The 969,595-nt window shown below is 47.1% G+C and overlaps 1 protein-coding gene across 1 annotated transcript; it reads left to right on the top strand.

Moving 5' to 3' along the window:
• The first annotated feature begins 154,907 nt into the window (after positions 1 to 154,907).
• On the top strand, positions 154,908 to 636,747 carry ATP8B3 (ATPase phospholipid transporting 8B3). Its single transcript, XM_069217044.1, has 28 exons — positions 154,908 to 154,984; positions 232,726 to 232,791; positions 247,233 to 247,324; positions 252,333 to 252,446; positions 253,513 to 253,611; positions 282,671 to 282,732; positions 326,928 to 327,000; positions 327,446 to 327,516; positions 352,622 to 352,704; positions 372,974 to 373,132; positions 381,747 to 381,835; positions 382,804 to 382,997; positions 385,771 to 385,979; positions 394,577 to 394,608; positions 399,114 to 399,270; positions 410,138 to 410,326; positions 502,405 to 502,517; positions 505,118 to 505,282; positions 511,314 to 511,425; positions 515,139 to 515,214; positions 516,182 to 516,323; positions 549,143 to 549,422; positions 552,357 to 552,580; positions 577,240 to 577,323; positions 584,937 to 585,176; positions 589,942 to 590,080; positions 620,354 to 620,487; positions 634,283 to 636,747. Exons 2-28 carry the CDS (start codon positions 232,746 to 232,748, stop codon positions 634,493 to 634,495), a joined length of 3,591 nt encoding a protein of 1,196 aa, XP_069073145.1. The 5' UTR covers positions 154,908 to 154,984; positions 232,726 to 232,745; the 3' UTR covers positions 634,496 to 636,747.
• The last annotated feature ends 332,848 nt before the right edge of the window (positions 636,748 to 969,595 follow it).

The following is a 969,595-nucleotide window of genomic DNA, read 5'->3' as shown; positions in this document are numbered from 1 at the left end:
TATATGAAACCTGTATTTGTGAATTGCAGTGCTAGAAAATCCCCTAAAAACGGAGGCAAAGTAATTCGGGTGGGAGAGGAGTAGGTGTGTGTGTGTGTTCAAAAGGTACTGAAAAGGCAGCAACACGTCTTACCGCACAGTGGAACGCTCTTTTCAAAGGCTGACTGGTCACCTTTCTGTTGCTTATTGCAGTATTAGGGTGTCAAATTCACACTAATGAGGTAGAACCAATGCCCAGACAATTTTTACAAGTGTAAAAATGACAAAATAATAAGTAATACTATAGGATAATGTGCCGTTCTAGGCTGTATAATTTGCCTTTTCTTGCTGCATAATTTTCTTAAACCTGTCACATAATTTGTCCCTCCCCTTCTGCCTAATTCTAGTCGTTCTGCCTACAGTGTACTATGAATAGGAACAAGACAAAGGAAAAGCATCAGCCTGGTCTGGGAGGATGAAGCATGGGCACAACCAAGTGTGCAAGAGACAAGGAGCGAAGCACGCGCGAGGGCACGTAGGGCTGAAAGTGAGATACTCACGACAAGTGCCAGCAGGTGCCTTGTGCACCATGTGAAGTGCCTTAAACTAGATCCGTTTAATCATTGATACCGTGTGGCGGAAATCCAACTGGGACTTAATAGCAACTCACTGAGGTAAACTAAGTATATGACTTGGCAGCTGCACTTTGCACAATCTGAAGATGATGTACATGCCAAGGGGCCCGATTCCGGCAGGAGACTTCTGATTTTTGAAGCCAAAAATTGCTCTATTTTAGCTGTCTCCCGCCTAAAATTGCCTCTTATTTAATAGAAATCAATGGAGAAAAATACATTCCCCTGTTTTTCGAAATCTCCTACATACTTGTTGTAAAGGTTGGCATGAATGTATATAATATTTAGGTAAGGCAAGCAATAATGCATTCCTGTAATTGGAACAGGATGAGATAGCCACCAATCTTCTCCCTTCAGCTATCAGTAAGATGACTTTTCCTTAAGCTCATAAAAAATGAGTAACGTGTCATCAAGTTCTGAGAGTGAGCCAAGAGACAGTGACTAGTAAATGGAGATCCAAGTCTGAGGACGATTCCTAAGAATCAACACACCCATTTTGTCTGCATTCAACTGCAAACGTTTATTGGATATCAAACATGTGACTGAATCAATACATTCCTGAAATTACAGGGGAAGTCAGTGTAACTACCACTGTCTTGTGTCATTAATTGAATGTCAACGCTACAGATAAAAACGTAAAGCCCAAATAAGAAATCATAGCAACTAAAAGGGTTAAATGAACATTGAATACTTCCACAAAATACAGAATAATTAACAAATGTCCAGTGTTTTACTTTTGAAAAGAAAGGTACTTTAATTACACACAACTAAATATGAAACATTACATTACAAATCTACACAATGGAAATTAAGCTCTATGAGAGACCACCCAAGGTAGTGATCTATTTACGAAGGTCTCTTAATGTTACACAATGTATGTTCTACCCCTATTGTATTCGTCAGGGTGTTCACAAACTGAAGCTATTCCTATTGTAGTTGTCCCAGAGGTCTAAGTGTAAAACCCTTTCCTCTTGCATTTGGCAGAGGATTTATGCGCAGAGCTGTCCAAGGCCGATGCAGGGAGGCGCACACAACAAACTTCTATACTGACAAGGTCAATTATTTAGAATATTTCAGGGGAATAATAAATTGGAAGCTCTCCTTTAACGGCCTCACAGATGAACCAGGGTGCAAATCAAGTACCCTAAAGAAATATCACATCTAACTTTGTAAATGTCTACAAAGGACCATATGACAATATACCACAAGAAGGCTCTAATCATAAAACCAGCCACTGTCAAATAGGTTAAGACTACAGGTTTTGGCAAGTCATTCACAATGTAAAATGAGAGCCTACTGCCTTTGTCAATACATTTAAAAGTCAGTAAAATAAGCCTACTGACTTTAACATGAATATAAGTATGAGCATGTGATCTTTGCTTAGAGAAACCCACCAAACAGTTTAGGCAGACCTAAAGTATACATTGACATGAACATTAACTCTTTTTCTGGAGACAACAAACTTTTAATATGGCTGGACCTAGAAAGTAATATATGCACAAAACCCCTTCCAATTGCATTGGTCATAAAGTTCACAATGTGCAGACACATTCTATAGTTTTCTGATAAACAGTACCACAAAGACCTATTGGATCAATATTTGTATAACCAATAACTACATTAGGCCTACTGCGTTTGTCACACATTTTCATAATAAACAGATCAGACCTTTGGCATCTGAAACAACATTTCCCAATGAAGCAATCAGGCCTATAAGCTTGATCATGGGCTTGTAACCATTACCCACTCATGTCTAACATATTGAGTACAATCTGTGTGGTACAAGTACTCTTTTTCAGCATAAGCGCATGTTAGACTTTTTTGCTTATGCAGGGTCATTCCCAATCTTTTTGCCTCCTGCCTCCTATCTTTTCTGACCTGTTGATGGTGGCTTTTGAACTCTGAGCACTTTACCACTGCTAACCAGTGCTAAAGTGCAAATCCCCTCTGTGTAAATTGTATGTGATTGGTTTATCCATGATTGGCATATTTGATTTGCTAGTAAATCCCTAGTAAAGTGCACTAGAGGTGCCAGGGCCTTTAAATCAAATGCTACTAGTGGGCCTGCAGCACTGGTTGTGCCACCCACATAAGTAGCTCTATAATCATGTCTCAGACCTGCCACTGCAGTGTCTGTGTGTGCAGTTTTAACTGTAAATTTGACTTGGCAAGTGTACCCACTTGCCAGGCCTAAACCATCCCTTTTCTTACATATCAGACACCCCTAAGGTAGGCCCTAGGTAGCCCCAAGGGCAGGGTGCAGTGTATAGTTAAGGTAGGACATATAATAATGTGTTTTCTATGTCCTGACAGTGAAATATTGCTAAATTCGTTTTTCACTGTTGCAAGGCCTGTCCCTCTCATAGGTTAACATGGGGGCTACCTTTAAATCTGATTAAAGTGTAGATTCCCTTTGGGAGCGGATGGACATGTGGAGTTTGAGGTCTCTGAGCTCACAATCTAAAAATAAATCTTTTAGTAAAGTTGATTTTAAGATTGTGTGTTTGAAAATGGCACTTTTAGAAAGTGAGCATTTTCTTGCTGACACCATATCTGTGACTCTGCCTGTTTGTGGATTTCCTGTCTGGGTCAGTTTGACAGTTGGGCTGGTTGCACCTCACACTAGACAGTGACACAAAAGGAGCTGGGGTGTAGTCTGCATTGCCTGATGAGCCATCTGTGCTAGGAGGGAGGGGAGGAGTGGTCACTTACACCTGAAAGGGCTGTGCCTGTACTCACACAATGCCGTCTCCGACCCCCTGGTGAGTGTCTGGGGCCTGGCATGGGCAAGGCAGGATTTCACATTCAAAAGAGACTTTACTTTGAAGTAGGCCTACTTCAAAGGAGAAATTGGGTATAAGAAGGGCACCCAAAACCACAGACTTTAGATCACTTTCGGACATCAAGGGGAACCTCTGCCTGGAGATGAGCTGAAGAGCTGAGGAGAAGTGCTGCCCTGCCTGTGACTGTGCTTTGTTGAGCTATCCTGCAGTTGCTGCTTCTGCCAGAGTAAGAGGGCAAAGACTGGACTTTGTGTGCCTTCCATCTTGTGAAGAAATCTCCAAGGGCTTGATTTAGAGCTTGCCTCTTGTTGTTTGAAGTCTCAGGGACAGCAAAGACTTCTCACTGCCAGCACCTGGAGTCTCTGGAGAGACTCCTGCTCTGACAAGTGGTGCCCTGTCCAGTCCCTGGGCCCTTGAAAGGAAAGCCGGTGGAAATCCTAGGAAATTGACTTCGGACCGACGCCGCTGCTGAATCCGGTGATGCCGCCTGCAACGGACTCCGTGATCTTCGCTGGAACGCGACGACCTTCGCAGGCCCGATGCCACTGCAGGCCTGCTGAAGTCCACGACTCAGTGGAAGTCGCCGCACCACGTCGTGACCGACGCCGCTCGAAGTGCGTGGAGTCAACGTTTCACACAGACGCCGCGATCCTCGACTTCGCACATCGACTTGTTTTCAGTCTTCACCAAGGTACTGTACTTGGGGGTCTCCGCGACTCCGTGTCCGGCGCCGCTGGTGTTTCGGTTGTTGGGAACGACTCCGACGCGACGCCGTGTTAACACCTCATCGAAGCATTTTGTGTTTCTAAGCACTATTTTTGAGTTTAATCTTTAAAAATTCATAACTTGACTTGTGTATGTCAGATTTTTGTCGTTGTGGTCTTGTTTTGTTTAGATAAATATTTCCTATTTTTCTAAACTGGTGTTGTGTCATTTTGTAGTGTTTTCATTAAGTTATTGTGTGTGTTGGTACAAATACTTTACACCTAGCACTCTGAAGTTAAGCCTACTGTACTAGGGGTTAGCTGAGGGTGATTCTCTTTTACCCTGACTAGAGTGAGGGTCCTTGCTTGAACAGGGAGTAACCTGACTGTCAACCAAAGACCCCATTTCTAACAGTGCACAACTTCTGAACAATGAAATCCAATGGGGAAGATTAAAGTGGGTGGAACCAAATCCCCTTTCTCAGTAGTGCTTTTTGAAGCTCTTTTCCTTTGATTATATATGGTGGAACAACAGATGCTTTGTCAAAACAGACCATAAAGCAGGTTGGCTATTCCACTGACAATATTGAAGTGGTCGGCCTGGGTGTGGTGGGAAAACTCTGACTGGCTGAAGAAGAAACCAGGGACAACAACTCGATTTTGGTTTGACAGCAGCCTTTTCAAATTGGGTCCTTACTCCCTGCAGATGTTGATGCTTTTTAGAAGACTTAACAACATAAAGGCAGTTTTACCGCCGCTAATTCTGGTGTTATTCTTCAAGACAGATCTTAGCAAACCCATTCCTCTTTTTTCAGTGTTGTGTGTGGCCAGCACATCCCTCTAGTTCTAAGACCCGCAGTAAGAACTTGGGGGCATATTTGGAAGTCCTGTGCACCGCTGGAGCGTCACTTTTTTGATGCTCGAGCAGTGAAGACTACAGAACCATATCTATGAGGCCACACAAAGCCACTTTGAATGGCTTTTCAGTGCCTCATTGTAGGAAGCTGGCCTGGTTTGTGGTGAGTACCTATGGTATTATCACCTTATACCAGGTCCAGGTATCCCCGATTAATGAGGTGTAATTAGTGTCTGGGAAGCCAGGCTCTCTAGAGGTAGCTGTGGATGGGCAGCCAAGACTTATCTAGGAGACATGCAGAGCGTATGCAATACCACTGTAGTCACACAACACTTACACACATGAAAGAACCACAAAGTGTTACAAAAGTAAAGGTACTTTATTAAGGTAACACAAACACTAAAACACTAGATAGGCAATACTCCAATAGGAGGTAAGTAGCACACTATTATATGTACAGTAGCAGAGATTGGCATGAAAAGAAATAGAAAACAGTGAAAAGCAATAGGCAATACTGAAGGCCCGGGAGGGAGCAAACCATATACTAAGCAAGTGGGATGCGAAAGTCAGGTCCCCATCCAAGGAAGTGAAATCGGTAGAGGGGAGATGGAGGAACTAGGAAACCCCAAGGGTAAGTACCAGAGTGCCCCCCCCAGCGACCATGAGGAAAGAGGTAAGTAACTGTTTCTTCCCCAACCCAGCATAAGGATTTCAGAGAAGGATTTTGCAAGATCCCGACAAGACTGCAAGAAACCAAAGGTGAATCCTGGGAGAAGGAGACCTGTTAGACAAGAGGATCAAGTCCAGTTCACGTTGGAGTGTCTGGTAGTGGCAGGAGCCACTACCCACCCATCTGTGGATGCAGAATCTGGCCGACGGTGAAACAAAGACGGTCAGCAGTGCATCACAGGAGCAGCTGAAGAGTTCCTGAGTGATGCAGTCAATGTCCCATGCCAGAAGAAGAATTGCAGTCGGCCTGTGGTGTGGAAAAAACACCAACAAGCCTTGGCAAAGGAAAATGTTGTGAATGAAGAAAGGTAGAGCTGCCAGGGACCAGCAATGTCCAGGGGGACTCAACCCATGGAGGGGAGTCCCAAGTGACCATCAGCAACAAGGTGAGTCAGGAGTAGAGGGGGCAGCCCCTACAGGCGACCCACAGGGAGCAAGTACAGGAGTAGCGGTGAGGCCCATGCAGCACACCTACAAAGGAGTCACATGTCGCAGGAGAAGCACGCAGAGGGCTGTGCATCCCAGGGAAGAGTGCTGGGGCCTGGGGCTACACAGAACCTGAAGATCCCTTGGAGGAGATGCCAACAAGCCTTGATAGCTGCAAGAGACGAGGTTCCCGGGGATAAGTACTATCCTGCATAGAGAGGTAGGGACCTACCATCTCCAAAGTTGGACAGCTGGCAGAGGGGACAAAGCGGACCACTCCAGACAACCACCCGGGATGCAGGATCCAGCCACCTCAGGATGAGAGAAGATCAACGCTGCCGGTCGTCGTTGCAGTTGGTGCCTGCGGATGCAGGAGAGTGATTCCTTCACTCCGAGGGAGATTCCTTCTTGCTTCTTGTGAAGGATGAAGGTTCGCCGCCCTCAGAGGATGCACAACTGGGGAAATGTTGCAGTTGCTGGAAGGAGCCAAAGAAACAATGTTGCAGAGCAGAGTCATCACCGTAGCTGCAGAGTATAGGTTCCCATGAAGTCCAGTTGTGGTACCAATGCCCAGAAATAAACGCTGCAGACGAGTCCTGTTGAAGTCTTGCATGTCGAATCTGAGGACCCACCCAAGAGGGAGACCCTAAATAGCCCAGAAAGGGGCATTGGTCACCTAGCAGAGTGCCCACCTATCAGGAGGGGACTGTGACATCACCTGCCTGACCTGGCCACTCAGATGCTCCTAGAGGTCCCTGCCCACCTTGGATTCAAGATGGCAGAATTAAGTGTCCACCTGGAGGAGCTCTGGGCACCACCCCTGGGGTGGTGATGGACAGGAGAGTGGTTACTCCCATTTCCATTGTCCAGTTTCGCACCAGAGCAGGGGCAGGAGGTCCCTGAACTGGTGCAGACTGGTGTATGCAAGGAGAGAACCAAATGTGCTCTTCAAAGCATACCAGTGGCTTGGGGAGGCTACCCCTCCCAAGCCATGTAACATCTATTTCCATAGGGAGAGGGTGTTGCCTCCCTCTGCCAAAGATAATGTTTTGTTCTGCCTTCCTGGGCTTGAGCTGGTCAAGCAGCAGGAGGACAGAAATCTGTCTATAGGATGGAAGCAGCACGGGCTGCCTGGAAAAACCCTGAAAACTGGTAGGAGCCCCAAAGTGCATGGACTGGTAACATTATTGGGCTATGAGTACAACATGTTTGATACCAAACATGCCCAGGTTCAGAATTTCCATGAGGTAGCTGGACATAGGTAGTGACTTATGTCCAGTACACATGTAAATTGGCATCCCCATACTCACAAAGTCCAGGAAAATGGAGCTGGAGTTTGTGGGGCCACCTCTGCTCACACACAGGTACATGCACCCTGCCCTCTGGGCTAGGAGGCCCTACCATAGGGGTGACTTACAGTGACCCAGTGCAGTGACCTGAAGTGAAAGGTTGCATGCACCTTTTCACGCAGGCTGCAATGGCAGGCATGCAGACACATTTTACATGGGCTCCCAAGGGTGGTACAATATATGCTGCAGCCCATAAGGAACCCCTGGTGCCCCAATGCCCTGGGTACCTGGGTACCATATATTAGAGGCTTATATGGGGGCTCTAGTATGCCAAATGTTGGGTGTGTGTAGTCCAAACAACCAAATTGAAAGGGAGAGAGCACAGTCACTGGGGTCCTGGTTAACAGGATCCCAGTGAACACACTCAAACATACTGACATCAGGCAAAAAAGTAGGGGTAACCACGCCAAAAAGAGGGTACTTTCCTACACTCATAGATATGCAAGTCGCTGCATTGCCTTACTCTGCACCAGGGTTTTCCCACACAACTTCCATGGGTTTTGGCACATTCTAAGATTTACAATGACTTGTAAACCTGGGATTGCGCCAAAATCTTACGTCTCCCCAGGGGAGGCGTAATGAGGAGAAATATTTTTATTTCTCCTTGTTTTTCCTCTTTCTATGTGTGCTGCATTCTACAGCACACATAGAAAGAGAAAAACGCCTCCATGGATCGTTTCTGTGCAGTAAGGGGCCCCTTCCTGTACAAAAACAATCCTGCATGCAACAGAGGCCTGCATTGGCGCTGGGCTGCCTGAACAATGTCACCACAGGGGAAAGGACATGAATGCACCATAGTTCATAAATACAGTGCATTCCTGCTCTTTCCCTGTGGTGCAGGGCACCACTGCCCTGCACCACCATTCCAGAAATATGCCCCTTAGTGCCAGGGCCTCAGGAAGAAGGCTCCTCCAGCAGACAATTTGCCCAAATCAGAGCTGGTTCTAAGCTAGATGCTTGTTTTACTAAGAGAGTCTGCACACCCCTGGTCCAGTTACATCTTAAGGCCTCATTGAGAGGTGGGTGGTAAGGGGACTCCCCAAGATTTGGCAAATGTCACTTCCGCCCACCGTCCTGTTCCTGAACCTCATTTTGAGGTTGGGGAAATCTTTTGTTTACCAATGGGGAGCAACCATTGATGCTACCATTGGAGAAACACTGTATGGACCACAGCCATCAAACATTGTGTTGCCTGGCTGTGTAGGACGGTCCCAAGTCGCACTGCATATTTTCTGTCTGGCAGCCAATACAACCCAGGTGATCAATGTTTCAGCCACATGGCACACAAGTCTCCCCACATGCTGGAATAAAATATCTTCACATCAGGGACATTAGTTTTGATTTTCTCTGAGGACAGACCCCATGTTCGGGTTTGGACTAGTGTCCTAAAAATCATAAACAGAGGTTTGCCATGACACTGTGAATCAAAGCGGCTTCAGCCATGAAGAAGGGAGGTGTTTTGAGGTTAAAAAAGGCCATCAGCACGGTGTACGTTTGCACATGTTTTCGGCTCACTTACGAAACTATAAATAAACCCCGTACTCTGTTGTCATACTATCTTTCTTTTCAGCTGGTTGGGAAATCCCCAGTGAGAAATATCTTCTTAATAAATAAGTTATCACTTTAAAATTGGTCAGGCACTACCCATATCCCTCACTGCCCATATCCCTTGGTCCTGCCTCGCCAACTCCCTGTTTTTTTCTCCTGTAGACATGATGGAGTGTGTAGAAAGCCACTCGGCCTCTACTATAATTTGTTGCAGCACTCAACCCATGGGCTGGGCTCGGCCCAAGAATATAAATGGGTTTAAGGCCACTTGTGAATTTCGTCACACTATATGAGCGTGTATGGGTGTCACATTCACCTATGCTCTCCGCAACCAGGTCACATTGGTGACTGAGGACAGGCTAGGCACATTGCATGACCCATCCCGCTGTTTGCCTCCGGCAACCCGAGGTGGGCAAGAGCCGCATATCAAGAATGGCACTGTGCCTGCACTGTCGGCAAGATTGGGAGGACATCGAAGCCTGCGGTGCCCAACCTGTGGCTCAGGATTACACCCCATGGCTGTTCCAGCCTGCTTCCCCTGTGGTGCTGTCACACCAGGCCAGAAGAGGCTGCTACAACACTCGCTGCCGTGTACCCACTGATGAGCGTGACACGCCTGCTCCCGACCTCCTGAGGGCCCATGAGATCACAGGAGTGCTGTGGAGTCACTGCGCACCTGCAACAGCTTGAGTGGGGTCCTGCCACGTTAGGTAAGGACATTGGGCCTGCGCGTCTCTCACCTCGCGCTGCAGCAGTCCCTCTGCCGGATGTGTGTTCCGTTCACAAACCAGGCCTCAAACTCGGCCTGTCAAGCATGCCTAGGCCTCATTCTGCCACCACGTTCCCCCATCACAGTTCCAGAGCAACATAGGCCTGGGGTCCACTGAAGAAAGAAAAAAAAAGACTGGTGCTCTTTGCCATAGCGTGAGATACAATACGCTGGGGGTAGTTCTTTGTTCAACAGAAGGAAAGAAAAGAAAAATTTACAAAGACAGTCACTACAATACTCCTGGAAAAAAATAAAAAAGGGGGAAAGAAGATATCAAAAGGACAGACACCAAGTGGAGGGTGTATGCCCTTACTGTCACCCCTCAATCTCCATACCGGCTGAGCACTGTAGGAGGTCTCGCCCCCAAAGCACTCCAAGCGTTTGCGGTAAGACTGACAGAGTGATTTCAGCCATCAACACGTGCCACAATGAGCTCAGCGCAGCAACAGGATGCAGTCTCTCAAGCTAACGCCTCTGGATCCCATGCATCGGTCACACCTCTACCCTTCGTCAGTCGATTGGTGGACCCTGCCACGGTGGCACCACAATGGCCCACTAGTTGGGAAAACTGCGCTGTTTTTTCACGGAATCAGGGAGACAGACAGCACCGTAATGAGATCCCTGATGATGCACTTTGGGGGAAATGAACTGTACGAACTCCTTGAGACCCTTCCGAATAAAGGCAATGATGATGATTCTAACGCTGCCATGGTTGCCCTCAACAGGTATTTTGACCTGCACCAAGCCCAGCAGACAGCCACCAAATCCGTTGACATGTTCTATGCAAGGCTGCAAAGGTTGGCAAGCACATGTACAGGCCTGAACCAGCATGAGGAGATCAGAGCTCACATAATTTAAGGTTGTTGCTCCAACCTACTGAGAAAGATCCTCAGGCAGCCTGGTATCTCGTTAGATGACATTCTAATCCTTACCAGGTGGCACAAACTGTCAAACAGTCATGCAGAAGACATGCCTGCAGCTCTGGGCCAGTCTGTGGCAGCGACTGGATCGTCGAAGGTGACTGCAGCGAAAGAAGAACACGTGGATGCCATTCAGGCACCATGTGTTTCCCAACGTCCGACTGCAGCCCCACGACCAGGAAATGGCAGCTATGGAAACCAGTTTTGAACACAGGATGGCAGGTGTATACCCAGCTAAAGGGAAGACATGGTCTCAATGTAGAAAAATCAATCACTATGTGAATGTCTGCTGGGGTATGAAGCACCGCACCAGCTCTGGACCGCAGAGGAAGACGACCACTGCCACATGCTAGCTGTCACTGGATGATGAACTGGTGAACGCTGTCCCAGGCACCAATCTGATAGGATCCCAGTATAACAAATAAGAAGAAGAGGACATCTTTGTCATCTTGTCTGAAGGACGTCTGGGGTCTAAAAAGGGACCACCCACATGTGCAGCGTCCCGGTGTCAGCTCTCATCGTCGCGGACACCTCTGTCAATGTCATGGACTCAGAACAGTTTGACAAGCTGATACCCTCCCCGAGGCTGTCCCCGAGTAGAGCCAGAATCTACACCTACAGCGGCATGGAATCAATTGCCCTCTGAGGAGTAATAGAGGTGACGATCGCATGTGAGGGCAGATCAACTAAGGCAAGATTTCACAGGATGGAGAGTGGCAAAGGAACACTCCTTGGGTGTCACACCGCAGAAGATTTGGAGCTAGTTTTCTTCGCAGGATAAATCCATGACTCACTCACCCATGCACTGGTACAAGAGTTCCCACAGCTATTCACAAGACCAGGGAAGCTAAAGGGGAGACAGGTCCAACTCCACATTGACCGGTCAGTCACGTCAACTGCCTCACGGCATCAGCGGGTGCCCTTCCACCTGCTCCTGGTGGTGGAGAACAAGCTGGGATCGTTGGAAGAGCTAGACGTAATTGAGAAGGTCACCGCCCCCACCCAATGGGTCTCTCCTCTCGTCATCGCTCCGAAGCCGAAGCAACCAGGTGCCATTCACCTGTGTGTGGACATGCGGGTCCCGAATCAGGCCATCAAGCGTGAACGACACATAACCGCTATGATTGATGGCATTGTAGCCAACCTGAAAGGAGCTAGATGGTTTCAAAGTTAGATCTTAACTCTGGCTACCATCAACTGAAGCTGGCACCAGAAAGCTGAAACATCATCACATTCTCCATGCACGTTGGCCTCCGACACTACAAAAGACTAAGCTTTCGCATCTCTTCGGCTGCCAAAGTATTTCAGAATGTCATATGCAAAACACTGCCAGCCTAGTGGGCATCATCAACCTCAGTGATGACATTCTCATTTTCTCAGAAAGCCAGGAAAACCATCACATCAGGCTGAGAACAACGCTTCAAAGACTGTCAGCGGACAGGCCGACTCTCCACCCAAACAAATGCTCCTTCTACCAGAACTCAGTGGACTTTTTTGGATACATATTCTCTCACAAAATGTCTACAAGGTGACCCCAAGAAGGCGGAGGCGATCTGCAAGGCTTCAAAATCCAACTGAAGTGAGGAGCTTCCTCGGAATGGCCACTTACTGTGGGTGGTTCATCCCAAATCTGGCAACAATGGCTGAGCCTCTCAGGCACTTCATGAGGATTGGTGCGCTGTGGGAGTGGAGCTCAGAAGCCAAGAGGGCTTTCAGGTTCATCAAGTAAGTGCTGCTGGACAAGGGCACCATGACCTACTTTCACCCGCAAGGAAAGACTGACTTGGTGGCAGATGCCAGTCCTGTTGGCTTGAAGTGGTGCTACTCCAGGAGCGGCTTAACAGTGAATGGATGCCAGGAGTGTATGCAAGCCGTTCACTTTCAGCAACAGAGATTCGCTACGCACAGATAGAAAGGGAGGGCTAGCTATTAGGTGGGCTTGTCAGCACTTTCATATATACCAGTGCAGGTGCACCCCTACAAATGGTACAACGCCGGGTGTCAATAACCTGGCTCATTACATGTCGAGGCACCCTCAGCAAGTGCGGTCTACAAGGGCGGAAGAGGAGGAACAACACACCAAGGGGGTCATTACGACCTCAGTGGTCTTGCAAAAAGACCGCTGAGGCCGCGGGAGACAGAATACCGCCATTGCCGGCGGTATTCCTGGCTCCCTATTATGACATTTCCGCTAGGCCAGCGGAAATGTCACATCAACATTGCTGCCGGCTCGTAATAGAGCCGGCGGCAATGCTGATGTGCAGCGAGTGCAGTAGCACCCGTCCCGCATTTCACTGCCCGAAATTCGGGCAGTGAAATGCACGACGTGGCTATGCCTGGGGGCCCCTGCACTGCCCATGCCAAGTGCATGGGCAGTGCAGGGGCCCCCAGGGGCACCCCAAGTCCCCTTACCGCCAGCCTTTCAATGGCAGTGTGTACCGCCACGGACAGGCTGGCGGTCGGGGACTCATAATCCTAAGGGCAGCGATTATGACCGCCAGGCGGAATCCTGGCGGTATATTGGAGGGGCCGGCGGTATGGCCGTGGCAATTCCGCGACGGTCATAATTGCTGGCGGAACACCGCCAGCCTGTTGGCGGTATTACCGCCAACTTACCGCCGGCCGCCAGGGTCGTAATGACCCCCCAAGTGTTTTGCGCAAATGCTTGTACAAATGGCTTGTCCCACAGCACTCACTGTAGCAGAGATTGAAGAGGTTACCTGGAACGACCCTGGTCTCCAAAAAGCAAAAAAGGCGCTAGGCGCAAGACTGTGGCAACGCTTTCTTGATGGAGCCAAGACACGACGGAGAAACGAGCAAAGAGGTAGATGCTATGGCGGGTAAGGAGTGAACTGTTGGAGATCCAAGGTGTTCTACTGTTGCGTGTGCAAAATAGTCATACCCTGCAGTCTCTGCACCTGGGTTGTGGCTCTAGCCCAAGAAGGGCACCAAGGGGCGGTGAAAACCAAGGCTCGTCTGTGCAGTAAGGTGTGGTTCCCAGGAATGGATGCCCTAGTGAATGAGCAAGTAAGAAGATGCCATCCAGGAGCAATAACAGCAGCAGACCAGCCGCCTGCTCCGGTGCTGATGGAGGAACCCAGCCTTAAGCTGTGGATAAAACTGAGTATGGATTTTGGGAGATTTTGGCTGCCTGACTGCCGTGCTCATTGTCTCATGCACCCGGTTTCGGATGGTGGAGCTGGTAGCGTTTACATGTCATGCCTGTGCTGGAGAAAACATTTGCCCTGCTCGGTCTCCCTGATGAAGTCAGAACTGATTATGAACCGCTGTTTCACGGCCAGGAACTTAAGGAGTATATGGTCTCCCTAGCGATCTGGCACCAAAGGATCATCCCTCAGTGGCCCCAGGCCAATAAGGACATTGAAAGATTAATGCGGGCCCTGAATAGAGGCCTGAGGATTCGGGTTGACCAAGGGGAGGACCTTGAGTGGAGTCTGCACAAGTTTCTACAGGTGTACCGCCAAATGCCACACAACACCACGGGCTGTGCCTCAGCGGCCCTGATGTTTGGACAGCCTCTGAGGGACTGCATTTCTGTGGATGTCAGCTGGCTCCCAGCCGAGCTGTGTGTGGAAGAGGCTCAGGTGAAGCGGCAGATCACCAATGAGAAGGCAATCTGGAGGAGACATTCGCTGAGTCCTGATCTTTGTGTGGGAGATCGGGTGTTGAAGAAAGATCGACACCCCGGGTGGAAGTTTAGGACTCCCTATGAGCCCAAGATGTGGTACGTAGCCAAAGTTGATGGCACCATGGTCATTGTTCAGAGAGCAGGGCTAACTGTGGTATGCACTGTGCTGTGGTTCAAAATGGTGGTCCTTGTTGACAACATTCAAGGAGAGTGCCTGACCGAGTGGGAGAACCCAAGAGGGAAGCCCCTCGGCGGGTGTGACAGAGGCAGAGGGAAACTCTACACATCATTAATGAGCCAGGTGATTCAGGCGTGACAGGGTCCTGTCATCCAACGGTGCATCCACTGTGCTATGACCTCCGGGCCCTGGGGCCACACACAATGCTTCCAGCGACAATCAGGTCGATCCAGCACCCCAGACAGAAGTATGGCCTGTGTCCAAACTCAGCTCCTAGTCAGCGGTTGAGAGACTTTGGCCCTCATTTTAACCTTGGTGGTAAGTCCCGCTTACCACCATGCCGACTGCCGCCAACATACCGCCACGGTTTACTGCTACCCATATTATGACCCACACATAGCAATCCGTCACTATACAGACACACACATAAATCCTCCAGCCAAAAGGTCAGTGATAAACTGACGGTATCCAAACCCACACCGTTACGCCAACAGAACTATGCCCACAGCATTATGACCCACGAATCACCGTGGCGGACATTAAACTGCAGTAAACCATTGGTGGTACATACTGCCACGCTCAAAATACACACAACCTAACAAAACAACACTACATTGGTCAATTCAAACTACACACACCTGACACTCATACACACACCACACCCACACCACTATAAAACACCCACCCACATTAACCACAACCCTTTACAACACTAAACAATTGACAACTGAGAGAGACACACACCAAGGGCACACACAACCAGAGCCACAGAACACCATCACCCATATACCATCCACGCTCCTTACAGCACACACCTCAACACATCACCCCACACACCCTCACACACACCACTCACACTCCACCCATGGCACCACAAAGACCCCAGGCTCTCAGAGGAGGAGCTAAGGGTCATGGTGGAGGAAATCATCCGGGTAGAGCCACAGCTATTCGGATCACAGGTGCAGCAGACATCCATTGCTAGGAAGATGGAGCTATGGCGGAGAATCGTGGACAGGGTCAACGCCGTGGGATAGCACCTTAGAACAAGGGATGACATCAGGAAGAAGTGGAATGACCTATGGGGGAAGGTGCTTTCCGTTGTAGCAAGACACCAGATAGCTGTACAGAGGACTGGCAGTGGATCCCCACCTCCTACCCCACAACTAACAACATGGGAGGAGCATGTCTTGGTAATACTGCAGCCTGAGGGCCTGGCAGGAGTAGCAGGAGGACTGGACTCTGGTAAGTCAAATCTCTATTACTCTCACCCCCCTACCAGCATGCCATCACATACCCCCACCCTTACCCTCACGCCATCACTCCACCTCACATACACCCCACCATCATAACCCACCCATCCCAATACCAAGCCCTGCATGCACCACCAATGCATGGACATCACTCACAGCCCTGCATGGACACCTATCACTAAAGCATGCACGTTAGAGAGAATCACCTTGCCAACAAAATCACTACTCACACAAGGCAAAGCTGACAGGGCAATCACAACCATACAGGGCAACACACCCATGTACAAGATGTCACACGCAGAAACAATAACACTGCATTTACATCCCCACAGGTTCCCCCACCCTACGTCACCGGAAAAGAGGTACCAGCAACATCCAGTCCCCCCACAGAAGAGGCCCACAGTGATGACAGCACCTATGGTCGCCTGGATCTGGATGACCAACCTGGCCCATCAGGGATCTTCGGACAGTCTATTACCCAGGCCCAGTCCCACACCACCACAGAGCCTCCCCCTCAGGAAACACCACCACAGCACCCACCCAGCGGGCCCATACCTCTGTCCCCAGGACACGTCAATCAGCAGTGTGTCCACCACTACAGGGACCACGGGCAATAAGGACAGGCAACCCCACAAACACAGGACGAACAGGGACCTGGGGTCAGTGGCAGTGGGTACACGGTTGAGGGGACTGAGGCACAGGACAACAGGGAAGCCGGGAGGACTGCTGTGTGCCAGGATGAAGCACAATGGGCACAACGCCCCCTCCAGAGCCAGTGGAGAAGCCATCCACTCACCCCCTCCTTGCCAGGATGGAGCACACTGGGCACAATGCCCCCTCCAGAATCAGTGGAGAAGCCATCCACTCATCCCCTCCTTGCCAGGATTAAGCACACTGGGCACAAGGCCCCCTCCAGAACCAGTGGAGAAGCCAACCACTAGAGAGACTGTGGCTTTGCACTCCCCAGGACCAAGCAGTCGGCAAACTACCAACTAGAGAGACTGTGACTTTGCACTCCCCAGGACCAAGCAGTGGGCAAACCACCCACTTGAGAGACTGTGGCCTTGCACTCTCCAGGACATCACACAGGGCATGTAGACCCCTCCACGACAAGTGGTATTGTACCATCTTCCGGCTGAGGTACCCCCCGTTCCCTGTCCCCCTGAGGTGCCTGTGTATTTTTGACCTGAAGCCCCTGTAGAGTTCTCTCCGTGTTGTTGCAGGAGTCAAGTGGGGCCTTGGCCTATGTGATGTGGCCTTGTGGCCCACGGACATTGAGGACTGGGCAGTGTCCCTCCTTTTGTATATATGTATATACTGTTTTGATTTTGAAGCACACTTTTCTAGTATTTTATCTCATAACACTCACTTAAATCAATTCCTTTGGTCCTTGCATTATTCCTGAGGGGTACATGGTGTATATGTAATGTTACTGCATCTGTTTGTGTGTATGGTGTTGGGGGTGGGGGTGTTGCGTGTTGCATGTGTGTGTCACTCTCTTTTTCCTCCCCCCTCCCTTGTGTGCTAGGCGGCAGTACTCACTGTGGTGGTCTTCGCCGGTGTTGCTGTTTGTAGTGCATGAGGAGGTATACAAGCATGGGGAAGATGTGCAACTTGGGCTCCATGGCGTTGTGGTTCTTCCTTGAGTCTCCAGAGGTGAGTCCTTTGCCTTCTGTGTACTGTTTCTGCCGTGCTTTTTATGTTGTTGGTACCGACCCAGAAAAGGTGGTGTTTAGGCCTGTTGTAATAGTGTGGGTTGTACATTGTCTTCCGCCTGGCTGTTGGCAGTTACCGCTGCAGTGCTTGTTGCTACCGCCGTGGCAGTCGGTGTGTTAAAGTGGCTGTCTGTGTGGGCGTTTTCCGCCGTGGTCATAATTCAATTTTTTTTACCGCTGGCCTGTTGGTAGTATTACCGTCGCTTTATCACCGACCGCCAGGGTTGTAATCAGGGCCTATATGAGCATGTGTGGTTGTCACGTTCATTTATGCGTTCTGCAACCAGGCCCTTCACACAGCCGTGGGATAACCAGTGGCGCACACCACAGAGTGAAGAGATTGTGCTGCTGATTTTCATTTTCATTGGCTGTTCTAACACGTCATTCCCCACTTTTGTGCATGATGCAGTGGTGGAGTAAAACCCATAGTCTGCAGGTCCTGCTGGAGGAGCCACCACCTGGTGAATTCATCAATGTCTGCAGGAGTCTTCAAGGGCAAGAGTTCAGGACATGCTGAAGGTAGGAGCAGGGCAGCCAGGGGTCATCGCATCTGTCACATCTGGATTTGGGACCAGATGTTGACCTCATGCCAGTTCACAGGGGTGAAAGCAGAAGAACTAAGAGACCAGTTAATTATAAAAGGGAGAAATCACAAAGTACAGAAGAAGTGATGTTTAGTTTGCAGGAGACGTTAATCATGTCCCCACCATAGAATTAGTTGTCAAGTGAATGAAGTATGTGGCAGAGTGTCCTGTGATATGGTTGGATGAATATGACGCAGGGTATGAATAAATTTCTGATGTGAAAGATGGTGAGCAGGCGTAGGAAGGGGTACAGGAGAGTTTAATATCCCAGTGTGAACTTTGGGGTTTATTTGAATGTATGTGTTAATTTGGTCTCCATTCACTTTAATACTTAAGGCAGATTTAAAGGGAATTCACGTGCAATACAGGTTGTGGGCAGGGTGCCTGGAACACAAAGTGGTGACGCCCTTCAAAACACTGTTTTTTTTTATAGTAAGATAATATTCTCAGGAAGGTAATTTGATGTCACGATCTATATGTTGTGATGGAATGAGGTGTAGTCATATAGGCTGCGAGCAGCAGCGTGGACTCAAAATGAATTCGAAACAAGCTATCAGGTACTGTTGGCTGAAGACTCATCAAGGAGAAGGTTTTATGTCAAAATATCCACTACAGAAACATTGGACTTCCAAAATATTGTGGTCAAAATAAGGAGGATCAAAATATCGAGAAGGTAAGCAAGTTCATACAGGTAATCAAAGATTTACTTATCTTAATGTACCTTTAAGATATATATACCCTCAAGGTATATACGTGTGGAGGTAAATAAAATAAACCTATATTTACCTATATGTACTTACCTTGTCAATGTTTTGGCCCAACATTTTGTCCCCAGTCCTGCTGTGACATCGTAGAGGAGATCATTGACAAGTTACGAAAGGTCAAGGGATTCCATCGTTGAAAGCTCAAGAAAACAGAATTTGAAGTGACTGTACATAAGGTGCAAAGGTTATGAGGCTTTTCCTAATGTGTATCCAAGCGCATAGGGTACAGCTGCAATGTCCAAGTGTACCTGTGCACATGGATTGAGGGAGAGAATTCAGCCACATTTGTGGGCAATGCCAAACGTGAACCAAAACAGGCAGCTTTTTGTGTTTGTGTGTCAACCTCATATAACTAAAGCAATATATTTGTGTTAATTGCCACTCTTTATAAAAATGTTAAAATATTAGCTACAACTGCCAAATCTGAGAGGTGTACTAGACTCAATCAGACTTCCATCAATCAACAGGCAGCTAACAAAAAAAGCAAAACCAAAAAAAAAGCCCCAGCATACCTCGCCTACCCGCCAAGAACAGATGGCAAAATGCAGACAGGGCTTATCATTGGCTGAGAGCAGATGAACAGGCAGACAGCTAAACAAAGTGCTGGCTGGGGCCTGAGGCATGGAGCCATAGCTAGTGGTACCAGCAGACATGAAGCCAGATGTATACTGATCTCATAACTCCTGCACTTGTCTCACTCCAGTACCTTCTTACATAGACCAGAAACCACCCTTTAAAGCAACCAACGATGCACAACCTTCTTTTGTGGAATATAACTTTGCCTCTTTTAACTATTTAAAAAACATGCATGATTGCCCATAAACATTATTAACCATTAATATGTTGAGGCATCAGTTTCTGTCACATAACCCTCATTAATCACTGATATCATAAATAAATTTTCTTTGTCACACCATCACAAGCTATTGCTACTATCATAAATCAAAATCGTTCAGGTCATAAATCAAGAGTAATAGTGAGTGATCGGGCTTTGAGTCCTGGCTTCTACTTGTCATGTCTCTGTGACACTTTCTTCTGTAGGCAATCCCACATTTTGCCTTGGAGGGGGCTCACTCCATAGTGTTCGTTTCACCATGTTTTTCTGGGGGGGGGCTCTTGTTTTTGGATTAGGCTACCTTAAGTGTCTCTGTGCCCTGCCATACGTCCTGGTGGGTCTGGGCTGCGAGTGCTGTGTTCCACTTACTCCTATTTGCTGGCCCCTTTTCATCCTGCTGTAAGGCATCCCCAGGTGAGTGGCCTTTCATTAGCACACCGCCTTACTAGGGTGCTTACCGTCAACATTGGTAAAACCTCCTTCAATAACCACCACGCTGCCTGCGAGGCTCACGTCTCCAGTCCTTGGTCACGCTCTGTCCCGGATCGCCGTGCTGTCCATTGGAGGGGATAGCACGCTTTTAATGACCCTCCACTGGATGCCCCCAACCCCTGCGGGTGTCCCCCCACTTCCTCATTGGAGGGTTCAAATGATTCCAGCACCCCCTTGTGCTTCACGCCTCCCCCACCTAGGTACCTGACGGGGCATTTACAGACGGGGTGTGCGACCAGCCCCCAAAAAAACGGTTTAACTAGTCCTTCCGGGTCCAAGGCAGCCGTTATGGTGCCGGCCCTCCATGACCCCTTTGGGACGGCCTTTGCTAATACACCCGGTAATATGGCTACAGTCGATCAATCACAAGCCAGCCGCCATGATGGTTGCGAGCCGCCGCCTATTGCCTGCCACCTGCACAACTAAAAATCCCTCGGGCACAACCTGAACCAAAGCGGAGTGGGCCACGCATGAGCAGTGATTGAGGACAGTAGTGTGGCGATTCAATGAAACAACGAGGTAGGGATTGTGGCCAGAAGGATGCATTGGCAGTGATGCCGACTGTCTTCGCCATCAACACACTGCTGCACTGTCAAGCAACACGTAGCATGCAGACGAGACCCTGCTTATGTGTGTGCTGATCAACAGGTGGAACTGTATTAGGGCTGGTATCACCTGACATTGTTCATGATGTCCAGTAGATGTAATTTGGGCTGGGGTCCACCTATAAAGGTTTTTAAAGGTACATGGACAAGCTATATGAAAGGTGTTTCCTATATTCTGGAAGGTTTTCTAATTATTGTAGGAAGAGATGAAGACATGTATAGACGTGCGTCAGGTCCTTATCACACTGAACCACGTACCAAATTTACCATTTATTTCATGCCACGCAGCACAGCAACCAAAAAAGGGAGAGAGCAGGACAGTGCCATATCTACTAAGATATGACGCTGCTACTTTCATCCCCTGTGCAGGCGCACTTTCCTGCTGCCTAGTGACACACCACAGTTTAAACATGTCTGTGTGAGTCTAGCATTTTTTTGTACTACAAGACTATACCACATGCTGTGCACAGACATTGTTTAATGCTTTTCTACGTTGTGGGTCTACTGTACAGCACAGCACACACACACAAAGTTAGATAGAAGAGGCATCCATTTCTGAGACAAAGCCCTGTCTCAGAACATTAGCTGATAGGGCATTGTATCAAAAACAGTAGGTGGTTGCATGGGAAACTCCATGAATCACCCTTCGGGTGCCCGCATATGCTGAGTAGTGCAAGCAGCATTACTTTTATGCTCTTTTCGAACATTACAACCTGTTTTATGCTGAAAGTAAATAACAAATCAGTGCTTTGCATTGATCTGTGTAACCGTTGGTAACTTTGCACTTGTGCAAAGTGATGCTAAATCTCACTTACAGTATTAAAGGAAGATTAATAGTGCAACCTAATTGTAGCCCACATCATTTCAGGATTGAGTGAAGCCAGCTGAAAAGTGTCATGCTGTTGGCTAAACCACCAGGTGCTATCAGTTGGTATTCATTTTCTGGAAAAAGGCATATAGGCCCTCATTATGACATTGGTGGTAAGTACCGCTTACCGCCATGCTGACTGCCGCCAACATACCGCTGCGGCAGCGGATTACCGCTACCCATATTATGACACACACATAGCAATCCGTCACTATACAGCCACACACACAAGTCTGCCAGCCCGAAAGTCGGTGATAAACTGGCAGCATCCAAACCCACACCGTTACGCGAACACAACTACACCCATCACATTAGGACCCACAAATCACCACAGTGGACATTCGAGCGCTTCAAATACACACACACAAACAAAACACCACCACATTGGACAATTCAAACTACACACACCTGACACCCATTCACATACCACACCCACCCACACCAATATAAAACACCCACCCACATTACCCACAACCCTTTACCAATACAAGCAGGTGCCACAAGAGGGATAGCAAGACCACAGTCAAGACCACAGCCACACACCACCACCACCTATACACCATCCACACACCTTACATCACACACCCCAACACATCACCGCACACACCCTCACCCACACCACTCACACTACACCCATGGCACCACAAAGACACCCCAGGTTCTCAGAGGAGGAGCTGAGGGTCATGGTGGAGGAAATCATCCGGGTAGTGCCACAGCTATTCGGCTCACAGGTGCAGCAGACATCCATTGCTAGGAAGATGGAGCTATGGCAGAGAATCGTAGACTGGGTCAACGCCGTGGGACAGCACCCCAGAACAAGGGATGACATCAGAAAGAGGTGGAACGACCTATGGGGGAAGGTGCATTCCGTGGCAGCAAGACACCAAATAGCTGTACAGAGGACTGGCAATGGACCCCCACCTCCTCCCCAACAACTAACAATATGGGAGGAGCAAGTCTTAGCAATAATGCATCCGGAGGGCCTGGCAGGAGTAGGAGGAGGACTGGACTCTAGTAAGTCAACTCTCTATTACTATCACCCCCCTACTTGCATGCCATCACACACCCCCACCCTCACACTCACTCCCATCACTCCACCACCTCCCACACACCCCACCATCACAACCCACTCATCCCAGTGCCAGTCAGTACGATTTTTATATTACATATATTCCAGGATCTCAAAACATTCTGGCTGATGCTCTGTCTCGCCGATATCCAGAGTGTTCTCCTTCCTCATCCCAGTATCTTCTAGAACCCAGTAAGATCATTGGAGTGGCTCAGTCTTTCCTGGAAGAAGTACAACAAGAATACGCCAACCTATCGGACCATGACATAGAAGAACTAAGACCATTATTGTACAAGAAACAAGGATATTTTTATTACCAAGACCTGATATTCCTCCCTACAAACCAGGTGCAAAAGAAAGCATTACAAATGTGCCATGATTCCCCTGTAGCTGGTCATAGAGGCATCAAAGCCACACAAGAACTACTTTCACGATTTTTCTGGTGGCCTACCTGGAAACTGGATGTGGAAAAATACGTTCAGGCCTGTCCCATATGTGCCCAAGTCAAAATACCTCACACCAGACCGGCAGGATTACTACAGCCTTTGCCTGTTCCATCGGCCCCATGGCATACTATCTCTACTGATTTTATGTGTTCACTCCCACCATCAGCAGGAAACCGGGTTATCATGGTCACAGTGGATTCTTTCACAAAGATGGCTCATTTCACTGGCCTAAAAAAGCTGCCTACTTCTCAAGAACTAAGTCAAATATTCATAGATCATGTCTTCCGTCTCCATGGACTTCCACATACCATAATATCTGATAGAGGACCTCAGTATATCTCCCGATTTTGGAAGCATTTTTGTAAAACACTGAATATAAATAGAGCCCTGTCTTCAGGGTTCCATCCTCAGACCAACGGTCAGACTGAGCGTTTGAACCAAGGACTAGAGCAATATCTTCGATGCTTTTGCAATTCTACCCAAAGTAACTGGAGCACTTACCTCTCTTTAGCTGAATTTTCCTACAATAACTCAGTCCATAGTGCCTCCAAGGTCACTCACTTTTTCTGTTCCTATGGTTTTCATCCTACCTCTTTCCCTACTTCTCCACAATCCAACTCTCCTCTACCTGCTATTACCTATTTCTCCAAACGCCTTCTCCAACTCCATAAACTAATTCGATCTAATTTGTTACATACCAAGAGATATATGAAGAAGGCTGCAGACAAGAGACGTACAACCAATCCAAATTATCATCTGCAAGATAAAGTCTGGCTCTCCTCCAAATTCTTGCCCTCACGTCTCTCTCAAAACAAGTTCACACCTCGTTACTATGGGCCTTTCCGTATTCTCCAGTTGGTCAATCCTGTCACTGTCCGTCTTCACTTACCCCATACATGGAAGATCCATCCGGTTTTTCATGTTTCTCAGCTTAAACCTTATGTGCCTGATCCTTACTCACGTCAGTTTCCTTGTCCACCTCCTGTCCTTGTGGATGATGTTCCTGAATATGAAGTGCAGGAAATTTGTGACTCTCGTCTTTTTCATAAACGACTTCAGTATCTGATTCATTGGAAGGGTTATCCTCTCAGTGAATGTTCATGGGAAGATGCCTCTTCCGTTCACGCTCCTCTCCTGATTCAACGCTTTCACTGTTTATTCCCTCTTAAGCCTGGGCCTTCGGGAGGGGGACCTACTGTCGCGCCGCGCGGTGCGGCGCGAGCCGAGAGCTCGACTTCTGCCGGGCGTTCGGCTCGGGCCACGCACCGCGTTATTAAGACGCGGCGCGCCCCCAGCCTCTCCTGCGCGTTTCGAGGCCCCAGATTTGCTTGGGGCCTCGTTCTTCCTTCTGCCTTTCACTGTCCCAGGGGTCTCTGAACCCTCTTACCTGTTTTTCTTCGTTTCTTTGTCCTTTCTTCTTTTTTGCAGTCTGTTGTGTGCCTTTCTTTATGTTTCTTCATCCTTCCCAGATTCCTGTGCTTTCCCAGCATTCCTTGTTCCCTATTCTCTATGGTTCCTCTACTATTCTGTTCTATGTATTGTTTCCCTATCTAAGATGGTGTCCTTTTACTTCCTGTGGGTCACTTCCTGTTTTTTGGTATATAAGGGCTGTGTTTTTCCTCTTTCTTTGCGCTGCAACACTTTCTGCTCAGTTAGTGTCTTCGCTCCTGATTTCCTTGCCTTTTGGTTTTGGATTCAGCATTCTGTGTTTTCTGATTTTTGCTCCTTTTGGATTCCTGTTTGTTTGTTCTTGTTTTTCTCCAGGAGTCTTCCCGTTTGGAGGTTTTTTCCCCTTTTTAAGGGTTTTTTTCCCTCTGGCGCTACTTTCTGAAGGGCACGGTCTGTTCTTGGTGTCTCCATTGCCTACAGCACCGTGGCTACCAGAAAGAGTCGCCCCTTTTTGGGCCAAAGCCGAACATTGAAGATTCACGCCACCAGATCTGCAAATTCCAGGCGCAAGCAGCACGTGAGTCGTGACACCCTGCCTTCACCGCAGCGGAGTTGGAGAGACTGGTGGATGGGGTCCTACCCCAGTACCAAATGCTGTATGGGCCTCCAGACCAACAGGTGAGTACAATGTCAGCACGATGCATGGGGCATGAATGCATGGAGTGGTGTGTGTGAAGGCCTCGTGTGGTGGGGGGTTGGTGGAAGGGCCCTGTATGTGCGTAAGGGGATGTGAAGGGCTATGGTGGGCCATGAGTGTAACAGGCAAGACGGTCTGACATATACCTTTTCCTATGTGTATTTCTCTGCAGGTCAGCGCCCATCAGAAAAAAGCATGCCTTCGCCAAGGACGTCTGGACCCTGGGGATCTACGGCAGGCGGAGCACCCACTGTCCCAAACGGTGGGAGGACCTGAGACACTGGGCACTGAAGACGGCGGAGGGATGGCCTCCCAACAAGGAAGGGCTGCCCGTCGAACCCTGGCCCCCGATGGCCCGCATACTGCCGGTGGCCTATCCAGAGATGGATGGGCGCTTGGGGGCATCACAGCAGCCACAAGGGGGTGAGTACAGTGCCCCAATATACAACTTGCACGTGGTGGGTTTTATCCGGGTGGGGGATGTGGGCCTGTGGGTGCCCCTAGGCCAGGCTGGACATTGCAGGGTAGGTCCCATGTTGGGCAGGGTCTGATGTAAACTTCCTCCCACCAAGCTAGTAGGCATCCAATACTGGGCAGGGGTCTGTTGGCGTCAGGTATGATGCAATTGGCAAAAGGTGTCCCTGTCCATGGGCTGGTGACTAGCATTGTGACTGGTAGTGGATTGCTTAGTGCGTAGGGTTGTTCCCTGTGTGTGAGTGTGTTGTGTACGCCAATAGTGGTGTTGGTGCCGCCATTGACCAAGTGTATCTTTTCTCTCTCCCCCCCTTTTTGTTTTGTCACCATGTCCGTATGTGCATTACCATCATTTGGCGGAGGAGCAGAGGCACCGGTGACGGAGGGAGCTGCATCCCACAGGGTCCAGGAGGCCGAATCCACCAACGGTGAGGGCACCAGTGGGACAGAGGCGAGGGGAGCACCACGGCAGAGACTGGAGGGGACAGCTCGAACAGTGATACCTCCTCCAATGGAAGCTCCCTAGTGGTGGCGGACACTTCTGTGCCCACCCGAACTACAGGTACAGCCGCAACCCCTGTACCAGCACCGCACTCCCAGCAGCCCATCAGCGTGTTTCCCGTGCCCTCTTACCCAGGAGGGTGGGCATCTCCTTCGCCCCAGGCACCTCAGGCCCTGCCCGAGTTAGCCCTGCTGCCCTGAGTGAGGAGTCTGTTGACCTCCTGCGATCCATCTCTGTTGGGCAGTCAACAATTGTGAATGCCATCCAGGGGTGGCAGCCCAAATGCAACAGACAAATGCATTTCTGGAGGGCATTCACACTGGCATGGCGGCCCAACAGAGATCAATCCAGGCTCTGGCCTCCTCTCTGATGGCAACCATTGTCCCTGTTTCTAGCCTCCCCCCCCAACTTCCTCTACCCAATCCCATTCCCCTCAACCCCAACCTATCCCAAGCACACAGGCAGACAAGCATGAACCCAGGACAACACGCAAGAGTGGACATGGCAAAGACAAGCACCACACTTCATCCCACAGGCACTCACACAAACACCATCCAGATGCAGACATGCCAACATCCACTGCCTCCACTGTGGCTCCACCTCCTCGTCCTCCACCTCCCTCCCAGTTGTGTCTACAATCACACCTGCATGCACTACATCCTCATCCACTACCCTCATCACCAGCACACGTATCAGCACACGCCCCTCACTGGCAGTCACCACCCCCACATCCATGCACACGTCCCCTGTGTCCTCTCCCACTGTGTCTGTGCCCCCTCCTTCCAAAGTACACAAACACAAGCACTCAGACACCCAAAAGCCAGCCACCTTACAACAGCATCCAGCCCATGCACCTGCACCCAAACACAGCAGACTGACACCTCCTACAACCACTTCCTCTTCCTCTACTCCAATACCTTCTCCCTCTTACTGCCCCAATGTCCCTAAGAAGCTTTTCCTCTCCACCACTGACCTCTTCCCTACCACTCTCCTCCCCCCCAACCTTCACGTCGGGCCAGGGTGGTCAGAATCCAGGCGAGCACCTCAGCCGCCCATTCCACGGCCACAGTAGTGTCGACAGCTACTCCAGGTGGGAGAGGATACTGGGCACCAGGCAGCCACTCTGAAAGGGTGTCTGCACTGGGTGCTGTAAGAAAGTACAAGGAGGCACCTCCAGCTGCGTCAAGGAAGGGCAAGCAGGCACCACCAGCTGCTACAGGGAAGGGCAAGGAGCAATCCCCGGCTGCTGACAGGAAGGGCAAGGGGCCTGCACCAGCAGGCAGGAAAGACAGGAGGCCTGGTGCTAGGACTCATTCGGAGCCCCCACCACCAACCATGGGGGTTCAGCCATCCGAGGCTGAAGGGGATGGGCTAGAGCCTCCCCCCACCACTGCCAGCACCGCCTCCAGCACGCCACCTGCACCGCCACCAGCACCACCACCTGCACCGCCACCAGCACCACTGCCAGCAGCAGCAGCCCCAGTGGGCAGCCGTCCGAGGCTGCAGGGGATGGGCTGGAGCCTCCCCCACCACTGCCAGCACCGCCACCAGCACCTTCACCTGCATCTCCACCAGTATCACTGCCAGCAGCAGCAGCCGCAGTGGGCAGCTGTTCGAGGAGGCAGGGGATGGGCTGGAGCTTCCCCCCACCACTGCCAGCATTGCCACCAGCACCACTGCCCGCAGCAAGAGCCCCAGTGGGCAGCCGTGCGAGGCTGCAGGAGAAGGGCTGGAGCCTCCCCCCACCACTGCCAGCACCAGCACCTTCACCTGCATCTCCACCAGTACCACTGCCAGCAGCAGCAGCCCCAGTCGGCAGCCATTCGATGCTGCAGAGGATGGGCTGGAGCCTCCCCCCACCACTGCCAGCACTGCCACCAGCACCAATGCCAGCAGCAGCAGCCCCAGTGGGCAGCCGTCCGAGGCTGCAGGGGATGGGCTAGAGCCCAACCCCCTGCTAGCACCGCCACCAGCACCACTGCCACCACTGAGCAGCCGTGAGCGCCGGCGGACAGTGTGTAGTCCTGCATCAGTGGGCTGTTGTGCGGCCTGGTCCCTGCAAATCCTGTGGGTCTGACACCCAGGTGAGAGACAGTGACCTTGCACTCCCCAAGATCTGCATCACAGGGCACAATGCCCCCAACAGAACCAGTGGAGAAGCCATCCACTCACCCCATCCTTCCCACGATGAAGCACACTGGGCACAATGCCCCCTCCAGAACCAGTGGGCAAACCACCCACTAGAGAGACTGTGGCCTTGCACTCCCCAGGACCAAGCAGTGGGCAAACCACCCACTTGAGAGACTGTGGCCTTGCTCTCCCCAGGACTAAGCAGTGGGCAAATCACCCACTTGAGAGACTGTGGCCTTGCTCTCCCTAGGACCAAGCAGTGGGCAAACCACCTACTTGAGAGACTGTGGCCTTGTACTCCCCAGGTCCAAGCAATAAGCAAACCACCCACTAGAGAGACTGTGGCCTTGCACTACCCAGGACCATGCAGTGGGCAAACCACCCACTTGAGAGACTGTGGCCTTACACTCCCCAGGACAGTACACAGGGCATGTTGCCCCCTCCAGGACCAGTGGTGTTGTAGCATCTTCTGGCTGAGGTGCCCCCCATTCCCCATCCCCCTGAGATGCCTGTCTATTTTTGACCTGATGCCCCTGCAGTGTTCTCTCCGTGTTGTTGCAGGAGTGAGGTGGGCCCTTGGTCTATGTGTTGTGTCCTGTGGCCCACGGACATTGAGGACTGGGCAGTGTCCCTACATTTGTAAATACGTATATACGTTTGGATTTTGATGCACTTCATAGTATTTTATCGTATTTCACTCACTTTCTTCAACCCATTTTGTCCTTGCATTATTCCTGAGGGGTACGGTGTAAATATGTTATGGTGCTGCATCTGGTTGTGTGTATGGTGTTGGGGGTGGGTGTGTGTGCATCACTATCTTTTTCCTCCCCACTCCCTTGTGTGCTAGGCGGAAGTACTCACCTTGGCCGTCTTCACTGCCGTTGGTGTTCATAATGAAGCAGAAGGTAGACGAGCATGGGAAAAACTTGCAGCTCGGGCTCCATGGCTTCCTGGTTGTTCCCTGAGTCTCCAGAAGTGAGTCCTTTGACTTCTGAGCTCTGTTTCCGCCAGGCTTTTGATGTCATTGGTACGGCCCCGGAAAAGATGCGGATAGGCCGGTCATGATAGAGTGGGCAGTACATTGTCTTACGCCCCGGCTGTTGGCGGTTACCGCCGTGGTGCTTGTTGATTCCGCCCTGGCGGTCGGTGTGTTGAAGTGGCTGTCTGTCTGAGCGGTTTCCGCTGAGGTCATGATTCCATTTTTGTTACCGCCGGCCTGTTGGCGGTATTACCGCCACTTTATCACCGACTGCCAGGGTTGTAATGAGGGCCATAGTGTGAAGTTTCAGATTTTCTCTGAAAAACTAAATGTTGCCCGAGTGAAGTTTTTAAAGAAAGAAGTGTTCTTTGTCAATGATGGCAAGTGAACTTTGAAGTCTTGAAGCAGGATGTAAGTAGTATGTCTCATAAATTTGAATGCAGGCAAGGCCAAATCAACCTTTCATCCTATCATGGCCGATATATTTAGTACATCAACCTGAGCACGTTACTTAAGCAGCTCAGACAATACACAACTAAAATTTCAAATGAAGACTCCCTCGAGAGCAGGTGCTAGCAGTTATTTTCTTGAAGCTGTTTTGATATAGTAATAATAGTGATAATAATGATAACAATCATAATAATAATAATAACCACCTATATTGTTATAAAGGTAAATGGTTCATTACATTTACCATCACATAAAATACAATAAACTTATTGCATTACTCAAAAACATGCATCACATAATTTTCAACACTGCCCTTAACTGTTATCAATTCCAATAGGATGTTTCCAGACTTACAGGAACATGCTAACGACATGGCTCATTGTCAAACCACCTTCCTTTAGACCTAGTCATATAAATATGGATGTAAGATAAAATAATGTTATAAAAGTAACTTCAATTACTGCAACACTAAAAAGTCTGTATTTATACCATACAACTTTCAATCTCAATATCTTATATTCCTTACACATATATTCCCTTACTATGTAATCATGTAGCTATATATTTAGTACATTTAGGGGGTCATTCTGACCCCGGCGGTCTAAGACCGCCGGGGCCAGGGTCGGCGGGAGCACCGCAGACAGGCCGGCGGTGCCCCGCAGGGCATTCTGACCGCAGCGCTTCGCCCGCGGTCAGAAGAGGCAAACCGGCGGTCTCCCGCCGGTTTACCGCTGCCCTTTGAATCCCCCATGGTGGCGCAGCTTGCTGCGCCGCCATGGGGGATTCTGACACCCCCTACCGCCATCCTGTTCCTGGCGGTTCGCCCGCCAGGAACAGGATGGCGGTAGGGGGTGCCGCGGGGCCCCTGGGGCACGGCAGGGGCCCCCGTAAGAGGGCCCCGCAAAGTATTTCAGTGTCTGCTAACACTGAAATACGCGACGGGTGCAAACTGCACCCGTCGCACCCCTGCAACTCCGCCGGCTCAATTCTGAGCCGGCGTCCTCGTTGCAGGGGCATTTCCTCTGGGCCGGCGGGCGCTCTTTTGGAGAGCGCCCGCCGGCCCAGAGGAAATGTCTAAATGGCCGCCGCGGTCTTTTGACCGCGGTGCGGTCATTCAGCGGCTGTAGCTTCGCCAACATTAGAATCAGGCCCTTAGTCCTACTATACAAGAGAAAAAAAGGTAAAAAATATACTAATAATTCACTCACATGAAAGCTTTAGTCTCTTTCACCATCACCCTACACCTCTATCAATCTATCTTCTATCTCTACTCTCTGACTCATCCCAAATCCATTCTACTACCCTCCGCAACCCCTCCTGGCTCACTCCAAACCCCAGTTTATGACTATGATCTCTCAAACAACCCTACTAAATTCTCCATCATGGATCTCTCCTTTGATTCATCCCAAACCTCATTTTACTACTATGATCTCCCTAATCCATTTCTAGACTCTTCCCTCCTTCATTTCTCCTTTACTGATCCCAAATCTCACCCTACTTCCATCAGTTCCCAATTAGAACTTCTGGATAGTTCTCTCCTCTATCCTTCCATTATTCTATTAAATCCAACTAACAGACTCACATGACCTCCACTCAAATTAACTCATACCTCTGTATACTAACAGTAATACTGTACCCACATTTCCCAATACTAATCCACCACTAATCCTTTTGGATTCTGGAGTAGCGTGCTACTCGCCAGAAAGCGCTACAATGCCTTGTCAGGGGTAGTAAGTGCTATATAGTGCTATATAGAAACAATTGCAATTACAATATAACCAGCATGTCAATACAAACTGGAACAAGTAATCCAATATTTTCAAGCTGAAAGAACACATATCCGCACTTATTGCTTATGTTTTTCAAATAGTTTTATTATTTTTCAAATCTAAACCTAACCTTATGTTTAAGAGCAAATTGCTGGGTCTGGTAGAAATCACAGCTATTCAGATAATCCAAAATGAGTTTTGCTTAATCCAATTTAAATAATTCCCATTACCATATTCTAAATTCTCCCGAAAGGAGGATTCATAAAATAATTATTTACGTTTGGATTATTAACAACCGTACTGTCACCATACCATTCTGGATGGCGCTGGTGTCCCTAGTCCTGTGTGTCTGGTAAAGCATGTTGTTCTTTTCATTTTTATGTGTTGTTTGGCTCTACTCCACAAGCTCCTCCTTCGGTGGTAGAGGAAGGTTTTTGTTCTGTGATGGTGGGAGTTTGGGGCAGAAACATAACGCAAGCCCCTACCATTCAAGGGGGCCCCCAGCTTTCAGGCGGTCAGCCAACACTGAAGGGGGCCCCCCATTCAGTACAAGGCCAATGAATATCTGTGAGATATGGGAAACTCAGGGCTCGCTCAATGGGCAAGTTACTTACCTTTGCTAACACCTTATCTGGTAGAGTCTATACCTAGCTGCAGATTCTTTACCTTTGAATTCTCCCCAAACATCAGGCTTCGTCTGGAAGATTTTCGTGAGCAGTACCCCTGTACTCTGGTATGTAGCGTTGATTGGCTCCACGTCAGTCATCGACGTTATCCGCGCTAGATGACATTGCGGGTTCTAAATAGGTGCCACCCAGGCGCGAATAAGTCAGTTTCTTTTCACAAGTTTCCACATCAGAAGCACAGGGCAAAGAAGAATGCTGACTACTGGTGTGTCGCCACTAAAGCCCTGAAAGGGGAGTCCCTGCCCCTAGAAATCAGTTAGCTGAGTGGAGAGGATGGGTGGGTTGATAATTAATCTGCAGCTAGTTACAGTCTGTACCAGATAAGGAGTTAAGGAAGGTAAGTAACTTGTCCATCTGATAAAAAATTCTAGCTGCAGCTTCAATATCATTCCCAGAAGTGGGTCTGCAAATGAAGTTCAAACTAGAAGGTCCTGCAGAAACAAACGGGCAAAGTGTCTGTCCCTACGGACCTGACCATCCAGGCAGTAGTGTTTGGTAAATGTGTGCAGATATGCCCACGCTGCTGCCTTGCAGATGTCTAGGGCTGGAACTTCACATGCTATCACAGTGGTTGCAGCTTTAGCTCAAGTAGAAAGAGTGGGCAAACCCTGGGGGGGGAAGGGGGTTGCTTTTTGGATGGTGCATAGCAGATCTTAATGTAGAGTATGACCCATCTGGAGATAGTCCATGTAGGAAAGTGTCCCTTTTGGCATGGTTACTTTGCCTGCTATGGATGCTAACTTTACTACCTTGATGCTAACTTGACTGTGAGTGTGTGCTGGGATCCTGCTGGGCCCCAGCACCAGTGTTCTTTCCCTAAACTGTACCATTGTTTCCACACTTGATATACCCCGGTACACAGCTAAGTCTCTGTGGCCAGGGAGGGTCCCTAAGGACTCCAGCATGTATTGGGCCACCATTTGGGACCCCTCACCAAACACATGCACACTGTCATTGCAGATTGTATGTGCTGGTGAGACACAAATCATAAAGTTGACATGGCATCCCTCCCAAGGTGCCCTGCCCACAAACCACTGTCTGTGGCATAGGTAAGTCACCCCTCTAGCAGGCCTTACAGCCCTAAGGCAGGGTGCGCTATACCACAGGTGAGGGAATAGCTGCATGAGCAATATGCCCTTACAGTGTCTAAGTCCATTCTTAGACATTGTAAGTGCAGTGTGGCCATATTAAGTGCATGGGCTGGGAGTCTGTCATTAAGAACTCCACAGTTCCATGATGGCTTGACTGAAGCCTGAGAGGTTTGATATCAAACGTCTCAGCACAATAAACTCACACTGAGGCCAGTGTTGGATTTATTGTAAAATGCACACAGAGGGAATCTTAGAAATGCCCCTTGAAGTTTACCCAACCTTTTAGTGTAAGGCTGACCAGTCTGTGCCAGCCTATCACTAACAGACAGGTTTCTGCCCCCATGGGGTGAAAGCCTTTGTGCTCCCTGGGGTCAGTAACAAAGCCTGCTCTTGGTGGAGGTGCTTCACACCTCCCCCTGCAGAAACTGCACCACTTGGCGATGAGCCTCAAAGGCTCAGGCCTCCTGTTACAGTGCACCACGGCAACCCAGCTAGTGGAAATGCCTGTCCCCGGGATCAAGCCCCACTTTTGGCAGCAGGTCCGGCGGGAAAATTAGGTAAAACAAGGAGGAGTGACCACTGCAGCTAGGACCAGCCCTAAGGTGTCCACAGCTAAAGCGACCCCCTCCTTGAAAAATCCTCCATCTTGGTTTGCAGGAAAGGGACCAATAGAGATAGGAATGTGCCCCCTCCTCAAAGGGAGTGGGCCAGGGAGGGTGTAATCACCCTTAGGGTTAGTAACTATTGGCTACTGCCCTCTGACCCTTGTAACACCCCTAAATCTAGTATTTAGGGACACCCCTGAACCTCAGTCACCAGATTCCTGGTGACCTCAAGAAAGAAGAAAGACTGCAAAGCCGACCCCAGCATTGAAGACTCCAGACCACAACTGACTTGGCCCCAGCTGTACCAGGCTTTCAGCAGCTCTAAGACTCCTGCTACAAAAAGGTGGTGCGTCCTACAGGTCCAGTGAGCTCCACAACCACCAGAGGATTGCCTTCCCAGCAGAAGACCAAGAACTCCTGAGGACAGTGGCCCTGTCCAGAAGAAACCCTCCAAAAGGACTCCAGAACCACCCCAGATCTGCGAGCCCTGCCACTCTGCACCCGACACCCACGGCCCGAGTCCAGGTGGCCCACCGGTCCAGAGAAGGTCCCCAGGTGATTCCAACTTTGAGTCCAGCCTGAGTTGACCCCTCCTGGCCAACACGACGACTCCTGCAGCCTGAATCCAGAGGACCCCCCTGAGTGTGACCGGATCCAACGAAGATTCCTGACGTCCAAAGGTACCCTTGCACCAGCCGCCCCCTGGCCTTGGGGAATCCAGCTGATGGTCCGGCAACATCCAGCTGCTGCCTCTCCTACTTGTCCAGCCTTTGGTTTTCCTGAACCGACCCCCTGAACCCAGCCTGCAGCATCTTTTGGGACCCCCACTGTCCCTCCATTGAAAAGCATTGGGTGCCCAGCACTGTGTTTGCACCCTGCACCCGGCCGCCCCTGTGCCACTGAGGGTGTGTTTGTGCTTGACCTGTGGCCTCCACTAGTGCTTACTTAAACCCCAAGGCCTGTGTCCTGAAACAGGGTACTTACCTTCAATCTGTTTTCTACCCCACTACTCATAGGATTCCGTTGAAAACCAGATGCCAACTTTGACCTCTGCACCAAGCCAGCCCATGTTGCTGGTGGAGCATTTTTAGGGTCAACTTGAACTTTGACCTGTGGATATCCTAACCCCGAAGACTAGGATTGAAAGTTGAGTACTTACCTGATAAATGTGTTAACACTTTTCCTCCCCTAGGACTGCAATGATTCCTATGAAAAATTGCACTGTCAACTTTTACAATTGAAAAGTGTTACTTGCTTGTAAACTGCTTTATCTTCAAACCCCAAAAAGTACATTTGATACATACATTTGATACTTACTTACAACTGTACTTACCTGCAACAAAGACCTTTTGGTTCTAGTAATAAAGTAACAAAATATATGTTTGCTAAATAAAAACATTGGCCTGGAGTTAGTCATTGAGTGTGTGCCTCATTTCATGACTGTATGTGTACAACAAATGCTTTGCACTACCCTTTGATAAGCCTAACTGCTCAACCGCACTACCACAAGAGAGGATTAGTATTATCTAATTGAACCTCTGTTAAGCCTTTGGGGAGCCCCTGGACTCTGTGCACACAATACCTCATTTTGGTATAGTAAATACAGAGCAAGCTTTCTACAGTCCACTTCTGCACTGCCCAACCTTTCTTCGTATCCACATACCCTACAAAGAGTTGGTCATCTACCTGGGACTCTACTGTAAGATCTAGAACGCCAACACTCTTTTTGGGTCCAGGTGGTGGAGTCTCTCCTCTTCCTTAGAAGCATGTGGTGGTGTGTAAAAAGTAGGCAAGGTGATGGATTGGCTTACGCAAAAGGACGTAAGGACTTTTGGCAGAAAAAAGGCCCTAGTGCAAAGTACTGCTTTGTCAGGATAGACAGAAAGGTAGGGCAGCGTGGATGGCAATGCTTGCAGCTCACTCACCCAGCGGGCAGATGTAATGGCCACAAGGAAGGCTGTTTTTAAAATGAGAAGCCTGGGAGGACAATTGTGGGGAGGCTCGAAAGGAGCGCACCTCAGAAAGGTGAGAAGCAAATTCAGATCCCGTAGGGGCATAGAGAATGGGGATGGGGGAAAAAGATGTGTAAGTCTTTTGAGGAACCTATAAGGAAGGTTGATCAGGCAGCCTAAAAAAAGCAGAAATAGCAGAAAAATATCCCTTAAGAGTGCCCAGAGCAGAGCCCTGCTTGGCAAGGGAAAGGATGAACAACAGGACGTCGGAAAGAGGGGCAGAAAGGAGGTCAACAGACTTGTCTGTGCACGTGCCACAAACTTCTTCCAATGAAAGGTGTACACGGTTTTGGTGGAGGGACGCCTAGCTGCCAAGATTATGTTACAGACTTCAGGAGGAAGGTCAAAGACTGTCAACTGTCACTGCTCCATCTCTACATAAGAAGGTGGAGAGTGGGCAGGTTCAGGTGCAGACCCCTCCCTTGCTGCTGTGACAGAAGATCCACTTGAAGAGGCAGTGTGATCGGAGGATTGATGGACATGCTCAGCAGCTCGGGATACCAGACTCTCCATGCCCAGTCTGGAGCCACAAGGATTACTTGGTCTCCGTCATTCTTGGTCTTCTTGAGATTTCTGGGCAGAAGTGGTATGGGCGGAAAGGTGTACACGAGGTCTGAACTTCATTTGAGGCAAAAAGATTGCCACCTTGGAAACTCCAACACGCAAAACTGCTGACATTGCGCATTCTGGGCAGAGGCAAACCTAACTAAGGCCCTCCCACTGCTGAAAGAAACTTTGCATTACCTACGGACGGAGACGCAATTTGTGATCTGCTATGCATTTTTGGCGGAATTTGTCCGTTCTGGCATTCACAGAACCTGCCAGATGTTGAACCACTAGGGATATGCCCTGCTGTTCCAGCCACATTCATAGGTGCAGAGCTTCTTGACAAAAGTTCCACGACCCCACCCTGCCCTGCATGCTGAGTACCACATGCTGGTGGGGTAGTCCGTGAACACCTGTGCCATCTTTCTCTTCAGAGAGGGAAGAAAGGCTTTCAATGCCAGCTGGTTCATACGGATCTCTAACATATTGATGTGGAGACCCGCTTCCGCTGGAGATCAGATGCCAACCCCATCCCAGGAGTGACGCATCTGTCACTATTGTCAGATTTGGTCGGGGAAGGGAGAGGGATCTGCCGCTAACCCAATCGTAGTTCGTTAACCACCACTGCAGATCTTTCATGAGATCTAAACCTTGTTGGAGAGATTCCACTGATGCTGGGCCCCCTGGAACTTCAGATACCACGGCAGAGCTGGCACTTGCCATCCGGCATGTGTTATCAGCCAGATGCAGGAAGCCATGAGGCCCAGCAGCCTCAGAGTTATTCTCACCGAAATCCAGGATATAGGTTGAAACAACAGTTTTATGGTCTGAATATCCTGGACTCGCCGCTCGAGAGGCCCGAAACTACACTGTGTCCAGAACAGCTAAAATGAAAGGTAGCGTCTGAGAGGGAGGTAGGTGTGACTTCGGCACATTTTGTTTATAACCAATTTTTATTTCAACTTTTATAGTGAGTACATTTTTTCATATTGCAAGTGTTGAAAGACAGGTGTTGAGAGCCACAAACTATATTATGAATCTTGTAGAGGGCAACCTATTTACATCATCAGATAATCCCACCATTTCCCCCACATTTTGTTATGTTTCTGAGTACAGCCACGTGATTCATAGATTGTTTTTTCTTATGCACACCAGCCAACATCAGTGCGCCACACTGATATCGATGGGGGAGTAGGCTGTTTCCACAATCAAGCTATGTCCCTTTTGGCCTCCAGGCATGCCATCCCACAAAAGTCCAGACTTCTTGTGATCATCCCAGTTTCTCTAGGAGTCCAAGTAGTGCTATTTTGGGGGTTAGCGTGGTCGGGGACTTAGGCACCTTTATAGTGAACCCCAGCCAATGAAGGAGGTCCATCGTAGTCTGGAGGTGGGAGATGACAGCCTGGGATAAGCATGCCTTTAACAGCCAGTTGTCTAGATAGGGGAAGTCTGAAACCACTTATCTCCGCAGATGAGCTGCAACCACCTACATCACCTTGGTGAACACAAAAAGGGGCACTGATAAGGCCAAAGGGCAGCACAGAGAACTGAAAGTGCTTGTGGCCTACCATGAACTACAAGAAATGTCTGTGGGCAGACAGGACGGGCATGTAAAAATAAGCATTCTCCAAGTTCAACACTACCATCCAGTCTCCTGAGTCCAGGGCAGAGAGAACCTGCGGCAATGTAAGCATCTTGAACATCTCTTTCTTGAGAAAGAGATTGAGGGCCCCAAGCTCTAGGAAAGGGGGATGACCCTTGTCCTTCTTGGGGACCAGAGTTGCAGGGATGGCACCCACAGCCTACTTCTGGCATAGGATCGCTCTATATGGCGCCTACTGGCCAAGAGAAGTGCAACTTCCTCGTGGAGAAAAGACAAATGATCCTCCGTCATCCAATCTAGGATGGTGGCATGATGGAGGTGTAGTCTTGAGGGGGGGGTGGGAGTAACCCCTTTGGAATATCTGCAAGACTCACCTGTCTGACGTAAAGGATTGCCATTGGAGCAGGTGATGGTAAATCCTGCCGCCAACTGGCCCATGGTGGAGGAGAGTCAGATTAGGAACCAGTCAGATCAGACTGCTGATCACCTGACCCTTGAGGCTGGTGGGTCCCATGCCCTCAGCCAGGCATAGGCTTGGCAGCATTTGTGGCATGGTATCTGACTGAGAATGGGCATGGTTGGAGACCCTTTCTCTAGCCAGGAAAGGGGTGTAACACAGACTGACGGGGATGAGGGACTGCTGTGAGGCCTATGGACCTAGCAGTAGCCCGAGAATCCTTGAAGCGCTTGAGCCTAGAGTCTGACTTGTCTCCAAAGAGACAGGTGCCATCAAAGGGCATGTCCATCAAAGAAGCCTGGACATCCCCTGAAAAGCCAGACGTGATGCCTCAGGGCCACTGTCAAAGAAGCTGCTCTACCTAGTGAGGTGGTCATGTCAAGTCTGCAACAAATTGTGACCTTTGCTGCGTCCCTCCCATTGGCAAGAGCATGAGACAGTACAGCCCAGGCATCCTCCAGGACCTGTGGCAGCACTTGCACAACCATATCCCACAGTATGGGGGAATAATGGCCAAAAGACATGCAGTGTTCACAGACCGCAAGGCTGGCGGAAGAAAATATCTTCTTTCCAAGTGAGTCCAACCTTTTGGATTCCCTGTATGGGGGAGTGGAAGAAAACGCGCTCTGGGAGGTAGATGCTTGGACCACCAAGCTCTCAGGGGTGGGGTGTTGCACAGGGCTTAATTTGTAAAGAAAAAGTGCTGGTGCCCAAAGCTCTCCTCTGAAACATGCGGCTGCTGCAATTAAATGTGCGAGCAGGCAATACTGAACCAGCAAAATCCTAAAGTCCTCCCAGGCCTCTTTAATACATTTACAGCCACTCTATGCCCCTTCAGCTCACTCTTGCAGGTTCCTGCTTTCTCCTTTTGTGACCCTTTTTTGTTTTTGTCTTCCCCCATCTTTCCCATATGTGTCTTTTGCTTGCAGTAAATGTTTGAGGCAAAAGAATAAGTGCAGGTGACCTGCACTGGAAACCAATGGCTCAAATTAAGCACTGGTGTTGCGTCAAAACACTTGGGTCCCCGGGTGTGGGGCAATGGCGACGGCAATCGTCCTGCTCACTGGAGTCCCTGTGCTGGATTTGGACAGTGTACCCAGCAGGATGTCAGTGAGGGCCTCAGGGATTCTGTGTGATGCACTAGGAGTGAAACTCGAAAAATACTTAAGAAAAATTCAAAATAGCCGGTCAAAAATTTAATGAGGGGTAGCTCTCTCTCAGATCAGCGCTTTGCTGGTGAGGAAAAAAATCTAACTGACGTCAGCTCATCGGGGTGGCACTTATATAGGACCCGTGATGTTTTATCTGGTGTGGATGATGGAGAAAAAGGACGTGAAGCCAATTGATGCCACCTGCTGGCGTGCAGAGGTACTACTCACAAAAATCTTCCATATCCAGTCTGATCACTGGAGAGAGTTCAAAGGTAAGGAATTTCCAGCTAGAAGTCTCTATAAGATATATTTTGCAGAGGGAGGCATCATTTTGCATTATACCACAGGTTGGCGGGTGGGTGGAAGTTTTGTCACAGGGGGGCGCCCATTTAGCCAGATTCTCAAGATTTATCTTTTTATGTGTATTCTTTTGCTCAGTGCTATAGTCCAGTACGTGAGCTTGTCCTTCACTATTTGTAGCTTTCTAAATAGCTTATGTGTTTATTTACAGCTCAGTAAAGTGTCAATCCCATAAACAAATGTATAAAACATAACTATAGTGTACTCAATATAATAGTTCACTTAGAAGGTAATTAAAAGTGCATTGGTAATTCCTGTACAGTAATTTTACACTCAAAATTACAAATACCCCAGACCCAGGTAATTTTGTATCAAGAATTATGGTGGCATCCTAAGTTCACGCCATGTGGAATAGGGAGCAACATGGAAATCATGTATTTCCGCACTTATTCCTGAATGTCTTCCCAAATTCTTTGGATTCTTTTGATTGTTTTCTGTGGATTTATTTCTCCAGGGCTGATCTATTGAATTCAGCTCCATAAACACTTATTAGGGTGGAAAATCTTGTTTCCATCCAAATAGATATTAAGGGGCCACTGAAAATGAGAGCCCAAGTGTTAGTCCCCATTCCAATTTCACTGTAGAGTATAAGTCTATTTGTTTACACCATGGCACTCCAGAGGCTAATGGACATAATTATTTCTTAGTCCACAGACAAATACACAAGACAAAGGCTCTCATAATGACACTGACGGTAACTCCCGCTTACTGCCATGCCGACTGCCGCCAATATACTGCCACGGCGGCGGATAACCTCTACCCATATTATGACACATACATAGCAATCCATCACTATACAGACACACACACAAGTCCGCCAGCACAAAGGTCAGTGATAAACTGGCAATACCAAAATCCACACTGTTACGCCAACAGAACTACGCCCACAGCATTATGACCCACGAATCACCGCGGCAGACATTCAACAGCGGTAAACCATTGGCGGTACATACCACTGCGCTCAAAATACACACACACATACAAAACAACACCACATCGCACAATTTGAATAACACACACCTGACACACATAAACACACCACTATAAAACACACACCCGCACTACCCACAACCCCATACAACTCAAAAATATTGCCAACTGAGAGAGACAGACCAACATACCCCACAGAATCAGAGCCACAAAACTCCATCACCCATACACCATCCACGTACCTTACAGCACACACCCCAACACCTCACCCCACATACCCTCACACACACCACTCACAATACACCCATGGCACCACAAAGACACCCAAGGTTCTCAGAGGAGGACCTAAGGGTCATGGTGGAGGAAATCATCAGGGTAGAGCCACAGCTATTCGGATCACAGGTGCAGCAGACAGCCATTGCCAGGAAGATGGAGCTATGGCGGAGGATCGTGGACAGGGTCAATGCCATGGGACAGCAAACCCAGAACAAGGGATGACATCAGGAAGAGGTGGAACGACCTACGGGGAAGGTGCGTTCTGTTGCACAAGACACCAGTTAGCAGTACAAAGGACTGGCGGTGGACCCCCACCTCCTCCCCCACAACTAAAAAGATGGGAGGAGCAAGTCTTGGCAATACTGCATCCTGAGCGCCTGGCAAGAGTAGCAGCAGGACTGGACTCTGGTAAGTCAAATCTTTACTACTTTCACCCCCCCCTACCTGCATGCCATCACATACCCCCACCCTCACTCCCATCACTCCACCACCTCCCAAACACCCCATCACAACCTACCCCTCCCCCAACCAAACCCTGCATGCAACACCAATGCATGGACCCCATCACAGACCTGCATGGACACCCATCACCGAAGTATGCACACTTGAGACAATCACCTAGCCCACCAAATCACCACTCACACAAGCCTAAGCTGCCAGGGCAATAACAGCCATAGAGGGCAACACACCTATGCACAAGATGGCACACACAGAAACAATAACACTGCATTTACATCCCCACAGGTCCCCCATCCAACGTCACCGGAGAGGAGGTGCCAGCAACACCCAGTCCCCCCACAGAAGAGGCCGACAATGATGACAGCAGCTCTGGACGCCTGGTACTGGATGACCAACCTGGCCCATCAGGGTCCTCTGGACAGTCAGTTACCCAGGCACAGTCCCAGACCACCACAAAGCCTCCCCCCTGAGGAAACACCACCACAGCACCAACCCAGTGGGCCCATACCACTGTCCCCAGGACACGTCATTCAGCAGTGTGTCCACCACTACAGGGAACCCAGGCCACACCACAAACACAGGACGATCAGGGACTGGGGTCAGTGGCAGTGGGCACACGGTCCAGGGGACAGAGGTACAGGACAACAGGGAAGCTGGGAGGACTGCTGTGCAACAGGGGGAGGACAGGCCCTTCAGGAGGCACTCACCAACATCCTGGGAGCATACCACCATTCCCAGGAGACGATGGACCAGATACTGGCCAAGATGCAGGAGACCCAGCGGCTGCAGGAGGGACAGTACCTGGGGATCAGGGAGGACCTGAGGGACACCCACACCACCCTGGCCACCATTGCAGGGGTGCTGGCAGACATGACCAACACCATGAGGGTGGCAGTGGCACACCAACGGGCCCCTGACACTGGTCACACCGATGAACAGCCTTCCACATCCGCTGGCGCTAGTGGACAGGAGGCCTCGCCACAGGAACAACAGGCCACCAGTACCCCTCCCCTGCAGAAGGAGAACCACTACGCAAATGGTCCCTGCAATCCAGGCAGAAGCCAGAGAATATTGCCAAGACCCCGCCAGTAAATAAGACTCTCCTGAATGTCACCCTTGTGTCCCACTATGTCACCCTGTCCACCTGGAACTGCCATTGCTCCACTTCCTATGCCCCCTTGGACAATGCAGCTGTGATACAAATATACTGGAACTTTATCCAGGACTCTCCTCTACCACAACCCCAGCCCATTGCAATACCCCCTCGACTTATTAGTACATAAATAAACACCCTTGTAAAAAATACAAGTATGGAGTCTGTCAATTGATTGAACTATGTATTTGTTTAACAAGCTATAAACATTGCAATTCAACTGTACAGTAATGTATACATAGGTATGACCTGTAGTTGCCTGCAGTCAACACACCAGGAGCCAGAGTGGGGCACAGATATCTGAAAATAGACATGCCAAAGGGTACAGTAAGTGGCCATGGTAGTGGGAAAATCAGCCTGCCAGTGACAATATCCAACACAAAACTGAAGTTACAGGGGGTCATTATGTACTTGGCAGTTCAGACCACCATGCCAGCGGTGGCGGAAAAGACCGCCACCGGCATGGCGGACTGAACCGCCATATTACGAACACAGGGAGGGCCGCCAGTGGCGGCCTTCCGCCACTGCCAGCCTACCGCCGACAGGCAGTGTGACGATGGTAGATTACATTATCCGACAGGGCAGCGCTGCAAGCAGTGCTGCCCTCTGGATAATGTACCCTGTTTCCCCCAGCCCCTAAGCGAGTCTCCCGTGCCCGCTCACACAGGAGGGTGGGCATCTCGTTTGCCCCAGGCACCTCAGGCCCTGCCCCAGGTAGCCCTGCTGCCCTGAGTGAGGAGGCTATTGACCTCCTGCGATCCATCTCCGTTGGGCAGCCATTGTCCCTGTCTCTAGCCACCCCCCTCCAACTTCCTCTACCCAGTCCCATTCCCCTCAACCCCAACCTATCCGAAGAACACATTCAGACTAGCATGCACCCAAGACAACACACAGGAGTGGCTCAGGCAAACACAAGCACCACACATCATCCCACAGCCACTCACACAAACACTATCCAGAATCAGACACACCAACATCCACTGCCTCCACTGTGTCCCCCTCCTCCTCGTCATCCACCACCCTCCCAGTAGCGTCTCCACTCACACCTGCATGCAGTACATCCTCATCCACTACCTCCATCACCATCACGCCTATCACTACACACCCCTCACTAGCAGTCACCACCCCCCACATCCATGCACACATCCCGTGTCCTCTCCCACTGTGTCTGTGCCCTCTCCTCCCAAAGTACACAAACACTCAGACACCCAACAGCCATCCATCTCACAACAGCATCCAGCCCATGCACCTGCACCCAAACACAGCAGACTGACACCTCCTACAACCACTCCATCTTCCTCTTCCAGCCCCAATGGCCCTAAGAAGCTTTTACTCTCTGTCGTTGACCTCTTCCCTACCCCTCCCCCGTCCTTCATGTCAGGCCAGGGTGGTCAGAACCCAGGCTAGCACCTCAGCCACCCAGTCCACGGCCACAGTAGTGTTGGCAGTTCCTGCAGGTGGGAGAGGCTCCAGGAAACCAGCCATAACCACTGACAGCTGCCAAAGGGAAGGACAAGGAGGCACCACCAGCTGGAAAAGGCAAGGGCAAGGAGGCAGCACCAGCTGTGAAGGGCAAGGGCAAGGAGGCACCACCAGGTGGGACGGGCAAGGAGGCACCACCGGCTGTGAAGGGCAAGGGCAAGGATGCACCACCGACAGCCAAGGTGAAGGGCAAGAAGGCACCACTAGCTGTGAAGGACAAGGGCAAGGATGCACCAGTGGCTGCCAAGGTGAAAGACAAAGAGGCACCACAAGCTGGGAAGGGCAAGGGGCCTGCCCCTGCAGGCAGGAATGTCAGGGGGTCTGGTGCAGGGACTGATTCTGAGCCCCCATCACCAACCATGGCGGTTCAGCCCCCCGAGGCTGCAGGGGAAGCGCTGGAGCCTTCCCCCACCACCGGCCTTCCCGACACCAACACCGCCACCAGCATCACTGCCTGCAGCAGTGCCAGCAGCAGCAGCCCAAGTAGGCAGCCATCCGAGGCTGCAGGGGATGGGCAGGAGCCTCCCGCCACCGCTGCCAGCACCGACACCAGCCTCAGTGGGCAGCCATCCGAGGCTGCAGGGGACGGGCAGGAGCCTCCCCCCACCGCTGCCAGCACCGACACCAGCCCTAATGGGCAGCCATCCGAGGCTGCAGGGGACGGACAGGAGCCTCCCACCACCGCTGCCAGCACTGACACATGCCCCACTGGGCAGCCATCTGAGGCTGCAGGGGGCAGGCAGGAGCCTCCCCCCACCGCTGCCAGCACCGACACCAGCCCCAGTGGGCAGCCATCCGAGGCTGCAGAGGATGGGCAGGAGCCTCCCCCCACCACTGCCAGCACCACCAGCAGCCCTGCCATTGACGCCACTGAGCAGCCGTCACCGCTGGCGGGCAGTGTGTAGTCCTGCCTCCATGGACTGTAGTGCGTCCTGGCCCCTGCAAGTCCTCTGGGTGTGACACCCAGGTGAGAGACTGTGATCTTGCATTCCCCATGTGCTACATCACAGGGCACAAAGCCCCCTCCAGAACCAGTGGAAGAAGCCATCCACTCACCCCTTCCTTGCCAGGATGAAGCACACTGGGCACAAAGCCCCCATCAGAACCAGTGGACGAAGCCATCCACTCACCCCCTCCTTGCCACGATGAAGCACACTGGGCACAAAGCCCCCTCCAGAACCAGTGGAGAAGCCATCCACTAGAGAGACTGTGGCTTGCACTCCACAGGACCAAGATGTGGGCAGACCACCCACTAGAGAGACTGTGGCTTTGTACTCCCCAGGACCAGGCAGTAGGCAGACCACCCACTAGAGAGACTGTGGCTTTGCACTCCCCAGACCCAGGCAGTGGGCAGACCACCCACTAGAGAGACGGTGGCTTGCACTCCCCAGGACCAAGATGTGGGCAGACCACCCACTAGAGAGACTGTGGCTTTGCACTCCCCAGGACCAGGCAGTGGGCAGACAACCCACTAGAGAGACTGTGGCTTTGCACTCCCCCGGACAGTGTGATGGGCATCTTGCCCCCTCAAGGACCAGTGGTGGTGTTAGATCTTCCAGCTGAGGTGCCCCCCGTTTCCCGTCCCACTGAGGTGCCTGTGTATTTTCGACCTGATGCCCCTGCAGTGTTCTCTCCGTGTTGTTGCAGGAGTCAAGTGGGGCCTTGGCCTATGTGATGTGGCCCTGTGGCCCATGGACATTGTGGACTGGGCTGTGTCCCTCCATTTGTATATATGTATATACTGTTTTGATTTTGAAGCACAATTTTCTAGCATTTTATCTTATTACACTCACTTCAATCAATTCCCTTTGTCCTTGCATTATTCCTGAGGGGTACGGGATGTATATGTAATGTTACTGCATCTGTTTGTGTGTACGGTGTTAGGGGTGGGAGTGTTGCCAGTTGCATGTCACTCTCTTTTTCCTCCCCCCTCCCTTGTGTGCTAGGCGGCAGTACTCACCGTGGTCGTCTTTGCCGGCGTTGGTATTCAAGGTGAAGAAGGAGGTAGATGAGCATGGGGAACACCTGCAACTCGGGCTCCATGGCGGCATGGTTCTTCCTTGAGTCTCCATGGGTGAGTCGTTTCCTCTCTGTCCACTGTTTCCGCTGTCCTTTTGATGTTGTTGGTACCGCCCCAGAAAAGGTGGCAGATAGGCCTGTTGTAATATAGTGGGCGGTACATTGTCTTCCGCCTGGCTGATGGCGGTTACCGCCGCAGTGCTTGTTGCTACCGACATGGCGGTCGGTGTGTTAAAGTGGCTGTCTGTGTGAGTGGTGTCCGCCGTGGTCATAATTCCATTTTTGTTACCGCTGGCCTGTTGGTAATATTACCGCTGCTTTATCACCGACCGCCAGGGTTGTAATAAGGGCCAAAATGTCCCAAACACAACTACATTACTAACCTGTACTCAAGCACTCTATGGAGGCATCCTTGCCCTATTGGTGATGTCTGAGGCTGTAAATTATGCAGAAGTTGCATTTGAAGTAATTTTTTATGCAATCGTCAGTACAATGTGTATATGTTTGATATCAAATCACACTACAACCATGACCTCCTGAAAGGAATTGAAGTTTATTGGGCCTGAGATACATGTATCATAATATTACTAGTACCGCTACAAATTTGATATTGGTGTATCAGTAATATTTATCATTAATTATAATTAAAAGGTTCAGGTAGGTCTCCTCTAATCAGCTTACTGAACAGCAAAATCCGGTCAAGTTTTCGACATGAGCGACAAATATAAAGGAAATTTCCCCTAAAACGTAATATATATGTCACTGTTATAGCCATACGTTGTGGATGCCCTGAAAATCATCCTAGATTCTACTATGTTTATTTTTAGAGAATGGTATCATACAGAATGCTTGTTCAGAAGACACTGGAAAGTCTCTATGGCCCTCATTCCGAGCCTGGCGGGCGGCGGAGGCCGCCCGCCAGGCTTCCCCCCTCCGAAATACCGCTCCGCGGTCGTAAGACCGCGGAGGGTATTCCGAGTTTTCCCCTGGGCTGGCGGGCGGTCTTCACAAGACCGCCCGCCAGCCCAGGGGAAAACTCCCTTCCCACGATGACGCCGGCTCGTAATAGAGCCGGCGGAGTGGGAAGGTGCGACGGGTGCAGTTGCACCCGTCGCGTATTTCAGTGTCTGCTTTGCAGACACTGAAATACTTTTAGGGGCCCTCTTATGGGGGCCCCTGCCGTGCCCATGCCATAGGCATGGGCACGGCAGGGGCCCCCAGGGGCCCCGCGACTCCCCCTCCCGCCATCCGGTTCCCGGCGGGAGAACCGCCAGGAACTGGATGGCGGGAGGGGGAGTCGGAATCCCCATGCCGGCGCAGCATGCTGCGCCGGCTTGGAGGATTCCTTTGGGGCAGCGGGAAACCGGCGGGAGACCGCCGGTTTCCCTTCTCTGACCGCGGCTGAGCCGCCGCGGTCAGGATGCCCCGCGGGGCACCGCCGGCCTGTCGGCGGTGCCACCGCGTCCCACGGCCCTGGCGGACTTGTTCCGCCAGGGTCGTAATGACCCCCTATATCTTTTACAGTTAAAGCCACTTTGTTCAGTGCCAGAAGTGGCCATACTATCTCATCAGAGATTAACAAATTGCAGAGGGTCTTACCAGGTCTTATTCTTTGCCACCACAGTTTTTGGATTGTTCACATTTCATGTTATTAGGAACACTCTTCAAGGAAACAGTAAAGACGTGAGTCACAGAAATTCCGTGGAAACAATATTGTTTCATTGAAGTGACACACTGTTACCTCATCTGAAAACAGGGTAAAATCACAGAAACATCTGACTTCTAGATATGGTGAGAGAAGCAGTAGGGAAGCGCTGAGACACAATAGTGAATCAAGTAATCACCAGATTTGAAATATATGTGGCAGAGAGTTAATAACACAACGGACACTACTAAATACCTTTGTAAAATGAGATCAAGACGTGCTATGAGCATCGTAATACAAACAACATCGAATAATACCCATATTTAATGACATAAGAGCTGATTCATTCACTTCGTTTGGAAGTAGGAACCCTATTCGTTCTAAATAGAAGTTTGGTTTTTTGGGATTGACAATATTTCCCATAAAAAAAGTTAAATAAATCTATTTAGTAGGTTTACACCAGTTCTCCTCTACACACGCCCTTCAGTGAATTGTCCACACAACAAATGATCAGCCAGTGTGAGTTTGACAGAAATGTGAACCTATAGTTAGAATTATGTTTCGTTTTTATCCAACAGGAAAATACGTTTAATGTTTATTCCTTTCTCGAAGGCAATGACCTAGTTGCCTGCCACTTGTAAACATTATCCCTATAGCTTCTTCCATACTAAGGCCCTCTTTATAAACTCGGCGGTTCAGCGCTGGTGGTCTACAAAAGACCGCCAGCGCGTTGAAGACCACGCCGGCCACATTAGGAACATTCAGCTGGGCCGGCGGGCGGAAACAATGTTTCCACCAGCCGGCCCAGCTGAATACAGGGCCTGTACATTGACGCCGGCTCCATGTGGCGGGTGCAGCAGCACCTGTCGTGCATATCACTGCCTGTAAAACGGGCAGTGACAAGCGCGACGGGGCTGTGCACGGTGAGCCCTGCACTGCCCATGCCAAGTGCATGGGCAGTGCAGGGGCCCCCAGGGGGGCCCGAGGCACCCATTCTGCCAGCCTTTCCCTGGCCGGGTAAACCGCCAGGGAAAGGCTGGTGGAATCAGGTACATTATCCAGTGGGCAGCGCTGCTTGCAGCGCTGTCCTGTCGAATATGTAACTCGTCCATCGCCAGGCTGCCTGGCGGTGGCACAGTTACGACAGAGACAGTTTTGCCACATTTATTATATGGTGGTCTGGGCCGCCATGCCGGTAGCAGTAATTACCACCACCGCCGGCATGGCGGCCCAGGCCGCCATTTTCATAATGAGGGCCAAAATTCTAACTGTGGCCATTAATAGCCACATGCCCTGATTCCGTGAATCAGAATAATGGCCTTAAATAAAACATTTGTGTAAGCCTAACTTAGGTATGCAACAGCCTTGGTCCCATTGAGATGCTGAAAAAGGCAATAATGCTGAATTAAACTTAGTCTGGCGTTTACATTCTCTTAATTAAAGATGGGACAGGGGAAACCATTTTGTTCATCACACCTTTCACTAATAATAATGAACAGATTAAGCTGGTAATTACTCCGACTGCATCTCAATCCATTGTTATTTTGCACGCCATGTCACCTCAGTTTGGACCCAGCTTTATGTAAATCAGTCCTGAACCTCCTCCAATCGGAATAGTCCAGCCCGAACTGCCAGGCCGGGTCCTCCCTGAACAGAAACACAAGCAACCCAGGACCGAAGCAAAGTCAAGACTCGTTTGCGTATAGCTGGGTCCGATATGTGGTGGCATAGTGTGCAAAATAACTATAGACTGGGATGCAGTCCTCAGTAATTAGCAGTAGTGAGATTAATTTAGGCATTCCATTCATCACCTTTTGCATACTTTAGTATATCACAATCTGCTGAGCCACAAAGTCTGATGAATAACTGTTGGGTGCATTCTCAAATAATTGCTTTCCATGTTCTGTGCGATTGTTTACTACATGTCAGGGGCGGCTCCTCCGTTAAGGTGGAGGAGCATCACCCCCCCCCAGTAGCAGCAGCTGCCAAAGTTCTACACTAAAACAATTATAAACTGCGTTTATTTTCATTTTAGTGTAGAAGGGGCGGGCCACCTGCTGTGACGAGCACAGAGGGGGAGTGCTCAGTGCGCATGTATGTCTGGCTGGTCATCTCAAGCCAGCCAAACATACATGCGCACTAAGCTCTGTCCAACCCGGCAACGGAGTGTCGGTTTGGAGAGAGCAGTCTGCCTGGGAGCGCCTTGGCTGGGCGCTATGAGAAATCTGAATGCTGGTGTCATGCAGCCAGCCGCATAAAAGCAGCATTCAGATTGGCCAGAGGGCAGGCTGGGAGCCTGGGCCGGCAGCGAAGGCAGGAGGAGATGTACGGTGGTGGTGACGGCAGCAGCGGCGGATTCAGGTACTTTTTTTCATTATAAATTTTTCTTCACTACCCCCCCATTGTATCCCCCGCCACCCCCGCCCCCGTTGCCCCGCTCGTGCTATATGTGGATATCTGGAATAAACCTACTGCAATTGAATCCAAAGAAATGATTAATATCAACATTACATGCTACATTTTTTGTGTATTGGCTATTCCAGGTAAATGCACTGTTAAAATATTGCATATTGGCAATTTTGTAAAATACTAAATTTAATTGTTGATAATATTTACTTTTTATTAGTTTCAATTTCCATGTTAAATTTAATTTTTTGTGTAATTAAATAAATGGAATGACTGCCACAGTAACACCTGTTCATTCTTCACTGATTTCCAACTGCATCAATTCATGCTTATTGCTAGTGTACCGATAATGATGCCCAATAAAATGAAACACAAATATTTAACACTATGAAAACATCTGTACCCAAATTAATATTCACAATATCCTCAGTAACTGTGTAATTTATATTAGAAATGTTGGGAACTCCATTGGGAAGACAATGGAGTAGCTTCGGACTTATAGTGGCTGTAAAAGCTTGGAGTTCCAACGTAATGTTTGTCTTCTTGCTTCTATCTTTTTAATTTAGAACATTTTACCCTTAGTGGGAGGAATGTTCTAATAGCCTTATAGCCCTTCTGTCTCAGGCTATACTGGTTGTTAAAGACACTGTCCCTCGCTATGGGCCAGGATCAAAGCCTTTAACAACTGGCACAGCACTCAAGAGCAGGCTATAACATTATATTGTGCGCCAAAATAATTTCAATTTTTTTAAGTAAAGTTTTTACACCTTATAGCTTCACATTAAGTTATGGGCAATAAAACATAATCTAACAAAATAAAGTATTGGATATTAACAGAGGAGTTTTAATATTCACATTTTTGTTGATAAGGGTGCAACAATATCTAATGTAAGCTCTCACTATGCACCTCCTCTGCTCATAGTAATTTTCCCTTGGTGTTCTGGTATCCATCTCTAGACATATAGGCCCTCATTATGACATTGGTGGTAAGTCCCACTTACCGCCATTCTGACTGCCACAAACATACCGCTGACACGGCGGATTACCGCTACCCATATCATGGCACACACATAGCAATCCGTCACTATACAGCCACACACACAAGTCCGCCAGCCCAAAGGTCAGTGATAAAGTGGCGGTAGCAAAACCCACACCGTTACGCCAACAGAACTACGCCCACAGCAATATGACCCATGAATCACCGTGGCGGACATTCAACTGCAGTAAACCATTGGCGGTACATACAGCCGTGCTCAAGATACACACACACATACAAAACAACACTACATTGGACAATTCAAACTACACACACCTTACACACATACACACACCACACCCACACACCAATATAAAACACACCCACACTACCCACTACCCCTTACGACTAAAAAAAATTGACAACAGAGAGAGAGAGAGAGAGAGAGAGAGAGAGAGAGACCAAGAGCACCCAGATAACCAGAGCCACAGAACAACATCACCCATTCACCATGCACGTACCTTTCAGCACACACCTCAACACATCACCCCACACACCCTCACACACACAACACACACTACACTCATGGCACCACAAAGACACCCCAGGTTCTCAGAGGAGGAACTAAGGGTCATGGGGGAGGAAATCATCCGGGTAGAGGCACAGCTATTCAGATCACAGGTGCAGCAGACATCCATTGCTAGGAAGATGGAGCTATGGCGGAGAATCGTAGACAGGATCAAAGCCATGGGACAGCAGCCAAGAACAAAGGATGACATCAGGAAGAGGTGTAATGACCTACGGGGGAAGGTGCGTACAGTATCAGAGGACTGGCGGTGGACCTCCACCTCCTTCCGCACAACTAACAACATGGGATGAGCAAGTCTTGGCAATAATGCATCCTGAGGGCCTGGCAGGAGTAGCAGTAGGACTGGACTCTGGTAGGTCAACTCTTTACAACTTACACCCCCCCCTACCTGTATGCCATCACATACCCCCACCCCTACCCTCACCCCCATCACTCCACTACCTCACATACACCCCACCATCACAACCCACCCATCCCAATACCAAGCCCTGCATGTAACACCATTGCACGGACCCCCATCAGAGATCTGCATGGACACACATCACTAAAGCATGCACATTTTAGAGAATCACCTAGCCCACAAAATCACTACTTACACAAGGCAAAGCTGACAGGGCAATCACAACCATAGAAGGCAACACACCCATGCACACAATGTCACACGCAGAAACAATAACACTGCATTTACATCCCCACAGGTCCCCCACCCAACGTCACCGGAGAGGAGGTGCCAGAAAAATCCAGTCCCCCCACAGAAGAGGCCCACAGTGATGACAGCAGCTCTGGACACCTGGATCTGGATGACCAACCTGGCCCATCAGGGATCTCCGGAAAGTCGGTTACCCAGGCAGAGTCCCATACCACCACAGCACAGCACCCACCAATACCCATACCTCTGTCCCCGGGACACGTCAATCAGCAGTGTGTCCACCACTACAGCGACCCCAAGCCCCCTCACAAACACAGGACGATCAGGGACCTGGCGTCAGTGGCAGTGGGCACACGGTTCAGGGGACAGAGGCACAGGACAACAGGGAAGCAGGGAGGACTGCTGTGTGACAGGGGGAGGACAGGCCCAGGGAACAGACTCTCCAGGAGGCACTTGCAGGAATCCTGGGAGCATACCACCATTCCCAGGAGACGATGAGCCAGATACAGGTCAAGTTGCAGGAGACCAAGCAGCTGCAGGAGGGACAGTACCTGGGAATCAGGGAGGACCTGAAGGACACCCACACCACCCTGGTCACCATTGCAGGGGTGCTGGCAGAAATGGCCAACACCATGAGAGAGGCAGTGGCACCCTACCGGGCCCCTGACACTAGCCACACCGATGAACAACCCAACACCTCTGCTGCCGCTAGTGGACAGGAGGCCTCGCCACAGGAACAACAGGCCACCAGCACCCCTCCCCCCTGCAGAAGGAGAACCACCATGCAAATGGTCCCTGTGATCCAGGCAGAACCCAGAGAACATTGCCAAGACCCCCCCAAGGAAATAGGACTCCCCTGATTGTCACTCTTGTGTCCCACTCTGTCACCCTGTCCACCTTGAACTGCCATTGCTCCACTTCTTATGCCCCTTTGGACAATGCACATATGATACAAATAGACTGGACTCTATCCTGGACTTCCCTCCACCATCAACCCAGCCCATTGCACTACCCCCTCTACTACTTAGCACTTAAATAAACACCATTTAAAAGAATACAAGTATGGGGTCTGTCAAATGATTGAATTATGGATTTGTTTAACAAGCTTTAAAACTGCAATACAACTGTACATGAATGTGTACATAGGAATGACCTGTAGTAGGCTGCAGTCAACACACCAGGTTCCAGAGTGGGGCACAGATATCTGAAAATAGAGATGCCAAAGGGTACAGTAAGCGGCCATAGAATTGGGAGAATCTGCCTGCCATGTACAGTGTCAAACACAAAACTGTCAATGTAAAGTTAAGTTACAGAGTCTTACCTGTGTGTCACTGGAAGTACTGTCTTATTATTGCTGTTCTGTTCTCCTCATCCTCATCCTCTGCCTCCTCATCTTCACTGTCCACAGGGTCCACTGCTGCCACCCGCCCATCTCCAGTCTTATCCTCCTGCAGAAAAGGCACCTTGGGGGTCATTACAACCCTGGCGGATGGCGGAGAACCAGCGGTAAGACCGCCAACAGGCTGGCGGTCTTACCTTGGTGTATTATGACCATGGCGGTTACCGCCATGGTCTTCCACCGGTTCTCCTTCCCGGCGGCCGTCAGTATACCGCCAGTGGTATTTGGACCCGGCTTACCGCCGTGGATTTCCAGCGGTTTCAACCGCCATGAAATCCATGGCGGTAAGCACCATCAGTGCCAGGGAAGGAATTCCCTGGCACTGATAGGGGTCTCCCCCACCCCTCACCCCCACCCGACTCCCTCCCCTACACCCCCCACCACCCGTGCCACCCCCCAAAGGTGGCAGGGCCCCCCTCCCCACCCTGACCCCCAACATAACATTACTCACACACACCCGACACGCATGCAGGCACCACCAACACACACACACACACACCCCGACATACATGCCTACATCCACACACACCATCAGACACGCACACCCACATTCAAACATACACGCACACATCCATACAGACATACCCACAGCCATACACGCACTCATTCCCATACACACAATACCCCCGCAACCATACAGGCACTCACACACCCCCTCTACATACACACACGCACCCCCCCATGCACGCACACAACACACAACGCCCCCCCACCCCCCTCCCCTACCGGACGATCGACTTACCTGGTCCGTCGATCCTCCGGGAGGGGACGGGAGCCATAGGGGCAGCTCCGCCGCCACCACACCGCCAACAGAACACCGCCACTGCGAATCACAGGACGTGATTCGCTGGGCTGTGTTCTGTTGGCGTGGTGGTGGAGGTGGAGCAACCTCCACTTCCCCGCCGCCCGCAAGTATGGCTGTTGGCGGCTCTCCGTCGGAATAACGATGGAGAGCAGCCAACAGTCATAATACGCCGAGCGGCAAACCGCCTGCACAAGCGGTCTTCTGCATGGCGGTCCCTCGGCGGTCTTGCAAAAAGACCGCCGAGGTCGTAATGACCCCCCTGGTGTCTCAAGGCAAGGTTATGCAACATGCTGCATGCTACGATTATCTGACAGACCTTCTTAGGTGAGTAGTAGTGGGATCCACTAGTTAGATGGAGGCAACGAAACCTGACCTTCAGGAGGACAAAGGTCCAATCGATAATCCTTCTTGTCTGCCCATGTGCCTCACTGTAACGTTCTTCTTCCCTTGTCTTGGCATTCCTCTCTGGGGTCAGTAGCCATGAGAGGTTGGGGTAACCAGAGTTACCTGCAAATATCGAGGGATACCTGTTAGACACACATTAACCCTTATGGCCAACACCATACCCATACACCAACATCCACCGGGTGGGAACCAGGGCTCACCTATTAGCCACACCCGGTGCATCTGGAGTTGAGCCATCACATTTGGGATGCTGCTATTCCTCAGGATAAAGGCATCATGCACAGAGCCAGGATACTTTGCATTGACATGGGAGATGCACTGTCCGCCAGGCACACTATCTGCACATTCGAGTGAAAGCTCTTTTGATTTCTGAACACCTATTCAATTTTCCAGGGGGGGGAGGGACACATGCAATATGTGTTCCATCGATTGCCCCAATGATTTTGGGTATATGTCCCATTGCATAGAAGTCAGCTTTCACTGTGGCCAAATCCTCCACCTGGGGGAAAACGATGTAGCTGTGCATGTGTTTAATCAGGGCAGACAACACTCTGGTCAGCACTATTGAGAACATTGGCTGTGATATTCCTCCTGCCAATCCCACTGTCACTTGGAAGGAGCCAGTTGCCAAGAAATGGAGCACAGATAGGACTTGCACAAGAGGGGGGATCCCGGTGGCCTGACGGATAGCAGATATCAGGTCAGGCTCCAAATGGGCACACAGCTCTGTGATTGTGGCCCTGTCCAGTCTGTAGGTGAGGATAATGTGCCTGTCCTCCATTGTTGCCAAGTCCACCAGGGGTCTCTACACGGGGGATATCTCCATCTCCTATTCATCCGCAGCGGTTGTAATCTAGGGGGCAAAACGGGGAGCAGCTGATCAGTATTCCACATTTCCAAACACTACACTGCATTGCATGTTGTGACTGTAACAGTATATTGTTGGATAGGCCCAAATGGTGCCTATGTGTACTGTGACACAGTTAGGTGTTTTAGGAGGCTGGCCTGGCTTATAGTGGGTACCTGATGGTACTTACACCTTGTGCCAGGTCAAATTATCCCTTATTAGTAGATTAGTAGTGTTCTAGCAGCTTAGGCTGATAGAGGTAGCTATAGCAGAGCAGCTTAGGCTGAACTAGGAGACATGCAAAGCTCCTACTATACCACTTATATCATATAGCACTATGGGGGTTATTCTAACTTTGGAGGAGTGTTAATCCGTCCCAAAAGTGACGGTAAAGTGACGGATATACCACCAGCCGTATTACGAGTTCCATAGGATATAATGGACTCGTAATACGGCTGGTGGTAAATCCGTCACTTTTCCGTCACTTTTGGGACGGATTAACACCTCCTCCAAAGTTAGAATAACCCCCTATATATCATGAGAAACACAATACTCAGAGTTACTAAGAATAAAGGTACTTTATTTTAGTGACAATGTGCCAAAAATATCTCAGTGGATATACTCCCTTAGGAGTTAAGTAAAATACACAAAATATACACGAAAAACAAAATCAGGTAAGTAAACAGTTAAAAAAGTAGTGCAAACACTTTAGAATACAATAGGATGCAATAGGATACAATAGGCCTAGGGGCAACACAAACCATATACTCCAAAAGTGGAATGTGAACCACAAACGAATGGACCCCAGGCCTAGTGTAGTGTGTAGAGGGTCGCTGGGAGTGTAATAAAACACTAAGGTATCCAAGATACCCCACCCCAAGACCATGAAAAGTGGGAGTAAAGTTACCCTACTACCCCAGAAACATACTAAAGTCGTGATAGGGGATTCTGCAAAGGCGACAACTGACTGCAAAGCACTGAAGATGGATTCCTGGACCTGAGGACCTGTAAAGGCAGGGGACCAAGTCCAAGAGTCACACAAGTGTCCGGGGGGGCAGGAGCCCACTAAACCCCGGATGAAGGTGCAAAAGGGCTGCCTCCTGGTGGAAGAAGCTGAAGATTCTGCAACAACGGAAGTTGCCAGGAACTTCTCCTTTGCACAGAAGATGTCCCACGGCGTGCTGGAGGATGCAGAGTTGATTCCATGCAGAAAGACCGCAAACAAGCCTTGCTAGCTGCAAGAGTTGCAGTTGAAGAAAATGGGTGCTGCCTGGGCCCAGGAAGGACCAGGAGGTCGCCCCTTGGAGAAGTAGACAGAAAGGGCGCTCAGCAGCACAGAGAGCCCACGCAGAAGCAGGCAGCACCCGCAGAAGCACTTGAACAGGCGTTCAAGAAATCTGAGCACGGCGGTCATCTCAACACTACGAAGTCGGTGGTCAACTCAGCGAGTTGGGCAATGCAGGACAGAGTGCTGGGGACCTGGGCTATGCTGTGCACGAAGAATTCCTTGCAAAAGTTCACAGAAGCCCTAGCAGCTGCAGTTCACGCAGTACACAGGATTACTGTCTGGCGTGGGGAGGCAAGGACTTACCTCCACCAAATTTGGACAGAAGGACCACTGGACTGTCGGGGCACTTGGATCCAGCTCCTGTGTTCCAGGGACCACGCTCGTCGAGATGAGAGGGGATCCAGAGGATCGGTGAAGCAGATTAGCCACACCCGGTGCATCTGGAGTTGAGCCATCACATTTGGGATGCTGCTATTCCTCAGGATAAAGGCATCATGCACAGAGCCAGGATACTTTGCATTGACATGGGAGATGCACTGTCCGCCAGGCACACTATCTGCACATTCGAGTGAAAGCTCTTTTGATTTCTGAACACCTATTCAATTTTCCAGGGGGGGAGGGACACATGCAATATGTGTTCCATCGATTGCCCCAATGATTTTGGGTATATGTCCCATTGCATAGAAGTCACCTTTCACTGTGGCCAAATCCTCCACCTGGGGGAAAATGATGTAGCTGTGCATGTGTTTAATCAGGGCAGACAACACTCTGGTCAGCTCTATTGAGAACATTGGCTGTGATATTCCTCCTGCCAATCCCACTGTCACTTGGAAGGAGCCAGTTGCCAAGAAATGGAGCACAGATAGGACTTGCACAAGAGGGGGGATCCCGGTGGCCTGACGGATAACAGATATCAGGTCAGGCTCCAAATGGGCACCCAGCTCTGTGATTGTGGCCCTGTCCAATCTATAGGTGAGGATAATGTGCCTGTCCTCCATTGTTGCCAAGTCCACCAGGGGTCTCTACACGGGGGATATCTCCATCTCCTATTCATCCGCAGCGGTTGTAATCTAGGGGGCAAAACGGGGAGCAGCTGATCAGTATTCCACATTTCCAAACACTACACTGCATTGCATGTTGTGACTGTAACAGTATATTGTTGGATAGGCCCAAATGGTGCCTATGTGTACAGTGACACAGTTAGGTGTTTTAGGAGGCTGGCCTGGCTTATAGTGGGTACCTGATGGTACTTACACCTTGTGCCAGGTCAAATTATCCCTTATTAGTAGATTAGTAGTGTTCTAGCAGCTTAGGCTGATAGAGGTAGCTATAGCAGAGCAGCTTAGGCTGAACTAGGAGACATGCAAAGCTCCTACTAAACCACTTATATCATATAGCACTATGGGGGTTATTCTAACTTTGGAGGAGTGTTAATCCGTCCCAAAGGTGACGGTAAAGTGACGGATATACCACCAGCCGTATTACGAGTTCCATAGGATATAATGGACTCGTAATACGGCTGGTGGTAAATCCGTCACTTTTCCGTCACTTTTGGGACGGATTAACACCTCCTCCAAAGTTAGAATAACCCCCTATATCATAAGAAACACAATACTCAGAGTTACTAAGAATAAAGGTACTTTATTTTAGTGACAATGGGCCAAAAATATCTCAGTGGATATACTCCCTTAGCAGTTAAGTAAAATACACAAAATATACACAAAAAACAAAATCAGGTAAGTAAACAGTTAGAAAAGTAGTGCAAACACTTTAGAATACAATAGGATGCAATAGGATGCAATAGGCCTAGGGGCAACACAAACCATATACTCCAAAAGTGGAATGTGAACCACAAACGAATGGACCCCAGGCCTAGTGTAGTGTGTAGAGGGTCGCTGGGAGTGTAATAAAACACTAAGGGTATCCAAGATACCCCACCCCAAGACCATGAAAAGTAGGAGTAAAGTTACCCTACTACCCCAGAAACATACTAAAGTCGTGATAGGGGATTCTGCAAAGGCGACAACTGACTGCAAAGCACTGAAGATGGATTCCTGGACCTGAGGACCTGTAAAGGCAGGGGACCAAGTCCAAGAGTCACACAAGTGTCCGGGGGGGCAAGAGCCCACTAAACCCCGGATGAAGGTGAAAAAGGGCTGCCTCCTGGTGGAAGAAGCTGAAGATTCTGCAACAACGGAAGTTGCCAGGAACTTCTCCTTTGCACAGAAGATGTCCCACGGCGTGCTGGAGGATGCAGAGTTGATTCCATGCAGAAAGACCGCAAACAAGCCTTGCTAGCTGCAAGAGTCGCAGTTGAAGAAAATGGGTGCTGCCTGGGCCCAGGAAGGACCAGGAGGTCGCCCCTAGGAGAAGTAGACAGAAGGGGCGCTCAGCAGCACAGGGAGCCCACGCAGAAGCAGGCAGCACCCGCAGAAGCACTTGAACAGGCGTTCAAGAAATCTGAGCACGACGGTCATCTCAACACTACAAAGTCGGTGGTCAACTCAGCGAGTTGGGCAATGCAGGACAGAGTGCTGGGGACCTGGGCTATGCTGTGCACGAAGAATTCCTTGCAAAAGTGCACAGAAGCCCTAGCAGCTGCAGTTCACGCAGTACACAGTATTACTGTCTGGCGTGGGGAGGCAAGGACTTACCTCCACCAAATTTGGACAGAAGGACCACTGGACTGTCGGGGTCACTTGGATCCAGCTTCTGTGTTCCAGGGACCACGCTCGTCGAGATGAGAGGGGATCCAGAGGATCGGTGAAGCAGAAGTTTGGTGCCTGTGTTAGCAGGGGGAAGATTCAGTCGACCCACGGGAGATTTCTTCATGGCTTTTAGTGTAGGGTGAAGGCAGACAGACCTCAGAGTATGCACCACCAGGAAAACAGTCGAGAAAACCGGCAGGATTAGGCGCTACAATGTTGCTGGTAGTCGTCTTGCTACTTTATTGCGGATTTGCAGGTGTCCTGGAGCAGTCAGCAGTCGATCCTTGGCAGAAGTTGAAGAGAGAGATGTAGAGGAACTCTGGTGAGCTCTTGCATTCGTTATCTGAAGAGAAACCCACAAGAGAGACCCTAAATAGCCCTCAGAGGAGGATTGGCCACCTAACCAGGTAAGCACCTATCAGGAGGGGTCTCTGACGTCACCTGCTGGCACTGGCCACTCAGAGTCCTCCATTGTGCCCTCACACCTCTGCATTCAAGATGGCAGAGGTCTGGGACACACTGGAGGAACTCTTGGCACCCCCGGGGTGGTGACGGACAGGGGAGTGGTCACTCCCCTTTCCTTTGTCCAGTTTCACGCCAGAGCAGGAGCTGGGGGATCCCTGAACCGGTGTAGACTGGCTTATGCAAGGAGGGGACCGTCTGTGCCCTTCAAAGCATTTCCAGAGGCTGGGGGAGACTATTCTTCCTCAGCCTGTAACACCTATTTCCAAAGGGAGAGGGTGTAACACCCTCTCTCAGAGTCAATCCTTTGTTCTGCCTTCCTGGGACCAGGCTGTCCAGACCTCAGGGGGGCAGAAACCTGTCTGAGGGTTGGCAGCAGCGGTACCTGCCGAGAAAACCCCAGAGAGCTAGTTTGGCAGTACCTGAGGTCCATGCTGGAGCCCTGGGGATGCATGGGATTGGCACCCTAATACCAGATTTGGCATGGGGGGACAATTCCATGATCTTAGACATGTTACAGGGCCATATTCGGAGTTACCATTGTGAAGCTACATTTAGGTATTGACCTATATGTAGTGCACAAGTGTAATGGTGTCCCCGCACTCATAACGTCTGGGGAAATTGCCCTGAACAATGTGGGGGCACCTTGGCTAGAGACAGGGTGCCCTCACACTTAGTAAGTTTGCACGTAACCTTCACTAAGTGAGGGTTAGACACATAGGTGACTTATAAGTTTCTTAAGTGCAGTGTAAAATGGCTGTGAAATAACATGGACGTTATTTCGCTCAGGCTGCAGTGGCAGTCCTGTGTAAGAATTGTCTGAGCTCCCTATGGGTGGCAAAAGAAATGCTGCAACCCATAGGGATCTCCTGGAACCCCAATACCCTGGGTACCTAGGTAACATTTACTAGGGAATTATAAGGGTGTTCCAGTGTGCCAATCAGAATTGGTAAAAATGGTCACTAGCCTGCAGTGACAATTTTAAAAGCGGAGAGAGCATAAGCACTGAGATTCTCGTTAGCAGAGTCTCAGTGACACAGTTAGGCACCACATAGGGAACACATTTAGGCCACAAACTATGAGCACTGGGGTCCCGTCTAGCAGGGTCCCAGTGACACAGGCAAAAACAAACTGACACACAAGTAAAAATGGGGGTAACATGCCAGGCAAGATGGTACTTTCCTACAGGTGCCATGGCCTGTCCCCCCAAAATGGCGTCCACCTGTCCTGTGTGGATGGACAGGTGGAAATGAGGTAATGCTGCTGACGTTGTGCGCTGTTGCGGGAGGCGGTCGAGTACCACTGTGCAACTCATTGGTTGTCATTGGGCCCTATGGGTTACAGTGGCCAATGGCGATGCATGCCGGCGGTGACAGTACGCACCGCTGTGGACGTGACCGCCATTTTCTATCTGTTCACTCACTTGCTACCTGACCTTCAACAGGAGAGGACCTACACTGCAAGTGCTGCTGTGACCTGTGTCTGGAACCGACCATGGCTCATGTCACTGGGGAAAGGGCCCCTGCCTTCACCGCTGCAGAGTTGGAGAGACTGGTGGATGGGTCCTACCCCAGTACCGAATGCTGTATGGGGCCCACACCAACAGGTGAGTACACTGTGAGCACGATGCATGGGGCATGAATGCATGGAGTGCTGATGGTGAGGGCCTCGTGAGAGGGGGGTTGGTGGAAGGGTCCTGGGCAGCGTGATGCATATTTGGTGGGTCATGCCTGTGCGTAACGGGATGTGAGGGCTATTATGGGCCATGAGTGCAACAGGCCGGATGGTCTGACTGATACCTTTTGGGTTAACTGGAGCTGGCCTCCCCCACCACTGCCAGCTCCAACACCAGCACCGCCACTGCCACTGCCACCACTGAGCAGCCGTCACCGCCGGCAGGAAGTGCATAGTCCTGCCTCCATGGGCTATGGTGCGTCCTGGACCCTGCAAATCCTGTAGGTGTTACACCCAGGTGAGAGACCTTGCACTCCGCAAGTGCTGCATCACAGGGGACAAGGCCCCCTCCAGAACCAGTGGAAGAAGCCATCCACTCACCCCATCCTTGCCAGGATGAAGCACACTGGGCACAATGCCCCCTCCAGAACCAGTGGAAGAAGCCATCCACTCACCCATTCCTTGCCAGGATGAAGCACACTGGGCACAAGGCCCCCTCCAGGACCAGTAGAAGAAGCCATCCACTCACCCCATCCTTGCCAGGATGAAGCACACTGGGCAGAAGCCCCACTCTAGAACCAGTGGAGAAGCCATCCACTCGAGAGACTGTGGCCTTGCACTGCCCAGGACCAAGCAGTGGGCAAACCACCCACTAGAGAGAATGCGGCCTTGCTCTCCTCAGGACCAAGTAGTGGGCAAACCACCCTCTAGAGAGACTGTGGCCTTGCACTGCCCAGGACCAAGCAGTGGGCATGTAGCCCCCTCTAGGACCAGTGGGGTTGTACCATCTTCCGGCTGAGGTGCCCCCCCTTCCCCGTCTCCCTGAGGTGCCTGTGTATTTTCGACCTGATGCCCCTGCAGTGTTCTCTCCGTGTTGTTGCAGGAGTAAGGTGGGGCCTTGGCCAATGTTTAGTGGCCCTGTGGCCCACAGACATTGAGGACTGGGCAGTGTCCCTCCATTTGTAAATATGTGTATACTTTTTGATTTTGAAGCATGTATTTATACTATTTTGTTTTATTACATTAACTTTAATCAATTCCTTTTGTCCTTGCATTATTCCTGAGGGGTACGGGGTGGAGATGTAATGTAGTGCATCTGGTTGTGTGTATGGGGGTGGGGGTGTTGCATGTGTGTGTCACTCTCTTTCCATCCCCCCCTTGTGTGCTAGGCGGCAGTACTCACCGTGATCATCTTCGCCGGCGTTGATGTTCGTAATGCAGGAAGAGGTATACAAGCATGGGAAAGAGGTGCAACTTGGGCTCCATAGCGTCGTGGTTGTTCCCTGAGTCTCCAGAGGTGAGTACTTTGACTTCTGTGTTCTGTTTCCGCCGTGCTTTTGATGTCGTTGGTACCGCCCCGGAAAAGGTGGCAGATAGGCCTGTCTTAATAGAGTGGGCAGGAAATTGTCTTCCGCCTAGCAGTTACCACCCTGGTGCTTGTTGCTACTGCCGTGGCGGTCGGTGTGTTAAAGTGGCTGTCTGTGTGAGCGGTTTCCGCCGTGGTCATAATTCAATTTTTTTACCGCTGGCCTGTTAGCGGTATTACCGCCACTTTATCACGACTGTCATGATTGTAATGAGGGCCATAATTATTTTACTGAAACAACAAAATTCTACCTAATAACTAAACAAACATTATGGAGTTCTTTATTGACCTTTGTCTGAAATTTCTGTGTGTTGCTCCCAGCTGTCAGAGACACAAAGGTACCAAAATAAAGCACCTTCTCAGGCTGAAAGAATAGGGAAGTTAGAAGGAGGTCCCCTTTGTTGAACAGGATGAATTGACAGAGTTAAGTTGTAATCGAAGGGTTATAAAAACGAGTCTGGACATGAACATAAAAAGATATGAACAGAAAGATTTTGCATACTTTATACTTTTTAAAAAGGCCAGAATGTTTTTGCAACTGCAAGAAAGCTTATGTATTTGCACTTCTTCACTTTGTGTACTAAAACTGCAACTCCAACTCCCACTACATGTTGTTAAACAGCAAAGTTAATCAAAAAAACTTGCAAGGGTGATTATTGACTAGCTTTAGCATGCTGTAAGGACAAACATGAAGTGCTTCCTAATCAAAAAAGCCATAAACCAGCAACTAAAATGTCATGATGGCAATAAATACAACAAAGTACGCACACTGACTCCGCATTACAAGCTACACATCATATTGCTACTGTAATCTAACAAAAGCACTACGTGAGCTCCATCAACTATGGAAACACAAATGGAGCAGTATAATAATCCATCAGTTCCATGAGATGCCTTCCTTGACACTGATAGACAGCCCATCCAAGCAATGGAAATCCATGAAAAACCAATGAAGGGCAATGGCTGAAGTGGACTTACATAAAGCCCACCCTCTCTGTCCTACTTCTTACAATTATTTTTTATAAGTATCTGTAGCATAAAGTATCTCAAACAACTGAAGCTGAGTGTAGTGAGAACTAAAATGTCATCATGGTTATAATAAGGGCTCCCGGTTTTAGTGTATTTATTGTTTTGACATTTTCTGTCTATATTTATCCATATTTAATTTTTGTTAATTTTATCTGTATTTATCCATATTTATTTTGGGTTTTGTGAAAACAATTAAGCAGGAACAAGTATATTTCTACATTTATTTTATCGAAAAAAATGTGCACGTATGCCTGAAAGCCTGCCAGGTGTCAGTGATATAAATACACTCAAATGATACAAAATACACTTAAAAGAGAACATTCAGATTTTAGTATCAAGGTTGTGCATATCTACTGCTGCTTAAGACTCTTTACTAAAATTCCTTTATTTTTTTAAACCCCTTATCCAGCGTTTCCGAACCTGTGGTCCGCGGACCCTTAGAGGTCTGTGACACATTCCCAGGGGGTCCGCAGGCAGGAAGGCCCTTCTCCAGCTGGGGCTTCGTGACAGAAAAGCACATTTTATAAATATGTTTTACTTCATTTGTGCAGCAGTTTTAAAACTACAAAATTCCATCCAGCAACTTTCAGGAAAAAACAAAAGCATCAAGGTAACTATGGTGATTAATGTACCTGTTGGAGAGAGATTGGAGTTTTGTCTGGTGGCAGGATTGACTCATCTAAGGTAGTGCAGATGGTTAATATGCCTGCTGCAAAGAGCGCGTATCATGCAAAGAACAGTATTTTAAGTACACAGCACAGTGGGTTACTGTGCAGTTCATAAAATACAATCATAATTTACCACAGTGAGCTATGAACTGCCTTCAAGAGCTGCATGTAAACTGCATGGCACAAATTAGAAAGTAGTTTTTCCCAGTTTTTAATTGCTAAAAAAAGGCTAGCTTGCATAAAAATATATTCTTATTATTAAAGTCAGTGCTAAACACTGTGTTATGTTCTGAATCCTGAGTTTGTGTTTCTCCCAAGCACTCTTACAAAATGCCTACCAGTGTAGATGACATATGAATCCTACACCTTGTAGTCCACTGTAAAGTGCTCTGATGCCCTACACTGGTATGAGAGGTGATTTAAAACAAATGAATTACAGTGACAAAGAGGCTCTGGAGAGGTTAGAAGCCCTTATGGTTTTACTTCCATTCCCCTCACACATGTATCTATAAAAGCTTTCTCAGATCTTATATACCTAAAAAATAAAAATAGAAATTGCTTGGGAAATGTAGAATCTGACCTGAGGATTCAGCTTTCCCAAATAAAACCAAACACTGACAAGTTAGTCGCTGAGAAGAAGCGCCAACATTCCCAGTAAAATTTTTCGATTTTTGCATATTTTTTCAATATAAATAATTATGGCCCTCATTTTGAGAATGGCGGTAAAAACTGCCTACTGCTGCGACGACGGCTGCCAAAAGGCTGTCGCCACGGCTAACATCCGTCTGCCATATTATGACCACAGCTGGATTTCCACCACAAGAAGGGCGGAAATCAGGCTGTGACCATACTGGCGGATGGCGGTAAGGTGGCGCTGCTACCACTAGCAGTGCCACGCCAGTAGACTGCCGCCAGCCATATTATGTCAAATAATATGGCCTAGTGGTGTTCTGCTGGTGGGCGCTGCTGGCAGTAGCAGCGCCACATTCCATGCCCTGCCAGAAGACCCCCTGGATTCATGTAAGTCTAGTTTCAGACAGGGGTGGGGGGTGTTGTGTGTGTTTGTGTGCGGGGGGGTCCATGTATGTGTGAGTGTGTGCGTGAATGCGAGTGTGTGTATAGTGTTTCCGTGCGTGTATGTGTGTGTGTGAGTGCATGTATGAATGTGTGTGAGGGTGTGTATGTATGGAAATGTGAATGCATATCTGCATGTATGTTTTGATGTGTGTGCGGATGTGTGCGCCAATGAATGTATGCATATGTGTATGTATGTGTGGATGAGTGGGTGTCTGCATGTGTGGTGTAGGGGGGTGGTGGGGTGTCTGGGGAGTGTTGGGGGGGGCAGAGGGCCTCTTATCAGTGACAAGGAAGGAATTCCCTGTCACTGATAGGGCCTAGCGCCATGGTTTTCATGGCGTTATGAACGCCACGAAAACCATGGCACTAGGCAAGGACATATTACCACCAGCGGCACAATGGCGGCCACCGGGCTAGAGATTCTCATCTCCAGCCCGGCGCCTGGTATGCCATGGCAGTCGGACAACCTGCCAATGTCATAATGTGGCGGTAAGTACCGCCAGCCTGTTGGCGGTACTACCGCCACATTAGCTCCGACCACCGGGGTCATAATGACCCCCTATATCTTTAGTAATTTGAGTATTTGTTTGGTGTGTACTAGTTTGTGTATTTTTTGAAAATTACTGTGTTAATGTTTGAAATTTAAAACATGCAAATTACTTGGGGGTCCCTGCTTCCAGTAGTGATTCAGTGGGGGTCCTCAGGCGTCAAAAGGTTGGGAACCACTGGCCTTACCTGTCAATCCGCACAGCTAATGGCCTGGAGGTCCTGACTGACGACATTTAGAAACAATAAAAAGAAACCCAATTTCCGTTTTATCCACATTTAATAATAAATACAAACAAGAAAATAAATGGTTTTCAGACTGTATTTATCTGTAAAAATCAGTAAAAACGGAAAACGGTAGCCTTAGTTATAAAATACATGCTTTGAGGTCCCTCTTGCCATTCTAAGGAAGTACCTTTCTCTTAAACCGAAGTCGGTTTCTGCAGCTGATAGAGCATCAGTACGACAACTACATGCTTGTCTCCCTCTAGAGATGCTGAGATTTAATCTGTTCATATTCTCTCACTGGTGAATTCAGCATGAGACCCATCCATTCTTTTCCCACTTACTTCATAACAAAGAAGAGGTTCACGTGCATTAACCATCAAGTTGGGTAAACAAAGATAAAGAATTAAGGGCCATATGTACGAACACTTTTTCCCATAGACACAGAATGGGTAAACACCTTTGCTACATCTGGCCCCAAGTAACAAGTCATGTTTTATCAAATTCTTGTATGAGTAGTATATTGTTATACGCTGTGTAAACAGTCTATAACAAAACCAACAGAACCAACAATATATATTCAAGAGTCGCATGGATACAGAGTGGGCTAAATCAATTGTACCCAACTGTAATGGACATTGTAGAAAATTTGGATTGATGACATGCAATGGTATAAGCTAATACACAATTTAGAGGGATGGGCATGTTGGCAGGCTACATATTCTGTACGACTCTTAGGGCCTGACATTGGTACAATAACAGCAAGAATAAGGGCATGGCGGCCCAGTATATAAAGCAGAAATGTAGTCTGAGGTTGGAGCAATTTCACTGTAGACATGATCTTGTCCCGTTGTTTCAACAAGTCACAAACCTATGGAGTGACGACCAGCAATTGCTGTGCCTTCTAGAGTTAGAGTGAAAAGTGGAGGCAAGTCTTATAAATACCTTCTTTTCCTGGAACTCTCTGCCTAGTGATCTTTAGCATATGCCCAATATGATGATCTTCAAGAAAGCCTTCAAGACGTTTGTGTTTTAGGTGAATGGATGTCCCACTCAAGGATTCCCTTGGGTAAGTGGCTCATTACAAATGTCACAAGTCTTCATTCATTCCTATCCGACCGAACTACCTAGCCTTGGTGAGAAATAAGCAGGAAGAACTACGCTTGTGGGCATGGGGTACTGCATTTCACTCTCCTCTTGCATGTCTGGTCCTGTCTCACCTTTCTGCCATCCTCAAACTCTCACCCTGGACTCTTGCCCTGGAATCCATTGACCAAAGCGACACTTAGGGCTCTAGCAATGGAATCTGGCAGCCTACCTGCACCATTGATGGTGACATAACCACGATTATGTGCGGCCAAACACAGATGCCTGAAAGGCGGCCTCCTCAAGCACAAAGCAGTTGCCTTTTTAGAGACAAATACCACCTTCTGCTACATATCCTAAAGATATGGATATTTTTTGTGATCTTTATATACAGGGAGTGCAGAATTATTAGGCAAGTTGTATTTTTGAGGATTAATTTTATTATTGAACAACAACCATGTTCTCAATGAACCCAAAAAACTCATTAATATCAAAGCTGAATTTTTTTGGAAGTAGTTTTTAGTTTGTTTTTAGTTTTAGCTATGTTAGGGGGATATCTGTGTGTGCAGGTGACTATTACTGTGCATAATTATTAGGCAACTTAACAAAAAAAAATATATACCCATTTCAATTATTTATTATTACCAGTGAAACCAATATAACATCTCAACATTCACAAATATACATTTCTGACATTCAAAAACAAAACAAAAACAAATCAGTGACCAATATAGCCACCTTTCTTTGCAAGGACACTCAAAAGCCTGCCATCCATGGATTCTGTCAGTGTTTTGATCTGTTCACCATCAACATTGCGTGCATCAGCAACCACAGCCTCCCAGACACTGTTCAGAGAGGTGTACTGTTTTCCCTCCTTGTAAATCTCACATTTGATGATGGACCACAGGTTCTCAATGGGGTTCAGATCAGGTGAACAAGGAGGCCATGTCATTAGATTTCCTTCTTTTATACCCTTTCTTGCCAGCCACGCTGTGGAGTACTTGGACGCGTGTGATGGAGCATTGTCCTGCATGAAAATCATGTTTTTCTTGAAGGATGCAGACTTCTTCCTGTACCACTGCTTGAAGAAGGTGTCTTCCAGGAACTGGCAGTAGGACTGGGAGTTGAGCTTGACTCCATCCTCAACCCGAAAAGGCCCCACAAGCTCATCTTTGATGATACCAGCCCAAACCAGTACTCCACCTCCACCTTGCTGGCGTCTGAGTCGGACTGGAGCTCTCTGCCCTTTACCAATCCAGCCACGGGCCCATCCATCTGGCCCATCAAGACTCACTCTCATTTCATCAGTCCATAAAACCTTAGAAAAATCAGTCTTGAGATATTTCTTGGCCCAGTCTTGACGCTTCAGCTTGTGTGTCTTGTTCAGTGGTGGTCGTCTTTCAGCCTTTCTTACCTTGGCCATGTCTCTGAGTATTGCACACCTTGTGCTTTTGGGCACTCCAGTGATGTTGCAGCTCTGAAATATGGCCAAACTGGTGGCAAGTGGCATCGTGGCAGCTGCACGCTTGACTTTTCTCAGTTCATGGGCAGTTATTTTGCGCCTTGGTTTTTCCACACGCTTCTTGCGACCCTGTTGACTATTTTGAATGAAACGCTTGATTGTTCGATGATCACGCTTCAGAAGCTTTGCAATTTTAAGAGTGCTGCATCCCTCTGCAAGATATCTCACTATTTTTGACTTTTCTGAGCCTGTCAAGTCCTTCTTTTGACCCATTTTGCCAAAGGAAAGGAAGTTGCCTAATAATTATGCACACCTGATATAGGGTGTTGATGTCATTAGACCACACCCCTTCTCATTACAGAGATGCACATCACCTAATATGCTTAATTGGTAGTAGGCTTTCGAGCCTATACAGCTTGGAGTAAGACAACATGCATAAAGAGGATGATGTGGTCAAAATACTCATTTGCCTAATAATTCTGCACTCCCTGTAATGTGCTGCATGTAAAATAATTGTACTTTTTCATGCCTAATGGCTTTAACAATATTTACGAACAAAAACCTATGCATCACAATTTCGAGATGGGTAGGGGCAAGACGTGTATGCAGACCATGTTTTAGATACTGTGGAAATTTGATCTCTGAATATTTCTTTCTGCAAAGCCCCTCACCTCCAGGGTAGACTTCATACTCACCGGTAATGGGTATAGGACCAATCCCTGACCCTTTCAACAGAGTAAAACTGGGTATTCGTCCACCATGTGCCAAGCTTTGTTCTCCATCATTCTTTTGTCACTATTTTTACACTATGTCATCTGCTGCAACATAACAAACAAGGCAGAACCAAAGTAAAACCAAAATAAAATGATGGACCGAGTGTTAAAACTTTTCACTCACCCCCAGTCACAGATCTGGGTTTATTCCATCGTTGTTAAGCCCCAGCCATATGCAAATCAGTCTTCACCCTGTTCCCCATGGGAACAATCCAGGCCCTCCCTGAACTGGAAACAAGCATCCTGGGACCAGTTTTGGGATATGCCAAGTGGCAAGGGTTTGCCCACACGTGGGTCCTTTGCTGGCTGCGCCACTGAATTCAAGGTAACCTGGCTGATGAAGGGTGATACCCTGAAACTGGACCCAGGATGCTCATTTACGGTCCGGGGGGACCTGGCTTGGCAGTTTGGGCTGGACTGTCCCCATGGAGAACAGGGTCAAGACTGATTTGCATATGGCTGGGTCCAAACTGGGTTGACGTTGCGAGCAAAATAATGATGGATTAAACCCAGATCTGTAGCTGGGGGTGAGTGTTTGAAAAGTTTCAACACTCCGTCCATCATTTCATTTTGGTTTTGCTATGTGCGCCCTACGTGGCAAGGGTACGCCCAGACGTGGGTCCCTTTTTCACTGCAATACTGGATTCAAGCTAGCCTGACTGATAAGGGGTGATACCCCAAAACCGGTCACAGGATGCTTGTTTACGGTCCAAAGAGGACCTGGCTTGGCCAGTTCGGGCTGGACTGTTCCCATGGAAAACAGGGTCAAGGCTAATTTGCATATGGCTGAGTCCAAACTTGGGTGGCGTGGTGGGCAAAATAACGATGGAATAAACGCAGATGTAAGACTGGGGTGAGTGTTTGAAAAGTTTCAACACTCCGTCTATCATTTTATTTTGGTTTTGCTATGTACTGCAACATAAACATACATCTCCGATAAATTAAACAATAATGTATCAAAGGCAGGCAAGGGCAATCAGGCTTCCACTATGGGAACAAGGTTAGAGGGATAGTCCAGGTGGTGTGATGTGGTGCGAATGCCTCGCCTGCTCTTCTGGGAGCGCTGGTTGCTAGGTGGGGCTGACACTAAAAGACATTTGGAGCCATACATTGGAAGTAGAAACTTTTTTTTGTTGCTGGGTTTACACTGCCATAGGCTTTTATGACTTATGGGTTTAAGGAAAAACCTTTTTCTGTGTTTCAGATATACCGCTTTATTTCCAATATAAATTTGTGTCAATGTTTTCCAGATTTTACCACCTCTCAAAGAGGTCACTGATCCCTCAAACATTGCGTCTACTTTATCACTTTTCTGTCCAACTCAGATGCTTCATACAAAAAAGACAAATATATGCAGAAACAGAATGTGTACACGGACGTGGTAAATTAAGCAAAGGTTTGATACTCCTCTTCCCAGAAGCGCGGACACTGTGCCTCTTGCCCACAGTTAACAAAAAAGGCATGTTTGCTCTGCCTCTTAAGAGAAGAAAACAAGTTACTTACCTGTAACTACAGTTATCCAGTATTGGTATCTTTCATAAATTCACATGCTTGAATCATCCCCGTCGTCGAAGTGGGAGTCCCACGGTACATAAAATAGCAATAAATAATAAATAATTTTTTTTTGCCATAGGCTATAATGGAGTCAGAGCTTGCTCATATAGCCTATCCATGTCCTTTTGTGAAAGGACCCAAACCTGCCTGCTGTCCAATCAGGCACCAGCACACTCTAGAACCTTCTCCAGAGAAGCTCCCTTCCTCAGATTTTCCAGCACGAGAGTGAAAAATTAAAACCTGAGAGGAATGCGAGCATCAAAGGGGAGGCGGGTGGGTCGCATGTGAATTTATGAAAGATACCAATACTGGATAACTGTAGTTACAGGTAAGTAACTTGTTTTCTTATCCAGTATTGGATCTTTCATAAATTCACATGCTTGAATCCGAATAGACAGCAGTATGGTTGATAAACATTGTATCCAGCGTGGGCGGAGGGGGCGAGCATGAAGACCCTCTATCTCAATTATAGTTAATAATAATCATAATAATAATAAAATTTATAGAAAACTCATACATTTCTGAGCGTGAGTTACGAAGGAATACAGATACTCTAAGTACGTGCATATATATATATATATATATATATATATATATATATATATATATATATATATATAATATATATATATATATATATATAAATATATATATATAAATATAGATAAAATTCATCTATCTGCATACACATTCATAAGTACATACATACATACACTTTAGATATTTCACCAGGAAACACAATAGAAACATGGTTATCTGCATCTTAAACCATATGACTATAACTAAGGAAAGGTCTCACCTTAATGAAAGAGATGGCGTAGCACAGCTTGTCCTACTAGAGAGTCTGTTCTTTGTGATGACTCCAAACAATAGTGCTGCGTAAAGAAGTGCGTGGTTTTCCATGTCGCAGCCTGGCAAATTTTTTCAAGGGCAATACCTTGAAACAAAGCAGCCGATGTGGAGACTGCTCTTGTAGAGTGGGCTCTCGGGCGCTTAGTCAAGGGTTTTCCTGCCTTGGTGTGACAAAATTGAATTGTGGAAGAAATCCATCGGGCTATAGTGGCCTTGGTTACTCCTGTTCCCTGACGTCCCAGAGAATAAGATACTAGGAGTTGGTCTGATTTCCTGATGTTCTTGGTACTTTGCAGGTAAAATTTTAGGCATCGTTTAATGTCCAAAGAATGGAGAGTTCTCTCTGCTATCGTAGTAGGGTTTGGAAAAAAGGTTTGTAGAATAACTGGTTCATTGAGGTGGAACGAAGATGGAACTTTGGGAATATATCTGGGATTGGTTCGGAGCATAACGAAATCCTCAGAAAAAACTAAAAAGGGTTCTTTAGTAGTGAACGCTTGTATATCACTGACTCTTCTGGTAGAGGTGAGAGCGAGCAAGGTTGACACTTTCCAGGTGATGTACTTGAGCTCAGCTCTATGGATGGGTTCAAAAGGGGCTTTCACGAGCTGGGAGAGAACAATATTAAGGTGCCACTCTGGCGGAGGTAAGCGAACTGGAGGAAAGGTGCGGAACAGCCCTTTCATAAACTGTTTGATGACTCTGGTTGAACCAATAGACGGCATGTTAGCCGATCGTCTGTAAGAGGCTATAGCTGCTAGGTGAATCTTGACTGATGCATAGGAAAGACCAGCTTTGGAAAGGGAGAGCAGGTAAGGAAGAATTTGCTCAGGATTGATTTGAAATGGGTGAAAATTGTTCTGAGAACACCAAACACAGAACCTCTTCCATTTTAATTTGTATGTCTTATTCGTGCTCTCCGCTCGCGCTTTAGATAATATGAGCCTACATTCTTGGTCGATGTTCATATCTTGGAACTCTCTGAACTCAGGAGCCAAGCATGCAAGTGCAGTGAAGTTGGGTCGGGATGTAAGATGAGACCCTGATTCTTCGATAGAAGATTGTGGTTGCAAGGGAGACGGACTGGATTGGCTATTGACCGGAGGAGGAGCTCCGTGTACCAGTACTGCCTCGGCCACTTGGGGGCTATGAGAATGATCTTGCAGCCTTCGGTCTTCATTTTCCTGAGGAGTCTGGGAATCAGTGGAATGGGGGGAAAAGCGTATGCAAAGATCCCGGACCATCTTATCAAAAGAGCATTTCCCCACGACCCCGGGAGTGGGTATCGACTGGCGTAAAACTGGTATTTGGCGTTCAGGTTGGTGGCGAATAGGTCTAGGATCGTCCGACCCCATCGTTGAAAAATGCTTTCGAGTATGGTCTGGTTGAGTTCCCACTCGTGACAGTTGTCGTCTGTCCTGCTGAGAGAGTCCGCTAGAGCATTGTTGACCCCCGCCAGGTGCTCTGCCCTGAGGCGGACGTTGTTCCGTGTGAGCCAGTTCCAGAGAGACTGAGCTTCCCTTGAGAGGGAGAGGGATCTTGTTCCTCCCTGCTTGTTGATGTAGAACATGCTTGTTGTGTTGTCTGTTCTGACTAACACTGATGATCCTGCGATGCGTGGCAGAAAAGCTTTGAGCGTAAGATGAATCGCCTTCAGTTCTAACAGATTTATGTGCATCTCTTTTTGGAGCTTGGACCATCTGCCTTGAATGCGCATGTCCTGTAAGTGGCCTCCCCATCCTTCCAGGGAGGCGTTCGTGGTGATAACGAAATCTGCTATTGGTGCCAGAAAGGTTAAACCGTGGGAGAGGTAGTTGATGTGGGACCACCATTCTAACGTCTGCCAAATCCTTGGTGTGATGGTTATTAATTCGTCGAAGGATCCTTGTGACTGGGTCCATTGGAGTTGTAGTTCTTCTTGTAGAGGTCTCATCTTGAGTCTTGCCAGCGGTACTAGGACTATGGCTGAGGAAATCATGCCCAGAAGCGAATTGAATAGTCGTACTGAAATGAACTTTCTTGCGGAGATTGTGACAGCCAATTGGGTCAGCTTCTGCTGCCTTGCTAGGGTAAGATATGCCTTGTTTTGGATAGTGGGCACCGGCTACCGTAAAACGGAGATATTTGCGATGTTTTTGGTGTATTGGAACGTGGAAGTAGGCGTCCTGGAGATCTAAGGTTGTCATAAAATCTCCAGGATTCAAGAGGTGCAAGATATCTGACAATGTGATCCTCCTGAAGGATTGTTTCCGAAGGAACTTGTTGAGCTTCCTGAGGTATAATATAGGACGCCACTCTCCAGACTTCTTCCTTATGAGGAAAAAACGGGAGTAGAATCCGAGACCTCGTTGCTGCAGAGGAACTGCCTCTATAGCCCCTTGGCCAGAAGGCTGAAGACTTCCGCTTGAAGCAGACGAAGGTGGAGAGAGCTGCCTGATGTTGGTGGGTGAAGCGGTGGCTTTTCTGTGAACTCCAGGGTATGACCTCTTGTCACTATATCTAGCACCCACTTGTCCGATGTTATCTTCTTCCACTCTTGGATGAAGTTGGAAATGTTTGCTCCTATTTGTTGATGTTGCAGGCTTTGAGGGAGCATAGCCGGTGCCTGTGGAAGATCATTGCTTTCTGGGTTGATCTCTGGATTGTGAACCCTGTCTTCGTTTCCCTCCCTGTCTGGTATAGGAGGCAGTCGATGATTGCCTGTACTGCTGATGGTATGAAGGCCTGTACTGGGATTGCTGGTACTGTCTATGAAAGGAACCTCGAAATGAGGTGAAACCTCTCCCTCTAGCCCCTCGAAAGGGCTGCTTCCTGTACTGCAGGGTACCCAGGGACTTGGCCGTGTCTGTGTCCGTCTTAATGGTTTGAAGTGCGTCATCCACATGTTTGCCAAACAAAGATTGCCCATCGTAAGGCATGTCTAGAATTCGGGACTGCACTTCTGGTCTGAAGGATGTGGCCTTGAGCCAACCTTGTCGTCGTAAGACAGCGGCGCCCGCTAGTTGGCGAAACCAGTAGAGGCTATGTCCAGAGCGCAGTCAATAATCTCTTCCGACGCACGCTCACCTTCCTGTAGGATCTTTCGTGCCTCTTCTTGCTTATTTTCTGGGATGAGGTCCAGGAAAGGTTGCATGTCGGACCACATCTGACGATCATATCGGCCTAAAATTGCTAATGAATTCGCTGCCCTGACAGTGATTGCAGACATTGAGGAGAATCTCTTGCCTATATTATCCAGTCTGCGACCTTCCTTGTCTGGAGGAGTGGAGATAGGCGTTGATGGATTTTTGGAGCGTCTTTGAGCAGCCTGTCAGATGACCGAATCAGGCTTTGGATGGCCAGTAAGGCATGCCGGAGAATCTTGGGTCGCCTTATATTTTTTATCCCGTTTTTGTGGAACTGGAGGAACAGTAGCCGGATTCCGCATAATCTTTGTGCCCTCGCTCCAAATGTAATCAATAATCGGAATGGACCGTACCGACTTCCGTGATTGTTCTTTGAAATCATGCAGGAAACATTCCGATTGGGAGACAGATGTTGGTAGGTGGAAACGTACTGCGTCTCTGTCCATAAGATTGTGGAAACCACCTATGTCCTCGGGCGGAGAATCAGAGGGGCGAGGAGGTGGTGGAGAAGGAGTGGGGGCCAAATAATCATCCCATTCCTCTGTAGAATGTTGTGGAGTAGAAATTTCTCCTTCTTCTTGTTCTTCTTCCCCTGAAGTGGAACCTTCATCTCTGGGGGGTGCAGCTAACACCGAGTGTGATGTTGATCTTGGAGTAGCTGGAGGAGGAGGAGCATTACCTGGCGTCACTGTCGAGACCGGCGCTGGTGGTTGACCTTCCGCTGGAAACCTTCTCCTATAATCCTGAAGCATGGATTGTAAATCCTGGATTAAGGAGGAAGGCATTTCTACGGTGTCTCTGTGTTGAGGCTCCCGTGTTTCATAGTATTGGTCCTGATGAGAGTAGTATGGTTGATACTGTTCATACTCATTCTCTTCATCGTCATCTTGATATTTGATATGGAGCTGCGAAGGGCTATGTGCATCTCCAAAACGACTTTCGTCCGATTCCTCCCAGTCAAGAAGATGACTGGGTAGTAAAGCCGACACCTTGTTTGGAGATGTGTCGGTTGGATAAACGTCCTGTGCAGGTAGACTTCTGATGCTGACCATGGCTCGGAGAGCTGGAGACCTGGAAGAGGTAGGAATGGCCTCAACGTGTCCACTAGGCATCACTGCTGTCGATGGCGTGAAAGTTGATGCAGCCGTGGATGGTGCCGATTTTTCCGTCGACGGTGGTCGACGATGATTTCGCGACGATGGTCTCGTCGACGATGGTCTCGCCGACGATGGTCTCGCCGACGGGAGTGTCATCGACGGTAGTGTCGTCGACGGTAGTTTCTTTGACCCCGTCGATGGCGATAGCGCCGATGAGAATGACGTGGCTGAGGTTATAGTCGACGGGGCAGTCGTCGACGGTGCCGATGGAGTCTGGAGAGAAGGGATCGGACCCCTTACCGTCGATGTTAAGGTCGTCGACGCTGACGACGGTCTCGTCGACGATGAAGTGGAGACGGTAGATGTAGGTACCGTCGTCGACGGTGTTGTCGTCGTTGTTCTAATTTTCAGAGTCATTTTTCCAGAAGTGGAAGGCTCTGAAGAAGGAGATAGATGGTAAGACTCCTTCTTTTGAAGAGGAGAGGAAGGCTCAGAGGAGACTGATGGGGGTCATTCTGACCCTGGCGGTAATTACCGCCATGGCGGAGGTCGGCGGTAGCACCGCCAACAGGCTGGCGGTGCACCGCTGGGCATTCTGACCGCGGCGGTTCAGCCGCGGCCAGAAACGGAAAGTCGGCGGTGTCCCGCCGACTTTCCGCTGCCCTTGAGAGTCCTCCATGGCGGCGGAGCGCGCTCCGCCGCCATGGGGATTCTGACACCCCCTACCACCATCCAGTTCCTGGCGGTTCTCCCGCCGGGAACAGGATGGTGGTAGGGGGTGCCGCGGGGCCCCTGGGGGCCCCTGCAGTGCCATGCCAATGGCATGGGCACTGCAGGGGCCCCCGTAAGAGGGCCCCAAAAAGAATTTCAGTGTCTGCCTAGCAGACACTGAAATTCGCGATGGGTGCAACTGCACCCGTCGCACCTTCCCACACCGCCGGCTCAATTCTGAGCCGGCGTCCTCGTGGGAAGGGTGTTTCCCGCTAGGCTGGCGGGCGGACTTTCGGCGGTCGCCCGCCAGCCCAGTGGGAAAGCCAGAATGACCGCTGCAGTCTTTTGACCGCGGAGCGGTCTTTCGGCGGGAACCGCGTGGCGGGCGGCGACCGGCGTCCGCCGCGGTCAGAATGACCCCCTGAAGTCTGTAAGCCCTTCCCATGATGAGATTTCTGCCTCTTTCTGGATTTCTCTATGTGGCCTAGGTCCTCAGATCTGGACCTTTTATGTGGCCTCTCTGACCCACTCTCCTCACCTGAAGTACAGGATTTGGCCTGTAACCATGTCAGGAGTCTGCCCTCCCGGTCTCTGAGGGTCTTTGTGGAGAAGGTGCGACATATTTTGCAGTCCTTAACCTGATGTTATGGGTAGAGACAGTACAAACATTCTTTATGTGGGTCATCCACATGGAGCCTTTTCTTCCCACAGGTCTTGCAAGGGCGGAAAGGCCTTTTCTAGAAGAATCTGACATATTTGAAGCCTTCTTGAGAGAAAATCTCTGAAGTAGAAGAAAAACTGAGCAGAGCTCAGGGAGATTCCCTTCACACGATGTGCGGTAGAAAATCTGAGGAAGGGAGCTTCTCTGGAGAAGGTTCTAGAGGGTGCTGGTGCCTGATTGGACAGCAGGCAGGTTTGGGTCCTTTCACAAAAGGACATGGATAGGCTATATGAGCAAGCTCTGACTCCATTATAGCCTATGGCAAAAAAAATGTATTTATTATTTATTGCTATTTTATGTACCGTGGGACTCCCACTTCGACAACGGGGATGATTCAAGCATGTGAATTTATGAAAGATCCAATACTGGATAACCTAACTACACACCGCGAGGACCGTGCCCCCACTGGTGTCTCCAATCATTCGAGGTAGCCCCCAGATACCACACTGAAACTGGACTTGCTCCAGTAACACTCTTAAATGATGGTGGAACCAGCAGGCCTCTGACGGGCCCAAACTAGTTATAACACACTGCATAGCCCACACTGAGGAGTGTAGCACCTGCCCATGTCAGTCCACCCTCAGCATCCCCAGTGAGGCATGAGCATCATCTTTCAGCTGCACTATCATAGAATGCTAGTAAAGGGCGGTACCAGCACTTCTCAGTATACTTCATGTTAGTAATAGGCAGTACCGGCATCTGTCAGTCCATCCTCAGCATCGAATGTGAGGCAGGAGCATCACCCTTCACCTCGGATGACATGCTAGTAGTGGGCAGTACTGGGACTTCTCAGTACATCTCCAGCATCGCCTTTCAGCTGGGGTGACATGCTAGTAGTGGGCAGTACCGGCACTTCTCAGTACATCTTCAGCATCCCTACGGAGGCAGCAGCACTGCATTTCGGCCAGTACCGGCACTTATCAAGTCATCTTCAGTACGCTCGTGAGGCAGCAGCACTGCCTTTTAGGCAGTACCGGCACTTCTCAGTACATCTTCAGTACGCTAGTGAGGCAGCAGCACTTCCTTGCAGCTGGTGTTACATGCTAGTAATGGGCAGTACCAGCACTTCTCAGTACATCTTCAGCTTCGCTAGTGAGGCAAGAACATCACCTTTCAGCTGTGGTGACATGCTAGTAATGGACATGTAGGAAAGTGCCCCTTTTGGCATGGTTACCACCCCCCCACACACTTTTTGCCTGATATTAATGCTGACTTGACTGAGAATGTGTTGGGATCCTGCTAACCAGGCCCCAGCACCAGCGTTTTTTCCCTAAAACTGTGCCATTGCTCCCACAATTGGCACACCCCTAGCATACAGATAAGACCCATGTAAAAGGTACCGGTGGTACCTAGGGCCCTTTGACCAGGGAGGGTCCCTAAAGCTGCAGCATGTATTGTGTCACCCTAAGGGACCCCTCATCAAATAAGTGCACACTGCCATTGCAGCTTGTGTGTGCTGATGGGGAGCAAAAGGTAAAATCGACATGGCATCCCTCTAAGGGTACCATGCCCACCAACCACTGCCTGTGGCATAGGTAAGTCACCCCTCTAGCAGGCCTTACAGCCCTAAGGCAAGGTGCACTATACCACAGGTGAGGGCATAGCTGCATGAGCAATAGGTCCTACAGTGTCTAAGTCCATTCTTAGACACTGTAAGTGCAGTGTGGCCATATTAAGTACATGGGCTAGGAGTTTGTCATTACGAACTCCACAGCTCCATGATGGCTTCATTGAAGGCTGGGAAATTTGGTATCAAACTTCTCAGCACAATAAAGCTTCCCGGAACCGACTCCCTGGGCCCAGCCTGCAGCATCTTTGTGACTGCCTGGGGACCCCTTATTGAAAAGCACTGGGAGCCCAATGCTGTGTTTGCACCCTGCACCCGGCCTCCCCTGTGCCGCTGAGAGTGTTTGTTTGGTGCGGACCTGTGGCACCCCCTGTGCTCACCTAAACCCCCCAGTCGCTGGTACTTACCTGCCAGCAGATCTGTTCCCGAGTGGCCCCAGTATCCATAGGAGCACATTCTAAATCTAACTTTCAACTTTGACCTCAGCACCCTGCAGGCCCAGTGTTGCTGGTGGTGTAAGTTTGGGGTCATCCTGAACCCTAACCAGTGAACCTCCTAACCCCCGGAGCCTGGAACTATAAGTCGAGGCATTATCTGAAAACTGCACTAACACTTCCCCCCCAGGACTGTTCTGAAAATTCAACTTTTAAAAGTGAGAAGTGTTACTTGCCTCTAAACTGTTTTATTTGTGAAATCTAAACAAACGGGGTTATTATGGACCTCGGCGGTGGGTGGAAATGTGGTGGTAGTACTGCCAACAGGCTGGCGCTACATACCGCCACATTATGAGAATGGCGGGTTGGCTGCAGCCAACCCGCCACTTCTCCACTCATACCGCCATGGCGGTATCAGCCGCCGGGCCGGAGATGTCAATCTCCAGCCCGATGGCCAGCATAGTACCGCCGGAGACATTATGAGCCTGCCTACCACCATGGTTTTCGTGCTGTTAGCCATGCCACGAAAACCAAACCATGGCAGTAGGCCCTACCGGTGACAGGGAATTCCTTCTCTGTAAACGGTAGGCGGCTCCCCCACCCCTCTAGCACTCACCAGATGTCCCCACCCCCATCCATCCAAATTCCCCCCACTCCCTCCAATCCTCAAACTCCCCCACCCCCTCCGATCCTCACACTCTCCCCCCAACCCCCATACACACACAAACACCCACAGACACGCACCACGCATGCACCCAATCACTCACACTGGCATACACGCATTCATACTTTTAGACATGCTCGCACACATTCCTACACACAGTCACATTGACATGCAGACACGCAGTCACTTCACCATTCTTACGCGCATTCACTCACACGCAAACAACACAACACACACAGGCACATTCACACACACATTCATGCACACAACCAGACATACACAAAACACCTCATCCCCCCCTCCCCTGTCGGAAGCCTGACTTACCTTTGTTGAGGAGGTCTTCCGGCATGAAACGGGAAGGGGCACTGCTACCGCCAGCAGTGCCTCGCCAGCAGAACACCGCCAGGCCATATCAAAGGTCATGATACGGCTGGTGGCGTTCTACTGGCGTAGCGTGCTGGTGGTAGCAGCGCCAGCTTACCTCTGTCCACCAGTATGATCACTGCCGGATTTCCACCCTTCTTGTGGCGGACGTCTTGCAGTGATCATGATAAGGCGGACAGATGGTAGCTGCGGTTACGGTAAGTTGGTGGCCGTCACCGCCACAGTAGGTGGTTTTTGCCACCATTGTTCTAATGAGGGCCGAAGTGTCTGATACATATGCTCGATACTTACTTGCAAATGTACCTACCTGCAACAAGATCTTTTTGGTTGTAGAAATAAAGTAGGTAAATATATTTTTCCAATATAAAGACATTACATTACTATGGGAACACCCTAGCACCTCTCCGTAAGACCTCAACCAAACACCACAGCAAGAAGGCCAGCTGGTTCTCCCCCACACTCCAGGACTCTAGGTGCACCTGCAGACAGCTAGAGAAAAGATGACGGAACAGCAAGTCCCCAGAAGACTTTGAGGCTTTAAAAGCGGCCACCAAATCCCAACACCACCTCATCAGAGTAACCAGGAAACCCACCTTGCAGGACTGCATCAGCACCACAGTTCACAACACCAAAGAGCTTTTCGCCATGGTCAAAGAGTTTGCCAACCCCCAATCAGAAATAGCAAGCATCCCTCCATTTCAAGACCTCGGTGACAGGCTAGCCAACTTCTTCCACCAGAAAATCAAAGACAGATACAACAGCCTCGGTTCCCAAGACCCTCTGAGCCCTCCAACAACACCCCAGATCCGTCCCATCGAACCACCACAGACCCTACACAGCGAGACCACCCTCACCACAGACGAGACCCTTACCATCATGAGCAGCATCCATTCTAGGCCCCTACGGCCCCTGTCCTTACCACATTTTCAACAAGGCCAACACATCCATCGCACCCGAGCTCCGACACACCCTTAACTGTTCCATAGAGACAGACAGCTTCCCAGAGACCTGCATGCACACTAAGATCTACCCGCTCTTCAAGAAACCCACAGCCGACCGCTTGGACCTCAAGAATTACCCCACCCATCTCTCTACTCCTCTTCCCAGCCACGGTTCCCAAAAAGGCCATCAACGCTCAGCTCTGTAAGCACATCGAGGACAACAACATCCTGGACACCTCTCAATGAGGTTTCAGGAGCAATCACAGCATGGAGACCGCCCTCCTTGCTGCCACAGATGACATCCGCTCGCTCCTCGACCACAGCCATACAGCAGCCCTCATCCTACTGGACCTATCGCTCACCTAAGAGACGATCTCACAACTCACCCTCTGTTCCATGCAGCCTGCATCCGCGGAAAAGCCCTACAATGGATACGCTCCTTCCTGTCTGGCTGAACAAAGAGAGTCAGACTCTCACCTTACCTGTCAGAACCTACGGAGATCAGCCACGGAGTTCCACAGGGCTCCTCCCTCAGCCCCACACTCTTCACCTCCACATGGCCCCTCTTGCATCCATCCTCAGGGACCACAGACTAAACATCATGTCTTACGTTGACAATACCCAGCTGATCAACTCACTGACCGAAAACTCCACTACTGCCAAGAACAAGTTCCACAACAGGATGAAATCCGTCACCTCCTGGATGAAGGACAGCTGCCTCAAGCTCAACTCTGACAAGACTGAGATCCTCATACTGGGAGCATCCACATCAGCCTGGGATGAAACCTAATCGCTATCGACCCATGGCACCCCCACCCCAACAAACCACGCACTCAACCTCAGTGGAATTCTGGAATTATTGCTCACCATGACCCACCAAGTCATCTCAGTCGCATCCTTCTGCTTTCACACACTATGACTTCTCCTGAAGATTTACAAATGGATCCCAAAGGACTGCCGCAAAACTGTAACTCATGCCCTGGCTACCAGCAGACTCGACTATGAAAACGTCCTCTGCGCCAGCACCACCCAGAAAAACCTCAAGTAGTTACAGCACATCCAAAATGCATCAGCCAGACTCATCCCTGCCACAAACATATCTTCAATCACCTAAGAGACCGCCACTGGCTCCCTATCGAGATGAGAATTAACTTCATGCTCCTTATCCATGCCTACAAGGCCCTCCACAATCTAGGACCCAACTACCTCAACTACTGCATCACCTTCTACTCCCCAACAGACCTCTCTGTAGGAAAAACCCTCTTTTTCGCGTGGTTACCCCCACTTCTTGCCTGCTGTCAGTGTGTTTTTACTGGATACAATGGTGTCCTGCTAACCAGGAGCCCAGTGACTGTGCTCTCTCCTTCTACAATTGGTTGCTTGGGACTTTGCTCACCCTAAATTGGCATACTGGTGCCCCTATATAGGTACCTAGTATATGTATTTAGGTACTCAGGGCATTGGGGCACCAGGGGTTCCCAATGGGCTGCAGCATGTATTGTGCCACCCATGGGAGCTCATGCAAAATGTGTCTGCAGGCCTGCCATTTCAACCTGTGTGAAAAAGTGCAAGCACCCTTTCAATACAGGTCACTGCACGAGGTCACTGTAAGTCACCCCTATGGTAGGACCTCCTAGCCCAGAGGGCAGGGTACAAGTCCCTGTGTGTGAGGGTACCCCTGCATGAGCTGTGGTGCACCTACGAACTCCAGCTCCATTACACTGGACTTTGTAAATGCGAGGAAGCCATTTTGCCCGTGCACTGCCTATGTACAGCTACATAATGGTAACTCTGGACCTGGGCACGTTTGGTGTTAAACATGTCACATTCATACCCCAATAATATTGCCAGTATTGGTTGTATGATTCCATGCACTCTGAGGGCTCCTTAGAGGACCCCCAGCACTGCACCCACCAGTCGTCTGGGGTTTTCTGGGCAGCCCCGGCTGCTCCCACCCCTCAGACAGTTATCTGCCCTCCTGCTGCTTGACCTGCTCAAGCAGAGGAAGGTAGAGCAAAGATTTCCTTTGAGAGAGGGAGGCAACACTCTATCCCTTGGAAATAGGTGTTATATGGCTTGGCAGCGGTAGCCTCTCCAAGCCACTGGTATGCTTTGAAGAGCACATTTGGGGTCCTCCTTGCATAAACCAGTTTGCCGTTGGTCCCTGCTCTGGCATGAAACTGGGCAATGGAAAGGGGAGTGAACACTCCCCTGTCCATCACCACACCAGGGGTGGTGCCCAGAGCTCCTCCAGGTGGCTACGTGATTCTGCCATCTTGAATCTAAGGTGGGAAGAGGCCCCTGGGAGCATCTGAGTGGCCAGGTAGGCAGGTGAGGTCACAGCCCCCTGCTGATAGGTGGTCGCCCTGATAGGTGACCAAATCCCCATCCCGGGCTATTTAGGGTCTCCCTCTTGGGTGGGTCCTCGGATTCGACATGCAAGATTCCAGCAGGACTCCTCTGCATCGTTTACTTTATCTTCTGGCCACCGGGACTGCCACTGGACCCTCAAGGAAATGACAATCAGCAACTCCAATGACCACTCTGCTTTCCAACATTGTTTCTCCAGCTACTTCCAGCAACTGCAACATTTCCCTGGCTGTGCATCCTCTGAGGGTGAAGAGTCTTCAGCCTGCACAAGAAGCAAGAAGGAATCTACCTTGGAATGAAGGAGTCACTCCCCTGCATCCGCAGGCACCAACTGCTATGGCGATTGCCTGTGTGGATCTTCTCTCCTCCGGAGCTGCATCGATCCTGCATCACAGGCGGTGGTCTGGAGTGGTCCACTTGGTCTTCTCTACCAGCTGTCCAACTTGGGAGATGGTGAGCCCTTGCCTCTCCTTGCAGGACAGTGCCCTTGTACACAGCAACTCTTGCAGCTACCAAGGCTTGTTTGTTCCTCTTCCAAGGGATCTTCAGGCTCTTTGTAATCCCGGCCTCCAGTACTCTTCTCTGCAAAGCACAGTCTCTTGCTTGCTGCTCCAGCGACGTGGGACTCCTCTCCAGGTGTGCTGAGTGGGCCTCACCGCGACTCCTCTGCCCGCTGCCTGTGGGTCACCTGTAGGGGCTGCCTCCTCTTCCTGTAACTCTCTCAGGTGCTGAGGGTCACGTTAGACTCCCCTCCTTGGGTTGAGTCCTCTGGGCCTTGCTGGTCCTCTTCAGCCTTGAAAAACCTTCTTCACTGGCTCTTGCGTTTGCCATGGCTTGTTGGTGGTTTTCCAACATCACTGACTGACTGCAACACGACTGCTGACGTGGGATATCACTTGCATCACTTCTGGAACTCCTCTTCTGCTCCTGTGCTGCACTGCTGACTTTCTTCGTTCACTGTTGACCTGGTCCTGCATCCAAAGAAGGGTGGGTAGTGGCTTCTGCCAACACCAGACATTCCAACTCGAAATGGACTTGGTCCCCTTCCTTTGCAGGTCCTCTTCTGTCAGGATCCACCTTTGGTTTCTTCCAGTATTGTCTGGGTCTTGCACAGCCCTTGTCCAAAGTTCTCTTGTGGGGTTGGGGGACAAACCAGGTACTTACCTCTTCTCTCCTGGTCGTTGGGGGGGGGGGGGCACCTGGTAGTTGCGTTTTGGGGATCCTAGTTTCTCCAGCTCCCCTCTACTGATTCCACTTCCTTGGGTGGGGGACTGCCTTTCACATTCCACTTACTTAGTATATGGATATGTCTCCCCCTAGGGCCTTCACTATTTGCTATTGGTTTTACTATTTGCTTTTGCTTCCTATGCTAATCACTGACTTCTAATGTGTACATAATATGGTGTTTACGTACCTCCTGTTGGAGTATTGCCTATTCAGTATTTCAGTATTTGAGTTACTAAAATAAAGTACCTTTATTTTTGTAACACTGTGTGGTTCTTTCATGTGTGTAAGGGCTGTGTGACTGTAGTGGTATTGCATAAGCTTTGCACATCTTGGCTGCTCATCCACAGCTACCTCTAGAGAGCCCTGGCTTCCTAGACACTGCTTACACTTCACTAATAGGGAATACCTGGACCTGGTATAAGGTGATAACACCATAGGTGCTCCCCACACACCAGGCCAGCTTCCTACATTGGTGATGCAGCTGTGGGATAAGATACTTGCAATTGCCTTACCACTCTGTCACTGGTTATTTTCCAGAGGGCAGACCATTACTAGCTGCTAGATACACACTACACTTAGGCCCTCATTCTGACCCTGGCGGTCGGTGATAAAGCGGCGGCCAAGCCGCCAACAGGCCGGCGGTCTAAAATATGCAATTCTGACCCTGGCGGGAACCGCCAACACAGCCCGCCAACTTAACACTCCGACCGCCACAGCGGTACAAACAAACAGCGCGGCGGTTCCCGCCAACAGCCCGGCGGCAGACAATGTACCGCCCACCCTATTACGACCCACCAATCTGCCACCTTTTCCGGGGCGGGAGCACCGCCGATAAGAACACGGCGGAAACAGACTACGAACGGGAAAACGCTCACCTCTACGCACTCCACGCGAGATTCCGGCAGTATGGAGCCAGAGTTGCAGGTCATCCCCGCACTCCTATTCCTGCTCATATACCAGGAGCACGCCCGGCGGCGCGGAAGACATCGGTGAGTACTGCACCTACGACACAGGGGAGGGAAAAGATTACCGGCACACACCCACCCACCCACACCCACTACAACACACACATCAATGCATTCCCACAGATCACTGTCACAACCCACAAACCACCCCCCTCCGAAATAATGCAAAGACCAAAAGAAGAGATCATAAACGGGCAGATATATTGAAATATGTACACCAGTAATCCCAATAAATAAATAAACTATGTACAAAATATATACAGCTACTAAATGTAGTCCAACCACTGTCCGTGGATCACAGGGGTCCTGTGCAAAGGGGCAAGGCCCAGTCCCACGACAAGAACTCCACGGAGAGAACACTGCAGGGGCATCAGAAAGAAAATAGGACAGGCACCTCAGGGGGAAGGGAAGGGGGGGCACCTCAGCCACTTGAGTACACGACGCCAGATCCACGAGGGGACTCCATGACCACTGGGCCATCCTGGGGAGAGCAAAGCCACAGTCCAAACAGTCCATACAGTGGGTGGCCTGCCCACTGGGCCATCCTGGGGAGAGCAAAGCCACAGTCCAAACAGTCCATACAGTGGGTGGCCTGCCCACTGGGCCATCCTGGGGAGAGCAAAGCCACAGTCCATACAGTCCATACAGTGGGTGGCCTGCCCACTGGGCCATCCTGGGGAGAGCAAAGCCACAGTCCATACAGTCCATACAGTGGGTGGCCTGCCCACTGGGCCATCCTGGGGAGAGCAAAGCCACAGTCCATACAGTCCATACAGTGGGTGGCCTGCCCACTGGGCCATCCTGGGGAGAGCAAAGCCACAGTCCATACAGTCCATACAGTGGGTGGCCTGCCCACTGGGCCATCGTGGGGAGAGCAAAGCCACAGTCCATACAGTCCATAACAGACCCCACTGCCACTGGAGGAGGCAAGTTGGCCAGAGGACATCCTGCAGCCCTGCCCGAGATAGATCCTGCCCTGCCACGTCTGCCAAAGGGCCAGCGGTTCTTGCCCTGAAGGGCCCAGTTCAGCGGTTCTTGAGACGGCGGGGCCCAGTTCAGCGCTCCTTGCCTTGAAGGGCCCAGTTCAGCGCTCCTTGCCTTGTAGGGCCCAGTTCAGCGGTCCTTGCCCTGAAGGGCCCAGTTCAGCGGTTCTTGAGACGGCGGGGCCCAGTTCAGCGCTCCTTGCCTTGAAGGGCCCAGTTCAGCGGTTCTTGAGACGGCGGGGCCCAGCGGAGCGGTGCGTGAGACGGCGGGGCCCAGCGGAGCGGTGCTTGAGACGGCGGGGCCCAGTTCAGCGGTTCTTGAGACGGCGGGGCCCAGTTCAGCGCTCCTTGCCTTGAAGGGCCCAGTTCAGCGGTTCTTGAGACGGCGGGGCCCAGCGGAGCGGTGCGTGAGACGGCGGGGCCCAGCGGAGCGGTGCTTGAGACGGCGGGGCCCAGTTCAGCGGTTCTTGAGACGGCGGGGCCCAGTTCAGCGCTCCTTGCCTTGAAGGGCCCAGTTCAGCGGTTCTTGAGACGGCGGGGCCCAGCGGAGCAGTGCGTGAGACGGCGGGCCCAGCGGAGCGGTGCTTGAGACGGCGGGGCCCAGTTCAGCGGTTCTTGAGACGGCGGGGCCCAGTTCAGCGCTCCTTGCCTTGAAGGGCCCAGTTCAGCGTTTCTTGAGACGGCGGGGCCCAGCGGAGCGGTGCGTGAGACGGCGGGGCCCAGCGGAGCGGTGCTTGAGACGGCGGGGCCCAGTTCAGCGGTTCTTGAGACGGCGGGGCCCAGTTCAGCGCTCCTTGCCTTGAAGGGCCCAGTTCAGCGGTTCTTGAGACGGCGGGGCCCAGCGGAGCGGTGCGTGAGACGGCGGGGCCCAGCGGAGCGGTGCTTGAGACGGCGGGGCCCAGTTCAGCGGTTCTTGAGACGGCGGGGCCCAGTTCAGCGCTCCTTGCCTTGAAGGGCCCAGTTCAGCGGTTCTTGAGACGGCGGGCCCAGTTCAGCGGTTCTTGAGACGGCGGGGCCCAGCGGAGCGGTGCGTGAGACGGCGGGGCCCAGTTCAGCGGTTCTTGCCCTGAAGGGCCCAGTTCAGCGGTTCTTGAGACGGCGGGGCCCAGTTCAGCGGTTCTTGAGACGGCGGGGCCCAGCGGAGCGGTGCGTGAGACGGCGGGGCCCAGTTCAGCGGTTCTTGCCCTGAAGGGCCCAGTTCAGCGGTTCTTGAGACGGCGGGGCCCAGTTCAGCGGTTCTTGCCCTGAAGGGCCCAGTTCAGCGGTTCTTGCCCTGAAGGGCCCAGTTCAGCGGTTCTTGAGACGGCGGACGGTCTATGGCCAACTGCTAATTGCCTGGTGGTGCCCTCCTGGGCAGCGGGGATGGTGCTCCTTCACTGCCCACCTGGGCTGTGGGTGATGGGGCCCTCCTGGCCAGCTGGGCTGGGTCCTCCCTGGGCAGCGGCTATGGGGGTGGTGGGCTCTCCCGGGGCAGCTGTGCCGGTTCCTCCCGGGGCAGCGGCTATGGGGGTTGTGGGCTCCTCCTGGGCAGCAGGCCTGCTGCCTGACCTCTCCGACTTGCTGCCCTTGCCCTCCTTAGTCGTGGGCCTGTGGCCCTTTCCTCCCTTTGGAGCTGTGGCTGGTGACTGTCTCTGGGTGGTGTCCGGGGGGGATGTAGAAGGTGGGCTCCTGCGGCGACCCTTCCGCCTTCTGCTCCTCTTCCCAGGGGGTGGGCTGGCTGTCCCCTTGCTGCTGGGCGAAGATCCAGACATGCGGGCTGGCGGGCTCCAATACCCCAGCACCCTTGTCAAGGGGGCTGCAGGGCTGGTGGTGGCTGAGGTGCTCTTCTTACCCCGACGAGAAGGAGGGGGGGGCTCAGGGTCAGGAAAGAAGTTAGTAGTGGCGAGGAAGAGCTTCTTGGGACAATGGAGAGTGGTAGGTACAGTGGGAATGGGAGTGGAGGGAGAGGATGTGGTTGTAGGTGAGTCACGTTTGCTGTCTTTGGGTGCAGGTGCAGGAGGGATAGGCTGTCGTGAGGTGGATGGCTGTTGGGTGGGTGGGTGGCTGCGTTTGTGTGGTGTGGAAGAGGGGGTGACAGACACAGTGGGAGAGGACACAGGGGACGTGTAAATGGCAGTGGGGGTGGTGACTGCACGTGTGCGGACTGGAGTGGAGGGTGTGCTGGTGATGGAAACACTGGCTGATGGTGAGGTGAATGGAGGTGTGAGTGTAGACGTCACAGGGAGGGAGGAGGGAGACGAGGAGGTGGGGGTCACAGAGGTGGTAGTGACTGTTGGCATGTCTGCATCGGAATGTTGCGTGTGTGAATGTCTGCGTGATCTGTGGTGCTTATGTTTGGATGAGCTTCTCTTGGGTGTTGAGGTGTGTGCAGGCTGGTCTGATGGTGTGGGTGGGACAGGCAGAGGAACAGGAGACTGGGAGGAGGGAGTTAGTAGAGGCAGGCAGGAGACAGGGACAATGGCTGCCGTCAGTGCTGAGGCCAGAGCCTGGAACGATCGCTGATGGGCAGCCTGACCCGAATGAATGCCCTCCAGGTACGCATTGCTGCGATGAACCTCCCTCTCCACCCCCTGGATGGCATTCAAAAGGGTAGTCTGCCCAACAATGAGCGTTCGGAGGAGGTCAATGACCTCCTCACTGAGGGCAGCGGGGGTAACAGGGGCAGGGCCTGAGGTGCCTGGGGCGAAGGAGATGCCCGGCTTCCTGGCAGAGCGGGCACGGGGCGAACGCTGAGGGGCTGCTGGGAGGGCGGAGATGGTGCGCTGGGTGGCGGCTGTACCTGTAATGGCGGGGGGCACGGATGGTGCCACCCCCGCAAGGGAGCCCCCTTCCGAGGACGTGTCCGTGTCGCCCCGTCGTGGAGCTCCCCTCGCCCTCCGTCTCACTGGTCCAGTCTGACTCTGTGGCATGGCCCTCCTGGGCCATGTGAGATGCAGCTCCCTCCTGCCCCGATGCCACTTCTCCTCCGCCTGATGATGCTGATGCACACAAGCACAGAAAGACAAACAAAAAGGGGGGGGGGAGAGAGAAATAAAGGGATATTGAGTACATGGATCTCCGGTACAGTTAGCGGACATGACAGACACAGATGCCCCCTGCACTAAGTTGCGCACTTGGGGTCCGCTACGCATTCCGTGGAACATGCCCTACACGCCTAGAGTTGACAACTGCACCCATGGATGACACGGCCCAGGGATGGCTGTACTGACAAACTACTGAGGGTGGTGGCTGGGGACACAGGTGCTTACGGTGGGGCCCATCCTACAGATATCGCCCTGGCCTAGGGGGACCCCCAGCCCTCCTCCCCCACCCAGACACCTCCACTGCGCGACAACAGAGTAGATAATGCTTGTACTCACCCCCTTGTGTCTGCTGTGCTGCCCTCACGCGCCCATCCAATTCAGGGTAGGCCACCGCCAGGATCCGGAACATCAGGGGGCTCAGTTGAAAGTTCAAGTCGCAAGTGGATAAGTAGATAGAAAATGGCGGTGACGTCCGCGGCGGTGCGTACCGCGGCGGTGCGTACCGCGGCGGTGCGTCCCGCCACCGCCGGCGCCCTTCGCCATTGGCTCCTGAAACCCATAGGCTTCAATGTTAACCAATGCGGCTTTGCGCCGCGGTCTTCGCCCGCCGCCTGCCGCGGTGTGCCACGCCAGCGCATTGACCTCACATCCCATTGTCACACTTCACAGGTCAGGCAGCCGCCATTTCCAGGGCCCACATGGCTCAATTTCAACAGCGTCACACAGGCCTAGGCCTTGCATAGCCACTCAGACACGCCATTCACTGCATAGAGAATCGTTTACTGTGCTAGCTGTGAGTACGTACCTGTGGGTTGCTTGACTGTGTGCTCCATGTTGTCCTTCCTAGGCACCGTCCGCTGGGTTGGGCGAGGAGACGGATGAATCCTCCTGTGTACCGACCGCTGGTGGACCTGTCGACAATGGAAGAACGCCACATTATCCTGACCTACCGTCTTAACCGTGCCACTATCCATGAACTGTGTGCCCAGCTGGAGCCCGACCTGATGTCCCCCATCCGCCAACCCACAGGGATTCCCCCTCTGGTGCATGTCATGTCAGTACTCCATTTCTTGGCAAGTGGGTCATTTCAGACAACCGTGGGAATTGCTTCTGGGATGTCTCAGCCCATGTTTTCGAAGGTGTTATCCAGAGTGTTGTCTGCCCTGATGAAATCCGTGAGGAGCTACATCATTTTCCCTGAGGTGGGCGAATTGGCTACAGTGAAGGGTGATTTCTACGCCCTTGGACATATTCCCAACGTAATTGGTGCCATTGATGGGACCCATGTGGCTTTGGTTCCCCCAAGAGACAGGGAGCAGGTGTACAGGAACAGAAAAAATTACCATTCAATGAACATCCAGGTGGTGTGTTTGGCTGACCAGTACATCTCGCATGTAAATGCCAAATTCCCAGGGTCAGTGCATGACGCCTACATCCTCAGGAATAGCAGCATCCCTTACGTGATGGAACAGCTACAGAGACACCGTGTATGGCTAGTGGGGGACTCTGGGTACCCCAACCTGTCGTGGCTACTGACCCCAGTAAGGAATCCCCGGACCAGGGCAGAGGAACGGTACAATGAGGCCCATGGGCGTACTAGGAGGGTGATCGAACGCACCTTTGGCCTCCTAAAGGCCAGGTTTCGCTGCCTGCATATGACAGGTGGATCCCTAATGTACTCACCTAAGAAGGTGTGTCACATCATCGTGGCCTGCTGCATGCTTCACAACCTGGCTTTGCGCCGCCAGGTGCCTTTCCTGCAGGACGGTGGTGTTGTGGCAGCGGTGGAACCTGAGGAGAGTGACGAGGAGGAAGACGACGGGGCTGAAACAGACAACAGGGACAGAATCATTGAACAGTACTTCCAATAGGACACAGGTAACATTTCAAAGATAATTTAGTAAATGTTAACTACTCTCCAGCATCTCTGCTGCCTGTCTATTTGCCCCAGTGTATGATGACTGAGTTTTGGCTTTTCCCTCCCTATTTCAGATCTGGGGTCCCCACTACGAGTCCCGTGCTTCGTTTCCCCATGGACTACAGCTTTGTGGCAGCTGTTTGTTGACTTCACCATGTACAAGGACATATTTGCACTGTCATGTCAATTACAATCTATTGAAATCACAGCCAGACTCCTGATATTTTGGTGCAAAATAGGTGTTTATTTAAGTGCTCAAAATGGGATGGGTGGTTTCAAGTGGGTGGGGGCTATGGTGAAGGAATGTCCATGGCAGAGTCCAGAGTAACAGTCACACAGGTGCATTGTCCAGAGGCCTGTGGAGAGATGGAGCATGGGCAGTTCAAGGATGGACAGGGTGACAATGTGGGACAGTGGGATGACATCAGGTGGTATCCATTGCTGGCGGGGGTCTTGACATCCTACTCTGTCTTCTTGCGAGATCTCAGGGCCCTCTTGCGGGGTGGTTCTTCTCCTGCAGGAGGTGGGGGTCTGGTGGGCTGCTGCTGTGCGGAGGCCTCCTGTCCACTAGCAACGGCGGAGGTGGTTGGCTGTTCTTGGTCCAGGCTAGTGGCAGGGGCCCTTGGGTGTTGTTCAGTGTCCGCCCTGTTGTTGACGAGGTCCTGCAGCAGCCCTACCATGGTAACCAGGGTGGTGTTGATGGCTCTGATGTCCTCCCTGTACCCCCGATAGTGTTCCTCCTGCAGCACCTGGATCTCCTGGAACCGGGCCAGTACCGTCGCCATCGTCTCCTGGGAGCGGTTGTATGCTCCCATGATGGTGGTGAGGACCTCGTGGAGAGTGGGTTCCCTGGGCCTCTCCTCCCCCCCCTGTCGCACAGCTGCCCTCCGAGTTCCCCTGTTTCCCTGGGCCTCTGCCCCCTGGCCGGTGTGCCCACTACCACTGCCCCCAGGTCCCTGTTGTTGTTGGGGTGGTGGGTTATCCTGGGTGCCCTGTAGTGGTAGACACACCGCAGATTGACGCGCCCTGGAGACAGAGGCATGGGCCCGCTGGGTGGGAGCTGTGCTGGTGTTCCCAGAGGGGTTTGGGTCTGTAGTGGCCTGGGCCTGTGTGAGGGGAACCGACTGTCCAGAGGTCCCCGATGGTCCGGGCTGGTCATCGTGTCCAGGTCGACAGAGCTGCTGTCATCGCTGACGGCCTCTTGGGTGGGGGGTGTGGAGAATTCTGGCCCCTCCGCCGCGGTGTGTTGACGGTCGGGTCCTGCAGGGGTATAGAGGTATGGTTATAGTTTCAATGTGTGGCATATGGGTGTATCTGTGGGTTCTCGTGTCCCCAAGTGCTGGCATTCGTGTGTGGGGGCTTTGGTGAGGGTGGCTTGTGGGGGGGATGTGTATATGCATTGGGCATGCTTTGGTGATGGGTGTCCATGCTTAGTGGACGCATGCAGGCCTAGGTTTTGGGATGTGTGGGTTGTGATGGTGAGACATTGGCGGGGAATAGGTGTGCTGGGGGTGGGGGTGAGGATGGTGGTGGGGGTGAGGATGGTGGTGGGGGTGAGGGTGGGGGTGAGGATGGGGGTGGGGGTGAGGGTGGGGTTCGAGGATGGGGGTGAGGTTTGGGGTCTGATTTGGCATGCAGGTGGGGGGGAAGCAGTATTGAAGCTTCAACTTACCAGTATCCATTCCTCCGCCGACTCCTGCGAGGCCGTCAGGATGCAGGATGTTCAAGACTTCCTCCTCCCATGATGTGAATTGTGGGGGTTGAGGTGGGGGTCCTCCGCCAGTCTTCTGCACGGCGATGTTGTGCCTGGATACCATGGAACGCACCTTCCCCCGTAGGTCGTTCCATCGCTTCCTGATGTCTTCCCGATTTCTGGGGTGCTGTCCCACTGCGTTCACCCTGTCGACAATCCTCTGCCATAGCTCCGTCCTCCGGGCAATGCTGGTGTATTGTATCTGTGTGCCGAACAGCTGGGGCTCTACCCGAACGATTTCCTCCACCATGACCCTGAGTTCTTCGTCTGTGAAGCGGGGTTGTCTTTGGGGTGCCATGGGGTGGTGTGTATGATGTGTGGGGTGGAGTATGTGTATTTAAGTGAGTTGAGTGTGGTGGTGTGTGTTGTTTTGTGTGTGGATAGTGTGTGGGTGATGGTGTTGAGTGGCTGTGGCTGTTATTTTTTGGATGCTGGTGTCTCGCTCTTGCCTTCTTGACGAATTTTTTAGCGTAGGGGTTTGTGGGTGATGTGGGTGTGTGTTTTATATTGTATTGTGTGTGTGGGAGTGGTGTGTGTATGTGTATCAGGTGTGTGGGATTCAAATCGTCCAATGTGGCTGAGTTTTGTTCGTTTGTGTGTATTCTGACCGCGGCGGTGTGTCCCGCCAATGGAATACCGCGTTTGAATGACCGCCGCGTGGATTCGTGGGTCGTAATGGGATGGGCGTATTTCTGTTGGCGTGACGGTGGAGGTTTGGTCACCTCCACCTTTCCGCCGACCGCTGGTCTGGCGGTCTGTTGTGGCGGTCGGATTTTCGGAGGTTTGCCTTCTGCGGGTCAGAATGACCGTGGCGGGTTTCCGCGACCGCGGCGGGATTATGGAGGAGTTCTGACCGGCGGTAGGCGCCTTTTACCGCCGAGGTCAGAATGACCCCCTTAGTTGTTAGGATTTCTAGTCTCCTAAGTTTGGGTAAGTTAGGGGTCTAGCATAGCCCTTGCTCCAAGCTTTTCTGGGAGCCCTTAGTTGTTAGAGTAGTTAGGTACACCTACACCCTCCAGCAAGAAAATGAGTTCAGTAGAGCACAACTCTCAAAATGAGAGTGTCACCTTCCAAGTGCTTAGGGAGATGTGTGCCAGTAGAAAAAGGAAGACAGTGAGAAATCCAAATAAAAGTCTACTTCTTGGCTTACTTCTCCAAGCTGACCAGGACAATGCCGGCAGCCAGGAGGAGGAAGAATTAGAAACTGACCCTCCAGTCCTAGACAGGGTAGATTTAGACTACACTGGGGAGGGTAAGGAAGAACCGGGGGAACACCACAGCCCTGGTAGGAGCACTGCAGGTAGTGAGAGGGGGGTCATGACAGTAGGGCCACCTTAACTCCTAGAGGGCTGGTCCAGAGAGTCCCCAGGAGGAGGGATAGATACTCCTCTGACCATACCCATGTCTCTTCAGTATCTGAGGGGACCCACTGCTCCACCTCACGGGAAGGTTCCTTTGACAGGAAGCTTAGGCAACTGAGGTTCGAGAGGCCAAGCTGAGGCTGCTGCAGCAACAGCTGGCCCTAGATAAGGCGTTGGCAGTAGAAAGGGAAAGACAGGGTTTGGGGTTAGCACCCCAATGGGGGCAGAAATTTGAGCTTCAGGGCCACCAGAATCAGGGAGGACTCTTATGATTCTAGGAACCTGAGCAAGACAGGCCCACCTTACAAGGTGGGAGATGACATATACAAATGGTTCGAAGGGTCCCCCAAAGGCAGTGGGCAGCAATTGTGTGGCTCTCCTTCTCTGACAAAAGCAGAAACAAACCCCTCACTATCAGAGAGGAAGATGCAGACAATTATACAGCTTAAAAAGTGCACTGTTAGATGGTTTTGGTTTGACCACTGAACAATACAGGATCAAGTTCAGGGAAACCAAAAAGGAGTCCTCCGAAGATTGGGTAGATTTTGTGGACTGTTCTGTAAAAGCTCTGGAAGGCTGGTTGATGGGAGCAAAGTTAGTGACTACCAGGGCTTATACAATCTGCTTCTAAGAGAGCACATTTTGAATAACTGTATATCTAATCGGCTGCATCAGTACCAGGTGGACTCTGGTCTGACCTCTCCCCAAGAATTGTGCAAGAAGGCAGACAAGTGGGTCTGCACCTGGGTGAGTAGGAAAACTTACACAGGGGGTGACCACAAAAAGAATGAAGCAGGTAAGCATCAGGATAAGGGTAGGTACAAAGATAAAACTAAAGAGTCTTCATCAGGCCCATAAACCTCCTCTGGGGTGGGAATAAATACTCTTCCTCCAACTTTGAAAAGACTTAGTGCTACATGTGTAAAAACAAAGGCCATAGGGCAGGAGACAGCTCCTGTCCTAAGAAAGGCACCATGCCCCCTACCACTATTAACACCACTCCCACCCCTAGTGCCCCTAGCAATAGCAGTAGTGGTGGAACTAATACTAGTAGTTCTCAGTCCAAAAGTGCAGCTGGACTCACTTTCGGGACTGTAGTGGAATCTGAGCTAGTAAGAGATGCCACTGAGGCTGTGTTGGTTTCTGATGGGGGCATTGACTTTGCCACCCTAGCTGCCTGTCCCCTTAATATGGGTAAGTACAGGCAGCATCCCTTAATCAATGGTATTGAGGCTGAGTGCTACAGGGACATTGGTGCCATTGTCACTACAGTGACTAAAACACTGGTGTCCCCTGAGCAACACCTACTTGGTTACACGTACCAAGGGACTGATGCTCACAGTAACACTTTGTGCCACCCCATTGCATTAATTGATTTCAGGTGGATGGGGGTGGGGGTTTACTGGCCCTAACAAGGTTGTAGCATTGTCTGATCTACCTGTAGAGTGTCTGCTAGGTAATGAATTGGAGACTTCAGCTTGGGCTGAGGCGGAACTGGAGGCCCATGCAGCAATGCTGGGCAATCCTGGGCAATCCTGGGCATATCTTTGCCGTCACCAGAGTACAGGCAAAGAAACAAAAAGAAAAGGGTACCCGGCGGTCTGGAACAATGGCCCAGGAGACCCCCTAAGCAAAAGGGCAGAAAGGGTAAAAAGGTACCCCTTGCACCAGCCTCCAGTGAGGATTCAACTCCAGAGGAAGAAGAAGCCACTCCTCCTTGGGTGGAACCGACACAAAAGGAGCTCCAAGCTGATACAGCTGAGCTCTTGGGTGCAGGGGGGCCCACCAGGGACTAACTCAGTAAGGGACAACAAACCTGTCACACACTGAAGAGCTTAAGGTAGCAAGCTGCAGCACAAGAGGCAGGGGATATCAGTGGCACCTATAAGTTGTACTGGGATAACAGCCTCCTATACTCAGAAGCATGGGACCCTGATCCTAGTGCCACAAGGAGACTGGTTTCCCTCTGACATTTACGGAGTTCCTGTTAACTCTAGCACATGATATTCTCCTTGCAGGCCACTGGAGGCAGAGCAAAACTTGAGACAGGCTTGTCCCTCATTTTTTACAGGCCCCATATGTCAGAAGACACCAAGGAGTTTTGTTGCTCATGTGTCACCTGTCAAGCCAGTGGCAAGACAGGTGGCACTCCAAAGGCGCCTCTATTTCTACTACCAGTGGTTGGGGTGCCCTTTGAGAGGGTTGGGGTGGGGATTGTTGGCCCCCTGGACCCTCCATCAGCCTCTGGTAATAGATTCATCCTGGTGGTAGTGGGCCATGCCACCAGGTATCCAGAGGGCATTACTCTTAGGACCACTACAGCTCCTGCGGTGGCCAAAGCCCTCCTAGGGGATTTTCTCCAGGGTGGGTTTTCCAAAGGAGGTAGTATCAGAAAGGGGCACAAACTTCATGTCTGCTTAACTTAAAGCCATGTGGAAGGAGTGTGGTGTAACTTATAAACTGACCGAACCCTACATTCCACAAACAAATGGACTAGTAGAGAGGTTTAATAAGACTATCAATTACATTATAATGGGACTCTGAAAAACTCAAGACGAGATTGGATGTCGTATTACCTTGCCTCCTCTTTGCCTACAGGGAGGTTCCTCAGAAGGGAGTGAGCTACAGCCCCTCAAACTTCTGTTTGGGCACCCTGTTAGGGGTCCCCTTGCTGTTGTGAAAGAAGGCTGGGAGCAATCTCTGAAGCCTCCTAAACAAGACATTGTGGACGATGTACTAGGCCTCAGATCTAGGATGGCCCAGTAAATGAAGAAGGCTTCCAAAAACCTTCAAACTAGCCCAGAGTTACAGAAACAATGGCATGACCAGAAAGCTGTGCTGACTGTGTATCAGCCAGGAAAGAAAGTGTGGGTCCTGGAGCTTGTGGCTCCCAGGACACTCCAAGACAAATGGAGTGGAACAAACACTATTGTGAAGAAACATGGTGAGGTCACCTACTTGGTTGAACTAGGTACTCCAAGAAGCCCCTTCATGGTGCTTCATGAGAACCTCCTGAACCCCTACTATGACAGGTCTGACATGCCCTTGCTCATGGCAACTGATGAAAGATAGGAAGAGGAGTGTGACCCTCTCCCTGACCTCTGATTCCACAATACAGGTGATGGCCCAGTAGATGGGGTTGTGCTTGCAGACTGCCTCACTGAGTCACAAAAAGATGACTGCAGAAACCGCCTAGGACAGTTCTCTGAACTGTTCTCCCTGACATTGGTCAAACTTCATGGCGTGAACACAACTGACACAGGTGACAGCCTGCATGGTAAAAGTAAAATGTACAGACAGCCTGATCATGTCAGGGAGTGCATCAAGTGTGAGGTGCAAAAGATGTTCGACCTGCGAGTCATTGAGCCCTTTGACCGCTCTTGGGCTAGTCCTGCTGTCCTTGTCCCAAAAAAGCACTCCCAAAATGGTAAAAAGGAGATAGGGTTTTGTGTCGACTACAGGGGTCTCAAAGCTGTAATTAAAACAGATGCTCACCCTATCCCAAGGGCAGATGAGCTCATAGATACACTGGCCTCTGCCAAGCATCTAAACACGTTTGACCTGACTGCAGGCTATTGGCAATTCAAGTTGTCAGAAGATGCTAAACCAAAAACTGCATTCTCCACTCCTAGTGGGCACTATCACTTCACAGTGATGCCCTTTGGATTAAAGAATGCACCTGCCACATTCCAGAGGTTGGTGAACAATGTTCTCCAAGGCCTGGAAAGCTTCATTGTAGCTTATCTAGATGATATGGCTGTCTTTAGCTCCACCTGGGAGGACCACCTGGTCCACCTTGGGAATGTATTGGAGGCCCTGCAGAAAACAGGCCTCACTATCAAGGCCTCAAAGTACCAGATAGGGCAGGAAAAGTGGTTTATCTGGGCGACCTGGTAGGTGGAGGCCAGATTCAACCACTACAGGGCAAAATATAGACCATTCTGATTGGTCTGCCTCTACCACACAAACCCACGTCAGAGCCTTCCCAGGCCTGACAGGGCACTACAGGCGGTTCATTAGGAACTATGGCTCCTTTGTAGCCCCTCTAAGTGACCTCACCTCTAAAAAGATGCTCAATAACGTTTTGTGGACAGCTAGCTGGCAAAAAATGGTGATGACCTTAAACAGGCCATGTGCTCTGATACTATATTAAGAAGCCCTGACTACTCCAAGCAATTTATTGTGCAGACAGATGCTTCTGAGGTAGGGATAGGGGCATTACTAACTCAGTTGAATGAAGAGGGCCATGATAAACCTGTAGTTTTCATTAGCAGAAGGTTGACCCCCAGGAAAAAGCGTTGGATAGCCATAGAGAGGGAAGCCTTTGCTGTGGTCTGGGCTTTGAAGAAGCTGAGGCCATACTTATTTGTCACTCACTACCTTGTTCAAACAGACCACAAGCCCTTCCTATGGTTAAAACAGATGAAAGGTGAAAACCCCCAACTTTTGAGGTGGTCCATATCTCTACAGGGAATGGACTATACAGTGAAACATAGACCTGGGAGTAACCACTCTGATGCAGATGGACTCTCCAGATATTTCCACTTAGACAATGAAGACTCAACTGGACAAGGTTAGCCTTATTTTCCTTTGTTTGGGGGGGGGGTAATATATAGAAAAGTACCCTTTTTCTGGAATAATTACCCCCACTTATTGCTTGCTGTCAGTGTATTTTGACTGTGTTCACTGGGATCCTGCTAACCAGGACCCCAGTGTCTGTGCTCGCTCCCTTCTATATTTGGTTGCTTAGTGCTTTGCACACCCCACAATTGGCATACCGGTGCCCCCACATAAGCCCCTAGTATATGGTACTTAGCTACCCAGGTCATTCGGACACCAGGGGTTTCCCCATGGGCTGCAGCATGTATTGTGCCATCCATGGGAGCCCATGCAAAATGTGTCTGCAGGCCTGCCTTTGCAGCCTGCATGAATAGGTGCATGCACCCTTTCACTATAGGTCATTGTACCAGGTCACTGTAAGTCACCCCTAGGGTAGGTCCTCCTAGCCCAGAGGACAGGGTGCAGGTCCATGTGTTTGAGGGCACCCCTGCATGAGCAGAGGTGCCCCGACAAACTCCAGCTCCATTACGATGGACTTCATAAGTGCGGGGAAGCCATTTTACCCATGTACTGGACATGTGGGAGACCTATGTCAACCTACATAATGCCAACTCCGAACGTGGGCATGTTTGGTGTCAAACATATCTGTATCATACCCCAATCCTGTTGCCAGTATTGGTTGTATGATCCCATGTACTCTGGGGGCTCATTAGAGGACCCCCCAGCATTGCTCCTAACAATCTTCTGGGGTTTTCTGGGCAGCCCGCGCTGCTCCAATCCCCCAGACAAGTTTCTTTCCTCCTGCTGCTTGAGCAGCTCAAGCAGAGAAAGGCGGCAGAACAAAGGATCTCCACTTGGAGAGGGAAGCAGCACTCTCTCCCTTGAAAATGGGTGTTACATGGCTTAGGAGAGGTAGCTTCCCCAAGCCACTGGTATGCTTTGAAGGGCACTCATGGTGCCCTCCTTGTATAAACCGGTTTGCTTTGAAGGGTACATATGGTTCCCTCCTTGTATAAGCTGGTTTTCACTAGTCCAGGGACCCCAGGTCCCTGCTCTGGTGTGACCTTGGATAATGGAAAGGGGAGTGACCACTACCCTGTCCATCACCACACTAGAGGTGGAGCCCAGAGCTCCTCCTTGTGGCCACTTGATTCTGCCATCTTGAATCCATGGTGGGCAGAGGCTCCTGGGAGCATCTGAGTGGCCAGGTCAGACAGGTGACATTACAGCCCCCTCCTAATAGGTGATCACCCTCCTAGGTGACCAATCCCCCTTCCCAGGCTATTTAAGGTCTTTCTCTTGGGTGGGTCCTCAGATTCGACATGCAAGATTCCAGCAGGACTCCTCTGCATCGTTTACTTTATCTTCTGGCCACCGGGACTGCCACTGGACCCTCAAGGAAACGACAATCTGCAACTCTAGTGACGACTCTGCTTTGCAACATTTTTTCTCCAGCTCCTTCCAGCAACTGCAACATTTACCTGGCTGTGCATCCTCTGAAGGCGAAGAGTCTTCAGCCTGAACAAGAAGCAAGAAGGAATCTACCTTGGAGTGAAGCAGTCACTCCCCTGCATCCGCAGGCACCAACTGCAACAACGAACGACTTCGTGGATCTTCTCTCCTCCGGAGGTGCATGGATCCTGCATCACAGGTCATGGTCTGCAGTGGTCTCCTTGGTCCTCTCTACCAGTAGTTCAACTTGGGAGACGGTAAGCCCTTGCCTCTCCTTGCAGGACAGAACCCCTGTGCACTGCTGCTTTTGCCGCTACCAAGGCATGTTTGATCCTCCTCCAAGGGATCTTCAGGCTCCTTGTAGCCCCGGCTTCCAGCACTCTTCCCTGCAAAGCACACTCTCCTGCCTGTTGCTCCAGAGACATGGAACTCCTCCCCAGGTGTGCTGAGTGGGCCTTACCATGACTCCTCTGCCTGCTGCATGTGGGTCACCTGTGGTGCTACTTCCTCTTCTTGTGATTGTCCCAGCTGCTGAGGATCAACTCGGACTCCCCTCCTTGGGTCGAGTCCATTGGGCCTTGCTGGTCCTCTTCAACCTTCTTTACCGACTCTTGCATTTGCCAAGGCTTGTTGGTGGTTTTCCAACACCACTGACTGACTGCAACATGACCAACGGCGTGGGACATCACTTGCATAACTTCTGGAACTCCTCTTCTGCTCCTGTGCTGCACTGCTGACATTCTTCGTTCACTGTTCCGCATCTAACGAAGGGTGGGTAGTGGCTCCTGCCACCACCGCACACTCCAACTCGAACTGGACTTGTTCCCCTTCCTTTGCAGGTCCTCTTCTGTCAGGATCCACCTTTGGTTTCTTACAGTCTTGTCTGGGCCTTGCACAGTCCTTGTCCAAAATTCTCCTGTGGGTTTGGGGGAAAACCAGGAACTTACCTCCTCTCTCCTGGTGGCTGGGGGGTACCTGGTACTTACCTTTTGGGGTTCCTAGTTCCTCCAGCTACCCTCTACTGATTCCTCTTCCTTGGGTGGGGGACTGACTTTCACATTCCACTCACTTAGTATATGGTTTGGTCTCCCCCAGGGCCTTCACTATTTACTATTGTTTTTACTATTTGCTATTGCTTTCTATGCTAATCACCGACTATTAATGTGTAAATATTAGTGTGTTATATACCTTCTATTACAGTATTGCCTATTCAGTATTTTAGTGTCTGTGTTACTATAATAAAGTACCTTTATTTTTTTAGCATTGTGTGGTTCTTTCATGTGTGTAAGTGGTGTGTGACTGTAGTGATATTGCAAAAGCTTTGCATGTCTCCTAGATAAGTCTTGGCTGCTCATTCACAGTTACCTCTAGAGAGACCTGGATTCCTAGACACTGCCTATACTTCACTAATAGAGGATTCCTGGACCTGGTATATGGTGATAACACAAGAGGTGCTCACCACACACCAGGGCAGCTTCCTCCACTCTCCGCACCGCTCAACAATCACCAGCCATGATACCCCGCATATGGAAGCCCTCAGGTGGTGGGAAATCGTTTGCCTACCTTGTGGCAAGGAGCTGGAACAAAATGCCCCTTCACCTCGGGCAGTCACCATCGCTATGCCAATTCAGGAAGGACCTTAAAACCTGGCTCTTCGACTGAAGTTCAGAGGACTAACCCCCTTTGCGCCTTGAGACCCTAGAGGGTGAGTAGATGCGTTTTATAAACCCAGATTTGATGTGATTTGACATTGGCCTAGAGTTAGTCATTGAGTGTGTGCCTCATTGGTCGCCCACCCTACCACAAAAGAAAGCATTAGTATTATCTACTTTAGCCTCTGTTAAGCCTCTCTGAAACCCTGGACTCTGTGCACACTATGGGGGTCATTACGACCCTGGCGGTCGGCGGAGAAGCGGCAGTCTTACCGCCAACAGGCTGGCAGTAAACTTTTTGAAATTATGACCATGACGGTTACCGCCATGGTCATCCGCCACTTCTCTGTTCCGACCGCCAGGGCGGAGATGACCGCTGGGCTGGAGACCTGGGTCTCCAGCCCGGCGGTCATCACAATACCGCCGGCGGTATCATGACCCGGCTGACCGCCATGGATTTCATGGGGTTTGGAACCGCCATGAAATCCATGGCAGTAAGCACTATCAGTGCCAGGGAATTCTTTCCCTGGCATTGATAGGGGTCTCCCCCACCCCCCACCTTCACCCCGAGTCCTTTCCCTGCACCCCCACCACCCCTGCCACCCCCAAAGATGGCAGGACCCCCCTCCCCACCCCTACCTCCAACATTACATAACACATACACACCCGACACACATGCAGGCACCACCAACACACATACCCGCACACACATCAACATACATGCCAACAGCCACACACACAGTCATACGCACACATCCACATTCAGACATACACGCACACATCCATACAGACATACATACAGACATACACGCACTCATTTTCAAACACCCCGCATGCATACACGCACTCACACACCCCCTCTACATACACACATGCACACCCCCATGCACGCACACAACGCACCCCCACCCTCCTCCCCTAACGGACGATCAACTTACCTTGTCCGTTGATCCTCCGGGTGGGGACGGGATCCATGGGGGCTGCTCCGCCGCCACCACACCGTCAACAGAACACCGCCACGCCGAATCACAGGACGTGATTCGGTGGGTGGTGTTCTGTTGACGTGGTGGTGGAGGTGGAGCAACCTCCACTTCCCCGCCGCCCGCCAATATGGCTGCTGGCGGCTCTACGACCGAAAAAGGACGGAGGGCTGCCAGCAGTCATAATACGCCGAGCGGAAAACCGCCACCACTGGTGGTCTTCAGCACGGCGGTCCCGAGGTCAAAATGACCCCCTATATCTCATTTTCATATAATATATACAGAGCCAGCTTCCTACAGGACAGTGCCAGCACTTCTCAATACATCTTCAGCATCGCTAATGAGACAGCAGCACTGCCTTTCAGCCAGTACCGGCACTTCTCAGTATATCTTCAGCATCGCTAGTGAGGCAGCAGCACTGCTTTGCAGCTGGGTTGACATGCTAATAATGGACAGTACTGCCACTTCTCAGTATATCTTCAGCATCGCTGTGAGGCAGCAGCACTGCCTTTCAGCTGGAGTAACATGCTAGTAATGGGCAGTACCGGCACTTCTCAGTACATCTTCAGTATCGCTGTGAGGCAGCAGCACTGCCTTTCAGCTGGGGTGGCATGCCAGTAATGGGCAGTACCGGCATTTCTCGGTACATCTTCAGCATCGCTAGTGAGGCAAGAACCTCACCTTTCAGCCAGTACCGGCACTTCTCAGTACATCTTCAGCATCATAAGTGAGGCAGCAGCACTGCCTTTCAGCTGGGATGACGTGCTAGTAATGGGCAGTACCGGCACTTCTCAGTACATCTTCAGCATCGCTAGTGAGGCAGCAGCACTGCCTTTCAGCTGGGATGACGTGCTAGTAATGGGCAGTACCGGCACTTCTAGGTACATCTTCAGCATCGCTAGTGAGGCAAGAACCTCACCTTTCAGCTGGGGTGACATGCTAGTAATGGGCAGTAACAGTACCCCCGTGCGAAGCTGCTGGGCTTTACGTAGATTTCCTTCTGACTCCTGTTTGCAGAACTGTTTTACATGCGAAGGGACACACGTGTAGCATCTCCAGATAATCAGCAGACATGCGACGGGATGGCCGCTCTTCTTCTCCGTATGGCAGCCGTACTTAAAAACCAGTAGCCGCACTAGTCAGCACTGAGCAGATATTTACCCTGTATTTTATGGTTGATAAAGATGAGTAGTGTCAAATCTGAAAGTACTAATCCTATGGAGGTCGAAAATTCCAATAAGTGAACTAACCACACTATCACAAAACATCCCCTAAAGAATTTCCAAAAGATATAATTTCTGTACCGCTTCTCGTGCACAGACCTGACAGGCTGTACCCGGTGAAGGGATGTCCACCGAGGCTGTGGCCATACCGCATGCGGAATCACCACGGTACTGGGGCTCTCGAAACGGCCACTATCTCCTCCTACCGACCGAATGTGAGTTTCCTCAGCACTGATGCTGAGGGCCTCGTCGTCTAAATAATTTCTTCTGCTCCTTCTTTCAGCGCATGCAGCGGTCAAACATGCAGAAATCATGAATCTCTGGATGATACCTTCCACGTGACATCATGAACGCAGGTGAGGGGTGAGACAGCCGTTTTTAATGAAACTCGAACACATATGTTCAAACTATCTTAAAACATTATCTATGACAAATCAGAACACAGAAACAAATAACCACCCAGTACTGTCCTAGTTTACTTAAGATTATAAATGCCTGTGGGCGCGGCACAGCTCTGCGCAAAGTAATGCGAGCGCCGCGGAGCCCTTTGTGAATAACGCAGGGTACCAAACAGACCTGACTGAGCCTCTAACAGCGCCATTCATGTTCCTGTCTTCCACCGTGACCCGCAACTAACCCGACCTCACCACTGATTCCTCACCTTCCTGGGCTTTATGTCAAGCAGTTCCTACAATAACATTTGAAAAGGTTGAGTCAACAGGGTTCCTTCCCTGAAAGACAAAAGGGAAAGTTAGTGTTGGCAAACAGTTCCATCTCTGAAGGGCTATTGGGCCTAACCTTTAATGCGGTGCTGTAAATAATCTGCGAGCTTTAAACCTGGGATGGCCAAGGTGTAGCTATGTATCATTAAGTACACAAGAATGTCACCCTAACGCCGAAGGCCTGGTCTAGTTTTTCCCGTTTACAGCCAGTTAATTGCAGATTTATTACACAAACGAACATTGCTTTCATTTGTTAAGAACACCCTTTAGCATCATGAAAAAGCTTCATCGAAGTATCATTTGGACTAGGCCAAGACCTTTATTTGTGTGACAATGGAAATCCAGCAATTTCAGAATTTCAAGAGGAAGTGCTAACTCCGAAATAAATTTGAAGATTTTACATTAGGACCACATTCAAAAGTAGTCCACTATTCTCCAAACTTGTATATCTTCAAAATCAGACACTTAAAAGACAGTAACCCTCAAAATTGTAGCCACTCGTTGCTAAAGGAGGGTGTAACAGTCACCTAAATGTCAGGTAACTGGTTTTCATTTCGGGATGTGCAAAATGTGCTTAATTTGTTTTTGATAAAGTAGTGGCATGTCGGTAAAATTATGTGAAAATATGCATAATTACACGAGATGTAAATCAGTAATTTAATCGAGAACGTATATCACACTAAAAAAAATTGCAATAAAAAAAATCCACAGTCTACAACATCTACTTGAATTCTGTCGTTCCCATGCATTTGAAGTACATTTTGTACTGTAAAGGTTTGTTCATGGTAAAATTTATTACAAATGGCACGTATAAATGCAAAGTGGCATAATGGTGGAGTTGTGAAAAAAATTGTCCAACAAGTGTAACACGAATTTAGAAAATTATGCAAGTTACATCGAATTTCACAGAGGCCTACTTTCTTTACATACAGAGGACTGTCCCAGTCATGAAACCTTTCTGTGCCAAATTTTAGGGGCCATATTTGTGACCCAGTTCGCATCGCTCTTGCGCCACGCATTGTGGTGCAAGAGGGACGCAAACCTTAAGTCAGATTTTTTAAGTCACACAAAGCCACTTTGCGTGGCTCTGATTGGCTTCAGAAATCTGGAGTTAGGCAATGCAGTCAAATAGCTGCCTTACTATGCGTTAGGGAGGCGTTCTATGGGCGTTGCATACAATGCCCATGGATTTTAACACATCCCCAGATTTTCAAGAACTTGTAAACCTGGGGATGCATGCAAATCTTATTCCTTCCAAGAAGAGACGTAACAAGGAGAAATATCTCTATTTCTTCTTGCTTCTTCCTCTTTCTAAGTGTGCTGAAATCTGCAGCACACATAAACAAGGAATATGCCTCCCAGGATTGTGCAGGAAGGTGCCCTTTCCTGACCAAAACAATACTGCTTGCAACGCAGGAGCTCTTGCACCATGGTGCAAGGGTGCCTGCTTTGTTGCTAGGTAGCCCACTGTGCGCCATTGCAGGGGGAAAAGTCAGGAATGTGCCGTATGCCTCAAATACAGTATGCACAGGTACTTTTCCTACATGTCTAGAGATTGAATTGGCCTAACCTCTGTTGGATCAACTTTAAAGAAAGTGTGCAGTAATAATTCAATATAATTTTATAGTCATTAAGTAATGTCGTAAAATTACAGATATACATATGTGTTCAAGTCATCAGAGGATTCTTTGTCACATACATATTAGTATTGAATGAAGGATCATCAGAGGTCATGAGAACTTATTCTTAAGTATACTATCGATTAATTCATTGCATTAGTCCAAAAGCCTATCCTTCCCGTAGAAGGGGCAATGTCTTCATTTAAAGTTTGGGAGAGTAAGAGCACGGACATAAATCGGGTTTGCCTGCCTCATTTTGGGGGTATCCATCACCTTTGCCCAACAGCATGGCCTCGTGAGGGGTAGTAAGCGCTATATAAATATTATTACAATGTAATACAATAACCACCTCAGAGTCATCTTCAATGTACGGCAGAAGGAGCACTCTGTTTAATGCAGTCCTGCCGACCCCCATGTCGTGTTTAGGACCTGCAGGAAAAGCCTGGCTTCCTGACGAAGAAAAACACAAGTGACCCCAGAACACTGGAAGAACACACCTAGAGTTTAGGGGCATTTGTATTTTGCTTTTTGGAAACAACCCCCACTTCAGGGGTTTGGTTCTGAAACAAAAAGTTTGCTTACTGCAAAAAAAAAAAAAAACTTGGTGCCTACTCCGAAAAACTGTATGCCTTCAGTGCAACCACCACACCAGTACACAAGAAAACCATACAACGGGTGCTTTCCAAGATTTGTGGATTTTGTGTGTCAGTTTGGAACATCCCCTCTGAGTTCCAGTGTGAATCATGACTTCCACACAGCTCAGCACTGACCACACAACTCAAGACAACTTTCGGGAGACAGGTTTATCCCCTACGATGCTCCTAGTCTCATAGCTGCAATACCATCAATGTAAGATCCATGGTCATCTTTAGAAGCAACAATTCAAATACAGACGAGTTATCAGATGAACTCAAGATTGCTTGTTCAATGTGTCCATAGACTTTTGAATTTGTTCCCTCCTAAGTAAGCACTACCTAAAATATTATCATTGTTGACAGATGACTGATCCGCCTGGCAAGAAGAACAAGTGATCTTCTGAAAAACAGTCCTCTCTATTCCTCATAAGAGCTCATGAACACTAAACGTAAACAAAACCTGGGCAGTATAAAGCAACTCTCCACCTGTGCCTACTGCATCTGCTGAACCACCACAACCACATAGATAGATTGAAGCTGCAACCCTGGCCCCCTGCTTCTAAAATCACGTCCCGCACGTTTTAGCTGCGAAGGATTTTAATGCTTTTGCAGGCATAATAACAGCACTTGAAACTCAACCATCCCTGACATCTCTGATTACATCACACCGTTCTACATTTGCCAGACTTCATTCACAAATACAACCACATGCTAACTAGATTTTGACATAAAGCCCCCAAAAATCAACAAGGACCCTCACACTCGATTAGTGTGCTGTCCAGTTCATTATGGTATTCATCCGGTCTGGTAGCATGGCCAAAGCGCTCTGAGACGTCTCCAGAGCCATGAGAATGTAATATCTGGCTCACTTTGTTGCCCTACTGAACCAATACAATCACCGCGCAGCCAGGGATAAGTAGCATAAGGCCCCATTCACTGCCACACTGGGAGTTAAAAAAAACACACGCTTTAACCTACTCACCTCCATTACCTCCCGTCCCTCCCTCACCTTCCTTGTAACCAATGAGTCTCCCTGCCTCCCCATAGACACCTCCCTTCCCCTTAAAAAAACCCCTTCTGCCCCCACCACCTCCTGTTCTTTTTTGTCTAGCCCCGCTAGACTTACCTTCTTCTTCCTCCATGGCAGGGCCTGGGGGTCATCGGCTTCACTCTCCTCGAGGCGCGGAGCTCCTTGTGGAGGGATCCCGGCGGTTGCGTCTTCGAGAGGCAGGTGTTGCTGCCTTGGAGACGCGTCCTGGGAGTCAGCTGATGAGGTCCGTCGGCTCTTTGCGGCTGGGGTTGAACTTCCGGATCTTCGCCTCGCAGGGACGAGCTGATGTGCCGGTTGTGATTTTTCTGCGTTTTTGCGGTAGGACGGGCGTTCTGCCCGCATTTTAGTAGTTTGGGGGCTAATTGTTACTGCCTTTTCATTTGCTGCTATTCTCCTTTATTTAATGGGGACTGGGACCTCTGGCTTGCATTGCTTGTTTGAATTATGCTGAAGGTTCCTGCTAAGAGACAAAGGATTGTTTCATCTTCCTCTTCTTCAGGAGAGGATGTTGAGGTTCCCCTCACCACTCCTGGAGGTCACCAAGGGCCGGTGGGGGCTTCTACACCTCTCATGTCCAGAGAAGAAGTTCAGGACATGTTTGAGGTGGCTGTGTCTCGTGCTCTCCAAGCAGGGGTGGCCAGGCCTAGACGTTCTTCGGCTGCCCATCCACCTGGGGCTGCGGAAGGGTCCTCTTCTTGTGATGATGATGATGCGCCTTCTACTTCTTCTGGAGGGAAATATGTCTCCAGGGAAGAGATGTGGGAGGTGATGTCTCATGTTCGGGACAATTTAGGTTTTCCTGTTTTTCAACCTGCGGGGACGGATTCGCACTTATTCGCTCAGTATCAAACGCCTTTGAGGTTTGCCATGCCTTTTCAGGGCCCTGTGAAGGATATGGTCCTCCGGGAGTGGAAGGATGTGGACAAGTCTCAGGTTCCAAGGTTCCTTCAGAAACTATACTTGCTGGAAGGGGAAGATGTGTTGCCTCCCTCAGTTAAACTAGATTCCATTCTGGCAACTCTGATTGGCAAGACGGCGGTCAATCCGGAGGATTGTGTGCCTGCTGATGCCACTGACCGTGAGGTGGATTCTGGTCTTAAAAGGGCATTTGCGGCAGAGAATTTGGCCCTCAGAGCGGGTATTTTTTCTGCTTATTCAGCACAATCTTTGGTGCAGGATTTTGACAAGCTGGCGGTGGCTGTTCAGGAAGGTTCGGAAAGCTCTGAACTTCTGGCTGTTATGGAGAAGCAGGCCAGGTTGCTGGCAGACAAGTCTTCTGATGTGGTCCGTACTTCGGCTCTGGCATCGGGAGCTTTGATTGGGGCTCGTAGGTCCCTCTGGTTGAGGATGTGGAAGGCGGATCCTGGGGAGAAGTCTGCTCTCCTGAGACTGCCTTTTGAGGGGCGCAATTTATTTGGTGATCAGTTGCCTTCCATGCTTTCGAAGGCCTTTAAGGAGAGGAAACATGCCTTGCCTTACAAAGGTGGTTCTTCTTCTGGCAAGGGTTGGCGGAAGAATTTGCGATCCTCTCCCAAAATGGATTCCAAATCTTTTTCTTTCAGGAAACATCATTTTCAGCTCTGTTTTTCTCCTAAGAAGTCGGCTCCTTCGAGCCGGGGTGGATTCAAGAAGGGGTCCTGACAATCATTGTGGGCCTGACATAGGGCCGGTTGGGGGACGGCTGAGACACTTTCTTTCCGTTTGGCAGGAGAGTGTCAGCGATCGTTGGGTGCTCGACATTGTGGACAATGGCTACGCCATAGATTTCGAAGTAGTGCCTCCAGATTCCGGGATGCGTCCCACTCCTCTGCCTGTGGACGGGGCTCAGAGACAGGCGTTGTTGGAGGGGGTCCGGGACTTGCTTCTCAAGGGGGCCATCTCACAGGTTCCTGTGAGGGAGAGAGGTCTGGGCACTTATTCCGTCTTGTTTCTGGTTCCAAAGGGGGTTTTCGTCCTGTACTCAATCTAAAGGGGTTGAATTCCTGGATCAGGATTGTGCATTTCCGTATGCTTTCCGTTCAGGCGATATTTCCTCTGGTCAGTCCGGGGGATTTCCTGGCATCTCTGGATCTGCAGGATGCTTACCTGCATGTTCCAGTGGCTCGGTCTTCTCAGCGATTCCTACGCTTTGCGGTGGGCCTGGACCATTTTCAGTTTTGTGTTCTACCATTCGGCCTCAAGTCCTCTCCCCACATTTTCACCAAGGTGCTGGCCCCTCTGGTGGCTCTTCTACATTCCGAAGGGGTGTTTATTCATACTTATCTGGACGATATTCTAATCCAAGCACCCTCTCAGGGGATGTTGCGGAGGCATGTGGCCCGGGTTCTGTTGGTCCTGCAAAACCACGTTTTTTTGGTAAACTGGGAGAAGTTAGATTTGGTTCCTTCCCAGGATCTAGTTTTTCTCGGTGCTCGGTTTCTGACTCTTCAAGGCGTGGTGACTGTGTCGGAGAAGCGGTTAATGGGCCTCCAGTCTCTGGTGAGGTCGATCTTGTTGCAGCCTGCTCCCAGAGCCCTTCAGTGGTTGCATCTGCAGGGTCATTTAGCGTCGGTGATTTTTCTGGTGCCATGGGCACGGTTCCATCTTCTTTGCCTGGTAAACTGGTTCCTTGTTCATTGGTCTTCGGGTGCGGATTCCGGTGTCGGGGTTGGTGAGCAGGGAGTTGGGTTGGTGGCTGGTGCCAGCTCATCTTTGTGTAGGGGTGTCTTTATCTCCTCCTCTCCCGGTGGTGGTGACGACCGATGCCAGCTTCTCAGGTTGGGGAGCCTGGATGGGGTCGGCTTAGGTTCAGGGGATTTGGTCACCTCTGGAAGCCAGATGTTCATTGAATTGACAGGAGTTGAAGGCGGTGCTCCTGGCTCTGCTTCATTTTCAGGACTCACTGAAAGGTTTAGCGGTTCTTATTCAGACAGACAACTTGGTGACCAAGGCTTACGTGAACAGGCAAGTGGGGACCAGGTCGTGGGCACTGTTCCGCCTTGGAAGGAAGATTTTTGTTTGGCCACTTAAATGGGTTCTTTCCCTGCGGGCCACCTACATTCAGGGGGTGGTCAATGTTTGGGCGGATCTTCTGAGCAGGGTAATTCCTTCTTCTCAGCTTTTCTCTCTCCAGGGGTTTCTTCACCTGGTTCATCTGTGGGGTCTTCTGGTGGTGAATGTGCTTGCGTCTCCAGAGAATGCGAAACTCAGTCGCTTTTGCTCCCGGTTTCGTTGTCCTCAGGCTTGGGCGGTGGACGGGATGTAGTGTCCTTGGCCTCTGTTTTTTTTGTATGCTTTCCCACCCTTCCATTTTCTCCGTGCATTTCTGGTGAGGGTACGTCTTCTGAAGGCCAGGGTTCTCTTGATCGCGCCCCATTGGCCGAGGGCAAATTGGTTTCCGTTGCTTTGGTTGATGGCTTCGGATCACGTGTGGACTCTTCCACTCTGTCCATCGCCTCTGGAGTTTCCTTGCCTCTTGATGGGATCGTTGAGGCGGTTGCACTTGACGGCCTGGAAGTTGAACGACAGGGTTTGACAGGTTTGGAGGTTGGTGTTCCACTTTCCTGTCTTATGACCGGTAGTGGAAAGTTTTTCCTTCTTGGTGTTTCAGACATGGGTTGGATCCTACGTCTGCTTCTCTTTTTGATGTGATGCAGTTTTTACAGGATGGGTCCCAGTTGGGTTTGTCTGTGGCTTCTCTGAGGGTCCATGGCTTAATCTGTCTGATGAGGGTCATTTGATGCCTTGATTTTTCCAGGGTCTTCTTAACTTGTTTCCTCGTCCGGTGCGGTCCTTTCCTTCCTGGGATCTTTCGTTGGTTTTGGATGCTTTGACTGTTTCTCCCTTTGAACCTCTGGGTTCCTGTGACTTGCGTCATCTTTCTTTGAAAACTTTTTTTCTGGTGGCCATTACTTCGGCCCGCCGTTTAGGGGAATTAGGGGCCTTGGCCTGCTCTCTTCCTTTTTGTAAGGTTTTTCCGGATCGAGTGGTGCTTATCCCGGTTCCTTTATTTGTTCCCAAAGTGAATTCGTCTTTCCATGCGCGCCAGGAGGTTATCCTTCCCCCTTTTTGTCCAGAACCTTCCTCGGATGAGGAGGTTCGGTTGCATTCTTTAGATGTGCGTCGGGCCTTGCTGGAGTATCTACAGGTGGTTGCTCCTTTCCGGAAAGGTGATTCTCTATTTGTGAATTTCGGTCCGGCTCGGAAAGGGGAGAAGCCATCCACGGCTTACTTGAGTCGGTGGGTTTGCTCGCTGATATTGATGGCTTATTCTTTAAAGGAGGTGATTCCACCCCAAGGGATTCAGGGCCGTTCTACCAGGGGTATGGCTGCTACAGTGGCAGAGCTTCAGGGCGCTTCTGTGGTGGAAATTTGCAGGGCTGCTACTTGGGCCTCACCTTTGACCTTTGTTCGTCATTACAGACTGGCGGACTTGGGCAGTTTGGAGTCGGTATTGGGTCAATGTGTCTTGTCCTCTATGTAATAGGGGGGTGGTTTTTCGGTGGTCTTTGTTGGTTGTGATTAAACTTGTTGCAACTCAGTGTCCGTCTCCTGTTTTCTATTGCTATGTCTCATTGGTTACAAGGAAGGCGAGGGAGGGACGGGAGGGAATGCGTCCATTACTTACGTTAATGGCATTACTCCTAGTCCTACTCCCTCGCCTTCCTTTCCGTTCCCTCCCGCCCTCCCGGTACAGACCGCCTGAGTTGCTACTTGGGCTTGTTTTTGTACAGGAGGTGGTGGGGGTGGGTTTAAGGGGAAGGGAGGGGTCTATGGGGAGGCAAGGAGGCTCATTGGTTACAAGGAAGGTGAGGGAGTAGGACTAGGAGTAATGCCATTAACGTAAGTAATGGACGCATTACAAAGAGAAGCACTGGCACGTCAGAAGGAAGGCCAGAGGCGTTCAGAAAGTCCCACCTCCTAAAGGTGATCAGCTAGGAGTCTTTCTTCTGAAAGTATTGGGAAATCCTAAATATAGTCATGGTACTGATATCTATATGGGGAATTCTACACACAGTGTTTCACTATTCTCTTACCAAATACATTGTAAATTAGTTAGCATGGGGCAGGGCTGAAATTAAGAGCGAGTTACTTACCCCTGGTAACACATTATCTGGTAGAGAAAATATCTAGCAGCAGATTCCTTACTTTTGAATTTCCCAAGCGTCAGACTGGATATGAAACATTTTTGCACGAGCAATACTCCTGCGCGCCATCAGATGGCTTTGTTTGGTTCCGCATGGCACTGTCTGTGCCGTTGGCACTGCAAGTGATGATGTGGTCACAATAATAGGTGCCGTGCAGGAGAGCAGAAGTCAGTTACTGTCATGACTTTCCACACCAGGAGTGCAGAGCCATGAAGTGCACTGCTATTGGTGTGTCTAAACTAGGGACCTGGAAGGGATCGTCCCTAGAAAATCTATCTGCAGAGCGGGGAGGTATGGGTGAGTGTAAGGAATCTGCAGCTCGATGCTGTCTAGATAAAGCATTACCGAAGGTAACTAACTTGTTCATCTGATAGAGACGTCTAGCTGCAGATTCCTTACCTTTCAATAGATAACCAAGAAATACTTTCCCGTTGGTGGGTTTTGGACAAATTTGTCTAAGCTAAAAAGTCCTGCAGGACCAAACAGGTAAAACGCCCGTCCCTTTGGACCTGACTTTTCAGGCTGTAATGTTTGGCAAACATGTGCAGGGATGCTCACATTGCTGACTGGTAGGTATCCAGGAATGGGACTCCATGTGCCAATGCAGTGGCTGCAGCCTTTCTTCTGGTGGAATGGGCCCCTAAGCTTTCCGGATGCTGTTTCCTGGCCAGGGTGTAGCAAACTGTAATATGGAGAATGACTCAGCGTGAAATGGTTCACTTAAGTACTGCCCAACCTTTCTTTGCTCCAACATAGCCCACAAAGAGTTGGTTGTCCACCTGGAAATCTTGTGTGCGTTCAAGGTAGAATGACAATGCTCTTTTTGGGTCCAGAAGGTGGAGTCGCTCCTCTTTCTTAGAGGGATGTGGAAGAACGTAAAAGGTGGGCAGGGAAACAGACTGTCTCAAATGGAAAGGCGTCACCACTTTGAGAAGGAAAGCGGCCCTAGTGAGAAGCACCACTTTGTCTGGAAAACAGCCAAATAGGGAGGCTTTGATGACAAAGCCTGCAACTCACTTACTCTCCTGGTACATGTTATTGTCACTAGAAAGAATGTCTTGATGGTAAGGAGCTGGAAGGGACAATTGTGTAGCAGCTTGAAGGAAGCACACATGAGGTAGTTGAGAATCAAATTAAGATCTCACAGAGGCATCATAAAGGGCAAAGGGGGAAACATATGTACAAGCCTTTTGAGAAACCTATTTACAATAGGGGGCTTAAATAAAGAGGGTTGGTCAGGCAGTCGCAGGAAGGCGGACAGAGCAGAGAGATAACCATTAAGAGTACACAGAGCAGAGCCCTGCTGGGCAAGGGTAAGAATGAAGTGAAGAATATCAGAAAGAGATGCGGAAAGAGAGTCAATAGACTTTTCTGTACAACATAATACAAACGTTTGCCATCAGCAGGTGTATACGTCTTGGTGGAGGGAAGCATGGCTGCCAAAATAACATTACAGACTTCGGGAGGAAGGTCGAAGGCTGCCAACTGTCGCTGCTCAATCTTCACACAAGAAGGCGGAGAGTTGACAGGTTGGGGTAGAGGACCCTCTCCTACTGCTCCGACAGAAGATCCTTCCAAAGGGGCAGCCTGATTGGAGGATCAATGCTCATTTTCAGAAGCTCGGGACACCAGACTCTTGGTGCTCAATCCGGAACCACAAGAATGACTAGGGTGCAATCATTCCTGTTTTTCTTAAGACCTCTGGGCGGAAGTGGCATGGGTGGAAAGGCGTACAGGAGCCCTGAACTTCACTCGAGATACAAACCGCCTAGGAAACTCCAACTCACAAAACTGCTGACATTGCACATTCTCTTTGGAGGTGAACAAATCTAACCAAGGCACTACCCACTGCTGAAAGATTCCTTGCGCCACCTCCCAATGGAGATGGCACTCATGATCCACTAGGCATCGACAACTGAGTTCATCCGCCCTGACCTTTAGAGAGCCTGCTGGGTCTTGAACCACCAGAGTAATGCCCTGCTGTTCCATTCATGTTGAGAGGCACAGGGCCTCTTGACAAAGGGTCCACGATCGCACCCCACCCTGCGTGTTGCAGTACCACATAGTGGTGGTTTTGTCTGTGAACACCTGCACTATCTTTCCTGTTACAGAGGGAAGAAATGCTTTCAGTGCTAGCCGAATCGCACAGAGCTCCACCAAGTTGATGTGGAGTCCAGATTCCGCCGGAGACCAGAGTACTCTGATCTCCATCTCTCCCAGATGGCCTCCCCAACCCAGGAGTGACACATCTGTCACTACTGTCAGATCTGGTTGGGGAAGGGAGAGGACTCTGCCTTTAACCCAATCGTGATTCTCCAGCCACCACTGCAGATCTTTTGCAGTTCCCTCTGAGATTTGGAGCATGTCAGAGAGATTCCCCTGATGCTGTGCCCAGTGGAACTCCAGATCCCACTGCAAAGCCTGTATATGCCTTTTGGCATGATTCGCCAGCAGGACGCAGGAGACCATGAGGCCCAGAAGCCTCAGAGTCATTCTCAACAAAATCCAGGACAGAGGCTGAAACATCGGTATTACAGCCTGGATATCCTGAACTCGCTGCTCGGGAGAATAAACCCAAAACTGCACTGTGTTCAGAACAGCCATATGAAAGGGAGCGACTGAGAGGGAGTCAGGAGTGACTTTGGCATGTTGATAGTAAATCCTAGCAGGTGCAAGAGGTCCACCGTAGTCTGGAGGTGGACACCGACAGACAAGGGTGAGCCTGCCTTCAACAGCCAGTTATCAAAACAGAGGAAGACTACCGCCCCTATTCACTGCAGATCAGGTGTGACCACCACCATCAACCTGGTGAACTCCTGAGGGGCACTGGTAAGGCCAAAAGGGATCACAGTGAACTGCAAGTGCTCATGGCATTCCTTGAGCCGCAGATATCATCTGTAGACAATCAGGATGCAGATGTGAAAATACGCATCCTGCAAGTCCAATCACTGTCTAGGACAGACAGGACCTGAGCCAAAGTGAGCATGTTGCATTTCTCCTTCTTGAGGAAGAGATTTACAGTTCGAAGATCTACAATAGGTTGAAGACCCTTGTTCTTTTTGGGTTTCATAAACTGCCTACTTCTGATATTGGAACCTTCTCTGTGGCTCCCTTGTCCAAGAAAGCTGTAACTGCCTCTCAGAGTAAAGAAATATGCTCCTCAGTCAGCCGTTTTTGTGCTGGCGGTATATGGGGAAGGGAATATTGGAAAGGGAGGGAGTAGCACCTCTGAATGATCAGCAAGACCCATTTGTCTGATGTAATGGACTGCCAGTGGAGGAGATGATGTTGGATTCTCCCTCCAACTGGATATCCAGACTAGGAAGGATTAGAGGCTGCTGGGGGGTTGGTGGCAGATGACTTCTGGATACCCCACCTACAGGGTAAAAATGCACCACATTCACATCTTCGCACAGCTTGGGTAGCTTGCACAGGATGATGGCTGGCATGGGAATGAAGCGGTGGTATGCCCCTTCCGTAGCAACGAAAGGTGTGAAAGACAGACTGGGGGCAAAGGGTCACAGAGAGGCCCAAGGACTTGGCCGTAGCCTGCAAGTCCTTGAAGCGCTCCAGCGGCACATCTGCCTTCTCTCTGAAGTGACAAGTCTAGTCAAAGGGCATGTCCATGAGGTTGGCCTGGGCATCCCCCAAAAATCCAGGTGTTCTCAACAAGATGTGGCATCCAGGAGCCACTGTTGACAAAACCGCTCTGCCCAGCGAGTCAGTTGTGTCCAATCCACACCTAATTGTGAACTTTGCTCATTCAACTCTTTGCAGAGGACGGCCCAGGCTTCCTCCGCAACCTGTGGTAGCACTTGCACAACTGTATCTCACAGAGTGTGGAAAGAACGGCCCTAAAGGCATGTGGTGTTCACTGACCGCAATGCTAGGCTGGCAGAAGAAAACATCTTCTTTCTCAAGGTTTCCAGCCTTTTGGATTCCCTCTCCTGGCAGGGACTGCCATATGGGCAGTTGAGGCTTAGACTCCCAAGCTCTCAGGAGCATGGTGTTGGCTGAGGAAATTTGGGTCACTGGGTGCATGGTGCTGGCAGTGGGCAATTATCCTTTTCACAGGCACCCCTGTGCTGGGCTTGGACCAGGTTCCCAGCAGGACATCTGTCAGTGCTTCGTTGAATGGGAGCAGGGGTTCTGAAGGGGAGTTCCAGGTTGAATCACTTCCATCAAGAGGTTAGTCTTGACCGCCACAGAGGGAAGTTCGAGGTCGAGAACCTCTGCTGCCCTCTTCGCCACAACTGCATATTATGCTCCCTCCTCCGTATGATGCTCCATAGCCACAGAAGGGGGAGGAAGCAATCCAGTACCTGGAGATGTGTACCAGCCACTGGCATCTCCAAGTTCCTCATACCAGTCCACTGATGTTCCCAAATGGTAATCTAAATGATCCAGTGACCCCTACCATTCTTACCCTAAGCCTGGCTGCTCGGAAAAATGCTCAGGCAATGACCTAGAACCAATGGGTGCTGTTGGTGCCGGAATTGGCGTAGATCAACGCCATTCCGACTACGAGTCATCGGGTATTAAAATGGGGTTAATGTCGCTAGTTGGTGCTGGTGGTGTTGTGAGTATCGGCATCAGGACCGGCACCAGAGAAGGTCATGTTGGCATGACCATCTGTGGTCTGGATCCATGGGGGCATATCAGAGCTAAAGCCGAAGCTGTCAGCACAGAACCTGATAGAACCTGATGGGGCACCCTTTGAGCCCACTGGGCCCGAAGGCACACCATTGGGGCTGGCCCACTTAAAGATGTGGCGCATGGCTTCAGCAAACTCCCTTACTTGAGCAGGAGTCACTTTGGCTCCCGGAAACAGAGGGAGGCTCGAAGTCAGACCTGGCAATGGCTCCATAAATCCCTGCCTGGAAAGCTGATGTTCCGAAGTCATTGCATCGGCTGACGGACGAGGAGAATTCAAAGCATGCTTCAACTTCTTGATCTTGTTACGCCTCTTCCCAGAGTGTACCGATGACCTGGAGAGGGACGAAGAGGACTTGGGACTTCTGAAGTGGTCCTGCAACCTTCTTTTCGATCGAGACCATGACCCCTGAGGAGTCCCGCTAAATGGCGTCAACTGCTGGGCTGCAAGTAGCTTTAGGGACCGCTCCCTCAAAGTCTTTGTGGCCATGGCCTGGCAGTCGGAGTACAACTTCAGGTCCTGGTAACACTTAAGGCACGACAAACAGACCAAATGGTGGTCTGTGACTGGCATGGCATGGTGACAGGCGCCATATGGTTTAAAACCTGTCTTTTTAAAGGACATCCTAAAAGATCCTTGAAAAACTCTTTACAAAATGTTGAAAAAAACTGTCAAAAAGAGCCAGAGTGGTAGCTCTTCTCGGGATCAGAGCTAACTCTAACTTGCGCAGAAAGTTGAGAACTGATGTCCATGTGCCTGAGTGGCACTTATATAGGTGATCGTGACATCAGTTCTGGCACGCACAGAACCAAACAAAGACACCCAAAAGCACGCAGGGGTATTGCTCATGGAAAAATCTACAAGCTCCAGTCTGACACCTGGGAAATTCAAAGGTAAGGAATCTGCAACTAGATCAACCTTATATAAGTAAAAAGCTGTCGGCTGTCCCTCCCAGAATCTTTGTGGTGTTGACTATGTGTCCTGAAAACAACATTGCTAGTGTTTTCTCTAGTCTCTATTTCTAGTGGGTTTTCCAGCTGCAAGAAATGGTGCTGCCCTTCCCAAGGTAACAGTACGCTGCGCAAACTGAAATATTTTGGGCCTCATTATGAGTTTGGCGGAGGCCGCCCACCAAACTCTTCCCGCCATCAGGCTGCCTGTGCGGCCTGAACCCCGCAAATCCTATTAGGAGTTCACTGCATGGCTGGCGGTGAACAGGGCTTTAACATTGCAGCCGGCTCCCAATGGAGCCGGCTGCAATGTGGTTGTGCGGCGGGTGCAGCAGCACCCGCCGCGCATTCCACTGCCTGTAATTCGGGCAGTGGAATGCGCAATGGGGATGTGCAGGGGGGGGGGGCTGCACTGCCTATACCAAGTGCATGGGCAGTAAAGTGGCCCCCCCAGGAGCCCCAGAGTCTCCCATTCCCCCAGCCTTTTTATGGAGGTGTAAACCGCTATGGACAGGCTGGCAGATGGGGACTCGTAATCCCCAGGACAGTGCTGCCCTGGCGGATTACAACCGATGGGACCGCCAGGCTGTAGGCTGCAGGCAGCCTGGTGGTGTCTGCGGTTGGACTGTGGCGGCTGAAGTCCCCAAAGTGGCAGTCCGACCGTGACCTTGACCCTGGTGGTCACGTGACCACCAAAGTCATAATGAGGCCCTTTGTCTTTACCATCTTTGAGAACATGAACATCAACCTTGTGTGTGGCCAAAGTTTGTTTAGGTAGTTGTCAAGATGTTTCTCACTGCTGCTGCTATGGAACACCTCATTTGAAGTCCACCTCAGAGTTCATGTTAGCCTGTGCACGACAGTTGCCTTTTTCTTTCCGATACATCACCTCACCAGAGAGGAAGATAAGATAACCAGGGAACTAGGAGGCACTAGCATCTCTCCTCCACCCACCCACACATGCAGGATAATTTCCCTGGAATTCCAGTGTTTGACTTGGATCTGTTTTTTCCCATCCTCTTTCTTTAGTAAACAAACTGAGTCCACTGCTTAATGTGCCAAGTACGTTTTAGGGATGTGTCCAGATGAGGACCTGTTGAAGTCCAGTGGGACTGGAGAAATGTTGATCAAATGCACCTTCTTCTTCTTGAAAGATGAGGAGCTGTTAAAGTCCAGTAGGGTTGGTGCAGAGTCAGTCATAAAAACCCGTCTGCAAACATTTCCTTATTTTGCCATGCTGTACAGCAACAGGGAAGTTGTACAGCATGACTGAAACATTGACAATGGTACTATCATAGACCTATTGGTTTTGGCAATGCTTGTTTTATCTGAGTAACATTAAATTGTCTTTCATACGTTTTTGTACCAATATAATTGTTTTTTGGGATGTTTAATTTTGCTCTATAGATTTCACTTATATTCTTCATGTCTGGAACCGCAGTATCATGTGAAGGAGCAATACACCAAGGTTTTAAGAGGTGTGTGGTAAGGGCAGATATATTTCCATGTACTGTATGGAATACAATATCCTCTGCCATACATTATAAGGATGTTGCAAGTCACCTCGGAGTCCCCGGACCTAATAAAGAAAGTAGTCCTTTAGCCTTGTTCTTCTAGATGGTCATACAATTCGTGTCCTTACACTGAGCAGCAAGGGTACTTTATCTCATATATAATGCAGTCATAAAAGGAGATCAAATATAAATTATTTCCTTTTCCTCATAATACCTTTGAACAAGGAAAACTGCCCTCCCTGGTAGGCTTGATGTGCAACTCTGCCCTGCAGGATGGCTAATGGTGGCCACTGGACAGGAGGACCTGATGCAACATTACAGGCAATCAATGATAATAACCTTGTGTGCAGTGAGCTGGTGTGGGTTTCAGACAAGATGTGCTCACCCCTATATAAAGCTATCAGTGCATGCCACTTATGTAGCCACTCCTAAATAGAACCAGATCTAAGTTGTTCTGTTGTCTTATCTCTTACATAGGTACCTCAGCAATTTTAATAATTTTCAGGTAGGCCCTAAGAGTGTGTTTCACTAATGAAAGGATAGGGTCCTCCACACACTATAATTTATAGGGATCTCAGGCCCTGAAGAATGCCCCTGACCAGTTGTGGCTTAGCATGAAGGCAGAAACATGTTGGCCTTAATGATTAGAGGGACAGCGTGAGTCATTGTACACAAAAACTGTCCATCTCCTGTTTTTTTTATCCAGCAGACACCACTGTTAAGTGTGTGATATACACTGGTGATCTGGTAGGTCATTTTATTGAAATAACTGGATCCCTGTATTATACAGAACAATCATATCTAAAACTCTCTCTGGACACATCAGTTCACGAGGTTGAGTCCACCCAGGGGACACGTGTGTGAGGCCACCTATTCTGTAAGGGGAAACCCCAAATATAGGTTCCACACTTAAGGTTTTCACAAACCACCACATAAGCCCCATACTTTTTTGTGTTTATGATAATCAATGATAATGACCTTGTTGGCTGTTTGTTTAAAATGTAAAAAGTGAATGTTTAATCATGGGACATCCATTAATTGCTAAAATGTTTTCTCATTTTTTCATTTTGTCTCATAACAGTAAAGGACGTGGTAGCTGAGCTCATTTAAAAATGACAAAGAGAAAAACTTTAATTTTCAACTTAAGATGTGAGTGTATATTTGAGTAAATGTATGAGAGAACGCATGACTGAGTGCCTGGTTGAATGCGTGAGTGAATAAGTGACTGAGAGAATACATGAAAGAGTGAATGAGTGGGTGAGTGAGTTAGAGGGCACAGGCAAACCACTTTCAGACCCCAATGCTGCCTTGCAGTGTTTCACTCAATGGTAGCTCAATGGTTGCCAAAGCTAGAGGTGACTGAAAAACGGTTGGTCACCAGGTGGTAAATTCAAAAACATTGGCTCTTCAGCATTTATACAAGTTGAGTACTTTCAAGATTCCTTCTTTTGGTGTCTGGCACTGTAGGAGATTTTAAGGGTTTGGTTTACAATCAAAATCGACAGGCCGTAGTTAGTGCTTAATTTGTAATAAAATAAGTGCCAGAGCCCAAACTTTTTCACAATAGCCCGTGGTCTGTGCTATTGTTATTAGTGTGCAAAATACCAAGGCTGCATAGTCCTGATACCAGCTCATGACTCTTTAATCCACCACCAGACACTCCCTTCCCCCTACTACCCTTGGATGTTCCTGCTTTCTCCTTTTCCCATATCCCCCTTTTTCCATCATTCTCTTCCTGCTTCATTCCTGATGGTGTGTTTTTCTCCCTTTTGCTCAGAGTCGAAGCCTGATGAGGGAAAATAAGTGCTGGTCCACAAAAATAAATGCCAGTCGACCCCACCTGCAAACACCAGCTTGAATTAAGCACTGGCCATGCCATGTGAACTTTGCCATCAAATTAAGACAGGTTGTCATGGTTGCTTATGGGCACCTTGCTGCCCCTACCTGATAATCAAGTCAAGTTTGTCTAAACTTCAGTTTTGTACTTCCATATTCCAGAGAAATCTCTTCTTCATTTTCTTTAGACCTAATATCTTGCAGTTTGCCCTGGTCTTCTCTTTTTCAATTTCTTCTGCTTGACAGGTGAGCCTGTGCATCAAAGTCCACATTCCAATCTATGACCTTTTCTGAGAAACCGAGAGACCCGAGTCTACAGTGTGTTTTTTGGAAGGCCTCTCCTGGTTCACTCACTTGTTCACTCTGTAACTTACTTATTCTAAACTATACTCATGTGCCAAGCACTCATATTTGGATTTACTCAGTCACACATTCGCTAACTCACTCAAATTGCATATAAATGATTAACTGAATGAATAAAGAATGATTTTATGGCAAATAGGCACTTCGTTGGCATGCTGGTTAAAATGCAGCCAAGGTGTGGGGTTTTAAATAACCCACTTTTTCTCTTCAAAGACAAGTATATACACTAGTGGAAACACAGTGTTCAATTTCTTAATTAGTAGGACATATGGCCATGAACATTCATTTGTTGATGCACCAAGTAACAATCTCCCTTTCTCAATTGCTTCCAATTCTCAAATGGTCAGTTTTGATAAACTAGTAAGAGAACCAGGGCTGGCTTTTGTGCGCCAATCCTTTTTGGAGCCCCAACCCTCCTTGACCTGCTCCTCGCTCAATACCATGTGACAAAAGTGCCCCTCATCTCTCCCCCTCTCTCACACACATTTCTTTGTTTTAAAGTGCTGGTAAATTATGCTTTTACTAATCCACTCAGCTATCCACGTAAAATAAAGATATGTTCTTTGCAGCAGGCATATTCACCCTCTGGGCTACTTTATGGGAGGTCAAAACTGCCACTAGACAAAACTCTGATCTCTTTCTTTCTAGCAGGAACGTTAATTACAAGAGTTATCTTGACATTTGTATTACTGCCTGAAAGCTGGATGCACAAGGAAGTCCTCTTTCAGGTGGTTTTAAATTGTAAGTTATTGCTCAACAAAGCCCTTTAGAAGGTGCTTTTAAATTGTAAATTATTGCTCCGCACAGCCCCCTCTCCCCAATCACCCCCCCCGAAGGTCAGTGCCCCCTCCAGATTAGCTCCCAGTGCAGCTGCACCGGTCGCACTGCCATAAAACCGCCCCTGAAGAGAACCATTCTCACTTTTCAACATGTTCACTGATAGTTTGCGAGCCTTTTCTCACCTCACTGAGAAGTTAGATTTCTGACCCATAGACATGTTTAGGTTCTTCCTTGGTGAACTTTAATTATTTTTTGTATGTGATCCTAAACTTCGTTTAACAGTTGTCCCATTACTGAACATATCACGTTCTTTTGCTTCTGTCGTTGCCTTCCTGTTTTCTCCATGTGCATTTGGCTCGATTATACAAATTTTAATTTATGTTTTCCTTCTCTCTCGTTTGGTATTTTTACTGCTGACTTAACCTGCACTACATCAGCAATAGTAAGTTATTCTTTTCAGCAGTTTCAGTACAATACTTTAATTTACCCCAGGTGTGCTTCCCCTTCTCTTTTACAGACCATGTATTATTTAGGGCATTAATACTGTCAATTTTCTGTGTGGCCCATCACTCGGCATGCCCTCTTTACATTTTTCAAGTTGTAATATTGCAAATGTACATGCAGATAATTTGCTGTAATAAACTATCCTTCTTTCTTATTCATGTAACTTTTTATAAAGAAGTATTCACTGCTGAGAAGCATATCCTTCCAAACATTGTAGCATACATGATGTGCGCATGAAAAGAATTTACTTAGATAAGGGAGAAGACAGGTGGGAGATGTATGGAAGGAAAGGAGGCTCCAGGGGATATCGGAAGTGGGTCGACAGTAGGTTAACAGAGTTGTTATAGACAAAAATAGGGTTCCAAAGCATATTTAGGAGTCATGGCAATATATGATGATAGTAGACTTTAGATTCTCTTTGAAGGTTTTTAAGGCAGGGTTAGTATCAGTTCATTGTGTGATTTATTGCATAAATGTGCACCCATATATGTAAAAGAGTGACTTTCAAAGTTTGTGTTGTTAGTGAAGAGTGAGTTAGTTTGCACCACTCTGGTATGAGAGGGATCCTAGTTGCAAATTCTTGATTAAATCGGCGTCTGTCCAACATTAAAGAAAATGATGTGGACGTTCCAGAATGTTTTTGTTGTACTTACCACCAGAAGCTATTTTACTTTGGGTGATAAATACTTCTGGAAGTCTAGTTTTGAACATGTGCTTTTATTATTTATGCATTTTTGGGAAGTTAATGCAAATAATGATTCAGTAGTCTGTGTTAGGCATTGTGATCATATTGATTATATCTATTTTTTTAAATGCAAAAAGCTTGAGATTACCTTGGCGTCAAATGCAGCGCTAAAAAAAGTATAAATATAGGTTTAAGTGTTTTAGGGTGTTACTACACATCCTTTGGTAGAATATAAGTTAGATATGGATGGGTAAAACCAGAGTGCTAAAGATTTTGAAGATAATAGAAGCTCTGTTTTCAGTCCCTGTAACTTTCAGATTGCATTAAGATTGTTTCCATTTCTCATTATCATCTAGCATAGACCTTACAACTAGTTCTACCTTCATAAATATATGACTTCAATCATTTCTTTTGAGGGCTAATTTTGCCATTTTCTAGAAAGAAACGCAAATACTGTTATAGAAATAGAGAACTACGCTGTCAAGTTAGGAGGTATTGTGCTCTATTAGTAGCTGCAGTGAAGCAGTTACCACATTGAAGGGATTATGGTTAGTATTTCATAGGAGGTTTTCCCAAACAGTTAAGCATGTCTTAACTACACTGCACTTGCCCTGCTCTGTGAGCTAGAGTGAGCCATGTTTATCTATCGTCTACCCCTCGCTGAGCAGGCAACATTTCTGCACTCCCTATTTATGTCTGCTTTAAAGTGGTTTAGGGGACATTGATAATTCATATAAGGTTCTGTGGCCAATTTACTAGCCTTTTAACTTCAGAAACAAATAGAGTTTTAAAAGCATTACCTAATGATTATTTGGTTTGTTGATTTGTAGGTCGAGCCTAGGGCAACGAGCATGCGCTGTCTTCGAGACATGCTATGTTCCCTCTGTGGGCTTTTAACACATCCACCGCTTTTAATTGGTTGTTTTGTCTGCCTTTCAAAAACATTTTGGTTTAGTTGGTGCATACTTACCTTTGTCCCACCTTTTGGCTGTTTTGTACCCACCCTGGAGACTGCCCCTGCTGTATCCTTTTGCTACCGGCTATATGCGTTAGTTTTAGCACACTAATTTTTTATTTAGCTTCTGTCAACCATCTGAAGTGGACGCTCTGAATCCCATCTTGTCTAACTGGGGTTTTATGAGTGCATCTGTTTACTTTCGTGTTGACAGGCCTTTTACGAGTACGAGATGTATAAAGGAAGTGCACGTGAATCAGCACGAAGATGGAATTTATATGACTATTTGATACATTGTCTCCACTGGTGTATTCCTAAAAGGTGTGTGTGCAGACCTCCCCTCTTTCGAGGGCTGCAATACATGACTCATTTGTGCAATCCGAAGGAACTTTGGGCATCTCTTCCTTGGAGGAGCTCGACTGCTGAAGATTGATTTGTATAGACTTAAGTGTGTTTCTTCCCATCAGTAGTGTTTTTGTACTAGGTTATTTTATGTAATATTTTTTATAGAGCGCTAGTTTTTTCAGGCATGGGGAGAGCTGACACTGTGACTCGAACCCGGGTCCAAAGTCGACAGCTCTGGATGGTACGCAACATCCTCAACACAGTTATGTTAAATAGACAGCATTGTGAAAGTTTGTTTTACTCTCCGCTTCTCCTGACTCTTTTAAAGAGCGACTCTGTGCTTAATGTGAAAAATAAATGTTCCTCTGTACCTGTCAGCGCCTTAGTAGCATGTATCATTGTCTTTCCCTGAAAGGCCTCATAACGTTAATGAATGGGTCTCATTTTTGGATGAAGCAATATTTTTGTTTTTGTTACACTCCATGTTGTGTTTTAAAACAACTGGTGAGTGCACTTGAGTTTCCTTTTGGTTCAGCTTACTCTCTCTTTTCATATGGAAATCACAGTGTGTGTCAGCCACTTTTTTCCCCAGTTTTAAAAACCTTTATTAAGTACTTAAAGTAGGCGATACTAGGTTTTTAAAGAGTGGTACCTCTTTTCTTAGGAAGGGCAGTCCACTTCAACTTTGTTTCAAACATACTTTAACAATACAGTTGGCTTACATGTGAAAGAAGTAGTAAAGGGGTTTGGTTTTTGGGGCAGTGTGAGGAGTTCAGTGGGAAAGAGGGGTTAGGGTTTACAGTTCTTCCTCCTTCTCACTCTCCTTGTTGTCCTGGTCTGTGTAATCTCTCAGCAGGTTGTGTACCATTCTGCAGCATGTTTCCCTGCTCACCACCTCCCCGTTGGTCATCAGTCGGGTCCTGGCATACAGGAGGAAGTCCTTAATGCAGCAGAGGATTCTCCAGCATCCGTGGATAGCCTCCACTCAATGTGTCTTTGGGAACAGCCCATACAGCATAGAGAGGTGAGTGATGTTTGGGTACGGGATGTGGGCTTCCATTTCTTGTCTTAAGGCTGCCCACAGTCTCTGGGCAAAGGGGCAGGCCCAAAACAAATGGTATGCAGTTTCCTCTGCAGGGTATCCCCTTGGACATTCTCTGTGTGGGCGCAGGCCCCTGCTGTGCATGAGTGACCAAACTGGCAGTCCCCCTTTCACGGCCATCCATGCAATGTATTTGTGTCCGTTGGTCAGGGATGGGGAGGATACATTTTCCCACACCTGTGTTGTTGTAGCAGGTGGCAGGTCGCTCACTGGTTCTGTGGTGTCCCGGGACCTGATTAGTCTGTGGATTGTCCTGGGCTTCCCCAGGCTTGGTGTGACACAGTTCAGACCAAATTCCACCACAAACTTCTCAATCTCCTTGTAGTACCAGGGGAGGTCCCAGTTGAACATTGTTGCATTCTCCCACCCAAGTCTTTTCCATACCGGGAGCAGGAAGAAGCGGAAGACCCTGTAGGCTGAGTGGTCCTTCTTCTAGTTTAGCAGGGTTATTCGGGCGCAGCCACACACAAAAAAGGCCCTGAGGATTGTTGGGATGTCAGGGACTGCCTTCCCTCCCTTGCGATGCTCCTTGTGCATGACTGATCTTTTCACCCTGTCCTACTTTGAGTGCCAAATAACGTGGAAAGCCATGCTGTTCACAGCCTGCGCTACATTGGCCAGGGGTGGGGTATTTTATGTAATACGTTTTATAGAGCGCTAGTTTTTTCAGGCATGGGGAGAGCTGACGCCGTGACTAAAACCCAGGTCCAAAGTCAACAGTCTTGCTGGTACGCCACATCCTCAACACAGTTCTGTTAAATAGACAGTTTTGTGAACGTTTGTTTCACTCTCTGCTTCTCCTGACTCTTTTAAAGGGCGACTCTGTGCTTAATGTGAAAAATAAACGTTCCTTTGTACCTGTTAGCGCCTTAGTAGCATGTATCATTGTCCTTCCCTGAAACGCCTCATAACTTTAATGAACAGGGTACCATTTTTGGCTGAAGCAATATTTATGTTTTTGTTACACTCCATGTTGTGTTTTAAAACGACTGGTGAGTGCACTTGAGTTTCATTTTGGTTCGGCTTACTCTTTCTTTTCATTTGGAAATCACAGTGTGTGTCAGCCACGCCAAGGAGGCCCACTCAGCAGCACAGAGAGACTGACACCAGGCGGTCTCCTTTATTTTTCTGACTGCGACATATCAAGCTGATCGCCACTGTGGCCTGGCACCTAACCCCCAGCGCTAAGACAAACAGCTCTCCTCCAAACAATGACCCTATTATCACAGCCTGCCTCCTACTGTGTGCTCCTAAACCTGGCCTCAACCCCTCCCCCTTTTTTTCTCTTGTTCCAGAGTCCCCTCCTCGCACCTGCTAAAAATACCCCATGAACTTTTTAAAAGCAACTGGTAAGGGCTATTTATTGTAATTTTTGCTCGGCGTAATCTCTATTTTCATTTATGTTTGCCTTGTGTGCTGCATTGATATATGCTCATAAGGTCCCAAATGCGAAACCTACTGGCAATGCCAATGCGTATTCTGTTTCTTTCCACATTTGCTTATCAAGGAGATCATACCTATAGGTATCGATTAATAAGAGGTATCTTCCAGAAAACTACCAGATTCATTATATCCTTTCACCCACACTTTTAGAAAGTCTAGCTAGACTTCGCCTCCCTCTCCCGGGACACAATGGCATTGATATCAAAATATTCTGGCCCAAAACGTTTGACGCTACACTATTCTTCTTAATTCTAGATAAGTAATATGTACATAATTCCAGTCCCGATAGCCTGATAGCCACACTGCCCCCTGTTGATTAAAAACGTGATCTCACAGAGTGAACTGCTTCCACTGAATCATGGAAGTGTCAGCTTGACATCAAACAGACCCTGACCTGGCCTCGCTATATCCCGATAATCATCAGAGCTGCTCACTTTTATATTGTATCTTTTGCTTTCCAGTCAGAGTCAAGCACAATTTCTTTCACACGAGGGCGCTGTTACATTAACCAAATCAAGCTCAGCATGGATATGCGCAGTTGTTACGTGCTGCTTGCTGAGAAATATTCTACGTCAATGAAGATTTAGCAGCACAGATAGTAGTAAAGTTTCTGTTGAAAGTGAGGCTGAACACGGTGATCAACGTTTGTGGTGCATTAACTCACCAATTCATTATATTCACAGCTATATTTGATATCATAAATGTATTCGAGAAAATAATATGTTTTTACTTACATTTTTTAAATAACATTTCAAATGTAACTTTTGTATGTATGTGATTTGTCATTTTCGGGTGGCAAAATGACATTGTTAAGACTGAAAAATGTTACATACTTTAAGTTTCTGTTCAGAAAGAGAATTCCCTTGTTATTTGAAAGCGGGGCTTAAAAAAATACAGCACTCAGTACAGAATGCCATAAGTTTAGAAGTCCGTGAGTTTCAGAGTCTGAAGGACATGGATCAGAGAAATTCCCTACGACGGGAAGGGACAACCTGTCAGCAGCGATGCCAGATACTTAGGCCTTTCATGGCGTGTGCACTTGGACAGCTTGTGTGGGGTGGGGCTTACAATGTAATAATGTGGGCGGTGCCGGTGTTTTGTGCAGCATCTCACCAGGCCGCATCAGAGCTACCACTGACTGCCCGACCTCTCTCTTTAGCTCAGTGGTGCTTTCCAAGATGGTTCTGCCGTCGACTGGTAACGATTTCAAGAGAGCCACAAACATGAGCGCTATGCAATAAATTAGTGCAGTTGTGTCAGAAGAAAACAGGATGAGACATGCACCAAGGCCCGATGCTGTAACTACGGTGATCCTTAAAGCCAGTTCGGTAGTCGCCTGTGGGCTTAGCACCTATCTGCCTGCAGAACGTGCTATCGGCTTCATCGATCTCTTTGGGTGCACCTAGTGGAGGCTATTTCCTTTAACACCGACTGGCATTCACATCTTTTACTTGACAGTTGCTGGTAGCTTCAACTGCAAACTGATATGTTCACAACTTCAATCAAACACAAGAGTAAGGGGTTCACTTTATAATAGAGGAGCTACTGACAGGGGAAGCATCCCTTGGAGTTCCTAGAACTTATTAGATGAGTTAGTAGTGTTCAATACTGTGGAGGGCTATGTGTTGATAGTGGGGGGGGGGGGGGGGGGAGGGTTGTTTCCTTTACGGAATGGGTGGTCTCACACACTATATAGTGTCATGCTTCATCTTCTGACCACCTAGCCCCACCCAGGTAAGGACAGTGTCACATGGGCGGACTCAACCTCACTGTTAAAGGAACAGGAGGGAGTGCATACATTTTAACTGTTCTGGAAAATGTGGGATCCAGCTAAGCTAGGGTATAGATAAAAACACCTAGACAGTCACCTTGTGTGAGAGTACACTTTTTAATAATGGTGTCTGCTGGTGTGATTAAAAACAAAAAAATGAGACACCACTGTGAGAGTAAGGACTCACTGGTTCGCCTATCTAAAAATGACCAACATGTTTCTGCCCTCTACAAGGAGAGTGAAACATAAAAATAACACTATCATATTGTCACTAAAATCGTTAAGAATAGCTCCTACCCAGGCTATGTTAGAGCACAGCATGTTAAGCTCTAATTCTGCCCTTCAGGTCCCCCTGGGAAGAGATCATCCCTCATACCCGAGCAAGAGGCCTGTAGTCTACATAAGCAGCTGCAGCGAAGCACTCAGCAATCAGCATACAGTTGTTGTCATCTGGCTGGAATCTCCCTCTAATGTACATGGGTCAAAGTAGTGTTTTTATGATAAAACAGCTGATGTTCCTAGAAAGGATCCCCATGTAAGAGTGTGCATGTTTCTGTGAACATTAGAGACAAAGCATACCACTTTTGCCGGCAACCTATCTTGCTGCCGCCTTGAGAAAAGCACAGAGTGAAAGAAATGTCTTGTTTAAGAACGCAGAGTTGGCCTAGGCAAAGAACAGCTAGACAGAGAAAAGAAAACTATTGTTAAAATAATAAAAACTAAGCTGAATAAAATATGTCTAGATTAAAGTGCACAGCGGCAGGTCTAGTTTGCTAAAATAACGTGTATGAAGCTATAACTAAAATGGCTATACAACACCCTTCCCTTGCCGGTTCAAAGGTGGTTCAAGCCTAATTATGTATAAAAGCTTCTAAATTTTAGCCTAAGGCACATATATAAGAATGTCAATAATGACAAGCTAAAAGACACTTGAGCATGTATTAGAAGAACAAATTAAAATGTTAAGTGTGGCGCCAAAAAGCCAAATTTCAAAAGTCAGAGACATTTTGGAAGTTGCCAATTGCATCCGGGATAATTGAAGACAGGAAATTTTCCTCTTCGGCAGATGGTAAAGTAGGAAGTTCATCACCAAGGAAAACCAAGGAGCATTCGTAATCCAAAGCCTGAGCACCTGCCCAGACAGCAGCATTCCGTGGTGTGCCCAACAATGAGTTTAGGGCTGCATAATCTACAAAGGGCAGCTCATAAGCAGCTTTCCATAGCAAACGCATCCTCAACGCGCATGTCTGGTAATGAGCCCTCAGCGAGAACATTAACAGATCAGTGTCCAATGAAAGCAAGCACTGCGTAGAAAGACAAACTTTCAGTGCATGTTTGAACGAGCACCAGAGGCACAGAAACACGAGCTGCACACAATGCAAAACCTGTCTAAATGACAGAGACTAGTCACACTCCAATTGCTCCAGGAATGATGCTCGAAAGTACGGCATTATGCGTTCACGACAGTTGCGCTGGTGGAAGCGCTTTTAGTTGTTGTGACAGGACAGGACAGCCATTGCGCAAAAAAAGTAGCAATAGCAGAACACCACCTATTATAACCAAAGTTATCGGAAATCCCCCAAAATACTAGAGAATATTGAGTGGATGGCTGAAGATATTAAGCCGAATATAGAGGAGAAGGTGTGAACGAAACCAGAACCAACAGCCTTAAAGTAATTTGTGATTCCACTAGTACTGGATGCATTAAATATTTGTCCCACCGGCTCACTAAAGTGTCTCGGAATGTTGGTACTTAAAAGGGACTGTATCTCTGCTGATGAACTTGCAACCAAAAGCACATAGGTCTCGTGTGCAGATGTGACCGCCACATGTTCTTGAAACAATAAAGCCTTGAGTCTGCTCACCTTGTCAAAATTCACATTTGAAACAGCGATATGGGGCCAAATCTTAGGTACTGTCCTCCCTCTGTCGTGTAGGAGGAAAAAGTACGTTCCCACACCATGTAACAATCTTAGAGACTGAAACGACATAGACTATTCCGGCTCGCATCCCACAAAAGTTTTCACTATTGAGGAGGACATAGCTGCCATTCAAGAGCACCTGGAACGCAGGTCTAATCAAGGGGACTGGGACTCCCTTCAGATAACAAGCGAAGTTCTCTGCCAAAGCGTTGCATGCCCCGTGCAAGGACAGCTGTTCACAAACCATCGAATGACTGACAGAAGTCTTGCATTCACCACCTCTAAGAAAGACCTCTTTCATGCCACTGAGACATTTGTACGAGAAGGGTGTCTCCCACACCTCATAGATGTAACCTAGCCTTTCATATCTACCCACTGGAATGTGCTTTAAGCAGGATGTGAATTGAAGTGTTGAAATAGGCAGATTAATGACCCCGCGTATTAATCACTCAGCAGATGGTATTTCAGCCACAGTAAAAGGCAACTTTTCTAATTTTTAAATATTTAACATGACATAAGTTGCTTCCTTCTTAGCCATTAGTTTTTGTTGTCGCGTTAAATTAAATATGGAAAATATGTCCCTTAAGCTAAAGTGTTGCCAGGGAACGTAACCTGCCTTCAGTGTTTGTAGTGTCCAACCTAACTGCATAATGGTTCTTAGTTGAACCTATCCATACTGTAAAGAGGACATATCACTTTGTATTATGTCTATTGCAGAAGAAACAATGTTGTTAAAGGTGTATATCCGGTCAGACAGGGTATTAATCCCATTATCTACAACAGCTAATGCTTTCTGTACATTTTCCCGATCTATTTGCCTTAACTGGGGAGCAGCTCCTTGTTGAGAAAGTTTCCAAATTTCATTATAAACTGCATGTAAGAAGCACTTTCTGCATTGTTTTCTGGCACCTAACAGAAAATCCTGTAAGTTAGTAATCTTAGACAGGAGACTGAGGTGTTCTCTAACAGCATCTAGTGAGCAACTCTTCAACCATTGCTGGCATAGTTTCCCTACATTGTATGTTGTTTCTATACCCACATGTTCAGATGACACATAGCCAGGTTCTGGCCTACTTGTTCTAAAACCCCCTTGAAGTTTATAAAACGTTTATGACACCCGTCGTTATCTATTGGCCACAATAACCACCCACCAGGCCGTGAAAGTGCAGCATTAAACGAGCCATTCTGGACCCATTCATCAAGCTGATCTTCAGTTGCATTTATATACTTTTGCCCCTTGTAAAATTTTGCAGGGGCAGGAATACTGGCATCATTCACATCCTTAATCTTTGCTAAGCCTAAACACCTTGTCTGTTGTACAGTTTCTTTAAAAAATATAATTTGAACAGGTATCAGGCATACTCTAAATAAAGCTTCATTTTCCCTTATTTGCCAATTTTTTGTTCCCCACACACTTTTTAAGTCAATCGACTTCAGCCAATATTCATAGCCTTCTATAGGCAACAGGAAAACATAGGAATCCGAATAAATGAATTTCATATCTGTCAATAATATATGTACATTTTCCATCAATGACAATCTTAAATAATATGACTCAGCATATTTAATATTGTACCCAGAAAAATATGCAAATGTTTCAGATTATGTTTTAGAACTCCCTTGTGGTGGAGTTGGACAATAATCCCATTGTGTGTAATTAAAAATAGTTTTTGGGGTACTTGCTCTGTGAATGAAATGGTGTCCATAATAATTATAGCAAAACATGTCACCATAATTCTCCTTGGATAGATAAACACCCTCACTTTCAAATACAGTAAAATACTGCAATTCAGTCATCAGAGAATCAACTGTTTTCACATCCCAGCCATCAGAAACAACTCTGGATATTATTACATAGTTCATAGAAAGTTTAAACACATATGGTATTTGAATGACCTCCGTGGGGACATATACATAAAATGTGACTTTATCCCAAACAATCCCATCAGGAATTGGGATAGCGGAAATGTTCACAAAAGACAAGACTCTGCGGACCTTGTGAGAAGAAAAATTGGGTTTTAGGACCTCATCCACCAGTTCAACTGTTGATCTTTCAGGAAGGTAATGACCATGTATTAATAGAAAGAATGTAATGACAAAGCCAATCCAAAGGAGGAAAGCTAATATAGTCAAGGAAAGCCACAGATAGTTCCATGGGAAAATAAAGTAATTTGTTTTAAGCAAATTTATCAGCTTACGTGTTTTTGGCAGTTCAGGTGTAGAAGAGGCAAATGAGTCCAAAAAGGTGTAACTGATGTTGGCAAAGTATCCAGAACCAGTTTGTGCAAAAACTGGAGCCGTATTTGATGAGGCGAACTGGAAGGGGTCTCCTGCAGTGGTTCATTGTAAATTATGCCATCCGTCTGTGTAGAAGTTGAATCAAATTGATCAGCAATTTCTGTGTTGTTTGTTGTAATAGATACTAGTGGAACTAATGCAAGATCTTTTTCCACCCTCCCCAAGCTTGGAGAGGTTTCAGCGTTGTTGTTCAAAATGTGTAGAGGGACATCTTGACCAGTAGTGAGAGGGATTCAGGAACTACTGGAGCTCTTCTTGGTCTGCTCTGCAGGATCGGCCACATTGTGTAACATGACATTGTCAATAGATACAAAGCAGTTTTCTTTAGCACCAGGCAACAGTGGTAGAATGACAGTTCTGGTACCGTGCATTCCCATGACTGGGACCAGTGCACGATAAGAAGGACCAAACTCCTTTTTCACAGCAACTTTTTCATGTACTAGATCCCTAACCTTTGGAATCCAGCCAGTAGATGTTATTGGTACATCCTTAATTCCTAAGGAGGCAGCACTGGCAGAAGCGTTGTCGTCACAGAACTGTTGTAATTCCTGCAAGACAGTGACACATTCATTTATGTCAAAAGGTGCTTCCACCGCCTCCACGCCAGGACCATCAACATCCGGAACATACATTTGAGTTCCAAACAGGCATTCATATGAAGTACAACCCCCCAGGGACCTTCCAGGCAGAATATTAAGTGCTCTCTGGATTCCATACAGGTGATTAAGCCAACTACGACCAGAACCTAATACTCTGGCTGTTAAGGATTGTTTTAAATCTCAGTTTCGTTGTTCCACAACACTATTTACCTCGGGATGAAATGGAGATGAGTAATGGAGTTGGACCCCTAACGAAGCCATGGCATCCCTGAATGCCTTTGAGGTAAAAGTAGGGCCCTGGTCCAAGTGGAAAGAAGCAACTGCATATGTGCTGATAAAGACTTGCAAGTCTTTAATAACAGTCAGAGCGTCAGCCGAGTTTTGTGGTCACACCCATAGGAATCTGGAGCAAGAGTAGACAGTGACTAATATGTATTTGTATGCAATGTCCGGTGTTAGGGGACCACAATGGTCCAAGTACACACATTGTAAAGGTTTGAAATTAGACAGGGTGTCTGCGGTGGGTATTTAACGGTGGACCCCTTAATTTGTTGGCAGATGTCACAACAAAGGACATACTGCTTGGTCTGTTTGTATAGACCTGGCCACCAATAACGTGCTTGCACTAATGATATTGTAGCCGCCACACCAACATAGGCAGAAGCAACCCCCTCATGCACTGCTTTAATCAACTCTGGCCTTAGGTCTTTATTGGGAATTTCCAGACCCTTACGCCTGATATTTTTACTTCTGCGTCAAGGAAGCCTCCCATTCGGTAGGAATAATTAGCAGGAAATGCTTTTGGAAAGGGCGTGCCTTCACCCATGGCTTTCACGGCAGCCCATATGTCATTGTCCGGTTTCATTCTAGAACAAGTTACTGCAGCAACATAAGCTGTAGCTACTGCTGATTTGGCTGCTTCATCAGCCAGTGTATTCCCATCAATGTGTACTCCAACGCGTCGGTGTCCAAGTGTATGTACAACATAGACATTTGGTAGTGTTTCCTTTAGATCCGCTACCTTCCCCCACAGAAGTCTGTGTTTGATGGTGTTACCTTTAGAATCTCTGAACGCATTCTGGTGTCATTAATGCAGATATTTATTGAAGGTCTGGACACAATAGTACGAATCACAAACAATCATTGTTAGCTGTGCAAGATCCGTATGTTCCAGTGCCATCACCAGAGCCTTTAGCTCTGCCAGTTCTGCAGTGCAACCTCCTAGGATTTGCGTGAAAGTATGTTGTGGATAGAATTTATTACCCTCCATATAGCTGCTTGCGACTGCGCAAGCAGCAGAGTATTGATGCTTTGTGCTTATTGCAGGATGTGCCAAGCCATCGGTGTACATGACTCTTTGATATTGATCAATAGGCAATATATTTGCCACAACTGGGTATTCTAATTCATATTGCAAAAATTCTTGTGTTTGTAATTTTGGGTCCAAAAATGTAGTCGACATCAGTGGCTGTCAAAGATGTTGCCCATTGAATCCAACGTGGATGTAATGCTTTAGCGTTTGGAACGCTGGCTTTGGTAACAGCCTCAAGGGCTGGGATTGGAGATACGACAATAATACGTTTCCCCTGGGCCAGTGGTCTTTCTTTAGTGACAGCCATCTGAACAGCAGTGAGAATTTTCTCAGTGGGAGCAAAGCGTTGTTCTGCTGCTGAATACAAATGTGATTTGTATGCAATCAGGACCATCTCACCCTTATTGAAAGTGACATCGGTGAAACCAATGGCACCAGCAATTACTCTGAAGACCAGATGTTTTTTATTGTCCTTTGTGTGTAGGTATTGTGCTGCAAGCATGTCTGTTTGCAAAGCTCTGAGAATGCGTGTGTGTTCAACTGTCCAAAATTTACTGGAAAAGTCAGGACCTATTAAGTCATATAAGGGTTTTATGCATAATGAGTAATCTGGAATGTAAGTCCAGCCAAAATGTAATGGTATTTGGAGGTTGTAACTGTGCGCATTTTTCCAAGAATTGTGGTGCTAGGCTCTTTCCTTAACTTGATAGCTCGTATTCCAAAAACAGGACGCTAAGGAAGGCTATTTTTGTTTTCTTTAAGTTAAATTTATAGCCGAATTCAGCAAATCCCACAACAATGCGGGCCAATGCGGGCAACCCATCTTACATGTTGCACTAATTCATCATCCGTGAGATAGATAGCATCACATAGGAAAATGCTTCAGGGTCAATGTTGTGCAATATTGAAGTCACAAGAGCCGCAAACAGTCCTGGACTGTTCTTGTACCCCTGTGAAAAACAGCAGAATTTTTTCTGGGAGCCTAAGGTGCTGAAACTTGTAAGGTCTGTACTCTCAGGCGCTATATTTTGGCAGAAGAAACCATTGGAAATATCCAGTATTGTTTTGTATTTTTTGCACACTATGTTGTTCATAAGCGCCGTGCTATGAGCCTTTTGTATAGGATATGTGCGTGTATGACTGTTTAAATGTCTGTAGTCTAAGACTATTCTGTACGAATGGTCCTATTTAGCTACTGGGAATAAAGGATTATTCATTGGTGAGACACAAGGTTCGATTATGCCTTGGTACTCTAGTTGTTTGAGGATTTTGCTTTAGCATCATGTTTTATTGGATACTGGGGTTGAGGTTGATTTTGATTTTTAATTGGAATTACATGATGGGGGAATCTTTATCCCACCCTACGTGTTTGCGATATAACACAGGTGCCTGTGCCATTTCCAAATCAATGTCATAGGATTCTGCGAGCTCATTAGCAACAAGGTGCGAGAAAAAAGGTTTGTTAACATCTTCCCCATATGGGCAAGTACAGACAAATTCTGGTGGCCAATCCCTTTCGGCCAGTAGAATATCATAAATGTTAACGGCGTAGTCCCAAAAGATTTCTTCGATTGTGCGTTAAATGTCTCCTTTTAACTGTAACGTTACTTTGTACACCCTATCAGCCGTGGAGACACACATGTCCGCGGTTTCAACTTGTAAGAAGTCATCAGTTGCTTTCACCTCCAGATGCTCTTCAAGATTCCAGCAAACTACTGTGACCTCTGCTGTGCCGGGGAACATCGATGAAAGTAGGTCGTCCGGCTAGGTCGGATTCACCAACAAACCACAGTGGATTGCTTCAAGTAGATGCTCTCCCCGATGAGGCCCTACATTTAATTTTTGTGGGCTTTGTTCTCCCTAATATGGGATGTCCAAGTGTTTAAAGGATTAGGTACGTCTTTAAGGTCCTGACGAATCGCATAAGATCATTCATTGACTATAAATTAGCGAGAAACATGTTGACCTGTGATGTAGAGTAACACAGGGGACCCTGTGTTTACTTGTTTCGTTCTTACTACTCCCCAATGTGAGAGTTAGTAGCTGTAATTGGAAATTCTTCTTTTTATGGGGAGTGTAGACATTATTTTACTATATCCCTATTTATTGTTTTTAATCTTGTCAGAGGTACTAGCATTGAATTAAATATATGATCATATCCTACCTCTAGGCATTTTTAACCATTATTATACCAATCCTCGAATTCTTTTGACCGGTTGTGCATTTTCCTCCAAAAGATCTCCGGCAAAGAGCCCCCACGTGGGGCCCGTCAGGCATTGCAGCGCCAGCCTGACGAGGAGCACAGCCCTATGATGAAGCATGTCACCGTTAGGTGAGTGAGGGCTCGTGCTTTAAAAAAAAAAATCTTCCTTGGTATGCAGAACCTATTGGTCTAAAAGGAACTCTCTTTTTGGAATCGTGTGTGCAATTTTTGATTTGTACTGTACTGGGAGCTTCACACACGGGACCAGGCGTCTTGCCTCCGAATATCCCATTTTGGCCCCTTCTCTTGTTGTTTTTTGATGACCTCTGCTGTGCTGTCTAGTAGTGCCAGTGCCCATTTCTTGTTCTTCAATAGAGCCCTCTTCTTGAGTGGCATGACAAATCACAACTGCTGCCACTTTTTTCTTTTTAAATTGGGGTTTGTGTTGCATACGTTTCTCTTCTTTTTTAACAGAAACTTCTGAAGAGCGTTGTGATTCCTGTCTCTGTTTCATGTACTCAGTTCTTCACTCTGACCGCCCACCTCTCTCACTGCGTTTTTCCAGTGAATTCTGAAAGGAACAAGATTGGCGTGCATCAGTATATTGATATCTGTCAGGCATTTTTATATTATCTCTATTTCTGAGATTATATCTATTGTGTGGGGTCTCCGTATGCGGATATTCACCCCTTTCTTATTTGGGTGTTTGTTGCTTTTTATCGCAGCATTTTTTAAAACACTCAGGAGCTTGCTTGGTAGAATCTTTATTAGATTTACCCTGAAACTGTGGTTTTGTGGGTCTTGCCCCCAGACTATCTCGACCAATACTAGAGTAGGTCTCTGCGATAATCTTTGGCAACTCACGTTCTTGATCCTGTGGAGGAACATCCCGGAGCCGCATGCTCACTGTTAGTGCAACTGCTTCCCCTTTAAAGTTACTCAATTTAATGTAAGATACTGTGGAAACATTGCCCTTAAGTTGCATCCCCAAATCCAGGGCCGGGGCAGCCCCGTATTTCTGTTCTGTGGGCTGGATGAGCCTCAACAACAAATGTAACAGAACCCCCCTGGGCTGTTAGGCCATGTGCCAATAAATGTGCAGTGAGGGGCGGTCGCATATTGACTGCAATTGCTACCTGTTGCGGGTTCGCCATAATGAATGGTTAATTTTGTTCAGAGATAAGCACACCAAATGGGTATTATCCTTTTAGAGTTCAAGCTTGAACAATCTACAGCGTTAGTTAGGTACTCCCTACTTAGCTGAGGAGGAAGCCTTCAATACCATGGACGTCTCCGTATATAGTACTGAGGTGTCTTTGTATGCAGTCAGACAGAGATACTCAGGAGGACCCGAAAATTAGAGCCTGACCAAACGTTTGTGGTGCCATGTCGTATAGGCTCTCATTATTCTAATGAGACTACTGGATTTGGGCAGCAGAATAACTTGCACTGTGGAGGACTGAGTCTGAAGCCACTACAGGTGACACCTCTCGGCCCAATCCGGGTTTTGTTCCAGCTAACTAGCAGTGCCTCATCTCCACCCAAGAGCAGGGTGATTGGGAAACTGAGTGCATGACACAATTGACTCCTCAGGGAAATCGTGGTCACTCAGATCGCTTCGGTTTCTCTCAGTTACTTTAGTCTCACATATGCAAGGACAATCAGAGGCAGAATATAGTTCAATACGGTTTTATTGAAGTATCTGCATCTTAGATAATAAAGCATGGATTGCAATAAATAGGACGATAAAGCATAACAGGATTATAATTGTGACAAGGAGAGTGAAACAAAAAAATAACGCTATTGTTACTAAAATCGTTAGGAATACCTCCTACCTAGGCTTTGTTAGAGCACAGCAGGTTAAGCTCTAATTCTGCCCTTCAGGTTCCCCCGGGAAGACATAATCCCTCATACCTGAGCAAGAGGCCTGTAGTCTACATAAGCAGCTGCAGCGAAGCACTCAGCAATCAGCATACAGTCGTTGTCATCTGGCTGGAATCTCCCTCTAACGTACATGGGTCAAAGTAGTGTTTTTATAATAAAACAGCTGATGTTCCAAGAAAGGATCCCCACATAAGATTGTGTATGTTTCTGTGAACATTAGAGACAAAGCTTACCACTTTTGCCGGCAACCTATCTTACTGCAACCTTGAGAAGAGCACAGAGTGAAAGAAATGTCTTGTTTAAGAACGCAGTGCTGGCCTAGGCAAAGAACAGCTAGATAGAGAAAATAAAACAAGACCGCAAATGTGGCTATTGTTAAGATAATAAAAAACTAAGCTAAATAAAATATGTCTAGGTTAAAGTGCACAGTGGCAGGCCTAGTTTGCTAAAATAACGTGTACGAAGCTATAACTAAAATGGTTACACAACACTAGCAGAGGGTATTTTAAAGGAAGTATGTGGATTGCTTAGTAGGTGCATGTGTGCTCGTGCCTGTGTGGGTGTGGTTGCGCATTCGGACACATTGAGTATAAGGATCAATCCAAACAAATAATAAACGTATGGCATCAAGAAGCTGCACTGGTTAAACAAATAGTGGCAAAGCCAGTAAGTGTGGCATTGCTCAGGCTGGTGAAATTGCTAATTTGAAAAGGGATATTGCAATTTTATGACATAAAAAGAGAAAACATGCCTCCTTTATGTGGTGACCATAAGCTTGCAATAATGCATTTAAATTTAAAAAAGGATTAACCATGGCATATAACTTAACAATACTAGTGCTTCGTACTAGACAGGTGACTTAGAATTGGTTTAGAACCAGTTTTTAGGTTTGATACACATCACACAAAAGTATGATCCTTAATAATGCACGGAAAAGCTACTATCGGCACTTAATTATTGTAACCTGAAGACCTATTTTAAATACACACAATGACTGAAAAAATGGCTAGAAAGTGGAAAGAAAAAAGCATTGCCACAGTAAAGTTTTGGCCCACCACCATGGCATTGATGTACCTTTTTTAAAGCACTTGTGCCCATGGTGATCAGAAAAAGTGTTTTTACTCAGAGTGCAAAATGGCCAGTGACTTTCATGGGCTGACCCCTTTACCCACTATATGTTGTGAGGAGTGGAAGCAGAATGTGAATGATAGTTGAACAGACCCGTAGATGAAGAGAGTTGGGCAAAAGCCCCTCTACATATGTATACATTTTTTTTATTTATGCATGTATTTTGATTTCTTAAGGCTCATGAGATAGTTAAAGCTGTCTCTAACCAGGCCTAAAAATGAAAAGGGGTTAGCTGGGGTTCCTTTTCAGGCAGGAGTTGAAGTAGGACAGATTTGTGACTTTTTTAGCTGCTGCAATGAATAGAATCTGGCATGGCTGTGTTAATGGGGTTCAGTAGGTTATAAGGTAAGGATCCTGTGCTCTATATTGTCGTTGAACAAATATCTAAGATGAACAATGGATGAATTGGGAATTTTTTCCATGAAATGTCTAACCAGCAGAGAGATTTGCAGAATCTGTCCATTGTACTCTGTGAGTTATTTTCTTAGGCTGTCTCTTCTGTGTGCGCAACACACCCATATTAAATTGCTAACCTGGAAAATATTATTTTTTGTGGGTTGTGTGCTGAGATTCCTTCCATGCCAGAATACACCACGACTCAGTCAGTCTTGGTTATTTGAGGTCTCAAACATATTCCCATATGTTACATAGTATTGCTAGAACCAGGACCCTAGACGTTCCTAGAAGGTCGGGGAGTTTAAGTAGATGGTGGAAGATGGAATGTATTCATAATGTGGTTGCAGGAATACATGACCAGTAATACTGTTCAAAGTACGTGATGGCCTCTTCAGGGATACCCAAGCTCAGATAATAAGACTTCCAAGGTATTTCAAAGTATCTATCCTAAAACATCTACCTACTCATGCATACCATTAGAACTAAGTGCTACCCTTCATAAGCTCATCCTTATCTTTTTGTAGTACGTGCCCTCTGTGGGGAACAGGGAACCAAAAAAACATCTGAAATGGCAGAGGCAAGGTCAGACAGGGCTGAACCAAAACCCCACATCACTGGCCCAATATAGTATACTGATGGTCCAATATCACTCAGTGCTGGCCTAAACCATGGCCATGGCTCACAATCAGATAAGAATGGCTTGGTGAGGCAAGAGCACAGATTTCTGGCCAAAGACCACACAGCATAGGTCAAAATCACTTGAAGTGCAATGGGCTGCATATATATTTTAGAGGTCATAGCAGCAAATTGTCTATTATTTACTATTTATGTGTTCTGCCACATGTGCAGAGGGGTTCTGCATATATGGGAAATTAAAGACTACTAACAAGGTCAATGTTAGCACAAAATGGATACTCAAAAGATGGCAGAAGTGCCTTTGTATCATGTCCCATCCCTCATCTCGCCCATAGCCCAGCTCACTAGGCAGACCCCTAGCTCAATTTGATTAGCACCTGCACTTATTTTTCCCATTTAAAGCATTGGAGGTAGGTGTAGGTCAGTGGTTTTCAAACTTTTTAATGACAAGCCCCCCCCTAGCTTGAAAAATAAAATCACTGCCCCCCTCAAACGTTTTCACTATTATTCTAATAAGTTGCCAATATTTAAATATGTCTAGACTTATTTAAACACTGCAGTTAAGTTCTGTTACCTTTTTAAAAATGTAATAACATCTTCTCTGCTTAAAACAAAGCACTGCTATCTGCATAATCTTCTTTTGGCCAGCGCCTGGCGCCCCGCCCCATCCCCCGGGATCACTTGAGGCCCCCTCATTGGGCCCATCCCCCAGTTTGAAGACCCCCAGTTTGGGTAGAATATGTATAGGTAGAGGTAGAGGTACGTGTAGGTATAGGTAGAGGAAAATGTAGGTGTATGTAGAGGTAGGTACAGGTAGGTGTTGATGTAGGTAGAGATAGGTGTAGGTACAGGTAGAGGTAGTTGTAGGTAGAGGTATGTGGGGTGGAGGTAGAGGTAGATGTAGGTAGAGGTTGGTGGAGGTAGGTGTAGGTAGAGGTAGGTGTAGGAAGAGGTAGGTGGTAGGTGTAGTTAGAGGTATGTAGAGGTAGATGTAGGTAGAGGTAAAGGTAGGTGTAGGTAGAGGTTGGTATAGGTAGAGGTAGGTGCTGGTAGAGGTAGGTGTAGGTAGAGAAAGGCAGAAGTAGGTAGAGGTAGGTGTAGGTAGGTATAGGTGAGTTAGGTAGAAGTAGTTGTGGGTAGAGGTGGCTGCAAGTAGAGGTAAAGGTAGGTAGAGGTAGAGGTAGGTGTAGGTAGAGGAAGTTATAGACAGAGGTAGTTATAGGTAGAGGTGGGTGTAGGTAGAGAAAGGTATAGGCAGAGGTAGGTAGAAGCAGGTGTAGGTAGGTATAGGTAGAGTTAGGTAGAGGTAGGTAGAAGTAGTTGTGGGTCGAGGAAGGTAGAGGTGGCTGTAGATAGCGGTATGTGTAGGTAGAGGTAGGTAGAGGTGGCTGTAGCTAGGTGTAGGTGTAGGTAGAGGTAGGTGTTGATGTAGGTAGAGGTAGGTGTAGGTATAGATAGAGGTAGCTGTAGGTAGAGGTAGGTGTAGGTGGCAGTGGTGATAGAAGTAGAGGTAGGTGGATGTACAGGTAGGAGGAGGTAGGTGTAGGTAGAAGTAGAGGAAGAGGTAGGTGTAGGTAGAGGTATATAGAGGAAGTTGTAGGTAGAGGTAAAGGTAGGTGTAGGTAGAGGTAGGTGTAGATAGAGGTAGGTATATGTATGTGTAGGTAGAGGTGGGTGTAGGTAGAGGTAGGTGTTGGTAGATGTAGTTATAGACAGAGGTAGGTAGAGGTTGGTATAGGTAGAGGTAGGTGTAGGTAGAGGAAGGTAGAGGCAGAGGTAGGTGTAGGTAGAGGTAGGTATAGGTGGAGGTAGGTAAAGGTAGAGGTAAGTAGGAATAGGTGTAGGTAGAGGTAGATCGAGAGGTAGGTGCAAGTAGAGGTAGGTGTAGGTAGAGGTAGAGGAAGGTGTAGGTAGAGGTAGGTGTAGGTAGAGGTAGGTGGAGACAGGTGCAGGTATAGGTAGAGGTAGTTAGAGGTGGAAGTAGGTAGATGTAGGTACAGGCAGAGATAAGTGTAGGAAGAGGTAGGTGCAGTTGTGGATAGAGGTATGTGTAGGTAGAGGTAGAGGTAGGTGTCGCAGAGGTAGGTGTAGTTACAGGTAGGTGTAGGTACAGGTAGAGGTAGGTGTAGGTAGAGATAGTTAGAGGTAGGGGTAGGTAGAGGTAGGTGTAGGTTCAGGTAGAGGTAGGTGTAGGAAGAGGTAGGTATAGATAGAGTTAGGTGTAGGTAGATGTAGCTGACAATACAGGTTGGTGTAGGTAGAGGTAGTGTATGTAGAGGTGTAGGTAGAGGTAGATGTAGGTAGAGGTAAGTGGAGGTAGAGGTAGGTAGAAGTAGGAAGAGGTAGGTGGAGGTAGAGGTAGGTAGAGGTATAGTTAGGTAGAGTTAGGTGTAGGTAGATGAACAGGTAGGTAGAGGTATATGTAAGTAGAGGTAGGTGTAGGTAGAGCTATGGGTAGGTGTAGGTAGAGGTAGGTAGCGGTAGAAGTAGGTGTAGGTAAAGGTAGAGGTAGGTGTAGGTAGAGGTAGGTAGTGGTAGAGGTAGGTGTAGGTAGAGGTAGGTGTAGGTAGAGGTAAGTAGAGGTAGAGGTAGGAAGAGGTAGGTAGAAGTAGGTGGAGGTAGGTGGAGGTAAATGTAGAGGTAGGTAGAGAAAGAGGTAAGTAGCGGTAGGTGTAGATGTAGGTAGAGGTAGTGGTAGGTGTACGTAAAGGTAGAGAGGGTAAAGGTAGGTGTAAGTAGAGGTAGGTGCACGTAGAGGTAGAGAGAGGTAGAGGTAGAGAGATATCCAAGAACAAAGTGCCATTAGCACTCGAAGTGCAAAACAAGAAGCAATACTGTGTGTAATAACACAGGCTGCACAAAGAGTTCAAAGACAGAGTCAAAGCAGCCCACTCCGATACATTGTGTAATCATAGTAATTTTAGGCCTATTGCATTCAAACCCTACGGGAAAGGATGTGGCCTAACGGCCTGAGCTGCTGACTTTGAAACTGGGAAACTAGGTTTGAGTCTCAGTGTCGGCTCAACATCCTGTGATTGTGGGCAAATCACTTAGGCCTTCATTACAACATTGACAGCAAATGCCGCCTACCGCCACGTACCGTCGCCGTGGCTACCAACCGTCCACTAAAATATGGTCATTGCGGCGGACGGTGGTAACGTGGCGCTGCTGCCAGCAGTAGCGTCACACCAGGAGAACGCCGCTGACCGTATCATGACACATGATACGGCCTGGCGGTGTTCTGCTGGCAGCAGCGTCACATCCCGTCTCCTGCCGGAGGACCGCCTGAAAGCAGGTACGTCAGGTTCTCCAACGGGGAGGGGGATGGGGGGTGGGTGTGTGTGTGACTGTATTTGTATGTGTGCATGCAGGTGTGAGGCATGTGTAATGTGTGTGTGCATGAATGGGTGTGAGTGTGTGTACATGTTGTGTTGTGTGATTGCGTGTGTGCCTGGATGTATGTTAGTGAATGTTGCTGTGTGTGTGTATGAATGTATGCATGCGTGGGTGAACGTGGGTATGCGTGTGTATGTATGTGCGTGTAGGAGTGTGTATGTTGGGGGAGGATGAGAGGGGGATGGCAGGGAGGGCTCTAGGGAGAGGCGGGGGGACCCCTATCAGTGCCAGGGAAGGGATTCCCTGGCACTGATAGTGCCTACCGCCATGGTTTTTGTGGCAGTACAGAAGCCACGGAAACCATGGCGGTGGTCGGGGTCATAATGCCATGGGCGGCCTAGTGACGGCCGCTGGGCTGGAGATTGTAGTCTCCAGCCCGGCGGTCGTTACCGTTGTGGCGGTCGGTGTGTTACATTGGTGGTTTGGCTTTGGCTATACCGCCAATGTCATAATGTGGCGGTATGTACCACCAGCCTGTTGGCGGTACTACCGCCACTATTGCACCGACCGCTGGGGTCGTAATGACCCCCTTAATCTCCCCATGCCTACCAAAAATATATGTCTCCTTCTCTAATGTAACCAGAGCCAATGTAAAGTGCTCCAATACCTTCAAGTAGATGGGCGCAGACACCAAGGAAGCAGTGACAAGAAACAGCAACATACCCAAACAACATACCACCATGGAGCGCGAAGCAAAAGAAATAAAACAAGTGAACAAGTGCAGACACCAACAAAACAGTGACAAGAAACAACAACATGCCCAAACAACATACCACCACGAAGCGCAAAGCAAAAAGAAATAAAACAAGTCCACGGGCACAGATACCAAAGAAGCAGTGAAAAAAAACGGCAGCATGCCCACACAACATTCTGCCACAAAGCGTGAACCAAAAGAAATTTAAAAAGGAGTACCTTTATCCTGGTAGCCAGAGAGCAAGGACACTGGCCAGTGTCCAACTGGAAGTGACCAGAAGGAGTACTTGGTCCAGAGCCAATCCTACATCAAGAATGACAAAGAAGACAACAGGAAGTGAAGAAGGACGACGTGCAGATGGCATGCTGCCCAATCAAAAGCACGTAAATCAGTAGGTTCAGGTAAGTAAGGGGCTGGGTCTAAGCCCCTTTTAAGTTTTTTTTTATTAGCAATAGTTTTCGCAAGCAGCGCGCAAGCAACCGTGCAGGGGAAACCTAAAAAGGACTGGTGACAATACTAACTATTGGTACTGGACACAGAAAATGATTAAAAACTTTAAGACTTGTGATATCAAAATATCTAGTAATTTATTGAAATTTAAGAGAAGTAAACTAAACACGAACAATGATTTCGAAATTTTAGCTTGAGTCTTTGGATTTCCTTTTATGGTTGCCAATTAGGTCCCCGGGAATGTGATTCATTGTGTGCAGCATCATAATAGGAGGGCGAAGACTTCACAAAGGAATCTGCTAGTGAGGCTGACTTTACATTCAGCTAGTGAAAATGTTAACTTGCATTCGCTATGGCCACATTATGCTGTCTCGTGTTGACTTAGAGGGTTCTAGATGTAAATGCAATGGGATCGCATTCCAGAGTGCAGCTCTGTGAGGCCACCCATAGAGGACAAAAGATGCTGTAAATTCCCCTTATTACAGGATATTTGCACCCAAATGGCTCAATGAATCTCGACTTTATCAAAGTATAGCAGAGTGCTACAATATAGAATATATTGAGAGATACAGGCGTTTTTGAAGTGCGCCAGTCTCACTATCCGTAACCAGTGGAGTTCTTTTAAGGTGGCTAAGATGTAGCACTGGAATGGTACTGCTTTTATGGACCATCACACAATATTATTCAGAGCTCCGAGCACTTGATATTGCAGGCTGGTCAGCTTAAAGAAGCGCCATTTTGAGTGCAGGAGGCCAGGGCCCCGGGCACCAGCCAGAGCCACCGTCCTACCCAGGGAGGGTGCAGCCAGTCAGGGTAAAATTCTCAGGCTTCTTTTAGCTGACCACTCCAGAAAACCCCCATGAGAGACTGGAGAAGCCTGTCTGGAGACTTGCGGCCTGGTCCCCTGGGCAGGACTCCAGGCACTACCCAAAGGCACTTTCCCAAGCCAGAGAAGGATGGGGGGTATTTTCCTCCCCATCAATGCTGGGCATCTCAGAGGAGCACCAGTAAGGGGTTAGCTAAGCCCAAGTGGAAGTCTGAGGCCTTGTCCGTTAGGCCAGGGTTCCAGGTACCAGTCAGAGCCACTCTCATGCTCCTGCCGGTCGACCAGCTTCAGGAAACCTCGGAGAGAGCTGGGTGAAGTTTACACTGACTGCTGGCGGTAGACCTCCTAGCCCAGGGCTCAAGCACCAGCTACAGCCTTCTCCACTACCCAGAACAGGTTAGCACCAGGCAGAGTGGAGTCTTGTGCTCCTCTCCTCCTACTCACCAGCTCCAGTAGGTCCAGTGAGAGGTGGGTGGAGCCCATGCAAATGCCTAAAGCCCAGTACACTGGGCCAAGGCTCCAGTTACTAGTCAGAGCCACCTGCATTCTCAGGGAAGAGTTTCGTCAGCCCCCCAGGTTTGCAAAGTTTAAAGACATCCACCCGTTAAAAGTTGTAGGTTTAAAATATTGGCTAATAGATCACTTGTGGCACATCTTCCACAAGGCAGATTTGCCAAGGGACACAAATGGGTCTGTCAACTCGTACGTCCCGGCCATGAACCACTTTCTTTTTGTACACAAAATATTACCAGTCAAGAAGGTATATTTAATTGTGTACACCCATAGCAGGTAGACACGTGACTGTTAATTAGCCTAGAGATACTACTGCTAGGATGTTGCGAGTGGGACATCTGTGATTCATGCAACATTAAATAATTCCTCCCTGGCTCTGAAAGTAACAGAAGTGACTGCTGGCTCGTAGAGAACGCAGTTCTGCTAGGCAGCGCGATCTCTCTCATATCCAGCCCAGGGGCAATGGTAGGCTTGACCAGACAGCATTTTGTCCCTTTCCCACTGCCTTCTCTGTCACTGGTTCTTAATCCGTATGATGCTTTCCCACTGTTCCTCCCCTGTGCCTCAGAGTGTTGGTGGACTCTACAGCATCAGGCCTCCCCCTATGACTTTCTTGGAACTGCTGCGACTCTGATTTTTGACTGCTTCCACTGCTCCAAGTGCAGTGGCCAGAATCTACCAGACGGACGGATCGTTGGATTCACAACGAGAAAAAACATGACTGACTGGTGACTACACTTACACAGCGCTGGCAGAATTTGCAGATTTGTGTGCAAGTAATCACCCAGCCTAACGATATGGAGAAATTCAAACGTTAATCTATGGAATGCTGCTGAAATAAAAAAGTTCCTCCCTTGGCTCCTCAAGCTCTTGATCCAAAGGGTGCATTAACCTATATACCTGGCAGTAACAGATAGGTTAACTCAAGAATACTCCTCCAGCCTAACTGGTCAACTTCTCAAGTAACCAGATCATAATGCTGAAAGTACCTAGCTTCTCTTCCTTATACCTCTCTCCTTCACCAATCCCTGCTTCTTACTTTGCAACTGTCTAGACCAGACGTTTTAGACAAGACTTCAGATATTACTTTCTTCGTACAGGAGTTCACACGCTAAGTATTTATTATATATTTTAATTATTTTAATGAGCAAAAGTCAAGCGTTGGTTGACTGATACACAGATATCTTGTTACAGTTTGATGCTGTAGTCACACTAGCTCACTTTCAATCACAAGACCTTTACACAAAAAATGGATGTCAAACCACTGAAGTATCATTTACTGACAATACTTTTTAAAATAATTTCTGGGAAAAAACACTATGCAAATGTCTCTTCATTTCTGAGATAATATATTTTATTTTCGTTTTCTCCTGTCAGCCGGGGAGTCTGATCTTAAGTCACTCTGACCCTTCTGCCTGAGTCTTCTGCACGTCTACCACCCTCTCCACTGGGCCCCCATCTAGGAGTCGTTTTCTTTCTTAATTCTTCTTTCTTCATGACTTCTTGAGAACTGCCCATCACTAAGCGCACATCAGGCATGTATTGCTCTGGTAGCCTCAGACACAGCACAGGCCTCTTCTTCTGGCATCAAGCCTTCCATTAAGATATTATCTGCTTTCTGCATCCTCTCTCTAGTTGTTTTAGAAGAATAAATTCGGACTATTATTGGTCCTTGAGTTAGTCTCAATGCTGTCACAGTGTACTGTGAGGTCAACAGATTTCTAATGAGTCTTTTGTGAGATGTGCACATAATCGATGCTGAAACGTGTATGTTTCCATGTCATTATATTGATTTATCATCTATGTTTTGTATGTCAAATTATCAAGTACAGAAACATTGTGCTACCAAGATAATGCGGCCAAAAGTTTGAGTACCAAAATATCGAGAAGATAAGTAGTTCATACAACTAGGTAAATATTTATTACGGGTTTACAGGTTTATACTTACCTATTATATGTTTACTTTCCTACTCAAGTATAAGTGTACATTTGTCACGTAAATGTGTACATATACTAGTTTCAGCTTTATTTTTTTCACAAAACTCAAAATAAATATCGATAAAGGCAGATAAAATTAGAAAAAAAATAAACAGAGATAAATACCGACAGAAATGTAAAAAAACATACCATAAAAAGAGAGCCCTATTTATAATTCAGTGATTGGAAAGGCGACCCTTTGCCCTGCACTCACTGGTTCCGTGGCACTGCTATTTCACACTTGTAAGCAACTGCTCTAGGCTGTCCGTATATTTCCATTATCAAGTTCGACCACCTAAGATATGTCTTATTTTTTTAATCCTGTTTCAGATCTATTTATCCGAGCATTTGCCTTTAGTGGGAGTTTGCCGGTTGAAGATTCCAGCTCTGATTTTAGAGAAGGTGATAGTAAATGAGTGACACTGAAAGCAATGGACTGATGTATGGTGGTTCTCTCTGGGGAAGGTGTTTTTGACACCTAAGTCAATATTCAGCCACCAGTGAAGTTAGTTGCTCTTGGGCAGGACTTGAAATCTGTCTTTGCTCATGGGAACAGCATGGTGGAAACAATCTAAGTGACTGAACTCCACAATGATTTGTGGCTGTACAAACTATATTTCTGATGAATGATTGCAAATTACAGTATCTAGCAGGAAAGCAAACATTGCTCTGAGGTCTGATCTCCTGTTCTTAGAATTCCTTTTATAAGAGGTCGTGAAAGCTTCCATTATGTTATCAGGTAACCGGCTTCCTTGAATCCACTGAGCGGCAGGTGAGGCCCAGGTGGAAGGGTGGGGAGATGTGTGTGTACCATTGTGTGTGAGGGGATTAAAAATCCGGTTTTGTGCTATTCCCTTTAAATCATTAAGCACCCTGAATGCAGACATTTTAGGATCATGTGACTATGGGACCTGTTGGGTTACAACAGGAGCTATAGCTTGTACCTATACTGTGGTCTTCAAGAATACGACAAGTTCTTGTGAAAGTGGATTATGCGTATAGTCTGAGCCTTTCCTATCATCAGACACACCGGGACATGCACCTGGAAATCAGGAGAGGAGGGGGGCAATAGGGTGACCATATGTCATAGATTAAAAGTCTGGACAGTCACTGAAGCAATTCTGGACATTGGGGCACTGTTACTGACAAAAACTGTGGACAAAATGCCAATTATACGGACAGAAACAAACATACAACTAATACCACAAGACAAAGGAAATGAACAGATGAAAATGTTGTTAGATATTAGCTTTATATCAGAAGAAAAAGCATTTTAGACTGATTCAAACTGCTGTATTTTTTTGTAATTCAGTTCCATTCCTAGGGTGGTTTCTAAATTATCCCTTCACAAAAGTAAAATGTGGGGCTTGCAAAAAACGTGCGTAACAGTAGGTGATTGCACGCTAAATTGCATTTTGCTGCTCATTTGACCCCATTTGACCCTACATTTGGGGCCTACATGGGTTCTCTGCTGCTTTATCTCTGTACACTTCTGCAGCAACTTCAGAAATTAAATGCTTTTCTGAGTCTGGCTTCAGCAGGTTGGGTACATGTTTCATCTAAGAGCTTTTCACTGGTCTTCATGATTTCCAGGAAGTTCATAGGTCATCTCTAGAGACTTGCTACTATTACTAATCTCATTTTAAGATGACTTTGAATAAAGAGATGCTTCTTACCTCATCCCACCTGCCCACCCTTTCTGGTACCTCGTAGACTGGAGTACCTAAATGTGGGACTCTCTTCTGTCGGTCCCATCCACAGTCAGTGTACGAAGTCAAATTAGTGTGTCCTTCCTAGGCGTGGTCACCCATGGCTGCTGCAGCAAAAGAAGGCTACCTAATGCAAGACAGGGTGGGAAATGCCGCCCTTCAGTCAGGGAAAGTGTACAAATAAACTGTCCCATGAGTTAACTTATGGGCAAATTAAGTAGTATTGCAAAATGTATTGTAAGTGGGCAATGTATTTAGTGAGAAAATGAGTTACTTACCTATAACTGTAGGTATCCAGTATTGGTATCTTTCATAGACTGACATGCTCGAATCTATTCCCCTCGTCAGAGTGGGAGTCCGACGGTACAAAAATAAAGCAGAATGCAAGAACTATACTAGACTATAATTGTCAGTAGGCCCCTTAAAACATGCCTCCAGGTTGTTATTTATCATTGTGTACGCAAACCTCTACAACACATCAGGGCTGGACTGCCGGCATTACAATATACCTTTCCAAAGCCCCTGAGTCTCCTCCTTGCAGAGCAAGACGCCCTCTTTTGCAGTGCTAAGCTCTATGTAAAAAGCCTGCATATGTTGCTTCTGTATATGCCAATGATTCCTCATCAGTGTTGTAGTTCTGTATGTGCATCTATGCGCACCGTGCTGTGTACAAGATCAAGGGAATCCTGCCTCTGTTAATATCTGTGTGCGCTGTGTGTCAGTCAACAGACGGTGTAGATGGGAGCATGCACGCCAGTGTGGTTGTGGCTGTGTGTGCACACATGGCCCAGGGTTTAGATGCAAACACGCAGGTATTGTCTGGAGACAGGTGTGCGTGGCTTCCCTGCAGGTGATTTACACGGGCCCTCCTCCCCTCTGTGAGGCAGCGCTGCATATAAAATCCCACAGGTCTCAGGTGTGCTCGCCACACCTCGCCCTGTGTGGAGAGCGGCGCAGAAGCCCGGAGCCGGGAGCTGGTTCACTATCCTGACAACCCGAGGACCAGGAAGCAAGGTAAGAAATGAGACCACCCCACTCACGCACGTCATGCACGCATACACGCCCCCCAAGACAAAGAAACTCTAGCTTTCTGCCACCCCACTGGGTAATGGGGATGATGCACCCGAAGATGAGGCAACATTTCATTCATCTCTCCGTTGTGACACCCCTTGTATCTTGGATGCGCTCTTAAGGGGATTACGAATGGCTTAAAACTTTACATTTTATTAGTAATACGTTGGCTTTTGCTATTCTCCTGAAATGAAACAACACATAAAAAGCGTGGATTGTTTTGCGTTATAATTATTAACCACGTTACAATTGGGCTGAATCAGTTGTGACTCACTTGGTCGCAGCCGCCACGCGCACGACGGACGCCGGTGCTCGCCGTGCAGTGACGAAGGAGCACGTAGCGTAGGTAACCCCCGGGCAGACGTCTTACTGTATGGATGCCCAGATTGTTGGGTCATCTTCTCTGAAGCGTTGAAATGCTGTGATGTTCCCGGTAGAGTGTGAAAGGGACAGTGGCCAAAGGGTTTATTGGAAAACATCTTCTCTTTCTGACCCTGACTGACATCTCTGAAAGCCTACTGGCCTTTAAGCGGCCTGACTGTCAGGAAGTCTTTAGAGCTCGCCAAAAGCTAGTGATTCTCTGCAAAGAGGCCACGGGCCGCCAAGTGGCTGAGACTAGAGTAACACCTTTGGCAGAAACGGTATTAGTCATGACATTTACCAATAAATGCACCGATCCTAATGACTATGAACAGCTAGAAGAGCGACACAGTGCTTGCCTGTGAAAGCTGAAACTGGGAAAGAACAGTTGACAGTTCCCTTTATTACATGGGAACTCACAAATATTATCCCAGGGGCCTAAAATTGTGGTCTGTGGCGTAACCGAATCTGCTTTGATGCCTGAATGGTGGGAGAAGATTTTGAAGGCAGCAGAGAAAAGTGGGCATAGTAGGCAGGGCCACTGGAATTACGCAGCAAGAGAGGACCAAATTATGCAGCATGGTTGAGTAAATTATGCAGCAAGAAAAATCAAATTATGCGGCATAATGCTGCATTTTTTGTGATAATATTAATTATTTCATCATTTTTAGGTTGAGCATAGCAGAGCACGAGCGTTGCTCTTCTCGACATGTTGTGATCTATGCTGTGGTGTTAAACCACGCACATCTCACGCCCATCACTTTCATTAGTTCCTGGGCCTGCCATTCAAAAATCCCTTGATGTCGTTGGTAAATGGTTTTGTTTGGCTCGCCTTGAGGCTGTTTTGTTACCGCTTGGAGATTGACCATGTTACATGGATTACTGCACGATCATCCATGTATCTTAGTGAGGTGCACTATTTTTTGTTTTGTCTCGCTGCTTTGCTCATGGCAGTATGTTTCTTCATCTTCCTTGGTTTCGGGCATCTTGCTGTTTCTTTGCGATGTCCTTGGGGCCTTTTTTATTTTTATTTTTTTGCAGTTTTATGTAGCACCAACTCGACACAAAGGTATTGGAGCGCTTTGTTATTTTGTTTTTGCAGTTTTATATAGCGCAAACTCTATACAAAGGTATTACAGCCCTTTACATGAGCACTGGTTACACTACACAAGAACACATTATTTTTTGGTAGCAAGGGGAGATTAAGTAATTTACCCAGAATAACAGGATGTTGAGCCGGCACTAAGGCTCAAACAGTGTTCCCCAGCTTCAAAGTCAGCAGCTCTGGCCCTTACCCCACATTCCTGGCGTTCTTTTTCTGGTGCATGTTGGGGCAGTCTGGAAATAATTATTTTTTTATGTAGCACTTGGTAATACAGGTTCTGCCATTTCATAGCACTGCAAACCAGGTGCCATTCTCAACAAAATCACTATAATTCATTTGCATTGACCTTGTAGAGATGAGATGAAAAAGCTATGTCAGGATTGTAATCTGTGACATTCTCGTTCTGTCAAAACCTCTGCAGTGAGTGCATTAACCAACTGACTTGAGGAGAGCTATTTGGCAATAGAATGTGCTCTTGATAACCTCCGGAGGGTCACCAACCAAGCACATAGGTTAGTTCTAGGCAAGAAGATTGCAAAAGGTGTTGTCTCCAAAATGGTGGAAAAGGACTCCAAACCCAAGCACTTCATGGCCTCGAGCTTGATAGCAAAAACATCTAGCCTCTTGATGTAAATTGGACCTCTCCAAATAGAGTTCAGTTAGCGCAAATGTGATACAAAGGTATTACAGTGCTTTGCATGAGCACCAGTTACATTACACAAGAACACATTCATTTTTGATAGCAAGGGGAGATTAAGTGACTTGCCCGAATCACAGGATGTTGAGCCTTCGCTGAGACTTGAACCGTGTTCCCTTGCTCCAAATTCAGCAGCTCTGGCTCTTACACCACATCCTCACCCCTAGGGTTCTTTGTCTGGTGCGTGTTAGAGCAGTCTGGGAATAACTCTTTTTTTTTATATAGCGCTTGGTAATTCAGGTTCTGCCACTTCATAGAGCTGTAAAGCAGGTGCCATTCTTAACAAAATTGCTATAATTCATTTGCATTGACCTTGCAGAGATAAAGAGGTGAAAAAGCTATATCAGGATTGTAATCTGTGACATTCTCGTTCTATCAAGATCTCTGCAGTGGGTGCATTAACCAACTGACTCGAGTAGAGCTTAACACTAGGTGATAGCACATGCCTTTGATAACCTCCAGAGGGTCACCAACCAACCACAAAGGTTAGTCCTAGGGAAGAAGATGGCGAAACGTGTTGTCTCCAAAATGGTGGAACAGGACTCAAGACTCCAGACCCAAGCACTTCACGGCCTCAAGCTTGATAGCAAAAAACTTCTAGCCTTTTGATGTAAATTGGACCTCTTCAAATAGAGTTCAGTTAGCACAAACATGATACAAAGGTATTACAGCACTTTACAAGAGCACCAGTTACATTACACAAAAACACATTCATTTTTGATAGCAAGGGGAGATTAAGTGATTTTCCCAGAATCTCAGGATATTGAGCTGGCACCAAGACTCAAACCGTTTTCTCTAGCTCCAAAGTCAGTAGCATTGGACCTTACTCCATATCCTCTCCCCTAGGGTTTTCTGTCTGGTGTCTTTTGGGGCAGTTAGGAATAATTAATTTTTTTTTAGGTCGAGTGCACAAGCGCTTTGAACTGTTGTAAGTATTGTGGGCCTTTAACCACGCCCACCTCTCGCTCATCACTTTCTCTCGTTCGTGGGCTTTCCTTTACAAAAATCTTTGATGTCATTGGTAATTGCTTTACGTTTGTCCCGCTTTGCAGACTGACCCTGTTACTTGGATAATTGCACGATTGCCAGTATACTTCAGCATGGGTGAACTATTTTTTCTTTTGTCTCTCTCCTTCGTATTCCATGGCAGCCATGGCCCTCACAGCACCAACAGCACAAACTTCATCTGCAGTATTGGAGCGCTGGTCACATTGTTCACACTGTTACCTAATCAGAGTAATTTCTTTTGGCTCTTCCCTTCTAACTCTATAGCTTTTCCACAAACACTTATAATTGGTAAATGCTTTACTAAAAAACACAGAAATCAGCAATGCGTCTCTCCTGGCACAGCAGGAGAGCCGATACAACAATAGTCACTGCACGCTGGAAAAGTCGCTCCATAATGCTTTGCAAGCATTCTTTTTCAAAACATTTTTACCCATAACTCAGCCTGTGGTGGTCCTAGGACAATGGGGCCACAACCAAAACGTTCAGCATGACACACTCTTTCTGTTTATGTCCTCTCAGGGTCCCCACACTAAGTTAGTGGGCACCGCAAAATAATACCCCTCCCACATTTCAGTCCCTTTTTATGTTCTCTTATGGCTGGAACTTTTGTTTTACAGCTTACAGTAGTTTGTGTTCTAAGGGCCATAGTACTGCAGTACGCCTGCTAGGCCTGAAAATGTGTAAAGCACTATGCCCTTTAGGAGCTAAATATATGGATGCACTACATTACTTTGTCCCGTTCTATTTTCATGTGGTTATGCTCTCTCAGAGCTAATTATATGGTTACATGACCATGTTTCTTACAAATGATATTTTTTGTGGTGTTCTCTAGGGGCTGTTCTGTGCATTATAGTCAACATACTATAATATTTGATGCACTTGTTCATCCCATAATGCTTTGCAGGGCATTCTTTTACTAAACATTTGTGCTCATAACGCAGACTGTACCAAGTGGAACTTTTGTTTTACAGCTGGGGGTAGTTTGTGTTTTAAGGGCCTTGTTTGTGATATCATTGTAGATGCCCTGCTAGTCCTGAAAATGTGTAATGCACTATGGTCCCTAGGGGCTCTATATATATTGTTACAATGCAATGCTTTCAATCATTTTCTTTTCATGTGGATATGCCCTCGGGGGGCTAACTATATAGTAACATGACCATGTTTTTTACAAATGCTATTTTCATTACAGTGTTCTCTGTGGGCTGTTCTGAGCATTACAGTCTAATACTAAACATTTATTTCTGATAAAAGGTTTTTATTGGATTTATATGATAATTATATATGTTTTATTAATCTCTCCTTATTGCAATTATGATCATGATTCAGGCCAACTTAACATCCTCATTACACTATGACTGTTTGAAAACTCTTGATATGTTTGGGTGACCCTTCTAATTTATTTCTCTCTTTACTCCTCCATGGCTGTCTTGTTTTGGGAATTGTGTTAGCCAGCCAGAAACTCTGATGGTGGGGTGGTGAAAGTGGTATTCTAATGGAATTAGCATGGCAGATTTAAATTAGGATGCTAAATGGCAACATTTTCATTTTTTGCTGAACATAGAGGAAGAAGGTAAATGGAAGTGATTTAGGGCCATATGTACAAACACATTTTCCCATTGACACAGAATGGGAAAAACCCTTTGCTACATCTGGCCCTTAGTTACACGCAGAGCTACTGGAATTATGTGGCAGTAAAAGACCAATTTATGAGGCAGGCTTGACCAAATTATGTGGCAAGAAAAGTCCAGTTATGAATTTACAACACCAATAGCTCTAACTCAAGCAAATGCGAGACCCATTGCACTGTGAATGCTTGTTTTCTATAGCACTTGGTAATACAGGTTCAGCCATTTCATAGCGCTACAAACCAGGTGCCATCCTTACCAAAATCGCTATAACTTACTTGCAGTTAAGCTGCCTCTTCTGCTATTCCCTTTGAATACAGTCAATATTTCTAAACGTTAGGCTGGTATTGGCAATGTAGAGGAATAATTACTTTAAAAGTTTAACACACAGAATTATATAGATGTCCCCTTTTCTTTGCTCCTAACTCTTTTGACCCCCTCACTCCCTGGTTAAATGCCACAAAGGTGCCTCTTTGTGGCTTGTTTGGTGCGATAAAAGTTTAGGTGCACACAATAGAAAGGGTTGCATCTCTAGGGTATCACAGCCAGTCTGTAGGAATGAGGCAAAACACTCACAAAATAGTGGCCTTTTTGTGTCCTCTCCCCTGCATTGACAGGCCTAGTAGTGTTGCTGTGTCAGCTGGCATACATCCACTACACTTCAAACCAAGACACATAGGTAAAATACATTGGGGGTCATTACAACCCTGTCGGACGGTGTTAAAGCTGCGGTAATACCGCAAACAGGCCGGCGGAAAAAAAAAGGGAATTATGACCGTGGCGGAAACCGCCAACAAAGACAGCCACTTTAACACTCCGACCGCCACAGTGGTACAGACAAGCAGCGTGGCGGTCACCGCCAACAGACTGGCGGAAGACAAAGTACCACCCACAGTATTACAACCCGCCAATCCGCCACCTTTTCCATGGCGGATTCACCGTGAATAAAAACACATCGGAAACAGCTTCTGCAATGGGAAAACGCTCACCTTAACACACTCCACGAGGAAGGAGGACACCATGGAGCCCGAACTACAAATACTCCCTGCCCTTGTCTTCCTGCTCGTCTACGAACACCAGCAACGGCGGCGCCGAAGACAACGGTGAGTACTGCACCTACGACATAGGGGAGGCAAAAGTCAGGGGGACACACGCAAAACCCCCACCCCCACCCTCGCACATTACAACACACACACCAATGCATTTCCAAACATCACAGTAACAACCCACAACCCCCCCGGAAAAATGCAAAGACAAAAGGAAATCAGTTCAAACACTGTAATGTATCAAAATTCAGTTACCAAATATATACAGATAGATATACACAATCAAAATATTATACATTACGAGAAGTAGTGCAGGTATGCACATATCAATGTCCGTGCACCACTGGGCCCAAAATGCATGGGCGAGGCCCACACTAGATACCTGTCCACAAACGGAGAGAACACTGCAGGGGCATCAGATAGAAATACAACAGGCACCTCAGGGGGAAGGGAAGGGGGGCACCTCAGCCGGCTGACAGCACCACGCCAGATCCACAACGGGGCTCCATGCCCATTGATGTATCCTGGGGAGTGCAAAGCCACAGTCTCACAAGTCTTTTCAGTGGGTGGTTTGCCCACTGTACCATCCTGGGGAGTGCAAAGCCACAGTCTCACAAGTCTTTTCAGTGGGTGGTTTGCCCACTGTTACATCCTGGGGAGTGCAAAGCCACAGTCTGACAAGTCTTTTCAGTGGGTGGTTTGCCCACTGTACCATCCTGGGGAGTGCAAAGCCACAGTCTCACAAGTCTCTACAGTGGGTGGTTTGCCCACTGTACCATCCTGGGGAGTGCAAAGCCACAGTCTCACAAGTCTCTACAGTGGGTGGTTTGCCCACTGTTATATCCCGGGGAGTGCAAAGCCACAGCCTCTCAAGTGGATAACAGTCTCCACTGGTTCTGGAGGGGGACTGGTGCCCAGAGTGCTTCATCCTGTTAAGGACAGACGGAGTGGATGCATGTCTCCACTGGTTCTGGAGGGGGAATGGTGCCCAGACTGCATCAGGCTCCCCGTGACGGTTCCTGTCCCGTCACTGTCCCAGCTGCACATGGGATAACGATGCTTGATGTGGCGGTTTTTTCCCTGTCCAGCGGTGCTTTGGCATGTTGGTCTTTTCCCTGTTCAGCAGTGCTTTGCCATGGCGGTCTCTGACCTGTTCATTGGTGCTTTGCCCTGTTCAGCGGTGCTTTGCCCTGTTCAGCGGTCTTCACCATGGCGGTCTTTTCCCTGTTCAGCGGTGCTTTGCCAGGCCGGTCTCTGACCTGTTCATTGGTGCTTTGTCCTGTTCAGCGGTGCTTTGCCCTGTTCAGCGGTCTTCACCATGGCGGTCTTTTCCCTGTTCAGCGGTGCTTTGCCATGGCGGTCTCTGACCTGTTCATTGGTGCTTTGCCCTGTTCAGCGGTGCTTTGCCCTGTTCAGCGGTCTTCACCATGGCGGTCTTTTCCCTGTTCAACGGTGCTTTGCCATGGCGGTCTCTGACCTGTGCATTGGTGTGTGGCATGACGGTCCCTCATTGCCCAGCAGGGCTGTGGCTGCCGGGGCCCTCCTGGGCACTGACTCCGGCGGTGGTCTCCTGACCAGTGACGATACTGCTGCCCTCCTGGGCACTGACTCTGGCGGTGGTCTCAGGACCAGTGACGATACTGCTGCCCTCTTGGGCACTGACTCTGGCGGTGGTCTCAGGACCAGTGACGATACTGCTGCCCTCTTGGGCACTGACTCTGGCGGTGGTCTCAGGACCAGTGACGATACTGCTGCCCTCCTGGGCACTGACTCCGGCGGTGGTCTCCTGACCAGTGACGATACGGCTGCCCTCCTGGGCACTGACTCTGGCGGTGGTCTCCTGACCAGTGACGATACTGCTGCCCGCCTGGGCACTGACTCTGGCGGTGGTCTCAGGACCAGTGACAATACTGCTGCCCTCCTGGGCACTGACTCTGGCGGTGGTCTCCTGACCAGTGACGATACTGCTGCCCTCCTGGGCACTGACTCTGGCGGTGGTCTCAGGACCAGTGACGATACTGCTGCCCTCCTGGGCACTGACTCCGGCGGTGGTCTCCGGACCAGTGACGATACTGCTGCCCTCCTGGGCACTGACTCTGGCGGTGGTCTCCTGACCAGTGACGACAGTGCTGGCGGTGGCGTCCCGGCTGCCGGGGAGGATGGCGGCCTTCTCCGCCGTGCTGCTCTTCCCAGACTGTGCAGACTTCCTCTGGCCCTTCACCTCCTTTGGAGGAGTCACAGCTGACTCGGCACTCCCCCTGGGACCCTTGTGAGCAGGTTTTCCGCCAGGAGTCTTCACCCTGTCCCGTCGGCTACTTTCCAACTTGAGGTGCTTTACAGGGGGTGGACTGGCAGTGCTTTGGCTCCGTGTCACACTGGCTGCCCTGGTGGCCGGTGCACTCCACACACCTTTGACACGCACCACTGGTACTGGACTTTTTTTGGCTGAGGTGCTACTACGGGACCTATCAATTGGAGGGGTGGGGGTGGGGGCAAAGAGGTCAACGTTGCTGAGGAAGAGTTGCTGACGAAGACTGGGATGGGTAGCTGGAGGGGGTCTGGGAGTGGAGGAAGTGGAGGTGGTTGTAGGAGGTGTAACTTTAGGTGATTTGGGTGCAGGTGCAGGTACTGGAGGCTGTAGTGTGGTGTTTGGATGTTGGGTGTGTGAGTGGCCGCGTTTATGTACTTTGGGAGGGGGCGTCACAGACACACTGGGAGTGGACACAGGGGACGTGTAAATGGTAGTGGGGGTGGTGAGTGCAGGTGAGCGGGGTGTGGTTCTGGGTGTTCTGGTGCGAGTCCTAGTGCCTGTAGATGTAGTGCATGCAGGTGAGAGTGTAGACGACACTGGGAGGGAGGAGGGAGACGACAAGGAGGGGGACACAGTGGAGGCAGTGGATGTTGCTGTGTCTGTATGTGGGTGATGCTTGTGTGAGTGCCTGTGGGTTGTGTGGTGCTTATGTTTGCCTGAGCTACTTGTGTGTGTTGAGGTGTATGCATGCTTGTCCGATGGTGTGCTTGGGATAGGCTGGGGTACAGGGGATTGGGTCTGGGTGGAGGAAGTTGGAGGGGGGAGGCTAGACACAGGGACAATGGCTGCCATCAGTGCTGAGGCCAGAGATTGCAGGGTTCAATGAAGGGCAGCCTGACCAGAATGAATGCCCTCCAGGAATGCATTACCGTGTTGCAACTCCCGTTCTACACCCTGGATGGCATTCACAATGGTAGACTGCCCAACAGTGAGTGACCTGAGGAGGTCAATGGCCTCCTCACTGAGGGCAGCAGGGGTGACAGGGGCAGGGGCTGAGGTGCCTGGGGCGAAGGTGATGCCCACGCTCCTGGGTGAGCGGGCACGGGGCGAACGCTGAGGGGCTGCTGGGAGGGCGGTGCTGGTAGGGGAGGTGGTGGCTGTACCTGTAGAAGTGGGGGGCACAGATGGTGCCGCCACCACAAGGGAGCTCCCATCAGCGGATGAGTTTGCGTCGCTGTTTGGTGATCCTGTGCCCGACGTGAAGCTCCCCTCACCCTCCGTCCCACTGGTGTATTCAGAGTCTGTGGTGTGGCCCTCCATGGCCATGTGGGATGCAGCTCCCTCGAACTCCGGTGCAACTGAACCTCCACCTGATGATGCTGATGCACAAAAGAACAGGGAGAGCAGAAAAGGGGGAGGGGGTGACGGAAGAAAGACAGGTTGAGTGCATGGCTTACCGCTACCGTTGGCGGACAATACAGACACAGCAGCCCCCTGCACTACGCCGTGCTCTTGGCTTCTACAGATGCAATTTCTGGGATCTGGCCTACATGGCTATGGTGGACATCTGCACACATAGATGCCACAGGGGCATGTATACCTATACTTGGCACTCTACTGAGGTGGGGTGGAGTGACACATGGCCTGCATTACAGAGGGGCCTAGCCTACGTAACTCGCCCTGGCCTAGGGAAACCCACAGCCCTCCTCCCCCACCCAGACCCCTCCACTGCGCGCAAAGTCCCCAGAATGCGAGTGTACTCACCCCCTTGTGTCTGCTGTGATGCCCTCAAGCGCCCATCCAACTCCGGGTAGGCCACCGCCAGGATCTGGAACATCAGGGGGATCATGGTGCGAAGGGCACCCCTCCCACGTTGGGAGGCCATCCCCAGCTGAGCCTCCGCCGTCTTCTTGATCCAGCAGCGAATGTCCTCCCATCTTTTCCGGCAGTGGGTGCCCCGTCTCTGGTGGACACCCAGGGTCCGGACGTCCTTGGCGATGGCACGCCAAATGTCCTTCTTCTGGTGGGCACTGACCTACATGACATGCAAAAGGGAAGAAGAGAAGTCATTACCAATTGCACCGTCGATGTGAGTGGCCCCCACCCCTACCCTTGCCATGTGGCACATGCATTCACACTCCTTAATGTTCCCTGAACTCTGCCCCCTTCCAACTCATATCCAGCCCTCTCCACCGAGGCATAGCCCATACAAAGTGCTCCCTGTGTACTTACCTGTTGGTCTGGAGGACCGTAGAGTAGCGTGTACTGGGGAGGACCCCGTCCACGAGCTTTTCCAACTCCTGAGCAGTGAAGGCAGGGGCCCTTTCCCCAGACGCAGCAGCTATTGTCTCTTCCAGACCGAGGTCACAGCAGCACTTGCAGTGTAGGTCCTCTCCTGTCGAAGATCAGGTATTGAGTGATTGAACAGACAGAAAATGGCGGTCACGTCCACGGCGGTGACGTCCGCGGCGGTGCGTGTCATCACCGCCGGCGCACTTCATCATTGGCTCTTGGGACCCATAGGGTCCAATGTTAACCAATGCAGCATTGCGCTGCGGTCTTCGACCGCCTACCGCGACGGTGTACAACGCCAGCGCAGTTACCTCACATCCCATTGTCCCACTTTAGAGGTCAGGCAGCCGCCGTTTCAGGGGCCCACATGCCCTAATTACCAACTGCGTCACACATACCTAGGCCTACACTCAACACACATACAGGAACAGTTTTGTGTTTTGTGTAGTGTTCTGTGTATCTGTGGGTACATACCTGGGAATTTGTTGACTCTGAGGTCGCTGTTGTCCTTCCTAGGCACCATCAGCTGGGACATTTCTGAAGATGGCGGAATCCTCCGGTGTACCGACCGCTGGTGGACCTGTTGACAATGGAGGAGCGACATTTGATCATCACCTACAGGTTTGACCGTGCCACTGTCCATGAACTATATACCCAGTTAGAGCCAGACCTGATGTCACCAATCCGCCATCCCACTGGAATCCCCCCTGACGTGCAGGTGCTGTCAGTGCTCCATTTCCTTGCAAGTGGGTCTTTTCAGACAACAGTGGCCATGGCATCAGGGATGTCCCAGCCTATGTTTTCCAACGTGTTGTCCAGAGTGTTGTCTGCCCTGCTGAAACACGTAAGGAGCTACATCATTTTCCCTCAGGTGGAGGATTTGGCTACAGTCAAAGGTGACTTCTATGCCCTTGGACATATCCCCAACGTCATAGGTGCTATTGATGGGACCCATGTAGCTCTGGTCCCCCCCCACAGGAGTGAACAGGTGTACAAGAACCGGAAGAGTTATCATTAGATGAATGTACAGATGGTATGTTTGGCAGACCAGTACATCTCCCAGGAAAAATGCTATGTTCCCTGGCTTTGTGCATGACGCCTACATCGTGCGGAATAGCAGTATCCCGTATGTGATGGGTCAACTCCAGAGGCACTGTGTGTGGCTATTAGGGGATTCTGCTTACCCTAACCTGTCCTGGCTATTGACCCCAGTGAGGAATCCCAGGACCAGGGCAGAGGAACGCTACAATGAGGCCCATGGGCGGACTAGGAGGGTGATCGAACGGACCTTCGGCCTCCTGAAGGCCAGGTTCAGGTGCCTCCATATGACAGGTGGTTCCCTATTCTACTCACCAAGGAAGGTGTGCCAGATCATCATCGCCTGCTCGATGTTTCACAATCTTGCTTTGCGACGCCAGGTGCCTTTTCTGCAGGAGGATGGTCCAGATGGCGGTGTTGTGGCAGCTGTGGAGCCTCTGGACAGTGATGAGGAGGAAGCTGAGGAAGAAGACATAGACAACAGGGAGTCAGTCATACAGCAATATTTCCAGTGACACACAGGTGAGAACATTTTATTTTACTATCACATTCACTTTCACACTTCTACCTCTATCCTGTCTGTCATTTAGTAGCAGTATTTGGTAACTGAGTTGTACCTTTCCATTACGGTTTCACAGGTGTGGTTACCAACGTGTGTCATCTGCTTGCATCCTTCATGGACTTGTGATGTGTGACATAGGTATGTTGGCTTTACAATTGAGAACGCATTTTGACACTGTCATTGATAATACAAATTTACCAAATGACAGATTGACTCCAGATTGTTTTGTGCTTCAAGGGTGTTTATTTAAGTGCTCAAAAATGGAGGGGGGGTTGTAAAATGGTGATGGGGGACGGTGGAGGAATGTCCATGGCAGAGTCCAGTCTATTGGTCACACAGGTGCACAGCCCATATGGGCATAGGAAGTGGAGCTGGGGCAGTTTCAGTATGGACAGGGTAACAAAGTGGGACAGTGGGATGACAATCAGGGTGGTCTCATTTCCTGGCGGGGGTCTTGCCATCTTGCTCTGTCCTGTTCCTGGATCTCAGGGACCGCTTGCGGGGTGGTTCTCCATCTGCAGGGGGTGGGGTGCTGGTGTGGTGGTCCTGTGGCGGGGCGTCCTGTCCACTAGCTTTGGCAGAGGTGGTGGGCAGTTCATCGTCCATGCTAGTGTCAGGGGCCCCTTGGAGTGCCACGGTGTCCCTCATGGTCTTTTTTATGTCCTTCAGCACCCCTACGATGGTGCCCAGGGCGGAGCTGATGGTTCTGAGCTCCTCCCTGAAGCCCAAATACTGTTCGTCCTGCAGGCGCTGGGTCTCCTGAAACTTGGCCAGGACCGTCGCCATCGTCTCCTGGGAGTGGTGGTATGCTCCCATGATGGAGGTGAGGGCCTCGTGAAGGGTGGGTTCCCTTGGCCTGTCCGCCCCCTGTCGCACAGCAGCCCTCCCAGTTATCCGGTGTTCCTGTGCCTCCGTCCCCTGGACCGTGTGCCCACTACCACTGCCCCCAGGTCCCTGTTGTTGTTGAGGTAGTGGGTTATCCTGGGTTCCCTGTAGTGGTGGACACACCGCTGATTGACGTGTCCTGGGTATGGAGGTATGGGCCTGCTGGGTGGGTGCTGTGCTGGTGTTACCAGAGGGTGGAAGGTCAGTGTTGGGCTGTGCCTGTGCAAGAGGAACCGACTGTCCCGAGGCCCACGATGGTCCGGGCTGGTCATCAGGATCCAGTAGGGCAGAGCTGCTGTCGTCACTGTTGGCCTCTTCTGTGGGTGGAGTGGAGATGTCTGGACACTCCTGTGTGGTGACGTTGGGTAGTGGTCCTGCAGGGGTATAAGAGCATGATTATTGCATGTGTGTGTGTAATGGTGTGCAATGGGTGGGTGTGCGTGTACCCCAGTGCAAGCATTCCTGTGTGTGGGTTTGTGTGATGATGGTTAGGGGGTTGTTATGGGTATGTACAGTGAGCATGCTTCAGTGATGGGTGTCCATGCTTAGTTGTGTCATGCAGGGCTTTGTGTTGGGATGGGTGGTTTGTGTTATTAGTACATTAGTGAGGAGTTGTAGTGATAGGGGATGGGGTGAGGGTGGGGCGTGTGATTGCATGCAGGTAGGGTGGGGGATATAATAGTTAAGATTTGACTTACCAGTGTCCATTCCTCCACCGACTCCTCCGAGGCCCTCAGGATGCATGATGGTCAAGACCTGCTCCTCCCATGTTGTTAGCTGTGGGGGAGGAGGTAGGGGTCCGCAGCCAGTCCGCTGTACCGCGATGTTGTGCCTGGAGACCACAGAACGCACCTTCCCCCGTAGGTTGTTCCACCTCTTCCTGATGTCCTCCCCATTTCTTGGATGCTGTCCCACAGCATTGACCCTGTCCACGATTCTGCGCCATAGCTCCATCTTCCTGGCTATGGAGGTGTGCTGCACCTGTGAGCCAAATAGCTGTGGCTCTACCCGTAGGATTTCCTCCACCATGACCCTGAGCTCCTCCTCGGAAAACCTGGGGTGTCTTTGGCGTGACATGGGGTGGTGTAAGTGTAAATGTGTGTGGTGATGTGTATTGGTGTGTGGTGTTTTGTGCGTGGATTGTTGTGTGGGTGATGGTGTTGTGTGCCTCTGTATGGTGGGGTTCTCAATTGCTGTGCTCTCTGTCTCTCGGCTTCCTTAAAATTTCTGGTCGTAGGGGTTTGTGGGTGATGTGGGTATGTGTTTTATATTGAATTGGGTGTGTGGGAGTGGTGTTTGTATGTGTCTCAGGTGTGTGTATTTGGAATTGTCCAATGTGGTGGTGTTTTGGAGATGTGTGTGTATTTTGAGCGCAGCGGTGTGTACCGCCAATGGAATACCGCGGGCGAAAGACCGCCGCGTGGATTCGTGGGTCATAATAGCATGGGCGTGTTTCTGTTGGCGTGACGGTGGAGGAATTGTTTTCGCCAGTTTAACACTGACCTTTGGTGTGGCGGACTTGTGTGGGTGTCTGAATTTCGGCGGATTCCGAGATGTGGGTCATAATAGCTGTGACGGAAATCCGCGGCCGCGGCGGTGTATTGGTGGTCTTCTGCACGGCGGTAAGCGCCTTTTACTGCCAATGTAATGACCCCCATTGTCATTTACAACGCCAATACCTCTAACTCTCACAAATGCAAGACCTATTGCATTGCAAATGGTTGCTACACTTGGTAACACTCTCTGGGCATTGGTCCCACCTCATTAGTACCTGATAACGTCCACATTTAGCAATAATTAACAGAGGTGTGCAGTCCAGCTTTGCAAAGTGCTCACTTTTTTTTAGAAACTTTTAAACTGTTTAAGTTAGAACACATTTTGTTTTGTTAAATTCTGCAGATTGTGTGCCAGATGGTGGATTATGTGGTAAATGTGGCATATCTATAATCATGCAAAAATCACCGCAGCTGCATGATAGGATAATACCACTGGACCTGGGAATAGGGGAGGCAAAGCACATACACGGTGTGAGCAGTGAGTCGTGGAGTAATTGTGATGGTTTCACTCCATGCTGCGCTTTAAATTAAGTGCCAAGTGTCTAGAAGGTTCATAGATTTGACAGTACTATGTTATGCTGTATATGAGTTACTTTCACTGTACCATACTCTTGGGTAAGCCTTCTGTGCTTGCTATTGGTAGCTCTGGTGAGTCAAGAGTACAAAGAAAGTTATTTGCTTATTGGATTGGAATGAAACAAAATCATAGGCCTCACAATAACCTTCTGCTTTTAGTCTCATTTCTGTAAACATTTGGCATGCTTAGAAACGGCTCAGTTATGGTAGTAAACGATATAACAAATCATTAAGAAACACCCCTCAACAAGGTGTACAATTCACCAAGGTGAGCAGACACAAACACCTAACCTCCACCGCTAAACGTAGCACATTGAGAAAGTTCAAGCATTGGCATTAGGAGAAATGATGTTTAATCCTGGCTTTACCACTTTGCCAAAAATCATGGTTGTGAACTCTGTATTGAAAGTATGGTCAGGTTCCATACCATAGTGGCATTTCTTTGATGGGAGCAGTCCCTCAGTCTCACTGCCAGAACCACTCACAGCCCAGTTATTATGTGATGAGCAAGATGAAAACTATGGAACCAGAAGGTATTTTTTTATTAATCTTAGCCTCCCCTTGTGACAAATTGTGCACTCTGGTAACCACCTTCAGAATATATTTCTCATCTCCTTTTCATAACAGATAGTAAAAACGTAAATCAAAATAAACGCTTGTAGTAAGTATGTGATAAGAAAACGGGACTATAACCCAACAATCATTTGATTTTACCGATGGGGAAGAGAACACCAAGTCTCATACTTCACTTACTAAAAGATGGTGCAGTGAAAAAGTTATGAATCTTAAGTTAGGCAGGAGTCCTGTGCTATGGTGTTGGTACTCTTGCTTCATGAAATCTCTTACAGATAGTCAAATCATATCCTTACTATGCCTTTGTCTCCTTAATTGCCCTTATGTGATATGTGTGGGTGAACCACTGAAGTCTCGAGCCAAGCTCAAATCAGAGGCCTGGCTCAGCCTGAGTTTCTCCTGGATCCTCAAGCCCATAATGAGTTGATCCTTCAAGTGGCTTCTGTCTGCTACCTATTCTCTAACCTCATGCACCAAGAATAAAAGACATAGAATAATCTGATGTAAAAAGAGTTTCCCATCTAGTGGCTGAATTGCACAATGTGAACTAGAAGACCTTGGATCAATCCAGGCTTCTGACTTGACCAAACTGAGTGATCTTAGGCAATTGTTTTATTTCATTTTGCTTCTTTTTTCTTAAAGAACATATATGAAAGCACTTTGAAATACACAAGTTCAGGATGTGTGCTGCACAAAACCTCTGGTGTTCATTTAAATAAACAATAGTGTTCTATGTATAAAAACAACCTAGCCCACCCACAGGGTGTACATAAAAAACAACTTGCCTCTTGGTTGAATGTTGGTATTGTTGCCAGAGTGGGGGAGCAGCATGGCTGTTTCTAAGTTCATATTTTTACGTTTGTTGCAAGATGTCTTAAAAAATGGGGCCCTCATTACGATGTGGCAGTCCTAGGACAGCCAGACTCGCTGTGGCAGTCTGACCGCCGCCAAAGTGGTGGTCCCACTGCTCTGGCAGTGGTCAGATCGCCACATTATGACCATGGCGAAAGCGTCACGATCGGACCGCCGGCACCGCCAGTTTCCCTCCACAGGAGGGGCTGCCGAAGGTCCTAATCCATCAGGGTAGTGCTACATGCAGTGCTGCCCTGGGGATTATGAGTCCCCCGTCCGCCATCTTTTGCATGGCTGTCTCACCGATATGTAAAAGCTGGCGGAGACGGGTTGCAGGGGTGCCCCCATGGACAGCCCCGTCGTGCTTTTGCACCCCTCACATCGCAACATTGCCGCTGGCTTGATTACAAGCCGGCATCAATATTGCGGGCTGTTTCCTACTGGGCCAGTGGGTGGAAACTCTGTTTTCGCCCGTGCTGACCCAGTGGGAAACTCATAATAGGAATCGCAGAAAGGTCACTGTACTAGGGGTGACCTGATCGCGGGTGTTTGGCAGGCGGCCTTTTCCGCAGCCAAACCTGTAATGAGGGGCTGAATGTTTTCCTAAAAATAAGTGTTACAGGGCAAATTATGTGCTTTGTTTCCTCTACTTTAGTTATGAGGTAAATACATGCTTGCCTGTTTGTTAAAAATATTTCTGAAAGTTAGTGCAAAGTGAAGGAAACAGTAGCCCAGCGCTGCTGTTCATCGGAGAGTCGCATGTAATGCGAGAGTGTCACAAGCAGCTCTTGGGCCATACTTTGAGTATCCCTGCTTTTCTACCAGTAACTAGTTCCATACAATCACTTATCAACAAAAACACGACAATGACATGCTGGCATCTAACAGACTTCACCTCTCATAATAGTCAACTGAGAACTCTAGAAAGTAGGCAAATTGTATTCCTCTGGTGAAAGTGGCGACTTGCCTCGCCTTCCAATGGGTGGCAAGCTTAAAATCCAGAAAATACCTTATTCCAACACTGAGACGGTTTTAGTGCCGAGTGAGACAGAGTCTGTGAACATTTGACCACACAGAACATCTATATATTTATACATAAAAAATAAATTAATTTGTACATAGTGCTTCATGTAGATTCTAATTGTTTTAAGTCACAGGTGTCACTGTTGACCAATGTAATCTGCTCGGGTATTTCTATTAAGCTATTCAAAGGTGCGCAGTTCTGATTGTAGAAGGATGAAAGTTTCAGCTGCCCTTTCTGGAACTGGGAAACACGACCTGCACGTCCCATTCACCGAGATATTGTTTTTCATACTCTATATCATTCCAGAGCAAAGTTACACAATGTATATGTTTGCCTAAAGGAACAGACCTAGACAGCATGCCTTGCACCTCTAGGCAGATATTCTAATAGAAATTGCATTTTTATAGCGCTTACTTCCCCTAACGAGGCGTTGATCTATGTAGAAAATGTAAATGTAACCTGCTCCAATGTGCTCAACAGCAGCAGGACAGCCCTTCTATCTACACACAACATTGATGATTATAGTAATGTTGATAGGTAATGAAAATGTCACTTGGAAGGAAGAGTCAGGGATCCAGGAGGTGCTTTCACCGTTAGCAGAGCGAAGGTATTCATGTATTCAGGTATTGTGTGAGGCTTTACCCAGGCTGCTAACACAAAACATATGTGATTAAACAGAAGACCTAAATGCTCAGGGGGCTAATGTCCCTTCAATCTCCAGATGATATCTTGTAACAAGGTCGTCAGCATAGATAACTAGCACCAGACAACATTCTATGAATATGAAGACTTGTCCTCCATCCCAGACTGCTACTATAGCATTAGACATGTAAAGATAACTGATTATTCATCCTCACTCCACACCCAAGGATTTTCCATCACTACACCAACTCGACACCCCAAGAATTCACATCTCAACCACTTCTTCCAATGAAGCCAAATGTTTGACGTTGTTTTTTTTTTTATTTAATGAAGTTGCCTAAAAATGCGTTAGAGTGGGAGGGTTAATGTTGGGCAGCTAGTTGTACACACTATCCTACACTCAGGATTGCATAGCCAGCAGTCACATTAAAACGAAGACTTTTTTATGCACCCTGTTACTATGGTGGACTTTCTGAAGGTCACAGTCACTTTACCAGAGACCCACAAAGGAAGACAGGGCCTGGGCAGTTGCCAACTTTGCACATGCCTTAAAACAAAACATCCATGGGTATTTCAACACAGTGTACTCTATGGATGTTTAATTGGCGTGATTAGTTATCTTTTACTTCTAAATGTTTTCCCTGGTCAAGTATGCAGCAAGGGAGTTTCAGGATTGCAGCTCTCAGTGCACAACCTTTGTATAGTCATATAATATAGGCAAACACATAATGATTTCATTAAAATATAATTGCATGTTTAAATAATTCTATACATCACTTTTAATATTCCAATACATGATATATAGATATATTTTTACTTTAGTGTGAAGTTTGTTTCAATTAAAACTTCAGAAAAGAAAATTCTATTTTATTTAAAAAATGTATTTTGTTGTACGTTTAAAATACATCTATAAAATTAATTTCTGTTATATTTGTTTTTTTAGTTTAATTAACTTTTTCTGCTTTTCCCAATACTTTACAATAGGGGGATATCAGCCACATTAATTTTAAAATAAAAAAATAGTATTCAAATATTTTTTTAATTAAGTAGTAAAAATGATTTATTTTATACTTTTGAGCATTCAAATTAATTTATTTATATGTGTACATTGTTTAAATAATTGAATTTAACATTATTTCCAATGGGTTTTATTTTAAGCCCTATATCCACTGACTTCTATGAGAGGGTGTTTCAGTACCAGTGGTTGTCCATATGTGGTGCTGGACATATTTCAGCTCAGAGCTGGAGTACATATACTACTGTTTTGTGTCCTTTCTGACTGTAGTAGCTTTACAAGTGAAGTTTTTGAAAAGCAATGGGCTTACTGTTTTGTGGGTCGGGGCACATCCCTCCTTAAACGCCCCCCCCCCCCAAAACCTCCTTAGTCCTCTCTTAACCCCTCCCCTTTATTCATATGTTACCCCATTTTGTGGCACTTTCATCTGCCCCTCTTACATTTACTACAATAGCCTTTGCTTACATATGTGGAGACACCACATTTTGGGTGGACATTAGCACACTACCACTAACTTTGCTTGCCTAGTCCCATGCCTCCTCCAGGACACACCTCATCTAAAAGCACTAAAATGGCCAAGATTGTGGAGGCTAGAACACGTCTCTCTGCTCGCTGCTGTGCTGAAAGCCCATACATGGCTGTCCCAGGTGTTGGTGACCTGATGAACTAGTGTGAATGATGCTGCCAAGCTCCATAAAGAGTATCTAAGTGAAGAGGCAGCATTTGAGGCCACGGAGGCTTGTTTGGCAGTCTGCAATCAGCACTCTGTAGTGGCTCCAAAATGATGGCTGTGTTCTGGCCACAGTGATAACCTATGAGGCATGGAAGTGGGATATCCCCTGCAGGCAAAGTGGGTTTTAATGTCTTGGAAAGTGACTGGGGCAAGTGGAGGAGAAATGGAGGTGGAGACGGAGTCTCCAGGCCTGCAACCATGACTGGGAGGGGTCAAGGAGGATCCAGGTGTGAGAGAGAGAACTGGGGCAAACATGAAGGAGAGCAAGCGGTCGCCCAGTGAGAACTGTCAGGTGGCTGTGCTCCCACTACAACCTTGCATTGACTTGGCGGGGGTGGAAGAAAATGAGATTGAGAGGAAGCAGAGCCTGTTAATACAGAAATCCTGGCTTAAGCATGCTAGACATGACTACGTACTACAAAGATACACAGTTGCAGTACATGTGAGAGTGGTACAGAGAGGAGACTGAGAAGCAGTGTTTTCTGGACCGCACTTTCACAGGTAGATCCCTATGGGAGCTTTTGTGGATTAAGACAGGGCGGGATTTATAGTGAGTTACACTCTAATGTAGGGGTCTTCAAACTGGGGGGCGGGCCCCACTAGGGGGACCTCAAGTGATCCCAGGGGGGCACCAGGCTATGGCCAAAAAAAGCATTATGCAGATAAATGTGCTTTGTTTTAGGCAGAAAACAATTTATTGCATAATAAGTCTAGACATGTTTAAACATTGCCATCTTAATAGAATAATTGTGAGGGGAGGCCTGATGATTTTTATTTTTTCACTGGGGAGGCGCAGCATTAAAACGTTTGAAAACCACTGCTCTAATGGATGTGACATAGTGAGTATGGGAAGCTAGTGTTCGGGCTGACTAGGTATCTTTTCCCATTAAAACCCTTGTTCGGGAACTCAGACTTCAGGTGTGGGCTTGAAAGGATGGCCTTATTTATTGATAGAAGAGATGACTAAAGCTTATTTATTTGATAATGAGAAAGTCAACACTTTGACAAAATCATAAAAGACTTCACCACTGAATAAACTAGACAATGATATTTTCTGTAGTTATGGCACTTGGAACTCCATGGTTTGATTCAACCGAGGTTAGGAAGAGAACCCATGAGCTTTGAAAAACTTCTGCAGTTGTCTAAGCCTGATGCCCACTTGACGCAAGGCTGTACCAGATCGTCCGAGTGCCAGATATTTTGCCAAAGTGGGCCTTTCAGTCCTTGCTGGAAGATTGAGTTGGGGTGGAGCTCTCACCAAAAGGCTGGGAGTAAACTCTGAGACATATAAGTAGTGGCACTTGCAGTGTCAATAGGACTGGTGCTAACTTGAAAATCTATTATATGCAACACTATACTTTATCGAGACTACACACTTTTAATGGAACAGCCAGACAGATGCTGGGGGGGAATGCTGAGTCAAAGGGGATTGGCGCAGATACTGTGGCACTGTCCAAAGACATAGGGGTATCCGACTGCCATATGCAAAATCAGTGGAGTAAAATTCGTAGCACATCTAGTAACTTGCACCCAGGGTGAGAGTCAGGACTACACAGGGAACATTAAGAGTTATGTGTAGGATTACTATGCTGCTACTCTTGATGGCTAAACAAACACTGTAAGCACAATGGGAATTGACTAACCACCTGGTGAAATGGGGTTGATGCCAAAGGCTGTGGCATGTGCTGAGGATGAAAACAATCTCATGATAGGGCAGGGATGAACCAAGTAATCTCTGATACATGGGCAGCCCTAATGGAATTTATTACCAAAGACCTACACGTCCACGGCTTTTTAGAGCTCCACAGATCTTGCCATGAAGAGAGACTAACACAGAGAGGACATAGCTGGGAGAGAGACGAGTACATTGCAGTTGAATGGAAGCAACAACAAAGGAACTGTCCTTATAATCCTGACTTGGGCAACGCAACATCACTTGGGGGATGGTGTGGGATTAATCGGGTTAAGAGTTACCATTGAGGCCATCACTTACCTTTTGTTATTCTTTCACAAGATTTAATAAATACATTATTGAAACTTAAAAGCCATTCACTGGTGGAGAAAGTATTCTACTGGGTCTGTAATTACACTGATTCTGCATAAACCTAGGGAGTGCAAATAGTGTAGGAGACCACATATTTTGCATCCCTAACAGTGATCATTCATATTCTTGTTTAGCTTGTTGGTCCTACTCCATTTCCACTTGGCTGTGTTACCTCGGATGCCAGCCAGGACAACCTCTGAAATTGCACCTTAAAATGTTGTATCTGCCTGGGTATTGTTTTTGGGGTAGTGAGTATTTACATCTCTTAGGGACCCTTTGGGTCTTGAGGGTATCAGCCATTGAAGCGGTGGCATTGGGCAGGGCACAGTTGGTGAAAGTTCGGGCACACACCACAGGTTCTTGTGGAACGGAAACAACAGGTGACCACTGGTTAGGTAAGAGATCCACCCACAACTCAACATAGAGGTAACAGTGGGCAGAGGTGATGTACAACCTGGTTATGCACACTTCAGGTTTGGTGAGGGTTGGACACGGCTTATTCAGTTTCTCAGTAGTGCAGAGGGCATGTATTAATTACCTTGTCCACTGCCTGCCAATGACCCATCTTTGTTGAACTGTTATTGCAGCAGACGTGTCGAGGCATGCTGCACGTGCTTGTTTGCCTGTTCCACTCTTGTGGTCATATACATCTTAAGCATGGTCTCCTTTGCCCTTGTACCGGTCAAGTATCCTGCTGTGCACCATCACTGTCCCCTTCAGTCACTTTACCTCCTCGTCTATCTTGAATAATAGCAGGCACTCTTATGGGGGGGCTGTACCCAGGACTGTCAGAGCTTCGCAGCACTCCATGGGGACCAACCCTGGATTCTTATTAACAGGCCCGCTGTTGTACAGCAACATCCCAGATAACACAAAGCGCTGACGGCCTTCTTGACAAGGGTGTGCCCCTGCCCCCCCCCCATCATAAAACCAAGGAACACGACCTAACGAGTAGGAAATGAGGACCGGTATGCCTAAAAACAAATCCTTCATTGTTGCATCTCTGAATATTTGATTTTTTTTAAAAAAGAAGAAGCATGATTTTAAACTTATCTTTTCAGTCTATTTTACTGACACGGGGAGCACGTGCTAAAATATGCATCTGTCTCGTGGCAGCAGATTTAGACCTGCACCCGCAAACCCACATTTTTTCAAGTGTCCTTTAGGGTGACCACCTGACATGGAGGCAAATTCTGGACAAGACTATAAAAAAACTTCAGGACAAAGGGTCAAAATTCAGGGCAGAAATTCGGGACTGAGTGTCAAAATTCAGGACAAAAGGTGAAGTTTACGGGTATATCCAAGGATTTTCTACATAGCACTATTGATTCACTATGGTCTTCATGTGATTTCCTCTAGGTATGATGCTACATTCAGGTGACATGGTCAATAGTAAATTAATGCCTTTGAGCATGGTGTCAAGGGCATCATCCCTATCCAGATTTACCCAAACTTTCCTAGACGGAAAGCAACAGCAAATGTGATTGTTTCTGAGCATTTTAAAACCTATGGCAAACAGTTTGGAATGCACTGGGCTACAAGTGCCAGCTGTGCCCTGCCAGTAAAACACAATCCTGTATGAGCCCCGCACATACCTCTCGAAACGCCCACCACATGTTCGTACACTCTGCAGAGCATCTCACAGGATGAACGTTGACTTTTTACCTGTTCTACCATATATGTATATTCAGATGGGAAATGGGCAAGTCTCATTTAGAGGTGGGTTCCATAGTGCTCCTTAGCTACAGATTGGCCCCGGTTAGTACTGTTGATTTCCTTGATATTACCACAAATATTCACTACAGAAACCACAAATGGATGCATCCACCTACACCTTGCGAAACACTTATACAGCGTCTGTTCACAAGTTCAACCTGCCCCAACTCGCAAATGTGGTTTTGTTTTTTAGCTATCTGGTTCACTAATTGGGGTCACTTTTATTTTGGTGCCTGGCCCCATTGTCTGTTCCATTCTGACCCTGGCTCATAGATTGTCATTTACATAATGGTCGCCAGTGTAGCGCTGGAGTCACCCATTTATACGGTAGGCACTCTTTCAGCATTCTTGTGTGTATGTTTGTGTACATGCATGTACGGGGCTGAAATATTTAAATATTATCACAACAGACACCATAAAACGTTCCGACCCTTTATGGCACAATATAAGGGGGTTTCGTTCGTAACTTCAGTGGCTGCTGTTGCCGTGCTAGACAGGCAGCTGTGAAGGAGGCAGTTGTGTTATTTTGTGTTTTTTGGTCTTGCAAATAGATGGTACATTGCTTTTTGATAAACTTGTGAAGATTGGTAGGTGAGTGAGGGGCAGTGGTTTTAGATATGGTTCCTGTGCTTGAGGGCTTCTTCATAAGCAGTGGGGTGAACGGTCCCATTTTGAGTTGACCGATGAAAATGCTTTGCATAAGGGAGACATTGGCTGCGTTGAGAAGGCGAGTGAGTGCTTCTCTGGGGACAGACTGCATTTTGGTGGATGGAAAGTGCCCTTGTTGTTGCGTGCCTTTAGGGTATGGGCAGGGCTAGTTCTAGCACTGGTGGTGCCCAGTGAGACAATCTTTTTTGGCAGCCACCTCCCATGACCTTGTCGAATTCCCTCACTTTCACCCAGCAAAAGTGACCCTCATCTCTCTCACATACATTTCATTTGTTTTAAATCCCTGGTAAAAGACCCGCTTTACTAATCCACTCAGCTAGCCACACAAAATACAGATCTGTTCTTTGCAGCAGGCATATTAACCCTCTGAGCTTCCTAATGGTGAGTCAAAATTGCCACAAGACAAAACTACAGTCTCTCTCCCTAGCAGCAGCATTAGTCACACGAGTTATCTTGACCCATTTTTATTGTTGTCTGAAAGCTGGACATCGTAAATTGCTGCTCAACACAGCGCCCTCACTGAGGCTAGTGCTCCCCCTCCAGTTCGGCGCCCGGTGCGGCTGCACCAGTCGCACCCCCCTAAAGCCAGCAGGGGGATGTCAGTAAGTTCTGTGGTGAGTCTGTCTTTAAGGTGGACCATTTGGCAATATTGTATTGTAGTTGCGGCTTCATAGACAGACGGGGTTTGTGGGCTTCCCGTGGATACAGGGAAGAAAGGATTATGGTGACTATGTTGATACTTCCTTGCTGATCCCAATGTTCTCTCCATTGTCGGCGGTGACGGTCTCACTGGATTTGTGTGTTTTTTAGACACACCTTAAGTGCAGGTCAGTAATCCATGAGGCTGTGTTGACACTGTTTAGCTAGATCCCCACTGACGCTCCCGGCTGGGTCTCGGCCTGCTCGCCTTTGCTTATTGCAACCGCAGGGCAGCAGCAGGAGTCCATGAGCCCAGCTTTATGGAAATGTTAGTTTTGCTTAAAAAAGGCAGACAACACAGTGCGGTGTTTATCCGGCTGATGATGACACATCTCAGGCAAATCCTTTTTTAACTATTTCCTCCATGTAATCAATACCAACGCACGAGCTGCTTCATTCAAAATATGCGCGTTTGGCTGATCGAACAGCACACCACAATTGGTGTAGTCTAAAGAAATTGACAGAGTATGCTATTCATATTGAGGGGATAAAGGTTTTTTAATGTTGTGTTTCCGGATTATGTCTAGTGCCTTCAAGCATTAGAACGACCAGAAGTGCTTTGTTAAACTTTGCACCATTCTTTCATGGCTCTAGGATTCCTATAGCTTGGTTGCTTATAGTCGTTTGGTTCAGTGATATTACAAATATGTTAGTTAAAAGTCCAGCACGCTAATGGTCCATGTTGGCTCGTGTGAAAGAAAGATGTGTAGATCTAGATACTGATCTTTCTGCTGTGTTATGTGAGTGGAGAGATGTGCAGAAGGACCATGATGTTTTTCTTCTGGTTGTGGAGGGTGGAAGAAGAAATTTAGAAATCTTTGGAAACCCGAAGTTTCACTCATTGACAGTGAGTGTCATTGCTTGGAATTCATCCTCAAATATTACCAGCTTTCAAAGATTCTTTGGACTTTAATGGAGCCGCACTCATTGTCAGCTTCAAGGGGACCACAGACTGCAGAGCCCGTAATTCAATTTTAGTTATTGTTCTATACATTTCTCTGAGTGCCATAAAATAATTAAAACATTCCTTTCTTGGTTAAGAATGTGAACAGTTGTCATGAAGTCATAAATAAGGTTATTTTTTATTTTTGTATTTTATTTAATAGGTTTTTAGAAACATACAAAAACCACAATGTATATGGCATTACATAAACTCATCCTATGGTAGTATACATAGGCAGTTACCCTTCTTACATTTCCCTTTTAAGTGCATGGCCATTCCAACATCATTGTTGTTTTCATTCCCCTGTGCCCCTTTTCAGCCTCTCAATACAGCCCTTTCTCCCTTGATCCTGTCGCTGGCACTTAATGACCAGCTGTGCTACTACCAGTGAGCCCCAGCCTCCCCAACAATAGTGCTCTCATCTGCATTGGGGGGATAGCCGGGCACCCATCGCTGACCATAGGGCTTAACACATCGCGGTCGGCTGCGCTGTGTCTTGTGAGTCGTGTTCATCTTCCCCTTCGCCTCCCAGTCGGTGTAAATAGGCTTGGAAAGGCCCCCAGATATCCGGTGGGCGACTACACTGTGGGAGAAGTTCCCTGTAAGTATCCGATTGTAAATTACAATATGTCATATCTTTTATCCACTCCCCCGTTGTCGGTAAAGGGCCCCTGTGCCAGCACATAGCTACTCGTCTCTTTGGCGTAAGTGCCCCACTGCTATTAATCGCCTATATGTCGGGGGCAATTGCCTGTTGTCACCCAGCAGGGCCAGTAGAGGGTCCGGAGCTATCCATTCATCTGTGATTGACCTCAATTTGCCGAATACTGCCTGCCCAAATGTTTTAATTCCCGGGCAACCCCACAACATATGTAGGAACCCAGCTTCCTCCTCCGGGCATCTAGACCACTTTGCACTGTCACGAAGACCATACCTGCACAATAAATAAGGTTCTGATAACAAATGCAGGTAGGTCTCGACCTTGCGTGAACCCAATGTGGGCCAGAGAGTGTGTGTCCAAATGTCCGGCTTGAGGGACGCATAGTGGCTGCGTGTTGCTGTGCGCTGATTGGTTAAGTGTTCCTAACTACATGTGGCATCTACCTTTGTGGTGTTTTTGAGAATGCATGCACACCTCTGGCCATGTGTGTTTCATTTGAGTCAAACTCCTGGAACCATTGTGGTGTCACTGTGCCTATCTGTGAGATCTGATCTAAGTTTCCTGTCTGCATGTTTGTCTGCCGGCTACACACCATTCCACCTGTGACCTGTCAGTCAGTAACCTTAGGCATAGGTCTCAGAGCCTGCCTGACCATGTATCTTTGTGCCGGGGTTGATGGAGAGTTTACGACAGTTGAATCTAATAGTGGTGCTGCAACTTCTTTCTTATATGTGGATGTATCATTGTGTGCATTGACAACGACTATTCCAATATTAAAAGGAGTATCCCTAATTACCATCCTAAAAGGTATGGAAGACTTGAAAGGACTCTCACTCCTTAAAAAATAAAAAGGTTTTGCCAATTTTAATTCAGTCCTTGAGAATTTGATGGACCCTCCCTCCCACAGATTCAACGGCCCCATATACTTCATAGAATAATAATGCTAAAATCTTAAAAATAGGGTTGTGAAATTTTGCATAATTTACATTTGCGTAATTACTATTGCCATTTCTCTGAAATTTTGCGAAATCCAAACCTGACATTTAGTGCTTTATTTTAGTGTGAAATGAGACCTAGAGTACATTTGGGATGTGGGGATGCATTTTGCACAAAAAATGCAAAAAAGAGCAAACAAGAGCTAAGAACAACAGCTGCTCCTGTTTTATTCATACAAGTTGTTGCTGTGCTTCCATGAAAGGATTTTTACCCAAACAGATTAGAAATGATGCATGTGGCATATAATGGAGTACTTTTGCGAATTTGGCATAACATAAAATCCTAGAAATGACACAAGATTATGCAGACCTAATGAAAATGTTGCCCCAGCCTACTTAAAAGGTGCAATAAACTTTAATACTGTCTCACTCCTAGCAGCCGCCAAGGCTGTTAATGTTGATAGGCTGTTGCTACCTATCATCCGCAACGGGCTATAGACTTTAATTAATTTGCAAACACTAAAGTCTGGTAGACATTAATTAAGTCTCAATGCTTGCCAGTTTAAAAGACCCATATTCTTCAGTGGAATCTAAAGTGACAGCTATAATCAAGATTAAAAATCTGAATTATTTGCATATTTTGACTTCCTGGTAACTTGAGTGACTAACATCAAATATTTTAGTGAACCTGATTGTGAATCAATTTGGTCTGGGGGTGGGCACTCGTGGTGTCTTCCACCATGGCAACTGCTGTAAGGCAACATATCAGAATATTGAGAGAAAAGGAGGAAGGAATACCTGGGTTACAGATGTCTAAACCCTCACTATTTCCTGGTGACTTTCTTTAACAGGCCCAGTGCTGAAAAGGTTGACGCAAAACCCTGCATAATGGCACAATTACAAGCATCTCTTCTAATGTTCTGTTCACGAATTTTGAGGATACCAAGTGGTCTGCAAGTTAAGAGGCAAACCATCAGTAGGTATGGCATCTAGGCTGTTGACACATAGTCCAGCTAGTCACTGTGTATTTCCTTGCCTCTGGTACATTATGATATGTGTTAGTGACTGGTGGCTACAAACCTTGATGTGCTGAATGGTCTGGTTGGGGCATCTGAACAAACTCTAGACAGTGACTTGACCTGTTTGTCTGCCTTCTTAGTTCCAAAATCAGAGCAAGTGGAAGGCAGATTACTTCATGATCCTCTTCTTGGGGATACTATTAAGTATTTAATCTCATATAGCACAACACCTCTTCCTGAGCTTACTTGCAGCCGCTCAATGCTTTATATCGTCCGACCCTGTCAGTTACTGAGTACATGCACTTCTGGAGGGGTGAGTGATGTAGGGGAAGACGAATCAAAATATTTCCCTTCATTGAGATACTTTGGGAAACATATCTTTGCCTTCCAATCTCTACAAGTTGGTAGATGAAAGATGTGGCCTCAGCCTGTTCTCGGGTCTATGAGAGGCTCCACCATCTTTTGTTGGAGAATTTCTGTATGCAGTGCTCCCTTTGCAGTATGTAATCGGAGGATTCCTTGGTTGAACTTCAGTGCATTATATACTTACATTCTTTTGCTGAGTTTACTTTGAAGATACATCTTTCAAAGGCTACGTGAATGGTATGTATATCCTTTAGAAATACTGAAGCAAGGATTTCCACAAGAAGGTTTGCGTGGTCTGCCTTATGCAATATTGTTTTCAGTGACACTTCGATGTTAACACATATTTGCAAATCAGATATGTTTGAAATTGGTATGTGGCAGGGGCATACCATACAAACATCCTACCTATTGGCTTTGCCAGTGCTCATTTGCCTGCCAGTGAATGTGAGCAAGTACAGACAAAAGCATATGAAAAATTAATGCTGTAGAAAAAATGGTTGCTTTCGTTTCTGAAGTATTATTTTCTATTTACTTTTTGTGCGCAGTCAATCCCTTGTACTGTCGGGACACTTCTCGCCAGGTTTCACCTGTAAAATAGACGCTCGTGCCTTCAAAATGAGGTAGAAGGGCCAACAGTGAGACTAAAATACTCATGAGGGCTGACCCAAGATGCCATTGACAATGTTTGAAGCCAAAAGCGTAAAGCACCAGAGCAAAAGAAGCCAATGACTGAACTTGACAGATCCAGAGCCCCTTAAAGCACAGAATATAATATGTTTGCCAAGAAGATCCTAAGAGCCGAACAAGTCAAGCCTAAAAATTGAAATCTTGAACTAGTGGAAAAAAGTTGTTCGACACAATGCGAGCAGGGGAACATTTGAAAAGTTGTACCTAAACTCCCTGGAGGCGGGTGTTGCCGAATAAAGCCCTTTAAATATGCTAAGCAATGAATTTTGGACTTCCACTGGTAATTTTATTTATAGGGTGGGTCGGGATAGTCATTACTTAGTCATCGGTCCTCGGTATTTGGATTCTCATTAATTGTTGTTATTTCACTGAATAATCAGTAAGAGGTAAGGCGAGGTGGAAAACTCGGAAATAAATGTGTTTGACGATGGATATTTTTGGACGTTCTGGGATGGACTGTACAGCATAGTGCAAATGAGTGTCGTTCGCGCATTCCTGTCTTTACTTCTTCATTTGGGGCATAAAACATGGTAACACTTGAAGTTTGAAAAGTAAGCAATGCGAACTATACATTTTCAGAGTGGTGCGCAGAAAAATCGATAAATCTATACCTTGAATCATCTGGTATTTACCACAATGTCTAAAATAATTCACCTTTGTACGTGAGCCTTAAACCAAGGCCTTCACAAGACAGGCCAAAAACCTGCAAATTAATGTCTGGTTGCAAGACGTTGGACTACATTTGTGGCAACGATATTATCTTGTTTTACAAACAATTATTGTGGCAGAATGGCCATGCTCAACTTCCTTTCACCCTGCTTAACAACAGGCTGTCACCTTCCAGAAATCACGAAAACCTTGTGGTTACTGCAATGTGGGTTTGTACAGAGTTAATGGGGACCTATTGACACGTTGTTAACGGGAAACTGTGGTCTTTTGCAGACAACAGAGGGATTACGGCAAAGGGATGCGATGCGATATTGTTTGGAGTGATCAGATGCCCTTTGGCACGTTTAACGGTAAGGAGATGGGGTCTTGTGGCAAGGGAAGAGACGCCACTGCGGAGTCAGGAGAAGCTATCGGGCATGTTCGTATCCGGGAACAGAAATCATCATCTGCAAAGCGAGCCGAGAAAAATCAGCAAATTCTACTGCTTGTTGGAGCCAGCGGATGCTGCTGGACACGTTCTTAACTGGGAGGAGAAGTAGTTTGACGCAGAGCCAGCAGAAGCCATGGAACATGCTCCTGTTTAACCGAGAGGGCACTAGATGCCCTCTTAACTAGGAAGCGATGTAGTCTTGTGCTTAAGTTGTTAGCTGTGTCAAAGGGAAATCCATGTTTGAAAACCTGCTTTCCTGCCTGAGCAAATAGTGTTATCGTGTGAAAATTCCTCACTTCTGGTAAACCGGCACGCACTTGGGGAACGGTTAACCACAAATGAGATCATTACTGCTAAGTTTCTTCTCGGTGGATGCATGTCTGGCTCCTGGGATGTCCACTCCCTCGACTCCCGTTCGATGGGAGTCAACCTTGTCCCGTGCCTCGAAACCTGCTTAGCAACACCCGTGTTTGCGGAAACTGTAGTGGAAGCCTGCCCCTAGCTCTGCAGAATCAACTGAGCTCAAATCACGACTAATGGAAGGACGATACCGACCGCAGCATAACAGGATTTCCTGCTGTAAACAAACAACCCCACCATCTCCATGGCGACCGCCAGGTGTTACCTTGGGCTCCGCTATTCCTAAATTCATCTATGGATATGGATAGTCTCATATATAGATCGTTTGTGGGTATACTGTATAATTAACTGTCTGGGTCATAATTCAAAACACTTGTATTGTTTCACCCACGTTTCCCACGACTGTCGACCATTTATGTACACGGGTATCTTCACACAATGTGCACGCCTAGCTTCATAGCACCGTAAGCTGCATGCTTGCGGGCACAGAGGGGCCTTCATCCGAGAATACCCAGGGAGGAGAGGGCGATGGGTATCAGGTAGAACATTGAAGAGAGTGGCAGAGTTTACAGAAAAAGCATGGGGACGACAATCTGGGAAAACTCTCCAGTGCTCGTGCTTGTAAAAGTAAATCATTTGATGTTAGCATGTTAGGTATTTGGTTGGACTGCTAAGTCCCCTTTGAAACTCAAGCTAGGAAGGTTGCAGGTACTGCTATGGCATGCTTAGAATACTCAGAAGGATACTAGATCTCCTACCTTTCTCTTCTCAAAGGTTAATTGTACAGGCTCTTGTACTCACACGCCTTGACTACCGGAATTCCCTTTATTTAGGTTGTCCTCTGTACCTAGGCAAAAGACTACAGGTCATGCAAAATGCTTTTATTGAAGGTTCCAATGCATCATCCCGTCTTGAATTCATTGGCCTTGTTACACTGCCGGGCAATTGAACAAAAGACACAATTTAAGGCCCTTTGTATTGCTCATACGGCATACTACAGAAACAGGCCCTCAAGTGTCAGTTCTCATTGCAGCCCTATGTACCTGCCAGGGCCTTGAGGTCTGCAAACTCATTGTTGATGGTGACTCCAAAGGTCCGGAGGACAAGAAGTGGAGGTCTTTCCTTCTCCTATCTGACCCCTAAACTGTGGAACCCTTTACCGATTATGATACACAAATTGTAAAGTGAACTAATCTTTAGGAAGATGTTGAAGGCATGGTTATTTGCGTAATGGTGGCTTTGGCCTGTCTGGGGTCTAGCAGTGGAATCGCTGATGCATTAAAGTCTTGTTGGTTGTTTTGCGCTGGGAGGCCTATTGAGTAGCCAGCACCCTATAAATTGGCAAGAATCTAACAGCATAGCATAATTTAAAGGTAAAGTCAAAGTGCACTCGAGCTCTGTCCTAAGACTTTAGTATTTTGTGCCAGGGGTCTTAAGCAGCGACTAGCCAATGTTTTTTTAGGTCGAGCAAGCAAGCGCTTTGACCTGTTGTAAAAATTGTGGGCTTTTAAACATGCACACCTCACGCCAAGCAATTTCGCTGGTTCGTTGCTGGCCTTACAAAAATCACCTATTATCATTGGTAAATGCTTTATGTTTGTCCCGCCTTGGGGTGGTTTTGTTACCGCCTTGCAGACTGACCCTGTTACAAGGATAATTGCAGAATTGCCAACAGGTCTGACTGTGAGCGAGCTTCTCTTTCCTTTTGTGTCTCTCCTTCGCGCTCATGCTCATGGCGGCCATGGTGCTTTGAACTGTCTCGCTAATGTCAACTAAAGTTTTACCTTTCATTTTCAATTTATGTTGCAAGAAAAGTCCAGTTAGGAATTTACAACGCCAATAGCTCTAACTCGAACAACTGTGAGATCCATGGCATTGCAAATGCTTGTTATTAATTGTATCTGTCTTGTGTTTATAGCATTTTTGTGACTTGTACAAAATTTTGTATCGAACAAAGGATATGTAAGGACTTTGTGCTGTATTTTTATTGCCAACTGACATTTCGCCGCCTGCAGTGCAGCACCTAATAAAACAGTCCACTTGGAGGTGGAGAAACGCTCGTGGGCAGGGTAGGGAGTGGAGTTGGCCATCGGGGTGGCACCCATCAAAAAAAGAAAGCAAAAACAGCAATCACTGTGGGGTAAACACCAGCGTAAAGAGTGTATGTGTTTGCCCAGTGATGAAATGTCCCAAATTCCAAACAAAGTGTATATATTTTCTTTAGAAAATTGTTGGGTTAAAGTATATCTTTCCATACAGTGTTAAAATATGTTTTATTAATTTAATCATTTCTTGAGTGCTGTATAGCGCTGACATGTTGTCTTCCAGTGGTTTAGAGCAGCTTGGAAAGAGAGAAGATTAAAAGAAAGAAAGAAGCAAAGTTGTGAGGAATAGGGCAGAGGACAGTGTGGGAGGGTTTTGTGCACAGGTGGAGGGGTGTAAGTACATAAGTGGACAGAAGGAGAAATGGATGGTGGAGGGGTCAAAGAACAGAAGTGGGGGAAAAAGTAATTGGATTGCCCGAGCTGGTGGTACAGATGTGTTGACAAAGAAGTGGACAGAAAAAGGGGTGAAAGTGGGGATTAAACAGAGGGAGAAATGGGCAGTGGAGTGATTGAAGTACATTTGTGAGAAGAGAAATTAAAAGGATCAAAAGCACAAAAGTGGATACAGAAAGAAATGAGCAGAGGAAAGATGTAAGTACAGATATGGAGGGAGACAAAAGTGGACAGGGGAGAGGTGGCTGTGTAGATGGTAGCAATGGCATAGTGAAAAGATGATCAAGAGCGCTGCTGTATGCAAATAATCAAAAAATATATAGACTCCCATACAACCATTCCAACTTTTTTTTTTTTTACAAATTTTCATGTGCTGAGATCTTTTCCCTTACCCACACCAGCCCACAATATGTATCCTTTTCTTTGTTTTATGAAAAATTCATATACAATACACTTCTCTTCTGGATATTCAGACATTTTATTCAAGATTTTGCAATTATTTGATTTCATTATTTTGCTTCATGAACATCACTTACTTTGCAATGCATGATTACCCAACAAATATACACGGGGTTTCTTTACCAAGAGATTGTTCATACATTCAAGCTCTAAAGAAACATAAACGATTTACATATAATACTTAATAATCATAAATCAAATATTAAACTTTGACACAATCATTCTACCCTCAATATTGTAGGAAAACATTTTTCAAACTCTATTTAAACAGGTCAATAACTGTATTGTGACAGCAAAAACATTCATATTGTGACGTTTGAAGTGACACAGCTGTTGCGGTTACTTTGTGCTGCAAAACCTCCTTCCTCTTACTCATAAAGCTTTAAGTTTCCTCAACAAAGTTTTTCATCACTTACCACTTCGATCCACAAAGAGCCATAAAAAAAATCTGAGCCAATAAGGCAAACATTTATATACTGTCACTTTAGAATTCTAGCTCATAAATGTATAAATGAAACACCTAATGTCCATTTATTCCATCCGGATAAACTTTTGGTAATACTTCAATAAAGAAGCTCACTCTTTCGTGTAACATTTGTCAAATGTGACACCCTTTCATCAGAATCAAAATGTCTTTGAAAATGTGAAAACGTAATGTTGCAACACCGTGGGACACCTCAATAAAATGCCTGGCAAAGTATAACTTTAAATATTTCTGCTGTATTTTTGATTTATGTTTATTCAACCTAATCTCCATTCTCCTTTGTCTGCCCACAATAGCGCTCCCTACACAGCCATTTCAAATGGTAAACTATATTTTAAGGGTCACAGATTATTCAGTTTCTAAACAAAATACCTTTTCCATTTTGGGATGCTTAGAAGCTGGTTCTTTTATAACGCTTTACCAGAACAGCTTAACAACACGCACATATTTTGTTGTTGTTTAACAAGTGTGAATTGATTTGTTCCATTCAAACTGCTTTCGGAACCTAACAAGATATTCCTAAGGTTTTTACTTTCTCGCATAGAACATTACCGGTATCTAACCACACTAAGAAATGTATAAATATGCACTTGCAGGTTTACACTTATGTGCACCTATGTGCAAATGCAGAGGTAGGATTTTATGGAATTCACAAACATTCTAAGGTATAGACATGGAAAGCTGTTCAAGGTGCAAGATTCCCTTCTGTATTCCTGGAACAGGTGTGTGACGTTCTCAGCAGGATTCTACCCTTGATATTCAGAGTTCTCCATAGCACAAAACTCCAGATAGGGGGAATAGCAAACCCTGGGCTATATTTGCATGATCATTTTAAATAATGTTCAATTTCTAGAAATCATGAGTCAAATCTGTTTACTTTGCCTTCTATAAGCCATAATCAATTTTAAAAATATAATCTCAATTTGTTTTTGCTTTCAGTATTACTGCTTCATTTACTGAAATTTTCAAAATCCCTTTCTTCCATTTTATTTAGGCTCTATTCACAGTGACATAATTTGTGAAACCATACTAGCATATTTTTTTTGTTTAGATTAGATATGTTTCATCATTAGAAACTATTATATATGCATGTAAAAGTTGTGTCTAGAAGTATAACACAATGCTGCATAATTAGGATTTCAAATATTTGTGGAATTTTGATCCCGAAAACAGGAGGTAATATAAAAAACAATTGTTAGAGAGAGATAAGTGGTAGATTGAATTGTTACAAACAGTTTATCGGGATGGAATGGTTGAATGTTAAGATTATTTTATATATCTTATAAATGTTTATGAAGTCATTAACTTTAATTGTAAGGTCTCATTATTTTAATTTGTATGGCAAATGGCTTACTTTTTAAGGATGACAATGACAAGTGAAGGACTGGGTCGAGGAAAAGTGAAGCCTTAAGCGGAAGATAAAAGAGACATGTATAAATAGTTAAGATGTGAATGTTACTGTTGTCACAAGTCAGTTATTATCCTGTTTTAAATTATTCTTATGTATAAAAAGATATAATATTGAGGTTTGAATTACTGCTTTGAAGTTTAAGATTTGATTTAAGTATTATAATGGAAATGATACATGTTTCTTTACAGCTTAATTATATGCATAACTCCTAATGAAGTGACAAGAATAAGTAAAGGACAAGTTACCTTCGGTAACACCTTATCTGGTAGAGACAATATCTAGTTGCAGATTCCTTACCTCAGAATTTTCCCCAGGCGTCAGTCTGGATCCTGAGATTTTTCTCGAGCCGTTAGGTGGTGTCAATCGGCTTAGCGTGCATTGTCGGCATCGTCCACACCAGATATGACATTGAGGGTCCTATATTGGTGCCACCCTGACTTGCTGACGTCAGTTTCTTTTCATGACTTTCCACGCCATGACTCCCCCTGCCCCCACCACGCCGCACCACCCCACCCCTTTTCCCTCTCACAAGCCACCACTGGCTTCAGGGACTGCTCCCTCAAAGCCTTTGGATGCATGGCCCGACACTCGGAGCACAGATTCATCATGGACATCGCCCAGTGACAGGATCCGCAGGGCTTGACCCCAGTCTTCCCAGAAGAGATCCCTTGATGCACCAGGAGTTAGCAACTCGAAAGATCTTTGACAAAAAGTAAAAAAAGGCCAGTCAAAAAATGACTGAGGGGTAGCTCTTTTTGGATGAGCACTGCCTGGTGTGGAAAGAAAATAACTGATGTCAGAGCGCTGGGGTGGCACCTATATAGGACCCATAACGTCATATCTGGTGCGGATGATGCAGACGAGGAACATGGAGCCGATCAATGCCACCTAACTATGCGCAGGGGCACCACTCAAGAAAAATCTCTGGATCTCGACTGACACCTGGGGGGAAATTTTAAGGTAAGGAGTCTGCAACTAGATGTCTCTATCAGATATAAAAGATCAAGATGAACATGAGTGGACCCCAAAAATCTCTCAAGCAGGAATCCAAAACAGTCAGACAAAGAAAGACCTAGGGGCTGTCAGTCGTAGAACTCACCAACTGAAGCATATCTTAAAGTATCCATAGACTCATACATCTAACTTCTTTGCAGATTAGGGGGCTTTGTGGGCTTTAGGGGTCAAAAAGTGAGCAGAGGCCACTGACTCCTGTGCATAACCTGCAACCTAGTGCAGCTGCTTCTTCACTCATTAGAGCATCCTAGAGGGGAGTGGGAACTGTGGGTGAAATATTTCAAGGTGCTTGGCTTGTTCACCAACAAGAGCCCTTTAGAGGAGTAGTTGAATGGTCTTGAGCAGTTGAACTCCGGTAAGGCTTTTTTCTACAGTTTGAAAGAATGAAAATAGGTAATTTCTATACAGAGCTTCTATGCCTACTACTACAACCTAGATACAGGAGCTGTATTTTAGCCAGTTAAACCAGGACCTTAATCCCGCCCCACAAATGATGATGTGCTGAAGTCCAAATAATGTGACCTCTCACTAAGATTTACACCAATGTTCAAGTGTAGACATAAGTCTTTCTTGAATTCACACACATTCCCAGGAATAGGGGTGGAAAGCTGGGCAAGGTGCAGGCTTCCTTGTGTAGTACTGAGAAGGCCATGGCATTCTCAGCTGGATACTACCGCTGATGTAAGGAGTTCTCTATAGCACAGTACTTAAGACACTGGAATAGAATCCCCTGTGCAAATGCACATTTTTTTTCTTGATTGGGAAAACATTTTTCCCTATGCAGAAACCCCTTCCTCTACACATCACGGGGTGATTGTTCCCGTCCCACCCTCGAAGGGGAGCTATGTTTGCCTTTGGGTAGAGTAAATCTTTGGGCCTTTCCAGGGTGCCAAGGGCATGGATTGTTGTATATGAAGGCCAATCAACAGCTATGTTTGTCGGCTTTCACAAACTTCAAAGTCGACTCACACCTTGGTACGTCCACTTCAAAAGCTTTGATTGGGATATCAGGTTTAGAAGAACACCTCACCTGTGGCACAGATCTCCGCACATGTAAAGGTGCATCGGCTTGCCAGCAATTACTTTAAGAATTCATGGGGCACAGAAGAAAGATACATTTGTTCGCAAACAGGTTTACAACTGGATTTACTTTTGTAAATACACCTCAAGGATAACAGTCAGTTCTTACACCAAAACCATATCTGTTTGTCGTCGACCAAGGATATGCACAGGCTGCAAAGCATACGTTGCAGCTTACTAAAAAAATAAAATCTGAACTAAGTAACTAGGAAAGATATGCATGGAAAGTGCTGCAAAAGGGGCTTCTTTGAAGATGCGATAGGCATAATTTAATATTTTTTGCATTAATTTAACCTGTTTTGCAGAGGTTTTACTAGCCTGTGTACCATTCAGCAGCACATTGTCTTTGATTATTATATGCATGTGATTAGGACAGACACTAGGCCCTGTTTGCCACTGATACCATCCAGACAAAAATTATATTTCAAACCATTGGAAGTGCGACTCTCTGTTAGTGAATGACAACGTGTCTAAAAACAATGGAATGGTATGCAGCCCATCTATATTTGCACGTATGTTTGCTTTACAGGCTCATGCAGACAGACTGATTTTTGTAATTTTCAAAAATTAATTTTTTCATTCACGACCTACTCACCCAGAAGTTTACATGTGAGTAAATGTAATCTGTGGGAGGGGAGTGATCATTCCATGGAGGCAATGCCCAGTGAGAATACACTGGTGATCCATAAGCTTACACATTTGGCGGTATTCACAAACACCTCTCCAATACAGTGCTTAATTTGTGCTTGTTGTTTCTTGTGCGGAGCACCAACACTTATTTTTGGGGGCCGGCACTGATTTTTCTGCCTCAAGCATTTACTGTGAGCAAAAGACACACATGGGAAAGAGCAAGGGAGGGAAAAACGGAAAAACAGCACAAAAGGAGAACGCAGAAAGCTGCAAGAGTGAGCTGAAGGGGCAGGGAGTGGCTTTAAATGGATTAAAGAGGCCAGAGATGGCTTCAGGAAAACGCTGCCTCAGTATTCTGCCCTCGCACATTTAACTGCAACAGCCGCGTGTTTAGGAGGAGGGCTTTGGGCACCCGCGCATTTTTATTTACAAATCAAGCACTGCTCCAAAAGTGTTGACTGGCCTACAGGGTAATCAGGCAGATCTGACAGATCAGTGTGTGGGCCAGTTTTTAAGCAGTTTGTGGGCCTGTTGCATGGCCAGGTCGGCAGTTTTTATTGCTGATTTCTCTCATATTAAAACAAACGCTGCCTACAGTCGATACAAAAGCATACATTCTCCCATGTATTGAAAAATACCCATACAAAATACCTTTACAAGTTACAAACCGGCCTGATTTGTAAATGTGAGCCACTATTCTAGCTATTTGAGTCCCTATTATACAGAGGGCACACTTTTCCTGTTTGCGCCATGGCACACCTTAAAGCAGGTGTGTCAGGCACAAACAGGGAAAGTGGGTCCTATTAGGAAGAATTGCGGCTGCCTTTAGGGCAGCCATGAACTCACGCTGCCCAGGGGGCACCGTATTCAAGAGTAATATGGAGCATCTGTTTAAAAGCTGCTCCTTGTTTGTCTGTGCAGGTGGCAACCTGCCTGCACTTTCAAAAGGGATTAGAGATCCCCTAGCAGGTGGGTGCAGTGAGTGACTTTTCCTGCCTGCTGGGGGATGTCTGGGGGATCCATGGGACCCCCTTTCATCCCTTGAGAGGGCTGCCCTCAGGGGGTGCAGTGACAGTGTGCCACCTTTTTGTGGCTCACTTTAGTGCGCCTCCTTAGGCCATGTTTGGTTCTGTGCCCGTGCCCAAAATACGGCTTGGGCGCAGAGGCAAAGTGATTCCCTCATTTGTATGTGACCACACCCCCATGCAATTAAGGGAACGACCTCTTGAGGTAGCGATGGCGCTACATGTTCACCAGCACTATATGTATTACAGAAGGGGCTCGTCTGTAATACCAAAGAGCCACAGGGGCGTGCAAAGCAGGCACAAATGCCTGTTGCACTCCCTGGGCACTTGTATAATATGGCCCACAGTTCGGAGTGGAAGCCACTTTTATTTCGGTGCCTGGGTCCCAGTCCAACACTACTCTCTATACCATACCTGTCCTAGAAAAAGCGTAAGATGTAATCATGACAAGAGAAAAAACACGCATAAATTGATGTGGATGCAGTTAAGGGGTTTCGTCACAAAGAAAAACATTCTTCTGGTACAGAAAAAGGTTAGCATCTATTGTTGCATTCGCCCTTTTTCGTTCATAAAATATTTTTTGCTTGAGGAATGGAATTCTCAAATCTTTTCCACAGTTTTGATAGGAAAGATGTGACAGGTTTCCAAGCATTCCTTTGTGAATGCAGAAATACGGATTTGTTTGTGAATCAGCTAGTATCTAAGCTGGTTTTAATAATTCCATCCATCACTTTAGTGTTTTCTTAAATTAATGTCCTGATATTAGAGGGATGTGCCGAAACTTGGAGACCTGAGCTTCCAATGTCGTGGGGTCTCAAGCTGCACATTAACGATGGGTGTGAATAAGGCGGATATACATAAGGGATTTCTCCTGTTCCCTTCCAGGGGAGACAAGACACTGCAATTTCGACTAGACTTCACCTGGGCAGGGCCAAAATTGATGTGCCTACACTTGATCTCCTTCCTTAATGACACAAAATGATGGAATGAGATATTACCCTGAGAACGTCCTTCCTGTTCATTTACACCACGAGCATGAAGGCTGTTCTCGGACGTTGTTACAGAGTAGGTGTCTGGAGACAGAAGTGCACGTTTATGTTTATCTGGGCTTTATTTTTGATATGACATCCGAGCCATGGTACTGCTTCGCAAGCATTTCTGAATATTTTTGCAGTTCATAGAAACACTTACTTGTAATGTACGTGCAAGTGTCCCGCACAAAAAAAATGACTTTGGTAGAATGGCCCTTAGAGATATTTCTTTATGTCTGATAGGCAAACAAGTACATTCCGGCACGAGCTTCAGTCTGAAAAGGTAAGTAATCCATAGGTGCTAGAAGTAGGGGTGCAGGGGTGTAGGAAGCTGGCCTGGTGTGTGGTGAGTACCTATGGTACTTACATCTTATACCAGGTATCCCCTCTTAGTGAAGTGTAGGCAGTGTCTAGAAGCCAGGCTCTCTAGAGGTAGCTGTGGATGAGCAGCCAAGGCTTATCTAGGAGACATGCAATACCACTGTAGTCACACAGTACTCACACACATGAAAGAAATCACTCAGTGTTACAAAAATAAAGGTACTTTATTTTGGTGACACTAATACCAAAAATACCATAGAGACTATACTCCCTTAGAAGGTAAGTGGTACACAAATTATATACACTAGTACGCAGAAATAGGCATAAAACAGTTAGAAAATAGTGCAATTAGTGAAAATTACAATAGTTAGAAATGGGCCTATGGGGAACACAAACCATATACTAAGAAAGTGGAATGCGAAAGTTGGTCCCCCACCTAGGCAATTGTGTGTAGAGGGGAGCTGGGAGTACTAGAAAAGCTCAAAGGTGAGTACCACAACCCACCCTGGTGCCCAGGAAAACAGGAGTAAATCACAGTAAGTTTACCAGAACACACACACAAACGAGAGGAAGAATTATGCAAAACACAGAAGAGACTGCAAGTCACCAACAGTGGATTCATGGACAAGAAGACCTGTGGAAGAAGGGGACCAAGTCCAAGAAGCAAAGAAGAGTCCAGGAAGAGCAGGAGCCCCTGCTAACTCGGATGAAGGTGCAAAAGGAGAACCACTAGTGAAGAAGAAAAGTCAGTACTGCACCCAAGAAGATGAAGTCGGATTCCTGGAGGGTGCAAGTGATGCCCCACGCTGCATGGAGGGTTGCAGTTGGGTTTGCATCGTGGGAGTCCGCTAACAAGCCTTGGCACACACAAAGCTCGTGGTTAGCAGAAAATGGCGCTGCCGGGGACCAGGAAGGACCAGGTGGACTCTATCCAGGAGGGGAAGTCAGAGGGGGCCTTCAGCAACTCAGAGAGCCCACAGAAGTCCAGGCAGCACACACAGGAGTCCCTCAGGATGGGGAAAAGAAAGATGCAGAAGAGGCCCATGCAGCACTACGACAAAGGCTCCTACGCCTCAGGAAGCTGTGTGTCACAGGATAGAGTGCTGGGGGCCGGGAAAATGGGCATGGAGTTTGTGGGAGCACCTCTGCTAGTGCAGGGGTGCCCTCACACACGGTACTTTGCACCCTGCCCTCAGGGCTGGAGGGCCTGCTATATGGTTGATTTATGAGTGACCTGGTGCAGAGAATATGTCAGTGAAAGGGTGCTTGCACCTTTTCACGCAGGATGCAATGGCAGTCCTGCAAAAGCCTTTGCATGGGCTCCCTATGGGTGGCAAAATATATGCTGCAGCCCATAGGGATCCCCTGGAACCCCAATGGCCTGGGTGCCTAGGTACTATATACTAGGGACTTATAAGGGGGCACCACTATGACAATTTGTGGGTGAAATACATACTTTTGGGAGAGAGAGCATAATCACTGGGGTCCTGGTTAGCAGCATCCCAGTGAACACAGTCAAACATACTGGCATCAGGCAGATGCTGGGGGTAACCATGCCAAGAAAGAGGGTACTTTCCTACAGGGGGTGCTGCAGTGCCCCCCAAAATAACCATGCTAGAGTTGAGAAGGTGATGGAGCAATTAAGATGCCTTTACATTTATCGCCACGTTCCAAGATAAAGTTCAAATGTCAGGCTATGTATTCTCCAAAATGGAGTTTCCATGATCCCTATGACTTCAGTGATATAGCTTTCATGAACGCCCCCGCAATCTGAAAATTGTTCCAGCTCCACTGACAAAGCAACTGTTACATATAATATCTACATAATCCATGCATTAAGTTTTGTCATCTTGACCAGGGAAGTGCAAAGTTTATTTCTACCAGCAATGTTTTGAAAAAATCTATGGAAACTATATGCAGATTTATTCTCTGCAAGTGTAATGCACATATTATTTCCCAGGTGTAGAATAGTAACTTTTTTTGTATAGTATATCTTATGAAGAACTATGGTGTTAGTATGGAAGATGAATGCAACAGAAAGGTGTTGGTAAAGTTATGATTTTCATGAAAATTTGTTAAACTGAAAAACATAGGTACCCTAGTTGGGTTTCTTAGGATTTGCCAAGGTTGGCAAAAATAGTTGGAATGTTACACACCTTTACCATTTGGCTTATGTCAGAGATGAGCATGTTCTCCAAGAGACGCAGTTCATAGCCTATGCTTTTCAGAATTAGCCTGCTAATTTACACATGATTTTGCCTGTGTACACATGTTTAGGTAGAGCAGACTCTGCGGTGTGCAAAGGTTGCTCATCTACATTTGTGGGTGTTTTCCTTCGATAGGCTAAAATAACTTGGGGCAAACATGGCAATCGTGAGTCTTGGGGGCTGGATCCATTCCATTTTTTTCAAGATAACCAATGGTCATGTGAAATCAATGATTTCCATTTAAATTAATTGTAAATATAAGGTTGCATGACATTATCGCCCATGCATTTACAGCTCATGCCTTTACCACACTGCCATTACAGTGCAATGCCTTTACTACGCCTTGCCTTGACTATGCAAACCTTTACCATACATATACCTTTACCAAGCATGCCTTTACATGCAAGGTAGGTACATATAAGGTAAATTAAACCCCAGTATATAGCTATAGCTCATCTATATCTACATATGTATATATGTATGTACACATACATGTGTATGTACAGGGAGTGCAGAATTATTAGGCAAGTTGTATTTTTGAGGATTAATTTTATTATTGAACAACAACCATGTTCTCAATGAACCCAAAAAACTCATTAATATCAAAGCTGAATATTTTTGGAAGTAGTTTTTAGTTTGTTTTTAGTTTTAGCTATGTTAGGGGGATATCTGTGTGTGCAGGTGACTATTACTGTGCATAGTTATTAGGCAACTTAACAAAAAACAAATATATACCCATTTCAATTATTTATTATTACCAGTGAAACCAATATAACATCTCAACATTCACAAATATACATTTCTGACATTCAAAAACAAAACAAAAACAAATCAGTGACCAATATAGCCACCTTTCTTTGCAAGGACACTCAAAAGCCTGCCATCCATGGATTCTGTCAGTGTTTTGATCTGTTCATCATCAACATTGCGTGCAGCAGCAACCACAGCCTCCCAGACACTGTTCAGAGAGGTGTACTGTTTTCCCTCCTTGTAAATCTCACATTTGATGATGGACCACAGGTTCTCAATGGGGTTCAGATCAGGTGAACAAGGAGGCCATGTCATTAGATCTCCTACTTTTATACCCTTTCTTGCCAGCCACGCTGTGGAGTACTTGGACGCGTGTGATGGAGCATTGTCCTGCATGAAAATCATGTTTTTCTTGAAGGATGCAGACTTCTTCCTGTACCACTGCTTGAAGAAGGTGTCTTCCAGGAACTGGCAGTAGGACTGGGAGTTGAGCTTAACCCCATCCTCAACCCGAAAAGGCCCCACAAGCTCATCTTTGATGATACCAGCCCAAACCAGTACTCCACCTCCACCTTGCTGGCGTCTGAGTCGGACTGGAGCTCTCTGCCCTTTACCAATCCAGCCACGGGCCCATCCATCTGGCCCATCAAGACTCACTCTCATTTCATCAGTCCATAAAACCTTAGAAAAATCAGTCTTGAGATATTTCTTGGCCCAGTCTTGACGTTTCAGCTTGTGTGTCTTGTTCAGTGGTGGTCGTCTTTCAGCCTTTCTTACCTTGGCCATGTCTCTGAGTATTGCACACCTTGTGCTTTTGGGCACTCCAGTGATGTTGCAGCTCTGAAATATGGCCAAACTGGTGGCAAGTGGCATTGTGGCAGCTGCACGCTTGACTTTTCTCAGTTCATGGGCAGTTATTTTGCACCTTGGTTTTTCCACACGCTTCTTGCGACCCTGTTGACTATTTTGAATGAAACGCTTGATTGTTCGATGATCACGCTTCAGAAGCTTTGCAATTTTAAGAGTGCTGCATCCCTCTGCAAGATATCTCACTATTTTTGACTTTTCTGAGCCTGTCAAGTCCTTCTTTTGACCCATTTTGCCAAAGGAAAGGAAGTTGCCTAATAATTATGCACACCTGATATAGGGTGTTGATGTCATTAGACCACACCCCTTCTCATTACAGAGATGCACATCACCTAATATGCTTAATTGGTAGTAGGCTTTCGAGCCTATACAGCTTGGAGTAAGACAACATGCATAAAGAGGATGATGTGGTCAAAATACTCATTTGCCTAATAATTCTGCACTCCCTGTATATATGTATGTATATATACATGTGTGTGTGTATATATATCTATATATATATATATATCCTTTCAGATTTTGCCCTCGAAGCGAAAACGCACTCATAGACAGGTAATTATTTATTTACAGCTTAAATCCGACTTTTAACAAAGGGAGCATTCTGTCTCTTCCTGACGCGTTTCGGGCCATCACAGCCCTTGTTCACAGGATCAAAAGTGTGAAATCTGCACCTTCGTTGTTCTGAAACTTAAATCTCATGCAAATTACGATTATTGCTCTCCGGTGAGCCTCTCAATGAGTCATTGAATATGCATGCTGGGATTCCGAGTTAAGCAACGTTAGTCCTTTTCCTCTAGTGGGTGTGCCTAGGTCACACTTGATTTACACACAGTTAAAACCCTGCCATGGGTTTCCCAATTTTAACAGTCAGATGCAATAAATTTTTTCCATTGCTGTACCTGTTGTCCTGCAGTCCGGTTTTTCTCAACTTCCAAAAACCGAGCAGGCCCATAAATCACATCACTATGGCGGTGCAGTCTTCCTGGCTGGGCTGCCAGAATATATCCTTTCAGATTTTGCCCTCGAAGCGAAAACGCACTCACAGACAGGTAATTATTTATTTACAGCTTAAATCCGACTTTTAACAAAGGGAGCATTCTGTCTCTTCCTGGCGCGTTTCGGGCCATCACAGCCCTTGTTCACAGGATCAAAAGTGTGAAATCTGCACCTTCGTTGTTCTGAAACTTAAATCTCATGCAAATTACGATTATTGCTCTCCGGTGAGCCTTTCAATGAGTCATTGAATATGCATGCTGGGATTCCGAGTTCAGCAACGTTAGTCCTTTCCCTCTAGTGGGTGTGACTAGGTCACACTTGATTTACACACAGTTAAAACCCTGCCATGGGTTTCCCAATTTTAACAGTCAGATGCAATAAATTTTTTCCATTGCTGTACCTGTTGTCCTGCAGTCCGGTTTTTCTCAACTTCCAAAAACTGAGCAGGCCCATAAATCACATCACTATGGCGGTGCAGTCTTCCTGGCTGGGCTGCCAGAATATATCCTTTCAGATTTTGCCCTCGAAGTGAAAACGCACTCACAGACAGGTAACGTTGCTGAACTCAGAATCCCAGCATGCATATTCAATGACTCATTGAGAGGCTCACCGGAGAGCAATAATCGTAATTTGCACGAGATTTAAGTTTCAGAACAACGAAGGTGCAGATTTCCCACTTTTGATCCTGTGAACAAGGGCTGTGATGGCCCAAAACGCACCAGGAAGAGACAGAATGCTCCCTTTGTTAAAAGTCGGATTTAAGCTGTAAATAAATAATTACCTGTCTGTGAGTGCGATTTTGCTTCGAGGGCAAAATCTGAAAGGATATATATATATATATATATATCACATGCTTTTATTAGGGGAAGCTCCCCTAACTCCCCCCCCCCCCCCCAGTTATTTTAAATGAGTATACATATTTTATTTTTGGAACAGAACCCGCCCACACCCTCCATTTTTTGTAACCTTATCACTCAATTCTCTTACCCACACGTAAGCCATAAAAACATCCTCACCACCCTAATCCCTTACCCATCTCTAAACCCTAAAACCACCCTTACTACCCAATTCCCTTATTCACCTATAAACCCTAAAAACACCCTTACTACTAAATTCCCATACCAACCCCTATACTATAGAAACACCTTTACTAACCTATTCCCTTACCCACCCATGAACCTTAAAAACACTCTTACCGCTCTACTGCTTTACCCACCCCTAAGCCCTAAAACACCCTTACCACTCAATTCCTATACCCACTCCTAAACCCTAAAAACATCTTTACCACCCTACACCCTTACGCACCCCAAACCCTAAAAACAGTTACCACCCTATTCTCTTACCCACTCCTAAACCCTAAAATCATATATATATATATATATCCAAAACACCCCTTCGCCTTCACCTCAGCCACTTACTTAATGGTGGATCTCAGCAGGGCGGCGTACCCTCATATATTCCAACAAACGCTGTCAGGACCTCACAGAGACAGATGTCCCCCGAAGACAAACAACGAGCCGTGATCCCAAGCAAAAGCATGTAGTTTATTTAGAAGAAAACAATCCTAACGCGTTTCAGAGCATAAGCTCCTTGTTCACAGGTCATGTGCTTTACTTCGGGGGACATCTGTCTCTGTGAGGTCCTGACAACATTTGTTGGAATATATATATGTATATATATACACATACACACACCCTTACCTTATTTACACTTACCAGTTTGTGGTAAAGGTATGCATGGTAATGGATGTGCGATAAAGGCATTATGTTGTAATGCCTGCATGGTAAAGGCTGTTTCCCATATATAACTGTTTGATGTGGACCAGCAAATGTAGAATGGACTCTGTCCTCCTGGACTTACGATGGACATCCTGGCCTACAGTGAATACAATGCATTTATTTCTGCCTCTGCGGCTCATTTGTGAAATCTGGCCAATGGTGTTGATGATACCTTTATAAGCAGTTGATCCATTGCACTGTATACGGCTTCCGCCATGCAATCCTCTGGCTGGATATGCCACCTATGACACCACCTGCCACAAAAATCCCAAGAATCTAAGCCAGTGGCTTTTCTCTGCACCACTATCCAAGATTGACATATTGAATGATACGTTAAGAAGATACCTTTTATTAACAGTACTCTTTTCAAAAACCTGTGCTTCTCTCTAAGTCGAAAGTGGCTAATTACTTGGTGGGGTACAAAGTGAACACAAGCAACCCAATTAATCATGGTTTAGGTCTCAACGGAGGCCTATTTTGGAAAATACCAATACTTACAGAGGGTTTTGGTCAGCTCATGCCTGCTACCTGTTGGCTTTCATGTCAATCATGTTTGCTTGCTTCTTATTTGGTGGCTTTCCTTCCTCCTCTATGCTTTGCTCTCCCCAACTCCCAAGCATAGCTTCTTTACCGTCCTTTGGAATGGATGACTTGTGTCCTTCACCTACTCATATTCAAGGAATTACTTTTTTCTTTTTCTTTCAGCATGCTCTCTCCCTCATGTGCTGCCCCAGCTCTTAAATATCCCCCAGTGTACTCGATGGTGCTCTCTCCTTCACTACCCAGCACATCCCTTGCTTTCCTTATCCTGCTCACCTTATGTTGCTTTGTAATTGCATTCATCTTCCTCACCATCGTCTAAACTTCCCTGCTCTCTTTTAATTTCCACCCCCTCCCAGTTGCCACCAGCCCAGGTTCACCTCGCATCCCACTTGCTGCTTTTCCATTGCTCCAAACCACTTCCTTTGTGGTCTACCAACATTTTTTTATATTTTTTTTCATTATTTTCTTTTGTAGGGACCAGCATCTACAATTTGTTGTTAGGCTGCCCCTTTTTCAAAATAGTCTTTTGCACACTTTTAAATTATTTTTTTTATTTACATCTCTGATATCAGTATGCAACATCTGAGAACAGTAAATAAAAATAAATGGTCGCCACACCGTGTGTATACGCATGTGTGTTCATGTATGCATCCATATATATTATTAGACTGAGCTGCTGTAGCCTCATGTCGCATACACAGGCTTGATGATGCCTGCAATAGGTCTACATTACCAGCCAAAAGGCAAAACCTATTGGCCTTGTCAATTCTTGTTTGTTTTTCTAAATGAGATGCCCTGTGGGACTACGGGCAATAGGTGAGGCAAGGCGAGTCCTGTGCTAACTAATACACAAAACGCACTCTCACGTCCATGAGGAGGCCTAACAAGACCAAAACCGGTCTTAGATTTCTTGTGTTCCCTTCCAAGGGGGACCTGACCTGGCAGTTCAGCCTGGACTGCTCCTCTTGGAATAAGATTGGATCTGATTTTCATAAGAAAGGTCTCTGTAGATTTGCAAAGTGGCCACAAAAACGTTGGATTGGAATGTCGCAAAAATAATTAAAAGTAGCTGAGATTAATTTAAGCATACACCCATCACAATATTGTTTTTCCAAATGAAGCATAAAAGTGTCAAAATTAAAGTAGTGAATAAAGATGTAAGAAGCTATGGAGTAAAGGGGTATCTGGAAGGCAAAGTACGAGGACCAAAACTGACAAAAATAAGAGCCTGGTTTTCGGCAGAATGATTTTTTTGATTGTGGGAACACCAACAAGAAAGCGAAGGAGAATCTGATTTATACATGAAACAATGAAACACGTTGGTGCAAGTAAACTCCTTTTGAACAGTAGTATGGATCCTCATTTTGTCAGAGCTAAAATACAGGTGAAGAATGTGGCTAGAAATTCCTATAAAATCTTACAGAGAAACAATTCAAATGAAATGAAGCAACATTCTGGTTTTACTTACATGGCAGGGCACAACTACTTTCCTTTAAAGTCAATTTATAATCTCTTACTTTGGATTTAAATGGATGGTTCATCTGGGAAAAATATTTAATTCAGGACTGAACGAAAAAGGTTATCTGGTGCATTTCTGAGTGACGAAAATATATGTAATTCATCTGAGTAACTGTCCTCATGACAGTCATTGTAATGTGTATATTTTCGAAATTATTACATGTCAATTTTAATTTTGATGTTATTATTGAAATTAACAATTATATTTATATGTTGTGCTATGAACTGTTTTCTTTACCAGTAAGTTAATTTGGAGTAACATGCATGTGAGTGAATTGTTACAATGACTGGTGTATAAAAATAATATTTTACATTGTCTGTGTGCTTTAGCAACGTTGTGTTCTACGTGTGGCACAGAATATGATCAAAATGGAAGTCCTGAGAACTGTAACATTTTCATGAGAACTTGCTGAAAGACACCAACATTTTTGTAGACCTAAATATGTATTTAAATTATGTAATACAAGTGTTAATCCAATGGTTGCGCGATACGTGTCCCTACTATAAATGAGAGACATTTGTCAGGTTTGAAACTGTGTAAGAGATTCTGCTGTAAATATCATAGAGCATGGTATTCCTTTCACAAACAAAAAATCATCAGGATTTTTAAATTAGATTTAACTGTAATACTCAGCTCTCCAGTAATATTAAACCCACCCGTAACCATAATGATAATTTGAACCCTTGTCTTAATGATAACCATAGCCATTCTGCTACTTCCAATCCTTAATATAATCCTACCCCATTACTAAACAAAATGTTGATCATAATGTTAATCTGAGCCCTAATCCTAATCATTACCACAGTCCTTTTGCGAATCCCAATCCTAACTCTAATGCTAACCCTAGTGCTAACCACAATGTTGTTCCAAACCTACCCCTACCTCTTCCACCCATCCCTGAACCATAACCCCATTAGTAACCTTAGCAATATTCTTAACCTGCAAAACAGCGACAAATATCTAACCTCAAGGATAATACTAATCCGAGCCTTCACCCTAGCTCTAAATTTAAGGTTAACTCAAAACCTTATTTTAGCCTTAAACCTTATCCATGATTATTGGAATAATTTTGAGTTCTGTGATGGTGTTTGGGACTATAATGCTCTGCGAGTGTGTGCAGGGAACATATCACCAGATAGCCATTTGCAGTACTTCAGCTCAATGACATCCACGGCAGAGACTCCAAGACACTGAAAGAGACTTTGGGTTTCCAGACTGATTGGAGGGATACCCATCTAAGAATACAATGTATGCAAACATTAATAAAACAACACCAAACACAATATCAACAGTCCGCTTTACTCCAGACTATGAGGATCACAGCACTGTAAAGGATGCTTAGAATGCAAAAATGTCTCACAACCACACCAATGGTAAAAAAAGCACCACAAGAAAAGCACTTAACATAACCAAACATAACGTGGGGCATGACTCCATGAAAGGCACACCTGACATCACCCATTATGCAAACTGCCTTTAACCTGCTTAATGACTGAATAAGTAAAGCAGAAAGGCATAGAAATCACTGCGTAAGTAGATGCTGATTCACACTAATGTCAGCGGTGGTGGAAGTGACATCAAACATCCTTTAGCCTAAAAAGTATCACAGAAATTAACATAATGTGACCTCCTACCCGGAATCTTCCCCAGATGTGATGTTGTTTGACCTTACCAGAATGACAACACAATTGAAATTACTAAAGTTTTTGTATAACATGAAAACCTGTGTGCTTGTCTGGAGCAGATATAGGCCCTCATTATGAACATGGCGGTCCGTTCCACTACGCCGGCGGTGGTGGTAGAGACCGCCAACAGAGGAGCGGTCCGGACCCCCAAATAATGATCCAACCGAAACACACGCATCCCGCGAACCACCCACCGCCTGGAAAGGAGTCCCGCCGATGACGGCAAAGTCCGCCCACAGACCGTCGGAAAAGCCCAAGCTGCCCATCAAATTATGAACCACCATTCCGCCTCCAGTTCCATGGCGGGAACCACCGCCACAAAAAGCCAGACGGAAATGGACCAAATATAAGGAAACACTCACCGGAGTTCCACAGAACGTGCAGCGGCAGCCATGGACAGAGAGCTGCTGATTATGCCAGCCCTGCCCCTTGCCATATACCTACACGAACAAGACCGCCGGCAAAGACGACAACGGTAAGTACCGCAACCTATGACACAAGGGAGGAAAGGGCACAGTTACATATCCACCCACCCCACCCACACTGCAATGCCCCCCCAACCCTTCCCAGAAGCACAAGTCAGACATCCCACACCAAGAGGTACGTACCCGACCGAAGGCCACTGCAACTTGACAATAGTACATACAATAGCCCCACACCAATTAAAAATCAAAACAAAGACCAGGGTGTAACTGCGTGCAGCCCAAACACAGGCCAAACAGAAACTTTAATTATTAGCTCACTGAGCCAAACTGTGCTAACAGGGCCAATGGCCAGTCCATAAAATGTACATTGTCCTGGGCCACAAATGGCCACACCTGACTCCCACAAGTGCTGGGTACTCCACAGAACGGGGCAACATATGGGGATCCAGGCACCTCACGGAAGGGGGGTGTAGGGGATGGGGGGGATTTTTGATGGAGGTGGGACTTAGACCTTCTTGTGGAGGTTGGAGGGGGGGGGCTTCTCCTTTGAAGGGGTGGGGGCTGTTTGGCTTGGGTGAATCTGGATGGCCTAGGCTCAGACCGGGCCTTCTTCTTCACCGGGGAAGGTGCACAGGAATGAGAAGGCTGGACCGGGGTGGGCTGTGATGTGGAAGGAGCGGAAAGGGCAAGGAGGTGGGCACGTTTGGGGACAAGACGGGGTGGGCCAGTGGGTTGGAAGAGGTCAGCATGGGAGAGGAAACGTTTTTGGGGAGCAATTGGGGTGGGCATGGATGAGGGCGTGGGAGTGGAGGCAGTGGGAGTTGATGTATGGGGTGTAGGTGTGCGTGTAGTGGGTGCAGGTGACTGCTCAGTATGCTGTGGTGTGGAGGATGTCTGATGGGTGGGTGTCTTTGTGCGTTTGTGTGTTTTGGGAGGTGGACACAGTGGGAGGTGACAGACAGCTAGTGTGGATGTATGTTAGCTGGGTGTCTGCAAGTCTGGTGAGTGTGCTGCATGTGTCAACTACAGTAGAGGTGGTGAGTGCAGGTGTGGTGTATGGGGTGCATGTATGGCTGTCTGCAATTGTGGTGACTGCAGGAAGAGGAGCAGAAACAGTGAGTGAAGGTGCAGTGCATGAGGGTGTGGATGTGGAGGGGACAGATAGGGAGGCGGAAGAGGTGGGCACACTGAGGGAAGTGGACGTTGTTGTGTGTGCAGGTGTCTGTTGGCTGTGTGAATGCTTGTGGTGGGAGGTGTGGTGCTTGTTTTTTGAAGTGTGCTTCTTGTGTGTTGATGTGCCTGTAAGCGGGTCTGATTGTGTGCTTTGGACAGGTGAAGGGAGTGGGGTGCTGGAAGAGGTAGAGGTGGTTGGAGGGGGGACGGAATGGCCAGGGAAACTGACTGCCGTCCGAGAGGAGGCCAGAGCCTGAAAAGATCTCTGTAGGGCAGACACGGCACCATGAATACCATCCAGATAGGCATTGGTCTGCTGCACCTCTGATGCCAGACCCTGAATGGCATTGACAATGGTTGTCTGCCCTACAGAGATGGTTCTCAGGAGGTCAATAGCCTCCTCTGTGAGGGCAGCAGGGCTGACTGGGGCAGGGGAGGAGGTGCCTGGGGCGAAGGAGATGCCCACCTTTCTGGGTGGGCGGGCACGGGCAACTCGGTGGGTAGCAGAAGGGAGGGCGGTGATGGTATGGGTGGTGGCGGAAGATCTCACGGTAGTGGTGTGTGCACTAGGGTCCGCCACCGCCGGGGGACCCCCATCTGAGGAGGTCTCAGAGTCACTACCTCCTGTGGTAGTAGCCTCCCCCGTGGAAGTCCCCTTGCCCTTCCACTCACTGGTCCCCTGGGCGTCCGTTGCCTCTGCCTCAGAGGATCCGTGGGCCGCTGCTTCCTCTCTTGCCGATGCCTCAGCTCCCTCACCTGAAGAGAACAGGGATGGGGAGACAAAACAGGAGAGACACTTGTAAATAGCTGAATGCTGATACACAATGGCCAGACATACACTCACCCAGCCACACACCCAACAGGCAGCACCGTGCACTATGCCAATGGCCATGCCCCTGACTACTGACCAGAATACTGATCTACAACCATCCCCTGAAATACTTTTGGAGCTGAGGTAGGTGAAACCTGACAGGGAACATAAAGTAGATGGACACCAGTCAAATTCCCTGCTCTAAGCAGCATGAGCCCTATCGCACACACAGTCATCCTTCCAGACTGAAGTATGGTCAGTGAGTACTCACCCCCTTGTGACTGCTGTGCAGCCTTTAAGCGCCCATCCAGATCTGGGTACGCCACTGCCAGGATCCGTCGCATGAGGGGGGTCGGTGCCCAACGGGCACCCCTTCCATGTTGGGAGGACTTCCCCAGTTGGGCCTCAGTAATCTTTCGCGCCCAGCGCCGCAGGTCCTCCCACCTCTTCCGACAGTGGGTGCTCCGCCGGTTGTAGACCCCCAGGGTCCGTACCTCCATGGCGATGGGATGCCAATGTGCCCTCTTCTGGTGGGCGCTGACCTAGAAGGGTGACACAGAAATGGAACACAGAGGTCAGGCACTTGCACAATAGGAACAGCTGGCAGATTGTCCAACATAGGACTGCCAGTACTCCCAGACATGCAGGACAGTGGCACGCAGCATTCCATGCACCACAGCCCATCCAGGCTCAGAGGAGCACATATATGTGCAATCCACACCATCCATTACTCACACAGTGCCCCCCAAACCCAGACTCACCTGTACCTCTGGCCGTCCATAGAGTCTGCCGTACAGGGGCAGGACCCCTTCCACTAGCTTCTCCAGTTCTTCCTGGGTGAAGGCTGGGGCCCTTTCCCCTGCACCATGTGGAACATCCATAGCCAGAGGCAAGCCAGAGCAGTACACAGAGTGGAGTACCTGTACACACAAGATCAGGGAGTCAAGTGGTCAAACGATGACGAACGCGTGTACGTTCCGCAGCGGTATGCACTGTCGCCGCCGGCGGCGATCATGATACGCCAGGATTCCCCATTGGCATCCATGTTAGCCAATGAGGCTGCGAACAGCGGTCAACACCGCTGTACGCTGTGACGTCAACCGCTAGCGGTATTAGGTTACTTCCACAACGAAGTGGCTGAACTACAGTGGGCAGACATTTTGCCATCACCTACGCATCTTGAAATTCTTACTACTCACAATGCAGGGCCTACTAGCCACATGAAACACCTAGGCCTCTGTCCATTCCGTATAGTAGCACACATTAATTACTCTGTTCCCTACTAGTGATGTACATGTACATCTGTCAGGTAGCAGTTATTGTACAGACACTACTATGAACAATGCAGTGCATGTATTCTTCACATTTTGCCTATGTATGTGTGCACATCACTCCTTTTTGTAACCCCTCGTAGGTACCGACCCTTGTGGCGAGGAAGGGCACCATCGGTGTACAGACCACTTGTGGATATGGGGACCATGGTGGAGCGTCTGATCATTATCACTTACAGACTCACACGTGCAACTATTCAGGACCTATGTGCATTACTGGATCCTGCACTAACTCCCGGAAATCGTAATCAGCATGCCATTCCAACTGAGGTGCAGGTGCTCTCCGCACTCCATTTCCTGGCCACAGGCTCTTTTCAAGTGACAGTGGGAATGGGTGCTGGTTTCTCACAGCCAATGTTCAGCCAGGTACTGACAAGATTTCTGAATGCATTTGTACAACATCTGCAATCCTATGTGCGATTCCCCTAAAGTGCTGACCTCCCTGCCATTAAGTCTGACCTCTATGCCTTTGCAAACATTCCCCATGTCATAGGTGCCATCGATGGCACACACATACCCATCATCCCCCCAAGAGTGAGTGAACAGGTGTACAGAAACAGGAAGAACTTTCATTCCATGAACATCCAATTGGTGAGTACTGCAGACCAGTACATTTCCCATGTGAATGCCATGTTTCCGGGTTCAGTCCATGATTCATTTGTGTTGAGGAACAGTAGTGTGCCACAGAAGATGGAACAACTACAAGAGGCCAGAGGGTGGATCATAGGCAAGTTTGCCTGTCATTGACACATTACAGAAAACCAGCCTGTCTGATTAAGGGACATTACAATGACAACTCTGTATTGAACCATTTTCTAGGTGATTCTGGCTATCCAAACTTGCGTTAGCTCCTGACACTAGTGCGGAATCTCAGGACGGATGCAGAGAGGAAATACAATGAGGCCCATGGACGTACTAGGAGGGTGATAGAGTGTACTATAGGTCTCCTGAAGGCTAGATTCCGGTGTCTACATATCTCTGGGGGTTCCCTGGCCTATGGGCCTGATAAGGTGTGTAGAATAGTGGTGGCCTGCTGCATGCTGCACAACGTGGCAGAGACATTCTATCCCCCTTTTGGAGGTGGAGGGTGCTATAGGTCCTGATCAGCTACCTCACAGAGGTGAGGAGAGTGATGGTGATGGTGATGGTGAGGATGAGGAAGGGGAAGATGTCAATTCCAGGAGCCAACTGATACAACTCTACTTCCAATAACTGTGTGGGACTTAAGCCTGTCATTGGGGTTAGTGACTGATACTGTCAGTGTGCTCTGTCATGTAGGGGGGATTGGTCATGATAGGCAATACATGAACCACTTCTGCATGGTACTGACAGACAATATATGCATTCCCTCCTTGCGTAATTTAAAACACACAGCACCACCATCAAGCACAAATTGACAATAAAGTTGTTCTCTGACAGTTGCATCCATACTCCACTTTGTTAGACATTGAAGACAGGGGACAGTGTTACAGGTGTGAAATGTGTTTTATTGGTAGAATAGAGTGAATTGTGCTACATACAGTGATCAGAGTCGTAAGGGTTGGGTGTCCTCAAAACCTACTTGGTGGCAGCCCTGTTGGATGTCTTAGATGGGTCCATTTTGTAGAATAGTACTTCAATTTGCCCTCAGCTAAGTGTTGTTGGTGAATGGGTGGGATGGTTGCTTTGCATTAGTAGCAGTGTCAATTGTTGGAGGGGGGCTTGTTCTTAGCTAGGTTTTCAGTGCCATATCTTGGCCTAAGACTACGTTTGGGTGCCTGCTGTGGAGCTTCTTGGGGTGGCATGGTTGGCCCCTGTGATTCCTGGGAGGGTATTTCCTGTGCTGTTTCTGCTGCTTGGTCATCTGTTGCTGGTTGTCCAGAGCAGTAGTGGGGGCCTCTTGTCCGGTGTGGGTGTCAGACTGTTTGTTTACCAACTGCAGCAGTGCACCAGCAATGGTGGCCATTGTGGCATTGTGCTCTTTCCACTGCTCCATGGCCTGTTGGTGTTGTTCCAGCTGCATCCTCTGACTTTGCTCCAGGGTGGGCACAATCTGTGCCAACCTGTCTTGTGTATGTTGATAGGCCCCCAATACCTCTGCAATACCGTCCTGGGCTGCTGCATCCATCCGGTGCCCTACCCCCTGACCCACTGAGACACTTGAACTTGCCCTAGCCCCCTGTCCCCTGCGCAGGTCTTGAAGTGCCACTTGTACTGGGGCCCTCGTGGGAGTGGGAGACTGTGGCCTCTGTAGCCGTGTTCCACCAGTCTGTGCCCTAGGTCCACTGGTGTGGGTATGCCTCACCTGGCCTGCTGGTCTTGACTGGGTGTTAGGGGTGACAGTGGTTTCCTGGGTGGGGCTGCTGCATGGTGAGAATCCAGGACTGTGTGAGGGGCCTGCCTGCTCATCAGTGTCCAGGGATCCTTCCTCAAGGTCTTGTGATGTGCCTCTGTCTCCCTGAAGGACTGTGGCACTCCTTGTCCCCTCCATTAGGGTTGCATGGGTGGTGGTGCCTGTTGGGGGACATAGACATGTCTGTTACATATGCCTGAAGGTTTGAGGTGTACAGAACTGGGCTATTTTGTGCTGGTGTTACTTTCAGTGGCCTTCCAGGGTGCCTTTGTGAGGTGGACATTGCATTTAGTGGCAGTGGTGGGGTGGCATTGTGGTGGGGGGTATTATTCCATTGTGGGTACGTGCAGGGGTGGGTGGCTGTGCACAGCGGGAGTGATGTGGGCCTGTTAGTGGGTTGTAGGGGATGCCGGGTGGTGGATGTGGTAGGTAATGGCTGGGTGGGGTGTAGGTCAAGGTGGGTGTGGGTGGGGTGGGGTGGTGCATGCATTGCAGATGTGTTGTATATGGGGTAATTGTAGATGACTTACCCGAGTCCATTCCTCCAGTGAGTCTAGTGAGTCCCTCTGGGTGCAGGATGGTGAGTACCTTCTCCTCCCAGTCAGTGTAGTCGGGTGGTGTTGGTGGCGGTCCTCCACCAGTCTTCTGCACAGCAATGTGGTGCCTAGATGCCACGGCCCTGACCTTCCCCCACAGGTCGTTCCATCTCTTCCGGATATCGTCTCTGGTGCGTGGATGGTGTCCCACTGCATTCACCCTGTTCACAGTGGTCTGCCACAGCTCCAATTTCCGCGCGATGGGTGTGTGCTGCACCTCGGACCCGAATATTTGTGTTTCCACCTTCAGGATCTCATCCACCATGGTCCTTAGCTCCCTTTCGGTGAAGAGTGGATTTTTTGGGGGGGACATCGTGAGTGTGGTGGATGGCGTCGGAACTGAGGACGGGGTATGGGTGCTCCTGTGTGGGTCGATATGCGTGTCCTGTATGCTGGCGTTCGCTGTCTGGCTCTGGTGCTTTCCGTCTTCTGGTCCTGGTTTCGTTGCAAGGGATTGTGGGGTGTGTCTGGGGGTGTTTTATGGGGTTCTGGATGTGTGTCAGGTGTGTGGGTGATACCCCTATCCAATGTGTGCACTTGTTGCTGTTGTGTCCACTTGCCGCCCGTGGCGGTCGCAGCCGCCAATGGTTGTCCGGCCTCCACTGTCCGACGAGGCGATTTGTGCATCATTATTTGGAAGGCGGGATGTGGGCGCGCTTGGCGGTGACGGGGTGGGGTGGGCTGGGATTCCTACCGACAGGGTCCTGGCGGGGAGTGGCGGTCTGGGTTGGGTTTTTCAATCATTATATGGTGGGTTTCCATTTGCCGCCAACGGCGGGATTCTGTTCACCGCCGACACGGTGGTCGGCGGTCTTTCCCGCCATGTTCATAATGACCGCCATAGTTTCAGAGAGTGGCACTGGCGACCTACATTATTTATACCACAGAGTGTTATGATTTACTAGTTACCCTAATGTATCACACAATGACAACTGTATTGATAAATCATGATTTACCAAGCCAATGACACTTGATATTCCTCGAGAGTTGACCTCATGTTTTCACAATATGGTGTGGATGCCCCCATGTGTGAAAATGTACCTCTGTTGTGCCAGATGGAGCATTGTGACATGGGTCCCTCTTTAGACCACACATTTTACACAATATGTGCCAGAATTTTGCCATTAGTGCTGGCCATCTACCACAGGTGATAATTATGTCAAAATGTACCTCGAATATGTCCTTCATTATGGCAAGAATTACTTTCAGTGTGCCAGCAGGAGCCTTTTGTCATGGGTGTCCCACACAATAAATATATCAGTATTTTGTCACAACTGCCTGTCATGTTTAGAGTTGCTTCCAGTATGTCAATGCGATCATTTTACAATGGATGCCTTTATAAGTCAGAACTGCTTCAGTACACGAAGGCCACTGGAAGACTCACATTACATTAAGCCAGCACAATTACATTAGGCAAGCAAAATTCAAGTAATAGCAGGAATTTCATGTTATGCAATTACACCTTTATTTGCAGCAAAATTATAGCGCAGGAGTAAGGGAGCAATGCGAGTGGTTGCTGTACATGGCAATTGTATTTTTTGGGCTATTGGTTTAGATTGAAAGTAATTCATCAAAAAGTGACACAATGCATTTCACACTAAAATATAGTGCTAAAGTTACTTACCTTTGGTAAAGCATTATCTGGCCGGGACAATATATAGCTGCAGATTCCTTACCTTTGAATTTCACAGGCGTCAGACTGGATCTGGAAGATTTTTGCGTGAGCTGTACCACTGCGCGCTTTTGGGTGGCTCCGTTCGGTTGTGTGCAGCGGAGGTGCCGCTGGAAGTTACGTTGCGGTCACCAAAACTGGCACCATCCAGGCGCACAGATGTCAGTTACTTTTCACGACTTTCAACGCCAGGAGCACAGAGCTTTGAAGTGCACTGACATTTGTGAGCGCAAACTAGGTCCCTGATAGGGATCGTGCCTAACCCTAGAAATCTGTCCCCACAGCGGGGAGGAATGGGTGGGTCGGCAAGGAATCTTCAGCTAGATATTGTCTCTACCAAGTAATGTGTTACTGAGGGTGATTAACTTGTTCATCTGTTAGAGACATCTAGCTGCAAATTTCTTACCTTTGAACAGCTACCCAAGCAATACCATACATTTGTGGGCTGCCAACAAATTTGTCTAAACTAAAAGGTCCCGTAGGACCAAACGGGCAAAATGCCCATCTCTATGGATCTGATTGTCCAGGCAGTAGTGTTTGGCAAATGTGTGCAAGGTCACCCACATTGTTACCTGACAGATGTCCAGGACTGGGACTCCATGAGCCAACGATGTGGTCGCAGTCTTTTCTCTGGTGGAATGAGCCCTTAAGCCCTCCGTAGTCTGTTTCCTGGCCAAGGCGTAGCACATTTCAATACAGAGAATGACCCAGAGTGAAATGGTTTGCTTCTGTACTGCCCGACCTTTCCTTGCTCCAACATATCCCACGATGAGTTTGTCGTTCACCCGGGACTCTTTTGTTCGGCTAAGGTAGAACGACAACACTCTTTTTAGGTCTAGAGGGTGGAGTCACTCCTCTTCCTTAGAGGAATGTCGAGGAGCGTAAAAGGTGAGCAGGGTGACAGATTGTCCCAAATGGAATGGGGTCACCACCTTTGGAAGGAAAGAGGCCCTAATACAAAGCACCACTTTGTCTGGAAACACAGTCAACTAGGGAGGCTTGAATGACAAAGCCTGCAGGTCACTCACCCAGGCTGGCTTGTTGGTAAGCAGCCGGAGAGGACAACTGTGTAGCAGCTCGAAGGGAGTACACATGAGACAAGTGAGAACCAAATTAAAGTCCCACAGAGACAAGATAAAGGGCGAAGGAGGAAACATATGTACAAGCCACTTGAGAAACCTATCCACCATAGGGGACTTAAATAAAGAGGGTTGGTCAGGCAGCCACAGGAAGACAGACAGAACAGAAAAATAATCCTTAAGAGTACCCAGAGCACAACCCTAAAAATGAAGAGAAGAAAATCTGAAAGAGAGACAGAAATAAGAGTCGAAAGTCTTTTCTGTACAACTTTTGCCATCAGCAGGCATACACCGTCTTGGTGGAGGGATGCCTGGCTGCCAAAATACCATTTCAGACTTCAAGGGGAATTTCGAAGGCTGTCAACTGTTGGCGCTCAATCTCCATGCAAGAAGGCAGAGAGTTGACAGGTTCGGGTGGAAGACCCTCCTCTGCTGCTGTGACAGAAGATCTTCCCAAAGGGGCAGTCTGATCGGAGGATCGATGCTCACTTTCAGAAGCTCAGGATACTGGACTCTTCAAGACCAGTCCTGTGCCACAAGAATGACTTGGGCCTGGTCGTTGCTGAACTTCTTGAGAACTCTGGGCAGAAGTGGTAAGGACGGAAAGGCGTACAAGAGGCCTGAACTCCATTTGAGATGAAAATCGTCTCCGAGAGACAGCCGCATTGAGAAACTCCAATGTGCAAAACTGCTGACACTGAGCATTCTTCTGGGGGCGAAGAGATCTAATCAAGGCTCTCACCACTGCTGAAAGAGTCCTTTCACCACCTTTGAATAAAGATGCCACTCATGATCTGCTAGGCAGCGACGGCTTAGTTTGCCTACCCAGTGTTCAGAGAAACTGCCAGGGGTTGAACCACGAGGGAAATGCCCTGCTCTTCCAGCCATGTTCAGAGACGCAGGGCCTCTTGACAAAGAGTACACAACCACACCCAGCCCTGCTTGTTGCAGTACAACATTGCGTGGTGTTGTCTGTGAACACCTGCACTAACTTCCCTGTGGCAGAGGGAAGAAATGCTTTCAATGCTAGCCGGACCGCAAGGCGATCCAACAAGTTGATGTGGAGTCCGAAACCTGCTGGAGACCAGAGTCATCTGATTTCCACTTCTCCTGGAAGGCCACCCTACCCCAGGAGTGACACATCTGTCACTACTGTCAGATCTGGTTGCGGAAGGGAGAGGAGTCTGCCTTTGACCCAATCGCGGTTCATCTGCCACCACCGTGGGTCTTTTGTAGTTTCCTCTGAGATCTGGACCATGTTGGAGAGATTCCCCTCATAATACATCCACTGGAACTTCAGGTCCCATATGGCATCTGGCATGATTAACCAACAGGATGCAGGAGGCCATGAGGCCCAATAGCTTCAGAGTCATTCTCACCAAAATCCAGGACAGAGGTTGAAACATCGGTATCATAGCCTGAATATCCTGGACTTGCTGGACTCGCTGCTCAGGCGGCTAAGCCTGAAACTGCACTGTGTTCAGAACAGCTCAGATGAAAGAGAGCCTCTGAGAAGGAGTCAGGTGTGACTTCTGCACGTTTATAGTGAACCCCAGTGAATGTAGGAGGTCTGCCATTGTCTGGAGGTGGGAGACGACAGCCTGGGGGGAGCCTGCCTTCAACAGCCAGTCATCGAGATAAGGGAAGACTGACACCCCTAATCTCTGCAGATGAGTTGCAACCACCGCCATCACCTTGGTGAACACCTGAGAGGCACTGGCAAGGCCAAAGGGGAGCATGAGTAACTGAAAATGATTGTGGCCAGCCTTGAACTGCAAGTAATGCTTGTGGGCAGGTAAGATCAGGAAGTGGAAATACACATCCTGCAAGTCCAACGCTACCAACCAATCTCCTTGATCTTGGGAGATAAGACCTGAGCCAAAGTGAGCATCTTGAATTTTTCCTTTTCAAGGCAGAGACTGATGGTTCAGAGGTCTAGTATAGGGCTAAGACTCTTGTTCTTTTTGGAGATCAGGAAGTAGTGAGAACAACAACCAGCGCCTAATTCTGGTATCGGAACCCTAATATAGCTCCTCTGGCCAAAAGAGCCGCAACATAATCTCGGAGTAAAGATAGAAGATCCTCCGTCAGCCATTTTTGTGTTGCTGGAATAGGGGAAGGGGACGATTTGAAGGGAATGGAGTAACCTCTCTGAATGATCTGGATAATCCACCTATTCAATGTAACGGACTGCCAGTGAAGGAAATGATGACATATTCTCCCTCCAACAGGACAGCCATGATTCCTTATTAGGAGACTAGAAGGACTTAGAGGCCGCAGCTGCCCTGGGGGGGATGGGGGTGGACAACCTCTGGCTGCCTGACTCATGGGGTCGAAATGACCATGTCCATGTATAGCTTGAAGAGCATGCACAAGAAGGTGGCTAGCATATGGTTGGCGTAGTGGCACAGCCCTTCTGTAGCCACAAAAGGGGCAAAAGGCAGACTGGGGACAAGGGCCACTCAAACGTCCAAGGACTTTGCCGTAGCCCGCAAGTCCTTAAAGTGCTCCAGTGCCAAGCCTGCTTCTCTCTGAAGAGACGAGTCCCATCGAAGGGCAGGTCCAAGAGGTACCCCCAAAAAACAGATGTCCTCATTGAGACATAAGCTCTAAGGGCTACTATTGACGAACCAGCTCTGCCCAGCGAGTCGGTCATGTCCAATCCACACCTTATGGTGAACTTTGCTACATCTCTCCCATCTCTTACTACTTGGGAGAAGTTGGCTCGGGCCCCCTTTGGAATCTGTAGCAGCACTTGTGCAACAGTATCCCAAAGAATATGGGAATAATGGCCCAAAAGACATGTGGTATTCACCAACTGCAATGTGAGGCTGATGGAAGAAACATTTTCTTTCCCAAGGTGTCTAGCCTTTTGGATTCCCTGTCCAGGGGAGCAGCAGGGAACAGGCCATGGGAAGTCAAGGCCTGGACTATCAAGCTCTTAGGGGATGGTATGTTGGGTGAGGAAACTTGAGTCACCCGGGGTGGAACTTTGGCAGCGGGTAATTGTCCTGTTCACATAACAGGAGCCTCTGTGCTGGCTTCGACCAGGTTTCCAGCAGGACATTAGTCAGTGCTTTGTGAAAGGAGAGCAGGGGTTCTGATGAGGAAGCCCCTGGTTGAAGCACTTCCATTAAGAGGATAGTTTTGACTGACACAGAGGGAAGTTTGAGGTCAAGGATCTCCGCTGCCCTCTTCACCACCATAACATATGATACACCTTCCTCTGTAACCACGGTATAGGGAGAAAGCAAACCAGTGTCTGGATATGTATCCAGTCCACTGGCATTACCCAGTTCCTCAAACCAGTCCATAGATGTTCCCAACTGGCATACTAATGGATCCAGTGACCCCTCCCATTCTTCCCCTATGCCTGGCTACTTAGGAAAATGCTCAGGCAACAACCTAGGACCAATGATCCCCGTTGGTGCTGGAATCAGCTTCGAGCGATGCCATTCCGACTCCGAGTCGTTGGAAATTACAATGGGGTTGGAGCCGCTGGTGCATGCCGGCAGCAAGGGGAGCATCAACATTGAGACTGGAGCCAGAGAAGGCCACATTGGCACGACCAGCGCCGGTCCAGATCGGACCCGTGGGGCCTATCAGAGCCAAACCAAAAGCCATTCGTTTGGAATCTGATGGGGCACCTTTGGACCCCACGAGGCCCTAAGGTGCTCCGGAGAGGGCGGCCCGCTCAAATATTTTGCACGTGGCTCTGTAAAAATCACTCACCTGAGCAGGGGTCGCTCTGGCTCCCCAAAAAGGCTGGGAGGCGCAAAGTCGGACCTTGCAACGGCTCTGCGGAACCATGCCTGGAACATCAATGTTCCGAAGTCGTCGCATTGGCCGATGGACGAGGAGAAGTCAACTACTTGTGCTTCTTATGCCTCTTCCCTTACGGTCCACATGACCCAGAGTGGGACAAAGAGGAGTTAGGGCTCCGCAACCTTCTCTTTTATCGAGACAGAGATCTCCGAGGAGTCACAGTAAGTAGCTTCAACTGCTGGACCACAAGCAGCTTTCAGGACCGCACCCTCAAAGCCTTTGGCGCCATGGCCCGGCCCGGCAGTACAAACACGACTTAAGAGTCATGGTTGGGCTTGAGGCACCGCAAACAAATCAGATAGGACTCTGTGACCGACATGGCATGATGACACCCGCCACACAGTTTAAAACCTGCTTTCGTTAAGGACATACCTCAAAACATAAAAAATACTCAATAAAACTTTGAAAAAACCTCTCAAACGTAATAGAGGGGTAGCTCTTCTCCAGATCAGCACCAACTGGCGCAGAGAGAAAAGAACTGACAACTTCGTAACAGCATGGTGCCTATATAGGTGATCGGAACGTCACTCTCAGTGCCAACAATGCAAACGACACTTGGAACCAAACAAAGCCACCTAATGGCGCACAGGGGTACTGCTCACGCAAAAATCTTCTGGATCCAAGCTGACGCTGGGAAATTCAAAGGTAGGAGTCTGCAGCTAGCTAGCTTTATCAGATTAAAGGATTGGTACTGCCCAAAATTTCACATAATTTACCCTAAATTTCGCATAATTACCCAAAAGAAAATTACGTGAATTTCGTTCACTGATGCTCGACACTAAAAGAATCTTTAATGTCTGAGTGCTGCTTGTTCTCAGCTGGGGATATCAGCAGAGGCGAAACTGTAGAGAAAATCTCATTACTTTGCCTGTTTATCTGAATATGATGCTTACCTGCCAATATTCATGTCATGTATCACTACTACCTCGTAAACGTTTCATGTTAAACATTTTTGTTAGAAGGACTACAAAACCTCCACAAAGACAAACAGCACAAGCATTTGCAATGTATTAGATCTTGCATTTGCCTGAGTTAGAGCTACTGGCGTTGTAAATGCATAACTGGACTTTTCTTGCCACATAAACTGGTCAACCCTGCCCCATAATTTGGTACTCTCTGCCACATAATATCAGTGGCCCTGCATATAACTAAAACACTTTTATTTACCTTCTTCCTCTATCTTTAGCAAAAAAAATGAAAATATTGCCATTATTTATTATATTTTTTAATATTATAATTTTGGGGTCACCCCACTCTAGTGTGGGGACCCAAAGATGATCTAGACAGAAAGTGCACATCGTGCGGTGAGTTATGGGCAAAAATGTTTTGTCAATGGAATGCCCTACAAAGCTTTATGGGGCGAGTTTCCAAAGTGCAGTGAATATTGTAGTATCTTGACTGTAATGCTCAGAACAGCCACTAGAGGGCACCACTATAAAAATGGCATTTGTAAGAAACATGGCCATGTAACAATATAGTCAGTCCCTAAAGGGCATAACCACACGAACACCAAATGGCAGAACATTATGCAGTGTAACCATATATTTAGCCCCTAAAGGGGGTAGTGCATTACACATTTTTCAGGCCTAGCAGGCCTGTGAGATTAATATTACAAACAAGGCCCTTACAACACAAACTACTCCTAGCTGTAAAACAAAAGTTCCAGCCGTGAGAGAACTTAAAAAGACACTGCCTGGTGGAAGAGGTTATTACAACCTAGTGTGGGGACTCAGAGATGCCACAGACAGAGTGCGTTGAGCTAAAAAATTTGATGGTGGTCCCATCGTCCTAGGAAAACCACACGGTGAGTTATGGGCAAAACATTTTGTACAGAAATTTCCCGCAAAGCATTATGGGGCAAGTTTTCGAGTGCAGCAAATACTGTAGTATCCTGACTGTAATGCCCAGATTAGCTCCTAGAGGGCACTATAATGAAAATAGCATTTGTAAGAACTATGGTCCTGTAACCATATAGTCAGCCCCTGGAGGGCATAAAGATATGAAAACAGAATGGCAGAAAGTAATGCAGTGTAACCATATAATTAGCCCCTAGAGGGCGTAGTGCATTACACATTTTCAGGCCTAGCAGGCTATGACAATAATATTACAAATAAGGTCCTTAAAAAACAAACTACGCCCAACTGTAAAACACAAGTTCCAGCCATGAGAGAACTTAAAAAGACACTGCCTAGTGGAGGGGGTTATTATTTTGCCCCCCCCCCCCAATCTAGTGTGGGGGCCCAGAGATGCCCTAGACAGAGAGTGTCATGCTGAAAATTTTGATGGTGATCCCATTGTCCGAGGACCACCACACAGTGAGTTATGGGCAAAATGTTTTGTAAAAGGAACGCCCGCAAGGCATTATGTGGCACGTTTCCGAGTGCAGCAAATATTGTAGTATCTTGATTGTAATGCTCAGAACAGCCCCTAGAGGACACCATAATGAAAATAGCATCTGTGAGAAACATGGTCATGTAACCATATAGTCAGCTCCTAGAGGGCATAATGACATGAAAACAGAATGGCAGAAAGTAATGCAGTGTAACCATATATTTAGCCCCTAGAGGGTGTAGTGCCTCACACATTTTCAGGCCTAGCAGGACTACTGCAATACTATTACAAACAAGGCCCTTAAAACACAAACTACTCTCAGCTGTAAAACAAAAGTTCCAGCCATGAGAGAGCCTAAAAAGAGAATTAATGGTGGGATGTACTTAACCACAAACAAATATATATATATATATATATATATATATATATATATACACACACACACACACACCAAACAACTCACTCATCAGAATGAGACCTTAAGACACTGGAAATGCACAGACCTGGTGAACGAAGGGCAGCACCCAGTGCTTAATTTGACCCGGTGGTTGCCAGTGGGCAGACATTTTCTGCAAGCACAAGAGAGGGAAAACACACAAAGGGGAAGTAAGAAAGCAGGATTTCACAAAAGAGAGCTGAAGGGTCACCGAGTGTCTGGCAGTGGATTAAAGAGCCCAGGGGTGGATTCAAGAGTATGCAACCTTGCTATTCGGAGAGCTTACATTTAATAGCACTGGGGTGTAGTTATGTTGTATGGTATGGATTTATGTGGAGTGGAACTATGTGTAGGGATGTTGAATTATATTGTGTGTATTACATTTATGTGGTGTGGAATGAAATTATGTGGGTTTGAGTGGAATTGTGTGGCTTAGAATTGTTTGGCTTTGAATTGTGCGGTGTTGAGTGGAGCTATGTGTATTGAAATTATGTGGATAGGAATTATGTGGTATTGTGTGTAGTGGAATTATGTTGAGTGGGAGTGTGTGTCATGAAGTGTAATTATGTGGAGTGGTATGTGTTGTTGAGTGTGGTGAAGGGGCTTTATGTGGCATGGGTTTGAATTATATAGCATGATCTGGAATGTTGTGGTGTGTATTGGATGTATATGGTGTGTAGTGGAACTGTGTGTCGTGGAATTGTGTGGACTGGAATTATGTTGAGTGGTGTGGAATTGTGAGGTGTTGAATTGTGTGTCATTGCGTTTGACAAGGGCCAGTAAAGCAAGGCAAAATTAGTGAAATGTTAGCGGGGATAGTACTTCTGCAGTTACATATAAGAATCTGCTATTACTGAATGGCCAGTAAGGCACATACATTTTATAGCACATAAATCATATAAATCCCATGTAAAACAAGGCTATAGGTGCAAGTGTGTGTTTAATGTTAAAATCAATCTGGGCTTAGGAATAAAAAAAATGGAGCACAACATGTGTACAGACTGCCGCATAGCAACAAAGCACCATAAATATAATTGGGAACATACTGATGCAGGATCAACCATATTAAATGTGTGTAGCATTTTGCTAAATTCGCAACAAACGGTGCTGTAAAAGGCCATAGAACATGAACAGAAATGGGAAAATAAGGCTGGAAAAGTATTTACTTTTTATTTTAATAGAATAAAAAGTCTTACAAGCATTCTTGCCTAGCATTTCAACAAGTAGAGCTGCCTGAGAAGATTTATGGCCCCAATAAAGGATATAAGCAATGCCCTGTGTGTGATGCTGTGAGTGCTGGCAGAGAGGGGCCCTGGAGAGAGAGAGGAGATGCAATGCCAGGCTAAACAAGTTTCACATCATTGCTTCTAGGTTTAAATACATTCTACCACAAAGGGCATATTGTGGCTTTCCTGAGCAGTGAGCTAAACGACTGGGTGTTTCTTTTGTAAAATAAGCTTATTTTAGGAGCGAGAGGTAAGACAGCACTGGAATTAAGCCAAAACAAATGACAGCAACATTAGAGGAGATGGGAGGAACAGAATGCTGCAATAAAACACAGGCAGCTACCACCCTAAAACACCCACAGTGAAAGGGGAGCACCAAATAAATAACACAAGCATTTGCAATGCAATGGGTCGGGCGTTTGCTTGAGTTAGAGTTATTAGTGTTGTAAATTTCTAACTGGACTTTTCTAGCCACATAAATTGAAAATGAAAAGTAAAACAGTTGACATAAGCAAGTCAATTCAAAACACCACAGCTGCCATGACCGTGAGCGCAAAGGAGAGACACAAAAGGAAAAAGAAGTTCATACATATCACCAAATGTGCAATTATCCATGTAGCAGGGTCAGTCCCCAAGGCAGTAACAAAACCGCCCCAAGGTGGGACAACTGTAAAGTATTTATCAATGTCATCAAGATATTTTTGAAATGCAAGCCCTTGAATGAGTGAAAGTTATGGGCTTGAGATGGGTGTGGTTAAAAGCCCACATAGATACCAACACATCGGAAAAGCAGAGCTTGTGCGCTGCTTTGCTGGACCAAACATGTATGAATTTGATATGTAAATCAGTCCTCAGACTAGCACCTTTCATACAGGATAGATACTTCCTTCTTTAACACCCACAGGAGTATCCTAACCGTAGTCTGTGGTTTGCAGGATAGCTGTGGTTTCCTGTATTACATACCACAAACAGTCACCCAGTTTGTGGTCTACTACTGCAATGCATATTGAAAAATCTAATTTTACAACAGTAAACCAGGCTTAAATTATTTTTCTTTCTTGGCGACTTAGGCATCATTTTAGCATACATGGAAAAGAGATCTGGCGACATCATTAATATGTTTGTCACAGCTACATGGCATCTTGTTACAAGTGACCGTTACAGCTGTCACATTGTATATATCTGCACTGATTCATTGATCGCCAATACCGCATTAACTGATCTACGTACCCATGTCACCACCTATGATTCACGGTAAAGGCTTGCAACTACTGATAGTGTTTCTGGTAGTATTAAAATACATTTTTAAATGTGAAATGATGCATAGAAAAATAAGGTGCATACTATACCTTTTGGTCAAAACTGGGTTAGGACATAAGTGCCTCCATGCATCTTTTCTTCCTCCCATAGCCTGTACTGTGAAAAAGTCAGCTCTGCAACTGAAGAAAACACAAAACACATATCACATGATTTTAAAATTATTGTGAATTTACTATTCATGGCTGGACAATCTCAGCCATAATTTTTTAACCTGTGAAGTTCCCTGTCACTGGTAGCCTTTCCAGCAGGGTTTTCGTGGCGGAGCTACTACCACAGAAAACCTGGTGGAAAGCCAGCTTAGTGTTGGAGATGTTCATCTCCAGCCCGGAGGGTCCAACCGCCCTGGCGGTCTGAGCGGGGATGTCGCGGGTTGGCAAAGGCCAACCTGCCATACTCATAATGTGGCAGTCTTCACCGCCAGGCCGTCTGCGATGAAACTGCCACCGTGGCCCGGGCGGTCAGTAGACCGCCAGGGTTATAATGAAGGCCTATATGTTTATCTGTCATCTTCGTCAGTAAAACGTTCTCGTACTGTGTGAGGAGTCGGCATGCCTCTTCACGATTCGAAGGGTTCATCGCCCAGTGGCAAATCTGGAGGTAGTGCATTCTCTCAGTCTCTGGTAGGGAGTAGTTGTTCCTTAAGCTTTCAAAGGGCAGTAGACCTTCTTCATCAAACAAGTGTCCGATGGATTGACATGTGGGGAGGTCCAGGGTCGGAAGGATCCTTGGTTCAAGCCTGGCCTGAAATCCGGGTTCCCCTCTATGGGCGTCAAGGGAAAGGAGGATGTCAGTCTCCTAGCGCGTGCTGCTTAGTCCCATACCTTCATAGTTGCTCTAGTGGCGGGGGAAGAATACACACCCCATGGTCTATGGCAGCGAGTGAGAAAGGGGATCTTCCAGAGGGAGGTTCCGGCAACTGCACGGTCCATGAATAGCCACCGTCTATCCGACTACGGCCAGGACCACGTGACTAGGTACCGGAGGTGGGCCCCCATGTAGTATTGCTGAAGGTCTGGAATTCCCATACCCGCCCCCCACTAAGTGGGGGTTGGTAAGCTAGGTGTCAGACCATTCTAGGCTTCCCACCAGCCCTTATGAAGTGATTAACTTCACTCTGTAATGCCTGAAGGGAGCCGTGTGGGGGCTCTGCCGGGAGCACCTGCAAAAGAAACAAAACCCTGGGTAGGATTGACATTTTTATGGCAGCTAATCTGCCTAGACATGAGGTGGGATGGAGTCTCCATTGGGTCAGGTCTTTTTTGACACTCTGGAGAAGACGCTGATAGTTCCACTTTGAAGACTCTGCAACAGACCTAGCTATCTGTATGCCCAGGTATGGGATGGAGTGCGGCTGCCACTGAAACAGGTTCTGCTGAATCATCGAGTCCACTGTCTCCTTCGGGAGCGTGAGAGTAAGTGTCTGGGATTTTGAGAGGTTTATCCTGAAACCCGACACCTTCCAAAAGGCCTCCACCTCCTTCAGAAAAGCCGAGAGGGCCCTTAGTGGGTAATCCAGGGCAACCGCCACATCATCTGTGTAAAGTGAAATAATGTATTCTTCAACGCCAAAGATAGCCCCGGTGATCTCTGGGCTGTCCCTCACGCACTGCGTAAAGGGCTCCATGTAGAGAGCAAACAGCAGGGAGGAAAGCGGGCACCCCTGGCGGGTCCCGCGACCAACCAGGAACGAGGTGGAGGTCACACTGTTGACTCTGATGGAGGCCTTCGGGTGGCTGTATGCACTCGCTATCCAGGCTCGGAACCGGGGTCTCTAGTCGAAGTGCTCCAGGGCTCCAGGGTTGCCAGGATGTGTGACCAGTGGATGTGATGGGATGGAGTGTCAGCGTCTATGCTGAGCAGCATCAGCTCTCGCCCCGAGCATTGAGCTTTGTCTAAAATGTGCATGACCGGCAGTGCGGGACAGGCTTCATCCTGCACTGCCGGTGCGGGATGAAGCCCGTCTGGTCTGGGTCCACCAGGCCAGGCATCAGCGGGTTCAGGCGGAAAGCCAGGATGCCCATGAGAAGTTTGATGTCCATGTTAAGTAAGAAGATAGGTCTGTAAGACCCACATTGTGTGGGGTCCTTCCCAGCCTTTGGGATGACCACGATGGATGCATCTGGCATGGATGGTGGTAATGTGCCCGGATCTGTAATGGCGCTGAAATGGCGAGTCCGTATCGGGGCGAGACTATTGCAGAAGGTTTTGTAGAACAGGCCCGGGAAGCCGTCTGTTGCCGGGGATTTCGAGACTTCCAGCCTAGCTATTGCGGAAATGACCTCTTCTATCCTGATGGGGGCCTTGAGCGAGGCCGCCTCTGCTGTCAAAAGTTTAGTCATGCGGGCTTGGTTGAGATACTGACAGGAGGTGTCCAGGGTGGACGGTTGGGGGGGGTAGAGCTCCCGATAGAAGTCTTGGATGGCTGAGGCTATCTGTGTGTCGCTAAGCACCTTGGACCCATCCTGGGCCTTGATTGCCTCCACCACCATTGATTGCCTCTGGGCTCGAAGCCTATTAGCCAGGAGGCCTCCACACTTGTTCCCCCCACATAAAAGGAATGGCGCAGCCAAAATGCTGCATATTCTGCCCTGTCACTATCTAAATTTGCGAACTGCGCCCTGGCTGTGCTGAGCTGTCTCCAGAGTCTCAGGGCCTCTGTTCTTTTGTGTATCCTTCTTGAGTTCTGTCTCCTCCAGCTGTAGTTGGGCCCTCTTCTCCTGCCGGATCTTATTGTCTGCTGCTGATATTGCAATAAGTTTGACTCTAATGACTGTTTTCAGCGTTTCCCACAGTAGGGAGATAGTTGTGTCCACTGTGTCGTTAATTTCTAAGAAGCTGGCGATGGCTTTCTGTATCTCGGCCACCACTTCAGTCCACAGCAAAAGAGTAGTTCTAAGCCGCCAAGGCCGGTGGGCCCTGAGCAGGGGGTGAGGTTCAATGCCAGGGAGACTGCTGCATGGTCTGACAATGCACAATGCTCAATGTCTATCTCCTTCAGTATCTGTTGGGTGTCCTTGGTGCCCAGGAAAACGTCAATGCAGGCGTAGGTTTTGTGTGCATGTGAGTAAAAGGTGTTCTCTCTGGTTGTAGGGTGCCTACCTCTCCAAAGGTCCCTGAGACTTCCCTCCTCCAGGCGTCTCCGAGTCCCACTGGCGATGGAGCACCCGTCCCACCATATCTAGAAGCCAACCTGTCCCAATTGTTGTTAAGGACAATATTAAAGTCGTCCTGTATGAGCACATGTCTGACCTGCATTGTCATGGCCTCGGTCAGCACTCAGTGTAGGAACCCCTCCTGCTTCTCATTGGGCGCATAGATGGATGCCACAACGACCTGAAAGTCCCCTAGATATATCCTGAAAGCCAGCAGACAACACTCTTATGTCTGCAATTTTGTCTCCCACCCTCCCACGGAAGGAACGCGAGACAATGAGTGCCACTCCTGCCACCTTGATCTACCAAGAGGAAAAGTGTAGTATTGGGAAAGCACTCAATCGTAATCTGTGGTGGTGTGCGGGAAGTAAATGGGTCTCCTGTAAGAGGCACAGGTCAGCCCCTGTGTTTTCCAGGTAGGAAAGGAGTGCCCTGGGTTATTCAGCCCTTTAACATTAAGTTTAACTACTCTAAAGATTGTTTAGGTGGGACAGGTGCAGTGCCGCAGGCCAATGGGCACCCCCCATACCCTGCCTCTCTCACCCTTGGTGTGGCAAATGCTATTGGAGGCCTTGGTCCTTCCGATTAGATATGCATGCCTGTATGTGAGCGTTGTGCAACCTACCCCAGTAATGAACAAAATAAACCACAATAACATTTCTAACAACCCCGCTAGGGGGAGCCGGATCCTCCGGCGTAGTCCAAAATGATAGTCCGAGTTCTAGGAGTATGGCGCCCTAAGTGCCTGTCCTCCATTGGCTGCCTCCCCACCCTCCCCCTGTCCCTCTACCCAACTGTCATAGTCTTGGTGCCATCAAGGCCCTGCTCTCTCACTCCCTGTTAGGCTTCACTGCATCCCCTGTGAGAGATTCCAGGACTGCCCATTGCTCAGATGCCATTGTCTCCGGGTCCGGTTTAGTGCTCTTCGGTGGGACAGTCTGCCAGCGCGTGTGCCTCTGGCGCCTTCGGTCAGGTCTCTGTAAGTGCGGGTGCTCCTCCGGGGTCTCTTCCAGCTGAAACAAACTATAAGCCTCCTTCAGCAAGCGCAGCTGGTGCAGTTTGCCCTCACATTGGGAAATTAGGCGGAAGGGATGGCCCAGGAATTGGAGACCCACTTGTCCCCAAGGTAAGAGGTGAACGGTCTAAGGTCTCTCCTCTTTATTAGAGTGATTGCTGTCAGGTCCTGATAGAGGAGCAGTGAGTGGCTGTGTAACTTCAGCGGGTGTTGCTCTCTCACCAGTTGGAGTATGCGCTCCTTGAGGGGGAAATTTTAGAGACAGACCAAGATGTCCGCGGGGTGTACATGGGACAGCCTCGGTGGGCCCACCTTGTGGACTCTGTCCATTCGTATCTCCCTGCCTGAGTCCTCCCCTAATATCTGGTGGAAAAGGGATCCGACGTTTTGGGCAATGTCGTCCTTCTCGGCCCCCGATGGGGCTCCACGGATGTGGATATTGTTCCACCTCAAGCGGTTCTCCAGGTCCTCAGTATGTGCTTGTAGCACAATTTGTTGCTCTTGTAGCCGGATTACTTCCTGCTGAAGTTGCACTATCTCCTCGTTTTGGCTATTCTCATGCTCTTCCAGGGTGCTACTCTCTCACCAACCTCCTCTAGCTTGTGTCTCAACTCCTTCAGGTCCTGCGACAGGTCCCTCTTTACCACCTGTAGGTCCTCTCTCAGTGATTGAATAGTCTTTCAAGAAAACCCGCGTGATTGGACCCTCTCCCTCCTCGTTGCGCTCGTGTCGCTCCATAGCGGGGTTTACCATCTCGGCTTTACCTGTTGTGGGCTTGATCAGCATTTCTTTCACCGATCTGTCCTTGTTGGATCGTGCTGCGGCCATCACTCCCCTCTTCTTCCGGCCGTCTCCCTCAGGCCCCCACTCCCCGTTGTCTCCTTTCTGGGGCCGCACAATTCCCTAAAGGGTGTCGAACAGCAGTCCGGGCGGTGCGCTCCATACACGCTCTCACCCCCGATGAGCCACCTCGCATGATCGCTTGATGAGTCCCAGGCCGGTGTCCTGCTCACTCCAAGGCAGTGGCTTTCCTTATGTATGGGGTGCTCTGTGAGGCGGGCGATATTCAGGGTCTATGGAATGATCAGGGCTTATCCCTGCTGCCTCTTCCAAGGGGTCCGCAGCCGAGGAGGAAGGCCCTTCCAGCCGACATTGAGGCTCCCCCACAGTCCAGTACCTTGCGTCGTCCCCAGGTAGGGGGGCCTCGGGCTGCACTCCTCCATCTTCTGCTGCACTAGTCTCTCCTTCGCCGCAGTGCTCAAGGCCCCGGGAGGGCCGACGGGACCCGGATCTCCCATCGGGCCAGGCACCAGGCTCTCCGTTACCCGGCCTCACCCCCCTCCCGCGTCTTCTAAGGTGTCCGCAGCCGAGGAGCAGGCCTCTTCCAGTTAACTAACTCGTAGCGGGAAGGCGGAGGGGCACGAAAGCCCGCCTCAGCCGTCCGCCATCGTGAGGGCGTGTCGTCTGTCTAATTTTAGAATGAGCACAACAACAGTTGTCTTGTAATTCTATATACAATAAAAATGACTAATCCCTGCCGCTCAAGCTATTCTTATACTTTGGGTGTCTTGGAGTAGTCTGAATTATCACAATTGTAGAAGTGTCATTAGTAGTTGTGTTGGTAAGATTATTGGCAGTGCTGGTAGGGGCAATGGGTGATGCAAGCTGCAGTGGCCTCCTAAAAAGGGCCCAGGCAATTCTTTTTTTTTTTTTTTTTTTTTTACAAACTAAGCACTGACCGGGACAAATGCTCCATGGTACTTCACAATTAACCTTTTAAAAAATGTCTGCCACAACAACGAGCATTGCATGGAGACAAGACGTTTGGGGCGCAAGAACTGTTTACCCACCTCGATCCGAAGGATCAATTAAGTAAATAAAAAAGAGAGTAATTATCCTGAAACTTGGAGTGGGCACAGGTTTATTGGTGTTTAACAGATCCAACGTTTCACTGTAAAAAAACACCCGGTTTAACTTTTCAAGAGTAAATTCGGTCATTGACATATCATTTCTTGCATGCAGATTACAGTAGTGTTTTCAGTTGTTTTGCAAAGATACTTTTTTCCCAAATGTGAAGCTGGGTATTATTAGCATGTTTGTAAAATGTGTTCATCTTGATACTGGATCGGGCAGGTCCCCCGTACCACTCCAGCGCCTCGGATTGGGTCCAGGCTCAAATAAGGCAGAGGAGAGTCTAGTACGAGTCGCATCTTCCACGCTGCTTTGAGTTGAGGCATGTTGAGTGGTTGGACGACGTTGGTATGTGTATACCTTACACGTGTGAGCATGCTGTACCGGATCGGTACACATCTCTATGAAGGCTTCCGTGTTTAGTGTAAACTCAGCATGGCACTGTACTGGTACCACTACTGTAGCAATGGGACAGAGCTCAGATTTCACAGCTGAGCATCGGCATCGGGGACGCTCACCCTTCACAGGACACACTGCCCGTGGCCTACAATAGGTACATCGGGAGATTTTGCAACAGGCGGTTTTTCCTTTGACAGGCCTGGAGGGTTGGAGAAGTTTCAGTCTCGCCTGGAGTGTTGGAGACGTTTCAATCTTGAATGGGTCATTCTGCCCAAATTTTACAGACCCTTACTTTGCACCTCTGACCACTTGTTCATATTTCTGACATGAGGGAAGGACTTCACAAAAGTGTGTTCGAAAAAGGAATCGAAGGGTTCAGAGCTGTCGTAGTCACGATTTCGTACCTTCCTTCGACTGTGTCTTTCGGATTTTCCATCGACCACACCTTATACACACAGGTGTGTCACCAGTCCAGGTGTTTTTCTACTCAGCTGATATCAATGATTGTACGTTTAGCCTTTTAAAGGGATGACTAGGGCTGTGAAAATAAGTGTGTGTCTGTGTGTGCATTTATATGTATATACACATACACACAAAATCAGATTTAAACATTCTAAGCAGCAAACAACACCGCTTTCAATGAAATGTGGTTGGACAAATTATATTGCAAGGTAGAGCTCCGGTTTGTTTTTCTGTCTCGCCTCCTGATACAATGAGTAGCTGTCATGGACAGTGGCATAGCTTCGTGGGGCGGGGGATGTTACACCCTCAAGAAATTTATTTTGTGATAAATAGTTGGGTAGAGGTGCTTTCATTCGGATATGGTGCAGTTTCTTTCAAATTTCACTAGGAAATTGTACATACTCATAGACAAAAACGTGCGCAAACTTCAGAAATCTTGGTTATTTCACAAAATAATGTGCTTTCTCTCACTTAGTACCCCTACTAATCTACACCTCCTCCCCTTTCCACTGCCCCTTCAGCCCCTCTCGTGCACCCTGCTTGTCCTATAATGTATTTTAACATTATGTGCCAGCGTGATTGTTGGGAAATCTGAAGTCCCCTCCCCCAACACCCAAATCTTACTGATTAAGTTACACCCCGGATCATAGGGTGGCACAAAGGGGTCGGAGGTGGCCAGGGCAAATAGAGCGGGCACCTCTAGAGCCCCTTCGCCCCCCTCTAGAGACATCTCCAAGAAACAGACATCACCTGTGCTTTGCATACACTTGCCCTGCAGTGAAGAGATTAGGCTGCGGCAGCTGGCTCGAGGCTTCTTCTAAACAATGGCTTCTTCTATATTGCCGTTTCCAGGGGCCTGTGATGACGTCAGGATGAACGGAGGCGGGGCTTCGGGGAGTCCGGCGGATAAGCAGCCAGGTAACACTGCCATTATAAAGTCTTACATTTCTTCTTGTTTTCTCGTTTTGTGACTAGTGAATGGTGAGATGGGTGTTACGGGGTGCTTGCTACGGGAGAAGCTATTTACTTCACGGCCAAAATGGTTTGCCTTCTCACTCAGATTCTGATTTTTTGTTTTGAATTCTACCTAACAGTTTGTGGTGTTTTTCAGCCTTGTAATACTAATACGTTTTTAAATTCAAAGCAGAAAGTTATGTGGACTGTCCATAGCCCACATTCATAAACATTCATTGAAAACCTGTCAGTATGTTGCACATGGCTGCACACTGTAACACTGCCTACGATGTATTATTACATCGAAAGCTGCTTGGTCCGAGAAAAGCAAAGCATGGAAGGATTGTAATCACGTCCTACTGCTGGGGTCATTAAAGGCAGGCACCTGCACTAAAGTACCAGTCAGGCAAATGCACAATTTATAGCTATGCATTGCACTACACCGCAGTGCTTAGCATTTGTACTGATGTCCAGCCAATAGACTAAAGCACAACCAATGCCTAGTGATTTATTGAACTGAAACCCTGTGTTGTGCAGTATGTTATAAAGCACTTGTTGTGCACTCTGTACTGAATTACACAGCACTGCACAGCATGTATGCTCAGCGGTGTATATAGGCAGGTTCACTTGAATTAGGCGGCAGAGAAGACCAAATTATGCGGCAGTGGAGGACCACATTATTCGGCAAGGAAAAGCAAATGATGTGGCATGTCGCAGCACATTTTGTGTTAGTAGACATAATGCGGCACATTTTGTGTTAGTGTTACTTCATTATTTTGGCAATTGTACACATGGCCGGGAAAAGGGGCACCTAATTATATACATTTTGACACCAAAATAAAGACATGAGCAACAGAAAGGTGGCCTGTCAACCTTTGCGAATGTCCTTTCACCGAGCGGCAACATAGGTTGACGAGCTTATAGTAACTTTTAATCTGCCTGAACTAGAACCATTTTTGCTGAAACCTGCAAACTGTGCAGGAGATGCTGGATTATGTGACAAATGCAGCAAATCCACAATTATGCGGAAAACGCCACAGCTGCGAAGTCGCATAATTCTAGTGGCACTGCGTGTATGTCCTTAGAGCACACAGTAGACATACGTAAGTGAGAAATGTAAAAGAGCCTGATTACAAGCTGCCACTTGGAGTCGAATTCAAGTAAATCCATGCTCCCAACCGCTTCCTTTGAAGATCCACTTAAAATCTATTGATAAGGGCTGTGGTTTAGATTTTCACAATGAGAGAAAACGTGCTAGGAGAAAGAGATAAGCCACAAGCATTTCAGTAGTTTCTCCACTTTTGAGGTATCCAGTACATTGAAAGTGGGTGGTGAAAGGAGCAACGACAACAGAACAGTCTAACACCCAACCACCCCGCTTAAGAACTCATGGAGTTTAGAACCCATACCCTCTAGCTAGGTTCCTTTACTTCATCCTCTCTAAACCCCAAGTTCCATTTCTGTGACTGTCCAGCTTTTGATTACTGTCTCTTGCACAGGTTTTTCCAACTAGTAGCTCGTGAGCCACTGGTACCGCTCCAGCACCTGTAAGTAGCTCTCCTGTGTGCAGCCTATCCTACTAAATGAAAAACGTTTGCTTGATTGAATTAAGTTATGTACTAAAAATTGAGAGTGTATATTTGAGATGAAAATGTTTTTATTTTCAGAACTCATAAGCTGATATTTGGAGAACAGCGGCTGAATTTCTAAAATGTCTTTACTTCGAGATTTGACTGATAAATTATATGGCACAGGGAAGTTTTTTTTTAACCAGTTGCACTGCAGATAGGACTGTTATGTATCACCTATGCAGAGGTATTAGATATCGACAAAGCCTTTTTTACATTACTGCTTGCAACCGTGCCTGATGCACAGAGTTGATCGCTGGGAGTAATCTTGAAATGGGCACCACTAATGTAATCCTGTATGTGGTCACTACCACAACACTAATAAAATTAGTAGCTCATGGTGAGTTTCACTGAGCAGAATTAGTTCTTATTACAAAAAAGGTGGGTGATCCCTGCTCTTGCACATCTCTGCAAGAGGCTTTGTGAGGAAATGGGGTGCATTATATGGTAAGGTTGTACAACCTCACTGCGTAAAACACTCAACAACCCCTTTAGGTCCAGTAGGATTCACCTGTGAAACCCTCAGCTCAACCCTGGGTAGCTGTGGCACAGAGTAGCAAGGCTTACACAGAGGAACAAGTGTAAAACATTTAAACAGCACCAGAACAATTAAAGAAGAAATAGACACAACACTAAAAAAATCCAACACCAATTTATAAATATAGTCTGTATATTTGTAATATTTTGGACACTAGAATGAAACAGATCCACTGGGGCTTTCGGAGATATAGATTTTACAAGCAATTATAAATCAAAGCAATGTCATTCAACTGCGAACAAGCCTTTACAAAGTCAACAAATGGGGCATTTACAAACATTTTAAGACAACTTAGATAAGTGTCAATGCGGTAGGTTAGAAGTACTCCAACTCTGGTAGGGAGCTAGTCAGGGAGGCCAGCAAGGTCCTCAAGAACAGTTACTTTCCCAGAAGAAGCAGTCCTTCAACAGTTCCCAGTACTTTATCTGCTTGTAATGGATTCCTCTGGCGTGGTCCTGATGCAAGGGATGAAGGATACTGAAGATGTTCTAAGGATGCTGTGGATACAACCCAGTCAAAGGAGACCTTCCTGCAGGAATTCCTCTGTCCACAAAGATGGTGTGGTGGTCCTGTCTGCATGGTCAATGACCAACAAAGTCCTCTCTGGACTACCAGTTGCCCTTTGTTGCATTTGTCACGGTAACAGGCAAATCCGTCCTTAGTCAGTAATTTGCCTTCTAAGGGAAACAACAACTCTACGACAGCACTCCCGGGCTCAGCAAACTTGGGTGCAACACTCTGTGTCATGGTTGGGTCCTCAGTGCTGCATGGCGGCGGTGGTAGCAGCTTGCAGACTTTGGGATATCAACTTGCCCCAGCAGGCTTCTTCAGCTGTTGTGTCCCTGTGCTGCAAACAGGAGGCCAGTGAGCTGGCCCTTGGAGTTCTCTTTGCTTAACTGAGCTCTGGAGACAGTTTCTCATTGAGCAGGACACAGCAGGCACAGTCCCTTCCTTTGCTAGCCACCAGGTGCAGCAGATGCAGTCTTCAATGGTGCAGCCTCTCTTTGCTGGTCCCTCGGTGCAGCAGGGCAGTCATTCTTTGGTCCTTCTTACAAGTAAGTGGAGATCTTAGGTCTGGGTGCCAGGGGTGCCCCCTTTATGCTTGGAAAGTGCCCTCAGAGCAGGATGTAGATGGTAGCCAATGGGCTACCAGGTTCCCTCCCACCCGGTGACCGCTTCGCAAAATAGCAAGACCCCTCTCTTAGTGTTCAGACCTCTCTAGACCACCCAAGAGTGTGGCTATCTCAGGGCTACATGCCCCTGGGGAAACTGGTTTGGCAACTGGTTTCCCCTCTCTGCTCCCGTGCCAGACTGCCTTCCTTGCCTGTAATCCCTCATTGTTCCCCTGCCTGAGAGTCAACAGTGTTGTGGAACAGGCTCCATGTGTGCCCGGGAAGGCACAGGAGTTTTAAAGGCAACAAAGTGGCAGCTTTGCTAAAGCTGCACACTGCGACAAGTTACTTTAGTTTCAATTTGAGATACAAATTGGGTTTAATGTAAAGAGTATTCTGATACCTTGGAGTGCCCACTTTGGTCGCACTGTTCAGGAATTAGCACTGCTGAGGGTCAGGGTGTAATCCTGTACTCGCCAATTGGGCAACCAAGTCTTTCTACACTAAAACTGTCGTTTTGTGGGTTTAACTGCCAGAACATGTCAAGTACATGTCCTGCATGTAACACCCGGCCTTTAGGCCTCGGTAGATCTGCCAGAGGGGTGGCTAGCACACATGTACAGGGGAAGTGGTGGCTTTTCCATTGCTCTCAGTGGCAAAGTTCGGCTAGCAGTGCACAACTGCTCTACCAGTTTGAAATGGAGGGTTGGGGGACTTGTTTTACTTGAAGGAACTCCAAGGTGGCACAATCAGTGCTGCAGGCCCATATTACATGCCGGGGTACTGGGCTACCATTTACTAGTGACTTACAGGTAAGTTGTCCATTTCCAATTAGGTATAGCCAATTTGACATACAGTTTAGGATCAGAGTACTGGAGTCTGCTTAGCAGGCCTCAGTGCACTCTCAGAGTCGAAAAACCAGCAGGATCATTTGAAAAACTTTGGGGTGACCATACAAAAAGAGGCATATCCTTTCATGCTTATTACCCCAGTTAGCTATAATGCCAGAAGGGAACCTCGCATTTTGGAGTCTTTGAAAACCTAAAATAATGCTGACTGCCTCATTTCACAGTCTCAGCCATTTGGCTGTCCACCAGCTAAACTCTTAATGGAGACTTGACTAATTCTCAACAATAAACACCATTTATGCTTCTGAAAACTAAATAATAAATGAGTCAATTTAAAAATAACATTACCACTGCTGAAATCCACATTACTCGTCTCCTGCATTCCAGAGTTCTGCTCACATTACAACTGTAGAGTACCTGTTTATGAGATGTGAGTGTTGCTGACATCACCAAGCCATGCAAGAATAATACTCTGCACACACGATGTCAACCTCATAGTGGTGATTACTTGAGTTGTCCGCTCATAGGCTGAAACCGAGACAAGGTGCTACCATCTTCAAATGGATCACCAGAGATCATAAAGCCAAGGTAAAAGAGTGGAAATTCTTGACCGCTCTACACTGCGCCATCCAAAAATGTAATTAAATCCTGGTATCTTTATGAAATTTTGCACTATGATCGTTTCACGTGTATATAACAGGTTGTACCATTGCGAAGGATTTGTGCGTGTGAAGGCTACACTGAACAATAAACAATTGACCTCTAAATGTATGGACTGCCCTTGGTGGACCCTTTTACACTCTTTTGCTGAGCCGGAAGGGCTGACAAAGGAAATACGTGCGACCAGATTACTCAATGACAACAAGCTAGGTGGGTCAGCTATTTGTGCCATTGTATTCAAAGAAGAAAAGCTTTTTTTTTAATTATATTGAATAACGGTTCTTTGGCTAAATACGTAGAAACGAAAGTCTTCCACTGGGAGATGTGCTATTTATCCAAACTCTTTGAAGACAAACACGCCTTTCTTCTACAGACAATCTGATACAGAGCTCAGTATTTACTGTGCATGATATTTTACTGGTGTGGGAGCAGAAAATAATAGGAGGTGGTGGTCTGAATTCTAAGGCCCTTATTCCACCTTTCGCAGTTATCTTGATTCCATTTAAGCAGAAGTTCATGCCAAATTCATATTCCAAGATTTGCGGTAATTATTGCACCCACACTTTTTCATGCATTGTTTTTGCCAGTAAATACATGGAAGAATTTACTCATGTAAAAGAAATGCTCAGTTCTTGTTGGCCCACCTCATAAAAGCAAAAACCAAACTGCATTACCCTGTTATTCCCTATTCCAATGTACTAAACTCAGAATTATGTGGTAATACTGCACCTGGTAAATACTCCACTCCACAGTAATAGTATTCACCAGATATTGTATTACAAACAGCTCTTAATGATGTAGGTAGTCAGTAGGTAGATGTTACTCTTTTTAAACTTGATACAAAAAATTACATGAGCATCAGTCCTAAAATATTTGAACTTTAAATATAACTGTAACTGTATCCCATAAAGCAAAATACTAAAAGCATGTCTCTCAGACACAGTGTATAATTCTCCTGAATTGCCCATTGAGATGAGCAAAGATGAGAGCTTGTCAGACATTATATAACATTAGGTGGCTTGCTGACAATAGCCTCAAACTGGGGGCCATATGCACCAATATATCGGTTGCAAAAAAACTGGTTGGAATTTCTGACTACCAATTTTGCGACCAGAGTGAAAGTTTGCGGACCAACACCTGTAGCAGTTATGTCGGTTCACAAATTTCCGAACAGGATTGAGCTGCAATCTGCCCTACTTCGTTAATATTCATAATGTATATTGCAATTTATAACTCAATCAGATTGGACACAATCACAGGGATAGTGGCATGCAAGGGTCAGGAGTCCACCATGTCTGTGATTGGCTTTAAACATAGTTTTTAAAAAAACGCAGGGTATTAACTTTAAAGGAAAGATGACTGCATTCAAAAAAAGTTTTCCTTTTTTTTGGAAAAGTTTGTTTGAGAGTTGGCAGTGGTTCCCAACGAATAAAATCAGTCAAAGTGGACCCCTTTCCATTTTGCAAATGGATTACCACCCTAACTTGGGAGTCTAATAGCAATTCGATATGGAGTCTCAAACCACTTCCAGGAATCGGTACAAATGTACAGACTCCTAACGTGCCATTAGACCATGGCAAAAACGTTTTGCAGTTGCAAACAATGTTTAGGACTGTTGGCGAACATACAGAGGTTGAAGACCTAGAAGTTACAGATTGTCTTAAAAAACAGGGATTAATAAAGTTTGGGAAAGCTATGAAAGGTACCAAAGGAACTCTCTTAATGTAAAAAGCTGTAAACTGACCAGGGTTCATGGGGTTTACGTTCCATAAGTAGTTGCCTCACGAAGACATACCACCAAGCCTAAAACGGGACCTATAGACTTAAGTTGGCTTCGGGTGCCCAGTAGAATGGCCTGTGTACTAGTACAGAGTAGCATTCCTTGGTCGTGTATCAGTTACTGACTCACGGGACCGCGGCAAAGAATACTAATCGCAGCAGCAGCTCCACTTTCGATGTTGCAGGGAGTTTTAAATGACCCTTTGCACATCAGCGTAATCCCATCAGCCCTGAAAAACATTCCGCCTTTCTGTGCAGTTATTCCGTTGACTAGGCGCTTTCTTGGTAATCTGATCCTTCCACTCCTAATTACATGCATCACCTACCTCGATCTTGTTATCAACGTCAAGTCGCCGCGAACTCCAACCACTCACAGTGCATTTAGTAATAACCCACCCACTCTCTATTAAGCTGGAAGCACCGCCCCCTCACAATGTACGCAGCCGTCCGTGGCCTGTCCTACACCAACCGTGCCTTAGAGGCTCCGCTCACTGAGTAACATCATTTTACTTCCATAATCACACCTCTACCAGCTGCGAGGCCTTGGTGCTGTGCACGGGGTCATTTCTGCGCCAAGAGCTTTCCTTTAACACTCTCTTTGCAAAGATCCTCTTTTGTGTTTTATAGTACTCTAAGCGACAGGTGTTATTACTGCCCAAAGGCTCCCATTCTCTAAACCTCCGACCAGTCACAGGCTGGGTGTCAGGGCCAGGGAACCCTTTCAATACACGAGTCTCGGGTTGCGCTGGTGTGCACTCATCCACCTAGTGAACTTTTAACCTGTAAAATAGCGGGACACCAATGTGTTCCATATGAACCTCGTAGGTTTATATGGATGCAGTCTATAGAGTAATAATACTTTTCTTGTTTGTTCTGTACGCTTTATTTATGTGGTTATTTCTTGTCATTGTTTTAGATTCAAATCACCTGGCAAAAATATATTAAAATGCATTTTAGGGTGAGTTACTGCTGCAACCTTACAAAAGAGCATTAAGAGAAAAAGGATAATAGGCTGTATACAAGCCATCAATAAATAATGAACAAGTTACTTACATTTGATAATGAATTCTCTGGTAGAGACATATTCTGGTTGCAGATTCCTTACCTTAGAATTTCCCCCAGGTGTCAGACTGGAGCCGGAGATTTTTCTTCGAGCATTACCGTTGAGCGCCATCAGGTGGCATTGGTTGACTCAGAGCCCGCTGAAGGCGTCATGGTCACTGCGATGACGTCACAGTCGCACTGACACCACTTTTTTTTCATGACTTTCCACGTCAGAAGTACGGAGCCGTGAAGAACACTGATCCTGGTGCGCCAGATCTAGGGCCCTGTGCGTAGAAATCAGTTCACAGAGCGGGAAGGATAGGTGGGTTGGTAAGGAATCTGCAACTAGAATATGTCTCTATCGGATAATTTATTAGCGAAGGTAAGTAACTTGTTCATTTGATAGAGACTCCTAGTTGCAGATTCCTTACCTTAGAACAGATTCCCAAGGAATACCATCCCCATAGGAGGGTCTGCAAACTAAGATCATACTAAAAAGTCCTGCAGGACCGAACGGTAGCCGTCCCTGCGCACCTGACTGATCAGGCAATAGCGTTTAGTGAACATATGTGGGGGTACCCACGTTGCTGCCTGGCAGATGTCCAGGACTGGAACTCTGCATGCTAATGCAGTGATTGCAACTGTTGCTCTGGTAGAATGAGCACGCAAACCCTCATAGGGTTGCTTCTTAGCCAGTTTGGTGCAGAGAACAACCCATCTAGATATGGTCCTTTTCTGAACCACCCATCCTTTCTTTGCACTTACATAACCAACAAAGAGTTGATTGTCCACCCAGAAGTCTTTGGTATGATTAAGACAGAACACCAACACTCTTTTTGGATCCAGGCGCAGGAGTCTCTCCGCTTCACGAGAAGGATGTAGGGGTGCGTAAAAAGTAGGCAAGGTGATGGATTGGCCTACATGAAAGGACGTGACTACTTTAGGTAGGAAAGAGGCCCTGGAACGAAGCACCACTTTGTCAGGATGGACAGAGATGAAGGGTGGCTTAGAAGAAAGAGCTTGCAGCTTACTCACTCTACGTGCACAGGTGATGGCTACAAGGAAGGCTGTTTTTAAAGTGAGAAGCCGAAGAGGACAATTATGGGCTTAAAAGGAGCACACATGAGGAAAGTGAGCACCAGGTTCAAATCCCACTGGGGCATTATGAACAGGGTAGGCAGATATGTGGGTGTAAGGCCATTGAGGAATCTCCCACCAATGGGAGACTTAAACAAGGAGGGTTGATCAGGTAGCCTGACGAAAGCAGAGACAACAGAGATATAACCCTTAAGGGTGCACAAAGCAGAGCCCTGCTGGGCAAGAGAGAATAAACAGAAGACCCTCAGACAGAGGTGCAGTGAGGGATCAACAGACTTGTTGGTACACCATGCCACAAATGTATTCCAATGATAGGCGTATACCGTTTTGGTGGTGGGACGCCTGGCTGGCAAGATACCATTACAGAATTCGGGCAGAAAGTCGAAAGCTGTCAACTGCCACTGCTCAATCTCCACGTAACAAGGTGGAGACTGGACAGGTTCAGATGGAGAACCGTACCCTGCTGCTGCGACAGAAGAGCCTGCCGAAGAGGTAGTCTGAGTGGAGGGTCGATGGCCATGCTCAGAAGCTCAGGATACCATACTTTTCATGCCCAGTCCGGAGTCACAAGAATTACTTGAGCCTGGTCGTTCTTGATCTTCTTGAGAACTCTGGGCAGAAGTGGTATTGGCGGAAAGGCATATAGGAGGCCTGAGCTCCACTCGAGACAAAAACCGCCGCCAAACGAGTGCCGCCTTCGAAACTCCAAAGCGCAAAACAGCTGATTTTGCACATTCTCTGCGGAGACATACAGATCTAACTAAGGCTAGGCTTTCCCCACTGCTGAAAGAAGCCTCGCACCACCTCCGGATAGAGACGCCATTCGTAATCGACCATGTATTGACGGCTGTGTTTGTCTGCTCTGGCGTTCAGAAAGCCTACCAGATGTTGAACCACCAGGGATATGCCCTGATGTTCCAGCCACTTCCAGAGACGCATGTCCTCTTGACAGAGGGTTGATGATGCCACCCCACCCTGCTTGTTTCAGTACCACATGGCGGTGGTGTTTTCCATGAACACCTGCTGCACTTTCCCTTTGAGAGAGGGAAGGAATGCTTTCAATGCAAGCCTGATCGTCCTGAGCTCCAGAAGGTTAATGTGGAGTCCAGACTCCACCGGAGACCAAAGGCCTTTGATCTCTGCCTCCCCAATGTGGCTGCCCCATCCCAGGAGTTACACATCTGTCACTACTGTTAGATCTGGTTGGGGAAGGGAGAGGGATCTGCAACTGACTCAATCACGGTTCAAAAACCACTACTGCAAATCTTGCGCAGTTACCTCTGAGTTCTGGACCATGTTGGAGAGATTCCTCTGATACTGCACCCACTAGAACTGAAGGTCCCACTGCAGAGCCAGCATATGCCACCTGGCATGTGTCACCAGCAGGACGCAGGAGGCCATGAGGCCCAACAGCCTCAGAACCATTCTCACCAAAACCCTGGAGAGAGGCTGAAACATTGCTATCATAGCTTGAATATCCTGGACTCACCGCTCGGGAGGATAGGACCAAAACTACCCTTGTCCTTTTTGGGCACCAGAAAGTAGCGGAAATAACAACCTGGATGACCAGCTATGGGTCCGCTTTGTTTCTGAAGGGACGGGTGCCATCGAAGGGCATGTCCATAAGCGATTGCAGGACATCCCCCAAACAGCCAGACATTCTCAACCAAGTATGGCACCATAGAGCCACCGTCAATGCAACTGATCTGCCTAGTAAGTGGCTGCATCCCTCCCATCAGCAACAGCTTGGGAAAGAATGGCCCGGGCCTCCTCTGGGACCCGTGTCAGTGCCTGTTAACTATGGGAGTAGCAGCCCAAAAGGCAAGCAGTGTTCATGGACTGCAATGCCAGACTGGAGGAAGAGAACATTTTCTTCTCAAGTTGGTTCAGTCTTTTTGATTCCACGTCGAGGGGTGCGGAAGGGAATGCGCCAGAAAAGAAAGAAGCCTGGAAGACCAAACTCTCAAGCGTAGGATGTTGGGTCAGGAATTTTGAGTCATTAGGCGCAGGCCTATGGCGGTGGGTGATTGTCCTGTTGACAGCAGCCCCTGTGCTGGGTTTAGACCACATCTCCAGCAGGACATCAGTAAGGGCTTCATTGAAGGGCAAAAGGGGGTCAGACGTAGAAGCCCCAGGCTGAAGCACCTCAGTTAGGAGGTTAGTCCTGAAAGCCACGGAAAGCAAATTGAGGCTCAGGACCTCAGTCGTTATTCTCACCACCACTCAATATGAGGTTCTCTCCTCTGTAGCCACAGTAGGGGGAGAAAGCATGCCAGAGTAAGGGGAGGTGTCTAGCCCACTGGCTTCAGCCAACTCCTGAGCCCAGTCTACATCAGGGTCATTTAGCTGGTATTCCAAAGGGTCCAGCGACCCCTACATACTCTCACCGTACCCGTACCTATAGGCATAAGGGTCAGGATTCAACCTGGTGAATGAGATCCCCATCGGTGTTGGAATCAGCATTGGCTGACATCGTTCCGACTCCGGGTCGGAGTCGGGACTCAGTATGGGGTCAACAATGATCATGGGCCCGACGGAAGTCGGGAGCATCGACTTTTGTACCAGTGCAGGGAAAGGTCGCAATGGCACAACCGGCATTGGCTTGGATCTGGTAACGGATCCTGGGGTGCCCTTTGGAGCGGAGGCCAAAGTCGCTGGCATGGAACCCGAAGGGGCCCCTGCAATCTCTACTGGGCCAGAAGGCATCACAGGAGAGTCGGACTGCCGATAGATGAGGCGCATGGCCTCATAAAACTCCCTGAGTTGGGCAGGGGTGGCTACAGCACCCGGAAACTCAGGGATGCTTGGAGCCAACACACAAGAAGGCTCTGAGGACGGAGGCCTAGAACGATGACGCTCCTCCAGCGTCGCATCATTCGAACGATAGGGTGAAGTCGAAGAATGTTTGTTCGACTTCTTCTTGTGACCCGAATGTCCCAAGGACTTGGAGTGGGATGAGGACGAGTGATACTGGCTCCACGAGTGGTCTCTTGACCTTCCTCTTGAGCGAAACCGGGAATGATGAGGAGCCGAGTGCCGCAACACCATTAGCTTTAGGGACTGCTTCCTCAAAGCCTTCAGGTTCATTGCCTGGCAATCGGAGCACGACTTTGGTTCATGGTCGCGCTCCAGACACCACAAGAACATGAGGTATGGATCCGTCACTGGCATCATGCGGAGACAGGAATCACACAGCTTGAATCTGGTCTTCCGGGATGACACGTTGACGCACTGCGTGGTCAAAAAAGTTCCACAAAATGTTGAAGTGTCAGTCAAAAATCGACTGAGGGTAGCTCTTCTCCGGATTTGCGCGTAGGCTGGCACGAGAAGAAGAGAACTGACGTCAGCACGTCGAGGTGGCGCCTATATACTACTACAACATCATCACAGCGACCATGACGCCAACGATGGACGTTGAGTCAACCGATGACATCTGATGGGACACAAGAGTACTGTTCGAAGTAAAATTTATGGATCCAGCCAGATGCCTGAGGGAAATCTAAGGTAAGGAATCTGCAACTAGACGTCTCTATTAGTTATTTAAGCTCCTCATAAATCCCTCTATACGAACTGCCATGTCTGAGCAGGGTTTTCTATTTCAAGAGCCTAAGGACACATTACTCTTGTACTGCAACCTTTAATTCTCGGGTACCATGCAGAGGAGTGCATCATCTGTTGAAAGCTAGCATGGACATTTTAGACAGTGGCGAGCGTGTTTGGAGTTTTCTCCATGCATGTGACGGTCATCACACTCTAAACCGTGCAGGAAAAATGGCACCGTGACCTGTCGGCCCTGAAGTGGACAGGCAATGAGGACTACGGTTTCCTGATTCAGAGACTCTGCCTTTATCCCATTCTTAATCGAGGTGAGGGAACTGTGAGGCTTGGAAGGGGAAGTGAATAGCACTTTTTGCAGATTCATCCAATCTGCCAAACTTTAAATGAAGACCTGGAGTTCTTTGCCAAAACATATAGGCCCTCATTCCGACCCTGGCGGTTTCAAACCGCTAGGGTGGAGGGCAGAGGAAGCACCGCCAACAGGCTGGCGGTGCTTCCCGGGCCATTCTGACCGCGGCTTTAGAAAAGGGGAACCGGCGGTTTCCCGCCGGTTTTCCCCTGGCCCAGGGAATCCTCCATGGCGGCGCTGCTTGCAGCGCCGCCATGGGGATTCCGACCCCCTTCCCGCCAGCCTGTTCCTGGCGGTTTACACCGCCAGGAAGAGGCTGGCGGGAACGGATGTCGTGGGGCCCCTGGGGGCCCCTGCACTGCCCATGCCACTGGCATGGGCAGTGCAGGGGCCCCCTAACAGGGCCCCACAAAGATTTTCACTGTCTGCTTGGCAGACAGTGAAAATCGCGACGGGTGCCACTGCACCCGTCGCACCCCTGCAAATCCGCCGGCTCCATTCGGAGCCGGCTTCCTCTTTGCAGGGGCTTTCCCGCTGGGCCGGCGGGCGATCTTTTGGAGATCGCCCGCCGGCCCAGCGGGAAAGTTGAAATGACCCCCGCGGTCATTTGACCGCGGTGCGGTCTTTAGGCGGTTTCCGCCCGGCGGGCGGTGCCCACCGCCCGCCGGGGTCGGAATGACCCCCATAATCCTTACAAGATATTACAAAACGTATCTTTAGATTACATTGACTGATTGTGTTCATTGACATAGAATGGAGAACTGTAATCCTTCACCGTCCAGAAGTAAGACTGGAAATTGAAATTGTTGCAGCCTTACAGGCATACTTCTGGAAAGCTGTGTGACTTGCTGATTGTCATAAATCAGCACTTATGCAAGGTCATAGACTACAGGTGCACATTTAAGACTTTCTGTGAGAATTGTGCCCACAAAGAGAGAGAAGTATCTACATTTGCTGATGGACTTCTGTAATTCTGTCCATGATGTCCTTTCACCCAAAACGATAGACAAATCCATTAGAGCACGTGGCTAAGCTCCTTTAATAATTCTAGGTCAAGTGTCTCCAATGTTTGGCGTTCAGTGAGAGGTTGAGATCAAGTCCTCTGCCTACTGCTCAAATCACTGCGTGGCTATGCTCCAGACATACTCCTGACTGTCTGCCTACTATGAAGAATCTTTCTGCCCCCAAGCAAGATACAAATGCTTTTTGGGTAGAATGTAATATTTGGAAAACGAATTATCTCCCTGTCTATGTCTCTCTCTCTGCAGCTGGCAGCAAAGTATGCATATTAGAGAAATACACATGTATGACAGTGGGAGTATGGAGGAAGGGGACGACAGAGAGTAGATATCAGAGGTGACAGTGCATTAAGTATAGGCAATATTTGAGTGCGTCAGTTATTCCAAGCTGTTGGTACATTCTCGATATGCCTGAACATCAATATTTTGTTTTAAATGGACCATTATGTACATAGATTTTGCCAAGATAATCATCTTTCCTCTAGCCCAATAAAGTACGCTGCTAATCAGCCCTTCAAAATGTTCAAGTTAAAGGGAAAATTGAATGTGCTTCAGATATTGTGGTGTCATTTAAGATATTTAACATCACGTGGTTAGTGGATGTATTCTAAATTTGAAGGCCCTGTATTGATAATCTTCCTACTCCTTCCTTGCTACTGATGCATCTTCTCCAGCATTCTCTTCTTCTGATTAGATAACTCATGTCTCATTAGGTTCCACAGACCAAGTGCATGCTAACAAATCATCTTTCTCATTTGCCTACTATTCTCAGATTTCACCTGGGAGGTGAGAGCCGGTGACAGATTGTTCCATGACAGATTCAAGAAGAGAACATTCCTCTGTTTCAACAGGCCAAAGTATGCAGTAAGTGCACCTCTGTTACTTCACAGGAACCAATACTCACCTTAAAAAAATAAGACATACATTCGCTGGTGCATGAATAAAGTAGCCTATGCTACAGAAGACTAGTTGGATCTATTTATGTATCTAAATTTCACATTTTTAATTTAGCACAGCTCTACCTAAGAGAGGCGTTGTTGTAATTTACATACAGAACAACTGGTGGAGATCAGAATCTCCAATACAGCAGTGACCAGAATATCTTTACAATAACATTGGGAGACAGAGAACAAGAGAGGAGAACATCTGTGTGGACTGAGTGTTATGATGAAGGAAGGAGATATGAGCAAAGGCAGTTGGGGGAGTGAGGAAAGTAGAAAAGGAATGAGGCAGTGTTTTGGGCCAAATTAAATAAAGGAGAAGAACATTTGGGTTCAGGAGGGAAATAAGAGCAGGGTTAATAGATAAATATAGCATCTGAACTGTTACATTTTTATTTTTGTGTGGAATTGAAGAAGATCTTCAAGATGACAGAGGTCTTGAGGTTGGGAGTTCCCAAAAAATGGAGCTGTAAAAGAAAAAGACTGGGTGGCATCTGTGTAGGGGTTTGGTCTTCTTGGTTGCAAGTTTGAATATCTTTTTGCTTCTTATGATTTGATATCCCTACATTCTTAAGGCAACTGACAAGTAGACTGATGTTTGCATATGAATACATTTGAAAGTGCTGCAGACAAGTCTGAATTTAATTCTGCCTTTGACTGTAGTCCATGTCAGTCACGATAAGTAGGTATGATGTGGTCTTGCTTCAGAAATTAGTCTTGTAGCAGAGTTCATCAAAACATTCAGGGGAGCCATGGTGATCTTGTGGATGCCTGTCAAAATTGAGATGCCATAATCTAGCCGTGTGATAATGCTAGATCAGAGCAGGTGGTTTCATTTTCTCAACGAGTAGCGTAGTGTGTAGTTGATGTGTGATGACATGGAGACATAGGAGTCTGGCAAGATGCCCAGAGATTTAACTACAGAGGAGGGAGTTGGGAAGAAATCTGCTAAATGCGTTTTCTCCAGTTGTGGGTAAATAAGGATTCATTTTAGTTGTGAAAGAGGGCAAATTCTGTCTTGTGAGGGTTACGATTCAGATAGTTCTTAGACATCAAGTTGTAAAGTTTGGAAACATACGTTTTCAGACCCAAGAAGATTTCACCGAATCCTTTCTTCGCCTACATTCTCTGCTGAATCAAAACAGATTTCAAGCCATTTCCTATTGCAGTGGCAGATTGTTCCAATAGTATCACAGGCGGTAAACTTGGATGTTGCAATATGAGTTCATATGTAAAGTCACCTTTACTTTGACAGGTCTGATTCATGTGAGATTATAAATCACTTCATCTATATGTTGCGGTCACTGCAGAAACCCCCTTTTAGTGTGAAAATTAGCTCTAAGTAGAAATCACCCCCACCACCACCCCCAGAACGAGTCCTATTGTGTAGAGAATACGGCAGACGGACCAGCATCACTTCCAAAGCAGCCTTCTTTAGAATTCAAGGTGTTGATCACAGACCTTGGAAGAGCTACACCCTACCAGAATTAGGTTTTTGTGAAGTGTATGCTTTTCATATTTTCCTCCCTTTACATCCGGTTACCAGCTGATATATAAGCATATTTACCGCAGCTGATAGCCCATCCTCACAAAAACTAGGCCAGAGGAAGGCTCTTAAGCTTGGACTTTTACTTCCTTCATGAACTTAAGAAACTCAGGCAACCATTAAACCACAGTACACAATAAGTGGAATGTAGGGAATGAGGATATTGCGAAGACTTTGATGGTTGAGATCACTATGATCTACAGGGGTTTGAATTCATGCCTGCCTTTGTCTTGGCATGGTTTCCAGCTCGAATAACCAGAAAGGTACATGGTGTCTTCAGCCGCCGGCCAGTGATTCCAAAGAAACATCACACCTGCTAACATCCCGTTCCAATTATAATGCATCTCAGTCTCGGAAACCACTTATAAACAAACACGAAGTTTGCCTGTGTCTGACATTTTAGTCAAATGGCGAGAGCAAACACTGACAGTCCAAACAGTGCTGTTCAAGAGTCCCTGCATATTTGGTAGGTTTTCCTAACAATGCTGTTAAGTCTAAAAATAGCAATAAAACAAACACATAAAACGGAAAATGTGTCCGATTTGTATAGCCCTTCTGGAACGTGCTTCTTATATATCTTTTTCAGTCTTCACCTCAAAGATGGTGAACATGTGCCTTGAGGCTAAGTGTTTTTGAGGTTTCTAAGAACATTACTAATGGGAAATGAAATGCCTTCTTGCTTTGCAGGTGGGAAACCTTACAGCTCGCACACAAATGTAAAAAATAGTCCACCTGTCAGCTTTTTTAGCAAGAAGAGAGTACAAGTAAAACAAAAGGACAAATCCCCTTGTGGAGGAGAAGATATGGGCAGAGCCTGAAGTTCTTCCACCAGCACAAAGAACACCCCCCTCAGCAAGAGTACCCACAAAATTCCTGCATCTGTCTCTCTGAAGTGCACCTGACCACTCTCTCTGCACCTTCAAGGACTGCACAAAGCAGTTCCACTTGCGCCCCCTGCCCAGGGCTGCTCGAGGCCCTTCCTGTTTGACTCCCCCTCACCTTCAACTGAGATAGTCCAGCATGATTTCATTTCCCCTGGCACAGGTGCTCTGTATTTGCCCCCTCTCCCTGCTCCCAAAAGGTACCTTTGCTTACCCCATTCGTCACACCCTAGCCTTTGTTTATTATTTTTAGGGTCGAGCTTGTGAGACGCTGTAGTAGTTAAAAAAAGGCTCGGTGCCCCGCCCATGTCATGTCAGTGTCTTTCATTGGTTTGTGGGCTTGCCTTTTGAAATCTGCTTGCTTTCATTAGTGGAAGGCATGCATACGTCATGCCTTTTCTTGTGGTTAGCCCTCCTCGAGCGCAGCGACCAAGTACTGAAAACACGCGAGGCTCGCTGTTTTCCGTCTGGTTTGTGGACTAATTTTTTTTTTTCGTAGCACGATCTCGATCGTTTTTTTTCCATTTAATGAGCAAGAAAAGTCCGGTTGGGAGTTTACAACTGCTAATAGCTCTAACTCGGAGAAATGCGAGACCCGTTGCATTGCAATTGCTTGTTAATATTACGTAGCTTGCGCCATTCATGACAAACATGTTGCATGCTATACATAATTTAAGGGACTTTGGGCCACATGTACGAAGCATTTTCCACGTAGCAAACGGCGAATCGGGCCGTTTGCGACGTGGAAAATGCTTTTTGGAATATACAAACCCTTTTTTGCGATTTGGAAATCTATTTACTGAATCGCAAAAAGGGTGTGCGAGTCACAATTTGGAAGGGGTGTTCCCTTCCTAATTGCGAGTTGCAGTCCCATGTATGATTGTTTTGTGACGCGAATGCGGTCGCAAAACAATCGCAGTTAGCACGAGTTTCAAACTGGTGCTAACACATTCGCAAACAGGAATGTGAATGCCAGCGAAAATATTTTGAAAAGAAAACTTTTAATTTTTTGTTTTTGAAATGCATCTCGTTTTCCTTTAAGGAAAACGGGCTGCATTAAAAAAAAAAATGCTTTATTTATTTATTTAAAAGCAGTCACATACATGGTGGTCTGCTGTCTCCAACAGGCCACCAACCCAGTGAGGGCGGCCATTCCCAATGGGGTCGCAAATTGCAACCTACCTCATGAATATTCATGAGGTAGGTCATTTGCAACCCCATTGGGAATCGCAAACAGTGTCATTGACACTGCTATGCATCAGGTTTTGCCCCTTAGGGTCGACCTCTTTCAGCCATCAACTTATTTTGTCTTGGAATCTTCAGCCATTGGGTTACAACATTGTCCGCCACATCTTGGATCAGCTCTCAGGAGCCTTTTGGTGTCACCATTTTTCTAATGGCTATTTAGGTATTTCTGTTTGCCTCCACTGGAATGCACGGGGTATTATTTTACAGTCTTCAATTAGCCCGGTAGCACTCAGAGCAAGCGCTGATTAAGGCATCCAAGAAATTGATGTTATTGATTTTTTTCTTTATTTTTGTGGCATCCATTTTCAGATGTCTTTGTCAGTGCATGCCCCCAAGTGCTGTCACACTGTTCACTGAATGATTATAAATATGGTGCTATCCTGGAACAATATTCTACAGAATCCATTACCTTCTCTTTTCCAAGATGGCTTACATTTATGAGTAGTTTGTTGAAGGCGTGGCAGCACTGGCGATCACGTGCTGAGAAAAGCATCTACAAGTGGAAGCTGTAGCATTCATTTTTCGGATCTATTGGAATGAGCTTGATCTCTAGTACAAAAAAGCCCTGGCAAAGCCAGGAGCATGCAGTAGAAACGTCAAACCTACTGGCGTTACCAATCCTTGTTGTATTAGTATTATTATGTACGGCACTTGCACCATTCGTGGTGAACTTGTAATCTTAAAAGGCTTTGGGTCAGCCTCTATCAGCCATAGCTTCTTTTGCGGCTTGCGACATTATTGGCCACATTTTGGTATTTTAGATTTATTGTTTGGCTGTTTCAGTGTCTCTGATTACAAAAACACTCAAACACTGAGACCGAAACCTAGGAGAAAAGACGTTAGTTTTTGTGTAGTCAACAATGGAAATGCAAGCAGCAGTTTCAGATTGCCGTATTTATTTCAATAAATGCTCTTGTGTGATAAATGCATGGATTACAGAATTAGGGATGACGACTGAACTAGGTGGTAGATGCTAAAAATACACTTCCTTTGACATGCAACTGCACCACTACAAACTGCAAGTAATAGAATGTGCAATGTCCACACAGACGAGATTTCATAAAAAGATCTTATGATTTTCTTAAAATGTTATGATCAAAATTAGCACACTCGGGTTCGGCCAAACACCAATCAACCTACAAAACACATTTGATAACTCCAGATCACCAATATACTAAACTGGTTTGATAAAACCAGACCAAGAAGTTGGTGCATGCATTCCCGTATTGGCTTGTTTTCTTTTCTTTTTTTTACAGGGAAATGAGATTAAGACTTCGAAGTACAATTTTCTGACTTTCCTCCCGCTGAATCTTTTCGAGCAGTTCCACCGTGTTGCCAACCTCTACTTCCTGTTTGTTATTGTCCTACAGGTGAGTCCCTGAGATCCCCTGAGTGTGCTATGCATATAAACGTTTATCCTCAGCGGTGGGGTGGGGGTCGGAGCATAATACCCCCATGCTGATACACTATGCTTGGGTTAATGGATCTGCTGGACTCCCAGCCTTGCAGTTGCAAGTGCATCTAGTTTGGTCACAGTGGTCTTTTCCTACGTTTTTTTATTCTTTAAGGCTCCCACATCCTACAGCCTTGTACAGTTTCCCCCACACCTTTGAAAACAATGATTTTGGCCAGAAGAGTAATGGGTTATGCGACATGGGTTTGCCTGATGATCTTTCCCTCTCTATGTTCGTTATTCGTAGTTATGCTTAAGCAATGTGGCCCTTCTAATAAAGTGAAGTCCTCCAGAAAAGCATCGTTATTTGTTCCTCCAAGTGATAGATGCCATCAAGGCAGAATTATCGATACTGCCAGCATCAGCTCAAGTGTTACAGTGTTGACACAGAGCCAATCGGATGACAATCTGGAAACCTGGGTCACTTTTACAGCAGCCTCACTTCTACAATTGAGCCACGAGGAGACCATGCTTTCAATGACACTGTTATGCTTTTTGCGCTGTGTGTTGAGAAGCATGAATGCCAAGATCTGTGTGACGTAGTGCTAGGAAACATCTATGCTCATCTATAAACGTGTGACATCAAGGCATCGCCAGATTCCCAAGAGAGCACATGGAATCGCTGGCAGAAAAAGATTTGATTGCTCTGGTTCAGTAGTCTCTGTTTTCACAGAAAACCAAAACTCATATTTAGGCTACAGGATGATTTGTCTTCTCTAATGACTTGGCCACTTTCCTGAAATCAAAGAAGTAGGGTGAGTCCATCGCAGAACCATGGACTAGCTTAGGATCACCTTAGGTCACCAGGTCAAAGACATAACTAATTTATTAATACTAACATGTAGACAATGTGGTCATAATACTGAAATGAGTTACTGAAGAAAAATAGGGACTCACCAATGAAAACTATGAGAAACTGTTTTTCTCACTTGTTGTATTTGCTTTGATGTGTTGCTTCTGACTATTCCATCCACCCTTTTCAGACTGTTCCAGCAATCTCTACGTTGCCATGGTTCGCCATTATGCTGCCACTTTTGTGTCTTCTGGTTGTAAGGGGCGTACGGGACCTGTTTGATGACATCGTAAGTAATTACAGTTTTAGTTATAATGCTTGCATGAGGATTTCTCTGCTTTTAACTTTCTGATCATTCTTTATAACTGAGTGGCAAGATCTATGTGCAGATGCATGAAGTGGGAGTTGATGGGTCAATTTATTGAGGTGTAAACATTCGCGAGGGCAACTTCTAGGAAATCTGTCCTTTGAATCCACAGCATCCTTGGCCTGTACATTCTAGGGATATTAAGAGTCAAATGTTTAACACTTCTTGTTTTCCTTTTGAACTGAAAAATAAAAAGTGCAGCAATTAATAAATAATTGTCTTTAACATGGGAATAAACTGATCAATGTTACCTAATGAAGGAAGACAAATTGAGGATAATTTCCATGGTTTCTACTTCTGAAGAAAAAATCCAGAGGGCAAGTAAATAGTGTAGGGAGGTGCCCCTCTTTGACATGGTCACCCCCACTTTTTTACCTAGCATATGATGCAATTCTGACTAAAAGTGCACTGAACTTTTGCTAACCAGGTCCTTAGTGCCAGCTCTCTTTCCCTAACACTGTGCAATTGTTCCCCAATTGCCAATACCTTTGGCACCCATGTAAGTCCCTAGTAATTTGTACCCTTGGTATCTAGGGCATGTGTAAAAAAGAGGGTTTCCAAGGGCTGCAGCACATATTGTGCCACACTCAGGGACCCCTCACCTAGCACATGCAGACCGCCATTGCAGGCTGCATGTCTTGGTGCAGCTAAAAGTGAAAACACGCCATGGCACACAGCCTGTGTGCCACGTCTCCTAAACACTGCTTGCAATAAATTTAAGTCACCTCTACAGCAGGTCTCAAAGCCCTAAGGAAGGGTGTGTTATATTACATGTGAGGACATAGCTGCAAAAGCAGTTATGCCCCTGCTATGTCTTTGTCGATCCCTAGACATAGTGATTGAACAGGGAAGCCATTTTAAGTACATGTGCTGGACACTGGCCAGTATGAGTTCCCCAGCTACATGATGGCTTCACTGCTGGGCACTGGCCAATACAAGTTCCCCAGCTACATAATGGCTTCACTGAAAATAGGGATGTTTAGTATCAAACATCTTGTATTGAAAAACCCTCACTGATGCCAGTGATAGATTTATCAATACATGCGCTCAGAGGGCACCTTAGAGGTGCCCCCTGAAAACCTACCATCTACCCCGTGCTGGCTGACTAGTTTCAACTAGCCTGCCACCAACAGATAGGTTTTCGAACCCCAACGGCGAGAGCCTTTGCTCTCACAGCTCCCAAAAGGATGACCTGCAAATCTGTATTCCAATGCTGGGGGCTTTAAAGAAACCCACCACCCTTGGCACGCAGATCTGGCCTTTCTCAGAAGATAGATGCCTAGTCTTTGCCTCAAGGCCCTTTTGTCACCTAGAAAAGCAGGAAAATTAGTAGTCAGGAAAACATGTCCACTCTAATGTCAGTTACACCCCCAAGGTGGGCTGCCTGATGTGGACACAAATTTTAAAAGTCTGCCATCTTGGTGATGGCTGAACTTGGAACTCTGGGGCAGGGTTATGCCTACTTCCCACTGGAAGTGGTCATATAGTGGGGCGTAGTAACCACAGGGGTAAGTAGCCCATTGGCTACTACCCTACACTCCCCTAAATGCCCCTAAATTCAGTATTTAGGGGAGCCCTCTGGATGAATAGATCAGATCTTGCTGACTTGAAGAAGGACACACCAGAGATGCGGAAGGCAAGAATTGAAGACCAGTTCAGTTCGGCAGGCCCCGTGCCATCCTCCCTGCTGACTTCGCCAATTGCGAGAAAGATACCTCGTCCTCCAGCTGCTGAAACCTTCAAAAGCTGGGAGGACTTCCAGCCTTCACCCCAGCACAAGGAACTTCCATGGAGTAGTGGAGTTGCATCCTTGAATCCTGCAGGTATCCAAAAAACACTGACGAGGAATCTGGACTGCCAAAACCCGACACTGGACAGCATTACTGCACCTGTACCCATTAGCCCAAACGGAAGCGAGCCAACAGTGCCAGCGTTGTCTTCAGCCTCTCTAGAGACAAAGTCCATCATAGGTCTCGCAACTGCGACCTTCACACAGGTGCCTGCAGCCTCTTTGTACAGGCCCCCCTCTACCACGACCACCTCCGGTGATGGAAACCCGGCAGTCCACTGCACCTCTGCACCCGGCCATCTTACACTGAAGAGAAGAGTACCACTGATGTCCCTACATCCTCGAGCCTTGTGAGAGCTAAAACCACTTGTTGGTTTGGTTGAGCTGGACCCCCCAGGCCACCCCTGCAGCCTCTTACTGCAGGCTCCCTCTACTGAGACTGCCACTGGTGATGGAAACCTGGCAATCACTTGCACCCCTGCACCCGGCCGCCCTGGAGTGAGAACAAGAGGACTACTGGTGTCTCTACATCCTGAGTCTTGTGAGACCTGAAACCACTTGTTGGTTTGGTCAGGCTGGACCCCCAGTTCACGCATGCAGCCCCTTTCTGCAGGCTCCCCCTGCCGCAACTGCAGCTGGTGATGGAAACCCAGGGGTCCCTTGCACCTCTGCACTCGGCCGCCCAAGACAGAGCAGAAGAGGACCACTGGTGTCCCTATGTCCCCAAGCATTGCAAGAACTGAACCCCCTTGTTGGGTCACCCTGACTGGACTCCCATTCTCTGCCTGCAGTGCCTTTATGACCGGACCAATACCCATTGACTTCAACTGGGCACCCAACACCTAACTACACCTATGAACCCGGCTGCCCGAGTGCTGCTGAAGGTGACCTGTTGGTGAGGCCTAGGACCCTACCCCATGCTCACCTTAAATCTGGAAGGTTGGTCCTGTAAGTCACTGCTGAGTACCTGTTTGCCATATTTGTTCTTCCGCAATAGGATAACATTGCAGCTTCAGAAAATGGCACTCTCAACTTTTCAAAACAGTGATAATTTCTATAGCAAAATGTACTTACCTCATCATATTGACTCTGGTGCCTAACATATATAGAGATACCTGTTATTTTTATAAATTGGTATGGATCTTGTTATTGAGTTGTGTATCTCCTTTACTGACTGTGTACCTATAGGGAATGACTAATACTCCTCTCTGATAAGCCTAACACTGCTTGTCTACACTAACCACTAAAAGAGCACCTTGAGATTGATAGACCAAGCCACTGTCCACTCATAAGGGAACCCCTGAACCTTCAGCACAGAATAACTCATTTTGGCATACCATATAAAGAGCCAGCTTCCACTTTTTCTAAGATGATACGCTGTACATCTTTTCACATTGTCATTGAAAAAGCACATATTAGGTGGGACTTTCTGAAAATGACTCACCTCTTTGCATACATATTTTTACAGGACAGCATTTGCCATCCATGTGGTATTTAGATTGAAGAAGAGAACCCAGTAGCATTTTTATCTTAGCTCAAATTCTCCTTATATTATTTTATCTTCTTGCAGATCTCAGTATTAATGTATTTAATTATGTATATATATATATGTATAGTTACATGTCTAACATATCTAAAAGTGATGTAAGGTTATTCCTTAATATATAAGGTACTATAAAAAAAAACACTAAGAAACACAAAAATAATATGAAAAGTACAATGTTTTAGAAATATAAACCCTTATGAAATTACAGAGGTCAAAACTAATGAGAAAGGACCAATGCTAAATGGGAAAAGGTACAAATACAAAAACCCCTGCAGCAATCAGATCTGTCTCTCAATGTGCGTTTTCTCACCTCTTCTATTTTTTCTCTTATATCAGGCTTATTTGTGCCTTCTGGTGTCAGATACCTCTTGATGATACCGGTCACCATCGTCTTAATGCAGTTTCTTGATCATTTTTAATTTTGGTTTCCTTTTCATTTTTCCCCATATCAGTTTTCACTCCTTTTCTTCTTGATGTAGTTTCTTTGTGCCCTTCAGAAATTGCTGACTGTCCAATCCTGTCTTCATGCACTGACATGCCTTCATCTTACTTTCAGCATCCATTAGCTTACTGTTATAAATGGGGTTTCTAGTTAGTAGTCAGTTTACACCCTGTCCAAGTAGGCACCCTTACTCTAGTCATGGTAAGAGAGATACACGGCTCAGATACCCCATAATCTCCCCCTTGGTAGCTTGGCACAAGCAGTCAGGCTTATCTCAGAGGCAATGTGTAAAGTATTTGTACAAACACACATGGTACCACAGTGAAAACACCACAAAAGGGCTCCACACCACTTTAGAAAAATAGCCAATATTTATCTAAATCAAATAAGATGAAAACAACAAAAATCCAACATACACAAGCAAAGATATGTTTTTATAATGCAAAGAGAGTCTTAGGCGGTCATTCTGACCGCGGCAGGCGGCGGTCGCCGCCCGCCATGCGGTCACCGCCGAATGACCGCACCGCAGTCAAAAGACCGCGGCGGTCATTCTGGCTTTCCCGCTGGGCCGGCGCGCGACCGCCAAAAGGCCGCCCGCCGGCCCAGCGGGAAAGACCCTGCAACGAGGAAGCCGGCTCCGAATGGAGCCGGTGGAGTTGCAGGGGTGCGACGGGTGCAGTGGCACCCGTCGCGATTTTCAGTGTCTGCAAAGCAGACACTGAAAATCATTATGGGGCCCTGTTAGGGGGCCCCTGCACTGCCAATGCCAGTGGCATGGGCGGTGCAGGGGCCCCTGGGGGCCCCACGACACCCGTTCCCGCCATCCTTACCGCCAGGAACGGGATGGCGGGAAGGGGGTCGGAATCCCCATGGCGGCGCTGCAAGCAGCGCCGCCATGGAGGATTCCCTGGGCCAGGGGTAAACCGGCGGGAAACCGCTGGTTCCCCTTTTCTGACCGCGGCTTTACCGCCGCAGTCAGAATGGCCCAGGAAGCACCGCCAGCCTGTTGGCGGTGCTTCCGCGGTCCCCGGCCCTGGCGGTCATGGACCGCCAGGGTCGGAATGACCCCCTTAATCTGTAGATATCAATGGATGGCCTATGTTAGCACAAAGTACCTGGTATGCGTAAAAAATAAAGCTGCAAGGGCGACAGTGTGTCAGCAAAGCAAGTGATGCATCGATTCCTTACTCGCAAGGGAGGCTGTGCGTCGATTCCGGGTGCGAAGCCTCGGGTCTGTGCAGTGATGTTTGCAGATTTTGATGCCCAGGATCCGTGTGTGGAAATTTCCGATGCACTGTGCGAAGAGTCCGGCACTGTCGTTTCTCCAGTCGCGAGGCGCGCGCTGCGTTGAATTTTCAGCCACGCGAAGGGCAGGGGCGTCAATTTTTCGGATGTGCACACAGTGGTGTATGGATTTCCCCCGCAGCTTACCAGTTTCCACTTCTAAGGGCCCAGGAACTGGATTTGGCATCACTTAGCAAGTCAGGACTCTCGGCAGACGAGCCCAGACACTGGCAGATGCAGTCTTTAATGTCCCTGAGACTTCAGAACAGGGGACAAGCTCAGTCCAAGACCTTGGAGAAATTTCACAAGCAGGATTTCAGAAAGCAAAATCCAGTTCTTTCCCACTTCAGGCAGAGGCAGGCAGCACAGCATATCAACAGGCAGAGTGGCAGGTCCTCCTCAAGCATCAAGCCCCTCTCCTAGACAGAGGTTCCTCTTGATCCAGAAGTAATCTAAAGTATGGTGTTTTGGGACCACTACTTATCACCTTTCTGTCTTTGAAGTAGACAAACATCAAAGAAACGTCTCTGTTGTACACAAGATCCTGCTGTGTCCAGGCCTGGCCCAAGACACACTCCAAGGGGGTTGGAGTCTGCATTGTGTGAGGACAGGCACAACCCTTTCAGGTGTAAGTGTCTTCTCCACTGTAGCCCAGGAGACTCATCAGGAGATGCAGGACACTCCTCAGCTCCCTTTGTGTCACTGTCTAGAGGGAATTCACAAACAGTCAACTGTCTGACTCAGACGTTGATTCCAGTGGCAGGCAGGGGCACAGTATGGTTAAGCAAGATAATAAACACTTTCTAAAAGTGGCATTTTCAAACAGACAATCTAAAAACCAACTCAACCACAAGATTAACTTTTAAATTGTGAGTTCAGAAACCCCTAATTCCATTTCTCTATCTGCTCCCAATGGGAAGCTACGCTTAGAAGATATATAAAGGTAGCCCCATGTTAACCTATGGGAGAGATAGGCCTTTTAATAGTGGAAACTGAATTTGGCAGTATTTCACTATCAGAAACGTAAAACACACCAGAATATGTCCTACCTTTTAAATACACTGTACCCTGCCCATGGTCTACCATGGGGTGACTTATATGTAGTCAAGGGAAAGGTTTGGGTCTGGCAAGTGGGTACAGCTGCCAAGTCAAATTGGCAGTGCAAAACTGCACACACAGACACTGCAGTGGCAGGTCTGAGACATGTTTACAGGGCTACTCATGTGGGCTGCAGGCCCACTATTAGCATTTAATTTACAGGCCCTGGGCACCCATAGTGCACTTTACTAGGGACTTACCAGTATATCAAATGTGCCAGTTATGGAAAATCAATTACCAATATCTTTTAAACAGAGAGCACTTGCACTTTAGCACTGGTTAGCAGTGGTAAAAGTGCCCAGAGAATCAAAGCCAGCAAAAATGAATTACAGCAGCACTGGATCCAAAAACAGGGGATCATAAGCGAAAAAGTACAGGGAGACAACAGCAAGAGCTGCCAGGTCTAACACTTACCTATTTCGTATACTGGGGTCTGGTTTGGAGTAGGCCACAAATAGCTGTTGTGTCTTACGAAATGGTCTTGTTCTGTCAATGTAGTACACTGGTGCTCTTTTGACATTCAAAGTATGTAAAGCACGTTCCACTACAGACTCCGGAAATGGAAAGAAAACTGGCAACTTGATTGTCTGATTAGGTGGAAACTGGACACCATCTCAGGGAGGAATTTGGGGTTGGTTCTGAGGTCCACTCTTTTGGTATGATCTTGGAAGAAAGGCTCTTTCAATGTAGGAGCATGTGTCTCACTGACTCATGTAAGAAAAGTGATGTCTATGAGGGAAACTACTTTCCACAATAAAAATTGCAATGAGCAAGACTGAAGTGGCTTGAAAGGAGGGTCAATGAGCCTAGTAATAATGATGTTAAGTTTCCACACCCGAGCAGGAGGTACGCAGGGCACTCATTGAAGTCCTTGCATGAAACCTTTAACGACTGATACTCTGAAGAGTGAAGCGTGGTGCCTTCTCTGAAGATAGGCAGCCATAGAAGCCAGATGCAACCAAATTGAACTGTAGACGAGGCTTGACTTCTGTACTTTAAGGAGGTAACAGTGAATGCCCTGTACCGATGCTGTAAGCGTATTAATATGTTTAGGAAGGCAATAGTGTACAAAATGCTCACATTTGACTGCGTAACAGGCCCTGGAAGTAGGCCTGCATGCTTTGCTTCTCTAAGAATAGACATACACTGTTCTGGAAGGTTACGGTAACCAAACTCTAAGACCTAAGGAGCCACATTGCAAGGCTGACTTGCTGGGGATTGGGGTGCCACAGAGTACGGTGGAGTCTGTACTGTCAAAAGATGAGGATAATTTACTACAAGGAAACTTCTGCTAGGGATAACTCCATAATTTGCTATGAAATCCCTCTGTGCAGGAAAGAAAAAGGAAAGTTTCCTTCATAGAAGAGATAGTCTCACACACTTAGTAGTGTCATGCTTCATCATAGACCATCCCTACCCGCCCTTGCAGAATAATGTCACCAGGGCAGACTCAACCATCTGGTTCGGACCTACCAGAGGGAGTTCCTATATAAAGTTCGCTGGACAAAACCAGAATCCAGATACTTAAAAATACCTAATGGACTACCAGTAATTTACCTTTATGCTGGTGTCTACTGGTGTGGTTAAAAAACAAATAGAAAGTGATGGGCTTGAGTATAAAGGCTCTGCTCATGCATGAATAAACCAACATGTTTCTGCCCGTTTATCAAGCCTCAACAGGTCTAGGGCATTCATCAGGGCTGAGGACCCCTATCTAAACCATAAATTTGAAAGTGTGAAACCAATAGTATAGTTATAGTCCATGTCTGTGAATGGAAACAACAAATTTACACAGGGCCTACCTGCGATTGTATCAGTCTGAATAGACCTAATAGGAATAAAACACAGAGTGAGATCCCAAATCGAACCATTCCTTAAGTCATCAACATTTTAGGATCCATATGGTGAACATGCAAGGATAGAAAGTGTTCGTCAGACCACTGCAAACCTAGTTGAAATCAAAAACGTATTCAGAACCAGAAATGCATCCCAGTAATCACTGAGCATATTCCATCAAACACCCCTATGGAAATTTACTTAAAATGGGTGATGGAAATAAAGCCATTCTTTTCATGGTATAGTGGGATAAATAAAGACACACTGGACATTTGTTTACCCACAATCAATGTATCTCAGGCCTCATGTCTGGGAAAAGGGCAATGCCCCTTATAGTCACACACTGAATACAGCAGGAAAGCCAAAATGTAAAACCACTGTGAACAGTCAATACTGAGATTCTAGGTCGCTAATATTTTTTGTCACTTAGTGTAACTATCATTGGTAAAATTCATAATCACAAGGTCGTAGGTGCACCTAGCTAACAGAAATGTCTTTTGTAATCATCAGATTATGTAAGATGAAGGACTCCAGGGGATAATAATGTAATAGAGGAGAAACGAAATGAATAATACCTAGTTGTCTCCATAGTTTCTCCACTAGTAACAACCTGAAATATATTCAATCTTGATCATCTAACACCAGGCCGATCTTTGTATTTAAGGCAAACTAGACTGTTGACACCACTAGGGTCTCCTACAGTAAATGTCAGCTCCTCCTATATATGCAGATGCAATAGGCTCCCATTTGCCTCGACTCGGACAATCAACGATCGCTACGTGAAATTGTTCCAGAATACATGCACCCTTCCACCCATACATTGCGTTAACGGGTGGCCACAATAGCGACATAATTATGTTCCAGAACTGCGTGCAGGGAACAATATGGGCCACTGTGGGCCCCTGGAATTGCGTGCTTATCCCATCTGTACGGGTGTCCATATCAGGCTCCCCTCATGGGTATTGTTCACTGCGAACAATCTAGATGAATATTATTGCCCTTAATAAGCGTGCAGGCAAATAGTACTCGCATCCTTATGCTCAACCACCTGGAGTCTTTGTAAAGAAGGTGCCTCTCCCCAGTAAAGGTAACAACTGGCTCTCCCACAGATTTGCCACTTACTTCGTCAACGGGTGCATCTTGAGGTGCTACTTATGCGTGTTGCCTTCTCTCAGCTACTTCTACATTCATTACCGCAGTCGGGAATGAATAAATGCTGCTCTTCGCTGTAGAAGCAGTGTAGGCTGAACGTTGCTTGGGGTCGCTTACTCATGACGTAATGGGCGCACCACAGGAATTATGGGATATGTAGTTGGAACGGGACTAAGAGATTATCGGGGTCATTATGACCCTGGCGGTCATTGACCGCCAGGGCCGGGGACCGCGGATGCACCGCCAACAGGCTGGCGGTGCATCCAGGCCAATTCTGACCGCAGCGGTAAAGCCGCGGTCAGAAAAGGGTAACCGGCGGTTTCCCGCCGGTTTTCCCCTGGCCTGAGGAATCCTCCATGGCGGCGCTGCAGGCAGCGCCGCCATGGGGATTCCGACCCCCTTACCGCCAGCCTGGTTCTGGCGGCTTTGACCGCCAGAACCTGGTTGGTGGTAACGGGTGTCGTGGGGCCCCTGGGGGCCCCTGCAGTGCCCAAGCCAATGGCATGGGCACTGCAGGGGCCCCCTAACAGGGCCCCACCAAGATTTTCAGTGTCTGCACCGTCGTACCCTTTCCACTCCGCCGGCTCCATTCGGAGCCGGCATCCTCGTGGAAGGGGGTTTCCCGATGGGCTGGCGGGCGGCCTTCTGGCGGTCGCCCGCCAGCCCAGCGGGAAACTCAGAATTACCGCAGCGGTCTTTTGACCGCTCAGTGGTATTCTGACGGCGGTACTTTGGCGGGCGGCCTCCGCCGCCCGCCAAGGTCAGAATGAGGCCCTATGTGCCCTTCCTAGGAGGGCTACTGCCTATTGCTGTCTTGTGCATAATGAGGACTCCATGAATATCTGTACCAGCATCATGTCAAAAATAAGGAAAAAGTAATTAATAATCTAAAATAAGGGGAGAAATAGAGCTCAATGAGTCCATGCACTAACTCTGACCAAATCGGCCATCTCTACGCATTCTTATATATCAGTCCAATCTTTAAATGGAGCTTGGGTGGTCTGTGTCATCCTCCTAGGTTTAGAAAGTCTGGAATTCATCTCAATTTGTTGCCTAATGTTGTCATTGTGCATAATGAGGATTACTTGAATGTTTTACCAGCATCATGACAAAAAGGAGGAGAGAGTAAATTAATAATCAAAAAAGGGAAGATAAAGCCAAATTCAGTAATTTGTTAATATTCTTATAAATCAATCTTTTAAAGGTGCATGGATGGTCTGTGTCATCCCCCTAGGTTTGGAAAGTCTGTAATCCATCTTAATGTGTAGACATCTGTTATCCTTCTTGCAGTATTTGCCAGGTTTAAAGGTAGCATATTTTGTACCCTATGGGTTAAAAAATCTAGAGTGCTTCTTAATGTCACCCCCTGGTGCCCTGGGTCATCAAAGGGAAACACAGGAGGGGCTACCCCCAACCATAATAGTCACCATTTAGTTGTCTTAAGAATAAGGTGTGAATGATTGTGAAACATAATGATCAGTGCTTAATATGCGGGTTCATAAGGAGGGTCTAAATACTTAGTTTGCCTTTATCTTTCTAGTAAGGACCAAGTGATATCATCATTCAGACCATCCATGTCGGTGTGCAATCTCCACACCCATCTTTGTTCATGCCACAATAGGGTTCTAGGTATGTCCTGTCAGGTTTCTTTCAGTCTTTCAATTACAAACCATTCCTTTTTATCAACATTATGGTCCTTTGTTATGTAATGGTTTGTCAGTTTTGTGGAGTCACGATTGCACTGAATTGTGCTCCTGTGTTTCTGGATTTGTATCTTTAATTTGTGAGTCGTCATCCCAGTATATCTTCAAGGGCACTGTATCATGTAAATTACATTTTTCGTGTTACAATTTGAGAAGGATTTCAGTTCCCAGGGGGTCCTTAGTCTTTGCTCTTTTGATCAGATACTTTGGATAATTCTCCTCTGCTAACTTCCCTGAGAGTTTTTTTGCATGTTTGTTGTAGTCCTTCAAATTGGAGCAGTTAAGTTTCAAACATAGGAACTGACCTACCGGTAAGTTCTCTCTCAGGGCCCAAGGGTGGATGCTCTTGAATCTTAATAAGTTGTTCCTATCCATTGGTTTATAATATACCTTGATCTCTAGGATCCCATTCCTTGGGTGTATCAAGAGATCAAGAAAGGAATGCTCATGCTCCCCAATTGTAATGGTAAATCGTAGAAATGGGTTGTGAGTGTTCAACCAATTAGAGAAACTCATTGCCTCCTCTCTCATCCCTTTCCAAATTAATAAGATATCATCAGTGTATCTCTTCCAAAGCCTGATTTTCTCAAGGAAAGGGTTGGAGTCATGTAAGACAAAATTCATCTCAAAGGAGTGGACATGGAGGCATGCCAGACTCGGCGCAAGGGTGCTGCCCATTGATGTCCCATGGACTTGTAAGAAAAAGGCACCTTCAAACTTGAAATGATTCCGAGTAAGTGCTAGATGTGCTATATCGAAAGTGATAGATTCCCATTTGGTAATCTTTAAAAATCTCTTCTATTACCTTCAATGTTGCTTCTTAGGGAATGTTAGTATATAGAGATTCTACATCAAGGCTGATCAAGAGTTCGTTTTCACTGTCAACTGTTATATTCTCCAATGTATTCAGAATATCCTTAGTATCTTGCAGGTATGTGGGCATTTGCTTCACTAGCTGACAGAGAAAAATATCATAGAACTGAGACAGAGGCTCAAGGGCAGAATCAATCCCCGACACTATTGGTCTTCCAGGTAGAGGATTTTTCCCTTTACCGATCTTAGGGAGTATGTAAAAATATGGTATTCTTAAGTTTCTTTGCCTTAGGAAACTGCCCTCCTGTTTGGTGATCCACCCATTTTCAAGTCCTTTGGTAACTAGGAAGTTTATCTCTTCCTCGATTTCCAAAGTAGGGTCTTTAGACAGACGTTTGTAATTACTGGAATCCTTCAGTAGGCATAAACATTCTTCCCTGTACATGTCTTTGGGCATTATTACTGTCTTGGTCTGCTTGCTTGATGACAATGCTGGTATCCAAAGCCAAAGCGGATAAGGCGTCCATCTCAATTTTGCTTATATTGTGAAAAACCTTCGTTCGTTTAGTCGTGAGATTGTCTATTTCTTTATTCACAGCCTTCTCCAAAGCCAACACCCCTGTGGCATAGGGCCTGCTGATGGTCAAAATGTGGATTTTGGGCGTAAACCCGTGTTGATCTGTTCATTCTGTCTGTGATAGGATACTCCAAGAAGAAGGTCACACCATAATTGAAAAACATCAGTACTTGGGGCCGTATTTATACTCCGTTTGCGCCGAATTTGCGTCGTTTTTTTCGACGAAAATTCGACGCTAAACTAACGCCAACTAACGCCATATTTATACTATGGCGTTAGAGGCGAATAGCGCCAAAGTTCCCGGAATGTGCGTCATTTTTTAGCGTGAACCCCTTCCTTGCGTTAATGATATGCAAGGGAGGCGTTCCCGTCTAAAAAATGACTCCCAGGCCTTTACGTGGTATTTATACTCCCGGGCAAAAGAGACGCCCGGGAGTGGGCGTGGCTAAAAACGGCGCATTTGCGCCGCTTTTTAACGCCTGGGTCAGGCATGGCGTTAAGGGACAAGTGGGCTCAAAATGAGCCCAGAGTGCCCTCCCCTGCCCCCAGGGACCCCCCCTGCCACCCTTGCCCACCCCAGGAGGACACCCAAGGCTGGAGGGACCCACCCCAGGGACATTCAGGTAAGTTCAGGTAAGTTTTTTTAAATTTTTTTTTAATAATTTTTTTTGGCATAGGGGGGCCTGATTTGTGCCCCCCTACATGCCACTATGCCCAATGACCATGCCCAGGGGACAGAAGTCCCCTGGGCATGGCCATTGGGCAAGGGGGCATGACTCCTATCTTTACAATGATAGGAGTCATGTTGATGGGGGATGGGCGTCGTTAAAAAATGGCGCAAGTCGGGTTAAGACGATTTTTTCGACGTAACCTGACTTGCCCCATTTTAAGACGCCCATACGCCATTTTCCCCCTACGCCGGCGCTGTCTGGTCTACGTGGTTTTTTCCTACGCAAACCAGGCAGCGCCGGTCTGATTGCGCCGTCTAACGCCATTCCATAAATACGGCGCCCGCATGGTGCTTCAGAATGGCGTTAGACGGCGCAAAACTTTTTGACGCTAAACTGCGTTAGCGCAGTTTAGCGTCAAAAAGTATAAATATGGGCCTTGGTGTGGGGACAAAGCCTAATCCTTCATTTAGAGCTCTCTTTTCCATCTCGATCAAAGGTCTTGTGGTTAAATTTATCACAATGTCTTGTGTACCAGTTACATTTTGCTTGTGCTGGGAACAGGTTATTTTTCTATGTCTGAGTCGCGTGTCATCTCCTTGTTCTTCCATCTGACTCCCTTCTTTCTTCCTCTGTTCCCATCTCAGCCTTTCTCTAAAAAAGGGTTATTATGGAAAGACCAAGGGGGCTGGGTGTGGTGGGTAAGCAGGAGGACCATATTGAGGAAATGATCCATTATATGGAGGCCATCCCCAATTTTGCTCATGTTGTGGATGGAACAGGCTACCAGAGCCCGAAGGCTGATTCCAATGAGCTCTAGGTGGTGCTCTACCCCCTCTCCTTTGTTGAAAAACAAGGCAAGGATCACTCTCTGAGTATGATGGCAAGCTCCCTCCTGATGAAAAATCTGAGAAAGAATAGGATTTCAGAATTAAGTCATCTCTTGAATAACAACAGATTTTCTTGTGGGGAAATTTCTTTAAGTCCTTTTGGAATTTTGAGATTTTTCGTTGGGTAAGATGTTCTTTAAATTCTGCTATGACCCTGTTGATCTCTTCAAGTTCTTTTCTTATAAGCATATGTGGTAAGTCCTGACTGTAAATTGTTCTCACTGGTCTTGATTTCAGCTAGTAGAGATTCTGATAGTCATTTAGCTGTCTTGATTATGAGGGCTAGCCAATCACACATACACCTCCACTCGATCATTGATCAGTCCCTCCTGAATTCCTTTACATCCAGAAAGATACGTGGTTCGTTGGTAACAATTAGGCAATTAGGAGCTGCATTGCTACGTAAATATTCAGTCATCATTACTACATGGAGGACTGTTTTTACCTACCCCCCCCACACCTTTTTGTGTATACAGATTTACCTTCAGGAGGACATGTGGTGGGATGTACCTATCAACTCTCCCTTTGTAAAAGGTGTGTGGGTGTGGTAACCTGGTGGCAAAGTTTGGGTATTTTGCATGTTTGGCAGGTGACAAATCTATCTGAGGAAATCCCCACCACTGGAAGTATGGGAGTAGGACCTGGGGTGGGATTGCCCCTTGTGTACATGTTGACGGGTGCTGCTGCGCTAGTTGGCATGATCGTTGACCACCACAGGAATGTGTTGGAGAAGCAGAGGCACTCTGTGATGTATAAACCACCCCCAAATGCCCTGGGCTGCCGCTGGTAGCTGGGAGGAATATGTGCCCCCTTGATTCTGTAAGTCAAGCATGGCAGTCATGTTGTTTGTGCATACTAAGACCATCTTGTTCAGAATGAGAGGGCAGAAAGCTCAAGGGCATGCTAACAGCCAGCAGTTCCAGTTGACTGATGTGAAGGGAGTTGTGTAGAGGACCACGTTCCCTGAACGGTGAGTTGATTGAGATGCGTACCCCTGCTAGTAAGTGAGGTGTCCGCGGTGATGGTGACCTGCTGAAACGGGTCGAGGAAGAGTCACCCTTCCATTAGGTTGTTTGTGCTCCACCACTGCAGACAGCGATATGTGCAGCTCCCCACCAACACTAGAACCTCTAGATGATCCTCCACCTGACACCACTGTGCCACTAGGCACTCTTGAAACAGGTGCAAGTGCAACCTGGCATGTGGAACTATCGATATGCATGACACCATCATTCCTGCAAGCACATCACAATTTTGACAGTTATCAGGCGATCTGGCTAAAAAAGGCAGTAGGTTTTGTAACACTTGTACCCTCGTTGGGCTGGGGTAAGTCTTTACCACCTGTGTGTCCAATATGGCCAAGAGAAAGGGCTGTACTTGAAGGAACTGGAGGTGAGACTTGGTCAAGTTGATGGTAAAGCCTAGACTGTGCAAGGTCTGGGTGGTGGTCTGCATATGCGCTAGGCATTGTTTATGTGAGGTGCTCTTAATTAGCCAGTTGTACAGTTGAGGGAACACGTGTATGTAGCTCCTCTGGGGATGAGTTGCTTCCATAGCCAGACATTTTGAAAAAACCCTGGGAACTGTGGTAACCCTGAATGGAGCACTTTGAACTGGAAATGCTATCCTCTTACCACGAACCTCAGATATCTTCGATGTGCCGGGTGAAAGGGGATGTGGTAGAAGGCATCCTTCAGATCAAAGGCATTTATGAAGTTGTCTTGTTGCAGCAGATGAATAAATCTTGTATAGTCACCATATGGAAGTGCTCTGACAGAATGTGCCTGTTGAGAGGTCAGAGGGTGAAAATGGATCAGAGGGAGCTGTCTTTTTTGGGGATACGTAAGTACAGGGAGCACAAGCCCACTCTGCAGGTCTTGTGATGGAACTAGCTGTATGGTCCTTTTGGCACTGAGGGCCTGTATCTCCTCTTGCAGGAGGTGCAGATGGTCTGGAGACAGTGGTGGGGGTTGTTTGGTGGTGTATGAATGATATCAAGTCAGTAGCTCTCCTGTATAATGCTGAGAACCCAGAAGTCAGAGGTGATTTCTGCCACGCAGGACAGAAATCGCACCAAACAGGTGTTGTGTGGCTGGGGTGGAAGACTAGAAAGTCACTGTTTGGGAGGGGCAGCCTCTTTGGGGTGGTGCCCTTTCCTCTGCCTTAGTTATTGCCCCTGTTTCCACCCCTGTAGTATTCCGTGAGGGTTTCTGCTGCGCTGGCCTGCACTGGCCTAGAGAAAATGGAAGGTGTTCTGAGTCCGGGAGTCTTATTCCTGCCACAATAAAGAACCACAATAAAGAGCCACGAGGAGTGAGTCTGCAGGTCACCAATCGCTATGGCCATCTCGGTATGCTTTTTAATTTTATCTAACATCTGATCGACCTGAGGGTCCAACAGATGCTGCCCATCAAAAGGGACATTCAAGTGATTTTGTTGGACCTCTGGCCAAACGCTTGCAGCTCACCTGCCCCCAGGGAACTGTATCAGCATCATCCAACGTGTAGCGGATGGTGGTGTTGGAGATGATTTTGCCCTCCACCACCAACTCCTGTCCTATTTTGTGAAACCGCTCTGGGAGATGCTGAACAAGACACACTTTCTAATCCCAGTGGGCGTGGTCGTACTGTGAGAGTAGGCCTACAGAGTTGCTGATATGCCACAGAGTAGCAACATGTGTTGCTACTCTTTTACCCCCGACATCATTCTTTTTATTCCTTTGGTCCTGATGGGGTGCATCCCTGTGTGTTAGCTCTCTTCTGAGTTGTATGTACCACAAAGGAGTCAGGGAGTAGCTGACCTCGTAGGTATGTAGGTGGTCAGTAGGTGACGCCTTAAATTTTTTATCTGCCCTAGGGGTGACAATGCTAGTTTTAAATGGCTCCTTGAAGATTTCAGTGATCGGCTTTAGGACCCCTGTAAGCATAGGGAGGTACTGCAGTAAGCTTTGGGTGCAGGACATTGTCTCCATGCAGAAGTCAACCTCCTCATGTTCTACATGCCTCTCCACTTTAGGGGAGGTCCTGTGCAGGACATCATAGTACAAGGTAACATCACCTGGTGGAGGGCGAGGGCTTCGTAATGTACAGATCTAGGTCTCTGTCTGCTGAAGGCTCTGCATCATAATTATTACACGGATCTGGATGTTCTTGGTGATCCTGGGGGATCACAAAGGTGGTAAAGGTGCCCTTGGACCATCCCCATCCCCTGAGTGTAAGGTGTTGTGTGGTGAATGCTGTGAAGAACCCACAGAAAAAAGAGAAGCAGAGGTAGGAGGAGAATGGGGGGTTGGTGGAGGAGAGGGATGTGTAGGAGGCTCTGGAGAGGTGACCCTTTCATGTCTCTTGGTCGTTTTAGGTATGGGTACCACAGGAGGATTGAGGGCCTCCTCAAAGTCGATTTCCTCTTATGAGGAATAGGATCCTGCGACATCTGTGGAGGCTTCGCCAGGATCTGACCAGTACCCTGCGGGGTCTGTGTTGGACCTGGCCCTTTTTGCAGGGTTATCCCCAAACCTTTTGCCTTCTTCCTCCTATTTTTTCTGACTTGGTTTTGTTGGTTTTAGGACTCTGGGCGCTTTACCACTGCTAACCAGTTCTAAAGTGCATATACTCACTCTCTAAATTGTGTTAGTGATTGGTTACTCCATGATTGGCATATTTGATTTACTGGTAAGTCCCTAGTGTGCCCTGGGTCTATAAAACAAACAATACTAGTGGGCCTGCAGCACTGATTGTGCCACCTACGAGTAGCCCTGTAAACATGTCTCAGACCTGCCATTCCAGAGTCTGTGTGGGCAGATTTAAACGGCCATTTCGACCTGGCAAATGCACCCACTTGCCATGTCCAAAACTTCCCTTTATTATTTTAATACATGTACAAAACCCCTAAGGTAGGCCCAAGGCAGCCCCATGGGCAGGGTGCAGTGTATTCAAAAGGTAGGACATGTCCTGGTGTGGTTTACATGTCCTGATAGTGAAATACTGCTAAATTAGTTTATCACTATTGCAAGGATATTCTCTCCCACAGGGTAACATGGGGATTGGCTTGAAATATATTTGAGGTGTAATTTCCAATCAGGAGCAAATAGATATATGGCGTTTGGAGTCTCTGGACTCATAATTTAAAAATACAACTTTTGGTTAAGTTGGCTTTTGAATTGTAAGTTTGAAAATGCCACTTTTTAGAAAGTGGGTATTTTCTTGCTTACCCATTTTGTGTCTCTATCTGTCTGTGGAGTACACATCTGGGTCAGGATGACAGTTGGGCTGTTTGTGATTCATCCTAGACAGTCACACAAAGGGAGCTGAGGTGTGCCCTATATTTTCTGATGGGTCCTCCTGAGCTATAGTGGTGGAAGGAGATGACACTTGCACCTGAACAGGGTTGTGCCTGTTCTCACACAAAGCAGTCGCCAACCTCCTTGAGAGTGTGGGGCCAGGGCAGGGAAAGGCAGAGTCCTGTAAAAACTTCTCTTTGAAGATTGCTTACTTCAAAGACAGAAATGGGTATATGTACTGGACCTCTGACACCACGAAGTTAGAGCACTTCTGGACTGAGGACATTTCTGTCGGGAAGAAGAGCTGGATGCTGCAGAAGGGGCTGCCACTCTGGCCATTGCTTTGTTGTGTTGGCCTGCTGATTGCTGCTTCTGCTGAGGAGTGAAAGGACTGGACTTTGCTTTCTTCATCCTGCTTTCCAAGGTTCTCCAAGGGCTTGAACTGAGCTTCCATCCAGTTAAAAAGCCTCAGGGACATCAAAGACTTATTCTGACACTGCCTGGGCTCTTCTGCTGAGAGTCCTGACTTGCCAAATAGTGCCAACTCCAGTCCCTGGGTGCATGGAAGCTGGGGACCTGAAGGAGAAAATACACACACTGATGTGCTGCGGCTCAAACATCCACGCAGCTCCTGTCCCGTGGCTAGAGAATCAATGCAGCACCTGTTTCGCGGCTGCAGAGTCAACACAGCACCTGTTTCATTGTGGTTCCATCAACACAGTGTGTCTGGATATGCCACGACTTGTCCCCAGGGCATCAGTTTCTCATCTACCCCTCACCGCAGTAAGGAACTGAGGCTGTGTTCCCAGAAATCAATGCATAGTGTTTCCTGCAAGGAAAGAATTGACGCATCACTGCCCCTGCCAGTAAGGAACGCATCGCCTCTCCTGCGAGGAAGAAATTGAAGCATCACCTCCCCTGTGCATAAGGAACCTATGCATCGCTTTGCTTTTTGGCACGTCACCTCCTCTGTGGCTCGCATCGTCTTTGTTTTTGAAGCATCCCAGGTACTTTGTGCCATTGATTCCTATGGATTAAGACTCATTTAAAAGTGATATCTTTACTTGCGTATGTTAGATTTTTGTCTTTTTAGTCTTGTTTTACTCAGATAAATAGTAGCAATTATTCTAAACTTGTGTTAAGTAGTTTTGTGGTGTTTTCACTGTGTTATTGTGTATGTGTACAAATGCTTTACACATTGCCTCTGATATAAGTCTGACTGCTTGAGCCAAGCTATCATTGGTGATAGCAGTGAGGATAGGACTTGTGTTTGTACTTTACATACAGTGATTGGTGTACACTATTTCCATATTGCAGGCCATTACATACCAACATACTGTTTTTCTCTTTCTTTTTCTGCAACTCTTGAGTTTTGGCGATAATCATGTCTCAGTCTGGTGAGCCTTCAGCTGTAACTGCAGATTTGGTTTTTGAACAGGAGAGGTTGGAAACCTATACAGTGCCTCAGCTCAAAAGGTTCTGCAGGAAGTTCAAATGTTCTTTAAAGGCCTTACTAGGAAGGAGAAGCTGTAAAAGTCACTGAGGACCTGGTTGGCAGCCAGTTAGGCTGGTGAGTATACAGAGGATGATAATGATATTGTGGAGGAGGAGGAACAAAGTCTGCACCTGGGACGGCTGGAGGAACCGGCATCGCCTGTGGGGCAGGGGGCAAGCTGGAATGGTGGAAGAGCTCCCTCCAGAGCTAGCAGCAGCCAGTGTTTCCTTTCCAGGTCTGTATCCAGAGTAGCTGGAGAATAGGTGGAAGCCAGGACACTCAAGTTGAAAGCTGGTAAAGCTCAGGTTAAAGCAGAGAGAAAAAGCTTTGAAGGAAATAAGTCTGGCCCCTGAGGAGAAGAAATCTCTTTTAGCTCAGTCTGAGGGAGACGGGACCAGGAAAGCTGGGTTCAGGTCAGATGGTGGCAGTGAAAGTACCATGTCCAGTAATGATGAAAAGGTCCACATACCCAGAGACCTAGTTTCTAAGGAGGGGGTGACATACACCAGTGGGGCTAGGAGATTGCTCCGGAGGTGTGCAGGGTTACTGAGTTGGATTGGGGAACTGGTGCGGGGAGTCATATTCCTGGTGGTGGGAGGGATAATCTACTGACTCTAGAAGGGAGTGACAGGGAGAGGTTTACCCCCACGGAGGAAGCCCTGGTTAGGGAGTATGGAGTCACACCAGAGGAGGGTGGGTTGAGTTTCAGAGACAGTCAGACACTGTCTAACCAGATGTGGGATGATGTGGGGTAGTTTTTCAAGGCACTTGATGGGTGGGTGAAGGGTAGTATGGTGAACACACATGAGGGGCTGCACAACTTGATTGCTGGAGAGCATATGTTCAGTCATGGTTTTCCAGAGCTATGCCAACACCTGATGGAATGTGAGTTCTCTGACCCCAGGAAACTTGCACTGGAGGCAGAAATCTGGGTGAGTGCCAGAGTGTCTGCGATGTCATTGGGGAGTAATCCCAAGGAAGATGGCTCAGGTTTTTTCCTCATCAGAGTGAGGGGGAGGGTTGCAGTGACCCATACAGGCTCCAGTGTAGTGGGGGGTGGGGAAATTGGAGGAAGAGAGGCGTCGCACACCATTTCCAGGGGTAGGAGGATAGATGAGAGTGGGAGGAGGTCCAGGGTGCCCTATCTTCATCCCCAGTGCTTGGATTGCTCTTAGAGGGGGTACAGGCAGAGCGACATGGTCTGTACCAGGCGACCATCCACCGATGGGTGTCAAATTGTATCAGACGATCTTGGGGAGTGACTGTCACAAGCATCTCACCAGTTCTGGTGTCTGCCAGCACCACTTCGGAGAGGAGGCTGCAGAAGCCCAGATGGAGGGGTGAGAGGGGGAGACATTCCCCAGTGGGAGGACCAGTGGGTTAGGGGGGTGCCTGCTCTAAGGTCAGAGCTGCCCACGAATGACCCTGGTGATGCCACTTTTGGCCTGGGAAGGCTTGCTACTCTGTCAGATGGACAAGGGACGGGAGACCTGTGCCAGGCAGATTCACACAACACGAGGAATGTGTCTCCCTTTGTGGGGGTAGAGGGGTGTTTGTACTCCCCCGGAAGATCTGACTTGCCAGACACCTGCTCAGTCTAAGGGTACAGGCACTGGGTTGGGGGACCAGTTGCAGGTTAGCACCTCTGAAATGGTGGGAGAATTGTGCAGGACGCCTGCCACAGGCACCGACAGTTCTGGAGTCTGGGGGTACCACTCCCAAAAGGAGGGTACAGAGCTCTGGGAAGGAGGGCAGGTGTAGGGAAGACTTGTGCCTGACTCCTGCCCAGACTAAGAGTATAGACCCTGGGCTGGAGTACCAGCCGCAGGCTACCACCTCTGAACTGGTGGGGCGAAGAGTGGACAAGGGGTGCCAGTCACCTGGGGCTACTGCCACCCCACTCTGAAAAATCACAGAGGCTAGAGAGCCCTGGTAGGGCTTAGGCCTGGCTCTCATCACTGACAGCTATCAGTAGCCACTGTTGGTTGTTGTCCTTGTGGACAGAGTGGCCCTTGGGTTGGGGACAGGCGTCACACCCTGGTGGTGAAATGGGCTACACTACTACCTTGTCATGGTGGTACTGTCTGCCTACTGTGATACATCTGTGAGTAAAGTAAGGTTAGTTGCTGCACAAATGGGATCCACAGGTGAGGAGAAGGATCCCCCATGGGTTAACTTAGTGAGCCCTGAGATTTTGGGCAGAGGAATCAAACTGGGTTCAGAAAGACAAAGGGGGTTATTCTAACTTTGGAGGAGGTGTTAATCCGTCCCAAAAGTGACGGAAAAGTGACGGATTTACCACCAGCCGTATTACGAGTCCATTATATCCTATGGAACTCGTAATACGGCTGGTGGTATATCCGTCACTTTACCGTCACTTTTGGGATGGATTAACACTCCTCCAAAGTTAAAATAACCCCCAAAGAACTGGAATGCACCCCTGCTATTAAGGGCCAGGGTCCATGTTCTATCACCCTAATCAGGGAACTCCCTCAAGGTATTGATTGGTCTACCCTGGCTTTAGGCTGGAAGGGGTGTTTATTAGACCTGGCCCTTTTTGCCTTCTTCCTCCTGTTTTTAATGACCTGTTTTTGTTGGCTTTAGAACCCTGGGAACTTTACCACTGCTAAACAGTGCTAAAGTGCATATGCTCTCTGTCTAAATTGTATTGGTGACCGGTTTATCTATGATAGGCATATTTGATTCACTAGTAAGTTCTTAGTATACTGCACCAGGTGTGCCCAGGGCCTGTAAATCAAATGCTACTAGTGGGTCTGCGCACCAATTGTGCCAACCACATGAGTAGTCCTGTAAAGATGTCTCAGACCTGTCACTGCAGTGTCTGTGTGGGCAGTTTTAAACTGCAATTTCAACCTGGCAAGTGCATCCACTTACCAGGCCCAAACCTTCCTTTTTACTACATAAGGTAGGCCCAAAGCATCCTCGTGGGCAGGGAGCAGTGTACTTAAAATGTAGGACATCTACCAGTGTCGTTTACATGTCCTGATGAACAAGTTACTTACGCTCGGTAACGTTTTTTCTGGTGGATATAGTATTACCTGTGGATTCTGCACCTTTTGAATATCCCAGTGCAGAGCACTCGACGGAAAAGTTTCTATAGCTCTCCACGTCGATGAGGACGTCACAATGGAACGGCTACGCACACGACTCCGTCTGACATCATCAGAGCCTTAAGAAGTCCTTCTTGGTCCATTTCCCTTCTTGGTATATCCAGTAAGGCAATAGGGAGGCGGGTGGGTCAGTGAGGAATCCACAGGTAGATACTGTATCCACCAGAAAGAGCATTACCGAAGGTAAGTAACTTGCACTTCTGATGGATACGTCTACCTGTCAATTGCTCTCTTTTTGAATAGAGTCCCAAAGCAGTCCCGCACTTGGAGGGGGGTGTCTATCAGCCTATACCAAGAATGCAAAACAGATCGGGCAAAGTGACCGTCCCTCTTCACTTCTGAATCCAAGCAGTAATGTTTTGCAAAAGTGTGGAGGGAAGCCCAAGTCGCCGTCTTGCAAATATCAGCAACAGGAACACCCCTAGCCAAGGCCGATGTAGCAGACTTGGCTCTGGTCGAATGACCTCTTATACACTCAGGAGATTCTTTCTTTGCCAAAGCGTAACACATTTTGATGCACTGGGTGACCCACCTTGACAATGTCCTTTTGTGTACAGCTTTGCCCTTCATTTTGCCTACGTAGCCAATGAACAGCTGGTCGTCCGTTCTAAATTCACTCATCCTGTCCATGTAGAAGCTCAATGCTCTGTTTGGATCCAGACAATTCAGCCTTTCCTCCTCCTTGGAGGGATGAGGAGGAGGGTAAAAGGTCAGGAGGGTGATGGACTGCCCTAAATGAAAATTAGACACTAAATTTGGCAGGAAAGCTGCCCTGGTTCTCAGAACCACCTTGTTGGTATGTAAAGTGGCAAATGGGGGTTTAACACTCAGAACTTGCAACTCGCTAACACGTCTAGCTGATGTGATGACCACTAGAAAAACAGTCTTTATCAGAATGAGCCTTAACGGGCAACTATGTGACGGTTCAAGCATGAACCCATCATGTATGTTAAAATCACATTTAAGTCCCACTGAGGCACAATGAACAGGGTGGCAGAATACATATAAGTCAACCCTTTAAGAAACCATAAAACTGAAGGCGATTTAAACAATGAAGGCTGGTCAGGCAAACCAATAAATGCCAATAGTGCAGACAAATGGCTCTTCACTGTCGCAGCTGCGCAACCTTGTTGTGATAAAGAAAGAGCTAATTTCAAAGCATTGTCTAACTGCACCAACTTGTCGTTCTTCACACCATTTGAGAAACTTGGCCCATCTACCAGCTTGACAGTTTTGGTGGAGTGTTGCCTGGCCGAATAACATCACCACATCAACAAAAACAGAAGAGGAACTCAGGTTGCCCCATTCAATCTCCAGGCACATAGGTACAAGCTCTGAAGGTGGGGGTGTAGAACCAGCCCCATGGGACTGCGAGAGGAGGTCTGCCCTGTGAGGGAGATGGAGCAGAGGGCACAGTGAGAGCTGAAGGAGGTCTGTGTACCACACCCTTCTTGGCCAATCCGAGGCTATTAATATGATTGGGGCCCATCTCAGCGAATATTCCTTAAAACCTGAGGAATCAATGGTATGGGGAAAACAAGTAAAGCAACAGGCTGCTCCAGTCCAACTTAAACGTGTCCCCCAGCGCTCCTTGCCTTGAATATTGGAGGCAGCAGAACAATGGACATTGTGCATTCTCATGAGTGGCAAACAGGTCTATCTGAGGCATCCCCCATGACTGGAAGACATGAAGAACCACCTCCCGATAAAGTCACCAATCGTGGTCAGCTGAAAAGTGCCAGCTAAGACTGTCCACAGCTATGTTGAGAACTTCTGTCAAATGGTTTGCTACTATGCAAAGCTGATGGTCCCGAGCCCAGGACCAGAGCCGTAGAGCCTCTCTGCAGAGAAGATACAACCCTACTCCTCCTTGTTTGTTGATGTACCACATCGCAGTGGTACTGTCTGTCAAGACTTGTACCGAATGACTACAAATGGTAGGGAGGAAGGCCTTGAGAGTCAGACGTAACACCCATAATTCCAACAGATTGATGTGAAACATCTGTTCTTCTGGAGACCAATCTCCCCTGATCTCCAGATCCCCCAGATGTGATGATCCCCACCCTAGAGTGGAAGCATCCGTTATCACAGTGGTCACCGGAGTTGGAAATCAAAACGGTTTCCCTTGAGTCAGGTTGCCGTCCACACTCCACCATTGAAGATATGCTGCAGTGTCCCTGGAGATCCTCATTGTCTCCTTGAGATCTCTGTTGTGTTGAAACCACTGCTTGCGGAGGAACCACAGGAGAGCTCTCATGCACCGATGTATGTGAGTGACCAACACAATACAGGAAGCGAACAGACCGAGTAGGCAAAGGACCGTTAGGACTGGAACAACCACTCCATCAAGAAACATTGGAATCATAGCCTGAATGTCTTGAATCCTCTGAGGGGGAGGGTAGGCACGATTCATTGTTGTGTCCAATACTGCCCCTATAAACAGGAGGCGCTGAGAGGGCTCTGGGTGAGACATGGGCACGTTTAATGAAAAGCCCAGGTTGAACAACAACTGGGTTGTCAACTGCACATGGTGCAGCACCAACTCTGGAGACTTGGCTTTAAGCAGTCAATTGTCCAGGTAAAGGAATACCGGTATTCCCCCCACCCTTCTGAGATGCACTGCAACCACTACCATCACCTTTGTGAAGACCCTAGGTGCCGATAGTAAGTCCCAACAGAAGGACCGCAAACTGGTAGTGTTGTATCCCCACCATGAACCGGAGATACTTCCTGTGCGACTGCAGAATAGGGATGTGAAAATACACATCCTGCAAGTCAATAGAAACCATCCAGTCTTCCTTGTTCAGTACAAGAAGAACCTGAGCCAGGGTCAGCATTTTTTATTTTTCCTGCTTGAGGAATGAATTCCAAATAATTTGGTCCAGGATGGGATGTAAACAGACGTCCTTTTTGGGAAATATCTTGAATAACATCCCTGACCCCTTTCCTGCTTCTGAACTACAGCACCCTTTTAAAAATAAGGTTTGGACTTCCTGCTGGAGCAAAACTAGATGCTCTTGCAAAAAATAACTTTATTGTGGTGGAAAGGCGGGTGGAATCTTGGAAGGGTAGGGCATATCCATTTTCGACAATGCCCAACACCCAATTGTCTGATGTTATGGACATCCATTGTTGTAAAAAATGAATCAGACGCCCTCTCACAGGCAAAACATGCTTCAAGATGGTGGAACTAGGGCTACTTTCCTGAATTATTGGCCAGGGTGGCAGAAGGGTAGACAGAGGAAGGCTGATGGGCGGCACCTCTCTGCCATGCTCTGCTACGCCCTCTATAGGCCCTATACAGGGATTTGATTGACTGCTTCTGCTGCCTCCTTCGAAAAAGAGTAATTTTGTTCAAAGCCCTTGAATCTACGCAGCAGTCTGTAGCCTGAGGAGAGAGACTGAAGGTCCATCGATTTAGCAGTGGCTTTGCTCTCCTTATTCCTTTCCAGGGCCGAATCTGCCTTTGCCCTCCACAGCTTGCAACCGTCAAAAGGTAAATCCATCAGGGTATTCTGTTTATCAGTAGAAAAACCAGAACCCCTCAACCAGGCACGTTTCCTTGTGGTTACCGAGTAAGCTGCATCCAGGCTGACTGAATGATCTGCTTAGCCGCAATCTGGCTGTCATTTAACAGTACTGAAAAATGTCCCAGCCAATAATCCAGCAGTTTTGGAAGGACAGATCTAGCTGAGTCCATAAGGGCATGTACATAGCGACCCAGCAAACATGTGGCATTCACTAAATTTAGCGCCATGGCTGGACTCAAAAGTCCAAGCAGCGCTTGTCCCATGGCTGGAGAATCGAAGCAGCGCCTCTCTTGTGGCTGCAGAATTGATGCAGCACCTGTTGCACCATGGCTCCATCAACACAGCATGTCTGGATTTTCCATGCATCATCCTCGGGTGTCAATTTCTCAACGACCTCGCAGTGCAGTAAGAAACTGAGGCTGCGTGTCCAGAAATCAACGCATTGCCTTTCCTACAAAGAAGAATCAAAGCATCACCTCCGCCTGCCAGTAAGGAACCAATGCATCGCCTCCCCTGCGAGGAAAGAATTAACGCATCATCTCCCCAGCACAGTATGGAACCAACGCATCGGTTTGCTTTTCGGTGCTTCACCTGCCCTGTGGCCCACATCATCTTCGTTTTTTACGCATCCCAGGTACTTTGTGCTAAAAAGATACAACCATTGATTCTTATGGATTAAAACTAATTTAAACTTTTTAAAAGTGATATCTTTACTTGCGTATGTTGGATTTTGTTGTTTTGGTCTTGTTTTACTCAGATAAATATTGGCTATTTTCCCAAACTAGCACAACGTCCTTTTGTGATGTTTCCACTGTATTACTGTGTGTGTGTGTGTGTGTGTGTGTGTGTACACATACTTTTCACATTGCCTCTGAGAAAAAGCCTGATTGCTTGAGTCAAGCTACCAAGGGGGTGAGCAGGGGTTATCTTAGCTGAGTGGCTCCCTTACGCTGACTAGAGTGAGGGTCCCTACTTGGACAGGGTGCAAACCACTGCCAATTAGAGACCCCATTTCTAACAATGAAGATCTGTTGTTGCTTGGCATCTAGGTGTTCTTGAAATAGCTGAAGGACTGACAGCTCTGAATCCTCTCAAGAGGCCGGGGCTGCAGCTGTAGATGGCTAGGATGGAGCCGAAGTGGGGCAATAACCAGATGGCACTGAAATCAATCTTGGCTCCGAGTGTTTTGAGTCCAACTGCTTTGGAGCAGGGTGCCTCAGCTTCGAACATTTCAGATTGGTATCTCTCAGCTAAGATTGCCTTGGTGCAGCATGTCTCCGAGGACATCCAGTCCATCCATTTCGAGTCAAAGGGTGGCCAAACGTGCTTCTTTGGATCTGACTCAGAAGTGGCAGTCAATGCTCAAGACTTCGAGGAGGATCTGGGTGCCATATGGTTCGGGTGCAGACTGCAGCTCAGAATGACGGTGTTGACCATGGCAGAGAGGCAGCGGCACACCAGAGGCCTCAAGGGTTGCATGAGAGCTAGAAGGCAGTGCCTTCTTCTGGTGAGTAGAAGGAGTTAGAGTACTCACTGCGACCTTCAGTCGGCGCTCAGCCAATTGAGGTTCCTCCTCTTCCTCAGCATCCACCTCGGAGTCGACACTTTGCATTGAGAAAGCCACCTCAACCTTGGCATCTGGGGCATCCCACTCTTCTCTCTTGCCAAAGAGGTCCAGAGTGTCATCCTCTTCTCTTCTGTGTGCAATCGACGCCGAGGCAATGCCGCATGCTCTTTGATTCCAAAGGGCCTTCTTGTTCTTGAAGGGCAGGCTTGCCGAACAGGAGTCTTCACAGTCTTCAAGGAAACACAGACTACAGACTTTGTGGAGATCTGACCTTGGATACTTGGCATGGCAAGAGGGACAGCAGAACTGAGTCCTTTCCATCACAGGGACATTCTCCGCCACCGTGATGGTATTCCAGAAGGTCGCTGACCAGATCTGAACTTAATGGAACAATGGTGGAAACTGACAATAGCATGATTGTTTGTTTTCTGCGCCCAATGGGGGACAGATCCGAAGGCTCAGCGATAGCAGCATGGGGTGTCAAACTGGAGCTCACATGAACAGGTCTGAACCCAACGGCAGAGAATTTTTTTTTTAACAATGAAGCCGATGCCCATGCACATTACCACAGATAGGTGGAGTCACCTAGTCCTGTGACTCGAAAATAATTATTTTGAAGAATAACAAGCTGTGTACTTCCGAGCCCAACACTAGATGGCGGAAGTATGCAGAGCATGTGCTTCTGCTGCTACACATGCCACAAAATAATGTTTCTTCAATAATAATTAAAAAAAAGTCCCACCCACAGCAACATTTTGACTTTTATTTAAGATGTATTAAATTTTGTTAAAAAGCGTAGAATTATTTTCAATTATTTTTAGTTTGTTAACAAAAATTTACTTCATTTTATTTTTAAAATTGAGTAATACAAGTAATAATAATAAAATAATTATTCAATGTTCGTATATATTTTAAAATAAAAAGTCATTATATTTAGCATTGTTTCCTAAGGGGGGGGTATTTTAAATCCCTGCCTGCATTATTTTCTAAGGGACTGTATTTCAGTTCATGTGAATGGCTAAGTGCAGTGCTTGCAATTTTATAGTAAGTATTCTCCATCTTCCAGCCACTCCCACTTGTCCCTCCCACATTTACTACTAAAACATGATCTTACAAGCAGGAAGATCTCCTGTGTACCGACTTAAAATGACCAAGTGATTTCTCTTTTACTTTTTTTGTAGGCCCGACACAAAAGCGACTCCATGATCAATAGCCGCCCCTGCAACATCCTGGCAGAGAAGAGGTAAAGGTCATGTAGCCAACCCTGTCTCTGACAAGGCGGTTGTCTTTGCCCTTTATGCTTGAAGTGTATGACATGTTCTCCATTGTAAATGTAAGCCCATCAATGGGAGGGCGTCTGAGTCAGAGATTGATATTCTCAGCATTTCCCCCCTTTAAGGGTCTGATTTAGAGTTTGGTGAATGGGATACGCTGTCACAAACATGACAGATATCCCATCTGCCATATTACAAGTGTATTGTCTCTTATGACACTTGCAATATTGCAGATGAGATGTCAGTAACATTTGCGACCTCAGCCTGATGCAGTTGAGGGCTGCTGTCTACATAGGCTTATTTAATCAACCCTGTACTGAAAACAGGTTTCCCACTTCTCTGTTTAAGGTTTGCACAAGTCAGTATATGGACATTCTGTACAAGTGGTCATCAGGCAGCTAGCCATGAAAAAATAAAAGAGTGGTTGTTTGGGTTATTTACAAATGTCGAGTCATTCTCTCACTAAGCAAATCCGAAACATTTTAGTGATTTGGCATATAACCAACCTTCATACAGAGGCCAATGATGAAATGACAGTTGAAAGTTGATATTTAGAACAGCCAGAACTGAATTAATATTATGAGGGTTGCATAGGGGAATGGCCCCTCTCTCTGTATTTGAATTTGTGAAATCATGTTTTTTCTCATTTTTCTGTTTTTGAAATGCCATTCACTTTATTTTACATAAATGGCTCCCAATACAAGCAAGTGGTTTGTCAAGTATATGTTGATTGTGTCAATGCAAATTGTACAAACTTGGAAATTTCTACAATTACAAGTATAAGCAGTCATGTGCACAGTTATGTTCTTCTTTTAAAGTCCACTTCTCAATGACTTGGATAAACAGCACTGACGTATTCAAATCCATGATTTCAAATGAATTATCAGCTGAAATGAGCATGGATGCTGATGCCGGATATAACAACATCTCTTTTTAAGTTAGGTGAGCAGCCATGGGCAAAAGACACTTTTGAAGGCTGCTTGAGGCAGGTTATCAGAATGGGTAAGTACACACCTACCACTAGCAATAATGACCCCGAGCCAATGTTAGGTCCAGTCAAGGTCTCAAAAAATTAGCCCCTGGTTCAACCGCTAGTAGCTTGGCAATGAGAAGGCAGGCTTAACTTAGGAGACAGGTATGTCAAGCAATAAAATACACCAAATATGTTGGAGGATGGTTATTAGTAGAGGTAAGTACATACCTACCCTTAGCAATAATGCCCCCAAGCCAATGTTAGGTCCAGTCAAGGTCTAAAAACATTAGCCTCTGGCTCAACCCCTGGTAGCTTGGCAACGAGCAGGCAGGATAACTTAGGAGAGAGGTATGTAAAGCATTTAAATACAGCAATACAGTAAATAAGTAAGACACAACACACAATAAAAATCCCACACCAACTTATAAAAATCAAAATATTTTTATCTTTAAATTAAAATGACACAAAGACTACAAAAATCCAATATAGGGAATGAAGTTAGGAATTTTTAAAGATTAAACAAAACAGATGTGCATTCTAGTGCTTTAAAATCAATAGCACCAACCAGAGAAATCTGATTACGCTTGACTGGGACAAAGTCAAAGTTTGAGGCCAACCGCGATGTAGCCCTGCTCGGATACACAAAGCGGGAGGCCTCTGTCAAAATTTTACCATTGCACTTAGAAACTTTATTGGAGCTTTTCTCTCTCGAAGTCGTGTGGTCCTCCTCAGCAAGGAGGGGACATTTTTTTTTTTTGTCCTCATAAGTAAATCCCACCACACTGCATGAGGGTCGTCAACCAACATCAAACATGGTAACCCAGTTAACAAGGTTAGAACCCAAGTAGATGCAGCACTTCACCTCTCCCGGGCCCTCCCAATGCTCTTATCCAACCGCAAATCCATGAGCGAGGAGGAGAATGCAGAAGGGAAGAGGGGGGGAAAGGAGGCAGAAATAATCATTGGACTACTTAGTGTGGAAAGAAGGCAAAAATAATCATAGGACTACATATCAAGAGTAATTCCATTTTGCCGAGCATTTTCCCAAATGGCCCAACATTCATCATTATTACCCATTGGACCGCTGCGTTCTAAGCAAGAAAAATAACCTACTGAAAACAGCCAATCTAAAACATTCGAAGGTATAGGGCTGACCCACTTTAGGCATATTTGTCTCCTGGCCAATGGTATCCACAAAAACAATATACCCATATACGGCCTAGATAAATTCTGTTCCCATACAGACCCAGGGGAGACACCAAAAAATACTAGAGAGGGGGGGTCACTTCCATATCAGTACTTATAAATTGCTTAAGGAAACCATTAATCCCCGACCAAAAAACACCTAGATTTGGGCAGTTCCAAAACATATGTACATCGTTTGCATTAGGCACCCCACATCGCGGACACTTTTTTTTTTACTTCCCCACAGTGGACAGCCTCGGAGGAGACCAATAAACCCTATGCATCATAAACAGATGAATTTTTTTCAAAGCGGCTGATCTAGTTACCAACCATAGCATAGAGCTTGACATTTCCCAAATAGGCACTAAATCCAAATCTGGAAAGACCTCTCCCCATTTCTTCTCAAGAGGCAAAACCGCTGAATCTGATGCATCAAGCAATGCCTGATACCAAACAGAACCTTCTTTATGCACCAAGATTGAGGATAATTTCTCTTCCCAAGGATTATACACTCCCCCTTTCTCCTTAAGAGATGCAGCCCAACTTGCTAGTTGTAAATACTTGAATCTTGAAAGCTTGTGGTCTGTTAATTCCTCCAATCTTGATCAGGGCACCGGCTTTGCATCCTTCAAAGGTTGTCCTCACTTCGTCACCCCCTTAAACACCAAAGCCAGTTTATCTAGAAGAAACTCAGGAGTACCAGGGGAATCCCAGACCGGAGCCCTGGGACTGTAATAGTAAATGTGAAGAACTTGGCATACCAACCACCATACTCTAGCAGCGTCTTTAAAAAGCTTCAATCGTAGCTTTTTGAAGAATTTTGGGTGACTGAACTTGTATAAGAAAAAACTACCAGCCGCAGAAAACTCTTGAGTCACTGTGCCCCAAAATAACGTATATTCAGACCTATCCAGTAGCAAGATCCTAAAAGTTTTCAAGTGAAAAGCTAAGTAATATTTGTAAAAATCAGGAGCTGCAATCCCCCCTTCCCCTTGGGCCTATATAGTTTTTGCCAGGCAATCCTAACACCTTTTGAAGACCAAACGAACAAAGTTAAATCGGCTTGCATCTTCTGAAACCATCTCTTCTTGAATTCCAAGGGGATCGTGTTAAATAGGAATGTTAATTTAGGAAGAATAATCATCGTAAGGATATTTACTCTACCTATAAAAGACAGAGGGAGCCTGGCCCAGGTCTTAAGTAAGTTACGAGTCTCCTTGCAGAACTTATCAAAATTAACCCTAGCCAATTCATTGAGATTAGAAATAACTTGAATACCCAGGTATCTAATCTGTTGCTTAACCAGCGGACTATCAAAGGTAGTATTCCAACACATAATGTCAGTTTTCTCTGGGTTAACGGAATAGCCCGAAACTTCTCCATATTCCTTTAAACGTGATAAAATTCTAGAAAAAACCTGCGTCAAGTCCCCCGTGTATATCATAAGATCGTCAGCATATAAAGCAACCTTCTTCTCCCAGCCCATACATTGAAAAGGAGGGATCGCTCTATCCGCCCTAATTCTGGCTGCTAAAGGTTCGATATATAAATTGAAAAGAAGAGGAGATAATGGACGGCCTTGTCGCGTCCCTCTCTGAATGCTAAATCTGGAAGATAACTTATTGTTAATCAAGATACGAGCTGATGGATCTTTGTAAATTACCTGAATTGCCTTAATACATTTTGGGCCCATTTCAAAGGCCTCCATTACGCGTTGTAGGAAACACCAATTTACGCGATCAAAAGCTTTAGCTGCATCAAACGTGAGGACTGATAGGGGAACTTTTTCAGAGGTCGCCAGATCAACTGTACCCAGTAAATCATGAGTCAATTCATGCAAGTATCTACCTCTGACAAACCCTTTCTGGTCCTCATGAATCAAATCGCAAATCACACTCTGAAGCCTGTTAGACAAAATATGTGTGTAGAGCTTATAATCTGAATTCAGCAGGGAAATTGGCCTATATGAAGTACAGCGGGCCGGATCGTTCCCTGGTTTCAAAAGGAGGCTTATGACTGCCTCACTCCAAGACCTGGGCATATCCACCCCCTCCTGAAAAAGGAAATTAAACAATTCTGTCAAAATAGTAACCAACTCCTCGCAAAGATTGCCATATAGTTCGTTATGCAGACCATCTGGACCCAAAGTTTTCCCCTTCTTTAAATTCAAAATCGCTGCTCTCACCTCCCCAGGATCTATTTCTCTCAAAAGTTGGTTCTGATTTAATGCTGTTAACTGAGGGAGATGAAGCGCTTCCAGATACTCCTTTAAAGACATTTCCAACGTTACACCTGAGTACTGATCTTCTGTATACAAGTTCTGAAAAAAAACCACAAAGGCCTCCTCTATCTCAGGATTAGTTATGCATAAAGCTCCCATAATCTCTGACTTGACAAGTGAAATCACATTCTGAGAGCGGTCTGATCTGGCTTTCCATGCCAAGAGTTTTCCACAGCCTTCCCCATATTCATATATGCATTCCCATGCCCTTCTCGCTTTCCCCTTTAAGAATAGACCCAGCTCTGATCTAGCTAATTCTAACTGAGTGTTGAAGAACCCCTTCTATTTTTCCTCCACCCTTGAGGAAGCTTCCTGCAAGGAAGCCACCTTGAGATCAAGTTGTTTCAACTGGTCTCTCTCAGCTATATTTCTACAAATGGCCAACCCCGCAAGCCTACCTCTAATAAAGGCTTTGTATGCGTCCCATAATATCTGCAGTGTGGTGGATCCGTAATTCAATTCAAAGAATTCATTAGTGTCTTTCCTCAACCTGTCCACCAATAACTCATCCAGAAACAAGGAACGATTTACTGTCCGCCTGGGAATAGAAACTTGACTATTAAGGGAGACTTGCATTATCACTGCTAGGTGATCTGAAAGATGTGCCGGGGCCTGACAAACCGATATTACCATGTCTCTTAACTGATGTTGAATTAAAAAGAAATCTATCCTTGAATGATGACCATACTTCTTATTATTAAATGTGTACCTGAACCCCCCCCCCCCACCCTTCTGATGCCAAATACCAATTAAACCAAGATCCAACATTCCTTGTTTTATCCTTGACCGAGTTCTAGGTAAATTGACTGTGGGTCTTGGTGTGGACTTGTCTAAAGGATTCAATAAAATATTACAATCTCCACCAATTATAATCGGATGTTTAACAACCAGTAGATGAGCAAAAAGATCTTGAAAGGGTGAAGGATCATCAACGTTAGGATCATAATACCCAGCGATCGTAAACCAGGTACCATGTAAGGCGGCTTTCAAAATCAGCCATCTACCCCTAGGATCTTTCTTTATATTGGCAACCTTCACTTCTACTGACTTCTTAATCAAAATTGCCACCCCCTTGATCGCACATGATTGATTAGTGCACGCACAATAACCCACCCAATTCAGATATTTAAGATATGCCTTCCATTCGGTCTCTAACAAATGGGTTTCTTGTAAGATAATTACTTCCTCCTCTACCCTTTTTAAAAATTCTAAAATTCTCCTCCTCCTCCCCGGAACCCATTTACATTCTATGATAAAAACTTCAAAGTAGCTCCTGTCTGCTTAGCCATTGACAATTGTAAAAAAGTTATCACCAGAAGACCAAAAACTCAACAAAAAGTTAAGGCCCCTCATACGAACACATAGCATACTACTGAGGACATTTTCAAACATTGCATAACTTCCCCCCCCTGCTGAACGAATCCGAAATGACCAATCGCCCATTGAGAAGCTACCCGCCTTGAGAGACTCAGGGGCTCATTCCGGCCGGGGATGCGGGAGCACCGCCAACAGGCTGGCGGTGCCCCGCAGGGCATTCTGACAGCGGCGGTTTGGCCGCTGTCAGACCAGGAAAACCGGCGGTCTCCCGCCGGTTTTCCGCTGCCCTGGGAATCCCCAAGCTGCGCCGCCATGGGGGATTCCGACCCCCTCACCGCCATCCTGTTCCTGGCGGTTCCGACCGCCAGGAACAGGATGGCGGTGAGGGGTGTCGTGGGGCCCCTGGGGGCCCCTGCAGTGCCCATGCCAATGGCATGGGCACTGCAGGGGCCCCCGTAAGAGGGCCCCACTTTGAATTCCAGTGTCTGCTCAGCAGACACTAGAATTCGCGACGGGTGCAACTGCACCCGTCGCACCTTCCCACTCCGCCGGCTCCATTCGGAGGCGGCTTCCTCGTGGGAAGGGGTTTCCCGCTGGGCTGGCGGGCGGCCTGCTGGCGGTCGCCCGCCAGCCCAGCGGGAAAGCCAGAATGGCCTCCGCGGTCTTTCGACCGCGGAGCGGCCATATGGCGGTTCCCTCCAGGCGAGCGGCTCCCGCCGCCCGCCGGGGTCTGAATGACCCCCTAAGTGTCAAAATTAACCAGGATCTTCCTGGGGGTCTTCCTATCAGGCTTCCTCCTAAAGGGATCCCGATGAACCCTTTGTATATCTTCTTTCAACTTTGTCTAATCCATTGCGGGAAAACATTTCTCAAGCAGAGTTAGTACAAAGGTCTTGATATCATCTCCTTCCAGCAACTCAGGTATATTTAGTAGTCTAATGTTATTCCTCCGTAAATTGTTCCCCAAGGACTCTAGCTTTTTCTGGACCATCTTGCCATCACGTGTCAACTGAGAGATGTCCTGGAAATTGGACAGCACACAGGCTTCTTGCTCTGACACTGCCATTTCCAAATTCCTCTCAGTCAAAGCATTAAGTTTAGTCTCCAGAGCGGCGCAGGACTCTCTGATTTTCCCTTGGTTATACTCGGATACCTCAAATTTGCCTCTGATCTCCTCAGATAAGGAGATCAAAAGGTTCTGTACCACAGAATCATGAGCAGGTAGACCCGACTCTAGGGCCTTCATACCCAAGGGGCCCTGCGCCCCACCGCACACCACAGATTGAGTTTGCACTGACTCATTCTCACCAGCCTGCTTCCCATACCCAAGGGGGGAGGCTGAGGGGATCCGAGAACGAGGGGAGTCTTCTAAGGACTGTGGGGGCTGCATCTCTGCACAGCGTTTGGTATTCCTCAAAAAGAGTGCAAGGGGAGAAACCAACTTGTCTTTCTCAGAAAGTAAACCTTGGACGCACAAAGCCTTACTGATTTTGCTAGACTTATTGCTGTGCCTCTTTCTGGGCTTTAAATCAGACAAAGAGGGTACAGACAAACTCCATTTGTTACATTTTCCAATCACCTTCACTTGCACCCTCTTATTTCCGGACCCCCCCCTTTCTAGAAAACTGCAAACAGTTAGTTGCGCTTTTCTGAAGGGCCTCCTCACCCTTCCCAACACAAAAAAAAACGTTCTGGCTTTGCACCAGTGGGGGGCCCCTAGAAGATGCCTGTATTCTTAATTTAACTGGCGTCATATAAACAGAGCCTCACAAAGAAACAGAAGAATACTTGCTGCGATCCTTAGAAGTCTTAGGCCCTCATTACAACCCTGGCGGTCTCTGACCGCCAGGGCTATTTCGTCGGATTTCACTACCAACAGGCTGGCGGTGAAATCCAGGGTATTACGATCGTGGCAGGAGCGCCGCGTGAGCACCGCCGGGACCGGCGGTTTTCTGCCACTTTTGTCCCGGCGGGTGTAATCCTCCAGGGCAGCGCTGCTTGCAGCGCTTCCTCAGGGAATACGAGTCCCCCTCCCGCCAGCCTTTTCATGGCGGTTTGAACCGCCATGAAAAGGCTGGCAGAAAGGGGAGTCGCGGGGCCCCTGTACAGCTTTTCACTGTCTGGTGTGCAGACAGCGAAAAGCGCAATGGGTGCAACTGCACCCGTCGCACAGCCACAACACCGCCGGCTCCATTTGGAGCCAGCTCCTGTGTTGCGGCCGTGATTCCCGCTGGGCCGGCGGGTGGAAACCAGGTTTCTGCCCGCCGGCCCAGCGGGGATCTCCCAATGGCCGTGGCGGGAGTGCGGCTGCATTGGCAACCGCCTGGCGGTCCAACCTTAGCGGGTGGCAAGGTTATAATGACCCCCTGAGTGTCTTCCTCCAGTTCCCTCCTATGAATACCAAAAGCTGCTTCCAAACGTGGCCCCCGGAAGTAGCTATGAAATAGTAAACGTCTCCCTCGATTCAGAAAAGCCTCCGGCCAAAATCCTGTAAGTGGAGCGCCGATCCTTGTCGTCTCCGCGGAAAAATGCAGCCCCTCGTCTCACCATGACTCACACGAAGGGCGGGGGTGTGGCGCAAGGCTCATTGGGCTCGCGGCATCCAGGCGTGGTGTTTCGGCATCAACAAAGTCGAACGCCGGCCGGGAAAGAGCTCGCGACCGCGGTGTTACGCGGCCGCCATGTTCCCCCGTATTTGTCGAGGAGGGGACTTTTGTGATAGTTAGTTGCTTTCAGGGGGTCCACTCCTGAGTCCTTTTTGAAGGAAGGCAAAGTCCTTCGGGCTGTTCTTCTAGTGTGCAACAGGAGCAGTACTTCAGAGTACAGTCCTTTGGGTTGCAGACCAGGGTTCCAGCAGGGAAGTCCTTCTTGTGATTTCGGGCAGCAGATCTGTGTTGCAATGCAGCTCAGCCAGAATTATTCAGCCATCTTGGAGGACAAACCGTGGGGGCACCCCTGTCCAATGATCTGCAGAGTGCAACCCACAAGCATGACAGCTCCATTCAAAGTATGGCATTTCCTTATCACATAAAGCACTGCACTTTAAAATGGAAGATGGATGATTTTCTTCCAGAGGAGCAAGACCTGGTTAAACCAACCTACTGGTGTGATTCATTTCCATTAACACCCCCCTTCCAGACCATCTGCAAATTCCTTTATTTTATAATGCCACTGCTTATAGTTACATGGCACCCCACCCCTGGGGCACCTGGGGGAGACCTTAGGGGTGAAAGGTACAAATAAGGTAGATATCACTTTGGAAGTACTGTTAATTTCAAAGTCAAAGTTTCATGCATTTTACGTTTAAAGATGGTCTGCAAGGCAGGGCTGTCTTTAAAAATGACAGCAGGTAACACAGCGGTGCACTCTCCAGGGCAGGAAATTTACTGGGCCTCTAAACGCCCCTTCCCTATTTTATACTGGGGACTTATAGATAGTTTGAACCCCTCCTTGCCCTATTATCCATGGAGGACTTATAGGAGTCTGTCATTGCCAATTGTAACTGTACCACTTTACCATATACCTTTTATTCGGAGTACTAGCTCTGGGCCATATTAGCAGAGCCCAGGGCATAGTCAGGGTCAGTTACCACCAGTATCAGTCAAATTGCGGTGAACATGCAAAAAGGATGGCTTTCTCACAAAGGCCAATATAGTATATGCATATTATCGTCAAGCAAAAGTAATTATCTTCACAGTTTGGAATGCAGATGAGCATCTCTTAGATGCAGATTTACTGTGGCTGAGAGTTATCTGCAGTGCTGTGCCTGTGTCATTTATAACAAATTACAGGAAACATGTAACATATTTTAATGTACCACATTGCCTTGGAGCTCAGCACACATTTACCAAGGTCAGACTTTGAGTCGGACTTCAAGCGCCATGAATGTATGTATGTACAGATGAGGAGAGGCAGTCTGTTCGGGTCAACTAAATATGGTGTCCGCTTCAGAAATCAGAATATAAAGGGACCGCTAAACAAGATGTCAGAAACGGATAGATGTTGCAGGCAGAAACCATAGAACAGAAGTCAGAAGTGGTATTTTAACCATACGGTCACCAGCACTCCGTTTGCCAGAGCACTGTGGAGCACAAGAAGCAGGACCACCTTGGAGCTGCTGAAGAAGTGTGAGTGAGCAGTAGGAAAGGAAAGCATCAACTTGCATTATGCAAGATATGTTTCTCTGGTAATGGACTTATAAATTCACACACCACCAGTAAGCCTGTTGGATTCATGCGAAAGAAAGTACTGTCCTTCGATACTTAGGGCCTGATTCTAACTTTGGAGGACGGTGTTAAACCGTCCCAAAAGTGGCGGATATACCACCTACCGTATTACGAGTCCATTATATCCTATGGAACTCGTAATACGGTAGGTGGTATATCCGCCACTTTTGGGACGGTTTAACACCGTCCTCCAAAGTTAGAATCAGGCCCTTAGTCTTAGGTCATTTTTTCATCACGTCAAGGCTTCTTATCTGATCCTTGTCTGGAGTGAGTTTTACATTTATTCCCCTCTTCTAATGCAGACATTTTCCTTTGCCATGGGGTTTCTCAGGGCTCACTCACTAACTGGTGCTATTTAATATTTTTTACAAAGCCTGTGACTGTTATTATTTGCTTCAACAGATTTATAGTTTTAAACTGTATTGAAATAAATTAAATTGACTGTCTTCAGAAGCATAGAACTATGAGTGTTTTGATGTCATGTAATTTGGTTCACAGTCTTGAGTCTAGTCACACTCAGGAAATGAGACTGGTGTCAATGGTCACCTATCAGTCCACTGTAACAATGTTCAGCTGAATAATGTCATAGTTAGAATCAGGCCCTTAGTCTTAGGTCATTTTTTCATCACGTCAAGGCTTCTTATCTGATCCTTGTCTGGAGTGAGTTTTACATTTATTCCCCTCTTCTAATGCAGACATTTTCCTTTGCCATGGGGTTTCTCAGGGCTCACTCACTAACTGGTGCTATTTAATATTTTTTACAAAGCCTGTGACTGTTATTATTTGCTTCAACAGATTTATAGTTTTAAACTGTATTGAAATAAATTAAATTGACTGTCTTCAGAAGCATAGAACTATGAGTGTTTTGATGTCATGTAATTTGGTTCACAGTCTTGAGTCTAGTCACACTCAGGAAATGAGACTGGTGTCAATGGTCACCTATCAGTCCACTGTAACAATGTTCAGCTGAATAATGTCATAGTCTCTCAATATTCCCTGACCTGGGGGATTCTCTCAAAGGAAGACATCAAAGGGCTTCTTCCGAAATTTCATTTTCCAGCATATGATGTCTAAATTAATGGCACTGACTTTACCAGTTTCAATTACTCTAGCACCTTTCAAGGTTCTGCGTGAATCCATTCCAAGAAAAGAAGTATAGAGAACTCCATCTAGACATGAACCACAAACTTGGAATATAAATATAAGTACTGAGAGTGTTCTGCTTTAGTACATAGGACCCCCAAACACCAGTAGTGGCATGCTTCTTTATCAGGTCCTCTCCTCATTCAGAACATCCTATTTGCCCAAATGGGCTCACCAAATAGGGAGCTCTCATAAGAGATGACTAAGATGGAAATGTATTTGTCGTTACCACATAACTATATTCCAGGTACAACTGATAGGCTTAAAAACACTAAGGAATGCCAGGAGTTTTTATTTCTACATTTCTGAACTCTGAAGTCAGGCAACACATTTCAGCCATCAATCAATCCCTATGGCGACAGTGATGTTCATCACAACAAGGGATCCCTCACACTGTCCCTACTGTAAATGTTGTTTTGCTCATATAGGTGTTGAATGGTTAGTGTAAAGTACTTACATTTAGAGAGAGGAAGTGGAAAAATTAGAAAACTGGACATACTCGCAGTTCAGGATTGCCCCATTATACATAGGCCCTCATTCTGACCCTGGCGGTCGGCGGAGAGACGGCGGTCGGACCGCGAACAGACCGGCGGTATTAAAAATGGCATTCTGACCGCGGCGGTCCCCGCCGCGACCGACCGCTACTTCTCCACTCCGACCGCCGCGGCGGTCATGACCGCGGGGCTGGAGTTTGCGCACTCCGGCCCCGCGGTCGTCCCAAGACCGCCAAGGGTATTATGACCCTGCCTACCGCCGCGGTTTCTTGCGGGCGGGAACCGCCGTGCGAACCATGGCGGTAAGCACTATCGGGGCCAGGGAATTCCTTCCCTGGCACTGATAGGGGTCTCCCCCACCCCCCACTACCCACCCGAGTCCTCCCCCCACACCCTCCACCCCCCTGCCACCCCCCAGAGGTGGTACGAACCCCCTCCCCACCCCCACCCCGACATGTACATACATGTACCCCGACATGCACACACCCCCAACATGCACATATACACACCCCCTACACACACATACACAACGGGGACACATACCCGCACACATACATGCCGACATGCGCACCTGCCGAACAGCACACATTACCCATAGACACAGCAGCACCCCTCTACACACTCACACGCACACCCCCATGCACGCCCACATCACACAACACCCCCCCACCCCCTCCCCTCACGGACGATCAACTTACCTTGTGCGTTGGTCCTCCGGGAGGCGACGGGAGCCATAGGGACGTGACCGCCAACAGAAGACCGCCAACAGAAGACCGCCACACAGAAATGTGGGTCGTAATTCTGTGGGCGGTGTTCTGCTGGCGTGGCGGTGGAGGTTGACCAGTCTCCACTTTCCCGCCGACCGCCAGTGTGGCTGCTGGCGGTTTTCCGGCGGAACGCTCCCAGCGGTCAGAATGCGCACAGCGGCACACCGCCGCGGTCGGCGGTCTTCACCGCGGCGGTAACTCAGCGGTCTTGCGAAAAGACCGCCAAGGTCAGAATGAGGGCCATAGTATTTAAGTGGTACACAATAAAGGACCCTACTAATATAGTAGTTGCTATACTTCCTAAAACTAACATGCACAATATCACATCCATGTGAATCACTGCAAACTACACATGGTAAGAAACACGTATATTAAATAAAATAAATCTTTGTTCCTGTTTTACTATAAATGAAAGAGAAAAATATCCCATTGAGGGAGAAGAAAAGTACCTCCCTGTTGTCACACATTGTTTGAAAGAAGGAATGACACTAGTGGTGTGCAAAATTGACATAATTTGCTTTGACGTAATTACACAAAATTCAGTGAAATTATGGAAAATAACAATCCAACATTTCACACTATATTTTAGTGCACAATGTGAGAAAGCATTTAAACAAAAATTCTGAGAACAGGTCTAGTTGGTCAAGCTCCATTCCAATGCCACATTAGCGTCATTTGTTTTTACAATAATGTTGCGTTGGAAGGGCAAAAATGCTGCGCCATATTTACAAAGTGGCACAAGACTTGCATTGTGCCACTTTGTAACCCCTTGCGCCACATTATGCCTGCGGCAGGTATAATGTGTGCAAGGGAGGCATTCCGGCCTTGGGGGGCGTAAAAATGGAGCAAAGTAATCTGAGATTCCTTTACCCATTTTTATCAGCTTTTTTAACACCTGCTAAGTGCAGACGTTAAAAAGAGGCACCCATTGTGTTCAATGGACCGCTGGGTGCTTTGCAGGAGTAGCATCATCATTTTTTACGCTAATCCTGCGAAGTGCCGGACTAGTGTAAAACAATTATGACACTAGTCCACCTGACTACCACCATGGTGTCCATACTTTAAATATGGCACACACAAGGTGGCATTAAGGGGGTGCTAAGAGGCACCAGAAAAGTGGTGCTGCACTAGGTGCAGCACCACTTTTCATAAATCTGGGCCTAAATCTTTACTCTGAATCACACGTTAATTACATCTTTTCTGGAACTTCGCATAGTAAACACAATGTGTAGTTCCTAACATTACCAGACATACACTGCAAAATTTAAATTTCACCCAGGCCTAGGAGACACATTGTAGTCAGAATAGCAGTTTAATAAAGTTGAGTAAATTAATCAAATGAAATAAAAAAATGAATGTCCAAATTTAAAAAGAGTTGGGTGGTCATTATGATAATGGCGGTGACAGTTTAAGTGGGGTAACACCGTCAACAAGCTAGCAGTAATTAACACCAAATTATGACCATGTCGATGATAACTCCCATAGACAGCCAATGTACCACACCAACCGCCAGGGTGTAAACACCACTGACCACGACAGCAGCCATCAACAGCCAGGCGGAAGACAAGGTACCTGCCCAACACATTATGACATAGCAAACTGCCACGATTTCTGGGGCGGGACCAACACCATCAAAAGCCTGGTGGAAACAGAACACAGAAGACAAAAGACTCACCATCAGAGACACAGAGAAGATCAACGCCACCATGGAACTGGAACTTCAAGTCTTCCTGATGCTCATCAATCCCATGCTCCACCTGGAACACCAACGCCGACAAAGATGGCAACGGTGAGTACAGCCGCCTAGCACACAAGAGAGGGAGGGAGGAAAAGAAGAGTGACACACACACATGCACAACACACACCATCCACACACACCATCCACACAACCAGCTGCAGAGGAAAACCAATCTTACAGGACACACTTCATAATAATGCAAGGACAACATTTAGCCATAACTGATAGTGTAATTTGATGCCAACAGCCACCATATTGTCCATGTGACAAAAGATATTTGAGTCACTTTTCAGAAAGGGCCAATGGCCAGTACAAAGTACAAAAGGGCCACAGGGCACAGTCCGAGGCCCAACTTGTTCCCAGACAAAATCTGCACTACACTTTGCAGGGGCATCATGTTGGGACTGGACAGGTACCTCAGGGGGAAAAGGGGTTGGGGGCACCTCAGATGAAGTGGGGAACTTGGTCACTGGTTTTGGAGGGGGATCCATGCCGATTTCCCCTTGCTGGGGAGTGCAAGGTCACAGTCTCTGAGGTGGGGAACATGCCCACTGGTTCTGGAGGGGCTTCTTCTACAACAGTCCCTGGAGGGTGGCCTACATGCCTTCTGCTGGAGGTGAGGGCTGCTGTGTCCCAGCTAGAGGTGAGGGCTTCTGTGTCCCAGCTGGAGGTGAGGGCTGCTGTGTCCCAGCTGGAAGTCAGAGCTGATGTGTCCCAGCTGGAGGTGAGGGCTCCTTGCCCACTGCTGTTGGAGGGGAAACCCTGCCAGCCTCTGCTGGAGGTGAGGTCTCCTGGTCCACTGCTGTTGGAGGGGGCCTCTTGCCTAGTTGGTAGAGTGGGATCCTTCCCTTTCTTTGGTGGTGGAGTGGGATCCTTCCCTCTTTTGATTGGTGGAGTGGGATCCTTCCCTCTCTCGGGTGGTGGAGTGGGATCCTTCCCTCTCTTGGGTGGTGGAGTGGGATCCTTTCCTTTCTTGCCTCTACGACTAGGAGATGCCTCCACTGTCCCCGTGGACTGTTTGGCTGGGCTGGGTCATTGTGATCCTGCTCTTACGGGCAGGATGGGGGGGTGGACGGGGAAGGAAGAGGTCAAGTTGGGCAAGGAAAAGCTTCTTAGGGACGGTGGGGCGGGGTGAGGGAGGAGGAATGGGAGTGGAGGTTGCGGGAGTGGTTGTTGGAGGTGTATGTCTGTTAGACTTGGGTGCAGGTGCATGGGCAGTGTGCTTATGGGAGAGGGATGGCTGTTGGGAGTCTGAGTGTGTGCGTTTGTGTCTCTTGGGGGGGCAGACAGGGTGGGAGAGGACACAGAGGACACGTGGATGCTTGTTGTGGAGGTGTCCGCAAGTGAAGTGTGTGTGCTGCTTGGTGTGGTGATGGTGGTGGTGGGTGTTGACGCACTGCATGCAGATGTGATCGCGGATGGGACTGTGAGGGAGGAGGAGGAGGGGAAGACAGTGGAGGCAGTGGATGTTGTTGTGTGTGTAATTGTCTGTTGTTTGTTTGAGTGCTTGTGGCCTGAAGTGTGCAGCTTGTGTTTGTCTGTGCCACTCTTCTGTGATGTTTTGTGAGCATGCTTGTCTGTATGTGTGCATGGGATGGGTTGGGGTTGAGGAGTCTGGGACTGGGAAGTGGTAGTTGGAGGGGTGAGGGTAGGAACAGGGAAAACGGCTGCCATCAGAGACAGTGGGTGCTCCGCCTGCTGTAGACCCCAAGGGTCTGCACGTAATTGGCAATGGCACGCCACAATCCTTTCTTCTGATGGGCGCTGACCTGCAGAGGAAACACAGACAGGAGGACACCATTACACATACAATCTAGCCTGTCACACACATGGCCCACGAATCCTATTTCCGTCTCCATTGGCACACACTTCACCCAGCGGCCACCATGTACAGTACCACTACACATACCCCCCCCCCAAAATGACATGATGCTTGCACACACATCACCATGCCATTTCATGGTGGTGGACTACATTCAGATAATGCACAAGTGCGTCATTGCTACAATTTGCTCATACATTAACATTCCCATTGCCCCATCACATCAATGCTCAATGTACATTGAGGAGGTGGTTCCATTGTTCAAATTGTGACCGCCTACTCACTCTTGTGTCCCTCAGATACCTACCACTGCGGATGAATAGGAGGAGGAGACAAGCCCTTTGTGCAGACCTCTTGTGGACTTTGCTACAGTGGAGGAGAGGCATATAATACTCACCTATAGACTGGACAGGGCCACAATCCCCCCTCTCGTGCAGGTTTTATCAGTGCTCCATTTCCTGGAAACTGGTTCTTTCCAAGTGACAGTGGGCTTGGCAGCAGGAATGTCACAGCCAATGTTCTCAATCGTGCTGGCAAGGGTTTTGTCTGCCTTGCTCAAACACATGTGCAGCTACATCCCTTTCCCCCCAAGTGGAAGATTTGGCCACAGTCAAGGCTGGATTCTATACAATGGGACATATACCCAATATTATTGGGGGGGGGGGGGTTGACAGTACACATATTGCGTTTGTCCCCCCCGCTAGAATGGAGAGGTGTTCAGGAATCGGAAGAGTTTCCACTCACTCAATGTGCAAATGGTGTGCCTGGCGGACCAGTACATCTCCCACGTCACAGCCAAGTGTCCTGGGTCGGTGCATGATGCCTTCGTCCTGAGGAGTAGCAGCATCCCAAATGTGAAGGCACAACTACAGAGGCACAGGGTGTGGCTAATTGGTAAGCCTGACTCCCCACTCAATGTATGTCAGTGTATGCCTTCTGGTGTTAACCCCATACCATTGTGTAAGGCTAATGTTTGTCCCTCAATACTTGCAGGTGACTCTGGCTACCCAAACCTATTGTGGCTCCTGACCCCTGTGAGGAATGTCAGGACAGGGGCTGAGAATCATTATAATGATGCGGATGTGGACAACAGAACATCAGTTATACATCAATACTTCCAATGACACACAGGTGAGACAGTGGAACCGACCATTCCTCTGAATGTTGATGTTTTCTGTGTGGCTGTAGCAGGATGGCATTCACTTCCTTTGCATCTCAACTTAACTGTCACCCATGGCTTCTCATTCTGCAGATGTTGGTGATATAACAACTGTGTACTGATGTGATGACTACAGACAGCTAAAGGTCATTAATTGTATGCTATCACAGTGTTCAGATCATTGGCATAAAATGTGACTGTTTCCATAAATGCACATTTTCATCACATAAAACACTATCACTCAAGCTGTGTTCAAGGGTGTTTATTGTAGAGCAAATAATTGACAGAAAAGTGCAATGGAATAGGGTGATGGTAGAGGAAAGACCAGGGTAATGTTCTAGTTTGTTTGTAGCACAGGCCCAGTGTCCAAGGGGCCTTAGGAAGGGGTGCAAAGGCAGTTCAAAGTGGACAAGATAACAGGGTGGGACACAAGGGAGATATTCAGGAGGGTCTCATTTTCTGGCTGTGGTCTTGGTCTTGGCAAGTGTCTCTGGCTTCTGTCTGGGTCGTAGGGAACGTTTGTGGGATGGTTCACCTTCTGCAGGGAGAGGGGTGCAGGTGGTCTGTGGGTCCTGTGGCAGGGCCTCCTGCCCACAAGCTGCAGCGGAAGTGGTGGGCTGGTCAGTAGACTGGCTAGTGGTAGGGGCCTGTTGGTGTGCTGTTCATTCCCTCATGATGTTGGCCATGTTTGCCAGCACTCCCGCTATGGAGACCATGGTGGTTTTGAGGGCCTGCAAATTCTCCCTGATCTCCTGATGGTGTTTCTCCTGCAGCCACTTGTTCTCCTGCATGTTGGTGAGGATCTGGCCCATCTTGTCCTGGGATTGTTGGTAAGCCTCCAGGACGTTAGTGAGTGCCTCCTGGAGAGTCGGTACCCTGGGCCTGTCCTTCCCGTGGCACACAGCGGTTCTCCTAGTGTCCCTGTTTCCCTGTGCCTGTGTCCCCTGAATAGTGTGCCCACTGCCACTGACCCCAGATCCCTGATTGTCTTGGGGGTGAGGTGTGGACTGGGGTCCCTGTACAGGTGGGCACACTTCTGATTGACGTGTCCTGGGGACAGAGGTCTGGGGACGTTGGGTGGGTGCTGTGGTGTTGGATACTGATGGGGGAGACTCTGTGGTGGACTGTGAGTGGACTGGGGTGGCTGACTGACCAGTGGTCCCTGACAGGCCAGGTAGTTCATCCAGAAATGTAGGTGCAGTGTGTGGGATGGAGTGGAGTGATAGGAGTGAGGGTGAGGGGGTGTGATGGCATGCAGGTTTGGGGGCTAATGAGTAGTAAATATTGACTTACCAGTGTCCAATCCTCTGGCTACTCCAGTGAGACCCTCAGGATGCAGTATTGCCAAGACTTGCTCCTCCCATGCTGTCAGCTGTACGGGAGGAGGTGGGGATCCACTGCCAGTCCTCTGGATGGCAAGCTGTTGCCTTGCTGTTACGGAACGTACCTTCCCCCGTAGGTCGTTCCCCCTCTTCCTGATGTCGTCCCTTGTTCTTGGATGCTGTCCCACGGCATTCACCCTGTCCACGATTGTCTGCTATAGCTCCATCTCCCTGACGACCATGGCGGAAACCGCCAACATAGACAGCCACTTTAACACTCCGACTGCCACAGTGGTACAAACAAACACTGCGGCGGTCACCGCCAACAGACAGGCGGAAGACAATGTACCGCCCACACCATTATGAGAGGCCAATCCGCCCCCTTTTCCTGGGCAGAACCAACGTAAACAAAAACACAGCAGAAACTGGACTTGGAAGGGAAAACACTCACCTCTCCATACCCCACGAGGAACCAGGATGCCATGGAGCCGGAACTCCAAATACTCCCTGCAATGGTATTCCTGCTCCTCTATAAGGAGCACGAAAGACGGCGGCGACGACCATGGTGAGTACTGCACCTACAGCACAGGGGAGGGGGGAAGGAAAAGAGAGTGACACACACACGCAACACGCAAAACCCCCACCCTCACCCACAAAATACACACAAATACATGCTGCAACATTACATTTACACCCCTCCACCCCCCCTGGAAGAACGCAAGGACAAAAGGAAATGAGTTGAACGAGTGTAATAAATAAAAAAAACATTAGTCAAAACTTTAAATACAGGATATACAATTATGTACACCAACTACACAAGTCCGGATAGTGCACCATTCATAGTCCGTGGACCACTGGGCCCAAGAAGCATGGGCGAGGCCCACACTCGATACCAGACTTCAAACGGAGAGAACACTGGAGGGGCATCAGATCGAAATGAAACAGGCACCTCAGGGGGAAGGGAAGGGGGCCACCTCAGCCGGATGAGTGCACAACGCCAGCTCCACGAGGGGGCTCCATGCCCACTGCTGTATAGTCTCACAAGTCTTTACAATGGGTGGTTTGTCCACTGCTCTATCCTGGGGAGTGCAAAGCCACAGTCTCACAAGTCTTTACAGTGGGTGGTTTGCCCACTGCTGTATCCTGGGGAGTGGAAAGCCACAGTCTCATAAGGCTTTACAGTGGGTGGTTTGCCCACTGCTCTATCCTGGGGGGTGCCCAGCCACAGTCTCGCAAGTGGATGCCTTTCTCACTGGTTCTGAAGGGGGCTTGGTGCCCAGAGTGCTTCATCCTACCAAGGGCTGAGGTAGTGGATGCCTTCCTCCACTGGTTCTGGAGGGGGCTTTGTGCCTAGAGTGCTTCATCCTGCCAAGGACTGAGGTAGTGGATGTATCTCTCCACTGGTTCTGGAGGGGGCTTTGTGCCCAGAGTGCTTCATCCTGCCAAGGACTGAGGTAGTGGTTGCCTTTCTCCACTGGTTCTGGAGGGGGCTTTGTGCCCAGAGTGCTTCATCCTGCCAAGGATAGGGTGAGTGGATGTATCTCTCCACTGGTTCTGGAGGGGGCTTTGTGCCCAGAGTGCTTCGTCCTAGCAAGGACTGAGGTAGTGGATGCCTTTCTCCACTGGTTCTGGAGGGACCTTTGTGCCCAGAGTGCTTCATCCTGCCAAGGGCTGAGGTAGTGGATGCCTTCCTCCACTGGTTCTGGAGGGGGCTTTGTGCCCAGAGTGCTTCATCCTGCCAAGGACTGAGGTAGTGGATGTATCTCTCCACTGGTTCTGGAGGGGGCTTTGTGCCCCGAGTGTTTCATCCTGCCAAGGACTGAGGTAGTGGATGCCTTTCTCCACTGGTTCTGGAGCGGGCTTTGTGCCCAGAGTGCTTCATCCTGCCAAGGATAGGGTGAGTGGATGTGATACCCCACTGACGGTAGTGCAACATGCAAGCTGCCCAGACTCCTGGAACTGACCACCAGCCTCGTACAACTGACCACTGGGGATGGCAGCCATGTCTGCGTTGGTGCTACTGGCTCAGGATGTCGGTGCTGGCAGCGGTCTCAGTGGCATCGGTGCTGCTGGCGGGCTCTGTGGCATCGGTGCTGGCAGCGGGCTCTGTGGCATCGGTGCTGGCGGCGGTCTTTGTGGCGGTGGTGCTGGGCCGGTCTTGGTGGCGGCGGTGCTGGTGGCAGGCTCAGTGACTGCGGTGCTGGTGGCGGTGCAGGTGGTGGTGTAGGTGGCGGTGGCAGTCTTGTCCGCCGTGCAGGTTTGCATCGACGTGGACCTGCTCTTGATTTTCTGGCCCTTCCCCACCTTGGATGGTGGCGCAGCTGTCTTTCCACTATCCACTTTTGTTTTGCCTGAGCCCTTGGTGGCAGGTGTTTTCGCCTTCTCCCTCCGGGATGTGGACAACTTTTTTACTTTTGGAGGTGGTGGAATGTCCTTGTCCTCCCTCCGTGGAACACTGGCAGCCCTGTTGCTTGGTGCACTCCAAAAGCCAGCAGTTGCTGGCACCACTGTGCCTGGTGATGTGGTGGTTGAGGTGCTGGGGTGGGACCTGGAAAGGTGGGCCCTAGAGGACGGACGGGGGAGGTGTAGGGAAGAGGTCAATAGTAGACAGGAAAAGCTTTTTAGACACACTGGGATGGGTAGATGGAGTGGGTTTGGGAGTGGAGGAAGAGGTAGTGGTTGTAGGAGGTGTACGTTTGCTGACTTTGGGTGAAGGTGCATGGGCTGGAGGCTGTTGTGAGGTGGATGGCTGTTGAGTGGGTGTGTGGCTGCGTTTGTGTAGTTTGGGAGGAGGGCTCACAGACACACTGGTAGAGGACACAGGGGATGTGTGAATGGTAGTGGGGGTGGTGAGTGCACGTCAGCGGTGTGTGGTGATGGGCGTGCTGGTGATGGAGGTAGTGGCTGAAGATGTAGTGCATGCAGGCGTGAGTGGAGACGAGACAGGTAGAGGAGGGAGACGTGGAGGAGGGGGACACAGTGGAGGCAGTGGATGTTGGTATATGTGCATGGGTATGATGCTTGTGTGAGTGCCTGTGGGATGTGTGGTGCTTATGTGTGCCTGAGCCACTCTTGTGTGTTGAGGTGTGTGCATGCTGGTCTGATGGTGTGCTTGGGATAGACTGAGGTACAGGGGATTCGGTCTGGGTGGAGGAGGTTGGAGGGGGAGGCTAGACACAGGGACAATGGCTGCCATCAGTGCTGAGGCCAGAGCCTGAAATGCTCTCTGTTGGGCTGCCTGGCCAGAATGAATGCCCTCCAGGTATGCATTTGTTTGTTGCAAATGCCTCTCTGCACCCTGGATGGCATTCAGAATAGTAGACTACCCAACAGTGAGGGATCTCAGGAGGTCAATAGCCTCCTCACTGAGGGCAGCAGGGCTGACTGGGGCAGGGCCTGAGGTGCCTGGGGCAAAGGAGATGCCCACCCTCCTGGGTGAGCAGCCACGGACACACACTGAGGGGCTGCTGGGAGGGCGGTGCTGGTAGGGGGGGTGGCGGCTGTACCTGTTGATGCGGGGGGCACAGAGGGGCCCGCCACCGCAAGGGAGCTCCCATCAGAGGAAGAGTCGCTGTCGCTGATGTCACCTCTAGTCCCCGCAGTGGAGCTCCCCTCGCCCTCCATCTCACTGGTGGCTTCAGACTCTGTTGTCTCGTCCTCCAACTCCTCCGAAGTGAAGGCAGGGGCCCTTTCCCCAGACACATGAGCCATCGTCGCTTCCAGACTGAGGTCACAGCAGCACTTGCAGTGTAGGTCCTCTCCTGTCAAAGGGCCGATATCAAGTGAGTGAACAGACAGAAAATGGCGGTTACGTCCACGGCGGTGCGTACCGTCACCGCCGGCGTACATCATCATTTGCTCCTGGGACCCATAGGGTCCAATGTTAACCAATGCAGGATTGCGCCGTGGTCTTCGACCGCCTACCGTGACGGTGTACACCGCCAGCACAGTTACCTCACTTCCCATTGTCCCACTTTAGAGGTCAGGCAGCTGCCATTTCAGGGGGCCACATGGCATTAATTTTAAATGCGTCACACATACCTTGGCCTAGACTCAACACACATACAGGCCACTTTTTGAGTATGAATGGTGTTCTGTGTAAGCTGTGGGTACATACCTCTCAGTTGTTTGACTCTGTGCTCGCTGTTGTCCTTCATAGGCACCGTCCGCTGGGACATGTGAGGAGATGGCGGCATCCTCCGGTGTACCGACTGTTGTTGACAATGGAGGAAAGACAAGTTATAATCACATACAGGCTTGACCGTGCCACAATCCAGGAACTGTGTACCCAGCTGGAGCCAGACCTGATGTCAGCTATCCGCCATCCCACAGGAATCCCCCCTCAAGTGCAGGTGCTGTCAGTGCTCCATTTCCTTGCAAGTGGGTCATTTCAAACTACAGTGGCCATAGCATCAGGGATGTCCCAGCCTATGTTCTCCAACGTGTTGTCCAGAGTGTTGTCTGCCCTGCTGAAACACTAATGCAGAGCTACATTGTTTTCCCTCAGGTTGAGGATTTGCCTACAATGAAAGGTGATTTCTATGCCCTGGGACATATCCCCAACATCATAGGTGCCATTGATGGGACACATGTGGCTTTGGTCCCCCCCCCCTATCCCCCCACAGGAGTGAACAGGTGTAAAGAAACGGGAAGAGTTATCATTCGATGAATGTACATATGGTATGTTTGGCAGACCAGTACATCTCCCATGTGAATGCCATGTTCCCTGGCTCAGTGCATGACGCTTACATCCTACGGAATAGTAGCATCCCTTATGTGATGGCTTTATGACGACAGGTGCCTTTTCTGCAGGAGGATGGTCCAGAAGGAGGTCTTGTGGCAGCTGTGGAGCCTGTGGACAGTGAAGAAGAGGAGGCAGAAGAAGAGGATATCACAACAGAAACAACGTAATACAGCAATACTTCCAGTGAGACACAGGTAAGAAGATGTCACTGGCTCACACATCTCATACAATTGTTAAACCTATCATAAGTCTGTCACTTTCACCCAGTGTATGGACCCTGACTTGTCACTTTGCCTTTCCATTTCACAGATGTGGGTCCCACTGTGTGACCTCTGCTATATTACCTCATGGACTAGAGCTGTGTGACATAGGTATGTTGACAATACAATCGACATTGCTATTTTCCTTAGTTATTGCAAATACACATTTGTGAAAGCACAGACTGACTCCAGATTGTTTTGTGCTTTAAGGGTGTTTATTTTAGTGCAAATTAGTGGAGGGGGTTGTAAAATGGGCAGGAGTGATGGTGGAGGATTGTCCATGGCAGAGTCCAGTCTATTTGTTTCACAGGTGCATTGTCCAAAGTGGCATAGGAAGTGGAGTAAGGGCAGTTGATGGATGGACAGGGTGACGAAGTGGGACAGAAGGATGACATTCATGGTGGTCTCATTTCCTGGGGGGGTCTCGGCATTGTTCTCTGTCTTTGTCCTGGATCTCAGGGACCGTTTGCAGGGTGGTTCCCCATCTGCAGGGGGTGGGGTGCTGGTGTCATGGTTCTGTTGTGTTGCCTCCTGTCCACTAGCGCCGGCGGAGGTGGTGGGCTGTTCATCATCCAGGCTAGTGTCAGGGGCCCCTTGTTGTGCCACAGTGTCCCTCCTGATGTCCACAAGGTCCTTCAGCACCCCTACAATGGTGACCAGGGTAGTGTTGATGGACTTAAGTTCCTCCCTGATCCCCAAATACTGTTCCTCCTGCAGCCACTGGGTATCCTGAAACTTGGCCAGTACCGTTGCCATTGTCTCCTGGGACTGATGGTACGCTCCCATAATGTTGGAGAGGGCCTCATGGAGAGTGGGTTCCCTGGGCCTGTCCGCCGCCTGTCGCACAGCAGCCCTCCCAGTTCCCCTGTGTTCCTGGGCCTCCGTCCCCTGGACCATGTGCCCACTACCACTGCCCCCAGGTCCCTGTTGTTTTTGGGGTGGTGGGTTAGCCTGGGTTCCCTGTAGTGGTGGACACACTGGTGATTGACATGTCCTGGGGACGGAGGTATGAGCCCGCTGGGTGGGTGCTGTGCTGGTGTTTCCAGAGGGGGGAAGCTCTGTAGTGGCCTGTGACTGGGTGTGGGGAACCGACAGTCCCGAGGTCCCCGATGGGCTGGGCTGGTCATCTAGATCCAGTTGGACAGAGGTGCTGTCATCACTGTGGGCCTCTTCTGTTGGTGGTGTGGAAATGTGTGGCCCCTCCTGTCCGGTAACGTTGGGTAGGGGTCCTACAGCGTATAAAGGCATGATTATTCCATCTGTGTGTGCCAAGGTGTGCAATGGGTGAGTGACCGTGTACCCCAGTGCTAGCAGTCCTGTGTGTGGACCTTATGTGATGATGGTTTAGGGGGGTGTGTGGGTATGTGTAGTGGGAATGCTTTAGTGATGGGTGTCCATGCTTTGGTGTTGCATGCAGGGCCTGGTGTTGGGATGTGTGGTTTGTGATAGTGGGACATTTGTGAGGAGTAGGAGTGATCGGGTGAGGGCGAGGGTGGGGGTAGGTGATAGCATGCAGGTGGGTGGGGGATGAAGTAGTTAAAGGTTTGACTTACCAGAGTCCATTCCTCCAGCTACTCCTGCGAGGCCCTCAGGATGCAAAATCGCCAAGACCTGCTCCTCCCATGTTGTTAGTTGTGGGGGAGGAGGTGGGGGTCCGCCGCCAGTCTGCTGAACCGCCAGGTGGTGTCTGGAGACCACGGAACGCACCTTCCCCCGTAAGTCGTTCCACCTCTTCCTGATGTCCTCCCGATTTCTTGGGTGCTGTCCCACTGAGTTGACCCTGTCCACTATTCTTCGCCATAGCTCCATCTTCCTTGCAATGGAGGTGTGCTGCACCTGTGATCCGAATAGCTATGGTTCCACCCGGACGATTTCCTCCACCATGACCCTGAGCTCCTCCTCCAAGAACCTGGGGTGTCTTTGCCATGCCATGGGGTGGTGTAGGTGATGTGTGGGGTGGTGTGTGGGGTGATAAGTGTGCTGATATGTAGTGGGGTGTTGTGTGAGGTGCGTGGAAGTTATGTGGGTGATGGTGTTGTGTGCCTGTGGATGCTAATGTTGTTGATGGTGGTGTCCCTCTCTGGCTTTCGTTCGTGATTTGTTGTCGTAAGGGTTTGTGGGTGATGTGGGTGTGTTTATTATAGTGTATTGGGTGTGTGGGAGTGGTGTGTGTATGTGTATCAGGTGTGTGTATTTTGAAATGTCCAATGTGGCTGTGTTTTGTAAGAGTGTGTGTATTTTGAGCGCAGCGGTGTGTACCGCCAATGGAATACCGCGCTTGAAAGACCGCTGCGTGGATTCGTGTGTCGTGATAGTGTGGGCGTATTTCTGTTGGCGTGACGGTGGAGGTCTTGTTTTCGACATTTTATCACTGACCTTTGGTGCGACGGACTTGTGTGGGTGTCTGAATTTTGGTGGATTCCGAACTGTTGGTCATAATAGCTGTGGTGGAATTCCGCGGCCACGGCGGTGTGGTGGCGGTCTTCTGCACAGCGGTAAGCAGCTTTTACCGCCAATGTCATAATGAGGGCCATTGTGATTTAAAATAAACTCCACCATTGTCAATATCATTTCTGTATGTTGAAGCAGACGTACTGATCTACGACTTAGCATATATCTTAGTGCCTCAATGCCTTTTTCATGTTTAATACTCGCATACAGTGCCACCACATCTAAAGTGACTAACATCATATCCTTTTCCCACTGTATGTCTTATATGTGATGGAAGATTAGCCACCAGTGGTTGTAGAAAAATATCAACAAATTCTGAGACTTTCTCCATTGTTCCCCCAATCCCTGAAATAATTGGTCTCCCTGGGGGAAATGGTAGATTTTTATGTATTTTTAGTAAAGTGTAAAAGCATGGATATCTGGGACGATCTACCTTCAAATAGATATATTCCTCTTCATCTAATAAACCATGCTGATGCCACATTCCTAATAAACTATTGATTTTGCTTGTGAGGTTTTGTATCGGATTCAAAGAAAGAGTTTCATAGCAGTTTTCCTCATTTAAGTGACTGTAAATTTCTTCATTGTAATCTTTCTTGTTCATAATGACAATATTACCGCCTTTATCAGCTTGCCTAATTATTAAATCCTCATCCTCTTGTAATGCATTCAAAGCCTGCCACTCATTGCTAGTAAGGTTACTTCTCATTTTTTTATTCTTAGTTTTGAGCATTTGTTCTCCGAAGTCTCTAATCACTAATCAATAAAATACCTCAATATTACTCTCATTACCCAATCTGGGTGTCCAAGTGGACTTCTGTTTTAAGCCACTAGCTTCATGTGAATCAGGAGCAATGTTCAGGTCATTTAGTAATCTTTGAGTAATAGTAGGTATTTCCTCATAATCTGTAATGGACATTACAGTTACTGTGTCATGTATATCTTGTATTGTCAAATCGCTGTATTTTACCTGTTCTCTAGACCGATCCAGATTCTGTCCCAATTTCTTCTTACCTCAAAAAATCTCTTAAATTTCGTACGTCTTACATATTTGAACAAGTCTATTTGCTGTTTACAAAGATCTCCCTGATTCGTTTGACAGAAGCCCAATCCTTTACTAAGTAATGAAACCATGTGTGTGGTTAATTGCTTATCATTCATTTGCTGCCATATCACTGTCCTTGTGTCTTCCTGTCCCAGGATCTCGTTTTCATCCCTCTGCTCTTTGTTTTGTTTCCTCTCTCCGTGCCCCCTCCTAGTTAGAAGAATTCCCATTTCTGGAGCCTGTACTTGTACTAGCTTCCCTTTCAATGTTCTCACTGTCATGTATTAATTCATTACCCACTGAAGAGGAGTCAGAACTCAAGGAGGAGATTGAAGGAGTTTTGGTACTGATATCCTTAGTCAAATGGTCATATTTTCTGTCAAAAGTGAAAACCCTACCATTTAAATAATTCCATTCGTCCCTCTTGAGCTTCCTAGTTTTCCTTTCTTTAATTTCCTCTTGATATTGGGTTAAGATATCATCCAATATTTTGTAATTCTTACCTATTGCCTCCTCTAAACCAATCAATCAATCAAGGATTTATAGAGCGCACTAATCACCCGTTAGGGTCTCAAGGCGCTGGGGGGGAGAGCTACTGGTCATAGAGCCATGTCTTGAGGCATTTCCTGAATGTCAAGAGGTCTTGGGTCTGGCGAAGGTGGAGCGGTAGGGAGTTCCAGGTCTTGGCGGCTAGGGGAGAGAAGGATCTTCCTCCAGCGGTGGTGCGGCAGATGCGAGGGATGGAGGCGAAGGCGAGGCTGGTGGAGCGAAGATTGCGGGTGGGGGTGTGGAAGGTGAGTCTGTCGTTGAAGTAGGCTGGGCCTGAGTTGTGGAGGGCCTTGTGTGCGTGGATGAGGAGTTTGAAGGTGATCCTCTTTGACACTGGTAGCCAGTGAAGGTCTCTGAGGTGGGGGGAAATGTGGTCATGGCTTGGGATGTCCAGAATGAGGCGGGCGGATACGTTCTGGATTCTTTGCAGTTTTGTTAGGAGTTTGGTTGTTATTCCTGCATATAGGGTGTTTCTGTAGTCCAATCGGCTGCTGACCAGGGTGTGGGTGACAGTTTTCCTGGTTTCGACGGGAATCCAGTTGAAGATTTTGCGGAGCATGCAGAGAGTGTTGTAGCAAGAAGAGGAGATGGCATTGACCTGCTGAGTCATGCTGAGTGTGGAGTCCAAGATGAAGCCTAGGTTGCGTGCGTGGGTGGTGGGTGAGGGCGCTGTTCCTAGGGAGGTGGGCCACCAGGAGTTATAAGTTCAGGGGTTGGTGCCAAAGATGAGTATCTTTGATTTCTTGTTCTAATGTTTCTATCTCTACCTGTAGTTTAGAAACCTTTCTGTCAGAACTTCTACAGGCAGACAATTCCACCCTGCTGTACAAAACCTTTCCCTGTTTGTGGCAGCCCAGTGCAGACACTCAGGCCCGCTCCACCCTTACACCAGATTTTTTCTGATCCTGCAAGACTCTCGTGGGAGGTAGCACAGCTCCTGCATTTCCATGGGACTCCGACATTATGGGCCTTATTACAACCTTGACGGAGGGGTTTCTTCTATCACAAATGTGGCGGATATCCCATCTGCCGTATTATGATCCCATTATATTCAATGAGGATTGCAATATGACGGACAGGATATCCGTCACATTTGTGATGGGGGAAACTCATCTGTTGTAATATCAATCAATCAGGGAATTTGTAAAGCGCACTACTCACCCGTGAGGGTCTCAAGGCGCTGAGTGGGGGGACTGATACTGCTCGAACAGCCAAGAGATGTCTCCTGAAGGTAAGGAGGTCCTTGGTCTGACGCAGGTGGGTGGGAAGAGTGTTCTACATCTTGGCGGTGAGGAGCGAGAACGATCTGCTGCCGGTGTTAAGGCCCTTTATGTATATCACATTACACTAACAAGCTAACTGGCGACAACTTAAGTGCCCTTTACACTGTAATCGTGCACAAATGACAAAACAATATTTCAGACAGTAGCATTAAAGCAAGAGAGAACAGTGAATAAACATTATCTCCACTGGGAGTTAACTGGCAATATATTATATATAAGGCTCCCAGTTTTCCATTTTCACTGATTTTTACAGATAAAAACAGACAGAAAACAATGGGGGTTATTCTAACTTTGGAGGAGGTGTTAATCCGTCCCAAAAGTGACGGAAAAGTGACGGATTTACCACCAACCGTATTACGAGTCCATTATATCCTATGGAACTCGTAATACGGCTGGTGGTATATCCGTCACTTTACCGTCACTTTTGGGACGGATTAACACTCCTCCAAAGTTAGAATAACCCTCAATGTGTTTCATGTCTGTATTTATTTTCCAAAGGGGAAAAATACTGAAGATTGTGTTTCTTTTGAATGGCTCGCCATGCTTTCCTTCGTGAATTCCAGGCCAACAGCTGAGAAGATAGACAGCATGGGGAGTTAAAGAAATAGGAAGAGATCCTCTTCAATCTAAGCATATGTTGTTGTATAAATGAAGTATAATGGCAATATTTTCCTGTGAGTGTAATGTTTTGTTTTATTTCGCTGCTTAATTTTCTAAAATGCAACAGGCATCACATTATGAGTGCATGTTCATCAGTTAAATAAATGTGGTAATGTACCATTTTACAACTCCATTTATTCCCAAAACACAAACTAAATATGGATAAAAACCAATAGGATAACCAAAAACAAAAATATGGATAAATACAGATGGAAATGTTACAAAAATAAATACAACAAAAGCAGAAGCCCTAGTTATATACTGCTATATTGCCCATTGCCCAAAGAACATTCAAGTTCTGCATGTTAAGCGCTTCAAGGCCTCGTGAAGGGGCTGGAGAGTGTTATAGAAATTAAATGATACAGTAAAATACAGTTAGCTAGCTTTTGGTTTACTCTCTGGTTTCCCTGCTCAGTTCATTACAGTCAACACTACTCTCAAGTCCAGTCAGCTGCCTTTTGTGAGTGCCTTCAGCACGGTGGAAGCAAGCCCCTTTGAAATCCTTTATTGAGTTTCCCTGAAAATTACATGCATAGCCCAGGCATTGTAAGCCCCTTCACCCTGTTGCTGTAACTACCCTCTGCGAAAGAGGGCAGCAGAGTGAACCTAGACAAAGTAAGGGATATACATCAGTTTACTGACAAACCTGGCCTTCACACAGGTGTGTGCTGTGCCAGGAGGATTTAGAAATGACTAAGGAGGGAGGGCAGCTAGGTAAAAGGGGAGCATTATTCACACAACGAATGAACAAGGACTGAAAATGGGTGCCAAGTAATGCAATATTTTTCTACATTGTACTTCATACTGCCTTTTTTGTAGTCTGTAAGTACAGGAAACAACAGGTGCTTCTATTAACCAATATGGTGGTACTCAATTTTTATTTGAATTTAATTGAGTTTGAGTGTGGTTGTGTATGTGGATATCCAGACGTTTCTGTTGTAAACTGAATTTAGAGATGCCATTTTGAAAAGTTGTAGCTATTGTTTAGGGTAAAAAGGGCATGTGGTGGCACTGAGTACCAGGGAAAAGAGTGACATATTGCACAACAAATTAGACACTTTAAAATACTTCGTGCCAGCTAGAATAACAGCATACAGTGCAAATGTAAATTAAAAAGGGAAACAAAACAAATACTGATTGACTGTGTTCACTGCCTAACACCACAGGCCCAAAGCTTGCCAGTTCTGAATTAGAGATTGTGGCGTCCTTCCCAGCCTGCGAGCATGTAAAGGACCACACCACACAGGGAGCTCTGTAACAAATGTCTTTATTCCCCAGCATACGATCACAGACTACTTTCAGATCACATCATAATTGTTCACAAACACCCCCTAACACCTACCAGCAAGTTATGTATTTCCACTCTGGAGTCTGCCTAGAACCGCAAGGGACCTACCACCCATAGTCTCACAACACTACACCTCCCCTCTTGTTACATAAAAGGTATAAACAATAGTCATATTATAGTTCTTCAATAAGTTACCAAGGAGCCCACACTAGTTGGCCAGATTGAGTGGTATGAGGTAGTTGAACTGCACTCTGGTTAGGAACTGAAGGCACCAGTTCTGATGCTTGATCTGGACTGTTAGGCAACATCACCTTGTTCATGATTGCAGGAGCTGATAAACGCTGAGGAAGGTATTTAAAATGTGACGAGTCCCATGTAATGGTCTGTCTGGGACGATGCGCCATCACCATGTGTCCTTTGCACGTCACCACCCTAAGTGGACTGACAGCTAACGGACTGATTGTGTTCCGCTTTTATTTCTGTTTGACCAGGACCCAGTCACTTTTATATGGCACTTTCGAAAACTGTCTGTGACACAAACCTTATCAGCATTCAGAGATCGGTCCACTGTGGCAGTTTGGTTCCCATGGCTCTCTCAAAAATTAAGGTGGCATGACTCTCACCCTGGCCCTGTATCAAGGAGGGCTTGATACAGGGCCTGGTTTAACTTGATTCCCGCCTTCGATGCTTGTTCAATCACCCTTTTAAGGGGACCCATGAATCGTTTGACAACACCATTGGCCACAGCGCTGTGCTCTTTTGATGCTTGACATTTAGGCCCTCATTACGGCATTGGCGGTTACTACCGCCTACCGCCACGGCGACGGCCTCCAACATACCGCTGCCGTGGCTACCAGCAGACTACGTGTATCATGACCGATGACGGTATACCGCCAGAATGCTGGCGGAACACCGCCGACGGTCATGGCGGCGGACAGCTGTAAGGCGGCGCTGCTGACAGCAGCACCGCCACGCCAGCAAAACACCGCCGACCGTATCATGACCAATTATACGGCCTGGCGGTGTTTTGCTGGCGGACGCTGCTGCTGACAGCAGCGCCGCGGACCGTCACCAGCCGGAGGACCCCCTCCAAGCAGGTAAGTCGGGTTCTCCGACCGGAGAGGGGGGTGGGGGGGTGCTGTGTGTATGTGGGGGTGTGGGTTTGTATGTTTTGGAATGCATGCATGCGGGTGGGAGTCGCGTTGATTGCATGCATGAATGAGTGACTGTGAGTGTTGTGTGTTGTGAATGCATGTGTGTGACAAGGTATGTTTGTGTGTGTTGCGGTGTGTGGGTATGTATGTGTGCATGCGTGGGTGGTAGGTTTGAGTGTGTGCATATGTGTAAATGGGTGCACGTGTGGGTGTGTATATGTGCGGGGGCAGGAGAGGGAGGGAGAACTCTGAGGAGGGAGAGGGGGGCAGGGGAGACCCCTATCAGTGCCAGGGAAGGGATTCCCTGGCACTGATAGTGCCTACGACCATGGTTTTCGTGGCGGTAAGTTTGGCACGAGAACCATGGCGGTAGGCCGGGCCGTAATCCCGAGGGTGGAATTGTGACGGCCGCCGGGCTGGAGACCGAAGTCCCCAGCCCAGCGGCCGTCACCACCCTGGCGGTCGGTGTGTTAAAGTGGCGGTCTTTGATGGCGGTTACCGCCAGGGACAAAATCCCATTTTTTTTACAGCCGGCCTGTTGGCGTTATTAACGCTGCTTTAACAACGACCGCCAGGGTTGTAATGAGGACCTTAGTCTGATTAGAAACTCCTTTAATTTTTTGCTATTGAATGGTAAACCACTGTTAAGCTTGAGAATGGTGGGGATACCCCAGGCTGCAAAGATGTCATCGAGCCGCTCGATGACCATATCATGGGTTGTTGATGATAGCTCGTCTACTGAAGGAGAGCGTGAATACTCATCAATAACTACCATGAGATGATGTCCATTCCCTCTGGGCCCAAAGAGATCAACTGCAACTGTTTTCCCAGACCTGTGCAGGAAGGTCAGACATTGTCAATGGATGCTGTGTTGCTCTGGGGGAAAGACAGCTGCAGAGATAACACTCTTTTAGTTCCTTCTCAACTCACTAGTCTAAACACAGGAACCACACTCGGTCTTTTAGAGCTCTTTTGGTGGATACAATCCTTCACGGGCTAGTTCAATGATTTGCCATCTGAGGCTCTCATTTTTTGTGCCTCTCAAAACAACACTTCCTTGGTTATGGACAGTTCATCTTGTACATATTTGAATTTTTGAAATTCAACATTGTCAGCAAGAGTTGAAGTTTGTGATATATGTTGGAAGTTTCTCTTCCACGATTGAGTTGAAATGATGTCTTTGAGGATAAGCATGTTTTTATCGGCAATAGTGGCAGCAATAATCTGTTCAATGGATGGGGCTGCTGGCATGCTGGACCTCACAATGAAGTTAATGTACTTCTCACCTGTCCCAGATATCTCACTGCGACAGTGTAGTGGTAGTCATGGAAAGAAAGCAGCAGGGTTCTGATATATACCCGTCTTTTGTACAATTGCACAGTCGTACTCTGTCAGTCACAACCTCCACCTCTCAAAGCGAGGGGAGATTTTGGCTTTTGGGCTTCCATAAATAGTGAGCAGCACTTTGTGGCCAGCGTAAAATGTTTTTCATTCAGAAAAACATGAAAATGTTTTCAGGGCCACGCTACAACTAGACTTTCCTTCTCTGCCTGAGAAGGATAAGTTACTTACCTGTAAATCCTAGTTCTCTTCCAGGGGTATCCTCATCAAAGTCATAAACATTGAATATTCCCGCCCTCGTGCGGGGACCCCGGAGCATACATAAAATACACACATATAAAGAATGAAATATGCACGAAAAAAAATAATATATATATATATAGCATTTTTAGTAGACAAATTTTCATACTAAACTCATATATACGTGTGTAAAACAGCAATGCACACTATAATCATAAACAGGCTAAAATGCTTTATTTCTATGGAGTTTTTTTTTGTTTTTTTTAAAACAGTCCTTTTCAAAATTACAATAAGAGAAAAAACACTTTCCAAAGCCCCATAACTGGGCCTAGGGAAAGAAGCAGTAGCAACATCAGAGAAAAAAGAGAAAAAACTACACTGAAAACAATGGAGCATTCTTAGCCAATAGGCTGCATGCAGGTTAACACAGGAGAACCATAAAAATTCGGGCACCGTGCCTTTAAGACCCTGAGCACCTCCAGTATCCCACCATGCCTCAGGGGTGAAGGAGAGGTGACAGTTGGTTCACAGTTAGGTCAGTACTTTTTTACGGTGACAAGTTGTGCAGCAGATTCGAAAGATAGTGTGTCCTGCACTTCTAGGAGACTTGCGTCCGGGGAGGAGGGTGGGTTGTTTATGACTTTGATGAGGATACCCCTGGAAGAGAACTAGGATTTACAGGTAAGTAACTTATCCTTCTCTTCCAGGGGATCCTCATCAATAGTCATAAACATTGAATAGATTAGCAAGCCCATCCCTTAACTCTGCGGACTGTCTAATAGAAGTGCAGGAATAGATATGTATCATGCAAACAAATTTCTCAGAGATGCTTGCCCAACTTGGGCTTCTGCTCTGGCATCTGAGTCCAAACAGTAATGCCTAGTAAATGTATGTACAGACTTCCATGTAGCAGCCTTACAAATTTCAGAGATTGGAACATTATTAAGGAGGGCGGCCGTAGCCGCCTTTCCTCTTGTCAAATGCGCCTTAGGCCTAGCAAGTAGTTGTTTATTAGCCAATTGATATGCAGTAACAATACATGAAACTATCAATCTAGATATGGTTCGTTTGGAGGCTGCCTCGCCTGTTCTCAAATGACCATAATTCACAAATAAGTGGTTACATTGTCTAATTAGTTTGGTTTTGTCCAAGTAAAATTTCAGCACTCTTTTCAAATCTAGGGAGTGCAAAGCTTTCTCCGCCGGAGTATCCGGATTGGGGAAAGAAGTTGGTAGTGAAATAGTCTGATTGATGTGAAAATCTGACACCACCTTCGGTAAGAATGATGGATGAGTTCGTAGAACCACTCTATTCTCGTGGAAGACTGTGTATGGTTCTTTGGAGGACAAAGCTTGAATTTCACTAACCCTCCTCGCGGAAGTGATAGCTACCAGAAAAGCCATCTTCCACGTAAGGTGTTGCAAAGAGGCTTTGTGTATAGGTTCGAAAGGAGGGCCCATAAGTTTCGATAGTACTATGTTCAGCTCCCATGGAGGGGAGGGTTTCCGAATGGGTGGAAAAACTTTTTTCAAACCTTCTAAGAAATCCTTGACTACTGGTCTTGTAAAAAAGGTTTCCTGAGAAGGTGACTTACGATAGGCTGTAATGGCAGATAAATGTACCTTAATAGATGACACCAGCAGACCTGATTTTGCCAAATGGAGTAGGTAAGACAGTATGACCTCCTCCTGAGCCAGTATAGGATTCTGACCTTGCTGACGACACCATATGTAGAACCTCTTCCACTTGAATGCGTAAGAACGCCGTGTGGAAGGCCGTCTGGACTCCTTTAAGATGTTCATGCACTCCTGCGAGAGCACCAGGTGCCCATACTGCATGAATTCAGGAGCCATGCCGTCAAGCTCAGAGAGGGAAGGTTGGGGTGAAGTATCCTGCCTCCCAGCCTGCAAAGGAGATCCGGTCTGCACGGCAGCCTCCTGTGAGGCTGTTCCGATAGGTTGAGGAGAACTGTGTACCAGAACTGACGAGGCCATTGCGGAGCTATGAGAATCATTCTGGTGCTGGATCTGTAGAGTTTGTTGATCACCGCAGGTATGAGGGGGATTGGTGGAAAAGCGTAGAGAAATATCCTTGACCAGTCGATCAACAGGGCATTCCCTCGAGATCCCGGACGGTAGAACCTGGACGCGAAGTCTGGGCATTTCCTGTTTACCTCGTCTGCGAAGAGATCCATTTGAGTCCGACCCCATTGAGCGAAGATGTCTTCGATGACCTCGTCGTGAAGGACCCAATTGTGGGTGTCCTCGAGATTTCTGCTCAAGAAGTCCGCCTCCACATTTTGTTGCCCTGGTAGGTGAACTGCTGTAAGCGACATTCCTCTCGCTAAGAGCCAATGCCAGATGGCCTGAGACTCCCGAGATAGGGGCAGGGATCTCGTTCCTCCTTGTCTGTTCAGATAATACATTGTCGTCGTATTGTCCGTTTGCACGAGAAGAGATTTCCCCTGAATCGATGGAGCCAAAGACTTGAGAGCCAGATGGACTGCTCTGAGCTGCAGCAGGTTGACGTGGTACTCTCTTTCGTTGTCGGACCACAGGCCCTGAGCTTGAAGGGAACCCAGATGAGCTCCCCATCCCTGAAGCGACGCATCCGTTACCAGAGTGTCGGTTGGGATTAACTGGTGAAACGGAGCTCCTACTGACAGGTGAGGTCTGTGCATCCACCATTGCAACGATTGTCGTGCTCCTATCGGAAGTCGCATTCTGTCCTCCCAGCGGCCTGTGCTCTGGTTCCAGTTGTTTTCCAACGCCTCTTGAAGGGGCCTCATATGTAGCCTGGCATTTGGGACAATGAAAATGCACGAGGCCATGGAGCCCAGTAGAGATGTCGCCTGACGGGCCGTAGGTGCGTCGGACTTCAGAAGGTCTTGACACTTTCTCTTTATTGATAACAGTCGTTCCTCCGAAGGATACACTCTTTCGAGCTCTGTATCCAGTATAGCTCCCGGGTAGTGGAGATTTTGCGTTGGAATCAGGGTGGACTTTTGGTAGTTGACCTGTAGACCTAGAGACCTGGAAACACTGAGCACAATGTCCCGATGGCTTCTTGCCTGCTCCGGAGAGAAGGCTTTCAGTAGCCAGTCGTCTAGGTATGGGTAAATGAAGATTTTTTGCTTCCTTAGATGCGCCGCTACCGCTGCTATGCATTTTGAGAAAACGCGAGGGGCAGATTTCAGGCCGAATGGAAGCACCTTGAACTGATAGTGCTGGGAGGCTATCCGGAAGCGTAGGAATTTCCAATGTTTGGGAATGATCGGGATATGAAAGTACACGTCTTGCAGGTCTATGGAGCACATCCACTCTCCTCGATGTAGCTAAGGGAAAATCTGGTGGAGAGCCAGCATCCTGAACTTTTGCTTTTTTATGTACTTGTTCAGTAGTCGTAAGTCCCGAATCGGTCTGAAAACTCCTTCTCGACCTTTTATTGCTACCAGAAAATAGCGGGAGTTTACTCCCTTCCCTCTGTGCGTGACTGGGACTTTTTCTATTGCCTTTTTCAGTAAAAAGGCGTGAGCCTCTTTGTGTAATAGGCTCATGTGAGCCGGATTGCATTTGGTTGGTGGCAAGTGAGGAGGAGGTTGGCGGAAAAGAAGAGAGTACCCATTCTCCACAATGTTGAGCACCCATTTGTCTTTTGTTATTGCATGCCACTCGTGAATGAACTCTGTGATACTTCCCCCCACCGGAGTGGTGCACGGTGCTAAGGGAAGCAAGTCCTCATTGCTTTGCCGGAGCTTTGGGTGTGGACTGCTGTGGGCTGCTTGACCCTCGGTCTCTCGTGGTCTTACGAGATTGGAAAAGTGGGCGCCCTTGTCTCTGTTGTGGCCTCTGGGACCAATGAGGGGTTTGAACCCTCTGCTGAAAAGGGCGCCTGTCGTAAGGTCTATACCTTCGCCTGAAGTTCTTTTTTCTCTCTAGGCCCACTGCTCTCATGGTGTCCACTTCCGTCTTCATACGCGCCATCTCCTCATCTCTATGGGTTCCAAAAAGAGAGTTTCCGTTGAACGGAAGGTTTAGGATATGCTGCTGCGCTTCCTGCTTCAATCCTGTCAGTCTAAGCCAGGAAGACCTTCTTGCACAAACCCCATGCGCGTAACCATGTGCAGCTAAGTCTGCCCCATCTGCTGCTGCACTGATGACCTGATTGGAGACCAGACACCCCTCCTGAAGGATCTCCTGAAAATCCTGCCTGTCCTCCCTAGGCAATTTCTCTGCGAACCTGCTCAGTGAGTCCCAGAGTGAACGGTCATATCTGCCTAGGAGTGCGGAAGCGCTGGAGACCTTCATCATGGAAGCCGCCGTGCCACACATCTTCCTCCCCAGAGAGTCCAGGTGTCTACTCTCTTTATCCGGTGGAACCGTGGAGGATGATGCCACTGAGTGCGTCTTCCGGGCTGCGGCCAATATGACTGAGTCCGGCGGTGGATCAGTCCTGAGAAACAAAGGATCTTGCTTAGGTGCCTTATATTTCTTCAAGATCCTAGCAGGAGCTGATCTGAGGGTGGCTGGTGCTAAAAAGGTGTCCATGGTTGGTTGTAAAAGATCAGGCACTAGCGGTAGCAATTTCTTCGAAACCGCTCTATGTTGCAGGGTTTCAAAGATCACGGATGAGGAGGTCGAAGGTTCTGGGACCTCTATATTTAGTTTTTGTGCTCCCCTGAGAAGCACCTCATTAAAGGTTGTAATATCGTCCACTGGGGAAACTCTAGCTGGTGGAGAATCCGTTAAGGTCGGGGAATACTCTCTTACTGAGGACCCCGACGATGACCAAGAAGGAGACCTTCTGCGATGGCGTGACCGTGATCTAGATCGTCTCTGGGATCGTGACCTGCTCTCAAATGCTGTAGCAGCGCGTCGAGGCCTCGTGGCCTACTGGTGAGACGCAGAACGAGCCCGTCCTGCCCGCGCTGTTGGCAATGGTGTTCTCGGGAGAGAGGCCGAAGGTGAGAACATCCTTGAGTACTGCGAGTCTGGGGAGGCAGTCGTTCTATTAAGGCTCTCCAACCACCCTGGCGACATGTTGATGGGCGAGACATGCCCAGACGATGCAGCTCTCGACCGCCCAGATGAACCACTCCTTATGGAGACCACCGGAGATGTTGGAGTGGTCTTATTCGCCGGTGGAAGCCGACGCTCTTCTCCTTGCAAGACAGGCAAAACCTGTGTCAACGTCAACAGCTGCAACGACGTCGAAGGGAGGGACATGGGTTGCTCTGGTCTCAACATCGAGTGCCTCGACGGTGACCGGCGATCCCTTGACCGCGACCTGCTCGACGTCATGTGCCTCGCTGTCGAGAGATGTGCCGTCAACGGCGGATGTCTTCGCTCTCGCCGTTGAGGCGATTTCGGCGTAGTTTTCCTTGCCGTCGAGGGGTGCGAGGCCTTTGACGCCGAATGGACATGCCGGTGCTGGCTCGACGTCGATCGATGGGTAACCGTCGATGGAGATCTGCCCCTGTGGTGGCCATGTTCCTTCAACGTCGTATTCTTCGACGTCGGTCGGGTCGCCGTCGACCTATGGCGGTGTGACGGTGGCAGCGATGACGTAGACGGGGAACAAACAGGTACCTTCCTACCTGCTGATGTCGATATAGCCTGTCTCTCCTAAGAATGGCTTGTTGGATGCCTGGGAAGTGTAGAGGACGATGTCTTCTGCCTCTCATGAAGACCATGAAGTCTGATCTTCTCCCTGTCCTTCAGAGTCCTTTTGTCAGGGCAGTGACTCTGAGGCAAGCACACAATGCAGAGAGTGTGTGGATCTGACTGGGCCTTCTTCTTCCCACAGGAAGGGTACTTCACAAAAAGAGAAGGCATTTTTCAGTCAGGAAAAAGTTTCTTGACTCAGACAAAGGTGTTAAATGTCGAGTGAAAGCAGAAAAAACACTGTTTTGAAGTATTTTCCTGAGAAAAACTCAGAGCTCAATGCTCCAGGATCCTCTCAGAAGAAGCCGGAAAAAAGAACTGACCTAACTGTGAACCAACTGTCACCTCTCCTTCACCCCTGAGGCATGGTGGGATACTGGAGGTGCTCAGGGTCTTACAGGCACGGTGCCAGAATTTTTATGGTTCTCCTGTGTTAACCTGCATGCAGCCTATTGGCTAAGAATACTCCATTGTTTTCAATGTAGTTTTTTCTCTTTTTTCTCTGATGTTGCTACTGCTTCTTTCCCTAGGCCCAGTTATGGGATTTTGAAAAGGACTGTTTAAAAAAAAAAAAAAAAACTCCATAGAAATAAAGCATTTTAGCCTGTTTATGATTATAGTCTGCATTGCTGTTTTACAAACACGTATATATGAGTTTAGTATGAAAATTTGTCTACTAAAAATGCTATATATATTTTTTTTTTTCGTGCATATTTCATACTTTATATGTGTGTATTTTATGTATGCTCCGGGGTCCCCGCACGAGGGTGGGAATATTCAATGTTTATGACTATTGATGAGGATCCCCTGGAAGAGAATAGGCATGTTCTGTGTCAGGCAGGCTCTGTCTAGGATAGGCTACAGTGTGTCTCTGAGCATTCAATTGACAATTATGTTGAGCAAGGTTTGCCCCGCAGCCCTATTGGGCTTGCATCCACTGTGAACTCAGTATGTAACTTGGGGTCAAAATAGGCCATCTCTGTGGCATTCTGCATGTTTTATTCTTTTGAAGCTCTAATCACATTCAGTAGACCACTGGAACCCTTTCCAGTGGTCTCCTGAATGTGATCAAAGCTTCACATTTTGTTAGGTCAAGTCTCTTAATGGGGCAGTCACTGTAGCAAAGTCACAAATGTACCTTGAACAATAACTGGACATGCCCAAGAAAGATCGCAGCATGGTGACATCTTGTGGGGGGCAAGTAGCTAACAGTGCTTGCACTTTATCTGGGTCAGGAGTCATTCCCCATCAGGGAATATGGGCCCAAAGAATTTAAGTTTGGTTTTGTGAATCTCACATTTTGTCGTTTTCAGAGTGAGAACTGCATCACCAAGTAACTCGAAAACTTATGTAAGAGCCTTGTCATGCTCCTCTTGCGTTGCTCCAAATACCAGTATATCATTGCTGTAATTAAAAGCTCGTGTGACAGGTTGAATTATACGATGTATAACATCCTGAAATATTTCAGCAGCTGACGACACTCCAAAACTCAACCCTTTGTATCTGAACAAACCAGCATGAGTCAAAAAAGTATGATGTACCTGCAGTTTGTTTCCACCTCGAGTTGATGGTATCCTTTGTTCAGGTCAAGACATGAGAAGACTTTAACACCATTCAGTTGCATGATCATGTCCATTGTGCGTGGACCAGGATGTCAATCTCGACTTCTGTGTTGGCTTGGCGCCTCTCAATACAGATGCACACTGCATCTACACTGTACTTTTTGGCACCACCACTATGGGTGATACCCCTGGCATAGGGCCGGTGGGGTGCTCAATTATATCATGCTTTAACAGTGTTTATAGTTCTTTCTCAACAGCTTCTTGCAAGTGAAAAGAGACTTGACTGTGCCGCTGGACAACAGGGTAAATATCCTCATTAACTTCAAGCCACAATTTAATTGTCTTGAGCCTTCCTAGGCCATGAAACAACCATGAAAATTTACTTACAATTTCAGATGGAGTGTGACGGTTGTAATTAAGATATATCAGTCCCATGTCAGCGGCACTGGCAAAACTGAGTAGGCATGCACTAGATTGGGTTTCTTGAAGAATGTGAATTGGTGTTTGCACTGCTACTGCTTTCTGTTGCGTTGTCACACTCACTGACCCTTGACTCTCCAACGATTTAAAGGCAGCCCATGTGTATACCTTTGTGTTTGATGATTTAAAGTATGCCACAAGAGACAGTCTCTTAAATTTCTCGACCGACATGATGTTGATCGACGCACCACTGTCTATGATAAAGTTTATGGGCAACCATTGACTTTTATTGAAATCTTGGGGCAGTGTCCAAATGGATTCAGTTACTTCGTTTGATGATTTGTCTTTGTCTTTGTCTTTTTTTCTTCTTTCCAAGCGGCCAAAACGTCATGTGGCTGTTATTTCTTGGTCGACATCATCATGGCACATCCATCTTCTTCACTGGCGCTTGCTAATGACATTGAAGATCATATGCAGGATTAGCTTGACAACACTCGACTTTGTCAGCTTTCTACTTGTCATAACTGGGGCTGCATATAGGCAAGGTTAGAATGCTTCTGGAAACTTCTGGCATCCATTTTCTCTTCTAGCTGTGACATATGTGGTTTCTTTTTTGCTTTGCAAACCATTATGAAGTGTCTTTCTTTTCCGCAACCTCTACAGGTCTATCCCATGGCTAGACATCTACCTTCATGGGGAAATGAAAACCCACATAGGAAACACAACTTTTTCTTCTTTGAAGATGTTGACTGGCATGCACTTACCTTGTACTTGTGCTTGATTTAATTACAAATGCTGATTCATTTTTTGCTGTTCCAGCTTCCTTATCAGCAGCTTGTCCATCTGCTCTTTCATTGGCTTTTGCAGCCATTTATATTTTCTCTAGATTGCACTTCTCTCTCAACATGCATCTTCTGAAAGGGACTGAAAGACTGCCATCAATGACTCTTAAGCGTATGGGTTCTTCCTCACTGAATTCAGTAAATTTGCAGTGTTTGATAAGCATGTCAAGTCTTTCAACAAATGCATCCATTGTTTCACCAGCTTGCTGTCTCACTTGATTGAAAATGTGCCTTTCATAGTCGACATGCAATATTGGATTTAACTGGGAACCCAAAGCTTCTTTGATCTGACAGTACGATATTACATCAGTCTGTGAGATTTTCTTCAGCATTTCTTTTACACCATCACTGGCAATATTCTTTAAGTACTTAATGATTTTCTTGTCAACTACTTCTTCTATGGCATGTATGAAATCATCGAACATCTATATCCACACCGTCCATCATGTGCCAATATTTTGCTTTTTGGCGGTGTCGAATGGTGATGTTGATTTCAGAAACACAGCTGCATCGTACTTCCTGCTCTTTTCTACCACCGTTGAGAGTACATGCTGTTCAGATGGTTTCCACAGTTCACGTGGACCTGTACCTTCTGCAAGCACCGGCCATGTATTCTCACTTGGGTCATCATGCCTGAACTGAAATCATGTATCACAGTAGTCTTTCTTGATGGTGGGTAGCAGTTCTGTTTCCCGCAATTGATCATCATTGCGTTTTGGTTTTCTTGCACCGTATCTGGTTATCACTGCCTTCAGCCTTTCATATCAATGAAGGCTCTGTGTTATGGTGCACCACAGTATTTCTTTTTTCAGTCTTACCAACGGGTTTCGGTGGGCTTTTTGAATGCTCTCCTCCTCTCCCTTCCACTTCTTTGAAGGCCATATAGGTGCAGGAGTGGGGCTTCGAATCCACACATGCCAACTTCTAATTGCTTCTTTTTGATTTGGGCTCAAGTGGCACACATAAGCAGTTTGCTATGTTGTTGCATACTCTCAGGGAGAGCAGTCTGTATCCTTCGGGGCACATATCCCCTAGTCATCACTGGTTGTAGCATCCTCCCTAGCCTGGAAGCATGTAAAGGACCACGCCACAAAGTGAGCTCTGAAACAGATGTCTGTATTCTTCAGCATACCATCACACACTACTTTCGGATCGCCTCATAACCGTTAATAACCACACCCCCCTCCCAGCAAGTTATCTAATTCAGTTCTGGAGTCTGCCTAGAACTGCAAGGGTCTTGGCGCCCATAGTCTCATGACACTACAGAGATCTTCAAATAAACTACCCCTTTCACCTCATTACCTTCTAATCTACCTTGAGAGCCATAAGGTGAGGGCATCTGAACAATATTCACACTAGTCCCTTTGGTCTCTGCTTAGTTTATTTAGGATGTTTTGTGTAACACTAAAATGCCTCCTGAGGCCCCGTTGAAAGTGCTCCATGATACTGTAAGGTCAGAAAAGACCTTTTCACATCTTGGAGTGCTTAACAAATCCAACTACCAACAATAGGCAAAAGAAAAGGGGAAAGTCTCACAAAAGCAGCAAGGGCTCATGCATTCATTTAAGATTATTTTGCATATATATTGAAAAGTCAGTCAATCTGGTCTCTCAGGCAAAAATATCACCAATCATGCTTAAGATTTCGGATAGGCGGGTAAAGTGGCAGACTAACTGGTTGCAATGCCACTGTACAAAACAAACTATATCCATTTGTACATTTGTAGAAGAGCCTTTTCTTTAACAAACATCACTCTTTGGAGTAAGGCTGGAACACAAAAATTGCACGAGAGACAAAAGAGAAAATTGAGAAAAAAAATAATTCTTAAAACATGACTTAAAACAAGCCAGTCTGTAACAAAAAAAGTAATGTGAAGAAGAAAGAAAGAGGAAATGGTGAAAAATAATCAAATTCATGTTTTGAAAACAATTACCTGAGAACCGTAAATATTTTGCTGCGATGCACGAAGAGACCATGTTAGTAGAACACACTGTGCAACATATATATAAATATCAAGTAACAGTTACATTACAAAAATACACATTCTGACAAGGAAGGAATCAATGCTTTTCACAATTTGAAAAATGTTACCTTCATCAAATTCAGGATCAAAACATATAACACAACTTGCTCCTTTTACCTTAGATTCTCTTGATGAACGTCTGTAGCATGCAACAACAATATATGTTAGAGCTCTAATTAATCCACTGCATTTTTAATTCCTTGCTTTCCAAGCTTCTCCACGAAGTCATGGAGGGATATCCGAGTTGGAGACATCGTGTGTCTGAAGAACGATGACTTTGTGCCTGTAAGTATGCCATGGGTGCAGTTTCTTGTCCAAAGACTCTTACCACTTTACTGACCCATGACAAAAAGTTTTTAATACTTTACTGGACACATTTACACCACTCATTATTCAATTCACTGAGGTTTTATGCCAAAACGTCAGTTATACATGGAAGAAGTTCTATCTTCGTATCACTTGTATACCCAATGTCTTGACTAACTAACAGCTTTACTGGTGTAGAGAAGGCATTCACCTCTAGGAGCCTTCATTCATAATTCTCCTCTTCATGAGATGGGTAGTGGTATATTTTACACTGCACCTTGCAGATCCTTTGTGGCTAGACACACTGCAGAGTCAAACTGCTTCAGAAGGCCTTAGTTCTGGTGAATCAGACAGTACCTCTTGATTTGCATCTGAATTAAGTTTGAAATTAAAACTGTCCACATTTGTTGTGTTTCTTTTCAAGGCAGATCTGCTGCTGCTGCAAACGTCAGAACCCAACAGTCTATGCTACGTAGAGACTGCTGACATTGATGGGTAAGTAATTTAACAACAAGGAGGCCTAGATGCCCCAGCACAAAGACCTTCAATACAAAGAAACTATTTTGGGCCAAGCTTAGGTTTGCAGTGTTATGCCACCTTATAACACCTGATATAAGGAAAATCAAAGAACCTCATTGCCTAGCAGATGTTACTTACAGCTATGGTTTATAGCACACTGCACAATGTTATGGGACCACTAAACGATTTGGCTACTCCAAAGAGGTCTGTAAACTTATGCTCCTGCATAAGTGAAGATGTATATATTTATTTTACATCAGAAATATCAACAATTTCATGTACACATGCAATGGTGTGATGCTATTTGCATGTAACAAAACAAAGGGCCTCATCTGTTGTTACATGATTGTGTTATTAGGCAGTTGTTTAGCAAGACGTGCACTGGCTGGCAAGAAGAACATCAGGAGTAAACGGTGAACAATTTAAATGATGACTCAGCCTCTTCCTAAAGACACTAGAATTTTGTTAGGAGCTTGCTCTAGATCTAGATGCTTGATCTAGAAAACACTTAATCACTAATGATTTTTTCATTTCTCAATGTGTTTTCTACTAAACAACTGGCTTGTTACATTAACCGTTTAAGAAATTAGCAATAGGCCTGTCTTTAATGTGTCATCACAAATAAAGCCATGCATTAACAAATAATGTTTATGTGCATTACATGCACAGATGCTGTTTATCACAGTAATGACTGGTTTGCTGGTTTTGCCAATGCTGGGACAAGTATCAAAAAGTTCTGCTTTCAGTATAGGATGCATATAGGAGATGTACAAGAGCCCATCATGCAGTCCAATGGAAGCACTTCCTGGAAGATGGAATTTGTTACACCAAATAGCCAAAAGCATGAGTTAACATAGAATAATACTCCTCTGGGTGGATTCAAAGCCCACTCTATAAACAGTCTATAACAATTTGCCTTGACATTTGCACTCAAGCCAGACCTAAAAATGATGAGGTCTCATATGTATATTGTCTCTCACCAGTCCACATATGTATGTATATTATTGTAATAAGCAAAATTACTTATCCTTCTGCCTGGGTTTAAAGCATTCTTCTTAATGAACAAGTTACTTACCTTCGGTAATGTATTATCTGGTAGAGACAGGATCTAGCTGCAGATTCCTTACTTTAGAATCTTCCCCAGGTGCGAGACTGGATCCTTAAACATTTTTCCCTCAGCATGTCTGCGTGTCGGAAGAGGGCATCGTGTGACTCCATATTGACATCGTCTACCAGATGTGACATCAAAAGAGTCTATATAACCTCCTCTCTGACGCGCCCACCTGTTTCTTCCATTACTATTTTTCCGTACTCAAAACATGGAGCCACATATAGAAACAGCCTATCAAAACAGTGTGGTAGAATACAAGACACCCTAGTGTCAAATAGTCACTGAATTCTTTATTCAGCGCATGAATTTCCATAATGAAATCTTTAAGACAAAAGGGGACTCAGTTTGCAGAGTGGAGGCGGGATCGTTAAGGAATCTGTGGCTAGATCCTGTCTCTACCAGATAATGTGTTACCGAGGGTAAGTAGCTAGTTCATCTGATAGAGACATCTAGCCGCAGATTTCTTACTTTAGAATAAGATACCAAAATCATACCATCCCCAGAGGAGGGTATGTGAACTGAGACCATTAAAAGTCTCTAGGTAGAACAAAACTGGTCTAGAACGAGAGAATGTGTCATCACAAATAAAGCCATGCATTAACAAATAATGTTTATGTGCATTACATGCACAGATGCTGTTTATCACAGTAATGACTGGCTTGCTGGTTTTGCCAATGCTGGGACAAGTAGCAAAAAGTTCTGCTTTCGGTATATGGTGCATATAGGAGATGTACAAGAGCCGAACAGTCCGAAAAGTCACAATAATTTAGGTGAGCAATAACATACTCTACAACATAAAAACCTGTGGAAGGAACCAAAGGTAAATAAAGTTGTAAGACATTAGAAAACATGGGAATAAAATTATCCATGTTAGCATGACAAATCTGTGCCAGAAGCGAACCAACAAAATTAATATAAAACTATTCGCACCCTTAATGGGACCTGAACCCATGCATGCTCACCCCATAAGAACTGGTCAAAAGACCACAGTAATAAAAGTCACAAAGAGATTGAAGCATGGGGATAACGCTACCCATGACAGTAGGATAATTTTGCCAAATGACCCTATGAATATAAATTCATTTGCTCGTATATCCAGACCCAAACTGCGTGTTCGATACGTGTGAACTATAGATCAGCAGGCCATGCCATAGAGCAATACCTCTTTGCAATATTAAGTTCTATCTTAGCCAGACCTGCTCTGTAAAAAACACAGAGAAAAGTCCATCTCCTTTGGATAGAGCATCAAAAATGAGTTATTAAAAAGAAGTTGAATACAACAATAGCAACTATTGGCATGGGATCAGTAATTTTCCCTAGGAAACCTTATATAACTAGAGATAATGCAAATACCTTTAGGATTTATCATAATATATACACTGATATGAAAAGTAAGATAACTAAATGCCTACGTACAACAAGAGTAAGCTTATTACTTACAGATACAAAAAGAAAGCTTAGTAATCACTCAGACCATACCAACATAACAGTATGGAACCTACAGTAGGCATCATACTACTTAGGAAAGCAACAGCCATCCAAACCGTCAGAGTAATGTAAACTGCCTGAGACACCATCATCAAGCAATAGTAGTATAAAGTTGAACAAGACAGTAAGGCCCTCATTACAACTTCGGTGGCTCTTCACAGAAGACCGCCGAAGCTGCGGGCACCAGTATACCGGCAGACCTGCTCTCTATTTGGACTTTTCTGCTGGGCCAGCGGACGGTAACAGGGTTACCGTCCACTGTCCCAGTGGAAAAGTCACATCAACATTGCTGCTGGCTCGTAATAGAGCAGGCGGCAATGCTGATGTGCAGCGGGTACAATAGCACCTGTCACACATTTCACTGCAGTAAAATGCGCGATGGGGATATGCCTGGGGGCCCCTGCATTGCCCATGCATGGGCAGTGCAGGGGCTCCCAGGGGCACCCCAAGTTCCCCTTACCGCAAACCTTTCCATGGCTGTGTTTATCGCCGTGGCCAGGCTGGCGGCCGGGGACTCATAATCCCCAGGGCAGCAGTGCTTGCACCACTGCCCTGGGGATTATCACCGCAAAAGCCTGGCGGTATAGTGGCGGGGCCGGCGGTATAGGCTATTGCGCCACGGTCATAATAGCTGGTGGAACACCGCCAGCTTACCGCCGGCCGCCAGGGTCGTAATGAAAAAGAAACCTTGATAACCTAGTGGAAACCAAGGTTAGTAAGTGACCCTACTACATGAATAGAGATCCTACTACAGCTAATCTAGAAAAGGTCTCCCTTACTCAAACCGGAAAATGTAAAGGATCCAATAATAAAAAGAATCCAATAGGTTTTGTATGTTCCATCTAGGGACAACTCTCCGTAAAGTGTGAACCCAAATAACAAACAACCAGTTAGATGAATGATGACAATATTTGACATAATTCGGCGCCTTGAGACCCTCATAGGTGATTTGCTGCACTTTACAAGCACTGGATTCATTTATTTGTCACATAGAAAAGCAACAATTCTTTAATATAGTAATAAAAGTCTTCTTCAAAAAGTAAATGTTATGACGCAAACACCTATTCCCCTCATGTGCAAACATATATGAACATCTCCATAGAGAAGAAAAGGTACCCCATTAGAGGGAATTTTCCTTCAGAAAAGCAGGAAATCATAAGTAACAATGCAAAAGTGCTTTAACAACCCTTAAAGAATCAATATTTTTAAGCACTCTTCAGAATACAATGCATAGATTCGCAAACAGACTAAGGGGGTCATTCTGACCCTGGCGGTCCATGACCGCCAGGGCCGGGGACCACGGAAGCACCGCCAACAGGCTGGCGGTGCTTCCAGGGCCATTCTGACCGCGGCGGTAAAGCCGTGGTCAGAAAAGGGGAACTGGCGGTTTCCCGCCGGTTTTCCCCTGGCCCAGGGAATCCTCCATGGCGGCGCTGCTTGCAGCGCTGCCATGGGGATTCCTACCCCCTTCTCGCCAGCCTGTTTCTGGCGGTTTTCACCGCCAGAAACAGGATGGCTGGAACGTGTGTCGTGGGGCCCCTGGGGGCCCCTGCACTGCCCATGCCACTTGCATGGGCAGTGCAGGGGCCCCCTAACAGGGCCCCATAAAGATTTTCACTGTCTGCTTTGCAGACAGTGAAAATCACGACGGGTGCCACTGCACCCGTCGCACCCCTGCAACTCCGCCGGCTCCATTGGGAGCCGGCTTCCTTGTTGCAGGGTCTTTACCGCTGGGCCGGCGGGCACCCTTTTGGCAGTCGCACGCCGGCCCAGCGTGAAAGTCGAAATGACCCCCGCGGTCTTTCGACGGGGGAACTTTGGCGACCCCCTGAGTCTCCTTGGAGACCTATGGAAGCATGCTAAAATCCTAGGAAAATGAAACGATAATGTTCAAAGAACATGTATAAACCATCAAATGTCATCACAAATGTATATGTTGTAATGGCTACATAACAGAACCTTAAGAATAGAAACATAGAGGGTCATAAGGCTCACAAGACAATAACCTTCTGGGGTACAATGTACTAAATCTGGCAAAAGTCGACAACTTTTTCTATCAATTAAAAGTAATTCATGCATCACTCAAACATAATGCAAATACCAAGGGTAAAAGTAGAACCCATACAAACTAATAATGAAAGCTACAAGCAACCTTCTTTGAAAACACAAAAAAGAATTGTGTGACTAACACCCTCAATGGTGTATAATCCCAACAATGGAATATCATTCTGATGATGAACGGCACACAAATACTACGTAGAAGTACCTAATACCCATTATTAATAAGAGGTGTATTTAAATACACTCCCTTATCAGAAGGTAAATAATATACTAAAACTCCCCGGGAGCTGCCAATAGCAAAATGTCCCTATAAGGGATATTAAATCTTGTAATTTAGAAAAAAGAACACCTTACAGAGAAGAGAACCCTGTACCCTCAATGAGGGACTAATAGTTCATAAGCTGAGCAATCCCTGCCCAGCATATACCCATATATGTGTTCACCAAGCATGCAAAGTATACTTTACCTAGATTGAGGTACATACCAAGAAGGTATCAACTCTTGAGCCCACGTTCTTCTTCAGAGTAAAGAAGACTGTAAGACCTGTATATCAGGTATCAATTAAAAAACATAAAAGAAATAAACAGCTGAAGCATGAAGTGGAAAGCTAACACTTCTGCACCACCTATTGTAGAACAGGGAGTAAAGCAACAGTGCTACTGCGCAATGCTAGCAAAACACCACTAAGAAAGTAGCCTTTTAGCGGTAGGCATGAAAAACCCCTATAGGGTCCCAAGGCAATATATGCCCCCGGAAGGGCAAAAAAACAACAACCTGTCATTGACAGTATAAGAAAGAATAACTCATGCAGAAGGCAGGAACACCCCACTGGGTGCTATCATTAGGTGGAACAGACACAGGAAAGAAAAACCTCACGAACACTGCCCAAGCATGGCTCATCAGAAAAGGTAAAGACAAATGTCCCTCATACAAACTAGTATGGGAGGAACTGGCTAGGCAGAGTGAAGAGAGAAACTGAGCTAATTTGCTGTTCCACCCCGACTGTTAGGAAAACGCCTCAAAGCAGAGTCAGTATGTGCACCAAATCAATGGGCACCATCAAAAGGCCTGTCAATAAAGGGCTTGAACCAGGCACGGCGATATAGTGCCACTGAAGAGGCCATGGCCCGACCCAGAGAGTCAGTTCCATACCACAACGAATGATTAATTTAGCTGCCTGCTGGCCATCTCGGATCAAAGGGGCAAGATCATTCCTGGTATCATCCGGCAGTGATGGAAAGATGCATTCCAATGAGTCTCACAATGAATGGGAAAAATGTCCAAGAATGCAAGATGTATTAGGAGAACACAGTGCAGAACTAGTGGAGGAGAAGATACGCCTGTTACAAGTGTCAAGTATTCTGGACTCTCAGTCAGATAGAACATGAGGGAGAGACTGGATATCATGTGATGCGGAAACAGCCTACACCACCAAACTGCAAGAGTAGGATGCTATAGGAGGCAGGCTGGGTTAACAGGGACTGGTTGGTGCCTGTGAGATATAGATCAACGGGGTCCCCTGTATCAGGCTTAGCCCAAGCCCATAACAAAATGTCAAGTAGGGCTTCACTGTAATGAAGTACAGGCTAAACCCCTATTTAGACATGATGGAGTACACCAATTACAGGATCAGTAGACAATTCCACGGAGGGAAATGTCAGATCTAAAACTTCAGCAACTCTGCAGCGTCACCTAGAGAGGAACTCGCCATCGATAGCACGGCCGGAGGGGGGGGGTGAATGAGGCTCGAGGCTGGAGAAGAGTCAAATCCACTAGCTGCCCCTAGATCACTCAACCAGTAGTCCTCTGTAGCATCGTAAGGAAACCTCAACTCTTTCTCAGCACCTTCAAAACCATGTTCCTCTGAAGGACAAGCTTGAGGGAACCCCCCCCCCCAGCAATCAGAGGGAGAGTGACTGGCATGACCTGTGCCGTACCCGACGTCAACAGGTGCCAAAAGGGTGCATCTTGAGGTCGAAAGGGGCATGACTTTGATCAGCACCACCGGCGGTGTCGCCAGAGTCAGCTGATTGGATACAGGTGCTAAAGGTGGGAACCGTAAAGGGCTGTGTACCAGTGCTATAGGGGCTTCGACAGCTGAAGCAGAAGGCCTAACTGAAATCAAGGACAAACCTGCTGACAGTGACACAGTCAAGGCCTCCTGCACCTCCTTGGGGCGCAAAGGCGCTCCAGGGAAAGGTGATTTCCTAAAGATGGTGTGAAGTGAATCATAAAATTCATGCATCTGGGTCAGAATCGCCCTAGCCCCGGGAAACGGAGGGAAACGTGGGGTAGACTCAGGCCTCGACTCTACAACTGATGAATAGTGGGAGGCCTTATGCAGTGAAGTCAGTAACTGTTGCGACTTCGACCGCTTGAGTTGTGACTTACCGTGTGAACTCGATGGAGAATGACATCCATGAGTATGACTCCTTGAACGGGCCGCAAACTGACCTTAGGATAAAAAGAAGACCATAGTCAACAGGAAATCTGGAATAGCTCTGATAGCCACAACGCCAGAAGCTTCATACCATGCTCCCACAGCACCTTTGGCCAAAGTTGACGACAGGAGTCGCACTCTACGGAGTCATGGTGCTCACCTAGGCACCACATACAAATTAAGTGTGGGCACATGGCCAGCATTTGTCGTCCACAGGACTCACAGGGTTTAAAACTTGAAGACAAAGACAGAAAAAATCACACTGTTCCATCAAGGAAAACGTCAAAGTAGGCCAAAAAAGGACTGACACACCATTACTGGATCCGTGTTACAAGCGTGAAAAAGAAAGAACTTATGTCGGCGCATCGGAGAGGAGGCTATATGGACTCCATTGACATAACATCCGGTGGACGACGTTAATGCAGGGTCGCGCAGCGCCCTCTTCTGACACGCAGACGTGCCGGGGGAAAAAAGTTTACAAATCCAGTCTCGCACCTGGGGAAGATTCTAAAGTAAGAAATCTGTGGCAGGTGTTTCTATCAGAAATGCATGTTTTTTAGTAAACCATTGTAGGTATTGCAACACTGTAAAGAGTAATTTTAGATGTAAACTATGTATGTAGAGCATTAGAGCATTACATTAATATCTAAAATTATTTGAACAAAATAATCTGCTTTGGAAAACACTTCTTGATCAGCAGGGGCTCCGCAAATGTCAAGCGGGTGGTAGGGGTGATCGTGGGAGGGGGACAATGGGGAGAATAAAAAAAAAAGAACTTTACCTTTCCCGCTGCCTCCTTCCACTGCATCGGATGGTGTCCCAGCATTCACTGTGACCACAACACAGGCTCACCAGCAATCCTGGTGTTGCTCTCATGCTAAACCTAGCATGAAAGCAACATCAGGATTGATCTGACTGCCACTCAGACAGTGCACTGGGGCCTGTGTAGTTTCTCCAGCCTGGCTGTGTAACACAGTCAGGTTGGAGAAAACAAAGTGCACATGTGTGTTTGGCTGGCCAAAGACGGCTGGCCAAACACACATGCGCACTTAGTGCCTTCCACTCCCCCTTCTTGTGGTCCAGCCCTGCATCTGCCTGCACTGCCGGTTGAGACAGCAGATGAAAAATAAAACAAGAATAAGTTTCTAGCCGGGGTGGGCGACTCTCCTCCTCCACTGCGGAGGAGCCACACCTATTCTTTAAACTAATAGTCATTGAAGGAAATATCCAAAAAAGCACAGGTTGGTCGGAGCACAAAAGTATGTGATTTTAGCATTTAAGATGAGGGGCGACCTCTGCAAAGTAATATGTTTACACCACTGAGAGGTATGTGCAACTATTTGGGATTGCAGCCTCATCAAGTTACTGTGGGGCTAATCTCTGAACTCCATTCTCACATATCCCTGCTTCTTGACAGTTTATAACCTTAATCTGATTCAGACTCACTTTCTCATTCTTAGGCACCCCTCTACCGCAGCCCCACTTCCTCACTCTTGGATACTTCATTCTCATGTAGCCCCACTTTCTCACACTTGGGCACCCCAATCTTGTTCAGCCCTACTTTCTAACCCTTGGACACCCCATTTTGGTGCAGCGCTACTTTCTAACTTTTAGACATTCCATTTTAGTGCTAACCCACCTCCTCACCCTTGAGACCCCACTTTGGTGCAGTCTCACTGCTTAACTCTTGGACACACAATTCTGGTGCAGCCCCACGTGGTCACTCGTGGCAACTCCACTACTGTGTACACCTAGTTCTTCATTTGTGCTTGTTCTCTGAAGCAGCTCTGCATCACCATATTTTTGCTCTGATCTGTACACACTGTCCTTCCTCTCCCCTTTACAATTTTTATGCCGAACTCCAGGTAACTTCATAATGCATATTTCTGCCACAAAACTCAAAAATGCTGCATACATACAATTCCAATGGAGAACGCATTCAAGGAATATATATATATATATATATATATATGTTTTTTAAATGCACTCGTGATTAATGGTCGACGATTCTGATGCTCCCTTGTGGTTGAAGAAATATGTTTAGAAAGTTGCAGTTCTCACGTAGGACCTTAACAATGATGTACTACTCATCAACACTGACAGATGTTCCATTTGAGGTGCAATACCTGCTCTAACTTGTTTTGTAAAAGGTGTGGCAGGGAAATGACGGCAGCACGCTTAGTCGTATCGAACACACAGGAGCACCTTGGGATTTTACCCCGAGATAGGTATAGTTCTCACTGAAACAAGACGGTATTAGAACCTGAGGAAGGCTACAATAGAAAATACGTCATGGCTGGTTTATGAATGAGAACTTAGCTTAGGGTCTTGAAGCAGACTGGCGATGACCAAACAGTCGAAAGAGGATATCACAAAGCAGTGTATGTTATGTAAACCAACACTGAGATTATAGGTTCAGGTTCTGGGATCTCCAAGCCAGAGTGAGCTTGGTGAGGTCTAACAGAAGGTTGGTCAGGATGGACTGGAAAAATCAAAACACTGACAGAGCCCCTTGACGTGAGAGCATCCATGGAGCAGAGGCCTGCGGGAGCTCAGAGACTGCCCATGCTTCAGTTTGCCAAGTGTCCACAAGAAATGTGTTTCACTCCTAAGAGATGGAGTGTATCGAGATACCCCCTCTCACAACAGCAGACCGGTTGGATTTGGCGTGCTCCTTGGAGCAGAGGCCTGCCACAGTGAGTGGACATGATTTATCAGGCCAAAGTGAGGACCCCTGCAGTATTTTTGAGAGATTAATTGTTACCATTTTATTATGTGCAGGATAGGGTAGCAACAATTTTCGCTAATGCCGTTTAAAAATTAAGATGGAATGGTTTCTTACCTGTAACTCCAGTTCTCTCGTAGGGGTATTTCCAAGATAGTCATAAGCACTGAATAGTTCTGCGCGCCTGCGGGGACCCCGGAGCACTGATGTGAAGTATATTCTTAAGTGTAGATCGCAGCCCTTTGAAAAAGGTCTGTCAAAAATCACTTAAGAATAACACTGTGCAGCCTATGTGAACAGCTACACAGGCCAAATTGTTGAAAAGAAAAACAGCTGTAGTGTAAATTCACGTTCAAACACGTATTTATTCTAGAAATGTAATAAAAAATACATTCTCATACTTCATTTACACCTCTCATGAGAATAAAACAATGCAGGGCAGTGTAGCCCATAGGCTGCCATTATACAGAATGTAAATAGAGCTGTGCCTTTAAGAAAGTAAAGTCTTCCTGTATCCCATCATGCACAGCAAAAGGCAGTTGCCTCAGTTCTTTTTGAAGGCTTGTCACCTGACATGAAGGAACAAAACATTTGTTGGAGTACCAACATTGATAATATTATGGCAACTTTTCTATGTCAACTCCACCGGGGAGGAGGGAGGGTTGCTTATAACTATCATGGAAATACCCCTATGAGAGAACTGGAGTTACAGGTAAGAAACCATTCCTTCTCTCGTAGGGGATTTCCATGTATAGTCATAAGCACTGAATAGACTAGCAAGCCCATCCCCATAACCGCGGTGGAGTAGACCGAATAATACTGAAAAAACCATGAATCATGCAAATAAATTCTTAAGGGAAGCCTGTCCAACCTGCGCATCTGCCCTAGCGTCTGTATCAAGGCAGTAATGCTGTGTAAAGGTATGGACCGATTTCCAAGTGGCTGCCTTGCATATCTCTGTCAAAGGGATATTTCTCATTAAGGCCGCAGTAGCTGCCTTCCCTCTAGTAAAATGGGCTTTTGGACTGCCACCAAGAGATTTGTTCGCTAACTGATAACACAACAGTATACAGGAAACAATCCACCTGGATAATGATTGCTTAGACGTGCCCAACCCTGTTCTAACTGGGCCATAGTTAACAAAGAGCTGCTGTGATTTACGCAAGCATTTTGTCCTGTCCAAGTAAAATTTCAAAACCCTCTTTACATCCAGAGAATGCAGAGTTCTCTTGGCAGGGGTAGTTGGATTTTGAAAGAAAGTTGGTAATGAAATGGTTTGGTTCACATGAAAGTCAGAAACGACTTTTGGTAAAAATTTTGGATGCGTCCTCATCACTACTTTCGCTGAATGAAAGACCGTGTAGGGTTCTTGAGCGCAAAGGGCCTGGATTTCGCTGACCCTATGCGCTGATGCGATTGCAACCAGAAAGGCAGTTTTCCACGTGAGATGTTGAAGTAATGCTTTATGTATTGGCTCGAACGGAGGTAGCATCAGACGAGATAGGACAACATTCAGTTCCCATGGAGGAGATGGCCTCCTAATGGGAGGGAAGACCTTTTTTAGTCCTTGATAATTGGGATCCTAAAAAAGGAGGGTTGAGAGGGGCTCTTTCTAAAGGCCGTTAGAGCCGCCAAGTGCACTTTTATTGATGTCAATTGTAAACCCGATTTTGCCAAACTTAGCAAGTATGGCAGGATAGTTTCCTCTCCACAGGATACCGGGTCAACGTTGTTGTCCAAACACCACACACAGAATCTTTTCCACTTGCATGCATAAGCCGATCGGGTGGAAGGGCGCTTTGCTTCTCTTAGAGTTTCCATACAGTCCTGAGGTAGGTTCAAGTGTCCATATTGCACTAACTCAGGAGCCATGCTGCCAAACTCAACGATGAAAGGTTGGGATGAGATATTTGCCCTCTGAACTTCGTGAGAAGGTCCGGACGATGAGGCAGTCTGATGTGTGGCTTGAGTGACCGGTGAAGAAGGTCTGGAAACCACCATTGGCGTGTCCATTCTGGAGCAATTAGAATCATTTTGGATTGAGCATTGGATAGCTTCTGGAGGACTGCCGGTACCAGGGGAAGCGGTGGAAAGGCGTAAGGAAATGCTCCTGACCAGCTTATCCACAGGGCATTCCCCAGTGTCCCTGGATGGTAATATCTGGAGGCGAAGTTTTGGCATTTTTTGTTTTCTGGGGTTGCGAATTGGTCTATAGAGGGTGTAGGAAGTTGGCTCTGTATGTGCTATTTCAAAGTAAGGAATAGCATGCACAGAGTCCAAGGGTTCCCCTTAGAGGTAAAATAGTGGTAAAAAGAGATAATACTAATGCTCTATTTTGTGGTAGTGTGGTCGAGCAGTAGGCTTATCCAAGGAGTAGTGTTAAGCATTTGTTGTACATACACAAGACAATAAATGAGGTACACACACTCAGAGACAAATCCAGTCAATAGGTTTTGTTATAGAAAAATATCTTTTCTTAGTTTATTTTAAGAACCACAGGTTCAAATTTAACATGTAATATCTTGTTTGAAAGGTATTGCAGGTAAGTACATTAGGAACTTTGAATCATTTCAATTGCATGTATACTTTTCAAGTTATTCACAAATAGCTATTTTAAAAGTGGACACAGTGCAATTTTCACAGTTCCTGGGGGAGGTAAGTTTTTGTTAGTTTTACCAGGTAAGTACGACACTTACAGGGTTCAGTTCTTGGTCCAAGGTAGCCCACCGTTGGGGGTTCAGAGCAACCCCAAAGTTACCACACCAGCAGCTCAGGGCCGGTCAGGTGCAGAGATCAAAGTGGTGCGCAAAACGCATAGGCTTCAATGGAGAGAAGGGGGTGCCCCGGTTCCAGTCTGCCAGCAGGTAAGTACCCGCGTCTTCGGAGGGCAGACCAGGGTGGTTTTGTAGGGCACCGGGGGGGACACAAGCCCACACAGAAATTTCACCCTCAGCGGCGCGGGGGCGGCCGGGTGCAGTGTTAGAACAAGCGTCGGGTTCGCAATGGAAGTCAATGAGAGATCAAGGGATCTCTTCAGCGCTGCAGGCAGGCAAGGGGGGGCTTCCTCGGGGAAACCTCCACTTGGGCAAGGGAGAGGGACTCCTGGGGGTCACTTCTGCAGTGAAAGTCCGGTCCTTCAGGTCCTGGGGGCTGCGGGTGCAGGGTCTTTTCCAGGCGTCGGGACTTAGGTTTCAGAGAGTCGCGGTCAGGCGAAGCCTCGGGATTCCCTCTGCAGGTGGCGCTGTGGGGGCTCAGGGGGGACAGGTTTTGGTACTCACAGTCGTAGAGTAGTCCGGGGGTCCTCCCTGAGGTGTTGGTTCTCCACCAGCCGAGTCGGGGTCGCCGGGTGCAGTGTTGCAAGTCTCACGCTTCTTGCGGGGAGATTGCAGGGTTCTTTAAAGCTGCTCCTTGGAACAAAGTTGCAGTCTTTTTGGAGCAGGTCCGCTGTCCTCTGGAGTTTTCTTGTCTTTTTCGAAGCAGGGCAGTCCTCAGAGGATTCAGAGGTCGCTGGTCCCTTGGAAGGCGTCGCTGGAGCAGGATTCTTTGGAAGGCAGGAGACAGGCCGGTGAGTTTCTGGAGCCAAGGCAGTTGTTGTCTTCTGTTCTTCCTCTGCAGGGTTTTTCAGCTAGGCAGTCCTTCTTCTTTGTAGGTTCAGGAAATCTAAATTCTTAGGTTCAGGGAAGCCCTTAAATACTAAATTTAAGGGCGTGTTTAGGTCTGGGGGGTTAGTAGCCAATGGCTACTAGTCCTGAGGGTGAGTACACCCTCTTTGTGCCTCCTCCCAAGGGGAGGGGGTCAAATCCCTAATCCTATTGGGGGAATCCTCCATCTGCAAGATGGAGGATTTCTAAAAGTTAGTCACTTCAGCTCAGGACACCTTAGGGGCTGTCCTGACTGGCCAGTGACTCCTCCTTGTTGCTTTCTTTGTTCCCTCCAGCCTTGCCGCCAAAAGTGGGGGCCGTGGCCGGAGGGGGCGGGCAACTCCACTAAGCTGGAGTGCCCTGCTGGGCTGTGACAAAGGGGTGAGCCTTTGAGGCTCACCGCCAGGTGTTACAGCTCCTGCCTGGGGGAGGTGTTAGCATCTCCACCCAGTGCAGGCTTTGTTACTGGCCTCAGAGTGACAAAGGCACTCTCCCCATGGGGCCAGCAACATGTCTCTAGTGTGGCAGGCTGCTGGAACTAGTCAGCCTACACAGACAGTCGGTTAAGTTTCAGGGGGCACCTCTAAGGTGCCCTCTGGGGTGTATTTTGCAATAAAATGTACACTGGCATCAGTGTGCATTTATTGTGCTGAGAAGTTTGATACCAAACTTCTCAGTTTTCAGTGTAGCCATTATGGTGCTGTGGAGTTCGTGTAAAACAGACTCCCAGACCATATACTCTTATGGCTACCCTGCACTTACAATGTCTAAGGTTTTGCTTAGACACTGTAGGGGCACAGTGCTCATGCACTGGTACCCTCACCTATGGTATAGTGCACCCTGCCTTAGGGCTGTAAGGCCTGCTAGAGGGGTGTCTTACCTATACTGCATAGGCAGTGAGAGGCTGGCATGGCACCCTGAGGGGAGTGCCATGTCGACTTACTCATTTTGTTCTCACTAGCACACACAAGCTGGTAAGCAGTGTGTCTGTGCTGAGTGAGGGGTCTCTAGGGTGGCATAATACATGCTGCAGCCCTTAGAGACCTTCCCTGGCATCAGGGCCCTTGGTACCAGAGGTACCAGTTACAAGGGACTTATCTGGATGCCAGGGTGTGCCAATTGTGGAATCAATGGTACATTTTAGGTGAAAGAACACTGGTGCTGGGGCCTGGTTAGCAGGGTCCCAGCACACTTCTCAGTCAAGTCAGCATCAGTATCAGGCAAAAAGTGGGGGGTAACTGCAACAGGGAGCCATTTCTTTACACAAGCCCCCCCCAGCCCACAGGCCAGGAGACTCAGCCAAAGCTGGGAGAGTCTTCCTAGTCTGTCAGGCGAGGAAGAGTAGCGGAAATAGGCTGGTTTGTTGCAGGGCCTACTCTGCCTTACATCCTTCTGTTCAGGTCATTCCCTCTGGGGAACTGACCCACTTCCACAGTGATAGGACCTAGTCTGAACTGCCTCTTGTCTGTGCTTTTTATGTCTTCACCCATTCTCTCTATTTTGGGGTTAGAGGTATCCACCTCTGCTAATCTTATCTTAGCCAGGGTCACCCCTAGCTTACCCAAAGAGGTTACCCAGAGCTGGAGTAACCCCACCATGACCAAAAGGGTCAGGGGGCCTAACTTGCTAGTTGGCATGGGGTCAGACCACCATGCCAAGGATAGTGCAGCCATAAAGGCTAACACCCAGCAGAGGCCACTGACAGCTGTCAGTGTCCAGAACCACACCTTTAGCTCTTCACCTACAAGGGAAGGGGCTAAGTTACAGGCTTCTTTGGGTTCAGGGTGCCTGTCTGCTGTATTAGAGTGGGGGGTTACCACATCTTGTAGTAAACACCCTTCTTCCACTCTTTCTTCTGTTAGCTGAGGAGCCACCCACTCAGGCTTAACAGTTGCCTGACTAGCCAGGACTTCTTGTGGGTCAGGTTGGACTTTATCAGAGCCACTTTTGGAGTTCTCCCCTACTGGAGCAGAATCTCCTTGGCTTGCTGGAACCTTGGCTAAAGGTTGTCCACCTTTCCTACTCTGTTTCCTTTTCTTTTTCTTCTGGGGCCTACTTGCATTTACTGCAGAGGCAGGCACTCCAGAATCCTTGGGAGAGGACTGGCACTGGACCAGTTCCTCTCTTGGGCTCTGACTAACCTCTGGGTAGTCATTTCCAAGGAGACAATCAAGGGGGAGGTCTGTACTGACTACCACCTTTCTCCAGCTAAAAGTCCCACCCACTTCTATGGGCACAAAAGCCACTGGCCTACAAGTGACCCTGTCTGGGCTAACTCTTACTCTGGCAGTCTCACCTGGGATGTACTGGTTTGAGAACACCAGCCTGTCATGCACAATAGTGTGACTGGCACAAGTGTCTCTCAGGGCAGTGGCTGGGATTCCATTCACCAGTAGGTGGTGGAAGTGTCTACTTCCCTCTGGAATCTCCAACTCACCTGTTGGGCCCTTTTTCCAGTTGAAGGCTATGAAGACCTCCTCATCTGAGGAGTCATCCCCAATGGCTACACTGGTCACCCCTGGAATTTTGCTAGGGGGTTTGTTTTTGGGACAAGAAGTGTCCTTGGTGTGGTGCCCTGTCTGTTTACAGTTATGGCACCATGCCTTAGTGGCATCCCAGCTCTTACCCTGGTACCCACCTTTGTTTTGGGTTGTGTCTCTGGGCCCACCCACCTGGTCTGGTTTTTGGGGGCCTACAGGGGACTCTTTTTCTTTGTTTCTAGTGTCACCCACTTTCTCCTGGGGAGGCTTTGTAACCCCTTTCTTTTGGTCACCCCCAGTGGAAGTTTTGGTTACCCTAGTCTTGACCCAGTGGTCTGCCTTCTTTCCCAATTCTTGGGGAGAAATTGGGCCTAGGTCTACCAGATACTGATGCAACTTTTCATTGAAGCAGTTACTTAAAATGTGTTCTTTCATAAACAAATTATAAAGCCCAACATAATCATACACTTCATTTCCAGTTACCCAACCATCCAGTGTTTTCACTGAGTAGTCAACATAATCAACCCAGGTCTGGCTCGAGGATTTTTGAGCCCCCCTGAATCTAATTCTATACTCCTCAGTGGAGAATCCAAAGCCCTCAATCAGGGTACCCTTCATGAGGTCATAAGATTCTGCATCTTTTTTAGAGAGTGTGAGGAGTCTATCCCTACACTTTCCTGTGAACATTTCCCAAAGGAGAGCACCCCAGTGAGATTTGTTCACTTTTCTGGTTACACAAGCCCTCTCAAAAGCTGTGAACCATTTGGTGATGTCATCACCATCTTCATATTTTGTTACAATCCCTTTGGGGATTTTCAACATGTCAGGAGAACCTCTGACCCTATTTATGTTGCTGCCACCATTGATGGGTCCTAGGCCCATCTCTTGTCTTTCCCTTTCTATGGCTAGGATCTGTCTTTCCAAAGCCAATCTTTTGGCCATCCTGGCTAACTGGATGTCCTCTTCACTGGAGTTATCCTCAGTGATTTCAGAGAGGTTGGTCCCTCCTGTGAGGGAACCAGCATCTCTGACTATTATTTGTGGAGTCAGGGCTTGAGAGGCCCTGTTCTCCCTAAATAGGACTGGTAGGGGGGAATTTTCCTCCAAGTCACTATCTTCATCCTCTGTGTTGCCATCCTCAGAGGGGTTGGCCTTTTCAAACTCTGCCAACAGCTTCTGGAGCTGTAGTTTGGAAGGTCTGGGGCCCATTGTTATTTTCTTTATTTTACAGAGTGACCTTAGCTCCCTCATCTTAAGATGGAGGTAAGGTGTGGTGTCGAGTTCCACCACATTCACATCTGTACTAGACATTATTCTTCTAAAAGTTGGAATGCTTTTAAGAATCTAAAACTAGTTCTAGAATCTAATTCAAACTTTTACAAACTTTTAAACTCTAAAAGAAATGCTAACAGGTACTAACACAAGGCCCTAGCAGGACTTTTAAAGAATTTAGAAAACTTTTCAAATTGCAAAAATCAATTTCTAATGACAATTTTGGAATTTGTCGTGTGATCAGGTATTGGCTGAGTAGTCCAGCAAATGCAAAGTCTTGTACCCCACCGCTGATCCACCAATGTAGGAAGTTGGCTCTGTATGTGCTATTTCAAAGTAAGGAATAGCATGCACAGAGTCCAAGGGTTCCCCTTAGAGGTAAAATAGTGGTAAAAAGAGATAATACTAATGCTCTATTTTGTGGTAGTGTGGTCGAGCAGTAGGCTTATCCAAGGAGTAGTGTTAAGCATTTGTTGTACATACACAAGACAATAAATGAGGTACACACACTCAGAGACAAATCCAGCCAATAGGTTTTGTTATAGAAAAATATATTTTCTTATTTTATTTTAAGAACCACAGGTTCAAATTTAACATGTAATATCTTGTTTGAAAGGTATTGCAGGTAAGTACATTAGGAACTTTGAATCATTTCAATTGCATGTATACTTTTCAAGTTATTCACAAATAGCTATTTTAAAAGTGGACACAGTGCAATTTTCACAGTTCCTGGGGGAGGTAAGTTTTTGTTAGTTTTACCAGGTAAGTACGACACTTACAGGGTTTAGTTCTTGGTCCAAGGTAGCCCACAGTTGGGGGTTCAGAGCAACCCCAAAGTTACCACACCAGCAGCTCAGGGCCGGTCAGGTGCAGAGTTCAAAGTGGTGCCCAAAACGCATAGGCTTCAATGGAGAGAAGGGGGTGCCCCGGTTCCAGTCTGCCAGCAGGTAAGTACCCGCGTCTTCGGAGGGCAGACCAGGGGGGTTTTGTAGGGCACCGGGGGGGACACAAGCCCACACAGAAATTTCACCCTCAGCGGCGCGGGGGCGGCCGGGTGCAGTGTTAGAACAAGCGTCGGGTTCGCAATGGAAGTCAATGAGAGATCAAGGGATCTCTTCAGCGCTGCAGGCAGGCAAGGGGGGGCTTCCTCGGGGAAACCTCCACTTGGGCAAGGGAGAGGGACTCCTGGGGGTCACTTCTGCAGTGAAAGTCCGGTCCTTCAGGTCCTGAGGGCTGCGGGTGCAGGGTCTTTTCCAGGCGTCGGGACTTAGGTTTCAGAGAGTCGCGGTCAGGGGAAGCCTCGGGATTCCCTCTGCAGGCGGCGCTGTGGGGGCTCAGGGGGGACAGGTTTTGGTACTCACAGTCGTAGAGTAGTCCGGGGGTCCTCCCTGAGGTGTTGGTTCTCCACCAGCCGAGTCGGGGTCGCCGGGTGCAGTGTTGCAAGTCTCACGCTTCTTGCGGGGAGATTGCAGGGTTCTTTAAAGCTGCTCATTGGAACAAAGTTGCAGTCTTTTTGGAGCAGGTCCGCTGTCCTCGGGAGTTTTCTTGTCTTTTTCGAAGCAGGGCAGTCCTCAGAGGATTCAGAGGTCGCTGGTCCCTTGGAAGGCGTCGCTGGAGCAGGATTCTTTGGAAGGCAGGAGACAGGCCGGTGAGTTTCTGGAGCCAAGGCAGTTGTTGTCTTCTGTTCTTCCTCTGCAGGGTTTTTCAGCTAGGCAGTCCTTCTTCTTTGTAGGTTCAGGAAATCTAAATTCTTAGGTTCAGGGAAGCCCTTAAATACTAAATTTAAGGGCGTGTTTAGGTCTGGGGGGTTAGTAGCCAATGGCTACTAGCCCTGAGGGTGAGTACACCCTCTTTGTGCCTCCTCCCAAGGGGAGGGGGTCACATCCCTAATCCTATTGGGGGAATCCTCCATCTGCAAGATGGAGGATTTCTAAAAGTTAGAGTGACTTCAGCTCAGGACACCTTAGGGGCTGTCCTGACTGGCCAGTGACTCCTCCTTGTTGCTTTCTTTGTTCCCTCCAGCCTTGCCGCCAAAAGTGGGGGCCGTGGCCGGAGGGGGCGGGCAACTCCACTAAGCTGGAGTGCCCTGCTGGGCTGTGACAAAGGGGTGAGCCTTTGAGGCTCACCGCCAGGTGTTACAGCTCCTGCCTGGGGGAGGTGTTAGCATCTCCACCCAGTGCAGGCTTTGTTACTGGCCTTAGAGTGACAAAGGCACTCTCCCCATGGGGCCAGCAACATGTCTCTAGTGTGGCAGGCTGCTGGAACTAGTCAGCCTACACAGACAGTCGGTTAAGTTTCAGGGGGCACCTCTAAGGTGCCCTCTGGGGTGTATTTTGCAATAAAATGTACACTGGCATCAGTGTGCATTTATTGTGCTGAGAAGTTTGATACCAAACTTCTCAGTTTTCAGTGTAGCCATTATGGTGCTGTGGAGTTCGTGTAAAACAGACTCCCAGACCATATACTCTTATGGCTACCCTGCACTTACAATGTCTAAGGTTTTGCTTAGACACTGTAGGGGCACAGTGCTCATGCACTGGTACCCTCACCTATGGTATAGTGCACCCTGCCTTAGGGCTGTAAGGCCTGCTAGAGGGGTGTCTTACCTATACTGCATAGGCAGTGAGAGGCTGGCATGGCACCCTGAGGGGAGTGCCATGTCGACTTACTCATTTTGTTCTCACTAGCACACACAAGCTGGTAAGCAGTGTGTCTGTGCTGAGTGAGGGGTCTCTAGGGTGGCATAATACATGCTGCAGCCCTTAGAGACCTTCCCTGGCATCAGGGCCCTTGGTACCAGAGGTACCAGTTACAAGGGACTTATCTGGATGCCAGGGTGTGCCAATTGTGGAATCAATGGTACATTTTAGGTGAAAGAACACTGGTGCTGGGGCCTGGTTAGCAGGGTCCCAGCACACTTCTCAGTCAAGTCAGCATCAGTATCAGGCAAAAAGTGGGGGGTAACTGCAACAGAGAGCCATTTCTTTACAGAGGGGGTACCCCATAGTGTGAAAATGGAACGAACGTCGTCGTCGTGTAATACCCATTCGTGGTTCTCGTCCATTATGCGGCTGAGAGCATCTGCTTGAACATTCTGCCTGCCCGGCAGGTGAGTTGCCACTAGCGACAGGTTCCTGGCTAGAAGCCAATGCCAGATTGTCTGAGCCTCTCTGGATAATATTCTGGACCTGGTGCCTCCTTGTTTGTTTACGTAATACTTGGTGGCCACGTTGTCCGTCTGGAGGAGGAGAGTTTCCGTTTTCAGAGAAGGTAGGAAGGCTTTGAGCGCAAGATGGACTGCGCGAAGCTCCAGCAGGTTGATATGATAGAGACTCTCTCTCTGTGACCACTTGCCTTGGACTCGAAGATGATCCATGTGCGCTCCCCATCCGAGCAACGATGCGTCTGTTACGATGGTTTGAGCTGGAGGCTGTTGTTGGAAAGGAATCCCCACCAAGAGATTGTTGGGTGAGCACCACCACTTCAGGGACTGTAGGGCGTGGGGGGAAAGCAGGACTCTGCTCTCCCAATCGTCTATCAGTTGACACCATTGATCCTCCAGGCACTCCTGTAAGGGTCTCATATGGAGGCGAGCATTGGGAACGAGGTGGATACAAGACGCCATTGAGCCTAGTAGAGAAGCTATTACTCTTGCAGTGGTCTGTGGTGTTCTCTCTAGTTGTTTGCACTTTTGGAGAATCGATAATCGTAGTTCCTCCGAAGGAAACACCTTTCCTTGATTGGTATCTATAATGGCCCCTAAGTAATGCAGCCTCTGAACAGGCGTTGCTGTGGACTTGAGAAGATTGACTTGAAGACCGAGATTCTGGAGCAGCTGTTGAGCCCAGTTGAAATGTTGTTGTGCCTCTAGGTAGTTGGAGGCCTTTATGAGCCAATCGTCTAGATAGGGGTAGACAAATATTGAATGCTTCCTCAAATGGGCGGCTACCACCGCCATGCATTTGGAAAAAGTTCTCGGCGCTGATTTGAGGCCGAAAGGTAGGACCGCAAATTGGTAATGACTTTTGCCGACGGTGAACCTTAGGAATTTTCGATGTTTCTTGCTCACCGGAATGTGAAAATAAGCGTCGCGAAGGTCTATCGCGCAGAGCCAGTCGCCCTGACGAAGTTGAGGGTAAATTTGGTGCAAGCATAGCATCCTGAATTTCTCTTTGCGAATCCACTTGTTTGCTGTCCTTAGGTCTAGAATGGGACGAAACTCTTGTTTGTCCTTCTTTGGCACTAGAAAATACCTCAAATAAATCCCTTTCCCGCGTTGGTTGATCGGGACGGGCTCTATTGCTCTTTTTTGTAATAGAATATCTACTTCTAACTGAAGAGCTTCGAGGTGGTGGCTGGCTGGTTTGGGTGGAACAGATGGAGAAGGATCGATGAATCTGAGAGCGTAACCATTTCGCACAATATTCAATACCCAGGCGTCTGATGTGATGCGTAGCCACTCGTCGAGATGGTTTGAGATACTTCCCCCTACCGGAGTGGATAACGGAGGAGGGGAAAGCGAAGATTCAGGGCTTAGACGCAGGAGTCTGGCGAGTTGCCTGAGTTTGCGGCGTGTCGACTTTCGCTGTGTGGAGAAAGCCCGTTGATGCTGCTGTTGCTGCTGGGGACGTGAGGACATCCAGTGTGGTGTCTGATACCTGTGTGTGAATAGCCTTCGCTGATAGGGACGGAATACTTTTCGTTGTTCCTTTGGGCGTTCCATGCCTACCGCTTTTAAAGTGTCTAGCTCAGACTTCATTCTTGACATCTCGTCATTGGCATGAGAGCCGAACAAGGTGAAGCCTGAGAATGGTAGATTCTGAATTCTCTGCTGTGCCTCTGGTTTGAGAGATGTCAATCGCAACCATGCATGTCGTCTTAAAGCTACTCCATGAGCGTAGTTATGTGCTGACAGCACCGAGGAATCAGCAGCAGCGCTTTTCACCTGGTTGGAAACCATGGCACCCTCACTCACGACCTCCAAGAAATCTTCTCTTTTGTCCTTGGGTAGGTGCCCTGCAAACTGCAGCATAGAGTCCCAAAGAGCACGATCATATCTTCCTAATAAAGCAGTGGCACTGGCTGCTTTCATTGTGATGGCTGCGGTAGAGCATACTTTTCGGCCCACGGCATCGATCTTTCTGCTCTCCTTGTCCGGAGGTGAGGAGGAAGATGGTGATGTAGAGTGTAATTTCTTTGCCGCTACTATAACCACCGAGTCCGGCACCGGGTCCGACCTTAGGAATAGAGGGTCTTGCTCCGGCGGGCGATACTTTTTAATAAGCCTGGAAGAAGCAGATTTCGTTGTGGCCGGTGTCAGAAAAATATCCATTACGTGATCAAGAAGACCCGGGACCAGTGGAAGTAAAGGTCTTGAAGATGTCCTCTGGTGTAAAGTCTCGAAAATCACTGAGGTCGATGGGGCGGGTACCGCCAGCGGGATATTTAGTTTGGTCGCCCCGCGCACTAGGACCTCTTGGAAGGTATTCACGTCATCTATGGGGGACACTCTCGGGGACGGTGAGTCCGACAGGGTTGGAGAGTAGTCCCGTGTAGACGAAGAAGAATGTCTATGACGTGAAGATCTCTGAAGTGACTCATGTTGATGGTGCCGAGAGGAAGACGAACGTCTAGAGGAATTTCTGGAATGTCTTATGGATTCCGCTGGAGTCACCGGAACAGACTCTGAGGGGGGAGCCGGAAGAGGAGCCGTAGGTGTAACTGGCTTCTGCGGCAGCAGTGGCTGTTGAGGAGAGAGCTGAGGTGAAGCTGGAAGCAGGATAAGTGAGGCCGAGGATTCTGAAGTGGTGTAAACCCTTCTAGGCCTCTTTGACTGTCGCTTCGACGTCGACACACTCCTCGACATCGAAGTATGGTGACGTCGGGTGCCTCTTGACGTTGATTCCCCTCGCTGCTGAGATCCTCTCGACGACGACCTTCCTCGACGTCGACGTGATGATGGCGACCGTCTTCGACGGCGAACACTCTCCCTCGACGCCGATCGTCCGCATCGCGTCGACGGCGACCCGGACCAAGATCTTCTCGACGGCGAGCGTCCACTGCGCCTCGACGGCGAAACAGCTGCCGATGTCGAGCGATGCCTCTTTCTCGACGGTGAGCCAGTCTTCGACGGCGAGCATGTCGGCGCCGTTCCTGGCCTTGACGTCGATGCACTTGACGTCGTCGGAGACCTATGCCGTTTATGAGCAGGTCTGGCAGAAGTTGCAGAGGAAACAGGGTGAGCCCTGGTAGAAGACTGACCTTCTCCTCGCTCTGTGGCAGATTGACCACTTCTTCTCCTGTCCTCTCTTGCCTGAAGTCGAATTTTCTCTCTATCACGAAGGGTTCTTCTAGAGAAAGTTCTACAGATGTCACAGGAGTCAGGCTTGTGGCTGGATGGAAGGCAAATTATACAGACCTGGTGTGGGTCTGTTTTAGCCTTTTTTCTGCCACAAGAAGGACATTTATCAAAAAGTGAAGGCATTCTAAAATAGAAAAACCTTAAATTTCTGTCAAAATTTGACAGAAAAGGTTAGCAAATGTTCACTCAATATTAAAAACGTTGAGTGAAATTGAAATTCAAAAGGTTTTAATTGAATTTTTTGTCAAAAAAGCTTTGTGAGGTAAAGCTCAATGCTTCAGGGTCCTGTCAGAAGGAGCCGGAAAAAAGAACTGAGGCAACTGCCTTTTGCTGTGCATGATGGGATACAGGAAGACTTTACTTTCTTAAAGGCACAGCTCTATTTACATTCTGTATAATGGCAGCCTATGGGCTACACTGCCCTGCATTGTTTTATTCTCATGAGAGGTGTAAATGAAGTATGAGAATGTATTTTTTATTACATTTCTAGAATAAATACGTGTTTGAACGTGAATTTACACTACAGCTGTTTTTCTTTTCAACAATTTGGCCTGTGTAGCTGTTCACATAGGCTGCACAGTGTTATTCTTAAGTGATTTTTGACAGACCTTTTTCAAAGGGCTGCGATCTACACTTAAGAATATACTTCACATCAGTGCTCCGGGGTCCCCGCAGGCGCGCGGAACTATTCAGTGCTTATGACTATACATGGAAATCCCCTACGAGAGAATCTTTCATTACTACATGGGGAAGGCTGAGCCAGGCTTAGATTTCCAAGCAGCACCTATGTGCAATCGATTCTTTTTTTCTCCATGGAGAAAATGTTTCCCATGCTAGACCTCTTCTTCTACAAACCCCCTCCCCTCCCCCCTTCACAGGGTGGTCATTCCCTTCCCACCACAGAAGGGGATTTACTACAGACTTTTGCAGTATCAAAAGGCTCTGATCTTTTCCAGGATTTGATAGAGCACGGAGGAGTTTGTGAATGGCAACACCTCACGAAAATGTGAGAGTTCTTAGCGCTGCATAATTATACGCAGTCATGGCATACAATGTGTGCATTGTAAAAGGATTTACATGTACTCGGTACCCTATTGTGAATATCTGAAAGGTGTAAAATCCATCCATTGCCTGCTCTCCCCCACCGAGCATTAGGCCGCTGGTACATTAAAAGGCTTCCTGTGGACATGAGTAGGTTTTGTAGAGCACAGTTTACTTTGAAGGGCCTTTGAAAGATCAGGACTCTGAAGCCACTTATAAGGCATGCTCAGAGATTTAATTTTAATCCTAGCTTTGAGTCTTTGAAGGTTTCTTCGAAATTGAGAGTTTACTTTTTCAAAGTACTTGATGGTAGACTACATTGCTAGACTACTTGAATCAATGGACACAGACGGTAGCATTCTGCTTTGTTCCTATTTTACACTTAGAAGTCAACCTTGACAAGAAGTTATGCTAAGTAATGTGATATCTCCATATATTTATGTTTTTTTCCTAATTTACAGAGAAACCAATCTGAAGTTTAAGCAAGCCTTGATGGTAACACACACAGAACTGAGTACAGTACCAGCTCTGGTAGAGTTTAACGGTAAGCGAGTGTTCCATAAATGAGAATGTTGTCCATTCATATTCAATGAATGTCCCCAGATTTCTCTTGCTCTCACAAACTCACACACATACATATTTAATCACATGCACACACACTCCACTAGCATTTTGGGTAGCACACAGACCATCTTAGTAAATAGCAGAATCAGTGTCAACACTTTCCAGATTTTTTAGCTAATGAGTGTTAAGGGCTCTCCAACCGACTTAATAAACACACTCTTGTAAGGTCGTAATGCAGTTAGTTGTAAGTGAATCTCCCTTCAACCCTTGGTAGCAATGGCACAAGCAGCAGGCAATTTCCCAGAGAAATATGTCGTAAAGCAAGCCGATCAAACAACATTAAAGTAAGGAGTACAACACAATAAATATCCAAAACCAATTTAAAATGTACACAAATCAAGAAAAATGTAATAAGTCACAAACAAAAAATAAACATCGGAAAAGGAAACCAGGTATATAGATTTTTTAAGATTTTAATGTACCAGGAACCAAGAAATCACACAACATTAAGCGAAAGTAAATCTTCGCTGTAGGCTAGGAGCTATGTGTCATTTCAGAGTGAGGTAAGTGGGTCAAATATGCCAGGTGGACCACACCCGTCAATTACCCTGGGACTGAGATGTTTTTCTGCTTCTCAAAGTCCTTCAGCAGCTCAAGTAAGGATGCTGAAGTTGGCGAGGGACCCTTGAAGGTAGAATCAAATGTGTTGAATCCTTCAGTTTAGGAACCAAATGCTACAAACTAGACAAAGGAGGACTATGGAGCCACGAGGGTGCTTGGTTGCTGGGGTAACTTTACTGCCTTACCTCAGTCACAGTTTTTTTGACTTTTTAATTTCTTCTGCAGGGCAAGGCTGACTATTTTAGCCAGGCACAGCTCTGTGAGTCAAGAGTCAATATTAATTAACTGCAAGTATTTTTCTTCTAAGCAAAAAAACTCACAGTGGTTCGAACCTTGAAGTCTTTCCTGCTGAGGGTGCACTTTCATTGAGCAACCCCAACAACCTTTTCCGGTCATCCACATTTTGAAAACCATGAAGTAGTTCCATTTATTTTCTGCTACTTGGAAATATATTCCTAATTGTTTCTACAGCTCCCAGGTCTTCTGGTCAGGCTCCTATGCAGAGATATTTTAAAAATATGGACAAAATGAGCTCTCGCCTAGGGCCCATCTTTCAAGGGGGTCCCTTGATAAATGGTCAGGAGTCACCTCATTATCAAATCAAGCTGTAATAACTACTTAAAAAAACAATTACTTTTTTCTTTATTTCAGTTTTATTGATTTTTGAGCCAGCTGCACCCAGATCCCTAAAACCTGCAAAGTTGAGCGAGAGTTAATAATGGCATCCTGGCTTTCACGTTCTGATCGGGATTGACTACGCTTCTTCTAAGCACTCATGCTCAGCCAAACGCATGCCCATGCCTTTTATTCTGCCCTTAAAGCTATCAGAAGAGGAGGAGTGTTCACCACGTTACCTCTAGCTGTCAGTACCAGTTCACTACTGAGCAGCCAGTGCAAGGCACGTGCAGCATTGCAGGCAGTAAATATTTGTATGCTCAAAAAAGATGAGGTTGCATATTTGAAGTAGAAAGATGTATGGCCTAAAGCTATTTGCTGTTGTTCCTTGCACACCACTTGTGGACTGCTGTAAGGTGGGCCTGGAGTCTGGCCAGTCGAGTCCACTGGGGTGCTCTAAGTCCCAGGGGTTATATTGTAGAGGACAGTGCCCTATGGCTTCCTTTTTTCAGAGGCTTTTAAGCATCTGTCCGTGGCCTGAGCTATTCATACTGAGGGCCTCTAGAAATGAAGCTGGGTGTCTTCTAAGCCTGGGTGTAATTTCAATTAAGCAGGTATAATTTGCCTAATTTGGGGAATTTCACTTTATGCTTGTTACACAAAATTCACAGAATTCCACCATTAAGCTTAGTTACATAATTATGCAGAAATTTGTAGCAATATTATCAATGACTATAGTGTAAGGGGTTGTCATTCACAGTAATCGTTTTTAGCACAAAATGCACCCTCGAATCAAAAATGCATCTAAGGGCACGTTTTTTGCTAAAATATTGTTGTGTGCCTTATTTGCATTTTGTGTAATTACACATAATTTCTTGTCATTTTCCTGAAATACCATGGAATTACGCTAAAAGAAATTACACAAACTTCGCGCACCACTAGTGTTTTCTCACTTAAACTATTCTCTCCAAACTCATAATCCCGGCCCCTGATGTGCCTCTTTAAATACATTGTTGTCCAGAGAGTTTCATTTTTGATTTGTGTTTTTGGATCATTAGAGAAGTAATTTAACTCCGGCCAACATTGCTGATCTGGTTCAATTTTCTCTAGACAACATTTTTAAAAATGGTTGGTGTATTTTAGTGAGGATGTAATATTTCAGAAACCATGAGACCTATATGCTTCATTTTGGTGTAAAAACCTAGTTTTTGGCACAGCAACCCTTCCACCAACTATAATAGAGGAAGAAGAGACATATATAGAAATTGAACAAATAGTAATGTTTTTTTAACCCTTTTATGTATACACCAAACAATGTTTCTGATCTGAATATGAAAAAAATATATATATCACTCCTGTTATAGACACATTTTCATAGTTCACTTTGTTTATTTGTTTTGGTGGTACATTTGCAGAATGTTGAACATTTGAGAAGACAGGGACATCTTTTTGTAGCACAGGTTTTGCAAGTACATGTATGTGTAAGTTCTGTGGGTAGAGGCTCTAGACATTTCGTATGTTTTAGCGATCCATCAATGTCTTCCCAATTAAATTCACACAGATCTTTCCCTACATATGCATGATCCAAAACATTCACACATCTTCTGATCAAGTAGAATGCTCTTTTAATGTGTCCACACACAGGATATGATGTTGGTGGAAGGTCACTTAGTGGGACTGATCTTTTGAACTCACTGTTCCGAAAATCATCAAATGTGTGACAGTCAGAACTCATTTTGCACACATATACAAGGTATTTTTCTACGTCCTTAAAGTCACATTCTTCTTCTCTCTCAGCAAATCCTTTTAAAAACTTCAGAGGCTCAGCAGTTAAAGTTCCAAGCTTTGTCCCAATTTTGCTCATGGTGTCATCACCAGTAAGAATATGTGCCTGTATAAGAACACTGGGCATCTCTGGGTCAACTTTATCGTGCAGAACATGAAGCGGGATTGTGTCTTTTCTCACCTGTTTGATAAAGTATCCATAACTCTGACAATCCTGGACTTATGAACACTGCAACAAATCTAAGTACCACAGTAATAACACCTGTGTCATTTCACAGTACAATGACTCAATTAGAACCATTTTGAACAGCCCACTCAACATGTGGCACAACATGAAGGTCATCTTCCTCTAATTAGCTGTTAAGTTCTCATGGTGGCGGTCGGACCGCCGCCAAAGCGGAGGTCCGACAGCCACATTATGACCATGGCGAAAGCACCAAGGTCCAACTGCCGGCACCACCATTTTTGTGCCAGCTGACGGCCTTGCAGTGCCGACAGCCTTAATCCACCAGGGCAGCGCTGCAAGCAGCTGTTTCCGCCCGCTGGCCCAGTGGGAAACTCATAATAGGACCAGCGGGCGGCAGACAGAACTGGCGGTCTTCCGACCTAACGAGTTTGGTGTGCAGCTCTGAAGGAACCTGAGAACACCCAGTGGGGGACCTGGTGGCTGAGGGGAACCGCTACTGGCAAAGGTGTTGTGTCCCTGGTGGTGCAGGCACCCATGGAAGTGGCATTTGGGGCATGGGGCGCACAGCAGGGCCCAGGGCTTGTCAAGTTGCAACGGATGATGAGGGGGCCCGGTGCTGGCCTGGTGGCAGTAGAATAGCCATAAGAGGGAGCAACCGAAGGGCTGCTGGGCACTTGCATTATCGTTGTGTCCAGTGTGTCCCACTGGAACGGATCCACTGGGAGCCCCCCCCTTTCGGTGGTGACAGATTGGAGCGAGTCGCATACCGGAGGGGGGGGGGGGCAGCCACGCCGTAGGCAATGAGAGAATTGTGCTGTTGGCAGCAACGGATACTTGCCGCCATGGTACAATCGAGCAAGAAGACAGATGCTGGGATGGATCAGGTTGGGCTGCCAACGAGGCCTGGCGCACAGTCAATGGTGGACGACCTCCCTTCTGACTTGGGGAGCTCAACACTTGGTGACATCCAGCAAGCGATAACGGACACCAGTGAAGCCCCAGAAGCAAAGATCGACACCCTCGGGCTGAGTTTGGACTACTGAAAGACGACCATCGACGGTTGGCCAAGAGGATTACCACAGTGGAGAGAGAATCTGTGGAGGTCCTAACCACTATAACGGAGACATAATTGAGACTGTCGTCAATGGAGGACAAAGTCAGAGCACTTGAACCACAACTGGAAGAAGCAGAAAATCGTTCCAGAAGAAATAATATACAAATACTATGAATCCCTGAACATTCAGAGGGCCGGGACATGATTGCTTTCCTGGAGACCTGGATAAAGGAGGAACTTGTACCAACTGGCCTTTCCCAATTTTTTGCCCTGGAGCAAGCCCACAGAGTCCCTCTGCCCCGTCCAGACCTGGGGCCCCGCCAAGAGTGGTAACCACGAGGCTCCTACATTATAAGGATAGGGACACCATACTGGCCCAAGCTCGGAAGAAGGGGGAAATAATGATGGACAATAGCAAAATTATGGTGTTCCCTGACTACTCCAAAGAAGTCCAAAATCAGAGAAATACATTCCTGTCTGCAAAACGGAAGCTTCGACTAATGAGTGTTTCCTACACTATGATCTTTCTGACCTGACTCAGAGATGTGTCTCAGGACACCACTCTATTCTTTAATATGCCTCAGGAGGCTTGATCATGGATTGAAACACAGCCTGCACAGGCCTCACAGGAAGCACAAGACTCTAAGGCACCACGCAAGAACCGCTCAAAATGCAGGAGGTAGGGGCGCCCATGGGGACCGCCCTCGGCCAAGGAGACCAGGCAGGCCCGGCGTCAGGCTATTGAAGATATTGCAGCCTTCCGGGCAGGGGAGCCAGCCAGCCCTATCTCTCAGAGGGAGAACCGAGTAGAGCTGGGAGAGGACAAGGGATCTGCTTCAAGTAATGTCACAAACCAGTCAGATCACTTGGACCTATCAGAGTCTGATCTGGAACTCCCCATTGTCACTCCCCGAACAGCAGATGACCTCCTCTGAGGACAGATGGCAGGGGGACTTGGAGGTTGCAACTGCCGAAAACCGCTGGAGCAGCACGGCGGGAGTGATGGTGCCGACCTCTCCGCTCATGCTATACAAATGGACAGAAGAGTCCATGGAAGTGAGAGGCCCAGCTTTGAAGCCTAGGATACTATGGTCGAGGACATGCCACTCCCGCATGGCCAGCTAAGTAGCTCAATGGTTGGCACAGCGGGCTGCACAGGCACATGGTCCTCAACCACCACTCAACCATAGAGGTGAAAGATACCATACATATGGTGTCTGTTCCTTTGGTTTGGACCGGAAGGGTTTCCCAGCCAGTCCTGGGGAAGGGAAGTTGGGTTGTTTTGTTATTGTTTTAGGTTCTAGGGGATTGTGCAGTGTACATGGTATTGGGGCTTTCCTCCAAATGGTCACCTTTGCCTGGTCTCAGCCTTAACTCGCTCAGATAATGATGGCCCAGTTGAGAGTATACACTTGGTCTTACACGCACAATGCCCACCCCCACACGCTATAACATAATCTCCTGGAATGTGAGGGGGGTCCATTCCCTAACAAAACATTATAAGGTATTTTCCTATTTGTCCTGCAGAGGTGCCCATCTGTCTTTACTACAGGAAATGCACATCCTTCAGAGAGAGGGACTAGCATTACAGCAACTTTGGAGAGGTCAGCTGTACTATTTGTACTATTCCGCACATGCCAGGGGTATACCAATTTGGGTCAAGCCTGGGGTCCCATTCCAATACACTGCCCACAGGGTAGACAAAAGGGGCAATATGTGGCTCTCAGGGGTGACCTAGACGAGAAAGTTATAACACTCATTAACATTTATGCCCCAAATGTCAACCAGGCTAGCTTCTTTGTTGAGCTATCCCATCAACGCGCCCCATATTTGACAGGAGAGATCCTAATCGGTGGGGACTTCAACTGTGTGGTAGAACCAAACCTAGATAGGTCACATCCCCCGCTGGTTGATTCCCGATGCACAAGCTTGCTCAGACGTTCACTTGCAGGGGAGAATTGGGATTTGGTCGACTCCTGGCACACCTTACACCCACAGGATATGGACTACTCATACTATTCTCCCGTATATAATTCGCATGTGCGGTTAGATAAACTTCTGAGCACACCACCTCTACACCAGTAAATACATAACATAGAGTATCTTACCAGAACTATTTCGGACCATAACCCGGTTCTCCTACACCTGATCTGTGGGGAGAGAACCCGCCCCCCATACCTACTTGGAAGCTTAGACCGGAAACCTTAACGGTCCCTCTGTTCAGGGTGCAAACTGGCATATGTGTCTTACAATATTTCCAGGAAAACAGGGAGTCCACTGACTCCAGAGGTATGGAATGGGCTGCATTTAAGATGGTCCTGAAGGGCCACTGTATAGCAGAATCAACTGGGGTATGGAAAACCCTTCTTCGGGAGGTTCAGACTGCCGAAACTGCACTGATACATACCGAACTGGCGCATGCGAGGTGTCAGTCTGATAGGGAGTCCCTACTGAGGGCTAAAGAAAAAGTAGTAGAATTAGTTGAGCGACTCCCCTGTGGACATTACTACCAAAACTATATGATAACGGCCCAAGCGTCCAGGGATAAGGCGGGCGGTTCCTGGCCGGGTTGGCTTCATCCAATACTAGAGAAACTCCAATAGTGGAGATCAGAACAGACTCTGGCCTTTCAGTGCATACACAAGCTGACATCAATGGAGCCTTCTCTGACTACTATACTATGCTGTACAAGAGCAAGTTCCAGGTATCCCCAGATGACATTAAGGCCTTCCTTGCACCGCTTAAGTTTCTTAGAGTATCACAGGAAGAGGCAGAATTGTTGTAAGGGGAAATTACTCTACCCGAAGTGAGGGCAACCATTAAACATATGCTGCGAGGAAAAACCCTAGACACTGATGGCTTCCTGATTGAGTTTTATGAAGCTTTCACAGAGAAATTTGCACCTAAATTAGTAGAAATGTACAATGAGGCCAAACACCGTCCTTCCACCGTCAACCAGAGAGGCACTAATGGTACCCCTGCTAAATCCTGGGAAACAGCCCTATGACATAACGGCCTATCGCCCTCTATCAATCCTAAATGCAGGCTACAAGATTCTTAGTAGAGTACTTGCCACCAGACTCCGACACTGTGGCCCTCATTCTGACCCTGGCGGTTTGTGACCGCCAGGGCAGAGGAAGCACTGCCAACAGGCTGGCGGTGCTTCCGGGGCAATTCTGACCGCAGCGGTAAAGCCGCGGTCAGAAAAGGGGAACCGGCGGTTTCCCGCCGGTTTTCCCCTGCCCCAGGGAATCCTCCATGGCGGCGCTGCATGCAGTGCCGCCATGGGGATTCCGACCCCCTTCCCGCCAGCCTGTTCCTGGCGGTGTAGGCTGGCGGGAACGGGTGTTGTGGGGCCCCTGGGGGCCCCTGCAGTGCCCATGCCATTGGCATGGGCACTGCAGGGGCCCCCTAAAAGGGCCCCATTAAGATTTTCTGTGTCTTCAAAGCAGACACTGAAAATCGCGACGGGTGCCACTGCACCCGTCGCACCCCAGCAAATCCACCGGCTCCATTCGGAGCCGGCTTCATCTTTGCTGGGGCTTTCCCGCTGGGCCGGCGGGCGATCTGCTTGAGATCACCCGCCGGCCCAGCGGGAAAGTTGTGATCACCGCTGCGGTCATTTGACCGCGGTGCGTGTTTGGGCGGTTTCTGCCCGGCGGGCGGTGCCCGCCACCCGCTGGGGTCGGAATGACCCCCTGTATGCCTCGGCTGATACATAAAGATCATTTGGGCTTCATTCTGGGCCGCAATACAGTACTGAACATCCGTCGACTGCTGTTATTGCTGGAAAAAGCACCAACCGCAGCACCCCGGGCTGTGATATAATCAGTAGATATTGAAAAAGTTTCTGACAGCCGTGAATGGAATTTTCTGGCTGAGGTGATTACAAGATTCCACCTAGGTACTGAGTTCTTAAATAGGGTCAAACTTATTTATTCGGCCGCGAGCGCTAGAGTTAAGACTAGTGAGCATATTATTCCGTTCTATGAAATAGAACTTGGGGCCAGATGTAGGAAGCGTTTTTCATGGTGCAAACAGCGAATTCCGCTGTTTGCGCCATGCAAAACGCGCATTGCGAGGCTCATTCCCATTTTGCTAGTCGGTAACCTAGTTACCGACTCGCAAAATGGGAATACGACTCGCAAATAGGAATGGGTGTTCCCCTTCCTATTTGCGATTCGCATCGCGATGTAGAATTGCTTTGTGACTGCGAACGTGGTCGCAAAGCAATACGCAGTTAGCACCCATATCAAATGGGTGCTAACCCATTCGCAAAAGGGAAGGGGTTCCCATGGGACCCCTTCCCCTTTGTGAATGTCCCTAAAAACATTTTTTCAGGGCAGGCAGTGGTCCTATGGACCACTGCCTGCTCTGAAAAAATGAAACTAAAACGTTTCATTTTTTCGAGCGTATTGCAACTCGTTTTCCTTTAAGGAAAACGTGCTGCAATACAAAAAACAAAAAAATGCTTTATTAGAAAGCAGTCACAGACATGGTGGTCTGCTGTCATCAGCAGGCCACCATCCCTGTGAGTGCTGCGAATCGCAAGGGGGTTGCAAATTGTGACCCACCTCATTAATATTAATGAGGTGGGTCTTTGCGACCCCCCAGCGATTCGCAGATGGTGTCAGGGACACCATCCTGCATATGGGTTTGCGAATCACAAATTGCGAGTCGCAAACCCAAACATACTTACATCTGGCCCTTGGCACTCACCAGGGGTGCACTCTCTCTCACTAACTGTTCGCCCTGGGGCATCCCCCACCTGTAGAGTTGGGTTCTTTGCACTGGGAACCACGTTGCATTACATATCTGGTAATGAGAGTTTATCACACCCACTTCGATCTTGTAGAGGGCAGTGTCAGACGGGCGATCTGCTCCCTGAAGCGGACCATGGATTTTTGGAGCATGCTCCCGTTATCAGTGATGGGGAGAGTCGTGCTGTTGAAAATGGTTATGCTACCTCAATTACTCTATTATTTTACCACCTTACCTATCAAAATCCCTCGCACCACCTTTTGGGAAATTGACTCCCTTACTCTATCCTTTGTCTGGAGAACAGGTTGGAAGAGGGTGGCGCTTTCAACTTTGCAATGACCTGTCATGATCGATGGGCTGGCAGCACAAAATTTCGAAGCCTACTACATAGCGGCACAGCTGCAATATTTCACTCCATGGTTGCGGAGCCGCCAGAACCCGCCAAATGACAGGTGGATCAGAACACCGGCTGGGTCGCGGCTAATTCAGCCTCTTCTGGGGCTAAGAGACACAGAGCCCTGGATAACGAGGGAGCATGAGGTGGTGGCATATTGCTGGCGTAGATGCCTACAAAGAACTAGAACCAAACACCCTTATTCTTCTGAGTTCCCACTTGATTATTTAACAGCCCTCCTACACAGTAATAATTGGCAAGGGCTATATCAACACAGGGATGCAGGAGTAGGCAAAGTGGGGAACTTATTCAGAGTAGAGGCGTTGCTCCCCTATGACAACTTACAGACTGAGTTTAACCTAAGCCTTCAACATTTCCTGATACACGGGGAACTAGTGGCAACCATAAGGCAACACTGGAGGCCGGGCGGGGCAGAACCACCCACTCGCTCTAGCTGCGCGTACATAGCAATAGCAGCAGGCACTCTGAAGGCAGTCACGTGCCTGTACCGTAAGATAAATAATGGCTCAATACAGCCCTTAATACACCTAAGTCAGAAATAGGAAGCAGACATTGGCAAATCTCTTACAGATGAGGGTTGGGACATAGCACTGGAGCGCATACCCAAAGTCTCACACAATGCCAGGTTTAAATTAATAAACTTTTACATTTCACACAGAGCATATCTGACCCCTCACAGGCTGAGCAAGATACTCACGCGACTGAGATTAAATGTTCTAAGTGTGTCCAAGTGGGGGCGGAATTTCTACATATGTTCTGGAACTGCCCTCAACTCCTTCACTACTGGCAAGAGATTGTTGACTCCCTCACAATATTGGTAGAAAGAAGTACCTAGAGACCCCGCCTATTGCCTCTTAAGCTTAAGAGATTTCCCGGATATCTCTAAGACTAAAACACCCAGTAAATTTATGGATCTGGGGTTCATATTAGCCAAACTGGAAATAACTCGTAACTAGAAATCCCCTCGGGCCCCCAGGTGCTAGCTTGGCGCAAGGAACTCCTGAGATGGGCAGATTACAAAGGGGAAACATTGAACTTGGAGGCTTGGTGAATGGGATGCACCTCTGATGGGGCCTGGGTGTGGTTGAGGAGCTCAAATAACTGATCTCTCCCCCTATAAACTCCCTGACCAGATCCATGTAGGGGGAGGTAAGAGGGACGAGTATAAAAGTTTGCTCAGACCAGGATCTTTCAACCATTGGACATACTGACTACGCAGGGAGGGGAACTAGACCTACAGTGGAATATCGCTGAACTGAGTTGCAATGCACAAGGAAGGGAAGAGTTTGGTGGGGAGTGGGGGTGTGCATAAAAGGGATGGAGCTACCTAGGATGGGCTATTGACTTATAAACTCCCATTGATAACTGAAATTGGTATACTGTGTACTGAACGGCCTATGTGCTATCCCAGTATCTTCCTTCAATAAACCAGTAAAATGTGTGTTTTTTTAAAGTTGCAAGTTATAGGTGTCCAATATTTGATTCAGGCAAGATCAATCATTCCACTTGTAGACATTTGCTTGATTCTCACACATTCTTTGACGGATAGCTCAACTGTCAAAAACAATGTGCAGTTCTTGCAAGGTGCACACTGACTTTGATATCTGTAGAACAGTCTGGACGACCTCTATGAAGTTTTGCAAGGGTGAAATTTTGACCATTGAGACTATAGTCCACAGCAACAGCAGTTTTCAATGAGGACACCTTCTCAAATTGAAATTCTTCAGATGAAAGTTTTTTTTCAAGCTCTTCCACAAATTTGTGCTTCACTGGTTTGGTTGCAGCATCTCCATCAAATAATTTGTTTTTTGGAAGAAATCATGCTACATAATGTCCTAGATAAATTCACCCCTTTGTTTTGCTACATCCATCTCTCTGTGTTTGCGAAAGTTGTTTTTTGTAGCCTGTTTTGTAGTGACTGCTTGGACGAAACTCTTACTATGGTCATTAAAGCATGAACGTTTAGCTTTAGTAATAACATCAAACAGTTTTTTCTCATTCAATACAATTCTCTCCTGCTTCAGTTCTGCATATAGTTGTGATCAATGTTCCAGGACATCTAATAGACATGTCTTTATACCGTCATCAACATATTGCTTTGTCAGAAAGTTGTGTAGTCGCACAGGCTCAGTCATTTCAAAGGGGTTTCCTTGAGGCTGCATGAAATGAAGAAGGCAGTCAACATGTTTATTAAAAGGCCTCCTTCTCTTTCCCACAAGTTTGAGGGGAGGATCAGTTTCACAATAGTTCATTAATTCTAAATTTGGTATCTCTGAAACCATTGCAAATAGAAAGGCCTCCATGGTAAAAAAAAAAAAGCTGTAATTGAGCAACATATTCAATTTCACATGTTTGGCCAACAATTCCCTTGCAGCTTTTCTGTGATCTCTGGATCATCTATTCTAGTTTCATATCTGAAGCAACAGCATTGAACCTTCCCTAACTGTCTTTTACCACAAAATGTCTTTGGATGAATTGTCTGCAGAGATATGTTTTTTCCAAACCTAGCTTCTTCACTCTTTCCAAGTACTAGGACCCATATTTCAGACAGTTTATGCAATCAAATTTGTGAAACAGATTAATCAGTGACTCCACAGTCTTCACGTGAGTTACCAATCAGCTTTCCGATCAGCATGGACCAAGTTTTTTTTACTAGAGTTAACATGTGAAAAACATTTCCCGGGTACTTGCAAAGTTCTGATTTTTCTTCATATTCTTTGGCAAACTCTATGAGCTTGGATTTCAGGTTTTCTGATTTTGAACTGCGTGTATTGAACACTGCCTGGCTTTGCATTATGTAGTGCTCCCTGTGACTTCTAAGATAAGATATGCAAAACGTAATTTGTCATTCTTGTTCCAGAAAGCCTTCCAACGTAATGTTTCTACAGCCTCAGATATGATGAACACACCTTGCAATGAACAAACAAGATGAATTCCGCTCAGTACAGACTGGACAGTTCTGCTTACAAAGATTTTAGCCTCAATGAGTTCAGTGGATGTGGCATTGTGTATGCCACATCCACTGAGATAACTTCCTGCACAGTGCAACACAACTTTTGTCATGTGGAAAATGTCCATCATTGGATAAAGATTATCAATTTACACTAGATTGCTCACAAAAATGTCCGCTACAATACGGAAAACACCATTATCGCAGCAAATTGGAAGGATAGGCTGGTCTTCAAGCTGAGTATGCACATTTTGGAAATTTTGTAGAGCTGTGTATACTGTTGCATAGTTTGTGACTGGAGATGGTTTTACTGGTAAAAACCCACCCTTCTTCAGTGAGACAGTATTTTGGGAGATCGGAGTATAAATTCCAGCCCACAGAGGAACCAGCTTTTCTTCATCCTTCAGTCCGCACCAAATAAGCGATATGATAAATTCAGTAAAATCAGCTTTGCAGACCGCAGCATCGGGTAAAAGAAGATCCATGTCCTCAGCCAATTTGAAACTTTCTGGTAGACTGGGATGTGTTTTGGTTTGAGGTGATTTTGCACATGTTGGCAAGTCAGTTAGGTTATACCTTTGCAGCTTCATTTGTTTATGTCTACAGATGCCTACAGACACACCTTGTTTCCCAGCAGCTACTTCATTGGTACAGTTTTGAAAAAGCACCATGGCAGTATTATGTGTGCTGGATGTTCCATACAAAGAGGAGCTGTCTTCAAAATCAAAATTACCAGGAGCAGCAATTGTAAATCCTTTCCTGGTAAAGTGAATTGGAAGTGGTTTACTGTCGGATTCACAGGATTTTACAGCATGAGCTGCTAACACGTTCCTGCTCCATACTATGGGCCTCATTATGACTCTGGCAATCTTCAGACTGCCAGACCCATGATGCGTGGTGACGGTCTGACCGCCACATTATACTGTGGCAGAGCCACCAAGGTCCAACCGCCGACAGCGCCAGCCTACCACCAGCCTGAAGCCTGGTGGTCCCGGCAGTTGTAATCCACCAGGGCAGCGCTGGAAGCAGCGCTTCCCTGGGGATTACTAGTCCCCATCCGCCAGCCTTTCCATGGCGGTTTACAGGACCATGGAAAGGCTGCTGGAATGGGGATGTCGGGGGTCACCTGGGATCTCCGTCGCGCATTCCACTGCCCAAATTACGGCAGTGGAATGCACGCCGGGTGCTGCTGCACCGCCAAATTGTAGCCATCTTGATTACGAGCCGGCTGCAATGTTACGCCCCTGTCTCCCGCTGGGCCAGCGGGCAGAAACAGTGTTTTCGCCCATCAGCCCAGCGAGAAACTCAAAATAGGGCCAGTGGTGTTTAGCCCGCAATGGTGGTCTCGTGGTGGTATGAGTTTGGCAGGCAGCCTCCGCCACCTGCCAAACTCATAATGAGGCCCTATGTCATTATTACTTGTTGATACATCAATCCTATTCATTGAAGTGATTAACTCTCTACATGTGCACTTGTCATACAATGTGTGGGCAGCCATCATGTGTAGTGGAGTTTTCTTTTTTCCGTGATGTAATTCATAAAACATGAGCTGGAAAAGACAGCACATTTGCACAGCATAAGCCTGTCAGTTCATAGGATTATCTTCCACTTCTTCACTTATATTTTCAGAGCCATCATCAATGTTGTCAGCTTCTGTTCTTAACTCAAGAACTATAGTTTGTAACAGTTTGCTTTGCTGATATTAAACAAAGATGTAAAAAAATGTTAGAACAACATCAGGCATTTTTGTTGACTCCCATGATTTGCAGAGCTCTGAGGCATCACAAAATTTGTCATTAAGTCCAATATCTAAATCTTTCAGGACATTTCTTAAAATTGTTTCTGCTGATTTTACTACATCCTGTGATTGTATTTTGGCAGCAAGAAGGAGTCAATCAGTTGAGAACACCACAAGTGGTTCATTCTTTCTGTTGGACTGACAAAAACTAATTCTGTAATTGTACATTTTCACTGGAAAAATCTTAATTTCATTATTATAGATCAATGCAGTTTCATCAATGTTGACCATCACTTCTTTGATCTCAGTGATTGTGAACTCGTAGCCAGCACTCAAGAGTGGCTTTAAAACTTTGTTTGCTTTTTCAAAGAGTGCAAACTTAACTGAAGGTTACATTGTGTCTGGGAGCTCATTGTACATTCATATTTTCAAATTATGCACACATGCAGTTTGGTTGGGCATACAAATCTGCTGCAAATACATTCACCTTGCTGTTTAGATCAGCTACTTGGCTGAAAACGTCATCTTGGAAGAAACTAGCTGCAGATAAAAACATGTTTGCCCTTTGCGACTCACATACTCTGTACTTCGTTCTTTTGTCAATCCCTTTGGTCCTTGTTCTGGCTAAACCACAGATACACATTGAAGATTCTCTGCTTTCTAATCAGTTGGAGGTGGACGAGGGGTAGCCATCGATCTTCTAAGTGGAGCAGCATTTGGTTTGGTTGTCATCGCTTCTCAGAAGACTCAGATTCTTGTTGTGATTCACTGGTTTCTGCTATTTTTTGACACATTTTTTCCAGGCTTTCTTCCATTGCATACAACTTGTAGCACTTGTTGTTACAATGATAAAATATTTGATCCTCTTCACCCATAAGGTTCAATTTTTTCTGAACTTTGTTTTGACGTATTTCGGCAGCATCTCAAACTCTCTTCTGTCCAGCCACAGTTGATGTTAGCTTTTCTTTCAGATTAGTTTGGCATATTAGACATTTTTCTTTGTTGAAAGAGTCCTCAGATTTTTTAGTTAGCAGCACTCTGTCAGGAGGTAAAGATCCTCTGCTACCACCTGCTTAGCTCATGTTTACGAATTTTAATCAATGGAAAACCTGAAAGAAAAAACAATATTAAAATAAATTACCAATATGATGGCCAAAACACATCATTATAGAGCCACCATTTTGGAAAATGGCGATAGGGTTGCTCTGAGGAGTTATTGTCTGTCTCTATAAGACTACTTGACCCTCAAAACCTATGTTTTGACTCCAAAATGAAGTATATATGTCTCATCGTTCCTGAAATATTACATTGTCACTGCAACACATCTGCTATTTTTAAAAATGTCGTCCAGAAAAAATCAACCCAGATTAGCAGTGTCTACCCAAGCTAAATTACTTCTCTAATTATCCCAAAACACAAATCAAAAAGGAAAATCTCTGGACAAATGTTTTTACAGAGGTACATCAAGGGGCCAGGACTATCAATTCGGTGCTCAAGGGTTTAACACCATAGTTTATCCAGTAAAAGCAAAAAGAACAGATAATGGACGGAATGCTGAACAAATCACACATTCACCCCAGTCATAGATCTGGGTTTAATCCAAAGATTTTTGCTTACCACGCCACCCCACTTTGGACCTAGGCATATGTAAATCAGTCTTGACCCTGCTCCCCATGGGAACAGTCTAGCTTGAACTGCCATGCCAGGTCCTCTCTGGACCGGAAACAAGCATCCTGGGACCGGTTTGGTGGTACCACCCCTCATCAGCTAGGCTAACTTGAATCCAGCGGCACAATGAGCACGGGACCCACATCTGGGCGCATAACCTTCCCACTTAGGGTGACAAAAGCAAAAAGCCAGATAATGGACAGAATGCTGACCAATCAAACATTCACCCCCTGTAACAGATCTGGATTTAAAGGCCATCATTTTTTTGTCACCACGACACACCAGTTTGGACCCAGTCATATGCAAATCAATCTTGACCCTGTTCCCCATGGGAACAACCTAGCCCAAACTGCCAGGCCCCCCCTGGACTGGAAACAAGCATCCTGAGACCAGTTTCGGGGTATCACCCCTCATCAGCCAGACTAGCTTGAATCCAGTGGCACAGTGAGCACAGGAACCACATCTGGGCATACCCTTCCCACTCAGGGTGACAAAAGCAAAAATAACAGATGATGGATGGAATGCTGAACAATCAAACATTTACACCCAGTCACACATCTGGGTTTAATCCATAATTTTTATGCTCACCACACTACCCCAGTTTGGACCCAGCCATATGCAAATCAGAGTTGACCCTGCTCCCCATGGGAAAAGGCCAGCTTGGACTTCCGTTTATCCGGTATTCAGTAATTCCTATATCAATCTGGGCATTGCAGAGCAGGACTAAGACAAAAAGTGTGAGGAGATACAGCCACCTGAAAAGTGAGTGATTGAAATGAAAATAACAGCAGGTAATCACCATCCCATAATGGGAAGCCTTTGAGCTTTCGGAATAACAAGTATTGAGTCCATTCTGAAAAATGCATGTACTATCCTTTAGGGGCAGCTAGTAACATTTGAAAGTGGTGGTGGGACGAGCGAAGTGCATACCCTCTTGCTTCCCAAAAGCCAAAAATAAAACAAGCATCATGCAATATAAACACAAACTAAATCACAAGCATGCATTATACTAACAATTTAAATAAAATTCCATGTTACTTACCCACAGGCAGCGCATCCTCTGTGTTCTTCTGAAGTCCGTGGCTACGAGCACGAGTCAAAGAGCTAACTACCTTAACCAATCCAGGCACTGCTCTCATGCTATCAACCAGCATGAGAGAAGTGTCAAGATTAGATGGAGTGGGCTGGCTGGTAATCATTTCATTGCCTCTTATTTTTCAAATTTTCTATGTGTGAGTCACAGCTGAGGAGCCCTTCAGTCTCCTTTCTTTAGCAGTCATAGTCCCCACTTTCCAGATATTCCTTCTTAGGTCCAAGAATGGTGGTGATGGTGAAGTGCCAGTCTTCTCCTGTGTGTTAACCAGTGAATGGCTACTCCAAATCCTGGTAACCTTCCCACAGAAAATAATTTGTTTCTTCAGTACTTCCTTTCTCAACTTACTGCCAGTGATGTAACACAAAATGACAGGGCTTCCTTGCAGAATGTGATAAGGGACCCCTGAGTCCCCTAAAACATAGAGATATCCATTTCCCTTCAGCTGCTTCGGGTGCTCCCTTGAAGTGTTTGTGGACCCACTGGAGGGTTGGGTGCCACCTTTCGCTGCAGGGGCTCCAGGGGTCGGCTTTGCACCCCTGCTATCGGCCAATCAGTCATCCTACAGTCACCTGTTCAAGATGGCTCCAACCTTCCTCCCTCTGTAAGATCTTGGTACGCCCTTCAGAAACACCCCTTTAGTGATAAGGACATCATACTTCCTTATGTCTTGAAACTAATTTCCCCTCCTGCAGGGAACCCAGTCACAAAGACTGAGGTGACTCTAGGAATGAGTGGTTTCTGAGGCTGCCCGTTCACCTGATTTAGTATCTCCAGTTCAAAAGGAAGAACTGTTAAGGCAGCAGTGCACTCCCATCTGTTTCTGTACACCACACTCTTACTTCGAGAAGACTAATACATGTTAAGTGGACACAGTTGACACATCTTCAGCTTTCCTGGCTCAAGAGGTAGTTCCATTGTCCCCGAGCGGGCCAGTCTCTGGAGCCAGGCTGCTAGGCAAACTCGTGCTAATCCAGTATGTTCTCTGGCAGCGCAAAGTACAATTAAAAAGTTGATTTTCTACTACACTAATCAAATAACTACTTTCACCACTGGATATTTACTAAGTAGCGGAAAACAACTTTACATTATTTCTCTATCAGCTGCCTAAGAAATTAATTTTTGTATTAGCAATTAGGCCCATTGTGAAAATGTAGATAAAGAAGTACAACAATTTGCAACTCTCAATCTGGGGACATAATTTTCCTTACTATTTAGTGTGTGTCAATTGTATATATTTAACTCTCAGCCCTGTCGGTTTAAGTGGATTAATCCTGATCCCAACAGGGCGGGATGTGGTAGCAGTTATAAACAAAGGCTGTTTTTAAAAAAAAGAAGGTTTTTGAACTCGACTTCCCATTCGTAGAATGAAAAGAAATCAACACTCTCCTCTAAATTCTTCAAACTGAATATTCCCAATATGTTTTTGCTTTGTTTCCAATTATTTATATAAAGATGTAATTCCATTTTGGGGAAAACAATTTGATCCAAATCCAATGAGAATATTTCCTGACTCTAAATATAAATGTGTTCATAGAGGCAGGTTTTTAAAGGACTGCAAATAAGGAAATTAAGAAACACTCACTCCTGAAGTTGCAGCAAGATCTGACAAAGAACTTCTTCCTCACTTAACAACCCAAGGCAGCAGTGGGTATCACTCGTGTATATTTCAAGGTACAGGTTCCGAGAAAGCACTACCTCTCTGAGCAGCTCCATATGGATGGTAAGCAAGGGCTCAAGGGTCGAGTCCCGGGGCATTCTGCAACACAGGGAGATGGGGCTGGATAGAAAGACACCCACCTGGACGAATTTGACACTCCTGTAGAGGTAGCTTTTAAACCAGCCTACAAACTGGCCAATCATACCCATGCACAGAGGAAACAAATTCCTAATGATTGACATTTAAGAGGCCGCAGAGAACTCAATGAGGACGAACCTTCTATTGCAGAGCTAAATATCAGATCAGGCTCTTTCATTTTGTAGTTGATTGACATCTCATTACCTTTTATATTATTCTGTCTGTATCACAGTTTTTGTGGACTTCTGTTAGTCATCCACCCTTTTTGACCAAGATCACCATAATAATTGAGCATGCCGTGTGTTAAACATTTAATGAACATAAACTGGATTTCTATTTTTTTTTTTTAAAGATTCCTTTTCCTGAGACCTTGGTGCAGTGTCGCATAAAATACAATTGGTTTAATCACACAAGCAGCCCATACAAAAAAGTGAATGGGTTCCTGCAGTCATCGTACATATTTTTTATAATTTTATCCTGAACTCATGTAAAATGCCATTGAGACTAGTGAACCATGTAAAGTGTAACTGTCCTAATATTTGAATATACGCCGAACATTTGTAGAGACAGCTTCAGCTTATTGAGATAAATGCACGAGAAGAAGATCAAAGTGATTCCACCATTAATTTCTCAAATGTTCCCTTCCTCCTTGTCCCAGACATTTATGACTGAGTGACAGTTTAAAAATAAGCCTAGAGGAGTTAAAACCAATGATCCTCAATGGCTGGGGACTCGCAGCTGCTTGGCTTTTTGATACACCGGCCCAGGACAGATTACTTCCTTCTCCAAAGATATTGTCAATGAAAATTGAGTGAGAGGACAGGAAAGGGCATACACTAGGCAGCTTTCTTCTACATTCCTGAGTTGTGTCAGAACATCCCCTCAAACTACATGTGACACAATTTTTCTTGTTATGATATGATTATCTAGGTCCAAAAGCTCTGCTTCCGTATGAATTTCTAGTGTAAATAGGAGACGGGTCATTCAGGGGGTAACAGTGCGGACTGATTTAAATCGCATGTGATTTCAACAATCGGATATTCTTATTTTTTTAAAGGTGAGTCTTTAGCCTTTGCTAAATGTTCCAACTGTGGCTTTGGGCTTTGTAAGTATTGCTTGAAAGTTATTGTTATTGTACTTTGCTATCTTCAATTCTACTGAGACATGCAGCCACAAGCTCACTGCCACCATCCGAACCACAACCCTGCACCACGAAATGACTTACTGAACACAAAATGTAGCCCAACGAATGTAGTGAATGCACTTCTTTGAGGCCATTTATTTGGTAAAGCATCCTAAAGGGGCTGATCATAGAACGTGTGCCAGTATAGATTCTCCCTCAGCAGCTGCAGGTGGCTTCTTCGCGTCATAAAGCATAGTTTGGGTTAGACTGTAATAACATTGTTGAAAGGACATGCGCTGTTTACACACAGGGACTTCATCAAAACACAACAACAATGTTAAGATTGTTACCTGTCGGACTCCAGGGACAATTCTAAGGTCACTGGAGGTTGCAGTTTCAGCTGCTGCTGTGTAATGAGTGCTGTCCTCGTTGTTTGTGCAGGCAGTGTGATCTGCGAGGAACCCAACAGCAAGATGCACACGTTCGTTGGAACCCTGGAGTGGAGAGGCGATAAATACCCACTGGACAATGAAAAGATGCTGCTGAGGGGCTGCAAGATCCGGAACACTGAGACCTGCTATGGGCTGGTCATTTATGCAGGTACAATCAACAGATCGTGTGTGCTCTCGGTTGTGAAATGACATTCTCCATGTGAAAGATGTCCATAAAGACGCCATCCTGGCACTGAGGTGGTGGCAGTTCCGGAAGAGCTAGAGCCTTGGTTAGTCCGTCTCAGTCGATTGCAACCCAGCACTGAATTGATGTGTTTCTCAGTGGCTATTCGTGGCTTTAAGCTGCAATTAGATGTAAATGTGTATCATATGTATTCTATTAGTTGCTCGGGCCATATGTCATCATGTGGTTGACTTTTAGGACCAGATACAGAAAAGGTGCTAACGGATTGTGCTACTGAATATCGAGCCTAAGAATTTCGAGATGCAAGGTTATCGTGGACAAACTATGGAAGGGTAAGTGCATATAGTGAAATATAGAATTACTATTCTTAACTTCATAGCTATGTATCTTGCAGATATATATATTGTTAGAAATGGGGTCTTTGGTTGACAGTCAGGTTATCCCCTGTTCAAGCAAGGAACCTCACTCTAGTCAGGGTAAAAGAGAATCACCCTCAGCTAACCCCTGCTTACCCCCTTGGTAGCTTGGCAGAGCAGTAGGCTTAACTTCAGAGCGCTAGGTGTAAAGTATTTGTACCAACACACACAGTAACTTAATGAAAACACTACAAAATGACACAACACCGGTTTAGAAAAATAGGAAATATTTATCTAAACAAAACAAGACCAAAACGACAAAAATCCGACATACACAAGTCAAGTTATGAATTTTTAAAGATTAAACTCAAAAATAGCGCTTAGAAACAAAAATGCTTCGATGAGATGTTAACAGCAGTGCCGGACACGGAGTCGTGTAGACCCCCAAGTACAGTCCCTTTGGTGAAGAGTGAAAACAAGCCGATGCGCAAAGTCGTGGATCGCGGCGTCTGCGCGAAACGTTAAATCCGTGCACTTCGAGCGGCATCGGTCACGACGTGGTGCGGCGACTTCCACGGAGTCGCGGACTTCAGCGAGGTTGCAGTGGCATCAGGCCTAAGAAGAGTGTCGCGTTCCAGCGAAGGTCACGGCGTCAGGTGCAGGCGGCGTTACCGGATTCAGCAGCGGCGTCGGTCCAGAGTCGTCCGAAGTCGATTTCCTTGAATTTCCACCAGCTTTTCTTTCAAGGGCCCAGGGACTGGATCAGGCACCACTTGTCAGAGCAGGAGTCTCTCCAGAGACTCCAGGTGCTGGCAGAGAGAAGTCTTTGCTGTCCCTGAGACTTCAAACAACAGGAGGCAAGTTCTACATCAAGCCCTTGGAGATTTCTTCACAAGATGGAAGGCACACAAAGTCCAGTCTTTGCCCTCTTACTCTGGCAGAAGCAGCACTGCAGGAAAGCTCCACAAAGCAGTCACAGGCAGGGCAGCACTTCTTCCTCAGCTATCAGCTCTTCTCCAGGCAGAGGTTCCTCTTGGTTTCAGAAGTGTTTCTAAAGTCTGTAGATTTGGGTGCCCTTCTTATACCCATTTTAGTCTTTGAAGTCACTTTTCTTCAAAGGGGACTCACACCTACTTGTGAAATCCTGCCTTGCCTAGGCAAGGCCTCAGGCACACACCAGGGGGTTGGAGCCGGCATTGTCAGAGGCAGGCACAGTCCTTTCAAATGAGAGTGACCACTCCACCCCTCCCTCCTAGCAGAGATGGCTAATCAGGAAATGCAGGTTACACCCCAGCCCCCTTTGTGTCACTGTCTGGTGTGAGGTGAAAAACAACCCAACTGTCAAACTGACCCAGACAATGAATCCACAAACACGGCAGAGTCACAGAATGGTTTAAGCAAGAAAATGCTCACTTTCTAAAAGTGGCATTTTCAAACGCACAATCTTAAAATCAACTTTACTAAAAGATGTATTTTTAAATTGTGAGTTCAGGGACCCCAAACTCCACATGTCCATCTACTCTCTAGGGGAATCTACACTTTAATCATATTTAAAGGTAGCCCCCATATTATCCTATGAGAGAGACAGGCCATGCAACAGTGAAAAAACGAAGTTGGCAGTATTTCACTGTCAGGACAAATAAACCACATTACTATATGTCCTACCGTATCCATACACTGCACCCTGCCCTTGGGGCTACCTAGGGCCTACCTTAGGGGTGCCCATACATTGTAAGAAAAGGGAAGGTTTAGACCTGGCAAGTGGGTACACTTGCCAAGTCGAATTTACAGTGTAAAAATACACACACAGACACTGTAGTGGCAGGTCTGAGACATGATTACAGGGTTACTTGTGTGGGTGGCACAACCAGTGCTGCAGGCCCACTTGTAACATTTGATTTACAGGCCCTGGTACCTCTAGTACACCTTACTAGGGACTTACTAGTAAATCAAATATGCCAATCATGGATAAACCAATTACATACAATTTACATGGAGAGCATATGCACTTTAGCACTGGTTAGCAGTGGTAAAGTGCTCAGAGTTGAAAAGCCAACAGCAACAGGTCAGAAAAAAATAGGAGGCAGGAGGCAAAAAGACTGGGGATGACCCTGCAAAAGCAAAAGTCCAACATATATCTAATGTCAAAGTACTCGTATGTGGAGTTAGGTATAGCAAATCTATAATTTTGATGCTTTGGGTTTAATATTTTGTCCTCGATATTTGTGTATCTCGATATTCTGGCTTCAGTTGTGGAACACACCTGCTAATGGGATGTAAGGCAAAAGTAAGCAGATCCACTTTTGGCCTCCTTCATTGTCCACTGTATTAAGAGATACAGTTTTCCTGATGGTGGAGTTGTCGCCAAGGTTGCCGTAGTCGTTTTGGATGAAAAAGGCCATGATGAAAAAAGGGCATGGTCAATCTATGGCTGCGATAGAGGAGTTCTGTGGAGGCTGGCCTGCCAGTCTTTAAATTACCTTCTATGGAGTGCATTCTGTGTCTGGTGAAACTCTGATGTAGTTACTACACCTAATAAATACTCATTTCTGTGTGTGTGTGAAACTCTGGTGTATTTACTACACCTAATAAATATTGATTTCTGTGTGTGAAACTCTGGTGTATTTACTACACCTAATAAATACTGATCTCTGGCTGCGTAAATTACCCCTTCTTACGAGTTTTTAGTGGGAAAATTACAAATGACACGTGGATAGACGTGTTTTTTTCCACAGCTATTTTCACATTTCACCTGAGTTTTTAAGCCCTTTGTTACCGGGTACATTTTATTAGGTCTGCCCAGCTGAAAGCTGTCAGGGAAAAACTGTGCGAGTGCTCTCTTTTCCGCAATTCTCAGAATTTCGATCCCTGTCCAAAGTGGTTTTTTGCAGGGATCAGAATTTACAACCTGTCACAGAATGAAGGTCTTCCTACAGTAGCTCAATAGGGGAAGTCAGGGAGGTTGGCATATCGGGAGAAGTTGCAGTACACATTTACCTCTGAAAGTCTAGGGAGCGAGGGGAAAACTAAGTCATGAGCTTACTCTTAGAGGAAATTACTCACTGCTTGAAATGTTTTCAGAAGAGTCAGTCTTAATTAAGCATGTGGTACATATGCCCCGGTCTCGAAAAAATCCCAATGTAAAAAAAAGTGCATCTGTAAAATTGGTTTAAAAAGGGCAGATCTCCTTTCCTGAGGTGACTAGCCTATCCACAGCTCTTTGGCTTTTAGGTGGCATCACACTCTCTGGGATTCTTCAGATTTTCCAATATTCCAGATCGAGCTTGTGCCTTACTAGTTTAGTTAAATATCTCAATCCACAGACTACAATATGCCTGTATTTTAGCTGGATGCACAATTTAAATAATACAAATGTAATTTTATTTCGATTTCATTACCCCAAAAAAGTGCCAAGCGATTTTATTAATTATATCCCACAAATAATATAGCTGCACTCTCCACCAGCCTTTAGCCCTTAAGTCATTCTTAATGCGTGCATTAGAACCTTACAGTGGATAGCTGTGAAGGTGACTGTGATTCTCAGGGTGATAAAACAGCCTCCACACTCCATTGCACTCACTGGCTCGTTTCTGGGTGCACACAATTAGGTTTCCGAAAAAAAAACCATGCAGAACAAAGGGAGGACTGAACGACTAAACAGTATTCATAAGAATTAGTACAATTACAGGGCTAACCTCTTCCCTGTGGCTAAAGGTGGGTGAGGCAACAAATGCACATAGAGAGCAGAGCCTAGCAAAGGGTCTGGCTTGGCTCTAAGAGCCTATGTATGTGCCAAGCCTTGAAAATATTCGGCATGTAAATCAAGCAACAGATATGATGAAAAAATATAACAGTCTTCAATATTAAAAATTTGTATTTCTTTAATATGTGGAAACCTTTCACTTTAGGTCACTAGATTATATCATTGAATTGATTGGCATTTATCAAAAGTGATAATGATATCTTTGAAACATGCACCTGGAAACATTCACCCCCACCCCCGCCCCAATCCGTCTGACAATGCCAATAGTGAACTAAGAGGCAAGTCAGTTGTCCTGTGTACCTTTATGTGGCCTAAGGTCTTATTATGCATGGCACAACTTTATAGGCTATTAAATCAAACAAAAAAGGCTTCTATACAGCAGCATCATGAAATCACATATTTGAAGGTGCTGCATATGTGATAATAAAGAACAGGCACTGGCAAAGCTAATAGGTCTCACCACTGCCATCATAGCCCAAAACTCTTTGGCTTTGCCTATGCTCTTTTAGGCATTTATTCGTTTTTAGTAAAATCCATTGCAAAATGGCCAAACATGCAGGCAAGTAACAACAATTGTGGAATGTTTTTCTGGCAGTAAAAGGCAAAGCATTCCAAAATGGTCCTTATGCATGCATAACATACACACACATGCACAGTGACCATCTTGTAATGTTTCTTTTTTTGCTTTATGAAAAACAATTCCAGGATGGCTGCCATGTGTGCACACATGGTGGCCATCTTGAAATGCATTTTCTTTTGGCTTAAGAAAATACATTCTCATATAGCTTTCATAAAGCAAAAGAATAAAATTCCAAGATAGCCACCATGCCCGCATGCATGCAGACACAGGCTTATTCGGGAGGCCATTTTTGAATGGTTTAAGAACTATTCAAAGATGACCCTACCAATTCAGCAGTTGGTTTCTGGCAGAGCAGGATACACCTTATCCAATCAAAACAGTGAAACCAAAGTAGAGCATAATCACAAGAATACGAGGAGAAGCCATTAAATCACGAGCACGGAAATGAGTTAAACAAGAGAGGCATTGAATAATGAACAACGGGCATGTGAAAGTTTTCTGGGGCTTCATAGGGGAATTGGGAGGCAGGGGAGTTTAAAATAAGAGAAAAAGTCAGCTCGCATTTTGGCAAGCCAAAACAGCCTGACCGGTGAGGTATGCCTGTGAGAAGATTATAAAACACAAAGGGGGTTATTCCAACTTTGGAGGAGGTGGTAATCCGTCCCAAATGTGACGGATTTACCACCAGCCGTATTACGAGGATATAATGGACTCGTAATACGGCTGGTGGTACATCCGTCACTTTACCGTCACTTTTGGGACGGATTACCACTTCCTCCAAAGTTGGAATAACCCCCAAAATGTTTCACAGCTCCCAGGTCCCAACCACTACCAGAATGGTTGCCTTGTTATTCCACATGAAAAAGGGTACGCAATGAACTTCACAGCAAAACTGAAACCAGACAACATCATTTGACCTCCAAGGACCCACTGGCAGAATTTTTCTTGAGAACTTAAATGCACAATACACTTGACAGCAGACAATCCACTGTAACCTAAATCTACTTGTACTAAAGAGATTCAACAAGTAGAACCATAACTAAGTAACACCAAAGGAAAATGTCTTAGTATGTATCACGGCCTGAAGTATTTTTATGCAGCAAAAAGCTCTACAGTGGCACTCACATTGAGAAAGTGGTAATCTTTACCTCTCTACAGCGGGCAGTATTAAAGAACGCCCCTCTCCCAATGCATAGGAAAATAAATCTGCACAGAAATGTTAACATGAAAAAAACTGGAATCTATTGGCACGGGTTGGTAGGACACTGTTGTCCACCTGTGTGTGTCTTCTGGTAAGATTGGAGGCTGTCTAAAGGTAACACCTTAAAAAACAGTGTGTCCAGCATTCACACCCAGACATGGACAGAGCAATGTGCAGTTTCTGTTGTCCAGCCTGCTGAAATACAATGAATCAAGGGCTACAAGGTTGATTCACGCTGCATGTACTGCACAGTCAACAAAGCTTTACATGTGTCTGGTTGCACTATCATACGATACACATAGTGCAGAGTCAGCAGTGCTTAACACCCACCCTCAAAAACAAGTATTGACACATTATATTATACATTCACTCAGTCTTAAATGGACTAATTTTAAGCCTCATGCAAAGACATACATGCACGTTTAAAGATGCCCAAGGCCCATTTCTAAATGAAATTCAATAAGGACAGCAGTAATGATAAGCCTGCCACTCCTGGCGCTGTAATTAAAGTAGGGCAGAAGAAAGAAAATAAATAAAAAATAGCACCTCAGTCACACCGCCAGTAGCGGAAGGACTGCCTAACCATGATGAAGTCGTCAGTACTTGGTCACTGTTCCAGCTGAACAAAGATGCAGTGCAGACAACTTGTGCTGCCCAATTAGAAGGCAGAAAACAAGAGTGACAACAAAGCCCTCAGATAGTGAGTAATGGGCAGGCGCCAAGCCCTTGATTCAACACAATGGCCCTCATTCTGACCTTGGCGGTCTTTTCGCAAGACCGCCGAGTTACCGCCGCGGTGAAGACCGCCGACCGCGGCGGTATGCCGCTGTGCGCATTCTGACCGCTGGGAGCGTTCCGCCGGAAAACCGCCAGCAGCCACACTGGCGGTCGGCGGGAAAGTGGAGACTGGTCAACCTCCACCGCCACGCCAGCAGAACACCGCCCACAGAATTACGACCCACATTTGTGTGTGGCGGTCTTCTGTTGGCGGTCTTCTGTTGGCGGTCACCTCCCCATGGCTCCTGTCACCTCCCGGAGGACCAACGCACAAGGTAAGTTGATCGTCCGTGAGGGGAGGGGTTGGGGGGGTGTTGTGTGATGTGTGCGTGCATGGGGGTGTGCGTGTGAGTGTGTAGAGGGGGTGTGTGAGTGCGTGCATGCGGGCGGGGAGTGCTGCTGTGCCTATGGGCAATGTGTGTAGTTCGGCGGGTGCGCATGTCGGCATGTATGTGTGCGGGTATGTGTCCCCGTTGTGTATGTGTGTGTGTAGGGGGTGTGTATATGTGCATGTTGGGGGTGTGTGCATGTCGGGGTGCGTGTATGTGCATGTCGGGGTGGGGGTGGGGAGGGGGTTCATACCACCTCTGGGGGGTGGCAGGGGGGTGGAGGGTGTGGGGGGAGGACTCGGGGGGGCAGTGGGGGGTGGGGGAGACCCCTATCAGTGCCAGGGAAGGAATTCCCTGGCCCCGATAGTGCCTACCGCCATGGTTCGCATGGCGGTTCCCGGACGCCAGAAACCGCGGCGGTAAGCAGGGTCATGATACCGTTGGCGGTCTTGGGTCGACCGCCGGACCGGAGTGCGCAGACTCCAGCCCGTCGGTCATGACCGCCGTGGCTGTCGGAGTGGGGAAGTGGCGGTCGGTCGCGGCGGTGACCGCCGCGGTCAGAATGCCATTTTTAATACCGCCGGTCTGTTCGCGGTCCGACTGCCGCCTCTCCGCCGACCGCCAAGGTCAGAATGAGGGCCAATGTCTCTCGCAAACGAGATCTCATGGGCTAGTGCTGATGCACTCCCGCGGGCGAGACCTAAAAAGGAGGCTTGGTAAAATTTTTATATCTGCCTAGGATCACCCGATTTGGTCAAGCGGGGAAGACAGAATTGATCCTAAGTTTAATGGTATCACAATGTGCAGTTCAACCACTAGATCTACTACGTCTCTTTCTCTCTTCTTTCTTTTTACATCAAAAGTCACTATTTTGTTTTGAATTAATTGTGCACAAAGTTAGAGTGTGGGTGGCAATGTGGGAAAGCTCGGCTCGTTTTAGGCCCGAGGGTCCAAGAGGACCTTGAGCTGAGCCTAAGCCAGCCATCTGACTCAAGCCTTCCTTGAGCTTTCAGTAGCTCACCAACCTCTACCTACGCCATTGTCTAGTACATCATGTGGTAGTCGACCAACATAGCAATCAGAATCTGCCTATGTGATTAATTTATTACAAACCAATGATTGTCAAACTAATGATTGTTTCAACAGGAAAAACCATGCCCATGTAAGCACTTTTAACAGAGCAATAGGCTTTTGCCTGAAGTACTGGCAGCCACTGGCACCTAGACCAAGTGATTTACCCGAAGGTGTAAGTAGCTGTGTGGTGACATGCTAAAGTACTGGAATAGGTTCTAAAGCGTCTGAAGTATATTTAGGCAGGCATATTGACTAAATGTGCTTTTTAGTAATGCTGTCCTTTGCTTACAGCTATTGCAAGCTTGTAGATGTTTCAAGGCTGATGTTTTGTGGAGATCTCAGAGATCAGCCTTCACAAGATCTGATCCAATAACTTTTACAAGAAGCCTCTTTCAATTTCTCCACAAGTACAGTCACCATTGAATGCTGTGGTCTACCCATTGCAAATTATTCACACTCAGCCTTCGCAAGTAACCCTGGTAACCACTTCTCTTGCAGGTATTGATTCAAAGATAATGAAAAACTGTGGCAAGATCAATGTAAAGAAAACCAAACTAGACCTCATGACGAATCAAATTGTCATCATAGTAAGTAAGAGTTGGTTATTTGTTAATCCGCACATAGAACTTGTGACCTACAAGCAAGGATGTATGATCTGTGTAGCACTGTGTAATGGTACCAACCAACGGAGGCAATGTAATTATCATCGTCTTTTACCCAGAATATAGAAAACTGTTTAAAGAAATGAGGAAAATAAAGCTCTCATTTGTTACATAATGCTAGTAGGAATCCTCCCCACACATAAATGCCGAGCATGTCTAGTGTTGCGAACACAACCATTCTTCAAATATGAAATTCGTCAGGCTGTGGGCGAGCATGGTATGGTGCATTTCCACAACCGTGCGTACTGGTAGAGCACAAGTCGTGCTAATTTGCTATCAATAACGTATCTCATGTTTAATTGTTCTAAACTATTTAATCGATCCACAAAGCTCACTAAAAATGTGCAAAGTTGTTGGAGTTCTTTGCCAGCTCCTGGAAGTGCTTTTTAAACCTGCTTTTTTTTTTTTTTTTACAACTTGAAGTTACAGACGTTGACAACACTTTCGCTAAAAAGGCTGAAAATATTGCGTAATATTTGAGTTGCAGGAGAAAACCCGTTAACAAAAATCCTACTTTTTGCTATAGAGCTATCCCATAAAAATGCTTTTGGGGAAAAATATCAGGAGGACAATGTTTTTTACATGTCAAACAATGTAACTTCACTACACTGCATAGATGTCCTTTTCATACAACTCAATGAGGGGTCCTGATTGAGATCTCGGTGAACAGATTATCAGCCGAAATATAAATGCCACTTTATCCTATGGGATTTGTATTTCTGGGGACAAGATATTCATCACCATTGTGACTGAGTAATCCGTCTGCCGAGATCTAAATAAGGCCCTGAGTTTCTATTCCATACTCCACTAGCACTGAACCAGCAAACTGTTGAGTTTATAAAGTGTGTTTCTTAAACCCTTCATGTCCTCTCTTGAATTTCTCTTCCCCTCAGATTTTCATCGTGCTTGTCTTAACAAATATTTGTCTTGCCATCGCTGCTGGTGTCTGGTCAAAATGGTTTCAAGAGAAGCACAGTTACATCCCAGCACTAGGAGCAGACATTACACCAGCCTACGATGCATTTCTGATCTTCTGGGGTTACACTATACTGCTGAGTACCATCGTCCCCATGTCCATGTTTATAACGTGAGTAATCTCAATGATAGGTTCTCCAATGCCGTTTTACTCGTCAAGATTTGCACAGAATTCTCTGTACTGATAATGTGTGAAGCCCGGTTATCCTGCTGCCACGGACATCCCTTTGATCACACAACATTTTTTAGGTCTTGCCTACAGACATCTTTTAGCTATTTGCAGGCGAAGAGCTATTGTGGCAACACCAATACTGCCAGTGGACCTTTAGTCAACCAATTGGTTACCATTGTTTGACTTTCTTGTCAATCTAATTTGCTTTCATCTTAGTCATTGGTTTTCCTCCCTCTTTTTTTTGATTGAATGACATGTGCCCTTCCACTGCTCACATTCAGGGAGGTATTTTAATTTCTTTCACCATTCCAAGCAAGGTCATGTGTTTTTCAGCTTTCTCTCTTAGGTGCTCCTTCCCTATGCGCCGTGTTGCTTAGCCTCCTGCCCCATCTCTTCTAAAGTGCTGAAAGAAGAGCTTGTCTATTGCTTTAATTAATAGCACCCTCCATACAGTTTCACAGTGTTTGCTTTTTAATTGCAATCCCACCTCAGCTCCATTTTTGCTCTGCCCTCGCCTTGTTTCTATTTAAAATGTCCCCTCTCCTGGCTCACTACATCCACTTACCCTGCTCTACCATTGCTGTCAGCCTCTCCATCTCGTTTTTGTTTTAAAAAACCCTCCTTCACTGCTCACTCCCCACCCCATCACTGCTTCACCATTGCGCATTGCTCCCACCCTGCCATCTCATTTAAAAAAATAAAAAAAACGTTTTGGGACGATCCAACAGATTCAATTTGTTGCTGTGTTGATCTTTTAAATAAAAAGAACTTTGGTGCCATCAATTTTTTTTTTTTTTTTTAATGTACCATAGCAAGGTGGAGCAAGCCCTCGTAGAATGATAAATAAAAATGCAAATATCCGCCAGTCATGGTGATGGCACCTGCAAAAGCGGTTACACTGGTGACACCGTAGCATAATGCCATTTTTCTTTTTTGATGTGTTCAGTATTAGTAACCATTTTACCAATGCTGAACGGCACTGGCAAAAAGCATTTGTAAAGCCAATAGGTTTGCTTCGACAGAACCAAAGGTGAGAGCTACTTACTTTGCCAGTGCTTGTTATTATCTCCATTTGGCCATTTACTGCTCTTACTTACTTTCCTCTCGGTGTTCTCCCCCCCCCCTCGCAGTTACATTTCCTTCTTACTGCTGTCGCCTTCGCTTCTATAGGGATTCAGTCCTCTTTTCTGCAAGCCGCACTGCACCATTCAGCTCCTCAATAGCTTTCTCCTGCTCTCTCTCAGTCTCGCCTCCTCTTCCGTTCGCTTTGCAGCCCCTCTCTATTTACGCACTGACCAGTCCCATTCATGGCTCCCCTTCCATTCTAGCTCTAAGGACTCACACTCCTCTTTATCATAACTCCCGCTCTTTCTTACTCCAGCGGTCTCTCTCTCTGTAGCACTGCCCAGCTGCCCCTCTCCGTCTTCTCGCCCTTTGACCTTTTACCTCGTTAGCCTCGCCACCCTCTTCTGCTTTTCGCTGTGCCCTTTCCAGCTCTTCCTCCTCATCATGTGTCGTTTGTGTATGGCATTGTGATTACACTTCTATGGAGCCTACCTCCCCATCTGAGGTGCCGGGGGTCTGGATGGAGGCATGCTGTTCTATCAGTAGGAAGGCTGAGGGTTTGTGCGAGGCCCCGAGATCTGTCGCTTGATGTCCGTGATGGAGAGAGGTATGCTCCTGTCATGCTTGCGTTGCCTCCAGATGCTGGACTTTGCATGATGAGGAGATATATGACGTTAAAGCGTATACGGCGCTATGGTGCCTCCCGGGAAGAGTGAGGGGGCGCAGGTGAGGCTGGGTGGAAGGTGCACTGGTGTGCACAACTGGCAGCAGTGCTTGCGTTACTGCGGCCGTGCTCATAACTGGAGTGGAGTCAAGGGGGTGAGAGAAAGCTGCCCACACTCCACATCTAGGATGGAAATGCCCCTCCATTGTGTGCCAGCCAACCCGCCACCTCCTTCTCTTTCTCCTTCCACTGCCCCCTCTTCACTTACCTCAAACTCCACTTTCTCTGCTTTGGCTTTATTGCTTTTCCTCACATATTTCTTTCTAATATCGCTTTTATCGTGTAGCTCCTGACAGGGCCGGACTGGCTGCCTGCCACTCTGGGATTTCACCAGTAGTCTGGAAGCTAAGGGGCTTCCTTGAGAGCAGGATCAGCTGCCGTAACACAAACATTCCTCCATTCCCTTTTCACTATAACTTGGTGGCACTCACATCATCACAAATGTACTCTTTTCTACTCTTTCTTAATTCATTGACACTTACTCATGCAACTCACATAGTGATGTCCTCTAATTCCTTAATAGCTTGTTCTACTCTACCTTACTCCAGCCTCATTTCTCTGTACAGCACTTTTCTGCTCTCATTTGCTCAGCTTTCCCCATCCACGAGCCTTCTCTATTTTTTTCTTTTCACTACATCCTTGGAGAACACGCTTTCTTCTGCCATGTGCTGTATCCACATCAAGGACATCACATTAACGATACTGTGGGGCCAGTGCTTCTAACTCCCTTTTTGTGGAATATTTCCTCACTTTAACAGTACATCAAACGCCTCCATAGCCTTAGAACATTCCTCATCATTCCTTAAACAATGTTTACATTTGTTGTGTCTTATGTTATACATTTTGTGAGACATAATGGCCAGACCACCACAAATGGTCGAAGCGTGTGCAGTCTTAGAATATTATTTTTTCTCCGTCCAACAGGTTGGAGTTTATTCACCTGGTTCACAGTTTGCTTATTGGCTGGGATATTGAGATGTACTATGCTGCCAAAGACACACCAGCGAAGGCCAGATCTACCAGCTTGAATGACCTGCTTGGACAAATTGAGTACATCTTCTCGGATAAAACAGGCACTCTGACACAGAATATAATGACTTTCAAAAAGTGCTGCATCAACGGGAGAATATATGGTAACCCATTCTCAGATTATTTTATAGTGGAGTTACTCTCATCAAACCCCTTTCCTCAACATGCTTTATACCCAATCCCATTGCTTGGTTTTATTTATTTATGTATTTATTTATTTATTTGCATGAATGGAGGCTTGACTTGCTGGGTTAAGGTGAACATTGGGAACAGGTATGAATTGGGTAACTCTGTGCGGAATGGGTGGAGAAGTAATTCCTTTAACCACCCATTGCCAATACTTGGAAGTCCTGCCTCCCAGGGAAAGGATCCACTCTGCTAAATATCTAAGTAACGCCGATATTTTTCAGATTTTAAGAACACAGTTGTTTTGATTTAGAGGCGACACCATACTTTAGTAGAACTAAGGTCTTTCGTTCTTCGAAACCGTAGATCTCTGTTCAGAAGAGCTGAAGGGTTGAAGAAAGGTTTTGGTCGGACCACTAGTAATTGTTGCTCATAGACCTCACAGGAACAATCCATTAGAGAAGTTAAAGGCACACATGGTAGTGAAAGGGATGAAGGAGCGAGGGAAGCCAAGAGGTGACTGAGCTGTCAAGAGTCCTCAACAGACAATGGCGGTCATTCTGACCCTGGCGCCGTGGTCCGCGGGAGCACCGCCAACAGGCTGGTGGTGCTCCTTTGGGCATTCTGACCGTGGCGGTACAGCCGCGGCCAGAAGCGGAAAGTCGGCGGTGTACCGCCGGCTTTCCGCTGCCCAGGGGAATCCTCCATGCCATGGGGATTCCGACCCCCATACCGCCATCCTGTTCCTGGCGGTTTCGGCCGCCAGGAACAGGATGGCGGTATGGGGTGTCGTGGGGCCGCCCGCCAAGCTTGGAATCACCCCCAATGTGCCTTGTTCGGCTTCAATTGCACTTCTTAGGAAGTGTAAGGTGTTTCGATACATGCGAGGACTGAGCAGTAATTACTCTGATGTTCCATTTCTTTTGATTCAGTGGCACTAATAGGACGATTATATTCCTCTAATGAGCTCGAAACCCTCCCAGTTGTTGTATTTCAACAGCTATTGAAATGAAAGTGGCACTTAGTCAGCAACGAAATGAATCACCACAATGAACATAATGAAGAAAAGAATCGAAAAATAAGATCTGTTCATCAAAGGGTCTGATGAAAATGCGATGTTGCAGATGAGGTAAAGGTGCCTAGCTACATTGATCAAACCTGAGTGGGCGAACACAGAGGAGAAGAGCTATTATAGCTCTATTCAGTGACAAGCATCCACCTGAGAGATATGGAATGCTAATTTAACTGGCTGCACCATGATGCCATCAGGCCTTTTCATTAGACGTTTTGCACCTTGTCCATTGATAAATAAATAGGGCTGTGTCAGTACAAGATATGGATTAACTGATTATTTTTCATTATGACTTGGGAGATGTAGAGTGTATTATCAAACACACAAAAGGTGATTGGAGGAATGCTTGAAATAAGTCTAACCACTGGCAGTTGCTCGAGGGAGCATTTGAACCCACTGTTCTTTTGCCCCCCCCGCTCCCCCCCCCATTGCCACTTCAGTTTGGACCCATACATATGCAATAAGTCTTTGCCCTGCTCCAATAGGAACAGTTCAGTCTTAACTGCCAAGCCAGGTTTCTCAGAACTGGAATAGATGCAACCCATGCCTGAGTCTCACTGGCAGTTCAGGATGGACTATTCCCAAGGGAAACAGGATTGGTACTGATTTGCATAAGGCGGGCTTTAGTCTAGAGTGGCACAGTGGATGTGCAAGCTGCTGTGAGCGTCTACCAGTGGTTACATTATTTGCAAGCATTCCTCCCATCTTCTTTTGTGTGTATTAAAGTGTCTTTCCTACCCATACCCCATTTTGAATACAGAAAAGGTTAGTGTGCTTATTAGCCAAACTCAGTCTTCAAACAGAAAAAGTGCAGCGCACATACTTGTCAAATCCCATTTGCATTGGAACCGGTGGAGTGCACGTATCGGACAAACAGTAGTAGTCATTTTCACTGAATATGAACATTACAATATGTTTTCTGAATGTTCAGTGTATGCACATTTAAATATCTCTTTCAAATATTTTCTTGATCTATTAGTGTTACCTTTAAGCGTTCCTAACTGTAGTTTGCACTTCAAAGTTACTTAATGTTCGGATTTCAGTGATTATGAAATAGTGTTATCACTCACTTAGAATCTTTGTTTCGTTAACAATTTCCTCCGAAATCTAAACACATTATCAGCTATGGATGCCTTCCTTTTTGATATGGTATTTTTCGCCTCTGCCTGCCACGTAGACGAGTCTGCCCCAGTTCTGCAGCTACTCAGAAGAACCAGCCTGTTGGGAAATACCCCAATACTCCAATAGGCCGGACTGCTCCAGAGACCGAGGTGAGACACAGGTAACGCACCCGCGCAGATCAATGGCGTAAGCCAAGAACACACCGCGCTCTACTCTGATGAAAGCAAATCCGCTCATGCAATGGGAAAATTGAACACATAATGATTGCAAGAGGCGGGCAGCAGCAAACCCATCACAATACTTTTGATTGAAAAAAATCAATCTGCTTCAAGAAAAACAAAATGATTTGCTGTGATACGGCGAGCAGCGCTGTGTGTTGAGAACATCAACAAAACTTGAGCTCTCACTTGCATCTTAGAAAGTAAACTTTGGAAAAACTGACCAAACATTGACGTCCTCTATTGACTCTGTTACAAAAACTGGGGATTTGATCTGCATCCAGGAGCAGACTGAAGAACTAACTATTACTCCAGACAGCAACTACAACTACAGTGCTTGCCATATGAGTGCAACCTCCTTATGATTTATTTATCAGCAGTGTCGGGTCACTGTGCGAATCTATAAGCACCCACCATACATGTTCCGAGCTACAACACCTCAACATTAAGGCAAAAAGCGTTTGCATTGTTGCACCTGCTGCTGCCGTCACCCAGAGGCTGGAGTCCATTCACAAGCCTTAAACCCAGAGTTTGCTTATTCTGCGGCACATACAACCTTACGAAGTAACTGTTACAGTAGTTTAATGATGTAGCAAGTCCTTCTCTCCGTTGTTCAGGGTTAGCCATGGATAGATTTACCGCCCGCTGACTTTCTGTGGTTTGCTCACCTTGCTCTATTCCTGAGGACCAAAGAGGGGACTCCAGTGATGCTAAGGGTGAGATAAAGTATTAGCTCTGATATGTCAACGGGGACGGTGGTGCCCAGTTTTACTTTCACTACTCTTGGCATTTTGTTGAAATAATGCATATATATTTATTGCTAATTTCATAGCAGGAGATGTGTGTCTTGTTCTTTGAGGTATTTCCTCACCTACAGCTACCACCTCATTTGTGGAGAGACTGCTCTCTGGCACACTGGTGGACTTAGGATTCAACAACTACACTGGTGCCACACACCAATTTCAGTTCAAAAGTTTATAGCCATCCAAGTGGAAAGTATGTGACTGTCAAAAATGTGTCCAGCAGGACAAACAAAATTGCGAACTGTTATTATATATAGTTAACTATTTTCTTTTATTTAGCCAAGTCTTCTTTTCTCACTTCACACTCATGTTTTGTTTTGTTTTTGGTTGTGGGTGCTGTTCTTAAAAGATAACAATTATCTTGTTCTAAATATTGCAAAGTGACATTGCTTCTTTCTTATGTGTAATTTCCAAAACTATGCCTTAACGCATAATAGTGCAGTACACCCCAATCCACCCAACTCCAATCCAATTTCCTCAGCCCACCACACTCCTGTCTTCCCAACCCACCCCACTCCAATCTTCCCCATCTGCCCCACTCCGATCTGTCCCACTCCAATCCAAAACAATCTGCTTCACCACAAAAATAAAAAACAATCTGCTCTACTCCAATCCAAAACAACCTGCCCGCTCCAATCCCAAACAATCTGCCCCAGTAAAACCTGCTCCACGCCAATCCAAAACAATCTGCCCCACTTCAATCCAAAACAACATGTCTCACTCCAATTTGCCCAACTCTAATCTAAAACGATCTGCCCCACTCCAGTCCAACACAATCTGCCCCACTCCAATCAGCCCCACTCCGATCCAAGACAGCCTGCCCCACTCCATTCTGCCCCACTTTAATCCAAAACAATCTGCCGCACTCCAATCCTAAACAATCTGTCCCACTCCAGTACAAAACTATCTGCCCCACTCCAATAGAAAATAATCTGCCCCACTACACTCTACTGAACTCTAACCCAAAACAATCTGCCCACTCCAATCTGCCTCACTCCAATCCAAAACAACCAGCCCCACTCTAATCCAAAACAATCTGCCCCACTCCAACCTGCCACACATCCCGATCCCAATCTGTCCCACTCCACACCAAACCAAAATGATTGCCACACCCCAATCTAAAACAATATGCCCCACTTCAATCTAAAAAAATCTGCCCACTCCATTCCAAAAACAATCTGCCCCACTCCAATCCAAAACAATCTGACCTACTTAGTTCAAAACAATCTGCCCCACCCCAATCCAAAACAATCTGCCCCACTCCAGTGCAAAACAATCTGCCCCACTCCAATACAAAACAATTTGCCGTACTTCAATCTCAAACAATCTGCATACACTCCAATCTGCCCTGCCGTCAGTACAAAACACTCTGCCCAACTCCAATCTACATCATCTGCCCCACTCCAATCTGTCCCACTCCATCCAAACCAATCTACCCCACTCCATTCCAAAACAATCGGCCCCACTCGAATCCAAAATAATCTGCCCCACTCCAAGGTGCCCAACTCTAATTCAAAACAATCTGCCCCACTGCAATCTGCCCACTCTAATCCACCCCAATCCATTCTACTCCACTCCAGTTCAATCCACCTCACCCCAATCCAAGCCACTGCAATCTAATCCAATCCGCCTACCTCATCACCATCCAACCCACTCCATTCCAATACACCACAAGCTACCCCACTCAAATCCAAAACTATCTGCCCCACTCCAATCTTACCCTCTCCAATCTGCCCCACTCCAACCTGCTTCACTCCAATCCAAAACAATCTGCCCCAATCCAATCCAAAAAAGTGCCCCACTCCAAGCTAAAACAATCTTCATCATTCAAATCCAAAGCAATACATATCACTCCAATCTACCCCACTCCAATCCAAAACACTCTTCCCCACTCCAATCTGCCCCACCTCAATCCAAAACAATCTTGCCCACTCAATCCAAAACAATCCACACACTCCAATCTGCCCCACTGCAATCCAAAACAATCTGCCCCATTCCAGTCTTCCCCACTCCAAACAAAAACAATCTGCCCCACTCTAATCTGCCACACTCCAATTTGCCACACTCCAATCTGCAATACTCCAATCCTATTCACCTTATCCCAATCCAATCTGCCCCATTCCACCACTCTCCAATCCACCACAGTCCACCCCACTCCAATCCACCACACACCAATCCCATATAGTTCAGTCCAGCATACCCACTCCAATCCAATTCACACTAATCCAATCTACCCCACCCCAATCCACCAAACTCCACCCCAATCTACCCCACTCCAATCAAATCCACCACACTCCACCCTACTCCAATCCAATCCAATCCACCCTACTCCAGTTCAATTCACCCCACTCAATCCAATCCACCCCACTCCAAACTAGTCCAACCCAATCCACCTACTCAAATCCATTCCTCCACATTCCAATCGAATCCACCCCACTGCACTACAATCCATCCCACTCCAATGCAGTTGACCTTAATCCACCCCACTCCAATCCAATTCACTCCAAAACACCCTAATCTACCCACTCCAATCTAATCCACCCCACTACAATCCACCCTCCTCCAAAAATCCGCCCCACTTCAAAAAGTCCACCCCACTCCAAGCCACATACTTCGAAGACAGAAGACACTGGAGCAAGGAGAACATTGTGGCAACTAAAAAAGGTAAGGGCCTTTGGGTTTATTATTATATTAGTACCGGCCCTCCACTCTATATATATGGTAGCCACCACTGGCCCTCCTGCAATGTTATCCCTCCTTTCCCATGCTGTATGTTTTTTTAAGCTAAAGGCAATCCAATGTCTGCTTTAGCCAAAGAAAGACCTGTAGCTACACTTTCCAGCAGACCACAGAATATACATTTGTTGAATTTTATTGTGGTTAAATTAGCACAATGACCTTTTTAATTTTGTAACAGGTTTGCAGAGTGACTTAAATATACAAATTATCCTGTGCCATTAAGGAGGCAATGCTTTTGTCCTGGGTTTAATTTAGCAACCAGGTGCCTTCTGAAAGTTGTAGCCCTGGTGCCCATCAACAAAGTCAATTGGACCAAGCTGTTACACTACAATAGTTTGTAAAAGGAAATCCTAGGTAACACAGTGACTGGGAGTAGGGGCACTTGCAGAAAGTTGGGGGGGAGTGGCCTCTGTGCTTTACCTCGGTTATAACTTCAAAGTCCTCCCAGTGTCCGTTGATGCATTCCTTGCCCCTGGGCGACTAGATACAGGTCAATGATGCCTCTACTTCTGACATTCCCATAGACTCACCACCCATACAGGCTAACTGCAAAGACTAGAGAGATGCTTTGCTATTTCTGCCCATTGTTACTTTTATACCTCGCATGAGCGGGCAGCAGTGTTGCATCTGTATTAACATACATTTTAGGTCTATCAATGGGGCACTGAGAACCCAAGTAAACACAAGCACTGCTGTACTTTTTGAAAAAGGCATGTAAGGTTCTGAATTGGCCCTGTGTGCCTAATCATCTCAACTGTTTTAAGCCTACTTTTTACATCAGTCAAAATGTTCCTTTTTAGAGCAAGGTGGATGGCGGAGAGTATGCAAGACACCCTTTAATGAATTAAACACCACCTACCCACACCTTCCCTTTTGTGCAACCACCACTATTTTCAAACTTCTATATTGCATGTTTAGGAATGATCCCAAATAAGTACACCTAGAACACATAGCCTGAGGTTTTGCAGCTCCAATGGGACATTGTCAACTTGGTCCTTGGCTAACAATAATATAATGTAGAAGAGCAACTTTGTGCTCTTTCATCATTTCCGGTTTCTCACCTTTCTTAAATTCTTACTCCTTCTCCTTTACCTCTTTTCTTCCTTTGACATGCTTGCCTACCTCACTTACTTCTGTCCTTCCTTTACTTTTGACACTTTTTTTTTTCCTTTTAAGTTCTTTGTCCATCCCTCTCCTTTATGCGTTACTGCCTGTCCTTCATTCCAACTCTTCACACCTTCCTCCTCCATTCCCTTTTTTCCAACTCTCCCCATTCTTTCATTTTTTGGCTTTCCTCCCTGCCATCCTTGTCATTTTTCAACATCATTTTTTCAAATTATTCATCACTTCCTTCCTTTCTTCATCAGCCTCACATTTCCCCTTTTCCCATATTCCTTTTATCCTGCCTCTCTCCTTCCCTTCCCCACTCATCTGCCTTCTTCTCTCTCTTTTATTTCACCTTTTGTTTCTTCCCATCTATAGTCTCCCCTTCCTTCATTCTTTCTTCCCCCTGCTCAGCTACTTTTTTTGCACTTTACTTGAGGTCCAGTGAAATTACACAAGGACAAACTCATTTTTGTGTTTTTCAGGCACAGGGAGATTCATTGATTTGCCAAGAATCACAAGATGTTGAGCAACACCAAGATTCAAACCATGTTGTCCAGTTCCAAAGTTGGCAGCTATGGGTGCTACGCCACACATCCCCCCCCCCACGTCCTTGCCACATACTTCCCTCTCCTGTCCTTTCTTTCTGTCTTTCTTTCTTTCCTTCTCTTTCATATCTTCTTTTCTCTTTCTTTCATTCTTTCTCACTTTCCCTCGCTCTTTCATTCTCTCTTTCTTCATTCCCCTAAACCAGCTCCCCAATCCTTTGGTTTCTTTCTTCTTTAATTCTTCAAAACTCTTTCCTCCCTTTTCTCCAACTTTTTCTCTACTAAGAGTTTCTTATGTCCAATGAAAATTATCCTGGTATAATAATATTATCAGTGTTATAATGGGGAGCACAGTAGGCACTTTTATATTAGTGGCCAAGCAAGGCAAGATTGTCAGCAGTGATCTCCTCAGCGCATCAGGCAGGGTTGCTATCAGTAATGGGAAAAAGGCGTTATCAATTTTGAATGCCTTTACAGGGATAATCCATCAAAGCCATAGCTGCAATGCCCCTGGCACAAAGGTAATAATATGAATAATACATTTTCCCAATGCCACATACTTGATAGCTCATATCCCAACTTTAAATAGATCTTGGAAATTCAGCCATTTTTCTCTGAACATCAGCTTCTGAAAATACACACATTTTCACTGAATACATGGTTTTCAGTTTTGGTATACATATATTAATTAAATGAAGTAAAATCATCTAATTGGGTAGGCTGGGCTGTGTGTGAGCACACCTACACACATAGCTACACACAGTTAGCTGAAGAGCTACCAGTAGCTCAAGAGCTACTTGTTGGAGAAGCCTGCTCTAGGGCCTCTGCCAAGCATTCTCGAATAAATAAGAATACCCTGTTTCTGATGTGGCTCCTTTCCATACATATAAACTGTTATGACCTGAAATTTGAGTACAACAAATTATCATTTTGCACTACAATTTTCTAATTACCTTTTTCTTTTACAAGGGACGACTTCGGACAGCAAAAATGAGCTCCAGGTACGGAATTTTTCATCTTCTAATATTTATAGATTCCAATTTAGAGCTGTAAAACACAAAATTATCCATAAAAATACATAAAAGAATATAAACAAAAAACCTTTTATAATTTAGTAACAAATCATGCGTAATACTCGACGAATCTCAACTATATTTTTTAGTCAACCTCAAAGCAATTTTTTGTGTGCTCCCCTGGAAAGTGTATCTTTCTATGTGTGTTCTTTCTTCAGATTGTGAAGTTTTTTCAATATAGTTGTGTAAAACATCATTAGAAGGCTGCAGTAAAGCTGTGATTTTTTTACGATTTTGGGTGTCTGATTGGCCACCCTTGCATATCTTTTCTCTGGGTCCTAGGTCAGTTAATCAGTAGTTTCCAGACATTAAAGAAAATCTTAGTGTGGATGGCAAATGAGAATGAGGTAATGTTGTCTGGGGCGCTGCCTAGACAGATCAGAACCTTTGGACTGCAACACAACAAACCAAACATGCAGTTGATGACTTGCTTCAGTTGGGTTTTTTGTATTTACATGTAGTTGCATTTGAGTCATGAAAAGCTCAAAAATATTTTTTTTAAACGTCTTTAATACCTTATCGGGAACAGCATTGCTCACACATTAACATATTAACTTGTAGATTTGGAGCGTAAGGCCAAATGGTATTCTTTTCAACTCAATCCCATCACCTTATCCCTCTCATGCATCACCCCTCATCATCTTAAATCTAAAGACTACTTCTATAGAACACCGTTTACCATCTGCTGTCAGCCCCCTGGTGACCCATTCTTGTTGGTTGAAACTCTCTACCACGGGTTGGGTCATTTAACCTGCCAGGCTGGTAGCTTCAAATATCCTTTGATTGCATCATCTCCGGATCCTGTTTACCAACTATTGCAATGTTGTAGTCATTTTGGGATTGTGTTCTCTGTTTCTGGGATGAACCCACAGACCCACTACGGTGGTGCAGATAGTTTATTTTTGAGTTATGCTAGCACCACTTCTGTGTGATCCTGGATGGAGCAAGTCCTGTTCTCCAGGCTGCCAGAATATGCAAAATTGACTAGGTACTCACTGTTGGTATATGTAGAGGCAAACCCCTTACAAGTTTGTAGCATACCGACAAACCTCACACACAACACCAAAAGTATTAAAACATAGAGCAATATAAATACAGCAATCTAACAATTATGCATAACAAAGTAGATACTTACTTGACTGTCTCAAAAGCACCTTGGGTCTCGTAAGCAGAAAGAACGTGCTATGCAAATGCCAGTACACCACTATGCCAGGTAATATGCAATCAATGGTGCATTGAACTTAAACTGTAATTATCCAAATTGCCACATACTTTGGTTGATTTACAAACTTTTTAAAAATCTGGAATTCCAAAATATTACATGGTCCAGGGCTGCAAGTTCTGATTGGTATGGTAAGCATGACAAGCAGCAACACAGCAATATTCTGCTTACTGTTGTTTTGGAAGCCCAATGTAGGACAAGCCCTTCAAGCAGCCCTCTGATGGTACTCTGAGTATTATTGATCTAGAAGATGTTAGTAGGTTTGGAAATCAGATAAAGCATTGCACACTAGTCACATACAGTAAATGCAATTCCAGTTAGAGCTATCACCTTTAAAATAATGTACATTTTTTATAACAGGTAGGTATGATGAGACACATAAATATATGCACACCACAAAATAACCAAAGGGGCTCACATATTAATATGAAACAGTTTATGGCCCTTACAAGGGAAGATTTAAAAAGTAAAATGTGGCATTGTTATCCCTTGAGCATGATATCCTCAATCCTCAACAATCAATTATCCAGAAATATTTCTTTATTATGGAAAAGTTTCATAGTGCCCCACTTGTCCCTTGTCCTAGTTTGTCACCATCCTTGAGTGCAAAGGATTTAATGTAGAGATCTTAATCCAAAGGTAAATTGGAATCCCCAACTCCCAGATTTTCTGGTTGAAAGGAAACTGGTCCAGGGGTCCCAGTATTCTGATAATGGGGGTTTCTGGGAATCTAGTAGGCAGTGGCAGGGCCAAAGGACACTGAACTAGGTATAACTTCAATTGTTCCCAAAAGTCAAGATTCCAATTGGGGTTTTCTGGGAGCAGGTAGCAGAATAGGGATCCACAGTAGGTACCAGATGGGTAAAGAACCCTTTGTGTGCATAGGCTATTGGCCCAAGAGTCTCATTTAATGTTTTGAGGGAACTGAAACTCCTCCAGTGTCTGCAGCAAACTAAATACAAATTGGGCTATAGCAGCTGGTCTCTACTATATTATCCCTTCGGTGGAGTCAGATTTAGTTAATGAATTCTCTTCCTTACTTATACAACTATTGGAGGTTTTAGGTCCTTATAAACTGTAACTGAGGCATGTAAAAGGGAGGAAATGTGCTGTAATAATTAAGTCACTATATCTAACACTCACATTCTAATCCTTGCTTCAGCAGAATAGCAAAAAGTGGATGCTTTTGTGCTTAAGGAACCATGTACTGTATCAGTTAGATATGTCTCAATTGCATCTTATCTCAATTTCTTATTACATCCTGGATTCCCAGACTTCAGACACCATGCTGTTCTGTGTTCAATGCTTCATGTGCTAGATTGTTATGCTGCAATAATCCACAAAAAAGCTCTCATTAAAGCTAGGAAACTATATAGAATATTGAAAGCATCTGAGATCTTCTAGCAATAAGAGATACCTTCAGACACCTGCAAGAGGGTGCATTTTGAATCAATGCAGAAAGAGTAGAATTAACCACATAGAATGCAAGCACCCTTTTGGTATGGTTAGCCCACATTTTTTGCCTAGTATCTGATGTGATTTAGACTGAAAGTGCACTAGGTCCCTGCTAACCAGATCCCCAGTGCCAGAGTTCTTTCCCAAAACCGCACAGTTATTTTCCACAACGGGCACAATCCTTAGCACCTTCTGTAAGTCCCTAAAAAAATGGTACCCCTCGTACCTAGGGCCTAGGGTACTAAGGAAGGTCCGTGAGGACTGCAGCACGAGCTGTGCCACCCCCAGGGACCCCTCACCAAACCCATACAGTGCTGCCATTGCTGACTGCATGTGTTGGTGCAGATAAAATTGAAAACACAACCTGTCACACACACCTGTGTGTCAGATCTCCTACTACTGCATGTGCCAGGTGTAAGTCACCCCTAAGGAAGGATGCATCAGGACACAAGTGAGGGTATATGTGCATGAGCAGATATGCCCCTGCTATGTCTCTGTCGATTCTTAGACATAATAATCACCCGACACTGAGGCAATCACTGCACCTGTCGCTGGCTGCCCGAGTTGAAGTTGACCCCTGGTGTCAATGATGTCCCCCGGCTCCCCTGAGCTTGAGTCCACTGTGTTTTCACCCCTCCTGGTCTCCACGATGACTCCTGCAGCCTCAGACCACAGGACCCACCAACCGCGATTGCTCCTGAACAAGAAAAACAGACACCTAAAGACACCCCTGCATCAGTCACTCCTGGGCCCTGATGAAGAGGACCAAAGATGCATCTATGTCCCCGAGAACCCCAGGTTTGTGACCTACAAGGTAGGTTGCCCATGACTGGCCCCCCAGCTGGAGCCTGCAGCCTAAATCCATGGAGACCAATCCCCATTGAAATACATTGGGTGCCCAACGCGTACTGCACCTCTGCACCTGGTCACCCCAGTGCTGCCCAGGGTGACCTGTTGGTGTAGTCCTGACCCTTACCCGGTACTTACCTTAAGTCTACAAGTTTGGTCCTGTGAGTCGTCGATAAGTGCTTGTTTGCTGACTGTGTTTTCCTTCCATCAGTTAACATTGAAGAACTCTGAAATTGCACTGTGTCGAATTTTGAAAATAAAAGGTATTTAAGCTTGAAAAAGTACTTACCTTATAACGAAGTTCTTGGGTTTAAAGTATTTATAAAAAGAAGTGTTATTTTTCTAAATTGGTCTCGGATTTTATTCTATGAGTGTGTGCCTCATTTATTGCTCCTGTGAGTATAACAAATGCTTATCACTGCCCCAAGCCGAACTGCTAGCCCACGCTACTACAAAACAGAGCACTAGCCCTGTCTACTTTTGCCTCCTCAAACCAATTGGGGATCCACTGGACTCTCTGCATGTTGTCCTTCTTCTTAGTACACAATATAGAGAGCCAGCTTCCTACACCATCAGATACCTGCAAGATGGTGGATTTTGAATCAATGCATAAAGATTAGAATTAACTACACAGAATTAAGAAGACACTGCTGGTGTCAAGATTAGAAAAATCAGGCAGAACCAAGATTGTCTACATGAGACAAACTGTGCCACAATCCCGTCAGCCTTCTTTTTTGGCTCATCTGAGAATTGCTCTGTACTCCTGACTGCCCTCTGGAAGTCATTGTGGCTAGCGTGATGAATTTGACCATCTTTGGTCTGTGCCATGGTTGGATGATGAAAGAGAGACTCTGAGTGCGTGTGATTTTACTTTCTCTTCAACACAATTACTTTGCAATTCTTGCAGGAGGTGAGTTTTCGATGGAACCCATATGCAGACAAGAAGTTCCGGTTTCACGATCAGACGCTAGTGGACATGGTCCGCAGTGATGAAGAGCATGTGGCAAAGGAGTTCTTCCGGCTACTGGCTCTTTGCCATACCGTGATGATGGAAGAGAAAGAGGGTGAGTCAGTCACTACTCCTATCTTGATTTAGTAAATGATGTGAGTCATTGCATGTTCTGGAGGAGACACTCTCCTGTTCACTGATCAACTCCCTCTGGTATATCATTTCATATCTGAAGCTGGGTCCTTAGAAATCAGCACAGAGCATGCTTTGCAGGAGATGCTGTCCTGGTCACTGATCAAGTCTCTCTGATATATCAGTTCATATCTAAAGCTGGGTCCTTCAAAATCAGTTCACTGTCATTGGTTGGATCTATTTAAAAACTGATGTGTTAAAAGGTGAAGGTCCTATTAGCTGGTTCTGCACTGGAAGTATTCACCAATTTGATAAGATTTGATTTAATTGTGGAATCGATGTACACAATGTAATCTCTTGTGTCATCAAAAAATAGAAATATGTCATTTGTAGCAAATTGAAAAGTAAGATAAATATGTTAACTCAGAAAGAGAGAGGGATTCTCTCAGACAACTTCCAAATAATCATCAAACATCAAGGTCTTCAGGCTGTCTGAAATACCATTGTTTCTGTGTGCATTCGTAGGTGAGCAGGAAGGGTAATCACAACAGTATTAAGTGTTGGAGCACAAAACTGCATTCTTCTCTTGAGAGTTCCTGTTTTAATTTATTTGTCAAGAGAAATAAACCACTTATTGCAAGGGCCTGGCTATATGATGTTTGGGGTCTCGCCTACAGGACAACACGAGCTGCCTGGTTGTGAAAAACTTCTTGTACACTTATAACAGCCTTACAGCCCATTCACTCCTAACCACTGACTGGCTTTATTGTCACTCTGTTTGCTTCTTATTCAATTACTTGCCTTCCTCTTGCTGTGTTTGTTCTTCTGCTGAAGCACGCCTTTTTATCATGCTTTCGATAGGCTGACTTGTATCCTTCCACTGCTCACTTTTAGGGGACTATTTATTCTTTTTTTATTTAAGCTCTCCACATGATTGCATGTGTTTTCTCACTTTAACCATTGCTTATTTTTCCACCATCAAGCGCCTGCCCCCTAACTGCTCTCTCCCTCATGTGTTGAGCACTCCCTCATCATGTATTTCTTCCCCAATCTCGATCAAATCCTGCTCTGTGTTGCTCACTCCCTTGAGCTTTCTCCCCATCCCATGTTGCCTTCCCCCTCGTGCTCTCTCTCATGTGCTGCAGCTCTCTCTTGTTCTTCTTCCCAGTCACACTTCCCCATCCCATTGAACTCTGTATTGTAATTGCCATTGTGCACTTCTCCCCCGCTCCGTGTTGCTCTCTCCCACGTGTGCTGATTTTCAACTCCTGCTCCCACCCGGACTCTCCTCCTGCTCCTCCATTCCCCCCAACCGCCGGGACTTTTTTATTTTTTCATTTTGTTATTTACCAGTCCAACTGATGTCTGCCATCTTGGATTTGTACATTTAAAAAAAAAGGAAAATGACGCCCAGATTATTCTGAGTTGTGTGCATGCGTGGTGATGCACCGCCCTCCTACAAAATGGCAACTGCAGTTGCGTCAGCGCACCTTCTTTTCAACTTTTTTGCAAGTGCTGTGCAGCATCAGCCGAAGCCAATAGGTTTAAAAGGTTAAACCTAATGGCTTTGCCAATGCTTTTCCCCTTCAGGCACCAGTGGAGTTGACACATGAATACATATAAAGTGTCTTACTAGTCACCGTCTTGTTATTAGCAGTGAATTGTGTCTTGGAAAGTCTTGGAAGATCCTGCTGAATTCCTTCCGATAAGCACTATCCTTGCGGCTGTATTTGCAATGTTCAGCAATTAGTAGATTTGATGATCCAAATACAAGAGTATTTATTTTGAACTAGGTGTCAGCACTAGTTGTTTTTCATTTTTAGTGCTCCAATCTGGCACTTTTCAAGAGTCGTAACATCACACCCACCATAATATTAGCATTTGTAAGCGTGACCGTTTGCACGACTGTACTCTATGCATACAGTTTCGTATGCCTATCCCGGTATGCCAGTACCATTACAAAGAGATCTGTGCATGAATAGATGAAATGAAAGAAGGCTCTTCTGACATACGATGACTCTGTCCACCCTCCAGCCTTTCACAAATGCAAACCTATCAGGATGGCTCCTAATTTGCTTATGTGTCAATCTGCCTGACTAAGCTAAGCAACTCGAATACTAGTGTAAATCTTTGCCATGTCTGGGGATGAATTGTTGCTGTCACTGCATGTAGCATATTGCGTGCAGTCAAAAGCTTGGGCTAGCCTCTTTTTGGCTCCTTGCACTAAACTTGCCTCTCTCTAGAGCCACTGCAGGTGACTGCACGTCACACTCTGTTTTTTTGTCACATCCTGAAACCCCAAGCAATATGGTGACTTTATGAAGAACGTGCCATCAGAAAGTATGTCATGCTTTATCTTGTCCAAATGATGAACAGTCTTGTACTTATCAACCTTTCCTTTTATCATTTGCATGATGCCAACTGGCTCAAATTCCAACCCAGACTGAGACCTGTCAACAAAGAAGGAGGCATCATCAACAGTGACTATATCATCAGAGAGTAAACACCCTGCATGCATGTCATCCCTGTCCATGTCGTGGACTCAGCTCCATTTGAAGCCACTCTTTCATCATTTGCTGATGTACTAGTTGCTTAGATTGTACCATTTGGCGTTTAAGAGTCTCCCCTAAGATCCTGGAGACCTTTCCTTGTTACAGATATTTGAACACTTGCTCGGGGGCATACCCATCTCCTCATAGTCTTCCTAACGCTGTGACAGATAGGAAAGAAGGCCACTTAAGACAAGAACTCAGTCCATGGACACGGCAGGAGATGTCTCAGTTCTCCAACTGGAATGAGCGCTGGGCTGGCCTGGTATTTGAACCTTGTTTGATCAACTACCAAGTTCTAATTCAGCAAGAAGTCAGGAGTCAAAACCATACATACTTACAAAGCGAGCACAATGGCACTCTGCTTCATACCCAAAGTTCCCCATTGGGACATTCCATGTAAGGATGTGATACAGTTAGTAGAAGCCTATCTTAGAGGGAGGACGAATGGGCTTGCACACTAGCTACAAGAAGCACACCTATTCTTGACGAATTTTTCAGTTCATGCCTGGCTGTCCAGAAAGTGCTTGATCTAGCTTTGGGGGGATCTATTTTGGAAGGGGGAAAATGTTCTCTTTCCAGCTTTCTGCTTTCTTTACAAGGGCCCGATTTAGAGATGGGAAGAATAGTTACTCCTTCACAAATGTGACGCAAATACATCTGCTTTATCACAAGTGCCCTACGATATAATCCACTTCTAATAAGACAGCCAAGATAGCCATCATGTTTGTGAGAGAATACCCGTTCCCCAAACTCTAATTCAAGCCCTAAACCTAAGCAGGGAGCAGGCCTTGGACTTAGATGCATTATGATTCCAAAGTCCATTAAGCATTTTCTGGGTTTTTCTCTGATCATCACAGTCCTAAAGATAAGTGCGAAAAAGGTTGAGGTCATATTGGTGTTATCACATTGACCACAATGTTCCTTGTTTCGCTTGCTTCTCAGCTTAGCCAAAGATGGCTTATTTATCAAATAATTAGTTACTTAATTTAATACTCTAAGTGAGAATGACAGACTAACTCCCGTACTGTATTCACTTTAAAAAACATCTAATTTCAGGTCAATTTCAGTTTGAGATGTGCAGATCTAACACTAACCACTGTGCCTGTGTGTAAACAAAAGACCTAGGGCCAAGTGGAGAGTTCGGACTCAATCACAAACGTGAAGGCTATCCCGCCCATCTTAACAGAAATACCATATTATATAATAATACCCTTGTAACAAGCTAGATGGGATATTCATCACATTTGTGACGGACAACCCGTCCAACAAACTCTAAATCAGGCCCTTATAAAGCACGTAGTAAACCTCAGGCACAACAGCTTTAGGTGTGTTTGTAATTAACTTGTTAGGGCACCTTAATTATACAACTGTTTGATGGGTCAAGAAGTAATCATGTGATACAAATATTAACCTTGCTGACCAATCTGCTATAAACATGTTTCACTTCTGCCTTAATACAACAGCAACACCTTCCCTAATGGACGGCTAGATCTAATTATAGGTACTAATAATATCATGAACTCTACAATCAAAACGTAAAATCCACAACAGTGCCTATTTACCAGCTATATATATATATATATATATATATATATATATATATATATATATATATATATATATATATATATATATACACTAAGGGGGTCATTCTGACCGCGGCGGACGGCGGTCGCCGCCCGCCACGCGGTTCCCGCCGAAAGACCGCGGCGGTCATTCTGGCTTTCCCACTGGGCTGGCGGGCGACCGCCGAAAGTCCGCCCGCCAGCCCAGCGGGAAACACCCTTCCCACGAGGACGCCGGCTCAGAATTGAGCCGGCGGTGTGGGAAGGTGCGACGGGTGCAGTTGCACCCGTCGCGAATTTCAGTGTCTGCTAGGCAGACACTGAAATTCTTTTTGGGGCCCTTTTACGGGGGCCCCTGCAGTGCCCATGCCACTGGCATGGGCACTGCAGGGGCCCTCAGGGGCCCCGCGGCACCCCCTACCGCCATCCTGTTCCCGGCGGGAGAACCGCCAGGAACTGGATGGCGGTAGGGGGTGTCAGAATCCCCATGGCGGCGGAGCGCGCTCCGCCGCCATGGAGGATTCTCAAGGGCAGCGGAAAGTCGGCGGGACACCGCCGACTTTCCGTTTCTGGCCGCGGCTGAACCGCCGTGGTCAGAATGCCCAGCGGTGCACCGCCAGCCTGTTGGCGGTGCTACCGCCGACCTCCGCCATGGCGGTAATTACCGCCAGGGTCAGAATGACCCCCTAAGTATTAACTTAAATCATTTGCATAAAATTAAAGCATTTGTTTATTTAAAACGATTAGTGTTACAATTGAATTGCCACTTCACTATTACTATTACTCATATTTCTTTCTTTTTGACCTTAAACAGCACTGAATTGGCCACTGGCTAGGCTTCTAGAGCATTTTACAGAGGTATGGGACATAAAGCAGCATCAGTGTGACATTGATGATCTTAATAATGTATTGTATGGAATAAATTGTTAGATATCTACGTCATAATCATTTGAATAATAACAGAAAAGTCACACTCGTATCTGCTGTTTACTTTTCCTGACCAGGATTCTATTAAGGAGACATGCATCTGCCTATGTAGCAGCCCATAAACTGAAATCTGCACTGCATGGTATGCACTGCTTGGTATGCTGGCCTGCAAGTCTAGTGTTGCACTATTGAAGTATCTGTTTCCTCTATCTCCCTGGATGCAGGTGCTTATGGCCTGCTGACATTACTCTAGCGTAAGAACAATACCAACACCAATCATATTGGCCAAGGTAAATAAAGGGACAATGAAAGGTGAAATCCAAAGGTTAGACCATTTCATTTCTGTCTACCTCATTTGCAAGTCATGCATTTGCATAATCATATTTCTTTTGTTTAGGAATGGACTTCCAGTGATTCAAAGACAAACTGCACCTCGAATCAAGCCAATCCTCTATAACGAACTCCACCAGTTCAAGAATTAAATCCATTTAAAGGACATAAATGGGCACACCAAATTTCAAATAATAATTTCATAGTTTAACATTTTTCTTAATCTACACAAATACCCAGCGGTGACTCCTCTGCTACAGTGGAGGAGCATCACGCCCTTGCCAGCAGCAGCATCTGCAAACCTTGAAAATAGAACATAAATGAATCATGTTTATTATCATTTTATTTTTAAAGGCGCTGGACCATGGGGGATGACAGGGTTGGAGCGGGAGTAGTGTGCACTCCCCTCAGTGCGCATGTGTGTTTGGATGGCCATCTCGGACTGGCCAAACACGCATGCAAACTGAGTTCTATCCTGCAACCCGGCACTGTGTGGAGACAGCATGCCCAGGCTCCCAGTCTGCCTGGGAGCACAAATCCAGGGCGCTCCGGCCAATCCTAATGCTGCTTTCATGCTGCCAGCAGCGTTAGGTTTGGCCACAGGGCAGGCTGGGAACCTATGCCTGCAAGTGAAGCCAGAAGAGCAGTCCCGTGGCAGGGAGTCAGGTATGTTTTTTTTCTAATTTGCATTCTTTTGTTTTGCCCCCACCACAACGTGCTGCCCCATTCCTTTACCGCCTGCAAGCCGCAACTGCAAATATCGCTCTTTCCTTTGGGAAATCTGTTTTTCTTAATTCCTGAATTTCAGATACACGCCAGCCTTGTTTTCCACAGCAAGGAAAATTAGGTGAATAATTTTTTCACAATCTCCCCAACATAAAACATTAATTTTATATGCATGGGTTTCTCTTGGATGTTTAAATCACTCTCAAAATAATTTTGCATGCCAGAATAAATCTATGGCCCTCATTACAACCACTGCAGTCTTCTCAGAAGACCGCCGAGGCAGAGGGCGCCAGAATACCACCAGTGCTGGCGGTATTTCTGGCTCCCTATTTCGACTTTCCCGCTGGTAACAGTGTTACAATCCGAAAAGTCACATCAACATTGCTGCAGGCTCGTAATTGAGCCAGCGGTAATGCTGATGTGCAGCGGGTGCAGTAGCACCCGTCGCGCATTTCACTGCCCGAAATTCGCGCAGTGAAATGCGCAATGGGGCTATGCCTGGGGGCCCCTGCACTGACCATGCCAAGTGCATGGGCAGTGCAGGGGCCCCCAGGGGCACCCCAAGTCCCCCTTACCACCAGCCTTTCCGTGGCGGTGTTTTCCGCCGTGGCCAGGCTGGCAGTCGGGGACTCATAATCCCCAGGGCAGCGGTGCTTGCACCGCTGCCCTGGGGATTATGACCACCAGGCAAATGGAGGGGCCGGCGGTATGGCCGTGGCTATTGCGCCACGGTCATAATAGCTGGCAGAACACCGCCAGCCTGTTGGTGGTGTTACCGCCAGCTTACCGCCGGCCGCCAGGGTAATAATGTGGCCCTCTGGCCCTCATTACAACCTGACCGCCGAGGCAGCGGGTGCCAGAATACCGCCAGTGCTTGCAGTATTTCTGGTTCCCTATTTCGACTTTTCCGCTGGGTTACCGTCCGCTGGCCCAGCGGAAAAGTCACATCAAGATTGCTGCCGGCTTGTAATAGAGCCGGCTGCAATGCTGATGTGCAGTGGGTGCAGTAGCACCCGTCGCGCATTTCACTGCCCGAAATTAGGGCAGTGAAATGCGTGATGGGGCTATGCCTGGGGGCCCCTGCACTGCCCATACCAAGTGCATGGGCAGTGCAGGGGCCCCCATGGGCACCCCAAGTCCCCCTTACCGCAAGCCTTTTCATGGCGGTGTTTACTGCCGTTGCCAGGCTGGCGGTCGGGGAGTCATAATCCCCAGCGGTGCAAAGCCTGGCGGTATAGTGGAGGGGCCGGCGGTTTGGCCGTGGCTATTGCGCCACGGTCATAATAGCTGGCGGAACACCACCAGCCTGTTGGCGGTGTTACCGCCAGCTTACCACCGGCCGCCAGGGTCGTAATGAGGCCCTATGTGTTTTCAGGCTCACATCATCTAGCCCTAGAAATATTGGGCCAGATGTGTCAAAGCTTTTTTGCATTCGCAAACGGTGCGAATCGCAAAATTCCACCGTTTGCGAATGCAAAAATGCCTTTCAGAATAGTGATAGCTATTGAAATTGCGACTCCATTTAGGGTATCGCAAATTGCAATTCCCTAAATAGGATTGCAAATAGGGAATTACCTATTTGCGATTACCAGTGCACATGTACCATGCATTTCCTAAATGCGAATTTGGCATTTAGGAAATGGAATTACCATGAATTGAAGTTTGGTGGTAGGCATGTGCAATTTTTAAAAATGCATTACAAATGCATTTTTAAAAATGACATGTAACGCCCCTAGGGCATGTGTGCGCTTTACATGTCCACAAATATTTTTTGGGGGTGCATCAAAAGGGGCCTTAGGCCCCCAGCACCCTGGGATTTGCATTACCTAATTGGAATTTGCATATTCGGAAATGCAAAACCATTCGCACCTATGCGCCTACAGGCCCATAGGGATGAATGGAGTCCCATTCCCTAATAGTGATTTCCTAATAGCGATTGCCATTTTTAAGAAATCGCTATTGCCGAATCACAATTTTCATGCATCCCATTTTGCGTTTCTTAAATAGCGATTTCTTAAAATTCGCTATTTAAGAAATGCAAACCGGGAGCTTGATACACCTAGCCCATTGTGTTTTCTTATAAATGAGGCTTTTGACAGTAGCCTATCATCAGATAATCAGCAAAGGATTTTCCAACGTTTCTTCGCCTACTCCTGAAGTTCAGCAAAACAATCATAGCATACATAACATGGATGTATGGCATTACAGAATCATGTTTTTTCCATTAACTATTCGCACGCACACCCCGTTTTATTAAACACTACTATATTCTCTAGCTGTCCGCCCCTTTGTACTTCTATATCACTTTTGAGAATGGACACATTTCTTTTTAAGTTGTGGCAGGTGATCGGAAATAGATCCTGTTCGGCTCTTGCACAGTTTCAAATGTTCTCAAAAGCGAGGGCTTTGAAGTCGTCGGTAGATGTTTTCCTTACTTTCCACACCTCTTTCAACCTGTGGCAAACCGCAGCTGCTTCAGTAATATATTAATAGATTGCTTTGTCTGCTTAAACACACCCCGGGTTTAACTGCTTTGGTACACAAAGTGTTTTTCATTCACATTGTCGTACCTGGAAGACTTATTGGGAAATAATCCCTCATTGTTTATTCTAAGACACTCAACAAGACACCGCAAGCACTAAACGACAAAACAGAGCTTTGTGGCTTCGGTAATCTGATAGGCCAAGAGACATGGGGCCTGCACGCACCTCCTGCCTGGAGGCGCTCGCATTGAGCAATCAGATCCTGCATCGAGTGACCAGGATCACCAAAGCGAACGAGGAAGCAACAGCAAGCATAGTTACTGGAAATTCATGCACGGCTCCTTCTGCCAACAGGCCCAAGACCGCTCTTCGGTGAATATAAAACAGACATAACGTAACCCTGTTTGAGTTCGTTGGGGAGATAGATGTGTTGCAGTATTTATTGTCCAGGTGCAATCACACCCAAAGGAATAGCAATTTTGAAATCCCAAAGATTTCTCTCAAGTATTCCTATGATACAGTCGTGATCCTGTGGTTACGTTTAATTTCTTTCTTGACTTAGTATCTTATTCCAGTTATTTTGACGGAGAATGATCTATCTTTTGTACGCACTGTCATTAAATAACCCAACAAATTTTCTTGAAAGGGTCAACCTTTTTTTCTTTAGACCTCTTAAGAGACAACTGTATTGTTGGAGTGGTGTCAATGCAATATCTTATAGCTCTGCACATGCCTTGTAAATACCAAATTGCTGTCATTTAAGCCTTATTGTGTAGTTTTTTAATGCAATCTCACAAAAACTAAAATACTTGCTAAAAGACCATCATATCACTATGTCCAAAGTGGCTGCAGTGAGGTAGTAGCAACTTGGGGAAGCTGACAGAACTATCCAACGTTTGTTGGTTACCAGTGAATGAATCGTTGTAAGAAGATGGTTACAGTAAGAAGAGTATGAGTGTTTGTGAGTCCGATAAAAAGGGCTGTTTTACACAGTGGTGGTAAGCATACCCACTGCAACAACATGAAGTATGCTTTCCGCCAACATAATGATCCGTCTGTCGAATTTAGAAGTAGGCGGACAAGAGATAAGCAATTTCAGTGATTTAAACCACAATAAACACCACAAAAAAGCGGAATCAAGCATTCATCAAACAAATAGATAAATGCTAAAATATTTTATTTAGTTCACAGACAAATATCCAAAAAATCAAAATTTAAATTTAAGTAGGAAGAGAGGAGTTTTTTAAATTCAATTGAGACTACCTGTCATCCTTTCTATATAGAGGTTGATGCACTGGATCTTCTCCCACAATCAATCTCAGGATCCCAACTATGGGCCTCATTACAACATTGGCAGTCGGACTAGCTGACCGCCAATGCCGCGAGGAGGACGCCACCATCATATCATTGGCATCCCCCTGCTATTACAATGTTCCCACTAGGCTGACTGGGAAGAACAATGGAATAGAGCATTCCTGACGGTCAGTCCGGTGGGAACAGTGCAACGATATAAGGAGCCGAGTCCTATACCATAGCACAGAGGAGCCTGACCTGCACCCGCGGAAGGAATGCTCACCGTCTGTAAACCAGGCAGTGCACATTCCGATGGAGATGTGCAGGGGGGCCTTATCACGTCCCATGCTATAGGCACGGGTGGGTGTGGGAGCTCCCTGTGGTGCCCAGCACACCCTTACCGCCAGCCTTTCCATGGCGGTCAGACCATCAGGCACCATCTTTCTGGCAGGGCGGCGGTCCCCTGTGGGTCCCACCGCCAGAGTCATAATGTGGCAGTCAGACTGCCAAAGTTGCGGCGGTCTGACCATCACCACAAGTCTGGCGGTCCTTGGACCACCACACTCTCAATCAGGCTCTTAATCAAACTCAAATCAGGCTCCAATTTCAAATTCCTCCACATTTAAGGCAAGTTAGAACATTTTCAATTTGTTTTTTTATGTATATACACTTGATTAATCTATTAATATTATTTAATTGTTTAAGGATTCGTGGATCCCGTGAGTGAATGTAGTGGACCCCCAGGGGTCCCCGGTCACAGGTTAAGAACAGCTGCCCTAGAAACACCCATACCTAAATAACATATGTGATTACTTTTCCGGTGATGTCTTAATCTAAGCTATCTCAGATAGTAAGAAGCTTCCCTTTGCTTCAGCTGTTAACTAACACAGTGATAACTGAGCCCTAGTGTGGAGTATGACAGTACAATTACCCAGCTGAACATATTGTCACTGCTTGCATCCTTCTTTTTCCAGGTGAGCTTGTTTACCAGGCGGCCTCTCCAGATGAAGAAGCTCTTGTTACCGCTGCCAGGAATTTTGGTTACGTGTTTCTCACACGGACTCAGGACACTATCACGGTCAGTGAGCTCGGAGTAGAGAGAACTTACCAAGTGCTGGCCCTGCTGGACTTCAACAGCATTCGCAAAAGGATGTCGATTTTAGGTGAGAGGCTCATGAAGCAGGGAGAATGTAATCCGAGGAAATATTGGAAGCAAGGGTTGGATGTGTGGTGAGAAGGAGCTGGTTTGATAGAATCAGAGGAAAGACAATAGGCAGGAGTGTGGGCGTGTTGTGTGAAGGGAGAAACCTAGAAAAACCTGCTAATTTTACTGACATTAAAGGTAAACAAAAGAGTACTGCACAGCCAAAGAAGAAAACTAAAAGGTACCTGTAACTTTCTGAGGGCCTTATTCAGGGTTTAGGTGGTAGGCTCCAAAACCACCATTGTAGGACTGGACCTACCTCTGCTGATCAAGCCACAGCTCAATTACCAAATGTAATTGTTGCCACTAGTGCATTTGCCAGTTTTCACTAAAAACTATTTCACTGTCACGACATGAGGACTTTCGGCGAACTTCCACAATGCTATTTGGCCACACTGTCAGGGGACATGGAGGACCTGTTGGCTTTTTCTTTGTGAAGGCAACTTCCTAAAGCATTTAAAAAAAAAAAAAAAGTCAATTTCCTTGATGTTAACGGAGTTTTCTCCCAGTATGTTAAAGAGATTGCTCTTTTGGCGTCAAGCCTACCAGACAGCACAAACTGCGAGGTTGCCAAAGAACTATTTACATCTTAACAAGAACTTCCAGGGGACTAAAAGCCCGCCCATTGGTTACTACTGAGGGGCTTTATTGTCAATCTTATTTGATTGCCTTTTATTCAATGGCTTGCTCTGTCCATCTTGTTTGTCCCTCCCCTGGAACATAGTGTGCTTTCGTGTGTTCTTCCACTGCTCACTTTTAGCAGACGATTTTTTCTTTTTGACTTTGCACTCCATGAGTACGTGTTTTGCAGCTGTCTGCCTTGTGTGCTTTTCTCGTACAACATGGGTCCTGCTTTCTTATGCCCATAAGCTTCTGTGGCAATCTCTCCCTCTTGTGCTTCTCCCTCTGCCCTCCGTATGCTGTCCTTTTCCCTTTGCTCCTCCCTCTCGCACCTCAATTACCCCACAATTGGAAAATGTATCATGCCCCACTCAAGGCTTAGTATATATATAGATATATAGATATATATATATATTTGCGACCCCCTACCATGCACAGTTTTTTCGTCAAAAAGTTGACTGCAAATATACATTGATATTATCAATGATGCTATGAAAGATTGGATGATTGTCGTAATTTGTGGGGTAATTTGCAGTGCATAGGCGAGGAAGCTAGATATAGTTATCTTAGGGCACGAGATATAGGGCCTGATGTATCAAAAAAGCCTTTCGCGATTCGGAAATAGCAATTTTTAAGAAATCGCTATTTCTGAGTCGCAAAATGCTATGTATCATATTTGCGATTCGGTAATAGCGATTTCTTAAAAATCGCAAATGCTATTACCGAATTGCAAATTGTGATACAGTCCCCATTCACACCTATGGGCCTGTTGGCCCGTATTTGCGATTTGTTTGCATTTCTCAAATTGCGAATTCCTAACTGTAATTCGCAATTTGGGAAATGCAAGCTCTAGGGTGCTGGGGGCCCAAGGCCCCCTCTGCTGCACCCCAAAACAATTTTGGAAGACATGTAAGGTGCACACATGCCAAAAGGTGAATTTCTATGGTTTTGTACATTTAAAATGTGAGCCTAACTACAACTTCCCTGTAAGCTTAGGTTTTGTAAGTGAATTTCTATGTTTTTTTAACCTATAGTAATTTTAATTACTATACGTTAATCCAAACACTGCAGCGCACAGCCTTTGGCTGTGCGCAGCAGCGGTTGGCTACAGGGCCTGGCCTCCTGTTAGGATCTGAGGTCAACCCCCTATAAGCACCCAACTGTGCACATCCTTCACACATGCGCAGGGGAGGTTGCCCGCAAGACCTGGCCTGCAGCCAGAACCTGCGGCCAACTCCCCCAACCACCCAAACCCACGCTGTGCACAGCCCTTTTCCCCTGGGAGTTAACTGCACTTTCACTGGGTGTGAGAATAGGTGTGAGAGGGTGTACCTGGGAGTGAGAGTGGCTGTCAGATTGTCTGTCTGGGTGTGAGAGTGCGTACATCAGTGTTTTCGTGGATGCGTGGGTCTGTGAGTGGCTGTATGAGGGTGTCAGTGGGTCGGGAAGCAGGTGCTTGAGTGTCTGAGTGGGTGCGTGAGTGTCTGATGTGGTCTGTGAGTGGGTGCATAAGTGTCTAAGTGGGTGTGTGAGTGGGAGAAATTGATTGATAGAGAGACAGCAAGAGAGAAAGAAAGTGGGAGAGAAAGAGAGTTTTTTTAGGATTTTATATCTCATATACTTAGAATGAGATATTTTTGATGGATTTAACAAAAAAATTTATTTAATATATTAAAAAAAGTGTAATTTTGTTATTTAAAAAAACAAAAAAGGAAATGAGACCAGCTGGACTCGAACCCCCGAGCTGTGTAAATGTCTGTAACGTTCACACTGAGATACGGGGATTTTCTTCCTTGTTTTTAACATTCAAAATGTTTATTACAAAGCCCTTTATGGGCTATGTGGGACCGCAGGGGACCCCCCCAAGGGCTCCCCCCAAAGTCCCTACATTTTTAAAATTTTATTTGTAAAACAAAGCCCTTACGGGCTACCTGGCACTGGGGGGGGGGGGGCTTAAGGCTTCCCTCGCAGTGCCAATGCTTCAGCAAGCACAGAGCTGCTTTGACAGCAGCTCCATGCTTGCTGAAGCATCATGTCTGTTCCCTGCATGCATGCAGGGGACAGAGATGAAACTTCAGACTTTGACAGCTTTAAAGGTCCTGCTGTCAAAACCAGAAGTGTTTGCTGTGACTTGGCTGCAGCCAAGCCACAGCTAACAGCTATGTCCCGGGGGTGGCTGGCACCCCCGGGATATAACAGGAGCTGGCCCTGGGGCCATCAGTGGGTCCATGGTGGGGGGGAACGCATGGACCCCCTCTAACGAGAACTTAGCCCCGGGGGTTGTGGTCCCGGGTGCATTGGGGTCCCATAGGGACCGCATTTTTTATGTAAACATTTGCCCCTGGGGGTGGTAGTCCCGTTTCAAATAACATGTTGCCCCGGCGGGGTGGGTTGGTGGTCCCCGGGGCAGCGGGAGGGGGCCAGGCAGACACCCACACTTTTTTTTTTAAATCCCTGGCACTTGGTCCATCCGACGGCATTAGGCTTACGAAGTGTGGGAGCCTGCGCTTCCTTCTTTAAACATTTTATGAGTGGATTTGCGGATCCACAACGTCTCCGCTCGTAAAATGAAAGCTGTGGGGGGTGGGGGGGAGCTGGCTAAGAGATCAGAGTGTTCTTTCGTTTTTCCTTTTTGTGTTTTTGGTACTCAGCTTCAGCCGAATCCCAAGATGGCTGACAACACTTCAACAGCTTCTGTTGTTGAAGTGTTATCAGCCTATCAGATCTCAGCACAAGATCATTAGGGATCGTGAATCCTTTGCGCCCCTAGATATACAAATTTTGTTTTCCCTTAATTTCTCAAAAACTACTAAACGGAATCACACCAAAACAAAAAAAGCACTCTTCTGAGCGAGGACCTACCTTCCTGACAAATTTGGTGTAATTTTGTTCAGTAGTTTATACATATATATAAAATGTATAATATACACACACACACACACAAATATATATAGATATATGGATATATAGAAATAATTGACAAACGGTGCACCACCACCAAAAGTTGAATTGAAATATCCAGTTAATAACATCAGTCCTTTTTCATCTTCTTTTTATTCTTCCTTCTTTTTTTCTCAAAAAGGACACATGTTCATAACAGCAAAAGCCATATTCATAACAGCAACAGCCAACGCGTTTCGTCCAAACAACAGGACTTCTTCAGGGCTGTAGTATAATAAATGTAAAACTCATACAGAACGTACATCAATACATATACGAAAACACCAAAATACATATATAAAAACAAACATATACAAAATATACCCAAACCCTATTGAAAAAACAATATACATGAAAAATAATGAGACAAAATAATTAAAGCATCCAAATAATAAATACAAAGCACACACAGAACAATCCTAAAACGTGTTACTTTTACCTTGCATCATTTTAAACATAAAAAATAAATAGAATCATATATAGAATACCCATAGACATTATATTAATTTCCCCCAACCTTATAACATAAACATAATATATAGATAATATAAACCAATTGATATAATGGACAAACAATAATGGCCAACATGATTAAAAAAGCTAGTGGACCCTTGCTGTTTAATCCTATTTGATTTTACCTTCGTCCCATGGGAATTATTGCGATCCCAGGTTGCTCCCTTTTGTCCTAATGAAGACCCGCTATTAAGGTTGCGAGTGACCTTCCTTCACCTTGGGTCGAAACATCAACAACTCTATCCCTGAGCCTGGACTGCCTTATTTTCCATAGAGGGACAGTATTGATTCAAACACTGTGGGGGTCATTACAAATTTGGCGATACCAGGAGCGCCAAAAGGAGCACACATAAGAAAAGTGAGCACTAGATTAAGGTCCCACTGGGGCAGAGAAGCCAGCCAAATTATGAGCATGGCGGTCTTCCCAACAGGAGCCAGCCAAACTACCACCAGCACCAGCAGTGTGGTCATGCCTGCGTCATGTAGCCATCTTCAGGCAGCAGACACCATGTTACCGCAGGACATATTAGGAGGCTGCATACCGTCAAGGTTTCTGCCGCAATCACACGCACAACAACTCTGGAACCAGAGACGGCAACGAAGACAACAACGGTGAGTGCACACACATACCTGACACTGTAGGGAAAACCCAAAGTACACATGCACACACAACATACACATTTGGGACGGCTGGCAACACACACACACACATAACCCCACACCCACATGCACATACACCCACACACGCACACCCATACTTTGCACATGCACACCCGTACTACGCACATCGCAGCCAACACACCATGTGCTATACACACACCAACCCACATACACACAGCACTGGCACAGTCTTACACAGCAATACAAAACAGCACTGATTCCACACAACACCACAACGGCAACGACACAAACCTGACAACCAATATACACAATCACACAGCCATACAAAGAAGCATACTATGCTAACACAACACACAATGCATCTGACATCCATCACCACACACAAGCATGCACACACAACAACCACACAAGGGCAAACAACACCACCGTTACACATGTCAACACAAGTAATACCTAATTTATCAATATACATGCATGTACCAAACAAACAAGTTACTTACCTTCGATAACAAATTATCTTGTAGAGACTCTATCTAGCTGCAGATTCCTTACCTTAGAATTCCCTGGCGTCAGCTTCGAACCCAGAATTTTTCTGCTGAGCAGTACCTTGTGCGCAGCATCTGGTGGCGTTTTTCGGATCCGCATGCGGCGTCCGGCTTCGCGTGGCGGCGTCAGCATCGTTCGAGCCATCTGTGACGTCACGGTCTTCTATATAGGAACCACCCCGGCACACATACGTCAGTTCTTTTCCACAACTTCCCACGCCAGAAGCACAGAGTCATGGAAGAAATAACTTTTATTTTTTCTTCTGATTGTCTGAGCAAATCTGAAAAACCTAATATATAACCGCAGAGCGGGGAGGCTTGAGTGGGTGTAAGGAATCTGCAGCTAGATAGAGTCTCTACCAGATAATTAATTACCGAAGGTAAGTAACTTGTTCACCTGATAGAGACTTCTGGCTGCAGATTCCTTACCTTAGAATGGATACCCAAGCTATAACTCCTGGCGGTGGGCTGCGAATAAATACTTCACACAAGGAAGTCCTGCAGGACCGAGCAAGCAAAATGCCCCTCTCTTCTAACCTGGCTATCCAGGCAGTAGTGTCTTGCAAACGTGTGCAAGGAAGCCCATGTTGCCACCTGGCAGATGTCAAGTACCGGCACGCCTCGAGCAAACACCATGGTAGCAGCTTTCCCTCTGGTAGGGTGAGCTCTAAAGCCCTCAGGAGGCTGCTTCTTAGCCAAAGTGTAGCAAATTTTAATGCAGAGACCAACCCAGCGCAAAATGGTTTCTTTCTGGACTGCCTGCCCCTTCTTTGCACCAACATACCCCACAAAGAGTTGGTTGTCCACCCAGAACTCTTTTGTGCGGTCAAGGTAGAACGATAAGACTCTTTTTGGCTCCAGCCGATGGAGACACTCCTCTTCTTTAGAGGGATGCAGTGGAGCAAAGAAGGTGGGCAGGGTGATATTTTGACCCAGATGGAAAGAGGTCACCACCTTGGGGAGGAAAGAGGCATGAGTTCAGAGTACTACCTTATCAGGATATCGTGAGATACAGCGGTTTCGATGCTAAAGCCTGCATCTCACTCACTCTCCTGGCAGATGTGATCGCCACTAAGATGGCTGTTTTGATAGTGAGCAGCCAGAGAGGACAATTATGTAAAGGCTCAAAAGGAGTACACATAAGAAAAGTGAGCACTAGATTAAGGTCCCACTGGGGCATAACAAAATGCGTAGGTGGAAACATATGTACAAGCCCTTTTAAGAATATCTGTACAAAAGGCGATTTAAACTTTTGACTGTTGATCAGGCAAGCGAAGAAAAGCCGATAAGGCAGAAAGATAGTCCTAAGAGTCCCTAAGGAGGAACCCTGTTGGATAAGTGACAGAATGAACAGAAGCATATTAGAAAGAGAAGAAGATAGAGGATCAATAGACATCTCTATACAATATAATACAAAACGTTTCCTACCGTCTGTATAGCTCTGTATATACTATCTTAAAGTAAGAGGTAGTGTGCACAGTGTCCAAGGGTTCCCCTTAGAGGTAAAATAGTGGCAAAATTAGATAATTCTGATGCTCTATTTTGTGGTAGTGTGGTCGAGCTGTAGCCTTATCAGAGGGCAGTGTTAAGCATTTGTTGTACACACATAGGCAATAAATGAGGAACACACACTCAAAGACCTAACTCCAGGCCAATAGTTTTTATATAGAAAAATATATTTTCTTAATTTATTCTTAGAACCACAAGTTCAAGAGTTGAAGTAAATACATAAAATGCAAGGTACTCCACACAGGTAAGTTAGGAACTTTGAATTAGAGCAATAGCATACACAGTTTTAGTAAAAATGGCAATAAGCTATTTTAAAAGTGGACACTGCAAAAATCAACAGTTCCTGGGGGAGGTAAGTAATGGTTAGTTTGTCAGGTAAGTAAGGCACTTACAAGTCTTTGTTCCTGGGCATAAGCAGCCCACCGTTGGGGGTTCAAGGCAACCACAAAGTTATCACACAAGCAGCTCAGGGCCGGTCAGGTACAGGTCAAAGAGGTGCCCAAAACACATAGGCGCCTATGAAGAACAGGGGTGCTCCGGTTCCAGTCTGCCAGCAGGTAAGTACCCACGTCCTTGGAAGGCAGACCAGGGGGGTTCTGTAGAGCACTGGGGGGACACAAGTAGGCACACAAAACACACCCTCAGTAGCACAGGGGTGGCCGGGTGCAGTGTGCAAAGCAGGCGTTGGGTTTTGTGTTAAAATCAATGGAGGGACCCGGGGGTCACTCTAGCGGAGCAGGCAGGGCACAGGGGGGCTTCTCGGGCCAGCCACCAACTGGGCTAGGCAGAAGGTCGCCTGATGGTCACTCCTGCACTGACGTTCGGTTCCTTCTGGTCCTGGGGTCTGCGGGTGCAGTGCTTGGTCCAGGCATCGGGTTCCTTGTTACAGGCAGTCGCGGTCAGTGGGAGCCTATGGACTCTCTCCACATGCGTCGCTATGAGTGTCCAAGGGGGTCGTTTCGGGTTACTCACGAGGTCGCAGTCGCCTGGAAGTCCTCCCTGTAGTGTTGATTCTATGGAGCTCGAGCCGGGGGCGTCGGGTGCAGAGGGTGAAGTCTCACGCTTCCGGCGGGAAGAGTGAGGTCTTTAGAAGTTGCAAGAAAGTTGCAAAGTTGTTGCTGTTGTTGAGCAGAGCCACTGCTCACAGGAGTTTCTTGGTCCGTTGGTTCAGGGCAGTCCTCTGAGGCTTCAGAGGTCGCTGATCCCTGTCAGATGCGTTGTTGTTGCAGTTTTCTTCGAGTCAGGAGACAGGCCGTTAGGGGTGGAACCAAAGCAGTTGTGGTCTCCGTCGTCTCTGCAGGGCTTTCAGGTCAGCAGTCCTTCTTCTTGTTTCAGGTTGCAGGAATCCGATTTCCTGGGTCCTGGGCTGCCCTTAAATACTAAATTTAGGGGTGTGTTTAGGTCAGGAGGGCAGTAGCCAATGGCTAATGTCCTGGAGGGTGGCTACACTCTCTTTGTGCCTCCTCCCTGAGGGGAGGGGGGCACATCCCTATTCCTATTGGGGGAATCCTCCAAACTTAAGATGGAGGATTTCTAAAGGCAGGGGTCACCTCAGCTTAGGACACCTCCTTGTTTTTCCCATTATCTCCTCCATCCTTGCCGCCAAAAGTGGGGGCAGTGGCCGGAGGGGTGGGCATCTCTACTAGCTAGGATGCTCTGGGGGCTTTAACAAAAGGGGTGAGCCTTTGAGGCTCACTGCCAGGTGTTACAGTTCCTGCAGGGGGAGGTGGGAAGCACCTCCACCCAGTACAGGCTTTGTTCCTGGCCACAGAGTGACAAAGGCACTCTCCCCATGTGGCCAGCAACTCATCTGGCTGTGGCAGGCTGGCAGAAACTGGTCAGCCTAGCACTAGGAGTCGGACTGGTATTCAGGGGGCATCTCTAAGGGTGCATGGTACAATAAATTCCACACTGGCATCAGTGTGCATTTATTGTGCTGAGAAGTTTGATACCAAACTTTCCAGATTTCAGTGTGGCCATTATGGAACTGTGGAGTTCGTGTTTGACAAACTCCCAGACCATATACTCTTTATGGCTACCCTGCACTTACAATGTCTAAGGTTTTGCTTAGACACTGTAGGGGCATAGTGCTCATGCACCTGTGCCCTCACCTGTACTATAGTGCACCCTGCCTTAGGGTTGTAAGGCCTGCTAGAGGGGTGACTTACCTACCTGTGCCACAGGCAGTGTGAGGTTGGCATGGTACTCTGAGGGGAGTGCCATGTCGACTTAGTCATTTTCTCCCCACCAGCACACACACGCTGTAAGGCAGTGTGCATGTGCTGAGTGAGGGGTCCCCAGGGTGGCATAAGACATGCTGCAGCCATTAGAGACCTTCCCTGGCATCAGGGCCCTTGGTACCAGTGGTACCAATTACTAGGGATTCATCTGAGTGGCAGGGCTGTGCCAATTGTTGAAGCAAAGGTACAGTTTAGGGAAAGAACACTGGTGCTGGGGCCTAGTTAGCAGGGTCCCAGCGCACTCATAACTGGCATCAGCAAAAGGCAAAAAATCAGGGGGTAACCATGCCAAGGAGGCATTTCCTTACACCGTCTTAGTAGAGGAACGCCTGGCTGCCAGAATGACATCACAGACTTCGGGAGGGAGGTCATAAACCATCAACTGCCGCCACTCAATCTCCACGCATGAAGCTGCAGACAGAAGATCCTCTCGAAGAGGCAACCTGATTGGAGGACTGATGCTCATTTTGAGAAGCTCTGGATACAAGACTCTATGAGCCCAATGCGGAGCCACTAAGATTACTTGGGCCTGGTTATTCTTGATTTTCTTGAGAACTCTAGGCAGAATTGGTATGGGTGGAAAGGGGTACAGGAGGCCTGGATGCCACTTGCGCTGAAAAGCTTTGCCTATCGATAGCTGCCTTGGAAACTCCAACGTGCATTACTACTGACATTGCGCGTTCTCTTCGGAGGCGAACAGATCTAACCAAGGCTCTTCCCACGGCTGAAAGAGTCCTTGCGCCACCTCCGAACTGAGACACCATTCGTGATCTGCTAAGCATCGCCGCCTGAGTTTGTCTGCTCTGGCGTTCAGAGAACCTGCCAGGTGTTGAACCACCAGGGTTATGCCCTGATGTTCCAGCCATGTCCAGAGACATAGAGCCTCTTGACAAAGGGTCCATGAGCCCACACCGCCCTGCTTTTTGCAGGACTACATTGTGATAGTGTTGTCTGTGAATACCTGCACTATCTTCGCTTTCACAACAGGAAGAAATGCCCTTAATGCTAGCCGTATCCCCAGAAGCTCCAAGAAGTTGATATGGAGCCCGGATGCCGCCAGAGACCAGAGGCCCCAGATCTCCACCTCTCCCAGATGGCCGCCCCATCCCAGAAGTGATGCATCTGTCACTACTGTAAAATCTGGTAGGGGAAGGGAGAGGAGTATGCCCTTGACCCAATCGCAGTTCACTAACCACCACTGCTGATCCTTTGCAGTTCCCTCAGAGATCTGAACCATGTCGGTAAGATTTCTCTGATGCTGTGCCCATTGGAACTCCAGATCCCACTGCAGAGCCCTAGTATGTCATCTTGTATGTTTGACTAATAAAATGCAGGAAGCCATGAGTATCAACAGCCTCAGAGTCTGTCTCACCGAAATCCAGGATAGAAACATCGGTATCATAACATGAATATCCTGGACTCGCTGCTCAGGAGGATAGCCCCAAAACTACACTGTGTCCTGAACAGCTCCGATAAAAGTGAGCTTCTGAGAGGGTGTCAGGTGTGACTTTGGCACATTTACAGTGAACCCCAGCGAGTGCAAGAGGTTCGCCGTCGTCTGGAGGTGGGTGATGAGAGCCTGGGGCATCGGAGCCTTCAACAGTCAGTCGTCCAGGTAGGGGAAGACTGAAATCCCTAACCTGTGCAGATGAGCTGCCACCACCGCCATAACTTTTGTGAACACCCAAGGGGCACTGGTGAGACCGAAAGGGAGCACAGTAAACTGAAAGTGCTCGTGGTCCACCTTGAACCGCAAGTAACACCAGTGGGTGGGCAGGATGGGGATGTGAAAATACATTCTGCAAGTCCAACACTACCATCCAGTCTCCTTGGTCTAGGGCAGACAACACCTGAGCAAGAGTGAGCATCCTGAATTTCTCCTTTTTGAGGAAGAGATTGACATCCCTTAAATCCAGGATAGGGCGAAGGCCCTTGTTCTTTTTGGGAATCAGAAAGTAGCTGGAATAATAACCACTGCCTACTTCTGACATCGGGACCCTTTCTATAGCTGCCTTAGCCAAGAGAGCCATAACTTCCTCGCTGAGCAAGACCGAATGATCCCCCATCAGCCGTTCTTTTACCGGAGGGATAGAGGGAGGGAAAGACTGGAAGGGGAGGGAATAGCCCTTCTTTATGATCTGCAAGACCCATTTGTCCAATGTGATGGTCTGCCAGTGAGGGATATAAAATTGAATCCTCCCTCCAACTGGACAGACATGGTCTTGCAGAACCACACTAGGAGGGCTTGGGCGCTGAGGATGAAGGGGGCTGTGTGGTGGCCGACCTCTGGCCAGACCCTCTGGGTCTGACCATACCACGACCTCGTCCTCGCACGGGATGCAGTGAAGCCGGAGAACGGTGGCTAACTTGTGGCTGGTGTGGTACCGCGCCCCTTCCGAAGCCACGAAAGGGACGAAAGACAGACTGTTGACGAGCCAGCACTGAAGGGCTGAAGGATCTGGCCGTAGCTCGAGAATCCTTGAACTTCTCAAGTGCAGAGTCTGCCTTCTCACCAAAACGGCGAGAGCCATCAAAAGGCACGTCCATCAAACTCAACTGCACATCCCCTGAAAAGCCAGTGAAACGTAGCCAGGTCTGGCGACAGAGGGCCACTGTCGAAGAAATCGCCCTGCCCAGCGAATCAGTCGTGTCTAAGCCGCACCTTATAGTAAACTTGGCTGCATCTCTCCCATTCTTGGCAGCCTGGGTGAGAGTGTCCCGTACGCCCCCTGGCACCTGTGCCACTGTATCCCACAAAGTATGGGAAAAAGGGCCCAATAGGCAAGATGTGTTTACTGACCTCAATGCCAGGCTGGAGGAAGAAAACAACTTCTTTACAAGTTGGTCCAGTCTCTTGGATTCCCTATCCGGAGGGGCGGAAGGGAAGGCACCACAGGAAGTGGAGGCTTGGACCACCAAGCTCTCCGGGGTGGGGTGCTGGATGAGGAAACTAGGGTCATTTGGAGCAAGTCTAGGGCGGCGGCCCATTGTCCTATTCACAGGAGCCCCTGTGCTGGGGTGTGACCATGTTCCCAGAAGGCCATCCGTGAGGGCTTCATTGAAGGGTAAGATCGGCTCCGATGTAGCAACCCATGTCTGAAGCACCTCCGTCAGGAGATTAGTCCTGACTGGCACCGTAGGCAAGTCTAGGTCCAAGACCTCAGCTGCCCTACGCACCACCATGCATAAGATGCACCCTCCTCCACAGCCACAGTGGGAGGAGAGAACATGCCAGCATCTGGAGAAGTATCCAGTCCACTGGCTTCCCCTAGATCCTCATAACAGTCCTGTTCATGTTCCAATCCATATTCTGAAGGGTCCTCAGACCCCTCCCACTAATCTCCTGTGCCTGGCTGTTCTGAATAAGCCTCAGTCACTGATTTGGGCCTAAACGGTGCCGTCAAAGTCAGAATCGGCATCGTACGACGTTGTTCCGGCTCCGCATCATCCGGAATGAGGATGGGGCTACCACCACCAATGGGCGCGGGTGGTGGTGGGAGCGTCGACGTTGGGCCCGGCACCAGAGGAGGTTGACTGTGAGATACCGGCGCAGGTCCGGATCTACTATCGGATCCCAGGGTCCCCAACAGCGCCAAGGGTTGAAGCCGCCGATGTCGAATCCGATGGGGCCCCTGCTAAACTCACGGGGCATGAAGACTCACCTGAGGGTGCAGCCCTCCCACTCAAAAACAATGCACATAGCCTCGTAAAATTCTTTGATTTGAGCGGGGGTCGCTTCGGTCCCTGGATAAGGGGGAAGACGCAGAGTCGGCCCAGGCGATGGCTCAGCAGAGCTGAGCTTGGAACATCGACGTTCCCTGGATGCCTCTTTGGCCGTTTGGACTTCTTCTTCTTCTTGTGCCTCTTACCTGAATGCCCCGAAGATCTCGAATGCGAGGAAGATGACTTGGAGCTCCTGGAGCGGTGCCGCGACCTTCTCCTAGAGCAGGACTGTGACCTCACAGGAGTCACGTTAACCGAAGACGGCTGCCGGGCCGCTAGAAGATTGAATCATTGTCCTTTTCAAGGCACCAGAGATACACCGGGTTTGGATCCGTAACCAACATGGTGCGATGACATGCACCACACAGTTTGAATCCTGTCTTTCTGGAAGACATCGTTCAGACAATCGAAAAGCTTCGAAAAAAAAGTCAAAAAAGGGTAGCTCTTCCTGGATCTGCACTTAACCGGCGCAGAAGAAAGAGAACTGACGTATGCACACCGGGGTGGTGCCCATATAGAAGACCGTGATGTCACAGACGGCTCCAACGGTGCTGTTGACGCCACGCTGAGCCGGATGACGCAGGCAGATCCGAACAAAGCCACCCGACAGCGCACAGGGTACTGCTCAACAGAAAAATTCCAGATTCGAAGCTGGCGCCAGGGAATTCTAAGGTAAGGAATCTGCAGCTAGAAGTCTCTATCAGATACAAACAAATCCTACACACAATATACAGCCATCACAGCGTGACAAATGGTAGGGCCACACCCACATATGCTGCCTAGATACAACAGCTAGCACAACAGACACACACGCACTTGTCACACACACCCAAACCAAAGCCGCCAAATACAAAACATATATATATAAAAATGGGAATTAAAAAATAACTATTTACAAACAGAAGGCCATTGGCCAGACCGAACTGCCAAAGGCAGAAATGGCACCTCTGTGTGCCCCTACATGACTGCTTACTGCTATATGATCTCCACAGGGTAGGGGCATCAAGGAGGCAGGTAGGCACCTCAGGGTTTGGGAGGGACGTCCTTGGGCTTGAGAGGGGGGGCTTAGGGCAAGCTTTAGGGGAAGGCTGGGAACACTTGGGAGGGGTTGACTTCTTAGAAGGGGAGAGGAAAGGCTACTAGCGGGGAGGCAGGGGAGGATTTTGAGGTGGAAAGGCTGGACTTGGGGATGGACACAGACCGTTTGAGGGTATCACAGGGTAGAAGAGGAGTAGGGAACAGGGAAAACCCCATGAGGAAATGCTTCTTAGACACACGGGGTGGTCAGGGCAAAAAGGTTTGGGAGTGGAGGTAGAGGGAGTGGTTGTAGGCGGTGATGGGTGCAATTGCATGTGAGGAATGTCTGTAGGTGCTGGGTGTCTGTTGGGTGGTTGAGTGCGGACGTTTATGTGTCTTGGGAGGAGGTGCTGAGAGACACCATGCTGGATGGGTGACTGTCTGTTGGAGTGGTGTCTGCAGGAATGGAAGATGTGCTACATGTGGGTGTGTCAGTGGTTGTGATGGCTGCAGATGCAGTGACTGGGATGGATGTCTGCGGGTCTGATATTGTGCTAGGTAAGATAGGAGTTCTGGCTGGATCAGTGAATGTTGGTGTGGTGGCTGCAGGTGTGTCTGGTGTAGTGTCTTTGAAGGAGGGGTGGTGGGGGTGTCTGCAGGTGGGTGTGGTTTGTGTGCATGCCAGTTGTGGGTCTTGTGGTGTTTGTGTTTGTCCGTGGTACCCTTGGCTGTTCAGGTGGATGCATTCTTGTGTGTCTGTGTGCTTTGGTTGGGTTTGGGAAGAGAAGTTTGGGATTGGGAAAAGGTAGGTGGAGGGGGGACGCTAGAAAAAGGGTGACTGACTGCCGTCAGTGTGGAGGCAAGAGTCTAAAAGGATCTCTGTAGGCCAGCCAGTGCTCCATGAATGCCCTATAGGAACACACTGCTCTGCTGGACTTGAGCTGCCAGTCCCTGGATGGCATTCACAATGGTCGACTGACCCACAGAGATTGACCTCAGGAGGTCAATAGCCTCGTCACTGAGGGCAGCAGGACTGACTGGGGCAGAGGTGCCTGCGGCGAAGGAGACGCCCACCTTCTTGGGTGAGTGGGCACCGGCAACTGGGTGCCGAGCTACAGGGAGGGCGGTGGTAGTAAGGGGGTGGCGGACAATGACGGTGCTGGGGTGGTCCCAGAAGGGTCCGCCACTACCAGGGAGGGTCCACTGGAGGAGGTCTCTCCCGTGGCACTCTCCTCCGTGTCACTGGGTCCCTCGCTGTCGCTAGTAGCAGCACTCCGTGTTCCGTGGCCTGCAGCATCCCCACTCACCTGTGCCTCTTCTCCTTCGCCTGCCGATGTTGATGAACACAAATACAAAGAGAGGGAGGGAGAGAGATAGGGAGAGAGAGAGTTAACATATATCCCACATATACACATGTAAACATGCACATCTGTGACAATACATATCCTGGCTAGGCTATCTCAGGTGCCAATACATATTTCCTACATCATGTCAAAACATGTCACCACTACCCACCCCTGTATGCCAACCCTCACACCTACATCTACATCCAAGTAAGTCAGGAGTCATCCACATGATCAGCATCATAGTCATGTCTGCAAGGACATCATGCCCTTGATTAAGTACAAATATCTCCCTGATTTCACATCATAGCTCTCCATATTCCTATAACCGATTGGAAGTGCACCTGACTGAACCAAACACATCAGGCCCGGGCACTTACAACAGCTGATGAGTCCATGTCCTTTGTTCAATATCCATAACAGTGAAGACCACCCCACTTACACACCACACAGCATCTGTCTGTCGTATTACATGGCTGACCTAACATTCTGTACAGTAATGCCAATATAGATCTAAGAATAGATTAAGCCACCCCAAGTTAGACACCCATACAGGTGACATCTGATGTGTATAATACAAGTCTGGGGTGCAGGCATGTGATTAGTCTGACCCAATCACAGAGTAAGATCTTTAGACACCAAACACATATATATATCACAACTAATCATACATCTAAGTGCCTCTACAATAGCCCATATTGCATATCCATACTTAACCACTGAGTGCAGTGTCACAAATTATGAACCTCTGGAACACACATATGACATCATGGTCCATATACAATACCACAACACACACAGTTTCACCAGCAGGACTTCACAACATAATAACACCCCCCTCACTCACACCATTCCAGAATTTTGATTACCTGTACCTAAGTCCAGACAACACACATCTCAGACGGTAAATACATGTAAGCATTATCCAGTAGATCTATTTGATCCACAAGTAGATCTATTTGATCCACAAGATCTATAGGGTTATAGTTGCTGCTGTGAGACACACTGTTTTTTTGTTACATAAATGAGATACATTTACTACTTTTTCAATATATAATACTTTTAACATTGCAATGTATCAAAACCATTGCTGATAATATTAACCATCATGAGTACTTGCACTTCACTCTTCCTGAGGCCCTTTGCATAGGATGCTATGGCCCACTTCACCTTGTCTTGTAAAAAAACTTGTTGTAGCAAGCCATAGTTGGATACTTTACCCTTTTAAAGGAGTAAATTGCACTACATCTGCACTAGCACTTGCATAAGGCTGGCTAATATTAACGAATATGGCTTGGTATCAAAATTATTGCTGTTAATATTAATCATTGTGAGCATTCACATTTCATTCTTCCAAGGCCCATTTGTAAAGGATACTATCACCTGGAAATGTTCCACCCCCCAGATTTAATAGGGGTGGGAACTGTAAATTATTTACTTGCATGTGTGCATGTGGGTTTTTCACGGGGATTAGGTAGGCCTAAATGAAGCTGATCCCTGTTTATAAATAAGTTTTAGGATTTTAAAGAATGAACAGTGATTTCATGTAATGATGATTTTTATTATTGAATGTACTATGTTTCTTATATATATTGTAAGGTATGAAGGTGAAACAATTAAAATTAAATTGGTAAGCATTATCCACACATGGACCAACACCAATGCCTTTGCACTGACAACACATCCCACTATTACATACGGCAGCCTCAGGAGAGAAAATACAACAATGATTTCACATCAACATCTCATAAGTCATAGAATACCCTATCCTGTCCTAATCACTCACTTCAGCTAGGCCAAGGGTAGCAGACATTATCCCACTCCATCAGATGTGCCCCAGTAACCATTGAGACATGATGTAGGCAGTAACTAAGCTATGTTGCACTGTAATCGCTAGGTCATTGGAATACATGGCATTTACATTACATATTGACAATGACGAGGTCTGCCTAGGTACTTCCCACCTCTAGTACTATTCCATTGGGTTCAAGGTTTCATCCCCCACAAGTCTACCACTTAGAAATGTATGATGATTGCAATTAGACAAAAATTAAAGATACATTTCAAATTATCCTACTTTTGCAACCTTCACATGCCCTATAGATAGCAGATAGCCAATATATGGGGATACAACTATCAAGCCATAGTACGGTCCTATACAGGCCATATCTGTGTTGGAGATGTAATGGCTGCCTCACAAGGAGTCAATTCCATTACCAGTACTTGATGTCTATAGTCCCTGTGATAAAACGCGAGTCCCATAGTTGGTTTTACAGGTGTGCTATACAGATGGGAGTGGACTGACACCTTAGAGCCACAAATGTTAAAATGCAGATGGATGAGCAGGTCATACTCAATGGGTAGGATGATACACAAGCTCACATCCATAGTAAAGGCTGGATGGAGTCACACATGTGCCAGTATCATTAGACCATCCACACAATGCAGGCATGGAGATGTCTTGATATAGGAGAAGTACATCCACTGACAGCAAAGCATCAAAACACAGCTACAACTTATACTCAGGCCGGGTGGTTACTATGCATTCCCACTACTTTACATACATTTAGCATTGACTACATTATCACATAAGCTACAGTGAGGCAGGTAATCCCATACAACCCGAGCCAAGTCCCAGGATACATTCAGTACTCACCCCCTTATTGCTGTGGTGCTGCCCTGAAACGCCCATCGACCTCAGGGTAGGCCACTGCCAAAATGCAGGCCATTGGGGGGTCAGGCTCCGATAGGCACCCCTCCCACGTTGGGAGGACATCCCCCGCTGGGCCTCCGTGGTCTTCCGGGCCCAGCATCTCAGGTCCTCCCACCGATTGCGACAATGGGTGCTTCACCGGCTGTGGACCCTCAGGGTCTGCACTTGCTTGGCGATGGCACGCCAGATCCCTTTCTTCTGATGGGCGTTCACCTGCATGGATGACACAGACAAAAGGAGAAAGTCATGTACACTGGCACCATACCAACAGGAGTGGCCTTTACACATCTGACTCACCAAGTGCCCACACATACTCATCCTCTCTGCTCCACATGCCTTCACTTCATGCCCTCTGCATGCATATACTCCCTCACCGGTACACTCACTCCATTCACCGTGGCATGCACCCCTATCACACAGGCCTATGGTTTTGGGCTCACCTGCTCCTCTGGTGTCCCATATAGCAGTCAATACAGGGGAAGGACCCCTTTCGCAAGCTTATTCAGTTCTTCTGGGGTGAAAGCTGGGGCCCTATCAACTGCAGGACATGGCATGGTGGCTCCCAGAGACAGTACACAGCAGCTCAGGTCATAGAGGTCTTGCTAGCAACAGTGTCAGGAGTCAAGTGAGCAAGGCTGCAAAAAATGGTGGTCAAGGCCGCCATGTACAGGATCGTCACCACCGACGGTCATCGCCATTGGCCCCAGTCCGCCATAGGCAGCACTGATAACCAATGACAAGTTGCACAGCAGTATTGACCGCCTACTGCCATGACAACATACGTCAGCAGACTTAGGTCACTTCCAACTGTCAAATGCAGCAGGACAGGCGACTGCCATTTTGTGCCCATATCATGCATTGATGTGCTAAAATGAGTGTGCTGTACATATATTCGGCCAAATGGTGGAGAAGGCCTATGCTGTGCCATCATGGTAGTGCAAAGACATGTGACATGCATGACACAGTGACGTGATGTGGCAGCATACCTGTTGATCGTCATGCTTAGATACTCTGAGGCACATAGGCAGTGGCACTATATTGGTATATCCCATTACCATCCTAATGATCAGTGAAAGACAGCTCAGTCTGCCATATATGGTACATTACACATGTGATATGTCTCCTATATGACTTACAGGTTCAGTATTGTGCTGCAAGGATGGTGTCCAAAACGCTTCGGCATCCCCACTATAGTATATGTCAGCAGTGCTACACATGTCCTACAGTGTTAGGTGTGTACTATTTTGACATGTTCTACTTTCATGTGTATAGTACATTTCTCAGTGTACAATCTCGCCTCTCTACCTAGATATACTGCCATGAGGAGAGTGAGACAACCACAAGTGTACCGTCCACTAGTTGACCTTGCAACCATGGAGGACAGGCATATCATCCAGACCTATCGCCTGAATCGACAGACCATCATGGATCTATGTACACAGTTGGGGCCTAATCTCTTACCAGCCATACGCAATCTCTATTGCATCCCATTCACATTACAAGTCCTGTCAGTGCTACACTTTCTTGCCACAGGCTCCTTTCAGAATACAGTGGGCGTGACAGCAGGGTTGTCACAGCCCATGGTCAGTCTTGTGTTGAAGGATGTACTGTGCTTTGTTGAAACATCTGGACAGCTTTATCAGGTTCCCCCAACGTGCGGATTTGGCCTATGTAAAGGCAGACTTTTATGATATAGGACACATCCCTCATGTAATAGGGGCCATTGATGGCACCCATATAGCCCTGGTCCCTACTAGTGCCAATAAACAGGTGTACAGGAACAGGAAGATCTACCACTCCGTAAATGTTCAGGTGGTGTGTCTGGCAGACCAGTACATCTCACAGGTCACAGCCAAGTTTCCAGAATCAGTGCATGAATCCTTCATTTTGAGGAACAGCGATGTCCCACACATGATGGCACGACTACACACAGAGAGGGACTGGCTCCTTGGTATGTATGCATTTGAAGGTGTTTCACTGTTATGGCACACATTCTTCTCTGTTGCTGTACCTGTTATTTCACTGGTCCTACATTTTTTCACACAGGTGACTCTGGCTATCCTAATCTTCCCTGGCTGTTGACACAAAAGTGAGGTACCCTGCCACAGATGGAGAACTCCATTTCAATGAGGCCCACAAGAGGACAAGGCCTGTAATCGAAAGAACATTTGGCCTCCTGAAGACCAGATTCAGATGCACAGACCTATCTGGAAGGAACCCTCCTTTACTCGCCCCAAAAGGTATGCCAGATAATAGTAGCCTGCTGCATGCTCCACAATCTAGCCCTGAGACGTCAGATAACATTGCTAGCTGATGACGGTGAGGCAGCTGGACCAGCGGCTAGTAATGCTGACATGGCAAGTGATGAGGAGGCAGGAGAGGATGGTGCAGCCTATTTTTAGGACTGACTCAACAATCAGTACTTCCAGTGACATACAGGTATGGTGAGCGTGGGTTAGCAATTGCTGTATACTTACACGATTTGCTGACAATAATCCTCCTGAGTTGACTCATCAGTGGGGTGTAATGTGGTCCTATCCCTATGTGTGTGTTGGAAGATCTTACTGATAGAGTGTAAGGTGCACAGTAAGTGTCTCAACTTTAACAAGTGTACTCACTGAAGTTTCCTAGATTCTTATCTCCAGTGTACAGACCAGGACTGAGCTATGTTTGCTGCATTCTCCTGTACTCATGTCGTTTCACCCACTAACTGGTATTGAAATATGTGCCTCTGCTACATATGGCTTGAGGCATTCATAGTCACTAGACATTGCTAAATGATTTGAGAATTGAGGGTTGTACATGACAGATGGCAGCTACAGTGATTTATGATGAATATTCTGTGACTGGTGATGTATAGGTAATATCTGGGACCACTTCTTAGGAGGTATTTTACACTGGGTGCAAAATCCATGTGCTGCATATGTACTTTGTGTGGCTCCATGCCTTCCAGCCTGATGGTACTCTCTGTCATTGTCTTTCTGCAGGTTGGAATACTGACTATACTCTTGTGTGGCCCTGGATTTTGGACTGTCTGACATCTGTCCTGGGATATATCGGTTGTACTGTGTCTCCTGCTGAGGATGGCTCCCTTGGCTGTCCATTACACTGCCTGTTGGATGTAGAGGGACATAACCAGATCACATTTAACAAGCATGACATTGTTTATGTTGTAATGAAGGCACATATACATTAGCTGTGTTCCATTGGTGTTTATTGTGCATATAATTATTTTTTGTAAAAAAATAAATACAGTGCATAAATTGTCCAACAAGTGATGAGTGAGGTCATGGTAGATGGAATCATCAGAGTAGGTGGTACAGCTGGTGGTTGCACAGGTCCAGTATCCAGGTGCCAATGGATAGATGGAGTTATGTCATTGAACACTAAACAGAGAGTCTCGGTGACACACAATGGAGACAAATCAGGTAAGGGTCACTTCCTGGCAGTGGGTTGGCACATGACACCTGCTCCAGCCGGATGTCTGGATGGACGTCCACGTTTGCGGAGGGTTCTTCAGTTAGAGGGAGGACTGTCTTAGGGCTGTGGTTCCCCTGGTAGGGCCTCCATTCCACTAGCTGCCGCTGATGTGGATGGCTCAGATGTTAGGTTGCTAGTGGAAGGGGCCGATAGTGGGTGGAGGAAGCATGCAGGGTAGTGTTGATATCCCTCAGCACCCCTGCTATGGAGGACATGGTGGCATTGTGTGCCTGACACCGCTGCAGACCTCTTGGTGGTATTCCCTCTGCACCCTTTGGTTTACCCCAACATGGTGATGATCTGGCCCATCTTGTCCTGGGATTGTTGGTATGCTCCCAGGACTTGGAAGATGGTATTCTGGTCAGTAGAGTTCCTTGGGGGCCCCATACTCTGGCCCATAGCTTCCCTCCCACACCCCAGGCCCCCATGTGCCTGTGCCCCCGCACAGTGTGTCCACTCCCATTGTTTGCAGGACCTTCATTGCCTGGGGTGTGAGGGGTCAACTCAGGACCCTGTACTGTGGGGCACACAATAGTTTAAACATTCCTTGGGACACAAGTTTGGGGACAAAGAGTTGGCTGTGATGAGGAAGCCACAGGTTTGAGTGGAATCGATGTGGGCAGGGTGAGGCAGGGAGTCGTAGACTGACCAGGTGTCCCAGATGGGCCAGGTAGGTCATCAGTGTCCAGACATCCAGGTGTGTTGTCCTCACTGGGGCCTTCATCTTGAGGATGGCTGGCAGTCTCTGATATCTTCTCCATGGTGGCACTGGCAGGGGTACCTGTGTATGGAGTGAGAGATGGAGTTAAACATTAATCTTTGTGTTTGGTTATCTCTTTATCATATGCATACCGTGGCTTGCCATGATTCCAAGCAATGACAATGACATATGCTCCACAGCATACCATTGGTGGTAGTTAGTGGCCGGTGACCTATGTACCATACTCTATTTAGGTTGGTGTCATTCTGGTTTAGTAACTTTGGCTGTGTGGATGGGTACTGGTACTGTCTGATAGTTCACATGACTGTTCTGCACTGTTAGCTAGTGACTATTCAGGCCTGCTAGTTGTGAGAGGAAATGGCTGGACATTGCAGCATGGTGTCCCAGTGGGAGGAGGGTATGTGGATATGCAAGGTTAAGTGTCCTGTCTGTCCCTGTTGTGCATGGAGTCTGCCATCTTACATTCCATACCATGGTGGGTTAATTTCTGGGTTGTGGATCCTGATTAGTGGACAATTGGATTAGTCACATTGCTGTAGCTGTGTTTGGCCTTGTTTGACATTGTGTTGTGCCACTGCTTTGCTGTCATTGTCATGTGGTGGCCCTCAGTCGTACCATCTAGTTGGTATAGCTAGTCCAATACATACATGCAAAGGATGTGATGTGCACATTCCGGGTATTCACATAGATGGGCTAGTGCACTGTGGGAGCGTTGTGATAGTATTATCCAATGCTATCCCTGCCTTTGCCAAGGGCTGTGTGAGCAGTTGGGCTGGGTGGACGCGTGGCATGCTTGAGAGGGGCATTAGGTGGATATGTGGGATGTGTAGTGAGACATGCAGTACACTAGGGAGTGAGGAAGTATGCAGGACATGACAATTGTGTGACATGGAAGTTGTGGATACTTACCAGAGTCCAGTCCCCCAGGTATTCCAGTCAGGCCCTCAGGATGCAGACTGTCCAAGACCTTCTTCTCCCAAGATGTGAGCGGTGGGGGTACAGGAGGGGGCCCACCAGCAGTCTTGTGCACTGAGATCTGGTATTGTGATGCCATGGAACGCACCTTCCCCCATAGGTCGTTCCACCGCTTCCTGATGTCCTCCCTTGTGCGTGGATGGCTGCCTACTGAGTTGACTATGTCGACTATTCTCTGCCACAACTCCATTTTCCTGGCTATCAAGGTTGGCTGGGCATGCGCTTCCAATAGTTGTGGCTCTACCCTGATGATTTCATCCACCATGACCCTCAACTCGTCGTCTGTGAACAGTGGGTTCTTTTGTTGTGGGGGGCGGAGTTGTGTGTGTAAGGGTGCAGTGTAGGGTGATTGATGGGGTGTGGGTGGTGCATAGAGAGTGATGGATGCTTGTGGTGTGTGTGTATGTGCTTGCTATGTGTGCTTAGTGTTGGGCAGTGTAGTTTTGTTGTGTGTGCTGGCTGAGATGTGTATCTGTGCCTATGGTGTAATGGTGCTACATGACTGTATTTGCCTGCTCTCTGTGTATGTGAAATTTGATTTTGTTGCAAAATTGGGTTGTGTGTGGGGGGGGGAGTTATATAGTGCAGTGAGTAGGTGTGTCTGGTGTGTGTATGTGTGTCAAGTGTAGGATATTTAAACTGTCCAATGTGGTGTTGTGTTCTGACACTAGTGGGTTCTGACCGCGGCGGTTCACACCGCCAATAGTTTTCCGCAGTGAAAGCACAGCTGTGGTGATTTGTGTCTCGTAATCTGGTGGAAGGAACTGTGTCAGGCTGGTAGTGCTGGTGGTGGAACCACCCCTTTCCCACCATCCTGTCTCCTGGCAGTGTAGGTTTTGTGGTTGTTTTTTTGGCAGTCTTCACGGTGTGAGTCAAAATATGCATTTGGATTACTGCCTACATGGCAGTCTCTTGGCAGCTGCCACCGCGGCGGTCTTCTGAAAGGACTGCTACAGTCATAATGAGGGTCTGTGTCTGTACATTATGGATGATTCATCCAACAAAGAGGGTTGTCAGAAAGGCTTAATACACTATGGGGGTCATTCGGACCTCGGCGGTAAAAGGCGCTTACCGCCGGTCAGAAGACCGCCATAACACCGCCGCGGCCGCGGAAAGCCACCACGGTCATTCTGACCCACAACGGCCAAACCTCCAAAAATCCGACCTCCACTGCAGCCCGCCACATCAGCGGGCAGCGATAAACTGGAGATGACCAAACCTCCACCGTCACGCCAACAGAAAAACGCCCATGCCATTACGACCCACGAATCAACGCAGCGGGCTTTCCAACGCGGTATTCCATTGGCGGTACACACCGCCGCGGTCAAAATACACACACAGCACCAAAACACAGGCACATTGGACAATTACAAATACACACACCTGATACACATACACAACCCACTCCCACACAATCAATCAACTATAAAACACACCCCCACATCACCCACAAACCCCTACGACCACAATTACTGAGAGAAGGAGAGAGAGACACAGCAGACAATCCATAGCAATACACACTGAGGCACACTACACCATCACACACACCACATAGTAGCACAAAGCACCACACACCAACATACTCATCATCACATACACCACCCCACACCTCACCCACACCACCCCAAAGGCACCCACGCTTTTCGGACCAAGAACTCCGGGTCATGGTGGAGGAAATCCTAAGAGTGGAACCCCAGCTCTTCGGCTCACAGGTGCAGCACACCAGTATAGCTAGGAAGGCGGAGCTATGGCAGCGGATCGTGGACAGGGTCAACGCGGTGGGACAGCATCCCAGGAATAGGGAGGACATCCGCAAACGATGGAACGACCTACGGAGGAAGGTCCGATCGATGGTCTCCAGGCACAACATCGCGGTCCAGAAGACTGGCGGCGGACCCCCACCCACCCCTCCCGAATTTACATCATGGGAGCAAGAGGTCTTCAACATCCTGCATCCTCAGGGCCTCGCAGGAGTAGCCGGAGGAATGGACTCTGGTAAGTCCAATCTCAACTACTAGATCCCCCCCACCCCACCAGCATGCCAACCCACACCCCCACCCTCACCCCCAACCCCCCAGCACACATCCTCCCTGACAATATCTCACCAGCACAACCCACCCATCCCAACACCAACTCCTGCATGCCAACACAATCCATGGACACCCATCACCCAAGCATGACCACTGCACTTACCCCCCCCCCCCCACTAACTACCCTCACAACACCTCCCTCAAGGGAATGCCTGCACTGGGGGACGAGGGCACCCATAACACGCACGCTATTGCACACACAGAAACAATAACCAAACTCTCTTACCCCATGCAGGACCCGAACGCCAAAACACCAGCCAGGAGGGTCCAGAAATGTCCATCCCACCCCCGGAACAGGCCCACAGTGAGGACAGCAGCTCTGTCGACACTGAACCTGATGACCAGCCTGGACCATCGGGGACCTCTGGGCAGTCGGTTCCCCTCACCCAGACACAGGCCACACCAGACCCGACCCCCTCTGCCAACACCAGCACAGCTCCCACCCAGCGGGCCCATGCCTCTGTCTCTAGGACACGTCAATCAGCGGTGTGTCTGCCACTACAGGGCACCCAGGCTAACCCAACACCCCAACAACAACAGGGACCTGGGGGCAGTGGGAGCGGGCACACCGTCCAGGAGACAGAGGCCGGGGGAAACCGGGCAGCTCGGAGGGCTGCTGTGCGACAGGGGGGGGAGGAGAGGCCCAGGGAACCTACTCTCCAAGAGGCCCTCACCACCATCATGGGGGCCTACCACCACTCCCAAGAGACGATGGCGACGGTACTGGCCAGGTTCACGGAGATCCAGGCACAGCAGGAGGAACGCTACATGGGGTTCAGGGAGGAGCTGAGAATCATCGGGACCGCAATGGGGACCATCGTCCTGGCCCTCAACAGGATAGAAGACGCGTTGCGGGACCATGTGGCACCACACAGGGCCCCTGTCACTAGCCCGGACCAGGAACAGCCTACCACCTCCGCCGGCGCTAATGGACAGGAGGCCCCAACACCACGGCAGGCCACCAGAACCCCACCTCCTGCTGAAGAACAACCACCCCGTAAGAGGAGCCTGAGATCCAAAAAAAAGACAGAGTAGGATGTCAAGACCCCCGCCAGCAGGACATACCCCCTGAACTCTTCCCACTGTCCCACATTGCCACCCTGTCCAACCATGAACTGCCTCTGCTCCATCCTTCCACAGGCAAAAGGACAATGCACCTGTGAGACTGAGAACTGGACTCTGCCATGGACATTACTCCACCCCCACCCATCACCCTTATAATCACATGTACCAATATCTAGCCCTGTAAATAAATCACATATTGCACACAAATCAGTTTGGAGTCATGCTGTATTATTAGCAAATGTATTACATATTACTGTTCAATATCTGTTCTGTCAATTAGTGATGACAACATACCAATGTCAATACGCTGTAGTTCATGGGCAAACCAAGCAGAAGTCAGGCACTGAGTCATACAGCACTGAGAAGGGAAGGGAAAAACAAAAATTACCCAAAAAGATCTGGTGAGAACTACAGAAAGTACAGATGCAGGAGGCTAGAAGCAATTGTGAAATGGCGTGGGTGATTCTTACCTGGGTGTTACTGGAAATACTGTTGTATCACTCTGTCCCTATTGTCTGTGTCGTCCTCTGAGTCTTCCTCCTCTTCACTCTCCACAGGCTCCACGGCTTCTACAACACCACCATCTGGACCATCCTCCTGCAGGAAAGGCACCTGGCGTCGCAAAGCCAGGTTGTGAAGCATACAGCACGCCACGATGATATGGCACACCTTCTTTGGTGAGTACATTAGGGATCCACCTGTCATATGCAGGCACCTAAACCTGGCCTTCAGGAGGCCAAAGGTTCGCTCAATCACCCTCCTAGTACGCCCATGGGCCTCATTGTACCGTTCCTCTGCCCTTGTCCGGGGATTCCTCACTGGGGTCAGTAGCCACGGCAGGTTGGGGTAACCAGAGTCACCTATTAGCCACACACGTTGTCTCTGTAGCTGCTCCATCACATAGGGGATGCTGCTATTTCGCATCACATACGCGTCATGCACTGACCCTGGGAACTTGGCATTTACATGGGAGATGTACTGGTCAGCCAAACAGACCACCTGGACATTCATCGAATGATAACTTTTTCTGTTTCGGTACACCTGCTCATCGTCTTTTGGGGGTACCAAAGCCACATGGGTCCCATCAATGGCACCAATGATGTTGGGGATATGTCCAAGGGCATAGAAATCACCCTTCACTGTAGGCAAGTCACCCTCCTCTGGGAAAATGATGTAGCTCCGCATGAGTTTCATCAGGGCAGACAACACTCTGCTCAAAATCTTAGAAAACATAGGCTGAGACATTCCAGATGACATGGCCACTGTGGTCTGGAATGACCCACTGGCCAAAAAATGGAGGACTGACAAAACCTGCACCAGAGGGGGAATCCCTGTGGGTTGGCGGATGGGGGACATCAGGGCTGGCTCCAGCTGGGCACACAGTTCATGGATAGTGGCACGGTCAAGTCTGTATCGAAGTAATATATGGCGTTCTTCCATTGTCGACAGGTCCACCAGCGGTCGGTACACGCGAGGATTCCTCCTTCTCATCGCAAGTCCCAGCGGATGGTGCCTAGGAAGGACAACATGGAGCACAGAGTCAGCCAAACCACAGGTACGTACAGACAGCTTGCACAGTTAAAGAATGGCAATGGGTTGAAAGGCGTGTATGTGTGGCAATGCAAGGCCTAGGCCTGTGTGTCGCAGTCAAAATTAAGCTATGTAGGCCCTTGAAATGGCGGCTGCCTGACCTGTGAAGTGGGACAATGGGATGTGAGGTCAATGCGCTGGCGGGGCACACCGTGGCGGTAGGCGGTCGAAGACCGCGGCGCAAAGCCGCATTGGTTAACATTGAAGCCTATGGGTTTCAGGAGCCAATGACGAAGTGTGCCGGCGGTCGCGGTACGCACCGCCGCGGTACGCACCGCCGCGGGCGTGACCGCCATTTTCTATCTGCTTAATCACTTGAGACCTGATCATCCACAGGAGAGGACCTATACTGCAAGTGCTGCTGTGACCTCGGTCTGGAAGATACAATGGCTGCTGCGACTGGGGAAAGGGCCCCTGCCTTCACGTCTGAAGAGTTGGAGAAGCTCGTGGATGGGGTCCTCCCCCAGTATGCGCTACTCTACGGTCCTCCAGACCAACAAGTGAGTACACCGGGTGCACATGGAATGGGCTATGCCTGTGTGGATTGGGGTGGATGTAAGTTGGTGGGGTGGGGGGCGAATGAGGAGTGCAACGCCCGACAGATGAGAGCATGTGCCATATGGCAAAGTTGGTGGGGGGGGCCAATCACATCTAACATGCAGGTCATTCATGATTTCCTCCTTTCCACCCTGTACATGTCAAATAGGTCAGCGCCCATCAGAAGATCGAGATTTGGCGTGCCATCGCCAAGGAAGTCCGGAACTTGGGGGTCCACAACAGACGGGGCACCCACTGCCGCAAGAGGTGGGAGGACATCCGCCGCGGAACAAGGAAGACCGCAGAAACACTGCTGGGGATGGCCTCCCAACCTAGGAGGGGTGCCAGTCGCACCATGACCCCCCTGATGTCCCGGATCCTGGCGGTGGCCTTCCCTGAATTGGATGGGCGCTTTAAGACATCACAGCAGACACAAGGGGGTGAGCATCAGCACATTCTCCTATCTTTCTGCGCAGTGGAGGCGTCTGGGTGGGGGAGGAGGGCTGTGGGTGACATTAGGCCAGGGCGCTTTCTGTAGTGTAGTCCTCTCCCTTAGGCATTGCCCTGTGCCCCCGGCCCCCACCTCGGTAGTGTGACAAGTACAGCCATTGAAGGTCCAGCATCTCCCATGTGCGCGTTTGACGTCTCTTGGCCTGTTGTCTTAGTCAGTAGTACTGAGTAGTGTACCCCGAATGCGCGGCTTAGTGCATTAGGCACCTGTGTCTGTCCTCTCCGCCAACGGTGTTGACATTGCATGCACTCAACCTGGTCTTCTTTTTTCTCCCCCCACCCTTTCTCTTCATCTTCTTGTGCATGTGAGCATTAGCATCATCAGGCGGAGGAGATTTGGCATCGGAGCACGAGGGAGCTGCAGGACACAAGGCCCCGGTGGGCCCAGGAACAGACACCGAGGGCACCAGTGATCCGGAGGGCGAGGGGAGCACCACGACGGGGACCGCTGGTGAGAGCAGCGAAAGCGACACGTCCTCGGATGGGAGCTCCCTAGGGGTGGCGGCAACATCCGTGCCCCCCGCCTCTACAGGTACAGCCGCCACCCAGCGCACCAGCCCCGCCCTCCCAGCAGCCCCTCAGTCTTCGCTCCGTGCCGGTTCACCCAGGAAGGCGCGCGTCTCCTTCGCCCCAGGCACCTCAGCCCCTGCCCCTGTTGCCCCTGCTGCCCTCAGTGCGGAGCTCATTGACCTGGTAAGGACGCTCATTGTTGGGCAGACGACCCTTTTGAATGCCATCCAGGGTGTGCAAAGGGAGGTGCAACAGAGCAATGCGTACCTGGAGGGCATTCATTCGGGTCAGGCTGCCCATCAACGAGCGTTCACTGCTCTGGCCTCAGCACTGACGGCAGCCATTGTCCCTGTTTCCAGCCTCCCTCTTCTTACTGCCTCCAGCCTTTCTCTGTCTCCTGTTCCTCAGCCTATCCCATCCACACCATCAGACCAGCCTGCACACACCTCAACACCCAAGAGCAGCTCATCCAAACACAAGCACCACAGATCCCACAAACACTCACCCAAGCAACACCCAGATGCAGACATGCCAACAGCCACTGCCACCCCTGTGTCCCCCTCCTTCTCATCTCCCTCCTCCCTCCCTGTGACGTCTACACTCACACCTGCATGCACCCCAACATCAGCCAGTGCTTCCATCACCACCTCACCCTCCAGTACAGTCCACACTCGTGCAGTCACCACCCCCACTGCCATTTACACGTCCCCTGTGTCCTCTCCCACTGTGTCTGTCACCCCCTCTTCCAAGACACACAAACGTAGGCAGACACCCACCCAACAGCCATCCACCTCACGACAGCCTACAGCACCAGCACCTTCACCCAATGACAGCACACCTGACTCTCCTACAACCACCTCCTCTACCTCCACTTCCATCTCCACTTCTCCTACCCTTTACCTTGGCCCTAAAAAACTTTTCCTGGCTAACCTTAACCTCTTTCCCCCCAATGAGCTCCCCCATCCATCTTCAAAGAGTCCCAAGAGCACCGCAGCCACCACCAGCCCAGCTTCGGGTGTCACTGTTGTGCCTGGGTTCTGGAGCCCACCCTTTGCCAGCAGTGACACATCGATCAGCAGCAAGGACACGTCCAGCCCCCCCCCCGGCAAGAGGACCCGCAAAAACAAGGGCCGCCGTGCGAGGACCGACAGGGCTGCCCCCAAGGAGCAATGTGCGGCCACTTCACCACCCACACTATCTAGGGGAGGAAAGGGCCCGAGAGCCCCATCAAAGGAGCGGAAGGGCAGCAGGAGCGCGGAGAAGGTGGACCCCACATGCCACATCCCAGCTGGGAAGGAGGACACTAAGGAGGCCAGGAGTCCGTCCCCGAAGGGTCCAGAAACGTCACGGTCCGAGGGCGACTGAGCAGGGAGTCCAGGCCAGGTCTGGCTCCCTTGACCTGCTGGATGAGCACCGCTGAACAGGGCCCGCGGTGCAGAAGAGCACCGCTGAACAGGGCCCCGCCGTGGAGAAGAGCACCGCTGAACAGGGCCCCGCCGTGGAGAAGAGCACCGCTGAACAGGGCCCGCCGTGGAGAAGAGCACCGCTGAACAGGGCCCGCCGTGGAGTAGAGCACCGCTGAACAGGGCCCGCGGTGCAGAAGAGCACCGCTGAACAGGGCCCGCCGTGGAGAAGAGCACCGCTGAACAGGGCCCCGCCGTGGAGATAGGCACCGCTGAACAGGGCCCGCGGTGAAGAAGAGCACCGCTGAACAGGGCCCGCCGTGGAGAAGAGCACCGCTGAACAGGGCCCCGCCGTGGAGATAGGCACCGCTGAACAGGGCCCCGCCGTGGACATAGGCACCGCTGAACAGGGCCCGCGGTGCAGAAGAGCAACGCTGAACAGGGCCCGCCGTGGAGAAGAGCACTGCTGAACAGGGCCCGCCGTGGAGTAGAGCACCGCTGAACAGGGCCCGCCGTGGAGTAGAGCACCGCTGAACAGGGCCAGCGGTGCAGAAGAGCACCGCTGAACAGGGCCCGCCGTGGAGAAGAGCACCGCTGAACAGGGCCCCGCCGTGGAGATAGGCACCGCTGAACAGGGCCCGCGGTGAAGAAGAGCACTGCTGAACAGGGCCCGCCGTGGAGAAGAGCACCGCTGAACAGGGCCCCGCCGTGGAGATAGGCACCGCTGAACAGGGCCCCGCCGTGGAGATAGGCACCGCTGAACAGGGCCCGCGGTGCAGAAGAGCACCGCTGAACAGGGCCCGCCGTGAAGAAGAGCACCGCTGAACAGGGCCCCGCCGTGGAGAAGAGCACCGCTGAACAGGGCCCCGCCATCTCAAGCACCGCTCCGCTGGGCCCTTCCTCTCAAGCACCGCTCCGCTGGGCCCTTCATCTCAAGCACCGCTCCGCTGGGCCCTTCCTCTCAAGCACCGCTCCGCTGGGCCCTTCATCTCAAGCACCGCTCCGCTGGGCCCTTCCTCTCAAGCACCGCTCCGCTGGGCCCTTCATCTCAAGCACCGCTCCGCTGGGCCCTTCATCTCAAGCACCGCTCCGCTGGGCCCTTCCTCTCAAGCACCGCTCCGCTGGGCCCTTCCTCTCAAGCACCGCTCTGCTGGGCACCGCCATCTCAAGCACCGCTCCGCTGGGCACCGCCGTCTCAAGCACCGTTTATGGTTCACTGTGCCCACCATGCCTCCTCCTTGACCAGTGGAGACTGTCATCCACCTGATGGACTGTGGCTTTGCACTCCCCAGGATGGTCCAGTGGGCAGCCCACCCACTGTAGAGACATTGAGAGACTGTGGCTTTGCACTCCCCAGGATGGTCCAGTGGGCAGCCCACCCACTGTAGAGACATTGAGAGACTGTGGCTTTGCACTCCCCAGGATGGTCCAGTGGGCAGCCCACCCACTGTAGAGACATTGAGAGACTGTGGCTTTGCACTCCCCAGGATGGTCCAGTGGGCAGCCCACCCACTGTAGACACATTGAGAGACTGTGGCTTTGCACTCCCCAGGATGGTCCAGTGGGCAGCCCACCCACTGTAGAGACATTGAGAGACTGTGGCTTTGTACTCCCCAGGATGGTCCAGTGGGCAGCCCACCCACTGTAGAGACATTGAGAGACTGTGGCTTTGCACTCCCCAGGATGGTCCAGTGGGCATGGTGGCTCCTCGTGGATCTGGCGTCGTGGACTCATGTGGCTGTGGTGCCCCCCCCCTTCCCTTCCCCCTGAGGTGACTGTAGTTTTTACATCTGATGCCCCTGCAGTGTTCTCTCCAAAGGACTCAGGTCTCCTGTGTGGGCTTTGCTCTTATTTCTCAAGACTTTGGCCCACGGACATGCTGAATTCGTAGGATGTGCAGGACTTGGTACTTCAGTTATACACTGATGTGTATGTCATTAGTTTTGTTGTGAATATTTCATGGTTGTACTATAATTTTCTGGAGCTTTTTGGTACATAAATATTTATTCCAAATTTGATTATGTCCTAGCATTTTTCAGGGGTGTTTGGGTGGTGTCACTGTGACTTGGTGCTCTGCATTGGTGAGTACATAGTTGGGGGGGGGGGTCGCATATGTGTGTGCCCGTAACCTTTCGTCCTCCCCCTCCCGTGTGTCGTAGGTGCAGTACTCACCGTTGTCGTCTGCGCCGGACTTCGTACTCGTGGTAGATGAGAAGGTAGACGAGAGCAGGTAGGATGTTTAATTCGGGTTCCATGCTGTCCTCCTTCCTCCTGGAGTGCGTAGTGGTGAGCGTTTTCCCGTCCGTAGTCTGTTTCCGCCGTGTTTTTATCGGCGGTGCTCCCGCCCCGGAAAAGGTGGCGTATTGGTGAGTTGGAATAGTGTGGGCGGTACATTGTCTGTCGCCTGTCTGTTGGCGGTGACCGCTGCGCTGTTTGTTTGTACCGCCGTGGCGGTCGGAGTGTTAAGGTGGCTGTCTGTGTTGGCGGTTCCCGCCAGGCTCAGAATCCCATTTTTTTTACCGCCAGCCTGTTGGCGGGTTGGCCGCCGCTTTAACACCGACCGCCAGGGTTAGAATCACCCCCTATATATTTGAGGTTTTAGATGGTTCAATTTATATTTTTTCTGCTCTCTTTTCACGTATGCTCGTGCACATTTTTCCAAACTCTTTTATAATATACTTTGGAGGAATTTCTTTATGATAAAAATGTATACAGATTTTTTTTATGTTTCTTTTATTAAATTTTTCACATAAAAGCTGCCTTTACTTTTAATACAATAGCTCCGTAAAATGACATTGTATATATGGGGAAAAGACATTAATACCTATCCATACATAGCTCAGCAATATTCCTGTTCACGCAATGTTTATACATATAAGACAGTAAAGGTGGCAAAAGTGAGAAAGAAAGGAAAGAAGAGAGAAGTGAAAGTGCACGTATTCTTCCACGTTACATGCACTAAGCCAGTACCATGTACATTAGGATGGCAATTGGTTAACAACTTGTCTAAAAACACAGTTTTAGTTTCTATCAATATTATCTGTATCTTACTACCAACAGCTAATTCAATCACACAGCCCCAGCACATAAATTGTTCTGTACTTGGACCGCAACCAATGCTGTACTATAATGAAGTGTACTATGCAAAAATGCTCGGTGTTCAGGGAGACCGCTCATTGTTTTTAGCTTCTAGTTTCACATCAAAAGCCTCCCAGCACTCCCCTCCGTTTACTGGCATCCTCTTCAGTTTCATAGTGGAGTAGTAGGCAGCCTCAGCACATGTCCATACCAGAAGCGTTGTCAACCACTCCTTCACCTCAGGAGCAGTCAATGCTTTTCAGTGCATGGCTGTTTGACGTTTAAATAGGATTAAAGCTACGTCAATGAATCTTTGGGTTTGTATTGCCTTTGAGTGACGTATTCGGATCCCCAAAATGCAGGACCCTGGTGTATGTGCCAAAACTTGTTCTGTAAGATCAATAATAGTTCTCACTATTAGCCCAAGCATGTTGGAGAGTAGGCCATTCCCATACCATGCTGTAGAAATTCACCCAGTGGGATGAGCATTGAAGACATATAGGGTTTGCGGCTGGGAACATGCGCGCTGTTCTGTGTGGGGATAAATATGTTTGATGCAAATAGTTGAATTGAGTATATTGGAAGCGTGCATTGCAAGAGACACTTTGTATCTGTCACAACGCTTGTGTCCACTGGGTGTCGGTCAGTGGGGAAGCCAGTACTGTATCCCATCTTACTCGTGCTTGTGTATCTCTTTTAGATGCTGTACCTTGCAAGGCCAGGTAAATAGTAGCAATGGTGTGTGCGCCCAGTGCCCCCATTCGTGAGCAGAGTGATTAGTGGTTGAAAACAATTAGATTCCCTACCCTCCTCTCCCCATTTGATTTATAGCCATCTTTGTAGTGCACAGCTTTTAAAAAAATGACCAATAGGCATCTTAAAGTTGTCGCTGAGTTCTTGAAATGATAAAAGCACACCATCCTTATACAGATCACCTAAAGTCGACACAACCTTTGATGTGCATAGTTCCACCACTGTCCGTCCAGGCATAGTGTGCAAGCCTGGTGTCTTCCACAGGGGAGTTTGGGGGGAGTATTGTGGGGATGTACTGCGTTCCACAACACACTTCGCTCAACACATGCGTGCTACCTTCATCTGTCTGCATTCCTCAATCTGGTGTGGTTTTCAGGAACATTAACCAGAAATACATTGGGGTGCCACTAAGGAGTCTCTAAATCCGGGGTTTCTCCAGGCAATCCTCAGCCACTGCATTGGCCACTGTAATTGGGCCACTGCATAATACCACTCATAATTAGGTGCTCCTAGACCTCCCTCGAGTTGTGGAGTCTGTAGCACAGATAGAGCTACTCGTTGTCTACCACGTCACAGATCAACCCAGTTAGAGCTGCAAAATAATAGAGAAGACGGGGCATGATTAGCATCTTAGCTATTGCAATTCAACCTATTGGGGACAACAGCAAGAGGTCCAAAAGGGTAAGGGTTTATGTATTCCTTTCAAGGCTTTGTTTAAATTACCCTCCCTGAGGTCATCTGGATTACAGTAGAAAGTTTTGTGGCACCAATGTAAGCGGTAATTAGGGAGAAGTATGTGTTCCTGCATTGGGACTGGAGCTAGCGAGAAAATATATGTAGAAAAATCAGGCCCACGTCTATCCATTAAATCCAATTGGTGTAATGAGTCTCTTTATTTCACTTGATAATTCTTATGATTTCACATTCAGTCTGGCCAACACGTGTTTCGTCCGGGACAATCACCCAATGACTTTTTCACAGCTTGTTATGGCTGAAAATTGATTGGAAATATCAATTATCTCATGATATCACTATTGATTACAGTCTAGAAAGTCACACCATGTCAATTTAGTGCTCTTCAATCCAAATGTGGAAACCTCTGATAATATATTCTCATTGTATATCCATATCAATCTTATTATAACAACATACTTTGTGAACAAGTCCCCATAATCGTGAACCTTAAATATATATAACGTTGTGAATACATTTAATTGTTATTTATAATTTCTTAATTTTCATTGATAGACCTATATATGATGTGGGTATGATAACATGCATGCACACACATGCGAAGGGTCTAGTGTATACCTTATAACCCTATAGCCACCTTTAAAGAATATTTTCCTATACCTTGTGTGTAAACCCCCTTATTCCAGAGGTATTCACTTATAATAAGTTGTAATTTTGCTGGTTGATGAAACTCCTATTTCCAAAAGGAAAGAAATGTGAATTTTCAAATATATAGAAATTTGTCCCAAAATCCTGTGCGGTAAACAGAAATATAACCGCTTACCTAATTGTATTTCTCCTCATCGGGATAATCCATATAAAAGTGTCCTAAACGTGGTCTAGTAATCATCCTGAAAACATGAATACAGTATAAATTATGGGTTTGAGCATTTCTCTAACACGAGCTCAGCCTGTCATTACACTACAGTATCAACTTACCAGCCCCTTGGTTGATGTCGAAACACGCAACAACGCCTTATTGCCTTTCATCTTCATCGGCACGCGAGTACGCTAACGTGCTGTGGTTAGCTCTGCCTTTCAAATCTGCTGTAGCGACAGTATCGAAAACGGACTGTCGCTACAGAGCCAGAAAGAAACTGAAAACGGACTACAAGTGAAAGTGTATAGCTATCACTATCTGCGGTTCAGCGCCATTTTAGAGTGTCTATTGCACCTTTCAAAAAAGTGCGTTATAGCGCACAATGATAATATTGTGAGCGCGTGCAATAATATAGTGTATTTTGCTCTAATATTTAAATCCGCTAAAAATCGGTATTAAAGATTGGAAATATTTGAAAAGAAGAAACCATCCAAGGTAGCTGATGCAATTTATAACATGGTCCCTAAACCGTATTCCCTATGTATAAGTACATTTATGTTAATCCTAAACTCGTCAATATAACAATATTAGAGTTAGAGAATTAGAGTGTAAATATGAATCTAATAGTTAAAATCCATGAGAAAAATTATCTATTCTGTATATTAACAAAGTCTTGACTATTTGCAAATGAATAGTTTGTTTTAAGCCAATATGATCTAAACATTTCCAAAATAAATTATTATCCTGTTCGTAGAATTCCAATTCAGATGCATATATGCATATCAAATAGTACACCAATGACAAGTAGCATATTCTCCTGAACAACTTGAACCACAGATGAATAATGAATTTAAAGCCAAAATGATCAAAATGTTTTCAGGAGAAATTAGTATCCTGTTAGTATAAATAAAGTAGAATTCCAACTCACGTGTGTGTACATATCACACAATACACCAATAATGAGTAGCATATTCTCCTGAACATTCAAACGGCAATTCAACAGACGTGTATTAACTTTCACTACGAAAGTATTCCAACTCATGATCAGTATTCAATCCTTTCTCTTGTCATCTCATTACACCAATTGGATTTAATGGTTAGACGTGTGCCTGATTTTTCTACAAATTTGTAACAACCTTAGGCTGTAATTTTTAGGGTTTTTGGTGGTTCCCTTACAGAGCACTGTCAATTGGAAGTCAAGTTTCATACATGTGAACTTCTATTTACTACTGGCACAAGATTGTGAGCTCCATTACCCCACCTAAACACCTTTTCTTAACGAGAAAATATATGATTTATCCTAATTTGTTCGCAATCCTGACAGCTCTCCAAAGCCCTCCATCGAGATCATTGGGCGCGGGACCGTTGATCGAGCATCACGTAGGAATATCAATGCGTCATCCGCATATAGGGAGACCACGTGGGACGCCCCCTGTATTGGAATGCCCCATTGGTCTGCTCGGAGTAACAGTTCATATGCCAGAGGCTCCATAGCGAGTGCAAACAACAGCAGCGACAATGGGCATCCCTGTCTAGTACCCCTGGCAACAAGGAAGGCCTCCGATATGACACTGCCCGCTCCTATCCTCGCCATCAGGGCTCCATATAGTGTTTTGATCCAGCTTATGAATACCGGACCAAAGCCCATCTGTTCAAATGTGGCCCATAGGAATCCCCACTCCAGTGCACTGAAAGCTTTCTCGATGTCCAGGGACACCGCACACATCTCACTAGTGTGCTCAGGCAGCACATCCACAAGATGAAGCAATTGCAGAATATTGATAAAGGTGTTTCAGCCTGAGATGAAGTCCGATTGGTCCGGGTGTATCATCCTATCAATTATGTGAAAAAACCTATTGGATAGTATTTTCCTCAATATTGTACAGTCCAGATTTAATAGGGACAAAGGCCTGTAGGTGCGGACAGCCAGTGGATCTCGGTCAACCTTAAGTAACACCACTATCAGAGCTTCCTGGAGAGTCCTGGGCAACTGACCTGTCTGTTGGGCCTCATGAAAATCCTCTAATAGTTTGGGAGCTGCTGTATTGCCAGTTGGACCTCAGCCAGTTGTAGTGCTGCTTCTCATTCTGCTCTATGTGCTGGTGAAAGTGTAGGAAGTGACAGGACTTTTAAGTATTTGTGTAAATGATCTCCTGAAGGAGGAGGTGTAGCACGACATAGCGACCAATAGTATGCCTTAATCGCAGAATTTATGTCAGTCTACATATTTGTTATCCGTCCATTGTCCAGTCGAATCGCTCCTTTTGGGTACCTAGGTCCATCGTTCTGGATCAGCCAGACTAACAAACCGACCAGAGCGGTCTCCCGTTGCATGTAATGTTGCCAGTCGTCGCCTGTAATCATGTCTCCCTAGTCTTGCATCAGCTTCTTTATATCCCCCTCTTTATTTATGCAATTTCTCCACCGCAACGGCGTGGCCTACCACTCCTGTCTCCGTGATTCTCATCTCTGTTTCTAGTTTAGTCACTTCGGCCCCAAGTAGTCTCTGTACCCCACACATAGCTTCCAAACAGTGGACTCGAACCACAACCTTATGCGCTTCCCATTCTGAACCCCGAGTCATCGCTGTGTTGTGATTTTGCTCAAAGTAAGTGGTCAATAGTGTCAAAAGATTTGCGCTATGAGGAGTATCTAGGAGAGCCTCCAGTAAGAGACACCATGTGGTAACAGCTGATCGCTACTTGCCCCATTGTACCAGGATCATCAGTGGAAAGCGATTGGATAGTGTGTGCGCAAGGTATTGAGCTCCCTCGGTCTTCCCTCCCAGTGAGACACTGCACAGAAAGAAGTCAAGTCTTATGTGAATGTCATGTACCGGTGAGTGATAGGAGTAATCTCTCAACAGATGGTTGCACAATGGCCACACTTTGCAAAGACGACGGTGTGCCATCCAGTCTCACAAGTGGCGTGATATATGAACACACGCCGATCCCTGTAGGGTGGGAACTGATCTATCCATTAGAGTGTCAAGCACACAATTGCAGTCTACCCCCCATATGCCCGGGACCTGGTGGTTTAGTAGTAACACCGGAGTGAGGGTATCCAGAAATGTCATATCCCTGCTATCACTAAAGGAGAGCCATCCACAGATCCCTCCAAGATCACATAATGACCATCTCGGTCAATCCTACCCATTCTCACCACATAGGGCACATTTGGAGCGATACATACCATCACCCCCCAGCGTATGTGGAGGCGGTGGTGCTATATACCTGTCCCCTCCATCTTTTTTGTATTGCAATTAGTATGGGCTGTGTGATATTTGTTTCCTGTAGCACTGCCATGTGTATATGTTGGTGTTTAAGATATGATTGTATCTTACATTGTTTGGTTATTTTAGCCATCCCTCTGACATTCCATGTGAGAAACCTATATCGGGGGATGAAACTAGCTGTACAGTCACCCATGTAGATGTCTAATTGTAGGCGCCTATATTCTTGTTTTAGGATTACTAGGGGGAATGGTTAAAGATCTACCCTCACCTTCAAGCCCCGGAGGCTCCATATCTCTAGGTTCAGAGTGTAGTGCCCTGATCATTATGTCTAACTTGTATTGATAATCCCATGTATCACAACACTTTAAAAGAATTACGGCACACAGATAAGGAAGAGAGTATAGAGCAAACAAATGAAACTGAACAACCCCCTTCGCTGGAGTGACTAAAAGTCTCCAGACTAAAGTACCCCCAAAAACCTTTTCAGTCTGCCCTCCATACATGAAAGCTATTGCCTCAGGCCTGCATGCCCAGCACCCCTCTTGGGCTGTACATGGCCTCTCCATGTTCCCTTTAGATCCAAGAAAGATTAAGGTGTGTGCAGTGTCCCTCTTTAAAAGCAAATCTTCTGCCATACGGGGTGTCAGGTCGGGTCCCCGTAGTTCAGCTTTCAATGAAATCTCTGAGTGATCAATCACTGAGCTGGTCTCCGATAGGTGAGGTGAATCAAGTGGTCCAAATATGTTTGTGCTGATAAGCGTTACCTTCTCCACTGCTTTTGCCTATGCCCTCGCCACTTGTGCCTGGTCTGGTCGGAGTGTTGTTTTTTTGCTCCGGCGACGTCGGGGTTGCAACCACTCCCACTCAGCCCGGTCTGCATTTGTTGTTTACGCTAGGCCTTTGGCATGGAGCCAAGTCCAGGTGTCCTCTGGGGACAAGGAGAAATGCTAGATCCCTCCATGTACAACTTTCACAAAGCCTCTGTTTCACTGTGTTGTAAGAGTAACATTTCTGCACTTGAAATCAGGAAACGCCATTATTGAATCGTTCTTGTAGTTCCATGGTCCCTTATATCAAAACAGTTGTGATATCAGATCCTGGTCTCGATAGTTGGAAAAACGGGCAATCAGTGGGTGAGGGTTGTCTCCTGGTGGAGGTGGTCTAGTGGGATCCAGTGTGTCCTTTCCACTGAGAATAATGTAGGAATTCTGTCTTTTTGTACTGATGTCATCAGCCAATTTATTTTCTAAGAACAGCTAGGTGTTTGGCCACTCTGAGCGTTCCGGGAAACCTAGAAATCAAACATTGTTGCAGCGGGATCGACTTTCCGCATTTTCTGCTTGTCGGTTGAGTATGCCTACTTTCGTTGTAGTTCATGTACTTGTGTCTGTAGTCCTTGTAGAGTGGGTCTCATGGTAGTGAGCGCTGACTTCTGCATCATCCACTCTTTCAGTCAGCTTCTGATGATCTGCTCTGAGGAGGTTAACTTCTATGAAAACGGTGTCAATTTTGGCTTCCAGCGCGTTCTTAGAGTCAGCTATCACCATTATTATCTTTTCAAACTGCGCAGAGTGGCTGCGAAAAGTGGCATCCAATCTATTGAGTGGGTGTTCTGGTCCAGAGCTTTGAGGAGCCCATGTCATGAGCTCCGTAGAGTCTTGACCAATAGTTTTCAGGTTTTTGGGACGCACCATCATGGCGAGTGGCAGGCGGTCCAGTTTGGCAGTGGCAGTTGGGCAATATGCAGATGTGTCCACAGCATTCTGTCTAATTGCAATGGCGTGGTAAGGATTATCGTATTTGAGCTGGCAGTTACAATGGCTGGTTTACGCCAACAACAATACTGATGGGATTAGTAAGGGGAATTGCCCATATCTACTGTTGTGCATAAATACAAGTTTTGTGGGCTTAGCTGGGTATCTTTCCAAGCACAGAGCAGGCCTGACCGCCGTTCCATGACCTTCTGAGATCAAAAAGGTGAAGGCTCAGCTCGATCATGACTTGTTTGCAATTGTGGTCCCTTGGCGGGTTGTTGTACTTACCTCTGTCCAGGTCGTAGCTGCCCTCCCTGGGGTCTTGGGGCCCCTTCTAATCCCAGCGTGCTGTGCCCTCCCATACAAGCTTTAGGAAAATGCCTTCTTTCTTGGCATTGTTATCCCTATTTTCTGCCTGTTGTCAGTGTGTCTGACTGTGTCCACTGGGATCCTGCTAACCAAGACCCCATTGGTTATGCTCTTTCCTTAAAATGTTGGTAACTGTACCTTTTTCTTCCCACATTTGGCATACTGGTCCCCCCATGTAAGTCCCGAGTATTTGCTACCCAGGGCATTGGGGTACCAGGGGATCACTATGGACTGCAGCAGTTATTCTGCCACCCATAAGGAGCCCTTGAAAAGGGGTTCTGCAGGTCTGCCATTGCAGTCTGCGTGAAACGGGTGCATGCACCCATTTTCACTACAGGTCGCTGTACCAAGTCACTGTAAGTCACCCCTATGGTAGGCCCTCTCAACCCAGAGGGCAGGGTGTAGGTACCTGTGTGTGAGGGCTCCAAACTCCAGTTCCATTTTCTTGGACTTCGTGAGTGCGGGACGCCATTTTACGTGTATACTGGACATAGGTTGCTACCTATGTCTGGCTACATAATGGTAACTCTGAACCTGGGCATGTTTGGTATCAACCATGTTGGCATTATACCCCAATACTGTTGCAAGTATTGGAAGTATGATTCCATGCACCCTGGGGGCTCCTTAGAGGACCCCTAACATTGCTACCACATGTTTTACGGGGTTTTACAGGGCACCCTAGCTGCTGCGACCCCTCAGACAGGTTTCTGCCCCCCTTCTGCTAGATCTGATCAAGCTCAAGAAGGCAGAACAAGAGATTTCCTTTGGGAGAGGGAGGTAACACCCTCTCCCTTTGCAAGTAGGTGAGACTGGCTTGGGAGGGGTAACCTCCCCAAGCCTCTGGTATGCTTTGAAGGGTGCATTTGGTGCCCTCCATGCATAAACCAGTCCACACCAGTTCAGGGACCACCAGCCCTGCTCTGGCGCGAAACTGGAAAATGGACAGGGGAGTGACCACTCCCCTGTCCATCTCCACCCCAGGGGTGGTGCTCAGAGCTCCTCCAGAGGGCCCATGGGTTCTACCATCTTGCTTCCAAGGTTAACAGGGAACTCTGGGAGCATCTCAGTGGCCAGACCAGGCAGGTGACGTCAGAGGCACCTTCTGATAGGTGGTCACCTGGCTAGGTGACCAAGCCCACTCTTAGGGCTATTTAAGGTCTTCCTCTGGGGTGGGTCCTCAGATTCAGCTTGCAAGATTCCAGCAGGACTCCTCTGCAACCTCCACTTCGACTTCTAACCACTGAACTGTGACTGGACCCTCCAGGAACCGACAATCTGCATGCACGAAGAAGACTCTTCTTACAACATTTTGTTTCCACGGCTTCTTCCAGCTTCTGCAATATTTCTCCGGCTGTGCATCCTCTGAGGGTGGCACATCTTCAGTCTGCACCAGAAGGAAGAATAATCTTCCCTGGAGTGAAGATGTCACTCCCCTGCATCCGCAGGCACCTACTGCAACGATGACCACCTGCATGGATCTCCTTTCATCCTGGGTTGCTTAGATCCTGCATCACAGGTGGTGGTTTGGAGTAGTCCCCTTGGTTCTCCATGCCAGCTGTCCAACTTTTGTGGAGGTAAGCCCTTGCCTTCCCACCCAGGCCAGTACCCCTGTGAACCGCATCTCTTGCAGCTAACAAGGCTTGTTTGCATCTCTTCCAAGGGAACATCAGGCTACGTGCAGCTCCAGCCCCCAGCGCTCCTTCCTGTGATGCACAGCCCTCTGAGTGTTTTTTTTGCGGCGTGTGTTACCTTTCTGTAGTGCTGCTTGGGCTCCTTCTGAAACTTCTGTGTCCCCGTCCTGTGAGACGCTTGTGGGTGCTGCTTCTGCTCCTGTGGGCCTTCTGTACTGCTGAGGGTCTTCTGTGACTTCCCATCCTGGGTTGAATCCTTCTGGACCTTGCTGGTTCCCAGCATCACCACGTTTCCACTTACCGCAAACTTGCCTTTTGCCAAGGCTTGTTGGTGGAATTCCTGCACCTACACCTGTCTGCAATCTTCACTCCAGCATGGGACATCTTCTGCATCCATCAGGAACTCTTCTTCAACTCCAGGGCTGCAGTGCTGACCTGTTCTTCCTCCTGCAAGTACAGCTGGTTGGGTTGTAGTTCACCTGGACTCCACTCACACTTTTGGACTTGGTCCCCTCTCTCCACAGGTCTTCCTCTCCAGGAATCTACAGCTGGTTTCTTGCAGTCTTGTCTGGGTGTCTTCTTTTCTTCTTTTCCTTCCTTTGGGTAGTTTGGGGAAATTCCAGTGATTTACTGCTGCTTTTCTGGTCGCTGGGGGGTACTGTGTTGCTTACCTCTGTGGTTTTCTGGAACACTCCCAGCTCCTCTTTACACATTCCACTTACCTAGGTGGGGGTTCTGTGTTTGCATTCCATTTTTTTAGTATATAGTTTGGACTCTCCCTAGGGTCACTATTAGACATTGCTATTTTACTGTTTTCTAACATTTTCTGTGCCTATTACTGTTTACTAGTGTATATATTTAGTGCATTACTTACCTCCTATTGGAGGGTTGCCTCTCTAGTATTTTGAGGTATTGTGTTCTAAAAATAAAGTACCTTTATTTTTGTACAACTGAGTGTTTCCTTTCATGTGTTTAAGTGCTGTGTGACTACAGTGGTTTTGCATGAGCTTTGCATGTCTCCTAGAAAAGCCTTGGCTGCTCAATCAGAGCTACCTCTAGAGAGCGTGGTTTCTAGACACTGCCTAAATTGCCAGGTACCTGGACCTGGTATAAGGTGTAAGTACCTTAGGTACCCACCACACATCAGGCCAGGTTCCTTCACAAGCAATGATCACCTCTTTTAAAACACTGCTCTGCAATGCGTCGCAGTAGTTAAGTCCATTAATTCTTCCCCGGGGCTCCTACAAATCAATGCAAGTCACGATCGCGGACTTCGTCTGGTGCACACCATCGTGCATGTCCCCGTCTCAGTAGTCTGATCTCTGCGTCTCGTGGGCCGCACCCCAGGTCGACCAGTGGCGCTACACCAATCGCACCATGTGGCCTGTGGCTTGCCTTCTTCTATTTCCCACCGAAGCAGGTCCACGCAGCCGTAAGCTCCGGGCGGCCCTTCAGTCTCCCCCTCAGTCTTCAGGTGATGCGCCCCAGCACACTCGTAGTGCTGTCCCCCGGCCAATCTCACCTCTTTCGCTCAGTTGGAATCAAGAAGTGCATAGGCCGCCCAACGCCACTGCCAGGCCAGCACCACAGCACTGAAGGCTGTCGAAAGTCCTCTCGGCTCCAGTGGCAGCCGACTCATGCATCCATGAGTTTGGGGAGCACCTCCAGTCACTCTCCTATCTCTGGGGTAGCACCTCGCACCACCCTGGTACCATCGGTGAGGAGCAGCCTGTGAGCCGGCTGGCTCCGCCGCTTCACAGGCCTCTCACTGCGGCTGGGCCCGTGTGGTCATTTCCTCTGGGAGGTCCCCCAGCTTGCGCATCTCCTTCATGCGTGGTGTTTCAGGACATTCACGGTCCTCTCCTCGTCACAGAGAAAGGTCTCCTCCACTTTCGGCCGATAAGGGCATCTGGGCCCGCCAGCTTATTGTATGATCCTGGGCAGGTGGTGCAGAGCTCAGCAACTCACGTCCGTTCCGGCCGCCATGTTGGCCACGCCCCCATATGTATAGTGATATATTCAGCTTTAATACAGTTTTGAATTAATTTCAATTGAGTATCGGTGTTTTTGTGATGTAATGTGTATGTATACTCTTTCTTTTGTGAAAAAATTCATTATTCCCCTCTCCGATTCGGAGTCCGGATAGGCCAGTTTATTTGCTATATCCTGCAATTACTCTTCAGGACCAAATTTTGTATGTATCACACTGTACTCTGGTCCTGCAGTTCATTCAATAAATCAATCAATCAATCAATGGATTTATAAAGCACTCTACGTACCCATGAGGGTTTAAAGGCGCTGGGGGGGGGGGGGGGGGTGCTGTTACTGATCGAAGAGCCAGGCCTTGAGGAGTCTTCTGAAGGTGAGTAGGGCTTGGGTCTGTTGTAGGTTGGTGGGGAGGGTGTTCCAGGTTTTGGCGGAGAGGTATGAGAAGGATCTGCCGCCGGAGGGCTTTCTTCGGATGCGGGGAACGACGGCGAGGGCGAGGTTAGTGGAGCGGAGCTGACGGGTGGGGGTGTAGAAGCTGAGTCTGTTGTTCAGGTAGGCTGGTCCAGTGTTGTGGAGCGCTTTGTGAGTGTGGGTAAGAAGCTTGAAAGTGATCCTCTTGTCCACGGGGAGCCAGTGAAGGTTTCTCAGGTGGTGGGAGATGTGGCTGTGGCGGGGCTGTGGCGGGGTACGTCGAGGATCAGCCGGGCGGAGGCGTTTTGGATGCGTTGGAGGCGTAGTGGGTCTTTTGCTGGGATGCCTGTGTAGAGTGCGTTGCCGTAGTCCAGCCTGCTGCTGACGAGGGCCTGTGCCCCCGTTCTTCTTGTTTCTGTCGGGATCCACTTGTAGAATCTACGGAGCATGCAGAGTGTGTTGTAGCAGGAAAAGGAAACTGCGTTGACCTGTTTAGACAAGGTGAGGGAGGAGTCGAGGATGAAACCCAGGTTGCGAGCGTGGTTGGCCGGTGCCGGTGGGGTTCCTAGTGCGGCAGGCCACCAGGAGTCGTCCCAGGCGGAGGGGGTGGGTCCGAGGATGAGGACCTCCGTCTTGTCCGAGTTAAGTTTCAGACGCCTGCTTCTCATTCATTCGGCGATGGATTTCATTCCCTCGTGGAGGTTGGTTTTGGCGGTGCGCGGGTCTTTGGTGAGTGAAAGGATGAGCTGGGTTTCGGCGGCGTAGGTGAGAATTTTGAGGTTGTGTTGTCGGGCCACTTGTGCGAGGGGGGCCATGTAGATGTTGAACAGCGTCGGGCTGAGGGATGAGCCTTGGGGGACACCGCAGATGATGCTGGTGGCTTCGCAGCGGAAGGGAGGGAGGCGGACTCTCTGGGTTCTGCCGGAGAGGAATGAGATGATCCAGTCGAGGGCTTTTCCTTGAATTCCGATTTCGTGGAGGTGTGATTTCAGGGTGCGGTGGCAGACTGCGTCGAAGGCGGCAGATAGGTCCAGGAGGATGAGCGCTGATGTTTCGCCGTTGTCCATCTGGCGTCTGATGTCGTCTGTGGCGGCGAGAAGGACGGTCTCAGTGCTGTGGTTTCGTCTGAAGCCGGACTGGGAGGGGTCCAGGATGTTGTTGTTTTCGAGGTGGCTAGTTATTTGGTTGTTGACGATTTTTTCAATCACCTTCGCTGGGAAAGGGAGAAGTGAGATGGGTCGGAAGTTCTTGAGGTCGTTGTGGTCTGCTTTGGGCTTCTTGAGGAGGGCGCGGATTTCAGCGTGTTTGAATCTTTCCGAGAATGTCGCTGTTTCGAAGGAGATGTTGATGACCTTCCGTAGTTGGGGGGCGATGGTGGAGTCGGCTTTGTTGTATACGTGGTGGGGGCAGAGGTCTGACGGAGATCCTGAGTGATGGAGTTCATGATCTTGCATGTCTCTCTGTCGTTGACGTTGGTCCAGGAGGTCAGGTGGGTTGTGCAGGTGGAGTGTTCGGGGTGTGGTCTGGCGTGGGAGTGTCGTTGAAGCTGTCGTGGATGTCGGTGATCTTCCGGTGGAAAAAGGTGGACAGTGCGTTGCAGAGTTCTTGGGATGGAGGGATGTCGTTGATGTTGGCACTGGGGTTGGAGAGTTCTTTCACGATGCTGAAGAGCTCTTTGCTGTCGTGTGCGTTGTTGTCCAGGCGGTCTTTGAAGTGGGATCGTTTGGCTTGTCTGATGAGTTGGTGGTGCTTGTGGGTGGCGTCCTTGTGGGCTGTGAGGCTGTCAGGTGTGCGTTTGAGGATCCATTCCTTTTTTAGCTTCCGGCAGTCGCGTTTGGAGTTTAGGAGCTCGTCGGTGAACCAGGTGGCTTTACTTCTGGTTTGGTTGTAGGTGTATTTCTTGAGTGGCGCGAGGGTGTTGGCGCAGTCGTTGATCCACAGAGTGAGGTTGTGGGCGGCGGTGTCTGGGTCGGTGCGGTCGGGGGGGGGGTTCTGGGTGAGGGTGTTGGTAAGCTGGCCTTCCGTAACTTTGCTCCAGTATCGGCGGGGTGGTTGTTGGGTGCAATGGTGCTCAGTATGTTTCTTTTAAGTGAAGTGGATGCAGTGGTGGTCGGTCCAGTGGAGTACGGTGGTATGGTTGAAGGTGATGTGGGCGCTTGAGGAGAATATGAGATCAAGTGTGTGGCCAGCGATGTGGGTGGTGTGTCGACAAGTTGTCTGAGGCCGTGGTTGGTGAGGTTGTCGATCAGAGTGGTGGAGTTGGTGTAGTTGTTGTTCTCCAAGTGGAAATGTAGGTCCCCGAGGAGGATGTAATCCGTTGAGGTGAATGCGTGGGTGCTGGTGAGGTCGGCGAGGGATTCGCTGAATGGTGCTCGTGGTCCGGGGGGTCTGTAGATGAGCGTTCCTCTGAGAGTGGTGTTGGGGTCGGTGTGGATGCGGAAGTGTAGGTGTTCGGCGGTCTTGAGGGAGTCGTCAGTGTGGGTGTCGACCTTGAGGGTGGATTTGTGGGCGATGGCTATTCCTCCTCCGATTCCATTGGTGCGGTCCCTACGGATGATCTTGTAGCCGTCCGGGATAGCTATTGTGATGTCGGGCGCCGAGGAGTCATTCCACCAGGTTTCAGTCAGGAAGGCTACGTCTGGGGCGGTGGAGTCGAGCAGGTCCCAGAGCTCGATGGCGTGCTTCCGTGCAGAGCGGGTGTTTAGGAGTATGCAGTGGAGGTGGTTAGTTTTGGTCTTTGTTGGTTTCGTTGTTCTGTCGCAGGTGAATCTGCAGGTGCGGCATGTGAAGGGTCCGTTGATGTTCCTTGATGAGGACTGGAAGCATGCTGTGATGCGGCCGGGATTGAGGGCGGTGAGTTGGTCGGCCGTGTAGCGGCGTCTGGGGGTGCAGGTGTCTCGTGGGCCAGGGGGTGTGGTGCTGGGCGCGGTCCAGGCGCGGACAGGCGCAGACGGGCTTGCCTCTGGCACGCCTCCGGCGCGTCCGCCACCATTAAGGAGGGAGGGGGGAGGGGGGAGGGAGGAGCAGCTGGGAGGCAGGAGGGAGCGGCGAATGGGAGTGCTAAGGGGGCGGGCCCGCAGGGAGGCAGCGACGGGAAAGACGGCTCAGAGAGAGCCGGCAAGGGGAGCGCACAAGGGGCAAAAAGCGGCAGAAAAAACGGAAAAAAGGCACAGAAGGAGAACTGAGGAATGAACGGCACACTAATTCAAGGCACAGAAAACAAGTCACAATAACATGAACGGCACAATAATTCAAGGCACAGAAAACGAGTCACAATAACTTAAGACGGCACAAAGCACAAGTCTAGTGACGCTTACCAAAGCCCACTAGACACCAGGGATGAGGTCAGGCGGATGCCTGCGGGTGGAGGAGGGCCTCGAACACGCGAACAACAGCGTGTGCGGGTGTCAAGGACAAGGGCACAGCTTGGTGGTGCTGCGGACGTGGGGGAGCGATCTCCTGGCCAAAAGCAGGTCAGAGGTCGCTCACCCTCGACGCATAGCGACTGTCATTAAGAAGGGAGGGGGGAGAGAGGAGCAGCAGGGAGGCGGGAGGGAGCGGCGAATGGGGGCGTGAGGGGGGCGGGGCCGCAAGGAGGCAGCGGAGGGAAAGAGGGCTCAGAGAGAGCCAGCAAGGGGAGCGCACAAGGGGCAAAAAGTGGCAGCAAAAAACGGAGAAAAGGCACAGAAGGAGAACTGAGGAATGAACGGCACACTAATTCAAGGCACAGAAAACGAGTCACAATAACATGAAAGGCACAATAATTCAAGGCATAGAAAACAAGTCACAATAACATGAACGGCACAATAATTCAAGGCACAGAAAACAAGTCACAATAACATGAACGGCACAATAATTCAAGGCACAGAAAACAAGTCACAATAACATGAACAGCACAATAATTCAAGGCACAGAAAACGAGTCACAATAACATGAAGAGCACAATAATTCAAGGCACAGAAAACGAGTCACAATAACATGAACTGCACAATAATTCAAGGCACAGAAAACGAGTCACAATAACTTAAGACGGCACAAAGCACAAGTCTAGTGACGCTTTCCAAAGCCCACTAGACACCAGGGATGAGGCGCAGGCAGACAGCAGCGTGTGCGGGGGTCAAGGACAAGGGCACAGCTTGGTGGGGCTGCGGACGTGGGGGAGCGATCTCCTCCAGTTACCCCATTGCTATGTAATGGCCCACTAAAATTGAATGAATGAACTCAGTTACATATGTTTGAAGGATAGACTGAGGTCAACCCGCCCCTAAAAGTAATATAGTTTGGGTCCCCTTGATTGCATGGCTTGGAGGAGAAGGCAGGTAATAAGACCCATGGGGAAAGTTTTTTTACGGACTCACAAATTACGGTTGGCTTTTGCCTCGCTTCTATGATTACAGCTGTTTGGGTGCCCAGACATGGGTTTCGGGTAGTTATCAGCTCGTGAAAGTCGGTACCTTCTTCCCTGAGAAATCTGCAGCTCTTTGAAGGCTGATCAGTTTGATAGATGGAGATCTAGATGATTAGTTAGAAGTGAGCATGGTAAACGAGGACCAAATAAAATCTGCCGGATCACGTTAAAAAAAGAAAATGGCAGCCGCCATCCTTCTTTCTTAAATATGATCCATGCAGTTGGCCAGTTCACAGGAGTTCCTCCAGGAGGGATCAGAACATTTTTGTTCCCTGCCAGCATTCTGTTGGGCAAGGAATTGAGGTTGATCCCCTGCCTGTGAGAGCCATGGCACTCCCCGGCCTCCTTAAATAAATTAAGAAAAAGAAAATGGCAGCATGGGAGTGGGCTCCCCAAACTGCCGTAGACGGCACAGGAGCGGACTCCCTGTGCTGGTTAAAAAGATACAGAAAAGTACAATGGCAACGTGGAGTGGGCTCCACATGCTGTTAAATTAAAAAAATAAAAGAGAACAGCAGTACAGGAGTAGGTTCCCCGATCTGGCTTTAAAAAACAGGCCATAGCAGTTGGCAAGGAAAACAATAACGTTACTTTCACCTTTGTTTTATTCAGTGACATATATATATATATATATATATATATATATATATATATATATATATACTTACCTACTGGCGATAGCCAGTAGGTAGTTACAGTTAGGACCTAGTTTCAATAGGAAAAGCATTTTTTTTTTTGTTTTCCTTATGACTTTGGCGCCATTGGACAAATCTTCACAGACTTTTCAAAACTAGTATGCCAGTCACTTTAAAGTTTCAGGGTGATTTGTCAAGCGGGGTGTGAGAAAATGTGAGGGTCCCAAAGCATGTTTTACCTATGCCATTACAGTCCCAACCGCTGTAGCGAATTACACCACATATGGCAGAGAGGTAGCTCTTGGTCCAGAAAGAGCCCTTTTTCTTTATTTAGTATAAATCTGTTCAGTAGTTCTGGAGTTATTAAAAGAAAAAGAAACATAGATTTCTAAGGACGTGGACCCTTTGCGGATCCACTTCCAGAGGATCCTCGATCCAGGGGAAACCAAGGCCTTGACTGGTTGGCTGCAACATGAGAGGAAAGTTGCAGCCACCATTTTTCTGTCTCATCAGGCCAGGAGGAGGAAAAAAAACACTAAAAAACGGACACAGGGCTCAAGATACAGGCATCCTGACCCATAGGAGAGATGGAGGGGTCCCTGAGGGACTCTTCATGGGGTCAAATTGGTAAAGTTCTTTATTTTGGCCAATCTGTGGATCCACCGTGGCACCCAGCGTGGCCCCGTGTAAATTACTGTAAACAAAACTTTTTGTTTAAAAACTCACACAGTAAAATTCTATGTCAGGACCGGAGGCTTCGGATTATGCTTTTCTCTCTCTTTACTGCAAAACTCAGCAGCTCTGCCGGCGGGCGCGCTCACGCCTAGCTTTGGAGTCCTTCTGACTCCTAGACCACGGCGCGCGTTAGATGACGAGTCCTCTTTTCTTTTCCATGCGCGCACACGCACCCCTCGTTCTTTCCGATCTGAGGAGAACGGGATGTGTGCTGCACGCCAAACCCGGAGAGAAGGCAATTTTTAGCTTGTTCTCTCGGCCATCCGAATCACTAGAGCCCTAGAACGCCCAACGGGGCGATTGTTACGTAACAGCTTGGCCGAGGGGTTAAGCAGGAGCTCCCTCCACACCTGATTTATTGTTGTGCTATTAATAATAATTTAAACAATTATAAAAAAGAATTGTGTTCAAGTCAATTAAATATTGACCTTTTTTCCTGCTGGGAAAGACAATTCCCCCCCCGTGATCTCCTCCATCTTCCTCTGTGAACATGGCGTACTACGCCGGAGAGGATGATTTCTATCAGGACCAACCTGATTTTACTGATGAACACATGGAGGAAAGACTAGTGGAAGCCCTGGGATATCATGTCCAGGACTCTGTAAATCAGGATCTTATTAATGAGCTAAAACCCTTTGCTCAGCCCTTAAGACGATTTGGGCAGCGTGAACTGAGGGGTCACCCTCTATTAGAAGCTGGTTCGCAACCCGACCAACTACCAGATCTGGCGGTGTCCCAGGGAGCCTTAAAAAGACCTTTAGCGTCAGCTGACATACTAGCGAATATGGCCGCCTCAGTGATGCAAGATCACGGCTATGATGTCTATGCCTCCTTAGAAACATCAGAAGGTAATAGAGAATCCTCGGCTAGGCCGGACGACCTCTCTTCTTCTGCGCAGTCCTCAGCCTCAGATCAGGAACAAGAGGACCCCAAACCATCAGGAAAGCGCAAGCGCAAATCTCACAACACACAAGAGCATAGTTCCTCCTATCGTTTTCAGACACCAGGGATGAGGCGCAGGCGGATGCGATCCAGAAAACAGAATACATCCAAGGTCCACTGAATGGCTTCCATGTGAGGAAGTGGCGCAATATGTTCAAGATCATATCCATAAAGGGTTTGACCGAGAAGTTAGAAACACCCTACGTTCGGAATGCCCGCGCCCCTCGCTCCAGGGCAAGGTAACAGAAACTCCAGACCTTGATCCAAACATGGCGACTTTTATGCGAAAATTCTCACAAGATCCGAAGAAGGGTCTGGATCGTGCCTGGAGGAATTGTCAGGACCAACTTCTTGATATCTCTGGCCCCATCACAAAAATCCTTGAGTTGGTAGTCCAGGCCAAAGAGTCCGAATCGTCTCTTGACCCGCAGACAATTTTAGAATGGGCTCAACGAGCAATCTGTCTACTAGGAAATGCGAACTGCGCCATGTCGACGGAGCGCAGACGCTCCTTTCTCATGAGAATTGACCCGAAACTGACAGATTTAGCCCCCAACGATGCAGGCCCAGCAGCGAATGGCCTTCTTTTCGGTGACAAATTCGTGAAAGAACTGGGGAAATATGTTGCCACCTTTTCCGCTTTGGATAAGGCCCAATCCTCCATGAGGAAAATGTTTAATAGAGGCCTTTTTGCCAGGGCCGGACGCTTCAGAGGCCGAGTGCCAGGCCGTGGCTTCAATCAGGCCTCAGGCAATTACAACCAACAAGGATACTACTCCAGGTCGGGCTTCTAACCCTCCCGAGCCCGCTGAGGCAGAGGCCGCGGTTACTGCAACAGAGGCGGCGCCAACTCCGTCGAAGGGCCATCTACAGGTGAGAATTATTCCCTTTTCAGAAGTTTTCTTGGGAGGGAGATTGAAAGATCACTTAGCAGCTTGGGAACAAATATTTCAAGATCCGTGGATTCTTCAGACTGTTCAAGGTTACAGGATAGAGTTTTATGCTCCGCCGCATCAAGCGAAGTTTCCCCGTCCCCTTGTTTTTTCCCAAACAGACGGTCATTTCATAGACGTCGAGATTGCCCGGTTACTCCAGAAACGTGCCATTTGCCGCTCCGAGCCACACCCAAACGGGTTTGTAAGTTCGATATTCCTGGTTCAGAAAAAAGGAGGTGGCTCTCGGTTAGTCCTCAACCTGAAGGAGTTCAATTCCTGGGTGGTCTATCGACATTTCAAAATGGAGGGCATCCACCTCTTAAGAGACCTTCTGTTAGAGGGGTATTTCCTGGTTCGGTTAGACCTAAAAGACGCTTATCTTTCAGTTCCCATCTTCGAGCCTCACAGACGATTCATCCAATTCAGTTGGCGGGAGGCTTGGTACGAGTTCTCCATCCTCCCCTTCGGTCTTTCTTCCACCCGTGGTGTTTCACCAAACTGTTAAGGCCCGTGGTCCTACTCCTCAGAGAAAGGGGGGCTCGTCTCATTATTTATTTAGACGATATCTTGATCATGGTTTAGTCGGAAGAGTTAGTCCTCCTCTACCTGACATGGACAGTCCAACTCTTGCAAGAATTGGGATTTCTCATCAACGTAGACAAACCAGTCTTAATCCCGTCCAAGGTTGTAGAATTCTTAGGGTTTCAGGTAGACTCCGTCAAAGCACAGTTGTTTTTACCTCTTGCGAAGAGGAAAACTATCAAGAAGGAATTGAGGAGAGCCCTTGCCTCTCAGACTAAATCATTGAAGACCCTAGCACGCCTGGTGGGTCTTTTAGCTTCCTCAATTCAAGCAATCTTCCCAGGGCCCCTCCATTAATGAGCCCTTCAGCGTCTGAAGATTCTTCACCTTCGCAAGGGCCTTTCGTATGCAGAGCAGATTATTCTGACAGACGAGGCCAGGTCGGAAATCAATTGGTGGCTAGAACACATAGATGCCTGGAACGGCAGAGCAATCTTCGCTTCGAATCCAGATATGATTATAGAATCAGATGCCAGCCGGTGGAGCTGGGGAGCCCGCTGCAGCGCTGTTCAAACGGGGGGTCGGTGGTCCCAGGACAAACTAACCCTTCACATCAATTGCCTGGAACTTTTAGTGGGAGCTTTTGCTATTCGTTCCCTGTCTCCCCAACAGGGGAAATGTTGTATTCTACTCAGGATGGACAACATTTCAGTATATCAACCATCTGGGCTGGACCAGGTCCCGGGTACTAGTAGAGATTGCAAAGGAGTTTTGGCAATTTTGTCTTCTCCATCACATATCGGTGAAGGCGGAATACATTACGGGTCGAGCCAATCTCCTTGCGGATTGGAATTCTCGATTCCTCAGAGATGGCAGCGATTGGAGGCTGGATCCTCTGGTATTCAACAAGTTGAACTCTCTTTGGGGTCCTTGTGTGATAGACTCAACACGCAACTGACATGTTTCTTCAGTTGGAGACCAGACCCGTTGGCGGCCGGGACGGATGCATTTCTCCAGTCCTGGGAGTCGGAGATGCTTTATGCGTTTCCCCCATTCATCATGATTCAGAGAGTACTCTCTCAGGCGCAGAGACAGAAGGCAGAATTGATTTCAGTGATGCCCATCTGGAAGGCTCAGCATTGGTTCCCTTTGGCAATGTTGATGTCTTGTGTGCCTCCTGTAACGATTCCCCAGGACCCTCAACTATTGCTAGATCTGCTGGGATCTCCCCATCCACTGATATGGAGGGAACAATTAAATCTCATGGCGTGGGGAATTTCCGGAGACGCTGGCAAGTGCCGGGAGTTTCTGACAATGCAATGTTCTTCTTGTCGCAATCTTGGGCTCCTCCCACTCACAAATGATATCATTCCGCCTGGAAAAGATGGTTGGACTGGTGCAATCAGCGAGATATTGATCCCGTGGGGTCTTCCATTGTTATGATTGTCAATTTTCTTTCAGAATTAGCGACGCAAGGCCTAGCTTATAGAACTATTAACAATTTTAGATCAGCAATCTCAGCAGGACATCCCCATATAGAAGGTAAACCGATTATGGAACACCCGTTAGTGTGTAAGCTCTTACGGGGGATTCGCATAGTGACTCCTCCTCAGCCCAAGTATACTTTCCTGTGGGATGTAGATATTGTTTTAAAATTCTTGAAATCATGGCCGAGCAATGAGGATCTTTTACGCAAACAACTTTCAGCGAAATTGTCTATTTTGCTCTGTTTATTATCATACCGCAGAGTGTCTGATGTACGAGCTCTGGATTTAGCAGGTAGAGTATTTACTCCTTCGGGAGTCTCGTTTACTATTTCTAATCGTACTAAGACTTGTTCTAGAAGTGTTGCATACCCAGCTTTCCCTCACCATCAAAAGCTATGTATTGTAAAATATTTAAAAACTTATGAAGAACGTACTAGAGAAGTACGCCAAAATTTTCAGGGTCAGTTGTTGATTTCCTTACAAAAACCCTTTGGTCCTGTTTCAGCAGCGACGTTAGCACGTTGGGTCCGCTGGGTCCTGCAAGAGGCTGGGATTGATATTTCGCAATTTGAGGCACATTCTGTCAGGGGAGCGATGGCATCTAAGTCATTCTCGTATGGTTCTCGTTTAGAGGACATTATGAGAGCGACTGATTGGTCATCGGATTCTACATTTAAGGTATTTTATCATAAACCAATTGTAGATGTGGTGTCAAATGTTGTGAATCAGCTTTGAACTAGCATAATCCGAAGCCTCCTGTCCTGACATAGAATAAAAAAAAATCTAGCTATTGCGTCAAGAATTTTCAATTCTATTAGGGACACAGAGGCGAGGATTATCCCTCCCATGGTTAAAATATCTATTATATTTCTTATCTGGAAAATAGAAGTTTATTTTACTATTTTAACTTTACAATTGTAACATTCCCACCCTAATGATGTAGACGAAAGACTAAAATTCCATGAATATTATTATGGCATGCTCCTTTTTTTCCTACGTCCGGAAATCAAAGGTGTTTGATCAGGTCTGGATCTTCCATTTGGTTTGGTTGAAGTTCTTATAGCCTGAATGGTGATATTCCCCGTCAAGACGCGGTGTCAACCCAGGAGCGACTTTGGATACAGGTTCAAGAGTGTCCAGTTCGGTTTCGAGTAATCCTATGGTTTATTGGAAAGAAAGAGGCAGGACTATGCTGCAAGGGACAGTTATATGGACAGGTTACTGGTGATTGGTGGATTGGAACTACTGTGTTTATGGGAAACGTAGTTCTTTTGTTTTGTTAAATGTCATTGGCTGCTGAGTTTTGCAGTAAAGAGAGAGAAAAGCATAATTCTCGCCTCTGTGTCCTTAATAGAATTGAAAATTCTTGACGCGATACCTAGACATTTTTTTATTCTCTGCTTGGGGTTGGGTGCAAGTGAGAAGGTTGGACACAGGCCCTACGCCCAACCTTGCTGTGCAGGGCTGAAAGCCGTACATAGTGGTGGTTGTATTAACATGTAGTAATTAGATATTCCTTTATTTTAAAGCAAGCAGGGCCTGCGTCCAACCCTATTGAACACAACAGAAGGCTGAGAAGGGCATTGGTTGCATTAACATGCAATATTTAGATACTACTTAACGTTGATAAAAATGTTTAAAAAACACAGAAATTCACTGAAAACAACAGAGGTTGCAGGGACGTTATAGTTTGGTTCACGTTTCATCTGAAGAAACTATAACTCATGCAGTTACGTAACTTTATGGCAAAAGTTATAGGGGGTCATTACAACCCTGGTGGACGGTGTTAAAGATGCGGTAATACCGCAAACAGGCCGGCGTAGAAAAAAAGGGAATTATGACCGTGGCGGAAACCGCCAACATAGACAGCCACTTTAACACTCCGACCGCCACGGTGGTACAGACAAGCAGCGCGGCGGTGACCGCCAACAGACAGGTGGGAGACAATGTACCGCCCACACTATTACAACAGGCTAATCTGCCACCTTTTCCGGGGCAGATTCACTGTGGATAAAAAAACGTCGGAAACAGCTTTTGCAATGGGAAAACGCTCACCTTAACACACGCCACGAGGAAGGAGGGCACCATGGAGCCCGAACTCCAAATACTCCCTGCTCTTGTCTACCTGCTTTTCTACGAACATCAGCAATGGCGGCACCGAAGACAACGGTGAGTACTGCACCTACGACATAGGGGAGGGGGGAGGCAAAAGTCAGGGACACACACACACGCAACACCCCCACCCCGAACCTCACCCACTACAACACACACACCAATGCATATCCAAACATCACAGGAACAACCCACAACCCCCCCGGAAGAATGCAAAGACAAAAGGGAATCAGTATAACTATTGTAATGAATAAAAATACAGTAAGCTCATATATACAGAAATACATACACATTCCAAATATATACATCACGATTACTAGTGCAGGTGTGCACAATTCAATGTCCGTGGACCACTGGGCCCAAAATGCATGGGCGAGGCCCACACTAGATACCTGTCCACCCACAAACGGAGAGAACACTGCAGCGGCATCAGATAGTAATATAACAGGCACCTCAGGGGGAAGGGAAGGGGGGGGGGCACCTAAGCCGGATGAGTGCAAAGCCAGATCCACAACGGGGCTCCATGCCCATTGATGTATCCTGGGGAGTGCAAACCCACAGTCTCTCAAATCTCTTCAGTGGGTGGTTTGCCCACTGTTACATCCTGGGGAGTGCAAAGACACAGTCTCTCAAGTGGATAACAGTGGGTGGTTTGCCCACTGTTACATCCTGGGGAGTGCAAAGCCACAGTCTCTCAAGTGGATGCAGTTCTCCACTGGTTCTGGAGGGGGACTGGTGCCCAGAGTGCTTCATCCTGTGAAGGATTCAGGTAGTGGATGCAGTGCTCCACTGGTTCTGGAGGGGGACTGGTGCCCAGAGTGCTTCATCCTGTGAAGGATTCAGGTAGTGGATGCAGTTCTCCACTGGTTCTGGAGGGGGACTGGTGCCCAGAGTGCTTCATCCTGTGCAGGACAGACGGAGTGGATGCATGTCTCCACTGGTTCTGGAGGGGGACTGGTGCCCAGAGTGCATCACTCACCCCGTGACGGTCCCTGCTGCGTCACTGCCCCTGCCGCTGATGGGCTAGCGGTGCTTGAGTTGGCGGTCCATGCCCTGTTCAGCGGTGCTTGAGTTGGCAGTCCTTGCCCTGTTCAGTGGTGCTTGCCCTGTTCAGCTGTGCTTGCCTTGGCAGTTCTTGCCCTGTTCAGTGGTGCTTGCCCTGTTCAGCGGTGCTTGCCATGCTGTCTGTGACCTGTGCAGTGGTGTGTGGCATGATGGTCCCTCAGTGTCCAGCGGGGCTGTGGGTGCCGGGGCCCTCCAGGGCACTGACGCTGGCGGTGGTCTCCGGACCAGTGACAACAGTGCTGCCCTCCAGGGCACTGACTCTGGCGGTGGTCTCCGGACCAGTGATGACAGTGCTGCCCTCCAGGACACTGACTCTGGCGGTGGTCTCCGGACCAGTGACGATGGGGCTGGCGGTGGCGTCCTGGCCAGCGGGGAGAATGGCAGCCTTCTCCGCCGTGCTGCTCTTCCCAGACTTTGGAGACTTCTTCTGCCCCTTCACCACCTTGGGAGGGGTCACAGCTGACTCGACACTCCCCCGGGACCCTTGTGGGCGGCTTTGCCGGCAGGAGTCTTCACCCTCTCCCGTCGGGCACTGTCCAACTTCTGGTGCTTTACAGGGGGTGGACTGGCAGTGCTTTGGCTCCGTGTCACACTGGCTGCCCTGGTGGCCGGTGCACTCCACATACCTCTAACACGCACCACTGGTACTGGACTTTTTTTGGCTGAGGTGCTAGTACAGGACCTATGAATTGGAGGGGTAGGGGTGGTGGGACAGAGGTCTAGGTTGCTCAGGAAAAGTTTCTGACGAACACTGGGATGGGTAGCTGGAGGGGGTCTGGGAGTGGAGGAAGAGGAGGTGGTTGTAGGAGGTGTAACTCTAGATGAATTGGGTGCAGGTGCAGGTTCTGGAGGCTGTCGTGAGGTGGATGGATGTTGGGTGTGTGGGTGTCCGCGTTTGTGTACTTTGGGAGGGGGCGTCACAGACACACTGGGAGAGGACACAGGGGACGTGTAAATGGTAGTGGGGGTGGTGAGTGCAGGTGAGCGGGGTGTGGTGCTGGGTGTTCTGGTGCGAGTCCTAGTGGCTGTAGTGGTAGTGCATGCAGGTGAGAGATGACACTGGGGGGGAGGAGGGAGATGACGAGGAAGGGGACACAGTGGAGGCAGTGGATGTTGCTGTGTCTGTATGTGGGTGATGCTTGTGTGAGTGCCTGTGGGATGTGTGGTGCCTCTGTTTGCCTGAGCTGCCCTTGTGTGTTGAGGTGTGTGCAGGCTGGTCTGATGGTGTGCTTGGGATAGGCTGGGGTACAGGGGATTGGGTCTGGGTGGAGGAAGTTGGAGGGGGGAGGCTAGACACAGGGACAATGGCTGCCATCAGTGCTGAGGCCAGAGATTGCAGAGTTCGATGATGGGCAGCCTGACCAGAATGAATGCCCTCCAGGAATGCATTAGTGTGTTGCAACTCCCTTTCCACACCCTGGATGGCATTCACAATGGTAGACTACCCAACAGTGAGTGACCTGAGGAGGTAAAAGGCCTCCTTACTGAGGGCAGCAGGGGTGACAGGGGCAGGGGCTGAGGTGCTTGGGGCGAAGGTGATGCCCACCGTCCTGGGTGAGCGGGCACGGAGCGAAGGCTGAGGGGCTGCTGGGAGGGCGGTGCTGGTAGGGGGGGGGGGTGGCGGCTGTACCTGTAGAAGTGGGGGGCACAGATGGTGCCGCCACCACAAGGGAGCTCCCATCAGAGGACGAGTCTGTGTCGCTGTTTGCTGATCCGGTCACCGACGTGAAGCTCCCCTCGCCCTCCGTCCCACTGGTGTTTTCCGTGTCCGTGGTGTGGCCCTCCATGGCCATGTAGGATGCAGACCCCTCGTGCTCCGGTGCCACTGTACCTCCGCCTGATGATGCTGATGCACAACAGAACAGGGAGACCACAAAAAAAGGGGTGGGGAAACAGAAGAAAGACAGGTTGAGTGCATGGCTTACCACTACCGTTGGCGGACAATACAGACACAGCCGCCCACTGCACTACGCCGTGCTCTTGGCCTCTACAGATGCAATTCCTGGGATATGGCCTACATGGCTATGAGTGTCATCTACCCATATAGATGACACAGGGGCATGTATACCTGTACTTGGCACTCTACAGAGGTGGGGTGGAGTGGCACATGACCTGGATTCCGGAGGGGCCTAGCCTATGGAACTCGCCCTGGCCTAGGGAAACCCACAGCCCTCCTCCCCCACCCAGACACCTCCACTGCGCGCAAAGTCCTTGTGTCTGCTGTGATGCCCTCATGCGCCCATCCAACTCAGGGCAGGACACCGCCAGGATCCGGAACATCAGGGGGGTCATGGTGCGACGGGCACCCCTCCCACGTTGGGAGGCCATCCCCAGCTGAGCCTCCGCCGTCTTCTTGCTCCAGCGGCGAATGTCCTCCCATCTTTTACGGCAGTGGGTGCTCCGTCTCTGGTGGACCCCCAGGGTCCGGACGTCCTTGGCGATGGCACGCCAAATATTCTTCTTCTGGTGGGCGCTGACCTACATGACATGTACAGGGGAAGAAGAGAAGTCATTGGCAACAGCACCGTCGAAGTGAGTGGCCCACATCCCTGCCCTTGCCATGTGGCACATGCAATCACACTTCTACATGCTCGCAGGACTCTGCCCCCTTCCTACTGACATCCAGCCCTCTCCACCCAGGCATAGCCCATACAACGTTCTCCCTGTGTACTTCCCTGTTGGTCTGGAGGACCGTAGGGTAGCGTGTACTGGGGTAGGACCCCGTCCACGAGCTTCTCCAACTCCTGTGCAGTGAAGGCAGGGGCCCTTTCCCCAGACGCATGAGCCATTGTCTCTTCCAGACCGAGGTCACAGCAGCACTTGCAATGTAGGTCCTCTCCTGTCGAAGATCAGGTATCAAGTGATTGAACAGATAGAAAATGGCGGTCACGTCCGCGGCGGTGCGTATCATCACCGCCGGCGCACTTCGTCATTGGCTCCTGGGACCCATAGGGTCCAATGTTAACCAATGCAGCATTGGGCCGCGGTCTTTGTCCGCCTACCGCGACAGTGTACAACGCCAGCGCAGTTACCTCACTGCCACTGTCCCACTTTAGAGGTCAGGCAGCCGCCATTTCAGGGGCCCACATGGCTTCATTTACAACTGCGTCACACATACCTAGGCCTACACTCAACACACATACAGGAAGGATATTGTATTTAGTGTTGTGTCCTGTGTAGCTGTGGGTACATACCTCAGGATTTGTTGACTCTGTGGTCGCTGTTGTCCTTCCTAGGCACCGTCAGCTAGGACATGTGAGGAGATGGCGGAATTCTCCGGTGTACTGACCGCTGGTGGACCTGTTAACAATGGAGGAGCGACATTTAATCATCACCTACAGGTTTGACCATGCCACAATCCAGGAACTGTGTATCCAGTTGGAGCCAGACCTGATGTCACCAATCCGCCATCCCACAGGAATCCCCCCTCAAGTGCAGGTGCTATCAGTGCTCCATTTCCTAGCAAGTGGGTCATTTCAGACAACAGTGGCCATGGCATCAGGGATGTCCCAGCCTATGTTTTCCAACGTGTTGTCCAGAGTTTAGACATCCAAAAAGAAAAAGGGAGCACACTGCCTTGCATTCAAGCGGAAAATAGCCCCAAGGCATCATGGTAAATGCAGTCATTTAAATATAAATAGCAAGAATTTTTCAAAAAATTATTCACCCTTAGTAGGTGCAGCAAGTGCCGTATCGCTGTAGAAAGTCTTTCACCTAAGGTAGGTGCAGCGAGTGCCGTATCTCTGGACACGTGTTTCTGGCTTTCGGCCGTCATCAGCAGAGAGCGTATGTAACTGAAGGGGTCGCTTGAAATGCCACCAAACGTCTTCACAGGTTTTTGTACCACTCAGTAGGCACACAGGTGCATCGCCAGTGCTCGTCAGCAAGAGGCTCACGGGAGCCGTCATTTAGACATCCAAAAAGAAAAAGGGAGCACACTGCCTTGCATTCAAGCGGAAAATAGCCCCAAGGCATCATGGTAAATGCAGTCATTTAAATATAAATAGCAAGAATTTTTCAAAAAATTATTCACCCTTAGTAGGTGCAGCAAGTGCTGTATCGCTGTAGAAAGTCTTTCACCTAAGGTAGGTGCAGCGAGTGCCGTATCTCTGGACACGTGTTTCTGGCTTTCGGCCGTCATCAGCAGAAAGCGTATGTAACTGAAGGGGTCGCTTGAAATGCCGCCAAACGTCTTCACAGGTTTTTGTACCACTCAGTAGGCACACAGGTGCATCGCCAGTGCTCGTCAGCAAGAGGCTCACGGGAGCCGTCATTTAGACATCCAAAAAGAAAAAGGGAGCACACTGCCTTGCATTCAAGCGGAAAATAGCCCCAAGGCATCATGGTAAATGCAGTCATTTAAATATAAATAGCAAGAATTTTTAAAAAAATTATTCACCCTTAGTAGGTGCAGCAAGTGCCGTATCGCTGTAGAAAGTCTTTCACCTAAGGTAGGTGCAGCGAGTGCCGTATCTCTGGACACGTGTTTCTGGCTTTCGCCCGTCATCAGCAGAGAGCGTATGTAACTGAAGGGGTCGCTTGAAATGCCGCCAAACGTCTTCACAGGTTTTTGTACCACTCAGTAGGCACACAGGTGCATCGCCAGTGCTCGTCAGCAAGAGGCTCACGGGAGCCGTCATTTAGACATCCAAAAAGAAAAAGGGAGCACACTGCCTTGCATTCAAGCGGAAAATAGCCCCAAGGCATCATGGTAAATGCAGTCATTTAAATATAAATAGCAAGAATTTTTCAAAAAATTATTCACCCTTAGTAGGTGCAGCAAGTGCCGTATCGCTGTAGAAAGTCTTTCACCTAAGGTAGGTGCAGCGAGTGCCGTATCTCTGGACACGTGTTTCTGGCTTTCGGCCGTCATCAGCAGAGAGCGTATGTAACTGAAGGGGTCGCTTGAAATGCCGCCAAACGTCTTCACAGGTTTTTGTACCACTCAGTAGGCACACAGGTGCATCGCCAGTGCTCGTCAGCAAGAGGCTCACGGGAGCCGTCATTTAGACATCCAAAAAGAAAAAGGGAGCACACTGCCTTGCATTCAAGCGGAAAATAGCCCCAAGGCATCATGGTAAAAGCAGTCATTTAAATATAAATAGCAAGAATTTTTCAAAAAATTATTCACCCTTAGTAGGTGCAGCAAGTGCCGTATCGCTGTAGAAAGTCTTTCACCTAAGGTAGGTGCAGCGAGTGCCGTATCTCTGGACACGTGTTTCTGGCTTTCGGCCGTCATCAGCAGAGAGCGTATGTAACTGAAGGGGTCGCTTGAAATGCCACCAAACGTCTTCACAGGTTTTTGTACCACTCAGTAGGCACACAGGTGCATCGCCAGTGCTCGTCAGCAAGAGGCTCACGGGAGCCGTCATTTAGACATCCAAAAAGAAAAAGGGAGCACACTGCCTTGCATTCAAGCGGAAAATAGCCCCAAGGCATCATGGTAAATGCAGTCATTTAAATATAAATAGCAAGAATTTTTCAAAAAATTATTCACCCTTAGTAGGTGCAGCAAGTGCCGTATCGCTGTAGAAAGTCTTTCACCTAAGGTAGGTGCAGCGAGTGCCGTATCTCTGGACACGTGTTTCTGGCTTTCGGCCGTCATCAGCAGAAAGCGTATGTAACTGAAGGGGTCGCTTGAAATGCCGCCAAACGTCTTCACAGGTTTTTGTACCACTCAGTAGGCACACAGGTGCATCGCCAGTGCTCGTCAGCAAGAGGCTCACGGGAGCCGTCATTTAGACATCCAAAAAGAAAAAGGGAGCACACTGCCTTGCATTCAAGCGGAAAATAGCCCCAAGGCATCATGGTAAATGCAGTCATTTAAATATAAATAGCAAGAATTTTTCAAAAAATTATTCACCCTTAGTAGGTGCAGCAAGTGCCGTATCGCTGTAGAAAGTCTTTCATCTAAGGTAGGTGCAGCGAGTGCCGTATCTCTGGACACGTGTTTCTGGCTTTCGGCCGTCATCAGCAGAGAGCGTATGTAACTGAAGGGGTCGCTTGAAATGCCGCCAAACGTCTTCACAGGTTTTTGTACCACTCAGTAGGCACACAGGTGCATCGCCAGTGCTCGTCAGCAAGAGGCTCACGGGAGCCGTCATTTAGACATCCAAAAAGAAAAAGGGAGCACACTGCCTTGCATTCAAGCGGAAAATAGCCCCAAGGCATCATGGTAAATGCAGTCATTTAAATATAAATAGCAAGAATTTTTCAAAAAATTATTCACCCTTAGTAGGTGCAGCAAGTGCCGTATCGCTGTAGAAAGTCTTTCACCTAAGGTAGGTGCAGCGAGTGCCGTATCTCTGGACACGTGTTTCTGGCTTTCGGCCGTCATCAGCAGAGAGCGTATGTAACTGAAGGGGTCGCTTGAAATGCCGCCAAACGTCTTCACAGGTTTTTGTACCACTCAGTAGGCACACAGGTGCATCGCCAGTGCTCGTCAGCAAGAGGCTCACGGGAGCCGTCATTTAGACATCCAAAAAGAAAAAGGGAGCACACTGCCTTGCATTCAAGCGGAAAATAGCCCCAAGGCATCATGGTAAATGCAGTCATTTAAATATAAATAGCAAGAATTTTTCAAAAAATTATTCCCCCTTAGTAGGTGCAGCAAGTGCCGTATCGCTGTAGAAAGTCTTTCACCTAAGGTAGGTGCAGCGAGTGCCGTATCGCTGAACACGTGTTTCTGGCTTTCGGCCGTCATCAGCAGAGAGCGTATGTAACTGAAGGGGTTAGCCAGAAACACGTGTCTGAAGATACGGCACTCGCCACACCAACTTATGGTGAAAAACTTTCAAAACTCTATTCAAATTCATGCTAATGACTGCATTTACCATGATGCCTTGGGGTCACAAATGCTGGAATGGAAGACAGGGTGCTCCCCATTTTGACTGTTGTAATTAAGGCTCCCGTGAGCCTCTGAGCTGACGAGCTTGGGTGAAGCACCTGTGCGCCTTCTTGAGTGGTACTTAAACCTGTGAATACTTTCAAGGCGACATTTCAAGCAACCCCGCCAGCTACACGTTGCTCTTCGCTGATGACGGCCAAATAGCCAGAAACACGTGTCCGAAGATACGGCACTCGCCACACCAACTTATGGTGAAAAACTTTCAAAACTCTATTCAAATTCATGCTAATGACTGCATTTACCATGATGCCTTGGGGTCACAAATGCTGGAATGGAAGACAGGGTGCTCCCCATTTTGACTGTTGCAATTAAGGCTCCCGTGAGCCTCTGAGCTGACGAGCTCGGGTGAAGCACCTGTGCGCCTTCTTGAGTGGTACTTAAACCTGTGAATACTTTCAAGGCGACATTTCAAGCAACCCCGCCAGCTACACGTTGCTCTTCGCTGATGACGGCCAAATAGCCAGAAACACGTGTCCGAAGATACGGCACTCGCCACACCAACTTATGGTGAAAAACTTTCAAAACTCTATTCAAATTCATGCTAATGACTGCATTTACCATGATGCCTTGGGGTCACAAATGCTGGAATGGAAGACAGGGTGCTCCCCATTTTGACTGTTGTAATTAAGGCTCCCGTGAGCCTCTGAGCTGACGAGCTCGGGTGAAGCACCTGTGCGCCTTCTTGAGTGGTACTTAAACCTGTGAATACTTTCAAGGCGACATTTCAAGCAACCCCGCCAGCTACACGTTGCTCTTCGCTGATGACGGCCAAATAGCCAGAAACACGTGTCCGAAGATACGGCACTCGCCACACCAACTTATGGTGAAAAACTTTCAAAACTCTATTCAAATTCATGCTAATGACTGCATTTACCATGATGCCTTGGGGTCACAAATGCTGGAATGGAAGACAGGGTGCTCCCCATTTTGACTGTTGTAATTAAGGCTCTCGTGAGCCTCTGAGCTGACGAGCTCGGGTGAAGCACCTGTGCGCCTTCTTGAGTGGTACTTAAACCTGTGAATACTTTCAAGGCGACATTTCAAGCAACCCCGCCAGCTACACGTTGCTCTTCGCTGATGACGGGCAAATAGCCAGAAACACGTGTCCGAAGATACGGCACTCGCCACACCAACTTATGGTGAAAAACTTTCAAAACTCTATTCAAATTCATGCTAATGACTGCATTTACCATGATGCCTTGGGGTCACAAATGCTGGAATGGAAGACAGGGTGCTCCCCATTTTGACTGTTGTAATTAAGGCTCCCGTGAGCCTCTGAGCTGACGAGCTCGGGTGAAGCACCTGTGCGCCTTCTTGAGTGGTACTTAAACCTGTGAATACTTTCAAGGCGACATTTCAAGCAACCCCGCCAGCTACACGTTGCTCTTCGCTGATGACGGCCAAATAGCCAGAAACACGTGTCCGAAGATACGGCACTCGCCACACCAACTTATGGTGAAAAACTTTCAAAACTCTATTCAAATTCATGCTAATGACTGCATTTACCATGATGCCTTGGGGTCACAAATGCTGGAATGGAAGACAGGGTGCTCCCCATTTTGACTGTTGTAATTAAGGCTCCCGTGAGCCTCTGAGCTGACGAGCTCGGGTGAAGCACCTGTGCGCCTTCTTGAGTGGTACTTAAACCTGTGAATACTTTCAAGGTGACATTTCAAGCAGCCCCGCCAGCTACACGTTGCTCTTCGCTGATGACGGCCAAATAGCCAGAAACACGTGTCCGAAGATACGGCACTCGCCACACCAACTTATGGCGAAAAACTTTCAAAACTCTATTCAAATTCATGCTAATGACTGCATTTACCATGATGCCTTGGGGTCACAAATGCTGGAATGGAAGACAGGGTGCTCCCCATTTTGACTGGTGTTGTCCAGAGTGTTGTCTGCCCTGCTGAAACACGTGAGGAGCTACATCGTTTTCCCTCAGGTGGAGGATTTGGCGACAGTTAAAGGTGACTTCTATGCCCTGGGACATATCCCTAACATCATAGGTGCCATTGATGGGACCCATGTGGCTCTGGTCCCCCCCCACAGGAGTGAACAGGTGTACAGGAACCGGAAGAGTTATCATTCGATGAATGTACAGATGATATGTTTGGCAGACCAGTACATCACGCAGGTAAATGCTATGTTCCCTGGCTCAGTGCATGACACCTACATCCTGCGGAATAGCAGCATCCCGTATGTGATAGGTCAACTCCAGAGGCACCGTGTGCGGCTATTAGGGGACTCTGGTTATCCCAACCATATATTTTTTAATATATGTACATGTATACATAAATATATACACATATACATATGAAAATAACATATTACCAACAGGAGCTCACCCAAGGATAACTTGGTAAGACCAGACAGGCAATGGGGAGGCGGGTGGGACCGTGAGGAATCCACAGGTAGCTAGTGTAGCCACCAGAAAAGGCATTACCGAAGGTAAGTAACTCGTTCTTCTGATGGATACAACTACCTGTGGATTCCTCACTCATTGAATAGAGTCCCAAAACAGTACCGCACTCGGTGGAGGGTGCCTGAATGGTCAAACCAAGAAATACTGCAGCACCGACAGTGCAAAATGGCCATCCCTCCTAACCTCCGAATCCAAGCAATAATGCTTTGCAAAAGTGTGGAGGGATGACCAAGTTGCGGCTTTGCAGATGTCAACCACAGGAACACCCCTAGCCAAGGCCGGAGAGGCCGACTTAGCTCTGGTGGAATGAGCTCTTATCCATCAGGGGGTTCTTTCTTTGCCAGAGAATAACACAGCTTAATGCAAAGAATGACCCACCTGGAGAGTGTTCTCTTGTGGACTGCCCTTCCTCTCCTCTTTCCCACGTATCTGATGAAGAGTTGATCCTCCAATCTAAACTCCTTTGTTCTGTCTACGAAGAAGCTCAGCGCTCTTTTCGGGTCCAAACGATGCAGTCTTTCTTCCTCTTTCAAAGGATGAGGTGGAGGATAAAAAGAGGAGAGTAATAGACTGACCTATATGGAAGGGCGAAACAACCTTCGGCAAGAAAGCAGCCTTGGTCCTCAACACCACCTTATCCCCATAGAAGGATGTATACACGGGGCTTAACAGAAAGAGCCTGCAGCTTACTCACTCTTCTAGCTGAAGAAATCGCAACAAGGAAAACAGTCTTTAAAACCAATAACCTTATGGGGCAAGAATGCATCGGCTCAAACAATGAGCCCATAAGAAACGTTAAGACTAGGTTCAAATCCCACTGAGACATAATGAAAGGAGTGGGAGGATATCTATTAGTGAGGCCTTTTAAAAACCTCAATACTAAAGGAGAATTAAAAAAAGAAGGCTGGTCCGGCAGACACAGAAAGGCTGACAGAGCCGACAAATAGCCCTTAACTGTAGCAACTGCACAACCCCTCTGTGCCAGGGACAACACAAAAGACAAGATATCCGATAAGTGGGCACGCAAGGGATCAATTTGCTTCTCTCCACACCAATTCACAAATTTAGCCCACCTGCTAGCGTAGATAGATTTAGTGGAGTGTCGCCTGGCCGATAAAATAACATCCACTACCTCAGGTGGGAGAGAAAAGGAACTCAGGTTGCCCCGTTCAATCTCCAGGCATGAAGGTGCAGGCTCTGGAGGTGGGGGTGAAAGACCTGCCCCAGCGATTGCGAGAGGAGGTCTGCCCTTTGAGGGAGACGGAGTGGAGGGCACAGAGAGAGTTGGAGAAGATCTGAATACCATACCCTCCTTGGCCAATCCGTAGCTATTAATATGACTTGGGCTCGGTCTTGGCGAATTTTCCTCAGAACCCGAGGAATCAAAGGTATGGGGGGAAACACGTAGAGCAACTGGTCGCACCAGGACATCTGAAACGCGCCCCCCAACGTTCCTTGCACCGGATACTGGAGGCTGCAGAACAACGGGCAGTGCGCGTTCTCCCGAGTGGCAAAAAGATCTACCCGAGGGATTCCCCACATCTGGAAGATTTGCCGGACTAGATTTGGATGAAGACGCCACTCGTGATCGGTGGAGAAGTGCCGACTGAGACTGTTCGCATGCACGTTCAAGACTCCGGCCAGATGGTTCGCTACCAATCAAATCCGATGGTCCCTTGCCCAGGACCATAGCCGCAGAGCTTCTCTGCAGAGAAGGTACGACCCTACTCCTCCCTGCTTGTTTATATACCACATTGCGGTAGAGTTGTCCGTCAGGACCTGAACCGACTGACCGCAAAGGGAAGGGAGGAAGGCCTTGAGAGCCAGACGTATCGCCCGCAATTCCAACAGATTTATGTGAAACATCTGTTCCACTGGAGACCAATGACCTTTGACCTCCAGGTCCACCAGATGAGCTCCCCACCCTAGAGTGGAAGCATCTGTTATCACTGTGGTCACTGGAGGAGGCAGCGAGAACGGCCTTCCTTGGGAAAGATTGCCGTCCGCAACCCACCATCTTAGATCCACTGCAGCGTCTCTGGAGATCTTTACCGATCCCTCGAGATCCCCTTTGTGCTGAGTCCACTGCTTTCGGAGGCACCACTGAAGAGCCCTCAGGTGCCAGCAAGCATGAGTGACCAACAGAATGCAAGAAGCGAACAGACTGAGCAGACGAAGGACCTTGAGGACTGGAATAACCGCTCCACTTTGAAACATTGGACACAATGCCTGAATGTCCTGAATCCGCTGAGTTGGAGGAAAGGCTTGATTCAATGTTGTATCCAGCACTGCCCCTATGAATAGGAGGCGCTGAGAGGGCTCTAGGTGAGATTTGGGCACGTTCACCGAAAAGCCCAGATAGAACAACAACTGGGTTGTCGACTGCAGGTGACGCAGCACGAGCTCCGGAGACTTGGCTTTGATCAACCAATCGTCCAGGTAAGGAAATACCGCTATCCCCTTCCTTCTGAGCTCTGCTGCAACCACCGCCATCACCTTCGTGAAGACTAGAGGTGCTGAAGTAAGACCAAACGGAAGGACCGCAAACTGATAGTGCTGCGATCCCACCATAAACCGGAGATACTTCCTGTGCGACTTGAGTATCAGAATATGAAAGTAAGCATCCTGCAAGTCGACAGACACCATCCAATCTCTTTCGTTCAACGCCAAAAGTACCTGAGCCAGGGTCAGCATTTTGAACTTCTCTTTGAGGAACCAATTCAAAATCCTCAGGTCCAGGATTGGTCTCAATCGGCCATCCAACTTGGGGATCAGGAAGTATCTTGAATAACAACCCTGACCCCTCTCCTGCTCCGGAACCAACTCTACTGCACCCTTTGAAAGGAGGACTAGAACCTCCTGTTCTAATAACAGGAGATGTTCTTCTGAACAGAAGGATAGGCGGGGCAGGATGGGGGATGGAAACTCCCGAAAGGGAAGGGCATTTCCCCACAATGCTGGTGACCCAGGAGTCCGATGTTATTGCCTCCCACATGTGGAGAAAGTTCATTAACCTCCCCCCTACAGGAGTGGTATACAAAGGAATTGGTGGATGACTAAGGCTGCTTCCCATGCTGCACCCCTCCAGAGGAAGAGGAAGAGGCAGACTGCTGCTGGGTGGCTCCTCTGGTTCGGACCCTACCCCTTCCCCTGTATGCTCTATAGGGGAGGGCAGTGGTGGCCTGCTGCTGAAATCTGCCCCGAAAGGAAGAGGAGGAGCCACGACCAAACCCCCTAAATCTTCTGAACAGCCTAGAAGAAGCAGAAGAGGAGGCTTGCAAGCCTAATGATTTTGCTGTGGCTCTACTCTCTTTAAATCTTTCAAGGGCTGAGTCCGCCTTCGATCCAAAGAGCTTATCCCCATCAAAGGGAAGATCCAGCAGGGCTGACTGAACATCAGATGAAAATCCAGAAGAACGAAGCCAGGCCTGTCTCCTTGTAGCAACAGTAGTGCCCATAGTTCTGGCCACAGAATCAGTCGTGTCCAGCCCTGTCTGGATTACTCGGGTTGCCGCAGCCTGAGCATCAGAAACAAGGTTCAACACCTCCTGAGGCACTTCTGAATGAGACGACTTGATCTCCTCCATAAGGGCGTAGATGTACCTGCCCAAAATGCATGTGGCATTGGTGGACTTGAGAGCCATACTGCAAGATGAAAATGCTTTCTTGGAAGACTGGTCCATCTTTTTAGAGTCCCTGTCCGAAGGCACACCCGGAAAAGAGCCTGGAGCAGTGCGAGATGAACATGAAGCCTGTACAATCAGGCTTTCTGGAGCCGGGTGCCTCGGATCCGCAGGAGCCACACGAGACCTGCGCGCCACTGTCCTATTAACAGCCGAAGATGACACTGGCTTTTTCCAGATCTCTAGAATCGGGTCCAGAAAAGCCTCATTAAATGGCAGAAGTGGCTCTGCAACTGCTGAAGCAGGATGTAACACCTCCGTCAATAAGTTGGGTTTTGATTCGGACACTGGAAGAGGAAGGTCCAAAAAGTCAGCTGCTTTTCTTATAACAGAGTGGAAAGAAGCAGCCTCCTCTGTATATTCTTCAGGAGATGTTAAATCCCACTCTGGAGAAGTGGCTAAACCACTTGCCGTATCCAAACCCTGGAGATCTCCCAGAGGTTCTTCAATCTCCCCCTCCTCCAGGGCCTGCTTTCGATATTCTTGTTCCTCAAGGAGGCAAAGAGCTAGCCTCCTTGAATGAAGTCTGGCTTCGATCCTCGGCGTCGACAGGGCGTCCGCCGACGTCGATGCCTGACGCCGATCCTCCGATCCATCCGACGCCGGATCCATTGGTGCCGTGGTCTTCTTCAGCGCCGACCGAGGTAAAGGATGTACAGGAGAAGAACTCTCTGGCGCCGGAACAGCAGATCTCATCGGCATCGCAGGTTGTGAAGACAACGCCAAGGGAACCGGCGCCGAACCAGCACCTCCCATAGGAAGGAAGGGCATGAAGGGTGCCAGACGTAAAGGAGCCGGAGCACCCATATTAAAGGCCAATGGCCCCGAAGGACCAGCCGGTCCACCACCTGGAGCCATTTGCTGAACAATGGCAAACATCACATTTAGAAATGCGGAACTGTCAGCACCTGGAGCCGGGAAAGCCGGATACTGCGGAGCTCGAGGTGACAACGGCGCCGGCCCCGGCATCTGAGAAGCAGGTGAGAACTCCTGATCCTGTTGAGGTACCTCAAAAACAGATGGTGGAGTCGTAGGCGAAGTCGGTGATGCGGGAGGCGTCTGCGGCTGAGGAGTGATGGTGGGACTAACCTCCCATGTCTTTCGGCGCCGAACGGAAGGCGACCTCGAGCGTGAACGCTCTCTACTCGACTGGCGCCGAGATTCACGACGGCCCGGGAGTCACGGTGACGCCGGTGAGACTTAGGCGATGATGATCTGCGCCAATGCCGCTTCTCCTTCTTTTTGGACTTTGCCAAAAAGAGCTTCGCCTCCCATTCCTTCAACGCTTTTGGATTCATACGTTGACAGGGATCAGTCAACGTGCAGAAGCTAGGAAGAAAATTTCCGTCGGAAGCTGGCGCAGGGGGAAAATTAAATGAGTGAGGAATCCACAGGTAGTTGTATCCATTAGAATGATTTTTTCTTCACCATGCGCGATATTCGTGACTAATTGAGATTAATCAGAAATAAGCAAAAAAAAGTTTTTAAAAGTCAGACTCATCCATACACTAATTAATTCACTCATACATGCAATCAGAGACTCATGCGCCCACTGACACACCCACTCAGTCACTCATGATGTCACGTTGTAGATGCTCCTCAGACTCGGCGCGATGCAAATAAGGGTCCGCCTCCTGACTCCACCAAGTCACCTATATAAACCACAGTGCATTGGAGTAATCGGGTGAGGGAAGGAAGGGGAAGGAACAGCAGGGACGGGATATCTGTAAAGAGAGGAATACACAGTGTTAATATCACATTGCCTGTCTACTCTCGCAATGTCTCGCTAAAGTACCAACGACTGTACCTGCCCATAACTCATGAGGGCAGAACTAATCCAACACCTATCTGTGCTCCATCTGAATCATAGATGGACGCCCCAAGCCAACAATTAATACTGATGATCTCTAATGGGTTGCTCAACACCCACATTTATACAAGATAGTCACGAAATAATGAGGAGACAGAAACAAAGAGAAAGGGAATAAAATTAACGATGATAAGAACATATCTCGTAGTCCTTTCTATGACTCAGTTAATCCACTAAGCCCCAGGTCATAGTCACGCAATTTGTAGGAATAACCCGGTGTTATTTCATTACGTATCAAAAAGAAAAATCGTCCCGGCAGTTCAATTCCCGCAAAAATAAACATTAACCCCTTGTCGAAGCCAAACATATAATGTTCTCTGGCCCCAAGGATAATCGTGCTTTATTGGTAACTCAAACAAAAGACCGCCGTGCTTCAGAAGTTACCAGTGTCCTTATCGAACTGAAAAAGAAAGGCGAGGGATTCCGGCACCAAATCGTCTCACCGCTACCACTTCTCCTTCGTGGCAGGTTCCTCTGGGAAAATAAACTCGACACTCCCCCTGATATTGGGAAGGTCCCAGGCTCCACGGAAAACCGAAGGAGGAATTAAACCTCCTAAGCAAACAACTCAACCTCGGAAACGCCGTCAGCAAGAGCCCTCGTTGCCCATCCGACTGGTTTCTAGGAAACGAATAACGCACATTACTTCCTGTATGTGCTTGCTTTTTAAGCGACCTCTTCCCCTCTAGGCGTCATGGGATATGTAGTCCAAAAGGACTATGTTATCCCGATCGGCAATGTAGGCGCCGTGGCTAACACCTGACAGTACGCCCGCCTCCAAAGCGCCTCCTAGGACCAGGTTTAGAGGGATGACGGGCATGAAACAGCCGTACTGCCCTAGGGGCATGGACATTGCTTTCCGGCTCCCATGAATCGTCCTCAGCATTGTACCCCTTCCATGAAACCAAGTACCACAGCTGACCCCCCCGTCGTTTGGAATCCAACACTCTGCGCACCTCGTACTCCAGCTGCCCATCTCTGACCACCGGAGGCACCGCCTGCCGGGTCGCTGAAAGAGCCGGTTTCAAAAGGCTGCAATGAAATACCGGATGGATCCTTAAGGAAGCAGGTAAGTTGAGACGGTAAGCCACAGGGTTTATCTGGCGTAACACCTCATAGGTGTACGAGGATGAAAGACGCTACGCATCTTGAAGCGTATATACTTGGTGGAAAGCCACACTCTATCGCCTGGCTGATATGCCGGCCCCTCACGCCGATGTTCATCACCCCACTTTTTATACTGTTCTTTGGCCTTCTCCAGATTGAGTCGTATCTTCTTTTGCACGGATTGCAGATTCTTAATCATGGCATGAACCGTAGGTTGATCCGTGACTTCCCTAGGTATGTTTATGGGCAACATTTCCGCGTGGAACCCCGTGTTAGCACGAAAAGGAGATTCTCGTATCGAGCTATGCCAAGCATTGTTGTATGATAGTTCTGCCAGCCATAGCAACGAAACCCAGGATTCGTGAGCGTCCTTTGCATAGCACCTCAGATATTTTTTCAGGGTTTGATTGAGGCGCTCCGTCTGGCCATCGGTTTGTGGGTGGAAACTGGTGGACAGTGCGGATTCAATGCGCAGCACCTTGCACCACATACGCCAAAACCTAGCAACAAACTGGGGGCCTCTGTCCGAAATAATGGTTCTCGGTAGACCATGTAACCGCACCACTTGAGACAAAATTAGATGGGCGGTTTGACTGGCTGTAGGCAGATTTCTACAAGGGAGAAAATGACCCATCTTGGTAAGGCTATCGATTACCACCATGATAGCGTTGTACCCCTGATCCATTGGTAATCCTACCACAAAATCCACGCTAATGGTTTGCCATGGTTTATCCGGAGTGGGCAAAGGTATCAGTTTGCCCTGGCTCTTCGCGTTTTCTCCCTTGGCCCGTGCACATATCTCACACCGAGCCACCCAGGCCGCAACGTCTTTAGCCCAACCTTCCCACCTGAAATGTCGTCGAACTATTTGCGCCGTTTTGGTGTAACCAGGATGACCAGCCGTTACCGCATCATGACACCAATTAAAGGCTTGCACTCGGAGTTCACGTGTTGGCAAATACAAACGATTACCTTGCAACGGTATTCCATGCTTAAGGGTACGGTCCTGACTTAACTCCGCCCATTTCTTCCACTGAGCAGCAGACTTATGCTTAGAAACCTTTTCTAAGAAATGGGAGATATGAAGGGCACAAAGCACTCTTTCAGGTTTGATGATTGCTTCCTCAGGTCTTGAAGCGATGGTTCTCACGTCCTCTTGTCGAGACAGTGAATCTGCCTTGCGATTGTCAACCCCAGGACGGAAGGTCACCACAAACTCGTATTCTGAAAAAAACAGCATCCACCTCATTTGCCGCTGGGTAAGTTGTCTTGCCTCCTTCATATACTGCAGATTTCGGTGATCCGTATATACCGTGACCGGGTGTTGAGCTCCCCATAGGTAGTGTCGCCATTCTTGGAATGCCTTTTTGATGGCTAACAATTCCTTTTCTGCCACCGTATAGTTAAGTTCCGCAGCCGATAGTTTCCTAGATAAAAACGCAACAGGATGAAGCTGTCCGGTGGTTTTGTTTCTTTGTGATAACACGGCCCCTATCGCTATATCCGAGGCATCCGCTTCGACGATAAAAGGGGCATCCGGCTGGGGATGTTGAAGTATAGGTGCGGAGCAGAAGGCCTGTTTCAAAAAGCAAAAGGCCTCCTCTGCTTCCTCTGACCAAACAAAAGACACCCCCTTTCTTAGTAACCTTGTTATAGGTGACACAATGTGAGAAAAATGAAAGATGAATCTTCTATAGTAATTGGAAAACCCAAGGAAGCATTGCACGTCTCTCACACTAGTGGGTACTGGCCACTCCTGAACAGCCTGTATTTTTCTTGTCGACATGCAAAACCCTTCAGGGCTTAAATCCACCCCCAAGAACTCAACCTTCCGGACATGGAACTCGCATTTGCTCAGTTTGCAAAAAAGACTATGCTGTCGCAATGCTAGGAGTACTAAGGAAACATGGTCAGAGTGGCGCTCCAGGGATGTGGAATACACCAGAATGTCATCTATATAAACGATCACGAAACGGTCTACGTATTCCTTGAGAACATCGTTCAGAAAATACTGGAATGCCGCCGGGGCGTTACACAACCCGAACGGCATTACCAAGTACTCAAACAGACCATAACGGGTTTTAAACGCCGTTTTCCACTCGTCCCCTTCGCGGATTCTGACCAGATGGTAAGCTCCCTTCAGGTCCAACCTTGTATAGATTACCGCCTCTTTCACCTGTTCCAATAACACAGGAATGAGAGGAAGAGGGTATCTATTCCTCACTGTATTCTTGTTCAGCATTCGATAATCGATGCAGGTTCTCAACTCTTTATTAGCTTTAGCTATGAAAAAGAGTGGAGAGGCTGCCGGAGAACAAGATGGTCTAATGAACCCGATCTCCAGGAAGTGATCCAAGTATTTTCTCAAATGCTTGGTTTCTGGGTCTGATAGAGCATATACCCTACAGGAAGGAAGGAGAGCTCCAGGAATCAGATCTATCTTGCAATCATATACACGATGGGGTGGCAATGTCTCAGCCTGACCTTCGTCGAACACATCCTTGAACTCGGCATAAACAGAGGGCAATATCACTGTTTTCTCCATCACTGTGGCCAACTGTAACCCTTGAGCCAATGCTAACATGGGGGATTCGTCATACAAGAAGCAGTTATTCTCACACCTCGAGGACTGAAAACTAACCGTCTTGGTTTGCCAATCTATAACAGGATTGTGTTTTCTTAACCAGGGCATTCCTAAAATAATTTCATACTGAGGAGCCTCTATTATATCCAGTCTAATTCTTTCTTTATGTTCCGGAGATACCCCATTGAAGATCAACCCAACGTCCTCAGTATGTTCTGTAAGGGGCCCAGATTTCAGCGGTGTACCATCAACCGCCAACACTATTTCGGGGTCCTTTCTCGGAATGCTAGGAAGTCCCAATCTCCTAACCACCCCTGCATCTATGAAATTTCCCGTGGCTCTGGAGTCTATCATCGCCCATACTGGAAAATTTCGTTCTTTGGACACCAGCTCCACTGCTAACAAAAGGTGGGACGCCTTTTGCTCCTGTGGAAAAAGGGCTAAGGAAGTTAACCGTAACACCGGTTGGGGTTCTATAACGGGCAATTCCTCTTTCTCCAATGTTTTTCCTGCCGTAACCGCTGCCTTTTGGGTGGGGGAGTAGGAGAATCTCTTACGTGGTTTCTGGGGACACTCTCTTACATAATGACCCTTCCTGCCGCAATACATGCACAACCCCTGTACCCTCCTACTCTCCTTCTCGGACTTCGACAAGGGTGCCCTAACGGCTCCCACGTCCATAGGCTCCCCACCTATATCATTGGGAGTAGAAACAGATCACACTTCCCTTTCTGGAATGCCTGGTCGCCTATCCCCCGCTCTACGCTCTCCCCTTCTTTCTGCTAATCTGTGATTCAGTCTCAGGGTAAGATTCATAAGATCTGTACAAGTGGAAGGCTGCGGGTCTATTTGAGCGAGTATATCCTTCATGTCGTCTCGTAAACCTTGATAGTAGAGAGACATTCTCTTCTCTTCTGGCCACCCTGATTCTGCCACCAATCTATTAAAGGTCGTGAGATAAGAGACCAGATCAGACCTCCCCTGTCTCAACTCCAGTAATTCCCTGTCAGCACTAAAAGTGGTTGTTCTATGATCAAACACCCTCTCGAACGCCGTCCGAAAGGCATTCCAGTCTGATAACAAGGGGTCATCATTCCTGACTAATGGTACGGCCCAATTGGCTGCGTCTCCCGAGAGATAAGAAATAGCGAACATTACCCTGGAAAGGTTAGAGGGAAAAGACGCGGGTCTACAAGAGAATTGTAGAGACAACTGAGTTAGAAAGGCCTGAACTTTCCTGGGGTCCCCTGAATACCGTTCCGGGCTGGCCAAAGGGATAGGAGGGGAGACATTCACGGTTACCTGTGGTGTGGATGCTGAAGCATCGAAGGGATTCCTAGTAAGCCTTTCTACCTTTTCCTTTAACGCTGCTGCCTCCACCCTAGAATTAGCCAACTCTTGTTGCACTACTACTAACGCCTGTAATACATCATCCATAGACGCCATCTTTGTATCACACCGAGCGGGAGGAGCGTTATTCGTGGGTGCGTTATTCTGTCACGTTGTAGATGCTCCTCAGACTCGGCGCGATGCAAATAAGGGTCCGCCTCCTGACTCCACCAAGTCACCTATATAAACCACAGTGCATTGGAGTAATCGGGTGAGGGAAGGAAGGGGAAGGAACAGCAGGGACGGGATATCTGTAAAGAGAGGAATACACAGTGTTAATATCACATTGCCTGTCTACTCTCGCAATGTCTCGCTAAAGTACCAACGACCGTACCTGCCCATAACTCATGAGGGCAGAACTAATCCAACACCTATCTGTGCTCCATCTGAATCATAGATGGATGCCCCAAGCCAACAATTAATACTGATGATCTCTAATGGGTTGCTCAACACCCACATTTATACAAGATAGTCACGAAATAATGAGGAGACAGAAACAAAGAGAAAGGGAATAAAATTAACGATGATAAGAACATATCTCGTAGTCCTTTCTATGACTCAGTTAATCCACTAAGCCCCAGGTCATAGTCACGCAATTTGTAGGAATAACCCGGTGTTATTTCATTACGTATCAAAAAGAAAAATCGTCCCGGCAGTTCAATTCCCGCAAAAATAAACATTAACCCCTTGTCGAAGCCAAACATATAATGTTCTCTGGCCCCAAGGATAATCGTGCTTTATTGGTAACTCAAACAAAAGACCGCCGTGCTTCAGAAGTTACCAGTGTCCTTATCGAACTGAAAAAGAAAGGCGAGGGATTCCGGCACCAAATCGTCTCACCGCTACCACTTCTCCTTCGTGGCAGGTTCCTCTGGGAAAATAAACTCGACACTCCCCCTGATATTGGGAAGGTCCCAGGCTCCACGGAAAACCGAAGGAGGAATTAAACCTCCTAAGCAAACAACTCAACCTCGGAAACGCCGTCAGCAAGAGCCCTCGTTGCCCATCCGACTGGTTTCTAGGAAACGAATAACGCACATTACTTCCTGTATGTGCTTGCTTTTTAAGCGACCTCTTCCCCTCTAGGCGTCATGGGATATGTAGTCCAAAAGGACTATGTTATCCCGATCGGCAATGTAGGCGCCGTGGCTAACACCTGACACATGAACCCACTTAGACCCACTCTTTGACTCCCACACCCACTTTCAGACCCACTCAGACAGTCATGCACCTATTCACAAACCCACTGAGACACTCATGCACCCAATCACAGACCCACTCAGATACTGACGCACCCACTCACAGACCCACTCAGACACGGATGCACTCACAGACCCACTCAGACCCTCACGCACCCACTCACAGACCAACTCAGACACTCACTAAGACCCTCATGCACCTACTCACAGACCCACTCAGACCGTGACACACCCACTCAGACCCTCATGCACCCACTCACAGACCCACTCAGACACTCGGGCACCCACTCACAAACCAACTCAGACCCTCATGCACCCACTCACAAACTCAGACACTGATGCACCCAGTCACAGACCCACTCAGACACTGACACATCCTACTCAGAGCCGCACACACCCTGTCACAGACTCACTCAGACACTCGCACCCACTCACAGACCCACTCAGATCCTCATGCTCCCACTCGCAGACCCACTCAGACACTGACACACCCACTCACAGACCCACTCAGACCCTCTTGCACCCACTCCCAGACCCACTCAGACACTCATGCAACCACTCACAGACCCGCTCAGACCCTTATGCACCCACTCACAAACCACTCAGATCCTCACACACCCACTTTCACACCTAGACAGACACTCTGACACCCAACACCCTCTTACACATATTCTCACAAGAATAGAGACAAACTGTTCAGCTGTGCATGGTGCGGGGTTGGGTGGTTATAGGGGTCGGTCTGCAAAGGCCATGATCAGCGTGGTCTTGGGTTGTTATAGGGGTTGGCAGCCAGGTCCTGCGGCCATCCGTCCGTGTGCGGCAGTGGTTGGATTTACGTATAGCAATGAAAATGACTTCATGTTAAAAAACCTAAGAAATTCACTGAAAAACCAAAGGTTACAGGGACGTTATAGTTACAAAATAGAAATTAAGAAACATTAGAAATTCACTGAAAATACCAAAGGTTACAGGTACATTATGGTTAGATTCTGAATTTACTTCTTGAAAACCATAGAAATTCAGCAATTTTAGTTAGAGTTCTTTCAAGTAACTATAACTCGCACCCTAAGGTAACTATAAATTGCACCCTCGCTATGCACTGCTAATTATCCCAGATATTACAGTAATCATAACAACTTCTATAACATCCTTAAAACTATAAATGAAACATTAGCAGTCACATTTTTTAAGAAAAAGCTGTGGAAGTCAAGGGCGCGAATTATAATTATATGTGTCTGTGTGTGTGTATTTTTTTAAGTTTCTTATGGGGGTGCCCATAAGTGGCAGGACCAATCTGTTACAATTTCTTTTTCATGCTAATGGCACAGGTAGATAGATGTTGTTGGGGGAAGGGGCAGAAAACCTTCCTGTAATAAAGTATAGGAAAAAGTAAAAACGTTTATTAAACTTGAAAGTCAAATAATACAAATATATTTATGTGAATTATTATGGCACATTATCCTATGTATTTATTTTAAATGTGGCACAAAATATATTTTTAAATAAATTGAACATGTCATCTGAACATATTACATTTAATTACACTTATTTTCAGAAGTTTAATTTAAAGAATGAGGTACAGAATTAAGTAGGTGTTTTAATAATATTTTAATAAAATTAATGTTACAATCACTTTTAGATATCACAAAGGATTTGACGGTATGTGAAAATAAAATAGAAAACTATGCTTGAATTTTGTCGCATTAACTTAAAATTAAAGCACTGTTTACCTATTTTAAATAAATTAATTTACGATTTTTTCTTACAGTGTTTTTTTTTTAATTCTCTGTCTATTATTTGCTATAAAGGGCTTGTTGCAGTACTGTGAGTGGCCATATTTGGTTTTGGATTAACTCTGTCTCTGAGCTAGCGCACATTTAGGGACTGATTTTTACTTTTTAGCGCCGCATTTGCGTTATTTTTTGACGCAATAGCGGCGCAACCACACAAAATTCTATTGTATTTTGTAAGTTTGCACTACCTTTGCGTCAAAAAAATTATGCAAATGCAGCACTAAAAACGTATAAATCCGGCCCTTATAATCTTCTACAACTTTAGAAGTTCTGTTTGTCTAGAGGAATAGGGTTACTATTTTGTCAGTGGCTGCACATTTATTTCTAAACTCCTTCCTGACCCTCCATTAACTCTTCCTGATTCCCCCTTAAATACTCACATTTAATGGAAATTATTCCTCAATTTCTAGTCACTCCCACATTTAAAACTAAAATGTATTCGTACGTGCTGGGGGGACTGAGGGGAGTCTCCGCAGTAGGGACAGAGATGTCAGCACAGAAAAATAGGAGAGGTGGAACCTCTGCATATACGTTTGTGAATAGCATTTTGTAGTATGTTAGTAGCACTTTGTAGTACCACTAAACATACACACGCCTCAAAATGCAGTTTGTGAACAGGCCTTAATGAGTTGTACACTGAGAAGTGGCAACATCATTTAGTGAGGTGGAAAATAAATGTTCTCTCTGACAGCCAAAGGACAGCCTTTTGTAGAGGTATTTCATACAAAGTCAAGATACAACTCTCCCTTGGGGAATGAATCTTTACTAGCGCCCAGACACAGTTTAAAATCCACTTCTATCCTAGACAACGGAAATTATCGGTAATGTCATTCCACGTGCTTTTTTGCTTCAAAGTAGCCGCTTGTGGTACAGTAAGGTCATGGGCTGCCCTCTGGTGGACAAAAGTTGGGAAGCATTTCTCTGTCAAAAGACATCAGCGATACAAGCAGTGTTGAGGCAAGTGACTCTTATCATCATCTACGTGGAGGTGCACAGAAAGAAGTACTTTTTAACAATCGGATCACTGATGCGGATTAAAATGTAGGTGACGGAGAGAGAGGATCTCTTCGTGCGTACATGAGGATTCATTCAGTCTTCAGGAAACTTGTGATCTTGACTCAGAGTTTCAAGCACACATAGGCGACGATCAGGGCCACTATAATTATGTGGCAGCGAGGACCATATTATGCGCTTAGGCTGACTGAATTATACGACAATGAAAGGGCAATGATGCAGCAATTGTATTGTATATCACATATGCCCATTAGAAAACAGGTTTGCAGAACACTAGCACTTTTGTGTACTCCATATGCATTATTTACGTGCCTCCTTACGAGATGCAACATATGTTTTAGGTCTGAGGGCCAAGCTGAAAGAACTGCAGCTTTATGAATTGTGTTTGTGATATGAATTTGAATTAATGGTAATAACAAGAGAGAAGGAATCATTCCTCCACCAGCCCCGTTAGAATTACACAGAATATTTCAGGTTTATGTTCTTACTGCAGACAAAATAGCTATCCTCTAGTTAATGTAATCGGGGTTGTTTACACTATCCATGCAACATTGCCCCATAAGTAAATTGCAGTTGCAACAAACAACAGATGTAGGGCCAGATGTAGCAACGTAAAAATTTGCGAGGTGCAAAGTGCGAGTCCATGCGACTCGCAATTTGCACCTCGCAAATTGGTATGCAGTACGGTGTCTCAGACACTGACTGCAACTCGCTATGGGGTCGCAATGACCCACCTCATGAATATTCATGAGGTGGGTCGCAAATTGCGGCCCCATAGCGAGTATAGGCACTCGCAAACATGGAGGCCTGCTGTCGTCAGCAGACCTCCATGTTCGTGACTGCTTTCAATAAAGCAGTTTTTTTTTTTTTTTAAGTGTAGCCCGTTTTCCTTAAAGGAAAACGAGCTGCACTTTAAAAAAAAAGGACAGGGAGTTGTCCCTGGGACCACTCCCTGCCCTGAAAAAATATTTTTGGGTCCATTCACAAAATGGAAGGGGTCCCATGGGGACCCCTTCCAATTTGCGAGTGAGTTACCATCCACTTGAAGTGGATGGTAACTGCGATACCATTTGCGACCGCGTACGCGGTCGCAAATGGTATTGCATACCACTCAGACTCGCAAATAGGAAGGGAACACCCCTTCCTATTTGCGATTCTGAAATGCATATGGCGAGTCAGTACCGACTCGCAATATGCATTTCTGCATTGGGAAACGCGTTTAGCGAGTCGCAAACGGCAATTTTTGCCGTTTGCGACTCGCTAAACGTTTCCTACATCTGGCCCGTAGTCCGCTATTTTAATTTCGTGAAGTGGCTAGGGAGGTTTTGCATGCCGCTTTTGGGGTTTATTTGGGGTTGAGGAGCAATTTTGTTATTGTTTCAAGGACATTCTTGACGTACGTCTTTCAAAAGCCATGATGGAAACCACTGTGGTCAGAAACACTGAAATGAACCAGGAAGATCTCTAACACTAGGCAACCTCTTATATGGTTAGTATAGCTCAAAACCAGAAAAGGTAAATCGGCTTACATTTCTTCAGCTATTACGCCTCGAGGCAAGTGTATCTAGTCAGGTCGCCCGGTGGACTTATGGATTGCAAAGAACTATTTGTGAAGTACATAGTTTTTAATTCTAACGAGTCTCATTTACCTTTGTTCCTGTCGAGATTTGTTATATACTCATCTGAGTAAGAGTCACACTTGTTACAACAGTGCTGCGAGCACCACCTTGTCATTGTTATAGATCAGCGGTTCCCACCCTTTTGACTTCTGTGGACCCCCACAATATCATTACTGGAGCCCGAGGACCCCCACTGAATCTTTATTGGAACCCGGTGTCCCCACCACTGATTCATTCCTGAAAGCTGGGGACCTAAACTTTTAATATTATTTCATTTTCGAAGCAGTTTGAGGAGGCTTCACGGTCTCCGCGCCATAGGCTGGGTAACAAGTTAAATTACAGTTGGAAGTTAATCTACACATGCAATTTACTCCTACACTTTTGAGTAGCTTTACAACTTTTAGCTAGTGAGAAAGTCCAAGTGTAAAGGTATTTGCACTTATCTAAATTTAACTAAAAAAGGGAGTGGAGAGTCAAGAGGTACTACTAAAAAAAGAAGGATTTGCAATGCAACGGGTCCTGCATTATGTCAAGTTAGAGCTATTAGCGTTGTAAACTCCTAATCCGACTTTTCTTGCCACATTAAATGAAAACAAAAAAAAACGAGTGTGATCAAACTGCGACATAAAGAGAAAAAGTAGTACAGAAACCACACGGAAAACATGGAGCTTCGAATGTTTCCAGTAGTTTACCGGTGCTCTCGAGGAGGGCCAACCACTGGGAAAGGCATGACGTATGCATGCCTTTCATGAATGAAAACATGTGGATTTCAAAAGGCAAGCCCACGAACCAATGAAAGTGACTGACGTAACATGGGCTAGTTAAAATCCTCCTAAAGAGAGATTAGAAGAGGGACGGAGCGCTTTGCGCTCATCCCTAACAATAGTAAGTCCAGCACTACACATGGCCAACTGCTTTTAATGCAACCCCCTCCAAAAAAACATAATCAATCAATCAAATAATTTCCTAAGCGCACTACTCACCCAGAAGGGTTTCAAGGCGCTGGGGGGGGGGGGAGGGGGGTGTACCGGTTACTGCTCGAAAAGCCATGTTTTTAGGTGCTTTCTGAAGGTTAGGAGGTCCTGGGTCTTGCGTAGGTTGGTGGGGAGGGAGTTCCAGGTCTTGGCGGCGAGGTGGGAGAAGGATCTGCCGCCAGTGGTGGTGCGTTGGATGCGGGGGACTGTAGCGAAGGCGAGGTCCGCGGAGCAGAGCTGCCGAGTTGGTATGTGGAAGTTGACTCGTTCTTTGAGGTAGGCAGGTCCAGTGTCGTGGAGGGCTTTGTGAGCGTGGACAAGGATTTTGAAAATGATCCTTTTGTCGATGGGCAGCCAGTGTAGGGATCTGAGGTGGGTGGATATGTGTTCGTGGTGAGGGAGGTTGAGGATGAGACGTGCGGCTGCATTCTGGATTAGCTGGAGTTTTCTTTGAAACTTGGCTGTGAGCCCTGCGTAGAGGGCATTGCCGTAGTCCAGTCTGCTGCTTATGAGGGCGTGGGTGACTGTTTTTCTTGTTTCTAAAGGGATGCATTTGAAAGTCTTGCGCAGCATGCAAAGGGTGTTGAAGCAGGAGGATGATATGGCGTTGATTTGCTGGGTCATGGAGAGAGACGAGTCCAGTATGATGCCAAGGTCGCGTGCATGGGTGTTGGGGGTGGTCCAAGTTTGGTGGGCCACCAGGAGTCGTTCCACGCTGTCTTGTTGGGGCCGAAGATGATGATCTCTGTTTTGTCTGAGTTCAATTTAAGGTGGCTTGCTGTCATTCATTTGGCGATGTCGAGGAGTCCGGTGTGCATGGTTGACGGTGGCTGGCTTCCTAGTGAGGGAGATGATGAGCTGGGTGTTGTCAGCGTATGAAATGATGGTGATGCAGTGGGGGCGGAGGATGTTGGCGAGAGGAGCCATGTAGATTTTGAAGAGGGTGGGGCTGAGAGAGGATCCTGGGGGGACCCCACAGAGGATCTTGGTGGCTGTAGACCGGAAAGGAGGGAGGCAAACTCTTTGGGTTCTTTCGGAGAGGAAGGAGGTGAGCCAGTCCAGGGTTTTGTGGCGAATTCCGGCATCGAAAAGGCGTGCACAGAGGGTTTGGTGGCATACAGGGTCAAAAGCTGCAGAGAGGTCTAGGAGGATGAGGGTGACGGTTTCGCGGTGGAAGTAGTTGGAGAGGGAGTTGCAGAGGTCTTGGGAGTGTGGAGGGTCAATGGTGCAGGATTTGGGTTTGGTGAGTTCTTTGATAATGGCAAAGAGTTCCTTGCTGTTGTGTGTGTTGTTGTCTATGCGTTCTTTGTAGAAGGACCGTTTGGTGGGCCGGATGAGTTAGTGGTGTTTTGCGCATGGCTGTTTTGAGGGCAGAGAAGTTGCTCATTGAGGGTTCTTGGCACCAGGCTTTCTCAATTTTTCGGCATTCTTGTTTGGAAGACTGAAGTTCTGTGGTGAACCAGGGGGCGGTCTTGATGGTGTGGGTGTTGTTGTTTGTTTTCAAAGGGGCGAGGGAGTCTGCGCAAGTTTCTAGCCATCGTGTGAGGTTGAGGGCGGCGGTGTTGGGGTCGTTGGAGATGGGAGGTGGACATTGTGCGAGGTTGGAGATCAGGCGTTCTTCGGAGATCTTGTTCCACTTGTGGTAGGGTGTAGTGTTGTTGGTGGTGGGTGGTGGGTTTCATGAAGGAGAAGTGGATGCAGTGGTGGTCAGTACAGTGTAGTTCGGTGGTGTGAGTGAAGATGATGTGGCTGCTGGAGGTGAAGATAGCGTCTAGTGTGTGTCCCATTGAGTGGGTGGGTGAGGTGACCAGTTGCTTGAGGCCGAGGTTCATGAGGGTGTCCAGCAGGGAAGTGGAGTTGCAGTCGTGGGTGCTTTCCAGGTGAAATTTGAGGTCACCAAGTAGTATGTAGTCTGTGGAGGTGAGGGCGTGGGAGCTGATGGTATCGGCGATGGTGTCACAGAATGGGAGGCGGGGTCCTGGTGGTCTGTAGATGAGGGTTCCTCTAAGGGTGTTGTTGGCGTTGGTGTGTGCTTGAAAGTGTAGGTGTTCTGCGTTGTCTAAGGTGTTGTTGGTGTTGGTGGAAATTTTGATGGAGTTTTTGTGTATTATGGCCATACCTCCTCCTGGTTTGTTAGTGCGGTCTCTACAGGTGATTTTGTAACCTTCCGGGATGGCTATGGCGATGTTTTGTTCTGATGAGGAGTTCATCCATGTTTCAGTGAGGAAGGCGATGTCAGGAGAGTTTGTGGTGAGCAGGTCCCAAAGCTCAATAGCGTGCTTGTGGACGGAGCGGGTGTTAAGGAGGATGCAGTTGAGGTGATTGCGGGGTTTGGTGTTGTTGCAGTGCTTGTTGGTGTTGCTGGCATTGGTGTGAGTGCAGGAAAAATGGCATGTGAAAGGTCCGTGTGTGTGTTTGGGATTGGCCTGGGCACAGGCGGGGTGCTGGCCTGGGTTGAGAGCAATTAGCTTTTTGGAGGAGTAGTGGCGCTTTGGGGGGGGGGTCAGAGAATCGTGGAGCAGGGGGGCGGGCGCTCGGCGCGGTCCAGGCGCAGACGGTCTTGTCTCTGGCGCGCCTCTGGCGCACCAGAGGCGCAGCCGCCATTAAGAAGGGGAGGTGGGAGGGAGGAGCAGCTGGGAGGCGGGAGGGAGGGTCCAATGGGGGCGTGAGGGGGGCGGGCGGCAGGGGATGCAGCGGCTGGGTTTAGAGGAACCGGCAAGAGCCGGAAAAGAAAACGGGCACAATTAAAGCGCAAATACAAAGCAGAGCACAAAATGGGCACAGTTTAGGGTAAAAACAGTATGAAAAACGAAAAACCAAATACAAGAAACGAAATACAAGCTATGGAACGAAATACACAGTATTCTAGACATGTCTACCACTAGACACAAGGAATGAGGCGCAGGCAGGTGCCTGCGGGTGGTGGAGGGCCTCAAACTTCTTATGCAGCAAAAACGGTGGGGTCAGGGGCACGGAGGCAGGCTGGTGGAATCGAAGTGTACTCCTGGCCCAAGCAGGTCAGGGGGTCACACAAGGCGCCGCTCAGCGTCTGCCATTAAGAAAGGGAGGTGGGAGGGAGGAGCAGCTGGGAGGCAGGAGGGGGTGTCCAATGGGGGCGCAAGGGGGGGTGGGGCCACAGGGGACACAGCGGCTGGGTTTAGAGGAACCGGCGAGAGCCGGAAAAGAAAACAGGCACAATTAAAGCACAAATACAAAGCGGAGCACAAAATGGGCAGAGTGTAGGGTAAAAACAGTATGAAAAACGAAAAACCAAATACAAGAAACGAAATACGAGCTACGGAACGAATTACACGGTATACTAGACACACCTACCCCTAGGCACCAGGGATGAGGCGCAGGCACAGTTTAGGGTAAAAACAGTATGAAAAACGAAAAACCAAATACAAGAAACTAAATACGAGCTATGGAACGAAATACATGGTATACTAGACACACCTATCACTAGACACCAGGGATGAGGCGCAGGCGGGTGCCTGCGGGTGGTGGAGGGCCTCGAACTTCTTATGCAGCAAAAATGGCAGGGTCACGGAGGCAGGCTGGTGGAGCCGAAGTGTACTCCTGGCCCAAAGCAGGTCATAATGGAGTTAGGAATCTAAAATAAAACCTCACGGGAAATAATGTTAAATAAAATTAAATCATTTGAAAGATGTAAAAATATAAATAAATATAAATGAATGCTAAAAAAAATATGAAAATATTACAGATTAACTTTAATTCAATTATACAATATTTTAGTAACTTTTTGCATTTAGAAATTAATGTAAGAACAATTTGCGTTAAAATATAATTACTTTTAATTAATTCTATCAATCAATTTTACTTTGTGTGAATGTATCATTTACACTAAACTTCAGAAAAATAATGTTAATTTAATTTATTTTATGTACATTAATTGAATGCTTAATTCAAAATTAAGTTAATAGTGCTGTAGCATTTTGGCTGTAGTTCTGTATTTAAACTAAACACTTAAAATAAAGGTACACTGTTATTTGTCATAAAACTATTTATTTTTTTTTGTTTAAAAACATTTATTAATGTTCCCCTTACTTTACCATGCAAAGATCTGTCTTACTATGGTAAAGTATAAGTACAAATTTAAAAGTTTAGTGGACTCGAAAAAAGTATTTGTTGGACAGGGCCCTTTTTGCAGGGTCATCCCCAAACGTGTTGCCTCCTTCCTCCTATTTTTTTCTGACCAGTTTTTGTTGGCTTTAGGACTCTGGGCACTTTACCACTGCTAACCAGTGCTAAAGTGCATATGCTCTCTGTGTAAATTGTATTGGTGATTGGCTTTTCCATGATTGGCATATCTGGTTTACAAGTAGGTCCCAAGCAAAGTGCACTAAAAGTGCCCAGGGTCTGTAAATCAAATGCTGCTAGTTGGCCTGCAGCACTGATTGTGCCACTCATATGAGTAGCCCTGTACACATGGCTCAGACCTGCCACTGCAGTGTCTGTGTGTGCAGTTTTAAACTGCCAAATCGACCTGGCAAGTGTTCCCACTTGCCAGGGCCAAACCTTCCCTTTTGGTACATGTAAGGCACCCCTCAGGTAGGCCCTAGGTAGACAGGGTGCAGTGTACGTTTAAGGCAGGACATTTACTGGTGTGTTTTACATGTCCTAACAGTGAAATACTGCCGAATTTGTTTTTAACTGTTGCAAGGCCTATCTCTCTCACTGGTTATCATGGAGGCTGCCTTTAAATATTTTTAAGGGCAGTTTCCCTTTGGGAGCAGATAGAGATGTGGAGTTGGGGTCTCTGAACTCACAATTTAAGAATACATCTTTTTGTAAAGTTGGTTTTTAGTTTGTCTGTTTGAAAATGCCTTTTTTAGACAGTGGGCATTTTCTCGCTTAAACCATTCTGTGACTCTGCCTGCTTGTGTATTCCCTGTCTGGGTCAGACTGACAGTTGGGATGTTTGTGAATTCCCTTTAGACAGTGACAGTGACACAAAGGGAGCTGAGGTGTAGCCTGCATATCCTGATGGGTCATCTGGGCTAGAGTGAAGGTAGGAGATGACACACCTGAATGGGTAGTGCCTGTCCTCACACAAAGCAGTCTCCAACCCCCTGGTGTGTGTCTGCAGCCAAGCCTGGGCAAAGCAGGACATTGTGAACAACAAAGACTTTCCTTTGATGTTTGCCCACTTCGAAGGCAGAAATGGGTATAAGTAGTGGACCAAAACCCCAGGAGAAGAGCTGAAGAGCTGGAGGAGGAATACTGCCCCTTTGCCTGTACTTTGCTGGGTTGGCCTGCAGTTGCTGCTTCTGCCTCAAAGAGGACAAAGACTGGACTTTGTGGTATATTCCTGCTTGTGAAGTGTCTCCCAGGGCTTGGACTGAAATTTCCTCCTGTTTTGAAGTCTCAGGACCATCAAAGTCTTCCTCTGCCAGCACCTTGTCTTTCTGCTGAGACGCCTACTCTGCCAAGTGTGCCATATCCAGTCCCTGGGCCCTTGAAAGGTGAAGCTGGTGGAACCCAGGTGCAAATCCATGCACAGGAGCCGTGCTGGGAAATTTTTGACAAACCACTTGCAACGCGGCTGTAAAAACAATGAGCCACCTGCATCACGGCTAAAGTTGAAGCACCACCTGCATTGTGGCTGGGAAATCGACGCATCACCTGCATCGCGGCTGGAGAAAGGACGCAACACCTATTTGCGGCTGCGGAAATCAATGCAAACCCCACGCAGCGTGGATTCTCGTCCTTGTGTGTGCTGGATTTCACACGCAACATTGCTGGGCTTCAAAATCGACATGAACCTGCCCAGACCAGAGGTGTCCATCCGGAAATCGGGGCATCACTCTCTTGTGGGAGAGAAAAACAATGCAACGCTTACCCAACTGGAGTAGAAACGACACGCGGCCTCAGTTGCGAGTAAGGAATCGACCCATCGCTGACGTTTTCCAACGCACACTCGCCCATGCGGCTTTATTTTTGACGCAAACCAGGTACTTTGTGTAACATCAAAGCAGCCATTGTTTTTTTATGGAGTAAGACTTTTTAATTAAAAAATTCAGAACTTGACTTGTGTATTTTGGATTTTTGTTGTTTTGGACTTGTTTGATTTAGATAAATATTGGCTATTTTTCTAAACTGGTGTAGTGTCCATTTTGTAGTGTTTTCACTGCATTACTGTGTGTGTTGGTGCACATATTTTACACATTGCCTCTGAGATAAGCCTGACTGCTTATGATAAGCTACCAAGGGAATGAGCAGGGGTTATCCTAGGTGTGTATCTCCCTTGCCCTGACTGGAGTGAGGGTCCCTGCTTGGACAGAGTGCATACTGCCTGACAACTAGAGACCCCATTTCTAACATTATTAGAATATTTTTATGATAAATGTTTATGTAAATTAATGATATATTATAAAAAATGTGCTAATCCTTCTAATTGGTCTTGCAACAGAAATAGCACATTTTTTTAAAGTGTGAAATCTGTGTGGTTGATACAGCTGTGGCTGCCAGCAGAGCTACAATGTTAGAACAACTAAGGATGTGCATTGCCACGGATTCAAACCAGTTCAAGAGCTTGGTCAACAATGGGACCCTCATAAGGTATATGTTCGGTCTTCACCAGGGCAACTGTAGGTTATTTGCTTCATCAATAGGCACTACATTTCTGTGTGAATTCACTGAAATGTTAAGGGTATTGTGATGGAGTACTATGCATGAATCAGAGTTCACATGCTCTTGAGAAGGCTACAGACAGCTCCATATGAAACTGTTGTTGATCATGCAGGTATGTATGTATATATATATTATATATGTATGTGTGTGATAGGTGTATAGCACAAACCTTGCCAAAAGCCAGTATTGTGATATACGGGGTGAAAGGTAAAGATATAGCCAACTAGTGATTGGGGTCTGAGCGATTCAGTGGACTGGTACAGCCTCATGAAGTAAATTTCTTTAAGGAGGTCCAGTTTTAGCTATTTCCTAGATTAAGAGCAGTGTTGGGGTGGTCCAAATGGATATGTGGATTGGGTACCAGATCAGAAATATAAAATAACATGACTTCAGAAGAATTATCTACATTGACTGCACAACTTTAACATGTGGAAGCAAATGTTATAATGAAGTAATTATATATAATGGAAGAGTGAAGTACTGTACAAGCCCTAGTATTTTGCACACCTCTAAAAAGCTACATTTTACTTTCACCAACAGTACGAGAACCTGAAGGGAAGATTAAGCTATATACCAAGGGGGCAGACAGCGTTATTCTTGAACGTCTTCACCCTGATTGCGGTAATGATGACATCACAGAGAAGGCACTTGATGTATGTAAATGTTTACGATCATTCAACTATTCTGTAATTTCTGAGAATTTCAGCCGCCAAAAGTTTGAATAAAGGTAACTTAAAAGAAAAGTAGGAAAAAGCCGAAATACTGTGAGAAAAGAGAATTGCTTATTAAGTATAACATTCGTGAGTCGTAAGTTGGAAAAATTATATTTTGTGCATGTGCTTTGGGATATTTTCTGAATATATAAAAATGATATTACATATATGATTACATAAAAAGGCATATGTGTCCAAAGTGCAAACAAAGCACTAGGGGCCACATGTGCGTATGTTTGGTTTTGCGACCTTAGTCGCAAAACCTTATGCACAACAGTGTCCATGACACTGTTAGCGATTCGCAAGGGGGTCGCAAATGCCCACCTCATGAATATTCATGAGGTGGGTCGCAATTTGCAACCCACTTGAGAATGGCAGCCCTCACAGGGATGGTGGCCTGCTGCAGACAGCAGACCACCATGTCTGTGACTGCTTTTCAATAAAGCAGTTGTTTTTTTTGTAATGCAGCCCGTTTTCCTTAAAGGAAAACGAGATACATTAAAAAAACAAAAAATGAAACAGGCAGGCAGTGGTCCGTGACATTTTTGAAAAAAAATTGAAAATGTTTTCAGTGACATTCACAACGGGGAAATGGGTGCTAACTGTGATTGTTTTGCAACCGCGTTCGCGGTCACAAAACAATCCTACATTGCACTGCGAGTCGCAATTAGGAAGGGAACACCCCTTCCTAATTGCGAGTCGCACACCCGGTTTGCGATTCGGTAACTAGGTTAACGAATCGCAAAACTGGGTTTGTGCATCGCGATGTGCTTTTTGCACTTCGCAAACAGCGAAATTCGCTGTTTGCGACATGCAAAAAGCTACCTACATGTGGCCCTATATTTTTCTAAAGGGTGCGCTAAGTCCAGGCTTTTAGAATTAGGGACTCATGGATTATGTAAATTCACAAGTGTTCAAAATAATTCTGTTCATTCCACAATGAGCTTTTAAGGATGAGTAAGTCAGTCTACATATACCAAGTGCAGTACTTCAGGTCTTATTACCCTAGGTCAAATGTCTAAACTGAATCGCAAATGGAATGGGTAAGCACAAGGCCCACACACAGCCCTGCATCCTGCTGCTCTATGTGTAAGAAAACCTGAATATTGTGGAGCACTTTATAAAATAAGGAATATGTAATGGGTATTGCGCCATTTTCATCAGAGACTGTACCTGACAAATTGGGCATGAGCAAACTGGAATCAGAACTTCTCCATGAGAATGATTCTGTTTATCTTTAAAGGATCTTCATAGCAACCCTCTGAGCAGAGTGAAGTCATATTGGAGCTTTAAATCCATAATCTATAAAGGGTGAAGACAGATAGGCCCCCTGCATTATGCTGCCACATGCATAACAGAGATAGCTAGGATCTCCACAGCAACACCCTGAGAAGTGTACAGGGCAGTAGAATCTGAGCAATCATTACGAATGAAGAGTGCAGTCTGACAGGAATTCACACCAGTGTACCAAAGAGAGTAAAATACGATATGATCTGTTTTCCATGACTTGAGGAGATGAAACGTATGTACTTTTTTCTATATATCCATGATCCTTGAAGAAATATGTCAAACTGATGTATGAGAGAATCTCCATACATGTCTCAAACAGAAGAGTCAAATAGGAACTCTATGTCAGTGACCTAAGCAGAGCAGAGTTAGACAGTATCTGTTTATCAGTGATACATGCAAGGTATAATAAGATCACTATACTGGAGACCTAGCATGGGGGGGAGACATGATCGCTACATCAATGACCTAAGCAGAGTGGAAACAGAACAACTGTACATTTTAAGAGAAATCATACACCATTTCTCTTACATTAGGAAATGTTGTCATCTAAATGTTGGGGTGTTGCTAGAGGCCATTTCACAAACACATCTCATCTAAGAATTTACAAATCCCCACCTGGCATAACTATTCTCTGTGGTAGTTAAATATGACCAAATGGAGTTTACCAACACATCAAAATCAAGAAACAATTCTAAATTGAAAATCAAGACGGGAAACAAGTATGGAACAAAGGATGGCACACCTACTGTGTTTCCAATTACTACCTATAAGGAGTACTTGGAAACAAAGCAGACAGGAATAATAAATTCCCGTTTGCTTTGTTTCCAAGTACTGCTTCAGTTTGTCACGGGACATACATATCTGTACTTCCTCTACCTTTTAGCTACTGCTGGACCTTTGTCTCATCAATGATCTTGTTGTCTGCCTCCTTGGTAATTGTACTGCACTTGACTCCGTTGTTTGGTACACATTGTGGTTGATTCCTAAAGGTGGCAAAAGGAGAATGGTCCAGCACTCTGCACAACAATGTATGTATTTTTCTCAAGTAAGACTATGATGCCTGTGGCCTTCATCTTCTTATGTGTAGTAATAAGATCTATGAGTTTTGCCCAATATGAGAACTAAATACATTGCTCTTCTTTGCAATGTTTCATACTGAAATGTCCAAACTTGCATTACAGGATTTAGTGCAGCCCTTGTGGGTAAGACGTGACATAACCATGCTATTAATGTCTGTCTTCATTCTTCAGATGTTTGCAACTGAGACACTGCGGACCTTGTGTGTGGCCTGCAAAGAAGTGGAAGAGTCTGTGTACAATGAATGGAGACAGAAGCACCATGAAGCTAGCGTCTCATTACAAAACCGGGCTGAACAGCTTGATGCTATCTATGATGAGATTGAGGGGGATTTACAGGTATGGAAATCCATTCCACCAAAGTTTGGAAACCTACGCAGTGTTTTCTACAGTATGCAACATGTATAATTTGGGGGCAGATTTAAGGAAGTGGCGCTGCACACAGTGCAGCGCCACTTTTCTTGCGCCCCGTAGGGCCCCCCTAACGCCACCATGTGTTCGCTGTATCTAAGATACGGCCACCATGGCGTTAGTTAGGGAACTAGCATCAGAATCTTTTATGCTAGTTCGGAGCTTTGCAGGATTAGCGTAAAAAATTCTGACGATAATCCTGCAAAGCCCATTGTAAACAATGGTGTGCCTCCTTTTAACGCCTGCTCTGAGCAGGCGCTAGAAGTGCAGAAAAAAATGACACAAACAAATCTCTTAGATCTCTTTGCACCATTTTCTGCCCAACCCCCAATGTGGGAAAATCCCCTTTGCATACATATGCATGGCGCAGGCATAATGTAGTGCAATGGGTTACAAATGCATTGCTCCACTTTGTAAATTTGTTGCTGCGATTTTGGCCTCATTGGCCTATATTAGTGTAAAAAAAATGATGCTAATGTGGTGCAAGGAGGCGCTAGGGGCTCTTGAATCTGCCACTTGCTGTTTACCACAATGGATGTTACAACAAAAGTCTTTACAATGGAGGTAAGTACGAGAGCCCTCTTAAATGTTTTACAATGCAGGATTTTACAAAGCTGGTATTTTTTTTAAAAACACATACTTTTACGTCACTTTAAAAAGTGGGTTTTATGTGGTAAGGTATGGGTAGAGGTAAAGGAAGTAAGAATTTTTAGGGTTCAGGGATAAGCATGTACGTTTATCTATAAACACACACTCACCCACACACACATACACACACACACATATGTATTCACTGAAAACAACAAAGGTTAAAGTGGAGTTATATGTAATAAAGGTAGTAAGATTTTTTACTTACATTAAGAAAACCTTAAAATTCACGGAAAAAACAAAGGTTGAGGTAGAGTCATACGTAAGCCTTCTAATTAAAAAAACATTAATATCTGAAAACCAAAGCACCACTGAAATCCATCAGTTATATTTAGTTGACTTAAATGTAACTTGCACTGCTATAGATTTCAGGTGTCATCACTGATGTAATATTTGAGGTAATTAACAGTGTATCAAAGTGGTGCAAATTATACTTATGGCACATATAATCAGTGAATTTTAGTGTTTTGTTTGATTTTAAAATGTTAGCCGTGCCCTCAACCTCTCATAGGCGGCCAATACTCTGTGAGTGGCCAACAGGCAATGAACGCCCACTGCACATTTCCTTTTTTTAAATGTTTTTTTCAAACCACACATGGGGCCTCTCTGTGTTCTGCAGGAGTCCCGCAGGAGCTTTCAAAGGATCCCACCTGGGGACGCACCAATTTTTATTTTTTATTTTGGGCCATTTGGGTTGCCATAGAGGCTCTGAGGTGAGTGCACCCATACGAAGCCCCCATGTCTTGTAAAAGTGGCCACAACGTTTCTCTTCATGTTGCACCAAGCTAATCTGATTCCTTGATACCATGGACTGCTGGGTCCAGTGGTACCAAGACAGCAGAAAGGAAAAAAGCCCTCACAACAAATCAGATCGCTCTATTTTTAAAAATTTGCTGCACTGCAAGATTTCATGGGAACAACTGTCAAGATATGTCTAATTTTTACCTTAATTTTTCAACACTACTTAACAGATGTATACCAAATCATAAAAAGCACTTTTTATGAGTAAAGTACTAACTTTCTGCCAAATTTGCTGTAATTGTATACCATTGTCTAAAATTCCCCATTCAAAAGGTATTTAGAGACACACTCCTTTTTCTCAGCCTCCACTTGATGGATTACCTTGAAACCTTCCTTGTAGGGGCTGAATTTCTTTTTAAGGTTTTGGGAAGATTCATCAAATGGAGCTAAAGTTAACAGCCCTTCCTATGGAAACTCTGGCTCACGTATAAGTACACTGTGTGATCAGTACAATGCATAATATGTTGTTAAAATCCCTGGACAAGCAGGTCTGTAGCTTCAGGGGGTGCTTAGGGGTGTTACACCCTCATACTAAATGTATTGTTTAATAAATAGTTGGGTACAGGAGCTTTCAGTCAGGTATAATAAGGTGAATGTCAGATTTCATCTGGGATTTTTTTTTTAAAACACAAACACAGGAGCCTTTGTTTTGAATGTCTTAAAACATGGTTGTTTTACAAAGTACTGTATTCTAAGTACTCACTCAAAATCCACTTCCTTTCCTCTTACACTGGCCTTTAAGCCCCCCGCATGAGATGCTTCTCATATAATAAACATTATATGCCAGCGTGATTTTCGGAAAATCTGAAGCTCACACCCCCCTCAGTCTTACTGACCAAGCTACGCCCCTGTGAACAAGGCATGCGTTTTAAACAACATGTGTTGTAACAACTGATATATGTTTTCTACATTTTATCGGGCCATTTATAGTTCAGTGAATGGCCTGCTAGCCCGCTGGTGCTGTGTGTAACATGCACCTATCCACCTGGTGCACAACTAAACGCTGAATTTAGAGATTCCTTTGCTCTGGTAGGCAACATTTTGCCAAAAATGCTTACACCAACATGGCTGAGAACTGTTGGAAAAGTTTAATAACCGGCCAGCCATATATGCCACAATGGCTAATCAGTATTAATTTAAATCATGATCAAGCAACCAAATGTTGCTTCTGAAATTAAAATACAGTTCTGATGCACAAGGGTTTTTCTCCACTTGTGTGGGGGTAACATATTTTTCCTCCCCAGGTCTGCTATGCCTTGCAGGCAGGTCCCAAGTTTAAAAAAAACTGCTTTGAAGACCCTCCCTAAATAGAACATGCCTTCTGATGCACCAAAACCAGTGGCCAGTTGGTGGATGAAAAAAGAACAGCAACCGACCATGGGACATTCTCAAAATGGAAAAGACTTTTGGAACCTGTTCACCCGGGGACATTTATTCGCCTTCCAGTGATCACAGAACCTTTAAGAAATAATCTTCGAAAAGAAAGAAAGAAAACCTACAGGTGGTTACTGCGGCACCATGAAATGTGGGAGTTACGCCCACTGCAACAGCGTAGTCACGGGGAACGCGTTCACGCATCCCTATAGAGGAAGCTAAATTCCACTGAAACGCTCTTCAAGTTGCGGCAGAAAGATTTGCATCCATGCCATCAAGTGCCCGTGCGGCTTACTAGATGCTGGAAAATAAAAGAGAAAAATGTAAGCTCGCATAATGGAGCATAAGAGCAATATATGAAATGCTAACGAAATTCAAGTGTGGCTGTGCACTCACTAATCAGAAAATAAGCATAATATCAGCCAGCTACAATTTCAAATTCTGGAAACTGTTGAAAAAAGAGCCGGCTCAGACACTGTATTAAATTACTAAATACACTTCAGCCAAAGGGCATGATTGATCGTTTGGAATGATCATGTTTGCTGTAGTTAATACTTTTAGACTATGTTTATGTTTGTCCCACTGCGACTACACAGACATTTAACACTAAACTATTAGAGCCTAGTTTTGGTGTATTTACTTACTGTGAAGTCCTGTGATTATTCCATTTTCACTCATTCCAGCACAGAGGTCACTCACTGCGCACCAATATTCACACATCTGATGTAGGAGTAGCTGTGTTATTGTGGCACACACGTTCATAAGGTGGTTTTTAGTTTTATATTTTTTATCGTTTTTCTTTGTTTCCTTGGATCTATCAGAATGTATAGACAGTTCAAAATGACACAATTCACTGCATGTTGCAGCATCCGCCATCTTCTGTTTTCACCCCGGTGCATGCTTCACTCATCACAGGCCGAATTACCCTGAGACCCTGCAATGCTTATGAGGGGGTCTCGAGTTTACAGGTGAGGGTGGCACCCGGGTGTTTGAGGTTGTGACAGGCTCACGGAATTGTGAAAATACGATTCGATAAATTCGATACAAATGTTGAATTAAATGTAAAACAACATTGATTGAAGATTGATTAAGCACACTTTCGACGCCTCGTCAGGGGTAGTAAGTAATATATAAATACTATTACAATACTTTCCAGTGTAATTAGTGCTGTTGTACTTTGTGTCTACTTTCCCACTGTTATGAGTGTACCAATGCCCCCTCCTCACCCCGTTTATAGGCCATCAGTCAAGGGTTTCTGAGGATAGACGCAGCTGAGGCTTGCTTAATCTCTGGAAACTTAGGGGCAGATTTATGGAAAGTGGCGCTGCACCGAGTGCAGCGCCACATTCCCTGCGCCTATTAGCACCCCCCTACCTCCACCATGTGTGCACCGTATTTAAAATACGGCGCACCATGGCGCAGGGTAGGGGGCAATACCGTCATTTTTCATGACACTATTGATGTACTCTGCAGGAGTAGCGCCAAAATATTGGCGATACTCCTGCAGCGTACATAGGGCCCCATTCTAAAGAATTGAAGCACCCTTTTAATGCCTACTCTTGAGTAGGCTTTAAAAGTGCCTTACAAAATGGTGCAAGAAAATCTCATAGATTTCCTAGCACCATTTTTTTGGCCCACCTAACGGGGGAGCGCACCCTTTACATACATTATGCCTTGCACAGGCATATAGTAGTGCAAAGGGTTACAGAGTGGCGCAATGCAAGCATTGTGCCACTCTTTAAATACAGGGTGGGGATTTCGGCCTCATTGGGCCACATTAACATTAATGGAACCCAAGGACCCCCATTGAATCATCATTGGAATCCGGAGACCTCCGCCTGAGTCATTACTGGAAGCTAATTACCTAATTTTTCAATATTTGTTAATATGTTTTAATTTTTTAGGCTTTCGTGGACCACCTGAGAAGGCTTTGCGGACCCCAGGGGTCCCCAGACCACAGGTTGGGAGCCACTGCCCTAAGTGATTCCCCTACTCTAAATGAGGCTGGGAAAATGAGTTTGGTGAAGTGAGCAAACCCCCAATTTATCGAGTGATTATCCTGTTCTGCCAGACTAAATTAGCTCTTTTAGACTCCAAATGAATTAATTTGTGTCAAAAGGAGGGCTGTGGTGGTTAAATACATTTATTTTAAAAATTAGGTGACAATTTGAAGCTACCAAATATTATCACATTACCACATTTCAGTAAATAGCCTCTTAAAGGGAAGAAAGGAGGATATATGCCTAACACCAATAGTACCAAACGTCACCCATACAAGGCAACAATTATAATAGCAAAGACCACTTACAGAAGTATCATTGGATAAACAGCAGGAAAGAGAGCAAAATACCAAGCTACTAATTTGCCAGCATTTATAATTAAGCACGAAATGTGCAAGAAAGAAAACATTTTAATCTATGATTTGTATTATTATGTGGCCCTAGGGAAGGGAAGTGCAGGAAATGTACTTAAATACAATTAGCAAACAGTAAATCGCAGACTGTGAAGTATGTAGGATGTTTGGTTATTATCATAATTTAAATTGTGATGACTTCAATTTGCAAACCTGCATTTTTAATGCACTATGTTAGGCACCATGTTTTTGGCTTTTTTTGACACAAACGTAATATTGTACACAACATTACTGCCATGCATGTTTTTTAACTGTATTTGCAAAACGTAATAAATGATAATTGACTTGCTTTGTTCTGTTGTCAGTGCTGTTGTGTCTTATCAGACGTATCGCTCATTATTACAGTTCTGAATCTGCAGGCTCCAGCTCTGGACATAGGTTAAATAATACACATTAAAGAGTTGGTTTGTCCTCTGAATTCCCAAAAGGTTGACATTAAAGAGTTGACATGTCTTCTCAGTAACCAGGAAGTAGAATTCGTAATGGTGGCATTTCTTCTGAATCAATACTCAAGAAGAAGTTGTTTTAAAGAATTAACCTGGTTTCTCATATTTGAGGTAAACATGAAAGAGTTAGTTTATCTTCAGAATACATAAGTGGTAGACTTTAAATAGTTAACCTTTTGTCGGAATACCAAAAGATGTAGATAATGAAGAGGTGTTATGTATTTTAAATTCCCTGCCTGATATTTTTTTAACAATAGATAACATTTTTTTCTCCAAGTTGCTAGGTGCTACAGCAATTGAGGACAAGTTACAAGACGGGGTGCCTGAGACCATTCAACTGCTGAAGAAAGGGAACATCAAAGTGTGGGTGCTTACAGGAGACAAGCAAGGTAGGGCTGATGGCTTTGAGAAATGCATTAGTGTCTGTATTTGGTAATTCAGAGGATTGGCTTGAAGCAGGGCTGACCAACATTAGTCCACAAGGTGTGTTGCGATGCCAGATTTTCAGGATATCCACATGACATAAATGTACAAATAGTTCTTTTAAATAAGAGCCATTTACAAAGTCAATGCTGCATAAAATAGGTAATGGCTCTGGGGCCCTCCTGGATGAATGTTGGACAACCTTGTCATGGATTATGCAAACCATGGTTATTTATCACTCTTCAAACAATATAACGAGTTACACCTACCAAACGGAAAGTCTCCATTTTGTTCAGATTTCTTTGTAAGTGCATTGCCCGTAATCAGAGCCACTGTAAATGTTTTTACATTCCTCTATTTAGACAAATCTTGTGCAATATTATCTATGACCAGGTTACTCTTTTTAACCACTCTTAGCCTTCTCCTCCAAGCAAATGATTTTGCTTTGCATAAAAAACTTTCACTGCAGCAACGTAAATAGGCAGATACAGTTAAAGAGCAGCTGCTGCTTTTGCTGCTTTAATCTCGAATGTATTTAAGGTGGTGCCAATATCGGTGGCAAGACGAGTACAGAGCTTTCTACGCTTTCAACTCGGTAAGAATGTTGTAATGTCAGGCCAAGCTTGCCGCAGTACCTGGGTGTGCACTACAACCTCTGCCGAATACGAATACTGAACAGTTCAACACATTAAGAGAGTTACAAAGTACTAGCCTCCAGCCCTGAGTTCATATCTGGCTTAGATTAGTAATAGTAATCAATCATAAAAATGCCATTAATTATATCTACTTACATAGAGCAGAGTACACACTACATTTTCTTTAACACCCTGAATAACAACTGTAAATTTATCTACCTCAATTATGCTTTCATTTCATCCCCATATGACGATTTGCTCACCGGATCTCATTGTGAACGAGGAGTTTGACACAGAATGATTCAAAGGAGACTTGCTATCTAAGTTGTGCTCATAAATGCGGGACCGCCTTTTGCTACCTAAATCCTCAGAGTTTGCCTGTAATGAAAACATTTTCTTGCCTTCTCCTAAAGAACTTAGAATGTGATGGATGAGTACTATAAGGGTAGCAATTAAAGATGACCAGTTAAGAATGGTTCCTACTACACATCTTGCTGGCCTATGGGGTTTTGACAACTTCTGAACTGTTTTGCAGAAAATGCCATTACAACCTAATTGAATCTTACAAGTGGTCACTGTTGTCTATTGCGCTCTTTGGGTATCAGTAGGTATTATTCTCTAGCCAGTAGAATTCCACCTGCTTTTTTCTGTTGATTATATATAATCCAATGCATAGATCACAGTTGCCACAGCCACATCCAGTAAAATTCATTTGCAGCTAGCCTCCCAAAATTGGTAATAGGCTGTGCCAGTGGCATGTCACTTTGTACTTACCAGGTAACTGATAAAGGGCCTGAGGCGACTACAGCAGGCCCTAGCCCAGTGCTTAAAGAGGGATGAAAAAGGAAGCTACGCTTTAAAATGAATGTGGCTTAAGTAGCGCATCTAAGAAACCACCACAAGAGGGGTGGCCTATGTAACGAAGGACGTGCACTACATAGAAATAAAATCATATATTTGATAAATTCATAAATAGAGTCTTACGGAAAAAAACAAAATCAGCAAGCAGCGTAATATCTAGTAATATTTAGCAGTTTATATAGCACTCTTTTTCTGGACCACAAGTATTAAAACTCCTATAAATGTGAATTTAAAAGAAAGGGATGCCTTGACTTCTAATTATTCCTTACTTTTGAGAATCAAGTGTACAAAGGGGATTACTTTGTTATTCAACTGAAATAAAATAGTTTCTTAGGCCCTGGGACATCAAAGGTGAACACCAATATTTACTGTGTCACTTTGTCCCCAAGTCACTTCCGGTGATGTTGATTTGTGGGTCTGACCTGACAGACATGGTGGCATTGATATTTTATTAAAAAATTCAGCAAAGGTCAGAATAGCTCCACCGGCTATGGTTCTTCAACGTTCAAATGTTTTATATTGCCAGCGCCCTGGCTCCTTAATGCTGCAGCCCAACTAAGATCAAGTCACTCCTTTGTTATTAAAGTGTCTATCTGCAATCTTCCAGGACCAAGAGATCAAACTATATGGTAGACATTGGTTTCATAAAATAATTTAACATAGTACAGGGTAACTTAGCAGATCATTAGACAGGTTAACACTACACACGAAAATCACCAAGATCACTAAAAAGTGTGCCACTGTGTGAGGCAGTGACAAATGACAAACATTTTAACTTGTTGATTGCTCCATCGAAGAGGTCAGCGACTGAATGATCATTGCATCTACATTCTCATCTAGATCACCATAACCTGTCCACAGTTAATGTGAGAAGTTCATTCCTTAACTTCTCCCTCAGCTCAACTTTAAGTGATATAAATCTTGCATGTGCATACAGACACACACAGACACACATAGACACACACACACACGTGTCATTAGGTTATAATTTTAAGAGGTCTCTGTAAGCTGGTGAGAATGGGGTCAATGAAACATGCATGTTTCAGATCTGAGACTTGGGATTAGTTTGGTGGAATGTATAGTTTGGTAGAATGTAGAGACGAATCGTAGACAGCAGAGCCTACGGTGCTTTCCAGACACTTCCTGGGAAAAAAGATTGAGCACTCCTGTTAAAGAAGACGATATACAATCGGGACTGCCGATATCATGATAACTTGTTTGCCTTCAATGTATCAGACAATTTTATTGACTGAAATATTTTGTTGCTTTCGACAATCAGACCAGAGAACCCTCTCTCTGCTTGTCTCTCAACGGTTCAACTACACAAATGTGGAATGCACTTCATTTTGATTAGAGGGGAAATTCAAATGGCCAATGATTTACTAGCATCCATTAGGCGCTAATAAAGATTGTTAAAGATTTGAAGGTTACTTTTTACGGGTTGCCTGCAGAACGTTTCAAGCTATCTGTTGTCAAAAAGATATTGTGGACTATGCTGATACTTACAGTGAGCTGTGGGTCAGTGAACTGCTTACAATTGGTTGGTTTTCTTATTAGTCTCACTTTCTTGATTTTTATTCAATGACTTTTTTTCCTCTTTTGTTTTGTGACTTCCTAGACTTCCTAAGATATAGCTTCAATGCCATCCTTTTGTTTGAATGGATTGAATGCCTTGCATACATGCACTTCGTGCGTTCAGATAACTACTTTGTCCTTTTTCTTTTAGTATTATATGGGGATACATGTGTTTTCTTGCTATGAACCGCATGTGCTGCTTACCCACTCAAATCTCTGCCCCCTTAGCTCCCTGTAGTGCTCACACTAGCTCGTCTGTTAGTTTGTTCTCCCCTCCTTGCTTTTTTATTTTATTTTTCACTCCTCTGTCCAAAAATATCTTCCATTGCTCCCCAAGCCTCCTCCTAAAGCTGCTCCATCTCAGCAAGCAATTGTTTTCTTGTTGCAGATAAAGGGAACACAGCTGCAAAAAAAAACGCTGACAATGCCGAAAGGCTGGGTAACACCAATGAAATGCGAAACATACACTGGCTTTGCCAGAACCTCTGTAAACAGTGGCTCTCACACTTAAATACTCAAGCGCAGTGTTTCCTGTAGTTAGGCATCCTCTTGAGTACAGTAATCTTTTTTGTGCAGATGACCGCTGACATGGCACTTGTTTATTGCAGAGACAGCAGTGAACATTGGCTTCTCATGCCGGCTGCTATCTGAGGACATGGAGATTCTGGATGAGAAGGAGATCTGGTATGGCCTTTGCTTCTTCCAAACATATTTTTCTTATGAAGCTGGGTATGAGTGAATGCCCTTGGTAAAAACATCCACGGAAACTCACGAGGACTTTCATTGTATAATTAAGTTGCTGGACTAATGGGGGATTATCTGATTTGCTGACAGTTACACAGTGTTACACAGTTAGTCAATGTGAAATAATGCAAAGACCAATTTCATCCAGTGGCCTTCATTTTGTTCAATTATCTTGTCATGCAGGGCTGGGCTGGAAAACCAAAAATAGCCCTTTCAAAAAATGTCAAACCAGTCCTTCTCCCTTTAACTCCTTGTGGTATCCCTCACTTTCCATCCATCCATTCTCTCTCTTGTCCCTCTCTCTCTCTTCTGCCTCTGATTCCTTTCTCTCTACCTTCCCTTTCACTCTTCCTCCCTTTCTCTTTCTCTAGAGTCTCCCCATGCCTGCAGCAATTAATCTTGCAGGGCTGGGGAAAGTGGCAGAGGCTCCAGGAGTGGCCCTTGTGCTTTCAAAACCGCCTTCCAGGGCTCCCGCCCACCGGGGAAATGCCCTGTGGAATAAAAAGCCTCACCCACCCTGTTGTCGTGATCCTTATCCTCGTTGTATTGCAAAATGGGACCTCAATCTAAGTTTCAACTGTACAAATGATTACAAACTGAGGAGGGCAGTAGATTACTTTTTGATACATTTATTTACACCATTTACATTCCCTTTTATATTGTGATTTTCAAGACAATGCAGCACTGGCATTGTGCGTATTAAAGAGATTTGTGATATGGTTTTTCGCCCTTGCATAGCTTGCCACTTTGCACAGCGCAGACCTTGGAAGGATGAAGAGATTTGATATATTGGCACTTAAAAGTTTGCAGTGAAAAAACGCTCTACGAAGCTAACTTGTGGCATGCTTTGTGCAGGTTTGTGATCTAACATCGTTCTACTTGTGCCATTGCCTCTTATTTCATCTAGCGATATCCTGGAAGAGTACTGGGAGCAGAATAACAATGTCACTGGCAGTGGGGTGGATCTCCTTTGTAAGAGCGTCTCTCGGAAGCACCGCTTAAGTTTGCAGCACGGGAGGATGGCACTGGTAATCACAGGGGACTTTCTGGTAAGATGAATGTCGTCTTTTTGTGCGAGAAAATGTTCCTGTCTCCATTCATGCTTCTTCATGTTCACTGTTGCCCAGACTGCCTATCTTCTCTCATCAGCAGATGGGATTTCAGGGAATAATGAGAACCATCGACATCACAAATCCTGGAAGACTAATGATGGTGTGTTTGGATACATTTGGGATCTTAAAAGTTTCTTTACCTTCATAAGTGGGCATCGTTTTTTAGGTATTCCATTAAGTCAGAATGAGAAAAACGTACTAGGGACTTATGAAGGCCAATGGCAAGCCAACCACTTACCATGAATCTTACAAGCAATCAAAAGAATGAAAGCAATGCTCTTAACATTCTTACTTCTAATATTACTGTGCATGTATTCCTCAACGAGCGTAGGCACTAATCCACATTCATTCCCATACACATACATTCCTACTCAGTTCCCTAGTATTACCCGGGGCAGCGCACAGTGACCCCGCACTCCCTATTACCTGGGCGAAGGCAAAAATATTTTTAGTATATACAGCAGGTACTGAGATGTCTGAACTGCAATACAACCGGTACTGCACGTAATGTGACTTAGCCAGGGTTCTCAAAAATACTCTTTATGGTAGTTTATATTTTTGAGAGAGGTTTGCAGGTATTTCTCGTGCGTCTTCTATCCACTGTACCATTAGGGTGCTGTTTGATGCTGAGACTCACAACACTCTGAAAAACTCTGGCTGAAACACGCTCCCCGGGTGGTCCACAAGCTGCAAAACAAGACCAGAACCCTAAAACTACTCTCGTCAATACCTATTCAAGGACTAGGGCTGGAGGTTTAAAGCTAACATTATTCTTGGCCATTTATTTTCACTGCATTATAATTTGAAGTGGTTTATTAAATTGTTGCATCTTTTTAACTGATATCTCTGATGGGACAATCATGAGTTTTGCCTTTGTGTCCGAATCAAGCCTCGCATCACTACCCAAGATATAAGCCTTGACAGGGGTAAGTAAAGACAAGGAAGCTCTGGTGGTGCAAATATCAAGTTCAAAACAAGTACCCGGTCATTAAGAAATACATGCTGTGCTACCTTTGAAAGGCTAGTTAGTTTCTTCAACTAGAGTTAAACTGGCTAATCTGGCATCCTAGCATTTCCCCAGTAGTCTGCAGGCTAGAGTCTGCTTTCAGGGTGAGGTGGTTGCGCCGACCCATCCATGCCACCATGGCCCATTCTAGTTACAGTTTCATGGAGAGTCGGAAGGATTGAACAATTTGACAGGGCTGATTTTGTTATACAGTCCAGTCTTGTCTAGAACTTAAGGATCTCGGAAAATTGTTTTCTCACAGTGAGGAGAACACAATATTTAAGAAATCTAAATGTATGTAGAAAAAAGGGCATCAATTTACAAAGGGATTAGAAATTAAAGAAATCCTCCAAACCCTTAGAATTAACCTGCAAAAAAAGAGGCATTTAATTCTCCAGAATAGCCATATTTCCAATAAAGGAAAACCGTAGCAGCAAAGGCTTAAGGCAACAACAAAAGGGGCGTTGAACGGTCCAATAGCTGGAAATAGGGTGAGGCATTTCCAGTCATCTCTAGAGCCATATTCTGCAGATTTCACTTTAAGTATAACAGATTCAGTAACTCTGCTCATGACATTTATCAAGCATTTTGTGGTAGGGATTAATTCAACCTCCACTACAGCATGGAGCCATCACCACCCCCCTCAGAAAAACTCCTCATGCCATGCCCTTCTTGGGCTGTGTTGGAAACGTGCCTATTAGTTGTGTGGCCAGCACAAGTAATAGTTCCTCAATTGCCCTCAGAGAGAACCAAACACCCCATTGTAGTGCTTGACTCTCACAGGGTAGCGAGGCAGAGCAGTCTAAGGCCTACTCAAGGAAGGTGTTGTGGGCTAAGGATCACCAATCACTGGCACACAATAATACCACTCAATAAATGATTGTCAAGTCAGTACTTTTTCTTTAGAAAAGGAGAAGTACATTTATTACACACGCACTACTAACTACTACACAATCATTTTCAAATATACATTGGCTGATGGAACATACCATAGCTCAGATTGTGTGCAACCACTGGTGACCCTCTAGAGGGATCATCCAAACATATCAAGTGTTCAAACAGTCATGGTGTAATAAGGATATTCCTTTGGCATGAATCATGATTGCAATAACGATGGCTCAATAAAACATATGCAATCATACTGTAAACCCAATAAAAACATTTATCAGATATGTGTTTGTACATTCTTTCATACACTTGGCATTAGACTGTAATGATCAGAACAGCCCTCTAGAGAGCACCACACTACAAATAGCATTTTGAAAAGGCATTGGGATGTAACCACATAATCAGCCCGTCGAGGGCATAACCACATGAATACAATATGAGGAAATCCATTACAGTGTAACCATACATCCAGCCCTTAGAGCACCCATCCACATAAAATATCATTACAACTATTGTTACGTACTGCGCTGGACTTCTCACCTCTGGATACCGGGTTGGCGAATACACCAAGTCTTCTACAGGTTCTGGATACACCCAGATAAGGGCGACCCCGTCTAGTAGCCACGGTGCCGCTTGACAGGCTACGCCAAAGCAGACCGTACCCTCCAGAAGGAGTCCCAGAGGGAAAAAAAAACCAACACTGGGGAAAAAACCTCAAACAGGAACTCCTAAAGAAAAACAAGAAAAAACAGGACTCAACAACAGGAAACAAAAATAGGCACAAAATCTCCCAAGGCAAAAGCAGGAACAAAGAACAGGCAAAAATCTCCCAAGGCAAAAAGCAAGAACAAAGAACAGGCAAAAATCTCCCAAGGCAAAAAGCAGGAACAAAGAACAGGCAAAAATCTCCCAAGAAAAGCAGGAACAAAGAACAGGAGCGAACAGCACATCCAGAAGGAAGTGTTTGCAACGCAAGGTGGAACAAGACTGACTGACTTACATACTGAGAAAAGGGAAGTGACATCACAGGAAAAGGAAAGGACACCATCTTGAATTGGGAAGAGCCCATAGATCAGTATAGGAAAAAGAAAGTAGTATAAAAGAAAAACAGAGCATGCTGGGACAAAAACACGAAGAAGACAAGATGGACACAACATGGACAGAAACAGGTAAAAAGACCAGACAAACCACCAAAAACAAAAAGAAGAAAAAAGGGCTACAGGTAAGTGTAGCGGGGCCGGGAGCAAAATATATGCTTCCCAGAATGTGTAGTCAAAAAACGCGGGGAACGGCACTCCGAGTATTGGTAGCGCGTTCCATCCGCGAGGACAGAAAGAGACGCCGCGTCTGAGCGCGGAGTTACAGTAGGTCCCCTCCCAGAGGCACCAGGTTTGTCAGGATGACTGTAAAAAAACAGGCGGACCAAACGGGGAGCATGGACGGAGGAAGCATCCTCCCAAGAACAGTCACTGAGAGGGTATCCTTTCCAATGGACCAAAAACTGTAGTTTGCGTCAAAAAAGTCTGGAGTCACAGATTTCTTGGACTCCATACTCAGGCTGTCCGTTAATAGAAAGAGGAGGCGGACGCTGGAACTGGCGATGGTATGGATCAGGAACAAAGAGTTTTAACTGGGACACATGGAAAACAGGATGAACCCTCCAGGTATGAGGTAAGCGGAGACACACAACTACAGGATTCAGGACTTGCGAAATCCGAAAAGGTCCATAAAAACGTGGCTTGAACTTATTGGTGGAAAACCGGGAAGGTAGGAATCTGGAAGAAAGCCACACCTTGTGGCCCACTTGATACAAAGGTGCGGCTTGTCTATAACAATCCGCCTTTCGTTTCATTGCTTGTTTCGAAGCTAAGAGATTTGTGTGAAGTAGGCCCTGGATTCAACGGATCTGTTGTGAAAAAGAAGTGACACTTTCATTGCTTGTTTCGAAGCTAAGAGAGTTGTGTGAAGTAGGCCCTGGATTCAACGGATCTGTTGTGAAAAAGAAGTGACACTTTCATTGCTTGTTTCGAAGCTAAGAGAGTTGTGTGAAGTAGGCCCTGGATTCAATGGATCTGTTGTGAAAAAGAAGTGACAGCAGGCACAGAAGAGGATGTTCGGGAAACAGTAGTGATAGTCCTCGGATGAAATCCATAGGTACAATAAAAGGGTGTGGTCTTGGTCGCACTATGTATTGTGTTGTTATAGGAGAACTCAGCAAGAGCAAGATACTCCGACCAATTGCTTTGTGTGGCATTGCAGTAACATCTAAGATACTGCTGAAGTTCTTGATTCACTCTTTCAGTTTGCCCATTAGTTTGTGGATGGAAACCAGAGGATAAAGAAATCTCAATGTTAAATAAGGCACAAAAGGCCCTCCAGAAACGTGATACATATTGAGGCCCTCTGTCTGAAATGACCTCTTGCGGAAGATCATGGAGACGAAAAAAATCCTGCAGAAAAATGTGACTCATTTCTAGGGCCGTTGGTAGTTTCTTCAAGGCTGAGAAATGGGCCATCTTGGTGAATGAATCTACGGTCACCATGATTATTTGGTTACCAGAGGAGGTAGGTAGAGAGCATATGAAATCCGTGGATACAGTACACCAAGGAGCGGAAGGAACCAGTAAAGGTCTTAATAAACCTGCCACCTTAGTTTGGGGTGTCTTAGTCTGAGCACAGACTGGGCATGCTGACACATAGGTCTCAGTGTCTGTCTTAAGCGAAGGCCACCAAAAAGATCGCTGAAGCAGCTCCTGGGTCTTCCTGATACCTCAATGACCGGCTATAGGAGAATCATGGCACATTTGAGGAGCTTCTGTCTGCACTTTCTTGGTAGGTAGAAAAAGAGCAAGTTGATGATAGAAGTAGTTGTCCTTCTTCTGCAAAAAAGGAGTCACTCTATCCCATTCTGAAGCAGACAGAAACTGGTACTCGGATTGAACGCGTTCTTGAAAAGATTGAGTAGCTCCGATGATTCTGCTAGACTCAATAACAGGTGGGGAGGAGTTCTGGGCTATGTCAGGATATCTGCGGGATAAGGCATCTGCCACTGAATTCTGGGAACCAGGTATGTACGTGATCATGAAATCGTACTGGCTAAAGAAGAAAGCCCATCGAGCCTGACGACTATTGCGACACTGAAAACTCCGAAGACATTGGAGATTACGATGATCAGTCCTGGCTTCAAAAGGCTCTCTGGAACCCATCAAGAAATGCCTCCATTCTTTACAAGCTACTTTGAGCGCGAGTAGTTCTCGTTCCAGTACAGAGTAATTGCATTCAGCCTCTGATAGGATAGGAGACAGATAAAAGATAGGATGTTCCAGTCCATCGTTGTCCTGTTTTTGTAGTAGAACTGCCCCAATAGCTCTGTCAGAGGCATCAGTCACAACAATAAATTTCTTGGTATTGTCAGGATGACGCAACACAGGTGCTTGGGTAAAGGCTGTCTTCAATTCTTGAAACGCGCTTTCAGCATCCTTGGTCCAAACGAAACCCTTCTTCAGGTTCTCTTTCTTAATTGTTTGTGTAATGAAATTTTGTAGGTGGGCAAAGTTCTGAATAAACTGACGATAAAAGTTTGATAAACCAAGGAAACATTGCGTTTCCTTAATGGACATTGGAGAAGGCCAATCTAATATGGCACTGACCTTGTCAGGATCCATGGATATTCTGTGTTGATTAATACAGAACCCCAAATACTTTACTTCATATTTATGGAACTCACACTTCTCAGGTTTACAAAACAATTGTTTTTTCTTGAGTCTTTCCAGGACTTGCAGGACATGATTTATATGTTGCTCAGGATCACAGGAATATATCAAGATATCATCCAAATAAATGACTACATATTGGTTGAGTACATCAGAGAACACTGAATCCATAAATCATTGAAAAACAGAAGGGGTGTTGGTCAGTCCAAAAGGCATAACATGGTACTCATAGTGCCCAAAAGGGGCACGGGAAGCTGTCTTCCATTCATCTCCTTCCTTGATACGAAGGAGATGATAGGCACCCCGTAAAGTCTAATTTGGTAAATATCTTGGCTCCTTGAATGGCATCTAATATATCTCTGATTAAAGGCAGCGGATATCGATCCTTAATCGTTATTCTGTTGAGTTCACGAAAGTCAACACAAGGACGCAGATCCTTGGTCTTCTTTGGGACGAAGAAAAGAGGAGCCCCAGCCAGGGACGTGGAAGGAGCAATCAAACCGTTGTGCAAGTTATCGTCTAAATATTCCTTTAGCACCTTCTTTTCTTGGTCTGTCAGAGAATACATTCGACCAAAGGGGACGACTTCATCAGGAATTAAAGGAATAGCACAGGCATAACTGCGATGAGGTGGCAAAATAGGATTACTAGGTTTCTGAAAAATCCTGATATATTCCTGATAACAATCTGGAACTCCCTGGATCATATTGATAGAGTTAGTGTTATACTTAGTTGACTGACAGGACCTTTTGGGAGTCCAATAAGAAGTAGTGGAATAACAATTCTGTTGACAAAATGAAGACGTTAGGGATATAGTTCTTGTTTCCCAATTGATATAGGGGTTGTGTCGGGCTAACCAGGGTCTTCCCAAAATCATGATGTGATTTGGTGAGGCTATAACATCAAAGGCAACATGTTCTTGATGCCCCCCAAATGTCAAACAAAGAGTAGGAGTTGAGGCCACCACAGGTCCTGAGGTTAACGGAGAGCCATCCACTGTGTGAACCTGCTCAGGAGTCTCTTTAAGAATGCGGGGAATTCCTTTACTCGTAGCCCAGGTCTCATCCAGATGGAGTCCACTGGCTCCACAATCAAGGAGAGCCAGAAGGTGTGCTTCTTGATCTTGTGAACTTTGTAACTTGACCGAGAGGATAAACAGGGTAGACATGCTTTCTTTGGAGGAACATATTGATGGTACTTCAGCTCCTCCTGTCTCCTTCCTCCTTACAGGGGACGGAGCTGGTGTTTCCCGCAGGCCGTGAGGGACGTACTGGACAGCTACTGATCAGGTGGCCAGCCTTACCACAGTACAGACAAAGTCCATTTCATCGTCGTTCCTCTCTTTCTGACTCCGTCAATGGCCCACGAACCAGATCTATCTGCAAGGGTTCTTCAGGAGGAGTTGGAAGGGCTTCAGATGGAATATCTTCCGTTCGCCGACTGCTAGCACGAAAGGTACCAGACTGGTAGAGAGCTTGCGTTCTACGTCTCTCCATCTTGCACTCTCGAAGTCTATATTCGATACTCATAGATTGATCCATTAATTCCTTCAAAGAACAAGCTGGAGAAGAATGTACAAGCTCATCTTTAATTTCTTCACGCAGGCCTCGGCGGAAAAGTGTTATGAAGGTGCGTTCCACCCAGGAGGTCTCAGCTGCCAGCTGTTTGAAGCGGGTTATATACTGCAGAACATCCTGATTACCCTGCTGAATGTCACATAAGGCTTCTTCAGCTGCTGCTTCTACCCCAGGTCTCTCAAACATTTGTTTGAAAAGAGTCAGGAAAGCGGAATAATTAGCCAGGACTGGGTCTTCTGCAGAAACCAGAGGAGTCGCCCAACCAAGCGCCGGACCAGACAAGGCGCTGATCAGATAGCCCACCTTAGCTTTATCCAAAGAAAACTGGAGTGGACGAAAGGCAAAGAAAACCGTCAGGGCGTCCAAAAATTCCTTCAGCTTTACAGGATCTCCAGAATATCGAGGAGTAGTGGCCGATACGGGTGGTATGTCCATTGATGGGGAAGACAAGACCTGTCGTAGCGCAGTGTTTTCTGCCCGTAACTGTTGTAACTCTTGGGCTTGTTGTTGGACAGTCTGCAACATGGCTTGAGCATTTTCTGACGCCTCTCCCTGTGGATCTTCCATGGCAATCTCGCAACGCGGAATCTTTTGGCGTTGCAATCTGTTACGTACTGCGCTGTACTTCTCACCTCTGGATACCGGTTTGGCGAATACACCAAGGCCCTCATTCCAACCATGGCGGTCTCTGACCGCCAGGGCGGAGGGCAGCGGAAGCACCGCCAACAGGCTGGCGGTGCTTCCAGGGCTATTCTGACCCCGGCGGTAAAGCCGCGGTCAGAAAAGGGGAACCGGCGGTTTCCCAATGGTTTTCCCCTGGCCCAGGGAATCCTCCATGGCGGCGCTGCTTGCAGCGCCGCCATGGGGATTCCGACCCCCTTCCCGCCACCCTGTTTCTGGCGGTTTTCACCGCCAGAAACAGGATGGCGGGAACGGGTGTCGTGGGGCCCCTGGGGGCCCCTGCACTGCCCATGCCATTGGCATGGGCAGTGCAGGGGCCCCCTAACAGGGCCCCACAAAGATTTTCACTGTCTGCTTAGCCGTCGCGGTCTTTCGGCAGTGACCGCATGGCGGGCGGCGACTGCCGCCCGCCGCGGTCAGAATGACCGCACAAGTCTTCTACAGGTTCTGGATACTCCCAGATAAGGGCGACCCCTTCTAGAAGCCACAGTACCACTTGACAGGCTAATCCAAAGCAGACCGTACCCTCCAGAAGGAGTCCCAGAGGGAAAAAACCCCAACACCTGGGAAAAAACCTCAAACAGGAACTCCTGAAGAAAAACAAGAAAAAACAGGAATAAACAACAGGAAACAAAAATAGGCAAAAAATCTCCCAAGGCAAAAGCAGGAACAAAGAACAGGCAAAAATCTCCCTAGGCAAAAACAACCGGTACTGCACGTAATGTGACTTAGCCAGGGTTCTCAAAAATACTCTTTATGGTAGTTTATATTTTTGAGAGAGGTTTGCAGGTATTTCTCATGCGTCTTCTATCCACTGTACCATTAGGGTGCTGTTTGATGCTGAGACTCACAACACTCTGAAAAACTCTGGCTGAAACACGCTCCCCGGGTGGTCCACAAGCTGCAAAACAAGACCAGAACCCTAAAACTACTCTCGTCAATACCTATTCAAGGACTAGGGCTGGAGGTTTAAAGCTAACATTATTCTTGGCCATTTATTTTCACTGCATTATAATTTGAAGTGGTTTATTAAATTGTTGCATCTTTTTAACTGATATCTCTGATGGGACAATCATGAGTTTTGCCTTTGTGTCCGAATCAAGCCTCACATCACTACCCAAGAGATAAGCCTTGACAGGGGTAAGTAAAGACAAAGAAGCTCTGGTGGTGCAAATATCAAGTTCAAAACAAGTACCCGGTCATTAAGAAATACATGCTGTGCTACCTTTGAAAGGCTAGTTAGTTTCTTCAACTAGAGTTAAACTGGCTAATCTGGCATCCTAGCATTTCCCCAGTAGTCTGCAGGCTAGGGTCTGCTTTCAGCGTGAGGTGGTTGCGCCGACCCATCCATGCCACCATGCCACCATGGCCCATTCTAGTTACAGTTTCCTGGAGAGTCGGAAGGATTGAACAATTTGATAGGGCTGATTTTGTTATACAGTCCAGTCTTGTCTAGAACTTAAGGATCTCGGAAAATTGTTTTCTCACAGTGAGGAGAACACACTATTTAAGAAATCTAAATGTATGTAGAACAAAGGGCATCAACTTACAAAGGGATTAGAAATGAAAGAAATCCTCCAAACCCTTAGAATTAACCTGCAAAAAAAGAGGCATTTCATTCTCCAGAATAGCCATATTTCCAATAAAGGAAAACCGTAGCAGCAAAGGCTTAAGGCAACAACAAAAGGAGCATTGAACGGTCCAATAGCTGGAAATAGGGTGAGGCATTTCCAGTCATCTCTAGAGCCATATGCTGCAGATTTCACTTTAAGTATAACAGATTCAGTAACTCTGCTCATGACATTTATCAAGCATTTTGTAGTAGGGATTAATTCAACCTCCACTACAGCATGGAGCCATCACACCCCCCTCAGAAAAATTCCTCATGCCCTTCTTGGGCTGCGTTGGAAACGTGCCTATTAGTTGTGTGGTCAGCACAAGTAATAGTTCCTCAATTGCCCTCAGAGAGAACCAAACACCCCATTGTAGTGCTTGACTCTCACAGGGTAGCGAGGCAGAGCAGTCTAAGGCCTACTCAAGGAAGGTGTTGTGGGTTAAGGATCACCAATCACTGGCACACAATAATACCACTCAATAAATGATTGTCAAGTCAGTACTTTTTCTTTAGAAAAGGAGAAGTACATTTATTACACACGCACTACTAACTACTACACAACCATTTTCAAATATACATTGGCTGATGGAACATACCATAGCTCAGATTGTGTGCAACCACTGGTGACCCTCTAGAGGGATCATCCAAACATATCAAGTGTTCAAACAGTCATGGTGTAATAAGGATATTCATTTGGCATGAATCATGATTGCAATAATGATGGCTCAATAAAACATATGCAATCATACTGTAAACCCAATAAAAACATTTATCAGAAATGTGTTTGTACATTCTTTCATACACTTGGCATTAGACTGTAATGATCAGAACAGCCCTCTAGAGAGCACCACACTACAAATAGCATTTTGAAAAGGCATTGGGATGTAACCACATGAATACAATATGAGGAAATCCATTACAGTGTAACCATACATCCAGCCCTTAGAGCACCCATCCACATAAAATATCATTACAACTATTGTTACGTACTGCGCTGGACTTCTCACCTCTGGATACCGGGTTGGTGAATACACCAAGTCTTCTACAGGTTCTGGATACACCCAGATAAGGGCGACCCCTTCTAGTAGCCATGGTGCCGCTTGACAGGTGTCTTATCCAGGTGACTGGTTGACACCTGTTCGGTATAAGTCAATAAGGACGCTCAATGAAGGATCACACACCAATTATAAATACAATTTAGCTTTACTAGAATTGCAGGTAAAATGTAGGCATTTAGCACATTAACAATAGTAGAATAAGAATAGCAATGAAAAGCATCTATTTATATATATAAGCAAAGAATTCATTGACAGATATAAGTTTTAATGAACTGTATACTAAAATGCATTGCACTACGATATTTAGGAAGCAGAATATAAATGAGTTGAATACATCAGATAAGCTTTGATTTACTGCACACCAAAATGCATGTTTCAATTACTGCAGCAGGCTCTCACTACGATGTTCAGGAGGCAAAATATAAACAAACTGATATACTTCATTTAAGCTTTGATTTACTGCACACCAAAATGCATGTTTCAGTTATTGAAGCAGTTCACACTAATAGGTTTAGAAAGCAAAATATAAACGAGCTGAATACTTCAGGTTATAAACATAGTGCAGGCATAAATAATCAGTCATAATAATAGAGCAGAGAAACAAAGGTCTTTTATCCCTGTGTGGAAACTTAACTTAATCCACGACATGCTGGGGAGCCCTCTACCGCCTGCTTGGACCTCTCTCCCCCTCAAGCACCACGAGCAAACAAGCAGGCAGCGCTGGGCCATGGCAGCTTCCACAATTCCATCTGCAAGCTTCCAAATCCCTCACACACAGTTCAGTGCTTAAATAACTCGAAGCTTGGATTCTATCTCATTCTGGCATTTTCTAGCTAATGTTATCAGTACTTGGCTGCTCTACTCTGCTCCAGCCTTTGTTTACATTCCATCTTCTCCCTGTACTCTCGTTCTCAAGGTTGAGACGGAGTCTTCTACACAAACAAGCGTGAAAATAATATCATGAACTTATCCACGATGTTTGGGAGGGGGTTTCAACAGGCATTACGCTCATCGACACTGCTCAAGCTAATTAACCCTTCGCGTTACAATGTCTTCCGCATCTTTCCCTAAATACTGCACACTCCACCCCTTAGATGAGCGTGATGCATGTTGAACCAGATATCATTTACTTTGACATTCCGCTAGATAGGTTGCTACTAATACTGGTCAACGTTATTCTAAGCGCTTGCATCTTTAGTATGAAAACTGCTTTGTGCATACATATAGTCTACATAGTATAGTCATTAGCGTAACACAAACAATCAATAACCAAATTAGCTGTTGTAACACTATAGTTAGCGTCTTTATAGCTCCTAGTGCCCAGCCTAAGAAGATGTCATACTGCTCAGTTGTTTGCTGGATGCATGAAGCAGTGTGCATAAGCTGTTTAGTGTTTATGGTCATCAGTATGGCTGTATCCTTGGTGTATTTAGCTGCCATATCAAATTTAGCAAAGGTAACTTGTGCGTAGTGCCTGATTGCCTCTTATCTGGGTAGCTTAACAACAAGCGAATGTTCCACTCTAACTGCGCACGCATTTGCGTCTGTAATGTGGTTATGGTGAACTTGGTCGGTACAAGATGTGAGTGCTTATGTCAATAATGCTGGTAATATTGCGCGTACACATTACTTGCTCTCCGGTGGTTTGTATAAATTCGGTAATAAGTAAGGGATGATTGGTAACGTAACATATGCTCTCTGTTCCTATCAGATATAAGTCTGTGCCATTAATAGTATAAGGTAACCATTCACATTCTCCTGGTATTGGGTGAAGGCATGGGTCTAGCACCCGTCCAGTGTGGGTACATACCCACCCCTTAGACCAATCTGCACATCTAATGGGATCTACGGTGTGATTTGTTTGATCAATCCACTTTTTTGTCAGTGTGAGGTATCCACCATTCTTCACCTATTACTATAGGGAGCAATATAAAGGGGCACCATATTTCAGGAGGAAGATTACTTCTAGCTATATCAAAAAGAGCATAACACATCTCTCCCTCACAATGGAATTGTATAGGCTTTACCCATATTTCCTTAGGCAAATGCAATTGCTGTCTCCAATATTCACCTTGAAGCTGTCCCCATTCCGCTTTGAAGTCTACATGCTGTTGATTAACAATAATTTGCCATAGTATGCACTGAATTCCTTTGGACATTGTTTGGGTGCTTTGAAAGCTTTTTCCAAATTGTTCACAAGTGAAATTATGCCATTGCCAATCACAATACAACCCACGCAGGACTTTCCATACTTCTTGTGAGTGTGTAGGCCCCCATTGAGAAATTGCTTTTATGGCCTCTCCTGTACTATATCCTGTAGAAGATAGCTTGTTCCTAATGGCTTCAACATCAAAAGAATTCAGGGCCCCTACCCCGATTCTGGTGGCCCCAGCTATCAAGGACCCTAGATCTCTTCTATTGCGTAACTTTAGCAAGGGCCATAACTGTGGTATCCATGGTGCACATAATAGATCATATTTTGAGACATTCCCCTTGACAAAATTTATCTGTAACACAATACGATTAATTATGCTTGTATGCAGAACTTGCTTACATCCTATTCTATATCGCATTATAGAAATGTTGCTTAAGTTGTTAACCATGTGTCTTTCGGTTATATAAAACATGATGGCTGGTATTCTATTGTTAATTGTAACAACCACCATGTGTCCTGGTATCACAACATTTACATATCATGTTTAGCATATAATTCAAAGCCTGTACGGTTGCTGGCGTCCCCTGGAACTCGTTTAGTCCGTTGGCATGTCGGATTTGCTGTCCAGTTACCTTCCAGGTCACAGCTTTGGCAGCCATCCACTTGCCTCCAGGTACCTCCACGTTGCAAAGTAAAACATTTCCCTGGTCATCAGTTATGTTAGCTGCTTGAGGTGCACAAGTGACATGACGGACTATATTCAGTCGGACTCATACACTTTTTCCGATTATAATCATGAACCACGTCATCGATGCAGATGTCATCATTTACAACCGTGGGGTAAGTCTCATTGCAAGTACAAACACAGTTACATTTGAGTTCTTTAAAAGTATAATATACGTACTCCCCACCCCTTGACTCAATAGCTCTCCTGCCGCTGGCTTTTTTTTTTTTTTCCTGGATGGTTCACCCATACTTTCCTTCCTGTGCTTCCAAATCCTCCCTCACCTCTCTGGGAGTTATGGGGGGGCAGATCTTTCTTCAATGTGAGGGGTGTACGCTTGTTCACAAATCACTTGTGAAAGTCTATCATGTGCTGATAACTTTTTTAGCTGTTCTTTCAACAATCCGTTATATCTCTCAATCATGCCTACAGCTTGTGGATAATAACTAAGGTGCACAATCCACTGAATTCCTTGTTCCTGCGCCCAGCCCTGCACTGTTTTCCCTGAAAAGTGTGTGCCCCTATATGTTTGGATCTCATCATGTGCCCCATAATGTTTTATCAGGTAGTTTAGCCTTCGCAAAGTGGACTTTTGGTCTGCAGACTTACACGGCATACCGAACATAAGGCCAGAGTAGGTGTCCACCATGGTCAATACGTAGCTTTTTCCTCCTTCCTTTGGTAGCGGCCCGATAAAGTACAATTGCCACACTGTAGTAGCTGCAGTTCCTCTTCTGATATGGCCGCCAGGCTTCTTTTGCAAGGGCATTTGTCTAATCCGGTTGCATGTGGGATACTCCTTTACTGCTTTTTTTTTTTTTGCACTTGTTCTTTAGTGGCTGTGCCCATGCATTAGTGCCATTCTCTCCTGGATGTCCGGATGTTGCATGGGCCCTGTTTGCTAAAGCGGCTTCAGCTTCCTCCTTGATGACCACCGTTCGCGTTTTGGCCATCTGATCTACGGTGTTGTCGAATAGAGATGCAAGTGAGGTGTCCAATGGGCAATGGACGTCCACATGTCCCACATAGATTTGACATTTGTGCCCTTTCTCCCACATCTCTTCCCGTAGCTGCTCGCCTCCCGAAATGGGGGTGCCTTTAATTTTCCATCCATCCTTGCGCCAAGTCGGGGCCCAGCTTGCTAGTCCTTGGTAAGTGGCCCGACTGTCAGTGTACACAAATGTTTTCTCTCTGATGGGGGCTTGTTCGGTCACTGCTGCTACCCCCCGCAGTTCTGCAAGCTGGCTTGATTCATTATCCCCTTCTCGCAGCAACATAGTTTCTGTAGCAGGCTGGAATGCGACTATTTGCCTTTGTCTTTTTCCTTGATAGTACCGGGCGGTACCATCTGTGAACCATACATTTTGTCGTTCTTCTTCGGTGAGTTGTTCAAAAGGCGGGCTGTTTTAAATGGTGAGGACTCCATCTCAGATGGCTCTGGTGAGGGGACCATTGCTTGTAAGTCCACTGCCCCCAGCATATCTTCTTGTAACTTCGATACACCTGCTGGCCCGGTTTTTGCCCTCTGTTGCAGATACCATTTCCACTTCACGATGGCAAACTCCTGCGCTCTGCCTACTTTATTGCCAACCCCTCCTTCTCTTGTTCAACCTAGTAAGGGGACCCATGTTTTTAAAGTGACCGGCCGATCATCAGTTATGCGTTCTAATTCCACTAAGGCCCAATCTTGTGGCACCCTCTTTTTTTCTGCCTCTGCCATAGGCTCCACATCACTACATCATCTACATCATCCTGTACTATCATTTCCAGCTCAAACGGGTCTCCTTCTGTGATGGGACCTAACGTAAAAGGATTCTGTAATGCATCTTCTGCTCCAGTGTCCCACAACCTCACCAACCATTTAAACAAAGGCTCTGCAGGCATCTGCCTTAACATACGGGTTCTCTGCAACAACTCACTCTGCGTATAATCTCTTACCAAACAAGAAATCTGTTTTTGCCCGCCATTCGCTCCCTTTTCACCTTCAATTTCACCTACACGTCCTTCTCCACTTTCAACTCCACCTAGTTCTGTTACACGTACTTCCACCTCATCCTCCCAAGTATGTGGATCCCAATTATTCTTTGTGTACCAATGCCCTCACTTGCACAGTTAAGGGTATTTTAGGCTTCTGCCTACTCTTCTGTTTGTGTATCAGTGCCCTCACTTGCACAGTTGAGGGCATTTTAGGCTTCTGCCTACTCTTCTGTTTGCGTATCAGTGCCCTCACTTGCACAGTTGAGGGCATTTTAGGCTTCTGCCTACTCTTCTGGTTTGCTACTCGTACTGCTAATGCGGTGCACCTTGCCTCCATTTGATCACCCCGAGTCACTGCACTTTCTATGGTCTCTTTCATAAGTAACTGCCTTTCCTGCAAGGCTGCAACCTCATCCCGCAGTCTTATTATCTCTGCATTGTGTGTTAATGTTTTCCTGTATACCGTACGGAGCGCAGACAGGTAAAGCCATCCCACTTGCCCTGCTACTTTCAGCTCCAGCTTTGCCCCTCTTAGCTTCACACTCTCAACCGCATCTTCCACTAAGAGAGGAGTCACTTTCTCATCTAACCACCGGCACTGCCCACCGGTTCAGGAGTCCTGCCACACCAGAGAACAGGTCAGTTGCTAACCACCCGGGAATTAATCTGGCTTCTGCCCCATGCTGCCTTCCGCTCTCTGCCTCACTTTTCTTACGTCCCCAAAGAGGCATTATTGACTTATACCCCACTCCTGGTACCAAATGTCTTATCCAGGTGACTGGTTGACACCTGTTCGGTATAAGTCAATAAGGACGCTCAATGAAGGACCACACGCCAATTATAAATACAATTTAGCTTTACTAGAATTGCAGGTAAAATGTAGGCATTTAGCACATTAACAATAGTAGAATAAGAATAGCAATGAAAAGCATCTATTTATATATATAAGCAAAGAATTCATTGACAGATATGTTTTAATTAACTGTACTGTATACTAAAATGCATTGCACTACGATATTTAGGAAGCAGAATATAAATGAGTTGAATACTTCAGATAAGCTTTGATTTACTGCACACCAAAATGCATGTTTCAATTACTGCATCAGGCTCTCACTACGATGTTCAGGAGGCAAAATATAAACAAACTGAATACTTCATTTAAGATTTGATTTACTGCACACCAAAATGTATGTTTCAGTTATTGAAGCAGTTCACACTAATAGGTTTAGAAAGCAAAATATAAACGAGCTGAATACTTCAGGTTATAAACACAGTGCAGGCATAAATAATCAGTCATAATAATAGAGCAGAGAAACAAAGGTATTTTATCCCTGTGTGGAAACTCAACTTAATCCACGACATGCTGGGGAGCCCTCTACCGCCTGCTTGGACCTCTCTCCCCCTCAAGCACCACGAGCAAACAGGCAGGCAGCGCTGGGCCATGGCAGATTCCACAATTCCATCTGTAAGCTTCCAAATCCCTCACACACAGTTCAGTGCTTAAATAACTCGAAGCTTGGATTCTATCTCATTCTGGCATTTTCTAGCTAATGTTATCAGTCCTTGGCTGCTCTGCTCTGCTCCAGCCTTTGTTTACATTCCATCTTCTCCCTGTACTCTCGTTCTCAAGGTTGAGACGGAGTCTTCTACACAAACAAGCGTGAAAATAATATCATGATCTTTTCCACGATGTTTGGGAGGGGGTTTCAACAGGCATTACGCTCATCTACACTGCTCAAGCTAATTAACCCTTCGCGTTACAATGTCTTCCGCATCTTTCTCTAAATACTGCACAACAGGCTACGCCAAAGCAGACCGTACCCTCCAGAAGGAGTCCCAGAGGGAAAAAACCCCAACACTGGGGAAAAAACCTCAAACAGGAACTCCTGAAGAAAAACAAGAAAAAACAGGACTCAACAACAGGAAACGAAAATAGGCAAAAAATCTCCCAAGGCAAAAGCAGGAACAAAGAACAGGCAAAAATCTCCCAAGGCAAAAAGCAGGAACAAAGAACAGGCAAAAATCTCCCAAGGCAAAAAGCAGGAACAAAGAACAGGAGCGAACAGCACATCCAGAAGGAAGTGTTTGCAACGCAAGGTGGAACAAGACTGACTGATTTATATACTGAGAAAAGGGAAGTGACATCACAGGAAAAGGAAAGGACACCATCTTGAATTGGGAAGAGCCCATAGATCAGTATAGGAAAAAGAAAGTAGTATAAAAGAAAAACAGAGCATGCTGGGACAAAAACACGAAGAAGACAAGATGGACACAACATGGACAGAGACAGGTAAAAAGACCAGACAAACCACCAAAAACGAAAAGAAGAAAAAAGGGCTACAGGTAAGTGTAGCGCGGCCGGGAGCGAAATATATGCTTCCCAGAATGTGTAGTCAAAAAACGCGGGGAACGGCGCTCCGAGTATCAGTAGCGCGTTCCATCCGCGAGGACAGAAAGAGACGCCGCGTGTGAGCGCGGAGTTACAGTAGGTCCCCTCCCAGGGGCACCAGGTTTGTCAGGATGACTGTCAAAAAACAAGCGGACCAAACGGGTAGCATGGACGGAGGAAGCATCCTCCCAAGAACAGTCACTGAGAGGGTATCCTTTCCAATGGACCAAAAACTGTAGTTTGCGTCGAAAAATTCTGGAGTCACAGATTTCTTGGACTCCATACTCAGGCTGTCTGTTAATAGAAAGAGGAGGCGGACGCTGGAACTGGCGATGGTATGGATCAGGAACAAAGAGTTTTAACTGGGACACATGGAAAACAGGATGAACCCTCCAGGTATGAGGTAAGCGGAGACGCACAACTACAGGATTCAGGACTTGCGAAATCCGAAAAGGTCCATAAAAACGTGGCTTGAACTTATTGGTGGAAAACAAGGAAGGTAGGAATCTGGAAGAAAGCCACACCTTGTGGCCCACTTGATACAAAGGTGCGGCTTGTCGATAACGATCCGCCTTTCGTTTCATTGCTTGTTTCGAAGCTAGGAGAGTTGTGTGAAGTAGGCCCTGGATTCAACGGATCTGTTGTGAAAAAGAAGTGACACTTTCATTGCTTGTTTCGAAGCTAAGAGAGTTGTGTGAAGTAGGCCCTGGATTCAACGGATCTGTTGTGAAAAAGAAGTGACAGCAGGCACAGAAGAGGATGTTCGGGAAACAGTAGTGGTAGTGCTCGGATGAAATCCATAGGTACAATAAAAGGGTGTGGTCTTGGTCGCACTATGTATTGTGTTGTTATAGGAGAACTCGGCAAGTGCAAGATACTCCGACCAATTGCTTTGTGTGGCATTATAGTAACATCTAAGATACTGCTGAAGTTCTTGATTCACTCTTTCAGTTTGCCCATTAGTTTGTGGATGGAAACAAGAGGATAAAGAAATCTCAATGTTAAATAAGGCACAAAAGGCCCTCCAGAAACGTGATACATATTGAGGCCCTCTGTCTGAAATGACCTTTTGCGGAAGACCATGGAGACGAAAAATATCCCGCAGAAAAATGCGACTCATTTCTGGGGCCGTTGGTAGTTTCTTCAAGGCTGAGAAATGGGCCATCTTGGTGAATGAATCTACGGTCACCATGATTACTTGGTTACCAGAGGAGGTAGGTAGAGAGCATATGAAATCCGTGGATACAGTACACCAAGGAGCGGAAGGAACCAGTAAAGGTCTTAATAAACCTGCCACCTTAGTTCGGGGTGTCTTAGTCTGAGCACAGACTGGGCATGCTGACACATAGGTCTCAGTGTCTGTCTTAAGCGAAGGCCACCAAAAAGATAGCTGAAGCAGCTCCTGGGTCTTCCTGATACCTCAATGACCGGCTATAGGAGAATCATGGCACATCTGTAGAGCTTCTGTCTGCACTTTCTTGGTAGGTAGAAAACGAGCATGTTGATGATAGAAGTAGTTGTCCTTCTTCTGCAAAAAAGGAGTCACTCTATCCCATTCTGAAGCAGACAGAAACTGGTACTCGGATTGAACGCGTTCTTGAAAAGATTGAGTAGCTCCGATGATTCTGCTAGACTCAATAAGAGGTGGAGAGGAGTTCTGGGCTATGTCAGGATATCTGCGGGATAAGGCATCTGCCACTGAATTCTGGGAACCAGGTATGTACGTGATCACGAAATCGTACTGGCTAAAGAAGAAAGCCCATCGAGCCTGACAACTATTGCGACACTGAAAACTCCGAAGACATTGGAGATTACGATGATCAGTCCTGGCTTCAAAAGGCTCTCTGGAACCCATCAAGAAATGCCTCCATTCTTTACAAGCTACTTTGAGCGCGAGTAGTTCTCGTTCCAGTACAGAGTAATTGCGTCCAGCCTCTGATAGGATAGGAGACAGATAAAAGATAGGATGTTCCCGTCCATCGTTGTCTTGTTTTTGTAGCAGAACTGCCCCAATAGCTCTGTCAGAGGCATCAGTCACAACAATAAATTTCTTGGTATTGTCAGGATGACGCAACACAGGTGCTTGGGTAAAGGCTGTCTTCAATTCTTGAAACGCGCTTTCAGCATCCTTGGTCCAAACGAAACCCTTCTTCAGGTTCTCTTTCTTAATTGTTTGTGTTATGAAACTTTGTAGGTGGGCAAAGTTCAGAATAAACTGACGATAAAAGTTTGATAAACCAAGGAAACATTGCGTTTCCTTAATGGACATTGGAGAAGGCCAATCTAATATGGCACTGACCTTGTCAGGATCCATGGATATTCTGTGTTGATTAATACAGAACCCCAAATACTTTACTTCAGATTTATGGAACTCACACTTCTCAGGTTTACAAAACAATTGTTTTTTCTTGAGCCTTTCCAGGACTTGCAGGACATGATTTATATGGTGCTCAGGATCACAGGAATATATCAAGATATCATCCAAATAAATGACTACATATTGGTTGAGTACATCAGAGAACACTGAATCCATAAATCGTTGAAAAACAGAAGGGGTGTTGGTCAGTCCAAAAGGCATAACACGGTACTCATAGTGCCCAAAAGGGGTACGGGAAGCTGTCTTCCATCGATCTCCTTCCTTGATCCGAAGGAGGTGATAGGCACCCCGTAAGTCTAATTTGGTAAATATCTTGGCTCCTTGAATGGCATCTAATATATCTCTGATTAAAGGCAGCGGATATCGATCCTTAATCGTTATTCTGTTGAGTTCACGAAAGTCAACACAAGGACGCAGATCCTTGGTCTTCTTTGGGACGAAGAAAAGAGGAGCCCCAGCCAGGGACGTGGAAGGAGCAATCAAACCGTTGTGCAAGTTATCGTCTAAATATTCCTTTAGCACCTTCTTTTCTTGGTCTGTCAGAGAATACATTCGACCAAAAGGGACGACTTCATCAGGAATTAAAGGAATAGCACAGTCATAACAGCGATGAGGCGGTAAAATAGGATTACTAGGTTTCTGAAAAATCCTGATATATTCCTGATAACAATCTGGAACTCCCTGGATCATATTGATAGAGTTAGTGTTATCCTTAGTTGACTGACAGGACCTTTTGGGAGTCCAATAAGAAGTAGTGGAATAACAATTATGTTGACAAAATGAAGACGTTAGGGATATAGTTCTTGTTTCCCAATTGATATAGGGGTTGTGTCGGGCTAACCAGGGTATTCCCAAAATCATGATGTGATTTGGTGAGGCTATAACATCAAAGGCAACATGTTCTTGATGCCCCCCAAATGTCAAACAAAGAGTAGGAGTTGAGGCCACCACAGGTCCTGAGGTTAACGGAGAGCCATCCACCGTGTGAACCTGCTCAGGAGTCTCTTTAAGAATGCGGGGAATTCCTTTACTCGTAGCCCAGGTCTCATCCAGATAGAGTACACTGGCTCCACAATCAAGGAGAGCCAGAAGGTGTGCTTCTTGATCTTGTGAACTTTGTAACTTGACCGAGAGGATAAACAGGGTAGACATGCTTTCTTTGGAGGAACATATTGATGGTACTTCAGCTCCTCCCATCTCCTTCCTCCTTACAGGGGACGGGAGCTGGTGTTTCCCGCAGGTTGTGAGGGACGTACCAGACAGCTACGGATCAGGTGGCCAGCCTTACCACAGTACAGACAAAGTCCCTTTCGTCGCCGTTCCTCTCTTTCTGACTCCGTCAATGGCCCACGAACCAGATCTATCTGCAAGGGTTCTTCAGGAGGAGTTGGAAGGGCTTCGGATGGAATATCTTCCGTTCACTGACTGCTAGCACGAAAGGTACCAGACTGGTATGGAGCTTGCGTTCTACGTCTCTCCATCTTGCACTCTCGAAGTCTATATTCGATATTCATAGATTGAGCCATTAATTCCTTCAAAGAACAAGCTGGAGAAGAATGTACAAGCTCATCTTTAATTTCTTCACGCAGGCCTCGGCGGAAAAGTGTTATGAAGGTGTGTTCCATCCAGGAGGTCCCAGCTGCCAGCTGTTTGAAGCGGGTTATATACTGCAGAACATCCTGATTACCCTGCTGAATGTCACATAAGGCTTCTTCAGCTGCTGCTTCTACCCCAGGTCTCTCAAACATTTGTTTGAAAAGAGTCAGGAAAGCGGAATAATTAGCCAGGACTGGGTCTTCTGCAGAAACCAGAGGAGTCGCCCAACCAAGCGCCGGACCAGACAAGGCGCTGATCAGATAGCCCACCTTAGCTTTATCCAAAGAAAACTGGAGTGGACGAAAGGCAAAGAAAACCGTCAGGGCGTCCAAAAATTCCTTCATCTTTAGAGGATCTCCAGAATATCGAGGAGTAGTGGCCGATACGGGTGGTATGTCCATTGATGGGGAAGACAAGACCTGTCGTAGCGCAGTGTTCTCTGCCCGTAACTGTTGTAACTCTTGGGCTTGTTGTTGGACAGTCTGCAACATGGCTTGAGCATTTTCTGACGCCTCTCCCTGTGGATCTTCCATGGCAATCTCGCAACGCGGAATCTTTTGGCGTTGCAATCTGTTACGTACTGCGCTGTACTTCTCACCTCTGGATACCGGGTTGGCGAATACACCAAGTCTTCTATAGGTTCTGGATACTCCCAGATAAGGGCGACCCCTTCTAGTAGCCACAGTACCGCTTGACAGGCTAAGCCAAAGCAGACCGTACCCTTCAGAAGGAGTCCCAGAGGGAAAAAAAACCAACACTGGGGAAAAAACCTCAAACAGGAACTCCTGAAGAAAAAAAAGAAAAAACAGGAATAAACAACAGGAAACAAAAATAGGCAAAAAATCTCCCAAGGCAAAAGCAGAAACAAAGAACCGGCAAAAATCTCCCAAGGCAAAAAGCAGGAACAAAGAACAGGCAAAAATCTCCCAAGGCAAAAAGCAGGAACAAAGAACAGGCAAAAATCTCCCAAGGCAAAAAGCAGGAACAAAGAACAGGAACGAACAGCACATCCAGAAGGAAGTGTTTGCAACGCAAGGAGGAACAAGACTGACTGACTTATATACTGAGAAAAGGGAAGTGACATCACAGGAAAAGGAAAGGACACCATCTTGAATTGGGAAGAGCCCATAGATCAGTATAGGAAAAAGAAAGTAGTATAAAAGAAAAACAGAGCATGCTGGGACAAAAACACGAAGAAGACAAGATGGACACAACATGGACAGAGACAGGTAAAAAGACCAGACAAACCACCAAAAACAAAAAGAAGAAAAAAGGGCTACAGGTAAGTGTAGCGCGGCCGGGAGCGAAATATATGCTTCCCAGAATGTGTAGTCAAAAAACGCGGGGAACGGCGCTCCGAGTATCAGTAGCGCGTTCCACCCGCGAGGACAGAAACAGACGCCGCGTCTGAGCGCGGCGTTACAGTAGGTCCCCTCCCAGGGCCACCAGGTTTGTCAGGATGACTGTCAAAAAACAGGCGGACTAAACGGGGAGCATGGACGGAGGAAGCATCCTCCCAAGATCAGTCACTGAGAGGGTATCCTTTCCAATGGACCAAAAACTGTAGTTTGCGTCGAAAAATTCTGGAGTCACAGATTTCTTGGACTCCATACTCAGGCTGTCCGTTAATAGAAAGAGGAGGCGGACGCTGGAACTGGCGATGGTATGGATCAGGAACAAAGGCCCATTTTTTTTTTTTTTTTGCGCTGCATTTGCGTCGTTTTTTTACGCAAAATCGGCGCAAACTTTCAAAATGCAATTGCATTGTGGAAGTTTGCGCCGATTTTGCGTAAAAAAACGACGCAAATGCGGCGCTAAAAAAGTATAAATACGGGCCAAAGAGTTTTAACTGGGACACATGGAAAACAGGATGAACCCTCCAGGTATGAGGTAAGCGGAGACACACAACTACAGGATTCAGGACTTGCGAAATCCGAAAAGGTCCATAAAAACGTGGCTTGAACTTATTGGTGGAAAACCGGGAAGGTAGGAATCTGGAAGAAAGCCACACCTTGTGGCCCACTTGATATAAAGGTGCGGCTTGTCGATAACGATCCGCCTTTCGTTTCATTGCTTGTTTCGAAGCTAGGAGAGTTGTGTGAAGTAGGCCCTGGATTCAACGGATCTGTTGTGAAAAAGAAGTGACAGCAGGCACAGAAGAGGATGTTCGGGAAACAGTAGTGAAAGTCCTCGGATGAAATCCATAGGTACAATAAAAGGGTGTGGTCTTGGTCGCACTATGTATTGTGTTGTTATAGGAGAACTCGGCAAGAGCAAGATACTCCGACCAATTGCTTTGTGTGGCATTAAAGTAACATCTAAGATACTGCTGAAGTTCTTGATTCACTCTTTCAGTTTGCCCATTAGTTTGTGGATGGAAACCAGAGGATATAGAAATCTCAATGTTAAATAAGGCACAAAAGGCCTTCCAGAAACGTGATACGTATTGAGGCCCTCTGTCTGAAATGACCTCTTGCGGAAGACCATGGAGACGAAAAATATCCCGCAGAAAAATGCGACTCATTTCTGGGGCCGTTGGTAGTTTCTTCAAGGCTGAGAAATGGGCCATCTTGGTGAATTAATCTACGGTCACCATGATTACTTGGTTACCAGAGGAGGTAGGTAGAGAGCATATGAAATCCGTGGATACAGTACACCAAGGAGCGGAAGGAACCAGTAAAGGTCTTAATAAACCTGCCACCTTAGTTCGGGGTGTCTTAGTCTGAGCACAGACTGGGCATGCTGACACATAGGTCTCAGTGTCTGTCTTAAGCGAAGGCCACCAAAAAGATCGCTGAAGCAGCTCCTGGGTCTTCCTGATACCTCAATGACCGGCTATAGGAGAATCATGGCACATTTGTAGAGCTTCTGTCTGCACTTTCTTGGTTGGTAGAAAAAGAGCATGTTGATGATAGAAGTAGTTGTCCTTCTTCTGCAAAAAAGGAGTCACTCTATCCCATTCTGAAGCAGACAGAAACTGGTACTCGGATTGAACGCGTTCTTGAAAAGATTGAGTAGCTCCGATGATTCTGCTAGACTCAATAAGAGGTGGAGAGGAGTTCTGGGTTATGTCAGGATATCTGCGGGATAAGGCATCTGCCACTGAATTCTGGGAACCAGGTATGTACGTGATCACGAAATCGTACTGGCTAAAGAAGAAAGCCCATCGAGCCTGACGACTATTGCGACACTGAAAACTCCGAAGACATTGGAGATTACGATGATCAGTCCTGGCTTCAAAAGGCTCTCTGGAACCCATCAAGAAATGCCTCCATTCTTTACAAGCTACTTTGAGCGCGAGTAGTTCTCGTTCCAGTACAGAGTAATTGCGTCCAGCCTCTGATAGGATAGGAGACAGATAAAAGATAGGATGTTCCCGTCCATCGTTGTCTTGTTTTTGTAGCAGAACTGCCCCAATAGCTCTGTCAGAGGCATCAGTCACAACAATAAATTTCTTGGTATTGTCAGGATGACGCAACACAGGTGCTTGGGTAAAGGCTGTCTTCAATTCTTGAAACGCGCTTTCAGCATCCTTGGTCCAAACGAAACCCTTCTTCAGGTTCTCTTTCTTAATTGTTTGTGTTATGAAACTTTGTAGGTGGGCAAAGTTCAGAATAAACTGACGATAAAAGTTTGATAAACCAAGGAAACATTGCGTTTCCTTAATGGACATTGGAGAAGGCCAATCTAATATGGCACTGACCTTGTCAGGATCCATGGATATTCTGTGTTGATTAATACAGAACCCCAAATACTTTACTTCAGATTTATGGAACTCACACTTCTCAGGTTTACAAAACAATTGTTTTTTCTTGAGCCTTTCCAGGACTTGCAGGACATGATTTATATGGTGCTCAGGATCACAGGAATATATCAAGATATCATCCAAATAAATGACTACATATTGGTTGAGTACATCAGAGAACACTGAATCCATAAATCGTTGAAAAACAGAAGGGGTGTTGGTCAGTCCAAAAGGCATAACACGGTACTCATAGTGCCCACTACGGGAAGCTGTCTTCCATTCATCTCCTTCCTTGATCCGAAGGAGATGATAGGCACCCCGTAAGTCTAATTTGTAAATATCTTGGCTCCTTGAATGGCATCTAATATATCTCTGATTAAAGGCAGCGGATATCGATCCTTAATCGTTATTCTGTTGAGTTCACGAAAGTCAACACAAGGACGCAGATCCTTGGTCTTCTTTGGGACGAAGAAAAGAGGAGCCCCCAGCCAGGGACGTGGAAGGAGCAATCAAACCGTTGTGCAAGTTATCGTCTAAATATTCCTTTAGCACCTTCTTTTCTTGGTCTGTCAGAGAATACATTCGACCAAAAGGGACAACTTCATCAGGAATTAAAGGAATAGCACAGGCATAACTGCGATGAGGCGGTAAAATAGGATTACTAGGTTTCTGAAAAATCCTGATATATTCCTGATAACAATCTGGAACTCCCTGAATCATATTGATAGAGTTAGTGTTATCCTTAGTTGACTGACAGGACCTTTTGGGAGTCCAATAAGAAGTAGTGGAATAACAATTCTGTTGACAAAATGAAGACGTTAGGGATTTAGGGCCAGATGTACGAAAAAACCAAATTGCGAGTTGCAATTTGCGAGTCCTTCCGACTCGCAAATTGCAACTCGCAATTTGGTATGCAGTACGGTGTCTCAGACACCGACTGCAACTCGCTATGGGGTCGCAATGACCCACCTCATGAATATTCATGAGGTGGGTCGCAAATTGCGGCCCCATAGCGAGTATAGGCACTCGCTAACATGGAGGCCTGCTGTAGTCAGCAGGCCTCCATGTTAGCGACCTGCTTTTAAATAAAGCAGTTTTTTTTTTTTTTTAAATGTAGCCCGTTTTCCCTAAGGGAAAACGAGCTGCATTTAAAAAAATCCGAAACCTTTTGTTTCGTTTTTTTCAGGGCAGGGTGTGGTCCCTTGGACCACTCCCTGCCCTGAAAAAATGTTTTGGGGTCCATTCACAAAGGGGAAGGGGTCCCATGGGGACCCCTTCCCGTTTGCGAATGGGTTACCATCCACTTCAAGTGGATGGTAACTGCGACTCCATTTGCGACCGCATACGCGGTCACAAATGGAATTGCATACCATTGCGAATCGCAAATAGGAAGGGAACACCCCTTCCTATTTGCGATTCGGAAATGCATTTTGCGAGTCGGATCCGACTCGCAAAATGCATTTCAACATAGCAAAGTGGCTTTTGCGAGTCGCAAACGGCGTTTTTCGCCGTTTGCGACTCGCAAAACCCTTGCTACATCTGGCCCATAGTTCTTGTTTCCCAATTGATATAGGGGTTGTGTCGGGCTAACCAGGGTATTCCCAAAATCATGATGTGATTTGGTGAGGCTATAACATCAAAGGCAACATGTTCTTGATGCCCCCCAAATGTCAAACAAAGAGTAGGAGTTGAGGCCACCACAGGTCCTGAGGTTAACGGAGAGCCATCCACCGTGTGAACCTGCTCAGGAGTCTCTTTAAGAATGCGGGGAATTCCTTTACTCGTAGCCCAGGTCTCATCCAGATAGAGTCCACAATCCACAATCAAGGAGAACCAGAAGGTGTGCTTCTTGATCTTGTGAACTTTGTAACTTGGCCGGGAGGATAAACAGGGTAGACATGCTTTCTTTGGAGGAACATATTGATGGTACTTCAGCTCCTCCCATCTCCTTCCTCCTTACAGGGGACAGGAGCTGGTGTTTCCCGCAGGTCGTGAGGGATGTACCAGACAGTTACGGATCAGGTGGCCAGCCTTACCACAGTACAGACAAAGTCCCTTTCGTCGTTGTTCCTCTCTTTCTGACTCCGTCAATGGCCCACGAACCAGATCTATCTGCAAGGGTTCTTCAGGAGGAGTTGGAAGGGCTTCGGATGGAATATCTTCCGTTCGCCGACTGCTAGCACGAAAGGTACCAGACTGGTATGGAGCTTGCGTTCTACGTCTCTCCATCTTGCACTCTCGAAGTCTATATTCGATATTCATAGATATTCATAGATTGATCCATTAATTCCTTCAAAGAACAAGCTGGAGAAGAATGTACAAGCTCATCTTTAATTTCTTCACGCAGGCCTCGGCGGAAAAGTGTTATGAAGGTGCGTTCCACCCAGAAGGCCTCAGCTGCCAGCTGTTTGAAGCGGGTTATATACTGCAGAACATCCTGATTACCCTGCTGAATGTCACATAAGGCTTCTTCAGCTGCTGCTTCTACCCCAGGTCTCTCAAACATTTGTTTGAAAAGAGTCAGGAAAGCGGAATAATTAGCCAGGACTGGGTCTTCTGCAGAAACCAGATGAGTCGCCCAACCAAGCACCGGACCAGACAAGGCGTTGATCAGATAGCCCACCTTAGCTTTATCCAAAGAAAACTGGAGTGGACGAAAGGCAAAGAAAACCGTCAGGGCGTCCAAAAATTCCTTCATCTTTAGAGGATCTCCAGAATATCGAGGAGTAGTGGCCGATACGGGTGGTATGTCCATTGATCGGGAAGACAAGACCTGTCGTAGCACAGTGTTCTCTGCCCGTAACTGTTGTAACTCATGGGCTTGTTGTTGGACAGTCTGCAACATGGCTTGAGCATTTTCTGACGCCTCTCCCTGTGGATCTTCCATGGCAATCTCGCAACGCGGAATCTTTTGGCGTTGCAATCTGTTACGTACTGCGCTGTACTTCTCACCTCTGGATACCGGGTTGGCGAATACACCAAGTCTTCTACAGGTTCTGGATACTCCCAGATAAGGGCGACCCCTTCTAGTAGCCACAGTACCGCTTGACAGGCTAAGCCAAAGCAGACCGTACCCTCCAGAAGGAGTCCCAGAGGGAAACAACCCCAACACTGGGCAAAAAACCTCAAACAGGAACTCCTGAAGAAAAACAAGAAAAAACAGGAATAAACAACAGGAAACAAAAATAGGCAAAAAATCTCCCAAGGCAAAAGCAGGAACAAAGAACCGGCAAAAATCTCCCAAGGCAAAAAGCAGGAACAAAGAACAGGAGCGAACAGCACATCCAGAAGGAAGTGTTTGCAACGCAAGGTGGAACAAGACTGACTGGCTTATATACTGAGCAAAGGGAAGTGACATCACAGGAAAAGGAAAGGACACCATCTTGAATTGGGAAGAGCCCATAGATCAGTATAGGAAAAAGAAAGTAGTATAAAAGAAAAACAGAGCATGCTGGGACAAAAACACGAAGAAGACAAGATGGACACAACATGGACAGAGACAGATAAAAGGACCAGACAAACCCACCAAAAACAAAAAGAAGTAAAAAGGGCTACAGGTAAGTGTAGCACGTAACCGGGAGCAAAATATATGCTTCCCAAATGTGTAGTCAAAAAACGCAGGGAACGGCGCTCCGAGTATCAGTAGCGCGTTCCATCCGCGAGGACAGAAAGAGACGCCGCGTCTGAGCGCGGCATTACAACTATTCACATTAAAAGGCATTACAGTGTAACCATATAATCAGCACCTAGAGGGTTGAGTGCAATAGACATTTTAAGGCTCTCCAGGCTTTCTGAAATGTTATCATACTGAAGGCACCCAGAGGGCAGACTATTCCCAGCTGTAAAGCAAAAGCTGCAGTCACTGGACAGCTTGAAAATGCACGTAAACAAGGGAAGGTGATGATTTTGGACCTCCACTGCAACCTAGGGTGGGGACCCAGAAGATGATCCAGAGAGAAAGAGTCACATCATGCTGAACGCTTTGGTGGTGGCCCAATCATCCTAGGTCCACCACAGAGTTATGGACAAAAATGTGAATCAAATGAAAGGCATGCAATGCATTATGGGATGAGTTTCCCAAGTGCAGTGAATATTATAGTAGCGGCTCCCCCGCAGCACCGTGGAGAACTGCAGTGATGTTTTCCTCTTTTCTTTCCTGTAACTGCAACATTGCATCGCGTTTTCCCTTTGGGTGTGGGGGTACCTGGTCCCACTCGGGCCTCCCAGTTGTTGCCTTTGGTGGATCGCAGCTCGAGGAGCCCACCTCTGGCTGCCATCGCTGGCTCCCCATGCTGGCAACACAAACGTGTGTCGCAGCGGGAGCACACAACCTGCATTTGGGTCTGCAGGCGCCCATTCGAGGGTGGCCACCTCCCGTTCCCCCCAGACATGGGGAGTATGGACCATGTGGGGGGTGGTATGGTGGCACTTCCATCATCCTCCTCTTCTTTAGAGGGGCCCTGGGATGTGGTCCTGGGCCCTTCCAGCCTTCCATGGGGGGCCCAATGGCGCTCCCCCCATAGCCCAAAACTCTGGGGAAGCACAATGGTGCTTCCACAAATCACTGCAGCACCTGTGAGTCATGGGATGGGGTGCTGGCTCCAGCACTGAATTTTGCCTGGGGGTGTGGGGTCCACAGGCGAGGAAGCAGAACAGGGAGTGGTCCCACGCATGCCCATTCCCCCAGCCTGATCAACCCCATCTTCTTGGGGCCATCCCCTGGCTCTTGGTCCACCTCGGAGGAGATCACTCACACGGCAGTGGAGCCCCACACGCTCCAAGGGAGGAAATTAGGTCAAAGGTCACCAAACTTTAAAATGCCATTATGCGGGCCCGCCAGGCCAATTAGGACTATCCTGAGCTCATTTCACTCCTGATGGCGGGCTCTATCCACCAGGGGCAATTTTAAGAACCTCCTCACCTCAAAAGCAGTGTAGTCAGCCAAAAGCTGGTCCTCCTGGCTCCCTGTGCCAGTTCCCCTTTATAACTTTGTTGGTGGGTGGAGAAAAGTCCAGGGCTTCCCCAAACTGGTCCTTAGGGGGAATAAGGGGCCAGCCTCACTGGCCCTTGGGGAGACCCACTGGTCCTGGTTCAACTGGACAGAGTCCTGGGTCCTGAGTAGGGGCAGGGGGTTCCTCTCTCCAGTTCTCCATGGCAGTCCCACAGTCAGGCAGCCAAGCCGATACAAAGTTTGCAAGCAAGAACAAGTCTTCCCCTTGTGCACAAGTTTCTAAAGGGGAGAGGAATGTTCCTGAAGACAGGCACCCCTAACAAATCCTGGGCTGCCACATCACCTCTCCACCCCTCATGCACAGCATGTTGGGACAAAATGGGGTCATCAATGAGCCACTGGTCACATCACCTCCAGGAGTCTTAGCTCCACCCCTCACTGACATCACTGCCAGGGACCTGTACACTAGAATTTTCAAAGGCGGCCCGATGGTTTGGCTCCAGCTGTCTGGGCAATCTTCATTGTTCATGGGGCTTGGGCAGACCCATCCTTGATGCAGTGTGACAGCTGAGTGATTGATACAGAGCATTCCGCTGCACCCCTTTTCTTCCTCAGGGTCAAGGAGAAGTAGTGCTAATTGTTCCTTTTAGTATGGGGACGGCCTTTGTTCCTGCTTCTGGAGAAAATGTAATTACTGGACACAGCAGGGTGACAAGAGACCTGGGTCTCTGAGTCAGGAAAATATGAAAACTCTAAGTGACCCACAAGATATACAGTTATAATTTTGGAAGTGGCAAAGTTGATTCTCTCGCTCGGGTTACACTCTAATTCAAGAGGTCAGTGGTCTCTCTAGACCAAGGAGATGGGAAACTACACTCTAAGAAAGTTCCCTCCCTATGTGTATAATGGAGTGCGACTATAGTTAAAACAGTAAAGCACACTGACTTTCCCTAATAGTGTATACTACCCTTATAAGGCCTATCCTAGAGGAATACCTACCCCTGCAGAGCCCACATTTGGCAAGCTACCTGTGCGCTGTTACAAAGCTGTGCACAATAGAAGTCTTCCACACGCAGTCCGCACACGTGCTCATGCATGTGCACACATGTTCATTTGTAACCAGCCAAGTGTACCCTACCCTTGGTATGTCACAGCAGCCTTATCTTAAAAGGCAGACACTGGTGGTAAACAAGTGCAGTCCGTTTACAGTGTGATTACTGTGGGTGAGACACCGGTAGTGAGGCTCACCACAGTAAAAAAATCCCAAAACCGGGTGATGAAAAAAGTGAAAAATCTGAAGGTACTGCAGGGGCACAGCCCAGTGCAACACGCTGGAAAAGTGTGCTACTTGATTCTATAAGGGTTATGTAGTTCTAGGCGCAGCACAGGTATTTACACTCCTTTGATGTTCTCATGGCTTCTCTGCTTGTTTTCAAAATGTTAAAGTTGTATCTCAATTAATGATTTTATTGAATTGTATTTACCTGTTGCATGAAAGGCTTATGTAGCTGAAAGTATCACAATAAACTCTAAACTCATCACTTCCTTGAGACTCAGGTAAAACTGGGTTTCTCGTAGCTCAGGGAGAAACTTTTGCTGGAGTACTTTTCCACACCGATGAAGTCAGAAGGGTTTTGTGTTTGTCTTCTGGGCTGTGCAAGATACCTCTTTTGCCCGCCAGACCAGAAGCATGTCTTTCAGGCTTGGCACAGTAAAGGAATTTCTCAAGTGACTATGACAATCCCCAGCCTCAGTCGAAGCAGTATTTTTCTACACCTTTGTCTTGGTGAGCTCTCCCTATAAGCCTGTCCCGCAGAGTTTCTTCGGAAGTCTGGCCGAATACCAAATACTGAGGGCAGAGGCCCGGTGTTTATAGCAAACATGAAACCACTGCCGGTTGCAATGTCTGCCACCTCCAACAAAGATTCAGCCACAACCATACCGAAGTCTCTCCATAACCTGGCAACCCGGTAGTAGTGACCAAGAATGCAGTCCAGACCCATAGAGCCTAGTAATCTACTGGTTAGGCTACTAAAACAAAGACTACCCACAAAAGACTGTTGGGTTTACTGAAGGAAAACCACAGGACAGTTTGGTAAAATTGCACATGGTTATGTTGAATAGTTGTGCTTTTAGCACAAGAACTTTAATTTATTCAGAGCCTTAGCAGCATTTGACATATAATGTGACCTTTTACGCACAAATACGTAAGCATGCGAGAGTGCTATTTGAGTTCTGCCCTTATCTCTAATGTATCTACTTAATTAGAAAGGGTTCTCATCATTACTTTTAATACTTTTAAAGGGAAAAATTCTAGGTACAAAAGACAAGAAGAAGAAAAGGAAACCATCCATCGTTGAGAGTTGGAGAAGAATGTGTGGTCTGAAGAGGAAAATGCAGCAGGACGATGAAGAAATTCTGAAGGAAAGGGCCTTTGTCGATCTAGCCTCTCGTTGTCAGGCTGTGATCTGTTGCAGAGTTACACCCAAACAGAAAGCGATTGTTGTGCAGCTAGTAAAGAGGCACCAAAAAGCCACAACACTCGCCATTGGGGATGGAGCCAATGATGTCAACATGATCAAAAGTAAGTTTCTACCCAAGGGTGTCTGGTCAGTCTTGAAATGGGTGAGTGGACTGGTCTACTGTATTGTCACACTGTCAAACAAACATCTTAGGGCCCCCATTATAAGCATGACAGTAGTACTGATTTGGCTACATCAGAACTATAGCTCCTACTGGAAAACAAACATTCCTGCTGCCCCTCAAACGCAACCCACAATATTTCATGTGGTAAAACGTAGTGAAATTGCTTGGTGGGAAATCAGGTCAAACTGGACAATCATGTGAAATAACCATGATTCTCACTTTAATCACGTTTTCATTGGATATTTAAGGCCCTATATGTAATTGGAATAAAAGTATGCATCAATTTACTAATACCCATGATACTGGTAATAGTGTTGTGTGAAATTAACAGGGAGGAGGTGGCAGAAAGTAAGTCAGATGAGTGTGAGAAAGACAATAGACAAATATAATTAGTTCTGGGCCAAAATGTGTCACAAGAAACAAACTTCTATGAGTTTTTTTCGAACGAATCTGAAGTGTTCCCTGGGTTTGTTAAATTCTGATTGGCTTTTGGTCATATAGTTAGAATGGGTGGGCCACGCCGCGCCTTCCTGGCTTACTTTGAGATCAAGGAAGGTGTGCTTTTTTAATAAGAGAAGGGTGGACTGCTCGACTAGTGGGTAACCAGCAATGAAGAGAGCCACGTTGCAGCACACCGCTCATCGATTCAGGATTTTCTATCAGGGCACAATCCTGCAACTAACCGAAATGGGAGTAGGATGACTTTGGCATTAGATGTGGGCAGAAACATTTTTTTCTCAATTAAAAATGGTTCTGCTAACATCTACTACCAGACACCTCACTCCTGTTTTTCACTTGACTGCTTCATTATGATCAGTTCCACCCCATACTTCTCATTGCAGTACTTCTGAAATCCCTTTCAGTCTCAGTTTTGTCCTCCTCAAACACCATTGGTCTGCTCTCATCAAACAAACACTCTCTACTGCATTAGACACTGTGGACCATCCTGCTATGTCCACCACCTCGCATATTTTAGTATACAAGGCTTTGACTGAACTGGCATTACCCTAATCTAGCTAATCGCTCCACTTTTGTGTATTGGTGCCCATCCCATTCCCCAGCTGCCCCCTTTACCAATAGGGATCCCCAAGCATTCTTAATCAGTGCCATCTTGTCTCGAGGTTCTTCCCTATGCTGATGGCACACATCATCTTTTTCATTTCATCTCTAAAAACGTTCAGTCTCAAATGTGTCTAGCTTCTTGGTTGGATGGCTCATACAGAGTTTCTCCAAAAGAGAAGTGAATTACTTTTCTGCATTTCCTTCTCTTCCATTCCTACAACGTTTCATCCTCTTTCTTCCTGGCATTCTTTTTGTCACCTTATTTCATACACATGGAAGAATCCATAAAACCTTCACAACCATCCATTTCACTACAGCAAAATAACTCAAAGCCGTGGCTGTTAGCAAGCTGGAACGTAGAAACATCGCCCTGGTCGGCATTTTCAAATTGTCTCAGCCACTAAAACGTCATAATTAATTTTGACAGCTACTCCACATTCGTTGCATCAGCCCTTGCCCTACTACCGCTTACAGACTGTGTGGCTAGCAACGATCACCATGCCATTCACAATTTTCTCACTGACGTGTTCAAAAATGTTCACGGCAACTTCCTTCTAGCTTTTTAACTTACTTTCCAAATACATCCAAACCTGGACTCTGTGCTCTGCTTCTAACCACCTCCTACCTGCCTTGACACCACTTTCGTGCCACATGCCAGTTTTGTGCTTTCCACCCCACCATATTAAAAGTTCTAATATTCAATCTACATTTCTCGCCCACGCACCAAGTTTTCATGAAAATTGTTAAACGCCATTTCTTCCTGCTCACCACCACAAATCCTGATAATCCCTTACCTCTGCAGCCCATCCTATCCCATCCTCTCCATGCAGCAGTAAGCGTGTAAACACGTACAATACTCAGCTTGCATGTTTGTCCATGTCCAGTAGTATCTAGAGCCTGCATCAATCAATCAATCAGAGACTTATTAAGTGCAGCTAATCACCCATAGGGTCTCAAGGTGCTGTAATGAATGTGCTGTTCAGTCGAAGAGCCTGGTCTTGAGGTCCTTCTTGAACTGCTTCAGTGATGTGATCTCTCAGAGGTTGAGAGGCATGTGTTCCATGTCCGGGCTGCCAGGTAGGAGAAGGATCTTCCTCCTGCTGTGCTTTTCCAGATTGTGGGGATGGCTGCGAGGGCAAGCTTGGTGGAGAGGAGATGTCTGTTGGGTTCGTAGAAGGTGAGGCGGTGGGTGAGGTATTCGGGTCCTATGTTATGTAGTGCCTTGTAGATTTTGTATGTGATGGGCTTGTTGACTGGGAGCCTTTGTTGGTCTCTGAGTTGGGAGAAGATGCAGCTGTGTTGGAGGATGCCCAGGATGAGTCCGGCTACTGCGTTCTGGACTCTTTGTAGTCTTGATTGCAGTTTCTTGGTGAAGCTGGCACAGAGTGCATTGCCGTAGTCCAGTTTGCTGGTGACGAGTGTGTGGGTGATTGTCTTTCTCGTGTCAGTAGCTATCCACTTGAACATCTTCCACAGGAGGAAGAGGGTGCGGAAGCATGATGAAGAGACGGCATTGACTTGGTGGGTCATGGATAGAGAGGAGTCCAAGATGATGCCCAGGTTGCATGTGTGAATACTGCGTACTGCATGAGCGAGTGATAGCATGAAGACACTGATATATATGGGTTAAGCCAGAAATGTCATATTGTAAGTGTATCAGAAATGGAATTGGTTAACAATGACAACAGCAACAATATTATGTGGGAATTTGAACCAATACAGAAAGATTTCAGCCTCTCAATGGAAGATGAATAGCTGACCATGTGAGACACTGAGGATAGTGTTTGTTATTCTGCTATTCCATTTGCAGCTGCTGACATCGGAGTTGGCATCAGTGGTCAGGAAGGGACTCAGGCGGTCCAATCGAGTGACTATGCCCTGGCACAATTTAGCTACCTGCAGCGTCTCCTTCTGGTCCATGGTCGGTGGTCGTACCTCCGGATCTGCAAGTTCCTCCGTTACTTCTACTACAAGACATTTGCCAGTGTGCTGGGGCATATTTGGTTTGCCTGCTTCAATGGATTTACAGCTCTGGTGAGTAAAGCTACTATTCTTGGTAATTTCTTTGGAGAGGTGCAGAGCTGATATAGATTGCTCCTGATAGCATATGAGTTTATGTGTTGCTGAATGTGTGTGCATCTCTCTGTGTCTGCGTGTGAATTTGTGTTTGTATGTGTGTAGACCTAGAGGTTATCTACCAGCTACCATCTGATTCCTGCAGAATACCCAGTGGTAGAGTGATGTTTGTGAGTTTTTTGTGAAACACCAAAAGCCAAAATGCACTCCTAAAAATGTTTCTGCGTTGGACCTCAAAAATTAAAAATGGGCTTGCAAGTTTCAGGTGAACAAGAGTTTACTTAAAGAACATGGTTATGTTTTTATGTATCCTACTTTATCAGGAGAGAATTCCAAATCCGAACAGCCTCTACTGCCATCCTTCCGCCAACTAGGACTAAACAGCGTAACCAGGGTTGAGCAAAATGGAATATGCCATTAGTAAGATCACCAGATAAATCCATATCATCAGGGACACGTTTTCCAAGTCTCAGCTTTTTTTTTAACAACCTAAAAACATTGGGGAGTTTATGTCTTTGATCATTTCAAGAAACCAACTGGAAGAACACATATCAAAATAATGATTTATAAAAGCAAAGCCCAGGATCAGGATTAGAGTTTGGTGCCCCTGAAGACATGGACTCGTAAATTTCAGCATAGGTTAGAACCATCAAACAATTTGGTAATCCACCAAATCTTTTATAAAGGTGATAGGCAGCACAATGACCACTTTCTTTATGAACCTAGTCAAAGAGAACTGTCTCTAGACTTTGTTAAACCAGTGAATGGGAAATATAATACATGCTTTGGAGTGATAGGGGAGGTAGTCTTAACAAGGGCTTTCAGGTAATGTACTCCAAATGTCCTACAATGCCAGCTCAGTTCATTTCAATAAGTTTAATTATGTCCCTTTGCAAGTAAGGAACCAACAAAATCATAGGAAAAAAATTACTGAAAACAAAATGAATGGAGGTTGCATGACATAATATTGATCGCAAAAATTATGTGGTACAAAAATATTGGTATAAAAACATGAATCATCCTAATATCGACTTTCATAAAACCTCCATGGCAGTAATAAAAATATACTGTCATTTAAAACACTGGAAAACTACCAGTATCGAAAACTTCAGACTGCCAGACTCACAGTGGCAATCGGACCGCTGCATGTCAGGTGGTCCAACTGCCTACTTATGACCTTGGTGGTCGGACGGCCATCACTGCCAGGAATGTGGTTGCTGATGGGGTGACAGCGATCGGAGTCGTGCTCAGCCACGGCGGTACTGAGTTCAGCGATGCCATGCTGATCACGACTCCACTTTCTGCCAGCCTTTTCATGGTGCTGGGGGCTACAGGGCCCCTGCATGTCATGGACAGTGCAGGAGCCCCCCAGCCCAGCACCCTCGAAATGCACACAGTCTACTTTGGCAGACTGTGTATTCCGAGGGTGCTGGGAGCACCCTCTGTGCGAGGTCATCGGCCTTGGCTCCATGAGGAGGTTTCCACTGGTCAGCCCAGTGGAAACCTTGTAATGGGTTCAGAGAGGGCCCGCCAGCTCCGCAGCGGTCTCCTCTCCACAGGGCTGGTGGGCTCACGGTCAGCCCACCAGCTTCGTAATGCGGGTCATAGTAAGGAGAATGGCATAAGTGGTTTCCTCTGAAGGCACTGTTTGAAAAACCTTACTCTACATCAAAACTGATAAAAAGAGCATAAGTTATCAGAATGTATGATTAAAAAAGGTCTATTGCAACAATTACTCACTTAACTATTCAAACAACTTGGCAAATTCATAATACATTAGCTAAGAAAGGCATACTCTTGCCACACAACCAAGGACTACACTACCTGGAATCAATTGCTTAAACACAACCAATAACTTACCGCACCACAGAAACAAAAAAAAAACATACTAACAAGTAACAGCTAATCAATACAAAACTCCTACATAAGCAAATAACATATTAAAAATAATTTCAATTACAATTTATTTTATACCATTATAAAAATAGTCAAACTATAAAAAGGCAATATCAAATTAAAAATCAGAATAAAATAAATCATAGTTTGTATAACTTGTAAACATATTATAATCCTATTCAAACCACAATTAGATTTATTCAGACATAAAAGACTATAACATGATTGTTAATAATTATTTAAATTAAACCATAATGAAAGATAAAAAGTTATACCAGCATCAATGTAACGCTTCGATGTTACAGCCGGAACAAGCTTTACAAATACAAATACAACATACAGAAGTCAAACCAACAGCTAAAACCACTCTAAACTTTAGCAACATAAAGAAATTACCAACATACCAATTTTAATTTTAAAATATAACTATAGTCCACCCAGCATTTCACTTTTAATAAAATAATGTAAAAATCCATTTCAATTCCTTCAAAATCTGAACATTGTAGAAAGAAACAGTAAATGAAAACCCAAAAAAACAACTAAAGTTGTTTTTAACTTTGAATATAAAAGACTCCAAATCTAAAAAGAAAAAAAGTGCATCCAAAAATCTTCTTTTCAGTAGCCGATGTTACCTGTAAAAACATACATTTCCCTCCACAGACCAAACAATGCCAAAGTCAGGAATACAGAATACATGCAGTGGGACAACTAAAATAATCTAACTACAAAGCAATAACAAAAAAACTCACTACCCATTACAAAGATACTTACAGAGCTTACTATATCAATTTATTTAACCAACTAACAAAACCACTATAACTCAACCCACTAACCTTTGCTATAGACATCCACAACCTAGTACTACTACTTAACAAGCATTTGCAATGCAACGGGTCTCGCATTTCTCCAAGTTAAAGCTATTAGCAGTTGTAAACTCCCAACCGGACTTTTCTTGCCTCATTAAGTGGAAAAAAAGAGCGTGATCGTGCTGCTAAAGGTCACTCGTAGTGAAACCTATCGGCAAAAGTGCAATTAACTATGTAACAGGGTTGATGTCATGCAAAGCGCTCGACTTCTGTCCCAGCGAGATCGAGTTGCGAAAAAAGAGAAAAAGTAGTCCACAAACCGGACCGAAAACAGCGAGCCTCATATGTTTTCAGTACTTGGTCGCTGCGCTCGAGGAGGGCTAACCACCAGAAAAGGCATGACTTATGCATGCCTTCCACTAATGAAAGCAAGCAAATTTTAAAAGGCAAGCCCACAAACCAATGAAAGACACTGACGTGACATGGACGAGGCTCCAAGCCCTTTTCTAACTACTACAGCGTCTCGCTAGCTAGCGCAGGCTCGACCCTAAAAATGAATAACAAAATGCCCTTAACTTGAAGACTTTACAATATTCATCAAATTTGCTATCTCCTGTGACTGACACTGAATACCAAGAAGAAAAATAGTTACAAATACTGTTAGTAGTAAAGAAAATGATGGTGAAATTGAAAAAATACAAACTTTATATTGGAATTTATGAAAATATCATAGAAATAACTGATAAATTAAAAATGTTTACTGAAATGTAAATATTAACACTGGATTAATATATTATAAAGTATATTTGTATTATTTTATTGTTATAATATTTTGCTGACTGTACATAATTGATTTTTTCCTCGTTTTTATCTTAATAAAATTGAAAAGGAAAATTGCATCTGTTAGCATATAAATATGTAACTATTTTTAATAAAAATGACAAACTTAAACAAAATTAATCTAACGTATTAAGGGGGTGATTCTAACCCCGGCGGTCTTAGACCGCCGGGGCCAGGGTCGGCGGGAGCACCGCCGACAGACCGGCGGTGCCCCGCAGGGCATTCTGACCGCGGCGCTTTGGCCGCGGTCAGTGCAGGAAAACCGGCGGTCTCCCGCCGGTTTTCCGCTGCCCGTTGGAATCCTCCAAGGCGGCGCAGCTTGCTGCGCCGCCGAGGGGATTCCGACCCCCCCTACCGCCATCCAGTTCCCGGCGGTCCGCCCGCCTGGAACCGGATGGCGGTAGGGGGGGTCGCGGGGCCCCTGGGGGCCCCTGCAGTGCCCATGCCACTGGCATGGGCACTGCAGGGGCCCCCGTAAGAGGGCCCCTAAATGTATTTCACTGTCTGCTGCGCAGACAGTGAAATACGCGACGGGTGCAACTGCACCCGTCGCACAGCTTCCACTCCGCCGGCTCGATTGCGAGCCGGCTTCATCGTGGAAGCCTCTTTCCCGCTGGGCTGGCGGGCGGCCTGAAGGCCGCCGCCCGCCAAGGTCAGGATGAGGGCCTAAGTGTTGTTTAAGTTTTAATTGATAAATAAGCTTTAAAATTGTGTATATGTTTATTGCAATTTACAACTATTCATATATGTTTACATACATGTTAGTTAGAAATTTAAAAATCAATTATCCAGTTGTAATAATTTTGTTTCATGAACAATTATGATTATTTTAGTTAATCAAAATTTTAGGCAGTTTAAATAATACTCTAACTCCAATCCTACTAGCATTGTGGAAAGTTTAATTTGGGGGAGTTCCTATGTACTATTTTAATTCCCAGATCCCACCTACTGGGGAAAGCTTTTGTTTTAGGGAGCTCAGATTTACTGTTCTAATGCCAAACCCACACAAGTTTGGAAAAAGAGTTACATTTTGGTGAACTTCGATTTAATATTATAACTCCAACACCCTGTTACATGCTACTACCCTTGTAGAAAGTGTTTAATTTTAACGAGTTCAAAATTATTATTCTAAATCCAAACCAATCCTTGTTGGGGAAAGTGTCTAATGTAGGGGGACTAGGTTTAGGAAGCTGGCCTGCTGTGTGGTGAGCACCTATGGTGTTATCACCTTATACCAGGTCCAGGTATCCCTATTAGTGAGGTGTAGGTAGTGTCTAGGAAGCCTGGCTCTCTAGAGGTAGCTGTGGATAAGCATCCAAAACTTATCTAGGAGACACGGAAAGCTTATGCAATACCACTGTAGTCACACAGCACTTACACACATGAAGGAACCACACAGTGTTACAAAAATAAGGTACCTTATTATGGTAACACAAATACCAAACTACTATACAGGTAATATGCCAACTGGTGGTAAGTAAACACACTATTATATACTCACATTGGGAGTCAGTGATTAGCATAAAAGGCAATAGGAATACATGAAAACAATAAGTACTGAAGGCCCTAGGAGGGGACCAAACCATATACTAAGAAAGGAAGTGGAATCAGTAAAGGGGAGCTGGAGGAACTAGGAACCCCAAAAGTTAAGTACCAGAGTGCCCCCCAGTGACCAGGATTAAAAGGAGTAAGTACCTGGTTTTCCCAAATCCACCAAAAGGACTTCAGAAGAGGATTTTGCAGGACCCAGACAAGACTGCAATGAACCAAAGATGGATCCTGGTAGAGGAAGACCTGCAAAGGAAGAGGACCAAGTCCAGTTCACATTGGAGTGTCTCGTGGTGGCAGGAGCCACTATCCACCCGTCTGTGGATGCAGGACCAGGTCGACTATGAATGAAGACAGTCAGCAGTGCAGCACTGGAGCAGCTGAAGAGTTCCTGAAGTGATGCAGTCAACGTCCCACGCTGGAAGAAGGATTGCAGTCAGTCAGTGATGTGGAAAAACCACCAACAAGCCTTGGCAAAGGCAAATGTCACGGAAGAAGAAATGCCGAGCTGCCGGGGACCAGCAAGGTCCAGGAGGATTCAACCCACGAAGGGGAGTCCCGGGTGACCCTCAGCATTGAGGAGAGTCACAGGAAGAGGAGGCAGCCCCTACAGGCGACCCACAGGTAGCAAGCACAGGAGTAGTGGTGAGGCCCACGCAGCACACCTAAAAGAGAGTACCACATCACTAGAGAAGCACGCAGAGAGTTGTGAGTTTCAGGGAGGAGTGCTGGAGGCAGGGGTTACACAGGACCTGAAGATCTCGTGGAGGAGATGCCAACAAGCCTTGGTTACTCCCCTTTCCATTGTCCAATTTCACGCCAGAGCAGGGCAGGGAATAGGGTTTCTGGACTGGTGAAAACCAGTTTATGCAAGGAGGGTACCAAATGTGCCCTTCAAAGCATTCCAGTGGCTTCGGGAGGCTACCCCTCCCAAGCCATGTAACACCTATGTCCAAAGAGAGAGGGTGTTGCCTTCCTCCCCCAAAGAAAAACCTTTGTTCTGCCTTCCTGGGCTTCAGCTGGTCAAGCAGCAGGAGGGCGCTAACCTGTCTGTAGGATGGCAGCCTGGAAAACCCTTCAAACTGGTACGAGTAATGCGAGGGGTCCTCTAAGGAGTCCCCAGAGTGCATGGAATCATACACCCAGTACTGTCAAAAGTATTGGGGTATGATTCTGACATGTTTGATAACAAATCAAACATGTCCAGGTTTGGAGTTACAAATATGTAGCTGGACACATGTAGTGACCACAGAACAGAAACAAACTAGACACATTTTACAATATTTATTTTAATAATATAATAAACCAATGCTTTTTACAACATATAAAAACAATATTCTTATCTTCGAGATTATGTCCTATGATGTTCTGTATACTTCAGTATTTTACAAATGATGTAATAGCCCAGCAATATTCTTGAGTGATTGGGAAGGTGGAACACCAGAATGTATGCCACAAATAAAATGCAAAGACAGATATTAAAACAAAAAAGATAAATGAAGCAGCAACCTCATAGCATCTTCAGCTCTGCTGTTTATGGAGTGTAAATATCACATTTAAAACATGTTAAAGTGCTCTTAGTAGAAACCTCTCTTATAGGGGTAATAGGAACCTGCAACAGTTGAGTCCCCTTTCTTGAATGTCTGGACATGGGTCCATTCAAAGCTTTTATGGCTGATACCCAGCATCAGTTTAGCATCACTTTTCTGTGTTTTTTTCATTTTTAAACGTTTGCCCATTTTATTTTCATCTGCAGTCAAGATTTCTGCAGAGCACTGATGTTACAACAGTAGCTTGCCCGCACTATATGTAAGCCTTCACTAATGATATGCAAAGTTGTGAATGCTTATCGAAAAGGATTTCGCGCTGCCGCATTGCATCTTTTCTATGCTTCGGCAGCGCTAAACGAACTCCATATTTACAAAGCGACACTAGAGGCCTAGTGTCAATTTTTTCACCCAAAACATTCTGGCAACCTGAAGGACAACATGGATTTACACCTTCTACAGCTTGGGGCACCAAAAGACCACTGCACTCCCACCATCACCACCACTTCCACCAGCACTACCACAATCACCACCACACGCACCACAGAGGCAGTGCAGGAGAAAGGAGCGCATCTACCGCCAGCGGACATCCCTGATTGCCCTCAGGGAGTAGAAGGTCATCACCTTCTACTGGCTGCACAGGGAGTCTATCATACAACTGCTCCACCTCATATTGCGCCCTGACTACAGGCAGTGGTCGACAGGGTGGCCAATATACCACCACTGGCTAAGCTCCTTGCTGTGCTACACATGCTTGCGACAGGCTCCTTCTAGACCAGGGCAGCACAAGTGGGCAGAGTATTACAGCCATCTCTGTCAACATTCCTCCCCTCTATCCTGGATGCCATCATCCACCTCACACCCCGCCACATCCTCTTCCCTAATACCCAGCAACTGCAGCAGGAAATTAAACAAGGCTTCTATGCCATAGCTGGATTTCCGCATGTGCTGAGTGTCATGGACTACACACAAGTTCCTCCTCATGCAACTGAACACGTATACAGGAGCCAGAAACATACCCATTCAATGAATGTACGAGCCATTGTTGACCATCATGGATTGATCCTGAATGTGGTGGCCAAATGACTGGGCAATGTCCATGACGGCTACATCTTACAGCAGTCTATTAATAACCAGAGATTCCAGGATGGACAATATGGAAATGGCCTGCTTGTTGGCAAGCAAACAGCAAGTACCTAACAGACACAATAACAAATAGATTTGGGGGACACAATACACTGACAACTGTCTGCCTACAGAGATAGGGACTGCAGGATGAGGCCTGTTACACATACATGCACTATGCTTTAATACACATATCTGTTGCAAATCACTCTGACATTCAGGTGAAGATATCTCTAGCCAGTTTTGCACATGTTGCATGATATAAAGGCACACGGCCATGCATGGCAGCCAGGAAATCTGCTCAACAACTCTGTGTGCAAGGGAGGTGTACCATGTTCACTGGGGGGTGGTCACATGCAACACACATGGGCCATCAGACGTGTCATAGCTCACACATCAGGGACTAGGGATCTTATTTATCAGGCCATAGCCCCACACTGCACCATTGGAGCAACATATTTTGGATGCTCAGGTGGCACAGTGTGTCAGTCCATATTTACAAGGTCATGCAGAGCCACCTTGCATGGCTTTTCATAGCCTTGTAAATATGAACACCTTTCACGCATAAAACTGTGTGAAAGGGGCGTTCAATGGGTGTTGCTTGGGGTACACCCAGGCAACACCCATGAAAGCTGAAGGTATCTGATGCATTCCCCAGATTCAAAAGTCTGGGAATGCAGCCGAATCTCACTCCATCTCAGGGGTGGTGTAGGAGTGAGTCAATGGGGAGAAATACTTTAATTCTCCCCGTATTATCCTCTTCCTATGAGTGCTGCATTCTGCGGCACACACAGAAAGTGGGAAACACCTCTTATTATGGTTTTTGTGCACAAAGGTGTCCCTTCCTGCACAAAAACAATTATGCCCACAATCCAGGCACCCTTGAACCATGGTGCAAGGCTGCCTTCATTAGTGCTAGGCTGTAAATGTGTACGCCAGTGCAGGGGAAGAGGAGAGAAAGGCACCATATCTTGTTGATATGGCTCATATCTGCCCTTCCCAAGGGTGCATGGCAGCACAGCAAGCCACTTGCTGCACCACACTGTGCTATGGGCCTCATAAATGAGGCACTGGGTGCTATGTGACAAAAAACGGCCCATGGGCATGTGACATGCAACTTTGCAATTGAATAATGGTATGTAAAATAACTTCCATTTCACATGTGTGAAGTGTAATGCTACACACATACATCACTCACCATACTTCTGAGGCACAAGCCTTGGCTGGAAAGTGCTCCGGCATACGCACATTCCATTCTGAAAGCAAGGAAGAACACTTACAACCACTGATGCAAGAGTCAACGCTCATTTGCTAGGCAACTTGTGTTTAAGTCTAGTTGTACGAACACCGAATCACCATGATGCCCCAAGTATTGTGTGCCAGCTCCCCTTCTTAGAGATGTAGTACAGTGCAGGAAGTTGTGCAACAGGACTGCAGATGAGCACCAACAACTTTACAGGATACATGAATTGTGTACACAAATTGGGCACAATGCCATCACACATGTACACAATGTTTCCCTACTGTGACATTCAACCATGGATTCGGAAAGGGGAATCGTCACATTATGTCACTCCGGTCGGATGTGTCAGTGCATACTGTGTGGATGGCATCATGTCTACTGGCATGGAAAATATAGAACAATCAAAGGCATGGACAATTGTAATGTATGACAACACCAACATCTGGGGATGAGCATGGACCTAAACATGAGTCTGTGTCAGCCATGTCTAGCATTTCTCCAACAACCTGGGCTGGAGCTACAAAAAATATTCACATCCACTTTCAGTCTCACCACACATGTATACTGAATACACAACACAGAGTGTACTCGAGTGTTGGGAGTCAGCCACCATCAAAATCTGCTGCAGAAATATAACAGTCAGAAAGTTGAATTATATGATGTATCTGCCCATGCACTGCATTTCACATAACATACAGTGAGTGAACTGGCCTCTGGAAACAGCAGTACACTGGCATGATTGACACAGCATGTGGTCATAGTTGGGAGAAGTGCATGATAATAACAATACACATAACACACATGGGTAATACGTACGCAAAAACAGTGATCCAAAACAGTGGCAGTGTTTCTTTTCTTTTACATTTCAGCTGATCAAGGATATGGCATCCAACTGTAGGTCAAGACACCATTTGGAAACCCACAAACGGATGCAGAAAAGGCCTACAACTAGGTGCACAGTCGTATGAGAAACATTGTTGAGTGGGCAATTGGCCTTCTCAAGGGCTGGTTTTGCTGCCTGGATGTTTTGGGGGGAAGGCTCTTGTATTTCCCCTGCTAGCCCTCCTCAGGTCTGCAAGGTAATTTTGGTCTGCGCAATACTGCACATTACTTGTGTCAGGACAAATGTCCCCTGGGATGAAGACCTCGAGGCACCCAGGGAAGAGGAGGATGAGCCACCACATCATCGTGACATCCAGAAAACTGCTGCAGGTGCACGGAGACATGCACACATTGTGCATAACTTCTTTAGTTAAGCACATGTGACTGAAAGCATGACTGCCACACATGTTAATAAATGATTCAATCGAACATATGTCTTGGAGTGTTTGTCACAGTCCCACTTAAAAAAACAAACCCACATCCAGGAAATCATAAGTAGACCACAACAGTTGTCAATCAAGTGTGAACACTGTCATTATCCTCAAAGTACCCGACACAATGCACTGATCTCTGAAAAGTGTGGTGTGTAATATTTGCATTGCCTGTCAAACAAACATGATGAACAGAAAACACTCATATCGTACAATGAACTGTTGGTAGAAAAGGAAAACAATTATATATGAAGTACTATGTGATGCATTAGGGCTAAGCTGTATGCCAAGGTCTGTAAATAGTAGTCATACAACAGTGGATCAGTGTCAGATATGTGTCATCTCAATGGATGTAAGACCCATAACACTGGTGACAACTCACAACATCCACCTCTTTTGCACTCACATGCAAGACAAATAGTAAGTGTATCATAGAAGACAGTACACATGTATGTATAGCACAGTGTCCCAAAAAAAAAGTCAACACTTTGCACATATGCCAATCAGTGTCATAGCACGTCTCATACTGTTGACAATCTGTCTGAGTACATCACAACACCGAATGGCTTGTACATGTATGCGGGGCCATTAGCTGTAATGACCATTCCCCCAAACCACTGCTACTCACTGTGCAGCAGACAGAGGATTAAGGGCCTGATTACGACCTTGGCGGAGGGAATTACTCCATCCCAAATGTGACGGATATCCCATCCGCTGTGTTACAAGTTCTATAGGATATAATGGAACTTGTAATATGGCTGGCGGGATATCCATCACATTTGGGACAGAATAATCCCCTCCGCCAAGGTAGTAATCAGGCCCATAATCTGTAGCTGTGGGTGACTACTCACAAAAACACCCACATGGAAGTTCCAGCTGAAACACAATTATGTCCTAAACAGGGTATGATACATTGTGAAAGGGACTTCAAGAGTACACAAGTATTACTTCAGGAGTCAGGATACCCTAATAGCCACCAATAGCAACAAAACCAATAATAGTGTTCTACATATTGCAGAATACATGTGCAGGCATAATCTCCCATGGCCCAATGAAAATGAGGAGCATGAGGAACTGGACAATGAGGATGGGGAACATGGGGAGCAAGCACAAAATGTGCCAACAATAGCAACAACATTGCTGAGGTAACAAATACTAGTCATGTGTGTGGTACATGTGTGAATGACTCAAATAATGTCAGAAGAGTGTGATAACAAGAAAAAGTATACTGATGTAAAATAGCATATATAATCACAACCACTGTGTAGCCAAATTACCTGCCTAGTCACGGTGTAAAAAAGTCATCCTGTATGCATAGTCAACCAAAGTTGACTGACTGAATATGGTGGTAATTGATCCTGGCTGTATTATGGATCTGCTAACCAGGCCTAGGGCCACTACTCAGAACAAAAGGTATATGCTGAAGTGGTACAAGTACAATTGTGAAGGACAGATTCTTATAAGTTCCTAGTAGATAACAGGGCAAGCGGGAATCAAACTCCATATAAGTCCCCAGTGGATAATAGGGCAAGGGGGGATCAAACTACCTATGAGTCCCTAGTTGATGATCAGGCAAGGGGGAATCAAAGTACCTATATGTCCCTCATAGATAATAGGCAGGGAGGTTAAGACTGTAAGCTGTATGTAAAATGCGGTGCCAGGTGCAGAGGAAACGTGTGTGGTACTGGCAGTGTGTTCCCTGATGTGACATGAGTAAATTGCACCATTCACATGTGTGCACTAGCTATCACAACACTTGCCTGCATTGGAGACTGTAACCCTCCCCACCAGTTGCCTGACAGCCTGCTCTCTGCACTTTGGGACACAGCACATACTGGCAGATGTCTGTGCTGTCCTAGATGTGGGTGTGTGGCCACATTCCAGGGCAGGTCCATGGCATCCCTGATGGTAAACTAAACAATGGACTCAGCTGCCAAAACATAGTTGGCACATGGAGCAGCCCTTCGAAGATGTAGTGTCCACAAAACATAGAAAATGTGCCCTATGTGTAGTCTGATCCTTGTAATGCATGTACTGTTCACCCATGTACACTTGCAAAACATACATTGGACACATGGGAAGAGAGGAGATTGATACGCTATTCACAGGCAACACAGCAATCCATATGACTATAATAAATAATTCCACATGAGACTATACACATATTTCAATCTATGAGACAAAAAAATTGACACCTTGTCCTGTCTTTCAGCCATCACGTATGCCAAAAATTGACGCAGCCCATGGGACGCGTCAGAACTTTCTTATAGGTGCTTCGTCATGCGTCCTCAAAAATCCACACATTGGTCTGAATCGTCATAAAAAAATGACGCATTGAATCAAAATGTACCACATCAGCCTAGGAAGTAATGCAGTGGCTCAGATATGTTGCTAACCAGTAACTGTAAAAATACTTTAACTTTCTCTTACACTCACAGTCTTTGTGTCTGTGCTTGGGATATGTTGTGTGGTGCTGGAGTTGGGCTGAGGAGTTCTGTTTCAGGAGTCTTTTGAGCTGTCTGCTGTCTCTGTTGTGTCCCAGATATCTGTTTTGTTGTGTCTATTTGTATATTGTGTTGTAATTAACTGTGTATTGTCGGATGTTCATCCTTGGGGTAGATTAGTCTGTTGGGGTAGTTAGGGGTAGTTTGAGGTTTTATTTTTTATTAGGTTAATCGTGGGTTTAGGTTGGGGTATGACAGGGAAAGGGAAGGGCCCGTGGAATTAATTTGGAGGAGTTGGGGGCTTCATCTAGCTGGCCACCCACTAATGGCAAATATGGTGGCCATGGGTGGGTGAGTAATCGTGGGGTACAGGACACAGGCACGCAAGCTGAGGTAGGGGAATGTCCAGTTCCACATGCAGTGGATCTTCGAGGTGGAGCATCGATGGGCAGACATCATCTTCCGGGAATGTGACATCCTGGACTACCGTGGGATAGAGGTCGATGGGCAGACATCATCTTCCGGGAATGTGACATCCTGGACTACCGTGGGATAGAGGTCGGTGGAACTGTTGGTAAGTACACAATCTTTGTGAGTGATTCTTGTATCATGTTTGTTATTATATGTCTGCTGGCCGAAGGGCCTCCTTCACTAAGTTAGGACACAGGGCAGAGCTGCGAGTCTTGCTGCTTTGCCAACCAACATCCCTGACAAATACAGCAACGTGCTGTGCATATGACATATGGCACATTCCTGTACTTGTTCCCTAAGATAACCCACAAATTGCTGATGCTCACCAATGCAGGTACAATTGTGTCATTGTGCAAGGGTACATGGTTGCCAGGGACGAGTTTGCATGTGCAGGAAGGGGCACCTTCCTGCGCATACACAATCATCAATGGTGTAGTCTTTTGTCTATATGTGCTGTAGAAAGCAGCACACATAGGTAGCCGGAAATTGTGAATAAATAAGGTATTTTAGTACCCTTGTGCCACTGTGACGCTCCCACTGGGGTGACATATGACTCTGATGCATCACCAGCCTTGTGCTAATGGCCAGCCACACTGTGCCACATAAACCCACCAGACATGTTGATCTGGTGGTACAGGGTGACACTTGGACTGGTAACTGCGGCACATTGTGTCAGTGGTTGACATATGTCAAGGCTCAAATGCCATCACACCCCAAAAAAAGCCATTTCAGAGACAAAGCATGACACAAAGGTTTCTGAATACTGGACTGGCATGCGCCCACACTAAGCAGTGTCCCTAGCATACCTGTCGGACACTTTCCTGTTAGCACTATGGTTCACATGTCACCCGATGTGCTGTGGGCAGCCTGAGGAAGTGTGCACATTTTCAATACATGGCCTGCTGCAGGGCATATGTCAAAAAGTGCCACCATGAAGGATGTCCCTTAGCACTAGCGAACCAATTTGGAGACACTTAAGTGGATCATGTCTCATGTAGATGAGGCATGGTGCATGTGACTCTGTACATAGTGATAACATGTATAATGTCATACACCTGTATATGTCACACACATGTCTGCACTTTAAATTAAAATGTAGTGGTTTGGGGATGGAGAAAACATGCATGTCTGTTTTCTATGACTATGCAGCAATGACATCTAACGATATCTGTTAAATGAGGGGACAAGGATGTCTAACTACTGTTGTATGTTGCATAGTCATGTACATGTGATGACAAGAGTGAGGCAGGAGTACTGGTAGTCATGGCTTAGTGTGTCCTGTGAGTCATGTATGTGTAGAGTACTGTTACACTCAGCTAGTTTTGAATAATCTTGGGGTAATTAAGTCATTTGAAAGCCTTAAACAATGTACCTGAGACATGTATATATGATACCATCACATATGTGTGCATGTCAGCCTGGCCTCCCAATGTATGACATTGAGGGGGTCATTCTGACCCTGGCGGTCCGAGACCGCCAGGGCAAGAATGACAGAAGCAGCGCCAACAGGCTGGCTGTGCTTCCTTCCCTATTCCGACCGCGGCATCCGCCCGCCAAGGTCGGAATGACCCCCTGAGACATGTCTAATGACCTATTTGAGTTGATACAACCATAAGGCTTTTATGACCATTTGCAAGTCATGCGTTATGTGCAATATTTGTCCACAGTGTCCACTGTTCAACATTCAAAGTGTTATGTCTTGCAGGTGGACCCGAGCCGTACACCACAGGAGAGGTGGAAACCTTCAGCAACCCAGATGCTACCAGTGAGTGTCATCCTGTATGTGTAATGGGTAGTGCAAGGATTGTGTGTGATGTTGTATGCTGTGTGCAATGCCATATCCAAAGTACAAGTAAATAAATTAATACTCCATATGCTATACATGTTTATTGACAGTGAGGTAGAGGTTGGGTCCAGGATGTGCATTAGCATCTGACTAATGTCCAGGAGGTTCCGATTGACATCACTGAGGGCCCACAAATTTGATGGAATGTCCAAATAGCAAGGACCACAGTGACAGGGTCTGTGAACGTATGTGTTAGTGGAATCATAAGTGAACATGCCAGGGCACTGCATACCTGAGAAAGGTTTCTCATATGCACAGATAGGCAGTTGTTACTCACTGTGCAATCCACGTCTGATATATCTGGCTAGCCCACACATGGTGTATGAGTCCAAACACAGTGATGACAGTAAGGACATGTGGCAGACATACAGGGTCCTACACATCTATGCAGGGTGGCAATATGTGGTTCACAGAACATGTTCCTGCCTTGTGTGCCACAGGAACATACAGTAGAGCATGTACTTCCAGGACTGGGGACCATGTGAATAGGGCCCTAAGATTAGCAGGACAGTGGTCAACATACCACAGGTGGATCAGCAGTTGCATTGACCAATCGTGGTGTGATGCCCCATACTCTAGATTGTAGGTATCAGCAGTGCTATCCCCTTTCATCTTCCAAGATCTTGAAATGTGTGTAAGACCAGAGGGATGTCCATACAGCATTGTCATATGACATGCTAATACCCAATCTAGCTCTAGATAGTCCTGGCTCTGATGGTCTACGGGATGTAATGCAAACAGGTCCATACAATGAACAGCATTTGCCATTGCAGTTCCAAGATCCCTGTGCAGATGAGATGTAGGGCATGCATGCACCCACCTAGTAAATGTCTGTGCTGGTGTGCAGCAAGGTGACATGAATTTTGGACACATATGTACAGGCAATGGGCTGCATAGTGGGACACATCCAGTTACTCAGGGAGTATGCTAGGAGTCACAGCACTGCCTTCCATGTACTGACATGAGTGGATATGGGCCTAGTTATATGTATCTCTGTATGATCTGAGTGAGCTATCCCCCCTCCATTCTCACATATGGTACCTGGCACATGTAGCTTCCATATAGCAATGTGTCCAGATATGTGTCCCTGCCACATCAGGCACAAAATGTTGTGAGACATGCCAACTAACTTACAGTCCTTGCTCAAATAACTTTGCTGAATGCCAATGGTTCCAAGGGGAATGGAGTATGCAGATGGGACATTGATTAGCAATATAAAAAGATGAGTTGCTATATCATGGTCACAAAGCAGCATTTTTCATAATGATAGTCAATAATGACATGGTAGTTCAAAGATGTCCCAAGGCGGGCATTGCTAATGTATAACATTAGCGTAGCCTTGGTACTTTGACCATAATCAATATGGAGATGATGGATATTGGGCAGGTGTATGTCCACTTTGCTCTTCAAGATGTTTTTGTGATTTTCGAGGTGCATCATGTGATGTCTGCAGATGGTATGTACATGACATGCTTGATGTTAATTTGCCAGATAAACATTTGTATGACATGAATTCTCTCTGTTTACTCAGGAACCATGCCCCCATCCCAGAGGCGGAATTTTGAGAGGAGGGCCAAACTCTATCGCCTGATCCGTCTGGGGTGGAAGGCATTCAAGAGGATGGGGAAAACGCCTGAGCATGAGAGAGCATCTGGGTCCTGGAGTGCCTTTCCCAAGGGGCTCCAACTATAGAACCAGCTGCCTCCACCTACCATTGAACGGGCAAGGCTCGGGACACAGGCAGGGGTGGGCCTGCATGGGCAGGACCATCCACCTCTACCACCACAATAAATGCCCCATCCACAGCACAGCCCCACCACATGACTTTGGGCAGATGTTGAATGGGACATGCGGCAGGAAGTGACCAGGTACTCATCCTGCTCCAGGAGATCAAGGAAGCCATGACAAGAGGATGAGGAGCAGGATTGCCCAAATGGGCACTTACCACCCTTCCCCTCATATATAATTTCTTTTATTTTTGGGGGTTTTAGATAGACAGTTTTAGGTACATTAGTGTAGTGTAGGTTAGTTGTAGTACATAGTAGTTTTTTTATTAGGGGTGGGTACGTTTTTAGGGGTTTATTTATAAATATACATATATTTGTTTAGGCAAAGATTTTGAGTTAGTCCATTTACACCTATAGTTACTGTTGTCCTTATCCACAGATGTGTTTTAAGAGGGTTGGGGGGGGTATGATGTTTATCATGTGATGTTAAACGTTTAGGTCTTTAAGGTAAGTTAGTTGTAGGTATAACTTAATATTCAGTAGTGTAGGATACATTAGGATAGGTAGGTTGTTTTAGTTAAATATTCATAGTTTTATTAAATCGTGTTGTTTCCTACATTATAGTCTCCATCATGATTTACTGTCTACGAGGTAGCATGTTTGCACAGGTTATGTTCGGTACATGCCTTTGGCTTTGTAAGCAGTGTTTGGAAACATGTGTGACTAGGTGTATTCCCTATGGGCAAGTACCTGCCATGTTGGCAATGGGTTCACAACAGCTATTTATAACCATTGTTGAGAAATGTACGTGACAATCTGGATGTGAATGGATACACATCCCAAGCAGGCATCCATATGCAGTTGCTCTGTGTTGGTAAGTCATGGTACATGTATTAGTGGAATGTTGTTGTTATTGCACTCATCCTAAATCTGGAATTATTTACACATGTATGCCTGTACCTCACAGTCTTACACTTGCATCATTTAGTTTTCACATCAATGTGGACTTGTTGCTACAATTCTTGCTTAGACCAGCCACTTGTGGTGTGTGTTACATCAGCTATCACTATGAATGTATGATACCTGTTGCATGACATGCTTGGGAGCCTCAGAAACTGTTTGTTACTCAGAATACATATCATTTTCATCAATTATGTTCACTTAGTCTCTGTGGCTTTGTCTCTAAATCCAGTCCACACATATCCATTTGGTAAGTAGTCATTGCTTTTGCCTCACACAATGCAACATGTTCATATTGGTCCAGCTTCAGACACACATACAACACAAAGGTTGTAGTAAGTGATTTTATTTACATGTTTAACTTTACATGCAGTACTGATGTACATTCCATTAAACAACACCCCCAACAGATGTATCAAGCCATCGGATGTCCAGACAGAGTCCTTGGGTCAGCCAGGTACTGTTGGAGCCACGAAATGGTGAGGAGGTGCCTCGTATGGAAGCCGAGTTGTCCTTAATTGGACTGGGGCACCTTTGGACTCTCTCTAGGGTACCCTCCACATTCTCCATCCCCACCTGCACCATATCTACCAGCTCCCACTGGATTCCTACTGCAGTTTGTTGGAATGTAAGTCCTGGGTCCAGTGAGTCCAGGGCTCTGAGTGGGCTGGCAGGAGGTGTTTGCTGGATGTTGGGTGGATCATCTGGAGACCCCGCAACACTGTCTAGCCTCCCTACGACCTGAGATGGTGTCTGTATGGCACCTAGGATTTCCTGGAGGGCATCTGGATGTATGGTTTGCAGCTGGTCATCCACATCATCTGAGAATTCCAGGACAAGCAGCTGGCCAGGAGGTATATATTCATCCTCTGCAATGAAATGGAGATATGTTAATGTTGATGTCTGCTAGATTAGATGCTAACATGAGTAATGAGGTTCACAATCAAGGATTCACAAACAGCACTGTCAACATCTTATTTACAATGCCCTGTCAGCACACTGCACAACTGGAGTGTCATTGTATCTGATTCTCCAGTGGCACAGTGTACAGGCTCCTAACGTACATGGCCACACCATGTCACCTTGTGTAGACTGATGGATGTTAGTGCATCATTGCTGAGGAAAGTACAGGGATGTGTTGCATTTTCATACATACAACGCATCCCTATACTTTCAAAATAGTGCAGCACAGAAGAACCAGCTGGCTTGCAGCACTAGGCTGCTTCATTTCCTCATACATGGGGCCCTGAGTTGAAAAGTGATGTGTAGTACACTTGTTGGGCATGCTTACTGCTGCAGTTTCTCAACATTTCTGTTACAGATGGATTGTTCTCACAAGTACTGTGTGCCTGCTCTGAGGGGATGGGCCCTGTCTGATTGGGTAGTTTGGCTCACAAGATTCCCCTCATTACATCCTGATGTGAGTTGTCTATCTGCAGAGTGTCACACGTCATATGACTCAGGCCCAGGAAATTGTATGTTTACAGACTTCCTCTGATTACCCACTTTTGTGTCCTGGTCTACAAGTAAGCGGCACACAGTGCTCCTATCCAAGCCATACATTTATTCTCACATGCCTACGACACCTCTATCATACATGTCCATTTCCAGTGGTACTACATGTTGTTTTGTTATGGACAGCAATTTTTAGGGCCTCACCCCACATGGTAGTAGTGATGTGATTAGTGTCACATCCCTACATCTGACTCCCACATCAGCCTGGGTTATTCCATGGTCTTATCATTTGTGGTGGCTATGAGTTTCTTGGTAGCCCTCGTCAAGTCCCTATTTGACATCCTTCAAATTGTACATGCTCCCTCCTGGTATGTACCACATGCTCCCCCAGTCCACATGACATGTAGGTTGTAGTCCCCCAATGGGCTTTCCTCTGCCATCCCTGCCCAGATGCACCACAAACACTGCACAGTCAGACCCAGTAGTGCATGTATATTTGTGGTGCTACAATGCAGTACCTATGTCCCTTGCCACCTCCCCAGAATGCAGTCTCCACATTCCATAAAGAGGCAATTTTGCCACACAGAGTCAGCACTTACAATGCAGAGCAGTAGCAGTGTCCCACTATGCCCACACATTATCATTGGTTTGTCCACACATGGGGCCAGATGTAGCAAAAATAAAAATTGCGACTCGCATTTTGCGAGTTGATGCGACTCGCAAAATGCGAGTCGCAAATTGGAATGGCAGAAAAAAAAGCAATCCGATTTTGCGACTCGCAGCCGGACTCGCAACGCTGTGTGCGAGTCCGCAGTTTGCGAGGTCGCTGTTTGCGAGTGTGCAAAAACGAACTCGCAATTAGCGAGTGGGTGTCGCAAATTGCGAATACCTTCAAAATTGCTTGCAGATGCAGCAGAACACTCCAGAAAGCATACCAGAACACCCTGGAAACACTTCCTGGCACATGATGATAACATCACAGCCAGGAAGTTAACAAATACACCTGGGAGGAGGGCTCAACAGTGAGCAGTGTCTCTGCCACTCACAGTAGGGTGCTGAGGAGTGGTAGGCACAGCACCATGGACGCAGCAGGGACCAGCCAGGCTGGCAGGTGGGGCAGGAGATCATAGATAACAGCCAGGACAGATTCATGTGGCACATGGCGTTAATGTGCCACATGACTGGTTGGCATTTTCCTGCCCATGGACAATTTCAACTTGTATATAGTTTCTTCATGACATTAATAAAACAGTTATTTTTGTTCCACTTAACAAATGGTTAATAGGTGAGTATGGTGGGAGTTGACACGTACCGTCCAGAATATTGCGTTGCAATGTGGTCCCGTCTCAGTCTGCCTTGATTAGCTAGACTCCTATCCCCATGATGGCGATGTGGTTGTTCTTGCTCTTCATCATCAGGACCTGGGTCTGCAGGGGTGAGAGGTAGCCCACGTCGGGTGGCTATGTTGTGGAGGATGGCGCATGCGACCACAAATTTGAAAGCGGTAATGGGGGTGTATTGGAGGGCGCCTCCGCTGCGGTGGAGGCATCGGAATCTTGCCTTCAGGAGTCCGAAGGTGCGCTCTATGAGGTTCCTGGTCCTCTTATGCGCACTGTTGTATTGCCTCTCTGAATCATTGCTGGGTGTTAAAAATGGAGTCATGATCCATGGCCTTAGAGCATATGCACTGTCACCTGTTGGGCACAAAAGTACACTGTTAGGAAGTCCAGATAGTCGTGCACAGTGACCTGTGTGTATGTATGCAAGGTGTATGCAGCTCTACCTAGGAGGTATCCGTCTCCAAACTCCCCACGTTCCAGGCGTTGATGTATCCCACTATGTCTAAAAATGTATGAGTCATGGGTACTGCCTGGAAACTTAGCTACGATGTCCGTGATGACGTAATGGGCATCACAAACAACCTGTATGTTGAGTGAGTGGGTACACTTTCTGTTGCAGAAAATATGTTCCAGATTAGCGGGGGGCATATTTGAATGTGTGTCCCATCTACACATCCAATGACATGGGGGAAGTGGGCAATGCGGTAAAAGTCCAGCTTCGTGCTGTTAATTTCTGCCTCATTCCTTGGTAAGTATATGAACTGAGACCTGTGCGCTACTAAGGCATCTAGGAATGCCCTGAGGAACCTTGACACTGCACTTTGGGATACCCCACCTGCCACGGCAATGACCCCCTGAAAGCTCCCTGAGGCCAAGAGGTGCAGTGCGCATAGTACTTGCACATGCGTAGGGATGGCGCAGCCACGCAGAGTCTTGTGTTCTAGCTGTGGTTTTAGTAAATCTATTAATTCTAGAATGGCAGCGCTGCTAAGGCGGTATTTATCATAGATCTCCTCTTCAGTTTGCTGGAAAAGGGTCTGCCTTGTTCTATATATCTTCTCCTGTCTGTGGCCCCTCCTCCTCCTCTGCTGGGCTGCGTAGACTCTCCTCCTCACTGCTATCAGGTATATGTCCGCCATCTTGAGTGACCCAGATGCCTTCTGGGTCTCCTTTTATACTTTGGTAATGGTTACCACCTGCTCTGAGTTAGTGGTAAATGCGACTTGCAAACTGGGCTTTTTGCGACTAGTCGCAATTTGCGAGTTGCAATTGCATAAGGTTTGTGACTCGCAAATTGCGACTTGCAATTTGCGGGTCGCAAAATGGGGTCGCAACGGATGCGACTCGCAAACGGGTCCCATCGCTTTTTGCGAGTCGGAAATGGGCTTTTTGCATCCCATTTCCGATTTTGCACTGTCGCAAATTGCGAATCGGCCCGTTTGCGAGTCGCAAACGTTTGCTACATCTGGCCCATGGTCCAGTGGTGTGCATTTCTTATATTATCCCGACCAATTGATTCTTTGTGATCAGAACTTGTTTCTTCCATGGCAGGTGACACGTGTGCAATCACCCTGCTTGCCATGTTGTCTGAATGCAATTTGAGTTTAATGGAGGGTAAAAAAGATATGTCGCCTGCTATATCCCTATGCGTGTAAACCTACCATTGCCCACACCTGCCCCTCCTCGGATGAGTTGTTTGTCCTGTGACACAGCAATTTCATTCTTAGAATTTCCATTCTATACTAGTGTGCATTGGCCCAAGCGAGACCGAGTAGTTACATGGTGCAAGGTTGCCTGCAATTGGAGCTTGGCAGCAGTGTGTGCGTCATCAGTGTGGTATATACAGGGGTGCATTGCATTTCCTTACATGCAACACATCCCTGCACTTTCTAAATGACACAGCGCAGCTCAGCAATCTGTCTGGCTGTGCTGCACTGCATCATTCCCTTATGCATGAGGCACAAGGTTGAGCAAACGTGGACTTATGCTGCACCTCACACAATGATGAAGAGAGTGAGGTGATGGTTCTGGCCTGTGCAAATTGTGGGCTGTCAGTGAACATTACATATCTTAGCTGTTTAACCATAAGTGTGCCAGCATACTACCCTTTGACCTGCAGTCAGTGCGTTTTAACACTGGGACATGGCTGCCTCCCCCTTTTGATGTTGCATAGTTACTACATTGCCCCCCCACTTCAACTTACCCTGTGATTGTTATTGTTCGCCATATGCTGCACTGTCATGTCCTGCAACTCCTGCCACCAACTCCTCAGGGATGACGGCTGCCACCATCTCCTCTAACTCATCCAGGGGCTCCTGTAGTGCTGGACTTCCATTTCCGATCTGCAATGCTGCCTTACTGTTGCTGGACAGCTTCTTCTTTGTTCTGAGCTTGCAATCCTGCCAGTGCTTATTACAGTTGATGATTGTCCTCTTCAATCAATCAACCAGGGAATCTGTTAAGCGCTCTACTCACCCGTGGAGGGGGGCTGCTCTTCCCCTCCGCCACACTGTTGACTTTGTCCACAGTGGACTGCCATTTGGCCTTTTTACTCCCTAGCGGCAATTTTGAGGTGACAAAGAGCTGTTGTTGGTGCTCTGTCACCTCAGCGGTCAGTATGTTGTTCTCCTCACTAAACCTGCACTTCCTCTTCCTCTTCCCCTTCTCCTGGGAGTCTGTCTGGACATCCTGGCTGTTACTAGACTTTTTTGGGCTGTCCTGGGGTGTCTGGTCTCCAGGGGTCTCCGTATCTGCTTCTGCAGTTTCCTGTTTGGCTCATTTTTTTAATTGCAGTGTTTTCTGTCTTTTTTTATGCTTTTAGGTGCAAAAGTGATGCTAGGACAGCTTGCGCCTGATTATGTGCCGCAAATCAGGCGTCACTTTTGCAGCACAAGTGTCATTTTGTTTAGCATCCCGGTGCAAAGGTTAGCGTCATTTTTTTTGACACAGCCCAGATAGTAACGCTAATGTGCGTTTTGTAAGTTTGACGCACACATGGCGTTGGGATCTGTTGTTACACGGCATTAAACATTTTAGTGCATCTCTGCGTTGCAGCAGCGATGTATCATTTCTAGTAAATGAGGCCCTTTTATTTTAACAAAGGCTGTGATTTTACAAAAATAATTATGAGGAAAAATCCCACAGAAGGATTTTTGGGAAACCACCTTTAAAAATAAAAGTATGTGCAATAACCTTTATCTGCAAAACATGTTGTGGTGCAATCTTTAGCCGCAGTCAATGCTGAAAAACTTTGTAAACCACAAAGTGCAAAGTTTGTCAAATGTTTAAAACTGCACGTAAAATTTAAATGTCACATTCACCTTGCCATCGCTCACTCACTTTTTTATTGTTACCGCAAAATGAGAAGTCCCTATTTAAAAAGAGTATTTCACCTCCTACTCAATTTGTCATTTACTCAGAAAACTCTATTCCTGCCATGTTGGCCTCGCAGTTATTACGGCCATGATACAGTCTTCCTTCCAACAGAAAGAGTTTCATGTATTAGTGAAAGGAGTAAACCGTGTGGCTCAAAATTCTAAATACTACTTCGACTAAATACTGACTTCTAATTCGCCAGATGTCATTTACAGCAAAACATTAAGCATATGAGCATTTAGACTTTCGAAACTTGGCATGATTTTCAAAATTGTAAGCATTGAATTCTGTGACGCAGTGGACGCAGAAATATGTCATGCTATTGAAAAAAAAAATATTGCCTGACATAAATATCCTATACATAAATAGGGCTCGGTTAGTTATACATTTTATAGTATTACCTTTAATAAAATACTATAGCGAACTTTTCATAATATTTAGGACCCAGTATGTTTGTCAAGTGACGCTTTGGCCACAATTTTAAGTACCCTATGCAGGCCATAGGTCTTCTCTTCTAATGATTAGTGCATTCTGAGAGCGCTTGTATTTCAGTGCTCAGCACTGTTTTTATTTAAACAGGCAGGTTATGAACATTATTATGTAAAAACGAGAGGCCCGTTGACGAGTGAAAAAAGCACGTAGTGCCCACTGATTTGATTCCTGTCTTAATCTCTTGTTTAGATGGTGTACGACAGTTGGTTCATCACTTTTTATGCTGTGATATTCACTGCTTTTCCAGTTCTCGCCATGGGTCTCTTGGAGCAGGTATGGTCATCAGTGTCAATCCTTCTTCACTTCTAGAGCTAGTGGTAAAGCAGTGCTTCATCAAGATCATGGGTACAGCAACAAGCCAGGAATTGGGCTTGCGATTTCTTCCCTTTGCTCATCAACACTGTCTCTGAAACATTTTCGTGCTACCCTAAGACTATGCCAGGGACACAAGCTATTTTTAGAGATGTAAAAAAATCTGTCCCATATTATTCGAACCTCAAAACCTGTATTACTTTTTTACCTAACGCTGCAGGCATTATTGGCTATTTTAGCCTGACACTTATACAAGCTAACCAATGTAAAATCAAAATTTGAACCAAACGCCCAAACCAAATATAGCATCTTCACCCCAGTTAGTGCATTTATAATTTTAGCACCAGTAGATTGATGCAAAGGTTGGTGTATAGTTATCCTCCAGAGGTGCACTTTTATGTATCTGGATCCCGGAGGTTATCTGAAATACAAATTTAGGGCTATCACACCACCTTCCTTGCTTTGTTGAGACTTAAGACAGATATATGTGGGGACTGCAGTCCGAAGAATGACAGGTTTTACTGTCCACCGAGGAGTTATTTGGGTAATATTTCCTCAGCAGCCGCATCCTCTTTCAGATTCAACCTACCATCATGTTTAGTGAAGCGACCCTACATGTCAAGGATCACTGTCCTCATGACATCACTCGCATTGCGTCATAAAACAAGGAAGGTATTAATAGCAAAATGAGATGTAAGAGAAGACGCTGGCTCCTGATGTATAAAATTTCCATTTGCAAAAATTGGATGTAGATTGAGCACCGACCGATCCTGTGGGTGAAAGCCAGTGACACTTTCACACCTACATTCTTCCAACTAATATGATCTGCATATGTGGCAGACATTCTGTGACATTTAAAGTTGAGATGATAGTCTTTGCTTCAACATTTGCTCATAGCCATGTGAAGTTACTGACTGAGCATCTTTATGTCATTTCTAACACACTTTCACTAATGTGGAAAACTAATGGTTGATGACAGCAATGGATTCTACACACCCCTGAATGAACCATGGAATGCAAAAATGTATTTGTTAGAAATATCTACGATTTCACCACGGTGGCATCATCCAACCACTGCAGGGCGCTGCCAGTGTAAGTGCTACAACAACTGTGTAGTATGGAAGACCAAAATATGTGGTAGGGTTGTCTGAATTATGAAACTAAGGAGTGAAGGTTGATGTCATATTCTCTCACACTGTTGTTTGTATCCATTTGTCCATTTGGGCTGGTGTAAAATATTTTTGAGGTCTACAAATTATATGTCAATGACTACTTGTACAAATAAACATGCAAAATCAAATGTCTCCTGTATGAACTAGAAGAAAGGCAAGTGTCAGTCACACCCAAAATGAACATCAGGGAGCATAAGTAAGACCTATCAACAAAGACCAATACAAATAACAGCAGCTCTGACTACTGACAGATACTTCCTACTCTACTTCAAAGTCCCAAGGAAGAGCACAGTGACTCTTAAACCTGCCATTTCTATAAAGCTTGTCTACTCCTGCATGATACGAAGCCTGACTTTTTCCTTTTATCGTTTCGTTTCTTTTTTATTTTAAGGGTTTGATAAAGCTCGAACATGACCATAGGGCATATGAGAGCTCTACACAAGAAAACCATCAATCCTTGCATCACATATATCCTCACACCGTAGCATCTCAGACATGAAACATCAGGTGCTTCATTCGTGTTTGCTCTCCTAGTAACCAGGTGCAGTACACAAACATAATGTATATTATCAATTCAAACACCAACATAATGATGAATTACTGCCCCAGGTCTCTGTACAAGGGGTATCTACGACATTCCTGTAGTCTGTGTCTGGGCAAGAGGGTAGGCGCGGGAGTCATGCTATCAGGGGGTCGTCTTTGGCCCAGATTGTTAAGGGATGAACCTATTAGTAAAATCCTTTTAACCGCTTTCTTGAAAACTGAGCTTGATTGGTTGGAACAAATCTCTGGATGGAGAGAATTCCCAATTCTCGGACCAGCTCCTGAGAAGGAGCTTGTTTAGGTATTTCTTTTTTACTCCAGGAGGCTCAAGCAGGAGGGAGTTCACACTCTGAAGGGAGAGGCTGCTTTCTGAGATTATGATCTTTTATGCCAACGACCTAGGTTCACCATAGTACAGTACTTTGAGCATTGGGCAAGCTATCTTCAGATAGGTCCCACTGAGAAAATTGAGATAAGGCATCATCTGCTCAAAACATCTGGTGCCTGTTACCAATCTCGCTGCTGAATTGAGTATCACCTTGAGTTATGTTGTCTGTCACTTAGGTAATCCCATTAAGGTCGCACAGCCATATTCTAGTCTGGAAACAGCTATGGATTGTAACACAATCTTGACGACTCGTGTTGGGTTTCACCTTCTTCAGGTGGTTGAGTTGGAGAACCGCACTGCATGTGGCTGTGCTGACGTGTACTTGCATGTTCAGGTTTTCACGTTTTTATCCAAAGTTATTCCAAAGGATTTAGTTGATGATGACAGGTTTGCAATTCAGGGCATCAATGTGGTTTAAGAGTAGGAATATGGTTTTCAGGGAGTTCAATTTGAGGTGGTTTTACAACAGCTGGCTCTGAGTTTTCACTAGTGTCATTATATCAGATGATATCTTCCAGGGAGGACAGCTTTAAGTATTACTGCGCATCATGCAAATACTTGTGGTATGCAAGGTTTGCTTGTTTGAGGATCTCTGTCAGCATGTGCATATAGTGGTTGACGCGTGTGTGGGAGTTGGTGGATCCTTGCTGGACTCCCATTCTCAATGGGATTGCAGTTGATAGCAAGCACCCCAATTTTATTAGTTGTGGTCAGGTTTGTAGAAAAGATGCAAACCAACTGCGGACCCTTCCTGGCGATACTAATCTATTATTGTATTAATTCTAACAGACTGCTGTGACTGACCATGTTGAATACTGAGGAGAGGTCGAGGATGATGAGTAGACAGAAATCGTTACCATCTAGGATTTTTTATAGCATTGTTCGTGATAAGTAGGATGGCAGTTTCTGTGCTTTAACCGGGTCTGAATCCCGACTGGAACTTGTTGAGCAAGCTGAACTGTTCAATGTGGCGAAGGAATCGGTTGTGAACATATTTTTGAAAGTTTTACACGAAAGAGGACGTTTGATACCAACAACATTTATTAAGATCTATCAGGTCTACAACTGTTTTTTTCAGGAGGGGTATCACTTGCCAAATCTTCAGACAGTCTATGATTGTGCCTTGGGGCTGTAATAAGCTTCCAATCGTCACCCAAAGGGAGGAGAAAAGGTGGCTAAAGTCCTTTAGGTTAGCAGAGTGGATTGGGTCATTGAAATGTGAAATCGGTTTCAGAGAAACTATGATCCTGTGGATCCTTTCTTCGTTGAGGGTTTTGTAATCGTTCCAGGATGCCTGATGTTTGGTTTTCATGAGATGATTGAGAAAGTTTAGTCCTTTGATTTTGATGTTCAAGTGCTGTATCCTTTCTCTGTAGATAGTGTCTGACTTTTCGATCTTCATTATTTTCTCCTTGAAAAAGGTTGAGAAAGCTCCACAATTCTCTGTGGAGTTTTTGCTTATCATAGTTGAATTGTTTGTCCTGGTTTGTTGTTTGCCAATTTCAAAGTGTTTTCCTGGTCAATTTCTTGCATTATCAAGTGGTGATCTAAAGAATTATGCTTCCTCATTCCATATGAGCTTTAATAGGTATTTCTTTGCTCCTGTAGCTTTTTTAGATTGATTTTCGATGTTCGTGCCTACATAATCTCTCTGCAAGTCTGAGACGTCTCCTTTCTTCACTTAGATGTTGGCTGCACCACTGATGGTATATTCTGGTTTTGTATATTTTGAGGTGGAGTCGGGCTACTACCTCCATTATGTCTGTCATTGTTTGGTTGTAATGCTCTTTTAATTCACATAGGGTTGTGGTGTTCCTCTGGCATAGAGATGAAAGATCCTCTCTGTTCATATTTCTGGTATCTCTCATCCACTGATTGGGTTTGCTCCCCTTTCCTTCTGCTTTCTGTGCGAGTACTGTGATGTAAAAGAAGAATGAGTTGTGGTCTGGCCAGTAAGTTGGGGGTGAAACAGTCTATGCCCAGGTCTTCTTCCTTGGATATGATCAGATTGAGTGATGCTCTCTTTTTGTGTATCAGGCTTGTGCATGCTTCCAAAAGGTTTTGATCTGTGAGGAAGAGTTTTAGAGTGAAGACCTGTGTATCGCTCCTGTGGTTCCAGTGCATGCTGAAATGCACTAGAAAGATGGCCTTTGGATGTAGCATAGTGTAAACTGTAATTCCCCATTATTTGTTTGATGAACAACTCATTGCCTCATGGAGGGTGATATATGGACTGCAATCTAGCTAGTAATCTACCTGCTGTGAGGATTTCAACTACCATGTATTCATATTAGGACTCAGTCCACTAGGAAGGGATTCACATGAAGGGAGTTTTGTGAATAACTGCAATCTGACCGCCCTATTGCTGCAAGTGATCAAAATCCTTGATGGTGAAGTTAGTAGGTACTAGCAAATCGATAAGGGGGTGGGACTTGAGATAACCACATTTCAGGAATAGCCTATCCAGCTCATGATGAAGGATAGCCTAAGCTATGTCTGCGGCATGTTTGGCTGCCAATCTACAGTTGTGTAACATGCACTTCAGTGCTGACCTTAGTGGGGCCACGGTCTGAGACAAGCTAGATCAAACTCAGGTTTTCATGGTTTACACTTTGTTTTGAAGCATGGCCTTCGTGCGTTTGTGTTGGCAAAGGTTGGTATGTCGTAAGGGTTGGTATGTCATAAATCAGGAGTGGGGATGGCTGTGAAGCTTCCTCATAGGCTTCATTCTACTGAAGTAGGGGTTCATGGCCAAAGGCAGCCTAACTCTGCTTTGGGCAGGCTGGTCCTTACCTTGAGCCACACACAATGCTTGGTGCTGTCCATTTCTAGTCCCTCCTGCACAGCTCGTTTCCTCTGTTGATGGGATGTGAATCCCTTTTTTAGGTAGCACTCTTCTAAAAGCATACTTCAAGTATTCTTTTTGGTAAGCAAGTGAGCTCTTGTCTTTAAGGAACTTAAAACAGCCCTCTTGCAAGATCAGGAATCAAGTTCCGTGCAGAGAATCTAATTACTAGGCAGCTTGGCCATGACTCCATTAAAACAGGTGCTCCTCTGAGGAAGGAAGTCTGCTACCCCCTGGATGCAGAAGGCAGTTTCTTCTTCTTCCAGGCAGTCTTCAGATCTCTTTGCAGGGCGTTGTTTCAGGTTAGTCCCTAACTGCAAACTGAGGCTGGCAGGCAATGATTCCAGCCCTGACACACTGGCAGATCACCAATCAGATCTTCCAAACATTAACTTAAAAATATCTAGGATGCCTCTCAGTGGATGTTTTGGCCCAGTTCGTGAATTTGTGTTTAATAATGACACATCCTTTGTCACCCATGTGAAACAGAATATGTCTGGAGCTAAGAATACTGTGACAGAGAACACGAGGCTAAACAATTAAGGCAATGAACAGGCATCCCTGCCCTCCAGCTGCTATAATCTGTCTATAGGCACATTCCAGGAGAAGGAGCTGAGACCTTCCAATGCTCACTCCCAAAGTGAAACAAAAGACAGAATATTCATTCAAAACTCACCGGCCACCGGAGCCTAGATATAGTAGACATCTCTAGTGGAAGGTTCAGAACATTAGACCTGCCTGCATGTCAAACAAAGGCATTCATGAAGCCTCACCTAAACCCTCTATTTTCTGTAGCCAACCACAGGAAGGAAATCTAATTAATGTCCATATGCCCACATAGTGAAGCACAACATGCACACTCCCTGCTCACCGTACGTCTTATATGGATAGTGAACAAACACTCCACCCATGTCCCACAGGTATAGAGTAGAAGACCGGGTTGAGGGAGACTAGCAGAACTCTAAGTAGAACAAGTCTGTAGGCTTTTCTACTTTGAAGAACATTGGCAAAAGGACCGGTGCATCCATTATAACTCAATACTGCTACCACTGTCAGTCCCTCTCAACTAAACCAGGTGACAGTAGTCACTCTCAAAAGGTGGGACCAACTTTGGCACCCCTTCTTGACATCTCACTTGGAGGTCTTAAGCCATTTCACCCAAACCCTCAGTAAACATGCATACTTGTCATGTTTAATGATGCAAACATCAAAAATGCGCACACATTCCATGACCTACCTAGTAGTCTGACACAGAGCCTTGAAGCATGCCCTCTGGATTCAGTCAGGGGACACTTTCATTACCACTTGTTTTCCCTCCTTGGTCGTTTTAGATTGGGATAATCAATACAAAATTGGCAACTTGCGACAAGGACCTGCTCAACTTAAACTACCTTCTCCCAATCCACCTCCGCACCAAAGAAGAAAAATCCCACTTCTCTCCCAAACCACGGAAAGCTCTAGCTCCTCCTGGTGGCTACACGTAAAACGTATTTTCTTCCCTCCAGAGGAAAGCTGACCCGACTGCTCACAGTGAAGAAGAAAAGACTCACTCCTGTCTCAAAGTTGTCGACAGCTTCTCCTTAAAAGGTACTGTAGGTCCCTCCCTCTTCTCCTTCAGGCTAGTAACAAGCTCCTCCTTCTACCTGTTTGCAAATGCACGTCTACTCCTAATGAGTTTCGAATCCTTCATCCCCCAAACCCTGGGACGTGCAAATGTTCACTTCTCTCTCAGGCCAACAAATGCTTCTCTTCCTCCTTAAAGCTGAATGGAAAGCCGGGCCAACTTAATAGGTCATATGTCTGCAAGAGTTCCGTTTTTTTAATGGGGCTTAAATTTGTAAATGTAAAGTGGACTCCCATTTAGCCTTTGATCGGAGGCCCGCCATCCTGCCATGTCTTTGGATGGAAAGATGGAACCGCTTCCCTGGTGGAGAACGCCCACCATATCTAGAAAACACAGCCTTCCTAGTATGATTTAAAGAGATGTGCATTCATGACCGCTTCCTTCACAGAAGTGGAACTAGAAGAGTGGGTACGATATTTTAAGTACCAGCTCGGCAATTTTTTGTTCAGAGAAAACCACCCCGAAAGCAGGAGCTCTCTTCTCTCAATAATAAGTAAACGGCCCTGATGAGCAGGGAGCTTTTTCCCTGTATGTAGGGACCATTTAACATTTTCCATGCCTGTTCCGTTATGCTTAGCATGGTGGAGTTAGGCACGGAAAGTAAGTGACAGCAGTATCGCTCTCGATGGTAACCCCATGATTCTCCGACCCTAAACAGAGTGCTAAAAAGGTACTCTGATGGAGCTGGACAAAGGCTGGTTAACCGCAATAGAATACGGTTTATTGAGGAGTGGCAGGTTACATGGGTCTCAATAGGAAACCACGCCAGGAGAGTTGTATTTAGTGTGCTAAGCCAACATTTTGCCATGGATAACCCAATCACACAATGACAATGACATGCTTAACATTCTATACCATCGCAACCTAGGGAGAGCAGGGATGGTAACAACAATAAACACAGTTTATAATTCTGTGGCACAGAATATTGGTTAAAGGTAATTTGTTTTCTTGAATGGTTACCCTCTTGTATGCCTTCTCCCCTTTTCTTGCATGCCCTGGAAGGATGTGAGTGCCAAGATGAGCCTGAAATTGCCACAATTGTACAAGGTGGGCCAGAGCTCTTCCCTCTTCACCTACAGGACTTTCCTCTGGTCATTCTTTCAAGGAATTTCCACTTCATTGGCCAGCTTCTTTATACCCTATGGAGCCTTCAAGGACACAGCAGGACCAGAGGGAGTTTGTGACTACCAGACTTTTACAGTAACCATGGCAACAGCAGGTGTACTTGCAGTCACATTTGAGGTAAGATCATGTATTTCAGTTTTTCAGTTGATCTGCTCCCTCTGAAAACTAATTTGCCTGAATGTTGAGATTTGGGGGGGAATCGGATACTATGAAGGCATCATGAAGAATTAGAGCTAGTATTACAGGGGCCACTGGTCACGTAAAACTAAGAGGCAGCTCTTGCCATATGGTATCTAGAGCGTAGTCTAATTGGAAAGAGTAAGTAGGGCATACAATACATGCAACTGAGTTTATTCACATCCTTAATCACCTTTAAAGACAACTGCCTGTCAAACAATGAATCGTCAGCTGTCAACACTGCCAAATGTTTGCTGATCAGTTAAGACATCAAAACTACCATTATCAATAATACTACGGTCCTTGGTAATCTCAGTTGTCAGTTTTTATTTATCCACAGGATGGACTACACAAAAGAATGAGGTGTAAAAATACACTAACTTATGTATCAAGGGCATATAGGCAAATGCATTTTAGAGCTTGAAAAGAAGTACCGGTACTCCAGAGGTATGTAAAGAAGTACTCCAGAAAACTAAATCACATACAACAAAATTCAACTCAAAAGCCTGCAGCCAGGGATCACCATGTCCGCCTGGTGGTGGAGATCTGTGCACACATAAATACAGGATTTAGTAGTAAATGTGGGAGAGTGAAAGTGGGATGCTAATGGAATGGAGAATAATTACTACAAAATGGGCAGGGGAAAGTGAGAATTTAAAGAATGGTTAAGGGGCTGACATGGTAATACAAAATACTCACCCACTTAATAGTAAGATAATTGCTATTGACATAATACAATTCTACTACAGCTGCAATAATAACAAAACAGGCTTTAATGTACTTCAGCCAAGCCCCGGGCTACGTCAAACACTGTACCTGACCTATCTCTGTTACTGCAACACACTCCCATATAAAACAATGGAGGAAGACTAGAACAATAATACTCCATATGAAATATTTAGATAACTGAATCAACTCCCTAAAGGGCTTGACAAGTGCTAAAACACGTAGGTTCGATTTTGCCTAAATAAAACCCACACTTCTGAACCTGACTCCTTGAGTGCACACAAACACACACACACACACACATATATAATATAAATGTGTGTGTGGAGTTGTTTTAAGTTAAAAAGCGTAAGTATAATTTAAGACTACGGGCCTGATTATGAGTGTGGCAGATGGGATTACTCCGTCACAAACGTGACAAATATCCTGTCCGCTATATTGCGATTCCATTACAACCTATGGACATCATATTACGGCGGACTTTAAATCAGGCCCTAAATTGGATTTTATTTTTTAATGATACATTTATTTTGTTTTTAATAAATTAAACTCAAATTTTAATTTAGATTATAAAGTTTAGGAGTGTTAAAAATAATTCAAATAAACTTAGCAACAGGTCTGTTACAAATTAAATAACATAAAATGTTAGCAAGAGTGGATGATTTTAATTTTAAGTATGATTAAAAAGTGTAAACAATACATTGAAATGAAAAGAATGTACAGTTTTATACACTGTTAATGTTAGAAGGCAATGCATTAATTTTAAGTACTCCTATGCTTTTATAACTTGTTTACAAATATTTCACATTTTTACTTTACATTATATTCGTTTTAGATGTTTGTTAAGTAAACTTTATTGCATTTCTTTACATTTTCCAATAGGGACTCTGTGGTTGAGATCCCCAAAAACAGGTGGGAAGTTACTATTTGTATTTTTCCACTTTTAAATTCAGTCACAGGGCCACCACACCCTTCTTTAAGGGAGTGAAGTGTCTTAAGCCTACAGTAAGTCTCCACTCAGAAACGCTGAATAGCAAAACTCTAGAAATGTACAACTAAGTTTAGAAGTAGACTCATACTTGTGTATATAGACACATGCAAAATTACTTTTGTGAGCGAGGCCACTTGTGAGAGAGTGTATGTTTGTGTGGCATCACAGAAAAGGGTAATTTCAAGACAGGATGAAACGCAGAGAGGGAGGGGCACAGCAGGCAACAATGTTCAAGGCCATTCCAGAGTGTAATCCAATTAAAGTGAATTCATTAACGTGGGATGAGCTCAGTGGTACGTATTCCTATGTGCCTTGAGAAGATGAATGGCAAGTGCAGCAGGAGACACAGGTGATGATTTAGGAAGACTAATAATAAAAATTATCTGACTTTTAGAGGAAGTGCTAAATCTGGAGCAGAAGTACCTGGTTATTTCGCCCATCTTACTATTCCAGTGGTGGAAGTAATTCCACCTGTAGAATTGCTTCAAAATGAACTTGACGAGATGCAGAACTCAAAATATGCTCTAAGTCATACAGACAACACCAGAAGTACCAGAGTTAACATACAATATGAGGAGTTCTTTGCCAGATTTAGTGGATGAGAAATGCTTTCTGAGAGCTGATACTGCCAGGCAAGTGTTGCCTTCTCATCCTTCAAAGGGCAGTGTTAGGGCGTTTACTTAGCTCTCTGCTACCTTATAGGCTAATCACAGGGGTTACATTTGCAAGAAGAGCATTTTCTGGGTTTACAAGTTTGGGCGAGACGTGGCTCTTTCGCGGAAATGTGGGCGAGATAAAGAGAAGTTTTGGACATCTCCCTGATTTAAAAGCAGCTGAGGTAGAAAATAATAAAACATTGTGGTATCCGTTTCCTCTTAATGGGGTCGGGATAAGCCACTGAAAGAATAACGAATTGCCCTCCTTTGTTTTTCTGCTGTTTAACAAGTGGCTGCTTGCGAGTTTCGAAAGTGGTGGGGCATAAAAGTTGGGGATAAGTGTAATGTCGCGAGTGAGCAAAGCAAACAGGCCCAGCTGAGAAAATGTGGACAGGAGGCGGTTTGCCCCCATTAATTTGTTGACAATAAAAAGTGGTAATAGAGAGCTGGGAGGAGAGGATAGAGTGTGAAGGAGACATGTTGTCGAGAGAAGGTGCGGCACAGTGAGGAGGAGGCTTTAGAAGAAGGGGAATATAAAGGGGAGATAAAGATGGGAGAAAGCACAAGTGTAAGGATGGGGGTGAGCAGGCGGAGGGATAAGTGTACAAGGTTGAAGTATGTAAGAGAAAGAGACATGGGAGGATGGGGCATTGTAAAAGGGCAAGGAAGGTAGGAGGAAGCAAGCGCATAAAAGGGATGAAAGATATGTTGGAGAGATGGGGGGTCGAATGGCGAGTCAGAGGGATGAAAGAGAGAGATGGGGAAGGGACAGTCGGGATGAAGCAGCAGAGAGATGGAGAGAAGTTAGTGAAAAATGTGACAGAAAGAAGAGGAGCTAGGCAAGTGAAGGGACAGTAGAGAGCGAGTGGAAGTTTGGAGAGCATGCGTGAGAGTAGGGAAGAGCTGGAGTGCAGATGTGGAGAGAGTGGAGGCAGAGGGGGAAGGGAGGCAGCAGTTTCTGGCACATTGCAGTTTATGCAGTTAGTCAAGAAGTGTAAACCAGATGAGCAGCCCCTCTTACTGAACCTCTGTGCATTAGTGAATATTAATTGCACTGTGCGCCCTGACGGCTCAGGTACAGTATTGTGCACATGATCAGCCTCTATGCAGTTTTGTGCACGTGGTCAACCTTGATACAGTATTACACCCACTGCAGGACGTATGAAAACGCGGGTGACAGTCACTCCTTGCATGGTACTGTGCAGTCAGCTATCATAGATCCCACTGTAACTATCATGCCTCTAACAGCACTGCTGCATGACAGTGCGACACTATAAACATTTGGGCCCGTATTTATACTTTTTTTAGCGCCGCATTTGCGCCGCTTTTTGGCGCAAAACGGCGCAAACCTACAAAATACAATGGCATTTTGCAAGTTTGCGCCGTTTTTGCGTCAAAAAACGACGCAAATGAGGCGCAAAAAAAGTATAAATACGGACCTTAGTCCTCACAACATATTTTCATTTTCACTCAGCACACTGTACAAATCTTGTACAGAATGGTGCACACTACCATCCCCATCCTGGCACTGTTTGCGCTGTCAGCCCAAGTACATAACTTTCAAACTCTTACCCGGTTAACATAAACCACCAAGCTACCTTCTCAGGGCTGGTGGCACTCAACCTGCAGTAGGGTGCACAAAGGGTGTCTGTGTGCAACAGTGTCCATACCGTTGGCCATTATACACAATTTGCACACTTTCCACCGTAGCGCAAAAGTTTGAGAATGTTCACCCAGTCAGCCGGGAATTTGCCATCTCGGTCTCACACTCTCATCTTCGTGGCAGCCACCTTGTTGCTCTGGCTGTCGGACTCACTGCTCAGACGCTTGCTCTGCCTCATGTTCAGTGCGAGACTAGAGGCCTATGCATGGCTCCTAGGCCAAACAAGATGCTTCTCCCTTGCTGTTTATGTTTAAACCAGCATGCGAGCAGCCCCAAGATTGGCTAGGGCAGAAATACACAGCCGTCCTTAGGAGACCTAGTGAGCTGTGGCTGTGATCCTCCCCTCAGCAGGCTCATGGCGATGCAGTCTTTCAAGTGCGCAAGTCAACCTGGGCGGTGGAAGGCCCCCGTCCAACCTAACATGGGCACTTCTCTGCAGTGAGTGAGAATGACTCCTGTGGGCCTGTAAAGCCCCACCCCGCTCTAATTTGGGCACCTACTTGAGACTGTAACAAAGCAAAGCCACTGAACAACTAAAATAAAAACATTTTCTTTTTACAATTAATACAGGGATTGGGGAGAAACTAATATGGGGGGCAACGTCCTTTATGCTCTCATAGAGGAACTGCCCCTGTTTTTAACACCACTCCCTCTGCTTCTTACCTCCAGATCATCCTTGATATCTCCTATTGGACTGCGGTGTCTGGCCTTGCTGTCCTGATCAGTCCATTGATGTATTTTCTTGTCTCAACAATGACGCAAAGCTTTCCGCTTTTCAAGGCGGCTCCGGAAATCTTTAGATTTCCAGGTAAGCAAAAAGTAAATATTTTAACTCATTGTTCAGAATGTTGTTTACTAAAGCATGAGTAAGTTCTTATTCGGAGGTTGTTCCTGGTGGGAATCATGCTGCACACTGCAGATTGCAAACCTATGTGGCCTGCGGTGCCCATAAGTACGGCCAGGTTTTCTCTCTTCAGTGATAAATGTTTACCAAGGTACGTAGCTTTCTTTTGTCAATGTCAGAAAATAAATTTTTCTAATTAAATGCTAACTGTTGGCACTGTATTTTCCCAGGCATATGGCGTTCACACAGTTTTCAAGTTTATAATTTACCTTCTTTATATTAGGAATCTGCCAATTTAGTTTACCTTACTTACATACATCCACCAACATTACTCACTAGTGTAAAATACCTTTATGAATAACCCAGATAGTTGAGTTCTAGTGCCATCAATGGTTTGCTAGACATGCTTCAGTAGCTAGATGGTATTACTTGAAAAACCAATGAACATATAGGCCTGCTTCACGACTTTGTCCGGGGTGCGAAGCAATAAGTGATAAGAAGCATTGGCAAAGCCAATAGGTCTCGCCTTTTGTAGCCACTGGCTTTGCCAATGGGTTTTAGCCTTGCTGTGCACCGATCCCAATGCTGTGCAGCATAACTAAAATAAGTAAATATTGAAAAAGTAAAAGTTATATTATGTGCATGCTTGCAGATGAGAGTGTGTTTACATGAGAGAGTGAAAGTGAAGGTCAAAAGGCATGAGATGTCACTTCTTCTCCCTCTGGCATTTTGGTGAATTACCATCCGTGGTCACCAGGCAGAAGGTATTCCAGCACTGTGCTTCCTTTTTATCAGTCATTAATGTCTATGTTTTAAATAACTGAAATCTTTTGAAGTTAATCAGACTGCAGCTTTAAGAACGCATTAATTTGTTAACAGGTAACAACTGCAATATGTAGTTTCCTGGACATTCAGCAAGCCCTAATACTTACTTAGGGAGAGCAGGTGAATAGTGTCCATCGCAAGGATATCTTTAACACATAAATGATAAGTTAAATGTGGGTGACCTGTAGTCATATTGCACGCCTCTGTTTGCAAGGAGCCAGAACGGGGAAACTGCAGAGAGAGGGACATTTCCTTTCATTTCACTACTAGCACCAGAATGTGTACAGATGGAGAGATCAAGAATTACCTACTGAATCCAATAAGTGCATTTTAAATTACCAACAAACTCCTTGCACACTCAGGATGGTTGGCTGAACTGTTTTACGCATCATCTTTGTTAGTGATGCAAAGGGCACCTCAGGGGTGTCAGAAAACATCTCAAAGTTAAGAGAAGCAAATGAAGGCACAAACCCCAGTTAAAAAAAGCAACACAATCAGGGGCAGGGGAAGAGGAAGAGGATATATTAACATGAACCACTGAATAAACAAGAACAACGGGTGGGTGGGGGTAAAGAAACACAAATGGGCGGGTGGTGGTTGATAACGAAACATGACCAACAATAAATAAACACAAACAACAATTAAAAAAGGCAAACAACATAAGAAATATGAACAATGGGCCGATAAGGGGGGATAAATAAAGACGGATAACAATACTGTTTGTACCTGAATCACAGCGCAGTCAGGGGAGGGGCAATAATTAAGATGAATAAATCAGTGCTTTGTCTATGCTCCACAGAAAAAATGGGAAGTGATGCCAAGGTACAGGTTGGCCAAATAAGAAGGCAGCAAAGAGTGATAATTAGGCCAATGAGTGGTAAGCAATTGGTAGAATGGAAGCACCTTATTGTGTGCAATAGTATCTTGCAAGTGAGAGCGCATTCACTAGCACATGTTATTTACAAAGACCCTAGAAACAAATACCAAATAATATGTTAAGGCCCATTTTCCCAGTGTTCTATCTGTGATGTCACGTTCAGTATATGAGAATGGTATGTAGGGGAGAACCACAGCGTCATTTTACATTTACAGAGATTGCAGTAAACGCAGGCATTGCATATTTATAAAAGCGCTATATGCCACCTAACTGAGCCTTCACAGTGCTTTAGAACTTTGCAGGATAATATACACAGCTTACAACACAACTGGATAGTACCAGTATCAATGCATGTTAGAAATAGGGTCTCTGCTTGGCAGCCATGTTGCCCCCTGTCCAAGCAAGGACCCTTACTCTAGTCAGGGCAAAGGAGAGACACACCCGGTTAACCCCCGGTCATCCCTGTGGTAGCTTGGCCCGAGCAGAAAAGGCTTAACACAGAGACAAGGTGTAAAGTATTTGTACCAACACACACACAGTAATGCAGTGAAAAACTACAAAGCGGACACCACACATGTTTAGGAAAATAGTAAATATTTATTTAAATAAAACAACACCAAATACTATAAAAACCCACCATACACAATTAAAAATATGACTTTAGCAATTCAAAACACAAAAATAGTGCCTAGAGGCATGAATGCTGCAATCTGATGTGACGGAGTCGTTTCCCACAATGCGCGCCACTGGCGACGTTTACGGAGTCGGGGAGCTAGCCGTCGCTGGATCCGATACAGCGTCGCTTCCAGTGCTGCGAGGCGAAGTAGTCATGAAGAAGCGTCAGGTCCTTGCTGTGGAGCGGTGGAGGTGAGGCGGTGATGGTTGCGAGGAGTCGGTCCTTGGGGGCCTCCAGCAGATTCAAAGTCCGGTGAAGTCACAAGGCTGCGGAGCGACCTCACAGGGTCGCGAATACGTCACAGGGTCACAGGTGCTGCGATAGGGTCATGAACCTCGGGTGTACAACACTCCAACCCACGAGTTTGTGTGGACATCAGAGGCTGCAGCACTGTTCAGCCTACGTTGACAGTGGGGTCATCGTGCTTCAGAGAGGTCCACGGGTCCAGGTGTAGGCAGCGTCACAGGTTTAGTGCAGCGGCGTTCACAGCGAAGTTGCTCGGTGTCGTCCAACGTCATTTCACAGGACTTCACCAGAAATTCACTTCCAGGGGCCCAGGAACTGGAATGGCACCCTCTGGCAAACTAGAGTCCACATCATGCAGACTCAGAAACTGGTTGGTGAAGCCTTTGTTGTCCCCGAGGCTTCAAAAACAGGAGGCAAGCTCAGTCCAAGCCCTTGGATATACCTCTCAAGCAGGAATGCACAACAATGTCCAGTCTTTGTCCCCTTTCACAGGCAGAAGTAGCAATTGCAGGATATCCCAACAAAGCACAGTCACAGGCAGGGGCAATACTTCTCCTCAGCTCTTCTCCTGGCAGAGGTTCCTCATCAATCCTTGAAGTAATTTGATGTCTGGGGTTTTGGGTCCACTACCTATACCCCTTTCTGCCTTTGAAGTTGCTTAACTTCAAAGAAAAATCTCTGTTGTTTACAGGATCCTGCCTCACCCCGGCCCTGGCTCCAGACCCACATCAGAGACTGCATTGTGTGAGGGTAGGCACAGCCCTTTCCGGTGTAAGTGACCACTCCCCCTCTACTCTAGCCCAGATGGCCCATCAGGGTATGCAGGCTACACCCCTGCACCCTTTGTGTCACTGTCTAGTGGAGATGCACAAACAGCCCAACTGTCAGTCTGACCCAGACAACAAATCCACAAACAGGCAGAGTCACAGAATGGTTTAAGCAAGAAAACACCTGCTTTCTAAAAGTGGCATTTTCGAACTAACAATCTGAAAAACAACTTCACTAAAAGATGCATTTTAAAATTGTGAGTTCAGATACCCCAAACTCCACATTCCTATCTGCTCTCAAAGGGAAACTGCCCTTTAAGGACATTTAAAGGCAGTCCCCATGTTAACCTATGAGAGATATAGGCCTTGCAACAGTGAAAACCATATAGGGCAGTATTTCACCGTTAGGACATGTAAAAACACACAAGTACATGTCCTACCTTTAACATACACTGCACCTTGCCCATGGGGCTACCTTGTGCCTACCTTAAGGGTGCTTTACATGTAAAAAAGGGAAGGTTTAGGCTTGGCAAGTGAGTGCACTGGACAAGTCGAATTGCCAGTTTAAAAACTGCACACACAAACACTGCAGTGGCAGGTCTGAGCCATGTTTACAGGGCTACTCGTGTGGGTGGCACAATCAGTGTTGCAGGCCCACTAGTAGCATTTGATTTACAGGCCCTAGGCACCTTTAGTGCACATGGAAAAGCCAATTACACATACACAATTTACCCCTAGGAAACACTTGCTCTTTAGCACTGGTCAGCAGTAGTAAAGTGCCCAAAGTAACAAAAACAGCAAAAACAGAGTCCAGCACACATCAACAACCTGGGAAGTATAGGCAAAAAGTTAGGGGAGACCAGGTCAAGGATGCCAGGTCTAACAATGCAACAAAGTAAAAAAGGGATTAAAACAAGAAGCATGAATAATAAATAAATATAGGTAACTACAGTTAATACTAAATACAGTTCAAAACACAAACCACAGAGCTCTAACATCTCTCTTTTACTTCGGCTTCTAGCAATGTTTTGACATGGACCAAGAGCTTCACGTGTACTGGTTTATCAGACACGTTATATCTTAATACTGCATCTCAGTCCTTTAGCATAACGAACGTATAAAAATCTTTAAAAATGAAATGACATGGTTGTTTCTAATTTTGAAGCACTGACTGTTGCAATTGTCATGGAAGCGGACTTACTGAGACTTGGTGCCACCATATGATTGGCTTTCATAGACTTTTAAAGTCAAGATCACCTTCTCAACAGTCGATGCTCCACATGGAGCAGAAAATAGAAGATTTGTCTCAATATGGAAAGAACTGATTGCTTGGGGCAGCTTTTGCTCTTTTTACCCTTGCCTTTGAGTCAGTCTAAAAGCTGCTGAATATAATGTAAATAACCACCAGTGAGTGTGTTTCATCCACCCAGAAGCCAATCTAGGACTTACAGCTGCCTGCATTACTGGGTTTTCTGCTTTTCAGTCTAGAACTAAACAACTTAATGTAACACCGTCACAACTCCCTTTCTCTTGAAATGCCTGATGGAACTATGAAATCAAACTCCATCAGCAGTAAACACTTACAATAACAAATGCATAAGAAATATTGCAGGCTACAGAATCCTTGCTAAAACGCCATGTGGAAAATCTATAAACGATCAATCACAAATCTGTCACCAAAAGGAAAAGTAGGTGGACAATATAAAAAAACTGAAATCGAAAAATTTGAGGCTGTGTGTGTGGGGACTGCTCTACTCACAACAAGTGTGGCCTGCAGTTGTTTATTCCAAGGTTGGGGTCCAGCGCCTTCCACCAGGTTCCATGAAAGCGCTAAATAAGACATACAGCGTACATGTCAACAACTGCCCAAGCACTGTGGGACGAAGCCTATCCTGTTTTTGCAGACTTCAGCTCCAAGCTTGACGGGACTTGTAGTTTCACTTTACTCACTGTACATGTGGCCTACAAGCCCAAGGACACAGTAATTACAGACAGCACAAGAAGTGGATAAAATCGAAAGAAAACTTTGGACCAAATATAGCCTACACACTGAATTGTAAATGATAACATAAATGTATTTGTAAGCTAATTACAACGAAAAAGTGCATGTCTGCCTCTCACTCTTACTCCTTAATCACACCGTTCTCTGCTCACTCACACACAGCATAGCACCAAAATGATTCCCATTTAGGGGCTGATTACAAGCAGAGCTTGCACGACACCTTGCCAATTTCAGAGCTACCATTGACAATTCATACTTTTTATATATTAAAAATGTCCAAAATCTGCCACCTAAGTAATTCTTTCATGCTTTGGGTGACAGGTATTAGTCATTTTTAATGTATATAGAATTATTAAACTGTTGTTGTCTTCATCACAAAATTAGGCAACAGTGCTGGCATGTAAGTGGCTGTCATAAGTGCCAGTATTGACAATTAAGTGCCGGTGCTAAGCACTAGAAACCACCAATTTAAGTTAAGCACTGCCAGTGATAAATAACCATATCACGGGGTATGTAATGTACCAGGTGCGATAAATAACACCTATTATGAGTTTATGGGGAATTACGTGTAGATTTTGGTGTTTAATGCACCCAAATCTGCATAATATGGTAAATACTGTATGATTTTCCTTAACTTAACTAGCTTTGAACTACTGAGTGTAACCGATAATTATTGGATGTGTTAAATAAAACCAAACTTGAAGTACTGTCCCGTGCAAGAACAGGCGTTTACGCAGGGGCCGGAATTAACTACCCAACTTGCAATCAGGCCCAAATACAACATTCTTTCAACCAAAGTGTGGTGGGTTACATGAGTGTGACAATAAAATACCATACGACGTGTATATGAGTGTGCACATGTGCAGTGTGTAAAAGTTTGAGTGGTGTGTTGGATGTGTATTTCTGTGTGCGCACGCATGCTTGTGTTCATGTGCTTCTTAAACTCCGGAAGTTCTATGCTTACTTATAATGCAGTAATTCAATGATTCGGCTCTGCTCTATTGGCTCTCAGCCATCAATAACTATGCAAAGAAATCAGATATCGCTGTGTGCTGATACACACATGAATGTGCTGCCAACTTGTAGTACAAAATCAGTAGTTTACACTCTACAAAGTCAAATGCACTTGTTTTGTGTAAATGTTTGCAAAGGCTGCTCTTGGCAAAGTAGACAAAGGGGGTTATTACAACTTTGGGGGAGGTGTTAATCCGTCCCAAAAGTGTCGGTAAAGTGACGGATATACCACCAGCCGTATTACGAGTCCATTATATCCTATGAAACTCGTAATACGGCTGGTGGCATATCCGTCACTTTACCGTCACTTTTGGGACGGATTAACACCTCCTCCAAAGTTGTAATAACCCCCATTGGCTTTGAACCAAGAGCTGGACTTGAATCTGAGCAGAATTTGTAACACCATAAATTACAGACTACCTAATAATCAGTCACGGCTGGCAACTGGGCAAAGTGGCGGGCGGGGGCAGGAGGAATAACACAAAAGCAAATAAATATTTAAAAAAACATACCTGAAGCTCACCGCCACTCTCTGCTGCACTGCAGCCTCCCAGTCTGCCCTGCGGCCAATCATGTCACTGCTCAGAGCAGTGTTATGATTGGCTGGAGCGCCCTGCTTGGGTGCTTCAACGCAGACTGGGAGCTCTCTCCAACCCAGCAACACAGTGCCTGGTTTGAGAGAACCCTGTGCGCATGTGTGTGCGGCTGGCCCGAGACGGCTGGCCAAACATACATGTGCACTGAGGGGAGTGCTCTGCGCACTCCCCTAACTACTCGACATCCCTATGGCCATGCCGCTTTAAAAATAAAACGATAATAAACATTATCATTTTATTTTTAAAGGTTTGCAGCTGCTGGCGGGGGAAGGGGGAGATGCTCCTCCGCCATAGCAGAGGAGCCACCCCTGCTAATAATAATATTATTTTCTGTGCAAAGTGCTGTCAGAACAAAAGAGAATATGCACAGTGAGCATGTTGCTTTATTCTGTAATATCTGCATTAGCGGAGGAATGAGCGCTGTGGTGTATCCTGACCTCAGCACCTGTTGTAAGGAAATGCCTCCTTGGCATGGTTGCCCCCTGACTTTTTGCCTTTGCTGATGCTATGTTTACAATTGAAAGTGTGCTGAGGCCTGCTAACCAGGCCCCAGCACCAGTGTTCTTTCCCTAACCTGTACTTTTGTATCCACAATTGGCAGACCCTGGCATCCAGATAAGTCCCTTGTAACTGGTACTTCTAGTACCAAGGGCCCTGATGCCAAGGAAGGTCTCTAAGGGCTGCAGCATGTCTTATGCCACCCTGGAGACCTCTCACTCAGCACAGACACACTGCTTGCCAGCTTGTGTGTGCTAGTGAGGACAAAACGAGTAAGTCGACATGGCACTCCCCTCAGGGTGCCATGCCAGCCTCTCACTGCCTATGCAGTATAGGTAAGACACCCCTCTAGCAGGCCTTACAGCCCTAAGGCAGGGTGCACTATACCATAGGTGAGGGTACCAGTGCATGAGCATGGTACCCCTACAGTGTCTAAACAAAACCTTAGACATTGTAAGTGCAGGGTAGCCATAAGAGTATATGGTCTGGGAGTCTGTCCAACACGAACTCCACAGCACCATAATGGCTACACTGAAAACTGGGAAGTTTGGTATCAAACTTCTCAGCACAATAAATGCACACTGATGCCAGTGTACATTTTATTGTAAAATACACCCCAGAGGGCACCTTAGAGGTGCCCCCTGAAACCTATCCGACTATCTGTGTAGGCTGACTGGTTCCAGCAGCCTGCCACACTAGAGACATGTTGCTGGCCCCATGGGGAGAGTGCCTTTGTCACTCTGAGGCCAGTAACAAAGCCTGCACTGGGTGGAGATGCTAACACCTCCCCCAGGCAGGAGCTGTAACACCTGGCGGTGAGCCTCAAAGGCTCACCCCTTTGTCACAGCCCAGCAGGGCACTCCAGCTTAGTGGAGTTGCCCGCCCCCTCCGGCCACGGCCCCCACTTTTGGCGGCAAGGCTGGAGGGAACAAAGAAAGCAACAAGGAGGAGTCACTGGCCAGTCAGGACAGCCCCTAAGGTGTCCTGAGCTGAGGTGACTCTGACTTTTAGAAATCCTCCATCTTGCAGATGGAGGATTCCCCCAATAGGGTTAGGATTGTGACCCCCTCCCCTTGGGAGGGGGCACAAAGAGGGTGTACCCACCCTCAGGGCTAGTAGCCATTGGCTACTAACCCCCCAGACCTAAACACGCCCTTAAATTTAGTATTTAAGGGCTCTCCCTGAACCCTAGAAAATTAGATTCCTGCAACTACAAGAAGAAGGACTGCCTAGCTGAAAAACCCCTGCAGAGGAAGACCAGAAGACGACAACTGCCTTGGCTCCAGAAACTCACCGGCCTGTCTCCTGCCTTCCAAAGATCCTGCTCCAGCGACGCCTTCCAAAGGGACCAGCGACCTCGACATCCTCTGAGGACTGCCCCTGCTTCAAAAAGACAAGAAACTCCCGAGGACAGCGGACCTGCTCCAAGAAAAGCTGCAACTTTGTTTCCAGCAGCTTTAAAGAACCCTGCAAGCTCCCCGCAAGAAGCGTGAGACTTGCAACACTGCACCCGGCGACCCCGACTCGGCTGGTGGCGATCCAACACCTCAGGAGGGACCCCAGGACTACTCTAAGACTGTGAGTACAAAAACCTGTCCCCCCTGAGCCCCCACAGCGCCGCCTGCAGAGGGAATCCCGAGGCTTCCCCTGACCGCGACTCTTTGAATCCAAAGTCCCGACACCTGGGAGAGACCCTGCACCCGCAGCCCCCAGGACCTGAAGGACCGGACTTTCACTGGAGGAGTGACCCCCAGGAGTCCCTCTCCCTTGCCCAAGTGGAGGTTTCCCCGAGGAACCCCCCCCTTGCCTGCCAGCAGCGCTGAAGAGATCCCTAGATCTCCCATTGACTTCCATTACAAACCCGACGCTTGTTTCTACACTGCACCCGGCCGCCCCCGCGCTGCTGAGGGTGAAATTTCTGTGTGGGCTTGTGTCCCCCCCGGTGCCCTACAAAACCCCCCTGGTCTGCCCTTCGAAGACGCGGGTACTTACCTGCAAGCAGACCGGAACCGGGGCACCCCCTTCTCTCCATTCTAGCCTATGTGTTTTGGGCACCACTTTGAACTCTGCACCTGACCGGCCCTGAGCTGCTGATGTGGTGACTTTGGGGTTGCTCTGAACCCCCAACGGTGGGCTACCTTGGACCAAGAACTGAACCCTGTAAGTGTCTTACTTACCTGGTAAAACTAACAAAAACTTACCTCCCCTAGGAACTGTGAAAATTGCACTGTGTCCACTTTTAAAACAGCTATTTGTCAATAACTTGAAAAGTATACATGCAATTTTTATGATTTAAAGTTCCTAAAGTACTTACCTGCAATACCTTTCGAATGAGATATTACATGTAGAATTTGAACCTGTGGTTCTTAAAATAAACTAAGAAAATATATTTTTCTATATAAAAACCTATTGGCTGGATTTGTCTCTGAGTGTGTGTACCTCATTTATTGTCTATGTGTATGTACAACAAATGCTTAACACTACTCCTTGGATAAGCCTACTGCTCGACCACACTACCACAAAATAGAGCATTAGTATTATCTATTTTTACCACTATTTTACCTCTAAGGGGAACCCTTGGACTCTGTGCATGCTATTCCTTACTTTGAAATAGCACATACAGAGCCAACTTCCTACATTGGTGGATCAGCGGTGGGGTACAAGACTTTGCATTTGCTGGACTACTCAGCCAATACCTGATCACACGACAAATTCCAAAATTGTCATTAGAAATTGATTTTTGCAATTTGAAAAGTTTTCTAAATTCTTAAAAGACCTGCTAGGGCCTTGTGTTAGATCCTGTTTAGCATTTCTTTTAGAGTTTAAAAGTTTGTAAAAGTTTGAATTAGAACCTAGAACTAGTTGTAGATTCTTAAAAAGTATTCCAACTTTTAGAAGCAAAATGTCTAGCACAGATGTGACTGTGGTGGAACTCGACACCACACCTTACCTCCATCTTAAGATGAGGGAGCTAAGGTCACTCTGTAAAATAAAGAAAATAACAATGGGCCCCAAACCTACCAAAATACAGCTCCAGGAGCTTTTGGCAGAGTTTGAAAAGGCCAACCCCTCTGAGGGTGGCAACTCAGAGGAAGAGGATAGTGACTTGGAGGAAAATTCCCCCCTACCAATCCTATCTAGGGAGAACAGGGTCCCTCAAACCCTGACTCCAAAAATAATAGTCAGAGATGCTGGTTCCCTCACAGGAGAGACCAACACCTCTGAAATCACTGAGGATAGCCCCAGTGAAGAGGACATCCAGTTAGCCAGGATGGCCAAAAGATTGGCTTTGGAAAGACAGATCCTAGCCATAGAGAGGGAGAGACAAGAGATGGGCCTAGGACCCATCAATGGTGGCAGCAACATAAATAGGGTCAGAGATTCTCCTGACATGTTGAAAATCCCTAAAGGGATTGTAACTAAATATGAAGATGGTGATGACATCACCAAATGGTTCACAGCTTTTGAGAGGGCTTGTGTAACCAGAAAAGTGAACAGATCTCACTGGGGTGCTCTCCTTTGGGAAATGTTCACAGGAAAGTGTAGGGATAGACTCCTCACACTCTCTGGACAAGATGCAGAATCTTATGACCTCATGAAGGGTACCCTGATTGAGGGCTTTGGATTCTCCACTGAGGAGTATAGGATTAGATTCAGGGGGGCTCAAAAATCCTCGAGCCAGACCTGGGTTGACTTTGTAGACTACTCAGTGAAAACACTAGATGGTTGGATTCAAGGCAGTGGTGTAAGTAATTATGATGGGCTGTACAATTTATTTGTGAAAGAACACCTGTTAAGTAATTGTTTCAATGATAAACTGCATCAGCATCTGGTAGACCTAGGACCAATTTCTCCCCAAGAATTGGGAAAGAAGGCGGACCATTGGGTCAAGACAAGGGTGTCCAAGACTTCAACAGGGGGTGACCAAAAGAAAGGGGTCACAAAGACTCCCCAGGGGAAGGGTGATGAGACAACCAAAACTAAAAATAGTAAAGAGTCTTCTACAGGCCCCCAAAAACCTGCACAGGAGGGTGGGCCCAGAGCCTCTTCACAAAACAATGGGTACAAGGGTAAAAACTTTGATCCCAAAAAGGCCTGGTGTCATAGCTGTAAACAGCATGGACACCAAACTGGAGACAAGGCCTGTCCCAAGAAAGGTTCCACTCCAAACTCCCATCCAGGTAACACTGGTATGGCTAGTCTCCAAGTGGGATCAACAGTGTGCCCAGAGCAAATCAGGGTCCACACTGAAGCTACTCTAGTTTCTGAGGGTGGGGTGGATTTAGCCACACTAGCTGTCTGGCCGCCTAACATGCAAAAATACAGACAGCAACTCTTGATTAATGGGACTAGAATAGAGGGCCTGAGGGATACAGGTGCCAGTGTCACCATGGTGACAGAAAAACTGGTTTCCCCTGGCCAATACCTGACTGGAAAAACTTACACAGTCACCAACGCTGACAATCAGAGAAAAGTACATCCCATGGCAATGGTTACTTTAGAATGGGGAGGGGTCAATGGCCTGAAACAGGTGGTGGTCTCCTCAAATATCCCAGTGGACTGTCTGCTTGGAAATGACCTGGAGTCCTCAGCATGGGCTGAGGTAGAACTAAAAACCCATGCAGCAATGCTGGGTATCCCTGAACTGGTGTGTGTGAAAACAAGAGCACAATGCAAGGCACAGGGTGAAAAAGTAGAGCTGGAGTCTGGAAAAATGGCCCAGCCTACCAAGAGAACAGGAAAGTCAGTTGGGAAACCAACTGCAACACAGCAAAAGAAAGGGAACCTCTCTTCTCAGGAAGAAGTTCTGCCCTCTGAGGGAACTGAGCCTTTGGAGCTTGAACCTTACCAGGTTGAGCTCTTAGGCCCAGGGGGACACTCAAGGGAGGAGCTGTGTAAGGGACAAGAAACCTGTCCCTCTCTTGAAGGCCTTAGGCAGCAAGCTGCTGAAGAGTCCAAAGGCAAGAAAAATGGAACACATAGGGTCTATTGGGAAGATGGACTCCTGTACACTGAGGCCAGAGACCCCAAACCTGGTGCCACTAGGAGAGTGGTAGTGCCTCAGCTGTTCAGGAAGTTCATCCTAACATTGGCCCATGACATTCCCCTTGCTGGACATTTGGGACAAACCAAGACGTGGGAGAGGTTAGTCAACCACTTCTACTGGCCCAATATGTCCAACATGGTTAAGGAGTTTTGCCTCTCCTGCCCCACCTGTCAAGCCAGTGGTAAGACAGGTGGGCATCCAAAGGCCCCCCTCATTCCACTTCCAGTGGTGGGGGTGCCCTTTGAAAGAGTGGGTGTGGACATAGTTGGTCCACTAGAACCTCCCACAGCCTCAGGAAATATGTATATCCTGGTAGTAGTGGATCATGCTACCAGGTATCCTGAAGCTATTCCCCTTAGGTCGACTACTGCCCCTGCAGTAGCCAAGGCCCTCATTGGTATCTTTACCAGAGTGGGTTTCCCTAAGGAGGTGGTGTCTGACAGAGGTACCAACTTCATGTCAGCATATCTAAAGCACATGTGGAATGAGTGTGGAGTGACTTATAAATTCACTACACCTTACCATCCACAAACTAATGGCTTAGTTGAGAGATTCAACAAGACATTAAAGGGCATGATCATGGGGCTCCCAGAAAAACTCAAAAGGAGATGGGATGTCCTCCTGCCATGTCTGCTCTTCGCTTACAGGGAGGTACCACAGAAGGGAGTAGGGTTCTCACCCTTTGAACTTCTGTTTGGTCATCCTGTAAGGGGACCACTTGCCCTTGTTAAAGAAGGCTGGGAGAGACCTCTCCATGAGCCTAAACAGGACATAGTGGACTATGTACTTGGCCTTCGCTCTAGAATGGCAGAGTACATGGAAAAGGCAACCAAAAACCTTGAGGCCAGCCAACAACTCCAGAAGTTTTGGTATGACCAAAAGGCTGCACTGGTTGAGTTCCAACCAGGGCAGAAAGTCTGGGTTCTGGAGCCTGTGGCTCCCAGGGCACTCCAGGACAAATGGAGTGGCCCTTACCCAGTACTAGAAAGGAAGAGTCAGGTCACCTACCTGGTGGACCTGGGCACAAGCAGGAGCCCCAAGAGGGTGATCCATGTGAACCGCCTTAAGCTCTTCCATGACAGGGCTGATGTGAATCTGTTGATGGTAACAGATGAGGATCAGGAGGCAGAGAGTGAACCTCTCCCTGATCTTCTGTCATCAGACCCAAAAGATGGCACAGTAGATGGAGTGATCTACTCAGACACCCTCTCTGGCCAACAGCAGGCTGATTGTAGGAGAGTCCTACAACAGTTTCCTGAGCTTTTCTCCCTAACCCCTGGTCAGACACACCTGTGTACCCATGATGTGGACACAGGAGACAGCATGCCTGTCAAGAACAAAATCTTCAGACAGTCTGACCATGTTAAGGAAAGCATCAAGGTGGAAGTCCACAAGATGCTGGAATTGGGAGTGATTGAGCGCTCTGACAGCCCCTGGGCTAGCCCAGTGGTCTTAGTCCCCAAACCTCACACCAAAGATGGAAAGAAAGAGATGAGGTTTTGTGTGGACTACAGAGGGCTCAATTCTGTCACCAAGACAGATGCCCATCCAATTCCAAGAGCTGATGAGCTCATTGATAAATTAGGTGCTGCCAAATTTCTAAGTACCTTTGACTTGACAGCAGGGTACTGGCAAATAAAAATGGCACCTGGAGCAAAAGAAAAGACAGCATTCTCCACACCTGATGGGCATTATCAGTTTACTGTTATGCCCTTTGGTTTAAAGAATGCCCCTGCCACCTTCCAAAGGTTGGTGAATCAAGTCCTTGCTGGCTTGGAGTCCTTTAGCACAGCTTATCTTGATGATATTGCTGTCTTTAGCTCCACCTGGCAGGATCACCTGGTCCACCTGAGGAAGGTTTTGAAGGCTCTGCAATCTGCAGGCCTCTCTATCAAGGCATCCAAATGCCAGATAGGGCAGGGAACTGTGGTTTACTTGGGCCACCTTGTAGGTGGAGGCCAAGTTCAGCCACTCCAACCCAAGATCCAGACTATTCTGGACTGGGTAGCTCCAAAAACCCAGACTCAAGTCAGGGCATTCCTTGGCTTGACTGGGTACTACAGGAGGTTTGTGAAGGGATATGGATCCATTGTGACAGCCCTCACTGAACTCACCTCCAAGAAAATGCCCAAGAAAGTGAACTGGACTGTGGAATGCCAACAGGCCTTTGACACCCTGAAACAAGCAATGTGCTCAGCACCAGTTCTAAAAGCTCCAGATTATTCTAAGCAGTTCATTGTGCAGACAGATGCCTCTGAACATGGGATAGGGGCAGTTTTGTCCCAAACAAATGAGGATGGCCTTGACCAGCCTGTTGCTTTCATTAGCAGGAGGTTACTCCCCAGGGAGCAGCGTTGGAGTGCCATTGAGAGGGAGGCCTTTGCTGTGGTTTGGTCCCTGAAGAAGCTGAGACCATACCTCTTTGGGACTCACTTCCTAGTTCAAACTGACCACAGACCTCTCAAATGGCTGATGCAAATGAAAGGTGAAAATCCTAAACTGTTGAGGTGGTCCATCTCCCTACAGGGAATGGACTTTATAGTGGAACACAGACCTGGGACTGCCCATGCCAATGCAGATGGCCTTTCCAGGTTCTTCCACTTAGAAAATGAAGACTCTCTTGGGAAAGGTTAGTCTCATCCTCTTTCGTTTGGGGGGGGGGGTGTGTAAGGAAATGCCTCCTTGGCATGGTTGCCCCCTGACTTTTTGCCTTTGCTGATGCTATGTTTACAATTGAAAGTGTGCTGAGGCCTGCTAACCAGGCCCCAGCACCAGTGTTCTTTCCCTAACCTGTACTTTTGTATCCACAATTGGCAGACCCTGGCATCCAGATAAGTCCCTTGTAACTGGTACTTCTAGTACCAAGGGCCCTGATGCCAAGGAAGGTCTCTAAGGGCTGCAGCATGTCTTATGCCACCCTGGAGACCTCTCACTCAGCACAGACACACTGCTTGCCAGCTTGTGTGTGCTAGTGAGGACAAAACGAGTAAGTCGACATGGCACTCCCCTCAGGGTGCCATGCCAGCCTCTCACTGCCTATGCAGTATAGGTAAGACACCCCTCTAGCAGGCCTTACAGCCCTAAGGCAGGGTGCACTATACCATAGGTGAGGGTACCAGTGCATGAGCATGGTACCCCTACAGTGTCTAAACAAAACCTTAGACATTGTAAGTGCAGGGTAGCCATAAGAGTATATGGTCTGGGAGTCTGTCCAACACGAACTCCACAGCACCATAATGGCTACACTGAAAACTGGGAAGTTTGGTATCAAACTTCTCAGCACAATAAATGCACACTGATGCCAGTGTACATTTTATTGTAAAATACACCCCAGAGGGCACCTTAGAGGTGCCCCCTGAAACCTATCCGACTATCTGTGTAGGCTGACTGGTTCCAGCAGCCTGCCACACTAGAGACATGTTGCTGGCCCCATGGGGAGAGTGCCTTTGTCACTCTGAGGCCAGTAACAAAGCCTGCACTGGGTGGAGATGCTAACACCTCCCCCAGGCAGGAGCTGTAACACCTGGCGGTGAGCCTCAAAGGCTCACCCCTTTGTCACAGCCCAGCAGGGCACTCCAGCTTAGTGGAGTTGCCCGCCCCCTCCGGCCACGGCCCCCACTTTTGGCGGCAAGGCTGGAGGGAACAAAGAAAGCAACAAGGAGGAGTCACTGGCCAGTCAGGACAGCCCCTAAGGTGTCCTGAGCTGAGGTGACTCTGACTTTTAGAAATCCTCCATCTTGCAGATGGAGGATTCCCCCAATAGGGTTAGGATTGTGACCCCCTCCCCTTGGGAGGGGGCACAAAGAGGGTGTACCCACCCTCAGGGCTAGTAGCCATTGGCTACTAACCCCCCAGACCTAAACACGCCCTTAAATTTAGTATTTAAGGGCTCTCCCTGAACCCTAGAAAATTAGATTCCTGCAACTACAAGAAGAAGGACTGCCTAGCTGAAAAACCCCTGCAGAGGAAGACCAGAAGACGACAACTGCCTTGGCTCCAGAAACTCACCGGCCTGTCTCCTGCCTTCCAAAGATCCTGCTCCAGCGACGCCTTCCAAAGGGACCAGCGACCTCGACATCCTCTGAGGACTGCCCCTGCTTCAAAAAGACAAGAAACTCCCGAGGACAGCGGACCTGCTCCAAGAAAAGCTGCAACTTTGTTTCCAGCAGCTTTAAAGAACCCTGCAAGCTCCCCGCAAGAAGCGTGAGACTTGCAACACTGCACCCGGCGACCCCGACTCGGCTGGTGGCGATCCAACACCTCAGGAGGGACCCCAGGACTACTCTAAGACTGTGAGTACAAAAACCTGTCCCCCCTGAGCCCCCACAGCGCCGCCTGCAGAGGGAATCCCGAGGCTTCCCCTGACCGCGACTCTTTGAATCCAAAGTCCCGACACCTGGGAGAGACCCTGCACCCGCAGCCCCCAGGACCTGAAGGACCGGACTTTCACTGGAGGAGTGACCCCCAGGAGTCCCTCTCCCTTGCCCAAGTGGAGGTTTCCCCGAGGAACCCCCCCCTTGCCTGCCAGCAGCGCTGAAGAGATCCCTAGATCTCCCATTGACTTCCATTACAAACCCGACGCTTGTTTCTACACTGCACCCGGCCGCCCCCGCGCTGCTGAGGGTGAAATTTCTGTGTGGCCTTGTGTCCCCCCCGGTGCCCTACAAAACCCCCCTGGTCTGCCCTTCGAAGACGCGGGTACTTACCTGCAAGCAGACCGGAACCGGGGCACCCCCTTCTCTCCATTCTAGCCTATGTGTTTTGGGCACCACTTTGAACTCTGCACCTGACCGGCCCTGAGCTGCTGATGTGGTGACTTTGGGGTTGCTCTGAACCCCCAACGGTGGGCTACATTGGACCAAGAACTGAACCCTGTAAGTGTCTTACTTACCTGGTAAAACTAACAAAAACTTACCTCCCCTAGGAACTGTGAAAATTGCACTGTGTCCACTTTTAAAACAGCTATTTGTCAATAACTTGAAAAGTATACATGCAATTTTTATGATTTAAAGTTCCTAAAGTACTTACCTGCAATACCTTTCGAATGAGATATTACCTGTAGAATTTGAACCTGTGGTTCTTAAAATAAACTAAGAAAATATATTTTTCTATATAAAAACCTATTGGCTGGATTTGTCTCTGAGTGTGTGTACCTCATTTATTGTCTATGTGTATGTACAACAAATGCTTAACACTACTCCTTGGATAAGCCTACTGCTCGACCACACTACCACAAAATAGAGCATTAGTATTATCTATTTTTACCACTATTTTACCTCTAAGGGGAACCCTTGGACTCTGTGCATGCTATTCCTTACTTTGAAATAGCACATACAGAGCCAACTTCCTACATTGGTGGATCAGCGGTGGGGTACAAGACTTTGCATTTGCTGGACTACTCAGCCAATACCTGATCACACGACAAATTCCAAAATTGTCATTAGAAATTGATTTTTGCAATTTGAAAAGTTTTCTAAATTCTTAAAAGACCTGCTAGGGCCTTGTGTTAGATCCTGTTTAGCATTTCTTTTAGAGTTTAAAAGTTTGTAAAAGTTTGAATTAGAACCTAGAACTAGTTGTAGATTCTTAAAAAGTATTCCAACTTTTAGAAGCAAAATGTCTAGCACAGATGTGACTGTGGTGGAACTCGACACCACACCTTACCTCCATCTTAAGATGAGGGAGCTAAGGTCACTCTGTAAAATAAAGAAAATAACAATGGGCCCCAAACCTACCAAAATACAGCTCCAGGAGCTTTTGGCAGAGTTTGAAAAGGCCAACCCCTCTGAGGGTGGCAACTCAGAGGAAGAGGATAGTGACTTGGAGGAAAATTCCCCCCTACCAATCCTATCTAGGGAGAACAGGGTCCCTCAAACCCTGACTCCAAAAATAATAGTCAGAGATGCTGGTTCCCTCACAGGAGAGACCAACACCTCTGAAATCACTGAGGATAGCCCCAGTGAAGAGGACATCCAGTTAGCCAGGATGGCCAAAAGATTGGCTTTGGAAAGACAGATCCTAGCCATAGAGAGGGAGAGACAAGAGATGGGCCTAGGACCCATCAATGGTGGCAGCAACATAAATAGGGTCAGAGATTCTCCTGACATGTTGAAAATCCCTAAAGGGATTGTAACTAAATATGAAGATGGTGATGACATCACCAAATGGTTCACAGCTTTTGAGAGGGCTTGTGTAACCAGAAAAGTGAACAGATCTCACTGGGGTGCTCTCCTTTGGGAAATGTTCACAGGAAAGTGTAGGGATAGACTCCTCACACTCTCTGGACAAGATGCAGAATCTTATGACCTCATGAAGGGTACCCTGATTGAGGGCTTTGGATTCTCCACTGAGGAGTATAGGATTAGATTCAGGGGGGCTCAAAAATCCTCGAGCCAGACCTGGGTTGACTTTGTAGACTACTCAGTGAAAACACTAGATGGTTGGATTCAAGGCAGTGGTGTAAGTAATTATGATGGGCTGTACAATTTATTTGTGAAAGAACACCTGTTAAGTAATTGTTTCAATGATAAACTGCATCAGCATCTGGTAGACCTAGGACCAATTTCTCCCCAAGAATTGGGAAAGAAGGCGGACCATTGGGTCAAGACAAGGGTGTCCAAGACTTCAACAGGGGGTGACCAAAAGAAAGGGGTCACAAAGACTCCCCAGGGGAAGGGTGATGAGACAACCAAAACTAAAAATAGTAAAGAGTCTTCTACAGGCCCCCAAAAACCTGCACAGGAGGGTGGGCCCAGAGCCTCTTCACAAAACAATGGGTACAAGGGTAAAAACTTTGATCCCAAAAAGGCCTGGTGTCATAGCTGTAAACAGCATGGACACCAAACTGGAGACAAGGCCTGTCCCAAGAAAGGTTCCACTCCAAACTCCCATCCAGGTAACACTGGTATGGCTAGTCTCCAAGTGGGATCAACAGTGTGCCCAGAGCAAATCAGGGTCCACACTGAAGCTACTCTAGTTTCTGAGGGTGGGGTGGATTTAGCCACACTAGCTGTCTGGCCGCCTAACATGCAAAAATACAGACAGCAACTCTTGATTAATGGGACTAGAATAGAGGGCCTGAGGGATACAGGTGCCAGTGTCACCATGGTGACAGAAAAACTGGTTTCCCCTGGCCAATACCTGACTGGAAAAACTTACACAGTCACCAACGCTGACAATCAGAGAAAAGTACATCCCATGGCAATGGTTACTTTAGAATGGGGAGGGGTCAATGGCCTGAAACAGGTGGTGGTCTCCTCAAATATCCCAGTGGACTGTCTGCTTGGAAATGACCTGGAGTCCTCAGCATGGGCTGAGGTAGAACTAAAAACCCATGCAGCAATGCTGGGTATCCCTGAACTGGTGTGTGTGAAAACAAGAGCACAATGCAAGGCACAGGGTGAAAAAGTAGAGCTGGAGTCTGGAAAAATGGCCCAGCCTACCAAGAGAACAGGAAAGTCAGTTGGGAAACCAACTGCAACACAGCAAAAGAAAGGGAACCTCTCTTCTCAGGAAGAAGTTCTGCCCTCTGAGGGAACTGAGCCTTTGGAGCTTGAACCTTACCAGGTTGAGCTCTTAGGCCCAGGGGGACACTCAAGGGAGGAGCTGTGTAAGGGACAAGAAACCTGTCCCTCTCTTGAAGGCCTTAGGCAGCAAGCTGCTGAAGAGTCCAAAGGCAAGAAAAATGGAACACATAGGGTCTATTGGGAAGATGGACTCCTGTACACTGAGGCCAGAGACCCCAAACCTGGTGCCACTAGGAGAGTGGTAGTGCCTCAGCTGTTCAGGAAGTTCATCCTAACATTGGCCCATGACATTCCCCTTGCTGGACATTTGGGACAAACCAAGACGTGGGAGAGGTTAGTCAACCACTTCTACTGGCCCAATATGTCCAACATGGTTAAGGAGTTTTGCCTCTCCTGCCCCACCTGTCAAGCCAGTGGTAAGACAGGTGGGCATCCAAAGGCCCCCCTCATTCCACTTCCAGTGGTGGGGGTGCCCTTTGAAAGAGTGGGTGTGGACATAGTTGGTCCACTAGAACCTCCCACAGCCTCAGGAAATATGTATATCCTGGTAGTAGTGGATCATGCTACCAGGTATCCTGAAGCTATTCCCCTTAGGTCGACTACTGCCCCTGCAGTAGCCAAGGCCCTCATTGGTATCTTTACCAGAGTGGGTTTCCCTAAGGAGGTGGTGTCTGACAGAGGTACCAACTTCATGTCAGCATATCTAAAGCACATGTGGAATGAGTGTGGAGTGACTTATAAATTCACTACACCTTACCATCCACAAACTAATGGCTTAGTTGAGAGATTCAACAAGACATTAAAGGGCATGATCATGGGGCTCCCAGAAAAACTCAAAAGGAGATGGGATGTCCTCCTGCCATGTCTGCTCTTCGCTTACAGGGAGGTACCACAGAAGGGAGTAGGGTTCTCACCCTTTGAACTTCTGTTTGGTCATCCTGTAAGGGGACCACTTGCCCTTGTTAAAGAAGGCTGGGAGAGACCTCTCCATGAGCCTAAACAGGACATAGTGGACTATGTACTTGGCCTTCGCTCTAGAATGGCAGAGTACATGGAAAAGGCAACCAAAAACCTTGAGGCCAGCCAACAACTCCAGAAGTTTTGGTATGACCAAAAGGCTGCACTGGTTGAGTTCCAACCAGGGCAGAAAGTCTGGGTTCTGGAGCCTGTGGCTCCCAGGGCACTCCAGGACAAATGGAGTGGCCCTTACCCAGTACTAGAAAGGAAGAGTCAGGTCACCTACCTGGTGGACCTGGGCACAAGCAGGAGCCCCAAGAGGGTGATCCATGTGAACCGCCTTAAGCTCTTCCATGACAGGGCTGATGTGAATCTGTTGATGGTAACAGATGAGGATCAGGAGGCAGAGAGTGAACCTCTCCCTGATCTTCTGTCATCAGACCCAAAAGATGGCACAGTAGATGGAGTGATCTACTCAGACACCCTCTCTGGCCAACAGCAGGCTGATTGTAGGAGAGTCCTACAACAGTTTCCTGAGCTTTTCTCCCTAACCCCTGGTCAGACACACCTGTGTACCCATGATGTGGACACAGGAGACAGCATGCCTGTCAAGAACAAAATCTTCAGACAGTCTGACCATGTTAAGGAAAGCATCAAGGTGGAAGTCCACAAGATGCTGGAATTGGGAGTGATTGAGCGCTCTGACAGCCCCAGGGCTAGCCCAGTGGTCTTAGTCCCCAAACCTCACACCAAAGATGGAAAGAAAGAGATGAGGTTTTGTGTGGACTACAGAGGGCTCAATTCTGTCACCAAGACAGATGCCCATCCAATTCCAAGAGCTGATGAGCTCATTGATAAATTAGGTGCTGCCAAATTTCTAAGTACCTTTGACTTGACAGCAGGGTACTGGCAAATAAAAATGGCACCTGGAGCAAAAGAAAAGACAGCATTCTCCACACCTGATGGGCATTATCAGTTTACTGTTATGCCCTTTGGTTTAAAGAATGCCCCTGCCACCTTCCAAAGGTTGGTGAATCAAGTCCTTGCTGGCTTGGAGTCCTTTAGCACAGCTTATCTTGATGATATTGCTGTCTTTAGCTCCACCTGGCAGGATCACCTGGTCCACCTGAGGAAGGTTTTGAAGGCTCTGCAATCTGCAGGCCTCTCTATCAAGGCATCCAAATGCCAGATAGGGCAGGGAACTGTGGTTTACTTGGGCCACCTTGTAGGTGGAGGCCAAGTTCAGCCACTCCAACCCAAGATCCAGACTATTCTGGACTGGGTAGCTCCAAAAACCCAGACTCAAGTCAGGGCATTCCTTGGCTTGACTGGGTACTACAGGAGGTTTGTGAAGGGATATGGATCCATTGTGACAGCCCTCACTGAACTCACCTCCAAGAAAATGCCCAAGAAAGTGAACTGGACTGTGGAATGCCAACAGGCCTTTGACACCCTGAAACAAGCAATGTGCTCAGCACCAGTTCTAAAAGCTCCAGATTATTCTAAGCAGTTCATTGTGCAGACAGATGCCTCTGAACATGGGATAGGGGCAGTTTTGTCCCAAACAAATGAGGATGGCCTTGACCAGCCTGTTGCTTTCATTAGCAGGAGGTTACTCCCCAGGGAGCAGCGTTGGAGTGCCATTGAGAGGGAGGCCTTTGCTGTGGTTTGGTCCCTGAAGAAGCTGAGACCATACCTCTTTGGGACTCACTTCCTAGTTCAAACTGACCACAGACCTCTCAAATGGCTGATGCAAATGAAAGGTGAAAATCCTAAACTGTTGAGGTGGTCCATCTCCCTACAGGGAATGGACTTTATAGTGGAACACAGACCTGGGACTGCCCATGCCAATGCAGATGGCCTTTCCAGGTTCTTCCACTTAGAAAATGAAGACTCTCTTGGGAAAGGTTAGTCTCATCCTCTTTCGTTTGGGGGGGGGGTGTGTAAGGAAATGCCTCCTTGGCATGGTTGCCCCCTGACTTTTTGCCTTTGCTGATGCTATGTTTACAATTGAAAGTGTGCTGAGGCCTGCTAACCAGGCCCCAGCACCAGTGTTCTTTCCCTAACCTGTACTTTTGTATCCACAATTGGCAGACCCTGGCATCCAGATAAGTCCCTTGTAACTGGTACTTCTAGTACCAAGGGCCCTGATGCCAAGGAAGGTCTCTAAGGGCTGCAGCATGTCTTATGCCACCCTGGAGACCTCTCACTCAGCACAGACACACTGCTTGCCAGCTTGTGTGTGCTAGTGAGGACAAAACGAGTAAGTCGACATGGCACTCCCCTCAGGGTGCCATGCCAGCCTCTCACTGCCTATGCAGTATAGGTAAGACACCCCTCTAGCAGGCCTTACAGCCCTAAGGCAGGGTGCACTATACCATAGGTGAGGGTACCAGTGCATGAGCATGGTACCCCTACAGTGTCTAAACAAAACCTTAGACATTGTAAGTGCAGGGTAGCCATAAGAGTATATGGTCTGGGAGTCTGTCCAACACGAACTCCACAGCACCATAATGGCTACACTGAAAACTGGGAAGTTTGGTATCAAACTTCTCAGCACAATAAATGCACACTGATGCCAGTGTACATTTTATTGTAAAATACACCCCAGAGGGCACCTTAGAGGTGCCCCCTGAAACCTATCCGACTATCTGTGTAGGCTGACTGGTTCCAGCAGCCTGCCACACTAGAGACATGTTGCTGGCCCCATGGGGAGAGTGCCTTTGTCACTCTGAGGCCAGTAACAAAGCCTGCACTGGGTGGAGATGCTAACACCTCCCCCAGGCAGGAGCTGTAACACCTGGCGGTGAGCCTCAAAGGCTCACCCCTTTGTCACAGCCCAGCAGGGCACTCCAGCTTAGTGGAGTTGCCCGCCCCCTCCGGCCACGGCCCCCACTTTTGGCGGCAAGGCTGGAGGGAACAAAGAAAGCAACAAGGAGGAGTCACTGGCCAGTCAGGACAGCCCCTAAGGTGTCCTGAGCTAAGGTGACTCTGACTTTTAGAAATCCTCCATCTTGCAGATGGAGGATTCCCCCAATAGGGTTAGGATTGTGACCCCCTCCCCTTGGGAGGGGGCACAAAGAGGGTGTACCCACCCTCAGGGCTAGTAGCCATTGGCTACTAACCCCCCAGACCTAAACACGCCCTTAAATTTAGTATTTAAGGGCTCTCCCTGAACCCTAGAAAATTAGATTCCTGCAACTACAAGAAGAAGGACTGCCTAGCTGAAAAACCCCTGCAGAGGAAGACCAGAAGACGACAACTGCCTTGGCTCCAGAAACTCACCGGCCTGTCTCCTGCCTTCCAAAGATCCTGCTCCAGCGACGCCTTCCAAAGGGACCAGCGACCTCGACATCCTCTGAGGACTGCCCCTGCTTCAAAAAGACAAGAAACTCCCGAGGACAGCGGACCTGCTCCAAGAAAAGCTGCAACTTTGTTTCCAGCAGCTTTAAAGAACCCTGCAAGCTCCCCGCAAGAAGCGTGAGACTTGCAACACTGCACCCGGCGACCCCGACTCGGCTGGTGGCGATCCAACACCTCAGGAGGGACCCCAGGACTACTCTAAGACTGTGAGTACAAAAACCTGTCCCCCCTGAGCCCCCACAGCGCCGCCTGCAGAGGGAATCCCGAGGCTTCCCCTGACCGCGACTCTTTGAATCCAAAGTCCCGACACCTGGGAGAGACCCTGCACCCGCAGCCCCCAGGACCTGAAGGACCGGACTTTCACTGGAGGAGTGACCCCCAGGAGTCCCTCTCCCTTGCCCAAGTGGAGGTTTCCCCGAGGAACCCCCCCCTTGCCTGCCAGCAGCGCTGAAGAGATCCCTAGATCTCCCATTGACTTCCATTACAAACCCGACGCTTGTTTCTACACTGCACCCGGCCGCCCCCGCGCTGCTGAGGGTGAAATTTCTGTGTGGGCTTGTGTCCCCCCCGGTGCCCTACAAAACCCCCCTGGTCTGCCCTTCGAAGACGCGGGTACTTACCTGCAAGCAGACCGGAACCGGGGCACCCCCTTCTCTCCATTCTAGCCTATGTGTTTTGGGCACCACTTTGAACTCTGCACCTGACCGGCCCTGAGCTGCTGGTGTGGTGACTTTGGGGTTGCTCTGAACCCCCAACGGTGGGCTACCTTGGACCAAGAACTGAACCCTGTAAGTGTCTTACTTACCTGGTAAAACTAACAAAAACTTACCTCCCCTAGGAACTGTGAAAATTGCACTGTGTCCACTTTTAAAACAGCTATTTGTCAATAACTTGAAAAGTATACATGCAATTTTTATGATTTAAAGTTCCTAAAGTACTTACCTGCAATACCTTTCGAATGAGATATTACATGTAGAATTTGAACCTGTGGTTCTTAAAATAAACTAAGAAAAGATATTTTTCTATATAAAAACCTATTGGCTGGATTTGTCTCTGAGTGTGTGTACCTCATTTATTGTCTATGTGTATGTACAACAAATGCTTAACACTACTCCTTGGATAAGCCTACTGCTCGACCACACTACCACAAAATAGAGCATTAGTATTATCTATTTTTACCACTATTTTACCTCTAAGGGGAACCCTTGGACTCTGTGCATGCTATTCCTTACTTTGAAATAGCACATACAGAGCCAACTTCCTACACCTGTGCTCTGGGAGAACCTCCACTGTATAACCTGAGGCGTTAGTGCAGCTGGTGTCTGTCAATTGAACCTACATAATTGCTGTATTTTACTACCCCAAGAGCAGTCAAAGTGGCCATTTAACTTGCTTGCACCAGGACTCATGGCATCTTGCTACTCTACTGTGCATATTCTCCCAATTTCATGATAAATAAGGGGTCTATAGGAGCATTTCCAATCTCTATCTCTCGGACTCCTCCCCATTAAAAGATCTAGCTAAGTATCTCTAGCCACCAGGCTCCAGTTCAATACTTGAGTTATTGAAGAATCTTTAAGGGCCATCGCTCAGAATCGTCATCTATATCTCAGCTATTTGACTATTTCCACTGTCTATGCTTCTAGCTTCTCCTCAAAAAGTGTGATATAAGAGTATTTCTGCTCCTTGTCTGTCATGCTCCGTCTCATCACTGAGATACTGGAGTGTCTACACTAACTATCCTACGAGCTCATTTTCAATAATTGAGTAATGCCAAAATCTTAACTACCTGTCCCTTGGGATGTGCCTCAATATCTATGCAATCGGCACATCTCCACTGTTAACTGAGCAACGGGAGTCTCTGCTCTGTTGATCCCTCTGGCTCCCCTGCAATAACTGAGCAATGGGAGTAGCTTCACCTTTAATTCCTCAAGGCCTCCTCATTAACTTAGCAATGGGAATATATCCATTGTCTATCTCCCTCAACCGCTCCACAATAATCGAGAAATGGGACTTTCTCCATTGTCCATGTTCCCAGTCCCCCTCCTCAAGAACTGTTATGATCGAATCCCAAAAGTCTATAACTCAGGCTCCTTCCCATTGTTTTATTGTTGGATTCCCTCTGCTGTTTTTGCAGCACAGCTGTTAAAAACGTCTGTCCCGTTTCGTCTATACATGACATAATTTGTACCTAATTAAGCATCATTATGTATGCTAGAAATAGGGTCTATAGTTGCCAGTGGTTAGCACACTTTCCAAGTAAGGTCCCTCACTCTAGTCAGGGCAAGGGAGTCACACACCTAAGATAACTCCTGGTCACCCCCTTGGTAGCTTGGCTCAAGCAGTCAGGCTTATCTCAGAGACAATGTGGAAAGTATTTGTACACACACACACACACACACACACACACACACACACACACACAGTAACACAGTACAAACACCACAAAAGTAGTCCACACCAGTTAAGAACAATAGCTAATATTTATCTGATTAAAACAAGATCTAAACAACAAAAATCTAACATATACAAGCAAAGTTATACATTTTTAAAGATTAAACTTCAGTATAGCGCTTAGAAACACAGTAGCTCCAACTGGGGCTATCATGACATCTTGACAGAGTCGTTCTCAACAGTCCAACGCCACTCGCGAGGGAATGCAGGCCGGTCATGGAGTCGCACGGATCCCAGGTACAGTACCTCTGAAAACAATGAAATAAAGATGTTGCACGGAGTCAGGGAGGTGAGACATCGCTGGAGCCGGGGCAGCGTTGGTTCCTCACTGCTACCAGGGAGGTGAAGTGTTGGTTCCTTACTGCTATGCAGGGGAGGTGATGCATCGGTTCCTTACGGTTGCATGGTAGGTGATGCAACATCAGTGGCAAGGCATCAGTTCCTTACGATCTGGCAGGGTCAATGAATCCAGCAGGTCTAGATGGGAGGCGTCAACTTCGTGGTGTTGCGATCACACCACAGGGCCACAGGTGCTGTGGCGGAGTCAGAGTCCGGTGTTCCAGACATGGGACACAGCAATCAGGACTCATGCTGTGGCAGGACTTCAGAGGCACTGCAGCGGCGTTGGGCCTGCGGCATAGGTCGCAGTCGTTGCACTCAGTGGGGACCACAGCGCCGGTGCAGGCAGCGGCGTGGAGTCTGTCAGCAGCACCAGTTCCAAAGTCGCTCAGAAGTCGATGTGCTTATTTCTTCTTGGTTACACCAGAACTCACTTCCAAGGGCCCAGGGACTGGTTGTGGCACCACTAGGCAAGTTAGGACTCTCAGCAAGAAAGCACAGGTGCGGGAAAATGAAGTCTTTGATCTCCCTGAGACTTCTAAAAGGAGGCAAGCTCAGTCCAAACCCTTAGAGAATCTTTGTAAACAGGATGTAGAAAGCAAAGTCCATTTTCCAAGACAGAAGCAGCAAGCAGCAGGCCAGCAAAGCAACAGGCAGAGTGGCAGTCCCTTCTACAGCTTCCAGCTCTTCTTCCTAGCAGAATGTCCTCAGTCCAGAAGGATTCTAAAGTTGTGAGGTCAGGGGTCCAATACTTATACTCATTTCTGCCTCTGAAGTAGGCAAACTTCAAAGGAAAGTATTTGTAGTGCGCAAGACCCTGCCTTTCCTGCCCTGTCCCCAGATTCACTCCTGAAGGTAGGAGACTGCTTTGTATAACGACAGGCACAGCCCTATTCAGGTGCAAGTGTCAGCTCCTCCCACCACTGTAGTCCAGGACGACCCATCAGGATATGCAGGGGACTCCTCTGCTCCCTTCGTGTGACTGTTGTCTAGAGTGAATTCACAAACAGCCCAACTGACATCCTGGCCCAGACATGTATTCCACAGACAGGCTGAGGCACAGAATGGCTAAGCAAGAAAATGCTCACTTTCTAAAAGTTGCATTTTCAAACTTACAATTTAAAAACCAACTTCACCAAAATATGTATTTTTAAATTGTGAGTTCAGAGACCCCAAACGCCAGATCTCCATCTGCTCCCAATGGGAAATTACACTTGAAGGCTATTTCAAGGCAAACTCCATGTTACCCTATGGACGAGATAGGCCTTACAATAGTTAAAACCGAATTTAGCAGTATTTCACTAACAGGACATGTAAAACACACCAGAACATGTCATACCTTTTAAATACACTGCTCCCTGCCCATGCGGCTGCCTTGGGCCTATCATAGGGATGACTTACATGTAGTAAAAGGGAAGGGTTGGGCCTGGCAAGAGGGTGCACTCGCGAGGTTGAAATGGCAGATAAAACTGCACAAAAAGACACTGCAGTGGCAGGTCTGAGACATGTTTACATGGCTACTCATGTGGGTGGCACAATCAGTGCTGCAGGTCCACTTGTAGCATTTTACTTACACGCCATGGGCACACCTAGTGCACTTTACTAGGGACTAATAAATCAAATATGCCAATCATAGATAAACCAATTACAATACAATTTAGACAGAGAACAGTTGCACTTTAGCACTGGTCAGTAGTGCCCAGAGTCCTAAAGCCAACAAAAACAGGTCAGAAAAAATAGGAGGAAGGGGGCAAAAAGTTTGGGGATGACCCTGCGAAAAGGGCCATGTCCAACAATGTAACTATATGTAAGACATTTTGCAACTTGCTGCTAAAACAAGGAAACTAAGGGAGTACATCCAATGTTTGTCCCTCTTGGAGCGCATTAATAACTTGCTAAAGAGCCAATGGATTTAATTTTATCCTCCACTGCCTTTAAGCTTCTCACCAGAGCACTTACCAATGGGCAGTAGCAAAAGCTCCTTGTGTGTATACCTTAAGTTCCTCATCAAAAATGTTTCGATTTGACGTTGTGAAAATGTTCATATTCATCCTTTGCTTAATTTTGGAATAGGGTTGTGTAATGTTTTATTTTAATTCATCATCCGCCTACAGAATTGTTTATATTTTTTAAATGAGTATGACCATCATACCATTCTTTCTATTACTAGTCTGTCATTCCTCGTTTAATTTTATCATGTATGTTTCCATTAAAACAGTTAATCCTTCTGGTATGTTTTTTGGCTAGTTTACTCCATTTTTACCCCATATACACCTCCTGCAAGCATTGTTTGGCTGTAAACATCCACAAGTCTACCTGTCCTACAGATCTACAGATTTTTTCAACGATACAACATAGCAATGGAAACATATTTCAAAGTATTATTTTGGGGGGTTTTAACTTTTAAGTATAGTTTATTTGAAGTTATGATTGTATATGCAGATAAGCACCAAACTTTACCTCTTATGCGTGTACCAACAAACGTGTTCATTAGGGTTATAGACAAGAACGGTTTTCTGTTACTTACGGTTCATAAACAACCTCTATGTTTTTATGCATAAACCTGCTCCTATGAGGTCTGCCCAATAGAAAAGGGATCAGCTTCTCGAATCATTAGAACTTCCCTGAGACACTACAGAAGAGCTAAAGACGCATGCTCCTGCATGACATAATATTTTTTTATCCGCCTTTTCTACTATCCCTAATTGGTGGGAATGTCCTATGACTGCGTTATAGAACACTGGTGCCCAACTCTAGCCACGAATGTGTTTGTCTTTTTTAAGTAATAAGGTATTCACGTTCAAGTGAACTCTCTTATTGGTGTTTATTGCGAGTGGGAGAAAATATGATTTATCTAAAGAAGTTGGAGGGAGAGGAAGAGAGCTTTGTGTTTGCACACATCCTGCCAACTCCCAAACCTTCCAAAATTATAGTATGAAATCTATTTCATCATGGAGCCTCAGTAATGGCCACTGCGAACTCTAAATGAAATCCACATTGACATTGTTCTTTCTTACACTGTGACTGACAAGGTGTTATTTGCTCGGCAGAAGTCAACAAGAATGCCCTCAGCAAGCTCTACATCTGGCTGGTCATTCTGCTGGCAGTTGCAGTCAGCATCCTGCCATCACTGGTTGGCCGCTTCTTTGTGCGCATGATATCAAATTACCCCGTACAGGAAGCGGTAAGTTATGCGCTTTATTAAAGAAGCATTTGATCTTTTCGAAACCTTGCAAAATAGGGGAGGGGGGCTCACAGGTTTACTTTGCTTCTCAAATTGAAATGCTTAGTTTTAGTGTGACTTTCTGCTCATTGACACCTGAGAGAATCAGTACAAACTAAAAGAAGTGGACACAGATTGACCATTTCTAAGGCTTGTACTTAGAAAATATGAAAAATGCTGATCGGGCTGTCATGTTGCCGTTGATTGTATTAATTTGCTTACTTATTTATTGGATTTCTATTGCTCTTTTATCCAAAGCGCTTGGCAATTATTGAAATGATGCAGTACCATTTTTGCACGATGACAATAGAAAGATGGCATGGCTGGCAACCAAGCTAATGTGGCCCGAGTTATCACCAGTGACCGAGATTATTTCAAGCAGTCCTTCTATCGTCCTGTTGGTTTTGCAACTGACCCCCTAACTGCGATGGAAATGGCCAGAAGTGGACCCCATGCTCACTGTGCTGTATGTCTGAACCTAGGTTGATATAAGTCTTCGGATTGCTTGTATTCCCATCTGGACTATTCCTACTGGGGCAGGACCAAGACTGATTTGCATAAGGTGGTTCTCTGTTAAGAGTGGCACAGTGGGCAAAAATTGTAATTGATGGCCTGCAATGCAGCCTGACAGTCACTGATATTAATTAAGGCATTCCGTCCATCATCTTGTTTTTGAGGCAGTGGCATGTGCAATTTAGCCACTCTGTCAGTGGAAAAGTTGTTGGCAAAAAAGCATTCTTGTATGGACTCGGAACGCAAAACATGCCACTTGGCCAGAGAAGGCTGCAGTCTGTCAGTCTGAATGATGTTCTCCCCAGAAGCAAGAATATGTTTACCTTTAAACAGAGGCTATAGTGGATCTCTAGTAAGGCTGTGCAAAATTATAATTCTTCCAGCCAAATTTTGTAAAGGTCACAAAGTGCGCAATTGTTGAAAACTGGGCCTGGTTTTGAAAATTCAAATCCAAAATGTTTTTGAAACTCTCCCATTTTAGAGTAGAACTTTGCTGGAGGAAGGAGATAGGTTTTCTAGGAAGTTTACATTTGTAGGATTTATTTCCTGAAATTTTTATTTGAAACTTTTTTAATGTTTGCTAAATTTTACAACTTTGCCAAGTCAAAAAAAAAAAGACTTCTCAAGTATTACGGAGAACCTTTGCAACTTTGCATTTCCCGTGTCTACTTCGCTGCTGTTCTGCACTCCTATATTTGAACCTTTCAGAAGCTACTTGTCATGAAAGATCTCATTTACTGATGAAAACGACAGAGAACAATACACTGTGAGCACGATACAAACACGCACTGCAAACTGAAACACTCGGACAAAAACATACTGAACATGCGATGTGAAAATACTTCAGTGGCATGTTACATGCATGCACCACATCCTGACAGCTAAGATCTCTGAGTAGAGCGGTACAGCTCAGAGAAACACACAGGTCAAAAGAAATAAAGAGAATTTACAATAGACAAACACTTATGGAAGGGTTTCCAAGCCCAGGGGCATAGTTTATAGTTTCAGGGGATGGTTAGGGTGTTACACGCGTCTAAAAAAGTATTCTGTAGTAAGGTTAGGTACAGGTATTTTCAGTCGGGTATGGTGAGGTGTCTGTTGGATTTCACCGTGGATTTTTACATGCACATGCAGACAAAAAACACAGTCTCTCTCTCTCTCTCTCTCTCTCTCTCTCTGCCTTAAAACTTGGTTAGTTTGAAAACTATTGGGCCCGATTACGACCTTGGCAGATGGACTACTCGATATCCAGACTGCCGTATTACAAGTTCCATTATATCCTATGGAACTTGTAAAACTGCAGGCGAGATATCCGTCATGTTTGTTGTAATCAGACCCTATTGTGTTTTAAGAACCCCAACAAGCCGCACTTCTCTCACTTTCCACTACTTCTTAAGTCCCTCCAGTCTCCTGCTTGTCATAATGAAATTTAACAAGATATGCCAGTGTGATTGTTAGGCAGTCTGAAGCTTCCACCACCTCCCTCTCCCTTCATTTTACCAACAAGCTATGCCCCTGTCAGACACTGACGCGTGACCGGTTCTAGCCCAACCCACCAGCCTCTTCAGGGAAAATGGCCTATCCGTTGGCCTCTAAGTCATGGACACTGATTTCAAAGGACCACAATAAGGTTAATAGTGTAGGGCAGTGGTCTCCAAACTTTTTAATGCCGCAGGCACCCAGCTGAAAAATAGAAATCATTGCCCCCCCCCCAGAATTTTCCACAATTATTTTATAAAGATGTCAATGTTTAAATATGTCTAGACCTATTTAAACATTGCAGTTAAGTACTGTTATATATTTTTAAAATGCAATAACATGCTTCTGCTTAAAACAAAGGCCTGTTATCTGTATAATGCTTCTTTTGGCCAGAGTCTGGCGCCCCCCTGAGATCACTTGAGGCCCCCCCTAGGGGGGCCCGCCCCCAGTTTGAAGACCTCTGGTGTTGGGTGTGCACACCAGCAGGTACACAATTTGCATCAGATTCCCAGTTTCACATCTGGGAATGGGGAATAATGTGACAATATTTGTTCCCGTGCTGAGATGTGCAAACAATGCAAGTGTGCTGTTTTGTCCCGCAATATACTGAAACCTGCCACAAATCGTGGATGCCAATGTCGACAATTGCATTTGAACTGCTAATTTGTTTTTACAGCAATATACCGTTTGTGCCCAAAACGGAGTTGACTGTCCATTCATGACTAAAGAGAAATCCTGAACTCTCATGTGACACTTTTTGAGGTTGGAGTTTCTTCCTGTTGATCAGTTCTTTGGATTGCGGACCTGCAGCTGACAACATAATATGAGTGCTTGGTTCTCAAACCTACTCGAGTGCAATATCGTAGAGACCTGATAGCTACTATCAGCTTTAAACTGAGACTGCTGACGGCTGCAAAAAATCACTTGGTGAAAATAATTGCCATGCATTGCAGATTAAACAAAAAAAAGGTATGGACGTGAAGTGGGACGCCGACTTGAGCTACTTGTGGATGACATGATGGCCATATGGTAGCAGTAAGAAGATCTTTCAATGGAAGAAACTGGTTAACCAGAAATGATTTTTCGCACACTGAGCTTAAAACAGAATGCGGGGGTCAACAAAAATAGCGTGGCGAGTGAGGTGCCAACACATTGTGCAGAGGTGCACAACTTACTGTAATTTGAAGGTATTGCGTACATTCTAAATATAAATGTAAGTTTAGAATTTCTAATCATTATGTACTGAGGGGTGGCAGCAGCTTGGGCTGCCCGAAAAAACCTTTAAGACTTGTAGTAGCAATGCTGGGGGTCCTCTAAGGAGCCCTCAGTTTGTATGGAATCATACTTCCAATACTTGCAACAGTATTAGGGGTATGATTCCGACATGTTTGATATCAAACATGTCCGGGTTTGGAGTTACCATTAAGTGGCTGGACATAGGTAGTGACCTACCTCTAGAACACAAGTAGAATGGTGTCCCCGCACTCACAAAGTCCAGGAAAATGGATGTGGAGTTTGTGAGGGACACCTGCCAGTGCCGGTGACTTACAGTGACCTGGTGCAGTGACCGCTAAGACTGTAATGGCAGGCCTGCAGAACCCTTTGAATGGGCTCCATATGGGTGGCAGAACAACTGCTGCAGCCCATAGGGATCCACCCGGATTCCCAAAGCCCTGGGTACCTAGAGACTTACATGGGGGGACCAGTATGTCACTTGTGGGAAGAAAAAGGCACAGTTTACAGGAGAGAGCATAACTATTGGGGCCCTGGTCAGCTGGACCCCAGTAGACACAGTCAACCAGACTGACAACAGGCAGAAAATGGGGGTAACCATGTCAAGTAAGAGGGTACTTTCCTACAAAACCCCCCAAACAAAGGACATGAAGGCTAACCTTGCCCAGATGAGTCTTCGTAGTGGAAATGTCAGGAGAGTCCGTCTGCATTGGAGTGGTTACTCCCAGGATTATGTTCTGCTGTATAGTCCATTCCCTGTAGGGATATGGACCGCCTCAGAACTTTGGGGTTTTCTCCCTTCATCTGTTTGAGCCATAGAAGGGGCTTGTGGTCTGTTTGATCAATTAAGTAAGTGCCAAACAGGTATGGCCTCAGCTTCTTCAAGGCCGGACCACAGAAAAGGGCCTCCATTTCTATAGCTGACCAACGCCTCTCTCTGGGGTCACCTTCTGCTTATAAAAGCAATTGATTGAGCTGTGAAAGAACTGCCCCTACCCCTACCTCAGAAGCATCAGTCCGAACTATAAATTTCTAGGAGTAGTCAGGGCTTTTTAACACAGGTGCTGAGTACGTGGCCTGTTTGAGGTCCTCAAAAGCTTTTTGACATCTAGCTGTCCATAAGACATTTTAGGCATTCTTTAAGATGAGAGGTCATTAAGAGGGGCTACAATGGAGCCATAATTCTGAATGAATCTCCTGTAGTACCCAGTGAGGCATAAGAAGGCTCTTACCTGGGTCTGTGTAGTGGGGGGATCCAATCTAAGATAGTCTAGATCTTCCCCTGTAGTGGTTGAATCTGGCCTCTACCTACCAGGTGGCCCCTTCCCCTGCCCTACTGGGCACTTAGAGGCCTTAATAGTTAGGCCTGCTTTTTGCAGAGCCTCCAAAACATTTAAGAGGTGTACCAGGTGGTCAGCCCAGGTGGAGCTAAGGACAGCTATATCGTCCAGATACGCTGCACTATAGGCCTCCAAACCTTGGAGGACTGTATTCACCAGCCTCTGAAAAGTGGCAAGTGCATTCTTCAAACCAAAGGGCATAACAGTGAATTGATAATGCCCTGCTATGGTTGAAAATGCAGTTTTCCTTTAGTATCCTCTGATAACTTGATCTGCCAGTACTCTGCAGTCAGATCAAAGGTGCTAAGATACTTGGTAGATGCCATTGTATCTATAAACTCATCAGCCTTAGTAATAGGGTGAGCATCAGTCTTTGTGACTGTGTTGAGCCCTCTGTAATCAACACAGAGTTGAATCTCCCTTTTCCCATTTTGGGAGTGAGGTTTTGGTACCAGCACCAATGGGCTAACCCAGGGGCTGTCAGAGTGCTCAATCACTTCTAGGTCTAGCATCATTTGCACTTCTGCTTTGATTCAATCTCCAACATGGTCAGGTTGCCTGTAGATTTTACTCTTAATAGGCAAACTGTCCCCTGTATCATTGATGTGTTCATACCGTGTTGTCTGACGAGGTGTCAGAGAAAACAGTTCTGAGAACTGCCCTAGGAGATTCCTGCAGTCCTCTTTCTGAGACTCAGAAAGACAGTCTGCTAGGACACCTCGATCCACTAAGCCATCAGCTGCAGTGGTGGAGAAGAGGTCATGGAGAGGGTCGCTCTCTTCTTCCTGTCCCTCATCAGTGGCCATGAGCAGGGTCATATCAACCTTGTCATATTAGGGCTTAAGGCGGTTCACATGAAGAACCCTGAGGGGGCTTCTGGGAGTGCCAGGGTCCACCAAATAGGTGACCTCACCCTTCTTCTCCACTATAGTACTGGGGCCACTCCACTTGTCTTGGAGTGCCCTGGGAGCCACATGCTCCAGTACCCACACTTTCTGCCCTGGCTGATACACAGTTAGGACAGCCTTCTGGTCATGCCACTGCTTTTGCAGCTCTTGGCTAGCCTGAATGTATTTAGTGGCCTTTTTCATGTTCTCTGCCATTCTGGATCTGAGGCCAAGGATATAATCCACAATGTCTTGTTTAGGGGGCTCGAGGGGTTGCTCCCAGCCCTCCCTAACATGGTGTCCAAACAGAAGTTCAGAAGGGCTGTAGCCCACTCACCTCCATGTAGGCAAAAAGGGGGCATGGCAATAGGACATCCCATCTCCTCCCGACTTTTTCACAGAGTCCCATGATCATGCCCTTGAGAGTTTTGTTAAATCTCTCTACCAAACCATTGGTTTGGGGGTGGTAGGGGGTGGTGAACTTGTAAGTTACACCACACTCCTTCCACATGGCCTAAAGGTATGCAGACATGAAGTTTGTACTTTGTCTGATACCACCTCTTTTGGAAAGCCCACCATGGAGAAGATTCCAAGGAGGGCTTTTGCCACTGCAGGAGCTGTAGTGGTCCTTAGAGGTATAGCCTCTGGATACCTGGTGGCATGGTCCACCACCACAGTATAAATCTGTTTCCAGAGGCAGTGGGTGGGTCTAGGGAGCCAACAATATCCACCCCAACTCTCTAAAAGAGAACCCCAACCACTGGCTGTGGAATTAGGGGTGCCTTTGGGGTGCCACCTGTCTTGCCACTGGCTTGACAGGTGACACATGACCGACAAAACTCCTTTGTATCTTCAGACATATGAGGCCAGTGAAAGTGTGGGACAAGTCTGTCCCAAGTCTTGCTTTGCCACATGGTGACCTGCCAGGGATATGTCATGGGCAAGGGTCAACAAAAATTCTCTCTACAGGAGAGGTACTACAAACCTTATGGTGGCATCAGGTTTGGGTTCCCGTGGTTCTGAGTATAAGAGGTTGTCTTCCCAATACACCTTGTGGGTGCCACTGACATCCCCTGCTTCCTGAAGGACAGCTTGCTGTCTTAACCCTTCCAGTGTGGGACAGGTTTTCTATGCCATTGTGTCAAAGTGGTAAGGCAATTGCAAATGCTTATCCCACCGCTGCACCACCAATGTAGGAAACTGGGCTGGTGTGTGGTGGGTACCCAAGGTACTTACACCTTATACCAGGTCCAGGTATCTCCTCTTAGTGAAGTATGGGCACTGTCTAGAGGCCAGGCTCTCTAGAGGTAGCTGTGGATGAGCAGCCAAGGCTTATCTAGGAGACGTGCAAAGCTCATGCAATACCACTGTAGTCACCCAGCACTTACACACATGAAAGAAAGCACTCGGTTGTACAAAAATAAAGGTACTTTATGTTTGGAACACAATACAACAAAATGCTAGAAGGTCAATCCTCCAAGAGGAAGTAAGTAATACAGTAAATATATACATTAGTAATCAGAAATAGGCATAGAAAAGCTTAGAAAACAGTGCAAATAGCAATAACCAATAGTGACCCTAGGGGAAGCACAAACCATGTACTAAAAAGATGGAATGCGAACACAGGACAGGAATGTGAAGAGGGGAGCTGGGGGTACTAGAAACTCCCCTCTAGTAACAACACCCCCTAGCGACCAGGAAAACAAGAGTAAATCACTGGATTTTTCCTAAACCACCCAAAAATGAGGAAAAGAAGAAAAAGAAGACACCCAGAGAAGACTGCAAGAAACCAGCAGTGGATTCCTGTAGAAAAGGACCTGTGGAGAGAGGGGACCAAGTCCTGCAGGAGTCCCACTGGACGGGGACACGTGAGTTGCAGAAGGAGCCCATGCAGCACTGCAAAAGAGGATCCCACGCTGCCGGATAACCACGCAGAAGGCTGTGCTTTGCAGGAAGCAGTGCTGGGGGCTGGAGCTGCATGTCTCCTGAAGATCCCTTGAAGGAGATGCCAACAAGCTTTGGCAACTGCAAAAACAGTGGTGCACAGGGTACAGTACTGTGTGGGAAAGCAAAGGCCTACCTCCACCAAAGTGGGATAGCTGGCAAAGAGGACCAAGAGGACTAATCCGGACCACCATTCTGGATCCAGGATCCACGCAGTTCGAGATGAGGGGAGATCCACGCAGCCGGTCGTCATTTGCTGTAGGTCCCGCAGTTGCGGAGGAGTGACTCCTTCACTCCAAGGGAGATTCCTTCTTCTTCTTGTGCAGGCTGAAGAGTTGCTGTCTTCGGAGGATGCACGGCAGGGGAAATGTTGCAAAGCTGGCAGGAGTTGTGGAAACAAAGTTGCAGAAGAGTCTTGTTAGTTGATTGCAGAGTTTTCCGCTCCTGGATGGTCCAGTCGCAGTTCCAGTGGCCAGAAGTCAAACTGGAGGTTGCAGAGGAATCCTGCTGGAGTCTTGCAAGCCGAATCTGAGGGTCCACCCAAGAGAAAGACCCTAAATAGCCCTGAAAGGGGGATTGGTCACCTAACCAGGTAAGCACCTATCAGGAGGGGGCTGTGACATCACCTGCCTGGACTGGCCACTCAGATGCTCCCAGAGTTCCCTGCCAACCTTGGAAACAAGATGGCAGAACCCAGGGACCCTCTGGAGGAGTTCTGAGCACCACCCCCTGGGGTGGTGATGGACAGGGGAATGGTCACTCCCCTTTCCATTGTCCAGTTTCACACCAGACCAGGGACTGGGGTCCCTGAACCGGTGTCGACTGGTTTATGCATCAAATGTGCCCTTTAAAGCATACCAGCATACCAGTAGCTTGGGGAGGCTACCCCTCCCAAGGCAGTCACACCTATTTCCAAAGGGAGAGGGTGTTACCTCCCTCTCCCAAAGGACTTCCTTTGTTCTGCCTTCCTGGGCTTGATCAGATCAAGCAGCAGGAGGGCAAAAACCTGTCTGAGGGGTGGCAGCAGCTTGGGCTGCCCAGAAAACTCTGTAGGACTGGTAGTAGCAATGCTGGGGGTCCTCTAAGAATACCCCAAAGTGCATGGAATCATACTTCCAATACTTGCAACAGTATTGAGGTATGATTCTGACATGTTTGATAATAAACATGCCCGGTTCAGAGTTACTATTAGTACATGCATAAAATGGCCTCCCCTCTCACACAAAGTCCAGGAAAATGGATTTGGAGTTTGTGGGGGCACCTCTGCTTGTGCAGGGGTGCCCTCACACACAGGTACCTGCACCCTGCCCTCTGGGCTGAGAGGGCCTACCATAGGGGTGACTTACAATGATCTGGTGCAGTGACCTGTGGTGAAAACGGGTGCATGTACCTGTTTCACAAAAACTGCAATGGCAGGCCTGCAGAACCCTTTGCATGGGCTCCCTATGGGTGGCAGAATAACTGCTGCAGCCCATAGGGATCCCCTGCAACCCCAATGCCCTGGGTACCTAGGTACCATATACTAGGGACTTACATGGGGAGACCAGTATGCCAATTATGGGAAGAAAAAGGTACAGTTTACAGGAGAGAGCATACATATTGGGGTCCTGGTTAGCAGGATCCCAGTAGACACAGTCAAACACACTGACAACAGGCAGAAAATGAGGGTAACCATGCCAAGAAAGAAGGTACTTTCCTACAAGCGCCTTGTCAGCGCTGGGGAAGCACTTTGGCCAGAAGAATGAGGTGCGGGAGGCACTCCCCAGCCACTAGGTAGCGTGTGCTTGGCTCTTTCCTGTTCCCTCTGGGGCCGCGGTCCCTCCCACCAGTGGACCATTTCCTCGTGAGGAACGTGTGGAGCGCTTAGGTCAGCAGTGCGAGAGGGGCACGAGAGAGTCATAACCCCCTCACCCACCCCCAGTAGGAGGGGAACCCCGTCCGGCAAGACCGCCGACTTGGTCAGGCTGAGCGTGCCCAGCAGGTGTGGCAGATTTATCACGCCTTCCTTGCAAGCCTTGAAGCCCTGACTTGGGGCCAAAGGCAGCAAAAGTGACCACAGATAGCGGCCGCACTCGTGCCGGGGTCACCTCCATGTGAAAACCATCCTGGCTGAGTGCAGGTGCGTGCTGAGAGTGCAGCCAGGGACCCGAGGGAGTCAGAGTGCCGGGCGCCACGCCCGAGTCTGGAGGCTCGCACCAACCTTACCATATTCCCCCTAGGAGAGGGGCAGCGGCCATCCCTCCCGAGAGGGAGGGCCTGAAGTGGCCCCAGTAGCCTTGATTTATTTTACACGGGAGACCCAGCGAGTTTTCCTCGCCAACGTGGGGGGGTGTGCCCCCCACCACACTTTCCTTTTCACGGATGTGTTCACCAGTGGCCTGACAGGGAGGCAACCTCAAACTAGGTCCCATAACGACAAAGCCCCCTTGAGCTGTAATCCTTGCTAGAAGTTGGCCAATGGGCTGGTATCCAAGACTTGGGGACCAGCTACCAAAAGTTACATATATATATTGTCTATGTGCACTGTTTGCGCAGTGTATTCCGTGTTTAGACTGTCTCGATGTGCTGCTCGTACATTTACTTTTTCTTTAATCCATCTCTCACCAGTCACACCTCTTCTGGTGGGGCTTTAAATGCCCTTGGATTGAACAATGGAATTCCAGAGAAATGTACATATTGAAATCTGCCATTATCACCCATCGACCCGGTGGACATCTTACTTTGCTTCTGATCAAATAATACTGCCTAACTCAATAGTACACAGAAGTCCATTTGAATCCACTATTCTTAAAAGCCCTCCATAAAGGTGCTATTTTTAAGGGATCTGCAGGCAGGAGAACTGGTTTGAAATGGCTTCCATCTTCATTTGCCTCTCTACCCTGTTCTGCAGACTTAGCCTTTGTGTGGAGTGATGTTCCTCACAGTAGGGGAGTCTCCAGCCTGGAGCACCTATAACAGAGGCACAACAAGGCGTGCACTATCTGCACCTTGGTATGAGCAGCCACAAAGACAGTGACCAGGGGTGGTTTACCTAAAAGACCCTTCTCACTCTGAACAACAGAGACTGCAGCCCTCTTGACTCCCACCATACACCACGTGGAAGTCTTAAAGGAAGACTAGTCAAGAACCCCTCTCAGTAAAAAGACCTAATCAATTTTCTATCAGAGCCTTGACTCCTTTGTCACTGTCTAGGTCTCCTTCCTCCTGCATCTCTCCTTATACACTTCTCTGTCCGGGAAAACAACATCTCCCCAATCATGTGCACAGCAACAGGCCAGGGGCTTTCAAAATGGGACCCATCTGCCTCCATCACTCTGCTTCACTTATATGTACAATGCATATCCTACACTGTCCACATACACCAGCTCACACAACATACATTTGGATGGGATTAAATGACAAAACAAGAGTATAGAGCTGACTGGGCACTGGCAAGACACTCTTAGCCAGTGCCAAATATATTTTTTGTTGTGAGTGAGTGAAAAATCTTTAATTACAGAATATGGAGGGAAGATTTTTAAATGAGACCTTTCTTGTTTCAGCACCAACTCTCCTTGTACAGCTTTCAGACCCTGTACCAAGGCTGGAATAGTTCAGACTGTGTTTAAATGGGCTGACCTAGATTGGCATACAACAGCCTATGGCTCTCAATTTTTAAATGATGACTACACTCAGAATCTCATCTTTAAGCTGTGTGCCCCACATATGGAGCACTTTGTATAATGTTGTTTCCTTCCACAGCTTTCATCCTCTGATTGCTCGTTATCTCAGACAAACTTCTCCTACTGTACTCTTAAAATCCTGCATGAAAACTTGGCCTTGACTTAACTCCCCTTAATTCTGCTCATTTCTTTTTCCAGTGGCCCTCTTCTTACCTTCTGCATGCCTTCTATTTATGGGTATAGCCTTTGCTGAGTCCCAGGCCTGCCTGTCTTAATATTTCTAATTGCAATATTGCAATTGAACTCTACCTCATTTCATAGATCACAACCTCTCCTCTTTAAAACCCTATCCCTGTAACCTAACATTAACTAATCTCCGCCAGCCTTTTCATCACACCATCCATTCACCTGAAACCACAGAGCCCCAACTAATCATCAACCTTAAATGTTATTTACATAATTCCATCACAAAGTAACTGGAGTGAATGAATAACATTTTTTCTTGAGAGCACTTGACTAATCACAATAACCACTGGATTAACCACTAACCTTAGGTTCCAGAGTAACATGCTTCAATGCCTCATCAGGGATAGTAAGTGCTATATAAATATAATTACAGTTACAATGCATGTAGCAACTGCCCTGTTGTACAGCACTTCAGTTATTCAAATTGTTTACATTGTAATTAGTTTAGCTGCTAAACGGATGAATATGGTATTTTGTATATATACTGCAATGGATTTTTTGTGCATATGGATAGATAATCTGAGTATGTGATACAGGTAATACATCTTTGCAGGTTGTACCTGACTACTTTAGAGATATATTACTGAACGGGAGCACATTGTCACAGTTCTATTTTTGACAATATTTCCCAAACCTCACCCTACTAATTCATTTCTCTTGAGTTCTGCTCTTGAGCCTAGAAAAATTTGTCAACTGGATTTTCTTTACGTTCAATTATATACAGAGCACTATTGTACAATCCACTTCACTGGCATTTGATAAATATTCAGTAATAGACTTGTCAGAATGGGACCCATGCCTCCCCATTACATGATGTTACAACCATATGGTCAAATAATGTAAATATAGTACTACATGGGAGAGCTGTCTCCTTAAGAACTTTTTTTAAATGCTATGAAACAGAACTATCAGACTTATGAGTTGAGTAATATGATAAATGATGGTTTAAAGCAGTGTAATGGAGTTTTAAACTGGGCCTTTTTGGAATTGCTTTTAACATTCTAGTTGTTGTTAAAATCAAAAGAAAGGTAGCACTATTGCACTATATCACTTTAAATAGTATGTTTGAGGCATATGACACTATGGTCCAGTCAGAGAGTGTTGGCCATCTCTTTTTCTGCACAAAATGCATTTTGTTTTGATGGTGGAGCTCAGGTAAAATTATTGTGGCTCATACTGTTCGTGAATCGACTTCCCTTGTGGTTTTGTCTATTGAGCGAAGAGGATATATATATATATATATATATATATATATATATATATATATATATATATATACCTCTTCACTCCTCTTACCACACGAAAATACAAAAATCCTCGAGTTGAAGGAGAGGTGGCAAAAGAACACAATGTGATTCAAATGATCTGTTTTTTATTTTTTATCTTCATCCACCATCTGTATAAAAGGTGCAGATTAAGCGTTTCGACGATTTGCCTTCAACCGGACCAAGATACATACATATATATATCAAAAACGAAGTTGTCCTCATGTGAAAGCGCACTCCCAACAGGTTATATAAACGGGAAGAAAAAGCAAAGCCAGCAACTCACAGTGAATTCTTTAAGCAGTTTCATTATTCCAGGCCTTAAGTTATAAAATCATCTCTGGACACGTGTTTCAAGGTCAATCCTTTCTTCAGCAGAGAAAAATATAAAAGTGTTTCACCCTCGTAGGTGCAGCCAGTGCTGGAGGTGTTCCAGGCATCTCTTTCTTACTGAAAAGACCGGCATGGCTTCAGCTTGTCTAATTACAGGCACCTGATTAGTCTCTTTAAATACTAGTCCGCCCCAGTGGGCCTCTCAAGTGAGCAGTGCATGCTGGTTGTGGTGGTCCTGCAATTTTTTCATTTTGCCCCAAGTGGGTTGCTGGAGCCAAACGAAATAATGACCCAAGGTGCAAAACCTTTGTAGGCGAATCCAAAGTAAAATTGTCAGATTTGCTGTGAATAACCCAACCTGATTGATATATATATATATATCAGCAAAGTAAATAGATCTAATTAGAGGTCAATAGTTTCTGGACAAAAGTGTTTTATGGATAGAGGAGATACAATCCACTCATAGGGATGTTAGAGAGACTGCATAACAAATTCTTCTGAGATTGGAAAAATTTGGAAGTCTCAAACAATACCACCCCCACACACTCGGCAGAGTTAGAAGTTGTGATCTCATTTATTATTGTGCTGATTTCTTCAGTTGTTCTCTTCTTTTCTTTGCTAGCTGCTGCTGTCTCAAAGATGGGTCTGCTCAAAACATTTTATAATAAGAATAAAAATATGAATTAACAAGTGCCTTTGGTATAGGGTAAAAGATCATTCAGAAGGTATTCTGTAAAGCTGACAGGATTTAAAGTCAGAATTTCTCTTGTTGCTAATCATGAGATGAACGCAGCATCTTGATTAACTGATTTTCTATCTATAATAAATGTTGATATTTTCTCTCCCTTTTCCAGAAGGAGGATCCTTACAGGAATAAAACAGTGGTGGAGAACACAGTGGAACTGAGCACACACTTTAAAAGGAACACTTCCCTTCGGCGATCAGCGTATGCTTTCTCGCATGGCGAAGGCTATGCTGATCTTATTGTCAGGGGCACCAGTATCCGCAAGAAGAAGTCACCAAACCCTACTGTGCAGGTAGACGCAGGTCCATGCTCTGAAGATTAAGCCCTATAACTTACGAAAAACGATGCAGGCTACACTTGTTCAGTATGAAATGGAGTTCAAAGCCACGCCTTAATGGACCACGACTGTCATGCCTTTTCAGGGACATGTAGGGGGAACCAGCAACTTGGCAGAATAAACTTTCTTAAGTACCACGAGCAACTTTGAGAAGAAAAAACATATTTACTGAGAGTACAGTTTCTCTAGACTTGCCTTCTGAAGAGAAACAGAACAGAATGTCAGTGCTTAAATGCATTTCATGTTGGATAGCTATAAAGTCAATATCTGAGAAACGTTTGGACAGACCTGTTTGCTGCCTGGGATTTAGAAACAATTTTCAGGTTACCCCACACAAACTTCAATGAAGATCGTATGCCCTCGATTGTCAGATTCAATTTTGTGTCAAAGGTGGTATCAGAGTGGCTGTGATATTGGAAAGGCAAGAAAATGGTATTGAATAACGTCTGTTAGGTCACAGATACATTAAATCAACTGAAAGGACACCATTCCTAGGCACAAGATTCCAAGACATAAACAATAGGTTATTTCTTGGAATGTGATAAAAGAGGCATAAAAAGTAAGGTGTATTGAAACATACATGGAAATGGCAGTTGGGTAGTAAGGAAAGCATGCAACCAATTTCTGGATATAACATAATAATTCTAGCTAGCCAGTCAATATATTAGAGTATGCCATCTTTCTTTGAACTGTTTTCTTTGGACGCATTGAACATGCACATTCTGGACTGGCAATAACATTCTAGAATGGGAATGTGCTTTTTCTGCAAACAGAGAATCTATCTAGCATTGTGCACCTGGAAGAAACATTATGAAAGAAGCTTAATCCACTCAACTGCAAATTAGTTATTGGAAGAGCTAAAAAATTATACTAGATATGTTCAAGAGGGCCTTCTGTTTCATCACACGAAGCAAGTGGATCCATGTTCCTTAAACTGGAACATTTGTCCAGGAGTAACTGGGAAAGAGGCTAAAAGCAGCTAGATTGCTTTATAATTCAAGCATAATCAGATTGAGCAAATTTGGGAAAGAGGAATATTAACTCATAAAAGGGTGCTATCCAATGCCATCCAAATGAGACAAAATGCTGAAAACTACCAACTTTTTCATTCATAGAAGCCCATTCACGTTGAAAAAATGGGGTAAAATTTAAATCTCAAGTGTGACCTTGAATTCTCCAGTGAACCCTTTTCAGATAATAGTGCACAAACTACTATCACTGATCTACAGAATAATGTTAGCCACAAATATACACAAGGCTGTGGAAACTCACCAGGACAATCCATGACCTTAAGTGAAAGAAGCCTGCCTTTTGCTCTTTTTAAGGTTATTGATAACTATGATCAGCGTCAACAGCCTTTAACATTTAATGCAAATGTTCTGGGTATTGTGTTCAAGCAATACTCGTTGATGCAGAGTGTGTATCTGAATATGATTCCTTGGATGGGGGAGTTGAGGGCTCAGGATGTAGCAAATAGCGCCTAACCTAGCCTGGGCATTATTTCTAAATGGATGCTTTTATAAAGCTGAGCCCATTATAAAGGCTTTTTTGCATTTTAAAATGACAAAAAAGAAACGAATAATACTATTTTGTCTTGCACATCATAAAGTGAACTCTATATTGACATTTTAATACCAAGCTCAAAAGTGCTTATTTTATTGGTATCGGGTGGGTTAAAGTAGACCCTTCCAAAATTGAAACGTATACCCTGGATGCCTATCAATAAGGGACTCAAGATGTAGTGATGTGTTAATCACTATATCGGTTTTAAATGGATGTGAATAGCTTCAAGGATGGTTGCCAGGAGTGAAAGTTATTTTCTATCAGATAATTCCCTTCAATTCCACATCTCTGATCATTCGAAGCACGGAACTTGTTTCTTGTTATTCTTAGACCATGTCCCTACACGTATCAGTGCAAAAAGAAATAACGTCCACACACTCCCCATGCATCTGCCTTCAATCGACCGCATTTTTTTACATCAGGTTCCTCCATATCACTTTCCACCTCATGGTCTATCACAGGCTGTTACATTGTTTGTGTTTATTTCCTCTGTAGCCTATAGTAAATTGAATTCCGTACTATTCATCGACCATAACCTTTGCACTTTACTATGAATTGTATCTTTCATTGTCATAAGGTCATGAAAATGAAAGCTTTATGATACTCTTTAGTGTATTATAATCTGAAACCAGAACTATTTTTGTACACTTTCATTCCATTAAAATGAGTAAGCTCCGAGATATGCAGATGCTGGTATTTTCAGTGAACCCGCACACCGCCTCGCCCCTTGTAACCCCCGTGAGCCGCGACTGTAAATGATCTGGGCCTGCAGAGGTGGACGGCAATAGGAACGGAGGGAAAAGAAAGTAATCGGGGATTTGTGCGTAAATCAGTTGGAGAAAATAGCAGCAGTTGAGTGCAGGAGCAAGAACGAGCAACTGTAGCCAAGGTAGTTATCAGTCTAAAGCAATGTGTGGCACTTTATTTAAGATTATTCAGTGACTAGAACAATTGACACGAGTGAGAAACAAGATCAAGGATTAGCCTACGGTGCAGGAAGGATTTGAGGGCTAGAGGGGGTTATAGCAAAAAACGGGAATCAGAGTCTAGAGGAAGGTCAGAAATCACACATAAAGCTAGAAACTACAGCTAGAACTAGGAATGGCAATCTGAAACTGGGCAAGTGAGAAAGAGGAATACGGGGCTAGAGCAAAGCAATGAACATCAGTCAGGTCTAAACCCATAATTACATTTATCTAGAACTAGAAGCTGCAGTCAAGAAATGCCAGCAATCAGTGGCTAGGGCAAGGGACAGCAATTATGGACTACGGGGAGGAAGAACAATCAGGGATGAAAGGAAATAAGAGCAAGCATGGACCACTGTAACGAACAGCCACCAAGCCAAGTAAAGAACAGAAGTCAGGACCAGAAATCTGGAGCCACTGTAAGGAACAACAATCAAAGACTGTTAGACTTTTCATCCTTGGCGTGGTGTCTCTTAACTTTTTGCCTCTGTTTCTCAGATTGTTTATGTGTGCTGGACTCTGTTTTTGCTGTTTTTGTTACTCTGGGCACTTCACCACTGCTAACCAGTGCTAAAGTGCAAGTGCTCCTTTGCACAATGTGTATTTAATTGGCTTATCCATGATTGGCATATTTGATTTACTAGTAAGCCCCTAGTGAAGTGCACTAAAGGTGCCCAGGGCCTGTAAATCAAATGCTACCAGTGGGCCTGCAGCACTGGTTGTGCCACCCACATGAGTAGCTCTGTAATCATGTCTCAGACCTGCCACTGCAGAGTCTGTGTGTGCAGTTGTAAACTGTAATTTCGACTTGGCAAGTGTACCCACTTGCCAGGCCTAAACCTTCCCTTTTCTTACATGTAAGACACCCCTAAGGTAGGCCCTAGGTAGCCCCAAGGGCAGGGTGCAGTGTATGGTTAAGGTAGGACATATAGGGGGTCATTCCTACCCTGGCGGTCATAGACCGCCAGGGTAGGTGACGGAGGAAGCACCGCCAACAGGCTGGCGGTGCTTCCGGGGGCATTCTGACCACGGCGGTAAAGCCGCGGTCAGAAAAGGGAAGCCGGCGGTTTCCTGCCGGCTTCCCGCTGCCCCAGGGAATCCTCCACGGCGGCGCTGCAAGCAGCGCCGCCATGGGGATTCCGACCCCCTTCCCGCCAGCCTGGTTCTGGCGGTTTTCACCGCCAGAACCTGGCTGGCGGGAACAGGTGTCGTGGGGCCCCTGGGGGCCCCTGCAGTGCCCATGCCACTGGCCCCACATAACAGGGCCCCACATTGATTTTCAGTGTCTGCGTGGCAGACACTGAAAATCGCGACGGGTGCAACCATTCGGAGCCGGCTTCCTCGTTGCTGGTGCTTTCCCGCTGGGCGGGCGGGCGGCCTTTTGGCGGCCGCCCGCCCGCCCAGCGGGAAAGTCAGAATCACTGCGGCGGTCATTTGACCGCGCTGCGGTGTTCTGGCGGGGGAACTTTGGCGGGCGGCCTCCGCCGCCCGCCGAAGTTAGAATGACCCCCATAGTAATGTATTCTATATGTCCTGACAGTGAAGTATTGCTACATTCATTTTTCACTGTTGCAAGGTCTTTCCCTCTCATAGGTTAACTTGGGGGCTACCTTCAAATATGATTAAAGTGTAGATTCCCTTTCGGAGCAGATAGACATGGAGTTTGGGGTCTCTGAGCTCACAATTTAAAAATACATATTTTAATAAAGTTGATTTTAAGATTGTGTGTTTGAAAATGCCACTTTTAGGAAGTGAGCATTTTCTTGCTTATACCATTTCTGTGACTCTGCCTGTTTGTGGATTCCGGGTCTGGGTCAGTTTGACAGTTGGGCTGGTTGCACCTCACACTAGACAGTGACACAAAGGAAGCTAGGGTGTAGTCTGCATTTCCTGATGAGCCATCTGCGCTAGAAGGGAGGGGAGGAGTGGTCACTCACACCTGAAGGGGCTGTGCCTGCCCTCACACAATGCAGTCTCCAACCCCCTGGTGAGTGTCTGGGGCCTGGCCTGGGCAAGGCAGGATTTTCACAATCAAGAGAGACTTTGCTTTGAAGTAGGCCTACTTGAAAGGAGAAAATGGGTATAAGAAGGGCACCCAAAACCACAGAATTTAGAACACTTCTGGAAACCAAGAGGAACCTCTGCCTGGAGAAGAGCTGAAGAGCTGAGGAAGAAGAGCTGCCCTGCCTGTGACTGTGCTTTGTGGAGCTATCCTGCAGTTGCTGCTTCTGCCAGAGTAAGAGGGCAAACCCAAAAGGAAGAAATCCACGCGCTGACCGCTGTGCGAGGGAAAAGATCGACGCAACTCCGATCTGCGGCTGAAAAATCGACGCTCGCCTGCAACGTGACCCGAAGATCGACACCCGGGGCTGGAGAAACGACACACAGCATCGCTGACGGAGGCTGGTGAGATCGCAACCCACGCTGCGTGGTTTTCGGATCATCGTGCGGCTGAATTTCCGACGCAAGTACCGCTGGGCGTGTAAAAACAACGCAAGGCCTGCCCAGACCCGAGAGTGATGACCTGATCGACACATTGCTCTCCTTCTGGGAGAAGAAATGAAGCGCCCGACCCGACAAAAGGAGAAACTATGCAAGGTCTCGCTTGTGAGTGAAATTGACGCATCGCAAGCCCTTTTTGACGCACTCGCCCGAACGGGGTTATTTATTGACGCGCCCAAGGTACATTTTCACGTTAACAGTGTTAGTGTGTGTTTAAAATTACATTAAGACTCTTTTTGCATTTTCAGTGATAACTTTACTTCTGTATTGTGGATGTTTGTCGCTTTGGTCTTGTTTTGTTTAGATAAATATTTCCTATTTTTCTAAGCCTGTGTTGTGTCATTTTGTAGTGTTTTCATTAAGTTACTGTGTGTGTTGGTACAAATCATTTACACCTAGCACTCTGAAGTTAAGACTACTGCTCGTGCCAAGCAACCAAGGGGGTAAGCAGGGGTTAGCTGAGGGTGATTCTCTTTTACCCTGACTAGAGTGAGGGTCCTTTCTTGGACAGGGGGTAATCTGACTGCCAACCAAAGACCCCATTTCTAACAGAGACTATGGCAAAGAATGCCAAACAGGGAACAGAGTAAGGGGCAGCAATCAGGGAAATGAAAAGCTGTCAGCGACTAGGGCCTGGAACAGCAATTAGAGTCTTACAGACAAGCACAAGGAACAACACTGAGAACCTAGGACAAGGAACAAACCAGAAATCTGAGACTATAGAAAGGAAGAGCCAACTGATAGGAGCAAAGCTTGACCTTCAGGAACCAGAGTGTTGAATAATTATCACAAGCTGGATCAGGCAGTAGAAATCGGAGCTAATTCAACAACTTCAATAGAACACTAGTTGTGGAAAACTAATCAGAATTAGAACATTGGAATGTTGGGGGCTCCATTGCAAACAATTGAGTGTTCTGGGCTTTTACTCCCTGGGAAAAGACCAGAGCGTGAACATTCCAATGTTCTTTGTTCACAGCATAATCTGTGAACAAAGCCTCACGGAGCCTGAGGGGATTTTAATGGGGAGTGGGAAGCGGCCCTGGGAAATCGGAAAAAGGATTTGTAATTAAGTTTGTTGGAGTCGCACAGGCGAGATTCAAGAGCCCCGTGGGCTGATTAATACGTTGCGCAATGGGCAGTGAAATTTTTGGTAAACAGGAAGTGGTCCTGTGCCCTTTAGGGCAACATCATTCGCTCCGCCTTAAAAAGAAAGCACTATTTTGATATTCACCAGCCTAGAGGCTCACTAAATTGAGCACACTGCACCTGCCAAACACCCCTGGCAACACCTAAGCATTTATTTGGAGCTTGACTATTAATTACTGATTGCAGCCGATATTACACCTCCTGCCCTGTCATGCAGCTGGGGACAGCCCTGGAAAGGGTGACGCGACCCAGGCTGTACTAAAAACCAAATAACCAGAATACAGCTGGGGACAGCCCGGATAGAGTGATGAGACCCAGGCTGTACTAACAGCCAAAATAACCAAAATATGACTGGGGACCGTCCTGAAAAGGGTGATGCAAGCCAGGCTGCACTAGCAACAAAAGGCTATGAAATGCAGAAGAACCACAAACAGCAGAAGCAGCCACCGCTGGGTGATGTGACTCTTCTGTGCGGATAGCGGAACTATGTATTGGCCTGTAGCTAGAGGACATCGAGGAGATAATAAAAGTGGCAAGAGAAGTAGCGACCATGCACAGCAAAGAATGGCTACTAGCCCAACCGAGAGGAGGGCAGAACAGCCAGAGCAGCCCAGAGGAACCCAGCAACAGTGGCAAAAGTGAGGTAAGAAGGGAGGACCAGCTGGAAGAAAATGGAGAGATGGGGGTGCCAAAGAAGTGCCGTCGCATCGCTGGCAAGGAGGACAAGAAAAAGGGGGCAAAGACAAGCCCAGGGCCCTTCAGGAGGCACCACCCAGCATCAGCAAAAAGGCAAAAGCAGCAAACGGTGAGCAGATAACTGCGATTATGCAAGCTTGTTTAAAACCTTTTGCGCCACTGCTGTTTGCCATTAAGGGAGAGGCAGACATGCAGGGGTGACAAGATAGGGACAGGTGATATGCTTTCAGCCACACAGGTTGCAGGCAGAGCAAGCACTAGCGAGGAAGCTCCATCAACAAGCATCGCACAGCCAGTACCACAGAAGAATAGTGTAGCAGATCTGGGGTCAGACCCCAAGGACAGAAAGGGGGTAGATCAGCGCTGAAGGCTTACAAGAGAGTCACACTGGGTCACCTATACATGTTAACAAGTGCCACAGGTCTAGCTAGCCTGATACCTTTGGCAGTAAAAGAGTGCATCTGGCACAAAGAATTTATAGCTGTTTTCAGGCTGCTAGATACACAAATAGAGGGACTAGATCTTGCGACGTGGGAAAAGAAAGAAGAAGATAGGAGAGAAAGGGCACAAGTAAAAAAAGAGAGGAATTTCAATAACTGGCTGGATGCCTTCAGGATAAAGGCCTGCGTGATAGTTGAGAAATTCCCCCACTGTGCAAAAGATTTATGGTTGTATGAATTAAAGATTCACAAGGCCTATCGGCAGTTTGCGGGACAGGCATGGTTGGATTATGAGAGGAGCTTTAGGATGAAGATGTAGGTGCACCCAGACGAAGAGTGGGATGAGGAAGACGTATCAAGCTACATGCATAAAATGATGGTAGCTAGGGAGGCCAGAACTGGAACAGTAAGGCAGGACCACCCCTTTGAGAAGGGACAGTTAAAGGGGCACCACGAGAAGCAGCAGCACTTCTATAGGCACAATGTAGAAAGCTGGCTCTCTATATACTATATCAAAATGAGATATAGGCCCCCATTATGACTTTGGCAGTCTTTTTAAAAGACGGCCAAAGCCGCGGGTGCCAGAAGAACGCCAGTGCCGGCGATCTTCCGACCACCATATTACAAGTACTGCAGGGTTTCCGCCACATTTTGGGCGGAAATCCGCCAGTAGTCGTGCTGGTGGTCGGAGGCGCTTTGGCGATTCCACCACCGTTGCTGCTGCCAAAAGGACTCCACCAGCCGTATTACAACCTGTAATATGGTCTGGCAGTGTCCTGATGGCGGGGCGCTGCCGGCAATGGAAGCACCCATTCCCTGCTGGGCTACCGCCGCACCGGACAAGGTAAGTTAGGCATCCGACAGGCGAGGGGGTGGAGGATGGGGGTGTTGCGTGTGCATGTGTGAGTGGGTGTTTTCTGCATCTGTGAATGTAAGTGTCTATGCATGTGTGTATGGGTGTTTGTATGTGTGTGTGTATGCGTGTATGAATACGTGAATGATTGTTGAAGTGAGTGTGTGTATGGATGCTTGTAAGTGAGTGCATGTATGAATGCTTGTAAGTGAGTGCATGCATGGATGCTTGTGAGTGAATGCGATTATGTAAGTGTGCGCAAATGTGTGTATGCAGGGTGCGTGAATGAGTGTACGCGGGTTGCGTGAATGAGTGTATGCGGGGTGCATGTGAGTGTCTGTGTGCATGTATGCGGGGAGGGGATGCTGTACTGGTGGGGGCGCTATACTGGTAGGGGGAAGGGGTGCTCTTCTGGTAGTGGGAGAGGGGTCTACTGTGGGAGGAGGGGGGTGCTGTACTGGTAGGGGGGAGGAGGGCACTGTATGGTAGGGGGAAGGGGGGCTCTGGTATGGAAAGGGGGTGGGGGGACATTGGGCTTGCAGTGGGGGTGGGTTAATCATCTTTCCTGTCACCAGTAGCCTTTCCGCCAGGGTTTGCGTGGCAGTGCTACAGCCACAAAAACCATGGTGGAAAGCCTACTCCAAATACTGCCGGCAGTCTTCATTGGACAGCGGGGTCGGAGATGCTGATCTCTGGCCCGGCAGGTCCAACTGCCCTGGTGGTACAGGCGGGGATGTGGGGGGTTTGCAGAGACCAATACGCCACACTCATTATGTGGTGGTCTTCACCGCCAGCCTGTCAGCGGTCAGACCACCACCCTAGGGTCGTAATGAGGGCCATAGTGTGCACAAAGTCCAGGAGTTCCCCAGAGGCTTAACAGAGGCTAACGGGGATAATACTAATGGTCTCTTTTGTGGTAGTGTGGTCGAGCAGTTAGGCTTATCAGAAGGTAGTGCAAAGCATTTGTTGCACACACACAGTCAATAAATGAGGCACACACTCAATGACTAACTCCAGGCCAATGTATTTGAATTAGAAAAATATATTTTTTTACTTTATTTCTAGAACCAAAAGGATCTTGTTGTAGGTAAGTACATTTGCAAGTAAATATCGAACATATGTATCAATAGCACTTTGTTTAGATTTGGCAAAGAAAACAGTTTACAGGCAAGTAAACACATTTCACTTGTAAAAGTTAACACTGCAGTTTTCAAAACAGTCCTTGGGGGAAGTGTTAATGCAGTTTTGAGGTAAGTACAGTTCCAGTCTCCGGGGGTTAGGCTATCCACTGGTCGGGGTTCAGGATGACCCCAAACTTACACCACAAGCAACACGGGCCGGGTGCAGAGGTTAAAGTTGAAGTTGGATTTAGAATGTGATCCTATGGAGACGGGAGGCACTTGGAAACAGATCAGCTACCAGGTAAGTACCCCTGACCTCAGAGGGCAGACCTTGGGGGTTTAGCTGAGCACCCTGGGGGCACAAGTCGGCAGGAAATATACACCCTCAGCGGCACAGGGGCGGCGGGGTGCAGGGTGCAAACACAGTGTCGGGCTCCCAATGCTTTCCAATAGGAGAAGATGGGGGGTCAAAAGTATACCTCAGGCAGGATCCAGGAGGTCGGTTCCAGGAAACCACAGGCTGGACAAGGAGAAGGGCCACCTGCTGAATGTTGCTGGACCGGTGGTCAGATTCCCCAAAGCCAGGGGGCTGCAGGTGCAGGGGTACTTTTAGGCTTTGGGAATCTTTGTCCAGTTCTCTTGCGGTCAGGGGCGTCCTCCAGATTTAGGGGGTCATTCTAAGTCTGGCGGGCGGCAGAGGCCGCCCGCCAGACTTCCCCCACCAAAATACCGCTCCGCGGTCGAAAGACCGCTGAGGGTATTTTGGGATTTGCCCTGGGCTGGCGGGCGACCGCCAAAAGGCCGCCCGCCAGCCCAGGGCAAATCAACCTTCCCACGAGGACGCCGGCTCAGAATTGAGCCGGCGGAGTGGGAAGGTGCGACGGGTGCAGTGGCACCCGTCGCGTATTTCAGTGTCTGCAAAGCAGACACTGAAATACAGAGTGGGGCCCTCTTACGGGGGCCCCTGCAGTGCCCATGCCACTGGCATGGGCACTGCAGGGGCCCCCAGGGGCCCCGCGGCACCCCCTACCGCCATCCTGTTCCTGGCGGGAGACCCGCCAGGAACAGGATGGCGGTAGGGGGTGTCAGAATCCCCATGGCGGCGGAGCGCGCTCCGCCGCCATGGAGGATTCTCAAGGGCAGCGGAAAACCGGCGGGAGACCGCCGGTTTTCCAAATCTGACCGCGGCCAAAGCGCCGCGGTCAGAATGCCCTGCGGGGCACCGCCGGCCTGTCGGCGGTGCTCCCGCCGACCCTGGCCCCGGCGGTCTCAGACCGCCGGGGTCAGAATCAGGGCCTTAGACTTCATTGTGTTGGCCAGGAGGGGTCAACCAAGGGTGGACACAAGGTCGGAATCGCCTGGGGACCTGCTCTGAACCGGTGGGCCAGCTGGACACGGCCGTGGGTGTTGGGTACAGAGTGAGCAGGACTCGCAGATCGGGGGCGGTTCTGGAGTCCTTTTGGAGGGTGTATTCTGGACAGGGCTGCTGTCCTGGGGAGCTCTTGGTCCTCTGGTGGGCAGACAGTTCTCTGGGGTTTTGTAGAGGTCGCTGGTCCTGCTGGATGCGTTGCCTTTTATTAGCAGGTCCTTGAAGCTGCAGACAGGCCGGTAGGGCTAGGGCCCAGTCAGTGGTAGTCTAGAGTCTTCACTGCTGGGGATTCAGCTTAGCAGTCCTTCTTCTTTCTTCTTGTTTCTTCTTGTTGAGGTCACCAGGAATCTGTTGAGATAGGTTCAGGGGAGCCCTTAAATCCTATATTTACAGGTGTTGCAGGAGTCAAAGGGCAGTTGCCACTGGCTACTGTCCCTGAGGGTGGCTACACCCTTCCTGTGCCCATTCCCTTTGGAGAGGGGGGCACACTCTTAACCCTAGTCCTCTCTGTCCTCCAAACCAAGATGGAGGATTCTGCAGGGGGTCACTTCAGCTCTGGTCACCATAGGGGAAGTCCTAGCTGGAGTGGTCACTCCTCCCTATTTTACCTAATTTTTCCACCTGACTTGCTGCCAAAAGTGGGGCTTTGTCTGGGGAAGGCGATCTCCACTTAGCTGGAGTGCCCTGGTGCACTATAACAGGAATGCCTGAGCCTTTGAGGCTCACTGCCTAGTTTTATAGTTCCTACAGGTGAGGGGTGTGAAGCACCTCCAGCCTGAGTAGGTTTTGTTTCTGACCTCAGAGAGCACAAAACCTTTCACCCCATGAGTTCAGAAACCTGTCACAGACTGATCAGCCTACACAATAGGGTTGGTTAAAATGCAGGGGCCATCTCTAAGATGCCCTCTGAGTGCAATGTACATTAAATCTAACACTGGCTTTAGAATGGGTCTATTGTGCTGAAACGTGTAATACCAAACTTCCCACCCTTCAGTGAAGCCATAATGGAGCTGTGGAGTTCATGATGACAAAATCCCAGGGTATGTACTTCATATGGCCACACTGCACTTACAATGTCTAAGAATGGGCTTAGACACAGTAGGGGCATATTGCTCATGCAGCTATGCCCTCACCTGTGGTTTAGTGCACCCTGCCTTAGGGCTGTAAGGCCTGCTAGAGGGGTGACTTACTTATGGTACAGGCAGTGGTTGGTGGGCATGGCACCCTGAGAGGGATGCCATGTCGACTTTATCTTTTTCTCCCCACCAGCACACACAAGCTGCAATGGCAGTGTGCATGTGTTTGGTGAGGGACCCCTTTGGGAGGCACAACACATGCTGCAGCCCTTAGGGACCCTCCTTGGTCACAGGGCCCTTGGTACCACTGGTACCTTTTACAAGGTGCCAGGGGTGTGCCAAATGTGGAAGACATTGTACAGTTTTAGGGAAAGAACACTGGTACTGGTGCCAGGTTAGCAGGATCCTAGCACACTCTCAGCCAAGTCAGCATCATTATCAGGCAAAAACTGGGGTGATAACCATGTCAAAAGGGGCATTTTCCTACACCCAAGCATTTCCAAACTTGGAAAGGAGGGACTCAGTGAAGAGCACTACAGCAATATGTTACAGCTACAACAAGGATGAGTGCACTGGGGGTCCAGGTTGCAAATTTAGGCATGTGTGCTCAATCTGTGGGGGAGGGCACCCATCAGTCGACTGCAGAAAAGGTAGGAGCCATAGAGAGAGCGATAGGAAAGACAAAGACAAATTGAGAAACAAGTAGCCCAAAGTGTTAGAGGACAAACAAGGCACTGGGGGTTTTCAGCTAGCACGCCCTTCCATTAACACGTATAGGCTAAAACTGCTGGCAAATCAGTATGAGGATGCAGCGGACGCACAGTTGCTATGCAAAGGATTGGAGAGGGGCTTCAGAATCCCAGTGATAAGACACATTAGGTCAAGGGGAAACCAAGATCAGCCACTCAGCCCTTCAATGCCCAGAAATTGTGCGCAAGAAAATCATGAAAGAAAAAGAGTTGGGCAGGATAGAAGGTCCACTGAGCATGGAGAGTCCAGAATGGCTAGTGATTTCCCCACTTGGGGCGGTACCCAAGAAGGAGCAGGGGCAGTATAGACTGATCCACCATCTATCATTTCCAGAAGGAGAGTCGGTTAATGACGGGATCAGTCCTGAGGACTGCGCAGTGGGTTATGCATCAGTGGAGGATGCAATTGAGCTAGTGCATGTATCGGGATGGGGTCTTTGATGTCAAAGGCAGACATAGAGTCCGCCTTTAGACTGTTACCAGTGCACCCCAATTTTATGGGGGAGACTTACTTCAATAAGGCTCTTCCCATGGGGTGCTCAATATCCTGTGCTTACTTTGAAAAGTTCTCAACATTTCTGAAATTAACCCCTCATAGACGACATCCGCAAGGGGGCAAGTGCCACTCTCTGGAGGATTTCTTATTTGTGGGTGAACCAGAGGGTGAAAAATGTGAGAACCTACTGGTTGTCTTCCAGACACTAGTGGATGAACTGGGAGTGCCACTGGCAGTGGACAAGACAGTGGGACCTACAACCAGGATTGTATTCTTGGGGATATAGCTGGATTCAGTAGCTGGCGCCTCACGGATCCCCAAGGACAAAGTACAGGATATATGAAGCAAGATCAAGGGCCTGATAGGGAAAAACAAAGCCACGCTGGGTGAGTTGCAAGAGCTGATTGGTAAATTGAAATTTGCAGCAAGGGTCATTTCTGTGGTGAGAGTATTCGAAAGAAAACTGACACAACTCACCCAAAAAACTCAAGAAAAAGCACCACCACATCAGATTAAGCACTAGAGCGAAACAGGATTTGAGGACTTAATTATCCTTCCTTAAAGATTTCAATGGGGGCACATCTGGAAGGAAAGATGGGTATCCAGCAAAGAACTAGCTCTACACACTGATGTCGAAGGCAGCCTGGGTTTTGGGGCAATCCTGAGAGACAAGTGGTGTGTGAAGAAGTGGCCCCTGGAGTGGGCAGAGGCAGGAATAATAAGAAACATATTTCTGGAATTGTTTCCCATCATAGTAGCACTATCAATCTGGAGAGCAAGGTTGTGTAATATGAAGCTGACCCTATGATCGGATAATCAAGCAGCAGCGCATGCCATTAATACAGGGGCGGCCTGGTGCCCCCTAGTCCTGAGACTTCTAAGGAACCTGGTGCAGCTGCAACTAGCTAGCGACCTAGAGGTGAGGGCTAGGCACGTGCAAGGGATCAATAATGCTCAAGTGGATGCGCTCTCTCATTTCCAGATGGAGAGGTTTAAAGAATTGTCCCCAAAGCAGAGAGTCATGACACCTTTCTTGGTATAGCTGTGGTCCCTGGTAAATGCGACCTGTCCCAGCTGATAGAGCACGCATTGGCGCCGAAGACAGTGCAGAGGTACGCCGCACACAGAAAAACAATGCAAGTAGTTACAGGGCTGCACTCATTCAAAAATACACAAGACAAGGCGCGAGCAGTTAGTGAGGTGGGTGCAAATCCAGTTAGTGGGCTTTGGCGCACTTGGCGGCATTAGCCCATTTCTCAAAGCTGCCACCAGGGAGGTTTCTACCTCAACTCACTACCTGAGGATGGCTATGAAGTGTTGGCGATGGCTAGAAGGCTCAAAGGTGGACAAATGGAAGCCCGTTGAGTTTGACACCCTGGCATGACTGTGGGAGGTCCTGCCAACGATATGTAAAGATGCTTCTGAGGTTACTTTGTTCAGGGCAGCTTTCACACTCCTTCAGGGCATTCAGGATGAGTGAGCTGGTGACCTTATCGAAGCACAAGGCAGCCAGAGCCTACCTTCAGGCACAAGATATGCAACTTATGTTATTGTTATGTTATTGCGACTTATATAGCGCCAGCTACCCGGAGGCCTCGTAGCGCTGATCAGTTTGGAAAGTTTAGAACATACTGGAGCAATCTCAAACTTCACTGGAGAAGGGGAACTTAGAAGAATTTAGAATAGCCAGGTTTTAAAGGCCTTCCTAAATTCAGTCCCCTGATTCATCATGCAAATGTTTGTGGGCAGAGAGTTCCAAAGTCTGGCTCCCTGTTACTTCAGGGATCTTCCTCCCCATGATGTTCTCTTTACTTTGGGTACCACTACCAGGGCTTTAGAGGCCGATCTCAAAACTCTTGTGGGTGTGTATAGTGAAATTAATGATTTTAGATAATGAGGATCCTTTTTATATAAAGCTCTGTGGAAGAAGCAAAGAGCCTTAAACTTTATCCTTTTTGCCACTGGAAGCCAGTGCAGTTCAATCAGAGCTTTTTTAGCTGATGTGGTCCTAGGCAGATTAAAGAGCAAACGTGCTGCAGCATTTTGTACCACCTGTAGTTTGTTAACCACATAACCTGGAGATCCCAAAAAGAGGCTGTTTCCATAATCTAATCTGGATAAAATTAGGGCTTGTACGGCCAATCTTTCGGCCAATGGCGGAAGCAGACCAATAATCTTCCTTAGTAGTTTAAGAATCCCAAAACAGGTGGCTGACGTTCTCTTGGCTTGATGTTCCATGGTGAGTTTGGGGTCCAACCAAACTCCCAAGGCTTTAATCTGATCTTGGGGGGGGGAGTAAGTAATCTAAGTGTATTACTGGTCCTATATTTTTAGCAGGGTTGGCCAGTTTTCCTAAAAACATAATTTCTGTCTTTTCTTCGTTGAGTTGCAGCCTGCTTTCTGTCATCCAGGCAGCAATCGCTTGGAGACAGGCAGGCAAGGCCAAGTTGTCCGCCTCCTTATTGGGGGAGAAGGAGACCACCAGCTGTGTGTCGTCCGCATACCACACCAGGGATACCCCAAAGGGTTCTATGACTTCTGCTAGGGGGGACATGTAAATGTTGAACAGAGTGGGACTCAAAGATGAGCCCTGGTAACTCCGCATAAAAGTTTCAACTGGGTTGAGCCCATGCAATTGATCATGAGAAGGTAAAAAATCAATCAACAGGGAAAAGGAGCATTGGTAAAGCTGCGGAGCTTGTCAAGAAAGGACGTCTGCAAAGTGCACTGGATGGAGGAATACAGGGCAGTATGCCTGACAGGAGAAGGCCCACTGTTCAAACACAGAAATGGGGAGTGCTTGAGCAGATTTCAATTTGAGGCAGTATTAAAGATGGCTCTCGAAAGAGCTGGTTTGATACCCATTTGTTTCACACTGTGGTGGCAGCCACAGTAGCCAGGTGGGGGCTCTTGGAAAGCAGCATAAAAAAAATAGGAAGATGGTGTTCATTAGCATACAAGCATTATGTAAGACTACCCCAGGGTAGCGAAGCCTAGCACAATGCCAACCACCCCCCCCTAAAAAAATACAAAAAGAAAGAAAGAGAAAGGGGAGGAAGAATGGCCACCAACCTATCACTGTCTTAGTAGGTGTCTAAAGAAGGGAAGTTTGGATGGTTGGACATTCCTTCATGCAGAGAACAGCAAGTTGGTGGGCAAAGGGGGGTGGAGGATCACACAGCTCCCAAAGCCGGTTAACATGAGAATAAGGTGGGCAGGGATACCTGGAATGCATTGGGACCAGTTGGAAGATGTACTGGACAGACTGCGACAGAAATACCCAGGGGATCCTGATTTGTTGGTAGTGCACGTAGGGGGGCATACTGGCTCAACTAGGTACGAAGGAACTACTGGAGAACATCAGGCATGGGCTGATTAGAGCAGCCAGGCCTCTAGGCAGTTCTGGCTTACTATGGTCCAAGATTGTATCCAGGCAGAAAGGGAGAAATCCAGAAACAAGCTAAATTTGGCAGTGACAAAGTTCTGTAGGGCAAATGGTTGGAAAACTATCAGGCACGGCCTGATCAACCTGAAACACCCCAAATATTTAAAAAAGGACAGAGTGCACCTATCAGACGCTCGGCTAGAGGCATTCTGGTTCAACCTATGGGTGGCCATGGCATTAACAGATTGCCAGTGGTATGGACAATGTCTGCAGGGGGAGCTGCCTGACGACATAAGCCTATGTGCAGTGTGGTGTTGAGCTTGACAGTTTTTGAATGGAGCTTAATGGGTTTTGAAAGGCCGCTGCAGAGTGGCAGACCGGTTACTTACCTTGGAGTGCCTCACAGCAGGGTCAGATGGTCAGAGAGGGGAAGGGGCACAGAACACGGCACTCGCAGCCCGGCTTACTGGTTGGCAGAGCACACCAAATAACCAAGGTAGCTATTTGGACCTAAAAATAAGGAGATGGTGGAATATCCCTCCCCTACACAACGGTGAAGCTCCAGCTCAAGGACCTCAGTCATCAGCAATAAACGCTGGACTGATGCAGGCCATTTAGAACTCTACATTCATCATAAAAATGTCTGTATTTATGATTTATGACTTAGTTAACATAATGGAGTGATTTATGAGCAGGTGTCAATACGGTATTTGATTTATGGCTACTGACCTGTTTGAATGATTTATGATTTGATTTATGAACTGGGGTGGTGCAGGAAGCTGGCCTGGTGTGTGGTGGGTACCTATGATATTTACACCTTATTCCAGGTCCAGGGTTCCCCTATCAGTAAAATGTAGGCAGTGTCTAAAAGCCAGGCTCTCTAGAGGTAGCTGTGAATGATCAGCCAAGGCTTATCCAGGAGATATGCAAAGCTCACGCAATACCACTGTAGTCACACAGCACATACACACATGAAAGAAAACACTCAGTGTTACAAAAATAAAGGTTCTTTACTACAGTAACAAAGTACCAAAACACTAGATAGGCATTACTCGAATAGGAGGTAAGTAAACACACTAAATATGTACACTAGTTATCAGAAATAGGCATAAAACGTGATAGAAAACAGTGCAAATGCAAATAGACAATAGTGACCCTACAGGGAGCCCAAACCATATACTAAAAAATGGAATGCGAATGCAGGACCCCCACCGAAGTAACTGGAATGTGTAGAGGGGAGCTGGAGGTACTAGGAAGCCCCAAAGGTAAGTACCACAGTGTCCCCCAGCGACCAGGAAGAAAGGACTAAGTTACTGGATTTTCCCCAAACCACCCAAAAGGAAGGAAAAGAAGAACATGCAACACCCAGACAAGACTGCAAGAAACCAGCGGTGGATTCCTGAAGAGGAAGACCTGTGGAAGAAGGGGACAAAGTCCAGAAGTCACAGAAAAGTCCAGGGGGACCAGGAGCTACTACCCACCCAGCTGTGGATGCAGGAGTTGGTCAACGGTAGGACAAGGACGATCAGGAATGCAACCCTGGACCAGGTGAAGCCTTCCTGGAGGATGCAGTCGACGTCCCACGCCAGATGGAAGGGTGCAGTCGGTCAGTGGCATGGAAAAGTCACCAACAAGCCTTGGAAAAGGCAGAAGTTGTTGAGAAGCAAAAGTGGAGCTGCCGAGGACCAGAAAGGTCCAGGAGGGCTCAACCCATGGTGGGAGTCCAAGGGGGACCCTCAGCAAGGCAGCGAGTCCACAGAAGAAAAGGCAGCCCCACAGGAGACCCACTGGAATATTAACCAGGAGTCGCAAAAGAGCCCAAACAGCACAACTGGAGAAGGGTCCCATGCCGCAGGAGAAGCACGCTACCCCATGGCAGTTGTTGATTTCAGCTGGGGGGTGGGGAGGTTACTAACCCAACGTAAGTCGTCTCCCCAGACCTACCTGTGGAGTGTCTACTAGGGAACGACTTTGAGACTACAGCTTGGGCTGAAGTGGAGTTAGAGGCCCATGCAGCAATGCTGGGCATCCCAGGGCATATCTTTGCCCTGACTAGAGCACAGGCCAAGAGGCAAAAACATCAAGGAAACTTAGAGCCTGGAATAATAACCCCAGAACTCCTAAAACCCTAGGGTAGAAAGGGCAAAAAAGTGCCCGCTACCCCACCGTCCAGCGAAGGTTCCACCTTTGAGGAGGAGGAATCTACTCCCTTGGCAGAACCTACACCTGAGGAGCTGAAAGCTGATACAGCTGAGCTCTTAGGTGCAGGGGGACCTGTCAGGGAGGAATTCAGAATGGCACAAAGGACTTGTCCCACACTATAGGGATTGAGGCAGACTGTGGGGGCAAGAGCTCCGGCGCTCCTATTACTGTAAATAAGTTAACCCCATCAGCACCAGCGAGGCCAGGACCGCCGTCGAGGATCCTCCCCTGGTTGTTTAGTGAGTTAACAAGGGCCCGTCGGGGTCAGGACGTGCACTCTGGACTGAGCCTTTGCCGTACGGCTCCCCACGATGCCTGCGCCTTGATCTCTGGGTGCCCCTCAAAGTGGCCTCGTCTGGCAACTTCTCTTTTCCAGTGCGGGAGACCTGGACTGGTCCCCATGCTCACTCTCTGGTGCACCAGCTGCCCATGACCATGCAGTGCAACTGATTCCTACCAGCCCCCCAACCTTCTCCTGCACGGGCCCCGGGGAGTGAGTCAAGAGCCCTTGAGGGCCCTTTTAACTGCTGCCTTGCCCGAGAGCCCGCTCAGCCCCGGGAAGATCTTCTGTTGATGGGAGCCGTGGGCTGGCTCCTCGGATGCTTTTGCCCGGGCCGCAGTGAAGGGCCTCAGGGGTGAATACCTGCTTGTGCCCAGGGGGCACTAAGAAGTGTGCACTTTATCCGCGCTACTGGGATGATGGCAAACAGCCGCGGCGGCTCTCCTCCTTTCCCTGGACCTTGTCCCCAGTGTGGGAGGGGGCCTAGCAAGCCCTCTGCGTCTGCCGTGCGCTGTTCGTCCCGGGCAACAATTGTGGGAGCACTCCAGCACATAGCACCACAGAGCTTTCTCTGTGCTGGTGTTCAGGGGAGAAAAAGAGCTCTTCATGTACTTTAGAAAAAGACAGAAGTAATTTACAGTGCTCTTCACACACTAGAAAGAAGTCAACAGAGTAGAGCACTCCTCACTCTCCTGGGGCCAAAATGAAGAGCTCTTCATGCGCTTCCACCAAAAGGGGGGTGGGTCACACCACTCAGCCCCTGTATATCACTCAGGAGGCTCCTGGGGGAAAATAAAGCCAGCAGTGGGCCAGTACATCAGGGTTCTTAGGGAAAGCAATAATCCTCCTTGAGACCCAGTAGGCCACAGGTCAGTGACACAGTAGGTCAGTTCTGACGGTGGTTCCTCCTAGCGGCATAGCCGGTCCCTCCGGCAGATCCATGCAGTGTCTACATTTGTGGGGAACAGCCTCCTGTACATATGCTCATTTTGTACAGCCTCCACAAAAGGGGGGGAAAGGGTTCGAACCAGCACCAACCGGTTCCAGGAATGTCCCCTTTCTCCTCCAGCACTGGCTCCAGACATCAGTAGGGGATAAACGAGCCCTTTGTGTGAGGCCAGGGCACAGCCTTTACAGATGCAGGAGTGCCTCGCCCCTACCTCTCTCAGCCCAGGTAGACCATTCAGGATGCAGATGCACTCTTGTGACAGCTCCACCCTCCCTGTGTACAGGCTGTATGAAAAGTATGCACAAAGCCCAGCTGTCACTCTGCCCCAGACATGGATTGGAGTCAAGCTGCAAAACACCAGAGTCATAAGCACAGATAAATGCTTGCCTTCTGAAAGTGACATTTCTATAATGTAATAAAAAAATCCACCTACAACACTAAGCAGCATTTCTCACTACCATTCCAACCATACGAAACATGCCTACGCCATCCCTCATAGATCAGACAATACCAATTAGACATATGATAGGGCATTTCCAAATGCAATCCTATGTCAGAGGCAGCACTCACAGTAGTGAGGAACCAAATAGGCTGTTTGTCACTACTAGGACATGTAGTACAAGACATAAGTCCTACCTTTTACATGCACAGCACCCTGTCCATAGGGATAGCTAGGGCCTGCCTCACGGGTGACCTATATGTAGTAAGGATTAGTTACTTACCTGTAAATCCTAGTTCTCTTCCAGGGGTATCCTCATCAAAGTCATAAACATTGAATATTCCCGCCCTTGTGCGGGGACCCCGGAGCATGTATAAAATACACACATATAAAATATGAAATATGCACGAAAAACTATATATATAGCATTTTTAGTAGACATATCTTTCATACTAAATTCATATATACATGTGTAAAACAGCAATGCAGAATATAATCATAAACAAGCTAAAATGCTTTATTTCTATGGAGTTTTTTTTTTTTTTTTTTTAACATTATAAAATTACAAAAGAGAATAAATATCTACCCAAGCCCCCAAAACTGGGCTTAGGGAAATAAGCAGCAGCAATATCTAGAGAAAAAAGAGAAAAACTACATTGAAAAACAATGGAGCATTCTTAGCCAATAGGCTGCATGCAGGTTAACACAGGAGAACCATAAAAACTTTGGCACCGTGCCTTTAAGACCCTGAGCACCTCCAGTATCCCACCATGCCTCAGGGGTGAAGGAAAGGTGACAGTTGGTTCACAGTTAGGTCAGTACTTTTTTACGGTGACAATCTGTGAAACTGATTCGAAAGACAGTCTGTCCTGCACTTCTAGGAGACGTGCGTCCGGGGAGGAGGGTGGGTTGTTTATGACTTTGATGAGGATACCCCTGGAAGAGAACTAGGATTTACAGGTAAGTAACTAATCCTTCTCTTCCAGGGGATCCTCATCAATAGTCATAAACATTGAATAGATTAGCAAGCCCATCCCTAAACTCTGCGGACTGTCTAATAGAAGTGCAGGAATAGATACGTATTATGCAAATAAATTTCTCAGAGAGGCCTGCCCAACCTGGGCGTCTGCTCTTGCATCTGAATCTAAACAGTAATGTCTAGTAAAAGTATGTACAGACTTCCATGTAGCAACCTTACAAATCTCAGAGATTGGGACATTGTTAAGGAGGGCAGCAGTAGCCGCTTTTCCCCTTGTGGAATGCGCTTTAGGCCTAGCTAGTAATTGTTTATTAGCCAGCTGGTAAGTATTAACAATACAAGAAACTATCCATCTTGATATCGTTCGTTTAGATGCTGCCTCTCCTGTCCTCAAATGACCATAATTTACAAACAAGTGGTTGGAATGTCTAATCGATTTTGTCTTATCCAAATTAAATTTCAGCACTCTTTTCAAGTCGAAGGAGTGCAATGCTTTCTCCGCCAGAGTCTCCGGATTGGGAAAGAAAGTCGGTAAAGATATAGTTTGATTGATGTGGAATTCTGACACCACCTTCGGAAGGAAAGATGGGTGAGTTCGCAGAACCACTCTATTGTCGTGAAAAACTGTGTACGGTTCTTTGGAAGACAAAGTCTGAATCTCACTGACCCTCCTCGCGGAAGTAATGGCTACCAAAAAAGCCGTCTTCCATGTAAGGTGTTGTAAAGAGGCCTTGTGTATAGGTTCGAAAGGAGGGCCCATAAGTTTTGACAGTACTATGTTCAGTTCCCATGGAGGAGAGGGTCTGCGAATGGGCGGAAAAACTTTCTTCAAACCTTCTAAGAAATCCTTGACTACTGGTTTCGTAAAGAAGGATTCCTGAGAAGGTGACTTACGATAGGCTGTAATGGCAGACAAATGTACCTTAATAGATGATACCTGCAGACCGGACTTTGCCAGGTGAAGTAAATAAGACAGTATGACATCCCCCTGAGCCCGTATGGGATTGTGCCCTTGTTGACAGCACCATATGTAGAATCTCTTCCACTTAAAAGTGTAAGAACGCCGCGTGGAAGGCCGTTTGGACTCTTTCAAGATGTTCATACACTCCTGCGAGAGCCCTAGGTGTCCATACTGCAGGAATTCAGGAGCCATGCTGTTAAGCTCAGAGAGGGTAGGTTGGGATGTAGAATCCTGCCCTCCATCCTGCTCAGAAGATCCGGTCTGCACGGCAGCCTCCTGTGAGGTTTTTCCGAAAGGTTGAGGAGATCTGGGTACCAGAATTGACGGGGCCATTGTGGCGCTATGAGAATCATTCTGGTTCTGGATTTGTAAAGTTTGTTGATCACTGCCGGTACGAGGGGAATCGGTGGAAAGGCGTAGAGAAATATCCCTGACCAGTCGATCAACAGGGCATTCCCTCGAGATCCCGGACGGTAGAACCTGGATGCGAAGTCTGGGCATTTCTTGTTTACTTCGTCTGCGAAGAGATCCAATTGAGGTCGACCCCATTGAGCGAAGATGTCCTCGACGACTTCGCCGTGTAGGACCCAATCGTGTGCGTCCTCTAGGTGTCTGCTCAGGAAATCTGCTTCCACGTTTTGTTGACCTGGCAGGTGAACCGCTGTAATTGACATTCCCCTGGCCAGGAGCCAATGCCATATCGTTTGGGACTCTCGAGATAGGGGTAGGGATCTCGTTCCCCCCTGTCTGTTCAAATAATACATTGTGGTTGTATTGTCCGTTTGTATTAGGAGAGATTTCCCCTGAACCAATGGAGAGAAAGACTTGAGAGCCAGATGGACCGCTCTGAGTTCCAGCAGATTGATGTGGTAGTTCCTTTCCTTGTTGGACCACAGGCCCTGAGCTTAGAGGGGACCCAGATGAGCCCCCCATCCCTGAAGAGACGCATCCGTTACCAGAGTGTCGGATGGAACTACCTGGTGAAACGGAGAACCTACTGACAGGTGAGGTCTGTGCATCCACCATTGCAATGACTGAAGTGCCGCTGTCGGTAGCCGCACTCTGTCCTCCCAGCGACCTGTCCTTTGGCTCCAGTTGCTCTCCAATGCCTCTTGAAGGGGCCTCATGTGCAGCCTGGCATTTGGGACAATGAAAATGCATGAAGCCATGGAGCCCAGTAGCGATGTCACCTGACGGGCAGTAGGTGCGTCGGCTTTTAACAGGTCTTGACACTTCCTGTGTATCGATAAAAGTCGTTCCTCCGAAGGATACACTCTTTGGAGCTCTGTGTTTAGTATAGCTCCCAGGTAGTGAAGGTTCTGTGTTGGAATCAAGGTTGACTTTTGGTAGTTGATTTGAAGACCTAGAGACTCGAAAACCCTGAGCACAATGTCCGGATGGCTTCTCGCCTGATCCGGAGAGGAAGCCTTCAGTAACCAGTCATCTAGGTATGGGTAGACGAAGATCTTTTGTTTTCGAAGATGTGCCGCTACCACTGCCACACATTTTGAGAAGACGCGGGGGGCAGATTTCAGGCCGAATGGTAGAACTCTGAACTGATAGTGCTGTGAAGCTATTTGGAAACGCAAGAATTTCCGATGCTTGGGAGCTATTGGGATGTGAAAATATGCATCCTGCAGGTCGATGGAGCACATCCAGTCTCCCTGATGTAGTTGCGGGAAAATCTGGTGAAGGGCTAGCATCCTGAACTTCTGTTTTCTTATGTACTTGTTCAGCAGCCGTAAGTCCAGAATTGGTCTGAAAACGCCCTCTCGGCCCTTTTTCGCCACCAGAAAATAACGGGAGTAAACCCCCTTTCCTCTGTGCGCAGGTGGAACCTTTTCTATTGCTTTCTTTTGTAAGAGGGCGAGAGACTCTTTGCGCAGCAGGCTGAGATGAGATGGAATGCATCTGGCTGGTGGCAAGTGTGGTGGAGGCTGTCTGAAAAGAAGAGAGTAGCCATTTTCGACAATGTTGAGCACCCATTTGTCTTTTGTGATAGAGTGCCACTCGTGAAGATAACCCGTGATACTTCCCCCCACCGGAGTGGTGTACAGTGTCGAGGGAAGCGAGATCTCATTGTTTGGCCGGCGCTTTCGGTGTGTCATAAGGCCTGTACCTCCGCCTGAAATCTTTCTTCCTTTCCAGGCCTACTGCCCTCATGGTGTCCACCTCTGTCTTCATGTGGGCCATCTCTTCATCTGCATGGGTACCGAACAGCGAGTTCCCGCTGAATGGGAGGTTTAGGATGCGCTGCTGTGCTTCCTGCTTTAAACCAGTCAGTCTCAGCCAGGAAGACCTTCTAGCACAGATTCCATGCGCGTACCCATGCGCAGCTAAATCCGCCCAATCCGCCGCCGCGCTGATGACCTGGTTGGATACCAGGCATCCCTCTTGCAGGATTTCTTGAAAGACCTGTCTGTCTTCTCTGGGCAATTTTTCTGTGAATCTGTGGAGGGAGTCCCTGCCCAGGAGTGCAGAAGCGCTGGAGACTTTCATTGCAAATGCCGGCGTACCGCACATCTTTCTCCCCAGAGAGTCTAGATGCCTGCTCTATTTATCCAGGGGGACCGTGGAGGATGATGCCACCGAGTGGGTTTTTCGGGCTGCGGCCAATATAACAGAATCCGGTGGCGGATCCTTTCTTAGGAACAAAGGATGCTGTTCGGGAGCCTTGTATTTTTTTTTTATTCTAGCCGGGGCAGACTTGAGTGTGGCTGGGGTCAGAAAAGTGTCCATGGTTGGCTGCAATAAGCCAGGCCCTAGTGGTAGTAGCTTTTTCGACACTGATCTGTGCTGCAGAGTCTCAAAGATGACTGACGAGGAGGTAGTTGGCTCCGGAACCTCTATACTCAATTTCTGCGCTCCCCTTAACAGCACCTCGTTAAAAGTGGTAATGTCATCTACCGGTGAGATCCTAGAAGGTGGAGAATCTGTTAGGGTGGGGGAGTAACGCCCAACAGATGATCCTGACGACGACCAAGAGGGTGATCTTCTGTGTCGTGATCGTGACCTGGATCTCCGTTGGGAACGAGACCTGCTGCGAGAGGCTGTAACAGAGCGCCCAGGCCTCGTGGTCGGTTGACGAGGAGCAGAACAAGCCCATCCTGCCCGCGCTGTCGGCGATGGTGTTCTCGGGAGAGAGGCAGTAGGAGAGTACATTTGAGAGTATTGTGAATCCGGGGAGGCCGCTGGTCTATTCAGGCTCTCCAACCATCTAGGTGATAAGTTGATGGGAGAAACATGCCCCGATGATGCAGCTCTCGAATGAGATGAGTCGCTCCGTATGGAGACCACTGGAGATGGTGCCTTATCTGTTGGAGGACGATGCTCTACTCCCTGCGAGACAGGTAAAACCTGTGTCGACGTCGACTGCTGTGCCGACGTCGAAGGGCACACTGGTTGGTCCGGTCTCGACGTTGAATGTCTCGACGTTGAGTGCCTCGACGTCGAGCGGCGATCTCTGGACCTTGACCTCCTCGCCGTCGTGTGCCTCGACGTGGAGCGGATGTCGCTCATGCCGTCGTGGCGATTTCGACGTCGTGTCTCTTGACGTCAAGGGGCGTGAAGTCTTCGTCGGCGAACGGGCGCGCCGGTGATGGCTCGACGACGATCGGCAGGCTGCCGTCGACGGAGATATGCCCCTGCGATGACCATGTTCCCTCGACGCCGTATCCTTCGACGTCGGGCGGGTCGCCGTCGACGGCGATCTATGCCGGTGAGACGGTGGCAGCGTCGACGTCGACGGGGAACAAACAGGTACTTTCCTACCTGTTGACGTCGACCTGGCCATTCTCTCCTGAGAATGGCCTGCTGGTTGCCTGGGAAGTGAAGAGGACGATGTCTTTTGCCTCTCATGAAGCCCATGTAGCCTGATCTTCTCTCTGTCCTTCAGAGTCCTCTTTGACATATTCTTGCAGTGCTTGCAAGTGTCAGGGCAGTGACTCTGAGGCAGGCACACAATACAAAGAGAGTGTGGGTCTGACTGGGCTTTCTTCTTCCCACAAGAAGGGCATTTGACAAAAAGTGAAGGCATTTTTCTGTCAGGAAAAAACTGCCAAACTCAGACAAAGATGTTATCTGTCGAGTGAAACAGGAAAAAACGCTGTTTTAAAGGATTTTTCTGAGAAAAACTCAGAAAAACAGAGAGCTCAATGCTCCAGGATCCTCTCAGAAGAAGCCGGAAAAAAGAACTGACCTAACTGTGAACCAACTGTCACCTTTCCTTCACCCCTGAGGCATGGTGGGATACTGGAGGTGCTCAGGGTCTTAAAGGCACGGTGCCAAAGTTTTTATGGTTCTCCTGTGTTAACCTGCATGCAGCCTATTGGCTAAGAATGCTCCATTGTTTTTCAATGTATTTTTTCTCTTTTTTCTCTAGATATTGCTGCTGCTTATTTCCCTAAGCCCAGTTTGGGGGGCTTGGGTAGATATTTATTCTCTTTTGTAATTTTATAATGTTTAAAAAAAAAAAAAAACTCCATAGAAATAAAGCATTTTAGCTTGTTTATGATTATAGTCTGCATTGCTGTTTTACACATGTATATATGAATTTAGTATGAAAGATATGTCTACTAAAAATGCTATAAATATAGTTTTTCGTGCATATTTCATACTTTATATGTGTGTATTTTATATATGCTCCGGGGTCCCCGCACAAGGGCGGGAATATTCAATGTTTATGACTATTGATGAGGATCCCCTGGAAGAGAAAAGGGGAGTTCCATGCCTGGCAAGTAAATTTAGATGCCAGGTCCTTAAGGCAGTAAACTGTGTGTGCTGCTCTGCAGTAGCAAGCCTGAGACAGGTTTCAAAGGCTACTTCTGTGGGTGGCACAGGCTGTGCGGCAGGCCCACTAGAGGCATTTAATTTGTAGGCCCTGGGTATAAGGGATATCATTGTACAAGGGACTTACAGGTAAATTAAATGTGCCAATTAGGTGTAAGCCAATCATACCAAGTTTTAGAAGGGAAGGCACATGCACTTTAGCACTGATCAGCAGTGGTAAAGTGTCCAGAGTCCTAACATCAGCAAAAAGGGTTAGAAAAAAATAGGAGGAGGAAGGCAAAAGGTTTGGGGATGACCCTGTAAAAAGGGCCAGGTCCAACAGCGTATTCAATGGCATTTTGGAGTCGGAGTGGCCGCATGCAAAGTTTATACCTTTTCATTTCCCTTTGGCTCCCTCTCTATGATGGAGCAGCCATTCAACCCAGCAGAATCTCCATATAACTTCGCTCTGAGGCTGTTAATTTTTAGAAGTGTGTCTTTCAAAACAAAATAGAGCAAGCAAAGCCACAATCAAGCACTACTGCCATTTTGATGGTAGTTACAACTCATTGCTTTCTCTCTGTTGTTATTTCTAACAAATGCTTAGCTGGAGGCAGTAATCTGATACTGTAGGTACTCCTCATTCTCCTTCATATGCCTCTTCATATACAAATAAAGGGGATAAAAAATAATTTGAAAAATTACACATCAGCCAAGTGTTCCCGATTTTGTTAAGAGGCATGTTGGCACACATTGCACACTCATCCTCAGTCCTATAGGGTTCCCTTTTATATCAGACCTGTGTCTGACAAAGCCACTGTAGAGACTCCCCCTATTGGTTTCAAAGTGATAACTGTAGCAGGAAATTAGTTATTCTAGTGCCCACATCAAATTTGTTTTAGACATAGCTCTTTATAACTTAGGACCTCATTATGAGGCTGGTGGTCTTAAGCCCGCCAGCCTCGCAGTGGCGGTCAGGACCACAATGCTGTGGTGGCCAGATTAAATGACCGCCAGGGTTCCACCGTCTCCGCTGGGATCAGTAATCCCGATGGGTTGACAGCGGGTGGAGGTTGCAATCCGCCAGGGCAGCGCTGCATGCACCACTGCCCTGCTGATTACGACCTTGTTCTCCGCCAGCCTTTTCATGATGGTAAAACCATCATGAAAAACCTGTCAGAAAACAGGTGCGGGGGCCATAGGAGGGTGGGGGGCCCTGCACTGCCCATGCACCATCGCAATGTTCTCTGTCTGCTGCGCAGACAGTGAAGATTGCGAAGGTGTTGGTACACACTGCAGCGGCAGCATTGCCCCTGGCTCGATTATGAGCCAGAAACAATGCTGCAGCCTGTTTCCCGCTAGGCTGACGGGGAGAAACCTCAGTTTCCACCCATCAGCCTAGCGAGAAACACCTAATAGGTCCGGGGGTGGTCGCCACTACAGCGGCAGCCACCCTGCCGGGAGTTTGGCAGAAGGGCTTCCCCATCTGCCAAACTCAAAATGGGGCTCTTAGGCCTCATTATGACATTGGCGGCAAATGCTGCCTACTGCCACGGCGACGGCCGCCAACATACCGTCACCATGGCTACCAGATGCCAACCACATTATGACCGTAGGCAGAATTCTGTCAGAAGGCTGGCGGAATTCCGTCGACGGTCATGGCGGCAAGGAGGCGCTGCTGCCAGCAGCAGCGCCATGCCAGCAAGGCCCCGCCTACCGGCCTGGCCGTGTTTTGCTGGCGGACGCTGCTGCTGGCAGCAGCGCCGCATCCCGTCTCCTGCCGGAGGACCCCCTGCAAGCAGATAAGCTGACCCCCCTGCAAGCAGGTAAGCTGGGTTCTCCGACAGGAGAGGGGGTGTTGTGTGCATGTGTGGGGGTGTTGTGTGTGTCTGTTTTTGTATGCGTGCATGCGGGTGTACGTCACGTGGAATGCGTGTGTGAATGACTGAATGTGAGTGCACATTTATGTTGTGTGTTGTGAATGCGTGCGTGCGACAATGTATGTTAGTGTGTGTTGCTATGTGTGGGTATGTATGTGTGCATGCGTGGGTGGATGTGGGTATGCGTGTGTGTATGAGTGTGTATGTGTGCGCGTGTGGGTGTATTGATGTTGGGGGGGTCGGGAGGGGAGGGGGACGGTGGGGGAGGACTCTGGGAAGGGGAGAGGGGCAGGGGAGATCCCTATCAGAGCCAGGAGAGGAATTCCCTGGCACTGATAGTGCCTACCGCCATGTTTTTCGTGGTAGTAAGCTTGCCAAGAAAACCATGGCGGTATGCAGGGTCATAATCCTGAGGGTGGGATTGTGACGGGCACCTGGCTACAGACCGAAGTCTACAGCCCGGCGGCTGTTACCACCCTGGCGGACTGAGTGGGACATTGGCGGTTTGGCTTGAGCCAAACCGCCAATGTCATAGTTTGGGTAAAAGGTACCGCCAGCCTGTTGGCAGTAGCTTTCCCCAAATTACCGCTGTCCGCTAGGATCGTAATGAACCCCTAAGTGCCCATCTAGCACCTTTCTCTTTTTTAGTGCATTCTCTCACCCCACCACGTTTTCAGAGTCTATCTCTGAGCAACACTGCTAGGCACTCAGAAAATATAAAAAAGTTTCTCAAGGCCTTTCAGCACACTAGGAATAACAGACAGTGCACATTCTGAGTGTACTGGTGGTGCAGGCAGTGCAGTCTGCATTGGCTTTGGGTCTCCCTTTGAGCTGAGGTCAATGCAGGCTACAATGCCTGCGGCACTAGCCCTGTGGGAAACGTCATAATACGGCCTCCTCACCACGATATTTGCAGTCCAACAATCAAACCACCAATATCATAATCAGGCCCTAAGATACAAAAATACACAGAAGTGATCTTTAAAGAAAGTTCACTTTCCCAAGGGTGTCCTTAGAATGTGGGGACCTGGGTAACTGCCCACTTTGACCATGCCTTAAAATGTCTCTGTGGAAAGGTGCCCCTTTGTCAGCACAGAAACTCCTTTGTGTCTTGGGGGTGCTTGAGGGGAAGGATCAGCATAAACACCCATAGGTTTTGAGAAGAGAAGGAAGAGAGGATCATTGGGTGACAGGAGAAGTAGTAGGATCCCGAGATAGGAAGTGCATTGTTACATTATGTCATTTAGTGTTTTTTAAAATCTCTTTCCTAAAAGAGACTCCTGATGGATGAGTCTCCTGCCACCTTCCAAACTACTGTGAAAAGAGCAATGGAAACTAGTTGCTCACAATCGTGATCAAGAGTGAACAGAGAAGGATGGGGAAAAATGGACTGGAGTTCACTCTCAGACTAGACTAGGCATAGGCCAGGAGTGGTACAGAAGGCCTCACTGATAGGAGTATGGGAGTTTCCCAAACCAGTTGATGCTGTGACCAACCCCCCACAGATCGAGATACTGGGAGAAGGTCACAAAGCAGACAAGAGGAAGCAAGCAAGAGAGAAAGGGTACATAAGATATAACTGAAAACCATGCAGACAACAGTAGGGAGAGGGAAGGGAAACCAAGGACGTGAGGAAACCGAAAGGATAAAAAAATATACACGAGAGATGCAATAACAGGTGTCAACTGGTATGACAGGGACAGCCACAGCAACTAGCAATAAATTGCCAAGTGTTGCCTCTGTGCTGGCTGGACCTTTAAATAAGGCATTAACCCTTTCTTCCCCATAAGTGTGCTTGAGTTTTCACAGATTACATTCCCCATCCTCCAAAGTCTCCAGCCCCAAGCTGTCCTCCAGATTAACCCCTATTTCAAAGCAACAGAATTGTCACAATATGGGGATGTCATTCCAGATTCCTGGTGCATAAACTGTTGCCTTCTTTTTTCATTTCTTCATCTCCAGTCAATATGGGGATGTCATTCCAGATTCCTGGTGCATAAACTGTTGCCTTCTTTTTTCATTTCTTCATCTCCAGTCTGATAGTATCATTGTTGAGAGTGTGTAAGAGGCACTGGAGGTAGCTAGCTTGTAAACCACATAGGCACGGAGCTTTACATAATGACGTCTACAACATTTCATCAACATTAAATGTGCTAAAAAATCATGGACCTCAATATTGAATTTACATACTTACAATGTACAGTACAAAAATATTGTCTACAAAATATCATAGTACTAAACCTAAAGGTTAAAATATATTTACTTACCTATGGAATATCCGTACAAGGGCTATGATATTTTGTAGACAATATGTTTGTACAATATACTGTAAGTATCTAAATACAAAATTTAGGTCCATAATATTTTTCTGTGATTTAAAAAATATATATATATACTTACCTATGACTTACCTATGTAAAATACTTAAAATACTTAAAAGTATATCAACTTGAAAAAATGTATTTAAAAATATCTATAAACATAGATATAAATATTGAAATGTAAAAATAAATGTAATGTTTGTAAAAAATAACACATCGAAAAAATGTAAACAAATATATAATTAACTATATAGAATAAATTCAATTCTTTTTAAAGAATTATTACAAAATGAAAAAAAATGTAAAGAAACACAGCATATAAGTACATAAAAAATGGATACAAGTTGAAACTAAAGATCTAATTATTGAAACATTAAACTTAAAATTAAAAAATACATTAGTAAAATTCATATGCCTTAAGAAAAGTCAAAAACATATATAAAAATATAATTTACACTAAATATACACCACAAAATAAAATCTCAAAACATATACTAAAAAATCTAAATTAAAAAGAAAACATCCCAATTTGTTTTTTTTAAAAACACTCAAATAAAAAAATCTAAGGTAATTAATGGAAATACATACAACTTTATCAAAAAGGGAAACATTGTTTACATTACTATATTCAAACTAAAAAACCTAACAAATGTGAAATAAATATCAATCAAACTCTATTAATACAAAAATATTCAACAAATTCATAAGTAAAACAAAATTAACATTCCAACTTAAAAATTGTTTTAAAAGTAATAATTTGGTGGAATATAATTTATTATTCTCACTACAAACTAAGCAACAGTATGGAAAACATTTTTATATTTACTATTCCCACTTCAAGCTTAGGGCCTGATTACGAGTTTGGCGGGCCGACCGACAGGTCACCAAACCTGCGGGTAGGTGACTGCCGTGAAGCTGGAGGTCTCTCTCCCAGCCGTATTACGATGTTTCCACCGGGCTGACCGGAGGAAGCCTCCATATTAGGAGGTTTCTGCCGGTCAGCCTTGTGGAAATGGCACAGCGGCATGAGCCTAGGCTCCTCATGGAGCCGAGGCCAATGCCATCGCACAGAGGGTGTCCCCTGCACTCTTGAAATACGCACTGTCTGCCGAAGCAGATAGAGCGCACTTCGAGGGTGCTGGGCCAGGGGCCCCTGCAATGCCTTTCTGCCAGCTTTTTCATGGCAGGGACCCCACCACGAAGAAGCTGATGGAAAGCAAAGTTGTGATCAGCACCGCTGTGGCTGACCATTGACTTTGACCGCTGCCAACCCGTCTGGATCTGTGATCCTGGTGGTTGTGGTAGACTACTGGTGGACCATAATCTCCAGGATCGTAATTTGGTGGTTGGACCACCAGGAGTCCAGTGGTTCGATAGACACCGCAAGTTTGGTGGTCTCATGACTACCAAACTTGCAATCAGGCCCTAAGTAACACTAGAAAAAGTAAGGGACATTGGAGAAATCAGATTTAGTAGTCCCATTCCAATCTATGGAACAGTAAGTAAAGCACTGGACTATGGAGGGGTAAGACTTACTATATTTACTCCAACCTAATCAACAGCATGGAAAGCACTGTGCTCTGCAGAGGTCAGATTTAATAGGGTCACTCCAACCTAAGCAACAGTAGAAAAAATTGAACTTTGAGGGGGTCAGAATTAGGGTCTAATTACTAGGTTGGAGGTCTTGACACAGCCAGCCTTGTGGTAGTGGTCAGTACCACTACTGCTGTGGCGGTCTGACTGCCACATTACGACCCTGACGGTCAGACTGCCAGGGTACTGCCATCTCCATCAGGATCGGTGATCCCAATGGGCTGACAGTGGCGGAGGTAGGAAATAGCCAGCGCTGCTCTGCTGATTATGACCTGGTTCTTCGTCACCCTTATCATGGCGGTATCACCACCATGAAAAGGCTGGCAGAGAACAGGTGCAGGGAACCACAGTGGGGCACTGCCCATGCACTCTCCCTGCCCAGCACCCTCACAATGCTTACTGTCTTCTGTGCAGACAGTGAGCATTGCGAGTACAATTCTCATTGTCTACTGTGCAGACAGTGAGCATTGCGAGGACAATGCTTACTGTCTACTGTGCAGACAGTGAGCATTGCGAGGGTGCTGGTGAACCCTGCGGCTGCATTGCCACTGGCTCGATTTCGAGCCAGACACAATGGCTGCTGCCATTTTCCGGCTGGGCTGACAGGCAGAAACCTTGGTTTCTACCCGTCAGCTCAGCGGGAAAGTCGTAATGGGCCTGGCGGGGAGGTAGTCAGCATGGCGGCAACGTACCTGTCAGAAGTTCGGCAGACGAGTCATCCCATCTGCCGAACTCATAGTGAGGCCCTTAATGTTGCCACTCCAACCTAAACAGCAGTATGGTAAGGGCTTGAGAAACAATAAATAATTCCAAAAACTTTTTAAAATAACAATATAAGAAACTCAATTAAAAATACATTAAAATATTTTAAAAAGTAATAATTTTTAACACAGTTTTATAAACAACTAAATACTCCTAATATGCACCTAAACAAATATTTTTTTTAATATATTGGAAAAAGTCATTTGAATATTATTTACTCATTAAAAATACTAAATAAATATAGTTGAAAACACTTTACACCCTACGGCCCTGCAATCTCAACCACCTACAAGAACAATTGAAATAATACTGAACAATGTAAATAAATCAGAAAACAGAACAAATAAGAGATAATACTCAGGCCCTCATTACAACCCCGGTGGACGGCGGTAAAATGGAGAAAAGTACTGCCAACAGCCTGGGGGTACTTTTCCCCATAATATGACATTGGCGGTTTGGCTCAAACCAAACCGCCAATCTACCACTCCGTCCGCCACAGCGGTAACAGCTGCCGGGCTAGAGACTTCAGTCTCCAGCCAGGCGGCCGTCACCAGCCCGCCCGCGGGATTATGACCCCACCTATTGCCATGGTTTTCGCGGCTTCCTTACCGCGACGAAAACCATGGTGGTAGGCACTATCAGTGACAGGAATTCCTTCTGTCACTGATAGGGGTCTTCCCTGACCCCCTTTCCTCCCCCTCCCCAGGTTTCTCCACTCCAGACCCACACCCCCAACATACACGCACCTTCACGCACCATCGTACGCACTCATATACACACTCATATCCACATTCGCCCACGCATGCATACATCCATTCACACACACATCCACACGCTGACATACATACAAGCACACACACATTCACACAACACAACATACACGCACTCACACATCCATACATGCACACACATCCAACACGCAACACACACACGCATTCACACACGTACAAACATTCACACACATACACACCCACACACAACACCCCCCCCATCCCCCTCCCCTGTAGGAGAACCCGATTTACCTGATTTCAGGGGGTCCTCCGGCAGGAGACGGGACAGGGCGCTGCTGCCAGCAGCAGCGTCCGCCAGCAGAGCACCACCAGGCTGTATCATGTGTCATGATATGGTCTGCGGTGGTCTACTGGCGTGGCGCTGCTGCTGGCAGTAGCGTCACCTTACTGCCATCCGCCGCAATGGCTGCAGCCGGAATCCCGCCATCCTTCTGGGAGAATTCTGGCTACGGTCATAATGTGGCGGACAGCTGCTCGCCGCGTCGACGGTCTTTTAGCGGCCGTCGCCGTGGCGGTAGGCAGTTTTTACCACCAATGTTATAATGAGGGCCTCAATCATTAAAATAACAAAAACATAACACAATAAAAAACAAAAAAGAAAATCAACAATTCAAACAATTAACCAATAATCTAACTATCAAAATAAAACATAATTAACAATGTATAAACAATTATCAAATAATATAGTAATTAAGTAATTTACATAAATAATCTAATTAGCCAATTAACTCCTTCGTTGCCAGGCCTTTTCCCCCTCAGGTGCCAGGCCTTTTTTTGGCTAACTGGGGCAGTTTGCACTTAGGCCTGCAAAACGTTTTGTCCACATAAGCTACCCACGCCAAATTTGTGTCCTGTTTTCCCAACATCCTAGGAATTCTAAAAGTACTCACAGTTTGTGGGTTCTCTTGGAGGAGACCAAGAAAATAGCCAAAATACAGCGGAAATTTTGTTTAAAAAAAAAAAAAGGGAAAAAGGGCTGCAAAAGAAGGGTTCTGTTTTTTTTTCCCTGAAAATGGCATTGTAGGAAGTTGGCTCTGTGTATATTATCGCAAAGTGAGAAATAGTGTGCACAGAGTCCAAGGGTTCCCCTTAGAGGTTGACAATGGCAAAATTAGGTGATACTAATGCTCTATTTTGTGGTAGTGTGGTTGAGCAATAGGCTTATCAGAAGGTAGTGTTAAGCACACACAGGCAATAAATGGGAACACACACTCAACGACTAAACTCCAGGCCAATAGCTTTTTACATAGAAAAATATTATTTTCTTAATTTATTTTAGAACCATAAGATTCAGAATTCATTCAAGTAAATACATAAATTGTAAGGTACTTGGCATAGGTAAATATGGAACTTTGAAATAAAACGGTAATGTACACAGTTTTGTCAAAAAAGGCAATAAGCTATTTTAAAAGTGTACACTGCAAAAATCAACAGTTTAGTTAGTTTAGCAGGCAAGTAAAGCACTTATAAGTTCAGTCTCCGGGGCATAGGCAGCCCATCGTTGGGGGTTGAAGTCAACCCCAAACACCCAGCACCAGCAACACAGAGCCGGTCGGATGCAGAGGTCAAAGTAGGGCCCAAATAAAATAGGGGCCTATGGAGACTAGGGGTGCTCCGGTTCAAGTCTGCGAGCAGGTAAGTACCTGCGTTCTCAGGGAGCAGACCAGGGGGGTTTTGTAGAGCACTGGGGGGGGTCACAAACAGGCACACAAAACACACCCTCAGCGGCACAGGGGTGGCTGGGTGCAGTGTGCAAAGTAGGTGTTGGGTTGTGCGTTGAAAGCAATGGAGGGACCCGGGGGTCACTCTGGCGATGCAGGCAGGGGGGCATCTCGGGCCAGCCACAGACTGGGCAACGATGAGGGACGCTTGCTGGTCACTCCTGCACCGGTAGTTGGTTTCTCTCGGGCCTGGGGGCTGCGGGTGCAGTGCTTCTTCCAGGCATCGGGAAGGGGGAGCCTCTGGATTCTCTCTGCAGCTGTTGCCGTGGGGGTGCAGGGAAGTCGTTGCAGGGTGTCCACATCCTGGGAGTCGCCTGGAGGTCTTTGCTGCAGTGTTGGTTTCTCTGGACACGAGCCGGGGGCGTAAGGTGCAGAGTGTTGGGGACTCATGCTTCAGGAGTGAGGCTGGAGTCCCTTTAAAGATGGTTTATTCTTGGATGTTCAGACAGAGCCGTGGTCCTCAGGAGTTTCTTGGTCCTTTGGGTTGCAGGGTACTCCTCTGAGTCGGCAGAGGTCGCTGGTCCCGCTGGATGCATCAGTGTTGCAGGTTCTTTAAGCCTGGAGACAGGCCTGTAGGGCTGGGGCCAAGTCAGTTGTTGTCTCCTTCGTCTCTTCGGGGCTTTCAGGTCAGCAGTCCTTCTTCTTGTTCAGGTCATCAGGAAATCTGTTTTCCAGGGTTCAGGGTTGCTCCTAAATACTCAATTTAGGGGTGTGTTTAGGGCTGGAGAGCAGTAGCAAATGGCTATTGCCCCTGGGGTGGCTACACCCTCCTTGTGCCTCCTCACTCTGGGGAGGGGGGCATATCCATAATCCCATTGGGGGAAATCCTCCAAAACAAGATGGAGGACTTTCTAAGGCAGGGGTCAACTCCGCTCAGGACACCTTCGGGGCTGTCCTACCTGAAGGGTGACTCCTCCTTCTCATTCTCTCCTCCGGACTTGTCGCCAAAAGTGGGGGATGTGTCCGGAGGGGGGCATCTCCACTAGCTGAAGTGCCCTGGGGCGCTGTAACACCAGGCTTGAGCCTTTGAGGCTCACCCACAGGTGTTACAGTTCCTACAGGGGGAGGTGTGAAGCACCTCCACCCAGGACAGGCTTTGTTCCTGGTCACAGAGTGCACAAAGGCACTCACCCCGTGTGGCCAGAAACCCGTCTGGATGTGGCAGGCTGGCAGAAACTAGTCAGCCTAGCACTCGTAGTTGGGCTGGTACGCAGGGGGCATCTCTAAGATGCCCTCTGTATGCATTTCTCAATAAATCCCACACTGGCATCAGTGTTGATTTATTGTACTGAGATGTTTGATACCAAACTTCCCAGTATTCAGTGTAGCCATTATGGAACTGTGGAGTTTGTGTATGACAAACTCCCAGACCATATACTCTTTATGGCGACCTTGCACTTACAGTGTCTAAGAATTGGCTTAGACACTGTAGGGGCACAGTGCTCATGCAGCTATGCCCTCATCTGTGGTATGGTGCACCCTGCCTTAGGGCTGTAAGGCCTTCTAGAGGGGTGACTTACCTATGCCACAGGCAGTGGATTGTGGGTATGGCACTCTGAAGGGAGTGCCATGTCGACCTACTCCTTTTCTCCCTACCAGCACACACAAGCTGTGAGGCAGTGTGCATGTGCTGAGTAAGGGGTCCCCAGGGTGGCATAATACATGATGCAGCCCTTAGAGACCTTCCCTGGTCACAGGGCCCTTGGTACCAGGGATACCATTTACAAGGGACTTATCTGTGTGCCAGGGCTGTGCCAATTGTGGAGACAAAGGTACAGTTTTATGGACAGAACACTGGTGCTTGGGCCTGGGTAGCAGGGTACCAGCACACTTTCAATCATAACTAACATCAACAAAAGGCAAAAGGTTAGGTGGTAACCATGCCAACAGTGGCATTTTCCTAAAGGCATCAACAAAGTGTTTTCGGTGCTAAAATCACCATCTTCCCAGCTTTCAGGAACAGGCAGACTTGAATCAGAAAAACACACATTTTTCAACACAATTTTGGCATTTTACTGGGACATACCCCATTTTTAATATTGTTTGTGCTTTTAGCCTCCTTCCAGTTAGTGACAGAAATGGGTGTGAAACCAGTGCTGGATCCCAGAAAGCTAAATATTTCTGAAAAGTAGACAACATTCTCAATTTACCAATGGGTCATTTGTGTAGATCCTACAAGGTTTTCCTACATAAAATAACAGCTGAAATAAAAAATACTGAAATAAAGGTAAAAAAGTCATTTTTCTCCACGTTTTACTCTGTAACTTTTTCCTGCGATGTCAGATTTTCAAAAGTAATATAACGTTACGTCTGCTGGACCCTTTTGGTTGCGGGGATATATTGGGCTTGTAGGTGCATCCAGAACCCTAGGTACCCAGAGCCAATAAAGGAGCTGCACCTTGCAATGGGTTTTCATTGTATACCTGGTATACAGCAATTCATTTGGTGAAATACAAAGAGTGAAAATTAGGTATCAAGGAAACCTTTGTATTTCCAAAATAGGCATGAGATAAGGTGTTGAGAAGCAGTGGTTATTTGCACATCTCCAAATTCCGGCGTGCCCATACTAGCATGTGAATTACAGGGCATTTCTCAAATAGATGCTTTTTACACAGTCTTACATTTGGAAGGAGAAAATGTAGAGACAGACAAGGGGCAATAACAGTTGTTCTGCTATTCTGTGTTCCTCCAAGTCTCCCAGTAAAACAGGAACCTCACTTGCATGGGTAGGCCTACTGCTGGTGGCAGGAAACGCAACATGGACACATCACATTTTTACATTGAAAACTGACGTGTTTTTTGGAAAGTGCCTAGCTGTGGATTTTGATCTCTAACTCAGCCAGCACTTAGGCAAACCTAGCAAACCTGTGCATTTTTGAAAACTGGACCCCTAGGGAAATCCTAGATGGGGTGACTTGTGGGGCTCTCACCAGGTTCTGTTACCCAGACTCCTTTGCAAACCTCAAAATTTGGCAAAAAAACACTTTTTCCTCACATTTCAGTGACAGAGAGTTCTGGAATAGGACAGGAGCAACACATTTCTGGAATCTAAGAGGAGCCACACATTTCCTTCCACCCAGCGTTCCCCCAAGTCTTTGGATAAAAATGGTACCTCACTTGTGTGGGTAGGCCTAGTGCCCGCAACAGGAAATGCCCCAAAACACAACATGGACACGTCACATTTTCCGAAAGAAAACAGAGCTGTTTTTTGCAAAATGCCTAGCTGTGGATTTGTCATCTAGCTCAGCCAGCACCTAAGAAAAACTTTCCAAACCTGTGCATTTTTTAAAACTAGACACCTAGGGGAATCCAAGATGGGGTGACTTGTGGGGCTCTCACCAGGTTCTGTTACCCAGAATCCTTTGCAAACCTCAAAATTTGGCCAAAAACACTTTTTCCTCACATTTCGGTGATAGAAAGTTCTGTAATCTAAGAGGAGCCACACATTTCCTTCCACCCAGCATTCCCCCAAGTCTCCCGATAAAAATGGTACCTCACTTGTGTGGGTAGGCCTAGTGTCCGTGAAAGGAAATGCCCCAAAAGACTATGTAGACACATCAAAATTATCAAATACAAACTACCTGGTTTTTGCGGGGGGCACCTGCGTTTTTGGTCCTGGGCTCAGCAGCCATATAGGGAAACCTACCTACCAAACCCAAACATCCGAGGGAGTCCAGGGAGGTGTGACTTGCGTGCATCCCCCAGTGTTTTCTTACCCAGAATCCTCAGCAAACCTCAAATTTAGCTAAAAAATCACATTTTTCCCACATTTCTGTGTGGGATCACCACACCAGGGCTAATTTCCTACCACCCAGCATTTCTCTCAGTCTCCCGGTAAAAATGATACCTCACTTGTGCAGGTGGGCCAAGTGCCTGTGACAGGGAAGAGCCAAAAACATGTTAAAATTGAGGGGGAACCAAAGCAGGTCCAAAAGGGCAGTTTGAAAAAAACATTTTGAGGCTGACAAGTGGGGCAGAATTTTTATTGGTATAGATGCGACAATGCTGGGTGGTAGGAATTTTGTGGATTCCTGCAGATTCCGGAAGGTTACATCACAAAAATGTGGGAAAAATGTGTGATTTCAAGCAAAGTTGGAGGTTTGCAGGGCAACGTGGGTAAGAAAATGGTCAGGGTGCATGTGAAGCACACCAGCCTGGACTCACCCAGATGTTTAGTTTTCAGATGTGTCTAGGTCTTGTAGATTTTTCTACATGGCAGCGTTCCAGAGTCCAAAAAGTGCAGCCCTCACCATTCCATGTGGGACGATTTTGAGAGTTAGACAAGCTCTTATGCCCCAAATTTAAAACCAAAACCCCAAATAATCAAATGTCCTCTTGCTTGCCTGGGGATAAGATGTTTTAGTGTGCGGGGGAGAGGTGAAAGACTGTTATCCCCTTCAGGTGGGGTGGGGCATAACCATGCCCATACTGGTTGGTAGCCACCACCCCACTATTTCTTTTAAATTCCCTGGCATCTAGTAGGCTTTCTGTCCCCCTCTCCCCCGTCCCCGGGAGTGGATCGGGGGTAATTGCCCCATCTGCCCACCGGTGGGCAGAACAACTTTGGCCCAATTTATTTGGGGTGGGGGTATGGCCATACCTCCACCCTCTTTTTTTTTTAAAAGAAAATCTTCCTTGGTCTCTGGTGGGCTTTCTGCCCCGAAGGGGGGGGCAGATGGGCCTTCCACAAATAGGCTGTCTGCCCCAAAGGGGGGGCAGATATGGCCAACAGTAATGTGTCGCCATAGGGAGCGACCCTTGCCCAAGGGGCTGTACCCCCAAACAAAACACCCACACACCAATCCCAGGAGCCTAAGTGGATTGTGCCCCACCTGTGGGCAGATCGGCCTAATAGAAATAGGCCACTCTGCTCCCACGGGGGGCAGAAATGGCCTAAAAAACAATTCTCCCCCAGGGGAACGACCTTTGCCTAAGGGTCACTCCCCTTGGTTGAAATTGGCACAAAGAAAAAATCCCTGGTGCCTAGTGCTTTCTGCCCCCCTTAGGGGCAGATCGGCCTAATAAAAAATAGGCCAATCTGCCCCGAGGGGGGCAGAAATGGACTAAAATAAATCCCTCCCCCTAGCAACGACCCTCGCCTAAGGGGTTTGCTCCTCTTGCATGAAATTAACAAAAAATTCCCTGGTGTCTAGTGGTTTCTGCCCCCCTTAGGGGCAGATTGGTCTAATAAAAATAGGACAATCTTCCCCCAAGGGGGGCAGAAATGGCCTAAAAAGATTTTTCCCCCCAGGGGAGCGACCCTTGCCTAAGGGGTCGCTCCCCTACTGAAAAAAGAAAAGAAAAGTAAACACTCCTTGGCATCTAGTGGTTTCTGCCCCTGGGAAGGGTGGCAGAAAAGGCCCTAAAAATAATTGCACGCCTAGGGAGCGACGCTTGCCCAAGGGGACGCACCCCTTATTCATAAATAAAAAAAATGTTAAACTCCCTGGTGTCTAGTGGGCATTTCTGCAGCCCGATCGCATCACGATCGGGCTGCAGAAATGCTTGCAGAGACATGAAGGGAAAGAAAAGACCTTTCCTTTCCTTTCATGCCTCTGCCTGACCCCGCCTCCTGGTCGGAAGAGAAATGCTTAGCATTTATCTTAAGAGGTGACCTCTGATGAGGTCAGCTCGCAAGTTGCTCGCTGACGTGATCAGACGTCACTGGGGGGGTGGGGAGTTTGGGGGGGTTGGAGGTGGAAGGGGAAGCAATTCCCCTTCCATCCCTGCCCTTAGGCTCAAGGTGGGAGCGCTAGCGCTCCCCTCACGAGCCGGGTGCAGGACGAGCTGGTCTCATCCTCGGCCACGGTCCACGAGACTAGCTGGTACTGGGCACCCAAGGGGTTAAAAGAAAAATGTACAAAAATATTATTTAAATAATTTACACAATTAATCATTTAATTAAGAAATTAATGCATGCAAATTTTAAAAGTATCAAAAAACCTTTCCACCCTCCTCCACTACAAATACAGCAACACAACAATAATTAAAACAGAAATAGAATAAACTAAAAAACACTGAAAAAATATTACCGAAACATTAAAAAACTAGAAATAAATTACAAACCATTAACAATAAAATAGTAATAGCTTGTAACACACAAAAGCATGAAAAATTACAAAATAATAGAAACTCAATATATTACACAGCTGTAGTTTAAAAAAAAAAATTCTAATCTCTTAAAAACACAATATTCTTACAGTCAATATTTTATCTCGCAAAATTCTAGTCATCATACTTTTTTTACATTTGTGACAGAATATTTTTATACAACATTAACATCATGACCTTATGATGACTTTCAACATGGCCATAGTTAATGAAAAGCTGAAAGAGTCCTTCGAATCTTTTGTCTTTCACAGCACTCTTTACATTCACCATATTCAAGGACCTTTGTCTGCAGATTAAGGATTAAGAAAAAACACTGGCAGGGATACAGCTTGATTAACATGGAAATCCAATGCCACTTTAGGTAGCAAAGGCAGATGTATATCTTTGATAGGTTATATGTCAGAATATTGTAGTCAGACATTTTCTGCCTCATTATGAGTTTGAAGTTCTCGGGGAGGACGCCATATGCGTTCCCACTGGGCTGACTGGCGGGAACAGTGTTAGGATATTGGTTTCGGCTCGTTTAAGGGAACTGAGGCCCATATACTAACACTCCAGCACCCTTGGAATGCGCACTGTCTGCAAAGCAGACAATGCACGTTCCGACGGTGCTGTGCAAGGGGGGTCCTAAGGTAAGGTGCACTATACCACAGGTGAGGGCATAGATGCATGAGCAATATGCCCCTACAGTGTCTAAGTCCATTCTTAGACATTGTAAGTGCAGTGTAGCTATATTAAGTATATGGTCTGGGAGGTTGTCATTACGAACTCCACAGCTCCATATGGCTTCACTGATTACTGTGAAGTTTGATATCCAATTCAATTCAAGTCTTTTTTATTCAGTTATATAATAATAACCATAAATCACATAAATACATAAAACGTTACATACATACATTTAAAGAATAAAACTAATATATTTAAATCATAAAACTTCCAATTCCATTTGCAGTCTTAATTTGAAAGATAAAAATATTAAATACATTTAAATATTTACACTATTCCACAAACATACAGCCCCTTTTAAAAAAGAACCCACCTGACACACCAACACATCAGGGACCATACATAGCCACAAGTAGGCTGGGCGATACTGCACAAAACCCTTTTTCTTCAGTAGGGGAAGTAAAAATCTTTGTCTAAAAAGTGCATAAAAATCAGAAAACAGGGTAAAATTAATTGTGAGGACATCCCATCCACGGGCAAATTTGTATAGATTTTGAATCATACTGGCCAAGCGGGAAGCACAAATTGCTGCTGATTGCCCAAAATCAGAAGCAGGTAATGAGTGACCTTTCCCAGACATTTTGTACCGCCAAAAGATACATCTCAGGACCCATACATCTCAGGACCTGCCTGCAGCTTTAACATTAAAAAATCCCTCACAGTTGGTTTCATTAGTTCCTCTGCCTCTCTGTTTGTTCTCAGATTTTTTTAAAAGTTCTCCTTCACCCACCATTTGTCAGTACGTGTTAAACATGGTGGAGCACTAAACATTTCTGGGAAACCAAGAAATGTGGCGGCCTATTTTATATGCCAATCGTAGGATTCCCAAAACTCAGTCACACGCCAAACAATCACGCAACATCTCCCTATTTAGGGAGGGACAATCATTTGACCACATGGAAATCCACAACAGAAGAGGCACAATCTTAATGCCATCAACCACAAACTCCAAGTTCAATTCCTTGTGTAGGCAAAACCCAGAGATATTTTGCACCACACCCAGTAACATTCTGCAGAAGTGATTTTTCTCTATCTGCGGGGCCATGCTAATCGAATAACCCCAAAGTGGTGCCCCGTACATAAGAACCGGGAGACATTTACTTCTATCTACCTCAAGCATAGGCAATATGGGCGTGTTTCCCACTCTTATTGCAAAATCAAAAGTAGCCCCTTCAGTGGCATTGAATCGTGCACATCGCCTCGCTATGCAGGGCTTCCATGTTAGTTTGTCATCAAAAGTCACACCTAGATAGGGAAACACATACACACAGCTGATGTTTTGACAGTTTATCACCAAAGCCCCTACTTTGCTCAATGGTTTTCCACAGATCATGAAGTGGGTTTTGCTGCTGTTGACCTCTAAATCTAAATCTGACATAAAGTCAGCATATGCCTTAACCGCCTCGCAGAGACCATTCATCGTACGGGCCATAAGCATCACGTCATCCACATATATCAGGGACAGCAAACTATTTTCATTTATTTTAGCAACATCTTTGCATCTATCCACCAAAAAGTTGTGCAAGCCATGTGTATATAAAAGGAACAAAGTGAGGGCCAAAACACACCCCTGTTTCACGCCTCTTTTGTAATGAAAAGATTCCCTGCATTCCCCATGGGTCCCATATCACATTGAAGCATTTGTTCCAGAGTGTAAGTATCGGAACAGCTCGACGATTTGGGACTCCATACCCATCAAGGTTAAACATTCCCATAGTTTACTAGGATTTACTTTATCAAAAGCACAGCTAAGGTCCATGAAGGTAAGATAAAGAGCACCCCTCTTCGCCTGTGTATATTTCCCAATCAACGTAAGCAAGTTCAGACATTGCTCCTGGGTCCCCAACCCTTCCCTAAAACCATACTGCACCTTTCTCAACACATCGTGCTCTCTCACCTATTCATCAATGCGCCATAAGCCAATTCGCACCAAGATTTTCAATAAGGAGTCTAGGAGTGAAATCGGGCGATAGGAATTGGGATCACTGCGGTTTCCCTTTTTATACACGGGAACAATGCACGCAGATTTCCAGGAGGGATGGATATCTACACTCATTGTCACATTTAAGACATTTAGGGGGTCATTCCGACCCCGGCGGGCGGCGGAAGCCGCCCGCCTGGCGGGAACCGCCAGAAGACCGTACCGGCGGCGGTCATTCTGACTTTCCCGCTGGGCCGGCGGGCGACCGCCAGAAGGCCACCCGCTGGCCCAGCGGGAAAGCCCCTTCAACAATGAAGCAGGCTCCGAATGGAGCCGGCGGAGTTGAAGGGGTGCGACGGGTGCAGTGGCACCCGTCGCGATTTTCAGTGTCTGCAAAGCAGACACTGAAAATCTTTGTGGGGCCCTGTTAGGGGGCCCCTGCACTGCCCATGCCAGTGGCATGGGCAGTGCAGGGGCCCCCAGGGGCCCCACGACACCCGTTCCCGCCATCCTGTTCCTGGCGGTATTTACCGCCAGGACCAGGATGGCGGGAAGGGGGTCGGAATCCCCATGGCGGCGCTGCAAGCAGCGCCGCCATGGCGGAGTCCTTGGGCCAGGGGTAAACCGGCGGGAAACCGCCGGTTGCCCTTTTCTGACCGCGGCTTTACCGCCGCGGTCAGATTGGCCCAGGAAGCACCGCCAGCCTGTTGGCGGTGCTTCCGCGACCCCCTTAGCATTTAGGTGCCTATAACTGAGAATAGCTTTTGTACAGGTCCATTGGGATTGCATCAGGACCAGGAGCTTTGTGACTTGAGCTATCCTGCAGAGCCAGCATCACCTCTTCCAGTGTAAATCTGATCGACAGATTTGGCGTATAACCTTCCATTCATTTCATCCATTTTATCCACATGGATCCCTCCCAGGACGCCACTGCAAAAATGACTCACCCACTCCTCAGGGGGACTATTACAGTCCAGCCCTTAAGGTGTTCCTCTCTCAGGGGTACTCCTATTTACTATCTTCCAGAACAGGCTTGAATGTTTGGTGCGCGACTCACTCTTCAAATCTTCCCAAGCCTGCTGCTTGAGCTGCTGTTTTCTCTCCTTCAGAGCAAGCTTATAATGAGCCTGTATGCTACTCACATAGACTTTATCTCTAGGCTGAGCCTTCAGTGCCCTCTTCAGAGTTTTCCACGCCGCGTAAAAGAGTTTATTAAACCATCCGCCCTGATACTTAGAAATGGCCTCTCCATTTTTAGTCAGGATATCTTTGATGGAATCATTTATTTTATTCGCGGCACTAATCACCTCCCCCGGTAAGGGGGATTCAGCCAAAAGAATCCCTACTATCAGGTTTAGATTTTGGCTCACCACCCTCTCCACTACCTGTGGGATGCTTGCCTGTCTCCAACAAATTCTTCGGCTCTGATCTTTTGTTCTCAAGCAAACTGGCCCACCAATCACCGATGTACACTTGTTGCATGGGAAGGTTGTGATCACTAATATTCTGCCTTTGGACCTCCCCATACTGGACCAAATTTCTCACTGGGGGGACACGAAAATATAGTCAATTATAGACCCGACCCCTCTCCCTACAAAAGTTGGTGCCTGATTATCAGAAGCAATTTCCAGGTCAAAGATGTTCAACAAACCCAGGCTCTTCAAGCCCCTTTGTAAGGGTCCTACCACTCGCATCCTGTAAACCCTCATCTGCATACACGCTATGATCCTGCTCAAGAAGAGTTTCAGCAGTGTGATGGCCCCCTATCTTTGTATTAAAACCTCCAGTTAGAATTCCATGGAATTCCATACAGCGGAACTCCAACCTTCCCTTCAATATCTTCAGAGCAGAGAAAAGGGACATAATTTGGCAAGCAGAATCCCATACTGTATTGTAGAAGTTTACCAGGAGTATGTTGTACTTATTTGGGAACACCACCTAGATGATGAGGATGCCCTGGTGGCCACATTTAACCTGATATGCTCTGGAGATTTTAGAGTTGCGAACCAAGGTGACTAGAACCCTTAGAGTGATGGCCAGGCGCCCGTTCGGCCGGATCGGCAAACCTTTGGAATCAACCCCATACCTTGGCTCCTTCTGACCAAGTTTCTTGAAGTAAGATGAAATCATAGCCTGAGCTCAACTTTACCCATTGCGTATCTTGCAGCTCTGCATCATACCCTGCCACATTCCAAGAAATTAGCTGAGACAAAGGAGACGCCTCTCCCAGCCCACCCAGACCTGTGGTTATAGCAGAGGATCCCAAAAGAACCACCTTGTCATTTTCCTCCTATCTTGACAAGTACACCCATCTTGGCAGTCAATCATTTGACTCTAGATCCGAGAGTGCAGTCAATCTATTTTTCACACTAAGCAGTGCAAACCCTCCTGCAAATTGGAAAAGCCCCTGACACAGAAACCTTCTGAGGGCCGGGTGTGCCTATAAAAGAAACCTAAAGGAACCATGCCAATCTTTTCACAAGCCTGGGGGTCAATGTAACATGATAGGAGCAAACGTTGGGCTAAACCTGGGTACCTACAGTTTACTATAATACAGTCCCCTTTCCCTTCCTTTTCCAGGGGACCCACCCAATCCATCTAACAAACAAAATGTCCACTATGTCACTGCAATTAAAATCACAATTTTTACTCAGCCAAGGTCCTGTCTTATTCTTCAGCTGTTCAGTGGATTCAGAGCTAACGGTGGTCCATTTGTAAGTATTACCACATATGGGCACAATCAGGTGGAAGTCCCAATCGGGCAGGTGGGGGACCATTACAAAAGTACACATTTTGACCCCTCCTCCGCTCTTGTACTGGCACTGCTTTCTCTCCAGTCCTACTCAAGGACCTCCCAAAACACCATTTCTATCAGGTTCCCCTACAATCCTGCACAAATGTTTATGGGCCACCATTACATGCTTTCTGGAGTTACCTCTATTAGAATAAGGACGGTGTGAAGGCTGCTGGATATCAGTCTCCTGAGTTGCTAGATTGACCCTCAACGGGATTCCCTTTTCCAGGATGGGGCTATGGCACTCAAGATCCAAAGACCCACGCCCTGGGGCTGTACGGGGCTCATCCCTGGAATGCAGCAAGGAAGAAATAAGTTACTTAGCTGTAACTGTAGTTCTCCAGTATTGGAAGCTTTCATAGATTCACATGCTTGAATACTCCCCCGTCGTCGAGATGGGAGTCCCCGGTGGAATATAAAAACCAGGCCTGAAAATATATGCACACAATACATGGACTAGACCTCAATATAATAACCCATCTTAGTCGTTTTGTAAAATAGACCCAAACTCAAACTTGAACCAATCAGATTGTCTCACCTCTTTAGAACCTCCTGTGAGGAGCTGCCTTACCTCAGATTTTCCGAGCATAAGTGCTGAAATACCCCAGAACTATGAGAAGAAAGAAGGTGGGATCCTCCGGGGAGGCGGGCAAGCCACATGTGAATCTATGAAAGCTTAAGTAACTTATTTCTTACTCCAGTATTGGAACTTTCATAAACTCACATGCTTGAATAAGAGTTGCAAGCAGTAACTAACACATTTTCTGCATCAACAAATACTGTCTATCCAATCATCATAGAACATTGTCATGAGACAGACGTGCAAAGTAATAAAATTAAACCTTTAAAACATACATGAATATGCAAGAAAGGTACGTTAATAATGAACAGAAAATGTGACTGTACCTTTGCTTCCACAGTTAGCACAGCCCTGACACTCAGATAAGTCCCTTGTAATTGGTACCCCTGATGCCAGGGAAGGTCTCTAGGGGCTGCAGCATGTCTTTTGCCACCCTGGGGACCCCTCACTCAGCACATGCACACTCCCTCACACCTTGTGTGCTGGTGGGAAGAAAAAGACTAAGTCGACATGACACTCCCCTCGGAGTGCCATGCCAACCTCAAACTGCCTGTGGCATAGGTAAGTCACCCCTCTAGCAGGTCTTACAGCCCAATGGCAGGGTGCACTATACCACAGGTGAGGGCATATGTGCATGAGCACTATGCCCCTACAGTGTCTAAGCAAAACCTTAGACACTGTAAGTGCAGGAGAGCCATAAGAGTATATGGCCTGAGACTATGTCGGACACCCACTCCACAGTTCCATAATGGCTACACTGAAATCTGGGAAGTCTGGTATCAAACTTCCCAGCACAATAAATGCACACTGATGCCAGTGTGCAATTTATTGTAACATGCACCCAGAGGGCATCTTAGACATGCCCCCTAAATACAAATCCGATTCCTAGTGTAGGCTGACCAGTTCCTGCCAGCCTGCCACAAACCAGACAACTTGCTGGCCACATGGGGAGAGTGCCTTTGTCACTCTGTGGCCAGGAACAAAGCCTGTACTGGGTGGAGGTGCTTAACACCTCCTCTGCAGGAACTGTAACACCTGGCGGTGAGCCTCAAAGGCTCACCCCTTTCGTTACAGCGCCCCAGGGCATCCCAGCTAGTGGAGATGCCCACCCCTACGGCCACTGCCCCCACTTTTGGCGGCAAGGCTGGAGGACATAATGAGAAAAACAAGGAGGAGTCACCCACCAGTCAGGACAGCCCCTAAGATGTCCTGAGCTGAGGTGACCCCTGCCTTTAGAAATCCTCCATCTTAGTTTTGAAGGATTCCCCCAATAGGATTAGGGATGTGCCCCCCTCCCCACAGGAAGGAGGCACAAAGAGGGTGTAGCCACCCTCCAGGACAGTAGCCATTGGCTTCTACCCTCCCAGACCTAAACACACCCCTAAATCTAGTATTTAGGGGCACCCAAGAACCCAGGAAATCAGATTCCTGCAACCTGAACTACGAAGAAGGACTGCTGACCTACAAGCCTGCAGAGACGACGGACGACGACCACTGCTTTGGCCCCAGACCTACCATCCTGTCTCCAGAGTCGAAAACCTGCAACCAGCAACGCATCCAACAGGGACCAACGACCTCTGAAGCCTCAGAGGACTGCACTGACCCCCAGGACCAAGAAACTCCTGTGAGCAGCGGCTCTGTTAAAAAAGAGCTGTATCTTTGCAACAAAGAAGCAACTTCCACAGAACTCACTCTTCTTGCCGGAAACGTGAGACTTCACACTATGCACCCAACGCCCCCGGCTCGAGATCCACTGAACCAATACCACAGGGAGGACTCCCCGGCGACTGCGACCCGGTGAGTAGCCTGAAACGACTCCCCTGGGCCCCCACAGCGACGCTTGCAGAGAGAATCCAGAGGCTCCCCCTGACCGCGACTGCCTGTTACAGGGGACCCGACGCCTGGGCCAAGCAATGCACCTGCAGCCCCCAGGACCATAAGGAACCGAACTTCAGTGCAGGAGTGACCCCCAGGTGACCCTCTGCCTAGCCCAGGTGGTGGCTGTCCCTAGAAGCCCCCGCTGTGCCTGCCTGCACCGCTAGAGGGACCCCCGGGTCCCTCCATTGTTTCCTATCTAAAACCCGACGCCTGCTTAGCACACTGCACCCGGCCGCCACTGTGCCGCTGAGGGTGTGTTTTGTGTGCCTACTTGTGTCCCTCCCAGTGCTCTACAAACCCCCCGGTATGCCCCGCCCGGACGCGGGTATTTACCTGCTGGCAGACTGGAACCGGAGCACCCCTGTTCTCCATTGGCGCCTATGTGTTTTGGGCACCTCTTTGACCTCTGCACCTGACCGGCCCTGAGCTGCTGGTGTGGTAACTTTGGGGTTGCCTAGAACCCCCAATGGTGGGCTACCTATGCCCAGGAAGTGAGACTTGTAAGTGTCTTACTTACCTCACAATCTATCATTTACTTACCTCCCCCAGGAACTGTTGATTTTTGCAGTGTCCAATTTTAAAATAGCTCATTGCCATTTTAACACAGACTGTATATGATATTGCTTTTATTCAAAGTTCCTAACTTACATGTGTGAAGTACCTTGCATTTTATGTGTTTACTTCAAATCTTGAACCTTTGGTTCTTAAAATAAACTAAGAAAATATATTTTTCTATATAAAAACCTATTGGCCTGGAGTAAGTCTTTGAGAGTGTGTTCCTCATTTATTGCCTGTGTGTGTACAACAAATGCTTAACACTACCCTCTGATAAGCCTACTGCTCAACCACACTACCACAAAATAGAGCATTAGAATGATCTAATTTTGCCACTATCTTACCTTTAAGGGGAACACTTGGACTCTGTGCACACTATTTCTTACTTGGAAATATTATATACAGAGCCAACTTCCTACATTGGTGGATCGGCGGTGGGGTCTAAGACTTTGCATTTGCTGGACTACTCAGCCAATACCTAATCACACAACTAAATTCCAAAAATTGTCATTAGAAACGGATTTTTGAAATTTGAGTTATTTTTCTAATTTTTTTTAAGTCCTGCTAGGGTCTTGTGTAAGTCCCTGTTAACATTTCTTTTAGAGTTTAAAAGTTTGTAAAAGTTTGGATTTAAGTTCTAAAAGTAGTTTTTAGATTCTTAAAAAGTTATCCCAACTTTTAGAGAAATAATGTCTAGCACAGATGAGATGGTGGTGGAACTCAACCTCACCCCTTACCTGCATCTAGGGATGTCAGAGCTAAGGACTCTCTGTAAGCTAAAAAATATAAAAACTGGGTCCAACCCTACCAAAGTTAAGCTCCAGTAACTTTTGGCAGAGTTTGCAAAGGACCACCCCTCTGAGGATAATCCTACAGAGGAGGAAGCTGGTGACCAGGAGGATGATTCCCTCCCTCCTGTCCTAGTTAGGGAGAACCAGGTCCCTCAAACCCTGACTCCACAAGTGATAGTCAGAGATACTGGTTCTTCCACAGGGGAGACCATTAACTCTGGAAGCATTGAGGGCAGCCTCAATGAAGATGACCTCCTGTTAGCCAGGATGGTCAAATGATTGGCTTTGGAGAGACAACTCCTAGCCATGGAGAGGGAAAGACAAGAGATGGGTTTAGCTCCCATCCATGGTGGCAGCAACATAAATAGGGTCAGAGAAAATAATGACATGCTAAAAATCCCCAAAGGGATTGTAACAAAATATGAAGATGGTGATGACATCACCAAGTGGTTCACAGCTTTCAAGAGGGCTTGTGCAACCAGAAAAGTAAACAAATCTCACTGGGGTGCTCTCCTTTGGGAAATGTTTACTGTAAAGTGTAGGGATAGACTCCTCACACTCTCTGGTAAGGATGCAGAATCCTATGACCTCATGAAGGCTACCCTGGTTGAGGGCTTTGGATTCTCAACTCAGGAGTACAGGATTAGGTTCAGGAGGGCTCAAAAATCCTCGAGCCAGACCTAGGTTGATTTTGCTGACTTCTCAGTCAAAACACTAGATGGTTGGATTAATGGCAGTAGTGTCAATGATTATGATGGGCTGTATAACGTGTTTATGAAAGAACATCTTTTAAGTAATTGTTTCAATGAGAAACTGCATCAGCATCTGGTAGACCTAGGTCCAATTTGTCCCCAAGAATTGGGAAAGAAAGCAGACCATTAGGTCAAGACTAGGGTGACCAAGACTGTAACGCCGCGCTCAGATGCGGTGTCTCTTTCTGTCCTCGCGGATGGAACGCGCTACCGATACTCGGAGCGCCGTTCCCCGCGTTTTTTGACTACACATTCTGGGAAGCGTATATTTCGCTCCCGGTCGCGCTACACTTACCTGTAGCCCTTTTTTCTTCTTTTTTGTTGTTGGTGGGTTTGTCTGGTCTTTTTACCTGTCTCTGTCCATGTTGTGTCCATCTTGTCTTCTTCTTTTTTTGTCCCAGCATGCTCTGTTTTTCTTTTATACTACTTCCTTTTTCCTATGCTGGTCTATGGGCTCTTCCCAATTCAATGTGGTGTTCTTTCCTTTTCCTGTGATGTCACTTCCCTTTTCTCAGTATATAAGTCAGTCAGTCTTGTTCCACCTTGCGTTGCAAACACTTCCTTCTGGTTGTGCTGTTCGCTCCTGTTCTTTGTTCCTGCTTTTTGCCTTGGGAGATTTTTGCCTGTTCCTTGTTCCTGCTTTTTGTCTTGGGAGATTTTTGCCTGTTTTTTGTTCCTGCTTTTTGCCTTGGGAGATTTTTGCATATTTTTGTTTCCTGTTGTTTAGTCCTGTTTTTTCTTGTTTTTTCTTCAGGAGTTCCTGTTTGAGGTTTTTTCCCCAGTATTGTTTTTTTTTCCCTCTGGGACTCCTTCTGGAGGGTACGGTCTGCTTTGGCGTAGCCTATCAAGCGACACCGTGGCTACTAGAAGGGGTCGCCCTTATCTGGGAATATCCAGAACCTGTAAAAGACTTGGGGGGTCATTCCGACCCCGGCGGGCGGCGGGTGCCGCCCGCCGGGCGGAGACCGCCAAAAGACCACACCGCGGTCAAATGACCGCGGCGGTCATTCTGACTTTCCCGCTGGGCCGGCGGGCGATCTCCAAAAGATCGCCCGCCGGCCCAGCGGGAAAGCCCCTGCAAAGAGGAAGCCGGCTCCGAATGGAGCCGGCGGATTTGCAGGTGTGCGACGGGTGCAGTGGCACCCGTCGCGATTTTCAGTGTCTGCAAAGCAGACACTGAAAATCTTTGTGGGGCCCTGTTAGGGGGCCCCTGCACTGCCCATGCCAGTGGCATGGGCAGTGCAGGGCCCCCCAGGGGCCACATGACACCCGTTCCCGCCATCCTGTTCCTGGCGGTAAAAACCGCCAGGAACAGGATGGCGGGAAGGGGGTCGGAATCCCCATGGCGGCGCTGCAAGCAGCGCCGCCATGGAGGATTCCCTGGGCCAGGGGTAAACCGTCGGGAAACCGCTGGTTCCCCTTTTCTGACCGCGGCTTTACCGCCGCGGTCAGAATGGCCCAGGAAGCACCGCCAGCCTGTTGGCGGTGCTTCCGCGGTCGTTGGCCCTGGCGGTCGGTGACCGCCAGGGTCAGAATGACCCCCTTGGTGTATTCGCCAACCCGGTATCCAGAGGTGAGAAGTCCAGCGCAGTACGTAACAAAGACTTCCACAGGGGGTGACCAAAAGAAAGGGGTCACAAAGCCTCCCCAGGGGAAGAGTGTTGAGACATCCAAGGGAAAAAGTAAAGAGTCTTCTACAGGGCCCCAAAAACCTGCTCAGGAGGATGGGTCCAAAGCCTCTTCACAATCCTCATTTGCGTATAAGGGTAAAAACTTTGATCCCAAAAAGGCCTGGTGTCGCATCTGTACTCAACATGGACACCAAACTGGAGACAAGGCCTGTCCCAAGAAAGGTTCCACAACAAATTCTACTCCAGTTAGCACTGGATTAGCCAGTTTCCAGGTGGGATCAACAGTGTGCCCAGAGCAAATCAGGGTTCACACTGAAGCTACATTAGTCTCAGAGGGTGGGGTGGACATAGCCACACTTGCTGCCTGGCCGCCTAACATGCAAAAATACAGGCAGCAGCTCTTAATTAATGGGACTAGAGTAGAAGCCCTGAGGGATACAGGTGCCAGTGTCACTATGGTGACAGACAAACTGGTTTCCCCAGGACAATACCTGGCTGGACAAACATATCCAGTCACCAGTGCTAACAATCAGACTAAAGTCCATCCCATGGCAATGGTAACTTTAGAATGGGGAGGGGTCACTGGCCTGAAACAGGTGGTAGTCTCTTCTGCTATACCAGTAGAATGTCTGCTTGGAAATGATCTGGAGTCCTCAGCATGGGCTGAGGGAGAACTCAAAACCCATGCAGCCATGCTGGGTATCCCTGAACTGGTGTGTGTCATGACAAGGGCACAGTGCAGTGCTCAGGGTGAAAAAAAAGTGTTGGAGTCTGGAATAATGGCCCAACCTTCCAAGAAAAAAGGAAAGAAGACTGGGGAACCAGCACCAGCAAAGAACAAGAAACAGAACCTCTCTTCCCAGAAAGAAGTTCTATCCCCTGAGGGAACTGAGTCCATGGAGCTGAGACCTTACCAGGTTGAGCTCTTGGGCCCAGGGGGACCATCAAGGGAACAGCTGTGCAAGGGGCAAGAAACATGTCCCTCTCTTGAAGGCCTAAGACAGCAAGCAGCTGAGCAAGCAAAAGGAAATGCTAGTGAAACACACAGGGTCTATTGGGAAGATGGACTCCTTTACACTGAGGCAAGATATCCCAAACCTGGTGCCACTAGGAGAGTGGTAGTGTCTCAGGAGTTTAGGGAGTTCATTCTGACCTTAGCCCATGACATTCCCCTTGCTGGGCATTTGGGACAAACCAAGACATGGGAGAGGTTAGTCAACCATTTCTATTGGCCCAATATGTCCCAGAACGTAAAGGAGTCTTGTACCTCCTGTGTCACCTGTCAAGCAAGTGGTAAGACAGGTGGACATCCAAAGGCCCCCCTCATTCCACTTCCAGTGGTGGGGGTCCCCTTTAAGAGAGTGGGAGTGGATATAGTGGGTCCACTTGAACCTCCCACAGCATCAGGGAACCAATACATCCTATTAGTAGTGGATCATGCTACTAGGTACCCTGAGGCAATTCCCCTTAGGTCCACTACTGCCCCTGCAGTAGCCAAAGCACTCATTGGTATTTTTACCAGAGTTGGATTTCCTAAGGAGGTGGGTTCTGACAGAGGTACCAACTTCATGTCAGCTTACCAAAACATATGTGGAATGAGTGTGGGGTGACTTATAAATTCACCATACCAAACCATCGACAAACCAATGGTCTTGTTGAGAGATTTAACAAGACATTGAAGGGCATGATCATGGGGCTCCCTGAAAAACTCAAAAGGAGATGGGATGTTCTCTTGCCATGCCTGCTTTTTGCCTACTAAGAGGTGCCTCAGAACGGAGTAGGGTTTTCCCCCTTTGAACTTCTGTTTGGCCATCCTGTTAGGGGACTACTAGCTCTTGTAAAAGAAGGCTGGGAGAGACCTCTCCATGAGCCTAAACAAGATGTGGTGGGCTATGTACTAGGCCTACATTCAAGGATGGCAGAGTACATGGAAAAGGCAAGCAAAAACCTTGAGGCCAGCCAACAGCTCCAGAAGATGGGGTATGACCAAAAGGCTGCTATGGTTGAGTTTCAGCCAAGGCAGAAAGTCTGGGTTCTGGAGCCTGTGGCTCCCAGGGCACTTCAGGACAAATGGAGTGGCCCTTACCCAGTGCTAGAGAAGAAGAGTCAGGTCACCTACCTGGTGGACCTAGGCACTAGTAGGACCCCCGAGAGGATGATCCATGTTAACCGTCTGAAACTCTTCCATGATAGGGAAGATGTAAACATGTTAATGGTTACAGATGAGGACCAGGAAGCAGAGAGTGAACCTCTCCCTGATCTCCTCTCCACTGACCCTAAGGATGACACAGTAGATGGGAGTGATCTACTCAGACAGCCTCTCTGGCCAACAGCAGGCTGACTGCAGGCAAGTCCTCCAGCAGCTTGCTGAGCTCTTTTCCCTAACCCTCTGGTCAGACACACCAGTGTACCCATGATGTGGACACAGGAGACAGCATGCCTGTCAAAAACAAAATACAGTCTGACCAAGTTAAGGAAAGTATCGAAGTGGAAGTCCACAAGATGCTGGAGTTGGGAGTGATTGAGCACTCTGACAGTCCCTGGGCTAGCCCAGTGGTCTTGGTCCCCAAACCTCACATAAAAGATGGCAAGAGAGAGATGAGGTTTTGTGTGGACTACAGAGGGCTTAACTCTGTCACCAAGACAGATGCTCACCCCATGCCAAGGGCAGATGGACTAATTGACAAATTGGGTGCTGCCAAATACTTAAGTACCTTTGACTTAACAGCAGGGTACTGGCAAATAAGAATGGCACCAGGAGCAAAAGAGAAAACAGCAATCTCTATACCTGATGGGCACTACCAGTTTGCTGTGATGCCATTTGACTTAAAGAATGCCCCTGCCACCTTCCAAAGGTTGGTGAATCAAGTCCTTGCTGGCTTGGAGTCCTTTAGTGCAGCTTAGCTTGATGATATTGCTATCTTTAGCTCCAACTGGCAGGATCACCTGGTCCACCTGAAGAAGGTTTTGCAGGCCCTGCAAGCAGCAGGCCTCTCTACCAAGGCATCTAAATGTCAGATAGGGCAGGGTACTGTGGTTTATTTGAGTCACCTTGTAGGTGGAGGCCAGGTTCAGCCACTCCAACCCAAGATCCAGACTATTCTGGACTGGGTAGCTCCAAAACCCAGACTCAGGTCAGGGCATCCTTGGCCTGACTGGGTACTATAGGAGGTTTGTGAAGGGATATGGATCAATAGTGACACCCCTCACAGAACTTACCTCCAAGAAAATGCCCAAGAAAGCGAACTGGACCGTGGACTGTCAAAAGGTTTTGACACCCTGAAGCAAGCAATGTGTACAACACCAGTTCTGAAAGCTCCAGATTACTCTAAGCAGTTCATTGTGCAGACAGATGCCTCTGAACATGGGATAGGAGCAATCCTGTCCCAAACAAATGATGATGGCCTTGACCAGCTTGTTGCTTTTATTAGCAGGAGCTTACTCCCCAGGGAGCAGCGTTGGTGTGCCATTGAGAGAGAGGCCTTTGCTGTGGTCTGGTCCCTGAAGAAGTTGAGATATACCTTTTTGGTACTCACTTCATAGTTCAAACTGACCACAGACCTCTCAGATGGCTAATGCAAATGAAAGGAAAAAACCCTAAACTGTTGAGGTGGTCTATATCCCTACAGGGAATTGACTTTATAGTGGAACACAGACCTGGGACTGCACATGTCAATGCTGATGGCCTTTCCAGGTTCTTCCACTTAGACAGTGAAGACTCTCTTGGGAAAGGTTAGTCTCATCCTCTTTCCTTTGGGGGTGAGGGGGTTGAGTAAGGAAATGCCTCCTTGGCATGCTTACCCCCTAACCTTTTGCCTTTGCTGAAGCTAAGTTTTGATTGAAAGTGTGCTGGGACCCTGCTAACCAGGCCCCAGCACAAGTGTTCTTTCCCTAAACAGTACCTTTGCTTCCACAATTGCCACAGCTCTGACACTCAGATAAGTCCCTTGTAACTGGTACCCCTGGTACCAAGGGCCCTGATGCCACGGAAGGTCTCTAAGGGCTGCGGCATGTATTATGCCACCCTGGGGACCCCTCACAGCTTGTGTGTGCTGGTGGGGAAAAAAAGACTAAGTCGACATGGCACTCCCCTCAGAGTGCCATGCCAACCTCACACTGCCTGTGGCATAGGTAAGTCACCCCTCTAGCAGGCCTTACGGTCCTAAAGCAGGGTGCACTATACCACAGGTGAGGGCATATGTGCATGAGCACTATGCCCCATACAGTGTCTAAGCAAAACCTTAGACATTGTAAGTGCAGGGTAGCCATAAGAGTATATGATCTGGGAGTTTATCAAACACAAACTCCACATTTCCATAATGGCTACACTGAAATCTGGGATGTCTGGTATCAAACTTCTCAACACAATAAATGCACACTGATGCCAGTGTGCAATTTATTGTAACATGCACCCAGAGGGCATCTTAGAGATGCCCCCTGAATACCAATCCGACTCATAGTGTAGGCTGACCAGTTCCTGCCAGTCTGCCACAAACCAGACAACTTGCTGGCCACATGGGGAGAGTGCCTTTATCACTCTGTGGCCAGGAACAAAGCCGATACTGGGAGGAGGTGCTTCACACCTCCCCCTGCAGGAACTGCCCTGCCTCAAAGGCTCACCCCTTTTGTTACAGCGTCCCAGGGCATCCGAGCTAGTGGAGATGCCCACCCCTCCAGCCACTGCCCCCAGTTTTGGCCACAAGGCTGGAGGAGATAATGAGAAAAACAAGGAGGAGTCACCCACCAGTCAGGACAGCCCCTAAGGTGTCTTGAGCTGAGGTGACCCCTGCCTTTAGAAATCCTCAATATTAGTTTTGGAAGATTCCCCCAATAGGATTAGGGATGTGCCCCCCTCCCCACAGGGAGGAGGCACAAAGAGGGTGTAGCCACCCTCCAGGACAGTAGCCATTGGCTACTGCCCTCCCAGACCTAAACACACCCCTAAATCTAGTATTTAGGGGCACCAAAGAACCCAGGAAATCAGATTCCTGCAACCTGAACTATGAAGAAGGACTGCTGACCTACACGCCTGCAGAGACGACGGACAACAACAACAATTGCTTTGGCCCCAGCCCTACCAGCATGTCTCCAGAGTCAAAAACCTGCAACCAGCGACGCATCCAACAGGGACCAGCGACCTCTGAAGCCTCAGAGGACTGCCCTGACCCCAGGACCAAGAAACTCCAGTGAACAGCGACTCTGCTCAAAAACAGCTACATCTCTGCAACAAAGAAGCAACTTCCAAAGAGGTCACTCTTCTTGCCGGAAGCGTGAAACTTCACACTCTGCACCCAACACCCCCGGCTTGAGATCCAGAGAACCAACACCACAGGGAGGACTCCCCGGCGACTGCGACCCCGTGAGTAGCCCGAGACAACACCCCTGGATCCCCACAGCTACGCCTGCAGAGAGAATCCAGAGGCTCCCCCTGACCGCGACAGCCTGTAACAAGGGACCCGACGCCTGGACCAAGCACTGCACCTACAGCCCCAAGGACCAGAAGGAACCGAACTTCAGTGCAGGAGTGACCCCCAGGCGACCCTCTGCCTAGCCCAGGTGGTAGCTGTCTCAAGAAGCACCCCCTGTGCCTGCCTGCACCGCTAGAGTGACCCCCGGGTCCCTCCATTGTTTCCTATCTAAAACCCGACATCTGCTTTGCACACTGCACCCGGCCGCCCCTGTGCCGCTGAGGGTGTGTTTTGTGTGCCTATTCGTGTCCTCCCCAGTGCTTTACAAAACCTCACTGGTCTGGCCCCCAAGGACGCGGGTACTTACCTGCTGGCAGACTGGAACTGGAGCACCCCTGTTCTCCAGAGGCGCCTATGTGTTTTGGGCACCTCTTTGACCTCCGCACCTGACCGGCCCTGAGCTGCTGGTGTGGTAACTTTGGAGTTGTCTTGAACCCCAACGATGGGCTGCCTATGCCCAGGAACTGAGACTTGTAAGTGTCTTACTTACCTCACAATCTAACCTTTACTTACCTCCCCCAGGAACTGTTGATTTTTGCACTGTGTCCACTTTTAAAATAGCTTATTGCCATTTCAACAAAGACTGTATATGATATTGCTTTTATTCAAAGTTCCTAATTTACCTGTGTGAAGTACCTTGCATTTTATGTGTTTACTTCAAATCTTGAACCTGTGGTTCTTAAAATAAACTAAGAAAATATATTTTTCTATATAAATAGCTATTGGCCTGGAGTAAGTCTTTGAGTGTGTTTTCCTCATTTATTGCCTGTGTCAGCTCAGGACACCTTAGGGGCTTTCCTGACTGCTGGGTGACTCCTCCTTGTTTTTCTCATTATCTATGGTATTCAGGGGGCATCTCTAAAATGCCCTCTGGGTGTATTTTACAATAAATTCCACACTGGCATCAGTGTGCATTTATTGTGCTGAGAAGTTTGATACCAAACTTCCCAGATTTCAGTGTAGCCATTATGGAACTGTGGAGTTCATGTTTGACAAACTCCCAGACCATATTCTCTTATGGCTACCCTGCACTTACAATGTCTAAGGATTTGCTTAGACACTGTAGGGGCATAGTGTTCATGCACATATGCCCTCACCTGTGACGCAAATAAAGGCAAATGCGCTTTATTCCTTCAAACGGAAGCGCTGTGCCAATGCGTGTTATTCCTGTGAACTGGAGCGCTGTGCAAATACGCGTTATTCCTGTGAACTGAAGCGCTACAATGTCGAGGCCCGAGGTGCCTGATCAAAGTGGCCTGAAGCGCTTTGCACATAAGGCTAGGGGGACGCTTTAACTTAGGAAGAAACAACTCCCTTCTGGGTTGGGCTCATCAGGACCTTGCCGCCACGAGTACGACCTACTCATGTCTGAATTCACCATGGAAACTGGGATCCTTCGAGTTACTGCCAATCTGCTCTGAAGGAATTCTGCTCTTCTTCAGAGGAAGGTCCCTTGAGGTCTGACTGCATCGAAGTCTTCATAATAGTGAGCAACCTGCATGGGTGTGGCTGGGCTTTCTAGGCCTGCCACACCCCAAGATGGCCGCCGCCTCTAAAAACATGGGAAATGAAGTCCCTTCATAGGATAGCACTGATAAATGCATCTTGTCCACCAATGCCCTGAACCTGCAGCTACGTGAGCTTTACTACAGGGCAGACAATGCTGATGGCCATTCTTGGAACAAGCAGGGAGGACCAGTGGTGCACATAAAGCGCCGCAAATCCTCACAGCGGACTTTCGGGTGGGACCTGAACCGTGCACAGCCTTATTCCTGACATTACACCCCTCTCTCAAGCGCGGTCCAAAGCCTAATTTTTCAGGATGGAGGAGATAAAATTGTCACACCAAACGTGGTGCATGGAAAATTTTTGCAGGTTCCCAAGAGTCATTTTCCGTCCGTATCCTTTCCAGGACACCAAGTTCCAAAGTGAAGACCCCCGATATTTGGAGTCTAAGATAGCTCGCACTTCATATTCCCAATGACCTTGGACTAAGAGGGGAGCAGGTTGTGTGACACTTGAGGGCAAAGCGGGTTTAAGAAGTGAAGTGTGAAATACTGGGTGAATTTTCAAAGACGATGGTAATTTTAGTTTATATGTTACTGGATTTACTTGTCGTAGAACTTCATAGGGCCCTATGAATTTTGGATGAAACATTTTTTTTTTTTTAATACAAAGTTTTTTGTGGACAACCAAACTCTATCTTTGTCTGTATATTGAGGACCAGGCTGGTGTTTCTTGTCATATTGCATTTGATATTTTTTCTTTGCTTGATGAAGATTTGTTTGCGATTGTGAATGCACTTTTTTCATATGCGTTAGCATGTCCATAACTGCTGGAGTGGTTTGTGTAGAAACAGTTAACGTGACTGGCAAAATGTGCGGATGACACCCATATAAACCATAGAAAGGAGTTGAGTTTATCGAAGAGTGATGAGAGTTATTATAAGCCAGTTCTGCTAGCCACAAAAGATCCAGCCAGTGTTTAGGAGATTTTGTTGCATAACATCGTAAATATTGTTTCAGAGTTTGGTTTAGTCTCTCTGTTTGACCATCCGTTTGTGGATGATAACTAGTAGATAAGGTTGAATCAATTCGTTAAGCCTTGCACCATTGTTGCCAAAAGCGTGTAGAAAATTGTGTTCCTCTATCAGAGTGGATAACTCTTGGAAGTCCATGAAGGCAAACAATGTTTTTTAAGATGATAGTTGCTAAGGTGTCAGAGGTTGGGAGCCCTTTACAAGCAATGAAATGAGCATATTTAGTAAGACTGTCCACTACCACTAAAATGGTTGTAAATTGCTTTATTTGAGGAAGACCAGTAATGAAGTCCATTGAGATATGTTCCCATGGATGATTGGGAACAGGTAGGGGTATCAGTAGACCTTTGGGCTTGCTTTGTTCACTTTTGCATCTTGCACATACTTCACATGATTGTAGCATTTGCTTAGGATCGTGAACGAATGTAGGCCACCAAAAATATCTCTTCATGAGTTCTATTGTTTTTTGAGGACCTGGATGACCTGCCAGAGGATGACTATGTAACCAATGAAAAGCTGTTTCTCTTAACTCCTTAGTAGGCAGGAATACTCGAGATTCATGTAGAGGTAAACCTTGTTGAATGGACCTTTTGATGTCTTGTCGTAACCACTCTTGCCACTTGGTGATATGAAAATTATTACGAATGAGATCAAAGAATTTCTCGGCTGCTATTAAGCACAATACTCTTAAAGGTGTTATAATAGGCATGGATTTTTGTTCAGTATGTGTGATCGAAGAATCTTGCCTAGACAAAGCATCTGCCTTTCGATTATCTACTCCTGGTCTAAAGGTCACTATGAAATCAAATTCTGCAAAGAATAGCATCCATCTCAGATGTCTGGGAGTCAGTAGTCTGGCACAACTCAAAAATTGTAAATTTCTATGATCAGAATATACAGTTATGGTGTGTTTTGCTCCCAACAGATAATGGGGGTCATTCCGACCCCGGCGGGCGGCGGCGCCGCCCGCCGGGCGGAGATCGCCAAAAGACCGTACCGCGGTCAAATGACCGCGGCGGTCATTTTGACTTTCCAGCTGGGCAGGCGGACGACCGCCAAAAGGCCGCCCGCCCGCCCAGCGGGAAAGCCCCAGCAACGATGAAGCCGGCTCCGAATGGAGCCGGCGGAGTTGCTGGTGTGCGACGGGTGCAGTGGCACCCGTCGCGATTTTCAGTGTCTGCTTTGCAGACACTGAAAATCATAATGGGGCCCTGTTAGGGGGCCCCTGCAGTGCCCATGCCAGTGGCATGGGCACTGCAGGGGCCCCCAGGGGCCCCACGACACCCGTTCCCGCCAGCCTCTTCCTGGCGGTGTAAACCGCCAGGAACAGGCTGGCGGGAAGGGGGTCGGAATCCCCATGGCGGCGCTGCTTGCAGCGCCGCCGTGGAGGATTCCCTGGGGCAGGGGAAAACCTGCGGGAAACCGCTGGTTTCCCTTTTCTGACCGCGGCTTTACCGCCGCGGTCAGAATTGCCCCTGAAGCACCGCCAGCCTGTTGGCGGTGCTTCCTCCGTCCCCGGCCCTGGCAGTCTATGACCGCCAGGGTCGGAATGACCCCCAATGTCTCCACTCCTTGAAAGCATTGCGAATTGCTAGTAATTCTTTTTCAGCTATGGTGTAATTCTGCTCCGCTTCATTCAATTTTCTTGAAGCATATGCAATGGGGTGCAACTGTCCCGTTTCTCTATGACGTGGGACAGGACGGCTCCAACAGCAACATTAGATGCATCGGCTTCCACAATGAATGGTTTCTCCACATTGGGGTGAGCTAAGATGGGAGCTGTAGTAAAGGCCTTTTTTAATTCTTGAAATGCTTCCTCTGTCTCTTGGGACCAGTTGAAGACGGCCTTTTTCCTTAGCAATTTGGTGATTGGAGCCACCTTTTGGGAGAAGTGATGGTTGAAGCGTCGATAAAAATTCGCAAAACCCAAAAAGCATTGAACATCACGTACTGATTTTGGTGTGGGACATTCGGATGCAGCTTGAATTTTTTTTTCAGTCATTTGCATGCCATTGGGTGTTAAGATGACTCCCAGAAATTCAACTTCCTTGGCATGAAATTCGCATTTACTTAATTTGCTGGATAAATTGTGTTTTTGTAGGGTTTGTAACACCTTTTTTACATGTTCTTCATGTATTTCCTCTGAGTTTGAATAAATCAGCATATCGTCTATATAAATGATGACAAAGATATCTAAATATTCTCTCAGAACATCGTTTAGAAAATATTGAAAGGCTGCTCGGGCATTACATAGACCAAACGGCATCACTACATACTCAAAGAGGCCACAACGAGTTTTAAAAGCCGTTTTCCACCCATCGCCCTCTCGAATTCGAACTAGGTGATAAACACCTCGTAAGTCAAGTTTGGTATAGATAACAGTGGATTTTACCTGGTCTAACAAGACTGGTATGAGAGGCAGTGGATATTTATTTTTGACTGTGATCTTATTGATCTATCTAAAGTCAATACAAGGCCTCAAGTCACCATTAGCTTTGGGTAGGAAAAACAGCGGAGAAGCTACTGGAGATCGTGTTGGCCGAATTAGCTTGTTGGCCAAACATTGATCAAGGTATTCTCGTAGGACTTGATTTTCTTTCTCTGATAATGCATAGATTCTACAATTTGGATATTGGCGCCAGGTACTAGGTCGATCTGACAATCATACGGCCTGTGGAGTGGTAAAGAACTCGCTTACTTTTCACTGAAAACATCAGAATATTCTGAATATTGGGATGGCAGATCAATTTCCTTCTCAGCTGCAGTAGCAATAGAATGTTGAAAATCTCCTTCTTTGTTTCTTTTCGGTTGAAAACATCTTTTTGCACGAGAGAAAGAAGAAAAACGCAAGACCTGGTTGCGCCAGTCGATGCATGGATTGTGTAACATTAACCATGGCATTCCTAGGATAAAAACATATTGGGGTGTTTGGATTATATCGAAGCGAATGATCTCACAGTGATTCTGGTTCTCATCATCTTTGCAAATCATTTGGAATATGTGAGGTTTGCTTAGAAACCGGGCCTCCTGCCGATTCACTGCCATCAACTGCATAAACAACTTCGGGAATCTTTTTCTTGACACTGGGTGTATGTAAGTCTAATGCAGTCTGTTGATCCACAAAATTTCCTGTTGCCCCTGAGTCAATTAGAACTTGTACCTTATGTCTTTTTCCCTGCACAGTCATTTGTACTAAAATGTTTGACATAACGATTTGTGAACAAGCACACTGAAGGGATTGTTAATTTGCCCAAGAGGTCCCCTTCATTTTTTCTTGGGCACTTTAGTTTTTATGTGAGTCTTCCAAAGCAACAGCTATCTTTTTCTTGGTTTCGAAAGTTGGATTCTTTTACCTTTGGGTTTGTTTTGGCATTCCTTTATGAAATTACCCTTTTTACCACAATACAGACACTGACCAGTTCTCAGTTGTTTGTCCATTTCCTCTTTGGTCAATGATTGGCGGACAGTTCCAATATCCATTGGTTTTATCATAGGGTCTGAGGACACTTGTAGGTGTCTGGGCCTTTCCATTCGCCAATTAGTTTTTTCCCATCTCTTCCTTACTCCTTTTCTTTCAGAGAGTCTATGGTCTAACCGTAGAGTTAGATTAATTAAATCAGTGCAAGTTTCTGGTTGAGGTTCAATTTGGGCCAATACATCTTTTAGTTAGTCTTTTAGCCCTTGATAAAATATTGCTGACCTTTTTTCCTCAGGCCAAGCGGTTTCCACTACTAACCGGTTGAAGTGGGACAAATACGTTATCAAGTCTTTATTTCCTTGGCGTAATTCTAGTAACTCCTTATCAGCAGACATAGTTATTGCACGTCTATCAAATACTTTTTCAAATTCTTCTACAAAACGACGCCAATTATATAAAAGAGGCCTGTCTACTCGAACTAAAGGCACAGCCCAAATAGTTGCATCACCACTCAGATATGATATCAGAAATGCAATTCTAGATTGTGCGTCCGGAAAAGCACTGGGACGACACGTAAAATGTAATTCCACCTGTGTGAGAAAAATTTGAACCTTATTTGGGTCCCCTGAAACTCTTTCTGGTGCAGCTTGAGGAATCTGTGTTGGCACGTTCACAGCTATGTTAGTAGGTGTGGCAATCGTAGGACGAGAATCAGAATAAGAACCATCCACCTTACTCTGTAACTGGGTTATCTTACTAAGTAAATTAGCTGTGACATTTTTTGAGTCTGTCAAATCTCTTTGCATCTGAGCAACTGCTTGCATAAGGGTGTCTAAGGTGGCCATTTATGTGCAGCTAACGAACAGACCAAGAGGAAAGTATTAATTTGTGGGCTCACTATTCTGTCACTGTGCCTTTTTCTCTGGATCTGCACGCTGCTGAACAAAAAGGCCCACCTCCCGGCGTCACCAACTCAGAAAGCTTTGATAGCACAGAGTTATGATGAAGCCAGGCGGGGGAAGGGAATTAGGGTAGAGAACTGCTGGGAGAGAGATCTGAAAGGAAAAAGTTAGAACAAAAATGCATATACTCATTCATAATAATCTAATTCACCAATAGAGTTCTTGAATACAGGCATCTCCGTAATATCAGATTGAGACTCTTTCTGAATTGGGCATAGCCCCCTCTTTGAATCATGAAACAAAAATGAACTGAGACCTCAGAACCTTGAGAAGACAAGAGCCTTAGATTATGGACACTCTCTGAATATCAATCATGAAACCACTATGCACTGATAAAACTTAAAACGTTAGATCTCAGTCTCAAAAATTCGTAAAGACTTAAATGTGTATCTCACATAGTGTAAAACACCTTAATATGTATCTCACATATTATGCTTCCTAAAAACAATGAAACTGTGATTTGCTTATCTTTGAAACATTTTCACAATTGTTTTTCTGTAAATTAAAGCGCTTTGAGTACTGTGCCAAGGGCGCTTTACTTTCTGTGAACTGAAGCGCTTTTGAATATTGAGGAAAGTGAGCTTTACTCCTTTTGGATTGAAGTGCTTTACTCCTGGGAACTGAAACGCTTAGAATTTTGAGTCACGGACGCTTTGCTTCCGTGAGCTGAAGCGCTTTTGAATATTGAGGCAAATGTGCTTTACTCCTTCGAACTGAAGCGCTGTGCAACTGCGAGTTATTCCTGAGAACTGGAGAGCTGGGGCAAATGCGCTTTATTCCTTTGAACTTAAGCGCTGTGTCAATGAGAGTTATTCCTGTGAACTGGAGCGCTGCGCAAATGCGCGTTATTCCTGTGAACTGAAGCGCTAGGCAAATGCGCTTTATTCCTTTGAACGGAAGCGCTGTGCAACTGTGCGCTATTTCTGTGAACTGGAGCGTTGGGCAAATGCGCTTTATTCCTTTGAACTGAAGCTCTGTGCCAATGCGCATTATTACAGTGAACTGGAGCGCTGTGCAAATGCGCGTTATTCCTGTGAACTGAAGCGCTAGAATGTCGAGGCCCGAAGTGCCTGATCAAAGTGGCCTGAAACGCTTTGCACGTAAGGCTAGGGGGACGCTTTAACTTAGGAAGAAACAACTCCCTGCTGGGTTGGGCTCATCAGAACCTTACCGCCACGAGTACGACCTACTCGTGTCTGAATTCACCATGGAAACTGGGATCCTTCAAGTTACTGCCAATCTGCTCTGAAGGAATTCTGCTCTTCTTCAGAGGAAGGTCCCTCGAGGTCTGACTGCATCAAAGTCTTCAAAATAGTGAGCAAAGTGCTTGGGTGTGGCTGGGCTTTATAGGCCTGCAACACCCCAAGATGGCCGCCGCCTCCAAAAACATGGGAAATGTAGTCCCTTCATAGGATAGAACTGATAAGTGCATCTTGTCCACCAATGCCCTGAACCTGCAGCTACGTGAGCTTTACCGCAGGGCAGACGATGCTGATGGCCATTCTTGGAACAAGCGGGGATGACCAGTGATGCGCATAAAGCACCGCAAATCTTCACAGCTGACTTTCGGGTGGGACCTGGACCATGCACAGCCTTATTCCTGACACCGGGATCCTGGGAAATGCAGTCCTGCCTTGAGCTTTGTGCCTCTAAACGTGTCCCGCGACACGGTGTGCTTCCGTCCTTTTCAAGCGTCCCTAGCCTCATGACCATGACCCTGGGAAATGGAATCCTGCCGTGAACCTGGTGCCGCTAAACACGCCCTGTGCTGCGGTGTGCTTGTGAACTTTTCAAGCTTCCCCCGCCTTCTGACCGGGATGCTGGGAAATGGAGTCCTGTTGTGAGCCTGGTGCTGCTAAACGCGTCTTCACAGTCCTGCACGGTCCAGCTGTTTCACATGCCGGGAGAACTTCCCTGTGTCCCCCACTACAGGGGAAGCAGAAAAAGGGATAATGAGCCGCTTCTCATAACAGGAAACTGGACAGAGACGGAAATCAGCCAATAAGAAAAATGACACCAAGCAGGGAGCCAGTAGGGTCTAGCGGCGCTTCCACCAGCTGGCTCCAGTCTGCCAGCACCACTTCAGTTCATTCCTGTCAACCCTTGATATCAAACTTCTCAGCACAATATATCCCCACTGATACCAAAGTGGGATTTATTGAAAAATGCACCCAGAGGGCATCTTAAAAATGCCCCCTGTATGTTAGCCAAACTGCTAGTGCAGGGCTCACCGGTCTGTGCCAGCCTAACACTTTCAGACAAGTTTCTGACCACACGGGGTGAGAGCCTTTGTACTCTCGGTGGTCAGAAACAAAGCCTGTCCTGGGTGGAGGTGCTTCACACTTCCCCCATAGAGGAACTGTAACACCTGGCAGTAAACATCAAAGGCTCAAGCCTCGGGTTACGGTGCCCCAGGGCAGTCCAACTAGTGCAGTTGCCCGCCCCCCGGAAAAAGCCCCACTTTTGGTGGCAAGTCCGGCCTAAAAATTAGGGAAAACAGGGTGGGGTGACCACCCCAGCTAGGACCACCCCTAAGGTGTCCAGAGTTGAGGTGACCCCCTCCCTGCAGAATCCTCCATCTTGGTTTGGAGGACAGGGACCAATAGGGTTACGTTTGTGCCCCCCTCCCCAAAGGGACTGGGCACAGGAAGGGTGTGTCCACCTTCAGAGATAGTAGCCATTGGCTACTGCCATCTGACCACTAAATGTTGTATTCAAGGGCTTCCCTGAACTCAGCTCACCAGATTCCTGGCGACCTAACAAGAAGAAGAAGGACTGCATAGCTTGAAACCCCCAGCAGAGAAGAAGGAAGACGACAACTGATTTGGCACCACCCCCACCAGCCTTTCTCCTTCTTCAAAGAACCTGCACCAGCCCAGCAACGCATCCAGTTGGACCAGTGACCTCTGCCAAGCTCCAGAGGTCTGCCCTGCACCCAAAATGACCAAGAACTCCTGTGGACAGGGGCCCTGTCCAAAGAAGAAACAACAACTAAGGACTCCAAACCCACTTTGAATGCGCAAGTCCTGACCACTCTGCACTTGATGCCCACAGCCCGTGTCCAGGTGGCCCAACCAGCTAGAGAGGGTCCCCAGATGATTGCGAGCAAGTGCCCACCCTGGGTTGACCTTCTCCATCCACGACGATGCCTGCAGAGGGAATACCGAGGACCCCCCTGACCGCGAAAGCTCTGGACGAAGATATCCGACGCCTAAAGAGACATTGCACCCGCAGCCCCAGGCCTTGGAGAAACCGACCCCCGGTACAGCAACGTTCAGCAGGCAGCACTCCTTCCTGTCCAGCCTGTGGGTTGCCCGAGACGACCTCCTGGACCTCGCCTGAAGCCTCAAAGTGACGTCCGAGGTCCCCTCTCAGAGAATCATTGGAAACCCGATACCTTGTTTGCACCCTGCACCCGGCCACCCCAGTGCCCCTGAGGATGGATGTTTGGTGCCTACTAGTGCCCCCCCCCCCCAATGCTCCTCTAAACACCCCAGGTCTGCCCTCCAAAGACGCGGATACTTACCTGCCTGCAGATCTGAAACCAAGTGCCCCCAGTCTCCATAGGAGCCCATGTTAAATTTGTCTCAAATTTGACCTCTGCACCCGACCTGTCCCGTGCTGCTGGTGGTGAGTGTTTGGGGTTAACTTGAACCCCGACCTGTGGACTTCCTAAAACCTGGGGACTGGAACTGTAAGTTTTGTTCTTACCTGCAAATCGATCTAACTTTTCTTCCCCCCAGGAACTGTTTCTGAAAATTGCAGTGTCAACCTTTATGGATCAAATCTGTTTATTATTTTAAACACTAAAACATGCAGATACAAAATACGAAATTTAAGTACAGGACATCACATTACAATAAATGATATACATCTCTGCTGCAGGAGCTCTAAGTCTACTGACAAGAGTCTTTCTAGACTGTCTCTGATTCTTGCTCAAAGGAGCCTCACTATAAGTCTCTTCTTAGCGACACAGTTAGCATGCGGAGCTCGTTTAAAGGTCTTCCAGACTGCGAGTCCCGCATATAGAACTAAACACACAGACAAATAAAATAAATCATATCAATAATGCTTCCCCTCAGCGTCCGTGTCATCCTCCTGTCTCTCCCCCACTCTATCCCTCCTCCCACCATATTGCCACCCTCTGAAATCTCTCAATCAAGCATTCTAGTCAAGGTTCAGGTCAATCTCAGGACTCTCAAATAAGCCGGGCATGTCAACTCTGTAAATTCTGCAGATAGAATCTGCAGGAATGGCTTCCATAATTCACTCAATTTACCCATCTGCTGCTGCGAGGCCAGTGTGAGTTTCTCATGGCAAGGATAAACCAAAGCTTCTGGAGCCACGCATTACACGTCGGGACCCTATCCGTCCCCCACATAGCTAGGATCAGCTGTAAGGCTGCGTTAAATGCCAGGGCCATCTGTCTCCCTTTTAGCGACCTCAAAGGAAAGGTAAGGGGATTGGGCAGCCCGAGTAAGATATATGATGGAAATCTGGGGATCTTAGTGTGGAACGCTATGTCAATCTCATCAATAATGCCCTCCCAATAGCGATGAAGTTTGGGACAATGCCAAAGCAGATGCACAAGTGTACCCGTGCCCCCGCACCCCCTCCAACAGAGGTCAGACTTAACGGGATCCCATGTGTGAATACGCACCGGGGTGTAATACCAAGAGGAGGCCACCTTGTATGACGTCTCCGTCCCTGCTGCGTTATAGGCTGTGTGATGTGTTCTATAGAAGATACTGTCCCATTCCTCATCCGAGAATTCCCTCTCCAACTCCCTCTCCCATCGCAGCTGCCCTCTAGTTTTAGGCGGGCGCTGTTCCCCCTGCAGAAGCCGATAAAGTTCTGAGATGACTCCTTTATCATCTTTCTTTAACAAGAGCCATTTCTCAAATGGCGTAAGTGGCCTATCTATTAACGCTCTGTTCGCCGGCTGCAGAGCCCAGTACCGTATCTGGTAATACATCAGTCTATCTGCCTCCGTCAAACCATATGCTTCCCTCATCTGATCAAAAGAAAGGACCCCTTGTTCATCAAAGAGGCCTCCCACCCTTTTACAGCCCCCCTCATGCCAACGTCTCAGAGCTTCCAGATGAAGCCCGGGCTCGAATTCACGGTTTGCGCCTATGGGGGGTCATCGGGGACGGAAAGGACGTCAACCCCGATTGACAGGCCACTGTATCCCATATGCGCAGCGTTACCCCTGTAACTGGGGAGGAATAAAGTCCGGTTGCCCTGTGCCGACGTCGAAGCCAAGGCTCCTTCCATATATGCGAGCCCGCCACTGCCTGGTCCATGAAGCACCAATGTTTCTCAGTGAGCGGGCGATTCCACTCCAAAAGAAAGCGCAGCTGTGTCGCCTGAAAGTATCGCAGAAGGCAAGGAATCGCCAAACCTCCCCCTTTCTTAGGGCGGTACAGAACCCGTCGCGAGAGCCGCGCCGGTCGCCCCTCCCATATAAATTTCAGAATCGCCGATTGGAGAGTGGTTATCTTCACCGCCGCCACTCTACCCAGCCAGGACAGTTTATGCCTCCCCCACGATTCCAAGTCCCGCTGTACTTCACGAACTAACGTCGTATAATTCAAACTCGCTGTCTTGGCAGCAGAGGTCGCTAGCTCAACTCCTAAGTAGGAGAGACTCGAGGACGACCAGAGAAAGGGGTATCTAGCTCTCAGGTCTGCCTCATGATCCGGTCTCACCGACAGACCGAGAACCTGAGACTTCTGCATATCAACCCAAAATCCTGAGGCTTGACCAAACTCGGCTATTATCTCCATGAGCGCCGGCAGCAAGGTCGCAGGCTCCGCCAGAGTAAGGATCACATCATCTGCGTAGAGGGTGATGAGGTGGTGGTCTCCACCAAACTTCACACCTTAAACCAAGGGACTGTCCCGTAACCGCTGCGCAAAAGGTTCCATATAGAGCGCAAATAAAAGGGGAGAAAGCGGGCATCCCTGTCTGGTCCCACGCCCAACCGGGAACGGCAGGGAGAGCACGCCATTGACTCGAACCGCCGCCCTGGGAGACCGATAAACACAACTGATCCAGGACCTGAAGATGGGGCCCAGTCCAAATCGCTCCAGTACCTTAAAGAGATAGGGCCAATGAACCCTATCAAACGCTTTTTCAGCATCGATAGAGAGGAAAAGCGCCTCCCTGCAGGAACGATCCATTTTATCCAACAGGTGCAGGAGCCGCTTTGTACTGTCACTGCATTGTCGGTTTGGTATAAAACCTGATTGATCCGGGTCAATAAGACCCGGCATATAGAAATTAAGGCGGCAGGCAAGTATGCCAGTGAACAACTTGGCATCAATATTCAGAAGCGAGATCGGCCTGTATGAGGCACACTCCTCTGGGTCTTTACCCGGTTTATGTATAACTGCAATAGTAGCGTCCAACATGCTAGGTGTCAGGGCTCCTGACGTCTGAAAAGAGTTAAAGCGCTGCACCAGAAGCGGAGCAAGTTCCACGCAGAAAGTCTTATAGAATAAGGCCGTAAACCCATCAGGGCCAGGAGACTTCCCAACTTTTAGTCGAGAAGAACGAGTTACTTACCTTCGGTAACGACTTTTCTGGTGGATACATTAGCTACCTGTGGATTCCTCACCTAATGAATACTCCCATGGCGCCAGCATTCGACGGAAATCTTCTTCCTAGTCTCTGCACGTCGACGAGGACGTCACTCTAGCCCATGCGACGCCGTCTGACGTCATACAGGCAATAAGAGGTCCTCGACAACGTGCCGACGTCAGTACCAACATTTTTTACGTGCATGAGAACAACAACCCAATGCAATGAAAGAGCAAGGCAACATCCCATAACATTGTAAAATACACAACATTGCAATAAAATGTCTGTAAATTTAATATAACTCTCTCTCTTTTTTTTTTTTTTTTTTAAACCAACAAATATATGCAAATCATGTATATACACAAAGATATATACATATATATATACATATAAATATATACAAGTATCCATATATACAACATCTATTGCAACCTTGAAGACCAAGAGGAGCGCACTCAAGGATTACTTGGTAAGACCAGAAAGGCAACGGGGAGGCGGGTGGGACCGTGAGGAATCCACAGGTAGCTAATGTATCCACCAGAAAAGTTGTTACCGAAGGTAAGTAACTCGTTCTTCTGATGGATACAACTACCTGTGGATTCCTCACCTAATGAATAGAGTCCCAAAGCAGTACCACTCCCGGTGGAGGGTGCCTGTATGGTCAAACCAAGAAATCCTGCAGCACTGACCGTGCAAAATGGCCGTCCCTTCTGACCTCAGAGTCCAAACAGTGATGTTTCGCAAAAGTGTGAAGGGACGACCAAGTTGCGGCCTTGCAGATGTCGACCACAGGAACACCTCTGGCCAAGGCCGTAGTGGCCGACTTAGCTCTGGTGGAATGAGCTCTAATGCCATCAGGAGGATCCTTCTTTGCCAAAGAGTAACAGATTTTGATGCAAAGAACAACCCACCTGGAGAGTGTTCTCTTGTGGACTGCCTTTCCTCTCCTCTTGCCCACGTATCCGATGAACAGCTGATCCTCCAGCCTGAAGTCCTTCGTTCTATCAATGTAGAAGCTTAACGCCCTCTTTGGGTCCAATCTATGTAGTCTCTCTTCCTCCTTTGAAGGATGAGGCGGAGGATAGAACATGGACAAAGTAATTGTCTGGGCCAAATGGAAGGGTGAAACAACCTTCGGGAGGAAAGCAGCCTTGGTCCTCAACACCACCTTATCCCCATAAAAAGTTGTATAAGGGGGTTTTACCGATAAGGCCTGTAACTCACTCACTCTCCTTGCAGATGTAATAGCCACCAGGAAGACTGTTTTAATAACCAAATACCTCAAGGGGCAAGAATGCATAGGCTCAAAAGGGGACCCCATAAGGAAAGTGAGGACCAAGGACAAATCCCATTGAGGCATCACAAATGGTTTTGGAGGATATTTATTTAGAAGACCTTTCAAGAATCTGAGAACAATAGGGGATTTAAATAACGATGGTTGATCTGGAAGACAAATGAAGGCTGACAGGGCAGACAAATAACCTTTAATGGTAGCCACTGCACAACCTTTCTGCGCTAGAGACAGAGCAAAAGACAAAACATCTGACAGATGAGCATGTAAGGGATCAATCTGTCTCTCTCCACACCAGATAACAAATTTAGACCACCTATTAGCGTAGATAGATTTAGTGGAGTGTCGCCTGGCCGCTAATATAACATCCACTACATCAGGCGGGAGAGAAAAGGAACTCAGGTTGCCCCGTTCAATCTCCAGGCATGTAGGTGTAGACTCTGGAGGTTGGGGTATAAAACCTGCCCCTGCGACTGCGAGAGGAGGTCTGCCCTGAGAGGGAGACGGAGCGGAGGGCGCAGCGAGAGTTGGAGAAGGTCGAGTACCACACCCTCCTTGGCCAATCCGGAGCTATTAAGATGACTTGGGCCCGGTCTTGGCGAATCTTCCTCAACACTCGAGGAATCAAGGGTATGGGGGAAACGCGTAAAGCAACTGGTCACACCAGGTTATCAGAAACGCGTCCCCCAATGCTCCCTGCACCGGATACTGGAGGCTGCAGAATAACGGACAATGCGCGTTCTCCCGAGTGGCAAACAGATCTATCCGAGGAAACCCCCACATCTGGAAGATTAAACGGACTTGATCTGGATGGAGACGCCACTCGTGGTCGGCCGAGAATTGGCGACTGAGACTGTCCGCACGTACATTCAAGACCCCGGCCAGATGATTTGCTACCAAGCAAATCTGATGGTCCTTTGCCCAGGACCATAGTCGAAGAGCTTCTCTGCAGAGAAGGTACGACCCTACTCCTCCCTGTTTGTTTATGTACCACATCGTGGTAGTATTGTCCGTCAGGACCTGTACCGACTGACCACGAAGGGAAGGGAGGAAGGCCTTGAGAGCCAGACGTACAGCCTGTAACTCTAACAGATTGATATGAAACCTCTGTTCCTCTGGAGACCAAAGTCCTTTGATCTCCAGATCCCCCAGATGAGCTCCCCACCCTAGAGTGGAAGCATCCATTATGACCGTGGCCACTGGTGGCGACTGCACAAACGGCTTTCCTTGCGAAAGATTGTTGCACGCAATCCACCACTTCAAGTCCACAGCAGCATCTCTGGAGATCTTGACCGCACCTTCTAGATCTCCCTTGTGTTGAGACCACTGCCTTCGGAGGCACCACTGAAGAGCCCTCATGTGCCAGCGAGCATGCGTGACCAACAGTATGCAGGAGGCAAACAGACCGAGCAGACGAAGGACCTTGAGGACTGGAACTACCGCTCCATTTTGAAACATTGGAACCAATTCCTGAATATCTTGAACCCGCTGAGGCGGAGGAAAGGCTCGATTCAATATTGTATCCAGTACTGCCCCTATGAACAGGAGGCGCTGAGAGGGCTCCAGGTGAGATTTGGGCACGTTCACCGAAAAGCCCAGGTCGAACAACAACTGGGTTGTTGACTGCAGATGATACGACACAAGCTCCGGGGACTTGGCTTTGATCAACCAGTCGTCCAAGTAAGGGAATACTGCTATCCCCTTCCTTCTGAGCTCTGCCGCAATCACTGACATCACCTTCGTGAAGACTCGAGGTGCTGAAGTAAGACCAAACGGGAGGACCGCAAACTGATAGTGCTGCGACCCTACCACAAACCGGAGATACTTCCTGTGCGACTTGAGTATCGGGATATGAAAATAAGCATCCTGCAAGTCGACAGACACCATCCAATCTTCTTTGTTCAACGCCAAAAGCACCTGTGCTAGGGTCAGCATCTTGAACTTTTCCTGATTGAGGAACCAATTCAAGATCCTCAGATCCAGGATCGGTCTCAACCGACCACCTTTCTTGGGAATCAGGAAGTACCTTGAGTAACAACCTTGACCCCTTTCCTGCTCTGGAACCAACTCCACCGCGCCCTTTGAAAGGAGGACTTGAACCTCCTGTTCTAGCAACAGGAGGTGTTCTTCTGAACAATAAGATGGGCGGGGCGGGAGGGGGGGCGGAAACTCCCGAAAGGGAAGGGTGTAGCCTTTCTCCACAATACTGATAACCCAAGTGTCCGTTGTAATAGTCTCCTACTTGTGGAGAAAATGCCGTAATCTTCCCCCTACAGGAGAGGAGTGAGTGGGAAATGGTGGAAGCCTAAGGCTGCTTTCCCTGCTGCACCCCTCCAGAGGACGAGGAAGAGGCAGAGTGCTGTTGAGAGGCTCCTCTGGTGCGGGCCCTACCTCTCCCTCTAAATGATCTATAGGGGTGAGAAGAGGCGGCTTGCTGGAACCTCCCCCGAAAGGAAGAGGAGGAAGAGCCACGCCCAAATCCACGAAACCTCCTGAAAAATCTGGAAGAGGAAGAAGGAGCTTGCAGCCCTAACGATTTGGCTGTGGCCCTGCTCTCTTTAAATCGCTCCAAGCCGAATCTGCCTTTGCTCCAAACAGTTTGTCCCCATCAAACGGGAGGTCTAATAGGGTCGACTGTACATCTGCAGAAAACCCTGAATTACGGAGCCAGGCCTGTCTCCTTGCCACCACAGCCGTGCCCATCGCCCTAGCCACCGAGTCGGTCGTGTCCAGTCTGGATAATCTGGGTTGCGGCAGCCTGGGCGTCTGAGACAAAATCCAAGAGTCCCTGGGGAAGCTCCGTAAAAGAAGATGAAATATCATCCATAAGAGCATGGACATATCTCCCCAGAATGCAAGTTGCGTTGGTTGCCTTCAACGCCAAACTGCAAGAAGAAAATATTTTCTTGGATTGCGCATCCAGTTTTTTGGAGTCCCTGTCTCCTGGCACCGTCAGGAAGGATCCAGGCGCTGATTTTGAAGAACAGGAGGCTTGTACCACCAAGCTCTCCGGCGTAGGGTGTCTTGAAAGAAAGCCAGGGTCAGATGGTGCAGTCCGATATCTCCTGGCCACAGCCCTATGAACTGCCGAGGAAGATGCAGGCTTCTTCCACACCTCCAACACCGGATCAAGCAAAGCCTCATTAAACTGCAAGAGAGGCTCCGCTGCAGCAGAGGCCGGATGCAGCACCTCCGTCAATAAATTCTGCTTCGCCTCTGCCACCGGCAAAGGCAGGCCCAGAAAATTAGCCGCCTTCCTCACCACCGCGTGAAAGGTAGCAGCCTCCTCCGTATACTCCCCTGGAGATGAAAGGTCCCACTCAGGGGAAGTATCCAGCCCACTGGCCGTATCCAGACCATGCAGTCCATCACCCGAGTCCTCAACCTCTCCTTCCTCCAGGACTCGCTGGTACTCCTGCTCTTCCAACAGACGGAGAGCACGCCTCCTTGAATGTAGTCTCTGCTCAATGCGCGGAGTCGACATGGCCTCTGCCGAGGTCGAAGATCGGCGCCGATCTCCAGAAGCATCCGACGCTGCATCCGGCGCCGCAGACAGCTTCGGCGCCGATGAAGGAACAGGACAAAGGGATCTTGGAGCCGATGGACCCACCGGAGTCACAGGACGAAATCCCGACGTCGACGGGATGGAAACATCCGGAGCCAATCCCTCTGAAGCCACCGGAGCAGCCACCGGAGCGGCCACCAGCGCCGACACCGGCGCCGAGCCCACATTCCCAAAAGGGAGAAAGGGCATAAAGGGTGCCGGCCGAAGAGGCGCAGGATCACCCAATGAAAAGGCCAAAGGCCCCGAAGGACCAGCCGGAGCACCTCCTGGAGCCATCTGCTGAAAGATGGTATACATCGCATTCAGAAATGCGGTACTATCGGCTCCAGGGGCTGGAAAAGCCGGATACTGGGGTGCCTGGGGTGCCTGGATCGAAGGCGACCCCGACGCCGGCCTCAACGTCCGCGACGCCGGAGACATCACAAGAGGCTGCATCACCTCAACCACAGACGCTTGTCCAGGCGAAGTCGGTGACGCCGGAGAGGGCAACGGCGTCGATGGATGCGGCGTGACCGTGGGACTGACCTCCCAAGTCCTCCGACGTCGAGCCGAAGGCGACCTCGAACGAGTCTCCTTGCTTGAATGACGCCGTGAATCTCTACGGCGCCGGGAGTCTCGATGACGCCGATGAGACCTTGGCGAGGAAGACTTCTTGTGATGTTTTTCCTTTCTCTTCGACTTCGCCAGGAATAATTTAGCCTCACGTTCCTTGAGGGCCTTCGGATTCATGTGCTGACATGAATCGCAAGTCACAATGTCGTGATCGGAGCTCAAGCACCAGAGACAGTCGGAGTGAGGATCTGTAACGGACATCTTGCCCCCACACTCTCGACAGGGCTTGAAACCCGACTTTCTCTGAGACATTGTTACCGCAGAGAAGAACTACGCAGCAGAAAACACACTGTAACCACTAAAGTAACAGTAGCTCCCTCAAAGATAACCGTTTCGAATGCATGGAAAAAAGGGAACTGACGTTGGCACGTCGTCGAGGACCTCTTATTGCCTGTATGATGTCAGACGGCGTCGCGTGGGCTAGAGTGACGTCCTCGTCGACGTGCAGAGACTAGGAAGAAGATTTCAGTTGAATGCTGGCGCCATGGGAGTATTCATTAGGTGAGGAATCCACAGGTAGTTGTATCCATCAGAAATTGCCGATATGACCTCTTCCAACCGTATCGGCTGGTCCAACAGAGACGCCTCCTTCTCACCAAGGGGCGTAATTGCTATATCCTCTAAGAATGAATCCGATGCCGCGTCATCCCCCGCATCAGCCGCGTACAAACCCCGGTAGAACTCTGCAAAAGCCTCTGCAATCTGATCGCTCGTACACGCCTCCACTCCAGAAGGCAAATGGATCAATTTAATCGTGGACGCTGCGCTCGCAACCAGTGCGCCAATAGCTTCCCGCACCCATTACTCCCAACGTAGAATTTGTGCTTAAGTCTCACTATCTCATACTCCGCTCTATCCCAATCCAGCCTCTTCAGCTGTTGCCTCACCTTCTCCAATTCCCGCCATATTCGAGGTGCGCCCGCTGACTTGTGGGAACGCTCCAGCACCGCCACCCTCTGCTCCAGCTCCTCCCTTATCTCCCTCCTTGCCTTATTATCTCTCGCGGACAGGGCCATCACCTCGCCCCGCACCACTGCCTTCATAGCCTCCCATACTGTCTCCATTGAGGTGCTACCATCATCATTAAAGCTAAGGTAGTCCGCGATTGCACGTCGAAGCGACTCTACTGTTGTCTCACTCTGGAGCAGGGAATCCCTAAAGCGCCAGCTCGGGGTGCCCACCCGTCCCACCCCCACAGAAACCTCTGCGGTAATTGGGGGATGATCGGCCAAGGCTCTGGGTTCAATCATGGCCTCCCTGACCCGGGAGGCAAATTCCTGCGAGGCCAGGAAAAGATCAAGCCAAGCGTAAGTCTTGGTTGCCGCCGAGTAAAAGGAGTAATCCCTGAGAGTAGGATGCAACTTTCTCCACACATCCTCCAGCCCACAATCAACCAGCCACTGATGCCAGCCTCCGATAAGGCCCCCGCTTGTCCAAAGCGTTGGCCTGAGTGGTGAAGCTTGTTATCCATCACCAAGTTAAAATCCCCTCCTACCAAAATAGCACTATCTGGTGAGCTAAGTGTTGGGGAGATCGCCTGTCTCAGGAAAGCCTCCTGTTGGGCATTCGGAGCATAAAGAGAAGCAATAGTGAAAGAGAAAGCCCCAAGTCTTATTCTAATGGCCAGGAACCTGCCCTGTACTTCATGTATCCTCCCCACAGAAGGTCCTGGAAAGCAATATCGCCACCCCTGCATGCTTTGTAGTTGCTGAGGACCAAAACTGCCTATGCAATAAATGTGTCTCCTGCAATAAACATATATGACACCCAGATTTCTCCAGACCTGACAGAATCGCTAATTGCTTGGTCGGATTATTTAGCCCATGGACATTTAAACTAAGACACCTAACCGCCATACAGCTAGGGAAAACAGTTGTTCAGGTGGGGAGGAGTTCTACGGAGGGGCCAGGATCCCGAGCAGCTCCTTTGCTGCTCCAACTCACATAACCAAACCTCCGAAACCATCCGTGACCGAGCTCGCAGGGAAGCATTCAAACATATAGCTAAAATGCACAACGGGTGCTCATACCAAAAAAGTCCTCTCTCACACATCCTAAGAGGTAAAAGTCTCCACTGGGCCGTAGAACCACACATATTCATCCACCAGGTCCACCGGCTCCGCCGCCCAGACCCTCTTCACTCAGCCACAGGACCGTGACAAGCGGCCTCCAGCCAACCAGCGGGCTCTCACCACTCTTAATTTAGGCACTTGTCCCAGCTGCCACACTGCTCACTGCCAACTGGCGCTCCGAAATCTGCTCCAACGCAGTTGGGCGTTGCTGTTCCTTTCTTCTTTTCTTCATCCGCCAACACGGGCGTTCCCCGCCGGTCGGTCCCCGCCTGTCGGTCCCTGCTTCGAACCCGAAACCGGGGCATCTTCCTCCAAGCCCAGGATCCGGTTAGCCTCTGATATTGACTTCACTTGGCGAAGCTGATCCTCCCAGCGAAAAACAAGGCAGAACGGGTGGCCCCACGAGTAGGACACCGCCCGCTCACGCAGGTGCTCTGTGATGGGTTTAAACTCCTGTCGCCTTTGCAAAGTCCGAACCGAAAGGTCCTGGTATAGTTGAAGCTGATGTCCTCTAAAATGGACTTGTGGAAGATTGCGCGCCTTTTGCAGTATGCTTTCTTTCAGCCCGAAATTATGGACACATGCCAGTATGTCCGGCGGGCGATCCCCAGCTCCTCCAGGGCGGCCCACGCGGTGGACTCTGTCGAGGGTGATCTCTCGGGACTCCTCAAGCTCCAGAACCGAGCGAAACAATACCACCACAAAGCCTCCAATGTCCTCCTTCTCAGCCCCGCTCGGCACTCCTCTGATACGCATGTTATCTGTGGGACCAGTTCTCCAGGTCCTCCACCGTCATTTGTAGGAGATCCTGCTGCTCCCGCAGGCGTATAACCTCCTGTTGCAGGTCCGCCACCTCCTCGCCGCAGGCAATTTCACCATCCTCGACCTGCGTCATCCGCTCACCCAAGGATGAAAGCTCAACTCTCAACTCCTTCACCTCATGAGATATGTCTTTGCGGAGTTCCTGGAGGTCGCTTCTGAGTGATTCGAACAAGGAGGTAAGAAAGCCCTTAGTAACTGGAGCTGCCTCATCTTCTGTCATCTCCCTTCTTGTCTCCGGGGGCCTCGTGGTCGGCAGCTCCTCCGGAGCCCCTCCTGGCACCTGGCGCCCCCTGTCAGTATATCTCGCACCGTCCGGTCCCGCTTAGGCTTGGAGGTCGCCATCCCCTCTGCCCACTAACTGCAGGTGGTCGAATATCCCAGACTGGCCTTTTACGCAATGTCACTGTAGGCCACGTCTTCCAGGCCTCAGACCGTCACCGGGGTCACCAGCCTTCTGTCACGGGATAGTCCGTGGGCCTCCTCGCAGCCGCGCTCACCTCCGCAACGCTAGACTGCAGCACTGGTCCACTGCGCCTCTCAGGGACCTCAGCACCAGCTCCAATCGATCAGCTCTTTCTCCTCTTTCTCCTCTTTGGGGTACCCCCCGGAAGGCCCAGCAGGGATGCCCCGGGCGTCACCAGCGCCCCGGCTCCAGGCCTCCACCGGGCCTCCAGCGCGGGCCGCACCTCTCCGCGGGGCGCAGCTTTCTCCAAGGGCGACGCCGATCCCCCGGCGCCCAACCAGCGGTCTATCAGGCCCGGGCTTACCATGCGGGCGAGACCGCGGCCCTCCGCGGCCTCCAGCCTCAGGCGCCGACCCAGAGCTCACGGAGCCTCACCCTCGGCAGCACCAGCCTCACGATCTTCGGGCTCGCACAGAGCCCCCAATGCTTCCTCCGGTCCCAGGCGTCATGGCGGGGCACCACCAGACGGCCAGCCCCGCAGCCACATAGCTAATTAAGGGCCCAGGCGGCGGAGCTCGGACCAACACGTCTGCTCACGCTGCCATCTTGGCCACGCCCCCCAGTGTCAACCTTTAAAACAGATTATTGCCAATATTTCAAAAACTGTATAACTTATTGATTTCAAACAAAGCACTATTGATATATGTGTGAAATACGAATCTATTGAAGTACTTACCTGCAGCTTGAATCTTGTGGTTCTAGAAATAAATTAAGACAATATATGTTTGCTATATAAAAACCATGTGTGCTTCTTCTATTATCTTTGCGTGTCCAACAAATGCTTTGCACTACCCTCTGATAAGCCTAACTGCTCAACCACACTACCACAAAAGAGAGCATTAGTATTACCTACTTTAGCCTCTGTTAAGTCTCTGGGGAACCCCTGGACTCTGTGCACACTATGGGGGTCATTACGACCCCGGCGGTCGGTGCTATAGTGGAGGTATTACCGCCAACAGGCTGGCGGTACCTACCTCCACTATTATGACATTGGCGGTTTGGCCAAAGCTAAACAGCCAATTCAACACACCGACTGCCATTTTGACCCCACCCACCACCATGGTTTCCGTGGTTTCTGTACTGCGACGGTAACCATGGCAGTAGGCACTATCAGTGTCAGGGAATTCCTTTTCAGGCACATATAGGGGTCTCCAACCTCCCAAGAGTCCTCCCCCGCCCTCCCCCTCCCAAACCCCCCTCCCCACATATACACACATACACGCACATACATACACACCCATACACACACGCATAAACACATTCACCCACTCATGCATAAATACATACACACTCACAGCAAAAACACACAAACATACATCCAGGCACACACGCAATCACACAACACAACATGCACGTACACACACACCCACTCATGCACACAAGTATTACTAACGCATGCATGCATTCAAACACAGTCATACACACCCCCACACTCGCACACAACACCCCCCAAACCCCTCTCCTATTGGAGAACCCGACTTACCTGCTTGCAGGGGGTCCTCTGGCAGGAGACGGGACGCAGCGCTGCTGCCAGCAGCAGCATCCGCCAGCAAAACACCGCCATGTGGTGTTTTGCTGGTGTGGCGCTGCTGCTGGTAGCAGCGCCACCTTATCGCCGTCCGCAGCTATGACCGTCACTGGAATTCCGCCAGCCTTCTGGCGTAATTCCAGCCACGGTCATAATGGCATGGTCAGTTGGTAGCCACAGTGACGGTATGTTGGCAGCCGTCGCCGTGGCGGTAGGTGGCATTAGCCACCAATGTCATAATGTAGGCCTATATCTTATTTTGATATAAGATCTAGCACCTACAGAGGCCCATTATCTGACACAAATATTGTGTCATAAATGTCAGTTTTAAATAGTGTGACACTGGTTACATTTATGCTATAAATTACTCCACTGGTGCGATGCTTTGGAAACAATAGTTTAAAAAAATTATACCTATGTCACACAGAGTTCTGCTTACGATATTCTGGTAACACGCTGTTCTTTGAAAGAAAGTGTATGGCTCATTGCTGCTTAAAAATTTAGATCTCATGTTAGGAGTGAAAGCAGTAGTCACTAAGAAGGCCATATGCATGATTAGTGTTGCAGAGTAGGCTTATGCTTGGGTTCAAATGGGGCATTTATTAACTTAACTAAGACTTACATGACTCTCAAATGGAGACACATATTTAAGTGGTAGGTACAGTTAGTTTTCTTAGACCTTCCAAGAAACCCTCAACCAATGGCAATCTAAATAATAGTATCTGTATTGAGGATGTTCTATACGCAGGAAAAAATGCTAAATGAATTTTAATATAAGAAAAATTAAGGTCAGACTTTGCAGAGTATAAAAAAGTAGTACTGTACTTTCTGGACATAAAACTGGGTTAAACAGACTTCTCAATCATTTTCAAATTAAAAGCATAAAAGACTGCATTTGGCTTTGAAGACACAGTATTGTACTGAAATGTTGTGTTATTGCCAGAGCCAACTGGCTGATACCACATATTGTATATCAAGATACCAAGGCCAACCATGCAGAATCAGGTCTGGAAGAACAAAAGTTGGAAAGGACAAGGAATGGCAGCATTGTGGCAGCCAGAGTGGGAGCACAGTGGAAGTAGAGGCGAAAGATAAGTCAATTTAAACATTTCGATTGCTGCAGTGGGCGATTATGCTTGCATGTGTGTGTGTGTGTGTGTATCTGTCTATGCCTGTATGTCCCCACTTGTGTGTGTGTGTGTGTGTGTGGGGGGGGGGCGCGCGCAAACCTGCATATGTGTATTGCTTGTATCTTTGTATGGAGTGTGAAAGAATGAGTTTGCTTGGTGGGATATCTCTCCGACCTGACAGTGTCGCTCCATGGTGATCCTTTCATCCATGACAACTTGAACCACTATTGTATCTAGTGGCACTTGCACTGCATAGTAGGTGAATTTTCACATGACTGAGCTGACTCCTGGTATAAAGATTTACGACATATTGTAGGCATGGTTCAGGTACAGGGATGGCAATCACATCATGGCACATTGCGGGATATTCATGGCATAATAGTACATGCCCCTGATGTAATGGGGCCATTCACAGCATATTGACATTTCTGTCATTAAGGAATTATGGGCCACATGTACTAAGCTAAAAAATTGTGAGTCGGAAATAGTGACTCAATGCGAATCGCTATTTCTGACTTGCAAAACGTGATGTAACAAAAAATCGCAAATCAATTTTGCGATTTGGTGCCGAGTCGCATCGCAATTTGCGAAATCACAAATTGCGGTTTCCTAAATTGCACATAGGTGTGTAACAAAATCGCAAATTGCGACTGAGTCGCAATTAGTGAACGGGTGCAGAAAAAAAAGAAGTCGCACTTCCTGGTGCTGGATGATGAACTCAGAACCAGGATGTACCCCCCATGAAAGTGGGAGGAATCTAGCCAGCACATACAGCAGAGAGAAGCAACTGCAGCCATGGCAAGCCAACCTAAGGAGGCAATCACTGCAGGGAGGAAGAGAACGCTCAAATTCTCAGACAAAGAGATGGAGGTCCTCACTGAGGAGTGCTGCCTACACCAGGAGGTCCTGTTTGGGAAGACAGCAATGAGTGTCCCTGACTCACAAAAAAAAGAAGATTTGGCTGGACATACAAAGCAAGATAAATGCCATAGGAGTCAGTCATCGCTCCATCGAGGAGGTGCGCAAAAAGGGTAGCAGAGCGGTGGAAGGAGGTGCATGGAACATGTGGGGGACCATCCACAGTACCACCACCCACAGCAATAGAGAGCACGGTGGAGACCACTCTGGAGGCAGAGGCTGTTGTAGAAATTGGGGACCTGGACAGTTCAGCACCTAGAACCTATAAAAGTAAGTAGCAAATCTAACTTATTTACACTTTTCAAGGCACCATGCACACAACCACAGTCCACAAAAGCATGCATCGTCCAAATTGTTCCATGCCGATATGCCAACTTCAAGTTCAGTGCATTATGGGTAATGTAGTACAGTAGTCCAAATTTCGAGGAATATTTATTTTGAGAAGCCACACATCTGAGAGGCACTGACAGTGTATCCCCTGTGTCCCACAGGTCTCCCTCAAGTAACCACTGATGACCCTAGTGTGGAGGGAGATGACGATGCCACCATGACAGCAGACGAGGCAGTCAGCATTTCCGCAGGGGAGTGTAGGACCACACTGATTGTTCACCATGCACGTGAGACCACAGAGGAGGCAGATGTGGACAATGAGGCAGTAAACCTGACACCGGGGCCACAGATGGGTGAGAGTCAGCCACTGCGAACAGCTGGGTCTGGGTGTAGAAGGTGTCGTCTGACACATGATGCAGGTGTGGAGGATGTCACGACAGAACAATTCCTTGGACTGGAAGCACCCCTACTGAGCAGACACCGCCTGCAAAACAAACAAATGCGGATGATGAACCAGAACCTGCACCAAATGCAACAGACCCTCACACAGGGATTTGGAAATGTTGAGAACCAATTATCCACCATGAACACCAACATGGTCAACCTCACCACTGCCATCAATGACTGGTGTAGGGAAATGGTTGCGGATCGGGCCCATGCAAGGCACAGAGATCGCAACACAGCTGCACGTTAGGACCGGCTCAGTCAGTCCATTGGCCGCCTAGCCACCACAACTACCTGCCTGTCAAGGCGCACTGTCACGCTCCAGGTAGAACTAGGCCATTTTGCTGGTGATGTGGCAAGGGGACAAGGGTGCATGACTGCTGCAGTTAACCTCATACATACCTCCCAGGCAGCAAGAGGTATTGGTGACACCCCTCAGGACAGTGAGGGCATATCAAGCATAAGCAGTGTTTCTGCCTCAGATGCCCGCATCCTGTGTAGTAACAGTGCCCGCCAGACATCAGTGGACCAACCAGGCACAGGCCATGGTGGTCGTAGCCGTAGGAGGGTGTGATGTTGTCTCCTTAGGTTTAGCCTAAGGCACATGAGTTTAAGGTGTCAGACTTTGTTACATTATACTTCTTTACTGCTAGCTACACGCCACTCCTGACATTAAAGGATATTTTTGTTTTGCACAACCTGGCTCTGTGTGTCTTACATTTGTCAGTGCTGTTACGGTTGGCATTTACCTGCCAAAGTAATGAGTTGCTATGTGATCCTGTCTCCGTCTGCCTTCCATTGCGATGCTACCATCCCCAGGCTGTTGTTGTGGTGTCTCTTGCTCCTCATCTTCAGAATCTGTCATCTGGGGTGAGATGTAGCCCACGTCTGGTTGCTATGTTGTGTAGGATGGCACATGTCGCCACAATCTTGCATGCAGTCTCTGGGGCATACTGGAGTGCACCTCCACTTTTGTGCAGGCTTCGAAAACATGACTTCAACATGGCATAGGTCCTCTCAATGACGGTTCTGGTTCGCTGATGTCCAATATTGTAGCGCTTCTCATTCTTATTGACATGTGTTAAGTATGGGGTGAGTATCCATGGCCTCAGAGCATATGCACTGTCACTTGTGTAACAAAACAGCATATATGAGCATGGCTTCACATGGTTATGCACTGAAATGTATTTCTGACATTGGTGTGTACTACACAGTACCTAATAAGTATCCTTCACCAAACTCCCCACGTTCTAGGTGTTGGTGTATCCCACTATGCCTGAATATGTACGCATCATGTGTGCTCCCTGGAAATTTTGCCACTAGATCAGTTATGACATTATGGGCACCACATACCACCTGGATGTTGAGTGAGTGAGTACATTTCCTATTGTGGAACACATATTCCAGATTTGCAGGAGGACATATGGGTATATGTGTCCCGTCCACACACCCTATTACATAGGGAAAGTTTGCAATGTTGTAGAAGTCTAATTTGGTGTTGTGTATTTCCTCCGCATTCCTGGGAAGGTATATGTATTTGGACATGTGTGCGACTATGGTATCTAGGAACCTTCTAAAGAATCGTGACAGGGCACTTTGGGACACCCCACCAGCAACTGCAATCACCCCCTGGTAGCTACCCAAGGCCAAGAGGTGCAGTGAGCACAGCACTTGCACGTGTGTGGGGATGGAGCAGCTGTGCATGGTTTGGCATTCTAGCTGTCGTTTCAGCAGTTCAATGATCTCTAAGATGACTGTGCTGCTCAGTCTATATTTCCCATATATTTCCTCCTCAGTCTGTTGAAATATGGTCTGCCTGGTTCTGTATATCCTCTCCTGTCTCCGCCTCCTCCTCCTCCTCTGCTGGGCAGCCTGGGCTCGCCTCCTCCATGCAATCAGGTAGAGTGCAGCCATTTTGAAAATCCCAGATGCCTTCTGGGTCTGCTTTTATACTTTGGTTCTGGTTACCACCTGTTTGAAATCAGTGCTAATCTGGGTGTGCAAAACGGCCTATTTGCGACTATTCACAATTTGCGACTGCCCTGTACATTCTGTTTGTGACTCGCTAATTGTGATTTCCTAATTGCGAGTCGCAAACTCAAGTCGCAAATATTTGCGATTCGGTAATTGATTGCATCGCTATTTGGGACTCTGAAATGGCATTTGTGCATACCATTTTGCGTTTTGCACGGTCGCAAATAGCGCTGCGACCGATTTGCGAGCCGCAAAACGTACGTACATGAGGCCCTATGAAGCCTATGGCACAGTGCTGAATTAAGCATAGTCGTGACCGTTCTTGATATATTGTGACATTCTTGTTATGGTCTCTTGGTATGGAGGTTCCGGTCTGGCATAATGCTGGCCTTCCTTGGCATATGTTGGGCATCTTTGGTAAGATGGAGATCATCCTTTACATAATACTGGCGCAGGCACAATGGTGGTTATTCTTAAAGTTATTGACTGATATAAAAGGCCAAACCGATTCTAATATTGAATTTGATCTTTTGAAGTTAAATTACTGTGGGCACACCCCATGTTTGTTTGTGTCATGTTAGATGAAGCAAAAACCTTTAAAATGTTCACTTTCTGAATGCTTTTCATTAAATGAAAAAAGTTTAAAACCGAATGGTAAATTCTTATCGCACGCACTAATTGGTTTTCTTGGGGCCCCTTGAGCTGACTTGGAGGCGCTAACTTTTCATAAATCAGGCCCTCAATTTGTATATCCATCCAGGTCACAACCCCGGCCCTCAATGGCACGACCCTTTACAGTGCGTACTTGTAGACATGGTTCTTGAAAATGCCTCTTAGGCAGGATCAAAGGCGGCCCTGTGACCAACGTCCAATACTGAAATGCACCCATCGACATAGCATTCCAAAGAACTAGGCCATACCTCCAATATTGGGACCTGCAAAAATGTAAAGTTTGTGTCAAACGCATTGTATGGTAACTAGGTTATATCCTATCACCTACTATCTTCCTGTGTTTAATTATTACACTGCACTGCAATCTGGTACTTTATTTCAATCGATTGGTTTGAATGGAATTGCATCCACAGCTCTCAGAGGACATTAACTAGTTAAGTAAAAAGCCAAGCCCTTGTGATATAAAATGTGACTGCTCCCAGTCAAGATGAATTTTTGGAGGGCAAGGAATACAATTTAAATTCACTGTTTCAGAAGTAGGACTGTTTCTCTATGAATGAACAGAAACCTATCTGATCGGGTAAAAAGGTTACATTCTGATACTGACCTTAAATATAGATTGGTGATGGCCGGCGTGAATAGATTCTCAGCCCATTACTCAGTGATGGGAAACAATCACACTTGTTAGGTGCTACATCATAACAGGTTTTATTAAAGCCAGTGCGTTTAGCCTGCACTGTTTGAAGAACGCTGGAGAGAGTTACCCAGGTCAGCCATCTTGAGTGGGAGTGCAGTCGGTGGGGCTGGAAGTCTACGGTAAAGAAGCTCGTGCCAGGACACAGGAACTTGCTCCTTTTTTGACATGTATTTGCTGGTTGTGTGCCCTGTAAGGAATTACTTTGCCACACCACCAAAACGATAAAGGAAAGGAGTACCAGCATTCACAACAAGCTTTTGCAATGCACTAGGGTCTCGCATTTGTCGGAGTTACAGCTGTTGTAAACTCCCAACCGGATTTTTCCTGCACTAAAAGAAAAAAACAGCGCAATCGCGCTGTACAGTTCACACAAAGTGCAATTATGAATGTAACCAGCAAAAGTGCAATTTACGAAGCGCTCAACTTCTGCCCAGCGAGATCGCGCTCCAAAAACAGAGAAAAAGTAGTCCACAACCACACCAAGCCTCGCATGTTTTCCGTACTTGGTCGCTGCGCTCGAGGAGGGCTAACCACGGAAAAGGCAAGACGTCTGCGTGCCTTCCACTAATCAAAAGAAGCGGATTGTAACAGGCAAGGCAACTTGCCAATGAAAGACACTGACGTGACGTTGACGGGGCTCCGAGCCCTTTTCTGATACCTAAAGCGTCTCACTAGCGATACGCATGCACGAGCGCATGCGACGCAGGCTCGACCCTAATAAGGAAGGCATCTATATTAACCACGGACCATCTGACTGACCACGTGAGGCCTTGCAAAAGGCCACTATAGTTGCTTCTAGGGAGATGCTAAAAAAAGTACAACTACATGCCATTTCATCTTTTACGCCTTATTTTTTTACACTTTTTTGCTATTTCTGCAGTAATTGCCGAGGTATAGAGGATAAATTCAGAGGTTTAAGTATTAAGTTGTGGGGCGGATAGAAAGACTACCTTGTAAAATACAGAGGAAAGAGGATTAAGTGGTTAAATTGTTACCCATGCCTCATACCACACGCTTGTTACTAGTTAACAAAATGTTTATTTTTAATAATGAATTAGTAATAAGGACATTTATTTTGAAATGGGCAGCCAGTAACAGTAATCGAAACTTAATACGTTTGAATATATAATTACGAAGAATCTCAGAAACCCCTTTACAGGATATTACACTTCAAGGCAAGAGACCCTGTGCTTAAAATGAGGTTCCGAGGGCACTACTGCATCAGCCCTCCCCCCTCTTTCAAGGTTTGTGTGGTTTATGAGCGGGGAAGTTATAGGTTTCCCCACAGTCGCCTGAGCGCTGCTAGGGAGACCCTTGGCTTATTCCTGGAAATGTCTGATTGATTGTAAATGCCGGTTACTGTCATAGGGAGAGGGCGGGGGTGGGGAGAAAGAAAGAAAAGCTCAAGCATCATTTCATAAAAAGAGCATAAGCTCTCTTCGCTCTGGGCTGCCCAAGAGAACGGGTCTTTAGGGAAGGCTACACCACAGGCCCGAGGGTTTCTTTGTTTTCTGTCGTGCTTTCCCTGGAATCGTACTGCTTGAAGTCGTGGCCCAGCAAAAGTGAAGTGCTTCTTAGAACCTTCCGGCAGTCAAGGTCCATGGTTTTTCTGAATAAAAAGGCTCAGCTGTTTCCAGAAATCCTGCTCGCCCTCTCTTCCGCTTCTATGGTCCCGAGAGGAGGCCTTAGACAGAAATCTTTCATTCTTCATATGTTCATCCAGTTAAAGCTGCCTTCTCTCTAAGGCTTGACGCTGAAATGTGATGATCCGAAAGTCACAAACTCGAATCCCAGTCCAGCTCAGTCCTCATCCCGATTCCTTCCGATGGACAATATAGTGAGTCCCATTAATTGGGTAACAGAAACGTATATTGTTTACAGTGCTTTACCACCAGCTTTAACATGGCTGGGTGAAAATTTAGTGCACAAGACGTGATGACTCGACCCCCGCTCTGTCTTTTTGAGGCTGCTTGGAAATGTCTCCATATACATGTAGGCCAGTCTTGCATTAAAAAACAAACACAAAAATAGGCATTGGAATATTGGTCATTTCAGGGTGTCTGCTGAAGGATTCCATTCACACACTGAGTTTTAAAGATGCCCAGGCAGCACACCTCGTCCATGGTATTTACAAAACACCACTATTGACCGTTAAGTAAGTTGTGGTTGATTACATATGTGTTGTGGTGGAAATGATGCTGTTCATAAAGCAGAGGATCCTTCTTGAGGAGAGGAGAACTGAGTGTATATGACTCAGAACCTCTGTTAAGGCCCTGACAGCACGAGATGTGATGGGCCCAGGAGCTGCAATCAGAACTCCCTGCTGAATGCCTTGAATGCATCTGTGACTGTAGTTATCAGCTTCCATCGGAATTAAGATGTCACTCATAATGAGGGATGCGTGGATGTAGCAGGAGTCCATTGCATCCATACCTGGCAATATCATGGAAATCAATGAATAGAATGGATAACTCTTTTCCAGAAAGTGGACTTAGATGGAAGTGGGCAAGTCACAAAATGAATACAGAGTTGAGCCAGGGGTCCTGTTTTTGCTCTGAGAGACAAAGTGCAAGCGGAGCCATCAAAAGACCTATCTTGTAAATCACTCAACGAGGGAATGTAAAAGCCAACAGGTCTGAGATTAATATGCTTACTTATTTAATATTAGAACGTTAGAGCAGGTCACATCAGATGAAACCTAATGCAGTTCAAAGCAAGCAGTGGATCGGAGGAAGAAGGAAATGCTCAAACAGCCAAAGAGCATTAGATGAAAAATTACTACTTCACTGGACTGGGACAATACATGATTAGCAAGGTGGTAGTAAGGGTGAAAGGCGCCGCACATCTAGGCAGTAAAACAATAATTTTAGACAAGTATCAAAGTAACCACAGAGTCTGGTGCAACCTGCCCAGTGCCTTACTACCCGGTAGGCACCAAATCAGAATACCCAAAGACAAAATTGGACAAAATCTATCTCTGTGCTACTCCCAGTTGCTCTTTTTAAGCTGAGAGCACAGGTCTATACCGACCAGTACTCGTTCAAGACAGCTTGTTGCCACACGTTCCTTTGCCTTTTCAGGTAGGCCCTCGCCTTTTTATACCTTTGTCTTTGACTTTCCTTCCTCGTTAGCGGTTCACTTTTTTACTACATGCTAGTCAGCCTATAAACGCTCTAAGCGCTGTTTATTGATTTTCGTACCGCGGTTTCAACTTGCCGCAGTATTTACTTACACTCCTTGCCTCGCCGCTCGTTCGTTTTAAATCAATATTCCCCGCTGTTAATGCGCTGCCCTTTGCACACGGGCTTTTTTCACTTTATACTTTCCCCACCAGCATCAGTGTGCGCCCTTGTTGACGAGTAATATTTTTACCGACAAGAGGTCTCCTCAGGTCTCGGGACCACGCGCAGCTTACTTTAACTTGTGTTACTGATTAGATCACTTGCTCTGTAGTTACTGGCCACTATTTTCCACGTTGTGACGACCTTGCCGCCTTACAGGACTTCACTTCGTTTTAGTTTTCCTCAATTACATTACCGTTCTCACAATTTATTTAGCTTGGTTCGTACATTGTATTTACTTCATGTGCATTTTCCCTCATTTACGTGTAAATAGCTCAGTTTTTTTTTCCCTTTCCCTCATATCCATCACTTATTAGGTTCCGACCACAGGCTTATCAGGGCCTGCCTTCATTTTTCTTACTCAACCACACTCTTATTAGGTCTACTCCAAGAAGGTATGTATTTTTTGTTCCTTTTTCTCTCATCAATCTCTTTATTTACTGTTTATATACCACTCCCCTAGACTTCCTGTTCCTCTTTTTCTTCTTTGTTTCTAATTAAATTTTTTGTTCTTTTCTTCACTCTATTCTTGGTCACTCGATTACCGTTGTCTCTTTTCTCAGTTACCACTGACGTTCCAAAGCCCATTCAACTGATCACGAGGCTCCCTCATTACTTACCTTCGTTACGCACCATCCTGGCCGGCTGGCCCAGGTATGAGCCACACACTTGGCCCTCCCTTTTTTTTTGCTCCTTCTTTGGTCTACTTACTAATCCACCCTGCTTGACCTTTCAAATCCGTTGTTGTGTTCTAATTCTTCTACTTGTCTGATCTTTTTGTCTCAGTCTTTCCGTATGTATTCATTTTTCAAACCTGTCTCCCTTCACCTTACAGTCGTCTCCTACTTATTCCAGAAACGTAGCTGTTTCTATCCACCACATACTCTGTTTTTATACCTTTTAAAACATTATTTCTAGATTACGTAGCACGGTGACTCACACTTTTTCTCATATCTTGCACTTCGGGTCCCAACCACGTATTGTGTTTACCATGTTTTCTAACCCCCCCACCTACCCACCTTTTAAGGCCCAATTAGCTCACACATGGCTCACTGGTTACTAGTATCCAGTTTTGGAGACTTCTTCACATGCTCTCCTACAAGCCCACTCTTGTGCCCATACACTTCTTTATGCCAAAACTCTTGTTTTGATTATTATTTTGCAGCCTTGATAAAGTCACTGTTGTGACGAAACACGTGTTGGCTGTATCTCGCTGATGGCACAATGATTTCTAGTATCTACAAATAAAAGACACCATCTACAAACATGGCTTGAGACTCCATTCAACTTTGCATCCCAGCAACATACTACAAGGGATACCTATCCCTGCCATACTATTGGACTATACTTTCTGTGTGCTGTGGCCATTTTGTCCAATGATTAGCAAGGTGTCCAGTCTGCAAACTGAAACGGCTTGGGCTCTGCAGCATTCTGCAACCTGAATGAGTGGGATCTGTGCTATGTAAGAACAGAAGAAAATGAATAAATAAAGCCATAGAAGGGGCTGGGAGTGTACACTGTACTGTGTTACAGCAGCTCTTCATTTTGCAAGATGATGCATGTTTGTTTTCTTTCATGAAGCTGTATAATCGAAGAGAGAGGACAGTATCTTCACCTGCCTGCAGCTGGTCCATCAATCTGGCCTTAGAGTTGGGCCAGCAAATGCAAAGAGAAACCCAGATCTTTTCAACTGGGGGTGAATGTTTGCATTGTTCAGCATTCCGTCCATCATCTGTTCTTTCTGCTTTTGTCTCCCTAAGTGCACCAGCTATGCCGAGACATGGGTCCTAGGCTCACTATTCCACTGGATTCAAGCTAGCCTGGCTGATGAAGGGTGATACCCTGAAACCGGTCCTGGGATGCTTGTTTCTGGTCCAGGGAGGACCTGGCTTGGCAGTTCGGGCTGGACTGGTCCCCTAGGGAACAGGGTAAAGACTGATTTGCATATAGCTGCGCCCAAACTGGGGTGGAGTGGTGGGGAAAAATGATGGATTAAACCCAGATATTTGCGACTGGGGTTGAATGTTTGCATTGTTCAGCATTCCGTCCATCATCTGTTCTTTTTACTTTTGCTACCCTAAGTGCGCCCAGTATGCCCAGAGGTGGGTCCAGGCTCACTATACCACTGGATTCAAGCTAGTCTGGTTGATGAAGGGTGATACCCTGAAACCCGAATGCTTGCTTCCGGTCCTGGGAGACCTGGCTTGGCAGTTCGGGCTGGACTGTTCCCATGAGGAACAGGGTCAAGACTGATTTGCATATGGCTGGGTCCAAGCTAGGGTGGCGTGGTGAGCATTAAACCCAGATCTTTGCGACTAGGGTGAATGTTTGCATTGTTCAGCATTCCGTACATCATCTGTGCTTTTTGCTTTAGATTTGGGCCAGAGCCTCTTTTCTCTCTCCAGCCAGGCTAAGGCCTGCATTAGCTCATGCACCATTAGACACACATAGCTTCATTTTAATTGAGTTGATCTTAATTCCAAAGAAAGTTCAATCCTGACCAGTCCTACTCCTGACCAACCATGCCTTCACAAAATCGTGCATATGTAGGACATTTTTCTCAATCCAGAAGGACAAAATCTGGAAATCTTTTCCAGCACAAATAATCTGTGACAACCTTGAATTCAGGATAATGATAGACTTTAGAGTTTCAAAAAACATGACTTGCTAAGGCACAAGTCAGACTGGAGGAAGATGGAGCATATTTGCATACCTGACTGCTACACTCCAGCGTATAAGCAACAGGCTGACTCCAATACGATCGGGGCATCCCTTTAAACCTCAAATGTCACTCAGTGCTTCTCACAGAGGGTGTACTAAAAATCTACACCCAAACTACCATGCACAACAAAACTGTTAGTCTTAGCCAACCACGTAGAATGTAGTTTGTGTCTGCAAAACAGCTCTACTTGTCTTACTCCGTATTTAAGCAAGAACAAGACTGTGCTGGTCCGAAATAAGCAGCTCAACTATGAAAATAACACAGGATTTGCTCTTTGCACTATATTAATAAATGTCTGAATCTGTTATTGGTACACCTGCTTTAAAAATAAGTTTTATTGGGCAATGTTTATTTTCACTAGCATGACATAATATAGTTATGGAACAATAACACGTTATTTGGAGCAAGTGTAATAATAAAAACAGATTTAGAAAGTAATTCCTGCAATGAAAAGTCAATCCACTTTCTATTACAACTGGTGGGCTGGATCTGGACAGGTCTCTGGTTTTCCTTTAAGGGCTTTGTTTATAAATTGTGCACATGAAAGAAGAACTTTGCAGCAACCATATATGCTGATGTCAGTAAAGTAAAATGCTACTTATTACTACTGATGAGCGATAGGAGGGGCATCATGACTCACTCGAGGCAATGACTCTCTTGAATCACACCCCTCCCTATTACATGCAACATATATATATATATATATATATATATATATATATATATATATATATATATATATGTATAATGGTATACGTATTATTATTACACAGTGGTTGAGCCACACTGTAGGAAGTTGGCTCTGTATGTGCTATTTCAAAGTAAGGAATAGCATGCACAGAGTCCAAGGGTTCCCCTTAGAGGTAAAATAGTGGTAAAAATAGATAATACTAATGCTCTATTTTGTGGTAGTGTGGTCGAGCAATAGGCTTATCCAAGGAGTAGTGTTAAGCATTTGTTGTACATACACATAGACAATAAATGAGGTACACACACTCAGAGACAAATCCAGCCAATAGGTTTTTATATAGAAAAATATCTTTTCTTAGTTTATTTTAAGAACCACAGGTTCAAATTTTACATGTAATATCTCATTCGAAAGGTATTGCAGGTAAGTACTTTAGGAACTTTAAATCATAAAAATTGCATGTATACTTTTCAAGTTATTGACAAATAGCTGTTTTAAAAGTGGACACTTAGTGCAATTTTCACAGTTCCTAGGGGAGATAAGTTTTGGTTAGTTTTACCAGGTAAGTAAGACACTTACAGGGTTCAGTTCTTGGTCCAAGGTAGCCCACCGTTGGGGGTTCAGAGCAACCCCAAAGTCACCACACCAGCAGCTCAGGGCCGGTCAGGTGCAGAGTTCAAAGTGGTGCCCAAAACACATAGGCTAGAATGGAGAGAAGGGGGTGCCCCGGTTCCGGTCTGCTTACAGGTAAGTACCCGCGTCTTCGGAGGGCAGACCAGGGGGGTTTTGTAGGGCACCGGGGGGGGACACAAGTCCACACAGAAATTTCACCCTCAGCAGCGCGGGGGCGGCCGGGTGCAGTGTAGGAACAGGCGTCGGGTTCGCAATGTTAGTCTATGAGAGATCTCGGGATCTCTTCAGCGCTGCAGGCAGGCAAGGGGGGGATTCCTCGGGGAAACCTCCACTTGGGCAAGGGAGAGGGACTCCTGGGGGTCACTTCTCCAGTGAAAGTCCGGTCCTTCAGGTCCTGGGGGCTGCGGGTGCAGGGTCTCTCCCAGGCGTCGGGACTTTAGGTTCAAAGAGTCGCGGTCAGGGGAAGCCTCGGGATTCCCTCTGCAGGCGGCGCTGTGGGGGCTCCGGGGGGACAGGTTTTGGTACTCACAGTATCAGAGTAGTCCTGGGTCCCTCCTGAGGTGTTGGATCGCCACCAGCCGAGTCGGGGTCGCCGGGTGCAGTGTTGCAAGTCTCACGCTTCTTGCGGGGAGCTTGCAGGGTTCTTTAAAGCTGCTGGAAACAAAGTTGCAGCTTTTCTTGGAGCAGGTCCGCTGTCCTCGGGAGTTTCTTGTCTTTTCGAAGCAGGGGCAGTCCTCAGAGGATGTCGAGGTCGCTGGTCCCTTTGGAAGGCGTCGCTGGAGCAGGATCTTTGGAAGGCAGGAGACAGGCCGGTGAGTTTCTGGAGCCAAGGCAGTTGTCGTCTTCTGGTCTTCCGCTGCAGGGGTTTTCAGCTAGGCAGTCCTTCTTCTTGTAGTTGCAGGAATCTAATTTTCTAGGGTTCAGGGTAGCCCTTAAATACTAAATTTAAGGGCGTGTTTAGGTCTGGGGGGTTAGTAGCCAATGGCTACTAGCCCTGAGGGTGGGTACACCCTCTTTGTGCCTCCTCCCAAGGGGAGGGGGTCACAATCCTAACCCTATTGGGGGAATCCTCCATCTGCAAGATGGAGGATTTCTAAAAGTTAGAGTCACCTCAGCTCAGGACACCTTAGGGGCTGTCCTGACTGGCCAGTGACTCCTCCTTGTTATTCTCATTATTTTCTCCGGCCTTGCCGCCAAAAGTGGGGCCTGGCCGGAGGGGGCGGGCAACTCCACTAGCTGGAGTGTCCTGCTGGGTTGGCACAAAGGAGGTGAGCCTTTGAGGCTCACCGCCAGGTGTGACAATTCCTGCCTGGGGGAGGTGTTAGCATCTCCACCCAGTGCAGGCTTTGTTACTGGCCTCAGAGTGACAAAGGCACTCTCCCCATGGGGCCAGCAACATGTCTCGGTTTGTGGCAGGCTGCTAAAACTAGTCAGCCTACACAGATAGTCGGTTAAGTTTCAGGGGGCACCTCTAAGGTGCCCTCTGTGGTGTATTTTACAATAAAATGTACACTGGCATCAGTGTGCATTTATTGTGCTGAGAAGTTTGATACCAAACTTCCCAGTTTTCAGTGTAGCCATTATGGTGCTGTGGAGTTCGTGTTTGACAGACTCCCAGACCATATACTCTTATGGCTACCCTGCACTTACAATGTCTAAGGTTTTGTTTAGACACTGTAGGGGTACCATGCTCATGCACTGGTACCCTCACCTATGGTATAGTGCACCCTGCCTTAGGGCTGTAAGGCCTGCTAGAGGGGTGTCTTACCTATACTGCATAGGCAGTGAGAGGCTGGCATGGCACCCTGAGGGGAGTGCCATGTCGACTTACTCGTTTTGTCTTCACTAGCACACACAAGCTGGCAAGCAGGGTGTCTGTGCTGAGTGAGAGGTCTCCAGGGTGGCATAAGACATGCTGCAGCCCTTAGAGACCTTCCTTGGCATCAGGGCCCTTGGTACTAGAAGTACCAGTTACAAGGGACTTATCTGGATGCCAGGGTCTGCCAATTGTGGATACAAAAGTACAGGTTAGGGAAAGAACACTGGTGCTGGGGCCTGGTTAGCAGGCCTCAGCACACTTTCAATTGTAAACATAGCATCAGCAAAGGCAAAAAGTCAGGGGGCAACCATGCCAAGGAGGCATTTCCTTACACAACCCCCCCCCAAACGAAAGAGGATGAGACTAACCTTTCCCAAGAGAGTCTTCATTTTCTAAGTGGAAGAACCTGGAAAGGCCATCTGCATTGGCATGGGCAGTCCCAGGTCTGTGTTCCACTATAAAGTCCATTCCCTGTAGGGAGATGGACCACCTCAACAGTTTAGGATTTTCACCTTTCATTTGCATCAGCCATTTGAGAGGTCTGTGGTCAGTTTGAACTAGGAAGTGAGTGCCAAAGAGGTATGGTCTCAGCTTCTTCAGGGACCAAACCACAGCAAAGGCCTCCCTCTCAATGGCACTCCAACGCTGCTCCCTGGGGAGTAACCTCCTGCTAATGAAAGCAACAGGCTGGTCAAGGCCATCATCATTTGTTTGGGACAAAACTGCCCCTATCCCATGTTCAGAGGCATCAGTCTGCACAATGAACTGCTTTGAATAATCTGGAGCTTTGAGAACTGGTGCTGAGCACATTGCCTGTTTCAGGGTGTCAAAGGCCTGTTGGCATTCCACAGTCCAGTTTACTTTCTTGGGCATTTTCTTGGAGGTGAGTTCAGTGAGGGCGGTCACAATGGATCCATATCCCTTCACAAACCTCCTGTAGTACCCAGTCAAGCCAAGGAATGCCCTGACTTGAGTCTGGGTTTTTGGAGCTACCCAGTCCAGAATAGTCTGGATCTTGGGTTGGAGTGGCTGAACTTGGCCTCCACCTACAAGGTGTCCCAAGTAAACCACAGTTCCCTGCCCTATCTGGCATTTGGATGCCTTGATAGAGAGGCCTGCAGATTGCAGAGCCTTCAAAACCTTCCTCAGGTGGACCAGGTGATCCTGCCAGGTGGAGCTAAAGACAGCAATATCATCAAGATAAGCTGTGCTAAAGGACTCCAAGCCAGCAAGGACTTGATTCACCAACCTTTGGAAGGTGGCAGGGGCATTCTTTAAACCAAAGGGCATAACAGTAAACTGATAATGCCCATCAGGTGTGGAGAATGCTGTCTTTTCTTTTGCTCCAGGTGCCATTTTTATTTGCCAGTACCCTGCTGTCAAGTCAAAGGTACTTAGAAATTTGGCAGCACCTAATTTATCAATGAGCTCATCAGCTCTTGGAATTGGATGGGCATCTGTCTTGGTGACAGAATTGAGCCCTCTGTAGTCCACACAAAACCTCATCTCTTTCTTTCCATCTTTGGTGTGAGGTTTGGGGACTAAGACCACTGGGCTAGCCCAGGGGCTGTCAGAGCGCTCAATTACTCCCAATTCCAGCATCTTGTGGACTTCCACCTTGATGCTTTCTTTGACATGGTCAGATTGTCTAAAGATTTTGTTCTTGACAGGCATGCTGTCTCCTGTGTCCACATCATGGGTACACAGGTGTGTCTGACCAGGGGTCAAGGAGAAGAGTTCAGGAAACTGTTGTAGGACTCTCCTACAATCAGCTTGCTGTTGGCCAGAGAGGGTGTCTGAGTAGATCACTCCATCTACTGTGCCATCTTTTGGGTCTGATGACAGAAGATCAGGGAGAGGTTCACTCTCTGCCTCCTGATCCTCATCTGTTACCATCAACAGATTCACATCAGCCCTGTCATGGAAGAGCTTAAGGCGGTTCACATGGATCACCCTCTTGGGGCTCCTGCTTGTGCCCAGGTCCACCAGGTAGGTGACCTGACTCTTCCTTTCTAGTACTGGGTAAGGGCCACTCCATTTGTCCTGGAGTGCCCTGGGAGCCACAGGCTCCAGAACCCAGACTTTCTGCCCTGGTTGGAACTCAACCAGTGCAGCCTTTTGGTCATACCAAAACTTCTGGAGCTGTTGGCTGGCCTCAAGGTTTTTGGTTGCCTTTTCCATGTACTCTGCCATTCTAGAGCGAAGGCCAAGTACATAGTCCACCATGTCTTGTTTAGGCTCATGGAGAGGTCTCTCCCAGCCTTCTTTAACAAGAGCAAGTGGTCCCCTTACAGGATGACCAAACAGAAGTTCAAAGGGTGAGAATCCTACTCCCTTCTGTGGCACCTCTCTGTAAGCGAAAAGCAGACATGGCAAGAGGACATCCCATCTCCTTTTGAGCTTTTCTGGGAGCCCCATGATCATGCCTTTTAATGTCTTGTTGAATCTCTCAACCAAGCCATTAGTTTGTGGATGGTATGGTGTAGTGAATTTATAAGTCACTCCACACTCATTCCACATGTGCTTTAGGTATGCTGACATGAAGTTGGTACCTCTGTCAGACACCACCTCCTTAGGGAAACCCACTCTGGTAAAGATACCAATGAGGGCCTTGGCTACTGCAGGGGCAGTAGTCGACCTAAGGGGAATAGCTTCAGGATACCTGGTAGCATGATCCACTACTACCAGGATATACATATTTCCTGAGGCTGTGGGAGGTTCTAGTGGACCAACTATGTCCACACCCACTCTTTCAAAGGGAACCCCCACCACTGGAAGTGGAATGAGGGGGGCCTTTGGATGCCCACCTGTCTTACCACTGGCTTGACAGGTGGGGCAGGAGAGGCAAAACTCCTTAACCATGTTGGACATATTGGGCCAGTAGAAGTGGTTGACTAACCTCTCCCACGTCTTGGTTTGTCCCAAATGTCCAGCAAGGGGAATGTCATGGGCCAATGTTAGGATGAACTTCCTGAACAGCTGAGGCACTACCACTCTCCTAGTGGCACCAGGTTTGGGGTCTCTGGCCTCAGTGTACTGGAGTCCATCTTCCCAATAGACCCTATGCGTTCCATTTTTCTTGCCTTTGGACTCTTCAGCAGCTTGCTGCCTAAGGCCTTCAAGAGAGGGACAGGTTTCTTGTCCCTTACACAGCTCCTCCCTTGAGGGTCCCCCTGGGCCTAAGAGCTCAACCTGATAAGGTTCAAGCTCCAAAGGCCCAGTTCCCTCAGAGGGCAGAACTTCTTCCTGAGAAGAGAGGTTCCCTTTCTTTTGCTGTGTTGTAGTTGGTTTCCCAACTGACTTTCCTGTTCTCTTGGTAGGCTGGGCCATTCTTCCAGACTCCAGCTCTACTTGTTCACCCTGTGCCTTGCATTGTGCTCTTGTTTTCACACACACCAGTTCAGGGATACCCAGCATTGCTGCATGGGTTTTTAGTTCTACCTCAGCCCATGCTGAGGACTCCAGGTCATTTCCAAGCAGACAGTCCACTGGGATATTTGAGGAGACCACCACCTGTTTCAGGCCATTGACCCCTCCCCATTCTAAAGTAACCATTGCCATGGGATGTACTTTTCTCTGATTGTCAGCGTTGGTGACTGTGTAAGTTTTTCCAGTCAGGTATTGGCCAGGGGAAACCAGTTTCTCTGTCACCATGGTGACACTGGCACCTGTATCCCTCAGGCCCTCTATTCTAGTCCCATTAATTAAGAGTTGCTGTCTGTATTTTTGCATGTTAGGCGGCCAGACAGCTAGTGTGGCTAAATCCACCCCACCCTCAGAAACTAGAGTAGCTTCAGTGTGGACCCTGATTTGCTCTGGGCACACTGTTGATCCCACTTGGAGACTAGCCATACCAGTGTTACCGGGATGGGAGTTTGGAGTGGAACCTTTCTTGGGACAGGCCTTGTCTCCAGTTTGGTGTCCATGCTGTTTACAGCTATGACACCAGGCCTTTTTGGGATCAAAGTTTTTACCCTTGTACCCATTGTTTTGTGAAGAGGCTCTGGGCCCACCCTCCTGTGCAGGTTTTTGGGGGCCTGTAGAAGACTCTTTACTATTTTTAGTTTTGGTTGTCTCATCACCCTTCCCCTGGGGAGTCTTTGTGACCCCTTTCTTTTGGTCACCCCCTGTTGAAGTCTTGGACACCCTTGTCTTGACCCAATGGTCCGCCTTCTTTCCCAATTCTTGGGGAGAAATTGGTCCTAGGTCTACCAGATGCTGATGCAGTTTATCATTGAAACAATTACTTAATAGGTGTTCTTTCACAAATAAATTGTACAGCCCATCATAATTACTTACACCACTGCCTTGAATCCAACCATCTAGTGTTTTCACTGAGTAGTCTACAAAGTCAACCCAGGTCTGGCTCGAGGATTTTTGAGCCCCCCTGAATCTAATCCTATATTCCTCAGTGGAGAATCCAAAGCCCTCAATCAGGGTACCCTTCATGAGGTCATAAGATTCTGCATCTTGTCCAGAGAGTGTGAGGAGTCTATCCCTACACTTTCCTGTGAACATTTCCCAAAGGAGAGCACCCCAGTGAGATCTGTTCACTTTTCTGGTTACACAAGCCCTCTCAAAAGCTGTGAACCATTTGGTGATGTCATCACCATCTTCATATTTAGTTACAATCCCTTTGGGGATTTTCAACATGTCAGGAGAATCTCTGACCCTATTTATGTTGCTGCCACCATTGATGGGTCCTAGGCCCATCTCTTGTCTTTCCCTCTCTATGGCTAGGATCTGTCTTTCCAAAGCCAATCTTTTGGCCATCCTGGCTAACTGGATGTCCTCTTCACTGGGGCTATCCTCAGTGATTTCAGAGGTGTTGGTCTCTCCTGTGAGGGAACCAGCATCTCTGACTATTATTTTTGGAGTCAGGGTTTGAGGGACCCTGTTCTCCCTAGATAGGACTGGTAGGGGGGAATTGTCCTCCAAGTCACTATCCTCTTCCTCTGAGTTGCCACCCTCAGAGGGGTTGGCCTTTTCAAACTCTGCCAAAAGCTCCTGGAGCTGTATTTTGGTAGGTTTGGGGCCCATTGTTATTTTCTTTATTTTACAGAGTGACCTTAGCTCCCTCATCTTAAGATGGAGGTAAGGTGTGGTGTCGAGTTCCACCACAGTCACATCTGTGCTAGACATTTTGCTTCTAAAAGTTGGAATACTTTTTAAGAATCTACAACTGGTTCTAGAATCTAATTCAAACTTTTATAAACTTTTAAACACTAAAAGAAATGCTAAACAGGATCTAACACAAGGCCCTAGCAGGTCTTTTAAGAATTTAGAAAACTTTTCAAATTGCAAAAATCAATTTCTAATGACAATTTTGGAATTTGTCGTGTGATCAGGTATTGGCTGAGTAGTCCAGCAAATGCAAAGTCTTGTACCCCACCGCTGATCCACCAATGTAGGAAGTTGGCTCTGTATGTGCTATTTCAAAGTAAGGAATAGCATGCACAGAGTCCAAGGGTTCCCCTTAGAGGTAAAATAGTGGTAAAAATAGATAATACTAATGCTCTATTTTGTGGTAGTGTGGTCGAGCAATAGGCTTATCCAAGGAGTAGTGTTAAGCATTTGTTGTACATACACATAGACAATAAATGAGGTACACACACTCAGAGACAAATCCAGCCAATAGGTTTTTATATAGAAAAATATCTTTTCTTAGTTTATTTTAAGAACCACAGGTTCAAATTTTACATGTAATATCTCATTCGAAAGGTATTGCAGGTAAGTACTTTAGGAACTTTAAATCATAAAAATTGCATGTATACTTTTCAAGTTATTGACAAATAGCTGTTTTAAAAGTGGACACTTAGTGCAATTTTCACAGTTCCTAGGGGAGATAAGTTTTGGTTAGTTTTACCAGGTAAGTAAGACACTTACAGGGTTCAGTTCTTGGTCCAAGGTAGCCCACCGTTGGGGGTTCAGAGCAACCCCAAAGTCACCACACCAGCAGCTCAGGGCCGGTCAGGTGCAGAGTTCAAAGTGGTGCCCAAAACACATAGGCTAGAATGGAGAGAAGGGGGTGCCCCGGTTCCGGTCTGCTTACAGGTAAGTACCCGCGTCTTCGGAGGGCAGACCAGGGGGGTTTTGTAGGGCACCGGGGGGGGACACAAGTCCACACAGAAATTTCACCCTCAGCAGCGCGGGGGCGGCCGGGTGCAGTGTAGGAACAGGCGTCGGGTTCGCAATGTTAGTCTATGAGAGATCTCGGGATCTCTTCAGCGCTGCAGGCAGGCAAGGGGGGGATTCCTCGGGGAAACCTCCACTTGGGCAAGGGAGAGGGACTCCTGGGGGTCACTTCTCCAGTGAAAGTCCGGTCCTTCAGGTCCTGGGGGCTGCGGGTGCAGGGTCTCTCCCAGGCGTCGGGACTTTAGGTTCAAAGAGTCGCGGTCAGGGGAAGCCTCGGGATTCCCTCTGCAGGCGGCGCTGTGGGGGCTCAGGGGGGACAGGTTTTGGTACTCACAGTATCAGAGTAGTCCTGGGGTCCCTCCTGAGGTGTAGGATCGCCACCAGCCGAGTCGGGGTCGCCGGGTGCAGTGTTGCAAGTCTCACGCTTCTTGCGGGGAGCTTGCAGGGTTCTTTAAAGCTGCTGGAAACAAAGTTGCAGCTTTTCTTGGAGCAGGTCCGCTGTCCTCGGGAGTTTCTTGTCTTTTCGAAGCAGGGGCAGTCCTCAGAGGATGTCGAGGTCGCTGGTCCCTTTGGAAGGCGTCGCTGGAGCAGGATCTTTGGAAGGCAGGAGACAGGCCGGTGAGTTTCTGGAGCCAAGGCAGTTGTCGTCTTCTGGTCTTCCGCTGCAGGGGTTTTCAGCTAGGCAGTCCTTCTTCTTGTAGTTGCAGGAATCTAATTTTCTAGGGTTCAGGGTAGCCCTTAAATACTAAATTTAAGGGCGTGTTTAGGTCTGGGGGGTTAGTAGCCAATGGCTACTAGCCCTGAGGGTGGGTACACCCTCTTTGTGCCTCCTCCCAAGGGGAGGGGGTCACAATCCTAACCCTATTGGGGGAATCCTCCATCTGCAAGATGGAGGATTTCTAAAAGTTAGAGTCACCTCAGCTCAGGACACCTTAGGGGCTGTCCTGACTGGCCAGTGACTCCTCCTTGTTATTCTCATTATTTTCTCCAGCCTTGCCGCCAAAAGTGGGGCCTGGCCGGAGGGGGCGGGCAACTCCACTAGCTGGAGTGTCCTGCTGGGTTGGCACAAAGGAGGTGAGCCTTTGAGGCTCACCGCCAGGTGTGACAATTCCTGCCTGGGGGAGGTGTTAGCATCTCCACCCAGTGCAGGCTTTGTTACTGGCCTCAGAGTGACAAAGGCACTCTCCCCATGGGGCCAGCAACATGTCTCGGTTTGTGGCAGGCTGCTAAAACTAGTCAGCCTACACAGATAGTCGGTTAAGTTTCAGGGGGCACCTCTAAGGTGCCCTCTGTGGTGTATTTTACAATAAAATGTACACTGGCATCAGTGTGCATTTATTGTGCTGAGAAGTTTGATACCAAACTTCCCAGTTTTCAGTGTAGCCATTATGGTGCTGTGGAGTTCGTGTTTGACAGACTCCCAGACCATATACTCTTATGGCTACCCTGCACTTACAATGTCTAAGGTTTTGTTTAGACACTGTAGGGGTACCATGCTCATGCACTGGTACCCTCACCTATGGTATAGTGCACCCTGCCTTAGGGCTGTAAGGCCTGCTAGAGGGGTGTCTTACCTATACTGCATAGGCAGTGAGAGGCTGGCATGGCACCCTGAGGGGAGTGCCATGTCGACTTACTCGTTTTGTCTTCACTAGCACACACAAGCTGGCAAGCAGGGTGTCTGTGCTGAGTGAGAGGTCTCCAGGGTGGCATAAGACATGCTGCAGCCCTTAGAGACCTTCCTTGGCATCAGGGCCCTTGGTACTAGAAGTACCAGTTACAAGGGACTTATCTGGATGCCAGGGTCTGCCAATTGTGGATACAAAAGTACAGGTTAGGGAAAGAACACTGGTGCTGGGGCCTGGTTAGCAGGCCTCAGCACACTTTCAATTGTAAACATAGCATCAGCAAAGGCAAAAAGTCAGGGGGCAACCATGCCAAGGAGGCATTTCCTTACACACACTTTCCATTGAAAAGGCATTTTTTGATTTGCCTTTAGGTTTTGATCCAATTAATGGTGCTGCACCAAATATGGCAGTCAATTGGCATAATCAGTTAGGCACCAGTAAGACAATTTTGATGCTGATCCACGCAGGGAAAAAAAGAGTTAAGAAGGGATGAAACATCAGAACTGATTTACACCAAACCTGATATGAAAGTAGAACAATCCTCAGAGAGAGAGAGTCTTGGTGGAAATGCTGAATATACAACAGAGGTTCTAGGTGAACGAGTATTTGTTAAAAAAATTAATCAATAAAAAGAAATTGAAAATAAACATTAAAAAAAAAATTAAACAAAAAATAAGGTACCCACAAAGCCATTAATAAAACATAGAGCCTGATTTAGATCTTGGCGGTAACGGTCCCACCATCGAGCTTTCGACTGAAAACTCATTGGCTGTCGTGACAGTCCGCACACTATATTTAAATGTTGGTGGTGCTACAGGCGAAAGCCTGCATCCAAAACCACTGTCTCCACCAAGAAACACCGCCTGCGCCGATGGCGAGATAGGGAAAAGCAGCTACCGGCAGGACCCCATCCACTCTTCCAGCGTGCAGATTTGGATGTGCCTTACTGCCATGCAGAATGTGGTGGTCTGACCTTCACTTCTGAGTTGGCGGATTGGGGGCAGAAGGGGTGAAAACTCACCTTTTTTCCTGATTCCACCTCTGTTTTTGACTGGACACAACTGGACAACACCTGCTGTCACTGCTGCCACTGACCCACGGAGAAAACACAACCCTCCCGTGGCCAACGCAAAGGTAGGAATGCCGCCTTGCCAGGGAACATTCAGTGTGCACTGCACGTGAGATCGGGACCACTGCAGGCATATATGTCACAGTAATGTGTTTAAATCACTGTGAAATCCGTATGTCGGAGAGACAATTGTGTCACACATGGCTGGGGACACACTTGCACAACACGCATATTGTACACTTACACCCGTGTCATTGTGGTGTCATTATTCATTGCCAAATTAATGCTGGCACCACAATGACTGCAAAAAGAACAAGTGATGGACAGAATGCTGAACAATGTCAAACATTCACCTAAGTACAGAGATCAGGCCTTAAATCCATCCTTTTTTGCTGCACACGCCATGGCAAAAAAACTATGGCTTAAACCCAGATCTTTGAAACTGGGGGTGAATGTCTGCATTGTTCAGCATCCATCCATCATCTGTTCTTTTTGCTTTTGTCGTCCTAAGTGGGAAGGGTATGCCCAAACGTGGGTCCTGTGCTCACTGCACCACTGGATTCAAGCTAGCCTGGATGATGAGGGGTGATACCCCGAAACCAGTCTCTGGGTGCTTGTTTTTGGTCCAGGGAGGACCCGGCCTGGCAGTTCGGGCTGGACTGTTCCAATGGGGAGCAGGGTCAAGACTGATTTGCTTATGGCTGGGTCCAAACTGTTTGGTGTGGTGGGTAATAAAACAATGGATTAAACCCAGGTCTTTGAGACTGGGGGTGAATGTTTGCATTGTTCAGCATTCTGTCCATCTTTTCTTCTTTTTGTTTTGTCGCCCTAAGTGGGAAGGGTATGCCCAAACGTAGGTCCCGTGCTCTCTGCGCCACTGGATTCAAACTAGCCTGACTGATGAACGGTGATAACCCAAAACTGGTCCCAGGATGCTTGTTTCCAGTTCAGAGAAGTCCTGGCCCGGCAATTCGGGCTGGACTGTTACCATAGAGAGCAAGGTCAAGACTGATTTGCATATGGCTGGGTCCATATTGGGGTGGCACGGTGGGAAAAAAAACAATGGATTAAACCCAGATCTTTGTGACTGGGAGTGAATATTTGCATTGTTTAGCATTCCGTCCATCATCTGTTCTTTTTGCTTTTGTGGCACCACAATGACGGTACAATCACACTTGACAACAGTGACATGTGTGCGCATTGCAAGGGGTCCTGTACTGATAGGTTTGTGCAATCTGTTGTGTATGTGAGTTAATACGTGTGTGTTGGGGGGGATTGGCTGGTTGAGGTGGCGGGAGCAGGAGTAGGGGATGTGGTTGTGTTTGTATGTGTGTCACTTGCATGTGAGATTGATGTTGTTGTGTATGTTCTGCTGCCATGTGACACATTCAGGTGAGTGTTGTTGTGTGGTGGACATTGTTGTGATGTGTGTGCTTGTGTGTCCGTTTGTTTGTGTAGCTGAGTCTGAAGTTGTATTGATTGTTGTGGTTGTGTCGTGTGGAGGGTGCTGTGTCAATGGTGGGCATTTTTTGTGTCATGGATGTATGTCAATGTGTGTTCTTGGCATGTATGGATTGTATTGGACTTGTAAATATGTAATGATGGTGGTGTGTATGTGGTGTGTTGTGTAGTGTGTAGTGTAATGCAGGGGACACCTATGGCTAAGGTACAGTGTGTGTGTGTGTCACTTACCTATACTCCATAGCCCCTGCCACTGTACGAAGTCCACTGAGTTCTGCCACTGTCTCCCTTCATCAGCAATCCGTTGCCAGTCCATCACTTGCAGAGCTTTAACATCTAAATACGATGGGCAGAACACCGCCAACTTAATGGTATTCTCAGGTCCACCACAGACACAGCTTGGCAGTAATACCACCAAGATCTAAATCATGCCCATAATCTGTTATTAGTACAAGAAACAGAAACAAGACACATAAAAAGAATATACAGTACTCAGTGCACAAGTGATGACACAACAAATACACATTGAACAATAATAATAAACAAACTTGCTGAACAAAGTATCAATCCGAATCAGATTGATGCATTGTTCAGAAAGTTTTTTTATTCTGATATCTGAAACAAAGTCTTTTGTGGATCATAATAGAACATCTCTGGATACATACAAAATCATACAGCAACTTATAGAGTTTTTACTTTTCATCCAACCACTTTGATTCATCTCGTTGTTCACAAAAAATGCACAAACAACACACATGAGCACATGAGGTGCACACAACACAAACCCCGAGATCAGTGTGGGCAAAGACCACACCGTAGCATATCATAATAGGTCTTCCCCTTAAACACACAACATAGCACTTGAACATATGGAGTTTCACTTTGCACTAAACACTGGGCCATTTTTGGTTTCACACACAATGGACAAACAACACACACCCAGTAGTTAGCACAGGTTTTGTCAGACCATAATAAAACATCTCAAGAAACACATAAAATCTCACTGAAACAAATGGAATTTCAATTTACACCAAAGCACTTTGCACCATTGGTGTTGTTCTTAAACAGTAGAGATCAGCCAGGCACAGGACACAGAACACATACACTTACATTAGCATGACTGCCACACAACATAACTGACCATAATTACAGATCAAGTGACACACATAACACCACGTCCTGATATATATATTTTCACTTTGCATTCAAAAACTGGATAACATTATCTATGTTTGTGAATAATTTTTAAACAATACACTATCAGCATAGTGTGAGTGAATCCCACCCATTGGTGGACAATAGTCATAAGTCCCTGAAACATAACAACACCTCATTGAAGCACAGAGTTTCACTTTGCACCAAACCACTTTGCAGTTATGTTAGTGTTTGCAAAAAATGGACTACGAAAACACACACAAAGGACATAGAACACACACCCTGAGGCTAGTATGGGTGAAGCCCATTCCTTGCTATGGTGGGCAGCAATCACAAGTCCAGTGACACACACAACAGTTCATTGTGACATATGAAGTTTCCCATTTCTCCAGGCAGCTCACACAAGGGATATACAGCATACACCCCAAGGTCAGCATGGGCAAAGCCAAGTGCTTGCTAGGCTATAATGACACGTCCATTCACACACACAACATCTTGAAGTGAAATATGGAAGTACAATTTGCACTAAATCACTTTCAACCATTCTTATTGTGAACAACAGGCAACATAGAAGTGACAGACAACTTCTGACTAGGGCAAAGCGCGTACCCTGACGTACAAGTTACTTACCTTTGGTAACAATATATCTGATAGAGACATATTCTAGTTGCTGATTCCTTACCTTTGAATTTCCCCAGGCGTCAGACTGTATCCGGAGATTTTTTTCTTCGAGCAGTACCCCTGCGCGCCGTTAGGTGGCGTCAGTCGACTCCGCAGGCGTCGTTGGCGTTGTGGTCACCGTGATGATGTTGCGGTCTTATATAGGCACCACCCTGGTGCGCTGACATCAGTTTCTTTTCACGACTTTCCACGCCAGTAGCGCAGAGCCATGAAGAACACCGAGAATGGTGCACCAAAACTCGGGCCCTTAGAGGGAAGTACCTGTCCCTAGAAATCAGCTCGCAGTGCTGGGAGGAGGGGCGGGTCGGTAAGGAATCTGCAACTATAATATGTCTCTACCAGATATATCGTTACCGAAGGTAAGTAACTTGTACATCTGATAGAGACTTCAAGTTGCAGATTCCTTACCTTTGAATAAATACCCGAGCAATACCATCTCCTGCGGTGGGCTGCAAACTAAGATCACACCAAAAAGTCCTGCAGGACCAAACGGCCAAAATAGCCGTCCCTGTGGACCTGACTTTCCAGGCAGTAGTGCTTGGTGAATGTATGTAAGGATGCCCACGTTGTGGCCTGACAGATATCCAGGACTGGAACTCCACGTGATAACGCTGTGGTAGCAGCAGTTGCTCTGGTTGAATGAGCGCGCAAGCCCTCAGGGGGTTGCTTTTTTGCCAAACCGTAGCACATCTTGATGCAGAGGACTACCCATCGTGAGATGGTCCTCTTCTGCACCGCCTTCCCTTTCTTCGCACCCAAATATCCACAAAGAGTTGATCTGCCTCCTGGAATTCTTTGGTACGATCTACATAGAATGCCAACGCTATTTTTGGATCCAGACGGTGGAGTCTCTCCTCCTCATGAGAGGGATGTGGGGGTGCGTAAAAAGTAGACTGGCCTACATGAACAGGTGTTACCACTTTGGGAAGAAAGGACGCCCTGGTACGAAGCACCACTTTGTCAGGATGCACTGTTAGGACTTGTGGCTTCGAAGAAAGAGCCTGAAGCTCACTTACTCTGCGAGCAATCAAGAAATCTGTTTTAAGGGTTACAAGCCGTAAAGGACAGTTGTGGAGCAGCTTGAAAGGGGCGCACATGAGGTATGTGAGGGCCAAGTTCAAATCCCACTGGGGAATGATGAACGGGACGAGAGGAAACATATGAGTGAGGCCTTTAAGAAACCTCCCAACAATGGGAGCTTTGAAAAGAGAAGGTTGGTCTGCTAGCCTTAAGAAGGCAGAGATGGCAGACAAATATCCCTTGAGGGTGCCCAGAGTAGAGGCCTGCTGGGCAAGAGAGAGAATAAAGAGGAAAACCTCTGAGAGAGGTGCAGAGAATGGATTAACAGATCTGTGGAAACACCATGCCACAAATTTCTTCCAACGTCAGGAGTATACCGTTTTGGTGGAGGGACGCATGGCTGCCAAGATGACATTACAGACTTCGGGTAGAAGGTCAAAAGCCATCAACTGTCACCGCTCAATCTCCACCAAAGGAGGCGAAGACTGGACAGGTTCGGTGGATAACCGTCCCCTCCTGCTGCGACAGAAGATCCTCCCAAAGGGGCAGTCTGATCAGAGGATCGATGGCCATGATCAAGAGCTCGGGATACCAGACTCTTCGTGCCCAGTCCTGAGCCACCAAGATTACTTGGGCCCGGTCTTGCCTGATCTTCTTCAGAACTCTGGGCAGAAGAGGTATTGGCGGGAAGGCGTAAAGGAGGCCTGAGTTCCACTCGTGACAAAAAGCGTCACCAAGCGAGTGCTGCCTTGAAAACTCCAATGCGCAAAACAGCTGACATTGTGCCTTCTCTGCGGAGGCGAACAGATCTAACCAAGGCTCTCCCCACTGCTGAAAGAAACCTTGCGCCACCTCCCGATGGAGATGCCTTTCGTGATCGACTATGCATCGACAGCTGAGTTCGTCTGCTCTGACGTTCAGAGAGCTCGCCAGATGTTCAACCACCAGGGAAATGGCCTGGCGTTCCAGCCATGTCCAGAAGCGAAGAGCCTCTTGACAAAGGGTCCACGATCCCACTCTGCCGTGCTTGTTGCAGTACCACATGGCGGTGGTGTTGTCGCTGAACAATTGCAATACTTTCCTTTTGAGAGAGTGAAGAAATGCTTTCAATGCAAGTCGGATCGCCCGGAGCTCCAATAGGTTGATGTGGAGCTCGGACTCCGACAGAGACCAGAGGCCTCTGATCTCCACCTCTCCTATGGGGCCGCCCCACCCCAGGAGTGATGCATCTGTCACTACTGTGAGATCTGGTTGGGGAAGGGAGAGGGATCTGCCATTGACCCAATCTGGATTCGACAACCACCACTGCAGGTCTTTTACAGTTTTCTCTGAGATCTGAACCATGTTGGCGAGATACCCCTGATGCTGCGCCCACTAGAACTTCAGGTCCCACTGCAGAGCCCGCATATGCCATCTGGCATGTTGGACCAGCAGGATGCAAGAGGCCATGAGGCCCAGCAGCCTCAGAGTCATTCTCACCGAAATCCAGGATAGAGGTTGAAACATCGGTATCATAGCCCGAATATATCCTGGACTCGCTTTTCAGGAGGATAAGCCCGAAACTGCACTGTGTCCATAACAGCTCTGATGAAAGGAGGCGTCTGAGAGGGAGTCAGGGGTGGCTTTGGCACATTGATAGTGAACCCCAGTGAATGCAGGAGGTTTGCGGTAGTATGGAGGTGAGAGACAACTTTCTGGGGCGTGTCCGCCTTCAACAGCCAGTCGTCGAGGTAGGGGAAGACAGGGACCCCTAACCTGCGCAGATTAGCTGCAACCACTACCATCATTTTTGTGAACACCCGAGGCGCACTGGTAAGGCCAAAGGGGAGCACAGTGAACTGAAAATGCCTGTGACCTACCATGAATCATCAGTAACGTCTGTGGGCCGGCAGGACGGGAATATGGAAATAGGCACCCTGCAAGTCCAACGCAACCATCCAGTCTCCAGGGTCCAGGGCAGAAAGGACCTGAGCCACAGTTAACATCTTGAACTTCTTCTTCTGGAGGAAGAGCTTGAGGGACCGGAGGTCTAGGATAGGGTGAAGACCCTTGTCCTTTTTGAGCACTAGAAAGTAGCAGGAATAGCAACCACAACCTACTTCTGGCACAGGGACCCTCTCTATTGCGTCCCTTGGCCAAGAGAGCATTGACTTCCTCACAGAGGAGTGCCAAATGATCCTCCGACAGGTGATCGAATGATGGTGGCATGGCTGAAGGAGAAGTCTCGAAGGGGAGGGAGTAGCCCCGTCGGACGATCTGTAAAACCAACCTGTCCATGGTAATTGCGGGTGCTGCCTGCTTCTGTGAGGGCTCCCTGACTTGCTGGGCGCCCCCTCTGTCTCCTCATCCAAGTGGCGACATCCTGGTCCCTCCTGGGCCACAGCAGCATCCAAAAACCATACCGCGACCCTTGCAGCTAGAAAGACTTGTTTGCGGTCTTTCTGCGTGGGAACACCTCTGCAAGCTTCTTCACGACGTGGGACATCCATCCTCCAAAGGTTCCTAGTCCTCTTCGTTCTTGGTAAACACCAAGCTTCTTCCATCCGGTGGCAGCTTCCTTGCACCCTCAGCTGGCATTTCCTGGGCTCCTGCCCACTCTCGACACTGTTGCGACTCTTGCACTTGGTCCCCTTGTCTTACAGGTACTCAGGTCTGGAAATCCACTGTTGTTGCATTGCTGGTGTTGGTTTTCCTTGCAGAATCCCCCTATCACGACTCCTGTGCTCTCTGGGGGTTGTAGGTGCACTTTACACCTACCTTACAGGGTCTTGGGGTGGGCTATTTTTCTAACCCTCACTGTTTTCTTACAGTCCCAGCGACCCTCTACAAGCTCACATAGGTTTGGGGTCCATTCGTGGTTCGCATTCTACTTTTGGAGTATATGGTTTGTGTTGCCCCTATACCTATGTGCTCCTATTGCAATCTATTGTAACTTTACACTGCTTGCATTACTTCCTTTTGCTATTACTGCATAATTTTGGTATTGTGTACATATATCTTGTGTATATTTCTCATCCTCATACTGAGGGTACTCACTTAGATACTTTTGGCATATTGTCATAAAAATAAAGTACCTTTATTTTTAGTATATCTGTGTATTGTGTTTTCTTATGATATTGTGCATATGACACCAGTGGTATAGTAGGAGCTTTACATGTCTCCTAGTTCAGCCTAAGCTGCTTTGCCATAGCTACCTTCTATCAGCCTTAGCTGCTAGAAACACCTCTTCTACACTAATAAGGGATAACTGGACCTGGCACTACAAGCTAGGCCAGCCTCCTACAGTGAGTCGGTCGTATCCAGTCCACAACGCATCATGAACTTGGCTGCGTCTCTCCCATCTGTCATGTCTTGGGAGAGAATGTTCCAGGCCTCTTCTGGAACTTGAGGCAGCACTTGCGCGACCATATCCCAGAGAGTATGGGAATAGCGGCCCAAAAGGCATGCAGTGTTAACAGACAGCAGCGCTACACTGGCAGAAAAAAACATCTTCTTCCCTAAATTGTCCAGTCTTTTTGATTCCCTGTCCGGGGGAGCAGTAGGGAATGCCCCAGAGGATGAAGAAGCCTGGATGACTAGGCTCGCAGGAGTAAGGTGTTGGGTAAGGAAATTTGGGTCATTCAGCACAGGCTGATGGCGGCGGGCAATCGTCCTATACACAGGAGCCACTGTGCTGGGTTTGGACCAGGTCCCCAGTAGAACGTCTGTAAGTGCTTTGTTGAAGGAAAGAAGGGGTTCCGAGTACGAGGTCCCATGCTGAAGGACTTCACAGAAGTAAGCTTGAGGTTCAAAACCTCAGCCGCCTTTCTCACCACCATAGAATAAGATGCTCCCTCCTCCGTAGCCACGGTACAGGGAGAGAACATGACAGTGTCAGGGGAGGTGTCCAATCCACTGGCATCACCCAAATCCTGTACCCAATCCAGTTCAGGCTCAAGCTGGTCTTCTAAAGGGTCCAGCGACACCTCTACAATATATCCATACCCATAGGATTCAGGATCAACCCTGGGCACAGCAGAGCCCATGGAAAATGGAATCGGTGTTGAATTATGTCATTCCGGCTCCGGGTAATCGGGAATGAGTATAGGGTCGACGTCGATTGTGGGCCAAATCGGCGTCAGGATCATCGACGTCTGACCTGACGCTGGGGAAAGTCGCATTGGCACAACCGGCGTCGTGACTGATGCAGAAGCGGATCCTGAGGTGCCCTCTGGAGTCAGGAATTAAGTCACCGACTTTGAACGCGAGGAGACCCTCACTGACTCCCCTGGGCCCGAAGGCGCGGAGGGTGGGTCGGGATGCCAAAATAAGGCACATGGCCTCACAGAACTCCTTAAGTTGGGCAGGGGTAGCCCTGGCTCCCAGAAATTCAGGGAGACAAGGAGCGGACCCAGTCTGAGGCTCCAAGGACGGAGGCCTAGAGCATAGACACTATTTCTTGCGTTGTGTTGTGCGAACGACGGGGCGAAATCAAAGAACATTTCGCCTTCTTCCACTTCTTCTTCTTACCCAAATATCCAGATGACTTGGACGAAAAAGATTGGTAGTGACTCCGCGATTGGTTTCCTGACCTTCCTCTCGAACAGGACAGGGAACTACGCGGAGTCGAGTGTTGGGCCGCCATGAGCTTCAGGGACCGCTCCCTCAAAGCTTTCGGGTACATGGTCTGACACTTGGAGCACGACTTCGGGACGTGGTCGCGCTCCAAACACCAGAGGCACACGAGGTGCAAATCAATCACCAACATCATGCTGTGACAGGAGTCGCAGGGCTTAAATCCGGTCTTACGGGACATCCCTGGACGCACCAAAACTCGTCAACAATTAATTCGACAAAATGTTGCAGGTAATCCAAAAATGACTGGGGTAGCTCTTCTCCGAATCTGCGCGTGGGCTGGCGTGAAAAGAAAAGAACTGTGGTGCGACGTCATCACGGCAACCACAATGCCAACGACGCCCGCGGAGTCGACCAACGCCACCTAATGGCACACAGGAGTACTGCTCGAAGAAAAAATCTCCAGATCCAGTCTGACGCCTGGGGAAATTCAAAGGTAAGGAATCTGCAACTAGAAGTTTGTATCAGATATACAAAACATCTTACTGCAAGATATAAAGTTTCAATGTGCACCAAACCACTTATTACATACATTGGTGTTTGAAAACTATGGATAAAGAACGTAAACAAGGGTACGCACAATTCAAACCATGCGTCAGTTCTGGGAAAGCCCACATTTTGGCAGATCATAATCACCTATCTCCTGACACAAAAGCACACTCTGAACTATGACGTTTCACTTTCCATCAAACACTGTTCACTATTTTCAGTGTTCATGAACAATGGACAAACCACACACAGATTAACACACTCCACTACCAGGTCAATGTATGCATGGCCAAAACTTGGTAGTTTATTATTACATATCTACTGACACTATCGGATATACGGAGTTTAATTCAATTAATACCTCATGTAATATAGAAAATATGAACCAAGAGTGTGTAATATGGTCCTATATTCCCACTTCAGGGTCAAGGTGAAATGTATAGACCTATGTATGTATGTATATATATATATATACTGAGGTAAATCGGTTGATAGTGTCCAGTACCAGTTGCATTCCTAAAACACAAATCACTTCGCAGGTATTACAAGGTTTAGGAAAAAGGGGCTATTTTGAGGCACTAATTAATGATCTAATTTAAAGCTTATGTGAGCAATCATAAGTATTCCATACAAGACAAAATTATTAAGATTCTTTAGGCAACCATCATATTTCACAGAATCTATTTGACATAATACATTTCTTGTATAAATGCCATATTGTAAACGTGCGTTTCACAAATAGTTATTTCACACAAAAAATCCACAATCTGCTCTATGAAGGCAAACGTAGAAAAGTCCTACGCAAAAATGAATTAAAGAAAAAAAAGAATTTCTAACAATTAGGAACATAATTGGATCTGATTTTTTAAAGTATTGGTACCAAATGTCGAAACGTATTTTTGATCTTTCGTCGTGTGAGGGGGGGTTTCTGTCCAAATTGTGACTATATAACGAGTCAATCAGTTTACATTCTCTTTCTCCGGACATATAGATGCCACTTACCTTCGTTTGTTGAATACTGGTATGTATATCGGATTCTTGAGAGTTATCTACCATCATATGGAATGAAAGCTCTAATTGATCACCTATTTGTTTGTCTATATTTACTAAGAGAATTCCACATGATGAGCTTTGATAAAAATGTTTTTGAAGACAAGATTTTTGGCACTATTTATTACCTTTTTTTATGTGGGGGTGACCATAATTCACAAGAGGCAAAGACAGGAGAGTGTCCTGACTAGGCCTGGACAAGATTAAAACTATGGTGGCAGAATTACGCTTAATGCTTGATTCGCAAAAATCCTGAATTTACTCAGTTATGCCACTTTACATATTTACATGCCATTCACTGTAAAAAGTTTAACGAGAGCACACAAATCTCGGAAAAAAATACTGCAAATCCAAAGGAACCATGGAAGGCAAGCAGCAGTTGTTCCCAGTGCTTCTGCGCCAAAAACTGACACAAGGAGGCATTTTGTGGAAAAATATAGAGCAAAATGACAGATTTGCATTTTTTGGAAAACCCAGGTTGAGGTGACCAAATACTGGCCTGCGCACCACACTGTATGAAGCACAGGATTCATGTTCACTTCCTTGCCTTTATAAGGGATTTTTTGTTAGGGCTAGGTGGCCACATCCTTTTTTGAAGACCCCACTTTTTCAATCCCACTTAAAGCATTGTATATAGCTATCTAGATACAGAACTAGAGCAGCGTTTGAATACATTGTGAAACGATTTATTAGGACTGCAACCATTTTTATGTTTTTGATGCATAATATCGAATTGCATAAACATGAAAGTGTGCATAAACTGGATTTAAAGTTAATATAGTATTATTGATACATAATATTGAGTTATGTATACTGTTTGTAAAAAAAATGCTGTTAAATATGACTGCACGAATCAATGAAGGGATTAGGTTTATGAAGTCCTCTGTGTGATTTTAAATCACTTGATAATTAGGTACATGACAAAATTCAGCTTCTTTAAAAATCAAAAGTGAGTTTGAAAATGTATTATGAGCACTATAACCCAAAAATCGCAAGCCTAGAACTAACCTATGGTCAAGATTAAAACTATGGCGGCATAATTGAAAATGTGTTAATTGTGTACATTTTTGGCACAGACGCACTGGGAACAACTGCTGCTTGCATTCCATTGGTCCTTCGCATTTGCAGTTTTTTTCCGAGAATGGTGGGCTCTCGTTAAAATGTATTATGAGCAGTATAACCTTCAAATCACATGCCTAGAACTAACCTACAGACAAGGTTAAAACTGTGGAGGAAGAATTTCGCTTAATGCTTGATTCGCTAAAATCCTGAAATTACCCAGTTATGCCCTTTATATAGTTACATGCCATTCACTGTAAAATTTTAACGAGAGCACACCATTCTCGGAAAAAAATGACTGCAAATTTAAAGGAACCATGGAATACAAGCAGCAGTTGTTCCTAGGGCTTCTGCGCCAATTTTTGTGGGGGGAAAACACACGTTGTAGCAACCAAATACTGGCCCACGCACCACAATGTATGAAGCACAGGATTCATGTTCACTTCCTTGCATTTATAAAGGATATCTTGTTAGGGCTAGGTGGCCACATCCTTTTGAAGACCCCACTTTTTCAATCCCACTTAAGGCATTGATTATAGCTAACTAGATATATAACTAGGGCAGTGTTTGAATAAATTGTGAAACGATTTATTACGTCTGCAACAATTTATATGTTTTTGATACATAATATTGAATTGCATAAACATGAAAGTGAGCATAAACTGGGTTTAAGATTAATAAAGTATTATTGATACATAATATTAAGTTATGTATACTGTTTGTAAAATAATGCTGTTAAATATGACTGCACGAATCAATGAAGGGATTAGGTTTATGAGGTCCTGAATGTTATTTTAAACCACTTGATTTTAAACCACATCAGTTTGCTCGGGAGTTGGTGGAATATTCGAACAATAATTAGGTACATGGCAAAATTCAGCTTCTTTAAAAATCAAAAATGAATTTGTACGAAGAGCAGTATAACCCAAAAATCACGTTTCAGGATTTCCTTCTCTGCTGGTGCATAACATTCCCTAGGAATGCAGTTGAAAAGGTGGCAGATAAGTTAGTACAACCACTCAGAATGCCCAAAAGCTGCCAGACCAACTCCATTCAACACGTGTCTGTGAGCGTTCAGTTCTTCTGGTAGGCACAGGAACACAACTTTTGCACTCCTCTATTCTAGGTAGGCTCGTTCTTCATCATCTCTTACCAGAAGCACTGACAGCTCCCTTTTATATTCTACCTAGTGTAATCTTAAGATTTTTGGGAGCCCCAAGTAACAGATATGTTGTTGTCCCCTGTTTAGAACAACCTTTCATTTTATTACTCGTTGTCTGCTACATCAAGCCTAGATGTTGCCAAACAATAATGAACTGTAGTTAAGCTTTCAGAAACACAGTCACACAAAAACGGCTGAAATATGTCTTGCCTGGTGGTCTAAAATCCTTAACATGACATCCAGTTAGGAAAGTGTAGGAAAGTGCCACTGTTGGCATGGTTACTCCCCCACCTTTTTCCTAGTGTTGATGCCAACTTTGATTGAAAGTGTACTGGGACCCTGCTAACCAGGCCCCAACACCAGTGTTCTTTCCCTAAAACTGTACCTTTGTTTCGACAATTGGCACACCCCTGCACACAGTTAAGTCCCTTGTAAAAGGTACCCAGGGTACCAAGGGCCCTGTGGCCAGTGAAGGTATCTAAAGGCTGCAGCATGTATTATGCCACCCTAGGGGACCCCTTACACAGCCCATGCACACTGCCTTGCAGCTTGTGTGTGCTGGTGGGGAGAAAAGACATAGTCGACATGGCACCCCTCTGAGGGTGCCATGCCCACATATGCATAGGTAGGTCACCCCTCTAGCAGGCCTTACAGCCCTAAGGCAGGGTGCACTATACCACAGGTGAGGGCATAGCTGAATGAGCAATATGCCCCTGCAGTGTCTAAGTCCAGTCTTAGACATTGTAAGTGCAGAATAGCCATATTGAGTATGTGGTCTAGGAGTTTGTCATTACGAACTCCACAACTCCATAATGGCTTCACTGAATACTGGGAAGATTGGTATCAAACAATAATCCCCCACTGATGCCAGTATGGATCGTACTGAAAAATGCACACAGAGGGCATCTTAGAGATACCCCCTATATGTTAGCCAAACTGCTAGTGTAGGACTGACCGGTCTGTGCCAGCCTGCCACTCCAGTTTCTGACCACATGGGGTGAGTGCCTTTGTGCACTCTGTGGCAAGAAACAAAGTCAGTCCTGGGTGGAGGTGGTTCACACCTCCCCCCTACAGGAACTGTAACACCTGGTGGTGAGCCTCAAAGGCTCAAGCCTCGGGTTACAGTGCCCCAGGGCACTCCAGCTAGTGGAGATGTCCACCCCCTGGACAAAGCCCCATTTTTGGTGGCAATTCCGGCGGGAAAATTAGGGAAAACAGGGAGGAGTGACCACCTCAGCCAGGACCACCCCTAAGGTGTCCCAAGCTGAGGTAACCACCTCCCTAGAGAATCTTCCATCTTGGTTTGGAGGACAGGGACCAATAGGATTAGGTTTATGCCCCCCCAAAGGGAGTGGGCACAAGCAGGGTGTAGCCACCCTTAGGGACAGTAGCCATTGGCTACTTCCCTCTGACCCCTAAAACGCCCCTACATCTAGGATTTAAGGGCCTCCCTGAACCCAGATCACCAGATTCCTGGTGACCTACAAGAAGAAGGACTGCAAAGTTGAAACCCCCAGCAGAGAAGAAGGAAGACGACAACTGCTTTTGTCCCAGCCCTACTGGCCTGGCTTCTGCTTCAAAGAACCTGCAAAAAGACCAGCGACGCATCCAGCGGGCCCAGCGACCTCTGCCAACTCCAGACGACTGTCCTGCACCCAAACGACCAAGAACTCCTGAGGACAGCGGCTCTGTCTAAAGAAACCTACAACCAAGGACTCCCACCTCACTCCAGATGCGTGAGTCTTGACCCCTGTGCACCCGACTCCCACGGCCAGTGTCCTGTTGGTCCACCCAGCAAGTGAGGGTCCCCAGGCGATTGCGAGCAAGTGCCCACCCTGAGTTGACCTCTCCACCCCCCACGACAACGCCTGCAGAGGGAATCCCGAGGAACCCCTGACTGTGAAGCTCCAGACGAAGATATCTGACGCCTAAGAACACACTGGACCCGCAGGCCCCAGGCCTTGGAGAAACCGACCCCGATGCCTCAACGTGCAGGAGGCGTCTCTCCTCCCTGTCAGACCGGTGTTGTGCTCAAGACCTCGCCTGCAGCCTCTGAGTGACCCCCGGGGTCTCCTCATAGACCAGCATAGGAAACCCGATATCCTGTTTGCACCCGGCACCCGGCCGCCCCTGTGCCGCTGAGGGTGTGTGCTTGGTGCCTAGTTGTGGCCCCTCCAGTGCTCTTCTAATCCCCCCTGAACTGCCCTCTGGGTCGCAGGTACTTACCTGCAGGCTGGCCTGATTCCAAGTACCCCCTGTCTCCAAAGGAGCCGATGTTAAATTTGCTCAACTTTGACCTCTGCACCCGGCCGGCCCAGTGTTGCTGGTGGTGGGTGTTTGGGGTTAACTTGAACTTCCTAAAACCCGGAGACTGAAACTGTAAGTTTTATACTTACCTGTAAACCAACCTAACATTTCTTACCCCCAGGAACTGTTCCTGAAAATCGTACTGTGTCCATTTTTAAAACAGATTATTGCCAATAATTCAAAAACTGTATTACTTAACTATTTCAAACAAAGTATTGTTGATACATGTGTGAAATACGAAACCTTTAAGGTACTTACCTGCAACTTTAATCTTGTGGTTCTAAAAACAAATTAAGAATATATATTTTTGTTACATAAAAACCATTGGTCTGGAGTTAAGTCATTGAGTGTGTGCTTCTTCTATTTTCTTTGTGTGTACAACAAATGCTGTGCGCTACCTTCTGATAAGTCTAACTGCTCAACCACACTGCCACAAAATAGAGAATTAGTATTATCTACTTTGGCCTCTGTTAAGCCTATCAGGAACCCCTGGACTCTGTGCACACTATACCTCACTTTGATATAGTTTATACAGAGCCAGCTTCCTACAGAAAGGCAGTCAGGTGAATACCAGGAACATTAGGGGAACATGGCGACCGGCATCGTAGCAGGCCGCGGAGCGTCCGCCTGAGGGGAACAGGATCGAGGGGCAAGAAGAGGAGGGCACATGTGCCGGCTTACCGGTACACAGCATAATCCGAGTGGTGCCGCCGGTGTGGTGCTTTGGAATCTTGCAGCTCTGGAGCTGCGAAAGACGCGCCTTGCTGTGGTGCATTTCCCTCTGCGAGGGAGGGTCAGCGGCGGCAGCAGGAGGAGCGGCAGAGTAAGCACAAGCAATCTGCTGACTCAGCCGATAACCCACGAGGAGACATACGGACTGCCTCTGCCCTGTGAAACCAGAGGCGGCAGCTCGCTTGGTGAAGGGGAGAGGTGGAGGTAGGAAGAGGCTTGGTCAGGAGAAGCCCGGCAGCTTAAAAAGAACTGGCCCTTTTCATGAGGTGAGCCTTGGGGGTAAGACTGGTGGGTGTGGGGCTGTGAGCAGTGATTGCCTAAAGGAGACATCTTTAGAGAACGTTCATAAGGGAAAGCAGTTGGTTAAAAAGGGGAAGATAGACCCCCCGGTCAGTACAAGGCTCAAGATAACCCCCTCGTTGCGGTCCTACTTTAAAATTCTCCCATTACTGGCTTCAGACGACTGTACAAGGCTTATGGGGCTAGAGGAAGGGGCGCAGCCCGCTGTGAATGTGAGGATGGAGGTGGTCCAGATTGAAGGGAGTGTGGGAACGGCAGGCGAAAATGACGGAGGCGAAAAAGATCAGTGTTCGGCCGCAGTGGTGGATCTTAATCTACAGGAGGTTCGGACTGGTGAGCCATCCCAAGTGCTAACGGGAAATGATAATGCTGGGTTGGGTGCTCTGCAGATGTCAAGGACAGAGGAAAGAGGGGGTCTGTTTGTCTCTCTCTCATGGAAGAGATGATTGTGAAACGGACTGGGGAGATCAAAAGAGGTGTCTCGGTGTCTGAGGCAAACCAGGCCAGCATAAAGGAGATGTGTGAGGCATTGGAGAGTAAATTTGACTTGTTGGCAAAAAAAACACAGCTTCTGGAAGATTCTATGGAAACTTTACGGGAAGAAGTTGTATTGATTAAACAGGATCTGGGGAAGTGGAAGGACTCGGAGCAGGACTTACGCGATAAGTTGGAGCGAATTGAGAATACGGCTAGGAGAAATAACCTGAGAATGCTTAATATAACAGAGGGACAGGAAGGGGACAATATTAAGATGTTCTGTGCCTCACTTATCAAGAAATCCCTACAGTTGGAAGAATCTGAAAGGGAGATCGCAGTGGACATACAGAGGATACACAGGGACCCGTTTAGAAGAGATCCTGCCAGGAAGAAACCTCGGAAGATATTGATTAATTTTCTGACCTATGCTTTAAAAGAGAAAATCTTGTTTTTCGCCGTTTGCGAGGTGCAAAAGCCTACCTACATCTGGCCCAAGAAGTATAGGTTGGAAATGAAGGTGTTGTAAAGTAAACTGAATGAGTGTGATTGCGTAGAGACGGGTGGCTTAGAATCCTTAGAGCAGTTAGAGGCTAGGAGATCTCATCTGAAATTGTAACTAGAGGCGTTATTGCAGTCTAGGTTAAAAAAACGATGGGATGTTAGTAAGCTGGCTCATTTCGAATATGGAGAGAATCCCAGTAAACTGTTGGCCTGGAAAGTTAAGACAGATAGGACAAGAAATGGAATCCGAGAGATCCTTGATCAAAAGGGTCAGAGACAGTCTAGTTCTCATGATATTAGGGAGGTTTTTCAATCTTTTTTTTCTGATCTATACAAAGAGAACACTATGGTAACAAACGAAGAGGTTCAAAGTTGGTTGGCGGCGGATACACTTCCTAAAATTTCAGGCACAGAGAAGGAAATGATGAATCAGAAATTTACGATGGAAGAGATTAAGTCAGCAATTATGTCATGCAAGGGGGGGAAAGCTGCGGGCCCTGATGGTATTCCAACTGAATTATATAAAATGTTGGGGGATGCTATCGTCCCGATAATGTTGGCTTTGTTCGAGGAGATATATGACAAGGGGGAGGCACTACCAGAATCATAGAATAGCGCTATAATTACGGTGGTTTTGAAGCCAGGCAAAAGTCCAGTTAGGTGTGAGTCATACAGACCTATTTCTTTATTGAATGCTGATTACAAAGTTTTTGCTAAGGTACTGGCAGAGCGACTAAACAAAGTGGTGGGTGGTCTCATACATAAGGACCAGAAAGGATTTATGAAGGGGAGGTATTTACACGAACTGACAGTGAGTTTAATAGGGACAATTGATATCGCCACTTCATTTAGTCTTCATTTAGCTGCAATAATGTTAGATGCTGCAAAGGCATCTGATAGGGTGAATTGGGTCTTTCTTTTTAATATTTTAAAAGAATACGGTTTTGGGGATAATTTCTGTCGGGCGATGCGTTTAATTTATTCGAAACCTGCGGCTAGGGTTCTGGTAAATGGAAGTTTGACCCCTCTGATCCAGATATCTAGGGGAACAAGACAGGGATGCCCACTTTCGCCACTATTGTTCAACTTATATATTGAACCTCTTGCTAGAAGAATCAGACAGGAGCAGGAAATTCCTTCCTTTGTATACGGAGATTGGGAGAAAAAAGCCTCCCTTTATGCAGATGATTTGTTAGTTTGCACATCGGATTTACAGACGGCTTTACCAGCCGTTTTGGATATAATTAATCATTTCGGTAAGGTATCGGGTAATCAGATAAATGCCGATAAGACAGTAATAATGGCATGGAATCATAGTATGGGGAATCGGACGAGTAAAAACGAAATGAGGTATCTTGGTATTAAGATACTCCAAAATATTGAGTAAATAGCAGAGGTGAATCTCAGCTTGCTAATGAGGGAGTGCTGTAAGCTTATGGAAAATTGGATGCATTTACCTTTATCAATTTTGGGTAGAATTAATTTAGTCAAAATGATAATTTTACCTAAAGTTACTTTCTTATACAACACAATTCCCTTGCTGTTTTGATTGGCAAATTTTAGCAAGAAATAAATTCATTTATATGGGGACAGAAGGGAGTGAGGATTTCTTGGGAAAAGCTGCAGAGGAAAAGGGAAAAAGGTGGATTAGCATTACCGGATTTGCTAGTGTATGGTTGGGTGTTTCAACTTAAGAATGTTAGGATTTTGGGCTCTTCTTTAGGTACCACAAACTTGGGTTGTATGTTCAAGGCTATGTTAGCACAAGTAAGGGAGGGGTTAAGCCATTATTTGTTCAAATGTGGGGATCCCAAATTCTTCAAAAAATCAAGCTTAAACTTCTGAGGGATGCTGCCCAATTATGGTTTAGTGTCAGGTCTCTGTTTGGGATTGATTATTATAGCAAATGGTCACCTATCTGCACGCCAGAATGTTTGAGGGACGTTTTAGCTATCCCAATTACAAAGGCAGGTTTTAATTATTGGGGAGAGCTAGTAAAGGAAGGGGACTTTTTGTTTTGGGAGGAAATGTCGCAGAAGAAGGTGGGGCTTTGTCGAGGCTAAAATATCTCCAATTGAAAGGGTAGATAGCTAAGGATAATAAGAGATGTGGTTGGCAGTCTCAGTTAGAGGATAAAATCTTGGTAGATCCTCTCCCAAAAAAAGTTGTGGCATTGTGGTATTGGGAGTTGGTAGAGGTTGGGGATGGCGAATTTAATCTGCCTAAAGAACTTTGGGGTGATGTTTTTTCAGAGTTACAACTGCGAGAGACTTGGGAGGTGTCTATGCGCACTCTATACCAAGTGGTTAAACCTGCTCCGTTTAGACAAAATCATATATTTACACTACATAGAGCTTTTTTTTCTCCATACAGACTGTCTAAGATGGCGAAAGGTGAGGTGATCAAATGTGGAAAGTGTGGGATGGAAAAGGCGTCGGACGTCCGTATGTTTTTCGAGTGCTCGGCGATACAACTTTTCTGGGACGCAGTGAGACATAAAATGTCGCAAGTGTTGGAGGTTGAGATCGAGATTACCCCACTATTAGTTATTTTTGGTAGATCAGAGCATTTAATAAATGTAAGGGCGGATATGCAGAAGTGGTTACTTTATGCAGTTTTATTAGCTAGAAGATAAATTTGTAGGAAATGGGTGGGTAGTAGTATTCCCTCCTATAAAGAATGGTTGGACCACGTGAAATATGTATTTAAAATGGACAAGGTAATGAGCATCACTAAGTCTAAGAAATTCTGGCTACCTTTTAAAGCCTGGTTGGATGCACTATTGGTGAATGAATACAAATTTTGTCAGATGATTATTTCTTCCCTGTGGTCTCTCAATTTTTCCTCCTTTTCTTCATCGTGAGGAGGATTTGGTGAGAGAGAAAGAGGGAGGCTCCTTTTCCTCCCTGGGCCAAGGACCATGGTTCGGTATAAGAGCGAAGGAAAAGACCTGGTGCCTGGGATGAATGAGGACAAAAAAAAAAAGAAAGGCAGTCAGGTGTACAGGTAGACAGGGAAGAGGAAGAGAGGTTGAGATAGAGTGAAGGTTTGCTTTCACATAGGGCCCCTTGGAAGGTGGTGTCCTTGGGCAATTGTCCACTTTACTCTTGGCTTGAAATGACTGCAAGGATTCTGTCAACTACGCTCTGCTTGAAATCCTGCCCTGCTCCCTCCAGCCCTATTTCAGAGACTGATTGGCACAGTAGTGGTATCAAGCTCTGTCCAAGGCAGCCCTCCTGCCTCACATCATTCAGCCCCATAAATTACAGAGAGACAGGGAGAAAGTAGATTTAATGAGGGGAATGCATGTCCTTCCAAACATAAAGAAACTATAACATACAAACACACACACATCAGCAGAAGAAACTCAATCACAGATCAGTCTTCTGTTCCAAGAACACCCTTGAGGTCCACTGTGACCTATCACTGGGTATTTGCATTTAATCAGGAAAACCCTCAATCATTCATTAGTGTTGAAGAGAGAGGATAACCAGTCATTGTTGCACCCAATCTCATAAGCATGTTCATCAGGCAAAACCTGGGTAACTTATATAACACTGATTGGCAAAGCCAATAAGTTTCATGTTATTAATGATTGTTATTGGTTTTGACAATGCTTTTTGTGTATAAGTGAGAGAATACAGACAAATATCTAAAAATGGATGCTACTAAAAAGGAATGGATTGTTTTCTTTTCTACAGCATATATATTTAGATGTTTTGCCAAGCCACTCATAGTAAAATAGTCTCTCATGCATTCCACTGGAGGCACAAGAGCACCCCTAAACAGCGAGCAGAAATATAGTGACACCAAAATACCCCTGTGGGGTGACCCAAGTTGTCATTGACAATGTTGCAAGGCAATGGCTGGAAGGTCTGTGGTAAATGAGCTAATGCTGAAAGAGGCTAAACCAAAGCCACTTAGGCCGCATGTGAACTACCATATGAGTAAGAGGAAGGGGGCCAAGAAATCACCCATCCAAAGTAGCGATCATGAATAACCAAGGGCTGCCACATAAAGAGGGCTTGACAAATGTCATTGAAAGCCCGGCCAGGAACAGGAGCAGAGAAGGGCACCAAGGTCATAGTTTGATCCAGAATGCCTCCTGATTCATGTGCTACTCAGAAATGTTGGTCCTTGATGGAATTGCCTTTTGTTGATGCCAGTTATGATTGAAAGTGTGCTGGGACCCTGCTAACCAGGCCCCAGCACCAGTGTTCATTCCCTAAACTGTACCTTTGTTCCCACAATTGGCACAGCCCTGGCACCCAGATAAGTCCCTTGTAAATGGTAACCCTGGTACCAAGGGCCCTGATGCCTGGGAAGGCCTCTAAGGGCTGCAGCATGTCTTATGCCACCCTGGGGACCCCTCACTCAGCACATGCACACTGCCTCACAGCTTGTGTATGCTGGTGGGGAGAAAATGACTAAGTCGACATGGCACTCCCCTCAGAGTGCCATGCCCACCTCACACTGCCTGTGGCATAGGTAAGTCACCCCTCTAGCAGGCCTTACTGCCCTAAGGCAGGGTGCACTATACCACAGGTGAGGGCATATGTGCATGAGCACTATGCCCCTACAGTGTCTAAGCAAAACCTTAGACATTGTAAGTGCAGGGTAGCCATAAAGAGTGTATGGTCTGGGAGTTTGTCAAACACAAACTCAACAGTTCCATAATGGCTACACAGCAATCTGGGAAGCTTGGTATCAAACTTCTCAGCACAATAAATGCACACTGATGCCAGTGTGGAACTTACTGTAAAATACACCCATAGGGCATCTTAGAGATACCCCCTGAATACCAGTCTGACTCCTGGTGCTAGGCTGACCAGTCTCTGCCAGCCTGCCACAACCAGACGAGTTTCTGGCCACATGGGGAGAGTGCCTTTGTCACTTTGTGGCCAGGAACAAAGCCTATACTGGATGGAGGTGCTTCTCTCCTCCCCCTGCAGGAACTGTAACCCCTGGAGATGAGCCTCAAAGGCTCATGCTTTTTGTTACAGCACACCAGGACATCCCAGCTAGTGGAGAAGCTTGCCCCTCCGGCCACTGCTCCCACTTTTGGCAGCAAGGCTGGAGGAGATAATGAGAAAAACAAGGAGGAGTCACCCACCAGTCAGGACAGCCCCTAAGGTGTCCTGAGCTGAGGTGACCCCTGCCTTTAGAAATCCTCCATCTTGAGCTTGGAGGATTCCCCCAATAGGATTAGGGATGTGCCCCCCCCCCCTCAGGGGGAGGCACAAAGAGGGTGTAGCCACCCTCCAGGACAGTAGCCATTGGCTACTGCCCCCCTGACTTAAACACATCTAGTATTCAGGGGCACCCCAGAACCCAGGAAATCTGATTCCTGCAACCTACAACAAGAAGAAGAACTGCTGACTTGAAAGCCCTGCATAGACGACGGAGGCGACAACTGCTTGCGCCCCAGCCCTACCGGCCTGTCTCCAGACTCAAAGAACCTCCACAGCGACGCATCAACAGGGACCAGTGACCTCTGAAGCCTCAGAGGACTGCCTTGAACCCGAAGGACTAAGAAACTCCTGAGAACAGCAGCACTGTTCAAAAAAAGCAACAACTTTGCAACTTTCTTGCAACTATTAAAGAACTCACTCTTCCCGCCGGAAGCGTGCGACTTCACACTCTGCAACAAACGCCCCCGGCTCAAGCTCCAGAGAACCAACACTACAGGGAGGATTCCCAGGCGACTGCGACCTCGTGAGTAACCTAAGACGACCCCCCTGTAACCCTACAGTGACGCATGCAGAGAGGATCCAGAGGCTCCCCCTGACCGCGACTGCCTGGAACAAAGAATCCAACGCCTGGACAAAGCACTGCAACCGCAGCCCCCAGGACCAGAAGGAACCGAACTCCAGTGCAGGAGTGACCATCAGGTGACCCTCTGCCTAGCCCAGTAAGTAGCTGGCCCAAGAAGCCCCCCTGTGCCCTGCCTGCACCGCTAGAGTGACCCCCGGGTCCCTCCATTGATTCCTATTGAAAACCCGATGCCGCCTTTGCACACTGCACCGGCTACCTCTGTGCCGCTGAGGGTGTGGTCTGTGTACCTACTTGAATCCCCCCCAGTGCTCTACAAAACCCCCTGGTCTGCCTTCCGAAGACGCAGGTACTTACCTGTTGGCAGACCGGAACCGGAGCACCCCTGTTCTTCATAGGCGCCTATGTGTTTTGGGCCCTCCTCTGACCTATGCACCTCACCTGCCCTGTATTGCTGGTGCGGTGACTTTGGGGTTGCCTTGAACCCCCAACGGTGGGCTGCCTATGTCCAGGAACTTGAACTTGTAAGTGACTTACTAACCTGAAAAACAAACCAATACTTACCTCCCCCAGGAACTGTTGATTTTTGCAATGTGTCCACTTTTCAAATAGCTTAATGCCATTTTAACTAAAACTGTGTTTGTTACTGCTCTAATTCAAAATTCCTTACTTACCTGTGTGGAGTACCTTGCATTTTCTGTATTTACTTCAAATCTTGAATCTTGTGGTTCTAAAATAAATTAAGAAAATATATTTTTCTATATAAAAACAATTGGCCTGGAGTTAAGTCTTCGAGTGTGTGATCCTCATTTATTGCCTGTGTAACTACATCAAATGCTTAACACTACCCTCTGATAAGCCTACTGCTCAACCACACTACCACAAAATAGAGCATTAGAATTATCTAATTTTGCCACTATCATACCTGTAAGGGGAACCCTTGGACTCTGTGCACACTATCTCTTACTTTGAGGTAGTATATACAGAGCCAACTTCCCACATTGGCGGATCAGTGGTGGGGGTCTAAGACTTTGCATTTGCTGGACTACTCAGCCAATACCTGATCACACAACTAAATTCCAAAAATTGTATTACAAAGTGATTTTTGAAATTTGAGCTATTTTTCTAAATTTTTAAAAGTCCTGCCAGGGCCTTGTGTAAGTCCATGTTAACATTTCTTTTAGAGTGTAAAAGTTTGGATTTAAGTTCTAGAAGTAGTTTTTAGATTCTTAAACAGTAATCCCAACTTTTAGAGAAATAATGTCTAGCACAGATGAGATGGTGGTAGAACTCAACCTCACCCCTTACCTGCATCTAGGGATATCAGAGTTAAGGACTCTCTGTAAGCTAAAAAATATAAAGACTGGGTCCAACCCTATCAAAGTAAAGCTCCAGGAGCTTTTGGCAGAGTTTGCAAAAGACCACCACTCTAAGGATAATGCAACAGATGGGGAAGTTAGTGAGCAGGAGGATGATTTACCCCCCTCCTGTCCTAACCAGGGAGAACAGGGGTTCTTAAACCCTGACTCCACAAGTGATAGTCAGAGAGACTGGTTATTCCACAGGGGAGACCAGGACTCTGGAAGCATTGAGGGCAGCCTCAATGAAAATGACCTCCTGTTAGCCAGGATGGCCAAAAGATTGGCTTTGGAGAGACAGCTCCTAGCCATAGAAAGGGAAAGACAAGAGATGGGTTTTGCTCCAATCAACAGTGGCAGAAACTTAAATTGGGTCAGAGAGAATAATGACACCCTAAAAATCCCTAAAGGGATTGTAACAAAATATGAAGAGGGTGATGACATCACCAAATGGTTCACAGCTTTTGAGAAGGCTTGTCTAACCAGAAAAGTAAACAAATCTCACTGGGGTGCTCTCCTTTGGGAAATGTTCACTAGAAAGTGTAGGGCTAGACTCCTCACACTCTCTGGTAAAGATGCAGAATCTTATGACCTCATAAAGGCTACCCTGATTGAGGGCTTTGGATTCTCAACTGAGGAGTGCAGGATTATGTTCAGGGGGGCTCAGAAATCCTCAAGCCAGACCTGGGATGATTTTGTTGACTTCTCAGTCAAAACACTAGATGGTTGGATAACTAGCAGTGGTGTAAATTATTATGATGGGCTGTATAACTTGTTTATGAAGGAACATCTGTAAAGTAATTGTTTTAATGACAAACTGCATCAAAATCCGGTAGACCTAGGTCCAATTTCTCCTCTAGAATTTGGAAAGAAGGCAGACCATTGGGTCAAGACTAGGGTGACCAAGACTTCTACAGGGGGTGACCAAAAGAAAGGGGTCACAAAGCCTCCCCAGGGGAGGAGTGTTGAGACATCCAAGGGAAAAAGTAAAGAGTCTTCTACAGGGCCCCAAAAACGTGCTCAGAAGGGTGGGACCAGAGCCTCTTCACAGTCCTCAAATGGGTATAAGGGTAAAAACTTTGATCCCAAGAAGGCCTGGTGTTGCATCTGTACTCAGCATGGACACCAAACTGGAGACAAGGCCTGTCTCAAGAAAAGTCCCTCAACAAATACTACTCCAGTTAGCACTGGAATAGCCAGTCTCCAGGTGGGATCAACAGTGTGCACAGAGCAAATCAGGGTTCACACTGAAGCTACATTAGTCTCTGAGGGTGGGGTGGATCTAGCCTCACTTGTTGCCTGGCCGCCTAACATGCAAAAATATAGTCAGCAGCTCTTAATCAATGGAACTAGGGTAGAAGCCCTGGGGGATACAGGTGCGAGTGTCACAATGGTGACAGACAAAATGGTTTCCCCAGGACAGTACCTGGCTGGTCAGACATATCCAGTCACTAATGCTGACAATCAAATTAAAGTCCATCCCATGGCAATGGTAACTTTAGAATGGGCCTGGCCTGAAACAGGTGGTAGCTGTCAACACCAGGACAGTGCGCGCTCTACGGGCATCTAGAATGCAAAAAACCAACACTCGCAAGATAATGGAATTTATGCATTGTGATGATATGTTATTGTTTAACCTTGTGCATTGCAGAATTCCATCCAAAAGATTCATTTTTAAGGTGCTTATAAATACTGTACATTTGCAATGTATTGCTGCAGACATTCAGAGTGTGTTAGGGTGTGGTCCTTTTCCAGGGCCTTCTAGAGACTTTCCCTGCAACATGCCTGGGCGTCGTTCTAGGCTGGGCCAAGACTCTATAAAAGAGAGTCAGCCCAACTTCCAGTGCTCACTATTCAGAGGTCCCGGTGCAGAGCAGCAGCTTCTTCCTGAGCTCCTGTCACGGCGGCCTATTTGGATTTTCCAGTCTTCTGCACTCATCTCTCATTGGTGATCACTGTTTCCAGGCGGTAAGACGGTGTTTGGACATTTTCCAACACCGTAATTGAGAATTTTCATATTCTTGATTTTAATTCTTAAATGAATAACAGATTACTTGTGCGCTGCCATTTTTTGACATTTGTATGGTGGTTTGTAAATAGGGAGGACGCGCAATTTATTCCATAAAGATTTGACTTCGTTATTACATTGTTGTTCATTGCGCGCTGATATTTCTTGACATTTACATGATGTTTTACGAGTTGGCAAGACGTGCAACTCGTTTCATGAGCATTTAATTTTGTTGTTCATTGCGCGCTACCTTTTCTTGACATTTACATGGTGGCTCACTTCTCGTGTGTAATTCATGCTGTTCATTGTGCGCTACCATTTTCTGGCATTTACATGGTGGCATTCGAATCGGCAACACGCGCAATTCTTTCCTTGAGTGTTTTTTCATGTTATTCATTCTGCGCTACCATTTCTTGGCATTTGCATGGTGGCATTTGAATCGACAAGAAGCGCGATTTTTTTCCTGAGTGCTTTTCATGTTATTCATTGTGCGCTACCATTTCTTGCCATTTGTATGGTGGCATTTGAATCGGCAAGACGCGCAATTCTTTCCTCGTGTATAAATAATGTAAATTACTGTGCGCTACCATTCTAAGACATTTTCTTGGCAGCATTTCAAGTTGACACGTCGTGTGATTTATTCCTTGAATCTACGTTGTGTGATTTCATGGTGCACAATCCTTTACGGTGTTTAATACTCATATAAAAATCTGCAATGTGCGCAATTCACTTTCCAATGTTTTTTCTGAGATGAACACAACAATACTAGAGTTCTAGATGTAATGCTGTGTGTTCCTGATATGTATTCTTAAAAGGAGATTCATATGGTTGTTTAGAAATTGCTCAGAGTGTTTCCTGATTCTCATGCTAAAGAAAGTACTTGAATCTGAAAGTCCTATTTAACTTTTCCTGTTTCCTCCTCAGGTATTCGGTCATCTAAAGCATAGTCAGTTTTAGGACTATTCTAGGGTTGTTCATGTTTTTTCGGAAAAGACGAATCTTAGAGTTGTAGAATGGTACTGATTTCATGAGATGTAATTTTGATGTTGTGTTTTAATCTTTTGCTTCCTACAGGTCTTCTTCCCAGCTGTTCCCGTCCTAATCCCCTTTTCCCCACTTGGACTCTCTTAGACTCTGTGATAAATCTAATCAGAGTATTGGAGCTGTCTTGTGGTGGAAGTGTTGGGAACGTGCACAGACCCCGAGGATCTGGTGACTGACAGAATAGTGAGCCCACGAATTAATATCCTCCTGGTTTGTGTATGTTCTCAGCATGGCCACACTGGACGAGCTAGTCAAGCCAGCTCCAGTCAGAAGTGGTATCATCAAAGGATTTGACAAATAGTCTAGCTAAGAGGGTGAGTCAGTTACAGAATAAGGTTGAGAAGAAAGAACAAAGTCCCACAGGTGTGTCTTGGCCAGGTACTTCTTCTCAGACTTCTGGAGGTAATCCGACTAACATTTCCCTCAATGTTCCTTCAGCCATTCCTTTAGCTCACCCAGAACGCTTCGCAGGTGATCCCTTGAAAGCGCAATCTTTTCTGGTTCAAGTGGAACTTCACTTCACTTGCAGACCACATACTTTCCCCGATGCCCAGTCTAAAGTAGCTTTCTTGTTGTCATATCTGTCTGGAGATGCAGCTACATGGGCCATTCCTCTTGTGGGTAAAAATAGTCCCCTGTTGTACAACTGGAAAAATGTTGTTCGTGAATTTGAGAGAGTTTCCGATCGTAGAACTGTAACACAGTCAGCAGATCGTGAATTATTAGACTTATGCCAAGGGAATCAGGACTTAGTGTCATATTTAGGCAATTTTAATCGGCTGGTCGCTGAGACATCCTGGCCTGAAGAAAAACAAGTGGCCTTGTTTTACAGGGGACTCAAAGAGGAGCTAAAAGACATCTTAGCGCAAATCGACCCACAACCTGCAAACTGTCAAGATTTAATAAACCTTGTCTTGAGGCTTGATCATCGTTTAAATGAACGAAAAGGAACGCGTAAAAAGACTGAAAAACATTCTTGGCATGCTCATGATAACAAAGACTCAAGAACTCAGAGAGAAAGAACGCCAGAACTGATGGAAATTGGAACCATCAGGAGACCTTTGACCAAAGATGAAAAGGACCTACGCAGAAAAAATGGGCAATGTCTCTATTGTGGGCGGAAAGGTCATTTCGCCAAAGATTGTCCAATCAAAACAAAGAGCAAGCGAGGCCCAGTTCAGAAAGTTGCAACCAATGCATCAGTCGAGTCGGAAAATCTAAAGCACCCAAGTTGCAGAGAAGGGTTGCTCTTGGGTGTCACCGTGGATCCTTCACAATCCAAACATCTAAAATTGGGAATAAGAGTTCAGGTCAAGAAAAAGACCTATTTCAAGAAGGCTCTAGTCGACACTGGGGCTACCGGAAACTTTGTTGACGCCCAATTGGTTCGTGCATGGGGGATCCCATGTATTGAAAAGAAGACCCCAGAAACCATCCAGGCAGTTGATGGAAAACTCTTGACTGGAGTTCGGATAACTCTTCAGACTGCCCCCTTGACAATAATTTGTGAAGGTAAAAATCAAAGAAAGAATCATAGAGAGGAACTCATCCTTGACGTGATCCATGCTCCCCAGTATGGGATCATCTTTGGCTTGCCATGGTTAACTCATCACAATCCAGAGATTAATTGGGCAGAACGAAAGATCGTGTTCTCATCAGTGCTATGTAAAGAACATTGGGCCTGATTACGATTCCGGCGGGCGGCGGAGGCCGCCCGCCAGAATTCCGCCCTCCATAATACCGCTCCGCGGTCAGAAGACCGCGGAGGGTATTATGAGTTTTTCCCTGGGCTGGCGGGCGGTCTCCAAAAGACCGCCCGCCAGCCCAGGGAAAAACTCCCTTCCCACGAGGATGCCGGCTCGTAATAGAGCCGGCGGAGTGGGAAGGTGCGACGGGTGCTGTTGCACCCGTCGCGTATTTCACTGTCTGCAAGGCAGACAGTGAAATACATTTTGGGGCCCTCTTACGGGGGCCCCTGCAGTGCCCATGCCGTTGGCATGGGCACTGCAGGGGCCCCCAGGGGCCCCGCGACTCCCCCTCCCGCCATCCAGTTCCCGGCGGGAGAACCGCCAGGAACTGGATGGCGGGAGGGGGAGTCGGCTTAGAGGATTCCTTGGGGGCAGCGGGAAACCGGCGTGAGACCGCCGGTTTCCCTTCTCTGACCGCGGCTAAGCCGCCGCGGTCAGAATGCCCCGCGGGGCACCGCCGGCCTGTCGGCGGTGCCACCGCGTCCCGCGGCCCTGGCGGAAGTAATCCGCCAGGGTCGTAATGACCACCATTGTCTCCAAAGGACTCAAGAATCGGAAGTTCGCCATTCCTACATAGCTTCCGCCGCAGAGAAAGAAGTTCAATTGCCCAAACAGTATTCGTCTTATGAAGATGTATTTGATGAGAAGGAAGCAGAGAACTTACCTCCTCATAGATCTTATGACTGTCAAATTGATCTAGTTCCAGGGGGGATACTTCCCAACTGTCGTGTGTATGCCCTGTCAGAACATGAAAATCAACATTTACGAAAATACTTGGATCAATTCTTAGAGAATGGTTTCATCCGCCCCTCTAAGTCTCCCACAGCTTCTCCTTTGTTTTTTGTTCCAAAAGCGAACGGAGAGCTTCGAACTTGTATCGACTATAGGGGCTTGAATAAAATCACCATCAAGAACAAATATCCTTTGCCTCTAATTCCGGTCCTACTGGAACAAGTAAAGAAAGCAAAAATCTACACGAAGCTTGATCTTCGAGGTGCTTACCATTTGGTCAGAATGAGAGAGGGTGACGAATGGAAAACGGCATTCAAAACAAGATATGGCCTTTTTGAATACACCGTCATGCCTTTTGGTCTGTGCAATGCTCCAGCAGCATTTCAGTTTTTCTTAAATGACGTTCTTAGAGAGTACCTCGATATCTTTGCCATAGTTTACATTGATGACATTTTGATCTACTCAGACAATGAGAATGAACATGTTCAACATGTCAAGAAAATATTGGCAGCCCTTCGTAAACACCATTTATATTGCAATCTAACCAAGTGTGAGTTTCATGTTACCACAGTTGAGTTTTTAGGGGTTATCCTTACCCCTCAAGGTCTGGTGATGGCAGAAAGGAAAGTAAAAGCCGTATCTGAATGGCCCATCCCAAAGACTGTTCGTGATGTACAATGTTTCCTGGGCTTTGCAAATTTTTATCTGAGGTTCATCAATCATTTCTCCCAGACAGTGGCTCCAATTACTAAGTTATTAAGAAAGAAAGAAAAATTTGTATGGTCCCCAGAAGCAGACCAAGGCTTTTCAACTTTGAAAGAAGCTTTCTCCACTGCCCCAGTCTTGACTCATCCAGATGCGGATCGACCTTTCATAGTGGAAGCTGATGCTTCAGATGTGGCGATAGGAGCAGTCTTGTCACAACGAAACAAAGACACTGGTTAGCTTCATCCTGTAGCTCACATGTCGCGGAAGTTGAACGAAGCCGAACAGAACTATGTCATTGCTGAAAAAGAGCTTCTGGTGATTCGTGACGCCATTAAAAGACTGGAGACAACATGTGTTGGGAGCTAAATATACTGTCACAGTATATACTGATCATCGCAATCTTCAATTAATTAGTTCTGCCAGACTTTTGACTCCTCAGCAATTACGCTGGATGCCGTTTTTTGCCAAGTTTGATTTTGTGGTAACCTTCCGGCCTGGTAAAGATAATCGCAAAGCTGACGCCTTGTCCCGCCAAGAGTCTACCACATTGCCTGCAGTTCAAACCTCCAGAGCTATCATTGCTCCTGACAAGGTCCTATGTATCATAAAAACAGAAGATTTCTTTGAAGACATCCGCAATTCATTCACTGTTGAAAAATGGCAGGCGTGGGCCCAAGCAGATCCGAAAAGATCAATCAAGCAAGGATTACCCTTTCACGATGCTTGTTTGTTCGTGCCCACTACCAAACTTCACAAGATAGTGTTTCATTGGTTGCATGTTATACCTGCCGCACGTCACCATGGTACTCCCAAAACTCTTGAATTAATCCAACGCTATTTTTGGTGGCCTACCTTAACAAAGGATGTAAAAACAATGGTAAACAACTGCGAAGTCTGTGCTCGCACTAAAACAAGTCATTCAAAACCAAAAGGGTTGTTACACCCACTCCCAACCCCAAGTCGTCCGTGGGAACACATCTCTTTAGACTTGATTACAGGTCTGCCAGTGGTTCAACAGCATTCAGTAATTCTGGTGGTAGTAGATAGTCTCACGAAATATGGACATTTCATTGCCTGTAAGAAATTACCCACCTCTAGTGAACTGGCAACTATCTTACTGAAGAGAGTGATTCGTTATCATGGACTGCCAAAAGTGATCCTCTCCGATCGGGGATCGCAATTTGCCTCCAACTTCTGGAAGACGAGGTGTAAAACACTCCGAGTGACATCTACCCTATCTACTAGCCACCATCCTCAAACAGATGGTCAAACGGAGAGACTAAATCAGACTTTGAAGCAATACCTACGTGCTTATGCTAAAAAAGCACTTAATTCATGGACATCAATGCTCTGGTTAGCTGAATTAGCCCACAACAACTCCTTCCACACTTCTACTGGCGTTACACCCTTCTTTGGTTTGTTTGGCTATCATCCTGACACCTTGCCCATCACAATTCCTCAAGAAAGTTCTCTCACTCCAGCTGTGTCAGAAATCATTCAACATTTGCATCAAATTCAGAAATCGATTCAACAACATTTAGAAAAAGCCAAACAAAAATACAAAAAGCATTATGACAAGAAACATTGTGAGGGACCGCAGTATCAACCTGGTGACAAAGTGTGGCTTTCCACAAAACATATAGACTTCCAGAAGAAGCACATGTTCAACCCCAAATTTATAGGTCCTTACACTGTTCTTCAGCAAATCAATCCTGTGACCTATAAACTACAATTGCCAAAATCATTACGGATTCATCCAGTGTTCCATACTTCCCTCTTAAAAAAGGCAGTCCAAAAGGTCCGCCCTCATCCAGCTCCTGTTCTAGTACAGGGGGAAGAAGAATATGAAGTCAAGAAAGTGTTGGACTCTAAACTGAGAGGGCGTAACCTATGGTACTTAATCTCATGGAAAGGTTATGGCCCTGAAAGTAATTCATGGGTTTCCACATCTGATGTTCATGCTCCAGTACTTGTGAGACGCTTTCATCGTCTGAATCCAGGTAAACCAGGCCCTAGAGCGTGCCTGGGAGAGGGGAGTACTGTCAACACCAGGACAGTGCGCGCTCTACGGGCATCTAGAATGCAAAACACCAACACTCGCAAGATAATGTAATTTATGCATTGTGATGATATGTTATTGTTTAACCTTTTGCATTGCAGAATTCCATCCAAAAGATTCATTTTTAAGGTGCTTATAAATACTGTACATTTGCAATGTATTGCTGCAGACATTCAGAGTGTGTTAGGGTGTGGTCCTTTTCCAGGGCCTTCTAGAGACTTTCCCTGCAACATGCCTGGGCGTGGTTCTAGGCTGGACCAAGACTCTATAAAAGAGAGTCAGCCCAACTTCCAGTGCTCACTATTCAGAGGTCCCGGTGCAGAGCAGCAGCTTCTTCCTGAGCTCCTGTCCCGGCGGCCTATTTGGATTTTACAGTCTTCTGCACTCATCTCTCATTGGTGATCACTGTTTCCAGGCGGTAAGACGGTGTTTGGACATTTTCCAACACCATAATTGAGAATTTTCATATTCTTGATTTTAATTCTTAAATGAATAACAGATTACTTGTGCGCTGCCATTTTTTGACATTTGTATGGTGGTTTGCAAATAGGGAGGACGCGCAATTTATTCCATAAAGATTTGACTTCGTTATTACATTGTTGTTCATTGCGCGCTGATATTTCTTGACATTTACATGATGTTTTACGAGTTAGCAAGACGTGCAACTCGTTTCATGAGCATTTAATTTTGTTGTTCATTGCGCGCTACCTTTTCTTGACATTTACATGGTGGCTCACTTCTCGTGTGTAATTCATGCTGTTCATTGTGCGCTGCCATTTTCTGGCATTTACATGGTGGCATTCGAATCGGCAACACGCGCAATTCTTTCCTTGAGTGTTTTTTCATGTTATTCATTCTGCGCTACCATTTCTTGGCATTTGCATGGTGGCATTTGAATCAACAAGACGCGCAATTTTTTTCCTGAGTGCTTTTCATGTTGTTCATTGTGCGCTACCATTTCTTGGCATTTGTATGGTGGCATTTGAATCGGCAAGACGCGCAATTCTTTCCTCATGTATAAATAGTGTAAATTACTGTGCGCTACCATTCTAGGACATTTTCTTGGTAGCATTTCAAGTTGACACGTCGCGTGATTTATTCCTTGAATCTACGTTGTGTGATTTCATGGTGCACAATCCTTTACGGTGTTTAATACTCATATAAAAATCTGCAATGTGCGCAATTCACTTTCCAATGTTTTTTCTGAGATGAACACAACAATACTAGAGTTCTAGATGTAATGCTGTGTGTTCCTGATATGTATTCTTAAAAGGAGATTCATATGGTTGTTTAGAAATTGCTCAGAGTGTTTCCTGATTCTCATGCTAAAGAAAGTACTTGAATCTGAAAGTCCTATTTAACTTTTCCTGTTTCCTCCTCAGGTATTCGGTCATCTAAAGCCTAGTCAGTTTTAGGACTATTCTAGGGTTGTTCATGTTTTTTCGGAAAAGACGAAGCTTAGAGTTGTAGCAAGGTACTGATTTCATGAGATGTAATTTTGATGTTGTGTTTTAGCCTTTTGCTTCCTACAGGTCTTCTTCCCAGCTGTTCCCGTCCTAATCCCCTTTTCCCCACTTGGACTCTCTTAGACTCTGTGATAAATCTAATCAGAGTATTGGAGCTGTCTTGTGGTGGAAGTGTTGGGAATGTGCACAGACCCCGAGGATCTGGTGACTCTGACAGTAGCCTCCTCTGCAATCCCAGTAGAATGTCTGCTAAGAAATGATCTGGAGTCCTCAGCATGGGCTGAGGTAGAGCTCAAGACCCATGCAGCCATGCTGGGTATCCCTGAGCTGGTGTGTGTCAAGACAAGGGCACAGTGCACGGTTCAGGGTGAAAAAGAAGTGTTGGAGTCTGGAATAATGGCCCAACCTTCTAAGAGAAAAAGAAAGAAGACTGGGGAAGCAGCTTCAACACAGCACAAGAAACAGAACCTCTCTTTCCAGGAAGATGTTCTATCCCCTGAGGAAACTGAGTCCATGGAGCTGGGACCTTACCAGGTTGAGCTCTTGGGCCCAGGGGGACCCTCAAGGGAACAGCTGTGTAAGGGGCAAGAAACGTGTCCCTTTCTTGAAGGCCTAAGACAGCAAGCAACTGAGCAAGAAAAAGGAAATGTCAGTGGAACATACAGGGTCTATTGGGAAGATGGACTCCTTTACACTGAGGAAAGAGATCCCAAACCTGGTGCCACTAGGAGAGTGGTAGTGTCTCAGGAGTTTAGGGAGTTCATTCTGACCTTAGCCCATGACATTCCCCTTGCTGGGCATTTGGGACAAACTAAGACATGGGAGAGATTAGTCAACCATTTCTACTGGCCCAATATGTCCCAGAAGGTAAAGGAGTTTTGCACCTTCTGTGTCACCTGTCAAGCCAGTGGTAAGACAGGTGGCCATCCAAAGGCCCCCCTCATTCCACTTCCAGTGGTGGGGGTCCCCTTTGAAAGAGTGGGAGTGGAGATAGTGGGTCCACTTGAACCTCCCACAGACTCAAGGAACCAGTATATCCTAGTAGTAGTGGATCATGCTACTAGGTACCCTGAAGCAATTCCCCTTAGGTCCACTACTGCCCCTGCAGTAGCCAAAGCACTCATTGGTATTTTTACCAGAGTGGGATTTCCTAAGGAGGTGGTTTCTGACAGAGGTACCAACCTACTTCATGTCAGCTTACCTGAAACACATGTGGAATTGTAGTGTAGCCATTTTTAATATAGCTTCATGCACGTTAGTTTAACATACTAGGCCGCTGTGCACTTTGCCCTAGATACATTTTATTCAGCCTCGCACTGTTATTTTACAATAACCAGTTTTACGGTCTTGTTTTAATTTCCTTCTATCACACTGTTTAGCTTAGTTCAGCGCTGTGTTCTCAAATAATGCATTATTGATCGCCCTGTGCTTCAGTCAAGGCTACAGTCTGGTACATTGCCGGTAAACGTGGTAGAAGTTCCACTATTCGTAGAAAATACACATCCTTACGTAGGGACATTTTCTTAGAACATCTGCGTGTTAGTTATAAAAACACTTCCTAGTCCTAGTACACGTCAGAGGGAGATTCCGGCCAGGAACCTACAAATAGATGCTGACTGCCCCGTTGCAGATGCTGATGCAGATTACAGGCCTTTGCTCAGGTATGAGGGTTGATGTCCTCCTGGGGGAACCTGAAAGGCAGGCTTAGAGCTTCACATGCTGTGCCTGAAATATAATTTAGAGAGAACATAATCTAGCGGCACTATGATAGCTTTATTCTTGTGCTTCACTCTCATCGTTACTATTTTAATCCTACTGTGTTGTGTAGTTCTGGTTATTGCAGCTCACGCTTCGCTATCTAAAATGCAGTTGTTTTAATAAACCAATCTTAAAATTTAAAGTGCCTTTGTCATTTCTATGTGAGACTGTACTGTGTATGAGAGAACCGGTTGTGACCTGAGTGACCACGACTTCCCTGGGAAGTGCTAAGATGTCATGCGCTCGGCTGCCCAATTGTCTCTTCCCTTTGGGAGAGATGAGGCACTGCTAGTTAGCCAGAGCAAAACCCGGATTTAGAGTGACAAGGGTCCTTCACCGTGGGTCAGACTTAGTCCCCCACAGTGTGAATGATCTTGGCGCTCAAAATCCAGTAGTCTCATTAGGATGAGGGCCTACGCGACAGAATGAGTGTGGTGTGACTTATAAATTCAACACACCATACCATCCACAAACCAATGTTCTTCTTGAGAGATTCAATAAGATATTGAAGGGCATGATCATGGGGCTCCCTGAAAAACTCAAAAGGAGATGGGATGTCCTCTTGCCAAGTCTGCTTTTCGCCTACAGAGAGGTGCCACAGAAGGGAGTAGGGTTTTCCCCCTTTGAACTTCAGTTTGGCCATCCTGTTAGGGGACCACTAGCACTTGTAAAAGAAGGCTGGGAAAGACTTCTCCACGAGCCTAAACAAGATGTGGTGGACTATGTACTAGGCCTACGTTCAAGGATGCCAGAGTACATGGAAAAGGCAAGCAAAAACCTTGAGACCAGCCAACAGCTCCAGAAGATGTGGTATGACCAAAAGGCTGCAATGGTTGAGTTTCAGCCAGGGCAGAAAGTCTGGGTTCTGGAGCCTTTGGCTCCAAGGGCCCTTCAGGACAGATGGAGTGGCCCTTACCCAGTTCTTGGGAAAAAGAGTCAGGTCACCTACCTGGTGGACCTAGGCACTAGCAGGACCCCCAAAAGGGTGATCCATGTGAACCGCCTCAAACTCTTTCCTGATAGGGCAGATGTAAACATGTTAATGGTTACAGATGAGGTCCAGGAAGCAGAGAGTGAACCTCTCCTTGATCTCCTCTCCACTGACCCTAAAGATGGCTCAGTAGATGGAGAGATCTATTCAGACTTCCTCTCTGGCCAACAGCAGGCTGACTGAAGGCAAGTCCTCCAGCAGTTTGCTGAGCTCTTTCCTTAAACCCCTGAACAGACACACCTGTGTACCCATGATGTGGACACAGGAGACAGTTTGCCTGTTAAGAATAAAATATTCAGACAGTCTGACCAAGTTAAAGAAAGCATCAAAGTGGAAGTCCACAAGATGCTGGAGTTGGGAGTGACTGAGCATTCTGACAGTCCCTGGGCTAGCCCAGTGGTCTTGGTCCCCAAACCTCACACAAAAGATGGCAAGAAAGAGATGAGGTTTTGTGTGGACTACAGAGGGCTCAACTCTGTCACCAAGACAGGTGTTCACCCCATTCCAAGGGCAGATGAACTCATAGATAAATTAGGTGCTGCCAAATACTTAAGTACCTTTGATTTAACAGCAGGGTACTGGCAAATAAAAATGGCACCTGGGGCAAAAGAGAAAACAGCATTCTCTACACTTGATGGGCACTACCAGTTTACTGTGATGCCCTTTGGCTTAAAGAATGCCCCTGCCACCTTCCAAAGGTTGGTGAATCAAGTCCTTGCTGACATGGAGTCCTTTAGTGCAGCTTATCTTGATGATATTGCTGTCTTTAGCTCCAACTGGCAGGATCACCTGGTCCACCTGAAGAAGGTTTTGCAGGCCCTGCATGCAGCAGGCCTCTCTATCAAGGCATCTAAATGTCAGATAGGGCAGGGCACTTTGGTTTACTTGGGTCACCTTGTTGGTAGAGGCCAAGTTCAGCCACTCCAACCCAAGATCCAGACTATTCTGGACTGGGAAGCTCCAAAACCCCAGACTCAAGTCAGGGCATTCCTTGTATTGACTGGGTACTATATGAGGTTTGTGAATGGATATGGATCAATAGTGACACCCCTCACGGAACTGACCTCCAAGAAAATGCCCAAGAAAATGAACTGGACCGTGGACTGTCAAAAGGCCTTTGACACCCTGAAGCAAGCAATGTGCACAGCACCAGTTTTGAAAGCTCCAGATTACTCTAAGTAGTTCATTGTGCAGACAGATGCCTCTGAGCATGGGATAGGAGCAGTCCTGTCCCAAACAAATGATGATAGCCTTGACCAGCCTGTTGCTTTTATTAGCAGGAGGTTACTCCCCAGGGAGCAGAATTGGAGTGCCATTGAGAGGGAGGCCTTTGTTGTGGTTTGGTCCCTGAAGAAGTTGAGACCATATCTTTTTGGTACTCACTTCGAAGTTCAAACTGACCACAGACCTCTCAGATGGCTGATGCAAATGAAAGGAGAAAACCATAAACTGTTGAGGTGGCCCATATCCCTACAGGGAAGGGACTTTGTAGTGGAACACAGACTTGGGACTGTCCATGCCAATGTTGATGGCCTTTCCAGGTTCTTCCACTTAGGAAATGAAGACACTCTTGGGAAAGGTTAGTCTCATCCTCTTTCCTTTGGGGGGAGGGGAGGGGAGTTGTGTAAGGAAATGCCTCCTTGGCATGGTTACCCCTGACTATTTGCCTTTTGTTGATGCCAGTTATGATTGAAAGTGTGCTGGGACCCTGCTAACCAGGCCCCAGCACCAGTGTTCTTTCCCTAAACTGTACCTTTGTTCCCACAATTGGCACAGCCCTGGCACCCAGATAAGGCCCTTGTAAATAGTACCCCTGGTACCAAGGGCCCTGATGCCAGGGAAGGTCTCCAAGGATCTGAGGATTCCCCCACTAGGAATAGGGATGTGCCCTCCTCCCTTCCATTGGCTACTGCCGTCCTGACCTAAACACACCCCTAAATGTAGCATTTAGGAGCAACCCAGAACCCAGGAAATCAGATTCCTGCAACCTACAACAAGAAGAAGGACTGCTGACCTGAAAGCCCTGCAGAGACGACAGAGACGACAACTGCTTTGGCCCCAGCCCTACCGGCCTGTCTCCAGACTCAAAGAACCTGCACAGCGACGCATCCAACAGGGACCAGCGACCTCTGAAGCCTCAGAGGACTGCCCTGAACTCGAAGGACCAAGAAACTCCAGAGAACAGCGGCACTGTTCAAAAACAGCAACAACTTTGCAACTTTTAAAGAACTCACTCTTCCCGCCAGAAGCGCAAGACTTCACACTCTGCACCTGAGGACCTTGTCTCGAGCTCCAGAGAACAAACACCACAGGGAGGGCTCCCAGGTGACTGCGACCTTGTGAGTAACCTGAGACGACCCCCTGGATCCCCACAGCAACGCATGCAGAGAGGATCCAGAGGCTTCCTCTGGCTGCGACTGCCTGGAACAAAGAACCCAACGCCTGGACCAAGCACTGCACCCGCAGCCCCCAGGACCAGAAGGAACCGAACTCCAGTGCAGGAGTGACCATAAGGCGACCCTCTGCCTAGCCCAGTCGGTGGCTAGCCCGAGAAGCCCCCCTGTACCCTGCCTGCACTGCTAGAGTGACTCCCAGGTCCCTCAGTTGATTCCTATTGAAAACCTGACGCCTGCTTTGCACACTGCACCCGGCTGCCCCTGTGCCACAGAGGGTGTGTTTTGTGTGCCTAATTGTGTCCCCCCAGTGCTCTACAAAACCCTCCTGTTCTGCCCCCCGAAGACGCAGGTACTTACCTGTTTGCAGACCGGAACCGGAGCACCCCTGTTCTTCACAGGTGCCTATTTTTTTGGGCCCTCCTCTGATCTCTGAACCTGACTAGCCCTGTGTTGCTGGTGCAGTGACTTTGGGGTTGCCTTGAACCCCCAACGGTGGGCTGCCTATGCCCAGGAACTTGAACTTGTAAGTGCCTTGCTTACCTGAAAATCTAACTAATACTAACCTCCCCCAAGAACTGTTGCTTTTTGCACAGTGTCCACTTTTCAAATAGCTTATTGCCATTTTAACTAAAACTGTGTATGTTACTACTCTAATTCAAAGTTCCTTACTTACCTGTGTGGAGTACCTTGAATTTTATGTATTTACTTCAAATCTTGAATCTTGTGGTTCTAAAAAAAATTAAGAAAATATATTTTTCTATTAAAAAACGATTGGCCTGGAGTTAAGTCTTTGAGTGTGTGTTCTTCATTTATTGCCTGTGTGTGTACAACAAATGCTTAACACTACCCTCTGATACGCCTACTGCTCGACCACACTACCACAAAATAGAGCATTAGAATTATCTAATTTTGCCACTATCTTACCTGTAAGGGGAACCCTTGGATTCTGTGCACACTATCTCTTACTTTGGGATAGTATAAAAAGAGCCAACTTCCTACAAGAGCTCTCATTTGCCATCTGGCATGTTTGAGTAATAGGATGCAGGAAACCATGAGTTCCAACAGCCTCAGAGTCTGTCCTCCCGAAATCCAGGATAGAGGCCGAAACGTCGGTATCATAACCTGAATATCCTGGACTCGCTGCTCAGGAGGATAGGCCCGAAACTGGACTGTGTCCAGAACATCTCCGATGAAAGTGAGCTTCTGAGAGGGAGTCAAGTGTGACTTTGGCGCATTTATAGTGAACCCCAGTGAGTGCAAGAGGTTCGCCGTAGTCTGGAGGTGGTTGACGATAGCCTGGGGCGTCGAAGCATTCAACAGCCAGTCATCCAGGTAGGTGAAGACTGAAATCCCTAACCTGCGCAGATGAGCTGCCACCACCGCCATCACTTTCGTGAACACCCGAGGAGCACTGTAAACTGAAAATGCTCGTGGTCCTCCTTGAACCGCAAGTAACGCCTGTGGGCGGGCAGGATCAGGATGTGAAAATACTCATACTCCAAGTCCAACGCTATCATCCAGTCTCCTTGGTCTAGGGCAGACAAGATCTGAGCAAGAGTGAGCATCTTAAATTTCTCCTTTTTGAGGAAGAGATTGACATCCCTTAAATCCAGGATAGGGTGAAGGCCCTTGTTCTTTTTGGGTATCAGAAAGTAGCTGGAATACCAACCTCTGCCTACTACTGACATTGGGACCCTTTCTATGGCTCCCTTGGCCAAGACAGCCGTAACTTCCTCGTGGAGCAAGACCAAATGATCCCCCATCAGCTGTTCTTTTACTGGAGGGATAGAGGGAGAGAAAGACTGGAATGGGAGGGAATAGCCCTTCTGTATGTTCTGCGAGACCCATTTGTCCGATGTGATGGACTGCCAGTGAGGGACATAAAATTGAATCCTCCCTCCAACTGGACGGACATGGTTTGCAGAACCACACTAGGAGGGCTTGGGCGCTGCAGAAGATGGGGTCTGTGTAGTGGCCGACCTCTGGCCAGACCCTCTGGGTCTGACAGTACCATGACCTCGTCCTCGCAGGGGATGCCGTGATGCCGGAGGACGGTGGCTAACCTGTGGCTGGCATGGTACCTCGCCCCTTCCGAATCCTCAAAAGGGACGAAAGACAGACTGCTGACGAGCCGGCACTGAAAGGTCCTAGGATCAGGCCGTAGCTCGAGATTCCTTAAACCTCTAAAGCGCAGAGTCTGCCTTCTCACCAAAAAGGCGAGAGCCATCAAAAGGCAGGTTCATCAAACTCAACTGGACATTCTCTGAAACACCAGTATAACGTAGCAAGGCTTGGCGACAGAGGGCCACTGTCGAAGAAATCGCCCTGCCCAGCGAGTCGGTCGTGTCCAAGCCACACCTAATAGTAAACTTGGCTGCATCTCTCCCATCCTTGACAGCCTGGGTTAGAGTGTCCTGCATGCACTCCGGGACCTGGGGCAACACCTGTGCTACTGTATCCCATAAAGTATGGGAAAACGGCCCAATAGGCAAGAGATGTTTACTGACCTCAATGCCAGGCTGGAGGAAGAAAACAACTTCTTTCCAAGTTGGTCCAGCCTCTTGGATTCCCTATCCAGAGAGGCGGAAGGGAAGGCACCACAGGAAGAGGAGGCTTGGACCACCAAGCACTCCGGGGTAGGGTGTTGGGAAAGGAAACTAAGGTAGTTTAGAGCAGGTCTATGGGGGCGGCCGACTTCCCTATTCACAGGAGCCCCTGTACTGGGTTTGGACCATGTTCCCAGAAGGACATCTGTGAGGGCTTCATTGAAGGGTAACATCGGCTCTGATGTAGCAACCCCCGGCTGAAGCACTGCCGTCAGGAGATTAGTCCTGACTGGCACCGTAGGCAAGTCTAGGTCCAAGATCTCAGCTGTCTACACACTACCATGGCATAAGATGCACCCACCTCCGTAGCCACAGCGGGAGGAGAGAGCATGCCAGCATCTGGAGAAGTATCCAGTCCACTGGCTTCCTATAGATCCTCATACCAGTCCTGCTCATGCTCCAATCCATATTCTAAAGGGTCCTCAGACCTCTCCCATTCCTCTCCTGTGCCTGGTTTATCTGAATAAGCCCCAGGCACTGATTTGGGCTTAATAGGCGCCGTCAAAGTCTGAATCGGCATAGTACAACGTCGTTCCGGCTCATCTGGAATGAGGTTGGGGCTCCCACCACCAGAGGGTGCCAGTGGTGGAGGGAGTGTCAACGTCGGGCCCGGCATCGGAGGAGGTCAACTGTGAGATACCGGTGCCGGTCGGGATCCACTATCGGATCCCGGGCTCCCCAACGGTGCCGAGGCCGAAGCCGCCGATGTCAAATCCGGTGGGGCCCCTGCTGACCCCGCAGGGCCCGAAGAGCAACCGAGGGTGCACCCCACTCAAAAACAAGGCGCATAGCCTTGTAAAGTTCTTTGATTTGAGCGGGGGTTGCTCCAGTCCCCGGAAAAGTGGGAAGACGCAGAGCTGCGCTAGGAACGTCGACATTCCCTGGACGCCTCACCGGCCAAAGGGCGTGGCAAAGTCGAAGTCCACTTGGACTTCTTCTTGTGCTTTTTGCCTGAATGTCCCGAAGACCTTGAATGCGAGGAAGATGACTTGGGGCTCCTGCTAGTGCGGAACCGTGATCTCCTCGGAGCCGCGCTAACCGAAGACGGCTGCCGGGCTGCCAGAAGCTTGAGAGATCTCTCTATCAAGGCCTTCGGAGCCATGGCCAACAGTTGGAACACGACTTCAAATTGTGGTCCTTTTCAAGGCACTAGAGACACACCTGGTGTGAATCCATAACCGACATGGTGCAATGACATGCACCCCACGGTTTGAATCCAGTCTTTCTCGAAGACATAGTTCAGACAATTTGAAAAATCTTCGACAAAACTGTTGAAAAAAGGGTAGCTCTTTCCAGATCTGCACTTAACTGGCGCGGAAAGGAAAACAACTGACGTACACGTGCCGAGGTGGTGCCTATATAGGAAGCTGTGACGTCGCAGACGACTCCAACGACGCTGACGCACCACGCGGAGCCGGATGATGCACGCGGATCCGAACAACGCCACCCAACGGCGTGTGCAGGGTACTGCTCAGCAGAAAAAGTGTGGAAAATTCCGGATTCGATGCTGATGCTACAGAATTCTAAGGTAAGGAATCTGCAGCTAGAAGTCTCTATCAGATAGAACAAGAATGTCACAGATTTCAATCCTTACATAGCTTTTTCACACCATCTCTGCATGGTCGATGCAAATGAATTGTAGCAATTTTGTTAAGAATGGTACCTGCTTTGCAGTGCTATGAAATGGCAGAACCTGTATTATCAAGCGCTATATAAAACAAAAGAAACAAGTTATTCCCAGACTGCCCCAGCACACACCAGACACAAAACCCTAGGGGAGAGGATGTCGCGTAAGGGCCAGAGCTGCCAACTTTGGAGCTGGGGAACATGGTTTGAGTTTCGGCGCCAGATCAACATCCTGTGATTCTGGGCAAATTACTTAATCTCATTGCTATCAAAAATGAATGTGTTCTTTTGTAATATAACCTGTGATCATGTAAAGTGCTATTATACCTTTGCATTGAGTTTGCACTAACTGAACCCTATATGAAGAGGCCGAATAAACATCCAAAGGCTAGATGTTTTTTACTATCAAGCTTGAGGCCATGAATGCTTGGGTCTAGAGTCACGACTCCTTTAACACTATTTTGGAGACAACACCTTACACCATCTTCTTGCCTAGAACTAACCTATGTGGTTGGTTGGTGACCCTCTGGAGGTTATCAAGAGCACGTACTATCGCCTAGCGGTAAGCTTTACTCAAGTCACTTGTTTAATGCAAACACTGAAGAGGTCTTGACAGAATGAGAATGTAACATATAACAATCCTGACATAGCTTTTTTACCTCTTCATCCCTACAAGGTCGATGCAAATGAGATATAGTAATTTTGTTAAGAATGGCACCTTCATTACCAAGCGCTATACTAAAAAAGGTTATTACCAGACTGCCCCAACACATACCAGACAAAGCACCCTAGGGGAAAGGATGTGGTGTAAGGGCAAGAACTGCCGACCTTGGAGCTAGGGAACACGGTTTGATTCTCGTCACCGACTCAACATTACGTGATTCTGGGAAAATCACTTAACCTCCATGTGCTACCAAAAATTAATGTGTTCTTGTGTAATGGAACTGGTGCTCGTGTAAAGCGCTTACTGCCTTTGTATCAGGTTTGCGCTAAATAAAACTGCAAAAAAATAAATAAATAAAGAGCTCCAATACCTTTGTGTTGAATTCACGCTACATAAAACTTTTAAAAAAAGACCCTGCAGACATCAGTAACAAACAGCAAGATGTCCGAAAACAAGGAAGAGGAAGAAACAACATATGGCCATGAAGCACGAAGTGGTGAGGCAAAAAAGAAAAATAGTGTGCCACACTAAGGTACATGGCGATTGTGCAATAATCCATGTAACAGGGTCAGTCTCAAGGGCAGTAACACACCAGCTCCAAGGCGGGACAAACGTAAAGCATTTACCAACAACATCAAGGGATTTTTGAAAGGCAGGTACAGAAACCAATGAAAGTGATGGGCATGAGATGGGTGTGGTTAAAGCCCACAGGACAGATTACAGCATGTCGAGAAGAGCAGTGCTTGCGCGCTGCTATGCTCGACCTAAAAATGAAAAATTTGGCAGCTTCCATATCCTAAAGCTTTGGGAAGGACTAAGGGGCCAGATGTCTGAAAAAAGCCTTTTGCTATTCGGAAATAGCGATTTTTAAGAAATCGCTATTTCTGATTCGTAAAATGCAATGTATCATATTTGCGATTCGGTAATAGCGATTTCTTAAAAATCGCATATGCTATTACCGAATTGCAAATTGCGATACCGACCCCCATTCGCATCTATGGGCCTGTCGACCCTTAATTTGCAAATATTTTGCATGTCCCAAATTGCGAATTCCTAACTGGAATTCGCAATTTTGGGAAATGCACATTCCAGGGTGCTGGGGGCCTAAGGCCCCCTCTGCTGCACCCCAAAACACTTTTTAACAAAATGTAAGGTGCACACATGCCAAAAGGGCATGTATGTTTTACATGTAAATTTTAAAAATGCATTTTAAATGCATTTTTAAAATTTGCACATGGTTACCACCAACTCGAGCATCTCACAGCCAGCCCGCCTGCATCACTTCATGCATTCCTATCCTAGGGAAGAGCGTAGAGCAGCAGGACATCCGAGCTACTCACAGCCACCCCTGTCCCAGGGGCGGGGCTAGGGATGCAGGGCCTCTGAGCTACTCACAGCCAGTCCTCCTGCATCACTTCCTGCACTCCTGTGCTGAAGGAGAAGCTGGAGCTGCAGATCTCTGAGCTTCTCACAGCCAACTCTCCTACATCACTTCCTGCACTCCCGTCGAGAGGACAGGCTGGTGCTGCAGATCTCTGAGCTCCTCACAGCTAGCCCTCCTGCATCAGTCCTTCCAAACCCGTGCGGGGTGAGACTAGAGCTGCAAGAACTCGAGCATCTCACAGCCAGCCCGCCTGCATCACTTCATGCATTCCTATCCTAGGGAAGAGCGTAGAGCAGCAGGACATCCGAGCTACTCACAGCCACTCCTGTCCCAGGGGCGAAGCTAGGGGTGCAGGGCCTCTGAGCTACTCACAGCCAGTCCTCCTGCAACACTTCCTGCACTCCTGTGCTGAAGGAGAAGCTGGAGCTGCAGATCTCTGAGCTTCTCACAGCCACCTCTCCTACATCACTTCCTGCATTCCCGTCGAGGGGAGAGGCTGGTGCTGCAGATCTCTGACCTTCTCACAGCTAGCCCTCCTGCATCACTCCCTATGGATCCGTGCTGGGTTGAGGCTTGAGCTGCATGACCTCTGAGCTTCTCGCAGCCACCCTTCTGCATCACTCCTTGCACTCCCGTCCTAGGGGAGACGCTGGGGCTGCAGGACCTCTTAGCTCTCACAGCCGACGACCCTGCATTACTCCCTACACGTCCGTGCTTGGGTGAGGCTTGAGCTGCAGGTCATTTGAGCTGCTCACAGTTGTTCTCCTGGATCACTCTCTGCTGTTCTCTCCAAGGGAAGTGGCTCGGGATACAGGATCTTTGAGTTTCTTACAGCCAGGCCTTCTGCATCACTCCCTGTACCCCCATGCTGGGGTGAAACTAGAGCTGTAGGAACTATGAGCATCCCACAGCCAGCCCTCGTGCAACACTTCCTGCGGCAGTGTGTAGGTACAGTCTAGGTCGACAGGACGACTGCACTTCTCTCAGGCACCCTTCCTGCATCACGCTTCATGCATTTCTGCCCTACGGAAGAGGATGGAGCTGCAGGACTTCTGAGCAGCTCACAGCAATTTCTGCTGCATCACTTCCTGCACGCATGTCTAGGGGAGAGACTAGGGGTGCAGGACCTCTGAGCTGCTCACAGCCAGTCCTCCTGCATCACTTCCTGCACTCGTGTCCTAAGGAAGAGGCTGCGGCTGCAGATCTCGGAACTTCTCACCACCAGTCCTCCTGCATTACTTCCTGCCCTCGTGTCCTAGGGGAGAGGTTAAGTCTGCAGGGCCTCTTAGCTCTCACAGCCACCCCTCCTGCATCGCTCTACATGCATCCCTGTCCTAGGGGAGCGGGTGGAGCAGCTCACATCAAGCACTCGTGCATCACTTCCTGCATGAGTGTCTTAGGGGAGAGGCTAGGGCTTCAGGACCTCTGAGCTTCTCACAGCCACCTCTCCTGCATCACACTACACGCATCTCTACCCTAGGGGAGAGGGTGGAGCCGCAGGACCTCTGAGCAGCTCACAGCAAGCTCTTCTGCATCACTTCCTGCACACGTATCTTGAAGAGGCTAGGGGTGCAGGACCTCTGAGCTGCTCACAGCCACCCCTTCTGCATCACTTCCTGCCCTCATGCCCTAGGGGTGAGGCTAGGGCTGCATGACCTCCGAGCTTCTCACTGTCACCCCTCCTGCATCACTCTACATGCATCCCTGTCCTAGGGGAGAGAGTGGTTCTGCAGGACCTCTAAGCAGCTCATAGCAAGCTCTCCTCAATCACTTGCTGCACTCGTGTCCCAGGGGAGAGGCTAGGGCTGCAGGGCCTCCGAACTTCTCATAGCCAGTCCTCCTGCATCACTTCCTGCTCTCGTATCCTAGGGGAGGGGCTATGGCTGCAGGACCTCTTAGCTCTCACAGCTAGCCATCCTGCATGGCTCCCTGGACTCCTGCGATAACAAAGACGCTGAGGCTGCCGGACCTCTGACCGCTCACAGTCAGCCATCAAGTATCACTCCATAACTTCTGTGCCGCTGAGACTAGAGCTGCAGGAACTCAAAGCATCTCACACCCAGACCTCCTGCATCACTCCCTGAACTCGTGTCCCGGGGGAGAGGCTAGGGCTGCAGGACCTCGGAGCTTCTCACAGCCAGTCCTCCTGCATCCCTTCCTGCACGTGAGTCCTAAGGAAGAGGCTAGGGCTAGGGGACCTGAGATTATCACAGTCAGTCCTCCTGCATCACTCCCTGCACCCCGTGCCGGGGGGAGGCCAGTTCATCTGGCACGACCTCCAGGTCAGTAGCACTCGTGCCGGCCTGAATTAGGAGTTTAGAATGAGACGCAGCAAACGCACCATATTCAAAAGACTGGAACGTTTGAATGGAAAGGTCACTGTTGGGGGCATGCAGAAAGGTCAAGGGTTGTAAACCTTTGGCAGCAGAGGAGGGCAGCTCCCAGGGGACAGGAAACGCGAACAAAGTAGGACCCGCTGTCGGTCGTCCAAGGCGTGCTCCTTCTGGATGTATCACTGCACCAACCTCAGAGTGGCCAGATGTGCCCGGTGATGTACTGGCAGTTTACAAGAAGCTCCTCTGTGGTTTCTGGTTCACCGATACTGGCATACTGGATTAACCCCACTACATCGCATGTGCTCCAGAATCTTTACTCAAACGATCAATGTTCCTTGGGATGGCTTTGAAAACTTCTTCAAATGATGATACCTTGGGCCAGATGCATCAAGATATTTTGCATTCGTAAACAGTGCGAATCGCAAGATTCCACCGTTTATGAATGCAAAATTGCCTTTCACGATGTATGAAAGGCATTGCAGTGCAATTTTAGGAAGAACACAATTTTTAGCGATTTCCTAAAGCTGCAACTCCCAATAGGGAATCGCAAATAGGAAATTCCTATTTGTGATTTCCTATGCACATGTATCATGCATTTCCTAAATGCAAATTGGGCATTTAGGAAATGCAAAACCATGTGCAATTTTAAAAAGCATTTTTAACAGTGCCATGTAGCGCACACATATCTCTAGGGCATATCTGCAATTTACATGCGCACATTTTTTTTTGCGGGGGGGCATCAAAGGGAGCCTTAGGCCCCCAGCACCCTTGGATTTGCATTACCCAATTTGCGAATTCATAAAAGGAATTCACAAATTAGGAAATGCAAAACCATTCGCACCTATGGACCTTCAGGCCCATAGGAATGAATGGAGTCCCATTAACTAATAGCGATTCCCTAATTGCGATTGTGAATTTTAGGAAATTGCTATTAGGGTTTCGCTATTTTCTTACATACCATTTTGCATTTTTCAAATAGCGATTTCTTAAAATTCGCTATTTAGGAAATGCAAATCGGTATTTTGATGCATCTGGCCTCTTGTTTTTATTACTATACATTGTGCTTGCTGCCAGTTCTACAGTTTACTGACCTCTAGACAGTGGATATTATAAACAAACTCATTTAATTTGGCTCTCGACAGTCGTTTCATAGGGTCACAAAAAATGACAATATGAATAGGCCTACCCGTGGTTTAAACCTGATTGTAAGCGGTGTTGTACAGCAAAAGTATTATCCCACTGAGCTAACACGCCGGTTTCTAAGTAAACCCGCACAGCGGGCGGGGGGTGTCCCTCCCTTCCCACTCTCCTGCCATGCTCTGTCATCTGTTTGTGTAGGTTTGAACAGCAGCGATAAGAAGCCGGTCGCACAACGATGGGTGGAGTGCCTCAGTACTGCAGCAGATGTACATATCATTTGGGGCGAGGGACCGCCATCATGGCAACATGGGGACCGTACCCACAATGCGGCAGGACAGGAGGACTGCCAATGCCCCATGTTTTCAATGACCCTCTTCCCAGTCTTCTTTTTACATTTCTTCGCATTCTCTCTCCCAAGACCATATCTTTCCCTTCACTGTCTCATTTCTTCCTCTCCTTCACAAATTCCCCCCTTCCCAATCTTCATGTCTCTTTGTCGTGTCCTCACCCTTCGGTTTCTCTTATTTTTCACATCTTCTCCTACCCAAGGGCCTTCTGGTGTTAACACTTGCATGTTCCTATCTTCCTCTTTTGACGTCACATTATCCGTTCCCCAGGTGCAATTATCTCTCGCAAATGTTCCTCTTCTCTATTCATGTTACCTCTCTCGAATGTTTCTAAACACCCTACTTATGCCACGCTCCTGCGGCCTCTTTCCTTCCTTTCTTGCCATGTCCACCTGTTCCAACTCCATCAACTGCCTCGTACGTTTTCTCTCTCTCCCTTTCTCCCACATGTAGTGTAGTTCTTCATTCCCACTCGTGTCTTTCTCCTCCATCTCCACTCTCCTCTTCAATGCCCCCCTTCCACATCCTTATTCTAGGTGTCTCCATGCCCCATGTTTGCCCTCGTCCTGTGGAGCAGAGGTATGAATCAAGCAGAATAATCAGGTCAGCCCGGAAGACCCCCACCGCCCCTTCTGCCTCAAACCACAGGCTAAAGCATCCTAGCTGGCTCGCTGACCTCCAGTTCTGACCGGGACTCAGCTTTTTCCGGTGGGGGCTCCCTGGAGACCAGCGGCATCACCCTGGCAACTAACTACAGGGCACACGCTCTGACCTCCGTGCTCCCCGAGGGCGCCCTTTGCCGTCCAGGGTCAGAAAGGTCAAGCAACCTCATTTTCATTCTTAAGATATGTCCTAGGCTGACCAGTTGGAGTAATTAATATAAGGGAGGCGGGAGCCAGAGTGATGACCATGTGGTTACCTGGTGAAAGGTGTTAGACTGTCAGATGTGAAACGTACAAATCAGAAATGTGTCGAATTTTTATAAAAAGGGGAAGTCTTTATAAGAGTTATGACATAACACTTTGTAAAGGCAGGCAGTGACTTATCTGATGTCATGCAGTACTTAATATGCCAGCTACCGGAGAACATGCGTTCTACCCCTGGCGTGTAGGTTTGCGTGTGATCTTGGGCCAACCATTCTGTCTATCAGCGCCTCAGCACCTTCAATCTGGCAAAAATGAGAGATATCAACAACTGACACTAGCCTAGATGTTGACTGACTAAAGTGTCTTTATGGCGTATCTTTTCATAAACACACAGCCCCTCCAAGATCAAATCGCTGCCCACATCACACAATCGTTAGCGATTGGCATTTTAATGAAACTGCAGAGAATAGACCTGCACAGCTCATGAAAGAGTAAGAAAGAGACGAGGAGTCTTCAACATTACGGCCAAAAGACCCACACTATTCCAGGGTACTGCAACACCACAGGACACTTTCACGGGAAATGCCTCCAAACTGGAAATATCACCAGAAAAGGACGAGAAAAGCCACACCTATAATGAGGGTCAGACTGCGACAGAAAATAGGCCTGGGCACCAAATTAAAAGTGTCCTCCATTAGCGAATCGGATAGCTAAAAAAAAGTGGCCTACATTTGAACATCAAGGAAGATTTAACATTTATTATGCATTTGTATTTGCTCCGGAGAATGTTTGTTGCTTATCAGATAAATTAACAGGAAAAGCCAACCCATGAGACCATACAACAGGCTCACAAACAGCCAAAACAAAGGAAAAAACAGCCTATACATTAATGTGTCAGGCCAGCCCTTGGGGGACTTCCGATTGCCCTATCGGCTAGTCCAACACTGGTTATAATATTTGCATTGTTGGCAGCAAAGAGGATCAGAGCCAACCTGGGAATAAGGTGTGCTCACTCAACAGCAGGAAAAACACTTTATTCAATCCTACTTTCACCACTGTAAGCTCCATGGTCTCAAAGGCAAAAATAGGCACTGGTCAATCCCCAGTATTAAAAGCAGTATAAGACACTCTGGCCCTCATTATGACCCTGGCGGTCTCTAGACCGCCAGGATCATGGTTGGACTGCTGCCAAAGCGGCGGTCCGACTGCAATATTAGGACCATGGCGTTACCACCACATTCGGATTGCTGGCACCTCCACATTTCAGCTGCCTGACGGCCTAGAGGTGCTGGCGGTCCCAATCTGCCAGAGCAGCGCTGCCCTGGGGATTACGATCCCTCTCTCTGCCGTCGTTTACATGGCAGTTTCACTGCCATGTAAAGGCTGGCGGAGACAGGGCGGCAGGGGGCAGGTGCAGGCCTGCACTGCCCATGCACTTGGCATCAGCAGTGGGGGAGCCCTCTGGCCAGCCCCATTGCGCAAATCACTGTCTGCTTTGCAGGCAGTGATATGCGTGACGGGTGCTGGTGCACCCGACGCACAACAGCATTGCCACCTTCTCTATTATGAGCTGGCATCAATGTTGTGCGTTTTCAGCTGGGCCAGTGGGCAGAAAGGAATGGTTTCTTACCTGTAACTCCAGTTCTCTCGTAGGGGTATTTCCATGATAGTCATAAGCACTGAATAGTTCTGCGCGCCTGCGGGGACCCCGGAGCACTGATGTGAAGTATATTCTTAAGTGCAAATACCAACCCTTTGAAAAAAGGTTTGTCAAAAAACACTTAAGAATAACACTGTGCAGCCTATGTGAACAGCTACACAGGCCAAATTGTTAAAAGAAAAAACAGTTATAGTGTAAATTCACGTTTAAACATCTATTTATTCTATAAATATATTAACAAATACATTCTCATATTTTATTTACACCTCTCATGAGAATAAAACAATGCAGGGCAGTGTAGCCCATAGGCTGCCATTATACAGAATGAAAATAGAGCTGTGCCTTTAAGAAAGTAAAGTCTTCCTGTTTCCCATCATACACAGCAAAAGGCAGTTGCCTCAGTTCTTTTTTGGAGGCTTGGAACCTGACATGAAGAAACAAAACATTTGTTGGAGTACCAAGCTCGATAATATTCATGTTCTATGTCAACTCCACCGGGGAGGAGGGAGGGTTGCTTATGACTATCATGGAAATACCCCTACGAGAGAACTGGAGTTACAGGTAAGAAACCATTCCTTCTCTCGTAGGGGATTTCCATGTATAGTCATAAGCACTGAATAGAGTAGCAAGCCCATCCCCATAACCGCGGTGGAGTAGACAGAAGAATACTGAGAAAACATGAATCATGCAAATAAATTCTTGAGCAAGGCCTGTCCAACCTGCGCATCTGCCCTAGCGTCTGTGTCAAGGCAGTAATGCTTAGTAAAGGTGTGGACCGACTTCCAAGTGGCAGCCTTGCATATTTCTGCCAAAGGGACATTTCTCATCAAGGCTGCAGTAGCTGCCTTCCCTCTAGTAGAGTGGGCTTTTGGCCTACCACCAAGGGATTTGTTTGCTAACTGATAACATAACATTATACATGAAACAATCCACCTGGATAAAGATTGTTTAGACGTGCCCAACCCTGTTCTAACTGGGCCATAGTTAATAAAAAGCTGTTGTGATTTCCGTAAGCTTTTTGTCCTGTCCAAGTAAAATTTCAAGACTCTCTTTACATCCAGAGAGTGCAGAGTTCTCTCAGCAGGAGTAGTTGGATTTTGAAAGAAAGTCGGTAATGAAATTGTTTGGTTCACATGGAAGTCGGAGACTACCTTAGGTAAAAATTTTGGATGAGTTCTCATTACCACTTTTGCAGAATGAAAAACCGTGTAGGGTTCTTGAGCGCAAAGGGCCTGGATTTCGCTGACCCTACGCGCTGAAGTGATTGCCACTAGAAAAGCAGTTTTCCATGTGAGATGCTGAAGTGATGCCTTATGTATTGGCTCGAATGGAGGTAGCATCAGACGCGATAGGACAACATTCAGTTCCCATGGAGGAGATGGTCTTCTAATGGGAGGAAAAATCTTTTTTAAACCCTCCAGGAAGTCCTTAATAACTGGGATCCGAAAAAAGGAAGTTTGTGAGGGGCTCTTTCTGTATGCTGTTAGAGCCGCCAAATGTACCATTATTGATGACAATTGTAAGCCAGATTTTGCCAAACTTAGCAAGTATGGCAGAATAGACTCCTCTCCGCAGGATATCGGGTCAATGTTGTTGTCTAAGCACCACACGCAGAATCTCTTCCACTTGCTTGCATAAGTGGATCGTGTGGAAGGGCGCTTTGCTTCTTTCAGGATTTCCATACAATCCTGAGGTAAGTTCAAGTGTCCATATTGCACTAGCTCAGGAGCCATGCTGCCAAACTCAACGATGAGAGGTTGGGATGGGATATCTGCCCTCTGAACTTCGTGAGCAGGTCCGGACGATAAGGGAGCCTGATGTGTGGTTTGAGTGACCGGTGAAGAAGGTCTGGGAACCACCATTGGCGTGGCCATTCCGGAGCAATCACGATAATTTTGGACTGAGCATTGGATAACTTCTGGAGGACCGCCGGAATCAGGGGAAGCGGCGGAAAGGTGAAAAGAAATGCTCCTGACCAGCTTATCCACAGGGCATTCCCCAGTGTCCCTGAATGGTAATATCTGGAGGCGAAGTTTTGGCATTTTTTGTTTTCTGGGGTTGCGAATAGATCTATAGAGGGGGTACCCCATAGTGCGAAAATGGAATGAACGTCGTCGTCGTGTAGAACCCACTCGTGGTTCTTGTCCATTACGCGGCTGAGAGCATCCGCTTGAACATTCTGGATGCCAGGCAGGTGAGTTGCTACTAGCGACATGTTCCTGGCTAGAAGCCAATGCCAGATTGTCTGAGCCTCTCTGGATAAAATCCTGGACCTGGTGCCTCCTTGTTTGTTTACGTAGTACATAGTGGCCACGTTGTCCGTCTGGAGAAGGAGAGTTTCCGCTCTCAGAGAGGGAAGGAAAGCTTTGAGCGCAAGGTGGACTGCGCGAAGCTCCAGCAGGTTGATATGATAGAGACTCTCTTTCTGTGACCACTTGCCTTGGACTCGAAGATGTTCCATGTGCGCTCCACATCCGAGCAGTGACGCATCTGTTACAATGGTTTGAGCTGGAGGCCGATGTTGGAACGGAATCCCCACCAAGAGATTGTCGGGTAGACACCACCACTTGAGGGACTGTAGGGCGTGGGGAGAAAGGAGGACTTTGCTCTCCCATTCGTTCATTAGTTGACTCCATTGATCCTCCAGGTTTTCCTGTAATGGTCTCATATGGAGGCGAGCATTGGGAATGAGATGGATACAAGACGCCATCGAGCCCAGTAGAGAAGCTATTACTCTTGCAGTGGTCTGTGGAGTCTCTTGCAGTTGTTTGCACTTTTGGAGAATCGATAATCGTCATTCCTCCGAAGGAAACACCTTTCCTAGATTGGTATCTATAATGGCCCCTAAGTAATGCAACCTCTGAACAGGTGTTGCTGTGGATTTCAGGAGATTTACTTGAAGACCGAGCTTCTGCAACAGCTGTAGAGTCCATTTGAAATGTTGTTGTGCCTCTAGATAACTGGAGGCCTTTATGAGCCAATCGTCTAGATAGGGGTAGACAAATATTCGATGTTTCCTCAAGTGGGCGGCTACCACCGCCATGCATTTGGAAAAAGTCCTCGGCGCTGATTTGAGGCCGAAGGGCAGAACCGCAAATTGGTAATGACGTTTTCCGACGGTGAACCTTAGGAATTTTCGATGTTTCTTGGTCACCGGAATATGAAAGTAAGCGTCGCAAAGGTCTATTGCACAGAGCCAGTCGCCCTGACGAAGATGTGGGTAAATTTGGTGCAAGGATAGCATCCTGAATTTCTCTTTGCGAATCCACTTGTTTGCTGTCCTTAGATCTAAAATGGGACGAAACTCTTGCTTGTCTTTTTTGGGCACAAGGAAATACCTCGAATAAATCCCCTTCCCTTGTTGGCTGATCGGGACGGGTTCCATGGCTCTTTTTTGTAATAGAATGGTGACTTCTAACTGAAGAGCTTCGAGGTGTCGGCTGGTTGTTTTGGGTGGAACAGATGGTGGAGGACTGGTGAATCTGAGAACGTAACCATGTCTCACAATATTCAATACCCAGGCGTCTGTTGTGATGCGTAGCCACTCGTCCAGATGATTTGAGATACTTCCCCCTACCGGAGGAGGGGGAAGCGAAGATTCAGGGCTTAGACGCGGGAGCCTGTCGAGTTGCCTTAGTTTGAGGTGTTGAACGACCCCTTGTCGACCTTCGTTGTGTGGAGAAACCCCTATGATGCTGCTGCTGTTGCTGTTGCTGGGGGCGTGAAGACATCCAATGTGGAGTCTGATACCTGTGGGTGAACAGTCTTCGTTGATATGGGCGGAATACCTTTCGCTGTTCTTTCGGTCGTTCCATGCCTACTGCTTTCAGGGTATCCAGCTCATACTTCATTCTGGCCATCTCATCATCGGCATGAGAGCCGAACAAAGTGGAGCCTGAGAAAGGTAAATTTTGTATTCTCTGCTGTGCTTCAGGTTTAAGCGATGTAAGTCGCAGCCATGCATGTCTCCTGAGTGCTATTCCGTGAGCATAGTTATGTGCGGATAGTATCGAAGAATCCGCTGCAGCACTTATAACTTGGTTAGAAACCATAGCTCCCTCGCCCACGACCTCCAGGAAATCTTCCCTTTTGTCCTTAGGAAGATGCTCCGCAAACTGCAGTACAGAGTCCCAGAGGACTCAATCATATCTCCCTAATAAAGCAGTGGCACTGGCTGCTTTCATGGTGATGGATGCAGTAGAGCATACTTTTCTTCCTGCAGCATCGATCTTTCTGCTCTCTTTATCTGGAGGTGAAGAGGAAGACGGTGACGTAGAATGGAATTTCTTTGCTGCCACTATAACCACTGAGTCCGGTACTGGGTCCGACCTCAAGAATAGAGGATCTTGTTCTGGTGGACGGTATTTTTTTATAAGTCGGAAGGAGCAGACTTTGTTGCAGCCGGTGTAAGAAAAATGTCCATTGCCGGTTCAATAAGACCCGGAACCAGTGGAAGCAAAGGTCTTGAAGATGTCCTGTGATGCAAGGTCTCGAAGATTACTGACGTCGATGGAGCCGGCACCGCCAGCGGGATATTCAGATTGGTTGCCCCTCGCACTAAGACCTCCTGGAATGTATTCACATCATCTATGGGGGACACTCTCGGCCACGGTGAGTCCGATAGGGTTGGAGAGTAGTCCAGTGTAGACGAAGAAGAATGTCTATGATGTGAATGCTGAGATCTCTGTCGTGATTCATGACGATGGTGCAGAGAGGAAGAAGAACGTCTAGAAGAATGTCCAGAAGGCCTTACTGATCGCGTTGGAGTCCTCGGAACAGACTCTGAAGGAGGAGCCGGAAGAGGAGCCGTAGGTGTTACCGGTGTCTGCGGCAATGGCGACTGCCGAGGCGAGAGCTGTGGAGACGCTGGAAGCAGGATAAGTGAGGCCGAGGATTCCGATGTTGTATAAACCCTTCTAGGCCTCTTTGATTGTCTTCTCGATGTCGACACACTCCTCGACGTCGAAGAGCGGTGACGGCGACCTCTGGACGTCGATTCCTCTCGCCGTGGAGAACCTCTCGACGACGACCCTCGACGTCGTTGTGGTGACGGCGAACGTCTCCGACGGCGAGTACTCTCTCTCGACATCGACCGTCCTCGCCGTGTCGACGGCGAGCCTGACTTGGATCTCCTCGACATGGAACGTCCTCACGGTGTCGACGGCGACCCAGATCCTTTCGACGTCGGGTGTCCACGTCGTCTCGACGGCGAAATGGTTGTCGACGGCGAACGATGTATTTTCCTCGCCGGCGAACCACTCCTCGACGGCGAACATGTTGGCGCCGTTCCCTGTTTCAACGTCGACGCCCTCGACGTCGTCGGAGACCTGTGCCGTTTTTCAGCAGGTCTGGTAGGAGTTATAGAGGAAACAGATTGAGCCCTGGTAGAAGCCTGACCTTCTCCTCGCTCTGTGGTGGAAGGGCCACTTTTTCTTCTGTCCTCTCTCGCCTGAAGTCGGATTTTCTCCCTGTCACGAAGAGTTCTTCTGGAGAAGGTTTTACAAATGTCACACGACTCTGGTTTGTGGCTGGATGGAAGACAAATTATGCAGACCCTATGTGGATCTGTTTTAGCCTTTTTTCTGCCACAAGAAGGGCATTTGTCAAAAAGTGAAGGCATTTCTAAACTAGAAAAAACTCAAAATTCTGTCAGAATTTAACAGAAACTAGTAGGAAATGATCACTCAATGTTAAAAACGTCGAGTGAAATTGAAATTCAAAAGATTTTAAATGAATTTCTGTCACAAAAAACTTTGTGAGGTAGAGCTCAATGCTTTACTTTCTTAAAGGCACAGCTCTATTTTCATTCTGTATAATGGCAGCCTATGGGCTACACTGCCCTGCATTGTTTTATTCTCATGAGAGGTGTAAATAAAATATGAGAATGTATTTGTTAATATATTTATAGAATAAATAGATGTTTAAACGTGAATTTACACTATAACTGTTTTTACTTTTAACAATTTGGCCTGTGTAGCTGTTCACATAGGCTGCACAGTGTTATTCTTAAGTGTTTTTTGACAAACCTTTTTTCAAAGTGTTGGTATTTGCACTTAAGAATATACTTCACATCAGTGCTCCGGGGTGCAGGCGCGCTGAACTATTCAGTGCTTATGACTATCATGGAAATTCCCCTACGAGAGAACTGTGTTTCTGCCTACTGAACCAGCAGGAAACTCATAATAGGGCCAGCCGGAAGGAGACTGCACTGGCGGTCTTCTGACCACAGGAGTTTGGCAGGCGGCCTTTTCCACCCGCCAAACTCCCAATTAGGGCCTCTGACTCTGATTTCAGGGGACTGGTCTCACCCATGGCAAGTGCAAATGTTTAAAGGCACACTAATCATAAAAATCTACTGCTTACGTAGCAAGACTCATCTCTCATGACTTGATAGCCTCAGGAACTTTAGTTTTCACCTCTAAGACCTAATGCATCAAGAAAAAGAATAGATCGAACAGATTCAGCGATCTATCAACAAATCTAAGACAAAGATTCACAGAAAACTGTTTTTAAAAAGAAGCTTTCGCTCAAATGTCCAAGGAAACATTATATTGTCTGACCATCAAATTGACTTCCACCAAAGTCACTGTGTCACTGAGTCCACCCTGATATTCATCTGTGATGACCTGAAAACGACAATGGACAGAAATTGAGTGACTGCATTACTGCCTCTGAATGTCTCTGCCACCTTCTCTCACCACCAGACTGCACTACTGTTCTAGTCAATTACGCTTGATGAGAAAATGCTTCAAAAAGATGATGCGCTGCAACTCAGCATTACTCCAACCAAGAACTCCTTTCAGTGGAGTATCGAACAAGTTACTTAGCTTCGGTAACGCATTATCTGGTAGAGACACTATCTAGCTGCAGATTCCTTACCTTAGAATTCCCCTGTGTTAGCTTGGAATCCAGAACTTTTGCTGAGCAATACTCTTGGCATGTGCATGGCGTCGTTCAGATCTACATGGCGGCCGCGTTGGAGCCATTTGTGATGTCATAGTCACCTATAAAGGCGCCACCCAGGCGCGCGTACATCAGTTCCTTTTCCACAAACTTCCACACCAGAAGTGCAGAGCCACAGAAAGAACCAACAATTTGTCTGTGCATAAACTAGGGCCCTGAAAGGGACAATCCCTGACCCTATTAGACTTGTCCGCAGAGTGGGGGGGAGGCATGGTTGGGTGTAAGGAATCTGCAGCTAGATAGAGTCTTTACCAGATAATGAGTTCCCGAAGGATAACTTGTTCATCTGATAGAGACTTCTAGCTGCAGATTCCTTAACTTAGACTAGATACCCAATCCATAACCTCTTGGCGGTGGGCTGTGGGCAGATCTTTTTTACACTAGAAAGTCCTGTAGGACCAAACGGGCAAAGTGTCTGTCTCTATGGACCTGATTATCCAGAAAGTAATGTTTTGCAAATGTTTGCAATGAGGCCCATGTTGCTGCCTGACAGATATCCAGGACTTGAACATCTTGTGCTAGCAGCTTTGCCCCTCGTAGAATGAGGCCTCAAGACCTCAGGAGGCTGCTTCTTGGCCAGTGCATAGCAGATCTTAATGCAGAGAATGACCCAGTGCGAAATGGTTAGTTTCTACACTGCCTGACCCTTCTTTGCTCCAATGTACCCCACAAAGAGTTGGTCATCCACCCAGAACTCCTTTGTGCGGTCAAGGCAAAACAACAACACTCTTTTTGGGTCCAGTCGGTGGAGTAGCTCCTCTTCTTTGGAGGGATGCGGTGGAGCAAAGAAGGTGGGCAGGGTGATGTTCTGATCCAGGTGAAATGGGGTCACCACCTTGGGGAGGAAAGAGGCACGAGTCCTGAGTACTACCTTGTCTGGAAACATGGTGAGATACAGTGGTTTGGATGAAAGAGCCTGCATCTCACTCACCCACCTGGCAGCTGTTATTGCCACTAAAAAGGCTGTTTTGATGGTGAACGACAAGAGGGGACAGTTGTGCAGTGGCTCAAAGGGAGCACGCATAAGAAAAGTGAGGACCAGATTAAAGTCTGACTGAGGCATGGCAAAGGACGTAGGGGGAAACATATGTACAAGCCCTTTAAGAAATCTATTTACAATTTGGGATTTGAATAATGAAGGCTGATCACGCAGCCGAAGGAACGCCGATAAGGCGGAAAGATAGCCTTTGAGAGTGCCCAAGGAAGAACCCTGTTGGGCAAGAGATAAGATAAAGAGAAGGATCTCAGAAACAGAAGCAGAAAGTGGATCAATAGATCTTTCTGTACAATAATATACAAAGCGCTTCCAACAGCAGGCGTTTACCGTCTTAGTGGGGGGACGCCTGGCTACCAGAATAACTTTACATACTTCGGGAGGAAGGTCAAAAGCCGCCAACTGTCACTGCTCAATCTCTACGCAAAAAGGAGCAGAGTTGACAGGTTCGGGTGGAGAACCTTCCCCTGCTGCTGCAACAGAAGATCTTCCCGAAGAGGCAGCCTGATTGGAGGATCAATGCTCATTTTCAGAAGCTCGGGATACCAGACTCTCCGTGCCCAGTCTGGAGCCACCAGGATTACTTGGGCCTGGTCGTTCTTGATCTTCTTGAGAACTCTGGGCAGAAGTGGTAACGGTCAAAAGGCGTACAGGAAGCCTGAGCTCAACTTGCGACGAAAAGCATCACCAAGCAATTGCCGCCTTGGCAGCTCCAATGCACAATACTGCTGACATTGCACATTCACTGCGGAGGCAAACAGATCTAACCAAGGCTCTCCCCACTGCTGAAAGAGTCCTTGTGCCACCTCCGGATGGATACACCAGTCGTGATCAGCTAGGCCTCAATGGTCCAGTTTGTCTGCAATGGCTTTCAGAGAACCTGCTAGGTGTTGAACCACCAGAGTTATGCCCTGTTGCTCCAACCATGTCCCGAGACGTAGGGCCTCTTGACAAAGGGTCCGCGACCCTACACCGCCCTGCTTGTTGCAGTACCACATTGTGGTGGTGTTGTTCGTGAACACCTGCACCATCTTCCCTTTTACAACAGGAAGAAATGCTTTGAATGCCAGTCGGATCGCCCAGAGCTCCAATAAGTTGATATGGAGTCCAGATTCTGCTGGAGACCAGAGGCCTCTGATCTCCACCTCTCCCAGACGGCCGCCCAATCCCAGAAGTGATGCATCTGTCACTACTGTGAGATCTGGTTAGGGAAGGAAGAGGAGTCTGTCTCTGACCCAATTGCAGTTCACTAACTACCACTGCAGATCTTTTGCAGTTCCCTTCCAGATCTGAACTGTGTCAGTGAGATTCCCCTGATGCTGTGCCCATTGGAACTTAAGGTCCCACTGCAGAGCCCTCATGTCATCTGGCATACTTGACTAAGAGGATGCAGGAGGCCATGAGGCCACACAGCCTCAGAGTCTGTCTCACCGAAATCCAGGACACTGGCCGAAACATCGGTATCATAACCTGAATATCATGGACTGCTGCTCGGGACGATAAGCCTGAAACTGCACTGTGTCCAGAACAGCTCCGATGAAAGGGAGCTTCTGAGAGGAAGTCAGGTGTGACTTTGGCACGTTTATAGTGAACCCCAGTGAATGCAGGAGGTTCACCGTAGTCTGAAGGCGGGTGACGACAGTCTGGGGCGAAGGAGCCTTCAACAGCCAGTTGTCGAGGTAGGGGAAGACTGAAACCCCTAACCTGCGCAGATGAGCTGCTACCATCACCATCACTTCGGTGAATACCTGAGGGGCACTGGTAAGGCCGAAAAGGAGCACAGTAAACTGAAAATGCTAGTAGCCTACCTTGAACCGCAAGTAGTGCCTGTGGGCAGGCAAGATGGGGATGTGAAAACACGCATCCTGTAAGTCCAATGCTACCATCCAGTCTCCTTGGACTAGAGCAGACAAGACCTGAGCCAGAGTGAGCGTCTTGAATTTCTGCTTTTTGAGGAAGAGATTGATGTCCCGCGAATCCAGAATAGGGCTAAGACCCTTGTTCTTTTTGGGAATCAAAAAGTAGCAGGAATAAGAACCACTGCCTGCTTCTGACATTGGGACCCTTTCTATGGCTCTCTTGGCAAAGAGAGACGTAATTTCCTCACAGAGCAAGACTAAATGATCCTCCATTAGCCATTATTAAAATGGAGGCATAAAGCGAGGGAAAGACTGGAAGGGGAGGGAATAGCCCTTCTGTATGATCTGCAAGACCCATTTGTCCAATGTTATGGACTGCCAGTGAGGGAGATGAAATTGAATAATCCCTCCAACTGGACGTGTGTGGTCTTGTAGAATCACACTAGGAGAACTTGGACGCTGTGGAGGAGGAAGGCTGGGTGGTGGATGACCTCTGGCCAGACCATCTGGGTCTGAAGGTACCACAACCTCGTCCCCGCACAGGATGCTGACCTGACGGTGGACGGTGGCTGTTCTGTGGTTGCATGGTACCCCGCCCCTTCCGAAACCTCAAAAGGGGAGAAAAGCAGGCTGTTGGCAAGAGGTCGCTGAGAGGCCCAAGGATCTGGCCGTAGCCTGAGAATCCTTGAAACACTTCAGTGCCGAATCTGCCTTCTCATCAAAAAGGCGAGACACATCGTAAGGTTTGACTGGACATCCCCCAAAAAGCCAGATTTATGAAGCCAGGCGTAGTGACAAAGGGCCATCATTAATAAAATAGCTCTACCCAGTGAGTCGGTAATGTCAAAAACACACCTAATCATAAACTTGGCTGCATCTCTCCCATCTTTGCTTGTGAGAGAGTGTCCGTATGCCCTTCGGGACCTGAGGCCGCACCTGCACCACCGTATCCCATAAAGTATGGGAAAAACAACCCAATAGGCATAAGGTGTTCACGGACCTCAATACCAGGCTGGGGGAAGAAAACATCTTCTTCCCGTGCTGGTCCAGTCTCTTGGATTCCCTATCCGGGTGAGCTGAAGGGAAGGCACCATGGGGAGTGGAGGCTTGGACCACCAAACTCCCTGGGCTGGGATGTTGCATGAGGAAGCTAGGATCATTTGGAGCTGGGCAATGGTGGCGGTCAAATGTCTTATTTACAGGTGCCCCTGTACTGAGTCTGGACCAGAACATCAGTGAGGGCTTTGTTAAAGGGTAACATCGATTTCTCTGTGATAACCGCCAGCTGAAGCACCTCCGTCAGGAGGTTAGTCCTGACTGGCACCGTAGGCAAATATAGGTCCAAGACCTCAGCTGCCCTATGCACCACCATAGCATAAGACGCTCCCTCTTCCGTAGCCACGGTAGGAGGTGAGAGCATGCCAGCATCTGGAGAGGTGTGCAGTCCACTGGCTTCTCCTAACTCCTCATACCAGTCCATTTGCTCCAATCCATATTCAAGAGGGTCCTGAGACCACTCCCATTCCTCACAAATACCTGGTTGATCATAATAAGACTCAGACACTGATCTGGCCCCTGATGGAGCCGCTGATGCCGTTCTGGCTCCGGATCATCAGGTATGAGGATGGGCTTACACCACCAGTGGGCGACGGTGACGCAGGGAGCCTTGACGTCGGGAACAATGCCGGAGGAGGCCGACTGTGAGGACTCAGCGTCGTTCAGGATCCGATATTGGATCCAAGAGACCCCATCAGCGCGAGGCCAAAGCCGCTGGAATGGAACCTGATGGGGCCTCTGCCAAACCTGCGGGGCCGAAGGCCCACCAGCGGGGCAGCCCACTCAAATATGAGACGCATGGCATCGTAAAACTCCTTGAGTTGAGCAGGGGTTGCTGTGGTTCCCGGAAAAGGTGGGGAAGACTCTAAGTCGGCCATTGCATTGAATCCGCGGAACCGTGCTCAGAACATCTACATTCCCGACTCGCCTCATCAGCCGACGGGCGAGGTGAAGTTGAAGTCTGCTTGGACTTCTTCTTTTTCTTGTGCCTCTTCCCCGAGCGCCCGGAGTATCTCGAGTGAGAAGAAGAGGACTTGGGGCTCCTGGAGAGGTCCCGCGAAGTCCTCCTGGGCTGGGACTGTGACCTCCGAGGAGTCGCACAGACTGACGTTGACTGCTGGGTCGCCATGAGCTTCAGGGACCACTCCCTCAAAGCTTTCGGAGCCATGGCCCGGCAGTCGGAGCACGAGTTTGAGTCGTGGTCTCGGATCAGACACCAGAGACATACCTTATGGGGGTCTGTCACCGACATGGCGCGGTGGCAGGCGCCGCAGGGCTTTAACTCTGTCTTCCTAAATGACATCCTACACAGACTTAGCAAAACATCTTTGACAAAAAGGTCAAAAAAGGCCTGTCAAACAAGACAGAGGGTAGCTTGATTCTGGATCTGCGCTAACCGTCATGGAAGGAAAGTAACTGTCGCACACACGCCTGGGAGGTGCCTTTATAGGCGACCGTGAGGTCATGAATGGCGCCAACACTGAAGCCACGCTGATCTAAACGACGCACCTGACGGCGCATGCAAGAGTATTGCTCAGCAAAAGTTCCCTAATGCCAGGGAACTCTAAGGTAAGGCATCTGCATCTAGAAGTCTCTGTCAGATATACACATCCACAAATGAGCTTGTGTGCTTTTTCAGGGATATAGAGCAATATTTAAATGCAAATACAATTAAAAGATAAACAGTTAATCATATTGGTAAAATTAATTTTGTCCCTAGATTTATTGCATACATCCGTCTGCACTACTCTTCTCCCTAGGGATGGGTTTCAGTGAATGGTGTCTTGTCATTAATTTTCCAGATAGAAAGAGGGACAAGGCAGGGGTGCAGACTTCCGATTTCGACTATGGGCAGGCAGCTGTTTATAAGATGATATAATTTCCCCACTGTAGGGAAATGCCTCCTTGGCATGGTTACCCCCAACGTTTTGCCTTTTGTTGATGCCAGTTATGATTGAAAGTGTGCTGGGACCCTGCTAACCAGGCCCCAGCAACAGAGTGCTTTCCCTAAACTGTATCTTTGTTCTCACAATTGGCACAGACCTGGCACACAGAAGTCCCTTGTAAATGGTACCCTTGGTACCAAGGGCCCTGTGGCCAGGGACGGTCTCTAAGGGCTGCAGCATGTATTATGCCACCCTTGGCACCCCTCACTCAGCACGTGAACACTGCCTCACAGCTTGTGTGTGTTGGTGGGAAGAAAATGACTAAGTCTACATGGCACTCCCCTTAGGGTGCCATGCCCACATCCCACTGCTTGTGGTATAGGGAAGTCACCCCTCTAGCAGGCCTTACAGCCCTAAGGCAGCGTGCACTATACCACAGGTGAGGGCACAGTTGCATGAGCACTATGCCCCTACAGTATCTAAGCCAAACCTTAGACATTGTAAGTGCAGGGTAGCCATAAAGAGTATATGGTCTTGGAGTCTGTCAATTACAAACTCCACTGTTCCATAATGGCTACACTGAAATCTGGGAAGTTTGGTATCAAACTTCTCAGCACAATAAATGCACATTGATGCCAGTGTGGGATTTATTGTAAAATACACCCAGAGGGCATCTTGGGAGATGCCCCCTGAATAGCAGTTCGACTCCTGGTGCTAGGCTGACCAGTTTGTGCCAGCCTGCCACAACCAGACAAGTTTCTGGCCACATGGGGTGAGTGCCTTTGTCACTCTATGGCCAGGAACAAAGCCTGCACTGGGTAGAGGTACTTCTCATCACCAGGTGTTACAGTTCCTGCAGCACCCCAGGACATCCCAGCTAGTAGAGATGTCCGTCCCTCCAGACACAGCCCCCACTTTTGGCGGCAAATCCGGAGGAGATAATGAGAAAAACAAGGAGGAGTCACCTACCAGTCAGGACAGCCCCTAAGGTGCCCTGAGCTGAGATGACCCCTGCCTTTAGAAATCCTCCATCTTGAGTTTGGAGGATTCACGCAATAGGAATAGGGATGCGCCCCCTCCCCTCATGGAGGAGGCACAAGGAGGGTGTAGCCACCCTCAAGGACAGTAGCCATTGGCTACTGCCCCCAGACCTAAACACATCCCTAAATTGAGTATTTAGGGGTGACCCTGAACCCAGGAAATTAGACTCCTGCAACCTGAAGAAAGAAGAAGGACTGCTGACCTGAAAGCCCCGCAGAGATGACAGAGACACCAAATGACTTGGCCCCAGCCCTCCTGGCCGGTCTCCAGACTCAAAGAACCTGCACAGCGACGCATCCAGCGGGACCAGCGACCTCTGAGGACTCAGAGGACTGCCCTGCACCTAAAGGACCAAGAACCTCCTGAGAACAGCGGCACTGTTCAGAAACTGCAACAACTCTGCAACTTTGAAACAACTTTTAAAGAGACTCTCACTTCCCGCCAGAAGCGTGAGTCTTCACACTCTGCACCCGATCCCCCTGGCTCGAGTTCAGGACAACCAACATTGCAGAAAGGATTCCCAGGCGACTCCAACGACGTGGACACCCTGAGTCGACCTCCCTGCACCCCACATCGACACCTGCATAGAGGATCCAGAGGCTCCCCCTGACCGCGACTGCCTGGTAACAAAGGAACCCGATGCCTGGACCAAACACTGCACCCGCAGCCCCCAGGACCGAGAGGAACCACCTACCAGTACAGGAGTGACCAGCAGGCAGCCCTCATCCTACCCCAGACGGTGGCTGGCCTGAGAAGCCCCCCTGTGCCCTGCCTGCATCGCCTAAGTGACCCCCGGGTCCCTCCATTGCTTTCTATAGCAAACCCAACGCCTACTTTGGACATTGCACCCGGCCGCCCCTGTGCCGCTGAGGTTGTGTTTTGTGTGCCTGTGTGTGTGTCCCCCAGTGCTCTACAAAACCCCCCTGGTCTGCTCCCCCGAGGACGCAGGTACTTACCTGTAAGCAGACTAGGACCGGAGGACCCCTGTTCTTCATAGGTGCCTATGTGTTTTGGGCCCTCCTTTGACCTCTGCAGCTGACCGGCCCTGTGTTGCTGGTGCTGTGGCTTTGGGGTTGCCTTGAACCCCCAACGCTGGTCTTCCTATGCCCATGGGACGGACTGTGTAAGTGCTTTACTTACCTGCAAAAATTAACCAAACTTATCTCCCCCAGGAACTGTTGATTTTTGCAGTGTTCACTTTTAAAATAGCTTATTGCCATTTTAACCAAAACTGTGTGTACTACTGTTTTAAATAAAAGTTCTATACTTACCTATGTGACGTACCTTGCATTTTATGTACCTACCTCAAATCTTGAATCTTGTGGTTATAAAATAAATTAAGAAAATATATTTTTCTATTTAAAACCTATTGGCCTGGAGTTAAGTCATAAAAGTGTGTGTCTCTCATTTATTGCCTGTGTGTGTGCAACAAGTGCTTAACACTACCCTCTGATAAGCCTACTGCTCGACCACACTACCACAAAATAGAGTATTAGTATTATCTAATTTTGCCACTATCAACCTCTAAGGGGAACCCTTGGACTCTGTGCATACTATTTCTTACTTTGAAATATTATATACAGAGCCAACTTCCTACACCCACTTACTCTATACCCTCCAAAACTATCCACAACCTTTACCCCCTTCCTTCTTTCTCAATTTACATATTAGTCTCACCTCTTAGTAATGGAATGGGAGCCCCTACGGATAGCATTTAATCAATCTGTTCAATAACCCTTTGATGGGAGAGCTAGATAACCAGTTATATTATTAGGCTCTGAAGATGCTCCCTATTAATGACTGGATTTTCAGTAAAAGAGATGATCCAGCCATTAGACTTGAGTAGATTAGTAGAGAGTGCTGGGGAGGGGTGATGTTTCTAAATGGAAATAAACCATTGGAAAGTATCCATCCTTAAGTTTGTCCTTTGAATGTTGCTATAAGGCCTTGAAATGGACCACATGTATTAAGAAACTAAGGCCCTCATTATGAACACAGCGGTTAACACCACCGTGTTCATGCTGGCGGTCTTTCTATCGACCGCCAGCCCCCCTGGGACCCCGCCGGCCGTATAATAAAGATTCTGCTGGGCCGGCGGGTGGAAACGTTGTTTCTGCCCGCAGGCCCTGCAGAATGCCTGGCCGGGACATTGCCGGCGGCTCCATGCCTCTGTGCGGGGGTGCAGCTGCACCCGTCGCGCAGATCACTGCCGTAAACAGGGCAGTGACCTGCGCAATGGGGCACTGCACAGGGGCCGCTGCACTGCCCATGCCAAGTGCATGGCCAGTGCAGGGGCCCCCAGGGGTGCCCCGGGGCACCCCTTCCGCCAGCCTCTGCCTGGCGGGGAAACCCGCCAGGGAAAGGCTGGAGGAAATGGGATCATTATCCGAGGGGCAGCAGCGCTGCCCTGTCAGATGATGATGCCGTCCACCGTCAGGCTGTCTGTCAGTGGGTCACTTGCTTGATCTCAATCTCTGGACTGAGTGGATTTGAACCTTGGGACAGAATCGATATCTCCACAGTGGGGGATGTTTTAGTGTACTCGCACATCAAATTGTATGCTGAGCTGACTGTTGAATATGATTTGAATAAGACACAATTTTTCCATTTTCTGCTGATACACCATGCTCTCAAGCCATATTAGGAAAGCCTAACCCACATTCTGGAGTTCAACCAAATCGAATATAACCTGTTTTTGAAGGTGACAGAGTGTAAGAGAGTATCAAGACTCTAAGCGGCAAATACACCAGATCCATTTAAGATCCTGAGAGACAGGTGGTCAGCGGACCTGACAGGCTGGATGATGATAACTGGCCTGACACAAAGGTAGCTGCCAGGACACTAGTAATTTCTACCAGGTTGTGTCTGGTTCAATTTAAATATCTTTATTGGATTTACTATATCCCAGAAAGACTGTAAAAAACGAAGAGATTTCATACTGATGTTTGTACAAGATGTTGCTCAGAGACTGGACATTTTTTCATATGATATGGGACTGCCTGTTTATTCAGAGTATGGAGTTTTACAGAGAGTGATTGGTATGCCGATCATGTCTGAACCCAAGTATCCTACTGAGCATAAATCTAGGCTGGGATGTAATGAGCAGAGAAACATTATTGCTGCATGTTGGATTTATGGTGGCAAAAAGAGACATTGCCAGGCATTGGTGGGAGCCTATGGCCTCTAGGCTGGAGGAGTGGCTCTGAGGTATGGACTGCTGTGCTTTAGCTGGGCCGTCTATATGAAAGCACAGGGGTCTATATAAAAAGCATGAGGATGCCTGAGAAATTTCAAGAAAACCTGGATCAAATTGCTGGAATATTTTCTTGGATTTGCTAGCTCTCACTAAGTGATTACTGGAGGCTGAGATAAGGGCTGTATGCATATTTTGCTGATGCCTTTATTCCTACTGTATAGTTGGGTTGTTAATTCAAATGCAATGCTTTTGATATCTCTGATGCTATGTACAGACTACTGTTCTTTTAAAAAAAATAAAAAAGGTTACAAAAACCGTTATGTATATGTTAGGTAAAGAATCCAGGCCAAGGCTGTTGCAAAGAAAGGCTGTGCGCATGAACTGCTGCACAGATATTCCAGGACTGCTGATGTTCGATGGACTATTTTAGAGATAACCGAAGGTTTTGGATCTAGAGGTGGGTGACTGAGTCACTGAAAGATCAAAGCCAGCCTTGATTCACAGTTCTTGCTCTGGCCCAGCTCAAGCTCCTTTTGGAAACCTCAAGCCCAAAAAGAGCTGAGCTTTATGTGAGGTTATGGTGCCAAGTGGCTACAACTGCAGGCTATATAACATTGAAAACCAGGTTTCAATCCTGGGCTCAACTCTGGATCCTGTGAATCCTGACAAATCTCCCAGTGCTGCAAAACCATGTAATGTTGTCTGTTATGTAGCTCTCTTATGTACTCGGGCAGAGGTTACACTAAGTGACACTGAAAAAAATAAAATGTGGATTATGCACATCACCCCCCACTTTAATCTCACCCTGAAAGAATTAAGGTGAAAACCATAAACATTTGATGTCAGACAAAAATACTAATCTAGTGGCTGACCTGCACAGTGCCTGACCAATCTGGGTGATCCTAGGCAAACACATAATTTCACCAAACTTCGTTTTTGTTAGTCATCACAATTGAGAACAGCATCAAACATGAGTTCTGGATGTGTGCTTTATAAAAACAACTATTTTGATTTAATATTTTAAAGCTGAGGGGTGTGGCCAAGCAAAATGGCCAACAGGACGTGCTCCTAGTGAGCTCCCACCATCCCGGCTGAATCGTGTCCTAATCCTGGGGTGCCCTCGATTTTTGGCACCCCCCCCAGCATCGCAGAACGGAGCCCTGAGGGTCTCTTTCGACACTGCCCCATTGACTGCGGCTTTATCCCAGAGCACGGGGTGTTCCCTGGGCTGTGCGCAGGTGGGCGCGAGCCAGTGGCGCTGATTCGCGGTGATGGCCTGTCACCGGTTTTTGCTCCCAGAGGAGGGTTCTCTTCCTCCCTTGTCGAGCCCTGGATTGTCGGCGGCCGGTGGAGGGCTTGGTGTAACCTGCAGGAGTCTCCAGTGAGGAGACGGAACAGCGCGGGCCTGTGTTGTCAGGGGGGCCCGGCCGAGCTTGCACTGTGCTAGGGGGGCCTGGACCTTGTGTGGTCCCCGCACTGGACGGCGGAAGCTCTGAGGGCCCGCTGCAGGGATCGGAGGACTTCGGCTGCAATTTAGGAGTCGCGGCTGGTTGGGGGCCACCCACTGGGCTCTGTGCGGAGGAGGAGGCCTCCTGGACATTGCCTGAGCCTGGCTTGGGCCCATCGAGACGGATGGCGGCTTGAGAGACCTGGGCCCATGGCATGGATGGCATCTGGTCGGGCTGGTGTTTGCCCTGGTGCTGCGGGTGTTGAGTGGCCCTTGCCGAACAGCGGAGGAGCTGGGGAGACATTGGAGGGGAGCGGCTGTTTGCGGTCGACCACATTGGGACACGGCTCGGTGGGGGGGCACCTCGGAGCCACGCAAGACAGAAGAGATTTCCAGGCTGCTGCCTGATGCCTGATTGTGGGCCTCCTGAGACTGAAGGTGGTGGGATTGTGGTGGTGCCTGCGTGGGTGCTTAGCCGTCCCTGGTCCAATGCTACTTACCGGCAGTGGAGTTTGGAGGCGTCCTGAGACTGCGGAGGTGGTCCTCAGGCATCTGATCATGTGAACTGTGGGTGCTTTTTCTGCCTCACCAGGCTCATCAAGAGGAAGATATAGTCTGCTTCTGGGGCTGCTCTGGAATGGGGCAACATTGGCGGACCGATGCCTTGTAGGGGAATACCATGGAACAATATACCACTCCAGTGTCCCTACCGCAGAGCCATGCCTGTCCGGGCGGGTGGGGGGGTCCAACGATAGCCAGTTTGTGGCGACGACCGCTGAGGAGCCATTGTGTGCAGAAATTCTTGCTGCTATTCAGGGTTCGAGGGTGGCTCTTGAAGGCAAGATAGAAACAGTGGAAGTTGAGGTAAACCTCCACAGGGCAGATCTCAGGAAAGTCTCTGACAAGGTCAAGGTGGCGGAAGGTTCTATTGTGGAGCTGCAGATGGAGATGGGGGCCTTGCGTAAGCAGATGGTGCAATCTACCTCCACGTCTGGAAGACTGGAGGCAAGGCTGGAAGATGCTGAGGGACGGTCTCGGCAGAATAAAAAAGATTGCTGGGATTTCTGGAGCGTGCGGAGGGGTCGGCAGGTGAAACCTTTGTGGAAAATTGGATTAAGGATGTTCTGCAGCCGGCAGGCCTCTCCAGAGTGTTTGTGGTGGAGCGTGCTCATAGGGCCCTCATAGCGCCTCCACGGCCTCCGAGGGGTATCATTGCCCGTCTTCTAAACTACAAAGACAGGGACTGTGTTCTGCGGGCAGCCCGCGACTCTGACAGGGCGGTATTTGAGAACGGCAACATTTTTATCTATCCTGATTACACCAACAAGGTACAGAACTCCCGAAAGGGTTTCCTTGAAGTGAAAGCGAAGCTCTGGGCCATGAATCTCAGATATATGCTTCTATATCCTGCGCGCTTAAAGGTGTTTTCTGGAGGCAGGTCTAATTTCTTTGAGCAACCGGAGGAGGTTTAGAGATGGCTGGAGATGTGGGACATGCCACTCTGGTCAGTTTGGTAAGTACAGGTGGAGTGGCCCATCGGGCCTCTGGAGCGGATGGCCCAGACTGGAGCACTCGTGGGGGAAGCCTTTTGGAGGGCACTGTGGCTCAGGGTTCGGCGGTGGACCCTGCCCTCAGGACTGAGATAAAACAGGATGGGGACAATGGTGGTGGTGTCTGCTGGGTCGGCAGATGGGTCCAGTGGAGAGCTGGAACCGGGATTGGGGATGGTCCCCAGGTCTGACTTTGTTGCTGACATTTGGAGCGGACTGTCATGCCCTCTATCGGGGGGCTGTGTCTGAGTAGGAGCAATTGGTCTGCCAGAAGTGGTGCTTTGAGATGATGATCAGGGTTCTGAAGGGCCACTATCTACACTTCGGCTGTATTGGACATTGGGGGGGGGGGGGAGGGGGGCAACGCTATTAACTTTGAGCAATGATGGTTTGCTTTGCGGGCAATAGTATATTGTAGCCGGAGTGGGGGGTGGTCACTCCACATTTGTGGTAGGTCTTTATAACTGGGTAGTTGGGGATTAGGCTGTTGTCCTGGCAGCACTTACAGAATGGATCTGAAGTATGGTGGTTTGTTTTGGTTGTTATACTGTATATCCAGGGTGGGAGTTGAGGATTTGATTGGCAAAGTTCGCCAACAGTTGTTTTCACAGTGCAGGTATAATGGTGAGATATGCATGATGTACCTTCTTTGCCTTCCTAAGGTGCGATGGAAGTCAAGGGGAGGCATTAACGTGGGAGGGATAGCAATTCAGTGCCAATATAGGTCGTAAGATTAACATGTTGACGTGGAATGTCAGGGGGTTGAAGAGCTTCACCAAGCGTTATAGGGTAAACTCTTTTTTAAAGAGACATAAGGTGCATATTACCTGTCTTCAGGAGACGTACATGACGGAGGAAGCACAAAAAGCTGTCCAAAAAATGGCAGGGTCAACTGTTCTCATCCTCCGTTTCCTCTTACGCGAGGGGTGTGACCGTATGGGTGGCTCCAGGGGTTCCTTTCACCCACAAATATAGTGAGGTAGATGTTGGGGGGGAGATATGTTCTGGTCGAGGGTATGTTGGATGGATCATCCATCATTATCCTTAACACTTATGTGCCTAATACTGATGATCACTCCTTTTACACTAAGGGAGATTGTGGATAAGCCTATTGTTTGGGCAGGGGATTACAACTGTATATTGAATGGGGAACTGGATCGCCTTCCGCCGAAGCTGGGGACCAAGCACCTGATGGTGAAATCTCTCGTGGAAGTGATGAGCCAGTTAGGGTTATGGGACAGTTGGAGGGAGTTGCACCCAGAGGGCAAGGAATTTACCTGTCACTCTAGAACACATAATACACATACTCGGTTGGATAGGTTTCTCCTGGCCGGTCTTAACAGCAATCTGTTCCGGAGGTTACACATCTGGGTCGGTTTCTGTCCGATCACGCACCTGTTCTGATGCAATTACAATGGAGGGTAGCGGACACCAGTATAGCGCGTAGTTGGTGTTTGCCTTCGGACTTCCTCATGGATGTGAGGTGCCGGGATGGGGTGGGTGAGGCCATTAATGGTTACATGAACTTGAATTGGAGCACAACATCTAGGGGGCTGGAGCGGGAGGCTATGAAGGCTGTAGTGCGAGGGGTTTGCATTGGGTCGGTATGCGGGATACGCAGACGAATGGAGCAGCAACTTACAGTTTTGGAGGCGAAGTTAGGGGAGCTGCAGCAGCAGTTACCAGACACAAGAATAGCTGAAAGGGAGATTATATAAGGAAGTTAACAGTTGTTGGGATGCCCTGAGTCGGGTCACTCTCAAAGCACACAGGCAGCGCCTGCATCGGGAGGGGGATAAATCTCGCGAACGTTTGGTGTGGATTCTGAAGAGGGAGGTGGAGTCTACTCCTATTCTGCACATTCAGAATGCTAGAGGCGAAACTTACACAAAGCGCATGGATATTCTGCAGGTCTTGGCAGATCATTCACAGAAGGTTTCAAGGGCTGGTGCGGTACCTCCGGAGGAAGGCATGGGGGGGTTTCTGAAGCAGATGCAGCTTCCGCATTTGGAATTGGAAAGTAAGGAGGCCTTGGAAACGGCGATTAATGTAGAGGAGGTGAGCGAGGCAGTGGCTGCAAGGTCCAAGTCTAGGTCCCCGGGTGGTGACGGGTTTCCTGCTGAGTTGTATCAGACGTTCTCTTTGTCGCTGTGGGCTGGAGGTGTTTGAGGAAGCCCGTGTGCATGGTATGTTGCCAGAATCTATGCGTCAGGGCACTGTGTGCTTGATGCTTAAGTGGGGTGGGGACTCCAGTGACCCTTCATCATATCGCCCACTTACCATGTTAAATAGCGATGTCAAGATACTTTGTAAGATCTTGACCACTCAACTACGTGGGGTGATTCGGGGTTTGGTACACGAGGATCGATGTGGGTTTATTCCAGGTCACAGCACGTTTTATAATCTGTGTCGTTTGGCACACGTTTTGCATGAGACCGAGGGCGAGGAAACTGAATTGGCACTGGTGTCCTTGGATCTTGAGGAGGCCTTTGATACGGTTGAGTGGGGCTCTCTGCTGGAGGTTTTGCATGGCATGGGGTTCGGTCCTGGCTTCTGTGCTTGGGTGCGGCTGCTGTACACTGTCCCCACTGCACAGGTTTGGTTGGGGGGCAGCTATTGGACTCCTGGGAGATTGGTACAGGTACAAGGCAGGGGTGCCCGCTCTCGCCTCTCCTCTTTGCTCTTGCTGTGGAGCTACTACCAATCTGGCTTCGAGAGGGGATGGGCCTGTGGCGAGTTTGGGAGGGGCAGACCACCCATGTGGTCTCTCTATATGCGAATGATGCGTTGGTTAAACTCCGGGAACCACGTGTCTCGGTTCCGATGTTGCTACAGAGGATGAATGTGTTTGGGGTTGTTTCTGGTCTCAGGGTAATCCGGAAAAAATTGCTCCTGTTTCCCTTGGTGTCACTCTGCTGTGTTCCCCAGGCTGACTTACCTAAGGCAGGTCTCAAGTGGGAAATTGAGAGTTTTCGATATCTGGGCATTAGGGTCACTCACACTATGGCCGTGCATACCAAGCATAATGTTGAGCGAGTGGTTGTTGGTCTGGAGCGTTCGGTCTCGCTCTGGAATAGATTACCTCTTTCTGTAATGGGCAGGGCTGCTGTGGCAAAGATGGTCTTCTTGCTGCGGTGTCTGTACTTAGTCCAGAACCCGCTATACCCGTTGACCGCTCGGCTCTTCCATCGTCTGGACAGCCTATTGATCTCCTTAGTGTGGGCTGGGCAACGTAGCAGGGTGGCTCTGCCGGTGTTGCAGAAGGATCTCGAGGGTGGAGGGCTGGCGATTCCCAAAATTAGACATTATTATTATTACAAAGCACACCTGCAATACGCTGCCAAGTGGATGACAGATGCAGATAATTGGGAGAAGAGATTATTTACAGGAATGTTGGATGGGCAGGCATTGGTGTGTCTATTGATGTCGGGGGTCGATCTGATCCAGCTGCTCCCTACTTGGTCAGGTCCACTGCCGGGATCTGGGAACAGGCAGTTAAACATGTGCTTCGACGAGCCCCCGTTGACAGAGAGCTGAGAATATGGGATTTAGCAGCCTTTCGGGATATGGAAAAGTTGATGTCTGTGGAAGCCTGGAGACTGGGTGGATGTGAGGTAGCCGGGGATCTTTACCCCAATGGGGAGTTTCTTTCCTTTACTGAAGCTAGGGATTTGTTTGGTTTGAGCTCTGGTCCATTCCTGCAATAGGCTAAAATTGAAGTGTGGCACGTGAGATCTGGAGTGGTTTCCCGGTAGCCCCTAGGGCCTCTGCAGTGCTGAATGGTCTGATGGATTGGGGTGAGGGGATGCACTTGATCACCCGGTTTTATAAAGCCCTTTGGGAGGATCAACCAAGTGTGATAAGTGTGGGGCGCAGGGCGTGGGAGAGGGACCTGGGGGCACTCACAGCAGATGCTGATTGGGATTTGGCCTTATCTATGGTGCGTATGGTGTCATGTAATAATAGATTTAAGTTACTGCATTTTAACTTTGTACACAGAACGTACCTTACACCCAGTCGCCTAAACAAGATTGGCCCGAGACGAAGAGCAGGGTGTCCCAGGTGTGGCACACTGGGTGCTTCCTTCCTGCATCTGGCTTGGACCCCCCGAATGGTAAACAATTTTTGGCATGAAGTAGTAGCGAAAGTGAAGGAGGCGACGGGCCTGGGGTTAGAGGCATTGCCGATGACTTGTCTATTGGGAGTGGTGCAGAGACCGCGGGCAGAGTATTCCATATAAATTAGCACAGCTGGCGCTGATGTTGGCCAGGTGCAGGGTGGCTATTGGGTGGATGAGCACCCGGAATCCATTGACCCCTGATTGGATACAGGACTTATTGGAACGGGGTACGGCTGAGGAACAACATATGCGCCTGACATGTGGGGATGAGAAAGCACTCACTGATTTGGCAGCTTGGGGAACCTTACTGGACCGGTTCACGGGTGTGGAGGATTCAAGATCTGCAAGATAGTACGGAGGATGGGGGGGCATACACATTGAACCTCCTGAACAGGTGACGGACAACTATGGTCTCCACATCTTTCTGTTTTCCACAAGCTATATAATGTCTGGTTTCATGTGGATCTTGTGTGGGATGGGAGGGTTGGAGGACAACTCTACTATAGCAGATGTGACTGGCTCCTAGCTTGGATTTAGCTCAATTACATTTATTTCTACTGTAATGCACTATGACTATTATATCTTGCAATAACCTGCGCTGTACTGTATGTTCATAGTTTATTAAACTCAGTAAACACAGTTTAAAAAAAAAATATTCTAAAGCTATGTTCCAGGTGTAGTGAGAATCTTCGCTACATTAGGGTACACATGTTCCCTTACTTGGCCCTTAGTTCACTAATCGCACTGCCATCAGGGCGCGGTCAGGAATATTTCTCAGTTCATGCTTGAAAACTCACACTTTTAATGAAGGTTTCTCAATGCAGAGGTATATAATCCGCTGTACTAAGGTGAAACACTTCTCTGTGTTAAAGTAAAAGATTTGTTTGAAATGTGAGGACACCGTGTCATATTATAACATGATTTTGCCACATGGTTTACATGCCAAATATTTTTAAAGCTCAGCATGTGCATGGGTTCTTAGAGCCAGAGCTCTTGGCTTGGCTCATGCCCTGCTTTCCCTGCGCATTTGCTGGCTCACCTAACACTGTGTGAATCACTGCACTGGTGTGTGACTTCAGTGTCCGCCAAAGCAGCACCGTGTGCCTTAACTTTCATCACTTGCACTAGGTGCACGATATCTAGTACGGCAGTTTCTCAGATAACTGTACACAAAGCACAGAACTCTGTCCAATTCACAGGTCAAAGATTGAATCCGTTATGTGCTAACTCAGCCTTTCTTCAATCCCGGTTGATAAAATCAATACTATTGATCTTATTTTTTTATTTACATAATTTATAACCCCTGCACTATAAACTTAATCATCTTCAGCGCAGTCCAAATGCAGACAAAGTTAAGAAAAGCATGCCAGGTCTGGAAGACAACTTAGATGAAGAGGGATTCTTTGCTGGCCTTCTTGAAACAAATGGCAAGGACCGGAGGAACAGTGCGAGCAGTGAAAGCTAGCTTCAGACTTTGAATAGGTGTCAGTAATATCTTCAATTAGCTCTATGAGGACTCCTACTTTGGCACTGTGTGAGCACAGTTGCTTTAAAATACAATCTCCTGGCTAGGGATTGGCGGAATATTCTGGACGCAAGCAGAGAGTGGTGTACCCAGAATATTGCATGTCACTCATCTGTCCTTAGAATGTGCTGCATTCCAGCTCCCCAATCCCATTCTCGCAGGTGCGTGTGCCTCAACAATCCGGCTGCGCCAAACACCGATCAGACAATCGCCCATGAAAAAGGTACATCTGAAATTGGTAGCCAGATTACGAAACAATTCTTGACAGGCGCTATTTCATGTTCTTGAAAGTGAGTTGAGGTAGTGCTTGGTGAAAACAACTTTTACCACCGTGTTTACAAAGCAGGGTTCTGTAGATAGCATATCTTAAAACAAAATGTGTGTGCCTGGTTGTTTTGTGGTATTGTGTTGTGCTGGGAATGCATTCTGTTATTTTGTTTTGTGTTGCTGAGTACTTGAGCTGCCTCGTGGCAATGTGCTGTTCTTTGGTATTGCATTCTGTTTTTACAGTAGTGTTTTATGTTAACTTCTTATGTTTTAATTGTGTCATTATGTTGCACTGTACATGGTGTGTTATGTTTTTAACTTTAGATATGTCAAGAAATGCAGCTACATTTTCACCCCCAAAACAGTGGATTTGTTAAAAGTTCCCGTGACAAGTGTCCATTCACTGAGGTATAAAATGACGTTGCTCCAGTTCTTCAACTATTTAAGACAACAGCAGCCAGACAAACAATGTGGCAGAGACTGAGTCTTAAATTAGTGCTCCAAGTGCTCACCTCATGTGATATGGTACAAGGTGTTTCATTTCACGGGACGGAAAACCTTGACATGGTGGTAGTTCCTCTTATGGTCGGTTTCCGAAAACGAGGCCCTTCTACCACTGTGCAAAGCAGGGAGTATTAGATCTGTTACATCCACCTCACATAACAGTTTGGGCTTTATAAAGCTAGTTTTCTAAATCTTGGACTCAGTGCTTTATCACACATTAGGACTTGGACTCGGATGTGGACAGCCAACTCACAATCAATAGAAAGTTGTAGGAGGCAGAATTAGTAGCTGTGCAAAAAACATATTTTACTAGCACAATATAAATATTTATGATGCACATTTTAGAGTAAACTGATACCTAAAATCCCATCATCGTTGTGGGTGATCATGTGTACATTTGTGTTAGGGTGCCAGAGAACTGCAGGCAATACACCAATGAATAAACTGTCTACATTAAAATGGTAAAGTGTTTTGCAAGGTAGAGATGATTATTTTCATTGGGCATTACTTACAAGTACACATTTGCTTGTACCTTATGGTGGATAGAAGCCAAATTTTACTTTATGTGATTCTCAGATTGCCAATGATGTCTGCAATTTCTACGATCCATATTCACAGACAGGAAAATAGCAGGCAAACTGCACCAAGTAAGAAGATTTAAAATGGATTTATACAAAGGTAAATCATTTGCATGCAGATTTAATTAAAGGCATGTACAAAGATCAGCAATTGAATACTAGGGATGAGCGAATCAGCAATATGTTATTTTTGAAACTTTTGAGTATTTTTTGCAAAAACTAGAAAGGAATTAGTGATGGTCATAAAGTTCCACAATTTAGGAATTGCACACATTTCTCGAGCAAAATTAAATATTCTTGATGACCTTGTCTGAATCTAATTTTCGTCCAAAAGCTGAATCTGACTGAACTCATCTAAACATCCCTGAAAGGAACAGTAATTACCCACATGCGCTCGTAAATGGATACAAATGACTGGAAAGGGGAAGGTAAATATTTTGTAAGCGCGATATGCCACCACCACTGGGGCATTTTGAGAAGAAAGTAGTAATTCGGTATTGACTTTCATCCTCTTATCATCATCTGTGTTGTCAATGTATAAAACTACGGTTGTAAATAGATTTATGTGCACACCCTCAAACGTTAATGAGCACAATGCCCCGCATTGTGTATTAATAAAAAAAAACAAGCAGTACACTTCTTATAAATCCAGAAACACTCAGGCATCCACAATAAACAAGAATCTGTGAATAAAGGATGCACATATTCAAACATGTTCACACACTTAGTGGAACTATTTACTTCCTCTCTTCCACTAAACACACATTCATCTATTTTACCTTTCTTATACGTCTCTCTTTTTTCTCTTTTCACCCTCAGCATGAAACTCTGAGTTGATTTTTTTACACGGAAATGAATGGCACCTTTACTCGCTACTAGGTGCTCAATTTCAATAAAACCTGCCACGAACTGACCATTCAGTAAGCCAAGACACTGACGCATGAACTAGGCCGCACTGGCCTAGACCATGGTGATACCCTCCTCTGGGGTCTTATCCACCACATTTTCCACACTCCACTAGTAATGTCCTAACCTTTCCAAAAGGTAACTTCTTTAACCTCCACGTACCAGCTGGCTCAATCTGTATTATCAGTCAAAATACACTCTCCTCGAACTATTGAGCAAAGGAAACATCGTCTCTGCTCCATTGTTGTCTTGCTGAGACCAACTCTTTTTCCACCCCTGTTGTTAACAAATTCTTCATTGCACACAAAATTCCCATGAACGTCCTCAAGACAGAGGAAATTTTGTAGGTCTCACTTAGAGGACCACTTTAGCTGTCTGGTTGCTAAAGGCCTTTTTTGGCCTACTTCAAAGCTTACAGTGGGCTTAGAGCCAGCCCATTGCTGGCATTGGTTAGCTTTATTTTTACTCATATTTTCTTGCTACTGATTCAATGGCTTTCCTTCTCTTCTTGTTTTTGTTCCATTCCGGGGGCATAGCCTCTGTACCATGCTTTTGATTGGCTGACAAAACCTCCCACTGCTCACTTTTAGATACCTACGTTTTTCTTTTTCGTTAAGCTCTCCATGGAGCACATGTATTTTTTCAGCTCTCTCTCTCAGGTGCTTCTCCCCTGGCCAAATATTCGCCTTCCTGCACTTCATGTTGCTCTCTCCATCCTATGCTGTTCTCTCTGTCATGTGTTTCTCCCCGCCATATCCCTCATGCTCCATGCTGCTCTCTTCTTTGCATGCTGCTTTCTCCCTTCATGATCCATTCTACCCCAATCCGGTTTTACTTTTATATAATTCCCCCTCTACCGCTTGGGACTGCTACCCCCATGCTCTTCTCCATTGCTCTCCCACCTTTCGTTGTCATTTTACCTTTTTTTAAATGTTTGACATTTCTAGGATGTCTCGGCGGCTCCCTTTTGCTCCCTGGCCACTCCACTTGATGAGATGTGCTTTAGTGTAATAGAAAATGTATTTTTTATTTACTGTGCCAAGTGGCATCCGCCATCTTGGATTGGTACAGAATACTAAATAAATAAAATAGCACGTGTCATTCAGCAGACATGCACATGTATGGTGATGCATGTGTGCTCATACGTCATCATCCATGTGCAAGCCTACTCAGTGATGTGGCTGCAAGTAGTTTTATGATGCTTTTTTTTGCCAAGGTTGCACAGCAGCAGCAAAAAGCTATTTTCTTTTTACCAATGCTGTACACCATTAGGAAAGCAGTAGCAAAGTCAATAAGTCCCAAAGGCTAGATGTACTGGCTTTGCCAATGCTTGTTTTCTCTAGGCATCCCTCCAGGGCTGACAGCAGCTCTAATATATTCACAATAATAATCAAACTGCACTTCCTTCAGCACTTAGAGCTCCCAACCTACAATACATTCCGACTCCAATCTGTGCAGGACGAATCATGATTAAGATTCCTAGCTTTCATTTTTACTGATTTTCACATACGAATGAGGTTGAAAGTAAATCTGTTTCCCTGTTTATTTATTTTTTAAAACATAAACATATGCAACGTAAATTCTCCTTTTGACTCGCCAGGATGTCTATAATGGCCACCTGGCCAAGAGCTATGCGTATTGTGTGTAGGGTATAAGAGTTTCTAAAAAAGATTGTACAGCTGCAATTGTGCAGATGTGCCATTACTAAACTGTTCATAGTTTCAGAGGAGTGTTTTGTTTTACATTATGTGATTATCAATATATACCCCTACAGACCTTGAAGGCTTGTCGTGCATTTATCTATTAAAGAAATGTAGAACTACATTAATTGTAGCATAAGGATCATCACTTACCAAAAATAAATATGTATACATTCCAGTGACATAAGAAAAAGTAAACAACTGTAACAGCTGTGGTTTCATATAAGGTTTCTTGCCACTCTCAACCTCACATATTGCCTTTTCCATTACATTACATCAGGAAGCTCTTGTGCACTATTGTTGCAATTACGGTGCAGCATTGTAGTTCAAAATATTTTAAATGAATTATTGCAGCTAAAAAGTCTGGTGCAGTTGGCCTTGTGAAGCAACATAAATCAAATAATCACTGATGCATGCTATACAAAAGAAAATAAAGATCGCTTATTGACATATATAATTACAGGAAAAGTAGGACTTGCACATCTTAAAAAATAATATAAAACACAATCAAAACATATACAAAAATCTTATTAATGAAAGCCCATTTTATTGAGGGCACTCCATGGAACATTTTCAATTAGTACATATTGATGATGAATATTACACAATGTGAATAATAAGAAACAAATAAATACACAAAGAGCAATGAACAATTTAAATACTCATCCACAAGGAAAAAGAACCCTAGATATCCCAGGAGATCCTTACACGTGTTGAATAGATGAGTAAGTGAGTTAGTGCACTGAAGCTTGACCATGATGATTATAACTGCACACCCTACAACTAGCCTAGGTTAAGCAGATCACCAATCCCTAATATAGCCCTGAACTGCAAGTAAAACATAAATTCCACTTACCATTCCTCTACTAACTCACTCTTATATTTCCATAATCTCACTGCCTGAAATGACCATATTTTAGGAATATGGGGCTTATGTCAAGACCTCGAGGAAGATCCCCGATGAAAAATAAAGTAACGCTGCAGGAACTCTGCCATCAGTAACAAACACGCTGAAGTGTCAGTGTGTTAAAAACAGTACTTAAACAGGTAATTACATTTACAAACACTATTTAACAACAGCTAGTACTGCGCTGTTTATTTTGTAAGCTGAACATAATAAGAGAGAGAGAGACACTGTACAGAGATGTAAAATTCAAATACTTCATAGACTAGACAACGGAGGCAATCTCATTAGTAGGTGGTAACAAAATAAAAACTATTAGTGAACATATGCAGGATTGATTTATTAAACAGTTCACAGAGCAATTTCACAGTGTGTGTATATATATATATATATATATATATATATATATATATATATATATCACTCACATTCCTCCAATATTTCAGAGAAAGCTGGACACCTGAATTCGATGAAAATTGCTTTATTGTATTAACACAATGTCCCCACCAACATGTGTTTTGGCCATAGCCTTGATCATGGTAGAATGAGGAACCAACCACACTGATCTTTCTTTATCATTCATGCAAGACATAAACGACGGAGTACACCCAAGTGAAAAACAACAAACTACAGCCAAAACGTGTTGGTGGGGACACTGTGTTGATAAAATAAAGTGATTTTCATTGAATCCAGAAGGTGTCCGAGGCTTCCTTTGAAATATTGGAGGAACGTGAGTGACAGTGTTGGAGAACCGTGACCAACTCGATCACCGCATTATGCAGCCTCTGAATGCTGGTTGTAGGATTTTGTGATACATATATATGTGTGTGTGTGTATATATATATATATATATATATATATATATATGTGTGTATATATATATATATATATATGTATACACACACACACACACATATATATAATCTCATAATATTTAATCAAGTAAAAGTAACATCTGTTAACAGCACGACTAACCCAGAATCATTTAAACAAGCTATTATCTTAATAGACTTATAATTATTACTGTGACTACTACTATCACTGCTACTAATAAACGTGTTAGATTTTATGTTAATAATTATTTCACACTCTTTCAGTTATACAGAACAGTGATGAACCTTTGGCTCATACGGGAATGCTTTAGAAGCGTTAGAATGTGTTTCTCTGTATTCTAATTTTACCATCAAGTGGCCCAAAGAACAGGACTAAACTCAGGGTTTTACACTGCAGTCCAAACACTTATGAAGGAAATTGATCTGAATTTAAAACTAATTGAAGAATCAAAATCAATTACTATACATTTGGTGTATTTTTTAAAATAAAAAAGCTGAAGTGTTGCTAGGAAAAACCAAGCAACACGTGAAAAAAATGAAATTAACACTTTGCTGTTAAATGTAATGTTTAAAAATGCAAATCCTGTGAAACAATTTAGACTGTAAGGACTATAAAGCCACGTGGTGAAGCCTACGTTCATCAGCTATTTCTTTCTAGAAGACAAATTGGTCTGACATTGTGATTGACATAAACTTTCTTCTTAGCACAAAAGCCCATTCGCTTTGGCGCTTTGCTTAACAGGAGCATATCGCTGAGCTGTGACCTGATCCAATGCACTGTTGGCCGCTGCTCTTGTCAGATAGAAGGTTGTAGGAGGCTCCCAGTGCCTTACGATCCACACGCACAGCACCGTCTTGGACTGTCTTGCACTACATCTTCCCCGCAGCATTCAAGATTTTGTTATCAGACATTACAATTATCCCGTGTACCACTTTTAATGTAACCCATGTGCAGAGATACCGGTAGAAAATGCTAATCAAATATACAAAGTACAATACAATGATTTGCCTTTCATCTCTAGATGTTGGTGCAGGATTCTTTGGCAGGGGTACAGTTTGCTCACACATCTATTTACAGCCACTAAGGTAGTAAAACAGGGACTGATATGTACGTTTGCCATTTTTTCTTTCCTTGCAGCCTAGCGGCAGAAATGTCCCAAGAACAATTTAAACATTTATTTACATTATTATACTTTATAATATAAACATTTGTTTTCTAGTTCAATCCTTCAACTGTAAATAAAACATGAAAACTTGTTAAACAACTACTGGGTTTCTGTACGCTGTGAATGCTCTCAGACGGAACCACAGTGGTTGGTTTTCCTGGTCGAGTTTTAGTGCTTCCTATATCAATAAATAGCAGAGATAGAGAGGATCGGGTACATAATTAATCTTCAGTACATGTATTTTTATTTTCCTTCCCTGGTCACTGGGATGTTAAACCCAGCAAATTCAGTTTTTCGAGAACCCCGTTACTGACAACTGATCCTCAGGACATCAGCCCAGATCAGGAATCGGCACAGGGCATCCCACATCTGCCAGAGGATGTCCTGAAGCCAACAATTTCTTCCCTCCTTTGACTTATTTCAATAGATTGCCACGCGACTAATCTCACTGCTTGTTTTACCTTTTTTGTTGAATAGGATTCTTCTAGCGTCTACACTGTCAGCGTCACCCCTTTCAGGATTCTTACCGCATACAGAATGGTTGCCAAGGCATAAGAAACAGCATTCACAACGGGTCCCCATGAAACATTCTTGCTATTGCAAACAGTACACTGTGGTTTGAGAGAACACAGCACCGTTGAAAGGAATAGATTGGCATTGTCTTATACACTCCGTTGGCATTCCATAGAATACACAGGCACTAAAAAAGACGTAAGAAATGCATAAACCTAATTGACAAATATTAGCCCACAAATGACCTATAGAGCTGGTGCAACTAATATATGGAGTACATATACATTTAACATAGAACACTGGTGTGAAATATATTTGTTTGACATGTAAGCATGGACCTCACTTGTCAGCAACATGGCATATAGCAATAAATGAATTCAAGATAGCATATGTATTTTACAAAAAGTGAACGAAATACAACAAACATACTGAATAAAAACACGTTTAAAATGGAAATATAAATAAAATGAATTAAAACGAAGGGAATAAAATGGAAAAAATCTGGCAAAACCTCAGTTATTTATGTGAATCATCTTGCAGCTTTCGAAAACATGTACTGCAAAAACAGCTACTCAGAGCACGACAGAAGTATTACAGATCAGGGAGAATTAAAAGATAATTAGAAGAGAATGGTATGCTCAGGGTACAGTGGCTCACATGGCCACACATGTCCTAGTATTTTGTGAGGTTGCAGGAGAGTAGGTTATTGCTCTGCTTTTTGAAAGAGCTTTCCTGGATATGAAAATTGCTGTCACATGCTTAAAGGGTGGAAGACGATACATGACATGATAAAAGAGATACTGGCATGACACCTAGTACAGGAAACGGACTCAAGAAAGAAGTCTCGCAGCCAGGACCGGTGTAGAAACCAAAATCAACTCCACACGACAGGAGGATGCGGTTAGTTAGGGTGGGGCTATGGGGGCCTGGCAGCCAATCCTCCTCTGAAAGAAACCCCCGAGCCCGCAACCTCCTAAAGAAATGCCAGAATGGCACAATGGCCACACCAGCCCTGCTCGCAGCTGTTTGTCGGTTGACATCAATGCCGACAGAAAAGCGTCCCCACTGTCTATTCTTGAGAAAATCATGGGCTGCATAGGGCGACTGCAGTCAACAGATTGAAGAATGTTTTCAAGTATCTTAAAACATGAAGCTGGAACGAGCAAAATAGAACCGATATAGTTATGCATATTTTAAATGGGGGCAAACTATTTTGTTTACAATTGAACTCATTTAAAAAATACTAATTGAAAGGGTAAACAAAATAGAAGAGAAGCACTAGGCTTCCAGAACTAGTGATAAAAGTAATGCCATTCTTGATGGAGAAGTAGAAGACACATTCATGAATTGGAATTTTTGAAGATACTGGAACAAATCGTTGGCATTGTTGTCTGTCGGATTTAACTAGCACAACATGCGATGGCGGACAGTCATGGTGCTGTAGCACGGAAACAGCACTGACAAGATTCGAATACATCAGCAGTTTAGAACAATAAAGAGAACCCCACAGAGTTAATGTACACCATCTGCCATAATACAGAAAGCCACGGTATTGTGAGACACAGCTGAATAGAAGGGTGACATGAAGTGCCACAAAACCAAAAGGACTTCTAGTGCCACCTTTATTTATCTATGAAAAACTCACCTGATTAGTTCTTTATCAAGCCACCTCCAAAACAAAGCACACTTCTCAGTTCCTGCCGTACCTCCTGCCGACCTTATGGAATTTTTCTTTTTTTTCTTTCGATTTAGCAGTGATCTTCCTTTCTTATTTTTTGCATTGTACTTACTTGGAAAATCCTCCATTACCTTGTATTACATGCTACAGACAGTGAAAATAAACACGTTTGCATTAGTGTGCTGACCATATTGGGTGCATATACATACACCTCCATTCCGAGGAAAGCATGCCTTGACAACGTATTTGAAAGCAAGCAACGAAATATTTTTCACTTTGCTTAAATGTTTTAACACTGTGCAATAACAGTTTTTTACATTCTGCAAAGTAAACATGAGCAGTATATCGGATACACAGCTTAGAAAAGTATACTAAATTTCTGTACACATATGTGTGTTGGTTGTGCCTTTTGTTGGATGATCTTTATAGGATTTAAATATAGTTGTATTTTTGTGTGTGTGTGTGCCTGTGCGTAATTGTCATCACCTTTTGCATACAGTAACACCTACATATTAATATGTACATTTTCGAATCATTTATAATATTGAGACTGACATCACTACCAATGTTCATAATTTGCAATGTTAGCTTGTTAAATTATATATCAGTATGCATTTAAAATATTACTTTTTCAAAAATTACACACTACACATTTTCTGGCCATTTAAAATGGTATCTCATTTTCTTATATTGTTTCTGCATTTTTTAATGTTCATTAGTCTTCCTTTAATCCTTTTAAATGCTTCTAAAGGAATGGTAAAAAACACTTTTTTTCCTAGCACTATTTGTATTCCTTTTCTTTTCATAACACATTCTTTTCATAGTAGAGCAATGCATCAGACATGTATCTTTGAGGTCCATAAATATTATATTACATGTATTCAAATCGCCACATCAGTGAGCTGCTTTATTCCTTGCCTTCCTCTAGAATACAAGTGTAATTTTGCTTTGCTCCTTAAAGACTCCTGCATTTGTTGCCGTGAAGACATAGAGCCCATTATTTTTAAATTCTATTTATTTCTATTGCTGCACTCGACATAACGTTATACATTTGTATTTATACGTAGATAGATAGTAGATCTGCAGTTGTGCATATGCCTGTCTCAGTCACTGTATACATGTAGTCCACAGTATGCAATATATATATCTGTATGTGTGTGTGTGTGTATATATATATATATGTGTGTGTGTGTGTGTGTGTGTGTATGTATACACACACACACATATGTATATATATATATATATGATATATATATATATATATATATATATATATATATATATATATATATATATAGACATACATTTATATGATTGCCTATATTTTTACATGGGTTTATGGGTCTGTTTCTGAATTTGCCCACTCATATATGCTCTTCGCTTGTAGTTACCTGGTTACCTGTTGTTGGGAATGTGTTGGTGTGTCTATGTGTCTGTGTGTGCTACGAGGCATGAAGGACAAAATAGTGCAGCAAGGTTATATAAATTATGTGCCAAAACCACAAAGTATGTGCTGTATTTTCGGACAGTATTATTTTCTCCCATTTGAATTTGAAGTAATGTTTTTTTAAATCTGCAAATTGTGCCACATGTGTGGTACATTGGTACATCCGTGACTATCCCGTAAAGGGTGCCTACATCTAACTGCCTAAATCTACTGACCCATACCACTGTCAATTGATTTTTATCAACAATTCATGAAATGTATACAAAGCCCAAGCATTCTAATACTAAACAGTACCCATTACTAGTTGAACTTTGAAGAAAAAAGCTTTTTCAAGCTAACCTCTCCAAAATAAACATGTAAGATAAAAAACACATAACTGACACATGGTTATCCTATAGGCAATCCTATAAACATACAGGCTCTAGTGACAATTATAAACCTCTCATTTTATTATGTAACCAAACCCACTCAATTTAATAATGGAGAATATTACACAGTTACCCATGTATTTATTTGCACATACATATACACAGCAGTCCACCCATCTGCATGTATTTATTTACATGGTACTGCATTTTCTTAAGTGTCTCCAAGCCCACAATCCTAACTGCACCTCAGAATCAGCACCAAAAAGCCCTGGTCTGTAAATGTGTTGAGACTTTGAAAGAGGTAAAAAAGTGCAATAGAAAAAAAAGATATATATATATATATATATATATATATATATATATATATATATATATATATATATATATTTATATATACACACAGTGTCCGTGACACAATTCACTGGTTAATGGTAAGATGAGACTGATTATTAGAAACTGTTGTTTTATTTGTTTAGATTAATAAATCTGAACAACAATTATGTAAACATTTATGTATGTACCTGTTGCTCTCTTTCTCTAAGAAGAGCTTGTCAGCTGTGGCGCAGGTGACGCCACAATGAAGCACCCAAGAACTACTCACTTCTCTTGCAGTTAATTGCTCTACAACTGAAAGCAATACTCAGCAATGATTAACTTTTCTTCTTTCCTTCTTGTTGGCACACTATCAAACGCAATTAGGCAGATCTTCCTTAGAAACGAATTATGTGTTTCAGCATACTAAAGACACATCAGAGAGATGTAGTCCTCAAAACATATCAGCCAAAACTGTGTGTTCACTGAACAACAACAAAAATTGTACCTGGAAGATTACATGGTGCTGTTTTAATTAATTGTCTCAAATGTCAGTATACATGTTGCTGTCTTGACTGTTGTACTGGCACATTCCTGAGTATGAATGCATTTGTAAGTATATGAACAAAGCTCAGAAAACCTATCTGGCTGTATATTTCTCTGCGTGTGTCAAGATATCTGTTCCATTCTGTGGTTGTTTATATATCTGTGTGCTGTCTATGAATATATTATATGTACATGGCTGTATAAATGTGGCATCCTACGTGTAAGGATTTCTTTACATATGTTATGTGCATGTTTTTGTGCTTTGTATGAGTAATTGTGTGTATAGCTGAGGGCTGTTTGAAAATACATACTTACTTCTGTTTCTGTGTAGGCTGTGTATTTTTATATTTATTTATTTACTGCAGTTTTAGATAGCGCAAACTTGACTCAAAGGTACTGCAGAGTTTTACTTGAGCACCAGTTCCATTGCATAAGTTCACATAATTATATTTTTCTCACTGGGAGATTAAGGGCCTGATTACAAGTTTGGCGTTCCTAAAACGGCCAAACTCGAGGTGGTGGTCTGACTACTGCCATCCTGGCAGTCCATTATGATCGTGGGGGTGGGACCACCAGGAGGCCGCCGCCACCGCCACCGCCAGGATCAGTGATCCCAACAGGTTGGTGGCAGTGAAAGTTGTCAGTTCGCCGAGTTCACCACCGTCGTTCTGATCCTGACTTTCCTTTAAACCTGCCTTTTCATGGCAGAGTTGGGGCTATAGGGGTCCCCCCGCACTGCTCACATCAGGGGTAGTGCAGGGCACCCCTGTCAGCACCCTTGGAATGCACACTGTCTGCTTTACAGAGCAGACAGTGCACATTCAGAGGATGCTCCTGAGAGAGCCGAGGCCAATGAGGCCGCACTGTTTCCACCGGTCAGCCCAGCGGAAACATCATAATATGACAGTGGGGAGGCTACCGGCTTGATGGCCACCTCCCCATCTCCATACTGGAGTTCAGGCTTCTCAACCACCAAACTCATAATCAGGCCCTAAGTGTTTTGCACAGAATCACATAATGCTGAGCCTGGCACCGAGACTGGAACTTGGTTCCCCAGTTCCAAAGTCAGCAGCTCTGGCAGAAATGTCACATCCTCTCCCCATACATCTGTAAGTAGATGTACCTACTTACAGGTTTTGTGTGCCTGTATTTGCAAGTCTTTGTTCTGTGAACATAACTTTACTCCTGCCTTTAGATATCTGGAATATGCACCTGTATATGTTTTGGAATTTTAGTTTGTGGTTTTCAGTTTATGCATTTACAATATTTTGTCTGTCGGTTTGTGTCTCTGTGTCTATGGGTGTTTAAGAGAGAGGCATCTATCTGTATTATGTATCCGGGTGGGCAATGTTGCTTTTTTAAATCTGTTTATTTGTAGATGTAATCAATCTGGATATCTAGTTTTGTATGTGAACAGCTGTCTGTTGTTTTTCAATCCTGCCTCTACATTTTAGTTACACCTAGCTTTATGCAGCGTTTTAATCCTTGTGCTTTAGGTACAAGCACGTCAGTGTTTTTGTATGTCAATGAGTATGTTGCCAGTTTCCCTGGAAGTTTATGCATCTGCATTAGTAGCACGTGCACATCTGTATTTCTACGTGTAAATGAGTGAGTCAAGGATCACGTCTTCTTATTGTTTTGGTGTAACGTGCCCTTATAGTAGTAGTATTTTATACATGCCTGATGCTGTTTGTTTCTTACTCCCTGTGTATGCGGTTATTGATATACATATGTATCTGTCGCTGCGTTTATATTTGCAATTATGATCTTACGGTGAACAAACCTTCACTTTCTATATGCGCTATCGTGTTTACACGCCTTGTGCTGCCTGCCACACAGCTGTATTTACGTACAGTACGGGCAATACTGTTATCAGCCATGGAGTGTCAGTGTGCCTCTACCGCATGAAAGAGAAGGCCTCAAGGACCGGAGAAAGCACTCGCAGAAAGGGAAGGACCCCAACCAACGACACGTGCCGGACTTGAAAGGAAATCGACCTCTGACCCCCGTCGGACAAAGTCCACAGAAGGGGTCATCAGGTTTTCGAATGAATGGGAGAGTAGGAGAAAGGGGGTGTAGAGGATGATAGATCTGTCAGCTTTAGAAAGATTGCCAGAGCTTGTCAACTACTTCGCTCGGATAAACCAGCCACAAGCGTGTCAATGCTTCTGTGAGTGTTAAGCGTCTTCGAGAGACGGTTGTTCTTAGATACCCTGATGTTTGATATTTGATTACAGGAGGGCAGTGCAATATGTGTGTTATTCGTGGTAAGTAGATCCTTCGCACTCGCAGTGGAAAGGATTTCCTATCGTTCACTCGCCACAGCATCGCAATGTATCGTATCTGCACCTCTGTTGCTGTGTTTCGCTTAAAGCATATCAAATATTTCAGAAAGATGGGCCCCTAACAAGGACAACCGTTCATGTTATGGATTAAAATGGACTGGAGACCTCTGACAAGACCACGTTTAAAGTGATACTGGTTTCGGATTATAAATAAATATGTATTTGTTTCACATTTCCGTCTGTACATGTATTCAGTTTTTCTTGTAGTTTTGCTATTTGAACGTATTTTTTACATCGGGGAATTGGAGTTATAGCTAGCATATTTCCACACTGATTTAACTGCAGAGAGTCCACTCATACTTTGATGTCTGTGGGATTCAGAATGCTAAGTAGTCCCTTAGAATAAACCAGCCCAATCAGCTGAAAACGTTAGCACTGCGGTGCTAGCATGCATGCAACTATTTAATCTTCTTTCTGAATTTACATATGCTGCAAATAACCTCATCTATTGGCCTGGGGGCTAGGGTGGAGGACAGGAAAAGACACTGCATGTGAAAGCCTAGTTTATCTATTTTTCCTTTTAAAAAAAGATTAACACACACAGGTAAACGGGTTGTTTTCTGTCCTGTCTGTATTTGTATGTAAAAAATAGCCAAAATAGAGGCCTGAGAGAGAGACTGTGTTTTATCATATAGACAATGTGAAGCTGAGAATTAGGGGCCACGTGTACACGGGCCGTTTGTGACAAAAAAAAGCATTTTCCTATGTACAAAACCCTATTTTGCGATTCTGTAACCTATTACTGAATTGCAAAATAGGCTTGTGATGCGCTATCAGGAAGGGGGCATGCCAGTTGTGTCCCTTCCTAATAGCGACTTGCAGGAGGATGTATGATTGTTTTACGACCGGGACTGGTGCTTACCCATTCGCAAACGGGAAGGGGTCCCCAGGGGGCCCCTTCTCCTTTGTGAATAAGGGCACAAATTTTTTTTCAGAAAATGTTCGGAAAAATGAAAAGGGAGCTTTTCTTTTTTTTGTAATAGATCCTGTTTTCTTTTAAGAAAAACAGGTTGCATTTCAGAAAAAATACTGCTTTATTCAAAAAACAGTCAGACCACCTTCCCCATGAGTGCGGTCATTCCCAAACAGGTAGCAAAATGTGACCTGCCTCATGAATATTAATGAGGCAGGTCCCATGCTACCCTTTTGCAAATTGCAAACAGTGTCTGAGACACAGTTGTACATCAGGTTTTGAAATTCACAAATTGCGAGTTGCTAAATCTTGCAACTTGCAAGTCGCAAAACCTGACGTTTGTACATGTGGCCCTAGGTGTTTTCCAAAGAAACAAGTCAAGCTCATGGCTTGGTTTTGGGTTGCAGGGCCAACACGCTGTATACATATATTTATAGGGAATATATTTATGTACTAACTATAGATAGAAATTTGCTGTAGCAAAGTGCAACTAAGCTACTGAGTCTATCCGAGGCTTTTATTAGAATTGCACTTGCACACCTCAATATCCAGCTTTACTCTAGTTTTCTCCCAACAAGTACTACTATTCAATGTTTATTGGTCTTTGAAATTCAGGTACTTTTTGACCAACTCCTTTTTCATCAAGTTCGATATTATTTAAGACCTTTCAAACTTTTCAAAATGGGTTAGTTCTGCCTTAGAACTCAGTGATCCAACTAGCCTCTTAGAATGCACAGTTAAAGTAAAGAGGCCTAACTTGTCAAAAACAAGTCCTATTCGATAAAGGTCCCTTTTAGTAAACGCCTCATAAATCAAATCAACAGAGCAGCACTTGGTATGATGAAAACTTCCAGTAACCCTTCTCTGCCTTCGATAAACAAAGCACCTTGCTTCCAAAAAGGAACCCTCTTAACCTGGCTTGTCACTGTGGAAGGTAGTTGTAGGGACATAACACCTAATAGCTGTAGAGCCACAAGCTTGATTTGCGGTGTTTATGCTTGGTTCATTACATCCCAGGGCTTAGAACTGCAGCATTGATTTGACCATCTTCTCCATGCAGTGCTTGGGGGAAGTCCCTGTCTTTTTGTGTGGGCCAGTGTGGTCTCTGCATGCAATCGCACTTCATATCATGATTTACTAGGTGTCACTGGCTGTAATCTCCCTTCAGGGGTTATTCTGTGTTGATCTCAGGATCACATAATACCAACCCTCAATTAAAGTTCTTTAAACGCTATTTTGGGGGCTTGCCTGACTGAGTGTAAACTGGCTAACGCAGGTAGCATGTAATCCATCCCACGTGCCCAAAAATGTCAAGATCCTAAACAACGCAATGCAGAGTACTCAGGACACAGGCGAAGTGGTGGGCACAGGATCACAAGATGTGTTTACCATGTTGTTATGCTAATACTTGTACTAGACTTTAAAACTATGTTTTCAGCTACAACTAAACTCTTCTTCCCCACAAGGGCTTTCTTTACTTTTTCACTTCCAGCCTCTGGCCTTCTCCTACCCCCTTCCTTAAGAAGCCCTTTAGCCCCCTCCCCAACATTCCACCTCTTCACAACTCATGATGCAGCCTGGTCTTCCTCGTGTGCCAGCTGAATAACGTGAGTCATGAAGCTTTTCTTATAAGGGCCTCCCTCCAGTTCAGGTATACACTCCCATATTTCGGCCTCTCAAATCGTCCCACATTCGCAGCCCCCCACTCTTCCTACTCTGTACCGCCCCACCCCATCCTGTGTCTTGTTTTGCCTCCTCCCCATGCCCTGAACTGCTCGCCTGCCTCAGTCTCCTTCCATGGCCCCTCCTTGCGTCCCAGACAGGCTCTGCCTTTTCTGTGCTCTCTCCCTTTCCAGCCCGCCGATTTCCCTGAGTAAGTAAGTTCGTATGGATGCGGGCAGCATAGGTCCAAAGCACGGACGGAGGGGGCGGGGAGCACAGGAAGGGGAGCGGGAGAAAGCCACTGAGGTGAGGGAGGGAGGCTGGGAGCGGAGCGGCGAGGATCAATGCACAGAGTGTGAAGTGAATTAATGTGAGGCTCAGGGGCTCGCTGACAGGCAGAACGTGGAGACTGCGCAGCTCTACCGGGGCCCGGGCCCGGAGCTACTGCAACAGCTGCCAATACCCAGGCCGCCTAATCTGTGTGTAGAGGGGACGGCGGGGGCGTGGGGCGGACGGGACAGGCCAGAGAAGAGGGCTGAGGGGGGTGGGGAGGGGCAGGGGTAGAGGAGGCAGGCAGGGCTAATGACAAAGGAGGGATAGACAGGGAGGACCAGAGGAAATGTGATGGTGTCAGGGGAGAGGGCATGGTTATAGGAGACGGGGATAGAGAAAGGTGGGGAAGGGAAGATCGGCAGAGCGAATGGAAAGAGAAGATGGGGGACAATTGGCGAGCGACAGAGAAAGAGATGGTCAGAGAGATAACGATAGGTGTGAAAAGAAGGGCAGATAATGTGTCACAAGTCAGAAAACAAGAGACGAGGAGAGGAAGGGAGGTGGAGGAAACGTTAAATGAGAAGGGGGATAGTAAGGATGACAGAGCAGATGTGAAGATGCGGGGTCGGGGGCGAGAGAATATAGTAAGTGGAGACATAAACAGAAGAATCAAAGGAATCAGAAACTATGATAAAGACTGCTAAAAAGAAACAGTGCAGTCAGCTCATAGGGATGGGCTAAAGGGTCACCAGAGGTACATAACAAGCATTTGCAATGCAACGGGTCTCGCGTTTGCTCGAGTTAGAGCTATTAGCGTTGTAAATTACTAACTGGTCTTTTCTTGCGACATAAATTTAAAATGAAAAGTCAAACAGTTGACATAATGAAGTTGATTAAAAGCGCCACGACCGCCATGAGTGTGAGCGTGAAGGAGAGACACAAAAGGAAAAATAAATTGTCTCACAGTCAAACGGATTGGCAAATGTGCAATTATCCATCTAACAGGGCCGGTCCTCAAGGCAGTAAAAAAACCGCCCCAAGGAGGGACAAACGAAAAGCATTTTGAAAGGCATGTCCACGAATGAGTGAAATTGATGGGCGTGAGGTGGGCGTGGTTAAAGCCCACATAGATACCAAGAGGTCAGAAAAGCAGCACTTGCGCGCTGCTTTGCATGCCCTAAAAACCCAGCTAAGAGATGAAAAGTGGATACAATTTACTTAGTTTGTAAATAATCTTTTAGCTCCCTTCCTGAGTTTCATAGCATGCCCAGATTTACAATTAAAGCCAACTGGAAGACGATGTAAAATGTATTTACCAAATATAAATTTGAATGAATGTTGACAGGTGAATGTATACCAATGCATACCTTTGTAAGGAAAAGTACAAAAAAATACGAGGGATTTATAAAGCTGTTAAAATGTAGGTGTACTCAAAGGAAGTATGTAAGTGAATTGTAAATGCATTTGTCTGACAACTGACTGAAGAAAGATGAATTATCTTTGTTCTAAAAGAACAATGTTTCAGATTCATTTGAATAATCTATTTAAAGGTATGTATTTTATGACTGTCTCTTAAAATATTGGTATATGCCGGAAACTGTGTTGTTCAGTCGGGCTAATTCTTCCGCCACCTTGCAAAAGCAGCTACTAGTTAGACAAATGCTGTTTCTCTAGGCTGTCCACAAACCCCTCATCAGCACAGTGCCAAGTCAGAAGGCTACTTCAGAGAATGCTTGTTAAGGGTCACAAATAACAACCTAATATTGGAATTCAGAATTTGTTGCAGATTTGGAAAAAAGACTGATCCATATGATCATCATATCCTGATCCATCATGGTAAGATTTGAATTATATTTGCTCTTAACGTGAATGTTGCTTCGCATTGTTTCAGGTTAATGAAGTGATCAGATGCTTGATATCAAGTGAACAGGAAGCTACTGCATCACTTTGAATAGTATCCCTGGCCTGCCTTTCAAAGCCAGAATATGGAAGCAGCATGTATGGTTTCAGAATTTGGACTGATTCTTTCCTCAGACAGAAATAAACAGCAAGGGTGATAAGTTTTGATGAAGTCGTGCCTGATATGCTCTTTTCTTCGGTTGGTTCTCCTTATGGAATGAGTGAGAGTATTTCAAAGACTCATTTTAAAATTAATTTAACATCCAATTTAGGGTAAAGCTGGATTTTATATTAAAGGACATACCACTTTAAAAAAGTTGTCATTATACTTCCTAAACCTGGAAGCCTTTTCCACCAGTGTCACATTACCCCTAATGCATACATGCCAACTGGCCCGATTCAGGTGAGTGACGCCTGATTTTTGAAGCCAAAAATAGCTTAATTTTGTCTGTCTCCCACCTGCAACTGCCTCTGCTTCAACAGGAGTCAATAGGGGAAATACATTCTCTCAATATATATTTGTTTAAATCTCCTGCTTTCCTCTTTCAAAATGTTGGAATGAATGCTAAGAGCTCCACTGGATGTATGTGTATTGCTCCTAGACTGTGGACAAAGGGTTTTGTGCGTGGGGTGGTGTTCCCCTTCCTTTGGCAGGCTGGCCTGGGGGCTGTACTTCTGATACAAATAACCTCAAAGGAGGCATCTCCTGTCACGGGCACAGCCAGCTAACCCTATGCCTGCACACTCTTTTATCCAGCAAGCTTGTCAATCTCCAAGCACAGTGATGTACTTTTTGGCCTTACAGTGAGAGGCCCGATGGGTGCTTACACAGAACACTTGGGGCACCCTTCAAAGGGACAAGGAGAGGATACCAAAAAAGCTCCAGCATATTCACCGTTTAGCTGCTGAAAGGCCAGCCTTTGTTCTACTAAATATACGCATTTTTTTTCTATAAGGACAAATGCAAGGCAATTCCATGCACTGTTATAGGGAGGGCTTTATAAATGCTTCTCAAAGGATCCAATACTTCAACTTTACTACTATATTGTTATTTACAATTCTCAGTTGGTGGATGATTCACTGTTTTCAAAGGTTGTAACGCATGACAACATCGCAGTCTAAGTCCTCCTTTAGGTCATTATGGCTAAACAAGCTTAGAGTCCATCTACTCAGCACTTTGTTAAAAACACGTAGGGGGTCATTTTGACCTCGGTGGTCTTTTGTCAAGACCGCTGAGGGACCGCCGTGCTGAAGACCGCCAGTGGTGGCGGTTTTCCGCTCGGCGTATTATGACTGTTGGCAGCCCTCCGTCCTTTTTCGGACGGAGAGCCGCCAACAGCCATACTGGGAGTCGGCGGGGAAGTGGAGGTTGCTCCACCTCCACGTCAACAGAACACCGCCCACCGAATCACGTCCAGTGATTCAGCGTGGCGGTGTTCTGTTGACTGTGTGGTGTCGGCGGAGCAGCCCCCATGGATCCCGTTCCCCTCCCGGAGGATCAACGGACCAGGTAAGTTGATCGTCCGTTAGGGGAGGGGGGTGGGGGGGTGTTGTGTGCGTGCATAGGGGTGTGCGTGTGAGTATGTAGTGGAGGTGTGTGAGTGCGTGTATGCTTGCGGGGGTGTTGTGTGTTTGGGAATGAGTGCGTGTATGTCTGTAGGTATGTCTGCATGGATGTGTGCGTGTATGTTTGAATTTGGATGTGCGTGTCTGACTGTGTGTGTGGCTGTTGGCATGAATGTCGGTGTGTGTTCGTGTATGCGTGTCGGGTGTGAATGAGTGATGTGATGTTGGGGGTAGGGGTGCGGAGGGGGGTCCTGCCACCTTTGGGGGGTGGCAGGGGTGGTGGGGGGTGTAGGGGAGGGAGTTGGGCTGGGGGAGACCCCTATCAGTGCCAGGGAAGGAATTCCCTGGCACTGATAGTGCTTACCGCCAGAGATTTCATGGCGGTTCCAAACCGCATGAAATCCATGGCGGTCAGCCGGGTCCAAATACCGCCGGCGGTATAGTGACGACCGCCGGACTGGAGACCCAGGTCTCCAGCCCAGCGGTCGTCTCCGCCCTGGCGGGCGGAACGGTTAAGAGGCGGATGACCATGGCCATGGTCATAATTTCAAAAATTTGACCACCAGCCTGTTGGTGGTCTTATCGCCGCTTCTCCGCCGTCCGCCAGGGTCGTAATAACCCCCTTAGTTCCTCCACAGAGATAGTTAGAAAAGGTGGGAGGGAACAGGCATTTTCACAATCATACACAATAACTTCCCTTGGCTCTGGGTTATTGTGTAAGACTACTGACAGAGCTTCAGGTCCAGTAATGCTAACTTAGACAATGATATCACAATTTCATAATCCCCAAAGTTCTGGATCCTCATGGGCTGGTATCTCAAAATGGTCTTTATCAGGGAAAACATTTTGGTGGACCTCAGGTTCAGTAGATCAGCTGTTAACAGTAAGGTAACACATTATTTCTTCACTATAACACTTTGACTTTGAGGTTCTTCCTGTGGCTGCATGGTCAAAGAAAATGCAAGCAACCAAAGCTCCCAAAGAAGCTTAAGTTAGGACCCAGGGAGATCAATATGTTTCTTAGAAGCTCTTTTAACCCAAATAGTAGGATGTTCCATCCCAGGGCTACAGCACATTGTGGGGGTTGCTGAGGCAGAGGTCGCAGGTTATAGTGTGCAGAAAAAACTTCGTATTGGGATGAGCAAGAGGCCTGTCAAGAGTCAGTGTGTTTAATTCTCTTAGTCATCAATTACTCACCAGGGAGGTTACTTCCTGTGGTGACAATCTTTCTAGTGGATTTACTATCTTACAGTAGATTCATCACCTTTGAATATATCAGGCATGAGACTGTATCTGGAAACCTCTGAAATAGCTCTCCCGGGCCAGCAGAGGGCGCTGACTCCTAGTAACAATCCGGATTGGCCCCACAGTCATGTCACCAGAGGTACAAAATGCCCTGCTAGGCACCCTGGCATCACGTATACTCTGTTTTTTATGTATTGTTTCATACAGGTCAAGAATAATAACATCAGAACGGAGATGAAATGCAACAACTAACTTGACATCTTAAAATATGATAGTACAGTGCCTTCCAAATGGTGGTCTGTGAGGAATCTCGGGTAGATAGCGTAACCACCAGACAGATCATACTGTAGCTAAGTGACTTTTTTTTCTGGTGGATACTTCTACCTGCACATTTTTCACCTCTGAAAATTAATCAATCAGGTGTTATTTGTATAGAGTGGCTTGTCACCTGAGTGGGTATCCAGGCGAATACTGCAGGCGTTTATTCGAAAAGCCAGGTTTTCAGTCCCTTTCTCAAGTGGGTCAGCGAGGGTGCGGTACAGAGGTGGATTTGGAGGGCGTCCAGGCTTTAGCAGAGAAGTGGGAAAAGGAGCATCTTCTGGCGCAGCATATGTGTGGTATCTTTGCAAGTGCAATGTGTGTCAAGCACAGGTTCCTGGTCTGTTGGTGGAGGTGAAGGTGGTGGGTCAGGTAGGTGGGTCCGTGGTTATAGAGGGTTTTGTAGGCATGGATCAGGAGCTTGAAGCGGCATCTCTTCTGGATCGGGAGCCAATGGAGGTCCTTCAGGTGCTGGGGGTCTTTTCATGACTCTAGTGGTGGTGCCTGTGTTCAGTGTGCTGCCGTAGTCCAGTCAGCTGGTGATGAGGGCCTGAGTCACTGTCTTCCTCGTTCCGATGGGGAGCGACTTAAAGATCTTGCAGAGCATGTGGAAGCAGGCTGAGGAAACAGTGTTGACTTGGCATTTCATGGAGAGTTTGCTGTCGACAATGATGCTGAGATTGCAGGTGTGATCTTTCATTTTGGGGGTGGGTCTGAGCTCTGTTGGCCACAAGGAGTCATTCCAGACAGCTGAGTGTCTGCTGATGATCAGAACCTCTGTTTTCTCCATGTTGAGCTTCAGGCAGTTGTCCTTCATCCAGGCTGATACGTTCTTCATACATTTGTGGAAGTTGGTCTTTGTCTTGAGTTCAGAGTGAGAGAATGAGCTGCATATCATCAGCTTAGGAGATGATGGTGAAGTTGTATGATCTCACAATGTCTTTGAGTGGTATCATGTAGACATTGATGAGTGTTATGCTTAGGGAGGAGCCTTAGGGGATGCTGCAGAGAGTGTGCTTGGCCTGTGAGGGGAAGAGGGGGGCAGGTGTACTCTGGGTGTGTCCCATGAGGAAGGATACCATCCATCTGAGCGCATCGACTGTGATCCTAACCTGGTGTAGTCGGTTGATGAGTGTGTGGTGGGGAACCGTGTCAAAGGTGGCGGAGAGGTCGAGGAGGATCAGGGCAGCTGCTTCTCCTCTGTTGAGTAGGGCGTGGATGTCATCTGCTGCAGAGATCAGAGCTGTCTCAGTGCTGTGATTGGCTATGATGCCTGATTGAGAAGGGTCTAGCAGGTTGTTTCAGTCCAGGTGTTTGGTGAGTTGGAGGTTGATGGCCTTCTCCAGGACTTTGGCAGGGAACGGGAGCAGAGCGATTGGGCGGTATTTCTGGTGCTCGCTAGGGCCTACAGGGGGTTTCTTGAGGAGGGTTCTGATCTCTGTATGTTTCCAAGCCTATGGAAAAGTGGCTGAGGTTAATGAGGCGTTGAGGATGGTGGCGAGCTGGCGGCAGATCTTGTTTCTTCTGAGGTTGAAGATCCTGTATGGGCAGGAGGTCAGTGGGTGCTCCCGAGTAGATGAAGCTCATGAGTGTGATCGTGTTCGGTGTGTTGAGTTGACTCCATGCAGTGAGTGGACGGTTGGCAGTGGAGGTTGACGGCATGCTGGCGAGGTCGGAGGGTTGAGGACTGAAGTTACTGTAAATGGTTTCTATCTTTTTGTTGAAGTGGTTGGTGAGGGCATCGCAGGGTTCTTGTGAGTGGGGGATGGAGTTTTCGATGGCTTATGGGCAGGCAAACTCTCTGATGATGGTGAAGAGTTGCTTGGTTTAGATGGAGCTGTTCTCGATCCGGCAGGTCAGGGCCTCTTTTTTTGCAGCTTTGATCTGGCAGTGGTAGTCATTGAGGGCCATTTGAAGGTGGCTCAGTTGCCGTGGTTCTTGCTGGTGCGCCATCTTCTCTCCAGTTATTTGCACCAGCGTTTTGGTTTGCTGAGTTCATGGGTGTACTAGCTGCCTTTTTTGGTGGTTCTGTGGGTCTTGGCTGGTTTGCTCGAGACGACCAGGTCGGTGGCTTTCATGATGAGTCTTTAAAATTATGTACTGCCTCATCCAAGTTGGTGGTGATGCTGGGCTGTGAGGTGCCGAGGGCATCGATCTATTGCTGCTGACTGGCCTTGGTCCAGCCGCAGGAGGGAGCATTGTGGCGAATGGGGAAAATGCACGATGTAGTGGTCCAACCATACAAAACGACATACACAAAAAAGTGATGGATGGAATGCCTGAATTAAATTAATCTCAGCCACTGGTAATTTTTACTATACCAGTTCATTGTTATTTTGCACACAATGCCACTTCAGTTGGACCCATCTATATGAAAACCAGTCTTGACCCTACTCAAATGTAAAAAGAAATCTAGCATAAACTACCAGTGCAGGTCCTCCCTGAACTGGAACAAGAGCAACCCCAGACTGGTTTTGCACTTATTAGCGCTCATCAGTCAGATACAGCTTGGTTCCAGTGGCACGGTGTGCACAGGACCCATGTCTGGGAATATCCATCTCATTTAAGGTATCACACTGAAAAATACAAAAAAGAGATGGATGAAATGGTTAAATTAATCTCAGCACTGTTAAGTACTCACACCACACCCCAGTCTAGTGCAATTTTGAAAACCGTGCACCTCTGTTAGTGGCAACTGTAGTTATACACACATCAAATTAAACACTACTATAGTTGGAAACCGAGGACAAACATGCACACTCCCATGCTCTGAGACAGGCCGTGCATGAAAGATAGTCTTTCCATCTTACAGAGCTGGAGGCGGAATATACAATACTGAAGCTGCTGGTCTCCCAACTTGGCCACGAATCAGCAAAAACACCATTGACTGGGGGTTTACTGCTCTATTGAAGACATGAAAACACTTTCCCTTCTACTCAAAATTTGCCCTACACTTTCTCTTCCGTTTAAGACAATTTAACTAACGACTTCACAGTTTCTGGAAGTCTACTACTGATTGACGAAGAAGAATCCATTTAGATCATATTAGTTGTTTTGAATGAATGCTTAAATGTATCCACAACTGCCTGGCCTTGCTTTTAGTTTTGCAGTTTCCATCTTGAGATGCCATGCGTACGGGAGAACAGCGGGGGAGGGAAGGTGGCCTGGCTCTTTAAGGGACTCAATTCAGAGCTGGTCCAGCGAGTTATTGATTCACGCTCTGGTAACGAATATTAGATTGTGTATAGCTGGAAATGGTTGCAGAGCAGGTCGACTGCTTGGGAAGCACTGCTCCTTCTTGTAAACCCGCTCCCCGAAGGGGGTTTGGGTTAGACAGGCTTTAGTCTGCGTCAGTTAAATATGCACCTGGTAATTACCAGGAGTGGGGGTAAGGAGAGAGTAGATCCAGGATATGGTCTGGGTGAACAAAGGGCCTTGAAGGGGCACAGTCGTGTATTACATGTAGAGTAAGCATAGGGCTTCAGACTTTCAGAGAAACGAAGAGATTTCCTGGAACGTCGGTGTCTCTGAAAGGCTCGACAGGATGGGCAGCATTTCATGTCAGCGATATGAAGAGATTCGCTTGATATTACATTGATTCTGACCCAGCCATGCGAGTCTTTCACGAGCACGGGCTTGTTCTAAAATCTAAAATATGTTTTCATCGTCCCACTGCTTCCCATTGAGGCCCAAATAACATTTCTGATTGTATTGCCATACAAGGAACAAAACACATGCTTGCAAACGTCACCTTTAAACAGATGCAAGATGTTCATAGGTAAGCATATCCGGAGATTACTCAATAACATCAAGTACATATTGCTCCTTTTCTGTACCACAGACCACTGTAATCTGCTAGTTTTGTCTATTTGTTTTAAATCAGGGGTACAGTTACAAGGTTACATTAGGAAATTAAATAGGACGACAGGATTGGAGCACTGTGCTCTTGATGACATGGAGTCATAAGGAAACTTCACATATATGAAAACAAACTTCCCTATCTCTCCATTCTCATGTAGGGCACTGCCACACCGTCACCTAAATACAGAAGGCTGAGTGGAATCACAATATACGTAGTGCTTTAAATGGGCCGGTACTGTTTTTCCATTTCAAGCACTGAATATACGTGTAGTCTTTTCTATATGTTTGGGTCCACCTGAACTCTTGCCTTCCCTTGTTTATAAAACGACGGTGATAATACCTTAAACGATTCAAAGTGAGTCAGCAGCGAGTGAATGGCTGTCCAATCTTCTACTGTTCAGTCGGGTGTCAATGCCACCCTTGCGATTCTTCACCCTTGATTCCAATGGAGCTCAGTTGTTAACTCGGAGGTCATGCCTACGGGCTTCTTACATATTGTCCACACCTTGGGAATCATAATCAGACAGAAGGTATTTGCGCTACCTTAACAATGGCTTACCTCCTGGATCCCTCAATGTAGTGAAAGTCCACTTTTAAATAATAATGTGATCCACCTGAAACAAAATAATGTTGTGTAGATTAGGGTTTACTTTACTCTATCCTTTGTGCTCACACACACATATACTTTCCTTAAATTACTTTGGAGGTGGTTGTTACCAGGGTGACATGACCAGCTGCTCCCCAAGGTCAACGACGTTCTAGGCAGCTCCTTCTTGATCACCAAAACCCGCTTCCAATTCTGCCAAATCAGCTGATGGATTTAGGGGATGAAGGGCCCATCTAACAAAAAAGGACTCAATACTACCAACCCCTAAATTACACTGCGGGCCCAGAAGCAGCTGTGTCTCGAAACTTGAGGGGGTCCGCACAGTACATAGAGGGGAACCCTTCCTACCTGGCCAGCCACCTATCACTTTAACTGAGGGGGCTCCTTGGAGCTCAGCGCACTCCGCACCCTGGGCCCTGCGGGAGCTTTTTTTACATCACTGCCCAGAAGTCAGGAGAGTAACCGGATGGATGAGAGCGTAACTCAAATGACTGACCGGCCTCTCACCTACGGGATCAAGATGGTGGACTTAAGTGTCCATACCTCGCCACCAGAGCAAAACTCTGTAAAGATTTGTAGCAGCCCGGCACTCTGAAGGGTCGGAGACTGCAGGGATTCCCAGACTGAGCAACAATGAGGAGAGCTGAGTGCGACCTTCCAGCACAGGTGAAGTATGGAGTCCAGTATCAACCAAGCAGAGCACAAAAGCCACAGGGTAAGATAGATACACTGAAGTGGTAGAACCCGCCATGCTTCACCCGCACACAGTCGCACAGGTGGTGCTTGGTGCAGGAGTGTGGGCTGAACTGGACCACAAAACAAAGTCCTCTGCATGCCACCTCATCCACAGCGAATCCCTGCAACGTAAGATTGTGGAAATGAAAGGGGGACCTTGGATAAGAGGATGTAACCCTGCTGATGCATTTCCCCTCAAACACACAGAAACACCAGCTGTTAGACCGAATAGTGCAGGGGAGCATAATTTAAACCTTCTTTTCCCCATGTGGACCTTCCAAGGGATCCAATAGGTAACTGCATGGACAGGAAGGAATGGTTTCTTACCTGTAACTCCAGTTCTCTCGTAGGGGTATTTCCATGATAGTCATAAGCACTGAATAGTTCTGAGCGCCTGCGGGGACCCCGGAGACCTGGTGTGAAGTATATTCTTAAGTGCAAATACCAACCCTTTGAAAAAAGGTTTGTCAAAAAACACTTAAGAATAACACTGTACAGCCTATGTGAACAGCTACACAGGCCAAATTGTTAAAAGAAAAAACAGTTATAGTGTAAATTCACGTTTAAACATCTATTTATTTTATAAATATATTAACAAATACATTCTCATATTTTATTTACACCTCTCATGAGAATAAAACAATGCAGGGCAGTGTAGTCCATAGGCTGTCATTATACAGAATGAAAATAGAGCTGTGCCTTTAAGAAAGTAAAGTCTTCCTGTTTCCCATCATGCACAGCAAAAGGCAGTTGCCTCAGTTCTTTTTTGGAGGCTTGTAACCTGACATGAAGAAACAAAACATTTGTTGGAGTACCAACCTCGATAATATTCATGTTCTATGTCAACTCCACCGGGGAGGAGGGAGGGTTGCTTAAATACCCCTATGAGAGAACTGGAGTTACAGGTAAGAAACCATTCCTTCTCTCGTAGGGGATTTCCATGTATAGTCATAAGCATTGAATAGAGTAGCAAGCCTATCCCCATAACCGCGGTGGAGTAGACAGAAGAATACTGAGAAAACATGAATCATGCAAATAAATTCTTGAGCAAGGCCTGTCCAACCTGCGCATCTGCCCTAGCGTCTGTGTCAAGGCAGTAATGCTTAGTAAAGGTATGGACCGACTTCCAAGTGGCAGCCTTGCATATTTCTGCCAAAGGGACATTTCTCATCAAGGCTGCAGTAGCTGCCTTCCCTCTAGTAGAGTGGGCTTTTGGCCTACCCCCAAGGGATTTGTTTGCTAACTGATAACATAACATTATACATGAAACAATCCACCTGGATAAAGATTGTTTAGACGTGCCCAACCCTGTTCTAACTGGGCCATAGTTAATAAAAAGCTGTTGTGATTTCCGTAGGCTTTTTGTCCTGTCCAAGTAAAATTTCAAGACTCTCTTTACATCCAGAGAGTGCAGAGTTCTCTCAGCAGGAGTAGTTGGATTTTGAAAGAAAGTCGGTAATGAAATTGTTTGGTTCACATGGAAGTCGGAGACTACCTTAGGTAAACATTTTGGATGAGTTCTCATTACCACTTTTGCAGATTGAAAAACCGTGCAGGGTTCTTGAGCGCAAATGGCCTGGATTTCGCTGACCCTACGCGCTGAGGTGATTGCCACTAGAAAAGCAGTTTTCCATGTGAGATGCTGAAGTGATGCCTTATGTATTGGCTCGAATGGAGGTAGCATCCGACGCGATAGGACAACATTCAGTTCCCATGGAGGAGATGGTCTTCTAATGGGAGGAAAAACCTTTTTTAAACCCTCCAGGAAGTCCTTAATAACTGGGATTCGAAAAAAGGAAGTTTGTGAGGGGCTCTTTCTGTATGCTGTTAGAGCCGCCAAATGTACCTTTATTGAAGCCCAATTTTGCCAAACTTAACAAGTATGGCAGAATAGACTCCTCTCCGCAGGATATCGGGTCAATGTTGTTGTCTAAGCACCACACGCAGAATCTCTTCCACTTGCTTGCATAAGTGGATCGTGTGGAAGGGCGCTTTGCTTCTTTCAGGATTTCCATACAATCCTGAGGTAAGTTCAAGTGTCCATATTGCACTAGCTCAGGAGCCATGCTGCCAAACTCAACGATGAGAGGTTGGGATGGGACATCTGCCCTCTGAACTTCGTTAGCAGGTCCGGACGATAAGGGAGCCTGATGTGTGGTTTGAGTGACCGGTGAAGAAGGTCTGGGAACCACCATTGGCGTGGCCATTCCGGAGCAATCAGGATCATTTTGGACTGAGCATTGGATAACTTCTGGAGGACCGCCGGAATCAGGGGAAGCGGCGGAGAGGCGGAAAGAAATGCTCCTGACCAGCTTATCCACAGGGCATTCCCCAGTGTCCCTGGATGGTAATATCTGGAGGCGAAGTTTTGGCATTTTTTGTTTTCTGGGGTTGCGAATAGATCTATAGAGGGGGTACCCCATAGTGAGAAAATAGAATGAACGACGTCGTCGTGTAGAACCCACTTGTGGTTCTCGTCCATTACGCGGCTGAGAGCATCCGCTTGAACATTCTGGATGCCCGGCAGGTGAGTTGCTACTAGCGACATGTTCCTGGCTAGAAGCCAATGCCAGATTGTCTGAGCCTCTCTGGATAAAATCCTGGACCTGGTGCCTCCTTGTTTGTTTACGTAGTACATAGTGGCCACGTTGTCCGTCTGGAGAAGGAGAGTTTCCGCTCTCAGAGAGGGAAGGAAAGCTTTGAGCGCAAGGTGGACTGCGCGAAGCTCCAGCAGGTTGATATGATAGAGACTCTCTTTCTGTGACCACTTGCCTTGGACTCGAAGATGTTCCATGTGCGCTCCCCATCCGAGCAGTGATGCATCTGTTACGATGGTTTGAGCTGGAGGCCGATGTTGGAACGGAATCCCCACCAAGAGATTGTCGGGTAGCCACCACCACTTGAGGGACTGTAGGGCGTGGGGAGAAAGGAGGACTTTGCTCTCCCATTCGTTCATTAGTTGACTCCATTGATCCTCCAGGTTTTCCTGTAATGGTCTCATATGGAGGCGAGCATTGGGAACGAGATGGATACAAGACGCCATCGAGCCCAGTAGAGAAGCTATTACTCTTGCAGTGGTCTGTGGAGTCTCTTGCAGTTGTTTGCACTTTTGGAGAATCGATAATCGTCGTTCCTCCGAAGGAAACACCTTTCCTAGATTGGTATCTACAATGGCCCCTAAGTAATGCAACCTCTGAACAGGTGTTGCTGTGGATTTCAGGAGATTTACTTGAGGACCTAGCTTCTGCAACAGCTGTAGAGTCCATTTGAAATGTTGTTGTGCCTCTAGATAACTGGAGGCCTTTATGAGCCAATCGTCTAGATAGGGGTAGACAAATATTCAATGTTTCCTCAAGTGGGCGGCTACCACCGCCATGCATTTGGAAAAAGTCCTCGGCGCTGATTTGAGGCCGAAGGGCAGAACCGCAAATTGGTAATGACGTTTTCCGACGGTGAACCTTAGGAATTTTCGATGTTTCTTGGTCACCGGAATATGAAAGTAAGCGTCGGAAAGGTCTATTACACAGAGCCAGTTGCCCTGACGAAGATGTGGGTAAATTTGATGCAAGGATAGCATCCTGAATTTCTCTTTGCGAATCCACTTGTTTGCTGTCCTTAGATCTAAAATGGGACGGAACTCTTGCTTGTCTTTTTTGGGCACAAGGAAATACCTCGAATAAATCCCCTTCCCTTGTTGGCTGATCGGGACGGGTTCTATGGCTCTTTTTTGTAATAGAATAGTGACTTCTAACTGAAGAGCTTCGAGGTGTCGGCTGGTTGTTTTGGGTGGAACAGATGGTGGAGGACTGGTGAATCTGAGAACGTAACCATGTCTCACAATATTCAATACCCAGGAGTCTGTTGTGATGCGTAGCCACTCGTCCAGATGATTTGAGATACTTCCCCCTACCAGAGTGGATAACGGAGGAGGGGGAAGCGAAGATTCAGGGCTTCGACGCGGGAGCCTGTCGAGTTGCCTGAGTTTGAGGTGTTGAACGACCCCTTGTCGACCTTCGTTGTGTGGAGAAACCCCTATGATGCTGCTGCTGTTGCTGGGGACGTGAAGTCTGATACCTGTGGGTGAACAGTCTTCGTTGATATGGGCGGAATACCTTTCGCTGTTCTTTCGGTCGTTCCATGCCTACTGCTTTCAGGGTATCCAGCTCAGACTTCATTCTGGCCATCTCGTCATCGGCATGAGAGCCGAACAAAGTGGAGCCTGAGAAAGGTAAATTTTGTATTCTCTGCTGTGCTTCAGGTTTAAGCGATGTAAGTCGCAGCCATGCATGTCTTCTGAGCACTATTCCGTGAGCATAGTTATGTGCGGATAGTATCGAAGAATCCGCTGCAACACTTATAACTTGGTTAGAAACCATAGCTCCCTCGCCCACGACCTCCAGGAAATCTTCCCTTTTGTCCTTAGGAAGATGCTCCGCAAACTGCAGTACAGAGTCCCAGAGGGCTCGATCATATCTCCCTAATAGAGCAGTGGCACTGGCTGCTTTCATGGTGATGGATGCAGTAGAGCATACTTTTCTTCCTGCAGCATCGATCTTTCTGCTCTCTTTATCTGGAGGTGAAGAGGAAGACGGTGACGTAGAATGCAATTTCTTTGCTGCCACTATAACCACCGAGTCCGGTACTGGGTCCGACCTCAAGAATAGAGGATCTTGTTCTGGTGGACGGTATTTTTTAATAAGTCTGGAAGGAGCAGACTTTGTTGCAGCCGGTGTAAGAAAAATGTCCATTGCCGGTTCAATAAGACCCAGAACCAGTGGAAGCAAAGGTCTTGAAGATGTCCTGTGATGCAAGGTCTCGAAGATTACTGACGTCGATGGAGCCGGCACCGCCAGCGGGATATTCAGTTTGGTTGCCCCTCGCACCAAGACCTCCTGGAATGTATTCACATCATCTATGGGGGACACTCTCGGGGACGGTGAGTCCGATAGGGTTGGAGAGTAGTCCCGTGTAGACGAAGAAGAATGTCTATGATGTGAATGCTGAGATCTCTGTCGTGATTCATGACGATGGTGCCGAGAGGAAGAAGAACGTCTAGAAGAATGTCCAGAACGCCTTACAGATCACGTTGGAGTCCTTGGAACAGACTCTGAAGGAGGAGCCGGAAGAGGAGCCGTAGGTGTTACCGGTGTCTGCGGCAACGGCGACTGCCGAGGCGAGAGCTGTGGAGACGCTGGAAGCAGGATAAGTGAGGCAGAGGATTCTGATGTTGTATAAACCCTTCTAGGCCTCTTTGATTGTCGTCTCGACGTCGACACACTCCTCGACGTCGAAGAGCGGTGACGGCGACCTCTGGACGTCGATTCCTCTCGCCGTGGAGAACCTCTCGACGACGACCCTCGACGTCATTTTGGTGACGGCGAACGTCTCCGACAGTGAGTACTCTCTCTCGACGTCGATCGTCCTCGCCGTGTCGACGGCGAGCCTGACTCGGATCTCCTCGACGTGGAACGTCCTCGCCGTGTCGACGGCGACCCAGATCCTTTCGACGTTGTGTGTCCACGTCGTCTCGACGGCGAAATGGTAGTCGACGGCGAACAATGTCTTTTCCTCGCCGGCGAACCACTCCTCGACGGCGAACATGTTGGCGCCGTTCCCTGTTTCGACATCGACGCCCTCGACGTCGTCGGAGACCTGTGCCGTTTTTCAGCAGGTCTGGTAGGAGTTATAGAGGAAACAGATTGAGCCCTGGTAGAAGCCTGACCTTCTCCTCGCTCTGTGGTGGAATGGCCACTTTTTCTTCTGTCCTCTCTCGCCTGAAGTCGGATTTTCTCCCTATCACAAAGAATTCTTCTGGAGAAGGTTTTACAGATGTCACACGACTCTGGTTGGTGGCTGGATGGAAGACAAATTATGCAGACCCTATGTGGATCTGTTTTTGCCTTTTTTCTGCTACAAGAAGGACATTTGTCAAAAAGTGAAGGTATTTCTAAACTAGAAAAATCTCAAAATTCTGTCAGAATTTAACAGAAACTAGTAGGAAATGATCACTCAATGTTAAAAACGTCGAGTGAAATTGAAATTCAATAAGATTTTAAATGAATTTCTGTCACAAAAAACTTTGTGAGGTAGAGCTCAATGCTTCAGGGTCCTGTCCGAAGGAGCCGGAAAAAAGAACTGAGGCAACTGCCTTTTGCTGTGCATGATGGGAAACAGGAAGACTTTACTTTCTTAAAGGCACAGCTCTATTTTCATTCTGTATAATGGCAGCCTATGGGCTACACTGCCCTGCATTGTTTTATTCTCATGAGAGGTGTAAATAAAATATGAGAATGTATTTGTTAATATATTTATAAAATAAATAGATGTTTAAACGTGAATTTACACTATAACTGTTTTTTCTTTTAACAATTTGGCCTGTGTAGCTGTTCACATAGGCTGCACAGTGTTATTCTTAAGTGTTTTTTGACAAACCTTTTTTCAAAGGGTTGGTATTTGCACTTAAGAATATACTTCACACCAGTGCTCCGGGGTCCCCGCAGGCGCGCGGAACTATTCAGTGCTTATGACTATACATGGAAATCCCCTACGAGAGAATCTACACCTATAAGTCACTGTGAATTCTCAGCAAAGTGCTTCCTGGTTGTGAACCTATGAGGGTGACAATACCTGGACTTTCAGCAACTGCCCAAGTACTTGGTCTGCGGCCCCGAAAACAACCAGGAGGACACATAAAATGGAGAAGACTAAGACACCAAAAGAACTGGCGATTCAGAAGTGGCCCCAGTCTCCCGAGCCAGGGTCCACTGAGAACTGTCTTGAGCTGAATTCAGCAAAACTGAACGGGCTGTCCAAGGACAGTAGAGTGTACAAACTAGACTCCATTACAGTGTCTAGGAAGGCAATGTAGACTAAGGGCCTCATTACGTGTCTGGCAGTTTTAAAGCCGACAGACCATTGCACTCCTGGCGGTCCAACCGCCATATTACGACCCTGGTGGTCGGGCTGCCAGGGGACTGCCCCCACTGTCAGGAACATGGTTTCCGAGGGGGCGGTTGTAGTCGGAGTCGTGGTCAGCCACGACAATGCTGGCTTCAGCGCCGCCATGCTGATCACGATTTCCCTCGCCACTAGCCTTTTCATTGTGGGGTCCCCGCCATGAGAAGGCTGGTGGAAAGGCAGTGCTGGGGGCTCCCTCTGTGGGACGGCATTGGCCTCAGCTCCATAAGTGGCTGAGGCCATTGGCCCCACATGGTTTCCACTGAGCAGAACGACTGGTGGAAACCACAGTTTTCAGAGGCTTCCACCGGTCAGCACAGTAGAAACCCCGTAATAGGGTCAGAGGGGGCCTGCCAGCCTCGCAGCGGTCTCCTTCCTTCGGGTCTGGCAATCCAGGTTTTGGACCGCCAGACTTGCAGTGCAAGTGGATGTTACTCTATTGAGGGATGACCAGAGGAAGCTGTCGGAGACTTCCCTGAGTTACAGCTGGACACAGAGGCTCTAAGAAAGCAGGTGCTGAAGTAGACTTAAAGTGTATGTGGGGTGTCTATGGTGGAACAACATTCAAGCAGTGGGCCAACCTGAAGGGGTTGAAGGCAATGACATGGTGCATCATCCAAAAGACTACTTGATATCAGTGATTGAGCCACAAAGCCTTCCAAATTATTTTCTCCTGAGAGGACACACACAGTACCACAAACAGGTAAGGCCAGAAACTCCTAATAGTCCACACTATAACAAGACATCCTTTTTCAATGGCTACCTAGCTTTGTTCCCTCGGAAGCAGTCTGTGCCTGATGAAGGTTAATGCGAGCTCCCTGGCTTTGCCCATAAGCTGACACAACTCCTTTCTCTGTGGCATCAATCTACACAATGAAGAATTGACCATCGTCCAGTGTCTTCCATGCAGCCACATAACATAATGCAGCATTCAGGTTCTCAGAGGCCTTCTAAAACTCCACAGTCCTGATTACATTTTTAGGCTGCTGCTTGAATGTCAGAGTCATCAAGGGCACAACTATTTTCTTATAGCTGGCCACAAATTGTTAGTGATATCTGATGAGTCTTTGGAAGGTTCTCACCTGAGCCTCGATCCCATACAGACTGCGTTCATCAAGTGCTGAAAAGTGGAAGGAGCATTCTTAAGCCCACAATTGGTACAATTCTTCTCACACTGGCATAAAGAATCCAGTCTTCTCTTCAGCAGTCTGTATTAATACAATTAGCTATTAGCCACTGGTCAGATTAAAGGTACCCAAGAAGCAAGTAGCACCAAGCCAGTCCACTAGCTCATCATCCTTGGGAATCCGTTATGCATCAGTCTGCATCAGTCTGTGTCAAGTCATTAGGGGCCTGGTAGTCCACACAAATGCAAAGGTCTTTGGATCTTTGTTTGGGCACCAAATGTTTTGGCTTAAGGGCTACGAGAACATCCAATCACAATCAAATACAACATCTTGGCAGTCTCTGCCTTGATACACTCATGGACTCACTCAAACATCCTCTAAGCCGTACTTCCATCACAAACCCTATAGTAATCAGACAGATGCGCCTAAGGGCCTCTCAGCCCTAAATGTATATTGCTACTAGGTTGAGTGTTTCAGGGCCATGTTAGGCCCCTTTACAAATAATCAACCCAACTGGCATGATGGATACAGCTGGTGCACTGTCTTTCACCTGACAGTCCCTTTTGTAGTACCCCTTCTTGTGACCACAATAGGTCATTTGTTTGGATTCGGAAGAAACTACATTCTCCTGTATTCCTAACCTGCAACCAAATTTCCTCTTTTCCTTTGTTCTCCCATTGATCCTTGCGAATATCCCTCACCCACACTTTCTAGTTTGGACCTAGTCTATCAATAGGTCCTCTCTCCCTTAGGCTTACAGTCCTGCTAATGCAGTCCTTTGTTAACCTAATTAGCTACACACATGTTAGATAACACTGCAAGCTTCTCTGGATCATTTACTGTCAGTTCTGACAGATATTGCCTCAAAGGGGTAGGATACTACCTACTCCTCCGTGAGTTGCTCTTTTGCCACCAACTGGTGTAGGGCATGAAAATCCTTTCATTTCCCTCACTTGCACTCACTCATTCAAATTAGGCAATGTACTATGAATCCAAGTTTCAAAAGGAACACCATCTTCATTTTTGCCTTCTTTGAATCTCTTAAGGTACTCAGCTGGCTTCAACCCAAACTGTCTGATCAGAGCTTCCTTCAGTTACTCTTAGTTCATTTGATCAGCAAAAGGTTAACAACCGCTGTGCCTTCTATGGGCAAGCAACTCATTAAAAGTGACTGACTTTGACACATCATTCGAAGCCTGCATGCTACAAGTGATCTTAAAATGCACAAACCATTCCAAAATATGCTAGCCGATCTTAAAACTCACAAACCATTCCAAAATATGCTAGCCTCCCATATGCGTACAAGCTCTTGTGCAACATTTACTCTTGCTGAGTTAGAGGCAGAATCGTCTTTCCCAGATGTAGATGTCTCTGCTGCTTCTGTGAGCTTTTCTTTCTCTGAGGCTCTCCTCTCATCTATTGTCTTATTTCTCTGTTCCATTCCTTCTGTTCCTCCTGCCTCCTTTCTTCTAGTTCTTGGTCAACTAATCACAACTCCTCTCCCTCTCTCTCTGGAGTTCTCCTCTTCCTCAGCCTTAGCTTTCTGGAGTGCCAACTGCAAGTCACAAATCACATAGGAAAATAACTCCTCGAATTGGTAACAGTGGTATATTTGATAACAGGGGTGGGGGAATTGTTTCAGCGAAACCATGGAAAATATGTGTGGTTTCTCTGGGGAAAACATGTGCTAAGGGTCCAAGAGAGCCTTGCACCACAGCACTACCTCCCAGGGTTCCTATTATGGAACTTCATTGGGGTCCATCACAGTTTATTTCCTACTTTCCATTTTCTCTAACAGGTCCTTAACAAAACCTAAAAGGATCTTCCTATCCTAGTTTCTGGAAGTCCTCCACTTTCTCTCCAAACTCAGGTCTCTTAACTGATCTAAAGACAGGGGGCCTGATTACAACTTTGGAGGACGGTGTTAATCCAAATGTGACGGATATACCACCTACCGTATTACCAGTTCCACAGGATATAATGGACTCGTAATAAGGTAGGTGGTATATCCGTCACATTTGGGACGGATTAACACCGTCCTCCAAAGTTGTAATCAGGCCCACAATGTCTAGTTCTACTCCCACCACCCTTGCATCCTATATTGTACCATGCAGATGTTTCAGTGCTTAAGCTGAACTTGTTGTTCTATTAAAGAAAGTTGGAACTGGAACTTGCTGATTTAACAAAACTTGCTGTTGAAGGGCCACAACGAAGTTAAGGTCGCAACTGGCTCCAATTGTGGGAGTTGAGGTCATTTGCCACTGGTGTCCTGAGAATTGTCCTACTTCAGCTCTGCGAACTTGGCCAACTACAACTCTTTCTGCACTTCACTCTCAGGTCAGCAACGGTAAGCAGTCACAGGCTTCTCAGCGGGTAGTGTATTATGTTATTTGTTACATTAGTTGCACTTATAAAGCGCTTGACTACCCGAAGGCCTCGCAGCGCTAAAAGGACAATAACAGTAGCGAAAGGAAGGGAAGACTAGAGTTTAAAAAGCCAGGTTTTAATTGCCTTTCCAAAATTAGGTTCATGACTGGTTAATTGAATACTGCGGGGAGGGAGTTCCAAAGTTTGGCTCCCCAATATTCCAATGTAGCACCACCCCATCTGGCTTTTTTGATTTTAGGTAGTATAGCCAGTGCTGTAGATGCTGATCCAAGGGCTTGTAGAAGGTGGCTAGGGTTTTTAGCAATGTGGGGTGCAAGTGCTCAGAACTCAATAGTCAAACAACAGGGCCAATACAATGGTGTCCTGCCCCCACTTGTCTTTATAGAAAAGAAAGTACTTTTATACTCAGAACAGAACTAAATATATACATTCCAATCAATATGTCATATAGTGTTGTCATACATAGCTTATTAACCATGAGGTACTACACTTCTGCTTCGTTTCCAGGTAGCTGTCATCCCTCAGGGTATGTTTGAGATCCTGTTACTCCTGTCCACACTGTGCTACAGCATAGGCAATGATTAGACTCCGATGCAGATCACTCACAAGTTGTCACAAGTTAATTGTGCAACTCAGTTTAATGTATTTAGCAGGTTTCTATTAAAAAGTCTGAAGGTGGGGCAGCAAATTTGCCTGCACTTCTCATTCTGTCTCTCATCCCCAGGTGCAGGAATGCTCCTCAATTACCTGTTGATGATCAGCTGCTGGTGAGGGTGGCATTCCTGCCCTCAGGGGGTTGACTCGTTTGTAAATCATCACAGCAGGACTTTACAAAAGAGGTATCTGTAGAGCAAGCCACCAGTGCCACAGAGAAAAGGATCTTGTAAGACTACAAATCTCAGAACATGATATGCTGTCACCACTGCTTTATGCAATACACCCATGATAGGCACTGCAGTCCACTGTCTACAATAAGGCTACACTTGGTGCACTCCTCCAGGTCACAGGCCAGGTTCTAGGCCTTATGTAATCAGGGCCAGGCCAAGACCTATGCACTTTTTCTAGATTAGGGCGACACCAGGGCAAAAATAAAAGCCAGCATCATTCCAGTTCCAATGCAGTAAGACATTCAGGGCAGATGTACACACCTGCATACCATGAAGGGTACGGTATATGGACAAAATATCAGGTTGTATATTGGGTATTGTATATAGGAACACAGAAATATTAAAAAAAATATTGTGACACAAAAATATTATGATGCAGAAATATTGTTGTAAAGAATATAGTTTTTTCAGGTAATATAATTTTCAGGAATATCGATGTTGTCAATATCGTTTTCAGTAACACAGTTGTAAAGAATTTTGTTTTAGTTCATACTAATTAAATGTGTTATTATTGTTTGTATATTTGTTATTATTATTTAAATATAGTTTGTAATTTTAAGTGATTTAGAATCTTTAATTTAATTGATAACACTAATTTATATTGTCGTAGTGGGTTGCTTGGATTTTAGGGATATAGGGGGGGAACTTAACTAATTAATCATTAAGTAACAATAAATTGTTAATTCATTATTAATTATCAGAGTAATTAATAATTAAATACATTATGAAACACTGATTTTTTGTTATATTTTTGTTGCAGGTTGTAATTTTAACCCCTCCGGAGTCCATCACTTTCCCTACTGTTGCACAGACTGGAGTGGGAATAGTAAATGTTACCCCTTTGAAGTGCACCGCTTTCCCTACTGTTGCAAAGACTGGAGTGGGAATAGTTAGTTCATTTCACCTCTCTGAAGTCCAATGCTTTCTCTAATGTTGCACAGACTGGAGCGGGAATAGTAAATCTGACCCCTCCGAAGTCCAGCGCTTTCCCTACTGTTGCTTAGACTGGAGTGGGAATAGTAATTTTAACCCCTTCGAAGTCCAGTGCCTTCCATACTGTTGCACAGATTGGAGTGGGAATAGTACATTTAACCCTTTCAAAGTGCAATACTTTCCCTACTGCTGCTAGGACTAGAATGGGAATAGTAATTTTAACCCCTCCGAAGCCCAACGCTTTTCCTACTGTTGCACAGATTGGAGTGGGAATGGTACATTTTACCCCTTTGAAGTCCAACACTTTCTCTACTGTTGATAAACTAGTGTGGTCATAGTGTATGTGTTATTCCCAGATTGAAATACATTTGCTAATATTGGTTAAAGATATTTATGATTAATAATATTTGTGTATAATTTTATGGTATTTTTTATATTTTTATTTGTTTCTAAACTTTTATAATACTTTTTGTAAATGTCTTATTTTTTATTGTATTTTTTATTCATTTGTTTAATGTTTTGGAATTTAATTGTTAATATTTTTTATGTCTCTGATCAAGGAGACTTAAGGCCTGATCAGGAGTTCAGCGGATGGTTTTCACCGCCCGCCGAACTTCTGATGGGGAGGCTGCCACCACATTGGATACCTCCCCGCCGGACCCATTAAGAGTTTCCCGCAAGGATGGCGGGCGGAAACCTAGGTTTCTGCCCGCCAACCTAGTGGGATGCAGGCTACAGCATTGTCTCCGGCTCGTAATCGAACTGGCGGCAATGCTGTAGCCAGCAGGGTGCAGTAGCACCCATGCAATGTTCACTGTCTGCGTAGCAGACAGTGAACATTGCGACGGTGCTGGCCTGGAGGGGCCCTTGCACTACCCATGCCAAGTGCATGAGCAATGCAGGGCCCCCCCATTTGCCCCTGCACCTGTTCTCCACCAGCCATTTCATGGCGGTGCAACCACCATGAAACAGGTGGCAGAGAACGTGGTCATAATCCCCAGGGCAGAACTGCTTACAGCGCTGCCCCAGAGGATCAGCATCACCGCCACCACCAGACCACCGGGATCCAAGATCCTGGCAGAGCCGGCAGTTTCCTGACAGTCTGACCGCCAGAGTTGTAATGTGGCAGTCGGACCTCCACACTAGCAGCGGTCCAGACTGCCACAGCGAGTGTGGCGGTCTATAGACTGCCGCACTCGTAATGAGACCCTCAGTCTCCGAAACACGTCAGGTATACGATTGCTGTTATCAGAATAAAGCTTCACTACTGCAACTTGCTGTGGCCGCAACTATTTTTTGTACACTGGGTCTGCGAGTGTGGCACTTCCAGATGAAAGAAAATGAGGTTACGGGGACGTTATAGTTAGGTTCACGCTTTACCCATGCAAAACCATAGAAAATCAGCAATTATAGTTATACTTATAGTTGTACTTACATTAATAAATTATAACTTGTGGCCTAAAGTTACTATCCAGCGCCGGGTATAGCTTCTTCAGCCTGCTACTAACCCCTCTGCATGCACCCAACCTCATGCTGAGCACGGCACAGTGGTTTGGTGTGTGAGAAGTTGAGGTTTTGTTTTCACTGGGCTTTGGATCTGCAAATCCACTGCAGATTTACACTGGGTGTCACACTGTGTGCCAAAGTGGATCCGTGGATCAGCCCACATTTTTTTTTGCCCATTGAGGGGTCCCTTATAGACTCCTTCATGTGTCCTTTTGGGTCAGGGTACCTCTACCCTGCCCCTTTGTGTGTGTTTTTATTTATTTATATTTTCTTCTGATGGGTCCAGCCAAGAAACAAAATGGTGGCCACAACATTCCTTTCAGGTTGCGGACAGCCAATCATGGCTTTGCTTTTTGCTCAGATCCGCAGGTACCCTTGGATAGACAGAGGATCTGCGTCCCTGTGTATTTTTTCCCTTTAAGAACTTCAAAACTACTGAACAGATTTACATGATCTGCGGACCAAGATCGTGCTTCCTGCGAAATTCGGTGTAATTCCTTTCAGTGGCTCGGGCTTCACCCGGGTCTAAAAATTGCAAAATCCCTTAGACATAAAATGGGGGGAAAAGCATTTTGGGACCCCCTCTTTTTCTCTGCCCCCCGACAAATCACCATGAAACTTTACAGACAGCAGCTAAGCTAACTTGCGTACTAGTCTTGAAGATTTTGTGAAGAGTCGCCAGATATTAGCAAAAGAAAAAAAACACTTCATCTACAGGAAAAGTTGGACCTGGTCCAAACTATAACTTCCTTCTAGCTACTGCCTGTAGGTAATATATATAATATGTATTTATATAAGCATATATTTTATATAGTATTAAATATTAGTAAGATTTATTTAACTTACATTATATAATGGTATATAATAAAATATTTAAGATTTACTCATTTACATTTGAAATACAAGATATTTGTATATTATTAACGATATTAGTGTGAAATTTTGTTTTCAATATTTTTGTACTTACCATTATAAGTTTAGGAAAACAATATTTTTATGAACAATATTTTTTACACAATATTTGTTCCATGATTTTGTTGATTATGTCAGTGATCCCAGGGTACATTAACGCCCCTAAAGGAGCTGTGGATCGTCCAATGTATGTCTGGAGGAGAGCTCTGGATCAAGCAACACGGGGTAGGGGCTGAATTGGGCAAAGCTTTAGAAGAGACTCTAGGGGTAGACAGAATGCATATGGCCACATGATCTCAAATCTTCAGACACAGTATGAAGCACATATGGTTGGTTGGACTAAATACTCTTTTTCCACATGAAACATCAGCAGCATGGTCTCCATGACCAACAGGCTTAAAATGTAGACCAATCTGAGGTGCAAGGTTGTTCAGATTGCATTCCTCTCAAGGAAAGGTGTGCACGCTCAATATGGAACCCACAATACTGGTGGGACAGAATAATAAGGACAAAATATTGAAAAAAATATGGACAATTTAGTTAGTCTAGATTTACTATACCTATACGTACCTATATGGTACATACAGCTTTAAGGTATGCAGATGTGGAGTTAAGAATAGTGAATGTATACTTTCCTATATAAACGTACCTTTCAAAAGTTTGCCACTTGATATTTTGTCCTGAAATTATTTGTACCTTGATATGGTTGGTGGCAGTATTCAGTAGTATAGTTTCTAGGAAGCACTGAACCCAACTAGCTAAAGTGCCAATGAAGGGGCAAAATATATGCAACAAATTATTCTGCTTGCACAAGGGGAGCAGTCTGAACACCTAAGCAGAAGTATCTCAGACCACAACCCCCAGATTACAGGCCTGACCAGGGGACAACAACACACATCTATACAGAATTGGCATATGCAGGCCTCCATGCTTGTGGAGGTGAAATTAGGGAGGAGCGGGGCAATGAAATTCACCATTACCTCAGCATAAATGAGGGCACTACCTTCTGGCAGAGTGCGATGACTTCAAAGTAGTGAGCAGATAACACTTCATTTGATCCATAATGGGAGTCAAGAAAACTTTATTATAAGAACAAAACAAACCTGTCAGGACACTACCTGACATAGAACAGGAAATGGCTTGAGACCCCCTAGGCAAGGATGTTAGAAATGGGTTCTCTAGATGGCAGTCGGTTTGCACCCTGTCCAAGTAGGGACCCTCACTCTAGTCAGGATAAGGGAGATACCCGCTCACATAACCCCTGCTCACCCCCTTGGTAACTTGGCACAAGCAGTCATGTTTATCTCAGAAGCAATGTGTAAAGCATTTGCACATAACACACAGTAATAAGTGAAAACACTACAAACGGACACACACCAGTTTTGGAAAAATAGCCAATATTTATCTATATAAAACAAGACCAAATACGAAACAAATCCAACATACAGTAATAAAAATATGAATTCTGCAAGATTTACTCAAAAATACAGGCGGTCATTCCAACCCTGGCGGTCGGTGATAAAGCGGCGGCCAACCCGCCAACAGGCTGGCGGTCAAAAAAATGGAATTCTGACCCTGGCGGGAACCGCCAACACAGCCCACCACTTTAACACTCCGACCGCCACGGCGGGACAGACAAACAGCGCGGCGGTCACCGCCAACAGGCAGGCGGCAGACAATGTACCGCCCACAGTATCACAACTCACCAATCCACCACCTTTTCCGGGGCGGGAGCCCCGCCGATAAAAACACGGCGGAAACAGACTACGAACGGGAAAACGCTCACCTCTATACACTCCACGAGGACGGAGGACAGCATGGAACCCGAATTAAACATCCTACCAGCTCTTGTCTACCTGCTCATCTACCACGAGTACGAACTCCGGCGCAGAAGACAACGGTGAGTACTGCACCTACGACACAGGGGAGGGGGGAGGACGAAAGGTTACGGGCACACACATACGCCCCCCCCCCCAACTATCAACATACCAATGCAGAGCAACAACTGAGTGACACCCCCAAACCCCCCTGAAAAATGCAAAGACATAATAAAATGTTAATTTAAATTTATGTATAAATTAGGTTCATTGAAGTCATGGAAAATTATCGTTATGAAATATCAAAGCAAGATAGCGGAGCGGTGCTTGAGACGGCGGGGCCCAGCGGAGCCGTGCTTGAGACGGCGGGGCCCAGCGGAGCGGTGCTTGAGACGGCGGGGCCCAGCGGAGCGGTGCTTGACAGGAAGGGCCCAGCGGAGCGGTGCTTGACAGGAAGGGCCCAGTGGAGCGGTGCTTGACAGGAAGGGCCCAGCGGAGCGGTGCTTGACAGGAAGGGCCCAGCGGAGCGGTGCTTGAGAGGGCGGGGCCCAGCGGAGCGGTGCTTGAGACGGCGGGGCCCTGTTCAGCAGTGCCTGTCTTCACGGCGGGGCCCTGTTCAGCGGTGCCAGTCTTCATGGCGGGGCCCTGTTCAGCGGTGCCTGTCTTCACGGCGGGGCCCTGTTCAGCGGTGCCTGTCTTCACGGTGGGGCCCTGTTCAGCAGTGCCAGTCTTCAAGGCGGGGCCCTGTTCAGCGGTGCCTGTCTTCACGGCGGGGCCCTGTTCAGCGGTGCCTGTCTTCACAGCGGGGCCCTGTTCAGCGGTGCCTTTCTTCACGGCGGGGCCCTGTTCAGCAGTGCCTGTCTTCACGGCGGGGCCCTGTTCAGCGGTGCCTTTCTTGTCTATCAAGGGAGCCAGACCTGGCCAGGACTCCCTGCTTAGTCGCCCTCCGACCGTCCAGTTGCTGGACCCTCCTGTGACGGAGTCCTGGGCCCGTGGGTGTCCTCCGTCACACCCGGGATGGGGCTTGTGGGGCCCTCCTGGTCCGCGCCCCTGCTGGCTGACTTCTCCGCCCTGCTGCCCTTGCCCTCCTTCGATGAGGCTCTCTGGCCCTTGATGTTGTGGCAGGTGACGGGCCACGACTTTGCTCCTTGGGGGCAGCCGTGTCAGCCTTCTCACGGCGGGCCTTGGTTTTACGGGTTCTCTTTCCAGGGGGGGGGCTGGCTGTCCCCTTGCTGCTGGCCGATGTATCTGTGCTGTGAAAGGGTGGACTCCAAAACCCGTGCACAATGGTCAGACTTGATGCAGGGCTGGTGGTGGCTGAGGTGCTCTTCGGACTCTTACCAGATGGAGGGGGTGGGTCAGGTGGTGCAAAGAGGTCAAGTTTGGAGAGGAAAAGTTTTTTAGGAGCAATGGGAAGGGTAGGTGCAGTGGGTATGGGAGTGGAGGGAGAGGATGTGGTTGTAGGAGAGTCAGGTGTGCTGTCTATGGGTGCAGGTGCTTGTGATGTAGGCTGTCGTGTGGTGGTTGGCTGTTGTGTGGGTGGCTGCCTGCGTTTGTGTGTTTTGGAAGAGGGGATGACAGACACAGTGGGAGAGGACACAGGGGACGTGTAAATGGCAGTGGGGGTGGTGACTGCACGTGTGCGGACTGTACTGGAGGGTGTGGTGGTGATGGAAGTACTGGCTGATGGTGGTGTGCATGCAGGTGTGAGTGGAGACGTCACAGGGAGGGAGGAGGGAGACAAGGAGGAGGGGGACACAGAGGTGGTAGTGACTGTTGCCATGGCTGCATCTGGATGTTGCTTGGGTGAATGCTTGTGGGATCTGTGGTGCTTATGTCTGGATGAGCTGCCCTTGGGTGTTGAGGTGTGTGCAGGCTGGTCTGATGGTGTGGATGGGATAGGCTGAGGAACAGGAGACTGGGAGACGGTGGAGGCAGTTAGAAGAGGGAGGCTGGACACAGGGACAATGGCTGCCGTCAGTGCTGAGGCCAGAGCATTGAACGATCGTTGATGGGCAGCCTGACCCGAATGAATGCCCTCCAGGTATGCATTGCTCCGATGCACCTCCCTCTCTACCCCCTGGATGGCATTCAAAAGGGTAGACTGCCCAACAATGATGGTCTGTAGGAGGTCAATGACCTCCTCACTGAGGGCAGCAGGGGTAACTGGGGTAGGGCCTGAGGTGCCTGGGGCGAAGGAGATGCCCGCCTTCTTGGGCGAGCGGGCACGGAGCGAAGGCTGAGGAGCTGCTGGGAGGGCGGAGCTGGTGCGCTGGGTGGCGGCTGTACCTGTTGAGGCGGGGGGCACGGATGTTGCCGCCACCGCTAGGGAGCTCCCTTCCGAGGACGTGTCAGTGTCGCTGGTGTCACCACGGGTCCCCGTTGTGGAGCTCCCCTCGCCATCTGTATCACTGGTGACCTCGGTGTCTGTAGCATGGCCCACCGGGGCCTTGTGAGTTGCAGCTCCGCCTGATGACGCTAATGCACACATGCACAAGAAGATAAAGAAAAAGGGTGGGGGAGAAATAAAGACAGGTTGAGTGCATGCATTGTCAACACCGTTGTCGGAGAGGACAGACACAGGAGCCTCCAGCACTACGCCGCGCAATCGGGGTACACTACTCAGTACTTGTGACTAGGCCTACAGGTCTATGGACAACAAATGCACACATGGGTGATGCTGGACCATGGATTGCTGTACTTGGCACCCTACAGAGGTGGGGGGCGGGGGCACAGGGCCATGCCTAAAGGAGGGGACTACACTACAGAAAGCGCCCTGGCCTAATGTCACCCACAGCCCTCCTCCCCCACCCAGACACCTCCACTGCACGTAAAGATAGCAGAATGTGCTGGTACTCACCCCCTTGTGTCTGCTGTGATGTCCTCACGCGCCCATCCAAATCGGGGTAGGCCACCGCCAGGATCCGGGACATCAGGGGGGTCAAGGTACGACTGGCACCCCTCCTACGTTGGGAGGCCATCCCCAGCAGTGACTCGGCGGTCTTCCTGGTTCCGCGGCAGATGTCCTCCCACCTCTTTCGGCAGTGGGTGCCCCGTCTGTTGTGGACCCCCAGGGCCCGGACTTCCTTGGCGATGGCACGCCAAATGTCGACTTTCTGATGGGCGCTGACCTATTTGACATGTACAGGGTGGGAAAGGAAATTTCAACATTTTTCTGCATGTTAGATGTGATTGCCCCCCCCTCCCCAGCCCTGCCATGTGGCACATGCTCTCATCTGTCGTGCCTTGCACTCCTCATTCGCTCCCCACCCCACCATCTTACATCCACCATACACAACCCAGGCATAGCCCATTCAACGTGCACCCAGTGTACTTACCTGTTGGTCTGGAGGACTGTAGAGTAGCGCATACTGGGGCAGGACCCCATCCACAAGTTTCTCCAACTCTTCTGAAGTGAAGGCAGGGGCCCTTACCCCAGTCGCAGCAGCCATTGTCTCTTCCAGACCGAGGTCACAGCAGCACTTGCAGTATAGGTCCTCTCCTGTGGATGATCAGGTCTCGAGTGATTAAGCAGATAGAAAATGCCGGTCACGCCCGCGGCGGTGCGTACCGCCGCGGTGCGTACCGCGACCGCCGGCGCACATCGTCATTGGTTCCTGAGACCCATAGGGTGCAATGTTAACCAATGCGCCTTCGCACTGCGGTCTTGGACCGCCTACCGCCACGGTGTGCCACCCCAGCGCGTTGACCTCACATCCCACTGTCACACTTCTCAGGTCAGGCAGCCGCCATTACAAGGGCCCACATGGCTTAATTACTACTGCGTCACACAGGCCTAGGCCTTGCATTGCCACTCATACAAGCCTTTCAATGCATAGCGATTCGTGTACTGTGCAAGCTGGGTGAACGTACCTGTGGGTTGCTTGACTCTGTACTCCATGTTGTCCTTCCTAGGCACTGTCCGCTGGGACTTGCGAGGAGAAGGATGAATCCTCCCGTGTACCGACCGCTGGTGGACCTGTCGACAATGGAAGAACGACATATTATACTTCGATACCGACTTGACCGAGCCACTATACATGAACTGTGTGCCCAGCTGGAGCCAGACCTGATGTCCCCCATCCGCCAACCCACAGGAATTCCCCTCTGGTGCAGCTTCTGTCAGTACTCCATTTTTTGGCAAGTGGGTCTTTTCAGACAACAGTGGCCATGTCATCAGGGATGTCTCAGCCTATGTTTTCTAAGGTTTTGTCCAGAGTGTTGTCTGCCCTGATGAAATACATGCGGAGCTACATTGTTTTCCCTGAGGAGGGTGATTTGGCCACTGTGAAGGGTGATTTCTATGCCCTTGGACATATCCCCAACATCATTGGTGCCATTGATGGGACCCATGTGGCTTTAGTACCCCCAAAAGACAATGAGCAGGTGTACAGAAATAGAAAAAAATACCATTCGATGAATGTCCAGGTGGTCTGTTTGGCTGACCAGTACATCTCCCATCTAAATGCCAAGTTCCCTGGGTCAATGCATGACGCGTATGTCATGCGAAATAGCAGCATCCCTTATGTGATGGAACAGCTACAGAGACACCGTGTGTGGCTAATAGGTGACTCTGGTTACCCCAACCTGCCTTGGCTATTGACCCCAGTGAGGAATCCCTGGACCAGGGCAGAGGAACGGTACAATGAGGCCCATGGGCGAACTAGGAGGATTATAGAACGGACCTTCGGGGTCCTGAAGGCCAGGTTTAGGTGCCTGCATATGACAGGTGGATCCCTAATGTACTCACCAAAGAAGGTGTGTCATATCATCGTGGCCTGCTGTATGCTTCCCAATCTTGCATTGCGACGCCAGGTGCCTTTCCTGCAGGAGGATGGTCCAGATGGTGGTGTTGTAGCAGCTGTGGAGCCTGTGGAGAGTGAAGAGGAGGAAGACGACGGGGACGACACGGACAACAGGGACACAGTTATACAACAGTATTTTCAGTAGCACACAGGTAAGAATCACCCACGCCATTTTACATTTACTTCTGGCCTCCTGCATCTCTACTTTCTGTGTTTCCCCCCAGTTCCTTTTAACTGATTTTTGACTTTCCCTTCCCTTTTCAGAGCTGTATGACCCACAGCGTGACTTCTGCTTTGTTTGCCCATGGACTAATGCTTATTGACATTGGTATGTTGTCATCACAATGTAACTGAACATTATTGCACCGCTATGTGTAATACATTTGTTAAGAATACAAGCAGACTCCTGATTTTTGAAGTGCAATTGGTGATTTATTTTAAGTGCTGCATATAGGTCCATGATAGTAAAACGGTGATGGGTGGGGGTGGAGTAATGTCCATGGCAGAGTCCAGTTCTCAGTCTCACAGGTGCATAGTCCATATGCCTGTGGAAGGATGGAGCAGGGGCTGTTTAAGGTTTGACAGGGTGACAATGTGGGACAGTGGGATGACATCAGGGGGTATCTTATGCTGGCGGGGGTCTTGGCATCCTACTCTGTCTTCTTGTGTGATCTCAGGTTCCGCTTGCGGGGTGGTTGATCTTCAGCAGGAGGTGGGGTTCTGGTGGCTTGTCGTTGTGTGGGGGCCTCCTGTCCACTAGCGCCGGCGGAGGTGGTAGGCTGTTCGTGGTCCGGGCTAGTGACAGGGGCCCTTTGGGGTGCCACATGGTCCCGCAATGTGGTGACTATCTGGTTGAGGGCCAGGACGATGGTCCCCATTGCGGAACCGATGTTCCTGAGTTCGTCTCTGAACCCCATGTACCGTTCTTCCTGCTGTGCCTGGATCTCCTGGAACCTGGCCAGTACCGTCGCCATCGTCTCCTGGGAGTGGTGGTATGCTCCCATGATGGTGGTGAGGGCCTCTTGGAGAGTGGGTTCCCTGGGCCGGTCCACCCCCTCTCGCACAGCAGCCCTGCCAGTTCCCCTGTTTCCCCGGGCCTCTGTCCCCTGGACGGTGTGCCCACTACCACTGCCCCCAGGTCCCTGTTGTTGTTGGGGTGGTGGGTCAGCCTGGGTGCCCTGTAGTGGCGGACACACCGCTGATTGACGCGTCCTGGAGACAGAGGCATGGGCCCGCTGGGTGGGAGCTGTGCTGGTATTCCCAGAGGGGGTTGGGTCTGGTGTGGCCTGTGTCTGTGTGTGGGGAACCGACTGTCCAGAGGTCCCCAATGGTCCAGGCTGGTCATCAGGTTCTAGGTCGACAGAGCTGCTGTCATCACTGGGGGCCTGTTCTGGGGGCGGGATGGACAAATCTGGACCCTCCTGGCCGGTGTGTTGGCGTTCGGGCCCTGCAGGGGTAAAAGAGTATGGTTATTGCTTCTGTGTGTGCCATGGCGTGCGATTTGTGGGTGCCCTTGTCCCCCAGTGCTGGCATTCCCTTGTGGGAGGAGTTGTGAGGGTGGTTTGTGGGGGGGGATGGGTATGTGCAGTGGTCATGCTTAGGTGATGGGTGTCCATGGTTTGTGTTGGCATTCAGGGATTGGTGTTGTGTTGGGTGGGTTGTGCTGGTGAGACATTGGCAGGGAGGATGTGTGCTGGGGGGTTGGGGGTGAGGGTGGGGGTGTGGGTTGGCATGCTGGTGGTTGGGGGGGGTGAAGTAGTTGAGATTAGACTTACCAGAGTCCATTCCTCCGCCTACTCCAGCGAGGCCCTCAGGATGCAGGATGTTCAAGACCTCTTGCTCCCATGCTGTGAATTCGGGTGGAGTGGGTGGGGGTCTGCCGCCAGTCTTCTGCACAGCGATGTTGTGTCTTGACACCATCGACCGCACCTTCCCCCGTAGGTCGTTCCAGCGCTTTCGGATGTCTTCCCGGTTTCTGGGATGCTGTCCCACAGCGTTGACCCTGTCGACGATCCTTTGCCATAGCTCCGCCTTCCTGGCTATTGTGGTGTGCTGCACCTGTGTGCCGAAGAGCTGGGGCTCTACCCTAATTATTTCCTCCACCATGACCCTGAGTTCTTGGTCCGAGAACCTGGGGTGTCTTTGGGGTGCCATGGGGTGGTGTGGATGAGGTGTGGGGTGGTGTTTGTGGTGATGTGAGTGGTGGTGTGTGGTGATGTGTGCGTGGATGTGGTGTGGGTGATGATGTTGGGTTCCTGTGTGTGTTGTGGTTTGCGTTCCCTGTGCTCTCTCTCTGTGTATTGCGCCTTGTCTCAGAATTTCGATTTGGGGGGGTTTGTGGGTGATGTGGGTGTGTGTTTTATATGGTGATGGGTGTGTGGGAGTGGTGTGTGTATGTGTCTCAGGTGTGTGTATTTTGAATTGTCCAATGTGGCTGTGTTTTGTATGGGTGTGTGTATTTTGAGCGCGGCGGTGTGTACCGCCAATGGAATACCGCGGTTGAAAGACCACTGCGTGGATTCGTGGGTCGTAATGGCATGGGCGTGTTTGTGTTGGCGTGACGGTGGAGGTTTGGTCATCTCCAGTTTATCGCTGACCGCTGATGAGGCGTCCTTCCGTGAATGTCGGGTTTTTGGCGGTTTGGCAGTTGTGGGTCAGAATGACCGTGGCGGTTTACCACGGCCGCAGCGGTAGAATGGCGGTCTTCTGACCGGCGGTAAGAGCCTTTTACCGCCGAGGTCAGAATGACCCCCACAGTTCGTTGGAGTGGATAGCTCCACTTGGGGCTAACACGGCGTCGTGATCAACAAAACCAACAGTTCAGGCCGGCCGCGGCGTTGCAGGCCAGCTACAGTGTCGGGAAAACCCACAAACAGTACCTTGGATTTGTTGGGCGTCGTGATCCTCGCGGTGAGCTCTAGATAGTGTTGTCGCTAATGTCGCGGTGTCGGTTCCGGAGTTGGTGCAGGAGTCGTCTGGTCCTTGAGGTCACACGCGTTGCGGATCAGACTCTGGGCTAATGAACTCAGGTGTGCCAGCGTGGATGGCATCAGGGCTGCGGTGCAAAGCGGGATGATGCGATGTGCGGTGCCCACAGGTTGCGGTGCAGGCAGCGGCTTGGTGATGGTGTACAGCAGCGTCGGTGAGACCAGGGCTGCGGTGTGAAGCGGAGCGGGGCGGTGCGACGTGCAGCGTCCACAGGTCACGGAGCGGGCAGCGTCGTTGTCGTTGCTGAAGCACTGTCGTTGGTAGGCCCAAGCCAGCGGTGCGGGACGGGACAGTGCTTCGTGACCCTCACAAGTGGTGTCCACAGGCCACGGTGCAGGCAGGATGCCTGGTGACGACACAGGAGTCAATGGTGCTGGTGCCGGTGTCAGCAGGAGCGGCAGCGTCGGGATGCCCAGGCTGCGATGTGAGCAGGCGATGCCAGAGTGCGGGGCCCACAGGTCACTGTGCAAGCAGCAGCTTGGTGAAGTCATCCGATGACGGCGTTGAGGAGACCAGAGTGGCAGTGCGAAGCGGGGCAATGCGACTCTGTGTGGCGTCAGCAGGTCACGGTGCAGGCCAGCAGCATCGTTGGCGGCGTCGCAGTCGTTTCTCCTCTTGAACAGCACAATACACACAGTTCCCAGTGCTGCAGGTCGAGGAAACTGAAGTCTTTGGTGTCCCTGAGACTTCCAACAGGAGGCAAACTCTACTCCAAGCCCTTGGCGAATTTTCTCAAGCAGGACACACAGCAAAGTTCACCCTTTGCTCTCTTTTCAGGCAGAAGCAGCAACAGCAGGCCAGTCCAGCAAAGCAACACAGCAAAGGGACAGTACTCCTCCTTCAGTTATTCAGCTCTTCTCCTGGGCAGAGGTTCCTCTTGGTTCCAGAAAGATTCTAAAAGTCTGGGGTCTTGGGTCTTCTTCTTATACCCAGTTCTGCCTTTGAAGTTGGCAAACTTCAAAGCAAAGTCTCAAGTGTTTGCAAGATCCTTCCTTGTACAGGCCAGGCCCCAGATGCACACCAGGGGGTCGGAGACTGCATTGTGTGAGGGCAGGCACAGTCCTTTTTAGGTGTGAATGACCACTCCTCCCTCCTCTCTAGCTCAGATGGCTCATCAGGATATGCGGTGCGGGGCGGGACGGTGCTTCGTGACCCTCACAAGCGGTGTCCACAGGCCACGGTGCAGGCAGGATGCCTGGTGACGACACAGGAGTCGATGGTGCTGGCGTCGGTGTCAGCAGGAGCGTTGTTGTCGGGGATGCCCAGGCTGCGGTGTGAGCAGGCGATGCCGGAGTGCAGGGCCCACAGTTCACGGTGTGAGCAGCGGCTTGGTGAAGTCGTCCGATGATTGCATCTGGGAGACCAGGGTCGCGGTGCGAAGCGTGGCAATGTGACTCCGTGTGGCATCGGCAGGTCACGGTGCAGGGCAGAGGCATCGTTGGCAGCGTCACGTCGTAGACTTCCAACAGGAGGCAAACTCTACTCCAAGCCCTTGGAGAATTTTCTCAAGCAGGACACACAGCAAAGTTCACCCTTTGCACTCTTTTCAGGCAGAAGCAGCAACTGCAGGCCAGTCCAGCAAAGCAACACAGCAAAGGGACAGTACTCCTCCTTCAGTTATTCAGCTCTTCTCCTGGGCAGAGGTTCCTCTTGGTTTCAGAAAGGGGTTTTGGGTCTTCTTTCTTATACCCAGTTCTGCCTTTGAAGTTGGCAAACTTCAAAGCAAAGTCTCAAGTGTTTGCAAGATCCTTCCTTGTCCAGGCCAGGCCCCAGACACACACCAGGGGGTCAGAGACTGCATTGTGTGAGGGTAGGCACAGTCCTTTCAGGTGTGAACAACCACTCCTCCCTCCTCTCTAGCTCAGATGGCTCATCAGGATATGCAGGCTACACCCCACCCCATTTTGTGTCACTGTCTAGAGAGGTGCAAAACAGCCCAACTGTAAAACTGACCCAGACAGACAATCCACAAACAGGCAAAGTCACAGAATGGTATAAGCAAGAAAATGCCTACTTTCTGAAAGTGGCATTTTCAAACAGACAATTTAAAAACCAACTTCACTAAAAGATGTATTTTTAAATTGTGTGTTCAGAGACCCTAAACTCCACATTTGTATCTGCTCTCAAAGGGAATCTGCACTTTAAGGATATTTAAAGGCAGCCCACAGGTTAACCTTTTGAGAGGGATAGGCCTTACACAGTGAAAAACGAATTTGGCAGTATTTCACTGTCAGGACATATAAAACACACTGGTATATGTCCTACCTTAAACATACAATGCACCTTGTGCATGGGGCTACCTAGGGCCTACCTTAGGGGTGCCTTACATGTAGTAAAAGGGAAGGTTTAGGCCTGGCAAGTGGGTACACTTGCCAGGTCGAATTGGCAGTTTAAAAGTGCGCACACAGACACTGCAGTGGCAGGTCTGAGCCATGTTTACAGGACTACTACTGTGGGTGGCATAACCAGTTCTGCAGGCCAACTAGTAGCATTTGATTTACAGGCCCTTGGCACCTCTGATGCACTTTACCAGGGACTTACCAGTAAATCAAATATGCCAATTATGGATAAACCAATCCCCAGTACAATTTAGATGGGGAGCACTTGCACTTTAGCACTGATTAGAAGTGGTAAAGTGACCAGAGACAATAAACCAGCAAAAACAGAGTCCAAAACCAGGAGGTCAGAAGGCAAAAAGACAGGAGAGACACGCCAAAAAGCTGCCAGATCTAACACAAGGATCATCTGGCAAATGCAAGGGAGTCTTACTCTACACTGCTGGAAAGAGCGCAATGTCTTAATCACACTGAATGCCTTACACACACCCATTCATAAGCAGACAAGGCAGGACATTGCCTTGCTAGGTTCATTAAACCCAAGAAAAAGGACATACTCATGATACAAGCTAGGCAGGAGCAGGGCACGGAAAAATTGGAATTAACACAGACTTCTTCGACAATTACTCATCTACAAACAGAAATAGCTGAGTAACCAGGTAAAACTGTACATTTATATCTGGATAGAGTTACCTGGCCCAAGTTGCACAATATAACAATGAATCTTTGAAAATGCCCCATAATGGAAATCAAAATTAAAGAAGCCATAAGTGTCATGGGCCAGGATAAGGCACAAGGATCTAACGGCCTCCTTACAGAATTCTATCATGTATATACTGAAATACTAGTATCACGTTTGACCTTAATGTGCTCAGCTGTGTTGCAATTAGGTACTTTCTCCATCACCACCAGAGAAGCAATGATTTACTACCTGCTTTAAACCCAGCAAGATCTACCTGATAGAGCCCACTAAAGATCAATGTTCATTCTTACTTCTGAATACAAAATATTTAGTAAAATCTTACAGATACTTACTACTGCCAAACCTAGTACACTGATCAAAATGACCTCATCCCCAAGCGCAACCCCTCTCTGAACCTATGTCACCTTTTGAGAGCATTAGAAGAAGGCCCTCAAGGCGATCCAAATGCCATTGAGGTGTTGGTCCACCTGGTAAAGGCATTTTATCCAATCAACTGTAGATATTTGCTTGCAGTACTCCACCACAGTGGTTTGAAGGCAATGTACTGTTCCAAATCTCCCCATTACAGAGGAATCCCACAGCCAGCATCAAGATGGCTAGGCTAGATAATACCATCCCCCAGGGTGATATCTATGGGAACAAGACAAGATGCCTGCTAACACCTATGTTATTTGGTTTTGTTGCCTTAGCGATGAAGCCCTCCCCTAATACTGCGAGGAACAAAGGAAACTTGAAGGAGCTGAAGTTGGCCAATGGACTGTATACCATTTCCTTATACTATAGGAGAGATCGGTAACTGGACTTGACTTTACAATCTCTTAATTGAGTTGTGAGTTCCTGGCACACCCTGCTCACCTTTGCAATGGGTAAATCTCTTGCCAAGATGGCTATGACTCCTCATTTTCCACACAATTTCACCAAATTACCAGTCTGGGTGCTTCTGAGAGGTAGAATCCTTACTGATACGAGGCATTAGCAGACACCAGGTCACACTTGCCAAGCTTAAACTGCTGATGAATAAGGGCAGTCTGGGAGCACCGCATTCTGGTCATTACTACACAGCAGCAAAATTACAATGGTCGGCGCAGTAGGTGGCAGGGGTGCTCCTCTAAGAAAGAGGAATGCACGGAGGCGCTATACTTGAGGGACGAGTAACTGCCCTTCTCATGAGAGAGGTGGTAACCCCACCTTCTGGGACAATGGTGGTTGGCTGAGGCACAGCCCTAGCCAAGCAGGTCCTACCACTCCCATCAGGGGTGGGTGATTACACTTGCTGTATAACCTGCACCCAGCCTTGGGTACCTTGGCACTGAGCAGTCAGGCTTATCACAGGTGCAATGTGTAAAGCACTGGCACAGCCCTCTTATGCAATAAATACACAGAGTGTCACTAAAGAGACCCCACCCTAGCAATTAGTCCAATTCAATCCTACACAGTTATGGGTACACCCCGCTTCACAACGATAGCAGCCATGTGTACACACCAATAATTACAGCACTTTTAAATAGCCTTGTGGGCCTAGGCCACACAGGTAAAAACCAATGTCAACCATGATCATTTTTTGGCAAGGAAACAACGTGTACAGCAATGCTGTACGGTGTGCTGATCACAGGCAGTCACACCCACACACTCCCTCCACACTGCTATGCAGTACCAGATATCAGGCAGGCTTGTGTAACATGCACTCTTACACACTTGTTCCCAACACCCTAATGCAGTACACTGATATCCGGCAGGTCAGTTGTCAATGTACTCATAGACCCTATGGGACCAAACCCTCCTCCACCCTGCAACCAACCACTAACATCCTGCTCCATGGGCAGGAGATGAAAGGAACCTTTACCTGGGCACTAGGCCGGTTGTGGCTGGAGTCACATTCATTCAGGGCCCTTGGGGAAAGGTGGGGAAAAAGGACAGATAACAGGCTGATCATGCAGTAATTGACAAATGGAGGTTTGGCCCCCCACTCAGGAAGTTCCCCTAAGAGGTCTATGCACTGTGCATTTCGGCTTGGGACATGTTCTGCCAAGCACATGGAGAGGGTAACTATAGGACACACACCATTGACAATACTGCCAAACTGGGCACTCCAGTACATGAATCCGGTCCTCCATGCCCCCCAGAAATGGGGCACAAAGTCTGGTGTGCGATGACTTGGTCACACCAAACAATTCCGGTCATACATGAAGAGTTACCAATTCCGTAACTCCCTGGAACGAGGCACAACACCTGCTGCGTGATGAATTGAGTTGCAGCAGACAATTCCAGTTCCACAAGAAGAGTTACCAATTCCGTACCTCCCCGGAATGAGGCACAACGTCTGGTGCGCGATGACTTGAGTCGCACCAGACTATTCCAATTACACCTAAGAGTTACCAATTCCATGCCTCCCCAGAATGAGGCAGAACGTCTGGTGTGTGATGACATGAGTCAAATCAGGCAATACCGATTACACACGAAGAGTCACCAATTCCGTACCTCTCTGGACTGAGGCTCAACGTCTGGTGTGCAATGACTTGAGTCACACCAGACAATTCCAGTCAAACAGGGATGCAAGTTTGGTGGTGCCATGCGAGTATGTGAATTGGACACCCCGCGGAATGAGCATGCAGTCGGCGTGTCGCACAAGAGAAATGTGGCATGATCTACCAAGCGGGCCACGTGGGGTCCTACAACTGGTGAATCCGCTCACCACCAACAAGACGCTTATGCGTGTCCAGACCCCACAATAAAGGGCCACATTACATGAATGCGGGCAGTACTTTGAGGGCTCTGCACCAGGCAATCTGGTCTCTAGGCGCCATACTTAGTGCCATGCTCACACCGCTGCTACCAGGTGAAAGAAAATAAGTTTCTTATCTGTAACTGTAGTTCTCGGGTATTGGAATCTTTCATAGATTCGCATGCAAGAATCATTCCTTGTGATCAAGATGGGAGCTTCGGGTAATATACAATAGTCATTCAAAGCTAAATATGCATTAACATACAGTAAGAAGGCACAAGGTTCTTCTATTATGAAACCCATCACCAAACCTATCATCCAGCCAATCAGACTGCAGCAACCTCTAGAACACTCCTCAGAGGATCTCCAATCCCTCAGATTTTCCATAGCACAATTGCAGGAGAACCTTAAAGCACGAGGGAAAGATGAGCTTCCCCGGGGAGGAGGGTGGGTTGCGTGTGAATCGATGAAAGATTCCAATACTGGAGAACTGCAGTTACAGGTAAGTAACTTATTTTCTTACTCCAGTATTGGAACATTCATAGAATCACATGCTTGAATCAGAGTAGAAAGCAGTAATATGAGCACATTGTTCTACGAGATGTGTAACATAACACTCAATTCAACAATTCCCAAGGAAAAAATATACTGAAATATATTAATTAGAACAGAACTCTGTATGTTAGCCATCAAACTTGGTTACACATATAAAGACATACTCCTACTCAATTAAGAAATAGAAGAAATTATATTAGAACTTGAAGCAATGTGCGAGTTAATAAAAAGGATGGTGGGAAGGAAAACGGGTGGCTCACCTTTACTGGAAAAGATGTCTGAGAACTGCTTGACTCACTGCAATATCACTTTTCTGGGTGGCTTCCAAGCAGTAGTGCTGTGTAAAGGTGTGTGTAATCTTCCAGGTGGCTGCGCTAGAAATATCCTGGATTGGTACCCAAGCAAATAGAGCAGTAGACGTTTACACCGACCTTGTGGAGTGGGCATGAACCGAAGTTTCTAGTGGTTTTCCCGCTGCCTGGTGACAATAGATTATCGCTGCAGCTATCTAGTTACAATCTGTTTAGAGAGGGGTTGGCCTTTCCTTGGTGCGCTATATGACACAAATAGTTGGTTAGACCTATGGAAAGACTTTGTTCTGTCTACGTAGAATTTGATGCATCGCTTGATGTCCAAAGAATGCTGAGCTTTTTTTGTCAGCATTGAAGGATTTGGGAGGAAGGTCTTTAAGTTCATAGGTTGACTGAGCAGAGAGTCTAAAGGGACCTTGGGAATAAACTTTGGGTTTGTGCAAATAATTATTCTGTCTTCTCTAAATTGTAGGAAGGGTTCTTGGATAGTCAAAGTCTGTATTTCGCTGACATGTCTAGCTGATGTTAGTGCTACCAGAAGAGCAACCTTTCGAGACAAATTGTAGGAAGTTGGCTCTGTATGTGCTATTTCAAAGTAAGGAATAGCCTGCACAGAGTCCAAGGGTTCCCCTTAGAGGTAAAATAGTGGTAAAAAGAGATAATACTAATGCTCTATTTTGTGGTAGTGTAGTTGAGCAGTAGGCTTATCCAAGGAGTAGTGTTAAGCATTTGTTGTACATACACATAGACAATAAATGAGGTACACACACTCAGAGACAAATCCAGCCAATAGGTTTTGTTATAGAAAAATATATTTTCTTAGTTTATTTTAAGAACCACAGGTTCAAATTTAACATGTAATATCTTGTTTGAAAGGTATTGCAGGTACGTACATTAGGAACTTTGAATCATTTCAATTGCATGTATACTTTTCAAGTTATTCACAAATAGCTATTTAAAAAGTGGACACAGTGCAATTTTCACAGTTCCTGGGGGAGTTAAGTTTTTGTTAGTTTTACCAGGTAAGTAAGACACTTACAGGGTTCAGTTCTTGGTCCAAGGTAGCCCACCGTTGGGGGTTCAGAGCAACCCCAAAGTCACCACACCAGCAGCTCAGGGCCGGTCAGGTGCAGAGTTCAAAGTGGTGCCCAAAACGCATAGGCTGCAATGGAGAGAAGGGGGTGCCCCGGTTCCGGTCTGCTTGCAGGTAAGTACCCGCGTCTTCGGAGGGCAGACCAGGGGGGTTTTGTAGGGCACCGGGGGGGACACAAGCCCACACAGAAATTTCACCCTCAGCAGCGCGGGGCGGCCGGGTGCACTGTAGAAACAAGCGTCGGGTTCGCAATGTTAGTCAATGAGAGATCAACGGATCTCTTCAGCGCTGCAGGCAGGCAAGGGGGGGCTTCCTCGGGGAAACCTCCACTTGGGCAAGGGAGAGGGACTCCTGGGGGTCACTTCTCCAGTGAAAGTCCGGTCCGTCAGGTCCTGGGGGCTGCGGGTGCAGGGTCTTTTCCAGGCGTCGGGACTTAGGTTTCAGAGAGTCGCGGTCAGGGGAAGCCTCGCGATTCCCTCTGCAGGCGGCGCTGTGGGGGCTCAGGGGGGACAGGTTTTGGTACTCACAGTCGGAGAGTAGTCCGGGGGTCCTCCCTGAGGTGATGGTTCTCCACCAGCCGAGTCGGGGTCGCCGGGTGCAGTGTTGCAAGTCTCACACTTCTTGCGGGGAGTTGCAGGGTTCTTTAAAGCTGCTTCTTGAAACAAAGTTGCAGTCTTTTTGGAGCAGGTCCGCTGTCCTCGGGAGTTTCTTGTCGTCGTCGAAGCAGGGCAGTCCTCAGAGGATTCAGAGGTCGCTGGTCCCTTTGGAAGGCGTCGCTGGAGCAGAGTTCTTTGGAAGGCAGGAGACAGGCCGGTGAGTTTCTGGAGCCAAGGCAGTTGTTGTCTTCTGGTCTTCCTCTGCAGGGGTTTTCAGCTGGGCAGTCCTTCTTCTTGTTGTTGCAGGAATCTAATTTTCTAGGGTTCAGGGTAGCCCTTAAATACTAAATTTAAGGGCGTGTTTAGGTCTGGGGGGTTAGTAGCCAATGGCTACTAGCCCTGAGGGTGGGTACACCCTCTTTGTGCCTCCTCCCAAGGGGAGGGGGTCACAATCCTAACCCTATTGGGGGAATCCTCCATCTGCAAGATGGAGGATTTCTAAAAGTTAGAGTCACCTCAGCTCAGGACACCTTAGGGGCTGTCCTGACTGGCCAGTGACTCCTCCTTGTTATTCTCATTATTTTCTCCGGCCTTGCCGCCAAAAGTGGGGGCCGGGGCCGGAGGGGGCGGGCAACTCCACTAGCTGGAGTGTCCTGCGGTGCTGTGACAAAGGGGTGAGCCTTTGAGGCTCACCGCCAGGTGTTACAGCTTCTGCCTGGGGGAGGTGTTAGCATCTCCACCCAGTGCAGGCTTTGTTACTGGCCTCAGAGTGACAAAGGCACTCTCCCCATGGGGCCAGCAACATGTCTCTAGTGTGGCAGGCTGCTGGAACTAGTCAGCCTACACAGATAGTCGGTTAAGTTTCAGGGGGCACCTCTAAGGTGCCCTCTGTGGTGTATTTTGCAATAAAATGTACACTGGCATCAGTGTGCATTTATTGTGCTGAGAAGTTTGATACCAAACTTCCCAGTTTTCAGTGTAGCCATTATGGTGCTGTGGAGTTCGTGTTTGACAGACTCCCAGACCATATACTCTTATGGCTACCCTGCACTTACAATGTCTAAGGTTTTGTTTAGACACTGTAGGGGTACCATGCTCATGCACTGGTACCCTCACCTATGGTATAGTGCACCCTGCCTTAGGGCTGTAAGGCCTGCTAGAGGGGTGACTGACCTATACTTGCATAGGCAGTGAGAGGCTGGCATGGCACCCTGAGGGGAGTGCCATGTCGACTTACTCGTTTTGTTCTCACTAGCACATACAAGCTGGTAAGCAGTGTGTCTGTGCTGAGTGAGAGGTCTCCAGGGTGGCATAAGACATGCTGCAGCCCTTAGAGACCTTCCTTGGCATCAGGGCCCTTGGTACTAGAAGTACCAGTTACAAGGGACTTATCTGGATGCCAGGGTCTGCCAATTGTGGATACAAAAGTACAGGTTAGGGAAAGAACACTGGTGCTGGGGCCTGGTTAGCAGGCCTCAGCACACTTTCAATTGTAAACATAGCATCAGCAAAGGCAAAAAGTCAGGGGGCAACCATGCCAAGGAGGCATTTCCTTACACAAATACTTCAGCTTTGCTCTGTGAAGAGGCTCAAATGGGTGTTTCATGAGCTGTGATAGTACTGTGTTCAGATGCCAAGATGGAGGTGGCGGCCTGAAAGGAGAGAAAATTCTAAATAAGCCCTTAAGAAACTGTTTAATAAGTCTGTAAGACCATAATGAGGGAGATTTGGGTGATCTTCTGAACCAAGCTATCGTGGATAGTTGAACTCTGATTGATGCGTGAGCCAAACTGGAATGTGCTAAATGTAATAGGTATGGCAAAAGTTGTTCTGGCGATAAAGATAGTGGATGCATGCATTCCTGTTGGCACCATAAACACAATCTTTTCCATTTGAGAGAATACGTTTTGTTCGTACTGTCCACTCTAGCCTTGCAAAGTATCTCCCTACATTCAGTTGTGATGTTCAGATGGGCGAATTCATGGTGTTCAGGAGTCAGGACAATAAGTGGAGGGATTGAGGATCCAGGTGTAGGAGCTGGCTGTTGCTCATTGTCAGAACATGAGGAGATACTTCCAGCAGGATGTGAGGTTGCTCCAACAGTAGGAGAAGCTCTGTAAACCAGTGTTGGCGAGCCACAGAGGAGCTATTAGCATTATTCTGCAAGGCTTGTTCTTCATCTCTGTCAGTACCTTTGGAATCAGGGGAATGGGTGGAAAGGCTGTGCAAAGATTTATTACAATGCTATCAAAAACACATTCCCCCAAGATCCCAGATGGTGATGCCAGATTGCAAAGAACCGGCATTTGTTGTTCTGAGGAGTTGCGAAGAGGTCTAGGTTGGGTTTTCCCCACTGCAATAATATGTGGTTGGTTGTGTCCTGACTCATTTCCCACTCGTGGCACGAGGACTGTAGTCTGCTTAGCGTGTACTCTGCAACATCTTCTGCTGTTAGGTGCACTCCACTTTGGATGGACCATTTCAAGATGTCTTGCGACCCTCAAGAGAGTAGAACTGATCTTGTACCTCCCTGTCTGTTTATGTAGTGCATCATTGTGGTGTTGTCCATTCATATGAGAACCACAGAATTCTTGATCCTGGAAGGAAAGTTTGTAAGGCTAGATGTACTGCCTTGAGCTCTAGCAGGTTAATGTGGCAGCTCTTGAGTGGTTTCTGCCATTTGCCACTGACTTGCAAGTCTTGAAGGTACGCTCCCCCACCCTCCAGAGAAGCGTCAGTGGTAATGAGCATCAGAGAGGGTTGAGGGAAGAAAGAAAGGCCCATTGATAGGTGTGTTTCCAGTGTCCACCAAGATGGAGCTTATTTCATAGCAGGAGTGACTTTGGTGAGGTCAGCGAAGGCGCCTGTCGACTGCTTCCACTGGAGGTCCAATTCTTCCTGAAATGGTCGCATTTGAAGATGACAGTACCAAACCACAGAGATGCAAGCCAAAATCATTCCCAAGAGGACTTGCATAGGCATACTGAAAGAAGACTCTCTTTACTGAACCTCTTTTGCCAGGGACATTAGTTTGAGTTATCTCTCTACCGTGGGGCAAGCCTTGTAGTTTACAGTTTTGAGGGTTGATCCCAGGAAGGTTTGGGCCCTTGAAGGCTGAGAATTTGATTTGTTCCAATTCAGAGTGAGGCCCAGATCACTGAACAGGATTACACAGGTTCTGGTAGATTCTTGTACAGATTGTTTGGAGTCTTCTTTTATTAGCCAATCGTCTAAATACGGGAATACTTGATGCTTTGTTTCCGTAGAAAAGCCAATACAGGTGCTAAGCATTTTGTTAATATCTTTGGCGCTGATTTTAGACCTAAAGGAAAAAATCTGAATTGGAAGCGGCTCCCGGCTACAGTACACCTCAGGAATCTTCTGTGAGAAGGATGGATAGGGATGTGAAAATATGCATCCTGCACATCATAGAGTTGGCATATAGTCTCTGTAGTTTAGACAAAGGGTAATATGTTGCAACGTTATATGCGGAACAATTGATTATTTAGGTATTTGTTGAGTTCCCTGAGATCGAGAACGCACCGCCCTTCCTTCTTTTTCTTGTGATTGAAAAAGAAATGTGAGCAGAACCCCTTTCCTTGCTGTATATGAGGGACTCTTTCTATCACTCCTTTCTGCAGCATGGTGTTGATTTCCAACTTGAGAAGATGAAGGTGTTTGGAAATGGAAATAAGCGGTGGTTTTAATGGCGGGATTTGAGTGAACTCTAGTGTGTCCCCAAAGAGAACAAGGTTGAGGACCCATCGGTCCGATGTTATCTCTTGCCATTTTTTTATCAAGTGGGATATCCTTCCATCTATTTTTGGTGGAGGAGTGAGATGAGTAGCTGGGACCAGGGTTAAGTCATTGGTGACGAGCAGGTTATTTTCCTTGCCGGGTGGACCGCCCTGGAGGTGTTGGTCTATTATATGCTGCTTGAGGTGGTGCCCTCTGAGAATATGGAGACCAAAACTGTTGAGAGGTAGAGGTGTAGGAGGGATCTCTGTACTGCTGGAAGCTGTCCCTATATGAAGGTATTCCTCTGACTCCACAAAAGGTCAATTTTTTAAATTGTAGAGTACCCAAGGATTTAGACGTATCTGTGTCCATTTTTATTGACTGTAGTGCCTCATCTATACGTTTACCAAAAGGACGATCCAGAATTTTATTCTGCACTTCAAGTCTAAAGGAAATAGCTTTAAGCCAGCCTTTTCTCCTGAGTATAGCTAATCCTGTCAGTACTCTGAGGGCCGTGGTGGTGATGTCCATAAAGCAGTCAATGACTTCCGCTGAAGTGCGCTCTCCTTCATGCCTCTGCCTTAGCCTCTACTGGGAGGTGGTCTATGTATGGGGCGATGTCTGCCCAAATCTGTCAATCGTACCTTCCCAGAACAGCTAGAGAATTTGCTGCTCTAACTGTTAATTATGACATTAAAGAAAACCTTTTCCCAATATTATCGAGGCGTCGTCCCACTTTGTCCCGAGGTGCTGAAATTGGGGCAGATGGATTTTGGGATTTTCTTTGGCCATCTGCGTGATAACAGAATCAGGCTTTGGCTGACCAATCAGACAAGCCGGGGCATCCTCCGGTGCCTTGTATTTTTTATCAAGGCGTGGAATAACTGCTGTCACAGAAGCCAGATTTTTCATAACCTTAAGGCCCTCTTCCTAGATATAATTTACTATAGGCATGGATCTCACACTTCTTTGGAAGGGTTCCTTAAAGTCATACAAGAAATAGTCTGTCTGTTTAGTAGGCATAGGGAGTCAAATCTCTTAGCTGCCCTTTCCATTAGGTTATGAAAACACCCAATGTCCTCAGGTGTTGAGTCCACTGGAATAAGTGATGGAGAATCCTGAGTAGGTTTGAGATATTCATCCCATTCTGAATTTGCTTCCTGTAATTCTCATCCTCCTTTTCCTCATCTGATGTGTCAGGATTATGTAGAAGGCTGTGCGAGGTGTGCGTCTACTAGGTGTTGGCAAAGATAAAGGTCACTGCGCTGGTGTAGATGGAGAAGGAATGGGACACACAGGAATAGCTGTTGTTTGTTCTTGAGGAGGTGCCTCTGATGGAAAACACTTTCGGTCAGTCTGAAAGCATGAGCTGTAGGTCCGAGATAAGGGATTCTGGCAAAGCGACTATTTGCTCTTGGTATGGTTGCTGGTAATGATCTTGGGAGGTGAAGTAACCCTGTTGATCATACTCCTCCTCATACTGTTCTTCCTCTTCTTGGCACTTAGCATACAACTGAGAGGGGCTATGTGCAATCCCAAAGGGTCGCTCTTCATCAGAGCCTTCTTCCTCTAAAAGATAAGTTGGTATAAGAAGTGTCACCTTGATGGGAGAGGTGTGTTCTGGAGTTATAGTATTGTTTTTTTGTATAGGAGGTATGGTTGACATCGACGGAGTCCTTGATGAGTCCGTCAACGAGGTCGTCGACAGGTGAGTGAGTTTTATCTTGAGTGTCATGGGGGTGCCCTCTGCAATGTCTTCGTCGGCACAGGGATGATCGTCGATGACGGTGTTATCGTCAGTGTCATCAACAAGGAGCTTGATGTCTTTTTTACCGTTGACGGTCTAGTTGCGGAACCTCAACATTCTGTCAGCTTGGAGGAGCTAATGAAGGCTTTGCAAAGGAAGGAGTGACCTTTGGTGGAGGTGAGGCCAGTTCAGAAGAGGGGTACAGAAGCTTTTTTTGAAGAGGTAGGTAGATCTTTTTTCTCCTTTTTTGAAGGGGAGGTTTTAGCTTCCTGCAGAGATTTTAAATGGCTGTGGCCTTTATAAGACCCATGTGTGGGCTGCGCTGAGGAAGTTTTTGAATAAGGTGATCTTTCTCTTTTATGTGATCTCTTAAAAAACCAAGAGGAGTCCTTGCTGTCTGAGTTCGAAACAGGGTTTTTCCTGGACTTAAGTTTTTGCAGCCAGATTAGTAGCCTTCCCTCTCTATCCTTCAACGTTTTAGTTGAAAAGGTACGACATACCTTACATTCCTTGGCAGAATGATCAGGATAGAGGCAATAGATGCAGTCCTTATGTGGTTCCTCTAAGTGAAGCCTCTTCTTTCAACAAGTACAGTAGGCTCTGATCAGATGTTTCTTCTCCTTGTCTGACATATTGAGAAAAGGTCAGCCCAGAATTATCTTGTGAGGAAAAATCTAGGACAAACAAAATATATGAATTCTGCAACAGAATTATTATCCAAAGAGGAAAAAACTGAGCAGAGCTCAGGGGAGACTCCCTAGCACAACGTGCAATACAAAATATGAGGGACTGGAGTTTCTCTCAGGAGTGTTCTGGAGGGTTCTGCATCCTGATTGGCTGGTAGATAGGTTTGGTCTTTTTCTTTAAATAGACTATGATAGGTTGCAAAATAGAATAGCCTGGGGCCTTTTTAGGGTTGAGCCTGCGTAGCATGCGTTAGCGCATGCATATCGCTTGCGAGACACTGTAGTACTTAGAAAAGGGCTCGGAGACCCGCCCATGTCACATCAGTGTCTTTCATTGGTTAGTGGGCTTGCCTTTTAAAATCTGCTTGCTTTCATTAGTGGAAAGCATGCATACATCATGCCTTTTCTGGTGGTTAGCCCTCCTCGAGAGCAGTGACCAAGTACTGAAAACATACGAGGCTCGCTGTTTTCCGTCCGGTTTGTGGACTACTTTTTCTCTTTTTTTCACAGCGTGATCTCCCTTGGCAGAAGTCGAGCGCTTTGCATGACATCGACCCTGTTACACAGTTAATTGCACTTTTGCCGGTCATGCAGATAATTGCACTTTTGCTGATAGGTTTCACTACGAGTGAAACGCAAGACCGTTTACATTTCCATTTGTTAGCAGCGCGATCGCGCTCAGTTTTTTTCCATCTAATGAGGCAAGAAAAGTCCAGCTGGGAGTGTACAACTGCTAATAGCTCTAACTCTGAGAAATGTGAGACCTGTTGCATTGCAAATGCTTGTTTTGTATGGTTATGTCAAATCAGCTTTGGACGGTGGCTCCCATCTCAACGATGGGGAATGATTGAAGCATGTGAATCTATGCAAGTTCCAATACTGGAAGAATCCAGAAGATGATGTGGGCACTTAGAAGGACACCGCTCTCCAGTTGTCACAGGTAAAGGTCTAGATTCCTTGCAGGAGGTCTTTGATGTCCCTGAGACCTCCACCAGAGAACAGAGGGCAAGTCAACAAGCCCTTTGAAAGCACACTTCAGGGTGCCACACAGGAGAAGGCAATCTGCCCAAATCAACCACGATTCAGAAAGGGTGTAGGGTCCCTTCCAAGGGCAGTAAATACTCCTTGTGCCCAATAGATTCCTTTGGCAGTGTGCACCACACAGAACAGTAACTCCAGTCATGTGTCCCCACAAGCGTATCTCTATTTTGCTGCAGTGTGGCACCAGTAGTTATACTGTAGTGGACCTTTGAATTCAGCGGAGGTTCAGAGCGTTCTCCTTTGAACCACAGATGTCCGTCCTACTTTTCAGTCCTGCCTGCCATGGGGCCGTGGAATGCAGATTTTACTCTTCAGTGGAGCCATGATCTGGCCCTGAGAGGCTAAGTGTCAAAACCTCTCCCTCCAATCTATGCAGCCAGGACCTCAAATGGCAGAGGTCTGTCCTTCCATTTGTGTGCCTACAGTTTATAGCTGTCACTGGGGAATGCACAGATGTGCTCCCCCAGCCTTCAGTGTGGATTAGAGTCACATTTCAAAGGCACACAAAAGCGTTTTAGAGCATAGAAATGCCCACTTTTTGGAAGGGACATTTCTAGGTTATTATTGACAAAACCACCTTTACCATAGGAAACGGTTTGACAGGATGATAAGAAACATTATGAGGCTGCTCCACTGCAATCCACTATTGCAGCTAGGAGTAATTGTAAACTTCTCCCATGTTAACCTATGGGCACAGCAGCTCTCATAGGTAGAGAAAACGCACATGGGTATTCTTCACTCCCTGGGCATAAGTGCCCTTTGTGCACACACAAGCCTGCACTGGCAGGCTGGACACGTGTTTAAGAACACCATAGGTGCAAGTGTGCACACACAGGCCAGCTATGACATGCTCAACACTTGTTTGGAACACCAGTGGGCACGAATGCACTCTCTGGCCAACGCCACTTCCTAGCATATGTAGGAAATACGTACACACTTTCACACTGTTCTTACAGTGGGGAAGTGCCCAGGGCCCTATTGCCATGAAGAGAGAATCAGCAAAACCTACAAGAAAAAGCAAAAAAGTTTGGGGAAACACGACCTCAGCATGTCAGGTAACAGACAAGGCTACTTCAAACAAGAGAAGTGCAAGAAGAGAAGTATGACACTGACCACTCTCCAATGAATGAAGTATTCCTTCCCCTTGACTTCTGGAAGCTCATGGTCAAGTTATGATCAAGGAGCTTTAAGCTTGAGCAAGGGCTGGGATAGAGAGGATGGGTGACTGCTACGTGACAGGGATGCTAAAAACACCAGAATAACTTGTGGAGGAGGTCAACCAATCAGCCAGACAATTCTTACTCTATGGCTCAATCACTAGAACTATACATTTATAATGAAGTGATAAGACGGAGGAACCTCAGACTCACGAGCTGTTACATGCCGTGCTTACACTCGATGAGAGTAGACAACAGGTCATGTGTTAGTACAAGGTCATACACTCTGTGACAAATGCTAACATAGATAGAGTGAAATATAAATGGGAACAAGACCACACCAGCACGTTGTTTACAAAGCCTTTTTTGTTGCTACTAAAGTCGGAAACAAATGCCTCTACTACTAGCAAAGAGAGTGATAGCCATGTTTTACCTCTCCTCTTCCGCCGTAGCGCTGGGCTACCAGTAGAGCGAAGTGAAAACTGGGATATGAGTGAAAACCATGCCCTACATCGAGAGGAAAACAGGGGCCTTAGCAAATTAGCAGCAATGGGACGAGGTGCTGTCTGCTTTCAAAGCACTTTGTACACACGCTGCAAAACGTACAGCACTGCTTGCACATAAGGAAGACACCGAGCCCATAAAAATGACCCTGTGCAACATGAAACATGGCAATCTAAGATCTGCTCTCCCACAAAGCTGCCACTTGTGCGACCTGAACCAAAAGCTTCCATAACGAGGCAAAGCTGCAAGTCACTGAACCAAAGGCTGGTGTCTCCAGCAACACATTCTTTCTTATTTGCCAGGTGAATAACAGCGCTGAACCCCTTGCCTACACTGCCACTTCATTTATTCCCTGTAGAACTAACAAGACTTTTTAGCCGTATTTGCTTTGTTCTCTACTTTCATCTGTTTTAAATGGTATATCTTTACCTGTTTGGCACAATCATATCCTGCCTGTAGTGGCGTACTGCTCGCGCTGCAGCGACACTAAAGAATGTACACAGGACACAATTAGCAACTCTGATTCACGTGTCTGTGCAGGCGTGGTCCACACATCTTATTCATCCACTCAGAACTCATGTCCAAGGTCAAACCGTTTGTGCATGTATGCGACGCCACAGTGTACTCCATTCCTTCCAAACTTTCAACAGCAACAATTGAACTATGAATTGTAACAACACACTAAGGCCCTCATTACAACCCTGGCGGTAAATCCAGCTGACGGCCGTCAAGATACCGTGGCCGCGGCAGAAATCCATTACAGGTATTACGACCCACATCTCGTAATCCGCCACAATACAGACACCCACATAAGTCCGCCACACCAAAGGTCAGTGATAAACTGGCGATAGCAAAACCTAAACCGTCACGCCAACAAAACTACGCCCACACTATCACGACCCACGAATCAACGCAGCGGTCATTCAACCGCGGTAATCCATTGGCGGTACACACCGCCGCGCTCAAAATACACACACATTTACAAAACACAACCACATTGGACAATTCTAAATACACACACCTGATACACATACACACACCACACCCACACACTCACAATACTATAAAACACACACCCACATTACCCACAACCCTTACAACAATTTATTTTGAAGAAGCACAGAGAGAGAACAGCAAACACAACACCAGCATCGACAGGCACACAACACCATCACTCATACAACATCCACGCACCTCAAAGAACACACACCAACACAACACATCACACAGCACAATGCACAGCACCTCACACATCACCCACACCACATTATGGCACCTCAAAGACACCCCAGGTTTTCTGAGGAGGAGCTCAGGGTCATGGTGGAGGAAATCATCCAGGTAGAGCCACAGCTTTTCGGATCACAGGTGCAGCCAACCTCCATTGCAAGGAAGATGGAGCTACGGCGGATAATTGTCGACAGGGTCAACGCAGTGGGACAGCATCCCAGAACATGGGATGGCATCAGGAAGAGGTGGAATGACCTACGGGGGAATGTGCATTCTGTGTTATCCAGACACCAGGTAGCAGTACAGAGGACTGGCGGTGGACCCCCACCTCCTCCCCCACAACCAACAACATGGGAGGAGCAAGTCTTGGCAATCATTCATCCTGAGTGCCTTGCAGGAGTAGCAGGAGGACTGGAGTCTGGTAAGTCATATCTTTACTACTATATCCCCCCCACCCTACCTGCATGCCATCACAAACTCCTAGCCCAACCTTCACACCCATCACCCCAACACCCCACAGATACCCCACTGTCACAATTCACACATCCCACAACCAAGGCCCGCATGTCACACCAATGCATGGACACCCATCACCAAAGCATGTCCAGTACAGATACTCACCCAGGCCCCAAAATCACTAATCACACAAGGGCAAAGACAATACGCCAAGCACAGGAGTGGAGGGCAACTCACCCACTGCACAAGATGGCACACACAGATACAATAACCATGCATTTACACCCCAAAAGGACCCATACCCAAAGTCACCGGACAGGAGGTGCCAGACATATCCAGTCCCCCCACAGAAGAGGCCTACAGTGACGACAGCAGCTCTGCACGCCTGGATCAAGAGGACCAGCCCGGCCCACCAGGGACCTCTGGACAGTCGGTTCCCCTGCCACAGTGACAAACCACCATTGAACCTCCCCCCTCAGGAAACACCACCACAGCACCCACCCAGCAGGCCCATCCCTCTGTCCTCAGGACACATCAATCAGCAATGTGTCCACCACTACAGGGACCCCAGGCAAACCCACCAACCCAAGACAATCAGGGACCTGGGGTCAGTGGCAGTGGGCACACGGTTCAGGGGACAGAGGCACAGGATAAAAGGGAAACTGGGAGGACCTCTGTGCGACAGGGGGAGGACAGGCCCAGGGAACCCACTCTCCACGAAGCACTCTCCAACATCATGGGAGCATACCATAATTCCCAGGAGACCATGGGCACTGTACTGGCCAAGTTTCAGGAGACCCAGCGGCTGCAGGAGGAACAGTAACTGGGGATCAGGAAGGACTTGAAGTCCATTAACACTACCCTGGTCACCATTGCAGAGGTGTTGGCAGACATGGCCAACACCATGAGGGACACAGTGGCACACCAACGGGCCCCTAACACTAGCCTGAACAATGAACAGCCCTCCACCTCCGCCGGCGCTAGTGGACAGGAGGTCCAGCCACAGGAACAACAGGCCACCAGCACCCCACTCCTTGCAGAAGGAGAACCAGCCCGCAAACAGTCCCTGAGATCCAGGAACAAGACAGAGAACATTGCCAAGACCCCCGCCACGAAATAGGACTCTCCTGATTGTCACCCTTCTGTCCCACGATGTCATCCTGATAACCTTGAAGTGCATTACTCCGCTTCCTATGCCCCCTTGGACAATGCACCTGTGATACCAATAGACTAGACTCTACCATGGACATTCCTCCACCATCACCCCAGCCCATTGCACAGCCCCCTCCACTTATTAGCACAGAAATAAATACCCTTGAATCACAAATCAATCTGGAGTCAGTCTGTACTTTCACAAATTTGTAATTGCAACCTCTCAGAAAAATAGCAATGTCAATGTTCATTTTCACATACCAATGTTCGACTGTTGTTGGGCATCAGTAAACATAGCAGAAGGCAGAAAGTGGTACCCAGATCTGTAAAATGGAAAGCCGAAGTGAAATGTCAGGGTCCATACACAGGGGTAAAAAGGCAGAATCATGCAATGTCCTACAGTAGTATGATATGAGAGGAGCAGTGCCAGTCTCTTACCTGTGTCTCACTGGAAGTATTGCATGATGATGTTGTTTCGGTTGTCTGTATCTTCTTCTTCTGCCTCCTCTTCTTCACTGTCCACAGGCTCCACAGCTGCCACAAGACCAACATCAGGCCCATCCTCCTGCAGAAAAGGCACCTGGCGTCGCAGAGCCAGGTTGTGCAACATACAGCAAGCCACGATGATCTGGCACACCTTCTTCGGTGAGTAGTATAGGGTGCCACTTGTCAGATGGAGGCACCAGAACCTGGCCTTCAGGAGGCCGAAAGTCCGCTCAATTATCCTCCTAGTTCGCCCATGTACCTCATTGTAGTGTTCCTCTGCCCTTGTCCTGGGATTCCTCACTGGGGTCAGTAGCCATGACAGGTTGGGGTAACCAGAGTCACCTGCAAACATCGAGGGACAACTGTTAGACACACAATAACCCTTAGGGAAAACCCCATACCCAGACACCTATGTCAACTGTGTTGGGACCTTGGGCTCACCTATAAGCCACACACGGTGCCTCTGGAGTTGCCCCATCACATAAGGGATGCTGCTATTCCTCAAAATGTAAGCGTCATGCACTGAGCCAGGATACTTGGCATTCACATGGGAGATGTACTGGTCTGCCAAACACACTATCTGCACATCCATGGAATGGTAGCTTTTGCGGTTTCTGTACATCTGTTCATTCCTGCGGGGGGAGACAAATGCCACATGTGTACCATCAATGGCACCAATGATGTTGGGGATATGTCCCAGGGCATAGAAGCCCCTTTTCACTGTGGGCAAATCCTCCACCTGAGGGAAAACGATGTAGCTGCGCATGTGTTTCAGCAGGGCAGACAACACTCTGGACAACACGTTAGAGAAAATTGGCTGGGACATCCCTGATGCCATTGCCACTGTTGTCTGAAAGGACCCACTGGCCAGGAAATGGAGTACTGACAGGACCTGCACTAGAGGGGGGATTCCTGTGGGATGGCGGATAGCTGACATCAGGTCTGGCTCCAACTGGACACACAGTTCATGGATTGTGACACGATCAAGTCTGTAGGTGATAATGATGTGTCTGTCTTCCATTGTCGACAGGTCCACTAGGGGTCTGTATACCGGAGGATGACGCCATCTCATCATCTGCCCTAGCGGACGTGCCCTATGGAGGAGAACGGTGAGCAGAGGGTCATACACCACATAGCTTGCACAAGTGTGTTTAGAACAATCGTGATGTAATCGGTGTATTGCGCTGTCTGTCCGTATTCCAGACCAAAAGTGCTGTGACGCAGTTAGTTGCCATGCCACGTGCCCCCCTGAAATGGCGGCTGCCTGACCTGTAAGGAGGGACAAGGGGAAATGAGGTAACTGCGCTGGCGTTGTGCAGCGTCGCGGAAGGCGGACGAAGACCGCGGCGCAAATCAGCATTGGTTATCATTGGGCCCTATGGGTTCCAGGAGCCAATGACGATGTACGCCAGAGGTGACGGCACGCACCGCCGCGGACGTGACCGCCATTTTCTATCTGTTCACTCACTTGATACCTGGCCTTCAACAGGAGAGGACCTACACTGCAAGTGCTGCTGTGACCTGAGTCTGGAAGCGACAATGGCTACAGTGTCTGGGGAAAGGGCCCCTGCCTTCAACGCGGAGGAGTTGGACAACCTGGTGGCTTGGGTCCTCCCCCAGTACATGCTACTCTACTGTCCTCCAGACAAACAGGTGAGTGCACTGTGAGCATGATGGATTGGATATGAATGTATGAAGTGCCGTGGATGGAAGATACGTGGGGCAGAGGCCAGCATGTAAGGATGGTCAGTGTATGTGTTTCTGGGCCAGGGTGGGAGGTTGTGGCCAATAAGTAAGAAGAAGCGGACGGGGGAGTAAAATCCATTCTTACTTCACTTTTCCTCTAGGTGAGCGCCCACCAGAAGAAGGGTTTTTGGCGTGCCATCGCCAAGGAAGTGCGGACGCTGGGGGGTCTAGCATAGACGGAGCACCCAGTGCCATAAAAGATGGGAGGACCTGTGCCGCTGGAGCAAGAAGACGGCGGAGGATTACCTGGGGATGGCCTCCCAATGTGGAAGGGGTGCCCGTCACACCATGACCCCCCTGATGTACCGGATCCTGGCGGTGGCATATCCTAAGTTGGATGGGCGCTTGAGGACATCACAGCACCACAAGGGGATGAGTACAGTGTCATTCAGCTGACTCTGTGTGCTTTATGAGGTTTCTGGGTGGGGGAAGCGGGCTCTGGGTTCCCCTAGACCAGGGCAGATGTGCCAGGGTAGATCCATTGTTAGGCAGGCTCAGTGGCAATTCAACCCCAAAAGTGGGTTCCAAGTGTGCATCAAATGGGTCTAGGCACAGTCCCCCATGGGCATGTGATTTTCCCCTGAACTGTTAGTGCATGGCCTAGTGCATAGGGCTGCTCCCTGTGTGTTGTGTCCGCCAACGGTGGTGTTGTTGCAGGCATTTACCATGTGTCTCTTCTGTCTTTCCTTCCCTTTTTATTTTGTCACCCTGTCCTTGTGTGCATTAGCATAATCTGGCGGAGGAGCATTGGCACCGGAGCAGGAGGGAGCTGCAACCCACATGGCCCAGGAGGGTGAATGTACAGAGTCTGAAGGCACCAGTGGGACGGAGGGCGAGAGGAGCTCCACGATGGGGACAGGAGGAGACACCAGCGACAGCGACTCCTCCTCTGATGGGAGCTCCCTTGCGTTGGCGGGCACCTCTGTGTCCACCGCATCAAAAGGTACACCCCCCCCTACCAGCACCGCTCTCCAAGCAGCCCCTCAGCGTGTTTCCTGTGCCTGTTCACCCGGGAGGGTGGGCATCTACTTTGCCCCAGGCACCTCAGGCCCTGCCCCAGTCAGCCCTGCTGCCCTCACTGAGGAAGCTATTGACCTCCTGAGATACCTCACTGTTGGGCAATCAACCATTCTGAATGCCATCCAGGGTGTCGAGAGGCATTTCCAGCAAACAAATGCATACCTGGAGGGCATTCATTCTGGCGTGGCAGCCCAACAGAGAGCATTTAAGGCTCTGGCCTCAGAACTGATGGCAGCCATTGTCCCTGTGTCCAGCCTCCCTCCTCCAACTTCCACTACCCAGACCCAATCCCCTCTACCTCAGCCTATCCCAAGCACACCATCAGACCAGCATGCACACTCATCAACACACAAGAGTGGACATGGCAAACATAAGCACCACACATCCCACAGGCACTCACACAAGCACCATACCCATGCAGACACACCAACATCCACTGCCTCCACTGTGTCCCCCTCCTCCTCCCTCTCAGTCTCGTCTCCACTCACACCTGCATGAACTACATCCTCAGCCACTACGTCCATCACCAGCACGCCCATCACCACACACCGCTCATGTGCAATCACCACCCCCCCTACCATGCACACGTCCCCTGTGTCCTCTCCCAGTGTGTCTGTGAGCCCTCCTCCCAAACTACACAAACGCAGGCACACACCGACTCAACAGCCATCCACCTCACAAAAGCCTCCAGCCCATGCACCCTCACCCAAACTCAGCAGACGTACACCTCCTACAACCACTACCTCTTCCTCCACTCCCAAACCCCCTCCATCTTCCCGTCCCAGTGTGTCTAAAAAACTTATCCTGGCTAACATTGACCTCTTCCCTACACCTCCCCCGCCCCCATCCTTCCCCTAGGGCCAGGATGTCCAGATCCCAGCCCAAATCCTCGAGCACTGTGGTCCCTGCAAGTCCAGTAACATTGCGGGTGGCACTCATCAGGGCTGCCAGTGTGCCACCTAGTGAGGCCAAGGATCACCCTATTCCGCCACCGGACAAGGACAAGAAGGGGCCCACATGCCGTAGGGAAAAGCCGCACCAACCACCCAGCAAGGCCTCATCCAAGACAAAAGAGGACAGTGCCACGGTCCCAGCAGCGACTTACAAGGTGTGGAAGGGACACAAGGCTAAAGGGAAGTCAGCTCAGGGCACGGAGCCTCCGGGTGATGGACTGCAACAGTCCCCAGCATCATTTCCAGTGGGCAGCCGTCCGAGGCTGCAGGAGACGTCCTGCTGTCTCCCTCCACAGGTGCTGACACATGCACCACTGGCAGCATCTCGGCCACAGACACCGCCGCAACCACCACCAACTTCCCCCCGACGTGCTCAGACAGTGCCACCACAGCAAACATGAACATCATTCCCAGTGGGCAGCCATCCGAGGCTGCAGGAGACGTGCTGGACCCTACACAGACTACATGAGGCACCACAACCAGCACTGGTAGTACCAGCAGTTGGCAGGCAATGTCGCCGCAGGGTGGAGTGTGTCTCTGCCTCCATGGAGTATCATGCTACCTGTTCCCAGAAAATCTTGTGGCTCACAAACCCAGGTGAGGGAATGGGCACTGCCACACACCATGTGCAGCACTCTGGGCACCAAGCCCCCTCCAGAACCAGTGGAGAAAAGCATCCACTACCCCAGTCCTTGGCAGGATGACGCACCATGGGCACCATGCCCCTTCCAGAGCCAGTGGAGAAAAGCATCCACTACCCCAGTCCTTGGCAGGATGAAGCACTCTGGGCACCATGCCCCCTCCAGAACCAGTGGAGAAAAGCATCTACTACCCCAGTCCTTGGCAGGATGAAGCACTCTGGGCACAAAGCCCCCTCCAGAACCAGTGGAGAAAAGGATCCACCAGAGAGGCTGTGGCTTTGCACTCCCCAGGACCAATCAGTGGGCAAACCACCCACTTGAGAGACTTGTGAGACTGTGGCTTTGCACTCCCCAGGACCAATCAGTGGGCAAACCACCCACTTGAGAGACTTGTGAAACTGTGGCTTTGCACTCCCCAGGACCAATCTGTGGGTATGGAGCCCCGTCGTGGCGCAGTGGCATCGTCCCATCATCCGGCTGAGGTGCCCCCCTCCCCTTCCCCCTGAGGTGCCTGTTTATTTTTGACCTGATGCCCCTGCAGTGTTCTCTCCGTTTTGAGGCAGGTATCAGGTGTGGGCTTCGCCCATGCATTTTGGGACCACTGGTCCACGGACAATGAATGGAACATTATCTGGACTTGTGTAGTTGCTGTACATATTTGTATATATTGATCTTTTACAGGCCTGTTTCCCTATCTGGATTTCCGATGATTATACTTGTTACAATCATTTCATTTGGTCCTTACATTATTCCAGGGGGTGAAGGCGTGTAAATGTAATGTTGATGCATGTATTTGTGTGTATGGTGTTGTGGGTGAGGGTGGGGGTAGGGGTGTTGCGTGTTGCATGTGTGTGTCACTCTCTTTTTCCTCCCCCTCCCCTGTGTGCTAGGTGCAGTACTCACCGTGGTCGTTGCTGCTGTCTTTGGTGTTCCTGGTAGAAGAGAAGGTAAACCAACACTGGTAACACCTGTATGTTGGGCTCCATAGCGTCCTGGTTCCTCGTTGGGTGTCGAGAGGTGAGTGGTTTCCGTTCCACAGACTGTTTCCGCTGTGCTTTTGATGGCGTTGGTACTGCCCCGGAGAAGCTGGCGGATTGGTGCCTTGTAATACAGTGGGCGGTACATTGTCTTCCGCCTGTCTGTTGGCGGTTACCGCCGCGTTGTTTGTTTCTACCGTTGTGGCGGTCGGAGTGTTGAAGTGGGTGTCTGTGTTGGCGGTTTCCGTCATGGTCGTGATCCCATTTTTTTTTTTACCACCGGTCTGTTAGCGGTATTACCGCCGCTTTAACACCGAGGATTGTAATGAGGGCCTAAGAGTCCTGGAATGGCAGCTACGTGCCCACTGGTGATCACTAACAAATATATTCCTCCAGTCTCTTAGGTCTCCTGATATCTGGTCGTAGCAGGAGCGGGTGTCCTCGACTTACTGGGGTGTATCATTTATTCCTGGTGATTTTCGTGGTGCAGCCTCCTCCAGACAGGGTGAAGCACTTTTGGTTGGGTAGTTTGAGGTACTTCGGTATGTTCTTAATATATGCTTCCGATTCACCCAGTGACTGCTGACGCCACATTTCTTGTGTCAGTTATGATTGTACTTAGTGACCATCCCACGCTGCCGTTCTTTTCGAAGACTCAGGGCGTGTCTCGTGAGAGACCCAAAACTTTCCTCTGGGTTGCTGGTTGCTTACTAGAACCCAGACTCCTTTGTGGATGTAAGAGTCTCGGTCTCTTCGGGATACGGTGGCATTTTGGTTGTTCTTGATCAGCCAACATTGGATGGCTTCCCTTATCTATGGGCTCGGATGTCCACAAGTCCGCATTAGGAATGTTGTCTCTCACAGCCCTTCCAAACAGGACGTTGGTTGGTGCTCTTTGGAGTTGTGCTCAGTGTGGTATGTCTGTAGGTTCTGAGGCCTTGTGGATGACATCCTCCAAATCAGCTTGTTGCTCAAACAGATGTGAATCGCTTTGTTGAGTGTATATATGCATTAGTCTTTCAACTGTACCACTGGTTTGGGCTCAGCATGGGGCGATTTTCTTGTGAGTGATTGCAAGGGATCACATGTAGTCCTGGCTTTGGATTGAAGTGTCATTTACACTTTTGATTGGAGGAGGAGGGGGGAGTTGGTCTCCAAACATCGCAAAGATCTTGTCGAGATACTTCTGTATTTGCAAGAAGTTCGTGATTGTTAGTATTTCAACAATGGGGAAGTTGAAAAAGTGTCCGACACTACCAGCAGGTGACATCTATTGGGCAGGGATCCAAAGTCAATACTGATGTCGCACCAGGGACCAGCGCTTGTGCTGTCAGTGGCAACCAGTGCAAACTGGTCTGGAGCCGTGCATACTTGACACCAGTGGCATCAGATAACAAATCACAATGGCATCCACCTTTGAGTGTACAGCAGGAAACCAGACTTTTCTCAGCAGGTGGGCTTTTGTTTTGGTTGAGCCTTGGTGTTCAGTCTTGGCAAGGTGTAATATTACTGGTCGCGGTTGGAGGGAAATGAAAATTTTGTGGCCTCGAAGCAGGATCACTTGTCCAGTGGCACTGATGTCATGCAGAATGTTTCACAGGACAGACACTTTGCTTTGATCTACATCATCATATTTCCCTAAATCTCTGAGGAAATCTATCCATTTGCCACACTTTGGCCCTCATTACAACATTGGCGGTAAAAGCCGCTTACCGCCGTGCAGAAGACCGCCAACACACCGCCGCGGCCGCGGAATTCCGCCACAGCTATTATGACCCACAGCACGGAATCCGCCAAAATTGAGACACACACACAAGTCCGCCACACCAAAGGTCAGTGATAAACTGGCGAAAACAAAACCTCCACCGTCACGCCAACAGAAAAACGCCCACACTATCACGACACATGAATCCACGCGGCGGTCTTTCAACCGCGGTATTCCATTGGCGGTACACACCGCCGCGCTCAAAATACACAGACTATTACAAAACACAGCCACATTGGACAATTCGAAATACACACACCTGATACACATACACACACCACTCCCACACACCCATTACAATATAAAACACACACCCACATCACCCACAAACCCCTATGACAAAAAATTCAGAAAGAAGGCCACAGAGAGACAGCACCAGCAAGAACAACAGCATCCACAGGCCCACAACACCATCACCCACAGAACTTCCATGCACCTCACACAACACACCACTACATATCAGCACACTTATCACCGCACACTCCACCCCACACATCACCTACACCACCCCATGGCACGGCAAAGACACCCCAGGTTCTCGGAGGAGGAGCTCAGGGTCATGGTGGAGGAAATCGTCCGGATAGAGCCACAGCTATTGGGATCACAGGTACAACACACCTCAATTGCAAGGAAGATGGAGCTATGGCGAAGAATAGTGGACAGGGTCAACGCAGTGGGACAGCACCCAAGAAATTGGGAGGACATCAGGAAGAGGTGCAACGACCTAAGGGGGAAGGTGCGTTCCGTGGTCTCAAGACACCACCTGGCGGTTCAGCGGACTGGCGGCGGACCCCCACCTCCTCCCCCACAACTAACAACATGGGAGGAGCAGGTCTTGGTGATTCTGCATCCTGAGGGCCTCGCAGGAGTAGCTGGAGGAATGGACTCTGGTACGACAAATCTTAATTATTACATCCCTCACCCTACCTGCATGCCAGCACATACCCCCACCCTCACCCTCATCCCCAGCACCCCAACTCCTCACATATGTCCCAACATCACAAACCACCCATCCCAACACCAAGCCCTGCATGCAACAACAAAGCATGGACACCCATCACTAAAGCATGTCCACTGCACATACCCATACAACCCCCTAAACCATCACCACACAAGGTCCCACACAGGAATGCAAGCACTGGGGTACACGGTCACCCACCCATTGCACACCATGACACACACAAATGTAATAACCATCCGTTTATACCCCTGCAGGACCCCTACCCAACGTCACCGGACAGGAGGGTCCACACATGTCCACACCACCAACAGAAGAGGCCCACAGTGATGACAGCAGCTCTGTCCAACTGGATCTAGATGACAAGCCCAGCCCATCGGGGACCTCAGGACAGTCGGTTCCCTCACCCAGTCACAGGCCACCACAGACCTTCCCCCCTCTGGAAACACCAGCACAGCACCCACCCAGCGGGCCCAAAACTCCGTCCCCAGGACACGTCAATCAGCTGTGTGTCCACCACTACAGGGAACCCAGGATAACCAACCACCCCAACAACAGGGACCTGGGGGCAGTGGCAGTGGGCACACGTTCCAGGGGACGGAGGCCCAGGAACACAGGGGAACTGGGAGAGCTGCTGTGCGACAGGGGGCGGACAGGCCAAGGGAACCCACTCTCCACAAGGCCCTCTCCTCCATCATGGGAGCCTACCACCACTCCCAGGAGACGATGGCAACGGTACTGGCCAAGTTTCAAGAGACCCAGTGCCTGCAGGAGGAACAGTATATGGGCTTCAGGGAGGAACTCAGAACATCAGCTCCACCCTGGGCACCATCGTAGGGGTGCTGAAGGAAGTACTCAACACCAGGAAGGACACTGTGGCACTACAAGGGCCCCCTGACACTAGCATGGACGATGAACTGCCCACCACCTCCGCCGGCGCTAGTGGGCAGGACGCCCCGCCACAGGACCACCACACCAGCACCCCACCCCCTGCAGAGGGAGAACCACCCCGCAAACGGTCCCTGAGATCCAGGACAAAGACAGAGCACGATGCCAAGACCCCCGCCAAGATGCTGCTATTCCACAGGATGTAGGCATCATGCACTGAGCCAGGGAACATGGCATTCACATGGGAGATGTACTGGTCTGCCAAACATACCATCTCTACATTCATCGAATGATAACTCTTCCGGTTTCTGTACACCTGTTCACTCCTGTGGGGGGGACCAAAGCCACATGGGTCCCATCAATGGCACCTATGATGTTGGGGATGTGTCCCAGGGCATAGAAATCACCTTTCACTGTAGGCAAATCCTCCACCTGAGGAAAAACGATGTAGCTCCGCATGTGTTTCAGAAGGGCAGACAAGACTCTGGACAATACGTTGGAAAACATAGGCTGGGACATTCCTGATGCTATGGCCACTGTTGTTTGAAAAGACCCACTTGCAAGGAAATGGAGCACTTACAGCACCTGCACTTGAGGGGGGGATTCCTGTGGGATGGCGGATAGCTGACATCAGGTCTGGCTCCAGCTGGGTACATAGTTCCTGGATTGTGGCATGGTCAAGCCTGTATGTGATAATCACATGTCACTCCTCAATTGTCGACAGGTCCACCAACGGTCGGTACACCGGAGGATGCCGCCATCTCCTCACATGTCCCAGCGGATGGTGCCTATGAAGGACAACAGCAAGCACAGAGTCAAACAACTCAGAGGAACGTACCCACAGTTTACACAGAACATGATTCATACACAAAAGATGGCCTGTATGTGTGTAGAGTCTAGGCCTAGGTATGTGTGACGCAGTTGAAAATGAAGCCATGTGGGCCCCTGAAATGGCGGCTGCCTGACCTGTTAAGTGGGACAATGTGATGTGAGGTGCGCTGGCGTTGTACACCGTCGAGGTAGGCGGCCGAAGACCGCAGCGCAATGCTGCATTGGTTAACATTGGACCCTATGGGTCCCAGAAGCCAATGACGATGTACGCCGGCGGTGACGGTACGCACCGCCGCGGACATGACCGCCATTTTCTATCTGTTCAATCACTCGATACCTGATCTTCGACAGGAGAGGACCTACACTGCAAGTGCTACTGTGAGCTCGGTCTGGAAAAGACAATGGCTCAAGTGTCTGGGGAAAGGGCCCCTGCCTTCACATCGGAGGAGTTGAAGAAGCTCATGGATGGGGTCCTCCCCCAGTACCCGCTACTCTAGGGTCCTCCAGACAAACAGGTAAGTACACAGGGAGCATGTTGTATGGGCTATGCCTGTGTGGAGAGGGCTGGATGTAAGAAGGAAGGGGGGAGAGTGCTGCGTGCATGAAAGACAGTGAATGCATGTGCCACATGGCAAGGGTAGGGATGGGGGACAATCAGTTTGACGTTGCAGTTGGTAATAACTTCTCTTTTTCCCCTGTACATTTCATGTAGGTCAGCGCCCACCAGAAAAAAGATATTTGGCGTGCCATCGCCAAGGACGTCCGGACCCTGGGGGTCTACCACAGACGGAGCACCCACTGGCGTAAAAGATGGGAGGACATTCGCCGCTGGAGCAAGAAGACGGCGGAGGCTCAGCTGGGGATGGCCTCCCAATGTGGGAGGGGTGCCTGTCACACCATGACCCCCCTGATGTTCAGGATCCTGGCGGTGGCCTACCCGGAGTTGGATGGGCGCTTGAGGGCATCACAGCAGCCACAAGGGGGTGAGTACACTCTCATTCTGCTGACTTTGCGCGCAGTGGAGCTGTATGGGTGGGGGAGGTGAGCTGTGGGTTTCCCTAGGCCAGCGCGAGTTCCGTAGGCAAGGCCCCTCCGTAAGGCAGGCCATGTGGCACCCCAGCCAACCTCTGTAGAGTGCCAAGTACACCTAGTCATGCCCCTGTGTCATCTATGTGTGCAGATGTCGTCCACAGCCTTGTAGGCCATTTCCCAGGAATTGAACAGTGGAGCCCAAGAGCGCGGCGTAGTGCAGGGGGCTACTGTGTCTATCGTGTCCCCCAACGGTAGCGGTAATGCATGCACTCAACATGTCTTTCTTCTGTCGTCGTCCCCCTTTTTGTGGTCTCCCTGTTCTTGTGTGCATTAGCATCATCAGGCGGAGGAGTAGTGGCACCGGAGCACGAGAGAGCTGCATCCCACATGGCCCTGGAGGGCGAGACTACGGACTCAGAGTTCACCAGTGGGACGGAGGGCGAGGGGAGCTCCACGGCGGGGACAGGAGCTGACACCAGCGACAATGACTCGTCCTCTGATGGGAGCTCCCTTGTGGTGGCGGCAACATCTGTGCCCCCGCATCTACAGGTACAGCAGCCACCCCCCCACCAGCACTGCCCTCCCAGCAGCCCCTCAGCCTTTGCCCCATGCCCACTCACGCAGGAGGGTGGGCATCACCTTCGCCCCAGGCACCTCAGGCCCTGCCCCAGTCACCCCTGCTGCCCTCAGTGAGGAGGCCATTGACCTCCTCAGGTCCCTCACTGTTGGGCAGTCTACCATTTTGAATGCCATCCAGGGTGTAGAGAGGCAGTTGCAACAAACAAATGCATTCCTGGAGGGCATTCATTCTGGTCAGGCGGCCCTTCAGCGAGCTTTTCAGACTCTGGCCTCAGCACTGATGACAGCAATTGTCCCCGTCTCTAGCATCCCCACTCCAACTTCCTCCACCCAGACCCAATCCCCTGTACCTCAGCCTATCCCAAGCACACCTACAGACTAGCATGCACACACGTCAACACACAAGGGAAGCTCTGGCAAACATAAGCACCACACATCCCACAGGCACTCACGCAAGCATCACACACATGCAGACACACCAACATCACTGCCTCCACAGTGTCTCCCTCCTCCTTCCCAGTCTTGTCTACACTCACACCTGCATGCACTACCTCTACAGCCACTACGTCCCTCTCCAGCACACCCACCACCACACCCCGCTCACGTGCAATCACCACCCCCACTACCATTCACACATCCCCTGTGTCCTCTCCCAGTGTGTCTGTGACACCCCCTCCCAAGATACACAAGCGCAGGTACACACCCACCCAACAGCCATCCACCTCACGACAGCCTCCAGCGCATGCACCTTCACCCAAAGTCCCCAAACGTACACCTCCTACAACCACCACCTCTTCCTCCACTCCCAAACCCCCTCCAGCTACCCGTCCCAGTGTGTCGAAAAAACTTTTCCTGTCCACCCTTGACCTCTCTCCTACACCTCCCACACCCCGTCCGTCTCCTAGGTCCCGAACTAGCACCTCAGCCACAACATCTCCGGGACCAGTGGTGCCTGTAGTCACCGGAATCTGGAGTGCACCGGCCACCAGGGCAGCCAGTGTGGCACGGAGCCACAGCACAGACAGTCCCCCACCAGTGAAGAATCAGAAGTTGGCGGGAGAGGGAGAAGACTCCAGCCACCAAACCCGCTCCCAGGGGTCCCAGTGGGAGTGTGGAGTCAACTGTGACACCTTCCAAGGTGGGGAAGGGCCACAAGAAACCCGGCAAGTCTGGGAAGAGCAGCACGGCGGAGAAACCGCCATCATCCCCAATGCCCCGGATCCCACCTCCAGCACAAGCCCAGCTGCCCAGGACAGGACCGCCAGCACTAGCCCATCTGCCCAGGAGGCCACCGCCAGCACCAGCCCACCTGCCCAGGAGGCCACCGCCAGCACCAGCCCACCTGTCCAGGAGGCCACCGCCAGCACCAGCCCCGATGGGCCATGAAGGACCGCCAGCACCAGCCCCGCTGGGCAATGAAGGACCGCCAGCAAAAGCCCCGCTGGGCCATGAAGGACTGCCATCAAAAGCCCCGCTGGGCCATGAAGGACGGCCAGCAACAGCCCCGCTGGGCCATGAAGGACCGCCAGCAAAAGCACCGCTGGGCCATGAAGGACCGCCAGCACAAGCCCCGCTGGGCATGAAGGACCGCCAGCAAAAGACCCGCTGGGCCATGAAGGACCGCCAGCAGCTGAGACCCTGCAATGGAGACCACCATCTCAAGCACCGCTGAACAGGGCACCGCCGTCTCAAGCACCGCTGCACAGGGCAACGCCATCTCAAGCACCACTGTACAGGGCACCGCCGTCTCAAGCACCGCTGCACAGGGCACCGCCATCTCAAGCACCGCTGAACAGGGCACCGCCAACTCAAGCACCGCTGAATAGGGCAGCACCGTCTCAAGCACCGTTGCACAGGGCACCGCCATCTCAAGCACCGCTGAACAGGGCACCGCCGCCTCAAGCACCGCTGAACAGGGCACAGCCGTCTCAAGCACCACTGAACAGGGCACGGCCATCTCAAGCACCGCTGAACAGGGCACCACCATCTCAAGCACCGCTGAACAGGGCACCGCCAACTCAAGCACCGCTGAACAGGGCACCGCCAACTCAAGCACCGCTGAACAGGGCACCGCCGTCTCAAGCACCGCTGAACAGGGCGCCACCATCTCAAGCACCGCTGCACAGGGCACTGTCATCTCAAGCACCGCTGGCCCATGAGCGGCAAGGGCACTTACGCAAATGAGTCCGTCACGGGGTGAATGATGCACTCTGGGCACCATGCCCCCTCCAGAACCAGTGGAGACTGTCATCCACTACCTCTGTCCTTAGCAGGATGAAGCACTCTGGGCACCATGCCCCCTCCAGAACCAGTGGAGACTGTTATCTACTACCTCTGTCCTTAGCAGGATGAGCACTCTGTGCACCATGCCGCTTCCAGAACCAGTGGAGGCTGTTATCCACTACCGCTGTCCTGAGCAGGATGAAGCACTCTGGGCACCAGGCCCCCTCCAGAACCAGAGGAGACTGTTATCCACTTGTGAGACTGTGGCTTTGCACTACCCAGGATATGGCAGTGGGCAACCCACCCACTGTAGAGACTTGAGAGACTGTGGCTTTGCACTCCCCAGGATACGGCAGTGGGCAACCCACCCACTGTAGAGACTTGAGAGACTGTGGCTTTGCATTCCCCAGGATATGGCAGTGGGAAAACCACCCACTGTAGAGACTTGAGAGACTGTGGCTTTGCACTCCCCAGAATTGAACAGTGGGCAACCCACCCACTGTTGATATTTGAGAGACTGTGGCTTTGCACTCCCCAGGATTGAACAGTGGGTATGTGGCCCCCTCGTGGATTTGGCGTTGTGCACTCAAGCGGCTGAGGTGCCCCCCCTTCCCCTCCCCCTGAGGTGCCTGTTTAGTTGCTCTCTGATGCCCCTGCAGTGTTCTCTCCATCATGGTCGGGGATCCTGTGTGGGCCTCGCCCATATCGTGTGGTCCCAGTGTTCCACGGACTTTCTTAGAGCACTACCTGGACTACTATGCTTGGTATATATTATGTACATGGTGTATATATATATATATATTTCTGCCTACTTGCTTTTAATATATTACAATGGTTACACTCATTTTCTATTGTCTTTGCATTCTTCCGGGGGGGGGGGGGTTGGCGGGTGTAACTGTGATGTATTGATATGCATTAGTGTGTGTGTTGTAGTGGGTGAGGGTGGGGGTGTTGCGTGTGAGTGTCACTCTCTTTTCCCTCTCCCCTCCCACCGTGGTCTTCGCCGCCGGCATTCGTGCTCCTGGTAGAGGAGAAGGAAGACTATTGCAGGTAGAATTTGGAGTTCCGGGTCCATGGCGTCCTCGTTCCTCGTGGGGTGTGTAGAGGTGAGCGTTTTTCCTTCGGGATTCCTTTTTCCGCCGTGTTTTTATCTGTGGTGAATCCGCCCCGGAAAAGGTGGTGGATTGGTCTGTCATAATAGTGTGGGCGGTACATTGTCTCCCGCCTATCTGTTGGCGGTGACCACCGCGATGTTTGTTTGTACCGCCGTGGCGGTCGGAGTGTTAAAGTGGCTGTCTTTGTTGGCGGTTTCCGCCACTGTCGTAATTGCAAATTGTTTACCGCCGGCCCGTTGGCAGTCTTACCACCACTTTAACACCAACCGCCAGGGTTGTAATGGCCACCTTTGTTGCTTCCAGAGCTTTTTGGAGGAATGTATCCCAGGCGGTTGCTGCAGCAATATGTTGTAGGGTGACTGTTCCTAGGAAGCCAACGTCAGTGATCCAGTGTGTAGCATCTTCCCCAGCCTGGGTTCTAGACAATGACTACACCACACATGGAGCTGTAAATCACACTTCTTTATTTTTCTGCATGTACCTGTGAACTCCAACATTCTAAACCAGGCTTTCATTACACTCTGTTCTACCAATTTTATGTCAAGGCACAGAGGCCAATATTATGCATTAACCTTCACTGCCCCTCATACACAGTAGTAACAATTAATTTAGAAATAAACTGAAATGTTTAACATTCTAAAACAGCTTAGAACATGCAAATAAACCTGGAACCCGCAGCCATCTTCCTTCTCTGTTGCTGCTCATGCACAGATAAGTACACATTTCATATTGTCTTATTGGTGTGTATGAGTAATGATAACTAGTGGGTTGGCGGTCAATGTAAATTGCTGTCTAACAAATGAAAACCTTTATTTAAATACAAATAATGATAGTCATATCGTGTTAAAATAGATTTTTGTAGATAATGTTTGATGAGGAAGCAGTATAAACCCTTTCAGATGGTAGTTTGTTACATGTGAAATGTGAGGATGGGAATTATGTAGTCATTTGTTATAGTTTTTAAAAAAGAACATGAATGCGAGGTTTACAGGAAGCAAGTGACAGTTGACAAATGGGCGTGAGGTTTATAAAGGTAAGCGTTATTAGACATGGGTAGAGTAAGGTTTGTTTGTGGTATCTTCGAGTGAAATTTATATTTTTCTAGTGACAAGCAGTTATCTTTAAATGTTAGCTTTAAAAGAATTCACTCATCTCTTGAATTCAGGAGCGCGACGGTGAGTTCAGTTTCAGTGAGCGCAAGCTGCTCATGCACTCATCTTGCAGCTGACAGCCGCGGGCTTGAGCTCACGGATTGCGGCTCATGCAGGCCTTCAGGCAAGATCAGGAGAGAGGAGTTAACGTGCTACCTTTGTTGTACGCAGTGAGCTCGATTTCTTCGTGCAAGGCTTCAGGCAAGATCAAGAGCACATGGAGTTAATGCACTACCCTGTCGCTGTACATGGCTTGCACATTACTGATTTTTTACCTAATGGGGCTGCCGTACATGTGTGTGTGCAGCCGCCATTTTGATTGATTGGGTTAACATCAATTTGTTAAATGGAAAGTAAGAACACCATATGTTGGGAATTATGTTGAGGCGATCAGTTTGGCATTTAAGAAACAACTGTTAGTGAAGGGAGAAGTAGGTTTTTAGGGTAACAGAACCTTTGTAGCTTTTGGTAGATAATTTGTTCAGATATGTTTGTAAGGTTTAGAGGTTTTTGTTTGTGGATACATTTGAGGGTCATTATTATTGAGTCAGTGGAACATCAAGCTTTTGAGGGAAAGGTCAAAAATTATGTGGGGGCATTTTTAGGAGATTCAGCTGAGAAGTTGTGTAAAAGGATAGATGACTGGAGGCCAGCTTACAGGCCATATGACCTGATCCTGACTTATGTAAATTGAGATGAATACCAATATTAGGATGTTTCTATTAATTGGTGTGATTAAACTGTCACTATTTGTTTTATATCAACCTGAATATACAAGAAATTAATAAAAATGTGTTAAAAAAAAAAAGGATAGATGACTGTTGAAAAACACAGTTAAAAGGGAGACAACTAAGAACGTGATGGAGAAAGAAAAGTATTGGCCGGTGGAAGAGGTTGATACGGTGGCAGATGTTTCTGATATCAGTCCTCTGGAAAAAAAAAAAATACAACAACCCTTATCTCCACTTTGGACACCAGCAGAGTATGTAGCTCACTATATTTTGTTTTGGATAAGACGTGAAATACAGAAGGAGGTAAGGACACGTTTAAGATCAGAGTGTCCAAGTGTCAAAGGCCTATGTTGGATTCCAAGGTGGCATATACACCAGAACTGGATACAAAAATGTTGAGTTTACTAAACAGATCAAGATGTGATCCCAGGAAGGGATTAGACAAGGGTCTCAAGGGATGCTAAGATAGGCTTTTGGATGTTGTAGGTCCACTTGCAAAGGTGTTTAACATGTGAAGAGGTGCATGTGAACAATACAGGTGTGGATATTGCTGATTTGCGCAAATGGATTCAAAGGGCTATATGCCTTTTAGGTAATGCGAATTCAGCTCTTTGTATGGAGAGAAGAAAAAGCATTCTAATGAAAATAGATCCTAAACTAGCAGAATTTGCAAGTAAGGAGTCTACTGTTAAAAGGAATGGAATGCTATTTGGAGAAGATTCCGTAAGAGTTATGTCCAGATATGTAAGGACTTTTAATTCATTGCAAAAAGCACAAAAGGGCCATTAGGAAAGTTTTTGGTGTGAGCAGGAGAATGCAGGGATGATTCTGAGGGCAAGGCATTACTCGTGGGTCCTTCTCACAAGGTTTTAGACCTTCTTGCTATGGATACAAGGGAGATCAGGCTGAATTTTAACCACAAAGGCAAAGATCAAGATCGAGAGGAAGCAGAGGCGAAATGAGACCAAGAGGAGTAGCAGGTATGCTTGCAACAAGACCCTACGAGTATCCGAGTAAAACCTGGCGGCAGACCAGCTCAGTTTGTGTCACAGTGGATGGAAATTACAAAAGATCCGTGGGTTCTGGAAACGGTGCAGGGTTACCATTTAGACTTTATAGGGATACTGGTTTAGGACAGGTGTCCAAGAATGCTAAGATTTTTAAAGGCTCTAGAGAAGTTAGTGACTCTAAAAGTGAAGGAACTTCAAGGAAAAGGTCCTACAGAAAGGGCAAAAGATTAGGCAGGATGCTTTGTAAGCAGCATTTTTCTGGTTGAAAAAAAGGAGAAAGGAATGAGGATGGTAATACATCTGAGGGAATTAAGTGATTGGGTATGTTACAACCATTGCAAGATGGAAGGGATACATATGTTGAGAGATTTGTTATGGAAAGGGGATTGGTTGACAAGACTGGACTTGAAGGATGCTTATTTTACAATCCCAGTTTGTGTGGAATACAGAGATTACCTACAATTTTGGTAGGAAGGAAAGCATTGGTGGTTCAAGAGTCTGCCATTTGGCTTGACCCCGGCTTCATGGTGTTTCACAAAGGTAATGAGACCTGTTTTGGCGTGGTTGAGATCTCGGGGAGTTCACCTTATAGTATACCTGGACAATGTATTGATTATGGCAGAAACCAGGGATTTAGTGACAGAACAGATTACTTAGCTGTGAGAATCTTGGAACTCTTAGGTTTTGTGATAAACACAGAGGAGTCACGTTTAACACTAGTGCATGAGATTACATTTTTCAGTTTTCAAATACAGACCTTGAAGGCAGTGTTGTAATTGCCTAAAGAGAAGGTGAAAATGATTTACAGAGAATTAAAGAAAGTGAAGAAGTCAGCATTGATAGCCTTGAGTCAACTGGCCAGGTTGCTGGGTTTACTGTCAACATCAATTCAGGTGATATTCCCAGCACCCTTACATTACAGGGCACTACAAAGATTGAAAGGACATCATTTGCGTACCAGAGTCAAAGTATTCAGAGAAGATGAGGTTCAGTCAGGAAGCAGTACAGAAGTGAACTGGTGGTTGATGAATATGGATGGGGAGCCAGATGTGTTTTTCTGACGACAGGGGGTCTTTGGACGTAGAACCAGATGGCAATGCATATCAACTACCTAGAGTTGTTGGCAAGGTCTTTTGCAATAGAGTTTTGTGAAGGATCAGGTGATGTGTGTGGTGATGTGTGTGATGTTAAAAATGGACAACATATTGGCAGTAAGGTATGTCAACAAGTTAGGGGAGTCCTCGGTCGAGGGTACTGGCAGAGATGGCAAAGGAATGTTGGAATTTTTGTTTGGAAAGGAATATAATGGTTCAGGCACAGTACATTCAAGAAAGAAGAAAAGGAGTCCCTAAACAAAATAATAACCAATCAATACACCCTTACACTCCAATAACTCATCACAAATATACCACACACAATATAGCCCATTCAGTCACTCCAATGATGAATCTCAAATAAAGGAATCAGTAAAACAACCCAATTTAATTAAATAGTTCCCCAAAAAACGACGTGTGCGCGGCTAATGGTTACTGCATTTGATTTTATGCGGCCTTAAAGTTATAGCCGCTGTTTTGGTTATTTTTTGAATGACCGACCTGAGCGTTTTTTAGTAAAATGTAAAGACATGTGGGAAGGTCTTGATTCTGATTACAAACAATTAAAGAGTGAAGGGGAAGGTAGTGTGTAAGTTACGGATGGGCATAATTGTATCTAGTAAAAAGGATACATATTACGACTGATGTTATCGTTCGGAACTATAAATACTCTTGGTTATGTTTTGATAAGGCGTATGCCCCATCTAATTTAAGAAGAAGCGGTGCTTGGATGGATAAATAAGGGGACTTAGTCAAACCCGGTCAATGTTTTGAACAAATATATATAGAATAGGGGCAGTTAGTATTTTCATCCCCATGTTGATAGAAGTAATGGATGGATAAATGAATTTTAGGAAGTAGTTAATGTATATTTTTCATATATAAACTAAGGACGAATTCCCAATTGGAGATTATTGGATTCCTTATATTATTAGAAAGTTTTTATAAAGAATAAGAAGGTTCCATGGTAAGTCTTTGGATAACATAGGCACAAATATTGGTGGGGGTGTTTTATTAACAGTTTATTAACATAAAAAGCTTTTTTATTTATATTTCTTTAAATTTTTTGGGGGGATACTCGGATAGATTGATATATAATCTATAATAATTAGTGATGAATGGGGAGTTTAATCCATATTGTCATATTCTGTATCTCTTTAAACACACGCTCTAATGGTGAAATATATGGGGTAATTCATGTTGAGGAGATGTCAGAGAAATCAGTATGACAAACTGTCTCTGTCTACATGAGGAAATTGAAATTATTAGGAAATAGAATTTTAATGATCTATTACTTGATTGTGTTCTTGTCTGTATAGAAAAATTCCTTTACTGTTCTGAATATTATGGAGCACAAGGCATAGACTTGAATATGGATTTGTGATTCCTTGTGAGCAGTGATCTGTTTGTTTGATGCTGGATGCAGGTGAGTGTATAGGTATGAGTATGAGTATATTGGCGTTCATTAGTTTACTTGAATGGGGGATACATTGTAGTGATTAATTCTATGAGATGAGATTCTCATTATAAAGGATTTTTTTTTTTTTTTTTTTTAATAATTCAAGGTGGATGGAATTGAGATTTCAATTGGGGTGTATTTGTGACCTGGTGGGTTATAGGATTTATTATGATGTTTCGAAATGTATGGTAAATTCATGTATTTGTTTTGTTTACTTTTGTGTAGATTTGAACGATATACGTTGGGAGTGTATGTATTTTGTTCTGAAGAAGGTGGTGGAAGAACTGTTTTATAACCACCGAAATGCGTCAACGCTAATTGGACTGCTGGACCCATTGGAACGGGCCTAGATTCAATTAAGGACTGTGTGCAGAAATTGATAGGCCTGCATTTACCAAAATTGGTACAGCGTATAGACAATAGATGAAAACGGATGTCTTTTTTGTCTCCCTTATGTCTGTGGTGTTTTTTAATGTGTGTTTTATTTAATATGTTTCTATTTGCTATGAGTAGTATTTTGTAATTTAATGGGAATGTAAAAATCCCCTTTTTTGGGAACTATTTAATTAAATTGTGTTGTTTTACCGATTCCTTTATTTGAGATTCATCACTGGAGTGATTGAGTGGGCTATATTGTGTGTGGTATATTTGTGATGAGTTATTGGAGTCTAAGGGTGTATTGATTGGTTATTATTTTGTTTCGGGACTCCTTGTCTTCTTTCTGAGTCACAGTGCCCTGTCCCCGTTGGGTTATACGGTTAGGAGGGCCCTCTCTCAGTTTCTTTTGACAGTACATAGAAGGGAAGAACAATGTGGAGGCAGACCGGAATTCAAGGTAGTGGAGAGATTCCAGCAATTGGAAGTTGAACAGGGAGATTTTTATGAGTCTGGACAGGAAATGGAGACCACTGGAAATGAATCTGTTTGCGGACAGGTTGAATACACTGATTCCAAAATTTTACAGTTGGAGACCACATCCAGAGAGCATGGCAGTGGACGCATTTATACAGAACTGGGGTAATGAAGGTGAGGAGAGAGAGAGCAGAGTTGTTGTTAATAACACCATTTTGGCAGTCTCAGGTGTGGTTTCCGGATGTGATGAGTCTGTTAGTAGATGATCTGGTGTTGTTACCTTGTTTTCCAGATTTGATAGCGGATGCCCGGGGAGAACCACACAAATTGGTAGAGTCAGGTCAGCTGATGTTGATGAGGTGCAGGATTTCATGAGAGTGTGGCAGATGTCTGGGTTATCAAAAGAAGCTTCAGAACTTATCAAAGATTTGTGAGCACCAGGAACACTGTGTGCATACAGGACAGCATGGAGAAGATTGAATGGTTGGTGTACTACCTGGGGTTTGGATCCCATATCAGCATGTGTAGTGGAAGTAGCAAACTAGATAAATGACAATTATGAAGAAGGTTTTTCTTTTAGTTTAATGAATATAAGTAGGCCAGCAATATTAGCAGTTAATGTTTTAGTGGATGGCATAAGAGTTGGTCAGCATGGTTTGGTGAGGAGAATACTTGGAAGTCTTAGTTTGGATGCTCAACTAAAGGCAAAGTATTCCTCTTTGTGGGATGTGATGTTAGTGTTGAAGGAGATTGAAAATTGGGGGAAAAATGAGACCTTGTCTTTGGAGTTGTTATCTTGGAAGATAGCGGTTTTGCTTGCTTTAGTTTCATTCACAAGGGTGTCTGATGCAAGGGCTCTGGAGGTGATTCAAGACGTTTTTAGCCAGAAGGTGTGTGTTTTGAAGTCAGAAAGCATACAAACACAATGTCTAGAACAATCTTTTATCCATGTATGGAGATTCATGATAGATTATGTGTGGTGATATGCTTAAAGGAATATGAGTAAAGGACTTTGGAGTTGAGAGTTGTAGGATGTACTCAATTGTTAATTTATTTTAGGCAGCCTTTTAGACCAGTGTCTACTTTATGGGTACTTACAAACATTTTCCCAGGAGCCAAAAGCGTTGGTATGTGATGTGTCTGAGGGCCACATCGATGCTAGGTGGGTGTTGGTTGGGCGAGGGAGTTGGGGGGAATAATGTTAAAGTGGGGGTAGGCGAAGCAAAGGATGTACACCTAGTGGCTGAACTGAACAATGGGAAACCAGAAAACCTGGGGTTAATTCAGGCTTTCCCACTTTTACACATTGTGTGATCCTAGGCAATTGCTTAATTACACTTCCCCTCTTTTTACTTCATTATCACATATGAGGACCTCGAAATATAGTTCAGGGAGGGCTCTGTATGAAACCTGCTCCTGTGTTTGATTTAATAAATTATATTGTTGTTCATGTATAATAGGAACCCAGGTCACCCAAAAAGTGCACATAACAACTGATGTGCCTATTTAATTGACTATGGGCGTATTTGTCAGGGTAGAGAGAAGAATTAATGTTTTTAAATTCATGTTTGAAAACTCTCACTTTTAAATTAATACTTCTCAATGCACTGATATAATAAATTTTACTCTGGTGAAAAGGTTCTGCATGTTAACTAAATACATTCTCAGTATTTCGCAGTGACTGCAAGATGTCTTTAAAAATTAATATGTTACTAAAGTGAAGCTCAGGACTCCTTAATTATGGTCAGAGCTGAGTCGAGTAAACAGCATCTCAGTGCTCCTGTCGTCCAAAAGGGCCCCCAGGCTGTGCTTTGAGTATCCATGGTCTACTTCGAATGTGACTAGATGGATTAAGGAGGTCATAATGAAGGCAGGAATTGATGGAGTCACTTTGGTGCTCATTCCACGGGGGAGGGGGTCTATGGCATGTAAAGCATATATGGCAGGCTGTAGTCTAAGTAATATTTTGAAAGCAGCAAATTGGTCCAATGATTCAACTTTTAAAAAGTTTTACTTAAAACCCATGGAAAATGCTGTTGAGAATATTAGGGATGAGCTTTGACCATGCATAACATTGGCCTCCGTGCCTTGCCATAAAATGCAGATTTTCCACAGTTTTAATAGGTAGAAAATCAAGATTTATTAAAGACTCTGAGGCTAATATCATCCCTCACATTTTATATCTAACCCTTGTAATGTTTGGAATGTGTTCTTTTGCCTTTCAGGACAAAATTGAGCAGACAATCATATAGAGTGCATTTTGGATTGTTGGCATTTTATACACAGAGGAGATTTGAGGATCAATTTGGTTTTGAGGACGAGTTTGATTGGACTGAGGAGTATTTCACAGGAAAACACAAAGGAAGATTGCTGCAGGCTCCAGGGTTATATGCATGTTCTAAGCTGTTCTAGAATGTCACAAAGATCTATTGGTTTCTGAATTCATTGTTATTGCTGTGTATGAGTGGCAATAAAGGTTAATGCATAATATTAGCCTCTGTGTTTTTAATAAAATCTTGATCTTCTACCCATTAAAACTGTCGAAAATCTGCATGACTTCAAACTGATACAGAGTGTAGAAAGCTGGCCTGGTGTGTGGTGAGCTCCTATGGTGTTATCACCCTATACCAGGCTCAGGTATTGCCTATTAGTGAGGTGTAGTCAGTGACTAGGAAGCAAGGCTCTCTAGAGGTAGCTGTGGATGAGCAGCCAATGCTTATCTAGGAGACATGGAAATCTCATGCAATACCACTTATAGTCACATAGCACTTACACACATGAAAGAACCACACAGTGTTACAAAAATAAAGGTTCTTTATTTTAGTGACACAAATACTAAAATACTATATAGGCAATACTCTATTAGCAGGTGAGTAAACATACTATTATATACACCTTAGTTATCAGGAATGAGCATAGAAAGTAATAGAAAACAGTGCAATAACAATAGACAAGAGTGACCATAGGTGGAGCCCAAACCATTTACAAACAAAATGGAATGCGAATGATGGACCCCCACCCAGGTAAGTGGAATCTGTAAAGGAGATCTGGAGGAACTAGTAACCCCAAAAGGTAAGTACCAGAGTGCCCCCAGCAACCAGGAGAGAAGAGGTAAGTACCTGGTTTTCCCAAACCCACAGAGAAACGTTTTGAAAGGACTGTGCAAGACTCAAGCAAGACTACAAGAAGCAGAAGATGGATCCAGGCAGAAGAGGACCTGCAAATAAAGGGGACCAAGTCCAGTTCCAATTGGAGCAGGACCCACTACCTGCCCTTCTGGAGATGCAGGACCAGATCGATGGTGAAGACCAGGAGTCGGCTATGCAACACAGCAGCCGAGGAAGAGTTCCAGAAGTAATGCAGTCAATGTCCCACGTTGGAAGAAGAGTTGCAGTCCGTCAGTGGTGTGGAAAAAACACTAACAAGCCTTGACAAGGGCAAGAGTTGCAGAAGAAGGTTTGCAGAGCTGCCGGGGACCAGAAAGATCTGAGGGGGCTCAACCCAAGGAGGGGAGTCCCAGGCAACCCCTAGCAGTCAGGAGATCAAGACGTCATGGATGCAGCCTCCACAGGCAACTCGCAGGCTGCAAGCACAGGAGTCGCAGTGAGGCCCCTCTTAGGACACCACCAAAGGAGTCCCACGTTGCTGGAGCAGCAGGCAGAAGACCGCGCATTGCAGCAAAGAGTGCTGGTGGCCGGGGTTACATGGAGCCTGAAGATCCCTTGGAAAAGGAGCCAACAAGCCTTGGTAGCTGCAAGAGTCGCAGTACACAGGGGTTCCATCCTGCAAGGAGAGGCAAAGACTCACCACCTCCAAAGTTGGAAAGCTGGCAGAGGGGACCAAGGGGACCACTCAAGACCACCACCTGTGTTGCAGGATCCACGCAGAGTTGCAGGAGAGAGGACCCACGCAGCCAGTTGTCGTTGCAGTTCGTTTCAGAGAAAGGGAGCACACTGCCTGCACTCCAGCAACAAAGTATGACCCCAAAGCATCATGGTAAATGCAGTCAAATTCGTAGTCCATTTAAAAAGTAATAAAGTCTTTCACCTCCGTAGTTGCAGCAAGTGCTGTGTATGCTTGTACAAGTGTTTCTGGGTTTAGCCCGTCATCAGCAGGGAGCAGCATGGTATAGGGTCTTGCTTGAAATGCCGCCAAATGTCTTCTCGGGTTTAAGTAGCACTCCTGGCGCACAGGTGCCTCCCAAGGCTCGTCACCTGTGGCTCAAGGGAGCAGTCAATAAGACAGTTTCAAAGAAAGGGAGCACACTGCCTACACTCCAGCAACAAAGTATGACCCCAAAGCATCATGGTAAATGCAGTCAAATTCGTAGTCCATTCAAAATGTAACAAAGTCTTTCACCTCTGTAGGTGCAGCTAGTGCTATATATCCCTGTACACATTTTTCTGGGTTTACCCCGTCATCAGCAAGGAGCAGCAAGGTATAAGGGCTTTCTTGAAATGCCGCCAAATGTCTTCTCGGGTTTAAGTACCACTCATGGCGCACAGGTGCCTCCCAAGGCTCGTCAGCCGTGGCTCAAGGGAGCCATCAATAAGACAGTTTCAAAGAAAGGGAGCCCAATGCCTACACTCCAGTAAACAATTATGACCACAAAGCATCATGGTAAATGCAGTTGAATTCGTAGTCCATTCAAAAAGTAATAAAGTCTTTCACCTCCGCAGCTGCAGCAAGTGCTATATATGAAGGGCTTACCCAGAAACACATGTCCAGAGATTTACAGCACTTGCTGCACCTACTAAGGTGAAAAACTTTAGTTTACTTTATGGATAAAAAAAGAACTTATACTGCATTTACCATGATGCACTGGGGCTGACTGCATGCTGGAGTGTGAGGCAGGGTGCTCCCTTTCTGGTTTTTCTATTTAAGAAGGCTCCCTTGAGCCAACAAGCTGATGAGCTCTGGTTGAAGCACCCGCGTGCCAGTGAGTGGTGAACAAACCTGAGAGGACTTTTGGCAGCATTTCCAGCAACCCCATAGACAAAGCCGCTCTCTGCTGATGAAGGGCTTACCCAGAAATACATGTCCAAAGATTTATAGCACTTGCTGCACTCACTAAGGTAAAAAACGTTAGTTTACGTTATGGATAAAAAACGAACTTGCCCTGCATTTACCATGATGCACTGGGGCTGACTGCATGCTGGAGTGTGAGGCAGGGTGCTCCCTTTCTGGTGTTTCTGTTTAAGTAGACTCCCTTGAGCCAACGAGCTAACGAGCTCTGATTGAAGCACCTGCATGCCAGTGAGTGGTACACAAACCAGAGAGGACTTTTGGTAGCAGCAACCCCACAGACAAAGCCGCTCTCTGCTGATGAAGGGTTTACCCAGAAACACATGTCCACAGATTTACAGCACTTGCTGCACCCACTAAGGTGAAAAACTTTAGCTTACTTGATGGATACAAAATGAACTTGAACTGCATTTACCATGATGCACTGGGGCTGACTGCATGCTGTAGTGTGAGGCAGGGTGCTCCTTTTCTGGTTTTTCTGTTTAAGAAGGCTCCCTTGCGCCAACGAGCTTACGAGCTCTGGTTGAAGCACCTGCATGCCAGTGAGTGGTACACAAAACTAAGAGGACTTTTAGCAGCTTTTCCAGCAACCCCACTGACAAAGCCACTCTCTGCTGATGAAGGGCCTACCCAGAAACACGTGTCCACCGATTTATAGCACTTGCTGCACCTACTAAGGTGAAAAACCTTAGTTTACTTTATGGATAAAAAACGAACTTGTACTGCATTTTCCATGATGCACTGGGGCTGACTGCATGCTGGAGTGTGAGGCAGGGTGCTCCCTTTCTGGTTTTTCTGTTTAAGAAGGCTCTCTTGAGCCAACGAGCTGACAAGCTCTGGTTGAAGCACCTTCGTGTCAGTGAGTGGTACACAAACCTGAGAGGGCTTTTGGCCGCATTTCCAGCAATCCCACAGACAAAGCCGCTTTCTACTGATGAAGGGCTTACCCAGGAACACGTGTCCAGAGATTTACAGCACTTGCTGCAACTACTAAGGTGAAAAACTTTAGTTTACTTTATAGATAAAAAACAAACTTGTACCGCATTCACCATGATTCACTAGGGCTGACTGCATGCTGGAGTATGAGGCAGGGTGCTCCTTTCTGGTTTTTTTCTGTTGTTGCAGTTGGTGCCTGCGGATGCAGCGGAGTGACTCCTTCTTGCTGCAGACTGAAGACTTGCTGCCCTCAGAGGATGCACAGCGGTGAAATGTTGCAGCTGCTGGAAAGAGCCGGAGAAACAATGTTGCAGAGCGAGGTCGTCGCTGGAGCTGCAGGTTGTAGGTTCTTGTGAAGTCCAGCTGTGGTTCTAATGGCCAGAAATCAAAGTAAATGTTGTAGAGGAGTCCTGATTGAATCCTGCACGTCGAATCTGAGGACCCACCCAACAGTGGGACCCTAAATAGCACTGGAAGGGGGATTGGTCACCTAGGAAGGTAACCGCCTATCAGGAGGGGGCTGTGATGTCACCTGCCAGACCTGGCCACCCAGATGCTCCCAGAGGCCTCTGCCCACCTTGGATTCAAGATAGCAGAATCAAGTGGCCACCTGGAGGAGCTCTGGGCACCACCCCTGAGGTGGTGATGAACATGGGAGTGGCAACTCCCCTTTCCATTGTCCATTTTCACGCCAGAGCAGGGACTGGAGGTCCCTGAACTGGTGCAGACTAGTTTATGCAAGGAGGACACCAAATGTGCCCTTCAAAGCATACCAGTGGCTTGGGGAGGCTACCCCAAGCCACGTAACACTTATTTCCAAAAGGAGAGGGTGTTGCTTCCTTCTTCCAAAGGAAATCCTTTGTTCTGCCTTCTTGGGCTTGAGCTGTTAAAGCAGCAGGAGGGCAGACACCCGTCTGTAGGATGACAGCAGCACGGACTGCCCAGGAAAACCCTGCAAACTGGTCGGAGCAAAGCTTGGGGTCCTCTAAGGAGCCCTCAGAGTGCATGGAATCATACAACCAATACTGGCAACAGTATTCGGATATGATTCCGACATGTTTGATACCATACATTTACCGTTATGTAGCTGGACATAGGTAGTGACCTATGTCCAGTACACAGGTAAAATAGCTTCCCCCCACTCACAAAGTCCAGGAAAATGGAGCTGGAGTTCATGGGGGTACCGCTGCTCATGCAGGGGTGCTCACACACACACAGGTAGTTGGGGTGACTTACAGTGGTGATCTGTAGTGAGAAAGATTCATGCACCCTTTCACACATGCTGCAATGGCCAACCTGCAGACAAACTTTGCATTGGCTCTCATAGATGGCATGATACATGTTGTAGCCAATGGGGAACCCCTTGTGCCCCAATGCCCTGCGTACCTGGGTATCATATACTAGGGACTTATATGGGGGCACCAGTATGCCACTGGTGGGGTGTAAAAAGCTAGGGACCACCAAATCCAAAGGGAGAGAGCACAGTTACTGGGATCCTAGTTAGCAGGACCCCACTAAACACAATCAAAACATACTGACATCAGGGAAAACGTGGGGGTAACCATGCCAAAAAGAGGGTACTTTCCTAGACAGAGTCCGCTTGGAGCCAGAAAGGTTCCATCCTAAAACAGGCAAGACACTACGTCCCACATTTCAACCCTGGTGGTCGGTGACCGCCAGGGCAATAGTGGCCTCTATTACGAGCCGGCTGCAATGTTGATGTGACTTTTCCGCTGGGCCCGCAGACGGTAACACCGTTACCGTCCGCTGGCCCAGCGGAAAAGTCAAAATAGGGAGCCAGTAATACCACCAGCACTGGCGGTATACTGGTGCCCGCAGCCTCGGCGGTCTTTGGGAAAGACCGCCAAGGTTGCAATGAGGCCCTACATCTCTCCATCTACTTAATGAAAAACTGTAATTTGTAAAAAAATCTGTAAACATGCACATATATATATATATGCACAACTATATATCTTCAACCAATCTTCCCGGTGCTTTGATCGTACATCCCAATCTGGGTACTGAAAGCTATAAGTTGTTGTCTTCAATGTCAGATATTGCCAAGGATTGTAGAGAGGTAGTAGCAGTCGCTGAGATCTCAGAATCAGTCTTTCTTTCACCATTTTGAGTTGAAGACCAATGAAACACAGGCGTAAAGTGAGAAGAGTCTCTGGTAAAAAGTTTCCCAGGGAGCTGGGCAGTCACCATGTGTCCCTTGGTAGACACCACTTGGAAAGGTTCAGCATCATAGGGAGCATCAGATTTTATTTTGTGTATCTGTATCTGTCAAGCGATCACCAAATCTCTTTTTCTAAACGAGATGTCCTTTGCATGTCACCTCTTGTCTGCATAAGCTTTGTTTTTCTGCGTGCTAATCAAGTTCCTTGTATGAATCATGTTTTCACTTTGGTCTCTCTTGTTGGTCCACTGAGGTAACTTGCTTATCATTGCTCTTCCAAACATCAAAGTTGCAGGACTTTCCCCTGTGGTCAAGTGGAGCACTGAACGAGAAGCTTGTAGAGTAGAATTTAGTACTGAGCTTTTCCAAAGTTGTACGCTGGACTGCTTTCTTTAACATATTCATAAAATGCTCAACAAATCCATTCCTGCAGCCACAAAGGTCTACTCTTTTAATGCTTTATGTTTAGATGCTCCAACAATTGTTGAAATTCTTTACTGTTGAAAGGTGGGCCATTGTCAGACTTCACAATGGCAGGGATGCCCCATGTTGTCAAGTTTTTCAATGACTCTTTTGTGAGTAGTGGATGAGAGATCTTGAACCAATGGGAAACGTGAGTAATCACTTACAGTCACAATTAGATGATGTCCATTGTCAAGTGGAACAAAGAAATTGATGGCTATTCTTTCCCATGCATGTTTAGGGAGTTCTGACATGTTCAAAGTATGTTTTGCATAACATTGGTAGAAAGGCAGTTGCATATATGACAGGACTTGAGTTCCTTTTCAACTCTTTTGTCTAAGTATGGAAAGCAAACTCGGATTTGCAACCCTCACAGTATAACTTCTTCCTGAGGTATGGACAACTTTTGTATTGTATTGTATTTTTGATATTCACCCTTATTGGTGAGAGGTTGAGTGTGTTTGTTCCACAACTGATGTGTAATTATATCCTTTACCTTTAGCATGCCACTATCATGGCTCACGGCGGTTACAATCTGGGCTAACAAAATAACAGCTGCTGTACTTGACTTGACAATAAAATTAATATAGGTGCTAGACCTGGCCCTTTTTGCGGGGTCATCCCCATTTTTGCATCCCTGCTCTTGTTTTTCTGTCCCTTTTTGTTGGCTTTAGGAGCCATCACTTTTGATCAGTGCTAAAGTGCATGTGTCTCTCCTGTAAACTTGGTATGATTGACTTACACCTGATTGGCACATTTAATTGACCTATAAGTCCCTTGTACAGTGGTATCCCTTATACCCAAGGCCCGTACATTTAATACTACTAGTGGGCCAGCAGCCCAGCTTGTGCAACCCACAGAAGTAGCCTTTCAAACCTGTCTCAGGCCTGCCACTGCAGGGCCTGTGTGCACAGTTTACTGCCACATTGGCTTGTCATCTAAATTACTTGCCAGTCCTGGAACTCCCCTTTTACTACATATAGATAACCCCTAAGGTAGGCCCTAGGTAACCCTCTGGGCAGGGTGCTACGTAGGTAAGAGGTAGGACATATGCCTTCATTGTGTGGCATGTCCTGGTAGTGACAAACAACCCGTTTGGTTTCTCACTGCTGTGAGTACTGCCCCTCTTATGGGTTTGCATTAGGAATACCCTAGCATATGTCTAAGTGATATTTTCTGATCTATGAGGAGTTAAGTGGCCATATTTGGTATGTTTTGAATGGTTGTGAGAAATCCTGCTTATTGGTGTAGGTGTTTTTTTTATTACCATTGTGGAAATGCAACTTTTAGAACGTGGGCATTTCACTGTGCTTATGACTCTGGTGCTTTGCAGTCTGACTCCAATCCACATCTGGGGTTGAGTGACAGCTGGGCTTTGTGCATACTTTTCAGACAGCCATCACACAGGGAGAGTGAAGGTGTAACAGGATTACATCATCATACTGAGTGGTCTTCCTGGGCTGGGAGGTGGGGCACATTTACAATTGTATAGGTTGTGTCCTGCCCTCATACAAGAGGGTTGTTTACCCCCTACTGATGTCTGGAGCCAGGGCTGGGATTGAAAGGGGGTGTTGTGCACTTCTGAAGGTCCTTTGAAGAGGCCCTTTAGATCAAATACATTTTGAGTATAAGTACAGGGGTTGTTCCCCAGACACCGCATGGACCTGGAAACAGGTGCTGCTGGAGGGGGCTGTTATGCTACAAGGAACCACCATTGGACTGACTTGTTTTTGTGCTAACCTGTGGCCTGTTAATCCAGAAGAAGGACTACCAAATTGCCTATATGGACCCTAGTGTGCTGGCCTGCTGCTTGCCCTCTGCCTTGTGCTCCACAGTTGTCTCCTGGGCTGGGTGGAGCACTCCGTCCCCCCCCCCCCCCTCCAGTTTCTTACTTTCTAGTGCAGAGTGAGCGCTATAATCTACATCTGCTGGAGCATTTCACTGTTGTCTTCCCCAGCGCATTCGGAGCGCTTTGTGGAATACAAGCACAGTGTTGTGGAGCATGAATAATGCCTGCTGGGTGCTACCCTCTGGTATTTCTGAGACAGGGTGGGTGCTGTGACACTGCCTGGCCCCCCTCCACTGAGGAGTGGTCAGAGAGGAGAAAGTGGTGCAGTGGTGACTGCTGACCGTTGCTGCATACGTAGTGCACACTGTACCATGACACGGGGGCACAAGCCGGCACTCCCTCCTGGAGTAGAGATGCATTACCTGGGGCAACTACATCATAGGGGAGAGCAGTCCCCCTCCCAGTGGGTGCGCCACAGTGGAATCAGGAGTGGGAGGACTGGTTGGAATCCCTCACATTGCCCTGAGTGGTGTGCTTCCCCTCTTCGGAGCCGAGGAATGCACTTAGTGGAAGTTGAGCAGAGGGACTCCACTAAAGGTGGTTGGTAGGCGGGGCAGCCCCAGTAAGATGCTGCCAGCAGTTGTTGGAGCCCTCAGTGCTCCCGAGGACGATGCACCCTGGTCCAAAGAGACCCTGGGGTTCCACGTCATTAGGAATAGCAGCTGCGCTGCAAAGGATGCGGGCAGCTGCGGTTGGAGGATAAACGCAGGGACCGATCCAGGTCTACAGCGAGAAAGCAGGGGTGTGGCCCCTTCTCATGTTGTGGCCGCATACCTCCAGAGGTGGGGCTTTGGTGGCACGAACAGCAGACAGGGCAGCGACCTTCGAAGGAAGCCCTCAATCCCTCTAGGGCTCTGTGGTGCCGTCTTTGCCAAGCTAGGAGCACGGGAGCTCCTGTACTTGATAGGGTGGGTGTGTACCTACTGTCCTCCGTGTTAAAAAGTGCAGATGTGCGGTGACCTTCAGGTAGAAGGTACGTCGGGCTATTACGGGTTATCCTGCAGTCCCAAGGATTTATTGTGCCCTCAGTATGCATACTATGTTCTATGCCCTCATTAATACTGTTATTGTTATCTGGTTATAGCAACCAGCATATTCCAGAATCTGCACTGCGTGCAGAGGGAGGGTGTATTTAGAGTACGAGTAGCAAAGGAAACTATTTCATTTCACATTACTGTAATGTTTGACATGGTGCAGTTGGCTCAGTGATGATGTATGACATAACATGTGCAATGTGAGAATATTTATTTCTAATTGCCCTATGATTGTATGACATTACCAGTTTGGCAAAGTATCACTGATTTATGTTGTTATGGTCTTTATGTGCAGTACAGTTTATTTTTGCATAACCTGTGGTGAAGTCTCTTTTGTACTGTATTTATTATGTCACTGGGTTGTGTGTATTGTGCAAAGGCTTTACACATTACCTCTGGGATAGGCCATGACTGTTTGTGCCAAGCTACCAACAGGGTGAGCAAGGGAGTGAGCAGGGCTTATCTTAGATGTGTAGCTCCCTTGCCCTAACTAGAGTGGTGGTTCCTGCCTGGATTAGGTGCCTACCCTAGCCAACCAGGAACCCCATTTCTAACAGCAGGCTTCAGCCGTCTTGGATGGAATACTATGACCTTGTATCGGTACTCCCAAAAAGTAGTCAGCAAGATTCTAATCTTTTACTAGACAATGCACAATTGTATAATCATACTCCTGAAATCGCAGTCCCCATCATTCAATGCAAGAAGGCATCTTGGCTTTTGGATTGGCAAAGATGGTCAGAAAAGCTTGATGATAGGTTACCTGTAACGCGGCGCCTCTTTTTCCTTCCGCGGTCAGAACACACTGCCGATTCTCAGAGTGCCATTTCCAGCGTTTTCTTGCCATTTTGGCAACGTGTACCGGGAAGCGTATTTTGCGCTCCCGGTCGCATTGCCCTTACCAACTGTAGGGCAATGTTGTCTCCCCTGTCGGTGGTGGTCTTCTTTCTGGTCTTTTTCTTTTCTTTTTCGTTTCTTTTTCTTGCCTCTGTATTCTGCCTTTCTTCGTGTTCATGTTGGTGTCCATATTGTCTTCTTCCTGTTTGCACTTCCCAGCATGCTCTTTTTCTTATATACTACCTATTCTTTTCTATGGGCTTTTTCCCAATTCAAGATGGTGTTCTTTTCATTTCCTGTGATGTCACTTCCCCTTTTTCAGTATATAAGCCACTCAGTCTTGCTCTACCTTGCGTTGCAAACACTTCCTTTTGGTAGTGCTCTTCGCTCCTGTTCATCGTTCCTGTTTTGGTCTTGGTGGTTTTTTTGCCTTGTTTTTTCCTGTTTTCAAGTCCTGTTTTTTCTTCTTTTTAGGAGTTCTTGTTTGAGGTTTTTCCCCAGTTCTTGGTTTTTTTTCCTCTGGGACTCCTTCTGGAGGGTACGGTCTGCTTTGGCGTTCCCTGTCAAGCGGCACCGTGGCTACCAGAAAGGGTCGCCCCTATCTGGGATTATCCAGAACCTGCAGAAGACTGGGTGTGTTCTCCAATCTTGCATCCAGAGGTGAGAAGTCGAGTGCAGTTCGTGACATTACAAGTGTAAAAGGCTTTCTATACAGAAATACATTTAAATGTTCACAAGTCCATACCACAGCCAAGCTTTCTTTCATGTTGTCATTAAGCATGTTCTGTTTGAGACAAACGTCTTCTAGCATAGGCCACAATACCCTGTCGAGCATTTTGGCGTGCACTATGCCGTGCAAGGATAACACCCTACCCGACCCAGATAACATCAACCACAACCTCTGTTTGAAGCTTTAGATTGAAGTATGCCATTTCAGTGGCATTTTCAATGGCGTGTTTGATTCTCTTGAAAGTACTTTCACATTCTGATGACCAACGAAAAGCCTTAAACAAGATCTGGATACTAAGCATAAAGAGATAACTAAATACAGATACTAGAAAAACGAGTTGAAACGGATAACCATCAATTGCCTTTGCTCTGGCAGTATTTATCGCACAATCCAGATATGGGGAAAGCGGAGCAAGGGCAGGCCCGTCTCACTTTTGAATCAAAGAAAACCGCCAGAAACCCACCTCTTGTTCAGACACCCGGTGACATGGATCAGCAGTCTCAGTCTTGGAGCGCACTTGAAATGACACTAGCAGCCATGCAACAAAGCCTAAGCTCAATTGATGACAAGATTGACTCTCAATATTCGACTTGACCATATGGCAGCTGCGCTGGACAAGCAGTCTTCCCACATAACAGATGCTGAGCAATGCATATCAGATGCTAAAGACAGCTTACAGACAGTCTCCCGAAAAAGTAATCAGATGGAAAAGGTCCTAGAGGTGATCTAGGCCAAAAATTAAGACCTTGAGGTGCGGTCACGTGGCAAGAATCTGCGGATAGTATGCGTGCCAGAGTCTACCAATACAGGTCCGATGGAGAAGTATTTGGAGGATATACTCCGTCCGCTCTTTGGAGCAGAAAATGTGTCCAATATGCTGGTAATTGAACATACCCCCCTGCGCCCCATGATCGCCAGGGTACTAAACTACCGGGACCGAGATGTGGTACTCCGCCTGGCCAGGGAAAAAGGCGTCATACAATATCAGAGGAATGCCACTGCCTTTTTTCCAGACTTTACACTGGCACTCCAGCAGGCCAGAAAGGAATTCGCCTTGGCAAAAAAGAAGCTACAGAACCTCAGAATATCATACACAATGATGTATCCTGTCAAACTGTGTATAGAATACCGTGGCAAAACAAAGATATTGACAACTCCTCAGGCAGCCCACGCATATATAAAGACATTAGCATCACCGAGGAGAGACCATGCATCCCCAGAAGCAGAGGACCCGGGAGATTGACATTGTTGCGCCCGGCAGGTCTCCCACAAGACTGCAATTGTGGCTGGGGGACTCTGGAGCAAAATATGGGAACAATGTTAAGCTTTGATGAGGGTGTGTGCAGCAGTGCTGCGTTCTCTGCTGTCCTCTATCGGTAAATGGCACACAACAGCGCCTATACAACGGATCACAGGCGGTGCGTAGAAAACTACAGATTGGCTCTGAATTCGCTACACCTATTGAACTGGATTTATGCCAAGGCAGCACTGGTAACACTGTTCCCAGTCACCCCCTTGGAAATCAGTGTGGGGTTCAGTGTCTTTGCAAACCCACAAAGGGAATACCCTGACAAGTTTACTGTTTAGATAGTAAGATGATATCCATTGTTGTACTTACTAGGTGTTGCACAACATGTTGATATGCAAAGTTAGCATTACTGAGTGGCTTTAGCAAGTTGGGGTGGCTAAAGTGGGTCGGGGGAGGGGAAATAAAAGTTGAGAGATGTGTTTGTTGTACCACCAAAACAGTGTCGCACACCGCACAAATGCCTCACACCAATACACGTTATGTGTTGGAAACTAACAAGCCTTTCTGAATGCGAGATGAAATGGCTCCCGGGATCAGTCATGTGACTTTTTTTACATTTAGGCCCTCATTATGACATTGGCGGTAAATGCCCCCTACCGCCTCGCTGATGGCCGCCAACATACCGCCTTGGTGATGAATATCAGTTTGCTATATTATGACACACATGCACCAATCTGACAGAATACTGCCACATACACAAATCCGCCAGCCCAAAGGTCAGTGCAAAAGTTGCAGTCCCAACAACCATACTGTTACGCCAACAGAACAACGCCCATCACAATATGACCCACGAATCACCACGCCGGGCATTTAACGGCGGTAAACAATTGGCGGTACATACTGCCTCGCTCAGAATTGACACCCACATAGAAAACAACACCACATTGGCCAATATGAAAAACACACACCTGACACCAATACACACACAACACCCACACCACTATAAAACACACAACCACATTACCCACAACCCTTTACGATTACAAATCATAGCCGCCAGACTGACACCAAGACCACTGCAACAACTAGACACAGACCACTTACACCCATACATCCCTCACGCACCCCACTTTACCCACCTCACCACATTACTCAACACACTCTCACCAACACATACCACACAACACCCATGGCACCATAAAGGCACCCCCCTTTCACTGTGGAGGAGTTAAGGGGCATGGTGGAGGAAATTGTCAGGGTAGAGCCACAGCTGTTTGGAGCATAGGTATAGCAGATATCCATTGCAAGGAAGATGGAGCTATGGCGGAGAATCGTGGACAGGTTCAACGCCGAAGGACAGCATCCAAGAACAAGGGACGACATCAGGAAGAGGTGGAACGACCTACAGGGGAAGGTACGTTCCATAGCAGCAAGGCACTAGCTAGCCATACAGACGACTGGTGGTGGACCACCACCTCCTCCTCCACAGCATGAGAGGCGGAAGTCTTGGCATTACTGCATCCTGAGGGACTCGCTGGAGTTGCCGGAGGACTGGACACGGGTAAGTCAACATTTACCACCTATCACAAGTCTACATTTATCACTTATCACCCCCTGACACTCCCTCACCCTCACTCCCATCACTCCGCTCCATCCCACACACAGCACCTACACATATCACTAACCCCAATGCCAAGCCCTCCGTGCAATACCAATGCATGCACAGCCGTCCCAGCCCTGCATGGACGGCCATCAACAAAGCATGCACAGCATAGGGGAACTAAAAATCACAAAATACATCACCATACACAAGCAAAGGTGGCAAGCCAACCCCAACGATAGAGGGGAAGCCAGGGATGTACAATATGTCACACACATTAAGCATAATACATCATTTACATCCCCACAGGTACCCCAGCCAATGTCAGTGGAGAGGAGCTGTCACGACTATCCAGTCCCCCAACAGAAGATGCCCCCAGTGATGACAGTAACTCTTGACTTCGGGATCTGGATGAACTTCCTGGCCCATCAGGGACCACTGGACAGCAGGTCACCCAAACCCATTCAAAGAGCACCACAGAGCCTCCCCCTTCAGTATCCAACACCACAGCACCCACCCAACGTACCCACACCTCTGTCCCTAGGACACGTCAATCAGCAGTGTGCCCACCTGTACAGGGACCCCAAGCCACACCTCTCCCCCAAGACAGTGAGGGACCTGGGGTCAGTGGCAGTGGGCACACCGTTCAGGGGACAGAGGCACAGACCAACAGGGACACTGGGAGGACTGCTGTGCGCCAGGGGGAAGACAGGACCAGGGAACCGACTCTCCAGGAGGCACTCTCCGAGATCCCGGGAGCCTACCAACATTCCCAGGACACTATGGGCCAGAACCTTGACAACGTGCAAGAGAACAGGTGGCTGCAGGAGGGACAGTATCAGGGGATCAGGGAGGACTTTCAGGCCATTAACACCACCCTGATATCCATAGCACGGGTTCTGGCAGATGTGCCCAACAGCACAGCAGCGGGCCCCTACCACTAGCCAGTCCATTAACCAGCCCTCCACCTCCGCTAGTGGGCAGGAGGCCCCGCCACAGGACCCACAGGCCACCAGCACCCTTCCCCCTGGAGAAGGTGAACCACCCCGCAAATGTTCCCCGCGCCCCAGACAGAAGCCAGAGACACTTGCTAAGACCACCACCAGGAAATGAGACTCTCCTGATTGTCCCCCTTGTGTCCCACTCAGTCACCTTGTCCACCTTGAACTGCCGTTGCTCCCCTTCCTATGGCCACCTGGACACTGCACCTGTGCTACAAACAGACTGGAACAATACCCTGGACTTTCCTCCATCATCACCCCCTTCCATTGCACCTTCCCCTAAAATTGTTAGCACTAAAATAAACGCCCTTGAACACAACTTGACTACTTGTATGTCATGTGTTGAAAATGTGTATTCATGTAAACAGTTACATCCATTCCAAATGAACTATAAATTGTGAGAGCATAGAAATAATGACCTGTACTGCCTGTAGTCAGCACATCAGTACACAGTTGTCATAGCACCAACTTCTGTAAAATGACAAACTATAGGTGACAGTAAGTAGAGGTAAAAGGAAGTTAATGCCATCATGCCACAGCAACACAGAATACACCAATAGTCATAGAAATGTGAAGTTGCACTGTCTCACCTGTGTGTCATTGGAAGTACTGACAAATAACTGATGTTCTGTTGTCCTCATCCTTAGCCTCTTCATCCTCACTGTCATCAGGGTCTACTGCTGCCACAGGGGCCATCTCCTGTCTACTCTTCCTGCAGAAAGGGTACATGGCGTGTGAGGGCCAAGTTGTCCAACATGCAGCATGCCACTACTATCTGGAAGACCTTCTCGGGTGAGTAGTACAGGGATCCACCTGTCATATGGATGCACCAGAACCTGGCCTTCAGGAGGCCGAAGGTCCTCTCGATGATCTGTCTGGTTCGCCTCATTATAATGTTCTTCAGCCCTTGTCCTGGCATTCCTCACAGGGGGCTGCAGCCACGATAGGTTTGGGTAGCCAGAGTCACCTGCAGGTATCGAGGGACAACATTTAGCCACACATCATCCTTTGGGGTCAACAGCAGAGGCATACACTAACATACACTGGTTGGGGACAAAGGCTCACCTATTAGCCACACCCCGTGCCTCCGTAGCTGGGCTATCACATTTGGGATGCTGCTATTCCTCAGGACAAAGGCATCATGCACCGACCCAGCATACTTAGTACTGCATGGGAGATGTACTGGTCTGCCAGGCACACTATCTGAACATTCAGTGAGTGGAAACTCTTACGATTCCTATACACCTGTTCAAACACAATATGTGTCCTGTCAATCGCCCCAATAATATTGGGGATATGTCCCATTGCCTAGAATCCTGATTTCACAGTGGCCAAATCTTCCACCTGGGGGAAAGCAATGTAGCTGCACATGTGGTTTATCAGGGCAGACAACACTCTAGCCAGCACGATTGAGAACATTGGCTGTGACATTCCTGCTGCCAAGCCCACTGTCTCTTGGAATGAACCTGTTGCCAGAAAATGGGGCACTGATAGCACTTGCACAAGAGGGGGGATCCCAGTCGGATGACGGATAGATGGGATCAGGTCTGGCTCCAACTCTGCACACAGCTCTGTGATTGTGGCCCTGTCCAGTCTATAGGTGAGGATAATGTACCTGTCCTTGAGTGTAGCTAAGTCCACCAGGGGTATGTACACGGGGGTATGCCTCCACCACCTATTCATCTGCAGCAGTAGGTATCTAAGGGACACAAGAGTGAGTCGGCTGTCACAATTGGAACAACAAAACCACAACAGTAATAAACTTGGTGCACTTATGTATTGGGACAGTGTTAATGGCGAAGTATGTGCCAATCTAATTTGTGACGCAGTAATTGTCGTTGTGCCTGTTCCCCCCCCCCGAAATGGCAACCGCCTGTCCTATATGTAGGGACAGGTGGAAGTGAGGTAACTCCGCCGACGTTTGGCGTCAAGGCGGAAGGCGGCCTTGCACTGCCTTGCAATTCTTCATTGGATAATATGGGGCTCTATGGAGTACAGTGGCCAATGGGGATCTTCGCCGGTGGTGAGGGTGTACACCGCTGCGGACGTGATCGCCATTTTCTATCTGATTCCTCACTAGTTTCCTGACCTTCAACAGGAGAACACCTACACTGCATGTGCTGCTGTGACCTGTGTCTGGAACCTAGCATGGCCTGTGTGACCGGGGAAAGGGCCCCAGCCTTCACTTTGGAGAAGTTGGAGCGACTGGTGGATCGGGTCCTACCCCAGTACGGACAGCTGTATGGGCCTCCAGACCAACAGGGGAGTACACTTTGGGCACGATGCATGTAGGAAGGATGCATGGAGATGTGTGTGCAAGCATTGTGTAAAGGGGGTGAAGGGTGGGGGGAATGTCTTGTGGCAGTGTACATGTTGTGCGCTGGGCTATGTGTGTGCCAATGGTGATTGAAACGGGTATGGTGGGCCATTTATGTGACAGGCTGGACTGTTTGTTTAATGGTGTTCTCCTATCTGTATTGCCTCTGCAGGTCAGCGCCCATCAAAAGAAGGGAATATGGCATGCCATCGCCAAGGACATGCGGACCCTGGGGGTCTATGGCAGGCGGAGCACCCACTGCCAGAAAAGGTGGAAGGACCTGAGACACTGGGCAAGGAAGACCACGGAGGCCCAGCTGGGGATGGCCTCCCAACGAGGAAGGGGTGCCCTTCGGACCCTGACCCCACTGATGGCCCGCATACTGGCAGTGGCCTACCCTGAGCTGGATGGGCACTTGAGGGCATCACAGCAGCCACAAGGGGGTGAGTACAGTGACAGAATACTTTCAGCATAACGCAGAGTCAGGTGACAGTGTATATACAGTATGGGATGCCTTTAAAGCTCATATTAGGGGGATATGCATGGGTCTACAAGCGGGCATCCCGCAAGATAGCCGCACCCAATTACTCCGCACCGAACAGACATTCAAGGGGCTAGAAAACATTTACATGACATCACAAGACCCACAGATACTTGTAGAGATACAGGCACATGTCACAGCATATAATGAAGAGGTAGAGAGAGAGGTGTGCTTCCTGTCCAAGAGACATGTGGCAAGGGCATATGGAGAGGGGGGGAGACCAGGTAAGAACCTGGCACTTAAACTGAGGCCACAGTGCTCACATAGGTATATCACAGAGATATTCACGCCAGATGATACTGAGGCCTATGATACCCCCTCCATATTAGAAGCCTTCAGGATCTACTACTCTAGTCTATATAGTAGTTGCAGCACCATCACAGAAAAAGAAATCGCAGAATATATGGAAGATAGTGGCGTTAGTCTGGCTGTCTGAAGGGCAGCAAGAATATCTAACACAACCACTAACAGTAGAAGATGTGAAGGAAGCTGTAGGAAAACACCCTCTGTCTTGGCATGGTTACCCCAATTTTCTGCCTGTTGTCAGTGTGTTTGACTGTGTCCACTGGGATCCTGTTAACCAGGACCCCAGTGGTTATGCTCTTTCCCTTAAAACTTGTTAACTGTACCTTTTTCTCCCCCTATTTGGCATACTGGTCCCCCCATGTAAGTCCTTAGTATATGGAACCCAGGTACCCAGGGCATTGGGGTACCAGGGGATCCCCGTGGGCTGCTGCATGCGTTATGCCACCCATGGGAAGCCCATGCAAAATGTTCTGCAGGCCTTCCATTGCAGTCTGAGTGAAAGGGTGCATGCACCCTTTTCACTACAGGTCACTCCACCAGATCACTGTAAGTTACCCCTATGGCAGGCCCTCCTAGCGCAGAGGGCAGGGTGTAAATACCTATGTGAGAGGACACCCCTGCACTAGCAGAGGTGCCCCCATGCACTCCAGTTCCATTTTTCTGGACGTTGTGAGTGGAGGGATGCCATTTTATGCGTGTACTGGACATAGGTCACTACCTATGCCCAGCTACATAATGGTAAACTCCGAACCTAGGCAAGTTTGGTATCAAATATGTCAGAATCATACGTGCAAGATTTGGAAGTATGAACCAATGCACCCTGGGGGCTCCTTAGAGGATCCTCAGCATTCTACCACCAGTCGTCCAGGGCTTTCTAGGCAGCCCAAGCTGCTGCCACCCCTCAGACAGGTTTCTGCCCTCCCACTGCTTGATCTGATCAAGCTCAGGAAGACACAACAAAGGTTTTCCTTTGGGAGAAGAAGGTAACACCCCCTCCCTTTAGAAATAGGTGTGACTGGCTTGGGAGGGGTAGCCTCCCCAAGACACTGGTATGCTTTTAAGGGCACATTTAGTGCCCTCCGTGCATAAACCAGTCCACACAAGTTCAGGGAGCCCCAGTCTCTGCTCTGGTGCAAAACTGGACAATGGAACGGAGAGTGACAACTCCCCTGCCAATCACCACCCTAGAGGTGGTGCTCAGATCTCCTCCAGGGGGTCCCTGGGTTCTGCCATGTTGAATCTAAGGTTGGCAGGGACCTCTGGGAGTATGTGAAAGGACAGGCCAGGCAGGTGACGTCAGAGCCCCCTCCTGATAGGTGCTCACAGGCTAGGTGACCAATCCCCCTTTCAGGACTATTTAGGGTCTCTCTCTTGGGTGGGTCCTCAGATTCGGCTTGCAAGATTCCAGCACGACTCCTCTGCAACCGTACTTCAACTTCTAGCCACTGAACCCTCTAGCAACCGACAATCTGCATCCACAAGGAATACTCTTCTTGCAACAATCTTTCCACGGCTCCTTCCAGCTTCCGCAACATTTCCCTGGCTGTGCATCCTCCAGGTGGCAAGTCTTCACCCTGCACGAGAAGGTAGAAGGAAACTTTCCTGGAGTGAAGGAGTCACTTCCCTGCATCCCAGGCCCCTACTGCAACAACGACCGGATGCGTGGAACGTCCCTCATCCTGAGCTGTGTGGATACTGCATCATGGGTGGTGGTCCAGAGTAGTCCTCTTGATCCTCTCTGCCAGCTGTCCAACTTTGGTGGAGGTAAGCCCTTGCCTTCCCACGCAGGACAGTACCCCCGTGCACCGCATCTCTTGCAGCTGCCAAGGCTTGTTTACATCTTCTCCAAGGGAACTTCAGGCTACATGCAGCTCCAGCCCTCAGCACTCCTTCCTGCGACGCACAGCCCTCTGCGTGGGTCTCCTGTGGCGTGGGACCATTCTTATGTGTGGTGCGTGAGTGCTGTGTGACTACAGTGGTCTTACATGAGCTTTGCATGTCTCCTAGATAGGCCTTGGCTGCTCATCCACAGCTACCCCTAGACAGCCTGGCTTCTAGACACTGCCTACACTTCACTAGTAGGGGATACTTGGACCTGGTATAAGGTATAAGTACCTTATGTACCCACCATATACTAGGCCAGCCTCCTATAGAAGCCTTTCACACATTGCCAAATGGAGAAGTCCCAGGGTTAGACAGCTGGTCAAGTGATATGCTAGCCCCTCACTTGCTCACGGTCTACGAGACAGTGTACAGCACAGGGCAGCTGCCCCCTTCTCTCGGGAGGCTCTCATTATCACCCTCCGTAAGCCGGTGAAACCACCCAATAAATGTGAATCATACAGGCCCTTATCCTTAATTAATATAGATGCTAAGATACTAGCCAAAATTATTGCTACCCCTCTGCAACCCCTGCTCCCCAGTATGGTTCTACCAGACCAATCCAGCTTCATTCCGCACCGGTCCACAGCTCATAACTTGCGTGTCATCTTTGCACTGCTTCATCATCTGGATCTAGACATGCAGGCAGCTGTGGTGCTGCTAAATGCAATCAAAGCTTTTGACTCACTAGAATAGACATTTATGTTTGCAGTGCTAGGCCGCATAGGGGTACCGCCGGTGTTCATACGGTGGATCCGCTTATTATATGCTGACCCAACAGCTATGGTAAAAATTAACGGCCACACCTCCCAACCACTGTCTATATATTCAGGGGCATGAGGCGGGCTCCACCCTCTACCCCATATTGTTTGTGCTGGCATTGGAACCACTGGCGTGTATAGTCAGGCAGAGGCATGCAGCAGCTGCTCTTTGCTTCAGTAGTCTCCTCCCCTGGCCATCTCGCTATATGCAGATGGCGGGTCATACGTGAGTATGTGAGATATGAGCAATACTCCAAATTGAGCATTAGTTGAGCGAAATCCACAATACTGCCCCTGACACTAAATACTATTCCACATCATCTAGATTACCCGCTGGAGTAGAGGTAGGATCCAGTCAAGTACTTGGGGATCTGGATACATAGGGACCCAGAACTGGTGCTCCGGTATAACTATGGCACTGCTCTGTCCAGGCTAGATGAGCAAATCTCCAAATGGAGACCAATTCAACTGACACAATCTTTCTTTAAAATGTTAAACACAAAGCTATTAACATTGGTCTGGGCAGGGAAACAGCCAAGGGTAAGGTGGGCAACACTTGCTTTGCCTAACGAGCGAAGCTCTGGATTTCCAGCTTTATTGTCTCTCTGCCCAGGCACAATTTGCACACAGCTGGCTGCACCCCCAGCCTTTTGTGCCCCACATAGCGGTGGAAAAAGAGGTTGCTCATAGTATACCACTTGAGGTGCTATTGCTACACGGCAAACAACAGGCTTGAGAAAGCAAGATAAACACGGTTGAGTGCACAATGGCGGCATGACAATCCCTGGGGGCTAAAGCAGGTAAACTCCTGCTTTATGCACCTGTGCTTCCACTGCAATACCACCCGAACCTGTTAATAATACATGAAAAGCAAGCACTTGACTTACTGCAAGGTCAGGGTATATGTATTCCTAGAAGGCCACTTTATAGAAATGACAGATCTCACGCGGAACCCACCGCCTCCACCATTATTGCTCTTTAAATATTACCGACTCTGGTTGGCTATGAAGACCCACTACCCAATTTTCCAGAAGAACCCCCCACATTGCAGGCTCTCCAATATATACTCACATATATGTCTCTGAAGGCACTGATGTCACAACATATCGCTTTCAGATACCCAAGAAACTGAGACACCAGTGCTACAAAAATGGAATACAGCGCTTACTGACCCTTTGAGCCAGGAGGACTCGGAATGCAGCTGTGTACTCACTGGTATGTTCACACCCAATTGTAATCTTAGAATAATTCATTTGAAATGTTTACAGCAAACATAGTACACTCCTGTGCAATAGATGAGCTGAGATCTGAGGATAACTGTATAAGGTGTGGGGCTGAGAGGGCAGATTTCCTGCATGTTGCCTGGAGCTGTAAGAAAATACATGGTTACTGGATGCATGTGACGCAGATACCCACAAACATGATATTGGAAGAGGTGGAATGCACACCCAAAATGTGCCTGCTTGGAATAGTAAGACACCTACAACCGGGCCATTGCAAAATTGCACCGATCGCCCTGCTGTTGGCAAGGAGAAGAGTGGCAAACCACTGGGGAAGTAAGATGGTTCCATTGATAAGAACTTGGTTAAAAGATGTGTTATTGTCAGGAACAATAAGGGCTCTATGCTGAAGAGCTCCCACAGAAATCAAGACCAAGGGACATATGGGGCCCACTCAAAACATATCTACTGACTAGCCAGAGTCGCAACCCTGTGAACTTGAGCCAGACACAATAATGTAGATTTGTGGAGAAACGCATTGGTATATTGAGGATGTAGTGGGAAATGTGATTATTATCTATTACACTGTGGCGGAGTTTTTTTCTATTTAATTGTACAATTGAGAAAATGCAATATTTTTTTTTTCAAATCGTATGTTTCACTGTCACTACAAATGAACCTTAACCCTTTATAGGTTTCGATGCAGCCAATGTGTATACTTCAGTCTTCAGTGGCGTGAGCCTCGGCAATGGAGATAGTTCATTGTATTTCTCTTCAGTCATTATATTAATCAATGCACCACTGTCGATAATGAAAAGCATTGAACACCCATTTACTTTCAACGTAATCTTTGGACAGTGTTTGGATGATTTTGCTGCTTTGGCAGGTTGACAATCTTTGACTGACATTTTGCTTCACACACAATCAGTCCTAAGTGTGAACGTTTCTCTGAGGTAAACATCGACGTGGCACAATCACTTTCTTCAATGTCACTTATTATTGAGGCAGAAGAACGATGATTTAAATGATGCTCAACTTCGTTTAGTATCTATTTGCCTCAACTGATGTCACCGCTTGACATTGTGGGCGTGTGTAGAACGTTGCTTCTGGAAGGTCCTGGTGGACATTTTGTTTTCGCGCCATGAAACACTTACTTTTTCCTTCGCTTTGCACATCACTACAGCTTTTACATATCTGTTGAATGGTTGGAACACTTTCCTTCATGAAGAAACGCACATCCACATCTAAAACACAACTTAATTTTACAAGTGGACATCACTTTATGTCCTTCAGTCTTCTGCTTCAGATTACTTTTCACACTCACGACTGACTTGTTCTGGTCACCTTCGGCCTCCATGTCAGCAGCTTGTCTCTCAGCATGTTCCTCAGCTCTAGGAGCCATCAACACTCGCTCCAGAACAAGAGTTTCTCTCAGCATCCTTCATCTGAATGAATCCGACAAGCCTCAATCAATAACTCTAAGACACATAGCTTCATCGTTAAATTTATTCAACTTACAGTGTTTGATGAGTGCATCAAGTCTTTTGAAAAATTCATCAATAGTTTCAGCAACTCTTTGATGTTCCTGACTAAAAACATATGGTTCGTAATCAACGTTAGAAAATGGATTGAATTTGAGATTCAAAGCATTTTTAATCTGACTGTACATGACTTCTTTGTCAGTTCTCTGCATTTTATTTATGACTTCTTTCACATCATCACCACCAGGATTTTTGAGATATTTGATAACCTTTCTGTTATCAGTCACTTCAAGTGCATCCAGGAAATCTTCAAATGTCTCTATACTCGTAGTCCATCTGTGGCCAATATTTTGCTTTTTGGCGGTCTCGAAAGGTGGTGGTTTCAGAAAGGCAGCAGAAATTCTAACTGTTCAAGGGAGTGGCTGGCATTGAGGGTAGAGCTAGTTCCGAGGCTGTCATCTGTGTTGTTTGCTGTCCATTAAAATCTGCATCCTCGCTGGGGCCCGGCAATGCATCGGCCTTCGGGTCATCCAAGACAGTCTTTTGGGTTTTGACCACCTTCTTGGTCTCCATCAGACCCCCATCATTTGAGGAGACATTTGAAGTTGTTCTGAACCACCACTTGGCAGCTTTGGTGGTGTGCCCCTTCAGGTATTGGACAGCTCAGTAAACACATCCCCAGTGCTTCTTCTTGGGTCTCCCTGCCCAATTCTGAGGTTGTAATTCTCCACTTCTCAGACTCTGGTAAGTGTAATAACATCATGCTTGCTTTTCATGTATTCTACTAGCCAGTGCTATTATTCGCAATCGTATGTGGTAAATTATAATTGTTGTTCTTGACTGCACTTTGTAAACTTAGTTGTATCCGCCTTCAGCGTTAAAGCTCTGTGCAATGTATACATTTATTTTGTGTGGCAGCGCAGAACCTTTTTGTGAGGTCTTGGTCGTAGCTTCTTGACCACCTATACATAGACTTTTCAGTGAAGCTTTCTTTGTTTTTGACTACTTCACATTGGCTGGAGTTGCGCTTTGACTCCACAAATGCCAACCAGCTACTGCACAAGCAGTTTGCTTGTACCACGGCAAACTCTCCAGGAAAGAACTTTTTTCTTCGGGTTACTTATCCCCTACCTCGTTGCCAGTTGTAGCGTTTTTCCTAGCCTGGGTACCCGCCAATGACTACATCACACACAGAGTTATAAATCATAAGTCTTTATTCCTCTGTGTGTAGCTGTGGAGTTCAACATTCTAAACCAAGCTTTCATTCCACTCTATTCAAACGATTACATCACACTGGTATGGAGTCCGCTTGAAGGCAGAAAGTTTCCGCTCTAAAACATGCAAGACACTACACAGTGGGCATACTTATTTGCACCTGATAGAGATGCTTTGGAGTCACATGGACTTGTCTTAGGTGCCTGGAGAGGCAGTCTGAGGAATTGTTGCATCCAGGTGTGTGTCCTACACACATCTGGTATTCTGGAGGTGAAAGGCCAATTTTTTGATGCTGTGCCCACGAACAGTGGGATGAGTGGCTTGTGGCCAGTGTTGACCTGGAAAGGGTAGCCGTTGAAATACAAATGAAAATGGAGGCACCCCCTCTTGATAACAAGTGCTTCTTTTTTGATGTGGGCATAGCGATTCTCAGTGTCGGTGATGGCTCTGCTGAAAAATGAGATGGGTGTCCAGTGATCACCAACAGTGCGTTGCATCAGAACAGCTCCGAGGCCGATGGAGCTGGCGCCTACACTAGCTTTGAATCCTTGGTGGGTTCAAAGTAGAGCAATGCAGTGTCTTGGAGCATGGTAAACTTTATGGCTTGAAACGGTGTGGGCCTGATTTACAACTCAGCAGATAGGTTACTCCGTGACAAGGGTGAGTGATATCCCGTCTGCCAAAATCGAAATCCCATAGGACATAATGGGATTTAGATTTCGGCAGACAGGATATCTATAAATGTTGTGATATTATAACCCGTTCGGTGAGTTCTAAATCAGGCCCTATGTCTTCGGACTTTTCCCATACCTAGGTGGTCAAGTCTTTGGTAAGGTACCTCAGAGGACCTGCCAACATCGCTAGGTTGGGAATAAACTCCCACACTAGGTTGTGAGAACCAGGAAGCTCCAGACTAGGGTAGGAGATACTGGTGTGAGTGCATCTTTTATGTCTACATACTTAGCCAGATCGATCTTGATGCCAGTGTTTGCAAAGATGTAGCCAAAGAACTACATATCTTGGTTTCGATTGAGGGTGAGTCCTGCTACTAAAATACTCTCAAGGGCTACTAACAGGTGGCAGCAATGGCCCTCATGATGGGGGCATGGGTAAGGATGTCATCACTGACATTGATGACACTGATGACACAATCAAGGTCAGTACTTCCCTTGTTGCGTTTTGGAAAATCTTACCTGCTAGTGAGAGTCCGAAGTCCAGTCTATGGTAGTGATGGAGGCTGACATGGGTGGAAAATGTTGTGATGTACCTGCTAGCCTCGTGTAGTTCAAGCTGATGATATCCGGAGTTCAAATCAGCTTTGAAAACCTCATGGAACCGTTCATGTCATCAATTGTGGGACAGATATGACATTCCCTCTTGATGGCCTTGCTGGGAAGGCATATATCAATACAGATGCAGAGGCATCCAGGTTGCTTGGACTTGCTGGTGACTACTATGGTTGACCTCAACAGGGTGGGTCTAGGCACCTTGTCCATGACCCCAGCATCCTTGAGTTCTGAAGTTCCACGGCGGAGCGAAGATGTAACGGGGTCCTGCGTTATTTTAATGCAACACTTCACACCATAGGGTCAATGTGCAAGGATACAGGGGATCCTTTTACAGGTTCTAGGCCTTTGAACAGATGCAGAAAGTCAGCAACCAGGTGGTCAACACTGGTGTCTTCAATGGCTGTGGTGAAGTGGACGAGCTGGAGATGCTTTGCAGTGTTGCAGCTGAGGAGCATTTCAGAGACAGATTATGTGACAAAGAATCCTGTTGTGCAAGATTGTGCACAGTGACTAAAGGAACAGACAAACACCCCTGCCAGCGGGACAGGTGTTAAGCTCCCATACGCAAAGATCTTGGTGATGCAGGTTGGGGCATAGTTGCAGTATTTGAAACTGCACCAGGCTGGTGGTATTGATGGATGTGCCAGTGTCAATGAGAGATGTGACTGCCAGCTGTCCGATGACCACTTAGCAGGTAGGGCAGGCACTTTCCAGTGGGCGCCAGCGCACAGGAGAGTAGGATGATCTCATCGGCATCTTCTTCAGCGGGAGCACCGCCGTCAGGTGTGAGTGTTGCATTGTCCTCGGAGTGTGTTATGGCGTGTACTACTTGGCGTCGAGGTATACCATTCCCTTGGTAAGTGAATGCTTGCACCAGCCATGGCAGACGTTCACAAAGTGGTTGAGTCGTTGACACACTGTACATGTTTTGCCTCTGGCTGGGCACTCTTGAAGAGAGTGGTGTGAGAGTCCACAGTAGCTGCAGGGCTCCTTGATGTGGTCATTGGAGGGGATGTGTCTGGAGGCTACTTCTCTGGGGGCCTTTTTAGGCAGCAGCTGCCATTTTCCACTTTGATTGGCCTGGGTCCAGGCTCTTGTGGCATGGTATGTTTGTGGAATGCCATTTCAATCTGTTCAGCCCGATCATTGGTAAGTTCATGGGAGCATTGAAGTGTGAGGATTTCATCTAATAGCGTGCCAGAGTGACGTGGAATGTGACGCCTCAAGGTGGCCGAGTGTCAGTGTAGGAAGTTGGCTCTGTATATACTATCTCAAAGTGAGAAATAGTGTGCACAGAGTCCAAGGGTTCCCCTTAGAGGTTGACAGTAGCAATAATAGATAATACTAATGCTCCATATGTGGTAGTGTGGTCAAGCAGTAGGCTTATCAGAGGGTAGTGTTAAGCATTTGTTGTACACACACAGGCGATAAATGGGAACACACACTCAAAGACTTAACTCCAGGCCAATAGGTTTTTGATATAAAAAAAATATTTTCTTGAATTATTTTAGAACCACAAGATTCAGAATTCAACTAAATACATAAATTGTAAGGTACTTGGCATAGATAAGTATGGAACTTTGAAGTAAAACATTAAGATACACAGTTTTGGCAAAAATGGCAATAAGCTATTTCAAAAGTGGACACTGCAAAAATCAACAGTTCCTGGGGGAGGTAAGTAAAAGTTAGTTTAGCAGGTAAGGAAAGCACTTACACGTTCAGTCTCCAGGGCATAGATAGCCCACAGTGTTGGGTTCAAAGCAACCCCAAACACCCAGCACTAGCAACACGGTCAGGTGCAGAGGTCAAAGAGGGGCCAAAATAACATAGGTGCCTATGGAGACTAGGGGTGCTCCGGTTCTAGTCTGCTAGCAGTTAAGTACCTGCGCACTTCGGGAGCAGACCAGGGGGGGTTTGTAGAGCACTGGTGGGGTCACAAACAGGCACACAAAATACACCGGTGCAGTGTGCAAAGTAGGTGTCCGGTTTTGCGTTGAAAGCAATGAAGGGACACGGGGGTCACTCTGGTGATGCAGGCAGGGCACAGGGGGGCTTCGTGGGCCAGCCACCGACTGGGCAACGATGAGGGCCACCTGCTGGTCACTCCTGCACCGGTAGTTGCTTTCTCTTGGGCCTGGGGGCTGCGGGTGCAGTGTTTCTTCCAGGCGTCGGGTTCTTTGTTACAGGGCAGTCATGTTCAGGGGGCACCTCTGGATTCTCTCTGCATGTGTCGCCGTGGGGGTGCAGGAACGTCATCTCAGGGTCTCCACGTAGTGGAAGTCGCCTGGGGGTCCTCGCTGGAGTGTTGGTTTCTCTGGACACGAGCCAGGGGCGTCGGGTACAGAGTGTTGGGGACTCACGCTTCCGGAGTGAGGCTGAAGTCCCTTTAAAGATGGTTTCTTCTTTGTAGATTAGACAGAGCCGCTGTCCACAGGAGTTTCTTGGTCCTCTAGGTTGCAGGGCAGTGCTCTAAGTCGGCAGGGGTCGCTGGTCCCGCTGGATACGTCGCTGTTGCAGGTTCTTTGAGTCTGGAGAGAGGCCGGTAGGGCTGGGGGCAAGTCAGTTGTTGTCTCCGTCATCTATGCAGGACTTTCAGGTCAGCAGTGCTTCTTCTTCAGGTTGGCAGGAAATCTGATTTCCTGGGTTCAGAGACGCCCCTAAATACTAACTTTAGGGGTGTGTTAGGGCTGGAGGGCAGAAGCCAATGGCTACTGTCCCTGAGGGTGGCTACACCCTCCTTGTGCCTCCTCCCTTTTGGGAGGGGGGCACATCCCTATTCCTATTGGGCTTAATCCTCCAAACCAAGATGGAGGATTTTCTAAGGAGGGGGTCACTTCAGCTCTGGTCACCTTAGGGGTGGACCTGGCTGAAGGGGCGACTCCTTGTTTTTCTCATTATCTCCCCAGACTTGCCGCCAGAAGTGGGGGCTGTGTCCGGGGGGCGGGCAACTCCACTAGTTGGAGTGCCCTGAGGCATTGCAGCACGAAGCCCGAGCCTTTGAGGCTCACTGCTAGGTGTTACAGTTCCAGCATGGGGGGAGATGTGAAGCACCTCCACCCAGTGCAGGCTTTGTTTCTGGCCTCAGAGAGCACAAAGGCTCTCACCCCATGAGGTCAAAAACCCATCCCTCAGTGGCAGGCTGGCACAGACCAGTCAGTCCTGCACTGAAGGATTGGGTAAAATACAGGGGGCATCTCTAAGATGCCCTCAGTGTGCATTTTGTAATAAATCCAGCACTGGCATCAGTGTGGGTTTATTATTCTGAGAAGTTTGATACCAAACTTCCCAGTATTCAGTGTAGCCATTAGGGAGCTGTGGAGTTCGTTTTGACAAACTCCCAGACGATATACTTAATATGGCCACATTGTACTTACAATGTCTAAGAATTGACTTAGACACTGTAGGGGCATTTTGCTCATGCAGTTATGCCCTCACTTGTGGTATAGTGCACCGTCCTTAGGGCTTTAAGGCCTGCTAGAGGGGTGATTTACCTATGCCACAGGCAGTATTTTGTATGAATGGCATCCTGAGGGGGATGCCATGTCGACTTCGTCTTTTTCTCCCCACCAACACACACAATCTGCATTGGCAGTGTGCATGTGTTAGACGAAGGGTCCCTCAGGGTGGCACAACACATGCTGCAGCCCTTATGGACCTTCTATGGTCACAGGGCCCTTGGTACTACTGGTACATTTTTACAAGGGACTTATCTGTGTGCCAGGGGTGTGCCAATTGTGGAATCAATGGTACATTTTTAGTGAAAGAACACTGGGGCTGGGGCCTGGTTAGCAGAGTCTCCCAGCACACTTCTCAGTCAAGTCAGCATCAATATCAGGCAAAAGGTGGGGGGTTAACTGCAACAAGGAGCCATTTTCCTACAGACAGCCTTGGATAATTTGTGCACATACCTCTTTCAGGGGGTCATCTTCAGTTCAAGTGCTGGTAAGTTCCCTCATGCAGGCATAGAAAAGGTCAGTGGACTCCACCTTTTGTTGGCGTGCCTGTCAGAACTTGAATCTTTTAAAGTCCAGATTTATCTGGGGCTTGAAGTATGCGTTTAGGGTGCCTATGGCAGCATCATAGACAGCGTCCGCTCTGGTACGAGGATGATTGTGAAATGGTTAGAAGATTCCTTGCCTGCGTGTTCAGGGAGAAAGGGATTGTTTCATTCCTCCCTCAGTTATTTTGGTGGCTCTAAAGTAGTTACTTATTGCATGGCCCAAGTGCACCATCGTGGTGCAGCAGTCGCAAGGTCACTGAGCTTAATGAATGGAGGCAGTGAGTTGGATGCACCCCTAATGGCATGAGCGAGCATGAGGCATTGTGCAGGAGCAACAGCAGCGTGGAGTGGGGGCAGCCTGTTGGTTTGGTGCCGCCTGCGCGCCATCATTTTGTGCAGTGCTCATGATGTATGGTAGACATGAACTACATTACATAGAATGTGGCAAGTGCAGGGGCTTGTGAAGCAGGGTGCACCAACAGTACCTTTGTTAGCAGAACCAGTCAGTCATTTGTGGAGTAGGGGGAATTGCAGGCATGCAGCACCTAGTCTCTGGAGTTGGGATGTAGGCCAAGGTAGGAGCAAGGTGAGCCACAGAGCCTTAGAGGGTGAGGAGAATGCAGAAGATGTTGCTGGGCTCCCACGCTGAGGCAGTGGCATAGTGACAGCCTCTCATTAGTGACATCCCTGTTCTTGAGTGCTGGTGTGTTGATGGCCCGTCAGGTTGATGCAGCATGGTGGTTTTTGAGGGGGCCTGCCCATCCCCCATGTTCATGAGAAGGAACACACGTTGGGTGCAGCGGGCCAGCTCCTCCTCATCGCCACTGTAGTGGCAGTGTTCTCAGTGCAGTGGAATTAAAGAATGTACACCGGACACAGGCAATAACTCTTTGACTCTCTGTACATGGTTCTCTGTGAGCAGTGTCTCCCCTTTTTATTCATCCACCTCTGACCTCGCATCCGAGGTCAGAGTGTCTGTATGTGTTTTATGCCGCTGGGCAGGGCCTAGTGGCCTACTACACTGCCTACACATGTTTTTGATTCAGGGTGCTCGAAATCACTGTAATGTATGCTGACCTGATGACATGCTTGCAGTAACTTTATTATGTAGAAACCACCTGATTTAGTGTTCCATACATGTTTAAGATGCAATTAAGTTGGTTAAAAAAGATGTGCTAATTACCTGAAAACCATATGTCAGAACCTCTTTCAGAGGCTTACAGGGCACGCAGGGGGAACTGGACCCAACTGTGGGGATTGGGGCCTTTTACTCCTGATGTACGAGGGCCCTGGGCCAAGTAGTCCTTCTGCACTTGACTCTAAGGGTATGCATGATCCAACCAGTTCCAGGCTCCCTCATGGGGTGGGATGGCAGCAGGTATGTCGAAAAGGGGAGTGAACACAGACTTACAACTCAAAATGCATGCGGGCAGCAGCAATAAATAATTGTTCAGCCAAATACTCACTTTTATAACAAAAGAGAAGTATTTCATTTTATACCGCTAACCACAGAAAAGAAAAATACAGCACAAACAATTACACAATTCCCTTGAGGTCTGAGCTCAAGTGTTTTTATAGTGTTTTCCTGCTCCACTCACTCCTTGCATTAGTGGTAGTGGTTATTCCCAAGTCACTATAGGTAACATCCAAGGTATGCCTTACCATTAGTCCGAATCACAAAAGTTTACTTTGACTCTCAGTTAAAGAAGTCAACATTGTTCTAGTGCCACAGCACTACTAGCAGTAAGAGTGCCAGCGCAACAGTCTACAGCCTCAAGCCCAAACAGCAAGGTGATACTTTCCACAGCGCCCCTTCTATCATACACAGTTGCCGCTTCACTACCACACAGGGCTACGGCCCCATTCCTCTTGGTAGTCTTTCTCCCACAGCCCCTTCTGGCATACGGGTTTGCTGCCTAGCTACCAGTTACAGGTTCTGGCCCGACTGGCTCAAAACAAAACAGAGCTTAATTCGTGGTTAACCTCTCTTGGCATAAGGGAGTCTCCGGCTTTGTCTGGCACAGGGCAACAACATAATCAGTGCACCAGCTGTTTCCTCACACATCACACAGGGAGTCCACTTGACAAGGCTTCCCACTAGATCTCACTCCCTCCAGCACTTTCTTCTTCCTCACAGGGTACTCTGGTCTTGGCAAGCAGGCAGGCGCTGGAGCTCCAGGCCAGGTGGTTTTGGTTTCCCTGAGTGATGTCCCCTTACCCAGCAGGGAGATTAGAAGGCTTTGGCCCCCAGTCCTGGCCACAGGCAGAAGTGTTGCACAGCTTCCCTCCCTCACACAGCCCATCTGGCTGTTATAGCAGATGGCAATTCTCAAGGTCCAACTTTCCCTTCTTATAATCCATTTCTAGACACCAAATGTGATTTAGGGTCTGAGACTTTGAAGTTTTATGTTGGGGTTCTGCTTCTTTTGAAGTCCATGCTGCTCTGCCCTCTCTTCCTCTCGAAAAACATTTGCCATAGCAGAAGTGTTTCCAAAGCTGATAGTCCCACAATACAAGCCATGGGGGTGACTAGAGTTCACACACGGATATCAGCCACAGTGGTATGTGCATCAAAAGGTTAGCCCACTGTCGCCACTGTATCTTTTATGTATTGTACCACCCACAGGTACACATACAACCAGGATATGCATATATGCATTTAACATACATGCACTGTAACCTTCATGTATTGTCCCACTCACAAGTGCAATACACCCAGCACGTTATTTGACCTGTATGCACCTCACAGCACATCGTTCAGGTACTGCACCACTCATAGGCACATGTATATCCAGCACATCCATACACTATGCACACACTGTTCAGTACAGCACTATTCCTATATTGCACCCTTCCCAGGCACAACTACACCCAGCACAGAAACACCACTTCTGCACTGCGCTGTACAGCACTTCACACCAATCTGATGTAGGCCAAGGGTGAGTTTAGCACACAGAAGCAGAACTTTAAAAGTGAGTGAGTGGGTAGGCCTCACTCCAGTGGCAAAGGTTAAAATGGACCTGTACTCTCCTACTGATCATTACACAATATGCTGCCATCACTGCACTTGTGTTACTTGACTCCTGGGGAAGGCAGTAGCCTTCTACCACTATGAGGGAAGTGGTGTGAATGCTCCTCTGTGGTAATCTAGTGCATTTTACCGTTCTTCAGAATGTTTAGGGATGATTCCACATTCAGCGTTCAGGGCAGAATGTTGATGTTTGAGTACGCAACAGTTATCCTGATGCTGCGTAAATGAAGACATAAATAAAGCCTACTCCTGAATTCATTGACTCAGATTGTGTGTGCTGTCATTATATACACAAAAACTACTACAAACTTGGCGACACGTTGCTGAAATTAACCATATTACGTGTGCCTCGCGCTTTACTTGGAGAGAAGACACGTTGCCTACGCAGTCGATCCTGATTTCGGGAGTAACTGTACTACGGCACATTGGAGCATACTGAGCAAAAGCGTGAGACTCCTTGTACGGAACTAAGTGGAAATACTGCAATCCAGATTATATACTGTGTATTCGGCTGTCGAGTTGTGTGTGTTTAACCTGTTAGGTGCGGGCGTCGGCCACTGGCCGACGCCCACACACCCTCCCTGGTGCGGGTCACGACCAGTGGCCGACACCAGGAAGGGTATCAATAAATCCTCGGGTGCGTCGCACCCGAGGATTTTTTTTTTTTTTTAAACCCCCCCCGGGAGACACGGAAGCTTCCGTGTCTCCCCCCGCCCCCCACCCGCCCCTTTGTGACGTCAGCGCGCCTCGCGGCGCGCTGACGTTGCAAAGGTGTTTTCCCCATCAAAGCAGGAAGCAGCCTTGCGGCCGCTTCCTGCTTTGATGGGGGAAAACGGCCTTTCTCACGTTCGGGAAGGCCTCGTAAGAAAGGGGAGTGTCTCCCCTTTCTTACGAGGCCTTCCTGAAAGTGTTTCCTGGCCCCCGATCGCAGCACAGCTGCGATCGGGGGGCCAGGAAACACTTTGAAAAGGCCTCGTAATAAAGGGGAGACTCTCCCCTTTCTTACGAGGCCTTCTCAAACTGTTTCTGGCCCCCGATCGCAGCTGTGCGGCGCGATCGCCCCCCCCCCCCCAGGGGATTTTTTTTTTTAAAATAATAAAAAAAAAAAAAAAATGACAGGGGGTCGCCCGTGGGCAGGGTGACCCCCTGTGGGGGCATTTTTTTTTTTAGATGTTGTAGGGTTTCCCTGGGGGCCATTTTGGCCCCCAAGGAAACCATACAACAACTAAAAAAAATAGATCTATATATAGATCTATATTTATATATCTATGTAGATAGATATATCTATGTACATGGATATATCTATAGATATATCTATGTACATAGATATATATATATATATAGAGGTAGATCTATATATACCAAAGAGATTTATAAAGTGTGCTACTCACCTGTGAGGGTCTCAAGGCGCTTGGGGGGGGTGCGGGGGGAGGGAAAGGGGCTGGGAGGTTCACTGTTCGAAAAGCCAGGTTTTGAGGCCCTTCCTGAAAAGAAGTAGGTTTTGGGTCTTGCGAAGGTGGGTTGTGAGGGCGTTCCAGGTTTTGGGTGCAAGGTAGGAGAAGGATCTGCCCCCGGTGGTGGTGTGTTTGATGCGGGGGACAGAGGCGAGAGAGAGGTCAGCTGAGCGGACGTTTCGTGTGGGGGTGTGGAAGGTGACTCTCGTTGAGGTAGGCAGGGCCTGTGTTGTGGAGTGATTTGTGTGCGAGGATGAGGATCTTGAAGGTGATCCTTTTGTCAATGGGGAGCCAGTGGAGGGATTTGAGGTGTGGAGAGATGTGTTCGTGTCGGCGGAGGTCGAGGATGAGTCGTGCTGCTGAGTTCTAGATGCGTGTAGTTTGCGCTTGAGTTTTAGAGTGGTGCCGGCGTAGAGGGCGTTTCCGTAATCAAGCCTGCTGCTGATGTGTGCGTGAGTGACAGTTTTTCTGGTCTCTGTGGGGATCCATTTGAATGTTTTTCAGTATACGGAGTGTGTTGAAGCATGAGGAGGTGAGAGCGTTGATTTGTTGGGTCATCGAGAGGGAGGAGTCTAGGATGATGCTGAGGTTGCGTGCGTGGTTGGCGGGGGTGGGTGCAGGGCCTAGCGTGGTGGGCCACCATGAGGGGTCCCAGGTGTTTTTGTGTGGGCCAAAGAGGATTATTTCGGTTTTGCTTGAGTTGAGTTTCAGGTGATTGGCTGTCATATATATATCACTTTTGTCAATATGTGTGTGGTTTCCCTGGGGGGAAAAGGGTCCGACTTGTCTAGTGGCAGTTTTAGTGCCATAAAGAAGCGCAGAAGGTTTATATGCCTACTGCAAAGAGCAAATCTGTATTTTATGTAAATAGCTGAGTACATTAGCAAAGTCTATGGAGAGATGAAGGGCACTTTTGCTGGGTGGTAATGAGGGAATCCGAGGAGGAGGGAGTGGGAGCACCAATAATGATTGTTGGACTGGGCGCAGGAGGTGCTAAAGACTGTGACGAATGGTATGTGACAAGGTGTTTTTTGAGTGTCTTGAAAGTACGTGCTGATTGAGGGAAGAAGCGCAGGTAAGGTGGCCTCTACTGTTGCACGTATCTCACACACCATCGATTTTGTGACTGTCTACGTAGGCTAGTGTTTTAGAGCAACAGTTTAGCCAATAGCAGAGATGGCATCTTGATGGATGACTGCTGCCTACACTCGGGTTATAGAGGACCGCTCTGACATAGGATCAGAGACTGAGACATCAGATACTGAGACAGCATCTGAGGGATAGGACAATGGCGCAGACTCTGGGAGTGATTTTTCAGTCAGAGGAGTCCCATTCGATAACTCCTCTTCCAGTACATTATGAGGGAGGTGATGAGGACAGTCCTGCTGTCCCTTCGCAAGCTGTTTGTGCAACTGGGTAATAGTGGGTTAGGTCAACCCAGAGAGCAGGTGAATGCGGCGGCAAGCAGAGAGAGAGTGCTCTCTTGGGAGCTCCCCAATTTAGTTCAGCCCCAAATTCCACCACCCAAATCATATTGTGGAGACATCAAAATTATCCATGGCAAAACAAACTGGTTTTGTAAGGCAGGCACCTGTGTTTTTGGTCCTGGATTCGGCGGCCATATAGAGAAACACACTAAACCCAAACATTTCTGGAAACTAGACATTCGGGGGAGTCCACAGAGGTGTGACTTGTGTGGCTTCCCCAAAGTTTTCTTACCCAGAATACCCTGCAAAGCTGAAATGTTGAAAAAAAACTAAATTTTTCTCGCATTTCTGTCACACAAACTACAGGAATATGCTGGGATCCACAATATTCCTACCACCCAGTGACTCCTCACCTGTCCTGATAAAAACACTACCCCACTTGAGTGCCTACACCTAGTGTCTGTGTCAGGAATGGATCACCCCAGGGTCAACAGCTGCCTCACGTAAGGACCAACATTGACCGTTGTGTGATCTATTCCTGTCGCAGGCACCAGGCCTAATCACACAAGTGAGGTATCATTTTTATCGGGAGGCTTGGGGGAACGCTGGGTGGAAGGAAATTTGTGGCTCCTCTCAGATTCCAGAACTTTCTGTCACCGAAATGTGAGGAAAACTTGTTTTTTTAGCCACTTTTTGAGGTTTGCAAAGGATTCTGGGTAACAGAACCTGGTCCGAGCCCCGCAAGTCACCCCTCCTTGGATTCCCCTAGGTCTCTAGTTTTCAGAAATGCACAGGTTTGGTAGGTTTCCCTAGGTGCCGGCTGAGCTAGAGGCCAAAATCTACAGGTAGGCACTTTGCAAAAAACAGCTCTGTTTTCTGTGATGTGTCCACGTTGTGTTTTGGGGCATTTCCTGTCGCGGGCGCTAGGCCTACCCACACAAGTGAGGTATCATTTTTATCGGGAGACTTGGGGGGACGCTGGGTGGAAGGAAATTTGAGGCTCCTCTCCGATTCCAGAACTTTCTGTCACCGAAATGTGAGGAAAACTTGTTTTTTTAGCCACTTTTTGAGGTTTGCAAAGGATTCTGGGTAACAGAACCTGGTCCGAGCCCCGCGAGTCACCCCATCTTGGATTCCCCTAGGTCTCTAGTTTTCAGAAATGTACAGGTTTGGTAGGTTTCCCTAGGTGCCGGCTGAGCTAGAGGCCAAAATCTACAGGTAGGCACTTTGCAAAAAACAGCTCTGTTTTCTGTGATGTGTCCACGTTGTGTTTTGGGGCATTTCCTGTCGCGTGCGCTAGGCCTACCCACACAAGTGAGGTATCATTTTTATCGGGAGACTTGGGGGGACGCTGGGTGGAAGGAAATTTGAGGCTCCTCTCCGATTCCAGAACTTTCTGTCACCGAAATGTGAGGAAAACTTGTTTTTTTAGCCACTTTTTGAGGTTTGCAAAGGATTCTGGGTAACAGAACCTGGTCAGAGCCCCGCGAGTCACCCCATCTTGGATTCCCCTAGGTCTCTAGTTTTCAAAAATGTACAGGTTTGGTAGGTTTCTCTAGGTGCCGGCTGAGCTAGAGGCCAAAATCTACAGGTAGGCACTTTGCAAAAAACAGCTCTGTTTTCTGTGATGTGTCCACGTTGTGTTTTGGGGCATTTCCTGTCGCGGGCGCTAGGCCTACCCACACAAGTGAGGTATCATTTTTATCGGGAGACTTGGGGGACGCTGGGTGGAAGGAAATTTGAGGCTCCTCTCCGATTCCAGAACTTTCTGTCACCGAAATGTGAGGAAAACTTGTTTTTTTAGCCACTTTTTGAGGTTTGCAAAGGATTCTGGGTAACAGAACCTGGTCAGAGCCCCGCGAGTCACCCCATCTTGGATTCCCCTAGGTCTCTAGTTTTCAAAAATGTACAGGTTTGGTAGGTTTCCCTAGGTGCCGGCTGAGCTAGAGGCCAAAATCTACAGGTAGGCACTTTGCAAAAAACAGCTCTGTTTTCTGTGATGTGTCCACGTTGTGTTTTGGGGCATTTCCTGTCGCGGGCGCTAGGCCTACCCACACAAGTGAGGTATCATTTTTATCGGGAGACTTGGGGAGACGCTGGGTGGAAGGAAATTTGAGGCTCCTCTCCGATTCCAGAACTTTCTGTCACCGAAATGTGAGGAAAACTTGTTTTTTTAGCCACTTTTTGAGGTTTGCAAAGGATTCTGGGTAACAGAACCTGGTCAGAGCCCCGCGAGTCACCCCATCTTGGATTCCCCTAGGTCTCTAGTTTTCAAAAATGTACAGGTTTGGTAGGTTTCCCTAGGTGCCGGCTGAGCTAGAGGCCAAAATCTACAGGTAGGCACTTTGCAAAAAACAGCTCTGTTTTCTGTGATGTGTCCACGTTGTGTTTTGGGGCATTTCCTGTCGCGGGCGCTAGGCCTACCCACACAAGTGAGGTATCATTTTTATCGGGAGACTTGGGGGGACGCTGGGTGTAAGGAAATTTGAGGCTCCTCTCAGATTCCAGAACTTTCTGTCACCGAAATGTGAGGAAAACTTGTTTTTTTAGCCACTTTTTGAGGTTTGCAAAGGATTCTGGGTAACAGAACCTGGTCAGAGCCCCGCGAGTCACCCCATCTTGGATTCCCCTAGGTCTCTAGTTTTCAAAAATGTACAGGTTTGGTAGGTTTCCCTATGTGCCGGCTGAGCTAGAGGCCATAATCCACAGGTAGGCACTTTGCAAAAAAACAGCTCTGTATTTTGTGAAAAAATGGGATGTGTCCACGTTGTGTTTTGGGGCATTTCCTGTCGCGGGCGCTAGGCCTACCCACACAAGTGAGGTATCATTTTTTTCAGGAGACTTGGGGGAACATAGAATAGCAAAACAAGTGTTATTGCCCCTTATCTTTCTCTACATTTTTTCCTTCCAAATATAAGAGAGTGTGTAAAAAAGACGTCTATTTGAGAAATGCCCTGCAATTCACATGCTAGTATGGGCACCTCGGAATTCAAAGATGTGCAAATAACCACTGCTCCTCAAAACCTTATCTTGATCCCATTTTGGAAATGCAAAGGTTTTCTTGATACCTCTTTTTCACTCCTCATATTTCAGCAAATGAATTGCTGTATACCCAGTATAGAATGAAAACCAACTGCAGGGTGCACCTCATTTATTGGCTCTGGGTACCTAGGGTTCTTGATGAACCTATAAGCCCTTTATATCCCCGCAACCAGAAGAGTCCAGCAGACAAAACGGTATATTGCTTTCAGAAATCTGACATCGCAGGAAAAAGTTACAGAGTAAAACATAAAGAAAAATGGCTGTTGTTTTCAGCTCAATTTCAATATTTTTTTATTTCAGCTGTTATTTTCTGTAGGAAAACCTTGTAGGATCTACACAAATGACCCCTTGCTGAATTCAGAATTTTGTCTAGTTTTCAGAAATGTTTAGCTTTCCGGGATCCAGCATTGGTTTCACACCCATTCCTGTCACTAACTGGAAGGAGGTTGAAAGCACCAAAAATAGTAAAAATGGGGTATGTCCCAGTAAAATGCCAAATTTGTGTTGGAAAATGTGGTTTTCTGATTCAAGTCTGCCCGTTCCTGAAAGGTGGGGAGATAGTGATTTCAGCACCAGAAACCCTTTGTTGATGGCATTTTCAGGGAAAAAACCACAAGCCTTCTTCGGCGGCCCTTTTTTCCCATTTTTTTGGAAAAAACTAAATTTTCACTGTATTTTGGCTATTTTCTTGGTCTCCTCCAGGGTAAACCACAAACTCTGGGTACCATTAGAATCCCTAGGATGTTGGAAAAAAAGGACGCAAATTTGGCGTGGTTAGCTTATGTGGACAAAAAGTTATGAAGCCCTAAGCGCGAACTACCCCAAATAGCCAAAAAAGGGCTCAGCACTGGGGGGGAAAAGGCCCAGCAGCTAAGGGGTTAAAGTAGACGATATCTTCCGGCGCAACGCTCACCGTTTATTGTGGTACATGTTGAAACAGTCCAAGTCGCAAGCAGCGCAGGGTGCGAGGACCTCAACTGGCATGAGCAGAGCTGAGCACGAGGAGGATCGCAAGTCAGTCAGCCACTTGTTTGAGCGTGACCGCATGATGTGTGCACTGCTCTGTTGTCAGCGCGACGTTCAGTGACGCACACACGGTTTGTGGACGGTGTAATTAACCCCTTCCCCGCCACGGACGTAATGGTTACGTCCATGGCAGCGCCCTTGTGGCGCCATGGACGTAACCATTACATCCAGGGACTGGCAGTCGGGGGAAGCGCTAGCGCTTCCCCCGAGGGCCGCCCCCCAACACCCCCAGGCCAGGGCTGAAAGGGGAATTCCTTCCCCTTTCACGCCCACCCCCCCCCCCCACCCCCCCCATGACGTCAGCGCGCGATCGCGCGCTGATTTCATGGAAAGGGGGAATGACGCGCTGGAAGCCATTTGCTTCCAGTGCGTCAAGGGAGAAGGTGAGTATTTCACCTTCCTGCGGGGTGGGGGTGCTCTCAGAGAGGCATCGAGGGAAAGGAAAGGGTTTTCCTTTCCCTCGATGTCTCTTTGAGCATTCCTGCTGCCCGATCGCGATGCGATCGGGCAGCAGGAATGCCCACTAGACACCAGGGATTTCTGTATGTGTGTGTGTGTGTGTGTGAATATTAGTGTAGGGGAGCGACCCCTTGGGCAAGGGTCGCTCCCCTTTGGGGGCACATGCATTTTACGTAGATTCTGCCCCCCCTGGGGGCAGATTGGCCCTATTTTTAGGCCGATCTGCCCCCAAGGGGGGCAGAAAGCCACTAGACACCAGGGATTTTATTGTTGCTTTGTATTTTTTGTGTTGGGGGGCGGCCCCTTGGGCAAGGGTCGCTCCCCTTTGGGGGCACATGTATTTTACGTCGTTTCTGCCCCCCCTGGGGGCAGATTGGCCCTATTTTTAGGCCGATCTGCCCCCAAGGGGGGCAGAAAGCCACTAGACACCAGGGATTTTATTGTTGATGTGTATTTTTTGTGTTGGGGGGCGGCCCCTTGGGCAAGGGTCGCCCCCAGGGGCCCTCATATATTTTTGGGCAGTTCTGCCCCCCTTGGGGGCAGAGAGGCCTATTTTTTTTAGGCCTTTCTGCCCCCAAGGGGGGCAGAATCCCAATAGCGCCAGAAATAGTATGTATGTATGTGTGCTTTGTGTTGGGGGGTGGCCCCTTGGGCAAGGGTCGCTCCCCCCAGGGGCGCAATGTATTTATTGTCGTTTCTGCCCCCCTTGGGGGCAGATTGGCCCTATTTTTAGGCCGATCTGCCCCCAAGGGGGGCAGAAAGCCACTAGACACCAGGGATTTTATTGTTGATTTTTATTTTTTGTGTTGGGGGGTGGCCCCTTGGGCAAGGGTCGCCCCCAGGGGCCCACATGTATTTTTGGGCAGTTCTGCCCCCCTAGGGGGCAGATATGCCTATTTTTTAGGCCTTTCTATCCCCAAGGGGGGCAGAATCCCCATAGCGCCAGGGATACTATGTATGTGTGTGTGTGCTTTGTGTGGGGGTGTGGCACCTTGGGCAAGGGTCGCCCCCCCCCAAAGGGTGCAATGTAATCTGGGCGATTTCTGCCCCCTCCCCTTGGGGGTAGATTGGCCTATTTTTTTTTAGGCCCATCTTCCCCCAAGCAGAGAAGACTAGACACGGGAAAATGAAAAAATGGTTAGTGGCGGAGTGTTTGTCAACTGGCGAAGTATTTACTTTTATGATAATAACAGTTTTTCTCCTTTTTGTTTTAGTTCAAAGCTTTTGCTGACTTTGCTGTGGCTTGTTGCAGTTTTGGCAGTAGTTGTCCTGCGGTTTGCGTAGTTGCATGTTTTAGGTAAGTAAATAAATTTACTCCAAGTGAGTATTGTTGCAATGCATGAATGACATGTTTGTAGGTGGTGTACTGAATGCAGGATTGTGTGTGAAATTGTCCTTAGAGTTATGCACAATGATTATTGTGTTGTCTTATGTCTAATTTGCTTTTTTTTTTCTCTTTTTAGTGGGATATCGTTGGTGATTGCTGTGGCTGTGCAGAGTAGTTGCTGGTGAGTCAAGCTTTTTCAGGCAAGTGAGCAGTATAGTTTTTGAGTTTATAATTCTTAGTGATAAACCTATACTTTGTTACTTATCTTACACAGTGCTGGTTGTTGGTGGTGTATTTGTCCAGTTAATTTTAGTAGGAAGGATCATGGCCAGCCGTAGGATGACCGCTCAGCAGGTTGTTAGTGTGCTTTTTGAGTCATCTTCTGACCATGAATATGAGACTGACTCTGCATCTGAGGCAGAGGAGGAAGTGCAGGATTCTGGAAGTGAATTTTCTGTCAGAGATGAATCATCTGATGATGAAGCCACTCTCAGTGCTGATGAAGGGCCTGTTTTAGAGGAGGACAGTGATGTGCCAATGGTGCAGGAGCCAGCGGCTGAAAGGCTTCCCATTGGAAGACCTGACGCATGGGTTGCACCAAACATGGAGCAGCCACAGTTGCCTGCGTTTACTGGTTTTCCAGGGTGTCGAGTTAATACGGAAAACTTTTTGCCCGTCAACTTTTTTGAGTTGTTTATGGACGATATATTTTTGGAAGAGATTGTTGAGCAGACTAATTTGTATGCAGAGCAGTTTTTGAGGGACAACGCTGCCAGACTTAGGCCACACTCTAGAGCTAGCCGGTGGATTCCCACAAATCTGGAAGAGTTGAAAAAGTTCTTGGGTTTAACTTTTTTGATGGGGCTGATAAGGAAGCCGTCGCTGTCTTCATATTGGTCTACTAGTCCCTTGATGGCAACTGCTATATTTCCTGCCATCATGAGTCGTAACCGGTATGAGCTTCTTCTTCGGATGTTGCATTTTGTAGATAATGCTTTAGCCTTGCCACGAGATCATCCTGATTCTGACCGTCTTTTTAAGATTAGACCTGTCCTTGATCATTTGGTAGATCGGTTTTCAGAGATCTATGTTCCAGGGAAAGAAATATCTGTAGATGAGTCTTTGGTCCTGTTCAAGGGTCGTTTGGTTTTTAGGCAGTACATTCCTAGCAAGAGGGCACGGTATGGAATTAAATTGTATATGCTGTCAGAAAGTAGTACAGGATATGTTTATAATTTCCGGGTCTACACTGGTAGGGATTCCAATATTGACCCCCCTGGTTGTCCTCCCACTTTTGGAGTTAGTGAGAAAATTGTGTGGGAACTTGGTAGACGACTGTTTAACAAAGGTCACCATTTATATGTAGATAACTTCTACACTGGAGTTCGGTTGTTCAAGGAGTTGTTCAGAGTGGACACTGTTGCTTGTGGCACAATCCGCTCTAATCGGAAAGGCTATCCAAAAGAGCTTGTCTGTAAAAAACTTGAGAAGGGACAGTGCAGTGCCTTGCGGAATGATGAGCTGCTAGCTCTGAAATTTGTAGACAAGAGGGATGTATACATGCTAAGCACCATCCATGATGAGAGTACTTCACCTGTGGCTGTTTGGGGTCAGGTTGCCGAAGTGCGCAAACCTGTGTGCATCTTAGACTATAATAAGCACATGGGTGGTGTTGATAGAGTAGATCAGAGGTTAGAACCTTACACTGCTGCTCGTAAGTCTTATGTGTGGTATAAGAAATTAGCGCTTCACTTGTTCCACTTGGCAACTTTTAATGCTTTTGTTGTGTTTAAGGATAGTTCTCCAGAGTCAAGGATGACATTTGTGAAATTTCAGGAGTCTATCATAGCTAGCCTTGTTGTGCTGGAACAGGCAAGAGTTCCTAGAGAAGCAGTGGTGGAGGATGTGGCTAGATTGAAAGATCGTCACTTTGCTGAGCACATTCCTCCCACGGCCAAAAAAAACTTTCCTGCTAAGAGATGTAGAGTCTGTGCTCGAAGAGGTATCAGGAAGGAGACTAGGATGTACTGCCCTGATTGTCCTTCAAAGCCTGGGCTGTGTGTGGGTGGCTGTTTCAGGAGCTACCACACACAGAAGAATTATTGGGAAATTCCGTGAGCGTAAACTGGTGTTTTATATTTTTATATGTTCGGTTTCACGGTTGGCATTAGTCATGTATTCAGTTAGAGCTTTTGTGTTTGTAGTTTTGTACTAATTTATGATTAGTGGTTTCTTTGTTGTTTAAAAACAAAAAAAAGGGGATGGCATGTGTAGAGTGGCGCTTGGCTGGCGGCGTGGGTGTGGTGGCGCTTGGCTGGCGGTGTGTGTGGGGTGGCGCTTGGCTGGCGGTGTGTGTGGGGTGGCGCTTGGCTGGCGGTGTGTGTGGGGTGGCGCTGGGCTGGCGGTGTGTGTGGGGTGGCGCTTGGCTGGTGGTGTGGGTGGGGTGGCGCTTGGCTGGTGGTGTGGTGCTTGGCTGGCAGTGCCGGCCAAACGCCAGTCCACACACTCATCAGCTGGTGTGATTGCTGTATCAGGCATGTGGGCGTATGAAAGTGATGGGCCCTTGACTGGCGCTGTCTGTGGATGCGAGTCTTGTAATGTGCTGGGCCCGTGGCTGGCGGCGTGAATGGTCTAGTGCATGTCATGTATGAAAGGTGTGTGAATGGACTGTAAAGCGGTTGGTGCCTTGTCGTGGCTTTACAGCTCACGAGCTGTGAGTCATTGGTTCAGTTTTTTGGCCTTTCAATTATTACCAGTGCATTTCACTTTTGTGAAATCTCTTGTTAATAAAATTTGATCTACTGAACCATCACTCACCCTCGTGCAAAATCCAACCAGTATGTGTGGTACAAATGACAAAACCTGCTCCGCTGTAATCAGGCGTCGCAGCACACTTGAGACACGCTAGGTGCCTCAGGTGGGACCCCGATGATGAAGCATGCCACCAACTTGGTTGGTGGGTGAGGGGTCTTCTTCACATAACCTAAGTGTGTTTCTTTTCACAATTTTAGTGTTTGGCACATCACGGACGTATGTGCACACATCAAAGTGATATATTCCAAAAATACCTGTGTTTGGGGGGGAGGGCCCACCTATGTTTTTGGTCCTGGGTGCGGCCGTCATGTAGGGAAACCTACAAAACCCAAAAACTTTTTAAAACTAGGCACCCCAAGGAGTCTAGGGAGGTGTGGCTTGTGTGGCTCCCCCAACATTTTCTTACCCAGACTCCTCTGTAAACCTCACAATTTGCATAAAAAAGCATATTTTCCTGATTTTTCTTAGTAGGATCACCGCTCCAGCACAAAATTCCTACTCCCCAGTTTTCCCCTCAGTCTCCCAAGTAAAATGACACCTCACTTATGTGGGTCCCCAAAGCAGAGTCCGTCTAAAGATGTATAAAAGAATATGCCCTTATAAACTTGCTGTGCTATCCCTTCTATCCCTTCAGGTGTTGGGCCTTATTATGTTGCAGGCACCTGGGCCACCCACACAAGTGAGGTATCATTTTTATCGGGAGACTTGGGGGAACGCTGGGTGGAAGGACATTTGTGGCTCCTATCAGATTCCAGAACTTTCTGCCACAGAAATGTGAGGAACATGTGTTTTTTTAGCCAAATTTTGAGGTTTGCAAAGGATTCTGGGTAACAGAACCTGGTCCGAGCCCCGCAAGTCACCCCTCCTTGGATTCCCCTAGGTCTCTAGTTTTCAGAAATGCACTGGTTTGGTAGGTTTCCCTAGGCGCCGGGTGAGCTACAGGCCAAAATCCGCAGGTAGGCACTGTTTTCTCCCAAAATTGTGGATGTGTCCACGTTGCGCTTTGGGGTGTTTCCTGTCGCAGGCGCTAGGCCTACCCACGCAAGTGAGGTATCATTTTTATCGGGAGACTTGGGGGAACGCTGGGTGGAAGGAAATTTGTAGCTCCTCTCAGATTCCAGAACTTTCTGCCACAGAAATGTGAGGAACATGTGTTTTTTTAGCCAAATTTTGAGGTTTGCAAAGGATTCTGGGTAACAGAACCTGGTCCGAGCCCCGCAAGTCACCCCTCCTTGGATCCCCCTAGGTCTCTAGTTTTCAGAAATGCACAGGTTTGGTAGGTTTCCCTAGGTGGCGGCTGAGCTAGAGGCCAAAATCTACAGGTAGTCACTTTGCTAAAAACAGCTCTGTTTTCTGTGATATGTCCACGTTGTGTTTTGGGGCATATCCTGTCGCGGGAGCTAGGCCTACCCACACAAGTGAGGTATCATTTTTATCGGGAGACGTGGGGGAATACTGGGTGGAAGGAAATTTGTGGCTCCTCTCAGATTCCAGAACTTTCTGCCACAGAAATGTGAGGAACATGTGTTTTTTTAGCCAAATTTTGAGGTTTGCAAAGGATTCTGGGTAACAGAACCTGGTCCGAGCCCCGCAAGTCACCCCTCCTTGGATCTCCCTAGGTCTCTAGTTTTCAGAAATGCACAGGTTTGGTAGGTTTCCCTAGGTGGCGGCTGAGCTAGAGGCCAAAATCTACAGGTAGTCACTTTGCTAAAAACAGCTCTGTTTTCTGTGATATGTCCACGTTGTGTTTTGGGGCATATCCTGTCGCGGGAGCTAGGCCTACCCACACAAGTGAGGTATCATTTTTATCGGGAGACGTGGGGGAACACTGGGTGGAAGGAAATTTGTGGCTCCTCTCAGATTCCAGAACTTTCTGCCACAGAAATGTGAGGAACATGTGTTTTTTTAGCCAACTTTTGAGGTTTGCAAAGGATTCTGGGTAACAGAACCTGGTCCGAGCCCCGCGGCTGAGCTAGAGGCCAAAATCTACAGGTAGTCACTTTGCTAAAAACAGCTCTGTTTTCTGTGATATGTCCACGTTGTGTTTTGGGGCATATCCTGTCGCGGGCGCTAGGCCTACCCACACAAGTGAGGTATCATTTTTATCGGGAGACGTGGGGGAACGCTGGGTGGAAGGAAATTTGTAGCTCCTCTCAGATTCCAGAACTTTCTGCCACAGAAATGTGAGGAACATGTGTTATTTTAGCCAAATTTTGAGGTTTGCAAAGGATTCTGGGTAACAGAACCTGGTCCGAGCCCCGCAAGTCACCCCTCCTTGGATCCCCCTAGGTCTCTAGTTTTCAGAAATGCACAGGTTTGGTAGGTTTCCCTAGGTGGCGGCTGAGCTAGTGGCCAAAATCTACAGGTAGTCACTTTGCTAAAAACAGCTCTGTTTTCTGTGATATGTCCACGTTGTGTTTTGGGGCATATCCTGTCGCGGGCGCTAGGCCTACCCACACAAGTGAGGTATCATTTTTATCGGAAGACGTGGGGGAACGCTGGGTGGAAGGAAATTTGTAGCTCCTCTCAGATTCCAGAACTTTCTGCCACAGAAATGTGAGGAACATGTGTTTTTTTAGCCAAATTTTGAGGTTTGCAAAGGATTCTGGGTAACAGAACCTGGTCCGAGCCCCGCAAGTCACCCCTCCTTGGATTCCCCTAGGTCTCTAGTTTTCAGAAATGCACAGGTTTGGTAGGTTTGCCTAGGTGCCGGCTGAGCTAGAGGCCAAAATCTACAGGTAGGCACTTCGCAAAAAACACCTCTGTTTTTTTCCAAAATTTAGGATGTGTCCACGTTGCGCTTTGGGATGTTTCCTGTCGCGGGCGCTAGGCCTACCCACGCAAGTGAGGTATCATTTTTATCGGGAGACTTGGGGGAACGCTGGGTGGAAGGAAATTTGTAGCTCCTCTCAGATTCCAGAACTTTCTGCCACAGAAATGTGAGGAACATGTGTTTTTTTAGCCAAATTTTGAGGTTTGCAAAGGATTCTGGGTAACAGAACCTCGTCCGAGCCACACAAGTCACCCCTCCTTGGATTCCCCTAGGTCTCTAGTTTTCAGAAATGCATAGGTTTGGTAGGTTTCCCTAGGTGGCGGCTGAGCTAGAGGCCAAAATCTACAGGTAGTCACTTTGCTAAAAACAGCTCTGTTTTCTGTGATATGTCCACGTTGTGTTTTGGGGCATATCCTGTCGCGGGCGCTAGGCCTACCCACACAAGTGAGGTATCATTTTTATCGGGAGACGTGGGGGAACGCTGGGTGGAAGGAAATTTGTAGCTCCTCTCAGATTCCAGAACTTTCTGCCACAGAAATGTGAGGAACATGTGTTTTTTTATCCAAATTTTGAGGTTTGCAAAGGATTCTGGGTAACAGAACCTGGTCCGAGCCCCGCAAGTCACCCCTCCTTGGATTCCCCTAGGTCTCTAGTTTTCAGAAATGCACAGGTTTGGTAGGTTTCCCTAGGTGCCGGCTGAGCTAGAGGCCAAAATCTACAGGTAGGCACTTCGCAAAAAACACCTCTGTTTTTTTCCAAAATTTAGGATGTGTCCACGTTGCGCTTTGGGGTGTTTCCTGTCGCCGGCGCTAGGCCTACCCACGCAAGTGAGGTATCATTTTTATCGGGAGACTTGGGGGAACACTGGGTGGAAGGAAATTTGTAGCTCCTCTCAGATTCCAGAACTTTCTGCCACAGAAATGTGAGGAACATGTGTTTTTTTAGCCAAATTTTGAGGTTTGCAAAGGATTCTGGGTAACAGAACCTCGTCCGAGCCACACAAGTCACCCCTCCTTGGATTCCCCTAGGTCTCTAGTTTTCAGAAATGCATAGGTTTGGTAGGTTTCCCTAGTTGGCGGCTGAGCTAGAGGCCAAAATCTACAGGTAGTCACTTTGCTAAAAACAGCTCTGTTTTCTGTGATATGTCCACGTTGTGTTTTGGGGCATATCCTGTCGCGGGCGCTAGGCCTACCCACACAAGTGAGGTATCATTTTTATCGGGAGACGTGGGGGAACACTGGGTGGAAGGAAATTTGTGGCTCCTCTCAGATTCCAGAACTTTCTGCCACAGAAATGTGAGGAACATGTGTTTTTTTAGCCACATTTTGAGGTTTGCAAAGGATTCTGGGTAACAGAACCTGGTCCGAGCCCCGCAAGTCACCCCTCCTTGGATCCCCCTAGGTCTCTAGTTTTCAGAAATGCACAGGTTTGGTAGGTTTCCCTAGGTGGCGGCTGAGCTAGAGGCCAAAATCTACAGGTAGTCACTTTGCTAAAAACAGCTCTGTTTTCTGTGATATGTCCACGTTGTGTTTTGGGGCATATCCTGTCGCGGGCGCTAGGCCTACCCACACAAGTGAGGTATCATTTTTATCGGGAGACGTGGGGGAACGCTAGGTGGAAGGAAATTTGTGGCTCCTCTCAGATTCCAGAACTTTCTGCCACAGAAATGTGAGGAACATGTGTTTTTTTAGCCAAATTTTGAGGTTTGCAAAGGATTCTGGGTAACCGAACCTGGTCCGAGCCACACAAGTCACCCCTCCTTGGATTCCCCTAGGTCTCTAGTTTTCAGAAATGCACAGGTTTGGTAGGTTTCCCTAGGTGGAGGCTGAGCTAGAGGCCAAAATCTACAGGTAGTCACTATGCTAAAAACAGCTCTGTTTTCTGTGATGTGTCCAGGTTGTGTTTTGGGGCATATCCTGTCGCGGGCGCTAGGCCTACCCACACAAGTGAGGTATCATTTTTATCGGGAGACGTGGGGGAATGCTGGGTGGAAGGAAATTTGTCGCTCCTCTCAGATTCCAGAACTTTCTGCCACAGAAATGTGAGGAACATGTGTTTTTTTAGCCAAATGTTGAGGTTTGCAAAGGATTCTGGGTAACAGAACCTGGTCCGAGCCACACAAGTCACCCCTCCTTGGATTCCCCTAGGTCTCTAGTTTTCAGAAATGCACAGGTTTGGTAGGTTTCCCTAGGTGCCGGCTGAGCTAGAGGCCAAAATCTACAGGTAGTCACTTTGCTACAAACAGCTCTGTTTTCTGTGATGTGTCCACGTTGTGCTTTGGGGCATATCCTGTCGCGGGCGCTAGGCCTACCCAAACAAGTGAGGTATCATTTTTATCGGGAGACTTGGGGGAACATAGAATAGCAAAACAAGTGTTATTGCCCCTTGTCTTTCTCTACATTTATTCCTTCCAAATATAGGGGTGTGTGTAAAAAAGACATCTATTTGAGAAATTCCATGTAATTCACGTGCTACTATGGTCACCCCGGAATTCAGAGATGTGCAAATAACCACTGCTCCTCAACACCTTATCTTGTGCCCTTTTTGGAAATGCAAAGGTTTTCTTGATAGCTATTTTTTACTCCTTATATTTCAGCAAATGAATTACTGTATACCCGGTATAGAATGAAAACGCACTGCAGGGTGCAGCTCATTTATTGGCTCTGGGTTCCTCGGGTTCTTGATGAACCTACAAACCCTATATATCCCCGCAACCAGAGGAGTCCAGCAGACGTAACGGTATATTGCTTTCGATAATCTGACATTGCAGGGAAAAGTTACAGAGTAAAAAGTAGAGAAAAATTGATGTTTTTTTCACCTCAATTTCAATATTTTTCTTTTTCAGCTGTTATTTTCTGTAGGAAACCCTTGTAGGATCTACACAAATGACCCCTTGCTGAATTCAGAATTTTGTCTACTTTTCAGAAATGTTTAGGTTTCTGGGATCCAGCATTGGTTTCATGACCATTCCGGTCACTGACTGGAAGGAGGCTGAAAGCACAAAAAATTGCACAAATGGGGTATGCCCCAGTAAAATGCCAAAATTGTGTTGAAAAATTGGGTTTTCGGATTCAAGTCTGCCTGTTCCTGAAAGCTGGGAAGCTGCTGAGTTTAGCACCGCAAACCCTTTGTTGATGCCATTTTCAGGGGAAAAACCACAAGCCTTCTTCTGCAGCCCCTTTTTCCAATTTTTTTGAAAAAAACGAAATTTTCACTGTATTTTGGCCAATTTCTTGGCGTCCTTCAGGGGAACCCACAAAGTCTGGGTACCTTTAGAATCGCTAGGATGTTGGAAAAAAAGGACGCAAATTTGGCTTGGTTAGCTTATGTGGACAAAAAGTTATGAGGGCCTAAGTGCGAACTGCCCCAAATAGGCAAAAAAAGGCCTGGCACAGGAGGGGGAAAAGGCCTGGCAGCGAAGTGGTTAAAAAGGCGGCATTTTGTGGGGGCCATATTTCTTATCCCGAGTCAGCGGGGCCTACAGTTTTATGCGCACATTGACTGTCTACCCAGCGCACCTTTCAGTGACGTGCGCACTGATTAAAAATAGTCTACAAACTCAAGTGGTGCACTACAAAAGCTTGCTGTCACACAAACACAAATTTTTTACAGCGTGACTCTCACTGACGCGGGCACGGTTTAAGGGTTGCTCAACATATGTAACTCATCAAACACTATACAATAAGCGTATTACTCAGTGATACGCACACCTTTCTTAAAATATATGTCAACCTCATTTTTTTTTTGTCAGGAACATCGTATCCGTTTTTTATATATTTGGGTGCAACTGGGGGGAATAGATACTGTCCGGAGAGGAAAAGGCTCTTATTAGAGTACAACTTGTGATTTGAAGGTCAAGCTATTTATAAACATTTACCTCCTTTAACACGTGATAGAGGTGAATATTTTGTTGAGTTGGATGAGTTTCAGGAAGAAGTAGTAAAATTAGAAAAAAAAGTTGACACTCAACCTAGTCTAAAAGTAAATAGGCACAGAGTTTTGTACACGTGAGCAGCACCAGGAAGATTCAATTGATACATATGTTGTAGCTTTATGAATGTTAGCCGCAGACTGTGATTTTGGAGAATGCAATATACAGCTAATAAGAGGTCAACTTGTAGTGAGATGTTGGGACAAAAAGTTCCAAGAGAAGTTACTTACTCTTAAAAAGCCATCTTTGACAGAAATAATTTATATTGTAATAAGTATTGAAATTCCACACAAAGCATCAAAAGAATTGGTCTAGGAAGAAAACATTAAGGAAAACCATACATGGAAACAAGGTAAAACAAGATGGCAACAAACCAGAAAATAAAAACAATCAATTTTTCAAACATAAAAGCGTCTGTTTTTGTTGTGGTTATCCTACTCATGCGTCATCAATATCCAATGAAAAATGTACATTTTGCAAACGTCTGTCATGCCAGTAAAAACAGGGTAGGTGTAGTAACTCAGGATGAAAGGGAGTAAAAGTGGAATGAATTATGTGACAAAACTAAAGATGTGGTCTTAATGGTGAGTGATGGTGATGAGTTGAAATGTGTCGACATGTTTGCTGAAGTAATAGTTGATGGCAAAAAATGTAATCTTTTTGTGGATTCCGAGGCAAAAATGACAATCATCACAGCAGAATTATTTTTTTCTCAAACTTTTTTTATTGCTTTAAACAATTACTAAGTAGCACCTTGCAATGCACCATTTCAAGACTCTTTCGCTCAACAGTAGGCTAATGTACAAATCAGTATTGCATAGAGATTGCACATGGAAAAAATTATCTTATACATTCCGTTAATCATTTGCAGTGCCTCAACATTCAAATAACAAACAGGATATGTACTATAATCTGCCTCCCCTCCTTCACCGTTAATTAGTCATAAAAGAAAAAAATTGAGAAATAAGGGGGGAAGAGTTATATTTGAGACCAGCCTATGATAGTTTCACCAGTACAGATCTCAAAACTAAAAGGAAGACAAACTATAACGGGGGAAAACTGAAATATTGGGTAGTGTTGTGGTTATGTTTTAATTGACACCCTGTAATGGTCGGTCTAGGCTGTGGCAGTGCAGTGGGCGTGGGGTCTCCTATCTGGAACATATGGAGAGCTCCTGTGAAAGTGGGGCAGAAGAATAGAGGGAGGCCCACAGATAGATATCTTACCTACGGGCCCCATATAAATTCAAAATCTTTAGGTATATCTGTAATTTTGTCTGTCAAGCACTCCATGGTGATGCCATAACATTATGATAACAAAGGGGCAGTTCCCTTCCAAGCTGCAGCCATAGCTATATTAGCAGCTCCCAAACAGAGCCACATAATTGATCTGTCCCCTGCCATTTGGTGTTTAAGGGTGTGGTCCTGCACGCCAAGTAGTGTAAATTCTAGCAAGTGTAGCAGAGAGTACCCCAAGATGTCTTTCATCTGAGCAAGTATTTCTGACCAGTAGGCCTCATGGTGGGGCAATCCCACCATATGTGACAGAAGTCTACCAACAGGCCTCAGTCTCTCCAGCATCTATCAGATGAGTCCGGGAAAATCTTATGTAGCTTAGCTGGGTGGAGGTACCAGTCATAGAGGATTTTTTAGTGGGCTTTCCGTGTGCCCAATGATGGATTACATTTCTTAAGATCTCTTGCTAGGGTCTGCCATTGCTCTGTGGATATTTCCCTCCTCAGGAGTTGATCCCAGAGCTTCTTGTATGTTTTAGTGCAGGGGCTGCGCCCGAGGAGGTCAAAAGCGAATATAGGAAAGAAATGGTCCCTTTAGTCCCTCCCTGCCTCCGTACAAACCTATAGAGTGGGAGTTGTTCCATTGTGGCTGCTTGTCTGGTCGTGGGGGCCAGATACACAGTGCATAAGTTGGTTGTAATGATATAGCTCGGTTGCCGGTAGGTTGAAGTTCTGGTGACAGATCTCAAACGTAAGAGTGTCATTGCCGGGAAAGTTCGGAAGTGATAACCCTCCTTCCAATGTGGGTAGAGTCAATAGTTTGTTTGATAACCTGGTCCTCTTCTTCTGCCAGAGAAACACTGTAATCATTGTTCGCAGCATTATAAAAAACTGGCTATCGATTTCCACCGGAAGCCCTTGAAAGAGGTATAGAAGACGTGGCAGGACCTTCATTTTGATAGCATTTATGCACTCTAGCCAGGATATGTATAGGGAGGTTCAAGTCATCAAGTCTTTTTTTAGTTGGTGTAGAAGTGGGGTAGTTGGCTTTATATAGATCTTCTACTCTCGGTGTAAGGATGACCCCTAAGTAAGTAATCTCCTTTTTAGTTATGCAAAAGGGTGTATTATTGATCAGGTTTCCCATTTCCCTAGGTGCAACTGTCAGGTTGAGTAGGAAGGACTTAGTGAGATTAACTTTAAATCCTGCCACTTGTTTAAATTCCTTCAGTTCAGCTTGCGCTGCTGGCAGCAATGTATGGGAGGAAGTTAAAGTAAGGAGCACATTATCTGCAAAAGTTTGAGACTGTATGAGTCAATGACCCAAAAGGTATGCCCTGGATGGCTGGGGACTCTCGAATTCTAGCCGCAAGGGGTTTGATACTTAGTGCAAACAAAAGAGGGGAAAGAGGGCAGCCTTGTCTTGTACCTCGCTTCAGTGAAAACAACTCGCAGGCTTGGCCATTGACAAGGATCCTCGAACAAGGGTTAGTATAAATGGCTTGTATTTGTGTCCTAATTCTTTCACCAAACCCTAACTGTCTCAGCGTCTGGAGCAGGAACGACCAATCAACGCCATCAAAAGCTTTTTCAGCATCCAGGGCCAAGAGTACAGCTGGTATCTTTTTCTTAGTCACTTTTTCTATTAGGTGGATCCCACGCCTAAGGTTGTCATGGGTCTGGCAGCCTTTACTGAAGCCTGACTGGTCTGGGTGGATCTAGCAAAAGGTCCTCAAGTCTATTGGCCAGTATTTTAAAGTCTATTTTAGTGTCTAAGTTAAGTGAGACTATCGGTCTGTAAGAGGAGCATGCCGTCAAGTCCTTACCAGCTTTGGATATCACTATTATTAAAGCCTTGCCCATCGAAGGGGTGCCTGTTCTCGTGTCTGCAAAGGAATTAAAGAGAGTAGTCAAATAAGGGACCAAGTTGGTTCCAAAGGTTTATAAAAATGGGCCATCCGGCCGTTGGGGCTGGGGGATTTGTTAATCTTAAGAGAGTCAATAGCCTTTTGAACCTTGTCCGATCTAATGGGTTCATCAAGCTCTTCCTGTTGTGCTGATGAAAGTTTAGGTAGTGTAGTGTTAGCCAGGTAGTCATGTTGTGTTTGTCTGGATCCCGGATCTTTAGAATACAGCGCCTTGTAAAAAGCTCTAAAGGACTCCGATTTACCCTCTTCTGTATGAATCAGTGTCCGTGGTGTGGCTTGGATTGGCCCAATGTAGTCTTTTTCTTGTTTTGACATAGTTGACGGGCTAAGTGTGTACCTACTTTGTTCCCCTTTTCATATGTGGTCTGTCTGAGGAACAGTAATGTAAGCTCAGGTTTACTGGCATAAATAACTGTGACTTTACCTCTAAGTGCTGTCACTTTCCGTTGTAGGGCAAGGGTAGGAGATTCTTCAAGGGTTTTTTCCACTTTTAGGAGTTCTGCCTCCAGTGTTAAGCGCTCTTTTGCCTTCTGTCTTGTAAGGGTGGTCATCAGTGATCTACATTTCCCTCTTATCACCTCTTTAAAGGCAACCCAGGTATTGGCCAGGGTGGTGTCCTGCAGGTCGTTCTTTTGGAAATATTCCCTGATAGCTAGTTTAAGTTCGTCACGAAGAACCCTCTGCAAAAAGCTGGTGTTGGTCCCAGGCCAGTCTAAGGTGACCTCTACCATTGCATGATCTGAGATTGTAATATCGCGGATTGTGGCTGAGCGGATGTCATGTTGTATTGTTTGGTTAACAAATATATAGTCTATTCGGGAATATGTCCTATGGGAATGGGAGAAATACTTGTAATCTTTAGTGGTGGGTGGGATATACGCCAAGTGCCTAGGAGCCCCAGCTGTGTGACTTCTTGCTGCGGTGATCGAGTGAATATTCCTGTTTGCGACCTCTGTGGATGGGAACTATCTAACTCGGTGTTCAAACTAGATTAAAATCTCCTGGTACTATTTTCTCTCCCTCTGCAAACCCCCCTCTAACTGATTGAGGCAGCAGTTAAAAATTCTGTCTGGTGCACCTTTAGAGCATAGATCACAGCTATGGTACAGCGACCGCCCGAATGGTTCCCTTCACCGTCAACAGCC

The sequence above is a fragment of the Pleurodeles waltl genome, chromosome 12 (assembly GCF_031143425.1).
Source record: "Pleurodeles waltl isolate 20211129_DDA chromosome 12, aPleWal1.hap1.20221129, whole genome shotgun sequence".
NCBI lineage: Eukaryota > Metazoa > Chordata > Amphibia > Caudata > Salamandridae > Pleurodeles > Pleurodeles waltl.
The sequence above is the reverse complement of the archived record's forward strand: the minus strand, read 5'-3'. Positions and strand labels throughout refer to the sequence as shown.

What these genes read in the sequence shown, in the direction of transcription:
- ATP8B3 (XM_069217044.1), top strand. Translation starts at nt 232,746, where the DNA reads ATGAACGGAGGCGGGGCTTCGGGGAGTCCGGCGGATAAGCAGCCAG. An exon ending in TACTTGCAGTCACATTTGAG is followed by an intron (nt 585,177 to 589,941) that starts GTAAGATCATGT and finishes TCTTACCTCCAG; the next exon opens with ATCATCCTTGATATCTCCTA. An exon ending in ATTACCCCGTACAGGAAGCG is followed by an intron (nt 620,488 to 634,282) that starts GTAAGTTATGCG and finishes TCCCTTTTCCAG; the next exon opens with AAGGAGGATCCTTACAGGAA.